At 42.7% G+C, this 910,000-nt stretch overlaps 3 protein-coding genes and 2 long non-coding RNA genes across 18 annotated transcripts in view; 2 read left to right on the forward strand and 3 right to left on the reverse strand.

Annotated features, from left to right (window-relative positions):
- DPF3 (double PHD fingers 3) overlaps positions 1-101,802 on the forward strand; it is a 278,067-nt gene extending 176,265 nt beyond the window's left edge. Inside the window, exons 6-11 of one of the 2 annotated variants that reach the window (XM_050798846.1) lie at positions 5,125-5,203; positions 26,332-26,469; positions 45,484-45,612; positions 90,111-90,223; positions 99,259-99,340; positions 99,874-101,802. In XM_050798846.1, the coding sequence (XP_050654803.1) occupies positions 5,125-5,203; positions 26,332-26,469; positions 45,484-45,612; positions 90,111-90,223; positions 99,259-99,340; positions 99,874-99,944 (612 nt within the window). In that variant the 3' untranslated portion in view covers positions 99,945-101,802. Of the gene's footprint in view, positions 1-5,124; positions 5,204-26,331; positions 26,470-45,483; positions 45,613-48,503; positions 49,880-56,989; positions 58,790-90,110; positions 90,224-99,258; positions 99,341-99,873 lie in introns of those variants that run through there. The other variant, XR_007727553.1, reaches the window with a different exon arrangement.
- Positions 101,803-152,125: 50,323 nt separating this feature from the next.
- RGS6 (regulator of G protein signaling 6) lies at positions 152,126-778,660 on the reverse strand. 13 transcript variants are annotated; one of them, XM_050798810.1, is made up of 19 exons: positions 777,414-777,734; positions 745,144-745,247; positions 361,866-361,965; positions 264,814-264,864; positions 260,987-261,093; positions 259,695-259,746; positions 253,182-253,246; positions 248,945-249,021; positions 246,071-246,152; positions 244,595-244,669; positions 242,415-242,513; positions 240,924-240,985; positions 224,075-224,185; positions 209,178-209,303; positions 200,683-200,869; positions 183,011-183,100; positions 179,185-179,238; positions 165,498-165,564; positions 156,005-156,177 (listed from the first exon to the last, which is right to left on the reverse strand). In XM_050798810.1, the coding sequence occupies exons 2-19, from the start codon at positions 745,225-745,227 to the stop codon at positions 156,005-156,007; spliced, it is 1,662 nt and encodes a 553-aa protein (XP_050654767.1). In that variant the 5' UTR covers positions 745,228-745,247; positions 777,414-777,734. The 13 variants fall into 13 exon arrangements, with proteins under 13 accessions (XP_050654762.1, XP_050654760.1, XP_050654761.1 ...); XM_050798805.1 differs by lacking the exons at positions 165,498-165,564; positions 777,414-777,734 and adding an exon at positions 777,774-778,286 and having other exon boundaries at positions 152,126-156,177; XM_050798803.1 differs by lacking the exon at positions 165,498-165,564 and having other exon boundaries at positions 152,126-156,177; positions 777,414-777,731.
- On the forward strand, positions 503,274-504,021 carry LOC126959574 (peptidyl-prolyl cis-trans isomerase A-like). Its single transcript, XM_050798905.1, has one exon. It carries the CDS (start codon positions 503,318-503,320, stop codon positions 503,813-503,815), a length of 498 nt encoding a protein of 165 aa, XP_050654862.1. The 5' UTR covers positions 503,274-503,317; the 3' UTR covers positions 503,816-504,021.
- LOC126959597 (uncharacterized) lies at positions 646,179-663,457 on the reverse strand. The gene is made up of 2 exons (XR_007727575.1): positions 660,006-663,457; positions 646,179-659,969 (listed from the first exon to the last, which is right to left on the reverse strand). It is a non-coding gene; the product is annotated as an uncharacterized LOC126959597 (long non-coding RNA).
- Positions 778,661-852,377: 73,717 nt separating the features above from the next.
- LOC126958678 (uncharacterized) overlaps positions 852,378-910,000 on the reverse strand; it is a 78,821-nt gene continuing 21,198 nt past the window's right edge. Inside the window, exons 2-3 of the long non-coding RNA XR_007727267.1 lie at positions 869,161-869,270; positions 852,378-854,195 (exon numbers count right to left, since the gene is read on the reverse strand). This is a non-coding gene — a long non-coding RNA (uncharacterized LOC126958678). The remainder of the gene's footprint in view (positions 854,196-869,160; positions 869,271-910,000) is intronic.

Here is a 910,000-nt window from a genome sequence, read left to right on the forward strand (position 1 = left end):
TAGGTAACCTCTGTGATGGCGGCCAAATTATATAAGTACCCGGGGCCTCAGTTTCTTCATCAGTAAGTTTTGAGTGCTTCATACTGCCTAGATATTATCAGGAGGATGCAAGCAAAGGGCATAACTCTCGAAACTTTGATAATGGGTATTCTCTGAGCGGTGAGGGAAGCCCAACAATTAATGATTGTGTCTATGGTAACTTCAGCCCGAGAAGTCAAAGCTCTTTAAAATTCATGAGATTCTTGTGAGTCATCCATGTGAGTATTAGCAATAAATCAATTATCAGTCAATCATGAAGTATTTATGTACTATGGTGTTCAGGTGCCTCTCAAACTTTATGTGCCTATGGAGCACCTGAGGATCTTGTTAAAATACAAATTCTGATGCAGTATGTCCATAGGGTGGGGGCTAAACTCCTGCCTTGTTAATAAGCTCCCAAGTAATGCTGGAGCTGCTGGTGTCAGGACCACACTTTATATAGCACGGGTGCAGGCCGGGCGCGGTGGCTCACACCTGTAATCCCAGCACTTTGGGAGACCAAGGCGGGTGAATCACGAGGTCAGGAGATTGAGACCATCCTGGCTAACACGGTAAAACCCCGTCCCTACTAAAAATACAAAAAATTAGCCAGGTGAGCTGGCACGCACCTGTAATCCCAGCCACTTAAGAGGCTGAGGTAGGAGAATCGCTTGAACCCAGGAGACAGAGGTTGCAGTGACCCGAGATTGAGCCACTGCACTCCAGCCTGCATGACAGAGCAAGACTCTGTCTCAAAAAAAAAAAAAAAAAAAAAAAAAAGAAAGCAAGGGCGTAGAGCAGTGGTTCTCAATTTTTTTGATCTCAGGAATTCCTTATACTGAGAGCCCCCAAAGGCTGTTATTCAGGTTATAACCAGTAATATTCATATCACGAATGATATTTGCCATTTTAGAAATTAAAAAGGGAGTCTCTCTACACCTATTGTGATTTAAAAGGTGGCCCAATAAAAAAGATTGAAAAGAAAAACAAAACAAATTTTAAACTAGAGAATACACACATAGTGACAGCATCATCACATGTCACGTCGCCTCTGGAAGACTCCATTGGACGCCTATGACAGCGTGAGAGTGAAAAAGGCAAATCATCTTTTAGGACTCTTATGAAAATAGTCCAGACACTGCAGAGTCCCTGAAAGGACAGTCAGGGATCCCCCAGGATTCCTGGGCCACACTGTTTGAGAACAACTGGTATAGAAGATCTAGCTCTCTGCTTAGGACCAAGTCTGTCCTAGTCAAGGGTCTTTCAGCTTTAATAAAAATGGGAAGCATTTGAAAAGCTGCCAGGGCACTGCCCCAAATTTGAGCAACCTTTGAAGATCCAAACCACAGGAAGAGCAGGAACGTGGCAGGGACTTAGCGTTGGGAAACAGTAAGGAACCCAGGTAGTTTCTGGCCTCTACTTCTCCCTCCTTCATTCTTCCTGCTTTCATGTGTACATGGCCCCATAAGGCTCCTGAATGTATGGGCCCTCAGTTCAAGTGGCCTACACTAACTAGGGTCACTGTTTTCTAATTCCAAACTCCTTGGAGGTAGAATCTGATTGGCCCAGCTTGGATCAGATGACTACTCTTGAGCCAGCCAATCAACTGTGGCCAGTGGGACAGGGCCATGTGGCACACTCATGGCTGCCATGGCCCAGCAGTGTGGGGATAAGGGTAGGGAGGAGGGGAGTAGGGTGGGCAGTTCTGGGGGAAGGAGGATTGGCTTCCTTTGGCTGGTCAGCTTCAAAGCTTTCTATAACAGAGCCTGGAGACCTAGGTCCTGCTCCTTCTGCTGGCCCTGGGATTGTGGACAGGTCAGAACCTGCTTCATCAAGGGCCAGATAGGAATCATAACACTACTTGGTCTAACTCATAGAGGTATTGTAGGAATTAACTGAGCTACTATATGCAAAAGAGCTTTGCATGCTATGTGCTAAGTGTTAGGGGGTCATAATAAAGTATAGCATGCCATTTTGCCCCCAAGGACCTTTGAAACAAACTAGGAAGAAGATGCTAATACCCATGATACCATTAGAAACAGCAGGTACATGACTGTGCACTAACCAAAGGCAACAGGAGTTCAGAGGAGAGAGATCAACCTAGGCAAGGAGGGGGGAAATAGTGTGTTGAGTGCTTCCTGTGGACTTAGTGCTGTCCCCTGTGGTTTCACACACTCTCAGCTCAAACTCTCTCAACAGCCCTGCTATATAGGTGTTGGTGTGCTCATTTTACAGTTGAGAAAACTAAAGCTTAGAGAAGTAACTTGCCCAAGACATGTAGCTGGTATTTCAACCTGTGTCTTATCTGACTTTAAGCGGATGCTCTTTTCACTCCTTACTGTGGCAGGAGGAAGATTCTTGGAGGAGTGGAGGTTAGCAAGGGCAAAGCCTGGATCAGGTGTGCATGGGCAGAGGAGAGCATGATCATGGATCAGGTGTGCATGGGCAGAGGAGAGCGTGATCATGGGCTGAACCCGAGGGGATCAGCACTAGGTTGCCACTGGCTGTGTAAGTGGATTGTAGATGGCAATGATTGAATGAACGTGTGAATGCATGAACCTATAACCATGGGCTCCTGTCTTTCATCCTTTTGTCTAATGGTCTGAAAGTCCTGTGGGATGGACTGGGGGGCAGTGTGGAGGTAGATCCCCTGTTAGGGTGGACTAGGGGGCAATGTGGAGGTAGATCCCCTTGAGTGGGTTCTTTGAACCCACTCAGGGGTCAGTTGATGAGCTCCTGGATTAGGGTGTGCAATGGAAAGGAAATGCAAAGCCTAGATGGCCTTTGAAGGAAGAAACAATAGCATTTGGATACAGAAAATGAAGAAGAACCAGAAGTGACTGACTCGCTGCCTGCCTGATTGACTCATTTATTTGGCAAATGTTTATTGAGTGCTTCTTATGTGGCTGGCCCTGTGCCAGGTTCTGAGAATAGTGGTGGCCCCAATAAACATGGTCTTCACCATGTTTGTCTCTCCATGTAGGGGAGACAAAATCAACTTGTAAACCAACACAGGTATAATCTAATGTCAGTGCTCAGTGCCATGATGAAACGGGAGGGGAAAGAAAATGATAGAGAGGGTGTGAGTGGATGTAAGTTGGTCAGGGAGGGCTTCTCTGAGGAGGTGACATTTGAGCAGGACAAGTGGGATTCTGAGTTTCCAAACCTGAGATCTTCTGAGAGACCCTACTGCTTCAGAAAGAGTCCCTTGCATGTTCCCTGAAGTGCCCTATAGACACGATCCCCATTTTGCCATCGAGGAAACTGAGGCAAAGGGAGTGTGGCACACAGAGTCACTCTGCTGGTCAGCCCTGCTGCAGGAGATGAAAACCTGGCTCCCACAGCACCCTCCCTTTCCTGCTGGCAGCTCCCCCAGAAGCCCTCATGCTTCCAGTTCTGCTCGACTCCTCCCCTTCCCCCGGAGGTATTTTTAGTCTACCAGAGCCCCTTCCCCAGTCTGCTGTTGCCTCGTCATTCTGCTTGACTTGCTTTCACCTGCTCAGAGGCGGCTGTGACAGGGCTGCGGGCTGCATGTCAAGCTGTCCCTGGCTTCCCAGAGGGGTGTGGAGGGGGAGGGCAGCTGAGGGTGACCACCCTCGGCAGTGCGGGCAGGCAGGAGGCCTGTCAGTGCCCGGGGTGACTGCCAGCGCCTACAGATCCCTCTTGGGGTCAACTCTGAGTAATGAGGGCGAGGGGAGGAGGGCTGCTGGCTGTCAGCGCTGCAGGGGTGGGGTGGGGAGGGAAACCAGTGGGAGGGAGGGAGGAAGTGGAATTTGTTTTGGAGAGAGACAAGCTGAGGAGGTGACAGAGGTGGTAGCTTGGCAGGTGGTGTTGATTGGGAAGTGGGTGTGTTTTCTGAGTGTGTGTTGCAGGCCTAGGGTACAGGCCTTTCCACTGTGAAGTCCCCAGTGAGTGTGTGCATGGAGTGTGTGTGCACAGAGTGTGAGCGTGTGTGTGAGAGTCTCCCAGGCCTTTCAACCACCAAGTCCGCATGGCCACTTTTCCAAGCCAGGCCCCAGGGGCTGCCCCATTTCCCCTGGACCCCAGGCTGCTGCCAGGTCTCATTCCTCACCTGCTGCCCCTTCCTCTCTGTCCCCAAAGACCCCCACAGGCCCTTTCCTTGGTTGGGAGTTGACTGCTACTCATTACCAAAGAATGACACACGCGACCAGTGTGGGACTTACAAACGTTTAAAAATAAACCTCGCCGTGTTCTTGTCACCACCGCCCTGGTGCTGCAGAGCTGCCAGCAACCTCTCTGACTGGGCTCTTTGATTCCTGAAGGTAGAGCTCATTCCACCGCCACCCCGGGTCATGCCGACCCTGTCTGGGAGATTCACACAGGATGGTGGTATCAGAAGTCCAGCCCAGGAGACCGTGAGGGTCAAGGTCTTCATCACTGGCTGGAGGCCCAAGGCAGACCACACAGGGAGGCCAAAGCCCATCCCTACTGAGTAGGCCAAGCCTGGGGTGGTGGCAGGAGCTCCCCTGTATCTACACTAGTGCATTGGGCCTCCCCTGCATCTACACTAGTGCATCAGGACTGTCTGGCTCTTGAGACACAGGGGGGATGGACACAGGAACCTAGGGAGACAACTACAATTATGCCTCCTTGCCCCCGTCAGGCCTTGCTCCTGATACACGCAGCAGCTGGTCAGCCGAGGGGCCTGAGGTTGTCATCCTCAGTGGTGTCAGTGAGGCTAGGAGGCTAAGGAGCTGGAGGAAGCGGCCTCAGTGGCACTGTAGTGTGTGGGAATTTGGTAGAGGAGGGCTTTTCAGTACGGCTGCCCTGAGTAGCCGAATGACCTTGGGCAAGCTACTTAACCTCCCTATCACTTCAGTCCTTTGATCTGTAAAATGGCCACCCTAGTAGAAACCACCTCTTGGAGTTGTGAAGATTTAATGAGATGATACAGGTGAGCAACTGAGTGATTTCGGGCACGCGTCACCTGACCTCTCTGGGCCTCAGTTTCCTCCCCTGTAAGATGGGACTGGTGTTGGCACAAAAGTTGGGATGAAGATGGTGTAAGGAGCTTGCAGAGCGCATGCTCCAGAGCCGTAGTGATGACCGTGGTAACGAGCATCCCATACCCCGATGTCTCCCCAGGCTCGTGGCTCTGCGGGGGGCAGGAGGAGGCACGACGCCGCCTCTCAGGAAGACCACGACAAACCTTACGTCTGTGACAGTAAGTATGGGCCGGTCCCACCTTCCTTCTTCTGCCCCTGACCCCAGGGCCCCCCTTCCCTGTGCTTCCTTGGCCGTCCGCCTGCCAGCCTCAGCGTGTGCTCGCCTCTTCCTCTCTGTCCGCACCCCAGCTTACCCGCCTGTCACCTCCGCCGCAGTCACCACTTCCTTGGGCTGCTGCTGCCCCGGGAGGGGGTTTCTGCAGAGGGGAAGCCAGCCGGGGTGGCCCCCACCCTCAGTTCTGTGCCCCCACCTCCTGCCATGCCTCCTGCGTGGCTCTCCTCTGGCTCTCTCTCTCACGCTCTCTGTCTCCTTTAAGATTCATCCTCTATTTCTTTCTGTATTTCAGAGAGTTACAAACAAAAGCATAACTCAAAACCCTCCGACAAAGGTACTTGGCTCGTCGTGGCTTTTCATTTGTTTCCCTTTAATTTCCTTTCCCTCTTTCTCTCCTGTCCTAGGTAGGGCAAGTTATGAATCTTTCTATGACGATGACTTACTTTAATAAATGGCCCTCGATCCATCTCTAGTCTTTCCTGCTTGCTTCAGAAACATCTTTTGGACAAGCGACTCCCTGGCTGACTCCTGAGTTTAGGGTCTGCAGACAGAGCTAGGGAGCCCACGGGAGGCGAGTTGCAGGGAGCCAGGGCAGTGGGTGGACCTCTGGAAACCTGCAGCTTGAGAAGGGATGTGGTCAGCTCCAGACAGCAGAGCACTGAGTGGCGGATTGAAAACCTGTGCCCTAGTCATCTTCTCATGGTACTGGGTACCATTTGCTCATTCCATGGGAGGGCAGCCCTCACCACCACACTCCTAATGGTCTTCCCTTGCCATCTTCTCCTCTCTGAGGATGCAGAGCTTCACCATAGGAGGGAAGGGGCTGCAGTGAGGATGGCAGTGAAACAGTCGAGGCTGGACCCTGGCATGGGGCTCCCTCTGGGTGTCCCACCCATCTCGCCAGGGTCTGCAGTCTCCCTGAAGGCAGGGAGAGAGCCAGGCGGGGGGGCGTCCAGGGAGCGGGCTGGGGGTGGTGTCTTTTGTCTCCCCCTTCAGTGGCCTCTTTTGATTTCAAAAAGTTGTTCTGTGTCCGATGGGGTGACAGCTGATTGGAGAACATTTTGCTAGAAGAACTCAAACTCCATGACCCCCATTTGGCTGCTTAATACTCCGTGCAGATGCCATTCTCGAGACAACTCCTGCAGGTAACGTCTCCACCCCAAAGCAATTCCAATCCAGGATGAGGAGGGAGCAGTGCACGGGGTCTGGTGCCTTTTGGCAGCACCAGGAAGTGCCTACCTTGGCCTGGGTCTTGCTTCCTACATGGCGTTCAGTTTCGCTCTGATACGTAGAAGCCCAAGCCTGCTGACCCTTGAGAGACTGGCTCTAGGCCATGGGCTGGGAAGGGCCCTCAGACCCCCTTGGGCTTTCCAGCTGTGTTTGGCTTGACCAGTACATCTATCAAGAATGCGGTGGCTATGGCCGGGCGTGCGGTGGCTATGGCCGGGCGTGGTGGCTCACGCCTGTAATCCCAGCACTTTGGGAGGCCGAGACGGGCGGATCACGAGGTCAGGAGATCGAGACCATCCTGGCTAACATGGTGAAACCCCGTCTCTACTAAAAAATACAAAAAACTAGCCGGGCGAGGTGGCGGGCGCCTGTAGTCCCAGATACTTGGGAGGCTGAGGCAGGAGAATGGCGTGAACCCAGGAGGTGGAGCTTGCAGTGAGCTGAGATCCGGCCACTGCACTCCAGCCTGAGCGACAGAGCGAGACTCCATCTCAAAAAAAAAAAAAAAAAAAAAAAAAGAAATTGACTTCTATACCTCCACTACCCATGCCTAAGTTGAAGAATTGAATGCTTACCTCTTCTGTGACTCCCTGACCCCAATAGAGAAAGCCCTTCAAGACACAAAATTAGACAAGCGACAGAGCAAGACTCCGTCTCCAAAAAAAAAACAAAAAACAAAAAACAAAGAATGCCAACAACTGCTTTGGAACTGGGGCATTGCTACTGTATTCTTCTTTTATTTATTTGTTTTAGAGAGGCTCTCGCTTTGTCACCCAGGCTGGAGTATAGGGGTGCAGTCATAGGATTATAGCTCACTACAGCCTTGACCTCCTGGACTCAAGCCATCCTTCTGCCTCAGCATACCCAGCAGCTAGGACTACAGGCCAGTGCCGCTATGCTTGGTTAAGTTTTAAAAATTTTCTGTAGAGACGGGGTCTTGCCTAGGCTGGTCTTGAACTCCTGGTTTCAAGTGATCCCCCTGCCTCGGCCTCCCAAAGTGCTGGGATTACAGGTGTGAGCCACTACGCCCAGCCCTTTGTTCCTCTTTTAAAATGCTTTATCTTCATATGTGATTGTCTGCTACCATAGACAGTGGGATCCCTTTTTGCTCTATCTCTACAGCTTTCACTGGATTCCCAGCCAATCATAATCCCGTGGACTCCCAGACACACACACCTGTGTGCTGTTTTCTCCGACTTCACCCCCTCCCAGTTCCTCTCCTCCCACCTTTGCCTCTGACTTCTGCCTCCTTGTGGATCATCTCCATGAAGTGCCCTTTGGGGGCGTCCCTCTCTTACCGGGCACCCCTCTTCTGCAAATTGCTTGCATCACGCGCTCTCTCTTGAGCCCCCGTGGCTTCGTTTCGGGGCTCTCAGTGCCCTTGGCTTCTCCCGATGCCCTCCCCGCGGGCTCTCTCCCGCCTTCTGTGTGCCCTGTAGTGCCTGGGAGGCCTGATGGCAGGCTTTCTGGAAGTCTCAGTGGCTGCTTTCTTGGCTCTGTCCGCATGCGTGCTGCCTCCTCTCCCTCTCTCGGTGGAGCAGGGGCCACTGTCGATTACCCTTCTCTGTTCTGGCTCTCTTAGGAAATTGTGTGGCAGCTCGGTGATTAATAGACTTTATTTTTATCTGGTGCCCTTCAGACATGTGATCCTTTGGGATAGAAATGACCTTTGGAGAGGTCACGAGGCCCACCCCCCCACCCCCAAACTGGGCAAGGAGTGCTTTTAATAATCTCTAATGCATCCTAAGTAGAGAGGTGTCTGGCCGCCTCCTCGAGGGGTCCCCAGGGATGGTGTTACCATAAGCTGCCCTTTCTTCCAAGATGCCAGCTGTGCTTCGAATGAGTGTTTTTCCTTAATAGGAGCTGAAAATTTTCTCTCCTACAGGTCCCCTTGTCGTTTGCGCATCTTTCCCTAACGAATAGGCACATTAGGGCTTTGTCCATTTGGGAGACCTTCTGAACATCCCGTACGTTCTTGGTTGACTTAGGACCCCAACCCATAGTCTCTGTGGCACCCTGCTCGGAATTCCCTTCCAGGTCTACACTTAAGCATGACACTCCTAGGAAGCAGCGTCAAGTCCAGGTGGCTCAAAGAGCAACAGACGTATTTCCTTATTTATGCCCTGTCCACCCTCTCATCAACTTACCAGTCGGAGCCTGTCCCAGCCCTGGTGTCGATACCTCTCCAGGTGCATGCTCTTTTCTACTTATGCATTTGATTATTCCTTCTTCCATAAATCACCTGCATTTGGTCCCATTGAGTCTCAATAAACAGATCCAATAATATGTGACTTCAATATACAAGATTCAATAAAGGCAAATTTAAAGACATTGCCCAGTAGTTAAATTTCATTCTCCACAGATTTGCCATCCCTGCCATTTTTGTATCATCTATGGTGTGATTTGCATAATTCCCACTCCATCTTTCGAGTTATTTATGAAAATATTAGATCACCTTGGACCCCAACTCCTTTCTGGGTTTATGTGGAGTGGTAATAAGCTATATTCTGATGTGATTTATTTAACCCTTCCTGGAATGCATTCCTGAAGATAGTGGTCCTATGTGTGCTTCCTCCAAGCTTCCTTTTCAAAATGGGTGGCTGGAATATTATTGTAGCTGCTAACGCCAGGTGATAGAGAGTTTGCCTGATGCCTTTCACTCAGTCATTGAATTTCTTCCATCTCAGAGAAATATTAAATCACCTGAACGTGATTGATGTTTTACCCAATCCATGGTGTATGGAGGTATGAATACTTTGTTTTCCAGCAAGTAACCAGTCTCTTTTAATTACCTTGAAAGTTTACCAAGCTTAAGGATTAAAGTTCTGTTTCTTCCCTTTTAATCTCTTGCCTAAGGAGAAGTGTTCTTATGCACAAAGACAGCAACTGATAGGACATTGTGGAAAAGGCTGTTGGTGTTTGTGAAAGTGTAGACCTGGACCAGCTGCACAGCAATGCCTAGATGCTTCTTAGAATTCAGACTCCTGGGCCCCACATCAGGCCTCCTGTATCGGAATCACTGAAGGGAAGGCCAAGGGGCCTGCATTTTCTGAGAGCTCTTCAGGGGATTCTTGTGTATACTGGCTTTTGACAGTGATAAGTCTACTTCATTTAAACATGAAGGCTTCTGGCTCCTGACTGCTCAGCTCTTGTTATTCCCTGCTTTTTGCATCTGGACATTCTGGAGTCTCCAGGAATTCTCCAGGCAGGTTGCCACTGGCTTGCACCAGTGTTTTAGTTGGTCTCCTTAGAATCTATTCTTTCCATTTATTTCGCATTGATATACAACTCAGCAATCCAGTGCTTGATTTTTCATTCACTTAGTCGCTTTAAATCCTAGCAGTATCCTTAGCCCCGTTTTATAGGCGGGATGGTAATTGGGGACAGGTGTGTGGAAGGAATCCTTGGATTTGGGCTACTAGAAAGTTTTAAAAGTCATTTCAAGAGTTTGCCTCTTCTCTTCCTAATTGCTCCCAAGCCTGAATTTTTCTGTTAGCGTCATTGGAGCCAACTCCTGATGAGAGACCCACTTTTCCATTTTCTTTGTTCAAGAAACATCATAGAAAAGAAGTTGGTGATGACGATGTGTTGTTCAGGGAGAACATTTTGTCTCTAAGCATTAGCCATGCGGGGAGGAGCAAAGCAGGCATATGCCCTTTTGCTAGACACAAGGGAAGCAGTGTGGGAAGTTTTCTTTTCTCCTCAAAGTGTTTTCTGAATCATGGTCTTAATGCCTGTGAGTGGGTGCTTAGGGTGTGTAGAGCACTAGGCTAAGTATTTCACATGGATTATCTCTGTAAACCCCCCACCAACCCGGAGAGGCAGGGATGGTTGACCTCACTTTACTCTGAAGAAACTGAGGCTCAGAGAGGTGTAGGGCCTTGTCCATGGTCACACAACTGGGATCTAGGATGCGAACACTGGGATATGATCCCAGCGTCCTCAACTCTAGAACCGCCATACCCTAGGACATCTTCCACACTAACTGCCCCTTAAGTATGCTCTCCTACCCTGGAGTTTGGTTCTCTTGAGGCTGCAGAAGAAACGTTTTCAAAGTTAATTAATGAGCACGCACACCTTACTTATGAGGTGAAGCCCTGGCCGCTGTCGACGGGCAGTTTCTAGGCATCGGGCTGGCAGGCTGGAGTCAGGTAGTAATTACAGTTGAGTGGAATGGAATGAATTATATGATTTCCAGCCTTTTAAATTTAAATCTATTAAAATCACTGCCCCCCAACTAGGGCATTAGGCTAGATTAGTGACAAAAGGCAAATAGACGTGGCTAAAGCCCTCCTAGAAGCATGACTCACCCCTGAGTCCCGTCCGGTGTCACACACCAGGAGTGGGTCCTCTCAAGGCAGCCTCTGTCTCGGCAAAGTCTTTGTTCTCTACCACCTCCACCCCACAGATGTGCATCTTCAGTTGTGTGGCCACTTCACGCTGTTGCCTCCCTTCTAGAAACCTAGTCGGGGAGTGTGTTGCCAAACCAGTGAGGGTAGTATCAGAATAGGGTCTAGGGTCTCTTCCGGTTCTAAAGTCTCTTGTTCCTTGGCGGTGGTAGACTTCAGAGAGAAGGGTATCAGGCTGATGGGAGGAACAGGCTGGATGTCTAGTCCTGGTTCTACACCTCAATCGCTATGGCACTGGTTTCCTCCTTTGTCCATGAGGGGATGGCTCCTCCCTTGGGCCTCTGGACTGCCCTCATCAGCACTCCTTCCCCGCACAGTGGCGCCTTTCTTCCCAGGCAGCAGCTTAACAATGATGCTCTTTACTAGGGAGGCAAGATGTCTGCAGGACATGAAGGGAGCAGCGGATTGGGGAATGCCACGGGAAACTGTACCACAGGCCAAGAGGTGCGATGGGATGGGTGGATCTGCGGATTGGACAGACAAAAGCTTGAACCCAAGGCAGTCCCAGAAAATCTGCTTGACATCAACCTCTTTCAAACTACCCTGGTTTTACCCCTAACCAAGTGCAGCAGGGGGAGTTAGATGACTCTTGCAGTTTTGCCAAAAACAATTTTTTTTTGAGGGCATTAAGGCCCATATTCTTTAAGGCTCACGTGCTTTTCGCTTCAAGCTGCAGTGGAAAAGCCAATAACGCGGCCTTCAGGCTCACTGCCTTTGCCGCTGAAGGGAAACCGGGCTCATCACTCAGTTGTCTTGCAGGTCCTTGGATGGGGGTGCGATGGGGGAGGGTAGGAAAGGCTCGGTGCCCCCAGAAACTTGATTTGTGGAGCGAGGCTTGTGGCCTGGGATTGATCCCTGGAGACTGAGTGCATTGTTCCAGCAAAGCTGGGTCTGTTTAAATATTTAAATGCCATTGTGTCATGGACACAGGTTGCAGGTGTTCCGGCAGGACTGGCCAGAGGCAGGGCTGGGGAGAAGGAGGAGTTTCTCTTTGCTTTCCCTAGACCCTTCTATCTCCGCCTCCTCTCCTCCAGGGCTCTCATCTTGGCATTTGACCTTCTAACCTACACCTGTCTTCTCTGGGCTGTGACCCACACCCTCTGGAGTTATTTTCTATTTGGTCACAACCTTGTTCTCCACTGTTTCTTGATGCAAACCTCGTGACAATTCCTATTTCTGTGAAGATGGCCCATAACAGGGTAGATATTAACAATTGTAGAGGTGCTTTTTATTATTTTTAAAATAACGTTTTCTATGGAAATAGTATTTGTTCATTGCAGAATAATCAGGAATTACAGATATGCAAAGCAGAGGTTGCAGTGAGCCGAGATAACGCCATTGCTCTCCAGCCCGGGTGACAGAGCAAAACTCCATCTCAAAAAAAAAAAAAAAGTGGAAAAAATAAAAGTCACCCATAATCTCACTCCTCAGAGATAACTTACATTTTGTTTTGCTGTATTCCATTCTAGGATTAATTCTATCTCTGTCTATACACACACACACACACACACACACACACACACACGACGACGAATAAATGATACGTACCATTTTAATGCCCCCTGCCCCACTCAGTGATACATCAGGATCATCTTTCTGTGTCAATAAACAGATTTTATGACATAGTTTTTGGGACTGTATAGTATTCTATTATACAGATGTGCCACAGCTTACGGACATGTCTCATAATTTGCTTAATGTTCTACTGTTAGATGTTTAGACAGTCTAATATCCATTTACTATTAAAAGCATTGTTCCAGCTATACGTTTGCATAATGCTTTATCGTTTCCTAGAAGTACAACTGTGAGGCTGCAGGGCCTGGTGCATGGCCTTTGATCTCTCTTATTTTGAGTCATGGTGGGGAGTATAGGAAAGCAAGGAGCCTGATGGGTCTGCCAGGTTGCAGAGAGCTGGGTGAAGCAGGATGTGCCCTGACTTTGGAGTGGCTCTGCTGCTTGTTATCTGTGACATCGAGAAAGTCATTTGCTGCTGGGAGTCTCCATGTCCTCCGGTGTGCGTGGGGATGGGGCACGGTGGGAAAGCTGACTGTGATGATGTATATAAAAAGCTTTGCACGTGGCATGTGTTTGACAAAGGTTTCCCCCACCTTGGCCTTCTTATTTTCTTTCTCCCATATACCTGGAAGGAGAAAGGCTGATATTGCACAGGAGAGAGCACCCTGCTGGACGGTATTTAAGTGAGGGGACAGTGAGCACTGAAGGAACAGGGCAGGGAATGGTCACACGATGAGGGGTTGCTATGTCACAGGGTGCAGCCCCAGGATGCCAAGAAGGCCCTTAGGGCACATGGATGGAATTGATGTTGGCCCCCAGGGGTGGATGGGTGTGCCCAGGGGTAGGGGGAAGAGATAATAATGATAATGCTGAAGTTTGTTGACTTATATTATAGACCTGGAATATTCTGTTGGCTTCATCTATATTAACTCTTTAACCCCCACAAAAGTGCTGTGAGATGGATGCTTTGGTCATCTCTATCCTACAGATAAGGAAACTGGGGAGAGGAAGGGTTAATTAACTTTCCTGAGGTCATACAGTGAATAAATGGCAGAGCCAGGATTTGATCCCAGTCATTCATCTCTCTCTCTTTCTTTTCCTCGCTCTCATTCTCCTTCTCTCCCCCACCACATGTACTATCACTTCCCCTTTCTGGAAGCTGCTGGTACCTTGTGCATACCTCCTGGTAGGCTGTCTCCCACATTATGTGATGACAATTTGTTTCTCTGCTCCCTCAGGCTGGACTTTGAGCCTTCTGAGGGCAGGGTCCAGGCCAGAATCAACTTGCAGCCCAGCCGCAGCAGTGGTGCTTCCAAACTGTTGATGAATATCTGGAGAAGGGAATGTGGGATGTGCATACCAGGAAAGAAGAAGGATCAGCTCGACTAACCCAGAGCATGTGGGTAGGGAGATTGGGGGCACAGAGTTAGACCAGGGCTGCTGAGAACATCAGGCTGAGGTGCTTAGAGCCACAGTACCCAAGCTTTTTGGCACCAGGGACTGGTTTCATGGAAGAAAATTTTTCACGGACCAGGGGTGGGGGGCAGGTTTTGGGATGATTTGAGCACATTACACTTATTGTGCACTTTATTTGTATGATTATTACATTGTAATATATAATGAAATAATTATACAGCTCACCATAATGTAGAATCAGTGGGAGCCCTGAGCTTGTTTTCCCTCAACAAGATGGTCCCATCTGGGGGTGATGAGAGACAGTGACAGATCGTCAGGCATTAGATTCTCATAAGGAGCACACAACCTAGATCCCTTGCATGTGCAGTTCACAGTAGGGTTCGTGCTTCTGTGAGAATCTAATGTGAGATCTAATCTGATCAGACAGAAGGTGGAGCTCAGGCGGTAATGTGAGTGATGGAGAGCGGCTGTAAATACAGATGAAGTTTCGCTTGCCTGCCCGCCACTCACCTCCTGCTATGCAGCCCAGGTGTCAGTCTGTAGCCCAGGGGGTTGGGGACCCCTGGCTTACAGGTTGGCCTGCATGGTCAGTGGTAATTCATGACAATCCTGGGGACATCTTTAGGAAGGTTGATCTGTAGGATTCGGTGTTCAGGGAGGAAAGTCTGAAGCCTGATGACTGAGAAGAGTCTTTTCTAGTCAGCTAGGAGAAGACGTGAAATCTGGATGGTGGTGATAGCAGGAGTTAAATGGACGGGGCAGACAAGGAAGACTTAATGAAAGAGAAATTCACAGAACCCGGCAGATGATGGACAGGGTGTGGAGAGCAGGAGAGAGGAGAGAGGGAGGTGGCAATGATGACTCTTGACATCTTGCACTTGGGTCGTTGAGACACAAGGGGAGGCTTAACTGGAATATCCTAAAGGGGGGAAGTAATTTTGGGAGCGTGATGAAGCTGACATATGAGTTGGTAGAAATGGCAGGAATCCAGGCAGAAACGTCTAACAGATGCTAATGGACATTTGTTGTTTCCTCAAAGGAACTGAGGAGCTTACACTGACATTGTAGGTGGAAGAAGGCCTACCTCAGGCAGGGGGCAGGGAATCACACTGGATAGCCTGGAACTCACAAATAAAGCCTGCTCAGCATTTGAAGCTGCACTGATGTCCTGGCATGGGAGGTGTACAGAGATCTTCAGAGAGAGGATGCTAGCAGGATTCCCAGATGCCTGGGGGCTGCCTCAGCTTAGTGTAATCAGGTCTGATTTTTGACCTTTCTCTTTTTACCTTCCCCAGAAATGTTGACAATGACATTTATTATTTAAATTATTTTTATTGTAAAATTGAAAAGAGAATTCGGTTTCACTCTTAATTTAAGCTAATTAAGGACATGCTAATGCAGGACTCTCTAGAATCAGGAATCAAAGACACTGCCCTGCAAGAGATGCCAGTTGGAAGGAGGTGGCTCCGGAGTCAGAAAGCCAGGATTTGAATCTTTACCAGGTCACTTCCTAGCCGTGACCTCAGGCAAATCACAAAACCTCTTTGAGCCTTGGTTTTTTGGTCTGTTAGGTGAGGACAATAATATTAACCTTAGTGGGTTTCCAAGAGGGTTCAATGAGACAATGTGTAAAAACAATTAGCTCACTGCTTGGTTCATAGATATTCTCAATAAATATTTATTTTCTTTATACCGAATCGAGAAACTAACCTAAGCCGGGGCCCCAGTTGTGTTCTGTGCCCTAGCTGCTGGAGTTGTCAGGATCTAGGGAAGTCATCTGATCAAGTTAAATGAATGATCAAAAATAGCTGATGTTTGTTGAACATGTGCTGTGTGCCAGGCACTGGGCTGAGCATTGTAAGATGAACTCCTGCAGTTCTCACACGCCTCCGCGAGCTACAAACTGTATTGCCCTCATTTTACAGACGAGGAAACTGAGGCTGAGAGAGATTAAGTCACTTGCCCAAGGTCACATTGCGAATTAGCTGACCCAAGAAGGCAGACTCCCGACTTCACCAGCCTTCTGTTACTCGGCTTCTCAGCAGGGCAGGAAGCGTTCCCATAACACATGGAGTGCTTTGGTTTTAGGGGTTTCTGCATTTCCCTGCTGAGGATCCAGAAATCAGGTGATAGAATATTTTGAAATGAGAGTCTGGTTGCTTCTCTCTGTTCTTCCTCACATCTAGTAAATTCCTAAAATCAGCAGGACACTGCCCCTTGATGAAGACACAGGACTTTTGGGTCACTGGAGTTTGGTAGATCCTGGGTCCCCGCCAGGCCCCAAGGAATATGGCTGTGAAAAATCAGGGTGTTTTACTCCACCCCTACCCCCAGTCCCCTGTGTCTCCATCCAAAGGAATTCAGCTTAAAATAAGCATCAAGGGTAGCCTGAAAGAAGGTATGAAGCCACAGGAGGGCAGGGTGGGGTGGGGGGAGGTGGGTGTAGCCAGCCCCTGGGAACCTCATCATTTTCCTATCACAGTTGAGGAGATAATAGCTTCAGGACCTACAGAGAGTTGTGAAGTGCTAGAATGCAAAGGACTTAGAGATCATCTGATCCAACCCCCATATTCTGCAGATAAGAAAATCAAGACCCAGAAAGGTATGAATTTGTCCAAGGGTGCATAGCGGGTTAGTATCAGACCCAGGACCAGACCCCCAGTCTCTAGAAGGCCACCGAGTTTGCTGGCCTCTGAGCTTCAAGGGCAGGGGAGGGAGGAGAAGCCCAGCTGGGGGCTGAGTCCACCACTGGCTTTTGAGAAAATCTTGGCCAGTTGCAGTGACTGTGGGATGAACAACTGTACCCTGGGTAGCCAGTCTGAGCAGGCGGCTTTTGGAAGTATCTCCTGGGCTTTATCCCGATCTGAGCTTGTATCTGGGAGTCACACAGGACTTTTCTCAGCTGGGGCTTCTCCCTGCTCGGGGGAATTGGTTGTGGGAATTCCTGCATTCCCCAGATGGTTCTGCAGAGAGAAGACGGAGGGCTGTTGGGAGGAGTTGGTGGCCCCAAACTTCCATGGACCAGTCTGGTAGGGTGTGAATATGTGCCAAAATGGTATCTGGCAGGACGTGAGATTCCACTCAGAAGGGCTGGATGGAAGGGAATTGGAAGCCAGAGTGATTATGAAGGTGTGGGCAAGATAAAGGTGCTGACAGGGAGAGCGGGAGGCCCTCCCTATCCCCAGCTCCAAGGAGCAGGGGAGACACGGGGTTCCCAGAGCCAGGCAGGACTGTCGTCTTGGAGGTGGGCCCCTGTACAGCACAGTGCCCAAGCAGGGCAGGGCCCAGGTCCCCACGTGTTTTTCTTCCCACCCTCTGTTCTCCTGCTGCTGCCTCCTTCTTGCCGAGAGCAAGGGAGCATGGGTGAAGCAGGCCATGCCAGTCAGCCCCAGGCTGTTGGGGTGGGTGGGGAGGGAGGCAGTGCCAGAGACTCACCAGCGTACCTTTTAGTCACATGCTTCAAGGGCAGAGAGACCAGGGCTCAGACTCTGGCTGTGCCATCCAGAGAATTGCTTAAACTCCCCCAGACTCATTTTTGTCATCTGTGGAATGGGAATCCTTGCCTCCTGAGCTGTGAGATTCTGCATGGGAATGGGTGCTGCCTGATGGTAGGTCTGATGCCTTGGAGGCATCGGCAGATGACAGGCACAGTGGGGTCTGGGTGACAGATGAGGAAGTCCAGCTGCAGAGAGAAGGCAGCGGTGTCCTCAGGGTTGTATGTCAGTGCCACGGGGCAGAGCTGGGAATGAGATGCGGCTGGTGACTGGCTGGTGACTCCCAGGGCCCAGGCTTTGTCTCTGGGACGCTCATCCTGTAATTGCCTTCAGTCACTGCTTTCAGTCTCTCGGAAACCACTGGCTCAGATACCCACTGTGTGCTCCAAGTTGGGCTGATGAAAATGTGCCAGAGTCATTAAGTTATCAGTGGGGAAGGCGGCCGCTTCTCCCCGGCAGGAAGGATTCTGCTGTCTGCTGCAGTGGCTTTGTTCACACAAGCTGCCCCGATTCCTCCTCCTCCCGACTCCCCCCGACCCCCGCCCAGACTAGGAGCGAGTGGGGTAGGATTGAAGGGGGCAGGGGTGTGCAATAAATATTTGGGAGCAGCACTGAAGGCATCCGTAACTCCAGACAGGAGGTCCTGCATGCAGAATCCAGTTCTGGATTGGGAAGTGGGCAAACACTCCTTCTGCAGCTTGACAGATGGATCTGCCCCAGGGGGAAGGAGAGAGAGAAGGCAAGCTGGACCTCCCTTATTGTCACAGCCACTGCTCTCCATGTGCACCGTGCCAGGAACACAAACTCCAGGTGCACGCTTGCCAAGGTGAAAAGAAGGACCTTAGGTCGTACACAGGCAGGGCCGACTGGTCCCAGGGGTGGTGGCTTCAGAGGTGCATGATGCAAAAGCGCTTGCCTCCGGGGAAGGAGACTGGAGTGGGAAGACGGGGCATAGCCCTCTCTGCTGCTTCAGCGCCCCTGGGAGCTCAGGCTGATTCTGCACGACAGATATTTCCAGAGTGAGAATGCCAACATGATAAAAGGAGAGCAGATGGTTCCAGTACTTTATTTTCAAAATGTTTCTTTTCCCACCCTCTTTTCCTTGCTATTCCACTCCAGACTTCAGAGGAGAAATAACTCCCCACTTTGGGGTTTATCCTCTTTGTTGGGCCACTTTGACAGCAGTGGTGATGAGGGCAGCTGAGAACAGCCGCGACTCCCTATGAGCTGGGCTTTGTTTTAAATGCCTTCTCTCATATGGGTCTCACTGCGGGGAGCAGGTGTGCTGTCATGATCCACCTTGTTTTACGGAGAGGATGCTGAGGCACAGAGAGGATTAGTAACTTGCCCAAGATCACACAGTCAACAGCAGACCTGGGACTTGAACCCAGGCAGTTCAGATCCAGCCTGCCCACTTACCTGCTGCAGATTCTGCCTCTCTGAGGGCAGAGCCTGAAGCCAGGCCTGGGTGGTTGATGGCACTGAGATGATGACTACTGAGTGGCTAACCACTCTGGCCAGACTTTCAAGGTTATCTCAGAAGGGAATTTTATGCCTGACTCAGTGCTGGTTGGGACCCAGATTCACCTTGGCAGCTCTCAGACTATCAGGTCAGCTATTTGGAGTAACTTAGTCCCAGATCTCCACTCTGAACCCAACAGGCTTCTAGAACCGGCTACGTGATTTGTAGGGTCAGCTGCTAAATGAAAATGTGGGGGCCCCTTTTCAACAAATATTAAGAATTTCAAGATGGCAACAGCAGGGCATTAAACCAAGTGTGGGGCCTTTCCAAACTTGGGCCCTGTCTGGACACACAGGTCACAGGCTCACGAAGCTGGCCCATGGTGCTTGCAGTGACAGGAAGACATGATTAAACACAGAAGGAGAGACAGTGCTGGCTTTTCTAAGCCAGTCAAAGCAGGATTTCAAGACGTTTCTTTCCATTGTAATGAAGCAGTTTGATCCTGATGCAATCCAACCAAAACAAATCTTGGAAGTCTTCACTCTTCCTCTTGCCCCTACGATGAAATCATTCCAAGGACTAAGACTTGGGAGTCAGAATAGCCTAGTAAAACACAGGCTCCACCCCAGTCTCCCCTGATCCTAAGCTCCCCTCCACCCACCAACCTCCGTCTTTCCTCCTCCCACAGCTGGCCCCATCAGCACTTCCTCATTTCTCGGAGCACCCTGCAGTTGTGCTCCTCGACTTTGCGGATTCTCTTCTTGTTAAGGCAACTTCCCAATTTCCAAATCCAGTGGTCTCTTCTTAGTCTCCAACCTTCTTGACCCTTCTCAGGCATCTAATTTATGACTGTGGCTCTGCCTCGGTGCAGAATCTCCTCATCCTTCTTTAAAATGGGGATGGAGGTTGCTGTGAGTCAATTTACTTGAAGCACTTGGAGTGGGCCTGGTCCATGGTAAACACTCAGCAGCTGCTGGCAGGAGCTGTGACGGGTGGTGTCATTGTTACTGTCGTCTTGAAACCCTCCTATTCCTTTGGCTTATGTTTCTTAACAATTATTAAATTTTTTTAATTTTTTTATTTTTATTTTTGAGACAGAATCTCTGTCACCCAGGCTGGAGTGCAGTGGCACAATCATGGCTCACTGCAGCCTCAACCTCCTGGGCTCAAGTGATCCTCCCACCTCAGCCTCCTAAGTAGCTGGGACTACAGGAGCATGCCACCATACCTGGCTAATTTTGAATTATTTTTTGCAAAGATGGGGCCTTTCTATGTTGCCCAGGTGGGTGTTGAACTTCTGTCCTCAAGTGATCCTCCTGCCTCAGCCTCCCAAAGTGCTGGGATTATAAGAGTGAGTCACCACACTCAATCCTTTCTAAACAAATAATAATAATAAAAAAAAATCAGTTTCTCTTTCTTCACCAGTCTCTTACAATCCTGGTGTTTTCTGAGTTCTATCCTGTGTAGGTGCCTCTCTTTTCTCTCTCCACAATCTCTTCTTGACACTTTTTCCCATACTTATAACATCCATTGCCACCCTACCAGCTCCAAAATCTACATCTCTTTCCCAAGCTTCAGGTAAATTCAACTCATTCTCTTCCTTCTTTAAATCTGTTTTCCTCCTTCATCCTTCTACCCAGTTGCCCACGTCAGAAACATGGGCATCTTCTTTGCTTTCCGTAGCTGACATTGGTCACCTGCCTCAAGTGAGGCCCTGTGCTGGTTATCAGGACACAGCGCCTGTGGACACACAGGACCTGCCATGCTTGCTGCCAGTGAGAGAGACGCCTACAGGTGCTCGTCCACTTACAGTGGGGCTATGTCCTGGCAAACCTATCATGAGTTGAAAATATTCTAAGTCGAAAATGCATGTCATACACCTAATCTACCAAACCTACTAAACCATAGCGTAGCCTAGCCTACATCTTTATTTTATTTTTTTGAGACAGGGTCTTGCTCTGTCACCCAGGCTAGAGTGCTGTGGTGTGATCTCAGCTCGCTGCAACCTCTGCTTCCTGGGCTCAAGTGATCTTCCCACCACAGCCTCCTGAGTAGCTGGGACTACAGGTGTGCACCACCAAACGTGGCTAATTTTTGTATTTTTTGTAGAGACGGGGTTTCACCATGTTGGCTAGGCTGGTCTTCAACTCCTGGGCTCAAGGGATCCTCCCACCTTGGCCCCCACAAAGTGCTGGTATTACAGGTGTGAGCCACTGCCCCCAGCCCTAGCCTACTTTGAACATGTACATTATCCTACAGTTGGCCAACATCATCTAACACAAAGCCTATTTTATAATAAAGCATTGAATATCTCATGTAATTTATTGAATACTGTACTGAAAAACAGAACAGTTGTATAGATCCTTAAGGTATGGTTTCTACTGAATGTGTATTGCTTTCACACCATTATAAAGCTGAAAAATCAAAAGTCAAACCATTGTAAATTGTGGATTGTCTGTACTGACACGTGATTAGTCCTAGGAAGGCAAAAAACTAAGGTTGTAATTTTGATTGGAAAGACTTCCCTGGGGGAGGACTTTTGAGCTGAGATCAGAGGGATGATTAGACCTTAATCAGGCAAATTGGGGATGGGGACAGTCTAGGCAGAGGAAAGAGCTTGTGTGAAGACTCTGTGGTGGGAAGAGAAATCTATAATAAGTGAAAAGGCCAACAAGCAGGAGGGCCGCACAGGAGGCAGAATATGGTGTCAGAAGAGGCTGGAGAGGTGGATGGGGCTGGGTGGGGCATGGCCAGGAAGGCCATGTTAGTCTTTCTGGGTTCCTCTTTGCTTTCTTACTCACTCCCTCTTCCACCAGGTTCTCTTGTTAAGCCTTCTCCCACCCCATTTTGCCTCTCCATGCACAAGTCCTCATTGTTTCACAGATAAACAATCGAAATAGCCCCTCGCCACCTTCAAATCCGTATTCTGCCCTACAATCTTAAGCAGTATTTCTTTTTTTTTTTTTTTTTTTTTTTTTTTTTGAGACGGAGTGTCACGCTGTTGCCCAGGCTGGAGTGCAGTGGCGCGATCTCGGCTCACTGCAAGCTCCGCCTCCTGGGTTCACGCCATTCTCCTGCCTCAGCCTCGGTCCTCAGGATAGAATCCTCCCCTGGCTGCCCCATCGTCGGGATAAAGCCCTGCTCAGCTTCCTCTCCTGTTAGTCTTCCTCACATCCACCCCCACCGCTCCACCTCTTCAACTTGGTTAGACTTCTCGCAGCTTGCAGAGGTGATGACTGCATGTGCTTTGGGCCCCCTTTGTCTGCTGAAGTCCTGCTCATGTCAGGGGCTCCTACTCTGGGAAGCCGTACCCCACTCGCTCAAGCCAGTTTCCTGGCCCCTCTTTGATGTCCCTCTTTGCCTGGCACGGACTCACTGTATTCAACCCACCTCCCTCTGGCTTGTTTATATGCAGATCGCTGCTAGACTGCGACCTCCTCCATGGAGGGGTCTGGGGCTTGTTCATTTTTGTCCTTCTTGTGGCAGAGGGTGGGGCACATATTAGGTGACTAATAAATATTTCTTGAATTGAAGACCTGGTGATGGAAGAATGACATGGTACAAATACCTGGTTAAAAATGGAGCTCCAACCAGAGGGTTCTTCGTGAAGAAGTCTGGCTTCTGGGACCTCCATGTACTGTTGGGTCCTGATTCTGTTAATAACTGAACGAAGGTCTCAAGGCTGCCTGTCCTGCCCCTGCCTGCCATGGTCATCCATCAAGAAGGGCATGGGGACGTAGGGTGGGTGGAGTCAAGCCTAAATAGACCCAGCCTTCTAGCCCAGTGTTCTCAAACTTTAGTGTGCATCAGAATCACCTAGAGGGCTTTTAAAAATCTAGATCACTGGGCCCCACCCCCAGAGTTTCTGATTCAGTCGGTCTGGGGTGGAGCCCAAGAGTTTGCATCTCTAACAGGTTGCCAGGAGGTGTAGATGGTGCTGGTCTGGGGACCACTGTCTGAGAATCTCTGTTCTAGCAAAAGGATTTGCTCTAAACATTATTACTTTCTACCATGTTGGGGAAGGATATTTTTGCTTAGGTTTGGTTTTGTAGATTTTTAAGAACAATTAGTCTGAGCTTAATGTGGGTAGAAGTATTAGATTCTACAAGCTTGCCTCTTCCCCCATCTCCTGGCCTTCCCACAAAGTGGTTCTGTATTCATTCATGAGCCACTCAACAAATATGTTTTAATGTGTAGTATGTATATGTCAACATATGAGGTGGAGTTGTTGATATCAAGATGAAATTGATATGAAATTGTCCTTAAGAGAGGTCCTGCAGTGCAGACATAGCTGTAATTCAGGGAGTCTAAAGGAGAAACGCCTGCTCTGAATGGTAGTGAGTTCCCTATCAATGGAGTTGTCCAGAACAGGCCTTCTAGAGTTGGTGGGAATAAAACACTTCTCTAGATAGATCGAATGACCATTAAGATCCTGAAATTGTGTAATTAAGCAACAGTGATGATTGACATAACAAAATGGCACAAGTGAAATGCTGTGAGTTTATATTGGGGATCTGCAGAGGCGGCTGAGGCCTCTTTGTGTAAATACTGATATCATTATCATTACTTTTAGTAAACATTTATTCCTTACTAACAGTATGCTTGGCGACTAAATGGATTTATATGCAATGACCCCATAATTTGCTGTGTATTAACTTCAGATTATCCAAAAAGCGAAATAGAAAAAGCCACGAGCAGATCCACAGTGCACCTCAGGGGCCTCTTTGGGTCCGGCTTCCTGAGTCACATGGAATTGAGATGCATAGTACTCTTTTATTTTATTTTAATTTTGTTTTTTTACAATATTTATGAGAGAGTGGAAGAGAGAATATATGAATGTAAGTAGCCAATGATAGGCCTATTTATTTTAATTTTTTTTTTTTTAGATTCAGGTTTGTTACATGCATATATTACATAATGCTAAGGTTTGGGCTTCTATTAAACCTGTCACCCAAATTCTGAACATAGTACCCAGCCGGTAGTTTTTCCAGCCTTGTCCCCTTCCTTCCCTTCCCTTCCCTCTTTTGGAGCCCCCAGTGTCTGTCATTTCCATCTTCATGTCTGTGTGTACCCAGTGTTTAGTATATTCCATGGAATATTACACAGCCATAAAAAAGAACAAAATCATGTCCTTTGCAATATGGATGCAGCTGGAGACCATTATCCTAAGTGAATTAATGCAGAAATAGAAAATCAAATACCGTATGTTCTCACTTATAAGTGGGAGCTAAACATTGGGCCTTGAATTTATAGTCACTAGGTCACCAACTTGAATTTCAGACTCTCCTCTTGTCTTATCAAGGAAGTCCAACCAATTGCCAGACTTTATAATATGAGGCAAGGGTCAAAGTCCCTCTTTTCAGGAAGGTCCAGTACTTAAGATGCAGCAAAAAATGCTGACAGCCCTTGCCCCTCATTTACCATTTACTGAGCATCTATTATGCTGGGTATTGAGAGAACTGCTTTACAAATGCTATTTATAATCCCTTTACCCATCCTTCAAGGTAAGTACTGTTATCCTCATTTTCAGATAAAAGAAAAGGCACAGAGCTACAGCTTGTCCAAATCATGCAGCAAAACTCAATTCATTTTTAGAAATCAACATGACCATAAAATTGAAACCTAATAAAAGATAGTCCCAAAATTATAGATCGAGCTCAAGTCTTAGCACAGATTCAAGATGCAATATTAGAAAACAGAATGCAGCAGTATATCAAATAAACAATATACTCTGACCAAATGGAGTGCATTCTAGGAATTCAAGAATGGTTCAATAATAAGAAATATTAGGAAATCAACGTAATTTACCTTATCAACAAACTAAAGGAGAGTCATATTATAGTAGATGCTGAAAGGGTAGTTGCTAGAATTCTCCTATAATAAAACTCTATAACAGGAATAAGAGGAACTACTTAAATGTGGTAAAGACTAAAAATTAGCCAGATACATCATTCTAAACAGTGAAACACTAGATCTGCCTTCGTTAACATTGGAAATGCTTGCTTTTGCCATTTAAAAATATTGTTTTGGTGGTTCTTACAAATGATCTAAGCTATGATCAAACAGTTTCTGTAAATATGGGGAAGAAGAGATGACATTATCTTGGCCAATGTTTGTCTACTGAAAAACTCCAAGAGAATCTGGTAGGAAGAGAAACTCTATCAGAAGTAATAAGTAATATCGGAAGTAACTCTATCAGAAGTAATAATTATCAGAATAATATCATTGGAGAAGATGACTGGATAACAGCATTTCTCTATACTCTCAGGACCACACAGCCAGTGAACCTCAGCAGCTGGAACTGGGATTTGAACCCAGGCCTGCTGCTGAAGTTGTGCTCTTCCCACCTTGTGAAGCATTTATGCTTCCTTGTATGACTCGGTCATGTCAGCCCAAGGGAGAAGTCTTTTAGAATTTGTAACTTTCAAGCACTCCAGCAGAGCAGTTTGGTTGGCTGTGATGGGGACCCAGGCTGGGGGGCAAGCATAGAAGGTTGGCATGGACGTTTCACTGGGAAGACTCTTCGAGGTTTCTGCTACCAGCAATGCCGTCCCCCTGGGGGCTGAGATAATCAACTGTACGTGGGGAGGCTGAGGGTGGTAGTGTGACCTTGAGCCATTTAGCCAGATTTCTGCTTCCCAGGAACTGAGCATCTAACCAACAGAACTGCTGCCCTTTCTTCTTGGCTCCAAGAAGGCACATTTTGATTGCTCGCTGCCCTTGGCTCAAATTGCCCCATTTGAGAGGTAGTACTTGTGAGAGCACCTTTTACAGATTTGGCTGCCCTAGGGCATCAGGAGCACCAGCTCTTGGTGACTGCACTCACTAAGGATGCTTTAACTCCATGGCGTTCATGGTGGAAGTGGAGCATGTGTTTCTGGCACAAAATCACTGGGTGAGACATCAGAAGTATTATCCAGATAAAACTTTTCTATTTCTTGCAGAGGCCAACCATGGGGTGGTGGAAGGGACAGTGCACAGGAACCCAGGAGACATGGATTCTGGTGGCTCTGCCACACTAGCTGTGTGTTCCTGGGCAAGTCACTTGGCGTTGCTGGGTCTCACTTGCCTCATCTGTGTCATGGGATGTTGGATTGGGTAGATTCCCAGTGTCCTTTGAATTCAACATTATAACAATTACCCTTACAACATGCCTGACACTGTTTTAAGTACTTTGCATAGAGATAAACTTATCACAATAATCCTGTGAGGTAAGTACTGTTAGTATTCCCATTTTATCTCTGAAGAAACTGAGGCACAGGGAGGTCAAGTGACTTGCCCTGGGTCTCACAGCTAGAAACAGTGGAGTGCTCACGCAGCTCTTAACCTCGTTTTACTTTTACAGTTTTTCTTTCCATGAGCTGAGTTGTTATAAGGGTGTTGGTTCTGTTGGGTGGGGGAAAGGGGTGTTAGGATGGGAGACAGTTTTAAGGGAAGCCTGGCTCTGGGGTGGATGGATGGGGTCACTGTCTGGGAGAATGATAGCGGTGGCTGCACAGGTTGCTAATATTTGCCTTTCTCCCTTTTTTCCTCTTTTCCTCTCTAGTCTGTGGCAAGCGCTACAAGAACCGACCGGGGCTCAGCTACCACTATGCTCACACTCACCTGGCCAGCGAGGAGGGGGATGAAGCTCAAGACCAGGAGACTCGGTCCCCACCCAACCACAGAAATGAGAATCACAGGCGTGAGTGCCTACTTGTTAGGTTGGGGCAGTGAAGAAGTGGGTTAGGCAGGCTGGGGAGCGTTCCTTGTTCCTTTTTCTCACTGCTGCGCTGGCATCTTCTGGTAGCAAACTTTGAGTGGTCTCAATGTGCTGTAGTGCATTGGCCCTTTCAGCCAGCCAGTCAGCTGCCCCTGCAGCTCAGCCCAACAATAGCAGGGCTGGGCTCACACACCCTGCTCTGCTCCCAGAGGAAGGAAGGTGTTAAGCAGAAGAGAAAGTCCTTACCTGGCCACTGTCAGATGCCAGACCTACAACTCTTTTCCCTCAGCTCCTCAAGAGCCACTCAGACTGGGTTGGGCATAGGTCATGGGTGTATCAGTTCAGACAGACATTCGAAATGCCTGCTTGGCCACTAAGAGCCTTAGAGTATTCTTATCTATTGGTGTGGTTTTGTTGTAGAGGGGAGGGGATCACATTTTGGTACAGGGCTCTCCTACCTTAGAAACGCTGCCTGGAGACCCCATGTTCTTTGCTTCAGCATTCAAATGGCAAATGTGATCTGGGTGGATTTGTTGTTTGGGATGTTGGGCTCTCCAGACCCAAAGTGATCCTGAAGATTTGTGTTTCCATTTCTGTGCTTTCCTACCTCAACTTCCAATTATGAATTAGGGAATCCAAAAGGGCTTAGCATTTTCCACTTGACTTTCCTCTACAATATCCCATGTGGTCTCTGGGCCTGCAGAAATCTCAACATAGAAATGGGATAATGGAATCTTTAGAGCCTGCTCGAAGATGCGGGCCACACTGAGCTCTCTCAGTGAAGAATATTCATGGACAGGCCATGTGTATTTAATTTTGTTCAGAAGATTTGGTGGTAGGGATTCTGAAAGTGAACAACTCAATGCAAGGAAAGGGATCAGACCTTTAAAAGTACTCAGAATCTAAGATTAGAGGATGCGTGTTAGCCATCGACTTAGTCAACTGACGTCCACTGGCCACTTCCACCAAACATTTGAAATAATGAACACACCTGTGGCCAAGGTCATTCTTCGGATTAGTGTGGGGTCTCCCTTAACCTCCACCCCACTTTCCCCTTGTAACATTGCCTTCTTTATGGATTTGCTAGGGTTCTTATAAGAAAACCCCAGAGACGGAGTGACTTAAACCACAGAAATTAATTTTCTCACGGTTCTGGAGGCTGGAGGTCTAAGGTCACGGTGCTGGCAGGGTTGTTTTCCTCTCCTTGGCTTGCAGATGCTGCCTTCTCCTGTCCCCTCACACAGTTGTCCCTCTGTGCATGTGTGCTCTGGCGTCTGCTTTTATGTCCACGTTTCCTCATCTTTTTTTTTTTTTTTTTTTTTTTGAGATGGAGTCTTTCTCTGTTACCAGGCTGGAGTGCAGTGGTGTGATCTTGGCCCACTGCAACCTCTGCCAGGTTCAAGCAATTCTCCTGCCTCAGCCTCTCGAGTAGTTGGGACGATAGGCACGCACCATTACCCCTAGCTAATTTTTGTATTTTTAATACAGACAGGGTTTCACCATGTTGGCCAGGATGGTCTCAATCTCTTGACCTCGTGATCCACCCGCCTCAGCCTCCCAAAGGGTTGGGATTATAGGCGTGAGCCGCCGTGCCCGACCCACGTCAGATTGGATATTAGGGTCTATCCTAACAAGCCCATTTTAACTTTATCTCTTTAAATGCCTCTTTAAGGACCCTATCTCCAAACCAAGTCACAGTCTGAGGTACCATGGGTTACGCTTTCAACATAGGAATTTGGGAGTGGGGAGGGGATGCAATTCAGCCTTCAGCACCTTCTTGAATTTTTGCTCACTTCCAAACCTTTAGTGCGACAGACCCTTGCTTTCTCACCTGCTGTGGTCACCTGGACAGAACCTGAACAGCAGAGCAGGAGGCGCCCCCCCGAGCCTTGCCCGCCTCTCCTTGCCAGGGACTGAGGAGCTCCAACACTAAGACCTTCTCTCTGGGAAGAGTTTTCCTTGGTCCAGTCACCCTTGTCTTTCAAAAAGGAAAAGATACTGACCTGTACTGAGGCAGCCGATACTTGCATTTCCCTGTCTCTCCTCTTTTCCCTGGTCCAAGTGACCAAGAGGTCACACGGAACTGTTGTCTCCTACCACGAGGAGGCTGAGAAGAATCTTCTTTGATTTTGGTTGCTCCCTGAAAAGCGTTTCTTTGACATTGTTGCGCTCTCTCAAGTGTTTATTTGCTTGGTGGCCTTATTTCTCACTCTCCTATGCTAGCTTATCTCCTTATATCTCTTCTCAAATGTCAGGCCATTTTGTTCCTTTATTCATGCCCTGGGGTTTGGAATGCTTCTTGTCTGTGTCTCATTTTCCTTGGTTCTCCTGTAGCCTCATTATGAGTGCGGTGTGTGTGTGTCTATGCATGTGTGTGCGTGTGTGTGGGTGTGTACGTGTGTGCGCATGTGTGCGCGTGTTACGTGTGTGCGTGCTGTTTGCTTGTGTGTGTGCATGTGTGTGCACGTGTTGTTTGTGCACATGTGTGCTTGTGTGTGTGCACATTTGTGTGTACGTGTGCACGTGTGGGCATGTGTGCGTGTGTACGTGTGTGCGCGCGTGCGTGTGCATGTGTGTTGTGTGTGCGTGCATGTGTGCGTATATGTGCATGTGTGTCCATGTTGTGTGTGTGTGTGCTTACGTGTGCGTGTGTGTTGTGTGCGTGTGTGCGTGCCGTTTGCTTGTGTGTGTGCGTGTGTGTGCACGTGTTGTTTGTGCACGTGTGTGCTTGTGGATGTGCGCGTTTGTGCATATGTGTGCGTGCATTTGTGCGTGTTGCGTGTGTGCATGTGTGTGTGTGCGTGTGCATGTGTGTGTGTGCGTGTGCATATGTGTGTGTGTGTGTGCATGTGTCCACGTGCCTGGTGTTTGTGGCTGCACGGGGAGGTGTGCTGCAGACTCTAAGTAGAAGGATTCAGTCTCCCCAGCGATCCCTGTGATCCCCTCAGAGTTGGCTGACTTCTGAGACCAGCACTCGGCTGTGGATCTCCTCACGCTCCTTCGTGGGCGGGGGTGTTTGGCCTTCTTGTGTCCTCCCCTTGAGGCCACACAGCCTTGCTTGGGAAGGAAGCTGTGCGTGTCTCCCTCGCCCTATGTGGAGATGTCTGCCTGCGAAATCTCATGGTGGCTTGTTCTCACCTCTGTGGGCTTGTCAGTGCGCGGCACGCACTCCAACTCCCCCTCACCCTTTTCTCTTTCTCACCCTGCTTATGAGAAAGTGGGTTCTTCAAAAAGGATCATTTGGCTGGCCAAGGGTTTAAAATCTCCTAGAAAATAATAGGTGTTCCCAGGCGGATCCGGGGCCTCCCCACATGAAGAGGTTTCCAGAACCCTCACAAATACCTTTTTAATGACATCTCACAGCGCCCTCCTCGAAAACTCAGTGATTAACCCAGTTTTGCTAGTGGGGAGGGTACAGCAGAAAGGCCTTTAGTGCCTGCAGAAACCGTCCTTTCCCCCGTCCCTAATTTCTCTGGACAAACCGATGAGGCAGCTGCTCATCCCAGGTTCTCTGCACCACACAGGCCGCCGACTTGCTTGCCGCCCCGAATGTATGCTCTGCTCCCTCCCACATTCCCCTGGTGAGCAGCCCCCGACTATTTTCTTGTGAGCACTAATTGCCGGCATCATTAATACCCAGTCATTAGCTGCTGCCACTGTTTGGGGGTAGAGGGTGGCTTCCATCCATCCTGCCCCTAAATGCCACTGGGGCTGTGTGCTGAATTGGATGTGACAGCTCGGCAGCATCCTAAGGTCTCAGCTTCGTGATCCTCCCTTGGTGAGGCTTTTGGAGGGGAGGGGCAGGTAGGAGAGCTTAATCCAAGAGGCTAATCTGTGGCTCCCCCAGGAGAAGGTCTGGACACCAGTGAAGTGAAATGCTGACTTTTTCCCCCTTTAGCAGAGCTGCAGGGTGACCCAAGCTGCATGTGAGCAGAGGCGTAATGGAAAAACAGCCTTACAGACACAGGGGTTTGCAGGGCCAAGGGCAGCTGGGCTCGCACCACCTGCAGCAGTAGCGACCTTTTGACTTTGGTCCTCCTGCTGTCGCTTGCTCTATCGCCCCCCAACTGTGTCTTCAGCAGAGCCCATGGCTCATCCCGCGCCTGCTGCTGCTGCTGAAAGAGCAGAGTGGCCTGCTGGAGCTGGCCCTGACCTTCCCTGCCCCAGCCCTTGCTGCCAGGGCTGCAAGCTCAGCAATCCACTGCCGCTCCTGATCGCCTGGCCCCCAAGCTGATGCTCTCGCGCCTTTGTTTCTCCCTTAGTCTCTCATTTTCTCCTGAGTATACATTTCTTGTGTTTCCTGTACATTCGTCCCCTTTCCTGTGTGCCCTTGCCTCTCTGCCTCAACTACAGGAAGCCAGGGTGGCTTGGAGCTCAAGCACTCCCCTTTGGGAAATAGTGCTTTTCTGATGGTGTTCTCTGCATGTGGGCTGCATCCCACCCTCTCCCTCCATGCGGCTGGATGCCTCTTCTCCCTCCATTTGTTTTACCAACTTCATCTACTTTTGCAAATGAAATAAATGACTGTGTGTGTGCACATGCGTATGTACACACACACACACACACACACACCCCTACACACAGATGTACACATACATGAATAAAAGGAGCGCAGCCGGGGAGGATAGGACTCTGAAAGATGCACTCAGAAGCATACCATTGTGACTCCTTCAATGCAGCCTTGGTAGGGACCCCCAGCGGGGTAGAGTAGCAGAAAGAACTCTGGACTAGAATTCAAAACCCCCTTAACATAGGCTCGTGATGTTAACTTCTGAACTTTTTGCCTTCTCTGCACAGTGGGAAATGATTATCGATGATGTTTTCAAGTTAATTTTTGGAATGAGGATAGACATTTATGAAGTCCTGGGCCTGGATGAAAAGCTGTATAAATAAATTCAGTCTAATCCATCCATGCATCCATCCATCCGTGCATACGTCATCCATCCATCCACCCATCCATCCACCCATCCATCCCATCCGTCCATCCATCCATCCATCCACCCATCCATGTAATAACCACGTATTGAATATTGTCTATATGCTGGGACTAGGGAGGACAGGCATAAAGAGGACTCAGCCCTGTCTTTGAGCTCACAGTCTTTTTTTTTTTTTTTTTGAGACGGAGTCTCACTCTGTCACCCAGGCTGGAGTGCAGTGGCGCAATCTCAGCTCACTGCAAGCTCTGCCTCCCGGGTTCACGCCATTCTCCTGCCTCAGCCTCCCGAGTACCTGGGACTACAGGCCCGCCACCTCGCCCGGCTAGTTTTTTGTATTTTTTAGTAGAGACAGGGTTTCACCGTGTTAGCCAGGATGGTCTCGATCTTCTGACCTCGTGATCCACCCGTCTCGGCCTCCCAAAGTGCTGGGATTACAGGCTTGAGCCACCGCGCCCGGCCGAGCTCACAGTCTTGAGTGGGAGTGTGCAATGGGGTGTGTACAGAACTGTGACGGAGTTCAGGACTCAAGGGCACAGGGTACTTTCTATGCCTTAGGGCAGTGGTGTTCCAAGTGTGGCATTAGCATCACTTGGGACCCGGTTGAAAATGTAGATTCTCAGGTTCTACTGGATGTCCTGAAACAGACTCCAAGGATGGAGGCCAGCAGTCTGGGTTTTACAAAGCTCTCCAGGGCATTCTGGTGCACACTAAAGCTTTAGGACCACTGCACTGGGGGTTTGCAAAGGCTTCACTGAAGAGGTGACGTTCAAGTTAGCTCTTGGAGAGTGAGAAAGAATTTCTTAGGAGGGAGAGGGCTTCCCAGGTAGAGAGAACTGTACATGAAGGCAGGCAGGTATGAAATAGCATGGCACGTTCGGACAATTGGAAGTCATTGGGTCTGATAGTAATGTTGGATTGAGGGGATGCGGAGGAAAGAGGGAAATGTAGTCAGGGGCCACGATGGGAAGCGTCTTCTATGCCCCTCTGTGTAGTCTTTATCCTATAGACAGTGGGAAGCCAGTGTAGCAATTACTAGAAGGCAAGGACAAATAACTTGTAAAAACATCTGTTTGGAGTCTTATTGTTATATGTTGTGTCTCTTTTATTTAAAAGCATAAGTAAATATAACATACTCTCTATAGCATACTCAGAGCTCCTAAGAGGGAAATTAAAAAAAAAAAGAGTCCATAAAATTTATTTCAAGCTTATTTTTCAAGTCTGTGGAATTGAAGTTGGGTTGTCCTAGGTTCCTGGAGATCTCAGCCTTTTGAGCAAGGATGGTGTGCCTGGTGCAAAGTTAGGCTTTTCATCTCTGTTGAGAGAAAAAAAAGCCCCAGCTCTAGCATGCCTTTGGAGGGCATATTGTACTCTGCAGAGCCGAAAGGGGAGAACCATGTTGATTAAGGGTAATGTCTGCTGATTAGATAATCTGAAAATTAGTCTGATAATGTGCAAATTATCTAAAAGAAGCATATGATGTCATTGCCACACTGTTGGGAAAGATCTAACAGATGTTAGTCTTCTGACATCTCTTGTCCTCTAACATATGGCCTGGGGGCAGCCAAAAGCTTTAAGAGGCAGAATGAAAATTACTTTTGAAACAAGCTTAGAAATTTTAGATTACTCTGAAAGGTGACTGAAAAGCCATAAAGCCCACACAGCCAACTACGTACCTCAACTTGACACTGGAAATCCAGCCTTTGTTGTTAGGGGAGGCAGGAAAGTTTAGATCCAGAGCTCTTTCTGGGAAATTGGGCTGCTTCTTCCTTCTCAGAGAGCAAACTGGGAAACTAGCAACAGGTGTTCTTTAGAGAAATTATTATTTAACTAGACAGTTTTTAGATTATATAGCAAAGAATCCATTGAGTTGCTCTGGTCGTTGCAGGGATACTTGGGGCTCATTTTCTAGCCTCAAAGTTCATCTACATCCTTCACCCTATGGCTAAGGGAATGGCTGTGGAGTTGGTCAGTCCAGGGTGTGAATGGTGACCCTGGCACTCTGCCATCTTCCAGTGGTGCAAATGTGGGTCACTTACCTACACTTCTGCTTCTTAGTTGCCTCATCTATAAAACGGGGGTAATAATCCTCCTGACTTCATGGGGTTGCTGTGAGTCTTAAATGAGATAATGTGAGTGTTTGGCACCATGCCTGTGAGCACTAATGTCCCGTCTCTGTCCCATTTGGGCCCACAGGCATATCTGTGACCACAGATGGTTCATCTGAGTCATGGCTCTGTCTGAGTCCATGTGATGGGACTTTGCCACCACTGTGAAGCTAACTGCCTGTGGGGTGTCATTGGCATCAGCAGTAACTATCAGAGCCTGACCTGGCCCTGGCATATCCTTGGCTAAATCTTAGATATGAGACACAGATCCTTCTAAACAGGCTCAATACAAATATTTATTAAGCACTTACTGTACATGCACCCAGTTGTTGGGAGAAGTGGAACTGGGCCTCCAGAAAGGGATAATGTGGTCTCAGCCCTGGGAGAACTTCTAGTGCAATTGTGGAGATGAGACAGAGGCATAAAACCTGGCCAGAGAAAGCTGTGGAGGGCAATCTAGACAAGTGTGGCACCCTTTTATTTGCCATGCCATTGCCCTAGGATTGGGCCTCCACGTGTCTCCTGGCTGTCTCTGAACCTCTTTTATTTCTCTTGCATTTTGGGCCTAATTACCTAGAAATGTGCAGGATTGAAGAGACCCACATACTGAACAGCAACAGTGGCAATGGTACTTGCTTGCATTCCCTGAGTGTGTCAGACATGGTGCTAAGCATGCCACATGTATCTCATTCATGCCTCACAATAACCCTACAAGGCAGGTGCTATATTCTCCAGAGGACAGCAAGGCACACAAAGTCCAAGTCATGTATCCATGGTCAGAGACGATGAATGTGAATTCACGAGTCATGTACCACTTACTGGGAGAGTTCACTTATTTAAGTCTTTGATTTTTTCCTGCCTTGTTAGAAATAAAATTATCTTGCATGTAGAAGAGGAAAGAGGGAAAGAGATGATGGAACAACTGCTAGGTGTCAGGCATTTTACAAACATCACCTCATGTTATGATCACAAGTCCATTAGGGACATGTTACTATTCTCATTTTACAGACAAGGAAACTGAGGCTCAGAGAGGTTGAGTAACAGGCAGCAAGGTGGGAAGCTGAGATGTGAATGGGCTTGAGTTGGATACCATTCACTTATGTCAAGACTTTGGAACCCTGAGGGATGGGCCCCAGTCCCAAGGCTTGGATCTTTGTCATGGTCCTACCGATGCCCCTTAATTTTTGCCTCAAGACCAGTTGTCTAATGCATCATGTTGCATGGTGGCTTTTCAAAAGAGATGAACATGTTAACAGGCACTGTCATAACAAAATTCCATCGACTGGGTGACTTAAACAACAGGAATGTATTTCTCACAGTTCTGGAGACTGGAAGTCCAAGATCAAGGTTCTGGTACGGTCAGAGTATGGTGAGGGCTCTCTCCTTGGATTGCAGATAGCTGCCTTCTCATTGTGTCCTCACATGGCCTTTCTTTGGTGTATACAGGTGGAGACAGAGAGAGAGACAAGCTCTTTGGTGTCTAATAAGGGCACTAATCTCATTACAAGGACCCCACCCTCATGACCCCACTAAACCTAATTACCTCCCAAAGACCCTTTTCCAAATATCATCCCTTTGGGGGTTAGGGCTCTGACATATGAATTTTGGGGATGAGGGACACACCTCAGTCCATAGCAGGCACATTTACTCTTCAAAACTCTTTACTAACTTTGGCTGTTTGGGAAGTTTTATAGACCCTACCCCTGCATTACAAATCCTAGGTCATACTTTAATTGGTAAATGAGTTTTTTTTCTACAGAAAAAAAAAAAATCACAGATCATCCTATTCAATAATTTTCCTGAGTCTTTCTCTCTTGTTCTATGTCTCACTGTCTTTCCTGGCTCTCATTTGTTTTCCTCTAAACTTGCTCTTTAAAAAAAACTTGAGCCTGAAGTGAAATATTAGGATTCATCCTTGCCTCTTGGTTTTCCTTCAGTCTTCCAAAATAGACCCTACATTGTCTCCCACTCTCTATCTTCTGGCCACCCGTGGCTTCTGCCTGGGTCGTTACAACTTTTTTTTTTATCGGTCTCTCAGCCTCTAAAGCAGGCTGTGGCTCATACCTATAATCCCAGCAGTTTGGGATGCTGAGGTGAGCAGATCACTTGAGGTCAGGAGTTCGAGACCAGCCTGGCCAACATGGTGAAACCCCATCTCTACTAAAAATACAAAACTTAGCCAGGTGTGGTGGTACATGCCTGTAATCCCGGCTGCTCAGGAGGCTGAGGTGAGAGGGTTGCTTGAAGCCAGGAGGTTGAGGCTGCAGTGAGCCGTGATTGTGCCACTGCACTCCAGCCTGGGAGACAGAGTGAAATCTTGTTTCTAAAAAAAAATATGTGTGTGTGTGTGTGTGTGTATATATATATATATATATATATATATATATTAAAAACAGCACTGAAAGCCCCATGCCCTATAACCCTCTGTCTCAGTCAAACCTGAATGCGTGGCCACCCTACCGGGGGGGGCTTTTAAGACATGTAGAATCTCAGGCCGTACCCTGGATCTATGAATTCCAACCTGAATGTTAATGACATCCCCAAATGATTTGCACAGCAAAATCTGGGAAGCCCTAGCCTGTGAGGCCCTGCGTGCCTACCTCTCCAACTCACCTCCCCTCAGGTGTGTGGTTGCTTGGGTTCAGAGCCACGTGAGCCACTGACTAACATGTGACCTTAGCTGAGCTGCATAGCCTCCATATGCCTCATGGATCACTATGTAAAATCAGATCATTAATGGCATCTATCTCGTAGGTTATGATGAAGATTAAGTAAATGACTTCCAGGTGACATGACTGTCACGCCGCATTAGAGCCATGTTTCTCAAGCTTGAGGCTGCATCAGAATCACCTGGAGCATTTGTTAAAACACAGCCCACTGCATCCTACCCCCAGAGTTTCTGATTCAGCAATTCAGGCCCTAGAATTGGCTTTTTTTTTTTTTTTTTTTTTTTTTTTGAGATGGAGTCTTGCTTTGTCACCCAGGCTGGAGTGCAGTGGTATGACCTCAGCTCACTGCAACCTCCACCTCCTGGGTTCAAGTGATTCTCTTGCCTCAGCCTCCCAAGTAGCTGGGATTACAGGTGTTCACCACCATGCCTGGCTAATTTTTGTATTTTTAGTAGAGGCGGGGTTTTGCCATGTTAGCCAGGCTGGTCTCGAACTCCTGACCTCAAGTGATCCACCTGCCTTGGCCTCCCAAAATTCTAGGATTACAGACATGAGCCACCGTGCCTGACCAGGAATTTGCATTTTTGACAAGTTCCCAGGTAAACCATTACCTTACAGAAATCTAACTTTCCAAGACTGATGTTCAGTCAGTCAACTTCCTTTTAATTCCTTTTTTCTTTTGGATGCACTGAGCCAGGTAACCGGCCAGGAGTCAGGCTGTACTGTCACATTGAAGGGGTAGCCTTGGTTTTGGCTCTTTTCCTAATGCTCCATCTCATGTAGGGCAGGCGTCTCTGACTCTCAGCACCGACTTCCCGGCCTGCCTTTGGGGTGTGCCCCTGTCTGTGCCTCCATCCTCAGGCTGTGCTGCCCCAAGGCTCTGTGGTCTCTTGATTCCTTCCAAATCCTCAGGTCTAAAGCAGAAGGCTCATGCTTTTCCTTTTCTTAAATATGGCTTTCGGTCTGAAGAACAAAGAAAATGCTGGTCCACTTGCAGACGGAGTTCAGTGGTGCTAGTGAAGAGGTTGAGAGGGCAGGGCTGGGCAAAGCAAAACAAGGGGCTTGTTGGATCCTAATTATGTCAATAATAATATCCTGACAACTTAAACAGACAAAACTCATCCAGCTCTAACACACCAAGATGTCCTGGAATTCATTAAGGGGAGTGACATCACTTTGTTCAGAGTCTGATTGATATAGATGCTCTCAAGTTAATGTTTTCTCCTTCAGTAAACTCATTTGGTAGCAATCACAAGTTGCCACACCAGGCCATGAACTGACCCATATCACCAAACACTGGAAAACTGAAATATCTCATTATGTGTCATGTAATAAGATATTCATCTCAGTGTCATCAACATCAACACTAACATTCCTAAGCTTTTTCTTTTTTTTGAGACAGAGTCTTGCTCTTGTCGCCCAGGCTGGAGTGCAATGGCACAATCTCGGCTCACTGCAACCTCCATCTCCTGGGTTCAAGCAATTCTCCTGCCTCACCCTCCCGAGTAGCTGGGATTACAGGCGCCCGCCACCACACCTGGCTGATTTTTGTATTTTTAGTAGAGATGAGGTTGCGCCATGTTGGCCAGGCTGGTCTCGAACTCCTGACCTCATGATCCACCTGCCTCGGCCTCCCAAAGTGCTGGGATTACAGGTGTGAGCCACCGTACCCGACCCATTCTGAAGCTTTACTTGTTTTCTTACTATTCTGAAGCATTAATGGCAGACCCAGGGTTGTCCACCTAAAACTGGAGCACAAAGGACATTCCTCGGGGGCCGTGTGACCATCTAGACCCAGAGCTGGTGACATGGTGCACACACTCCTGGCAAATTGTTGCAGCCTTTTGGCAAACCGCAAATTACAACTCTCACCAAATACATCCATCAAGATGGAGACATCAGTGTGAGTGGGTGTGTGTTCTGCTTCTATGGCACAGTTTTTAGGAGTAAATATTCACCAGGTTTGTATCTAAAGGTGTAAGCGTTGGATAAAGATGGAGAAAAAGAGGCAGGCATAGGAAGGGTGGAGGGTTGACTCCACATTTTGAAATATTTATACTATTTCTACAGTCACCAAAACAGACAGCAAGACGGGGCCTCTGTTCTCACTGGCTGCTGCTGAGTCCCTGGTGAGAGACAGAATGAGACTCAAGACTCTGGGGCCAGCTGAGCCTGGGGATTCTTCATGCCTTCCATTCTGGTTGACTAAGAAATGCCTAAGAAAGAGGATTCCTGGGGGAGGCACATGCAATGGCTCTCCACACCACAGCTTTCTTCTCTCCAGGGCCTCCAATATTTCTCCTTCCCACTTCTTCTGTGCCCCGATGTGAGAGGGACTTATGATGGTCACTCTGTGCTCAGGGGACTCTCCGTCCACTCAATTCCTAATCATTAACTTCCCTTTGCCTGACAGATTTTCTTTTTCTCAAAAAGTCTCTGTGATGATTTGTCCATCCTTTCACTCAACATTGATTGTCGGCTTTGTGTCACTCACTGCGGGCCAGGGATACAGAGGGGAAGGACACGGCTCCTGCCCTCAGGTAGCATATGGCTAATAGGAAAAGAGGCATTTACATGAGTACAAAGCAGCGATGAAAGGCTGGGTTCCTCTGGGTGTGGAAAACTTGGCTTTTCTGTCTCTTCTTTCATCTGATTATAATGCTCGAATAATAGGCCTGAAAGGGACCTCAGGACATCACCTAGCGTGTTCTCTTGCTTCTAGATCAGCAATGCAGTCAAAGGGCCTAGGGGCCCTTCCCTGTGCGCAGAGGCCTCTCCAGAGAAGCCCGCCCTCTGGCCATGGCTTTAGTTGTTAGCCACCTGCTTTCCCAGCTCTTCTGTGGCACGTGCTGCCATTCCAGCTCATCTTGTCTCACCTTGTCCTTCACGGTGCAAAGTGTGACAGTTTATCAGCCCCGTCCATAAATGTGAGTACTTATGACAGCGGCCCGGGGCCTCAGCGCCTTCTGCATCCACTCCCACTCCTGCACGGCCCCCTTTACTTTCCCAGATATTCACGGTGTCCTCAGGGCTGCTGGCAAGATGGCCTTTGGGGAGAGCGAGTTCTCTGTCGTCAAGGGCTCTGACGGTTGGGAGGGTCCTGTGGGGAGTGGGCCCTGCTGTCTGCTTTCCCGCCAGGCTTCCAGGCCCCCTGCTCTCCACATTTGGGAGGAAGGCTTCCTTTGTCTTCCTCCTGGAGCCCTGGGACAGGGCCTGAGTTGCTATTAGCTGGCCAAGGAGAACCAGCCTGAATGAAAGCCCCACACTTTTTATTCCTGGGATCTGTGGGATTTATTTTTTCATCAGTTCTAGGGAAGCAATGAAAAAAGGTGTCAGGCCTGGGGGATAATTTATATGAGTAAACACGACCAGCGAGCGGGAGCATGAGAATTAAGGCCATTTATCCCGGCTTTGATGCTCCCTTTGCCCTCTGGTCCAGCCTTCCTCACAGTCTCTATCACGCCACTTTTAACCCTCTCCTGACTCTGCTCCACGCTGGGCCTGCCGGAGCTCCTTGCAGCCGCCTTCTCTCCCCAACCCACCTCCCCCTCCTCCCGCAGCCCTCATTAAAGGCTGGGCAGAGGTAGCAGGCTGTGGCAGTGGCCTCCAGCTGAGGCCTGCTCCTGATTCTGCAAGGAAGGCATGTCGGGGTCCACCCTTGCTCCCCACCCTCCCGTTTCTGGCCCCCAAGCTTCCTCCTCTGGACTGGCCTGGCCAGCGCGTCCTGCCTGGCCAGCCTGGGCTGCTTCTCTGCTTTCCTCCTTTCCTCTCCCCTTTCCTTCCCTCCGTCGTCCTCTGAAGATGCGCTCTGCACAGCCAAGTGGCACGGGGCTAGCATGCTTTACACTTGAGAGATGAAGTCATAACAGGTGGCAAGAGCGGAGGCTGCCGGAGCCCAGGATTCCAGTTGCCATGGAAACATGTCAGACCTGTAGAGGGACACGGGAACTGTCAGCCTGTGGAGGGTGGCGGGGGGAACAGATGAGAGGGGCTAGAAGAGGCGCCTCTCTTCCCAGAGGGCTCTGCTCACTGCCCCCGAATTCCCCAAGGGCTGTGCACCCCAACCTTCCAGGCTAGCAGGCTCCAGAAATAGAGCTGCTCAGCTAGGGCTGGGGCTGGGGCTGGGGCTGGGGCTGGGTGGTGGGTGGTACGCACTGAGCGTGGCCACGCGTTTGTGCACACCAGGCCCTGGCAGGCGGTCAGAGCGTCTGCTCAGGATGTGAGGCCATGCTTTTGTGCACGTGCCAAGGAGGAGCCTGAACTTCTGGCCTGCTTCCTATTCCCTAGGATGCTTGGGACGCAGCTCTGGTCTCAGCAGAACCCAGACGAGTGGCTGTTGCCGATGGCCGGTTTGTCCCCGCCACTCATTCTTTCTGTGAGTGGCAGGCACATCACAGCGGAGATCCGACTGGGAGGGGGAGAGCCGGCGCTGCCTGGGTGGTAGTTTTATGGAAGATCTGGGGCCTTGTTTGCCATAGACGTAAAACCTGATTTAACTCAAAAATCCTGTAGCGTGCACTAATACCTTTCCAGAATGCCTGCTCACCCTTCCCTGAGTGTGGTGGTGGGACTGTGTGAAGCTTTGCTTTTCCTTTTACTTGCTTTGATTTATCTGAATGCTCTTCCCTGCCTTCTGTTATTTTTTTTTTCTACTTTCTTCATGAACTTTGTTCCTGATTTCCATTTTTTTTTCCTTTGAGCTTTTTAGAGTTATCTCCCTCAGGTAGATTTCTAAACTCTCAAGGCTCACTTTATTTTCTCAGCAACTTACTTGTATCTCTGATATGATCTCAGTCCGTGAACATTAATCAACAGAAAACCACATCCATCATCGCAGACACTGCCATAGAGATACCACTCAGGTCTTTGCCCTGCCCGTCATCTTATTTTGCAAAGCGGGACTCAATTTCCCATAAGCAGAAGCAAAATCTCTATTTAAATCCCACTTGCAAGGTCTGGGCGAGCTTCCTATTTATAGTAAAATCCTTTTTATAATGATCTCATATACGGTACCAGGAAATTGCTCATGGCTGGGTCAGGCCATAGGCCAACCTAGCCATGATGTGAGATTTACTTAAAAAAATTCCTTCATGAGCCTCTGGAATTCTCCAGAGAAGTGTTTTCATAGAGTAGATGACAATAAACAGGATCACCCAGGATGGATTACTGTGGTAGGGACATTAAATTTAAGTTCAAAGGGAATTTCCACTTTTATCAGGCCAGTCTCAATAATTTTTATCGCTTTGGGCTTCGTAAATATCATATTGGGTGAATCAGGTTGACTCTAAAGAGATTTATGAAATATTTTATATGCAAGGTGTGGCTGGAAAATATTTACCTCTGGACTTCCCAGGAGGCAGAGAAGTGTGATTAGAGGCACAATCTCTGGGGACACAGACAAACTGGGGGTGAATCCTGCCTTTGAAGAGCCCAACCGAGGCTTGGAGCCAGTGCTTTAATCTCTTTGGATTTCAGTTACTGTATCTGTCAAAAAAAATCCCTATTGCACAAAGTTTTTGCAAGAATCAATGAAATAACATATATAAAGCATCCAGCAAAAGATTTGCCACAGTTTTGTGGTGTGATAAATGTCTGCTTCCTTTTCTTCTCGATATGCAGTTGAACAAAAGGGAGGCTGAGTGGATAGGCATGACCTGGTGTCCTCTTCTCAAGAGACAATGAATCATTGTCTTCTATGTTCTTGTGTATTTGGTGCAGAATGATGTCTCACCTCCCACAGGATGGGTACAGTGTTATTCTTCCAGTGATGCAGGGCCATTGGCTACCGACTTCTGTGTACTCTGGGAGCCATGAGACCAGGTGACAGACCATTTCATGCACACAGGGACCAGGTCTCCTCTGGCGGGGAAATAAACCAGGGGCAGTGAATGATATCCGGTGGTCCCAGGGCATCACTGTGCCACCCACTAACATCCCTGCCATCCCTCTCTAAGTCACTCATCCTACAGATTGTAGGGGTTCCAACAACGAGTTAGACCTGGTCTCCAACCTGAAGGAGTAGATCTATTTAATATAGAGAGATGACAATGTAAAACAGGGAGAGGAGGCACACAGACATGTGTATAAACAAGGGTCATAATGGTGATATCAACAGTGCCCTCCCTAGGGCATGACCGATATGTTTTAGCTGAAGTTTGGGAGAGCTCCATGGGAGAACGCTTGCTTTGAAACTAATCTCAAGTACCAAAAAGTAGAAGAAAATCAGGTGCATAAGCAATTAGTCCATTCCACACCATCTGACCACAATGGAAGGACGCTTTGAGCTCACTGTTGTAAGAAGAGAGTAGAAACTGAAGTGAAAATGATTTCTCTGAAAATAAAACAGAGCTGTGCATGATCACCTTATATACTGGTCCATTGCCAGACTAAAAATGTACTTCTGCACCCCAGCTGGCCTGGCATGTCACTCCTGCACACACCAGGGCCTATACATGGGATTTTAGAACCTCCCTCACCCCTTGGACAGGAACTCTGTATGGCCAACAGGATGCTGCTCTGACTCCCATATCCTCAGAAGCTTCCCTTCTTCAGATGAATTCAATTCTTTTCCTTTGGTCTTTTTACAAAGGCTCAATTCCTCCATCACTGCCTGCTTAGCTCTACTAGATCGTTTCTGAATTTTTTATTTCTTGTAGTATTAGAGTTCCTGATTCAATAGGGTGTTCTACCAATGGTCTGTTGGTAGTGAATGCTGTGTAGAATTGTATTAGTCCATTTTCATACTGCTAGGAAGAAACACCCGAGATTGGGTAATTTATAAAGAGAAAGAGGTTTAGTGGACTCACAGTTCCACCATTTTCATACTGCTAGAAAGAAACACCCAAGATTGGGTAATTTATAAAGAGAAAGAGGTTCAATGGACTCACAGTTCCACCTGGCTGGGGAGGCCTCACAATCATGGCAGAAGGCAGAGGAAGAGCAAAGGCACGACTTACATGGTGGCAGGCAAGAAAGCGTGTGTAGGGGAACTGCCCTTTTTAAAACTATCAGATCTCAGGAGACTTATTCACTATCACAAGAGAAGCTAGGGAAAAACCTGGCCCCATGATTCAATTATATCCCACTGGGTCTCTCCTATAACATGTGGGGATTATGGGAGCTGCAATTCAAGATGAGATTTGGGTGGGGACACAGCCAAACCATATCAAGAATTAATCTGAAAGCTTTTATACTCCATATTTTACTTCCTCATCCCTCATACAAGGGATACAGTGTGTTGGAGAAAATCAGATTCTTTAGTTGGTTAAAGATCTTGTGAATGGGGAGGAAATTGAAAATTATAGGAAGTCCCTAAGAGTATAGGAGAGAGATAGCTGAGGAGACTAGGACCCCTGCAAGTTTTTATGGAATGATATATGTGGGATTCTCGGATTGCCTTCCATGCAGGAAGCTACCTAAGTAACGACTGGCATCTCCACATATTATATCTAGCTCATATCAATCATGACACTTAACTTTGGTTTACCCTTAGCCCCTAAATTTAGTATACCCTATCTCTTCTTTCTGTTCATCATTTGATAGTTTTCCATCCATCTCTTGTTGAGGAAACCCTGAGTTTATTTGCTTCATAGAGATGCTTGGATTTTCTTAGGAGAGTTCTAAAAATGACGAAGATGGCAATTGAGGGAGAAGGGAGAAAGGGACTCTGGTACTTCTGGATTTGTGCAATGAAAATTTTATAGGCAGAGTAAAATTTTTGTGGATGTACTACTTTTTGGAGATTATTCGCAAAACCATTCTGTATGCCATGCAGATGTGTTTGAGATCCAGGGACTGATGAAGAAAAGCCCACACTCAACAGATCCCAGAATGTGACCAGCTCCTCTGTCTCCTGCAAACAGCTAACACTTCTTGCAGAGAATTGTCTGCCTCCCTGAAGATGGAAATCAATGACTTAGAAACCAATTAAACAATTCAAATAGCAACTGATAAATGGATTAACCCTCTATAATGAAATTCCTCTAGCTTTTGTCTTCTGCCTTCCCCAGGTAAGTTTTCTATTCCTGGAGGCAAAGCAGAGGCATGGAGGAAGTGGAGGCCAGAGGGAATCACATTAAAGTGGGTGAATCCGTTTATCACTTACTGTCTGGATGGTATTTCTGCTCACATCTCTGCTTCCTTTTTCAGATTTGTACACTGTGGGACCCTGATTAATGTTAGCCAGTGAATAATGAAAGGCAGCAGCAGACACTGGGTCTGGTGAGGAGGAAGACACTCAGATGATTAAGGCTGATCCCATAAACAGAAAGACTTTTCTTCTTAGTTGCAAACAGGGAGTATGAATATGACAAAGAAATGCCCACAATAGGAAGGGAGAAACAGAGAGAAAGGGAGGCATTTCTCTCCATGCAAATAACCTGTTCAAGGCTTCTCAAGCAGCCCCTGGAAATGGAATGATTTTGGTGCTTGAGGACAGGTGCTATTCTCCTCATAGGCTTTGTTTTCAAGGTCATGTCCCAAGATTTCTCTTTGCCTTTGTTTAAGGACCTCTATCAGGAGTGGGTTTTGAAGTTAGTGTGTTCAGTTTCTTGTGACGGTCTTAAGGCTAAAGACATGCTCAGTAACTCACCATTTAATCCATCTCTAGCATGTGGCTGAACCAAGTGCCTAGAAACCTGGGTCTAGAAACTTTAAGGCACTTGGGGTCTTGGGTACTTTCCATGATCAATGGGTCTGGAATTCAGGGAGATGAGACTCCCCTTCAGGGAGACTGATACCCTACCAGGATGTTTGTCCAAGTCCCCAAGAGCATCTTTGGTGTTCTTCCTGGAAATGACCACCCATCAGCGCTTCTTTGTTTTCCATTTCAGGGACAGGAAGAATATCTCCTAAACAAAAGCACCCCTCCCAATGGCACGGTCCAGGCACTGGCTCTTTCTTCTCCCTCTCCTCACACTACAATGTGTGGTTTCCATCTGATGCCTGGGGCCTGGGCCCACAGGGCTGATTGTTTAGGGCTGAGAGTAGTTCACTTGACCAGTACCCCTTCTGGATGGTTTGATCATCTAAGGATGCAATCAGAGGAGCAGGGGGATTTCCACAACAACACAGAGCTGGGAAATACTCTAAAAATTAATCTCTGGGTGACTTGCGAGACATTATTAGTACCATTAAGCCAGAAAGGATCCAAAAGAAAGCCTACCCCAATTTGCCAACTTGGTTATAATAAATCCTTCTGGAGCAGATTCTACCACACTGTAGGAGGAGAAGGGGCAGTTGAAACTCATATAAGCCTGAAATCGAATGTTTTAAATGTTCCCACAGCCCAGAAAGGACCGGATGGAACAGTCATTCCCAATAACTACTGTGACTTCTGTTTGGGGGGCTCCAACATGAACAAGAAGAGCGGGCGGCCTGAAGAGCTGGTGTCCTGCGCAGATTGTGGACGCTCTGGTGAGTGCGGCCCCTTCCCACACCGGGTGCCCGTAGACCAGGAATGCTCCTCTTGCATTCCTCGTCCATCCTGTTGGTGGTGGAGACTGGAGAGGGAAGCGATGGTGGCGATGCTTTCGAGTGGAGAGGGGTTTTCAGCTCATTCCGTATTTTTCTTCTTTGGGTCTCAAGAACCAAAAGTTATGCCCTAGGATCCAGGGGAAAGGGCAAAGAGAAGTTTTGGATTTGTGTCTGGCCTTTCTATGAGGTGCATATTTCTTTGTGCATGTTTTTATGGACCACAGCAAGGTAGGGTGGAAAAACCTGGAGAGAAGGCAACGTGCTTTCTCGTAGTGGACGATGCACATGTAACAGAAAGATGTGTTTGTTCTGTGGAAGTGCCTAGGGCAAACCCAAAGAGTGTGGTGTGGAAACATGAGTATGGGGAAAGCAACCACATCTTGAATTGTGGGAGTCAGAGATTCCCGGGCTCCTGGCTAGCTGCATAAACACCACCTCATTGGCCACTCATCTCATTTTCTAAAACGGAACAGAAGATACCCTGGTAGGTCAATGAGGCAAAAGGACAGGCATTCCTAGGGCTAATCTGTAGTTGATTTGGTGTATATGTTTATATTTTAACCTGTTCAAAGGCTAAAATAACAGAAAGACACTTTTGGTCTTGTTCCTTCATGCTTAAAATGAATTCAGGTCTTCAGGTTATGTTCAAGAGGTTGTTTTGTTTTTTAGTTCTGACCAAACCATTATTTTCGGCTGGCCATGGTTGGTTGGTACTACCTACTTTTCATATTGTATTATGTCATCACTAGACCACAGTGCGAGGCCGGGAGGAGGGAATTTCAACCCCAGTTTTAGTCTCATCAGCCCCTGATATGAGTAGGTGAAACAGTTTGGTTGGATGCTTGGTTCCAGCAGTGAGGAGTCATTTTTCCTTTCTACCTTTCTATCCAGTGTCTTTTTCACTCCCAGTCCCCAGAGAAGAACTGAGATGACCCCATCATGGTTGACTGTAGCGACTCAGCTCTTTCCTTGCTCTGTCTGCAAAGCTTAGCTTTAACCCTTTTATATTTTGATGGGAGGGCTGTTTAGGGCTTAAGGCTGGCTTGAGTAGCAAATCAGTAATTTTAAAAGGACTGTGGTTTCTGCTGCACACAACCCTCAACTGTAACTCTCAAGGACCCTGATAGGGCGGTCCATTTGTGCAATTCTGTCAGTTCATTTACTGTCCAAACATGGTACCTAACATTGAATTTTTTGCTCTATGGATGCTAGCATAGAAGACAGGGCTCTTGTGATAGCAGAGTCTGTTTTTCTAAGTTACTTTAAAAAAAAAAAGATGAAATTCAATGCGGTGATTTTTAAAAGCAAGCAATCAGATGAAATCTCTACTTCCAGAAGCAAGGTCACTTGGAGTGATGTTCTAAGCAACACGTTATGGACTGCTATAGGTTTGGATGGGTTAGAGGGGGCAGCTTCAGAATTCTCATTGCAAACTGCTGTAATTTCTCCCCTTCGTTTCTTACAAAAGACAGGGTGCTAGAATCCAAGCCATGGAATGTCAGGAGTGGGAAGTTGTTTTTTCTATGCAAAGCCTCTTTCCACAACCTTCTCTCAGCTTTCCCACCAAGGTTCTGTCTGCTATGTGGCTCAGGGAGTCATTTTCTACCAACCTAGGTATTCTCATTGCATTTGCCAAGGATTGGTTTTGGTGGATCATTTAGTCAAGGTCTGCCTCTGATGTTCCTGAAATAGTTGATACCATGGGAAGAAACAGGTGTCATTGGCCCATGAGATGAGATGTGCTTGTTAAGGCAGGTGGGCGAATACTTCTCTGGAGCCTCCCTACGGTCCTTCCAGAGAAGAGTATGGAGCTTGGAAGAGCTTCCTTCCCCCTCCCATCTACCCTACCACTGCTGTTTCCTGGGAGGAAGTGAGAGTCCTGAAATTGGCACCATGAGGGATGTATCATTCACTTATACAAGAGCAGTCTTGGGGCTCATTTAGAATGCGAAAAAGTTTAAACCTGAGTTTTACAGATTTCAGGATGCTCTGATTTATTAGGACTTTTCGACTCCTGTTTCTCACCTTCGTAGTGCCCTGAGTGAGATTTGACAACTGAACTTTCTGGAGTAACCAATACCTGGGCATGGTTGGTGACTGGAGAGTGTGTATGTGTGTGTGTGTGTGTGTGTGTGTGTGGTACACTTGCATGCACATGTATGTGGATGCAGATCACAGAAATTTCCTCCGGTAGTTAAAGAAAATAAACTCTTTTATCACCTACCACTTATCAGACTTTCCAACTTCCTTTTGCTTTCAGTGCAAATGAACCACATGGCGTAGGGGGAGAATTGAAAGGGTTCTGAAAGAATGGGATTAGAAGCGAGTAAAAATAAAAATGAAATGGATGGAGGCTTAACCACCTTGAATGGGTTATCTGACAGTAATACCTTTGTAGAGCTGACTGTCAAAGTGAAGAACAAATATTGTTCAAAGAAACACCAACAGAAAACACCAAAGGAATCCCAACCAGGTTTAAAAACCACCAAGGAAAATCATTGTCTGGGGCAGGGTTGAGTGAGCGTGCAAGCGCCTGTGTGTATGCACAACAGAAGAAAGATCATGGTTGAAGCTTTTGCTGTCGGAAGCTGTGGACATATGTACTATGGTAGAGGTGATGCCTTTTCGGGGAGTGGGGGAAGCCTCTTCCCTGGAAATGTTTGCTTTGTCCCAAATCCCTGTCACCAGGTGATGCACCGGGTTAATCCCTTTGGTGTGCAAGCGGTTTAATATCTTGCTATTAAGAATAGCATTGTAATAATGTAATGAGAATATTAATAATGCTGTCTGTTGCTTAACCCATGTGCTGATATATTCATCATACATGTCAGCTCATTTGGGAGGAGAAGGCAGGAAGGAGAAGGAGGCAGCGGCCGCAGCACGTACCACGGAGGACTTATTCGGTTCCACGTCAGAAAGTGACACGTCAACTTTCCACGGCTTTGATGAGGACGATTTGGAAGAGCCTCGCTCCTGTCGAGGACGCCGCAGTGGCCGGGGTTCGCCCACAGCAGATAAAAAGGGCAGTTGCTAAACCCACGGAACAGACTCTCTGGGCAATTAGCCATCCCCCTCTGACTTTGGTCATTGTGCTGGTTCTGATATATTTTTTTTTTAATGAAAGACAACTTTAGATTTTCCCTCTATCCTTGCTTTTTTCCCCCTCACCTCCCATGTGTCCCTCCATCCCTCCCCCCACCCCTCTGTTTTGGGTGTGTGCAACAGAAGCACAAACTACTGAAACAAAACAAAAGAGCAGAATGAGCGTTCTTCTGAGAGATGGCATCGTGATGTGCTATTTATTTTCTATAGAAATAGGAAGTTAGGCGGATTGTCTCTTTTCTGAGGGGAGGGGGTCTTTTTGACAGGAGCAGAGTTGATGTCCTCAATTTTCATATTTATTGGCAAAAGGAAGAGAAGAGGAACTTTGGGTTTGGAAACAGAGAACCAATAACATTAAAACATTATTATTTATATATTCTAGCTATTATTAGAATCAGACTTTTTTTGAGAGAGGGAGAGAGAAGGGAAATCAAAGAAATCGAAGCAATATCCTGTTTAGAGGCAAGCCACTGGGGGGAGAATTTCCTCAATGGGAGACGGTGGCACTTTCTGTGCCCCATGGAGTTTGCCGCTCCCGGTGGCAGACCCCTCCCTCGTTCTCCTCCCTGACCTTTCCATCTTCCTCTCTGCTTGCGAGAAAATGTCAGTAGTTCCAGAGAAGTTGGGGTGCCTATGCCTGGCCTCCCTCCACACCTGGGCCCTGACCAGCCGCCTCCTGGGCTCCTCCTCCTCCGTCAGTAGAGCTGCTGTTTTGTTATTGCTGGTTTTTCCTCACTTTCCTCCTGGCAAAGAACGACTTCCAAATGCGGGGATGGAATATAAGCAGAATGTCACGGGCTCAGCAGTGACTCCACCACCGAGGCCGAGGCCGTGCTCCTGGAAGACAGAAGGAGACGCCACCATGTGTTTCCCCTCCCCTTGCCCCTGTTAAGAAACATATCAATACCCGTTGGATGATCAAGGCTACCGTATTTCTTCAATTTTTTTTTTTATAGCGCCCGCCAGGCGCTTTGTTTTATGTTTCCAATAGCACTTCCTGAAATAAACCAAAGCAACACTGCTCAAGGCCCCTGGGGCGATGGAGAAGGCCACCCACCTCACTGACAGTCCCAAGAACGACCAGCTGCGAGGTCCTAGTCAAAAGGTATGTCTTGGCTAACCTGTCTTACAATATGGGCAAAACCATCATATCTATTTTTTAGTTTTCTTTTTCTTTTTCCTTTTTCCCCCAGCTTGCTTTTTTGTTTTCCTGGGTTTGGACCCCCTTCTTAGTGTAAGAGTGGCTACTGGAGTATCTCCCCCTGGCCCTCTGTGGCCCGCGTGTGCGTGTGAACTCATGTGGGCCCCGGCAGAGGTGTGGGATCTGAGTCTTGCTTGGACTATGGGAGGGGCTCAGTGTGGAGAATGGCGGGCTCTGGCTTCAACTACAAGAGAAAATGGCTAGGGAAGTGCTTGGCTAACTCTGCCTCCCTTGGCTAAACCTGGAAGTGGAGTCCAGGGAACTGAGATTGAAGTTGGCTGCTGGATTTGGTTAGAAATAAGGAGGTGTGGCCACAGAACACTGCATGTCTAGGTAGTATTTCTTACTCACTCTGGGTACCAATTTCACAACCAAGGGGATGAGTCCAAATTAAAGAAGATCCCTGATTAGGCACAAAACTCAACTTGGCTGTTTGGAAGATTCCGCACTCCCTTTAAGGTTGGCCAGGGTCTCCGGCCTCCAGGAGTGCACGGTTCCAGAAACACAAGCAGAACCATTTGACATGGGTTGAGGGACCCAAGTAGCTGCCTGGTTAACAGACTGCTTATCAGTGTATCTGGGAAGATCTACTTTGACAGTCCAGCCCCTGCAGATCCTCGTGAATTAGACCACTCATTAAAATAACAAACCAACCTAAAACACAAGGACAAGCAAAGAAACCCAGAAATGAACCCTTTGTGTTTTCCTGGTAGCCTGAGACAGAAAGAGCTTCCACTTTTCTCATGCTTGAGATGTGTATGTGATCACTTGCGTGTTTATTCTCAGTTTTGAGGGCATGAAAGTAACAATCCCACCCACTTTTGGGATGTTCTGTCTAATCTATATGTGGCCTTTTCGTAGGAAATATGGCATAAACCTCCAACGTTGTCATATTCTGCAGGCTCACACGTGTCAATCAGACAATAGAGTTTGTTCCAGTAGCTTTCTGCTAAGGGGGTACAACCTACACTTGCTATCATTTTCCACCTCTTTACTCTGTACCTTTGACTCAGATATTGGATTCATGGGATTACAACTTGCTTTCATTGATAAAATGTGAGCTTCTATGTTAATAAATATATGTTCAACCAATATACACTCATTTGAATTCTGTCTAGTTGCTCATAGATCCAGAATTCTCAGTGACAATTTGCCTTTACACTTGAGGTGTTTTTTTTTTTTAAATCCATATATTTAAAGCAAATTATAAAAGGCTACCTAATTTCAGAGTCTAGCTTGGAGTTTAACAGAGAAACTAACTGTTTAGAACTAACAAGGCAAACCCCCAGGAGAATGTTTATTTGAGAATGGGTATTGCTTGTCTATTTTATATTTAATAGTATAGCTTGATCTTTGATCTTCAGTTTCTCTTCTTGGAGGTAGTAGATATCCTCACCTTTCTTACTTGCAGTGATAGAAGCATAGTAAGGTTTCTTAGCATTGCTGGAGCATCTTGTCTCACCTTGCTTATAGTGTCTTTGAACAGACTCAGGATTTCTACCCTTAAAAACTGGAAGGGACTTCTAAAATGATCAAGTTCAAATCTTTCACTTTTCAGTTGAGAAAAGTTGACCCAGAGAGGTTAAGTGAGTTAAGTTTGAGGGAGTGGAATGGGCATCGTGTTGGAGGGAAATGTTTTAAGGCAAAGGAAGGAAGCTCTGAGAGAGAAGGTGTTGGAGGAGGAAGCTGGCTGTCCTGGGCTTCCAACCACTTTAGTGGTGGATGTGATATCTTTATCTCCCTTTCTCTAGATAGCAGTCATCAACATTTATGTGTGAGGCATTGTTCTGGGTGCTTTCCTTGGAATATTTCACTTAATCCTCATGACTACTCCCATGAGATAGGTGTTTATATTAATCCCCAGTTTGCAGAAACTGAGGTTAGTAATAAGGTTAAGAAATGTACAGCTAGGAAGGAGCCAGGTTTTGATCCCTGGCAACCTGATTGTAGAGCCTATACTCTATCATTGCCTGCACTGCCCCTTGCATAGTCTATAATTAAGGAATATATATGCAGGCATATATACATACTTTGCTGTTTCTCAATTCCAGTGGAAGAAAAGGTTATTTGTAATGAATATAGCTTTTAAAAGGTAATGCCATTAAAAGAAATTTCAACAACTGAAGAGTAAGCAATTAGATCCTGTAAAAGAGAATTCTGATTCAGATTCTCTGTGGAATCTTGTAGATAACTTCTTAATCATTTCTAGACAATGTACAAAGAGATCACCTTTTTTTGTGATCTCAGGAACTGTAGGAGCTGTGTGAACAGTCAACACACCTTTCTGTTGTTGCTTTTGTTAAATAAGTATCACTACTCAAAATTTAAAATACACAAGAAATTAGAGTCTTCAAGATGAAAACGATCTGACCAGCTTCCTTAGCCCTCAGCTCAGTAAAGTACCACCCCGAGTTTTCTGAGTCCCAGGTCAAAGAGAGGGGAACCAAAGATAATAGAACTTTCTAAATTCGTTACAACATTTTAATCCCCTGGGGAGGGGGACTATTGATGTAAAGGTGACAATTGTTATGGTCTAGCTGATTTTTTTCCCTACCTAGAACAATCGAATCCTTTATTTCTGTTACCGAGAGGCTATGTAAAGATCAGACACTATAATCACTATAATCCTGGGAATTAGAAATATGCATTTAATTTTTTAAAGGTACTGTAAAGACAGTAATCCAATTTGCTACTGGTATTTTAGAGAGAAGAATTTATTTAAAAAATGTGATGTTCACATCAACAGCATCCCTTTAAGGGTTCCTGCTTACTCTGCATCTCTCTGTGCACCTGATGGGCTGCAGACTGATACTGCTTTCTACAGCACTGGAGGGAATGCAAGATCATTACTCAGGGGAAGAACTAAAGGGTGTTTGGGGGTTCTCACTTCATGGTGGAATAAAATTAATTAATTTTATCCCAATATGCTTCCTGTTACATCTGATGAATATGATCTTGAACATGTACTTAAAATGGGAACAGACTCATCTGTTAGGAATTTTTTCCTCAGGGGATTTTGCTCAGCCTTTGGAGGAGAAGTGACTTGTGTTGTGCATTTTCAGAGTGAGGTGTCTTTGATCTGGTGTGTGGAAGCCTAGAGTGGGGATGACAAGTTCTGGGCTCTGGGCTCAGCTCCCTGTGTGAATTTGTTGACAGGGATCTCTGCCTCAGTTTCTTAGAGAGGAAATGGACATTTCTTTCCCTATTAGAATATGTAGCTCATATTATTTCATGATGATGCTTAACTCTATGAGGTAGGGTAGATGTTATTTATTCCTCTTTTACTGATGAGGAAACTGAGTGTTGATCCTGTTTGATGACTTGTCTAAAGTTCCAGGCTCAGTCAATGATGTAGGGATCTTCTAATAATCTTTCCTCAGTCTATACTGACTTCCCCAAAGATCATCTTTGGAAGATTTCTTGAGTGAAATCAATAAAGTGCATATAGGTCTTTTATTCAAGAACTTATTGGATGATAAGGAGGTATTTGATGCTGTAAAAGAAAAAGACCGAAACAACACAGACCCCAAATGAAATGATGACACATTAGAATCTTTCTGAGAGGTAGCAATATCTAAGTCCTCATGAACTTTGCGAGAGAACCAAAGTTGAGCTTCCTAAATGGCCACTGTTTTTGTGATGCCAGCGGTAGCAGGGGTGATGGTGGCAGGGGGTGAACATTTTGGGCCCCGGTCACAAACCCAATTGCTTCTAACACAAAAACATTGAATTACATAATATCGTGGTGTTTAATAAAAGTGATTTCTGATCATCTATTCAAGATAACAATATAGGAAAAGCCATTCTGCATGATTGGTTTACAAAATAAATGAGAGTGATGTAAGATTCCTGTCAGAACTGAATTATTAGATAAAAAACATTGGCAATTAGGTTTTCAAAGTATCTAACTACTGGAACTCAACCTATAACTATGGCTTTTTAAAAAATTTACTTCTGAAATAATTTTACACTTACAAAAAACTTACAAAGATTATACCAAGAATTCCCATATGTCCTTCACCCAGATTCTTCTAATAACCACAGAACAATGACCACAATCAGGACATTAACATCGATGCAATACTGCAACCTACAGACTTTATTCAAATTCTGCCAGTTGTCTCACTTGTGTCCTTTTTCTGGTCCAGGATCCAGTCTGGGATCAAAGGTTGCCATGTCCTCTTACAAGTCCTTTAATCTGGAATAGTTAGTACCACAATCTTGTTTTTCACAACTTCGATACTGGCTAGTCATTTTGCAGAAAGCCATTCAGTTCAGGCTTGGATGCTGTTTTTCTAATGACTAAACTGAAGTTGTGCATTTTGGCTAGAATACTGTAGAAATGATGTTGTATCCTTCTCAGTGTGTTACATCAGGAGGTATGCGATTGATTTACCCCATTACTGGTGACTCAGACATTTGGCCTTTCAGCTGAGATTTCAGGCTAGTCTGTTTACAGACCTTGGATGATAACATTTTCATTCAGATATACCTTGGTTCATTTGGTAACTAGGGACTGAGTAATAGCAGTATGTATGTGACTGATCAGCACTGTGAAGGATAGGATACAATTAAACATGGGGCAATGAATTTATTGGCCATCGGATTTATTTTGTGACCTAGTGGATCAGACTAGAAATTCACAAATAGTTAAAATCCTGTAAGAGCTGTCATGGGGTAGTATGTGATTATTTTTGCCATGGATCTCAGTAGACAAGAAGATTTTCTTGGAGGAAGCCATCTAGATCAACAAAGAACGCCAGACTTACCATTGCTGTTGAATCTGTAGGCAAGAATGTCTATTGTGAGAAAATGGAGATAATATTCAAACAAAAAGCAAAGCTGGGAATCACAACCTAACCCATGTAAAATGGCAAAAATCACCATTTGAAAACCCGCCTAAGTACCATTCCGTAGTATTTTGTTCCTGCTGCTCCTGTGCTTATCACAACACATCATGTTTGCTTGCAGTCCTTCTCAAACAGATGGCGTGTTCCTTGAGGGTAAAGGTGATATCACTCATGTCCTCCAGACAGTGCCTGACACCAATGTGCCATAATTATTTGTTGAAATAAATTAAGAACTGAGCAGTTTCTGAGCTAATTAGTGGAAGTCTTACCAAATCTCACTCTATACCTAGTGGATGCTTAATAAGTATTGTTGACAGAAAGATTGGAGAAGTCTCTGGACACAGCATCCGGTGGTTAAGTCAGAGGGGGTAGGTGGGAGGTGGTGAGGTGGTGGTGATCATCTATTCAAGGGGGATGTCAGGATAGGGGTGGGGAGGGGTTGACCATGTGTGGAGGGATGGAAAACTATGCCTTCTTGCAGGGGATTGAGAGCAGGAGACTAACACAGCTGCACATTGTTCCATTTTTATGGCCTATGGTTGACCTAACCAGAGGAAACAAAAGAGAAAATGGAAGTTAGGAGTGCCAAGTTGGGAACTCACCCATGATTTTCTAGGTGGCTTAAGTGGGGCAAAGAAAAATACATGCATGTGTGTGTTGGGAGGTCAGGGGTAGAAACCTGAGGAAACTGAAAGGGCGTGGGGTAAGCTTATGAGATAGACTCACTACAGAGTGGCAGGTAACATCTGACCAGAGGGGTCAGGGCAATGGGAGAGGGACAGAAAGACTCCTGGCAGGGAGTGAAATGATGACAGATGCCCACAGAGAGAACAATCGGCAGGCGTTTTGTGGGAGGTCCCAGGGAAGGTCACCTGGCTTTGATCACTTAAGGGAAGGAGCTGGAGGCAGGTGGTAACAGCAAAGAGCATGAGGGAAATGGGGGTGGGGTGCACCAGCAAAGCAGATCAGAAAGGGAGACAGTGGGGTGGGATGCAGTAGATGCTGAGAACAGGAACAGGTGTGGAGGGAGGACTTGGTCAAGGAGGAAAGTTGGATGGAGGGAGTCTCAGCTTTGGAAGAGCATCTAATCCCGGCCTGTGCACCTGGCCATTGAGTGATACCTTGGGTACCAAGAGAGATGGGACAGGGGAGAGACCTTTCAACTTGGAAGAGGCTGAGCTGCTTATTTGCTTTTGAACTTTCTTCCCTGCTGGCTTGGGCATTTTCCATTTAGGCCCATTCTCCCTCTCCACCCTCCCTCATGGCTCAGCTTAATGTGATCTGGCCACTGTTGGGATACCCATCTCTGCCTTCAGAAACTGCTTCCGGGGTGAAATGTGATAGTACTTGGTTTTATTGCTCACTCCTTTGTGTCAACTACTCCGTTCCAAAGACCAAAATGACAGATTTCATTTCAGCTAGAAGCAAAAGCTACGCGTGGCTATGCAGGCAAAAGGGACCACCTTGTGTGAACCACCACCAGGTTCCAAGGCTGACAAAGAGATCACTGGGCTAGTGGAGGACTGGAACAGGTCTCTTGGTTGGGGTCTCTCTCCGAGTAATTCTGACACACTTGAATCACTTGGGGCAGGGTTGGAGCTGAGCGTGTGTGCTTGTGAAGGAAGGAGTGTCCTTTTGGGCTTAGGCCAAATGAGGCATCTGATGGGGTTTTCTGTGGCTGCATTGGTTCTATACCATAGAACTATTCATTTCTACTTGGATAACAGGGAGAGAGATGATATCATAAAGGTCCTTTCTGGGGTGTTTTAACTGTGAAAAGATTCAGTTTGTTTGGTTTCCAAGTGGAAGGGAATTTTTTTTTTTTCTAATACCCAGTTCTGCCTGCTACACCACCTGGGAATGGAAAATCCAGCTGTGTTCTCTCTGCCTCTTGCCCAGTAGCAACTGACCTGCCTCATTCCTGGCTGATCTTGTGCTGCTGAAGTTCAAGGCGCTGGACACACTACCCCGATTTTTGTTGCACCTGGCCTAGCCTCATTAACTTGGCAATTAGTTGGTGGTTTTCTTTCTTTCTTCTTCTGTTTTTTTTTTTTTTTTTTAATTCATTTCATTTCTGTCACCCCTTAATTTTAATCTTTCTGTTTTAGGTAGTTGTTCCATGCTGTTGTTTTTGTTTTATCTTTCATTGCCTTTCCCTCTGCAGTCAACACTATGACCTGGGGACTCCAACATCCTTCAAGCAAGCCATTTCCGAAGAAGGTGAAAAGAAGCCAGGATGATTGGCACCTCCTCCTCCTCCTCCTCTTCTTCCTCTTCCCTTACCCAGCCCCCTCCTGTGCGTGTGTTTCAGACAACACAGGAGCCAGCACAGGAGTGGAAAATCCTGCAGCGCAACTCAGCTCAGCCCACAGAAGCCTCGGGAATGGCCTCAGTTTGTGCAATAAGAAGATTTTTTTTTTCTTTTTAAAATTCTTCATTATATTTTCTTTGATTGTCTGTGAGAAAGTACCCAGGTCAGCCTGGAATTGCTCTACAGTAGAAATAACTGAACACAAACAAACTGATGGAAAAAAAGAGTTAACTATTTTATTTATTTCAATATTTAAAAGGAAAAAAGTGCTGACATTGCACAGTATTTTTGTTTAAAGTACCTCCTACTTCAAAAGTTAAACGCAATTTTGTGAAGACGTGAAATCATGAGTACTTAATGTAAAATAAAAGACTGCATATTAACTCTAAAGAAAAACACCCCACATTTTTAATAAGAAAATAAAGATCAACTCTGCTCTCTCAGGCTTTTAAAAAAGCCATTCATGTATGTGCTTTAGGTATTTTTATTTCTGCGAGTTGGATGTGGTAAGTGAGGAGTGATCAGTGTTTTTTTTTTTTTTTCCTCCTTCAAAAGTCTATTGAAAGTGTTGGTGATGTTACATGATTGTGTGTTAAGACTTGACTGAAATAACTTAGCCACAAATCAGCAGTTTTCCCTACCCTCACTGCCCCCTCACCCCAGGCAAGCCCCTTTTATCTGAATGTCAGAAGCAGCCTGCCTCCTGGTTATCATGTCTGATGAGGTCTAGCTCGGAAAGGAATTCCATCTAGTGATGGAATATATCCCCTCAAGTTCAAAAGATTCGAACACAGAGAGCTTTGTTTAAAATAATGCAGCAAAAAAAAAAAAAAAAAAAAAAAAAAAAAAAAGCAAAAATAAAAGCATCAGCTGAGATGATATTAGTTCAGTCACCTAACAACTCCTAGAAGAGATGAGCAAAGGGAACCATTTGCTGAGCTGGCTTCTGGGGCCTGAGCTTCCAGAGCTGTCCCTAAGGGCTAGGAAGGTCGACCTGAAGGATGAGAACCTCAATTCTGTTGCTGGTTGGGGCCAAGGAAGAAGGCGAGTGTTCTGACATGGCCCTTTCTGGCCGAGCTAGTGGAAGTGGGCATTTTGGCCGGTGGGATGTATCTCGGCGTTGTGTCTGGGGCCCAGCAAAGGTGCAGGGCTGACTGGCTGAACCACTGGGTTCTACCTGCAGGCTCCCCGCTGCACTGGGCTTTCACACAGCCATGCTCTTGGATCTCCCTCCCTTGTAAGTAGAGTCACAATAACACACGAACAGTCTAAGGCTGAGTATTCTGGTCAGCAGAGGTCCTTGAGTCACAGTGTTACTGAAATGGTTCTGAGCCTGAGAATCTCTTCGGCCTCTGAAAGGGCAGGGCAGGTGGGCACGGACTTCCTGCCAGTTCTTTCAGGTTTCCCGTTCAAAGCCAGTCCTGTTGGTGGAGGGGATCACCGAGAGTGTCTGTATCATTTTGTGGCCCTTTTCTGTGACGTTTTCTGGTAGAAAATGTCCCTTGTCAAAATGCTAATAATTATCATAATAATCTGCTTTCCAACCAACTCCCACAAGTGACAACTTGTGTAGAATTGTGATAAAGGTTTGCATAATGTAGGGTTTGTACCAAGTGTGTGTAAGTTTCTGTTAAATAAAATCTGTTTCCAATGCTTCTATAGCATCTCTGTAAAATTTGCTTGACCAACCAAGCTCATCCTGCGTGAGTTCACTTTCACACCGTCATGCGGCAGGGACTCCTGAGATAATTCTTCCTACTTGCATGCCAAGTTTTGTTGAACCTTGTTGTTTTATTTACACGCATGGTCTAGAACAGCAGTTGCCACTGGCTTGGCTGACAGATGGTGGCCTGGAAAGCGAACAATGCCCAGGGTTGGTGCCAGTGTTCGTTCTCTGAGCCCAGGGTTGCTGTCACCCACTCCCCCATCACCATCACCGTCACCGTCACCATCACCATCACCATCATCACCCTCTCCATAGCCAAAATGGATTGATTGAAAGCCTGATTATGTGAACCGACTTAGTATACCTATCTAAGGTTGCTGTCACACCTGTGCCAAGAATAGAAGTTTTGCACAAAAATGCAAGATTTAGTGTGTGCTTAGAATAGGTGGGAGGTTAAGGTTTTCATCGCCTGAAAGGTGCTGTTTGTGTAGCCTCCCAAGCTGCCGGTTGGTGCAGCTGTAAGCTGGAACCCCTGGGGTAGGCTTTCCTTGTGTGTGAAGATGGGCCCTCTTATCTGATGGGTCCTCTAAGTCAGACAGAACCAGGTGAGCACGTCAGGCCAGGTCTTGACCTTTGAGCATTGCTGGCCCCCAGTGGGGCCAAGTGGAGATGAACACGACACTGTAATGCTGCTGCTAGTGTACTCCATCTTTCTTTAGACTGAGTATCACGTTATGACTCGCATTATGGACTTTGTAAGCTTTCCTAGCAGTAAAAAGAAAGCCCCACATCAATATGGTGCCCTCCTTAGGGTTTTTTTTTCCTTTTTATTGTGATGAAATATGCATTACATAAAATTTGCCTTTCTAACCACTTTTAAGATACAGTTCTGTGGCATTAAGTACATTTACATTGTTGTGCAACCATCACCACCATCCATCTCTAGGATTTTTTCATCTTCTCTAACAGAAACTCTGTACCCTTTAAACACATACTCCCCATTCCCTCCTCTGCAGCTCCTGACACCCACCATTCTACTTTCTGTCCCTCTGAAGTTGACTCCTCTAAGTACCTCGTGTAAATGGAATCATACAGCATTTGTCCTTTTGTCACGGACTTATTTCATTTAGTGTAATATCTTCAAGGATCATTTACGTAGATGTGTCAAACGTTCCTTACTTTTGAAGGCTAAATAGTATTTCATTGTATGTATAAACCACATTTAGCTTATCCATGTATCTTTTGATGAACATGAAGTAAAAATGAAGTTTCACATATTTATTACACACCACCCACTTCCTATAAGTGACTCAAAATTTGAGACATTAGGTTCAATTCAGAAGTCACCTAAGGGATCAAATATCTTCTTCCATGGCAAGCGATTGCACCCTCTAATTTACTCCCTAGAAAAGAGGACCTTGATTGAGGGGCCAGTGCTTCCTACCTAGAGTGTGTCTTTCCTCATGACTCAGACTTTTTTGCAGATAATATCTTTGGGCTGCTTACAGGGATGAGAGGTCTGGCATGAAGTTGTACTCTCACTGTAAATAACTAAGGATAGAGGAGATCCAGGATGATCAAATGTCCATAATGGTGGGCCATGAGGACAGGGACTGACTTTTTCAAGTGTCTGATAATGGGTTGTTGGCCAAAAATGATGTGCTTTCTGTCTATAGATGGTCACTGACCAAGAGGGAGGGCAAAAGTACACACATGGACCAGAGAATGAAAAAGAGAGAAAGAAATCATGTTCCTCATCCACTTGGAAACATGTAGTTACCACAGATGGTTAGCTCTGGGGTTGAAAATCAGATGCCGACAGAGCAGGTATCTTTGGTGAGCGAAGCAGGATAGGTGTGACAAAAATGACAATGCCAGAGAGATGTGGAACAGCCCTTGAGGCTCAGTCTCAGGTCACAGGGAGACAACAGGAGTGGTAGGGAGTGTCTCGAGCCAGGAAACACCTGTGCTTCCAATGGGGCAGCTGCGACTCAACTCAGGGGATGCAGCCTGCAGAAGGTGGGCCCAGGGTTCCCAGCTCTTCTGGTTTTTCAAGGGAGGTCACAATTTAAACATTTTGAGGAGATCTCCCCATTTTTCAGTGTTGGTGATAAATGAAAACTGAAGATCAGCTTTGAGTGCCCTAACTGAACATGACCATGTGCCTACCAGGCACACTTAGATGGCTTTGGGGCAGCTTTTCCCAAGGGCTTCCAGTCTGGGTAAGGTGGAAGTTGAGGTTGGAATACCTTGTCCAGATTCTGATAACAGTGGATCTTTGTCTGAATCTATGGCTGCCTCTAGCAGTATCCTGACTTAGGATTGTTATGTGGTGGGAATGGGTCGGTCCCTGGATGGAGTTAGGTCATTATTCAGGTCCCTCGGTCGGTCTCTGGATGGAGTTAGGTCATTATTCAGCACATGTTAGGGGTGATTTAGGGTATGGTTCCACCAGAAAACATTCCCCCATCCGTTTCCTTTTCCTCTGCATGTCCATGGAAGACCTTCTCTTTAGAACTCTGGATAGAGTTGTACAGTTTAGAGATTTTTTAAAAATTCAGTTTATTCTTATTGATGACCATTTGTCTATTACATCACTTTCCTTTTACCCTTCTTTTCTAAGAAACTCAAATCACTCCAGGTAACTAGAACCATATTTGAGTTTTATTATATCCCTAAATCAGCAATTTCAGAACTTCCTTTCATTAAAAAAAATCCTTCCAGAATTTTAATTTAAATTAATTTTGAAGTATTTTATATATAGATTTTTTACAAATTTTTTAATTAAAATTTTTGTGGGTACATAGTTAATGTAGATATTTACGGGGTACATGAGATGTTTCAATACAGTCATGCGATGTGAACATAAGCACTCATGGAGGATGGGATATCCAGCCCCTCAAGCATTTATCCCTTAAGTTATGAACAATCTGATTACACTCTTTACGTTATTTTAAAATATACAATTAAGCTACCACTGACTACAGTCACCCTAGTGTGCCATCAAATAGTATTTTATGTTTTATATGCATCTTATTTCAGAGTATACTTTGTAAGAGAGTTAGGCTGGCTTTTCAGTATGCAAACACTACTCGCTGGGGTCACGGTTGTTTTCTGGTTTTGTTTTCTTTTGTTGGGTTGGAGAGGAGGTTATTGTGAATAAGCAGTTTATTTGCCTTGTCATTTATAATGGGGATCAGCAAATTTCTCCTGTAACACACCAGATAGTAAGTATTTAAGGCTTTGTAAGGCAGACATCTGTCACAACTACTCAGCTCTGGGTGGAGCATGAAAACAGCTGTAGAGGATACGTACAGGAATGGGTGTGGCTGCATTCCAATAAAACTTTATTTACAAAAATAAGCAGTTGGTCAGATTTGGCCCACGAGACATAGCTTGCTGATCCCTAATTTAGAAATAGAGAGTATTGCACTGCTCAGTTGGGGGTGGTGGGGGTAAGGGGGCATTTTCTAGGCTTCAGGACTAAGGAAAGAGAATTTCACGTTACCAGGTGAAAGGCTACGGATGCATTTCATGATCAGTACTGTAAACTGTTTCATGGCCAAATGCAAAAAATGTTTCATAGCCAGAAAAATCTCACCACAGATTTGGAAAGCTCTCTACTAGTTTTTCTAGTTTTGGTACAGAGTCCAAACTGTAGTAGTGCAATGTTTACCAGAAGTGTCTATGAATAATCCAGCCGTGCATAACAGTGACTCTCTGTTATGGACATCATGACTAAGATCATTCATCTCTAGCAACTTGGGTCTTATGAGTTAAGTGAACATAGACGACAGAGTTTCATCTGTAGGAGACAAATGATAGGGGACATTGAGTGGGGACCAAGTTGGGGGATGTGGAGTTGTTGCCGTTAGAGCAATGGTCTCTTTGTGGTGAGCACAGATTTTTTAATGGCTGTGGCTCCTTAAAGTGGTTAATTATGGGATGTTGAGGATGTCGCTGAGATATATTTCTTCCTAAGTACTCGGATTCTTCATATTCAGAATCACATTTTCCCAACTTCTTACTTCACCTTCCAAAACAGCCAATAAGATAACATGTTCTTCCTTGGATGGTGAAGATTACTGATATCAGACCTCCTACTGAATTGAAACCTTCTTACTAGTTGCACATGGAATGGTCCTTAAGGGTGGTCGATGAGCTAGTCACGATAGGTGGTAGTAGTCAAGCTAAGTTTATTGAAGAGATGCTCTTTAGCCATTCTTAGTGGATACTCCACTGTGCTGAGAGGGCCAGTGACTTTCAGACCTCAGGATAACTTTCAGTGGGGTTTATTGCTAAGTTCCGCCAGTTACCTCTAAGTTTCCTGAAAACGGGCAGTGTTTGGGATAAGCATGTTAAATATCTGCTTCATCTTCTCCAGGCTGTACTCTGTGATCACATATGAAGTCACCCAGAAGTTAGTTTTCAGGCGTAGACCAGGAGGAGAAAGAGTCTTCAGACTAAAAGTTAGAAAATGCTATGCTTGTATATTACTAAACATGGTGTGAACAACACACATCTTTTGGTTACCTGATCTTTCTTTGCACCAGACTAGGAACTACTGTTTTGAGAGGTGATAACAGTGGTCATGAATGGTTTAGCATTAAACTGCTTGACCGGATTATGTTGATTTTATTATTGGCCATCACCTGGCAAGGCACAATTATAGCTGAGATAGATCTAGAAGTCGTAGTGGAACACAAGCTGGAGGAGTATTGTGTTGTTTATTTTTAATAAAGCATGATAACCAGGCTGTGTTAAACTGGGGATGATGTGGAAGGTCTGGTAAGCAATGCTCCAGCTCTATTTAACATTTGACACCACTGTGTTTGAATTAGCTGAAAAAGACTGTGGAAAATCCAAAACGTGCAGAAAAGCGTATTAACAATATGAATTTAACAGGATGAATAATAAGCCCTTTAAGGAAAGGTTTGTGGATTTGGGGTTGTTTAACTTGGGGAAAAGAATTAGGGGTCACTTAATAGCTGTTATTATGTGTATCACTGAGATACAGGCACTGACCAGTTACATTTGGTCTCCAGGGGGCACAGGAGAAACGCCCTGGTGCCTAAAACAAATAGACAAGCAGTTCTTTTGACACGAAGCATTTTAGACTGTTGAGGCTGATAGGGAACTCACTGAGAGCCAAGCGTCTCTCTTGCATAGAGTTGGGGGCATGGGCTAGATGGCCTCTTGGGGTCCCCATCTAGCTCTGCAATGTTTTGCATTATAGCTGGATGACCTGGAAGAGTTGGTGCCTAACTCACCACCAGGGAGTGGGGAGACGTGGAGAAGCTTAGTTTCACAGATATGTGTTATGGTCACTAACTAAAATTACATTTCTAGGCTTGTTTCTATTCATACTGAAGCAATGTCTCAAGCCTTTTGTTGACTTCCATTGTTTTGGTGGCATGAGCCACCAGCTGAAAAGTGAATGCAGTGGCAAGAGACATTTTCCTGCGGAGAAATGCCAAGTATATGAAAAAGAAACAGCGAGAAGACACTGTAAGGACAGTAAGGCCAAAAGGCCACCAGGTGAAAATGGTTCTGCTGAAACTCCATTTGAATTCCACTCCAGTTTTCATCTCATTGGACACCACCACATCCAACATCATCCTTGGTGCATGGATTTCATAATTGCTCATAGGACTTGAATATTATTCTCAGCATGATTTTGGTTGAATGACCTCACTAATATTTATGGTTGTCTACTATGTTCTCTCCAATCTGGGCAGGAAAGGTCTTATTAGAAGATGAATTTACTTATATATACAATTATATTTATATACGTTACATATATAGATAAATGACAAAAATTCTGCTTGGGAAAAGAAGGGATCGGCATTCTTTCTAAATAATTTTGAAAAGAACTCCTTCAGAAAAATTTTGCTCTGTGTTTGATTTAAAGAAGTAGCAAGGATTGTACCACATTTAGCATGTGAAGTGAACTTTCTGTGGACCATAAATATAATGGAGTTTGGGGATGGACATAACTTATGTAAGAAAGAATGAAGTATGAATTGCCAGCATGAACATTTGTGCTGAAACTTCTGCTTGGCTGAGTGATGGGCACAGAGAGAATGGCGGTTTGTAATCCTGAAAACTTCTTTAGTTACAATAGATTGTTTTACTCTCCATAGATCTCAACTTTTTGTCCATAATTGAAAAATAGATCAATGTGTTTTGACCGCGTGCTGCTACTTTGTATAATGACCCTCCAGTTACTGGTTTGCTTTATACTACTGATAAATGAATCATTGACCAAATGTCTTATGTTGCAATAATGCACTAGGTTCTGCAAGACATAAAAGACAAGCAAAGGGGAACTAGAATAACCTTTTGGGGGATACTTTCTATGCATTAGTTACTGAGTCTAGGCTTTTTATAGATATTAACTTGTTAAAGCCATATAACAGCTCTTTATTAAGATTACAATTCCTATTTTACAGAGATGGAAACTGAGGCTCAGGGAGGTTGAGTTGACGAAGGCAGCAGTGATCGCTGGTGAAGTCTGATTTTTCTGGTCAAGGATTTTTCTGGCTCTAAAGCCTTCCCCACTGTGTAAGATACCTTTCCTGTTCTGGAGGAAGTGGAACAGGTGGTTAGCATGTTATTCAAGACAAGACCATTTATAATTAAGTGCCAACTTGGTACAAAATGAGAGTGCCAGGTAGGCTCAGGAAAGGGACCAGTGCAGGTTGGGGTAGTGGGGGAAGTATAGAAAGAGGCACAGAGTTGGGGTAGACAAAGAGAAGGCAGACCACTGACAGCAAGAGTGGGAAATACCTGAGCAAAAGCTTAGAGGTGTGAATGGGCCCAGGAGGCTTGGAGCCCGAGCAGAGATGAGCGTGAATGGAGTGGAAGAAGGATCCTGGCTTGTCGGGGGGAGTCAAAGGCATGTTACTAACATCCACACTGTGGTGGGGCTTGATTCACTAGGGCATTAGGGCACAGTAGGAAGGAGGAGGCCGGCCACGAGCTCTTGAGCAGGACGCATGTGATGTGTAGGATGACTACGTGAAGACAGCTGAAATGGGCATGCTAAGGAGTTTGGGTTTGTTGCCTTTCCCCACCAGTTACTTCTGACCCTGTCGTGGTTGTAGGATCCTAGACCTCGTGGGGGAAAAGAAGTGATCAGCACTCCTTCTAGATGTAGATGTAGATGTCGTAACAGAACCCCAGTTTCTCCCGTCTTCTGGGTGATACTTACCCAACTGTTAAAATCTTCAAAGCGCTGAGTGTCAATTCCATGGGCATTTCCCACCAGTGATCATTCTGAAACCAGAGAAACTGTGATGACACTACCTGCTGAGTGGTGATGCATTTGGGAGGAGTGTGGGATATCCTGAGAGGCTGACTGGCTCCAGAAAGCTTTGTGTCTGAGAGGCCAATTTAACTTTGGGATCAAAATCTATGATTGTTCTCCTAGACAAGTTGGAAAAGGGTTTATCTGAAAAAGCACTCTCTGTCTAGACTGATAGGTCACCGAATGTGATGCGAGGAAAAGACAGGAAACCAGGCTGAGATGCTGGCCATGAAGCTCCTTGGGGTCTAACCCTCGGCTGATTTACTTCTTGGAGGACCTGAGAAGAGCTGAGCTTGCAGCCCTGAGTGCTGGCTTCCATTTCCATCACCGATTCTCTTCGCTCTTCACCTCACCTTGTCGGTAGGCTCCTCGCTGGCCCCTGAGGCCGAAAGAGGTGCAGCCATGTGTGAGGAGTGTGCACTGTGAGTCAGGGAATCTGAGCCATCTACTTCATGAAGGCCCAGAGTGGCAGGCCCTCCCTGACATGCTGAATAATCACCAGGGCACTCTCAATGTAATCTTCCTAGCAGCCTTGTCAGAAGTTATTGTCCCACTTAGCAGATGAGTAGACCAACTCGGAAGGGTTAAGTGACTCGGGCCAAAGCTATGCAGAAGCGATAGAGCCAGACTAGACTCCGGGTGTTCCTTCTGATGTTCACATTAGTGCATGTGCCATTGCATGTTACTCCCAATAATGTTCAGTGACAATTGTCTTGCTTACGCCCGGCTGAAAGTGGCAGAGCACTGGACTAAAGAGGTAGTTTGACAGCATGGAATTGAAACCCACAACAGAAGAATATGCATCCTCCTCCCGAGGAAAGGAAAAACAACTGGACGTGAGCCTCCACATTGACCTCTCTTCCCACCCTACCCACCCCTGCATCATGTATACAGCACCTGGGCCTTGTACAGCGTGGTCTCACCCAACCCTTGCAAACTCCCTCTGTTCATCTGCCTTCAGATTGTAATGCTTATGTCGGTCTGGTGCAGCCTGCATTCTGGGGCTCACTGTGCATTCAGTGCAGTGGGGCAATGTTCTGTTTTATGCAGCCACCCATGTTACCTACATACTGGTTTGAAATTTCATGGTGTGCTCTGCAATAAATACCCCAGGCCTGCCTCTGAGGGCCATAGTAGGGCTATTTCAGGCAGTCCTCTGAGTTGATTTTGCCCAGCAGAGGTTGAGAAGTTGGGCTCTAAAGGAAGTCTCTGTCTGCTAAATGGCCCAGGGAGCGAGACCTTGCCTCCCTGCTTTGCCTGCCTTAATTTCAGGAAACTCTCTGCAGCTTCCGCCGCCTCCCCCCCTGCAACTCCCCTCTGCCGGCACCATCCTTCTGGTCTCTGCTGTGCTCATCACAGCTCATTCTGGCTGCAAGCCTCATTTGGGGAAAGAGTGCTCCAGGACTCCCAAAATGGGAGGAGGGAAATGAAGGACATTTGGCCAAATGAGTCAGCCCACCACCACCAGTGAGTCATGGGGACCACCCCCTCTCCAAGCCCGGGGAGCTTTGTGGGGAAGGGCCCTCTGTCTTGTTCAGGGCTCACTGTGAAAGACTTTCCCCGTGGGCTTTACCTTTGGAGCAGGTGGTGCTGGCTTTTATTCTGAGAGAAAGGGAACCAGGCTCACTGAGTGTCAATTCCAGGTTACCCCAGGTTCTCTAGCCTCATTGTCCCATAGGTGACAATCCTGTGCAGTAGGGGGTGTTCCCATTTTATAGCTGGAGAACTGAGGTTGAGAAAGTTTAAGTAACTTGCCCAGGATCAGGAAAATGCGCATGTGTGTAACAGAGTCGTGCCAGCCCCAGGGAGAACCCATCCTGGCTGTGAGTCCTGTTGCCGTTGGCTGGTCAGTGACGTGGGGTTATGCCAGTGTGCAAATGAGCCTGGGCTTCCCAGCAAGGGCAAGCTGGGTGGTTGCAAAGAGCCAGCTGCTCTGGCCGGCCTGCCTCACGCTGGGCAGCTGTGTGGGACCCTACCACGTGGCTGGCTGTGAGACTGTAAGGAGGGGAGGAAAAAACCCCTCAGCCCCAGGCAGGACGCTTTTCCTCTCCCCAGAGAGGACCTGAGAAGGTTCTTTGCCTCTTGTTACCCCATTTTAAGGCCACAGACATCGTTTGGTTGTACTGCTTCAAAGGAAATTCTGTCTCCATCTTTGTAAATAACGAATGCAACCTGGTGTTAGTCAGATGGTCTTGAAAGTTCCCAGATGCCATTTTGGTGAGAATGTGACATTTAAAAAATTACTTTCTTCTTCCATCCCCCCTGTCTTCCTGCCTTACCTTCATTGCCCAAACACAGGTGCACTTCTTAGAGAGGCTCCCTTTCTGTGAAAGCCTTTGGAGCTGTCCCTTTTGGAAACTTCTCCCTCCTAAGAGGCTGGGAAAAAGAGAGCTGGGTGCAGTGCTGACAGTGCCCAGGAATATTTTGGCCCTGGCTTCTGATGTGCATTCATCCTTCCGGAAGGCAGGGTCAGGGAGGGGTCAGTCGCTGGCTGAGGCCCCAGGGGCTCTTGTTTGCTGTGGTGGCTGAACAGGAAGAAGGAGCAGCCCCGGAGCACGACGCCAAGATTCCAGACCCCCTGCCCGCCCCCATCCTGGGCCACCTCCCTCAGGGGCCAGGGCCATGCTGCAGAAAGACTTAGGAGACCTGGTTACAGTTCCAGCTCTGCCGCCACGTCTTCCTGTACCCTGAACAAGTCACTTTAGCTCTTAGAGGCTTGGTTTCCTTCTGTGTCTAAAGAAGGGGTTGGCCTTGGTGGTCTCCAAGATTCACTCTGGTTCTGACAGTATCTGACTTGATCAAGTGAGGAACCTGCGATAGTGCTATCCTCTTTAAGAAAGTTGTTGGCATTTTAACTGGGGATTTTTGGAAGGGTGATTTTTAAGCCACTGGAGCAACATCAGTTGTGGAAGTTTCAGGCACTATTCCCGGGTGTCTGTGGAGGAGAGATGGCATTTTGTATACCTCCCACCCACACACGCTGATCCTGTCTTGGAGGGAGATGCCTCCTTTGTCCTCTTAGCTCACCCATACCTGTGATTCCCTCTGATCCCCTAGCTCCATCCACCTTTTACTTTGAAGAGGCAGATGGAGAGGCAGCATGGTTAGAATTAGAGCGGGCATCTGTGTGGACCCAGGGCACCTATGGGGTGTGCACCTACAGAGAGCCACTGATCATAGCATTAGCTGGACCCACTCCAGATGAGGCTGTGTTGGCCACAGGTGGTGCCCTATCCTCAGTTGTTGGGTGCAGAGAAGAGACCTTAGAGCTTGTCTGACAGAGGAGGAAACAGACAGCAGAGAGCCATCGCCAAGATCTCCTGGCCCCAGGGCTGTGCTGGCCCGAGTCTCTGGACTCCTAGCTGAGTGGCGTGTTCTCTCCCTAGCGGGGCTCCCTTCTTCAGCTGATCCCTTTATCCAGTCTCTGTTTCTCCCCTTTCATTTCAGGGAGCTGATTAACTTCTTTGTCTTTCCAGCCTTTCCAGATCCTTGCCTTTAACTCTGTTGGGGCGGGGTTTGGCAGTGGCCTTGACCTGGTTTTGCCCTGAGGTCATTCAGGGAGTGCCTTTAATCCCAGATCTTAGATTAGCTACCACAGCTGGGATGAGCAGTCCCCCCTCATCCCCAGGCCACGCTCTGGGTCCTCATGTTTCCATCAAGGGCAGCCTGGAGCATGGATGGGGCGGGAGAGTTGTGGAGAGGAAAGCAGGTGGGCAGGTGTCTATTGCCACAGCCCTCTGGCATGGGAGGCCACCAGATGGTCAGAGCCTAGTGCTCTCTGGAGTCTGCTCATCAGCCCCTCGGCCTCCCGTGTCTGGGGGAGGGTCTTTCCCAGTGTTTGTTTCCTGTGGCCGAGCGGTGTAGTGGTTACTTGCATGGATGTTGGTTGGAATAAGATACGGGTTTTCATCCCGTCTCTGCCAGCAGTTGGCTTGGTTGTCTTGTGTAAATTACTTAGCTGTTCTGAGCTTCAGCTTCTTTGTCTATAAAATGGAGACAATAATACCTGAGTTACAGATTGTTTTAAGAGGTAAATAAGAAAGTGTGTTCAAAGTGCCTAGCACACAGGAAGCGCCTCATTAAGTTGAAGCAATAGTAATAATAAATTAATAGCCCCCCAGGGATGAGTCAGACAATTGAGTTTCTGCATCTTTTAAACAATTTGGCCAGAATTCTGGTCGAACTCCTTAATGAGCAAGAACCAAAATCTCTTTTCTGAGTTCTTATTCTTTTACCCATTCCTTCCAGCTCCCTTCTTTGTCTCCTGTCTTCCTTGTCTCCTTCCTTCCTCTTCTCACTTTGTTGCTTCTCTCTGTCCTCACTTTTCTGGAACCTGTGATGACCTCTTTTCTTTACTTATTCATGATCCAAAGTGCATCCTGGCAGTTCCTAAAACTGGTGCCATGCAACTAATTTTCTGCTTGCTATGAGTTCCACCTCCTGCCTCCATGAAGACTCTACAGCCCCCCAGCTGAAGGCTCCCCTCCTGGCTGGCAGGGTACTCATCACCCCTTGGGATGAGGATTTTTCCACAAAATCCTTTCCCAACTTAGGTCTTTTTAACTTTCTATTCTTTGGGTTCCCAACCACCATGACAAGTAGATATATGAGTCTGGAGTTCAGAGAGAGGTTCCTGCTGGAGATATAAATTGGGAATAACAAGCATATAGAAGACATTGAGGGGAAGCGAGTCCACATAAAAGGAAGAACTGGGAGAAAGGGAGAAGAGGAGGATTCAGCAAAGACGACCAAGAAGGGGCAGCCAGTGAGATGGGAGGAGAGTCAAGCGAGTGTGTGGAGAGGGGAGAGTGTGGAAAGGAGGGGCATGGAGAGAATTGGTCCTTTCCAGTTGTGCTAAGAGAAGAAGGAGCAGAGAAACTGGACACTCAACAGAGCACCTGATCGGGAAGGATCTCTTTGGAAGACAGGAGCTTTTATGGCTTGTTTCTATGCTGGCTGAAGGGTCTGCTAGAGACAGAGAGACATTGACAATGCAAGAGGGAATAACAGCAGGAGCAAAATTCTCAGGGTGAGAGGTAGGGATCCTGGCACAAGTGGGAGACTGGCTTTGGGTTAGGAGCTGAGACCGTTCATTCCTGGTAATAGGAGGGAGACAAGCGCAGGGATACAGAGGCAGGGAGCTGGGTGGGTGTGGCATGGAGAAGATGCGATAGTTTTATTCTTTTTTTTATTCTTTTTTTTTTTTTGAGACAGAGTCTCTGTCACCCAGGCTGGAGTGTGCAGTGGCGTGATCTCGGCTCACTGCAACCTCTGCCTCCCGGGTTCAAGCAATCCTCTCACCTCAGCCTCCCGAGTAGCTGGGATTACAGGCATGCACAACCACACCTGGCGAATTTTGTATTTTTAGTGGAGACAGGGTTTCACCATGTTGGACAAGCTGGTCTTGAACTCCTGACCTCAAGTGATCTGCCTGCCTTGACCTCTCAAAATGCTGGGATTACAGGCATGAGCCTCCGCGCCCAGCACAATAGTTTTATTCTGATTGCTTATGTGTTTTTCAACTAAATAAGGAGAGTGTGAGGATGGGGTGTAAGATATGGGAGATTTGCCAGGATAGAGAGAGATGGGAGAATAATTTGACTAGGGAAATATGGGGACAATGCCAAGATCTGTGGTCACCATTAGAACCACGACTGCTCAGCACACTGGTGTGTTTTCCTGTGCTTGGTATAGGCCAAAAGTAGGTGAAGAGCTGGTCTTAACCGGAAGTTGAGTAAGTAGGAAAAAGGGGTAGAGGGGTAAGCAGACACGTGCAAGGCTGGATGTGGAGTCTAAGATGGGTGCATGAGCAGTGACGATGTGAGAGGAGATATGGTGAAAAGTGGTACTGTCCATGGACTGGAGCTCCTGGCGAGATTAAAGAATTGATAGTGTCTGCCTCACTGCCCTCAATAAGTTAAGACCAATCTTGCTACTGCTAGCCATCTCCTCGTGACTTTTGGCTCAGGTATATTCCTCTTAAAATAGTTGAGTAGACACTAAACTAGAAAATGGTCAAAAGTAATGCTTGTTCTAGGACTGTTGACTCCATTCATCATTTAACAAGTGCAATCTAATTAGGTGGCAAAGATACTCAAATCTTCATAGTGAAACAATGGAAACCGTGTCTTAAATCTATCCTAAATCTTTCCTACTACTCCAGTTGAATCAGTCCTACTGATTATACTGGAATGGGCATTTGTGTTTGTTTTTAACCCTACAAAGGAAATAGCCTAAATGCTTTGTCTTCTAAAAGGTCTTATCTTGGGGAGAGAGTGTTTGGTGCCTGTCTGAAGTTGCTGAGAGAAGCTAAGACCTCCTGTTTATGCAGGAGACCCACAGGTCTCTGGCAAGCAGAATTGCTATCGGGAAGACAGCTTGTGCCTGGATACTGGCCAGTATGGATTGATGTCCTTTGCATGCAACAATCACAGGCCTGTCTGAAACACTTATGGGTATGTTGACAGTGGGCTATGAGGGTGAAAGAAATACAGAATTTCTGGGAATGGGCATAGAGGTTTAGTGGTGCCAAAACAAAGCAGAAGAATGGTAAACCTTGGCCTTTTGTTCTTTTAAAGTTTTCCAGCCTAACAAAGCAGTACTACATAGCCCATGGTCTTGATCCTCATAATAGAAGAAGGATGAGGTGGGCAGGAAAGGCTTTCAAGCCCTCATTGAGCAAGGCTGACTCAGGATGAGAGTGGTGGGAAGACTTGGCCGTGGTTCCACACGCTGCATTATAGAGCAGCTTGTTGATGTGCAAGAGCTCCCAGGAGACGCTGGCAGCACAGGGTCTCCAAGTGTGTCCAGGGCCATCTGCATCTGAGCCCCCTCAGGGCACTAGCTAAACAGGCAGATTCCTGCCCACTCCAGGGCAGGGGAATTAGAGGCTTGGGGGCCTGAGAATGTGCATGTTTAAAACATCTTTCCTGGTAATTCTTCTGAACTCTGAAGTTTGAGAGCAGCTGGTTGACCAAAATGGCATTACTGTGGCTTGGAGAAATGAGAAGACCAGTGATGGACATTTTCACTCTGAGGTCCTTGTTCTCCAAAAGAAAAATTCCCATCGAGGCAAGGAGGACAAAAGAGATGGATGCCTGGGATATGTGTTTGAAGGAAGGGGGCGGAGAAAGGTCTTCAGGGAGATTGAGAGGCCTGGGTAAGCAGTAGGCATTAGGGGCTAAGAATTTAAACAAGGGAATCTGATTTATGAGCAGCCTCCATGGGGCCTCATCCACCAGCAAAATCAGACTTGTTTTACTGGTTCCAGCCTTGGAGTCCTGCCCCTGACAGTGGCCAAAGGGCTTCTACCTAAGGTTGTGGGCGTCCTTCCGGATGCACTTTGTAAAGGCAGTGCACTGGCGGTGCTGAGGGCACTCACTGGGCTTGGAGTAAGGTGGACTCCACTTAGTGGCTGCAGAGCTGTAAGCAGGTTCCCCATCCTCCCAGGACTTTGGTTTTCTTATCTGCCTTAGAGGGTAGAGAAGGCATCACAGAAATGAGGTCTTTTGGACAAGACTTGGAGGATGAATAGAAGTTCCTAGGACAGGTAAAAGGTGGAAGTAGTAGTTTATTATTCTTTTATTCATATCTGCATGGATACATTCACTCCTTTGATGAGAATTTTTTTGGTGGAAAGGAGGGGAGGGAAGTCAGTGTGGAGAGAGTGAAGATTGAGTTGGTGTCCCAGAAAGGGACTGAATTTAGAGAAGTGCATCTCAAAACACTCTGTGCATCCGAATCACCCGGGGATCTTGTTAAAACTGCAGTCCCTAGGTCAGATCTGGGGTGAGTATTTCTAACAAGCTCCCAGGGGATGCTCATGCAAGTGGTCCGTGGGCCCACTTTTGTGTAGCCAGAGTGTAGACAACCTGTTTGACAGGTTTGGTCATGAATGGGAGTTGAGAGATAGTGGGAGACCTTTGTGTACAAAAGTGCAAGTGCAAAAAGAACAGTGGTTTTTTTTTTGGCAGGGGTCGGGGGGGTGGGAGGCGGTGGGGGATGGGGGGTGAGTAGCCTGGGGGGTTGGGGGGGTGGGATGTGGCAAATACTTTTCTGTGGTGTGGTGGAGTTGGGGTCCATGGTGGGAAAAGAAGAGGAATCTAAAAGAGGCAGCTGTGGCCAGACAGCAAAGAGGCTTGCAATGATAAGAAGCTTACTTCATGCTGCAGGCAATGAAAGACAGAGGAATTACTTAAGGAGGAATAGGTTGACACTTTCTAGCTGGTGGAGTAGAAAAAATATTCACCATCATTAAAAAATCCCTTCTTACCGGCCTGGGCAGCATAGAGAGACCCCATCTTTATATAAAATTTAAAAATTAGCCAGGCAAGGTGGCATGTGCCTGTAGTCCCAGCTACTGGGGGAGGCAGATGGGGGGGCATGGATGCTGAGGAGGGAGGATTGCTTGAGCCAAGGAGGTGGCGGATGCAGTGAACCAAGATTGCACCACTGCACTCTAGTCTAGCCTGGGTGACAGAGTGAGACCCTATCTCTGAAAAAAAAAAAATCCCTTCTTAACATCTCTATTCTCTTTGAAGACAGAAGTATGTGACTGTAGCAATGCTGTGAGTCCAATCACAAAACATGGCCACCATTTGGTTTGGGTCAAGCAGGACCAGAAAAGATAGAGTTTCTACCTCATGGAAAGGAAAACAGAAGTTATATATTTGACCAGTGACCTGTTTAAGATGTGAGTCCTTAATTCTCACATGAAACTTTTAACCTATTCAGCTTAATAGCTCCTAACTCAGGGATAGCAAGTCGGTTTCTTCTTGTGTGCAAACTCTAGACTGGTGACAGCCACTTGGAGTGCTGTGCTGAAAGGATCATAAGGTCTTTTCCGTGCAGATTGGAAGACAATGTTGAATTGATTAGTAATGTCTGCCATGAGTATGGGATAGAATAGTGGTATATGTGTCACATATTTAGCTATCCCTGACAGGAGGTCAGATTTCTGGTGATGTATGCCTAATTCTCTCACATCCAATGCTCAGGTGAACCAGAGCCATTTTAGAGATGGTTGATGCTTTCATTTTTCTGATTATGGAATGGAGTTTGTCACTGCTTATCCAGAAGGGCCTCATGAATCTTTGAACACTTGTGAGGCTCTTGTCTACCCTTACAAAGTACCAGGAAAGGCCCTCCTGCTGCACTACTTTAATATTGATAGGTGTTTTTGTACTGAATAGACCAAATAGACTATATGTCTTAGGGCATCATTTCTATTAAACCTGAAGACAGATGCTGGTAACTGGAAATAGACATTGATTTGCTTTCTCTTGTACTATTCCAACTTTCTAATTTCTCCAGAGGAAAAAAAGAAAGCCCAATGTAAAAATTATCCCCTCTAGCTTTCTAAGTAAGCAGTGAGATCAATTCTCATTCAGGAATTTGTTGGATAAATATTTGTTTGATTGTCAGGAAAAGTGGATTAATCTTAGATGAAAATTTGGCTGATGGAAACGGATCTATCAGTTGGGTTTAGTGATCACAGATACAGGAGTGCAGACCTGGTGCTGCCTGGATGTTGGGGCTTGGAAGCAAATGCAGAGGTAATACGACGCCAGATGGTGCCGGGTTTTGATGTACTCCCATGGAGCTCCAAGGATGTTTCTCCCGTATGCAGTGTTGGCTCAGCGCGATTGCTGTTTCTTCTTTTTGAGAGTGTTGAAGGACATCAGGTGCCTCCAGGGCTCAAGAAACCTGGGTGAGAGACTTCAGGGAAAGCTGGTTGTCACCATCATCATCGTCATTTTGCATTCTCCTGCCACTGCAATTTGGAAAGTGAATTCATGACTTGGGGAAATCGGGAGGTGGAGAATGAAAGGGGGAAAAGGATTAAAAGGAGCCAGTGAGCCTTCGTTGGGGTCTCCAGTGGGGGTGGGGCTGTGGGTGTCTCGATTGTAGTACAGTCTGGTAATGGCAAAAAGGGGATCCTTCCTGTGTGCTCTTTTGTTCCTTTCCTAGACAAGGTGAGTGGGGAACACTCCTGTCCTTTCTTGACTGACAGTGTAATGGAGGTGTGGCGTGAAATTGGCTTTGGATGCCAGCTGTCTTTTGTACTCCTCTCAGAGGCTTCACGGGGAAAGCTGCTGACAGGCGGTCACTCGGGGGAGCCCTAGGGAGGACTTGGACATCCGGCTCCAAGTGGGAATAGCTGGCATGGCAAGTCTGAGTGGGACTGTGAGGTGGCGGGGGGCATGACCCCTCCTCACTCCAGCCACGGGCTGAGGAGCTATGACCAATGAAGTCGAGCACCTCTGTTGAGACTCTCAGGAGCTGAAGCCCAGTAATGCCACCATAGGCTGCTGACCTACTTCCTGCAGCCTCCAGGCCCTTTTGTGTGGGCTGGACTGGCTCACTCCTGAGCAATTCTTCCCCAGGGTTTTCCAGGATTAGTCACTGCCAGATGGTGAGGACTCAGTGCCCTGCCTCATATAAGCAACTCTGGCGTCTTGAGGGATTTCGCTAGAGGCATGGAGCGTTGAGGCCCAAAGGGGCCTGAGGGGACAGCTAGTTCACCCTTATGTGGTGCAAACTGAGGAAACTGAGGCATGGAGAGAGTCAGTGGCACATTTCATCATGCCTTGGCAAACTTCTTCTGCATGCAAGGAGAAAATGTTGCTATATTTCGCAGCTTAAACAATGAACTGAAATGCCATTGGGTTGCCACTTTTGGGTAGGCCATTCTAGGACGTGGTGTAGTGAGAGACCAAAGGATTAGAATGTGAAGACATGGATGTTCCACTTGCCCTGGCTCCACTACTTGCTGGCTGCCTGAGCCATTCTGAGCCTCAACTTCTTCATTTGTAAATCAGGAATGTTCCTATCTGTCCTGCCCACCATTGTAAATCAGGAATGTTCCTATCTGTCCTGCCCACCTCACAGGATCCCCGTGGGGAATCAAAACAAAATAAGTGAATAGAAAGGTGCTTCCTTGGAAATGTTGTAAGGATCATTAAAGTATCCAAACATAGCTTTCTTTAGGTCAAAATACTGGTTGCAGGTTCTTCCTCTGCTCATGTCAGTTTGGCCATATTTCTAGGAAGCCTCTGACTTTCTAACACTGGGGTTGTGTTCTGGGGAACCTAAAGGGGAGGCTTGCTGAAGGTGAGAGAGGCTCAGGCAGGTGGAAGGAAGGCAAAGCAGGGTGAGGGTGAGACGGGGGCATGGAGGGCAAGGCCTGAAGGGGAAGACGGCAGGCTCTTTGGTGCAGCGAGTCTCCTCGGGCCACGCCGTGGAAACAAGTTGGACCCAGGAAACCGAAGGCAGATGCACTCACCTTGCTGTAATTGCAGAGGGGCCACACCTGTTCACATTGCCACTGAAATTATCTTTGTTCCTACTATTAGCTCTTTTAAAGGAGACTCATTGAAAAAAAATAACAGCATGGAAGAGATAAATGATCTAAAATCCCAAACCTTGCTGCTCTCCTTCATTGTCCAGACCAGTGCTGGGCCTCACCGTGGCTGGGAGTACAACGCAGACACTGCCTAAGCGGGAGTTCTGTCAAATGTCTGGTGTTCAGCCAAACCCCTTACTGTTCCTCCTTTGCCATTGTATTAGTTAGCTATTGCTGTGTAACAAATTATCCCCCAACTTGGCAGCTTAAAACTGCAAACATTTGTTATCTCATAGCTTCTGAGGGTTGGGAACCTGGGAATGGCTTGGGTGGGTGGTGTGTCACAGGGTGTCCTGTGAGGCTGCAGTCCAGATGTTGGCCAAGGCTGCAGGCATCTCAAGGCTCCACCAGGGCTGAAAGAGTCACTTCCAAGCTCACTGTCATGTTGCCAGTAGGCCTCAGGTCCTCATGAGCTGCTGTGCTGACAGCCTCAGTTCTTTGCTGGCTGAACAGAGGCTTCCCTCAGCTCCTTGCCATGTGGGCCTTTCCATGAGGCAGCTCACAACACAATAGCTGGCTTCCTCCAGAGTGAGTGATCGGAGACAGACAGACAGACAGAGACATAGAGACAGAGCACACAATCAAAACAGAAATCACAGTGCCTTTTATAACTTAGTCTCCAAAACTGCATTTTGCATAACTGCCAAAACTCCAAAACCTCCTCTTTACTGTGTTTGTTAAAAGCAAGTCATTGAATCCAGTCTACATTCAAGAAGAGGGAAATAGCCTCCACCTCTTGAAAAGAGGAGGACCAAAGACTTTGTAGGCATTTTTACAAAGCACCACAACCACCATTGCTGCCTGCCACCATTTCTGTCCTCGCCTCACCATTCTGTCTGGCTCCCAGTGCTGCTCCTTCTACCTTTGGCCCCAACTTCCCTCCTGGAGAATTTTCATGACTGCCACTTGACCAGACTCCGGGGCTGTGGGAGAAGCCTCCATCAGGACCTGACCCAGCCTTGTGGGCAAAGCTCAGTCACCTAGGACTGAAGAGCTTCAATCCAAGGTCAGCAAGAAAGGCACGGCTTCCAGTGGGATTTGATTCATCTCCGGGGGAAGCACAGAAACTGAGGCTGGCAGGGCCTAGCTTTGGCCCCAGAATCTACATCAGAAAATGATTCCTGCTATGAATGAATGGAGTTAGATAAAGACAGCATTCCTGAGATCATTGCGCACGGTGCTTCCAAGCTTGAGAGTGCTGGACAAAGCCTGCGGCAGAAGAAGCATTTTGTGAGGTCATCTGTGTGTAAGTTCTTGCCTCTGCACTGTTGAAGCCATCAGTGATTTGGAGAGGCGTGAGGGACCACTACTACTAATGACTGTGTTAGTTCTCATCACCACTGGCTCACCCAGGGCAACACGTTCTCTTCGGTTCTTATCTTCATCTGTCGCTTGATGGTGGTACCACCCTTCCTCTTTCTTGGATGTCATGAAGTGCCTCTCTCTAGATCCTTCTCCCTTTCTGACCACATTGTCTCCAGCTTTCACAGGGAACTCTCTTCTTGGTGCTCTTTAATGCTTTCAATTCCAGTGGTTACTCTTCCCTCTACCCCTAACTAGGTCCTTTTTATGTTGTGCTCTGTGGTCTCTTCCTGAATGTCTCACCAATTTCCAAGGCTTCATCCACTACCCAAACCTGATGATTTCTAAATTTATATCTCTAGCCTGGTCCTGTCTCCTGAACATAGACACACATTTTCACACTGATTCCTGGGCATCTTCATCTGCACAATTAATGGAATGTGGCCAGTTTGAATCCATTGTTATATTCTGCAAGTCGCATCTCTGCTAACAGTTTTATCATCTACTCTGTGGCCCAACCTAGGGATCTTTGTGCCATTTTTTACTTCTCCCTCTTCCTCACACATATATTCCAGCAGGTATCATGTCCTGTTGACCAATTCTACCTCTCAAATGTTTCCTACTTTCATCCCCACAATTATTAGATCTGCCCTGGACTAATGCCCCTCATTACAGTGTAAGCTCGAGAAGGGTAGAATTTTGTCTGTTTTGCATTGGTCAGCACCTATCACAGCACCTGGCACATTGCAAGTACTCAATATGAACTCATTGAATAGATGGATTTAGCGACTGGTCCCCCTTCCCCAGGCATCTCCGACACATCTTACTTCTGCCCTATCACCAGACTCATCTCTCTAAAGTATAGGTACAAGCACATCAGATTTTTGCTTAAAAACCTCCGAGGAGTCCCCACTGTTTACAGAATTAAATTCTGATCCTTATGCCTACATGAGAGGCTCTTCATAATCTTTCCTCATACCTTTCTAGCATCATCTCCTGCAATTCCTCTTTTCCCTGCTCTCCTTGAGCTACTCTGCTTTGTCTGAGTGGACCACACACCTTACATTTTCTGCTGTTCCCTTTCCCTGTAATGCTGTTTCCTTTTTTTTTTTTTTTAACTTAGAAAACTCCTATTTATCCTTTAAGGCCCAGCTTGAAAGCTACCTCCTCTCAGTGGCTTTCCCCGAGCCTCTCCAGCATTATTTATTGCTTTCTTATCTCTAAGAACTTCATTCATTCTCCTATTATGGCTCTTATCACATTGTATTACAGTCATTTAAAAGAGTCTCTCTCTATATATATAATAGTTATCTACGTAACAAATTACTCCAAAACTCAGCAGGTTAAAACAACAAACACTTATTATCCCATGGTTTTTGTGGGTCAGGAATCTATGTGTGGTTTATCTGGGTGCCTCTAGCCCAAGGCCTCCCATGAGGTTGCAGTCAAGTTGTCAGCTGGGGCTGTGGTCTCATCTGAATGCTCACTTGGGAGAGAATTCAATTCCAAGCCCACACATGTGGGTTCTGGCAGGATTCAGTTCCTCTTGGGCTGCTGCACTGAGGTCTTCCTTCATATGTTGCCACATGGACCTGTCTGTAGTGCATCTCACAATATAGCAGCTGGCTTCCCTTAGACCAAGTGAGTGAGAAAGCATAAGAGAGGATGCAGAAGATGAAAGTTGCAGTCTTTTTATAACCTAATATTATAAGTTACATCCCATCACTTCTGCCATATTCTACTAGTTCGAGGCAAGTCATTTAGTGCAGCCCGCACTCAAGGGGGGAGAATGACACAAGGGTATGGTGTCTTTCATTGGTGGCCATGCCAGAGACTGCCTAGCACACCTACCAAACTGAGCTCCTCAAGGCAGGAGTTGTGTCTCATTCTTCTTTGAAACTTCAGCACCTTGTACAGTTCCTGGCAATGAACTGGTGCTCAGTGAATTTGGCCAAATTAAGTGGAATTATTTTTCTACAAGAATCTGATCACAATTGGGTAGATTGCAAAGTCCACGAGAACCCTCAAAATTAGACTAAAATGATTTAGAAACATAAAACAAAGTGTCTAAGTGTCATGAGTATGTCAGTCCTCTACTTCTAGGTACTTCTATGATTGCTTCCCAGGCTCACATAGAAAAGGATAGGAAAGCAGGAAAATATATTTTTTCCTTTTGATTTAACACAACTCTGTGGAATATTTTTAGGGAGAAAAAATGAGAATGCTGCTTCAAAGGTCCTCAGGCAATTAAAGAACTTAGACCACTCATTAATTCATCTTCTAATTCATGGATGATCAGCAGTTGGAGGATCATGGGGAATCAAGTGTTGACTAATCACTGCTGTTTTCCACCAGCTATCCATCAATTACAGACATAATGAAATTCTCCTGGATGTACTCAGGACAGTAGGAAGTACAGGGATTACAGGGTCTCCAATCTAAGCAATGGTTTCTTTTTCAGGCTCATTTTCCTAAAGAAAACACAGAGCCTTTAGCCAGGGCCCATGGTTGGATGCTCCTGAGGTCCAGAGAGGTCTGGAATGCACAGCCAACGTCAGGGCTTTGCATCTAAAATCGATGTCGGGCTCTGAACAATGATTCAGCCTGGCCTTCACACACTGTTATGGGGCAAGAATCACTTTGGGCAGCTGGTTGCCTGCAATCTACAATTCCAGAGAAGCATTTAAAAGGAAAGTCATCCTGAATTGCTCATACTGATGACCCTCTTCTCTTAGTCACTTCCTGCCTGGCAATATCTGCTGCTGTCACACAGCAGCTCAACCTAGCTCAACCCAGATCTCATATTCTTCATCAATGGAACCTTACCCAAGGCCTCTGTCTACCTTCCGTTTATGACAGCTCATCTGTATAGGCCCAATTTATTGCATGGGGGTGGGTGGTATGGTTGATGAAAAGTCCTTTAGATTTCTAGATTTCTTTTGCTTTCTGTCTTGGCCATCTTTTGTTGTGTTGACATTGGACTCGGACTGGGCTGGTCAATATGGGAAAGTTGACATGAATTCTAGAAGGACTTACCGGCTATTTTAATTTCTTTCTTAGTTTTTTTTTTCTTTTTTCTTTTTTAACTTCGAGTTTTAGCTGGCAAACTTTAGAAGGCTTGTTTATCCTACTAAGCAGATGGGCAATTGGGGATCAGTAGTATCTCTAAAAATACCATTTGTGGGTGGCATAGACAAAGCCACAGCTACATGGATAGCAGATTCTAATGCTTTAACTTAATATATTGAAAAACGAATGCCCAGAGAAGTCAAGTGACTTGTCCAAAGGACTCAGGTGCTGTAATATATCTCAAAGTGCAGCAGTTGTAACTTGAGGGCAGGGGTGAATTTTCTCACTGCTATATCCCCAGTACCTAGAAGAGTGCCTGCCATATTTATATATTCAACAAATACTGTCAAAGGAATGAATAAATGAATAAATTATTTTTTATCCTCAGCTGCAGTGACTAATTAGGGGCTTTGGGGTCATTACTATGACTCTCAACATATTCCTAGTGCTGTGCATTGGCCCCAAGTCGAGTCGAGTAAGTTGTATAAATCCAGGTCAAGGATTCCTTATCCCATTATTTCACTTTAAGAAGACCAACCATGATGCATGCCCTCAGGCTTATAGACAGGTGTAGATCTACTTCCTGGGGACTCTACCTTGGACCACACTTGACCACGAAAACTTGGGGAATTTCTGGGACCATTTGAGAATGGCACCATGAGCCCTTGGCTGTTTAGCCCATTAAAGTGCCCGTAATGCTCTTGCATGAATGTGCTTTGTATGGTTATTTATAAGAATGACTGGTGCAGTAGCCCCTGGGGCTTGCATCCCATGTGTTTCCTGGGTGCCACAGACCTTGGCAGCTGGAGGAGAGGATAAACAAACCTCTAAGAGGAGTGGAACTGGATGCACAGGAAGGTGTTTTGCCCAAGAAAGGGCAGCCACAGCTCACACTATCATTTATTTTTAATGCATTTTTGTTTGTTTGGTATTTGTCCTTTCCATTCTCTTTCTTTTCTTTGTCGTCTTTGAAGTGAAATAAAAATGGTGAGAGAAAAAGGGAGCCATTCACATGCCTCTGGAGTGCCATTGTGATCATTGATTTGCAGGTGTCTTCAGCGTTAGAAGTAACATCTGGGGGCAGATAGAGATGAACCTTCAGACCTTTGCAGAAGGTTTACAAAGCAGGGCTTGAGAAATAATTTTGTGAAGCAGCAGTGCCCAGTTATCCTACTTGCCATAGTATGTACATAAAGAAGTTGAACTCTTGATTGTTCAGAATTGGTCCATCCCTTTCCCCTTTACAGATTCAATAAATGACTGAGCCTCCTTCCCTCCACCTGCCAAGCTGAGTCTCAAAGTGGAGGAGCATGAAGAGAGGGGGAGGGAATGGGGCAGAGAGAGAGACAGAAGAGAGAAAGGAAAGAGAGAAGAGAGGAGAGAGAGAATGAAAATGAATGGATCTGATTGAATGAGATAGCTTCCCAAAGAGAACTAGTAATAATTTTTCTTCTCAAATTACCCTGTAGCATGATGATTCAGATATGACTATACTTTGCATGAATGCTTTAGCTAAACTTCACATATACATTTGCAATTTGTAAATACCAGGAATTTTATATGTGTTTGAGAATAAAGAGAAATATTCGAAATTTGAGCCAAATTATTTTCTAATGAATGCCCATGGAGACTTGTTTTTGGTGCTATTTTGGGTTGGAATTGATTCTATGTATTTTATATAATACAATTTCTATAAACCAAGCATCAGAACCAGAACAAGGAGCACAATTTGAGTTTTGCATTTACTTGCCTGAGAACCATGGATATTTAAGTTCTCTTTGCCTGAGAAATTAGCTTTTAAGAGATCAACATTGATAAATAAGGTAATAAAGTATAATTAGATGTTTATAATTTCACATTGAATAAATAATAGACCATGCTGATTTCAAAGTTATTTGTATTTATTTTATTTATGTTTTCAACGCATACCTAGGAAGATAATTTTTTTTCCTGGAGCTCTAATTCAATCAGCAATGTGGCTTAGCCTAGTCCAAATTAAATACCAGCGATAATACAATAAAAACTCTTTTAATAAGGATCATAATGTAAGAGACACATGTCATAGCAGTTTGTGTACTTCTTTTGCCCAGGGTTTGTTGAAAATGAACTGTGTTTCTCTCAATGTACTGAATATCTGTAGAGGAGGTTGACTAGTAGGTGACTCAGGTTAACTTTTAAGTTGCAATCATAATATGAGCTTAATCCACAAGGTATATTTAGATATTTTCTCCCCTAAAAGGCTGGAAATACCCTTGTGTTGGGGCAGTTGTGTATTAACATGCATAGAAATTGGCAGCTGTGAATATGAAACTAACACTGGTTTTGCCTGGATATTTATCTGTGTGCTTTCTCACTCAAATACCACAAAATCTCATTTGCTGTCCTTTGAACATTTTCAGCATCTGTGCCCATGTTTCTATAAAGACATGAGATGTGTCCTTCCAGTGCCAAGGCTGCTGTCACTGCTTTCAGATGCCTGCCTTTCCTTTTCTACTGAGCTCAATAGGCTGTAGTGTCAGAAACACCGGGTACTCCCAGCCTCATGGATTATCATCTGTCTGAGAAGTTTCCCATACCCCATTGGTTTCCCTTTGCCTCCATCTGCTGAAATAGCACCCTGAAGCCAAATGCTGATCTCCCAAAAGCCCACTCCAGCAGTTAGATCTCCCATACATAGTGGCCATGGGTGACTTACCCAGTGTCAACCTCTAGGGAGGATTGAGCTCAGTTCTGGAAGGGTTGGGGCTGAATCAGGAATGGCTCTTCACACCAAGTTCACCACTGACCCAGCTAAACAAGCTAGCAGGAGATTTACTGAATGCTCCTGATAGAATAAATTTAGAGGAACACCCGGGAAGGACTTGGTTTTTAATGATCCGGCTGGGCTGAATCATGCACACTGCACCATTTTCTAAATTCATTTTGGTAATTGGAATCTTAGAAATGCTCTGTTGAATCATGGCACCCAGGGCGGCCTAGGAAGGGTTGTCGTCCCTCCACTACACTGGGCTATTTAAACAGCAATATGGGTATTTCTTGCTTTAAAGAAAACTGGGGATATGAAAAATCTACATTTCCAAGCAAGTATTAAAAGTAATTGCTGTTGTTTCCATTAAAAACAACTGCAATTACTTTTGCACCAGCCTAATACCCTAGAGAATGAGGGTTAACTTCACATAAGAGATTAAGATAGGAATCCTCAAGTATCGAGTGACCGTAAGTATTATAAATTATAGTCATGTGCCTTATAGCCATGTGCCGCTTTTTTTCTTTCACCTTTGAATTGGAAAGACTGTATTTGTTATTCTTTTACTTTCAAGGTGTTTAGGAATTAGTTCTGGGCAAAAGTAAGGAGTTCTATCAGTGAACCTTAGAAACGAGCTGTTATTACTTTCCTTAGACACTTCCTTTTGTCTAACAGTGTGTATTGTTGAAGTAATTTTTGTAGCAGGTAAGAAGTCTCATTCTTGCAGTTTTATCTGGCAAATGATTTCTGCAGTTTTTGGAGAAAGGCCCGGGAGCAAATCTGTTATTGTGGTCCAGACAGGAGCATTTGGTTCTGGGCACAGTTTTTGCACCTGCTGATGACTAAACTTTTTGTGTCTCATCCTCTCTGGCTGAGAAATTACAATAGTATTTCCCTCCCCTACTTTCCTCTTGCGCTGGAGTGATGTCCTGAGTGTGGAGGGAAGGAGTTCTGCAGCCGCCGCTGAGGCCCGTCTTAGTCCTGGAGTTCTGCAGCCACCGCTGAGGCCCGTCTTAGTCCTGCATTTTATCGGGGGCTTGAGGCTGTGTGAGCTTAGCTCCCTTCCTTCGGGTTTGAAGATCTTCAGGAGGCTGATGACTTTCTCAAGATGGGAACACAGAGAACACCATGAGATTGTTTCAGAAACTTCCAACAGGCATTTCCCAAACCCACTTGCTACCATCCATTGTCCAAAGCTATCCCAGAAAATGTCTTCATAGCTCAGCACAGGAGTCTTAGAGAACTTAGACACAGAGCTGGCTCTCAGTAAATATTGGTGGAATGTCGCTAAATGCTTGCAGCACACACCGCCTCCGGCCCCTCCTCACAGAGACAGCTCAGATGCACAGTTGGCTGCTGAGTTCTGTCATGCTCTGGAATGTGCTGACTTTCCTTCCTCGGGGAGATGGCATGACTGAAGGGTGTTATTGTTAGTAGGGTAGCTTTTGCCCTGATCTGTCAACATTTCCTCACTCGGGCTCTTTATTGAGCAACGACAAACTAGAGAACCTGTGGCAGTAAACACAGCTGACCGCCTTCTCCTTCTTGAAACCTCTTCTTTTGGTTACTGTGACCCCATACTCACCCAATTTGCTTCTTACCTCTTGCCATGCTTCTCTCTTTCCTTTGCTGGTTCTTTCTTTTGATCTTGGAGGACTTGAGCTCCTCCAAGCTCAGTCGTAGACCCTTTTCTCTATTCTCCTTTCTTCTCTCCTCTTCGTTTCTTCCCCTAGATACTTGCTCATTCCCTTTTCCCTAGATAATTTCATTAATTCTCATGGTTTCACTTATCACCTATTTAGCAGAAACTTCTGAATTTCAACCTATACATTCAACTATCCACTCAACATTTCCACCAGAAGTCTCATAGTCTCAGTTTTAGCATGCTCAACACAGAAGCAATCCTCTTCTTCTATGTGGTCCCTGCAATCCTTCGACAGTCTTCCTCATCTAAGTTTCACTGTATTCTACAATCTACCTAGTTTCTTGGGTCAGAAACTTGGGAATATTTCTCATCACTTTCCCATATTCCCAACATTCAAACAATAGTCAAGTCCTGTCAAGTATTTCTTTAACATTTCTCAAATTTCCACCTTAGTTGAATCATTCTTGTATCTCTCCTGGTAGCTGCATTAGCCTCCTAACTAGTTTCCTGGCAACAATTCTTACATTCCTGTACCCTCCCACCCCTCAACAATTCTTTCCTTAGAGAGCAGCACCTTCATCCTTCCTTCCTCCCTTCCTCTCCCCTCCCCTTCCCCTCCCCTTCCCCCTTCCCTTTCCCATTCCTTCTCCCCTCCCCTTGCCCTCCCCTCCCCTTCCTCTCTCCTTCCCATCCCCTTCCCCTCTCCTCCCCTTCCCCTTCCTCCCTCCTTCCTGCCTTCCCTCCTTCCCTTCCTTCCCTTCTTTCCTTTCCTTCCCTTCTGTGCCTTCCGTCCCTTTCATCCCTTCCATCCATTCCCTTCCCCTTCCCTTCCTTTCCTTTCCCTTCCCTTCCCTTTCCTTCCTTCCCTCTTTCTTTCCTTCCTTCCTTCCTTCCTTCCTTCCTTCCTTCCTTCCTTCCTTCCTTCCTTCCTTCCTTCTTTCCTTTTCTTCCTTCCTTCCCTCCTTCCTCTCTCTCCTTTTTTCCCCTGTCTTCCACCTTCCTTTATTTTTGATAATTTAAATTTTTATTTGTTTTCCTTATTTTCAACTATTTATTTTAACATAATTATAGCTTCATAGGAAGTTACAAAATATATTACAGAATGGTCCTTGAGCTCTTCATTCAGTGTTCTCCAAGGGCAACATCTTACGTAATTATAGCACAATATCAAAACCAGGCAATTGACATTAATGTAATCATAGACTTTATTCAGATGTGATTGGTTTTACATGCACACATACATATGTGTATGTGTATGTATAGTTCTATGCAATCTTATCACATATGTAACCATCACTACAATCAAGATATAGAACCACTTCATCCCAATAGCCCTCACACTAAAGAATGCTCCTTTAAAAACAAAATGTGATCCACTCACGCCTTGCTTAACAGCCTTTAATGACTTAAAAGCCCCAGATTCTTAAATAAGGGCTGCAGATACCTGTAATCTGCCTCCAGCTACCTCTGCAGCCACCTCTTACCCCTTTCCTTTTGCTCACCAAGCCTCTGCTCACTGGCCTTTCTCTTCCTTGTAATTTGCTAAGCTGCTTCACTGCTCAAAGCCTCCACCCATGCTGTTCCCCTTACTGGGAATCATCCTCTTCCCACCTAGCTAACTTCTTATCCAACACATATCAGCTTAAAGATCTTTCTCAGGGAAGGTTTCCTTGACATCTCAGTCCAGGTTAGGTTTTTCTATTGTTTGTTTTTACGGCCAATTATGATTTTCCTTCATGGCATTAATTATACAATTGTAGTTGATAGTTACGTGTGTAGCTGATTCGTCTGAGGCCTCTTTGGCTAGGCTGGAAGGGCTCGAGATGTCTTGCTCATCCGCACTGTGTCTTTTCTGTCCAGTGCAATGGCTGGCCTTGTAGGTGCTCAATAAGTACTTGGTAAGTTAATGAATAGTTATCCTAAGCTGGCTGGGTGTGGCTGGGGTGTGGCACAGAACTGGGCAAAGTCAACTTGTCTATATGAGCATCAGCTCCATGACCTCATGTTCATGCTCTCAGTGGTGCCCTGTCAGAGAAACTGGGCATCTGTGGTCATACCACATGGAGTCCCAAACAGGTATTTCCTGCCCTGTACCCATCCCAGTGTTCTCTCTGAGAGATTGGAATAGGAAGTAACCCTGGCTAGTGTTCCTCTTAGACAAATCTTTGAGATGCTTTCAAGAATATCAGCTGGCTGTTCACCGAGGCTTTTAATGTAAGGCTTCTTTCTCTTTGGGGCCACTGTCATGGTGCCATCTTGATAGGGTTATTAGTTCAGAGCTGTGGGAGTCTCTAAGTTGAATGGTACCTGATAAGTCCTTGAAAAGCTTTTAGATCAGGCCTCTCCTTGCTGCTTCTGCCAGTATTCACTAAGTGTCCCCTCCCTACCACCAACAAGTCATGTCCACACCCCTTGCACTCTCCAAGATAACTCAGCGTGGTTTCTATTTGTGGAGCTCAAAATGTGAAGGATTCTTATGTTGGCCGAATAGATGGTATTTCATCCAAAGGGCCATGATATGAACAGTTCTCTGAAGATTTGAAAGGGAGGAATTGGGGGCTTCTGCTAAGATGTGGCTTTGCCAAGGGGCGGTGGTGCCATGAGGGATCCTGTCTGTGGAAGACACTAGGTTGGCAGCGCTAACCATGATTGGTGTCCCCTGTCTCTAGCATTCTTCTTTAAAGCATATAATCCTTCAAATGAAAGAGGCAACACAAGGCACTATATAATGGGTTTGGCGGAATTGGAAGCTCTGGAGAACAATGAATGCTTGGCAATGGGCAAAGCGTCAACTTTTTTTTTTTTTTTTTTTTTTTTGACAGAGTCAGTAGTGGGCTTTGCCCTGGGTGCTCTGGGCAGATTCTGATCTGGTTCACAGATCTGGGAGACCTGGGAATGTTATCCAAGTTTTCCTTCCATGCCAGATAGAAGGCCAAGGGTCTTTGCATTCTACAGTTCATGGCCATCCTCTCCCTGCAAGCATCTCTCTTTTAGGTGACCTAGGTCTGAGGACTGAGTCCAGTTCTGCAGGCCAAGTCTTGGACATGGCTCACTGGGGCTGTGCTCGAAGGTCACAGCTTATTGTCTCTCCTTTCGTCTTGTGATTGGGTTGGCTTCCATGAAACTTGGGATGGAGAAAAGAGTTAGAACCGGCGACCAGTCCTTTTAGGATAGACCTGGCCATTTGCTCTGATGCTACATTTCTTTGCCGTCCCTGCCAGGCCACTTCCTTCTGTAGTCCCTGGTACTGTTCAGGGTGCGGACTTTTGCTAGTCTCATGGGTGTGGGCATGGCATGGGTACTTTAGGTAACAGTGCAATGCCTCATCCTACTCCTGAGCACTGACCCTGGGAACCTCATACAATCCTTCTGATATCCTCCCTTGCACCCCAAGGCAGTGTAAATAACTGGTTGGATCAGAAGGCCCAGTTCCAAATAGTTCTTACCTGTTGTGCTGCCACAGCTGACGCTGGGGCTTGGAGGGTCCCGCAGGTGTCCCTCATAGTGCTACCCCAGGCTGTGTGCTCTGGAGTTTCTTCTCTCCTTCTCTCTGGTAACTGCTTTCTGTCCTCATCAACTGGTTACACCTACTGGGGAACATGATCTTAGTGCAAGCAGAATTGGATATGCTTATATCTCTGTTTTGCCCTTGATCTGAATAACGGGGTGGTGAAGAATGTGGGTAGGGCCCTGTCTGGGCCCCCATTTTTTTCCCTACGCCATGCTACCCTGCCCTGCTTGCACACTGGGCATCGATGTGTTTCCAGTTAGTGGTGTTGAGGGGTGGCAGTTCAGACTTTGGCCCTAACTCTGCTGTTTCTGGCTTCCTCCAGGTCACCCAACCTGCCTGCAGTTCACCCTGAACATGACTGAGGCTGTCAAGACCTACAAGTGGCAGTGCATAGAGTGCAAATCCTGTATCCTCTGTGGGACCTCAGAGAATGATGTGAGTTTGGGGCTTTCCCTGTGGGAGGGAGAAATCCACAGAGCTGGGGTCCTTTGAGGGGTGAAGAGGAAGGAAGGACTCTTGTCCTGGGGCCTGTTACCCTGGCACTTGGGAGCCACCTGGCCATTAGCAATTGAGGGCTCAGAGACTGGCAGTGGGGAACACTGCTTATGGCAGGGATGTATTTGACTGTTTCCACCACATTCCACAGTATATGATCTCATTTGGTCTAACTGTTAAACATAATAAGTGCAAAATTTTCAAGAACACTTATTATTATGGGCAATTTCAAACATATACAAAAGCAGAGAGATTAATGGAATTGATGTACGCCCATCACCAGCTTTGACAAAGATCAGTACACATCCAACCTTGTTTCATAAATACCATGACCTCCCTCTCCACAGTCTCGGTCATAATATCGTTTTACCTGTAACTATTTCATATGTATTTCAAAAGGGTAAGGACTTACTTTTATACCTAAACAACCAAAATATTAACATAGCTAAAAAATCAATAATTCCTCAGCATAATCAAACATCCAGTCAACAGTTCTATTTCCTCAATCGTCTCATAAATGTTTCTATTACAGCCTGTTGATTTGAATTGGGATTCAAATAAAGCCCATACATTGCAATTAGTTGATATGTCTCTGAAGTTTATTTAAATATTTGTAGGTGCATATAAACATATATATAACTTCTTTAAATAACACATAGACTTTTCCCTCCATCTTACTCTCTTTATTCCTCCCTTAAATTCTTTGTTGAAGAAATCAGATAATTTGTTCAAGTTCTCATGACTGTATTTGACTGAGTGTATCCCTGTGCTGTTTGACATTTTCCTCTGTCTCTTGAATTTCTTGTCAATTGTTAGTTAGGGTTAGAGGCTTGATTCAGGTTGCATTTCTGCCTCTCTTTCTGTGTCTGTCTTTATCTCTCTCTCTGTCCTCTCATCAACTGTGTCTCCATCTATCTGTCTCTCTCTCTCTTTTGGCAAGACTACTTCAGAGATGGTGGTGTATACTTTCATCAGGAGGTATCTAATGCCTGATGTTTCTCTTTTGTAAAGGTAGCATCTATTGATGACCTTTGACTAGATTAACTATTCTGTTAGGGGTTGCAAAATAGTGATATTCTTATTGGATAATTTCTTTTTTGGTTAATGGTTGGAGTAATTCCAGGAAGAGAAACTTGCCTAGTCTTTCATTTGGTTACCTTCAGGTGTAGATCATATAGAAATGGCAGGAAAAATGCTTGGTTCTTTCCTTTTGTCAGTTTTAAAAAAACAGTGTGGTTAAAATATCTATTTATGATTTAAAAAATTAAAAAATAGTAATTGTGGGATATCTTCTTAAGATGATAAAGTATTTGTACCTTAGAACTAAAGCCAGTATCTTATTGAATGAGGAAAACACTAGGCAAAATTCCACTAAGATTAGGAACCAGGGGAGGGTGCTCACTATCTCTATAACTAGGATTCGATACTATTCTGGAGACATTAGCTAATGCAATTGGACAGGAGAATTTAATTAGAGATGTAGGAATGGATAACAAAGTAATAAAACTCTATTTTTATATTACATGATAGTATATCTGGAAAACCTTAGAGAATCAATGATAAGCTAACTCAAACATAAAAGGTAACAGATTATAAAACTAACACACAATAATTCATAACCTTCTCACATACAAACAATAACCAGTTAGAGAACATATTTCCATTTCTAATGGCAGCAAAGAAGAAATATTAAGGGATATATTTAACAACAGATGTGCAAAACCTATATAAAGAAAACTTTTAAACACTTTTGAAAAGACACAAAGAACAAATGGAAGGGCATCTTATGATCTTGGGTAGAATGACTTGACATTATAAAGATGTCAGTTTTCCTGAGTTAATTTATAAATTTATTTGAAGTCCAATAAAAATATCAATGAACTTTTTTATAGAGTTAGACAAATCGATACTTAAGTTCATATGAAGAAACAAACATGCAAAAATAGCCAAGAAAATACTGATAAACAAACTATGATGGAAACTAGCCCTACCAGATATTAAAACATACTGTAAAGCCTCTATAGATAAAACAGTGTGGTACTGATGCATGAAGAGACAAATAGACCAGTTGGGATAGAATAGAAAGCCCATAAATAGATCCAACTACATATGGAAATACAGTATGGGGTAAAGGTCACATCTAAAATTACTGGGTCAGAGACAGACTTTTAAATGAATGGTGCTGGAACAACAGGGTAGCCATTTGAGAAAACACAAAATTAGATTTATATCTTATGCCATACATAAAAACAATCACCAGATACATTGGGGATCTAAATGTACAAAGTAAAACCACGCTAGTACTAGAAGAAAGCACAAATAAATTCCTCTTTAATCTAAATACAGGAAAAGGTTTTCAGACTGTGACTCAAAATCCAGAAGCAATTAAATAAAATGTTGGTACATTTGACTACATAAAAATTTTGCATAGTCAAAAACATGATAAAGTCAAAAGACAACTGACAAACTGGGAGGCAATTTTGGCAGCATGTACCACAGTTTAAGGGCTAATTCCCTATATAAAAAGAAGTGTTAAAAATTGAGGACAAAGGACCAGAAACCTGATAGGAAATGAGAAAAATGCATGAAAGACAATCCACAAAAGATATAAAAATGACCCTTAAAGATGCAAAAAAAAGTTCAAATGCACTCACAAAGAAACTCAAGGCTGAGATATCATTTCTTACCTATCAGATGGGCAAAAGTTGAAAAGTATGACAATATATTCTGTTGATGAAGCTATGGGAAAAATGGTGCCTTCATACATTGTTGGTGGGAATATGAATTAGTATAACCCTGTGGAAGGAAATTTGACAATACCTAACAGAGCTAACATGCACTTAACTTTTGACTAAGCATTCTCACCTATAGGAATCTACCTTGAAGATATACCCCCAACATGATGGAAATACATATGCATAAAGTTATTTGTGGTAGCATTGTTCATTATTACAGAATATTGGAAACAACCTAAATATCCATATATAGAAGAGTAGTTGTTGAATAAACAATGGCACAGCCATACAGTGGAGTACTATGTAGCTGTAAAATAGAATAAGGCAGATGTCTATGAATTGATTTGGAGTCATTTCCAGGATATATTGTTAAGTAATAAAGCAAAGTAAAATAGAATATCTATAGTATGCTGACCTTATTGTAAGAAAAAAGACACATAAGAAAACCTACATGCATTTGCTCACTTGTGTAAAACAAATATAGGAAGAATAAACAGGATGCTAATGAGATTGGTTATCTACACGGGTCTGGAAGAATGGGGTAGGGAAAAATGGGAATATGAAAATGGGGCAGTAGGGATAAGGGAGGAACAACACTTCTTAGAGAATACTTTCTTGTGTAGCTTTGACTCTTACAACCATCGTAAGGTTTCACATACCTCCCAAATAGATAAATACTTAAAATCAACCAAGATGTAGGGAAAAACTAAAATGGAATAAAAACCGTAACAAATAAACATAACTCTAACATAAATAGATAATGTAACCATAGAGTTATGAAGAGTGAGGAAGAAAAGAATAACCTAAGTAACTTTGGAAAACAGTATTTTGACTGTGTGTTGTAAAGCTAAGGGCAGAAATAACTGTACCACAAATACTGTACTCTAGTTAATTTATTTTCATAGGTATATGAATTAGTAATTCTGAAACTACATATGCTAGATTTGAACTAATAACTGTGTATTGTGACTAATGAGAGTCTAGTTTCTCAAAGTCAGAAAAAGAATAACTAAATAAAGGGGGGAAGGCTAGATTGAAGGCATTGGTTTGGAATAGTGAGTATCGCTATGAACTCATGATTTTATATACAATGTATTATATATAGTTTATACATATTATATCTATATCTAGCCATATGTGTACACACATATTAATAGACAGAAATAAGTAGAGATGTATGCATGTGTACCTACACATACATTTATTTCCTACCTGTGTTGGCGGGGAGGGCCTAGAAGCAATGACAACACAGAAGCAATGAAGACACATGGCATCAAGAAATTGGTTTCTAAACACCATTCTCTCATATAAAGAACCATGGATCCTTAGAGAAATGGCTGATTCCAGGGCTGGGATGTAAAATATGCCAGATGAGCCTGGAATATTATGTGGTGTCAGAAAATAAGGAAGTGTTTAAAAAATGAAAGGGTATTTTCATGTGTCTAGAGGACACAGGAAGCAACTTGAAGGAACCCTTAATGGCCAAATCTAGGAAAACTTTAGCTTAAAAAAATGATATTATTAGGTTATAACCTAAAGAAAAAAATAAATATCTATACTAATGTAAAAATTGAATAAATAAGTAAACAGAGGAGAAGGGAAGCTCTTCCTTAGAGCAGAATTCCAGTGAATAAATGTAGTGGGAAAGGGGAAATAATCGTTGGGAACACTTCACAGTTATGTGAGAACTGTCAATTGATGCTAAAATTAGTGGGCAAAAGTATGATGAGAAATAGGATATTTGCATAATCTCAAATATCCTATTTCTCTTGTTGAGGGGATAATCTCCAAGTATCTCTCCAACAAGATTACTTATTAGTATATTACAAAGGGAAAAACAGTAACTTTACAGTGGAAAATAAACAGCAGACACTACCTTAACTATATAATCACAGATAACATTACAAGTAATAAGACATACTGGCCTCAATTACCCCCGATACGATGCGCCGAGAAGGGTGCAACATTACTTTAGTGGTATTCTTGCTCAAAAATACCTGCGTATGTGGATCTTCTCATGAGAAAAGATCCAACTGAAATTGAGTGACATTTACAAAATCACTGGGTTGGACTTTTTGAAAGTGTCAAGCTCATGAAAGACAAAGAAACTGAGGAACTGTCACAGATTGAAGGATACTAAGAAAACACAACAATTAAATGCAATGAGGGATCTTGGATTGGATCCTGGGGAAAGAGACATAGGTGGGGGGCTGGGCATGGTGGCTCATGTCTGTAATCCCAGCACTTTGGGAGGCTGAGGTGGGTGGATTACCTGAGGTCAGGAGTTTGAGAACAGCCTGGCCAACATGGGGAAACCCTGTCTCTACTAAAAATACAAAAATTAGCCAGGCATGGTGGCACATGCCTGTAATCCCAGCTACTCGGGAGGCTGAGGCAGGAGAATTGCTTGAGCCTGGAAGACGGAGGCTGCAGTGAGCCGAGATCACGCTACTGTACTCCAGCTTGGGCAACAGAGTGAGACTGTCTCAAAACAAACAAACAAACAAAAAGAGACATAGGTGGGAAAACTGGAGAAATTCAAATAAAGTCTATAGATTAGTTAATAGTATTACACCAATGATAATTTTCTGATTTTCATAATTCTGCTATAGTAATATAAGATGCTAATATTAGGGTACACTGAGTACAATTCTCGGCACAATTTCTGTACTTTTGTCTAAGTTTAAAATTATTTCAAATAAATAAATAAAAATACAGTGTGATGTTTCTCTAGCATCTTCTGAAGGTGACTAAGGTTTAAAAAAATATGTTTATGAACTGAAGATTTTAAACATATTTTATTTGTTGTAATCCATTATAGGTAAAATTGTCCCATCTTTGACCAGTGGTAGCATATTCAGGTAGGATCCTGAGTCCTTTTGACATACTTCTAATAGTATTTGATAGCTTTCTTACTTTGTAATATCTAAATATATTTATACATTTTATGCTCCAGACCTGGAATCACCTATTTCTCCCGGGACTCCTAGTTCCTTTTAGTGGGCAATGGTCTTTGGAGAACATAATGTGGGTGCTAGAGGTGCTAATTTTGCTGTTAGTCATTGTTTTGGCGCACTTTCTGTGGACAGAGGTAGAAAATATTTTTTTGCTTGTTTTAAAGATAAACTACACCATGAATTTATACTGATGCATCCAGTTCATACTTAGAACCAACTATTGAGTTTTGACTTAACTTCATTGGCCTACATTTCTATTTTCTTTCAACCATGTTACAAAATCTTGCTTTTCAATGATACCAACATAATTACTCATTTGACGCACATAAAGCAGTCTCAGAATATTGATTCCGATATTTACACCAATAATATAATTGCTGAACATTACACACACACCCATATATATGCATATTTGCATTTATTTATGACCTTAAGTTATGTCCTACTAAGGATGTATTGTCAGATTAATTGTTTTATAGTCATTTGGAATAGTTTCTCTCTGTGTGGTTATGCCACCAGTTGGTTCCTGGATAGCTGGTAGTGAGAGGTACTAAAATTGTGTTTGTCATGAGAGTTAGCATGAACTGGGGGTTCTTGGTGGTGGAAGAGAAGAGAATATGGTGCTAGACAATGGTCAACCCATGCAAAATGCACTTAAACTCTCAGGTGCCCAGTTTTCCTTTGGGAAACTGTAATCCAGGATATTCTACCTATTTGTATTTCCTATGTAACTGCTATAGTAGGGGTTATTGCTGTTTTTAAGGCATTAATAACACTGTTTCTGACAAGTCCTGTCTGTTTTCTGTCCCCATCCTAACTTGTTTCTCCTTGTATTATCCTATTATCCCTAAATCAAATTGTCCTGTAGCTTATTCTGGTTCTACAATAATGATGTAACTTTTTTGGCGTAAACTACAGTGTGCTCGTCTTCATCCTACCTCTCTGACTGTTCCTTCTCAGTCTTTTTTTCTCTGCCTACCCTGTAAAGTTGGAGTACCCCAAGTGTCTATTCTTGACCTTCTTCTCAGTAAATTCTTTTGGGTCCTTGATCTTTCAGATAATTCAATGAAAGCTATGAATTTACTCTTTCCATAGAAACATGTACTTTCTACCTATGTACAAAATTCTATGTATCATTTCAAGGGGTTCATGGACACTCCTCCATGAAGACAAGTTCAAAGACATTTGCTTTCACACATTCCAGGCTTCCTCTCCTAGGACCTTCATTTGCCATCTAGTTACAATGACTCCCAAATCCATATCTCACACCCAGACTTCTCTCCTGCTCTCTTCAACAGCCTCCAGGTCATCCCTATCTGTAGAACATGTCTATAGCTGAGGTTGCCCTCTCCCCCCCATGAGTCTGCTCTTCCTCCCATGTCCCAATGGGTGACTGTATCATCAGGCTTGCTGACCAAGCCACAACCCAGAGGGCATCCTTGGCTTCTTCCCTATCACTCTCCCCATCTAATCAATGATGCTTAAATGGGAGCAAGACCCATTTCTTTCTCCATGCCACAGTCGTAATTCAGGCCACAATCATCACGCATCTGGATAGCTATAGCAGCTTCCTAACTGGTCCCCTGGCCTCTTGAATGAACCTCTCTCCCACTGGGTATCTACTCTTACATAGCAGCTAGTAAGATCTTTCTAAACTGCAATCTGATCATATCACTGCCCCGTTGATAACTCTTCAAAAGCTCTCCTGTTGCCCCACTGATGGAGTTTAGCATGACAAAAAAAGCCCTCCTTGCTGGCTCCCTGGGGATTCCGACTGCTATATCTAATTTTATCCAGGATTTCTGCACTGGTGGGAGCCAAGGTGAGATTTGATATAAAACTTTATGTTGAAAAAGTCTTATAAGCCATCCAAACAGTTTCAAAAATCACCAAATAGAACAGGGCTGAAACTAGGGGGTGGGGCCAGATCACAAACAGTTTCTGAGTAGCTCCTGTATGCAAGGAAGTCACTACAGTGGATGCAGTGATGAAGAAAACAAGATTTTCCCCCAAGGGCCTTATAGTCCATAAAGAGGATAAAGGGTGGAAAAAAGAGGCATGTTCCAAATTAATTAGTCAAGAAAACAAACATGTAGATGTCTTTTTTTTTTTTTTTTTTTTTTTGAGACAGAGTCTCACTCAGTTGCCTAGGCTGGAGTGCAGTGGTGCAGTCTTGGCTCACTGCAACTTCTACCTCCCGAGTTCAAGAGATTCTCCTGCCTCAGCCTCCTGAGTAGCTGGGATTACAGATGCACGCCACCATGCCCAGCTGATTTTTGTATTTTTAGTAGAGATGGGGTTTCACCATGTTGGCCAGGCTGGTCTTGAACTTCTGACCTCAAGTGAACCACTCACCTTGGCCTCCCTAAGTGCTGGGATTACAGGCATGAGCCACAGTGCCCGACCAAGAAAACAAGCATGATTAGATGTCTACCACATGCCAAGCATGTAACATAAAGGAAAATGCATTTAAATGTCACAGAAAGGGAAAGTACCATGGGGCTCTGCAGGAGGGAAGAGAGAACTTCCAGTTGAGGTAGATTAGCAAAGTCTTTGTGGAAAAGAAGTGCTTGAAGAAGATGTACTTGAAGGGCAGGCAGGGAATGGACATGCAGAGAAAGGGTCAGGGGTCTGGGAGAGCCTCTATGCAGAAGTAGCCATTGGTGCAAAGATATGGCCTGTGTCCTTTGAAGTTAACCACAATCCTGGGGGGACCTGTTCTCACCTGGGCTCCAGCCTCCAGACAGTGAGGAAGCTTCTGGAAGCCAAGGGATGGCGCTACTTGCATTTTTCTACATTCTAATGAAACCCTGAAGAGGTTCTGAGGTTCATCCCAGTACAGCTGTTGCCCATTTCACAGATGGAGGGAGTGGAATCCAGAAGAATTCAATTAAGATCTTCAAATATATAAAGTCATGGACAATAGAGACATTTTCTGCCCTTTGGAAGCAGAGCTATTGGCTCTGGAAGTTCAGAAGAATAAGGAATCCTTTTAAATTTGGATGTGAGGTGGTAGTCACAGAAGGCTTCTTGGAGGAGGTATGAGTTAAGCAGAACCCTAAAATAGGTGTAGGATTTATATAGGCTGGGAGGTAGAGGGGGAAACTCTAGGTGTGGGAAAAGCACAGGCATGTTCAGGGGACAGTGAGGACTCCATGTGGGACCTGGAAAGGGGATCCAGTGAGGCCGATGTGGAAATAAGGCTGATGGGTAAGTAGGGGCCAGACATTGGCCCCAAATAACGGAATCTCTCCTCCTCTGTGCTTGCTCTGTGTTCCATCAGGACCAGCTACTCTTCTGTGATGACTGTGACCGTGGCTATCACATGTACTGTTTAAATCCCCCGGTGGCTGAGCCCCCAGAAGGTAATGATGATGAGGTCAACAGTAACAACAGCAGCAGATACTACTACTACTAGCACTTACTGAGCTCTCACCATAGTACAGGCCTGTGCTAAGGGCTTTACATGTCCATGTCTTGTCTCATTTAATCGTCACAACCCCACAAGGTAGGTACGACGACTGCCATTTTACAGATGAGGAAACTGAGGCACAGTCCAAGCAGCTGAAATTTCAACTTGAGGGCCGAGGAGGTTTTTCCCAGACATGCAGTGGAGATGCTGGGGAGGTGTGAGCTTCCAGGGGAACTAGCGCAGGCCCGGCGACACTAGTTTGGAGGCATGACCAGGGAGTGAGGGTCTCGATAAGAGTTGAGCCCATCTCCTCTGAGCACCTGCTTTCTGCTGAGCCACAGACTCCGGCACGTTTTCAGGCCTGGGACTTGGTTTCTGCATTGCCGAAGTTCAAAGGAAACAGGGTTTACAAGAAGTTAGGAGCACTGGGGTGGGGCTCCAGAGTTAGCAGAGGGGCTGCTACTAAAGCCATCTCATTTCTTGCAGGAAGCTGGAGCTGCCACTTATGCTGGGAACTGCTCAAAGAGAAAGCCTCAGCCTTCGGCTGCCAGGCCTAGGGCCCTAGGTCACAGAATGTGACTTGCTGCTGGAGAGGCTAAAGCAGAGCCCAGCTCAAACCAGAACGCGCCCTCTTCCTACATATCCAGACAGACCAACTGTAAGGAAAAGAAATAGTCCCAGAGGGGCACGGACACATGGAACCAAGAGGGCGAGGCATCTCCTGACCGCCCCCGATATGTGCGGAACTTCAGCCAGCACCTCCTTGTTTCTACCGGAAGGAAGTTGCACTTCGGAAGAACACCGCCGGCCCTAGCCCTGTGGAACCCCTTTCACTTTTGCCCTAGCACCGAGGCCCTCTCATTGGTTCCCATTTTAAGGGAAGCCATTTCCTGACCACTCACCCATCATTGTGTGTAGTGTGGTGTTTTTTATCTATTGTGTTCCAAGAAATCTTCGCACAGCCCCCGCCCCCTCCAGCTTAGGCTCTTCATCCTGAAATTCTCACCTGAGGAATAAAGGGCTGTGGAGAAGTTGTTGTTTATGGCAAGCCTCACTGGAAACTTCTAGACTTGGGGTCTTGCAACCCCTTCTTGTTCCTTGGTGTCTGTGGTGACAAAGAGTTGCCTTCTAGAACCTCAGCAGTGGCATCCACAGCCAGCCTGGTCTTGATCCACTGCCTCAAGTTACTAGATGGGGGCGGGGAGGGAGGGAGAGGCGCTGAGCCATGGGAGGAAGCATTGCGGAAATGGTGCCAAGGCCCCGCCATAGCCAGTCAGTACTTGTTATCCATCGGGAGAGACTTTGCAAGGGGCCAGGCTGGTTCCTTGACCTTAGAGCTGGGACATCCTTTAGGTGAGACCAGCCACAGCCTATGGACAGAGGAAGACGGTCAAGCCTCTGCCTCTCAGCCCACCTGGGTCTGGAGAACTGGTTCAGCTTCCCCTGGTGGGACTCAAGAACCAGGAAGGGGAGTGAAGGCTGCTCAATCATGTGTCTGAATGCTGGATACAGGGGGCTGCAGCTTTGAGAAACCTTCAGTATTGATGCCACGCTCTGAATTCCTTTTCCTAAGTAATTTCTTCTTTCCACGTAGTGTATGTTCGCTATTGTCTACTGAGACCTGACTGGGAATTTTAAGATTCCCAGGGGAAGGAGAAGATTGTTATCTAAACAAATAATTAGGGTGAGGTGGTCATCATTCACGACCAGGGTGGCCACATTTTAGAACTCTTAGTGCGGGGGTTACTCTTGTCTCCTAAGCTCCCCAAACGTGCAGGACTCTTGTTTTAAAAAAAAATGTGTCTAGAAGAAAGAGGTGGGGAGGCTGAGCTTCCGAGAACTCTGTGTGTTGGAAGATAGCCCCGAGGGCTGGAGCGGATTGGGCTGACTTTGAATCACAGCAGCAGCACAATAACTGACATATTTCTGGAAAAATCATTTGCCCGAAGGGCAGGTCTCGGTGAGCGGAACCCTCGCGCATGCTTGGCTTCTCTGAAATCAGCTCCATCTCTGTGGTCCGGCTGCTCACAACAAAGGCCCAGGTTATTTTTAGTTCTTAAGCTCCTGAGGAAGCTCCCGGAGACTCGGGCTAGTTGGGCCACTTCTGCCCGGCTGCAGTATTTGTGCTGTCCCTCAGCAGGAGTGCTCCTCTCCAGGCTAATTGCTCTTGGCCAGTGGACCCAGGGCAGCTTGGCATGAAACCAAGCAGTGTGGGTCTCCCCCACGCTTCTGCAGAGTGACCTGTGGCAAGCGATGGGGGTCACTCTCCTGCAGGGGCCTGTGGCCTCAGAGTGAATCACACACATACATAATGGTTTCATTTAAAGGGCCCCTGTCCGGATGGAATTTTCGTCTTCCTCATAAGTAATTTCCTTCCGCCTGCTGGTCGGTGAGCTCGTCTGAATCCTGAAGGCCCAGGGAGGGATAGGGAGGGTGACATTCCATCAGAGGGGCACATTTTCTCTCCTGACTACTCTAGCTCTCTCTCTTCCCACAAAACTCAAAGCAGGCTGTCTCCAAAGGCTAATAATTGGTTTTGAGAGTCATTTTAATTTAAATTTAGAGAAAAAAATTCCCCAAATGTTCCCAAATGCCACAATAGCTTAAAAACTTAAAAAGCAAGTCTGAAACCCCAAATTGTGGCTCTACACGTCCTCTTCGGAGTATGTGTAAATTTGTTTTCCACAGAAGTGCAGGCGATAGGGCACCCCTGTTCTATCTCAGCCCCACGTCTGCTTTGCCCACACAAGCTGAGCCTGAGCTGGGTCTCCCAGGCCAAGGCAGGGCACTGGAACTTGCCTGCAGTGGTGAGGGTCAGGGCTCTGGAGTGACATTAGGATGGCCCTGGAATTCCCCTCTCTGCTTCATTACTCCCTGCAGAATGGGGCCAACCCATTCTTCATCTTTGGAGGCCTCAGTTTCCCCATCTGGAAAGCAGGGATAGCAAGCCAACTTGTGGGCTGGCACTGTCAGGGTACTGCAAGCAGACAAAAGTCTCTATGGTCACATTTATCACCTCTGTGTTGAAAAGAGGACAGGGTTGTTAAACGTTAAATTGGTTTCTTTTTTTTTCTTTTGAACCCCAGAGAATGAGCTAGAATCATTCTCTGAGCTAGAATCACAAGATGCCTGTGAAGGATCAGGGTTTCTGTGTTGCCTCTGCCATGGAGTAGCTGTGTGACACTGGGCAAGTCACCTAACCTCCCTGAACCTCAATTTGCCCACCTGGAAAATGGAGATAGTAACACTTGCCCTGACTATTCCAGAGCGAGATTGAGAGTTTTGCTACATAAGCAAGCACTGCAGAGCCATGCTTGTCTGGGAAGAACTCCAGGTATTTTCCATGTCCACCTTCTTGTGTGCATTAGCCAATGTTAGATGTCTTCTTCGTATCTCCCTTGTGACCAGAGGGAGTTTATATTGCCAGGGCCGGGCTGCCCATGGTCAGGGTCCTGGCAAAAGCTGTGACCAAGGAAATCATGACTTGCATGGGCTGTGGGGTGGAGGTGAGGGATATACATGGGGTTGGGGACTTTAAAATGAAGGTGCTCAGGATACTCCCTTCTATAAGATGAATGCAGTTGAGAATGGAAAGGTGACTTTTAGAGAGGGCTATGATTCGTTTCAGTTCATGGGTAACGCTCACTTTCTGACGAACACTGCCACTTTCTAGCTGACTGACCTTGAGCCAATGACTTCACCTCTCTGAGCCAAATTTCACACGTCTGTAAGGTGGGGAAACATGGCCTCTCCAGCATGGTCTTTGCAGTTATTCGAGGTGACGTTGGTAAAGATCCTGGCACGGGTCTGGCACGATGATGATCCCCACTCCATGGTAGCTATTGTCATTTTCTGCAGAGGTCACCAAATGGGGACAATGATGGGGTTGTCTCCCGGCTCAAATGCTGGGAACAGCCAGGAGACCTTTGCTGGGCTTCACCGGGAGACCTCTGTATTGTGGCTCCAGCAAACCAGAGAGGTGAGGCTGCCGGATTCAACCCGGAAGTGGAAATCCTGTTCCCTGCAGGCATTTTTGAAACCCTGCTTTTGGGACCTGTAGCAAATCCAGCGCAGGCAACATTATGTGGAAATAGAAACAGGGCTCCTGCTAGGAGATTGACATTCTGGCTTTCCTTTGGAACCCCTCACTGACTTATTGCCCCTGAAGCAGGAGCCAGCAGGTCCCAAAGCTCCCCTGCTCCTGTCCCTGCCCCAGGGCAAGGTAGGAAGCCCAGGCAGGCTGAGCCCAGCCAACTGGAACCAGGGAAGAGCTCGTGGGTGGGTGGAAGGGAGGGAAGGAGGCCAGATTCCTCCAGAGCTGGGGAAGATAACAGGTTTTGAAGTTGGGGGAGGGTTTGGGTTTCACAGTGATGGTTTCATGATACCCTGGAGGGTTACACACTCATGGTGCATTTTTGTCTTCGTGCTTTGAATACAGCCCGCTTCCTTTCAACACTCCGCTTAAAAGTTTTGGTGTTTTAAGGAAGAAAAATGAGATGATTGTTATTACTTTTCCTTTGGGAGCAAGTGGAGGAGACCTGCGCTCTTTTGTGCCGCTGAAGAAAGGTTGCTGGCAACCTCAGGCCTCAGGGCTCAAAAAGAGGGGCTTATAGTCTCCTCTTTGGGTCTGCGTGTGAGGAGGTGGGGGGCGTTGTGCTGCCCCATGGCCCAGGGTGGGCCCTGAGGACCACACCCCTGGCCCCCAGGCTGGTTTTTAGCCTGTCGTGGAAGTGCTGGGACAGGAGCAGCCCCTTCTTTTCTCACTCCCCGGCTGCACCTCCTGGCCCCTCTTCAGGGGGTCCCAATGGAGAAGTTGGCCCTGGCCAGAGCCACGCTCACACTCCCATGGAAGATGCCACAAGTCCCAGGCCTGGCTCCTTGTAGCAGTGGTGACTTGGTGTCCCTTTTAGCAGGCTCCCATTCCTGGGGAGGAAGAGAGACAGGGGTGCCTCGGGAAGGGAGGGTGGGAGGGCATTTGGGAGGGGCAAAGATCTCTGGCGGAACAAGGCAGAGAGCTGGATGTCCTCAGGCAGAAATCCTGGAGCTAAGGAGCTGGAGGGCAGCAGGTGGGAGTGAACAGTGATTGAAACTCTGTTTTTTTTCCTGAGTCTTGTGATCCTGGGCAGCAGATTACTATTATTATTATTTTTTAAAAAGGCCAAACCTCTGCCCAGTTCTGAACTCTAATTCAGCTCCCTCTTTCTTGAGGCCCCTTGTTGATTGTGTGGGGTTTCAGGGATGCTTCTGAGGGCAAAGCAGGCCCCATACCCAGCTGGAGAGAGAAGGCAGTGAGGGAGGGCTGGATCATGCCTGCAGCCTTGGGGAGTGAAGCATTTCCAGGCACTGCTACCAGACGGGTCAGGCCTCCAGGCCCCTGTCCCCCAAGCCCAGGACACCAGTAGCTGGGAAGGGAAGCGGGGGCCTGGCCAGTCCTGCTCCTCTGCCCCCTGCAAAGTGGACAGAGCTCCTCCTCTCCCCGCTGTGTGTTACCCTTTTTGCAATCTTACTCCCATCCCCAAAGCATGCTTTTTGATTCCAGGTGAAGGGGAAGGATAGTGGTGGTGGGGAACAGATGTTTTAATTTGCCTCAGGCCTACAAGTCTCCCTACCTGAGCCCCAGCTTGCTGTAGAGTCTAACTGGTCCGTGGCCAGAAGGTGGGCTCCATAGCTGTCTGGGGGTTGGGGCTCCCGCCCCCATTTCTGAGCATTCCTAGGGTTTGGGAGTCTGCTTATGATTCTCTGCCAGAGGCCACGGCCACCAGCCCTGAGTGTGGAACAAAGGGACACAGGGGTTAGTTCAGGGCCTTTGGGCAGCTGGTGGAAGGTCTTGGAGAGCTGGGAACCCCTTTCTAGGGAGGCTGGAGACCCTCTGGTCTGTGAGTGGACAGCTGAGAGGGGGGCAGGGGGAAGGAGGGGAGAGGAAGATGTGGGTGCTGCCTGCTGGGCACCCGGGATGTGGGAGGACAGACAGCCTCCCAGGCAGAGTGAGTGGGAGCTGCCTTGGAGCCTCTCAGCAGCTGTCCCCGGGGAGGCCTGGCTGTGCGGCGGGCGCCCCCTCTGTGTGAGCAGCCCAGGCAGCTTGAAGAGAGGCCCAAAGGAAGTGCTGTCAGGAAACTCTGAAGAGGAGGGGTCCGGGCTTACCAGTTCCCTACCAGGGGGTTTTCCAGAAGGAACAGGGAACTCCCTGCATGAGGGGAAAGATTTGGAAGTGAGTGGGTTCCTGGAACAGGCTCTCTGAGCTCTGAGTGAGCCCTGCCTGGAAGGGGGTCCTGAGGTGACTCCAGCTTCTGTCCCCACTCCTTCCCTTTCTCTGCTCCAGTGCCAGCTTCAGGTCGCAGGGCAGGTGGCCTTGAGAGAGGGACCTTTCACAGTTTCCCCCTCTTTGGCTCCACCAGGAGAAGGGAGTATTTTGCTGATGGCGACATTTCCCAGGGCAGGCCAGAGGAAGGCAGGAACCAGGACTGGCAGGCAGCCAGAACCCTCTTGGACAGAGATATAATTACTCATCATGACCTCTAGCCCAGGCAGCAAGCAAAATGGCCCTGTAGGCTGGCACCAACCCTGTCTAGCAAATAAACACGGCCGTGGTGGGGACGGGAGGGCAGGTAAGTGGGCCTTGTAGGAAATGGGAGAGGCCCGCGAGCCCCTGGGGCCTGTATATCCCCTCAGCAACACAACCCTACAGACCCCCAGGTTATATTTTCACTCACTGCATCCCATTTGCTCATTTGCTCGCCTCTCTGTATCTCTGTTATTAATTTCAATGTTATGAATATTGATGATGAGAACAGGAATGCCCATGCGTGCATGCGCGCGCACACGCACACACACACGCACACACACACACCCTGCTTAATGAACTAAAGGGAAACTTTGATGTTGCTCCAGGACAAGAGGGAGAGCCAGGGGCTGCTAGGCAAGGTGTGTCTTTCTGAAATCTTCTCCAGTCCCGCTCCTCTGGCTCTCAGCTCCTGCACAACCACAGGGGTTGCAAAGGGAGCCTTGTGCTTGGAAAGCCACTGGCTCCATGACCTCTTTCCTTCTCTTCTCTTCGTTCACCTGTGCTTCTTTTCAGGAGAGACATTTGGTAATAGTTGGGGACTTGAAAAGTCTCAATTCTGCTATCAAAGGGATGCAAAGCTTTTATGGCTAGAATGGGGGTTGTGGTTTTTGTGGACTTGGTTTGCCCTTCCATGTCTACTCCCCACTGAGACCTCGATTCTCATCCTGCCCTCTCCCTTCCCTACACTGTTTCCTCCCTTCCCTCTGCCATGCTAGATGCTAAGGAGTGGGGTGGAGGTGGGAAGTGGGAAGCAACAGTGGTGTAAAGGAAAAAGAAAATATACCCCGTGCACATTTTCAACATGTAGTTGAAGAGGCCTAAATTAGGTACTAGAAAAAAATAAAGGACAGAAACACTGCCTGATATGTGAGCGAGAGCATGAAAATATAGAACGATTATCTCAGAGCAGAGGAGGTGGGGAGCAGGTGGCTGGAGAGAGGCGGGGTAGGTAGGCAGGGCGTCCCTGGCTCACCAGTGCATCTGGTCCACATGGCGTTTGGGAAAGCAGATGGGTCCTGCTTTTGCGATGAATGGTCAGATGCTTAGGGGGCACTTGTGCTCCTCTGGCCGGGAAAGGGAACACAGTCCATCCGAGCTGCCCCCCACTCATCTGCCATGGTTGTCCACTCTGGGGGTTTTTCCTCTGAAGGAAAATGAACCCATCTTTTGCCTGCCATGAATCATTGCAAGGCAGGCTGTTACTGGCTAAATTAAAACCCTTGGCAGGGCATCGACTATGTGCAAGGCAATGCTCTAGGTCCTGTAGAGGCTGGAAAACAAACCACATCCTGGCCCAGCCTTCAAGTTGCTTTTCAGCTATAAAATTAAGCTCTGCCAAGGAATCGTGACTATAGGTCAAGCATCGCGCCACCACGGAAGGTAGATGTATATGTAGGTTTCTCTGCTGAGGATGCGTGTTCCTCAGTAGAAGACAAGCAGGTGGAGGCATCCAGTGATTTCCATCCTGTGGAGGTTGAGGGGTCGGGGGAAGAAAACAGATGACCTCAGCCTAGTCCCTTTAATCTGCTTTTCCAAGCACTAGATGCCCTTGGATGACAGCATCCTCAGCATTAAAACTGGTGAACTGATGAAGGCACCTGGGCTGGAGTGTGTTGGGCAGCCAGTGCCCCCAGTGCTGCTTGCAGGTTCTTGGGGTGGAAGACAGGGAGGTGCAATTGGTAGGGCCTGATCAGAGGCAGAAAATGACCCCCACAGTGGTCTTGTCCCTGTTAGAGAAAGCAGAGAGGGGGACTACTGGGGTGGAGGGGGCTTCATGCACAGATTGGGCACACTCCACCAGACCCCAGCAAGGTCAGCTGCCCCATGCCCGTGTCTGGCACTGCTGGTGTGTGCAGGGATGAAACCCGGCATCAGAGAGCTTTTCAGCAAACCTTCCATGCTCACCTTTGGCCAGGTGCTTGTCAGATCCTAGCTTCATGCTGGCTTAGACTGTCAGTTGTTTGTGTTGACAGCATTAGGAATAAACCATTTGTTTCATCTTTCCTTTTCTCCACACGTGTCACAGCCACATTTCAGCTTTGAGTTATTCCCTGAAGAAGCCACACCAAGCTCGCTTTCAAGCAAAATGCCTGGGCTTGGGGGAAGGCATGTATCTGTCCATGTGTGGATGTCGGCTCAGAGCTGTAGCTTCTCTGTGGGGCTGGCCCGAGGGAAGGCTCCTCTGGGGCCCTAGACGGCACATAGCTCCCAGCGAGGGGAATTCTGGTGATCTCTGTGGAGGTAGCCAGGGACACAAGGCTTGGCTGTGAGTCTGGTTTTAAAGTGCGTGAGAGCCTGAAAAGCATGAAGGGGTTTGGTCCACTCACCTACTTGAAAGCCTGTGGGCAAGGTTCTCTTGAGCCAAGGCTCCTCTGAATGGCCCTGCTGGTGGAAGGGGTGAGGCAAAAGCCTCTGACTTGGACCCTTTCCACACCAGACTGGCAGCACTGCCCCCAGGCAGCCAGTGGTGGACCCTGAGCCTTCAGGCCCCCAGCTCCTTGAGGGATGAGCCTGGGACCTCGAGAGCCAGTGGCTGAGCTCTGAGATTTCTCCATCTCCTGCCTGCCCTTGAGTGCGCTCTCAGTCTGAGAACACAGTCTGATCAGGCACCCTCCCGCCTTGATGCTGTGCTGTCTGTGTCACATGGTCGATTCACAAAAGCCAGAACTAGACCTCAACCAGGTCTGCTCCCCTTGCCAAGTGGGTTCAGGGTGAGGGCAATTTTTAAGCCCAGTTTCTCTCTTTGATAGCCAAGACATGGAACATCCCTGCTAAGAAGCCGAAAGAAATTGGTTTTCTTCTCATTGCTGAAATCCCTCTGTGTCTCTTCTCACGGACAGGCTGGTCCAGTGGCTTTGGTGAGGGCACCTCCATTTATGAACACTGGGATTCCTCCGGGTGGGCTTTGACAGGTGGCTTCTGCGGTAGGAAGGACGACGAGGTCCCTGGGAAGGAGCTGCCTACCCGCTGCTCCACGAGGAAGCTCAGGCCCGCACAGGTTCCACCAGGCCTTGGATGCCCTCTGGTTGAGTCAGAGAGCGTGTGGACTTGCAGAAGGGGTGCGTTTAGTCTTCATTGCCCTTTCTCAGCTGGTGAATAGAGACCCTGGGCATCTCACAGCCTTAGGAATGTACTGCCCCTCCATTGCTCTAGACTGCCTTGGGAAAGGGGACCCTGGAAATGCACTGAGATCTCCAATTACTGCCTCCATTGATGTCTCTAGACCTGCAGATATGACGCAAACCTGGGATCACTTCTTCCAGGTGTGGGCACCAGAGAGGGAAGCCACTGCAACATTTTATCCCCATCATTCCAACATGCTTGCTTGTCTCTTTTACCCCACACCCACAACTCCTTCTGAGACTCTTAGTCATAAAAGAATGACCAAGAGATTTGGGCTCCAGCGAGAGAAATGCCTATGAAAGAGGGTTTCCCTTTTTGCTCCTTTGAAGGCCCTCCCCACTGATCCTTGGAACCCAATACCGCATTGCCTCTTGTGGATGAGTTTTTGCCTTGGTCTGCTTGGGTACTTCAGACCAGGACTGAGTCTGACACAGCTTTCATGAGGTTACAGAAAAGGGCTACAGATTTGGGAAGTTGTGTGTAATGGTCTTGAGACAGTATCTCCATTTGGCTCACCCTGGTTTCTCTAAAAAGCAACGACAGCAACAGACAAACAAAAAGCTCCCGCCTCCCACCCCGTTAGCTGTCCTCCTCCTTACTGTGATGTGGTTGTGGTCTCTGTCTGTAGGTGTGTGTGCCGCCTTGGCCCTCTGTCCTCTGGGGATGTGCCCTTCCCACGTGTGTCAGGTTCCCACTCTTTCATGACTCCTAACGTGAAGTGCTGTGATGTTTCTGCCCTAAGGGACGTATCAAGCTCTCTGTGTTTCAGTGTTGGAGATTGAGGCTGTGCCACATCTCCTGCCATCCTAAGGGGACATGCCGGTTCTGTTGCTTCCCAGAGAGCTGCCAGATTGTGACAGTCTCCAGGAGAACCTACAGATTGGAAGCAGACCCGGGACTCGCTCTTCATTCAGAAGACTGGTGGCCCACGTGCCAGGACCGCCCCACCTCTCTTGCTGCCTTTTCTCCTGTCCTGACAGGGTTCTGGGAGGGAGACCTGTCGCTGATGGGATGAAGAATGACGTGGGGATCGAGCAGCCTTTGTCTTTGGGACCCCTCGATATCCCATGGAACCCTCGCACGTTCTCAAAGACTGAGTCATAAGCCCCTACCCCTTCCTTGCTGTGGTTAGTATCTTGTTCTGTGATTGGTTAGCAATGTTGACTACCCACGTAGTGAATCTTTTGTCTGCAATTTAGAGAATGTGTAAACAAATAAAAGCCTTTAAAACTCTTGGAAACTCTTATTTTCCCTACCAATAGTTAGGACCTCACTTGCAAATGTAGAGATCCTGTGGGGGTAGAGCCTTTCATGTTGGGGTGTGCAGTAGGACTGCATTGTGTGTGAGAGAGAGAAACACACATGCATGTGCATCAGGCTCCAGAGAAACACTAGTGCTTTCATGGTTGCAAGGAGACTCCTGGAGCAACAAATTCCAGGTCTCACTTGCTGCCTGATGATGGGCTTCCCGCCACGTCATACATGGCACCAGGGAAGCCACAGTCACAGTGACAGCTTTCATGGGCACAGCAGGCAGCATAGCTTCAGGCCTTAACTGAGAGCTTCAGCTGCAGGAGTAGAGGAGCTCATTTTCTGGAGACCCCTCAGAGAAGATCCTCGGGCATCCTGAAGGGAGCCCCCTAGATTTTCTGGGGGAAGGGAGGTTGATGACTCAGAGATGACTCACAGCAGAGGTGGGGGAATACGGTTGGGGGGAGAGAGAGACCTCTGGTGCAGGACCCGTCTAGAAGCCAGCTGAGTCATTGCTCCTTCCCTCTCAGCTGCCTTCCATAAAGGCAGTGAGTTGGCTGCCCTGGGCAAGGAGCAAGAGGCATCACAGAGGACGTATCTGCCCCTAGAGTCTCCAGAGTCTGCTTAGCAACAGCCTTCAAGGAACAGCTTCTGGGTATAGGACTCCTGGTCCATGCGGGAATTGGTTTCCTGAGGCTGCAAGTTAAGAGTCAGTCTTCCAAAAATAAATTTTAGATCGATAAATAAAGGCTTCTACTCTATGCTAGGTAGTGGGGCTACAGCAGAGAAGACAAAGCTCCACCTCTCATGAGGCTCACAGTCTTGCCAAGGAGGCAGGCACCAGACAGCTAATAATACAACATGTGATGAACGGTGTCAAGGGGGAAATCAATGGAACTAGAATACGAGCTCCCTGGTCTCAATCAGTCAACATAGTTTTAGTTGGAATCTACTGTGAATTTTGGTAAGACACAGGTGGGCATGGCAGGGGGAAGACACCATGTCACTTCTTATTCCTCCCCTAAGTGAGTGCTGCACTGTTCTTTAATGAGTCATCCGTGTGCCTTCAGCCTTTGTTTTTCCAAGCATAATGTGGGGCTGTTATTTCAGCAGAGGAGCCATTGATGGTTGCTGCAGGCATGGGCCATTGAGCAGGTTGTTGAGCGATCTCTGCAGTGGGAGAGATGTCTGCATTCAGGGACCAGAGGGGAAAGGCCAGGCCTTCACCCAAAGCAGTTTCAAGCGACAGCTGGACCTGCAGTGCTGAATTGCTAATTTCAGCAATCGGGGGGACTTAGGCTCATGTAACAAAGTCCAGGCAGCAGCAGATTACACAGACACCCACATCATTCAGGCCTTTCATCTGCATGGAGAGCTGTGCATGTTTCTGCTTTAACCCCAGGGAACCCGGCATTGCATCCTGGTCTGCTATGCTATGAATGTTATGTCCCCCAAAATCCATATGTTGAAATCTCCACCCTCAGGGTGACGGTATTAGAAGCAGGGACTTTGGGAGGTGATTATGTCATGGGGGGCAGAGTCACATGAATGGCATTAGTGCCCTTATAAAGGAAGCCCAGGACAGACCCCTTACCCCTTCACCATGTGAAGCTGGAGAAGGTGGTTGTCCATCAGGAGGCAGGCCCTTGCTGGACACCGAATCTGCTGGCACCTTGATCTTGGACTTTCCAGTCTCCAGAATTGTGAGAAATAAATTTGGCTGATTGTTGATAAGCCACCCAGTCTATGGCACTTTGCTACAGGAGCCCAAACAGACGAAAACAGTTTTATCTCACCAATTTCTGAGAAGGCTTTTGAGAAGGCAGTAAACGTGCCATGTTCTGGTGGGCCTGAGAAAGTTAACTATTATAACGCAGACCAGAAACTGACATTGCCGAGTCAGAGGGATGGAGGAGGGAAGGGGTATTAGTCCATTTTACGTTTACTAAAGGATATACCTGAGGCTGGGTAATTGGTAAAGAAAAGAGGTTTATTTGGCTCAAGGTTCTGCAGGCTATACAAGGAGCATGGCACCAACACCAGCTTCTTGTGAGGACCTCAGGAAGCTTTCAATTGAGGAGGAGCAGGTGTGCCACATGGCGAGGGAAGGAGTGAGACAGAGGGAGGTCCTAGGCTCTTTTTAACAATCAGTTCTAGTGTGAACCAACAGAACAAGAACTCAGTCATTACCTACCGCTGGGAGGGCACAAAGCTATTCATGAGGGATCCCCCCACTCCATGACCCAAACACCTCCCATTAGGCCTCACCTCCAACACTGGGGATCACATTTCAACACGGAATTTGGCGGGAACACACATCCAAACTATCAGCGGGGAAAACTGGAGGGATCCAAGTTACATTCAATCAAACACAGAGCAGAACGGCCTTCCTCTGCTTTTTCCCTGGGGGAGAGGCAAAGGCTTGGAATGGTGGCAGAGCGAGGTAGTGAGGCCTAGGAAGAAGGGACCGTGGGATAAGATGTTGATGAGTGGCTCAACACCCGGCAGTAGTGGGAGTCTGAGGGGTGGGGTTGCGATAGAGATATAATATGGTTTCCCCTCCCTGGCTTGGCAGAAAGGCTACTGAGAGAGGAATCAGAAGTTCTAGATCTTGTCTTATCTGACTAGGTGACATTTGACTTTACAGATACAGGCGTGAGTTTCTAGAGTTTCTATAAAATCAGCCCTAACTTGGCAGTTTTGGGGAAGGGGCCATGTAGATCGAGGTGTACACACACCAGATGCTCACGCCTGTCTTCCAGCCCCCAGAGTTGGCCTGAGTCAGGAGCCCTCTGGGGTGTCTGGTAAAGTGTGTTTCCATGCAGTGCCTTGGAATGGCATGGTTTAATCCCAGACACGATGAGGCCAGAGGTTTATGTTGTTCTAGAACAGTGGTTTTCCAAGCAGATTCTGCAGAGGCCTAGGATTCTGCGAGTGATTTGGGGATGCCCAGAGGTCTCGAGGGACAGGGGTGGAAGGAAGTCCTAGAGCCTTGAGCTCCAGCTTTCAACTGAAACCAGTGACCAGCACAGCTCCAATTTGATCTGCGTCTTCTATTGGTGATTCTGCTGCTTCAAAAAACATGCAACAGTTTGAAACCATCTTTGGGGCTAGATGGTGGGAAGGGCACAGGGGTGTCTTCTGAGGTTGTGCAGAGTGATGATGGGAGGTCACCTCAGTCCCGTGACCCTCTGCCATGCACAAATGGACGTAGCCCATTCCCGGCTTTTGCCAAGGGAGTCTGATCTCCACTTGGGGCTTCTCCCTTGGGTTACTCTTAAGAAGAGCAGAGGGACATTGGTATCATGACCAGGAGGTTACACTCTGTCCATTCCTGGGCATCCCTGAAGCCTGCAGCACACACTACCCTACCTGCCCCCACCCAGGCCTGCCTTGGTGTTCTGCTGTCACATCTGCGTCATAAGCCTCAGTCCATGTTTTGAACCATCAGCGCTTTTAGCAGGGCCAGAACAACAGTGTGTCCCCAAGGTGGGTGGGTTAGGAATGTTCGGGCTAAACTTCAGGTAATTAGCATTGTTAACGCTTGTTCTGTGATATTACAGCTGTGAGCCTCATTAAAGTGTTCTCCGGGGGAAGCAAGCTGAGATCCAGGTGTCAGTTCTGCTCTGCGCGCAAGCGCCCGCCTGCCATCTCCCAGCCTCTGTGCTGAAGCCTGGCTCATTCCCATCCCCTCCTCCTGCTCCTGCTCCCTCTCTGCTGGCATCTGGGCTGGGCCTGCTTCCCTTTGCTGGGATTTGCTCCTTCCCATCCCCTTCTCCAGCATGGAAAGCTCTGTCTCCCCTTTACCCAAAGAGAAACGTGCCCACAGCACAGAGTGGAATGGCTGCCGCTGGTCCTTGCTCACTCCAACTCAGCTTTGAAAGAAAGATTATTCTGCTCCAGGCAGGGAGCCCAAACCTGCCCTCTACAGTGCCACGGCATTTTATCCATGGCTGTACCCTCCCTTGCCTACCAGAAAACTCAAGACCTGGTGCCCCCCACCCCTTGGCTATTTCCTGGGTCCAACTGGCATCTGCTGCAGCGGCCTCGCCTCAGAAAGAAACCTGAGTCCCTCCGGCTTTAATTTCTGGGATTCCTGATTCCTGGGAGGGGAGGCAGGGGACTAACTATTTGCCAAACAGAGAAATATGAAACGCTGTCCAACCCCCTTGAAACCTTGAGGAAAATAATGCCATCCCCGCCAGGGACTAAACACAGACTCAACCCAAAACAGAGAGGGAAAACACAATTCCAGAGAGCCTCCCTCGGGGCTGGGAGGAGCTAAGGAGGGTCATACAGGGGCCCACACCCTCCGTTGTCTCCCCTTTCTGCTTTCCTCAAACCCTTGGCCCCTCTGTGTCCACCGAGGTGCATGTTCAGAGTGGTCATCCAAGCCATTTTGATGGACACAGCTCACTGTCTCATGTGGCTACAGACTTGGAGGATAAAACTTGACAGCAACTTTAGAACTTCCCAGTGGAAGCAACTGGCCAACTGAGGGGAATAGCATGTATACTGTTGCCTTTAACTCAGGATGGAACCACAGATAGGCGGTCCCATAGGCACACAGGAAGGGAGACCATCTGTAGAAGGGCTTCATGAGGAGGTGCATTGGAGCAGAACCTTGAAGGATGTATAAGACTTTGACAGCAGTGATTTGGGATTGGGGATGGGCTTTCCAAGTGGAGAGGGCAATTTGAGCAAACCCGCCTCCGTTTATTCTAGGGATGCTGGGCTGAGGTTGTCTGGGACCTGTGTCTTAGACACTGCGACCCAGGCTGCACCCCAGATCTAGGGCAAACTCTCCCATGGAGCCCTAGTTGCCACATGACACACAGAGGGCCATTTTCTGAAGCTAAGAGCCAATGTCAGGGGCTCGGAGTCTTTAACCTGTGAGAAAGAGCCTGAGATCTTCTAGCAACTAGTCTTGCACTTTGTTTGATGTGTAGGCTTGGATCCCGTTAAACTATACTCTCTTGGATCCTGTTAAACCATACTATTACGCTTCCATCTTCTATGCAGTCTCCAGAAAGATAACTCCTTAAACTTCTGTCTGATTCCTTTTTATGTGTTTTCTTACAATCCTCGTTTCCCACAAGGCACTCCCTCATTTCCCACAATGAACCACTTTAACCTTATCTTTTTACTTTTGTCAATGTGGTTGAATGGAGATCTCCTATCTGGAATCTCCAGAATGCCACCCCAACCACCCAAGCAGGAGCTGTCTTGCATATACACTCACTCTCCACCTACAAACATTTCTGAGTCTCCAACCTCCATGTTTTACCTATCCCTCTCATACAGCACCTGATGCCCCCTGCTCATTGTCAGCTTTCTTGACAGCCTCCCTGATCAGACTAGCTCTTTGAGGGCACGCACTGTGTCTTGTTCACTGTTGAATACCAACTGCCTGGATCATGTTCAGCAAGGGAATGGGTGGATGGATACAGGGATCCTTGAACGAATGATTGAGTGTGTGAATGGGTGAATGAGTGGATAAGAGAAAATCCAGTGGGGTGGGGAGTGGAGCACAGTTTGCCACATAGGCACAGATCTTTCTCCTTCTGGGGCATGGCGCCGGCAGCATCAGAAGCAGATCTCCTTCCCTGGTGCTCGTGGGAGGAAGGCAGTTCTGTTGGCTGGGAAGGGACTGGGCTGCTAGGCTTTTACCCATCTCTGTTGTCGGGTTACTACAGCTCACTTAAAACCCAAATCCTTCAAGTCTTGCTGCATTATTAATCATGATCTATTCTAGGTGGGCCACCCTGTGTTCCTCTTAAAGGAAATTCACTATGCACTTAAAGAAATCATAAATTATGAAAATGATCTCCACGTTTCTCTGGGGCAAAATGACAAACTTTCTTCTTAAAGAGCTCAAAAAGCACTCTGAAAAAAATACATTATTAGATTTAATCCCTAAACAGGCATTCACAGATTAAAACTATTTATAAACAACACCTAAAAGCCCAGGGCTTAAAACTGGTGGTTTATAACTATCCTTTGATTTTATTTAGTTTCTTTCTTGATTGTTTTTCTCTTTTTTCTTTATCTTCCTCAGTGATCCTTATTCTGATATCCTTTGATTTTAAGGGACCAGAATCGAGGACTGCCTTTCTCAACCTGGATCTAGCTTTGGAGGGGAATGGAACGCAGCTTCTGGGGGGATCTTTCAGTTGTGCCATAAAAAATCATTAGCTTTCCTCTAGTTATGCCATTTAAAAATATACATTGCACTCCTGTATGCTTTTAATTATGTCTTGAGGCCAAAATTATTGCCCTTGGGAATACATTTCCAATTACATAATGGAAGTCAGAAAGAAAATACTTTCAATTACAAAAATCACTGGGCTCTAACTTCGGTGATCCATTTGCCAACTGGAGAGAGGCCCCAGGCGAGCTCACCCCTGCCTTGGTGTGCACTGTGAGTCTGCCAACGGAGGGTGGCTTTGGGGCCCGAGAACCCTTGAGAGAAGGCTGGCAATGCCACTCACAGGCTGGATGACCAGTGGCAGGAATATTACATAACCTTCATGAGCCTTAGTTTCCTTGTCTGAGAAATGGGGAGAATGACACCTATTTTGTAGGGTTGCTGTGAGGATTAAACACAATCACATGTGTATAGTGCATGGCACATATGGTTCTTCCTCTCTCATCCTTCTACCATCCTCTCCTCAACCATGTAATCACCAATATGGCAATAAAAACTTGGTCCTAGAATAAAAGGTGAACATGTTCCTACCCTTAAGACGTAAGTTTCCTCAAGAAACTTAGGTGGCAGAACAGGGCATAGGAAAGTACCCTGGCTTGGGAGTCATAGAAATGTGGCTTGCCTGTTTTTCCTTTCCTCTCAATGGAGGGAATTATAGCCACCTTCTAGCTTGCATTTGTGGGAAGATTCAATGAGGCAACGCGGGTAAAGCCCTTGGCCCTGTATCTGGCACACAACAGGCTCCCAGTAATAGCAGTATCATCTCAGATTCTGAAGTTTACCTGTGGAAATTGAGGAGAATGTGGTAAAGGCCACAAGCACCCCCAGACACCGTGCTATGAGAGTTCAGAGGCGAGGGTGCTTCCAACCTGAGAGAAAGCTAGGAAGGTTTCAGAGAGGCGGTGGCATTTGAGCTAATTTAAACCTTAGGTGGTTTCGGTGGAGGAAGAAAGAGATTATGTCAGGCACCTATGTGGAGACAAGAAAATGTGGCTAGTAGTCCAGGCTGGTCAGTATGGAGGAGAGTTTTATTTTATTTTTAATTGGTACACAATAATTGCACACATTTACGGGATACAGTGTGATGTTTTGATACCTGTATGTGTTGTGTAATGACTGAATTAGGGTAATGAGCAAATGCATCACCTCAAACATTTATCATTTCTTTGTGTTAAGAACGTTCAAAATCTTCTCCTCTAGCTCTTTGGAAATACACAATACGTTATTGTTAACCATAGTCACCCTCCTGTGCAATAGAGCAGCAGAACTTATTTCCTCAGGAAAGTTTTAGAAGATGACGCAGGAGTGCCTGGGGCTGAGGTCCAGCCTGGAGCACCTTGAATGGGGGAAGCAGCAGCTTCTGCTGGAAGTGACAGGGGCACCACGAAGGGTCCTGAGCAGGGGAGGGTTGGGAGCTGTTCTGAGTGGGTTAGATTCGGGAGTGGGGGTGGTGAAGGAGGTCCCTGGCTCTCAGAGCAGGCTCTGTCGCTTAGAGCCTGCTGCTGGCTATGACGGTGGGAGGCTGGCCAGGTTGGGCCAAGGTTGATGCTAAGGGTGTGTGAGTGGGTGCTCTGTAGACCACACCTCCTAGGACAGGCTGAGCCCCCTTTCGGGTTAGGACGAAGGGCTAGAGGCTACAGCTCCTTTGGTCTGTACCTTGCCTACTGAGGGACCTATTCCCTTTCCTCCCCTCTTCTTCCTCCTCCTCCTCTCCCTCTTCCCTCTCCTCCCCCTCCTCCTCCTCCTCCTCCTTTCCTTCCCCCACTTCATCTTTGCCTCTTTCTTGCAGCTGCAGCAGTCAGGGGAGGGCTACAGTCAAGTCGGAGGTTGGGGGAGCTGTGCAGGGAGCAGGGCCCCTCTGCTGGTGGTGGGGAGGCAGCAGGGGAGAGGCTGGGAAGCTGGGATGGCCAGTGAGGGTGGCTGCTTGGCCTGGCTGGTCCTCCTGTGACTCCTTTGGTGACTCCGGCCCAGGGAATGAGGAGGTGCAGCTGGTATGGTGTGGAGGAGCCCGGCCAGGGGCCAGACTCAGAACATGAACATGGACAAGATCCCTGGGTAGCCTTTCTCTAGACCAAGGCTGGGCTTCAGGGCTCCTTGAATTTGTCTATAAAATTGTGCATGTGTGTGTGTCTGCCTGGCTTCCATCAGATTTTCAAAGGGATCTGTGACACCCCCAAAGCTTAAACACCCCTTGTCAGTGCAACCCTTCATTTTCCAGAAGAGAGGAAACTGAGGCCTAGAGGGGGGTGAGACTTCCTGTGTCTGAGGCTAGTTCGCTGCCATCCTGGGCAAATGGAAGGAGAAGGATGTTCGTCAGGGAAGTAGGGGTGCTGGGAGCTGGCCTAGGGCTGGGGACAGAGAGGAGAGGGAGGGAGGGAGGAGGGCAAGAAAGGAAAGCCCAGAATAGCCTGGGGAGCAGCCATCTGTGTGTTTTGTAGAGGCCAGTGCCCTGCCCGGATACCTGATCCCCTTCCTCAGGTATTGTTCGTGTACTTTCCCAGGGTCCATGGGACTGGGCTGGGCACAGGGGGAGAGAGTGAAGGCAGTAACAAGTTGACTCTGTGTGTGTGTGTGTGTGTGTGTGTGTGTGTGTGTGTGTGTGGCAGGGAGAGAAAGGAGAAGAAGGAGGGAGAAGGGGAAGGAGAGGAAAGGAGAAGCACACAATGACACAATGATAATGACAGGCAGAGAGGGAGGCCCAGGGCCCACTGGAGGGGCAGGCCCTCCCTCCCTGCCCTCAGAGGGGAGGTTTCCTGGCTCTAGAAGTCCCCCTGAGGCCTTGGGGCCAGGACAGGTGTGGATGGAAGCTGAGGCTTCTGCCAGAATTTTCCTGAGAGCAGTTCCAGGAACATGAACCCGAGGGCTGTGTTAGCCCACAGGACTCGGGGGCTGGTCTCAGGGCTTGCCACTAAAATCTTATCAGTCCCTCCTCAGGCCCACTGTTTTCCCGCTCCCCGCTCTCATCAGGGACTGTGACTGGTTTCGAAATTGCAGACTCTGGCCGGGCACGGTGGCTCATGCCTGTAATCCCAGCACTTTGGGAGGCCGAGGCGGGCAGACCACGAGGTCAGGAGATCGAGACCATCCTGGCTAACATGGTAAAACCCCTTCTCTACTAAAAAAATACAAAAATTAGCCGGGCTTGGTGGTGGGCGCCTGTAGTCCCAGCTACTCAGGAGGCTAAGGCAGGAGAATGGTGTGAACCCGGGAGGCGGAGCTTGCATAGAGCTGAGATTGCACCACTGCACTCCAGCCTGGGCGACAGAGGGAGACTCCGTCTCAAAAAAAAAAAAAAAAAAAAAAAAAGAAGAAATTGCAGACTCTGGCAGCAGGAAGGAATCTTAGGAGTCAGTAAACTCAGTGGTTTTCAAAATGTGCTCTGACGAGCCTCGGGGCACCATGGGATGAACGGGATGGGGCAAGGGGCTGATGACACCCACCCAGTGCTGTTCCCACCAGAGCAGCATCACTTTTACTGAGTAGTGTTCCATCTAAAATTTTGTTGGGGAAAGAGTTTCTTGGCTAAAAGTATGAATTCTAGCCCTCCTGCCCCCTCCCCTGAATTTTATGGGAGAGGACAACTGAGGTGGAGGCTTGCTTAGGGTAATAGAGAATCCCGTGGCTGCGCTGGGTCTCCCAGAGCCCAGACCAATTGCCTGGTCTCTTCCGTCTCCCCAGAATGGGCTCAGTCTGAGGGAAGAGGAGACCAAAGTCCTAGCAGGGGAGAAGGAATGGCCCAGGGACAGGAAGATATAGAAAGCCCCCTAGAAGGGTGGTGGCTCTCCTGCTGGCATAGCACAGAGAAGTCCTCCCAAAGAGAACCCTGGACCACGGGTCTGGCTGCCTGCTCCTGCCAGGGCTTTGGGGAGGTGTAAGCTCTTTGCTCCTCCAGCCCTTGGGTGTCAGGATGACTCTTGTGCCCTTGTCAGCTTGGTGGGAAGCTGTGGCAAGCCTGTCTCTCTGTCTTCCGAGGCTGAGCAGACAGATGAAAGAAGTCCCCAGCCGCCGAGTGGGGCGCTTTGAGCAGAGGTGGCTTCTGGACAGCTGTGGAAGGCCTTGTTTGCATATATGCAAATAGATGCCTGTCTTCTCTCTCCCTGCATCATTCAGGCAGATCCAGGTGCTGCTGGAAGAGCTCCAGATCTTGCATCAAAATTAGCCTCTTGAATGGGCTTTTTGGTCTCTCAATGAGAAAATTCCTTTGAAATCTTTCCAAGACCCTGGGACCCTTCCTAGTCCCCAATTCCACTCCCCCTTTCAGTCATGTCAACCTCTCAAACTCTTAGAAATAGAGCTGAAGAAACAGATTTAGAGACAGCCAGGGGTGGAGGGCAGAGCTCAACTCCAGCAGCCAGGAGGTTCTAGGTGCTGGCCCTGGCCCTGTCATGGTTCAGTGTTACCTGGAAGAGCTCCCTAACTTCTCCCCACAATGCCTCTGAGGGGCAAAAGAAGAGAGGGGTTGCAGGTTTCCTTCCAGCTCCCTTGGTCTGCAAATGTTTGTGAACACCTGTGCACTGGGGCTCTTTTGTTGTAAATAACAGACACCCACTCAAGGCCACGAAATTGAAAGAGGGCCATTTTAGGAGGCCACAGATGTCTCAACACCCTTGAGTAGGAATGGGGTGGGTTCAGGAGGGGAGGAAAGGAGGTTGTGGAGAGCTGCTGGCTCCCTCCGTCTCTCTTCTCAGCTCCTTTCTGGGCAACCGCCTCCATCCTCTCTCTCTGGGGGCTGATTTTTCTCTGCTTCTCAGTGCACATAGTGAAAAATGAATGTCCCACAGCACCCAAGTCCAGGAAAAATAACACACAAACCCTGAGTCCAATGTCCGGCGGGGCCCAGCACAAAGAAATGATAAATGTTTGAGATGATGGATGACCCTGATCTAATCACTGTGCATCGTACATATCAAAGCTTCACTATGTACCCCCAAAATATGGACAATTATGTGTCAATTTGAAAATGTCTGTCAGGAGCCTGATTCCAAATTACATGGACAAAACAGCTCTTAATTCAGCTTGAATGAAAAGATTCACTTCTGGTCCAACCAGTCATGGCTGAGAGGTCAGAGACACATAGGAGAAACGTGGCTGTCTGAGGCCCACAGCCCTGGCTCCTGGGGGTTTCCAGGTGCTGGGCAAATGCCCAAGGAGTTCATTACACCCTACTAGGCTGAATTACAGTGAGAGCTACTGAGCCTTTACAATGAGCCAGATGCCATGCTAAACATATTTCATATAATATTCAATAAACAAATGCATTCTATGCTATTATTATCACATTTAATTCTCACAATTATCTCTCTCTCTCTCTCTTTTTTGAGATGGAGTCTCACTCTGTCACTCAGGCTGAAGTGCAGTGGCATGATCTTGGCTCACTGCAACCTCCACCTCCTGGGTTCAAGTGCTTCTCTTGACTCAGCTACCTGAGTACCTGGGATTACATGTGTACGCCACCACATCCAGCTAATTTTTGTATTTTTAGTAGAGACGGGGTTTCACCATGTTGGTCAGGCTGGTCTCAAACTCCTGACCTCCAGTGATCCACCTACTTCGGCATTCCAAAGTGTTGGGATTACAGGCGTGAGCCACTGCACCCGGCCTCTATCTCTCTTTTTTTTTTGAGACGGAGTCTTGCTCTGTCGCCCAGGCTGAGTGCAGTGGCGCAATCTCAGCTCACTACAAGCTATGCCTCCCGGGTTCACGCCATTCTCCTGCCTCAGCCTCCTGAGTAGCTGGGACTACAGGCACCCGCCACCTCGCCCGGCTAATTTTTTGTATTTTTAGTAGAGATGGGGCCTTTGTCTCTTGAGATGGGTTTCATTATTCTACCCATTTTACAGATAAGGAACCTGAGGACTGGTGAGGTTAAGTAACTTGTCTAAGTTTACACAGTGAATACCAGGCAGAGCTGGGCAGCTCACCTGAGCCTCTCTGAGCACCATGTTTATCCTGTCTAAAATAATAACTGCTGTTTAACAGGACTCTCATGAAGCTGGAGATGTAAGATAGGATGAGTGCTTATCAGAGTGTTTGGCATGTAGTAACCACTTAGTTATGATGAAGTGGCTCTTTTCCTGAAACCCTCTAAGAATTAGGGATTGGGTATCTTCAAAGGCAGTCAATTCTTCCTCTGGGCAGCTCCATTAACAAGTTCTTCATTTCCTGAACTTTTTTTGCTGGACTGAAATTGGACTTTCAGTAACTCCTGTCTACTGGCCCTAACTCTACTAGTTAGGGGCTGCAGTCATGGCCCTGCAAAACTGTTCATGTTCTAATCCTCAGAACATGTAATGTTTCATGATGAGGGGAAATTAAGGTTGCAGGTGGAACTAAGGTTGCTAAATCAGCTGACCTTAAGGTAGGAAGAGTAGCCTGGATTATACAGGTGGGTCCAACATAATCACAAGGGCTCCTAAATGATGGAAGAAGGAGGCAGAAGAGTCAGTATCAGGGTAATGGGATGTGAGAAAGACCTGACTTTGGAGATGGAAGGGAGTGAGAAGCCAAGAAATGTGGGGAGCCTCTAGAAAATGCAAAAGGCAAGAAAGTGGCTTTTCCCTAGAGCCCGAAAGGAATGCAGCCCTCCCGACGCCTTGACTTTAGGGGCTTTGGAGCCTCAGAACTGAAAGATAATAAATTTGTGTTGTTTTAAGCCACTACATTTGTTACAGCAGCAATAGAAAAATGACTACAGGGTCATTCTAAGCAAATCAGAACACTGGTATTCTGTTCCCCTGAGTGTCTTCTTAGGCTGTACAACACTGGTTCCTTCAAGTGCTCCTCACATGAATGTTTTAAAGAGCTCAAGCCCTATCAGAATCAAGATGAGATCATTAAGTTTGGCGATGAGTGGGGGTCACCTGTGGCTTTCCGTAGAGGTAAGTGATTTAAGCAGCACAAATGGGCGGAGTCTAGACTGTAGGGGTTTGCAACCGTATGATGGTGGTGGTGTGGAAAAGGGTAAATGTAAGTATAATTTATCACTTCTCAGGCTCTCTCAACACCATGCTAAATACCAGAGTAACCTTTAAAGAAGGCAGAGGCCATCAATTAAATAAACAGATCCTTGGTGGAGAGTATAAGTGTAAACACAGGCACCATCTCATGATTTACTGATGGTAAATCAGCCTTATTCACTTGGTGGGCTGTTCTCTGTTCATCCTAAAGTAAAAGGAGGAAATCCATCACAACAGCATGAGGACCTTTATAAAACCTGCTAAGCACCGACATAGATTACAGAAAAAGGTTTGGCATTGTATTCCTGGAGTTAAGGTGTTTCTTTCTTTCTTTTTTTTTTTTTTAACCAAGAGGTTGCAGGAATTTGCTGGAAATGATTTAGTCAGTGCCTTTGGAGAGGCAGGGTGTGGATTAGATGATCTTTGGACAGTTCATCTTATGTTTGAGTTCCAGGATACAAAGGTTCATGCTCATGATTAAACTATACATACAGGTTGCTTAATATAGATAGAAAAATACACTGAATCAGTGTGTTTAGTTCCAGTGACCTGAGGATGCGTATGACACATTCAGCAAAATCGGGCCAGGGATTAATATTGCTAAGGTCAGGGTGGTCATTTTGGGCACACAGCGGGTAATCTTTCATAAGAGTTTACCACTCGTCCGTATCTTAGTTCATCTATAATGAACTGGCAGACAGAGATGGTTATTAGAAAATAGAATGCACTTAGAGTCCCCCGTGAATCATTTTTGGGAGACACCATGCTTAGCAAAGACTATGAAAATATGGCTGTTAAGGGCAACTCAGGCACTCTTTCTGGATGACTTTCAAGCATGACCACTAGCTACAGGACTGGGCCTGGACACATTAGAATAATTTAGGCCTTCAGGATGAAAAGGAAAATGTGTGGGCAGAGACTGAGTCCAGGGGAGTGGCCTTCAGAAGTCACCCTGTGGTGGTGTCCGTACTGCGAGGCGTCCTCACCCGAGACGGCAGCTTTTTCTGCACAGGATGACTCTGGTTACATTTGCTTGTTCCCGCCATGAATGAGAGGAAGAGAGGTCAGCTGAAGAGGCAATTAATTCAACACAACTGAGGTTTGGCAACTAACTTTTAAATATGCAAGCCGTTGAGGAGAGCGAGGAAGTGGTTTTCTCTTTGCACAGCCAGTGAAAGATGGTGTAATGGTATCAAGGCTTTTGGGTAACCAGCAAAAAGTTTAAAAATTCTCACTCTGCCCACAGTGAGAATATGATGGTGATAGTCTAATGATAGAGGTGCTGGAGCCCAAAGAAGGAGAGAATTGGCGCTCTCTGAGTCAACTATAAATATAATTTGTTAAGATCTTTCTAGAAGGCTGGGGAAGCAATCAGCTAGCTAAAGATTTGTGCAGGAGTTTGCCCCAGGGAACACTTTAACCTAGACTTTTTATTTCTTTTGCAGTCTATAACTAAAGGAAAGTGGACGAGCTTCCCCACAGGTGAGTTTGAGTTCCATGAGGCCGCCTGCTGGGAACTGGGAGAGGTCCTGTGGTGGAGGAGGCAGTGGATGCGGAGTGTGGGGCAGGAGGGCTCTGCTTTGAATCTTAGCTCCACTATGTTTGAGTTGTTGGACCCTGGAGAAGCCGTTTTACCTGCTCTGGGCTCCTCTGTAAAGTAAGGGTCAAAATACTTACCTCATAGAAGACTTGCCTTTTATGAAGATTAAAGGATGTTTCATAAGCCCACACTACCTTTTGGGGCTTGTGGGGAGATAGAAATGACTGTCCTGGGAGTTAAGAGATCTTGGTTCTTGTCCCGCTCCCACCACCAACCCATTGTGAGGCTTTAGGAAAATCACCCACCCCCCTACCCCTCTGGTGAACCCTCAGTTTCCTCTCACAGGATGAGGGGATGCACAAAATGAACTACACTTTGCTGTTGAAAAGTATCACATGGGGAGTTCAACTTCCTGAACATGTCAGCTTCTGGACATTCTAAGAAGAGGTGGGGTGGCCCCCAATTTTTTTTTTTTTAAAGAAATCACTGGAGATGTTTGGGAAACACTAGATTGGATTCTTGTCTTCTAGGTACAGCAGATCATAAGGGTTATACAGTGGATATAAAAACACAGACTTTTGTCGGGCGTGGTGGCTCATGCCTATAATCCCAGCATTTTGGGAGGCTGAGGCGGACAGATCACTTGAGGTCAGGAGTTTAAGACCAGCCTGGCCAATATGGTGAAACCCCATCTCTACCAAAAATACAAAAAAATTAGCTGGGCATGGTGGCATGTGCCTGTAATCTCAGCTACTCAGGAGGCTGAGGCAGGAGAATCGCTTGAACCTGGGAGGCAGAGGTTGCAGTGAGCCGAGAGCGCACCACTGTACTCCAGCCTGGGCAACAGAGCAAGACTCCATCTCAAAACACAGAACAAAAAACAAAAAAACATAGACTTCCAGGATCTTTAGCAAGGAGACATAGAAAGCTGCATTTCTTGCAACTCGTATGATCAGTTTTGTTTGGCAAACATGAGTCTCATTAATCTTAGAGTCAAAGTTTATGAATAGTTCTGCTCAGAGCGGATGTTCAGCTAAGATGCACAGATCTGAAGCCTTACTTGACTGGCAGCATGGAAAGATGGCCTCTGGGCAACTGATGTTCTTTCTTAGGTATGACTGTGGGTCCTTAGGAGTCCTTCCTTCTGCCCTCTACTGCAGCTTCCTTACCCAGGGTAGCCACCCCTCCAGCATGCCCACAACTCATAGGTATTGGAAATCATCTCAGCTTTTCTTTGCTGAGGATTGCTCACCCCTTGAAGTGGCCCCTCTTGGACAGGGCCCATTGTGACCACATCTGCCCTCCCTTGTACCATTGGCTTACAACTGGTCCAAGGGACACTCTCAGGTATCCCTGCCCAGCCACATTCTGAGAGTTTGTAGGTCAGTCCTAAGGCTGCAGAAACATCTCCTTTCTTCCACAGTGGGAGAAGCCAGGCAACTTATCTCTCCCTGACAGTCTACTGTGTCCACCCATCACAGCAGACATGTACCAAGCTTTCTGAGTGGTCTCCCTGAAGCCCCTTTCACAAGATTTGAGAAGAGTGACAGGTACCTCTCACTCTCCTTGGAAAGGGTGAGGCCCACAGCACATCAATAATTTTTTTCCAGATGAATTTTCTTCACAAATCTTCTCCCTTAATCTTGAAAAGCCAGACCACTTTATACCCTCAATGTAGGTGTGGGTGATAAGCTTGAGTTCTGTAATAAGTTTTTAGCTCTTTCCTTGAAAATGTGCATCATCTGGCACATTGGAATGTCATGTCTATTGTATCATGGTTTCTCAGGCAAACCTTCAGCTTAACACCTTGTTACACTTCCTTTGGTCTTAATGGAATTGCAGGTGGAGATAGGAACAGCCATGGAATGTTCTAACGCTTGAAATACGGATCATACTATGCACCCATGTGCATTCCATGTATTTCTTGTTGAGAGTTTCTTGGTAACTGGTGAATTTGGCTGGACCATCAGAAAATTTTGTGACTTCTCCCTCTGCCTGTTGTCCAATGGTGGAGAGATGGACCCTTGTGGCCAGAGAACACACTGGTGATTTCTCAGAGTTCCCGTAGAGAGCATTTCCAGAGAGATCTCAGGATGCTCTTTCCCTTTCTCCTCCTTATTGGCTTCTTTGTTCCCATGGAATGACTGATGAAGCCCAGCCCTCCTGGAGTTGAGTGTGGTCAAATGGTAAAGAATCCCAGGTGTTTGTTGCTATTCATCTTTGTCTTGGACATTTTGGAGGACTCTCCCCTCCTGGGACTGGAGAGGAACTGAACTGACTTTCCAGGGCCTCTGTTGGTTTTAGCGTCACAGAAGGGGTAGTGGCTACTGAGATGGGAGAAGAGGGAGTAGAGAGAAGAGGCTGCCGTCTTGGTTCCACCAAGGATGTCCACGGTGGGGCTGGCCGGGACAGGATACCCAACCCTTCAGGCTAGATGTATCCATTTGTTGTCTCTGGGCATGTTTTCCAACTGTTTTTATGTGTGGTTGTTTATTCTCTTCTGCGAACTGGTCTGCCACACAACAAGGTCAGAGTACCTGCAGCCTCTGCTTCCAACACCCACACAGTCTCTTGTGCAGGTCACTGGACACAGTAGGCACCAAGCAAATGCTGTGATTGAGTGACTGAAGCTGAACGGGCTCAATTAGAAGCAGTCACCAGTAAACCTCATTTACAGTCAGTTCCCTTAATGCCACAAGTGTTCGTGGAGGGCTTTCTAGGTGCCTGGTACCACGCGAAGACATTACATTATTATTTTGGTCTGAAGCCAATAGAGAGATCAAATTTAGTTCTCCAGCCAATCCTGATTTAATAATAGTTATTATGGAAAAAAAATTAGAAAAAAGGAAAGATAAGATGAAAAAAATCAGCCATAATTCCACCTCCAAGATAATTATTGTTAATATTTTCTTAAATGTCTCTAGTTTCATGTATGTTGTTTTACATAATTGAATTTACTTTTATGTTCAATTTTGTTTCCTTCACTTCATTTCCAATATCATTTAAAATGTATTTCTTAACATAATTTTGCTTCTTTATATAATGGTTTTTCCTGTTTATAAAAATAATGCGTGCCCATTGCAGGAAATTTGGAAAAAAGGATGAGTATAAAGAAGGGGCAAAATAGCATCATAAAACTTTCACCCAGACAATGACTGTATTTCCTTCAAGTATTTTTTTGTATGAATTTATTTGTATATGTTTTACAGTATTGGTACCCATACACCATGCACAGTTGTTTTAAATGTATTTTTTAATGTTTGGTAAAATAATAAGTGCACATAGTAAATGAAAATGGTATAGTTAATAAAAATGACAGGGGGGTTAGGATGAAAAGCAATCCTGTTGCCTCCTGTCTCCCTTCCCCAGTCCTGATCCTCAGAGACAGCTGGTCTTCTAGCCCTTCTGGTCTTTTCTTCTGGTGGTTATGTCTTTCTGTATTTTCCACCTGACATGGGTTTACCACCATTTCCTGCTTATCAGTGTTGGACCTTATCCGCTAGACTTCCTGCTCTCATTATAGGCTCCTCTATCCCCACCTCCCAAATGGTTATAATTCCTTTATTGGTTACTTTTTGCTGCAAGCAACAAACGTTTATCTTTTTAATCTTGTTCTATCAACTCTACAGTTATTTTGACCCTTGCCTCTCCTTCTTCACCTACCCCCAGGTGACTACTATTTTTGTCTGTTCCAGAATTTTATATAAAGGGAACATATGATGGGTACGTCTTTATGGCTTTTTTTTCCCTCAGTGTAATGTTTTTGAGATTCTTCTAGGTTGTTGTATTGTTCCTGTTATTGCTGAGTAACATCCCATTGTATGAATGAGCCACAATTTGTTTATTCATTCACCTGTTGGTGAACATTTGGGTTGTTGCAAGTTTGAGGCTATTATGAATAAAGCTGTGATGCCTATTCATATTCAAGCATTTTTTGTGAACATATATTTTTATTTTTTGGTTGAATACCTAGGACAGGATTGCTGGGTTACGTGGTAAGAGGTTGTTTCACTTTATGAGAACTTACCAAACTCTTCTCCAAAGTCATTGGATTACTTTAACCTCCCACCAGCAATTAATGGGAGTTCTAGTTGCTCCACATCTTTCAATGCTTGGTATTGTTGGCCTTTTTAATTTTAGACATTCTAGTGGATGTGCAGTGGGATCTCATCAGTTTAATTTACATTTCTCTGATGACTACTAATGTTGAGCCTCTTTTCATGTGCTTACTGGCCATTTGCATATCTTCTTTTGCGAGGTGCCTGTTCAAATCTTTTGCCACTTTTTAATTAGGTTATCCTCTTATTTACTCGTGAGATTGTTTTATATTTTGGAGTTGAGTCTTTAGTCAGATAGTCCCTTTGTGTGTTTTTGAACCCTGTGTTTCCCCCATTTAATACTGTATGGTAAGCAATTCGTTGTATAGTGACTTGGTTTGGAAATGTGATATTTAGAGTTTGTTAACATTATAGCGTATAGATGTATTATTATTTTAATAGTTTCATCTTTTTTGGACATTAATGTTTCCATTTTTGTGACTGCTCTAATAATGCATCTCCTCTCACAGAAATCTGGTTTGTTCCTTAGCATAGAATAACAGAGAAGCAGAATAACAAGGTCAAAGGGCAGAACATTTTAAGGGCTTTTGATATATATATAGTGACATATTGCTTCCCAAGAAGTTTACATCAATTTTTTTTTCTTTTGAGGCAGTGTCTCATTCCGTCATCCAGGTTGGAGTGCAGTGGTGCTATCTCAGCTCACTACAACCTCCGCCTCCTGGGTTCAAGTGATTCTCCTGCCTCAGCCTCCTGAGTAGCTGGGATTATAGGTGTGTGCCACCATGCCCAGCTAATATTTGTATTTTTTGTAGAGACGAGGTTTCACCTGTTGCCCAGGCTGTACTCGAACTCCTGGGCTCAAGTGATATACCTTCCTCGGGCTCCCAAAGTGTTGGGATTACAGGCATGAGCCATGGTGCCCAGCTGAAGTTTGCAGCAATTTTAAGTGCCCCCAGCAGCAGGTGAGAACCTCACTTTCCACTCCAACTGCTAGCTCTGGATATCTTTATTTTATTTTTTTAAATACTGATTTAATGGATGGAAATGGCAGTTGGTTTTAAACTGTATTTCTTAAATTATTAGTGTAGTTGGACATCCTTCCAAGTGTTCAGCATTTATTTTCCCTCTTCTATGAATGGTTTATTCATGTCTTTTGTTCTCAAATGGATTTCTGAGGCACGCTTCCCAACTCTTCGAAGGAGCTGCAGCAGGTAGAAGTGTTTGGTGTTGGAACAGAGGTAGGGGGGTGCTGGCAGCTGATCAGAGAAAGGGGGTTCTGGCTTGACGGGGCACCTGGGACACCCAGGGGCCCTGCACATGACCATCCATCTCCCCTGCACACTCCTTTCTTCACCCAAGCCAACCAGTTTGTGGAAGTTCTCATTTCTTTCTGTAAATAACAAGGGGACAACAAAGAGGGGGTGCCCCAAAGAAAGAACAGAAACTTGCCTTCTGAGAGTTCAACTGTAACTTTGTTACCTAATGGAGCATAACAGTGACATGCGAGGTCACCAGACAGGGTCAAAATGGCTCCAGGCCAGCAAGTTTTGATAGCAACCTCAACAAAAGAATTGCCAGACCTAAATAATACTCATAACTCAGAAGGGGGAAGGGGTGAGGCTCTCAGTCATTAAGACAAGTGTATAAATGCCCCAGGCCCATGGGCAAAAGAAGGTCACAAGAATTATAATCCTCAAATTTCACTAGAATTTGCCTCAAATTGATCATGCAGAACATCTAATTCCTGCAAAGGCCCCCCCACCCCAGTATTTTAAGCTCATACTCTCACACCGAGTCCTTGCATACGGAGGTGGGAGTCCTCAGAGGCGTCTCTCATGAGCTCAGGAGTGACAGTTTCTCCCAAGTCTTTCTGGGAATCTCTAGGGCATGTCTCAGATATGCTCACAAATGAAAGACCCTTTTACAATATTTATGATAGTCCCCAAGGAGTCCCACAGGTGAGCTCACAAACAAGTCTTCTCAAGTATTTCTGGGAACCCTCGGGGGCTATCTCACAAAGGCTTCCAGATAAGAGCTCATCCCAATATTATAGGGGTCCCTAGGTAATGTCTTATATCTGTACCCTAACATGTTTCTGTGCCCATGTGTTCCTGGGAGTCCCCAGGGAGAGTTGTACCCAAGTTCCCTGGAAGGGCCGCCTCTTTCTGCTGCAGCCGCTGCTCTAGCTAGAGGCTCCCCAGGTTCTGGAGCCTCCCCCAGACATCTGGTCAAGCACTGCCATCTCTTACTGGCTGATGATGTCTCCCTCTTGTTGGAAGCTTTCGGGATGTCAAAGCTGCAGGATTTGTGAGGCAAAGTGGAGTAGAATCCATCTTTCTCTGTGGCCAAGCAGGGTCTCAGGGTGGCCAAGCAGGGCTGGTTGTGCCCCAAGGTTTTACGAAGTGTTAATAGACAGTTCTTTGTACTTTACTGACAGTTCTCCTGTTCTGAATGAGATTTGGATAGGACTCACATGGGCTGGGTCAGGGGTTGAATCTGAGGGGCAGAATTTTCCTGCTGATCATGGAGGCTTTGCTGCTGGCTTAAGTTGATCACATCTGACTCCTACTACCCCTGAGGTTGGACCTTTTCCAAGGAGACTCTTCAGGCCTCCTTGTAAGTGGGTATATTAATTATTTGCTAGTTTAAGGATAAAGGAATTTATTATAAGTTATCGGGTGGATTTTACCTGCATCAGGAAATGGGACAGGAGAAATGCCCAATGACTATTGGAGCAGAAACCCACTGCTGTGACCCCCTGGACCCACCTCATTGTCTCTGAGATGAGGGGTGAGGTGATAGAACCATCACAGCTTCCCCCAATAACTAAACACCTCAGTTACCAGTTCTGTTCTCCCCTTATATGGCTGCCATCTCACACTACTCAGTCCCGTTTTCCAATTCTCCCATGGATGTGGAGAGTAGTCATGTAGGGGCTGGAAATGGATGTGGTTTTCAGTTCTCAGTCTCTAAGTCCAGGAAGGCATGCTAGAGGGGCTTGGCACAAGTTAGATAAGCCATCATGGGGCATTCATGAACATGTCCCATGAGCTACCAGAAGCACACATACATGGCTGACCCTCAGCATAGGTGAAAACCATGCTTGGAGACAAAAGGCTATTACGGCTGGGCACAGTCCTACACTCTCCGGGGGCTGTTACCCTGGTATGATGATTCAGTCTGTCCATTCTTTGTGGGGATTATATTCCTATTCAGTAGATGAGTTCATGCGAGTATCTTGTTTTAGTATTAAATATTCAGATAATATTACTAATGCCTCTTATTCTCATTGGTTGACTGATTGATTTATTCATCAAATATTTACTGAGCAGCTATTATGCACCAGGCACTGCAAAGTAGTAGTTGGGAATATTAAAAAGAATAAGATACTGTCTCTCTTCTCAAAAATCTTACTGTGTCATGGGTAAGGTAGACAAAGCATCGGGCCATTTGAGATGCTGGAGACCAAGATGTTTCGGGATGGAGTAGGGATGGGTTGTGTTGTGTATATTGTTTCAGGATAGAATAAGCTCTGCACGAAAGGTCAGAAAGGGTGGAGATTAAAGAGGCCTTTCTGACCAAAGTGCCCTGTGTCGAAAGGATCAGTATCTTAGTCCATTCGTGTTGCTATAAAGAAATCCCTGAAACTGGATAATTTATAAAGAAAAGAGGTTTATTTGGCCCACGGTTCTGTGGGCTGTACAAGAAGCATGACACCAGCATCTGCTTCTGGCAAGAACTTGAGGCTGCCTCCACTCACGGTGGAAGGGGAAGGAGAGGAAGCAAGAGAGGAGGAGGTGCCAGGCATTTTTCAGTAACCAGTTTTCTCAGGAACTAAGAGTGAGGGCTCACTCAAACCTGTGGGAATGGTAACAAGCCATTGCTGAGGTCTTCCCTCCTACAACCCAAATGCCTGCCACCATGCTGCACCTCCACCAACACTGGGGATCAAATTTCAACATGAGACTTGGTGAGGCCAAACAGACCATATCCAAGTCATAGCAATCAGGGAACACAAAGCTGTGCAAAAAGGCTGAGTGCAGAGATAGGAGTGGGGATAGATCAGGACAGAGGAATTAGCGGGGGCCAGGCCATGAAGGATCTGTAATTCTGTGATCTGAAATTCAGATTTTATCTAGAGGGGAATTCAGATTTTATTCTGAAGACAGCCAAGGAAGAGTTTTAAACAGTAGAATACTGTGTTCAGATTGTGTCTTTGAAAGATAATTCCGACAGTCACATGGAGTATAGACTGGAGAGGACTAGAGAGAGCAGATTGAAGACTCTGTCCAGGTGAGAAGTTTTGAGACCTGAACCAGTGGCAATTTTGGAAGGAGAGAACAGGATGGATAGAAGAAGTATATAGAAGGTAGCCCCTCAGGACTCATACCTCATGGGATAATGAGGATGAGACAACGGGAAAAGAAGTTAAGGTTGATTGAGTGGAGGCTTTGATGTGCTATTCAGAACTCCTCAAGATCAAAGGACTTATTCCTCTAGCTCCTGGGAGAACTGCCCTTGGCTGAAGACAGCATCTTGTCCAAGATCACACTGCCCTCCTGGATAGCCCACATCCAAGGTCTGGTTAACATTTGGGTGTAAAATCTATATTCCAGACTCCTCAACCCAACTCAAGACAACTTTGAAGAGCCATCCCTGCTTCAGAGCTCCCAGAGGGGTTGGATGAGGCCTTGGTTGAGACTTTGTTGCAGCTCAACTTCCTCTTCTTTCCAACCTACTTTTTTCCCTTCCCTTCTACAGGTGGGATCTGAAGAGCTCTTTCTAATACACCTCATTATGCTCACATCCATCTTGGAGTCTGCTTCTCAGGAAACTCATGCCTGCAATGTCTATCCTCCTTGCTTGAGAAGAGTGTAGATGGTGGTGTCATTCACTGATTTGCAGAACAGAGAAAGAGGAGGTAATTTGGAGTGAATGGGAGGGAGATTGTGAGTTCAACTTTAGAAAAGTTGAGTTTGAACTTCCTGAGACTTTCAGAGAGTTGAGACTAAAGTTCAAGAGAAATGTGTAGACTGAAAGTATAGATTTGGGAGTCATTAGTGTTCTGGGGTTCGTTGTCTTAAATTGGCCCTTATTCCAATCAGAAGCATGTATCAAATTTTTTGGAAATGAAGACAACATAATGCTTGGGTCTCTTGGTCTTTGTCTGTGCATCTGGCTCCTGACTGCATCTTGGGTTCCTGGTCCATTGGGTTATTATGGCCACTAGCCCTGCTCACCCTGGGCTTGGTTCAATGCAATCCTCCAGACATAGCTCAGCTCCAGCCTCTCTTATATTTGCCTACTTCATTTTTAACCTTGACTCAACCTCCCAACTTCCAAAAACCTGGCTTTCCTATCTGACTCCATGATGCAATATTAAGCACAGTCTTGGTGTGAATCCCTCTGATAATTCTAAGTATCCTGATGGTAAATATTGTTGAGCTAGTCACTGTCGATCCCTGCTTTCCCCAGTCTCTCTCAGCTGCACGTGGTGATGACTTCATCCCATGGCAGAGGCTGGCGCTTTACTCTCTGTAGGATCACCCACTGTCAGGTTGCTGCTATCCCCAACTGCCTTTGAGCAGCAACCTGACTCGCCTTGGGCCTTTTCACTGGCTCTTCTCCCAACCCCTGCATGGTTAGCTGGTCCCTCCTTGTCATTCAGATTGTCATTAGCTTCAAATGTCAGCTTTGTAGAGAGGACTTCCTTGACCATCCAATCTAAAGTAGCCATCCAGTCCCTATTGCATCACCCATTTTTACTTTTCTGCATAGTACTTATTACTACCTGACATTTTTGTATGTGTTTATCTCTCTGTCTTCCCCTGTCTGAAATATAAATCTGTAAAAAGGGAGATCTTGTGAAAATTGTTCACCATTCTATCTGTCCCCAGCTCCCAGAGTGATGCCTGGGACATGGGTGTTCAATATACATTGAATGACTGGCTAAGTGAATCTGTTATTTGGCTATTGTGGGTCTTTATTAGATTAAATTTATTAGATTGAACACCCCAGACAGTGTACCCACTGGAATGAAATCTGAAGCCCACATTTCCTGTCTCCAAGTTTCTGGCTTGCTCTAAAGCAAAACCTGTCTGAAATATGACCATTTATGTTATGGAAATCCAGATGCACCCCCTGCTTCCTTGGCCACCAGTTCATTTCACCTCTTGGATGATGAATCTTTCTCATTTTGTTTTCTCCTGCACCACTGGCTTGATTGGTGGTGATTAGCAGAGGGTGGTTCATTTATGTGAAACACCTGCTTCCCACCTGTGTCCCCATGAGCAGACAGCTCTGGACCCAGTGCAGGAAGTCGGCGGGTGTCCTTCATGACTGAGTGGGCTTCCAGAATATTTTCCAGGAGTCAGATCCAAACTGGCACCATATGGGTGGCCACCTGTATGACATTTTGCCAGCATTGCATTGAACACATCTGCCAGCTTATAAAAGAGACCTGGTGAGGCCTGGGGCATCAAGAAGGATTGGCAGAAAAGCTGACCCAAGAAGAAGGCTGAGCCAGAGGGAAGCAGTTTCCACTTTGTGACTTGGTTGTGATTTAATCGGCCTTCCTTCACTTTTTCATGGAACCAGCAAACACCAGCTCAGAAGACTGTGTTCTTGCATCACTCCCATTGATCCACTCTGAGATCAACACTCTGGGAGAGTGGAAAAATGTGTCAAAGATTATTTTACTCTAGCCCAAAGCACATCTTGACACAGCAATGTTCCTATGTGTGCTAGTCAAGATTCTCCAGAGAAACAGAACCAATAGGATCTGTTATCCATCTATCATCTATCTATCTATCTATCTATCTAGCCAGCCAACTATCATTGATCTAGATCGAGATATAGATATATGAGAGAGGATTTATTAGGGGAATTGGCTCATACCATTATGGAGGCCAAGGAGTTCCCATGACAGGTTTCTGAGAGCGGGAGAACCAGGGAACCTAGTAGCATGGCTGTATTCAAGTCCAAAGGTCTGAGGAGCAGGAGAGCTGGTGGTGTCACTCTCAGTTTGAGGCTGAAGGCCTGAGACCCCAGTGGACTGCTGGTGCAAGTCTCAGAGTCTGAATGCTGGAGATCCTGGAGTTCTAATGTCCAAAAGAGGAGAAGAGTGTCCCAGTTCCAGAAGGGAATGAATTTGCCCTTCCTCTGCCCCTTTTTTGTACCTGGGCCCTCAGCTGATTAGACAGTATCTTCCCACAAAAAGTAAGGGCTATTTTTTTTTTTTTACTCAGTCCACTGATTCAAATGCCAATCTCTTTAGAAACCACCCCCACAGACATACTCAGAAATAATGCTTTACCAGCTCTCTGGGTTTCCCTTAATCCAGTCAAGTTGACACCTAAAATCACCACACCATGATGAACCAGACAGGGTGGAGGGTGTGATTATTCCCCTAGTCATTGCATCATAGCCATGTCATTCATCCAATACCTAGTCAGGCTACACTACATGCTAATGAACAGATGTTGTTCTTTGGGTCGGTGATAAGACTCACAGAACCAAGAGTCAACACATTTGATTGTATGGGTCTGGGTGGAACACACCAGCCAAAACTGTAAGGGAAACCCTGAGCTACAGGTACTCCATTTGAAAACATATCTCAGTTTTGCATATTTGGTTTTCATATGTGATTTTGCCATCTATTTTGCATGTGTGATTCTGCCATCCTAACCTTCAGTTATGCTCACCTCAAGCTATTGCCCCATTGGGCAATTTACAGCCTTTTCCATTTTTTTCCATGAATTTAATCATATAATACCTTTGAAATGGTTATTGCTACATGCTGTAATAGATACAGGGGATATAAAGTTGAGTACAACAGCATTCTTGCCCTGTAAGAGCCCACGGGCAGGCGGGGGAGATAAGTATTACAGATTAATACACTGTAATAGCTCATGGAGGGGACCCTGCTGTGCTTTGCTATGGTTTGTTTCCACCAAAACTCATGTTGAAATTTGATCCCCAATATGGTGGCATTGGGAGGTAGGGCCTATGGTAGGTGTTTAGGTCTTGGGGGCAGATCCTTCATGAATGGCTCGGCACTTTCTCCTGGTAGTGAGTTCTCCCTCTGGCAAGACTGGATTGCTTTCCCTGGGAAACAAATTAGTTCCCATGAAAGTAGGTCGATATAAAGCCAGGATACCTCTGGGTTTTGTGTCTTCGCATGTGTCCATTTCCCTTTGATCTGCCATGTTGTGATCAGCAGGAAAGCTCTCACCAGAAACCAGGGCTATGCCCTTGAACTTCCCAGCCTGCAGAACCATGAGCTAAATAAAACTCTTATTGGTTAATTATGCAGCCCCACATATTCTGTTCTAGCAACACAAAACAGACTAAGACAGACCCTTATTCCAAGTTTGGAGGGAAGAGGAATCAGAGAAGGTTTCTAGAGAGAGAAGGCTCTTGGGGTCAAGTTCTGGAGGAAGAATGGGATTTGGTTTTGTAGGGGGAGAAGGGAAAGTGTGCCAGGCAAAGGTGGCAGCATGTGCATAGGCTGCTAGTGAGAGTAGAAGAACCCCTGGGACACCACAGGTAGTTTCAGTGTGGCAGCAGCTAGGTTCAAGCATGTGCAAGGGATCAGAGAGGCATTTGGACACACATCCTAAGGGCAACAAGAGCTACTGAAGGATTGATCAGAGGCATTACAGGATCAGACCTGAAATTTCTGATGATTCTGGCTGCAGTGTGGAAAATGGATTGAAAAGGGCTGGATTGCATGCAGAAGGCCCTGCTGAGCTGTCGTGATGGGAGCTGGAAACAACCTGAGTGGCAGTCAGGAAGGAGGAATGTAGTCGGTCTGAAAGATATAAAAATAGAATTTGCAACTGATTGGATATGGAGGCAGATGAGGGAAAAGATAAGAGCCAAACCTTAGCCCTGGAGGTATGGATAGATGGGGTGCCATGAACTAAGACAAGGAACCCCAAGCAGCAGCAGGTACAAACATACTTTCCTCTTCCTGTAGCCTCTGAAGAAGAAGGCCTGGATCCACTAAGTGGCCCAGAAGGAGCTGGGCAGGGGGCTTCATCTACTGGGAACTCTGAGGATCCCTCTCTCCTCAAGAGGCTGCCCCTAGACATGAGACTGCTACTGATTCCCCTTTAACAGCCTGAAGGGGATGGGATGGTCATGCATGGCATTGGGCACTGGACACTGCCAACCCTGGAGTGCAGAATGAGGCTACTTACCTGTGAACTAAAGAGAAGTGTTCCCGAGCCAACCACCCTTGCAGGGACTCTGGACCCTGACTGAATATGAGAAGGTGGCTCGTGGCTTGCACTTGTTCCCATAAGGCAGGCAGACCACGTTGAAGGCAGGGCTTTTCCTGGCAGATCCTGCTCACTCCTGAGGCCCAGGGAAGTGAATACCTCTGACTGTGGTTAGCTGGAGACCTGAGTCCTATCTTGGCCATGTAGGAAGCTGAAGAGCTGCTTGAAAGAGATCATGTGCATAGTACACCAACACAGACTCTGCTTTCTCTGAAAAGCAATTTCAAAGCCACTTCATTCTCCATCTGCATTTGGCTAATAGCCTGATTACAACCACACTAATAACCTTCAAACATTCTTGGGAGTAGCCTTGGCTCTGAAAGGTGTCGCCTCCCTTTCTCCTTGCCCGATCTCATGCTTCTCTGTGACTGCAATGAAAACAGCTGTGCATTCCTCCCAGGGCCTGAGTTGCTTGGAGGAAAGGCAGATGGCTGTGAGCTAATTCCTAAAGTGCACTTCTGGGGACCATCAGCCTCAGTTCCCAATCAGGGCTACAGGTCAGAGCAAGAACAATTCTCCATGAATATGGATGCCAAGGATGGGAACTGATTGCTTCTCTCCTGCAGGGCAAAGCTGTCGCCCTGGGTGGGGAGTACATTTTTGCTGAGATACAGGGTCTAGGGAAGTGTTGTCCTCTGAGTCACAAGGCAGGACATTTTAAGATTTAGGATGCTGGTCACTGGGAGAAAGGTGTCACTACCAGGAGAGGCAGCACAGAGAGGAATTTGCGTCTGTCATACAGTCCCTCCATTAATTATTGCCTCTTACTCTTACAGCACTGAATTAAGAAGTTGGATGGTCAAGGTGCTGAGAAGGATTTTTGCAGTAGCTAAGAATTTGGATGGATGAACATCAAGGTGTCTCCCAATTTAAGAGGCTAGGTGTCCTCATTTGTGCCTTAGCTGATATTATTCCCCTTGGGTTGCACTTTGTCCCTCTTTCCTATTGTCCAAATCTCACCCAATCTCTATGGTTCAATTCATGCCCCATCCACTTATTCTTTGAATCCATCCCTGATGGCCCCAGTCCACACTAACATGACTTTTACTGTCTGAAGATCTTAGTTACTGCAATGGCCTCCAGATGGGCACCTTATTATATGCTGCCATGTTTACTTGTTGCTATTCCTGGGCCTTATCTACCCGGCGAGATTATGAATTACCTTGTGATCAGGGCCGACACCCTTTGCTGTCCATTCCTAGTTTCCTATGCCAAATTAGTGAGTGTTGAGCAGCCAGCGTTCTAAGGGATAAGTCTCCAGGATGCTCAGAGAGCCTGGGCATTGTCACTAGATGTCATCCCTGGGCTGTGGAATGCCTCACCCCAAGAGAGATGCCCCTGATTTCAGGTCCACAGGCTTCCCTTTAGTGTCTCAGGAAAACAGGACTGGACATTTCTTCCCCTTTCTGCTCTTCCATAGCCCCTTGATAGAGCCATGGAAGAGGGATGCATTCTGATCGGCTTTATTATTTGGCTGACTATTTTTTTGTCTGGTGCAGCAGCCAAGACAGAGTGCTGTGCTCTGGCCTGATTTAGATGGCCTTTTACTAAAGATGCTGCATGTGGCACATGACAGTGATGGCCAGGGACAATTATTACCTATTTAGAGACCCTGAACCATTCAGGGGCTTCCAGATGGTGATCATGGAGGACCTGCGCTTGTTCCCTCTGAGTTCTTGTGGGGGTCACACTGGGGTCATCCCTTCTCCTTAGGGTAGGCCATTGATCAAGTACCCAGTCAGTTAGATCTGAGGCATGGGGAAGAGAGAGAGAGAGAGAGAGAGAGAGAGAGAGAGAGAGAGAGAGAGAGAGACAAACGGACAGAGACAGACTGACTGACTTTGGGACTGCAGTAGAGTGGAAGGAGTAGCTAGAGGTGAGACAAGAACATAGGCTGATACAGGTGGTTGATACACAGGCTGGTGCTTTTTCCTAAGGATTGCAGACTTGATCTCATCTTGGGTCCCATTCTCTAGGCTCTCACACCACCCCACTTGCTTATTCCCCAAATGCCGTAGATGACCATAATTCTACAGCTTCGCCCAAGCCATTTCCTTTCCCTGAAAGACCCCTCAGCATCCCTTTCATCAGTGTCCATTTGACAAATGCCTACTCACCCATTAAGCCTTCGCTCAACTATCTCCCGTATTCTGTAGTATTCTTGGCCCCCAGAATTCCAAAATGTTTTTACAGTTCTCTTTTACTTGGGCACTTTTCCTAGGAAGCCATACCCCGCTGTGTGCCTGTCTCACTGTGAACTCTTGAAGGACTCAGACTATGCCTCATTCGCCTTTGCATCCCAACACTACCCCAGTGCCTGACGCATCATCGGTGCTCAATTCATGTTAGTGAAATTGCACTGAGTGAATTTCAATGGGAATAGGGAGCCGTTTAGATGTTTTTAAGCAGGAAACAGATATATTTTTCTAGTGCTGGAGATTTTGACTGGGGACGGGGATGTTATTGCAAATAGTGAAGGTCAAGCTCTGGACCTCAGCTAAGAGGATGTAGGAAGGGATGGAGTAAACACAGATTTCACAGGATTTGATGGCAGGTGGGGCGGAGAGGCTGAAGGAGAAGGAGGGTTAGCGGTTGCCTCCTAGGCTATTACGTGAGGAGGTGGGACCCAGGGGGTGCCATTAAGGGAGGCATGTCCTATGGGAGGAGGAGGATGGGAACATGTCCCAGAAAATAATGAAGTTTCTCCAAAGCCAAAGAAAAAGTTTAAGAGCATTCCTTTCCTAAAACTAGTAAAAGAAGTATCTTTCACATGAGGAAATCTAAGATCTAATGGTCAGAGCAGGTAGATTGGGCTGTTTGCATTCTTGGTTAAAGAGAGGGAATCCAGGCATAAGGGAAGGTCAGTGCATTTCAGCCACTTACTCTAAGGGCTGGAGCCTTTAGAGGTCAAGGAGGGAGAGGAAAAGCTTTTTATCCTGTACCAATTCCCCAGCCACTCATGCAGCCTCTGCACTCTGCCTCAAGGTAGCTCATGCTGGGAGTCTTACCTCTGACTTCTTTTTGTGTTTAAAGAGAGATGTATTCTGGGTTTTGAAAGCAACAAGCCCATCTGTTACTGGGGCCAACGGCTCAGGTTAGATCACCACTAATCTTGCTCTTCCTGTGTCCCTCAGATGTGGAAATAGCAGCTCAGTGGCATAAAGAAGTGGCTTTCTCCTGTGAGGGCTGTGCTGGACTCCTTCCAAGGACATATGACACTGAAGTCACCATGCAGTCTTGAGTTGCCCGATAGGTAGGCAGTGCTTCCAGCATCATGTGTACCTGGAGCACTACGGGCATTTTCATTATGTGCATGGACAAAACTTAACCCAGCTTTCTTTAAATTATATGTGTCTTGATGTTTCCCTGGTGACATTTGAGCTATTCCCCGGGCAGGATGGTAAGAACTGGAACTGGACTCAGGATGGGTGTTTTTCAGAGGGGGGGTAAAAAGGACCCAATACAGAGGTAGAAAAGGCAGGAGAGAAAGAGTAAATGGTCAGCACTAAGCTGGTGAATGCTGCAGGAATGTGGAACCCTGGCCATGTTTAAATGAGAGAATGCCCTGTTTCTTCTTTGATGTCCAGAATTCAGCCATAGTGGACCACCCTTAGTAGATGACATTTCAAACTTTCAACTTAGTTTCTCAGAAAATTTTCATATAGATATGAATTACACATGGCTATGAATAGAGAATTCTGGGCAAAGAGAAATGATTGGTAACATTGTATCACTCAGGAGTTACTGATTATAATGAAGGCAGTTCAGGCATCATTGTTATTGTCAAATAATATACCTGCCTGTTACAGCCCCCTGTTGGGAACTTCAGTGTAGATATGCATGAAGATGACTTTAGCAGATAAAATGGGGTGCAGCCTCAGGTGCCTGGGGCCCTCTTCCTGCAGCCTCACCATACAGATTGCACTGATGTTCCAGAAATAAAAGGAAGTAGTTCTCTGAACAGAGGCAAATGCTTCCACAAAGCCCATGTGTTTACTTCACCTGAAAGGCACAGGACGTCTCAGAGCATTAGACTCTCAAACTGGAGCCCAGATTCAGAATTTGTTGTAAATTAATATTACTAATATTTTGGATCTTCTCTGAAAATCATCAGTTCTTGCCAAGGTATAGTGGGCAGCAAGTTAGAAGCACTGAGGGACTGGAAAGGGGCAGTTGGATCCATCATGCTGAGAAGCCCTGATTGACAGTGAGGAAGCAGAGAGTCAGATTTTAGCTCCCCAAATCTGTCTGCATCGTGGGACCACAGCATGGCTCAAAGAACAAGTATCACATGTCTGTTATCACAAAACGATATTGTAACGGATACTCATTTTGATGATGTTTTTGCAAATAATTCTGTTCCACACAGCTAAAATGAACAGAGAAAAGGGTTTATGTTTCAAGGTGTTGAAAGTATTCTGTGAGATTACAGATGTGTTGCAATCTGTCTGCTGCCAACAGTATATGAAAGGAATGACATCATTGTGTTGGAAACCTGGATCCCTTTGCTACATATTATCACCATTTATTTTATTTCTACTACAGATAGGATAATGTTATTCAATGAAGACTCTGTATGTACTTTTTGGGAGGAGAAAAATACAATCTTGTTTTGTTGTTGGGAACTCCATATGTGTGTGTAATATACGCCCCCTTACGTGGCCAAACAGAGACATGTCTAAACTGGTTTTATAGGAACTGGAGAAAATATCCTATATAGAAAAACTGGGAGAATAAAATTTGTACTTTCAAGGAAAGGAAAGTAAAATGTCACAAGAGAGCTTTCCTCAATTGTATTCAAGGAGACTTGAATTTGGTGTGAGGCAGTTCACCTAGAATCTATGGAAGGTCGAATGACTGAAAAACCAAAGTGCTGTCGGCCTCAGACTGCCTTGCTTGTGAGGCAGTTCTACAAGATGGCCCGTGAAGACAGGAACGGGAGCCTCTGGCTCTGGCCGTCTGAGGAGACATTCCCAGAGCAGTTCAGGAAGGACGGGTGGGATGCCTGGCCAGAACGAGGGCAGGGAGACCAAAGCAAGCCAATCTGGGGCTCAGATAGGCTGGCTTGAAAATGGAACTGCTTTTAAATATATTTATTTTATTTTAAATTGACACATAATAATTGCACATATTTATGGTGTACATTATGGATATTTTGACACCTGTGTACATTGTGTAATGATCAAATCAGAGTAATCTGAACATTCATCACCTCAAACATTTATCATTTCTTTGTGGTAGGAGTATTCGAAACCTTCTCTTTTAGCTATTTTGAAATATATAATACGTTATTTGCAGAACTGATGGAGGTGGTGGAGAAAGGTTTGTTCCAGATGTCCTTCTGCAGGCAATCTGGCTGGAGCTGGAAGCATGCCCATCCCTTTCCTGTCCTTGCTGCCTTCAGGCCACCAACCTATGAAGTCTGTCCAAGAGCCCATCTCCTTCTGAAGGAACACGGGTTGTTTATTCTATCCTCTCCTCACCCTCAATGCCCTCACCTATGAACCTCCAGGTCACATTTCCATATTCCCCCAGGACAAGGGCACCAGTCCCCGGCTTCCAGGCTCTTCCTCCATTTCACCTCCTGCTGTCATTCTGAGTAACTCCAGTGTCCCCTGATGACCTACACAATCCTCATCTTCTCCATCATGACCCTTGTATGCCTCTCCAGTCCAGCTACCCCATGGCACACCGTGGTTACTTCACAATTGCTCTACCTCTGAAACAATAAACTCTGAATGCTACCTCCTACCATTTACCTACCTTACAGCCTATATTTCCAGATAACTCACTCCTAGGCTGCCAGCTCTATCCTCACCCACTTTGGAACCAGCTCTGGTATCTACTGGCTCCATACAGTTTCTCCACCCTGATTTGAATCCTCTGAAATCCTCAACGCCCACCTCTCCCTTTCTAACCCCATATTCAATGAGTCACCAGAGGCTTTACATCCTACTGCAGCATCTTATGAATCTTTCCCTCTCTGCACCCTTACTGCTAGGCCCTAACCTGTTGGAGCCATCATGACCTGTCATTGGTATCTAGGTCTGACCTTTTTCAGCCTTTGTGCCCACTCCAGTGGCCCACACTGCACACTCTGCTCATGGAGTCCACCCACTGCACCCTCAACAGGTGGGGGCTTTTCACGCTACCTCCTTCTCCACTTCCTCCTAGGGCAAATGAGTTGCCCCTGGCCATGTGCATTCTATTTGTACCTATGCCCCTCTTACTCACATCACAGTAGGTTGGTTACATATCTGTAACTTCTACCAGAAGATGTGGTCTTTGAGGACAAGAACCACTTTCTCTCAACTCTCTGAGCTTAGTAGGTGGTATAACACCTGCCACATGGCCACTCTCAATAAGCACTCCTCGACTTAAATGTCCTCAGATATACCTTCCATCAGATCTTCCCCCTGGGTCATTATCAGGGCAGCCACCAAGCCCGGCCTCACTCCTATATTTTTTCTGGGAGGAGACACACTCCTGCCTTCCTCTTTGCAATGCCAGTTGCTGGGGTGGTCACTCCTGTTCTGCCATAACATGAGGCTGGGCCGTGGAGGGGGTGGGAGGAGGCAGCAGGGACTGGGGAAAGTCACAGAACACTGTGTGAGTGAACTGGCAGAACTTCTGTGGGCTCACCAGCTGGCACCCTGGGAGACAGCCAAAGAGAAAGTTCGTTTTTTCCTGCCCAAAGCTCAGAATCCTGAGAGCAGCCATGAGTCTGAGTGCTAAAGGCTTAGGAGTGAGAAGTGTCAAGGTCACCTCTGCTTTGTGCCTGACCAGGGAGGGGCATTGTGGATGTTGTATGTGTGTGTGGGTGTTGCAAACCACTGGGCATGTCTGGATAGCTAATAGCATGCTTCCGTGGCCGACAGAGAGGAAGATCCACTAATCCAATTTGTAATTTATCTTTTGGTTTGCTCCCAATGTTTTCCCTTTGTTTCTGGCTTGATGCATTTATCTGAGGGCTCAGTGAATTCACCTTGGCAAAGTCTTGCATGAATAGGAGCATTTAACTCAATAGATCAGCTCACAGTCGTGTGTGTGTGTGTGTGTGTGTGTGTGTGTGTGTGTGTGTGCAGCTTCCTTAACCCCTAAGTGAGGGCCTCCCTCCCAGGAAGGGAACCCGGGATTGGTTGCTGCAGAACAGCTTTGTAAGGGTGGCAAGCAGAGAGCCAGCAGAAGAGGATGGAGCTGGCTTAGAGAAATTCTGAGCGCAGCCAGGCCACAACTCACAGACTAGGGTAGATAGAGGTGGGCATCTTTGGTTGGAGAAGAGGTGAATAGGAGCTATTTATGTATTCTGGACTTCTCTCTCCTTCCCTCCCGCTCTTTTTCTTTCTCTCCTCCCTCTCTCCTTTCCTGTTTCCCTCCCTCTCTCCCTCCTTCTTACCTTCTCTTTCTTTGTTTGTTGTTTTTTTTTTTTTAACAGCTTTACTGAAATGTAATTCACATACCATACAATTTATTTGTTTAAAGTATATAAGTCAATGCTTTTAATTATATCCACAGAATTTTGCACAATCTGTGCACATCACTACAATAAATTTTAGAACATTTTCATCACTCCTCAAAGAAACTCTATACCTATCAGTAGTGATTTTTCATTTCCATCCTGCCAATTTCCTAGAGAGTTGTTGTCTCTAGACAACAACTAGTCTACTTTCTGTCTCTATCAATTTGCCTATTGGACATTCTTTGTAAATGGAATCATACAATCTATAGTCTTTTGTGACTGGCTTCTTTCACTTAGCATAATGTTTTCAGGTTTCATCCATGTTGTGATGTGTATCCATACTTCATTCCTTTTTTTTGCCAAATAATATTCCATAGTATGAATATGTCACATTTTGTTTAACCTATTTACCGGTTGACAGACATTTGAGTTGTTTCCATTTTTTGGTTATTATGAATAATGCTGCTAAGGACATTTGTGTTCAAATTTTTGTATGGCTGTATGTTTTTATTTCTCCTGGGTGTATACCTATGAATGGAATTGCTGCATCATAGAGTAACTCTATTTTTATGATTTTGAGGAAATTTCAGACTGTTTTCCAAAGTGGCTGCAGCATTTTACATTACCACCATTTTATATTCCAGAACTCTTTACATTCTCACTGACACTTGTTAAAATCTGCCTTTTTTATTATAGCCATCCCAGTGGTTGTGAAGTGGTATCTCATCATGGAATTTATTTACATTTCTCTAGTGGCTAATGATGTTCAGCATCCTTTCCTGTGCTTGTTGGCTATTTGTGTATCTTCTTTAGAGAAATATCTGTACAGATCCTTCACCCATCAATTAATTGCATTATTTATTCATCTTATTACTGAATTTTAAAAGTTCTGTGTATATTCTAAATATAAATACCTTGATAGCCAGATATTTTCTCCTAATCTGGGATATCTTTTCACTTTATTGAAGGTGTTCTTTGAGCCACAACAGTTTAAAATTTTGTTAAAGTTCAATTTATCTATTTTTTATTTTGTTGTTTTTATTTTTAGTGTTTTATCTAAGAAACCATTGCCCAATCCAAGATCAGGAAGATTTACTTCTATGTTTTCTTCTAACAGTGTGATAGTATTAGCTCTTCTATCCATTTTCAGTTAACTTTTGTATATGGTGTGAGGTAGGGAATCAAATTTCATTTTTCTACTTCTGTTTCATTTAGTTATCCCAGCACCATTTGTTGAAAAGATGATTCTTTCCCCTAATGAATTGTTTTGGCACTCTTGTTAAAAATCAGTTGGCTATAAATGCATGGGTTTATTTCTAGACTCTCAATTCGATTCCATGTATCTATATGTCTCTCCTCTTACCAGTATTACACTGTCCTGTCTTGATTACTGTAGCCTTGTCATGAGTTTTGAAATCAGGATATTTCTACTTTTTGTGTCCACCTTTCAGCACACAGAGCAAGGCTGGGTGTAGGTTCAGTGGAAGATCTGACTTGATGGGCTGAGGACATATAAGGAGAGGAAAGGCCATGGTAAGCATGAGACCGGGAGTCAGGGACCCTAGTCTTTAATCCTTGCCCTGCCATAAGCCTGTATAACCTTATGTAAGTCACTTGATGTTTCTGGGCCTCTGTTTCCTGTTATGTAGAATGAAGGCTCTGAGTTGGTTGACTGTTAAAGGAATTTTCAATTCTAATAATCTGGAGGCGTGGGGGATTCAGTTTACATAAGAAAAGTCCATCACAGGACCCTCTAATTTTATAGCTAAGCATTCATAGACTTTCACTTACTTGAAACTTAGGTATGGGAGAGGAACTGTACAAGACAGATCTGGATTATGCTCTCATACCAGATAGCAATGAAATTCCCAAACATTATCAAGGTCATATCTAAAGACTCAGGTTCTCACTGGCCAAAGATGGGACACTTTGGATATCAAAAAACACAATAAATGCAATGGATCAAAATATATTAAATATATTTAAATTCATGAGTTCATAATGTTGCTTAGCAAAACTCCAATTATTTGGAATTTGTGAATTTTTAGATCTCTCACTGAGGGGACCCCTGGGTCATCTCCTCCAGTTGACCTGGTTTTCATGGCTGTCTCACTCTACCCTGGATCCCCATGTCCCTGGGTTCTGTTCCAGCACTGTGTTTACAGTTAGCTTTTATCACTTTGCTAAATCTGTGTTAATCTATTTGGAGAAGGCATGGGAGAACTCCAGAGTTATTGGTAGGAGCCGGTCAAGCACTGCCTGCTAACTTAATAGATAATGCTTCACTCTGATATTCACTATTGCTTATACTATGCTGTAACCACCACCAAAAATCAAGATGGAGAATAATTCCATTACCCCTTTGTGCCCCTTTATAATTCCATTTCACACTCTGATAAGTACCATTACTTCCCTTTGTTTCCAGGTATAGTTGTCCCTCAATATTCATTGGGGGGTTAGTTCCAGGACTGCCCCCTCTTCCCATGGATACCAAAATCCAAGGAGGCTCAAGTCCCTTTTATACAATGGTGTAGTATTTGTCTGTAACCAAAGCACATCCTCCTATATACTTTACATTCTCTCTAGATTACTTATAATACTTAATATAATGTAAATGCTGTGTAAATCATTTTAATGCTATATTGTTTTTTAATTTGTATTTTTACTGTTGTATTGTTATTTTTTAATTTTTAAAAATATTTTTCATCCATGGTTGTTGAATCTATGGAAACTGGATACAGAGGACTGACTTTAAGTAGCTTCTGTTAGAAGAAAGCGTGCGTTCTCTTCAATGTGTAGGTTATGTGATCATATGCTTTCTCAAACAGGGGCTCACATATTTTGAGGGGTTAAAAAGGTGACTTTTTAGTGAAGAAGTATGGCCCACCAACCTGAGGGGCTGGGTGGTAGTCATGACCTAGACGCTAAGCCCTGCTCCTCCAACTCTCTCTGCTCTTCCCACTGAGGGCCTCAGTTTCTTTATGGATAAAACAAAAGGCTGAGGAACGTGCTACCTAGATGTGCAACAGTGTGCACTGAGCTAAGTGAGGGAAGACAAGCTAAGGTCACATAGTGTATAACTCCTTGTTCATTCATTCCCTCCCTCCCTCCCTCCCTTCCTTCCTTCCTTTTTGACAGTCTCACTCTGTTGCCTGCCAGCAATTGTGTGATCTCGGCTCACTGCAACCTCCACCTCCTGGGTTCAAGTGATTCTTGTGCCTCAGCCTCCCGGGTAGCTGGGATTACAGGTGCTTGCCATCATGCCCAGCTAATTTTTGTATTTTTAGTAGAGATGGGGTTTCACCATGTTGGCCAGGCTGGTCTCAAACTCCTGGCCTCAGGTGACCCAGCCACCTCAGCCTCTCAAAATGCGGCGATTACAGGTGTCAGCCTGGCCTGTATGTGGCTTTCTAAGAAAGGCAGAACTACAGGGTGAGAAAACAAACCAGCAGCTTCCGGGAACAGAGGGGTAGGTGGATGGAATTAACTATAAAGGGGCACGGGAACATTTTGGGGTATGAAATTATTCCCTATTTTGATTTTCAGTGGTGGTTATATCATTGTATATGTTTGTCAAAACTGATAACAGTGTTGTAATATAAAACAGTGAATTTTAATGTAGGTAAATTATAGCTTAATAAACTAAAAGACAGACAGACAGACACACACACACACACACACACACACACACACACACACACACCCACCCCAGAGAACCAGAGAATCTCACAGGTTCCTCCCTGTGTTAATATTCACTGTTCTCTACTGGGGGTGCGATCACAGGCAAGGCCACAGGAAGAGATATCCAGGGACTTGTCTCATGTTTTAAATGTCCCCTCCCTGATCCCTCCTGCCCCTTCCCAACCCAAAGCCATCCTGTGATGTAATGGGAGAAAGAGAAGAACCAGGCTTTATTTTCTTGGTTGGAAACTGTAGGGACGAGGCTGCCCCTCCCGTGGAGGTCCATGTGTTCCCTTGGACGCCAGGTGTTCTCAGAGAATGGAGGCAGGTCCTTGTCCTAGGTCAGAAGGCAGAGTCACTGGCCTGTAATGGAGTATTTTGGAACAAGAGCTCAGAGTCCAAATCTCATGGAAGTAGCCATGAGGCCCATCGGACAAACGGGAATCTAGATGGGCAGTGGGAATCTGTACTGTTTCCATTTTCCATGCGGGGTCTGGGGAGGAGGCCCCTGGCCTGCCACTCGGCTGTTTCTCAGGCATAATGCAGGGCTATTGATTGAGGCCACCCAAGTGACACACAGGGAACCAGGCCCTCGCTGGGAAGAAGGGAGTCAGGGGCTTGTGAGAGGCAGAGAGAGGCCGCTGCCTACACAGGCAAACAAAGCCCACAGCCTCGAGGCTGGCGGGAAGGGCGGCTCTCAGGGGCTAGGCTGCTGGGGAGGTTATCTATCTGGCAGGGATTTGCAGACATACCCGGCCTTCACTGCCTTTCAATGCCTGTCTCAGACATGGCTCCAGCTAACACCAGCACCCATTCTGTGAACATTTACCATGTGACAGGCCCCGGCTAAGCCCTCTGGATTAATTCACAGCCACCCAAAGATTTTGAAACTCTCATTCTTGTTTCACAAATGAGGACACGAAGGCTCAGAATGAGGGTGGCTCTGGGGCTCTGCACTCACAGGCTGTTTCTTTATTTTGTCTGCTGAGATAAGCCAGACCTGGCCAGGACACCTCCGGGCTCTGAGGAGAACTGAGCCCACACTGTAAGTGAGCAAGAGCGTACCAGAGAGCTCTGTGACAGATGGAGCTCACGTGGCTACACCCCACAACCCAGGCCCCTTTAAAATTAGCCAGATCCCGCAGCCTCTTTTTGGACAGGGGGCCATACCCCTCTGTGTACGGGGTCTGGTGCAGATCCAGTAACCCCCACTGTGGGTGCTGAAGGACTGGGTACAGGGAAAGGGGCCCAGCTACTGGTATCAGAAGTCCCACAGGGGGGGCCAGGGGTTCCTATGGGTGTTTCTGCAAAGGAAGGGTGGCGGAGGGAGAGCCTGCTGGGCACAGCTCTGTGGGCCCAGGAGGGGATACGCGTCTCAGAGAACTACTTGGCTTTGGAGGCTGCCACATCTCAGGAAAGGTTTTAGGACCAGAGACACTCATCAGAGGCCCCGGTGGTTCCTCGGAGGCTGGGATCAATGGACAATTGGAGGCTAGCAGCAAAGGAAATGACAGCTTCATGCCTGCTATGCCACAAGTCCCCAGAAGGGTATAGGGAGAGAGGCAGCTGTCAGGATGGATCTCATTCTTGGGTGGGCACAGCTTTTTGTGTTATAGGTGGTAGCCCCAAATCTCCACCTTGATTCTGGACCTGAAAGCAGAGCTCTGCTCTTGGCGGTCAGTAAGGTAGTGTACATGCACAGCAACAGCCTGATAAGCAAAGATTCTGGAACTAAGCCAGATGGTCCAGCTGAGAAGGCAGGCGCAGCTCTGGGTTCCCTGGAGGTGGTGGCCATGGTCAAAGAGGACAGGAAAGCATGGCTCTTTTGGGGGTGGACCAGGACGTGAGGTGGGACATGTTATGGACCTGAGGCAGATGTGACCTTGATCTTGATTCTGTGGGGCAGAAAATCCTACACAAGCAGGTGGCCCAGGGGTTGAGAGACGAGTTGGTTCCCTTGTAGCTGTGACTGGGATCCCATTCTCATGCCTCTGAACTCATTTCTACCTTTAGGAGCAAAATTTCTGCCACTGAAGTATGCAGCTAGGTGTTGGCCTTGTCATTCATAGAGGGATTGCAGGACACTAGCACCGCCTTTTTACCTTGCGCTCGTCCTCCTCTTGTCAGCCTGATGCTCTGGCTCTCAGAGTCCGGCTGCTTTGGTGTTAGTGGGAAATGCAACTGTCTGTCACTCAGGAAACAGACTCCGTGTAAGAAGCACCGTCTGTATACAGCAGACTTCGACCCTGGGATCTTATTCAAGAGGGTGTCAGAGCAGCCATAGGGTTTTATTACCTGAGTACAGACAGTGGGGCCTGGAGAACCCCCCAGTCAAGGAGACCCTGGCAGAGTCAGGGACTTTGGCCTTCTGGTGACACCACTGTCCCTACCTAACAGAATGAGTCCAATGCCCCAGAGCTCTGGCTTTTCTGTGCTGCTTGGCAGCCTGGTTGGGAGTGAGAAGGAAACAGACGTGTGTGTGTGTGTGTGTGTGTGTGTGTGTGTATGTGTGAGATAATGGGGAAGGATGGGGTGTGCGGAGGGGTGTTCGATTTTTCTAGAGGCACATTCTGCCCAACAAACCCCCAAACCAAGGAGCCACACAGAGTTAGCTGGATTGAAGTGGGTTCAAGTCATTTATTTTTAGACCGTACCAGCATGTTTGGTTCTGGGGTCCAATCCCCAAATTCCAGAAAAATAAACTAATGAGAACCACATGCACTAAGAGGAGGCCATTCCGACGTGTCCGTGATCATGCGGTGAGTGGGCTTAGAGTATAGAACAGGGGTCCCCGGTGTGGAGCAGGGCCTTCCCTCCCCAGACAGCTGACAGCAGCTGGCTCTGAGCCCTCATCGGGGCTGGGGAGAGGGCCGAGCCCTGGTCATTTGGACCCTGTCGCCACATAGACCCGGGCCCCTTATTGCTACATTTGCTACTTTGCTACTTTATGGCCCCTGGGTCTAGCCCAGGGGATGCCTTATCACTGGGTGGTACTAATGAGTAGGTTGCTGGCATCTGCTGTTGCTATGGTTACACGAGCACAGGCCTCTCTTCAGAGGGTCCCATGGTGAGTTATTAGTGATTCATTTGGCCACTATTCAACTTATCCCATGGTCTTTGCTACATATTCAACTTGGGCAGCTCCTTTTCGAGGCTGGTGGTGCATTATCTCCCCCCGAGCCCAGAGCTTCCCAGCTCCTGGACCTTGCAGCAACACCTCCCTCCAATACATTTTGCAGAGCCCAAAGGAAGAGAGCCCTCAATCCTTTCCCTCTTCTGGGAAGGCTTTCCTGGTGGCGGTTTTTGAAGCTCATGTATTTGGAGCAGAACAGGAGGGATGCATTTTAGGAAAAACATCACCTTCCGTAATCACCAAGGGAGCCAGTAGGGTGGCAGGCTCCCGGCTCAGCGTCCTGTTGGTGAGGTAGTTAGAACATCCCAGGAATCCTGCCAGGGAAGAAGCCCCTGGAGCATGTCCCCATGTGTTCAGCTAGTCCAAGCTGCAACTCAGAGTCGCAAGAGGTCCCTCCCAGGGTGCTGGCCGGGGCCCCCTCACGGCCACTCAGCGGCAGTGAGCCTGGAGCGCAGGTCCGGCTGACTGCACTGGCAGTTGGGCCTTGCTTTGTTCCTGGGGTATAGCAACACCTTCCCAGGAGAACAAAGCTGACACATCACTTTCTGGAAGGGCAGGAGGCTCCTCCCAAGAGAGTTCCTGCTGCTTAGGTCAGGCCATCTGGTTGTGGCTGGACATTTATATGTGCCAACCTACAAGCTTTCTTCTTCCCATGTAGGGAAAGGTTATTTTAGTCAGATGCCAGTGCCTGGTGCCTTGTGTATCTAACCCGATGGGTGGCTGGTCACTTGCTGCAGCTGCCCTGATGCTGTGGCTGTGGGGCTGCTAAGATGTGGCTGGAGAGCGCTTTTCCTCTTAGGGAGGAGTCCTAGGCCCAGAGACCACACCCATTCAGGGAGGCTAAGGCAGCTTCTAGCGGGCAGGACAGGGTAGGGGAACCTGCTTTGCTACAGAATTGCCTGCAAACATCTAATCTAGTCTGAATTTTTGGCTGTGTAGACCAGGCCAATCGGAAACGGGCCAAGAACAGATCTTCCAAATGTACTTACATGACCAAGGTCTGTGTGGTAGATGGACTTTGGATAGGCAGCCTCATTCCACTCCCTTCTTGCAAGCCTCTGGCTTGATCTACTGGGGAACATGGGTGCCTTAGCTGCGGGGTGGTGTGAGAGGGTTATTGCTCTGGGTTTGAGTCCATCTGAAGTCTCCTTAGCTCCGTTGTGCTTACTGCCCCTCCCCTCTGGATGTCCCCAGAAGTGCTTGTAAGCCTGCAGCCAGCTCTATCTCAGGGCCAGAGACCACCCGGCTCTGGGCAGATCCTCTGGGGATCTCCAGGGAGACACCAGTCAGAAGGGGGCACAGAAGGAATGGCCAAGAAGCCAACCCTGCCCTGTCTGCAGCCTAGCTTAGAATGCCCCTGCACCACGGGGAGAAGCAGGGGGCAGCCAAGCCCCTTGCCCAGGATAACTGAGGGCACTGAGGTGCCTGCTGTTTGGGAACACCCTTTGCCCTATTCCTGGGGGTCAGCACAGCCTGGGGATCCTTGGGCAAGGCTGCAAATGAACTTAGACTACAATTTTGTTCTGAAACAGGAGGTTTATACAAAGAGAAAGGGGATGAAAGGGGCCTGTCAAAAGACCCCCATAATGGGGCTTCATGTCATTCATGCACTCATCAAGTGGTTACTGCCTCCAAAGTACCAGCCTCTGTGCTGAGCAAGAATTGCCACGTCTGGAGACACTGAGGACTCCACATCTGTCATCTCTCCAGTTTCCACTGTGCCTCTGAGAGAGGGAAACTGGGGCATGGCCATCAAGAACTCACAAGGATACAACATAAGGAAGACTCCTAATGCCTGTGGCGGCACTGCTGTGAGGGACAGAAGGCTGGTGCCCTGGGGACAGGGCTGTGTGGAAGCAGACATAGCCAGGACTCGGAGGTGGTGGGGTGGAAGGATGGGTCATCGGGGAGCACCCAGGAGGCCGGGTCTGCAAATAAGCAAGCATCTGAGCCTTCGGTCACCGGCTGGTGAATTTGGCTACATGAGAAAAGAAATACCAGCGATCGCTTTATTGCTTCTATGTTTTTTGTTTATATGCTCCCACGAGAGATTTTTTTACCTATGGCCAAAAATAGATCAAAGGAATGGATAGTCATAGCAAGTGGGGGAGTGAATGTCTGGATTCAAAAACAGGTTACTTAGTACAGCTCTGTCTGTGGGCTCATGGGTGTCACAATAATAATGACAATGATGATAGTATTAGTTTGCTAAGCACCTACTACGTATCAGGCACCTGACTCGGTGCTTTACATACATTACCTCACAGCCAGGTTGGCAGACGGTCATTTTGACACACACACAGAGGGAATACAGGTGGATCTTTTGCAGATTTTTGCATTTCCCCTAGGCGACCGGTTTAGAGGGGTGCTTTGGCTGGCCCTTCAGATAAAGACTGGGAGGAGAACCCTGCGGCCTGGCCTGGTCCCTTCGCAGCATACTCTGCTCCAGCTTCACACACACAGGAGACTTGACCCAGCAAAGGTCTCACCATGCCTGTCAGGACACTACCACGTGGGGGCTGCCAGCCCTGTAGTCCAGCCACCTCCTGGGCTGGGGACCCTCCCAGCTCCCACCTGGGGCTGCCAGAGGGGAGAATCCCAATGGCCCCTGAGTTCATGGCCATGTTTTATTTTGAGTAAAACATGAGGGAATAAATCAAGGAGCAAGGGGGCAAACCAGAATAAATTATGAAATAATTTTCTAAAAGATGGTCAGCCGAATTCCCGCAGCTGTGAAACAAGCTCTGTCATCTACACCAGTGCTTCCGTGAACGCTGGACCCTTGAGACATGTGATGGGACCTGAGGGCAGCCACCAGGCTGGCGGGGACCTCTCCGAACGCTGATCTCAAAGAGGGTGGAAAGAACTTGAGGTGGGGCAATCCATGAGGTTGCTTTCTCGCTGAAGACGTGATTTGGACATTTTACGTGAAAGCGGTGCCTGGTGCTGGCGGTGACACTCGGGTGGCCACAGAGATGTGAGGGATGACAGGCGGCGATGGGGATGTAGTGGCTGTAACTATGGGAGGTGCCAGGGAGGTGATGAAAATACTGGATGTGCTCTTGGTCCACTCATTCCTCTTGAATTTGCCGGAAGGTGTGACCCCACAGATAGCAGGGGAGCGAGGATAATAATAGAATCTTAAGTGGTAGTCGTGACAGGAACCCCACGACGTGTTCTCCCCTGAATGAGCTGGGATCAGGGCCTCTTAGCGAGTGGAGTGTTGGAATACAACTGTACAGAGAACAGAGGGCTGTGAACAGGAGCCTCCGCTGGGCCCAGCCCAGGCTCTGTGGACTCTTTCTTTCTGGTCTCCCCGTTCACCCACCGAGTCTCCCCACCATCGCCCTTCATTGCCCTCACTCTTTCTCCTTCACAGTGACCAAGTCTCCCCGTAAGGAAACTCTGTCTGCAGATGTGGAGCGCCGCCGCCTGCCCGTGGGGTCCGCGGGCCCGGGCCCTGGACCTGCGGTGGGAACGGTCAGGAGGACTGCATCAGGCCCGTGAGGCGCTTGCCCGCCAGCGACTTTCCCTGCAGAGAGACAGCCACAGAGAGGCACGCACAGGCGCGCGCACGCACACACACAGGGACAGAGACACAGAGCCAGACAGGTGAATTAATTGTTGCATGAGCCATGGAGGCCAAACGACCAACCAACCCGACTGACTACCTTGATATTTGATCTCTAGGTATACGGGAGCCTTAACTTGGGACAGCTGGAGAAACCAGGGCTCCAGGGAAGGTTCAGGGAGTCCTGGAGGGTCCCCTTATGAGGGTGTGTTGCTGGGACTCTTTTTGGGGTGTGGGAAGTTTACTTACCAAACACCAGGTATTTAAACCTTCAGGTAGAGCAATTTTTAATGCTGGTGGGCTGCCCTGAAATTGATTTTGTTCACGTGGGGAGGAAAAGGTGGACTGGGGCATACTGAGGTCAGGGACGGGGGCTTGATTCAAATAGAGGGTGGCTAACGATCTGGCTGACTAGAAGCTAATGAATTAACTAGTCTTAAGAAGGCACAGTCCTGTTTGGAATGCAGGGTAGACACAAAGACCTTGAGTCCTCTTGATGACCAGTTCTGGGACTGTGAAAGTGGGGGGCATTTGCTGGGGCTCAGAGCCACTGTAGGTCCCAGGGCAGTGCACTCCTGCTGTCTCCTATGTTCTTGGCTTCCCGTCTGTGGCACCTAGGGGCAGAGTTTGATGACCCCATACCAGGAAAGCCTACAAGCCCTCCAACTATATCCATGTGGCAGTTCTTCTCAAAAACTAAAATAATGAACTGGATCATGAGGCCTGGTGCATCAGCCATAGACGTGCCAGGAGAGTCCCATTGTCCATGTGCCCTGAGAGGTGGCGGAGAAGCCCCTGATCTAGGAGGGGAGTTGTGACTGGGCACCAGGAGGAAGGTGAGGGGGATGAGTGAGGGTCCGTCGCTTTGCTTATTGCCCTTACATAGTGTGTGCCCGTTCTTCAGCTCACCCTCTTTAGAAATCCATGTCATTGCACAGGGTTTTAGAGGAGAGTGTGGCTGGACCTAGGCAGATTGATCACTGTGTCTGGGAAAGCACTCCAAACCCATCCTATTATTGACAGCGGGTCAGCGACACCACTGCCATCTGTGAAGGGCAGCACGTGAGAGCTCGTCAGCATGGGCTGCAGTGTTTGGCCGTGAGATTGCAGGGGCCAGCAATTCCTCATGTTCATTTCCAAGTGGGGTGTGAGGGCTCATCTTGTTTACTGGGCTTGGCTGCGTATAAGCTAGATGTAATTAAAAAAATTGATCAGGTTTGTGAACCCTGGTAGGGTCCTCAATAAACCTGCTGATTGATGAATTGATGGATAACGGGTTTATCTAATAAACGAACACCACGGGCTGTGGATTTGCTGGATACAGGACAATGTGGCATCTGGCTTAGATCTCCATGAAGGGGCATGGCCAGCCTGACTTTGAGAATTCTGGTGCTATAGATGGGAGTTTGTCCAGAAATGAAATTGCCCTCAGGAGCTGTCAGAAAGTCTGCCTTTCCCTACCTTTCCTTGACCTTTTTTCTCCCCATTTCTTTCACTCCCCATTTTCACTAGTGAGACAAAACTTTTCATTTTTTTCTCCCCATCTTAAAACACCCATACACACACACACACACACACACACACACACCCCTACAAAAATTTCCCCATCAGCAACCTTATCTGAATCTTCAAATACACTCAACTTAGCCTGCAGCAGGATACATTTATACTCGGCTAAGGAGTTTTTAATCAGATTTCGTAAAAATCCGAGAGCGTTATGGTGTCAGACTTTGAAAAATCACTAAGACAGAATGGCTACTCCTTTGTCTAGACCAGGTTAGGTATAACAATAGCTCTTAGAAGGCAGAGGGTGACCTTCAAGGGCTCCCCCAGCCCCGGGTTCTGTGGCACACACCCAGCTGTGACTCTCGAGTGCCCTTTCTTACATAGAGTGTGAGGCATTTGTCACTTGGGAATGTGTCTTCCCAGTGCAGGCCCGAAGGCAGGAAGGATGGGGGCATGGGGCATCCTCTCTGGGGAAACATGGGGCTGCTGAGTCTAGGGGACTCCTTGTGTGAGCTCTTACAAGCCTCCCCTACCCCCTGTTACCCATGTCCATCCCTACCCTATGAAAGGCACAAAGGAAGTTTGTTTTCCTCTTAGGTGCTGCTTATTGCTGTGATAACGACCACACACCAGTATCGGTTCCTCCTCCTCCTCCCATCCCTCCTCCACCAGGGCCACAAATCACACAATGTGTACCCAAAAATATATGTTCTGAGTTTGCTATCCACAGCGTTTGGGGCTCTCATTTAGCTGGTGAATGGGGGAAAAAAATCACTCAAGCTTCTGAATAAGAGTCTGTGGCCAATGTGTACATTCAAAGCCCAGAGACAAAGGAGGTGAGGTTTACCAGTTGCCCAAACCTACACTGCAGCTTCATTCTTATTAGCAAGGTTATTTTGGCTGGAGAGGGGACTGTGGGTTGAGGGAGGTTGGAGATTCTATTTCTGGAGGATTATGTGTCTATTTGTTTTAGGTGAATTTGGCCCTGAGGCTTCCTCACCCTCAACCCTTCCCCGTTCTACAGAATGGGCTGGGCTGGGCTTGAAGGCACTAATTAATCTTTTCCTGCCTAAATCCTGGAGCGCAGCCTCACAGCTCTGACTCCAAGGACCTGTGGCCAGTCTGTCACTGCCCACTCCTTCGCTTCCCCCAACTGCTTTTATTTCCCAGGATTTCAGGGTAGGATGGTGCAGCTGACCAGCTTAGGGGCCACCCTTGGGATTGTTCCCAACCTCTCAGCAACCCAGGCGGTGCTGCTTGGCATTTTTGTCTCCCTCTCCCCACTCCTGCTTTCGTGCATTTACCAAATGCCAGCTCTGCTGCTAAAGATGGAGGTCATGAGGGTTCAGGTCGGCTGGAGAAGCAGCTCAGCCCAGCTGCAATCTACCCGCTGCCCAGCGCCCTCCCGGGTGAGTGAGGGCAGGCTCAGGCTGGAAGGCGGTTAATCATGCAGGATGCAGGCATGGCTAGATGCCTGGCCCTGGGCTTTGGGGAAGAAATACTGCAATCACACTTGCTCTGCAGCTGCTTCCCTTCTGAAGAGCTGAGGCTCCTGTAGTTTTCAGTGATCAAAGTAAAATCTGATAGTAGAGGCTACCTGTGTTCAGAGATGAGCTGCCCCAAAGTGCATGCCCCTCTAGGCTTGCAGGACGCTCCTGAGGAGCCCGCTCTGCCCAGAGAGAGGGGAGCTCCTGCCTGTGCCCTCCAGGGCACTACGCCCCTCTCTTTACGCTCATCCCTGCCTCCAGTTTGGATGATCCTGAAGGAACCACTTCGGAAGGGGAATGGTAATTCTGCCTGCCCGTGTCTGGCATTTGCATAGTTACAGAGGAAGCAATTTTTTTTCAGGGTGTGAATGTGTAATGTTCCTCAGTGCTGGTCAGTTGGGAATGGATCATGGTGCCAGGAAACTGCAGCCAGCTCAGCCCGAGGCCTTGGCGTAGCTGAGCGAAGCAGCTGAGGATGGTTGAAAATGCTATTAGCAGGCAGCCTTTGTCCAAGTGAAAAAATATACAGTGATTAAGAACTGAGCTGCAGAAGGTACATTCCAGAGACATCAAAGCTTTGCATACCGACAAAGTGCTTTTCACCTTTGAGACATTTGGCAAAGTGTAATCCAATAGATTTTGGGATCCTTCAATTTCATGGACCATGGGCTCAGTGCTGGGTTCACTAACACCCACGCATTCAATTCCCACCCTCCACTCTGATTAATCATTTCAGCTCTGTGGCCATCCTGGTGGCTAGGAGCCTGGAAGAAGGTGGTCATGAAATCCTTTGTTTCTGAAAGGAAACACACAAAAGGAATGGCCCCCTTTTGTGCAGTGAGAAAAATCAACATGCTGCTTGACATGCTGTGGCTCTGTGCATTGCACTTCCACATATTAATCAACAAAGCATGCACTATCTGGGTTACCAAGAGCTTTTGCCACTTACTTACCTGGGAGACTGATGCTAAACTCTTTCTTTGGCTGGGAGGAGGGCTGTGGCTCAGAGAGTAGCCCTGGGGGTCAGATTGGAGCATACTGGGGGACAGCAGAGCCAAGCACTAGCGGCTCAGGGAGGACCTTTTTCAATGCTAAGAGAGTAAAGACATCTGAGCTTCTGATGAGATTTTTTTGCTCATCTGCTCAGATGAACTAAGACCAAAGTTACAGATCTCAAGTCTGCCAAATCAAAATCCAGGCTATTATGGGGGAAAGAAATCAACCACAGTTGCCCGTGGGGGAGAAGGATGAAATTGATTGGAAAGGGACATGCAGGAGCCTTCTAGGGTGAGGGGGTATGCGTTACACGGGTGCATACACTTGTCAAATTCATTGAGCCATATACTTCAGATCTGTTCATTTTACCATATATAATTATATCTCAAAAGAAAAAAAATTAGGAAAAAAAAAAGTCCCAGCTATGACGTCTACTCCTTACTCTTCTTCAGTTGCTGGGCCCATCCCTGGGTTTGGAGAAATTCAATGCTTCCCCTCTCCAGTATGGGAGGAACCTGGATTCCTCTGTTAGGGGAATTCGAACTTCCAACAGAACTAAAGTGGAGCACTATTTCTTTTTTTTTTTTTTTTTTTTTTTTTTTTTTTTTTTTTTTTTTTTTTTTTTTTTGAGACGGAGTCTCGCTCTGTCGCCCAGGCTGGAGTGCAGTGGCGCGATCTCGGCTCACTGCAAGCTCCGCCTCCCGGGTTCACGCCATTCTCCTGCCTCAGCCTCCCGAGTAGCTGGGACTACAGGCGCCCACAACCGCGCCCGGCTAATTTTTTGTATTTTTAGTAGAGACGAGGTTTCACCGTGGTCTCGATCTCCTGACCTTGTGATCCGCCCGCCTCGGCCTCCCAAAGTGCTGAGATTACAGGCGTGAGCCACCGCGCCCGGCCTGGAGCACTATTTCTAGCCTCCATTGATGCAAACGGATCCCTTTGGTGTGACATACAGGCATTTTTCATCCCTACTCATGAAAAATGGTGTTTTGTTGAATACAGCTCACCAAGCAACCTTAGCAGGCAAGAAGTGGAGGCCCCAGGGATGAGTCATGCTCTCAAGGAGCCTGAAGGTCACCTTTGAATAGACGGTGCTCAAGTTCATAAAGGATGTATATGTGTGGAATTAGAGGCCTGGGGTGGGGTTGGGGGAGACTTGCTGAGGACAAGGGTCAGGAACCCAAGACACAGGTGGAAAGGTAAGGGATCCTGGCTTGGGTTCAGCAGGATGGGAGAAACCAAAGGCCTGCCTGACTTCATCGGGTGACTCCTGGAAGGTTGTTGCCCTGGTGCTCCTTCTCCACTGAGCAAAGCAAAAGAAATGATTTTAAAAGGGAATGCAAAGAATTCTGTGGCATCTTCTTCCTCAATGATGTCTAAAACTGGGGAGAGAGAGTGCAAGCAGTCTGGGATGTCTGAGAAACGCTTACAGGGAATGGTGGGAAAATCCACACTTAACATAGAATAACTTCAAAACACTTTTAAAATTCTCTGTTTCTTATCACCCTCTATTCAACTCTGTGGAACAAGGTGGGGCAGATGAAATGGAAAAACCAGGCTATGGAACCCGTAATGATTCCTCCACAACAGAGGTAGGTCAGAGCAGCATGGGAAGGAAGAGGCCATTCCTCTCTTTCTCACCCTTCTGCAGTGAGGAGGGGCAGGAGCCTGTGGCTGACCCATTCCTGGGGTCTGTGTTACTTGTAGGGCCTTGGTAAGCTTCCTGATCTCTCTCAGGGGCTGAAGGGCATTTTATATGGTTTTAAAATATTCTTTTTATTTGACCCTTTTAAAATAGGAAGCTATATCACAAACATAAAACAATACCCCAATTTTTTAAAAAAGTCAAGGGATAGATGAAAAGTGAATTAATCAAAAAAGAGAGGTTCACTGGTTGAAGAATTAATAAATGGTACATTCATGAATACTTAAAACTGAACCTGTTTAAAAAATAAGAAAATTTGATCGAAATAAACATAACAGATTTTTTTCTTGCAACAGCCCCCTATCTTATGTACAGTGGTATAAACACTCAGGCTCTGCCTGGTAAACAGTGGGGATAGGGGATGTACCCAGCAGTCATGTCACCTGAAATAAATTCCCACAGAATGTCACCAGAACCACTAGTAGGCTCAGACACCTTACTCTATCTATTGGTGATATGGTTTGGCTCTGGGTCTGCACCCAAATCTCACCTTGAATTGTAATCCCTATAATCCCCATATGTTAAGGGCAGAAACCCGTGGGAGGTGATTGGATCCTGTGGGTGGTTTTCCCCATGCTGTTCTTGTGATAGGGAGTGAGTTTTCATGAGATCCGATGGCTTTGTAAGTGTTCATACACACTCGCTCTCTCTTGTCTGCTGCCATGTAAGACTTGTCTGCTTCCCTTTCCACCGTGATTGTAAGTTTCCTGAGGCTTCCCCAGCCATGTGGAACTGTGAGTCAATTGAACTTCTTTTCATTAGAAATTACCCAGTCTCAGGTGTTTCTTTACAGTAATGTGAAAATAGACTAATATAATTGGCAACTACCAGTGCTTTAGAAAAATTTTAAAGTTTTTAAATTTACAAAAGAAGAGTTGCCAGTTCTCCTATCTGGATTAAATGTAAAAGGACCCACCTATCCCCTGCTCTCCCATGGGCCTGTCTGATGGAATGGCATGGGTAGCTCATGTACCCTCCCTCCTCAAGTGCCTTGCTCTTCAAATCACCCAGGCCTTGACAGTGGCATGGTGGGAATGGTCCCCCACTAGAAACACAGGTAGCTGTGAGGACAGTTACTAACAGTCACCTACTGGTGGACCATTGAGCAACTATTGTGTGTCAAGCATGCGAGGCATTTTACAAATACCCGCACGTATGTCCACAACATGCTTGCAAGTTAGGCATTCCTATAAACTCCACTAAATGAATGAGGAAACGGACTCAAACAGAGCTTGAGTAACTTGCCTGGGAGTGCACGGCTAGTCAGTGGCAGAGCTGAGTTGGTGGGCCTTCACGACCCATGCCCCTCTTACTTTGCACGTGACTGTCACTCTCAAGGAAGGAGGCAGATGGAAATACTCAGGGATGAAGGAGTCCCCTGTGCCCATCCGCACTGGGCAACCTCTCTGGGCAATGCAGGGTGATTTTCTTAACTTCCCTGAGAAAAGAACTTAAGCTCTTGAGCATGCTTGAACCCATCTCAGGCAGGTTCTACCCTGCGAAGGGGCTTCCCCTCATTCCATTTGGGAATCCTGAGAAAGGAGGTGCCATCTGCTGGCGGACAAGCCTGGCAAAAGGGGCTTTTGGTTACTGCAGAGCCAGGGCGCAGGTCACCATGGCTTGGTGCATGTAGATTTCAGGCGGTGGCTGCTGGACAGGCCAGGTGAAGCCACCATTCTGTGTGTGGCCCTGTGTTACTGATGCTGATGCCTCTAGGAACACACATGGCAAATGCCCCAGGGAGGACAGAAGCAGGTGTGATGTTTCCCTTTCTAAGGTGGGACAGGCAGGGTGGCCTTACTCTAATGAGAACCAACCCCACTTCAAATCATTCTAGGCCATTCTAATTCGGGGTGCCCAGCCAGGTGGGGGAAGCCCTCTCTGCTGGTGGTCCTGGCACCTCTGACCCTGGCCCCACCATGCTCATCACTTACTTCTGCCTGTCAGTTTTGCTGAGTGATGGGGGACCTTTCTCCATGGTCCCCCAGCTGTGCAGAGACAAATCCGGAGCTGGGCAGGGACGGTGGGAGAGAAAAGGACTCAGCAGCTGAGCCCTACATGAGTGGCAGAATGCCAGGCCCGGACTCCCCGGTCTTGCGTCCAAGTTGTGCATTTCCATTTTTCCTGCTTGTCTGCATCCCTGTGTGGTGGAAATGCCCCCTTTTCATACTAGCTCTCTCTTCTCTCCCTCCTCTCCCTCCTCTCATCTGACTGAGCAACCTGCTGCTCTTTCTACTCTCAGCTTGCAGGAAATTCTTAGTGGCTTCAGGAGTGGAATAGGGGGCCATTCTGCCTATAAGGCCTCTCGGTGGCATGCCTTCCTGTGACCCACTTAATGCCCGCCTGTTCCTCTTCTCCTCCTCCTTCCCAAATGGACTCTGGCATCTAAGCTCTGCTTCACTCCAAATTAGGCAAAGACCAAAAGGCTCTAGGAAACAGGGACATGGCTGTGTTGCTATTGGCAACAAGTTGATGCTACTTTTTTCCAACTAGGAAATTCAAATAACTCTTGACTATGACTGTGGGAGACAGTGAAGCTGGAGCTTAGTTACTTGATATTGTGGACAAAGCGGCAAGAGAAAGTTATTTGCTTGGCAGTATGTGATTCTCCTGAGGATCTATGAAGACTCTGACTCTATCTTCCTAAGGACACTTATCATCTCTTGCAAATGTGTTCACCCAAAACATGTACTTGTGTTGGGGTCCTTGGTTTAGCCAGCTGAAAAGGCAGAGCCTAGAATTGCTGACCTCTTATCCCCCCACAAAAGCAAAACACTTCGTTGAATGTCCATGTCCATTTGGATGCATATGCAAAGAGGGCCGACTCATTTCTCTTTCTTCTCCACTATCAGGAATGCAGTTCAGCAGGCACTTATCAGACATGCATTCCTAACCCGAAAAAGTACAGCAGGGAACAGACTAAGCAGCGTTTCCAGGAGATACCTGGACAGAAACTTAGGTCATTGGAATTCTTAGCTACAGAGAACCTTATTTCCCCACAGGCTCTTTTCATGTATTGCTGAGATGCTTTTGGTCCCCATGGGACAGGGGATGGGCGGTTTCCCAGCTTTCTTCTCCCCTGATGGTGTAGTGTGTAGAAATGTGAGATTGCTATATTTCCTGCAGGCTTTGGCCCCGGGCCCATAGAGGAAGAGTTATGGAAGCTTTCACCAGGAAATGAAACCTAAGGATGCTGCTATTTGATTTAGAAGCATCTTCAAAGGTAGTGGGTATTCCCTGTTCTGCTAGGGAACGGGACCAGGAGAAGAGAGTTACTGGGTCAGTACCTAAGGATGTTATCTGCACATGGCCTCTGGGACAAGGGACTCATCTCATCATCATTTCTGGACCCCTCAGCTCCTTGTTTCTTAGGAGAGAAAAACTATGGGTACAAAAAATGGGCAGAAAAAACAGAGACACCAAGAAATGGGTGCTGCCAACTGTCCCTGGAACTGGGGCATGAGAACAGGAGTGGCGGGCAGAGACGAGGTCATGGACAAACAGATCATCTCTTTTGGATTTTGGACCACCTTCTGTGCAGAAGGATCCCACAGGTTAGAGAGCGTGCGAACGCCGGGATCACTCACCCACTGCTGGAAGGAAGCCACCTCGGGGGTGAAACGCAGCGGCCATTCTGACTCTGCGCCAGCAGCACTAGGCAATTGTGTTTTTAGGAAGGGAAGTGAAGAATAACTTATCCAGCTGAAACTGTGAAGACCTGTGGCTTTAGAGGAGCCCCTGCCCAGACACACACACAGCTGCAGAGGGCATGCAATCCATGCGGCAGACACACCTGCAGGTTTGCAGCTTATGGTTATATGCATACCATACACTGAACACGGAGGCGAACATCAGGCAGGCAGCACATGCACCTGTGTCTACACCTGTGCACATGTGCATACACCTGTGCATGCATTCATGTGCATGTTTAGACCACAGGCACTTACAGAAGCATCTCATGCAAGGTGCAGAGGCAATCGCTTGTTTGGCTGTGGAGTTTTATATCAGCTCCTAAGATGCCACTCTGACAAATACTGCAAACTTAAAGCATTCACCTTAAAATACATGTATAGAAACGGAGTTCTCCCCCATGAAAAAACCATTTATTGACCTCAGTGGAAATAACTTCTCCACTTCTGTTTCTGTTGGTACTATAGGCAGTAGGAGTGCCCACCCCAGGGGTCCGGTTTATCAAGGAATTTCAAAGCATCCCCTGCCACGTGCTTCTGACTCCTCCACTACCTAGCTTTGGAATAAGTGATTAAAAATAAAAACTGTTTCTTGGACTGATGGAGCAACTGGACTTGTTGAGGTTGCATTGCTCAGGGTGGCTCCAGGCAAGCAGACAGCTGAGAGGTGAGTGTTTCTGTCACGTGGAGGGCTACATTTGGAGGAGTGGATTTCATCTTCTTATCATGGGTAGACCCATTCCTCATCCTGTCTGGTAGCGGGAGGCATCTTTGGGTCCTGCACCTCAGCAGGGGGCCAAATGCCAGATCCCCACAACACGTGCACCATTTGCCTGGTGGCCCTCCCCACTTCCCAGCACCTCACAGGCTGACAAGCCCCCCAGCTCCCACAGCTTCCTGGGAAGTGCTTAGGGGCCCCAGGAAATCAACCACAGAACAGAAGCTGGCCTTCTGGGCACCACAGTCCCTTCATTTCCAGGAAATGCAGAAAAACTAACTCTCTGAGTTGACTTTAAAAATAAGCCAACAATAATAGCTGCCATTTATTGAGTGGTTACCATGAGCTGATCTCTGTAATAAATGCACTTTGTACAGACTGTCATATAGGAGATACCCATGTACCCACCCTCAACCACGAAATACATATAATGATGTCTATCTTGCAGAATATTGTTGGAAATTAAATAGGTGCAGAGCTAAATATGAACTGCAAATAATATCATAATGATGAAACTAATTCTAAGAACTATACCTGTTAAGCACACGCACTGCACACAATGTGCTAAGGACGTTATGCATTTTACTCTTAATTATTTACTCTTATCTCCGTTTTATGGATGAGGAAACTGAGGCTTAGAGAAGCTGTGCAATTCAAACAGCTAAGTGATGGAGCTGAAGTAGAACCAAAGTCCACCCCAGGCAAAGCCAGCATGACACAGTACAACACTGTGAGTGTGAGCTCCTAATAAATGGCAGCTCTTGCTATCACATCCTCACTGAATGCCAACATCTACCCTGTGCAGTGGGCTTTGTTGTACCCATCGGACACGCAAGTGACTTGCGTTGTATAATGTCGTATAATGTATAATGACAGGGTCGTATAAAGTCAGGTGGAGAAAAAGGGATTCAGCTGGAGTTGCCTGTCTCGAACTTAGCTTGCTTCTCTGCATTTTGGTGGGTACTAAAGGGACATTGTTCTCAAGGGGTCACACAAGCAGGTCACCTTCAGTAGTGGATGGGAATGCAGTTGGGGGAAATGTCCCTGCCAGGTTTTTGACATGTAACTCCAGGTGGCTGGTGCTGCTCAGTCACAGTCCAGCTCCTTGCTCTTTTGAGACACAGGTAGTGAGGTAACTGGCTACCTGCGGGGTAAAAGGCAGTCTGGCTGGTGCGGGCCTGTCAGCCACGAGCAGCCAATCGGGGGCCTCTCAGAAACACAGTCCTGCTGGAGCAAGATGCACTTCACTATGTGGTCATCTGTGCAGTCCCCAGGGAATATAGAAATGAGGGGAACCTGGATGAATCTGCTGAAGGGTGGGTCACGGGGCTCACACACACAACCCACACTCCTTGATAGTCCTTCTCATGAAGTCCTACAGCTCTGATAACTATTCAAGAAAGCTACAAGCTGGGCACGGCGGCTCACACCTGTAACTCCACACTTTGGAAGGCCGAGGTGGGCAGATCACTTGAGGCCAGGAGTTCGAGACTAGCCTGGCCAACATGGTGAAACTCCGTCTCTACTAGGAGTACAAAAATTAGCTGAATGTGATGGTGCAGGCCTGTAATTCCAGCTACTCAGGAGGCTGAGGCAGGAGAATCGCTTAAACCTGGGAGGTGGAGGTTGCAGTGAGCTGAGATCGCGCCACTGCACTCAGCCTGGGCAACAAAGTGAGGCTCTGTCTCAAAAACAAACAAACAAACAAAAAAACCCCACCAAAAACCAAACCAAATCAAAACAACAACAAAAAGAAAGCAAGCAAGCCATGATTAAAGGCTAGCCAAGAATGAGATGTGAAGCTGAATCATTACCAAGGAAACCTCCACCAGGTGTAAGATCACCGGATCGTGATGACTCACGAAGGCTAGTGATTGTCTCCGTTAATTATTTAGCATTATGGATGCCTCAGAACCTTCCAGTATTAACCAGGACAGAGCATGTATCAGAATTCCCCCACTACTTTTGCTGCAGATTACAAGGTTGGGTTGAGTGTTGTCTTGGATGCTCCATCTCCATTTCCCAGTGTAATGTGCTATGATGTTAAGGCCAGGCTTTCGGTCCTTGCTTGACAGTCTGCCTTTTCCTATTAGGCATGGGGGCTCAGATGCACTTGGTGCTTGGTGCAAACGAAAAAGGCCAGGGGCATGGTGTGGAATGGTTCTCCAGCCCTGTCACTAAGTACAGGTCCGCTCTGCCTCCCTGCCCTCCTTCTCCCCCACCTCTTATACCCAGGCACCAACTGCGCCTGATAGAGTTTTAATGGAGTATCTGAGAGAACATAGTAGCAATCAACCCTGACTGGGCTTTCTTTAGCTGTAAAAAGTGTCTTATTAAAACTTTGCTGACTTTACCAGGATCGCCATGTTTAATGAGAGGCCTCAAAGAATTTGAAAGCAAAAGATGAACAGAGGAAAAAAGTCACAAGCTGTAATCACCATAATTACACAATCCCACGATGAGTTGAAAGCAGCCCTGGTGAAGCCCAAGAGAGGAGGGAGAGTCCTTGGCAATCGGGGTGGTTCTTAGGACAGCTGGAAAGAATGTGACATGGGAACCCTTCCCTTTCCCTGAGCTAGGCTGAGGACAAGTCCCCTCGGCAGCGCCCCAGAGGAGGGAAGCCAGGGTGGGGGCACAGTTTCTCCTCAGTCTGAGACCTCTGGGGATATGCCCTGCTCTTGGCCAGGCTGAGGTGGATTTTTGTTTGTTTTTTTGCGGGGGGGATGGAGTTTTGCTCTGTTGCCCAGGCTGGAGTGAGGTGGTACAAGCTTGACTTACTGCAACCTCCACCTCCCTGGTTCTAGTGATTCTCCTGCCTCAGCCTCCTGAGTAGCTGGGACTACAGGCATGCACCACCATACCCGGCTCGTTTTTGTAGTTTTAGTAGACACAGGGTTTCACCATGCTGGCCAGGCTGGTCTTGAACTCTTGACCTCAGGTGATCTGCCTGTCTCAGCCTCCCAAAGTGCTGGGATTACAGATGTGAGCCACCATGCCCGGCCAGCTGAGGTGTTTTTGATGTCAGCTCATTTTCCTGGAATCTGGAACTGGCATTGGGTAAAAGGCAAGTGACTTTATGATCCTTTTTGCTTTCAACACAACACCCTTTCCGGATGGGAACTATGACAGGACGAGCTTTCTTCAACCTCAGGCCAGGACATCCCATGCACATGGCCACCCTGGCTGTGCTGGGGCTCACTGCACGATGGCCGCCAGTGCCCTGTGCCAGCGAGTGCCTATGTCCTCCACTTGCTGACCTCCTTTCAGACATTCAGGGGAAGAGAGCCCTGTTGCCCAGAGCCCAGCTGCTGTGGCAGCAAATGACAAAAAAAAAAAAAGGCAAGGATGACATGTGAAGGGCAGTAATTCACCTTCCTGACAGTTTCTCTTGCTTTGAGTGTGTCATCCTGTGGCTTTTTCTCCCTCAAGGTAGAATCTAGTCTGAGTCTTTTGGATCCCTCTCCTCCGAGCTCAGCAAACTCCCTCCCTATAATTCATTCTCCTTTTCCACGACTTATTTATAAACCACAGAATGAAATGCAGTCAGGTCCATTTAACAAGTATTTGGGGTAGCATAGAATTCCGGTTGCAAAAGATCATGGGATCCGCTGTAGAAACCTACTCTGCACTGTCCTTGGCCATTCAGCTTCTAAACGCCTAGGCAGGGAGCTCGTTGCCCTTGGAGGGGACATAGTCTATTGTTGGAATATTTTGTTATTGTTAGAATGTTTTTAATATCTTCTTTCTATCTTCTAGCCATTTGTTCTAGCCTTGCTCTCTGGAGCAATCCAGAAATGTCCACTCTTGAAGACAAATGCAAAGAGAGCTCAGGTGGCCGTCAAGTGTGCTGGAAGGCTAGACATTTTTACTCCAGCCTCTTCCGACATGGCTTCCAGGGTCACCTTCTCTCTCTAGGTTCTTCTCTCTGAATTGTCTCTAGATGTTAAAGTTGCAGATAATGTGGGGGCTTAGAACCAAGACTTCATATTGCTTAGAGTAACAAAAAGCAATGGAACACTTTTCCTTTCTCTGACCATCCCACTTTTGTTACAGAGCCTAAAGCTGCCTTTGGAAAGCAGCTGCCTTCTGCACTTGCTTACACGAGGCTTGGAGTCAATTACAACCCAAGAACTTTTTTTTTTTTTTTCCCACTTGATTTTTAGGAAAGGCTACAAATGCCATCCTGTAGTTGGGAAACCGAATTAAAAAAAAAACACACACACACACAAATATGATCTGGTAAAATGCTATCTGTTTTTGACCCATCATCCTGCAGGAAATGCTTTCCAAATATAATTCCGTTATCTACCAGATGAGCCACACTTTGCAGGTCTGGATCTTTGAGTGTGGTTGGAATGTTTGTCTCTTCATCCAAGTCATCAAAAAGGATATTGGATGGGCCATGGCTGAACCCTTGTGGCCCCCTCAAAGACTGCCTTTCCAGAGGACGTAGACGGATTAATACACCCTCTCACCTGCCATGAAGGTGCTGAATATACTCACTTCACCTACCTAGGGGCAAACAGGGAAGTGGAGGTGAGCAGGGGGAGGGAGGAAGGAATGGACTTTGCTTTCAACCTTATTGTGCTGCTAACAGGCCACATATGAGTATTTTCTGAGTGGGGAATGTATTTTTTAAGGTTACCCTTCTACGGTAAGCCAGACTGCCATGGGGGGGGTGTGTGTGGAGAGAATCTGCCAAATATTACACCAACGAAGCCCATTCCCATTTGTGGCCATGGTGCTGTTGCTCAGGCTGAGAGGATGTGGCCATGATTGGGGGCATGGAAGAACCGCTGGTGGCTCCATGCTTCCAACCCCGTCTCACCTTCCCACGCATTGGGAAGCCACTAAGCAAACACCCAAGGGTCTTTCTCTCATCCACCTTTGAGCAAACATGACAAAACTAAACGTCCCACTGCTCTCAGTCCTTCTAAGCACCCCTCCCCGCCCGCTACAGTGTCCCATTTAGCCACACTGCAGGAGGACATTTTGTTTTTGTTTTTTTTTTGAGACAGAGTCTTGCTCTGTCGCCCAGGCTGGAGTGCAGTGGCGCGATCTCGGCTCACTGCAAGCTCTGCCTCTGGGGTTCACACCAATCTCCTGCCTTAGCCTCCTGAGTAGCTGGGACTACAGGCACCTGCCACCACGCCAGGTTAATTTTTCGTACTTTTAGTAGAGATGGGGTTTCACTGTATTAGCCAGGATGGTCTTGATCTCCTGACCTCGTGATCTGCCCACCTCAGCCTCCCAAAGTGCTGGGAATACAGGCGTGAGCCACCGCACCTGGCCGGGAGGGCAACATCTTACAGGTTATTCCTACCTATGGACAGGTATCCTGGCCTCCTTCCAAAATGCCACGCTTTCCTAATAACTCAAACCAGGGACACTCATTCACTATTTTATAAAGGCGAAGCATCCCCAGTTGCTTCCACCAGGAGCTCGTTTTGGGGGGACTTCCATGGTGGCGGGTTGTGGGGGGTTCTTACTTCTTAGCCTGTGAGGTTCTCAGATTTGAAGCTCTCTGACTTCTCTTTGAACTTTCCAGTCTGGACCACAGGCAGAGTTGGGTCTCCTCTCCTTGACCTTGACATTGGCAGTGCTGTCCCCTTGTCAGACACCTGCCATTGGATGCTCTCTCTCTGGGCCCTTCTGCTGCAGTGCCGCTGCTCCCTGGACAGGACTGAGGCAGACTCTGTCCTAGGCAGAGGCAGGCATCCTGTCTTCTAAGTGGTCGGCCTTCCCGCTGTTTATCCTGTGGGGGGCCCTGCACTCCACTCTCTGCCTTCTCACCAGGCAGGTGGGAGCCCACACAGTTCCCATGTGGCTGCGCGAGGATGGCACTGGGGTCTGACTGCACAAGTGACAAGCAGCATGCCAAAACCCCACAACCCCATCAGCCGCTCGTAAAGCGAGAACGCCTTTCCTGAGAGGGGGTGGGAGGAAGGCACCGCCATGGAGAACGCCTGCAGGTCACCTCCCAAAATAGATCCCTGCTTGGCATCCACACACTTTGCCCCCAGCCTGCCTTGCTAGAGACTGGCAGGGTACGCGATTTGGATCTGAATCAGTGGCTGTAAACACACAGCTGTGTCTTTCTGCCTCAGAGGATTTGATTTTCACTTGACTGCTTGGCACATTGGGGTCTGGGGAAGGCAGGAGAGGGCCTGGGCGGGGGGCGAGGGAGGGCCGGCCAGGGAGAGCCAGGAGCAGCTGCCCCCACCGGGCCCTGATTGCCCCACATGTCCATAAGGTGAGTCACCAGTGGGGTTTTTCTCCAAGCGGGCACTCCGTGGGGAGGGCATTTTGGCTGCTTTTGGCGGACAGGTTGGACCATCAGCGGGAACAGCTGGGGGTTCCTCCTTCCAAGGGAAATGTCGGGGTCTAGCGCCCAGTGTCTCAAAACTGACAACCAACTTGTGGCCCTTTTTGATAAAAGTCTCAAGACTCCTTCCTGTCAACCCCATGAGGAGCCACTTTGTCACTGTCTTCTCTGCACCCACCAGCCATGCTGAGCCTGTTGTTTTACATTTTATAGTTTATAAAAAATACTTTTATATTTTCATTTTCCAGCTACAAAACTATAACAGTAAATACGCTTTTCCTAATTTCACACAGAGCCAAGATAAAAAGCGAAGCAAAGAGGAGTTGTAACCTGGTCTTAACCACAGACTTCACCACTGATTGTAAACAGGGTAACACTGTCTCTCATACTCTTATTTCCCATCTCTAAAAGAGGACAGTGACAAGCTGACCCGGGGTTCCCCAGGGAACCAGAAAGCCTGGTAGCAGGTGAGCAGCAGAGTGTGCTGAGATTCCCAAGTGCTCACATTTCATCCCTTTCTATACCCATCGGGCCCCTGAGACCCCACAGTGCATGCAGTGATGTGGCAACACCGACCCTGGTATCCACCTTTCTGTCCAGCTGACCCCACCTGACACACACACAGCTGGGCATCCAGACCAGAAGGGCGGGGACTGCAGAACTAGCAAGCCTGAAGGGTGTAGGGCACTCACCCTGTTCTCTGTGAGTCCTCCCTGACCCTCCAGCGACTCACCATGGATGAGTGAACCCTGAATAACTGAGCAGGGCCTATGGTGTAGGTGTGGGGAGCTCAGGGCACTCAGTTCTCCTGCCAGTGCATGTCCAGGCTTTGTAAATACACCCAACTCAACGCTATCCACGGTTTATTTCCCAGCTTCACAGGCTGGCAGGCACTTCTGAATCAGGTAACTAACTGGGCAGGAAGGCAGCTCCTCTCCCATTCTAAGGAATGAGTCTCATAACTCAGAAATCTCAGGACAGAGGGAAGCACAGACCTGGAGAACACCCCTAGCTGGAAGGGACCATTGAGATGACCTAGTCCAGGTCACTTCAGAGGAGAAAACCAGGGCTCAGAGAGGGCTAGTGATTTGCTTGAGGTCACATAGCTAGCAAGCTGAGGCTGGAAGCAGGAGCCAGTCTGCAGGGGGGCTGCTGAGGTGTCTCAGAGTCCCAGGACATGCACTTGCTGCTCGAGAGAGGCAGGTTTCCGTGCTTTCCTTCCCAAACACTTCGATGGAAGTCTCCCTCCAGCTCTAGCCGGGGCCAGGGTTTCACTGCAGCTGGATCTCAGCGCTCTGAGATGGGAGAGGCTGGCACTAACGTTTGTGACCCAGTGGTCCCAAAGGAGTCCAAGGACTGTTTGCAATAAAAACTAACCCTTTGGAAAGATTTTTAGCCAACTGGCCTTTGCCAGAGGCATGGAAAGATTTCAACTGAGGTCAAAGCCCTCTGGGGACTCTGCTGAGTCTAGGTATTTGGGAACTCATTCCACCAGGGTGCAAGGCTGTTCCCCATGAAACCTGGAGGAGGAGGGGGAAACAGCATTGTCCTCCCGGGAGCAGGAGCTGCTCCTGCTGCTTGGCTGACTGCCCTGGTTGTCTGCCTTCTCCCTCCCCTGCCAAGAGCCTCAGCCCTCCACTTCCGGTCAGCACCTGGGCCTGGAGCTGGGGGTTTCTCTCTGCAGAGCTGCCTGGAGCGGGGTGGTTGAGTTGTTGACTTCTTGGCTCTCATTAGTTCTCCTTGGCTTTTGGCAGGGGAAGGAAGAGGGGGAGGGAAGGAGGGGGCGAGGGAGGCTGAGTGGCAGCTGGCTCCCAGAGCTTCCCGCTCCCCATCTGACTTGCCTGCTGCATTCCTTGGCAGGCAGGACAGGAAAGCCTGTCGCAGAGATGCCACCCATCACGTGCCAAGCCTTCTGCAGCTTCCGGCCCTTCCTGCTGCAATTCCAAGGAGCACCTTGGCAAAGCTAAACTTCGATGCTCTCTTAGGAGGTGGATGAACGCCTGGTCCTCCTCTCCCCTCTCCTCCGTAGCCTCCAGTGCTTGCTCTGGCACCAGCAACCCCATTTTCTATCTTTGGAGCCCAAGGCTGGAGCTGATGAAGCTCTTAAGAGGGCAGGTGAGGTTTCAACTGAGTGCCCAAAGGTACCCAGGGCGGCTGACACCAGCCTCACTTGGGGTTGCCATTTTCTCCTAACTTCAGTGCTATCACCCTCTGTGGCTTTTTCTGTGGAACTAGACATGAGGAGCAAAGGACTTTCTCCAGCTTCTCCTCTCCAGGTTGGAGTTCTCACCAGATGGCTTCAGCCAGTATCTCAAAAAAGGAGCTGCTCCTGTGGCTTAGCTAAGTGCCCCATTTCCTCTCTCCCCCTCTCCCTGCCACGCATGCTCCTGGTCCTCTGTGTCAGAGCCAGGCCCTCTGTGGTGAGGCCCCCACCCCACTGTGGTAGACTCTGTGGAAGCTGAAGGAACAAGCACACTTAAGAGAGAGCAGGGGGTCGGGCGTGGTGGTTCACGCCTGTAATCCTAGCACTTTGGGAGGCCGAGGCAGGTGGATCACTTGAGGTCAGGAGTTTGAGACCAGCCTGACCAATATGGTGAAATCCCGTCTCTACTAAAAGTACAAAAATTCGCTGGGCGTGGTGGCGCGTGCCTGTAATCCCAGCTACTCAGGAGGCTGAGGCAGGAGAATTGCTTTAACCCAGGAGGCGGAGGTTGCAGTGAGCCGACATTGCGCCACTGCACTCCAACCTGGGAGAGTGAGACTCTGTCTCAAGAAGCAGTGGGAGGGTGAACGTTTTAGCTCTGGCCACCTTCATGCTCCCGTTGTCCTCTGTCAACTGCAAAACCAGGAAGACAGCAGAGAGTGGCAGGCTGGTCATCACCAAGCAACAGGAAAGAGCCTTCAGTGAGAGAAGGCACCTCCTCTCCTTGGTCAGTAACGATTGTGACTTCCCATCAAAGAATCTGAAGAAGAGCTGGAAGGTGAAGCAAAGGCAACCCACAGTGACTAGCCAGAGTTCTCCTACTGTGGTTTTCATATGTGACAGCCACTGTGAGAGGAAGCTTCCCTGTGAGCAGGATTAGGCAGAGACAGGCTCCAAATCATATGACCTGAGGCCATGTATGGGGTGCCCTGGAGAAGCTGCTATGCTAAGCTCTTTCTGAAACTGAGGCTCCTTGGACAAGGGCGGTCATGTACAGTGGTGTGGGTTATTCACTGCACAAGGGCAGGTGAGGATCAACAGGGGCTGAAACCCAGCCTGTGTTTTGCCCGGCCAGCTGGGCATCTGTGGGGCTGGGCCTACCAGAGGGAGTCTTGTTTTCCATTTTGGATGAACGTGCGTTGTAGGCTAGTTGCATCCTGCTGTGGACTTTAGTCATGTTTAGTTCAGAACCTGGGCCTACCTTATCAAATAAGCAGGGTTTGTGGTCTCAGTCTGCAAAATGACAGAATGCTTAGTACAGCATCCCCAGACATTTGCTTTGTATATCCAAGTCCTGAGTGACCTGGAATGAAGCTTGCATTGGAAACAGAAGCTCACACAGCACTTTCTCTATTGACTGGGGAGTGCCAGGCCCCTTCGGCACCCAGACTAACATGGCCCTAAAAGCTTCCATGAACCATATTAAATGTCTCCTTAGGATCTCATGGAAAAGGGGGCATGTGTGGTCCTAACAGATAATCCCTCTATGTCATGGCATGACATAAGACTTGGAAAGAACAATTTGTTTTTTCCAAGTGCTTCTCTTCTACCAAGAAAAGAAAGGACATTGGCATGTTCTGGGGAGAAATTCTGAATTCAGATTCAGTCTTGACAAGCCTCCAGCTGAATGAGCTATCCAATCACCGGGATCAACTTTTTTTTTTTTTTTTTTTTTTTTTTTTTTTTTGCCATCAATTAATCCTAAATGGCAATTGGCCTCATGTCTTTGGTCCTTGGTCCGTGAGCTGCCCCGCTTCACTCCCCAATTTCCATTATTAGCCCCATGACGTGGGTCATGTTCCACACGTCTTTTCCAGCAACACGGGAATGCTATTGAACTAGCCCTCCATTTAGTTTTATAGTTTGCAGTATACAGCAGATAAAACATTCACGTAGATCTTCTCTTAGAGAAATCAAGTACTTAATGCATATGGTATTCAGAGAATGGCTATCAAATTGCAAGGCATAGTGGTTGGTCAGTTAGTTCTGTTTGATGAGACCACTGGGCTGTTGAGACCAGATTCCTGGGTTCCAGCCTTAAGTAATCTGAGAGCCAACACATGGGTCATATCCCCAAACTTCTACAGCCATGGGCCATATCCCCAAACTTAGCCACATCTTGTGGGGGTATAGTGTCACCCCAAGAGCACGAGGAACATGGATGGATGGCAATACATCTCCACCACTGGAACCCCAAATTCTGAATGCATCACCTATTACAGTCTCTTATTCATAACAGAACAGCAAAGAATTTAGGAACTCAGGTTTTTTTTTTTTTTTTTTTCCAGTTTGGGCCTTTTATCCATACCCTCAGGAGCTTCGGATACTTTTCTCCTTCAGCTCGCCCTGAAACTCTCTCTGGAAGCTCTCCCATGTGTGCACTTCAGACACTTAGGGGTGTCATGGTGGTTTCTTGTTCCAAATGCTTTGCTGACAGACCTTGGAGAACCCCCAAGCCAACACCACTTCTGGGATGAAGGGAAATCAATAAACGCTCCTCACAGAGCTTCGGCGAGACCATTCTTGCCTTTCCTGATACTCACTTCTCTGGAAAAACAGCCTGCAGATGTCTGGACGTTTTGTCCAAGTACCAGGCTTCCTCTCTTGCACCCGCGGCCTGCACGGTCACCCTGAAGAGCTTCCAGGGGGCTGTCAAGGCTCTGCATACAGTTTGTACCTGAGAGCCACAAGCACTCTTGGCTTGTCAGCAAAATCCCTAAATATCCTCTACCCGCATAGTAACCAGGCCTCAAAAGAGACAGAGAGAGATGGGATCCCACTACCTTCTCTCAGGCCCTCGTGGAGCAAAGGAAGTCCCAGAGGCCTTGCCTCTGACAGCCCTTGACAGCTTCTTGGTGTGCGGAGCCACATGGCCATGGCAAACCAGCCATGAAGACAGACGAGGCACCCACGGGCCTTGTGTTCTGCACGTTCTGATTTCTCATGAGGAAAGGCCACAGAGAGGGAAGACTGAGGAACGGAAGGGGCGAATACCGATGTTTAATTGCCACCTACTAGAGTTATTTGATGTTTACATGTAGCAAATTCAAGATAATGTTTAAATGCACTTAAAATGCATCTAGCTATGACAGGTAAATGACTAGGTTGCTTTCAACCCAGGATCCTTAGACTTTTCCTTGAAAGGATGACATATGTATACCAGTCACACAGTAGTCAGGTTTTACAAGGATTTTCCTCTTCAATAGAGGTGGAACAAAGGCAAGTCAGTATCAATGGGCTGCCACCCTTTGGGAAGGGAATGTGGCCTGTTTCCTGCGTGGGACCCCTGCTCTCTGGTTGCTATCTTGGTTCCCTCTGGTTTGATGTTCATGTGATAGGACGGCCCCACGATTCAGTGGGATTGAGTATTTCCTGTGCACTGAGCTCGACATTCAAATCTTGGGGCGACCAGCATCGAAAGAGGGGATTGGCCTGTGTTGTTCTACAAACCATGGTCGAGAGTCTCAGCCATGCACCCCAGGGAAGAGCCACGGACTCCCCACTCCCGCCTGTTGCCACGGCTGTCTTTATGTGCCACTGTGGGGAGCTCTACCACTCTCTAACATGGGGCATACCATGAACCTGTAGGAATCTGAAGCCCATCTTTACCCAGCCTGTCAGAATCAAGGGCTGAGGAGGCCGGTAGGACCTTGCCCCCCTCCCCACCCCGCCCAGGGGAGTACCCAGGACGCCGCAGGGATTCAGCTACTCCCCTCCTCTCCCTGTCACACTGTGCACATGAGGCTGATGGGGGCTGGAAGGGATTCATGCAGAGGCAACTAACACACACGCCAGCTAGGCCACATCACCAGGACCCATGCAGCACGGCCGCTTTCTGCACACAGCAAAAGCCACCTACACAGCAACATTAGCTCACGACCTACACCGGCGTGACTGCCAGGGTTCACAGAGGGAAATTTGGCTTTTTTTTTTTTTTCGATGAGCTACGGTTCTGAGCCAATTTATTTCACGGTATAGTTCGATGGCTTCTCCCTGGGCTGCTGCAGAAGATGCACAAACCGCACAGCCCCGAGGGCAGCAGAGTCCCTCCTCCTCAAAGCCCTAAACAGAAGATCAAATGCCCAGGCCTGAGGCTGGGCAATCAAGTGTGCACCTTCTGCAGAGGGAGCCGCTTGCTCTTTTTGCATTTTCATCCCTAGAAGAGAAGCTGCAGACACTCGCAAAAGAAAAGAAAAGGGCTGAGTCAAGGGAGAAAGCACTGGACTCCCTCCCACCCCAAAGGAAACAACAACCAAAGGGGGAAAAAAAGAAAGAAGAAAGAAAAAACCAAAACCAAAATCAAAAGAAAAGTTGAGGGAAGAAAACCGACTGAACTTACCACACTGCGAGTGAACTTTTCTAGGGAAGTTCTACGACCTTGCTCACTTTCTGGCTTTAGGAAAAACAAAAACAAAAACAAAAAAAAAAGGTAGGGAGAAAAATACAGAAAAAAAAAATCTTCAGCTTACACGTGGTTTCCAAACAGCAGCAGCCGCAGCTAAAGAATAACAAAAACCAAAGCAAAATGGGGTGAAAAGTGGGAAAAGAGAAGCAGCCAGAGCTGTTGGAAGAGTCAGTGGGAGACACAGAAGACAGAAGCCCACGGGAAATGGTGCCACCTCCTTGGAGCAGCGAGCAGAGACGGGGCTTTGCTTCTCCAGGGGCCGTGAATTGTGCTTGCGGGGCTTGGATCAGAACCATCACGACTTTGCACAGGACCACAGTCGGTGGGTTTGAGCAGCTTGCTTGCTGCTTTCAACCTGCTGTGCCCACAGGCAGGAGTCCTGGGGGTGGGGGCCCCAAGTCCTGACACAGAACAGACTAGCTCCGAGGGCCAGCGGGGTGTGGGAGGGACGTCAGGAAGTGGCTGCTGGGGAAGTGAAGTCATCTACTCATCCATGAATCTGCCTTAGGACTGTTTTCTCTCTCGAGATTCCCCGCCCAGAGGCGGCCAGAAAGATTGCTAACTTCAGTGGCTTCCTAGTGACCGTCGTTCTGTGTCCTTAGAGCAAGGAGGGTCTACTCATAGCCTTTGCCATGGACTAGGGTCTCAGAAGACAATAACATGGGGATTGTTCTGAGAAACAGAAAATGTTTTCTCAGTATCCAAAAGGTGACCTAACACCTGCCAAGATGTACATACAACAGGCTAGAGGAAGCTCAGAAACCATCGTGGGGAACTCTTAGCTGGGGTGCCCAGAACAGGGGTGAGGAGAGGCAAAGCCCTCGAATGTCCTTCCAGGCCTAGCCTCCTTCTACTACAGGAGGAAGAGAGGTATGGGGTGCTCCTGACCTTCCCTTCACCCCACATTTCCTACCTGCAGGGGTTCCGGGAGAGTAGAATGACCACCTAAATACCTGCTAGTATATCCTGGAGCCCATTCCAGGGTCCTGAGCCCGAGGCTGAGAAGTTCAGAGAGTGCACACACTCACATAGACACACACATACACCCAGCAAATACTGAAATGAGGGAGCTGAAGAGGCAGCCTGGTGTCTGTGGGTGTGCGGACTGTGCTGAAAGCAGAGGGGACAGACCAAAGGCAGCCGCCTGTGTGGATGAAGTCAGGGGGCTTCCTTGGCAGCTGGGCCCCTTGTCAGCTCAGCTGGCTGCCGGAAGACAGACAGGAGGTTGCAGAAGGAAAATAAACACAAATGACACGCCACCACAGAGTTGGGCTGGGCTTTCTTCTTGCACTAGGAATGGAAGGACTCATGCTTGGCCCCGGGTACCAAGTCTATTCTGGGGATGGCAGGACTCAGCTTGAACCCTGTGGCCAGCCTGGGTGGCATACACTCGGCTCAAGTCAGGCCAGTCCTGGGCCCTGCAGCTGTCATTCTCGGCCTATCATTCTTGTCCTCTGGCTCACAGAGGGTGGCCACTGGTCTGGCTCACTTGGGCTCCTCTGCCTTGCACTGGCCATTGAGCTGCCTGGAAAACCATCATCATTGGTACTGAAGTTTCCTAGAGTAGCCCTCAGGACTCAGCTCACCTACGCCCTGAGAACCTGGTTCTTCAGTGTGACTACCATTTATTTTGAAAATATTAGAAAAGAGGCGGAATTAGGGATAAAGGATCAGAAGGCTGTGCCTCAAGACTCCGTCCAGGTCAGTTCTCAGCAGAAAAGTGAGGCCGATTCATATTCCCTCTCTCCACTGGAGGCTGTGAATCTCACATACCTTTTACGACCTGGATACGGTGAACCCGTCCCTGAAATTGGAAGAATACTCTAGGCCTACCTGAAAGTGCCGAGTTACAAATCAGATCCACACGTGGAAACTCTCAGGAAGAAATAGAAGGAGGAAGCACATTTTGTCACTGTTTTGGGAAACAACTCGGTGTTGAGATGTTGTTGGTATCTGCAAGGGCTTTCTGTCTCAAGAACATCCCTTACTCCGGGAGCTGGGAGGATAATTCTAAGGAACTTTTCCCAGACAGGTTGCCAGTTCCTTCCTCACTCGAATGACCTCCTCTGAGAGGCTTTCTTCTTGGAAGGGAGGATCTGCAACCACAGGGTCTGCACACAGATCTGCAGGGTTTGGGGTGCATTTTTCCTTTGTGTTCAAACCCACAAGGAGAATGAATGGCCTCTAGCTTCTCTTCTTCAAGCTGTGTAGACAGGCCCAGATTGGTCAAACTGACAGAGCCTTAGAAAGTCACCAAATTGTGATCAGGTCAGGTGTCTTGAGCCACAGAAAATAAGAAAAACTTACTTTGACCTTCACCCATGAGATCTGGGCTGGAGTTATCAAAAGTTCCTGTAACTTTTCTTTCCTCTAGTTCTTAGAAAAAATGGGCATTAGAGCCATGTGTGAGGGCGTCAGCCTCCTCCAAAGGAGCCCCTCCACTGACATCCTCCATCAGGGGAGTCGACAGGAGGCCAGGCTCCACACTGCCCATCACAGTAGCCACGCCTGAGGGGAGGGATGCAGGAAACCCAGAGAGCTGGGCTGCTGACAATCGGGATGCCCCAGAAGTCCTCTTCCCTTTCTCAGACTCTGTGGCCTCTTCCCAGGGCTACACAAGGGCAGGAGAGCAGGGTATAAACGCTCTCCAGGACTCTGGAGTTGTGTGGTCCCAACCAGATACGCAGACAGGATCCTGGCACATGAGGGTGACAGCACACAGAGAGAAGGCTTGCGTGGCTGAGAGGCAGCCCAACGGAGAGCGTGTGATGGGCAACCACGTGCTTAGGACCTGGGGCCGGGAGGCCAGGAGGGAGAAGAAAGGGTTGCATGTGCTCCTAAGTGCCATGGCACAGAAGTCATGGGGTGTGGTGCAAGTTGAGCCACACTTAACCACACATGGGCCTCAGATCAGAACTGAAAAGCACAAAGGGTGGGCAGGTGTACTGAAACCAGGAGCCCTCTCTCTTGCCCTCCATTCCCTTCCTGGACCCTATTCTCCTGCCTGCTCTTCCTCCACTCTTCCCAGGACTCTAGCTGAGTTCATCCCTGCTTCTGTCACCCCTCACCTGCATGCTGAGGGCCCCTGCGCCCCAAATCCGTGACTCTATGGGCTGCAAGGAACCATGGCCGAGTTCTAAGGAGAAGGAGGAAGGAGCTGGGTGCAGTTACTTCTTGGTTAAGAGAGAAAGGCAACACCGTGGGGCAGGTGAGGGAGAGGAAAGGGGTGTCAAGGAGGGAGAAACCCCAGGATGACTTCAGGTACTTGATCGTGCTCTTGAAACCAACAAGGCTTTCTGTCCAGTGAGGGAACTGCCCCAACCCTGGCCTCATACTCCTCTCTGGGCTGGTCAGGGAGAGAAGTCTGAGGTGAGGGGGCTGGACTTTGCAGTGAGGGGCTCTCTCCGGTGTCCTAAGGGTTTTACACGTGTTACTGCCAGCCCTGCCCTCCTATGCTGAGCCACTGTGGCCTTGCCGTTTTGTCACCCTATGTACCCACCCCCTACCCCACCATGGGCAGGACATGCAGCGAGAGGCAATAGGGATGAGGCAGGATGCCCCATCCTGGACCTTGCAGTGGGGCTGGGGTGGTGACAATTCTAACTGTTTTCCATTAGAATGGGAGCAGATAGAGAAGGGAAAGAAGAAAAAAGGAAATAAATAAAACCCAAGGGATGATATTCTCATTTCAAACCAGCAGCAAGCAGCAGGCAAGAGTCAACAGTGCTAAGAAGAGCAAGCTTGCCCTTCCCAAAGATACCTTCTTCTTGGCCAGCAGCAAGTCCTGATAAGCATTTGACCGGAGGAAGCGGGCATAGCTGTCACTCTTCATCAGCTTGTAGATGTGCTCCTGGGGAGAAAGGTGACAAGGAGACACAAGGAAGGGCTGTCAACCAGTGCTAAAGAATATTACAATCCAATTGATCACTGTTTTGGGGAAAGAGACGAAGGAACCTAGGTATGTTTGCGTGTACCTGGAAGAACTTGCAACATGTCCCACCCCCTCCCCCACCAAACTCAGAAGCACCAAACAAAACATATGGGCTCTATTAGAATAAAAGATCCCTGAGGATCATGTCCCAAAGGATTTGTAACTGGGCTTGAGTGCCATGTTGGTGTGCTTAATGATTAAAACCAGACACGGCAATGAGGAGGAACAAACTGTTCTTCCACCTAACAACTTGGATGAATCTCAGGGGAATTAGGATGAGTGAAAAAGCCAAGCTCCAGATTATAAACCATATTATTTCATTTATGTAACAGTCTTGAAATGACAAATTATAGAGACAAAGAACAGATTAGTAGTTGCTGGGCTTAAAGATGGAGGAGAGGGAACGAGGGAGGTGTGGTAATAAAAGGCAACAGGAAGGATCTTCATGGTGACAGAATGGTTCCGTATTTTGACACATCTTAACACATGTGATAAAGTTGTATAGAACTAAATGCACACATACATACATGGGGCACAAGTAAAATTGGGAAATATGAATAAAATCAGGGGATTGTAGCCATGTCAATATCACAGCTGTGATATTGCACTATAGTTTTGCAAGATGTTCCCTTTGGGGCAAACTGGGTAAACAGCACATTATTTCCTACAACTGCATCAGAATTGATGCGTATCTCAAAATAAAAAGTTTAATTTAAAAAAACAGGCAATAATGCAATTGGGTCAGTTTGTGCATTTCAGGGCCACAACCTCGTCCTGGAAGGAGTTCTTGGCAACCACATCACAGGATATGTAACTAACACCCAGGAGGCGTAGGTACTGCAGCAAGGTGCCACCTCTTCTCCTCGGCTCCCAGGGGCATCTGTTACACATTCTGGCCTTGGCCAATAATTTCACCCCTGATTTCCAGCTAATTCCCAGAAACTTGCGGTCCCTTCCAAACAGATCTGTCCCCATCAAGGGTAGGAAAATCCTGGTCCATTAGAAAAGAGGACTTGTCAGTGGACAAAATATTATTTATCCATTGAAGTGGAATTCAGCTCAGCTGCATAGGAAAGCTTGGCTGTTCCAAGACAGAATGTGTTAGGAGGGAGGTTGGCCTTCACTGGGGATGGTGGGCTCGTTAGTTAGTGGCTGTCCTGATGGAAGAAGCACCTTCTCCCATGTATGCTCATTGTTCTTCCCACGAAGCCAGACAAAGGCCCTAGTGGTGAGGGGAATGGAGAGCTGGTCAGGGAGGAGGAGAGTGCTCAGCTGAGAGGCAGGACTGGTCATTAAGGACCTCTTCCTTGGTGCTCTTTCCAGGGAAGGGACGGAAGGAGGAGGCAGAGACCTCCCATCAGCTGGGGGACACATTTTAGAGATGTCTGGCCAGAAAAACCCAGAGCAATGACAAGGATTCACCAAGACTCACTCCTTACCCAGCACAAAAGAAAGGGAGAGCACAGTAGCCAAGATATGGAGTCAACCTATGCGTCCATCAATGAATAGATAAATGGGTAAAGGAAATGCAGTATATGGGCATAATGGAATACTATTCGGCATTAGCAAAGAAGGAAATCCTATCATTTGTGACAACATGAACAAACCTGGAGAACATTATGTTAAGTGAAATAAGCCAGGTACAGAAAGACAAAATACCACGTGTCTTCACTTAAGTAGGGAGAACTTGGAGATATTGTGGGTTTGGTTCTAGACCACCACAATAAAGCAAGTCATAAGAAATATTTGGTTTCCCAGTACACATAAAAATTATGTTTACACTATATGGAGTCAATGATGTGTGCAATAACATTATGTCTAAAAAAACAAGGTACATACCTTAATTAAAAATTACTTTATTGTTAAAATACTAAGGATCATCTGAGCCTTCAGTGAGTCCTAATCTTTTTGCTGGAGGAGGGTCTTCTCTTGATATTGTTGGATGCTGACTGGTTAGGGTGGTGATTGTTGAAGACTGGGGTGACTATGGCAATTTCTTAAAAATAAGACAATGAAGTTTGTTACATCCATTGACTCTTCCTTTCGCAAAGGATTTCTCTGTAGGGTGTGATGCTGTTTGATGGCATTTTACCCACAGTTGAACTTCTTTCAAAATTACAGTCAATCCTGTCAAATTCTGCTGCTGCTTTATCAACTATGTTGATGTAATATTCTAAATTCTTTGCTGTCATCTCGACAGTGTTCACAGCATCTTCATTAGGAGTAGATTCCATTCTCAAGAAACCACTTTCTTTACTCTTCCATAGGAAGCAACTCCTCATTCACTAAAGTTTTATCATAAGGTTGTAGCAATTCAGTCACATGTTCAGGCTCTATTTCTAAATCTAGTTCTCTTGCTATTTCCACCACATCTGCAGTTACTTTCTACACTGGGATCTTGAACTTCTCAAAGTCATCCATGAGGGCTGGAATCAACTTCTTCCAAACTCCCATTAATGTTGATATGTTTACTTCTTTCCATGAAACACGAATGTTCTTAATGGCAACCAGAAGGGTGAATCCTTTCTAGAAGGGTTTTGATTTACTTTGCCCAAATCCATCAGAGGAATCACTCTCTGTGACAGGTATAGCTTTAGGAAATGTATTTCTTAAATGATAAGACCTGAAAAGTTGAAATTACTTCTTGATCCATAGGCTACAGCATGGATGTTGTGTTAGCAGTCATGAAAACAACATTAATCTCCTTGTACATCTCCATCAGAGCTCTTGGATGGCTTGGTGCATTGTCAATGAACAGTAACATTTGGAAAGAAATATTTTTTTTTTTTCCTCAGCAGTAGGTCTCAACAGTGGCCTTAAAGTATTCAGTAGATCATGCTGCAAACAGATGTGCTGCCATCCAGACTTTGTTGTTCCATTTATAGAACACAGGCAGAATAGATTTAGCATCATTCTTAAAGGCCTTAGGATTTTCAGAATAGTAAATGAGCATTGGTGTCAACTTATAGTCACCAGCTGCATTACCCCTAGCAAGAGAGTCAGCCTGTCCTTTGAAGCTTTGAAGCCAGGCATTGACTTCTCTTCTCTAGCTATGAAAACCCTAGATTTATCTTCTTCCAATATAAGGGTGTTTACACTGAAAATCTGTTGTTTAGTGCAGCTGCCTTCATCAATGATCTTAGCTAGATCTTCTGGATAACGTGCTGCAGCTTCTATATCAGTACTTGCTATTTCCCTTTGCACTTCTATGTTATGGACTTGAACCAACCTCTGCTAGCTTCAAACTTTTCTACTGCAGCTTCCTCACCTCTTTCAGCCTTCACAGACTTGAAGCAAGGTAGGTCCTTGCTCTGGATTAGGCTTTGGCTTAAGGGAATGTTGTGTCTGATTGGATCTTCTATTCAGACCACCGAAATTGTCTCCACATCAGCAATAAGGTTGTTTTGCTTTCTTATCATTTGTGTGTTCTCTGGAGTAGCATGTTTAATCTTCAATAACCTTTACTTTGTATTCACACCTTGGCTGTTTGGCACAAGCGGCCTAGCTTTCAGTGTACCTTGGCTTTCAACATGCCTTCCTCACTAAGCTTAATCATTTCTAGTTTTTGATTTAAAGTTAGAGACATGTGACTGTTACTTTTGCTTGAACACTTAGAGACCACTGCAGAGTTATTAACTAGCCCAATTTCAATATAGCTGTCATTTCAGGGAATAGAGAGGCCCAAGGAGAGGGAAAGAGATAGGGGGAATGGCTGGTTGGTAAAGCAGTCAGAAAACAAACACACACAACATGTATTGATTAAGTTCATTGTCTCATACGGGTGCAGTTGGGCACCCCCAGAGCAATTACAACAGTAACATTGAAGATCACCAACCACAGAACACCATGAAAATATAATCATAATAAAAAAGCTTAATGTTGCAAGAATTACCAAATTGTGACACAGACACAAAGTGAGCACACGTTATTGGAAAAATGGTGCTGATAGACTCACTTGATGCGAGGTTGCCGTGAACCTTCAATTTGTAAAAAACACAGTATCTATAAGGCATAGTAAAGGGAAGTGCAATAAAACGAGGTGTGCCTGTATATGGAATGGAAGACAATCACACTCACAGAAGCAGAGAGCAGAATGGCAGTTCTACCAGGGGCTGGTGGGGAGTGGGAAGGACTGGGGAGACATTGGTCAAAGGACACCACATTTTAATTAGAGAGAGAGAATAAGTTCAAGAGTTCCCTTAAACATCATGGTGACTAGAGAATGAAGTTAGAATCAATATATTACATACTTGAAAATTGCTAAGAGAGTAGATTTTAAGTGTTCTCACTATAAACAATAAGTGTGTGAGGCCATGCATATGTTAAATGGCTTGATTTAAACATTCCACAATGTATACATATATCAAAATTTCCTGCTGTATACCATAACTACATACAACTTTTACATCTCAATTTAAAAAATAAACAAAAAGAAAGTGAAAGTAGAAAGCAGAAAATGTCTTGGTCACATGTGAGGACCTCTTGGTTTCATCTTTGGTTGGAACCCAAGGAATCTTGTTTTGGGACTTATTCTTCCTGAGATACCCTCATATTTACAAAAGCAGGGGAGTTACCCAACTAATGGGAATAAACCCACTGGAAGGACTCAAATGAAATTAAACAGTGGCTTGGTTCTTTTTTTTTTTTTTTTTGAGACAAAGTCTCGCTCTGTCACTCAGGCAGTGGTGCGATCTCAGTTCACTGCAACTTCTGCCTCCCAGGTTCAAGTGATTCTCGTGCCTCAGCCTCCTGAATAGCTGGGACTACAGTTGCATACCACCACACCCAGCTAATTTTTGTATTTTTAGTACAGATGAGGTTTCACCATGTTGGCCAGGCTGGTCTCAAACTCCTGGCCTTAAGTGATCTGCCCATCTGAGCCTCCCAAAGTGCTGGGATTACAGGCGTGAGCCACTACGCCCGGCCTCAAATAGTGGCCTGGTTCTGATACTACTTGGATAGTTCAGACGTATTCTGATTTAACAAACTTAGTGTGAACATACTTCACTCAGTGTTTTTCTGAAAATTTTAGTCAAAAATCCAGCTCACTCTTAAGTGCCTTGAGGAACAGTATGTGTTTATCTTTTACAGATGCATAGTGTCTAGCACAGGGTCAGATGTTAGTCGAATATACATGTTCACTGAAATGTCTGTTGGAATTTAATGTTCAGCGAGTTTACTGGCTCCATACTTGTTTGGGTTTATGACTGCATCAAATTCCTGCTCTCTGCACAGAAGGAGAATGAGGATTACACTCAGCTCAGAGGAGCATGAGTATCTTGGCTCAGCCATCCCTAATGGTCTCGGAGCCCAGGCTGAGGGGTATCATTGGTCTTTGCTTTCATTTATCATCTCTTCAAATTGTTCTGTTTTTTTTTTTTTTTTTTTTTTTTTTTGAGATGGAGTCTTTGCTCTGTTGCCCAGGCTGGAGTGCAGTGGTGTGATCTTGACTCATGGCAACCTTCACCTCACGGGTTCAAGCAATTCTCCTGCCTAAGCCTCCCAAGTAGCTGGGATTACAAGCATGAACCACCATGCCTGGCTAATTTTAATATATTTTTTAGTAGAGACAGTGTTTCACCACGTTGGCCAGGCTGGTCTCAAGCCTCTGGCCTCAAGTGATTCACCTGCCTCGGCCCCCCAAAGTGCTAGGATTACAGCCATGAGCCACCACACCCGGCCAAATTATTCTAACATTTAAAGCTTAGGTACAAATGTTAGTCCAGAGTAAAAATGACACATTGCCTCCTTGTATCAGGCATCGCTTCTTTCTGGCTGACAGAGCCAGGTGGCTCCTGAGTCATCTGGAAAAGCCTATCATAGTGCCTGGACCCTCTCCAGACCCTTCTCCAAAACAACAATTCCCTGCTTCTTGTTCTGACTTCTCAAAGGAATTGAAATCCCCAATCAATATCTCACAATACCCCTCTGCTGCCCCATGAGCAGTGAGGAAGCCTCTCCTAGCCAGCTTTTCTGGCTCAGCAACAAATTTCCCCTCTGATCCAGCTAATTCCTATAGACTCACTGTAGGAAGGAAAAGCCTGGTTCATGAAGAGAAAGAACTTGCCAATCAAAATAGAGCAGGATAAAGCAGATGCCTAAACATTGAATCAAAATAATATTCAGCAAATAGTTATTGAGCATTTACTAGGTGCCAGGACACTGTGTCAGACACTGAGATAACAGCCTGAATAAGACAAATAGGTCCCCAATGTCATAAAGCATAGATCCAACTAGGCAAGATAGACTTTGCACAGAGATGCATTTAGCCAATTCTGCTAAGGGCTGCAGAGATGAAGTACAGGCACAGGGTATGAATGGGTGTACCCGGGGATGACATATCCTGCTACAAGTGGGGAATGGTGGTCTACCAACCAGAAAGATTCTCATCAAAGTGGAAAGATCTGAGTAGACAGACAGAATTATGTCTCCTAATTCTGTGGGAATTGCCGGGAGGGAGGGTCTGGTCTTGCAGCTTCACAGTCTGATCTATCAGAGGAGAAAGACAATCAAGGGGCAAGGAGGAAAGGGCAGCAGAGAGAGGTGGTCCATTCTCAGGAGGCCCATGTGGTCAGAGGAGCAGTTTAGGCACCACTCCCATCTTCTCCATGGCATATGGCCAACTCCAAAGCCAGATACCAAGGTGAGGATGTGGGGGGAAACATGAGAGGATAAGAACACAACCTATTGGAGGATGAATCCTGTGAGGTGGTCTTACCGTGCCAAACCCATTGCTAGCCCTTGCCCACCATTATAACAGCCTCAACCACCCTTCAAGGGAGCAACCAACCACAGCAATAATAGCAGCTCCAAGGTGCCGGTCTGAGAAAAACAGAATCTGAGAACCTCTGCGGATCTCTCACACCCTGTACAGACCTCATAGCTTCAGCCTCCCTCTGGCCTGGGCCTCTCTTTTCCACAGCCTAGGGATCTGTGACTCTTTCCTGCCCTGCAACTCCTCCCCCAAGCAACAAAATGCAGCCTTTGATGATCCAGTTATGGAACTGTGTTCTTTCCTCCTTGCCAGCTTTGTCTAGGAAACACAAAGACAGTAAACAGGGAGTGGGTGAACAGAGAACTGAGATTTTTCTGGGAATGAGAATTAAGATTGGACTCAGGGTCTTTGGCCATTTCCCAAATGCAATGAGTTTATCTCTGCCAGGGACAGCAAGTGTACAAAGCTCTTGGCAGTGACCTCTGCTGATTTATGGGGGTGCTGATTTGTTTCCCCTATTCTGCAGACAACCAGTCTTAAGGGAAATGTATATTCAGAATCTGCAAAGTGCAAGGGAGTCACTGGCAAAACCAGCCAAGCCAAGCCCCTGCTGAGAGTAAATTCCTAAGGGGATGGAGAAAAAGCGCGCTCACTTGCTCGCGTGCTCTCTCTCTTTCTTGCTTTGTCTTGTCTTGTTTTATTTTGTCTTGCCTTATCTTCTTCCTTCCCTTCCCACTTCCTTCATCTCTCCCTCCCTCTTAGTCTCTTTCTTGCCCTCTCTCTCTCTCTCTTTATGCAACAGAGATGACCGAGTTGACTATGAATAAGCAGAACTACCAGAGGTCACTCCCATCTTGGGATGCAGTGGAGAGGCACCTCCTCCAAAGAGGATGAGGGTGGTTCTCTATATGATGATAAACCAATGCTTCAGGGCTCTAAATCACACTGGTGTCTTAGCTAGAGTCCTCAGCAGTGGGAGGCATCATATCCCTGGAGTGGTTGACGGCTGTAGTGCAGGGATGTTACCCCGATGAGCCACTCCACCTTCATTTTCTCTTCTTGGGCCAGGGGACCTCTGCTTGCCTGGGATGCTAAAGCAGGATCAAAACCAACTAGAATCAATAGAGTCCGAGGCACAGTGAGAGCTGGAGAGAGCATGCAGTACAAACTGTCTCAAAACCACACCTGCTGAAAATCAATATTTTGCTATGAGAGTCCTCATTTGGAAATCTCCTTTCTTTTTGACAAAACACAGTGACTCTCTCAAGAGGTGGGGAAGGTAATCAGACAAATGACTGGGGCCCTGGGCTGCAAGCACGCAGCTGAACTCCTCAAGAAGACCCTTATGTCCTCTCCTTTGCTGTGGGCTCCTAAGACAGCACAGATCTCACTTCCCAGCTTCAGAACGTCCTCCTGGAGTGGAGAACCACTCGGCTGGAGCATTGCACAGCGGCCAAGAGCTCTTCTTGTGATTTTCAAGTATCCTATTTTTCTTTTCACAGGTGTGTGTGCCTCATTTCTGCCCTCCATACCTAAGCTGCCTAGAATCACATCCAGACTTTGGGAGCTTTTGGGTCCCATGTAGTCTCTTGAAGGAAAATGAGGCTGTGTGGACAGAATGTGGTGTTGCTGTGTGGGGTGATGGAGAAGGAACTGGACTGGTAGCCAAAGGCTCACCTTTCTAGTCCTGTCAATCACACAATTAAATGTGGAAGTAGAAGTGGAAGCACTACAAAAATGATTATACATGTCAAGTGGCAATAATAATTTCATGCTGTGACTGTCCTTGCAAGGGATGATTTGTGGGATGAGAGAGATTCTGGAGAAAGAAGCAAAGAGGATTTGGGAGCAGAGTCTAGCTGTACTATTTTAGTTGTTGGTGATGTTTGCTCTGAAGCAGTGTTTAGGTTTAAACACCCCCATTTTACAAATGAAGATACTGAAACTCTAACAGGTCAGGTGGCTTACCCAAGGTAAGTATGGAGCCAGAATTTGAACCCAGAGCTGTGTGACCCCCAAGCTCATGCTCTTCTCACATTGATGTGCTGCTTTTCATTGTCCTTCACTTGGATCCAAAGGGGAGTCAGTACTGGTTGGCTGAGACAAAGTCCCTCCATGTGTGGGTGCAGGAAAGTTAGGAGCCTCCTCTTGAGTCCTAAATCTGAGTCATCCTAGTAGGTATGACCACTGCTTACGATTCCCTTTCGGGTACCATTCACTATCACTGCTGTGAGCAATGGTAATGGCCAAGACACAAGGGATGGCCCAGGCTCTGGTTTCTCACTTAACAGGCAGTCCATGCACAACTTGCCATCTATACTTGAAGGGAGCTGTGAACATCTTTGGAAGCAAGGTGCCAACCTGGTAAAGTGTTGAGGGCTGATGGGCCCTTTGGAAGTCATAAGTCTGTATCCTCGAGCCTCACCTTTCAAGATATTTGAATATGTTTGACCAAATGTCCTCAGACCTTAGGCATGGTTAGCTGAAGCCTAGGGAAAATGAGCTTTTCTTCAGCATGGTTCTTGCAGGACAGCATGGCGGTGAGGACTTGAAGTGGATCACAAATCCGTATCTGCTTAACAAACATAGAAGAGGCAACAGAAAAGATACTGCAATACGGACATCCACATAAGTGAAAGATAGGAAGCTGTTGCTCCTTCTGGATGCATCTTTGGATGAACAACCTGGGACCATGTGGATCTAAAATGAGAAGCACCCCCTTTGGATTTCCTTAGCCTCCTAAGTAGGACATGGGAGCCCCTTGTTTCCACATAAGGCATCATTCCAGGTCATAAGAGGATGTGAGAGTAAATGATCATTTGCTTTTACTCTGCAAAGCATCTATAAAAAGAGATTTAATTTAACTAGCCAAAGGGCACAGTATTTTCATGCTGTTCAATCCCTATTCTTAGATAAGGGTAGCTTCAAAGACAGCTTTGCATATTGTCTTTCACCTACCCAAATGCCAGGGATATTAACTTAGAAAACTGTTTTCCTTTTCCTCCTCAAGGAGGTCATGGGGTTTGGTGTAAGGAACCTAGGCTCAGAAGTAGCAACCAAGAAATTTTGGAATTGAACTCTTTGATGTCTTCTCTCAGTAGCTGTCAGGAACTACTAGTCTGTGTGGTAATAAACAGAACTGATCACAAACGACTGATTTATTCTTTGCAAAATGCATCCCTCCCTCTGCTGTTCATCTCCCAAAAATAAAACCACCCACAGGATAAAATGAGCAACTCTTGGAGCAAGCAGTGTCACAGAATTCCTTATTAAAATATGTCTGGCATGAGAGTCTAACAGGAAATGGCCTCCAATAGAGGATTAATACCAGGAAACTTGGTGTGGTCTTGTGATACTGGCACGCAATGCCACCACCTCCACCACTGGAGCAAAGATGAACAGCTGGGAAGACTTCTCCTTCTGAGTAATCTGGGCAAACCTGAAATCATACTCCACTGGGCTTTGGCTTTTAAATAAAGCAAATGGTAGAAACCTTGCATTCCTTAATCAAGTTGCATTTAAACGTCTACACTTAGGTAATAATATAAACTCTTTGCTAGAGACTTCTTGTCTGCTCATGGTGGGTGTGGACTTGACGGTATCTTTCTCAGGTCTTTTATCACCCAGACCTCATTCTGGCCTTGAGCATGCTCTTTGGTCCTTTTGTGAGTTCATCATGGCCAAGTAGAGCTGTGGTAAGTCAGACCAATGGCCACTTAAGGAAAGGAACCCACCTATGCATTTGTATATTCACAGCGCCTAGAACATCTGACACTTAGTGGGTTTTCTAAGTTTTGCTGAATTGGCACATTGTAGGAATTTAATTTAACCTGCCTTTCTTGACTACCTACTAGGTGTACTCCCCAAGGTTGCCTCTCCAAAGTTGAAAGCTAAGAGACAAATTGTCCCCCGCTTCATTGATGATAGGCACAGCTGAAAATGTTGTAATTCTGGAATGAATTGTCAGCATTTAGCTGACATTCAGCATTCAGCATTACCTTTGTGATGTAGGAACTTATAAAAGGTAAAGAAGATCGAATTTCTGCTCCCATGAAAGAACTTTCAAATCCAGAGGTCTGGAAGACCCAGACACTCCAGGTACAGGGCAGGGTGGGGTATCTCAGCAGGTACCACAGGTCAGAAAAGCAGTGGGGTTGGGACAAATAGGAAGGTGAGGTGGGGAACTGCAAGGACCAAAGCCAATGGGGCTGGGCTGGCTCATCCTACTCCACTATCAGTCCACTTAAAGGACAGATTTCCAATCCAATCCTATCTCAGTGAAGTGCTTTCTTAGGTCTGGTTGGTTTTGTTTGTAATGAATGATGTGCTTTTAGAATGATGTGCTGCCTGATGGTGAAAAAAGCCATCTGGGCCTCCTATTTCCCACGTTATTTCCCTCTGCACAGAACATCAGGCCGCACAGGTCAGGGTCTCCCAACTTGAATGGGAGAATGGATGTTCACGACATGGGTGGATGGGCAGATGGATACATGATTGAATGGATCCAGGGACATCGTCCTTGGAACATCCTTGGTACTCTGAGACTTGTTAAAGGGAAACCAAGCAGCCACTGTGCTGGCAGCTGATTCCTACCTCTTCTAGAGCCTGTGAAGGCTTTGGAAAGAGGCAAATGCCCTACAAGGCAGCTGAAGGTTCTCAATACTTCCTGTGGTTTAATTCTCTCCACCAACAACTGCCAGCAGAGCTTTAAATGACATGCCCCAGGATTCGGATCTCTCTCCTGGCTCCAGCCTACACTGCCCATCACCATGGGATTCACCCTCTTCCAGGTAAGAGCCTTCAATGCCTTGCTACTGTCTTCAGGATGAGAAGCTCAGATTCCTTAGGATGCACTCCAGGACCTGAAAATTCCGTTTTTATATCCTTTTCTGGCGTTTTTTCCCATCTAAGGGCAGATATTTTGAGAGAATTTCTTTTGGATCCATCTTGGAATTATGAGACCCAGACAGTACTAAAGTCATTAATTTTTGTGAGTTCACACTTACAAATATACAGCACTTTTTACTTTTTCAAAGATTTTTCAGGGCTATTACCTCATCTGATTTCTCTAAAATCCTTAGCGGGCTGTAGAGAAGACATCACCCCCATCACCCAGATGAGGAAACTAAGGCACAAAAGGTCAAGGCCCTTGCCTCAGACCACATAGCAAGTAGGTGACAATGTAAGTCCTTTGAGGCCCCATGGTTGGGAACAGATAATTCAATCCATAGCATAAAGAACCGAGTCCTTTAAAAAAAATAATCATGGTCCATATTTTTTTCTCCTCTCACAAGGCTAAATCTATGAAATTGGAACAACACAGCAAACAGCTGAGGGCTATGGTCACAGCCCACAGACCTTTATGAAAGATTTGGTCTTGGCCCAAATTTTCAGAAAAGCTAAATGGATCAGCAAAACACAAGTGCAAATGCTGGGCCCAGGCTGACAGGGTGTCTTGTGAAATATTTCCACAGGAAGCAAATACAGGCAATTAACTTGGCTCTAACAATGCGTGTGGTCAAATAAGAAACAAAACCCTTGGCGAGAGGCTGCACCCCACTCCCTGCTTCGGGTGCATCCATAAATCTGGCTGTACTTTCACTCAGGCTACTGAGCGCTAACGTTAAAGCATATGACCACCGCAGGGGGTTTATGAGAACCATCATGACCAGCTGAGGAAGCTGCCCAGAGACCCTGAGCCCCATGGGTTGAGGTGTTAACATCCCCATTTAACAGAGGGGCAAACTGAGAAGAGAAAGTTTTAATAATTTAAATGTATAATTCTAGAAGGAACTGCTAGACTCTTGGCCTTTCTCTAGGGACTAGAACTTCTCCAGGTCTCAGTGCAACCACCAAGCCCTCAGCACTAACAATCCAGAGACAGTGTGGTCTGAGCAGAACCTTGGCCAGCAAGTGAGGACATCTATCTGAGTGCAAGTCCTGGCTGGTCATGGGCTGCTAAGGATTTTAACCTCCTTTTTATACCTGGGAACTTCTCAACTGCAGCTACTTTGCTGGGGCAGGCAGCCTGCACTGGCCAGGAAGGTAAGGCAGTGTTGAGTGATGTCTAGGGACAAACCATGGGATTAGACAACAGAAGACGGTGGGGACAGATGCCTAAATGACTTGATTTTCCAGAAAGTTAAATGAGAGAAATTTGAAATTTCTCTCTGGTATTCTCTTTAGTCAGATTTTTGAAAAGTAGATTAATTATAAAAAAGTCACATGGTGACTCACGCCTGTAATCCCAATAGTTTAGGAGGCACCTGCTGACCTTTGCGCCACAACACTCAATCCTGATATAGAAACATTCACAATTCAGATTGCTGTGTTGCCATGGCTGCACCAAAACAAAGTCTCCTCTAACTTACTCTCTCCCCGAAACTGAAGATCCATCATGCCCAATCCTCTATCCTGTAGCTTTCTGGATTTCTTGAAGCATTTCAATAATTTTCATTACAGGTGCTAAATTATTTTGTTTAGCACAGGGTCAGAAACTACAGCCTGGGATTCCAATCTGCAGATACAGACCTGTGATCTAGATCTTTACATCCCATGAGTGAAGAACAGTATTTATGTTTTTGAGTGGCTGAAAAAAAACTAAAAGAAGAATTGTATTTTGTGAAAAATTATATGAAATTGGATTTCACGGTTCATAAATAAACACGGCCATAGGTCCTCGTGTCGTTTACATTGCTATGGTGTTGCACTGTAGCTGCTTCTGTATGGCAGAATCGAATAGTTGTGACATAGACCACATGACTCACACAGCCTGCAATGTCTACTATCTGGCTCTGTTTAGGAAAAATTTAGTTTTTTAACTGACCCCTGTTTTAGGTAAAGGGCAGGTTACAGGATCACATTATTTGCAAAATCACCCTGTTGTGGAATGAATGTTGTGTCTTCCTAAATTTCATATTGTTGAAGCCCTGATCCCAGTGTGGTGGTACTTGGAGGTGGGTCTTTTGGGAGGTAATTAGGTTTAGATAAGGTCATGAGAGAGGCCCTTATGATGGGATTAGTGTTCTTGTAAGAAGAGGAAGAGAGACTAGAGTGCACATCCTGCTGCAAGGACACAGCAAGAAGGGGCCACCTGCAAGCCAGGAAGAGAGCCCTCACCAGCAGCCAAATCTGCTGACACCTTAATTTTGGATTTCTCAGTCTTGAGAACTGTGATAAACACATTTCTGTAGTTTAAGCCACCCAGTCTGTGCTACTTTGTTGTAGCAGCCTGAGCAGAACTTACACATAGCTACACACACAAATCAAGGAAGAAAATACACCAAAATAGGGGTTATTTCTGGGCATTAAGGTTACACAAAATTATTTTAAAATTTTCACCAAATACATTAAACATAAAAGCTTAAAAAGAGAATATTAGTGACATTAGAAAAATAAGATGGTAGTATTTACTCTGTCTTACTGTAGGCCAGACACTGTTAGTGGTTGACATGCTTCCTTTCACCTGGTCCCCATTCCACCCCTATGCACAGGCTCCACTGCAACCCTGTTCTACAGATGAAGAAAGGAAGACTCAGGGAATTTAAGTAACCTGTCCAGGTCACTCTGCTAGAAAGGAACACTTTGTATATTTATGGTGGAAATACACTTCAGAAGTGATAGGAAATTGGGCTAAAAATAGGGATTGGCTTTGGAAGAGTTTTATTTGAATTCATGGGAGACTAATCCTAGCAGATAATGAAGATGATGGGATGCTTAAGATATCCTCATGTCTAATCTACCTCACCAGATTGCTGTGGAAATGAGATAGAATGCATTTAGAAGTACCTGGAAAATGGTAGAGCACTGTACTAATGGAGGTTGGATGTTGAGAAACTTGTCAATATCTCACCTTCATTAGGCTGACTTCCCCACTTCTTCCATCAAACCTTTCTTGAAGTAGAAACAACATAAATGTCCAAGAAGAGAGGACTGGTTGACTAAACTATGGTGCCTCCACACAACGGAATAGTATGCAACAATTAAAGAACCAGGCGATAATCACCCTGTTGCTGTATTTTTAGCGTTGTGGTTTAGAGGCTGTTCTGTGTAGTATAAAGCAAATGAGTAATTATGCTATCATCCACAGTGCCCTTGAAAGTCAGGATTCTCAGGGTAGAGAAAAGAGGCACAGATGTAAGAAACGAGTGGTTAAATAAAATCCCCTGTAGGTCAGAATTTGAATTAAAAGTATCAGTATGAACTCATGATGTATTTTTATTATAAACAAAAACACATTTCCTAGCTCTGTCAACTGAAAAGGGCTAGACATGATAAACTATCTAGGAACAATGAAACACTCTTAAGTGCCTAGATTTTAGTCTCTAAATACCATTTGCCACTAAGAGGAATCAGGGGTCCTTGGAGAAATGGCTTATTCTGGGTAAGGGCAAAGACTGGAATATCTTAGCTTCCTTGCTATTTGGATGACATCAAAGATCACTAGGGCTGTGCCAGAAAGAGCCAACTGGCCAGAGATGGCAAAATCCAAGCATCAATAAAAATAATAAGCAAACAGATTAAAACCGAGCACATATGTTGAAACCCATGAGTTCACAAAGATAGTAAAATCAAAACAGTAGACCCTAATGTTTACCATAGGAAGATAACAGTAAACCACTCATTTTGAAAACTGGAAAACGAAGGGAGAGAATCAAACATTTATCCTGCTTTTCTTATGTGAATTGTACTGCTAGTTAATCCCATAGTGGTGGAGGGAAGTTTCTCTTTATGAAAGTATTCCAGCTAATAAGTGAAGAAAGAATAAAATTAGTATGTCATCATTTTGTAACCTCTAATTAACTAATGGATATAAGTGATGGACATCAATATCTGCAAAAAGGGCAAAAAGAGAGGTGGCTAGACATGTGCCTTCTGATAGGAGAGCACCACACAATCTATGAAGTAGTTTTGTCCATAAAAATCAAGACTAAATCTGATTAAATATCTAAAAAAACTAATTTATAGGAAAGAGAGATGATAGAAGAACATTCTAAATAGTACCACAGAGCTGCAATCAGAAAAATCCAGAGCTTGGAACTCTTTATAGGACAAAGGATCTAATTCCTTCATCAAATACATTGCAAGGGGATGTGAGAAGGGGAGGGAGATAAAGGATATTGTGGCAATGTTAAAACAAAAGGATCCTTTTTGTAAAAGATACATATCTAAGTTTACAGATGAAATGCTGCAATATCTTGGATTTGTTTTAAAGTAACTTGGTAGCAGGTGAAAAAGTAGGTGGGGTTAGAGATAAAGCAAGATCAGACGTGTACTGATGATTTTTACGGCTGGATGAGGGTCTATAAAGGTTTGCTGTTTTGCTGTTTCCACTTTTCCAAGTGTTTAAAAGTTTTCATAATAGAAAATTAAAATAAATCCCTCCTATGTCATGCTTGGAGTGGTAACACTGTGCTAGATGCATCAAGGTTCTCACCAGTATCACTCCTCTTGTGTTTCATAAATATTGGAGCTTTGAGCTTCAGCTCGTTCATGCAGGAAACCCCCATGGAACTTCCCTGTCACTCTCCTCTCTGACCATGTCAATATGGTGCTTCAAAGTATACGTACATACACATAAGCAAAAATATCTCAGCAAAGAGCTCTCATGACTCAAACATTCTGCTTTCAAGCTGCAAGGGGTATATGAAGGAGTCATGATTTCATGATTGGCACAGGCATTCGATGGAGCTCGTGACCAGGGGAGAGAAGAAGATAGTTATGGTGTTGAGGCTGGTAGGTGTTTTCATCTTGAAGTTCTGAGCAAATGACAAGGCAAATCCGGATGATAAGCGACACTGTGTTCTCACCCCATTATTTGCATTGGTGCAGCTACACTGAGTTTCCTAAATCAGACAATAATGTCTGCAAGAGAGCAAACTACCCAAATTCTTTACCGGGGGCCCTAGACGTGAGAGACGTAAGTGGGGTCAAGGAGATAAGCAAAATCTTAAGCCCTGTCACTGGGTGTGGGATGGTGACAGGAAATAGAAATTAGGGGCCAGGAAGTAAGAAACCAACCCAATGCTTATTTTTAGAAATGGCACCTCCCAGCCATCAAAATTTAGTCTGCTGGTTAGGGTGGTTCCTGTTTCTTTAGCCAGCATCATCAGCATCTGTGAGCATCCTAATTGTGTCCTACAGGGTTGGGAGTCCCTCCTGCAGGCTTGCTTTAACCCAGGGTTCACCCATTCGGGGCACTTTTCGCACTGTTGAAGTTGCCCATTTACTTGTCTGTCTCCCACACTTGCTGGTAACCTTGCTGAGAACGGGCTTTTGCCTGTTCTTTGTGGTGTCTTATCACATAGTGCAGAGCCTGGAATATAGATGTGCGTAAAAACTATTCACTGCAGAGCTGGAGATCACTGTGGAAGCAGTGTAGAGAGGTGGTTATCAGTGTGGGCTTCAGAGGTAGACAGATGTGGGTTTGACTCATGGCCCTGCCAACTCACTACACCCACTTCCCCAATGCTGTGTTCTGGTTTCCAGATTCTACCACTGACTTATTACAAGGCTTCAGATTTTGTAAAACACTTTGAGGCTTTCCTGGAACAAATAAAGCATATAACTGCACATTTTGGTTTCTAGGTAATATCGTAACTCCTCTGGGAAAATGATCCTGGGATTTTGCTGTGCACCTAAGTGAAATGATTTCCACTGATGAACTTAAAAATAACCAAATTTGAAATTTTAACTACCCACAATGCCTTGAACTTATGTTAATAGGTCAGGCAACGAAGTGGACGAATGAACACCTTATGACAACCACTTGAGTAGATAAGCAAACCTGGGCGTCTTCAAATGTATATCTCCCTCCATCTTTGACATTTTGACTGGTAATCTCATAGCTGTGAGAATCCAGGTTGATTGCACTTGGAGCCCCTGGAGCCAGAAACTCTTGCCAGATTTCTTCTACCCTCTTGGCCACATCCTGTAGGGGTTGTTTCTTAAGATCTTGGACAGCCAGCCAGAACCTGAAGTGGGAGCAGAAACACAGTCAGTTCCAGAGGGCTCAGCATCGGGATGTTGCTGGAGATGGCCCCAGAGCTGATGTCCCATGAAATCCATTCTGCTGCATCTCTCAGCCTCCCCTGATGCCACTGTGTGGGGCTGCAAAGACCATGGAGATTGCTGAAAATATCAAAGGTGTTCCTATTGTGCAGAACAGAAAAGAATTGCATATTAAAAGATCAATGTGCTTCTCGTTATCAAAACGAGATTTCTCTCCCTCTACGTGAAGATTTCTCAACCTCAGCACTATTGCCACTTCAGGCTGGATAATTCTTTGTTGTTGAGGCTATTCTGTGTAATGTACGATGTTTAGCGGCAACCTTGGCCTCTACCCACTAGATGCCAATAGCAACCCCCCTTCCCAAGTTTTGACAACTAAAAATGTTTCAAAACATTGCCCCATGTCCCCTGGGAGATGAACTCACTCCTGGTTGAGAATACCTGTGCTACATACATGCCACCATGCAGACAGTGTGAGTCCCTTTGTCAAATCTAGTTGGGATCAACTGATGGCATCCACATGGAGGAAAGATCACAGAAGAGGCAGGATCCTGGAATCATAAAGACTATCTGTGTAAGAATAAACCAGCCATTCCTATTATAGATGGAGAAACTGAGCCAGTGCACATCAGTGCTCAGCATGGTGCTTGGCAAATAGTAGGCGCTCAATACGTGGGTTTCAGAGTGAAGATGGGCGCATCTGGAACAATGCTGAAGAGGCATACCATGAAAATTTCTCTGCAGAATGGTTCTCCTTCTGCAGAGGGAAAGAGAGAAAAATCTGCTCACTTCCATATTTGCCTCTGTTTAATCCCTCAGCATCCACATGGGAGCAGGGAGTGCTTTTCTGCTGAGAGCAGCAGCAGCCAGAGCCAAAGCTTGGACAACAGCTACTGGGTCTTGAGGATGGTTCCCAAGGCAGCCTTGCAGCAGGATCCAGGTCTGGTTGTCATATCCTTTGCCCTGTGAACGGACAGGCCAGCTCCCCGATCAGTGAGTAAGAGAGTAGGTCCTGTGCTGGTTCCTACAGCAGTGGGAATCACAGGTAGTCTAGTCAACAGAAAGGGAGGGACAAGCAAAGTTGAACCATGACATGGTGGAAAGTGCGGACAGTGCATTCAATCTGTCATCAAATTTCATCCAAAGTAAGATGTACTTGGGTTTTGTGTGTGTGTGTGTATGTGTGTGTGTGTGTGTGCGCGCGCGCGAGGGGGGCGGGCGGGGGCGGTGGTTAAACATGTTTTTCAGTTGCTGTTCAGAGAAATGTCTTTGGAGCCAAGTGCATGGCCCAAAGGTGCCACTCAGTGGCAGACTGGAGTAATGCAACCCCATTTCTGCAAGGCCAGCAGACTGTGTGTGTGTGTATGTGTGTGTGAGTGTATGTGTGTCTGTGTGTGTGTCCCCAAATGCTGGGCTCCAACTCTTCACCTGATTTGCCATTTTTTGCCATTTAGGATTCTGATGATATCCTTACAGCGACCCCTCAGTGACCCTGTAGAGCCAAGCGTAAGGCAGAGAAGGCTTCACGGCTTCCATCAGATCGGGAAGCAGGCTCTGCCCTCGTCCTGTCTATGCCGTATTTTGCCTTGGTGTGCCTTTCCGGGTGCCTCTCACTTCATCTCTGAAATGGGCACCGAGTGGATGGAGGGATATGTGGCACGGCTCTGGAAAACCTGCTACCCAGACTTAACTCAGAAATGCTTTCAGGTCCTGTGAGGGGGAGCTGAGGAAGGGTCAGTGTGGCGGCCACAGGCTCAGTGCTGGCCCAACGTGATCCCTCGGATTCCAGCCCTCTCTCTGCAGGTGGCCTGGGCAGATACTACTGCCCAGCTCTTGCTGCTGCCATCTGGCATCCCCTGCCCTTCTGCAGCTCTCTGACAGCCGCAAGTCCTGGGTGCTCAGGTCCTTCTGGCTTCCGGGTGAGAGGAAAGTAGTCATGTTCCTTTATCCCGAGTCCAGAGATGGTGGGGAAGGAAGGGCTTGAAAGGAGCTGTTCCCCTGCCTCATTGTTCAGGTGGGCCCTTGACTCTCGAGCTGGGGCACTGGTCTCCTCCATCTCCCTTGCCTCCATCTCCCTTGCCTGCCCTAGGTTCCGTAGGGCCCTCTGTCCACTCTCTCAGGCCTGCCGTGAAAAGAAGGAAGTGGCTGGGAGGCTTGCAGGTGAAAACGGCCATCTGCTGACAAGAGCACCTACAAGGCTTTCTCTGCCTGGAAGGCCACGTCTGACCAGTAGGTGAACGATGCGGGAACCTGGCTCTAAAGGAAGAAGCCAGTGCTGGTTTTTCCAAGGACCAGAAGGGGTCAAGTGTCCAGAGACGAAGTCAGTGAGTGCTCCTCAGCCGCATGCTGGGCAGACAGGGGAACCAGGTTCACACAGGGAGGCCGCCTGGGCTGAATCCCCGGCTGGAAGTAACCTTCTGGGTCAGCGTCTTTCCATGCCCCCGGCCCCTGCAACTCCTCACACAAATGGATGACACCTGGGTGATTTCCTGCCCCCTCAATCAATGCCACATGGGAGGTCACCTTCTGTCATCTCTGTCAGCACTGAGGAGGAGCTGTGAGCCCCTCTGGGAAGGCCCTGAGGACCCCGGGAGCTCTGCACACTCTCTGCGGTTCCTGAGGACTCAGGGTCCTTTTTGCAGGATGGTTTGGGGGCCACATGAAAATGCACATCACTCAGCTGGATACAGAGAGGTCCCGGAGCTGATGGAAATGCAAATTTCAGCATCATTTTTTTTGGTGGGGAGACAGGATCTTACTTTGCCGCCCAAACTGGAGTGCAGTGGCTCCATCTTGGCTCACTGCAACCTCCGCCTCTCAGGTTCAAGCAATTCTCCTGTCTCAGCCTCCTGAGTAGCTGGGATTACAGGGGCATGTCACCATGCTCAGCTAATTTTTGCATTTTTAACGGAGACGGGGTTTCACCATGTTGGCTGGTCTGGTCTTGAACTCCCGGCCTCAAGTAATCTGCCTGCCTCAGCCTCCCAAAATGCTGGGATGATAGGCGTGAGCCATTGCACCAGGTCCCAGAATCAAATTTAATAACCTTTTATGTAAAAATAAAACGGTTTTCTTTGTCACATAAAACCAAGAATTTTTTTAAGTACAAGTGAAAACAACAGGCATGCTGGAGGAAGACGAAGGGGGAGGGTATGGGGTAACATTTCTTAGACAGCAGTTTTCTCCCCTGCACACACTGTGGACTCTCCCCTGCCTTCTGTCTGCTTTGGAGTTGACCTGCCTTGTGTCTCTCAGGCAACAGCAAAACTGCTGTCACAACAGCATGCTGACGTCCCGTATGTGTTTACCATCGCTGGTTTCAAGGAACCTTTGTGTCAATTTGAAATTCAGAACAGGCTTTGGTTAGTGTTGGCCATCTTCGAGCCCCACAGGCCTGAGCCGGGAAATCGGAACCCAGGCTGCCCAGGCCACACTTCCCCCTGCAGAGAGCCATAGCAGCTCCTCTCTGCACATCTGCTGTCCATGGGAGGCCCACTGAGGCTTTGGAAGCTTCTGCTCTTATCAAAAACCTGCAGGTACCGCTCCTCCTCGAGGGCAGTGGCAGGGAGTGAAATGCCAGTAGCCGCATGAAATCCACCCATCCTGTACTAAGCCTCCACGGCTTGCAGCAGAAGGGCCGTTGTGACTGGCAGGACACAAGGACTGGTATCTGGGAGACCACCTGTCCTGCCTCGTCCCTGGTCCCTGCCAATTGTCATAGCAGCAGTGGGGAGGCAGCCCCTGTGCAGGCATTTGATCTGTGTTCATGACTTAGAAATGCTGGCGGGGAAACTAGCTTTTGGAGTGAGACAGCCTGGGCTCAGATACCACTGGGGCGAAGCCGTGGAGAACAGGACTGGAGGACCATCTAGGGGCTGCCCCAGTGAGAGCCTCCTTTCTCCTTAGAGGCTTTCAAAGAAGAGGATTTTCTCAAGGCTGGCTGGGTAAGACAAACCATTTGGCCCTTGATCATTCTCCATCCTACCAGGAGGTCTGGGCAGTCCCTTAGTCACCAGTTAACTTTTCATAAACTAGAATTTTCATGGGTTAGAAAATACAGCTTTTGGTTCGTTCCCAGAGAAAAAGCAAACTCCAGGAGAGAAGAAAGTGTTTCTGTGCCCTCTGCTGGTCAACTGGAGATGTAGGAAGCAGGGCTTAAACTTGGTTTAGTTCCTGGCAGGGCTGAAATTCCCGGGTGCCTACATAAGTAAGTAACCACCCCCAGCACCACTGAAGCTGAGTTCTGTTCACTGGGCAGTGGCTGAAACACTGCAGATGGTTGTGGTGTCGTGGAAGTCACCTCTGTTCCTATTAATCATGGGTTTGGTAAGTGGTGGATCCTGCTGGGCCTAGTGAACCTTCTGAGGTCTTCCTAGGACTCAGGGCAACTGCCAGAGACGAGAGCTCTCTAGACGAACCTGGCACCCCACTGTGTTCTCTTTTAATTGCTTCTCCCTTCAGCCGACACTGTGTGGAACTCGGATCATCAATCTGCAGGTTAGAAGAACAACTACCTTCTCTCAGGAGATGTTACAGCTCATAAAAAATGTACGGGGGACACTCTTTGCTGTGGGTTTTGATTTTTAACTCATTCTGTGCCATGCAGCAGAGGGTGTCAAGCCAGGGAGGACAAAGATTTGTGTAGGAGAGATGTGAGAGAGGGTGAAAAGATGGCAAGGAGAGACTGTCATTATTCTGGGAAAATGCACAAAGCAGGCAGAAGGATGAGGCCAAGAAACGGAGTGGAGCTCCCTGCATCAGAGCTGTGAGGCCCCTGCCTTGTGGACAGAAGCCATGTGCATTCCCAAGGCGCTCAGCAAACAGCTGTCTGTGGGTCCAAAGGGAGCCTGCACCTAGCTCAGGGTGGGTCAGAAAAGGAGGAAAAGAGGTAGACCCTGCCACAGAGAGCTCACAGCTTCAGCAAAATGCACTGCTGGTCATACCCCACCCAGTCCACGGAGATGACGCCCCCATCCTCATCTCACAGACCCAACCAGAAGAAATTGATCAAAGGGGACGCCAACTTCTATTACATCATCATAGAAATCATTCCTTAAAGGATCCAGGGTGACACTTCGGGGCTCCTCCATTCCACATTCTGAAGCTCTGATACCAATTCAGCTGCTTGGCTACTTAACTGGCACCCCATGGGTTGTGCAAAAATGTTATGATCTAAGCAGCCCTTTCACTGGAGAGATGAGAGGGAGCACAGGAGGACAGAGGAAGTGGAGAAGCACTTTGTAATCTACCCAGGTGAGTTCTGGTCAGGCTTTTTCCTGCCATGCTCCAATGCCAGTGGCCTGGGCCCCTCACCAATCTTGCAGAGAAGGAACGACTCCAGCACGGCCAACATGGCAGGTTGGCAGGATCCTCAAGTTGTGCCATATTGCACAACTCCCAGGGGCCTCCATGGCATGGGCCACAGTGGAGGTGCATCTGTACGGCCGTGCCTGGCTGCCCTGATATTTATTCAGTCAGCTCTGAATCCGCAGGCCCTGTGCCACGGTTGGTGCCAAGCTGATATCTGCAGCTGAAGGAATGAACACAAAGGAAAAGGGAAGAGGCTGCCCCATGACGGGTGACAGAAGAGTCCTACAGTTATGTGATTTACAGCTGAGCTTCTCTCCCACCCATCATGTATCCAGTTATGCTGAATATCATAAAAATGGAATTTGGGCATCCAGAGAGGATTTTAGAGGCTCTTGGCTATCCTCTTCCTCCCTGCTATTCTATTTTTCTTACTCCCTTTCCTGTCATGGAGCAGGGGTGACCCTCTGAAGTCTGGATTTCTGCATGCTGGGGGTGTGGCTTAGGCTCTGGTACATGAACACATGCTCACACGCATGCTTTCACCCAAGATTAAATGTAGCCCTCCTGGCACGGGGAAAGGAGCTGGCAGAGGCGCAGGAGGTGATGGCAGGAAGAAGCACTGAACACCTGCCAGGGACACACTCCTTGGTGCACTCTGGGTTTTAAGTGTGATGCATAATTTGTGAAACGAGTCTGAACTGATATGTGGTTCTGGCTACATGCAGGGCTTTCCGGAATGAATGCTCTGACCAGGCAAGGTGGCAGCTAAGCCAGTGGATGCTCCTGGGACCCTCACAATGACCAAACTCTGGTTCATTCTTCAAGCTCTCTGCAATAGTGCATGCAGCAGAGGGTGCTGAGGCTACTTGTGGGCTTAGAGGTAGTTAGGTAAAGGGAGCCTCTATACCACTCCATCTTGCAGACCCAAGGGGAACAGGTAAGAAAGGGAGATGAGAAGGACTCCCAGGGGTGGCTCATAGGGATCATGGAGGGGGTGGAAACTGGGACTGAGCTGGCTACACAGAGGCCACCTGGGTCCATCAAGCTGGCCACAGAGAGCTTTCCTTCCTATACCCGGGAGGCTAGTCTGAGCACCACCCTAGTGAAGAGTATTGGAAATCAAACCTTATGTTACAAATACTTCATTAGGCATTGAAGTGAAGCTCTGAGATGTGTTTGGAATCATGCCTCAGCATAAGGAAAGGCTCTTGTATAATAACCCAAAATAAGATACTTAGCCTTATCTGGTTTATAACAGACACGTGGATGCCTAGAACAGCACGCTCTGTACAGCTAGTCGGCATCTACCTGTCCTCCCAGGACCTTATGGAGTGGGAGAGGCCCATCGGCCACCCCTTTCCTCATTTGGTCCTCCAGCTTGGAATATTATCTCTCCTTCTTCTTTGTCTACTATTATCCTGTGCATTCTTCAAAGTCCAGCTTATGATTTAACCACTTCAGCTTTGATTCTTCTCCTTTAAATGCTTTCAAAATGGTTCTTAGAGTTTACACTCATTTATAGACATTCAATGATTCAATAATTTCTTGTGTTTTTTCCTCAAGGACCTACAAGGTCGTTGCAGGCAAAGATCACACATCTTGACTTGTGTCTCTCAGCAGACTCTCACAGGGCTTGATACAGCACAGGTGTAGCATAAATATCACTTGATTGACATATGGGACCGAGATGGTCTCACTTGAAATAAGTGCATGGATATTGCACATTAACTTTGGAGGGGTAGTCCTTTGCCCGCAGTACATGCTTTGAGTTTTTTTTTGGTTTTTTTTTTTTAGATGGAGTCTTGCTCTATTGCCCAGGCTGTAGTGCAGTGGCTGGATCTTGGCTCACTGCAAGCTCCGCCTCCCGGGTTTACGCCATTCTCCTGCCTCAGCCTCCCGAGTAGCTGGGACTACAGGCGCATACCACTTCACCCAGCTAGGTTTTTGTATTTTTTAGTAGAGACGGTGAGTTTTTAAAGTAATACAATATTTAAACATTATTAAGACATCGTTAAAGAAAACAGCACTGGAAGACGGGTGTTGCCCTGCTCTATAAACCAGAACCTGGTACAAAGAATAAAGAAAGAGAGAGATTCCATCTTACCCATTAAGAAGTCACCAGTTTGCTAAGATCACTAGGTAAGTCTCAGATAAGTCACATTTTCTGCAGATTTCTGATTCTTCATCTAATACCATAAAAGTCTAAATAAACAAGTTCCCAAATTTTTCATGATCAAGGAGACTTTTCCTTTTAATTTACCCCCTTTTCTTCCTCTCATATAGGACCTGAGGTTCTGAATATCTTATTTTTTTCTCCTATTAAACAGTAATTATTAATACATTTCCCTCATCAGGTATTATAGACCAATAGGAACAATCAGGTGTTCTCACTGGCATCAGATGATCAGAGTAACCACTATTTGGAGTTGACAGAAGTCATTCTCAAAGAAAAAAACATGTTTTTATTAGCTGCTACAGTTACATCTCCAGTTATCGAGTGATATTTACTTTGCTCTTTGAAATTCTGAAATGAGCCCACTGACTCCTCCCTCTGCTGTTTAGCTTCTCAGATATTCAGGACCCCAACACTGGGGAGTTTTGAGGAGAGAGCCTCTGAGGTGCCTCTGTACTCTGAAGCTCCCTGGTTCTATGGCTGTACTTAACGAATGATGTTGTCAAATCCGTTCAACTATTTAATTATTATTGAAGACTTATTTCCAATTAGTTGAACAAAGGTCACATAGACTTGAACTGAAGTATGCTGGTGTTAGTAGGTGCTATTATGGTGGTGACAGAGTTGCATATTTTAATTTGTTCTTCTCTATTTCAACCTCAGCCAGATTAGCTGGCATTTGAATTTGAACCCTGATAATGTTTCATTGAGAAAGAGAGATGGAGAGACGGATTATGCAAATTTCTTCACACACGTTCCGCACACAGTTCAAACTTAGAGAGATTTACCTGAGGTTTTCTGAACTGAATTCGGACTCCAGGAATCGTAGAAACTGGTCCCGCCCCACCTGGTCCTTCAATATCTCATCGAAAGAGAAGCCCCATCTTTTTACTCGCTGTTGGCTGGGCTCTTTGCTTTGGGTGAAGGAAGAAGGTTTAAAAAAGATCAATACCAGAGAAAAGCTTGTGTCATATTCTCTTCAGTGACTCAAATCTGTTTTGCAGTCACTCACCAAAAGGAAACATCTCATATTTAAGGGGCATTCTACAAAAGCTGCACAAATTTCAAATGCAGACTTTGGTACACCAACAGTAACCAATGGTGAACAGTTTCTTTAAGGAGGCATGTTAAGTGATGATCACCGGCATTACCTTCAAACGGCTGCTGTCTACCATGCCATTGATTAAGCTCCCTGGACTGTTCCTAGCAATTATGGACCCACCTTTTGACTCTGTAATTTTTTCACTAGTACTATAACCAGGATGCTTCATGGACCCAATCTTTCATCAGAACACATTATCCTCCACCTCCCATCCCTTCCTCAATCCTCAGGGGAGAAATTAGGGTCCTGTTTTGAGCCAAGTGATGTACAACTGGTCAGAAATGTATTGACACATCCAGAATAAAGCATATTCTCTTGTCAGAAGCAGAATGTTACATGCATTTATTACCAACCATGTACGGTGCTTACTGTGTGCTAGACACTGTCTCAAGCATTTGAAATCTGTTAACTCACTGAGTCCTCACAACTACTCTGTGAAAAATGTACTAGTATTATTCCCATTTTCCAGATAGGGAAAGTAAGGCCTCACGATAGTCTGCCTAAGGACACACAGCCAGGAAGTCATGAAGTCCAGAATCAAATCTAGACAGCAAGGCTCCAGAGGGCATCCAGTTTTGTTTTGTTTTTTTTTCTTTTTCTTTTTTGAGATGGAGTCTCACTCTGTCGCCCAGGCTGGAGTGCAGTGGCGTAATCGCGGCTCGCTGCAACCTCCATCCCCTGGGTTCGAGCAGTTCTCCTGCCTCAGCCTCCCGAGTGGCTGGGACTACAGGCGCATACCACCACGTCTGGCTAATTTTTTTGTATTTTTAGTAGAGACAGGGTTTCACTGTGTTAGCCAGGATGGTCTTGATCTCCTGACCTCGTGACCACCCGTCTCAGCCTCCCAAAGTGCTGGTATTACAGGTGTGAGCCACTGCACCCAGCCCCAGTTCTTAATTCTGCTATGCTGCATAGCTCATCTTTGCTATGCTGTCTCACATTCAGACTAAAGTATGGGCATTGGTCTAATTCTTCTGGTGTTGGGCAATAAGAATATTTCCTTCAGCTTCTGTCTTTCCATTTAAAGCCCACTTGCTGTATTTATTTTGTTGGCCCTTGAAACAGCAGTAAGGTCCTAACTCACAAGTCACACGCTGCAACTCTTCCCTATTCAAGCTGTGGTCTGTGAACCAGAAGAAGAACCATAGGCCCCACCTGCACCTGCTAAATCATAACCTACAGTTCAACAAGAGCCCAGGTGATTTACATCCACATTACAACTTGGGAAACATTGGTCTGGCAATACTCATTTTTCCTCTTTTAAAAAATAGACGCATATATTTTATTATTTCTAACAGACAGTAAGAGATTAAATCATGTTTCCTCCTATTATGGAGCTGACATATTCTCAATACTTAGAAAACTGCACTTAGTAAAAAAAAGAGAGAGAGCTGTGTGTGGGAAAGCTTGGAAAAGCAAATAACTGTAGACTGGCACTGTCCAGTATAATTTCCTGTGATGATGAAAATATTTCATAATTGTGTTCTCCAGTATGGCAGCCACTAGCCCCATGTGGCTTTTGGGCAGTTGAAAAGTGGCTAGTGTGACTGATGAACTGAATTTCAAATTGCATTTAATTTTAAATAATTCAAATTTAAATTTAAATAGCTACATGTGGCTACTGGCTACTATATTGGTATGCAGCTCTAGATATACCCCATCCAAACCCAACTACTTCTGCACCAACACACATAATCAGCAACAGCAGTATCTTCTAATTACAACGATGACGACCAATAGATCATGAGCTTGGGGGTCAGGGAGCCTCTGGCTTGCAACTCTGCATTTCCAGACATAGTCCAATAGGGTCATGGTGGTAGACTAACCCTATCAGGTCAAACAATGGGAGATTCCATGCAAGATCTCTTCCAAAGCACCAGGCTAGGCATGAAGACATATCCTGGATTCTCTCAAACGCAAGTCACAGACCTAATCAAACTCAATAACTTTCAAGGGAACCAAAAATACTGTTTATGGAAGAATTCCCCTGGGGTTGAGGCTAGCAGCAAATTTAAGCAAATGTCCAGAGATTGCAGGACATTGTCTCTTTCTGCCAAGGTCATGCTGTAAAGGATGGACCTAACCATTTACTCTTTACCAGTCTTCTCCAGGGTTGGTACTAGTGGCAGCTGTACCTGGACTGAGGGCTGTGCCCATAGTAGCAGCTGTAGAAATTTACTCAGACTTTGTAGTGACTGCCTCATGGATGCACACTCACCACCAGTGTCACCCCTTTCTGGTACCCAGGTGGTGAGTCCACATTCATTCCACTAGATTCCTTGGTGGTGGCAAGAGTGGGAGAAAGGCAATTTTTGGAGTGGGCCAGAAATCTTGGGGTGTCACTGTAGATGTAGAATCAGAGGGAGGCTTAGGACAGAAGTTGGGGGTATCTGGAAAATTGCAAGGTCACAATTCAGCAGAAATAAGTGGGTCTAGAGAGCCAGGGTACCCTGATGTATTAGTTTCTTAGGATTGCCATAACAAAGGACTAACAAACTGGGTGGCTTAAAAGAGCAGAAATTCATTCTCTCACAGTTCTGGAGGCCAGACGTCCAAAATCAAGGTGTTGACAGGGCCATGCTCTCTTGGAAGGCTTTAGGGGAGAACCAGCTTCATGACTTTTCCTTAGCCTCTGATGTCGGCATTCTTCAGCTTGCAGATGCATCACTGCACTCTCTCCTCCTGTGTTTCTGTGTCTCCACATGGTGTTTGCTCTGTATGTGTCTGTGTCTCTGCTTTCTCTTCTTACAAAGTCATAAGTCATATTGGATTAGAGGCCCACCCTATTCAAGTATGACCTCATCTTAACTACCTGCATCTGCAACAACTCAATTTCCAAATAAGTCAGATTCTGAGGTTCTGGGAAAGACATGAATTTTTAGATGATACAATGTAACCACGTATCCTTGGCTTCCCTCAACTATCCATTATTCACAATCGTATTTCTACAACGGATGATCCACATTTCTTCCTTGTTTTCCTAGTACGATTTCACTATTGGGAGTCTGTTCTATTAAAAGCTTCCTGGATACAACTTCCCTATACATATCTCTTCTGTATCACTTGAGCATTCCCAGTATCATCCACTTTAAGGTTTAAGAAAAGACTTGAACTTGTTGCTACCACTGAATGGTCTCTTGTGGTTATAACATAATTCTGCAAATTAAAATATCTTTCAACATCCAACTCCAGGTGAGTGGTACAATACTGTCTCTTAGCCAAATTCAAGCCAACAATCCACAGAAGCACAGCCTCTTTACAACCATTATGCAGAGATATGTCCTTGGGACAAATTCTCTAGTAGAGTTTTGTGTCAGCATTTGGGTTTTCAAGAGTTTGCCCTGTCTTTCCAGCTATCTTCTTAGCTCTTTGAGGTCAGGGACCATATCTCATGTGTCTTTGTACTGAGCATAGGACTTTTCACATGGCAAGTGTTCAGCCCTAAAATGAAATCAATTTAGAAAGGTGTATAGTGATGTGGGTGAAGTGTCCTTATCCTGACAGTGTTTTCTAATCGCTAGCTGGATGCCTTTTTCTAACTCTTACTTGTCCTCTGTGTCTCGTCATTCTCACCAAGTTCCTGCCTCCCACTGGACAACCCAAACCAACACATAGCAAAGACAGGTGGCTCTCCAAGAGTATCTGTCTTTCATTCCTGCCGATCCGCCAGCTAGAGATGGAGGAAAGCTGCCAAACTGAGGACAAGAAAGCCAGATTCAAAGGAAGCAACAGTCTATATCAATGCTCATTTCTGCAGGAGCTTCATAGTGCTAGGCATGGTGTAAGGAGCTTTCCTTACAGTGCCCCATTTAAATCTTAATATAAGGCAGGGAGACTGACAATGATATTTAAACATCCAGAGTTCAAAAGAGGTCAGATTGTCCAAGGCTACACAGCTGGTAGGTGGCAGTCTGGAAGTGGATCCCAGGACTGCCTGTCTCCAAAGCCTATTCTTTGTTTCTACTCTGTTACCTTGCCTTCTACTGCATTTGCCTCATTCAACATCTAAACAAAGACTTGGGGAAGATATGAGCTATCTTCAAAACAGTTGAGAATTATGTTAAGGACTAAATGTTTGTGTCCCTCTCCAAATTAATATGTTGAAATCTTGATCCACAATGCAATGGTATTAGGAGGCAGGATATTTGGGAGGCAATCTGGTCATGACTGGGATTAGTACTCTATAAGAGAACCAGAGAGAGCTCTCTTTCCCTTCTGTCATGTGAAGACACAGCAGGAAGACAGCCATCTATGAACTAGAAAGCAGATCCTTACCAGATATTGAATTTGCCAGCACCCTGATCTTGGATTTTCTAGCTCCAGAACTGTGAGAAATAAATTTATGTTGTTTATAAGCCACACAGTCTGTAGTATTTTTGTAATAGCAGCCCTAACAGACTAAGACAGAAATTCGTACTGCGAGTGGGATGCTGCTGTAATGAACAACCAAAAATGTGAACGTGGCTTACAGGGTAATGAATAGAAGCTGGAAGGTTTTGAGATATATGTTAGAAAAAGCCTAAATTGGCTGGGTGTGGTGGCTCACATCTGTAATCCCAGCACTTTGTGAGGCCGGGGCACTTTGTGAGGATCACAAGCTCAGGAGTTTACGACCAGCCTGGCCAACATGGCAAAACACCATCTTTACTAAAAATACAAATATATATATATATATATATATATTTATATATTAGCTGGGCGTGGTGGCGGGCACCTATAATCCCAGCTACTCGGGAGGCTAAGGCAGGATAATTACTTGAACCTGGGAGGCGGAGGTTGCAGTGAGCCGAGATCATGCCACTGCACTCCAGCTTGGATGACAGAGTGAGACTCCATCTTGAAAGGAAAGGAAGGAAAAGAAAGGAAAGGAGAGGGGAGGGGAGGGAAGGGGAGCCTAAACTGCTGTAACCAGGCCTTTAAAGGATATTCTGGTGAGGGCTTAGAAAGAAAAGAGGAGAGCTGTAAAGAAAGCCTCAATCTTCCTAGATAATACCTAAATAATCCTGAACAGAATATTGGTAGAAATATAGATGGTAAAGGCCATTCTGATGAGTTTTAGACATAAATGAGACATATATCACTGGAAACTGGAGAAAAGTTGATCCTTGTTATAAAGTGGCAAAGAATTTGGCTGAGTTTTGTTTGGTTCTAGTATTTTGTGAAAGGTAAAAATTGCAAGCAATGAAATTAAATATTTAGCTGAGGAAATTTCTGAGCAATGTGTTGAAGGTGCAGGTTGGCCCTTCCTGACTACTTATAGTAAAACGTGACTTAAAGACAGAATTGTTAAGCACACAAAGAAACCAGAACCTGAAGATTTAGAAAATTCTTTGTCTATCCATATTGCAAAAAGTGAGACCACTAATAGTGTGGCCAAGTGACTGTTTGATAAGGATATTAGTATGGATGAGTCATCTCAACAGAATCTAGGAACTATATTCTTCAAGACAATGGAAGAATTACTCAAAAGCAATTCAGAGTTCATCAGGGCTGCCACTTGCACCATAGGCCCAGAGTGCAAGGGACATGTGGTGGGAGAGCAGAACAGTTTTAAAGGATCAATTCATCTCTTCAATTTAGGTAGGCCAGGATGCTCCTGCCCAGTGCCTTGGGATGGGGTCCCCACAGACAGCAATATGGGCTGCACCCAGCAGAGCCATGGTGGACTGGGCTGCCCAGAAGAGCTGCACGCAAGGAACCCCAGCCTGGAAAAGCCACAGGGACCCCAGGAGAAAGCTTCTGTGGGACCATCCCACCAAGCTGTGGGGATGATGCTGCCACCCAAATGGGCCTGGAAGACAGAGCATCAGTCCAGGAAAGCCATGGGTGTATGACTCCAGCCCAGGAGAGCTATGGAGGTAGGGTTGCTGCCCCAGTGGGTCTAAAAAACAGAGCATCGAGCCAAAGAGGATTATTCTAGAGCCTTAAGGTTTAATGTTTTTTGCCCTGTTATATTTTGGACTTACTTGGAACCCATTACCCCTTTCTTCTTTCCTATTTCTCTCTTTTTTTTTTTTTTTATTTGAACGAAAATGTCTATCCTATACCTGTCCCACCATTGCAGTTTGGAAGCACATAACTTGTTTGGCTTCACAGGTTCACAGCTGGAGAGGAATTTGCTCAGGATGAATGATATCTTTAATCCCATTCATATCTGATTTAGATGATATGTAGATAAGACTTTGGACTTTAGAATTGATGCTAGAACAAGTTAAGACTTTGAGGACTATTGAGATGGAATGAAAGTATTTTGCACGCAAGAGGACAAAAATTCTGGGGATCTTGAGGTAGAATGTTGTGGACTGAATGTCTGTGTTCCCCTTCAAATTTACATGTTGAAATCCTGACCCCCAATGTGATGGTTTTGGGAGGTGAAGCCTTTGGGAGATAATTAGGTCATGTGGAATGGAATTAGTGTCCCTATAAAAGGATACCCCAGAGCTCTCTTGCCTTTCTGCCATGTGAGGACCCAGCCATGTATGAACCAGGAAGGAGGCCCTCACCAGACACCCAACCTGTGGCATCTCGACCTTGAACTTCCCAGCCTCCAGTACTGCGGAAAAAAAAATTCTATTGCTTTTAAGCCACATAGTATATGGCATTTTTGCTTTAGCAGCCTGAACAGAGTAAGACAAGTTATTAGAAAAATTATGAAATAATAAGGCAGTTCCTTAAAAAGAAAATAATTCAATGTCCCCATCTCAGAGCCAAGGTTACTAAAGAAACAACCATAATTTTATTTAATACCTCAAGAACAACCTGAGGGTCCTGAATACTCCAGTGAAGAGTGGTCCAGTTATTTCTTTTTCTTTTCTGTTTTCTTTTTTTGAGATGGAGTCACACCCTGTCGCCCAGGCTAGAGTGCAATGGCACGATCTCAGCTCACTGCAACTTCTGCCTCCCAGGTTCAAACTATTCTCCTGCCTCAGCCTCCCGAGTAGCTGGGATTACAGCTGCCCACCACCATGCCCAGCTAATTTTTGTATTTTTAGTAGAGACAGGGTTTGACCATGTTTGCCAGGCTGGTCTCAAACTCCTGACCTTGTGATCCACTCTCCTCAGCCTCCCAAAGTGCTGGGATTACAGGTGTAAGCCACTGCGCCTGGCCCAGTTATTTACGCTGTATAACAAACCATCCTAAAATCCAGGTGCTTAAAAAAGCAATTTATTAGTCTCTCTCACTCTCCTGTGGGTTGACTAGGCTCCACTGGGTGGTTCTCACTTGGGGCTCACATGGTTATAGCTGGAGGTGGGGTCATTTGGAGGTTTGACTGGGCTGTGCATCCAAGAGGGCTCATCACCTAACAGCTGATGCTAGTTGCTGACCAGGAGCTCAGCTGAGGCTGTTGACCAGACTGTCTGCAAACGGCCTCTCCAATGGCTTGGGCTTCTCCAAGCATCGCAGATGGATTCCAAGAAGGAATGTCTCAAGAGCAAATATTTCAAAATACCAAGGTGGAAGCCACCACAGTGGTTCTGGATTACTGGTACTCAAACAGTTCCAGAGAGGGAAAACGGTGTTCCCTCTCTTTTCATCTGGCCTTGGTCTTGGTGTCCTACTTGATGTAAAGAGGGAAGGCACCAATGGGGCCATATTTGGAGATCCACCACCATAGGAAAGGAACTTGACTAATATCCTGGATTAATAGTTCTGTCAAACTCACTGTGCCTGGGCAGCTCAGGGATGATCTCTGCCTCTCAGCAGGTCGGGTTGGCTGGGAGTGAATGCCTACGGCCAAGCTGGACAAGCCAGGTTCCTTGTAGCTCTTTGCTCACGTGCCTGATAGCCAGCAGAGAGGGAGAGCTAAACCAAAGTCATGTGGAGAGAGCAAATCACAAACCACATTCTGCTGACAACACCAGGTTTCATTAGACCCCAGCATCTGGTTAGTGGCACCACCAGAAATACTTTCCATATGCATCCCTGGGACACTCTCCTGGTGGTTTTCAGATGACATAAAGAACTATGTCATCTGGTAACCTTTGGCTGACTTCTCCTCAATGAGAGGCCCTGGCAATCACTATTTTCTTTAATTAAACTTTACTTCTCAGAATTTACTCTTTTTCTTTAGGGATCTTGTTCTGTCACCCAGGCGGGAGTGGAGTGGTGCAATTACAGCTCACTATGTTGCATAAACTTGAGGTGTAGTTTGACCATCCTTTAAAACAGTTGCCTTTTTTTCCCCTCTGAATATAACTTTCTTATCCTTGGACTTGCAGATCGAATAGCTTGTCTGAGAAGGAGAAAGAATTAAAGCACAGTTTTCTGCTATTTATGGTATATCTTATGTCATTTTGTCCATGATTCTGTTCAACTGCTATGGCCATCCTCCATTTGGCTGTCTGTAACCTTCCCACGGCAGACACAGTATATTCTCCACCTTGCAGAATTTAGACAGTGTCTGTGACATCCTGGGCCCTGGAAATCATAATGAGCCCGCCTGGACCCCTTCACCGAGCCCAGTAAAGTCCAAAGTCCACCTGAGATTGACATGAATTCCTAAGGGAGCCCTTCATTCTCACTGTCTCTCCTTTCCCACAAACCTTCACCCACACGCAGCAAACCCCTCCTCTCATGAAGTGTTCGGGAGGGTGGGGGCCTTACTGGAATTTGAGGGTCTTGAAAAGGGGGTACATATTGCACCTCCTGGCAGTCTACTATTTAAAAAATCACACACTAGGCATTCCTGCTTTTGAAAAGTCCCTGGTCACCTCAATGCTAGGCATTTCCTTGGCCTTGCACAGAGACCTAGTTTTTGTTGGCCTCTGGCTTCTCTCCCTCCCCTGGCTTTCCCCTCCCCTTAGCTCTCCCCTCTCAGGAACAGAGAATACATTTGTCTCATTTTCTCAGCAGGACAGCACAACCCTCTCCCTTTGTTGTTTGAGTCTCTGCCAACCCCTCTGCCCTTAGGGCCTTACTTTCTGCCCCAAGTGGCTTAATGTCCTTTGCCAAGCAAGGAGGAGTTCTGGTGCCAGATGGTAAGATAGCATGTTTTATTTACCTTGCTACATTTGTATCTTGAGAGCCCTTCTTGTTCAGAACACAGCACATAGTCGGCTTCTATACATATATATTGAATTAAACTGAAACTGAGAGAAAGTGACTCAATTATTTTATTGGTCATCTTCAGCCTTCGTTTTGTGGACAGAAACCATCCCTTGGCTGAAGTGTGATGTTGGCACTGATTCCACACTCTGTTTTTTCCTAACATCACTGCCAGCAACTAAGTGGGTAGGAGTAGTCTGTCGGGAGAAGAAACAGGGTTTCGTTTTCACTTGTATCTGAACACTTAATTCTGCCTGTAAGTGGACAGAACACTGTAGCTGTCTTAGGTTAGGCATGAAGTTTGGAGTCGAAGCTAGAACAATAGGAGTAGAACCAGGGCATGAGTAGTAGGGGGCAGGTAGCACTTCCTTGGGGAAAAAGTGCTGAATAGGTTGGAATAAACCAATAGGCCAGGCGACCCCGTTTTCCTAAATGATTACATACTTCTTTGCTGACTTTCAAGAACAAAAGAGGAAGTTCATTTTATCTTTGTGAATTCAGTTCACACACTTGCCTCTCCTCCTTTCCCAAATACCAATGAAACAATCAAATAAAGAATGACTTATTCCTCCATCCTCCCTCCAGCCCACACGGTACCCACTGTGCGCCAGATAGGCCTAGGCGCTGAAATCATTCTAAGTTCTATTTGAAAAGGGAACCAGGAGGAGGATGTGACATAGAACAGCTGGAGGGATGAGGTGGCCACTCTAGATTGGTGGTCACAGAAAGCCTTTCTGAGGAAGGGACACCAATGCTGAGTGAGACTTGAATGAGAAGTGAAGCCAGCCATGTGAGGATATGGGGGACAAGTGACCGAGGAGGAGGGAACAGGCAAGAGCCCAGTGCTCAGTTAAGTAAATAAAAAAACCCAAAACAAAAAAACTAAACATAGTATATAGAGGCAAAGAAATTTCCTATCAGCAGATGAGAGCTTTGAGAAATTTCAGAAAGGCACGAAGCAGATAGACTGAACTTGTGGCATAACGGATTGACAGCAGCCTACGATTCCACTGGAGGCATCAGAGAAGAAATAGCTGAGTGTCCCCAACAGAATCCTTGGAAAACACCAAGCTCTGAGCAGCAGGATTGGAAGTGGAGGCAGGGGGTGGGCATCAGACAATGGAGGCAACTCAGGAGCACGGAATAGGCTCCACATGGCAGAAAGCGTTTACTAAGTTAAGGGAGATGTTTCCCGGCCAGCTTCTCATACGGACAGTAAGGTCAGAGGATTGTGCTCCTGTCAGCAAAGCACACACACAGAGAAAAAACATCCTGGGAACCAGGGAGACTTTAAAGACACGCTAACTTTCTTCCCACCTCTCACTGGCTTTCGCGGCTCCAAGTGGATTCCCCTAAGGCCCAGCAGAGGAGGGAGAAGAGTAGACTTGTTGGGGAGTACCGTGGCGAGGAAACAGAAAGACATCAGAAACTCCATCAGGGCTTGACCCACAGAGCAGAACACTTGGCTGCAGGGATGTCACACTAGGGAGGATGGGGGTCTACCTCCCCAAGATTCCCATTGCTGCCCGTCTCACTGGAAGAGAGGGTTTTTAATCTTTCAATCTGTTCTTGGGCCACATACCCAGGACCCAGAGGGGAACCTTGGCGATTGACCTATGCCCATCCATTCACATGTTCAGCTGCAGCCCTGCTCCTGTGTGAACTGCTCAGGGGAAAGCCTGCCAGGGCAACTCCAGGAACCAAACCAGGACTTCTTAAACTCTGGTGTGCCTCAGAATGCCTTGGGTGCTTGCTCAAGATGCAGACGCCCAGAGCCACCCCAGTATGTGCGTAGTTTTCAAGAGGAGCCCAGGTGATTCCGATGCACAGCATGGCTTAGAACTGTTGGCCCACACCATCACTGAGGGCACCCTCACCAGCTACTGATGGAGTCCTAGGCCACGGCCACACATTCCACTTTTTAAATCTCCCTGAGTGTGGGGAGATTAAAAAAAAAAGCCCAATTACCAGAAATTCTGAATTAATTGGCCGTGTGTGAGGACCAGGCATTCGTATTTTTTAGAAACTTCCATGTGGTTCTAATGTATGGCAGGATTGAAAGTTAATACCTTCATTTATAAAAATGAGCAGTCTTCCAAATAGCTGGGCATACGAAAAGAATGATCTGCTCTGAGCAGTGACCAGAGGAATGAAACAATGACCAGAAATGATGATTCTCTAATAAACAACCCAGAATAAAACTAAGTGGCAGAAATAGAGAGGAGATATGAAAATGTGGAAAAAATATAAACTATGAAAAAAATCTATATCACATCTCCAGGGGGATTAAGATGATAAACACCAATAGAACAGAGCAGGCTACTAGGAAAACAACAGTCCAGGAAGTATTAAGAAGTCTTAGAAATGAAAAGCGTGATTATCAACTACCCTCCCAACACTCAGTGGGAAAAGAAAAAATCATTAAAATATAAAACCACAGAATGGACACCACTGAAAAATCAAAGCAGTGATTCTGAAGAGCAATTCAGGAAATTGCATCCTTTGAATACAGAATAAAAAGACTAAAGATGGAAATTATAACAGAGAAAATATAAGAGATGTAGCAACTCCATCCCAGAGGCCCAGAATTCTTAAAAAAGGATTTCCTGAAAAGTGAGGATAGAATGGAAAAAAAAGCAGCAATGATTTTTTAAAAAGAGAAAAAAAATCCTGAGTGAAAGAAAGAGTTAAGTTCTTGACTTAGAACAGAAGGAACTACCTAGGGCTCATCAGAAATATTAGAAAGAAGATACATACTATATACTAGTTGTTTTTTAAATGTTCATAGAAATACAAGTTCAAAAATGTTGGTTTAAAATATATCAAGTTAACATACCTCTGGGAAGAATGGGATTTAAAGGAGGCAAAGGCAACTTCATTATTTTATATGCTTCACTCTTGTTTGTTTAAATCGATGTTTTTAATTAAAACATTTAAAAGTAAATACAACTAGAATAGAAACTAGGGTTTTTACAAAGTTAATTTAAAATTTGATTAATAAAGTAAAAGTCAGGGAAGAGAAAAAGAAGAACATAGAACGAGATTCAGAAATATATCAGGAAAAAGACAAAATATATGATTCAAGTAAATGTGACTGTTTTATATCCCAATATCCAAAGCAAAACATATTGCTAGAATCTGTCTAATAACCATGTGAAAAGATTCTCAAGTATATTAACAAAGAAACAAAAGAGTAAAACGAGAATTATTTTAACCTTTTGGACTTGCAAAGATAAAAAGATTGATGATGCTTGGGATGGTAAGAATGTGGGAAAATGAGCACTTTTAGCTAAGGGAATGACAAAGATGTGTTACAGTTTTGTTCAAGAGGAATCTGGACATATGAACTAAAATTAAAATATGAATACCATTTCTAGGAATTCTATGCCTAGAAAATTTATACTAAGGAAATAATTGAACTTGTGTAGAAAGATGTTCCTGGAATCATTGTTTATGGTGGCAAAAAAGGAGGACATAAACTAAATATTTATGATCCAGGGATTGGTAAAATAAATTTTACTTCACCCATGCCAGGGGATACCATGTAGCTATTAAAAAGAGTAAGGTGGGCCGGGCACAGTGGCTTACGCCTGTAATCCCAGCACTTTGGGAGGTCGAGGCTGGTGGGTCACGAGGTCAGGAGATCGAGACCATCCTGGCTAACACGGTGAAACCCCATCTCTACTAAAAATACAAAAAATTAGCTGGGTGTGGTGGCGGGCATCTGTAGTCCCAGCTACTCAGCAGGCTGAGGCAGGAGAATGGCGAGAACCTGGGAGGCGGAGCTTGCAGTGAGCCCAGATTGCTCCACTGCACTCCAGTCTGGGCGACAGAGAGAGACTCTGTCTCAAAAAAAAAAAAGAGTAAGATGGATCTATATGTGTTTACATGGAAACACTGCCACAACATATTGTTAATTTAAAAATTATTGGACTATATACATATATGTATATATTTGGGTATATATATTGAACTCAATTATGCAAAAGGATAGAATGTTATATATGCATACAAATCCAAAGTAATAGACGCTAAATCAGATGTTGCCAAACTTGCTGAGCTCATGGTACCCTTAGTGTCTCAGTAAGTTTTTCACAGTGCCCCTGGGCCAAAAGAAATACTTAACAGTGTCATTTATTATGGCTAGGACCAATCAACTTAATATGTATTTGTATCCTAACACTTAGTAGCTGTTTGAAAGATACATAAATTGAAAAATTTTTTTTCATTCTTAAATAACTACAATATGCACCTATTGGGCACTACACATTTTCTTAAATTTTGAAATTAGATTGAACCTTACCATCCCTATTTCCTATTCCATGATAATTTTTGCACAGTTCTTGCTTTTTATCACAGTGACTGCTCCGAAAAACCAGATTTGCAAAGATGCGTATCCTCATAAGAGATGTAATGTGCTCTAATGTTGAAACTGAACCATCTTAAGCTAGTAGTTAGTGCAGTATCTGGCATGTGTCAACTATCACTGTTTCCCTAAAAAAATTTGGACTATCCTGTGGTAACTCTGTGAGTTCCCCACAGTGCCCAGGGTGCTCTGATCCACTCTGGGAACCACAGCATTAGACTATAAACAAAGGTTCTTTTTGGAAGGTGAAATCAGGTTGAAGGAAGAGAGTATTTTCTTCTTTATGCACATCTGGATAATTGGAACGTTTTAGAATGAGCATCTGTGACTTATATTACTTTTCATAAGATTTTTCCCATTTCAAGAAAAGAAGCCAGAAAAGGAGCAAAAGTGAAAGACAATGGAGAGTGATAGAGACGTGAAAACGGAAATAAAAATTCATCCAGCCGTGGTACGGGGGTGCGAAAGCACACCACACTAGCTTTGTCTGTGTGTTTCCTTCTGTAATTCTGAAAGTGGTCCAAGTCCCTCTGGGCTTTGGTTCCTCCCCTCTTAAGTAAACACACTGGCTTCCCTCATAGGGAAGGAGAAACTGGCTGGAATCGCTGCTGGCAGTTACTCCAGAAGAAAAGAGTGATGAAATCATGGTTCTGGAGCCCTCTGCCTGAGTTCTAGTTCTAACCCTGCCCTACTAGCACTATGACCTTGGGCAAGTTCATTAACTCCTCTGTGCCTCAGTTTCCATACCTGCTTAATGGTGAGAACAGTAATGTGTACCCGTTGAGGGGATTCAGTGAGAGACATTTACTGCAGGATGTGGCCAGTGCAGAATACATGCCAGCTATTATCATTGTGGTCACTATCTAACAGGAAAAAACTTTGGAGCAACAGATTCTTTTCTTCCAGCTATCAGAATTAGGGAATGGTGGGGGACTGTCCCAGTTATCATGATATCCAAAGAGTCAGAGGGAAGCCACAAGGGATCCATGCACAAATCAAAGTTGTAGGGAGGTAGAAACTGTAAGTAGAACTCAGCTGGGAGGCTAATTGAGGGGTTTCTGTTCTAGCGAAAAAAAAAACGTCAAATTAAGATAGAATATAAGGTAATCTCATGATCTCATGGATTTTTGTCTACATTCATCCCACTCCCAAACCTTAAAACATTTTTTACCTCATCTCTATGTCCCACAAAGCGACGTCGTCGCTGATCCAAGGGTTGGATGGCTCAGCTGGTGTTATCAAAGGGTCATATTCCATATATTGTTCCGTGTAGGCAATTAAGCTGCAGGAGGGAGGCAGAGCAAAGAATGTCACTGATTTCCTTAAAAAAAAAAAATCTTTATTCTATTTTATGCAAACATTATAGCAGTCTACACATAATTCTAAATTAAAGGAAAAAATGTATTTCCGCTCCCACTTCTGACACATCAAACTGTTTCCATTTGTCCTTATTTCCTTCTCATTATGAACACACCATTTTTATGTTGTTGCAGTCATGATATACACATGCATTTTATATATCTTTCCCCTGCTTGACTCTTTACCTGAACCTTGGTGCATCTCTCCCTGGTTATGCTAGCCTTACTGATATTAACGCACTGGTCAAACATGTTTGTGTTCCACTCTCCCACAAAGACTGATTCTCAAGGCATCTGGAACACACAAAAGACACTACAGCTCCCCAGACTGCCAGCTCAGCATTCCCAGTGGAAGGTAAAGACTTTTAAATACCAGCAGACCACAAGGAGTTAACATAAGCATTTTTTCCAAAAAAAGCAACTTAGTTTTTCTAGTTATAATTACGATCTAATAGATATGTTGATCTTATAGATGGACATATTTTAGACTTTTATTTTTATCAAAATGTATGTGAACAGTTAGAATAAAAAATAGTACCAAATTATTATATATATAAAAAAGCAAAAGCAATTATTTTTTCCTCCCATCCCTTCTCAGAGAGGCATCTACTTTCCACCTTCTGTTTTTTCTAAAAGTTACCTATATATTTCTAAATTATATGCTTTTATATCTATTCCTGTTTTTATTTTAGACAAGAATTTGTCTTTCTATTCACCAGTCCTCAACTCCCACTCCCATCTTTTCTTACGTGATCCTCCAAATAGACTTGTATAACAATTTTTGTTAAATCAATGGTCAGTGTAACATTATTAAACTAGATAAAAATTATTTGCTATTCAGCTAAATATCATACTACTTTTTCTGAGCAAGTGTTTTAACAAATCTGTAAAATATCTAGCAATCCTTTTTTTACATCTTAAACACATCAAATAATTGAGCAGTTCTGTCCTCTTGTTTCCCAGAGATCCTCTCTCCTGAAGTCTTTAGTCTTCTTGCTCGAAACCGGATCATTTGCTCTATAGACTTGATGGAAAATGATCATTTTAGGACTTCCTTTGCTTCTGTGTTGAAAATCCCATGTTTCCTGGATTCCATGTCTATCTCTTGTTTTTACTCCCTGATTGTGTTGAAGCATATCCTTTAGTAGTTTCTTAATAAAGGATGTATGAAAATCCTTGCAAGTATAAAAATGCTCTTATCTCCATCCTTGACTGATAGTGCTAGACATAGAACACTAGGTGAAAAATCTCTTTCCTTCAGAATTTTGAAGGCATCACTCCATGTTTTTTTTTTTTTTTTCCTGGCATGCAGTGTTACTATTGAGAAGCCTGAATCCATTTTGATTCTCATTATTTGGTTCTGTTTCTCTTCTCTCTGTCAACTTAGAATCATCTCTTTATTGCTAGAGTGTTCTGAAATTTCATAACGGCCCTTGCTGGTTGTTGTTATTTACTATGCGGGGCACAGTGTGCAATAGATGAGAAAATATTTATCAGGAATTTTATAGTATTCATCACTAATTTTATACCCTTTGTTTCCTTTGTTTGCTTGTCCTATATTTTTTTCCGGTTCAATATTGGACATCCTGAATTGTTAATCTATCTTCCCTCCCATTTTTCATTTCCTTGTCTTTTTGTTAAACTCTCTTTCAACTTCCTATTGATTTTTAAAAAAAATTTGAACCATTACTTTCTTAAATTTCCAGAGTTCACTTTTGGTTATCACAGTGTCTAGTTCTTGTTTTATGGATGAAATATCTTCTCATTTCTCCGATAATATGAACTCCATACTTTCATTTTAAGTTTCTTCTACTTGTTGAATTATTTTGGTTCTTCCAAGTTCCTTTTTTCTGTCTGTTTATTTTGATTATACTCTTTCACGCTGAGGCTTGAGTGTCTGGAAAATCTTTGCACATCCATTTGCGCTTAAGAGTGAGGTACTGAAGCCTGCTTGGCAGCTCGGTGGGCGTGTGGATGGGGCTTGTCACTGATGGGCTTTATTGTCATAGGGAAGGTTACCAGTATTTTCATGGGAGCTCCAAATGAGGGATCTGGAGTCTTTCCTCTGGGACATCTATTTTTCTCTAGAGCGGGCATTGGCAAGTTTTTTCTGTGCGGCCTAGATAGTAAATATTTTAGGCTTTGTGGGCCAGATGGTGTCTGTTGCCACTACTTAGCTCTACTGCTGTGGCATAAAAGCAGCCATAGGCAACTTACAAATGAATGCGTGTGATTGTGTTCTAATAAAACTTTATTTGCAAAAACAGAATGACATGGAGTATGGTTTGGAGTATGGGTTGTAGTTTGTCAGTCTCTTGCCTATGGGTATATATGTCTGGCTCCTGGAGGCCTGAGAGCAGGGTCGGGATGGGGCTGAGTGTCTGTTGGGGCTCAGAACATGATACTCCAAAGTATAGCATGTTGGCATGCTGAGTACTTTGAACTAAAGGAGATTGGAAGGGCCTCAGAAGCCAAGGCTTTCACCTTCTCTCCTGCCCCTGCCTTCCATCCCTTTTTCTCTCCTGACGTAAGTCACAGAAACAAGAATTCTTTTTCCCCAGGGTGGGTCATAGAAACTAGAATGTCTCTCCCTTAAAGCAAGCCACAAAACCTAGAAAGGTCACTCCCTTCTCCCTTGAAAACCCTCATTCCAGAGAGGTCCTACCCGGGAGGTAGGAATGCTACTCAGAGAGACTAAAAAGAATCTAAACAGACAGGCCTTGCTGGGTTTCCTCCCCTCAGTCTGTTACCAGTAGATCACACCCTTTTGTCCAATCACATTTCTATAAGGCTGCCCATTCTTCATGGAACCTAAGTACAAATACAGACAGTTTTCCCTGTGTCTTTGAGTCTTCATTTCTGAAGGCTTCGGTGTCACATAAAACTGATGAAATAAATGCACTTATGCTTTTCTCTTGTTAACCTCTTTTGTTATAGCAGTTTTGGCCATAATCCTTATTATAGATGAGGAAAGGTATCACAATTTCCATCCCTACAGGCCCCACAGTTCAGTGTGTAGAGTTTCCATTAATTCTCGTTTTTTCAGTTGGCCTCTTCTGATATCTGATGTGTCTGAGTTCTGAGTGTATGTGGCTCAATTTCTCTCAAGAAAAAACTGCCCATATCCTTCAGTCGTGGTAGTTGGGAAGGATTGTTTCCTAGTGGGGCAGGAGATCTAGGGGTACAAGGTCTCCTGGGACAGACTTGACCATTCCGCTGCTGTTAGCCCCATGCCTCATTCTTGCCTTCCGTGGTCCCTGGTGCCTTCAAGAGCCAAGGCCAGGCTTTGTTGCAAAAACTGGCTCACTTTGTCACATTACTTCTGTCCCCAACATGTAATTTAGAATGTTCTTCACTCTATCCCTGTGCACTTTCTTTTTTATTGAATTTTGAAATATTTCAGGCATGCAGAAAGGTATAAAAATTGTAAGAAATCACCCTTGTACTCACTGACCAATCAAAAAAATAAAACATTACAAATAGAGACATGGGGGCCTGTGGTTATGTTCCCCAATTACAAAGACTTTGTATCTTGGACAAATGTGTTGAAATTATTAATAGTTTGTTAATCTTGTGAATTCATGCCATTTTTGTTCCTTCAGTGACATGTTATATTTGAGGAAAGGGAGAAGATGAACATATGTCTACAATATTGTCTTGGTTGCATTGAGTTACTTTATTACAATTTACTTAATCATTTCCTTTATATTAGACACAGACTTTAAATATTTCTTTTTAAATATATGTAGTGCTGTGGTAGAACACCATTGTTCACACAGATTTTTTTTTTCATCTTCTGGGTTATTTCTTTAGAATTCACATCCATAAGCAGAATTATTTAACCAAAAGGTTTGAATATTTTTGTGGTTATTGATCCACAATAAAACGTTTCCTTAAGCATTGCCAGCTTGTGTGTCAGCAACTTCTCCCACAACAGCAAAGTCAGAGCCACACAATTCCTACTACTGAATTGCAAAGGGCAATAATGGCCAATTAGCTTAATGCTGACCACGCAGAGAAATTAGTCAGAGGCTCCATCTCATGCTACTGGAAGTGTGATCCATGAACCAGCAGCAGCACTGGCATCACCTGGGAGCCTGTTAGCAATGCAGGATCTCATATCCCAGCCCAGGCCTCCTGATTCAGCATCTGCATTTTAATAGGCTCCCCCAGGTGATTCATATGCACATTCAAGTTTGAGAAGAACCACATCTCATTCCTCAATTTTCCAAAGGGTTCAGGACACAAGATGTTTTATTCATCAAATCAAAATGAAGGAGTCCCTGGTAATTTTGGTTTTGAAGACGGATGTAAATTTTCTGAAACCTCAGAGCCTCCTCGCTGTCCCAGGTGTTTACCATGACCCAGTGGGGTAGAAGAAGCAGTGGTCCCAGTTGAAAAGCCTTGGTCTGAGTTCTTGGTTGAGTCATTTAACTGATCTTGTCAAGTTCATCATGTTATGTAACAGCCTTGTTGAGCACTCAGGACCATTGTGATAGAAAATGGGAAAGCATCTCTAAAGAATCTTGACAATCTTCCACAAATATAAAATAGACAAGCAAAACCATGTGGCAGACTAGAGGCACATCCTCTGTCCTATAAATCTCCTGCAAGGTATGCATCTTCCCCGGGGCCAGCCTTCACCAATAAGAGCTGTATTAGTTTGTTTTCATGCTGGTGATAAAGACATACCTGAGACTGGGCAATTTACAAGAGAAAGATGTTTAATGGACATACAGTTCCATGTGGCTGGGGAGGCCTCACAATCATGCTGGGAGGCAAGGAGGAGCAAGTCATGTCTTACATGGATGGCGGCAGGCAAAGGAAGAGAGCTTGTGCAGGGAAACTCCCATTTTTAAAGTCATCAGATCTCATGAGACTTATTCACTATCATAGGAACAGCACAGGAAATCCCACCCCCATGATTCAATTACCTCTCACTTGGTCCCTCCCACAACACATGGGAATTCAAGATGAGATCTGGGTGGGAACACAAACAAACCATATCAAGAGCTTTATGACATCTCAGGCAGAATGAACGTGGGCAAGGGAGCTCTAAGAAAGCACTGTGGCAGGAAGGATCAGGCTACAAGTTGGTTCTGCACTTGGGAGCCACTCGTTAGCTACTTGGGCTGACTGAATTCTTTATAAAAGAAATGACATTGCATGTTGAGGAATATGTTAGTTTTCTAGGACTGCTATAACAAATGACCACAAATGGTTAAAACAACAGAAGTTTATACTCAGTTTTGGAGGCCAGAAGTCTGAAATCAAGGTGTTGGCAGGGCCGTGCTCCCTCCGAAGGCTCTAGGGGAGAATCTCACCTTGCCCTGCCTCACCTCTCCTTTCTTTTCCTTCCAGTTTCTGGTGGCTTCAGGCACACCTTGGCTTGTGGCTGCATCACTTTCATCTCTGTCTTTGTCTTCACATGGCCTTCTTCTGTGCCTGTGTCCTCTGCTCTCTTTTTTAGCTTATAAGGGCACTTGTTATTGGATTTGGAGTCTTTCTGGATAATCCATGATGATTTATCTAGATATCCTTAACTGAGTTACATCTGCAAAGACTCTTTTCCCAAAGGAGGTCACATTCACAGGTTTCATGGGTAAGGCCTAGGACCTATCTTTTGGGGCTCCACTATTCAACCCACTACAGGGATTGTGAGACAGCAAGCTGGATGTGGGGAGATAGAGAGGACACTGGGTCACCTGTCTCCTTTGCTCAGATCAGCACAAAGACAAGCCAGCAGCAGGAAACGGAAATCCTGTTCAGGGGGTGATGAGTTGTGCTGAGGTTCCCCAGAGGATGAGTCATGATGACATATTGGGGGGTTCTCCCGATTATGAGGCGTTTGAGCATCCATGGCATTCTCAAAATCTGAGATGAGCACACAGCCCGGGGGCCCCCCTTTGTCCTCTCAGGACATCTACCCTGGCCATTCCAATAATCTCCGCCTTAGTTAGCTTTGAATCTCAAATAAAAGACATCCACTTGGCAGCCCAAGGCAAAAGGTATGGCCTCTTTTAATTAGTTAATTATGTTATTGGGGAATTTTTTTTAAAAATGGAAGTAGATTTCCCTGAAGTAGAACATAGGGATTGAAAAATGAAATTTCCTCCCCTCCTCCCTCTCGCTTCCTTAGATTTCAATGAGACAGGCTGGGGTTTTTATCAGACCCCTCCCGAATGTGTTGTAGTAGATCCTCGATGTGGTCACATCTCCAACCTGGGAAGGAGGGGTCCAACCAGCCAGGTCAGGTTCTGTGGACAAGTCCCCACATGGAGCCCTGAGTGAGTGCTGGAGTGAGGGGACAACAGGGAAGGCTCAGGAGGGGCCGCGGTGAGAATTCAGCCAGCACCTGGTCCCTAGAGGAGCCTGCAGGCTCCGGCTGCCTATTACTGTATGCATGGCAATGAAGGCAGCTGTCCGCTGACCAGCCTAAGGCAGTAGAATCTTAAAAGTCCAGAGAGCAACTAAGAAAATGGGAAATAATATGATTATTTAAGTTGTAATAAAATACAGACTCATAGCCAGATCTCTTTAAGAAAAATCCTGGAATATCATTAGAGAAGTGGGTGGATGAGAGGTGGTGAGAGCTAATGGTGATGTTGGTTTAGGAGAATGTGGTTGAGAGTCCCGGGTGAAATTTTTGTGATCACCCAACATAAGAGCACAAGATACGACTTTGTAACAGGCATTAAGCATGAACGAAATTGTTTCTGTGAGCTTGTGCCATGTCGCGCCTTCTCCAAAAAAGGTCTAGGCAAGCGGCATCAGGACATGCCGTAGAGGAACACGTGGAGAAGGAACACAAAAAGTCCTGACGATCTGAACCAGGCAACAAAGCCAGTCATTATGAACAACTCATCTGTTGGCCAGTGTCAGTGATGAGTGGTATTGGTCGGAAGGGAAATGTATTAGAAGAGGGAAATCTAGGCTGGGCGTGGTGGCTCATGCCCCTAATCCCAGCACTTTGGGAGGCCAAGGTGGGTGGATCATGAGGTCAGGAGATCGAGACCATTCTAGCTAACACGGTGAAACCCTGTCTCTAATGAAAATATAAAAAATTAGCCACGCATGGTGGCGGGTGTCTGTAGTCCCAGATGCTTGGGAGGCTGAGGCAGGGGAATGGCGTGAACCCGGGAGGCGGAGCTTGCAGTGAGCCGAGATCGTGTCACTGCACTCCAGCCTGGGCAGCCAAGCGAGACATTGTCTCAAAAAAAAAGAAGAAGAGGGAAATCTAGTTTGTTAAGTTACATAAATAAAGTCAGAGGCTTTGTAAAGGAAACAGTAAAATTATATGGGCATATGTATTTTGAGTGTTGTATTTTATTGATAGAAAAAGGAAGTATTGAATAATCAGAATTAGATATACACGTATTGGGGCTATAAGAGGACCCTAGTCAGCAGGGTGCTTGGAGATGCTGGTATATTAAAGACAAAGAGGATGAACAATTTGGTCTTCAGATTCTAAGAGAAGGGGAGAGATTGGGGTTTTATATTTGTTTCTAAGGGCTGCTGGAACAGATCATCTCATATTTAGTAGCTGAAAACAATACAAATGGATTGTCTTATAATTCTAAGAGTCAGAAATCTGAAATGGGTCTCACTGAGCTAAAATCAAGGTGTCAGCAGGGTGATGTTCCTTCTGGAGGCTCTAGGGAAGAATTCATTTGCTTGCCTTTTTCCAGCTTCTAGAGGCTCTCCTCATTCCTTGGCTCATGGCCCCCTCTTCCATCTGCAAAGCCAGCTATGGTTTTCTCATGCTGCATCACTCTGACACCGACTCTTCTGCCTCTCTCTGCCACATTTCAGGGCACCTGTGATTATGCTGGGCCCATCTGGGCAATCCAGGATAATCTCTGTATTTTAAGGTCAACTGATTAGCAACTTTAAGTCCACCTGCAACCTGAATTCTCCTTGTCATGTAACATAACCTATTCACAGGTTCTGGGGATTAGAACATGGACATCTTTGAGAGATCATTATTCTGCCTACCACAGTTGTAGTTTGAGAGCGATTTATGTGAAAAAAATGTATTATTTCTTTCTACATTTACTTATGTAGAAAATAAAGTCACCTGGAGGAGTGTGGCAGTAGATAAAAGGTGCATAATGGCACTACCATGTTTTATTTCACTGCCACTATCACAATCCTTGCAAATAAACCCAGTATTCATGAATCTATGCACCCTCATTTGTCCTATTTGCCATCATCATTGCATGGAAAATACAGGAGACAGCAAAGTGCATTTTGCAGGTTCCCACGGTTGACTTGGACATTTAGCAGTCTGCTGCCTCAACCGCTCTCCTAGCTTCTTGTGGGCAGGGGAGGGTGATCCTTTCCAGAGAGAGTTGCAGAGAGGGTTAACACAGTTGGGGTAGCCAAAGACTGAGAGGAGGTGAAAGAACACCCCAAGCTGGGCAGAGAGGGAAGGTGGTCTCCTCTTCCCTTATGTTTCTCAACATCATCGGACTGTGCAGAAACAGTACAAGAAATGAAAGCAAGGACTCCTTGCCTTTTCCTTGTTCTCCTGTCTCTTTAATCTAGGCTGGAGATGCTTTATGCCTGGTAGCTAGAGCTTCTAAGGTGGGACACAGGAAAGAAATGAAGGTTGGCCCCATAGGATAACATCTAAGCTTAATGCAGAGAGTTAAAAGGCTTTTAGGTTTGTGCCTAGGCTGTCCAGTGCCATTTCTTAGGCATGAAAGGAGATCCAAATGGAGAGAGAAGGGCTGCCTAGGAATACAGTGAGTGTACTTGGTTGTGTTAACCCTTATGCTGGGTCTCTTGGGAATCTGAGTGAAGCAGATAGGGATTCTGCATGGTGAGTCCTCCAAAATGGGTGAGCAGGCATAGAGGGCCTCTCTGGGTTTCTGCTCAGTTCTGCTTGTCTCCTGAGAATTGTACTCTGACACGTACACAAGGCTACTTCAGAAGCTGCCATGTATTTATTTATAAACCCTGCTCCTGGCCATGGCTGATTTGTCCAGGAACAGATACCTGACGCAAGTGAGGTTCATATCTTCTTTCCCCAGCTTCAGCAGTAGAAGCTTGTATTAGTCCATTCTCCCGCTGCTATGAAGAAATACCCAAGACTGGGTAATTTATAAAGGAAAGAGGTTTAATTGACTCATGGTTCAGCATGGCTGGGGAGGCCTAGGAAACTTACAGTCATGGGGGAAGGGGAAGCAAACATGTCCTTCTTCACATGGTGACAGGAAGGAGAATGAGAACTGAATGAAGGGGGAAGCCCCTTATAAAGCCATCAGGTCTCATGAGAACTTACTATCACGAGCATAGCATGGGGGAAAACACCCCCATGATTCAATTACCTCCCACTGGGTCCCTCCCACCACATGTGGGGATTATGGGAACTACAATTCAAGATGAGATCTGAGTGGGGACACAGCCAAACCATATCAAAGTTGTATAGTCACAAAGTTCAAGGGCTGGTGGTGTCATGTTTCCTAACACATGTCTGTCATGAAAGAGAATAAGGCCAGTGTGGAAAGTGGGCAGGACCAGAGAGGAAAAACGGGTCTCGGAGGCACTGATGGCCCTGGCTCCAGCTCTTCCTGAGCTTGGTGGCATTGCTGCCTTTCCCAGGGTTCAATTCCACAACCCCTCCTTGTATTCTGGGAGCCAACGTATGCTCCTATTTTGCAGAACCAGGTTCAAGCTGGGGTTTTATTGCTTGGAATCAAACCAATACAGTTGAAAAGGGAATGAAGGTGATGGGAGTGTGAAGGCAAGTTCATCAAGGCAGCCCTTTGTAGAATGAGCCAGAGAGGTTGTCTCTTTCAGAACATATGCTTCCTGGTAGTGTACAGATGACAAGATGAACAGAGTCTGCTTGGGACACACAAGACAACGAGAAGGCCAGGCAAGCAATGAAGGAGGCAGCAATGGCCAACACACAGTACCATTTCTGTCCAAAGTCAATACCAATGGCCACAGAAAGGCTAGAGGGAGGACAGGAAAAGCAAAAAGAGAGAAGAAAATAGAGGTATGTAAAGAGCTTTGTACCATGTCCAGCATATAACAGTACACAGCAGCAATGGTCTCCCAACTGCTGGGTGTGAGTGGCAGAAAAGCAGAATTGGGATGAGATGGAAGAAAGAAAATAAATATAGGAAATTCAGAAATCCATTAGGAATAATATTTCTCATTGAGCAATTTTAGCATTCTTGTCCCTTTGTCACCGACTCCTGATTATGTTTTTGTTATTTTCAAATGACACATTCTCACATCACTAGAAGATGCTGATCTGTCAACCTTTAGCAAATGTGCTACCCACCATCGTCGTGGGCTTTGAACTGGGTCTTGGGTGGAAATGTGGAACTGGCTGATTTGTTCACATACTCCTGCCCCATGACCCTTTAGTAAGTGGCAAAAATCTACCAGATGGCTACCAGAGGTACACTCTGTGGTCAGTCATTTAGTAGACATTATTCAGTGCCTACTATGCCATTAAATAGCAAACAGCTCTCTGGATCTCAGAGAGCTGTTAGAGCTGAGCTAACAGCAAAGTCACAGCTTCTAATAATAGTAACCAATCCTGGTAGAAGGACAGTTATTAATGCAGAACCTTCCCAATTTAGATTGCTAATTAGGGTCTACCTTTGATAAACTTGGAGGGGAAGGAAATAATGAAAGAGAATTTAGTAAGCATACAGTCAGTCTAACCACTTGAGAAAATATGAAAAAAATAAAAGTTTTAGATTTTATCCTTTCCCTCTTAACAAAAAAAGACTTACAATTTTGCTACAAACTGTATAGATGTGACCAAAAAAAAAAAAAAAAAAAAAAAACAAACAAACAAACCATAAAACTATGACGAGTTGGAGGAAGAAGAAATGCTGTCCATCCTGAGTTAAGCAATGCCTAGGAGGAATCCCTAGAGCTAAGGACACATATATGGAGCAGGTGGGAGAAGATGAAGAGATATTGAAATGGCTAGGCTCCAGGAAAAAGGGACAGTGAAGTATGGCATGCAGCCATGGGAAACTATTATTCAGGAAAACAAACAAACAAAAAACAAAAACGAGGTCTGGAATCTAAAGCATTATGGGATATGACCATTAGTCCTACTTTAGAAATATAATACAAACGTACTAAAGCATTCATTATGAAATCAGAGCCTCCACATGAGAAGACCTGAAAACGGAATGTGAAAGGGGGTGAAGAGGAGTGCATGCTGGCATGCCTCGCTTTGCTACATGCAGTTTCTGAACTGTGATGCACAACAGGGAACCAGGACAGGAAGGATCTGATTAGAAAGGAAAATGAGAAGCAGAGCAGCACTGTGGAGAGGAAAGAAGTAAGTTGATTCCTAGCAATTAATTAATTAATCTAGCTTTTTTTTCACTTGGAGAAGGTGGGAAGTAGAGAGAATATTAAAAAAGAAATCCTTAATTGCAGGTGACCCAGAGAAAACACATTCAATAGAGAAACTTCAGATGAGTGAAGGAGCAGGAAGGCGAATTTAGCCCTGCAGCAAGAAGAGCTTACACCAGGCCAGGTATGGAGGCCCCTTCTTTCCTACATGCTACAGATTCCAGATCTTGGTCTGGATATGGTCACCCTGGCTATAATGATACCTCTGGTCTTTTTTTCCTGTCACCTAGAACAGGCTAGGAGAAAGAAGGAGCAAAGACCTCATGGTTTCTGGAATCCCATAAAAGCAAAGTTGTAATGACTTCTGTGACCCTCGTTTTTCCTCCCCTGAAACTATCATTAGACATTAAGTTGACAAACCTCTATCACCCTAGCAGGTTTTAAACAGACCCTTATGGTATCCGGTCCCTTGCTGTCTTATCTCATTTCATTAATTACATTTCATGATTACTGAGGGTCAGGAGGTGGAGGAAGAACCAGCATCCAATTTCAGGGAGCAGCGGCAATCTCAGATACGGGCAAGCAAGATGATGCTAAAAAAAATCAATTCAGCAGTCAGCTGTGACACACAAATGGCTCCCAGTAATAGGGTGAGGATGAGCCAAATACAGATGCAGGTACGGAATGAAACATTTTGATCCCTCCATGTGCAGCAGTGCATTGGGATAGCTGCAGTGATTGCGGTGTAGCTTGCTATGGGTGGGGAGAAGTCTCTGGGGAATCGCAGCCAAACATGGAGACTCTAGATAGTTTGGGACTAAAATGCATGGACTGTTGCTTCTCAAAGTTGGTTTGTCAAGTGCTATAAGGCTTAGGTGAAGTAAAAAAAGGGACTCCCTTGGGGATGCTTGCGAAGAAGAGTAAGACCTCATTTATCTGGCAGCTTCAATTGTCCAGAGAACACAAATGAGAAAAGTGAGCATAAGAGCCTCTGAACATGATGAAATAAACACCATGCCTCAAGGTTCATTGTTATTGGGAACAACATACCTCACAAAAAAGACTTTTCACACTTGCTTTAGGATCAAAGCTAATCAATTTTGTTATTTGATTTCCTGGTGTGGTAGTTCAGTTTCAAAAAAGGAGTCTATTTCGTCAACCCTTGAATCTAGTCCAGCTTAGTGACTTGTTTTAGCCAATAAAAGGCAACAGAAGTGACAGAATGCCAGTTCTAATCTGCAAGAGTTTTGCATGCTTCTGTTCTCTCTCTTGGAATCCCACTATCCCCATGTGGAAAAGGTCAAACTAGCCTGCTGGAGGGTGAGAGACCATGTTAAGGAGCGCTCAACTGTCCCAGCTGAGGCCATCCTAAACCAGCAGAAGCCAAACATGTGAGAGAGCCCAGCCAAGAGCAGCAGAGCTGCCTAGCCAACCCATAGCCACATAGAGAAACATGGCTGAGACCAGTGGAGCCAGGTGGCACATAGACATGTGAGCAATAGTGAAAGCCTATTTTTTAAGCCACTGAGTTTTGGGGTGTTTTGTTACTCAGCAACAGCTAACTGATACACATGGTCTGCTGCAGATTGGAAAGCAGGGGTTCGGTAGAGAGGGGGAAGGGCCAGTAGAGACAAGCAGACAAACAGAAAACTAAAAGGCAGAAACAGGAATTCAAAGAATATTATCATCTGGGGCCATTTAGGGATGGAGAAGCAGTTTGTGGCACCTTAGAAGATCCTGACCACCGACAGTTTTAAAGCATAATAGAAGACTACTGACTCTGAGTCATCTAGAAAAATTAACTGAAATGTAGTGTCCTTTTGTTAGGAAGGCAGGTGGATGAACCATATTTAAGAAAGACTGTCATTAAAAAATAGTTAAAATAAAAAGCTCAGGGTGTTAAGTGTCATTTATCTGAGACACTCATGTGTGTGTGCAGGGACAATACATTCTGCAACAAAAATTGGGTAACAGCTCAGAAAGCCTTTGTGTTGCTTCCAGGTGCAAAAGGCAGCCTAGGAAATGTAGTTTGGTTGCCATGATGCTGGCATTTTGGGGACACTTAAGCACCCAGGAAGATAATGGACAGAATATTTGGAATTGGGACGATCTGAGAAATTCTGTGCAGAAGAGCACGTCTTTTCTCCTCCAAAGCCCCAGATTAGTGACGGCGTGTGAGGCAGTGGAAGGAGACATGCAACGTAAGGTCAGCCTTAGGCAGACTGCAGAGATCTCTGTGTGGGAGACTGAGGGGAGACAGAGGGTGCAGAAAAGAATTGCATTAGCAGCCTCCCTCCTTGGCCTGCCCTTTTTTGCTCCTTTAAGTACCATATATCCAGTTCATTCCGTCTCACACACTTGAATTCTGCTCTCTTCCAAAGCACAGTTAAGTGTCATGCTGGAAAATAATAATTATTCACATTCCTAGTACAGACTGAGTCCCAAGGACTGGACCCTGCTTTTGCCATGCATGAACTCATTAACCCTATAATTTAAATACAACTACTATCTCCCCTCTAAAGAGGTGAAAACAGGCACTGAGAGAAGAAGCCACTGGTTTCATCAGTTAGAAAATAGGAAATGGCAGGGGCAGGATTCAAACCTCGATGGTGGGTTCCAGACCCATCCCCTAAACTATCTGTTCTGCCCCTTTAGTTTGCAAAGTTCCCTTTTTCCCTCCCTGATGGTCTGGATGCACCCTTTAGTCCAACCCTGACTGTAGACATCCCAGAGCCCAGACTCGCTGACCCCAACCCTCCTGCCTCTCCCCACTATTAGTTCTCACAGAACTGAGTGAAAAACAATGAAGTCCTTTCCTGGGGGATGTGGTTCTGATGAATTGCCACTTCACCTGGAGCAGGCCCAGGGAAGCCAGATCGGGATGGGGATGTATGTGTCCACCTGAGAGAGCTCAGCCTGATCTCTGGCAGCTTCTCACTAGCTGCCAGCACCTCCTCCCTGGCCCCATCCTCACAGAGCCACTGACAGGCCCGGCTCCCAGCTGCTTTATCTCCAGCTAACATGCATCTCCTTTCCCTCCTCCTCCTTATCTGGGGGTTTCCTTGCGGCTCTAATGAAAAACCCTCGTGTCACATTGAAAAGTTGCCAGTTATTGCTGCTGGGAATAAAATCCAGCCTCTGCCGGGCAGAGACTCATGAAAGCTTCTAGCTGGGCACCGAGGAGTAGCCAGTTGGAATAATCCTTCAATATGAGCAGCCTCTCAAGCGTAATTAGGTGGTACCAGGTGGGGCCCCTCCCTGACAGCAAGGAAACAAACAAACAATAGGATGGGCCAGGTTCCCTGCCGCCACCTTGGTTTCCTCCATTCCTTGGTCTCCCGGCACACCTGCCCTGGAGTCTGCCTACCTCATGCTGATGGGTTCAGGCTCTTTCTCTGCATCCCAAAGATACAACAAATTGTATGTGAGCTCTCAGGTCAGCCTGAGTAGCAGGCAATGGCTTCACTGGATCCTGAAAGACCAGATCAGTCCACTTAATGATTATCCAAAATGTGAATTTCTTGGCTCTACCCTGGAACCACTGAATCTGAATCCCTAGGGCTGAGGCTTGAGAATTTCCATTTTTTAACCCCCTCCCTCACCTGGATTATGGTACTTAGAACCACTGGACCTGAGCAAATAGATCCAAAGAAAGATGCTCCCATATATATGCTCTTCTAAACTGCAAACCCTAAAGAGCCCTTCCACCTTTCAAAGCCAGATATGAGCATTGCTAGCACACCGACCCTCAAAGTATACTAGGACAGCCATTTCTGTCCCTAGTTCACAGAGAAAAAAGCTCGTGGTTCCTCACAGGCCATGGATGACACCAAGAGAGTTGAGACCATGCTGCTGTTTCACTCACAGCCACCTTTCTGGGGCAAAGGAACCACAGTGAGACCTAAAAAGCATTTTCAAAGCCTGGTACTCTGGCCAGAAGCCACACATGATGAGAGAGGAGGTATGAGGTGATTCTGCAGCATACACAGCTAGCTGAAACGGCAACTCCAGAGTGATCACTACCTGACTGTAAGCTGAGCTCCAGCCACGGCAACTTTCCAGAACATTTGCATAGAAAAAGCAGGAATATCAGTGATTCTCAATGGGAGTGACTTTCACCCCACCGGGGGACATTTGGCAATGTCTGGAGACATTTTTGATTCTCACAATTGTGGTAGGGGGACTACTGGCCTCTAATGGGGAGAGGTCAGGAATGCTGCTAAATATCCTATAATTCATAGGACATTAAGAACACAACAAAGAATTATCTGGCTCAGAATGTCACTAGCACCATGATTGAGAAACCCTGGAATAAAGATGTGAGCCCAAGTCCAGGGGTGTCCTTAGCCCCTGAAGGTAGGGTATTCAATCAGACTCTTTGTTTGGGGTTGGAGTTTTTATACCTTCCATTTGTTGTAATTTATCTAGAAAAAAAGATGTGAATCAACCCAGGGGCCAGCAGAGAAAGGCTTATAGGCTTACAGGGAGCTCACACTGCCAGCCCCCTGTAGGAGCTGGGCTTAAAAGACTCAGTTTATCTGACATCCCATAAATACCAAGACCCAACTTAAGCTCTTGATTCCTTCAGCAATTGGTCATTGCTTTAATGGCAGCATATGGACGAATAAATGTTCACTACTGAGCTGCCTGGTTAGATTTATTCCATATAGATTCCCCATGTGGTCTCCCGTCTTCACGGAAGAGTTAAAAAAACAGACCATTTAGTTGATAAAATTGAGTCTATTGAGTCTCCCACGAGTTAACAGAGTGGAACCAGCTACTGGTGCAGACTGAAGCACACACATCGCTGTGGAAGCCAGGCTGGAGGGGCCAAATATTTTCTTTACAGTTGATTCGATGCAGTTCAGTGGTTGATAGCGTGTGGAGGCGGAACTCTTCCCGATGATGCAGTCCCCTCCTGTCTATGTGGCCAGCGCCTCAAAGGACACGCATAATTTCTTTTCCCCTATAAAGTGAATCTGGGCATTTTATAGCTGAAAAGGGAGCAATTTCCATTTGAATTAATCAAGAGGCTGAAGGCAAAGGTGCATTATGTAGCTTTAAAGGACATTCTTCCTTGATTGACAAGGTCCCGTGGCCACCCCCTGTAAAGCCTTAGCAATGGAACATTTCTTGACATCACTCAAGGGAGGTCTGTTATCTTAGTTATACTCACATGGAGCCTGTGGGTTTTTTTGCACCCCAGTCTAAGGAATAACTGCAGTCTCACCCTTGGCGTTGAACACATTTGTTAACCATAACCCTGTAACATTTCTTCCCTGTTAAATTAGAAGAAAGCAGTAATATTATTGAAGGAAAACATACCTTTCAGCCACTTTGGACATTTTCAAACAATGTCTGTCGATCTGTGTGTTCAAAAATGTTATCTGGGAAAATAGAGAACACGGACATTAAGACCAAACTACAATTATTTTTTCCCCTTGCTCCACAAACCCAAATCCTGCATTTCCACCAAGATCCAAATAGCTCCTCTGGCCAGACATCTCCAACTCCCTCAGCTCTGCCCTCCAGCAACTTACTTGTGCCTCTGGACATCCCTATCATACAAGATTCACATTCTACAATTTAGCCTGTGTCTCCTCTCCTCCTCTACTGTGGTGTGATTTAAGTCTTGCTTTCCAAAACTTAAAGGCAATATATATTCTACAAAACTTAACAATGGCACGGACAGGTGAAATGTGCACCATAAATACCTGTTTTGAATAATCCCCAGTGACCCCTCCTCTGCCCACCTTTCATATGCACGTCACGCCCGTGTCCTTGGCATGCTTGACTGGAATCATCAAAGAGCTTTTTTTCTGTTTTTTTTGTTTTTGTCTTTGTTTGTTTGTTTTTTTTTTTTGAGATAGTCTCATTCTGTTGCCCAGGCCGGAGTGCAGTGGCATGATCTCGGCTCACTGCAACCTCTGCCTCCCAGGTTCAAGCGATTCTCCTGTCTTGGCCTCCTGAGTAGCTGGGACTACAGTCACAAGCCACCACGCCTGGCTAACTTTTTTGTATTTTTAGTAGAGATGGGGTTTCATCATATTGGTCAGCCTGGTCTCAAACTCCTTACCTCAGATGATCCACCTGCCTCGGCCTCACAAAGTGCTGGGATTACAGGCATGAGCCACTGAGCCTGGCCAAATAGCTTTTTTTCATAAATCCATTACCTCTTATCCTCAGATAATACATTTGTCAAGGGCAAGCACCTAAAAGTTTTCTCCTTTGGGTTTTGCCCTCTAGAAACCAGCAAAACATAATACAAACAGTAGGTTGCTTTGTTACCAGTAAATATCAGAAGGAAGTAATATAATTAGCCATTGTCTGTTGACCTGGGCTCCTCAGCATGAAAGAAAATAACATTCAACCAAGTAATGCTGAAAAGGCATTGGGAGTAGGGCTTTATTTATTCTTAAGCTTTCCTTTCAAATCACAGCAATAAAGTACATCATCCTGAGCTGGTTTAGTCTGGAAGTGCATTCCAATTATAAGGACTGTGTGACATGAGCCCCCTCCTTCCTCCAGCTCCCACAGCGGACTGTGGGAAACCCCACTACAGCAGTTACCCCAAGGCACGGGATGACTCATTTATACCCTTTTCTAATAACTGCTGGAGGAACTGGGTAGACAATTCTCTCTCAAGCTTCCGTGGCTCATTCACACACAGCACTTAAAGGTTCAATCACCCACAGCTGGGTTCCACTGTGGTTTCCAGGAACTCAAAGCTTGCTCAATCTTCAGAGGTGAACATTTGGAAGGGTTTTTAAACTGGCCCCGTCTCCTCCTGGGAATGCGAGCCGTCAATTCATTCACCTGTTTCCGGATGTCCTCTTTTGTTGTTTTCCTGATTGGTTGGCTGAGTACATGCACTGGGCTCTGTGCCTGGGACTCTTCAGTCACGCCATACACAGACTAGGAGAAGAAGCAAGCACAGAGTGTCATCCACCTGCAGAGTCGGAGGGTGGCTTAGGGGTCAGCTAGTTCAATGACTCATCCAATTTCCTGAATCCCCTCATGACAATACGAGATTGGTCTCTGCTTTTATTTCTTCAATGATGAGAATGCTGCCTCTTAAGGCATGCCATCTCATCTTTGGGGTACCACTATGACCCAAATCCTGCCTTTTACTGGGCTGAAAATAGCCTCCTTGTATCTCAGTGTTTCTCCAGATATGATTAATAGACCATCTACAAAGAATCACCTGGGTGTGCTTGGAAAAGACATGTTGCTGAGTATCCCCTCACCCCCTGGACTTACTGCATCAGAATCTTTCTGGGTGGGTTTGGAAATCTGCATTTTTATCAAATGCCCCAAAAGATTCTGAATAAAGAAAGTTCAAGAACCACTGCCGAAGAGTATGCACAAAAGATCCCCTCTACATTTCTGTTGGTCAGCAGATGCCCATCTGGTACAAAACTGGGATGGCAGCCTTTCAGGGTTTCCCGTTCAAGTTAAACACTTTTCTGGCCTCTGTTTCTCCACATGTCTGTAGCTATAGCTACGTTTAAAGCTGTTCCTGGTATTATGGACAGACTAAACACAATCTTCACAATGGGAAAGAAACGAAACCCTGAAGGGCAAGCAATGTGTAGTCAACATCATCAAAATGAAAAAGGGCTCAGATAAGGTGGATGAGACTCCATGAACTTCTGTAATGTTAGAATTATGGGGCTCTTGAAGATGAAATGAGGACATTTTAGGAATAACATTTTAAAATATAATACAGTGGGTATTATTATCTCAGTGAAGAACAAAATATGTAAGTAGATTAAAGAAGTTTATATACATATGCCATGTCTAGTGTGTGTGTGTGTGTGTGTGTGTGTGTGTGTTTTGATACATACATGAAAGAGAGCTAATTGATCATCACAAGAAATATAAATGCTTGGGGATGCATCTCCATTCTTTGGATATTTTTTTTGTTTTTTGAGACGGAGTCTCGCTCTTGTCGCCCAGGCTGGAGTGCAATGGCACGACCTTGGCTCACCGCAACCTCTGCCTCCCGGGTTCAAGTGATTCTTCTGCCTCAGCCTCCCAAGAAGCTGGAATTACAGGTATGCACCACTGTGCCCAGCTAATTTTGTATTTTTAGTAGAGACGGGGTTTCTCTACTCTTTCTTGGTCAAGCTGGTCTTGAACTCCCAACCTCAGGTGATCCACCCGCCTCAGCCTCCCAAAGTGTTGAGATAACAGGTGTGAGCCAATGCACCCGGCCCACTCTTTGGAAATTAATATTATGGAGTCTGGTCATGCTCTCCTGCAATATTGTCCCTGGTGCTGTAGAGAGGGTGGCATGTACAAATTGTGGAGGAGTCTGACCATGGTACCCTCAGATATGCTGTGGCCACTACTCCTTTCAGTAAAGTGAAACACAAGAGACCACTGGGTCATTCACTGTTGGGCAAGATGGTGGTTTGAGTTTGGGTGATCCAGCTCTATCAAAAAATAAAATAAAATAAAATAAAATAAAATAAAATAAAATAAAATAAAACATAAAAGAGACTTTCATTTGCTTCTAAGTACAAAGCTTGCTTTCACCTGTGAGCTTTGCCACTTCTTGTTCCTTTTGTTTCCTGCCTTCCCTGCCACCTCCCCAGAGACAACTAGAACTTAACCCTTTAGAACAGCTGACCCTCTTTCAGGAAGTCCTTGGGAAGCCCCTTACCCCCGTCCCCTCCAGGTCTGGCTTAGCTGCCCCTCCTGGGCTCCTCAACTGTCTCGTACATCTCCTAACACAGCATTCATGGCCCTGTTGCCTGTTGGCTTGTTTTACTCCCTGCCATGCTTTGGGCTCCGTGAGGACCTGCCACTGTATCCTAGCACCAGCACAGTGCCAAGCATGCATCAGCTGCTCAATCAATATTTGTGAAATGGTTACAGTTTCAAAAGACAAAAGGTGGCGGAATTACAAGTAGCAAATTACTATTTGAATAGTACTAGAACTGGAAGGGCTATTTACATCAGGAATTTTTAACTCAGCTAAACTAGCGAACCTTTTTAACCTTTTGTGGATTCTTCAAACGTCGACATTTTCGGATGTCCATTTCTGTTGTGTTCACACAGCCTGGCTGAGAAAAAAAAACACACACACATCACATAAATTACTATGTGAAAATTACACTTCCAATTTAGCCCATGTCACACCAACAGGATCAATCTTTATCTTTTTCCATTACAGACAATGCATGATTTTTTTCCATTTTGCCATAATATGTGTTCCTCTGTGGAGTTCTCATATGATCTAGAAAAGCTTACCTCATAATCTAAGGATGATATGTAGAGGGTATAGTGCACAGTTTTTAAGAGCAAATTAGCTATTCAAGTGGCAAGACTGCATCAGGTACAGCCCTTTAAAATTTTTTTTTTTAACATACTTAACCATTTGAAAAAGACTCCATGATATCAGGATGAGTAGCTATTTATTTATTTTTGCTTTTAATTAAATTTTAAGAAGACCAACAGTTTATTCTTTTTAGTTCCATTTCCATAAGGAAAATGCAAGATTTGTTTTAATAACATGAAATCAGAAATACAGTCAAATCTCATTATTTACACATTTTTGCATTTGTGAATTTGCCTACTTCCTCAATTTCTTTTATAACCACCTCATCAGTAGTTGCACCTTGAGTAGACTGATGTGCGTGTTTCCCACTGAAATTGAACAAGGTGATGTCCCGCCTTTTTGTTTCAGGCCCGTCTATTTAGGGCTAATTTAGTGGCAACTTTTCTGCATTTTTGTGCTTTTTGTTGGTGATTTTGCTGTTTAAGATGGCCCCAAGGACAGTGCTGAAGTGCTGTCCACCGTTCCCAAGCAAGAGTCTAATGTGCCTTAGGAGGAAATAAACGTGTTAGCGAAGCTTTGTGCAGGCATGAACAATAGTGCTGTTGTCCATGAGTTTAATGTTAATGCATCAATGATATATATTACGTAAGGTGTCTTTACACAGAAACACATTTAAAAGGTTATGTATTGATCAGCCGATAAAAATGTTGTGGCCACAGGCTCACAGGGACCTAGCTTGGTAGTTCCCATGGGAGTGATGCTTCAATGTGCGCTAGTTCAGTGTTTGCAAAGACTTTATAGAACATAGCTGCCATGGATAACAAGAATTAACTGTATTCGACAGAGAATAGTTTAAGATTTAGAGTTGAATAGCAGTGGAAATGGAAATTGTTAATTTGGGGAATGTAAACCTTTGGGACCCAAAGGTCTTTTGGTGGAATTCCCATAGCTTCTCTTTTTGCAATTCCATATTTTCATGAATGAATAATTTTTTAAAAGGTGGAACTTACATATATTCCAGGAAATTTACTGAGATTATATAAATGAATGGCAAAACCAGTTCCACAAAGCTCGGCGATTTTCTTAAGAATGAGACACCTGGTGGCTAAAGAGGGTCTTTTCCCTATAGAGATAAAAATGAAAAATTCAGAAAAAAGATCTAGAGAACTGAGTAGAGCTTTCTCACCACAGGCCTGTGGACATCCCAAAAGGCTCGTTCTTGACTATCCAAAATTTTCCTTTCTGTCTTGTCCTTTTTCCGGTCAATCCTGAAAGAGTAAAGAGAGGAAGGAAATAAGAGGCTCTGTATTCTGTTTTCCCTGCTGACACTTGCTCCAGCATTTGCTCCTGTTTCTAGGAGCTAAGTGAACACAAGACCATTGGTACCCGCATGGTGCCTGCTCTCTGCAGAGCTGTGAAATAGGGGTGTATAATTCCCCTCCCTGAAAACCCCTGAAATTCCACACATGGTAAGACAACTTGTTTTAGGCTAGATTACAGATTGCCATATATGTGTAATGAACATGGTGGCCTAAGGGAAGAATAAGAATGCAGCTGTTCATCTGAAGTATTAAGATTTGGATTATTAAAAACTGAATTATCCATTGATATGCCCCCTCATCAAAAAGAATACTGCATATACAAATTATAAGATGGAATATAACCACTGTCTCACCAGTGTTCCATGTTCAAATTTGAAAGTTTGCTTTAGATTTAGAATCAGTAGAAAGAAATGTCTTTAAAATGCTGCAATTAAGTGTTTTATAAGTCACTTACACCATCTGGCTTTCTAAAGGCAGAATAATGGCCCTCGCATGAGACAAGATCCAGGAGGCAAATATCCCTGCCTCAGCTGGGGGAGGCACAAATTGCAAGAGGGAAATTGCAGGTGACAAAGACTTATTGTTCTGATCTGCAGCATAGATAAGAGGTTTTTTCTTTTTCTTTCTTCTTCTTTTTTTTTTTTTTAAAAGCATGTATTACTTCATTTTATTTCTTCAAGTAAAAAGCAACTCAGATTAATTGCCGTGTAACTCCTGGTTCTCGGTTCTCTTGGGAACCCTTTAGTTTACCGGACTGAAATAAACCCATAATCACCCTGTGATTTTTGTGATAATTACTGTGTACTTAGGTGGCCCACAATTATAATGTAATCACAGAGTTAATCAAAAAAGTTAATCGAGAAATAGCATATATTTATGAAGTAACAATTTCCCCTCTGTTTATAACTTGTGATGCTGTTTGATTCTGGAAGAATTAGCATTCCTCTTTGCTTTCCAGTGGCTTCTGAGTACACAGGCGCAATTCCGCCTTAGCCCAGTTGAATCTCAGCCTCCATCTCACCTACTCTCCCACCTTCACCTCTTCGGGGGCACCCAATGCCTGGTACCCACCTACCCCGGGGGCTGCTGGGTGGTCAGGAGGTGGCTGGCATCATGGACAGGAGAAAGGCAGAGACTGTCGGGGTAGGGTCACAACAATGGCAGTGTACAGGCCACTACACCAGATGGCCTCAGGTCACTTCCAACTGTGACCATAGCTGTGATGAGTCTACACCCACACAGCCTGAGACCCGGCTCCAGGCCATGGGCTGCAACACCACTCAGGAATGTGAGAGGGTTGCTCTGAAGACTCAGCGGCTGCTCACATACAAGTGGTACCCAGAGGAAACATAGTCCTAGTCTCCCAGCTCAGCATCCCTTTCCTGCTCCTGTCCTACTTCTCCTGTTAACCATCCTGGCTAACCTAGACATCACCCCTGGGAAGGACAGGGGAGATCCAGATCCAATCATTCTGTTTCCCAGCATTAAATGGATCTGGTTGACAACCATGTTTGTGGGGTAGGGAACGCAGAGTACCCATTTCTCATGTTTCCTTAGAGAGGAAGAAATGTCCACTATGTATCCAGGAGAAAAAATTCTGGGAAAAACCCTTCCAACTATTTTCTTCCTTTCATCTCTTGTCCTTTGGGGAGGAAAAATGACTTAACTAATTGGTAGACTTGAAAGAAGAAATTGAGAAAGTTCAGACTCTCCCTCTCTCGGCCCCCATCTGGGTCAGCCTGTGCTCAGAATAGCTGCTCTCTGCGTGCAGAAAACTTACAGGGGTCACCTCTGCCCTGGTGGGGTGGGGTGGAGACGCTGGGGAGAGGAGGCCTATAGATACACACCTTTATCCAGGAAGGGCAGGTTTAATTTGCACTTGTGGCCACATATCCAATGTCATGCCTTATAATCTTGTTTTTTTGTTTTTGTTTTGTTTTGTTTTGAGATGGAGTTTTGCTTTTATTGCCCAGGCTGGAATGCAATGGCATAATCTCAACTCACTGTAACCTCCACCTCCCTGGTTCAAGCAATTCTCCTGTCTCAGCCTCCTGAGTAGCTGGGATTACAGGGATGTATCACCATGCCTAGCTAATTCTGTATTTTTAGTAGAGACGGGGTTTCACCATGTTGGTCAGGCTGGTCTCCATCTCCTGACCTCAGGTGATTCGCCTGCCTCAGCTTCCCAAAGTGCTGGGATTGCAGGCATTAGCCACTGTGCCCAGCCTTACTCTTGCTTTTAATTAATGTAATAATCTGATATTTTGGACTCCAACTGTCTGACTTCTGTGCCTTATTTTTCTATTGGTTCTAACTCCTCTCCTGTCAGGGAGAAGAAGACACGGGCTACTTCTTGTTCTTCCTGAAACTCCAACTTGTTTTCCTATGAAGACAAAATCTCCAGTCCAACAGGTAAAACGGGCTTTCAGCCTTTGAGCACAGAAAATAACTGGAAATCTCTCGGGGAAACAGATACACCTTCTTATAACCAGAGTTCTACCTTTGGGAGGATCTCCCTTGTCGGCGGAAACACACATTTCTGAAATTGTTTTACAGTAATGTTGGTTATGAAAGTGAAACTTATCCATCCTGACCTTAATTTCTACTCAGTTGCCCTCATGCCAGATTAGAAATACTAACGCCATCTGGAAACTTCACTTTGACAATCCCACCTTCACACCATTTCCAAATTCCAGAGTCTGTTCCTCTCTGAAATGGTCTCTATTAAGTTCACCTACTTTACTTGTGCTTCTGCTTGCATAAAGATGAATTCCCACTTCCTTGCAAAGGCCCTCTGGAGTCTTGCTAAGTTTTCCTAATGAGAAATGAAAATCAACAAGAAGGCATTAATCATCGTAAATTAGCACATCGACACCTATGCTTATTATAAGGCAGCCATCCATTCTGGTCACTTCCAACAGAATAGCAAGACCTGCTTTAAATCCCCTGGACATGTATCCAATTTGATTTTGCACCAGACCCTGATGTACAGAGCTGAACTATTAATATTCATTTACACACCCATTAAGTCTGAAGTCTCTGTGGTTCACCTGATTCCTCTCTTCTTATGTGTTTTACAAGAATGCAACTCACACAGCACTTGTTTCAAAGGTTGCTGAAAATAGGGAAAATTGTCTGTGGCTATTGGGGAATTAACAACGAGTCTTTGCCACCTGTTGGTATCTCTAGGCACAAAACCAAGGCTGGATTTCTCAGGACTCGTCTTCCAGTGGGGAGCTGGGAAGGTCATAGGAAAGGAGAACCAAGGGGACCCGACTTTCATGCTTTTTCTAATGTCAGGATTCAAAAGTGGCTGAGGCTGGGTGCGGTGGCTCACACCTGTAATCCCAGCACTTTGGAAGGCCGAAGCAGGTGGATCACCTGAGGTCAGGAGTTCGAGACCAGCCTGGTCAACATTGAAGGTGAAACCCCGTCTCTACTAAAATTACAAAAATTAGTTCAGCGTAGTGGCAGGTGCCTGTAATCCCAGCTACCTGGGAGACTGAGAGAGGAGAATCATTTGAACCCGGGAGGCGGGGAGGTTGCAGTGAGCCGAGATCCGGCCACTGCACTGCAGCCTGGGCAACAAGAGTGAAACTCCGTCTAAAAAAAAAAAAGTGGCGCAAAGAGAGTGTCTATGTTTGTGATGTTCATGAAAGAAAAAGCCAAAAACAGAAAGAAAAGTCATTGAGGGTTGGCATTAGAGAAAAATAAAAGTATTTTCTCTAAGTCTGTAGAGTTACCTAATAGAACAAGAGGATGGGCGGTGAGGAGGGGAGTTTGACAGGCACCCTAATGATCCTCCTAATTCTGATGAATGCAAGGCTGGAGCCCATATTATGCTATGTATTTTCATAGAGCTCATGCCAACACTAATTGATTACCCTCATTAATGGATTATTAATATAAAAGGAGCTTCAGTTGGAGAGTACCACACATGAGCTCACAGTTATTACCTAGGCTTGGTGCACAAGTAGTTCTAAAAAACTGTCTTTTTGACTCTTCCACTGCTCACAGGAAGCAAAATTGGTAGTGCCTCAATGTCAATCAACTGTGACACAGTCGTAGTATAGAATTCTAGGCAGCCATTAAACACAGTAATGTAGATTATAGTTACTGACATGGTAAGGACCCTGAGATACCTACAGTATAATGACTGGGGAAAGAGAAGCAGCTGCCACAGTAATGTTTATGGTATGATTCTAATATAGTTTTGTAAAGAAAAAAATGTATGCATAGAAAAAACTTAGGTGGGGGGAAGTCACGGGTTATATTCTCTCCTTTCTTTGCTGTTTGAATTTTTGTTTTTATAAAAAGAATATGTAATCAGAAAATTTATAAAAAATTATTGCATTCTGGGAGCAAAATGTTTTGGTTTTGAATCATTTTTGTGCAGAACTTCAACCTGAGAGCACATCTCAATGCCATATTCCTTGTTTGTTTTTTTTTTTTTTGAGACGGAGTCTTGCTCTGTTGCCCAGGCTGCAGTGCAGTGGCGTGATCTTGGCTCACAACCTCCGCCTCCCAGGTTCAAGGGATTCTCCTGCCTCAGCCTCCTGAGTAGCTGGGACTACAGGCGTGTGCCGCCACACCTGGCTAATTTTTTGTATTTTTAGTAGAGACGGGTTTCAGCATGTTAGCCAGGATGGTCTCGATCTCCTGACCTCGTGATCTGCCCACGTTGGGGATTATAGGCATGAGCCACCACACCTGGCCTCAATGCCATATTCTTTACAAATACCACAGCAGAACATTAAGGGACAAGATAAGAGAAATTGAATCAAATACAGCAGGAGTTGATGCTGTCTGATTTCTGTATGGGACCTGTCTCTAAAACATTGAAAATATGGGGAAGAGACACATGGGAGGGAGGGGCCCCAGGCTTCTACAGTCTGGGCCTTTCCTCGAGGTTGTGTTAAGGAAGTAACGTCATCATGTCAAAGCTACTTGCACTGGGTGCACAAAGAGTACAACAGCAGTCTTTTGAAGGAGGGTGATGTGACTGCTGGACATTGGGGCAGACAGGGGCACAACCAGGCTCCCAGCATGTCCAGAGCCACAGAACAAACAGGCCAAGGTTTATCTGGGGAGATTATAATGTTCCAGCATATGATCATCTGATAATGCAAACTCTATCCAGGTCCTGAGGCTCTGGACAAACTGCTGCACTGCTTCTTCCTCTTCTGCCCCCTGCACCCCATTCACAGGTCCACAATGCCAGTGGGATCAAAGAGGTGAAGGGCCACGCACAGGTCCTGCTCCCCAATGGCATGTACATTCACACTTGGGCTGCAGAGAGGGGAGCGATGGCCCAGCTGGCTTGGTAGGCTTGGGAACATGAACCAAGGAGAGGTAAGGCCTGGCAGAGTGGGGCCTCACACTCATTTTGAAAGACTGAGGCAGTGAAAGCAGGAGGGGTTTTGGAGGTGGGTGGGTCTGAAGATGCTGTTAATGCTAGACTATGCAGGGAAGGATTCTCTGCTGCCCTTAATGTTGCCCCTCCTCCCACAGCTGCTGGCCCTTCAGTCATTCACGGCTCAGCAGCACATCCTTCGGAAGACGTACAGGGAGAGGGAAGTAGAAGGTACAAGAAAGTTCAGGCAATTTCTCCCATTCTCTGTGACCTACATAAAGTTCAGTTTTGGGGGAAAATTTTGCAACCAAAAGTTTAAAAAAAATGTAAATGATCTATGAGTTTTCAAGTGCTTTGGTTTCTGGGCTCTGTCAAATGGGAATGGACCCAAGTTTGATGGTGGGGCCTCTAATTTTTGCAAGAAGTCCCATCTTATGAAGGACGATAGAGGGGGAAGGTAAGAAAGCTGGGAAGTAGATACCTCATGTGACATACATCTTGTCTTACTTTCTCAATTGAATTTTACCCTTAGATTCTGCCTCTGTTACTAAGGAGAGGGGAGTGGGTATAAAGATGCAATTTAAAATTTTGATTTAAAATATTATTATGTAGTAAATTTGACTTTTTTCCTTCTGTACAATTATCTAAATTTTAACACATGTATAGATTCATACAACCACCACCACAATCAGGATACAGAACAGTTCCATCACCTTCCAAAAATCCCCTACCCCATCCATAAGCCCTAGCAATCGTTGATCTGCTTTTCATCATGATAGTTTTATCTTTTCAAGAATGTCCAACAAATGGAATGGCTGGCTTGAGATTGGTTTCTTTCACCCAACATAATGTTCTTGGTACTCATTCAACTGGTTGTGTGTATCAATAGTTCATTCTTTTTTACTGCAGAGTAGTATTCTATTGTATGGATGTACCACAGTTAGCTTAACCATTCAACTGTTAAAGTGCATTTGGGTTGTTTTCAGTTTTTGGTTATCACAGATTAAGCTTGTGTGAACATTAGTTTATAGGTGTTTGTGTGAACATGAGTTCTGATTTCTCTAGGGTATGTATATAGAAGTGGGATTACTTGGTTATATGGTAAGTGTTGTTCAACTTTATAAGAAGCTGCCAAACAATTTTCTAGAGTGGTTGTACCATTGCTATCTCCTTAGCAATGCAGGAGAGTTACAGTTGTTCAACATCCTCACCATCACTTGGTATCATCAGTATTTTTTATTTTGGCCATTCTAATAGGTATATAATGGTATCTCACCATGGATTTAATCTGCATTTCCTAAATGGCTAATAATATTGAACATCTTTTAATGGGCTTATTTATCATCCTTGTGTCCTCTTCGGTAAAATATCTGTTAAGTCATTTGCCTATTTTTAAGTTGAGCTGCTTATTTTTTTATTGTTGAATTTTAAGAGTTATTTATGTAAAAATACAATCTTATTGTGATGGTCAGAGGAGGTGAGAACAAAGGAGGAGAAATAGATCCTTCCTTTCCACTGTCTGAAAGGGATGAAAGCGGGACAGAAGAAAAAAAATAAGCTTAGATGGAGCTACAGATATGATTTTACTCTCTTCTCATATCCTGGAAAATAATCATACTTACTGCTTCGTAATCTGCCAGTTCCAGCCTCGCTTTATTCTGCATTGTCCTCTTACAGAGATAGATGGCTAAGGGAAGAAAAGAAATGACAACATGTACAAAACCAGCAGCACAATGGAATTATAAGCACATCCATCCATCTGTCCATCCATTCACCCATTCATCCATCCATCCAGCCAGCCATCCCGCCCGCCCACCCTTGCTGTGTGCCCAGCACTGTCCTGGGAAAAATATGTTTTCTAAGTGGACATCATGACCCCTGACCTCTAGAAATCTTTTTGTAGTCATGATCAGATGAAGACTCCTCCATATTCCAATCCTGACAACTCCCCTTCTTCCTCCTTACTCTGCTTCACCCTGAACATCCTTCACTTGGAGTGATATTTCACAAACATGACCACATTACTCCTGTGCCTATAAGCTTTGCCTTGAATCCTCAATGGCCTCAGAAATAAGGCTGGGTTCATTAGGGTGGCAAATATGGTTCTTTATGATCCGCTCACTGCTTATCTCGTCAACTTCTTCTCCCTCATGCAGGCACTGGGAGGCCACCAAACTCTTTTAGATTCATTCCTTTGTATATGCGTCCTTTTTGTGGAAGGTCTTTCTCTCTTCTCTCCTTCCCTCTGTCTATCTGGCAACCTCCTACTAATCTTTGAAGACCCAGGTTGGTGTTTCAGATAGCATCTACACATCCTCGACCATGGAACTAAATTCCATTGCACTGAAATCCTGTATTTACTAGACTGTCCCCTGCTCTAGGCTGAAGTCTCTTTAAAGGCAGAGGCTATGTCCTGCTCAGCTTTCATCCCTGTCCCTAGCACCAGAGCCTGTCTTGCCAGGTACAGTAAAAAGGCTATGGAAAGGGAAGACAATTTAGGTCTCTCAACCCAGGCTAAGGAAAGGTTTTTGGCCCGTGGTTTCCCTGTTTCGTCCTCAAACGTGGCCTTCATCATCACTTCTCCCTACCTTTCCTTCTTCAATGTCTTCCTCCTTCTCCAGAGCCAAGTGGAACAATCCAGGGAAACCAGTAGATGAATGGCATAAATAAATGAACAACAGAATGATCAAGAGGGAGTGCCAGAGAGAACCTGTGATCATTTTGTTGTTGGACAACAAGATCTCTTTACTAAGAGATCTCTAGTCAACTCTTTGCTGGATCAATCTACTTCTTTCATTTGTTCTGAAAAATTTACTGATACCTATGACATTTTGGAGCCTGGAAGCCGGCAGCCTACCCTCTGGCATGCCCACACTTCTGGCAAATTGTATGCTCATAAGAGTCAGTTGTGGTTGTTCCCAAATCTGCTTATGTCAGGCACATCTGTTATTTTAATCACACAAGTTCACTAAATATTACATGTGTCAATGAAACTAATGTGCAAAGAGAGAGAGTGTTGCTTCTATGAAAACTCAGTTGAATGATCTGGAACAATTTAATGAAGGAGAGTCAGCTAAGACAGTCGCTGGCGAATTTGATACAGGTGAGATAACTGGAAAAAGGAAGAAAAATAATAAAAATCTAGGAGGGGCCAATGTACAAAAGACTACAAAAATGTCTTTACATTCTTGATGCACTTTAAAGACACCAAAACAGTGTAGTTTATTTTGAGTGTGGTTGATTTAAGAAACTAAAATCATTCAGCTCATAATCAAAGAGGACACTGTGGTCCTACCTCACAAGGCTGTCAGATGAGTGTTCCTTTGTATATCTTACCCTTCCATGAGGTGCTTTAAGGTGTACATATGTCATTTTAAAAATTATTTTCTACTTACCAACTTTTCCAATGAACGAAGCAGCTATAGTGCTTCACTGGGTCTGATAAAGGGGTGTCTGATCTATCACAAAGTACCTCCTTCAGTCTCTTGGAGTCCTGGCAGAATTAGGGACAACCTCAGGCAGGAAGCTTGACATGTCACCAGCCCCACTGGGCCAGGTCTTGATTACCTTTGAGCAGTGCAGGTCACTGGAGGTGGCAGCTGCTTTGACAATGCTGCCCTGGACAGTATTTTGCATTTGCCGAATGTAAAACTCAGAAAAGGCTAACCCGGATTTGACTATGGGTTTTATGCAGGCAGAGTCATCCCAAGAAATGTCCAAAGGGGACAGCTGGGTCAAAATGGGGCAGGGGGGTTGTGAAGTGAGGTATTATACATGGAATGCAGAGCTGGGGTCACTCCTGATGGCCATGAGTCACAGGGTCACACGCTACTAGCTAATGTCCCTGTGCCTAAAGTCACACAAGAAATCTTTTCACCACAACAAGGAAGGTGGGATGTGGCTGTTCTTGGCACAGAACTCCCTGGGGCTTGTCTGCATCCCAGAGTGCCTTCACCAGGGCTTGCTCTAACTTCCAACCAACTCTAGTGACTACTGGTGACAACAGTCAGCCCTACAAGAGGGCATCTGGAGGAACTGTCTTAAGCTCAGATACTGGTTTCTCTTGGATATTTAATTTCTTACCAAAAAATTTATATTTCCTTGTCCTTACATCTGGCATTGCACCCTTACCTATATCTCATATCTCACTTAGACAAACCCACTGCCATCTCAAGTTCACCATGTGTCACCAAACAAAAGTGGAACATATTTAAAAATTGTATAAAGGGAACAGATTCATGCATTATATGTGCTATTGAATTTCTTTAAAAAAATTGAGCTTATCGAATTTCAATGTACTGAAGAAACTGACCCCTTTCTGTACTTTCTGCCTTTACTAGCAACATCATTATGTACCTCAATCTCCTAAACTAGGGAACCTATAACTCACTTATTTCTCTATTTTCTTCATACTCTCTGATGACTTTTTAGAATTACAGCATTTTAGCACTGGAGGTAACCTTGGCAACCATGAAGCACAGGCCCCTCATTTACAGATGGGGAAACTAGAGGCCCAGAGAAGTGAAGTGATGGACTCAAGGGCTAGTTAGTGATGGAGATGGAATTAGAATTGAGGCCCAGTGCAGAGTTTTCTCTATGATATTCACCAATCCATTTACTCAGTCACTCATTCAAAAATGTACTGAGTGTCTCCTATGGGCCAAGTATTGTTTTAGGTGCTGGAAAAATCACCATTGTAGCAGCTACTGCTTCCATTGAGCCCATTGAATATCAGGGACTATTTGACTAAGTCACAGCCCTTACTTCATCCTCCACAGTCTACTCGCTTGATCCCCCACAGTCCCCTTGCTTGATCCCCCACAGTACAATGGTGATTTTTCAATCTCCCACATAGAATTTGACAAGAGTGGGGACCAGTAAATGGTTGTCGATTGAATGAAAGTGTCCGGTACTTCATCAGTCTAAATCATACTATATTGAATTCTTAGCTTCAGTTTCACATGCTTCCTGGTGAGAGGGTCACCATTGTAGCAGCTTGATCCCCCACAGTCCCCTTGCTTGATCCCCCATACTCCACTCACTTGATCCCCCACAGTCCACTCGCTTGATCCCCCACAGTCCACTCGCTTGATCCCCCACAGTCCACTCGCTTGATCCCCCACAGTCCCCTTGCTTGATCCCCCACAGTCCACTCGCTTGATCCCCACAGTCCACTCGCTTGATCCCCCACAGTCCGCTTGCTTGATCCCCCACAGTCCGCTTGCTTGATCCCCCACAGTCCGCTTGCTTGATCCCCCACAGTCCGCTTGCTTGATCCCCCACAGTCCACTTGCTTGATCCCCCACAGTCCGCTTACTTAATCCTCATAACAAATCTACGAGGTGGGTTCTGTTATTACCCCCATCTTATAGATGAACCAATTTCTTCCCAAGTTGGGAAAAAACTTGGGAAAGTGTGTTCATTGTTGGGGACCCACAATAGCTTCCCCAAACTGCTGACTCCATTCTAAACGTCTCTCCTTGACGGCCAGGGCCTTTTTATAAGCCCACCCCTCCCAAGCTATTCAGCCTTCTCAATCATTCATCACATAAAACATCTGAATACTCAAGCCAGATCCTCACCATGCCTTTCTTCCCTGCATCATGCTGCCTCTCCCAGCCTGGGATGCTTGCAGGGAAAGGCTGTGACTTATTCAAATCTCCGACATAGAATTTGACAGAGTGGGGACCAGTAAATATTTGTCGATTGAATGAAAGTGTCCGGTACTTCATCAGTCTAAATCATACTATATTGAATTCTTAGCTTCAGTTTCACATGCTTCCTGGTGAGAGGTTCACCTCAGTCATAATAACATCAACCAGCATCCCAGTGGCAATAATACTAACCTCACCCCAGTAGTGATATCAACCACCACCCCGTATTAACTCAGAGAACCTTACATGTGTTTCATTTAATCCTAACAAAACAACACTAGGAGACAAGTGCTGTTACTACTTTAATCTTAACATGAGGTCTCTGAGGCACAGAGAGGTTAAGTCATTTGCCAAGATCACCCAGCTAGTGGAACTGGTTGATCCTGGGGGCTCACTGTGCTGGATTCTCTCTTGGTAAATACATCCTGATTTTGTAACTAAACTGCTTTGGAAACCCTGGGGAGTACTTGTTTTTCTTTGTTTTGGAGACAGGGTCTTCCTCTGTCACCCAGGCTGGAGTGCAGTGGCACAATCATGGCTCACTGCAGCCTTGAACTCCTGGGTTCAAGTGATCCTCCCATCTCAGCCTCCCGAGTCCCTGGGATTACAGGTATGTACCACCATGCCTGGCCCCTGGTGAACACTTCTGCATCCTGAACCTTGATTTCTCCCTCTGATTTGCCATAATTGAGGCACAGGAATTTAAAATAATTTTTCTTTAGTGAGAGCCTGAAACAAACTGTCATTTCTCTCCCTGTTCATGATGCACAATTAAAATTATGAAATGAAGAACACCTGTAGGCACAGGGCGCTGATGCCCTTTAGTACTCAGCATAAGATGGCCTAAGCTTTGTGGAAGAAAATATTTTAATCTTACTTGGGCCCAGGTATCTGGTCTGACCATCCTCCCACCCTCTCCACTGCCTGGAAAAATAGTGGTTTTCACATTTACAAGGGCACACGTTGCTGCATGGAACTGAGCTATAATTACTCAAATTCCAAGTTGGGCTTTCATGAGCAGTCTTTTCAGCCTCAGAAGCACTAGTTTCATGAGCAGTCAAATGCAGCTCTCGCTTGCAGCCGGAAGCCTTCCTGGATCCACTTATCACATTGGTCAGGGTGCAGCACAGTGTCAGAGGGCCCATGGTGGCCTGTGGATAGCCAAGCAGACAGCCCCAGGGCCTGCCCTTCTGCATGACTGATGTCCTCCACACTTGGCCATGGAACAACTCCAGCCTTAGTAGGTAACAGCTCACTGGTATTTCATCCTCAGGTTGGCTCCCTGTTGTCAGTTTCCTCTTGCTTGAACATGTGACTCCAAGGTTGTATCTTATCCCAGTGGTCTCCCAGACAGGCTCCCCTGATCACCACCTAGCTGCACATCTCCCTCCCGCTCATCACAGCTGCATCTGCCTTCCTGTCTTAAACAATTCTGCAAAGAAGCTGCAGGACTCATTGAGTGTCCCAGTCCCCAGGAGAGCCACAGACCAGACTGCCACAGCAGCTGAGTCAGCAGCAATGATGCATGCAAAGGGGCAGTGCTGCTGCTACAACCTTCAGGCATGTCACGTACAGGACCGTGAAAGAAGCATGGGTTTTGGAGCCACTCAGATCTGAGTTTGAGTTCTGCTCCCTCTAGTGAGTGTCTGTTGATCACCTTCAATAAAGAACCAGAACTGTCAGTGGATATTTACTGAGCACTAACTCTGCCTCAGACATGGGCTATGCACTGGAGATATGAGAATGCACAAGCTGGACCAGCCTCTGCCCTTGAGGCTTACAATCAAGGGAGCATTCAGACAATGTGGTAGTGTGAGGGTGTGGCCTCTCTGGGCCTCAGGTTCTTTCTCTTAAGCATAGTGATAATATAACTTCTGCAGAGAACTGGCATATAGGAATATTAAATAATCTCCATTGAGAGTATGTGGCAGAAGAAGTCTTGTAGGTCCCCGTCTGGAGAGAGAGAACTCCCAGCTTCACTCACTCTTTATTTTCCTAGTCCAGGATGACTTCTGTATACCTGTCTCTGGTCTCTCTCCTTTTTCTACATTGCAACTATCAAGAACACCAAAAGGTTCTTAGTAAGTTTTGACAAGTCTGTGAGAACAGAAAGGGCCAGGAAGAGGTAGCCCCTTGATCCAGCCCTCCCTGAAGCCCTATCCCTGGAAAGAACAATTAAAAGTCACCATCCCATAGTGTTGCTGTGGATCCTGGTTCTCCATGGCCCCAAGATGAACATACTGACCACCCTTGATAAGATTTTTCTTCCCTCTCCTGCTTCCCCTCCAAGGACTACACCTTTCAGTGAGCTGGGCCTTCCTCTGTTATGTGGAATAGAAAATTTGTTATAAAGCAACAATATGAGAAAGCACTAAGCAGAAAGGACCCTCCTGCCCATGTACCACAGTTGCCCACACCAAGCATTTGTCTTCTGCACACCCAGAAGTGACACACAGTGTGGGCTGTGGCTTCAGTTCTCACCATAGTCAGTGTTTTCAGGTTCCCAGCAGTTCGAAGGCCAGAAGTATGGAGCCTGCAAAGGAGCATGGGTGTCAGGGCTCATAGGTGTGCCATGCCTGCACTTCCCTCCCACATCCAGGGAGGAGCCTCCCTGATGGCAGGCTCTCCCCCAACTCCTTCTTGCTGATGCTTCCCCACAATGCTCTCCTCTTCTCTAATGCAGCTGAAGTGAGTCAACATTTTAATCTAGGCATTGACAAATAAAATGTAAGGTAAGCAAAACAAATGCAAAAATGAGAAGTTTTGTTTACAGGGAAATATATTCTTATCCTGAGACAATAGAGGTCTAAGTACAAAAGTCAGGCTGGCACTACTTACTGGGCACCTAAGCCCATGTTCCTTTTCTCCCTTTAACCTAGTCTGAAGAACTCTTCTCCCAAACCCTTTGGTTAGACCTTCACTCAACCCCGTATCCTCTGCCCTCATTACCTCTAGGGAAGAATCTGGGAGAAGGAATGTAAAATGGGTGGGGAGGGTGATTAGGTAGCAAATAGAAACTTCACTCCGGAGAAGGCAGCATGAGACAGTAGAAAGATCAAGGTCTGTGCTATCAGGCTCACTTAGGTTCAAATTAAGGGTGCTCCTGGATTTACTAAATGACACTTTAATTCTGTGAGCACTTCAGTTTTCTTATCTGTAAAATGGGTGATATTTACCCCCTAAAGTGTGCTTTTCAGAATAAATGAGGAAATCTGTACAAAGTGTCTACGATGGTCTGAATGTCTGCGTCCCCCTCAAATTCACATGTCGAAATCCTAATCCCCAAGGTGATGGTACTGGGAAGTGGGGCCTTTGAAGCCCTCACAGATGAGATTAGTGCCCTTATAAAAGAGGCCTGATATAAGCTCTAGGTCCTGTCTGCCCTGTGGGGATGCAGCTAGAAGGTACCTTCTATGAGCCAGACAGCAGGCCCTCACCAGACACCAAATCTGCCGGCACCTTGGTCTTGGACTTGCCAACCTCCAGAACCATGAGTAGTAAAATATTTTTGTTTATAAGATACCCAGTTTATGGTATTTTGTTGTAGCAGCCCAACTGGGCCCAGGGCATGGTAGGCTCTCAATGACAGCCTTTTACTATTCTCTAAGTGGGTCACCCAATGGTCCAGATGAAAGTTCTCTTGGCTTTCCCAGTGCTGATGAGGAGTGAGGGTTACTCCCTCAAATATCTCTAGGTTTCTTTGTAGTTCTAAGTTGAGATCAGATGATGTTGAGAAGAAAAGGTTCTTCAGGAGGAGGAGCTAGCAGGCTTACCTGGAAACGATAAAAGGTACCATCATCCTTCATGGTGAGAACATGGTCCGAGATTGGAAAGATGTAGCCCTGGGCAGCGATAAGGCTTCCCAAGTGTATTGCTTCAACTGTAAGAACAGTGCATATAGAGAGAAGGAATTAGGAAGCAGGTTATTTGGCTGAAAATTAAGCTGGGAGATCAGAAGTCAACTGTCATCACCCCCAGATGACTGTGTTGATGACATGATTACCCTTGCTCAGTGTGGGGGTGAGGAGGGGAGATGCCAATGGCTGGAAAGGGCCACTGTGTGTCTGGGACTTGTGTGAATCCCACCTCCGAGAGTCTGACATTGCTTCACCTCTCTCCACCCTGACCTTCAGAAGAAAGTCTGGCTTCAGGGTCAAGGGCATAAATTCTGGCATAGATGAGCCTGTATTTAACCAAGTGAGATATTTCACTTGAAGTTATTAGCAGTGTCTGGTACAGGTCAAATACTCCATAAGTGCTGGCAGCTCTGATTCATATCAGTTTCATCATCCCCAGCAGTAAGAATGCAGCCTCACTACCCATAGAGACATAGGACTCCCACTGCGTTCCCCAGTATGACAGTCCCATCAGGGATGAGAGGGGTGTTACCCTTCTCTTATGGACAGAGAGGAAAACCTCACTTCCTTTGAAAATTAGAGGAGGGACACTGTGTGGGCAGTGACAGAGAGAGGCCAACCTGATAGAAATACTTATATTTTTGCCACAATCAATCTGTTCCTTTGTTCCTTTAGCACCAGCCATAGATAGATGCACATAGAAAGTTGAGAATATAGGTTGGGCATGGTAGCTCAGGCCTGTAATCCCAGCACTCTGGGAAGCCGAGGTAGGCGGATTGCTTGAGCTCAGGAGTTTGAGAACAGCCTGAGCAACATAGCAAGACCCTGTCTCAATTAAGACATTTTTTAAAAAAAGGTTAAGAATTTAGATTTATCCTGAGCAGAGCTAAGAAAAAATAACAAACCTCAATGCTTCTACCACAAAAAGTAATCTTTCACAAATCCAAAAGTAGTGTTACAGGTTAAGACTAATTTTTGGACATGGAAATTGTTAATGTGCTCAGGGAGTCTCTAGCAATTATTAATTTCATGAGCTCTGACTTTTTAAAGTAGTTTGTTTTGGCTTTACTTGCAAATTTTTCAAGAAGTTGAATACAATGCAATGTTTTGCTTATTAAGAACCACCTATTCTCCTTTGAAAGAAACATACATGTAACTGGTGGAATTAGAATGAATGGAGTTTTATTTTACTTACTTAGTGATGACAAATTTGCTATTATTATTATTTTTTTTTTCAGAGACAGGTCTCACTCTGTCACCAAGGCTGGAGTGCAGTGGCACGATCACAGCTCATCGCAGCCTTGAACTCCTGGGTTCAAGTGATACTTCTGCCCCAGCCTCCCAGGTAGCTGGAACCACAGGCACATGCCACCACATCTGTCTAATGTCTTTTATTTTTACATTTTTTTGTAGAGGTAGGGTCTTGCCATCTTTCTCAGGCTGGTCTTGAACTCCTGGGCTCAAGGAATCCTCCCAGCTCAGCCTCCCAAAGAGCTGGGATTACAGGCATGAGCTACCATGTCTGGCCAGTTTGCTTTTTAAAGTCTATAAGCTTCAAGAACCATGAGTCCAGCTAGAACAGAAGTTTCATCATTAGCAGCTGCTCCTTCCCCATAGGAGAAAGAACAAAATCCTGTAGGAAGGTGACTTTCATGCCACCAGTCTTGGAGCTAAGACTCTACCTTCATTCTCTGAGCAAAAATGTTTTTGCTTAGACATTGGCAATGGGGCCAGGTGCGGTGTCTCACACCTGTAATCCAAGCACTTTGGGAGGCCAAAGCAGAAGAATTGTTTGAGGTCAGGAGTTCAAGACCAGCCTGGATAACACAGTGAGATCCCCATCTCTACAAAAAATAAAACAAAAAATTAGCTGGGTGTGATGGTACGAGCCTGTAGTCCCAGCTACTCGGGAGACTGAGCTGGAAGATAGCCAGGGAGGTCAAGGCTGCAGTGAGCTATGCTCATGCCACTGCACTCTAGCCTGGGTGACAGAGTGAGACCCTGCTTCAAAAAACAAAAAATAACCACAGGAAACTGGCTGATGGGAAGAAGAAACGAGAGAGGGGCAGACGCTGGATCTGGCTGTTTCCCAAGGCCTTGGTTTGCCTCATCTCCCCGCTTCTATTCCCAGTTGACAAATTGTTCTTAGCTCCGCTCCTCCTCAGCCACTTCTCAGAAGCCCAAACAGGCCCCAATACCATAGTGTCTTCCCAAGGGCATCAGAGTATAACAGATTTTCATAGAAATAACTCTCATCATTCAGGATCCTTCACAGAAGCTTCTCACGCCAGGGCTGGAGGATTCCTGAAGCTCATTCTCACATACTGCTAGCCAATTTAGGATTCTCATTATAGTAATAATAAAATATATGTCAGGAACACAATGATTATTTTAGGAGGCAAAGAAGCCAGTGCTCTTGGAAGAGAAAAGGCGGCCATGAGGAAATACATTCCTTAGTTTAGCATTATAATCACAGGAAATACTGACTTTAAATACATGTAACTAAACAGGAAGATGCTGATCCAGTCCAGGCTTTCCAGAGGACTCAGAGGTCCAGGCTGCATCAGGGACAACATATAGGGAGTTGCTTTGGGTTCTATCCCTTACATAGGGTTAGCATTTATAGTTTTTCCCCTGTGAATCAAGAACTTGACTACAGTTAAGAATTTTCGCTAGTTGTGAGCGTAGCCACTAATGAAGCGGGTGAAAAGACTCAGGTCACTTCTATGAATGATCTGCTTTTCTGGCACTTAGAGTTCTAACAACTGTATATAATTAAACTGCATAGAAACTGTATTGTTTTGCAGTCAACAGTAGATTAGACATGTTGGGTTAAAACACAGGAGTGCCAAGCTGACACACTGATTCCCGCAGGAAATCACAGCTGAAGGTCACAGATCCAGAATGGGTACTTGAAAAAAATCTTCAAAAAGCATTGTGGTTCGGGGCCATTTAATTTGGGGCAGATAAGTTTAATCACGCCAATGTCCATTAAGAACATCAGAGTGTATTAGTGGATCTTTATAAATGTGACCTTCAGGCATCAAGAATACTCACTTAATCAAGGCGAAGGAGTATGTAATAAATTCAGAAAAGTATTAACTAATAGCACAGGGGAATAAGCTTTACTTATCTTGAATTTTTATTTTTCTGGAACACCCCCCCCCCATTTCCTAATTACACTGTGAAAATAAATTTTACTGCCTATTTTCTGGTGGGAGGACAGATTTGGAAATTGTTTTATTGGCCAGGGTTTTGTTGTCGTTTTCCTGGTAAGGACTTCCTAATTGAAATGCACAATTAAAGTTGAAAAAAACATCATTCCTTCACTTCTTGCAGAAGCAGAAAACAGAGGGAGTCTTAGCAAATAATTAAACATCTTAATTGTGGATCAGGCAATCTAATTTTAAGAGCTGGCTCTAGAAGGCTGTTCAGTGACAGTGCTACAACTTATCTTTAATTGCTGCAGCTAACGAGAATTCAACTCATTTCACACACATTATTGTACTGGGCTCTTTGGCATTCTAAATAGTTGCTCATTTCCTCAAGGTGTGATTTCAATTTACAGACAAATATTCAGGAGAAAATAAATTAATTTTGTTTGTAAATAGAGTGATTCCACATCTTGGGACTCACATTTACAAGACCGGCTCTCAGGAGGGTAGGAAGATCTAGTCTGGAACTTGGTTATGGGATGTTTACTGATACCAGGGGAGAGAAGGGCAGGGTCAAAGGTCAAGTACCTGGGTCCTCAATGGAAAGGTTCTTCATGAGCCACTGCACAACGTCAGTACCTGCAACGACAAAGCAGTTTCAGCTGAAGACCTCCTGGGTGTTTAACACGGTGGCAGAAGAAACATGTTTACCTAAGAGAATCCTAATTCCAATCAGTCCACACTGTAGAGCAGGATAACATGGACACTTTTTTTTGTCCTAACCAACCCTTTCCATTCTTCAGTACACTTCCATAGTTACAATTCCATTCTCGTCCAAAAAACACTCACTTCTGATGATGCAGGATGAGCTTATATTCACATTTCTAGGCAGTGTCTATAGAGGACTTCCCGAGACATGCTAGGTGAAGCTTTATCATGCCCGGCCCCCAGACCATTTCTGGAAGAAGGAGGCCTCTTCAGCTCCCTGCCGTCAATTACAAGGGCTGACCGACACAGGTGACCTCATAGGTTCTTGCAAAACTCTCATCTCTTTTGGCACAGGCCTATCCTGAATGAATGTGCCCCTGCATTTGTGGCAGAAACGTCTATGTATTCACCAAGACCTCTTTCCTCTCCTCACTGTGCCATAGCTAGATTACATTTCCAGACTTCCCCGCACTTAGATATGGACTGAGTTCTAGCCATAGAATGTGGGTAGAAACGGCATATGCCACTTCCAGACCTGGACCATAAAAACTCCTACGTGGCTCTCCATAAGCTCTGGCCCTTTCAATCCCATCTGCTGGCTGGATGTGAAGACCTGGGGGAATGCAGAGCCACAGTAGGGAGGGAGCAATGGTTCCAGCCATGGACATTATGCCCATGTGGGGCTCTGACTTGATGAGGAATAAACTTTGTTGTGTTCAGCCCCTGAAATGTGGGACTTAGCTATTTTGGTAACTAGTATTACCTTAATGAATATAAATCTTAACAGTCTGAAGTAACTTTTAAAGCTTGTCTACTCCAACCCTAGCCAATACACAAGTCCCATTCACAACACCCTGGACAAGAGATGCTGTAACCTGTGTTTAGAATGCCTAGTACCTGGGAACTCACAAACTTCCCCCTACCCAGCCTGACCCAGTTAAATCAGCCTTGATTTATCTGAAAAGAAACTTGCCCCTCTCTGACTTCCTCCCTTTGGCCTCAGTTTTGCCCTTTGATGATAGAAACACAAACCCCAACCTAACCACTCTGTGCGACAGCCCTTCAGCTATTCGGACAGTCCTGCAGCATACCAGCGACGTCCTCCCTCCAAGTGCAACAGGCCCGGTCCCTCAGCTGCTTCCTTGCATGGCCTGGACTGGAGTTCCTCACCATATGTTCCCAATCCTCTGAATATGTTCTCTTCTGTCTGCCTCTCTTTGAAAATATGACCCACAAACGATGTTCTGAGAGCAGCACTGCATACATGGGAGTAGAGGAGTCCAGTTTTCTGGAAGGTTCTGAATTTCTGGTCAACCTACCTTTGCCACCCAAAGATCTCATTTTAAACCAGTGCAGACCATTGAAGGTGTGACGTTGTCACCTCTGAATTGTTTGATGGAACACAGCCTGCAAGGGAAGACATTTCTAGACATCAGAGTCCTACCGTGGGTCCGAGGCTTTGGTGCGAGGGAGGGGATGTGCCAAGGACTCTCCTGGGCTGGATTCCTGGCTGAAGGCCTGGGGATCCAGCCGAGGGGCTTCATGAGGATTGCCCTCTTCCCAGAAAGCAGATTTCTTAGATGTGTGACTGGTGGCCAGAAGTGGGACTGGAACGGGACAGGGAGCCTAGACATTTTGTTTCTCTCTGGGTCCATGGCAGGTGAAGTAACCCTGCACAGTGGGACCCCCAGGGCCATCCTGGTCCTCCTGTGTGCCCCAGTTCCACCGACACAGCCTTGCAATTTTGCAGTTTCCCTGCATCAACCTCAAAGGCAGCACTTCTAGGCTTCTCCTCACTCTTACTGCTCCTGGACGGCATCTGTGAGTTAAACTTTAGATCAAAAACATTCCTATTCATTTGTATTTAGAGAGAATGAATAGGCGTGTGTACATGTGCCTGTGTGTCCCTTTCCTCCAAATTCTACAAGTTCAACATTTGTCCCAGGAAATGAAGAACAAAGCAGAAATCAAATAAGAACTGTAGCCCCAAGCTGGGGGTGGGAGAGAGATTCTAACCTGTTTTTTCCTCAAAAGAAAAATAGTTCTGGCTGGGTGCAGTGGCTCATGCCTGTAATCCCAGCACTTTGGGAGACCGAGGCAGGCAGATCACAGGGTCAGGAGTTCGAGACGATCCTGGCCAATATGGTGAAACCCCGTCTCTACTAAAATACAGAAAATTAGCCAGGCGTAGTGCCATGTGCCTGTAGTCCCAGCTTCTTGGGAGGCTCAGGCAGGGGAATTGCTTGTACAGGGGAGGAGGAGGTTGCAGTGAGACGAGATCATGCCTCTGCACTCCAGCCTGGCCACAGAGTGAGACTCCGTCTCAAAAAAGAAAAAAAAAAAGTTCTTTTTAGTGGGTTGCCTAGAAACTGCGAGGTTTCCTGCATTAGCCGAGCTCTCCCCCAGGCCTGCGGATTATCTTTCTGCTGAGCTTGCCGAACCATTATTTATCACCTGCCAAGATTGATTACTCACCCTGGGACAATGACAGCCCTTCCTTTCCCCTGTTAATTACTGTCATCATTAATATCCATGTCACTAATTAGTATTCATTCACATTGAAACTCCTTCCTTGCTATCATATCCGCTCCCCCCACCACCCCAATCCCCGGCTCAGCACCATTGTCTGGGTTTCTACCCCCTTTTGGCTTCCTGTGCTCAGTCTTTGGCCTAATTGTTCTCCCCGGTCCACCAGGCCCTGGTTTGCATTGACAGAGCTAAAGGATCACATTTAAGCACTTTTGTTTCTAAAGAAGGGAAAATCACAAAAACCCATTTCCTTTTTCCCTAGCTCCGTGGAGACCACCGAGTGGAGTTTCTTTTCCCTGGTTCAGCCACCAGGACAGCTGCTAGCTCATCTGGGGGCCGATGCAACAGTCCTCAGGCCCAGGCAAGGGCTGAGAGGCTGTCCCGGCTGCCTGGGACACTGCACTCCATCTGCAGTGGCATCCACTCTGCCACATGGCAGTGCTTGCTAGGCTTCATCTCAGCACAAGTGGCAACACCTAGAGACAGGGGACACGCTCACTCTCAAGGGCGTTGGATATTTCAGGCTTCCTTGGACCAACCCAGGAGCGGCCAAGCCTCCAGCCTGTGGCAGGGAGTAAACCATTGTGTGTTCACCCCCAGGAACAAGTGAGAAAGGGAAATCTGTCATAATGTTGCATCCTTTAAAACATTTAGTGATTACGCTGTAGCATCTGACAAGAGTAGTCCAAACATCCAAATCCCCAGCACGAGAAAGCATTTCCATTCTTCGTTTTTCACTTTCCTTTCTTGCCTCTTTCCTTCCTTCCCACTAACCCACAATCACCCTTTCCTTCCTGTTCTAAAGAGAATCTGAAGCAGATTCCTTTTCTGTTCTGTCTAAAATTAATTGTTGCCTTGTTACCATGATCGGTTTCTGGATCTTATCTTAGTCAAGCCGCTTTGCCAAGGACGTAAAGTCAATAAAACAACATAACAAATGCTATGTTGAAACGACATAACAAATGCAGGACGGCCACCCTTTATTCCTACAGATCCTAAAACACGGTCTGGAAGCTTTCTTTCTGAGGCTGATTTATCAATATATATTCCAGGGATATCCACGAAATACACCAGAGGGCACCCAAAACACCTCTCCATTGCATGCATATTTTATTAGTATATTTAAGGATGTATTTATGATATGCAGTTATGGGTTATGTTTCTATATGTGTTATATGTATTTCAATTATGTCTTCTATATTTAAAATCATGTTTATTAGATGACTGGGACCAAACCAAAAGGCCTCTAATAGGCGATTGAATAAATACATTATGGCTCATTCATGCAATAAATATTTATTAAACAACTACAGTGGAAAAGCATCTTGAGAACAGGGTGTACTATAAAATATTTATGTTGTATTAATTATATATGTGTAGATATCTATAAATAGGGAGAAGAAAAATTCTGGATATAGATTTAAATTGTTAACTTTAGGTTACTTTGGGGAGGGGGAGGCATCAAATAATGGGAAATTTCTATTCTTTACATGTCTGTATTATCTGTAGTTCATAGAACATTCATATAATACTTTTACACTAGAAAAATAATTTTATTTTAAAGAGCATAGAGAGAAGAAAGAGGTGGCCTCTGAGGCCAAAGTGGAGATGCTGTGGGTAACTCTGGACGGCCTCTGGCTATCCTCAAGCCCTGGTCATTTCCTGCTCTCTGGGGAAAGGGTCAGGAGACTCAAAGCTGTCTTTTTCCTGAGGGGTTAACAGTGGCTCAATCCTGAGGCTCAATAGTGTGCCTCCAATTGGCCACTCTCTGGCCATCTGCCACTCCTGGAGCCTCAGAGTGACCTTTATAGACTCTGACAGGGCTGTCCACCCAGAGTCTTGGCCTAAGGGTGACAACCTGCACCTCTCCTCTGTGTTTGTTAGCTTATTTACTCGGGGGACAGTAAGACATAGTGATCTTTTCCTGGTGCCTTTCCATGCTGAATTAACTCTATTGAGTAAGCTGGTAAGGGGTTTCTGTTTCTGGTTTCAGGCAGACACTCGTAAAATTCAAGGCTTTGTCTTCAGGTGTTTTAAGCTCCTCAAAAACTGTAGCATTTGACAGAGATACTTTCCTCCCATTAATGCATCAGAACCCCGGGAGATCCTAGTATGAAACACTCCTCCAATTCTTCCCAAAGCATTCTATCAATCCGAACCCAGATCAGATTATGCAAAGTTGATAAAAAGACTGGTTCCCATCACCTGCAAATTTCCAGTAACTTGAAACCTGGTGGATTATACAGTACATCATAGTACTGATAAATGAAGCAATTCATAAACTAATTATCAATCTTGACTGTTTGGGAAAGACACTTTCTTTTGAGTAAAACATTTCTGGAGCCATATGAATGATCAGATGGTTCCTGCCATGAGTGAACTAGCCATACTCCTCAGTCAAGGTTATGACTCGGTCCATTGGATTTTCACATTCTTGCCAGGCCTCTGCTGGGCCTCTGGGTGGGGAGGGCAGCTTCAGGCCACCTTATCACACAGATGTCACACGCAGGCCAATGCTTATGAAGGGGGAGTGACATTTCCCGAGTGCCCATGGTGTACCAGGCCAGAACTGGGCACTTGACCCTGTTACCACATGCCATCTTGACAATAATTGTGTCCGATACAATAATTATTATATCCATTTTAAAGATTAGGCCCAGAGAGGCTCAAGACCACAGGCTACTATAGATTTAGAGCCAAGGTTGGAATCCAGGCAATTTCATGCCAAGTATTATTTCCACTATACCATTCTGTGTCTCTTAACTCTGAATAACTTTCCAAGTATTGTAAAGAAAAAACAATTAGAAAACTGATAATCTCTATGCATTCAGTTTTTTCCTGAAACAGAGGCATTTAGTGATAATAATAATTGGTATTATTAGCTATTGAACTAATAATTTATTGAGCACTTTCTATATTCCAGGCTTTGGAATAATCCTACTATACTAATCCTATGTTGTAAATAGCTTATTATTATCTCCATTTTGCAAATGAATGGAAGGATATTCTAAGTAGGGCAATCCTTACAGTCTTAGATCTTCTTTTTTTTCTTTTATGCCTTAGTTGAAAAAAAAAATGCAACAATCAACTGGCAGAGAAAGCTTAACTAAGAGGAAAGGTTACATTGGGTTTGGAAGGTGAGCACAATGAGTAGCTGGCAGTAAGACAGAAGGGAACACAGGCGGGAGAAACACAGTCATGAAAAGTTCAGTGTCATTTTCAAGTAGTATTATTTGGTCAATGGGCTTGAGTTTTTCCAAGGAAAAGTGTGGCAAATTTCACACTCACTTGCTTACCAAGCATAGGAAACAATAAGGTGTGGCATTCATAAAGTCAGACACACTTGAGAACAAATCATGGGGTATCACTTACAAACTGTGGGAACCTGGGCAGGTCCCTTACCCACCACCTGCCCTGATCTCCATTTCTTCATATGTCAGCTAGGGAGAAGTGCTGTCTAGTTAAGAATAAGACCAGGTGGCCAGGTGCAGTGGCTCACGCCTGTAATCCCAGCACTTTGGGAGGCTGAGGCGGGCGGATCATGAGGTCAGGAGATCGAGACCATCCTGGCTAACATGGTGAAACCCCGTCTCTACTAAAAATACAAAAAATTAGCCAGGCGTGGTGGCGGGCGCCTGTAGTCCCAGCTACTCGGGAGGCTGAGACAGGAGAATGGCATGAATCTGGGAGGCGGAGTTTGCAGTGAGCTGAGATCACGCCACTGCACTCCAGACCGGGCGGGCAACAGAGCGAGACTCCGCCTCAAAAAAAAAAAAAAAAAAAAAAAAAAGAATAAGGCCAGGTATACGAAACTCTCTTTACAATGCCTGTTTCATGGTTTTGCTGAAACAAGCTGGTTGTTAGCAAGTCATCTGCTGGCCCTGTGTGTTTATTCCCTCATGTGAAAAGAAGACAGTACGCTTTGGGAGGCCGAGGTGGGTGGATCACCTGAGGTCATGATTTTGAGACCAGCCTGGCTAACATGGTGAAACCCTAAATCTACTAAAAATACAAAAATTAGCTTGGTGTGGTGGCGGGCACGTGTAATCCCAGCTACTTGGGAGGCTGAGACAGGGAGAATTGCTTCAACCCGGGAGGTGGAGGTTGCAGTGAGCCGAGATTGCGCTCCAGCCTGGGAAACAAGAGCGAAACTCCGTCTCAAAAATAAAGAAAAGAGGACAGTAATAATGGGACCCATCACCTTGACTGTGAGGGATAATGAACCCGTGCAGAGTGCCTGGCATGTCATAAGCATTAATATTAATACACATTGACTACTCATAGAGTCCATGTTAAGGGACCTCATACCAGCCAAGTGTCTAACCCAGTCATCTGCATGGTTGGGAGAGACAGCAGTAACTTGGAATCCTTGTGTTACTTACCAGCTTTTAAATTTTAGGCCTTAGAGAATCTCAAAATGTCTTCTGGTGCTTTTAGGCTGGGATCTTCCGATAGACAGCTAGCTGGACAGAAGGGGAAACGAGGAGGGCATTGTGGCTGGACAACTCTACTAGCCTGGTGAGGCCTCACTGAGAGACTGGGACCCCCGCCTGGCCGCTTTTCTGACCCTGATCCAGGATGCACATTTCCTGGAAGTGAGGGCAGAAAGCAAAACAGGTGCCCTCACCACACTATAATTCAGTTGAAGGTAACGGAGTCAACATCTTTCTGGTTTCGGGCGCTCTGGTTGCATCCATCCCAACACCCTCTTCTTCTTCCCCCACCTCTCCTGCCTTGGGACCACCTTTCCCTTCCCAGAATGCAACAGTCTCCATCGCACCACAGGGCCTTTGCATCTGCTACTCCCTGGGCCTGTCATGCCTTCCCTTTCTCCTCCTATCTCTTCCTCTAGCTCAGGGGTCCTCAGCCTCCCAAAAGGCAATGGTCCCTGGCCTGTTAGGAACCAGGCCTCACAGCAGGAGGTGATGGCGGGTGAGCAAGTGAAGCTTCATCTGTATTTACAGCCCCTCCCCGTCACTCGCATTACTGCCCGAGCTCCACCTCCTGTCAGATCAGCAGTGACATTAGATTCTCACAGGAGCGTGCACCCTATTGTGAACTGTGCATGCAAGGTAGGTTGTGTGCTTCTTATGAGAATCTAATGCCTGATGATCCATTCCTGTCTCCTGTCACCCCCACATGGGACCGTCTAGTTACAGGAAAACAAGCTCAGGTCTTCCACTAATTCTGCATTGTGGCGAGTTGTATAATTATTTCCTTATATGTTATAATGCAATAATAATAGAAATAAAGTGCACAATAAACGTTATGCACTTGAATTATCCCAAAACCATTCCCCCCGACCCTAGTCCATGGAAAAATTGTCTTCCGTGAAACTGGTCCCTGGTGCCAAAAAGGCTGGGGAACACAGCTTTAGCTGCTTCTGACATATCCTTCAGCCCTAACTCCCTCGGGAAGGCCTTCATTGCCCTCCAGACTGGCTCAAGGTCCTTTGGCTCTCAACCTCAAGAGGACAAGGTTCTTTCTCTTTGGGGCATTTGTCTCAGTTTGGAATTAGCCACAGTGTAATTATGTGATCAATGTCTATTTCTTCTTCTATGTTAGTATGCTATGACTTCCACGACAAGGTATCACAAACTGGGTGGCTTAGACAACAGAAATTTATTGTCTATGGTTCTGGAGGCCAGACAGCTAAGATCCAGGTGTCGAACGGGTTGGTTCTTTCTGAGGGCCGTGAGGGAGAATCTGTCCCAGGCCTCTCCTGATCCTCCCACTTCAGCCTCCCAAGTGGCTGGGACCACAGGCATGTACCACCATGCTGGCTAATTTTTTAATTTTTTGTAGAGACAGGGTCTCCTTATGTTACTCAAGCCAGTCTCTAACTTCTGGACTGAAGCGATCCTCCTGCCTCGGCTTCCCAAAGTGCTGCTATTACAGACGTGAACCATGATGCCTGGACCAAATTTCCCCTCCCCATCCCCCTTTTTTTTTTTTTTTTTGAGACGGAGTCTTGCTCTGCTGCCCAGGCTGGAGTGCAGTGGCGCGATCTTGGCTCACTGCAAGCTCTGCCTCCCGGGTTCACGCCATTCTCCTGCCTCAGCCTCCCGAGTAGCTGGGACTACAGGCGCCTGCTACCACGCCCGGCTACTTTTTTGTATTTTTAGTCGAGACGGGGTTTCACCATGTTAGCCAGGCTGGTCTCGATCTCCTGACCTCGTGATCGGCCCGTCTCGGCCTCCCAAAGTGCTGGGATTACAGGTGTGAGCCACCGTGCCTGGCCCCCAAATTTCCCCTTTTAATAAGACTACCAGCCATGCTGGATTAGGGCCCACCCTGATTACCTCACCTTAACTCATTACAACTGCAATGACTCTGTTTCCAAATAAGGTCACATTTTGGAGTTTTAGTGTTTAGAACTTCAATATATGAATTTTTGAGAGGACATAATTAAACCCATAATGCCCACTAAAGTATAGCTCCAAGGGATTGGGGACCCTGTTAGTTCTATCCTTGGCATGGAGTAAACATCTGGTACGGAGTTGGGGTCTGATGAATGCTTATTCATTGATAGTTGTATTCAAATATACATCATAATACATAAACACCCACAAATGTATATTCAATACGTTTTAAATTTTTCCTCAATTTTTTTGTGGCCCTTGAAAACACCATACAATCTAGTACCAGACATCATAGAGGCAGTTTGCAAACACTGCTTTAGAGGAAAGGTTCAGGGCCTTTGATTCATTGATACTATTTTAAAAAAGAAATCATATCTTTTTGCCTATAATCCCAGCACTTTGGGAGGCCAAGGCGGGTGGATCCCCTGCGGTCAGGAGTTCCAGACTAGCCTGACCAGCATGGTGAAACCCCGTCTCTACTAAAAATACAAAAATTAGCTGGGCGTGGTGGCGGGTGCCTGTGGTCCCAGCTACTTGGGTGACTAAGGCAGGAGAATTACTTGAACCTGGGAGGCGGAGGTTGTAGTAAGCCGATCGTGCCACTACACTCCAGCCTGGGCGACAGAGCGAGACTCTGTCTCAAAACAACAACAACAACAACAAAAAACTCAACAAATTACTACTTAAACAATTACTACTTAGGTAGCAATTCAAAGCCTCCTCCTTTTCCTTATTAACACTGGCTGTCACTGGGAAGAGGACAGCAGCCAGAAGGAAAGGTAAAGTCTTGAGCTCTTTACCTCTGGATAAAGAGACACTTGCTGCTCCCCTCCCACCTCTTTGGCCTGTCCTCGCTGCTCAGCTGGCTTCCAGACTGCAGGGTGAGCCCACTTTTTGACTGGCTTTTGTCCAGTGGGTGATTTTCCCTTCTTAACAGGCAGGCCTCTGAGTCATTCTGACATGGTCTTGAACAGGTGGGAGGCATTACATCCAGACACAGCAAATACGATTTTGGGCCCAGTGATCCCTCAAGCATCCTGCCATATGCAGTCCTAAACCAGGGGTCACCAGGGCCACCTCCCTGGGGTCTTCTCCTAGGTTGGCCAAATCAGCTTGCTGGCCTCCATGGGTATATGACAACGGCACCCCGTGGTGACCCACAGAAGGAAAGCGAGGGGCTTAGCTGTAGCTGGGATGGAGGAGGAGGAATCTCAGGCTTCTCCTGATATTTTGCCTCAAGAACTGGAAACTGACCTGGGAGTAGATCCCACGCTGAGGGAGAAGCCCCTAGACTAAGAAAGGATGGGCTCATCTATTTGAATGAAACAGAGAAGCTTGAAAGAGCCAAGGCAGAGCAATTCCTGAGCTGTCCAGGACTAGAAAACCTGCAGCGAAGGCCTGGGGAGATGGGGCAGGAGAGACAATCAGCTGCATGGAAGCCCTTGGCCACTGTTCTCCCCCAAGCCCCATCCCCTGCCCACCTCCCTCCCACTCAGACTGTGCACTTCCCCATTCTCTGATATTTAAAGCTTCCCTGTGCATTATGAAAAATAATAGGGGCCAGGAGACCCAGCGAGGTTATTACCAACTCATAAATCAACCAGGAGGCTCTGAGGGCTGTGGCGAGGTATCTGAGATGGGTTCCCCTGGTTTGTTATCTCACCTGAGCCCCCACGATTGATTCACAACCTCATAACCCTCCCGCATCCGAATCCCAAGCCTTGTATCTAATTGTCAGCAGCCGAGTACATGATTCGCAAGAGGATGCGGGCAGCAGCAGACGTGGGGGTGGAGGAGAGATTAGTTTTGTCAATCAAAAGCGTCTGGGGCAAGGGGAGAGCGTGCGGGATTTAGCTCAACAATCAGCTTATTAAACGGAGGCTGGGTATGGGCAACATTGATTAGGCCTCAGTGCAGGAAGACGGAGGATCATTGCCACTGTGGACCTCATTTCTGTTCCCCGAGGGTGGCTGTCACTGATGACTGCCTTTCACTCAATCCAAAGGCAGAAATGAAAATCAAATAAGCAGAGCTGCAGCTTTGGGAGAGAAGTGATCTAATGTCAGGTGCCCAGTAGCACCCACCAGAGAGCATGACGGATGTTTCGAGGGCAGCTGAGCATATTTCTGGGAGGGCTGGCAGGCTTGGGGGCTTTATTACCTTCCAGTGGTGTCTAACGGTCGCTTCATTTGTGCAAATTTGAATCTGAAAAGTAGTTTATGAACATTTTATATTGAAAATAATCTAGGGGGCTAAGATTTTCTTGAGGAGAGGAGAGGCAAGGGGTCATCTTTCAGATGCCAGGGCTGCAGGCCATAGTTACTCACCAGGAATGTGATCAGCCTAACCACAGGGTTAGTGCAGTAACACTGCTAGCACTTCCACAGCATGCGCTGAGATTGAAAGTTTGCAAAGCGCACTGAAGTCTGCCACCACCTTGGAACAGAAGAGGTCTGCACAGCAGGGTGTGTGAGTAAACCAGGTTTCAAGTGTGGTCTGGGACACACAAGTTATTGAGCAAAGATCTTATGGGTATAGTGCTCTGAACCTCAGTTTACCCATCTGCAAAATGGGGCCAGCCCTAGAATCTACCTCAGACTTTGTTATATGAGGGTTTGAAATGAGGACATGCAGGCAAAGACATTTAGCACAGTCTCTGGCACTTACCCTCCCTCCTTTTCCATCAAGTATCCCTTCCATCTGCCGAAACCGGAAGCTGTCTGGGAGCTGATCTCCTAGTGGAGATTCCTAATTTACAATCTAGCCTTTCTGCCCCTGCTCCCCAGGCCTTCGCTGCAGGTTTTCTAGTCCTGGACAGCTCAGGAATTGCTCTGCCCTGGCTCTTTCAAGCTTCTCTGTTTCATTCAAATGGATGAGCCCATCCTTTCTCGGTCTAGGGGCTTCTCCCTCAGTGTGGGATCTACTCCCAGGTCAGTTTCCAGTTCTTGAGGCAAAATCTTGAGGCAAAATATCAGAAGAAGCCTGAGATTCCTCCATCTCCATCCCAGCTACAGCTAAGCCCTTTGCTTTCCTTCTCCCATAGGAGTGGCCAGGAGGCACATGGCTTGGGTATGAGTCCAGGCTTCCCTCCCACCAGCTCTGTCACCTTCTATCCTTCAGTTTCTGTAGAATATGATAGACGTGCAGTCTGAGAGAGTGGACATGAGGATAACACCTGTAAGATGTTCAGTCCTATGTCCTGTGGCACATAGCCAATGGTAAGTGTTGAGTTTATTGTTGTTATTGCCATTATTACGACTTGAACATTTTTATTCATTTACCTGCAATGATGAATAAGACAGGGCTCTGTCCTTAAACAAACTGGTGTACCAGAATGTTACAAGGGCTATGACTGAAGTATTTGTGGGGTGCGATGGGGACGCAGACAGGGGAGTCATTCTGGCTGACCCAGTGTCAGGAAAAAGGTCATGGAGGACACACTTGGGATCAACGGGAAACAGTGAAAAGAGATTGATTGAGCAGTGGGTATTGGATGTAGGCTCAAGGAGGACTCACGCAGAACAGCCTGCAGCTCACCATGCTAACGGGACTCTGTGACATCTAACATTTATATCCAGGTCAAATGGGGTTTCACAGCAAGTCCCTATGAAATGGAAAAGAGTCCTAGAAAGGTGAAGTCACCAGCATGCTCGGGCATGACCTGTAGGCAAAGCACTTTGCCAGACATCAGACTCTGCCAGACACCAGAGAGTCAAACATCAAGCAGAAAGAGAACCAAGCTTAAGAACTAGAGGGAAATCATCTCAGTGTTGGTGAGGACTGATTTCCTGTTTCCCAGCATCAGGATGCAAACATTTCCCTCCATTCCAGTTCTCAACCTCATGGCTGGGCCTCATGGCATTCCAGCATTGCTATGAGTAAACCTTTCCCGCAGGCTGCCTCGGGTAGCCGGTGCACTGCTAGGCTAGTCTATGTGACCAGGAGCTGGGCCTCTGGGCCATGCCAGTTGGGCAGCCCCCATCCCTCCACTGCCGGGGGCCTCTCATCCAGAAGGGCTTGGTATGCAGAACGATGGTGCACCATCGTTAGTCCCCACTCGCCATCTTTCAGGGGAGAGCTAGCTGCTTTGGGTGCTGCAAAAGACCCCCAACTCACTCCTCTCCGGGGCCCTCTGCTCTGATGTCTTCACAGGACATCCTCGAGTGCTGGGCGGTCTGAGGACACGGAAGGAGTGATGACCACAACACAGGAATGGCAGCAGCAGTGACAGGAGGAGGTCAAAGGCTTGTGTGTCCTGGCCCTGCTGAGGGCTGGCAAGGGCCCTGGGATGGTGCTCAGTGCCTGGTCAGTTGCAAGAGGCCAGCCCTCTGCCCATGAGGGGAGCTGGCAGTGACCAAGTTGCACTGCCCTGGAGTGCATTTCCTGCCCCACTCTTTCCTTCTAAAATCCCTAATTCCAGTTTGTTCTTTGGACACTTAGATAAGGCCTGGCTTTGGAGGACTGGTGAGATAACTGAAGCCAGCTATGTGACACTGAGGGGAGATTTCAGAGACTGCAATTCAGACCTCCACACCTGCCTTTTCTGGTTCCTGCAGGGAGAGGAAGCGGCACTGAGGGGAGGAAGACTAGGTCCCCGAGGCCTACGGGGGCCTGTCTTCCTCTTCTGTACTCCTTCAGCCTCTCATTCCAGCCCTCCTTCACCTCCAAAATAGACAAGGTGCCCTCTAATCCCTACCCCTCAATATCAGTGTGCAGTGATTGCCTGTCTCTTATTAACACAGATGCTGTACCTGCACACACTCACATAGTCATACATACCTGGACGCATGCACAGATGCAACGCATGCCCAACTCACATGCAGGCAACACTCACACTAACTCATACCCACCTGCACACATGCACAGATGCAACACACATACAACTCATGCATGCATGCAATGCTCACACACATTCACACTCACTCATACACACCTGCGCACGTGCATGGCTCAAGACACACAGCACTCATGTATGCCCGCAACTTATACTCATACACCTAATAGCTTCTGTAATATGTTCCCACCCCCTAAAACCCTGAAAAGTGACAAAAACAGCTCAGGTGAAGAACAAAGTTTTAGGAAATAACTATATGTTATCTGCTAGAAATCTAAGTAATAAGCATAGCTCGCCAGGCACGGTGGTGGTTCACACTTATAATCCCAGCACTTTGGGAGGCTGAGGCAGGCAGATCACCTGAAGTCAGGAGTTTGAGACCAGCCTGGCCAACATGGTGAAATCCTGTCTGCACCAAAAATACAAAAATTAGCCGGGCGTGGTGGCATGTGCCTGTAATCCCAGCTACGTGGGAGGCTGAGGCAGGAGAATCGTTTGAACCTGGGAGGTGGAGGTTGCAGTGAGCCGAGATCATGCCACTGTACTCCAACCTGGGTGAAAGAGTGACTCTATCTCAAAAAAAAAAAAAAAAAAAAAAAAAAAAAAAAAAAAAAGGAAAGAAAAGAAAAGAAAAGAAAGAAGTGTAGGTTAAATTTCAACATCACTCACAAGCTCAGCTTCTCTGAGTCCATTTGCTAGAAATAATCTTAACTGCCTGCCTGCAGTAGTTGGAGAGAAGCAAAGAGGGTCTGAGTGCAGAGCCCAGGGGAGGGAGATACAAATCCCCTGAGCACACGGCATTATTTTCAAGATGTCAAATACATTTTCTCCCTCAAGCTCCTAGGTGATTTTGGTCCTCTATAGTTATGGAGTGATCTTCCCATAGCTGAGGGGCAGAAGGCTGGGATATCAGGTAGGAAAAGAAAGAGAAGAAAGTAAAGCACAAGTGCTGTCATCACAAACAGACACACCGGTAGAAAGCAGCATCGCATGGATGCTAGCAGGGCCCCGAGATGCCACAGCTGGGGAGGGTGTAATGAAGGTGCTTTAGACAAAGGTTTGGGTGGGTTAGGGATCGTGGAGCAGCCTGCAGCTAGAGCAACAACTAGAGGAAGTTTCCAACCTTAGGTTGAATGGGGTAGCAAGAAGGAACAGTTACAGGAACCTACTGGATGTGGTCTTTCTAGAAGGTGGACAGACAGGAGCCACAGCCTTCAGCAGAACACAGCTACTCTCTGATGAAGGTCTGCCAGGGAGTAAGTCACGTGGTCTCCCTCTCCTGCCCTCTGATTTCCTGTTAGTGTCACCCATCAGTTGAAGCCATTGTACCCAGAGGGCAAGGGAGCTTACTGAGGCAGCTCTAGTGACAGCCCGTGAGGCACAGAGGCAGGTAAGAAGGGCAGAGAGTGGCTCTGGAGGGACAAGTGGACAATTTCCAGCTCAGACGTGGAGGAGAGAAAGTATTTATTGTACAGTCTTAGCGATAGCGTTGTAGAGGCGAGCTTTGTTATGTGGCACACTTTGCTTCCGCAGAGCAGGGTTTTGCTCTGATGTCCTGGTTACTGCAATCTACACTGATAAGGAGATCTAGAGCTCACAAAGGTCTCACGTGCATCGACTCTCACTTCACCCTCACAATACACCTGAGCCTTTGCACCCATGTGCCCATTTTACAGTTGAAGAAACTGAGGCTTGGGTCACCTCCTGGTTTCTTACTTTGTTTATGCATTTACTAAAGCATTTATCAAGTTCCTACTGTGCCCCATATCGTTCTCTGTGCTGAAGCGGGGAATGAGACAGAAACGGATGTGGTCCCTGTGCTCTCTAAGCTTACTCTGTAAAGCAGAAGTCAATGAACAAGGAAACTGCATGAAACCAAGGAAAAACAGCTCAATAATGAAGCTAGAATAGGAGTTGGGAGAGAGGGTCACTGGGGACTACTGAGATTGGGGAGGGGGGTGTAATAAACTTCATTCATTGAGAATAAAGAGCTCAGGGACAAGAAGGAGATGGTCGCGTGACTCTTTGGAGGAAGAGCCTCCCCATCAGAGGAACAGCCAAGGCCAAACCTCCAAGACAGGATGCAAGCTTGATCCATCCAGAGGCCAAGAGGCAGGCTCGTATGCCTGGAGGTTGGCCACCCAGAACACAGCGGAGAGGAGACCAGGAAGGCAGGGGCTGTGTTGGGTTTTAAAAGAAACAGGAAGTCCTGGAAGGCTTCAAGTGGGAAGGGGTCCAGTTTATGTTTTTAAAAGATGTTGGCTGCTGAGTGCAGAATGGATTGTCAAGGGACAGGAGTAGAAGCAAGGAGATCAGTTTGGAGCTGTGTCCACTGGGTTAGAGAAATGGAAGGCTGGTTGGGCACAGGTGATATGGTGAAATCAAGGGAAGCAAATGGATTTGGAGGCAGGTCTCCTGGTCCTCTCTGATGGATGGGGCTTGCCCATGAGAAAAAGATGAGTCTCGAGTGACCCCAGGTTTCTAGCTTAACTAGTTGGGTGCACGGTGGCGCTTACATCAACTGAGATGAGAAAACAGGGTGGGGAGGATACCTGGGCTTGCGTGCTAGCCTTGTTTTGCCTGAGGTCTGTAGGATCCATCTGGGTAGGGATGTCGAGTGGCCGTTGGACCTATGAATCTGGATTTGTGGGGAGAGGGCTGGCTGGAGATAGTATTTGAGAGTCATTGGTGTGTAGGAATGCACTTCAGGCAGCAAGGCTGGATGAGGTCACCCAAGGAGAAAACACAGAGAGAAAAGAGGGTCTTGGAGCCAAGGCCTCGGCTTGTGAGCAGATGGCAACAGGGACCCCTGGCCTGTCTGTTCTCAATTTGGAATGCCTCCTGTCACTCTTCTGTGACTTAACCTGTGACCGTGGCAGTCCATTCCCCTCTCGAGAGAGAAAGCAAGAAAAATGAGCTCTAACAGCTGAACCCTCCACCAGGCCCTCCCGGCACATGTCTGTTATTTCCATCCCCCTTTTTCCTGCTCTTGTCTTGATTCACAAAAAAATCTACATTGAACACCACTGATGGCATCTGATGGCTCTGCCCTATGACCAAGTCAGACAGACAGCTAAAAATGTCTGTGTTCTCTTCTGATTAATAACAAGTTTGAACTTGTTTTCTGACTTGTCTATCACTAAATCACAGCAGACTCCCTGAAGTATCTTGTGCAACTTAGGAGCTGTGGATGCTGCTTGCAAGTGGACACAGTCACACAGCCAGACAAGTGACTTCAAGCCCCAGATTCCAGTGTGCTGGAAGACTGTGGGGTGGAATGTCACCAGAGCCAGGCGTCTTTCTAATGTGCCATCTTCCTCTCACATTGATCAACTCCAGACCAAGAGAGACGGTCTTCTGTTCAGAGAACACACTAAGAATGTTCTCAAATGGGAAAACCCTGTAAATGGGAAAAGGATGGTGTAAATATAAAACTCATCATGAATTTATTCCTTTTAGTCCTGTTTTCTCATCAGTACCCGTGCCCCCAGGTGCTGGTTACTTGCAAAATGGATTAGATTTGAAGCAGCAAATGAATATGAAAAGCAGCACATGAATACACTAAGGAGTGTTGCTAAATCAATGACTTGCATCTCGGTGTCAGTAATGACGCTGCTTTTCCTTACAGACATTGGTTTTGATGTGTTTGGTTACTTTTTAGGTCCACCTCTGACTCTCGATATTAATAGTAAGACAGGTCAGTGGAAAGTTACCTTGCTATTTGCTATTTCAGGTTGTTAAATACATTTATGTTAAAGAAGAGGAAATGACCACATTTTGAGCTAATCAGGAATATAAATTGACAGGTCAGTAGCCTATTCCTGCCCACCGGATTCTCTGGGGAGTGTGATGTAGACCACGATCAAAGCTCTGAAAGAATGTTAACAGCCCAGATTAATACTGAAGTTGTATGGCTCAGTGCATAGGCAGAGCTAGAGGCTGAACTGATCAATAAATGATAAACACAGTGTCTGTTTTTGGAACACATTTTCTGAGCAATGGTCATATCCATGCTGACTACCTGTCTATTCCTCAGGCAGGGTAGCAGGCGGAGAGAACCAGCCTTGCACTTTATTAAGAAGAGAGTCATGTATAGTTTTAAGGGATTGAGATTAGGTCCAGCTGTATGCTCCAGAAAAACAAAACACAAATAAGATAACAGTAGCTTAAACAAGATAGAAATGTATTTGGTAAAAGGTGGCTCCATGGCGTCATCAGGAATTCATGTCTTAATGTTTTTTTTCCACCATCCTAGTGCTTGACTTCCATCCCCAAGGCCACCTCATGGTTCACAATGGCTGCTAAAGCATCAGCCATCACATCCCAGCTTTAGAAAGGAAAGGAGGAAAGGCAGAAGGGTCTAAGAGGGTCCTTCCCAGTTGAGACACCTCCCTTTCGGCACATTTCTGAAAATCCCATACTCTACTTACTTACTCTACTTGCACATGATGATAGAATAATGCCCCCTGGCCGATGTCCACATCCTCATCCCCAGAACTGTGAATATGATACCTTACATGGCAAAAGGGACTTTGAAGATGTGATTAAGGACCTCAAGATAGAGAGATTATCCATGTGAGTTCTATCTAATCACAAGGGTCCTTATGAAAGAGAAGTAGAAGGATCAGAGAGAGGAGACATGATAACAGTGATAACACAGCAGAGGAGGGGGAGAGAGAGAATGACAATGAGAGCACGAACATGCCAGAGAGCTGCTGACTTTGAAGACAGAGGAAAGGGTCATGAGACAAGAAATTCAGGTGACCTCGAGAAGCTAGAGAAAGCAATAACTTCCAGGAGGAATACAGCTCTGTTGCCAATACCTGGATTTTAGCCTCTAAGATCCATTTCAGACTTCTGGCCTCCAGAACTATAAGATAAATATGTGTTAAATCACTAAGTTTGTAGTAATTTGCAGCAGCATAGAAAACTCATACACACATCTTTGGTCAGATCTTAGTAACCTGACCACACCTGTCAGGAAAGCTGGTAAAACCGTGTTTAATTCTGGGCAACAAGGTGCTCAGCCAAAAACGGGGCTTTATGACTAAGGAGGGAAGGAGAAATGGATGCTGGGGCTGGTAATAGCAGATTGCTTTGCATGGTTATTACATGAACTGGAGGGTCTCTACACTTAGGACAACAGAAATGTATTCTTCTCAAAAGAGAACTGGCCACATCTTGAATCCATCTTGGGGAAATATAACTAAGAAGTTAGCCTAAAAAACTTTACAAGTACTGTGGCAACTGATTCAAAAAGGATTCCAACTGTGTTTAGGGCAGAACATTTTCTGGAATGCCTATGTTAGCTGAAAGTTACTGATCACAAATGCGGTGGCCTGGAGGATTTGCGAGCGCAGCTGTGAAGTTTAGAGGCCCAAACAGGACTTTGAGTTTGAAAGAAAGAACTCACTCAGCTATCAGTCAGAGTTTTGGTCTCTAAAATTTTTCTTGTTAAAGTCAGGCCATGAGCAAAGTTACCCAGAATCTACGTTCTCTTTGTCCTAGTTAAATGTGAGGACTGACACAGAGATTACAGATAGATCATCAGAGAGAAGCTGCTGGTAAAATAGCACTTGGTTTACATCACAGAGGCTCAACAGATGTTTTTTGAACAAAGGAAGAGAATGAGTGAGTAAATAATCATACGAATTTAATGGATTTCAGTAGGGTTTCTCTATTCATTCAACATGAGGGCCTTCTATATTCTAGGACTATGTTGACTGCTAGATACAACACCAAGTGAGATGTGGTCCCTACACTGTAGGGGCTTGAAACCAGGGAGAAGACAGACGAGTAAACCGATGACTGCACCTCAGTGCACTGAGTGCTACAGAAGATACATTTTCAGGAAGCACGGACAAGGTCCTACATTGGACCTGGGTGCCCAGAACACTTTGCTGCAGGAGGTACGGCTTAAGATACATTAAAACGTTTTTAAATTAAAAATTTAAAATTTTTAGAGACAGGAACTCGCTGTGTCACCCAGGCTGGAGTGCAGAGGTGAGAGCAGAGCTCACCGTAGCCTCAAATTCCTGGGGTCAAGTGATCCTCCTGCCTCAGCCTTTGGAGTAGCTGAGACTATAGGTGCATGCCACCACCATCTCTGGCTAATTTTTAAATTTTTTTTTGTGGAGATGAGAGCTTTCTATCTTGCCCATGCTGATCTCAAACTCCTGGGCTCAAGAGATCCTCCTGCCTCAGGTTCCCAAAGTTTGGGGATGATAGATGTCAGTCACTGTGTCCAACCTTGAGCTGAATCTTAATGGACATGTTGGAATTTGCTAGGTAAGGTAGGGTGGCATTGCAGGATGAGAGAGTAGCATCTTCAAAGCCACAGAATCATGGAACACAACACCAGCAAACATTTACATAGGGCTTACTATTAGCTAGGCACTATTCTCAGCAGTTTACACATATTCGCCCATTTGTATGCACAGCAACCTGATGAAATGGGTGGTCATCCCCCCTCTTTTCAGATCAAGAAAGTGAGGCAGAGAGAGGTTAGGTGACTTGCCCAAGGTCACGTGGTCTGTAGTAAGTGGCAAAGGGCTGGGATGCAAACCCAGAGTTTGGCTCTGGACTCAGTACTTAGGGTGAGTCATCTTGTACACTCCGGAGGAGGGTTGGGGAGTTGAGTCATGGAGGCAAGAGAAGGTAGAACTTGAAAGCTACAGAAGACCATTAACAGGTTTTAAGCAGGGGAGCTTCCTCTAGATCCTACTTACGATGCCCTCTTGCCTAAAAATACTTTTTTAGGTAGGCTCTTCTTGACTTTCTAGACTATTCTTTCTTCTTTCTTTTTAATTTTTATTTTCATTTTAAGTTCTGGGGTATGCGTGCAGGATGTGCAGGTTTGTTACATAGGGAAATGTGTGCCATGGTGGTTTGCTGCACCTATCAACCCATCACCTAGGGATTAAGCCCAGCATGCATTAGCTATTTTTCCTAATGCTTTTCTTCCCCATACCCCATCCCCCGACAGGCCCCAGTGTGTGTTGCTCCCCTCCCTGTGTCTGGACCATTCTTACTAAACTAAGAAAGAGGGTGGCCAGTCTCCAAGCTGCCTAGGAGAGGGAAGTTGTTTCTAGCTCAACCTATGATTTGTTTTCAGGCAATTTCTGGGGACAGGTGATCCAGAAAACAGGCGGAGTATGGGAAATTCTTTGCATCATAGGAAACCACCAATCACATCTGACCATGTCTCAACCTTCTAAACACCTCTTGCCAGTCAAGTCGTGTGTGGTCATTTGGACGGTTCAGAGCTAAGGAAATGAATAAGAAATAATCACTTATACCCGTAAGTTCCACTCCCTAGATGGTGCTACAACAGGGACCTATAAATGATTCTTCATCATCCTTAATCCCTGCATTGGAATGGTGCGTGACACTCCCTTTCCGCAGTGTCTGCTGGCTGCCGTTAGACTGTGTTTGATTGTGATTGCAGAATTTGGCTAAATATTTCCTTCTGCTTCAAGTGGCTCCTCTTAGAAGCGTGGTCTGGGGTCATAGAGTTTTGTTAAAATAAACAACAACCAAAAGGGTAGCATGTGGCTTATTTCCCAGGTTTATGGCTCCCACTCGTCCACGCTTTCTGGGAACAAAGATGCTTTAGCTGGGGTGAGACGAAGACCCTTCTTCTGTTCTACTGCCTGAAGGAGGTGGGGTGGACAGGGGCGAGGACTGACTGGGCTCCTCAGGAATGCATTATGAAGTTACCGTGCTAAGAAAGATACAGTGCTTTCAGATTAAGGACTAAAACTTATAAATAGATCTGGTTAAGCAAATATTCTGGGTCTGTCTTCCATGATCCTTCCTCTTGCGTGTCTTATCTTCCCCACTGTCTCTTCTCTTGTGCGTGGAGCCACCCATTACTTGGGACATGTCTTTACTCCTGGAAGGTGAGACGTCAAGGTAGAGGCTGTCTCCTTCTCTCTTTAAATGACATCCCTCACTTTCTTGGATGATGTACAATTGTTAGCTGCCAGAACAAAGCCTGCCATTGATGAGAACTAGAAAACTGACTTGGTACAAGGCAACTGGGCCACGCCCACCAACATGGCCCAGGACTGGTTCTGAGGAGGAAATTACTCTTGCCAGAGGACAAAGGATTCCTATCCCTTACATTCCTGCTCCTGAGTCAATGTCTAACAGGGACACATCTGATCAGCAGAGCCTGAATCACGTTCAATGTCCTGGCTGCACCCAGAGATGGGCAAGGTAGTATCTAATATTTCTAGCTTCTATCATTGGGAGTGGTCTTTGCCCCTAACAACATTCATTAGTTGGGGGTTTCCTAATCCAAAGCAAGACATTCACATTTGGACTCAGAAGACAAGTGACCAATATCCCCTAAATTCCCCTCCTCACCCGCAGATTCAAAATGAGAAAATCCTAAATGCCAAGACCAGGAAAGTCTTAAGGGAAAAAAGGCAAAAAGATATCCTGGATTATCACTGGAATAAGAGGAGAAAAGGCAATCCAAGCTGAATGGCCACTGGGAGATCCAGCAAGCATTTGGCCAGAAGGCTCTCCCTGTACATATCCCTTGGGGACCTGGTGATGGCTGCAGGGACCTTGGAAAGCAGGAGGATGAGATTCTAAGAGCTAACATCTGGTTAGGAGAAAGATAAGTACAAAGCACTCTACAGTACCATACAGTATCTGTCCCTGAGGTGGGTACTTCACTTGAGGCCAAGAGATGAGACCCCAGGAAACATGGTGAAACCCTGTGTCTACCAAAAAACAAAAAAAGAAATCAGCTAAGTGTGGTGGTACATGCCTGCAATCCCAGCTACTTGGGAGGCTGACCAGCCTGGACAACAGAATGAGACTCTGTCTCAAAAATAAAAAAAAGAGCAAAAACAACTGGGTGCTTGTTAAAATAGCAGATTTCAGGGTCCTATCCCATCAAGTATAGGAAGAGCCTTGAAGTCTGCATTTTTTTCCATAATTCCCCAGGGCGATTTTGGAGCAGGTGGTCTACGGTCCATATTGAAGACTTCTGCTGCTACACAGAGCAGGCATCTGGTCCACCTAAAGAATCCTCACACCCAGATTCCTTGTTGTTTCCAACTGGACTGTCAGATCCTAGTATATATGAACTTTTGTAGCCCTGTATAGTGTGCATACTTAATAAATGTTTGCTGCATGCATGATGTAACACTTGCATACCCATTATTCAGGCTGTCTCCGGGGCTTCTGAACTTCACCCCTTCAGCTGGATGGAAATGGATAGCCAGCAGGGGAAGGAAAAGACCCAGGAGAGGTCTGAATGAAGCAGAGCAGAACAAAGGAATGTTTTCTGGATTAAATAATATTGTCTGGGCCCTGCAGACCACAGACAGCAGCTGTTGTGGGTTTTAAAGCCATGGCTGCAGCCCTCAAGAAGCATGCCCATGGGTGATCAGCATTTGGGAGGCAAGATAAAACAGATGATGCCAAAGATCACAAAGAAAGTGCCTGCATAGGATCTGCCTACTCACATCCTGGTGAGGAAACACAACAACAACAACAACAACAAGAAGACACACAAAAAATTCCAAAACCAAAACCCAAAAGCCTGCAGGTGCCAGACACACACTGGGGCTCTAGGAGAGAAGGGTTTCATAACTCAGAAAAGGTGGCAATTTTGCTGAGTACAACTGAGGGCATCTCAGCTGGAGACCTTGGGGTGGGTGCACATCCAAACAAAGGTGAACGTGTACATGCTTATTTCCTGTCTTTCCCCCTCCTCCGTCTGCAGAAGAGAATTCTGGCCTGACCCCTGCAGTTTCTTCCCACCCTCAAAGGAGAGTCCTTGATCAGCCATAACATTCTTGGGCTTTTGTGAATGCGAATTGGGGAGAAACTGGAAGCGGGGTGAAGAAAGAGGCAAGTTTAAATAATGACTGGAGGGTTTTGTTTAGTTTTGGGTGGAGACGTTAGAGATGAGATATACAGACTAGCTATCATGTGTGAGTGAAGTGGATGGGAGAATGGAAAGGTTATTTTAAAGAATGGCTGTCTACATATATAGATCCCCTTCCTGAAGTTTGAGCGCTATATGTACTTGGCATTTTCTCCAGGTTGCATGGAGGGTGTTGTATTAGTCTCCATACTACTGTAAAGAACTTCCAGAGACTGGGTAATTTAAAAAATTTATAAAGGAAAGAGGTTTAATTGACTCACACTTCAGCATGACTTCAGAGGCCTCAGGAAACTTACAATCATGGCAGAAGGTGAAAGAGAAGCAAGGTACTTTCTTCACAAGGCGGCAGGAAGGAGAAGTGCTGAGCAAAGTGGGGGAAGAGCCCTTTGTAAAACTATCAGATCTCATGAGAACTCACTTTCATGAGAACAGCATGGAGGAAACCGCTCCCATGATTCAGTTACCTCCTGGTCTCTCCCTTGTCACAATGGGATTACAGGGATTATAAGTCAAGATGAGATTTGGGTGGGGACAAAAAGCCCAACCATATCAGTGGTCTTTTAACACTGCTGCAAGCCTTCCTATTTATGGAGCCCATCTATGACAGGGCTCACCTGGGCTACTTCTATCCTATGGCACCTGCGCACATCTGGAGGCCACGTGAGTACATTATAATATCTTCTCTAAAAATGTAGATTTAAGTTCTGATGAATGATATAAGATGTTTTTCCTCAAATTCCCCTTCCCTCATGCTCAGTCTCTTTTTCAGGCTGGCTTCATTTTGTTGTCCTCAACCTCTCCTGTACTCTCCTTCACAGACTTCTCCAAATGCCTCAGGTGGCAAAAATCCTGGCCTTCATAAGCCAGACAACAGCCTCAGCAGGAGACTAGAATGGATTAACTGATCACTGACTTCCTTTTGTTTTTCAAGAATATACCTGGGGCCCTCAACATCCACTCACCCTGCCACATATGAAGTTAAGAATGCCTAATTTAAACCTAACCCTGCAGGAGGGAAGTGATTCCCAAAGTGTGGTCCTAGAGCAGGAGCAGTATCAGTATACCTGGGAATTTATTAGAAATGTATTTTCCTTTCTTTTTTTTTTTGAGACAGAGTCTTGCTCTGCCACCCAGGCTAGAGTGCAGTGGCATGATCTTGGCTCACTACAACCTCTGCCTCCTGGGTTCAAGCAATTCTTGTGCCTCAGCCTCCCGAGTAGCTGGGACTATAGATGTGTGCCACTACACCTGGATAATTTTTTGTATTTTAGTAGAGACAGGGTTTCACCATGTTGCCCAGGCTGGTCTTGAACTCCTGAGCTCAGGCAATCCACCTACCTTGGCCTCCCAAAGTGCTAGGATTACAGGTGAGAAATGCACATTCTCAAGCTTCCTCAGTCCTGCAGAATCACACCTTCTAGAGGAGGGGTCCAGCTACTTGTGCTTGAACAAGACCTCATCCTGTTGACAACAACTGACTTAGGAAAAAGTTTGGAAAGGGTGGGTTCCTTTTTACCAACAGCATCACTATCTATATTTCTACAGGACTTAAAGTGCTACAGGTTGTGTCTACTGGGCTTTCTATTCTTAAGTTAGACTTCAGAGGCCTCAGGAAGTCTATCTGTTGCAGCAAGGCTGCTCTTCAGTTGTTACATGGAGTTGAACCAGTGGCTACGGGAGCCATCACAAGCAGGTAACAGAAGTTATTTGACCATTGATGAAGAGAACTCTGCACTGAATGCCTGTACACCCCAGTAACAGATCAATCCAGAGAGGGCTGAGCCTCCTCTGTGCCACCCACTGCTTTGAACATTCAGAGAGAACCTAGGAGATAACAAATGCTGCTCGGGCTCTCTCAGAAACACCATCACTCCTGAGCGAGCTGAATCTCCCACAGAGACATCCTCACATCTATCCATTCACTTATCCATCTGTTCATCGGCCGCCATCTACCGTCCACCCACCCACTCACCCATCCATCCATCCACACACACATATGTATTAGGTTACCTGTAACTTTGCCGTTAGAAATGTTGAGACCAACTAATTTCCCCTCATCCTTGGTGAATAAAATCCAAGTGCCTCTGGAACCCTGTTATTTCTCTGTCTCATCTCTATATTGCTTTGAGCTTCCTCTTTCCTTAATCAGTCCCCTTCCCACTTTCCACACACACATCTGGAACATCTGTTCTCTGGCTCCACTGGTGAGATAAGTCCCCATCTAGCCTTCACCTAAGCACAGAAGGATCCCTGTACTGCTTGGTCTTCGCTGACTTCCATGCAGTCTTTTCCAATGCCCTTTGTTCTTTTCACCTTCTCCCACCTCTGCCACCTAAATTGGGGTTGGAAGGGAAAATGAGCATGTTTCTTGCTTTTTGATGCCCTTCACGACATTCCTCCTTTCTCTCATGTAAAAATTCCTGATTGTGTGGGCTTGTATATTCCACTAGGTTCCTCTCTACTCCTCCAAGCAATTTTCAAACAGAAAGAGTAAGATAGTTTGAATTTGAAGGACATTGGGGTAGAGGACAGGGAACTGAGAAGCTAACATATCAAATGGGTCCCCTTCATGGATAATGGTGTCACCAAGGATAACGGCAGGTTTGGGGTGGAGAATAAGGTTGTGATCCAGGTGCCAAAGTCTGCCCTAAATGAGGAGGAGTTAACAAAAATAGAGAGATTCAGGCAAGACTCCCCCATCCCTGCCACCTAATTTGGGGTTAGGAGGGAAAATGAGTATAACAAACTACCCCCAACAGAATAATCACTTATCTTACACAGAAATCTGTAATTTGGGCAGAGGTTGGTGGGCTCACCTCACTTTGCTCAATGCAACATCAGTTAGGGTAGGCTAATTAGGAATAGGAGGATCTACAGTAGTCCCCGTTTATCCACAAGAGATATGTTCCAAGACCCCCAGTGGATACCTGCAATAGCAGATAGTACTGAATCCTACATATACTATGTTTTTTTTCTATATATACATACCTATGATAAAGTTTTATTTATAAATTAGTCATAAGAGATTAACAACTAATAATAGAACAATCACAGCAATATACTATAATAAAAGTTATGTAAATATAGTCTCTCTCTCAAAATATCTTATTGTGCTATATTCACCTATTTTTGAGCCACAGTTGACCATGGGTAACTAAAACCTTAGAAAGTGAAACCTTGAACCTACAGTACTTTCAAGATGACTCACGTGGCCGGCAAATTAGGCAGACGGCCAGGAGCTCAACCAGGGATGTGAGCTGGGCGCTTCTGTTCCTTTCCATGTGGTCCTTTCCACAGAGTTGCTAGGGCTTCCTCACAGCATGGCAGCTGGATTCTAAGCACACACATCCCAAGAGAGCAAGGCAGAAGTGCATGGAATGTTTACAATTTAGCTTTGGCAGTTTCATAGTGTTGCTTCTGTTCTACCTTTTGGGACGGAGAGGTGATAGTTCTACAACAGTATGTGGGACACACGATATTATTTGAGACATCTTTGGAAATACAATCTGTCACACAAGATCAGCCCTCAAAGTCTTGTTAACCCATGCCACCCATGTGGAAAAGGAGCTTAAGAGAGATTTCACCAAATCACAAACCTTTAGGAATATAATGAGACAAACTGTTAATGAAGTTAAGAATTTATTATGCCAAACTGAAGTAGACAGAACAAGGGATTCAGACTAAAAGTGTTTAAATCCTAACTTTACCACTTACTGTGTAAAACCTTGGCCATGTCACTTAACCTCTCTTAGCCTCAGCTTCTCCATCTATGAAATGGGAATAACAAATGTATCTTTCCTACTTGACACAACCAATCAGATGGAGTAATGCCAAGGTAAGTGCTCTCAATACCATAAAATAGTTTGCTCTACACCTTTGCAGGCCAACAACCGTCTAATGGTCATTCAGATTTTGTTTTGAAGCAAGAGATGACAGAGGAAGAAGCATTCAGCTGTGGGTGTGGTACCCTGGACTTTATGGCCAGTCTTACTCTTTATTAACAATGTGATATTGAATAAGTCATTTAACTTTTCTGAGTCTCAGTGTGGTCATGGAAGAACAACGTCATTTGCTCTGCTTAACTCTGAGAATTATGGTAAGGGCTTAATATACATTAACTCAGAGGCTTATGAAAAGAACTTAGTAATACAGGTTAGATCACTTGGTAAGTCCAACATAAACATACGTTCGCAACAAAAATTAACATAAATATTAGAATTATATTATCATCTAAGCAGCTATGACTTTGTAGAATTTTTTTGTTAAAAGTAAGAGTTTATTTTAACAAAAGCTTTAGAAAATATAGCTAAGCAAAAAGAAGAAAATAAAGGTCAATTTTCCTCCTTCGATTCTCTTTCTCTTCTCCCCACCCTCTTTATTTTTAATATTCTAGTACTATAGCGTATCACTGCCTTTAGCTGAAGAAGTAGTTTGCCATTTTCTTTTTGCAATGGTAAGCCACACAGTAACAAGTAGGTGCAAATTTTTATGCCTCCTATGATTTCCTTAAGATAGATCTCTAGAAGGGAAATTTCTGGGTCATTTTCAAGGTTTCGAAACATACTGTACAACCAGCCTTCAAAACATGTTGAACCAAATTATCCTCCCTTTGAAAGTACATATATGTGCTAGGCTGGATTTGTATTCTTTATTTTTGCCAATCTGATTGGGAAAAAATGGTACCCATTTAGGAAAATCACTATGTTTTTATAAGTGAGATTCAGATGTTTCAAATACACTTATCGGCCATTTGTATTTCTTCTATTTGGGTACTCATATTTGTATACTGAGTAATAGGAATTCGCTAAGTATTAAGGATATAATGGTTTATCTGAAATTCATGTTACAAGATTTTCCCCTTCTGGCCAGGTGCGGTGGCTCACGCCTGTAATCCCAGCACTTTGGGAGGCTGAGGCGGACAGATCACTTGAGGTCAGGAGTTTGAGACCAGCCTGGGCAACATGGTGAAACCCTGCCTCTACTAAAATTACAAAAATTAGCTGGGTGTGGCAATGTGTACCTGTAGTCCCAGCTACTTGGGAGGCTGAGGCATGAGAATTGCCTGAACTCAGGAGGTGGAGGTTGCAGTGAGCCAAGATTGTACCACTGCACTCTAGCCTGGGTGACAGAGTGAGACTCTGTCTCAAAAAAAAAAAAAAAAAAAAAAAAAAGATTTTCCCCTTCCAATCCATCAATTCTTTCTTTTATGGTTTCTGCCTTTGCTCGCAATACTGTCGAGACTTTCTAAGGGATGTGCTTTCATTAATTGTTGTTGAATTCATTTATTCATTCATTAAGCAAACACTTACTGAATGTCTCCTGCATGCCAGGTCCCGCTCTCAGCACTGTTGCATCTTCTGAAGCATGGAGCCGAACTCAGGATGAAAACAACCATCACTGCAGGGTTTGTAAACCGAAACACGCAGGAACCCTACGCAGGAACCCCACACACATTCCACTCTATTGAAACACCATCTGCACAGGGAAAGTTTTGGTTCTGGGCAGGGATTATAGCATTGCCACCCCCCAGAACTCAGATTTCTAGATCTGATGGCATTTTACAATGAATAAAATCCATATAAACAAGACGATGTCCAGAAAATACTAATGCAAATATCCATGAATGCAAAGGATTAAAATCACACTAAAAAGTATTAATAGCATTTTTTCCCCCATATCAGCCAAGGAGGAGTAATCAGCAATGATATAATTTTTCATTTCATTAGGAAGTTAACACAGATATGATTTATCCTCTGGGAATCTTTTTTACAATCTCTCTGAAGCAAAGACTCCAAGCAAGGGAAGAATTATACCTCCTTTAAGAGTTTTCACCAAGAAAGGCCTGAAAGCAACAGAATGGCATCTCAGAATTACTGACCCTTGCCTGGACGCACATCAGTTCCAGCAGAGCTGCAACGCCCTCAGTTTGCTGAGCCCTGAACTGAACGAGCCTCTATTTATTTGTTACACTTTACTTCTTTGAATCCAGCATTTTTCTTTTTAAGTGAAACATTTCAAGTTTCCAGAAAACTTACCCCCAAACTAAGTGCCATGCAAAAATTGCCAAGGACTCAAGCCCACAGCACTTGACACATTCCAGCAAAGACTGGAATAGGACAGAATACTTGGCCTCCCCTTGCGACTCCAGGAGAGGGGATGTGGGCTTCTCTAGGCAGAGCTCCAGGCCCTACCAGGAATAGCCCCAAGCAGGTTGGCAACCTAAGGAGACTGTCCCACCTCCATTTACTGGAACCACCTCACGCCTGCTACGCTAGCCGGATGGCTTCATCCTCTGAGGAAATGCCGCCACGCGACTGGAAGCTACATGTGGAGAGGGATGGGCTTGCTTTTGCTTATCACAACCCCAGCCAGGCACTGAATGAATGACTGGATGAGAATGAAGCTTTCAACATGTCTATAATCCCTAGTGTCAGAGCAGGGATCCTGACTTACAATTTGTATGTAGTAAATGATTTTGGAATGAATATATTTTTTTCAACTTTTATTTTAGGCTCAGGGGGTACATGTGCAGGTTTGTTTTATGTGTAAATTGTGTGTTGCTGAGGTTTGATAGACATACGATCCCGTCACTCAAGTAGTGAGCAAAGGACCGGCTATGTAGTTTTTCACCCCTCGTCCCCCTCCCACTCTACCCCCTCTAATAGTCTTCAGTGTCAGTTACTATCATCTTTGTGTCCCTGAGGACCCAATGTTTAGCTCCCACTTATAAGGGAGAACATATAGCATTGAGTTTTCTGCCCCTGCTTTAATTTGCCTAGGATAATGGCCTCCAGCTCCACTCATGTTGCTGCAAAGAACATGATTTTATCCTTTTCATGGCTGTGTAGTATTCCGTGGTGTATGTGTACCATGTTTTTTTCCCCAATCCATTGTTGAATGAATACATTGTTAACAATTACTTCCATCTCATCTTGTATCTTATAATTAGAGACCAGACATCAGCTTTTGAGAGGAAAAAAGCAGCCCAGGGCCATCAGCGTGAGCCTGAGGGCCAGGTAAACATGACATGGGGTGGGGGGACATATGAGTGGAAAACCACAATCTCCATAAATGGGACAAATTTCTGTCTATTTCACAACTTTGTCTGTGGCTATGTCTGGCACCCATGCTCTCTAAGGATTCTTTTCCATCTCATATTCCTCACTATATTCAACACACTGCTAGGGGATGGCCCTCTTCACAAATCCTTTTCTAAACTAACTCCCACGTGACTTAACTCTCTGACTCGCCTGCCATGTGGCCACCTGTCAGGCCCTTCTACTCTTCATAGTCTTTTTCTTCCTTTGTGGGTTAAAACAATGGAAATTTATTCTCTCCCAGTTCTGAAGGCCAGAAGTTCAAAATCAAAGTGTCAGCAGAGTTGGTTCTTTCTAGAGGCTCTGCGGGCAGGTCCGCTCCATGCCCTCTCCTGGTTCTGCTGCTGAGCATCCTCGGTGCTCCTTGGCTTGCAGATGGGCCCCAGGTCTCTGCCTCCATCCTCATTTGGCCTTCCTCTCCCAGTCCTCTTCCTGGGATTATTAAGCGAGTCCACTTGTGTTTGACTTCCTCTGCCCTCAGAATGGCAAATCCCCCCACATCTGTCACCAGTGTGCTTGGCCCTTTGATGCTCCTCATGACACCACCCACTCTCATGGGGACACACACACAAGCTGTGGGCACCCACTCCCCAATCTCAGACAAGGACGAAGGGTGAGGCTGCTCTCCTGAGCACACAGGGCTCTCCCAGTCTCCTGGGCTGGCCTGCTGAACTGGACCTGAGCTTTCCTGGAAAACAAAAAAGCGAGACTTCTTTCTCTCACCCACTTGACTCTGCAGCTCCGGTTTGGACTACTTATTTCTCTAGATTTGTTTTCCCCAAGACTGTAGACACTAACAAGAAATTACTTGTTATATATAACTCTGTTATTATAACTTACAATAAATATACTAGATACTTTATATTATTATACATGTTGATTGATATTATAGCATAACTCAGATGTAAAGCTCATATTGCAGTTCTAAGGATATAGGAATTTTATGTTTACATCCCATCTGTATTAGTCCATTTTCATGCTGCTGATAAAGATATACCTAAGACTGGGTAATTTACAAAAGAAAGAGGTTTAATGGACCTACAGTTCCACATGACTGGGGAGGCCTCACAATCACAGCAGAAGGCAAGGAGGTGCAAGTGATGTCTTACATGGATGGCAGCAGGCAAAGAGAGAGTTGTGCAGGGGAACTCCTCCTTATAACATCGCCAGATCTCAGGAGGCTTGGTTGGTATCATGAGAACAGCATGGGAAAGACCTGCCCCCATGATTCAATTACCACCCACCAGGTCCCTCCCACAACCTGTGGATTTGAGTGGGAACACAGACAAGCCATATCGCCATTTAATCCATGGAATGATTCTGTGAGGTCAGCAGGGAGCATGATCCCTGCTTTTCAGAAGAGGAAACGGGAGCCAAGTCTTTCTTGCAGCCCACAGCAAGTTACATAGTACAGTGGCCTCCAAGGGAGGAGGCATGGGGAGCTGCACACAGGGTGCAGGCAATAAGGGGTGTAACTGCCCAGAAACAATGTAAGTATCACAAAATACATCAGTGACGAATACTTTCCCTGCTTGGTGCTCCACTGATGCTGGGACTAGAGCCCAGCCATGGGGTTTCTAAGCTGGTGTTGTCTCCCCTCTACCATGGCCCCTCAAGGTCAAGGCAGAGGTGATTTTAGAGGCTCCTGGAGGGGCACAACCCACATATTCAATTCACAGGAGAAACTAAGTCCTCTTTTCTCAAAGGGGTGTGTTAGGCCAGCCTGGGGTGGGGAGGCAGTCCCCAAAGGCATCACGTTAGAGCTGGGAATTCTGAGCTTTGGTGATAGTACTTCTCTGTTCTGGGTGTAAGACATTTCAATACAGTCTTTGGTTTCGTTTAAAATATAAATAATCAAATTTCTCGTAGTTTTGATGACCAGGAAAATCCTACCCCACCCTCACTCTACTCTCTGCCTCTCAGCCCGTGGCGCCGCACCTCATCTCCATATGGCTCATCACCCCATCCCGCCACTTCTTTGGCTCCAGTCCCATCCCCTCCTCTCACCCCATATTTCTGATGAAAATTATTCCAACCAATCCATGCTGCTTGCTGTCATTTTCCTGACTTCACAGGGGAAAAAGAGATTCTCTACAAGTTTTAAGACAGATCACAGGTACCAAAAAAAAAAAAAATCTAACTGCGTCCATCTTTTGGCAGAAACAGTCTGCTGGCTGAAAGCAGAAGTGATCTGGGCACGAACAGGTGTCCTTGCTTGAGGCCAGCATTCCTTTCTGCCCTATTTTCAATCACGCCTGGGGTGCAGTTCACACTATCACCACGCAGGGGCGCTGTTGCTCTGGAAAGTCACGGCTTCTGCAGGCAGCTGCCTTCAGTTAAGAAAAACTGCCAGGTTCCAGGGGGGTGATATTGATTTTTTATTTCTTTTAAATTAATAATCATTGGCGTTCTGCATACTGCTTAATTTCTTAGTTGTAGAGGTACAGAGTTGAAGCCTGTTAGATGTCGTTTATGGCATTTTCCAGAGGCAAATAATGAGGGCTCAGGGATACCTTGGTCGCAGCTAAATTACTGGTGAAGGTTTTTCACGAGTTTAAAAGTGTTCCTGGACCTTCAGGTAATACGAGTTAAATAATTACCATGTTAATTGCAGAGGTCCAAAGGATAAAAGGGAAGAAAATGAATTCACAGGAAAGAAAACTTTTAGGTTTATTAAAGGATAGAGGTGGGGGCAGGGTTAGCTGAACTATACCAGACCTCACAAATGATGCAGCAATGATGACTGGTTATTAAAAAGTGTAATGAAGCCAGCAGTTCCAGAATTTATGAGATTGTGGATTAGAGGCCTAGATTCCTCAAAGTGTCTGCAGCAAATCCTGATTCCCAAATCTCTAGCTTCTCCCAATGTAAAGTGCGTGCTTATTCTTGTCTGCAGACAGTTAGCATTTGGCTAACATTAACTTCAAATATGTAATTTTGGAGACCCTCAAATAGAACAGGTTATAAAAAAACAATACCCTCCTGACATTGTGAGACCTTGTTACCCACACATTTGTGCCAGGAGAGCAACGCGAAGAAAATTGGGGGCAAGCCTGGGGTCTGAGACTGACTTCTGCCACGAACTTGGTACACTGAGTGAGTCACATATCCAAATTCTTCCTTCTTTCATCTGTAGATTGAAGCTTTTAATTGAGCTTCCCTCTGAGTCCATTCTGGTTCTGACAAACACCTCCCCTCCCCGTGTTCGGCCCGCATGGTGACAGCCTTCCTGGCCTTCCAGTCCATTTCTCTCACGCCCTTAGGGGGGCAGATTGGACCACTTTGCTCTACTTCTCTCCACCTAGAATGTCCTTCTTCCCATTTCACTGCATTTCTATGTTTTTAAATTCCTACTTCAGGTCTCAGGGCAAAAGTCACCTCCTCTGAGAAGCATTCGCTGATGCCACAGAGGCAGAGAGTCTCCCCTCCTTTATGATTTTGCTGCTCTTTACCTATACTTCTCTTTAGCACCTACCCTTTTCTCTTTTGGGTTATGATGATTTCAGGAGCCTCTTTGCAACAGCCAGGTCTCCAGGGGCATGACTGACGTTGATTTATCCATCCCACAGGGTCCGGCTCAGTGGCCAGCACACAGCAGGAACCAAGGAAATGGCTGATTGAGTTAACAGTCACATGCTCACAGACACATTGTATTTTGTGCAGAGCATCTGGGCTCAACTTAAACACTTGATGTTCAGCTGACAGGATTTTGTCCCTGGTATACCCGCACTGTCTCTCTCCTACAATTCAGGCAGGCTTCCCCAGTGGTTAGCATTCTTGGACTCTGAATCAGACTGCCTGAGTTCAAAGCCTGGCTCTGCCACTTCCCAGCTATGAGCGCTTGGACAAGCTGCTGAACTTCTCTGTGCTCCATTGCTCACCTATGCAGTGAAGTTAATGACAGTATTCTCTTTATACAGCTGCCGTGCAGATAAAATGAGCTAATACTTGTAATACACTTGAAAAAGCACCCAATGCAAAGCAAGCTCTCAGTAAATGCTGCTAGCTTTAAATAGTATTTTCACTACTACTAATCAAAAGATAACCACCTTGGGACTTCTTGCCAGTTAGCAGTATCTTTCTCTCATGGTAAGAACAAAATGTCCCCTTGCGTTTATCCCGGTGCCTATTCATGTCTCTAGTGAGTTTTACTGGCATCCACTGTAGAAGGCTGAGAAATGCATCCAAGTCAGCCCGCTCCCTGGGTGGGCTTCAGTTCTGGGTCTTCACAGTGAATCTTAGTTTGGCAAAAGCCTTGAGTGCATGGAAAACAGATTAACTCGCTATCATTTCAGCCTGCCACCAGCCATTTGCTAAATTGCACAATTTGATATGATGTGTGTCCTCCTGGCCCCTCTCAGACCTGCCCAGGCGCCAGCCTTGCCTCTTATCTATATGGTGCTATGGCTGTAATTCATCTGACCACTTGTGCCATGCATCCTCTCAGCAGATTTGTCCTTTTATTTGCTGCGATTCAAGGACAGAAGAAAGAAAAAGGAATGAAGAGAGGTGAGAATAAACAACAGGAGAAAAAATACGTTTCAAGGCACCTTCCATGCAAGGAGTTTCGAGACATTCTCTCTCCAGGTTGGAGCTCAGCAGTGGATGCGCCTCTCTATCCATCACTGGGCCTGCTCAGCCTGTATCTGGCTGCAGTATTACTTCAGAGAAAACTCCTTTTTCTATCTTTCTGATCCTACTCCAATTTCCTTCTGCCTCCTCTTAATCCTATTTCCTGGTAAAGAAGTTTATTTTGAAGTAGGCTGGGCACGGTGGCTCATGCCTGTAATCCCAGCACTTTGGGAGGCCAAGGTGGGTGGATTGCCTGAGGTCGGGAGTTCGAGACCAGCCTGGCTAGCATGGTGAAACCCCATCTCTACTAAAAATACAAAAATTAGCCAGCTGTAGAGGCAGGTGCCTGTAATCCCAGCTACTTGGGAAGCTGAGGCAGGAGAATTGCTTGAACCCGGGAGGTGGAGGTTGCAGTGTGCTGAGATTGCACCATTGTATTCCAGCCTGGGCAACAGAGCGAGACTCAGTCTCAAAAAAAAAAAAAAAAAAAAAAAAAAAAAAGAAGTTTATTTTGAAGTGAGACACTGGCAGTACAGATGCTGTCTGTCTGCCTCATGGTCTTTTCCCATAGTACCTAGATCTAGAAAAATGGGCCGTGGCTTTTCGCATGTATATCCAGGTAGGGACAGGCAGATGGAGGAAAGGTGGGAGAATGATGGAAACAGGAATAGCCTAACTTGTTTTTCTCCCTCCAAGTGTTCAGATCGCCCCCAAGCTATGCTATAAATCACAGCCACATTAAGCTTAAAGTACAGCCTGAGCTCTGTTGATCAAAAACTTGGGTGTAAAAGGATGTGAAATTATGTGGTCCAGTTGCTTCTTGTTACAATTTGTCATTTGACAAATTGTATTGTTACATTGTCATTTGACAATGACCTCACCAACATTTCAATCAACCTTTCTCATTCTTTCAGAGCCTAGTGCTTCTCACACAGCTCAGTTGGCAGGGAGCACTGCGGAAACCAGAATGCCGGCTGCACAATTTCATGTCTGCCCTTCATGCAGGTGGCACGCTCAGGGAGTGACGCTGATAAATGCCTGAAGGATGAAGTTCCACTGCCCTGCTGTGGTGGCAGCAGCAACAGTGGCAGGGGCAGTAGTCACAGTGGCAGTCGTGATGCAGTGCTAACATCTACTAAGGCGTACCCTGTGCCAGGCCCTGTTCCACGTGTTTTATACACACCAATCAACCTGTCTAATCCTCATGCCGTGGTTATAGGGGTATATACGCTATTATTAGACTCATGTTATTGAGACATTGAGAGATTAATAAACTGGCCCAAAGTCACATAACTGACATCAGAGGTGGTATCTGAACACAGGCTGTCTGCTGTCAATGCTCACAATCTTAACCACACTCTTCAGAGAGCTCAAAGAGAGAGGTTCTTGTTCCTTCCTGAGTTTGACTTCAGGTGATCATTTCCTTGTTTGCAATGGGCAGCTACTGACACAGATTATATTAGCACTACAGCCTAAGGTCAGGTGTTGACTGCTACTTCCTGAGAAGAGTTGTGGACTTTAACCCAAAGGCCTGAAGCTCTAAACAGAGGACTTCAGCTGAATGTTTTTTTTTTTTTTTTTTTTTTTTTTTGGTAGGGGAGGAGTCACTTTACAGTTTTAGTTTCAGGTTAATGTAATTAACTGAGAACACTTTGAGAAATTCAGGTTAAGACAGTCAACTTACAAATCTGATACTTTATAAGTTTTAGGCTTAATATAAAATATTGGCATATTTGCAAAACTTTTCTCATTCAGAGCTGAGAACAGGGGACAAGGATCTGACAGGAATATTCAGATCAATGTTTCTCGAAATTGTGTAATGCATATAGAGCTCTGTTAAAGAACAAATTCTTACAGTGCTCTGGTATTCATTCACATTCTTTTAATTTCAATGCTACAAATGTAAAACTAGGAATAAACTTTTTTTTTTTTTTTTTTTTGGAGACAGAGTCTTACTCTGTCACCCAGGCTGGAGTGCAATGGCCCGATCTCAGCTCACTCTGCCTCCTGTGTTCAAGCGTTTCTCCTGTCTTAGCCTCCTGAGTAGTTGGGATTACAGGCACGTGCCACCACACCAGGCTAATTTTTGTACTTTTAGTAGATCCAGGGTTTCACCATGCTGGTCAGGCTGGTCTCGAACTCCTGACCTCGTGATCCACTCGCCTTAGCCTCCCAAAGTGCTGGGATTACAGGCATGAGTCACTGCACCCGGCATAGGAATAAACTTTTTAGGCTTTTAATTCTTATACAAGTGTACAACCAAATGAATGCACGTAAACACAGAGACACAGATGAGTAAAATTCAAATCAAGAAGCATTAATTCTTGTGATGGATGTTGCTTTGGTAACACTAATCGCCAGTGTTGTGCCTATCAGGTCAAACCGTAGGCAGTTGCCACTTTTGTAGATCATAAATAAAAGAGATGTTAAAACAATTTTAATTGGGAGGTCATTAAGCTGAAGTAATTCTAGCATTTTAAGTTCCTATGCAAGCAAACCAAAGCCCAATGTGAACAGTAAAATGAAACTAGAGAAGTTACCAATCAGAAACCCCCAACTAACCTCTAACTAGGGACTTTCTACTCTAACAAATCAAATATGTTTACTTTGTCTTACTTCCATGTTCAGCCTATTAAAGGCACTACCCACACTGCTGGGTAGAGCTCTCTGAACCTCTTCTGGTTCTAAGTGCTGCCCGATTCATGAATCCTTTAATGCTCACATAAACTCTGTTACATGTATTGTATCCACAGTTTTTCTTTTAACAGTGGCAAAAAGACTAACTTACATGTTCCATTTTTGTTGACTTGAATCTTTTGACTCTGAACAACAGGGACCCCTTACTGGAGTCTCTGTTTTTGTTATGATTTTAAAATAATGTGCTAGTTTTTACAGAAGTAATCCAAGTGTACTCCAACATACATGACTTAAAAACTTTGACTCATCAAAATAAGAGTCATTTTGCATTTTACACTCTACTTTCTGCTACAGAATTATTCCAAGCTGTTATGTACTAAGATGAAACCCAGAGAAGACACTGTCCAGTAAGGTGTCCCAGGGGTCCATGCTACAGGGCAGGCACTCTATGATGACTCAACCCTCCCATCATTTTTATCCTTCCAAATAGCTATAAAACTGGTTCATTAAGCTTGCTGTGACTTTAACAGAAATGCACCAATTATCTAATATGCTCTATTCTGTTCTTTATTAGATTGTGACACTTATCATAGTATGTACCTCTAATGTACTATGCCATTTCCATGATGCCAAACTGATTCAATATCTACTCTAAGAAACTAAACTCATGGTCTATAAAAATGTCATTCAACTGTGAACTATCACAGCAAAGGAGTTTTGCTTTTGTACCTGATGATAAAGCCCCACACAGTACAAAATGAGGACAAGACAGATTTTATCAACCCAATGACAGCCAGATATGCCTTGCAAACATTTAAAGTCAAGTGATGTGATTTTAGATGATGTCTTGGTTACCTACAGGACTGGGAACAAAGGCACTGAAATCTCATGACAGCGCTGAGTTATAAGGTGGTCATCTAGGGTATATCTACACATTATTATACTAAACATTGAAAAGATTAGCATAAATTTTTTTAAGTTATCATCAAAAAACACACAATTTGAAAAACTGGTAGAATTTGCAAGTCATCTGAGAACCACCGGGGTCTGTGGATCTTAGTATAAATAGACTCGAGTCGATCTAAAACTGCTGAGTGCAAGTCAGTCTTCAGAAGATATGGCTTTGCCAACTACCCTGTCAACAACAGAAAAGGACTCTTTATCATTTCCTTTAAATAGTAAGTGTTCTAAGTGGGTTAACAAGCATGAGTCAGTTTGTTAAAACTTGATTTAAATACAACTTTTTGGGGAGCATATCCCTCACATAAAGCGAGAGCTAATGACTCTAGCTCTCTCCAGTGGAGCACAGGGGAAGGCTGCCTGTAATGAGAAAGCAAAGTAAGCCTGGAGGTTTCATAGTTGGCTATACAGTTTCCAATATAGGGCTCCTTCTCATAGTTGGGGCTACCTCCCTATTTAACACAGACTGCAACAAATGGTACAATAAGAGTAAAGCACAAGTTAAGAAAGCAGCAGTAGTAACGGTGCTCTTGATCTGTTGAGAGCCCATGAGAAGATCCAGCCATAATAGCAATGAGCTATTTCCCTTACACTTCAACTACTGGCGAAGGCTTTTAATGTCATTGCACTAGCATCTGTGTTTCACACAAGGTCAGATTCTAAAGAAAAGTAACATTTCCTGACAAAGGGGGCTTGAGAAGCTCTCCCAGCTTTCTGTCTAGAATAACACAGACCTTGAGGGGATTACATGGCAGTTAAAAAATACAGCGCTCACAATAATGTTGGATCAAATATCTGAGTACCTAATGGCAAATGCAGATCTTGGGGCTTCTCAGCCTCCATAATCACATGAGCTAATTCTTTACATAAATCTCTTTATACGCACATACAGACATGCAGCACTCATTAGAAAGACAGTAGGAACAGCAATACCACAGGACATCCAGAGGGAAGCAGAGCTTTCCATTGACATCAACCAATAAAGACTGCATACTACAAGGCGGTTCGCCAAACAACAAGCATATAAGCAAAGACTAAGACGTAGCTACAAATGTCATGTAGTAAAATAAAGTGAGCAGCTCAGCATAGGCAGTGTGGGGCAATGCTGCATGGACACACAGAGAGAACACAGATCCTCCCAGAACTATCATTCTTTTACCACAGGAGTTAAAGGTGGTCACCAGCTTTTAAGAGAGGAACACCTAGGGTCTTGGTATTAGAACCTACAATACAATAGGACATGATACATTACAAACCAATATCATTAATTATGAACAGTATGTAACAACATCAATGTAACTAAAGAAAGTTGTACATACAGTTTTCATTACCCCATGTGGCTTTGGTGATTCTCACTGGTTATTTTCATAAAGTCTTAATGTTACTTGGAGATATCTGGACAATGTGGACCAACCTGACTATTGAGATCTTGGCTGGATATTCACACAGTGGCACAACCAAAGCTGCAGCCATGCCTACCCTTCATTCTCCTTACTGAATACGGCTTTAAGGAGGCCGACATCCGTCTGAGTCCAAAGGTGTCTATTGGTACCTGTAACCACCTTTGTGTGGTGGCTGGTTTGGGAGTTTTGTCCCCAAAATACTCAGATGAACATACCCATATTGTTGCATATCTATTGCAAGGCAATAACAGACATTGCCAACACAAAGAAAACACAAAATTGCACTCTGTCTCTATAAAGGGAGTTTTCCCATCTTTAGGAGAAATCTGGTAGCTAGTGGCAGAAATTAACACCCACCCCCTGACCTCCAGCCTCTACTCCCTTCATAAACAATCGACGAGCTTTGGGAGCCTCTACAACTCTGTGCAGCTCCAGTTCCTGGTCACTAGAACCTACACTGTGAACTTTTGCCTCAGTTTTCACAGTAGTGCTCAGACATAAGCAGCAAACTGCTTATTTGATGTTTTGCTAAATAGCAGTTTATTATTTCCTCTTTCTCTCTCTTTTTTTTTTTTTTTTTTTTTTTTTTGAGATGGAGTCTTGCTCTGTCACCAGGCTGGAGTGCGGTGGTGTGATCTCGTCTCACTGCAACCTCCTCCTCCTGGGTTCAAGCAATTCTCCTGCCTCAGCCTTCCAAGTAGCTGGGACTACAGGTGTGCGCCACTGCGCCCGGCTGATTGTTGTATTTTTAGTAGAGATGGGTTTCACCATGTTGGCCAGGATGGTCTTGATCTCCTGACCTCGTGGTCTGCCCGCCTCAGCCTCCCAAAGTGCTGGGATTACAGGCATGATGAGCCACCGCTCCTGGCCCTTATTTCCTTGTTTGTAGTAAAGAGCTTTTCCTCCAGGTGACTGGATAATTTTCTCTAAACATCCTCCTTCCCCCACCCTCTCCCATTTATTGTCTACAGTAACATTAACATTTGGACGCAAACAGCCCCAGCAATCCCTGACCATAGCAGCCCTGAGAAACCATAGCAGCCCTGAGACCATAGCAGCCCCGAGACCACAGCAGCCCTGAGAAACCAACATAGCATTCCAATCTTTAAAAGAAGGTACAAGGGGGTGACCACCATTGATACTGAAAGCTTATTACATTTCAGGAAATAGAAAATTCAATACCATCACCAAAGCAGGCCCCTGCCAGGGATTCTTCCAGCAGAGGGGCGGGCAAGGAGACCTAGTGCTAATGTGGAGGTTTGTACTTCCCCAAAAGTCTGGTTGTTGGGAGCTGCAGTGAATTTATGTGTGATGACACAAGGCCACATGGGTTAGAGGCAGCCATCATTTATCCATAAACATATACTTGTATATATACATATATAAAGATTGTATATGTCATCATGTCTAAGCTCTCAACAATCCACCTGGGTAGATGGAAGTGCTTTACAAAGAAGGATGTTAAGGCATATGTGACTGCCCAAGGTGATGCTGTTATTGGTGGGGTTACACTTTGAACCCCCCACTTTCGAAAGCAAGTCATTTACTCTTTACTTTGCTGTGTTGATGTCCTTTCAGAAGTTTAAATGATTAAGAAAATGTAGGGGATAATTATTATAACTTAGTGGCTAGTTTGCTTCCCTGCTGAGAGTAGACCGCCTAGTCAATTGTTAGGGGAAAAGAAGGAAATACTGCTGTGAGATCCTCTCCTCTCTCTTTTCCATGCTACCCTCCAGGCTCACTCACAAGTTACGGGATCACAAAGGAGTGGATTTGGAAGGCAGCGAAGACTCTGCGGGGATACATTCCTGCTGCTTTGCCTGTGCCACCCAGCTCTCCCCTTTACATTCTTACTACAGCCACCCAATCTCAAGAAGCTGCTGATTCTGTTTTGAAACATCACTGATTGTCAAGGATGTTTTTCCCTTACACTGATCTTAAAAAGTCTGTTTCCCTGCAACCTGGTCTCATTCAGCTCTAACCCTCCTCAACTTCTTGTGAATCCCTTTAAGTTCTTCTCTTCTCCAGGGTCCCCCCCTTCCTCTCACTACTCTTCATCCTGACAGATCTTCCTGGCTTATCACCCTGCTGGACACTCTCCCAGGGAGAAACTGAGATTTGTTATCGTTCTCTTACAGTGGGTGCCTCCATGTAAGCCAGCACTTCCGAGGTGCCCTAGATCTGTAGGGATGCAGGAGGACCCCCACTTCCCTCAATTCAGGCATTCGAATTCCACCCGTGGCAGTAACCACGGTGGCAGCTCTGCCACTCTTTCAGCCTTCATTCTGGCCAATGCTTAGACGAACTAGCTCTGCAAACCGGAAAATTCCAATACCTAACATGTCCTTCAATTTGGTTCATCAGTTGAAATCTTTTGAAATTCTGTCATTTGACTTCTTTGTTGTGCTTGCCCTATGGGGCCACACAGAGAGTCTTGAAGCATGCAGGGCTGCTGGCAGGGACTTGCATCCTGCGGACAGCTCACATTGCATCATGGTTGGCAGCAGAGGAGCTGGCATCAAGGGTTTCCCTGGGGGAAAGGGTGGCTCTCAGGATCTGGAATCAGAAGCAGTGCTGGAACAAGGCAGACGGGACGTCGGGTTCTGGTTTCATACAGAGCACATCAGATAAACTTCAGCAAACCACTTCCCTCAAGCTTCAGGAAATATTCTCCCATCCACCCAGAATTTCCAGCTTTCCCACAGCTTCATAGCCTGAGGCATCTTAAGGGAGCTTCTCAGATCCACAGAACGGACTTCCCTTTCTAACTCAGAATCAGTCATAACCATGACTTTGACCTACACCTCCTGTCTTCATTCAAGATCTTCATAGAAACTTGAATAGGAGTGGGTCAAAAAGAAGGGTCCTGTGCCCTTTCTTCCTCACACCATGCGAGCATCACTAATAAACACTTGTGCATGACTGTCCATCCCAGGTCAGTGCAATCTTCTTGTACAGCCAATGTTTCTCCAGCATATTCATTACCAACCAAATTTTGACAGGTTCCATCACATAGCTTCCTGAAATCAAGAAACCTGAGATCTTTAACATTCCTTTTAATTTCAGTAACTTTATTATAGGTTCAATATCGTACTATTTTGGCCCTTTCTGGAAATTAAACATAATTTTCTTTCAGCACTCTCCGGTAAGATTTATTTAGGTCTGCAGACGGGCTTAAAGGAGTTAAGTATTGGCTTATCGTTTTGACCATTTTGGGCTTTTTTCTTTTTCTTTCCATATTGTTTATTCCTTATGTTATTTTTATTTGAATATAATAATTGTACATCTTTATAGGGTACAGAGTGGTATTTCGATAGATACAATGTGTAACGATAAATCATGGTAATTAACATATCCATCACCTCAAAGAGTTTTCATTTCTCTATGTTGGGAACATTCAAAATCTTCTATTCTAGCTATTTGAAAATATACAAAAATTATTGTTAACTGTAGTCACCCGACAGTGCTATAGAACACTAGAACATATTCCTCTGATTTGGCTATAATTTTGTATCCTTGAACCAACCTCTCCATCTCCTCCCCTCCTACCCTTTTCAGTTTCCAATAACTACAATTGTACTCTCTACTTCTATGAGATCACTGTTTTTCAGACTCTGTATGTGAACGAGATCATATGGTATTTGTCTTTCTGTGCCTGGGTTATTTCACTTAACATAATGTCCTCCAGGCTCATCTATGTGGCTGAATAGTATTCCACTGTGTAAATATACCACACTTTATTTATCCATTCATCTGTTGATGGACACTTAGGTTGACTCCATATTAGTGATTGTGAATAGTGCTGTGATAAACATGGGGTGCAGGTATCCCTCTGATATACAGGTTTCCTTTGGATAAATGCCTAGTAATGGGGGCTGGGCCTGGTAGCTCACGCCTGTAATCCCAGCACTTTGGGTGGCCAAGGTGGGCAGATGACTTGAGATCAGGAGTTCAAGGCCAGCCTGGCTAACATGGAGAAACCCTGTTTCAACTAAAAATACAAAGGTTAGCTGGGCATGGTGGCACGTACCTGTAATCCCAGCTACTGGGGAGGCTGAGGCAGGAGAATCACTTGAACCCATGAGGTGGAGGTTGCAGTGAGCCAAGATCATGCCAGTGCACTCTAGTCTGGGCAACAGAGCAAGACTCCATCTCAAAAAACAAAACAAAACAAAAAAACCCAAAAACAAAAAACATAAAACAAAACAGAAACCTAGTAGTGGGATTGCTGGGTTTTATGGTAGTTCTATTTTTAGTTTTTTTGGAGGAACCTCCATACTATTCTCCATAGTGGCTGTACTAATTTACATTCCTACCAACACTGTATAAGTGTTTTTTGCATCCTTGTTAGCATTTGTTATTTTTTGTCTTTTTGATCATAGCCATTCTAACTGGGGTGAGATAATATCTCACTGTGGTTTTTATTTGCATTTCCCTGATGATGGTGATGTTGAACTTTTTTTTTCATATACGTGTTGGCCATTTGTATGTCTTCTTTTGAGAAATGTCTGTTCAGCTGATTTGCCCAGTTTTCAATCGCAACCCTGTTTATTGTTTTCTTTCCAGTTAGACCATTGTCTTTGATAGGAAAGATAAATGTGAAGTTGCTTTTACTTCATCTGCCTTCTCAACATCAACTACCATAGCCACTCAACCCCTTGAAGCAGGAAGTACTTCTGTGCCTCCTTGACCTTACTGCTGGATATCTTCTATTTGTTCCTCCAGAAACACTACCTTTCTGTATGCTGCTCTGAGCCCTGAGAGGGATCTTGGATGAACTGGATCAATGGATCTCTCTTTGCCTTCTGGCTGGGTTCAGCCAAGGGGAGGCAGCACCGGGAGGTGGTGGAGCAGACAGTGGGTCAGTTCCCTTCCCGCCCAGTCCCACGGGTTGGCTGGCTCCACCACTGAGAGCCACTGCTTCTGCTATGGGTCCCTTCCCTCCAGACTACTTCCATCAGCTTCCAGCTTGCCCCATCTCTTGTCACTTTCCCTGTATCCTACCCACACCTTTTAAAATCTTCTTTTTATTAAAATATCCTCAAATATCTTCAGTGAGCCATCTGCTTCCTCTGAGATCACATCATCTTTCTTGTCACTCCAAATCAAATGGTCTTTTTGCTGTGGTGGCGGCTGACCTCAGGATGTTTTGCAAGAGTCCAATCTTTTCTGAGTGTTATTCTTTCAGTTTTGGATACTTTATGTTTCTTTCTCCTTATCTTTCTTGCTTCATTTTGTGCATCTTTTTAAAATTTCAGCTCTTCAGAAAGAGCTATGTAGCTTTCTAATTTAATTGCACATGTTTCCGTTTTTTGTTTTTTTCCTCAGTAGAAACATTTGGAAATCCCAAACTTGCTAGAGAAACTCAAGTTTGAAAGGGACCTGGGGTCACATAAGAGTTACCCAGTCCAGCTCTTCTCATTCTATGCCCTTTCCCTCGGGCAACATCTCACATATATAAAATCATGTTTGGCTTTTGTCTCTGTATTTCTAGTAACAAAGTGGTTGTGATGCCCTCACAAATGATGGAGTATGTCACAACAGTGAGGCTTGTGAACCACTCACCCAGCTAATTGACAAAGATTCTCCTCTCTGCTTTGAAGCTTTTCAGGAAAGCAAGCCAGGCCTGGAAGAGCTTAAAAGAGGCTCAGTCAAAATTATTCCTTAAGAATTGATCCAACATGAAGCATGCAAAAAAAAATTTTAGTTAACATATTTGTCCGCCCCTACTCCAGGAAACACATTATGGCTTGATTTCACATCAGGGATTAGTGCTCATAAAAGTATTTTAAGGAGTTAGACTTGAGGTAAAGATAAGATAGAAAAGACTGATCATAAGATTTACCTAACTTAGCAATGCCTAAAAAAAATGAAGAATTATAGCATCAAAATAGTGAAACCAGCCAAAATTTTTATCAGCAGCCACCAACCAAGGAAAGGGGCATAACCTAATGTCACACATTTCCAAAACCGGCAGCTAAGGAAATTCTGCAGAGAAGCAGGGGAGAGAGGCTTGGCCTGGCCTGGCCTGGCCCTACCACCTGGCCTCTCCTCACTCCTCATGCTTGCTAACCTTTCCCTGTGAATCTGGAAAAGACGGAGATTCTCCTTCTAACGAGGGAAACATGGAGAGGGCTGCTGGAGAGGATAGGAGATAAGAAGGTAGGTGGAGGATGGGCTGTCAGTGACGGAAGTGAATTTATAGTATCATCCCATTTTTATAAAAGTGAGTCTGGCTATCTCTCTAGTCTGCCAGACTTCTACTTATGTATATGCATAGAAAGAATTCAAATATAGAAACAATACTGAACAATTATGAGGCTTACGGTTAGTGAACAGAATCAGTGCAATGTCAAAATAGTGATTTATTTTTTCTTTCTATTAAAATGCAAGTCCCATTTTGCGTGAGAATCTTGTCTGTTCCATTGATAGCTTATAGCTCTAGACCCAGCACCTTGAAGGTGCCTTGCACAAAGTATTCTCTAAATAAACACTGGTTGAATGAACGAATGAGAATGAACTATAAAAATCAGGAGGTGGATGACAGAAAAATGAAGAAGCATTAAAATCATCTTCTTTCATTGCTGGAAGTTGACTGATACTATATAAAAGTGAACCATGAATTAATAAAAGTATTACAACTCCAATAGCTTTTATAATTTTTTTGATAAAGCATCTGTAAAAAATCAGTATGTTGGATAGTAAAAAAAATTTATATGAGGGTCAGAATTCCTCCCATGTTACTTTAGTTTCATTTACTTCTGTATATAAGTACAGCGGATCTGAATATGTATTTTTTAAATTAAAAATGGCATTAGAGTATGATTCCATTTTTATAGTGTGTCTCTCTAGCCAGCCAGCTTCTCTAAGGATGTATATATGTATATACACACACATATATATGCCTACATAATCTTTGAAAGAGTATGAAATGATGTCCACTTAATGCTCAACATCGTTATTTTTGGAAAGTGAGATTTAGAAAATTATTTTACTTTTTTCTTTTTTTCTGCAACTCTTGAGTTCTTTAAAATGAGCACTCGTGGTCTTCACAGAAACATGCTGCCATTTTTCTTTAAATTTATTTTAATAAAGGTGATAATGAAAGTAGATGCTGGTGTATCATGTTACTGCCACAGATTGAAATGTCTAATAATTTGATTTTCTTTTAAAATAAATGATTAATGATAGCTCTGAGGACAGACCATAGGTTGAATAAGACTTTGCTTATTTACAAAGCTTTTCTTAGCTCACACATGCTCCCTCTCTCACTCTTTCTAAAGCATACTGTCACAGAGATTCCTGGCTCAAGTCTATCTTGGACTGATAATGTCAGCATATACTAGAAGGCAACTCCATTTTTAAGACACCTAATTATTGGTGATTAAAGCTTCCCTGTAATTTATAGGATCATTCCAAAATGCGTTCCACTGAACGGTGCATTCCGAGACTCTTCTGTTTTCCTTCTCTGTCTCACACTACGGACAAGGTAAACTGAAAGAATCAGACTTCCAGGAAGTGTTAAGGCTGTAGGTGAATGACCAGGCATCTGTCTCACTACCTATATTCTACAAATAGCGTGCATTTCAAAGTCATCCTATTCTCGGGACACAGTAGAGAATGCAGTCTTAATGTGTGTTTCTCACTCTTCTCAACAGCAGATATGGCAGGGCATATAGCGGAAGGTGATAAGTTTAAGAGTTGGGAGACTTGGGTTCTATTCTTTGCATTTACTACTGGCCGACACACCTAACTTCTCTATGACTTAGCTTCATTATCTGAAAAAGGATTAGACTAGATTCCTGGTTCTAGACTCTGGTTGTACCTTGGAATCACCTGGGATGCTTTACTAACTGGTGATGCCTTAAAATCTCTGGGGAGCTTGGACATCAGAAAGGCTGTAAAGCTTTGCGTGTGATTCCCATGTAACAGTCAAGGTTAAGGACCATTGAGCTTCTTGATCACCAAAATACCTTTATTCTAAATTCCACCTTACATCACAGAATATTTCACTGCTGGCCCAGTCCTGGTTCCCCAACACTCTGAGAAAAGTGGGGACAAAAATGTCAGATCTTCATGTGTAGGGGTGGCTTGGAAATCCTTAGGTAGGACTAGGCAGAAAAACATCCCCTCTATCTAAGCAGATAAGCCACAGATAAAATGACATCAGGCCCTTTGTTTCATTAATATGGCATGTAGGGTTCAGCATTATCTTCAGAAGCCTGTCACTTTTTATTTGATTTGGCCATTAAAAGAGTCTCTTTTACCTCCACTTGCTCTAATTGTAATGGTGAAGGTTTGCACTGCTGCCAAATGGCCTTGTAATGTTATTAGCTGTTGCTTCTCAATCTCTGCCTGCTGGAAATTCCAGTTATTCCCGGTACAACTGGTGTGTGGGGTGGAGAGGCTGCATCCCCAGAAAGTGCACACTTGACCCTGGAGACCAGGGTGAGGATTGGCAGGAAGGAATGTGGAAGGCTTTGCAACCATTCTCCACATTGCAGCCTGTGTGGCTTGTAAAGTGTCAGCTTGGAGAGGCTCCCCCTCACCCAGATCTTCTTTCCCGAATGTTTCTGGTTAGAGTGGGCCACAACAGATGCTTACATGTGAGATTCAGAGGAGGAAGGGAAGCGGCAGCCATTCTGTAGCTCACACCTGTTTTATCTGTGGCTCATGTTGCTGGGTGGAGCAGCAGCCAAGTCATAACTGCTCTACCTTCCCTGAATTTTCCTTCAGCTTCTGTGACTCTTGGGCCAGGTGCATGTGTAACTCTGTGATGATGGGAGCCAGCATATCCTGCAGGACAACTACAGGATCCAGGGAGGCAGTGATAACTGACCTGAGTTCCAGTGGGTCTTCATGGGTTCTGTGTGTGTGCCTGGGGGTCCCAGCCCACCCCTGCTCTCCTGACTTCATATCCATCTTCCTCTGCTGACTGCCTGCCTCTTGGACTTCAAGCTCCAACATCTCATGGTCGGATGTAAAGACAACAGCCTTACAGAAGCTGCTTAATCAGCAAACATAATTGTACAAGTTCAAATCCTTGTGATGAATATACACACACACACACACACACACGTATATTGTATATATACACACACATGCACACACACTTATAATGGCATTCACATATATGAATATATGCACACATACACATAATGCTATATCCTAGTGGTTCTGCTTTTCTGATTGAGCCCTGAGTGTTAGTGGCCTTTTCAAAATTCATATCTGACATGTCATCCCCATTTAAAACCTTCAGTGGTTTCCCATGGTTCCCCAAACCAAAGTCCTCTCCACCCCTCCAGCCTCACACCACACCATGTTACTCTGCCTTCTTTCTTGCCTCAGTCACCACGATCATCTTTTAATCCCTGCTCTTGCCATCATCTCTTCCACACTAGGGTTTTGCAGATGCTGTTCCCTCTGCCTGGATCTTTCTTTCCAGCCACCTTCAGCTGCTTAACACCAATTCAGCCTTCCTATCTCAGCTCCTAGGTCAGCTGAGTCAAAGTCTCCTCTGGTGATCTCTTCTGTCACTGCGTGCCTCTCCTCTGAATCCAAGCACAGGCTTGACTGCAAACTTCCTTGTGTGATTTCTTGCCTAATGTTTCTTTCTTCTACTGGACTGTAAGCTCCAGGAGGGCAGGGAGGGCTGGCTATTCTTATTCTTCATTGTGTTTTTTCTACCTCTAGGACCTTCCTTGGTAGGCAATTAACTTTCTTCTTGGCATAAGAAATGTGAGTTGAGTGAGTGAATAAATAAAATATGTAGCCTGGCCAACATGGTAAAACCCCATCTCTACAAAAAATATAAAAATCAGCCTGGACATGGTGGCACATGCATGCAACCCCAGCCACTGGAGAGGCTGAGGCACGAGAATCACTGGAACCTGGGAGACAAAGGCTAGAGTGAGCCAAGATCGCACCACTGCACTCCAGTCTGGATGACAGAGACCCTGTCTCAAAAAGTAAAAGATAAAAATAAATAAAAGATGTTAAATGTCAATAATAGACCGGATAAAGAAAATGTGGCACATATACACCATGGAATACTATGCAGCCATAAAAAAGGATGAGTTCATGTCCTTTGCAGGGACATGGATGAAGCTGGAAACCATCATTCTCAGCAAACTATCTCAAGGACTGAAAACCAAACACTGCATGTTCTCACTCATAAGTGGGAGTTGAACAATGAGAACACATGGACACAGGGAGGGGAACATCACACACCAGGGCCTGTTGGGGGGGTGGGGACCTGGGGGAGGGATAGCATTAAGAGAAATAACTAATGTAAATGACGAGTTGACGGGTGCAACAAACCAACATGGCACATGTAAACCTATGTAACAAACCTGCATGTTGTGCACATGTGCCCTAGAACTTAAAGTATATATATAAAAGATGTTAAATGGATGAAGGAGATGGAGGAAGAGTGACAGAAATGGCCCGGGGGTGAGATGTAAAGGAATTTAAGGCTGGGAGCCCAGCCAGGCCTGGTGATCTATCCGGATCTGCCACTGTGGGGAAAGCCCATCCCAACGGCGCACAGCTGCCTTGAGAGGTGAGACATTACTAACTCACATATGATGATGGATGCTTGTCGTGAACTAGACAGACTTTCCTTTTCCATGGCCAGTTTTTGCTAATGATTTTTTTCAGTCGTGACAGCCGAAATTCTTAACTACTGAAGCAATCACAAGATGGTGTTTAATTTTTTTTCTTGAAGTTAAAATTTCTTTAAAGTAGAAGTAGAATTTGGAAATGAAGCATTCCCTTCAGAATAAATTAGTGAGTGTCTGTAGAAGAGAAAAACAATTAACACATTCATGCATTATGGCTTAGTTTTCACCTTTCTTTCCAAGGGCAATTTATCTAAGAAGAGCTGTTTGTCCTGATTTTGGTTGATTTATTCATGTGCTTGCATTTGCCTGAGTATATTTGAATTTCACAGTCTCTGCTTCCAGCCCAGGACAACACCCTCGTAAGCTCTGGACACAACCCTGGCGCATAAAGTCTGAGTGAAAAGTTCTAGACTGGTGCTTATCTGTGCCTCCAAAAGGAAGAAGCCAGCAACCTGTGAAAGTCAGGTCACTACATCTCAGCCCTGGAATAAAAGCCAGGAAACTTGGCATTAGCTTCTGATTTCACCATTATTTAGCCATGAGTCCTTGCAGGGCTCACCTAACTAATCTCTCTGAGCCTCCATTTCTTTGCTTGTAAAATGAGTGTTGAACCAGAAGCTCACAAAGGATCATTAAACTCTGCAATATTATGATTCTAAGGTTTATCCTTTCTGGCAGCAATCATGGTAAGTAGTTTTTCCCCCTCTAAACATTTTACCTCTGAACATTTCCCATATAAATATTTTAATCTGAAGATAACATTTGTGTGTGTATGTGTCTGTGTGTGTGAAAGTATAACTTTCATTTCACATGAGAATTAAAATTTACACTTAAAACTTCTCATAACTGTCTCAATGTTCTCTTTCTTCTTCCCACTAAATCTTTTTGTCCCATCTATAATGAGGACTTTTCCAGACACTGCACTAGCTGATGCGAAAAGCTTTGCTTTCCACTAAGAACTATGGCTCCTGGCTGGGTGCAGTGGCTCATACCTGTAATCCCAGCACTTTGGGAGGCCAAGGTGGGCAGATCTGAGGTCAGGAGTTCGAGTCCAGCCTGGCCAGCATGGTGAAACCCCGTCTCTACTGAAAATACAAAAATTAGCTGGGCATGGTGGTGTGCAACCGTAATCCCAGCTACTCAGGAGGCTGAGGCAGGAGAATCGCTTGAACCCGGGAAGCAGAGGTTGCACTCCATCCTGGGTGACAACATGAGACTCTGTCTCAGAAAAAAAAAAAACAAACAAACTATGGCTCTTTATACTTTTCTGTTTTATTTGGTATTCATTTATTTTACAGACCCATTTTTTTTTAAGGATTTTTCCCACTTTCCTACACTTTACTGTTCCCACCATCTGTTTTGAGTCTTTAATGATGCAAGTTGGACTTTTGTTGTTAATTTAAGAATATGCAATTGAATCAGAAGAATTTATGAAAACTAATTCAATAGACTCATTAATTAACATAACTCTAAGATTTTTTATACACATGGGATATACTTCAACTTTATTAATTTACACAATGCATTCAAACTCGAAAATAAGCTAGCCACAGTTTTTTATTGTGGAGTCCCCTCCTCATTCTTGTAAAACAGTTTTTTGTGGGTGTCTAAATGACTAGAAAACAAATAGCCAACCACAATTATTGGGGGATCTTAGGAGGTAAACAATGGTACCACTTAGGATGCTACCACTCATGACGATTAGTTTCCAAATACTCCCTGGACCATGTGTCAGGCCTGGGGGATCGGGTAATGGAACATGGGAAACAGAACCTCGCTCTCTGATGCTGGCAGGGCCTTTGTAAGGTTTCCCTAGTGTCACTGGGGAATAATGTATTTTGATAAATTAACTCAGATAATTTTCCTCCATCACACTGCTCATCCAGTGCGTGTCCTGGCCTTCCCCCAGGGAGCAGCCAAGTGAGGAGTGACCCAGCAGAACCAACAGACCAAGAGTCAGTCCTGGCATTTGACTCTCAGAAGGTCATTTATTATCCTAGGGCATCCTGGGCAAAGCAGTCTCCTGAGGAGTAGCTGCTAAGTAAAGAAGGAAAGAAAGCTGGGGTGGGGGTTGGGCAGACACCCCTGAGGGGTTGGTATGGGACCACACAGTTGATAGAACATCCAGGACAGAGACAATTAGCACCGCTCAACTTCGCAAGGGAAATACAAGAAGCCAGCAAAGTCATACACCTCCCTGCTTCCCAGCCCTACAATCTGTATTCCCAGCATGATGCAGGAGCAGAAATATGGGTCTAGCACATGGGCCTGAGAAGACCCAGGAGAATTTCTCTCTCACAGCTAAGAGAGGCAAATGGAGTACCTTATGTGCTCCCCAAAATAAAACACCAATGAGGCAAGTGACATCACAGTAACAATACTACTACTAATACTAATAATGGGAATCACTCACAGTATACAGCTTTTACTATGGCGCAGACACGATTTTAAATGTTTTTACATACTAACTCATTTAATCCTCCCAAGAGCCACATGAAGTAGATACTGTTATGAATAGCTCTAATTTATAGATGAGGTAATCAAAGCACAAAGAAGTGAAGTGAAGTGGCCAAGGTACAGAGCCCGTAATGAGCAGAGCTGGGATTCAAACCCAGAGAGTGCGGCGCCAGAGTCAAACTTAAGAGGCCTGGGGGTCAGGACAGAGGGTGCAGCAATGACACATGTGAGTGGCCAGGTAGGAATGAGGCTGTCTAAGGGAGACCATTCTGGAGAAATGACCACGTACTCTGGCCAGGTCCAGAAGAGCTACCTGCCTTCCCGGGCTGAGATCACAGACACCCCCAGCCCCACGAACGGAGATGCGACTCTGAGAAAAGGGGGACTCGAAACAGAAGTTCAGTCATGGAAGAATACAATAACTCTCGCACAGCTGTGTATGATGACTGTATTAGTTATTGCACCGATGCGGAAGGTCATAGATACAAGTTGCAAGGGATATGTTATGGGACCAGTAAGTAGCACAGTCCATCGATCTCATCAGCACATATTTGGGTCACAGATGATCTCTGCCTTGCTTGAAATATACACACACATATGTGTGTATATACATGTATGCATATGTGTATATATATGTGTGTGTGTGTTTTCCCATATGTATTATTTAAATTATAAAATACCTGCTCCTGGTACAAAACCTCAAACAGAACCAAGGTGAGGAAATTAGTAAAAACCTCAAATGCTATTTTCCATCTTTTATGGGAGGAATTGTGTTCCCTCCAAAAATTCATATATGGAGTCCTAATCCCACCTACCTCAGAATGTGACTGGATTTAGAGACAGGGTCCTCAAAGAGGAAACTAAGTTAAAATGAGGTCGGCTGGGCGCGGTGGCTCACGCCCATAATCCCAGCACTTTGGGAGGCCAAGGCGGGCGGATCACCAGGTCAGGAGATGGAGACCAACCGCCTGGCTAACACAGCGAAACCCCGTCTCTTCTAAAAATACAAAAAATTAGCCCGGGCGAGGTGGCAGGCGCCTGCAGTCCCAGCTACTCGGGAGGCTGAGGCAGGAGAATGGCGTGAACCCGGGAGGCGGAGCTTGCAGTGAGCTGAGATCCGGCCACTGCACTCCAGCCCGGGTGACAGAGCGAGACTCCGTCTCATAAAAAAAAAAAAAAAAAAAAAAAAAAAAATTAGGCCATCAGGGTATGCCTGAATGCAGCAGGACTGGTGTCCCCACAAGAAGAGGAAGTTTGGATGCAGACACACACAGAAGGAAGGGGATGTGCAGACTCAGTGAGAAGGCGGCCATCTACAAGCCAAGGAGAGCAGTCTCAGAAGAAACCAACCTTGCTCCCACCGTGATCTCGGATTCTGAGCCTCCAGAACTGTGAAATAATAAATTCCCTTTGTTTAAACCATCCGGTCTGTGGGACTTTGTTACGGCAGTGTTGGCAAACTAATACACCGCCTCTGACCATTCCTACTCCCAAGCTTTCAATTGTGCAGACTTTCCTCATACTCACATTTGTGAAAGACAGAATAGAAAGGGATGTCATACATATATATGTACACATATATATGTGTTTTTTTTTCTTTGCAAAATGTATAATATATACCTCTGTGTCTGTGCATCTCAAATATCCCTCTCCTTTTTTTTTTTTTTTTTGAGACGGAGTCTCGTTCTGTCACCCAGGCTGGAGTGCAGTGGCGCGATCTCAGCTCACTGCAAGCTCCACCTCCTGGGTTCACGCCATTCTCCTGCCTAAGCCTCCCAAGTAGCTGGGTCTACAGTAGCCTGCCACCACACCCAGGCTAATTTTTTGTATTTTTAGAAGAGACGGGGTTTCGCTGTGTTAGCCAGGCGGTTGGTCTCCATCTCCTGACCTGGTGATCCGCCCGCCTTGGCCTCCCAAAGTGCTGGGATTACGGGCGTGAGCCCCCGTGCTCGGCCCCCTCTCCCTGTTTTATAAGGAAACTAGCCACTGGATTTAGGGTGGGCCTAATTATATACATCTGCAAAAACCCTATTTCCAAATAAGGTATTATTTATTAATATAATATATATCTTATGTATATTAATATGTATATTACAAAATACATATTTTTTCTTTTTCTCCCTATTTTCTTTAAATTATAAAAAGATAATATGCATAAAGGTATTGCATAGTGTTTTAAGCGCACAGTTTGATGAGCGTTGGTAACTGTGTATAGCTGTGTAACCACCCTCACCATCAGGATACGGCAGTTCTCTCACCCAAAAACGTTTCCAAGTGCCCGTTCACAGCTAATTCTCTTCCTACCCAACACTACCCCCAGAATCCCAGGAAACCATTGATCTGTTTTCTGTCAACACAGTTTTGCCCTTTTTGAGAATTTCAAGTGAATGGAATGTTTGCTGTATTTCTGAGATTACTTTTAGGCACAAAAGCAATACTGCACTTCAAGTTATTCAATTGCACTTTTTATTTATAGGAATGTAAAAATAAAACGCAAAATAGGATAATAGGATGGTGCAGTGGAGAGCGCATGGGATAGGGATCATGGGGCTCTGGATCTGAGCCCTATCAACACAGCCTGCATCTGAGCTCCTGCCCCTTGCCTTGGCCCTTTGCTCACAGACTCATTTGTGTACAAATGCTTCCCAAATGCTCTGGGAAAATCCCCCAAATATTATTATTATTATTTTGAGATGGAGTCTCGCTCTGTCACCCAGGCTGGAGTGCAGTCGCATAATCTCGGCTCACTGCAACCTCCACCTTCAGGGTTCAAGTGATTCTCCTGCCTCAGCCTCCTGAGTAGCTGGGACTACAAGCATGCACCACCATGTCTGGCTAATTTTTTGTATTTTAGTAGAAAGGGGGTTTCACTGTGTTGCCCAGGCTGGTCTCGAACTCCTGAGCTCTGGCAGTCTGTCCGCCTCAGCCTCCCAAAGTGCTAGGATTACAGATGTGAGCCACCATGCCCGGCCCCCCAAATAGTATTTACTATTTTGACATCAGACATGATTTTGTAAATATTTTCAGATGGGAGAAAGTAAGATAAAATGATGAGGAATGGGCTCCAAGTGAGTGTTAGGACTGGACACAGAAGACAGGCAACCCTTGCTGCCCACGACATTGGGTTTCTTCCTTCAATCCACATCCTGCCCATGCCTAAGAAAGCCCCAGGGACAAGTCTGTGATGAGGGGAAAAGCTCATCAGGAGCATGACATTTTTAAGGTTTATCCAGCCCCCAGCAAGAACGTGTTCTCCTTCAGAACATTCAAGGAGAGCTTCTTGGTGGCAAAATGAAAGGTCAACATGTGACATTAGCTTTCTCCCACCCTCGTTCATGACTAAAAGTGTACCAGATTGAAACTAGATTTGGGCTCTATTTACAAATTAAAGAGCAGTTCAGGTAAAGTTTTGCCTTTCCAACTTGTCCCATAGCAACTCTTTGTCTGGCATGACATTGAAGGTGAAAGCCAGGGCTAACCACAGGAGAAAAGAGATGGGAGACAGTGTCCCCCATGGGGGCTTCAGAGCCAGACACACTAACTAATGTCCTGGCTCTGTTGCTAGCCAGCCTTGTGTCCCTGGGCAGGGCAGGTCAGCTTCCTTAGTCTCACCCTCACCGTCATCAAAAGGCCCCCACATACCTGGGCTTCACATCATTGTCTGGAGTTTTAAAGAAGAAAACAGGCATTCAGAAGTGATTCACCAGCCCCATTCCCTACTATATGTTTTAGGAATATACCCCAATTGCCTGACATTTCTTTCTCAAGAATTCTTTCACAACACCAAGGAGACTTGGCTACCAACAATCCCTCCAAGTGTGCACACTGTCTGATGACATTATTTTACAGCAGCAGTCTTGAAAAACTTTTCTTCCTTGTGTGATCCCTGAGAGAAATTGAAAAAATGACACCCACTCTTAACATATTTTTAGCATAACGTCTAAACATTTTAAAGTACGTTGAGATAACCGCAAAGGATGTAATTTCAGGTGTAATGTCTATTACACCCAAGCTCTGAATATATTTTTTGACAAAATCTTTGAGATTCAAATAATTCCATTCGTGGAAAATTATCCTATAAACTACATGGTAAGCAAGGTGTGTTCTCAAGCAGACTAAGTTTAGGAAAGATGATGTGCAGAAGCTAAAGACACCGTTACAAATGTGCAAACCGGCCGGGTGTGGTGGCTCATGCCTGTAATCCCAGCACTTTGGGAGGCCGAGATGGGTGGATCATGAGGTCAGGAGTTCGAGACCAGCCTGGCCAAGATAGTGAAACCCAGTCTCTACTAAAAAATACAAAAATGAGCTGGGCGCGGTGGCGGGGGCCTGTTATCCCAGCTACTCGGGAGGCTGAGGCAGGAGAATCGCTTGAACCTAGGAGGCGGAGGCTGCAGTGAGTTGAGATTGCACCATTGCACTCCAGCCTGGGTGACAGAGTGAGACTCCATCTCAAAAAAAAAAAAAAAAAGCAAACCATGTCCCCTCAGTTAAAAGTCCATTAGTTATATCTCCTCCTGTGCTTGGTCCTTAGCTGTTTAGATTTCCTACTGACACCCGGGGAGCTGATCGGAAAAGAGGATCACAGAGTACACCTATGGATTTGACACTCAGAACACATCATTTTTAACATCCCCTCTTTACTGACAACAGCCAATAAGTGATCTTTAATACAACTGAAATGTCTGCAAACAGTACAGTTTAGGCAACCACTAAATTATACTAGTAAGTAACATTAGGTATCATTTTCTGAAATTTCTTTTTTTTTCACTTTTAAAACCAAAAGATAGGAAAAAGTATACATTTCATTTTAAAAGATACTTCTAACATTCAATAACTGTTCTCATGTGTGGACTGAAATGTATAATTATCAAACAAAAAGAGTGTGTCTTGCACTTGTCACTTTCACTTTAACAATTTTCAAATGAAATAGTAAAATGCAAATATAAACTCCAAGTGGCCACACAGAGTGACAACATTGAAACAACTTACATTCTGTTTTTTCATCTTTTTCATCACCATGCCCCAGTGTTTAACTTATTTTTTTAAAAGTACCATACAGGTCTGAGACATGCCCTGTGCCCAGTTCCACCCCGTTAGGCACTTATTATATGATCAAAATGTACGTGTGTCACTGAGTGTGCTGGCAGTCTCTGTGCAACTCTTGGTTCTCTGAGTTAACGTCCATGTAGAATATAATTAAAATATGCTAATTTGAAGCTTACATATATATTATTATAACGCAAAAGTAACCATAGCAATTCAGAACTCTTAGATCAACAAAATAATTTCTAGGGGAGGAATATTTTCATGCTAACATTGTTTAGAATTGCATAGTGATAACATATAGCAGATCGAATTTTGTTCAGTTTTATTATTATGTTTAAATTCTCTATTGCCCCCTCCCCCCCGCCCTTTGAAAGCCTGCATTTGCCGTAGGTGGGTCCTACAACTCTGCCTTCTCTCCACCAGTAGAGCATAAATACCCATTCTTGGGAAATAGTAAAACAGAAGGAATTAAGTGAGAGAAATTAGTACTGAAGATGAAGTTCTCTGCTTTTTTCCCTCACAATCCTACTTCAGAATTGGACCGGTGACCCATAAGGGAGGGTATCAGCTCCATGCAGAAATACTGTCTGTTTATGGCTGTTAATAGGCAGAATGGATATTAATTGGATAATAACTAGAGCGCAGCCAGATGGATCATGTTGCAGGTTTACAGAATCTTGACAGTGTGGGTGGGATACCCAACACCCAAAATAATACAGTCTGTTTGAAAATACCTAAGATGGAATAGTGTTCAATTGTCTCCTGTCTACTAAAAGCCCAGTTAGATTTATGAGTCGGCACAGTCCAAAAAAGCACAGTACAGTCAAATACGTCTTCTACAAGTAAATGTGTTCATTTAGTCCCACCTCATGATACACCTTTATTTTATATTCCTTTACAATCAATCTTTCTTTCTGCCTCACCCATCCACACACATACTAGTGTATATATACATACAATTTTTTCATGGCTGTAAATAGAGTATATATATTTATATAACTGTAACCTCTTGAAAACATTTTCATTGTGAAATGCATCATAAGCATACATGTAAAAGTATAAAGATGTATTCTAAAATGATAATAAAAGTACCCACCACCCAGTAAAAAGAAGAAAACATCGTGAGTATCCTTTGAGATTGATACCGAGTACCTCCACGCCTAAACATCTCTTGTTCTCTACTATCCCCACAAAAGTTAGTCCTTCTCTTCAAGGTTATATTTTTATCATTTAACCAAATATGCGTGAATCACCGAATAATACAATGCTTACTTTTGCCTGATTTTAAACTTTATATAATTGGGATCATGAGATATCCTGTGCTTATTTTCATGAATATTGTTTTTGAATTGTATCCTCGTTAAAGCCTTTTACTGATGCATTTGTATAATTCTACCATATGACTATAACGTGCTTTCTCTTTCCATTCTAGAGTCAAATGCCATGCCTGGATTATTCCAGAATTTTGCTAATATGAACAATGCTGCTAAGATGAGTGTCCTTGATCACTTGCACAGTTGCTTCTCTGGTCTATAATATATTCGCTGGAGTAGAGATGCCAAGTCATAAATATGTAAGAGTTCAACTTCAATAGACATCACCACAACGTTTTCCAATGTGGTTTGTGAATGCACACTTCCACCAGCGTTAGATTAGCATTCCCTGTGTTCCACACACTTGTGCATACTTGGCATGGTCAGAGTCTTTGATTTTTTTCCAGTTTGGTTAATTAAAATGATATCTCACTGTAGTTCTAATTAATTTGCATTTTCATGATTATTAATGACATCGAGGAACTGTTATATGCTTATTGGTCATGTATATTTTCTCTTCTATGAAATGTTTGTTCATGGTTTTGCTCATTTTTCTTTTTTTTTTATTAATTTATTTATTATTATTATACTTTAAGTTGTAGGGTACATGTGCATAACATGCAGGTTTGTTACATATGTATACTTGTGCCATGTTGCTGTGCTGCACCCATCAACTTGTCATTTACATCAGGTATAACTCCCAATGCAATCCCTCCCCCCTCCCCCCTCCCCATGATAGGCCCCGGTGTGTGATGTTCCCCTTCCTGAGTCCGAGTGATCTCATTGTTCAGTTCCCACCTATGAGTGAGAACATGCGGTGTTTGGTTTTCTGTTCTTGTGATAGTTTGCTAAGAATGATGGATTCCAGCTGCATCCAAGTCCCTACAAAGGACTCAAACTCATCCTTTTTTATGGCTGCATAGTATTCCATGGTATATATGTGCCACATTTTCTTAATCCAATCTGTCACTGATGGACATTTGGGTTGATTCCAAGTCTTTGCTATTGTGAATAGTGCTGCAATAAACATACGTGTGCATGTGTCTTTATAGCAGCATAATTTATAATCCTTTGGGTATATACCCAGTAATGGGATGGCTGGGTCATATGGTACATCTAGTTCTAGATCCTTGAGGAATCGCCATACTGTTTTCCATAATGGTTGAACTAGTTTACAATCCCACCAACAGTGTAAAAGTGTTCCTATTTCTCCACATCCTCTCCAGCACCTGTTGTTTCCTGACTTTTTAATGATTGCCATTCTAACTGGTGTGAGATGGTATCTCATTGTGGTTTTGATTTGCATTTCTCTGATGGCCAGTGATGAGGTTTTGCTCATTTTTCTATGGCATTGTTTGTTTTCTTAATTTTTAGAAGTCTTTTATATATTCATGATTCTAATGCTTTGTTGGTGGGTGCTGCAAATATCTTCTTCCAGTTGGTGGCTACTTTTTACTTTAATAGTATCTTTTGATGAGCAGAAGTTTTAAATTTTATTAATGCAGGTGATCTAAATTTTAATATTTTACATGACTTTAATTAATTTCAACTTAAAAAGCCATGCAGAAGAATGGTTGCTTAATGGCTTTTTAAGAAGCCATTCTTCTGCATATGGATATCCAGTTTTCCCAGCAGCATTTATTTTAAGACACTGTTTTTTGGCCCCAATGAGTGTTCTTATCAGTCTAAAACCTACTAAGTAACTTTACCATTTTTTCAAATAATAGAGGACCTTTATGCCCTTTCTCAATTTGCATGCTCTTATTTTCCAGTAGTTAAAAGTCATTTGGGTTTTTATTAACTCCTCATAGTGGACATTATTGCTTTTGCTTTATATAGTCCATGATTGTTTAGATTAAGCCACACTTACCACATTCATTATTTATCAATCCTTTTGATATCTCAAACTTTCATCCTGAGATAATTTTTCTTCTTCCTAAAATATATTTTGTAGACATTTCTTTGGTAAAGATAGGGTAGTGATACATTCCTTTCACTTTTTTGCATGATAATTTTGCTCTTGTTGAAAGATAGTTTCATTACATGTAGAATTCTAATTGTTATTTTATCAGAGCACATGAAACATTGTCTTCTACAGCCTTGTAGCTTCCATTTTTACATAGAAGTTATCTGTCAGTCATTTTTTGATAGGCAATCTGTCTTTTATTTCTAGTTATTGTATTCAAAAAATTGACATATAAAAATTGTACATATTTATGGGGTACGTAGTGATGTTTTGATACATACAATGTATAGTGATCAGAACAGAGTAATTAGCATAGTCTATCATCTCAAACATTTATCTTTTTTTGTGTTGAAAACATTCAATATTCTTCTAGCTATTTGAAACTATATATTATTGTTAATTAGAGTTATTCTACAGTGCTATAGAACACTAGAACTTACTCCTATCTGTAATTTTGTATCCTTTAACAACTCTCTCCCCACTCTGCCCTTCTCAATCTTTAGTGTCCACTGCTCTACTTTCTACTTCTATGAGATCAATATTTTTTAGCTTTCACATATAAGTGACAACATGTGGTATCTGCCTTATTTCACTTAGCATAATATTCTCCAGTTCCATCCATGTTGCCACAAATGACAGGATTTTATTCTTTTCCTTAGCCTAATAGTATTCCATCACATATATCTACATATTAATATCACATTTTCTTTGTTCATTCATCTATTGTTGGACACCTAGGTTGATTCCATATCTTGGCTATATAAATAGTGCTGCAATAAGCATGGGGGGTGCAGATGTCTCTTTGAAATATTGATTTCCTGCCCTTTGCATAAATGCCCAGTAGTGGGATTGCTGGATGCTATTAGTAGTTCTATTTTTAGTTTTTTGAGGAACTTCCATACTGTTCTCCACAGCAGCTGTACTAGTTTACATCCTCATCAACAGTGCGTAAGTTCCCTTTTCTCTGCATTCCTGCCAGCATTTGTTATTTTTGTCTTTATGATAATAGCCATCCTGACTGGGGTGAAATGATACCTCACTGTGGTTTTGATTGGCATTTCCCTGATGATTCATGATGCTGAACACTTGTTTAATGTATTTTTTGGTCATTTGTATGTCTTCTTTTGAGAAATGTCTGTTTAGATCATTTGTCCATTTAATTTTCTTTTCTTTTTTTTTTTTTTTTGCTATTGAGATATTTGAGTTCCTTGTACATTCTGGATATTAATCTCCTGTCAGATGAAAAGTTTGAATATATTTTCTTCCATTCTGTAAGTTGTCTTCCCACTCTTGATTGTTTCCTTTACTGTACAGAAGCTTTTTAGTTTGATATAATCCCCTTTGTTTATTTTTGCTTTTGTAGTCTGTGCCGTTGGGGTCTTATTCACAAAATCTTTTCCCAGACCAATGTCCTGCAGCATTTCTCCTATGTTTTCTTGTACTAGTTTTATGTTTTCAGATTTTACATTTAGGTCTTTGATCCATTTTGAGTTGGCTTTTGTATAGGATGAGAGATGAGAGTCTAGTTTCATTCTTCTGTATGCGGATATCCGATTTTTTCAGGACCATTTATTTAAGACACTGTTTTGTTTTGCCCCAGTGAGTGTTCTTCACACCTCTGTCAAAAATCAGTTGGCTATAGATATGTGGATTAATTTCTGGGTTCTCTCTTCTGCTCTATTGGTCTCTGTATCTGTTCTTATAACAGTACCATGCTGTTTTGGTTACTACAGCTTTGTAGCATATTTTGAAGTCTAGTAGTGTGATACCTCTAGCTATGTTCTTTTTGCTGAGGATTGCGTTGGCTATTCTTGGTCTTTTGTGGTTCCATATACATTTTTATGATTCTTTCTATTTCTGTGAAGAATGTCATTATTATTTTGATAGAGATTGCATTGAATCCATAGTTTGCTTTGGGTAGTATGGTCATTTTAACAATGTTAGTTCTTCTTATCCATGAGCATGAGATGTGTTTCCATTTGTATCCTCTTCAACTTCTTTCATCAGTGTTTTGTAGTTTTCCTTACAAAGGTCTTTCATCTCTGTGGTTAAGTTTATTCCTAGGTTTTTTAAAATGTAGCTATTGTAAGTAGGATTGCCTTTTTTATTTCTTTTTCATTAGTTTATTGTTCAGGTACAGAAACACTACTGATTTTTGCATGTTGATTTTGTAACCTGCAACTTTACTGAATTCACTTATCAGTTCTAAGAGTTTTTTGATATAGCCTTTAGGTTTTTATATATATAAGTTAATGTGTCTGCAAACTGGGACAATTTGATTTCCTCCTTTCCAATTTGGATGTCCTTTATTTGCCAATTGCTCTGGCTAGGGCTTCCATTACTATGTTGAATACGAATGGTGAGAGTGGACATCCTTGTCTTTTTCCAGTTTTTAGTGAAAAAGCTTTCAAGATTTCCCCATTCAGTATGATGTTAGCTGTGGGTTTATCATATGTGGCCTTTATTATGCTGAGGTACTTTCCTTCTGTAACATCTTAATTGAGAGTTTTTATCGTGATGGGATATTGAATTGTAAAAAATGCTTTTTCTACATCTTTGGAGACAATCATACAATTTTTTTGTTTCATTCTATTGATGTGATGTATTATATTTATTGATTTGCATATGTTGAATCATCCTTGCATTCATGAGATAAATCATACTTGATCATGGTGTATTATCTTTTTGATGTGTTGTTGGATTTGGTTAGTATTTCATTGAGGATTTTTGTGTCTATGTTCATTAAGGATATTAGACTGTATAGCCTTTCTCATTTTTTGATTGTGTCCTTATCTAGTTAGTTACACTGGCCTCACAGAATGAGTTAGGAAAAATTTCTTCTACTTCAATATTTTGGAATAGTTTAAGAAGAATTAGCATAATTATCTTCAAGGGTTTGGTAGATTTCAGCAGTGAAACCATCCAATCCTGGGCTTTTCTTTTTTGGGAAACTTTTTATTACTGATTTAATCTTATTAATTGTTATTGATCTATTTGGGTTTTCTATTTCTTTTTGGTTCAATCTTGAGAGGTTGTATGTGTTCAGGAATTTATCTACTTCCTCTAGGTTTTTAAATTTACTGGCATATAGATGTTCATTATAGTCTCTAATGATCCTTTGTATTTCTGTGGTATTCGTTGTGATGTTTCCTTTTTCATTTCTGATTTATTTGGGTCTTCTCTCTTTTTTTCATGGTGTAGCTAAACGTTTTTAAAATTTTGTTTATCTTTTCAAAAATTGACTTTTTATTTCATTAATCTTTTGTATTTTTTTCTTTAGTCTCAATATTATTCATTTCTGCTCTGATCTTTATCATTTCTTTCCTACTAACTTTGGATGTGGTTTGTTCTCACTTTTCAAGTTTCTGGAGATGCATCTCAAGTTGATGATTTGAAATCTTTCTAGTTTTTCAACCTAGGAATTTATTGCTATAAACTTGCCTCTAATATAGCTTTCGCTGTGTCTCATATGTTTTGGTATGTTGTGTTTCTGTTTACATTTGTTTCAAGGAATTTTTAAATTTCACTTTAAATTTTTTCCTTCACTCATTGGTCACTCAGGAGCAGGTTAATTTTTGTGTATTTGTATAGTTTCAAATATTCCTCTTGTTATTGATATCCAGCTTTATTCCATTGTGGTCAGATTAAATACTTGATATAATTTCATTTTTTTAAATTTTTTTATTTTGAAACAGAGTCTCACTCTATTGCCCAGGCTGGAGTACAGAGGCATGACCATGGCTCACTGCAACCTTACTACAATCCTCTTGGGCTCAAGAGATCCTCCCACCTCAGTCTCCTGAGTAGCTGGGACCACAGGTGTATAGCACCACAGGTGGCTAATTTTTTAATTTTTTGTAGAGACAAAGGCTCTCTCTGTTGTCCAGGCTGGGCTCAAACAATCCTCCTGCATTGTCCTCCCAAAGTGCTGGGATTACACCATGCCTGGCCATAATTTTGATTTTGAAAAGCTTTTTGAGATTTGTTTTGTGTCCTAATATATGGTCAAGCCTGGAGAATGTTCCATGTGCTGATGAAAAAAATGCATATTCTGCAGCTATTGGGTGAAATATTCTGTAAATGTCATTAGGTTTGTTTCATTTGGTCTATAGTGCAGTTTAAATCTGATGTTTCTTTTTTGACTTTCTGTGTAGATGATCTGTCCAAGGCTGAGAGTGGGGTGTTAAAGTCTCAACTATTATTGTATTGTAATCTATCTCTCCCTTTAGATTTAATAATATTTGTTTTATATATCTAGGTGTCCTAATGTTAGGTGCATACATTTACAATTGTTATATTATCTTGCTGAATTAATCTCTTCGTCATCATATAATGCCATTGTCTCTTTTTGTAGCTTTTGTCTTGAAGTCTGTTTTGTCTGATATAAGTACAGCTACTTTGCTTGCTTTTGGTTTCTGTTTGCATGGAGTATCTTTTTCCATGACTTCACTTTCAGTCTATGTGTGTCTTTATAGGTGAGGTGAGTTTCTTGTGGGCTGTATGTTGTATCTTGTATTTTTAATCCATTCAGTCAGTCTGTATCTAAATGGAGATTTTAATCCACTTACATTCAAGGTTATTATTGATAGGTGAGGACTTTTATCATCCTATTGATTGTTTTTTTTACTTGTTTTGTATATCCTTTGTTCCTTACTTCCTCTCTCATTTTTGCAGTTGGGTGTTTTTCTGTAGTGATTCCTTTTTCTTTCTCCTTTGTGTATTAGCTCCACCAATAAGTTTTATAGTTCTGCATGTTTTCATGACAGTGGTTATTGTCTTTTCACTTCTAGATGTAAGACTCTCTTGAGTGATTCTTGTAAGGTTGGTCTAATGGTGATGAACTTTCTTAATTTTTGCTTGTCTGTGAAAAATTTTATTTCTCCTTCATTTCTAAAGAATAGCTTTGCTGGGTATAATATTGAATGGCAGGTTTTATTTTTTTTCTTTCACTACTTTGACTTTATCATTCTATTCTTTCCTGGCCTACATGGTTTCTGATGAGAAATCTGCTGTTAATCTGACGGAGATTACCTTTTATGTGACTTGAAGCTTTTCTTTTGCTGTTTGTCTTTAACTTTTGACAATTTGACTAAAATGTGCCTCAGAGAGGACCTGTGGGGGTTATATCTATTTGGGGTTCTTTGAGCTTCCTGGATCTTTCTCCCAAGACTTGGAAAATTTTCACATTAAATATGTTTTCTGCACCTTTTCCCTTCTCTTCTTCCAGAATGTCCACAATGCAAATATTTGTTCACTTATTGATATCCCATAAATTCTTTAATTCCTTTTTATTATTTATTTAATTTCATCTGTTTTTTTTGCCTGCATTATTTCAAAATACAGAAGAAAGAAATTCTTTCTTCTGCTTGGTCTGTTCTGGTGTTGAAGTTCTCAATTGTATTTTTTATTTCATTCATTGGGTTCTTCAGCTGTAGAATTTGGTTCATTTTAATTTTAAATGATATCTATCTCTGTTGAATTTCTCAAATAATGAATTATTGTTTTCATGATTTCATTGAATTGAATATATTTTCTTATATTTCACTGAATTTCTTTAGAATTATTATTTTGAATTCTTTTTCTGTCATTTCATGATTGGGGTTTATTACTAGAGAATTATTGTGTTCCTTTAGAGGTCTGTTTCCTTGCTTTTTCATGTTTATTGTGTCTCATTGATTTCTATACATCTGATGAAACAGTCACCTCTTCCAATTTTATGGAGTAGGTTTAATAGGAAAAGACTTACTCATTTATGTGGGTCTTGGGGTATGGGTTCAATGCAGTGCATTGGTTTTGGTTCTGGGTAGTCACTGTAGTATAGTCTCCAGTAGTTTCTTAAGCTGTAATCCATACTAGCGACATTTATGAATGTCTCAGTGGCCTAGGCTTAGACAGTTTGTGGTGGTAGCGGTGCAGCTTTCCCAGAGGTGGGCTTGCTGAGCTGTTCCTCAGATTGGTGGCATATGCCTGCACACAGTGGGTCAGCCTACTTGGAGTCTGGCTCACTGGGGTTGGGACCACAGGGCTGTTTCTCTGTCTAGGGGCAAATGGTTTCTCAGCTGGCCTGGGGGCATACCTGCCAGGGGCAGTCTGTGTGGCTATTTCTCAGGCCCAGGACATGGGTTCACAGCTGCTCAGCCAGCCTAGGGATGTGTCTGCCAGGGGTGGCCCATGGTGCTGTTTCTTAGGCCGCTGACCCTCTCTAGTCATTTTGAAGATTCTTTTTGTGTTTAGTGTTCTGAAATTTGACATCAGTGTAGCTAGATATAGATTTGTTTTCATTTTATCCTGCTGGGAATTTTGTTTGGCTTTTGGAACCTGATACTTTTAATCAACTCTGAAAAACTGTCAACTATTAGATCTTTAAATTTGGAAGGAAATAATAAAGACAACGGGGAAGAATTACTCTTCCCATTTTCTCTGTTACTTACTTCTCAAAATTTGATTAGATGTTAGAATTTATCACTCTTTTCTTCAAGTCTTTTAACCTTTCTTTTATATTATTTATGTTTCTGCCTTTCCATGATACATTCTGCGTACTTTTATGTGCTTTATCTTCTAGTTTATCAACTGTTTGTTTAACTGTGTCAAATCTGCTGTTTAATATTTCTATTAAGTCTCTAATTTCAATTATATTTTTCATTTGCAGAGATTCCATTTGGCTACTTATCAAAGCTTCTAGTCCTTTTTGAGAATCCTTCATCCTCTTTTCTTCAACATACTTGCAGTACTCTCTTATTTCTTAAAAAACATTATGTTAAGCATATGAAACTGCAGATCGTTACCAGATTTGACCTATAAAAATGGCAATTTCATATGATCTAATAATTATTCTATAATCTGAATATAATCACAATGTCTGCAATCTTTATGTGTTGGATTCTGCCATTTGTGCTCTTTGCTGATTTATCCTCATGTTGTTTTGTTTTCTTATGTTTCCAGTGACTTTTGTTTGTATCTGGAAATGTTTGTAGTCTGTATTTAATGTGTGTTTCTCCAGAGAGGAGATGTGTTTGCTTCTTCCTGGTAGCTGGGGGCAGTACTGAAATAGAGAAAGTTTAAATTGTTTGCTTGGATTTTTCGGCCACATGGGGTTTAGTGAGACACACCAGCAAGAGTAGACTTAGAATTTGGAATTAGGAATTTTCTAGGGAGACTTTTTCTCCTTTCTTTCACTCTCTTAATAGCCAAAGACAAAATGATTATTTCCATCATCTCCTTCTCCAACGCCTTTTCCCCCTACTCATCTAATAATGGAATTGCTCTTTAGGAGTCTCTGAACTGACTGCCACGCTACTCAATTTTTTACTTGATACTCATATACATAGGCTTTTAAAATTCATGCCCGAGGCTACCCAAGATGGACAGATGTCCTCTGAGAAAAGACTAATCTAAAACTAGTCTACTTTCTTGAATTCTTATTTCCTATTTTAAGGGCTCTAAAAATTTCCCTTACTTTCTTACCAGTTTAGTGTTCTGCCCCAAAGGGTATTGTTCTGGTTGTACGACCAGAGCAATATTTGGCTATATGACAAGAACAAAACAGAAGTCCTAGTCTCTTTGTCACTAGGTATTATATCCAGTTTCTTGAACAATATGAACTCAATGAGGTACTAATGAGAAATAATTTTACTTTTCCCTTATGACATCTTGGGCAAACCCTTTAGCTTTCTGGTCACTTGCAATTCAGTCCAGTTTAAAATTTAAATCCCATTTATCTTTTTTTCCCCTTCTACCAGCTTTGTCTAGAGGACCTAGACAGGAACAGGGTGGGCTCGGCTCCCTCCTTTCCTCTCTTCTTCTTCAGTCTCCACAATGATGCTCCCTTTACCCTCCAAGGGTCACAGGGATCCTGGGGGTGGTGAGGTCACTGCTCCATGTATTTCTCCTTAAGCATCACACTATAATATGGGCCCTATTTGCCTTTTGGTGTGGGCTGCCCTATGCAGCCTCTTAGCCTCAAGAAGCAGACACCAGTCTCAGTTCATATACATCCACGAACTCTAAGAGGGACCTGCAAATGGCCCATGAACTTTTCCATATTTTCCTCTCTGGCAGCAGAAGCAAGGATGAGCTATGGGTTCAACAGCTCAGCAAGAATCCAGTCAGGGAGAAGGTTAACACCCTGCTTCTTGTGGGACCCCCATTCATCACCAGTGATTCCCCTGGAGCCCTCCTCATTTGGCTTAGTGGGAGGAAAAAGTTAGATTTAGAAAGTGTTCTTTAGGAATACCTGTAAACTGTGACTCTATAGAGTGTCCTCTTTAGACTCCCAACCCACCCTCCACCCAACCTAGAAGTTTACTTTTATACCTGGATAAACGTGGAGGTTTTAGACAATTTTGATAGTCAACAAATGTCATCAATGATCAGCTCAACCAATGTTTCTGTTATTATTAATTCTCACAAAAAATAATATTCTAGGGGCATATTATCTGAGAAATATATAGGATAGATTGCTGTAGAAAATCCTGAGCCAATGATATTGTTCTTGGATCTAGAAAAATGATGTCGTAGAACTTGAATTAAGTGTTGGAATTCAAATTTTATATAAAAATGACTTCAAATTTCCTGTGGCCGCAACCGATGGTAGAATTAGAATTTATTTGTAAAAAACATGCCTTATTAAAGTCAATGTGTTTAAGGAGAACAAAGCCTATATAAATGACACAACAATAACTTCTAAATTTAGCTTTTAAATTTGTGTATATATAATATGTGGCATAATTATTTTAACATGCCAGTAACAACAATGTTTTGTGTTTAAAGCTTTTATCTGGCACCACTGTCTTCAGTAGAACAGAGTAACAAAATCAACTGCACAAGGAGCTAAGCTGAAAACTAATGTTCTCCATCCTCACAATGTGTACAGACTTTCTGTCAGAAATATGATTTTGTTAGGCTCTTCCCACCAGCACTTCTTCCAGCCATTTTAGTGTATAGAATTCAGTGCTGCAACCGATGATGCAGTGAAATCCATAGTCATTGTTGCTCCAGAGCGTGATGTCCACTGCAGTTTCCCAATTCTTTCTCCAAAAAAGAGTCAATGATCCCGGGTGAGCTACACTAAATCTGGATTTCATTCTCTTCTCAAATTTTATCTTACCAGAAACATGACTTTTTATTTAATTAATTTTTTTTGAGATGGAGTTTTGCTCCTGTTGCCCAGGCTGGAGTGCAATGGCGTGATCTCGGCTCACCGCAACCTCCGCCTCTGGGGTTCAAGCAATTCACCTGCCTCAGCATCCTGAGAAGCTGGGATTACAGACATGCGCCACCATGCCTGGCTAATTTTGTATCTTTAGTAGAGACGGGGTTTCTCCATGTCAGTCAGGCTGGTCTCCAATTCCCAACCTCAGGTGATCCACCCGCCTTGGCCTCCCAAAGTGCTGGGATTACAGGTGTGAGCCACCGTGCCTGGCCCAGGTTTTTTTTTTTTTAATAGAAACATTTAAAAAGAAATTTTAGAGTACAATGAGGGGTTTGTATGGTGTATTTTGACTTTTAATAACTGCCTGTCTTTTCCTTCCTTCATTCCACTTAGCATTTCTTCTTCCAGGAGAAAAAAATCAAACAAGGAAAAATATTGAAAAGATGAACTGGCCGGGCGCGGTGGCTCAAGCCTGTAATCCCAGCACTTTGGGAGGCCGAGACGGGCGGATCACGAGGTCAGAAGATCGAGACCATCCTGGCTAACACGGTGAAACCCCGTCTCTACTAAAAAATACAAAAAACTAGCCGGGCGAGGTGGCGGGCGCCTGGAGTCCCAGCTACTCGGGAGGCTGAGGCAGGAGAATGGCGTAAACCCGGGAGGCGGAGCTTGCAGTGAGCTGAGATCCGGCCACTGCCCTCCAGCCTGGGCGACAGAGCGAGACTCCGTCTCAAAAAAAAGAAAAAAAAAAAAAAAAAAAAAAAAAAAAGAAAAGATGAATTAATGTGACATTTAGAGTAAGATTTTAATGACACAAAGGCCAGGAACATCAGAGATATGCCTTTGCTTTCACAGTTATAAGTTGACAGGATTTCAAGAGGTTGTTACTAAGATGATTCTTGTAAGGAGAAAAATTCATATATTTAAATAAAACATGCTACAGTGAAGTTATATTTAAGGCAACCACAGCATAATCAATATTTAATTAAGCATTGTCATTTTCAGAGTTGGCCCTACAAAAGCCACACCCTTCTTTCCATCAGTATTGGCTGTGCTACAAACGTTTTTGGAAATCCTCTTTGGAAATAAACTTATGAAACAGCTTTTAAGGACAACAAGAAAACTGACTTCATTTACCCAGAGTCACACCTTATTTAAACCACAATTGGCATTTCCCTGTTTCATTGCAGACTTTATTCACCAAACTGACTTCCAATTACTTTTTATAAAACAAAAGGAAAAAGGAAAAGGAAAGCTATTTTTATTGTGAAATATTATACAAACAGAAAAGTGCTAAGAAGAAATACTGTGGGAACAGTTTACATTATTTTTTTAAAAATCATGCTACCATGACTGATGTTAAACAAATTTTTTTTCAGCACTCTGGTAGTCTCTTGCAGGTACTGTCCCAATTACAACATACTCCCTGCCCCTTAGAGGTAAACAGTAGCCACTGCCCATCACAAATTTGTTTAATATAGTTGTTACATTGGCATCCATTTTTAGGCCTAGCACAAGTTAACCCAGGTGTACCTCATCACCTTTGACCTGTTTAAAACTTCCCCTCCCCATGCGGTTGAGATGTAGCCTCCTTGTTCCTCATCTCCCTGACACAAACCTGACACAGTCCACAGCGGCTGACCATGGTAGAACCTAATGGTCAACACGAAAGTCAGGTAAATAAGCTCTCATCTTTGCATGTGTTTTATTTAAACTAGCAAATCCATAACCCCCATGGCATAGGGGATAACGTCCATGGGCCTTAATAAAGGCATCGTCTGACAGGTGCTCTCTTGGATTGCCAAATGTCCCCAGGGCAAAAACAAGCACCCAAAGCCACCATCATATCTATGGATGTTTATGTTAGCATGAATCTTGGCCCAGTAACTCTTTAGTCTCTTGTTAACTCTCCAGTGACATCAAGTGAATTTTTTTTTTTACCAGATTTTATAATTGCTCTCATTCAGACAATTGGTCTGAGTAGGCTAGTCTACTATTCTCCAAAGCAGAATCTCCAAATCAATTTTGATTATATAAATGTATATACAGTTATGAATTCATGGCTTTGCTTTTGTTGAGGATATTTAAACAAGTTCTAAAAGCTCTTACTGGAGAAAAAAATCTGAAAAATCAAAGCAATGGAAGCATTATTGAAATAAATATACCACTTCTCAAAGTGAATATTTGAAGAGATTATTTTATATAGGTATAAATTCTGGCATGTTAATTAAGAATACATTTTATTTTATAACTAATTGATTTAATTCCATCACAAATGTGGAAATAATATGATTAGTTATGATATCCGAAATATATTTTAAACTAAATTAGACCTGGACAAATACAATTTATAACTTTATTAAGCAATTTAAGCTGAATGCTTATTAAATAATTCTACTACATAAGTTCATGTTAGTTTAATTTGCTTTCAAAATTAATATTATTTATATTTTTTCCAATAAAACTTCAGAAGAAAACTAAACTTTTGTTTCTTTTTTCAGTTAATAAATCTCAATGTTTCTTAAAAAAAAAAAACACTGTGTCATTTACTTTAAACTATACTGCGTTTAGTGTAATTTTGGCACTGTATTAGTTTTCTATGGCTGCTGCAACAAATCACCACAAACTTTGTGGCTTAAAACAAGAGAAATTTATTATCTCACAGTTCTGGAGGCCAGAAGTCCACAATTGGTTTCACTGGGCCACAATCAATGTGTTGGCAGGGCCATACTTTCTCTGGAGGCGCTAAGGAAGCTTCTGGTGGCTGCCAGCATCCTTGGCTTCTGGCCACATCACTCTAATCTCTGCCTCTGAGGCCATACAGCCTTCTCCTCTTCTATACTAAATTTTCCTCAGACTCTCATTTACAAGGATACATGTCATTGCATTTAGGGCACACCCAGATAATCTAGGACAAGCTTGTCCAACCCATGGCCCATGGGTCACATGTGGCTCAGGATGGCTTTGAATATAGCCTAACACAAATTCGTAAATTTTCTCAAAACATTATGAGATTTGTGTGTGTGTCTGTGTGATTTTTTTTTCTAGCTCATCAGCTATCATTAGTGTCAGTGCATTTTATGTGTGGCCCAAGACAATTCTTCTTCCAGTGTGGCCCAGGGAAGTCAAAAGATTAGACACCCCGATCTAGAATAACCTACCCATATCAAGATACTTAATGTAACCACACCTGCAAAGACCCTTTATCAACAAATGTTTACATACATAAAGAACTGGAAGCTGATATTTTGGGGGGCCATTACTTCGCCCACTACATGCATGCAACAAATTATCTCTATTTTGAGGCATTTTAAAAGTTTTTCCTTCCAATGATACAGAAGCAGAAGAAGAGTAACAAAGACTAAGAATGCTGATTAACTTTGGGCAATTATCAGGGAATTACTAATTTGGGCAATCTATTTCTCTGTTTGTGAGAAAGAGATAGAATTGGGACGAACGAACTGAAGCAAGAGGGAGACAGGGAAGTTTCTTATAATAAAATAAGTTTCTAAAAGTCAAAGTTGCCCAAAGATGGAATGAGTGACGATGCCATCCATCATTGCAAGTTACTAAAACAGGCTATTTCTTGTTCTTTGGTTTTCTAATCTGGAAGTACCACACTGCAATGGTTTGGATGTCCCCTCCAAAACTCATCCTGAAATTTAATTACCACAGTAACAACATTAACAGATGGGATCATTAATGAGTGACTAGATCATGAGAGTTCCATGAGGTAGATTCAGTTAGAACATCTTGAGAAAAAGTGAAAAGCATTAACTTCAGAATGAATTAATGCAACTATCCTAGGAGTGGGTTAGCTATCCAAGGAGTGGGTTCCTGATAAAAAGGCTGAGTTCACGCCCCCCATCCCCAGTTCACACACATGCTTCCACCTTCCACTTTCCGCCTTCCGCCATGGGATATCCCTCATTAGATGCTGGCACTATGCTCTTGGACTTCCCAGACCCTAGAACTGTGAGAAATACATGTCTATTCTTTTCCCAATCTGTGGCATTCTGTTATAGCAGCAGAAAACAGACTGAGACACACATCTTAAAACAAAACCGGTGGCCTGGATTAACTCAGAGGTAGATTTGGTAAGAACATCTTGAGAAAAAGTGGAAAGCATTAACTTCAGACAGGCCTTTATACATATCCTGTGAAGAATCACAGATCAGAGCCAGAATGGACTACAAATATCATTTAATCCAAACCTATCAATTAACAGATGAGAAAACTGAGGCCCAAAGAGGTTGGCGACTAGCTCAAGGTCACACAGTGACCAACTGAGGTCACATAGGCTGTTTGGAGCCCTAGATTCAAAAATGTATTGCCAAAAAACGGTAAGAAAAATACTTTTAAATGTTTAGGTCAACATAAAGCTATTAAAAGTAAATTTGGGGATAATGAAAAGACAGAAACGTATTCATGAAAAAATGTGTTAAGTAAAGTAAAAATGCATATATATACCTCGGATATTTTCTGAAAATTATTTGTGCAAGAAAATTTCATAAGGAAGAGCTAGGTGGGCATAATTTTAATCAAATCCATTCCTCCATTCTTTTTGAGACAGAGGTAGAATTGGGACTAATGCAGTGAAGCAAGAGGTAGGCTGGTAGGTTCATTACAAAAAAAAAAAAAAAAAAAAAGTTTCTCAAAGTCAAAGTGGTCCGAAGATGGAATGAGAGATGACATCCATCATTGCAGATTGTTAAAACAGAGGCTAGAGAGCACTCTGTAGGGGTCTTACACATCCCCAAATTCATACAGGTTGTAGGAGATAAACATGAGAAGCTGCTGAAAATAGAGGATCCTGAGTCCAGACCCATGGGGATGTCCTGGGAATCTATTTTTAACAAGTTATGCAAGTGACTCTCATGTTCAGGGAGAATGCATCAAACACCTTTAAGAAACTGTTGCAATCCAAGAGTCTATAATTTTGTGCATGAGGTCATGGAAACAGTTTGCAATGGTAATGAGAAATCCAGATTCCAGTCTTGGTTCTGTCCCTAACAAGCTGTGTGATTTTGAGCACATTACATCATGTCTCTGGGACTCAATTTTCCTGACTGCAAGAATAAGTGAGACTAGATGTGTCTTATGGCTCTTACATGCTAGGAATTTGTGTTTCTGAGGGTGGTCTGGAAGAAATAAATCTCCAAAGTCCCTGTAAAATTCTTCATGACATTCAGGTGATGGAGAATTATCCTGGAACGACTGTCTATGACAGCTGGGCAAAGCTGCACAATCTGGCTGCTTTCCTGGGCCTGGCAGGCATTCTGCCCAGGATATGTCTATCACCTGCAGGGCAGGTGGGGCACGGATAGAGCTGGCATGCTGAAGTTGGAAACTCCGAAGCCTCACCATCTTGGCTCCGGTGATCATCTTTGTTACCTACTTACTATTCAAAGAGAGTCTGAGGAGGTTGGTCTGTGATCCTGAAAAGGGATTGGCAGGGTGGCTCTGAAGTACCCTTTCTATGGACACCTTGCTCAGAAATCTTAAGCTTCTGGAAGATAAGATAGTTTGTATGTGACTTCACCTGCAAAACCCAATGAGCCTTGGACTTTGATCTAATGTTGGGTTCTTCTTTCTTCCGTATTTCCTTCTCTCTCCAATTCTCTATTTTTGCTCAGGGAATATTTATTTGCTAAACCTCACCCCTTATAGCTCTTAATTTTTCACTTTCCAAGAGAGGGATTGTATTCTAATGGCTATCTCTTGTGTTTGGCCTTGTCCCAAACATATCCATACCCTATCTCAGGGCATTTACTCTCTGGGCCAGCCTTCCCAATCCCAACATTTCTAACCCACAGGTGAACCAATGGGCATTCCTTCTCCCTCTTCATCCCAGCAATACCTGTGAATTCACCTATGAGTCTGTCCTGATCTGAGCAGGGAAGATAATTTCCCTTACATATTGGCGGGGAAATTTCAAATTCAAAATCATAGAAGATGTGGGGTGGGTAAGCATGTTATCTCAAGGCTTGGTAGTAGATAGACTGATACATGGCTTATAGAAGAAGATGTGAAAATTGTAGTTCCCAGTCATGGCCCTAGAGTCCCCTGTCACTCAGGCTCTAATGACTCCCAAATCCATACATATCTCTTACATAAAATGTTCTCCAGGACTTTGACTCCTCACTTCCAAGCTTCTCCTAAACAGTGCTATCCGAATTCCCCCTCAAAACCTCAAGCTTAGCATAATCAAGACTGATCTTGTGTCTTCTCTCCCAAACCCATAACTTCCTCAAGTCCTTATATTGGGTACAGGAACCTCCTTTACCCAAAACAGGTTAGATCAATATAGGCTATTTTTAATTCAATGTATTTATTTAAATTTATTAACATTTTTATTAGATATTTATTATTAATAAAGATGTAACCAATGAAGTTATATCAGACATATGAAAGCCAGAAAGACAAAGAAGAGAAACGTTTGATGAGAAAAGGTTTTACTTTCAGCACAGATGATCCAAACAGGTGCTTTCAGTCCAGGCTCTGTATGGGTCCTGCAGGAATTCACCAGACAAATTTAATTTGTGAGATGGAAGGTCAAGAAATGCCTACCACCTCTTGTGTCACTGTTCCAACTGGTAGACATCAACACGTTAGGAAGGTTGTAAACAAACACACCACAAAGCCTGCTTTCAAGGGACTCATGTGGACGAAATCACATCCCTTCAACTCTGATCTTTTTTGTGTCACTTGGTACAATGGTTCCCTTCTTTTTTTTTTTTTTTTTTGAGACGGAGTCTCGCTCTGTCGCCCAGGCTGGAGTGCAGTGGCCGGATCTCAGCTCACTGCAAGCTCCGCCTCCCGGGTTTATGCCATTCTCCTGCCTCAGCCTCCCGAGTAGCTGGGACCACAGGCGCCGCCACCTCGCCCGGCTAATTTTTTGTGTTTTTAGTAGAGACGGGGTTTCGCCGTATTAGCCAGGATGGTCTCGATCTCCTGACCTTGTGATCCGCCCGTCTCGGCCTCCCAAAGTGCTGGGATTACAGGCTTGAGCCACCGCGTCCGGCGGTGACCTGTGACCTGTGAATTCTGGAAAACTGTATATCAATTTTCTGCTCTGCTTATAACTATACCTCTCTCCTTATCTCTATCCTCATTACCCATAAATTCTTTTTCCAAATTCATATTCCCCAGGTCTACATTTTTTCCTTTATTTCAGTTTTGACCTTTTTGGCAAGTACATTCTTTTTCTAGAATGTTCTCTTTATGCTCTAAAACTTTCCATTTAGAGTTTCTTGTCCAGGCTCATTTGATCCACCATAAAGGTACACATCTGCATATTTCTATGTGTTTGTTGATTTATTGGTGTAGGATATTAACCGTTGCTTCTCTTTTTGCCTTTGGGATGATCTGGATACGTTGGTGAAGTTTTTTTTTTTCTTTTATTTTTTTAAATTTTTTTTCTTTTTTCCTTTTTTTTTTTTTGATTATTATACTTTAAGTTCTAGGGTACATGTGCATAACATGCAGGTTTGTTACATATGTATACTTGTGCCATGTTGGTGTGCTGCACCCATCAACTCGTCAGCACCCATCAACTCGTCATTTACATCAGGTATAACTCCCAGTGCAATCCCTCTCCCCTCCCCCCTCCCCATAATAGGCCCCAGTGTGTGATGTTCCCCTTCCCGAGTCCAAGTGATCTCATTGTTCAGTTCCCACCCATGAGTGAGAACATGCGGTGTTTGGTTTTCTGTTCTTGCAATAGTTTGCTGAGAATGATGGTTTCCAGCTGCATCCATGTCCCTACAAAGGATACAAACTCATACCTTTTTATGGCTGCATAGTATTCCATAGTGTATATGTGCCACATTTTCTTAATCCAGTCTGTCACTGATGGACATTTGGGTTGATTCCAAGTCTTTGCTATTGTGAATAATGCCACAATGAACATACGTGTGCATGTGTCTTTATAGCAGCATGATTTATAATCCTTTGGGTATATACCCAGTAATGGGATGGCTGGGTCATATGGTACTTCTAGTTCTAGATCCTTGAGGAATCGCCATACTGTTTTCCATAATGGTTGAACTAGTTTACAATCCCACTAACAGTGTAAAAGTGTTCCTATTTCTCCACATCCTCTCCAGCACCTGTTGTTTCCTGACTTTTTAATGATTGCCATTCTAACTGGTGTGAGATGGTATCTCCTTGTGGTTTTGATTTGCATTTCTCTGATGGCCAGTGATGACGAGCATTTTTTCATGTGTCTGTTGGCTGTATGCATGTCTTCTTTTGAGAAATGTCTGTTCATATCCTTTGCCCACTTTTTGATGGGGTTGTTTGTTTTTTTCTTGTAAATTTGTTTGAGTTCTTTGTAGGTTCTGGATATTAGCCCTTTGTCAGATGAGTAGATTGCAAAATTTTTCTCCCATTCTGTAGGTTGTCTGCTCACTCTGATGGTAGTTTCTTTTGCTGTGCAGAACCTCTTTAATTTGATTAGATCCCATTTGTCAATTTTGGCTTTTGTTGCCGTTGCTTTTGGTGTTTTAGACATGAAGTCCCTGCCCATGCCTATGTCCTGAATAGTATTACCTAGGTTTTCTTCTAGGGTTTTTATGGTATTAGGTCTAACATTTAAGTCTCTAATCCATCTTGAATTAATTTTCATACAAGGAGTAAGGAAAGGATCCAGTTTCAGCTTTCTACTTATGGCTAGCCAATTTTCCCAGCACCATTTATTAAACAGGGAATGCTTTCCCCATTTCTTGTTTTTCTCAGGTTTGTCAAAGATCAGATGACTGTAGATGTGTGGTATTATTTCTGAGGACTCTGTTCTGTTCCATTGGTCTATATCTCTGTTTTGGTACCAGTACCATGCTGTTTTGGTTACTGTAGCCTTGTAGTATAGTTTGAAGTCAGGTAGCATGATGCCTCCAGCTTTGTTCTTTTGACTTAAGATTGTCTTGGCAATGTAGGCTCTTTTTTGGTTCCATATGAACTTTAAAGCAGTTTTTTCCAATTCTGTGAAGAAATTCATTGGTAGCTTGATGGGGATGGCATTGAATCTATAAATTACCTTGGGCAGTGTGACCATTTTCATGATATTGATTCTTCCTATCCATGAGCATGGAATGTTCTTCCATTTGTTTGTGTCCTCTTTTATTTCACTGAGCAGTGGTTTGTAGTTCTCCTTGAAAAGGTCCTTTACATCCCTTGTAAGTTGGATTCCTAGGTATTTTATTCTCTTTGAAGCAATTGTGAATGGGAGTTCATTCATGATTTGGCTCTCTGTTTGTCTGTTACTGGTGTATAAGAATGCTTTGATTTTTGCACAGTAATTTTGTATCCTGAGACTGTGCTGAAGTTGCTTATCAGCTTAAGGAGATTTTGGGCTGAGATGATGGGGTTTTCTAAATATGCAATCATGTCATCTGCAAACAGGGACAATTTGACTTCTTCTTTTCCTAACTGAATACCCTTTATTTCGTTCTCTTGCCTGATTGCCCTAGCCAGAACTTCCAACACTATGTTGAATAGGAGTGGTGAGAGAGGGCATTCCTGTCTTGTGCCAGTTTTCAAAGGGAATGCTTCCAGTTTTTGCCCATTCAGTATGATATTGGCTGTGGGTTTGTCATAAATAGCTCTTATTATTTTGAGATACGTTCCATTAGTACCGAATTTATTGAGAGTTTTTAGCATGAAGGGCTGTTGAATTTTGTCAAAGGCCTTTTCTGCATCTATTGAGATAATCATGTGGTTTTTGTCTTTGGTTCTGTTTATATGCTGGATTATGTTTATTGATTTGCGTATGTTGAACCAGTCTTGCATCCCAGGGATGAAGCCCACTTGATCATGGTGGATAAGCTTTTTGATGTGCTGCTGGATTCGGTTTGCCAGTATTTTATTGAGGATTTCTGCATCAATGTTCATCAGGGATATTGGTCTAAAATTCTCTTTTTTTGTTGTGTCTCTGCCAGGCTTTGGTATCAGGATGATGTTGGCCTCACAAAATGAGTTAGGGAGGATTCCCTCTTTTTCTATTGATTGGAATAGTTTCAGAAGGAATGGTACCAGCTCCTTCTTGTACCTCTGGCAGAATTCAGCTGTGAATCCATCTGGTCCTGGAATTTTTTTGGTTGGTAGGCTATTAATTATTGCCTCAATTTCAGAGCCTGTTAGTGGTCTATTCAGGGATTCAACTTCTTCCTGGTTTAGTCTTGGGAGAGTGTGAGTGTCCAGGAAATTATCCATTTCTTCTAGATTTTCTAGTTTATTTGTGTAGAGGTGTTTATAGTATTCTCTGATGGTAGTTTGTATTTCTATGGGGTCGGTGGTGATATCCCCTTTATCATTTTTTATTGCGTCTATTTGATTCTTCTCTCCCTTGTTTATGAGTCTTGCTAGTGGTCTATCAATTTTGTTGATCTTTTCAAAAAACCAACTCCTGGATTCATTGATTTTTTGGAAGGTTTTCTGTGTCTCTATCTCCTTCAGTTCTGCTCTGATCTTAGTTATTTCTTGCCTTCTGCTAGCTTTTGAATGTGTTTGCTCTTGCTTCTCTCGTTCTTTTAATTGTGATGTTAGCGTGTCAATTTTAGATCTTTCCAGCTTTCTCTTGTGGGCATTTAATGCTATAAATTTCCCTCTACACACTGCTTTAAATGTCTCCCAGAGATTCTGGTATGTTGTATCTTTGTTCTCATTGGTTTCAAAGAACATGTTTATTTCTGCCTTCATTTCGTTATGTACCCAGTAGTCATTCAGGAGCAGGTTGTTCAGTTTCCATATAGTTGAGCAGTTTTGATTGAGTTTCTTAGTCCTGAGTTCTAGTTTGATTGCACTGTGGTCTGAGAGACAGTTTGTTATAATTTCTGTTCTTGTACATTTGCTGAGGAGTGCTTTACTTCCAATTATGTGGTCAATTTTGGAATAAGTGTGATGTGGCGCTGAGAAGAATGTATATTCTGTTGATTTGGGGTAGAGAGTTCTGTAGATGTCTATTAGGTCCACTTGGTGCAGAGATGAGTTCAATTCCTGGATATCCTTGTTAACTTTCTGTCTCATTGATCTGTCTAATGTTGACAGTGGGGTGTTGAAGTCTCCCATTATTATTGTATGGGAGTCTAAGTCTCTTTGTAAATCTCTAAGGACTTGATTTATGAATCTGGGTGCTCCTGTATTGGGTGCATATATATTTAGGATAGTTAGCTCTTCCTGTCGAATTGATCCCTTTACCATTATGTAATGGCCTTGTCTCTTTTGATCTTTGATGGTTTAAAGTCTGTTTTATTGGAGACTAGGATTGCAACCCCTGCTTTTTTGGTTCTTCATTTGCTTGGTAGATCTTCCTCCATCCCTTTATTTTGAGCCTATGTGTGTCTCTGCATGTGAGATGGGTCTCCTGAATACAGCAAACTGATGGGTCTTGACTCTTTATCCAGTTTGCCAGTCTGTGTCTTTTAATTGGAGCATTTAGTCCATTTACATTTAAAGTTAATATTGTTATGTATGAACTTGATCCTGTCATTATGATATTAACCGGTTATTTTGCTTGTTAGTTGATGCAGTTTCTTCCTAGCATCAATGGTCTTTACATTTTGGCATGTTTTTGCAATGGCTAGTACCAGTTGTTCCTTTCCATGTTTAGTGCTTCCTTCAGGATCTCTTGTAAGGCAGGCCTGGTGGTGACAAAATCTCTAAGCATTTGCTTATCTGTAAAGGATTTTATTTCTCCTTCACTTATGAAACTTAGTTTGGCTGAATATGAAATTCTGGGTTGAAAATTATTTTCTTTAAGAATGTTGAATATTGGCCCCCACTCTCTTCTGGCTTGTAGAGTTTCTGCTGAGAGAGCTGTTGTTAGTCTGATGGGCTTCCCTTTGTGGGTAACCTGACCTTTCTCTCTGGCTGCCCGTAACAGTTTTTCCTTCATTTCAACTTTGGTGAATCTGACAATTATGTGTCTTGGAGTTGCTCTTCTCGAGGAATATCTTTGTGGTGTTCTCTGTATTTCCTGAATTTGATTGTTGGCCTGCCTTACTAGGTTGGGGAAGTTCTCCTGGATGATATCCTGAAGAGTGTTTTCCAACTTGGTTCCATTTTCCCCCTCACTTTTAGGCACCCTAATCAGACGTAGATTTGGTCTTTTCACATAATCCCATACTTCTTGAAGGCTTTGTTCATTTCTTTTTCCTCTTTTTTCTTTAGACTTCTCTTCTCGCTTCATTTCATTCATTTGATCCTCAATCGCTGATACTCTTTCTTCCAGTTGATCGAGTTGGTTACTGAAGCTTGTGCATTTGTCACGTATTTCTTGTGTCATGGTTTTTATCTCTGTCAGTTCGTTTATGGCCTTCTCTGCATTGATTATTCTAGTTATCCATTCTTCCATTCTTTTTTCAAGATTTTTAGTTTCTTTGCGCTGGGTACATAATTCCTCCTTTAGCTTTGAGAACTTTGATGGACTGAAGCCTTCTTCTCTCAACTCGTCAAAGTCATTCTCCGTCCAGCTTTGATCCATTGCTGGCAATGAGTTGCGTTCCTTTGGAGGGGGAGATGTGCTCTTATTTTTTGAATTTCCAGCTTTTCTGCCCTGCTTTTTCCCCATCTTTGTGGTTTTATCTGCCTTTGGTCTTTGATGATGATGACGTACTGATGGGGTTTTGGTGTGGGTGTCCTTCCTGTTTGTTATTTTTCCTTCTAACAGTCAGGACCCTCAGCTGTAGGTCTGTTGGAGATTGCTTGAGGTCCACTCCAGACACCGTTTGCCTGGGTATCAGCAGTAGAGGCTGCAGAAGATAGAATATTGCTGAACAGTGAGTGTACCTATCTGATTCTTGCTTTGGAAGCTTTGTCTCTGGGGTGTACCCCGCTGTGTGAGGTGTGGGGTGTCGGTCTGCCCCTAGTGGGGGATGTCTCCCAGTTAGGCTACTCAGGGGTCAGGGACCCACTTGAGCAGGCAGTCTGTCCATTCTCAGATCTCAACCTCTGTGTTGGGAGATCCACTGCTCTCTTCAAAGCTGTCAGACAGGGTCGTTTGCATCTGCAGAGGTTTCTGCTGCTTTTTTTTTTTTGTTTAGCTGAGCCCTGTCCCCAGAGGTGGAGTCTACAGAGACAGGCAGGCCTCCTTGAGCTGCTGTGGGCTCTACCCAGTTCGAGCTTCCCAGAGGCTTTACCTACTTAAGCCTCAGCAATGGTGGGCGCCCCTCCCCCAGCCTCGCTGCTGCCTTGCTGTTAGATCGCAGACTGCTGTGCTAGCAATGAGGGAGGCTCCGCGGGTGTGGAACCCTCCCAGCCAGGAGTGGGATATAATCTCCTGGTGTGCTGTTTGCTAAGACCCTTGGTAAAGCACAGTATTTGGGTGGGAGTTACCCGATTTTCCAGGTGTTGTGTGTCTCAGTTCCCCTGGCTGGGAAAAGGGATTCCCTTCCCCCTTGTGCTTCCCAGGTGAGGCAATGCCTCACCCTGCTTCAGCTCTCGCTGGTCGGGCTGCAGCAGCTGACCAGCACCGATTGTCCAGCACTCCCTAGTGAGATGAACCTGGTACCTCAGTTGAAAATGCAGAAATCACCTGTCTTCTGTGTCGCTCGTGCTGGGAGCTGGAGACTGGAGCTGTTCCTATTCGGCCATCTTCGAAATTTTCAACTCAGTGTAGGAACTTGACAGCATAGAGATGGGCCTTCCAGCAAGATACTACTTTTTATCAACATTATTCTTTGACTTTCACCATGTTGCTGAGAAAGTGGTGACAAGCAGCTTCCCAGAGCTTCTGAGAGTAACAGAGTCTTGGATGCAGTGGGACATCCTCATCATCTTTGGAAAGAAGCTTTCACCAGCAGACTGTCATCATCATGCCATTGGTCTCCATCTTCTTGCCTTCTTCCATTGAAATTACTTGCTGTTTATTCAGCAAAGTCACATGTAGGTATGGACAGTGTGTTATGTAGCAGTGCAAGAAATAAAGACACTGCTGATTAACCAGCCTTATAATGTCCATTATTCTTTCACCTTTACTTTCAATTTTTATTAAAGAACTGGGGTCTAATACAGAAGAGAAAAAGTTATTCCCCCAGCAGTTGCTCTTGAAATGGAAGCTCTGGTGTTGGAGTATCTGCTGGTATCTGCTGGTTTGTGATGGGAAGCTGGCTATTTCTCAAATGGCTAGAAAGTCTGATGGAGGTTGCTGAGCTGGTGGAAAGGCTGAAGTGTGGGCTGATTACTGTCCCATGTAGATACAGCCTCTCTTGCCACAGTAACAGGGTGGCCATATATTAATGTGTTTCCACTTTAGGTTTGGTACCCATGGGTCTCGGTGACCTGGATTTTTTCTCTATGTAGTTCTCTACTCCAGGGCCAGCAACTAGAGATAAGCATGAGATTTGTCTTCTGTCCTGGGGCTTGACTGGTCTTAGGAACCACCTCAACACCAGTCTGAGCTGTGCTGGCCAATTGCAGGACCTGATATTGCTAAACAATAGACACTGAGCTAGTGATTGGTCTGCACAGTAGTTAAGTAGGTGAGAGTGTTGGCAAAACACATTCTAACTAGATAGAAAAGTCTGCTGATGCTACCAGTTTCTGAGCCCATTGAGAACTCCATCATATAAATAGAGGGTTTTGTTGTTGTTGTTGTTGTTTTAGCTTTGTCCACTGACAAGTGATGGTTAGGTTATTTCAGGGCTATTGTCAGTTACCACTCATCCATTTGTATTTAAGATTCTTGAGTTTTGTTGCTATTGTCTCCTGTGTTGGGAGACTGTTCTCCATGAGTCTTTCACACATCTGCTTATCTTGAGAGTGAGGCACTAACTGCCATTTGTACTGGACTCATCTTTTCAAGATTTTTAAGGATGTTTATTTCCTATGGTAGATCACTGTAATAGAGGCCTCCAACTTTTAGATTATGCTTTTAAAATAAAAGTCTTTTACTATAATTTTTGTGGAGTTTCAGAAGAGAAAAAGTTAAATGAATGTATTCAATCCATGGTATTAAGGTGTATCCATTTTGGATGAGTTACCTTGTGCTCTATTTCGAGTCAGCAGGTTATGCCAATCATACCTTCTACTTTTTCCTCTGATGTCTTGAACCCTACTGCTACCGTCCTTACACAGGTGGCCCAGAGAAACAGATCCTGCTATTTACTAGCTGTGTGGCCTTGGAAAAGTTACTCTTGAATTAGCAGTTTCCTCCATTACATAGTAGAGATAATAACAGTTTCTATCACATGGGGTTTTTATAAGGATTTAATGATGCGTGGCTGTATAGCCATGGTTTCAGTTGATACTGTGGTTGTTGTTAATATGGCCTTCCTTATTTCGCACATACATTCCCTTATCTAGACTCCATAACTAGTCTCCATACTCCTCATTTCTTCCTGCTTAAACTTCCATCCACTTCATGGATGTGATTTCTCTCATATTTAAAACTGCTGATGGCAGTCCATCTGAACAGGGTAGATGGGTTACCTTTGAGATAAAAGTAGCCCCACCTTTGAGACAAAGTCTACAAGTCAGCGTTCCTTTATAATCTGTTATTAGGTGTAATTCTTGTATCTTTTTCACTCCTGTGGCTGTTCTGGCAACATGCTCCTCTTCTCAAACACATACACACATAAATATGTTTTAAACTCCAACCACCCAAGCAAGCTTATGTTTACTGAAACCTGGCATATTTTTCATGTATTCGGGCCTATGAAAATTCTATTTTCTCTACATGGAATGACTTCCCATGGGTTTATACTTATGTTTAAAGCCCAGTTCTAAATTACTGTCTATGGTGGATCGTTATGGTAATGCCCTCCAATGAATCATGTCTCCCAATGTCAACATGATGTTGCCACTCCTACACCAGGAGGTGGACTTGGTTTCTCCATCCTCTTCAATCCAGACTTTGCCTTGTGATTTGCCTTGAAGAACAAGACATGGTGGACTTGACATTGTATGAGTTCTGGAGCCTAGGCCCTATGAGGTCTAGAAGTTGTTATCTTCTCCTGCTTGGAACCCTAACACCAAGAGGCTGTGAAGAAGCCCAATCTAACCTATTGGCAGATATAAGGTGACATGGAGAAGAACTGAGACCCCAGTTAAGGTTAGCACCAAAGCCAAACAAATGAGTGAGGCCACTGTAGACCCTCCAGCCTCAATTAAGCCATCAGATGACTATGGCCTCATGGCTGAGACCAGCAGAACTGCCCAGATTGCCAGTTCATGGAATCATAATCATAAGAAACCAAAAATCACTGTAGTTGTAAGCAATTATAGTTTGTGGTGGTTATGCAGCAATAGATAACTGATATACCTTCTCAGAGAAATATTCTAGACATATCCAATAAAAATTCATGATTCTCTCTCCTGGACTCAAACGGCAGTTTGTCCATTCTTCTATTATGGCACACAGCTCACATAATCATTGGTCTGCCTGCGTCTATTTCTCTGACTAGATTAATAGCTTTTTAAGAGCAGGGTTCAAGTCTTTGTTCATCTTTATATCGTCTTTGACTACTCTAGAGCCTGGCACACAGAAACAGCAGGTATTCATTACTCAAGTCATAAACTCACCATCTCCTCCTGCAACCCTTTCACTTGCCCTCTTGGACTCATGATGAATCATAAGTAAAATCAGTTAACATTCCTTTCATCTTCTATTTCTTCCCCAATGGCCCTGCTTCCTTGCAGCCCTCTTAGGTGGTGGCTATTTTCCCTCCCACACTTTATATACCATGGGGTTTACAGGTAGAGAAGTGACTGTCATGCTTCTAATGGCTACTTTCAGACTACCTTCATCCCCTCCCTCTTCCCTAAAACACACTCAGCTTTCACTTCCATACCATCTGATTAAACCACCTGTACCTCTTATTGTGAAAGTCATCTACTGATCCCTGGTCCTTTGCTTCTCATTCTATAAAGATTTTAACTCATAACCACCTTCTCTAACACTCCCCCAGTAGTGATTTCAATATTCACACAGTTCAGTCTTCCAGTATCATGGCCTCTCAGTTTCTTAACCTCCTCTCCTCCAATAATCTTACCCTCTATCTCATTTTAATCCCTTGTTCCTATGGTTATACTTTACATTTTTGTCCCTGCCAATAATCACAATCTTTCCAGAATCTCAATTTCAAACATGCCACTATCCATCACCACCCCCAAATTTTCAACTCTCTTACTCTTGCCTCTAAAAACTCCAAAATTTCTTTGCCACTTGACTTACAATTTATTGCAATAACTACTCTTCATGGTTCCTCATCCATCTCATGTTGTTTTCATCCTTATTCAATTAAATGTAATGGCCAATCATTTTAGTCACTCTTCCTCTATCTTTATCTATTATACCCTCAAACTTGCTATAACATCAACTAAGTCCACTTTCTACCTGAGGCATGCCCAAATCCACAGAGCTAAATGTGGATGGGGAAATAATTGTCTGTCTTTAAATTAAAAAATATTAATCATCCTAAGAAGGTCACTGTATTAGTACATTCTCACACTGCTATAAAGAACTGCCCAAGACTGGGTAATTTATTTAAAAAAAGAGATTTGATTGACTCACAGTTCCACATGGCTGGGGAGACCTCAGGAAACTTACAATCGTGGCGAAAAGGGAAGCAGGTATGTCTTACATGGCAGCAGGCAAAGAGAATGTGTGAAGAAGGAACTGTCAAACACTTACAAAAACCACCAGATCTCGTGAGAGCTTGCACACTATCATGAGAGCAGCATGGAGGAAACAACCACCATGATCCAATCACCTCTCACCAAGTGTCTCCCTCAACATATGGGGATTATGGGGATTACAATCTGAGATGAGATCTGAGTGAGGCGACAGAGCTGAACCATATCAATCACTATCAAAGTTCTATTTCCCTAGTCCAGTCAATCTCTACTCTCCTAGTTGACTAATTTATAATTTATGATCTCTCCTCAAACTTTCAAAGTCTCTGCCACTTCTGCTTTCCAGATTACTAGGAACATAGAGACAATGAGAAGTTCTATAAGCTTCCACCACCTCCCATCACATCTGCCCTCTTATTTATACCTCTGTGCATCTATTGTGCCTTTCTTCTTTCTGTGAATAAATTGCATGCGTTTCTAGCTGCAACTACTCACCTATATGCATGTTAGATTCAATCCTCTCTTATCTATTCATTGATATCACTCCTTTAAGTTTTTCCATTCTCCTGCATCATTTCCCCCTCTCTACTAAGTCATTTCTATAATACAAACATATTACCTTTTTATTAAATTAAAAATCTATCTGTTCTGACCTAATGTACCCCTCTAGATATGACTGCATTTCTTCATTTTACAAGGGAAACTCCTTCCAAGATTAACTGTCTTAGCATCTTGAATCACTCTCCTCATACTCAGATTGGAACACACTCCCATAAGGATTTTTGCTCCCAATGTTTCACAGAATGTGCACTTACCGAGGTCAGCAATGAATTCAGTGTTGCTAAATGTAATGATAAACTCTCAGCCCTTAGCTTATCAGCATAGATATAGTAGGTCACTCCATTCTTCCTTAAAACACTTTCTAGAAGAGTTGGTGTCTAAGAAATTATATCGTCTTGATTTTTCCCCCTTGTCTCCAGCCACTTGTTCTCAATTTTTTTGCTGTTTTCTTCTCTCCCTCACATCTATATATTGGAGTACCCCATGTTTTAGGAATTGGACTGTGTGTTCTATCTACACTCACTCCCTTGATGACCTCATTATTCCCATGACTCTAAATACTGTCTACATGCTGATGGCTTATGAACCCAGCTCAGACACTCCCTTAAAATGCAAATCCACATACTCAAATACCTACTTGTCATCTCCAACTGAATGTCTAATAGGTCGCTATAACTTGACCTGTCTAAAATTTATCTTTTGATTTCTTACCCTTCAGCTAACAACTCCCCCCACCCTGACCCCTGGTACCCCTATCATAGTATTCCCAATTGAAATTAATAGCAACTCCTTTTTTCCAGTTGCTGAAGCCAAAAAGTGTGGATTATGGCTAATTCCTATTTTTCCTCTCACATTCTGTATCTGATCTATCCCTTAATACTGTCTATTCTACTGTATTAGTCTGTTCTCACACTGCTAATAAAGACATACTCGAGACTGGTAAATAAATAAAAGAGGTTTAATTGACTGACATTTCAGCGTGGCTAGGAAGGCCTCAGGAAACTTCATGGCAGAAAGGAAAGCAAACACGTCCTTCTTCACATGGCAGTAGCAAGAAGATGTGAGGAGTAAGGTGGGGGGGAAAAACCCCTTATAAAGCTATCAGATCTCATGAGAACTCACTCTCTATCATGAGAACAGCATGGAGGTAACCAACCCATGATTCAATTACCTCCCACTGGGTTCCTCTCAAGACACATGGGGACTATGGGAATCACAATTCAAGACGAGATTTGGGTGGGGACATGTCCAAACCATATCATTCCATCTCTGGCCCCTCCCAAATCTCAGGTCCTCACATTTCAAAACACAATCATGCCTTCCCAACAGTCCCCCAAAGTCTTAACTCATTCCAACATTAACCCAAAAGTCCAAGTCCAAAATCTCATCTGAGACAAAGCAAGTCCATTCCACCTATGAGCCTGTAAAATCAAAAGCAAACTAGTTACTTCCTACATGCAATGTGAGTACAGGCATTGGGTAAATATACCTGTTCCAGATGGGAGAAATTGGCCAAAACAAAGGGGCTACAGGCCCCCATGAAAGTCTGAAATCCAATAGGTCACTAATTAAATCTTAAAGTTACGAAATAATCTCCTTTTACTTCATGTCTCACATCCATGTTATGCTGATGCAAGACGTGGGATCCCACTACCTTAGGCAGCTCTGCCCCCGTAGTTTTGCAGGGTACAGCCCCATTCCTGGCTGCTTTCACAGCTGGTGCTGAGTGTCTGCAGTTTTTCCTGTTGCACAGTGCAAGCTGTGGGTGGACCTACCATTCTGGGATCTGGAAGACAGTGACCCTCTTCTTATAGCTCCTCTAGGCAGTTCCCCAATAGGGACTCTGTGTGGGAGCTCCAACCCCACATTTCCCTTCTGCACTGCCTTAGCAGAGGTTCTCCATGAGGGCTCCACCCCTGCAGCACACCTCTGTCTGGACACCCAGGTGTTTCTATACATCCTCTAAAATCTAGGTAGAGGTTCCCAAACCTCAGTTCTTGTCTTCTGCACACCCACAAGACAAACACCATATGGAAGCTGCCAAGGCTGGAGGCTTGCACCCTCTGAAGCCATGGCCTGAGCTGTACCTTGGCCCCTTTTAACTACAGCTGGAGCAGCTGGGACACAGAGCACTAAGTCCCTAGGCTGCACACAGAGTGGGGCCCTGGACCTAAGAGGAAAAAAATCATTTTTTCCTCTTAAGCCTCTGGGTCTGTGATGGGAGGGGCTGCCTTGAAGGTCTGGGACATGCCCTGTAGACATTTTCCCCACTGTCTTGGCATTTAACATTTGGTTCCTCCTTACTTATGCAAATTTCTGCAGCCAGCTTGAATTTCTCCCCAGAAAATGGGTTTTTCTTTTCTACTGGTTCGTCAGGCTGCAAATTTTCCAAACTTTTACGCTCTCTTGTGTTCAGAGGTGTCAAATGTCACCTCTTGAACACTTTGCACTTAGAAATTTTTTTCTGCCAGATACTCTAAATCATCTCTCTCAAGTTCAAAGTTTCACAAATCTCTAGGGCCGGACCAAAATGCCACCAGACTCTTTGCTACAGCATAACGAGAATTACCTTTGCTCCAGTTCCTAACAAGTTTCTCATCTCCATCTGAGACTACCTCAGCCTGGAGTTTATTGTCCATATCACTATCAGTATTTTGATCAAAGCCATTCAACAAGTCTCTAGAAAGTTCTAAACTTTCCCACATCTTCCTGTCTTCTGGGCCCTACAAGTCTCTAGGAAGTTCCAAACTTTCCCACATTTTCTTCACTTCTTCTGAGCCCTTCAAACTGTTCCTACCTCTGCCTGTCACCCAGTGCCAAAGTCGCTTTCACAGTTTCTTTCTTTTCTTTTTTTTCTGAGACAGGGTCTCACAGACTAGAACGCAGTGGTGCAATCTCAGCTCACCACAACCTCTGCTGCCTGGGCTCAAGTGATTCTCCTGCCTCAGCCTCTCAAGTAGCTGGGATTACAGGTGTGTGCCACTACCACCCAGCTAATTTTTGCATTTTTAGTAGAGATGGGGTTTCACCATGTTGACCAGACTGGTCTTGAACTCCTGACCTCAAATGATCCACCTGCCATGGCCTCCCAAAGTGCTGAGATTACAGACATGAGCCACTGCACCTGGCCACTTCCACATTTTCAAGTATCTTAACAGCAGTGCCCCACTACCTGGTACCAACGTACTGTATGAGTCCATTCTCATGCTGCTAATAAAGACATACACAAGACTGGGTAATTTATAAAGGACAGATGTTTAATTGACTCACTGTTCAGCATGGCTAGGGAGGCCTCAGGAAACTTACAATCACGGCGGAAAGTAAAGCAAATACATCTTCTTCGCATGGAAGCAGCAAGGAGAAGTGCAGAGCAAAGACAGGGGAAAGCCCCTTATGATATCACCAGATCTCATTAGAACTCACTCACTATCATGAGAACAGCATAGAGGTAATTGCCCCCATGATTCAATTACCTCCCACCAGGTCCCTTCCAGGATATGTGGGGATTCTAGGAACTGTTATACAATTCAAGAAGAGATTTAGGTGGGGACTCAGCCAAACCATATCATCTACCTTCAGACTTGAATCCGAATCTGACTACTTCACACATCTACAGTGCCGATAGCTTAGTGTATTAGGCCATTTTCACACTGTCATAAAGAACTTTCTGAGACTGGGTAATTTATAAAGGAAAGAAACTTAATTGACTCACAGTCAATTACATGGCTGGCGAGGCCTCAGGAAACTTACAATCCTGGCAGAAGGTAAAGGGGAAACAAAGCATGTCTTACATGGTGGCAGGACAGAAAGAGAGCAAGGAGAAGTGCCACACTTTTAAATCATCAGATCTTGTGAGAACTCATTCACTATCATGAGAACAGCCGGCGGCGGGGGGGAACCTCCTCCATGATCTAATCACCTACCACCAGGTCCCTCCCTTGCCATGTGGGGATTATAATTTGAGATGTGATTTGGGTAGGGACCCAGAGCGAAACTATATCATCTAGTCCGAGTCACCATTTTAATAATAGCCTCCTATCTGGCACCTAAATCGTCAATCCCCCAGGGGTTTCTGAACATAATAGAGTGATCTCATTGAAAGGTAAGTCAGAGCAGGTCAGGCCATGTGCAAAATCCTGCAGTGGTAAGAGGCTAAGTGATCTAGCTCACCATTCTCATGTGGCTTCATCCCCACTCTCCTTATTTTTTTGACTCTACTTTAGCTGCCCTGGCTCCTCCTCACAGATCCTCAATGCTCCATGAACCTGCCTTGGGCACTGAGCTCTGGCTGTTTGGAATGCTCATTCCCTCAATATACATATGATTCAATCCCTCATCTCCTTTCCATATTTACTCAAATGTCATCTTCTCAAAGAGCTCTTTCTTGAGCACCTATTCCAAAATTGCAACACTCTAACACTTCCCATCCTTTTGTGTATTTTATTTTTCTTCTTGGCCTTTATCACTACCTAAAATTCTGTAAGTTTTCCTTACTTATTTCTTCCTCTACTAGAATATAAATTCCATGAGGGTAGAACTTTTTATCTGTTTAATTTACTTCTGAATCTCAAGTCCTTAACAATGCTTAGAAAACAGTGTACACTCAATAAATATCTAAATGAATAAATAAAAAAATGAAAGACCAAGCATATTGTAAAAAGAACTAGAGCACTTTGGGAGGCCGAGGCAAGCAGATCACCTGAGGTCAGGAGTTCAAGACCAGCCTGGGCAACATGGTGAAACCCCATCTCTACTAAAAATACAAAAAATTAGCCGGGTGTCGTGGCAGGCACTCATAATCCCAGCTGCTCAGGAGACTGAGGCAGGAGAATCACTTGAACCAAGGAGGTGGAGGTTGCAGTGAGATCACGCCATTGCACTCCAGCCTGGGTGACAAGAGTGAGATTCTGTCTAAAAAGAAAAAAGAAAAAAAAAAGAACCAGAGGAAATTTTAGAAATAAAAAATAATTGAAATTACGTACTTAAAAACCTGGATTAAAGGGACAATTATTTTTCAAAGAAAAGCAGAATATCAATAAAAAAGAGATACTTCAAGGCTCATTTATGAGGCTAGCATAAACTTGATACCCAAACCAGCAACAATGGTAAGAAAAACAACAGATCAATGTGGCCCGTGAAATAGATAGAAAAGTCTTAAACAACATTATTGAACAAAATCCAGGGATGTGAAAAATCATATAGTAAAATCACCTGTAGTCTATATTATACTATATATTATACATGAATAATATATATAGTGAAATTCTATTTATATAATTTTTAAAATTAGAAAACACTAACAATACAAGTATCCTTCATTACCCAAATCTATTTGAGCTCTATTTTGGACTGAATGTGTATCCTCCAAATTCATACGTTGAAATCTAATCCCCAAAGTGATGGCATTAGGGGGTCTTTGGGGAGTTTATGAAGGAGGGCCTCTCACGAATGGAATTATTACCCTTTACAGAGAGGCCAGAGAGCTATTTAGCTTACTTTTTTTTTGAGACGGAGTCTCACTCTGTCACTCATGCTGGAGTGCAGTGGCGTGACCTCTGCTCACTGCAACCTCCACAGTTCAAGTGATTCTCCTGCTTCAGCCTCCCGAGTAGCTGGGACTACAGGCACATGCCACCACACCCAGCTACTTTCTTTTTGTATTTTTAGTAGACATGGGGTTTCGCCATGTGGGCCAGGCTGCTCTCAAATGCCTGACCTCAGGTGATCCACCCGCCTCAGCCCCCCAAAGTGCTGGGATTACATGTGTGAGTCATAGTGCCCGGCCCCCTATCTAGCTTTCTCTCCACCAAATGAGGATACAACAAGAAGTCAGCAGTCTACAACCTGGAATGGGCTCTTACCAGAACCCATGATGGTATCCGATCTCACACTTCCAGACTCCAGAACTGTGAGACACAAATTTCTGTTCTTTATAAGCCACCCAATGTAGGGTGCTTTGTTCTAGCAGCCTGAGCTGAGTAAGACAGTGCCTGAGTTCAAACAGTAACAATCTCGATAATGAGTTGGGATACTTACTTCAACTGGGTCTATTTATTTTTTAAGCTAATATTCAGTAATATTGACTTTGTGTGTGTGTGTGTGTGTGTGTGTGTGTACGTGCTGTTCCATGAATTTTGTTGTTGTCGTTGTTGAGACAGAGTCTTGCTCTTGTTGCCCAGGCTGGAGTGCAGTGGCGTGATCTCGGCTCACTGTAACCTCTACCTCCCAGGTTCAAGTGATTCTCCTGCCTCAGCCTCCCAAGTAGCTGGGACTACAGGTGCGCACCACTACGCCTGGCTAATTTTTGTATTTTTTAGTAAAGATGGGGTTTTGCCACGTTGGTCAAGGTGGTCTCAATCTCCTGACCTCAGGTGATCTCCCTGCCTCAGCCTCCTAAAGTGCTGGGATTACAGGCATGAGCCATCATACCGGGCCTGTTCCATGAATTTTGGCCTACATATAGAGTCGTGTTACCATCACGACAATCAGTATACAGAACTGTTCATCTGTTCATCATCATCATCTCATAAAACTCTCTCCTGCTGTCCTTTGTAGTCACACTCGCCCTGCAACTGCCAGTTGCTGGAAATCACTGATTTAATCTCTATCACTATGGTTTTGTGATGTACAGAATGTTGTATACATGAAACCACAAAGCATGTAACCTTTGAGACTGGCTTCTTTCACCCAGAAAAATGACCTAGAGATTAAAACAAGTTGCTGCCAGTATCAATAGTTCCCTGGTTTTTGTTGCTCAGTATGGAGAGACTACAGTTTGTTTATCCATTTACCCATTCATTGAAGGACATTTGGGTTGCTTCCAGTCTTTGGAGATTATGAATAAAGTTGCTATATTCTTCAGTATACTTCAAAAAAAGTTGCTATAAACACTTACATACAAGTTTTTGTACAAACACAAGTTTTCATTTTCTTGGGTGAATACCCAGGAGTGGGATTGCTGGCTCATATGGTAAGCATTGTTTAACTGTGTAAGAAACTGCCGAACTAGTTCCCAAAGTAGCCGCACAAGTTTCCATTCCTATCACCAATACGTGAGAGTTCCAGTTGCTTTACATCCTCACCACCACTTGGTACTGTCAATATTTTTATTTTTAGCCATTCTAAAAGGTATATAGTGAAAATTAAGTCCTTTGGTTCCTGAATTTTGAAAAGCATATAGGCAGATTAAGAGAATCATCTAAAATGTTATCTTAATTTATTTGGTTACTTGTTTGGATAGCAAAAAATACATACCTAGGTAGTGAAACTACAAAGAAAAACAATGAATTGATTAGTATATGAGCAGATAGTGTTGAAGGAAGTGGATGCAATACAGTAGGTACCCAAGGGGGCTCTAAGATTTGATAATATGTTCTTTATAAGGCAGGATGGTAGGTAAATGTAATGTGTTTTATTATTTTTGAACTACCCATGTGTTTTAATATATTTCATAATAAAGCATTGCAAAAGAAAGATGAGCACACAAAACACAATACTAGGAATGAAGAAAAATATTTTAAAACCTCTCTTTCAGGAGTTCAAGTACAGTGAGTTAAAAAACACAAGCATTTTGTAGAATTTGAATATAACACTGTCTTAAAAACCTGTTTAAACTTAATTTCTTTAATATTCCTGTGCTTGTGTATATCCCACAGGCAAAGTTGCTGATGGGCCACTTTATTAATGGGTTTATTTATTCCCAGAGGCCTCAATCTACATGCACTTGAACGGCTGGTCATGGTAAGGTCATTCTTAATGATAGGCAACAAGTAGCTTCTTCCTAGAAACTCAGACTAGGATGGGACCCGAGTCAAGAAACACACTGAATGTTTCATTTTTACTATTCACAGATTTTCAGACACCCCTCAGGCCACCATCTAGACTTATGACTCTTTGGTAGTTCTGATTGTTACCAACACCTTGCAAGGAGGGTGTTACCTGTGACGACACTGGGGATTTTGGAGAGAAAGCTCTTGACTGTTCTGATGGGCACGCCCCCTGTCTTGTCATCTTGCATCTTTGTAATGATGTCTTCAATCTGAAAGAGTTTAAAGAAGTGTTATTTTCTCCCATAATGTAGTCATAAATGGTACCTTTTTAAACAGCCCAAATGTGTAAACATGGGTGTCAACAATAGATATCAGAAAAAGTTCCCATCTAGTCGGTCAATAAATCCAGCATCTGTATCTGCTGTCTACCAACTGCTGGGCAGAGGGAGGTCCAAAGGTTATACATAGAGCATAAGTCATATTCTGGAACAAGCTCCCAGTTCAACAAGGTATGGAAGAAGAAATACATTAGGATTCTTGATGGGATCCAACATGTAATTTAATAGGTATGTGATCACAATCTCCTTCTTTTCCAAATTTGGTTTACATATAGATTGAAACATATGAAATTTCTATATTCAACCCCCACCCCTTCCACAAAGGCAATTTCTTATGGTTCAATCTAATATGTTAACATAGATTAACATGCTGCTATTGGGAATTGCAGGGAGGGCTACCTTTGGGACTAGAGAAGGATACATCTAAAGTCACATGAGAGAAAAATAAGACATGGAAAGCTCTGGTCTGAAGAAGCTGGAAAACAGGTCTCAGTGGTCACGAGTGGTGGTGTGTGGATAGCTATTTGAACCTGGACTAAGGTGGTCAAGGACAGGATCTTCTTCTTTTGGTAAGACCATGCTATCAGGAGAAAAGATCATAGTGGGCTGTGACATCTTACTGGTGAAAACCGAACAGAGAATGGGGATGGATTGATGAGGGTATAGGTGCCTAAATTGGGAAACCAATTTGTAGCTAATAATTTATGAGCCGGAATAATTTCCCGAGCAGAAATCTTAAGAATAGGATACAGAAAAAATTCTGTAATAAGGATACATCTTTTTGTTTGGAGAAGGGAGAGCAACTGAAGGATAGAAAATAATGTTTAGTATTATCATGTTTTATTTTCCTAACCAATAGAAATATCTTTGAAACACCAGGATGGAGTCTCTGAGTGAGTTCTTAATAGAGGCTCATATCATAAGGCTAGAAGTCTTACAGCTCATTTATTCTAACATACTACTATTGCAACTTGATTATAAGTGATTTTCTTGAAGACACATGACTAATAACTTGCTTGATAGATAACTTGTTAGAGGCAAAGTTAGGGCATGGCATAACAACATCATCATCATCATAAACAGCCACAATATATTAAAATTTATTATGTGCTAGGTAGTATTCTAAGTATTATACACACATTATCCTGTTTAGTTCTCATAATTACTTGATGAAATAGATTCTACTATTATCATCATTTTTTGACATAAAGAAACAAAGATTTAGTGAGGTGCATCAATCAGGGTAGGGTAGATTAACTTATGGCAGCAAATAACCCCCCAAATGTCAGTGGCATAGCACAAAGGTTATTTCTTTCTCATGCTACATGTCTAGTGCAGGTCAACAGGGGAACTCTGCTCACTGGAGTTACGTCACCTTGCCTGTTGCTGGTCAATGTGCCAGGCGGACAAAAGAGAATTCTGGAGAGTCTCTCACTGAGTATTAAATAGTATAATCCAGAAGTTAAATAGAACATGTTTGCTCAAAATCCTTGGCCAGAACTGGTCACGTAGCACCACCCAGTCACAAAGGAGCCAGGGACTCAATCCTCTGGATGCCAGGAGGATAGGGGAACTGAAGATCTATGGTCAACATCAGTGAAAACTGCAGAAGTTAAGCAACCTTTGCAAACTTCGCAGGGTCACACAGCTACCCAGGTGTGCAGCCAAGTTTGAATCCAGCCATAGATCCCAGAATGGTATCTAACCCCTGAGCCATTCTGCCTCCCAATAAGATTCCCAGAAAATCAGTCAAACAAGGAAACCATTCTCACTGGATTCTTCTGGGTTTCTCTAAGAAGTACTGAGAGTGAGAAAGAATCCTAAGCTCCCAGCCCTTCAGGAGGTAGATGAGTGTTAACCTAGAAAAGAGAGTCATTCTCTGAAGACCTGCATTCTGTTAGATGAAAACTGAAGAGGGAGTTTTATTCTAATTCATGTTAATAATCTCACTTACTGCTGGCCTTTGTCTCCTAAACTCAACCCAACAATTTAGAGCAATTTGAGTATTACTTATTGATAGCCAAGGAGAGCTAGATAAATGGTCACATTTTCAAGGTAATTTATGCTTTTGATCTAGCATATTATTTGAAACCAGAAGTATCAGTTACATTGATGGTTTCTATGAAAATGGCCAGAAAATCATTGAGAATTGGAAGGAAACCAACAACTCAATTCGGGTAGACCCCTGAGTGGACATTAGATAGTAATGACTTATGCCTCTGCTGCTGCGGGCTGCATTTGAAGGACTGGCTCTGTGACTTCTTTTTCCTCCATTCAGTTTAGTTATTTCACCACAGGACTGAATCTTAGAAGGCTCATTTACTAAGGAGGTCCTATCTCCTTATGTTGGCCCACAATGTACTAAGAGGTATATCACTCATCAGGGGTTACAGCTAGATCAAAAAAAACAGTCCCCTCAACTAACAGAAAGGAGACTACACTCCAGCAATAGTCTGCAACATCACAGGTGTGGAAGAAGGAATTATTGCCCCCCAATTCCTGGCTCCCCCGTGGTATTAATATACACCTGAATCCTTGCCTTGGCCTCATGGTGAGCAGCGTCTACCTTTTCCCTTTCGGGTTTGGCCACATGATTTGCCTGGCTACTGGGGTGTTATTCAGTGTGATATGAACAGGGACTTGCCGTGTACCTGCATGGCTGCGGTTACTTTCTTCTCTTGCCCTCTTACCACGAGAAGAACACACCTCAGATAGTTGTTATTCCAAGGAAGATGAGAGACATCTGGAGCAAATGGTACTGAACTCATTGCTAGATCAGCCAAACCTCAGCTGGCCCTTAGACTCATGAGCAAGAAATAAATGTTTATTTTTATATATCACTAAGTTTGAAGTGGTTTGCCTTACAGAAAAATTATGATACAACAAGGCTCTGAAAAAATGCATTTAGTAGAAATTTCTGAAGCCACAAAAAATACCTGACAATCAGAGTTAGTGAATCTTAGAATTGGGTTATCTCTGAATCACCCTAAGAACGCAGACATTCAATTTATCTATTGATTTATCTATCTACCATCTATTTAAAAACTCCTAGAGACTATATAGACTATTTCTGGTAGTCCGTTCCTTTGTTGTGTCAGACAAATTTTTGACATTGTTGTATTTGATTCTTGTGCACAGTCCACTACAATATCAGATAATACTCTCTGAAATTCCTTGTCATGGTTTCTGGAGAATTCCCAAGAGTACAGACCCAGTGAAAATTACAAGTGGGCTCTCAGGAACTGATAAAAATAATTACAAGTATTTTTGGAACATCTATTTTATGATCAATACTGCCCTAAGTATTTTAAATAAATTATTTAATTGATTCCCCAGTCATAAAAGTTATTTAATAAAGACACTGAAATTGAGGCTCAGAAAGGTTAAGCAATTTATCCAAGGTCAAACAGCTAGTAAGTGGCAAGGCCAGGATTCCTACTCACCTCTTCCTGACTCCAATGTACAGCCATTTATCAAATCTAAAATTCATCTTCTATTTCTCAGACATTTAGAAAAACTTGGTTACAACCCTTCTCTGAGTAGAGTGAGTATTAGGTTCAGCAATGGGACAGCTCCTGGAAGGTAATGTTCAGAGGCACGAACCCAGTGAGTGGCCCAGAGCCTGGCTGATCCTAGGAAACTTACTTCTGGCAGTGCCATATGCCAAAGTTAGTGCTTTGTTTGCTGTGGATCCCAGGGTGAGTTCCAGTGGAGCCTGGAGTTGGTCCCTTACACTATATAACCCATTAAATCTTGAGCTAAACATGGCAAAGAAAGTTTTTAGTCTCAGTGCCACCTGGTAGACTCCAAACTCTTAACTTTTCTGCCTCTAGTATTTTCAGTTCATTACTTCCTTGCTCAACAATGAGTGTAATTTATTTTACCTAACAAAAGGGGCCACTCTTTGTTCTCTATGGCCTCAGTAGTTGATTAAAAATACAGAACAGAGGCATATATACACAGCCTCTCATCTCCCTTAGATTCAAAACGTTTTGCAGGCAGAGACTACTCCTAGGTTTTCATTTTCATTTTCTTAGTTAACATGAGTTGAGTATTCACTTTGGGTCACTCACTGCTCTAAGAGCTTTATCTTATAAACTCATTGAATTCTCACAGGAGGTAGATTATTATATCCCCATTTTATAGACAAGGGAACGAAGATTCATCTTTGTGTTCTCAACCAAAGCCTGCCAACAACCTTTTCAGACACAAGGCACTTAATACCATTTGCATCGAAGGAAAAGTTTAGCGCAGGCCTAAAAGGGCAGAGGAGGATGCAGAGAAATTGATCCAGATAATCAGATTCTCAACCATCTCATGATTTATTTCTGCCCAATGACTGCTGCTGTCTTGCTGTGCAGGGCTCTCTCCCTTTGTCCCACGGGATTGGTTAGATTTATCTTCCACTGGCAGATCATGGCTTCTGGGTCAGGGATGGGGTGAGGGGAAGGTATCGAGACTTATGTTTTCCTGAATGTTTAGTTCCTTCTAACTTCTGACACCTTTTGTTCTTAAAGAAGAGCAAAATCAATTCCCTGACATCCTTTAATATGAAGTTCTGTGTCATTAGGGAGGATGTTTGGACTTAAGCATCACTGTGCAAATCAATAAGCAGGTGGCCCTTATCTGACAGCCAAACGATGCAGAGAAACCACTTGGCCAGCTAGGCTGGTTCTGCCTGGATGGGCTACAGCCACGGGAATGTCCTTCTCCAAGGAGCTCAAAGCTCAGCACTGACAGGCAGGTAAAACATTCTTCCAAACAGCAGGACACTGGAAACCATTATGCCATGGAGTGGGTTTTCTTTTAAGTGAGAAATATTAAAAGGCAGACACAATTCACTGAAATAGCCCCAAGAGTGTGCAAGAGGAGTGAGAGAAGCAATCCTCTCCTTACAAACTGAAGCCGCAGAGGGGCAGTAGGAAAAACGTGGAGGAGAACCCAGGAGATTGGCTGGCCTCAGCTTCTATGATGTGCTTTGTTGACCTGGGACAAGTTGATTCGCCTATCTGGACTTCACTTTTCTCATCCCTACAGAGACAGGCCTGGTTGCTAAACTGAGGTTTCTCATTCAGAAACTGGAGACTTGACAATGTAAAACTCTGTCTGAGAGGGAAGGGCAGGACAGGAAGCCAGGTCTCTGAGCTCTTCTCTCCATGTTGCCTGTTTTACCAGGTGGATTCACACAGAATATGTCCCTGCACTAAGAGGTACAAGTTGGGGGAAGCATGTTGGGCAGAACTTGGGAGTTTCTGATGTTTTCAGAAACTGTGTTGAGCAGATAGCATCAGAAGCCAGACAGAGATATGACCCGGAGAGGCCCTCACACTGCTCCTTCTCCATCAGCCCATGCCTCTTGTCTCTGCTTTGACCCGTGACACTCCTAACAGAAACGACAAAGGGCAATATTAGTTTTGTTTCTATAAATTCATGATGCAATGAGCTAATTTACTTAGCTCCTTCAATTTTTCCCCAGTGGGGATTTTAAAAACTTAAAGTATAGCAAACTGTATTATTAAAGTTAAACTTAAAGTATAGCAAACTGTATTATTATTAAAAAAAAAATCCATCACAACTTCGACAAAGAAGCAAAGAGCATGCCTCAAGCATGAAGGTTCTTTTTACTGAAGCATTTCATCTTGACTTTGCAATCAGTTGTCTGTTTCTAGCTACTAATGACTGTCATGTCAGAGTCTACGTTTTAGCAAAGACCCCTTCTGTTTGGGTATCTGTGAAGGAGTGAAAATGACTCCTCAGACACCATCTTATCAACCCAGAGGCAGAAATGAGAGCTGACAAATGATAATCATATTTCTTAATCCAAAATGTGCATGCTTCATTGAGTAGGCTCTGCCCCATATGTGTTCCAAAAGATCAGGCCATTTCTCTTTTTTATTTTTAAAGACACAATGCGTTGCTATTCTCAACTTCTGCATGTATTCATGTGTATGTACTGGCTTAGCGGACATGCACTGAACACCTACCAAGTGCCACACACTGTGTTCATTTCTACAGTTATGAAAACAGATAGAAGACAGAATTCGTTCTCCTTACTCATGGATTAATACATTTCAGAGTGACTCAGGGATCTAGGCTTACAGTGACTGTGTTGGAGGCTGAAGAGCTAAGCATGGGTTCCAAGGAGGCTGGAAGTGAAACACTGAGGAATGCCACCATAGGCCCATGGAAGAAAATCATCACGGCTCCCTTCTTCTTTCCCTCCCTCTTTTATCATCCCATTCAAAGGCTGCAATTTCAATGGCACATGGGGAATTTGGGGATTCCACCTGCTAACGATGACAATGATCAAAATGCCTACTAATTTGTTTTCAGCTAAGCCTATGTTTGAATCACTGTATGTGTTTAGAACGCTTTTCGTGGAAAGTAACAATGGCAAAAAATCCAACCTCCAAAGATGGGGGCTGATATTTTCCACATAATAAGCAGTCCATATGTGGGTGGTACTGACATTGCTGCAAAGGCTCTCTTCTATGAACGCCACCATCTTGGTCTTTCCCTTGTGGTTGCCTGATGGCTGCCCAGCTCTAGCCATCCCTTCTCTGTGAAAGGTGGGAAGGAGGGGGTGGGGGAACAGCTGCACTCATTCCTTTTATCAGGAAAAGCATACTCCTTCCCAGAAGACCTCAACAGATCGTTGCTCAAGTCTCAGGCCAGAGCAGGGTCACATGACTACATTGAGCTGCACAGGAGGTGGGGAAGAAGGTATTTAACTTTTCTAGCCTCTATACCACATGGAAGCAGGGCAAGAGGAGAATGGAAATGGGGTTAACCATGTAACACTGTCTGCCACGAGACCTTGTGTTAAAGAACACTTGTAAAGGATGGTTGGGCAGGCCCTGAAGCATCTCTGATCTCTTTCCCACATCGTAGCCTATACGATACTCTTAAAAGGGAACATTTGATCATTTAACTCCCCTACCAAAAATCTGTCCATGGTGTCCCAGTGCTTATCCTGTTATAAGCTCTTATTAAACCCTCTATCTTTTCTCCATATCAACAATCGCTCTAATTTGCATTTGTATCACCCGTTAGAGTGGTTTGCTCACCACTGAATCCTAATAATAGGTACTCAGTAAATATTTCTTGAATGACTATATCAATGAATGAATGAATAAATGAATGACATGAGCGCTATATTCTTAAAGAACTTTATCTTGGATTCCAGCATTCAGTGGGACTCAATATATTAAAAGAGTCTTAGGGATAGTGATGTCTATAATTTACAGTAAATTTAATATTTACACTTAAGATCATTTTGCTTTGGGAATGGGTTCCATAAACAAAAATCTCAAGATTTCATGAACCTTAGCAACAACATTCAAGGAAAAGCTCCAAAGGCATCCAAGTAGCAGTTGAGTGGCGAGCCAGTTCCCCAACGTACTGTGCCTGACATTATCCAGGGGCAGTACCAGGGCAGAAGGATGATACAGCATTATTTGTTTTGTCCCCTGGAGGCTTACTTTTACAGTTTTAATATTGCCATATGGAGTGATTCATAAATTACTTTTATGGAAAACATTTCATTTTCTTTCATTTAATTGCAGAGAAAAGCAGACAAGAATGACCTTCTAAGTCTGAGATCAAGTGGCTTGTTGATACTTTAGGGAAAATGTCTTTCCCCTGAGCGTGGCTGGAATAGCCAAACCTTAGAAGGCATCATCTTTCTTAAGAATCTGTTGTTTGCTTTGCAAAGTAAGTGGAGCAAGTCCGTTTGGTCAGGCCCCCGACTGAGGAATCTCTGACTGCAGACGGCCAGCAACAATGCAGATGAGGACAATAGATACTGGCCAATGAAATATTCTAGCAACTGCAGAAGACCTAAAATCCTTTTATTCTAGTCTCCTCAAATTACATGAATTCGAGTGTGTCAACCTCTTCTTGTTGGGAACCATCCCTCCTTTACAGAAAAACATGCTGATATTTGGGAAGAGTAAATTGTTCAAGGCCAAGTGAGACTGTTGGATAAATGAGATTATTGGCATGAACCAGAGCTGGCTCTCTGGATCACTGCACCAGCTGGCCAGGGCAGCTGCCAGGGAGGCCTCGGCTCACCTAAGGCTTTAGCTGAGTAGAAAAAGATGCAGAAAACAGGGCCATGCCATAAGCATCAAAGTTTAATACACACTATAGAAGGCAGAAAAATGTTCCCCCAAAAGAGATCCATGTCCTAATACCTGGAATCTGTGAATATGTGACCTCATATGGCAAAAGGGACTTTGTAGATGTGATTAAGGCTAAGGATCTTAAGATGGGAGATGACCCTGGTTATCTAGCTATGCTCAGTGAGTCACATGAGTTCTTGAAAGCAGAAGACCTTTCCCAGCTATAGTCAGTTAGAGACAGATGTGATGATGGAAAAGGGTCAGACAGATGGGACTTCACTGATTTTGAAGATAGAGGAAGGGGCCACAAGCCAAGGAATGCAGGCAGCTCCTGGAAGCTGGAAAAGGCAAGAAAACAGATTCTCTCTTAGAGCCTCCAGAAAGAAACGCAGTCCTGCTAGCACCTTGATTTTAGCCCAGTGAGATCTTTTCAGATTCCTGACCTTCAGAACTGTAAGATAATGGATTCATGTTGTTCTAAACCATTAAGCATATGGTAATTTGTTATAGTAGCAACAGAAAACGAATACACACAGTGATCCCCACCCACCAGCAAATCTTTGACTAATCAGTGTTCTGCATTGTTTCCAAAACAGATTAGTATGCATCTTCTCCTTCTGGGCAGATAGGAGGTGGATTTCCCCAAACTCTGCAGCTCTCTGTCCCTCTGAACAGCTTCATGGCCAAACCAATCATCACCCAGGACCTGTGGCAGCACACTTGGGGAAGATGTCAGGGATGACGACAGGGAAGATGCTTGTCTATAGACCCTAAGTCATTGCCTGGATGCCATTTTCAATGCTGCATTTGTTTGGTCTATCTGGGACCAATTAGATGGTGGCTTAGAGGTTATTTCCGGGAACTTTTTTTTTTTTTTTTTTTTGACAGAGTCTCTGTTGCCCAGGCTAGAGTGCAGTGGCGTGACCTTGGCTCACTGCAACTTTCACCTTCCAAGTACAAGCGATTCTCCCACCTCAGCACCCCAAGTAGCTGGGATTACAGGCATCCACCACCATGCCTGGATAATTTGTTTTTTTTTTAGGACAGAGTCTCAGTCTCACTTTGTCACCCAGGCTGGAGTGCAATGGCCTGATCTTGGCTCACTGCAACCTCCCGGGTTCAAGCGATTCTCCTGCCTCAGCTTTCCAAGTAGCTGGGGTTACAGGTGTGTGTCACCATGCCCGACTAAGTTTTGTATTTTGGGGAGATACGGAGTTTCTCCATGTTGGCCAGGCTGGTCTCGAACTCCTGACCTCAAGTGATCTGCCTGCCTCGGCCTCCCAAAGTGCTGGGATTACACGCACAAGCCACCATAACTGGTCTCTGGGAGCTTCTTAATTGGGTCACAGTAGCCTATTTAAGCATCATAAGCATGAAAAAACAAAGATCCTTTTTTATTTCTCATCTCACATTTTACCTAGCCACATTTTTAAACCCAACCCACCAAGGAGAATTGTACATGGAATACCATGTGGCAACCTAGCCCAAATAATTCAACCAGCACTGTGAAATGCTGCACATTTGAACATAAGGCCTTTAATATTAAGTTTCTACAAAAATATTCAAGTTCTAACATATATATCATTTTTCCCTCACTGCTGCAGAGAGGTCAATAACCTTGTTTCCAAAGAAAAACAGGTCCATCCAGTGTCCTGGAATATTACTACAATCTCTTCCTCCTGGAAAAGAGCAAGGGATGCAAGGCCTTGTCCTCCCTCTGATCCCAAGGACACCCTGGACTCTAGGATCACTCATCCTTTCTGGTTCACTTCCTTTCCGACCCTTCTTCGAACCAAGCAACTGAACTAGCAACTGGAGCGAATCTGAGCGCTTGGAATAATTGATGTAAATTATCTGTTCAGTGAAAAACTGCTATGGCTTCCTACAGCTACAAAATAAATGCCAAGTTCCCTGCTATGGAATTCAAGGTCCTCCATCATTTGGCATCCACCACCTTTCCAGCACCACCACTCCTCCCAGCCCATTTTGCTTCTGGACACACTTATCTGCAAAACCCTCCTGCATCTGCCCTTGCTGGTCATGAACTTCATTCACCCACAACACACACATCCAAATCCTTGTCATGCTTCTAGGCCCTGCTCAAAACCTACTTCCTCCAGGAAACTCCCCCTTGACATTCCAGTACCTGCATCCGTATGTATTATACATGTTATTATGGTTTGGCCCTGTGTCCCCACCCAAATCTCATGTTGAATTGTAATCCCCAGTGTTGGAGGAGGGGCTTGGTGGGAGGTAAGTGAATCATGAAGGCAGACCTCCCCTTTTCTGTTCTCATGAAAGCGAGTGAGTTCCCATGAAATCTGGTTGTATAAAAGTGTGTAGCACTTCCGTCTTTGTGCTCTTTTCCTCCTTCTGAAGACATATAATACATGACTTCATCCTCTTTGCCTTCCACTGTGAGTGTAAGTTTCCTGAGGCCTCCCCAGCCATGCTTCCTATACAGCCTGTGGAACTGCAAGTCAGTTAAACCTCTTTTCTTTATAAATTACCCATTCTCAGGTATGTGTTTATAGTAGTGCAATAACAAACTAATACTCATGTCTATATTTTGTATTACCTTTTCCCATTCCTAAGCTGCGAGGCAAGAACCTGAATCAAGTGTTTCTCCCTCTGCTCCAATCACAAGGGCCACATACCCCTACTTAGGACCAATTTCATTTTCTCTGTTACTGAAGTTCTGCTTCTTTCCCTCTGGAACATAACTTTCTGCAGGAAAGAGACAGTTCTCATCTCTGAAGTGCCCCTAGTCCTCTACATCTGGTCTGCATGAAATAGAAGTAGAGAATAGAAAAGATCATACTCATTCCTTAAAAAAAATATTTCAAGGCAATGAGAGAGCCGTTCAGTCTCCCTGAGCTCTGGAGAGAAGTGCATTTCCAGATGGAACAAGAAGGGTGAGAACGAAGTTTCCTCAGCAGCTGCAAAAACTGGAAAGCCTTGAGAAGGCTTAAAGAGTCCGCATCTGAGGCTGTCATCACCAGCCCCTCCCCTCTCCCTTCACGTTGTCTACAGGTCAAAGTGGTGCCCCCAGATGGCCCACCTCATTCTCTGGAGATCTTCCCAGCCTGCCTGCACCCTAGGGCCCTTGCCTGCCTTGCACGATGACCACTACCCTTCCTCCTGAGGGCTGCTTCTGCTGCCCGTCCTGAGCACCCGGCTGTGATTCTATGCATTTGGGGCTTCCTCTGGTCCCTTGGAACTTACCCTAAGAAGCCTCCTTCTTTTTACCATTTCCTTAGATGGTAGCCTCCCTGCTCCAGATAGTGCCATTCTCTTCCCTGGGCATTTGCTTCCTTCACTATGTCATTCTTCATGTTTGATGTCCCAAGCTGCTCCAGTGAGCACATGAGAGCCACCCCTTGGGGAGGGATACTGAGATAAATTATGGTGTAGAGAACCCTCCCTGCAATTGATAAGCAAAATCAGGTAGAAATGAGCATGAAGGTCAGTCCTGAAGGGGAAGCAGAGGAGAATCATCACTTATTCCAAATATAAATGTGAGCGCTATTTGAGCATTCACTGCATGCTAGGTGCTGGGAAACTAGACAGGTAGGGCCCTTCCCTTGGTGCTTACTTATAGCAGAGGGGCCCCTTGAGGATTTTAAATGAGTCTAAAAAAGAAGTAGAACAGTCCCAAAAAGGGCCACATAGAAGGAGGTGCAACCACAAGGCTGACTTCGGAAATTCCTGCCTTATCCCAACAGTACCTGAGGTCCTAGAATCTCACAGGGGGTCCCAGGACAACCCCCTTCCTTGTGCTGCCTGAGACCCAGCAGCAAAAATCCCCTTTTTGGTTTCATGTTTCATGCCTTTCCTGTTGATTTTTAATGGTGCCTCCGAACACACCAGCTCAGGCTCTGCTGCTTTCAGGAGTGCCTTTCCAAGTGACACCAGAGGGCTCTTCCTGCTCTGTAACTGACTGCCCAGAGACCATCATCTCATCTGAAGACTTGGGGTCCTTCCCCTCCTGGTGTTCCTGCACCATAAAATGTCCTCTGCATTGCCCCACTTCCCACTCTCTTACGTAGAAGGAAGCATGACCAGGTACCCCCTTGTCTTTCTAAATTGGCTGGTCTCTCCACTGCCCAGTTCCTCAATCCAGTCACCAAAGGATTCAATGGAGTGGGCTAAGGTACAATGGCATTTTAGTTCTTTAGTTCTTTTGGACTACTACAGCAAAATATCTTTGCCTGGGTAACCTATGAACAATAGAAATTTATTACTCACAGCTCTGGAGGCTGGGAAGTCCAAGATCAAGTCACCAACAGATTTGGTGTCTGGTGAGGGCTTGTTCTGCTTTCACAAATGGCACTTTCCATGTGTCCTGATGTGCCGAAGAGCCAAACAAACTGCCTCAAACCTAATCTCATTCACGGAGATAGAACACTAATGACCTAATCACCTCCAAGGGCCCCATCCCTTAATATTATCACCTTGGGGGCTGGGTTTCAACATATGAATTTTGGTGGGACACAACAGTCTGATCATAGCAAATGGGTACTTTTTATTCTCTTCTTTATGCTTTACAGTGATATTTACCAAAATATCTCTAATATACATGAACTACTTTTTATCAATTCTAAAGGATAATAGTTTATTTCTCAAATTTATTTTTTATTTTTTTAAAGCTAGTCCTATTTCTAAAACTTAAGTGAGCATGTAGGCAAAATCTCTCAGGGCAGTGCCTGCCACACAGTTAGTCCTCAATAATGTTCATTTCCGTTTTCTTCACAATTGATTTTAATTTCTTCTTGTATCTGTAGCAAATGAATAACCACAGAAGCTTCTATGGCTCCCTTCAGAAGCATGTGATTGGACCTTCTTTTGTGCAGCTCCCTGACAAAGCCCCAGAGGACAGCAGCTGGGATTGGAGACCCATGCTTTCCAAGCAGGTATCACCAAAGTCACTTCTCACATAACAAGCCCCAGTTTGGATAGGTTTCCAACTATGTAGAAAATGATTATTCCTTTAACCAACTCCGTACTAACTCTGTGCTTCTGGTATGGTTTGGCTGTATCCGCACCCAAATCTCATCTTGAATTATATCTCCCTCATTTCCCACATGTTATGGGAGGACCCAGTGGAGAGAGAATTGAATCATGGGGACAGTTTCCCCCATACTGTTTTCGTGGTAGTGAATAAGTCTCACGAGATCTGATAATTTTAAAGGAGTTTCCCTTTTGCTTGGCTCTCACTTTCCTGGCTCTCATTCTCTCTTGCTTGCCACCATGTAAGATGTGCCTTTCACCTTCTGCCATGATTGTGAGGCCTCCCCAGCCACGTGGAACTGTGAGTCCATTAAACCTCTTTTTCTTTATAAATTAGCTAGTCTTGGGTATGTCTTTATCAGCATTGTGAAAACTGATCAATACAGCTTCTCAGAGGAGCCTTATCTTTATCCACCTTATGTCCCAAGTTCCATTACCTGGCAGGACAAGCAGCAGGACTTTCCTGCCTACAGGTAGCACCTTGTCAAGGGGAGGCCCACATCTGCCTGGATAAAAAATATGCTATGCAGGCTAAGGTGTTTTCAAACTTCCAAATTCTTTGCTTCCTGTTCCTGAAATCACAGACTGAAAGAGAAACTTATTTTTCATCCCCAGGAAAATGAGATTTGATAAAGCATGTATCTATCTGATTTAATTCTGATTTTAATCTAAGAAGGAACCCCGGGTGACTCTGGGAAGCATTTGATGGACTGTAGGCTGCACATTGAAATTCAGTGGGATAAATACCAGCATCTGAAAAGAAACCCCTCATTCCCCTTGGGAGAGCAGCAGGGTCATTTGCCAATTACTTCTGTTAATCATACAGACTAAAAGGTTTTTTGTAGCTTGTCTCCCTGTAGCTCTTCTACAACAGGAGGGTGAGCAAGTGTGAGGCGGAGCCTGCAGCATAGTCAGGCAGGCCCTAGGAAAACCCCTGGGCCCAGCCCCATTTAGGAGGGAGATGGCCTGAGGCTATGCTGCCTACTACTCATCGAGCTGGTCAGGTCACCTCACCGCTCGTGTTTGGATGGGGATGTTGCTGTCTGCCCTACCCGGTCATCAGGAGAAATGAGAGAGGGCCAGGTTGTAAGCAGAGAGAGCACCCAGCACCTCTGCTCTAAACAATAGGGTCCTTCTCTTCTCCTTTCTCTACTTGTGGGTGAAGGAGTTGCAGGGAACCAGGAGGTGAAGAGAAGGGATGCAGATCTGAGAAACCTCTGCATTGGAAACATGGACCATAATAATGTGGAAAGTTTATCCCTGACCTAAGAAGAAAGGCTTTTGCAGGGAAGGGGGTGTTGGTTAGGCGGTGGGGGTTAAAGAGGTTGAAATGGGTGACGGGGGTGCGAGTCAGTTCCAGAGCTGAGCCATATCAGAAGCACCACGGTCTCATGGGCAACTTTCCTAATGGTGGCTCTGCCTGCTTCCAGGAGCTTTGCCTGATGAGCGATATTCCTATGACAACTCTTTGGGAATCCCCTTGTTATGGAGTGAATTGTGCCCCACTCCAAATCTAGACACTGAAGTCCTAACTTCCAGCACCTCAGAACGTGATCTCATTTGGAAATAGGGCCTTTACAGAGGTAATCGAATTAAAATGAGGTTGTTAGTGTGGACCCTAATCCAGAATGACTGATGTCCTTATAAAAAGGGGAAATTTAGACACAGACAGGCACACACAGAGGGAAGATACTGTGAAGAAACACAGGGGACAAAGTCATCTACAAGCCGGGGAGACAGGCCGGGAGCAGATCCTTTCCTCGCAGCCCTGGGAAGGAACCAACCCTGTCTTGATCTTAGACTTCTGGTCTCCTGAACTGTAGTTAATAAGTGTCATTTAGCCCACCTGCTTTGTGATACTTAATTATGGCAGCACCAGCAAGCTAATATACTCCTGAAATGACTGTGCAGATCATAGAAATTATTTTCTTCCAACTTTCTGCCTAACATGTAATGAAAACTATTTCCTCTCATCCTCCCTTTCTGTCCTCTCTCTCTTCCCCTTCCCCACTGCCTCTCCCTACACACACACATACACACACACACACACACTCTCTCTCTCAGGAGATGCTACCTAATTATTTCCTAATTAGACAGCTTTCTGTGAGCCAAACTGACTAATTTGACTTCTTGCATATTGTCTGATCCCCAGTAAGCCACACAGCATATAGTACTTCAAAGCTTGGATTTCTGAAAGCCAATACTCTCTCTAATGTTAGGGGATAGGAATGAATGCCAGATTCATAGACCAGATTTAAGACTAGGATGGTCAAGAAAGACAGTGTTTTCTAGAATCAGGATTGAGAAGTGTCACGATTAGAGTGGTCTTTCATTTGTTTTAAGATGATATAAAGTAAGGAATAAATGTAAACCCTTACACTTATGGCATAGATATATAGTTAGAACAACACACAATTTGAGAGATAAGTGATTTAGTAGTCCAAATAGAAGATACTTTGCAATCGAGTCAACTGAAACATTAGAATATAATATGGGAGCAAAAGAAAAAGGTGAATTTGATCTCAGGATGCATTAACAAAAACACAGTGACTTGAGTGAGAAGTAGAGTTCCTTCATCTGCTTTGAGTTCACACTGAGGAATACCGAGTTCCCTTCTGGCACTAGACTTAGGAGGACATCCACAAGCTGTGATGATTATCAAAGCCAGTGACCTAGATCCTGTGAAAGCATTTTAGCAGCAGGGTAGAGGTTGGCAGGACAGTGATTAGATCTTCTTCCCGAATATCTTATCAATTTAAACCGAGCTTGTCTAGCCAGTGGCCCACAGGCCACATGTAACCCAATACAAATCTGTAAACATTCTTAAAACATTAAGCTCATCAGCTGTCGTTAGTGTTAGTGTATTTTATGTGTGGCCCGAGACAATTCTTCTTCTTCCAGTGTGGCCCAGGGAATACAAAAGATTTGACACTCCTGATTTAAACAAAACCGTAAACCATGTTAAAAACAGTGTGCTTGTTCTACAAACACAGCTCCAAGCAAAGGCTACAGCCCTTGGCCCTGTCTATGCAGAGACAGGTTCTGTCACGGCCAAACTGTAGAAGCACCAGTTGAGCCAATGCCCTGGTCCCTGGGAGTCACTTTTCCATCTTAAAATGCAAGTCAGTTTGGAAGGGGGACTTGGTGGCCTATTAATCTAGTCCTCCCTAGGATGAATTAGTCCCTCAGAGGAGCTAACTCTCATCAGGGAACCCAGAAAACAGGAGCACCCTGAACAAACCGGGATGGGGGCAGTCAGTAGCGGAGGAGGAAGGAAGGGTGCTCTGCAACATGAACTTTAAGGAGGGAAAGCCTAGGTGAGGGGCTGTATTAGTCTGTTCTCACGCTGCTAAGAAAGATATACCTGAGACTGGATAATTTACAAAAGAAAGAGGTTTAATTGACTCATAGTTCCGCATGGCTGGGGAGGCCTCACAACTATGGCGGAAGGCGAATGAGGAGCAAAGTCACATGGCGGCAGGTAAGAGAGAGCTTGTGTAGAAGAACTCCCCTTTATAAAACCATCAGACCTCCTAAGACTTATTCACTATCACAAGAACAGTACAGGAAAAACCCACCCTCCGTGATTCACTTATCTCCTGCCAGGTCCCTCTCATGACACAAGGGAATTATGGGAGCTACAATTCAAGATGAGATTTGGGTGTGGACACAGCCAAACCATATCAGAGGCTGTAGGTAGAAAGGGTGTGGGGAGCAGGTAGAAGCATGTGGGCAGCAGTTGGGTGGAAGGGCATCTTTTAGAGCCAAGGGAAGCCTGAGGCAGCCAGACCCTGTGGGGAGATGCTGGGAGGAGGGGAGTCCCTCCAGTGTTAGTGGGAGTAGCAGGAGAGTCTCATCCAGAAAGCCTTCCTAGTGACTTCTCTGCAAGTGGTTCTGATCCTTGCTAGGTTCAAGGACATCACTTTGCCCTGAGGTCTCAGTCCTCTCATGAATGAATTAGATGAGTTCCGTCATGGAACACATTACTGCAAAAAAAGTGTTTCAGATGGACATCCTGCATCTCCCTGAATTCTGAGTGCCTCTGTGGGTACAATTTGGGTTTCTCAGTGTTTTCAAGTCAATTCAGCCAAGCACCCCTTCCTCCTGCCATCAAGGTGATTGATGGTTTCGTGGGGGAGGGGTGAAGAAGTGAGGGGGAAGGAGGGAGCAGAGCCCTGTGGCTTGTCCACCCTGTGGACTTAACCTCCCCACTGCCTGCCCTGCCAGCTTCCCCAGGTTTTTGTAGGCATCAAACAAGACATATAGGAAGGCTCTTTCAGGAGCTGGGAGGGGCTGTGCTTGGCCCAGCTCCCAGGGCCACTTGCCCTCCAAAGAAGTGGGGTTTGGCATGAGCCTTGGGGGTGGGGTCCTGGCTTTGCAGCATTGGCCTTATAGGGAAGGATGGCCCCATTAAACCCCATTAAAGGGGTGAGCACACACAAAATCCTTTCCATCCCCACTGGTCCTCTTTCTGGACAGCAATTACATGCTGGCTTCAGACATTCTCCTGGGGCATTGAAGACTCAGGGGTGTTGGAGGTGGAGGTTTAAGGGGAGGTTGTGGATGAGATGGAGAAAGGCCTGCACAACCTGCATTTGTGGTAACACACGTGCAGCGAAGAGAGAGAGACAACTTCCATTTGATAACTTCTGACAGATAAAAAGCCTTTGCCAACAGGTAGGTCATTTGGGGATACAGAGATTTAATGGGAATGGGAATCTGGTGTGTGTATGTACCTGTTACCTTGCAGTGCTGGAAATAAACCTCAGCTGGTGGGCATCTAGATTGTGCTAGCTCCTCTGCCAGGGAGGGGATGGGGGGTTTTGGGAAGTATGACAACAAAGGTGCTGGCCTCCACAAGGTCATGGGCATGATGGCGAGGGCCCTTCCCTGCTTTCTCTAGCACACAATATGGGTGCCGTAGTGGGGCCCAGACCAAAGCATGTCAGGGCTCGAGCCCCAAACACCAGCTGAAGAAAAGACAGTGCACAGATTCTGCGACACAGTGAGTGGCTGGGCGAAATGTGATTCCGACAGTGGAAAGTGCCATCTGAGTAAATACAGCAGTGGGAGCTGCGTGGAGAGGACAGGAAGAAGAGGCCAGAGGGCTGCCTGGAGTTCTGAGCATTTGCAGAAGCAGGCCTGACAAGGATCTCCATCGAATGGGGAGGCCACAGCATCCTCCCAGTGACGTGCCAATGCAGGTCTCCCACTGCCCTCGTCTCTCTCTGGCTGGCTGTCCTGCCCAATGACTCAGGCAGGAGCTGACTGCCTTCCCAACTGTCTCTCAGAGTCTAAAAAGCTCAAGAAGAAAGCCTCAACAAAACAGCTTTATTTGACTTAATTTCATATTTACATTTTCCCCCGGAAATAATCATTGGCCATGAATAGCTGTTCGATTACTGCTCATCCTCTAAGCATCTCACATTCCCAAGGAGGGATAGATGAGGTAGGAGTGGGAACCTGCCCTGAGGCCCACAGTGGGGTGGAGTCCCGTAGACCAAGAGTCAGCCTGGCGCCCCGTGGTGAGATTATGCGTGTGAAATGCCCACTGCTGTGTTCATACCATGAGAGGCAGGCTTTACCCTGCAAAGTGCCACACAAATTCAGCCTTGTCCCTGACTAGCTGTACAACCATGAGGGCATCCCTCCACCCCTGTGCCTCTGTTTCCTTCTGTAAAATGAGAGGATTCCAATGATTTCTAAAATCCTTTCCAGCTCTTGCAATCGCTATGACTTCTTCCTCCAAATATATGCAGGTCCCATCTCCCTGGGAGATATATGGAATGCTGTTTTCCCCAAGGAGGGCTTTTCCCCAGATGCCTCCATCTCTTGCCACAGCCTCCACCCTCTCCTTGGTAGGAGAGAAAAGAAAGCTCACCTGAAAAGTGAGATGAGACAAGGAGAGGCGGAGGAATTGGCCCTGGCTTCTTCCTGTGAGGAGCTGGGTGCTTGCAGGTGTGGCTCCTTTCCGTTCCCTGCCCCAGGGTACAGGGACCCAGGATCCTGCCTCCTGGGATGAGGCAGATGGGTTTCCAGCACTGGGTGTGGAAGTGTGTCTCTACTCTGGGGTTCCTAATTGGGACATCCAGTGTCACTGTCCCCCTGTTCTCTGAGAGGTCAGTCGGTAACAAAGGTGATGTTTTGATCTCCATCTACCTCACTGCTTTCCCTTTTTCTCTCATTGGTTCCAAATTCAGATGGGAACTGGGGGTGTTATTAAATGGACTCTCTAAAACCCCAACAGTAATCCTGGCATTCACAGCATGCAGGCAAACCTATCGCCTGGACTGGAAGATTGCCAACTCTCTTTTTCGGCAAAGTGTTCAGGACTCTGCAAAACTCCTCTCTAGTTTGTGAGCCATCTGGAGCCAGGAGGAGCTTAGTTCAAGTTGTTCTCAAGGAGACCTGGTTCTGGCAGCAGCCCACCGTGTCTGTTAGACGGTTTCCCCAGCCAAGAGGAAGCTCTGGGGCCACAGGCTGCACCTCCAAAGGAACTCGGGCTCAACAGTGTCTAGCCAGACACCGAGCCAAGAGTCCCTTTGGTTAAATAATTCACAGGCCACCTCTGGGTGTGTAAATACAGCCCTGTCTAATGCGGGCTGACAGGTGATTTTACGCATCATTTAACTCTTTGCAGGGCTGAGGAATGCAACAGAGATGAGATAATTGGAATAATTTCACATTTGTAAACAGCTTTTTTCTCTAAGGGACAAAGTATCACAAACATGAACTGTAAAAGAAGCATGCATCTGCGTATCCCATGGAGAAAAACAAAATTGGGTGTTGGTTACGATAATGAATTGGCCACTCTTTCCCGTCCTCTCCTCCGTGCAGGGTGAGTGGCCTCGAAGAAGGGTGCCCAAGGCCAGTGGGAGGCACCACCCAAGCCCTGTGCTGAAGAAAGTGCCTGGAGGCAGTCAGAGAAAAAGAGGGGGGGAAAGTGAATGAGTGGAATGGAGAGAGAGAGAGGGAGAGAGAATGATGACGACACAAGGACAGTACCCACAGGCTGTGGAACTGAGGTCTCAAAGGGACCCTGGAGCCCCAGGTGAGGCAGCTCCTGACCGACACCAAGTGGAGATACAGCTGTAGCTTTCTGGGCTGCACTCCCAGGGCAATTGTCACCACTAAATACTGCACCATATTCAACCCTCTATAATAAAAATGTCGTCGGGCATTCCCATACTGTAAAGCAGGGGACACTAACCCTGCAAGAATACAGTCTGTTGGCTTATGTTTATTCCAAGATTATAAACGAAATCCTAATGCCTGCTTACCTCTCTAACAAACTGCTATGCTCTGTAAGGAAAGTGTTCAAACACCAAATAGCTCTCTTTTTTTTCTGAACGACAAGGTGGTTTTAAGCTCGGTGATGATGATATACGACAGCAGGCCAGGGCAGGTGCTATGGGAAAGCGAAACAGGTAGACCCAGAATCTTGAGTCTTCCTGACTTCCACTTTTGGCCAGGTGACCTTGTGTCCTCTGTGTCTAACAGAATCCTGGGGGAATCTGCTGCCTTAATCACATCCCTCTACAGACTGACCCTCCAGAGGGACTTGGCCGAAAGCCCTCTCTGGCCTGGGCCAGATGCCCTGTCTATGTTGTCAATGATTAACTGATTAACTGGATCAGAGGAGGCCTCTCAAAGGTACCCTGCAAACCACTGGGCTTTGGAAAGAGCACAGAGTGACAGAAACTTGCAGCTTGTCTGGGAAGATGGGGCACACCAAAAACTTAAAATGTCATCTCAGAAAAAAAAAAAAAAATCTGCAGGTGTCAGTTGGAAGCTGGGACAGAACCCTAGTCACCCCCCTCTGGCCAGGAGTCTCTAGATCCCATACAGGGCCTGCTGTGAGAGGGTTTGGAATTCATTCTGACAAGCATGCAATATTAACTTTAGATGTGGGCCCTGTGGATCTGAAATGAAATACCCTGTCACTAACACAGATTTTAAATCCCGCTCTGCAGAGGTAATATGAGAAGTTAATGCCCTTTTGGAGGAATCAAACTCAGACACATGGCAAAACCCTGATTTTTCAACCTCCCTATGACCTCCCTGGCACAAGGAAGGTGGGTATACAGTAAGAGGGTATTGGGCCTCCTTGGTACCCCGATTTTTCCTGTTAATGAGTGTTCAGGGTGCTGACGGTTCTTGAGAACTTCCTTTCCATTTATAGTCACTGCTAACAGCTGAAGGGTGCAGCAAGGTCCACCCAAATGACAAATGCTCAGGAAAGATGAGAAGGGCTTGGAATACCTGCTCCTTTGCAGAAGTGTTGCTCCCTGTCTGGTGCCACTCTGACATCACCGGCTTGTGTGTTACACACACTCAGGGGGCATTTAATACACGCATTTACAGCGTTAATTGTCAAGGACAAAGATGGACAAGTGGGGCAGAACTGGACTGGAAGGGTTCAAACTGTCGTCCTGGGTTGGGATTCCAGTGGTAGATCCTAGTAAGGCAAGGTCCCCGATGCTGAGAGATATTTGCATCTACGATCTCAGTCCCTCACTAACGTTGACTGTGAACCTGCTGCCTGGTGTCGTGGAGAACACAAAAAGTGGACATGATGCCATCCAAGTGTATAGTTCACCACGGAGGAGGTTTCACTCCACTTGAAAGTGTGGCACAGTGGCCTTTGACCTCAGAATTCACTGTGTACAGAAGGGCAGTAGGTTGTGAAGCCAGAGGTGGGGAGAAGGGTTGCCCTGTGATGTCTCCCAGCAGTTCTCAGGACCACATCTAGGGGACAGTTCCACATGCCCTTTCCTCCTCAGGTGGGCAGCCCCTCCCTCTTTGTTCTCCAGGTGCTCATTGCCCTTAGGCTGCCTCCAGGATCTGCCACATAGCTGCTCCGCCTGGCCCACCCTCTGCAAAGAGTGCTTCCACACTATGGGTTTCGCCAACTTCATCTTGACACTTAAATGAACATTTACCAGGCCCCATAATTCCAGGGTTCTTCTCTTTTCCTAAAATGAAAACACTTGCATGTTGCTCATTAGATGACACTTGCCTTCCTTAGAAAAGAAAGGACTTACTGGACAGACAATGCCAGTTTAAGCCTACTCAGGACAGTGCCCACCTGGGAGGATGTGATGTGGACCTTGGCCACCAGGCCGCCTGCCTCTGTGTTTTCCACAACCACTCCCTCTGAGTAGGTGATACTGTGTCCGCTGGCATGCTGCCTTGCCCACCTGAGTGTGAGGGGCTCAAGAGACTTGGCACCAGGGAGGGGTTGGAGATTTTATCTGGTTTATTGCTCCTCAATAAGATTTTACCCAATAAGGATTATATGATAAGAAGTGCCATGAAGCATGTGTGTGTTCATGCATATGCATATGCATGTGTGTGTGTGTGCATGTAAATGAGAGTGGACAAGAGAATTTTCATGAAAACTTCCCAACATCTAAAATAACAAATAGTGTTGCTCAGGCGCAGTGGCTCACACCTGTAATCCCAGCACTTTGGGAGGCTGAGGTTGGTGGATCACCTGAGGTAAAGAGTTTGAGACCAGCCTGGTGAAACCCCATCTCTACTAAAAATACAAAAAAATTAGCCAGGTGTGGTGGCGGGTGCCTGTAATCCCAGCAACTCGGGAAGCTGAGGCAGGAAAATCGCTTGAACCGGGGTGGCGGAGATTGCAGTGAGCCGAGATCGTGCCATTGCACTACAGCCTGGGCAACAACAGTGAAACTCTGTCTCAAGAAAACAAATAAGTAAGAAATAGTATATGCATGTGAGTATTGTATATATTTCACATTTTTCTCAGTGAGATTTTTAATGTGTATCGGGAGAAGAGCTTAAAATGTCTACCTTTTGTGACTTCTTGAATCTCACACCCATTTCATCTTGTTCCTAACAGCTCTCAGGCCTTCCTGAGGACTCTGTTGGTTTGGGATGTATAGGATTGGCCTCACAACGATGTTTGTTCTCCTTGGTATCCTGTCTCCAGTTAGTCAGCGTGACCACCGGTTCACTGGTGGGGCCTTAGAGAGGGAAAGGAAATTACTCTATGAGTCATGCCTGCCCCCTTCACTTCAGTTTCTCCCCTAAATGGCTTGGTGCTCTAGTGATTTGGGCCATTGCTTCATCTCCCTGTTAATTTGTGTAGACCGTGAAGGTAGGAACTATGTCTTGCTCCTTGCACAGAGTGATACTTTTCCAAAAATATTTGCTGAGTGCTTATTATGTACTGGGTGCTTTTCCAGACAGACTTTATGCATTCTAGACAGCATCTGTGATGGTTAATTTTATGTGTCAACTTGACTGGGTTATGGGGTGCCCAGATAGTTGGTAAAACATTATTTCTGGGTATGACTGTGAGTGTGTTTCTGAAAGAGAATAGTGTTTGAATCAGCAGACTGAGTAAAGATGACCCTCACTGGTGTGGGCAAGCATCATGCAATCCATTGAGGATTCAGATGGAGGAGGGGTAAATTCCCTCCTCCCCTTGACCTGGGACATCCAGCTTCTCCTGCCTTGGGACATCAGAGCTGCTGGTTCTTGGGCCTGTGGACTCATACTGAATTTTACCACTGGCTTTCCTGCTTCTCCAGCTTGGAGACGGCATATGTGGCACTTCTAAGCCTCTACAATCACATGAACAAATTCCCACAATAAATCCATATATCTATATATCTATATCTATATAGGCTATATCCTATTGTTATCTATAATGTAAATCCTATTCTGTTCCTCTGGAGAAGCTAATATAGCACTTCTCTGAGGTATTAAATAGTTATTCCCATTTCACAAGTGATGCTATGGAAGTCTGCAGAAGTTATCAAACATCTCCAGTGACAAACAGCTGCTAAGTTACAGTCAGGAGGGACAGAACCCAGGCATCTCAAGTCCACAGCCAACACACAACTGTGCTCTAGCAGCTTTGGTCCGTTAAATCTTCTTCTAGTCATGCCAGGGACTGGTGAATATCTAGACTTGGCTCTGAATAAAAAGTATCATTTTTACCACAGCAAAAGAAGTACGCCTGACTGGTGATGTACGCTGCTCTGTCTTTTACTTAATTATGCCAACGGAAGCCAGATGTTTAAACCATCCAGGTATGACAAGAAAATTAAAAACACAGCAAAGCACAATCATGCACCTTATTAAGTTGTAATAGTTAAATGCAGCTTACTTTAATCCTGGGGGGAAAGAAGCGGAGGGCATTTACTAAGCAATTACGTGTAATTGCCAGGTACTTTTCCATGATTATCTCATGTAGCTCTGATCACACCCTGGGATGGGAGATTCTGACAGTCCCTGCTCCACAGAGAAGGCAGCTGGCCTGCAGTTTGCTCTAGGTCACAAAGCTGGAGGTAGCAGATGTGGAGTTTGAATTGGGATCTAAGTTAATTGAAAATTAACTTTTTGAATAGGTAGTATATATGCACATACAAAAACTGACAGATAAAAAAGGGGATACATTAAAAAATACTTTTTATCATCAACCCTGGCCACTGAAGTCCCCTCCCAAGAAACATCTATTGTAATCAGGTTCTAATGTATATGTTAGGTCATTCTTTTGTTGCTATAAGGAAATACCTGGCTAGGCACGGTGGCTCACGCCTGTAATCCTAGCACTTTGGGAGTCCGAGGTGGGCGGATCATGAGGTCAGGAGATCGAGACCATCCTGGCTAATACAGTGAAACCCTGTTTCTACTAAAAATACAGAAAAACTAGCCAGGCGTGGTGGCGGGCACCTGTAGTCCCAGCTACTGGGGAGGCTGAGGCAGGAGAATGGTGTGAACCCGGGAGGCGGAGCTTGTAGTGAGCTGAGCTGAGATCGCTTCACTGCACTCTAGCCTGGGTGACAGAGCGAGACTCCGTTTCAAAAAACAAACAAACAAAAAAACCTGAGACTGGGTGATTTATAAGAAAAGAGGTTTAACTGGCTCATGGTTCTCCAGGCTGTATAGGAAGCACAGTGCTGGCATCTGCTTCTGGGGAGGCCTCAGGAAGCTTACAATCATGGCAGAAGGCAAAGGGGTAGCAGGCATGTCATGTGGTAGGAGCAGAAGCAGGGAGGGGTACCACACACTTAACAACCAGACCTTGTGAGTACTCACTCACCATTGCAAGGACAGCACCAAGATATAAGAGGTCTGCCCCCATGACCCAAATACCTCCCAGCAGATCCCACCTCCAACACTGGGGATTACATTTCAACATGTGATTTGGGGAGGGACAAATGTCCAAACTCTATCAGTATGCTTTTAGGGCATTTTATTCATACACAAGCATACATTTATATAATAATTATTACTATTGCCATTTTACAATAATGGTAACATACCCTATGATGCTGTCAGCAGTTTGTTTTCTTAGAGATTATATCCTTTGTGAACATAGGATTTCTTTCTCTAAATTGACCAGACCTTTGTGGTAATGAGTGTATATTGGCCAGCATTTGGTGGTTTGTAATCTTTGGTTCTCACAAACAATATGACAAAGCATATTCATGTACCTCCATCATTCACACAAGTTCAAGTACACACAATTGCACAAGTGTAATGTAGGATGAATTCCTAGAAGTGAAATTTCTGAATTACAAGATACATGCAAGTTGCATGATAAATACTGGCAATTTGTTCCTAATCAACATTGTACCAATTCATGGTTCCACCAAAGATGTATGAGGGTACCTTATTTCCCTGCAGTGTTGCCAACAATGTGTAATTAAACTTTTACACTTTTTGATCCTTGTCAATGTGAAATCTGGCAGGCTTTTTTTTTTTTTTTTTTAATCAGCATCTCTCAGTAGTCTTAATATACATTTTTTGTGAGTGAGAATGGGCATTTTTTCAATGGTTTGCACCATGTTTATTTCTTTTTGGGAAGTAACTATGTATATTATTTGCCCTTTTTATTCCATTGGGCTGTTTTTAAATTTTATTCAAGAGATTTTTCTAACATGCTAAGAAGAATAGTCCTTTGTAAATGATTTTTCTCAGTATATCATTTTCTGATTTTGTTTATGGTGTTTCTGCTTGTTAATTTTTTTTCAAAGAGGTATTCAGTTCTTTCAATAGCATTTTGGAACAGACTGATATTTTTCACTGATATATAAATAATAAATTTGTCATATGTAGTTTGGTCTATTTCTAGACACTTACATAGAGCTTCCTGGTTGTTAGGATATAGAGATACAAATGAATAAGATCTAGTATTTGACAGCACAACAGGGTGACTACAGTCAGCAATAATTTGTAATACATTTTAGAATAATGAGCATACAGTTGGAATGTTTGTAATACGAAGAGGTAATGAGTGCTTGAAGTGATGGATACCCTATTTACCCTAATGTGATGATTACACATTGTATGTCTGTATCAAAATATCTCAAGTACCCCACAAATATATACACCTACTATGTGGCCATAAAAATTAAAAATAAAGATATGGAGACATATATATATTTTAAAGAGGTTCTGTAGTTTTTTTTTTTTTCCTTTTGAGACGGAGTCTCACTCTGTCATGCAGGCTGGAGTGCGATGGCGTCAACTTGGCTCACTGCAACCTCCGCCTCCCAGGTTCAAGCAATTCTCCTGCCTCAGCCTCCCAAGTAGCTGGGATTACAGGTGCCCACCACCACGCCCAGCTAATTTTTGTATTTTTAGTACAGATAGGGTTTCACCATATTGGCCAGGCAGGTCTTGAACTCCTGACCTCAGGTACCTGGACTATAATACATTTTAATGTTTGATAGGGCTAATCCCCCTTTCTTAATTTTGCCTGAAACTTTTGGGTTGGGCTTACTTGTTCTTGAACTTTAGAATCTACCCCTGTACTTCTAAGAAGACCTATTTTTTTTTTATTGCGCTGCATTACATGTATAACTTGATTTAGATAAGACATCTTTATGTTAAATGGAGTAGGCCTTTCCATTTGTTTAAATCATTTTTCATGTTTCTCAGTAGCATTTAAAAATTTTATTTGTGTAATTCAGGCACATTTCTTGTTAAATTTATTCTTATTGTAAATAGGATCTCTTCAGTTATATTTTCTAACCAGTTGCTGTTTGTGGAAAGGTTACCAGGAGTAGTATTTTTGTACTCAATCACCTACGTGTATTTCCTTATTGTTTATACTATTTTTTCCATGTGATTCTTTGTGTTTTACAGTATATAATTATACATCTGCATATATGATAATTTTAACTCCTGGTTAAAATTACTCTGCTTATTTTTTTCTTTTGTTTACTTACGCTAGCTAGACTCTCTGGAGCCATAATGTTAATTAATGCTATTGATTAAGGTATCTTTTCTTGCAGCAAACATTAATGACACTTCCTTCAGCAGTTATACCAGTAGCTTTGGGGACATGTTACTAAGTATGTGTTGGTATGTGTATTTGTGGATGTCTCTGTCTGTATAATAAAATAATATTTTGAGTTTTTCATCAAGATTAGAGAATTTTATCAAATGCCTGTTCAATTATTTATGGAGATGATAAAATGATTCTTAATTTTGACAATATTTCATGAATTAAATTAATACAGTTGTGAATTTTGAAATAGTCTTACATTTTTTGAGACTAAATCCCATTTGATGATAGTAAATTCTTGTCTTTGTGAGCGCTTAGATTTGTTTTCTAATATTTTAATTAGGGTTTTTTACATTAATATTCATAAGCAATATTGATCCTTAGTTTGCTTTTTTGTGTGCTCTATTTATCAGAACATGCATGATGCACGTTAGCTTCAGAAAAATAACCTGAAGCTTTCACTTGGTTTAAATAATATTGGGCCTATCTTTTCCTTATAGGTTTGGTAGAAGTAATCTGTGAAACATTCTGGGACTGGTGTTTTCTTTCAAGAGGTTTGCTCTGTCTCCACATTCTGTATTTCTTCTATACTAATTCATTTCCTTAGATTGTTGTTTTCTCTCCATCTGGGGTCATGCCTGGTAATTTTATATTTTCCTGGAATATAGTTTATTGGCATCCATTTTGGTTTGTTTACTAATGATTTATTGATTTTTCATAAAGAGCTAACTTAAAGATTATTTATTCTTTTTTCCTGTTTTCTGCTTTTATTATCATGACTATCTTACATTTTCCCGAGGTTAACTTTATTTTTCTTATATTTAATTTCATGAGCAGAAGACATATGCACTGATTTCCCTTATTTTTTGTTCATTAATTTAAGTACTTATATATACAAATTTTCTTTTGAGCAAATGCTTTAGTTGAGCCCATAGGATATGTAATGTGGTTAGAGTCATTATCATTAATTTTAAATATTCCATGTATTCACATGGATTCACTTTTGACTCAGAGTGATTAGAGGACAATATCTGTGTGATTTCTGATTGGGGGAGTTTATTTAGGTTTTCTGTGTGGTCTAAAGGATAGTCAGTTCTTGAAAATGTTTTATGGACATCTAAAAGGATGACATATTTTTAGTTTTCAGGGATAGAGTTTGATATATGTAACTTTGCTACTTATATTATTTAGGCCACCTACGTCATCTTTTGGGTCTATTTTATCTGTTAAGCCTCCTATAATTAAAGTCTTTCTATTTTTCCTTATCTGTTTGGTAGTTTTTGCTTAACTTTTCGGGCTACATTGATACAGAAACACTGATAACTGTTTGATCTTCCTTGTGAATGATACACCTTATCACACAATTGTCTTTATTTTTCTTGTTTAATGCTTTTTTTCTAAATTCAGCCTTGTTTTATTCTAAGATAACTGGCCTCTACTTTCCTTTTTGTTGGCATTTGACAATATTCCTTTGCTCATCCTTCTATTTTCAAGTTTCTGAGACACTTTGCTTTAGGTATATATGGGGTACAGCATATGGTTAAGTTTTACTTTATTACTCGATTTGAGAATCTTTTACTTTTAATATGTGAGTTTAGCTCACTTTTATTTGTTGATATGAGAAACAGGTTTGGTCTTACTTTATAGTATTTTGATCACTATAGTGATATAGTGGCTAGAATCATTAGGTAAAGTTGTGAAGGCCTTTGACAATGGAAATAGAGAGTCGAGGCAAACATGCACATTTTCACCGTTCACAAGCCCCTAAGGAAGCTTCTCTAGGCAGCAAAATCATTGACCTTTTAATTCTGGAAGGACACTGGTGTGAGATTAAAAAGGGACTATGAAAGATGAATCTAGACAGAGAAAATTAGAACACTTTAACCTCAGTTGTTATATATTTCATCAAATTCCCTCAATCTGTAAGTCTTAAATAATTCTATTATTATTATTATTATTGGCAACAATATCACTGAGTGCTTACTTTGTGCCTGATCCTGTGCCAAATGCCCCTCAAATCTCTATGAGATAAAACTACTCTTATCCTCAATCAAACATGAGGAAATATATGCAAGGCTAACTAACGAGCTGAAGGTCACATAACCAACCAGTGCTATGGTCAGCATTAGAATCCAGTTCTGCCTGACTTTTGTATCTTTTGCTCTAATTGCTGTAAATGATCAGTTACCACATTGACACTATTATCTTAATAGAATTGCATTCTCCATTTTCAAAGGAACGTTGACCTGAGTGATATGTGAAATACACACACACATGCACTTCACCTGCTTTCAATTCTTTATACCTACAGAACAGTTTATAAGTTTGTAGCTAGCAGATGGCCACTTTGAGAAGTTCAGGTTTACTGATTTGGCCATGTATTTGGCTATGCAGCAAAAAAAGAAATGCCCATCAATGATTGGAATACAATAAAAGATTAATTATTCTTGTGTAATAAGGAATGTAATGGCAGGCAGCCTAGGGCTAGGGCATCTATTTGAGAATATCATCACGCTTGTGGAACTAACCCAAATGTCCATCAATGATAGACTGGATTAAGAAAATGTGGCACGTATACACCATGGAATACTATGCAGCCATAAAAAAGGATGAGTTCATGTCCTTTGTAGGGACATGGATGAAGCTGGAAACCATCATTCTGAGCAAACTATTGCAAGGACAGAAAACTAAACACTGCATGTTCTCACTCATAGGTGGGAACTGAACAATGAGAACACTTGGACACAGGGTGGGGAATATCACACACTGGGGCCTGTCGTGGGGTGGGGGTGGGGGGAGGGATAGCATTAGGAGATATACCTAATGTAAATGACGAGTTAATGGGTGCAGCACACCAACATGGCATATGTATACATATGTACCAAACCTGCACGTTGTGCACATGTACCCTAGAACTTAAAGTATAATTTAAAAAATAAAAAAAAAAAGACAAAAGAGAATATCATCGAGCAACTAGACTTCTTTTACTTCTTGTTTCAACAGCCTTAACCATGTATTTCCTTCTGATTGTTAGAAGTGGCTGCTGCATGTCTCAAAAGTGAATCTTCTTCTCATGAAGGAAGAGGAGGAACAACAAAGGTTAAAGGGCAAAGAAGCTTTACCTATTTGGGGAGAGAGAAATGTTCCCCAGGGAATTCTGCCTATGTATGGTTGGGCAGAACTGTGCCTTTGGACTACCCTAAGCCAAGCCACAGGAGGCTGGGGATTTGTCGTTTCTGGTCTCTGTGGTAGAAGTAGACAAGGCAGAGGGGGGGTGGAACAAGAGTTAAGTGGGCCAGTCTGTTGACTCTGCCACACTGCCCGGGAAGAACTTACTTCTGTGAATAAGTGGTGGAAGGTCTTCCTTTCCTCCTCGCCCATGTGGTTCTGGACTAGTTACAGCCTCTCAGGGTCTTGGCTATTCATCTGGAAAAGCAGAGCTAGGAATCCAACAGGGCTGGGCGAGAATGTAATGATCTATGCTTATAAAATTACCTAACCTGGCGCCTGGCACATAAACATTAGCTCTTAAACAACACTGGTAGGTTCAATAACATTCCACTCTGTTAAAACTATTAATTAACTTAGGAGTATCAAAACACTCTTGCTAAAAATAAAAGATTCCCCAGAAAAATGCAGGGGGATTTATTTTGTCAACACTGAATTACAGTTCTCTCCAGGGCAGCTATTATTCAGTTCACCTACAGATTTCATGATTTATTCAATGTTTCGACTACTGACTAAACATTTAGCAGGTGCTATATACTTCCAACGTACTGCCCGGAGCATTTAAAGAAAACACAACAAAAAAGTCTTGCGCAATATCCCATAGCTAAAAAGGAAGAAGACAGTGTAAACGTTATTTCAAGTATCTCTAACAGAAACATATTTACATTTCCAGACTCTGTTATTTCTCTACCTTGGACTGAATTATCCAGCACAGCTTCCCTGCTGTGGTAACTGCATGTGGTAATTGCGGTGGAGAAATTCCTTCCTGGCTTTTGTTTCTAATCTCTCAGGCTGGTATTTACTTAAGTTTTAAACTCTGGTCTTGCTTCAGGAAAGTGAGTTTAATAAATTACCAAAGGCATCTAAATATGATCTTCATATGTAAATAGTTTCTACCAAAAAATACACTGGCTATAGTTTGAACAGCAGCAGTGGGGGGAAGGATAGCTTAAGGCCAGACGGGCACCATCCATCCCAAAGCAATGTTTCACACAATTTCTGGTCGTGTGTTTCTAAATGCGCTACAATGAGTTCTATGAAACTACACATGCACAGAATTTATCAGGTGAGGAATAAATTTTCTATAAGCCACCTTATCTCTGTTTTACATAACTTGGAGAAAGTTCTCTCTCAGGAAGCTTCAGGGAAGGCATAGTAAATATATTTCCTGTTTTCAATTTCCATAATGTGGAGTGATACCTGCTGGCTTGTCTCAGCAGGAAGTGGACAAGCTGGATGCTGCTGAATGTATTTTTAAAAGAAGAGCAATATGGCAGAAGGGCAAAATCTCTAAACTCAAGATTAGAGGACCTGGATTCAGGCTCTGTCTTTGCCCCTTGCTACCTCTGTCACTATAAAGTATACACTGTTGTGTGCTTCATCCTAGAGCTGCCTCCCCCCACCAGTAAAAAGGTGGGAAAAGCTAAACACTCACCTTCTCAGCCATGCCTATAGCTAGAAACTCCCACCGTTCTGGCCAATGAGACATAAGTAGAAGTCTGTAAGCCAGTGGACACCTGAGAAAGTGTAACTTTCCCAAGAAAAGAAAACAATATGGCGGATACGGTTTCTTCCCACATTTCTTCTTCTCTTGACCATGTTGTGATGCCTGGACCCACAGCAGCCATCTTGTGATTATGAGGGAAAAGCCAAGACAGCAGCAGACAGGAGCCATGATGTCAGTGGGCTGTCTAACCCCTAAGGCGGTGGTCTGCCTCCAAGCATCTCGTTAGGAGGAACCTCTCCCCAGCTTCCAACCCCCAACACAGACACTGTAAGCTGGGCCTTCTGATACTTGGAGACAAAACATTTCCAACTAACACAGTAACTATTTATGTTACTCTATCATCTTCTCCTCTACAAAATGAAGAAAGAAGTAGCATACCCAAACCCACAGATACTGTGAATCCTGAATAAAATAATGCATAACAAATATTTTGTTGATGAAGTTCAGAGACAAGGGACGTAAGTGCACAGAAAAGGTTTGTTTGTTTTACATAGTGAAAGTGGCTGAAAAAAGCTGGGAAAAGTACATGAGGTGATGTTACAACTAATCTGCCTCAATTGTGCTCAGATACATGGCAGCAAAATAATATCCTCTGTGAAGTGCAAGCTTTTATCTTCTAATACCTTTGTTTTCCTTTGTTCTTTCTTCTTTGCCTCAAATACCTTCTCTATCCTTACTCCCCAGCCTGCCACACATATACCATAGTCCCTTTGTATGCATCATGATGCTGTTAGTTATTTTATTGGGTTATCTTTTAAAGAACTTGGGAAGTACAGACATAGAGATGGGAGGGTTGTGTAGATAAGTTATCTTCTCTTAATCACTTGGCTCCCTGATTTCAGGGGCAAAAGAGAAGTGGCAATTTAACCAGCAGAAGGAACCATCATAAGGGGAGAAACTGTGGCAGGAAGTTTAAGAGTAAATGCAAGTCCCCCCAGGGATTTAAGGCTATCAAGGGAAGAAAGAGGAAGAAAAGCAAGCGGTCTTTACTGAGTACCCACTAGGTGGCAGGCTGCCACTATGGGAACTGAGGCCAGGGCGGGCTTCAAGGGCATGTGACCTATGCAGTTACACAAGACCCTGAGCTCAGAAGGCCTAGGGCTTGGTTTCATGCTCTGCTGTTGCCATCTTGAAGTGCTTCATATGCTTGAACAAAGGGCCCTGAATTTTCATTTTGCACTGGACCCAGAAAATTAGGTAGCATCTCCTGACTGTAGCATCAGTGTCATTTCAACTCGTTAACTCCTCTATGAGGGAGATGATATGACGATACCCCCAACTGAAAATGTTGAGACACAAGGTATTGACAGTTGCCTGGAATCAACCGCACCCAGCTAGTAAGGGGCAGAGCTAGAATTTAAACTCAAGTTGCTACAGCTCCAAGGTCATTCCCACTGCAAGGTCATTCTGAGTTAATGCCAGAGAAATCCTTAGAAAACACAGCTGAATTCTGCAAATGTCCGGAAAGTAGGAATGAGGGGCTCCAAAAAAGCAAAGTCTCCAAAGCCAAATAATATGAGTAGCATTGAAGTGAGCACTGGGGCTATTTAGACTCTTTTGTTTTATATGGGAGAGGGGTTATGGAAAGGATTTGGTGGTAACACCCTTGTTGCTTGGTCTTCCAGCTACCATCCCCTGAATGCTACTTATGTGTCACACTCTCTCCTAAGCCCTTTGACATTGGATCTTCACAGTCACCTTTTGCAGTAGGTGTATAATTCATTACTCCTGTCGACACATGAGGAAATGCTACCTAAGGATCTTAGAATTTTGCAAACTTCACATCTGTGATTTTACTCCTATGCATAACTATGTTACAGGTTGGCTGGGCCAGGTATTATTAACTCTTTTTGACAAATAAAGAAATTAATTCCCAAAAAGATCTGGACACTTGCATAAACACATGAAATTAGTGGCACAGCTAAAACCAGAGCCTGGCCTTTTCATCTTGGATTCTTCTCCTACTAAAACATAAAACGATGAAAAGGAAAAACAAACACACAAACAAAAAACACAACTTATTTAGCCACTTTATAGCTCTCTTTACTAACGTTCCTTGGCAAAATGATGAGCAGTAATAGAACTGCATGAGAATTTATTCCGGAGTTTTTGATGGGTACATTCATCTCAAAGTTACAGAACAATATTTTCCAGGGAAAATTAGGGTTGAGTACCAAAAAAAAAAAAAAAAAATTTCTCAGTCAATGTAAGCAACTCTATAAATTCATGTGGAGGCTTTAATACTGAACTCTGTGTGCAGAGTACATATTCCCCTGCAGAAACTCTGAGGGGAGCAATCCTTGTGCAGAATGAGCAAAGGTGAACTTGGTAACCTCAGGCTGTCCCCAAGAGCTGATGCCCTTTTATGGGCACCACATGTTACCCAAGAACACTTGCTTCTTTTTTCGATTACTAGAAATCCTGGGGCTGGAGTTTTCTGCTGGGGCCTCTTCAGATTGCTGCCTAAAGAAAATGAAGAAATCAATCTTGACCCTTGCAATCTTTTGATTTAGCAAGAGAACTGGGAGCAGAACTCTTTGCAATTGCCTATTGCGTCACTGAAGGCCATTCTTCCTTTGCCCATCAGAAGTGATACTCCGGGTGCCATGGCTCCAAAACCAAACCACAATTTTGTATGTAAATTATCCATGTATATCAATGATGGCAATAAAACCCAACAGTGGTCTTTTCTAGTGACAATGAATGGAGCACTTTGAGAATGTGGCCTACTGCAGAGATGCTGTTCATCATTATCATTAGAAACAAAGAGGAAGAGGAAAGAGACAAACCACAGGAACAATACAAGGGAAATTGCCAGATCGCCAGGAAATGTCTAGCCTGGACTTGGCTATAACAAGTTTATGCTGAATTCATTTGACTGAGTAAAATGGAAAAGCTACAATAATGTTTTCTTCCCTATTTATTTATTTTTTTAGAAAAGGCTCACTTGACCTTCAGCAGTAGGATTATCCCACTTTGATGAGAGTGCATTAAACATTAACAATCTTACTATGCTACTCTCCCAGGCCAAATCTTATTAGCATTTAGTTCTGACACTGGTTCTTGCTGGTGAATTATTTTAAAAGTGTAAGAATCTGAGATTGTGTGATAAAAATCACATAGTCACATAATGGAGGTTATTAAAGGCCTTTGAAGATTTGAAACAGGCAGAACCAGCAGTACGTGAGGCTCTTAGTCACTGTTTTGCTTTCATTAAAATATTTTGTGAAGCAAAGGGCCTTTCCTTTTGTGAGATGATTCCGAGCAAGGCTTGAAAACCTTAGGTGCATTGTCCCTTGTAGGAAATCAGGACTAAAAAAAGGTCTTCGCTTCTCTCTTCATTTCTTTAGCTAGAGTGATCACACACATTGCTTCCCTCCCTTTCTGTATTCTAAGAACAAGGTTGCCAGGTGGCTGGAACATAGCAGGACCCGCTTTCTTATTCTGACAAGATGAATACCTGTTTTAATTTCAGGGAACTGGGAAGTAGGGGCCTGATTATCTTTCTCCAATATTATCCTTGTACTTGTGAATTCTGAACTCTCAATTATGATTTCTGACTATTGTGGGAGAAGCTGGAGTCACATGGGTCCCTGGAGGGGTCTGGATTGTTAACGTTCCTTAAAGCAACAGCCTGTGTCTTATGAAGGCTCAGGGGAGGCTGGTGGGAGAAGGAGCTCCACATGTGTAAGTGATGTATGCAAATGTGAAAGTGGACAGTCATTTCCAAGGTGTGACTCCAGCCTTCACTGCAGAATCCACAAGCAGAGCCTCTGCCTTCAGAAAGGGCACTCCATGCAAATTAGCCACCAAATTGTATCTTGCCAAGACTTGGTTAAGTAACAATAAGATAAATGGAGAGAATCAGTTTCTTCTCTTCCATTGCTTTTCCCCAATAATTAAGCTAACGGCACACACTAGCCTCATTCCTTCTGACTCAATAGAAAGCAAAGAAAACCACTCTAGGGGATGGGCAGCGGATGTGTTGGAGTAAAGGTCAAGGGGCCTAGGAATCAGCTCACTCCAGAAAGACAAAGCTCAGTATTTTATACCCAGCGGGGGCTCTTAAAATGAACAGTTTAACCTTTTGCTTCCTAGAAGACAGAGGAGAGAAACAAACCCTCCTCAAGAACAGCTGCTGACATCGCTGCTGCTGTATCTCTAGTCCCAGGCATCCTCTCTGACAGCCAGGAAGGGAAAGAGTCCTGGTGGCTTTGGAGCAGCAGTCCTGGACCCCGACTAGATCCTGTACCTGGCTCTGCTCAGCGGTGCACAGGGCTGTGGGAACACCACGGTGGAGAAGGTGCTGGAGGGTCATCAATAATGAATGACCAACCTGCCGAGAAGAGCTGGCAGAGAGGAAAGGATTGGGAGGCAGAAGGAGGAGAGAGGCTGCTCTCTGAAAGAGCTGACACGGGCAGCTGGCACCTTGAAAACTCAGTTGATATCAATGTCAGGGCAAAGAAAAAGAGAAAGAGATGAGGATAGTGCCTTAAAATAAAGATTGGGACAAACTAACAGCCACACTACCCAGAATACGTCTCTAGTTACAAAGACATTCTTCGAGTTTAATACTGATCACAGAAGGCAATCCCTATGGCCTGCGATTGTGGGTTCTCTCCTCCTTGGGCTATGGCCAGAGATTTGAGGGACCAGTCTGTCGCCATCATCTCCACTGATTTTTTTCCTGAGCATGACAGAAAGACCCTCTTTAAAAGAACATATAGTTTAAAAGGATTTGCTGCTGCTTTCAATGCATGTGTTCGTTCACATGCATGAATTAATAATAAAACTCTATTTATCAAGTAAGCAGCCCAAAGTTCACAGTATTGCCTGAGAATTAGGTTAAGGAAAGTTTTCCAAACCAAGTGCAAATATACAAACTACCAACATCGATCCCACTGAAAAACTTAGAAAAGCCCATAGTGAATGTCAGTTCATGGGCCGCCTCCCAATAAGACACATGTATATCCACTCATGCACTTATCCACTTAGTCATTCATGCACTGAATGGACATGTAAGAGCCAAGCATGTGCCAAATGGTGTGCAAGGCTTTGTCTCCATCTCCATCTCCGTCTCCGTCTCTCCACCTCCCGCTCACCAAGGCTGCTCCCCTCACCAACTCCCCTACCTCCTGGCTTCTCCCTATCTCTGACTCAACAGGGACTGAGTGCCGCAGAGGCCCTTGGGGAGGTCTGGGCTTTCTACTGCCTTCTGGTTACAGCCTCTCCTTCCCTGTATCTGTCCTTCATCCTGGCCTAATGAGTCCACATTTTATTTAGGGAGAGGGCAGAGTGACAACCCTAGGTTGAGGGGGGGGGGACAATCTGCAGTGCCCTGCATGACTGAGTGTATCTGGTTGTCTGTAGACCAGGTTTAGAATCCCCATACAAAGTTAGGATTAGTAGGAGTAACTAGGGGAATTAGAGTGAACCATAATAATGATGACAAAGAGATACAGACAGAGACAGAGAGAGGCAGAGACGGACAGAGACAGAGATGAAGAGATAGAGATGGAGAAAGACAGAGATGGGGAGAGACAGAGATGGAGAGAGACAGAGAGAGAGACAGAGGTGGAGAGAGACAAAGACAGAGATGGGGAGAGACAGAGATGGAGAGAGACAGAGAGACAGAGATGAAGAGAGACAGAGATAGAGACAGAGATGAGGAGAGACAGAGATGAAGAGAGACAGAGAGAGATAGATGAACAGATACAGAGATGAACAGAGACAGAGATGAAGAGAGACAGAGTGAGACAGAGATTCCTTTTTGCTACTCTACGCCAAACTCTTCATGGTGTAATTGCACATAAGCTCCCAGCAGGACCCAGACGGCCCCTGTTGGAGGCTACCTTTGGTGTAACCAAACTCTATCTAAAACTCTTAACCATACCTCCATCACCCCAGTCCCTTTGCATTCTGGTATCTTCAGTGCCTAGCTTAACCCTATATAGCGAAGGAGAATTGTCTGAACTAGCTTCCCAGCTCAGCTCCAGCAATAACATCCAAAAGTGGTCTGTTTTTCTTCCCTTAATTATCGGGGTTTCCCTAGCTTCAACAATTTAACGCCCCCTTAACCCCCGGACCACCGGTATGGCTACTGCCTGTAGTACAGCAGATGCTTCCATTCCTAATTCCCATACTAATCCTCTGCCTTATGTTATGTCTTGCTCCCATTCTAATAAAATTTCTCCGAGCCAAGGTCCAAGAGATCACCCGAGTCACCTTCAACCAAATGCTCCTGCATCCCTACACCCAACTGCCAACCTCAGACCCTAACTACGCCCCTTAACAGCAGGAAGCAGCCAGACAGACCACGGCGCCCTAAATTCTTATAATCAATAAGAGGTTGGACTGTTTGGGTGAAGGAAAAGGGACAAGATGGAGGAAGGTGAACAAGATGGAGCAGTCCCTGTTGTTTCCGGGTTCATCACAGAGTTTCCCGCGCCGGGGAAAAGAACCAAATCAACTGAGCATGCGCAGAATGACGTCAAGCCGGGGACACCGAAATTCGAGAAGCCACTCCTACACACACGCCCCAAACTCCTCCCCTTCCAGCTCCCAGGCATAAAAGTCCGCTGCCGGCAGGAGCCGGGGTGACTTCTTCGGCCCCCCACATTCGTGGACCAGAGAACATCACCCGAGAGCGCCGGCGCGACTTCCCTGGCCCCCCACACCTGAGGACCATAGAACCTCGTGCGAGAGTGTGTGCATATTTGCAATAAAAGACTGCCACTTTCTTACGTACTTTGGCCTCATGTTTAATTACTTAGCTCTCCTAGATTAAGTTACATTAAATTAAATTAAAACAAAATCATCATATTTAAAGATGATAACACTGTACACCTGGGCAACTAGTATAAATAATAAAACATTTAATTAGATGGTTGGGGAAGCTCATATCTAGAAATCAACAGCCTTAATATTTGTAAGTTACCACCAGTTAGAAAGTCTCAAAGGAAGAAAAGACTACTATTTAAATACCTAGGAATAAATGTAATGAGACATGTGGAAGAGCTGTATAAACTAAACTCTAAAACACTATCAGGGCATGAAGACCGTTAAAGAAATAACATGCACATCACAGTCTTTGAATGGAAAATTTGGCATCTTAAAGATTCAATTCTTCTTACTTTAGTATATGAATTTTCAATAATCCAAAAACAGCAATAGAATTTTTTCAGAGAGTCATAGGCAAGATGATTTTAAAGTTCATTTGGAAAACAAAATAAACAAGAATAAGGAAAAGATATATACATAATAATGAATATTAAAATATTTTAAATATATAATAATTAAAACATTCTTGGTTTTATGAATGAAGGCAGAGATCCAGAAACAGTCTCTCAATATTTGATAAATATGACACTGTATGTTAATGGAAAAAAGAATTATTGTCAAATAATCGACTGTAAAAACAAAGTTATAGATCTTTATCTCATACCTTATATCAGCATAGATTCCAGATGAATCAAATATTTTAATGTAAAAGTGAAGCCATTAAAATCTTGACAATAACATCAGGAGAATTTTTTTAATGTAACTATAGGCATACCTCAGAAATATTGTGCATTCAGTTTCAGACTGCCAAAATAAAGCAAGTCACATGAATTTTTTGGTTTCCCAGTGCATATAAAAGTTATGTTTATATTGTAGTTGATTGAGTGTGCAATGGCATTATGTCTAAAAAACAATGTATGTACCTTAATTTTAAAATACTTTATGGCTAAAAAATGCTAAGGATCATCGGAGCCTTCAGCAAGTTGTAATCTTTTTGCTGGTGGGAGGTTTTGCCTTGATGTTGATGGCTGCTGACTGATGAGGATAATGGTTGCTGAAGGTTGGGGTGGCTGTGACAATTTCTTAAAATAAGACCACAATGACATTTGCTACATCAATTGATTCTTCCTTTCATGAAATAAGCCTCTGTAGCATGCAATGCTGTTTGATAGCATTTTACGCCCCCCCAACACATAAAAATTCTTTCAAAATTGGAGTCAATCTCTCAAACCCTGCTGCTACTTTATCAACTAACTTTATGTAATATTCTAAATACTTTGTTGTCATTTCAACAACATTCACAGCATTTTCACCAGGAGCAGATTCCATCTCAAGAAACCACTTTCTTTACTCATCCATGAGAAACAACTTTTCATTTGTTTAAGGTTTATCATGAGATTGCTGCAGTTCAGTCACATCTTCAGGCTCCACTTCTAATTCTAGTTATCTTGCTATTTCCACCACATTTGCAGTGACTTCTTCCACTGAAGTTTTGAACCCCTCAAAGTCATCCATGAAGGTTGGAATCAACTGCTTCTAAACTACAGTTAATGTTGAAATTTTAGCCTCCTCCCAGAAATCAAAACTGTTCTTAATGGCATCTAGAATTGTGAATCCTTTCCAGGAGTGTTGCAATTTACTTTGCTCAGATCCAAGAGGAATCCCTATCTATGGGAGCTATAGCCTCACAAAGTATATTTCTTAAATAATAAGACTTGGAAATCAAAGTTACTCTTTGTTCCAGGGCTATAGAATGGATGTTGTGTTCGCAGGCATGAAAACAACATGCCTTGTATATTACACATTCTTGTACATCTTCATAAGGCTCTTGTGTGACGAGGAGCATTGTCAATGAGCATCAATATTTTGAGAGCAATCTTTGTTTTTGAGCAGTAGGTCTCAACAGTGGTCTTAAAATATTCAATAAATCCTGCCGTAAACAGATCTGGGCTTCGTTGTTCCATTTTTAGGGCACAGGCAGAGTAGATTTAGCATCATTCTTAGATGCTCTATGATTTCTGGAATGGTAAATGAGTATTGGCTTCACCAGCTGCACTATCCCCTAACAAGAGAGTCAGCCTGTCTTTTGAAGCCAGGCATTGACTTTATAAAATGTTCTCCATATCAGCAATAAGGCTGTTTTGCTTTCTTATCATACCTGTTTTCACTGGAGTAGCACTTTTAATTTTCTTCAATAACTTTTCCTTTTCATTCACAACTTGTCTAATTATTTTGCCCAAGACATCTAGCTTTTGGCCTATCTTGGCTTTTGACATGCTTTCCTCACCAAGCTTAGTCATTTCTAGTTTTGCTTTTTTTTGTTGTTGTTGTTGTTTTTGTTTTTGTTTGAGATGGAGTCTCGTTCTATCACCCAGGCTGGAGTACAGTGGCGCAATCTTGGCTCACTGCAAGCTCCACCTCCCAGGTTCACACCATTCTCCTGCCTCAGCCTCCCTCCCGAGTAGCTGGGACTACAGGCGCCCGCCACCACCCCTGGCTAATTTTTTGTATTTTTAGTAGAGATGGCATTTCACCGTGTTAGCCAGGATGGTCTCGATCCCCTGACCTCGTGATCCGCCCAAAGTGCTGGGATTACAGGCGTGAGCCACCGCGCACGGCCTCAAGCTTTAAATTTAAAGTGAGAGATGTATGACTCTTCCTCTCACTTGAACACTTAGAAGCCATTGTAGGGTTATGAATTGGTCCAATTTCAATATTGTTGTGTCTCAGAGAATAAAGAAGCCTGAAGAGAGGGAGAGAGATGTGGAACGGCCAGTTGGTGGAGCACTCAGCACACACACAGCATTTATTAAGTTTTCCATCCTTTATAGGTGTGGTTCGTGGTGACCCAAAGCAATTATAATAGCAACATAAACAACACTGATCACAGATCACCATAAAAGAAAAAATGATAATGAAAAAGTTTGAAATATTTTGAGAATTACCAAAATGTGACACAAAGACGTGGAGTAAGGGCACGCTTTTGGGAAAATGGCGCTGATAGACTTGCTTAATGGAGAGCTGCCATAAACCTTCAATTTGTAAAAAAGTAATATCTGTGAATCACAACAAAGCAATGACAATAAAATGAGGTTCTCCTATACAGAGTGGAGAAGATGCGTCTGTATGTAACCCAAACACCAGAATCCACAAAATAAGGTAAATTTGACAACATAAAATACAAATCTAGGCAGCAAAACCTACTATAAACAAAGACAAACGATAAACGACATTTCAACTTCATATCGCAGAAAAAGGGGTAATTTATTCAATAAAGAAAAGGCTTCCTCGAGTCAATAAGAAAAAGGCCAGAAACACAAATGACTCGTAACCATATGAAAAGACAGTTGCCCTCACTTCTCATAAAAATGTAAACTAAAACCACAATGACTTGACATTTTTCACCTCTCTTCTTGGCCAAGATCAGAAAGTTTGGTAATGTCCTGGGTTGACGAGGATGTGGGGAATAGACTATTGAGCTGCCTGTGGGGGTCTAAATTGGTACACATTCTATGAACAGCAATTGGCAATGTTTATTAATTTTTTTTTTTTTTTGAGACAGAGTCTCGCTCTGTTGCCCAGCCTGGAGTGCAATGGCACGTTCTCAGCTCACTGCAACCTCTACCTCCTGGGTTCAAGCAATTCTCTTGTCTCAACCTCCGGAGTAGCTGGGACTACAGGCACATGCCACCAGGCCCAACTAACTTTTGTATTTTCAGTAGAGATGGGGTTTTACCATATTGGTCAGGCTGGTCTCGAACTCCTGACCCTCAGGTGATCCACCCCTGCCTCAGCCTCCCGAAGTGCTGGAATTACAGGTGTGAGCCAATGCGCCTGACCAATGTTTATTAAAATGTAATGTGCATAGCCTTTGACGCATACTTTAATTGTAAGAATTTACTCCTTCAGATGCAAGATGACTTCAGATGCAAAATGTGGAACAGAAAATTCACTACAGCATTGCTGTGGAACCAAAGAGTAAAAACCCAGTGTCTACCAACAGGGAACAAGATAAGTAAATTGGTTCGTATTCATACTATAGAGTTCTGTGCAGCTACAAGGAAGAGCAAGGGATTGCTGTATGCAGTAATGTGGACTGGCTCTAATCACCTCCTATTCACCCACTTGGTAAAGGTGGATCCTCTGCTCTAAATAATATGAGACGGTCAGACACACAACACCCCACACCAGACAAGAGACAGATGGTAGTTTATTAGTCACATACACTTGCAGCCTGGGGGAGGAGGACACTGTTCACCATGTAGGGCCACACAGGGGCTACAGTCCAGATCCAGAGCAGAGCAAACTACAGGGGCTGTGGGAGGCCGGCTATGTAGTAACAAGGAGGAGAGGTGACTTCAGGTTCCTACAGGAGGATGTGACCAATGTCATGGGCTGGCTGGGAGGTGAAACCTGTTAGGTTGAAAAATGGGTAGGGCCCAGCAGGCCTACATGATAGAGGAACCGTGTAGGTAGGGAGCCTCTCTCTTTGGGAAGGTTGGGGGGAATATCTGGTAGAAGTAGGGAAACTCAGGACTTTTGGGATCAAAGGCAGCACATTAAATTTTAAGTCTTACAATACAGAAATGATATCTTAATAGGTGAAGGAAGAGGTTTACAATGCTGTGGAGAGTATGCTACTTTTTAGATGAAAGTAGCATATGGATGCTAATATGCTTGCGTCACGCATAGAGTATCTCTGGCTGAAACACGCAACACAAAACAAATAATAATAGATTTTTATAGGGAAGGAAATTAGTTGATTGAGGATGGGGTGAGAAGGAGTCCATTTTTGCTGCAAAATGTTTTGTATCATGTGCATATACCCATGAATAAATATGATTTCTTAAAAATGCCTTTATTGAATTAGCTAGTGGAGTCAGAAACTCATGGGGGAATATAAGGGAAGCCGGTTTTTTGTTTGTTTGTTTTTTGTTTTGCTTTGAGACAGAGTCTCACTGTATCTCCCAGGCTGGAGTGCAATAGCACAATCTTGGCTTACTGCAACCTCCACCTCCTGGGTTCAAGCAATTCTCCTGTCTCAGCCTCCTGAGTAGCTGGGATTATAGGCACATGCCACCATGCCTGGCTAATTTCTGCATTTTTAGTAGAGGTGAGATTTCACCATGTTGGCCAGGCTGGTCTTGAACTCCTGACCTCAGGTGATCCACCCACATCCACCTCCCAAAGTGCTGGGATTACAGGTGTGAGCCACCACACCCGGTCTGGAAGTTGGTATTTTTAGTTACATCAATGATGTGGTGCATGACAAAAAGCAAGGGTAAATAACGAAAAAAGAATGTAGGTAAAGGAAAGGTATCTTGGGCTTTAATGGCTTGTATTAGTCTGTTCTCATGCTGCCAATAAAGATATAAAAAGAGATTTAATGGACTCACCGTTCCACATAGCTGGGGAGGCCTCACAATCATGGCAGAAGGCCAAGGAGGAGCAAGGGCATGTCTTACATGGAGGCAGAGAAGAGAGCATGTACAGGGGAACAGCCCTTTATAAAACTATCAGATCTTGTGAGACTTATTCACTATCACAAGAACAGCATGGGAAAAATCTGTCCCCATGATTCAGTTACCTCCCACTGGGTCCCTCCCACCACATGTGGGAATTATGGGAGCTATAATTCAAGATGAGATCTGGGTGGGGATAGCCAAGCCATATCATGGCTGTACCATAGAAACTGAGGGCAGGAAGGACTGAGTAAACACAGTGTGTGTGTATGTGTGCATGTGTCTGTGTGTGTATGTGTTGGGGGCCTCCGAGGCCGTTTGGAAAGGTAGATTTTAAAATTATGATTGCTTGGATTTACTTCAGTAATGATGCAGGTTCTGAAATTTCAAAAACATTAGAGGAGATATGGGTTTTGTATGGGTTTCCAATAAGTATTCTAAAAGGGAGGAAAGTTTGATAAACATTGGGGTAGAGAAAAAAGAATTCGAAGTGGGAAGGACAAGACTTTGCCCTGAGTTCTTTTAGTGACAACGAACTTTTGCATTGTGTCTTGCACTTTACACAGAATTTATATAGTGATGCTCTCCCGGTTCCCTGGTTGAAAGAGGTGGCACTGTAGCCATTCTTCTTGGGTTTGAATTTTGGCTCTGCCACTTTATTGGCTATGGGCAAATTATTTCACTTCTCTGTGCCACTGTTTCCTACCCTGTAAAATGTGTCTACTCTTGTTATAGTACCTACTGTTATTACCACTCAATAAATGGCAGCAGCTATTGTTATAATTGACTATGACTCTATAACATAGGAGAGCAAGTATCACCTCTTCCACTTTGCAGATGAAGAAGCTGAGGTTGGGATAATGAAGTAATTTATTCCAGGTCACACAGATGCTTAGAACCAACTGAAGTTAAACTAGACTTCCAAATCTGTTCCTCTTAGAGGTTCCTTATTAATAAATATATATAATTTATTTTCCACCTATAAGCAGTATTATAAGTTTTATCATGTCCCCCAAAATTCATATGTTGAAGTCCCCATCCGCAGTGCTTCAGAATGTGACCTTATTTGAAGTAGGGCTTCTGCAAATGTAATTAATTAAGGTTGTCTTGGGGTAGGATGGGTCCCTAATCCACTGTGAGTGGTGCCCTTATATAAAGGGAAATCCTGGAGACATACAGGGAGAACATCATGTGAAGATGAGGGCAGAAGTGGGAGAGATGCTTCTACAAGCCAAGGAACACCAAAGCTTCTCAGCCAACAACATAAACTAAGGAAGAGGTGTGGCACAGATTCTTCTTGGCAGCACTCGGTAGGAGCCAACACTGCCAACATCCCAATATTGGACTTCTGGCCTCCAGAACTGAGACCACAAATTTCTGTTTAAGTCACTCAGTTTGTGATACTTCGTTGTGACAGCCCTAGCAAACTGATATAACCAGGGAGTAGCTTCTGACCGGCATAGTTTCCTATGCGGTAAGAGAGAAAATGAGAAACAGGATCACAGTTTTAGCTTCTCCACACTGAGAAACTAAGACATGACTCTATGAATTAAAAAAAAAAAAAATCCTTCAAGGGCTAATGATAAATACTTCACTGATGATACGTTGATTTGAAATGTCAGTCTGGAGTAGTCTAGAATGATACACAAAACACTCTCTCCTGAATCAGGGATGCACACACATTTACTTCACTATGAAACCCATCAATCTGAGTACGTGACAAATAAATCAAAAGTTCCCATTTATTTACATTGGTCAAGGATGGCATCTTTTATTTCTTTTATATCTTCTCCAAATTGTTTCCCCTGCTCGGTACATGTTGACACTGTTCTTTCTGTATCTGAAAACTTGGAGAATATTGGATGGTATCACAAATCCTACCTTCATTTTACACAAGCTGAGCTATCGCTGCTGCTTTGAATATAATGCTGTGTTCCACCAGTATATCAAATCAGGAGATTCCACAAGTAATACATAAATCATATTTTCCCCCTCTAAAGTTCTGTGAACTATAACATTTATTTTATTCTTGCATATTTCTGTCATGGCCACACTGCCTCATTTAACACCCATTTAGTAATGATCAAGATCTCTTTCAGTGTACAGGACACATCGCAGTCTCATCTGTGTTGCATTTTTTCACTCAGATGAACCTGATGCTTGACTCACAGAAAAGGTCAAAGAAACGGTATACACATCAACTCCATTTGACAAACATTTACTGACCACTGCCAAGATGCCAGGCACATGGACATTCCGCATGCCTGCCTTCAAGGAGACGCCAGACTCAGATGAGTGGATATGAAGGAATCGTCTGTCTATGCCACTCCCTTCACTGACAATTGAAATGTCATTTCGAGACGTCTCACAACTCAGTCATATTAGTCAACAAATACTTTGCTTAGTCAACAACTAAAGTTAGACCATAAAAATCCAGGTGTTTAACAAATAAACCAAAAACTCATGATATTCCCCCAAATATATCTTATCAAAGTGTGACAAGCTGAGATGGAATGCTTTTGTTATACTGGAATAATCAGGTCTGCAGGTACATTGTACTGTCACCTTCCCATTGGTTTCCTGTCTGCATATTCTTCCAACTCAAGCAATGGAGTCTACCTAACTTTCATTTCTAGGTGAGTTTCAGACCAGCAATCTATTTCACCTTCTGAGCCTCACGTTTCATTTTTTAATTTATAAATTGGGTGTAGTATAACCTATTCAAGTTTTATGGGTATAGAATACGGAAATCTACGTTAAAGTAGTTTTTCTAAACAATTGATAGTATCAGAAAGAAAAATAAAGATAGAGAAAATGTGAAAGCCACTATCAATACTTTGATCTCTTCAAGTTCACATGGTATGTTGACTAGGATAGATCATACGCTAGAAAAAGCTAGTTTCTTAAGGCGGAAATTTAGATCATTGATTTAAATAATCTGAGGAGCAAATTAAACTCAGGGTAAGTAAAAGAACGAAGTAGTAAAGAGGAGAAATGAAATAGAAAATTTATAAACAATAGAGAAAAATGACTAAAACCAAAAGTTGGCACTTTAAAAAACCAACGAAATTTATAAACTCTTGTTTAGACTCATTAAGAAAAAAATGAGAGAAATGAAGATTACTGATATCAGGAAAGTGAGAAGGGACTCACTACAGATTCTACAATCATTAAAGGATAACAAGGCTGAATGGATATTTCCCCAAGGAAGATACATACACATGGCCATCAAGCACATGGGAAGATGCTCAACATCATTAGCCATTAGGGAAATGCAAATCCAAAGCACAATGAGTTTCTACTTTACACCCACTAGGATGGCTGTAATAAAAAAGACAGATAATAACAAGTGTTAGCAAGGATGTAGAGAAACTGAAATCCTCCTGAACTGCCGGTGAAAGTCTAAAATGGTGCAGCCATTTTGGAAAACAGTCCATCAGTTCCTCAGAAGTTTAAATATAGAGTTACCTTATGATCCAGAAATTCTTCCCCTAGGTGTATTCCCAAGAGAAATAAAAATGTATGTTCACACAAACATTTGTACATGAATGTTCATAGCAGCATAAACCTTAAAAACATTATTCTAAGTGAAGAAGCCAGTCGCAAAAGACCACATATTACATTATCTCATTTATATAAAAAGTCTAGAATAGGCAAATCTACAGAGACAGAAAAGAGAGGAGTGGTAGCCTAAGGCTGGGTAAATAGGCTGGGGAGGACTGGTATGGGAACACAGTTTCTTGCTAGGGTGATAAACAATGTTCCAAAATTAGCTGTATAGCTAAATGTCTCTAAAAACATTGAATTGTATACATTAAATGGTAAAATGTGTTATATGTGAGTTTTACCTCTATAAAGATGCTACCATAAAAACCTACAAAAACATAATAAAAGGTAATATGGAAATTGTATGAACAAATTTATGCCAATAAATTTAACAACTTACAGGAAATGAACAAATTCCTTCAAAGGCTGAAATGAACAAAATTACCCAAGAAGAAAGAGAAAAATTGAATAGCCCTGTGTCAATTAAAGAAACTTCACTCATAAATACAAGCTTCCCACAAAGAACCCTCCCAGCCTGGATAGGTTTCCTGGCAAATTCTACTAAATGTTTGAGGAAGAAAATAATAAAATCCTCCACAAATTCTTTGAGAAGCAGAGGAGAGAACATTTCGAATTATTTAAAAGGCCAGTGTTGCCCAGACACTAAAACAAGTTATAAGAACATTAGGACTGGGCGCGGTGGCTCACACCTGTAATCCCAGCACTTTGGGAGGCCAAGGCGGGCACATCACAAGGTCAGGAGCTCGAGACTATCCTGGCTAACATGGTGAAACCCAGTGTCTACTAAAAATAAAAAAAATTAGTCAGGCGTGGTGGTGGGCACCTGTAGTCCCAGCTACTTGGGAGGCTGAGGCAGGAGAATGGTGTGAACCTGGGAGGCGGAGCTTGCAGTGAACTGAGATTGTGCCACTGCACTCCAGACTGGGTGACAGAGCGAGACTCTGTCTCAGAAAAAAAAAAAAAAGAACATTAATGACAATATCTCTCATAAACACAAACACAAAAATCATTAGCGAAACATTAAAAACTTAAATGTATCAATACATAAACAATAATAATAATATATCATGGCCAAGTGAAGTTTAACCCTGGAATGAAAGTCTGGTTAACATCCTAAAATTAGTCAATATAATTCAACACATTAATAGATTAAAAGGAGAAAAATCAAATGGCCATCTAAATAGATGCAGAAAAAGCATTTTAAAAAGCATTCATAATAAAAACTCTCTATAAGAAAGAAAAAACTTCTCTCACTATAATACTCTAGTAAATTAAAATTTTATCCCACCATAATGTAATTCTTGACGATGTCAGCTATAAATCGTCTGCAAGACAGAGCAGGAAATGATCAGTATATAATACTAAGTAATATTTTACAAGGCTATAATTAATCAAAGATATAAACAAACCAAAACAAATTAGCAAACATGGTAGATAAATAAAATTCTATAATCTTCAAAAAAAACCTTCTACATAAAGAATTAATCAATGTAATATGTTAAAATACTATTTATAATAGCATCCCCAACCAGAAAGTAATTAGGAATAACTTTAATGAAAGGTATGTGACACATATATGGAAAACATCAAAATACTGTTGAGGGAAGTTAAAGAAGATCTAAATAAGTAAGATATACCATGTTTAAGGATTAGAAAACTCAATATTCTTAAGATGTTGGTTCTTTTCAAATTTATCTAATGACTTAATAGATCTCAATTAAAATTTCTGAAGATGTTTTGTAGAAATCGATAAACTGATTCTAAAATTTATACAGAAATGCAAAGGACCTAGAATATCCCAAACATTCTTGAAATAGAAGAACAAAGTTGAAGGCCTTACTCTATCTAATTTCATGATTAACTATAAACATACAAATCAAGAGTGTGGTTTTGGTGAAAGGAAATAGAAAAAGAACAATGAAATAAAATTGAAAGCCCAAAAGTAGCCCCACATATATATGGCCAAATCCATTTCAACAAAGATACCAAAGCAATTCAATTGAAAAAGAAACATATTTTCAAGAAATTGAGCTGGAATGACTAGATAGCCATGTGGAAAAAGAAAAGAACTTTGAATCTTACCTCATATCATATGTAAAAATTAACTCAAGATGAATCACAGACATAAATGTATAACTTAAAAGTATAAATATTCTAGAAGAAAATATAAGAGAAATCTTTATGACTTTGAGGAAGGCAAGATTTCTTCAAACACAGAAAGCAATAACCATAAGAGAAAAATATCCCTAAATTTAACTTCAAAATTTAAAACTGATTATCAAAAGACAATCTCAAGAAAATAAGCAAACTACAGATTGGGAGAAAATATTTCCCAGACCTATATCTTACAAAGAACTCCTACAATTTAACAATAAAAAGACAACACAATTTTTTAAAGGGCAAACATCTGAATAGATGTTTGACAAAAGATAGGTGAATAGCCAGTAAGTACTAGAAAAGGCAATCAACATTATTACAGAGAAATGCAAATTAAAACTACATGAGAAACACACCCAATAGAATAGCTAAAATTTTAAAGGCTGATAATATTAAGTGTTGGCAAGGATGTGGAACAACCAGAAAGCTCATACATTGCATGGATATGTAAAACGGAAAATTGTTGTGAAAACTCTGATAGTTGTTTTCTTAAAAGATATACATCACTCTTATCACTCAGCAATTCTACTCCTAGGCATTTATCCTAGAGAAATGAAAATATATGTCCACAAAAAACCTTGAACAAGGCTTTTCATGGCAGCTTTTAGACATTCCAAGTGTCCATCAACAGGAGAATGGATAAACTGGCATATTCATTCACACAATGGAACACTACTCAGGCATAAAAAGGAACAAGTTATGGCCATATGCTGCAACATGGATAAATCTAAAAAATATTATGCTAAGTCAGAGAAAGTAGACACAAAAGAGTACATATGGTATGATGCCATTTATACAAAGTTCTAGAATAGAACCAAGTGTGGTGATAGACATCACATCTGTGATTGCTTCTGGATGGGAAAGATTTATTGGGAAGGGGAATAAGAGAACTTTCCGGCATGATGGAAATGTTGTAGATTTTGGTAGAGCTGTGGGTTACATAAGTATAGTCAATACAGATCAAACTGTGCACTTAAAAGCTATGTATTTTACTGTATGTAAATATACCTCCATACAAACAAATAACTGAAACAAACTTCTATCGAGATCTTTAAATGCACAGCTGATGTGCTATTTCATTCACATGGTAACAAATGCTAATAGCAGTTTCCTTTTTGTATTTATTTTTATTTACTCTCTTCCCACTGGCTGCTTAAATCCAATAGAATGTCAAATACTAATATTATATTAAGCCATACAATTCTATATTACCCTACATAAAAACATCCTAAATATATATAAGCAACCAAAGACTTTAAAGTAGGGGAATTGAAAAGGAAAGGGTGTTTTATACCAACAAAACCTGGTAAAAAATGTTGTCACCTAAAATTATTTTATTTCTTTGTGCCTCCGTTGTTTCACTTTCAGTGATGAAATCAGTGACTCTCCAAACTGGGTCCTGGGGGAGTCTCAGCAGCTCTCTCTGGGCCAGCTGGATCTGGGGAGGCATTAGTGGGACACTCCTTGTTTTTCCTCTCCAGCTGCGCCAGAGCACTCTCCCTTTTTCACAGTTGCGTATACTGGAGTTCTAGATAAGATTTTATTTGAACAAAGGGTTCTGATGTTAAAATGTATGTAAAAGTATGCCAAGTTTCCTCCTAATTTTATTATCCTACCATTCTAAGATGGAGATTGGTGGCCGATATGGTTTGGATCAGTGTCCCCACCCAAATCTCATGTTCAGTTATAATCCCCCATGTTGGAGGTAGGACCTGGTGAGAGGTGACTGGATCGTAGGGGTGGATCCTTCATGAATGGTTTAGCACCACCCCTTTGGTGCTGTTGTCGTGACAGAGTTCTCATGAGATCTGGTTCTTTAACAGTGTGTGATATCTCCCCCCCACCTCCTGCCCTGGCCATGTGAAGTGCTGCTCCCCCTTTCACCTTCAGCCACAATTCTAAGTTTTTCTGAGGCCTCCTCAGAAGCCAAGAAGATGCCACCATGCTTGCTGCACAGCCTCCAGCAACATGAGCCAATAAAACCTTGTTTCTTTATAAATTATCCAATGTGAGAATGGACTCTTTACAGCAATGTGAGAATGGACTCATCACAATTTTGGACAGAACAAACTTCGTAAATGGACTATGGCTTTGGTAATAATACCCAACAAGCCCCCTGACCAATAAACTCACCTTTTCTGGGGTTCCTCTTACCTGGGGCACTTTCCCAGTCTACATCTCTGTTGGAATTGCTCCCACCACCCACCCCCAGTCTGTAGATGTGGGCTAAGGCAGCTATGTTTGAACCATGTGGCTCTACTCATTTCAATAACATCCAATTGGATCAAAGGTTAACCCTTATCCTAATACAGGAAAATCAGGTCCCTCTTCCTCCCACTTACCTAGACCATGTTAAGTACCCTAATCCATTAGGAAAGGTGCTTATTCTGGTTGGAGACAGCCTGTGAACAAATGGTACCTCTGTCTGAATTACAAAAAGGACCTCTTGTGGCGGAAGGCAGGAGAAGCAGAGCATGGGCTGTATTTCAGGTCCCACTTGCCCCCTTGGCTAGGCACTGTCACACAGGACACAGCCTGCGTATTCATCAGCAGTACCTCTGCAATAGCTTAGCCCAGGGACTGGCAAACGAGGGTCTGTGGGCCAAATCCAGCCTGTCCCGTTTCCACACATAAGTTTACTGGAACAGAGCCATGCCCATTTGTTTACTATTATTTGTGGCTACTTTAGTGCTATAAGAGCAGAGCTGAGTAGTTGCTACAGAGACTATATGGTTTGCAAAATCTAAAATATTTATTATCTGGCCTTGGCTTAGCCCATGTCTGATATTCATTTTCTTCAGGTCCATACTCCAAAATAATGAAATGAGTCTACTGCTGAGTACCGAATATACCACCAACTATTGGAGCTGAAAGGGTGCTACTAACTACTTGGTCGGCATTTGCTTTTAAATAAAATGCAATGCTGGATCCTATGGATTCTAAGAATATATGGATCCTATGGATTCTAAGAATATATAGAATTTTGTTTCTATTTAAGGGAAATGGATGGGGAAGAAGGAAGGAGGAGAGAGGAAGTGGGAAAGAGGGAAAGGGAGGGGGGAAAAGAGGGAGAGGGAGAGAGAAAACAAACACTAGCCCTTCGGAAGAAATTTTCAAAACCTCACTCCAATCACAATTTGAAGAACATCGTGCACCTCAAATTGTTCTACGTTTTTTGCAAACAGACCTCATCTGTTGCTTTACTATTTTTCTGTGCTGTCTCAGCGATCTTCAACATGCAGAGAGACTACGAATTATTATTGGAGATGAAACACAATTATCTTGAACTTGTTACATGATAATGGCAAAGAATGAACCAAAATAGATGGATGGGAGGTTCTGATGGGAATACCCAGTAGGACACCCCCTTGGATATAACTGGAAGCAGATTTGTGTTTAGAGTTTCTCTAAGAGGGGTCAAAGAAACTAACTAGCACAGAGTGATGTTTTGGCTTTTTTTGGTTTCTGTTTTGGCAGAGGAGCAGTTAGAAAGGGATGAAATTCTTAGATATGCAGAATAATCACAATACAAATATATCCAGGGAAAAGTCAGTAGCTTTCAGGGATGAGAAAGAGCCTCGCATGTGAGACCAAGGGTTGCTGGAAGAGTGATGCATTCAGAAAATGCAACATTGTTCTTAATCCATCAGCCCATGTCAAGGTCCCTGTGTCATCTATGCCAGGACAGCTCTGGGCCAGTTCAGGAGGTGGTAAGATTTCAACTCCTCATGTACCTTTATAAAGAAATCTCTCAAGAGGGCAGAGTCCCTCCTTCCAGTGGATGGACTGGTCCACTTTTTATGCTCTTAAGAAACTAAGAAAACTTTGGGTTCAGTTCATCTTGCAGAAAGAATTGCTGAAGGAGAACAAGAGCAGGTCAGGCCTGCAGAACCCTGTAGTTTTGAAAATACCCAGTAGAGGGCACTGTTAAAACAGTCTGATGGGAAAATAGAAGTTAACTGAACAGACAAGAGAAAAGAAAGGGTTGTTTTATCATCAGGACCAACTCATTTCCCCCTAGTCTGCAGCTATGAGTAATTCTAAGTCTATGGGATTTCTCAGCTGTTTTTAATTCCATCGTTCACTTGCCTTGGCTCCACCTGAATTTCTCCTGTCCAGCCAGTCTCCTCTGTTCTTGGCAGTGGGAGAAGCGACTGTCACTTCTGGCTGTGTGTGATCAGGGAAATGGAGTGTTGTGGTACACTAGATACAGGTTCCAGCCACTGTGCTGGAAGAGAGAGGAGGAGAATAAACGACAGCTGGAGTTGACCATACAGGGGTGTCAGGTCTACGCTTGTGACTCGAACATGCAGCTTACTAAATAAAATGTTTGATGTCCTGGGAAAACCAGTATACTGGGGAAGGCAGGCTCTGCAGCTGTCAGTGTGAGAATTCTCCACCCTGGGTCTCTTCTCCTTAGGGCAGTCTGGATCACACGGCTCCCTACCAGTGAGTTACTGTGTTCATGTCTCGTAGACTTGGCTTCCACTGGAGTGTGCTACGTGACGCCAGATTTTTCAACACACTGGCATGCATGTATCTGTCTGGACGTTTATGTCTCACTATTTCAAGGTTAATCATGGGATGCACTTTGAGGCCTTAATCGTGAAAAGGGATCAGCTCTAAAGTAGAAAAAGCACCTGTTCTTTGCTTTAGTAACTTTCTATTACGCTCAGTACTTTGCCCAGTACACAAGAATACTCAGTAACTATACTGACGTGCTCAGCCCTCACTTACTTTAAAAAAATATATTATGTTTATATAATATTCATATGATAAATATTTTATAATATAAAATATTTAATATATTTATATAAACAACATTTTTAATAATATAAAATATTTAATATATAAATTTATATATAAACATATATTTACATATAAATAAGATACATAAATATATATAAATAAGATACATAAATATATATATAAATAAAATATATAAATATAATATAAAATATATAAATTATATAAAATATATTATATATAAATATATATTTATATATAAATAAAATATTATATAAATATAATATAAAATAAATATAATTTTTATAATATAAAATATTTAATATATAAATTATATATTATAATATATAATTATTAATAATATAAATAATATATATTATTAAATATATAAATATATAAATATATAATAAATATTTAAGCTTTGCAAACCATATAGTCTCTGTAGATTTAAAATAGATTAAAACAAATCTGCTCTTGTGATGTGATGAGGACCCTAAAAGAAAACCTTTCTTTGAGCATGATTTTAGCCAGCCTTGTCCTTTCCATCTTTAGAAATGCTACTCTGCTCTGTCTTTCTAGGTATATCTTTCTAGCCCATCAGAAAGGCTGGCTTGCTGTTCTCAATTCAACAAACACTTTTCAACACTGGCTTTGTACAAAGAACTTGATTAGGTATTGTGAGGTTACAGAGATGAATAAGACACAGACCAAGCCCTTGAAGAGTTTAAATTCAGCAGGGAGTAAAGCCATATGGACTACTGTAATAAAGAGCAGAACAAAATATGTGCAGCAGTGCTGTAGAGGACAAGCACTTCAGGAGCGTTAGGAAAAGAATAACGTAGTCTTCCCGGAGACTGAAGGAGGCAGATTTGAACCCAGCCATGAAGAACTAATAGAATTTCCTTAGACGGGAAGAAAAGAAGCGCAGTCTGGTTGAAATGATGGCATGGGGATGCAGGGTGTTTGAGGGACAAAGAACTATGAAGAGTGGCTTCCCTATGAAGCTCACGGAAGCAGATGGGGATGGAGATGGACACAGAGAAGTAACCGAGGAGCTCAAATGCCATCTAAGGGCTTGAAGTTAATAGTCTAGGGAATGATGAGTTGACAAATTGGAGCCTGGGAGATCAAGAAGAAGGATCTAGGTATAGCCTGGCCCCGGGGATGCGGAGAGTGTGAGCTGGAGCACAGGCAGGGAAAAGAGTGTGGAGTTGAGAGGTATGGTGATCATCTGGTGGGAGCAGAAGCCAGAGGGATACTCACTCTACATGCTCTTCCAGAGCCTTGCCCCTTGAGAGTCGGGCTCCCTAGATTCTGCACAGTGAGGGAAAGAACCTTCTGCATTTCAAAGAGCTGAGATTCAAACCTTGCTCCCCTTGGCACATAGTTGACAGTTGCAAACAATTCAACCCAGCCATGAAAGGTGTCGCTGGTGAGAGTAGCAGCTTTGAATTAATCTGTGTGAGGCTCTGCTAACATCGGTGCAAATTGAGCACTTCCTTTAAGAATCCCTAATGAGGACCAATTTCTAATTAAGCGCATTTTCTTCCACTATATGCCCAGTTTCTTCCTTGCTTCTGCAGCACCAGAAGCCACACTGATTTATCAGCAACAGATGATTCTTCAAATCAATCCCCAAAGGTGTCAACTAGAAGAGGGGGGTCCCAGGAAGCCAAGAACTTCTTAAAGTCTGAGACTCAATAAAGGGGTTTACTCACCAAGGACCCATTTCAAGGGACTTCCAGAATACCTTAAATGGAAGCTGAGGAGAGGAAGGAAGCTGAGGAAGGAAGAGGGCTGGCAGAAGGTCAGAAGGAAAACAGCCACCTGCTAGGTGTGAAGCTATCGAGAGCATGCCAGGAAGTCTTTTGAGAGTAGGGAGAGCAGAACACGCATTGCCTGAAAAGCTTGGGACCTGGCAAAAGGTGGACCAGGGAGGGGATATGAAAATGGGAAGGATGTCAATCTCTTGAGAATGAGCCTAAACACTGAATAGGGTTTATGCAGCATAGCAGGTGTCATGCTTGAACTCGGAGATCAGTCCAGTCCTAAGGGCCTTTGTGTGCTGCAGAATTCTTTGCAATAAAATCTCTATTTCTTCGTTTTATGAGAGATTGATCTTCCTAGGATTTCTCTATTCCATTTTTCTTATTTATGATTCACCATGCCAAAATGAACTTTTCATTCTCTTTTGAATGGAAAGTTCTATCTGTCTTGACAGTGAAGAATAAACACATTTTAAATGCCAATTTTCTTCATGCTTAATTTTTTCTAATCCAATCTGAGGAGTGACAGGGAAAACAACAGTTCTGACAAGCAGCGACCAAGAACTTTCAGCAAATCCATTAATTAGGGTCATGTTTACACTTCTTGTCATTGACTAAACATCTGCCTAAATAGTTTTCTTAGTTTATAAAGTCATAACCACGTGTCCACATACGATAATGTACTCTATTTAAGTTTTATAAGTATGTGAGAACTGTGGGCTTCTGTCTCCTGTGGGAAGAGAGATTTAGCTGTATAAAGAATGCTGGATGTAGAGTCAGAAGACCTGGGCTGAATGTCACCTTTGACATTTGATAGCAAAGAGGTATTGGGCAGGTAACCTGTGTTTCAGCATTTGAAAAAGGTAGTAATAATTACCTCCCAGCGTGAACATGAGGTTCTGTAATAGGCATTGAGAATTCAACAATAACGTCCTGAGGAACTTTTGCTAAGAGTAGAGGTGGGGAATGCCACTGAGCTGTGTTGCTCAGGAAGCAGTGTGGCATTCATGATTCTGTGAAATGGGTAATTCATTGACATAGATTGGGTTCCAAGCAATAAAGGTCTCATCCTGACAACAAGCTTTCAATTCCACAGGAAAAGCGGGGAGAGAGAGAGGGAGGGAGGCGGGGGGCGGGGAGAGAGAGAGAGAGAGGGAGAGCATGCAGGTTAAGAGATATGGCCTCAGCTACCACTTTTCAGAAACTAACCAGACAGTAAAGGAAATACAAAGATGAGGATCTACCCTGGACTATTCCCTGAGCTGCTGATTAAGGTTTAATACCAAGTCTTAGGTAGGGAAAGTTTAAAGACTGTTATCAGAAACTATATAATCCTTTCTAGTTGATTGTAGACATATTGTATATACACTGTTTGTAATTCTCATTTCTAAATTTGGGTTTCTTGGCTCTGCAGAGCCCTTTACCATCTTCCATGCCATTTCAAGGACTCCCCTTGGTACTGGCATTTACAAACATCCAGGTCAAGTGAACCTTATCTAAGTCTTAGAATCAAGGTTCAGGTACTGAGGGTGAGCAGGAAAACGGTTGCCCTTTAAAAATTCTACATAAGATGTTTCTGACAGGGTGAGAAATTCATGACAAGATCATGCCAATGCACCCTCTTCAAGGGGACAGCTCTCTGGGGGACCATCTTCCTCATGTTTCTTAGACCTCTGAGCCTTCTAATGTGCCCGGCCTTCTTTCCCCTAAGCCTCACTCCTCACTTCATTCTCTAAATCTCATTGGCCTGCAACGTTCACTGTCACCCACCATTTCATACTAGGCTTGCCCCTACTGGTCAACATACATCTAGTTTCCCCAGACTGTGACTTTGACCTCCCTCCAGCCTGTGCTGTCATCTTTCCTCTTTAACCTGGCGAACTCTGACAGACTACTTAGCTTATTCTTCTTCCATCCCAATCAAACCAATGCAGCCTTCTTCCCTGCTACCTGTGGGGGCAGCCCCCTAGCCAAACTGTCCTAGTATCAAGGGCTGCAGCTGGTCAAATGTAAAGTTTCCAGCAGTGGATCCCTTCCATTCAATAGTACTATGGAGTAAATTTCAGTATTATGGTGATACTCCAGAAACCATTCCACCAGGATTATTAGAAGAGTCTTAAAAGTAAGAACTGAGTTTTCTATTACCTTTTGAGGGACAATTCTTGACTTACTACATTACATATATATAATATTTCCATTACGGCTTCACTGGCAAATTCTACCAAATATTTTTTTAAAACGCCAATTCTTCCCAAAGTCTTAAAAAAAAAACTGAAGAAGAGAAAGCACTTCCAAACTCATTTTACTAGACCGTATTACCCTGATACCAAAGCCAAACAAGAAAAGAAAACTATAGGCCAATATCCCTGATGAACATAGATGTAAAAATTCTCAGCTATCTAGAAAACAGAATTCTACAGCACATTAAAAGAACCATACACCATGACCAAGTGGGATTTATTTCTGGGATGTGATGATAGTCTGACATACGCAAATCAATTGATGTAATACACCACATTAACAGAACGAAGGACAAAAATCACACAATCATCTCAATAGATGCAGAGAAAGCATTTGACCTTTCATGATAAAACTCTCAACAAACTAGGTATAGAAGGAATTTACCTCAATATAAAAAAGTTGGCTGGGTGAGGTGGCTCATGCCTGTAATCCCAACACTTTGGGAGGCCGAGGTGGGCAGATCGCCTAAGGTCAGGAGTTCAAAACCAGCCTGGCCAACATGGTGAAACCCTGTCTCTACTAAAAATACAAAAAATTAGCCAGGCGTAGGTGGCACATGCCTGTAGTCCCAGCTACTCGGGAGGCTGAGGCAGGGGAATCACTTGAACTGGGGAGGCGGAGGCTGCAGTGAGTCTAGATCATGCCACTGCACTCCAGCCTGGGTGACAGAGTGAGACTCTGTCTCAAAAAAATAAATAAAAATAAAAAAGGTCACATATGACAATCTTGCAGTTAACATCATACTAATGAAAAATAGAAGCTTTTCTTCTAAGATCAAGAATAAGATAAGGATGCCCACTGTCACCACTTCTTTTCAACATACTATTGAAAGTCCTAACCAGAGCAATTAAGAAAGAAAAAGAAATCCAAACAGGAAAGAAGTAAAAATATCTCTGTTTGCAGATGACATGATATTATATGCAGTAAACCCTAAAGACTCAACACAAAAACTGTCAGAACTAATAAATTCAGTGAAGTATCAGGAAACAAAATCAACATACAAAAATTAGTTGCATTTCCCTGTACTAAGAATGAACTATCTGAAAAAGAAATTAAGAAAACAATCCTGGCCAGGTGCGGTGGCTCGCATCTATAATCTCGGCAGTTTGGGAGGCCAAGGTGGGTCACCTGAGGTCAGGAGTTTGAGACCAGCCTGGTCAACATGGTGAAACCTCATCTCTACTAAAAACACAAAAATTAGGCGGGTGTGGTGGCGCATGCCTATAATCCCAGCTACATGGGAGGCTGAGGCAGGATAGTCACTTGGACCCAGAAGGTGGAGGTTGCAGTGAGCCAAGATCATGTCACTGCACTCCAGCCTGGGCAACAGAAGGGAAGGGAAGGGAAGGGGAAGGGGGAAGGGAAGGGAAGGGGGAAGGGGGAAAGGGGGAAGGGGAAGGGGGAAGGGAAGGGGAAGGGGGAAGGGGGAAGGGGAAGGGGAAGGGGGAAGGGAAGGGGAAGGGAAGGGGAAGGGGGGGAAAGGGAAGGGGAAGGGGGAAGGGAAGGGGAAGGGGGAAAGGAAGGGGAAGGGGGAAGGAAAGGGGAGGGGAAGGGGAAGGGGAAGGGGAGGGGAAGGGGAAGGGGAAGGGGAGGGGGAAGGGGAAGGGGGGGAAGGGAGGGGAGGGGAGGAAAATAATTCTATTTCCAATAGCAGCAGAAAGAATAAAATACCTAGGATAAACTTAACCAAGAAGGCTTAAGATTATTCACTGAAACTGAGGAAATATCAATGAAATAAAGAAAACACAAAAAATGGAAAGATATCCTGTGTTTGTGGACTAGAAGACAATATTGCTAAAATGTCTATACTACCCAAAGTCATCTACAGGCTCAATGCTTTCCCCATCAAAATCCCAAGGGGATTTTTTACAGAAATAGAAAAAAAATCTTAAAATTCACATGGAACCACAAAAGACCCCAAAAAAGCCAAAGCAATCTTGAGAAAGAACAAAAGCAGAAGCATCACACTTCCTGATTTCAAAATATATAACGAACCTAGAGTAATCAAAATAGTATGTTACTGGCATAAAGACAGACATATAGATCAATGGAACAGAAGAGACAGTGGATAAATAAATTCATGCATATCCAGTCAACTGATCTTCAACAAGGGTGCCAAGAATATACAATGGAGAAAGGTTAGCCCCTTGATAAATTATGCTGGGAAAAATGAATACTTATATGCAAAAGAATGAAATTGAATGCTTACTTTATACCATATAAAAATCAACTCAAAGTAACTTAAAGACTTAAATGTAAGACCTGAAACTATAAAATTTCTAGAATAAAACATGGGGCAAAGCTTTATGATATTGGTCTCAGCAATGATTTCATGGATGTGACACCAAAAACATAGGCAACAAAAGCAAAAATAGGCAACTGGGACTACATCAAATTAAAGAGCTCTGTACAGCAAAGGAAACAATCAGCAGAGTGAAAAGACAGCCTATGAAATGGGATAAAATATTCACAAACCACATATCTGACAAGGGTTTAATATCTAAGAGATATAAGGAACTCCTGCAACTCAATGGCAAGAAAATAAACAAATTTAAAAATGGGCAAATGACTTGAATAGACATTTCTCAAAAAAGGACATAAAAATGACCAATAGGTATATGAAAAGTTGGTCAACATTGCCAATCATGACAGAAATGCACATCGAAACCACAATGAGATATCACCTCACACCTGTTAGGATGGCTATTATCAAAAAGAGAAGTGCTGGCAAGGATGTGAAGAAATTGGAATCCTCGTACACTGTTAGTGGAAATGTAAAATGTAAAATGTGGTAGCTGCTATGGAAAGTAGTATGGAGATTAGATTAGTCCGTTTTCATGCTGCTGATAAAGACATACCCAAGACTGGGTAATTTATAAGGAAAAAGAGGTTTAATGGATTCACAGTTCCATGTGATAATGGTGGAAGGCAAAAAGCACATCTTACATGGTGGCAGACAAAAATGAGAGCCAAGTGAAAGAGAAAACCTTGTATAAAACCGTCAGATCTCATGAGACTTATTCACTACTATGAGAACAGTATGGGGGAACTACCCAAATGATTCAATTATCTCCCACCGGGTCCTTCCCACAACGTGTGGGAACTATGGGAGCTACAATTCAAGATGAGATTTGGGTGGGGACACAGCCAAACTGTATCATTCTGCCCTGACCCCTCCCAAATCTCATGTCCTTACATTTCAAAGCCAATCATGCCTTTGCAATAGTCTCCCAAAGTCTTAACTCATTTCAGGATTAACTCAAAAGTCCACAGTACAAAGTCTCATCTGAGACAAGGCAAGTCCCTTCTGCCTATGAGCCTGTAAAATCAAAAGCAAGTTAGTTACTTCCTAGATACAATGGGGATACAGGCATTGGATAAATACACCCATCCCAAATGGGAGAAATTGGCCAAAACAAGGGGGCAAAAGGCCCCATGCAAGTCCAAAATCCAGCAGGGAAGTGAAATCTTAAAGCTTGAAAATGATCTCCTTTGACTCTGTGTCTCACATTTAGGTCATGCTGATGCAAGAGGTGAGTTCCTATGGGCAGCCCCACCCTTGTGGCTTTGGAGGGTACAGCCTCCTTCCCAGTTCCTTTCAGGGCTGGCTTTGAGTGTTTGTGGCTTTTCCAGGCACACAGTAAAAACTGTTAGTGGATCTACCATTCTGGGGCCTGGAAGACGTTGGCCCTCTTCTCACAACTTCCCTAGGCAGTGCCACAGTGGAGACTCTGTGTGGGGGCTTCAATCCCACATTTTCCTTCTGCACTGCCCTAACAGAGGGTTCTCCATGAGGGCCCCACCCCTACAGAAAGCTTCTGCCTGGACATCCAGGAGTTTCCATATATCCTCTGAAATGTAGGCAGAGGTTCCCAAAACTCAATTCTTGACTTCTGTGTGCCCTGTGGAAGCTGCCAAGGCTTGGGGTTACACCCTCTGAAGCCACGGTCCCAGCTATACCTTGGCCCCTTTTAGCCATGGCTAAATTGGCTAGGATGCAGGGCACCAATTCCCTAAGCTGCACATAGCACGGGGCCCTAGGCCATTTTTTCCTTCTAGGCCTCTGGGTCTGTAATGGGAGGGGCTACAGCAAAGTTCTCTGACATGCCCTGGAGACATTTTCCCCATAGTCTTGATGATTAACAATTGGCTCCTTGTTACTTTTGCAAATTTCTGTAGCCGGCTTGAATTTCTCCTCAGAAAATGGGTTTTTCTACTGTGTTATCAGGTTGCAAATTTTTCTAACTTTTATGCTCTGTTTCCCTTTCAAAACTGAATGCTTTTAACAGCACCAAACTCACATCTTGAATGGTTTGCTGCTTAGCAATTTCTTCTGCCAGTTACCCTAAATCATCTCCCTCAAGTTCAAAATTCCACAAATCTCTAGGGCAGGGACAAAATGCCACCAGTTTCTTTGCTAAAACATAGCAAGAGTCACCTTTACTCCAGTTCCAAACAAGTACCTCATCTCCATCTGAGAACACCTAAATCTGGGCTTCATTGTTCATATCACTATCAGCATTTTGGCCAAAGCCATTCAGCAAGACTCTAGGAAGTTCCAAACTCTCCCACATTTTCCTGTCTTCTTCTGAGCCCTCCAAACTCTTCCAAACTCTCCCTGTTACTCGGTTCCAAAATTGCTTTTACATTTTCAGGTATCTTTACAATAGCTCCCTACCCTAGTAGTGCCAGTTTACTGTATTAGTCCATTCTCATCCTGCTGATAAAGACATATCTGAGACTGGGTAATTTATAAAGAAAAAGAGGTTTAATGGACTCACAGTTCCACATGGCTTGTAGGGGCCTCACAATCATGGTGAAAGGCAAAAGGCATGTCTTACATGGTGGCAGACAAGGGAGAATGAGAGCCAAAGGAAAGGGAAAACCTCTTATAAAACCATCAGATCTTATGAAATTTATTCACTACCATGAGAACAGTATGGGGAAACCACCCTCGTGATTCAATTATCTCCCACTGGTTCCCTCCCACAATTTGTAGGAATTGTGGGAGCTACAATTCAAGATGAGGTTTGGGTGGGGACACAGTCAAACCATATCAGAGATTCTTAAAAACATATCTATCAAGTTATCATATGATCCAGTGATCCCACTTCTGGGTACATAGCCAAAAGAACTGAAACCAAGATCTTGAAGAGATATTTGCACTCCCAAGTTCATTGCCGCATTCTTCACAATAGTCAAGATATAGAAACAACCCAAGTGTCCATCGATGGATGAAAGAATAAAGAAAACGTAGTCTATACACACAGTGGAATATTATTCAGCCTTAAAACAGGGAAATTCTGAAATATGTGACAATATAGATAAGCCTGGAGGACACTATGCTAAGTGAAATAAGCCAGTCACAGATGGACAAATACTACATGGTCACACTTATACGAGGATTCTAAAACAGTCAAAATCATAGGAGCAGAGAGTAGAATGGTGGTTGCCAGGGGCCGGGGGGAGGGAGAGATAGGGAGTTATTACTGAACAGGTAGAAAGTTTCAGTTATGAAAGGTGAATGAGTTCTACAGATCTGTTGTACAACAGTCCCTATAATTAACAATACTGTATTGTGCCCTTAAAAAATGTGTTAAGAAGGTGGATATCATGTTAAGTGCTCTACCACACAAACAAACAAAAACCACAAAGGGGCACAAGGAAACTTTTGGAGGTGACAGGCATGTGTATTCCCTGGACTGTGATGATAGTTTCACAGGTATTTGCATATGCCCAAACTCATCAAAATGTACACATGAAATACGTGTCCTTTTTTATATCAATGATGCCTCAAAAAGCTATTAAAACTTTTTCTGTTACCCTACCAGCTAAAGAGAAATTGGGCTCATGTCTTAAACCAGGAGTAGCACAGGCATGGGTGAACAGGTGGCCACTGCTACCTTTGTGGCTCTATCTTGTCTTCCAGCCCGTCTGTTAGTGGGATGCTACAGACTTGGAAACTGCATCTCTGTTACAGTCAGATACTAAGGGATTTCTTATAATTTGGGCATTTCAAATGGTTCAAGGAAATCTGTTACCTGAAAAGGGTAGCACACTGATGATCTGTCACAGTGACCCAAAAATTAATTAATGCTTATCACTTGGTACTTGGTCACAAAGAGGTGGAAAGGGTCACATGAAGGTCAAGTGTATTTGCTAGACAGAAGTGGCTAACAAGATCACACAGCCATCATGTCCATCTCTCGTGGCTGCCATAGCTCAAGGGTCTACACTGTAGCCAGGATCCTAGCAGCTTCTTTATTTTTACTGATGTTCAGAAGTTCTCCATTATTCCCCATCTTGTTCATTTCAAGTCTGGAATCCATGAATGATCCAATGCGCAATAATCTTTAAAAAGAGCAAAAAGCCTACAGTTGCTCCATAAGTGATGGTTTTATAGGAGTCACAGTGATTTTTAAAAAAAAATACCAATGGCCTGCCACTCTTGCTTAAAATCTTCCAACGACTTTGTGTCTTCCAATAACTCGTGCCTTATTTATTAACAAAATTCAGATTCCTTACTGTGGGTTACAAGGACCTGCAGGATCTAGCTCCTTTCTATTTTTCCGGATGCATGAATTAATCATGTCCCATTTGCTCAGCAATCTCCAGCCACTCTGGTCTTCATTTTGTTCCCCAAGGACACCAAGCTCATTCTTGCCTTAGGGCCTTTGCACGTGTGTTCCTTCTAGAAAGGGCTTCTTCCAGGTTTTCAGAGATCTGCCTCCTTCCCATTCCTCAGGCGTATCTCAATAGTCTCCTTACAGAGGCCTTCCCTCACCAACCAGTCTAAAGAGATCGCCTCCCCCATCACCACCTTTTATTTCCTCTATTGCATGTATCGCTCTAGTAGTAGAAACTTGGTATCATTTGAAGTCATGAAATACAGGTGGCTAGTTCCCAGTGGTTTCTCTTGCCTTAAGAAACTTGTTTCAGGCCAGGTGCGGTCCTCACGCCTGTAATCCCAGCACTGTGGGAGGCTGAGGTGGGCGGATCACCTGAGGTCAGGAGTTCAACACCAGCCTGGCCAACATGGAGAAACCCCAGCTCTACTAAAAATACAAAAATTAGCTGGGCATGGTGGTGGGTGCCTGTAATCCCAGCTACTCAGGAGGCTGAGGCAGGAGAATCACTTGAACCTGGGAGGTGGAGGCTACAGCCAGCTGAGATCGCAACATTGCACTCCAGCCTGGGCGACAGAGTGAGACTCTGTCTCAAAAAAAAAAAAAAAAAAAAGAATCTTGTTTCACTTCTCACTTTTTAGCTTGCTACATATGCCTTATTTGTCCGTAAACACAGCATAACTACCTCTGTATTAATAGCAACCAATAACTTGCAGAACACGCATTCATTAGGGTCATGTTTATGCTTCTTTTCATCAACTAAACATCTGCCTACATAGGATTTCCTAGTTTGTAAAGTCATAACCATCTGTCCACATGAGATAATGTATTCTATTTAAGTTTTATAGTATATGAGGACTATGGGCTTCTATTTTCTGTGGGACGAGGCATTTGGCTGTTTGAAGAGTGCTGGGCATATGGAGTCAGAAGACCTGGACTCAGTCTCACCTTTGACACTTGATAGCAAGAGGTCTCAGACAAGTAACCTCTGTTTCAGCATTTGAAAAAGGTAATAATAACTACTTCTCTGGATGAATGTAAAAGTATGATTTCTATGATATTAGAGAGTCAGAGATTAAATAATAAATGATTTCCTCATTTGCTTTTGTATGTCTCTTCTCACTACATTGCAAGTTCCATGAGAACGAGGACATTGTTTCTCTCTTCATTTCTGGGTCCCCAGTGCTGGGAATAGTGCCTGGCATAAGGTTAGTGCACACTACATTTGTTGAGTAACTACATTAGCAGTTGTTTTTCACAATTGTTTTGTGATGTAAATATGTCATCACCACATGTGACAAGACTGAGGCTAGACCAGATTGACCAGTATGGCACAGCTGAGACATACATTTTCTGTACAATGACTTGGAGGGAATCAGGTGCTATAAATTATACATGTGATTTCAAGGGTCATTCAGGCTACATCTTTTACTTTGTAGAGTTTTAATTCTAAAATGAGCCTTGTTGATTGCTTTCTATCTCTATTCCCTATTATTTAAGAAACCCATTCATTTTTTCTGATGCTTATTGTAATACTTCAACTGTCTGGTTCCAAATTTATCCACTGCCCTCAGCTCCCATAAAAAAATAAGACCTGTTCCTTTTTCAAAAGAAAACCCAGGTAAATACCTTTAGAGTTTGTCTTGGGATGGGGGCATGGCGGTGGGGACCACATTGACTTCACAACCCCTGCCTCCAATAATGTTGGGCAGGAATCACATGTTAATAATTTTTATGGGCATCAAACACAGTACCTTGTAGTAGTAGAAACTCAGTATCATTGAGTCCATGAAATAAATGTGGCTATTGCTCTAAGAATCTTTTCTGACCTCTCACTTTTTAGCTGGCTCCACATGCCTGATGCTCTGCATTAATACATTCTAGCTATTCAGTTCTTTTGCTTTTCTTTGCCTTCTCTATTCTACACTTCTCTACCCTATACTTAATAAAGGCATCTCAGTTGCCTCCCTCACCCTTTCTTTGTCATTCTCATGTTTTTAATTCTGAACCAACACCCTATCACCAAACCACTCTTCCCTTATTTATACCACTGTCTTTTTTCATTAACGGAGATCCCTTTCTAGATCAGTTTCTGGGCCATTAACTGTTCATCCAAGTACAGCTAATGGCTCCCATCTCCCCCAACCCTGGACATAATTTCTCCTTAGAGACTGTGGTGGCTTTGTAGCATGTCAACGTGGCTGGACTCAGCTAGATTTCCCAGAATCTCCTGCCTTGTATGTTTCTGAGCAGAGCAGGCCAAAGAGACCTTCATATGGAGGATCTGGAGGGCAGAAGTGCCACAGTGGACCGGGTGCGTGAGCTCACATACCTCGTCACTTATCTGCTGCTCACCTCTTTGGCGGGCAACAGCAGCTGGGCCCACACTGCCCCACCTTCCTGTAGACTCTCTTCCAGCTTCTTCCACTTCTGGGCCTGTCCTGCAATTAGCTCCATGATGAGAGATGCCAGCATCTCCTCCAGAACACACACATCAAGGTCAGAGGCAGCAAGAACTGATCTGGGTTTCAGTCCAACCTCACAGGTTCCCAATTCTGCTTGTAGGTTCCAGCTTTTTCCTGTTTCTCAAGTTTACATCTATCATGGACTGCAATTCATGTCCCTGCAAAATTCATATGTTAAAGCCCTAACCCCAATATAACTGTCCTTGGAGATAGCACTCTTTACAGAAGTAATTAAGGTTAAGCGAGGATAAGGTAGGGTTTCAATCAGATAGGATGAGTGTCCTTTATAAGAGAAGACACCAGAGGTCCTATTCTCTCCACATGTGCACAAAGAAGAGGTCATGTGAGCACACAACAAGAGGCATTGCCCACAGCCACCAGAAACCGAACCCTGCGAGACACTGATTTTGGACTTCCAGTCTCTAGAAGTGTGAGAGAATAAACGTGTGTTGTTTAAGCCACTCAGTCTATAGTACTGTGTGGGTGCCAACTGAGACAATATCTGATTTCCTGTTCTACAGGCTTCAAACTCCAGCATCTGTCCCAGACAACGGCTTCATGGAGATGGTGGGACCAACTCCCACAATTGTGTAAGGCCACGTTCCTGTAACAAATTCTGTATTTATTTGTAAGTATATAGAACATATATAAATGCATATGTATGTATGTGGCTATATAAACCCACACACACACTTCCTAGTGAAGTTCCTTGAAAACAGGCATCAAATCATGCAATATATTGTTGGCATGTGCCGTGTGCCTTAACTGCCATGTGTCTTCTAAGCAATACATATTCCCAGTGTGGTGGGCAAAAACAACTCTGTAAACATCTGTAGGAAAGCAAGCCCAAGGCAAAGTGAAGCCAGCTAAGTCTGCTCTTGACATCCTTTCTAGGTTCTCTTCTCATCTGCCTCCCCAAACCCCTTACCACGAGCCTGTAAATCAGTATTTTTATTTTGCTTCTTTTTCTATTAAAACCAAATTGTTTCTGGACAAGGTGTTTCATTTGGACACAACTGTTTTGAAAATTTAGGAATTGTTAAAGGATGCTCAGAGATTCCTAATACATGTTTGTATGTTAAAGGTAACACCAACTGACTTTCAAACACCCAAATAATCTGTAAAGCCCCTCCCTCTGTAATCTGTAAAGCCCCTCCCTCTGGCCGCCACTTGCACCTCCAGACACTACTGTTTTCTTTTCCCATTCTTCCCCACCCTCCTATCAAAGGACACTGTCCACTGTCCCTTACTTTCATGAACTGGGCTAAAGAAATACTTGGGCCACATAGTTAGGATATCAGGGGTGGGGGAAGTAGACAGTAGAGGATTTTATTTTATTTAATTATCTTGAGACAGAGTCTTGTTGTCATGCAGGTTGGAGTGTAGTGGCACGATCTCGACTCACTGTAACTTCTACTTTCTGGGTTCAAGAGATTCTCCTGCCTCAGCCTCCCAAATAGCCAGGAGTACAGGCGCACACCACCAAGCCCGGCTAATTTTTAAATTTTTGGTACAGACAGGGTTTCACCATGTCAACCAGGCTGGTCTCAAACTCCTGAACTCAAGCAATCTGCCTGCCTCGGCCTCCCAAAGTGCTAGGATTATAGGCATGAACCACTGCACCTTCCCTGGACAGTAGAGATTTTTAAATTTTTAAATTTTTAAATTTTATTTTTTAGATGGAGTCTCTGTCACCATGCTGGAATGCAATGGTGCTATCTCAGCTCACTGCAACTTCCAGTGCCTTGGTTCAAGCAATTCTCCTGCCTCAGCCTCCTGAGTAGCTGGCATTACAGGCACGTGCCACCACTCCCAGCTAATTTTTGTATTTTTAGTAGAGACAAGTTTTCACCATGTTGGCCAGGATGGTCTCGATCTCGTGACCTTGTGATCTGCCCATCTCGGCCTCCCAAAGTGCTGGGATTACAGGTGTGAGCCACCGCACCTGGCCAGTAGAGATATTTAAAAGGCAAACAATGGATGCTTGAGTCTGCAAGGGGCTCATAGTCAAGATCAAAGTGCACAGTACCAGGAATAAAGAGGCCTCCTCTGATGCACCTGCTATCTTAAACTACTGTGCATGCACCTGGAAGAGCCCAGCTCCAGCACTGCTCACAAACCTTCCAATTTGCCAGCTGCGGTGTTGAGAGAAAGTGGACTCTGGGACACTGAGGGAAATTGTTCATTCATGCATTCGATTCAATGTGTATGGATTGAATACCTCCTACATCCCAGGCATCATTCTGGGCACTTAGGAGAAATCAGTGAACAAAACAGACAAATATCCCTACCTTCATGGAACTTTCATTCTACTAGGAATGGACAGTCAAAAAAATAGTAGATGTTGGATATTGAAATTTTACTATAGATCAGTGTTTCTCAACTTTTTTTTTTCAATATAGTATTAGTTTCTTCTCTTGTTGCTAATAAAGACATACCTGAGACTGGGTAATTTATTAAAGAAAAAAGAGTTTTAATTGACTTGCAGTTCCACATGGCTGGAGAGGCCTCAAAATCATGGTGGAAGGGCAAGGAATGTCTTACATGGCAATAGGCAAGAAGGAAAATGAGAAGTGAAAGCAGAAATCCCTTATAAAACCATCAGATCTCATGAGACTTATTCACTATCACGAGAACAGTATGGGGGAAACCACCCCCGTGATTCAATTATCTCCCACCAGGTCCTTCCCACAACACATGGGAATTATGGAAACTACAGTTTGAGATGGGATTTGGGTGGGGACACAGCCAAACCATATCAAATATCACCCTAAGGAGGCTTTTTAGACATTTTTTCCCAACTGCCTCCATATGAAATTTTAATATCACAGATATATATCAATCTATGTGTTGTATGTATATTCTGCGATTTATTTTTCTTAAAGACTTTTTTTTTTACCACTCCCAACCCAGAACCAATTTTGGCTCCCTTGGGGGGCTACATTGCCCCCATTGAGAATGCATGCTATAGACCCTCTCCTTCCATTAATTTTTAAAAGTTGGCTGCTTGGATAGTTTCAGATGAGGAAAGATATGTTCAATGTACAGGAGTAAGATACAAGTTTTTAAAAAAAATATTCATAATGTCTCAACTTTTGTGCAAAAAGTGATAAGGTAGCATGAGCTTTTCTATATAAAAATGCAAGTGTCAACCAACAGTCCATGTTTATTTATGGGCAGACATGTACCCAGCAGCACACCATCACTAATGGTTAGAATATTGAAATAAAATCTATATATTAGATAGCAGCTGCCCAAAGCTCTTAAGTGCCTCCTTCCCCCAATTCTGCCCTACTACCCGGTCCCAGTCCCTGAAGTCTCATGGGACAGAGAGGTCTAGACCTTGGAGACAGGGTTTCCCCTTGTGCTGATGCTGGCTTCCTAATGGAAAGATGCCCATTACCCATCTGTCCACCTACTGCCAGTTAACCCTCTCCTGTGAGGTGCCCTCCATAGCTGCTCATGGGAAGTAGAGACTCTGTAATATATACTACACTTTAGTTATAATTTTCTAATATGTTCCTTACATATACACAAGGAATTAACTCAGAAGCTCAAATAACCCACACATGAACATTAGAGTGAGGGAGAAATAAGCGAGAGACACTGGTAGTGTGTGGAAGGACAGAAAGAGAAATGGGATGCTTGTACCCAGTATGGCCACTAAGAATGTTTTATGCCAATAGATGCTATAGATTATGTAGGAATCCCGCCTACAGAAATAGAATAATTGAGGCTTTAGCCTCTATGTAATTGACACTATAGACATTGATTCCCTATGCTACATAAATTGCCAGGTTGTAAGCTTTTGAATCCGTAGCCTGGATTTCAGTTCCCCGACTGTGAAACCAATGGCCCATGAAGCTTTGTTGTAGAGTTGTCTTTTGATCCCCGTACCCAATCTTCCAGTGTATACTTAGTCCCTTCAGCTGTCTAAAATGCCTCATGAACCAGCCTCACTTGGCTTTGGGGACTATCCACTGAGATAGCATGTGGCCTGAATTTGTTAGTGTTATGGTTATTAAGTGACTAAAACTGCCATCTCCTTTTAAAATTTCTAATTATTGTGTCATTTAATCACAAAATTAATATGTGTTCATTAAAGATTATTTTTAGAAAATCAGAAAAGTGAAATAGTAATGCTACCTTCCATATATAACTATCATATAAGACAAACGAGCACTTTGTAAATTGCAATATAAAAGAAAAATACCATAGCAGACACTGACCTACCCAAAGATGATCATACAGTGGTTTGTGGCATTTGTTGGAACCAGGGTGACAAACTTCCACTCTGGTGGGTGAAGGTAAGTGTTTCGTTTAAGGAAGTGGATGTACTATTGTTCATTAACCCCAAAGTAGTTAATCATGAGTAAAGGAATAAGATAAACTGTATTAGTTTCCATCTGCTGTTGTAACAAATTATCACAAACTCGGTGACTTAAAGCAGCACAGATGTATTATTTTATACTTTTGGAGGTCAGAAGTCCGGGAATGAGTTGGCAGGGGTGAGGTCCTTCTGAAGTCTCTGGGAGAGAATACGCTTCCTTGCTTGTTCCCGTCTCTAGAGGCTGTCCACACTGTTTGGTTCATGGCTTCCTGATCATTACAACTTCTCTGACTCTGACCCTCCTGTCACCCTCTTATTGATTACATTGAGTCCACCTAGATAACCCAGGCCAATCTCCGTATCATAATTCACTCCAATTTTCAAAGTCTCTTTTGCCACATAAGGTAACATATGCACAGGTTCTGGGCATGTGAACGTGGGCATCTTTGGGAGGCCATTATTTGAAGGCCCAGCCTTGGGCCTAAAGGTGAGAACTGGCCCTGTGGTCTTTGGGTTCATGGTAGGAGCCCATGGGAGGAAGGGAGTGATGCCAGAGGTGCGGGTTGAACTGCCCTAGTCATGTCACTGATGACCTGATGGCACAAAGCAGAACCCCAAGCTCTGGATGCAGCACCAGTGGTTGGAGAGCCCAGGGGTGTGCACCTGAGTTCCAATCCCACTGGACTAATAGACTAATGGACTAATAGCAGAGGATGAGCCTACCTTTGAGCTCAGAGGGGAAAGCCATTTCTGGAGCCAATGATGAATAGTGCTAGAACTTCTAGTACATGGTCCTGGTCACTGCAGGTTTGCCAGAGGAAAAGACTATCTAGTGTACCCCTTACTGGCTGTGGCATGGGAAGAAATGACTCCCTCAGATTTCCAGGAACGATCTGGGCATAGCCACCAACTCCGTGGACTGTCCTAGCCTGGAATTAGTACTGTTTCCTGGTGAGGAAATACTGCTGTTGAGTAGAAACAAATGGCTCTAAATCAGTCTACACACCTGAGCAGGGAATGCCTCTTCTTTTGCAGCTAGGCACATTCACATGCACATTCCAGAGGAAATCCTATTTCTATCTGCACATACCGGGGTCAAGGGCATCCTTTCTATACCTTTCTTTATTGATAGCTTTGCAAATGGATGCAGCTCCAGGTACCTGCCATACCTAATACGTTCAGATCTGCTCGCAGCCACCCAAAGATCTTTTTTGAGGAACTACAAAGATGACAATTCCTAGGTGTTCTTTAGGTCTGCTCTGGGGGAAAAAGGTTACCACAAGAGCTTATACTCCAGGCACTAGAAGCCCTTAAGTGAAAGTAATGCCTTCATAAGGCAAGAATGTTTATCAGCTGCTGGCAACCATATTTCCTCCCATCTTTTATTACTTTAAATCTTAATAGGGCCCTTGCACTATTCAACAGCTTATCAATGCCAGCGGCACAGTGTCATTTATTTCCCGTGTATCTACCACCGATTGCCCCTGCTGTCCACACTTATGCTGTGTTAGCTGTTGACCCAATTTAATGCCTAGCTGGAAACTTTCTTCACAGCTGTGATTAAAGAGGGAAAAAAATGAAAGAAGATGGTGATTCAGTTACTTGCATATGTATAATTCTTTGATTAAAGAAAAAAAAGGTGGTGAAGGAGGAGATTGTCTAATGACCCACATACATATGAGTTCTTTTTAGGCTCAAGTTTCTTACCCATAACGCAAGCTTTGAAAGCCGGAATCAACTTTCTCAAGTCACTGTGGAATGCGCACTTTCAATTATATGTGACCCCATACATCTCAAAGTCGCTTTTCTTTTCTTTTTTTTTTTTTTTGAGATGGAGTTTTGCCTTTGTTGCCCAGGCTGGATTGCAATGGTGTGATCTTGGCTCACTGCAACCTCCACTCACTGCAACCTCTGCCTCCCAGGTCCAAGAGATTCTCCTGCCTCAGCCTCCTGAGTAGCTGGGATTACAGGCACCCGCCACCATGCCCGGGTAATTTTTTGTATTTTTAGTAGAGATGGGGTTTTGCCATGTTGGCCAGGCTGGTCTCAAACTCCTGACCTCAGGTGATCCACCCGCCTTGGCCTCCCTAAGTGCTGGGATTACAGGAGTGAGCCGTTGCACCCAGTCTCCAAGTCAATTCTCTTAAAGCTGATATTTCAACTGTAGAGCCGTAATTTTATCTCTAATTCACCTGATTCATTTACCTAATTCATGCATTACTCTTTTGGCATAATTTCCAATGTAGGGGGAAAGAAGACTGGTAGTGAATACTGCATTACAATGATCAAGGACAGGATGATGGGGCTGGGCCCAAGAGAGAAATAAAAGGGCACAGACACTGAGTTGTATATTATGCAACATTCTGTATATTATTCCAGGATTTTGATGCTGAAATAATGGCACTGCATTTCCACAGGCCAGCCTTTCTCCATTTCCCGAACATTTCCTGTAGAAATTGAGAGCGAAAGAGGATTTGAGAACATCTAACCACAACCTTGATTTTTTACAGAGGCCCAGAGCAGTTCAACAACTTGCCTACTGACACTCAATAGTCTGTTTGAAAGAGAGAAGCTAAAATCGAAGTCTCCTGATTACCAGGCAAGTGCTATTTCCATATAACATGCTGTCTATGTTTTCCCCTTGACTGAGTCACCTCAATTGCATTGAGTATGGTGATATGAAGTCACTCTTGGCAAAGGCCAGGTAACTCTCCTCATTCCTGAGCCCAGAGTACATATCCCCAGTACTTATCTGATTTATCAAAAACTCAGTGGCTTTAGAGATGGATAAGAGTTGGTGGTAGGAGGAATAATTCTCCCCCCGCAATACATCCACATCCTAATCCCCAGAACCTGGATATGTTCAGCTACATGGCAAAAGGGAATTAAGATTGCTTAGAATTAAGGTTGCCAATCAGCTGTTCTCAAAATAGGAAGATTATCCTCGATTATCCCGGGGCCCCATTGCCATCACAGAGTCCTTAAAAGTGGAAGAAGAAGGCAAAAAAAAAAAAAAAAAAAAAAAAAAAAAAAAAAAAAAAAAAAAAGGTGATGCTGTGTAAGGAGGACTCAACTATTGCTTCTGGCTTTGAAGAGGGGAAGGGGCAAAGAGCCAAGGAATGCCAGCAGCCTCTAGAAGCTGGAAAAGGCAAGGAAAGGCAAAGAAACAGATTCTCCCCTAGAGCCTCCGGAAAGGAATGCAGCCTGTCACCCCTTGCTTTTAGTCTATCTATTTCAGATTTCTGACTTCAGAACTGTGGGATAATATATTTACATGGTTTTAAGCCATTAAGCTTGTGGTAATTTGTTACAGCAACTGTAGAAAACTAATACAGAGTTGAAATGACTGCTCACACATCCATCACAGGTTAAAATGCTGTGCTGTTACAGGGAAGATGTGGCACCATTCTCTCACAGGCTCATCTGACTACTGACCAGGTCTGAACCTGGTCTTGTCTACAGTGGTTGACATGGTTTGGCTGCGTGCCCACCAAATCTCATCTTGAATGGTAGCTCCCATAATTCCCATGCGTCATGGAGGGACTCAGTGGGAGGTAAGTTAATCATGGGGATGGTTTTCCCCATACTGTTCTCATGGTAGTAAATAAGTCTCACAAGATCTGATGGTTTTATAAATGGGAGTTTCCCTGCACAAGGTCTCTTGCCTGCTGCCATGTAAGACAGCCCTTTGCTTTTCCCTCAACTTCTGCCATGATTGTGAGGCCTCCTTAGCCATGTGGAACTGTGAGTCCATTAAGCCTCTTTCCTTTTAAATTACCCAATCTTGGGTATGTCTTTATTAGCAGCATGAGGACAGATTAATATAGTAGTGAAATGAGAGGAACAATATTAACGAGGTACACTATTTCCTCTCTCTCTCCTTACTCTGGCCTCCCAAACACATGGCTGATGCTGCTTCTCTTGTACTGTAATAATCTGAACAAAAGGCACGGGTTTTAAGACCACAATTTGTGCATCTTTTTAACCCCATAGACTAACATAATGCTTGGCATACAGTAGGTGGTCAGTAAATCTTTATGGAGCTGAAATGCATGACAAAAGGGAATGGCCTGTGCCTTCTGCACTTCCCCTAGAGATATGTGCACAGAACAGAAATTTTTAAAAGGACTTCTACCTAACTTTTGGTGCATTCAAAAGTTTTTTGTGGCAGAATGAGGACTTGGGAAAAGGTGTAACTGCATGAAAGGTAGAAAATCATGGCCTTTGATGTATTATAAAATTCTTTAATGACTCATCTTCCCAGCTGCCCAACAACAAATGAAGATGTATTTTCAGTCCTGGTTGACAGGCAGCGTTGGAAGTCCAAACTATTGTTGCCACAGTGGAACAGCTTGTCACAGCAGCATAATTTATTCTCTTTCTCTGAAAGCCTGGCACAAGATTTGCAACTGAAACTGCTTTTGTTTAAGACTCAACTAATGCCGCCAACCAAGCCAAAATGTGTAGTCACTGTGTGTGTCTGGCTGCATGTTAAATGTAGCAATGTCCTCAGGTGACACCTGAAAGGCTGGACACCACGTCAGAGTCTTTGCCAGTTGTCCTTTCTCCCATCCTTTCCTACTGGCAGTTTCTGGGATTATGCTGTTTCATTTCTTCTTTCTTTCTCTTCTCCCTACCCTAGAGGATTCCATTTGTTCTGATTGCCATCCAGTCTCTTGCTTTTCTGCAGACCAATACTGTGGGCATGAACCTCGTTTTAGTTCATGGCTGAGTGCCAGAAGAGTTGTAAATGGCTGAAATCTTGCAAACAAGAGCATTTTGAATGCAAAAAGGAGCACGTGGCATAGGGGAATTTGGTCTAGATCCGTCCCCATTTGTCAAGGTCTCCTCTACTAGCATCTCCTCCCGGAAGCCTCTCTAGAATTTCTGCCAAATGGTTCTCTGTGCACAGGGCTTGAGTTGCAAGTTTTATTGGCATGTGTTGTATGCTGCTACAAATTATAGCTTTCTGTTGTATCCCCCTTCAAAATGTAAACTTCCTGAGGGCAGGACATATATGCTATTTTATCTTTTTATCCTCTAATTTCCCGGGAGAATAGTTTGCATGAGGAACTAAGCCCATGTTTGATGCATTAAAGCTATACAAAGGCTGGGTGCAGTGGCGCACACCTGTAATCCCAGCACTTTGGGAGGCCAAGGTGGTCAGATCACTGGAGGTCAGGGGTTCAAGACCAGCCTGGCCAGCATGGTAAAACCCTGTGTCTACTAAAAATACAAAAATTAGCCAGGCATGGTGGTGGGTGCCTGTAGTCCCAACTATTTGGGAGGCTGAGGCAAGAGAATCCCTTAAACCCCGGAGGCAGAGGTTGCATTGAGCTGAGATTGTGCCACTGTGCTCCAGAGAGAGACTCTGTCTCAAAACGAAAACAAAAACAAAAACAAAAAAACAAACAAACTGTGAGGTAGGTTTCACTGCAAAAAACATTTCAGTAAAGACATGAAGGAGGTAAGGGTGTCAATCATGCAGTCTCCTGGGATAAGAGTGTTTCAAGCAGAGTGAGTAGCAAGGGCAAAGGCCCTGACTATTCAAGAGACAGCAGGGAAGCCAATGTGACCGGAGTGGAGGGAGAAAGTGAGAGGGGAAGGCCAGAGATAACGTGGGCTAGGAGGAAACTGCAGTACTGTAAGGACTTCCGCTTTGATTTGGAATGCAATGGGATTGCCCAAAGCATGGGAAAACAGTCACAAGTCTGATCTGGTTTATCTGCCTGTGTGTTGGGCATCAGCTTTAGGGAAGTCAGGGCAGGGGCAGGATGACCAAGAAGAAGGGTATCACAGTGCTCCAGGAGACAGATGATGGAGGCTTGGGGCAAGGGGGGGAGGGTGGCGGAGGTGATAGATTCTGGGTATACCTTATAAGTAAAGCCAGCAGGGATTTATTGCTGGATTCAAAGTAGGACACGAGAGAAATAGAAAAGAAATCAAATCACACCAACACATTTGACAGGAGCAGGTGGAAAGATGGCACTGCCACTGACTGAAATGGAAAAGGTGGAAGAAGGGCAGGGAGGTCAGGTCGAATTACCAGCGGTGTGTTACCCGGGCAAGTCACTTAACCTCTCTGAACCTGAAATTCCCCCTCTGTATTTGGTAATGTCTATTTACAGATTTGTCATAACATTCAACCAGGATAATGCGTCAGGTGGAATATTTCTTGGCATAAAGTGATTAACACTGAATATTATTATTGTCTTATAGGGCAGGATGGTGCCACAGCTGTTCTGCCTACCTGTCTCCCCTCTCCCAACCATTCTTTCTCACTTAAAGTCTCTTTCTCTCTCCCAGCACAGGGTGGATGAATCACTGCTGCAAAGTCCATTAGAAGGCACGAGTAGCTTACAGTAACTGGTGAATGAAATCCTATTTCGGGTGAAAATGACTGAAAAGTCACATGCTGCAGAGATGGTGCTAACCACATCCATGCAGGCTCTTTAACATTGATTTGTAAAGGAGAGAGGGAGGAAGTGAGGAAAATCCTCTGTGGGGTGCTGTTCCATTTCCCTCAGGCTGAGACACCTCCCAAGGGAGGAAGTTTCATTGCATGTCAAACCCTGTGGGGAGGTTTTCATTCAAAAGTTGCTATGAAATTAAAGAAAGAAAGAAAAAAAAAAAAAGTACAAAACAGGAAAACAGGAGACAGAAAACTCCCAATACTATACCTTTAACGACTCACATTCAGACTGCAGCTTGTTCTTCGGTTACGAAAGAGGGCCTCATGAGGGACCCGCCATGCTTCAGAAAGATGAGCTCCCCCGGAAGCACAGTGGGGTATTTCAAATGAATGTTTCCTACAAGGTGCTGGATGCCAGAATAATTGTCTAGACAAGTCAAAATGTCAGGAAAATTTCAACAAATACAATAGAAATATCTTAAAAGCCACTTGTAGAATAATTGGGAGGACATGATGGCACCTGAAAGTGAAGTCAGATCCTTCCAGTACATCTTCTAGGGAACTGCATGCACCCACACGAGTGTGTGAGTGAGTGTGCGAGTGTGTTAATAGGTACGTGTCATTCCCTGTATCATCAATGACTCTGGAAACTAAAATAATGACAGAAATAATCATATTCTATGCTTCGGGGCAGAAATTAATTGGCTGTGAGGCCAAAAATACATTTTTTTTCCTTTTATTAGGAATCACTAAAATACAGTAGACTGAAAGAAAGAATTCAGCTGTGAGGAATATTCTAACAATGAGTCTTTCATTCTTCTCCCGGTTTAGGTAATTAGTTTCTCTGCTGGTTTTTAGGAAGTCATTTGTTCCATGGAGGAATGGCAAAAAATATATTTGTTGCTAACGCTCTTAATGGTTTTCATCTCTCCCCCTTGTCCCGTCAGCACCCAATCATGAGCTATACTTTCTATTCTCCTTGCTGTAACTCTGAGCCTGGAATCCAGCTTTGAAAAATGTGTTTGGTCTTAGGCAAGAACAGCAAAAAAGTTACTTGTCTGTAAAGAGAAAGATAGCAAATAGTTTTGGCTTTGCAGGTCATCTAATAATTGCTGTCACAACTACCAGACCCAGCTCTCACAGTGTGAAAGCAGCCACAGCTACCACGTACGTGAATGAGCACGACTGTGTTCCAAAGAAACTTTATTTGTGGACACTGAAATTTGAATGTCATTATAATTTTTATGTATCATGAAATATTATTCTTTTTAAAATCTATTTCTCAATCATCTAAACATATAAAAATCGGCTGGGGCCGGGCGCAGTGGCTCACGCCTGTAATCCCAGCACTTTGGGAGGCCGAGGCGGGCAGATTATGAGGTCAGGAGATCGAGACCATCCTGGCTAACACGGTGAAACTCTGTCTCTACTAAAAGTACAAAAAATTAGCCGGGTGTGGTGGCAGGCACCTGTAGTCCTAGCTACTCAGGAGGCTGAGGCAGGAGAATGGCGTGAACCTAAGAGGCAGAGCTTGCAGTGAGCCAAGATCGCACCACTGCACTCCAGCCTGGGTGACAGAGTGAGACTCCATCTCAAAAAAAAAAAAAAAAAAAAAAATCAGCTGGGTGTAGTCGCTCAGGCCTATACTCCTAGCACTTTGGGAGACCGAGATGGGTGGATCACTTGAGGTCAGGAGTTCGAGACCAACCTGGCTAACATAGTGAAACCCCATCTCTACTAAAATTACAAAAAATTACCCAGAAATCATTTGAACTAGTGAGGTGGAGGTTGCAGTGAGCCGAGATCGTGCCACTGCGTTCCAGCCTGTGCAACAGTGCGAGACTCTGTCTCACAAACAAACAATATAGCAATCGTGCTTAGCTCATAGGTGGCATAAACACAGGTGGTGGCGGCTGCTCACAGGTGGTGGACTGGGGTCAGCCTGCAGGCCGCCAGTGGCTAGACCCTGGTCTGAGGTGCTGCACAGCAGGATAAACTCGCCCTCACCCGGCCTGGCTGTGGGAACCACTCCTGGGCTTAGCTTTGACACAGCTGAGCCCTGGGGAGAAAGGGCAGTCCCTCAGTGCTTTCAACCCGACACCCCTAGGAAGAAATCTAGAAAAGGCCATGAGTTTAGTTCAGAGCCCTAAGCTATGAGATCAGAAGAGGTATCCCCAAATTGCTGCAAAAACCCTGATGCCCTTCTGAGAAAGTGGTTAGAGATGGAAACTTTCTTTCCTCCAATACTTTTCATTTCAATTTACATTTCTTGAAACTTGTCTTAAGCACCCAAAACTTATGAGACAGTTTAGGTTTGGAGAAAGCAATACAATCTTCAAGAACATTCGAGAACAAAGGAGGCACGTGTGGAAGATTAACAGTGGCAGCAGACTTTGTTATAACACACAGAGAGAGGTGGGGTCTAGGTGAAAACTAGGAGGACTGCATAACTGTGCAACCACAGAATACAGCAGAGAGGATCTTGGGCCCAGGCTTAGGAGGCTTGGCCACTTACACTTCCTTTCTCTTGAAATGCTCACTCTTGTGGAAGCTAGCTACCTGAGAGAGGTCTGACTACTTTGAGACCACCATGTGTGGGAGCCCCAGTGGACATAGCCAGCTGAACATGCCTTCCAGTCATCCCACCAAGGCACCAGGCATGCGAAGCCATCTTAATCACCTCCAGTGTCACCCATCTGCCAAGTGAAAGTATCCAGCAATCCCCTTCAATACGGCAAGGAGCAAAAGAATTTCCCAGCTGAGCCCAGCCAGAATTCCCGATCCACAAAAACATGAGCGATGATAGGGAAACGCTTTACTGCGTTAAGCCATTAAATTTGGGGATGGTTTACTATAGACCATAGATAAACAGAACAGCAAGTATGAGGAGCTATACACCTCCCACCTGCCTCCTCCATCCCCCCAAAAAAGTGGTAGGACTGATATTTAGAGAAGGAAAAGGTTAATAACGGCTGAAGTTGTTGGTGAAAGGTATGGAAAAAGGAAGATACTGGAGGCTGAGGGAGCAGAAAAAGGATGCTTTGTACAGGCAGCTTGGGGACGGCCAGGAGAGTAGACGGGAGCAGGGCTCTAGCTCAGGTACGGGTGTACATGTATGTGTGAAGAGTGGGGTGTGGGAAGGAGGGAAATAGTTAAGAGACTCTTAACAAGGAGAGCTACTATAATGATGCAGGCAAGCCACTTTGGCTCTCAGTGAATATCATGTGCCTTGTGGCCACTCGGTAGCCTTCAGTAGTTAGTGGCAGGTGATGATGGTAGAGTTAACGGGAAGGGGGTGGCTGCAAGCTCTACCTCTGGCAACATCACTACTAATGGGATGAGATCAAGTAGCCTGTCACTTAAAAACAGACAAACACGACAACCCTAGAGCCTGTTGGTGATTCCCAAGAGATCTTCTCCACCCTTGAAGGCATTGACCAGTAGCTGGCAGCACATGCTCCACTTAACCCCCAGACCTGTATCTGAGCCAGGTGGCAGGATTTCCCATGAAGCAAGGAGAGAGACACAGGGTCAAGGGGCTTGGACCCAAAATGCTGCATTGGCCACACAGTTGCCTGGATTGCCAGTTTTCTGATCCCTCATACATGCGAGGATGCCCAGTCCCATGTCACCATGCCCACCACGCCCCACTAATTGAACACCACTAATTCAATCAATTCCAAAGTGTTTTTCAAATTAGTACATTTCACATGCACTTAGCCAACCTGAAAATCTTCATACTGAGTATTTCCACCATTCTGAATTTTCACAATTCTAATGAGATGACTCTCCCCTAATTCCGTTCTCCCACATTGATAGCAGCTTATATATGATCGTTTGGATTTACCAGAAAATGCTTTAAGCCCCTCCTCCAACTGCCTCCTGGCAGGCGTCAGGGAGAGGTGCATCCAATTCATCCTCGACAGTTGCCAAGCATCAGAACATAGTACTGAGAAGTTCCTGAAAGCATGGTATGTTGAAATACATCAAAGACTCTTAGAGCTGACAGATGCGATAACTGAGATATCGTGATGGTAAATGGTGACACAAGTTAGCAGGCCTATTTGCAAAACTGGAATTGATTCTGCCCTCTCAGTCTCTCTGGGAGAGACCCAGGATTGCAAACTTGAAAATTCTCTTGAACTCCATGATTCTAAGGGGTAAAAACTTATTTTTGGGTACTTGCACTGCACATACTCCTGGTAAGAGTGTTCTCCAATTTACATTCTTGAAGACAAAAGACATGGAAAATCCTTTTCTGAAAACCCCACAAAGGTTGTTACAAATAGAGGGTTGCCAACAAGTTTCATGTTGACCTAATTTCTCTCTGTAAAAATCTTCTTTGGTGAGAGTACTTTCCTCTCCCCTGGATAGTAAGTTGTACTTTAAAGAAATGAACAAACAATAATGTTTAATTTTATATATAGTGGCTTTCTAATTCATTGCCCCCCAGTAACCACTCGAAGTGAAGATATTGGCTAAAAGTTTGTTCTGTATAGTTATCTATTCACATAGATTTAGTTACATACTTTAAACATTGGAAAGTGCTGCTTCAAGTACTTTAAGTTAAAATGTTTCTTAAGTTTTAAATTTTTTGGATACCAGTCCCAGCTGCTGAGAGTCCAACAAAGGTAGTCATGAGCACTTAATACATAACAAGAAAATGTAAATTCAGGATTCCTTGTTTATAATTCTGAAACTATGAAAAGCCCTGAAAACAAATCTTTCTCCTAATGTGTTTGGTGAAAAAACCTGACCTGAACTGATATAAGGCTACTATTGATTTTCTTTATCCTACGTAGTGTAAATGTTCATATGTTTCTCTGCAGAAATGTTAATGAGATGGATTTCTGGGTGCAGTCCCAGACTCTGCTAAGGGTGTCAGTAAACAGTGTGTACATAATGTGCCCTTTCTGAAATTAGAAACTAAGTTCCAGAACACACTTGACCCCAAGAATTTCAGGCAAGAGATTGAGCACCTACATTCACAGGAGATGGGTGACATTAGCTGTATTAGTCCATTTGGGCTGCTATAACAAAATACCACCAACTGGGTGGCTGATAAACAACAGACATGCGTTTCTCACAGTTTTGGAGACTGGAAAGTCCAAGATCAAGATGCTGGCAGATTCAGGGTCTGGTGAGGGCTCACTTCTTGGTTCACAGATGGATGGTGTCTTCTGTGTCCCTCACATGGGAAAAGGGGTGAGAGGTCTCTCTCAAGCCTCTTCGATAAGGGCACTAATCCCAGTCATGAGGGCTCTGCCTCTATGACCTAATCAGCTCCCAAAAGACCCACTTTCTAATACTATCACCTTGGGGGTTAGGACTTCAACATATGAACTTGGGGGGACACAAACATTTAGACCACAACAATAGGTACGCATAAGAGGATAGAGAAGGGGGAGGTTGGAAGAGGTGTGCAGAGACCACAGCCATCATTTCAACAGCCTGTGGTTAGCCAGGTTGGAGTCAGATCTCCAGGTGGTGACAAGGCTGGGTCGTCTGGAGAGTCTGCAGAGCAACAACTGCAAAGGCCAATATGACATCAGTTGACTTTCAAAAAGATTCTAATGACCTTCAGATAGAATCTCTTACACATATAAAGATGAACTAATTTATACCTTCTCTGGACTATCAATTTTACAATTATACAAGTCACAAAGTACAAATAAGTTGTTTTAGCTCAGAAACCTAGAAGGAGAAGACTGTGGACATGCCTTACAATTTGATCTGCCTGGAGTCTTTCATTTGGTCCTCTCCCAGCTGTTGGGACTGCCAGCCCATAACCACCCAGGTAGGCCCTGGGTCCAGGCTGCTAACACATATCCCTAACCCAGGCAGGGGCAGTCAGAGTTGACTCTTGGGAGGCAGTTTCTCTCCATTTAAAGCTGCAAATTCTAAGGGCCAGGTCAGTGTGGAGCTGCCCCAGGTCATCAATGCCACCACGGGAAGAGGACCCTCCTGAGGAGGAGCCAACATTGGGGGGGACACAGAGCTCAAGGGGAGGACAGAGACCTGATGACACGGACCCTGGATCCAGCTGTGGCTGACATATCTGACCCTTGGTCATCTGCTATGTGAGCTAAAAAATATCCACTTTTGCTTCAGCTAGTTTGAGTTGAGTTTTGGTCATTTGGGAAAGAAAATTTCACAGGCAAGTGGTTCTAAATGTCTCTTAAATTTGGAGAATAAACATATTTTTCAGAAATGTCAACTTGCAGAAGAGAACACTTTTTAAGAATCTCTTTCTTCCTCTCTGTTATGGACTGAACTGTGTTCTCCCCATGCCCCCAAATTTATATGTTGAAACCTTAATCCCCAATGTGACTATACGTAGAGATAGGCCCTTTAGGGAGGTTAAATGTGGTCATAAGAGATGGGTCCTAATAGGTAGCACTGGTGTCTTTAGAAGAAGAGGAAGAGATGCCAGACAGCTGTCTCTCTCCCTCCCTTAAGTGCACAGAACAGAGGCCACGTGAGGACACAGTGAAAAGGTGGGATTCTACAAGTCAGGAAGAGAGGCCTTCACCTTGATCTTGGACTTTCCAGCCTCCAGAACTGTGAGAAAATAAACTTCTGCTGTTTAAGCCACCCAGTCTGTGGTATTTGTTTATGACAGCCAAAGCTGACTAATACATTCCCCATAAGGTTTCTGAGGGAGCCAGCTTGACAATTTGTCATGCCGTGAGGGTCACCTTCAATCCTGTATTCTCCACCACTCTCCAAAAGGAACAGCTATGATGAGGCTGAATAGGAAACTAGAGGCTGCCTTCCAAAAACTGGAACTGCTAGAAGATACTAGTGACTAATACAATTAAAAAAAAAAAGCAATCCAAGATGCTGCAGGTTAATGTCTTCATATTTTATATAAATCATGAGTTACAGTGATTTAATAACCTCATTTGAAATCACCATGACTAAAGATAAAAATCAAAATATAATTTTTAAGTATTAAGTATCATGACTCAGAAATTATCTCTATAACAGAGTCACCTTTGACATTAATTAACCAAGTAATTTGCTTTAATTCAACTGTAAAAGGAAATATTTTTCAAGTAAATTTTAGGAGAATATGATTTTGACTTTTGGCTACAAGACTTCAATTTTGAACAAGAAGCACCAAACCCTCCAAAAAATGGTTATAATATACAGAAGACGGCAAGAGAAGGTGCCTCCTTCTGTGGAAAGATTCATATTAGAATCTCAATGTCTCTGTATTGTATGGGTTTGGTAACTGGTTCATTGAATGGTGGGAATTTAAGAAGCAATTTTTTTTTCTTATTATTATCTTTGACATGTTCCGGTGGATCTCCATTCCCTGCAGCTGGACATCTCAGGAAGACCCCGTCATTTTCCATCACTTTCACTTATTTATGGAAACTAAGACTCACTCATTTACTAAAAGTCTAGTGATTTCATATCAAAACTTCAATCTCATATCCAAATCAAAGTTTTCCCTCCTCCTTTTGTATGACCTGTAGTGGGGAGGGGACTGTAGCCTTTCCTTTTACCCTCCTCTTCCTCTTTCCTTCTCTGCTCCATCACTCTGCTGCTGTAGCTCTTCTCAGGTCAACACAGGGAAGTGACATCAGTGGTGAGGAAGCTGAACACCTTTTACATCAGGTCCTGCTGTTTTCAATTCTCTTGGCTACCAAAGTCATCTGTGCAAGGCAGGCAGTCACATCCTGGGATCTTCACAGGGTGCATTTGTATTCTTCAGAGGCCCACGTGGATCCTCCATACCAAGTTCCCTAGCATGGTTGGAGAACCATTTGACCAGCCTTTTGTGAGCCCCTCCCCCAAAACACACATCTTCTATCTCAACATACATGTCAGGGTTCTCACAGTCTGGGTTGCCTCAACCCAAAGGCCACCTCTGGACAAGGAACCAGCAACAACTGCTCAAACTCTTCCTTTCCTGATGTTGCTTGGCCCCCCAAAAATGTACACATCTTTCTCTGCCAAATGGTGAAAGTTGAGCTTGCCAACCACTGAACATCTTTTTCTTTGCCTCACTTTCACAGGCTGCTCTAGCAGCTTTGCATCTACCAAATACTGTATGTTGGAAGCATCCGTATATATGCGTGCAGATCCCTAAAATCATGTCTGTGCTCCATTCTGATGAGCCTACAGGGAGCTCCGCAGGCATCCAACTGGGAAGTGAGATGTCAATTTCCCACAGTTGCCATAATGCCAATCTCCCATGGTTGCTATAACCCCAATCTCTAGATCAGAGCCCTTCTCTCTTGGCTTGGGGTAAGGGTAAGACCTCTCTTCTCTTCTCCATGGCAGTGGGAGGCAAAACACCCCAATACTCTTTATGAGGCTCTTCACTGAGCTAACCCTCCACAATCTCCTCCTAAATCACCAGGCATCTCTAATATTGGCTAGAGCTGTGATGGGGCTGGTGGTCACAAGCCAACTTTGACATCTTTCATTAAACATTCTATATCCATGTCTAGCAGCATGTTTTAGAATATTAGATAATTATCACTCATTTTCAACTTTGGAGAATTCCTCTGATAATTGGGAAAGACCCATCCAACATCTTCATTGCAAATTACATTTCTGGAAAATTAGCAACTCAGTGCTCAAAACATCTTACCAAACTCAACAAGTCTAGAAGCCAAAGTGGACCTTGACAAAAATATCAGTTTTACAAGGATTCACCTCTAACAGTAATGACTCTTGTCACCAAATCATACAGTCTAACCATCACACTTTATACATTTAAAAGCATACTTAAAACATGTCTTTCCTGTGATACTGTTTTCTGATGAAAATATATAGCTATGTAAATATTTAAATAAAATATTCTGAAATTTTTGTTTGATTAAAGAGCAATTGGAATGGATACTCTGGTAAACTACTTGCTAGGAGATTAGTTTGGAAGATTCACTACTTTTCTGAGGTTGTTTTAATTAGCTATTTGAGACTCTTGTTCATTAAGCATTTTTTAACCCTCAGTCATGATTTCAAAGTTCTAACAGTAACTTCAATATTCTAATTCTACACTTTCATTGTAGAACAATGTTGTACACAGTACCAGCATTTTCCAATATCAATCAATCCTCTCAGGGATTCTCAGCCTTATGAAAGGTATTGCTGAGCCTACTACAAGGATGTTGTAGAATAGGAGTCACTAAATCAGATGCCTAAATGCCAAGTAGGAAATAAAATGTAGTAAGTAAGGCAGTAGGGAATGGTGGAGACTGTGGCAAACCTGAAATCATTGCTACATTAAAAAAAAGCTGCTATGCAGTGTCAATTAATTTTGATATATAGTTATAATATTAACTGATCATCTGATTTTAAAAGAAAACTTAAAGATATAACTTTTGCAAAATCTGATTCTTTTAAATGTTGTATCAAACTTTTTAGACATCAAGCCAAAACAAAACAAAAATCCCAACAAATGGTAACATTGGTGGACTGCCAGTTTGCACCCTCTCTGTGTAGCAGACACTATAAGCTGTACCATGCAATGTCCTCTTTTGCAGACCCCTGAGGGCAGTCTCTCTCTGTTAAGCTACTAGGAAAAGGAATATTTTTCCTGACTTCCTACTGTGTTCCTGATCTCGTAGACACCATGATTAAAGAAAATAAGGTTTCCATTTTCTCCTTGGCTGCTAGAGGGCACAGAAGCAAATTTGTGGCTCATTCCTAGCAAGCATATAGATCGCACAGTGCACAAAAGGTACAACTTACTGACCCCATTTTAGACCCTTTACCCCCTTTTATCCCTCATCTACTTTTAATTTATGTTATCTTGCTGTATTTCATACAAACCCATAGGTCCACTTTAAACCTCTATAACAAAGCAGAGTATAAATAATCTTCACAACAAGCCCTGTGAAATAGACATTATTTGTCCCATTTGACGAATGCATTAACTGGTTTGATAATTAATCAAGAAGTGTGAAGACCCAAGCTTTCTCTTCTGGCTCCAAGTCAAGTGCTCCATTGACTTTAAAAACAAACAATACAGTCTCATAGTAGAGATTTCAAATTCAGATGCAATCCAGACTTGGGTACTATAGAAGCGAGAGAGTGTCACCCAAAGTCATGGCATTATAAAGGGGCACAATTCCCTAAAACACAGTGTGATCACAATAGGAATGAGGCCCCTCGCAGTTGTGCAGTACAGCATGCTCCTTCTGAAGGCATTAAAGTCTACTGTATTCATAATGGCAACAAATTAATGGGCTAGATGTGGAACTGACACCCCAGTTGGAGTATCAGGCTACAGAATCTGGCCAAATCTAACATGTGGACACACTACATAAAGAATGTGACTCAAATGAGCCTTCTAAAGATTAAGTGGTGTATAGTGGTGTATACCATTGCATGTCCTGGAGGGGCCCTCACTGTAATGTCATCTCCAAAATCTAGGCCATTGTGCAGTTTTATGGGTAAGACAGCCCAGATAAATCCTCTGGATTTTTCTGTAACCAAATCCCCAGAGAGTGCTCCAAACTGAATCTGCTATATACAAAACTCTGCTCTTGACCTAGAATTCAATTATGGTGTGGTTCCAATGTATGTGGATTAAATTATAACTGTGTAAGAACACAGAATGTTCCCAGGTCTTAAGGAATTAGCTGTTTGAATTCAGTATTGTCCTTATTCTTAGTTTCTTTTCTTATAAACAATCCTAGAGCAGTGGTTTGGAACTTGTTTAAGCAGTAGAACTCTTCTTTTCCACTGACTTCATGGCAGTCCAGTGCTCTGTGGCCTGGTGATACAGAGAGGAAGGTTTGTGGACTTGCCCTGGACAGGTCGCCCTTCTTTGATCAGGATTGTTGTAAATCAGCTTGGCTCTTCCTCTCTCTCCTAGAAGGTGACCAATCCTCGGGGCTCCTCAGCTATTGTCTTACTAATGAGCCTATTTTTTGCTATGTTTTTGTTATTTTATATTAGATTCAGGAGGTATGTGTGCAGGTTGGTTACATGGGTATATTGCATAATGGTAAAGTTTGGGCTTCTAGTGAACACATCACATAAACAGTGAACACTGTATCCAATAGGGAATTTTTTAACCCTCACTTCTCTCCTACCTTCCTCACTTTTGGGGTCCCCAGTGACATGATCTTATACTTAGAAAACCCAAAAGCTTCCTCCAAAGTCTCCTAGACCTGATGAACCACTTCAGGGAAGCTTCAGGATACAAAATTAACATAAAAAATCAAGTGCATTTCTATATACTAACAACACTAAAGCTGAGAACCAAGTGAAGAACTCAACCTCATTTACATGGACATGAAAATGGAAATAATGAGCCTGCTTTAATGTGACCCAAATGTTCACGGGAACCTCTAAAGCAATTTTGAAGAATCTTAGTGATCCAAAGAACATGGCTCAAAAGCTACTCTTCTTCGGGACATATTGCCAACCAGTAATTGCCTGAGTGATTAACTATGAGGGATGTTACACCCCTAGACAAATTGAAAACATAGTGGCCCCTTATCCTGGTTTTCACAGCAACTTCTAACACCATGGCAAAAGTCTCATTGAAGTAGAAAGCATCTTCATGTAAAAATGTTTTAAAAGCACCCCTCTTGCAGGTGCCTACCCATGTCAATGACATGTTTTTGGGGTGCACATATATATTTCAGAGGATTACCGCATGCCTCGCCCCAATCTCAACATCACTAAGTTGACAGCTGTCTGTAGTTATTTGTTAAATTCAAATGAAATTATAAAACTGAATAAAGCATAGCATATTATTCTTTACTAAGAGTGAGACTACCTTTCCAAAAATTATGACAGTGAGAGAAAGCTAGTCAGCAAAAGTAGCTCACTCCATTCTGCTTCTAACCTCCCAAGCTAACTCTTCTGGGTATAGGCCAACCTAACTATGGGAGGAATTTAGTTTATAGTTTAATATTAAACAAGGATGATAATGGCCCTTTCCCAAAACTAACCCCCTCCTTGTTTAGGGACTGAAAACCACCCTTGTAAAACTAATGAAAAGCTATAAGGTTAGAATTATGGGAGGGGCCTGAATTGTGCTAAAAGGTAGGAGTAACTAAATGATAACCAGCCATTGTCCCCTGGCTTGCCTTTCTATAATTTCTTACTGCTCAGGAGTCATGTAGCCAGAGGTCACATGATTGGTAACACCCCCATATTGTTCCTATAGATAACATCACTATTGTAAAACCTAAGATTGGTCTTTGAGATATTTTTCAGACTTTTGCATTCTGACCACTGCTGACTGACTCTACCTGGACCCATGACTCACACCAAGGAACTGACTCAACTGGTCCTGTGCCCCCTACCCAGAAACTGACTCAGTGCATGAAGACCTCCATGATTTCATCTTTAACCAATCAGCAGCACCTATTCCCTAGCCCCCTGCATGCCATATTATCCTTAAAAACCCTAGCCTCTGAGCTCTTGGGGCAGTGGATTTGAGAAACGTCTCCCATTCTGTCACTTGACTGCCTAGCAATAATTACATCTTTTCTGCTGCAACACTACTGTCACAGTGCATTGGCTTTGTCTGTGCAGCAGGCAAGAAGAACCACTGGGCTGTAACAAAAGCAAGTGGTTCATTTCATTCTTTAAATTTAAAAACATTTAATATGTGTTCAAAGAAGTTGCACGTTCCCAAAATCACAAAAGAAATCATAAAGAAAAGCTAGAAAAAGGGGAAACACTTTACTAACCTAAAAAGCAAAAAACGAGTATTTGAACAATACTTTCTTTGTAAGTTATCACTTAGTTCAATCCCTAGAGAATGTGAGAAACTTCTTCTATTTAGTAAGAAGTGATAAAAAATGTGAAATGCATATAAAAGTTTTCCAAATTAGCAAATGCTCTTTCATATATAAAGTAAATGGTATTTTCTATGAACATAGAGAGGTATGCAATTTTTAGCAATAGAAAATCAGCCTCTTTGAAGCCCTCATGAAAAAGTATCAACTGAATAAAGAGAATTTGTGCCACATTTTAAGCCTGCCTGAGGTATCCACAGGTCTCAGTCCATCTCTGGGAACCAATGAGAAAACAAATTCAGAGTCTGCCTAAACAGAGACTTCAGTCTAGAACTCCATTCATTTCACTCTTACTAGACAAAATGAAACATCAGTGTAAGGAATAATTGTGGTAGGTACAAACCCCCAGTATGTTGGCATCTGTCCCAGTTGTAATGCATCTTTTATTCTACGCTGTCTTCACCCTGTTTTGAGGCCCTAGCTAGAGGCCAGTCAGTCCCCCTTCCTGAGCAGTCAATCAAGTTTAAACTCCCACCACTTCCCTTAAGTGGCTCTTGCACCCTGGGCCACTGTGCACCTACCCTCATTGCCCTGGGGCCAGGTACAAGACACCCAGGGACAGCCTTTATGCCCCAGAGCCCTAAGAACATTTTCAGATTAGCCAATCCTAAACCTGCATACCCTGCCTTTCCCTTTCCTTTCCCTGGAAACCACAATAAATCTGCTTCCCTACCATCCCCCATCTCCCTCTGCCTCATGCCTCACTCTGTGCTTCCACTGAGTGGCCCGGCACAGGCTGCTGTGTCTCCCCAGGGAACTGTGAGCCTCAAAACTATAAAATCCATCCCTGTTTCTCTCTCTTGATCTGCATCTGGCCTCACCATACCTCAGTCAAGGTAATATGATTAAAACACTGGTCTGTAATCTTTCATGATAAAGGAAAACTTCGGGACTAGGTGTTGGTAGAGAAAAATGTATGGAAAGTATGAACCACTCTTTTGGTGCTAATGAGCCTGGGCCCCTGAGACGCAGACTTGTACAGGGACTGGATGTTCTCTGGCAACAAAGGGATCCTGCCTTTTGTTTTGTAGCTCCACCTAGGATTGATAGTTTGACACATGGAGGGATTGCTGCTTCTGTGATTTATTCTCCCTTGAGCATAAAGAAGGGAGAAAAGAGTCCCCTGTGGATAGGAACTTTATAGAAATATCAGTGAAAATCAGAGTAGCTGCAGAGGGGTTCCTGGTAGACTAAAATTGGACAATAATTTAAGGCTGCTGTTCAACATGTTACACAGAGAAGCAATTAACCAGACCTAGGAGAACAGGGACTGTGGAAAGGCAACTCTCAGGCATGCACTGTCAAGCAGCAGATGAGGCTTCACACGTGAAAGGGGATAAGGCAAAGGAAGCTGCGGGTCTGAGCCAACCATTGCGTGGCCCCAACCGTGCTGCAGACAGGCTGGTGATATAAAGTGATGACTTCAATGAACTTGCACTGTCACCATCAAGCAAGAGTCCAATAACTAACCCTTACACACCAGGGAGAACATGGCTCGTGCAGCATTAGGCAATTTTTACTTTTTCAAAGGCCAGGCTTGTGAATCAAACTATTAACAGATTTTAGCCACTAAAAAAATAAACTAAAAAATTATTTCAGGTGATTTCATACCTTTGAAAATATTCAAGAGCTCACGAAGTTCATTGATCTATTTGTAAAATATTTGCAGTCACGCTGTTTCACTAGAACAATCCTCCCCCACACTTATATGATAATCAAAACACCATCTTTAAGTAAATTCTGTTATCGTGGTCTACAATGCAAACATTATAAAGAAGTCAATAACACAGAATACCATGAGGTGCCCTGGGATGGCAGTGAGCAGAGGTGGTGCCCTAAAACGTAATGCCAGATAGACCTGTATCAGTAGAGGTAGGCTCAGTTATATATGCTGCGATAACAAACACCCCATACATCTTAGTGGTTTTAAACAATAAGGTTTATTTCTTAGTTACGTTGCATGTCCAGCATAGGTTGGCCGATGCTCAGCTTTCTAATGGTATCTCTCAAGACTCAGACTAACAGAGTAGCCACTACTTACACCAGTTCTTTAAATGGCTTGCATTCCACTAGGCAAAGCAAGTGCCACACCCAACTTCACTGGCCACATCCAAATTCAAGGAGGTGAGGAAGCAAAATCCTATGTCAGGGGTGGGCAAACAGCCCACAAGCCAAAGACCTGTGTTTGTAAATAAAGTTTTATTGGCACATAGCCATACCTATTTGTTTATATATCGTCTATAGCTGCTTTTGCCATAGGATTGAGTAGTTATGACACAGACTGTATATGGCCCACAAGCCTATAATATTTACCATCTGGTCTTTAAGAAAAAGTTGGCAGGTCTCTCTGGCCTACTGTCTAAGTTGTCTTTCACTAAGTTATGCAGCAATAACAAATAACCTTCCAATCACAGAGGTGTACACAATAAAGAAAGGTTTATTTCCTATTCACATTACATGCCAGTGGCAGGTGGGCCATGGCTCTGCTTTGGTCTATCTCCACAGGCTGAAGGACTATTTCCTATGGTAATATGCCATTCTCATGGCAGAGAGAAGAGCATGGCTGAGTCACATGATGGCTCTTATAGCCTAAGCATGGATGTGGATAGTCATATCACATCTGCTCACATTTTATTGACCAAAGAAAGTCACATGGCCAAGCCTGGCACCATTTGATAGAGAAGAGAACTCCTCCACAAGGAAGCACTGTAAGTCACTGACTTTGTGCAAATGGTGACACAATTGACCATGCTTATCACAATTCCTGAGCAGTTTGGGTGGACAACACTAATGGCTGCCACAAGACCTTGAGAAGTAACCCTCCTGGGCAGGTGTGCGGGAGCAGAGGGAGTCCCTAGTATATTTGAGTCAGTTCAGTCCTTTGAGAAACCTAGGATCAAGAGTTAATAGACCATGAATCTAGAACATGTCATTGTATCTCTCTCAAAATTTTATAGAGTCCTCCTCTATAAAGAGGTAACTGGACTGCATCATTGTTTTCAACCTTTTCATGTTAATGCATTTTCACTATCATCCCTCCCCCCATCATGACTATTGCCCTACTTTGAGTAGACATAGAGTGAGAATACGTTTTGGCTAAAACCATCATATCCATCAGTTGCAAGCCATTGTTTACTATTTGTAGAGGTAATTTTGAGAAAATTGTGAATGACAGCACTTCTCTCCTGGGATTACTAATTAACACTTGAGCAGATTTGTACAGGCTAACAGGGAGATGGGAGCAGACATGCTGGCTTTAAAGCAGTATTTCTAGAATTACAGACACCTAAATTTATACTGCAGATAGATATAATGGGATCAGTACTAAATTCACTAGGTGGTAATCATCTGTTAATCTGTATGATTCTCTGATTTGGGGCTGTCAGATTCACTATTGTATCCCAGGGTACATGTAATTGATACATAGTCGATGGTCATTAATAATTTCTAAACTAACTAATAAAAGGAATCATTGTTCAGTGGTGCTTCTAAATGATTTTTAAAAATCTTTTCTGTCAATCAAGCCCACACATACATTTGACAAAGAATGGTGGGCATATGCGTGAATCATATTACATGTTTGGCTTACAGATAATGCAGATTTGCATTCCTTAACCTTCCAGGGATCTTCTATAGGTCTGAATTCCTGTACCTAAAAAGCACAAGTACATCCATCTTATCTATGGTACAAAAACTAGTCTAACACATTCTTTTTAATTCAGTTCAGAGTCTTCACTCCAATGGCATTGCTCATCTAGGGAATAAATGAGGAATTGAACTTAGTTCTCTACACTTTCAAGTTTCCCACTGGGCTAATAGTCATTAGAAAATGTATAAGGCCATAAGATTCCTGTGTTAAACAGGATTTATTTTTCTTTTCAATTTTTATCTTAGGTTCAAGGGGTTCATGTGCAGATTTGTTACATGGGTATATTGTGTGATGCTAAGGTTTGGGGTAATAAATAATCCCATTGCCCAGGTAGTGAGCATAGCAACCAATAGGTAGTGTTTCAACCCTTGCTCCCCCTTCCATGCTCCCTCTAGTAGTCCCTGGTGTCAGTTGTTCCCATATTTATGTCCACATATTCTCAATATTTAGCTCTCACTCATAAGAAGATGTGGCATTTGTTGTTCTATTCCTGTGTTAATTTGCTTAATTCAAACCTCTGGACAGGCCTGTTGTGGCTCAGAAAAATGATACTCCAAAGTACAGTGCTTTGGCATACTGACCACTTTTGAATTAAAAGAAATTGGAATACCTTAGAAGTTGCTTCAGAACCAAGGACTTTCTAACCTTCTGTTTTCCTTGCTTTGAAGTGCAGGGAGGACCTCTCTCTGGAATTTCCCTATCTGATTAAGAAAACTTTTTCTAAAAGAAATGCAATAGTCTTAAACCCCCTCCCTAGGAATTTCATTAAATTAACAAGAAAGATTAACCACTAGAGAAGAAAAGCAAGTAAAATTCTGACCATATCCAGACAAACTTTTCATCTACCCCTCTGAGGACCCCTTCAGGAAATTGCCTAAGAAACTTTATCTGCATAAAAAGACAACCTTTGTTTGCTTTGTAGTTCTGCCCCTTACCCTCCCATAAATTCAGCTTCCAAAAAGAATAATTTACAAACTATTGTTTGCTCTTTGGGTCCATTAAGCTCTCTTAAAAATCATTTACAAACCCTCAATTTCAGGCATCCACCATCTCTGGCTCCTCTACAAAGACAGTGCTTTTTAAGCTTCAGCTATCTGGCCTTTCTGTGAGCCTCCTTTATTGTATGGCTTCCTTGCTTATGCACATTAATAAATGTGTATGCCTTTGCCCTGTTAATTTCTCTCATCAGTTCATTTCAGCAGACTTGAACCTTCAGAGGGGGAAGGGAAAATTCTCTTTGCCCCTACAGGATCTAACCCTGGATAAAGAAAAATGAATAAATGATTGAATCCACACACTTAAAGACTATGGTCTTTGTGTCCCATCTGCTCATGTATTTGACTGTGCCATATGTTCTTAATTCTCATTGTGTTTCACAATTGCCTTGTCAAAATTTTAAAGGTAAGTACCTATCAAATTCTGAGTCAATCTCTCAGACAAGGGTTTTTTCTTTTCTCTTTTTCTTTTTCTTTTTTTTTTTTGATTTTATAGGTGATCCTCTGTTTATTCAAGATTGAAACCCACTGGTCTATATCAGTGACTATTATTTTCCAAGGCTAAATAAATGAGACAGTTTAATTTTGACAACTGAATATTTTCCCCTTCTTTCTCAGATCCTATGATTTCTTTTACCTCATAGTTATACCAGACTAAATGAACTTCTTTTTTTTTTCTTTCTTTTTTTGAGAAACTTCTCAATGTTTTTACATCTCTTGGGATTTTTTTTTCCCAGTGGTTTTACATGTAAAAGCCAAGAGGTCAACCCACTGAAAGGTCACTTTCTTACAAATTCAAGGTAGAAGGCTTCTAGGAAAATTTCCTTAAAGAGAATTTGTAGGAGAGTGCAACAATCATCAAACAGAAGGAAACACAGGTACTTTTTTTTTTTTCCACAGTTTCTCACCCCTCTTACTCCTCACTTGAATCAACGTATCAGCTTCACCCCTTCTCTACGGCACAAATTCAAAAGGCCATAAAAAATACAATTGTAAATTGATTCTTCACTGCATTCACATTGTAGGATGAATATAAATGTCAGACAAGTCAGTCCTTTATCAGATTTAATTAGGAAGTGACGGCGTTCAGGACATGTCACCCCAACATACAACTGTAGGAAACCAGAATATGCCCATCCAAATAGGCCTCTTTGGCATGGGATTATTTTGAACAGGTTATTTTGAGAAACTGCACATACAGAAGAAGCATTGAAAAGTTACCCTTCTGTAACATAAATTTACATCTATACAGGACATCTCCATTAGTAACAATGTCTCCTTCTCTGCACCAGGAAGAGGAAAATGTCTAACTCAGTACAGACTCTTATCAATGCAGAAGACATTACTTAAATCTGCATAACAAACCTTGGTTTTGTTTATGATGCTTTTCCTGGCCACCTCTTCTTAACCAGGCCTTTCCTTATAACTTTCTTCTGTTTCAGCAAAGGATGGTATTTAAGCCTGAAGACTAAGACAACTTTTTTAGATCTACTCTAGAGGTTTACTCATTTCTCTGCATTATCTCCCATGTGTACAGGAAGTATACATGTTATTGAGCTTCTGTTTCCTTTCTCTTGTTAATCCATCTTTTGTTACAGGGAGTCCCAGCTAAAAATTCATGAAGAGTGAAGGAGAAAATTATTTTTTTTGCCCTACAGAAATAAGTTTTATCAGGATAAACTGCAGTTATAGCTTCAAGCCTTATTAGGAGAGAATCAAAGGAAGAGGGAGTTAATTAACATGGTCAGTAAAGTTGGAAAAAGATCCCAGCCAGATTCAGAAAGGCAAAGTTGAGCAGTGCTCATTAACTCTCAACCTGTAGGTTAAAATTACCCAGTGATCTTATTAAAATGCAGAATCTGATTCAGTAGGTCTGGGTCAGGGTCCAAGAGTTTAAATTTCTAACAGATGTCAATGGCCCAAAGATCAGGATTTTCATAGCAAGCCCAAATAATTAACATAGAGCTAATTAATTTTTCCACTGGATTCAGTTGCAGCACATTGATTTGATTTGGAGGTAAGTAATCAAAGAAAGAATTGTAAGAATATGTTTCTAAAAATCTCTGCCTTGGCCTAAGATAGACGTTCTCAAACGTTTTTGGTCTTTATACTCTTATTGAGGGCCTCAAGGACCTTTTGTTTATGTGGGTTACATAGAGTGTATTTGCTGTATACAAAATCAAAACTGAAAAATTTAAAAATATGTGTTTATGAATTTATTTAAAATTGGCAATAAACTCATATGTTAACATAAATAGGAAATTTTTATGAATTATTACTCTATTTTCCCAAACAAAAAACTCTGTGAGAAGACATTCTTTTTACATTCTTTGCAAATCTCTTTACTCTCTGGCTTAATGGACCACAGCTGGCTTCTCATATCTGCTTCCACACTCAATCTATAACGATATTACATGCCACATAGTATCTGGAAAATGCCTTGATACACTTAGGAGAGAGAAAAAGGCGAATAATGTCTGGGTCATGTTACAAAAATAATTTGACCTTACAGATGCCCTGGAAAGGTCTCTAGGACTCCTGGGAGTCTCTGGATAATATTTTGAGAACTGTTGGCCTAAGATAGGGAACACAATAGAGATGGCTTTCATTGACACAACTGAGAGAATGCTTAATAGCTCTTCAGTGAGTACCTCTTTAGGGTTGTAGAGTCACTGTTTTAGTCTGTTTTGTGTTGCCATAACAGAATACCACAGACTGGATAATTAATTAAGAACAGAGATTTATTTCTCACAGTTCTGGAGACTGGGAAGTCCAAGGTTGAGGGGCTGGCATCTGGTGAGGGCCTTTGTGTTGTGTTATCCCACAACGAAAGGCAGAAGAGTAAAACAGTGCACAAGAGAGTGAGAGGAAATGGACCAAACTCATCCTTTTCATTAGCAACCCACTCTCTGGATAACTAACCCACTCCCAAGATAATGGCATTAACCCATTTATAAGGACAGATCCCTCTTGACTGAATTACTCTTTAAAGACCCCACCTCCCAACACTGTTGCACTGATATTACATTTTCAACACATCAACTTCGAGGGACACATTCAAACCACAGAAATCAGTATTTTATGGTGAAACCAGAAATTAACTGCTCGTGTTGATTTCACCTATCTCTCCTTGTGTGCCTTTGGAGTGAATGCCTAGAGCAAACACTATTTCCTTGAAGAAAAGCAATTGCATTTGGTCACTCAGACCAAAGTTCTAGAAAAACCTGATTTCAAATGAGCACATAAAGTTATGAAAGGATAATGAAGTCTGTAGGAGTAGAGGAGATGTTTTTGAAGGATTTGAGCTGGTTACTACAGAGTATACATTTTAATGGGATACTTCCATTAGTTGTGTTTGGGAAGACACAAAAGAAGAAATATAAGGCATAACCCCAACTTTCAGGGAGCTTACATTCTATCTTGGGGAAAACAAATATTAGAAAAAGTCTAAGCTGGCATACCATCATGTGCTACATTGTATGGAAAACTATAATGTGTTAGAAGAATTCAGAGAAGAAAGAAAGGAGCTGGAATTATCATAGCAAGTCTTCACAGAAGTTATTTTAGGCTTTTAGAATAACTTTTGAAAACATTCTAGGTGCAGGAATGAGGGAGGAAGGAGAGGAAAGAGCCTGGGCAGGTGTGCAGGAACAGAGGGAGTCCCCAGTATATCTGTCAGCCAGAGAGGATCATTTAAGCTCTGCACAACAAAATTGTCTTCAATAATTTTTTTTTTTTTTTTTTGAGATGGAGTCATGCTTTGTCGCCTAGGCTAGAGTGCAGTGGCATGATCTTGGCTCGCTGCAATTTCTGCCTCTCAGGTTCAAGCGATTCTCTTTTCTCAGCCTTCCAAGTAGCTGGGACTACAGGTGCCAGCATGCTCAGCTAAGTTTTGTATTTTTAGTAGAGATGGGGTTTTGCCAGGTTGGCCAGGCTGGTCTCGAACTCCTGACCTCAGGTGATGTGCCTGCCTTGGCCTCCCAAAGTGTTGGGATTACAGGCGTGAGCCACTGCACCCAGCCTTCAACAATATTCTTAAAATAATAGTAATAAAAGCCAAAAAATAATGGCAAACATAAAACATAGTCTTTTATTAAATTTTGTATATACATTCAAGTCAGTTAGAAAATTATTACAGTACAAAAAAGGTAACAAAGTAATGGATTAATAATTTTTAATTACATTAAAGTATTTCTCTTAAGGGAGAAGAAGAACATAAAAAAAACACTTCCAAAGGATTAAATGCCACAAGGTTAGAGAAAGATCTGCACACAAAACTGCAATAAGGCAAGCTCTGCCACTTTATCCTCAGAATTGTTGTATTACCATTGTTTATTTTGAACCCACTCTTTAAACATAGGACTAGGTAGTATCACAGGGCTTAGAGACACAAACTGTGCTGGCAGCAAACTCAAATGATTCCAACCCTTATGAACTGACACTCAGCTGAGTATAGCTGAGTTGCCTGTAGGAAGCCAATGGGTCAACAATCATTATAGCGATTGTTTATAACTTACCACCAAAAGGATTTTCTGGGGAGGAATATTGTATCACTGATGATAACGTAGCAGGACGAGCCGCAGACAAAACTCCTCAGACACCGAGTTAAAGAAGGAAGGGGTTTATTCGACCAGGGGCATCGGCAAGACTCCTGTCTCAAGAGCCGAGCCCCCTGAGTGAGCAATTCCTGTCCCTTTTAAGGGCTCACAACTCTAAGGGGGTGCGTGTGAGAGGGTCATGATTGATTGAGCAAGCAGTGGGTACGTGACTGGGGGCTGCATGCACTGGTAATTAGATCGGAACAAAACAGGATAGGGATTTTCACAGTGCATTTCTATACAATGTCTGTAATCTATAGATAACATAACTGATTAGGTCAGGGGTCGATCTTTAACTACCAGGCCCAGGGTGTGGCGCCGGGCTGTCTGCCTGTGGATTTCATGTCTGCCTTTTACTTTTTATTTCTTTCTTTGGAGGCAGAAATTGGGCATAAGACGATATGAGGGGTGGTCTCCTCCCTTAATAAGGTTCAAGACATACTACCTCAAAATATGGTGACTTGGAATATTGAATATTTTAAGTTGAAGGCATTTGGAAAACAGCATGTATAGCAAAGATTGTCTGATCTTTCCCTGAAGCAGATCGCGTGAAAGGTGCCCTCGCTATGCCTGGAGGAAAACAACATCTTTCTCTCCAAACACAAAGGGATGGCAAGAGGAATGCGAACATGCAGACCTTGTTGTTTCTCCCAGTTGACGATCTTCGGCTCATACTTTTTCTGTCCCAATGCATTTCTCCATGACTCTCCACTCTTCACCAAAGCTAGCATAAAAACTCCCAGTTTACCTGCTTCTTCAGGTCTTCATTTCCCTGTGAAGATTCCCATGCCACATAAAACTGGCATTCAACAAACATCTGTGATTTTCTCTTGTTAATCTGTCTTTTGTTACAGGGGCCCCAGCCAATGAACTTAAGATGGGTAGAAAGAGGAGATGTTTTTCCTCCCCAGCGCTGACATCATTTAGAATTGTTGGAACACGGTGATAATAAAAACAAGACTAGCCTGGCCAACATGGTGAAACCCCGTCTCTACTAAAAATACAAAAATTAGTGGGCAGTGGTGGTGGGTGCCTGTAATCCCAGCTACTCAGGAGGCTGAGGCAGGAGAATCACTTGAACCCGGGAGGTGCATACTGCAGTGAGCTGAGATCATGCCACTGCACTTCAGCTTAGGCAATAGAGTGAGACTCTGTCTCAAAAAAAAAAAAAAAAAAAAGACCAATTTTTAGTTGATTTTAATATTGTTTTAAGACTTTTGCAGACAATGCACCTCTTATTGCCTGTATCGGGGGCCAATGGCATACATGGTCTTAGCTTGGTCCCCACCAAAGACTTGGGAATGGAAGAGAAGGCAAGCTTTTGTTATAAATGTCGGGTGCAGGGATAGGGGAGCTTGCTCTAGGCTCAGCAATAGGTCTCTCTCTTTTTTCTCTTCATTTACCCTGTGAATAAGTGGCTCCTGGCATGAGGGAAGGAGCTAGCAGCTATGGTAGGGGGAACAACTGTCCTTGGAATAACTTCACAGTCTCCACTGGGAGGCAGAAAGGATGACACTAAGATCAGGTGCAGCCACATCCATTCTCCCTGGGAGACAGGGAAATGTTGGAAGCCCAGGCTAAGGTATAGATAGCATCATAAAGTAGTGGGCTATGATATCATCCCCGTGGTAGCCATTTTTTTGGTGAAGTAGAAAGTATGGGCTGTTTGTTCAGAGAGAGGTAGACGGGGTTGACATTTGAGAAAAGCAACAAAAGTCTGAAATGGAAAATCTCCACACACAAAAAAAGTTAGACAAATAAAAAACAAAAGCATGGGGCAGGGGCTGGGACTTCTCCCAGAGGCCTGACTGATAACTTTCCTTGCCTCCCACTCTAGCTTTACTCTGTTCCCTGCGTTATCACTCTTTGGTCATCATTCTCTCTCAGGGAGTAAACAGAGCCTTCGGGATCTCAGGTTAACTCTGTATGTCTAGCTGTTCTGAGGGTAGACTGCAGGGACTTTTCCAGCTTGCTAAATATAACTGCTGTTTCTATCTTCTGTATATAATTAGAGTCACTGATCCCAGCCAACAAAAATATTGAGGAATAAAATTCAAAGTAAAGCTCTAGCAAACCTTTGGAGAGTAACATTTCTGGTCCCTGATTTCCCAGGCTGTTATTTCTCTAACAGAGTGAACTGTATTCCCTTTATAGCTTCCTTATAGCTCTAGAACTTAAAAGTCGCTTTGTCCCAGACCAAATAGCTGAATCAGTGACAAGAGATACAGGGTTATGAAGGCAGAGAGAAAAAAAAAGGATGCTTTTCCTAGAGAACGTAGGAAATGTTTCAGTGCCCCCATCCCCATTAAATAAAAGGAAACAAGGCTGTTCACTGAGAGCAGTGCATTTCACCTTCATATTAAATCTAAATAAAAAGGAAAGAGTTTATCTGGTTGAAATAGAAATATTCTTTTACCAAATGATTTATGCCTTTAAGACTAGCAAAAGACTGTGGGAAGAGTTGGAAGGCAATAAATATCTGTAGCAAATATGCAATGGAGAGACCCAAATGAATTGCTTTGTTATGTATAATGAGCCTTTGTTTTGAGGTATGTAACCCATTTTCTCACTTGTCATGCTTTTCAATTATGTCTCTCACACTGTATTATCCACAAAGCTGCCAAGGGATGTTTAAATCAAGGGTGGCTACAAAAGTAAAGATTCAAGGAACTGAGATTCAAGGAACTGAAATTTGTCTGAATAATATCTGCAGAAAACTATTTCCAAGGTGAATATCAAAATATGGAGGAATTAATCTAATTTTCCATTCCTGATATTTATGACTATTTATCCCAAATAGTGTAACTCAGAAGTTTTAAACATGTTCCATGACTGTGGCTTGAAAGAAGTGAAGTTGGAAGGCCGGGTGCAGTGGCTCACGCCTGTAATCCCAGCACTTTGGGAGGCCGAGATGGGTGGATCATCAAGTCAGGAGTTCAAGACCAGCCTGACCCACATGGTGAAACCCTGTCTCTATTAAAAATACACAGAAAAATAGCCAGGTATGGAGGCGCACGCCTGTAATCCCAGCTACTCAGGAGGCTGAGGCAGGAGAATTGCTTGGACCCGGGAGGCAGAGGTTACAGTGAGTTGAGATTGCACCACTGTACTCCAGCCTGGATGACAGAGCGAGACCCCGTCTCAAAAAAAAAAAAAAAAAAAAAAAAAAAAAAGAAAAGAAAAAAAAAAGAAATGAAGCTGGAAAAATACTGTATCAAGAGATATGTTTAAATAATTTTTGAAAACCACTACTATTCACCCTTGCCCATACAGTAGTGACCACTTCTGCCTAATTTGTCTTCTAAAAATAGTTGTCAGTTCCAAACAAATATATTCATATCTGTAATGAAAATTATCCTTGTGACAGTTCTTTATCTTCTCCTTTTCTCCTCCTGTATCATCCCTTACTGGTAATTTATCTGTCAAAAATGGCAGAAAACACCATTATTACTAATATTCAATACATTTCATGATGAAAAATGTATCTATTATTGAGCACATTTATTTGTGACGTTAAGATAAATAGAAAGTATGGGGATGCACTTGGACCCTCAGAGTCTTTAGAAAGGTTATTTTAAAGTGAAAACATTTGAGCTGCAGAAGACGCAGAAAGAAATCTTATCTGAACTTCCCTTATCTGACTATAGCAGAGCCTCCCAAAAATACAGCTGCCATTAACTCCCCTCAAAGGCAGTTTCCTCCTAATTTAGCCGCCATGAAGACATATTTCCTATTCCCATTATCACTGAAAAGCCCAAGAGCATCTTCATGCCTTCCCCCTGAATCCCTAATTGCCCCCTTCACCTTTGTTAAGTTGGTATATAAACCCTAATCTCTGGCTAGTTGGTGGGTTACTCATTACTGAGCAGCTCTCCCATGCATGGGTAAATAAATGTTGTCTTTTCTCTTGGTAATATGGCTACTGTCAGTCAATGTGTAGCCCCTCAACTACTGAATCCAAGTTGAAAAAGAACTCTTTCAGCTCCAAAGAGCAAAATGAAGTGCTGAGATAAAATAAGTCACTATTTGATGTTCCAGCATTATCTCATTCAAGTTTCCAAATTCAAAAACTATAAAGTTAGCAAGTTAATATTATTATAATCGTATTAGATATAGTAAATGGCATGGCTGCAGTAAGAGAGACACTCTGGAATGTTTCTAGTGGACTGGAAATTGGCATCATTTCCTGGAAAGCAATTTTTCAGTATATATCAATAATTTGAACAATGTTCATGCCTTTAGGCATAAAATTTACATTGCTAGGCATTAAATAGGTAATTAGAGATGCTCTCAAATATTTATTGAAAGAGCTATCTAGCATACCAATATCTATTATTTGCAAGGACAAAAATTATAAATAACTTAAATGTCCAATAATAATCATTTTATAAAATGTTAAGGGGCAAAATCAAACTATAAAACTGTGTGATCTAAACTATGTTTGATATATGCTTGGAAAGGCATCTGAAAGGAACTACATCAAAATGCCAATAGATGTTTTCTATAACCTGGAGAATTATGGGCAATTTTTGTTCCATCTCAGAATAAGAGAAAAAAAAAAGGAATTAAAAAAAGAGTGAGAAAGAAAGACCAAACTGTAGGTAAAAGAACCAAAATGCACCATAATTACCTATGAAACCATTTAGCAACTATTGTCTGGAGAGTTGGATCAGAAGACAGAAAAGGATTTAAAGTATTTTCAGAAATAAAACACATGGTGGAAGGGGTTGTTAATATGCACATGGACTTGTTTACACCTATATTTGACCAAAATTATTTGAGTTTCCATTTTTTATACACAAAATGCCAGGTTTTTTCTTTTCCTTCTCTGTCTGCTTGCTCTCATAAAAGGCATAAGTTTTTTTTTTTTTTTTTTTTTTTTGAGAGAGTCTCACTCTGTCACCCAGGCTGGAATGCAGTGGTATGATCTCAGCTCACTGCAGCCTCCGACTCCCTGGTTCAAGCAATTCTCCTGCCTCAGTCTCCCGAGTATTGGGATTACAGGTGCATGCCACCATGCTCAGCTAATTTTTGTATCTTTAGTAGAGACGGGGTTTCACCATGTTGGCCAGGATGGTCTCGATCTCCTGACCTCATGATCTGCCTGCCTCGGCGCCTGGCCAAAGGCATAAGTTTAATTGTAGGAATTAGTCACAAGTTATCAGTGAATGGGTTAAATGTTTAAATACTAAACCACATTGTTAAATATGTTATAGAAATTTCTGCTGCAAACCACGTAGAAAATGTCTCAGTAAGGAGAGAAAATAACCATCAGATACTTTTCAAATGTACCTAGTACTGGAAATAAAAACCCCAAACTCTTCGTATATTGCGAAGGAAGCTTAAATGTTTATTTATCTCTAATTTTAATATACAATTTGAAAAATTCCCTGAGGTACTGCCTACTCCTATAAATTTATAGAAGCATAATTACTAACAATAGTAGAGCCAAGAATTAATAATGAGGCTATAAACTTAATTAACAGCAACAGTTACCAAATGAGTGGCACTTTAATAGCTCCAAGAGTCACTTGAAAGCTTTACACTGCGGCTCAGCTTCTGTGCTGTGTGCCCTGAGTAACATGACTCTCCATCCAAATGAAAGTCACTGCTGATAGCCAAGAGGCATAATCAGAGCTGCATTTAAACATCAGACTTGCATTTAAAAATCCCCCCACCCGATTAACTCACAGTTGACTTGCCTACTCACTGGTTTACTATCAATGAGGATGAGAGATCAGGGAGATTAGGATCAAGGCTGGAGCTCTAACCACATAAGTGTGGAGGCAGCAAATCATATTTATTCAAAGGATTCCCTCAAACTGAAAACTCAAGAGTCCGGTGGAAATGCCATCGTTACAGGGTGGGGGTTAGGGGAAGGACACATGGACTCTTGTACCTCTCTAATGTGATCTGGGTTTTATGTTGAAACCTTCACCATCCATAGTGAGCTTTATGTGTGTGTGTGTAGATTCATGTTAGGACACCCTCAACAGTTACTAGTTAATATATGAAGCACCCTAAGCAGGAAGTACCAACACGGTGGTGTTAGTGAGCATTTGAAAGATCCCAAATGGTATTTATATTCCCAGAGGTGGCCTTACAAAAGCTTCTAACTCTCCTACCTGAATCTGCAACAGAGTTCATTAATTAGTGTAAAGGGATATTAGAAATTATTTTCAATGGTCAAATGAAAGCTATGAGAGATGTGTGGGTTGGCTAGAAACCTCAAAGTTTCCATGAAAAGGGTGCTGGGCTTAGCCAGCCTAACAAACACTTTCAGAGAAGGGTGGAGGCCCAGAACTTCATTTACACCATTGTCCCACCGCTTCCGAAAAGACTCTGTCCTCAAGAAGCAGCTTCCTGATCCTGCTGTCAGATCACTGTGTCAGGAGAGGTGCTCATTATGTTACAGGTACTTAGGCATGAGCAGGGCAGGAGAGGGCTCTTCTCCCCCACCCACTAGGAATGTCAGGTGATGGTCTGACAATTATTACACTGCCTCTCTAAAAATGATAATTCAGCAGCCAGTGCAAGGGTGCCAGGGAGAGACAAGCTCCTGATGATGCACATCTGTTAACATTAAAGTGTTAATTGAATGCAGGTGCCAGGGAGAAGCAACTTCCTGGGCAGGTGCATTGAGAGACAAAATGGCAAAGTATGACCTCCAGGGGCACACCATCAGAAAAGGGAAGAAAGCCGCAGATGGGCACGCATACAACTTCCTAAACACACTGTGTGTGCACAATTCCCAAAGGTAAGGAGGGCACTGTGCATGCAGGCAGCTCACCCTGCGGGAGGAATCACGGGAATCCTAGAAAGTCCTAGCATCACCGTTAATCGGGGCTCTTGACCTTCAGATGCTCACTTGGGTCTCTTCCAAGTGAATTTTCCTTTCTTGACTGTTCTAAAGCCTTTTAAAATACACTTCCACTCCTGCTCTGAAACTTACTTCAGTCTCTTTTTCTTGTTATGCCCCTCCATTGAATTCTTTCTTCTGAGGAGGCAAGAACTGAAGTTGCTGCAGATCCACATGGATTTGCTGCCAGTAACTCGGACACCTTCCACTGGTAACAATTGGACTGCCTAAACCACGGATGCCAACAACCGGACGGCCTAAACCACGGATGCCAACAACCGGACTGCCTAAACCACGGATGCCAACAACCGGACTGCCTAAACCACGGATGCCAACAACCGGACTGTCTAAACCACGGATGCCAACAACCGGACTGCCTAAACCACGGATGCCAACAACCGGACTGCCTAAACCACGGATGCCAACAACCGGACTGCCTAAACCACGGATGCCAACAACTGAACTGCCTAAACCACGGATGCGGGACTACTTGAGTTTACAGAACAGGTTGTATGAGTGTTTGGGGCATGGTGTATGAATCTCCTTGTTAATAAAAGTTTCTATGTGTTGCAGAATCAGGCTGGAGGTTGGTTTTCATGATCCCAGAGCAGTTTGGAGTGACAGTAGAGAAAGAGAGACTCAGGAACCTCATGGCTGACTTCTCTGATTGGAAGTAACTGAGAGCCACCAATCAAAACTATGAGATTGGCTTAGGTCACTTTTCAATAACTCCCTCTACAAGCCCTCCCTGGTGCCACTCCCCTCACCCCAATATATACACACTGAGGAAACAAGATATAAAAGGGGAAAATATACATAAATTCTGGTGATCAGGAGCTTAAATAGAGCTAAAGTACAAACCCAAGACTCTCAAAGACTGTAACTGTGGCACAGAGCAATGCTTGAGGGGAGGGGAGGATGTACAGTACACATACCTTCAGTTTGGCCCTGAGATAGTGATACAGACAGGAGACAGGGAAATACTGGGTAGAAGAGGGCAGTTTCCTGGCAAAGGCCCCACCCTCAAGCCTGGAAACCACGGCCCTAAATTAGAACAGTTACCCCTGTTTTCCCACCCAAATGTTACTTTTTTGGTCCACCCGGCTCCCCCTCTCCTGTGCCCATATAAACCTCAGACCTTAGCTGGCAGAGAGACAAGCAGCTGAACATCAAAATGAGAAGAAGCAACTGAGTGTCAGAAACTACAAACAAATGTGGCTTAACTTCAGACAAAACAACTTTGGAGAACGCCAAGCTTCAGACAGATCACCTTCTTTCTGCACCATTCCCTTTCCAGCTCCCTTTCCAAGGACAGCCACTTCCACTGCTTAATAAAATCTCCATATTCACCATCCTTCAAGTCTATGTGACCTGATTCTTCCTGGATACCAGACAGAAACCCAGGTACCCAGAGGGCAAGGTGTAAAGGCCTGTCACCCTGACTCTCCACTGAGCTGGTTAACACTTAGCTATCTGCAGACAGTAACTGCTAAGAGCATTGTTTGTAACACATGCCCTTGACGGCTCCAGAGGTCGCAGACAACCCTGGATGCTGCCGTTGACCGGTATGGGGTTCATTCCAGCCACACTCGCCCCAGCTCCTGTACCTGCTCACCTGCATGCTCCCCCTCAGGCAGGGGGTTTGAGCATGGTGGCCATCAATAAGTGAGCCACGCCCCTTTTGTGAGTCCTGCAAAGGGGTCAAGGGAACTCTCCCGTCTCAATAGCAAGCAGTCAGACAGCACAGGACTAGGAGTTAGGAAATCTGGGTTCTAGTTTAGCTCCAACAATTAACAAGTACCTAACGTCTCAGCTTCCATTGTGTGGATTGCCTCTGCCTCTTCATCAGGTCGTTACAAAGCTCATCTGAGAACAGATGAGGAAGAAAACGTCAGGTGTACTGTAAAACCCAATATGTCATGTGGGTTTTGTGCCAGGGCAATATATATATTCATTGAGTACCTACTATATGTAGACTCTATGCTAAGGCTACATATTCCAGGAGTTTCAAAAGTAAGCAGAAAGCTTATGCCTACAAAAAGACTTGCATAAGAACGTACACAGCAATTTTCTTCATAATAGCTGCAAACAGCCCAGGTAACCATCAATAAGTAGATTAAAAAATTGTGGGATATTCACACAATGAAATATGACTCAGCACTAAAATGGGTACAGATTACTGACATATGCAAACAAAAATAGATGAACTTCAAAAATACGCTGCGTGAAAGAAGGCTCATGCAAAGCAGTATGTATTGTATGCACTTATCCCAAATAGTACATACTATATGATTCTAGAACTGGATGCAGTTTTAGGGAAGACTAAAGTAATCCACGCTGAGAAAAAAACGAGAACATGGGTTCCCTCTGTGTGCAGGTAGGGTGGAAACTGACTGGAAAGAGGCACTAGCATCATCATACTGGGTGATCTGGGTGGTAAGAATGCCGCCGCCCCGTCTGGGAAGCGAGGAGGGCCTCTGCCGGCCGCTGCCAGTCTGGGATGTGAGGAGCACCTCTGTGCAGCTGCCGCCCCGTCTGGGAAGTTAGGAGCACCTCTGCCTGGGATGTGAGGAGCACCTCTGCGAAGCTGCCACCCCATCTGGGATGTGAGGAGCGCCTCTGTCCGGCCCTGCCATCTTGTGGGAAGTGATGAGGGCCTCTGCTGGGCCCCTCCACCATCTGGGAAGTGAGGAGCGCCTCTGCCTGGCCGCTGTGCAACCTTCCAAGTGTGAAGTGACAGCCTTGTGTGTGATCTTTCTGCCTTCCCCAAGTTTTCATTTTCGACATTAAAGTTTACTTTTTAATTAAAAGTTTTAAATAGGAGGAAAAAAAAGAATGCCTGTACCTTAGCTTGGGATTGGCATTACACCAGTGTATACATTTGTCAAAACTCATTGAATGGAAAGTTTAAAATGTGTTTATGTTGCTGTGTGTAAATTTTACCTGAAATATATATAAACATTGAACTCAATAATACGCATGCTGAACTGTTCAGTGGTGAAGTGTACTGATTTCTGCAATTTAATTTAAAATACACCAAAAATAAGATGAAGAGAGGGATGAATATATGGATAGCCAGTGATGAAGCAAACAAAGCAAAACATTAATTGTGAAAAGTAGGTGATGGGTGCAGAGGACCCACTGAACAATTACTTCAGATTTTCTGTTTGTGTGAAAATGATCCTAAGAGAAAGTTGGGAATATCCCTGACCACCCTCTTCCCTTTCATTTTGCCAAGCAATTTTAAGATATCAAGAAAATGAAAGTGTGTGATGAACACAGCTACTGTAAGAACACATTTTTCAACGCATCATGAAAATTGCATTGTCTACAAATCTTGCTTGCTTTCTTTAATTATTGAAGAAGGTACAAAAGTCTTTAGTAGTAAGTAGCTCCATTTGATTTGGAACAAGATATGTTAATGGCCCTTAAAAAGATGTAAAGAAAGCAATTTCACTTTCTAATACAATAAGTGCAAGATAATTTCTAGAATTTATGTATTTCTATGTCAAAGCCTTATTTGATAAGCAATACTGGACACTTGAGTTAGAATGTTGTGGGTTATTCACCAAACAAAATATGCAGAATACATATATGTCCATATACAAGCTGTTAACAACTAGCACGTTGTTGGACTCTATCAGAACCATATAGTCAAGGCCTAGGTTTGGTGTTACAAAAAAGCAACCATTGAGCCACTTATTTTCTCTTAGATATCAATGCCTAAAATTCAGGTGACTGCTACCAAGTAAATGGTGTTCCCTTTGGCTGAGATATTACAGATGGATATAATTGAAACAAAAATGATAAAGGAAGTAGATTATTCACGATTCGTCCAGCTCCAGATATTATTTATAAAGATATTTAAAACAGGACAAATTGTTCATCAAAGTTTATTTCAATTATGCCAGAGAAAGGCCTTCCATATCCTTGTGTCCCTGTGTGTCACCAGCTCCAGTCCCCACTGTCCCAGGCTGGTTCTTTAAGACAACGTAGGGACACAAGGACCCCCAGAACATGCCCTGAGTTTTCACCTGATTTTCATTTTGGCTGAGATCTTCTCATATTTTTCTCCCTTCCATCACCTCGCCAAACTGAAGGTGGGGTGTGGGAGAGACTGGGATTGAGGGCCTGCCTCATCCTTCTTCCATCCACGCATACTCCTACCTGCCCATACCTACCTCGGGTCACTTATGTTCCAGGTGCAGGGAATACAGCAAAGAACTGCTCTTCTCAAGTTTACATTCTAACAGGAGAAATAGACCATAAACAAACAACTAAATGCCACGTCAGATGGCAATGGGAGCTAGGAAAAAAAGCCATGCCACCTAATTGACTCAACTGTAAAATGAGGACAATAATACCTTCTCTGAGGTGGGAAATCAGGCTGACAATACAGTGCCTCTCCTCTTTTCTTCCCCTTTCCCACAAATTTGGAAATGGAACAATACAACTTCTCTGTAGAGCGTATAGCCACACAACAAAAATAACAAACTGAAGTGATGAGATGCAAAGATACCACAACGAGAAAACTTGCTCTCAAAGGAAGACGACAACTTACTGAGGGTCCAATAGGAAAATGTCTAAAGAAAGGATGAATCAGCCCAGTGGGCTGATGATCGGTGTTAGAGGCACTGCAAGTAGAGACTGAGTGGCCGGGACTGGCGGTGGCGTCCCTGTTACTGTGAGGCGACCTTACCATCCAGCTCTGCAGTGGACAGGGCGGCACTGGAGCCGAGATGATCACAGCTCTGTAGCCCTGTCAGTAAGATGCCCTATCCTCACTCAGCCTATGCTGTTTCATGCTGATAAGCAACCTTCCGGTCTTAATTTATGTTCTCATATAAATTTGCCTTCATATTGAATGCACTGATGAGAGAACATATGTATCTGGTTCACAGGATTTTTTTTTTTTTTTTCTTCTCACAAAATAAGCAGCGGGCATCATTTCTGTTTTTATACATTAGTCTCTTATAAGTCAAGATAGTATGTGTCAGTTTCCTAGGTCTCCATTCACCTCTGGTTAAGCAAATCAGAATTTTGACCCTAACACAGTTGAGACCCAGCTCTCAGAAAATGGTTACCCCTCTGAGGTACAGTCACTATGTGGGGTCATGTCGAGGGATGAGCCTGTCTTACCTGCTTGCCTTCCTCAACGAGCAAAATGGAATGATTGGAAAAATCAAAGGCAGTGTATGCAAAGTGCTTATCAGACATAGAACACAGATGCTTAATAAAAGATATAAGCCACACAACACTATAAGAATTTGACTCTCCCCACCTCCAGGAAGTGAGCATACTCACAAGCATACTCATAGCACAACTATGCCTGTTCATTCCCTTAACCATCCCTAAGCACAGCCGCCACCTGTAAATGATGTGACTGGAATCTCCCTGCAACACAGACACTCAGAAAGAACTCCAAGTATTCGGTCCTTCATCCCATCACCACAAACAGCCAGGGTCCTAAAACCATGGCTTGCTCTCCAAAGAGTCCATCTGCCATGATGTCCACATCATGGGCAGAGAGGTTCATGCGACTGCCCCACCTGCTGAATACAGCCTCTAGTGTCTGGTCCGGCCCAGTGAGCCTGCAACCCTCTCTCTTCCAGCTAATTGTGAAACCATGGCAGGAGACATCATGCTGCTCCTCTGCTCACTGTGAACGTTTATATAGAACCAGCCCTGCCTGCCAAACACACACTAAAAAACAGCTACCTGAAAATGGTGTCCTAAGCATTGCACTTCTAGCAAGTATACAAAGAATCAAACCAGAACCTTTGATGTGGGTTTAAATTTAAGTGACATTTCATATGCAGAGGCTGTGGAAGGTGCTGATCTCAACTTATTTTTAATACGGTTTCCACATTGATAAGCCATTTATAAGTCCCACAAGGTTTGCATTCCATGAACAATTTACCCACCCATGCCATGCCTGCACTCTGTCCCAACGGAGGTAAGTACCAGGCAGTATTTGACAAGGACTCACAGATGCTCCAGGCCAAGTGGAAAATAAAGGTCGTCGAGTCCAGCCCCCAAGAAATACCCAAGCCTCCATCCTGCACACTCCTTCTAAGTGGCTGTCCACTTCATTGCTTAGACACCTCCAACGATAGGGAACTCACTTCTCTACAAATAAAAGGCCAAGGAGGCTGGCATTGGAATCAGAGCACTTTGGGCCCTGAAGTGGGACAGGATGAAGGACCTGACGAGGATGAACAAGGACCTTATGGGGCCTGCTCCCTCTCCGCCAGTCACACCTGGTTTGCATTCAGGTCTACAAGCCATTCCAGGCTACAGCTCATTCAGGAGTTAAGCATCCTGAGAGCTCTGTAGGTGGGTAGCGCCTGGTCATTCCTCACCTCCCCTCAGACAATGCTCCCTTACGTCTCCTGTGGCCACCCATGCTCTGCTTGGTGCCCCAGGAAGTGTACAGGCTGCACACACGCCAGCCTCAGGCTTGCCAGGTCCTCCCAAGGCAGTCGATCCCACCTTCTGGCATCCTTAGCTCCCATCCCAGCACCTCTTCCCTCTGGTCCTCTCATTACTTCATCCCCATTGATTCTACCCTCCTTTCCTGACTTCCCTTCAGACACTCCCCACAGTGCCTGTTGAAAACCCTAGCCCACGGTCAATAAGGTCCCCAGCATTCTTACCCCTTTCACAGGAGAGTCCCGTCACCTCCCAGCCTCAAGCCAGACCCGCCTCTCGCTTGAGGACACCACTTCCATGTAGAACTTCCAGGCAGTGGCTGCTCATGCCACCCCATGCCAGGTGACATAAGGATGGAGGCAAGAGAATGTTCTCTTCATTCTTACATGAACTATTTCCTGACGGCAGTCTTCCTATCTATTTAAATAAAGACCTGGGGTGGGAAGGAAGAGACTGACTCACATGGATATTAGGAAGAGAACATTCCAGTAAAGAAAGCACTGCATGCAAAGACCCTGAGGCAGGAGCCTCAAGCATCTGCCTGCATGCAGCTAATGCTCCTCTTTCTACCCCTTTGCTGCTTTCCTCCACCATCCTCTCTCTCCTGGAGGACTTTAGAATCTGGGTCAGAGTTCTTCTCCCCACCCCTACCCATCCTGTCTCCATCTTGAAGAAGTTCCATGTCAACACAGCAGAACCCCCCATACATGCCGCTCTAGGGTCCTGGGCCATCTTGGTCTTTGCTGGCAGATTGCTTCAGTAATGCATCCCCATGGCCATGTCCCGGCCATGCTAATATCTAGCATGACTTTCAGACCACAAATTCTTCTTGCCTGGATTACTGTAACAGTTTCCTACTGGTCTCCTTCTTCTGCCCTTGTCCTCCCAGTATCCCGTCCTCACACAGCCTCCAAAGTGGCCCTTAGAGAAGAATCTTGTCACTTCTGTGTTCAAAACTCTCCATTGTCTTGACACCTCACTCAGCACCAACTCCAGAGAACTTATAATGACCCAGCACACCCAACATGGCCCCTTGCCACCTATTCCGGTTCATCCCCCACCCCTCTCCTCCTCACTTACAGGGAGAAGCAGGCTCCAGCCTCTCAGCACCTTTGCACACACCGTGTTCTTTCCCTCGAACACGCTCTTCCCCATATATTCATAGCCCACGCTCTCCCTTCATGCCTTCAGGGTCCTGTTTCAATGTCACTTTATCAGAAAGGGTTTCTCTTATAAGTCTAGCATCCTACCCCAACCCTGTCTGGCCCCATCACTCTCTATTGCCTAACTTGGCTTTACTATTCTTCATAACACGCTTACCACTGGACCTGTGGCTAGTTTTGCCTGCTGAAGTTGTCTGCTTATTAGCAGATACCTCCTCCCACCAACAGAATGTAAGCCCCACGAGGGCAGAGACTTTGTCTGTTCTGTTTACCACTGTATCTCTAGCACCTAAAACAGTTCCTGGCTCATAACCAATGCTTATTAAATAACTGGTGGTTGAGTAAATAAATAAACTCCAATATACCACACTGAGCTCATCCTCTTACTCCCACTAAATCTACTCTTTGACTTTATGTAAAGTGTCAGTTCCTTGACAGTTACATGAAATCATAACGACGATAATAATTTAATGTGGTACTTAGTTCAGTGCCCAACGTAAGTATTTTTCATGCATTACTCATTTTAACTGGTGGGGTTGGTACTCTTGTCACCACTTTACACTTGGGGAACTAACTTCTCAGTCCAGCCACAACCCCGAGGGACTTCGTCCACCATTCTCTCAATAGCAACATCAAGATCTCCCCTTGAGACTCCAGTGTCCCCATCCTGAAGATTCCAACAATCATCAATCAGTTTAACAATTCATTCTCTTGGCTTCTATTTGCTAGGGATTTCTCTCTGTGGAACTGAAGAGGAAAAATAGGTCATCCAATGTTATGCAGACTGGCTCTTAGAGTTTAGAACTCTGTGACACTCCGTTGTATGTGTTAACTTGGCAAGGCTATGGTACCCAGTTATCCCATCAAACACTAATTTAGGTATTGATGCAGAAATATTTGGTTGATGTAGTTAGCAGCTACAATCAGCTGACTGACAGTAAGGAGAGAACCCCTGATCATGCAGGTGAGCCTCATCTCTTCAGCTGGAAGGCCTTTAAAGCAAAACTGAGGTTTCCCTGAGGAAGAAGAAATCCTGCCTTGAGACTGCAGCATCAGCTCCTGCCTGAAAGTTTCCAGCCTGCAGTCCTGTCCTGGAGATTTCAGACGTGCAACCCCCACAGTTGCATAAGCCAATTCCTTGAAATAAATTCCTGTGTGTGTGTACATATGCATATATCCATCCTACTGGGTCTCTGGAGAATCCTGAGTGCTACAGTTTCCCATCTTAGTTGGATCCTCAATATCTCTTAGCAGTCCTCTACATTGTCTTTGGGATCTCTCATTCTTCAAACCCTCAACTAGCTTTTTAAGCTCCCCTACCCTGCCCTCCTGTCTTTTCGCAAGTGCCTTTGTTTTCAATTTCACAAAGACAATTAAGGCTATTAGTTCTGAACACCTTTAAATTCCAACTTCACACATATGAACATCTTGGTGCTTACAGCCATCCTTGCCTTCTTCTGTCAACACTGACCATAACTCCCAAGGGACAACCATAGATGCCATGTGACATTCCTCCTCTCTCCTCACCACAGAAGTTGTCAGATCCAAGCAGAACTAAAATGGACATTAGTTGTTCTGCCTAGCCCAGCCTGTCAATATCTCTTCCTTTGAAAAACTCTTTCTTCCCTTTCCATCTGGTTCTACTAAGCCAGACAACTTGATACCCCAATTCCAAGTCTATCAGATGATAAGGAGCTCAGACTGAGTCATTGGTTGATTCATCCAAAATATACTACAACCCCCCACACAAGTGATTGGCCTATGGGATTGGCACAGGATATAAATGAGGCCAAACAGAGCCCTTTTCCAGTAGGGTTTTGCACTGATGGTGGAGAAGCGAGTCTTATTCCTCATGTGCCACTCTGAGCTATAAGGATGTATCTCCAGACCTGCCAATGGCCATATAAACCACACCAGGAAGAGCATGAGGTCAACAAATCAGCAAAAGTGCAAGGGAGAGAGAATCTTGATCATACCGTTTGAGTCCCAGAATCTCTGAAGGGAGCTTTATCCCTGGACTTCCCAGCTCAGTAAGCCAGTATATTTATGTTTCTTAAGTTAATTTGATCTGTGCATCTGTCACTAGCATACCAACGTCCTAACTATTATAGAAACAAATTTCCCAGAAATGTGGGACAAAGGCCCTAAATGACTCTCTCAGTTATCTGGGGAGAGCTGTGGCCAGAATCAACCCCCAACCTGCCATATATTTAACAATATGGTAAAGAGCACTACTGAAGCTGGGGTCCCTACAAGTGAACATGGAGGGTACATGTAGGGGTTACCAGCCCACAATGGGACATCCTAGCTTTAGAGGGTCAGGATGGACACCAGGCCTCCAATGACCACCAGAGACGTGATTTTCCCCACAAGGGTCAAGATTTGCTTAATCAGGGGAGCATGGGCACAGGGCCTGGTAATGGTGAGCCATTAGGTATGTGTGTGGGAGGGTGGTAGGGGCCACGGGGTGAGGGGAAGGGCAGGAGGTCAGAGAAATGACTAGTTAGAAATCAGCATGAAAGTATACTGATATTTTAACTTAAAATTGCTCATAAATCACACAATTTTTAGAAGGGTTTATTTTATTATAGATTTGCAAGACGTTGCCATTGGGGGACAGTGGAATCTCTTTGTGTTATTTTCCACAAATGAATCTACAATGATTTCACAAGGAAGGGAAGACAGAAACAAGGAGTTTCACTCTTGTTGCCCAGGCTAGAGTACAGTGGCACGATCTCGGCTCACTGCAACCTCCGCTTCCCAGGTTCAAGCGATTCTCCTACCTCAGCCTCCTGAGTAGCTGGGATTACAGGTGCCCACCGCCACGCCTGGCTAATTTTTTATATTTTTAGTAGAGATGGAGTTTTACCATCTTGGCCGGCTGGCCAGGCTGGTCTTGAACTCCTGACCTCAGGTGATCTGCCCGCCTCGGCCTCCCAAAGTGCAGGGATTATAGGCATGAGCCACCGTGCCCACCTCCTAACTAGAATCTTCAAAGTGTTTCTTGTCTTTCTACTCTCCCCACACTACCTCTTTGCTTAGTCCCTAACCAGGCTGCTCAGTCCCACACTACTATTGCTACATTCAATGTTCGATTCAAGTTCTTCTATCACTCAGATGGTTGCAGCGGCTTCCTAGTTGATCTCCCTGCCTCTGACCTCACCTTGCTCTATTTCTACTGAACCACCAGAATTATATTTCTCAAATACAAATCTAATGGCATTCCTTGATTAAAACCCTCCAGTGGGTCCCTACCTCCAGTGGGTCCCTACTAACAAGATGATGAACGTATTTGTTAACATGGTAACCTACTTCTGCATTTTTATATATATATTTTTATTATTATTTTTTGAGACAGTCTCACTGTGTTGCCCAGGCTGGAGGGCAGTGGTGCAATCTCGGCTCACTGCAATCTCCACCTCGTGGGTTTGAGCAATTCTCCTGCCTCGGCCTCCCAAGTAGCTGGGACTACAGGCGCCTGCCACCGTGCATGGCTAATTTTTTTGTATTTTTAGTGGATATGGGGTTTCGCCATGTTGGCTAGGCTGAGCTCGAACTCCTGGCCTCAAGTGATCTACCCATCTCGGCCTCCCAAAGTGCTGGGATTACAGGTGTGAGACACCGTGCCTGGCCCATTTTTGTATTTTTGTATTCATTCTTCTAGTTACCTGAGGTGCTGGTTCCTCCTGGTTCCCCTTAGGGAATCCTACTTATTCATCAAGATTCAGTTTAAATGTTCTTCCACTGTTAAGATCTCCTGGTACCCTCATACTGAACAGGCTCTCTAATCCCAGGACACTCATGTGTTTGTAATTATAATTACTGACACATAAATTGCTCTTCCCCTCTCCCCAGTCAAGTGGCTGGCTTGCTCTGGAACCCCCAAACATAACCAAGCCACAGCTAACAGAAGTTTCTCTTTTCTCCCAGAGGTCCCTCTGTACAGACACATCCAGTTAGATGCCACAGTTTAGCTAAACAGAAGAAATCACATTCTTTATCTCATATACTTTAATATGACACCTAGATTCTAAAACTTTAACATCTGATAAAATATGCTAAACAAGGACATACCAATTAAAACGCTCCCTTCTTTAAAAATACTGTATTTGAAGGCCAAATTACAACTTATGATTTTGCTTGTGCTTATGAACAATTTGTAGAATGACTGGCATTGGGAAGGGGCTTCAAAGCCTTAAAATCATTATTGCCCAAAACACTAGGGGTTTGGTGAACACCTTTATTCAATTTTTTCATCATTTTAATATTGCAGTCTTTTTTTTTTTTTTTTTTTGAGATGGAGTCTCGCTCTGTCGCCCAGGCTGGAGTGCAGTGGCCAGATCTCAGCTCACTGCAAGCTCTGCCTCCCGGGTTTACGTCATTCTCCTGCCTCAGCCTCCAGAGTAGCTGGGACTACAGGCGCCCGCCACCTTGCCCGGCTAGTTTTTTGTATTTTTAGTAGAGACGGGGTTTCATCATGTTAGCCAGGATGGTCTCGATCTCCTGACCTTGTGATCCGCCCATCTCGGCCTCCCAAAGTGCTGGGATTACAGGCTTGAGCCACCGCGCCCGGCCTGCAGTCTTAATTTAGATATCTCCAGATTAAGAAAATGTTCCAAGCCCAGAGAAGTGGTGCTTGCCTGTAGTCCCAGCTACTCAGGAGGTTGAGGGGAAAGGATTGCTGGAGCCCAGTAGTTCAAGTCCAGCCTGGGCAACACAGTGAGATCTTGTGTCTAAAACAAATTTTTAAAAACTGCACAATATGCAATATTAAAATGAAAAGAAGGAATGAAGGTCCTCACCAAACTTCCTATTATCAAAATAAAGTGAAAAGTTTCACTATATGTAACTCTTTATGTCAAATTGATTGAACACAGGCATTCCTATATTAAGACACATACAACATCTTCATATTTTATTTAAATCACTTTACATACACCTGCAAGAATCAGGTTCTTTGAAAGAAATGTTGCATATCTAGTGGGGAGAAGTACATGGATGTTGTGTATATATCTGGTTGGTCTGATTTGTTTGGTGTCCTTAACAGCATGCATGGGCGCAGTGGCTCACGCCTGTAATCCCTGCACTTTGGGAGGTCAAGGTGGGCAGATTACTTGAAGCCAGGAGCTCAAGACCAGCCTGGCCAACATGGCAAAACACCATCTCTACTAAAAATACAAAAAAAAATTAGCCAGGCATGGTGGAACGCACCTGGAGTCTGAGGCAGGAGAATCGCTTGAACCCAGGAGGTGGAGGTTGCAGTGAGCCAAGATTGCGCCACTGCACTCAAGCCTGGGTGACAGAGTATGATTCTGTCTCAATCAATCAATCAAATCAATCAATAATAAAGTGTATAAGAATCACCTGGGGATCTTGTTAAAATGAAGATTCTGATCCAGGATGTGTGGGCTGGGATTCATGGTTCTAATTATCTGACAAATTCCCGGTTGATATTGATGCCACCGGTCCGTGGACCACACTTTGAGTAGTAGATGCTACACAGTGTATGCATGATATAAAATTGGCAGCTCTGGGCCCCCCAAAACATATCAAGCCATAGCTAATAGAAAAGATTTTCTTTTCTCCCAGAGATCCATCCATAGAGACACATCCAGTTATGTGCCACAGTTTAGCTAGACAGAAGAAATCATATTCTTCATCTCATATACTTTGATATGACATCTAGATTTTAAAATTTTAATGTCTGAGAAAATATGCTAAGCAAGAACATACCAATTAAAATGCTCCCTCTTTAAAAATACTGCTTTTGAAGGCCAAATTATAACTTGCTTTAGGAACTGCTAAATGTCTAATTAAAAATGATTTCAGTGGTATTTTCAGTTTTTGCCTTTGAAATTTCAGAGACTGAGGTTGATTACTTTAAAAGGAGGGGGTGGACATGAGCTATAGATTTGGATTTTTATTTATTCTTAGTTTTTCAGAACAAAGTGAAAAGTGAAAATTACATCTAAACACCCTTAAACTCTGAGGAATTTCCTTTTAAGCAAGAAAACTGGATACTACAAAGCACCTGTTTCTTCAGACTCCAAAATTAACCATAACAGCAGCAAAAATCCCAAATGTTAATGGCGATAAGCATAGAAAGATGTTAGAAAAATCTCATTTATGGAATGAGCCTAAGCATCCATTAATTGACACTTAAATAAAGTATACATAAATAATACAGAATATTAGCAGCCAGTGAACATGATAAATGGAACTTATTGAAATATATATTAAAATATAAGTGAAGGAGTCAGATTTCATTACACTTAGTATGATCCTATTTTTGCAAAAAGCATAGAATTTTTGCTAGAGGAACACATGCTATATTATTAACATTAGGTGTCTTTGGTGGTAGCATTATAGGAAGTTTGATTTTTCTTTTTTCCAAAGCGAATGGTTTTTGGCTGGGCGTGGTGGCTCATGCCTGTAATCCTAACAATTTGGGAGTTCGAGGCAGGCAGATTACTTGAGCCCAGGAGCTCAAGACCAGCCTGGGCAACATGATGAAAACCCATTTCTACAAAAATAATACCAAAAAAATTAGCCAGGCATGGTGACGTATGCCTGCAGCCCCAGCTACCCAGGAGGCTGAGGTGGGAGGATCACCTGAGCCCAGGGAGGTTGAGTCTGCAGAGAGCTGTGAGCACATCACTGCACTCACCTGGGCGTCAGCATGAGGCCCCTTCTCAAAAAATAAAATAAAATAAAATAAAAATAAACACAGGCAATGTTTTTTAAAAAATCTAATTTATAATGGGCCCAAACCAAGCCAAGGGCCACTTCACATATCGCAAGACTAACTCTGAGGTTGCAAAACCCGTATGCCCGAGAATATCATCTTCATTTGCAGTGATAAAACATAAAGGCTAAGCCTGACCCAGGAGCCTAATGTTATTAGTAAGACATAATCCTATTAAATTCATCAAACGCATCTTCAGTTACGGCTCTTTTGCTAAATATGGCACCAGGCCTTGATGAGTGAACGGGGGCATCTAGGACGGGTAAACCTCTAATATTCTTGTAGGAAAACAAATATTTTTGTGGCATTTCTGACAGATTTAAAGGTGTGAATCAAGGCTTTAAGGACTGCTGAATTCCTCAGTTTTGCTTTCATCCATTTTTCCCACTCATACCATGCCCTTTCCCTTCCTTCTATGGCTGAGTCATAGGTGGAGCCACTTGACTTTGTGAAGCAGCAGACCGTGTGGTTTAGGCTCAGGTCAGAGGCTCTTGATGTAGTCCAGAGAGAGCACAGATCTATAAATCCCCAGAGATTAAATGTAATGCTTCATATACTGATGCACATGCATTTGTGGGAATCAAGTTCCACGCCTTTCATCAGATTCACAAAGTGTACACTGTCCTAAAAAAATTACAAGTTATTGGCACACAACTTTTCAGGCATAGGAGACATAAATTTGAGCATATCCGTGATTCTTGTATATATAAGCACTAAAATTATTTTATGCACCAAACTCAAATATAAATAACTAAATAAGACCACGCAGAGCAAGAAAAAAACCTGGAAGCCTCTGAAGTACAACCCCCCACCCCCACCTCACACACACACCTAAAACATTTCTTTTTCTTATTTTTTTTGAGATAGGGTCTGGCTGTGTCACCCAGGCTGGAGTACAGTGGCACAATCTTGGCCCACTAGAACCTTTCTCTCCAGGGCTCAAGCCATCCTCCCACCTCAACCTCTTGAGTAGCTGAGACTAGGTGCATGCCACCACACCTGGCTAATTTTTGCACTTTTTTGTAGAGATGGGGTTTCACCATGTTGCCCAGGCTGGTTTTGAACTCCTGAGCTCAAGCGATCTGCCCACCTTGGCCTCCCAACGTGCTGGGATTACAGGAGCGAGCCACTTTGCCAAGCCCCATTTCTTATTGCATGTTGCAAATTTGAAATTTTCTTCCTCTTAAATATTGTATTTCAGCTGTTGACGGCAAAAATCCCAATAATAAATACAAGTTGAATGTTTTCTCAATACTTTACTACAAAATGTTTTGATGTCTTTGCTATACCTAATTTGTTTCTGTGTCTCTTCTCTCAGGTGTCTCCTGCGGTGGTTCTCAATTTTAGCAAGCCTAGGTGTAATTTGGGGTACTCACTAACCACACAGATTCCTGGGCCCTAGCCCCAGAGGTCTGGAGTGTAGCCCAAGAGCTTACCTTTTTAATAACCTTCTCAGATGATTCTGATTCAGGTGCTTTTCTCCCCATTTGTAGAGTAACACTGACCTAATGGAACCTTTCTTTCCATGCAAAACCCCCCTTCTGGATCATTTGAAGCAATCCCACTGCATCTCTGGGTAAACCACTTCTCTTCCTGACTATGGAATAAGACTCATCTGACCTTCTAAGTGGCCCTTGTCTATTACTAGACTAGGTGGCATCACCTTGCTTTAACCATTCCAGGCAAACTTTCCAGATTTATCTACATGAATAGTTTCTAAATGGGTCACACCCTTTCCATCCACAACCAATAAGTGTTCTAAGCATAAACACAAATTATCACACAAATTAGAAGTTGAACACCAACAGATATCTTCACAACTTCATCACTGGCAGGGACTAATGACTATAATGAATGGAAATTTTAATACACCCTATTAGAGGTGACAATCAGAGGTGTGATCAAGACCCAACTAAGGAATCTGCTGATTGAACCTCAATCATACATTGCCATTTGGTTTTAAATCACTACAAGAATATCTTTAAGACAGTGAGTTAACCTGCAAGATAACCTTAAGGCCAGGTTTGTGAGGCTATTCCATTGCTGCCTTTCATAATAAAAACTGGGAAGAAAATCTTAGAGTTTTTCTTTTTTTAGGGCTGATAGACTGATCATTTGTTTTCCACACTCATTGTGAAGTCTAACGAGAAAATTTCATCAACAAATTTGAACTCTTGAAAGTCTTTACAGAATTCTAAGGAGTTTTAATTAGCATGCAGTTAAAACTCATTAATTTGGCTTCCACAAACACAAAATTTGTTATTATTTGCTCAGAAACCACAATCAAGTTGGAGTTTGTGATATGAAGAAAGGCCTTTTAAAGTAAATTAATGAGATAAACAAAACTGCCCAGGAAATATTTAACTGTTGTGAGAAGAATACTCAGTTTTGGAGGTGAAAAACTTGAAGGCCATTCAATTGAAGTGATTTGCTCATGGATGCATCCATAGTAAAGAAAATTAGCACTTAGCACTGTAGTTTCTGTCTTCCCATCCAGAACTCTCTTTATCCTATTGATTATTACTGATAACATCTCCATTAGTCAGATGTATAACTTATTGTACTCAATAAATATTGTCAAGTTAACTACCCCAGATGTTTTGCATGACACTTGGTAGCCTATGGGTTACAGAATCAACGACTTTTTGTTTTGCAAGCTCACCCTACATTTCTGCAATTGGTATCATTCTAGTTACATCTGTCACAGCACCCTTAAATGGAATCAAAGTGATAACTATCTATAGTGGTGAAGGCTCTGGGATCATGTTGACTCCAGGAAGATGGGAACTGGCTCTGTCCCACCCTGCACGGCATCTTTGGTACACTTAGAGACAGGGCACATGTTACTGCTGAAATCTTACACAAAGAAAAATAACACTCATGACATCTACAACGGTTTCAAGGGTTCAAGGAGATGCTAAAAGGTACAGCAAAGGGAGTTTCCCAGGTGGTGAGTGGGCAGGATGCCCTTACTTGGAGAATTCCCTGCTCTGGGATTTGGCCCTGAGCATCCTTACAGACTCAAGACATGGCTTGTCATCACAGGCACGGCACATCTCTTGGAGGTGGGAGTGTACTTATGTTAACTAAACTGAGACAGAGATGCTGATTCATGAAATCTTCTATGTAAGTGTATTAACTAAACTGGCAATCAGATCACAATGCTAATATTAGTGGATTAGTTCCTATCCCTATTATAAATTACACGAGAAGTCAAATCCAACAAGCAGACTGTTCAGTGACCATGAAAGTGGAATAAGAGTAATAAATTTTAATGACATATTCACAGTAGGGATGAAGTGGACATGTTACTCACCTATTTCACATCCAATCGTCTCCTTTTTCCTTCTTAGCACTTCTCCCCAGGGAGTTGCAAACAAGTGCGTTTAATGGGATTGACCCCAGTTCCCAGGGAGGGCCCTATTGGCCTAAGCCAACTAGCAAACAGTGACTCTCCAGCCAAACTAATTGAATCAAGTGTCGGTATGGGATCTAAATTAGTAAAATCAGTGAAGCTCAAGAATTTTCACTTTTTTTTTTTTTTTTTTTTTTGAGACGGAGTCTCACGCTGTTGCCCAGGCTGGAGTGCAGTGGCGACTGCAAGCTCCGCCTCCCGGGTTCCCGCCATTCTCCTGCCTCAGCCTCCTGAGTAGCTGGGACTACAGGCGCCCGCCACCGCGCCCGGCTAATTTTTTGTATTTTTAGTAGAGACGGGATTTCACTGTGGTCTCGATCTCCTGACCTTGTGATCCGCCCGCCTCGGCCTCCCAAGAATTTTCACTTTTTCAAGGGGAAAATAGATGCTTTCTATGTCTTTGCTACATTTTTGCATCATCACTGCTGATGATTGTGTTTGACTGAATGTATCAATTACGTTTGTTTCCCCTCCATTAATTACAAAAACAAAACAAAAAAAGAGTAAAAGTGATTGTCGTCACTTGTTCAGGAGCTTACAAATGTCAGATTGGAAGTTCTAGCAATTCTCCTGGCCTTTCCCTCATGAGTGCAAGATGACCTCTGTAGTTCCAGAGATTATGACCAAGCCCATGCAGTAAGGAGGAACATACAAGAAGGAAGAGCAGTTATTAGAATGCCAAAACTTTTTTAGGAATAATCAGTACAATTAAACTTATGTCTCATTGACTAGGTCCTATGGCCACCCCTAGATATTAGGAAGTTTGGGAAATGTAGTATTCTAGTACAGTCATTGCAAAAACAGATGTTCTTTTTAGTTAGGAAGAAAATTAGGATGGGTAATGGATAACTTTATGCAAATTTTGTAGACATAAATTGCAAAATCTTGTGATTTTTTGGTATGTAAAAAATTGTAACAGCAGTGGCAGTAGTAGGGGAAATATATTTCTCCCAAGGTATGACTTTATGATTAAATCTCTGAGACACACTGGGATCTGACTTCAAATAGATAAGTAAAGGTAGTAAGATAGGAGTAAGTGATGAGGAACTGGAATCTTCTTAGAAGCTAGGCAAGGTCTTTGTGAGGTCCTCAGACAGGTTTGTGTCCTTCAGAGGATAAGGGTTGCTCCTGCTGATAAGGAGGATTTAGCGAGGTTGGGAGTGTGAGTCATCTGAATCCTCTCAAATGTCTCCACTCCAATTCTCAGGGTCCCATTCTTTTCTTCCCAATGTCCTAAATTTCACTTAAGAAACACAGCCAGTCTTTAAATTTAGCCTATAATTCAATAAGTCACAGAATCAGAGCATATGTTTGATGTTCAACTTCATCAACCCTGTTGCTATAAGAGACTATTTTAGGCCAGTCAAAAATTTTCTTGTTTTCTGAGACTACATTGAGGCAATAATTTAAAACCTTGAGTCTGTTTTATTTTTCTTTAAGATTTTTAGCACAATTCCATGTAGCCAGTACAGCCACATTTCTTAAAATATTATAGGGAAGCAGCCACTTGAGTTTCCAAAATTCTGCCTTCAGTAGGCACTTCACTCCCATTAACCATAGCCAATATTTAAGGAAATGTTTCACTCTACATGCCTTCAAACTCAACTATGTTAAATAGCTAATCCCAGATTCCCATTTACTTGACAGTCCATTAGGTACAAATATTTCCAGCACCAGTTACTACTCTTAGTTGCAAAATCATAATCTACTTTATCTGGGCTAAGTAGAAAAGGATCAATAAAGGATATAAGTAGTTCACAGAATCTCTGGGAGGCCCTGGAAACCAGGCATGGATAATGTAGATCGGAACAACTCAGATGGGAAAAAAAAAATTCATGTGGAATGTTTTTCAGTTTGTTTTTGTCATCTCTGACTTCTTTTAGCAGTGTTTTATAATTCTCATTGCAAAGGTCTTTCACCTCCTTGGTTAGCTGTATTCTTATTTTATTCTTTTGTAGTGATTATGAATGGGATTGCATTCTTGATTTTGCTCTTAGCTTGAATGTTATCGTTATATAGGAATGTTACTGATTTTTGTTCACTAATTTTGTGTCCTGAAACTTTGCTGAAGTTGTGTATCAGATAAGGGAGCTTTTGGGCAGAGACAATGGGATTTTCTAGGTAGAGGATCATACTGTCTGCAAACAGGGAGAGTTTGATTTCCTCTCTTCCTATTTGGAACAACTGAGGAATGTTCGTCTGGAAGAAAAAAACGAACATAGACCCCTGCCTAACACCAGATACAAAAACATTCTGGATAGAGTCAAGATTTAAATGTAAAATATGTAACAATAAAAATATTGGGATAAAAATTTAAAACTTGATGTAGTCTTGGAGATACAATAAGACAGGAGACCTTAAATCACAAAAGGAAGGCAGATATATTTGAGTATTAAAACATATAGCAAAGATACCCAAAACAAAAATAAGACAAGCAATAGAATAAAAAAGTATTTACATAACATATAACAAAGGATTGATATCCCTAATATACAGTTTCTAAGAACTGATGAGAAAAAAAATTAAGTCACTTGGTTGCAAAAAGGGCAAAGTATATGAACAGGTAAGTGATCAATAATAGAATTTAAATGTGCAATAAATTAAGAAAATAGGCTTAACCTCACCAGTTAGTTGGCAACAAGGAAACAGTTTTCCCCTAAAATTTCACAAATATTAAAAAAAGAGAAACAGTGAAGATGAAGAATAATGAACGTGACAAACACATTGCTGGTGGGAATATACAGTCAATCCTTATTATTTGTGGATTCTGTATTCGCAAATTTGCCTACACTCTCAAATGTATTTGTAACCCCAAAGCCAGTACTTGTGGCACTCTGGAGATCATTTGTGGTCATTCATGGTCACGTGCAGTGTGGTCACCCAGCATACACGTTCCCAGTCCAGGTAGAACAAAGTGACATTCTCCTTCCTTGTTTCACCCTCATAATGTAAACTAGTATCCTTTTGGTGGTGAATTTAATGCCACATTTTCTGCACAGGGCTGAATGTTTATCTAACACACGGACTTTCCCCATAATGCACTTTACAGACTTTAGTAAAGGCACTTTAGTCTGTAAAGTGCCTTGTAGAGAAAGTCCATGTGTTAGATAAGCATTGTTCAGGCATGAGACATATTGCTGGCCATGAGTTCAATGCTAGGTTATCGATAATAGATAATAAATAAGCTGGCCGGGCGCAGTGGCTCATGCCTGTAATCCCAGCACTTTGGGAGGCTGAGGTGGGTGGATCGTGAGGTCAAGAGATCAAGGTTATCCTGAACAACATAGTGAAACACCATCTCTACTAAAAATACAAAGATGAGCTGGGCATGGTGGTGGGCACCTGTAGTCCCAGCTACTTGGGAGGCTGACACAGAAGAATCACTTGAATCTGGGAGGTGGAGGCTGCAGTGAGCTGAGATTGTGCCACTGCACTACAGCCTGGTGACAGAGAGAGACTCCATCTCAAAATAATAAATAAATAAATAAATAAATAAGCTGTATTTAAACAGAAACACATGTAAAACAAGGTTATGTATTGATGGGTTGACAAAAGCGTGACCAGGAGCTTGCAGAAACCTAACTCTGTATTTCCTCTAGAGTTAATCATTAATATTAATATATTGATACAACATATTAATACATTAATACAGTGAGTCAGTGTCTGCTATTTCAGTGCTCAAGGTGATTTTAGAGGATATAACTAAGTGGAATCATGATCATCGACTGTAATTTACCTCAAGCTTTGAGAAAGTCATTATAATACTAATAGAATTTAAAATGAACATAGCCTTTGACTAAGAAATCCCATTTCTGTTCACCTATCATCCCCAAAATAAAGGCATTTGTAATGGCAATGAAGTAAAACACATGCAGCAACAATAGAAAACAACCTGAATGTTCATCTATGGGACATGCTTGAATATCTTAATAATCCATACCATAGAAAACTATAGAACTTAAAAGAATGTCATTCTTCAAAGTTGTTTTCAACTTTTCCTTATTATACTGGACTATTGTGCCAGTATTTAGCCCTAAATGGAATTTAGCATCCATTTTAAGCTGCATTTTCAAGCAACCCGACACACATATGTATGTGTTTGTATGTATATGTGTAAATGTGTGTGAATGCGTATATAGATGTACATACTTTTTAAAAAAAACCTAGAGTGTTTGGCATTATGACTTGAGAAAAGTAAATCTCAAAATATTATTTACAATATGACCTAATTTATAAAAACAAACAAGAGAAGCAAAAAATAAAACCTCTTAAAAATGTATATATGTTTGTAAGTGCGAAAAATGGGATGGAAGGATGCTCATGCTCACCAGTATTGTTACTAGTAACAATTGCTACTAGGATTGTTACCACAGGGTAAGAGAGAAAGAGGGATCAACTGAGATTTACTTTTCCTTTCCTCATATTTGCATTCGTGGTTACAATGAGCCCATATTGTGTTAATTTTTTTTATAAATTAGAGAAAAACTTTAAAAAAGAAAATTCAGTTGAATGTAAACAAAATGCAGATTCTTTGAGCCCACTCCAAATATTTTTGGTCTCTGTGCAGTAAAGCCCTAGGATGTGCATTTTCACAGGGACCTCAGGAGATGCTTAGGCTAGAGGTCTTCTTACCACACTGTGAGAATCCCAGCTCTGTGATGACATCGTCTCAATATCCAGGCAGTCTTCCTGTGGGAATGCAACTGATGAGGTTGTAACAGCTAAATGCAACCATCCTCCCATTCTACCTTCATGAGATTGCTCCCATGTGACCCTGATTAAGGTTTCGGGTGTTCTCAAACTCTTTAACCACGCATCGATTGACAATCTGTTCCTTTCCCACCACAGATGGCTAATGCCATCCACTGCATGTGGGTTTTCCCTCATTTAACTCTTGGGGGACACTTTGATTTACCTTATCTTTGAGCTGTTAGGGGAAGGGGTCTACTGCTAGCCCCCTGAACCAACAACTTTGTCCTTTTCCTTACAAAGGTTTTTATTAGAAGGAGCTATCACTATAAAAGGAAACTCACACCCACGAATGTGCCTGTTTTCCTTTTTCTTTTTTTTTTTTTTTTGAGACGGAGTCTCGCTCTGTCGCCCAGGCTGGAGTGCAGTGGCCGGATCTCAGCTCACTGCAAGCTCCGCCTCCCAGGTTTATGCCATTCTCCTGCCTCAGCCTCCTGAGTAGCTGGGACTACAGGCGCCCGCCACCTCGCCCGGCTAGTTTTTTGTATTTTTTAGTAGAGACGGGGTTTCACCGTGCTAGCCAGGATGGTCTCGATCTCCTGACCTCGTGATCCGCCCGTCTCGGCCTCCCAAAGTGCTGGGATTACAGGCTTGAGCCACTGCGCCCGGCCGTGCCTATTTTTCTGTTGCTGAGGAAGTACTTGGTTATCTTTACCAGAAGGTCAAAGTTATTTCTTTATATACATTTGTAAAGTAAATGTTTTTTTCCTCCAAAACCAAACATATTCTCATCTATGTAATTATCAAAGAGAACCGGGACCTTATCGCCCCACATAAAAATCATGTGTCTCATCAAAGACGTAGAGGAAAGCAAAGAGACAAGCATGAGATGAACAGCAACCAGAGAGAGAGAAACACCTCAGCACCGTTCAAGGCTGATTAGCTCTTCAATTTTATTTCTACAGGTTCATTATTTCACTAGAACTGTTCCCAGACAGCAAGTGTCATTTTGAGCTTATGTTAATTATTGTTTCCTTAGAACCAAAATTGTAAGACCTGCAATTTGATGTGCACATGTTTGTATTTTCCTTTACATGTTAGTGAAACGATCTTTAAATTACCTTATTACATTTCACATTTAAAGGACCTAAAAAGAAATTTACCCTATTTGGTAGGGATTCCTCTGTCCTCTTAGTAACAAGATTGATAATTCCTTGTGTTGATGTGATGCCTTACATTTGTTTTGCTGTCCCTGTGGTAACTAATTGGAGTTAGGATAAATGGCAAAGCCTGCATGAATACACCTGAGGTCCCATGACATCTTTACATTTATAGAAAGCATAATCCAACAGCTAAAATACTTTATAACATCCAGCAAGGTTGGCTAGACCAAAGGCTATACCCTGCTCTGGGCGAGGCCTGAGCCTTACCAAGTGAGGCATGGAGCATGTCAACGAAACAAATTACCTCTGAAGTCCACATAATTCTCAACAGAGAATTTGGACCTACAGAATAAGGTAAAACATATACTTCCATATACTGTGTGTCATGAGATCTTTAGATGATAGAGTGGACAATTAATTGGTAGCATATAATACTATATAAGTATTTAGGATACTTTCTGTTTTCCAGAAACTCAGGAAGACCTTCAGATGATGTAGCAAGGTGAGGGAGCATAGAATATAAAGTAGAGGTTCCTCTTCAAAGACTTCCCTCCCCATCTAATTAGGAATAAATAGTAACTTCTCTTAGAAGCAAAATTTATTCAAACATTATTCAATGTGCCAATATTCTTAAATATCTGCTAGCTGTAATAAAGAGATCAATGTACTTTATGTTCTTAGCTCCCACAATTTAGCCTAAATATTTGCCCTGGCAAGCTTATACTGGTGCAAGCAAGCATGAGGTCTTAACCTGTTCCTCTTCCTTATTTGAAGGCATTTTTACCTTTCTCAGCATTCCACAAGTTACTTCCTCTTTCCTTTGTTCTCCTCTGCCTTTGCCTCTTTTAAAAAGTTCTAAGTTGCTAGCCAATCAGGACAGATACAGAATGTGATGTCCCGTTCCAGCCAATGGAAACCGGACACAGCAGTAGGGTGGATGCATCAGGTTATAAATGACTCTGTCTCCTTTGTTGGGTGTACTCTCATGGCAAAACTGCTGACATGTGTACCCTTTCTGCAGAAAGTAAAAAAATGGCCTTGCTGAGGAAATTAAATTTATGTTCCAGTGCTATTTCTTTATGGCACCGGGGAACAAGCATTTCTAACAGTGCGAAACAGAGAAACAGTTCTTTTCTTTCTATCTCTATCCCTATCAGCAAAGCAGCAGCCCCCAAGTACTCAGAAATAGACACAGCCTCAAAAAGATGATGGTCTGCATGAAGGTCATGTCTCTGGCTGATTGGCTGGAAGTCAAGAATGAGTTGTTACACATTTGAATAGTAAGGCTTCCTAGAAAAGGAGGGAGAGAGGAGCGGACAGCAGTCCCTGGTGTTGAAATCAGTAATGGAAGCAACAAGTTGTAGAGTCTGACAGTGACATGAACAACAAGGAATACAGTTAGAACTGTTTTCTGGTCTGTATTACCTGAAACTCACTAAAGGAAAGGCTTCACAGTGTCCTGATGACAGTCATAGACCAGAAAATAGAATAATGGAGTTCTAACCCTGGTTCTGGCACTTACAAGTCAGGTAAATTTATGCGAATCACAAATTTTCAAATCTAATTGTTCTCACTTGTATTAATAAATGAGAATAATTTCTATATCATATTGCTCTGTAAGGCCTCATGGCTGGATGCTTTTTTTCTATCCTTACCTGGTTCTTTCCTTATCCTACTCCCCCTGTCTTTTTAAGAGACAGGCCGAGGCGGGCAGATCACGAGGTCAGGAGATCGAGACCATCCTGGCTAACATGGTGAAACCTCGTCTCTACAAAAAATACAAAAAATTAGATGGGTGTGGTGGTGGGTACCTGTAGTCCCAACTACTTGGGAGGCTGAGGCAGGAGAATGGCATGAACCTGGGAGGTGGAGCTTGCAGTGAGCCGAGATTGTGCCACTGCACTCCAGCCTGGGTGACAGAGCGAGACTTCGTCTCAAAAACAAAACAAACAAAAACAAAAACAAAAACAAAACAAAAGACAGTATCTCACTATGTTGCTCAGGCTGGACTCAAACTCCTGGGCTCAAGCAATTCTCCTACCTCAGCCTCCCAAGTAGCTGAGACCACAAGTGTGTGACGCTGCATCCAACTTTCCTGACCTCTTTTTTGATAAAGGGCTGTATATACATATTCTTCCACATATTAGACATACAGTTAAGCAACTTTACTATCAATTGCAATTTTAAAGATTCTTTTTCTTCTAACATTTGCATGTCTTGGGGGCTACAAATAAGATAGTCAGATGCCTGCATTGTAGCTCAATCACTTTTTGGAAAATTAGCTTACATTATTTGATTCTTGTTAATTTCTAAACATAAGAGATTGTAATTTATACATACACATGCTAGATAGAAAGTTGTGAATTCTAGAATTATTTTTAAAACAGTGTCAGTATGGTGAAACCCCATCTCCATCAAAAATACAAAAAATCAGCTGGGCATGGTGGCACATGCCTGTGGTCCCAGCTACTCAAGGGGCTGAGGTGGGAGGATCACTTGAGCCCAGGAGGTGGAGGCTGCAGTGAGCTGAGATTGCACACACTGCACTCCAGCCTGGGTGACAGAGTGAGACCCCGTCTCAATAAAAAAAAAAAATCAAAAAATAAGAAAATAAACAATGTAGTTTTTTTTTTCTAGTGAAAGATCACCATTATACTCTATCCAAATGAGTTTAATGTAACTCAGAAATGCATAAAACAAAAGTAGCTGCTCTATCCCAGAAATAAGTTGGCTCCAGCATTAGTGCCAGGTCAGCCAATATCCCACCCAGAACTGGCCTCACTGACAACTACCTCTTCAGCACAATGTGATAACAGTCTTAAAGATGAAGGTAGGTCATCAAGAAAAGATCATGTTCAGCGTACACAGTATTAAATACCAAAATATAGAGAGTAGTGTCAAATAAAAACAAACCCAGACTAAATTAAGAAGAGACTTTACTTTTAAAGAATATGCCAAAAGGGGAGGATGATTCTTGCAATAGGGAAAAGGCTCTGACCATAAGGTCTATAAACATCCAGATGATCAGGCTGAAAGGGCTTCTTTTTTAATGAATAGGAGTAAACAAGGCTAGAAGGAACCAGGCCTGGGGGATGCACACATGGGATGATGTGACAGCTGAACAGGAAAGATTTGTCTGCAGCTGATGGAGGATCTCAGGAAGGGCCATTGAGGAGGGGTTGTTCCCAGTTCCAACACTTGCTTAGTCTCAGGAATAAGTCAAAGTTTATAGGCGGTGGGGGGATGAGAGAAGCTTCATTAAAGTGGTCAAATCAAATTAGTAAGTATTTTGTCCAGACTGATCACAGGGGGCAAACGTTCAGCTAATCATTTATGAGACACAGATAGGGAGTTTGGAGGGCCTGTGACTGGCCTCGTCATAGGTAAACAAGAGGATCCTCTGTGAATCTTACATACGTCGTCATGTGGGGATGGTGATTCTTTGCAGTGAGCTGTTTCCCAGAACAAAAGTACGGACGTATTTCTTAATTGTTGCTGTTTTCCAGGAGCATAGAGCTCAGCTGAGGTTCAACACTGTCTGTAGTTAAGAAAGATTCCCACCAAAACCAAAAACTGCTGATCTTTAGGAATAAACCTGCATCTACCTGGAATGGTTTGCTATCTAACTTTAGACAACTGTAGCCGCCAATCTGTCATGGCCTTGATGATAATCTAAATGTCTGCCCCTCACACACTGTCTCTCAAGATGTTGTTCATGAGAATGTGATGATGAGGTAAATGTCTTTGGGAAGAGGGACGTCTCTCCCCGTCAAATAGTGCTGTTACCTGGGTGCTCCATAGGACCTTCTGCTTGAGTGGATGGCATTGGGTAGACTGCAATTTGACACGGGAAAGAAAAGGGTGTGTGACATAGCCTAGTATATAGTGTGGCCTTGAGGCCTCTTTCCTGGCCTTTCAGAAGCTCCCAGGAGTAACATCAAAAAAGCTTTCATAGAAAGTCTTGAGAGGCAAACCTGTCTACGTCATAGCTCCCAGTGGGGAATATATAGGAGTAGTGTTAATAATTAGGAAAACAGCCCGAAGATGCTGGTAAGATTCTCTTTCCCCAAGGAGAAAACTCCTTAACACAAGCCTCATAGCCATGCTTCTAGGATTAATAAGAGAAACTATAAAATAACCCAGGGGAATGCTGGTCTCACTAGCTTGGGACTACCCTCCACCCCTTCCCACTAGACTCCTTTACCCAGGTAATGCAATACAACTGGTGTGGAGACATGACAGGTGGGACTTTCAAAAGGGATAGGTGGTCAGGTATCTGTGCATGGTCCTGCTTTGAAACATTCCCTTTCCTTTCAGAAAGTGATGTAAAAGAGTCAGGAGGTTGCCCTGTTCCTCTCTGGATGCACAGGATACCCAGTGACATCCTTGGAACTGGGCCTACTCCACCACTAAGGAAGCTGAATTCCTTTCCTCTTGCATGAGCCTACAAAGGGGGTTATGTTGTGGGTTTCTGTCCAACTACAAGACTAGAGAATCACTCCTAGAGGGCATTTACTGATTTGGGGATTTCCTTGTATCTCCCAAAATTAATAATAGTGACAAACACATACTGGGAAACAAACAATGATTAAGCACAAAGGGGAGAGATGTCACAGAAAGCAAGAATACAAAACTGTAATAATTTATTAAATCTCTGATGTGTCACTGGAGAACCTCCAAAGTAACATGCCTGCCAATTTTTGAAAAATCTCAACCATATTCAGCTACCCATAGCATCTATTCACAGCTCCCATGGACAAAAACACTGCCTTCATGGCCCCACATAAATCATAACACTATCTGCCTCCACTTTGACCATTACTCTCCTCTCTGTTGACACTGTTGGCGGCTAACACAGGCAATTCAGCAATTGCTTAGCTTAAGCTAAGCAAGGTCAGCTTAGCTCAAGTGAATCTTTGATTAGGTTATCAATATCAATATAAGACTAGACAACATGAGTATTTAGCATAATTGCATTGTCGCAACCCCAAAGCATTGCCCAGTGCTTCATGCCTTAGAAGTCTTGGTGCTGAGTCCTCAAAATGGACACAAAGGGAGCTGTGTGCAATTGAGGAGTCTGGAGGGTACAGCTGGTCACAGCTATTCTAATTTTATTTTTAAAATTCTGACCTTTCTCAGGCACACCAACATCTATGGCTCCAGGTACTCTCCCCCAGGTAATGTACTGGTTCCACGTTAGCTTCTTTGGTGATGGCTTTCAATATTTAGAAATCCGACCTGAGATAAAACCTAACTACCTGACTACATCACCTCTCTCAGGTGATGGCAAAGCCAGATTAACTGGTAATCAATTTACTGGCTATGTGTAGTTTCTAATTTTAATTGCACATATCTTCATGGCCTGCCCCTTCCCTTATTTTCCAAGGCTTGATGTAATATCCAACATAACACTACGTTCCTTAGAATCAAACATGGAGAAAATAGTAACTCAGTCCTCTTCTTTTTTCCTCCAGGCTGGACATTGTTTCTTAAATTCAGAGGCTGTCTAAAAATAGGGTCTTCTGCAGTTGAACTTTGTATCCCAAGTCTATTCTAAGATGATTCTTGGGTTTGACGGTCATTGTGGATCTTGGGAACTTAACATCATCTATTCTGTTTTCTCTCTTGTTACTGGACCTCTGTCTTCAGCTGAATCCTTCCCATAAGCTTTGAACCTATTCAAATGTCTCCCATTTAAAATAAATTATTTCCTAGTCCTCAGTCCCCACTCCTACAGCCACTGTTCTATTACTCTCTCTACAGCTAATTTGAAGGAAGCGTCCATACCCACAGCTCAACTGCCTTAGTTAGCCTCCACTCATTCCTCAACCTACCAGTTTCACTTCTAGCTCCATAACTCCCCAAAAACAATGCTTGTTAAGGTCACTAATAACCCTCAAGTCTCTAAACTCAAGATATATTTTTCAGTCCTCCTTATACGAAATATTTTAGCTGCACCTGACACTGTTGGCCTCTTCTTCCTTTTTAAAACACTTTCCTGAGCTTCTGAGATACCTCTGTATCCAGGTTTTCCTCTTATTTTTCTAATTCTTCAAAACCTCCAATATTTGTCTCTGGACATCTTTTCTGAATAACTCTAGGTTTTGGCCAAGATTAGTGTCAGTGAACTGTTCTGTTCACATATATTTGTCTGAACTTCTTTGATATGCTTAGTATTTTCTTAGGAATTTATGTACCCCAGATTTAAAAGTAAATGGTAAAATAGAGGGTTCTGATTTTGACAGAAGATGAAAAATGTGACACTGGCCATTTTTTATTGATATTTTGTTGTTAAGTATTTTGATTGGTAGTATGGATACATACAGACAAAAGTTTGTTGTTTATTGCTCAATTATAGAGCACTATTTGGAAGCTGTCTCTTTATATGATGGTTAAAAAAAGAAACTGGTAGGGAAAAAAGAGGGGAAAGAGTAGTTAGCAGTTTTGAAAGAGTTTTAAGATGGCATTTCTGGGAATTCAAGACAAAGCAGAGTGGAGAAAGGAAAAAGCAGAAGACCAGGCAGATCAGTTCTAAAAGGATTTGCACCGTTAAGGTGTAGTCTCTCGTTTTCTAGATGATTAGATGCAATGGGAACTGCTATCTCCCATCCCCGCAAACATTCTCACTGAGACAAGTTTAAACAAGAGTTTAACAAAGGTCAGGACAAAGACCTGAAGTGACTCAAAAATAAAACACTCTTCTTTCTTTCAAATGACAAAATTTAGTTTCCTCAAAGACTTCCCACCTAAATATACTCATATGTGATAACATGTCCTTCCTTGATTGGACACACACAGGTGTTAAACTTTGGACAAATCTGAAGATGAAAGGAAGGCTTGTGGAGACCAAATATAAGTGAAAAAAATATAAGCAAGTTGAACTAGGAGCCCCTGGAAGCTCACCTCTCTAGCAGCAAAAAGGCACTAGGGGGAGTTTGCCATCTCTCATCCTTCTCTGAATAACTTGCTTCTACTGAGCTAAGAATAGTGTGCTCAATCTGCCTGTGGCTCTCACTAACGAATTAATCCTCAACCCACACATGGGCCAACCAAGTTTTTGAACACCTTATTAGATGATTTTCTCCATCTGTCAAAATTCCAACTCTAAAGGAAAAAAGTGATTCCAGGATAACGCAACTCAATTTTCAGCTCCTTCAAGACAAGAGATCCACTTCCTGGGTATCTTTGTATTCTGCAAAGAGTTTGGTCCATAAAAGGGTGCTCTCTAAATATTTACTGAATATAGCAATAATTAGTCTTGATAAGACCATTATACAGATAAAACTAAATGACTAATAACCACATTTAACTGGTCAGTCTACTTATGTAGATTGTTTTATCAAGAGTGCTTTCATAAGAAAGAGCCGGGCCATACTACAGTCTTCATTCTTATGCTCTGAGAAACTAACCTACAACAATACCAATTGTTTATAGACGGAGGACAAGGATCACGATTTAGGTGTTCTCACTACTGCATGCTCCCTGAACAAAAGGAGAAGTCAGGGAGTCAAGCACAAAAAATCCTTCTGGAGTGCAGGCTGCTTAGTGCTTTTCTCCTGGCCATCTAGTCCTAAATCTGAATGTTACCATTCAGCATGGGACAATAAGTTGGCACCATGGGGAGGTGAGAGGGCTTCCAGTGACCTCGAAATTGTCCTGCATATACACAACTGTGTCACTTCCCCCAGCTAATTAAGTGGCTGGGTACAAGCACATCACTCACTTAAGGTGACTTTGAATTTAAATGTTTTACTACCAAAATGGCATATTTTAATAAAATCACTCACTTGAATGCTAAGAAGAAATAGAAGAAAAATTTATAAAATATAGCATTTTGAACTCAAAAGATTCAAATGATTATTGCCTTTTAAAGAATAGAATATGTATACTTTTTATCTGCCTTTCATTTTTCTCGTAAGATACTAAAGGTATACATATTTTCATATATATATATATATATATTTTTTTTTTTTTGAGATAGGGTCTCACTCTGTCACCCAGGCTGGAGTGCAGTGGCACAATCACAGCTCACTGCAGCCTCGACCTTTTAGGCTCAAGTAATCCTCCCACCTCGGCCTCTCAAGTATCTGGGACCACAGTTGTGTGCCACCATAGCCCGCTAATTTTTGCAGAAATAGGGTTTCACCTTTGTCCAGGCTGGTCTTAAACTCCTGAGCTCAAGCAATCCACCTGCCTTAGCCTCCCAAAGTTCTGGGATTACAGGTGTGTGCCACCACAGCTGACCTTTGTTCTTATTTCACTGATATTTTTATTTCATTGTTCTTATTTTACTGACTTGGAAGTACAGTAATAGACCTATCATGAGAGAGCAGGAAGGGAGAAAGAGCAATTATGCTTTCTGATTGAATGACATAATGTAAAGTATCATATACATTACCTAGTTACTGACAGGCATTCAGTAATATTAATTCTTTTTCCATCCTATTATGCCTTGCTGATAGGATTAGCAGAATTTTAGGCCTGGATAAACCAGCAGCATTGAACAAGTTATGCTGAAATAGTCAAGGTAGTCTCTGAGACATTTTTTCATTCAACAAATACTTAGCATCTAATATAGTCAAGCACTATGTTGGAAGCTGGAGATACAAAGGGAAATAGGACCCAGACCTGTCCTCACAGACCTTAAGGTCTCATGCAGCAGAGAGACCAATAGAAAGACCATTATAACAAGGTATAATGTTGGCAAGACATGGTATATATTTCTGGAAACTCTGGGTTGTAAGTGACAGAAAACCTAAACCTTAGTGGTTTAAGCAACAATTTGGCTCAAATGACTGAGGAGTTGGAGGAAGAGCTTGGTCAGGCATCACTTCACAAAAGGCTCGACCCAGTATCACCAGGACAGGACTTCTCTCTCTTTGCTAAGCCTTTTTGCCTCTGTGTTGTTTCCACAGGTTCCATGCTCTGACGGGCTCCCATCTGCAATCTCTCAGCTGCAACAGCAGTAAGCCTAGCATGCATTATGCACATGCCTAGAGATAAAGAGTTTCTCTCCCTCAGAAAGTAAAGTCTTCATAGTGACTCTCGTTGGCTCAAATCGGGTTTTGTGTTCTCTTCTGAACCCATCACAGGATCTAGAAGGATTAGATTTACTGATTACCTCAGCAACCCCTAGAGCAGAGGGTAGAACCAATTTCAACCAAACTAGGTGGACTGAGTAAAAGAGAGATGATCCCAATTACAGCAACTGCAGCCTCAAACACATAGAGCCTGTATCATGTCACAGGCACTTCTAATCCACTGAGAGATATTCATTCACTTCCTCCAAGTAACAATCTCAGGAGGTCGGTACTATTATTATCCCATTAATAGATGATAAACCATGATAAGCCTGAAGCGTGGAGAGCTTAATAACCTTGCCTGAAGTCTCTCACACACAATGAACTATTTTGTCACGAAAAGGGAGAATACCTATTGGGTGGCAAAAACAAGAGATGGACGAAGAGGAAGATGCTCTGAGAAAGACAGAAGTAACTGAATCAGAAATGGAGTCACTGGAGCTGAAATCTGAAGGTGGAGTAAGAATAAGCCTGGGTGAGGTGAGCCATTGATGGGAGTTGAAGATAAAGGTGTTAGCCAAAGATGTGCCAGAGGAAACGTGAGCTGGAAAGTGAGGGGCCTTGCAATCCATCTAAGGAAACTAGAAATTTATCTTGAGGGCAATGGGCAGCCATGGAAAACTTTATTCAAGACACTGACAGAGATTAGGCATAAAGGGTGGACCATCTAGATATACGGATGAACAAGATGAAAGCAAGAAGCCAGGTAATAGGATATCGCACTAGGAATTTACCTCCCCCATTTCAAATGCCTAGTTTCCAGTAATCTCATGTACCTAAAAACCATAACATTGAAATCATCAGAAATATAATTGAATATCTACTGGCACATAAATGTGTTTATTATCCAACTCTTCAGGGAATAATCACATTTATCCCATATTGTGAAATAAAAGCAGCAGCTTACAAAATGGTCTAAATGGAATAATTACATTTGTAAAAACAAACAATACATCTATAGAAAAAGGTATGGCCCCGCTTTGCAGACGCTGCCGCCGAGGAAAGTCCTGTACTACTAGCCATGGTCAACCCTACCGTGTTCTTTGACATTGCCATCGACGGCGAGCCCTTGGGCCGCGTCTCCTTCGAGCTGTTTGCAGACAAGGTTCCAAAGACAGCAGAAAATTTTCATGCTCTGAGCACTGGAGAGAAAGGATTTGGTTATAAGGGTTCCTGCTTTCACAGAATTATTCCAGGGTTTATGTGTCAGGGTGGTGACTTCACACGCCATAATGGCACTGGTGGCAAGTCCATCTATGGGGAGAAATTTGAAGATGAGAACTTCATCCTAAAGCATACAGGTCCTGGCATCTTGTCCATGGCAAATGCTGGACCCAACACAAATGGTTCCCAGTTTTTCATCTGCACTGCCAAGACTGAGTGGTTGGATGGCAAGCATGTGGTCTTTGGCAAAGTGAAAGAAGGCATGAATATTGTGGAGGCCATGGAGCGCTTTGGGTCCAGGAATGGCAAGACCAGCAAGAAGATCACCATTGCTGATTGTGGACAACTCGAATAAGTTTGACTTGTGTTTTATCTTAACTACCAGACCATTCCTTCTGTAGCTCAGGAGAGCACCCCTCCACCCCATTTGCTAGCAGTATCCTAGAATCTTTGTGCTCTCGCTGCAGTTCCCTTTGGGTTCCATGTTTTCCTTGTTCTCTCCCATGTTTAGCTGGATTGCAGAGTTAAGTTTATGATTATGAAATAAAAACTAAGTAACAATTGTCAAAAAAAAAGAAAAAGGTATGGAAGATTAATAGTAATTATATTTGGGCAGAGAGATTATAGGGTTTTTTTCTTAATTTGCTTAAAAATAAATAGGTTATTTCTAGGGCCGGGCGCGGTGGCTCAAGCCTGTAATCCCAGCACTTTGGGAGGCCGAGGCGGGCGGATCACAAGGTCAGGAGATTGAGACCACAGTGAAACCCCGTCTCTACTAAAAATACAAAAAATTAGCCGGGCGCGGTGGCGGGCGCCTGTAGTCCCAGCTACTCAGGAGGCTGAGGCAGGAGAATGGCGGGAACCCGGGAGGTGGAGCTTTCAGTGAGCCGAGATCGCGCCACTGCACTCCAGCCTGGGCAACAGTGTGAGACTCCGTCTCAAAAAAAAAAAAATAAAAAAAAAAAATAAATAAATAGGTTATTTCTATAAGTTTAAGAGGTAATGTTTAAGTTGCTTCAATTTAATAATTTAATAATAAATTACAGAGGCAATGTATACTAATTATAAAAAATTCAAACAATATGCAAGTATACACAGTAAAGCAGGAAGCAACCCTCCTACCCTCTAGCAAATTCGATTTCTTTCTCAAGAGAAAGAATAACCACTATTAACAGTTTGGTGTGTATCCTTCCAAACAAATCTATGTGACTGTACATGTATTACATACACACATACATGATATGGTTTGGCTGTGCCCCCACTCAAATCTCATCTTGAATTGTAACTCCCACAATTCCCACGTGTCATGGGAGGAACCCAGACCTGGTGGGAGGTGATTGAATTATGGGATGGGTCTTTCCTGCACTGTTCTCATGATAGTGAATGAGTCTCATGAGATCTGATGGTTTTAAAAATGGGCATTTCCCCTGAACAACCTGCTCCTGAATGACTACTGGGTACATAATGAAATGAAGGCAGAAATAAAGATGTTCTCTGAAACCAGTGAGAACAAAGATACAACATACCAGAATCGCTGGGACACATTTAAAGCAGTCTGTAGAGGGAAATTTATAGCACTAAATGCCCACAAGAGAAAGCAGGAAAGATCTAAAATTGACACCCTAACATCACAATTAAAAGAACTAGAGAAGCAAGAGCAAATACATTCAAAAGCTAGCAGAAGGCAAGAAATAACTAAGGTCAGAGCAGAACTGAAGGAGACAGAGACACAAAAAACCCCTCAAAAAATCAATGAATCCAGGAGCTGGTTTTTTGAAAAGATCAACAAAATTGATAGACCGCTAGCAAGACTAATAAAGAAGAAAAGAGAGAAGAATTAAATAGATACAATAAAAAATGATAAAGGGGATATCACCACCGATCCCACAGATATACAAACTGCCATCAGAGAATACTATAAACACCTCTACATAAATAAACTAGAAAATCTAGAAGAAATGGATAAATTCCTGGACACATACACCCTCCCAAGACTAACCCAGGAAGAAGCTGAATTCCTGAAGCCACCAATAACAGGCTCTGAAATTGAGGCAATAATTAATAGCCTAACAAGCAAAAAAGGTCCAGGACCAGATGGATTCACAGCCGAATTCTACCCGAGGTACAAACAGGAGCTAGTACCATTCCTTCCGAAACTATTCCAATCAATAGAAAAAGAGGGAATCCTCCCTAACTCATTTTATGAGGCCAGCATCATCCTGATACCAAAGTCTGGCAGAGATACAACAAAAAAAGAGCATTTTAGACCAATATCCCTGATGAACATCGATGCAAAAATCCTCAATAAAAAACTGGCAAACCAAATCCAGCAGCACATCACAAAGCTTATCCACCATGATCAAGTGGGCTTCATCCCTGGGATGCAAGGCTGGTTCAACATACACAAATCAATAAACATAATCCATCATATAAACAGAACCAAAGACAAAAACCACATGATTATCTCAATAGATGCAGAAAAGGCCTTTGACAAAATTCAACAGCCCCTCATGTTACAAACTCTCAATAAATTAGGTATTGATGGGATGTATCTCAAAATAATCAGAGCTATTTATGACACACCCACAGCCAATATCATACTGAATGGGCAAAAACTGGAAGCATTCCCTTTGAAAACTGGCATAAGACAGGGATACCCTCTCTCACCACTCCTATTCAACACAGTGTTGGAAGTTCTGGCCAGGGCAATCAGGCAGGAGAAAGAAATAAAGGGTATTCAATTAGGAAAAGAGGAAGTCAAATTGTCCCTGTTTGCAGACGACATGATTGTATATTTAGAAAACCCCATCATCTCAGCCCAAAACCTCCTTAAGCTGATAAGCAACTTCAGCAAAGTCTCAGGACACAAAATCAATGTGCAAAAATCACAAGCATTCCTATACACCAATAACAAACAAACAGAGAGCCAAATCATGAGTGAACTCCCATTCACAACTGCCTCAAAGAGAATAAAATACCTTGGAATCCAACTTACAAGGGATGTGAATGACCTCTTCAAGGAGAACTACAAACCACTGCTCAATGAAATAAAAGAAGACACAAACAAATGGAAGAACATTCCATGCCCATGGTTAGGAAGAATCAATATTGTGAAAATGGCCATACTGCCCAAGGTAATTTATAGATTCAATGCCATCCCCATCAAGTTACCAACGACTTTCTTCACAGAATTGGAAAAAACTACTTTAAAGTTCATATGGAACCAAAAAAGAGCCTGCATTGCCAAGACAATCCTAAGACAGAAGAACAAAGCTGGAGGCATCACAGTACCTGACTTCAAACTATACTACGAGGCTACAGTAACCACAACAGCATGGTACTGGTACCAAAACAGAGATATAGACCAATGGAACAGAACAGAGGCCTCAGAAATAATACCACACATCTACAACCATCTGATCTTTGAAAAACCTGACAGAAACAAGAAATGGGGAAAGGATTCCCTATTTAATAAATGGTGCTGGGAAAACTGGCTAGCCATAAGTAGAAAGCTGAAACTGGATCCCTTCCTTACACCTTATACGAAAATTAATTCGAGATGGATTAAAGACTTAAATGTCAGACCTAAAACCATAAAAACCCTAGAAGAAAACCTAGGCAATACCATTCAGGACATAGACATGGCCAAGGACTTCATGTCTAAAACACCAAAAGCAATGGCAACAAAAGCCAAAATTGAGAAATGGGATCTAATTAAACTAAAGAGCTTCTGCACAGCAAAAGAAACTACCATCAGAGTGAACAGGCAACCTACAGAATGGGAGAAAATTTTTGCAATCTACCCATCTGACAAAGGGCTAATATACAGAATCTACAAAGAACTTAAACAAATTTACAAGAAAAAATCAAACAACCCCATCAAAAAGTGGGTGAAGGATATGAACAGACACTTCTCTAAAGAAGACATTTATGCAGCTAACAGACACATGAAAAAAATGTTCGTCATCACTGGTCATCAGAGAAATGCAAATCAAAACCACAATGAGATACCATCTCATACCAGGTAGAATGGCGATCATTAAAAAGTCAGGAAACAACAGGTGCTGGAGGGGATATGGAGAAATAGGAACACTTTTACACTGTTTGTGGGACTGTAAACTAGTTCAACCATTGTGGAAGACAGTGTGGCGATTCCTCAAGGATCTAGAACTAGAAATACCATTTGACCCAGCCATCCCATCACTGGGTATATACCCAAAGGATTATAAATCATGCTGCTATAAAGACACATACACACGTATGTTTATTACGGCACTGTTCACAATAGCAAAGACTTGGAACCAACCCAAATGTCCATCAATGATAGACTGGATTAAGAAAATGTGGGACACGGGCGTGGTGGTGGGCGTCTGTAGTCCCAGCTACTTGGGAGGCTGAGGCGGGAGAATGGCGTGAACCGGAGAGGCGGAGCTTGCAGTCAGCCGAGATTGCGCCACTGCACTCCAGCCTGGGAGACACAGCAAGACTCTGTCTCAAAAAAAAAAAAAAAAAAAAAAAAAAGAAAGAAAAAAAGAAAATGTGGGACATATACACCATGGAATACTATGCAGCCATAAAAAAGATGAGTTCATGTCCTTTGTAAGGACATGGATGAAGCTGGAAACCACCATTCTGAGCAAACCGTTGAAGGACAGAAAACCAAACGCCGCACGTTCTCACTCATAGGTGGGAACTGAACAATGAGAACACTTGGACAAAGGGTGGGGAACATCACACAGTGGAGCCTGTTGTCGGGTGTGGGGAGGAGGGAGGGATAGCATTAGGAGATATACCTAATGTAAATGATGAGTTAATGGGTGCAGCACACCAACATGACACATGTATACACATGTAACAAACCTGCACATTGTGCACATGCACCCTAGAACTTAAAGTATAATTAAAAAAAATAAATAAATAGAAAAAAATATGGGCGTTCCCCTGCACAAACTCTCTTTTTTTGCCTGCTGCCATCCATGTAAGATGTGACTTGCTCCTCCTTTCCTTCCGCCATGATTGTGAGGCCTCCCCAGCAATGTGGAACTGTGAGTTCAATTAAACCTCTTTCTTTTGTAAATTGCCCAGTCTCAGGTATGTCTTTATCAGCAGCATGAAAACAAACTAATACACACACACACACATGCAATATTGTGCATATACATAGAAATTATATATATAATACCATATATATACATGTTTTCCTACAGAAGTAATTATACTAAAATATTGCTCTAGGACTTGCTTCTTCCAGGTAATGAAATACTATGTCCATCTTTCCATGTGAATACATACAGGTCGGCTGTTTATTTTTTTTAGAGATGGGTGTCTCACTATATTGACCAGGTTGGTCTTGAACTCCTGGCCTCAAAAGATCCTCCTATCTTGGCCTCCCAAAGTTCTGGGATGACAGGCATAAGCCACTGTACCAAGCCTGCTCATTATTTTAACTGTTGTACAATATTCAAGAGTAGAGGCACATTGTAATTGATTTACCTGGTCTATTATAGACATACATTTAAGTTGTTTCCAACGTTTTCTTACTATAAACAGTACTGCAATAAAGCCCCTTGGATATATGTGCAAGAATGATGTAAGATTAACTTCTAGAAGTAGAATTGCTAGTCAGAGGGCATATACATTTTAAATTCTGATAAATACTACAAAATTGGTTGCCTAGAGGCATGTCCAATTTATACTCCCAGCAGAAAACAGTCCATGACTGTTTTACCACATTCTTATCAACCCTGGAGATTATCAATGTAATTTTGGTCAGTGGGCAAACAGCATTTCAGTCTGCAAAACACACTTTAGAAAACACTGATCAGTAATTATTTTTGTTTTTTTCTGAGCATTAGCCAGGAAACTATTTTTATTTCAAATGTTTTTAATAGTCTTTCCAAAATACTCATCACCAGAAACCTTTGTACACAATATGAATTTATTTCTTTGGCTTAAATGTGCAATCATCTGAATTAATTTTCAGCTAATTAAGGATCTGGATTGCTACTATTCCACAGGACCACAGAAGTATAAAGATATGGCTGGAATATATGATGGCTCAGAACACATCCGTGAGCTGGTGTTTGGAATGAGACCCTGACTTGTTTAGGGCTGACCTGTGAGAGGGGACAAGGATGGAAAGCGATATTACCATTTTGAAAATTTTTAAATACCAGTTTTAAAAGCAGCCTGCTTGCACATTGCATAATCATATGCAAGCCCTCCAGAGGAAGTAACTGTTTCTTATTCACTGCACAGGACAGCTCACCAGGAAAGACGGAGGACACATTAAAGTGATACTGGGAATGTGCATGGAAGAAAGAGAATAAACCATGATGGGTGCAAGGATAGTATCTTAGTGGTGAATGTGAGCAACTGAGGGAGGGATGGATCCATTCCCAGAGGAGGTACGATGAGGACATGGGAGCTCAACACTGTCCAGGGCAGGCTTCTCCTTCCTTACAGGAAGCTCTGCTCCCCATAAAGATTGTACTGGGAAGAAGATGTAGGAATCATATTCTGTATTGCCGCAGTTCTGCCTCTGCTCTGCTCTCTATCTGCTCATGCTGTCAGAGATCTAAAGACGTGATCTCTGCTGAAGCACCACAGAGATCTGAGAAGCCGTGCAGGAAAACACTGCCTGGAGTCCAAGGTGGCCAAACATCATGGTTCAGCACCATCCATTTCATCTCATACTGAAGAGTAGACACTTGGGAGTGCTCCCCCTGGATATAGGTACAGCACTATGAGGTCGGCAAAATCATCTGCTAAGTCTGAATGTTTGTGTCCCTCCAAAATTCATATGTTGAAATCCTAACCCCAAGGTGATGGTATGAGGAGGTGGGGCTTTTGGGAGGTGATGAGATCACGGGAACAGAGCCCTCATGAATGAAATAAGTGCCCTTAAAAAGATGCCTGAGAGAGACCCCTTGCCCCTTTCATCATGTGAAGACACAGCAAGAAGGTGCCACCTGTGAGGAAGCAGGCCCTCACCAGACAGACTCTGCCTTGCGTTTGGCCTTTCACCCTCTAGAACTGTGAGAAATAAAAATCCTGTTGTCTATAAGCCACCCAGTTTATGGTATTTTGTTATAGCGGCCTGAACAGACCAAGATATCATCCTTGTTTTACAGAGGCTGAAACTGAGGCTTTGCGAGGTGAAGTAACCTGCCTAAGGTCACATAGCTTGTATGGTAGGCAGCTTCTAGGATTGCCTTCTAGGATGTCTTCCTCCTGGGTCTTCTTGCCCTTCAGGATCCCCTCCCCGTGGAAGTGTGAGTTATACTTGGTGACTTGATTCCAAGAAACAGAATATCACAGAATGGTGGTATGTTGCTTCTGAGATGAAGTTACAAAAACACTGTAGCTTCAAGTTTCTGTTTGGAGTGATGAAAAGTTTTAGAAAGAGTGGTGATGGTTGTAAAACATAGTGAATATACTTAATGCCACTGAATTGCACACCTAAAAATGGTTACAACAGGCCAGGTGTGGTGGCTGACACCTGTAACCCCAGCACTTTGGGAGGCCAAGGTGGGCAGATCACTGGAGGTCAGGACTTTGAGACCAGCCTGGCCAACATGGCAAAACTCCATCTACTAAAAATACAAAAAATTAGCCAGGCGTGGTGGCACACACTTATAGTCCCAGCTACTTGGGAGGCTGAGGCAGGAGAATCTCTTGAAATCGAGAGACGGAGGTTGCAGTGAGCCAAGATTCTACCACTGCACTCCAGCCTGGGTGACACAGCAAGACTCTGTCTCAAAAAAAAAAAAAAAGAAAGGTTACAATAACAAATAATGTTGTATATATTTTATCACTCATACAAAAATCATTTTCAATGCCTCCCCCACATTCCCAGGGAAAACAAAAACACTGTAGCTTCCATCTTGGATCTTTCTCTCAGATTCCCCTCTCTGGGGGAAGCAGCCGCCAAGTTGTGAGCAGCCCTTTGACGAGGTGGCAAGGAACTGATGTCTCTAGCCAACAACCATGACGGATTTGAGGCCGGCCAACCACCACATGCGTTTGAAAGCAGGTCCTTCCCCACCTGGCCAAGCTATGAGATGACTGCAGCCTTGGTACCCAGCAAAGCCAAACCCAGATCCTTTACCCACAGTGCTGTGAGATAATAACTTAAGCCACTAAATTTGGGATAATTTGTTATACAGCGATAGATAACTAACAGCTATTAACTAGCAAAGATGGAATTTAAACTCAATTTTGCTTGTCGCCAGAGTCTGAGGTCTTAATTCATCTATTAATTCATGAATTCACTCCAGTATGCATTTGTGCCTACATGCATGATAGATGCTATCTTAGAGATAACACATAAAGTGATGGATTAACAATGTACTTTCTCTAAAAAACAGGATCCATCCTACAGAATCCCTGACTGTCATAGCATGGGACAGACTTGCTGTTCAAGCAGAAGTGGACAATTGCAGCCATATTTGCTTTCATCCACTGCCCTTTTTAACACGTGCCTGCCCTCCCCAGACCCCTCCCCTCCAAGGGTTTGCATCTCCAGTCCTTGTAGAGAAACAGCCTTTCCAGCCTGCAGCCAAGTTGAAAGCAAAGACACTTTGTGGGACATCTGGGCAATAAGTTTGCTTACTCTCCTGGGAGAGGAAGCGGCCCTGATGATTCTGAGTTTGGCTACGGAATCAGGAGAGCCAGATATTTTGAAATGTTATATTAAACTGAGGGCATCGATTGGTTGTGCAAGTTCTTCCTGAAGCCCCCTATACACAGGGATGGGTAATGGGTAAGAACGGGAGCTGCTCAAATGCAGAAATGCCCCTTTACAGAATGGACTCAGAGTAGGTCCACAGGGAAATCTGGAGGGCAGGAGAAACGTCCCTGAAATGCACTATATATGCTCTTGTTCTCTGTGGCCACTCCTCTTCCTAAGAGATTTTGTATCCTCGGGTAATTAGTGTGGCCCTTCTTCTAACTGTGCAGTGGGGTTGATGCATGGTCTCAGCAATTTGGGGAATATTTCTATCCATTAGTGAAGATGACTTACTTCATAAATGTATTTTGTATTCCCTCATTTGTGTACACAAACACCAAAACACATATTTTAAGTATGTGAGAGTCAAATGTTTCTTAGCTAGCTAATCACATTAATACTTCATCATGAAGAAGAGGATATTGGATTTCAATTTAAATCCAAATGTGTCTAGATTTTTAACCACTATTAAAATGTAGCAGTGTGCTGGTTCTTAAGTCATTTTGCCAGTCAGAGGTGGTGAATAAAGTTGATTTTACTTTTTATGGGTGTTCAGTTTACTCTAGACCAAGGGTTGGCAATTTTTTTTTTCCTGTGATACAAGAAATAAATATTTCAGGCTTTGCTGGCCGCACACTGTCTCTGTCCCAGCTGCTCACCTCTGCCTTGTAGCTTGAAAGCAGCCACAGACAATAGACATTATGTAAATGAGCGGGCATTTCTGTGTTTCAGCAGAACTATTTATAGAAACAGGTGGCAGGTGGAATTTGACCTTGGGGCTGCTGTTTGCCATCCTCTAGTCTGGGCCCTTTTATCCTACCTCAGTCAGTTTATTTGGGAAGTGGGATTAGTGAGGGGGATGCATAGTAGAGAAACTGCTTTTCAGCTGAGTTATAATTTGAACATATCCAAATTCACTTCTTTAATTAAGATTCTTGTAGATTAACTTAGAGTACTCTTATTTAACAATCTGAACAGCTCAGGCTTTAGATAATCACTGTTGAATTTAAAAAGTCAAATTTAGACCAGGCACAGTGGCTCACACCCATAATCCCAGCACTTTGGGAGGCCGAGATGGGCGGATCACGAGGTCAGGAGATGGAGAGCATCCTGGCTAACAGGGTGAAACCCCATCTCTACTAAAAATACAAAAAAATTAGCTGTGCATGGTGGCAGGCACCTGTAGTCCCAGCTACTCGGGAGGCTGAGGCAGAACGGCGTGAACCCGGAATGCGGAGCTTGCAGTGAGCTGAGATCGCGCCACTGCCCTCCAGCCTGGGCGACAGAGCGAGACTCCGTCTCAAAAAAAAAAAAAAGTCAAATTTCGTGTGGAGTGAATGAGGGGGATACAATTCTAAGGGAGAATTTCCCAGTTTTTCCAGCCTAGACTGCAATTATTCATGAGTTGTCATTCTTATCAGATTTGAACTCTTTAAAGACAGGGAAAACTTTACCTGCCATTGTGCAGATTCTATTGACACACAGCAGGTGTCCAATAAATGTTCGCTGACAGAACACATAAGAAACAGGAGGCGAATCATTAGTTGCCATAATAAGCAATTAACATATAATGATCCTGATATATGTGAACATAAAGAGAGTGCTGGACTTTTTTCTCCACATATTAAAAAAGCAGGACCATATAAGTCCCACGGCGGCCATCTGCTACTGCTTTCCAATGTGGGCTCCCCAAGGCACCACTTCCTTGAGTAAGCTCACTGTGGCTGACCTAATCCTCAGAGGGTGAGCAATGCCAACTCAGGCTGGCTAAGAAGGCTCAGTATTGTGGTTACTTCTTTTCTTTTCTCTTCTCTTCTCCTTCTCCTTTCCTCTTCTTCTTCTTCTTGTTCTTCTTCTTCTTCGTCTTTCTTCCTCTTCCTCTTCTTCTTCTCCTCCTCCTCTTCCTCCTCCTCCTCCTCCTCCTCCTCCTCCTCCTCTTCTTCTTCTTCTTCTTCTTCTTCTTCTTCTTCTTCTTCTTCTTCTTCTTCTTCTTCTTCTTCTTCTTCTTCTCTTCCTCTTCCTCTTCCTCTTCCTCTTCCTCTTCTTCTTCTTCTTCTTCTTCTTCCTTATTCTTCCTTCTTCCTTCTTCTTCTTTTTTAAGCAGAGGACATTCAGGAGTAAGTATCTCCTTCTAGGAACTGTCCCTACATCCTACAACTCCTCCCCTCCGACCCTTTGACGATTTTCCTAGGCAAGTCTATGTAGAAAGCCCTCTCCAGCCAAGTGCCCCAAAGAGCATTTGACTCCTGTGCTTCTTGCGTTAGTCTTTTTGTGTTTGTTCCCTAAATAAGTCAACCACATTGAGAGATTATTTGTTAAGTGCCTGGAATCCCCCAGACATTTAACAAACACCGTGGGGCTTTTGAGGTGAGGTAGACTCTGATCTGTATAGCAACTCAGGAATGAGGTGCAATGAGCCGTGCACTGAGGAGGACTGTGTGTTTCCAGGGACAGCCCTGTCCCTACCACCTCCTTCCTTGTGCTGCCCCCTCATCCCTTCTCCCTCCACTCCTCTGAGTTGGTCAAACCTTTCAGGGAAGGCAACGCTTCCTATACATAGAGGGGGCAAAAAACCTCAAGTGCAAACACCCTTGGAAGGAGCAAGAAGTGGACAAATGAAGTGAATTTAAATGGAGGTAAAAGTGAGATATCAGAGCCTTCACTGACGTGACTGAGAGGCAGGACAGAGTGAAAAGGCAGTGACACAAAGGCATGATGAAGGACGGGGGTTCCGAAAAGCAGGGCGGATGGGTGGAAACACAAGCGGCTCATTCACAGTGCGGCCTGAGGCCAGCTCCGGCAGGTGGGGCTCCTGAATCAAACAGCATCTTGCTGGCCTCCAGCATCCTGTTTTAAGAAAGTAGGAATCCATGTTGCGAATAGACTAGATTCCCTCATTAGAGAAATCTAGGAATCTTCCACAAAGCAACAACCATCTAGAATTCCCTAATTATCCCAACAGGACAGATTAATTAGGTCACTTTAGAGAATCAAACAAATAAAATATACAGAAGCTGAAAGCGCAGCACAGAAATGGTTATATTTAGGCCATGGGTCCTAGGGCACTGCCAGATAATAAAGATTTTGGACTCTGCGAGCCATAGGGTCTCTATCGCAATGATCGGATAGGGCATTATAGTATGAAAGCAGCCACAGACAGTCTATATATAAATGAGTGTGCCTAAATTCCAATACAATTTTATTGACAAAAAGACTGTGGGCTGTGTTTGGTCCATAGGCCATAGTTTGCTGAACTCTGGCTTACATCACATTAAAGGGAAGACACATCCTTCCACCACTTAGACCCTGTACCTCATAACATCTTACAAAGGATCTGGTTCTAAAGTCAACAAAACAATAGTCAGAATTATCTTAGAATCTAGAATTGCCTGTGGGAACAGCCACCTACTGAGGGGAGAGTATATCACATCTCCCACACCAAGTTCCTCCCAAGTAATTCATGCAGTGACAGCAGATGAGCTCATGCCACTTAAATTATCTCTCATGCCAATAACTTCTCATAACTTAAATGCAAGTGCTATAGGAAGTCAGCGTTCACAACAAGTTTGAATAACACATACACTCTTTCTAGAAGAAAGATAAAATCTCTTGGACTGTTGGCATTGTTTTAGATTACTTTCATTGCAATGTTGCTTCAATGTATACAAAACTAACACAACTAGATGCAAAGTGCTTTTGCTTACAACTCTTCTATAATTCTGACACTAGCATAAGTGTAAAAGCTAAATATGAAGCCAGTAACAATTGACTGCATTAAAATGACACAGTGGACAATGGCATTTCACTCCAATTACATCATTGTTTATAATGTAAAAACAAAATGTCACTAATTACCACAGCCCCAAACTACTGCAAAACATCACCATTGCATCACTGGGCCTTCACTTAGTGTACACACATCATTTACAAATCAATTCCCTTCTCCCCTTCAGTGACCAGGAAAGTGTCATACTCACTCACAGAAATGATGAAAAACCCTGAAATTGTACATTTGCTGTTTTGAAAGGGAACTCAAAGTCCCCTGAGAATGCATTTGGGCACCCCAGTCGGAGAACCATTACTGATAAACACTGGATTGCTTAAACCTTGTTACGTTTCTGAAGTAATTTCTGTCCTATAAACCTCTACATTATTTACTGTTTTTGCCACTAAGGTGACATCTGTCAGCTAGTACCACTTTCCACTCTCTGCCTCTCTCTTTTCTTTTATAGGCTTTGAATATACTTTGTTCTTATCTACCACACTTCAGACTAGAGACCAAAGCAGGTGGACTCTGCCCTGGAGGCAAATGTTCTAACTTGGGTTACAACTATATGACTCGAAGGATCCACTTATCTTCTCTGAGCCTGTTTTTCCACCTGCAAATTAGGAAGCTGAACTTTAAGGTCTTTTCCATCTCTTCTCTTCTCTAGTTCTGTGAACCAAAAAAGAGGGAGCTACCCCAAAGCGTTCTTACTCAGGTATGTGCAGAGACAAATACAGTGTCTTGCTCTAATAGAAACCCCATGAATCTGATGAATCTGTTTCTTTAAAAACAAACATCAAAGCAACAGAATAGTACAACTAAAATCGACCCCAGGTATTATTTAGTCTATTGTCCTTATTTAGTAAATTAATTTATTTCAATGTCTGCTTATGGCCTGGGCCTTAAGCAAGATGTTGGAGATTTGTTAATTTTTTATATTTAGACAAGGTTTTGCTTTGTCGCCCAGGCTGGAGTGCAGTGGCGTAATTTTGGCTCACTGCAGCTTCCACTTCCAAGGCTCAAGTGAGCCTCCCACCTCAGCCTCCTGAGTAGCTGGGAGTACAGGTACATAGCATCACACTCAGCTAATTTTCTGTGGAGATGAGGTTTCGCCATGTTGCCCAGGCTGGTCTCAAACTCCTGAGCTCAAGGGATCCACCCACCTCAGCCTCTCAAAATCCTGGGATTACAGGTGTGAGCCACTGAGCCCAGCCAAGATGTTGGAGATTAATAACAAACACAACAAGTACTTATTCTTTTGGAGACTAAATTACACTGAAGAGGATTGAGATAAGTCAGGAAGTGATTAAAATATAATAACAAAAAGTATATAATAACGAAAAATATAAAATATTATATATATTAGCAAAAGTTGCTATAGCTACTTTAAGAGCATTGGTTAGCATCTAACCTGGACCTGGAGGATCAAGAAAGTCTTCTAGGAGAACATCATTCCCCAGTGATTCCCTGAAGGGCCTCAGAGCTATCAAGACAGCAGAGGATTCTTGTGGGTGTGACCCACAGGGGACCACATGCCTTGAGTTTAGGGAGACACCAGCTGACCTCCAGCTGAAAACTGCCAAATAGAAATTTGGGCCCCAAGATGCCATGTCTTCTGATTTTTCAAGAGAAGCAGAATATTTGGATTTTTAAATAATTACTGATTCCTAAATTTTGTCACAATTTTAATTTTTAAAAATACTATTAAATAAAGTCCTCATTCAACCCATACATTGTCCCCTGGGTCTCTGGTACTCCCTACCCACTGTAGCCCTAGACCTTCCCTTCTTCGTTTGCCAAGTGTTCTTGTGTGTCCCTTGCAGGACGGTGGAAACATGGACCCAGGACTTCTGTTCGAGGCAGACATTTATAATTAAGTGTGAGCTAGGCACTCTGGCATGGGTATTTGATCTTAACTAGAAAACATATGGCCAGGTGTGGTGGCTCATGCCTGTAATTCCAGCACTTTGAGAGGCTGAGGCAGGCAGATCACTTTATGTCAGGAATTTGAGGCCAGCCTGGCCAACATAGTAAAACCCCGTCTCTACTAAAAATACAAAAAGCAGCCAGGCATGGTGGCGGGCACCTGTAATGGCGGCTACTCAGGAGACTGAGGCAGGAGAATGGCTTGAACCCAGGAGGCAGAGGTAGAAGTGAGCCAAGATTGCGCCACTGCACTCCAGCCTGGGCAACAGAGCAAGACTCCGTCTCAAAAGAAACAAAAAGAAAAAGAAAAGAAAATATTTGGATTTTGGGGGCTAAGGGGCATTCTGAACATTTCTTCTACTTAAACAATCTTTTCTTTCATTCTCATTGGTCCAACAAGAGGTCAGAATGTCCCTTAAGAATTAAAGTTCTCTGGGGAACTTACAGATCTCAAAAATATTTGCCCAACTCAGCTTTGGGTTTCCCATCAACACTTAGCAAGAAGCGGCTACATCAGCCTTGGGAAATGCTCATTTCATAGTAGAACAGGCAGTTTTCAGGAGAACAGAAGCCCAGATGGGAGAAGCAGAATACAAATCGTAATTCCAAAGTGGAAAATTCAACTTTGATGTGCACTTGACAGATGCAAGAGAAACGAATCCCAAGTATTTGAAGAGGAAAGTTGCCATGGCATTTTTGCAAAACACCACTAGAGAGAAGGAAAATTCTGTGGTACACATACTTTCCCTTTTCTCTGCTTTTTCTTCATTAGGCAAGAACTTCAGAAGAGCTCTGGCAGAGAAAATCAGATGTTAAAGAGACCCCTTCAGAGTCGGGTTCCCAGCAGCCACAGGGGGCGTGTCACGTGATGGCCGTGATTCTAGGTCCCCGCTCTATGCACCACAGCAACTGTGGGGAGGCTCAGCTCCGCTCCTCCCACCCGATGGGGGACAGGCAGTAGCGTTCTCAGCCTCTGCCTAATTACCAGCTAAGTAATTAGTGAGAAGGGGTGCTCCCAGGTTCCTGCTGTTTCTTAATAATTAATCCATAAACTGGTTAATCTGACAGCCTCTCCTCTCCATCTCCCAGCACTAACCCACAGTGGGCTCTATCCCCCAGTCACACAAGATAGAACCCACAAAAGCGGTCTTCAATCTTCCTCTCAACCTACCTTCCCACAATCACGTACCAGAGGCTGGCTGTCCACCTTCTCCGTGTCTCTCGCATCTCTCCTTTCGAATTCTTGCTGCTTCTCCTTTGGTTCAGTCCCCACCTCCCCCATTTCATGGCTCAACTACTAAAATGGCCTCCCTATCACCTCTCTTTCCTCCAACTCATCTTCCCTTCTGTTCTCCAAACTATTTACATGGAACAGGTTACATATGTCACTCTCCTGCTGAAAAACTTTACCTAAATCCCCATTGCCTATAAATTTAAGTTCAAAATCTTGTGCATGGTACTGACTCTTCTGCGATCTGTACCCACTGCCCGGCCTTGGAGAATAATATTAATTTTTTTTTTTTTTTTTTTGAGACGGAGTCTCTCTTTGTCACCCAGGCTGGAGTGCAGTGGCGCGACCTCAGTTCACTGCAAGCTCCGCCTCCCAGGTTTACGCCATTCTCCTGCCTCAGCCTCCCGAGTAGCTGGGACTACAGGCGCCCACCACCTCGCCCGGCTAGTTTTTTGTATTTTTTTTTAGTAGAGACGGGGTTTCACCGTGTTAGCCAGGATGGTCTCGATCTCCTGACCTCGTGATCCGCCCGTCTCGGCCTCCCAAAGTGCTGGGATTACAGGCTTGAGCCACCGCGCCCAGCCTAATATTAATTCTTAAGCAAACACATGAACACTGGCAAACACAAAGGGCTCAGCCCTGGTGTTTCCGTGGGCACACAGGGAGAGGCCACCTTTCTGGAACTCTACACAGCACTGTCAAATAGCTAACAACAGGGTAACCTGATCGCTTACTGCTCAGCAAGTCGCTTATAAAAAGTTCTCCTAGTGACTTCCCCAACCCACTCACCATCTCACCTGCTGCTTTGAGCGCTGTGACTTGCTTTCTACCTCTTCAACTCTTCATTCAAACGACTTATTTTTCTCCCACTTTCCTGGCTATTCCTTCCACATCTCCTCTGCTAATTCCTCTTTTCTTCTCTCCACTCTGAGGACCCAGCAGCCTCTGGCCCTGGGCCCTCTTTTTTCTCTCTCCACTCTCATCCTTGGAGACCTCATCTGGTCTTATGGCTTTAAAGACCTTCTAGACTCTGATACTTTGAAATGTATATAAACAGCCCTGGCCTCTGCCTAAGCCCCGGATTTGAATATCCAACTATTTACTTGGTATTATCACTAAGAGGCAGCTCAAACTCAATACTCAAGGACTCAAGTATGACAACAGCTTGTTTACCCCACCCTAACCTCCAGCCAGCTCCTCTTCCCACTTGGATTTATTTATTCTTTTTTTGAGAAGGAGTTTCACTCTGTCGCCCAGGTTGGAGTGCAGTGGTGCGATCTCGGCTCACTGCAACTTCTGCCTTCTGGGCTCAAGTGATTCTCCTGCCTCAGCCTCCTGAGTAACTGTGATTACAGTGTGTGCCACCACACCTAGCTAATTTTTGTATTTTTAGCAGAGACAGGGTTTTACTATGTTGGCCAGGCTGGTCTTGAACTCCTGACCTCAAGCGATCCACCCGCCTCAGCCTCCCAAAGTGCTGAGATTTACAGGTGTGAGCCACTGTACCCAGCCTATTTATGTATTCTTTATAGACCTCTCATTAAATAGTAGTATGAGCATCCATCTAACTACTAAGGGCCCAAAACCTGGTGACCTTTTAAGGAGACCCACCTTGATTGCCCTAGTTAAAATTTCAGCTGCTCCCCCGCCCCACGGTCCCTCTTCTGCTCTATTTTTTTTCTTTTTACCATAACAAATATCCTCTTATGAACATGTACAATAATTCACTTACTGTTTTTTTACCTTTATTTTCTTTTTCTAAAATGTAAACTAGGCAGGGCACAGTAGCTCACACCTGTAATACCACACTTTGGGAGGCCAAGGTGGGAGGATCACTTGAGGCCAGGAGATCAAGATCAGCCTGGGCAACACAGTGAGATCCTGTCTCTACAAAAACTAGCCAGGTGTGGTGGCGTCACCTGTAGTTCCAGCTACTTGGGAGGCTGGAACCAGAGGATCACTTGAGCCCAGGAGTTTGAGACTGCAGTGAGGTACTATTGCACTACCGCACTCCAGCCTGGGCAACAGAGCAAGGCCTCCTTTCAACAACATAAATAAAAATAAAATAATAAAATAAAGTATAAGTTCCACAAGGGCAGGAAGCTTTGACTATTCTGTTTACGTGTATAGCCATCACCCAGAACAAGAGCAGGTTCATAATAGGTATTCAACAAGTATTTATAATGAATGAGTGATGCTTGACCCACATTGCTTTCTTTCCTAGCCCACAACTGGTACAGCAACAACGGTGAATGAGCTCTGCCTTCAAAACATATGAGGATCTGACTGCTCCTCAAAACCTCCACTGCCAACACCCCAATCCGGTCACCTCCATCTTTTACTTGGATTATTCCAGGAGCATCTCTCCTTATCTCTCTGCCCCACTCCTGACTAGCCCCACTTATCTCCATTCATTGCACATGATGGTCAGAATGTTCTATTTAAAGCGTAAGTCAGTTCATGTTCCTCTTCCCACACATTTCTCCAGTGTCTTTCCACAACAGATATGAGCAGCAGGAACTCCCTCCTGTTTCAGCCCTTGCGTGCATCCCTGGTCCCACTTCCTGCCATGCTTCCCAGCCATGGTGACCTCTGGCTGATTGTGGACAGTCACTTTTGCCTTGGACCCAGAGCTTTCTGCCAGCCATATACCTTGCCTGGTAAACTTTTCTCCCAGAGCTTCATGTCATGTCTCTGTTCAAATGTCACCTCGTTTGCAAAGCTTTCCTTGGCTACCCTGTCTGCCACCTTCCACCATCACCAAACATTATCTGTGTTCTCCTTCATTTATTTTTCTCCATACCACATATTACTGGAAGTAAAACTTGTTTGACTACTCATTCACTGACCGTTTCTCTCATGAGAATGTAAACTCCAGGACAGGGATCTGTGAGCTGTTCATCTCATACCCCAAGGGTCCAGAAGTACCTGGCACATACTGGGGCTCGGTAAATATGGGTTGAATGAATGAATGGAAGCCCATTCCTGAGGTAGTGCTAAAGCTTCTGTGATGCCCGCACTGAATATGGGGAAGGGATGTGCCCTCCCCTTAGAAGGAGCAGTTGCTACTAATGGGACATTTCCAAGGCCTGTCCTTTTACCCCAGTGGGTTTCAGGCAGAAGTAAAAACGGCAGGGCCAGGCATGGTGGCTCATGCCTGAAATCCCAGAACTTTGGGAGGCCAACGCAGGTGGAACTCCTGAGGTCATGGCGAATTCCCATCTCTACTAAAAATACAAAAATTAGCCAGGTGTGGTGGCGTGTGTCTGCAGTCCCAGCTACTTGGGAGGCTGAGGCAGGAGAATCACTTGAACCCAGGAGGTGGAGGTTGTAATGAGCTGAGATTGTGCCACTGCACTCCAGCCTGGGTGAAGAGTGAGACTCCGTCTCAAAACAAACAAACAAAAAACCAACCCAGCAGCTAAGGGCATCTGCCATGGCTGGGTGAAGCCATTTAGATGGTGTTTTGGGTCCTTAGACTGATGAAACTTCTGTGAAGGTCTGTCAAGTGACCAGGTCTACCAGGAGACAATGCCTCCATGGAAGCCTGTTGAACCCGAAGGCTAATAAGAGAGCCAGTTCCAATTGAGTCCCTCACGGTGAAAAGATAAAATAACTCTGAGACAGTGAACAAAAGAAAGAAAATTATATCCTACTAGGAGATATCTTTTATTGCCTTTATTTATTTTATTGCCTTTTATTTATTGTGGTGCTTAAACCCAATAGCCTCTAATAGCAGAGACGTGCAAATAGGATGTCTTAAGGGAGGAGCAGGAGAGGAGGTCTAGAAATTGGCAAAGTGTTAATGTTAAGAAAAGATTCCTAATTCCCTTTGTCCTTTTTCTGGAAAGTGAGAGGGGAATCTCCTCCAGGACCTTCTCCTGAGAGAGTGAGGCTGGGGCCTAGGACTGGATGAGTTTCAGAGTTGTAAAACCCACGTCTGAGTTCTTGCTGTGTGACAGCCTTCCTGGGCAAGTCATTAGCTTCCTTGAGATTCACTTTCCTCCTCTGGCTTCATTTTTCTTTGGACCATCTTACTCCCTCTTCTAAAGGATTTGTTTGAGACAGCTATAAACGGAGATAATGATACAACCGAATCTACCTGCCAGAAGACAGGAAGGAACTCTGCAAACGGTGAACAAGGTGGTGGTGTCACGCTCCCCACCAGGAAAACAATGACTTCATGTCTCCAGATCCGATATCACGAAATTATACCAGAAGCATATCAGATCAAATGTCCATTAACTGTTCAGTGATGACTGACATGTGAGCCCCACCGTGCGATAAGAATGATAAATTCAGCCCTGCCCTTGTGGAGCTTATAATCAACTGGAGGAGTTTGGTATTAATAAACAAAATGACCCACGTGCATGTCTGCTTGCCAAGTGTTCTAAGGACAAACACTCACTGCCCCCATCCACTGCTCCAAGGACGCTTAGCAGAGGAGCCTGATCCCACCTCAGGGCTCAGGGCAGCCAACAAGAGGGAAGGGGCACTTGATGGAGTTCTGAAGGATGAGCAAGGGTCAGCTCAGCAGAGGTGTGAAGAAAGGGGACAACCCATATAAAGGCCTGGGATGGACATGACCACCAAAGTCAGCATGGATGGAGGTTAACATGTTTGGTTACATGACATGGTTTGACTTGTGTCCCCACCCAAATCTCATTTTGAATTGTAGTTCCCATAATTCCCATGTGCTGTGGGAGGCACCCAGTGGGAAGTAATTTATTCATGGAGGCAGGTCTTGCCCATGCTGTTCTCATGATAGTGACTAAGTCTCATGAGATCTGATGGTTTCATAAAGAGCAGTTCCCCCGCACATGCCTGCTGCCATGTAAATGTCCCTTTGCTCTTCCTTCATCTTCCACCATGATTGTGAGGCCTCCCCAGCCATGTGGAACTGTGAGTCCACTAAACGCTTTTCCTTTATAAATTACCCAGTCTGGGGTATGTCTTTATTAGCAGCATGAGAACGGACTAATACAACATGGAAGGTCAAGGGAGTTGCGTTAAGGCCAGAGAGTGTGCTGAGGTCTGGCTGTGCTGCAGTGGCCTCTCAGTCATATGCATGGTGTGAGCTGAAACCTCATTTACAAATGCAGATATGGGCCACAGTTTGCCAAGAAAAATTTTTAAATGGTGCATTAAATATTATTTATCGTGCCTACTGACTTTTTTGACATTCCCTTAAATTTTGCATGCTAGTACCAGCCCCATTAATTCTAACACTCTTGGGAAGCTGTAAAGGGTTTTAAGCAAGAGGATCACGTTATTAGTTTTCCCTTTTAAAATATACTGAGAAATTCACTTGGAATAGTACTGACGAGATAGTTTTTAAAATACAGGAGGGATGAAGACCTTCCATGGAAAATGAGCAAAGGAGAGCAAACCATTGAGAAAAGAAACATATTGCTAGTAATAAGAGGGAAATCTATTTCTACCTGATACCCAGTAGTGGTTTGACAAATTTACTAGATGGGACAGCCAACATCTCCAATCACAAGAATTTACAGGGGTTTTAAAAGGACTCCTGTAGGATTGAACAGCTGGAAAAGAGGTACAATCAGGAATTTCTGCAGATTAACACTGTAATCCATGCTTTGGTGGGCTGCACAACTTGTTGCAAGGCTAGGACCACACCAACAGTAATAAGTGTATATCCCAAATTCTCAGCCCTTGCACTGCATCTCCTAGATTCTCCTCAATTTACTTGTAGAAGTCTCTGTGCTTCTCCCTTATTTGTTCATGAACACATCTCATCCCTGAAAGCCCCATAAGGGTGCCCTGTCCCTGTCCAGGTGTAGCCTGTGGAGGGTGAGGGTCTGGGAGCATTACCCCAGTGACTTTCCACTGCCCATGACGGGCTTGGTGTTGCTGAGTAGCCACCAATGCGCCTCTTCCTGTCCCACAGTCACTTCAGAAAATCCTGGAGTAGACAGATACCAGCCCAAGCAAAAGCTGTCTCCAAAAACACACACACACATTCCACAATGTTGTCTCTTTCCTTAATCCCCAGTGGAGTCATAGACCCAAATGATGGAAAAATAGTCCTTTTCCTTCAAGAAATAAGCATGACTAGATGCTGAAATTGTCTGCAGAGTGTAATGAGGCAAAGCATTTTATTTAGGGTGTGAACAGAACTGCCCACTCCAGTGAGTTCCTTGTGCTTCCCTCCCTAGGGAGAGAGGCTCAGGGAGGAACCATGAGGCTGCAAGACCCGGGTAGCCCAGATAGGCCCAGGGTGATGATCAGGCAGGAGGGGAAAGTCCTCAGTGCACCTCCAGAAGAAAAGAGGTACACAGGTTGGCTGGGAAAGGGGGATAAAGAAAGTCCTTGGGGATAGGTTGTCTGGGAAAGTTTGGTGAAGAAGTTGAGGGTTTGAAGAGGAAGAATATTTGCAGGGGATGAGAGAACTAAAGAGGAACAGGCAAGGGCATATTAAGAAGTGCAGGTATGCATTTTTATGAATGAGACCCTATATCCCATGTAGCCTTTAGATATGTGGATCCTGGCTTATGTTTAAGTTACCAGAAAGATGCTCAAGACTAAGGATGGACCTGAATCTCATGCCTGTCTCAACCATATGATATTCATTTCTCCCAAAAAGACCAATAAGACCACAAAAAAAAAAATACAAAGGGAGTGATGACACTCATAAATCCAGCCCCAAGTTAGCAAATGTGGGGATTCTCTCTTGCTCCTGGTTGAATGCCAAACTGACCACTGAAAACCTATTCTTCAGAGCTGTCATCTATTTACAGCTAAGTATGTAAAGACTAAGTTCTTGTTAATAAAAATCACTTGCTGCACAATGATCAAGGCCCTCTTATTTCAATGAGTGTCTGGCGGCCACCCCAAAGTGCAGCCCCTTCCCTAAACTTCGTGCCTGAATCTCTGACACGGTCCTATTTCTGACTGTTCTCTTCCTTTGCAGTATTTTTCAACATGTGCAATTATATATTCATTTATACAATTATTTTATTAAGATCCCCCTCTCCCCCTTCAGACTATAAACTTCATGAGGCATAGAAAAATGTTTTGCTACTCTTGCTGATGTTTCTGCCAACCAGGACAAGGCCGAACATACTAGAAGTTTTGTGCAAGAATAAAGTAACAAACCGCCCACTTTGGTGTTCGGATATATTCTGTTTGGAATTCTGCCTTATTTGTAAATAAGGTTTTATAGGAACACAGCCACACTCAATTGTTTAGTAATATCCATAGTTTTGGCTATAATGGCAGAGTTGAGTGGCTGCAACGGAGATCATACGGCCCACAAGGTCTAACACATTTACTATCTGAGCCTGTACAGAAGATGTTTGCTAACACCTGTATTAGACCATCACTCTCACAAAGATTAGAGTTACTCTTCTTTTGTAATCCCTCGAGCACCTTGTTCTATTGAATGGTGACCCAAACCCTCTGACTTAAAACACACCATTTTCCTCTGGAGAGAAGGAGATCACATAATAAATTTCTCTGCTCTGTAAGAGTTTTCTCTCTACTGTTCAGAGAAAGTTCTTTTTTTTTACAATTAATCACAGAATTTTAAGGCACATTGGTGTCATGAGCAATGAAGTCATCCTTATGCTTGAAGAGAGCTGCTCTTAACCTCAGCCCAGGAAGTTTTTACCGCTTTCTGTCAAGAAGACCACAGAGATGGAGGCTGTGTTGCAACACAGGATGATGCACGTGACAGAATGGTAGCGAAGAAATATTCAAAATTTTATATATTTTAATGCAGTTATTTAAAAATGTGAATGCAATGAAACAATGACTGAAGGGAATATCCAAAATGAAGAGAGTTGTTGAGATACAATAGTGGGAATATGGGTAATTTTTTCTTCTCCCATATTTTAATTGATGATGATGATGATGATGATGATGACAGCTGCTACAGTTAGCACCTACGGGGCACACTGTAAGACACCATGCATTTTATGGGCATTAGCTCATGAGATCCTCAGTCAACTCCAAGGGGTACGTATAGCCTGTTCTCGTTACTTGTGGTGGTTCTGTGGTGGTTCTTAGCAAATACTGAAACATTGCTCCAGGGAGAGATACAGGGCTAGGTGTCTGTGAGCCTCTGGCCACATTTTCATCAACTGATAAATGCGTAACTTTGTTTAACATGTGTTTCTGCTTAAAGACAGCTTATTTAGTATATATTGTTGATTCACTAACATTAGACTCACAGCAACAGCACTACAACTCAGGCCTGGATGAAGCTTATCTAACACTCACATTTCCTCCCAAGGCACATCACAGCCTTCTTGCACTTAGGAACACTGGACAGGAGGCTGGCACTATCCTTGGACCATTGCAAATAGTAAAATCACCAAAAACAAAAACAACAAAAAAAACCAAAACAACAACGACAACAAAAACAAAAAAGCAGAAAAATGTTTTAAAATGTGGCACCAAGCTGACCACAAAAAAGACATCTGTTTACAGTATGAGGGCTGAAATAAAAAGGGCTGTCACCTGGTTTAACTTCAACTAGAAACATGCATGGGGAACAACTCCAATTTTTCACTGACCTGCACATGTCTGCAAATAAACGCAAAAGCATAGTGAGCATAGATTTTGCCGTTATGAATACATTTCAGCAAGTAGTGAATTCACAAATACGGAATCTGTGAATAATGAAGATTGACTGTTTTATTATTTCCCCCATTTCACATATTCCGAAGAAAGGAAAAGAAAAGAATTGGGGGCTGAGGGAAGGGAGGGGAGGGGAAGAGGGAAGAGCTGGAGCCAGAGATTTGTTAGGCTTTTTTTTTTTCCAAGGAAATATTAGTGGGTGTTTAAAATCAGGGTGTCCTCCTCCATGCTGGATTGATATTTGACTGAAATTTCAAGCCTGTCCCCTCCTTCTCTGCCTACTGTCAAAATGGAAATAAAAGACTGAAAATCTCTGCATCTATGTAGACACTCAAGTCCACTGCCAACTCTGAAGGCATCTAACCTAAGGAACCATGCCATCTTCTTATGGCAGAGCTAACAACCAACTACTACTAATAGACCACCTGTGACCCCTGAGCTTTGTAGGGGAATAGAGTCAGCACAATCTACTTGTAGCCACATGATAGAGACATTTTTGAAAAACCAGTCATCTTTGTGCCAATAGTCTTTTACATGAGTGGTTATACACAGCCGAGTGCTTTCTCAACTTATTCACAACATATGCAGCAATATTCCATAAGGCAGTGCTCATTTACTGAGGCTCAAGTTTCTTGATGTCAACCGTAGATTTAAAAAAAAAAAAAAATCAATGCGTCTATTTGAATCAGCAAGATATTTGAATAACCAACAATAATGGCTTTACATTTTCTAAGCCCTTCCAAGCTTTTGAGGGTTTTCCTGTTCATTCTCTCTTTCTTGAGGCGTTTGCTCTAGTTACAAAGCAGAAAGTCTAAATGGCCATTTTCTGACACTTCCCATTCAGGGAGAAACTGACCCTTTCAGGTGAAGGTGTGTGATCATTACATCAACCTTTCTGCAACTGAACATGGTCCTCTCAAGGGCTCAAAAGAAGTTATGTTGCCCCAGAGACAGACATTATTCCCATGCGTTTATGCAATCAGATCCCACAACTGCTTCCACTGACTCATTTAAGCTGGGACACATGTATTCGGCATCTATTTAAATAGCACTTATTGCCATAGTAGCTAGGCACTTGGACAAGCCTGCTATTTTTGCAAGAAAATGAAGAAACAATGTAGATGAAGTAAAAAGAGGTCGGTATTAAGGCCTGTAGTAATCATCTTCCTTGGCAGGCGGAGCAGGAGGGTTAGAATCAGGTCAAATTGTCCCCAGTAAAAGGCTTCAGTCATCCGGGATGTTTTCATTACCCCAGACAGAAATAGGTCACCTTGGCACTTGGCCAATTAGACGGAAGTTCTTGTGCAGTAAGAAATAAAGGAAGTAGATGCTTAGCAGAAGACCTCTCCCCTCCCAAAGGAGGCAAAACAAAATTCCTGGAGAAGATAAACACATCAAAGCCTCGGATGCTAAAAGTTACCTCCTTCAAGGGCAATTTGCAGGCGTTAAGGTGCTTGGTGATGTACTATACAGAACTTACACAAACTCGGCTGTATTCCATCTGCATTAATGCCCAGCAAAACACACTTAGAAATAACACAGGTCAGGATAGCAGATAGATTTTGTCTACACTGAGAAGGATTCGTGGACTCTATCTGGTTTAGTGAGAGAGAAACGGGATCAATTGATAAAATTTTCTTTGGTAAGGGCAGTTTTCCCTTGGCAGGCATCTCCAGCCATAGGCTTTGGGGTCAAAGGCACTGGCCTCAAATCTTCAACACCCTCCACTCTAGCTGCCTAAATGTGGGAACACCAATCACCCATTAGATACTCAGTTCCTCCCTTTACATAGAAGAGAATAATATTCACAGGATTATTTTGAGGATCAATGACTTGTTAGGAAAGTGGTTGATGTATGAAAAAACTATGTACGAATTATAATTCTTTTTTTGAGACAGGGTCTTTATCACCCAGGCTGAAGTACAGTGGCCTGAGCTCACCACAGCCTTGACCTCCTTGGGCTCAAGCAATCCTCCAACTCAACCTGCTGAGCAGCTGGGACTACATACAAAGTGCATGCTGCCACATCTGGCTTTTAAAATTTTTTGTAGAGATGGGGTCTCCCCATGTTGCCCAGGCTGGTTTTGAACTCCTGGGCTCAGTAATCCACTCACCTCAGCCTCCTAAAATGTTGGGATTACAGGTGTAAGCCACAGCACTTGGCTGGTAATTTTTTATTATCTACAATTACTGCAAATTCATCCCTGGGTATCAGTTACATCTACTTCACAATCCAGTCCAAATAATTCATACTCTACGCTAGTTAACCACATTCTATCCTTCATTTGTCATACTGTTATTTTGTGATATTAAATATTGATTGAAATAAATTTGTTATTGAGAGGACTTGGATATAATCATTACTCTCATCAAGAGTTTTCTATGAGGGCATTTTGGTAGGATTTGACTTGTCAAAAACTAAAGCATGTCATTTACAGAAACATTCAGAAATATACATGTGATGGTTAATACTGAGTGTCACCTTGATTAGATTGAAGAATGCAAAGTATTGTTACTGGGTGTGTCTGTGAGGCTGTTGCCAAAGGAGATTAACATTTGAGACAGTGGACTGGGAGAGGCAGACCCACCCTCAGTCTGGGTAGGCACCATCTAATCAGCTGCCAGAGCAGCTAGAATAAAGCAGGCAGAAGAACGTGGAAGGACTAGACTTGCCGAGTCTTCTAGTCTTCATTTTTCTCCCATGCTGGATGCTTCCTGCCCTTGAACATTGGACTCTAAGTTCTTCGCTTTTGGACTCTTGGACTTACACCAGTGGTTTGCCAGGGACTCTCAGGCCTTTGGCCACAGACTGAAGGCTGCACTGTTGGCTTCCCTACTTTTGAGGTTTGGGGACTTGGACTGGCTTCCTTGCTCCTCAGCTTGCAGATGGCCTATTGTGGGACTTCACCTTGTGATCATGTGAGTCAACACTCCTTAATAAACTCCCTTTCATATGTACATCTATCCTATTAGTCCTGTCCCTCTAGAGAACCCTAAGACAATACATATAAATACATTTAACTGAATTTTACATTTGTGCAAACAATACTTTTTGCCAGTAGGATAAAAACATTTATCTTCTTGTGCTTAAGCAAATAATAAACTTTGCCAAGTAACAGAAAGGCAAATTAGACTTCTCTGCATCTATTCCATAAGAGACACAAGAATAACTATACAGGAATATGCTCAAGTCCCCCCTGCTGCCTTTCGTTTCAAACAGAGCATTTTAAGATCTGGAATATCTGTGATAGGTGTAAAAACAGTCATAGTTTACTTGTACATAATGAGTATAATATGTATTCCAGGGAAAGCATAAATTAACTATAAATTCAGCAACTTTCAACAAAGATACCATTTTCATGGTTTCCCTTAAGTGGTTTGTTGGGTTGGGCTTCTCTCTTTCTCTCCCTCTGTGTGTGTGTGTGTGTGTGTGTGTGTGTGTGTGTGTGTGTGCGCGCGCGCGTGTGTGTGTGTGTGTGAAAGTAAAATACTTCTGTTCTATGAACAAGAAATCACTGTGTGCCAGTACTTTTACTGTTTTACTAACAGCTTAAAGTAGGTATTTGTAAGTCTCACAGACTGTATAAGTTATGTCATTTATTTATTCAATAAATATTTGTGAGAGCACTGTAAAAGATAAAAAGATGTTTGAGGTCATTTCTGCCTGTAAGAAGCTTCATGAAGGAGAAATAACATCTAGGAAAAAGCCTCACAGGGTGTGTGAGATTGGGCTGAGTAGAGGCAAGGTGTAGGGACAATAAATTTGCTTTCAATTAGGAAAGTCCAATCAAAAGCAAAACTTTGAATTCAATATTACAGAAACTACAGAAAGTTCAAACCCACGAGAAAAACTTTGAACATGGAGACTACTGGTAAACAATCTCCTACATGGCATACTATTAGGATTTCATACATCAATCATCTAGAATATTTACCCTGAGTTGAGCCAAAACAAGCAACCACATCCTGCAAGATGAAGAATCGTCATTCCCAAAGCTTACTATACTCCTTCCCTCTCAAGGCACACATGGCCACACAGAGGCAGCTCTGAGGCACAGAAGGAAAAAGAATTCCTTGCACCTAATTTAAGATGTCAGCATGCTTGCTTTGGTATTTATTTTATTTTCTTCTTCTCTGTTTTTAAAATTTCTGCAATATCTCTCTTCCCACTTACTGTATGTCCCCTTCCTAGCTTCCAGGTTTAACATATTATTCATGTTCTTTCAATGACAATGTCCCCCTGCCGTATTGTAAATGTATGTACTATTTATGTACCAATTGGAACTGTGTGTCCTGCCTTGGAGTCGAAGATTAATAATTGTTCTCTGTGAGTGGATGATCAAACCACTGCAGAACCAGACAGATATAAAACTCTACCTGCAATTATACCTATGTTGTTATGATAATACATAGACCTACAATATAAGTACTAGGCTGGACCCAGAGTCTATTAATCCTACAAATTATACAAGAGGCTACACTGGGTCTTGGATCTACATGCAGGAGAGATATAAGACTGTGAATGTAAAAGACAGAAGAGACGTTTGCAGGGACAGAAGCAATTCAGCCAGGTTTGAGTATTACAATGCAATTACCTAAACCAGATGGTCTTTTTCCCAGCAGAAATGGAGAGCAGCCACTGAATGCTTTATATCTTGCAGTGCTTGGCTTGACCTCATTTTAAGGTGACATAAAGTAAGCCTACCTTGTCAGATCAAACAAAAAGGGGCCTTTAAACCTCTAATTAATAGCACATCTGAAAGCCAGGAAGAATATATTTCAAAAATCACATCTGCATAAGCATCTACTTTCGTGTGGTCTCTATCAAATGTTTCTGGGACCTTACCATGTGGCTGAAGGAGGTGCTAGCCCAGGGTGGGTCATGGAAGTAACTGAAACGATATCATCCTTTCTTTCAATCACATAAAACCTGAACAACAGACAGTATGAAAAAAAAATCATCAATGACAACAACACTAAATGTTTTTCCAAAGTGCTTCAAGACACAGTTTGTAAAGTTCTGCTAAATCGTGACCATTCAAACCTTTAACCAAAAACAGTCATTGGCACATTTCCCCACAATGAATTTTTCCCTCTTATGTACTAGAAACTTGCTGCTGAGCTCACCTAAAATAGTGTGAGCACTTTCTGACTTTTTCCCAGCTTCTTTAAAGACATCATATTTTCATTTGCTCTCATGTGAACCAAGTTTTCACTTGACTTTTGGTATGGACAGATATTACTGTCAGCAGTTTCCCGGAACACCCTGTCCACCATCTCTTGCTTCTCAGGGAATTAAAAAGCCATGGTGCCACTGGGTTGCACTAAGGAATGTAAGGAGTGCAACCGAGCATTTTAAAATTTGTTTGGTTGGAGTTCATAGAAAATATAAGCTATACCTCCTTTTTTTTTTTTTTTTTTTTTTGAGAGGGAGTCTTGCTCTGTTGCCCAGGTTGGAGTGCAGTGGCACGATCTCGACTCACAGCAACCTCCGCCTCCCGGGTTCAAGCAATTCTCCTGCCTCAGCCTCCTGAGTAGCTGGGACTACAGGCATGTACCACCAAGTAGCTGGGACTTTAGGCATGTGCCACCAGTCCCAGCTAATGTTGTATTTTTAGCAGAGACGGGGTTTCACCGTGTTAGCCACGATGGTCTCGATCTCCTGACCTCGTGATTCGCTGCCTTGGCCTCCCAAAGTGCTGGGATTACAGGCTTGAGCCACCATGCCTGGCCTAAGCTATACATTTTCTAAAGAAAAGAATGAGAAAAAAATCTCACACCTGATTTCATTATGGAAAGAACAGTTTTCATGTCTGAATTGTGGTGAAAATCCAAACTGAACCATAATGCAAAACAATGAGCAGACAGCAACAAATCTAGGTAATGTTCCTTTCCTTTTCTGTGGTAAATCAGTCTCTTAGTAATCTGCAAGTACATATGCATTTATTACTGATAATCATTCTGTTGTCATTGCATATTTGTATAAGAATGACAAATTTTTGGTAACTCTAGTTAATTTTAATGTGAGTTACTCTGACTCTATTAGGCACATAGAAGGTACTCAAATGCTGGTTAAAAAAAAACAAAAACAAAAAACCCTCATGTTATTAGGAAGGCAAAGAACCAGCTTACTAGTATTCAAGACTGTAGAGAACCTGATTATTTTACCATATCATCAAGGTATAGGCATTTTAAAGAAAATATCAATCTTTCAAATATGGTTGAAGAGGTTTTACTCCATGCAATGTAAATCAGTATAAAGCACATTATGCAGAAGGAATGAGTTTAGTCCTGTTAAGTCATATTCCATGGTAAACATAGGTTCTCCAAGTCCCTACATGTGGAGGTTCAAATACCAGCAGTGTCAATTCAGATTTTTATTCTTCAAAGGTAACACATTTAAGTAACAAGCAATTTGCTCTCTTGCAGAGCTCTGAATGATGGCAAAAAATGAAAGTCCTCTCCGCACCTTACAGTCAGGAAGACTATGGCTTTGAACACTGTCTGCACAGCAATTATGAGAGCTTGAATCAAACTATCAGGTCTTAAATATTACTTGTCCCTGAGGCATAATAATCACCCAGCAAAGAAAATTATTTTATCTTCTCCTTACTGAGTCATGAAGGTCAAGGGATGGAAAATCCCATTTCCCACACTGAACTAACCAAAAAATTTTAACAATAGCTTTCTCTGATGTGAAGTATAATTAAATGGGGACAAATAAAGCAAAGTACTTTAATTAAAGCAATTCTGTAGAGACACTGAAGGGATGTCTTATAATAAATTCCCATTCCCAGCCGCTGCCCAAACTTTCCAGAATTAAGAGAAAACTTGAATACAAATAGGAGAGTTATAATAGAGGAGCTTTCTTACACTGTCTTAGTTTGTGCTGCTATAATAGAATGCTTAGTAATTTATACAGAAAAGATATTTATTTCTCACACTTCTGGAGGCTGGGAAGTCCAAGAGCATGGCATGGGCATCTGGAGAGGACTGTCCCATGGTGGAAGGGGGAAGGTGGAGGCAAGTACATGAAACAAGAGAACATGGCAGCCAAATGTATCCTTTTATCAGGACCCCACTCCCAAGACAGCAAACCCATTCCCATGATAACAGCATCAACTCAATCACCTCCCAAGGGCCCCACCTCTCAACATTACTGCAATGGCAACCAAGCTCCCAACACAAGAACTCTTGGGGACACATTCAAACCACAACATACACTCTGGCTACCTTGGTTATTAAAATACGTGAGGTGACTTTTCCATTTTTGAAATTGATAATGAACCAAAATAAACCTCAATTAAATAGATGTGGAGCATCACTGAGACAGAATTTCCTATGATAGCCAATTGAGTCTATGATTACCTGAGACCAAGATTTTCTCAAGGAAAGTACAAAAAGCTATGTATCATAAAGGTTAAGATCGAAGTTGCCTTCATCTATCTTGTATAAAGTTTGGAGTGAGCCATTCATTTCCCATTCTATTCAATTACACAAACATTGATTGAGCATCTCTTATATTCAATTTCAACAACAGCTGCTATCTGGAGAGGTGCCTTTGTTTAGTCCAACTCAAGATTTCTGGTGGCTGAGATTTCATTTTCTTGGGGATACATCTGTTACTGAAGCACTACACCCAAAATGCCAGCTCAGATATAAGTAGAGATGTGATACACTGATGTTTCAATGGATCACAGTAGTTCTTGGCAGTTTTAGCCACCATACAAATAATGGAAGAGAAATAAACTTGGCTTGTGATTCTCCCAGCAGTAAAGGCTCAGACTTCCTTCTTAAACCCCGTTAGTTTTGCACCTCTAATCCTGAAAATGCAACTATCACTAGAGATGCTCTGCAGGAGAGCCAACACAGAAAGCACCTGACCCATCAGAATAAAGAGTTGTTCTTCTGACAGTGCTGTTGGATTTGTTGTGATCCTTAAACAACGGTGGTTTTCAAACTTCAATGTGCATTAGAATCATCTGGTAGGCTCATTATAACACTGATCACTGGACACACTTCCAGGATTTTTGATTCAGTAGGTCTGGGGTGGGACCCAATAATCTGCATTTCTAAAAAGTTCCCAGGTGATGCCCGTCGCACTGGTTTGGGGACTACATTTTGAGAATCACTGTTCCATGAGCTGACTCGATTCACAAATAACCTAAAAGTATAACCCCCTTCAAATATGAAGTTAACAGTGCAGGCGGTGGGGGGTGGGGAAGGGAACATACAAGTCACAAAATATTGGTGTTGGCAGGAATCAGTGCAAATATTTGGCTGAGTATTCTCTGCTTCTTTTGGGATTGGAGTCATACTTTGCACATAGTAGGGACTCACAAAAGGCTCCCCTTTCCTGTCCCTGCCGTGGGGCTATGTTACTGCTAATTAGTAGCACTGCTGCCCACACCTGTTGGGAATATCTATTAGTTTAATAAACACTGGACCTACCATGTGCCAGGCACTATTATAAACTGAGCAGTGCTTGCCAGCTCAGGGTGACTGGCTAGAAATTGTTGAGACATGAAATCTAGACTGATAGCCCTCTTCAAGCAAGCCAGCTGAATTTTAGGAATCCCAGCATGCTCTGTCACACCTGGGGCTGGCACTCATATGCAGATTAGGCATGCATTTCAGCCACAAAAAGGGGCAAAGGTGATTAACTTGCATAATAGAGAAAAAGACCTTTGCTCACAATTTTCGGAATAATCTGTTCCAATGCTGGGGCTCATTTGTTCTATTTTCACTTTTCAAAGCAGCTTCTTACTTTTCCAGAGAAAGTCTTGGGCCAGATTTCTGTTTTATGATTTTCTGGTTACTTTTATAATTGAGATATTCTTAGTTTTTGCCAGGTCAGAAGTATGTTCTGGATCCCACATGACAAAACGTGGTGCATAAATGTCTAGAAACCGTCAGTACAGATATTAACAAACCCAAGGTGGGGACTTTCCCAAAGATCAGATAACATCATTTCTTTCTGGATCTATGAGGGCATTGCCACAAGTGCAGGACTATTCTAAGTCTGAAAGTTTGAACTATTTATCAAAATTAGGAAGATCTTTCCCCTTTAAAAAGTTCTGTGGTATTACCTGAGATGTTCATTACTAACACTCTGTTTTGTTACAGTCCGTGACCCTGCAATTTAGGTAGCCTATCCCTAGGTGGCAGTAATGTATCAGCACCTCCCAGCCTTGAGTAGTGCTTTTGGCAAAACCTTTCTCTCTCTTCAATACGAAGAATTTTCATGAAACATTTTGTATATACCAGATAACAAGCTAAGAACCAAGAATAGAAAGACAAACCGACCTGGCCCTGACTTCGTCACAAGTATAATTCTTTATCAAAATAGTTACACTTCAGCATATAATAAACACAAGTTGTAAAGATGTTTTGGTGCAGCTCTTGAATGAGCTAACTGGAACTCAAGGAGGCCTAGAACGTCTCAGGATAGAAGGAGGTCAGGAAAGACTGGCCTCTGGTAATATGTCAGGACCAGGACTGTCTGAGGGGGAAAGGGATGTCCCTCCTGCAGGAGGCTGGGTTCTTTGGTTGGAGGAAGCACTCTGAGATACCACAAGTGTGGGCTCCACCTAGTAGGGCAGGGGCTGGGTGGCCACAGCTTTAGGCAATGTCAGGAAGAGTATCAGAGATAGCTTAGTGTATGTGATGCTGGCTAGTGACTGCAACTGGAGTTAATCTGTAAGTGAGTGAGTGAGTGAATGAATGAATGAAAATGGTCCACCAACCTATGTCCATCCTGAGATCTGGTTCTCAGTAAGTGAGAAAGAACAGCCAGCAGACCAGCAGGTGCTTTGGCTGCAGGAGTGTGAGTCAGGGAGGAAACAGACTAGCACCTATGGGAAAAGGTTGTCTGGTAGGCAGCAAAAAGTGGGGGAGGAAGAAAACAGGCTCAGCCACTGCCCTTGAAGAACCAGTGGCACATGGCTAGGCTGGTCGGATAATGAAAAGCCTAAGAACACATTTTCATATTCTCTCAACATGTAGTTGTGGATGTTAAGATAACAGCATGAAGTAAACTGGGCATTTCTTAGTAATTTCCATGTGATTTTCTCCTATTACTAGAATTGGTCATTCACAACTAAGCCATTATTGATGCAATTATGAGATGATGAAATCTCAAAGGCCATTTAGGAATTACCCTGTACAAGCCCTTATATTTTATAAATGAGACAATAAGATCTAAGGGATCCTGTAATATACCCACAGCTAATTATTTTGTATTGTGCTAGAGGACAAAACTAGAAAGCAGACCAAAAACCTTTCCGTTACTTAAATCTACCTCCGTGCCCCTTTACTTGAGTCCTTTTGATCATTATTCCCATGTCAGCTGTCCCTGGACCTATATGTAGTAAAAAGTTATTCTTAATGAGTCTTCCCTAGTCTCTAATTGGAATGGCACAATGCTTCCCCTGGGATTTCTCCAGCATCCTTCCTTTCTGCCCCAGCACAAGCCATCTACTTACCCTGCTCACAAGAGAGCATTTTCAGCCTCCCTGCTGTCAGACACCCTGTTTACTACCTTTGTCATGGGCAGAAGAATAGAACAAATCAAGTAAAAAGATACAAATAGGCCTACCTATATGTGGCCTCTGGAACCTGTAATTCGAATCTTATCCATCTGAGACACATGGGTGCCTATGTCCACCAAAAGACATGCACAAGATGTTCACAGCGGTTTCATTTAAAAAAAAAAATTAGAAATAACTCAAATTTCCATCAACAGGTGAATGGATAAACAAATTGTGGTTTATTCATGCTGTGGAATTATACACAGCATTAAAAAATAACTGATACATGCAAAATCTTAGATAAATTTCATAAATGTTACATTGAGGAGAAGAAAGTCAGACACAAAAAGGTACATATATCATTTCATTTATGTGAAGTTAAAGAATAGGCAAAATTGATTGATGGTGATGGAAGCCAGAATAATGGTTATCTTGGGGAGAAACTGGAAAAGGGCACAAGAGATCCTTCTGGGGTGGTGGGTTGGTCTGTATCTTGACCTAAGTGAACGTTACATGGGCGAGTGTGTGTGTGCACATGTGCGTATGTGTAAAAGTTCATGGAGACAGATAAGAGCAGTGGACTTTATATTTTCAGCCTCTTCCAGTTTAAAATAAATCTTTCCTGGTTTAAAATAATCTTTCTATTCAGGCAGATTCAAATATTTTCATGAACTCATCACTGTTCACAGACCTAAGTTCACTCTTTCCCAGCTTCCTCCCTCACTTCCAAGCAGCCTGGACTCCCAGAAGGCTTCAGGCTTGCTCTTGGCTCTTTGAAAGGGGAGTGTCTCTATCATATGTGGGCAAAGGGATGTCAGGAGGAAACGGCACAGCACAGCGGTGCATGGCCATACCCTCAGCCGGCTCTGTATGCCATCTGAAATCCTCATACCTTTTGGTGGTATCTATTTCTGTGGTCTTTCCCCCTTGCTCCCAAGGCACCAGAACAGGTCTGCAGGTCCCACCCTTAGCAAACTCAAGGAGCAAAATCCCATTCTCCCCTTCCTGTAGAGACTCCCTAAAGCACACGGGGAAGTGTGCCCCATGTCATCTCTCCCTATAAGGGGTGGGAGGAGGGACGATGTATCACTTCCTTGGGTTCCATAAATGTAGTTCTCCAAAACTCACGCTTTCCCCCCTCCCTCAAAAACTGCTTCCAAGCAATGGACTTATCTCACTGTTATGAGACCCCAAAACAAATTTTGCCTTCCTCCAACTAAGGCGTGGACTGGAAGGATCTCCACAGGGACTCAGGGCCACCTATGAGATTTGCCACTTGGAATGTATTGTCTTTGTTTTCAATGGAGAACTTCTTCCAGAGGATTCCATGTCCTTCCAATAAGCTCTGAGATGGAGAGGAGCCTGGTGGTGAACTGGGGGAGCAAGGAAGGGTATCTCTTGGTGATAGTTCATAGCATCAAGAGACAGGCTCATTCTCCCAAGCCACACGGGCCGAGAGTAGGGGGTGAGCACTGCCCATATTCTGGGTCAGTTTCCTCAATCCCTTCCCCTCTCTCCCTCCCTTCCCCGCTCCCTCCCCAGTCGGTAGTGCTGCCCTAGCATTTCAGCTGATACTTAGAAAGCACATACAAGCCGCTGGGCGCTGTGCTGACCCTAGGAGTCTCGTGACACTCAACACAGCCCCCACCCTTGAGGAATCTCTAATGGAGTCTCACTAACTAGAGTGCTCATTTGTGCACTTCTTTGTTTCATCCTAAACCACTGTGTTCCAGGATAGTTTACTTTCTCCTAAGCCAATGAATGGTCTTCTCCATTCCACACAAACTTACTTGAGAGGAGGAATGCATCTCATTTCATCTTGGAATTTCCCAGAGGGTCAGCCCAGCCCCACGCCTAGAACATAACATGCACTCAACTAAGGTTTATTGAATGCATGCATGAAGGAAGTGAGTCAGTATAGATAGGTCACAACCATGCTACTTTGTCTTCAGTGGAAAGAAAAGTTGATTATTGGCACAGGCTATGAAACATTAGTATCACTAACTGAAAATTCTAAAAATCACCGTGTGCTGAGGCGCATCCTCTGTTGCTTTATTTTGCTTCCTCTCTCCTACGCTAGAATACTTAACCAGAACATAAGAGTTCCAGGTACATGGTATGCAAATGGCAAACAAAAGGAGAGAATTATTCAGGGTTCTGTGAGGATGGAGAGAATGATTTTTGGAGGAAAGACTCTAGGTCAAAACAGAAAAATTGCCAGGAAAACTTTTAATAATTGCAGAAACAAAGAAGTTCTGCAAGATGACTGGCCATTGCATGACATTCGGCACCATCCCTCTACCGCAATGTGGAGCAGCTCCAAGACAGGTAAATCGATCCCTTAATGTATGCCATGGAGAACAGAGCTGTCTGGGACCTGGAGGCTCAGGCAACCACCCTGACTGCTTTCCTTCCTGTGCAGCAATTGAATGTTTGCATCCCTTTCCATTTCATAGTCAGTAGGGAAAACGCTTGATAGGTTCATTCTGCATAAGGGCATCTGTGAGGGCTGCCAGCTGCCAAAACTGCCACCTCCTGACATCACTGAGACCTCAGACTGACAGCCATGCTGTTCAATGGTTGACTAGCTCTGATAGGTGGGTGGGTCACCAGAAGCCATATCCTGGCACCAAATCCCTTCCAATCTGTGGGTAGTTGGGAGGCTCCTGGCTTGCAGGAGGTGAAAAAAACCAAGACATAAGCCTTGTATCACAGTTCATGCACTCTGACTGGGTCCACTTCAGGACTGGCTAGATACTGGGATGGCAAGTGGTCTTTCTAAGACCACTTAAGAGGTGAATTACATGATATATTCTGGGGAGATTGAAAGAAAAACAATCTTTTCTGATACCCTCTTGTCAAGCTTACTCCTAAAACATCCTTGAGCTCCCCTCCCTTGTGGCTGGGGGGCTCAGAGCCACCTCCCAAGAACTGCATTTGGTTCAGCATCAGATGTCTTAAAATCCCATGTGGTCACCGGGCGTGGTGGCTCATGACTGTAATCCCAGCACTTTGGGAGGCCGAGGCAGGTGGATCACCTGAGGTTGGGAGTTCAAGACCAGCCTGACCAACATGGAGAAATGCTGTCTCTACTAAAAATACAAAATTAGCCAGGCGTGGTGGCATATACCTGTAATCCCACCTACTCAGGAGGCTGAGGCAGGAGAATTGCTTGAACCCAGGAGGCAGAGGCTGCGGTGAGCTGAGATCATGCCATTGCACTCGAGCCTGGGCAACAAAAGCGAAACTCCATCTCAAAAAAAAAAAAAAAAAAAAATCCCATGTGTTCTCACCCCATAAAGCACAGGAGTGCAGGAACATAAGGGGCTGAAGCTGCTTCTGCAGGGAGAAGCCACCATGCTGCTCCTTGCCCCCTCACCCCATACTCAGAGCAGAAACGGGGTCTGCCAGTGTGCTCCAGGCACAGCATAAGAGGCTGTGGCCCTACAAATCTAAGAGGGTATTCTCCTCTTTACAGGTGGCCTGGGCATCCTCTCGAATCACTCTGAATGGGAAATCCTGGCAAGCTGAGGATCAATTATCAAGAGGATACAAAATAAAGAAATATAAAATACTTTTGAAAAAGAAATAAAGCTTTCATCTTCTGTTGGCACCATAGCCCTAAGGAGAGGAGAGGACAGGAAGGTTCCGGTACGTTATTTTGATCCAAAGATCTCAGGGACATTGAGTGTTTTTAAATAAAATTCACGAGACAGTCCCAAAGCCCAGATAGACAGCTCTTGTGGAAATGTCCCTCACCCATTCAAGAGACGAAGTTATAGGAGAGGGATGGAAGAAATGTGTGTCATGGGAAAAACGTGTCGTGTCATGACAGCTGTCTCCCTGAATGCGCATTTTATTGGTGAATGTTCTTGGCAAGTCAAAGCATGAAGATGGCATCTGATCCTGCCGTGATCATGGATGTCCTGCAGAAAACCATTCTGTCACCACGACTGGCCACAGCACAGGCTCTCCTGGTTTAGAAAAAGGGGCCATGCAGAAAGGGAGTTGAGTTTACTTTTCTACGCTCACCCAGGGGAATGTGGTTCTAGAGGTTTCTCCACTTTGGCACTACTGACATTCTGAGCCAGATCATTCTGTTGTGGGCAGCTGCCCTGTATATTGTAGGATGTTAGCAGCACTCCCAGTCTTACACACGAGATGCTAGCAGCACCCTTCCCCGAAGCATGAGCACCAAAAATGTCCCCAGATTTTGCAAAATCCCCAGCAGGAAACATGTCTGCCAGTATGTTCCAGGCACAGCATAAGAGGCTGTGGTCCCACAAATCTAAGACAGTATTTTCCTCTTTACAGGTAGCCTGAGCATCCTCTCAAATCACTCTGAATGGGAAATCCTGGCAGCAGCCCTGTCCCAGGTAGGGCAGAAAAAATATCTCCAGTTACTGCAAACTCACCCCTGGTTCAGAACTACTGCTTTAGAGCCAGAAAAGCCTGGGAGAGCTCATGCAGTTCTCTGCTGAAATGTCACCATAGCTCAGCCGACATTATTTGTCATCAGAAGCGCTTACCTCCACCTGACAGAGGATATATTTGTTTTCTCTCTGGCTCCTTGACTAGACATTCAGGTCCTCAAATGGAGTGACTTTGTTTCAGTCACTGTTGTAATGCCAGTGCCTGGCACACAGTTGGCACTCAATAAAAATCCACTAAGCACGTGAAAGGGACTTGAGGACACAGTGCTAGATCTAATGCCAAATTGCTCACTTCTCACATATTCTAAAAGTTTAACATTTTAAAGTGCAATAACCATCACAATTAGTGGTAATTGCAAAATATTAGGAGGGAGTCAACAAAATACCACCTGAATTACACCCATCAATGCTGGGGGGAGGATGTCTATGTGTATACAATAATATACATAACACATGTTTACAAATATGCATATAAGTATATGTGTGTGTGTACCACTTCTCATTGCTATAAAAATAAACATTAAAAAACACAACTTAATTTTTGTAATCTCCCAAACAGTAACTCATACCACTTACTAAGCCTCAAGGGTGTTGTGAGGATAACATTTGTAAAATACACTGGCTTCCTCCTCTAAAAGGCATTACTAGATTACACAAAAGAAATATGACATCATCTCAAAAGGACTGCTGAGTGAGGTTGTATGGAAATCTAAAAGAGTTCAGATGCATCTTAAATCATCACAGTTCTTGATTTTTGCAAACTAGCGCAGCCCATTAGGAAGGGAATGAAATTGATTTCCTTGGAAGCCCCACCCTGCCAATGAGCCATTTTTGTATCCCTGAGCAGCCTGAATCTTTGTGAAACTTCCATATTTAAATGAGTTAGCCAGATCCCGAATCACAAAATGCCACACCTTAGGGAATGACCATGAGGCACGGCAAGCTCATCGACCCTGCAGGAGAGCAGTGTGGTTAAGAGTTTAGCTTCTGGAGCCAGATGGCCTAGGTGAGAATCCCCAGAAATGCCAGGCAAGTTACTTAATTTCTGTGTCTCGGTTATCTCCTCAGCAAAGCGGTATAATCTCACTACCTATCTCATGGGTTGTTGTAAGGGTTGAATGATAAAATGCATATAAAACACTTACTAATAATTCAGATTTCAATATGAAAGGTCAGGCTAATTGAACTCACACTTTGCAGATTACTGTTTCCTCTCCTCTACCACTAAAGATAACAAAGCTGAAGTCAAGATGTGCTCTTGGGCTATGAAGTTTCATGATAGAAGTCAGAGAGGACAAATTGTTCCTTCTCCTTTTACTTCAGAAGGTGAATATTCCCCCCACCCTTAAAACAAATCTGAGCACAGATCACCCTCAAGATATTTTAGGTGAGAAGTGAAGGAAAGTTAACATTTGGTAAAACCTCTATCACAGTGGTACTTCATCTTTTCAGTGCCTTGAGGGCACCCTCAAGTTGGGAAACACTGGACTGTTGCTAGTATAGACTGACTAAAAAGAGCTTCAAAGAATCCTCTTTTCTCTACCACTAGGCTGGCAGTTCTCGTACAGGACATTCTTCCACTTGAATTTTTGCAGCAAGTGAAAGTTGTCACTCCTCTCTACAATGACTGGCTGAAAAAAAGAAGTTGATGGGATCTGTGTGTTCATGCACAGGTCCACACATATGTATATGTGCATCGTGTGTGTGTGTGTGCATATGTACACATGCATGCACAGACAAAATCCCTTCAGCTTTTCTTTTTTCCTCTTCAGCATGTGGGCATGTATGTGTGAGAATGCATGGATATGTGTGTAATTAAAGAAAAGGGTGAGGCTTAGACATACTGGTTATTTAATAATTTAGTTCTATGCACAATTTAAACCAATAAGCAAAAATTACCTAGATTTCTTAACTTTAAATGTCTCAATATAGGACATTCTGGTGAAGCTTTTAAGATACTGGATCTGCCCAATCCAACACAGACAGCAATTATTGGAGACGGCATGTACCCTGAGACATACAAATGCACACCCAATAACCCGTCCATCTTATTAGTACCCTATATCTCCAGATCCATAGGGAAAAACATAAATCAGTAAATCTCTCCTGTTAACACCTTAGAGGCTGATCTTTAAGGGCTTTTCTGTACCTATCACAGGTACTACAGATTGTTCCTGATTGGACTGTTCTGTATACTACGAATGAATGGATGAATAGGTAAATATGTAAATCATTGTACTCCTTGTGATAACAAAAAGACATTTTTATCATTCTAGCTATCTAAATAAGCCATAGAAATCAATGTTGACCTAAATAAATCATAGCCAAATGACAATAAGATAATGGAGTTAAGAGAGATGAAACTTACATGCTTATCTCTGTATCTTCTTTTAATTGGGCTCTCATAGGGATTGTGCAAATCAGTCACCTCACCTATTCACTGGAGCAATGGCAGTTTTCACCTCTTAATCTTGCTGCTACTGAAAAGTGAAGGAGGCCATTGAAGAAGGAAAAGATAAAAAAGTGAGGGAGCTAGACCAGGAAGGGACACCAACTCAGGGTCTGTCACCTGCCCCACTAGCTCAAAGCAGAATGCCAGGACTGGGAACTCAGGGAGAGGAGCAGTCAGGGCCATTACTATCTTTTCCTTTAGACCACTAGACCTAATAACTAAATAAGCATTCCCCCTTAAAGAAAAAATACCTGGTATTTAAAAAATGACTTATTTGAAATTTACAACTGGGCTAATAAGGGATTGAAATAGGTTCAATTACTGAACCTAAAACAGTGCCCAATATTTAAAACAGCGCCTGGCAAAAACACACACGAAATGATTCGGTGAACAAGTGAGAGAATGAGAATTAAATTAGTCCAGCTACCAGTCCTCGAAAATTGCCATGAAAAATTAGGTAGTGAAAACATTCACAATATATGAGTACATTTGACAAAGAAGAAAATAGAATGGTGGTAGTCTAGAGATTGATCATTACCCTCCACCAGCTATGTTATATCTTCTGCGATCAATAGGTCTATAAAAAAGTACATTTTGTTCCTTAGAGCATTTTCAAATTGTGAGATGGAACCACTCCTTCCAATTATTCTTTGACCTCAAACAAGAAGGTCTGCTATGCTTCCTTAGATTTCTCAAACCTGCCTCCATTCTTCGTCTATTTCTAAAGTCTAACACAGACAGACCTCAGCAGTACACTTGGCTAGCTAGTGTCACCATATAATGAGATCTTCCCCATCTAGAAAACTCCTGAATTTGGAAGCTCCTGAGTATGTGAAACAACATAATTCCCTATTTTCTTTGCCATATAAATGTTCTAGTCTGTATTCAGCATTCATTTTGCTTTGTCATAGAAATTTTCTTTGTCATATAAATTTACTAGTCTGTATTCAGGATTAATTTTGGAAAAATAATTACATAAAGGAATTCACAAATATAACAAAAAATGATAGCTCTTCAATTTCTATTTACCTATATATTTTTAAAAATAAGAAATATAGTAAAACAAAACTGCAACTAAAGTGGAGATTTTGAAGGCAGGAAGATAATGGAAGTAGCAGAGACGAAGGAATTCTATGACCATCAGTAAAAACCAGTAAGGAATAACAAAGTCAGTCTGCGTGTGTGTGTGTGTGTCTCCAAAATGGGACTAGAAGGGAGGGTTTGAAGGGATGTGCATAGGAAAGATAATATCTATCTGGATCTTCTAAAATTTATCAATTAACTCTAAGATATCTTAGAATCTGTTACCTATGCTGTTTTGGTAAATTCAGTAATATGAGTACTTTATAAAAAGGTATTTTCTAGAAAGTGTGACAGAATTTTATCAGTGCATTATCACATTCAACATAGCAGGAATTGCCTGAAAGGGTTTTAACTTGCAAGATAAACACATGTCAACAGAGAACAGAATCATTTCGGATTACAGAGTTCTGGAGAAACAGGCACAATAAAGAATGATTCTGAGCAAAAACATTGACAGGAAGAGGCAATCTTAGTGTTTGGTTGCCTGGTCTCTTCAAACACATGGCACATCACAACACATTTGTTCTTTTCAGCAATATTTTCAGAAAACGATGTGCTGGCATTTGTAAACATGTTGCTTGGGTGGAAAGATGTCCAAGCACAAAGCAAACTGTAAAAATCCATGCAGCGTATTTTGCCAGAACAAACCACTAGACCACAACGAATAAACGCAAAGCCCCCAAGGAATCCCAGCAATGCACTTTTGAATTGTGAGCTAGGAGAAAGATATTGGCTGTACAGTATAACTACTCGCAGCTAAGGTGGTAGGAGAACACACTGCTCATTACAGGTGACGTCACTTAGGAAACTCACACTGCACATCATCCTTCCTCATAATGATGCAACTACTGCACTGCTTTGTTTCTCCTTTACAGACTCTGTTCCCCACAAGCAAATCCACCTGTTGGGTAGATGTTCTCCAGAGATTCTTCCTTGCATCCCTGGCTGGTATAAAGACGCTGCATGGGCATCTCATAATCACTGCACATACACATTATGCTGACTTTTCTGTGTCTGTGCCTGACTCATGTTCTAGACATGGTGAGCAATTCAAAGTCAGAGCCCTGGATTCTTTGCTTCTCTATTCCTAGCAGGGTTCCTGGCTCCTTGTTGGAATTCCCAAAGTATCAGCTGAGCTACCACTGAAGTAAGTGCCCCTTAGACAGAAGAGGAGGGCCTTCAAGAGCTCCAACCTTCCTGGTCTCACCTCCATCCTGACTGGTTGCTGAAGCCATGTCTGCTTTAGAAGTTTGCAAATTTACCCTGATTTTATAAATAGAAAAAAAAAAAATGACGGCAGGCACAGTCAGGCATCACCTTTGTCAAGTCTGCTGAAAAATAACTCTAAATGTTTTACCATTTGTTAAAACTCTAGAATAAAATTATGATTATAAATTTAAGTCAGTTGCTGTTTATTCAAAATGTACCTCCACTAGTTAAGCATTATCACCATTCAACTCAAGATAGCCAACAAAAAGGAAGAGAGGGAAGGGAAGGGGAGGGGAGGGGAGGGCAAAGTCATGACATTTTCCACTTCTGAAAATAACACTGGTTTTGAGTCACTTAACTGCACCCTGACACTTCATAGTTGTGAGCTTCTTGCTCTGTTATTCTAAGGTTTCAGTTCCTCATTATAAAATGGAAAATAATTCCCGTATCAACGGGTTGTGCTGAAGATCCAATGAGGTGATTTCCTTAAGATGTTTGACACAGAGATCTCCCACAACAAACTCCAGGTCCCTTTCTCTCCCTCCTCACTTGTCCTTGCTTCCTTTCTCCGCCCGACCTCATGGCTGGTCAGGCAGGGCTGCCGTGAACATCTGAAGAGTGGCCGGATGAAATATTCCATCTGAGCTCCACTTGATAGGGTGAATGAAACAAACAACCTGCAGATCAAAGACTTTGTTGTCGTTTTACCACTGTAGAGCAGTACAGTTCTGAAACTTTGTGCCTGGAAAGCAGAGATTCCTTCCCTCTGCTGGGCTCTCCTTGACTCTCATAAGAAAATCTCTTTGCATAAAAGAAAACAAAATACTACAACTAATAGGACAGCTGTAGACAAGGGAGTGAGGCACAGCAGACTGGTAGAGGGCAGGTTAAACAATCCCCTTGCTGGCTAAAACACATCATTTCCCCCACAAAACCTTCTTAGGTGACTAACCAGCAAAAAGTTGAACCTTTTCATTTTATTCACCATTACCTTTGCATGCCTTCCTCTTGCCACCTCACGCAACAAAGATTCATACTCGAACAGAAACGTTCTCTTTCCATAACCTCACAGCAGGGATTTCAAAGCTTCCACAACTGCTTTTTTTTTTTTTTTTTTTGAGATGGAGTCTTGCTCTGTTGCCCAGGTTGGAGTGCAGTTGCACAATCTTGGCTCACTGCAACCACCACCTCCCAGATTCAAGGGATTCTCCTACCTCAGCCTCCTGAGTAGCTGGGATTACAGGTGAGTGCCACCACACCTGGCTAATTTTTGTATTTTTAGTAGAGATGGGGTTTCACCATGTTGGCCAGGCTGGTCTCAAACACCTCACCTCGTGATCCACCCACCTAGGCCTCCCAAAGTGCTGGGATTACAGACATGAGCCACCACACCCGGCCTCATAACTGCATATTTTACTGACAAATCCCGAGTGTCTCTTGTCTGGGTTTTCCCCCATGTTTTCCGGCCTGCTAAGTGTTGCTATTTATGCATTTATTTTCAGGGGCTCAAGCCAAAGCCTTACCAATCTCACATACTCTTGAGAGTCCAGTACCTGCCTCAAAATTTCTGTGAATTCCTAATAGGTTTACATTCTCCAACATTGGTTGACTGTGACTTGGTGAACCCACTGAATTATCAAACTCACTGGCATTTCATCTCCTGTAGTAATTCTCTTTTACCAACCACCTCATAAGCTAATGTGGAAACAATTAGATTTTTAATTTCCCAAAAAGAAGGCTCTAATAGGTGCAGTAGCCTTATAAAGATTTTATTTTATTTTCATTATTTTTTAATTTTTTATTTCCATAGGTTTTTGGGAAACAGGTGGTATTTGGTTACATGAGTAAGTATTTTAGTGGTGATCTGTGAGATCGTGGTGCACCCATCCCCCGAGCAGTATACACCGAACCCAGTTTGTGGTCTTTTATTCCTCACCCTCCTCCCATTCTTTCTCCCAAGTCCCTGAAGTCCATTGTATTATTCTTACACTTTGGATCCTCATAGCTTAGCTCCCATATATGATGTTTGGGTTTCCATTCCTGAGTTACTTCACTTAGAATAATGGTCTCCAGTTCCATCCAGGTTACTGCAAATGCCATTATTCATTCCTTTTTATGGCTATATAGTGTTCCATCATATATACATATACATGTGTATATGTGTATATGTGTGTGTGTGTGTATGTGTGTGTGTGTGTATCACAGTGTCTTTATCCACTCATTGATTAATGGGCATTTGGACTGGTTCCATATTTTTGCATTTGCGAACTGTGCTGCCATAAATATGCACATGCAAGTATCTTTTTCGTATAAAGACTTCTTTTCCTCTGGGTAGATATCCAGTAGTTATGTGAAGGTTTTAGAAAGTGTGGCAGACAGAGGTTATGAAATAGCAAAGCTCAATAACAGGAGACATCACTGTCTTACAGTTGCCTGGCCCCACTCCTGTCCTACCTCAGGGACCATCTCCTGGGCTGGCCTCCTTAGCCCCTACTCCAGACATCACATGCCCAAGCCCATCATCCTTGTCAGAGCTTACCCTACCTTTTTCTACTCCCCAGAACTCATGAAATTCCTCTGGTTTCATTTTGCAGATGGTTTAGCCTTATCTTTGCTGTAAAACATCCTTCCAGATAGCCCAGCAGGGAATAAAGGTGGGTCAGGGTCCACACTTTTCACACTCCAAGAAGCCCAGCAAAGGTATTTTTCTAAACTAAGGGTAGAAATAAATCCAACCTTTCCCTCCAGTGAGTAAAAGAGCAATCATTTCTTTTTTTCCTCATATAGTTTTTTTTCCCTGCTGTACTAATTAGGTATTTTATGCTAGTTAGGTGAACAATGTCAAATACATACAAGTGCAAATTATTGGCTACGTCATAGTCTAGGTTTTCATTCTTAGAATTTTGAGAAAGAATTCACATCACTCCAATTTCGTAGAATTCTGCTCTGCTATTAATCTTGCCCTTGAGTATATTACAAAAACACAGAGGACTAGATGAGAGGAAGAACAGAAGAGATGAAATGATTTGAAGTCAAATACCCTGGATAGACTCCCTCTTCCCGTGGGTTTCCCACAGAACTTAAGAACAAGAAGGAAACAAAGAAAATAGAATACACATTACACAATACAAAAAACAACTCAAACTTAGTTTTTTCTCATCTGTTATCCGGCACTGTAGTTGATGGATGTGTTCAGTTTAATGCAAGCAAGTCTGGCTGTAAACAGAATTGACATGAAAGGCACTGTTACTCAGCACTCCTGTAGTTCAGCAACTTGCTAAGGTTGTAGAAAGAGGGCCCAGAAATACATTCAGAAACTTCAGAATATTTCAGTAATAACCTCGCCACAGTGTCTGTTTTGAGCCCCCTAGCTCATGGCACCTGTGTGGAAAATTCCACCCCGCCTCATCCAAGACTGGCTCTGGGGTCATCCTTGAGGAATGAGGAACTGGTACCACGAGAGGTCAGAAGGAGATTCACACAGATTCTTTCATACCCCGTTGTGAAACTTAGAATACTTCCTCAATGCAAGCAAAAGTCTGTACTTATTGCCATTGCCTCCCCTTTATTACCTTTCTTTATTATTATACTTTAAAGTTCTGGGATACATGTGCAGAACATGCAGGTTTGTTACATAGGTATACACATGCCATGGTGGTTTGGTGCACCCATCAACCCGTCATCTACGTTAGGTATTTCTTCTAATGCTATCCCTCCACTAGACCCCCAGTCCCCGACAGGCCCCGGTGTGTGATGGTCCCCTCCCTGTGTCCATGTGTTCTCATTGTTCCACTCCAACTTATGAGTGAGAACATGCGGTGTTTGGTTTTCTGTTCTTGTGTTAGTTTACTGAGAATGATGATTTACCAGCTTCATCCAAGTCCCTGCAAAAGACATGAACTCATCCTTTTTTATGGCCCCACAGTATTCCATGGTGTATATGTGCCACATTTTCTTTATCCAGTCTGTCATTGATGGGGATTTGGTTTGGTTCCAAGTCTCTACTATTGTGAATAGTGCCACAATAAACATGTCTTTTTATAATCTTACGTGCTTGGATTCTACAAATTCTAAAAAGTAGGTGGTTGTATTAGTTTGGTAGGGCTATCATAATAAAATACCACAGACAGTGTGACTTAACCAACAGAAATTTATTTTCTCACAGTCCTGGAGGGCTGGAAGTTCAAAGTCAAGGTGTCAGCACGCTTTGTCTCTGAAAGGGCTCTTTTTACGGCTTGTAAGTGTCCTCACAAGTTCCTTCCTCCATGCATGTGTTTCCTTTGTGTCTCTCCGTATGGCCAAATTTTTTCTTCTTGTAAGGACAACAGCCATATGCGATTAGGACCCATCCCAAGGGCCTCATTTTCACTTTAACTTAATCATCCTTTAAAAGACTGTATCTCCAAATACAGTCACATTCTGAGACACTGAAGGTTAGGACTTCAACACAGGACTTTTAGGGGAACACAGTTCAGCCCATCACAGTGGTCAAGGTAAATAACTCACCAATGGGACTGAATTTCTCTCCACCTAATACTACTTCATTCATTCTTGCCACATGCAATTAAACGACAAGGATCATGTGTGAATCAAAACAGTAGCCCTCTCCTATGGTATTCGATGACTCTTTTACATATTTATTGGCTTCCAATTTCACAGGTTGATTTGACTATGAGGGGAAAAAATAGTTATAGTTCTGCCTTCAAAAAGCACACTGGATTTGTTAAAATCATTTTTATTCTCCTACCTGAATTCAATGCATTTTAAGACATAACATGGGCATTTCCAGTTGCCCAGGGAAGAGGTTTAGATTATATCTACGTTTATGATTTGATTGAACAACAGTTACTATTTATTGGGCACCTACTAGTTTCCAGGCAATATTGAGCCGTTTAGTACAAAGTTAAGTAAATACTGGTGCTCACCCATAAAGTGGCTCTCGGCCTCATTGGTAAAAGACACATGCATAAAGAACTGTAATTCAATATGATAAAAATAATTTTGTAAAGCATCTTAAGTTGAAATTAAAATCTTGAAATTATCAAGACCGGTCAACCTTACAGAAATTTGCAAAGTTTCAAGTTGGCAAGACCTAGTCACGTTAATAATATCTTCCTCCAAGAGCGCCTCATCACTGAGAGAATAGAGATTTCTCCCCATTTGTTTTTGGTCTCCATGCTTGAGGATACAATAAGGATCCCCACTTTGGAGAATAGGGAGAACTTGTATTCAGTACAGTGTTCTCAGTGTTTCATTAGGAGCCCTATGGGGGAAAAAAAAATCACAGGCCGTATGTGGAGCACTGGAAACACATCACAAAACCCACACACGGAGATCACTTGGCAGAGCTGGCACATGACTGGGAAATCTGAGGCAACTAAATTCCACCAGTCCGATCTAGGAAACCATCACATTCAAAGATTGCCTTTAGCATCAAATAGCCAAGGAGGGTTCAAAGTTCAGCCACCTGAATAAGATCACAACCTGGATGCACTGACTGAGAGACAGAGAGGCAGAGGTCTGCTTTGAGGTCCTTCTCATCCAGAGTTTGCCTCCTTCATTGCTTCTCTTCTCCGGATGCCTTACTCTTTGGAGCGCCTACCCTCGCTCTGTGCTGAGGCCATCCCACGGTAGCCCACACTCTGGCCCTCCTTCCTGGGAAAAATCCTATATATTTTTGGAGTTCTTGTTCTTTACCGATAGATGTTCTGAATAACACTGCCATATGCCCTGAGATGGTTCACATAATGTCTTAGAGCCTCCGTCTCTTCTTCTGTAAAATGTAACTAACTCCTTCTACTCCATAGGGCTGTTATAAGGGCAGAGAAGAAAGCAGATAGGAATGTGCTTTGTAGTTTGTTAAAGTTTAACAACAACAATAGCAATTAACGTTTATAGAAAGCCAACCACAGGGAAGACACTATTCTAAGCACTATATTAGGTATTAGCTCATTCACCTTCTAAAGAACCATAAGGTAAATGCTATTGTTATGCTGCTTGTTCAGATGAAGGAAGAATCACAGGTGGGTTAAGTAACTTGCCAAAGGCTACGCAGAAAGAAAGGGGTGGAGCTGAGATTTGAACCCAGGCCGAAAACTCTAGAGCCCTTGCTATTCTCCCTCAATGTTAGACCGAATATTCTAAATAGGCTGCTCCGTGTCCCAAATCTTAGGTTCCCTAAGTAGCTGTCATATATTAGTACTTTTATGTAGTTTGGTAAATTAATTCATCTAGTAGTTCACTGGCTCTATTATTACCCCTCTTACATAAAAAGAGTGCATGTTTACGGAAATTATCTTAAAACATTACTTGATTCAACCAGGTGATTCTAGTGATGATATAACAGGTACCAGGAGATGACGAACATAATTTGGGGCAGATGGTGGGTAGAGGAGGGGGTTGCTGGGTCTTGAAATACCCCTTAAAATATCCTGTAATTACCTAAGTGTAAAGCCCCCAAAAGAGAAAGTCTTCAAAAAGACTGGCTGTTATGGACAGAATTGCATTCCCTCAAAAAATTACATGTGGAAGTCCCAACCCCAGTATCTCATATATGACCATCTTTGGAGACAGGATCTTTTCAGAGGTAATTAAGTTAAAATGCAGTCATTAGGGTGGGCCCTAATCCAATATGACTGGTGTCCTCACGAGAAGAAGAAATTTGGACACAAAGAGAGAAGATGACATGAAGAGACAGGGAAGAGGGTGACCATCTACAAGCCAAGGAGGAAGGCCTGGAACAGACCCCTGCCCTCACAGCCCTGAGGAGGAACCAGCACCCCAATGCCTTTCATTCTAAGGCTTCCCGCCTACAGAACTATGAGAAAATCTATTTCTGTTGTTGAAGCCACTCAGTCTGTGCTATCTTGTTATGGCAACTCTCATAAACTGATACACTGGTCAGGAGAAGATGGTATCCTTGGGGCACCAGGTCTCAGAGAAACTAAAAGAATGGACAAAGTGGGGGGCTAGCGGAGGGATAGCATTAGGAGAAATACCTAATTTAGATAGAGGGTTGATGGGTGCAGCAAACCAAATGGCATGTGTATACCTATGTAACAAACCTGCACGTTCTGCACATATATCCCAGAACGTAAAGTATAAAAAAAGAAAAAACAAAGAATGAACAAAGGAATGGTGGTCCCGCATCTTTACATTCACTTCCATCATTCCCCTTACTCTTCCCAACAAGCCAGTGGCTAAGTATTAATATTATTAACCTCACCCACACATGACTGCCAAGTGCATTTTCCAAATACCTCTTTCAGCATGTGGCCTGCCTGTCCAAAAACCTCCAGCAGCTCCCCCACTGCCTCCACGAAAATGTTCCAATTTCTCCCAAGTGGTCCTGAAAATATCTTGTAATTTATAAGCCAGAGAACAAACATCTTATCACAGCAGTACACACCCACAGAATTGTGGACAAAGAAACCTGGGAAATCATCTCACAAGGAGGAAAATTCTACAGCGACACATAGCACCTCTGCTGCTATTGGTAGTCGAGGGACATGCAGCAGGTTTTCTACCCAAGAGACTTTCCCTAGTTTCAAGTGAGTAACAGACATGTCCACTGAGGAACTCAAAGGTTCTGAACTTCTGGGGCTAGAAAACCTGAACTACATCCTCATTTCCATTGGCCAGACATGTAACCCTCTCCATGGAATCATTTGCTTCTTGTTCCTAGGAGTCCACATTGAGGTGAGCCCTGAATGCCTCGGTGCAGGACTTAAATTGCATTTTCTTTCCTGCTGATGCACAATGTTTAAATGGTATTCTTCTCTAAGGAACCCAGAGAGTTCTTTAGAGACATTACCTAATTCAACACTTCCTATATTAGACCTGAAGGGTACGATCAACCTGGGTTTGGGAGACTGAATCACTTTCACAAGAAGAGAAGGTGAAGAACAGTTTCAATTTTCCAGGTGGTCCTAATGACTCACCTGATAATGACAACAGATTCAGAACCAGTCTCCCCATCCAGACCTCCTGGTTCCAAACCTGCCAGTCTCTGATTGTCTCAGGCTTGGTCGGCATGAAAATTCCAGTTGGTTTTCCTGCAGAGTCAGACTTAAGCCAGGAGAAGCCAACCAGAAGGCAGTCAGCCTGGCGGTCCCTGACAGTGGTCAGCCCAGTGTGGGCACACTAATCAGGCTGCAGCCTTTGCCTTTAACTGCAGCTTGCGGATGTGGCCCATACCACCGTTTTTTTGTTCAACTTCCTTACTTGACTGTTTCCTGCTGAAATAGCAGATCTCATCTTATTTGCTACAGAACTATCAATCTGCCCAATCTTTGCCATCAATCTAACCCTTAGCAGCCACATCTTGTCCCTGGATACTCATCAACCTGATCAGTAAACATTCCCCCGAAACTCCTGCTACCACCAACTCAGACCTCAAAGGTGAATGTATGAACATGTACCACATCCCTGTTTTATTTATTTATTTATTTATTTATTTATTTATTTATTTATTTATTTTTTTGAGACGGAGTCTTGCTCTGTCGCCCAGGCTGGAGTGCAGTGGCGCGATCTCGGCTCACTGCAAGCTCCGCCTCCCGGGTTCACGCCATTCTCCTGCCTCAGCCTCCCGAGTAGCTGGGACTACAGGCGCCCACAACCGCGCCCGGCTAATTTTTTTGTATTTTTAGTAGAGACGGGGTTTCACCGTGGTCTCGATCTCCTGACCTTGTGATCCGCCCACCTCGGCCTCCCAAAGTGCTGGGATTACAGGCGTGAGCCACCGCGCCCGGCACATCCCTGTTTTATAAACACCCCTAGGCCACCACTATTTTTTTTTTTTTTTTTGAGACGGAGTCTTACCCTATCACCCAGGCTGGAGTGCAGTGGTAGCCAAGTGAGATTCTGGCTCACTGCAACCTCTGCCTCCTGGGCTCAAGTGATTCTCCTGCCTCAGCCTCCCGAGTAGCTGGGATTACAGGCATGTGCCACCACGCCTGGCTAATTTTTTGTATCTTTAGTAGAGACGAGGTTTCACCATGTTGACCAGGCTGGTCTTGAACTCCTGACCTCATGATCCTCCCGCCTCAGCCTCCCAAAGTGCTGGGATTACAGGCATGAGCCACTGCACCTGGCCGGACACCACTATTTTGCCCATCCTCCTTGTTGACCAGCCCCTTCAGACACCAGTATGCAAGGCCACCCACCTGCTCATTGGAATTACTCAGGGAGACTGTAAAATTCCAGATACCCAGGCTGCATCCCAGATCAATTAGAATTTCCAAGAGTAGAACCCAAGTGCCAGTATATTTTAAAGGTCTGCAGGTGATTTTAATATGCAGACAAGCCTGAGAACAACTGCTCCAGGCCCTTTTCCCAGTTCAACCACATTTTCTCACTGGCATAGAGCCGAGGTCCCAGCCTAGTACAGGTATGCACCTAGGTCAGTAATGACAATACCAGAAAAGAATACTGAAGCCAGAGAACGAAGATAAAGTGGTCCCCAGCCACCACAGTAGATGTGATTATTCAAACGGCTGATATTAGAAGGGGAAATTGCCAATTGTTGGGCATTTGCCACTGTGTTGTTAAAAGTGGGTCAGAGCTTCATGTGATATTTTTAAAAACTACAGAATCATAATTGGTAATCAGAAAATCCATCATAAATGTAAGGAATCCAAACCACTAATAATTAAGGTCAGAAATCCAAGTAAACCTCCATCACAGCCCAGCTCATTAACGTGGGTTTCATGACACCGTGGGAATAGGTCATTTCTCCTGAAATGACACAATTGCATTGAGTAACCACGTATGATATTACCAATCTGCAATGTGAGTGGTTAGTTCTGGAAGTCATATCCCAGGTGGGAGGTTGAATAAGCTGGCCTTTAAGGTCATCTTTAGTTCTGACAAGTCTTTGATTCCAGGTAACAAGCCCTCAGGGTTCTCAAGAATGGTGGAGGAAATCATCTGATGTTAGCCTCGGCCACTGTTCCACTGTTCTGCTCCGCAGAGCTCAGCCAAACCAGGGAACAGGATGCCCTGCTGTTCAGACAATGTCACAGTTTGAATTTGGCATGGCTGTGAGACCTGAGCTAACTAGAGACAAGAATCCCGGTTCCAGAAAGCCCAGCTGTGACTCAAAGTGACAGGCAGTAGTCCTGTGTGGGTGACAGGGGCCCCTGCACTCTGGAGGGAATGATACATTTTTCTGCCTTGTTTACTGACTTTCCAGAAAGCCAGCAATGAGGCCTGTAGGGTGAACCACCTAATGGTGAAATTGTTTACCTCACTCTGGATCACCTTCATACAGAGGACCAAATTCTCTCAGGGATTCATTACCGCCCACTCCTAAATGGTGCCTGCAGGGCCCCACCGGGGATTGTTTTTCTTAGCATGCTGCTTGGGAACATGCTCATGCTGTTGTAACTCATCAAGGTCCCCTTGAGGGAACCACCCTCATTAGGGAATACTGATGGGGAAAAGATGTGGGGTTTTCCCACTGACTGGGGAAAACAGCAGCCACAGCAAACAACAGAACCATTGGGGACAGCTATTTACAAAAAAAATAAGGAAGGCTAAAGGAACACTGAGTATCATTTATCTATTTAGAAAGAGACGATTTGGAAACTTGCTTTCATGTCAGTTGGCTGGAGCCTGGAGCCTGATACTGTGGCCAAAGTCAGACGTCAGATCCCCATGCAGCCTGGTTAGCACCATGCAGGGAGATCAAACTATGAACACAAACTACTGCCCTTACCCTGATTAAGTGGTCCCCAGCTGTTGTGGGAAGTCAGGGACCCCGAACAGAGGGACAGGCTGGAGCTGCAACAGTGGAACACAAATTGTGAAGATTTCATTTTAATATAGACATTTATCAGTTCCCAAATTAATGCTTTTATAATTTCTTATACCTGTCTTTACTTTCATCTCTTAATCCTGTTATCTTTGTAAGCTGAGGAGGTACATCACCTCAGGACCACTGTAATAATTGTGTTAACTGCACAAATTGATTGCAAAACGTGTGTTTGAACAATATGCAATCAGTGTACCTTGAAAAAGAGCAGAATAACAGCGACTTTTAGGGAACAAGGGAAGACAATCATAAGGTCTGACTGCCTGTGGAGTCAGCCAAAAGGAGTCGTATTTTTCTTCTTGCAGAGAGCCTATAAACAGATGTGCAAGTAAGAGAGATATCACTAAATTCTTTTCTTAGCAAGGAATATTAATATTAATACTCTGAGAAAGAATGCATTCTTGGGGTGAGGTCTACAAGTGGCCTCTCTGGGAATATCTGTCCTAGTGCAGTTGAGATAAGGACTGAGATACGCCCTGGTCTCCTGCAGTACCCTCAGGCTTACTAGGATTGGGAAACTCCACCCTGGGAAATTTGTGGTCAGAGCGGTTCTCTGCTCTCGAACCCTGTTTTCTGTTGTTTAAGATGTTTATCAAGACAATACGTGTACCACTGCACACAGACGTTTATCAGGAGTTCTGCCTTTTGCCCTTTGTCCTGTTTCCTCAGAAGCATGTGATCTTTGTTCTACCTTTTGCCCTTTGAAGCATGTGATCCTTGTATCTACTCCCTGTTCATAGACCCCCTCCCCTTTTTGAAATCCTTAATAAAAACTTGCTGGTTTCAAGGCTCAAGCAGGCATCACAGTCCTACTGATATGTGATGTCACCCCTGGCGGCCCAGCTGTAAAATTCCTCTCTTTGTACTGTCTCTCTTTATTTCTCAGCCAGCCAACACTTATGGAAAATAGAAACAACCTATGTTGAAATATTGGGGGTGGGTTCCCCCAATACCCAGCTATCTCATTGATAAGAAGAATGAGGGATCTTGATAAGTTAACTGTGTCACTCATACTGGACCAGCATCCATCCAAATATGGTCCGCAGTGAAAAGGAGGCAAAGAGCCTTCATCTCCCACCACTCTTCACACTCTGCTTTGTGCAACCGGCCCAGTCTACCTTCTTCCCATATGTTCTGCTTTAAACTCTGTGGTCACCAGATAATGCGAGGCTGTCAGGCTGAGCAGCCCTGTAACCCAACCCATCCAATACCAGGTTTCCAAAGGGCTCTAAAAAGGACCCTCAAAGGCTGGTTCAGGGAGACCATCTGGGCTTCAGTGAAGTACAGGGATTCCCAACAGAGAGCAACTGACATTTGAAGTGGGATAATTTCCCACTCCTGTCCCATTCATAATGAGACAGCCAAATATAAAGGGGTCACCAGAGAACCTCCAAGTGGCCTGCACACTGGGGGAGGGGTTTTGGGAAGTTCATGCCATTTGCAGTGGGGAGGAGCCTGGCCTTTCCTCTTCCTGGGTGGTACCTGGGATTCAGTCCGTGAGGCAGGAAGCACACTAGCAGGAATCTGGCTTTGCAGGGCATCCCTGTTTCCCTTTTTGCCTTTTTACCCAATAAATTCCATTATTCTCACCCTTCAAAGTGTCTGTGAGCCAAATATTTCATGGCCATGTGACAAGGACCCAGATGTTAGCTAAACTAAGGAAAAAGCCCTAGAACAATCACAGGACATTTTATAGCTCTAGTCCCCTCCCCTGAAGTGCCAGAGGAACTTCTCAGTCATTAATAACTTCTAAATACACCCATCCCTTTTCTGAAAGGCCTGGGATGAAGATCACACTAATGTCCCCGGTAAAGAACACCTGAAACAGCGTACCTGACCTGACATGTCTTACTTGTAAATGCTTTCTGCTAAAACCTTCTTCAAATAAGTGTTGTCAGTTTACAAAACAACTGTATGTCAGCCACTGCCCCACAGGAAGCCAGGAACCCTATACAGAGCTGAACCAAGTGGTTTCATTCAGTTGCTGCCCCAGAGCCCTGTACATCTTCAAAATATGGCAGCTGCTTTAATTGCTCCAGTGATTTGGAACGTACTACCCTCTGGAGCAAGCTGATGACATCCCTGGACCATTCACCAGACAGTTTCACTTTCTGATGCATTGAAATTTATCTCCCTATAACTTCTACCTGCTGGACTTGAGTCTGACCTCTAGAGGCTGCACACACACTCTCTCTCTCTCTCTCTCTCTCTCTCTCTCTCTCTTTTTCCATGCAGCTGCCCTTGAAATATCTGAAGAATACTACCTTATCCCTCCCCAATTTAGCAAGCAGCCTGATCCAACTCTTCTTCTACAGTTTTATCATTTTTAGACCACTTAACTGTATGTGTCAGTCACTTTATCTGTGTTATCTTTCATTTTCACAAAACCCCATCAAATAAGCAGATTATTCCCATTTGATGGAGGAAACTAAGCAGTCAACCCAAATCTCCTTGGGAAGTAAAGGATGTAGCCCATATTTACTCATTTTCAAGTTCATGTTTCTTCCATTAAAAACCTGTAGTTCCCACACCTGACTCCCAGAATGAGTAGGACAGGTTTATTTTTAAAATAGAAATACTGTGCACAGGTCCTAAAACAGATTAAATGAATCAGAACCAGATGGTTCTGATAGAACTTATCCAGAAATTGGCATTTTAAAAGTGCTGCCTCATGGGATATGTAATCTCCTTAATCTCTTTTTTCCCTTTTTAGGAGAATAAAAATCAAGACGCTTCCTACAATGTGTATGCCAAGTGTGGCCTGACAGGCACACTCCAGAACAGATCCACTCTCCTCCCCTACACGTGGAACCTGAGATGCCATCCCGCCACCTGTGAGAGTGGGGAAAACAGCACCCAAGCACATGGCTAGGGATTCAGTGTGGCCATTCCCCTCAGACTTTGTGTCTCTATCTTCTTCCCCCCATACTCGTCTTCACATGAAGTGCATCTCTCGAAGGCAATTAAAATTACACAGTGCCCTGATTTCAATCCTCCTGTAACCATGCTGAATATTTTCCACTTAAAAAAATTAAGTTTTAATTAAGTTTTTTCATCAAAACACAAGTCCTGCTGATAATGTCAGGAAGGTCTGAGAAAGTAATTACATGCGCAATCTGTTTTTGACATACTTCATTCTCCTTTGGGACATTTCTTCTGTCTCCTTTACTTCATTAAAAATCCCCTATTGCCATAGGAAGGCTTGATTTCTTCTCTATTTACCACAACAGACACTGAGACCCAGGTTTCCTTCTTCAGTACACAGCAGCAACACCTCGTACACTGAATGGACTTTGTTAGGCATTTGGGTTACATATGTGGGTCTTCGTTCTAAGTGTCCCTTTGTTCTGATCACTTACCAGTGTAGTTATATGAAGGCACTTTGGTGGAGTGCCTTCGTTAGTCACTCTCCTTAGCTCCTGTCTCAGGCTAATATGTGTCTCACCATTCCATGAAGAAAATATGCTCTACTCTCTGATTTCCTTAAGGTAGACCTGATAAAGATGATACACAATTATCAACAGATCAAATGTTGTTTCTGTTTGGCATCTGGCAAACCAACACCCATATTTTCCACGTGATATGGTTTGGATTTGCGTCCCTACCCAAATCTCATGTCAAATTGTAATCCCCAAGGTTGTAAGAGGGGCCTGGTAGGAGGTGATTGGATCAATGCAGAGGAGGGCCCTGGTGGGAGGTGACTGGGTGGTAGGGGTGGATTTCCCCCTTGCTGTTCTCGTAATAGTGAGTGAGTTCTCATGAGATCTGGTTGTTTAAAAGTGTGTAGCACCTCGCAACTGTTTCTCTTCCTTCTGCTTGGGCCATGTAAGACGTGCCTGCTTCCCCTTCACCTTCTGCCATGATTGTAAGTTTCCTGAGGTCTCCCCAGGCATGCTTTCTATAGAGCCTGAGGAACCTCTTTTCTTTACAAATTACCCAGTCTCAGGTAGTTTCTTATAGCAGTGTGAGAATGGACTCATACATCATGCCTGGCTCTAACTTCGTGTATAATTTCCTAGGACTGCCATAAGAAGTTGCCACAAACTAGGTGGCTTAAAACAACAGAAATTTATTCTCTCAGAGTTTTAGAGGCCAGAAGTATGGAATCAAGGCATTGACAGGGTCACGCTCCCTCTGAAGGCTCTAGGGAAGAATCCTTTCTTGCCTCTTCCAGCTTCCGGTGGCTCCTGGCATTCCTTGGTTTTAGACGTATAACTCCAAGGTCAGCATCTGCATCTCCCCATAGGCTTCTTTGCTTTGTCTCTGTGCCTTCTCATTTTCTTAATGACAACAATAATTGGATTCAGGGCCCACCCTAAATCCAGAATGATTTCATCTCAAGAACCTTAACTAATTACATCTACAAAGTTCCTATTTCCATATAAAGTAACATTCTGAGGTTCCAGGTAGACATGAATTTGGGAGGAACACTATTCAACTCACCAGTCTCCTCTGATGCAGTCCTTTTGGGGTAGCCCATAGTAAGATGGGAAAAATTTGAAGCCACAGCCAGGATCAGAAAGACCAAAATTCTTATCTTAATCTACTAAGGGATAAAGGAGAGATACCTCCGAAGGGAACCATCCAGGCATGATTTTTTTTGACTCACGTTTTTGACTGGCATAAGGTGCAAAGCCCAACTAAAGACATTTGAACATGTCTACGGTTTAAGTTTGGAGATATATGACCCCAAATCTGTAGACTAGACCCCCCAAAATTGGCATGAATTATTTTATCAGCAAGTAGAATTATTCCTATCCCATGCCAGTCACTGTTTGCTTCTACTTTTTATCTTTATTTAATAAATCTGATTTGTATTCCTCTCTGACAATTTGTTTCCAGATTAAAAATAATGGATTTCAGGAAATTTGGGCTCTGCCATAATTTGGTCCCAAACATTCCTTTAATCTATATTTCCCACTGTTCATAATCCTTCATACATCTTCCAGGCCAGCCAACAGCAACCACTCCACTTCTATTGAGTTTAATTTCTACCTTCCTGTTTCAACCTGTTCCTTCCAACTGGAATGATAATTGATTTCTTCTCTCCCCGGCCATGTGGTGGTTTTAAAACATGTTCTCAAATTCTTCAACACTCCTCCCATTGAAGGGTGAACTCTAATTCCTCTTCCCCTGAATATGACTGGGCCTAATGACTCATGTCTAATGAACAAAATGCCATGGAAGTAATGCTGGATGACTTCTGAGGTTAGGTCATGAAAGGTGATAGAGTCTCTGTCTGGTTCTCACTTTATTCTTGTGACACTCACCTTGAAACCCAGCAGACCAAGCTCTGAAGAAGCTAAGCAGCCACATGTAAAGGATACGAGTAGGTGCTCCAGCCACAACCCCTGTTCAAGTTCGGCCAACAGCCAGCATCAACTGCCACATATTTGAGTGAGCAAGCTGTCTCATGATTCCAACCCCAGCCTCGGGCTCCCCCAGCTGACACCAAGTGGTGCAGAAATAAGCTATCCACCAAGCCTTGCCAAAATTCAGATTAATGAGCACAGTAAATGTTGTTTTAAGTCATAACTGTTGGGAGTTTATTATGCAATGTTAGATAACTGGAATGCTCACAGAGACTTCTGCCCATCTTGACCTTTTAAAAACCCGCTCATTTTTAGGCTATGTAACAGCAGTCTACTTTATGACACCATACTATACTTTGAATTCAGCCTGTCCAAAGTAAAGTCAACTTTCCTCCTAAACTTTGTTTTATCTCAGCTTTCTATCTCAGTGAATGGTGAGACCATTCATCTACTCAGCAAGCTAGAAATCTAGGGGCCATGCTAATAACCCTGCCCCAACACCATATTCAATCAATACCAAGTTCTATTGATTCTGCCTCTTCCATATCTCTAGAACTCATCCATGTCTCTCTTTCTTCATGAGGTCCACCTGAATTACTGCATCTTTCACTTGGGAGCAATAGCACCCTGGATGATCTTACTACCACTCCTCTCCAATGGCACTAGAGCAATCTTTGCAAACCACAAATGTGTTCCCTTCATGTTTACTGCCTAAAACCCATCAATGATTTTCCACTGTTCTTTGAATAAAACCCTCATTTTTTAAAAGACAGGGTCTCGCTCTGTTGCCCAGGCTGGAGTGCAGTGGCACAATACTAGCTTACTGCAGCCTCGAACTCATGGACACAAGTGATTCTCCCACCCTTAGCCTCCTGAGTAGCTGAGACTACAGGTGTGCATCACATCACCATATCCAAATATTATTTTTTCTATTTTTTTGTAGAGATGGATTATTGCTATGTTACCCAGGCTGGTCTTGAACTCCTGGCCCTCAAGTGATCCTCCCATCTCTCAATTTTTTTTTTTTTTAGATGGAGTCTTGCTCTGTCGCCCAGGCTGGAGTGCAGTGGTCCGATCTCAGCTCACTGCAAGCTCTGCCTCCCAGATTCATGCCATTGTCCTGCCTCTCAGCCTCCTGAATAGCTGGGACTACAGGCACCTGCCACCATGCCCAGCTAATTTTTTGTATTTTTAGTAGAGATGGGGTTTCACCATGTTAGCCAGGATGGTCTCGGTCTCCTGACTTCGTGATCTGCCCACCTCGGCCTCCCAAAGTGCTGGGATTTCAGGTGTGAGCCACCTCAGCTCACGCCTGTAACATTAAAACATGTTCTCAAACTCTTCAACACTCCTCCTATTGAAGGATGAACTCTAATTCTTCTTCCCCTGAATATGGCTGAGCCAACGCACCTGGCCCTCTCAAATTTTTAAAGTGGTTATAAGGTCCTGCATAGCCTGGTGGTGGTCTCCACCTCCCACTTTGGATTCATCTCACCTGTGCTCTTCCTTGCTCTCTGGGTGCCAGTGCCCTTACCTTTGTTCATTCCTTCAATTGCCCTGTGCTCTCTCTCACCACACAGCATTGGCATGAGCTGCTGCCTCTATCTGCAATACAATTCTGTACTTCATGTGCTATTATTTGAATGTGTTCTCCAAAGTTTATGTGCTGGAAACCTAAACCCCATGCAACAGTGTTGGGAAGTGGGACCTTTAACAGGTAATTGGGTCATGAGGGCTCATGAATAGATTAATGTCGTTATTGCAAGAGTGGTTATAAAAGTGAGTTCGGCCCTCTTTTGTTCTCTCTTATGCACGTGTTCTCTTGCCCTTTTGCCTTCTGCCACAGGATCATGCAGCAAGAAGGTTCTTGCCAGATGCTAACCCCTAGATCTTGGACTTTACAGCCTCCATAACTGTAAGAAATAAATTTCTTTTCTTTATAAATTACCCAGTCTCTGGTATTCTGTTATAAACAGCACAAAATAAATGAAGACAGAAAATTGGTATCAAGAAGAGGGCTTATTACTATAACAAATACCTGAAAACATGGGAGAAACTTTGGAATTTAGTAATAGGTAGAGGCTGGAAGAATTTGGAGGAGCAGGATTTTAAGAAGCATAGATTGTCATGAATGGGGCATTAAGGATGATTCTGGTGAGAACCAGAAGAAGAAAAGAACTGCAGGGAAACTGGGATCTCCTAGAGGTTACTTAAGAGGTCATGATCAGTATGTTGGTAGAAACATGGACAGTAATGGCCATCCTGATGAAGTCTCAGATGAATCTGAGGAACAATGTAGTGGAAACTACAGTAAAGGCCATCCTTGTGATACAGTTACAAACTTGGTGGAATTGTGTCTATGTCCTAGGACTTTATGGAAGACAGAACTTAAGAGTGATGAACTAGGCTAAGTAGCAAATGCCTAAGTAGCAAAGTGTTGAAGGTGCTGCATGGCTTCTTTTAGCCACTTACAGTAAAATATGAGAAGAAGGAAATGATTTAAAGACAAATTTGTAATTAAAAGGGAAGAAGAAAGTAAAAGTTTTGAAAACTTTTAGCCAGGCCATGTAAAGAATGAAAACAGCATGTTTGGGAGACAATATTAAGGGTGTGGAGATCATTCTCCAGATTTATGACTTTATGTTATTTTTCCTATTGGGTTTTGAACTTACTTGGGACTAGTTACTCTTTTCTTCTTGCCTATTTCTCCATTTTGGAATAAGAATGGCTATCCTACGCCTGTCTCACCATTGTATCGAAAATAGATAAATTGTTTAATTTCACAGGCTCACAGCTGGAGGAGAATTTGCCTCAGGGTGAATCATGCCTTGAGCCTCACACATATCTGATTTAGATGAGACTATGGACTTTGGACTTTTGAGCTGATGTTGGAATGAGTTAAGATTTTCAGAGCAATTGGTATGAAATAAATATATTTCACATGTGAGAAGAATGTGAATTTTGAATACCAGAGGCAGAATGCTATGACTTGAATGTGTCCTCTGAAGTTCATGAGTTGGAAACTTAATCCCCAATGCAAGAGTGTTGAGAGGTAGAACTTAGAAGTGGTTAGGTCATGAGGGCTCTGCCCTCATGAATGGATTGATGTCATTATTGTGAGAATAGGTTTGTTATCACAAGACTGGGCTTGTTATAAAAGTGAGTTTGGCCCTCTGTTGCTCACTCTCTGTGGCACATTGCTCTCTGGCTTTTCTGCCTTCCACCATGAGACGATAGAGCAAGAAGGTTCTTGCCAAATGACAGCCCCTTAACTTTGGACTTTCTAGCCTCTGGAACTGTAAAAAATAAATTTCTGAGCTTTTAAAATAAATTACCTAGTCTCGAGTAACAGAAAACAGACTAAGACACCATCCCTCCCCAAATTAGTTGCTCTTAATCCTTTATTCTTCCCTTAAATATCACTTCTACTGGGGAGCCCTTTATCCCTAGACAGATGAGATTCTTCTATTATACATCTCATGTCATTCACTACACTTATAATTTTACATTTACTTGAGTAATCAAAAGATTCATGGCTGAGCGTGGTGGCTCACACCTGTAATCCCAGCATTTTGGGAGGCCAAGGCAGGTGGATCACTTGAGGTCAGAAGTTTGAGATCAGCCTGGCCAACATGGTGAAACCCCATCTCTACTAAAAATCCACAAAAAATTAGCCCAGTGTGGTGGCAGATGCCTGTAATCCTACCTACTTGGGAGGCTGAGACACAAGAATCACTTGAACCCAGGAGGTGGAGGTTGCAGTAAGCTGAGATGGAACCATTACGCTCCAACCTGGGCAACAGAGTAAGGCTCCATTGAAACCACCTTTACAAAATTTTAACTGAGGAAATTATGATGGTGAAAGAAATCAGACCTAACCCACTCCATCTTATTTCTATCCTTTAAGCTGTCCTTGTTCATTCCTGGGCATAGGCTGAACTAACTTTGGGAAGGAATTCTGTTCATGGTTTGACTCTGAAGCAAAATTGGTAACAGCCCTTTCCCAAGTAGACCCCCTCTTGCCTGGGAACCAGTCTGCCTTTGCAGGACTAATTAGCTCCAAGATTAAAAATTACAGTTTAGGGGTCATGCAGCCTCTGGCTCCAAGAGTCTGAACCTCCCCAAATTGCTCCTGGGGATAACATCACTATTGTAAAAACCTAACAACAGTTCTTGAGATACTTTGCAGACTCTGCACTCCATGGATCAGCTGATACCACCCAGACCAGTAATCTGGCTCAACCAGTTCTGCCATCCCACCCAGGAACAGAGACAGCAAGAAAACCTCACTTTAAACCCCCTATGATTCCATCTCCAACCTGACCAATCATCACTCCTCGCTTCCTGAGCCCCTACCTGCCAAATTATCTTTAAAAACTCTGATCCCCAAACGCTTGGGGAGACTAATTTCAGTAATAATAAAACTCTCATCTCCTGCACAGCTGGCTCTGTGTGAATTACTCTTTCTCCATTGCAATTCCCCTCTCTCGATAAATTGGCTCTGTGAAGGCAGTGGGCAATGTGAACCCATTGGGTGGTTACACTGCTTAAAAAAAAAAAACAAATCATGAATGTCTCCTCTACCAGACTCAACTGTAGAAGGGCAGGAATGGTGTCTTCTTTTGCTCTCCACTCTGTTCCCAGCTTGTAGCTACATAGTGTGTGCACAATAAATATTAGCTGAGTGGATGAACCATTTCTTCTCCGTCTTTAAATGTAACACCTTGCTCCAAATAGATTTTCAATACATACGAATAAATGGAGAATGCCATTTTAAATCACTCAAAAGGGCTCTTGCAGAATAAAAGACTTAGAAGAGAAAAAGTTGAACCTCAAGGCTCAAAAATACAATCATCTTTCCACTGTTGATCTATGAACTCATGAAAGAGAAGGTTCTCTTAGAGACATGGTAATGTTCATCGGGGGCAAGGGATGTCAAAACATTAAATACAAGTTTGCAAACTTTTCCTTTAGGGCCTAAGAATTTTAGCTTCTTGCCAGTTATGATTCCCAAACTTTGTTAAGTGGTCACTATGTGAAAACAACATTAAATAGGAAGAAATGGAAAGAGAGTGGTCTTACAAATCCATGCAATTCAGGCCAATTTATTACGGTTGTCATTTCCTTTAATTTTTGAGAGTCAGGGTTTTCCAGTGTAAATATACCAGGAAGCATGATGGCTCTCCAGACACATAATGGTCAAATGATCTGCTCTTAGGGCATCATTCTTTCAAGATTCAGAAATAATTTTCCCAGTCTTGCCAATGTCTCAATGACGAGTTTGAAATTCTTCAAAGATGATTCCAGTTGTTTCTTCAATTTCTCTGGTGGTCTTTACTTACCTCACATCCCTAAAAGTCCTGTGACTGAGATATCTCTTACTAATTTGATGTTAACTTGGTTCTAATCTGACGGTAATAAATGTTATTAACATTAAACAAAGATTTTATTAAATGCTATCTTCCCTGCATTGTGTTTTATTATAGACATTGCTGAGAGAAAATTTCTCTAATCAGACCATCAATTATACCCTAAAGGTAGAAATTTAGACTAAAATGTTGAAAAATATTAGACATTGAACCTTAATGACATGTTCTGACAGAAGAAAGGTCTAGGAATGGCTAAGTGAATATCCCCTTAGCTCAGAACCATATTCCAGTTTGCTGAAGTGTCCATTAATTTTGCCTTGACATAAACTGCTCCCCAAAAGCCATTAATCGCGTTTGGCAAAATGAGCCATTTTAGAACAATGGCCCACAATCCCTACAACTTTAAATTTCCAGCTCAAACAGCAAAAGGCCAGGCCAGTAGTCTCTCATGTACAATCCTACAACAAAAGTTAATGTTATTTAATCAACAACAAATAAAAGGCAAATGGAGGGTAGTGTGAAAGAAATAGGGCTAGAAAAAGTTTGTTTTTGTTGTTGTTGTTTTTCTTTGAGATGGAGTCTCTGTCACCCAGGCTGGAGTGCAGTGGCACAATCTTGGCTCACCGCAACCTCTGCCTCCGGGTTCAAGCAATTCTCCTATGTCAGCCTCCCGAGTAGCTGGGATTACAGGCGCCCACAGCCATGCCTGACTAATTTTCATATTTTTAGTAGAGATGGGGTTTCACCATGTTGGCCAGGCTGGTCTCAAACGCCTGACATCAAGTGATCCACCTGCCTCAGCCTCCCAAAGTGCTGGGATTACAGATGTGAGCCATGGAGCCCAGCCAGTTGTCTTCTTTATCCAGGATTCTCCATCTTTTTCCTCATGTACTTCCATTTGATCTTTGAGAGTGATTTCCCTGCTACGCTTCTTGCACAATGGCCACTGATATCAGTAAGAGCTCTGCTATACGTCCGAGAAATGGGAAGGAAGGATTCCTAACAATAATACCAATTTATATCCATCTGAGATGATGTTTGCCTCTTATTTAGAATGGATTTTCTTGGATTCTTCAGTTTATGGACCTCTCTTGCAGCATTAAGAACTCCTTAAACCATCTGCCCTTCATTTGCTACTACTAAATAAAGCCTCACCTGTGTAAACAAAGAAAGGAATGGAACCATTCTTGAACATTACATGTTGCAAATTGGTTCTTGAGGGAACAAAACATGGACTAGGTTATATTATAAGGCCATTACTATAAAGGCTAGTTGTTCCAAGGAGCCCTAACTGACCATCAGCTGATGGCTCCTCTGGATAAAAGCCCCCTTCCCAAACCAGCTGGGAGGCCACTGCCCTTGATGTACTCTGATTTACATCAGAGAAACACATGGAACAGATGCAAATGATCTCAGGGCTCCGTGGGATTTCCTCTGAGTGATTTTCATGCAGGCCTGGTGAAGCAATGACGCAGGGAAGGGGACTGCGTTGGTATATTTATTTTAATCACTGAAAAGTTTTCATTTATAATTCATAGGTACTTAGACTGCTTGGGATGCCTTATTAAAAAGGATGTCATCTCTCTCCCTCTCTTTTTTTAAATCATTTTATGACCACAGGAAAGAGAAACCTCTTAAATGCAATATAAGAATAAATTGTTACCAAAATAGAAGCTGGTGACCATTACAGTGCTATCCAACCACTATTTATAAAACCATCATCATCACTCTATGAAGAGAGGAACATATACTCTTTCAAGCTAGTACAATTAAAAGGTTTTTTAAAACTCAGCACCATTAACAGTAACTATCTGGTGACTACTAAATATACCACTTTTCTCTCTCAGAAGATCCTGGCTGGGTAGCTCCCCAAAGTCAGGACATGAACAGTAAGTATCAAGAGAGGGGTCACCGGAGTAGAATAAGTTACTTCAATATGTATTTAATGGATGCAAGCATTTATCAAGAATCCAGCACGGTTCTAGGTACTTTGGGTTTTGTTTTGTTTTTTAATGTAAAATGTGTAATCTATGAATGTAATCTAAGGGACCATAAGGAACATGGCTACCCGAGTTTATCTCTGGCACTAAATTTAACATGAATCTGATGGTCCTAAGAGGGAATATACAGAGATGTGTTCAGAGTTGATGCCATATCCTGGAGGAACTCTACTGGGGACACAGCCAGTAAGAAGTGATGGGCTATTAAAGAGTGCACCCGGGAAAGGCATCTTTGGAGAGGACAAGAAATCACTGTGAGTCCAGGAGTCTGGATGGCCTTGTGTCTGCCTGAGAAATCTGAAGGACTCTCACTATCAATGTTAAAGATTTAAGTGTTCCGGGTTCTAATACTTTATTCAACATTTTCATCTTCTTTGATGCTTTATTTTCTCCTTGCCATGGATTTCCCTAGTTCCTAGGCAGAACTAGGCAGAAAATATAAATGGCAAAATATATAAATAAACCTTTGGTGCTTAGTTGAAACTCTATCTATAAACAACTATACTTCCTTATATTTTAATGCTCAGTGCAACAGTATTTTTTTTTCTTCTTTGCTTTCTGCTTATTAAACTCAGAAACCAAAATAATTATGCTTTCCCACATGGAGCAAGTTTTTACTATGAAAGTTAAATAACAGTGATTCATATGGCCCTTGGCTGTCTCCAAGCCACCTGAGCAGAAGGTGAGTTGTCCCCAGTAACTGAACAAAGCTACAAAACATTAAGTGACTGAATTAGACAGTCACTGATTACAAGCAACAGTTCTGTCTGGCTACCTAAAGCAGAAAAGGCCTATACTGGAGAACTATTCAAGAATGGAGAATTGACAGAAGTGTTAGAAAAACAGGCAGAAACCAAGGGTGGCTAGGGCAGCAGGTCTTACCACAGGAACTATCTGCTCAAGACATGGCAGCCAGCACCAGCACACTAAACTCAAGCTAGCTTTCAAAGCTTTCTCAAGTGTTGCTTGGTCTCTGCAAGACTTCTCCCACATCCAAAATCCAGAATGAAAGCATTCGATTGGTCAAGCCTAAGTGAAGTACCCTTGCTCTACCTGCTAGGGCAAGAGTCCCCAACTTTTTGGCACCAGGGACTGGTTTCATGGAAGACAATTTTTCCATGGACTGGGTCGGTTGGTGGGGGTGACTTTGGGATGATTCAAGTACATGACATTTACTGTACACTTTATTATTATTACATACTCACCATAGTTTAGAATCAGCGGCAGCCCTGAGCTTGTTTTTCTGCAACTAGACAGTCCCTTCTGGGGGTGATGGGAGACAGTGACAGATCTTTAGGCATTAGATGCTCATAAGGAGCACACAACCTAGATTCCTCACATATGCAGTTCACAATACGGCTTGTGCTCCAATGAGAATCTAATGCTGCTGCTGATCTGATAGGAGGCGGAACTCAGGTGGAAATATGAGTGATGGGGAGTCGCTGTAAATACAGATGAGGCTTTGCTTACTCGCCCACTGCTCACCTCCTGCTGTGTGGTCCGGTTCCTAAAAGGCCACAGACCAGTTGGAGACCCCTGGTCTCCCGTGCTAGGGCACAGGAATAGAGAGTCTCCAGCTATTTCTTCTATCTTCTGAGATAGAATAACTCTCCCTCCAAGAAAGTAAAAAAAAAAAAAAACCAAATTAAAAAAAAACAGGTAAAGGTGCAGTGAAGTATCAAGTTTCCACCAGGAAGGATGCAAATATAATTCTACCAGAGGAAGAGTGATGAAGACATTAACCCTTCCCCTCCGTGTGCTCTCTGCAGGTTCCCTGATCAAGTTTACACTTGCATTCTGGTTTTCAATAACAGATGAGGTAGCTTATATTGTCATTCACAGTATCCAGCAGGCCCTTGGCATTTGAAGATTCCATATTTGTACCTTTTATTCTTGGAGTGTAAACTTTATATGTAGTGCTTTATAATAGGTGTGATATTGTGATTTATAATAAGATATATTTGGTCTTCATTCCTGGCACACAACTCCTAAAACCCTTGGAATCTCCAAAATGGTAAGTGTCCTTTTGTATAGTATTAGGGTAACTGGTGGCTGGGGGCTCCTGGATAGCCTCAGGATGGGGGCTGGTTTCCAGGGGAACCAACCATATGATTAGAGGGCTGGGACTTTCAGTCCCACCCTTAACATCTGAGAGGGGAGAGTTGATCAATCATATCTATGTAAATGATTTAAACAATGGTGCCTACGTGATGAAGCCTCCATAAGAACCCAAAAGGACTGGGTTCAGAGAGCTTTCCAGTTGGTGAACAAAAACACATGCATGTCATCCATGTGCCCAGAGGGTACTGTTCCCTGGGGAACAGAAGCTCCCATGGGGAGCTTCCCATGGGGACAAAAGCTCCTGCACTCAGGATGCTTCCAAACCACGTTCTATGCATCTATCTCTTCTTCTAGCTGTTCATTTGTATCTTTAAAAAATCCTTTGTAATAAATGGGCAGTAGCAAGTAAAGCATTTCCTTGACTTCTGTGAGCCAGTCTAGCAAATTAATCAAACCCGATAAAGAGCCTGTGGGAACCCCCAATTTATGGCCAGTTGCTCAGAAGTACAGGCCGCAATCTGGGACTTGCGATTGTCATTTTAAGTCAAGGGCAGTCTTGCGGGACTAAGCCCTTTACCTGTGAGATCTGAGGCTATCTCCAGGTAGACAGTGTTAGAACCAGACCAAACTATAGGACATCCAGTGGGATTTCACTGGATAACTGTGTAGAATGGCGGGTGAGAATAGAAAAAGCAGTTTGGTTTCTCCTATCTCTTAAATATTCTGCTATCTACCATGAAGGGCCTATCTACAGAAAGGGTTTTTACAAAATAATATATGTAAGGCTCACAGCACAAATGTGAATGTGGAAAACTGGAGTCATTAAACCAGTGAGGAAACCTTGCTTGACACCCAGTGGCTGCATCTCAGTTTATGTTTGAGAATTTGGGGATCCTCTACGTTTCCTCACGTTTCTCACCAATGTCCAAGAGCTACTGTGATCTGAGTGGCTTTCCTTTGTTTAAAAATGTATGGGATTGGGATTATAGAGAGGGGCACTGAGGAAGATTAGAATGAAAAACATGAGAAGTAACAGTCTAAGGCATCCTCTCTCCATTTCTCTTGGTAATTACATGGGATAATATATCTCTAGGGAGTAGGTTCTCAAGTTAGCATACAAGAAAATAGTCATATTAATGTAACTGAGTGTTTGCACCATGATTCATTGAACTAACAATTTGATGGATAGGATCCTCCAGTGGGCACAGCAAAACAGGTTCAAATACTGCTTCCCTAAAAAAGCTCAATAAGTTTTTCTATTTCCCGATATTTCAATTATTTTAGATTAAGTTTTGATATGGTTTGGCTGTGTCCCTACCCAAATCTCATCTTGAATTGTAGCTCTCATAATTCCCATATCTTGTGGGAGGGACCTGGTGGGAGGTAACTGAGTCAGGGGGAGTGATTTCCCCAATACTGTTCTCATGGAAATGAATAAGTCTCATGAAATCTTATGGTTTTATAGGAGTTTCCCCTTTTGCTTGGCTCTCATTCTCTCTTGCCTGCCACCATATAAGATGTGACTTTTGCCTTCTGCCGTGATTGTGAGGCCTCCCCTGCCATGTAGAACTGTGAGTACATTAAACTTCTTTCCTTTATAAATTACCCAGTCTTGGATATGTCTTTTATTAGCAGCATGAGAACAGACTAATGTAAGTTTTTTTTAAAGTTTGTTGAACACCTACCATAAACCACATATTCACTCTATGCTGAAGATAAGACATGCTTGGACCACAGTCTCAGTTCCTTCTTTCTAGTTATCGATACAGAGAGTGTCTCTTCTTTGGGTGATAGTGGGAGTGTCAATTAGACCTACCCAGAGAACAGTGTAATTCCTTAAGAGAAAGGCGGTGTCAGTCCACTGCATTGATAACTTAAGCAAGTGAGGTTATTCATGCAAGGGAAGAGGTAACTCCAGCAAAGCAAGATTCAGAAAAACTTTTTGTCAAGGAAAATGATAACTGTCAGGCAAATGGTGCAACAAATTTCCTTGCATTCAATCTGAAGTACAAACCACTGTCCAAATTAAAAACCTTGGAACAAGAAGAAAATTGAGATCATGCAAAAATGTTCTAAGTGTTTCCTTGACTTTTCTTCCCCTTCCTCCTCCTTCCCCTCCTCCTCTCCTCCTCCTCTTCCTCCTCTTTCTTTTTCTATTTCAACAGTAGATTTAAGCCTAAACACTTAAGACATCCTACTATTCAGGAAAATAGATTTGTTCTTTTAATAACACTCCTAAAATGGCACCATATAACCATCTGTTGTTAACCTTGCAATTCTGCATTTTTCACTCCTCTCTGAATATCAATATCACTACAACCACCCACCAGTCAACCCACCCCCACAAAAATGTTGGGAGAAGGTGAGGAAAAAGAAGTTTGGCAGGAAAAAAAATAATATTAGGCTACTCAGAATACAATTTTGTTAACTATTCCTCACCTCCCTCTCATGCTATAACTTAAACATTGAGACACATTTATAATATTAAATATTTTAAAAATGCCAGAAAGTGGAGGATACAGAGCAGCAAAAAACAAGACTGAGAGAAGTTTAGAGCTGGGAGGGAACACGGTGATGAATTCCATCCTCACACTTCACAGATGAGGAAACTGAGTTCCTTTGTCTTAAGGAGAGCCCCACAATGGCAGCCAGTTAGATCCAGCACAAGGACTACAGCCGAGTGAATCCGTATCTCACAGTCCAGGGAGTTCTTCAAGACACCAAAATACCTTGAACTTTATCATTATAAAGTTCTTAAGGCCAAGGTTTTTGTGACCATGTGTAAATGTCATTCAGAGAACCCCAAGACACTGCCCCTACCCAAGTGGTTGGCAAACTCAAGTGATAAGATATTAAGTCAACCACTACCCATGTACAAGAATTACAGACAAAAAATTAAGCTATTTTAAAAACATATGTAAAGCATATTGTGATAGTTAATTTTATGTGTCAGTTGGACTGGGTTAAGGGATACCCAAACATCTATTAAAACTTTATTTCTGGATGAGTCTGTCAGGGTGTATTCAGAAGAGACTGACACTTGAATCGGTAGACTGAGTCAAGTACATCTGCCCTCACCAATGTGGATGGGCACCACCCAATCTGTTAAGGGCCTGCCTGAATACAATGAAAAGGTGAATACAACAAAAAGATGGGGAAAGGAGGAATTCACTCTCTCTCTTCTTCAGTAAGGACATCCACCTCATCCTCCCTGGGATATCGGAGCTCCTGGTTCTTGGGAGTTAGTTACACCGTCAACTCCCCTGGTTCTCAGGCCTTCAGACTGAGTTACACCATGAGCTATTCTGGTTCTCCAGCTTGCAGACTGCAGATTATGGAGTTTCTCAGCCTTCATCATCACATGAGCCAATTCCCATAACAAGTCTCCTCTTACCTATCTATCTCTTTCTCTCTCCTACTAGCTCTGTTTCTCTGGAGAACCCTAACACACATGTTAAATGGCACATTCCTGCCTCCATTTTTGTGCCCAAGGACCTAATTAATAACTATATTTCTGTACATAAAACAAAGGAAAATGGAAATGTTTCTGTAGAATTTACCAGGAGCCTCAACATTGTTGAAGTGTGACACTATCATGACAGACAACTCCAGGAAGACTATGTGCAGACTTTAGAAGAAAGAATGGTCATCATCATTTCTAATGAATGGAGCATTGGCTACCACATATGAAAGAGAGTTACGGACTAGCTACAGAGAAACCCTCAGTGAATGTGGGGTGTGTATATAGGAATACCTCTTCTTCAAGAGATGGGCAACACATTCAGAGGTAATTGGGTGCAGCAGAAAAATCACCAGAGATGTTCAATCAATAAGTTTTCCAATCAAAACTGACAATGGTTAAACTCGAGGGGGTTGATGCAAGTGATTAGAAATAAATGAAGAGGAATGATCTAGGCAAGGGAAAACTGGCTGCTAGGGATGCCAAGTAGGCTTCATTTTGAATGACAACTCCAATCAACGAAAGCAGTTGCCTAGAGTTCTGTGTTGAGAGAGATGCGACATCTGTGTTGGGAAACAGCATTATGATCTTCCATGGAAGAACCATGTCAATGAAGTCTAGACCATAACCTTATGGGTAAGGGTGAAAGACTGGATATGAAAGATGCCTTCTAGAAGGCAGAAATTTGATTTGGCCACCCATCACGTAGATGTGTGTCCCTTGCTTGAAGAGACGAGTGGATTGCTTACGGTGACAGAAAAGCTTGGCTCATGGCAGAAGGCAGTCGGAAAAAGCAGAGGAGCCAGGCACATTCAGAGACTTACCTGACAGTGGAGAAAGAGGCAGTCTCAATTACATCCATCCAATCAGATCCTGGGATTCTCTGACATAGTATCTTCCCATCCTCCAAAAATGGCAGGAGTACTTGGAAAAGGCATACGTATAAAGCATAGAGTTTTGAGGAGCCAGGGGTTATTGCAAGCCAGGGGACAGTAGCCAAGTCTGGGGAAAGGGAAGCCTGGCTTATGCTCTGAAGGAGAAAACCAGTAAGTAACAGTAGACTTAATTGTTCAGCATGGTCCACATTGACTGATTTTCCTGCATAAACTCTCAGTGTGCTCCTCTTAATGTCCCCTTTCCCGTGTATAGCAAAGGGAACTTAGGGGGAAACTCTGAAGTCTCAATTCTAAGGTAAAAGCTGAGTAACTAGAGTATATCTTGACAAACATAAAACAGCAGATTAGAGAGGACAAAAAAATTGAAGGAATTGGGAATGTGGAGGAGCAAGGCAAGGTAGGTAAAGGGTATGGAAAATAAATACCACCAGAGATCTTGAAACTTGGGGATGAGAGAAAGACAGCCATGTATGCGTTGAAAAGGAATCTGCAAAATGATACAGGAACAAATAAATGAATGATGTCTCTACCGCATGAGAGATGGACATGTTTCTGCTTTTGCCACACCTTCTCGGCCCCCAAGGTTCCTTCTTCTTAGAGGAAGTCATCCCAGTGCATTTAAAGTCAATCACGTACTAAAGAAACACCACAAAACTATGGCTTTGAAAATAAACCGCCGCAATTGAAAAGTCAAATGGAGCACATTTCCTTTAGTCTGATGCCAAACATCCTTTTACTGAATCTTCCCTATGAGCAAAACATTGCCAAAGATACTAAGATCGATGAAGCCAAGTCTCTGGCCTCAAAGAGTTTTTCAGAAGCTTATGATGCGAGCCATGTCAGACAGAGAAAAAACAACAAATGAAACATGTCTGGCTTCCAAACTTTTGACCAGGTGTGTTCACAGAGCTTACAGAACACTTAACCATAATCAGAGTCAAGTAACTTCAAAATGGCCGAATTTCCTAATTATCCATTTTAAAAAAAGAGAGTGTGAAGTGGAAATGCAACTTCAAAATGATTGACACATGCAACAAACATACAGAATGTATACAAAATGGGGTCAGGCGCAGTGGCTCATGTCTGTAATCCCAGCACTTTGGGAGGCCAAGGCGGGTGGATCACTTGAGGTCAGGAGTTTGAAACCAGCCTGGCCAACATGGCGAAACCCTGTCTCCACTAAAAATACAAAAACTAGCCGGGCATGGTGGCGCATGCCTGTAGTCCCAGCTACATGGGAGGCTGAGTTCAAGGAGAATTGCTTGAACCCGGGAGGTGGAGGTTGCAGTGAGCTGAGATCACATCACTGCACTCCAGCCTGGGCAACAGAGTGAGACTCTATCTTAAAAAAAAAAAAAAAAAGAATACATACAAAATGAGGATTGTCTTCTTCCTTTGGAACACTAGAACCAAATACAATGCCTGGTACTTGTCAGATACTTAATTTAAATGACTGGATAAGGAAATGAAGCCAACAGCCTCCCACCTCTAAATTGATCAGGTCCAATAGGTAAGACAAGTTGAGAAACAAATAATTATAAGACAATATCTGAAGCATTGTAATGTAGCTATGTAAAAAGCTCTGTGGTATTTGGATAAGAAAATGACTAATCTTAAAGGAGAACTGAGTTTAGATTTCTAGGATGGTGGTCTCTGGAGTGGTTCATGAAGATTGCCTAGGATTTTGCTGTACATTTTTTAAAAACAACTTACTGTATAACCACAATTCAAACTTCATGGAGCCTAGCCCCATGGTGGGCTTCTAGTAAGCACTCTAAATTAATAGATGATCTCAAATCTATTGAACAGGTTTGCTTTTCTTTAACGTATATTGAGAAAGTAGAAGAAAGAACTGAAATAATAGGGAGGGAATGCTTCAACCTTTAACACTCAAAAATCTCTTCCCAATTTAATTCACCAAAACTGCCCCTTAAATTATTCATTCTATCCTAATTAACTCCCCAGAGAGTCATCTTCAAGGCACAGTTAGTTGGTTGTTGCCTAAGGCCAAACTCCAAGCTAGCTCTGGATGTGGGAAGGATACAAAAGTTTCTTTGCACTTGAGAATTTCAGTTACATGGTAACCTTGGGTGAGACAGGGAGACCAAACTAGCTCATAAAGGTTACTGTTGAACCCAAAGGGACATATAGAATTTCATATCATACATTGTCATTGGCAGCTTATCAGAAAATGTCCCTTACAAAATAAAACTCCAGATAAGGGAGCATTGCCATTTCAAATATTTGATTTGAGATAATAAGATTCTTTCTAAGACAAGGTGATAATTTTCCTTATGTTTCCGACGTAGACTGGGAAATCCTAAAAAGAAGACTCCAGCAGGAAATCCCAGAGGAACCTCCAAGCTAGGCCTGTTGAGATAACGATGCCAAAAATCCACAGTCAGGCACTAAAATAGCTTTTTAGCAAGACTGGGTTGAAAGAACATTGGAGAAGCCAGAATAAGATGATTGAGTTAGGGGACTAGGAATCTGGCACAAGAGAATAGTCTGTGAGCAAAAGATGAAAACTAGCAGATCTGAGTCAGGTTTGGGTGAACAGAACACAAGGTGGGCAAGGCAATGATGGAGACAGTCGGTCAAGTGTAGGGAAACAGAAGAGTTGAGCTCTCCCCAAGGCAGAGCCTAGCAGGCACAAGAGGGGATCAAGGCAGTAGCTGCAAAAGGAGTCACAATGGGAAACAGCGTCCAACTCTAAGGCTATTCCAGGAGGCTCTCCCATCACCCTCCTGTCCCCCCAACACACATACCAACGCACCAAACTTTTTCTTATTCATCCATTTACGTATACATAAGACACAGCATTAGCTTTCCAGAGACCTGCTCTAGGGGAAAGTGGGATAAACATGTAGGGTCATCTTCTAAGCAAATGATAGGAAAACAGTCCTTTGTAAAATTTCGTCTATTTTGCTTGAGTCTGCAGAGGACCAGTGTCGTAGATTAAAGATGGCCACACATTCTTTGTCATCAACCCTGTGATACAATAGCAAAATCTATTTTGTCTTTGTCCCTAGTTCCCCAGGCACAGAGCTTCAAAAACCACTGGAAATACCTGAGCGACAGTAACATCGTTTGTTGTTCATAATGAACCCCTTTGAGCTATATCTTCATGTTATCAAGGTGACTCAAGGTGTACCCCTAGATAGTTTCCAGGAAAGTGCCAGCCACGTGGGTACATAATTAGAGGAACTTTCAACCTTGTCCCTGACCTCTGGGGAAATGGCAGGGACTAGAGATTGAGTTAACCACCAATGGCCAATGATTTTCTCAATCATGCCTATGCAATGAAGCCTGCATTGTTCACTCTTGAACAGTGGGGTTCAGGAACTTTCTGGTTGGTGAATATATGATGTACCAGAACAGTGATATGTCCCATTCATGGGGACAGATGTTCCTGCACTCAAGACCCTTCTGGCCCTCACCCTACATACATTCTCAGCTGGTTGTTCATGTATATCATTTATAATAAACTGTAAGTATAGCACTTTCCTTAGTTCTGTGAGTCGCTCTAGTGAATTGCCAAACCTGGGGGTTCTCCCAACCCCTAAATTTTTAGTCAGCCAGGAAGAAGTGTGGGTAACTTGGGCATATTCCACTTTCAGCTGGCATCTGAAGTGGGAGCAGTCTAAGGGGATTGAGCCCTTAACCTGTAGGGTCTGTACTATCTCTGGATGGTGAGTGCCAGAATTAAATTGAGCTGTAGGATGCTGGGTTGATAAAAGTAATTGCTGGGAAAACAGTGGCGCCTCATCATGAGGTGGGGTTTCTTTTCCTTCCCTTTGAATCTGGTCTGGCCCCCATGTCTGCTTAAATAAAAGAGGGAGCAACACAGTGACAGTTCCAGGCCTCAGCCTTTGGGAGGCCTGGAAGCTTCTCCCTTTGTGCTTTTTTGGAAGCCCTGAGCCACAGTACGTTAGAAGTTCAACCGCTGTGCTGGAAAAGCCACACAAAGAGCAGAGGCCCTGAGGAGGAGACAGCCCAACATCCCCGTAGTCAAGCGGAGCCTCCGGAAACCTCAGTCCCGGCTGCCTTCTGACTGTAGAACGAACGTCGAGGAGAACCAGGAGAATTGTCCAGTGGAAGCCAGTGAACCTCCATTTGCTGTTATAAGCCACTAAGTGTTGGAGTAGTTTGTTGTGCAGCCATATAAACTTGGCACCAACAGCACAGCCAGTCTGAGGTGTGTGGAACAGTCTGAGAAAGGCATATTTCATAACAAATATCAACACTCATTTCAGTTTGTTCATCCATTTGTTTATGCATTAAACAAATATTTATTGAACCTTACTTTGGGCTGTGCTCCAACTAGGGACTGAGGGCACAGATGAAAAAGAATTCTTGCTTTCTGGGAGCTCCCAGTCACATTATCTCATTCACTTGTTTCCTTCTTTCATAAAGCTGTCAACTTTTATCTTCCAGCAGCATTTCCTTCTTTTGTGTCCCTACTGTCTGGGGTAGGCAAGATTTAACCCAAGTTCCCCTTCTCCATGCAGTTTTCTCAGCCCAGCCTGGTCTCTAAATTTCAATTTCTCCAACCCTAAAATAAAGCCCAAAGCAAGCTAATAAGATTTCTAAAAGATCGATAAGAGGTTAAAGCAGAAATTGTTAAGAGGCTTTATACCTTTAAAAAAAAAAAAAAAAACTGCTGAAGAGGTGACATTTTACTGTCAGTTCTAAAATGTGACTGACTACAGAAATTCTGTGAATCATATTAAAAGCATTCACAAATGACCAGTACTGAGAACATCTGCCAGGCAACAAACAGGCTGGTCATTGTGTGTCTCTATGCGTACCAGGGCTAATATGGAGCCTGAGAAGATGCACGCACATACGTTGTGGGATCCGAGGGACTCCAGAGAGGCTTTTTCTACTTCCTACCAATATGACCACATGTTTCCGGGCATCCTTCAACTGATTTCCTACCATCCATCAATAACCTATAAACTTCACCCACTATGCCTGTGCTGGCTCTGCTGTTGATAAGCGAGTGTTTATTTAATGAATTTGCTTCATCAGAGATACCATGGGCATAAGGGTATGTAATGTTTTAAAAACATCTAACAATTGGGCTTGGCAGCTAAAAAAAAAAATCAACACAATCAAATGCTATCACATTGCGAGGTTCAACAAACACAGTGAGATGTGAGAGCAGTGCTTAATAAAAGTGAATATAGTGTAGTATATTGAGCAGTCATTCAGGTTAAGAGCAGAAATGAAAACATGAACACAATGTAACTATTTACAAATTCTATTGTGGACATTGGCCAATAATTTACTTAGGTTTGATTATTTAATCAAAAGAGAATACATTTATGAAATCAAGCTACTTTGATTTATAGCATTTATGAAATACCATAAAGAGAATATATTTATGAAATCAAGCTACTTTGAGCTAGATTGTCATAGTTTATAACATTTGTTTTAATCCCAAGTGACTTTAAGTCTTTAATCTTATTCTCCTCATAAATATTCTGTAATAAGACACAGCCATAAGCATTTCTGTAAGTGTGCTTTTTAAAGTCCTGCTTGCTTTTTTATAATAAGCAAAAATTTGGAAACAGCACAGATGTCATTCAAATGTTTAACTGTGGTCCATCCATATGACAGAACATGCTACTCAGTAATAAAAAGAAACAAGCTCTTGATACATGCAACAACTTGGATGAATCTTGGGCAATTATGCTGAGGGAAAAAAATCTCGAAGGTTACATACTATATGATCCCATTTATGTGGCATTCTTGAAGTGATAAGTTATAGAAACAGAGAACAAATTAGTAGTTACCAGGGGTCTGGGATGGGAATGAGGGGGTGTAGTTATAAAGGGGTAACAGAGGATCTTTGTGTTAATGGAACTGTCCTGTATCTTGACTATAAAATGTCAATATTCTGGTTGGGATATTGTACTATAGCTTTACAAGATGGTACCATTGGGGGAACGGGGTAAATGGTAACACTAGAACTCTGTGATATTTCTTGCAACTGCATGTGAATCTACAATTGCCTCAAAATCAAATGGTACTTTTTTAAGCCCTGGTTAATTGTGTTCTGTGCTAAAACTCTGCTGAAACTTTATGTGAATACTATTTTTTATTACTTTACATTTTAAAATCAGTAATGTTTTCTCCTAGAAAACACAGTTTTCAAAGCAGTGAAACCCAGCTTAAGAATTATCTTGTTTTCAAACCATAGTTTGAGAAAAAAACAATTAAATATTAAAATGTATTCAGGCTATACTTAGGCAATATAAACCTTATATTTAAAAATTGGAGACAAAGATTTAGTGCAGCAAACAAACTGCTCCTTTACATACTAATTTCAGAGTAAACGTAACAATTCATACTTTTTCAGTAATATTACTTCTTTTGCCTACCATGTGCAAGGTGGTTTCACACAGGTCAGTGACTTTATATCTAAATATTTTTTCCTATTTTTATAACTTTCCCTAACACTTTGATGGTTAATCGTAATCTCATCTCCTCACTTGGGAAGCCCCTAGAGTTTATGTCAGTCTCTTTAAATGGGAAAATGCAATGGTACCAGACATTTTGATAAGACAATTTTAACACTGCTCTTTTAACTTGGGTGCTTTGTAACAAAACCTAAAAACAATTTTTTTTCTCCCAAGTAATATATGATACACACGCAAACCTCCAACCTCATGCCTCCCCAGTTCCCCTCCATGGGATCGGCTAAAGCTGAGAGATGAGATGAGAGATAATAGGATGTGGAGTCGGGGATGGGGTTTAAAGGAAGTAATGGTGGTGAGGGATCCATTTTGTGCATTACTTACCCATTTAAAAGGTAAGCAAGCTAACATAAGCTGTGTTTTCCTTATTGACTCAGCTATATAAGCCCAGCCAGGTAACAATGTCCTCCTGGTTAAAACAGCCTCATGAAATTGGCTACATCCAGTTGGCCACTTCCAAGGCCTTGATGTAAAGATAGCCACTTGTAAAACAGAGAGCTCGAGTATTTTCTATTTTCTTAGTAAGAATTGCTTAAATATTTAGCACCCTTCCAAAAGGGCTTAAGGAATTCAGTGGTACTGGAGACAAAAATGCTCACAATGTCCAAGGACTAGCCAGCAGGGCATGGAAAATGAGCACCACCACTTAACCAAAGGCTGTATGTGAGCAGAGGGAACCATCTAGAAAGTGTAAGACATCTATGCTGGAAACAGCCAATCTAAGTCTACAATTTACTGTACTCTGGAGGTGGTGGCTAGAGATGTAGGAGAGGTTCCTGCAGAGCTGCAGTCTACACAGCCACATGGCTTTCTCATTCACCTAACAGAGCTGCCCAGACAGCATGGGCCACTCACAGCAGAGGTCCCTGCCAGCTGGTTGGCCAATCCCCAAAGACAACCTATCTCTGGCAAACTTCCCACAGATCTCTACTAATGGCAAACAAGTTAGCAAGTGAAGTGAATGAGGACTTTCCTCTATGAAGGGGAAAGCTAAGAAGAAGAAAGAGCCCAACCCCAAACTTCTAAAAGTATCTAAGTAGTAGCTGGATCTATCTGTTTACCGTACTTGGGCAGATGACTCTGAAAGTGAGGGCTAATCTGATTAGGCCTGCCAAACTTAACCTGCCTCGTTTGCTTTTAGTTGCTTACTTCTAGTTAATCTAAAACCTATATACCTAAAAGTATCTAAACTCTCACTAGCTTCCTCATAGGTAACATCTCTAATATATAGGTCATCATGGTAACAGTTGCTTACATTGTTTTACAGGAATTTGAGGTCAGTTCTTATCCAGTTCAAACTGGCTGAGACCACCAACTCATCAACTAGGCCTGTATGAATGTCCAATGGGTGACTTCTGACATCAGAGGACCAAAAACTCCACCCTCAGATCATGCTAACAATGCCATTTCATGAACATACATCCTATGAAGAGCTATGAATTTTGACTATGTCTGTGCAGATCACCAATTACCTCCCTTTTCCTTACCTCCAATCACCTTTCCCCTACCTCCAATCACCTTTCCCCCCACATTAGACCATGCTGCTTCTTTATTCCATAAATATTCCTAAACCCCATCTTTGAGGAGGCAGATTTGAGATCTATTCTCCTGTCTCCTTGCTTGGCTGCCTGGTGAATAAAATCTTTTCTCTACAGCAAAGCTTGTTGTCTCAGTGATTAGCATGCTATGTGATGGGCATAAGGGGCCTGGTTGGGTTATTGCTTCCCTATTCTACTTGAAAGGGGGTATGAAGAAGGAGGCATGGGGGTGCTGAGCAAGGCAGGGAGCCAACCCACCAGTACACACACAGCACAGCAGTCTTGCAGTCCTGAAAACTCAAACCTGATACCTCAAACTGGCAGTGCAGCATTCTTACAGCATTACCGAGGAAGCACAGTTTTCACCCAGCCAGGGCACCATGATAGGTGGTAAAATCTCCTAGGATGCCCATCCTTGAAGCCACACAACACATGCTTTCCTGAGGTGCTTGGAGTGAATCAGGCTTGGGGTGCCAACAAAGAGTTCCCCCTCAGGACACCTGGAAAGAAAGGTTGGAGGGCCATCTAATTCTATTACAAGCATCTATAGTCTGATGGAAGTTGGCATCCTTTATATTTGTTAACTAGTAAAAGAGAACCTTTGCAAAAGATTATAATTGAAAATCTTTGGAAAATGTCAACTGGTGTCCTTCTATTATATGAAACAGCCTCATCCTCATCTCTCGTGCTGCCACCATCTCTTATGTTTATCTGACTTTTGGCCTTTATACTGCTTAGTATTGGAGAAGGGCATGGGAGTTACAGAGGGAGCTTCAGTCTCAAGTCAGTCCTTAATTTCAACACTGTTGTCACTGAACTGTTCCAGATACTTTTATGTAAATCGAGCAAGAAAGAGAGCTCTTTCTATAGTGAAAGTTATTAAGGAGAGATAAACAATATATAATTCAAAATGTATACAAAAAATGCCTTTTATTTCTATGCTATAATAATGGCCAGTTACTGCAAATGCTTTTCTATTTTTATTTTAAAGAATCCAGATTTTGTTCGCCAGCAATGAATGGCTTAAAACCTAGGGTAAACTGTTAATAGATTAAATTATATTTCAAATGCCTAAGACACACTTGCTGTCTAAAGACATCCTGCGGCGATTTGTCTTGTGCAGTTAAGAATCCTAGCAAAAAGCCCCTAATTTAAATATAGATTTTCATGTAATAAGTCTTTACCTGGAATCAAAGGCTCATTCGTTGCCCTGCTTTCCTGTGTATTGTGTTCATTATTAAGAAAAAACCTTGATTAAGCCTATCTTTGCCTGTAATGGTTTCCTGTGAACCGTGCAAGGCAGATTAAATTGATGAGATCTCTGGGAGTTTATGAAATGAAAAATGCAGCTGCAGACACAGTGACATTTTTATAACTAATATCTAAAGCTCACACAAAATAAACAACATAATAAAGCCAAGGAGACTGTATCAGCAAACAGATTAAATGGCTGTTATTATTATTATTAAACAGTAAGTGAAAGAACTGCATTCCGTGCCTCTGCTGCAGGACACAAAGCATCTGTCACCTACCTTCCATTTCAGATCTTAATTAGTGCTTCAGCCAGCAGCTTAAGGGGAAATTCTAAGCGAATGCTATAGACTGCGACTTTGAATACTCTGTCACCTACTGAAATTTTAAGGTCATTTAGGTCATTACTGAAAGTCATCATGCTCTGACCAGTCTGGGGTGTACTCAGTCCTTGAGCAAATGAGGGACAGAGAACAGCTGTGATACAGTCAAGCGGAGGGTATTTCCATTTACATATTTTTAATCTGAAGCTTCAGAATGTGTCTCAAAGTTTGGAGAAATCCTTATTTCTTTGTAAAGATATTCCACTCTTGCTTTCCATAATGTGCTTATACAAGGTTTTGGGCAGGTCAGACTTTGGAAAATAATATCACCTAAACTTCAAAATTCAGTCTCTTATTTTAAGGAACTCTCTTATTAATTTTTCAGCATTACACATAATTTTCAACAGAAAAACTCAGGTGACTCCTAATTGACCTGATTCTAAGTTTGATTTCTGCCACACCAGGTTTCCAATGTGCTAGTCACACTTTCATTACGGTCACAAGTCATGACCATACTCTATGTTTGGTCCCCGCATTAAAATTTGGGGAAACTGAGACAGAGATTGTCTGAGAAGCTAAACACTCTTGGAGAAATAAGAAACAGCTTCCCAATCCACACCCGAGCAAAGTTTATAAAACTGTGCTTCTTGATTTCTACCAACTTCATCAAACTTTGCCTTTCCTGCTTTAGGACGATTCTTTCTTAATTCCTGCCTTCTAAGTTGTTGGATACTGGAGGTATAAACCAAGAAAAAATGGACATGTTAAAATAAAAAGGAACTATCCTGGCTGGACGCTATGACTCACACCTGTAATCCCAGCACTTTGGGAGGGAGATGCAGGAGGAATTCGAGACCAGCCTGGCTAACATGGCAAAACCCCATCTCTACTAAAAAATACAAAATTAGCCAGGTGTGGTGGCGCATACATATAATTCCAGCTACCTGGGAGGCTGAGGCATGAGAATCGCTCAAACCCGGGAGGCAGAGGTTGAAGTGAGCTGAGATTGTGACACTGCACTCCAGCCTGGGTGGCAGAGTGAGACTCGGTCTCAAACAAAACCAAACAAAATAAAACAACAAAAAACTTATCCCTATGATTGTAAATTTTAAGATCTAGAAGGTAATCTTACCTTAATGATGACAGATTTATAAGCAGCTTATCACTAGTAACACAGTTAATTAGTGATATAACTAGGAAATGTCTGGCTTTTCATTTCAATCTAGTTTACCCCCCAACCCCCACATTTAAACTTGTACCTTGAGCATAGGAAAGATTCTTAGGGAGTATATAGAGTGAAAAATAAAAAGAGAGATAAATTAGAACCCGGAGTGCTGGCCTCATTCTGATTCAGAACAGAGGAGGTGAAATGAAGTGTATAACAAACATGGTGATGTCCTTGCACTTATTTAAGAATCTAAGCCCTGGACCAAAATTCCTAGAGAACCTCCTGATAAGGGAAATCAGTTTTACTGGGGAGAGATGGGAACATTAAAGGAAATGCAAGAAAGCTAAGAGGAAAATATATAGTGATAAATGATGACTTTTGGAGCCTTCAGACAACCTGGGTTTGAATCTGGCTCCAAAACATACTGGCTGTGTGACTTTGCACAAGTAAAGCTAATATAACCTCATTTTCTACCCCACAAACCCCTCCTAAGCAGTCGTCAGTGGTTCGTGCTAAGGGCTATTACTATGGCTACTGATGATCAGACGAGGTATCTGAGCTTGAGTCAAGGCAACACTGACTTGGGTTCAAACTCTGCAGAAAGGCTTATTCCAGTTTGCTCAGTGGTAACCTGACTAAGTCAGATACACCTCATGTCAGAGTTTGAATATGATGCTTAGAGAATCAAGAGTGGAAATAACAGAAACTGAGACACCCATCCTAACACAAAGCATGGGTCCTAGCCTTGAGGATGTGGTTGATCTATCATCGTCCATACGACAAAGTATAATCTAGAGAAGGGCTTTTCAACCTTGGCACTACTGACATTTGGGGCGGCGTAATTTTTTGTTATGGGGAACTGTCTTCTACACTGTAGGAAGATAAGATATCCCTGGCCTCTATCCACCAGATGTCAGTAGCACCCTGTCCCCGGTTTTGACAATCCAAAACATCTCCAGACATTTTTGATGATGGTCCTGGCAAAACAGTTCCCAGTTAAGATGCACTTTTCTAGACTAAGGCACCGTTGCAGACATCGGGAACACAAAGGTGGTGAAGATGCAGTTCCAGTCCTTGAAACGTCCTCAGGAGGCTGCAAGAGTCTGACATGAATACATGGGATACTGGGGATGGGGAGTATAACCCAGGACTCTCCAGTCAGGAGACCTAGTACGGAAGAGGTTAAAGGAACAAGATATTCTACGGAGCAGTCAGCAATTCACTAGGGTTGCTCTGCTATCCAATGCTTCCATGAGAAAGAAGGCAGCAATAAACTCTCACCACCTCCCCCATTCTCTTAGAGCGACGCTTTTAATATATATGTCAAAGAGCACAGCACAGTATGTGGTACTCTGTGATCCCGAATGGAGTTAAACTGCGCATCTGTGCAGGTGAGCCTCCAGGCCATCTAACAAGTGTGCCTAGGCAGTTGGCATTCCTTCAGTGTAGACAGGCCTAAATGGCAGCCACTGGTGTCTTCTCCCCTGTCCCATTCCCATGGAGCTATAAATGGTTAAGCTATTAAGATCCTCAAGGCTATGGGATAGAGCCATTTATCAGCAGGTTGACAATACAGGTAAAGCATGGTACAGGAAAAATGTGGTTGTGTTTGCCAGTTCTGGTTTCACTGGAGGAAAGTTTAAAAACTGAGTCTGAAACAGCACAGTGCCATCAAGTTAATGCTTCACAGCCACTTTGGGGTTTCAGCAGGGAAGGGGATGTCCAGGGAGGGAGGAGCCAGCCTTGATGCTGTGTTGGTGAAGAGGAAAATGATTCTGAGGGAGAGGGATGTGGTAAAAACAGCTGGACCAGGAATCCTGGAAACCTATGCTCTACCCGCTGGTCATTCTCACAACTGTCTATGGGAACTGAGCAAATCCCCCTCTAAGAATCTTCAAACTCAATCTTTATTAATTAAGATATAATTAACATACAATAAAATACACACCTTAGGTGTTCCATATGATGAGTTTTGACAATGGAATACACAAATGTAACCATCCTGCAAAATAAGATAGAGAAGATTTCCAACGCCCCAGAAAGTTCTCTTTTGCTCCCTTTGAATCAGTTCTCCTCCCTGTCACCCAGGCCATCACTTCCTAATTTCTTTCCCCCTAGATTCGTTTTACATATTCCTGTGTACCATACAAACCAAATCCAAGGGTCATGCTTCTTTTACCTAATGTTTCTGAGATTCATGTACACTGTTGCATGAATCTGTAAGTTGTTCTTTGCACGTCTGAGAACTATTCCCTTGCATGAACACAAGGCAGTTTATCTGTTCTCCTGTTGATGAACATTTGGGTGGCATCCTGCTTTTCAGTTATTATGAATAAGCCTGCTGGTGATGTTATGGTAGGTGTGGTTTCACAAGCATATGTTTTCTTTTTTTTTTTTTTTTTTAGTTACTTCGTCTTTAAAATGGCAGGTTGTTCCATGATTTTGTGCTTTCTACAGAGGTACCTCGGGGATTGCTATAGGAATGAAGAAACAGAAAGCAGCAAATGCAAGACTCTTTCCATCATGCTTCCACCAGAACTGCTCTTCTGTTTTATAGCTGAGGCATTTGTGTAAGATGTCATTTGAAAGAAGGTTTCCACTGTGTTAAAACAATATTTGGAAACCACCTCAATAGATAATCTCTAGTGTTCCTTTTAGCTCAAAGAATCTATGATTCCTTAATAGTGTCAAGGAAAATATTCCATGGTTTAAATCTGAATTATATCCTCTAAATATTCCATGACAATCTCCTACTCAAATCCCTCTAGTGAATCTTGCATTGCATGGAAAAATACAGTACAAATCTATCAGCAAAACCTTCACAATTGCTCTCTGAGTCAGTCTGGATACTTTCAAGGACAATCTCCAATACATCTACTTCCTCCGCAGTTCCAGTTATAGGAATCTATTGTCCTCACAAAACAAAATTGGCAACACCCCACTCCTCACCTTTGTCCAGGTTCATTCTGCTACCAGAGTGTCCTTGCTGACTTCATCTGCCAAAGTTTCAGGCTTTTCTTTTAAACCAGATTGGAATCCATATCCTTCTAGAAACCTTCCTAAGCCCATTAGGATATTTGTGCATTTCCATTAGGACATACGTGATATCCATGTTTCACATCAGAGCTCCTTCTGCATGTACCTATAGTCTCACTTCTAAATTACAAGAACCAAGGCAGTCCATCACATCTTCCTTCTCTCTCTCTCTCGTTTGTTTCATGTCTAACACCAAGAATAGCCTTTGCTCATAGATGGCTAAAATCAGTACTTGAATTTGATCTGTGAGTATATGTGACTGTTATTTTCCTAATTCTCAAACCAAATGAAAATCCAAGCTGTTCACAGAAACAATAAAACTTGTAGGACATCCATGGAAAATTCATCCTCAAACTTACCTTCAGCATTGACCTTTCAAACACATGGTCATTTTTGTAAATCCTGCCCCCAACAAAACTACCACTAGAACAAAAGGCCCATGGAAAACTATTGGTGACTGTCTCTTATGACCACTGGGGTATGGTTTCCTATGGAACCCAACAGTAGCTTAAAAACATGCTTCCTAAATCCTTGCATTACCAGTTTTGCCCATGATCTAAGTCAACAGCTATCTTCAAATGGGTTAAAAAGCTCTATCCGACTCCTATCTCGTCATGCTCCAGCCCAAACATTTCCTTCCTTAGCTTCAGATGCTATTCCTTCCCTTTCTTTCTACATCTATTTAGGTAAACTGAATTTGTATTCCTTAAACCACCTCCTCCAAATCAATCTCATTACTCTACAGAATTACTTTACTCCAACCATATATCCTCCAACTTTTGCGTATCCTGGAAACCTTACAACATTACGCAAAAATAGATAATATCTATCCAAAAAAACATGCACTGAAGCAAAAGAATGGACTAATGTCTTCTGGAAGATTCCACTGAAATTATGCCAAATAATAAAATTTTGGGAAAAAGGAAACTTTAGAAAGCATTCTAGATAATTCATAGTTCTCTCAGATAAATAACTCTTTCAATACCAAAATCACCTTTTTTTAAGCATTTTATAATTAAGTATAACTAAAAAGTGTAACATTGTCCTGCATTATCAAATAGACTCTTCTAGGAAGAAATTAGCTTTTTATCTCAATGTTTCATTATTTTCATTAGGAAATGCATTGCCACGGCATGCTGGCCTGTCACACAAAGAATGCCACAGGATGACTTAGGGATGGTGCTGTCCAGGGCTATGACCCTGTAATGACCTCAGAAGGACATTTTGGAATCCTGGGTCTATTGTTCTGCTCCCAGGCTGTAGCAGGATTCTTCTTTCCATCTACTTCTCTGCTTCTACTCAGACAACCAGGTATATTCAAATGGTATCCAATATGAAAATAAACCATTTTTCCAGAAAGGACAGGGTGCCCTTCTATGAGTAAAGAGCATGAATGATCATGTTTGTATAATTCAAATATAAATGGGCATAATGCCAGTAAAGAGTAAAACCTTATGAAGGCATGAGGTAGAGGTGTGGGGTACAGATGGAAGGAAATAACCCACAGAGGAAAGGCTTTCTGACCAAAGGGAAAGGAATATTATAGGTAGTAACTGGACAGGAAGGTATTTTAGCCAAACTCAAAATCCATGAAGGTGCCTCCCACTGTAGCCTTATGGAGAAGCTGATGTTCACCAGAGGCTGTGGACACCTGTTTTCTTAAAAATGGCAGTGAGGGTGGGGCCCAGCACTCATAGCAAGGATGTTCGTATACACACATGAGGACCAGAAACAAGTGACCAGTGCTCAAGAAATGCTGATGAAAATGGTGCCATACTTTCAAGCCCAAATGTAATCATTTGTAGGCACAGAGACTACTATGGGTTGACAACTTTGGATAGATGGAAAGAGCCAGCTGCAGGTGGGTGTCATGGGTACCTGTGGGTCACAAGGCAAAGGAGGTAGAAGGGGAAGAGCTGTTTGTGCATCCACCACACAGTAGCCAGCGTGGTCCTTCTAAGGCATAAATCAGATGGCATCACTCCCCGACCACATCTCTCCCATGACTGCCCTGAGTAACCACAGTTAAATGTAGATCCTACACCATGACCCATGCACAAGGTCCCCCATGTTGTGGCTGTCCTTCCTCCTTCCCTGCACCATGCCGTCCTCTCTTCCCTTCCTCACCTGCTGTGTTAGTCCTTTTGCAGTGCTAATAAAGGAATTCCTGAGACTGGGTCGTTTATAAAGAAAAGAGGCTTATTTGGATCACAGTTCTGCAGGCTGTACATGAAGCATGGTGCCAATATCTGCTTCTGGTGAGGCCTCAGGAAGCTATAATCACAGTGAAAGGTGAAGGGGGGCCAAAATATCACATGGGGAGAGCAGAGACAAGAAAGATAATGGGAGGTCCCAGCCCTTTTAGACAACCAGATCCTGTGTGAACTCATGACCTCAGGGAGGGCACCAAGAAACATTCATGAGGGATCTCCCCTCATGATCCAAACACCTCCCACCCACCTCCAATGTTGGGAATCACATTTCAACATGAGATTTGGAGGGGACAAATATCCAAACCATATCATCCATGGTCCAAGTCTCCCAGCACTTTTGCTATTTCAACATGCCACATTTGTTCCCCCTCTAGGACCTGGGCACTGGCTCTTCATTTTGCTGGATGCATTTTGTCCCCAGATCTCTGACGGGTTGCCTGCATGTCAAATCAAAGGCCCTTCTTTGGCAAGAGCTTCCTCAACCACCTTGGTAGTCATGTAACCATATCATCCTACTTTACACTCTTTTTTTTTTTTTTTTTTTGAGATGGAATCTCGCTCTGTCACACAGGCTAGAGTGTAGTGGCATGATTTCGGCTCACTGCAACCTCCACCTCCCAGGTTCAAGTGATTCTCTAGCCTCAGCCTCCCGAGTAGCTGGGATGACAGGTGCCCATCATGACACCTGGCTAATTTTTGTATTTTTAGTAGAGACGGGGTTTCACCATGATGGCCAGGCTGGTTTCGAACTCCTGACCTCAAGTGATCTCAGCCTCCCAAAGTGCTAGGATTACAGGTGTGAGCCACTGCACCCAGCCTACTTTACATTCTTTAGAGCACCTATTAGCACCTGAAAGTATCTCCGTGGTATTTTTCTGCCTCTTCTGAAACACTGGTTCTCAACTGAGGATGATTTTGTCCCCATGTGACACTTGGCAATGATTAATGACATTTTTTATTATCTGAACTGCAGTGGGGATGGGGATGAAGAGAGGGAGGAATACCGGCATCTAGTAGGCAAAGGCCAGCAACACTGTTAAACATCCTAAAATGCCCAGGACAGATCCGTACAACAGAGAATTACCCAAGTGAAAATGCCAATGATGCCACGGTTGGGAAAACCTGGAAAACAATGTAAGATCCTCAGGGCCGACACTGTACCATTAACTGCCATATCCCCTGCACCTCTAGAAGCTACCTGCCACATAGCAGATGCTCATTAACATGTGTTAACTGGCGGGCTAAGCCTCTCTTCTTCTAGGGTTTCTCCAATGCACTGATGAGGACTGTCTGGTATCAACACTAGATCATCCTACATCAATATTTGTATATTATTTTCATCACATATGTATGTACAATATCCATATCCATTCATTGTTTAGGTATCTCTACATCATACAGGACTATAAGTCCAGCTTGCCACACACTATTACTGGTTAGTCTCAAATAATGCTTTTGAATGTGTCATTAGAAATTCAGGAGTTTAAAGATTCCTATTAAGGAAGCAGATCCTTAACAGGGAACACAGAACTGATGTCTGTATCAGTGCTCTAGGTGGACAAACAGGTAAAGGTTGGCCCTTATAAAACAGCGAAGCAACAAAGATTATTCCAGACTGAGTGGGCCACACATGACAAATGGGCTTAGTGAGACCAGGTGTGGTTGATTTAGAGCAAGTCAACCTCGCTAAGCTGGAACTGTGTTTCCCAGATTTCTCTCTCCTGCACAGTCCTGGGTTAGCATAGACCCCCAAGAGGCAGTTCATGTGACATCTGGAAGAAGGAACTGAAGCAGTAGCTGTAGTCTTTTGCACTGGTGTCTTTGAAAGTTGATGTGCGGCCAGGGGCTGTTGCGGCTTCTGTGGGTTATCTGCTGGCTCACCAGCAGATTGAGGGGGCAGGAAGCAGATGGGCCTGTCCAGCCCTTTCCAGATCTCCTTCCTCACCTCCTCTGACTCCTGGGCAGATGCAGGCTGAGTTCCATGGTGAAGGGCAGTCGGCTTCTCCTGGAAGTCGCCTCCATCATGGAAGTTCCTTGAAAGGCAGCAAGAGACCAATGTGGGTTTCAGTCCATCTTGATGGATTCCAGCTTATCCCCACGGGTTCTAATTTGTCTTTGCTTCCCCAGCGTCACGTCCATTTTCCCTTCCGAACTGCCTACCCTGCTGGCCTCAGGTCCCAGAATCAGAGAGAGACACAGCAACTTCCCACTGTCTGCTTAATGAGAGCCCACAACTGCATAAGTCAAATCCAGAGAAGAAATCCTGTAAAATAATCCTGTGATTCTGTTTCTCTAATCGAACCCTGAGTTGAAGGGTTGAAGGGTTTGGTGCCTTCTCATGCCCTTCCATATTCTGAGACATGTTCCATGTCAAGATTGCCACATAACTGAGATCCAAGTGGATGAAATCTTATTAGAAGGAAATAGATTTCAGCATGTAAATAAACTTGACTTTGACTCCAGATAGTTAGTAAATGATCTGTTAGATAAAGTGGCCATACTTATATAGTGCCTCTGACTGTGATTCTTCCCACAAAACAGGCTGGATGTGCCATTTTCCTTGTTTTTCTTTATCATAATTACTTGTTTGATTGTTTCCCTTTATCATACTTGCTTGTTCTATAAGATAATCACTTTCTCAGACATTTGGTGAAAAGCCCTTCGATCACTTGGGATACGTGACTTGCAATGTTTAATGATTGTCATCCAAGTAATTAAGCTTACTGGAAAAAAACAGCCTTAAGTCAGTTCTGTCTCCTTAATTCTCTAGAATTAAATCTTATTTTGCAACTCTGATTCTGTGCATTAAATATTTTGCATTTGTATTTATGAACTCCGCATAGAGTACACCTCACTAAATATTCTACTGGGTAACTCCTGCACCATTTTTTAATTGTTGAGATAGAGCAATGCTGGCATACTGTGTTCTAGGGAGAATTCTCCTTGTTTGGTCTCTTATCCATTTTGCTTGAACCACACTACAAAGATGACAGCATTCAATGACCTTAGCAGAATCTGACAGTTTATAAAGGCAAATTAGCCAGCCCAGGGTCAGAAATTATAAACTACCATAGATTTTAATGATTGTCCTAGGAATGGCTTTTAGAAGGTAAAGACTTAGAGCTCAGAGGTGCAGTGACACCAGGGCAACAAACAAGAAGAGAGTGGCAGGGGAGAGACTGGATCTATAGACCAGCCTGCAGTAAATGCTGGGGGACAGCACTGACAGAGAGAGAAAATAAAGCACAGACTAAACAATGATGGAAGTTGACAAGGCTGATAGAGGCGTGCTTCTATTTTGCACCTCTCTCTGTGTCTGACACACACACTTATACACCCACCCTACCTGAGTAAAGCTGATGAAAAGATGAGAACACTGACCACAACCCAAACTGGCAGCCATTCAGAAGCAACAGTCCTCAGGCCTGATTATCTCTGGGTAGAAGTCCTTTGTCTTTTACAATACAACAGCCACTTCCTCTTGATTTTATGGATACATAAGGCTTGAAGGACTTTAATAGCCTAACTTAAACAGAGCAGCGATAATACAATTTGTTCATGGACTTGTAGATTGCATTATTGTCCCCAATTCTTCACCGCTCTCTGCGTCCATTCCCTTGCCATAGCCTCATTATGAGCAACGTACTTCCCTACCCCTTGACTTTGGGCATGGCCATGCGACTTGCTTTAGAAGCAACAGTACACCAGTTCCAAGACAGCCTGAAAGATGTGCAGAGCATGCCCCATCTATCCCCCTGTCCAAGGAGAGTGACCCCGAGGAACAGAGCCATCCCAGCTGCGTCCCAGCCAGCACCTGCAGTAGAGCAGTCTGACAGAGCCCCTCCAAACCACACAGGCATGGGCAATAATAATTAACTAACTTTTGGTAGTGGTTTGTTACATAGCAATAGCAAACTGTTAAAACATCAGACCCGTCTACAAAATAAAACCACATGCAGAACCCTCTATACCAGTCAGATAAAAACAGAGCTGGTCCAGCTGAAGCAGGATTTAGGTCTTTAAGTCCCCTGGTCCTCGCTCATTATGATGGCTTCTGGGGCACCTCAACCCACCAGTTTGAAAGCTATTACTCTAGCAGAAAGTGCACTCCATCAGGAAACAGGAGTCCTGAGTCTGAATCTGCTCCATCTCAATTACTCTGACACTCAGTTTCTTCCTACATGAGGAAAAAGGGACTGATAGTACTCGGTCACCTACCTTGAGGTGATCAAATAAATACGTGTAAACATATAAGGTACACTAATATAAGGCACTGTTCCCACCATCACCACCACCATGGTCATCCACATGTTGGGGGGCTTGCCCCAGCTACTCCCTTTATCACTGTCTAAGCATGAAGTGGGGTGTGTGTGTGTGTGTGTGTGTGTGTGTGTGTGTGCATGTGTGTGTAAGTGTAGGAAGCCTGGCAGGGGAAAGAGCTGGTCATTTTCAACAGCCCCTCCCGTGGTCCCCACTAAGTTCAAATGAAAAGTGGGACAACCCATAAGAGAATTGTTTTCTGCATTTGATTCAGGGGAATGAACTTTATATTTCCAGAGTCTGTTTGTCCCCCTGTGTGTTTCTTATGTTCAAGGTAACAACAAATGACCTCCAGGGTCTGAGCCTAGATAAAGCAAGGCACCCATAGATGGGGGGCGGGTCTCAGTCAGATGACAAGACCAGGATTTTGGAATCACACCAATCTGGGTTAGACTTGGAGTTACTTACTAGCTAGGTGACCTGGTTGGCAAGTCATTTAGCGTCTATGACACTCAATTTTCTCATCTGAAAACGGTGATGACATTCCTCATGCATAGGACTATTAGAAGGACTAATTGAAATGATGCCTGTAAAATGATTAGTTCAGTTTCTAGGAAACCAATAAATGATTCTTACTGTAATTATCATTGGACAATCCACGATTTCACACCCATTATTTCACCCTAAGAGGACCATTGTGATTTCTACGATACAACAGGCCTTCTAATTAAAAGCCTGAACTCTGAAGACTGATGAATGAGGCTTAGAATCCTACTCTGCTGCCACTCAGCACCTTTGTGACCTTGAGCATAGTGTTGTATCTCTTAATTCCCGGAGAAGCCAGGTCCCTGCCCCTAAAACTCTGGCAGCCTGGTAAGGGGAGCACACATCAAAACAGATTCCTATAACCACCACCAATGAACTGCATGAAAGAAATGCAAACGTAAGTGGTATAGGAACAAAGAGAGAGAAGAACTAACTACATGGTTTGTGTTGGAGAGGGTGAGGTGCTGCTGCTGGGACAGCCTCCCAGGCCATCTGCGGCTGAAAGCACAAGGACTCCTCTCCTATCAACATGGTAAATGCCACCATCTGCTAATGTGACAGGGACCATCAGCATAAACCTCGTATATTTTAGAGCCATATTGCTCTAAGACCAAGAGCTCTGCATGCCAGTGGATTCTGGCTTCTCAAGGGGATTAAACCAAAGAGCCAAATAGCTCTGTAGCCAAGGAGGAAAGTTAAACTGATAAATTGGCAGTAGAGAGCAACCTATCTGGCTCCTTTAACATGTTTAGTTAAGAAACATCCTGGACCCAGATTAACTACCAGATCTCTAGTTGAGGCTGCAGATCTGCCCCTCTTAATGAGCATACAATGATTTAAGCAAATGGTCTGAATGCTCCTCTGAGGATCCCTTTTGAGTGCACACTGAAGGGCCATTTGAAGTGTCCTTGAAGTACGTACCCTGGTGAATGCTGCTGGCCACATATATAGAAATGTGGTCTTCTTGTGGAAGTGGTAACCTCTGCTGGGAAAATGCATTTTGTCAAAACCCTGTTTGGAGTGGAGTGACTAACAGATCCTGGCAATCAGGATTGTCAAGTGTTCTAGAAGTTTCCTAGGCCTTTTAATATGTATATGTGGCTTTGTTGTTCAAAGTGTATTTTGAAGACATAAATGTGGATTGGGCATGTGACTCATCCTTGTCTTCTAAGATTCTATTAGATGTGTAATGTGTAAGTGGAAATTATATAGACATACCCTGAATCCTACTGAGAGGTGCACGAGGTTGATCTAGCGCACTAGGCTACCACTTCCCTTCCATGTGGAATGGCCATTCACCAGTTAAATTTGTTTCTGATTGTCCTGGAAGGAAAACAGCAAGAATATCCATCCATTCCTGAGATGGTATCTGTCAGCACTTTAGTGCCTTTTTTCCATGTAAGGAGAGTTGGATTTCATTTACTTTAGCTAAAAAGAATCGATTTCTTTTTACAGTAACTGTGGAAAAGAAAATGTTACTCCACGAACTGGCAGAGCCAGGAAAGGTGGAAGGAAAGGATCACAGATTATTATCAATCTAAGCCCTCTTCTCAAAGAGCTGTCAGCCAAGGTGATCAGGAAAAAAAGAGCAGAAGGAGAGTCTTGCAGGCAGACGTGTTCAGATTTGATTTGGGGAACAAAGAGAAAAAGCCAACAGGTTTAAGACTGGAAAGTAACCTCACAAAAGAAGAGTTTCAGGGCCTGAGTTGGTTGGTGTGTGCAATGGATTCTAGAGGGATCAGAGTGAGGCAAGGAGCAAGGTCAGAGGCTGCTGGGTGTGACTAGACAAAAGATGTAGGCCTGGTTCAGTTTCTTCATCAGCAGAGCGTGGGCAATGTCCCAGGCTCCCCAGTCTCACATGGTCCTTGTGACACTTGTCTGGGTCAATGAATATAAAAGATCAGACAAAAAGTTCTTTTCCCCCCAAACATTTCTGGTTTTCATTATTGCTCACTCTACGGCCTTATATACCAAAGAAACAGGTTATAGACTTCATGTAGAAATTTTACACACAAAGTGGCATATGAATGTCCATGTTGGCACAAGAAAGAGAAACTGCATTTACACTCTGATGCTCAGTGAACTAATTTAGTAGCGAGGGGAATGGAAAGAAAGAAGGCAGGGAGACAGATGTCGCTGCCTCCCTCTTACAAGACCATTAGACATGGTAGACTTTCTGCCAGGAGAGTCAATCATTGACTCTTCTCTCTTCTCCTCTTCTTCTCTCTTCTCTTCTCTTTCGTGTATATGTGTTGGGAGGGGCTAAAGAGGCCAATGAGGCACCCAGACCATGGTGCCCATAGTGATGAGAAGAGTCTATTACTTGCTGCCCAGAACGCTTTACATATAAAAGAAGAAAGTGTCTGTTTCCATAGAACCACCAGTCTATTAGCAGGGTAATTTTGGACAACATACTCTGAGTTAAAATAAGTCTCTTCATGTGTAAACCAGAGATGAGGACAATGCTTTGCCAGGTGGTGAGGGTTAAATAAGAATATGTATACAAAGCAGCCAAGGATGTCTGGAATACAGCAAGTCACCTGGTAAACAGTGATAGCTGTGTAAGCCTGAACAAAAGAACTCTACAGTGAAAGCTGCACTACTGACTTTTTAAGAACAGATAATTCACAACATTCTTCAAAAAATAGCACACACTCAATGTCAGAATGTTTTCTTTTGAGGTGGTAACAAATCTTGATACTTAGCAATGAGACTGAATATTGGGATGGAAGGAATCTTGGATTGGGAGTTACAGATATCCAGGCTTGTGGTGTAATTCTCAAAGTACTGTGTGGTATTGGGAAAGTCACTTCCCTCTCACTTTACTTTGCCATATCTCAGGTCTTCTGTGTGTAATTTTGTTACACACAGCATTGCGAGGTAGGCCAGACAGGCAAGGGTCAACATATTTTTTAAGCACTTAATATGGTATCTGTCCATTGTAAGGCACAATATAAATTTCTTCACTTAATGAAGAAATAAAGTGTATATACTGTCTAATAAGTCTAAAGCATGCAGATTAACCTACTTCTACTCCAGACCATGTTTATTTCTGTATTGTCATCTATTTTGCTCTGTAATTGGGCAAGAATACATTTACGCATCTCTGCATTGCATTTTAGAAGCCAATTCTTTTCATTACTTCCCATAATTAAATTAAAAACTTTTTTGTCCCAGCTCCAAAAATGCTCTCTCTCTCAAATTATAGAGCTTAAAATCTCAAAAATCATCATTTTAAAAACTGAGGAATTCCTGAGGAGATGGCAGTGGTAGCAGTGACACAGTTTTGGATCTCCCAGAACCCCTACATGTAAAGAGACAGAGCAATGAAATCGAAAAACCAAAAATTAATGGACATTTACAACAAAACTAAGAGACAAGGTATCCTCACAAACATCAAGGTACAAAAATAAGTAAGGATAAATCACAAATAGCTACACAACTAGCCAGCACCTGCTCTCAGAACAAGGTCCCACACTGGAGAGAAACTGCTGGGGAAAAAAAATTAAAGTTGAGCAAAACAGAAAGAAAGAAAAAGAGAGAAGATTCAGGTAACAATGGAAAAGGAAAAAAACACCAAAAAAATTTACAAAGCAAGTTTTTTTTAAACACTACATAAAAAAACAATAGAAGACAGAGCTCTGTGAAGTTAGAAAAATCTACCTGAACAAAGTCTCTTTCTAAAACGTGAGGAAATGAGCAAGAGAAAGGCACGGAGACAAAATTCCACACAATATTGCTATAAGGATAAAAGAGAAAAAAGAATAAAACAACATCCCCACAGGTATTGAAAGCACACCAAGAAAGCTGGCTCCAAAATCAGATCACAATTCTAAAATACAATTTCCAAATTTGCCAAAAGACACTAAGAAAACATGCTAGACATGAAGGAGCGATATAAATTGGAACTAGAAAAAGTTCAGAAATAAGGTGACAGAGCTTAGAAAAGAATTAGACATTTTCTTAAGAAGGTTTAACTAGAAGAAACTTAAGAGGGAATAATAAAATCAAATAACTTCAGAAGTTGAAGGGGGAAATGAATTTTTTTAAAAAAGTCAAAAGAACTGAAGAAAGGTAAGAAGGCTTCAAGAATGTGATAAATTTTGAAGACAGACAAGTAAGATGCAACAGAAGGACAATGGGAGTCTCTAAAGAAGGCAGAAACAGTAAAACAAGAAAACGTAACAAATTTTAAAACTATAATTCAAGAAAAACTTTCCTAAGATACAAAAAAAGAAACTACTTATGTGAGAATAACAACCCATAACTATCAACATCAAGACATATGCTAGTAAAATGACAAGACTTTAAAGAAAAAAAAAAATCTCTATGGGCTTCTTGGCAAAAAGAGAATGTGACTTGTAAGAAAAAATGAAAACTGGATTATCACTAGAATTTGACAGTGTTTTATGCCAGGATATGATCTAATGCATTTAGGGCACTCAATGAAATAAAATATAAGCCAAGGATTTTATATCCAAGCAAAAATGAACATTAAGTAGAGAAAACATTCTTTTCAACATGCAAGAACTCAAGGTATACTGTTCCCATAACTTCTTCTTAAGGCAACTACTACAGAATGAGCTTTGGACAACCAAATGTCATATCATTGACGTGAAGATGGTGATGATCATCAAATATATGAAACTAAGAACTAACATTAAATGGGGGTTAAATGGAAGAGAGTATAGTATTAATAACTATTATCTGATAAAATAGATTAGGTATAACTATAAAATAATAGAGGAAAATGAGAATAGCATATGCACAAAAATGTTTTAACTCTTTTTAGTAATCATAATTGGTGCTGGTAGTATTAATATTGTGTGTGTAATGTGGAAGCATGCAAATGAGTAATTACGAGATATTCTAATCTAGCATACTCTATGTCCTTGAGAACCAAGATTGTTTGGGCAGGAAAAAGAAGATAAAAACCCTGTAGTCCTGAATTGGAAATATCAGTATAAACTCATGAGGTATTTTACCTTTAAATATATTTAAATACATATAACATCTATGTATAGGTATAGAAAAAGCTATATAGATATAGATGTGGATATTTCCCAGCTTTGTCCATTGAAAAGACTCAGTAAAACAGAATCAAGTCAGTAGTCATGAGTATCTGGTTTGTGGTTTTGACATTTTTTTCCTATCAAAAAGAACTAGGGGAGCAGGGTGCATTCTCAGAGAAATGGCTGACTCTTGGTCTGGGGCAGGAAATACACAAGGTGAGCCTGTAATAAAAAAGGAAGGAAGCAAATAGTGCTAGAGCTGTATCAAAAGGAATCCAGAGCCAAGTTGAAGAGGCTTCCACTGGCCAAAAATGGGACAATTTGAGCTTCAATAGGGATAAGATTTGCTACAGTTTGATACTCTTCCAGGACGTTTAAACCTAGTAGTTCATGTTGTTGTTGTTTTCTTTAATTGGTCACCTTCTGAACATGACAGGGAAGCAATTCTGTATCTTGAAAACTAGGTAAATAAAAGGAAAAATGAGCATTCAACTGGCTTTTCATACGTGAAATCTATCACAAGGTAGCCACACAGTAATTTAAATTTATTCCATCTAAGATTTTCCAGCTAATAAGTGAAAATGAAATGACAGAATATCACCATTATGCTTCTCTCAATCGATCTAAGTATTGAGTACCTATGGCCTGTTCACATCAAAATACAGTGAGAACTAGATGTCCTGTGCCTCCTGATGGAAAAAAAAAACTCATTCCCATCTATAGTCTCAGCAAAAGGATAGGACTTGCGCTTGACGAAACCCCTGTATCCATCTGCTGATATTCAGGAAGTTCAGAGGAACATGTTACACCGCACCATGAGTACACAACCAGCAAAGTCCACCCTGGGAACCCCCAACAGGTCTAACAGTCCAAGTTCTTCATCAGACACATTGTATGGAAAAGGAGGGGACAATGGGGGAATGTATAGACTGAAAGATAAGTTAATATCCATGGAAAAGACTAAATGATTGTGGCTAGGGATATGCAATTCAGTGACAAAACTATAAACAGGCAAGGGAATAATTACTGGAAAACTCAAGAGAGTGGGTAATTTGGAAGGAGAAAGGAACTGTGGCTGGGAAGGGACACATGGAGGGGCTTCTGAAGAGACTGGTCGATCTATTTCTTTAGCTAGGTGGTGGGTTCGAAGTGTCCACCTCATACTAGTTCATGCTAAGTCATTGATTCTCAAACTCAAGCATGCATGGTAAGCTTCAGAAGGGCCTGTTAAAATAAACACCCCACCTCCATAGTTTCTGATTTAGTAAATCTCCACTGGAGTGCAAACATTTGCTTCTTTCACAACTTCTAAGGCAATGCTGATCTGGAGATCATATTTTGGGAATCTTTGCGTTAAACTATACTTATTTTGTGTAGTTTGAGTCTGCTTTTTTCAATAAAATGTTAAATGAAAGATTGAATGGGTGGAAAGATAGATCACTAGAACTTGGAAAAAATTCTTATCAGTATCATGAGAATATTGCCTTACTATGCATATATATCTGGTCTCTGTTCTCTGATGTGCTATACAGCTGATTCACATGTTTGTTAAATATCTCATTGTGACCTCTGGATCTTTTTCTCCCAACCACTATCTGAGAGTTTCTCAGTCCAAGAGAAGAGTTGGAATGTCCTAGGGACCTACACTGAAGATACCTTATAATGGTTTATTGATAAGGTCAGGCACTGTTTTCCTTTTTCTCATAAGAAAAATATTTTATGCATAAAACCCACACCTGGGTATCTCTCTACAAACTTGCATTTCTTTTTTAAAGAACAACTCACTCTACTGCTTCTTCTACCAGAACTTCTCTCTAGAAGATTGCTACGGAACTATTTAGAAAAGATAAATTCTGGTCACACAGATTATCAACTAAATAAGTGTTTCTAATCTTCTCAACATTTATTCTCAGATGAAAATTAAAAGCAAAGCGCACCTGAGAGCCAAGAGCAATAAAAATGTGGTGTATGTTCAAATATCAGAGACTAAGCTAGTCATTTAAATCTTAGGAATCTTTCCTAGAAGGAAAAAAAAGCACTAGTAGTAAATAAAAAAACGAGTCTGAAATATAACAGAAAGAGCAAAATTCCTGGAATTTTCAGAAAACTTTGGTTATGCAAATAGCAGAGGGCACTCTCAAGATTTATCTAGCTAATACATTCAATTCCACAAATGTTTGTATGCCTGCTGTATGAAAAGTACAAAAATGAATAGAACATGATCCTTGCCCTCAGAATATTAACATCGGAAAAGAAAGCTGTACCACATTTTAAACTGTAAGACCAGGCAAAATGTGAGTGGTGATATAAGGAAAGTACAAATAATATGTTACTTGGGTAAAAATGGAGAGATTTGATTTATTAGAGGCAAAACCACATTAGGCCTGCCCCACTGCTCGAGGAGTCATCATCTGTGAGTTGCATCTGGAGTGTCCAGGGAGGTCTTCATATAATCGTCATTCCCTCCCTATATTACTGGCTGATGCCTGATACTCAATACATGCAACTTCACACTTGGTGTCTGGATCTGATTCCCATAGGGCCAGTATAATGCTCTAATAGCCTAACTGCTTGTATGTTTTAGTGCAGTGAATCTTACACTAGAGACCAAGGACCTAACCATAAACATGTTAATTTTCTACTGATTCTTAAATATTTGTGTGTTTAAGTAACAATCTAAACAAATGATAGAACCATAGTCAGATCCTTGTACTCAAAGTGTCATTCCCAGATCAACCAACAGGCATAACCTGAGAGCTTATTTAAAACACAGAATTCTGTACCCTACCCCTGCCCCTCTGTACCAAAGTGAGCAATTTAACAAGACCCCTGGTGAGTTATCTGCACATTAAAATTTGAGAGGCATTAAGCTAAACAGCCATCTTACAACAAAGCACTGTCGGGTAACTTCAGTTCTCATATTCGTGTTCATAATCAACTCGATAATAATTCCACAGTGCACTGTATTCAAAGAGCTTGCAGGAGTCCAAACAGAGAAGGTATGGGGGAACTGAGGCATCAAAGGCCACGGTGGCTTTGTGTCTGGATGTAGTTTTAGTAAAAATATCATCTGTCATGTTAGGTTAATGCTGCTATTTTGAAATTCTAAAGTTTTAATTTTTAAATCTGTTCTGTTCAAGTTTCATTTCTTTTATTTTATAAATGCATAAAAGCTATGAGCAAGCATAATTAGTTTATACATAGCTTTATGTTTGTACATATTTAAGTAACATAATAAAAATATAAATCAACAACTAAATTCACAAGACTGCTTTTCTTTAAGAGGGAAATATATCACTCAAAGTTGGTAAACACTGCAGTGGTAAGAATCAAGAGTGAGAATTCGTTTTGACAGAGAGGGAAGGAAAAGCACGACAACATGGGACAGCTGGGGATCCCTGACGGCGCCACCTAGATGGGGAGAGAGCAAAAGCGGGAGCACCCATGGGAGCCAAAGAAACATCTCTAAGATACCAGCCCATATGTAGCATTTCCAGGGCCTGAACAGTCACCGTTGTTCCTCCTGCATCATTTTAAAAAACAAAACAAAAGATTAAAGAACGTTCAATAAGCTCCTGGGGCAAAAGCCTAGAGAGAATAATGCAATAATAATAATAAATAGCAAAACAACAATTGTCATGCACTTAGGCATTCTGAGAACTTTACCTACATTAACTCCTTTAAATTAATTAATATCCTGGACCAAGTCACTCCTTTGGTAAATTGTAAAAATGGTCAAAATCCTTCTGTCATAGGCAACCTCTGTTTCCTCCACCCTTTGAATCTGGGCTGGCCTGAATGGCTTTCTTTGACCAATGGAACATGGCGGAAGTGATGATGTGTCATTTCTGAGTCTAGGCTGCAAGTGGCCTTGCATGCTTCCAGCATACTTCCAGGGGCCCTATCTCCACCATGGGACCAAGCCCAGGCCTATTTATTTCAATCTGGGTAAGAAACCTTTCGCAATTTGATTTTCATTCCTTAATTAGCACATTAATGATTTTCTGTAATTTTTCTTACTTAGGGGAAAAGTGTTTTTTTTTTCTCTCCTTATGTTTTCCCCTAAATTGTTACATATACAAAAATACATTAAGTTCAAGAGAACAAGAAGGTGGTGAATGTTGGTTTGATGATTGGTGCTATTCAGAGCAAAAGAGATAATGAAAGTTGTTGTATTCCTCCTGTGTTTTCAAGAAGTTGGCTAAAATTGCACAAAGGGTATTAAGTTGCACAGATAAAATGGGACTTTTCCACCAAAACATTACTTTAAAAACCATTTCAAGGGGCTGAGGGTTTTGCTTTTCTTCCTAAGTGATACTTAAATACAGTGCATACCACATTTGACACTCAGATGTCCACATGTTGACTCTCGAAGACATTTTAAAAGGTAGTGCAAGCTTAGATTCCTAATGGGAAAGGAAGGCACCAGAATTGCTGTAATGCAAAGTGAAGGGGCTCCACAGGCCAGCTATGATCACTGCAAGGAAGGCCTAGCTTCCTGAGAGACAGTACCGTTATATGAGAGATAAGAAAGGGCTATTTCCTAAGTCTGAAGTAATGGAGCTCTCAAATTCCTCCTAAGGTATTTTGTACACAGTGTTTAACTCTGAGCAGCAAGCCAAATCTTTGTTTCTTCTTTGGGGCCTTAAGACAGTCTCGTAAATCTGGCTTTTCTGGAACATTCCAAACTTTAAATATTCTGTTCTGTTCCACTGTTAAATCACGGACCCTGAGTCTGAACTTGTGATTTCATGAACGAGTAGGCTTTTAAGAAAATATATATATATATATATATATATATATATATATATATTTATATATATTAAATATATATTTTTATATATATAATATTTTATATATATATAAAAAAATGATTAGGGGACTGACGTTAGATTGTCAACCTTTAGCCAATATAGGTATTTTAAAATAATGAACAAGTTTCTTAAAGTTAATTGTATTTTGCTTTATCAAAAATCTTCTACACTGTCTTCATTTTCTTGCTTCATTGTGTACGTGTGAAAACTTTCATTAGAAACTGTCGCTGGCCTTTAGACCAAGGAAAGGTGCTTTACAGTCAGGCACGCTAAATTAAAATCTTGACTCTACCATGTAGCAGCTACATGCCCTTGAGTTTCAGAGCCTAAATGATCTAATCTATAAAATGGAGACAATACTTATCTTGTAAAGTTCTGTGATTAAAAGAAAGTATCCAAAACCTGGCACACGGTAGAACTACAATAAATATGTACAAAAACACCCTCCAGCTTGGTCAACCTTGAGGTTTTGGAATTCTTTTCCAATTCTTAAGTTTTTATTTTCATTTCTTCTAAGGTTTTAAATATGTATTTCTTTATTCATATTTTCTGTACACAGACTAATATTGTTTATGTAAATGTATTTTGGTAAAGCAGAAGATAAACAAAAGTGAGGAAAAAACATACATAGGAAAATAGCAGAAGCTACTGTGTTAGGAATTAGAATCTTTTTCAGCTTCCAAAGGGAACCTTCTAGAGAAGCAGTACGTCACTGGTGAGTACGTATGGAATACAGTCAGAGAGATGTCTTGAATATACCCAGAGATTAACAGACAGACTTGCTGTTCCTTGGCCGGAACCATTTTCTATGCGGGACTACCTTTTCAAAACCCCGATGGAAGGAAATACTAAAGCACCAGACACTGACAACCACTCCCTACAAAAGCCCCTTGTCGGCTGCTCTTGTCTTCAACCTGAGTATTGTAAGGTTTGTCAACACCAAGAAGCCAACTCCAGCAATGCAGGTAGAAGGCAGGTAATAAAGAAGAGGATGGAAAGGTTATACATTTCCAAGGGATCAGAGAATGTACTAGTCTTTTAAAAGCAGTAATTCCTCCATGAGGACCTTACCCTTGTGGTCCCATCTAAGCCTGATTATCTTCCAAAAGCCCCATTTCCAAATAACATCACACTGGGGGTAGAGATTCAACATGCAAGTTTTGGAGATATACAATTCAGTCCATAGCAGAGAATGTACTTGTGAACAGAGATGCACGACACATCCAAGTGTTCACTTAGCAAAGTCCGACTTCACGCTCCAAAGCGTACACCTTTCCCAGACAGCAACCCCTCTGCCTTGAAGAAACGAGAGGATATTAGCACAACAGTCCAGACACAGAGGCCTCAGAAGCCTCCTGCTGCAGCTACAGACACTCAGAAGCCTCCTGCTGCAGCTACAGACACTGATGGTGGTACGTTACCAGAGCACAGTGTTCTCTAAGTGCTCGGAATCATAAAACATTCATTTATTCTACAACTATTTACTGAGCAACTATTCTGTGCCAGGCACTGTTCTGACACTAGGAACACAGAGGTGAACACATCAATATTTACTTTTAAGTTTCATGGAGCTCAAAACAGTGGCAGACACTCAAAAACGAAATTGATGGATGAGTAAAAGAACATCTCCATAGACCTGTTTCATCTGTTGTTTCATTAAAACTGAAGCAGTGGCTGTCAGATCTGGCCACAAATTAGAATATCTGTGGACACAAAGGTTTTTGTATGTTTTTGAGACAGGGTCTCACTCTGTTGCCCAGGTTAGAGTGCAGTAGCGCAATCATGGCTCACTGTAGCCTCAACCTCCTGGGCTCAGATTATCCTCTGGGGCTCAGGTGATCCTCCCACCTCAGCCTCCCAGGTAGCTGGGATTACAGATGCACACAACTAAGCCCAGCTAATGTTTGTATTTTTGCTAGAGACAGGGTTTTGTCATGTTGCCCAGGCTGGTCTCGAACTCCCGGACTCAAACAATCCACCTGCCTTGGCCTCCCAAAGTATTGGAATTACAGGCATGAGTTACTGTGCCTGGCTGAACATACATTTTTAAATGTCAATGCCTAGCTCCCATCTCCCAGAGACTTTGATTTAAGTGGTTGGAGATGAAATTCAAACACTAAGATAAATGGTAGGAGAGGATATTGCTTGAGTTGCTTACAGATAGATTCATTTAGAAAACAAATATTTACTGAGTAACTATGGAAATCATGAATTCATTTAGGGAACAAATATTTACTGAGTAAGCTGGGAAAACTACGTGAAGACACTGGGAGCTCCTTGTAGTAATCTTGTGACATCTCCAACTGAAAGTCACACAGTACATCAAACTGACATTCAAAACTGAATTTGTGACTCTTCACTCCCTTGTCCCCACGATGCCTTCTTAGCCTTCTTATATTCTTTCTTTCTACTTTTTTTGGTTCTGTTTTTGAGAGTCTCGCTCTATTGCCCAGACTGGAGTACAGTCATGCGATCTCGGCTCACTGTAACCTCCACCTCCCGGGTTCAAGTGATTCTCCTGCCTCAGCCTCCCAAGCAGCTGGGATTACAGGTGTGCGCCACCACACCTGGCTAATTTAGTAAAGATGAGGTTTTGCCATGTTGGCCAGGCTGGTCTCAAACTCCTAACCTCAAGTGATCCGGCCACCCAAGCCTCCCAGTGTGCTGGGATTACAGATCTGAGCCACCGCACCCAGCCCCTTATATTCTTTCTTATCCATGCTGCTGTCCAAACTAAAACTGGAAATCATTCCCGTCTTTTACCAGGCCTTGCCATTACTACCTTCTAAGTCTCTCTCAAACCTACCCCTCTCTTCACCATCCCTTTAGTTCAAGCCCCAAGCAACTCTCCCCTGTACACAACAGTGTCAACCAATTTTCCTGACTCTTACCACTGTGCTGGTGACCCACTCTCTGCTTGGCTTTCGGAACCAAATCCATGAAACTCCAACCTGATTACCACATTCCCATGTTTAGGTTCCTTCAAGAAGTCCCCATCACTCACAGGGTAATACTCAGTTTCCCAAGTGGAAATAGGGAGAGTAATATAGTTTGAAAGGGCTTACTACATTTGGCACTGTAAGTGCTCAACAAAAGTAACCATGACTACTAACTACTATGACTATCACTACTGTCACTTTCACAAAAACGAGCAAGTCTAAAGACAAATAATCCCCGCCAAAGCGACGAGGAAGAGTGGCGGAGAGCTCCTCACATGGTCAATGGCAGAGCTGTCTGAATGCAACTGCCCCAAGCTTTCTCTGGGGCAAGGGAGCTCCCTGGAAATGCATGTTTCTATCTGAGAGCTCATTTAAGTGCCCCCAAAACAGGCATTTAAAGAAAATGATATTGTCCTGGGAATAAATCTTAAAGATGTGTGACTCCCTCCACCTGTGCCTGAGTTCAAACATTAGCTAGTCTACTTCCTGTGTGACCTGCTATTAAAGCTGCTTCTCGGCCGGGCGCGGCGGCTCACGCCTGTAATCCCAGCACTTTGGGAGGCCGAGACGGGCGGATCACAAGGTCAGGAGATCGAGACCATCCTGGCGAACACGGTGAAACCCCGTCTCTACTAAAAATACAAAAAACTAGCCGGGCGAGGTGGCGGGCGCCTGTAGTCCCAGCTACTCGGGAGGCTGAGGCAGGAGAATGGCGTGAACCCGGGAGGCGGAGCTTGCAGTGAGCTGAGATCCGGCCACTGCACTCCAGCCTGGGCGACAGAGCGAGACTCCGTCTCAAAAAAAAAAAAAAAAAAAAAAAAAAAAGCTGGTAATATATAGTAAATATTCAATAAAAACAGACTATTTGATCCTTTTTGAATAAATCAAATCACGAAAAAGCCGGCCGGGTGCAGTGGCTCATGCCTGTAATCCCAGCACTTTGGGAGTCCGTGGCGGGCGGATCACGAGGTCAGGAGATCAAGACCATCCTGGCTAACATGGTGAAATCCCGTCTCTACTAAAAAAAAATACAAAAAATTAGCCAGGCACAGTGGCGGGGCGCCTGTAGTCCAGCTACTTGGAGGGCTGAAGCAGGAGAATGACGTGAACCCAGGAGGCGGAGCTTGTAGTGAGCCGAGCGGAGATCACGCCACTGCACTCCGGCCTGGGCAACAGAGCGAGACTCCATCTAAAAAAAAAAAAAAAAAAAAAAAAAAAAAGCCATACAATTCTAAGGATGCATGGAGACTGATGCCTCTTAAAATGTGCACAATAAGAAAGAAATCCGCACATAAGTTCTTTTTATCCCAGGTTTGTTTCTGTGTGCCCTGTGGGTACTAGGGCTCTACACACTTAGCAGTACAGCAGCACACGTGATAGACATTTCCTACAACAATTTATCCACAAATGAGGCAGGTAACACAAATGAAAGAGGAGAACATGCAGTACAATTTTACAGGGAATGAGGGAAAGGAGGCTCATTCTGTGTGAAGGGAATAGTTACTGCTTGGTTAGAAGCAATTTTTGGTAATTGGGGCCCAATTTTGCCAAAACTTCCAAATATTTGAGAGAAACTGGAACTCTGTATTTTTACATACAGTCTCCTGATAAATGTTGGCAACTCTTTCAATTATCTCCAAAAATCCTGTGCATGTCAATCAAAATATATCTGCAAGAAAAATTTGATACAAACTCTGACAGTTTGTGCTCATTAAGCTAAAGAAGAACAATGCCACTAAACTCTGCCCCTGTCCACACCGTCAAAAGAACAAATGCCCCTGCCTGATGGCGTGAAGGCATGGGGAGTGCTAGTGTTCAGCAGATAACCAATAGTGGCGCCTGCCACGTGTCCACATGACTTCACCCCTGTCAGGGATAGAGAAAAAGCAAGGACAGGAGTTTATTTATCTTAGCCAAGAGGCCAGGCAAATGAAATGACAGCAAATGCTGTGACATCGAAGTACCAGAGGCTTCCGGGGGAAGGGTCCAGAGAGTTCAAAGAGGACCTCCAGGAGGACAGGGGTCCCAGACCAGACCCCGAGGATGGAGGAGGTTTTGGAAACCATGGAGGGGGTTGCTCTAGGTGACAGAGGTGAAATAAACAACAGCACAGCTATATCAGGATATTATAACATCTCCCCCACCCCGGGCTTTTGGAAAAGTTTGTATGGTCCAGTTTGTTATTTTTAGAATTTGCTTTGTGTGGGTCCAGGAGAGGTATAAGCCACCTAACACAGTTGCTACCAGACATCAGAAAAATGACCCAGACATCAATGTAGTTGACTATATATTCCCGCTTTCAAAGTTTTGCCAAACCTCTGCATGCTACACGTTGCTTGGCTGATGGTATCAGGCTAAGAGCTGGTCCCTGCCCCTAAGGAGCTATAATCTGAGGAAGAAATACAGAGACAAACTGATAGGCAAAGGAATTGTGGGTGTGGGGGACAAGAAGGCACCCTGTCCGGAGAGAAGAGGTGGGCTGCATGCAGAAGCCTGCAGCTGGGCTGCATCTGGGGTAAGCGGCAGTCTTCCAGGCAGAGGAGGGGGAGGAAGGGTGTTCCAGGTAGCAGCAGCAACACAGACGAAGGCGCAGAATGGTGAAAACTAGTAGTTTACAGCAACAGAGACACCCACCCTCTTTTCCACCTCTTCATTCTTGGTCTCTGCTAATTGCGGCCTTCGTATTTCTTAGCAAGACAGGAATCTCTGGAGATCTCTACATATTTTTAAAACTTGTTCTATTGCCATTCATTCAGATTAAAAGCAACAAATATAAAAACCCACCAAAGACCAAAGTAAAGAGAATGATTTAACCTGCCGATGGTACATTCAGATGTGCTTACCATATCCCTGTGTTCTTGGCACAAAGAAAGATGCTGTTAATAAAATAAATTCTGATTCTATTTGTTTTGGAGCGGAGCATTCTCTGCTCAGCCACTAACATAAGAGGAGATAGCCACACATAGAGAATAGAAATTGTACCTCAAAGCTCAGTATTGGTTTTGATTTGAGCTTGGAATTGTTGCATGTTTTTTCATTTGTAACTATTAATATCAAAAGCATTTTTTAAGTTAATCTTTACTTCTTTTTGCTCTGAAAAGGGCAATACAAATGTAGAAAGCTGAAGATTTCAACTCACTCCCAATTACTACTGTCGAGTTTCCAATGGCATGAAAAGGACACTCAAGGGGTACTAGGATGGCAACTCTTCACATTCTGGGTTTATTCCCTATTACATACGTGCTGCAGCAGCAGTATCCTCACCCTTTGCTTCTCTTTCTGACCAGCTTTTGATAACCCTTTCAATCCCCAAGGGAAGAGAAGGAAGGAGACTAGACTGTGGTTGTTTGTCTCCAAAGATGGTCCCTAATGAACCATGCCTCTAGGCATCCATGCCCTTGGGAACTTGCCCCTTCATCTGGGCTGTCCAGCATAACCAACAGAAGGTGGATGCTTCATGACTTGCAAGTTCAGGTTAAAAGCTTTGCAGCATCCCCCCTGGTCTCTCGGAAACTTCAGCCTCCGAACCCAGCCACCAGACTGTGACAAGCCTAAGGCATATGGAGATGCCATGTGTAGGAGCCCCAGCTGCCATTTGAGAGCCAGGGCATAAGAGACCCTAGTGAGACTCACCCAGCTGAGCTCAGTCAACCCACAGAACCTACATCTTGAGTACACAGCAAGACACAATCAGAAGAGGGATGCCAAGGAAATAAAAGGAAAACCTGAAATCAAAGAAGAGTCTTTTCTACCTGTGTACATGATATTGAAATTTGTAGCCCAATTGAGGTTTTTTCAGGACAGTTGCTAATTATCTTTGAGCTCCTGTTCCTCGTGATCACCTAAAGATAATCAAGGCATAAAAGTATGCATTTTCTGTGAATATATATAGAATTAATAAGCTCTATTTCATATGTCTTTTTCCTTTTTTCTTTTTCTTTTCTTTTTTTTTTTTTTTTTTTTTTTTGAGATCGAGTCTTACTCTGTCACCCAGACTGGAGTGCAGAGTGCAGTGGTGCCATCTCAGCTCACTGCAGCCTCCACCTCCCAGGTTCAAGCAATTCTTCCTCCCTCAGCCTCCCAAGTAGCTAGGATTACCGGTGCGTGCCACCGCATCTGGCTAATTTTTTTGTATTTTTTAGTAGAGATGGGGTTTCACCATATTGGCCAGGCTGGTCTTGAATTCCTAATCTCAAGTGATCCACCTGCCTCGGCCTCCCAAAGTGCTGGGATTACAGGTGTGAGCCACTGCACCCAGCCCTCCTCATTATTTTTCAGCTTCCCTTTTTAGCTGGGAAAAACAAAAGCAAAATCTTCTGAAACAAAACAAAACTATCTCGTCCCCACTGATACCTTTTATGCAATAAAATCAACAACCGAATACATTGATGTAGACAACGCACCAGCATTTCCTATCTTTTCATTTCAATTATGGCATTTGCATGACACTGAAATATGGTTTTCCACTTTCACAGTGATGACATTCATTTTTATATTTGCTGCTGCACAGCAAAACTCTATGTATGTGTACAGTACATAATAGGCTGATGACTGGCAGTTACTCGCCCCATCCACACACATTCTCTCTGTTCCTTGTGAATGCCCTCGCCTTTGTTTGAAATCTTAATGTGTCTGTGAAACATCCAACTTTCCGAACTTTCTTTGAAAGAGGTGCAGCCAACATGACACTGTTACAGCCATTTCGAATTAAGAGAGCAAGTCCACTGGGGAGTTCTGATGAAACTTTTGCTGTCCTGACAAAGAAGGAAAGCTGTGGCCAGCACCACCACTTTGCACCTCCCACCTAGAAAATCTGCAGTAAGACTAGTCATTTTGTAACCCTGAGACAATAAGCCCAAGAATAAAGGCTGAAAGACTCCAAAAAGCAGAGCAGAAAACACAAAAGAAACTGGGTTTCTGACAGTATTGCCAATCTGTGTCACGTGAGAAAAAGAAAACCTACTTGTTAAAACCACCAATGATTGAGTTTTCTATTACCTGCAGCCAAATGCACTTCTGCTTGATAGGGCTAAATTATTTGTTAAAACTCAATAAGCTTTTGCAAGATTGAGCTCAATCATAGCTGCTCAAACATAATTTTCTTCAGACCATACCGTGGTCCACATGGCTGATGCACAGGTACATTTTCAACCACTCATTTAGATAGCTGACACATTCACACTGAGAAAGGACCTGTCATTTAAATAGCATTGTACCAAGGAAGAGCCAACTACTCAGGCTGACAGTCAAAAAAACATCAGAAGAAAGAGCATTAGGCTTTCAAAAGCACAGTGGTTAAGAAAAATATCAGAGTGATTTGTGGGAGGTGTTTCTCCCCCCTTGCTTGTTGTGTAATTGCAACAATATTCTTGCCTTTGGAGTATACTGGCAGAAACAACTGTTGTGCTTATCAAAGATCTCAGCTTTGCTTTAGCAATTAATCACCCACAAAACCCCATTTATTGTTTCTCCTACTCCTCCATGGTTATCAGAATCCCATAATTAAGGTATAATGAAAGTAAACAATGTCACAGAAAACTAAATGTCTGTAAAAAAAGAGAGGAGTTAAAGCAAGATAAATGTTCCTAAAGATAGCAGTACAGCCAAATGGAATTGCCAAGGAGTTCTGTTTGTGTATGTGTTGGTGGTGATTAAAAAAAATAATAATCATCTAAGTGGAATATTTAGAGAACAGATTGACTCTTGATGGATAATAAATTTCATAAATTTATATTGAAATTAAGCAAGCATGCAAATACAGTAAGATCCCTACATAAACACATCAAAACCAAGTAAAAGCAAGGTCATTTGTCTCTGAAAAGAAAAGTGGGGGTCACCAACCACTTATCAACAATATCTTGTCCTCTCTCCGAGATCTATACCTCATTACATTCAAAATGATTCAGCATGCAAAACAAGACACAGAACAATGTGAAAACCATTTATTTAAAAAGCCAAAAGATAAACATACTACATGTAGCTGGGGTGTTCCAGGAACTGCAGCTGGGCACAGCATTTACATGAGACACTCCCAGTAGCTAAGGCAAAAAAAGAAACACTTTGCTTTACATTGCTTCCATTGTTAGATAAAGAAAGCACATAAATTCAGTAGGAGAGTAGTATTTTCCTGTCCGGAAATTCTTTAGGTAATTTATGATACAAGAAACATTAAGAAACATCCTTTAATAAGCCTTATCTTTTTCTCACAGCACACAATATATTGTTCTTTATTTTTATGATACAGCTGTATAGTACATACATATCTTTAATTACTTCTTTAATGTTCATTTTCCCAATTAGATTGTAAACTCATGATGAGTGAAGGATTATTTCTATTCTGTTTACCTCTAGAACCTGGCTCAGTTTTTACATGGTCAATCAATATTTATTGAATGAATGAATACACTGCTTTCTTACGGATAAAATTTGAAACCCCAAAATCCCTCTCCCCAAGCCCCAAGGTAGAAATGCTTGCTCACGTGCATAAGGTGACTTGTAAAGGGTGTCTGTTCAGCACTCTTTGCAATGGCCATGACAGTAATAGAAAGGAAAACAGCTAGATAACCATCAACAAGAGAGGGGATTCACACAATAGAGTCTGACTTAGAAACTAGATACATGACAGTAATGCAGATTAAAACACGTTATGTGGAGGAAACAAAAAGCAAACTGTAGAGCAATGCTTATGATACTTATATTGCTTTAATAGATGCAAAGCAGGCTGAGGGCAGTGGCTCACTGCTATAGTCCCAGCCCTTCAGGAGGCCAAGGAGGGAGGATCGCTTGAACCCAAGAGTTCAAGACCACCCTGGTCAACATGTGAAACCTCATATCTATAAAATTTTTTTCCAAAATTAGGTGGGCGTGGTGGCACGCACCTTTAGTCCCAGCTACTCAAGAGGCTGAGGTTGAAGGATCTCCTGAGCCCAGGGAGGTAGAGGCTACAGTGAGCCACGATCACACCACTGCATTCCAGCCTGGGTGACAGTGAGATCCTGTCTCGATAAAATAAAATATGCAAAGCAACACTACGTATAGTTGTTTCAAAACACGCCTGGGACAAAAGCACCAAATTTAAGATATTGGTTGTCCTTGAAGAGAGGAGAAAGAGATCAAGAGGGATATACATGAGGCTTCAATCATGTTGGTCATGTTCTGCTTCCAGGGCTGAATCCTGGTTATACTGGTATTCTTTATACACATACACACTTTTGGTATGTCTAAAGTGTTTCATAATGGAAACAAGGAAAGTCTGAGAAATTGCTGTGGAGGATCCAGAGACCCAACAACTATAAGTAATATGGTATGAGATCTTGGAATAGGAAAAGGACACTAGGTAAAAACTAAGGAAAAATGAAAAACATATGGACTTTAGTTGATACACTTTATCAACATCGATTTGTTCATTGTAACAAAGTACTATTCTATTTTAAGGTGCCAATAATAGGGGAAACTGGATGCGGAGAATACGGGAACTCCTTGAACTATCTTTGCGACTGCTCTATAAATCAAACTGTTATAAGATAGGAAGTCTATCTTTAAAAAGTAAAGGGAGCTAAGGCCCGGCGCAATGGCTCACGCCTGTAATCCCAGCACTTTGGGAGGCTGAGGCAGGTGAATTACCTGAGGTCAGGAGTTTGATACCAGCCTGGCCAACCTGGTGAAACCCCATTTCTACTAAAAAATACAAAAATTAGCTGGGCATGGTGGCAGGCACAGGTAATTCCAGCTACTTGGGAGGCTGAGGCATAAGAATCGCTTGAACCCAGGAGGCGGAGGTTGCAGTGAGCTGAGATTGCACCACTGCACTCCAGCCTGGGCGACAGAGCGAGAGACCAGCCTAGGCAATATAGCAAGACCTCCCCATCTTAATTAATCAGTAAGTTAATAAATGACACAAAAACATCCTTCAAGTGTACCTTTCCCATAGCCATCCTTCAAAAAGACATAAGCTCACTTTGGGAGGCCGAAGTGGGTGGATCACTTGAGGTGAGGAGTTTGAGACCAGCCTTGCCAACATGGTGAAACCCCGTATCTACTAAAAATACAAAAATTAGCTGGGTGTGGTGGCATGCACCTGTAATGCCAGCTACTTGGGAGGCTGAGGCAGGAGAATTGACTGAATTCAGGAGGCGGAGGTTGCAGTGAGCCAAGATTGCACCTTCGCACTCCAGCCTGGGCAACAGAGAAAGACTCTTGGCTCAAAAAACAAAAAAAAGAAAGAAAGAAAGAAAGAAAAAGAAAAAAGAAAAAAAAGGCTGAAGCTATAGCCAATTACTAAACCTAGTGAAAGTCTTTCTGTAGGAAGCTAATACAGTCCAAGTATGTCATTTGTCAATGATCTGACTTATTCTAGAAAATTAGAGAATAGAGTATTAATACATCTTCTGGGTTGCTGTATTCCTCTGGAGTATCAGATGGCTCAAGTTATCCTGTTTTAAGAGCTGAAGAGCAGTCAAATGTAATTTGGTTCCCATGAAGTGAGTATATCTGCAGACAGGAGCCTGCAGCAAATGACTTAGAACCGGCTTGGCCCCTTCCACTCTCCACCTCTGCTCTCCTGGCAGCTTCTCCGTCCTGCTTACTTAGGCCATTTTAATAGTGATGTGCAGCCAAACCATTTACATTCTCTTTAAAGTAAAATGGAGTAAGATTCCACGGTAGATAGGGTCATACTACATGGATTCCAACATATTTAAAAGGGATTGCCTTCTCAAAGTCAACCTCAGATGAGTCAAAAGTCACAGGAACATGGAGCCAGAGAGAAGTGGAGCTCAGCTCATCCGGCCTCTTTACTGAAAGATGAGTTCAGCAGACTCTAGGGAAGTTGGGCAATCTGGTCCTGGTCCCCTGTCTCCAGGCTCCAAAGCTCCACTCCCTCCAAAGCTAAGGGCACCTAACGCCCTCCTCATGTGAGGAAAGGAAAATGCATCCTCAGTGGTGTCCGGGACTCCTCTTAGGGAAGTCTAAGCCTAGCTGCTTACAGTAGACAGCAGAAGCAAAGGCTGGGGCCAATACCACACAGAGAATGGCCCAAGGGCTCTATGTGCCAGCAGGCAGCAGGGAGGGGGAGAAGGCCAGGAGCTGGAGCTATGGCAAGGGTGCTGTAGATCCGCGGAGAGACGGCTAGTGTGAAGTCCCCTCCCTGGAGGAAGGCAGCTGGAGGGCACGATGAAACTGGTACTGATTTTCTCACCCCAGTGCACAGTAAACATTCATGCCACTCCCTTTACCCCTAAATGCTTAAAAGAGGGGTTTATTTAGTAGAAATCACTGAAGGTCATAGGGCAACAGAGATAGCCCACCAGGAGAAGGACTTCAGTGCCCAGATGGCCACAGAAAATAAGGGCCTTGGAAATGAGAGCTACTGGGGAGGAGGGAGGACCTTCACTGAGTGCTGCAACAGGAGCCTGCACCAATCCCATGTTGACTTCAAGGATGCCACTGAAGACATCAGCAAGGCCAGGGTCGGCCCTGGTAACACTCCCTGGCTGGGCACTCTCCAAAAAGGGAGTTTGTGGCAACTGTCCTACTTTCCCTTTAACCTTCTCTAGGAAGACCTACCTTTTCACTGTCCATATGTGAACATGATCATTAAAAGCAGCAGCCCCCAGCCTTTTTGGCACCAGGGACCGGATTTATGGAATACAATTTGTCCATGGATAATGGGGAGTGGGGGGAGATCATTTTGGGATGAATAATTCAAGTGTGTTACATTTATTGCAATCATAGAAACTTTATTTCTATGATTATTATATTGTAATATATAATTAAATAATTCTACAACTCACCATAATGTAGAATGAGTGGGAGCCCTGAGCTTGTTTTCCTGCAACTAGACAGTCCCAACTGGGGGTGATGGGAGACAGGGATAGACCATCAGGCATTGGATTCTCATAAGGAGCGGGCAACCTAGATCCCTCTCATGTGCAGTTCACAGTAGGGTTCGTGCTCCTGTGAGAATCCAGTGCTGCTGCTGGTCTGACAGGAGGCGGATGGAGCTCAGGCAGTAATGCTCGCTCAACTGCTGCTCACCTGCTGCTGTGCCACTCGGTTCCTCACAGGCCAGGAACCAGTACTGGTCCATGGCCTGGGGGTTAGGAACCCCTAATGTAAAGGGTATAAAAAACAAATAATGAACTTTGTCCAACAAGGACCCATATTACAAAAGAACTACAAAGGCACTTTAAGAAATCTAAAGGGATTCTGGTTTTGTGTTTAGCCACTGTTGAAGGCTTTTTTTTTTTGAGATGGAGTCGCACTCTGTTGCCAGGCTGGAGTGTAGGGGCATGATCTCGGCTCTGTTGAAGGCTTTTAAAGAATTTTTATAATTAATAAAATCTGATGTGCTATATTTACCTGATGTCTTACAATGTGTCTTATAACAGTATCAATCTACTATAAAGCTGTTTCCAATCTCACTTCCTGTCAGCCTACTTGGGAGTTGGCACCCCGGTGTGGGGATGGCAACTGGGGGAGGGAGAAGGAAGGACTGTCCTTTGGAAACCTGAGGAGCTCCCAGCCAAGCTAAGCTGTGAGGTGGTGGTATATAGGAAGTGCTAAATCTGGCCGGGGAGGAGGCTGGGAGAAGAAATTTGAATCATCCTTTCCATTCTGCTTTATGCCATGCGGCTCTCCCTCAAAGGAACTCAAACGTATTAGCATATGCAAAATACATAAAATGTTCTAATTATCTGACTCTAGTAAATATTTTTTTTTCCATAAACCATTTCCATCAAAAGACCAGGAAAGGAGGCCCGGGCAAGCCGCTTTTAAAATTCAACAGTGATTTCTCAGCTAAGAAAACACAAATTGGATAGAGCAGATAATCTTCATGTCCAACAGGAAAGATACATTGTAGACTAATCCAGTTTTGATCATCAGGAAACTAATACACAATGTACAGGAAAGTTAACTCAGATCACCTGATTTGGCCTACTTCCTTTGGCAATATTCATTGAAATGTACACTACTGGGTCACAGTGTTTATTAAATGCCATCCAGGCAATGTGCACTTATTTTCCATCCTTTGTAATATTATTCCAGAAAAATGGGAAGATTTTCCCCATGTGTATTGGCAGTAATTTAATTTGGTTCTATATGTGGCAGGCATGCAGTGAGTGTGTTTTAATTTTCCATTGTACTTTTATTTCCTGAATGCTTTCCATGTGCCAGTCACTGTTGTGGGCATAAGGAATTGAAGGATAAACCAGTCAAGATTATTGTTCTCTTTATGAAAATTAATTCTAATCAGGACAGCCATAAACACACAAGTGAACAGAATAATTTCAGAGAGAGGTAAATGCACTGAAGATAATAAAAGGTGCCATGAGACAGTGTCCTTTGAAGTGGGGCTGGACTACTTTACATTGGGTGGCCAGGGAAGACCGTTCGGTGAACAATGAGAACACGTAAGTTTTGCGAAGACCTAGAGCAGGAACGTTCTTGGCAGGGGAAATGGCATATGCCAAGGTCTTACAGAGGGAATGAGCTTGGAGTGACTGAGGAGCAGAAAGAAGGCCAGGGTGACTAGAATCTAGTGAACAAGGGGCAAAAGGGCAAGATGAGAAGGAGGGGAAAACAGGCAGGGGCTACAGCATGGAGAGCTCCCTACTGCGGGATTAAAAAGTGTGGATGTTGTTCTGAGAGCAATGGGAAATGACTGGGGGATTTTTAAGCAGGAGAATGATCTGGTCTGATTTAAGCCTTCACAAGATCACTCTGGCAGAGGACAGAAAGGGGCTGGGAAGGGGTGGGGCAGGGGCATAAAGGGAGCAGAAAAATCTCAGTTGTCTGGACAAGATATGATGGTAGCTTGATGTCAATAACCATGAGTGAGATGGTTCCCTTCCCCTCTCCCCAGCCCATCTTCCGTTTTGCCAAGAAGAGCAGAAGTCTTAATAGAAATATAGTCATACACGGTGACTATATTTCAAATGAAATGAAATTTCAAATGAAACCCCACTTCCGTTTTGCCAAGAAGAGCAGAAGTCTTAATAGAAATATAGTCATACACGGTGAATGCTGAGCTGAGACCTCTCAGCCAGCAATCGGCGCAGGCAAGAGAGCCTGCGAAATCCAGGAGCCAGTCACACAGAAACACATTTGTGTAATAATGGGAAGGAGGAGTACCTCACAGATGGCACTTGCAGCTCTGATTCAAATGAGTGATACATTTATTTCTTATGAACAAAACGTGCCCTGAAGGTTACTCACAAGCAAAGCGTGCCATTTAATCAAAACCCTACCGCCAAAGGTAGCTCAGGTGACTGGCAACACAGGAGACTGTGGCTGTTCGTATTTTAAAAGACTAAGTTTCTTCTCAAATGCAGAAGGAGATCGTGCCAAAAGATTCTGGTCTCTTTGCTCAGCCCAAAGCACAAACTCCTCCTCACTGGTCTCCCATTCTCATCTGACCTTTATTTCTGTCATGAGGAGGGAGAGACCTGTTGCCCTCTAAGGATCATAGCTATGAATCCAAAGAACTGGGAAGAGCAGAAACTTTAAAGACCCCAGATTTGGAATGAATGAGCTCATCCATGCAATTTATTTCCAAGGATCCTGGATGATCAGAATTGATGGCTATCAATTCTGGAGATACTATCATCACTGGCCCATTTGTGGGTCTTTTAAAACTTAGTTTTAATAATATAATGAAGAATTGTGAACCCATGACTTAGTCCAAAAATTACAACATTACCAGTATTTACTTATGTGCTGTGCTCACCTCACCCCAACCATAACCACTATTCTGAATTTTGTCTGTTTTCTTCCTTAAAAAAAAAAAAAAGTATATTGTTGAAGTTTGCATGTTTCCAAATTTTATAAACAGGCTATCATACGTGTATTTCTCTGGAACTTCCTTTTTCACTCACAGTCATTAGTAAGATTCACTCACATTGTATGTATCTATAGTTTACTCATGTTTTACTACTTCATAATATTCCATTAAAAAAATAATATATATTATATGCATTTCAGCCAGGTGCAGTGACTCATACCTGTAATTCCAGCACTTTGGGAGGCCAAGGCAAGGCAGATCACTTGAGGTTAGGAGTTCAAGACCAGCGTGGCCAACAGGGCAAAACCCTGTCTCTACTAAAAATACAAAAATTAGCCGGGCATGACAGCATGTGCCTGTAGTCCTAGCTACTTGGGAGGCTGAGGCAAGAGAATCGCTTGAACCCAGGAGGCAGAGGTTGCATTGAGCCAAGATCACGGCACTGCACTCCAGCCTGGGCAACAGAACAAGACTCTGTCTCAAAATAATAATCATAATAATGTAAAAATAAAATAAATATACACTTCGTCTTATCTGATAACAGAGGCAACAATACTCAGAGAAAAACATTCTGTGTCTTCCTAACTCAACATTTTATAATTATGGTCCTAAGAACACATAGTAATAAACACTTCAGTGAAAATATATGGATTTAAGTATTTAGTAGTCAGGACAATTAACTCTTTGAGAGATGTTGCTCATTAGCTACAACTATTCAGAGACCATTTAGCTGACTGATTAGAAACTAATCAAGAGGAAAACTTGTTTTTAACCTCCAGTTTGAAATCTTACATTTATTATCCCATGCTTCTAGAATCCAGTTCACACGACCTTTAGGTTTCCAGCCACTTACTTGCAAAGGAACTAGTTGACTTCGGATAGTTCAGGGCATATCTTCAAACAAATACCATAAATCTCCTGCTCAGCATTTTGGATATAGATTATTGGAGGGGGGGTGGTTCACAGTGGCAACCAGGAGACGGGAAGGTCCAGAGAGCAGATACTCCATCAAAAACATGGCTCAAATCAGTTACAAAATTCCTCTGCAGAGGGCTCCGGGAAGACTGAAATATGTTGATATAGTGTCATAAGAGGGAAAGAGAGATGCAAGAGCAAAGAAGAACAATAGAAGGCCTTATAAAAAAGCAAAATGTCACTGCGATTATTTTCAAGGTTGCATAGTATTATAGAAATGCCCAGCTTAAAGTAAAATGTATGTACCAGTTCTTTTGGAGGTCAAGAGTCAGGTATGAATGCAGAGAAAAACACCAACAACCAGGGTGTCATAAATTCAAAATCACAAAGCCAAATATTGTGGGAGAAAAACTCTAATGCCTTTAGACCAATGGAGGGCACAGGTGTCGAGCAAATGTCTCTGGACCCAGAACACTTTTGAAAAACAGCTTCATCTCCCATCATGTTATCAGTAGGGCAAGGGAGGCAGGAACGGGTCAGCACAGTTGCATTTCTGGATGCACACAGCTTAAGTGGAGTCTTTTCTAAGACAGTCATCATTTAGTGTATTTTATTCCTGACGTTTTTTTAAATGACTTTAGCATGTCTATAAGGGAAGAGAGCAGAAATAAATATCACAGCCTTGGCATCCTAAGCAAGAAGAGGAGAGGAAAATAAGATGAATAGGAGGAAGTCCAGGGAAGGCAACTTTTTCTCATTTATGATAATGAGGAAACAAAGGTAACCTGTTATGAGTCAGAAAATGTCTCCCTCATCAGCATCACTGTGGCTCCTCTGATGCTTCTTTTTTTTTTTTTTTTTGAAATAGGGTCTCACTGTGTCTCCTAGGCTGGAGTACAGTGGGGCAATCTGAGCTCACTACAACCTCCGCCTCCCAGCTTCAAGCAATTCTCCTGCCTCAGCCTTCCAAGTAGCTGGAATTACAGGTGTGCACCACCACTCCCGGCTAATTTTTGTATTTTCAGTAGAGACAAGGGTTCACCGTGTTGGCCAGGCTGGTCTTTGAACTCCTGACCTCAAGTGATCTGATCACCTTGGCCTCCCAACGTGCTGGGATTACAGGCGTGAGCCACCACACCTGGCCCTTCTGATGCTTATTATCTTGCTATTAAGCACAACCCCAATTTCTACACTCTTGGAAGTAAGCTGTGTTTGCTGAAGGAATGATAGACCAAAAAGCCTCTGGGCTGGAACTCTGTCTCATACCTGGGCCCAGGTACTCGGTGCTTTCAGACTGAAACCAAACCTCATAGAGTGTCCTAGGTTGATACCTCTGCTTTATCACTTAATACTGAGGGACACTGAGCAAGTGACTTAACCTCACTGGACCACAATTTCCTCACACATAAGTTAAGGTAACACTGCAATAATCACCTAATATAATAAAATATGTCATTTATTGACCGCCTTCTGCTGTGACACAAAAAGTGGTCGATAAGTGTTAACATCTTTCCCTTCTGCTTTATTGATTTCTTACCCTCCTGCCTTACTGTTGCAAAGATAATTACTCTCAGTAATTCTACACATATGGAGTACCCACCACTCTGTGAGGAAGAAAGTTATTCCAAGTCAGGCTCATAACAGGTCATTACCACATGTGCATGCTGATGATGAAGATAATGTTGCCCAAAGTGGTTGGCTTCTTACGTAGCAGATTTCCCCTGCAAATACATCCAAGGTGTGGCCAGGCGATTGAAGCTTAAGCACCAAATGCACAAATATATTGTCCTCCCAGAAAGGCTTCCCACCTGGTCAAATATTTTAAAGATTATACAGCTTAGTTTATTATTTGAGAACAACTCAGCCTGCAGGAACATGAGCAGCCACAATACTATACCCTGAGCTGGTGAAAATTAAATTTGGTTTCTTCGTTTTTTATATATGTGCAAGTTTCAGCAGGAAAAAAAAAATCAATGAATGAGCTTTGGCCAGATAGATGCAGGCCTGAGAGATTTCACCTGATGCACTTCCCATTGATTGCTAAAAACAATAAAAGCATGAGCAAATGCTAACTAGAGCTGCCACCAAAATCATGAGTTCTCCTGAAACGAAAAAGGGATCTATTGTTTTATCTGAGGTAAGGGGAATTGCAGGACCTGTAAGTGCCTGTAATTCAATTTCTTTATTTTACAGATAAGATACCCAAAGCTGAAAACAGTCCAACAACTTTCCAAAGTTGAGCAATTGAGCTAGGATTTGCAGAGATCCTTAACTGCTTAATCTAAGGGGTCCCGAACCTCCAGGTCATGTACTGCTACCAGTCTGTGGCCTGTTAGGAACTGGGCTGCATAGCAAGAGGTGAGCGGTGGGTGAGCGAGCATTACCACTTGCGTCTCACCTCCCGTCAGATCAGCGGGGGCACTGGATTCTCATAGAAACGCAAACCGTATTGTGAACTGCACATGCAAGGGATCTAGGTTGCACGTTCCTTATGAGACTCTAATGCCTGATGATCTGAGGGGAACAGTTTCATCCTGAAACCATCTTCCCCTCCCCTCAAGGTCCATGGAAAAAAATGCCTTCCACAAAACTGGTCCCTAGTGCCAAAAAAGCTGAGGACCACTGTTCTAGGATATTATTAATTCCAAAACCACTGTGTTTTTAGGAGGAAAGAAATGCAAACACGTATACAACATGGAATTTCATTACATGACTATTTCTGGCAATTCTCAACTCCCAGTGCTTGAAGTTATAAGTACTAGTGAACCTCTCTGTGAAGCTTGAATGACCTCCCTACCTGTATTCTAGACTACCCCGGACCCCAAGTACAAGACTGATGGGCAATCATGTTTAATTCTTGCCATTTTCCCCATGCAACACCTCTGTTGGCTGCCAGTCAAGCAACACACAGGCTCACAGATATTCTTTCTTAAATACCTTCTCTAATTCATTAGAATTATCTTTAGCAGAAAGCTTAACAAGCAAGAAGACTAGGAATGAATTAGAAAAACATGAAATTCAATGTGGTTGGTTAATTTTTAGTAGCCTAAAACCCATAAATTTGAGCTTCTCTTTCTGAGCAGCTCAGAAGACCAGCTCCATCCAAGGGACGTCATGGCAGTGGGCACTCCCAGTGGGCTACACAGCATCCACATAGCCCCTCCTTAGCCCTGTGCTTCAGTGAAAAACAGCCCTTTCCATGGCCCTGAAGGGTGAGATCCTAACTGGTCTATGTTAAGGTTTCTCAGCCTTGACACTATTCACATCTGAATCAGATCATTCTTTATTGTGGGGAGCATCCCAAGCACTGTGTAAGGCTTAGCAGTGTCTGTGGCCTCTACCCACTAGATACCAGTAGTAGGGGTCCCCAGCAAGCACAAAGATGTTTCTAGACTTGGCAAAATGTCCTCTAGAGGTAAAACTCCACCTGGTGGGGAACCATTGATCTATGTCAGATTAATCTATGTCAGATTCATTAGAATTCCTATGAATTCTATTCTTTCTTTCCACCAATTGGTACAAGAATGAGCATATATGAGTGAACTGTGACTACTGAGACCCTATAGGGAAGTTTTCTAGGGAGATCCTGGAAAAGATTTTCTCATTTCTAAATAAGAAACACAAAAGGCAAATGGCATTTCTCATTCTTGAGGACACTGATACATCTAGAGGTGCGTACACAGGTGTAAGTACACCTCGAATTTCTGTATCCACCATATGACTACATGATGGCTTGGACTGAGGCAAAGCTGAGTAGCCTTTTGTGTGAGATGAGGAAATGCCTTCACTCTTTAAGCCAATGTGAGTTGGGGTTTTTTGTAACTTGCAGCCAAAAGCATCCTGATACAGTATCCCTATTGCATTGTACATTACAAATATTTATGAAACAATATTGACATTCAGGATTCAATTTCCATAATACTGTGAAATACGCTTATTTCCCCCAAGAACTTCTGGGTTTTTTTCCATCATTTGTGAATTTCAATTATTACTTTAATTTTGAAAAGCAATGTAGTATATAATTTTTTATCTATAATTGACACATAATAACTATATATATGTATGGGGTACAATATGATGATTCAATACTTATATAAATTGTGTAATTATCAAATCAGGGTAATTAGTATTATCTGCCACCTTAAATATTTATCATTAAATTATTACCTAATAGTGTAATAAACAAATTCAGTAAAGTCGCAGGAGACAAAATCAACATACAAAACTCAGAGGTGTTTCTATACACCAGTAGCAAATTACCTGAAAAAGAAATCAAGAAAGTAATCTTTTTTCAATAGCTACAAATAAAAAAATACCTAAGAATAAATTTAACCAAAGAGGTGAAAGAACTCTACAATGAAAACTGTAAAACATGGATGAAATAAATTGAAGAAGATACAGGAAATGAAAAGATATCCCATATTCACAAATTAGAAAAATATTGTCAAAATGTCCATACTACCCAAAGTGATCTAAATTAATCTCTATCACAATACCAATGACATGCTTCACAGAAATTTTTTTTAAAATCCTAAAATTCATATGGAAACACAAAAGACCCCAAATAGCCCCTAGAACTTCGTTCTGCTGCTCTGGCATATCTCATATTTCATTATCCTCCAATTCACGAACAACTCTCTAAGTACTACTAAGAAACAACTGAATGACTTTAACTCCAGTCTTCTAGATACTTCAAAATATAACCATACTGTTAAAAAAAGATCTAAAACAAATATGACAAAAGATTATCTTTTAAACTCTCTGCTTGGGCTAAATGAGAACTTTCTGCATTATTTTCTGTACTTCCTGTATTTTTTAGAAAAAAAAGTAAAAAATTACAAGAAGAAAAAGCAGGTGTGGTAATAACATTTAAAAGCAGAAGAAAGCTTCACTGGTTTTAAAACTTCAGTTTTCAATTTGAAGTTTATGCTAAGTTGAAGATAGACTTTCATTTTTAGCATAAAAAGGCTCAGACATTCCAGTCAGGCTAAATAAAAAAGACATCTGGACATATTCTAGAGAAATTTCTTCAAGAACAAAGAGAAAAATTCTACAGCCTTCCATCCAGACAAGAGAAGTAAGTTAAAAAGGAAAAATAATTAGTCTACCATCAGACTTCTCGTCTGCAATGATAACAATAGAACAGTGACCAATTGAACAATAGAACAGTCAACAATTGACCACAGATAACAACAGTGTTCACACACATCTGAATAAAGAGACTGCAATCCAAGACCGCACAACAGAAATACATAGTTAAAGAGGAAAAGATAATTTAGAAACAAACTCAAGAAAGTATACCAATACTGGTATCTAAGAAAGCATCTCACTCAAATAAATAAAAATTGAACAGAAAAGATCTCAAGGGGAAGGTAAAACATGTAAGAATTAGTGCTGGTGCAGCATTTCCATCACAAGGAACTATCTGAAAAAGAAATTAATAAAACAATCCCATTCAAAATAGCAAAAAAATAAATAAATAAAGTACTTAGGGGTAAATTTAACCAGGAGTTGAAAGATCCGTACACTGAAAACTATATGACATTGATGAATGAAATTGAAGACACACATGTATGGAAAGATATCCTGTACTCATGGATTAGAATGATTAACATTGGTAAAATGTCCATACTACCTAAAGCAATCTATAGATTCAAAGTAACCCCTATCAAAATTCCAATGACATTTTCACAGAAATAGAAAAAGCAATCCTAAAGTTCATATGGAACCACAAAAGACCCCAAAGAGCCAAAGCAATCTTGAGCAAAAAAAACAAAGGTGGAGGCATCACACTACCTGATTTCAAAATCTACTACAAAGCTACAGTAATCAAAGTGCATGGTACTGCCATAAAAACAGACACATAGGCCAACGGAACAAGGTAGAAAGCCCAGAAATAAATCCACATGGTCTATGGTCAATAGATTTTTTTTTACAAAGGTGCCAAGAACACACATGGGGAAAAGACTGTCTCTTAAATAAATGGTGTTGGGAAAACTGGATATCCACATACAGAAAAATGAATTGGACCCTCATCTCATACCATATACAAGAACCAACTCAAAGTGTATTAAAGACTTAAATCTAAGATTCGAAACTGTAAAATTACTAGAAGAAAACAGGAGAAAAGCTCCAAGACACTGGTCTGGGCAATAATTTTTTTGATCAGATTCTAAAAGCACAGGCAACAAAAGCAAAATATAGATAAGTGGGATTACATCAAACTAAAAAGCTTCTGCCCAGCAAAAGAAATAACAAAGTAGACAATCTACAGAATGGGAGAATGTATTTGCAAATCATAATCTGATGGGGATTAATACCCAAAATATATAAGGAATGCAAACGACTTAATAGCCAGAAAATAAATAACAATTGTTTAAATAGGCAAAGGACCTCAATAGACATTTCTCAAAAGAAGATATATGAATGGCCAACAAGTATATGGAAAAAAAATAACAACACTAACCAGGAAAATGCAAATTAAGACCACGATGAGATATCACCTCACACCTGTTCGAATGGCTGTTATCGAAAAGACGAAAGATCATGTGTGGCTAGGATGTAGAGAAAAGGGAATCTTTGTACATTGCTGGTGTAAATGCACATTAGTACAGCTATTATGGAAATGGTCTGAAGGTCCTTCAAAAAATGAGAAACAGAATCACCCTATGATCCAGCAATCCAATCCCTGAGTATATCCAAAGGAATTGAAATCAGTGTGCTGAAGAGTTATCTGCACTCCCGTGTTCATTGTAGCATTAGTCACAGTAATCAAAGTATAGAACCCACCTAAGTCTTCAAAAGCAAACCAATGGATAAAGGAAATGTGGTATGTGTATACAACAGAATACTACTCAGCCTTAAAAAAGAAGGATATCTGTCATTTATGACAACATGGTCAACCTGGAGGACATTAATGTTAAGTGAAAAACGAACCAGGCACAGAAAGATAAATATCACATGATTTCACTCATGTAGAATCAAAAAAGTTGAACTCACAGAAACAGAGTTCAAAGAGTGGTTGCCAGAGTCTACAGGAGGTAAGGGGATTGAAGAGATGTTGTTGAGCAAAGGACAAAAAATGTCAGTAAGGTAGGAAGAATGAGTTAAGAGATCTGTTATACACCATGGTGACTACAGTTAATAACAACGTACTTGAAAGTTGCTGGGTGGGTGAATTCTAGGTGTTCTCACTAGGTGTTCTCACAAAAAAATGATAATCCTGTGAGGTAATGCATATGTTAATTAGCTTGACTTAGCCATTGCACAATGCCTACATATATCAAAGCATCATGTGGTATACACAAATATGTACAATTTTTATTTGTCAGTTAAGATAAATAAAACTGTAAAAGAAGAGCTAGTGCTGAACAATATTTTTATAAAAATAAATATATGATAATATAGCTAAGTCTACATATATATGTGACTAGTGATACATTTAAAAAGCTTTGATTCTTTAAACAGAGGCATGCTGTAAAAAAAATTTAATAATATCTTAAAAGTAAAATTCTAAATTATTTCAAAAAGCTCCAGAATTTTCAAGGAAGAAATAGGGGGAAAAAACAAAGGCACAAAAGCCTTCTAAATATCCTGCCTCAATTAGGGAGAATTCATGGGTTTGGACACAGTAGTATATGCTTTAGTTGGGGGAGGGCATCTAGGTGTCCTTTAATTTTGGTACATCAGTTGAGAAATACAGTTTTATATATGATTGTTAAAAAACAGGAAGATGAGCATTGGAAAAATAGACATATTTAATTGAATTAACAAATTACTAGGGTTAAAGGAGATTTACAAATTCTGATAAATCTAGTACAAGTACAGAAGGAGAAAACAGAAACAAAATATTAAAATAATAAATGTGAGGGAAGATAGAAGAAATAAAATCAAAATATAGGAGAAAAGCATGATGGATAAAGTTGGAGACTTGGATTCAGAAGAATAATGAAGAGGATCCTAAGTGTAACATCAGGTAGGTGTATTAGGCCATTCTCACACTGCTATAAAGAAATACCTGGCCGGGCGTGGTAGCTCACACCTGTAATCCCAGCACTTGCGGAGGCGGAGGCAGGTGGATCACGTGAGGTCAGGAATTCAAGACCAGCCTGGCTAACATCTAGTGAAACCCTGTCTCTACTGAAAAAATACAAAAATTAGCTGGGTGTGGTGAGGGGCACCTGTAATCCCAGCTACTTGGGAAGCAGAGGCAGGAGAATCACTTGAACCTGGGAGGCGGAGGTTGCAGTGAGCTGAGATGCCACTGCACTCTAGCCTGGACTACAGAGCAAGACTCCATTTCTAAAAAAAAAAAAAAAGAGAGAGAGAAAAGAAAAGAAATACCTGAGACTGGGTAATTCACAAAGAAAGACTTAATTGACTAATGGTTCTGCAGGCTGTATAGGAAGGATGGTGGCTTCTGCTTCTGGGGAGGCCTCGGGAAACTTAGAATTATGGCAGAAGACAAAGGGGAAGCATCCCCATCTCACATGTCCGGTGCAAGAGCAAGAGGTTTAGGGAGGTGCCTCAGACTGTTTAACAACCAGATCCCATGAGAACTCGCTATCATGAGAACAGCACAAAGCGGGTGGTGCTAAGCCATTCATAAGAAAATGCCCTATGATCTAATCACCTCCCACCAGTCCCTACCACCAACAGTGGGGACCACAACCGAACATGAGATTTGGTGGGGACACAGATCCAAACTATGCCACTAAGATATTTTGGGTTGGAGAGCCATCAGTGGGAGAGAAATACTGGTAAAGGGAATTTGAGAATTTTGGTACTATTCTTGAGAATTTGAATGTACTTAGAGGGATAAAGATAGACAATTTCTGTACTCTAACTTAAATTGGAAGATATAATACCTCAAATTCTCCCATGAATTAGCTAAAAATTTAATGCACTCTAAATACGAATACCCCTAGGGGTTTTCTTGAAACTTTACATGATGTTTAACATTGATTTGAAAAAATAATCATTGAAAAAGAGGCTGAAAATTTGTTTAGCAAAAGGGCAGAACAGGTGTGCTTATTCTTTAGATGTAAGTATATAGCCTGCAGTAGTCAAGACAGTAAGGAACAGGCACAAGAAAAGACAAGCAGATTAAAGGAACAGAATTAAAGGACTTCAAAATAGAACAAATTATGCAAGAGTGTTTAGTAAATATTAAAAGTGACATTTCAACATCGTTTTCCAATGAGTTGATAACTCTGGGGTGGAAAAGGGCTTTCAATGCATGCCATCAAAGCCAGAAATAATACAGAAAAAGACTGAAAGATACGATGACATAAAATTTAGCATTTATGAAGGAAGGAAAAAAAACCCAAAGGTTAAAAGACTAATGGAAAACATGAGAAAATATCTGTACTATTACTGTAAAAATATGCAAAAATTAACATCCTTTCTACATATAGAGCCATTACAAATCAGTAGGAAACCCCTCAATGGAAAAGTCAGCAAAACTATTAAGACGGAATTCATATCAATAAAGATATGGAAAGACGTTCAATTATGCCAATAAACAATTACAAATCAATGTAAGTTTTCATATACCTTACAATACACACAACTTTCATACAAAGTTTGAAAGGATTATAAATAACCAGTGTTAGCAAGGCTCTGGGAAAACGGAATTCTAATACCCTGTTATAAGAATGTAAATTGGTACATTTACATTATTTCCTGTAGGATAATGTGACTATATATACAGCTTTATATAATTTGGCTATATATATATAACCTTTTTATATATATATATATAAAAAAAATTTGGCTGTATATGTATAATTTGGCTATCGATAGTCAAATTTACAGGTATATTTGTATATATGTATATAAAATAATTTGACTATAGATAGCCAAATTTTATAGACAGTATAGCCAAATTATGCATACATAGGCCAGGCCCAGTGGTTCACACCTATAATCCCAATACTTTGGGAGGCTGAGGTGGGAGCATTACTTGAGCCCAAGGAGTTTGAAACTAGCCTGGGCAACATAGTAAGACCATGTCTCTACAAAACAAAATTTTAAACTCAGCTGGCATGATAGCACATGTCTATAGTCGCAGCTAGTAGGGAGGTTTAGGTGGGAGGATTGCTTGAGCCCAGGAGGTAGAGGCTGCAGTGAACAATGATCATGCCACTGCATTTCAGTCTGGGTGACAGAGTGAGACCTTGTCTCAAAAAAACAAAGTGTGTATAGATATGTATATAAATGTTAAATGTTCATATATTTTTAGCCAGCGACCTTCCTTCTGGAAATAAATCCCAAACAAAAGAATATTCACTTGAGTGTTCATTAGATTTTGAAAAACAGAAAATAAATACCAAACAGTTATTAAATAAGTGAAGGGACATCCATATAATGCAATGTTATCTATTAAAAACTATACTGAACAGGAGAAATGAAAATAACTGAGATTCAGAAATGGTAAAATAAAACTTGTAAGGTCAGTAAGAGTGAAAAAGCCATGAACAGAAAAGGAACAGCTACAGAATATTTTCTCCTTTTTCAATCATGGTAGAGTGAAGAACAAGCTAAGGTGCCTGTGGAGGGCGCATGCTGCTCTGGATGGCCCATCATCCCTCTAGTAATGGCATGACAAAAAAGAGCAAAATGTAAATGCTGTAAAGATAGTTAGAAGTCAAGTCACATGTGGTCTCCCAGGACTGCTTAGAGAGAAGGTCTAGGCAGGGGTTTGGGAGGGTTTCATTGTCTGGAAAACAAAAGGTTTCAGAATTGGAAGGAAGAATTTGAGGAATGCATCAGGGCTAGCCAGAGCCTTGTGTCAGAAGAGCTCCAGGATATCACCAGCATCTTGCTCTTCCCATGGACTTTGGTCAGACGAATAGAGACAACTGATCAGGTTTTAGCATATTCCCAGCAGCCTGCCATTTCCAACACTGACACTGCCGTCTGGAGGTCAACTAAGGTACCAGGACAGAAAGAGGGAGGCATTCATCCTGGACCGCCAGAGGCTGGGGTGGGACTTGAACAACTGCAGCTTTGTATGAGTATATAGAGAGAACATCTGCAAGGAAAAATGTCAGCCTATGCCCACAGAAATACAAACTACCATCAGAGAATTCTCTAAACACCTCTATGCAAATAAACTAGAAAATCTAGAAGAAATGGATAAATTCCTGGACACATACACCCTCCCAAGACTAAACCAGGAAGAAGTTGAATCCCTGAAGAGACCAATAACAGGCTCTGAAATTGAGGCAATAATTAGTAGCCTAACAACCAAAAAAAGTCCAGGATCAAATGGATTCACAGCTGAATTCTATCAGAGGTACAAGGAGGAGCTAGTACCATTTCTTCCTAAACTATTCCAATCAATAGAAAAAGAGGGAATCCTCCCTAACTCATTTTATGAGGCCAGCATCATCCTGATACCAAAGTCTGGCAGAGACACAACAAAAAAAGAGCATTTTAGACCAATATCCCTGATGAACATCAATGCAAAAATCCTCAATAAAATACTGGCAAACTGAATCCAGCAGCACATCAAAAATTTATCCACCATGATCAAGTGGGCTTCATCCCTGCGATGCAAGGCTGGTTCAACACACACAAATCAATAAATGTAATCCAGCATATAAACATAATCAAAGACAAAAACCACATGATTATCTCAATAGATGCAGAAAAGTCCTTCAACAAAATTCAACAGCCCTTCATGCTAAAAACTCTCAATAAATTAGGTATTGATGGGACATATCTCAAAATAATCAGAGCTATTTATGACAAACCCACAGCGAATATCATACTGAATGGGCAAAAACTGGAAGCATTCCCTTCGAAAACTGGCACAAGACAGGGATGTCCTCTCTCTCCACTCCTATGCAACATAGTGTTGGAAGTTCTGGCAGGGCAATCAGGCAGGAGAAAGAAATAGAGGGTATTTAAATATGAAGAGAGGAAGTCAAATTGTCCCTGTTTGCAGATGACATGATTGTATATTTAGAAAACCCCATCGTCTCAGCCCAAAATCTCCTTAAGCAGATAAGCAACTTAAGCAAAGTCTCAGAATACAAAATCAATGTGCAAAAATCACAAGCATTCCTATACACCAGTTACAGACAAACAGAGAGCCAAATCATAAGTGAACTCCCATTCACAATTGCTTCAAAGAAAATAAAATACCTAGGAATCCAACTTACAAGGGATGTGAAGGACCTCTTCAAAGAGAACTACAAACCACTGCTCAACGAAATAAAAGAGGACACAAACAAATGGAAGAACATTCCATGCTCATGGATAGCAAGAATCAATATCATGAAAATGTCCATACTGCCCAAGGTATTTTATAGATTCAACGCCATCCTCATCAAGCTACCAATGACTTTCTTCACAGAATTGGAAAAAACTACTTTAAAGTTCATATGGAACCAAAAAAGAGCACGCATTGCCAAGACAATACTAAGACAAAAGAACAAAGCTGGAGGCATCACAGTACCTGACTTCAAACTATACCACAAGGCTACAGTAACCAAAACAGCATGGTACTGGTACCAAAGCAGAGATGTAGACCAATGGAACAGAACAGAGGCCTCAGAAATAACACCACACAACTACAAACATCTGATCTTTGACAAACCTGACAGAAACAAGACATGGGGAAAGGCTTCCCTATTTAATAAATGGTGCTGGGAAAACTGGCTAGCCATATGTAGAAAGCTAAAACTGGATCCCTTCCTTACACATTATGCAAAAATTATTCAAATGGATTAAATGGACTTAATGTTAGAGCTAAAACCATAAAAACCCTGAACAAAACCTAGGCAATACCATTCAGGACATAGGCATGGGCAAGAACTTCATGTCTAAAACACCAAAAACAATGGCAACAAAAGTCAAAATTGACAAATGGGATCTAATTAAACTAAAGAGTTTCTGCACAGCAAAAGAAACTACCATCAGAGTGAACAGGCAACCTACAGAATGGGAGAAAATTTTTGCAATCTACTCATCTGACAAAGGGCTAACACCCAAAATCTACAAAGAACTCAAATTTACAAGAAAAAAGACAAACAACCCCATCAAAAAGTGGGCAAAGGATATGAATAGACACTTCCCAAAAGAAGACATTTATGCAGCCAACAGACACATGAAAAAATGCTCATCATCACTGACCATCAGAGAAATGCAAATCAAAATCACAATGAGATACCATCTCACACCACTTAGAATGGCGATCATTAAAAAGTCAGGAAACAACAGGTGCTGGAGAGGATGTGGAGAAACAGGAACACTTTTACACTGTTGGTGGGACTGTAAACTAGTTCAACCATTGTGGAAGACAGTGTGGCGATTCCTCAAGGATCTAGAACTAGAAATACCATTTGACCCAGCCATCCCATCACTGAGTATATACCCAAAGGATTATAAATCATGCTGCTATAAAGACACATGCACATGTATGTTTACTGTGGCACTGTTCACGGTAGCAAAGACTTGGAACCAACCCAGATGCCCATCAATGATAGACTGGATTAAGAAAATGTGGGACATATACACCATGGAATACTATGCAGCCATAAAAAAGCATGAGTTCATGTCCTTTGTAGGGACATGGATGAAGCTGAAAACCATCATTCTCAGCAAACTGTCACAAGGACAAAAAACCAAACACCGCATGTTCTCACTCATAGGTGGGAATTGAACAATGAGAACACTTGGACACAGGAAGGGGAACATCACACACTGGGGCCTGTCGTGGGGTGGGGGTATGGAGAAGGGATAGCATTAGGAGATATACCTAATGTAAATGACAAGTTAATGGGTGTAGCACACCAACATGGCACACGTATACATATGTAACAAACCTGCACGTTGTGCACATGTACCCTAGAACTTAAAGTATAAAAAAAAAAAAGTAAATAACAAAATGTTAACAATAGTGACTGCTTCTAGGTGGTGGGATCACAGGTCATTTTCTCTGTTCCTTTATTGCCTCTCTTTTATAGTGAATATGTCATACATTGATAATAAAAAGTATCCCATTCTATTTTGTGGGAAAGAAAAGACAGACTAGATTATGGGAAAGACAAAATGTATAAGAGCTTGATTTAGATCCCATCTTCATCTGAAGTCTAGTCATAGTTCAGACATGATAAATACATACACACCATAAAATTGTCAAATGCAAGGCTGTATCATATTTACTTATCTTGTTGAGTATACCAATAATGAATAAATAAATGAATACAGGAACAATGAAACTGAGTCTTTACAATGGAAACAAAGTAATCAAATTATATTTCATAAATGCTGAGTAGCATGGTGCCACAAGTCCTGGTTTACTTTTAAACATCATGGGAAAATTGGCGAGTTTTCTAATGATAATATGTCTAATTGAAGAAACCAGACTCCAAAAAATAATCAGAAACTATATTTGCACATGCCTTTCAACACAATAAAAAAGGCAAAGCCACATGCAGTATGGAGGCAAAGGCTTAGAAGAACATGCCAGATTTCTCAAGAAAATCCTGAACAAAACATTATTTGCATTACAAAAAGATCCTTCACTTTACTAAAATATTTCTTTTAAAAGGCAGTTCATTTAAAAGTATGTTTCCACATCAGTAGGAATGGAAGCTAAATAAAGGACCTGGAGTCAGGGATATTGACAGCTGAAGACAAATCACAACTGAGAACAAAGTTTCTCTGAAATGATCAAATAGTTTAAAGAAAAAACAAAATATGATCTCCAAATGCAACCTCTGTTGATGACTGTCTTACTTGCTCACTTGAGAGAGAAATAAAAATGTAAAAGCAAGGCACAGAAACATTTACACCCTCTTGCATATGAGATAGGATAGAAACAAGTGAGGGGATGCTGGAAAACTGAAAAAATAGCATTGAGCATGTAGATGCTGGGAAAAACAGGCTCTATACTGGTACAAACTCAAAAGGTTATACAACTTAGGTTAATAGAGATTTCCTCTGAAAATCTATTTTCAACAATAATGGTATGTGTGAAATTATTATAAAGGTGCTATTCCAGTTTAAAGAAATGCTCAGCTGACCAGGCATGTTGACTCATGCCTGTAATCCCAATATTTTGGGAGGTCAAGGCAAGAGAATTGGTTGAGGCCAGGAGTTCAAGACCAGCCTGAGCAACAGAGCAAGACCCTGTGTCTACCCACCCCTATCGAGAGAACCTGCTCCCAGTGGTTAACGTGAGTGCTTTTCTATTTCTTATGCATCTTGGCTGGTTTGAGAAATAAAGGGAAAGAGTACAAGAGAGAGAAACTTAAAGCTGGGTGTCCGGGGAAGACATCACATGTTGGCAGGATCCGTGATGTTCCCTGAGCCGTAAAACCAGCAAGTTTTTATTAGCAATTTTCAAAAGGGGAGGGAGTGCACGAATAGGGTGTGGGTCACAGAGATCACATACTTCACAAGGTAATGAAAGATTACAAAGCAAATGGAGGCAGGGCGAGATCACACGACCACCAGATGAGGCGAAATTAAAATTACTAATGAAGTTTTGGGCACATATTGTCATTGATAACATCTTATCAGGAAACAGGGTTTGAGAATAGACAACCTGTCTGACCAAAATGTATTAGGCGGGAATTTCCTCGTCCTAATAAGCCTGGGAGTGCTACGGGAGACGGGGCTTATTTCATGTCTTCGGCTTCGACCATAAAAGACGGCACACCATAAGGGGGCCGTCTATAAACCTACCCTCAGGGCACATTCTCTTTCTCAGGGATGTTCCTCGCTGAGAAAAAGAATTCAGTGATATTTCTCCTATTTGCTTTTGAAAGAGGAGAAATATGGCTCTGTTCCATCTGGCTTACCAGCGGCTAGTGCAAGGTTACCTCCCTTGTTGCCTGAACATCGTTGTTATCCTGTTCTTTTTTTTAAGATGCCCAGATTTCATATTGCTCAAACACACACGCTCTACAAACAATTTGTGCAGTTAACGCAGTCATCACAGGGTCCTGAGGCAATGTATATCCTCCTCAGTTTACGAAGAAGATGATGGGATTAAGAGATTAACGTAAAGACAGGCATAGGAAATCCCAAGGGTATTGACTGGGGAAGTGATAAGTGTCCATGAAATCTTCACAATTTATGTTCAGAGATTGCAGTAAAGACAAGTGTAAGAAATTATAAAAGTATTAATTTGGGAAACTATAAAAGTCCATGAAATCTTCACAATTTATGTTCTTTTGCCATGGCTTCAGCTGGTCCCTCTGTTTGGGGTCCCTCACTTCCCGCAACACACCCCCACAAAAAATCAGCTAGGTATGGTGGCAAGCACCTATAGTCCCAGTTACTCAGGAAGCTGAGGCAGGAGATCCCTTGAGTCTAGAAGTTTGAGGCTGTAGTGCGCTATGATCACACCACTGCATTCCAGTCTGAGCGGCAGAGTGAGACCCTGCTTCTTAAAAAAGTAAATAAGAAATGCTGACTTTTGTACTACCATTTTTTTCTGTCTGTTATGGTAGGAAGCGCTTTCTCCAGTCTACCTGCAAGCTGTCAGTCATTCGTCTGCAAATATCTTGATTTAATTTCTGCAGTCTCTTGGAAACAAACATCTTAAATGATTCCAATAGATATCTGCTAAGTTGACAGGGTGATTAGAAATAACTTTCAAATAAAACCATGGGGAAGAAAATTGAACAAAGCCAAGAAAACACCAAAGTGGGGTTAGTACTATGCAAAATTTGATTTAAAATCTTAGCTGCCATGATGCTTTTGAGAGAATATCTAATAATAGTAATATTTTTTTCTTAATATACTTAAAATAGCTCAGAGTAAAGGATTATTTTGTGTCAGTCACTATTCAAAGCATTTTATTAATATGTACATATTATACAGCAGGTCCTACAGTAACATTGCTTCATTATAAAATTGGTGAGAAAAAAAAAATTATTCCAGCCAAGGCCATTGTCTGTGTGGAGGCTGCATGTTCTCACCACATCTGCATGAATTTTCTCCACATCCTCCACTTCCCAAAGCTGTGCCCATTAGGTGAATCAGCATGCCTACAAGGTCTCAGTGTAAGTGTGGATGAGCGTGAGTATGCGCTGTGATGGGATGGTGTCCTGTCCTTGGCTGGTCCCATCTTGCACCTTGAGCTGCCAGGACAGGCTTGGACCACCCACTATTCTGGAGTCAAATAATTTGGTAAATGATTGAATTGATCTTTCTTAAATGTATGTATAACTTACATTTCTCTCAATGTTTAATATTAGAAACGTTTTGGTCTTTTTGTAGAAGTTTGATGATACTTGTAGGACCAAAAATATGCTGTAGGCACTTAACTCTCATTTATATCAGTTAACCTATGGTAATACTGGTTTCGTTATACATTGTTTCACTTAAAGTTTCAGTTTCCAATAACCTATAGATGACGTTAAATAAGGATTTACTGTACCCCTTTAATCCTCATAACAATGCTCTGAGATGTAGACACTATTTTTATCATTCATCCCCATTTTACAGATGAAGACATAAAGAAACATTAACAAAACTTGCCTAAGGCCACACATCTAGTGAGTGACAGAAGCAGGATTTGAACCCCACCAGTCTGAATGTGGCATCCATATTCAGTCACATAATGAGTAGCGAGTAATCTTCAAGCTTGGCTACACACTAGATCTCCTGGAGAGATTTTAAAACTCCTGGTGCCCCAGACCAGATAAATGAGAACTTATGGGAGTGATACCCAGGCAGCAGTATTTTTTAAAGCTCCTCAGGTTGTCCAATGTGCAGCCAAATTGGAGAACGACAGCACGACACCATATTGCTCTCATAATCACAAGACTATCTTTGACTTTAATGTGATGCTGCTTAATATATTTTGACATAAAAATTAATATTGATTTAAAATTAACTTAATCTGTAAGACATACATTAAGTTGCCAATTAAGTAGAGGACTGGTGATTACCTAAAAGGCCTGTGAACTAATAAGCAAACCACTGCCTCCTCTGACCAGAGCTTCTGCTTCCCCTAAGTGCTCTCTGCCTCCTAATATAAAACACAAACGGCCGGGCGTGGTGGCTCACACCTGTAATCCCAGCACTTTGGGAGGCCAAGGCGGGGATCACCTGAGGTCAGGAGATCGAGATCATCCTGACTAACATGGCGATATCCCAACTCTACTAAAAACAGAAAAAATTAGCCAGGTGTGGTGGCGGGCGCCTGTAGTCCCAGCTACTCGGGAGGCTGAGGCAGGAGAATGGTGTGAACCCGGGAGGCGGAGCTTGCAGTGAGCCGAGATCACGCCACTGCACTTCTGCCTGGCGACAGAGCGAGATTCCCTCTCAAACACACACACACACACACACACAAGCTTCCCAGACCGACATCCACTTCTCAAAATAAAATGGGGGTTTTAGATTAGAGAAGGAGAAGGTCCATTGAGAATAAGATTGTGGGACCTTGATCAAGACCCTTAACCTCTCCACATTTTAATTCACTCCTCCATGAAAGGGGGTTAACAAAGGCACCTGCCTCAAGGATGGTGGAGAGAATTAAATGAGACAATGCTTGCCATGTGCTTAGCACTGGGCCTGAAACACAGGAAGCTGCAAAATAAATTTCTGCTTTTTAAATTTGTATTACTAAGGTTAAAAAAAATTTACAACAAGTATTACATCTGATTGTTACAGAGAAGGAACTTAAATATGGCACTCAGAACAATAAATCTGCAATTCCTGTAAGTCAGAACAATGCACAAGCAGTTGATGTGGCCCATAACACAGAGATTTCTATGAAACATGAAGGATAATACAAGACATCGTGAAAACATTTAATTCTATCTATTCTGTTCATATTTATCCAAATAAAATAATTATGATTTTTTTCAAATGTAGCCATACAAAGACTGTAATATATATGCTGCCATGGCTAATTTCTATTCTGAGTCTACCAGAGTACTGCATAAGTACCTAAATGACAAGACAAACATGTATGACTATATGTATATAGATATGTTAATTTTAAGAAACAAGTTATAACAACTAAACTAAGAAGTATTAAGTCCACCCACCTAATAGGCAAGAATTAAGAAACCTGACAATACTAAGAACTGGTAGGGACATGGAGCCACAGGAACTCTTGTGTGCCGCTAATGGAAGCATACTTTGGTACAACCACTTTGGAAAGCCGTTTGTAATTACCTGGTAAGGTAGAACACATGCTTACCCAATGAATCATCAACGCTACCCCCAGGAATATATTCTAGAGAAAAATCCTGGACAATGCGCCAGAAGACATTACGAGAGTATTCTTAGCAGCAAAACTGGAAAAATCCAATAGCAAAAATTGGAAATAATCCAAAAGTCCATCAACAGTGGAATCTGAATAATCAAATTGTGTTGAATAGCTAAAGAAATTCATATGTTGGTATAAAGTAAATATGAATGAACCATATTCCATAAAGAAATGTTGAGGGAAACCAAATTGCAAAAGATTACATAAAGTTATTAAATTCACATATTTAAAAATAAGTAAGCACTAAATAATACAGTTTATTGATACATACATAGATGGTAAAACTAAAAAAAGCAAAGGAGACCACATCCAGCTGGTCCAATATATCTGGTAATTTACCCTGACCTACATTTCTGCTGAAAACCACGAGATGAATAAAATATTTTAAATATTTTATTTAAATGCATCAATGAGTTGTAACAAGGGAGTAATTAACACTCAATGGTGAAATACATACACACAAAACATACATATGTAAACATATATACATACACATGCATACTTACATACAATCCCTGTGAGGTAAATTAAGAACTGAAGCTGGCTTTTGCCTTGGGCCACTTGTTTAACTCCAGAGTACTTGAGCCTAGGTTTAAGGCCTACCAGGCAGAACCATAACAAACAGGAAGCTTGCTGAAATCCAGCTTGAGCTCCCTTTAGCAAGCTGAGTGCCTGCACCCATTTAGAGTGGAGCCACGTGCGCTAGCAGAAGTGCTGCCCACAGGGTTCAGGGTTCAGGGTTCAGAGTTCAGGATGAAACAAAGCCCAGGGCCTGACAAAGATAGGATGGCTAAGAGGATCTCCTCTCCAGCAGCAGCAGCACCACCACCAGGAACAGTAAGTCAAGCTACATTCCTTGAGTGCAAGGAAACTTGCCTGTCTCAAATCTTGGCCATGGATGGAAGAGGAAGAAAAAAATCAAACCTGAGAATTTACCATAATAAGTCAAAACTCATATTAGTTTGCAGTGCAAGTTCATACAACTCTTAGAGTCCCAAACCCCTGAAGCAAAAAATTTAATGTGAAGAGTTGTAGTTGGTAATAACCCAGGCACATAGCAGAAGCAACCTTAAATACTTTCTAGGAGAATTCTTCTGTAACTCAGACCTGGAAGAATCCTCATAACAAAGTTATAAGAAAAATGAGCAGCTCACAGTGGAAAATTAATCAACTAAGTAGCAAATTGTCTCTCTCCCTTACACACACACACACACACACACACACACAGAGAGAGAGAGAAATAAAGCACAATAGAGATAGCCAGCAAATCGGACACACAGATATCTTAGATACTGGCAATACTTCAGATACTAGAAGTAAAAAATACTGCAATATAAACAAAAAACAAAATGTATAGTTTAATAACAGACTAGAATAAGGGCAAAATGAAGACATTTTTAGACAAAATCCAAGACAGTTTGCCATGAAGAGACTCTCAGTTAAGGGAGGTCTAAAGAATCCAAGTTGAAGAAGGTGATTCCAAGTAGAAGGTCTAAAATTCAAAAATGAGTAGTAAGCAACGAATGTGGCAAACATGTGAATAAATGTAGGCAAACATCCACTATTAAACAACAAAATCGTATGTGATTGGCTGCGTGCAATGCCTGACCCCTGTAATCCCAGCACTTTGGGAGGCCAAGGCAGGCAGATTGCTAGAGCCCAGGAGTTCAAGACCAGCCTGGCCAACATGGTGCAATCCCATCTCTACTAAAAATACAAAAATTAGCTGGGCATGGTGGTGCATGCCTGTAGTTCCAGTTACTCTGGAGGCTGAGGTAGGAGGATCATCTGAGCCCAGGGAGGTCGAAGCTGCAATCATTTTGACTGCACTACTGTACTCCAGCCTGGGTTATAGAATGTGACCCTGTCTTGAAAAAAATAAATTTTAAAAAAATCATCTATGATTAATAATTTTTAAAAATAGACTAAACACACAATAAGAATAGTATACAGCACAAGAGAGGAAAATGGGAGTTAAAACATTCCGAGCTATTGTTTAGGAGGAAGAAAAGATATTGACTGAATTTAGACTTTTATAAATAAAGTATGCATGCAAAAATTTCTAGGATTACTGCTAAAATAGAGATATAGAATATATAAAAAACTAGCAGACGAAGGAATAGGATGAGAAAAGAATATTAACCTAAAAGAAGAGTCAGGTACAGTGGCTCACGCCTGTAATCCTAGCACTTTGGGAGGCCAAGGCAGGTGGATCATTTGAGGTCAGGAGTTCAAGACCAGCATGGCCAACATGGTGAAACTCCATCTCTACTAACAATACAAAAAATTAGCCAGATGTGGTGGTGTGCACCTGTAATCCCAGCTACTCGGGAGGCTGAGGTGGGAAATCACTTGAAGCCAGGAGGCCAGAGGTTGCAGTGAGCCAAGATCGCACCACTGCACTCCAGCCTGAGCGACAGAGCGAGACTCCATCTCAAAAAAATAAATAAAATAAAAGAGAAAGAAACAAAATCAGAACAGAAAGTACAAAAGAGAAAAATCCAAATATATCAATATAATAAATGTAAATAAATGGACTAAATGATCCATTTAAAATCAAGTATTATGAGACTTATTTTTAAAAAGAAAGAAAAAGAAAAGGAAGGAGGAGGGAAAGGAAGAGAGGGCCAGGCGCGGTGGCTCACACCTTAATCTTAGCACTTTGGGAGGCCAAGGCAGTTGTATCACCAGGTTGAGAGTTCAAGACCAGCCTAGCCAAGATGGTGAAATCCCGTCTCTACTAAAAATACAAAAATTAGCCAGGCATAGTGGTGGGCGCCTGTAATCCCAGCTACTCAGGAGGCTGAGGCAGAGAATTGCTTGAACCTGGGAGGCAGAGGTTACAGTGAGCCAAGATTGTGCCACTGCACTCCAGCCAGACTCCTCTCAAAAAAAAAAAAAAAAAAAAAAAAAAAAAAAGGAAGAGTGGAAGGGAGAGAGGGAGGAAATATTGAATAAAAAAATTAAAAAGAACTGATATTAGGCCAGATGCAGTGGCTCACGCCTGTAATCTCAGCACTTTGGGAGGCTGAGGCGGGAGGTTGGCTTGAGCTCATGAGTTCAAGACCAGCCTGGCCAACATGGCAAAACCCCATCTCTGCAAAAAATATAAAAATTAGCTAGGTGTGGTGGTGCACGCCTATAGTCCCAGCTACTCTGGAGGCTGAGGTGGGAGGATGGCTTGAGCCCGCAAGGCAGGGGTTGCAGTGAGCCGAGACTGTGCCACTGCACTCCAGCCTGGATGATACAGACAGACCTTGTCTCAAAAAACAAACAAAAAAATTAAACATTAAAAATAAATACATACATAATTAAATAAATGAAATTAGTGTAATCTGGGCTCACTTTCCCAGGATTTAAACAACTAAAGTATCCCCCCATTAGCCTTTCCCTCTAAGACTTGGAATCTAAATTAAAGCCAATATAATACTACAGCAGTGCTTCTTGATCTTTAATGCACGCATGAATCACCTGGGGATTCTATCAAAATGCAGACTGTGATTCAGCAGCTCTGTGGCAGCACCTGTGATTCTGCATTTCTAGCCAGCTCCCAAGGGATGCTGATGGTGCTGGCCTCTAGACCATCCCCACGGTGGCAAAATACTACGGCGCTGGTAAACATGGATTTAATTTGTTTAAAAGACTAATAAGGGAAATGTAATCTAAAGAAAAGCAAGGCCAGACCTATAATCTAGCTGTAAGCCCAAACTTCAAAAGTTTTGAAAATAAACTTTTTTTTAATTTTGTTTTTTTAAAGTTTGTTATCAAGACTTAATAGGAGGCAAAACTTTACCTGAACTGATGTGAAGTTATTCATGGTCTTTATCTCAGTGTGAATACTCAGTTTCACTACAGAAATATTAGTGTGCATGATTAAAAAGTGCTGCACTAAACCCTGCTAAATCCAAATGTATTATTTTTCTAAACTCTAAAAAATATATTTTTTAAATTTTACTTTAAGTTCTGGGATATACGTGCAGAATGTGCAGGTTTGTTACATAGGTATACATGTGCCATGGTGATTTGCTGCACCTATCAACCCATTATCTAGGTTTTAAGCCCCGCATGCATCAGGTATTTTTCCTAATGCTCTCCCTCCCCTTGCCCTCCACCCCTTGACAGGCCTTGGTGTATGATGTTCCCCTCCCTGTATCCATGTGTTCTCATTGTTCAACTCCCACTTATGAGTGAGAACATGCGGTGTTTGGCTTTCTGTTCCTGTGTTACTTTGCTGGGAATGATGCATTACTGGCTATATACCCAAAGGATTATAAATCACACTGCTATAAAGACACATGCACACATATGTTTATTGCAGCACTATTTACAATAGCAAAGTCATGGAACCAACCCAAATGTCCATCAATGATAGACTGGATAAAGAAAATGTGGCACATATACACCATGGAATACTATGTAGTCATAAAAAAGAATGAGTTCATGTTCTTTGCAGGGACATGGATAAAGCTGGAAACCATCATTCTCAGCAAAAAAAAAATCTTAAATTCCAAAACACCTCTGTCCCAGAGGTTTTGGATAAGGGACTTTGGAGCCACAGTGCATTTCTTTCATTCTTTGACTAATCAGACCTTTTGTGATCTTTAAAAAAAAAAAATTGCCTCTAAAGTATAAGAACACTGGGAGAAGAAAAAATATATAATTATTCAGTAGTGTAATAATCATTCAGTATCAAAAACTGGTTTTTTTTTTTCCTGTAAATTAAGTACTTAAATGAAATCCCAAGTCATTACTCCTTGGGGTCTTATTTTTGTTATCTTAAGACAAAATAACACTGACCTAATTTCAGCTTTTAAGTGGACAGCCACAAGCACCTTCCAGGCAGAGCTATTCCTTGGAGATGCCACTCTTTGAAAAGAGAAAGATGCCACATTAGCTTAAAAGCACCAGAAAGAAAACAAAAACAAAAACAAAAAAAACCTTCTGACAAGATTAAATAAAATATATCTTTATATACAACATGTAAATTCCAGTTACAGTTCTATTATCTTGTGTATTTAAAGAAAACACAACTTCAGTGAAACTAAAATTGCTAGTTGCTGGGCTTGAAGCAGTAACATACAGAACTATATATAGACGTAAAAACCTTTAGAAATAGCTTTAGCCCCTACAGAGTTTTTCCAAACTATTACCTACCTTTGATTCCCAAAGAATGAAACCTGGAGAGACAGCAAAATCTCCAGTGACTCGTTCCCTCCCCACAGTCAAACCACAAAAGTACTTCTAAGGCAGTAATATAGTGGTCACTTCAGGCATTGCTACAAATGGTACTTCTGAAATCGAGGCATATTTTATAGAAGATATTTAAGCTTCACCTCCACAGAAAGATGATATCTTCCCAAACGTTTGCAGTAGACACTGATCTCAGACCATAAGCAGATAGTTAACATCAATCAACAGGCAGAGACATGGTTTAATAACGAGGGCCACTTTCAAAAGCCAACTCATGTACAAATGACTTCCACTCTTTACTCCTCTGAAAACCCTCTGGGTTAAGGAGAAGCTTTGTTAAAGATTTGAAAATAAAGAAACATCTTTTATTAACCCCAATGACTTTTGAGGATCTGTTATCATTGTTTTAAGGACAAGAAGAATATGGCAATAGAAAAAGTTCATTGTAAAGGGAAGACATTTTATTGGGTAGTCAAGCATGGCTAATTATAATAAACAATGAGTGAAACTGATTCTAACTCTGCCATATTAAACCAACAGTCATATTAAGACTTAAAGGATTGTGCATCACATACCCCAAAACATAAATTAATGAAGAAATCTATCTAAAATTATTTCAAGAAATAGCTGCTGCCTATAGTTTTGAGATAAAGCCTCTGGCAGATCCACAAACTTTGACCTGTAAACCACTTGACAAAAACCAATAATGCAGGAAAAAACACAATTTGTAACCCTGTTCCCCACTGTTAAATTGAACAAAATAAAATAGGAAAATGAGAAACCAAAATGAAGCCAATACTAGATGCTGAGATAACATTTTCAAAGTGTGCCAGTTGTATATTTAATAAAAGTGGCACTTATATTTGAGTTTCAATTCAGATGGCTCTGCTTCTAGACAATATATGTTCATCATCAGTAAAATTCCCTCTAAAACACAATGTGTGTGAAAACACAGTGCATTTTAAATAAATATGAAATGAATGTGACTATTATAATAGTTCTGGCCAGTAACCTCCAAGATACTACAAAATACAATGACAAGATTCATTTGTGACATCATATTTACATAGGTAAACACATTTTACCATTGCCATATGATACCATTGCCACACTTCACCATTTTTATGTTTTCAAAGCAGGTTTTTTTTTTTTATCACTAATGCTTCAAGATAAATACACGTGATAAACAGTAGAGAGATTTGTTTGTGTGTTAATAATTTAGCAACCAAATAGATGACATCTATCCAATGATCTCTCAAAAGCTTCTTTTGTTGTACCTATTAAGACTTTATCTTCCAGTTTTATCTCCTTATTCAAGGCTTGGTGGCCCAACTAAAATGACAGCGCTGCAATCCTAGCCTGCTCGTTAAACTGCAACAAAGCAGTGAAATTCAGTGGAATCTAACAATCACTAAGTATTCAGTTCTGCTTTCTCACATGTCTCCTTTTATGGGTGAAGACACAGAAATAGTTGACTAATTTTAATGACTTACCCGAGAATATCAGTGTGAATACCCTGGTACAAAATGAGTTGAAGTCATGCTTGAAAAATATATTTTTCCCCAACCATGCAGCAAAAGTAAGTAATTTTTAAATGTCTCTTTTGAGATTAATTTCAAACGTCTCTTTTGAGGAAAGCTGCCAACTTTTTATTTCAAAGGAATTTCCAGCTCATTCCCTCTCATGCCTCTCAACAATTTGGCATCAGTGTCCTCTGGATCCATTGACTTGACCACCTCTCCATGGTCCATTCCCCGCTTAATGTCTTTACCCTCCTCCTTCACCCCCTTCAGCCTGGTCTATGGCACCATCCAAAAATCATTCCCTCCTCCTTCACCTCTTCCAGCCTGGCCTTTGGCACCCCCAAAAATTGTTCCCTTGCATGTGCCCCAGTCCACGCCTGCCCATCTCCACTTCCATGTTACTCAGATGGCAAAACTATGACCATGATTACCTACAAGAGAACCCTTAGACTCTCTCCCTACACCACAGCAAATGACACAATCTAGAGAAAAATAAAGAACTATGCTGACTGATTTTGCTTTAAAGATATGATAGTAATCTCAATGTGCTTTCAGTTCTGCTCAGCAATCTTATTACACTGTCTTGGTCAACTTATACTCCTCCTCCTAGAAATGACCCCTTCCTCACACCCATCTGATCTTGATTCTTATTTTTCTTAGAAAACAAAGGCAAGCAGAAGATAATCACAGCATCTTCCCATAACCATGTGCATTCGCCTATATGTCTCTGTACAAATCTAGAATATGCAATGCCTTAACTCCAGCTAATGCAGCCAACCCACCACTTACACTAGGTCCCATCCCCTCTTGCCTACTTAAGGAGATCCTTCTGTCAATTTCTTTATCTCTACTAAATAATGATCAGCTTTCAAGTGTAATATAACTCCCATCTTTAAAAAGTAAATTTTTCTGACTTCACATCCTACATAGCTATTCTCCCTTACCTCTCACCCCATAGCAAAAGTCTCTCAGAAATGTATATTCTATCTTTATTTCCTCATCTCTTATTCTCACCTGAACCAGCTTCAGTCAAGCTTATGCCACCACCCAATGATATGATATTGTCAATGTCACCATGATCTCCATGCTGCTATATCCTATGTTCCAGTCTCAGCCCAGGTCCTCAACCTCTCAGTAGTATTTTCATGGTTCTCATTTCTCCTTCCTCCTTGGCACTGTCTTCATGTAGCTGTGGATCACTTCACTTGTCCGACTGTCCTCTCTCCTCAATGGCTGCTCCTTTTCGGTCCTCTTCACTGGTTCCTCTTCAGCTCTTCAACCTCTAACTGTTGGGAGCACCCCAGATTTAGTTCTTCAACATCTCTTCTCCTCTCAGTACACTCCTTTCCTTAAGAATTTCATCCAGGCCAGGAGTGGTGGCTCATGTTTGTAATCTCGGCACTTTGGAGGCCGAGGCAGGCAGATCACTCGAGGCCAGGAGTTCGAGACCAGCCTGGCAAACATGGTGAAACCCTGTATCTGCTAAAAGTACAGAAATTATCTGGGCGTGGTGGTGCACATCTGTAAATCCCAGCTACTCGGAGGCTGAGGCACGAGAATTGCTTGAACCTGGGTGGCAGATGTTGCAGAGAGTTGAGATGGTGCCACTGCACTCCAGCCTAGGTGACAGAGCACCCCCCCCACCCCAAAAACAAAGCATCTCATCCAATCTCATGGATTCAAATCCACCTATCCATTGAATGACCAACCTCATATCTCCAGTCCTAACATTACCCTTGAAGTCCAGGCTCACATATGCAATATGCAATGGCCACCTTCTCTTGAATAGGCAAACAGCATCTTGAACATTCTCCTCATCTGAGAAAATAGTGTCATCAGTCAATCAGATGCTCAGGCCAAAGTCCACATCAAATCGCAAAGTCCTAATAGCAATATTTTCAAAAGATATCCTGAACCCAACACATCTCACAACCACCACACTTGCCAACTGTGTTCAAACCCCATCATCTCCCATTTGGACTCATGCACAAGTCTCCTTGCTAGTCTGTTTGTTCTCTTGCCCTCAACAGACTACATCAGTTTCCAACATAAAGCAGGTCATGGTTCTCCCACATTCAAAATCTCAATGGCTTCTCATCAGATGTAGGGCAGGCCCTGGTTCTGTGGCTCCTGACCACGTCTCTGGCTTCATCTCCTACCCATCTCTCCTCACTTGCTCACTCTTCTTCCAGCCGCACTGGTCTCTTTGCTGTACTTCAAACATCCGACTACATCCCTGCCTCAGGGTCTCTGAAATGGCTATTTATGCCACTTGAAGGATTCTTCCCTGGGGTAGTCACATGGCTTTTCTCCCTGCTTTCTTCAATTTCTTGTTCAAATGTCACCTTCTCAAAGCAGCCTTTCCTAACCACTGTAGGTGAAATCAGGCACCTTGCACTGTCTGTCTCATTTCTCTGCTTTGTCTTTATAACTCTTATCACTGATGCTACACTGTACCTTTATTTGTTTGCTTATTACCCAATTCTCTCACTAAAATGTAAGACACAAAGTCAGAGACTCTGTCTTGTTTCTTGCTGTACCAGCAGCATTGAGAGCTATGCCTGGTTTATACCAGATAAATATGTTTGTGGAATGAATTACCAAATAAAGAATGAATGAATTAGCAATTTCACCAATATTAGCCATGAGTATGTGTCATCCCCACATACTAAAAAATAAAGAACAATTTTGATTAATAGACACCATCAAAGCAAATCTGTACTGTTATCAATATTCTCATCTCATTTCCTATGCAGATTTTTAATATAAAAAGAACAATAAGAGATAACTCAAAATTGGTCTTTTTTTAAAGGTATCATGCATGTAGTGGCTAATTTGTAGCAGGTTTAATTCCTTGCATAGGTGTTTTGATCAATTGTGATCTGAAAGTCTCAAGCAAAAAAAAAGTTACTTTTCCCAGTTGAAACCAGGGTCTCAGGAATACACTCAAAATCTCAATATTATGCTATAATCAGTCTGTCTCTTGTTCAGTAATGTGGCTAAATAAAGAGTACAGTTAAGCAGCTGGTTCCTTCTTCATTATGCAAACACATCTTCTCTGCTATATTAAATCACAAGCTCCCTGAGTGTAAGGACACTTCTCTGATTCCCTATAACAATCAGAATAGGTTAGGTTACACTGAGTATGCCAAATCATGGACCCTCATCCCAACAAAATCCCAACTAAAGCATTCTGCTAAAGATATATGTCTAGTACAGATTGGCAATAATCTGTCTTATCGCAGTCAATTAAGGACCCAGAAAACAGAGGGTCCATCTCAACACTCGTTTTCACAATCACTGTGGCAGTGGGATGGAAACATGATGAATCATGCACCGGCTCTTAAAGCTTCCAACACTTTGCTCACATTTCATTAGCCACAGCAAGACACATGGCTCCCATCTACCTTCAGAGGAGGAGAGAAAGTGCAATCCTACAATGCTGCCAGAATATTTGCAGCCTTTAGGACTGCCGCATTCCCCTTACAGAGTCTTGAATAATAACTTTTCCATGATGACAGGTGAATATACTCCTGTTTACCTCTCTTCTACCTAGTCACATATTTGAACACATAGATGGCAACCAATGGATAGACCCAAAATCTCTGGAAAGAAGAAATGATGGAGAAAGTTCATGCTAAAAAAATTAAAAGCAAAATTAAACTACATTACATTTTTTAGGAGTTCTACCAATAACAACCAAAAGATCCCATCACCAGGGCCTAAAATTTATTTCAGAATAAGACTTCAGTAAGCAAAACACTCCCCTGATGCGTCCCTGGCAATGCTTCTAATTTTGTAGGCACTTGGTGTAAGATCTTTCTTGGCTATAATTCAGGTTTAGCTGCACTCAATCTATTTAAATAAAAACTGGCTCTGACCTCAGATTATTTCAACTTCAGCAAAGTGATTCAGAAGCCAAAGAAACAAGATAAGATTAATAAATAGCTAAAAAGACATTGGTAACTATACAGAGATTTGTATATGATAGACTAAGTACCTGTCACAAGAAAATGACAGATATGGCAGATAGAATATCTGCAGTATTCTAGTCTTTTATAGTTCAGGTTACATAAAAGCATATGAACCACGGCAAAAAAAAAAAAAAAAAAAAAAAGGTGGGAGGGGTGGCGCAGGGGACAGGAATATATAAAAAAAAGATTATAAGCAATTATGTAAATGAAGAGTAAATGAATAAATACTTGCAGGGAAATTATTTATATAACATACAAAATAACTGTATTACAGAGCTTTTATGTTCTATAAAAACCTGTGAACATTAGCACTCTACCAGCTCTTGATTCATATGAGATTTTTAATCACCAAAGACCTAATAGAAAGGGGTTAGATGACTGCTCCTGTTTGAGTCCCTGGCCCAACATTCCCTCATGGCACTGGACCTTGGTAGGTAGAGAAGAACCTCGATGCATCTGAACAGTCATGCCTCTTTCATCGTGGAGACATGGTAAAGTGTATAATGCAGGCAAACAAGGAAGTAAATCATTGAACAACACACACTCCTCCAGAGGTCTCTTGGTCTGTTCCAGTCCAGCTACCATAACAAAATATCATAGACTGAGTGGCTTAAACAACAGAACATAGTTCTCAAGCCTGGGAAGTCCAAGATCAAGATCAGGCAGTGTTTGGCTTCTAGGGAGGCCTCTCTTCTGGGCTTGCAGATGGCCACATTTCTGCCAAGTCCTTACATGGCCTTTCCTCTGTGTTCACATGGAGAGGGAGTGCGCACTCTTCCTTATTATAAGGCCGTGAATCCCATCATGAAGGCCCCACCATCATGTTCTAACCTAACCCTACCCACCTCCCAAAGGCCTCATCTCCAAATACCACCACACTGGGGGTTAGGGCTTCAACATAGGAACCTAGGGCTCACAGGCATTCCATCCACAACAAGAAGTAACACATGCCTTAACTGGGTGGCAGCGAAACACAGACCACTCTCTGAAGCATGTGTTCTAAACAGTACCAGGTTTAAAACACAAAACAGGTACTATATGGTACCTGTTTGAAGTGCCAGGATACCTCACAGTTAAATGAGGGTGCACCAGTAAGGTAAAAACCACCTATTTGGCTTCTAAAACAACATGTGACAAGTTATCATTGGACTCCCTCCCAAAGTCCCTGCTCTTCTTCCATATTAAACCCTTCCAAATTGCATTAGGAGAACTTTTAAATGATGGAGCAGATTTACATATACAAGACTTCTAAACAAAGGCATTGTAAAAGCTGAAAAACTGCCGTTCTGCTCTGGTTACTAAGATCCCTGAGATAAGAGGATTGAAAATAAGCACAGCGGCAGGGTGCGGTGGCTCACGCCTGTAATCCCAGTACTGTCGGAGGCTAAGGCAGGCGGATCACTTGAGATCAGGAGTTCAAGACCAACCTGGCCAACATGACAAAACCCCATCTCTACTAAAAATACAAAAATTAGCCGGGCATGGTGGCATCTGTAGTCCTGGTTACTTGGGAGGCTGAGGCACAAGAATCCATTGAGCCCAGGAGGTAGAAGTTGCAGTGAGCCAAGATCACGCCACTGCACTCCAGCCTGGGCAACAGAGTGAGACTTTGTCTCAAAAAAAAAAAAAAAAAAAAGATAAAAATAAGTGCAGCTGTGAACTGGCTAACATAAATTAACTACTTATTTGATAGTAGGCACTGGGTTAATAGCATTGCTGGATGTAGTCAAATATAATATTCACAATAATCCATAATACAAGTAAAGAAACTGAGGTCCAGAAGTGTTAGATAATTGGCACAACATCATATAGTCCAAAGTACCAGTCAGGTCTCCGACAAAGTTGTTCCTCTAACCATGACTGGGAAACAATTTCAGGGCCATTCACTAGCTATAGGTCCATAAGTGAGTGACTTAATCTCTCTGAACCTCAATTTCTTTATCTGTCAAACGAGAGAATTAGACTAGATGACCACTAATTAAGTTTTTCTTTCTCAGGTTTTATGATACTCTTAAATAACAGTAGACAGAAACCAAACAAACAAAAAAACCCTTTATATACCTATTCCACAGGATATAAAAGGATGTTTTTAATGCCGATAAATAATCATGTGATTTTAGAGTTCTGTCATCATTTTATAACCAAAAAAAGGCACCCTCAACTCTAACCAGCTGTCTTAAAATATTTAACACTGGAAAGAGTGTGGATGAGCATATACTCCCATTAAAGAAAACTACCTCAAAATGTATGCTCAGTTGGCAGCTATTATATTGCATCAACTTAAAAAATTTTCTGAAGATGAGTATTCTAGCACAAGTTTTAAAAACCCTTGTTGAAGCCTCAGCACATCTGGGGAAGCTGGACTGATTGCAGACACACCTTCTGCAAGCCAATGCCTCTGCTTTGGAAATACTTACATGGAAGAAAAGCAAAAGAAAAAAAAAAAAAAACCTCATAAACTGGCGATAAGATAGCCAGCATCACATAGCAGGATAAGCAAACACTTCCACCATGTGGGTTTAATGGCAGTCACTCAGATATGTCATTCTTGCACGCAGACATGGTGTGATCCCGAAGTAGAACTCAATACAGAGGCTAGCACATCCTTCAAGAGACTTGGAAAGAGTATTTGGAGCTAATCCGGCATTGATTGCCAAGCCAGATGGAAATCTGATAGAGTGAAATTTTAACTTTCTGAACATCCTGAGAACTTGGAGGAGAGATCATGGGTGGCAGGTCTGTCTCTTGAGCTGCTAACTTTGTACCACCTCCAAGCAGTAAGTAGGAGCACAAAATGACCTGCGAAAGGCCCTGCAATTAAGTTATTTAAGAAAAATTCACTGCAACGAAGTCTGCTAGTTTAATAATGAGTTACAATGAGAACACTCAAAGGAAAGCACTTAAGGGAGGTGACAGGAAAGCAAAACTTCCCAGGAAGTATCTCAGCAGCGAGTATCTTCAAGGGAAACAGCATTAACAGACAGACAGATACACTTTGCATGTAGCCAACAGAACCAGTGGCTCTCTTGGAGCAAACACACTCAGAAATACCCAGATGGGAAAAGTAAGAGAGTAACCACAGATCCCATGACACCCTTCTTGTAGCAGCTACAGATACAAACTGGAATACCCCCTTGACATCACACTAGGTAGACATAAATGTGCCTTCAGAAGCAAACATTCTTTTTTTTTTTTTTTTTTTTTTTTTTAGATACAGTCTCACTCTGTCACCCAGGCTGGAGTGCAATGGTGAGATCTTAGCTCACTGCAACCTCTGCCTCAAGCAATTCACCTCTCTCAGCCTCCCGAGAAGGTGGAATTATAGGCGCCTGCCACCACGCCCAGCTAATTTTTGTATTTTTAGTAGAGACGGGATTTCACCATGTGGCCCAGGCTGGTCTTGAACTCCTGACCTCAAGTAATCCATCTGCCTCAGCCTCCCAAAGTGCTGGGATTACAAGTATGAGCCACTGCTCCAGGCCACAAACATTCTTAAGAGGACTGTCTTTACATACAAAAATACATATCACAAGGCCAACACATATGATACCTTTGCATTTATTACAGGTAACATGAAAAGGATATGTAATTAAAGAGAGTAATTATGAGGTTTTTGTGGCCAAATACAGACATAAACATGATCAAATGTTTCCTTGACAAGCTATCATCTGCTCACAAATGGAATTAAACTTAAAAGTATATTGTGTTTCATGTAAACATATACAGCTGTATTACAGATGGTTGCAGATATAGTACAATATGAATGTCATTAAAAATATACAGGCCAAAGGCCCAGATTTCATGGTAAAGCCCTCACTCAGTGGGGTGGCAGGGGACGGAAACATGCAATGAATATAAGTTTTATAATGTGCACAGAAATAGTTCCATCCACTTGTACATGAGTTTAGAAACAAGTATTAAGGCTGCATAAAAGTCACTGTCAACTAAAGTCATTGTTTTAGGGTGAAATAAGAACAATAGTACAACACATTTGATTTTTTGCAAGCCCAATTTTTAATAAGAAATTCTCTATGTACAATTTTCTCAGAAAAAAATTAATCCACCTCAAAATCAAAATTAAAGTATTGAGCCAGTGGCAGGCAAGTAGGCATTTTTAGCTTGCCTTTGGTTATCTATGGGGATGGGCACACCATAGAAAGTGACTTATGTTGGCCAGGCGTGGTAGCTCACGCCTGTAATCCCAGCACTTTGGGAGGCCGAGGTGGGCAGATCACCTGAGGTTGGGAGTTCAAGACCAGCCTGACCAACATGGAGAAACCCTATCTCTACTAAAAATACAAAATTAGCTGGGTGTGATGGCGCATGCCTGTAATCCCAGCTACTCGGGAAGCTGAGGCAGGAGAATCACTTGAACCCGGGAGGTGGAGGTTGTGGTGAGCCGAGATCGTGCCATTGCACTCCAGCCTGGGCAACAAGAACGAAACTATGTCTCAAAAAGAAAAAAAAGAAAGTGACTTATGTTATACATAAGTTCAACCCTTTAACTATACAGAAAGCCAAATACACGAAGTCGCTATGCTCCACCCAAATTAAGAAGACACACTAAATAAACCATCTATTGCTCTGTCCAGCAGTCCCTTAACCCTGTATCTAGGACACACTCCCCCATTTTACAGGAAAACTACTCTTTTCTCCACTCCCACCATGAGGCTGGCAAGCACAGTGCCCCACCTTCTGTCCACAGTTAACTGATCCTGGGTTAGGCATGTAACCAAAACCAAGCCAGAACCTTCTACCTTGGAGCTGGGATGGGCAACACACTCACTTTCCAATAGTGAATCTGTAAAGGACAGGGCAGTCATCCTGCCAAAAGCCACATCTGCTACTAAGCAGAGGGCAGAAGAGGACACCGCAGTGCAGAGATGGACAGAGGCATGAGATCTTGAATGGAGGGAGGTCCTTGCATATCAGCTGTATCCTTCCCTGTTCTGTGTGACATAAACCAGTAAGTTCCCCTTTGCTTGCTTGGATTGGTGTTCTCCCAAAGTGTCCCAAATAATCAAACCCCATAGGTAAATGGAACTCATGCATGTGTGTCTAAAAGAAAACAGTGGCTTTTGATTATAAATCTGTGGAATGAAGGATACTGTACAAAATACTAGGCAGCCTCGGACCATGTTCAGAGTGCAACCCACCAGAAAGCTCATGAGACAATGTTCAGAGTGCAACCCACCTGAAAGCTCACGAGACCATGTTCAGAGTGTAACCCACCTGAAAGCTCATGAGACCATGTTCAGAGTGCAACCGCCTGAAAGCTCACGGGACCATGTTCAGAGTGCAACCTACCTGAAAGCTCATGAGACCATGTTCAGAGTGTAACCCACCTGAAAGCTCACAGGACCATGTCAGAGTGCAACCCACCTGAAAGCTCACGAGACCGTGTTCAGAGTGCAACCCACCTGAAAGCTCACGGGACCATGTCAGAGTGCAACCACCTGAAAGCTCACGGGACCATGTCAGAGTGCAACCACCTGAAAGCTCACGGGAATGAGGCGGATTTGGGTAGAAGATTAAAGGTGGTTTTTTGATGGGGAGAGAGAAAGTCATGTCAGATTAAGAAAGAATGTAAGAATAGAGAAGATAACACATGTTCCAAATCCTGGCAGACGTTCCTAAATTCTGGGAGCCTTGTTGGAGGCACACCATAAGCAGGGCTGAGAGCTTACAGAGCAAAGGCTAGTCCCCTAGGGAGCTGTGTGACCTGGTGCCGGTTTTTTATCTGGGCTTCATATCCCCCCATCTGTAAATGAGAATACTGCTTACACTGTAGGATTATTATGAGGCAGTTTTTATCAAAAGACGACTCTAGAACCACCTACATCATAATCACTTTGTTGGAACACAGATTCCTGGGCTCACGCTGAGATTTATTGAATCAAAGTAATCAAAGTCCGCTTTGTAAAACAAAACAAAATGCTTCCCAGGTGTTTCTTATGCACACTAAAGTTTGAGATCCACAGTTAGAAGAATAAAATAAATGTCGAGCACATTTCTAGCCCATACTTTTATTGAATTTCTACTACTTACTTCTACCAACAACAAACACCAAAACAAAAACCAAAAAACTCTCAAAGGCTGCTCAGCTTGAAATTACAGGCAAGTGGATTCTCCAAAATTATGCCAATTTTGTACTTTACAAATGAGAAAAAGATTAATTAACAATATCAGGCTACCCTGAGCTTACGCTTATCAAGATTTCTATATTTTAGAGCAGTAATTCTCAACTTAGACTGCACATTAGAATCACCTGCAAAGCTTTTATTTAAAAAAAAAAAAAATCCCTATATTCAAGGCTGGGCTCCAGACAAAGAAATCAGTCTCTGGAGGTGGGGTCCAGACATGAGCATTTTTTAAATGTTCCAAGGGATTCCACTGTGCAGAGGCAAGGTTTTCATGTTTCTAGCGAGGGTAAGAAAAGAGTGTCAACTACTATGCAGTGAGATCACTGGGCGGAAAATGTGACTGCCATCAAACTCAGCAGGCATGCAACTTTGTTTTCCAGCCTCTGTATGTGAAGGCAACCACATCCTATTTCCTACCTTTTTTTCTAAGTGATAGATAAAATACTTAAGAAGTATATCAGATTTATAAACACAAAATTGGCAAAAAAAAAATTGATGTCTGAAAATATAAAGAGTTGGCAAAGATGTGAACTGACAAGATCTTTTCTGCACGTCTAGTGGGAGTGGAAATGGATACAGCGACCCTGGAAGCCCTTTCACATTCTTTTGTAAAGTTGAATGATTTCATACACCACAACACAGCAGTGGTTGCCGTTCTTCCTTTAAGTATATACACAACGGAAACCTCGGCACATGCAAGCCAGGAGACGCAAATGCTTACAAACAGCTCTGCTCATAGATACAAAAACAGGAAACACCCTGAATGCCCAATGACACAAGTATTGATAAATCATAGTATAAGCTATACTAATATTTATAGAAAACTGCAGTATAAGCACAAATAAAAATACTACATAGCAATGACAGCATGGATGAATCTTAGTAACATAAGGCTGAGTGAAAAAGCAAGTCTCAAGAGACCATATAAGCCAGGGATGATACCTCTTCATAAAGTTCAAAGCCAGGCAAAATGAAACAATGTATTGCTTAAGCATACATGTAGATACCTAGGGGTGAAGCAAGAGAATGATAAACAATGTTCAGAATGCTGGTTACCTCTGGTGGCAGAGGGATAGGGAGGCGAAGGAGTAAGATAAAGGAGAATTACAGAGATAGAGGTATAAGAGAATAATGTTCTGATTCTTAGATTAGGCATTGCGCCCACAGGTTTTCATTTCAAATACAATTAAAATGAAAGAAGACCATGCGTGGACAGTTGGCGGTTTGGTTTGTCCAACCACCAACTGTGACCACCAACTGTGGTTCATTCTTTGAACCAAGAATGGAAGGAAAATAAATTTCTATAAGTAAAGACAACAGAATCCAATACCAATGAGAAAAAAAATTCAAGGGACGTTCAATTATTCCAATCAAAGTCAAATACTTAGTATGCCAGAATCATCCCATCTTTCAGGTTCCATCTTATTTTAGAAGCAAGAATCTCAAAATGGTCAGGCCAAGGTGTAGAACCCTCATCTTCAAGTACAGTGACTCCTCCACCTTTCCAGCCAAAGATGTCCCTGGTACAGCTAATCGAGTGAACTGTTATGAAAGAAGGAAAAACAAAACAAACCCTCCCAAACAATAGCCCCCCAAATCCAATGTCTAATTTAACAATTCCCAGTTTTTTTAAGGTTATACTCTTTATATTTCTATAAGGAATTAATATAATGTAATCTCTGACACAGTAGGAATCCTTCAGTAGGATGGGTGTATCAGTCATCTTCATGTTGGTTGGGAAGGGAAGGATTATTTCATCCTCAACCTAAAAGATAAATGATAGAAGTTATGGAAATTGCTATTCTCTTCTCACCTCTATTCTTTTGATGTGAAATTAATCTCAACCATTCTGTCTTATCTCAATTTCCACCTTTTAAAACCAAGCGACAGGCTTAGTTCTTTTCCACTAGAAACTTTTGAAAATATGTTTTGACTTCCAGGAAGCATTTGAATATATAAGCGTAAGGTCAGCAATTTTGACAGGTGGCAGCCAGGTACAGGACAGATCTGTTTAGCATTTGACTCGGCCAGTCTTTTTGAGATCAATTTCGTGGAGGGATTTTGAAGAGAATATTTCTCCTACACAACAAGGCTCTTATTAATTTGAAGACAGTGTTCTAGTTTCACCAAAAATAAATTCTTAAGCTCCTACTTTGAATGACATAAAACAAAAGCAGAAAAATAGGTTTGCCTGTAGAAACACAATAGCCCTTAGCGGTGGTTCTCAAACTTTGGGGAGCCCCCAAGCCCCCAGGAGATAATGCTAAATAAAATGCAGATTTCCAAGGCTCACTCCAGACTAACTGAATCAGAATCTGGAGGGCAGGATCAGGACACTGCATTCCTAACAAGCAGTTCAGGACATTCTGATGCAAGAGACCCCTGAACAACACTCCAAAGAAAACATGGTGCCGGCCGGGCGCGGTGGCTCACGCCTGTAATCCAGCACTTCGGGAGGCTGAGGCAGGTGGATCACAAGCCAAGAGATCGAGACCAGCCTGGCCAACATGGTGAAACCCCATCTCTACTACAAATACAAAAATTAGCCAGGCGTGGTGGTGGGCACCTGCAGTCCCAGCCACTCGGGAGGCTGAGGCAGGGGAATTACTTGAACCCAGGAGGCAGAGGTTGCAGTGAGCTGAGATCATGCCACTGCACTCCAGCCTGGGTGACAGAGTGAGACTCCATCTAAGAGAGAAAGAGAGAGAGAGAGAAGGGGAGAGAGAAGGAAGGAAGGAAGGAAGGAAGGAAGGAAGGAAGGAAGGAAGGAAGGAAGGAAGGAAGGAAGGAAGGAGGGAGGGAGGGAGGGAGGGAGGGGAGGGAGGGAGGGAGGGAGGGAGGGAGGGAAAAAGAAAGAAAGAAAGAGAGAGAGAGGAAGGAAGGAAGGAAGGAAGGAAGGAAGAGAGGAGAGAGAAAGAAAAAAAAGAAAGAAAGAAAAAGAAAGAAAGAAAGAAAGAAAGAAAGAAAGAAAGAAAGAAAGAAAGAAAGAAAGAAAGAAAGAAAGAAAGAGAAAGAAAGGAAGGAAGGAAGGAAAGAAAGGGAAAGGAAGGAAGGAAGGAAGGAAGGAAGGAAGGAAGGAAGGAAAAATACAATGAAACTCTGAACATGTGCACTGTCCTGGACATTAGACACATTGGAAGAACCTCTGTGGGTCTGAAATCGTATCCACACAACTTGAGCCATAAGTTTAAAAACATACTTTTGTGGGCTTTGAGAGTTAATGCACTTACAAAAATGCCTCCACTTCCTTACTTACAAAACCTGATAGCAATTTTAAAGGAAAAGTATAGTGTTGGACCAGATTTAATCACTTGAACTTGCTATTTAATCACTGCCGAATAGTGGCATTTAAAAAATCCAGGAAGAAAAATTCCTCATGCTAGGGAATCTAATTCTTTGAGATCTTACACTAAGCAGGGAAGATTCCGACTGCTGGTCTGCCTTGTTTTCAGTCCATGGGTTAGAATAAGCCTTGTCTACCATCTGGGAACAAGTAGATCCAGAATGAGGCTTCTCATCACTGCAGCAAGAGATTGGGGAGAAGCTGCTCACTGAGTTAATTTGCCTGTATTGATTTCACGAACATTTCAAATCAGTACATTATGAATAGTGGGAGGGGGGATGACAGTAAGGACCTGATACCACTTACGTTCATTCTAGTTATCCATTATTAAACTCCTTTACAGGTTTTTGCTAAAACAGCACATTAACATGTTCTACGTTAAGTATCAAATGAACTGAAAATATCTGTTGTCCATATATTGTGACAAGATCACAATGCTATTTGATTAAAAGATATACACCAGGAGGTTTTTTGGGGGGATAAACAAAATGTACTCTTCTGACTTAGATGTAACTCCAAAGACTTTTACCAAGTCTCTAGAGCTGGAAAAGCGGTTTGTGATGCCCAAAGCATCTTTCTCGGTCCCCTGCACGCCTCCTTTCTATCACTGTCCCACCCGACGTTTGCACAGGTACCTAGCGGATCTCCTTTTGCCCTCAATCTTAGCTTCCCTCAGAGAAAGTAAATCATCCGTCTAGAATTTCTTAGATAGACTAGAAAGTATAGAGGCAGGAAGGACATTAGGGTTGCACAAAGGAGAATGAAAGTCCATAAAAATGTTTTTCATTTTTTGGTCAGGTCGCTCTGTTTTACTAAGCTGGGAAAATCAGCAGCCTTAGTTCTCAGTGACTTAGTGGTAAGAACAGATTTATAGCTCACATACTGAAAGTCATGGCAGTAACTCCTGATAATACTTTTATCTCAAAGTTTTCAATTTGACAGGATTTTACAATGAGATGGTGTCACAGAAAGAAAACTTTTCCTTCCTTCTATAAGAAAGTGATTAAAACCTACAATTAGGATAAACCATCTGTACCCCTTTCACCTCCACACACACCCCATCCTCAAGAGCCCTGCCTTTCAAGTTTCCTTTGCAGGTGCAGACTTTTGTTTAAATATGTTTTATTTTTATAACTTAAATTATACCATTGGCTATTCTAATTTTCTAAGTACTAATATTTTTTGCTTTATTCTTTAATTCTTTTATCTCCTAACAGTTGTTGCTTTACCAATTTCGATGCTAATTTTCCATATCTAAAGAACCATGGCTGTATAAATTTTTGGTGGAGTCTAACCCTTACCATTACAAAATATCACCTTTTGTCCACTTAATACTTTTTGCCTTGAAATTGCCCTCATGCGAATAGTGCCAGTCCTGTTTTCTTTTTGCTTGTGCTTGTCTACAATCGGTGCCCATCTATTTATTGTCCAAATGGTACCATTTTGTTCAGGCACTCTCCTTGAAAACAACGTGGAAGCAGGCAGATTTTGCTTCTTGCTTTTTCCACTGCATTTGAGACTGTGTCTTCTCCTAGGGAAATTTAACAAAGTTTTGCTAGTATAATAATTGTTAAATCAAAGTTGACCACTTTTTTTTTTCTTGTAAATGTACATTGACCACTTTTTTTTTTTTTTCCCTGTAATCCCAGCACTTTCAAAATCATGGACATGGATTAAAAAAAAAAAAAAAAAAAAACTAGAAAGCTTCAAGGCTGAGGCAATAACATAGTATGAAAGTACAAGCCTGCCTAACTCCCATATACCTCTACAAACTTTAAACAATCCACAGTAGCCCCTCAGTATACTTACTTGGGGGATTGGTTCCAGGACCTCTTGCATATACCAAAATCCAGGCATACTCAAGTCCCGCAGTCCACCTGCAGAACCTGCATATGTGCAAAGTCAGCCCTCCCTACACACAGGCTTTGCATCCTGGGAATACTGTATTTTCAATTCATGTTTGGTTTAAAAAAGACTGGGATATAAGTGGACTCCTGAATTCAAACCCATATTGTTCAAGGGTCAACTGTATATTGATTCCCTGCTAGAGGAGAAAACAATTTTGAGACACAGCATCTCCTTTCCCCTTTGTCCTCTTCAGATATATAATCTTTGTCACCTTAATCATGTAATCATATTCCTAAATCTCTACTTCTCTATGTATCAAGACTAAAGAGTACCATTTCAACTATCCACTATGAAACAGAAGAAAACACATGCTCTTCCAGCCCATTCCACCTCCAGCCCCCTCCAGCCCCATCTCTCATATTTTATCACCTATTATAAGCATTATTTTACAACATCAAGTTTTAGAATATTTCCATTTTTTTCAGTAAATATAATTTATCTTCCATGCTTTGCATACAGGTTAATTATGAAAAATGAAAACTAATAAAATATTTTCAGTATTACAATGAGGTAAATATTTTATTCAGTGCAATTCCAGATAGTGAAACTAAATCAGTTAAAGGAGATATAGTCTGTAATCACCATACTAGCTGTAAGCGTCAAGTTCCAATGTATTCTTTTTTCTTATATGCCATCAATTATGCAGAATTCTGTCACATTTCAGTTTACCTCATATTAAATTGGGACTTCATTTGCAAATTTCTGTTTTTCCAAGAATTTCTAATTGCCTTTTTTCTTGTTGACATAAAGACAAGTTTACCATCTTGTTGACAGTAAAGACAAGTTTTCTTAACTTGTCTTTACTGAATCAAGATCATCTAGCTGGTCAATCTAGGATAAGTCTAGTGTACAGCTATATATGTATATATTTAGTGTCACTGTTTGGTTTTGGTTGTTATATTTCCTACTTTCCTACTTTCTTAAATTGCTTTTGATACAGCATAGCGTCAAAATAAATTTTTAGAGACTATACATGGTAGATAAAATTACAAGTGCTTTCAGTCTGAAAAGCAGGGATGAGTCAACAGAAGGCTTCCTGTTCAGAGTTTCAAGAACAGAAATCAATCGGCAAATAAGGCAGATGACTGCAAGACGACGCCAGAGACAAAGCTCCAACTACTGTTAACTGTGTTCATTAGGAGATCCTAAGGGTGAACGCTGTAGCCAGCCACTCTGTGTGGGTTGTTGGTGGTGACATATCCACACCCATTTGTGTGCTTCTGGCTGATGGCTTCTGACTCACCCGTTCTTTCTCTGTCTACTGATGGGATCTCAGTGCATCAGCAAAAGATGAGAGATGTTTGCCAATAGAAAGCAGTAAGCATAAAGGTAGCTATCACAAGAGACTTACACCATGTTGCCGAGCTTTCCCAAGACATTGACTTGTGGCTCCAAGACCTCGCTTTGTTTTCCCCTTATCAATGCCCCTGTTGAGGACAAGCAAAGCCTGGGGCCAATCCCATGACCAGCTCTTCTGTGTTCCAAAGGGTGGCAGTTTCCAAATTAAAATCCTTCAACTTTCCATTTCCTACTCCCATATTCCTCCTGCTATTACTAGAAAGTTTTCCAAGGTTTTCTTGGGAAAACAATTCTATTTATTTCCAAGAAAGCACCATGAAAGCGGGAGTTCAAGACTTCCTCTGTTTTGAAATTAGAACAATGCAACACAAATACACATCTAAGAAAAATTTTTTCACTGTTATACCTTTCTCTTCTCTCTACTTTCCAACTGAGAAGATAAAATTCTGACTTCCAATTATGGCCAAAATTGTAAAATGTCTGGGAATTAACTCAGGGAAATTGTTTATAAATCATCATCATAATAAAAGTAATGCTATTCTCTTAATATGAATAGGCAACGTGAAATGCAATAGTGGCACAGAACTTGTGAGATGAATGGGGCTAGAACTCATCTCTGGGTGATGGGATTACAGAGGTTTTTGTTATTTGTAACCTCTTCTCTATTTTTTAAAAAATTACTGCAATTGCTATGCATTGTCAGTGAAATTTAGAAGTTTAAAATATAGAATAGAAATAATTATGGTTTGGTTTATTATTGTAGAGATTAAGGAAATAATTTCATATCTCTATTTTCTCTGTTTAAGAAAAAAAAAAAATCTGCAAAAAGAAAATGTCCCTGTAACAAAGGGCAGTCTATATTGTAAGAGAGCTAACCTAGTATTTCCCAAAGCCTTTAAGAACCCCTGATAAGAGCGATGATTGACTGGAAACTTCTAAATACCTCATGGAAAGCACTATGACCATAAATTTCCATTCTGATTCAAAAGGAAAATCAGCCCAGAAAAGTCCTTCATTTCATACTGCCTCATGATTTCTCTTTCTGTTGAATTGCAAAGGGAGACAGAAAACAGTAGGGTGCATGGGAAAATGGAAAGGAGAATCAGCACTAGAAGGCGATAGCATAGCCTCTCACCTTTGGCAGAAAAAGACTTAAAAGAGTTTTGATACCGGGAGAAGTGAGTTAAAGGACTCACTGATTCAGATAATCTTGGAAAAATTCTAAGAAAACATTTGTGGTTCTGAAGCTTGATAGAAATTCAAGTTTAAAGCACGATTTGGTAACCCTGTTAAAGTGAAAACATTTAAAGACGGTTGATAATTTAGCTATCATTTGCCCTTGAACACACTGTGACTACCCGTTCAGAAGTATGACTACATAGGAAACGTCTGAATCCACAGTCTCTCTGGTTCCATTCACTTTGCCTGGGAAATTTCTGGTTTGGTGAAATATCAGATCCTCATCCAGGTACCATGTGGTAGTTTACCTCAATAGTGGGCATCATACGCTTCAGGCAATGCCCCCATCTGAAGTTTGTCAGGAGTTCAAGACCTTCCCGGTCAACATGGTGAAACTCTGTCTCTACTAAAAAAAGAAATACAAAAATAAGCCGGGCGTGGTGGCACGTGCCTGTAATCCCAGCTACTTGGGAGGCTGAGGCATGAGAATCACTTGAACTCGGGAGGCAGAGGTTGCAGTGAACTGAGATCATGCCACTGCACTCCAGTCTGGGTGACAAAAGCGAGACTCCATCTCAAAAAAAAAAGAAAAAGAAATGAAGTTTGTAAATTCAAACCATGATATAAAGGCAAAAGCAAAATATCACGTTTGGGTAAGGCTACCAATCACTGTTAGTGCCATATCTGTTAGGTGTTATTTCAAGAACTGCAGACTCATATAAGAAAGTGATCTTTGTCCAGCCTGTGTTCTCAGTCACTACTTACTTCCCCTGTGCACCATTCTCTCAGTGGTCACTTGCCTGGCTACCCAATCTGATAAAGTGTGTCTGTATTATGGAGCTGATAGATATTAGTAGCTACAACAGGACATATCACCAGCTTCACTTATTAGCTGTTGGACCTTCAGTGTCTTCATGGGAAAAGGAGGATAATACCCTTTAGATATGCTGCGGCGATTAAACAAAAATAACACACAAAAAGCCCTTAGTGCAGGGCCTGGCAGACAGTAAGTACTCACTAAATAATAACAATTTCTGTTATTCTTTCCAGAAACAACATTGTTTAATCATGGGCCTCTATAGCTTAACCACTCAGCTTAGGAGACAATTCCAGATGAGAGTATCCAGTAGATTATCAGTCCACTTGGAAACTCCTGAGTAGACTATCGTCTGGAGCTGTCACTGTGCTTAGTGTGCGTTACGCTGTGTCACGTGAACAGCTGCCTGCTCAAGTTACTGCCCAAACTGGAGTTTTATGTAGAAGCATCTACTATAAAGAAAACGGAGATTTACTATTTGTCCAAGCATTAGTCCTGGTGCATTCTTCAGCCATAGGATCATCTAACAAAATGAGAGGGCCACAAGGCTAGGTAAATAAAAGTGTTATTATGTGAAGTCAATTTTTGCTATTTATCAATACTGGAAGACTGTGAGTTTTTCAGTACAGCTGAAAATCAACATGTCTTCAATAGAGGAAATACATTTCTTGCCATGTTGGTACTCAAAGAGCCATATCCTATATGACATTTGCCCTAGAATCCTGTTATCAGCTAGAAAATTCTGAAGTTATAATATCTGAAAAGTATAGCCATTAAGGAATACTTCCAATGCTAGTATAACTCTTTTTAGTGAGGGATGAGATAAGATGAAGGAGTAAGCAGAGGAGGAAGAGTAGAAGGAAGAAGGGTTGGGGGAGGAGGAAGAGGAAAGGAGGGGGAGGAAGAAGAGGAGAGGAGTGGGAGGAAGAGGAGGAGATGGGGAGAAGGAGCAACCATTCACTTTCACACACCCTGGTACCTTTCAATCTCCTCTTACTACATTGATTAAAATAAGTTACTTACTCTTAAAAAACAAAACGAAAACCTTGAGTTGGATTCTAGATTCTGCTCTACTGATGTCATTACAAGCCATGTAGATGTTGTATAATTAGAGAATCAATTTTAGAAATAAAATGTTTCAGGCTGCCAAACATAAGATTAAAATAGACATTGGACATGGGAGTTTAAAAAGCAATGAAAATAAAATAAAATGGGAGGTGTGTGTATGTGTCATGCTAAAAAGTCCAAAACAGAAATTTCAACATTAAAGTCATAATAAGGTTTAAAAAAAAAAAAAAAAAAAAAAACCACAACAATGAAATTCTGGGAGCACATTTCTCTCTAATACTAGCCTGGCAATTTAGCAATGGGGGAGACACTCCTAGGGAGAAAAATGACTTTAATGCTTTGACCTCCATTAGGAGGATGGATGACGTCATTGAGCCTTCGGTGAAGAAAAGGAGAGACTCAAGAAGACCTCTGAGGACTTCACTAAGACCAAACTTTTGGGAACCTGAATTTTCCAATACCTCTGCACACATCCTACCATACACACTCATACTGGGTATTGGGGCTTCTACATATAAATTTGGTGGGGTGTGGGGGGAGGACACAAATATTTCATCCCTAATGGTAACTATTATGAAATATGCCCAGAGGAGTTTCAAAAATAAAGGCCTACTCTCCAGGGTGGAATCCAAAAACACTTTACCAGAGCCTTATCCACCTGAGGGAAGGACATTTCTCCTACTCTAGCCCCTCTAGCCTTCCTATCTCATTTATGGGAGTTTTTTTTTTTTTTTTTTTTTTTTTTTTTTGGTGTTTTTGTTTGTTTGTTTTTTTGGTTTTTTTTTTTTTTTAAGAAAATAAAAGCTAACAAAAACTTGTGAAGATCATAGGCCATGAATGCAAGCCCACTAAGAAACTGGTATTTACTCATAAGATTATAGAATGCTTCCCCTTCCCTACACCTTAGCACCATATCTCACCAGTAAAATAACAGATTACATTAGATTATATCTAACAGAGCTACAAGATGCAAACTCTATCTGAGGAGGTCTCAGATAGAGAACAGGGGAGACTAAAACAATGACGCCAGAGGAATTTGAAGCCTCTGGCACCTACAGCTACAGCAAACACTAAACACAGGCCAACTGTAGTCTGTGATTAATCAAGTCTAGATTAACATAAAACCTTACACTAAAGGTCTATTACCCAAACCATTATTTTCAGCTTTCAATGAAAATTACAAGGCATGCTAAAAGGCAAGAGAAAACCGTTTGAAGAGGCAAAGTAATAATAGAACCAGATAAATATTGGACTTATCAGATAGGAAATTTAAAATAACTATGATTAATATGTATATTAGGGTTCTCCTGAGAAACAGAACCAATAGGATAAATAGATGGACAAGAGGGGATTCATCAAGGGAATTAAATCGGATTATGGAGACTGGGAAGTCCCAGTCTGCAAGCTGGAGAACCAGGGAAGCTAGTAGCATGGCTCAGTCCAAGTTCAAAAGCCTGAGAATCAGAAGAGCCAAAAATGTAACTCTCAGTCCAAGGCCAAAGGCCTAAGAAACTGGGGGACTGCAGGTACAAGACCCAGAATTTCTAGGATGGAGAACCTGGAGTTTTTTGTTTTTTGGGTTTTTTTTTTTTTTTTAGATGGAGTCTTACTGTGTTGCCCAGGCTGGAGTGCAGTGGTGTGATCTCAGCTCACTGCAACCTCTACCTCCCGGGTTCAAGCGATTCTCCTGTCTCAGCCTCCCAAGTAGCTGGGATTACAAGTAGCTGGGATTACAGGCGCCCACCACCACACCTGGCTTAATTTTTTGTATTTTTAGTAGAGACGGAGTTTTACCATGTTGGTCAGGCTGGTTTCAAACTCCTGACCTAAAGTGATCTGCGTGCCTCGGCCTCCCAAAGTGCTGGGATTACAGGCATGAGCCACCACACCCAGCCAAGAACCTGGAGTTTTGATGTTCAAGATTAGAAGCAGATGAATGTCTCAGCTCTAGAAGAGAGGGAGAGAGGGAAAAAGAGAGGGAGAGGGAGGAAAGAAGAGAGAGAAGGGGAGAGAAAGAAAGAATATGAATTCGTCTTTCCTCTCTAATTTGGTTGTATCTGGGACCTCAGCTGATTGAATGGTGCCTGTCAATATTGGGGCAGGGCAGATTTTTCTTACTCAGTCTGCTGATTCAAATGCCAGTCTCTTCCAGGAACACCCTCATAGACATTTTGGAACACCAAAAATAATGCTTTTCTAGCTATCTGGGTATCCCTTCTCCAGTCAAGTTGACACCTGAAATTAAGCATCACAATATGTTAAGAACACTGATGGGCAAAGTAGACAATATGCAAGAACAGATAGGTAACATCAACAGGGAAATGGAAACTGTAAGAGAGGATCTAAAGGAATTGCTAGAAATCAAAAAGACAAATGGAAATGAAGAATGTTTTTGATGGACTCATAAGGAGACTACTCATGGCTGAAGAAAGAATCTGAGAACTTGAAGATAGCTCAATAGACACTTTCCAAATAAAAATGCAAAGAGTGAGAAGAAAAGAGTGGGAGGTGGGCAAAGAAGGATGAGGAGAAGAAAAGGAGAGGAGGAGGAGGAGGAGAACAAGGAAGAGGAGGAATAGGAAGGAGCGGCAGCAGTGACCTTCCAAGAACTGTGGAATCATTGCAAAGGTGCAACATGTATGTAACTGAATACCAGAAGGGGAAGAAAGAATGAAGCAAAAGAAATGTTGAAGTAATAATGACCAAGAATTTTCCAAAATAAATGACAGACACCAAAATACCAATCTAGGAAGCTTAGAGACCACCACTAAGCAGAATAAATGTCAAAAATACCTACACCTAGGCCATCATATTTATACTGCTGAAAACCAAAGTCAAATAAGAAATTTTGAAAGAAGCCAAAAGGAAGGAAACATCTTACCTACAGGATGAAAGTTGCAGCAGACATTTTGTTAGAAACCATGCAAGAAGAGAATGGAGAAAAATATTTAATGTGTTAAATGGGGGGAACCCACCAACTTAGATTTCTACATTCAGCAAAGTTATCCTTCAAAAGTGAAGAAAAAATAAAGACTTTTTCATGCAAACAAAAACTGAGGGAATTCATTGCCAGTAAATTTGCCCTTCAAAAAAATGTTAAAAGAGGTTATTCACAGAGAAGGAAAACAATATAGTCAGAAACTTGTACATATATAGAAAATTTAAAATCTAGGTGATTTATCTAATATCTGGATGGTGTGTGACTGCAGGCACAACAGCAAAGGGAAAAAGTTACTAAAGAAAGTTGTACAAATTTGACTAAATACAAGTTTCAACCCACAAGAACATAAGACAATTAAAAGCTATACAGACTACGAATCAGGGGAAAATATTTACCACAAATCTAAAAAAGTATTAACACTCTTAATAAATAAAGAGTAAAAACTAATTGAAAGGAACATTTCCAATATCACAATAACGAAAAGGGCAAAGGGGATAAGAATAAACAAGCCACAGAAGCAGAATTAATGTTCAAAGAAATACAAATAAAATTTTACCTATCAAGTTAGCTAAAATTTTTAAAAGATAGCATTCATGAGAAACAAAAGCAATGTAACTCTCACACTTTTTCAAAAGTAACTGGCAAAGGCAGAAAAAGTTCTAAAATCATTTATGTCCATACTCTTCTTTGACCTAGAAATTCCATCTCCAGCAATCTATTTGAAGAAAACAGGATATTTTAAAAGCATATAGAATATTTCTACAAACATTTTCATGGCCCCATATTTATAATAACCTCCCAAAACAGAAATATGAGATATGGTTACATCGTCAAATGTGGCACGTTACAGCAATATATTAGGAAAATATGTAGATATTGAAAAACCAGTGAATGCTTAACATGAAAAAAGGTTTATTATATAAAGCCTGGTAATCAGACAGAAAACAGATCTGTGTATAGGGAACATTTAAACATACATAATTTTGAATACATTATACAGATACATACAAAATGTAAAGAAAATACTCTAAAATGTTAACAGTAATTACTCATGCTGAATGAATTACAGATGATTTACATATATATTGTACTAAGCATTCATCAGGTTCATAATCAGAAAAGTATTAGAGGCTGGGTGCAGTGGCTCATGCCCATAATCCCAGCACTTTGGGAGGCCAAGGCAGGAGGATCATCTGGGGTCAGGAGTTTGAGACCGGCCTGGCCAACATGGTGAAACCCCATCTCCACTAAAAATACAAAAAATTAACCAGGCATGGTGGCATGCACCTGTAATCCCAACTACTCAGGAGGCTGAGACAGGAGGATTGCTTGAACCTGGGAGGCAGAGGTTGTGGTAAGCTGAGACTGCATCACTGCCCTCTGCCCTCTATTCTGGGCGAAGAATAAGACTCCATCTCAAAAAAAAAAAAAAAAAAAAAAAGTAAAAGGAAAGTATTAGAGGAAATTTCTCTAGTATTAATACCCTGAAAGTAGGCAGAAGCTAAGCAATAAATTCCTACAGATTTTAAAGTTTCAAAAATATGCTACTACAATCTCTATTCTAGCACCACTTTACGTTTTTATAATTTAGCAGTTATATCATTAGTGATAGAAACAGATATGGCACCTTGTCTACTGAACCCCCCCAATACAATGACATTTCTAGACATTTCTACTGTCATACACTGATAAGTATAAAATTTGATCTTCCTGGGAGGTGATATAAGTAAGATTACAAAATAGGAAGCCCCAGACCTCATTCCCTGCCCACCCCCCACAGACTTACCAACAATATATGGTGCAAAAAGCCTTTATGAGACCTCCAGAAACCAGTTAAAAAACCACAGTATCCCTAGGCAAATGCAAAGTGAAGAACAGCAGAATTAAAACAGGTAAGAAAAGTCATTTTATTTTGCTGTTCTTAGCCTTTCCCCAGGCTGGCACAGCTCAATGAATTGGGAGAAAACGACCTACTCAGAGCTTCTCCTTTGGGAGGGAAAGAGAAGAGTGAATGCATATCCAGTGTTCCAGTTTTTCAGAGGGCTGCCTGAGAGACTAGTTTCTGTTTTGCTTAACACAGGCTCTAATGGGAAACTGGCATACTTTCGACAACTGGGGTTACAGAGAACAAAAGAATTTGATGTTTTCTTGCTGTACCGGAGAACCTATAGTACTGTAGAGTGTCACCAGAAAGAGCAGTAATCACAAACTCTTGAAAAAGAAATTAGCAAACTTCTCTAATTGGGAAATTACACACAAACCCAGACAAGACACATCTCCAGAGAAGGTTGCAGAGACCCTCAGAATCTCTAGCCAGGCTGACTGGTAAAGGTCTTCCCCTATACAAAGCCAGTCCATTAAGACTGGAAGAGCTGGTTGTTGTTGGTAGTGGTGTTTTTCAAATGCCCAAATCCCAGCAAAAATCAATGGATATGAAGAATCAGGGGAACATGGCCAATCAAAGGAATAAAATAAATCTCCAAAAGTGGACCAGAAAAACAGACATCTATAAATTACCTGACAAAGGCTTCAAAGTAACCATCTTAAAAAAGTTTAAAGATCTAAATGGGTGTACAGGCAACCAACAATAAAAAATAAACCCCCCCAAAAATGAAGAATGAATAAAATGAGAATATAAATAGATAGAAACTATTTTTAAAAAGAACTTAACTGAAATTCTTGAGCTGAAGAATACAATAATTGAAATGGAAAATTTACCAGAGAAGTTTAACAGCATGCTTGATCAAGAGCAAGAAAGAATCTTGAATTTGAAGACAGGTCATTTAAAATTTTCTAGTCAAAGTCAAAAAAGAAACAAAGAAAGAAACACCATTGAGCAGATCAATATACACATTATGAGAGTCCCTGAAAGAGAACAGTGAGAGAAAGGAGAAAATAATGATTGAAAACTTCCCAAATCTAGGGGGGAAAAATGAACATCTCAATTCAAGAAAGTCAATAGACTCCAACTAGGATGAACCTAAAAAGCCTAAACTGAGGCACATTATAATCAAACTGTCAAAATCAAAAACAAAAAGAGAATCTTGAAAACAGCAAGAGAAAAGTGAGTCATCATGTACATGAAATCTTCCATAAGATCATTAGCAGATTTCTCAGCAGAAATTTTATAGGCCAGAAGGAAGTGAGATAATATATTCAACATGCTAAAAGAAAAAAAAAAGCCAACACAAAATACCATGGCCAAAAAAGCTGTCGCTCAAAAATGAAGGAGAAATAAACAAAGGCTGGGAGAGTTCATCCCCACTAGATCTGCCTTACAGGAAATGCTAATGGGAGTCCTTCAAATGAAAGGATCCTATATATCAATATGAAAGCATATGAAAATGTAAGCTCCCTGGTAAAAGTAAATATATAGACTAATATAGAATCCTGTAATACTATACTGGTAGGTTGTATGTCATTTTAAATTCTGGTCTAGAATTTAAATGCAGTATAAAAAGATAGTTTGAAAGATTGATTGGATATGCAATATAAAAAGATATAGTTTGAAAGACTGATAACAAAATAGGAGGGGGGATGTAAAGGGATTTTACATGTGATCAAAGTTAGCTAGTTAACAGTTTAAAATAGATTGTTATAACTATAAGATGTTTTTTGTAATCTCCACGGCAACCGCAAAGAAAATACCTATAGAAGACATACAAAAGAAAATGAGAAAGGAATTAAAGCATGTCACCACAAAAAAAAAAAAAAAAAAAAAAAAAACAATGAAACACAAATGAAGGCAGCAAATAAAAAGGAAAAGAGGAATAGATAGGTACAACACATACAGAATACAGTTAACAAAATGACAACAGTAAGTCCTTGCCAATCAGTAATTACTTCAGTGTAAATGGATTAAACTCCTCAATCAAAAAACAGAATGGCTGAAGGAATTAAAAAACAAGACCTCACTATCTGCTGTATAGAAGAGATTCCCTTTAGATGTAATGGCACACATAAGCTGAAACGAAAGAAAGGAAAAAGATATTCCATGCACATAGTAACCAAAAGAGAACAAAGGTAGTTATACCAATATCAGACAAAATGGATTTTAAGTCAGAATTGTCAGAAGAAACAAAAAAGGACATTATACAATGATAAAAGGGCCAATTCATAGGGAAGATGCAGTAAGTATAAACATAAGCCCCTAAGCCTTTCAGGATATATATCCCTCCTATAAACTAGACCTGCGACTGAGTTCTGTTGACTCTCACCCTCACAATCTCAACTACCAGCTTATCTTTGAGGGTACAGGACAAGGACAAGACCAGAAATTATCTCTTCACCTACCCTGAGACTAATCCATAATTGACTTTTCCTCTACTTCCTCTTTTTATGTTTACTTCAACTTATTTAGTAAAATGTAGATTCACTGAGTATGAGATGAATACATAATTTACTTTTTTCTTCTACTCCCTTTTTTCACATGTAAAATGTAGATTTGCTACAAAAAGAGACTTTTGTCAACGTAATAAAGGGCATATCATTGGAAAACCAACAAGGATCACACCCAATGATGAAAGATTGAATGATTTTCTCCTGTGAATGAAAACAAGGCAAACTTCTGTCTCCATTCCTATTTCACACCATACTGGAACTCCGAGCCAGAGCAATCAGGCAAGGAAAAGAAATAAAGATATCCTGATTGGAAAAGAAGAAATAAAACTGTCCCTGTTCACAAATTATTGTTTACATGAAAAATCCCAAGAAATACACACACACACACACACACACACACACACACACCTCCTAGAACTAATTAATTTAGCAAAGTGGCAGAGTACATGTAAAAAAATGGATCATATTTTTATATATTAGCAATAAGGAGTTGGAAACCAATTTTTTTAAATGCTGTTTAAAATAACCCCCAAAATATTTAAAACAATTCTAAAAAAATTGAAATACTTACATATAAATCTAATAAATATTTATGTAAACGATTGGAGGGTATGCTGAAAACTATAAAATGCTAATGAAATAAAGAGGACCTAAATAAATGAAAAAAAGTACTGTGTTCCAAATTGGAAGATAATATTGTGAAGATGTGAATCTTCCCCTAATTCATCTACGGATTTAGCACAAACCCAATCAAAATCCCAACAAGATTTTTGTAGGCAGAAATAAGGTGATTCTAAATGTATATGGAAAGGCAAAGAACAAGAATAGCCAAAACAATTTTGAAAAAGAATAGAGTTGGAGGAAGCATACTTTTCCATTTAATCAAGGCCTCTATAAAGCTATAGTAATTGAGATCAAGATAATATGGTTGGCTGGCAGTGGCTCATGCTTGTAATCCCAGCACTTCGGAAGGCTGAGGCAGGCGGATCACTTGAGGCCAGGAGTTCAAGACCAGACTGGCCAATATGGTGAAACCTCATCTATATTAAAAATACAAAAATTAGCCAGGTATGGTGGCACGCACCTGTAGTCCCAGCTACTTGGGAGACCGAGGCAGGAGAATCGCTTGAACCTGGGAGGCAGAGGTTGCAGTGAGTGAGACTGCACCATTGCACTCCAGCCTGGGCAAAAGGGAGACTCCATCTCAAAAATAAAATAAAATAGTAAAACATAAAGATAGCATGGTATTGGCAAAAAGATAAACATGTAGATTAACAGCACAGAATAGACTTCCAGAAACAGACCTACACAAATATGGCCAACTGATATTTTAATAGAAGTATAACTCACATACAGTAACATTCACTGACTTAAAGTGTGTCAATTAATGTGTTTTGATAAATGCATATGCCCATGTAACACACCCTGTAATGTGTATTCCCATTTCCATTACTTCAGAAAGTTCTGCCTACACCCATGGGCAACTACAGTTTTACCAACTGAGTTTTGATAAATGTGCAGATGCAATTCATCAGAGAAAGGACAGTCTTCTGAATAAACAGTGTTTGAAGCATTTGAACATCCAAATGCAAGAAAATGAACCTTGACCTAAATATCATACCTTATACCAAAATTAACTCAAACTAAGTTATACATTTAAATGTAAAAGAAAAAATTATAAAATTTTATAATTAAAGGGGAAAATCACGATCTATAACAGAAAAAATAAATAAGTCACACTTCATCATAATTAAAAACTTGTTTTTATAGAGACACTATTGAAGAATAAAAATGCAAACTATAGACTGAGAGAAAATATTTACAGATCACATATCCAGCACAATACTTGTATTCGGAATATATTAAGGACTCTCAAAACTCAACATTGAGAGAACAAGCGGTCCAATTTTTTTTTTTTTTTTTTTTTTGAAACGGAGTCTCGCTGTCTCCCAGGCTGGAGTGCCGTGGCCGGATCTCGGCTCACTGCAAGCTCCGCCTCCCGGGTTTACGCCTTTCTCCTGCCTCAGCCTCCCGAGTAGCTGGGACTACAGGCGCCCGCTACCGCAACCGGCTAATTTTTAGTAGAGACGGGGTTTCACCATGTTAGCCAGAATGGTCTCGATCTCCTGACCTCGTGATCCGCCCGTCTCGGCCTCCCGAAGTTCTGGAATTACAGGCATGAGCCACCGCGCCCGGCCAAGCAGTCCAATTTTTAAAATGAGCAAAAGACCTGAACAGACACTTCACCAAAGAAGACGCAGGATCGGCAAATAAGCACATGAAAAGATGTTCAGCATCACTGGCCATTTGAAAAATGCAAATTAAAATCATGCTGAGATACCCTATATACATATTAGAATGGCTGAAATTTGAAAATTCTCTGGCAAACAGTGTAGCAGTTTCTCCTAAAGTTACAGGCACATCTACCAGTTGACTCAGCAGCCTTACTTCTAGGAATTACCTAAGTATTACAATATGAAAATTTATCTGTTCCCCAAAACCTGTATAAGAATGATTACAGAAGCTCACTTCATAATTATCAAAAAGTGGAAATAGCCAAATGCTCTACAATGGGTGAAAAACAAAACAAAACGGGTTATGTTCACCCAGTGGAATTCTGCTCAGGCATAATAATAATAATAATAAGACTATGTTTACATGCAACAACTTGGATAAGTCTTCAAGGCATCATGTGGAGTGAAAGATGCCAGTCTCAAAAGATTACATAAGGTATGATTTCATTTATGTGACCTTGTGGAAAAGACAAACCTTTGGTGATGGGGAACAGGGTAGTGCTCGCTAAGGGTTAGTGTTGTGGGTGGGGCTGGGGGTATTGACTACAAAAGGATGACATGAGGGAGTTCTCTGGGGTGATGGAACTATTTTGTATGCTGATTATGGCAGTGGTTACATAAATGTATACATGTGTTAAAATTCATAGAACTGTACCCACATATGATGTCAATTTTACTGTATGTTTATTTAAAAAGTAAAATTTTAAGAAGTTAAAACAAATAAATAAAATGTAGATGTGCTGAGCACTAATCAGACCCTCATTTTTGCTTATTTCCCCTTTAAATACTGAAGTTCCCAAAACACTCTTTGGAAAAGCACAGGGCACAATGCTACTGTGACCCGTGTTTTTCTTGGGCATGTCCTCAAACTTTGGCTAAATAAACATCTATCAATTGAGATCCCTGTCACATTGCAAAACATACAGGATGCAGCAAAAGCAATACTAGGAAGGAATTTTATAGCAGTAAATACCTACATCAACAAGGAAGAAAGAAATTAACAACCTAACTTTACACCTCAAGGAACTAGAAAAACTAAACCCAAAGTTGCAAGAAAGAGGGAAATAATAAAGATTAGAGTAAAAATAAACAAATTAGAGATTAGAAAAATAATAGGAAAAAAACAACAAAAATTGAGTTTTTTTTAAGATCAAAAGAATTGAGAAATCCTTATCTAGACTAAAAATAGAGAGGATTCACATAACAAAAATCAAAATGAAGGAGGAGATATTATACCTGATATCCAAATAAAAAGAATTATAATATATTGCTATGAATAAGTATATGCCAATAAATTGGATAATCTAAAAGGAATAAATTCCTACAAACATACCATCTACCAAGACTGAATCATAAAGTAATAAACAATCTGAACATAACCCCCCCTTATACATGGGGAATACATTCCAAGGTCCCCAGTGAATGCCTGAAACCCTGAATAGTACTGAGCCCTCTATATACCATGTATTTTCCTATACAGTAATGGGGGAATAGTGTATACAGTGTAGATACGCTGGACAAAGGGATGATTTAAGTTCTAGGTAGGATGAAACAAAACAGTGGGAGATTTTATCATGTTACTCAGAATGACATGCAATTTTAAACATACTGTTTATTTCTGGAATTTTCCACTTAATATTTTCAGATTGCAGTTGACTGCCGGTACCTCAAACTACAGAAAGTGAACTCTCAGATAATAGGGGAATATGTTAACTAGTAAGGAAACTAAGTAAGTAATCAAAAACCACCCAATATAGAAAAGCCCGGGACCAGATGGTTTCACTGGAGAATTATATCAAACATTTAAAGAAGAATTGGCACCACTTCTTCTCAAACTCATCCAAAAAAATTGAAAAAGATGGAAATTTTTCAAACTCATTTTTTTGAGGCCAGCATTACTCTGATACCAAAAGCAAAGATACCACAAGAAAACCACAAATATCCCTGATAAATACTGATGCAAACATTCTTAACAAAATACTAGCAAACCAAATTCAATAGCACATTAAAATAATTATACATCATGACCAAGTGGGATATATTTCTGAAATGATAGGATGACTCAACATACAAAAATCAATCAATGTGATATACCACATTAACAAGGGCTAAAAACCACATGATTGAATTGATGCCCAAAAAAAGAAGCATTGAAAAGAATTCAGCACTCTTTCATGACAAAAACAACACACAAAAAAATTCATTAATAGAAAGAAATTACCTCAAGATAACAGAGACCATATATGAAAATCCCACAGCTAACACCAAACTTAATGGTGAAAAACTGAAAGCTTTTCCTCTAAGTTCAGGAACAAGACAAAGAGGCCCACTCCTGCCACTTCTTGTCAACATAGTACTAGAAGTCCTAGCCCAAGCAATTAGGCAATAAATAAATGGCATCCAAATTGAAGTAGAATTACCTCTCTTCTCACAACAAAACAAATAAACCAATCTTAAAATTGGGCAAAGGACTTGAAGAATAGAGACATTTATGTAAAGAAGATATACTATAAATAGTTAACAAGCGTTATGAAAATATATCCAACATGACTAATCATCAAGAAAATGCTAATCAAAAACCATAATCAATTCACACCTGTTAGGACGGCCACTATCAAAAACAAACAAACAAACAAACAAAACAAAACAAAACAAAAAAACCAAGTATTGGTGAAGATGTGAAGAAATTGGAACCCTTGTACACTGCTGTTGAGAATATAAAATCATGCCACTGCTGTGGAAAACAGTACAGCGGTTCTGAAAAAAAGTAAAAGTAGAATTGCCATATTATTCAGCAATCCTACCCTTAGATATACAGACAGTCCTCAACTTACAACAGTTTGACTTACTATTTTCAACTTTACAATGGTGTGAATGTGATATGTATTCAGTAGAAACCATACTTTAAATTTTGATCTTTTCCCAGGCTAGCAATATGCAGTGACATACTCACTTAAGATTCGGGGCAGTGGCAGAGAGCCACAGTTCCCAGTCAGCCACACGATCATGAGGGCAAATAACCAATGCATCAGCTGGAATTGACTCATGCCTGTAATCCCAGCACTTTGAGAGGCTAAGGGAGGAGGATCACTTGAGCCCAGGAGTTCCAGACCAGCCGGGGCAACATAGTGAGACCCCATCTCTATAAATGATAATAAAAAAATTAGCCAGATGTGGTAGCTCATGCCTGTAGTCCCAGCTACTCGGGAGGTTGAGGTAGGAGGATTACCTAAGCCCAGGCGGGTGAGGATGCAGCAAGCTGTGATCGCACCACTGCATTCCAGCCTGGGTGGCAGAGACCTTGTCACGATAAACAACAACATCAAAAACCCACCAATGCAGCCATTTTGTTTTTTACTATTGGTACAGTATTTAATAAATTACATGACAATTTTAACACTTTGCTACAAAATTGACTTTGTATTGGAAGATTTTGCCCAACCGTAGACTAATGTAAGTGTTCTTAGCATGTTTAAGGTAGGCTAGGCTCAGCTATTGTGTTTAATTGGTTAGTTGTATTGAATGCATTTTCACTTTATGATAGTTTCAACTGATGATGAGTTTATCAGGACATAACTTCACTGTAAGTCAAGCATCTGTATATTCAAAAGAATCAAAAATAGAATCATGAAGAGGTATGTGCACACCACGTACATTACAGCATTATTCACAATAGCCAAGTCGTAGAAGAAACCTAAATGTCAACGGATTAACAGATTTTAAATTTGAGAGATATATATATACACACACATACACACACACACACACACACACAATAAAATATTATTCAGTCTTAAAAAGAAGGAAATCTGGCAATATGCTACAAAATAGATGAACCTTGAGAACATTATGCTAAGTAAAATTAGCCAGTCACAAAAAGACAAATACTGCATAACTCTCGTTATATAAGGTATACTTAAGTAGTTGAAATTTTAGAAATAAAAAGTAGAATGGTGGGTGCCAAGTGTTGGAGGAGGGTGGAAGACAAGTTACTGTTCAATGGTTACAGAGTTTCAGGTTTGCAAAATGAAGTTTCCAGAGATCTGTGGCATAACAATGTACATATAGCTATATTTTACTGTACACTTAAAAAATGGTTACTCTGGTAAATTTTGTTACATTTTTATCACAATAACAAAAACCAAATGTATGAAAAATACCCAGTCTTATAATCAAAGATATGTCAGTTACAATGCTAAAAATATTGAAATATTATTTATTTTGACTTTCCATTTAGCAAAGGAAAATAACCAGTGGTGGCGATGGGTGGTAAACTGATAAACCTTTGCTGACTCACATGTACATTTGCTATAATTCTTTTGGAAAGCAATTTGGAAACATATAGAAAAAGGCTTAATAATACTTTTACTAATTTACCACTCCCACTTTCCCAATTAATTAATTCCTTCATTAATGTTTATTTAATATCTATGATGTAACGGTTAGCAGACAGCGCTGAAAAAAAGGTATGGTCTCTATTTGAAACTTATAGCGTGTTGGCAGAAAATAATTGCTACAAAGTAGACATACAGCAGGCCATTAAACTATACAACAGGGGACTTAATCTAGGATTAGTTTAAGTACCCCAAAAAAGGAGCAGTGTGGAGGAATGGTGACTATACCAAAATGTCCATTTCAACATTATTAATAAAGTATGAGCACTGCAAACATTAAAATGGGCTAACTCTGTAGACTATGGCATAGGCATTTATTGGAGTATTATCCCAATCATTTTAAAAAGTGTTTCTAGTGGCAATCTGGGGTAGTCAATTAGGCTGTTCCTAAATAGTCCAGTCCTGGACATACAGGACTGTGCTTGCCCACCTTCTTTGAAGTTAGCATGGCCACATTACTTGCTTTGGTCAATGACATATAAGCAAATGTTATTTCTCTTCCAGAAAGGCTTTAAGAGCCAGTGCAAGGATTACCGTATTTTCCTATGCTGCTTTGGTGACTGTGAGTGCCTGTGCATGGATGGAGCCTCCCATCAGTGTTAGCATGGAGTCTTCAATTCCAATGAGCAGTTTTCCTGTTGATCTACGTTAGCCATGTAATAAACCTTTGTTGTCTTAAGTCACTAAGATTTGAGGAGTTATGTTACCACAAGCATCTAAATAGTGTTTTTACTAAATGGGAAATACGTCAGTTATATTAAATAGTCCATTTAAAAGAATACAATAAAAATCATATACTCTATAAGTCCACCTCTACATTATAAACATCTTATTCATAGAAAAAAGCCTAACAATCCATACACTCAAATATTAAAAATAATTATCTTTCCATGGACATGCAGGAAATGTTTCCTAAGTATCCATTCATAGCATGCCTTCATGAATTATCACTAATGGGTAAAATACCACTCTTTAAACAGCACAATAAAAAATTTCAGGGTGAGTTCTATTATTTAATATTTTCAAAATAGAAGTTTTTCAGAAAGAAGAGATTATCCCTTTGCATGAACATGATCTCCTGAAAAAAAAACGGAGTCTACTTGGCCAATGTCTGAATCTATTCAGTATATATTTATGCTTACCCACAATTACAACCTAAGTATCTTGCATCCTGTGTTATTAATAACTAATCTCAAATCCTAAAAATAAATTGTTGCTGAAGTTCTTATTTCTAGATTTCCAGTTTAATATGTAAGTGCTATCAAGCCCCACAATCCATATCAGCTGCAAATGAATCCAATTAAATTTTGCTTTATTTAAAGAATATCATTGACCTGTTTTAAGCTAAGTCACTGGTCAGGAAAAAATGACTTTACTTTTGGCTATAAAGCCTATTCCCCAGGGAACTTGATTTCTACCGCATTCTTCCCACCCCTTTCACCATTAAGATAATGATATTGTTAACATAAGAGGTTTCCAATTAAATTACAATTGTTTGAACAAAGTATTTACACTCCGTTTATCTTACATAAAGGTACATAATTCACATCAAGGCTGAAAGGCCTCTTCAGGTGCAGTAAAAAACCTACACCTTTACCTAACAGAAAAAGAAATCAGCAACAATTATGAAATCTTTCTAGTAATTATACAATTTGATCATCTAATTTTTTCTAACTATAAGAAACTCTGATTGTGAAAACTTACAATATAAGGCACAAACTCATACGATAATCAACCATGTCCATGATATGGTCAACACTGATACCAGCCAACCTACAGCTGCTTTCCTTCAGTATTTGCATAATATTTTTCTATTCTTTTATTTTTTCAAACTTTTATTTCCTTATCTTTTAAATATATCTCCTGAAGAGTTTTTTCATCATCTGTCTTTATCTTTTAATTGCATCATTTAGTCCATTTACATGTAATGTAATTGCTGAAATATTTGTGTTTACATCTACCACTGTGTACAGTGCTTTTATCCCAATGTTCAAATTTTCCTCTTCCTTTGTTGCTATTGTTTGGCACACCTTTAACCATTAATATGGAAGTTATATGCTCTTTACTATCCTTTTAGGAGTTATCCTAACAATTACAACACGTATCATTAACTTATTAAAGACTAATATTAACATTTCCACTTCTTCCCAGACAATGCGAAGATCTTAGAACTCTTTACCTTTTAGCCCTCTGTAGAATGATGAGATAATTGACAGGATAAGAATCAAAGAAAGAGAAAAGATTGCATATTTTGCTCAGAATTCAAACTCCAGTTCTATCTATGAAAGCAGACTACTGACCTCAAGTAAGACATGCAAATTCCATCACTACTTATTAAATACGACACTCAGCATTCACCTTCAGTTCTCAAATGAGCTGGTTCTCATCACAGAAAAAATAAAGCACTTGACCTTCCTCTCTCCAGCTTAAGGTCCAAGGTCATCTTTATTTTTTTTTCCTTATCCAAAACCCTTCCTCTATCCAAAGAGAAGGGAGGAAAATGCTTTTTGTCACGTGCAGGTAGAGGAACACTTCTACCAGGCATTGCTTTGGAACCTATTTAATCACATCCTACCGCTAATTAGCAGGAATCAGAGCACACATTCTCACCCCATCCACAGTTGGGTTCAGTTCCTGCTCCTGCAGCAAAGGAAAGTACTTATGGGTGCTGGATGCCGACTGTGTAAGAGGCAAGGCCTCTCTGTGAAGATATAACTTAAGAAATCCAGCAGAATACACGGAGGGAACTTTCATAGCAGTTCACATCACTGAACATCCAGTACTGTAGATACCTTCATAACCAAGAAATCCAACAGCTGAATCACCCTCAGAGGACACAGAGTCTAAGTATCAAAATACAGCGATGGCTGCAGTTTTCTTATATGGCCAAATGACAAAAGAAATGTACATCACTACTCAGCAAGGCCACTGTTGTACAAGTTCTGTCAAGATCTGCAGTCTTTGGGTGACAAGGATTATGCAGTGGCTATTGCATTTGAAACTATACTACAGGACTCCAACATAGAACCCCGGTAGCTGTCACAGAAAGAGGGATAAAGAAAAACTGGTTCCTGCTATAGGTGACACTCAATAGTGTTTACAAGTGTCCTGCAACTTACAAGCAATGTCCACGTTCAAAATATGTTATCCATCCTCTGTTGACTCTTCCTGATGTAAGAAAATTCTTAACAAAATATAGCCCTGCCTAACTCATCAACGCAACCCAAGCAATAAAAGTGAGCATTACTCCAGAAACTGCCTAATGTGGTACGGAGATTCTGCTTTTATAACTCCAAATATTTATGTCATATTTCAATTATGACTTGACCTATAGATGAGAAACCGTCAGGACATCAGAAGACATCATTTTTTACTTTGCAGTCCCTAGACAACCAAAAGCAACAAACAGAGGGCCAATCTGTGTTGGTTTTTCAACTATAGCTTCTAAAAATTTCACCAAAGCCAAACAAGCAGCAAGTCTTCTCTAGTTACTTCAACTTCCCACAATGAGTCACCTAAGACTTCCACACTCACTAGTGGAGCACAGATGCAGCCTTAGAATAAGGTCTCCATGTGCTGACATTTAAAACAAAAACCTAAGATAACAATATGTTCCAGAAGGATGCCTGTCCTTTGAAACCATATTATGAGGATATTTCTCTACAGGGCTTATTCACTGCACTTTGAAGTATAGCATTAGCCTGCTATTACCACAAAAGATATAAGAGTCACTATGCACAGTGTTTAGTATGTTTAAATAAATTCTCCTTCCAGAGCTCACTATAAGACGTATTAGCTAAGAAGGAGGAAGGATGAAGGAATACCCTTTGAGCTCTACTAGTTCCTTGTTTGTCTTTTATTTCCTACTACTGGATGTAACTGGTACTCAGGAATTCGGCAAACAGCTGCCAATCTAAGGAGAGGGTGTCTGCAAACTCAGCTGCAGTTCAAATGTGAACACGCAAAACATATCCTCGAAATATCCAAGGCAGTCTGGAGGTGTGCCTGAAGAAACGGGTTCAGTAGTTGAGACTGATGAAAAAGAAAATGACTTCCAACCAGATAGAAGTTCATGCTTTGGAAGGGCAAAGCAACCACAAATTAAAGGTAGCCTACCTGCCCACACAAAACTGCAAGGTTGGCTTTGTAAATCCAATGTCAGCGTCAGCAAGGGCCAGCAGCACAAACATGCAGTCACCCAGCACAGCAGCAGTCCCCAAACTAAAACAATGAGCATGTACAGCATTCATATCCTAAACTAACTGAGATCATGCTTCAAAAAGTAACAAAAACACTCCCGACATCAGAGAGTCAAGTCATCTCACCGAAGACACAACTGTGCAAGAGAGAGAAAAGGAAGCATATTCCAATCTTCTGATTGGCATCTACCCCTTTTGGTAAGAAAGGTGATCTGGATAAATCATAACTGACAAATGCAGATGTGAAGCTTTACATGTAATGACTAAGGGAAAAAAATGGTTAATATATTTAGGAGTAGACCAACTCCACTCTGTCTTAGGCAGGCATGCACAATGGCTTAAGACTCTACTCTCACCCTAGACTATGTACCTCCCAGACTATGTACCTGAAATGACACAGCAGCTTTGCAACAAAGTGACCAACCTCTCCAGAATCATGCTTTTGACATCACTGGTCATCTGTCACTGCGCTACAACAGGGGTAGTAAAATCACTTCATTTATGGGACTCCCAGTGGAAGAGGGTGGCAGGTTTGGTAGCACACAGTGGAGGGGGTGTACTGACTCACATTTTCAATGTCATCAACATTTTTCTAGATCTACAGGATCTTTGAACCTAACTGCAAAACGTGTGTGCATATATGTATATATGTGCATTTATATATATACAGTAAGGTATAAAGTAAGAGACTCTAAGAGGCACTGCTGACCCTAAGCCCCCATCCCCTTTCTTTCAATATGCACATATGTGCAAGTGTATATTATACACTCTCTCTCTCTCTCTCTCTCTCTCTCTCTCTCTCCCCCCCCTCAAAGCAGAGGACATGGTCCTTCCCTGGGTGGTTTCCTGCCTCCCCATTGGACTTGAAGCGAAATCCCAAATCCTGACCATGCCGTGGCCCACAAGGCCCTGAAGCCTCCACCCATTTCCTCTCTAGCCTCATCTTCTACTCCTTCCCCAGACACGCAGGCATCCTCTCCTACCTTAAGACCTTTCCTTCTCTTTGGAAGCCCCAGGTCTAGATCTGTGAATGTCTGGATTCTTCTCAAATCATATGGGTCTCTCTATAAACCTTCCACCTACAAAGAGGCTCTCCTGAGTTTCCCATTCAAAGTAGCCCCCCACCACCTGCTCTACCCAACCTCTTACCTGTGCTATTTTCTCTGTAGCCATACACTACCTCGTGTGTGCTTGTTTTTTTCAAATAACAATGAGATCACCACTTAGTATCTGACACAGAACTCCAAGGCTGAATACATTGCTCATCATAGAAGAGAGCTATGCTGGCCAAACAGTGTCTGTGAGCAGGACAGATGGCTGATGGCATAGAGGGTTTTGAAAAGCATGGAGCTCTGTGGCTTGTGAGATGTTCAGAGGCACATGTGGGTTGACAGCACGTGGGTGCTCAGCTGAAGCTGTAATTGATTCGTTGATTGGCTGGTACTCAGAGAGATGTTTACTGGAAAGTGTCCATCTCTGATGGGCTGAAGTAAGGATTTGACACTGGTCAGTTCTGTCAGTTTTAAAACCAACATTCACTAAGACAAGTTGTTGTTGACCAAATGAACAGATTTTAAATGGGTTCTGATGGGGTTTTTCTCTTTCTTTTTGAGACAGAGTCTCGCTCTGTCACCCAGGCTGGAGTGCAGTGGCACCATCTCAGCTCACTGCAACCTCTGCCTCCTGGGTTCAAGCGATTCTTCTGCCTCAGCCTCCTCAGTAGCTAGGATTACACACATGTGCCACGAAACCCAGCTAATTTTTGTATTTTTAGTAGAGACGGGGTTTCTCCATGTTAGCCAGGCTGGTCTCGAACTCCTGACCTCAGGTGATCCACCTGCCTTGGCCTCCCAAAGTGCTGGGATTACAGATATGAGCCACCGCGCCCAGCCCCGATGGCTACTTATTACCAAGGCTATGAAACAATCAGGTTTCTCCTAAGTTTGAGGGAACTTTTTATTCGACTGTTCTCTGAAGTTCAACTTCATGTGATGAGGTTTGTCTGTTTCATTCATCCTACTCATTATTGAATGAATAATTGTTTGTTGCTGTGTTACTGATAATGAGAGCTTTTATTTTGAGGTTTGCCACTTTATTCTTACAGCATAATATAGTGGTAAAAGCATGGCTTTATAACCACACATGGGCTTTGGACCTTGGCTCTGCCATCAACTAGCTTTGGGCCTTCCTAAGCCTCCATTTCATTATTTAAAAGAAAGGGGGAAGAAAGAATAGCAGCATCTACCTCTCAAGGCCCCTCTGAGGATTACTGAAATAATGTCTAGTTCCTAACATGTAAGTGTCCACAAATATTAATCATGTATATTACTACTTTGAAAATTTCTGAAGGGCTCAAAGATATTTCAGACCATAAAAACAGGATGATCAGACTTGGCTCTATGGAAAGGCACAGAGTAAGGTCTGAAATAAAAGACTCTAACAGGCACTCCCCACCCAAAATCCCCTATCTCCTTTCCTCCTATCCTTCCTATCCAATTTTGCTTCCCTTCAACCTCTCTCAGAGGTTAATCACTCCTGATAATTCCAACATTAATATCTTTTATGACTGGAAATATTTTAGGTGAGTTAAGTCATTTTCTCCCAAAGAAACACTATTCGGCAAGTACATTATGTTAATCTATTTTTGTTAACCCTGTATAATTAGTTGTGACCTACTAAATAACAGAAACCAGAAACACCAAGACACGAGACAGATACAACTTGAAGGGAAGTATCAGATGCTGATTTGGCCCTGTTGGAGCAGAGGGCTCTATAGGCCTGAGGTTCGAGGCAAAATTCTGGCTTAACTCTGAACTTTGCTCTGCTGTTTTGCTTAAGTCCAGTCCTGGCAAAATGATAATTTTCCAGGTCTACTTAGGATTTAACTCACTCGCTCTCTCAAACTCCCTCTTTCTGTCTCTCTTTATATCCAGAAACATAGGGACACACATAGTCTCACTCAGCCTCTCCATCCCTAGCTCTTGCGAATTAGAATGTCTAGTACCCTTAATTAGGTTTATGGGCACAAAGAAGCCTCAGGCTAAGTATGTCTTTGCAACTGTCTGAAAACTGCCAAGAGCTGAATGTGTTGGCTCACACTGATAGTGAACTGTCCTCCTTCTATAGGACATTGCTTCACATTCCTTGAATTTTGTTATATTTTTGTCCCTGGATCTTGTTAATGCAGATACATTAAACTCACTCCACATAAAACAGAATAGAGATCACAGCACAACCTAAGGGCAGACGGTCTGGTCTGGAATCCTCTCTGCCAACTCATTTATCTGTGTTACTTTGGGAAAGCCACCTAAGCCTGCTGAGCTGGTTTCTTCATTTATGCCCATCTTGGGGGACTTTTCTGAGAATTTCGACCACAGAAACCTATTTCAACAAAGGTACTCATCAGGTAGCTGCTTAAAATACACAGGGGTACCCAGTTCATCAACCCATGAGTGCAAGAGCTGGGTATGAATCCGTTAGTGATGCTGGGGACGAATTTCTGAGAAAATATGGAAGCAAGGGCAGCATGTGTTCTCCCAGAGGGCAGGGGATAAGCAGGAACAGAAATCCACTTGGCCTGGGATATAACTGGTTTTAAATCCCAGAGCTCAGTCAACGGTGAAAACCTTACTTGACCTTGACTCAAGTAAAGAAAGTCAGTGCCAGCCACATATCTGAATCCTGTGTGCACATTCAACATTAGGAACAAGAAACTGTGATGTACTGTTAGACGGTGTGCACAAGGGCAAGGGTTCTGAGTCAACCCCGAGGCTTCTGTGTTTACCGGAGTGATTTCATTTCCTCCTGGTCTTAAGAAGGCACCACCTGGTGGTCACTACCAGAAATGACAGTGCAGAATTACAAAGTCTCTCAACTTCTCCCAGCCAGCAATAATTTTTCATTCATTCAACAAATATTTACTGGGTCCTTGTTATGTGCTAGACACAGTGCTAAGTGCTGTATGTAAAAAGTAGAATCCAACTGAGTAGCAAATCTCAATGAGCTCACTGTCGAGAGCACTTCTGAGTGCTGGAGGTGTACATGGCTTTCTCCCCAGAAACGAGAGCAAGGAGCAAGTTCATGCTCTAACTTGGACCAAGCCCTCTGCGGTTCCACCTCCCTCTCTCTGTGAAATCCCCTCCCTTACCTGAGGAGAAGCATTTGTAAATAAATGGCATTCCCTCCCACTGTATTCCTCCGGCCTCTGTCATTCATCTTTCCAAATACGCCAGGACAAGGTCTCATTCCATTTTTCAAGTGAAATGTTCTGTTCCATTTTCCCCTGAGAAAGGCTTGAATTAGGAAGAGGATGTCATTCAGCTTCTACTTTGAAAGTTTTAGCCGTTTCCTCATGACTCAAGCTGCCTCGGAACGTTTCTCTTTTTATTCTAATGTTTTCCTTCCCTCCCCTTCTTTCTGCTAAGAAGCAGGTAAGTGAGGGACAGCAGGTCAAGAGAAATGTTCCAGTTGCCTTCTCTCAGTTTCACCCCTTGACATTTTGAGCAAACATTTTCAGAGCTCTTATTTCTAAATTTTCCTGTGGAATGTTCTAGTGAATAGCTAGTTTTAATCCCTTGAGAATTGATTCAATTTAGGGAAAGAGTCAAATTTTAAATGGAGTCCCTACTGATGACTCAGATAGGTGACTAAACTGGAATCGTGCCATCCATCAGTCCAAAAAGGAGTCACAGCTATTAAGGAAGGAAATTGACTTTCTTGGGTAGCCAGAAGGCAATTTAGAAAAAGGAGCTCCACCAAATATATTTCGAGTCCCAGGAAGCCCTAGTGAAATATGTACATCTTCCAAGACCATTGCTTAGAAAAGTTAGAATCATTTTGGATATCTAAACTTTCTCAATAGTTTAGGATCAAGGGCTAAGGAAATTCATGGGAACGGCAAGTTGGTAATAAGAACTATAGGAGCTATGTCCTCTGATGTTAGGACTGGCATGAAACAGGAGGACATGCCTTCTAACTGAGAGAGGAGGCTGGAAGTAAAGATGAACACAGACGAAGGTAAGAGAGGAGGTGGAGTCTGAGATGGGGCATGAAGAAAGAGTGAGTTTAGGTAAAGGGAATGAAAAAGCGCTCATGGTATAAACATAGGCATCGCTGTGTTTACCTCCATGACACATTTGAGTGTGTTCAGCAAAGGTTGTTACAGGAGGGAGCTCAGATACAAAACCAGAAGACAGGTGAAGTATGGTCCAGGCATGAAAGACCTCAAATATTATTCCAGAACATTTGGACTTTTCTCCCACAGATAATAGGAAGCATGAAAGAATCCTGAGCTGAAGAGTAAAAGAGCAAAGCAGGGTCTCCATGGTGCTACACAGCAGGGTATGTGCAGCTTGGGCTGTTGGCTAGAAGGAGCCTGTGGATTCCATTGGACCTGAGTTCAAATCCTGGCTTAGCCACCTCCTGGATTAGCAAGTGACCATAGGAAAGTCTGTTTCCTTCTCTGCAAAATAGGAATAATAATTGTAATAGCAACTGGTCCAAAGGTAAGAGTTAGCTCCATTGATTATTCAGTCAGTTACAGATTAAACTCCTTGTTCTACTTTTTTCTCCCTTCTTACTACTGTACTTGACTAGTCTTGAAAAAAACTTTGTAAAAGAAAAACAAATTAGTTCAACCATTGTGGAAAGCAGTATGGCAATTCCTCAAATTGCTAAAAGCAGAACTACCATTTGACCCAGCAATCCCACTGCTGGGTATATACCCAGAGGAATGTAAATCATTCTGCCATAAAGACACATGCACATGAATGTTCTCTGCAGCACTATTCACAATAGCAAAGACATGGAGTCAACCTAAATGCCCATTAATGACAGACTGGATAAGGAAAATGTGGTACGTATACATCATGAAATACTATGCAGTTATAAAAAATAACAAGATCGTGTCTTTCATGGGAACATGTATGGAGCTGGAGGCTATTTTCCTTAGCAAACTAACACAGGAACAGAAAACCAAATACCGCATGTTCTCTCTTATAAGCTAAATGATAAGAACTTATGAACACAAAGAAACAACAGACACTGGGGTCTACTTGAGGGTGGGGAGTGGCAGCAGGAAAGGAGCAGAAAAAATAATTATTGGGTACTAGGCTTAATACCTGGCTGATGAAATAATCTGTACAACAAACCCCTGTGTCATGAGTTTACCTACATAACAAACCTTCACATGCGCCCCTGAACCTAAATAAAACTTTAAAGAAAGGCCGGGTGTGGTGGCTCACGCCTGTAATCCTAGCACTTTGGGAGGCTGAGGAGGGTGAATCATTTGAGGTCAGGAGTTCGAGACCAGCCTGGCCAACATGGTGAAACCCTGTCTCTATAAAAATACAAAAAAATAAGCTGGGTATAGTGGCAGGTGCCTGTGATTCCAGCTACTCAGGAGGCTGAGGCAGGAGAATTGCTTGAACCCGGGAGGCAGAGGTTGCAGTGAGCTGACATCGTGCCACTGCACTCCAGCCCAGGTGACAAGAGTGAAACTCCATCTCAAAAAAAAAAAGTTAGAAAAAGGAAAAAAGAAAAAACATATATTGTAACAGCATCATCAAGTTCTTGTGAGGATCCGGTGTGTGGTATGGAGTAAGCACTCACACGGTAGTTTACGTGTTCTAGTGCTTTGGTGGTCACAGATGCGTGAGAAGAGCAAGACTAGCAGCCAAGATCATTGAGGAGGCTGGCACAGGAATTCAGACATAAAATGGCAAAGTGCTCAGCCAGGCAGAGGTTCCTATCCACGATGGCTGTGGAAAAGAAGATTTTGCCGTCACTTCTATTTCAAAGGAAGGACGAAGACAAGACATCTGGCCATTAGAAAAGAAAAGTAAAGAGAAGGATCAGGGTTCAGACCTGCAGCCTGGGTTCCGGGAGAAAGTGGCTCCCTCAGCAGAGAACAGGAAGAGTTCATTCCATGCCAGGCATGCTTGGTCCCAGTTGGCAAGACACGAGGAGGAGGAAATTGGAAGCAAACTGGGCTTGCTCCTTCACTTCCTTGGAGAAGTGCCCTTCTCAAATATCCCCTTATCAGACAGACTTTCCCTGACCAGCTCATCATGCATAGTCACTCTCTACTCCAACTCCATTTCTCCTTCAGAGCACATGTCACCACCTGCTGAAGTCTATGTTTGTTCCCTGATGTGTTCTATCATCTGGCTGGATCCCAGTAAAACATAGGTTCCAAGAGGGATGGTCTTCGTGTGGTTTATTTCACATCTTCTGTACCAAAAGCAGTGCCTGGCACGCAGTAGATGCTTAATAAACATTGGTTATTATTATTAAAGTGCTTTAAAAAGTGCCTGGCACACAAAACATATTCAGTAAGTATTCGTGCTTAATGGTGAATATCTCAGAAAACTTGCAAAAAGATAAAGACCTTGGAGAATAGTCACACTTAGTCATCAGGAAGAAGAAGAAGAATTCACAGAGCAGTTGCAGAGATTAGAAAACTGTGGCCTCCTTTCGGGCAGAGAAGAGAGGCAAGGCATGCCCACCATGAAGGTCACACCTCAGACCATGGAGCCACAGGCTTTTCCAAGTACTAATGCAGAAAGCAGCAAAAGGAGGCAGAATCAGTTCATCCTAGGACAGGTTAACAGCTGTGAGAAACAAAGAATGGGTACTTTCTGACAGCAGAAAATAAAGGCACTTGGTCTGAGTAAATTTTTGACTTATAAGAAACTGACTTGCAATGGCCACTTTGGCCCAATCCTTTCCTTTCCTCCTGTCAGATCATTTGGAAATCCAGATTCTGGCAGAGTTCACAAGAGCTCACTGAGCTGGGAGACCAAACATCAAGCTAATTAGAAAATTCATAATTGACTGCTCCAGATATACTGGGATTGCAAGATCAGCTCGTTCAGCAAATATGCCTACTGTGCACTGAGAAAATTCTTGTCAAAGTCATTAATATAACTTCACGGTGACATCGGTCTTTGCAGCTGGTAGAATCAAAGTTTTGCCACTTCTCAACCTCTCCCCCATAGGTCAGAGCTCAGACAGGCCGTAACTGCCCAAGCACCTACATCTCAGGTAGTATCAGGCAACATGCAGCATTCCAGAATGCTCTCACAAGGGCCAAGCTAACATTCCCAGGGCTGTCTTTCGATTCAAATCAAGATGCTGCTAAATTAGATCACAAACAAGGGTGAGCTGTGGTGAAGCACCCTGGAGTCCATCCTCAGTCATTAACTGAGATTAAAATGTCAGTTAAACCCCTAATCAAAAAAACAGAATGACCACTGACTCCATCTTTACCATCTGCCTTGATTTCAGAGTATGGGCAAATAAGTCTAGAGAGAATATAAAAAATCCACGTCCCTACAGCTTTCCACAAGTCACATGCATGACAATATATCTTTAAAACATGTCTTAGTAAACCCGAGAGTAAGACATATTTCTCTAATATCTTGCCAACATGGAAAACAACGGGTTCCTACCCTATCTGCCTTTTTACAAATGTTGAAAACTCCTGAGCTGCTACTTTCTGATTTTTCTTGAATTTAAATCCATGAAAATATTGCTAATTCTCACAGACAAGCATGATCATTATTCTATCTTAGAATTACCAGGTGAGACTAATGTATAAAAATATATTAGGAATGTTAGATGGAAAATAGTGTTGACCTTTGTAGTAGTTCCTTTAGGAAGGGTACACTTAACACCCACTGTTATTACTGTTCAGACACGTAAAATGAGGTAATAGCCAATAAAATAGAGGGGTTTTTGGCCTGGCTCTGCCCTGACGTGGGATTGGGCCAGTTTCTTAACTTCTCTACTTCAAAAGAGTTACAGAGTTTCTATAAGAATGGCATGAGCTAATCCCAAAGGACTTCACGTGCTGCCTGGCTCATGGTTAGGGAGCTGATTTAGGGGGCTTTTTGTTTTATTGGGGTTTTGTTTATCTTTTCAATATTGAAATTTCATTTAGAGGGCAGCCTCTCATTTCAGCAAGAGGGTAAGAAGACACACATTCACACTCACCTCCTACAAGCACCTGGAAATACTGTATATAATATATTTTTAAATTCATAGCTGAACCTGCAATAAGAAAGAAGAAATTACCAGGTGCCAGAAACAAAGCAACAACTAAAACCAGAAGCAAGCATAAATTCACTCCCTTAGCGAGTGACAGGATCATGGTGAGGGAGAAGGAGAGAAACAAGTATTGGTCCAGGGGGAGCAGGCATTTAGATTTCTACCAGCACAGAGGAGAAACAGGCCAAGTCTGTGGGGTCTGCCCAAGGTAGAAAGCTGCTGCCCTGCGTGAGGCCCCTCAAAGAGCTGTAATCACAAAGAGACTCGTATGTTTCCACCTGTCTCCAGGGGAGGAGAATAAAAGCCTTCCCTTGCAAAGTTTCAACTCCAGACCACCGCCTCTGGAACATTTTGGTGGTACAAATTTAGGCTTCCTATATGGTCCGGAAATGCCCAATCTGAGAAATTCACACAAAAATTCATCCCGGACTAATGAATGGGCAGGGGAAAAGCTAGAGCAAAATCCCCACAATCCGTGCTGCAAACAATTCCTACAGAAAAATGAGACCCACTGAGCTCACAAGTTACAAAAGCACATCAAAGGGGAGGATTCTAGCCCCAAGGACTAGAAATAATAGAAAAATTCAAAAGAATAAAATTGCGTATGTTTAAAATGAGAGAAAAACTAATCAGATGCCAAAACTACATTTGATAAAATTCAACATTCAATCATGATTTTTTTTTTAATAACAAAACAGAACAAACAAGAAAAGACTTCTTATAAATCTAAGAAAGACATTTTCTTATGTGGTACATATACACCATGGAATACTATGCAGCCATAAAAAGGAATGAGATCATGTCCTCTGCAGGGACATGGGTGGAGCTGGAAGCCATCATCCTCAGTAAACTAACACAGGAACAGAAAACCAAACACCGGATGTTCTCACTCCTAAGTGGGAGCTGAACAATGAGAACACATGGACACATGGGAGGAAGCAACACATACTGGGGCCTGTGAGGTGTGGAGGAGCATCAGGAAGAACAGCTAATGGATGCCGGGCATAACACCGAGGCGATAGGATGATCTGTGCAGCAAACCACCATGGCACACGTTTACCTATATAACAAACCTGCACATCCTGCACACGTACCCTGGAACTTAAAATAAAAGTTGAAGAAAAAAAAAGAAGACATTTTCATAACCCAATAAAAGGCACATATCCACCAACCCAGAAGCAGCATTATTCTGGGTGGCACAAGCTCTCCTTTTAAAGCCAGGGATGAGACAGGAAAGGTTACTATCACTGCCTCTGTTCAACACTGTTTCGTGAAGGTCGGCAAACTTTCTGTAAAGAGCCTGAAGGCAGATATTTAGGCTTTGCAAACTAGGTAGTCTCTGTTGCAACTATTCAACTCTGATGTTATAATGCAATGGTACCACAGACAACATGGATGTGGCTGTGTTTCAATAAAACTTTATTAACAAAAACAGGTGCTATCATGAAAGTTCAAGTCAGTCCATCGAGACAAGAAAAATAAGTGAACATCACATAACATGAAAAAGAAAAGACTTGTCATTATTATTAAAAGATTTTATCTGTCTGCATAATGCAGGAGTATCTAAACCATGAAAATTAATGAGTTCAGCAAGATATAAAAAATAACATTCCTATACACCAGCAACAATAGGAAAAGATATAACAAAAAGATGCCACAAAACAAAAAATGTGGGATAAAAAAATCTAAATTTTTAAAAATTTAACGTGGTAGTGAGCACCAATAGTCATAGCTACTCAGAAAGAAGCTGTGGCACGAGGGTCACTTGAGCCCAGGAGGGTTGAGGCTGCAGTGAGCTATGGTTGCACCACTGCACTCCAGCCTCGGAGATCTCATCTCAAAAAAAGGAACAAACGAAAGAAAGAAATATGAGGTACTTACGAAGACATTTAACAAAGACATGTAAGAAAAGTATGGCAAAAATCACAAAATTCTATTGAAAGACCTAAAAAAAGAACTAAATAAACATAGCTATACCATTGTTGTAGATGAGAAGACCCAGGATAAGAGAGCAAATTCTTACGATTTATCTGTAAATCATCTGAGTAATTCTAACAAAAGCCCAATAGGGCTTCCACATTCCTAAAATACATTTGAAAGTACAATGAGCTTAGAATAGCCAAAACAATTCCAAAGAAGAAAACTGAAGTAAAACTTAAACTACCCCAACCTATAAGGCCAAGGTAATTAAAATAGGGTAGAGCCAGAGTAAGCAAACACACCATTAACAAAGAACAGAAGCCACACACAGCCACACGTGTTTGGGAATGTGGTGTATGACAGTGGGAAAAGATTCGATACATGCAACTGAGACAAATGGACATCCATATGGAAAAAGATAAAAGTGGATTCCAATGACATACAAAAATCAATTCTCAGTGTCTGTGAAACACTACATTTGAAAACTTTAAAATAATGTATAGGAAATTATGACATTGGGATAGAGAAGTATTTCTTTAAAAAAACACATAAAAAAGTACAAACCACAAAGGAGAAATGGATAAATATGACTACATTAAAATTTAGCACTGCTGTTTAATTAGAGACATCACAAAAAGTGAAAACATAAGCCACAGACTAGTAAAGATATTTGGGGCCCATTAAACTGACAAAGAATTGATACTAGACTATAAATGATTCTTATAAATCATTAAGAAAAAGGCCAACGGCAATAGAAGGACTAGCAAGGAATATAAATGGGCAATTCACAAAAGACGAAACTCAGATGGCCACTGAGTACAGAAGAGACACTCAATCACACCAGAATGCAGAGAAATGCAATTTAAAACAATGAGATACAATTCTGTGCCAATCAGATTAGCAAAAATTAAAAATCTGATAACTAAGAGGATATGGGGAAACTACCAATGGAAGCATAATTACAACTGCTTTGGAGAGCAATTTGGTAATGTCCACTAAGTTAAAAATGTGCACGTTCTAGAACCTAGCCATTTTTCCTGAGTACTGGCTCTAGAAAACCTCTAGTACATATTTCTAAATAGATATGCACACAGTTACTACTGTATCACTATTTGTAATAACAAAAAAGGTGAAAGCATCTAAACTTTCTCTCAGGTGAACAGATGAAGACTCTGATTTATTCATACATACTGGAATCCTATGGAGCAGTTGCTATAGTTTGGTTTGCTTGTCCTCTCCAAAGCTCACGTTGAAATATGATCCCCAATGTTGGAGGCTGGAACTGATGGGAGGTGTTTGGGCCATAATGGTGGATTCCTCATGAATGGCTTGGTGCTGCCCTTGCAATAATGAGCAAATTCACTTCATTAGTTCCCTCAAGAGCTGGTTGTTGAAAGCAGCCTGACACCTCCCTTTCTCTCTCTCTCTCTCTCTCTCTCTCTCTCTCTCCCCTCCCCTCCTGAAATGTGATCTGCACACACTGGTTTCCCCTCACCTTCCCCCATGAGTGGAAGCAGCTGGGAGCCCTCAGCAGCAGCAGATGCTGGCACCATGCTTCCTGTACAGCCTGAAGAACCAGAAACCAAATGAACTTCTTTTCTTTATTAATTACCCAGCCTCGGGTATTCCTTTATAGCAACATAAATGGACTAAGACAGCAGTTAAAACAAATCAACATGGATAAACCTCAAAGACAATGTCAGAAAGAAACATACAAGATAATTCCTATAAATTTCTAAACATTTCCTCAAAAGGCACAAACACATCTGGGAATGAAACATGGCAATGTTGGCAGAAGTATGAATATTGATGGAGAAAGGGGAGAGGGGGAGAAGGGAGAAGGGTATGGAGGGAAGCAAGGGGTGTTTAGGAATATCTGAAACATTTTCTTTCAAAGAAAAAACAGGGAAGGAGAGCAAGATGGAAGAACACATGCAAACAAACACAGTACCTTAGCATCTGTTTAACATCCATGTTGGGAACGTGCCTGTCTGTCATTTAATGTAGTATTCTGTAGGCTTGGACTATTTCATCATTTCAAACATTATTTTAAAAGGAAATCATGTTTGGAACAAATGTACAAGTTTCATCACATTATTAAAAGGCCTCTAAAACCATATGTTGCCCTAAACAAAACCAGCACTCTCTGCCCTCATCAGCCACCTCAGTTGCTGTACTTGATGCCAGTGACTGTTCATTCTTTCCAAAAATCAAAGCCTCATACAAAGAAAGAGTATTTGTTAGACTCAAAAATATTCACAAGAATGCGCCACATGCTTTAAAGGTAATTTTTAAAGGATTCCGGAAATGTTTGGGGCAATAGCAACATCAATGGAAGCATCAAAGAGTTATATCTATCCCAAGGTCACTACTTTGAAGAGAGCAAAATCCATTTACACTGTAAGTCTGATTTTTTTTTTTAAATTCAGCAGCAGCAACTAAAGTCATTCCTCTCTGAACTGTCAACGTTATCCAGTATCAGAGTCAAGGCACCGCACTGAGAACGCCCTAGGAGTGGACGTTGGGGCCAGCATTATAAATTACACCACATCCTTACAAAGAGCATGTCATTCAACACAAGGCTCACGCGGTGGTTGTAAATTACTGCAGATCCTTGCGTCGTCCAAGGGGGATTTACCTAGGTATTTTTCTCAGAAAATGGGAAACTTGTTAATCAAACACTGAGCCCTATGGGTCGGCAGAAAGGAAACACGATTTTCACAGTGAGCTCAGAGCCAGCAGCTGCAATAAGGACTGAGCACACACAAGGGAACAGCAGACGAATTAAAGAACACGACCAGCACGGAGTAAGGGATTCACTTTGAGCAACAGCCTCTTGCATTATTTCTGAATCTATAATCAGGAGAAAAGCCTGAAAGGCCCCAGCCTACCTTGCAGACAATAATTTCATTGTCAATTGTCAGTTCATCACACAAAGCCTTCATTATGTTTACAACATACATTGCAATACATTCAACAAAGCATAGATATATTTGCTCATGAATATTTACGTATTTCACAAATATTCACTGAGTGCCTACCGTGGCCCAAGAGCTGGATCTGTACGCAAATAGTAAAGTGAAATAGCTCCATCCTTGCCCTCACTGAGCTTGTGATAAATTAACTACATTGTTCACAAACTAAATGGCAAGTTTCTTCTAACAAGACTAATTCTTCCTTCATTTGTTAATATATGAATCTGCCTACCGAAGGACTCCTATTTACCTTTTAAATTTGCAAGATTACAGACTATCCCTGTAAACTACCATATGTTGAGATAGCTGTGTTCATGGTTCCCGGATGTAAGAACTGGTCAAATGGAGTCATTAATGTGTCATTCACCTTACTGAATACTGTAACTATGCTTTATTTTTATTTTATGGGTTTTTGGTTTTTTTGGGTTTTTTTTTGAGATGGAGTCTTGTTCTATCACCCAGGCTGGAGTGCAATGGCGTGATCTTGGCTCACTGCAACCACTACCTCCTGGGTTCAGGAGATTCTCCTGCCTCAGCCTCCCGAGTAGTTGGCATTACAGGCACGTACCACCACGCCCAGCTAATTTTTGTATTTTTAGTAGAAATGGGGTTTCACCATGTTGGTCAGGCTGGTCTCAAACTCCTGACTTCAGGTGATCTGCCCACCTCAGCCCCGCAAAGTGCTGGGATTACAAGCATGAGCCACTGCACCTGGCCCTATGCTTTATTTTATAGGAGCCATTGGATGATTAACTGTGCTTACTTGACAAGAGAAATACCTTATAAGCAATTGCTAACATTTATTGCTTGCTTACACTATTTATTATTTGTTTATTGTTTGTTCGCAACCAGCCAGCAATGTTGGTATTAGTGTTTCCCCCAGTTTACAGATGAGGGAAAATGAGGAAGAGAGAGGTTCACAACTAGCCCAGAGTCACACAGTAGTAACTGGTTGAACCACAATTCAAATTCTGTCCTGAGCTCTTCACCATTATACAAAATTGCCTCAGAGACAGACAACAAAGGTAGAGGTAAAACCTCACCTATGAAAGGAAGGTGCTACGTTTAGGAGTCTTGTCAGGAAACATCACAGATGTGTAAGGCATGGCTAACAGCATCTGTTTTTCAGAACTGTTTATAATAGCAAGAAGAGAAGCGGGGGAAATGCTGCAAGAGCCTACAAATCCAACAGCACATGAATTAAGGTATTGAAATAAATTATTTGTATATATTCATATAATAAGGCCATTAAAATATATGGGGAAAGAGTTTAGTATCTAAGGAAATGTTCATGACATTCTTTAAAGTTCAAAGAGCAAGGGACAAAAGTTTTACAAATTATAAACACATCTTGATCCTTCCTTTTTTAAAGAAAATCATGTCTTGTGTATAGAAAACTAGTTGCAAAGAAGATACAATAAAACGTTCATTATACTTACCTCTGAGTGGTAATATCACAAGTGATTTCATTAACTGTTGCTTGTCTAAATTTTTTTAAAATGTTCTCTACAAAGCAGAAACCCATCTAATAAGCAATTAAATGAGAAGTGTCAATCAAATCACTTATATCCAAAATAATATCAAAGACTTTATAAAATGCCTACTGATATATAATTGTTATTGGTTTTCATATCTTTTTGGTTGTGTTCCCAGCCACCCAAAAATTTGAACATGGATTTCCAAACATGAATATTTCATTATTTCAAAATTACATATATTCCCTAATTTCATATACACTTAAAATTTCATAAAAACAAAAAAAATAGAAATTTGAATATCTTATTTTCAGATCCTAATAGACTGTCATCCACAAACCCTGAGAAACAACAGACCATAAATACACTATTACCAAAGTACTGAAAATAAATTACAGTCATCCCTCGGTATCCCAGGAGGACTGCCTCCAGTACCCAACCAGAGGATACCAAAATCTGTAGATGCTCAAGTCTCTTATATTAATATCAAGTGATGTAGTATTTTCATATAACCTATGCCACCCTCCTCTATACTTTAAATCATCTCTAGATCAGTTATAATACCTAATACACTGTAAATGCTATGTAAATAGTTGTTATACTGTATTGGGTTTTATTTGCATTATTCTTTTTTTTTTATGTTTTCGAGCTACATGTTTTTTGACAAATATGAATTCCTTCCAATCTCCTGGGTTTTTGTTGGATCTCTGGAATTGCCTTCAAAGCTGTATTCCACTCATAGAACCTAATTCAAGGGAATGCCATGAGCAAAATGGAGGCAGGAAAGCAACAGCAGGTAAGGAGAGAAAGTTCACCCTCTTCAGGAAACAGTCATCAGAGGCTTTCAAATGATGCCATCATGGGGCCAGAATTTCACTTTCGAAAGATCCATCAGGCCCAAGTATATGGGATTGAAAGCAGGACTAGAACCCTTTGAAACAAAGATAGATGGTTCTCTGACACAAGAAAAACAATAAAAATTGTTAAAAAAAAAAATTAGATGGAAAGAAGATAAACGAGAGAGCTTCCATTAGATCACCCTGGGATTTTCAGGAAACTCATAATCAAGGTCATCTGCTGAACTAGAAGGAGACTCAAAGAGGAGGAAAAGGATCTGTCAAAGGACAAAATTACAACAAATTTAGTTTAAAAAGCTCAAGTAGCTTTATTTGCAATTTTAGAATAGAACAACATTTCATTCCATTAAGTATTTTGGTGCAAAAGTAATTGCGGTTTTGCCATTAATAAGTGCTGCAATTAGTGGGCAGAGATGGTTGGCTTTGTAAGCAGAAAAGGGCTAGAGAAAGCAGAAACACAGAACAAAAGCAACTGGTCATTGCATAGTTACTTTCTTTGTAAGCCAGGAACAGGGAAACAGAACAATAGGGGGAAAAAAATCTAGTTAACATCACGTTCCTTCAGGTTATTTTTTGTTGTAAGGATTAAAGCAGAGAGAACTTCATCAGGCTGATTGAAGACTGAAACTCTCCTGTTTGGAAAATTAAATTGTTATCTCCTTCCCCTGATTTATTGGAAGGTGACATGCAACTTTAGCATGAGCGACTTCATTTTGATTTTCAATCTGGTTTGTTGGGGCCAAGTGCAGAAGCTTAGTCCAAAATGATGGCCTCCTGTAATTTTTATTTAACAGTTCCAGCAACTACCAAGAAGTGTGCCACAGGAATGAGTATGGGGTGGGGGGCGGTGTATGTGTATACCTGTGCACACACTCAAATACACCTTTGGATTAAAATAATTTTTAACTGTAAATGACTCAAAGAAGTCTACTTTCAGTGTATACTTCGAGTTTTTTCCGTACATTAAAGTCATTTTAGTGGAAATCGTTCTTATCTTTCTATATAAGTCTATTTCAAGACAGTTTGCAGAAGCTGGGAAAGTGGGGTGCAATGTAAAATGGAAAGCTAATTTGTCTGAACCTTTCTCAAGGCAATCATATGATAGAGTAAGAGGCAAGACTCGATATGGAAATATTAATATCTTATAAGGCCCTGAAACATTTGGTAATTAATTTTTCAGCAGAAAGAAGTTTTTATTTCAATGGTAAGAATAGCTACCACTGCCATGACATAGGAGAGAGAGAAAATAAAAATCAAAGGGCCTAAGAAGAAGGCAGTAAAAGAGAAGAGGCATGGTCATACGCTAATTCTTATACCCATGGATCTCATTCAACAGGGAAGATGGCAGAACCTGACAATGTTAAGGCAGGCTGCTGCCACTGCAATTGATTCTTCTAGGCCAAAGTGAAAAGAGAGTAAGCCTGCTTCATAATGCCAAGCCAGGATTTAGATTTCTCCAGCAAAGGAACCAAATGGACTATGAAATTCTTCAAAGGCAGAAATAGTGTCAAGTCACTCAACAAATATTTCTTTAACACCTATGTTCCAAGACACTAAACTAAATGCTGGGGAGAGAGAAAAGACTGGCTTCCAGAATTAGTTACCTATTGCTGTGAAGCAAACTACTCCAAAACTCAGTGGCTCAAAATAATAAATATTTAGTATCCTACGGTTTCTGAGGATCTGGGAAGATCTAGGTGCTCCTAGCCCAGGAGCTCTGGGTTGGAGGACCTCAAGACCACCCCCAGTTTCAGTGATGGCTAAGAGGATTCACAGGACTCACATAAAATTATTCATACTAGGATTTATTATAGCAAAAGAATATAAAGCAAAATCAGCACCTTTTCCCTTTGCCAGACAGGGAACCAGATGCAAGCTTCCAAGAGTTCTCTCACTGTGGAATCACACAGAATGGGCTTAATTCCTCCAGCATCATATTGTGACAAGTGGAAAATGCTGTCTACCAGGGAAGCTTATCACAGACTTAGTGCTCAATGTTTTTGTCTGTCTGTTTTTTTAGAGTTTGGAGGGCAGGGGGGTCTCACTCTGTCACCCAGGCGGGAGTTCAGTGGCACAGTTAATGGCTCACTGCAGCCTTGACTTCCTGGGTTCAAGCAATCTTCCCACTTCAGCTTCCCAAGTATCTAGGACTACAGGTGCACACTACCATGCCTGGCTAATTTTCTAACTGTTTTCAGAGACGGCATCTTGCTCTGTTGCCCAGGTTGGTCTTGAACTCCTGGCCTCAAGCTATCCTCCTGCCTCAGCCTCCTGAGTCACTGGGATTACAGGCATAAGCCAGCACTCCTGGCCCAAGGTTTTTACTGGGGGTTGCTCATTACACACCCTCTGCCTAGCACATATAAAAATCTCAGACTCCCAGCCGGGCGTGGTGGCTCACGCCTGTAATCCCAGCACTTTGGGAGGCTGAGGTGGGCAGATCATGAGGTCAGGAGATCGAGACCATCCTGGCTAACGCGGTGAAACCCCGTCTCTACAAAAATACAAAAAAATTAGCCGGGCGTGGTGGCAGGCGCCTCTAGTCCCAGCTACTCGGGAGGTTGAGGCAGGAGAATGGCGTGAACCTGGGAGGCAGAGCTTGCTGTGAGCGCAGATTGTGCCACTGCACTCCAGCCTGGGCGACAGAGCGAGACTTGGTCTCCAAAAAAAAAAAAAAAAAAAAACACACAAAACAAAACAAAACAAACCCCAGACTCCCATATGGAAAACAGGTGCTCAGCATAAATAATATCGTTTACAGTTTAGGCACAGTGAACCAACCTTATCCATTAGGGAATCATGTCAGGCCTTCCCTAAATCCAAATTCCTGGATGCCAGCCAAGTCGATTTTGCAAGAAGCCTTTGTAAGTACAGCAGTCTGAGGCCTCCTACAGCAGTTTTTTTCTACACAGTATCTCATGAGATTACTGTCAATCTGGTCTGCATCATCTGAAGCCTTGACTGGAACTAGAGGGTCCACTTACAAGAAAGCTCACTCGCATGGTTATTGGCTGGAAGTTCTTCACCACGTGGGCCTCCACCAGACTGCCTGAATGTCCTCAACTTATGGCAGCTGGCTTTCCCCGCCGTGAGGGATCCAGGAGAGCACAGGATTAGAGCATGCCCAAAATGGAAGCCGCAGTCTTTAATAAACTAATATTGAGAGTGACATACCATCACTTATGCCATTTGCAATTAGTCACACAGGCCAACCCTAGTACAATATGGGAAGGGGAGGGGATTAACAACTCTGTAAGTCCAGGAGTCAGATCAAAGGGAGCTGTCTTGGAGGACACCCTTTGGCTCCCAAGGACTCCCATCTCTCCTACACACAATATACACCACCCCTCCTACTGTCCCCAAAAGTCTCATCTCAACAGAGTATCAGTTCCAAGTCCAGACCCTGATTATCTAAATCAGCCTTCTTGGGTATAGTCTCTGACATACAGCTCCTGAATGTGGTTCTTCGTGATATAGAGGCATGTGCAAATAAAGAAACAAGTTATCTGGCCCCATGCACCCTACATCCAGGGGCAGGATAAGGAGAGGATAACTGCTACAGACCTTCCAACTCACAAAGGGGAAAATGAGAAGTATGCAAAGATAGCAGTTCTGAAATCCAGGCAAGCGAATGATGGAAGTTCCTTGATCTGGTCTCTAATTAAGGCCTAGGAATAGTTCTCTATGGCTTTAGTCTCACCTCTGGACTCTTGAGTCTGCCCTCTCAGGCATCCTTTCATTTTCATGAAAGGTAACATGTACTTGTGGAGTTAGTTTCCTCAGTCTGCTTTTTATTTGCTGATACTTGGTGGTCCAAAGGCCTCTTTGCATTTTGTACTCTTTATGTCTCTTTTCTTTCCAGCTGATGGTGTTTCTTCAGGCATAACTCCCTTTCAACTCCATGGGTCTTCTGGGAATCCCTTTAGATTTAATTCCACTACACAAAAGCCACACCCACAAGTCTCTTTGAAACAGGTCCTTCTTGAGCTTGGACTGAGGCACAATGTCTGTGAGCTTCCAGGGAACCCTACTGGTTGATAGAGAGAATCTGTAAGGGAAGCCCTTAGTCCAGGGGTGTCTAATCTTTTGGCTTCCCTGAGACACATAGGAAGAAGAATAGTCTTGGTCCGCACATAAAATACACTCACAATAGCTGATGAGCTAAAAAATAAAAATTAAAAAATAAAAGTAAAGGTACATGCATAACGTTTTGAGAAAGTTTACAAATTTGTGTTGGGCCACATTCAAAGCCATCCTGGGTTGAATGCAGCTGGCAGTCCAAGGGCTGGACAAGCTTGGTTTAGTCATCTTTCGGTTTGTCTGACTAAACAGTATTATGAGACACCATCTTTGTTTACTGGGATGTTAAGAAAAGATTTTACAGTCACATCCTCGGCTTAATGTTTGGACCTTGTTTTCCTAAAAGTGCCCTGGATTTGGTCTTTGCTCAGATGTCATTTCTTAATGTTAGCATCATGTGCCATGTGGGGAGGCTGGGAATGTTTAAAACCAGCAAGTCCTGGCTCTTTTTTATTTAATAGTTTTGCCTTCAGTTTCTCCCTCTCTCTTTTTTTCAGTTTTACTCTAGGTAACAGAAAAAAAATATCAGAAAGCACTTTCAGCACTCTGGTTAGAAATCTCCTTAACTATATTGCCAGTTTATCAGGTACATTTTCTACTTTCTACATTACTACAGGTGACAGTGTTGTTATTTTTTTTTCTTTTTTGCCACCATAACAAGGATTCTCTGTTTTCCAGTTTCCAATAGGACTTTTCCCATTTTCCTTGAAGCCTTCACTGGCAGCCTCCTCAAAGTCCAAAATTCTGTGAAGAGCATGTTCAAGGCATTTCACACTGTTACTAACATGGTCCTTAATCCTCCCAGCTTTTCCACAGCCCACTGCCTAGTTCAAAGCCCTATCACATTTTAGTTTCGTGTTACATCAGCACTGCACTTCTAGTACCAACGTGGATTAGTTATCTACTGATGCATAATAAACTATCCCAAAACTCAAAACTGAAAACAACAAGAATTTATTGTCTCACGTATTTTCTGAAGGTCAGGAATTGGGAGCCATTTAGACAGATGGTTTTGACTCAGAGTTGCTTATGAGTTTGCCATCAAGCTGATGGCACGGCCTGTAATACCTGAAGGTTTGACAAGGGGGAGGATCTGCTTCAAAGCTCACTCACATGTCTGTGGCCAGCTTCCATTTTTTATTAGCTGTTGCCACATGAGCCTCTCTGTGTACACTGCCATTTGTCACAATAGCTAGCTTTCCATATGTCAGTGGGCCAAGAGAAACAGCCCAACACAGAAACCTCAGTCTTTCATAACCTAATCTTGGAAGTGACATATGATCTTGTCTGTCATCATCTATTTGTCAGGGGCTTGAATATGAGGAGGTAGGGATTGTTGGAAGAGTGTTGGTGGATGGAAACCATATTTCGTATCTGGAGGTCTAACACACTGGTAGACATCAACAACTACTTAAAATAAGATTTAATAAGAGGCATAACAGACATAAGGAGAAGTCAGCACCAGCTTACCCTGGGAAAGTCAAGGTGGGCATCACAGAGAAGTGATGTTTAATTTAGGACCTAAAAGATAAATGAGATTTGTCAGACACATTGAAGAGCTCCTGCCTTTAGGAAGCATTTGCATGCATTTCTGTTTTTGCATGTCCTACCTGCTTGGTAAATTTTGTAGCCTCAAAGCTTTTTCCAAGGACAAATATAGAGTGATTTAATTTAACATCAATATTTTTGGAGAACCTATTACTATTTGATAGATGAGTCAAAAGCATAATGGTAGATGATGGATGCTAGGCTTGGAATGCATCATCTAAAGGTCAAACGTTGCTTAAGAAAAAAAAAACAATAATGAATAAAGTAAAAATTTACATCTTGATAACAAATGCAAGAGTCAGAATAACTGTCCTAATTAGGTAAAGCTTGCAAAAATTTCAACACAGAATTGTGATTATTTAAATAGGACAGCAGGAAGAAAGACACGGAGAAAGAAATGCTATCCAAAGGACCCTTCCAATGAAACAAACGCAAGAATGGATAGAAAATAGGTCAGGCAAGTGCACTGAGATATTAAAAGCTTTTTAAAAACATTTCTCATTATAAGAGTGATACGACCTCATTATAAAAATCTGTAAAGTGTAAATAAGCACAAGAAAGAAAATAAAAATCACCCATGACCTCAAATTCCAGGGATAACTACTAATTGGATTATAGGCTGTTCCATTTTAGGCTACTGAATGAATAGGTAGGGAAATATGTATATATGTATATGTATATGTATATATATATAAAGAGAGAGAGGGAGCTATGCAGGTATGTAATTTTGGAAATATGTAATTTTTGGAAATAGCTCTATGTTCTTTATGAATATAAAATTAACACATAATTAAATAACATGTAATACTTTCTAAGTATAAATATTATAAGGAGATATGAGTTAGACAATAAAATTCACCCATAATTCTTATACTCAGGGGAAAAACACTGTTTACTGTTAGTATCTGATATTTTTCTCAAAGTCATTTTCCAATGCAAATGTTTTAATGCAAAAATAGGCTCACACTATTTTATTAATGGCTTCTCTCATTAGAAGTACATAGGTATGTACCAGAACTTATTTAACAAACATTTTATTAATGAGCATTTGTGCTTCTCCTAATTGCCAGCAAGACCCAGGCAATTACAACTTATACACACATTTTTACATACTCATCTGTCATACTTTTTGCATACATTCACATTTTACATACTCAGGATAAACTTCTAGAATTCGATTTGTTATGTCAAAAGACATTTGCTTTTTATGAATTTTTATGTACATTGCATTGGTAGACACATGAATGGCGGCCACATGATCCGCCATTCATGTTACACCAATGGACATACCAAGAGGATCAGAATGCCTTCTTTTATGTTTTATTTATTTATTTATTTATTTATTTATTTATTTTTGAGACAGGGTTTTACTCTGTCACCCAGGCTGGAATGCAGTGGCATGATCTCAGCTCACTGCAAGCTCTACCTCCTGGGGATCAAGTGATTCTCCCACCTCAGCCACCTGAGTAGCTGGGACCAGAGGTGTATGCAACCACACCTGGCTAATTTTTGTAGAGATGGGGTTTTACCATGTTGCCCAGGCTGGTCTTGAACTTCTGAGCTCAAGCAATCCACCCACCTTGGCCTCCCAAAATGTTGGGATTACAGGAGTGAACCACTGTGCCCAGCTCAAGAATGCCTTCTGCCACTACCTTCACCATTACTGAGCAATAGCAATTCTTTTTCATCTTTGCTCATAAGCAAAATACAGTTTTAACTTTCATTCTTTCAGTTGCTATTAAGACTATATTTTCACATGTTAAAAAGCATTTGAATTTCTTCTTTGTGAATTAAGCGTTCTCAAGTTCTATCAAATTCTGGAGGTGTTCACTGTTTTTGTATTAATTTGTGAGTGTACTCCCAGTCACCCAGGTGCACCATCCATTCATATTTTTTAAAGCCTAGTAACGAAATCTTAACAGAACATGCATAAGAACTACAAAGTTAGTAAATGGTTGAGCTAAGTTCAACTGTTTTTGAATCCAAAGTCCAAGCATTTCCCATGATGGTGTATACTATGCTGATGCCCCTTCAAGGCTGAAAGCAGCCATTCCCTGTCTATGTTTCACATTCAGACCTCCTGGGGAGCTTTGGAAGCATTTCACTTGTCTCTTACCTCGTACCAATTAAATCGGGCATAGTATTTTTGAGGATGCAAAGGTGATTCCAATGGAGAGTAAAGTTTGGTGAGGTATGAACTGAGCATTTCACCCCCCAGCTACTGGCTCTTAGCTCTCAGCTGTCAACCTTCTCTGACCCTTGGTTGGAGAGAATTTGCCCAAGCTCATGCGCCTTCCTGGGGGCTGAACCCTATGACTGAATGATATGGTATAAAGATCCATCTCTGTTGCCCCAACTCAGGAAATGCCAGTTCTAGAGTTCCACTGGGTAGGGTGAGGCCTTCCAATGACAACACAGTACATCTGCTCCTTTTACCCAGTCCTGCCTCCTTCCCTTCCCCCATCCCCTAGAAGTGCTGCTCCTGAGACAGACTCTGGCAATGCCCCTCATGCTACTCTCAGAGGCTGCTTTCTGGAGGAACCTAATCTGTGTCACCTCCTATATGGAACTGCCCCTTAAAAAATAAACTTTCCCTGAAAAAAAAACCAGACCAAACAAAATCTTCCTCAAAAGGTTTACATACATCCAAAGCTAATAATCAAGGTATGTTTAAAAATTCTTTCACAAGGAGGTGTTGTTTAATGAGTACAGAGTTTCTGTTTGGGATGATGAAAAAGTTTCAGAAATAGGTAGCAGTGATGGTTGCACAAAACTGTGAGCATAATTAATGCCACTGAACTGTACTTTAAGAATGATTAAAGTGGCAAGTTGTATGTTATACATAGGGCCACGATTTTTACAAAGTAATAATATACCAAAAAAATAGTAAACTTTGCATGGGTAGATTGTATAGTACATGAATTATATCTCAATAAAGATGTTTTTAGAAATCCTTTCACTGCAGTGTGAGTACATGGTGGCCAGTGGATAAGTAAAATAGTAGCCGCAGCTCTATGAAACCATAGAACAATGGCAATATTTTCAAGCCCTCATTGAGGGGTTCTCTTTCACTCATTGTCTCATCCCCCAAAATAGAGAAACAAAATACTTATTGATTTGTACTTTATGTATCTTCGGTCAGCAGTAATTCAGGATTTATATATTGAGCAATGCAGGGAAAAGAATAAGCAGTTTCTTGGGCCAGCTCCCAGGGCTAAGAATATTTAAAAACTACTGAGGGTGAAGATATTGGCAATGTCACTGAATTCGATTTTGCAGTAGTACGGGTGCTTGCTGTAAATGAAGCACAAGCTCACACGTACAGAAAACCACCATGACTCTAGATGACAGGCTCATTTCTACAGGAGGAACAACACAAGCTTGTTTATAAAAACAAGCATGCACCAAAGGCAGCAGTGTCCAGAGGATAATGTATGCAAAAATCTGTCTCCCCAGAAATACACGGTCTACTGCCACACCTCCAGGATTTATAAAGTACTTCACATTTGCAACCTCCTCCATAACCATTGTCATTAGCCATCCCCAAGGAGCCCAGGGGTTCCCACTTTTTTGAAAGGTTGGCAAGCCTCTTGTCTCAACGCATACCCTTCTTTAACAAGAGACTTCCATTCAATAAAGGCCAAACCTCAGATAACAGTAACTGTCATTTAAAGACCGTGGTTGCTGCTTCTGGGCCCTCCACAATCAATGTACTACCAGAAATCAACCTGATGTTATACAAACCTTAGACACTGAAACGTGTAAGGATTAAAGAAAACACCAATATCAAAAATGCCACTCAAAGTCGAACAAATCTGCAGCTGGAAAATCTGACCTTTAGCCCTGAATCTGCCTCTAATAAGCTGTGTGATCTGGGGCTAGTTAATAAGTCACTCTGAATTGCAGTTTCTTTATCAGCATTTGCACTTCATACTTGGGGTGCCTAGCTCTCAGATAGGCAGAAAGTGAGGTAGAATGAGATTAAGGATGCCGGGCACAGTGGCTCACACCTGTAATCTCAGCACTTTGGGAGGCAAGGGTGGGTAGGTAGATTGAGTCTAGGAGTTTGAAACCAGCCTGTGTGGCATGGCAAAACCCTGTCTCTACAAAAAATACAAAAATGAACCAGTTGTGGTGGTGCAGGCCTGCACTACTAGCTACTTGGGAGGCTGAGGAGGGAGGATCACTTGAACCCAGGACATAAAGGTTGCAGTGAGCTGAGACTGAACTACTGAATTCCAGTCTGGGCAGCAGAGTGAGACCCTGTCTCAAAAAACAACAACAACAACAACAAACAAACAAAAAAACACTTCAAAGACTACAGTTCTGTACAAATGTGAAAGAGTACTTACAACACTTCTTATCTCTAAATATCACCAGAGAAACATAGCTTAGGGCCCTTTGGATGCAAAATAACTGTTTAAATATGAGTGAGGAAGAGAATTCCACCAGGGGAAAAGTATTCACTCAAGTTATCTCTTATAGCATCCATTTCACAAACCATTTGAGACTCAGATCATTGTGTTGTGGAAGCCACAAACCAAGGTGTGAAAGAAAGTAAGAGAATACGTCTTTAATTTGGACTGATAAAATCATTTCTATCTGAAACTCTAGAGTTAGTTTGGTGTGCTGTTTTGCTGACTTTTGCTGTTGTTGCTGTGTTTTGTGTGTGTGTGTGTGTGTGTGTGTGTGTGTGTGTGTGTGTTCTGTTTTTATTTATCTTAGAAAGCACTGACATAAAATGGTCAGTTCCTTTTGGGATTTGGGCATAACGTTTTTTCTAGAAAAGGCCCTAGAGAGAACTAAATTTTCACAGAATTGCGTAGCAATGGATTCTGTAATGTATTTTTAACAAATTCTATGAGGTAGGAAAAGTCATCAACACACTGATTTCATATTCCACAAATGTGTAACCTCTGAGATTTCAAAGTCAGGGACTCATTGTTTCCCACTGAATGAAGACTCAGACAGGGACAAATACATGTTCCCAATTTAGCAGGGCCACAGCGACTGCGAGCAGTTGCTTAACAACTGCACAAACTTGTGCGTGACCTCCCGGGTTGCCAGGGGAGGTCCCCCGGCAGGGCCAAAAGCAGAGTCAGACACAAACAACTGACCAAAAAATAAATCCTGAAATCGAGAGAGAACAAAACTAAAGTGTGTTCCTCTTTCAACTTCTTTTTCTTAAGAAAAGTCTTGGGGAGAAATCAGGATATATTCTGAGACCGAGTTCTTTGTGGTCTTCTGGCACTGAAGAATGAATCAACTTTAAAACAAGCACAACTTTCAATCTCCGATTTCCTCTCCTCTTTTCTTTCAATATGAAACTCCTCAAGAGAAGAACACACACTAAATAGCTCTCTCAGGGTCATCCATGACCTTGAGATGTGCTCGCCAAATCCAGTGGTTCTCCGAGTATTTCTTGACCTTTCTGTAGCATGCAACACTCCTGGCTGTTTCTTTTTCTGGAAACAGCTCCCCAACTTGACTCCTCTGGTACAATGTCCATCCTGCCACTCTGACTACCCTGCCTACTGCATTTTCCTCTCTCTTGTGCCTCTCCCAGTTCTGGAACACCTTTGTCTCCTGGGTTCTCCTTCTGGCATCCTCCACTGTAAACACTCCCTCAGAGAGCTGAGCTCTTACATGGCTCTCTATCCACCTGTATGGGATGACTCCCAACCAATCCCATCTTGAAGATGAAGACAACATTTCCAATCACCTACTCCATATTTCCATTTCTGCCCCTCAGCACCTCATACCCAAGATGGACCCCATTACTCTACCCACAAAACAAGCTCCTATTCCTCATTTCCCAAGTATTGTTATTAATTTCATCATCTCTTCCCATCAAAGCCATCCTTCTATTCCACCTACATTTACAAGTTACCCTGTCCCATGAATGGCCCAAGACTCATGTCCACTTCTTCCTTTGCATCCTCATGCAAAGATATTACAATCACCTCTTGAGCAAATTCTTGCACGCCGTATCTTCTGACTCACGTAAAATTCTGCAGAACAAAACCAGATGATTCTTCTGGAAGTAATGTGTGTATCACAGACCTGCTCAAAGACTATCAGTGCTTCCCCTTTTTCAAGTTCAGATTCCTAATCCTACTATCTAAGGTTCTCCCTGATCCAGTCTTATCGCCATTAGCATCCTAGAAGGTCACAATGTTCAGATGAGTTTCCATTTCTAGCTGTTTTCCTAAACTTCCCTTGCAGTTTTTGACTCCATCAAAAATTCTCTATTACTCAGTTTTCACACTGCTATAAAGAAATACTTGATACTGGGTAATTTATAAAGAAAAGAGGTTTTCATTCGCTCAGGTACTGCAGGCTGTACAGGAAGCATGATGCTAGTATCTGCTCAGCTTCTGGGGAGGCCTCAGGAAGCTTACAATTATGGCGGAAGGCAAAGGGGGAGCCAGGCAATTCACATGTCCAGAGCATGAGAAAGAAAGAGGGGAAGTGCTACACACTTTTAAACAACCAGATCTCATGAGAACTCTACTGTGGGGATGGCACCAAGGGGATGGTGCTAAATGGTTCATAAAGGATCCACCCCCACACTCTGATCACCTCCCACCAGGCCCCACCTCCAACACTGGGGTTACAATTTGACATGAGATTTGAGTGAGGACACAGAGCCAAACCCTATCAGCTCTTTGGACTCCTCCCCGCCCCATCTCCACCTGTTAGAATTGTACCTTTCTTCAACATCTAGCTCAAACTACTTTCACCATGACACTTCTGATTTCTCCTGTCAAAAATGCCTTGTATGCAAAAGCATTCTGTGCCATTTTTGGAGCATTTACCATAGTCTGCACCAACAAAGCACATATTTTATCTCCTCTTTAGATCACAAGCCTTGTAAGAAGAGAGGCTGAGCATCATGATTTCCTGAAGAACATGAACTTTGAAACCTAAATAACCATGTTTTCACTTTGACTGGCTATATGACTGACTCTCTCTGGTTTTAATTCCCTCATCTGTAAAAAAGAACCTACGGTAATTATTGTGAATTTATTTGCTTACCTCAGAGGTCAATAAACTATGGCTTGCAGGTCCCATCATTCATTTTAATTGAATTAATTAACTTTATTATTATTTAGAGATAGGGTCTCACACTCTGTTGCTCAGGCTGGAGCACTGTGGCACAATCAAGCTCACTCCTGCCTCAGCCTCCCAAAGTGCTGGGATTATAGATGTGAAACACTGTGCCAGGCCTGATTTTACAAATAAAGTTTTATTGGAACACAATATGCTCACTCACTTCTATATGGTCTCTGGCTGCTTCCACACTTCAATGGCAAAGCTGCAGAGACCACATGACTCACTAAGACTGAAATAGTTCTTAACTTGACCCTTACAAAAGAAGACCCCCTCTCTAGCTCCATTTCATGCTCTTTTTAGGAGGAGAGGTGGTATAGTTAAGGATACCTTCCAGACTTCTCTGCATCTAGAGATTCAGGACTGAACTGGATTCCACTAAATGTACTCAGGCAAGGAGTTCTAGAAGGTGGAAGTGAGATGAGGGCCATGCTTTGGCTTCTACTTGACTGTTCACTGCTGTCAAGGCAGGTCACGGAAACAGATTTCTTAATACGGTAGTGTCCAGCATCCTTTCTTCAGCTCCATGAAGGCTGAGACAGAGCTGCAGCCATGGTGGCTTTCCAATCCCACCTTTTCAATGCCAGGGTGGCAGCTACAGGGATGTACTCTGACCTTGGTTCTATATTGTTCTGGGAATCTTTCCCTGGGACTGCCCTTCCAGGGATTTTGTAATGTGAAAGGAAAATATCTTTTGGGCCCCCAAAGTCACTAAGGGAAAGGGAAAAGTCAAGCTGGGAACTGCTTAGGGCAAGCCTGCCTCCCATTCTAGTCAAAGTCATCGCTGGGCTCACTGAAATAGATGCATATCTGATTGCCTCTTTTGGAAAGGCTAATCAGAAACTCAAAAGAATGCAACTGTTTGTCTCTCACCTATCTGTGACCTGAAAGCCCCCACCCGGCTCTGAGTCTTCTTGCCTTTGCTTCCAGTTGTCCCAACTTTCCACACTGAACCAATGTACTTCTTACATACATTGATTGATGTCTCATGTCTCCCTAAACTGTGTGAAACCAAGCTGCGTTCCAACCAGCTTGAGCATGTCATCAGGCCTTCCTGAGGCTGTGTCATGGGTGCACATCCTCAACCCTGGCAAAACAGATTTTGTAAATTAACTGAGACCTGTCTCAGACTTTCTGGGTCCACCGTAAGCACCTAATTACCTCTAGGAAATCCCTTCTTCAAAATTTATAGCCAAGTTTTCATGTCTTATACTGAACCCTAACTGATACAGAGTCAAATTATAAATATCTAGTTGAGTTCCTAAGATAAAATGGCATCGTATGTAAAAGTGCTTTATGAACAGTAAAACTATTGCTATCTGTAAGTCTTTATCTCATTCCTGGTACTCTGACCCCCACCCCCCCAACTCCGGGCCTCTGACTCAGCACAGTGCCTCCCACCCCTGAAATGTTGATGTTTTCCACAGCACAAACCCTGGCTCTCTCCCCTTCTCGCTGCCTGAAAAATCTCATCTCTCCTTCTGGCTTCATTAACCATATGCACCAAGGGTTAACCTATTTGAGGACACAGGCATTTTGAAAAGTTGATACAAAGCTGGCTCTTCAGAACAATGCATATGCATTATGATTTTAATATAATTTCTGAAGTTCATAGGTCTTCTTAATTTTATCTATGTCCTTCTAGGCTATGAAGTCCTGACCCTCTATGCCAATGAGTGTTCAAACCTGTATCTCAAACCTGATCACTCTCCAGAGGTGAAGCCTGCTGCACATAACTGCCCTCTGGACTTTCCACAGGTATCTCAAACTCACCGTGTCCAAGTGTGAATTTAACCTTCCCACAGCTCCTCTTCTCATCTGATTTATCATAAGTAACTGGTGCCCACATCCCCTGGAGGCCTGGGCATCATTCAGACATCTCTCCTTCCTTCCCCACAGACACTTAATTGCCAGGTTCTGACGACTCTACATCCCTAGTCGCTTCTGAATCTAGTCACTCTCCATCTCAGGTGTCAGTAATTTGTCCTGCCACCACCATCTCTCATGAAGATTGCTGCAGTAGCCATCGAGTGGCCTCTTCTCTTCCACCCTGCCCTCTCCAATCCGTTTCCTGCAACATGGACCATGCATATCAAACCTCATCATGTAAAAACTAAGAACTCTATGTTATTCTCACCATTCAGCTCTGCCTAGGTCCCCACCTTGAAATGGCTCCATGCCACCCACCATACAAGCTAACAGTTCCCAGAACTGCAGTCCTTGTCACCCTCAAGGAGTACATGCTCCTCCCTCCTATACCATCCTTCATCATCATTTTACTTCCTCCTGCCACCCCCTTCCTCCCCTACCTCCCACACTTTCCTCCTGGCAGACTCCTCATCCTTCAGTTCTCAGCTTGGATGTCACTTAATTCCTTTACTCATCAAATGTTTACTGACCCTCTTGTATGTCAACCACTGGGCTAGGACCGGACATAGAGCAATAAAAAAAGACAGTCACAGTCCCTGTCCTTAAAATGCCCAATTTTACTGGGACATTAGATCAATAATGACAAGTCTGATGATCCCCCAGTAGCTCCCAGTCCCAACCTCTGGCTGAGTCAGGATTCTTCCTCTCTGGGATCCCATAAACAATAACTGTAATCCCCCAGCTCCACCCACTGTTGGCCATAGGTCTCTCCCAATGACTAGACTGCACATGTCTTACAGGCAGGACTGTGTCTTACCTACCAATTTATCACTGACGTCTAGTAATGGATCTGATGCCATCATGTCTGAATGATGCTCCATTTACTTAATAAATCTCTATTGATTAATAAAAATTCAGTCAACAAATATTAGCTAAATAAGTCATCAGCACTGCTTAGGAGTGGCCCAATAAGGGGAATACAGCTGGGGGAAACAATTGGTGTGGGGAGGTTTGTCTGGGCTTTGTCAGCGTCCCAAATCACACACAGAAAACACACTTCTAAAGAACACCTGACTTGCTGCCTAGATTTCATGCTAAGCAACTATTCCAGCAGCCCTTCTTGCCTGCAGGATATATACCTGCATGCCCAACAGTGTATCTAATTAGAAGGATCCCCCGGCGACTCGGAAGGCCTCGGGAGGCCAGTCCCCAAGCTGTGCCCTTGGTCACTGGAACCAAAACAACACAGAAGGCAGAAAGCACAGCGGACTCGGCAGCCAGGAGGGGCCCAGGAGCTCCACCAAGTGAGATCCCGGGAGCTTTATCCAAACTCCCTGCTAGGCCAGCCCTGAATCTTTGTGTATAAACTACGGCCACATTTTCTTAATGTGTGTGAAGCTGGTGGGGGATGGAGAGCAGCAAAGTAAAACCAAGAAGTAAATATGCCCTGCTTTGTGAAAAATAATAGAGCAGTTTAGATAAAGGGTGACAAGATTTTCTTGACTGCATAAGAATACAAGTGAACATTTCTGGTGCACCTGCTATGTGTCAGGTTCCAATCTCTTGATGTGCACTGAATCATTTAATTCTCTCAATACCCCCATGAGGCAAGCGCCATTATTATCTCCATTTACAGACTGGGAAGCGGAAGCACAGGGAGATTAAGGAAACTCCCCGTGGCTGCCCCAGCCAGTAAGCGACACAGCAGGACATAAACCAGGCAGCTTGACTCAGAGAATGATCTGAAGCTTTCCACTTATGTCCCTGTGAGGGAGAGGCAATCACTTCCACCCTGCCAGGGGCCAGGCTCCAATGCCCACAGGGCCTGGCATGTGATGTCAAACAGGACCCAGGACACATTCTCTATGTTCAGGGGTAGCCCATCCGTCTGGCCAATTATGGCCATGCAGTAACAAAGGCCTGGTGTTGCCAGATCTTCCTTATTTTCCAGAAGAAGGTAGAATTCCAGATTTTTTTAAAACTTGGGGATGAGAAAAGGGAAGAATTCCAGAGGGACTGAGAGGAACACGGTAACCATAATTTAGATGGGCTTATGAGGGAGAAGGCGTTTGGAGAGGAAGGATGTTCAGTTTTGACATGCTGAGTTGCTGGTGCTGAGGACGCCCAGAGGCTGTGAGAACTCAGGAGTACAGATAAGAGAGGTGGCTCTTTGGTGACTCTGTGATCAGGCCAGCCCACCTCAGCCCCAATTCCACATAGGACAGGGTCGTCTAAAACATCACGTCTTGCTAGTTGTAAGGATGGTGAAAACCTCAGGCTTGTGGTACTTTCCTGGGGCCACAGCAACAAAGTACCACCAACTGAGTGGCTTCAACAAAAGAAATGTATTGTCCCACAGTTCTGGAGGCTGGAAGTCTGGGACCTAGGTGTTGGCAGGGCCATGCTCCCTCTGAAGGCTCTGGGGAAGGGTGTGTTCAGGCCTCTCTTCTAGCTTCTGGTAGTTCCTTGGCTTCTGACAGCATCACTCCAATCTTTACACAATGTTCTCCGTGTGTGCACACCCATAGTTCCGTGTGATGGTCAAACTGGATTAGGAGTCCACCCTACTTCTGTACGACCTCATCTTCACTAATTACATCTGCAACAATCATATTTCAAAATAAGGTCACATTCTGAGACACAGGGGGATAGGATGTCAACATATGGACTGGGTGGAGGGGGACACAATTCAATCCACAACAAGACTCTAAACAGTGGTTTCATGTCTCTCAGAGTCAGAATCCCTAAGAACAAGATTAAGGCATGTCATCGTTTAGCTTTGGAAAAGTACTGTATTCGAGGAATCAGGCAAGTCCTACAGGGAGAAACTATCCCACAAATAAAAAGGTTATGATCGACTTGAGAGTAACGTAAATAACCATAAGAATCAAATAGGAGGAGAGAAATTGCTTTTGTCTGTAAAAATAAAAAATTCTTCGTTAGGTAGTACTTAACTCTGGTATTGAGGGAGGCCCTGAATTCTAACAGCAGGAGACTGGGGTTGGAGAAATCAAAGACACCCCAAGTAGACGGAACAGGCTAAACAAAGAAAAGGAAAGTACAAACTGTGTTTGGATCAGGTCTGTTTGCCCAGATAATCAGGTATGTATAATGTAGTCATGTGATAGAAGACTAAACTACAGTTTGGCGTCAGTTTGTAGAACCCTGAATTGGCAGGATAAGGAGTTCAGATATAAATTTGTAGGCAACTAGGGGTAACTTTTGTGGCCAATAAAAATGGCTCTTCTGTCCTAGAGGCTAAGATGCCTTCTGACTCTTCCTTTTCCCCATCAGAGACGCTCTGCCAATTTGGTGGTCCTCAAGAGAAATTAGAATATATTGGGGCATCTACCCCCTCGTGCTCTTCTAATCCAATAAGCTTCAGAACTCTGATTTCATAATAATATGAGTTATGAAATTCTGGGTCAGACTCACTGTGGCCCATGGATGCTAGCACCATCTTAGACTCTAGATGGCATCAAGATTTGCCATTCATGCTACCGCTGTTGAATTCAGTATATACCCTAAAGGCTATAATAAACCTGTAAGACTCAGGCAGTAGAAAATCAAGGTTAAGGTCAAGGTCAAACTCCACTACTCGCCAGCTGTATAAGCCAGAGCAAGCCACTGAACTTTTCTGTTAATTTCTTTATGTGTAAAGTAGGAATAACAACAATATCTACGACATAAGATTATCATGAAGATCAAATGAAATAATATAAAACACAGCATTGTGGCTGGAATACAGTAAGGGATCAATAGATAGTAACTATTCATTTCATTATTATTACTGTCATTATTATAAAAATATGGGTCTACCATCCATTAATTCATCTAGACTCCATGAATACTTTGGATAATGAATTCCATCTAAAAGCTACTCTCTAAAAAAATATTTTGTCAAAGTGTGTGCTGTTCATGGCAGCTAAGACATGTTGCCATGGCCACAGCAAAGCAATAGTTCCAATGAAAGAACACAAATTCCAGTACTTAAGAGATAGAAACTAAAGGGACAAGTTCCCCAACAGGAATAAGTTCTCTCTTACCTTACAGTTTCTGGGAATTTTTTCAATTCCAGGAGTCTAACTGATGCTGTGTTAAAACTAAATACTTTTCCATTTAATTCTCTTCAATTGTAAAGACAACATCTCCTTAAAGTAAAAGGTCATGTTCATAACACATCATGTAGCATCAACTTAAAAACCACAGAAGTCCCTTACATAAAAGGCTCCAACAAATTAATAGAGAAGACAAATGCTCTTATTGAACAATGGGGAAAGAATATGCACGAGACACTCACCTTAGAAGAAATATAGAGGACAATATGCCTAAGATAAAAAAAAGATGAAGCTTGTTTTACCTATTAAAGCAGCAAAGAGTCAAAAGAGTCCTTGTTATAGATAAGGGTGTAGAAACACAGCCCTGCTATATACTACTCGAGAAATATGACTTGGCCATATATATCAACCTGACAACCAATATCAAAACCTTAAAATGCATGTGTTATTCTAAAGCTAGGAATTTATCCAAGCAAATAATTACTAATGTGTATAAAAACATAATGAGTAGTTAAGAGCATGGCCTCTAAAAATCAAACAAATTTAAATTTTGAGTTTTCTATTTACTAACCATCTAACCTTAGGCAAATTACCTACTTGTTCTTTATCCAAGTTCCCTCATCTGTTAAATAGAAAGAATAATACCTACACTGCACAGCGCTGTGGGCAGGTATAAGTGAGAATGCAAATAGAACAAACGCAGCAATGTTGCAAGCACACAGTAAGGCCTCAAACAATGTTAGCTATTACTCTGACTGGTTAAGTAAATAATGATATATCAATAAAATAGAACACTATTTAGGCATTAAAAATGACATTCTAGTGGAGTGTGATGGCTCACGCCTGTAATCCCAACACTTTGGGAGGCCAAGGTGGTAGGATCATTTGAGGTCAGGAGTTTGAGACCAGTCTGGCCGACATGGCGAAACTCTGTCTATACTAAAAATACAAAAAAATTAGCCAAGCATGGCGGTGCAGTCCTATAGTCCCAGCTATTCAGGAGGCTAAGGCAGGAGAATCCCTTGAACCCAGGAGGTAGAGGTTGCAGTAAGCCTAGATCACGCCACTGCACTCCAGCCTGGGTGACAGAGCGAGAAAACATATTCTAGACAAGCACAGAGCATAGACAAACTACAGCCCAGCCCATGGGCCAAATCTAGCTCATTGCCTGTTTTCATAAAGTTTTATTAGAACACAGCCATGTCCATTCATTTACACACTTTCTGTGAATGCTTCTGCACTTATAACAGCAGAGTTGATTAGTTGAAAGAGATAGTAAGTCCCACAAAGCCTAAAACAGTTACTATGTGGCCCTTTAAACAAAGTGATCCAATTGCTGGTCTAGAGGAATACTGACTGTCACAAGAAAATATTCTTAATCTATTAAATGACAAGAAGTTTCCCAACAGCAAGTAAGTCTCTATTTCTGTTAAAATATGTACATTTTTAAAAAGTATGGAAGTAGGTACTTCAAAAGTTAACCACAACTCTCTGAGCAGAGGGTTGTTACATATTTTATTTATTTCTTTGGGCTTATCTATAATTTCTGAATTTTTCTTTTACAATTAACTTGAACCGTTTCTGAAACAAGAAAAAATATATAAAAGGAATGAACTAAGAAGGAAATAACCTGTTTTAATTGAGACACAGAGGGCAAATACCACATTTAATGCTAAAAACAGAATGGAAAGGTATTTTTCATTGGTGAGAGAAATATGGATTTGTCTTCTTGTCTGTTTTTCTCATCCTCTCTCACAGATAGGAATGCGGAAGATGAGGAGAGAGGGAAGGAAGAAAACAAGCAAGGGAATGTAATAGCAGAATTGTTACATGATGGGGACAGCCACCAAACTCAATAGTTCCGAGATAAATAACTGTGCAAGGTTTAGAGGCAATAACCAATGTTTGAACCTCAGAGTTACACAATCCACCTAATATAAGGATAAGCTATGTGGCAGAGAATCTCATCTGAGACAGATAAAGGGTATGTCTCAGAAATGCTTAATCAACAGGTCTGTCCTTCACATTTATTTATCACCTACTTGGTGCCAAGCATTTATAATACCCTAGGGAGACAAACAGAAAATGTTATCTTTTTTTACATGGCATTGGATTTACATGGCATTGGATTCACATGGCCTGTCATTTTCATAGGGCATAGAGTGGTGAGTGATAATGCCTGTCAAGGAGAATCAGGTTCAGGTTTTGCCTCAGATGCTAACTGTGTGGAGGATGCTACACCAAGCACTGAAGCTCAGAGGGAAAACAGTTTTGGGAGGGCAAGAAATAAGCTATGTTCTATCTGTTATGTTTGTGGTAAGTGAGGCAGATTCAAATGAGATGCCTTTTTGGCCGCTGGATATAGGCATTTGGAGTTTGGAGAGAGGATAGCAATTTGGGGATCCTCAACTCGGCATGCAGAGAGGAGAACATGGCCCTTGAACAGCATACAGAAGAGAAGGAGCCAAAGTTTCATGAGGTGGGCAGAGGAAGCTGCCCCAGGAATGAAGACTAAGAAGGAACATGCAGAGATTGGGGTAAAACCAAGACAGAATGCTTGTGAAATTGTGTCCAGGAATGATCCTCTCCATTACTTAAAATTTGCCTTAAACGAGCTGTTTTAATACATCCCTGTGCAGCTGTGAGCAGCTGTCCTGGTTAATAACATATTCCCATGTCCCAAAGGAGACAAACACTTGAAGATGTGTTTCCCAATAACTTCTCAGCCTTTTTCTGAGCAGAACACATGACTTCAGCCCTTTCTCATTCGGTACCATGTGGGAAGGGGAACCATGAATGGGGATCTGCTTTTGGTTTGGTTTGGGGCTTGCTATGGTTTGGATATGGGGTTTTTCGGTCCCCACCAAATCTCATGTTGAAATTTGCTCCCCACTGTGGTGGTGTCAGAAGGTGGGGCCTAGGTGGAAACGTTTGAGTTATGGGCGTAGATCCCTCATGAATGACTTAGTGCTGTGCTGCTGTTCTCACTCAGGCGAGATGGGATGAGGTTGGTTTATTACTATATAAAGCCAGGATGCCCTTTGGGTATGGTGTCTCTTCACACGTACTTACTTCCCCTTTGACCTTCTCTGACATGTTGATGCTGGTGCCATGCTTCTTATACACCTGCAGAACTGTGAGCTAAATAATCTCTTTTCTTTATACCCAGTGTCTGGTACTCCTTTATAGCAACACAAAATGGACTAAGATGGGACTGAAACTCAAGCAATGGATGTGGTAACAGGGAAGAGAAAGGTACACTGCATTCAGCAGAGTCACGACTGTAAACTGTGAAACAATTTACAGAGACTACAATGTGAAATTGGTCTCTGGAGGTCAGCTGATGACCTGAGGTTCACTGATAAACTTACTAACCATACGGCTTACAGTCTATCACAGCCTCTGCTAAGGTAAATGTGAGTGATGCAGCTCTATTCCTGTAGGCCTGGCCCATGGGAAGTAGTGTACAGGCACCAGACCCCAGGTCAGGAGGTCTGGCTCTACCACTAAAAGCTGGTTGAGCCTAGACAGGCCTCCTTACCTCTGAGCTTCAGTTTCCTCATTTACAAAGCAGAGATAGATATGTCTGCCTTATGTTTTTCAGAGGCCTTTGACAAATATAACATGCAGGATGCAGAGTGCTAGAAGAAATTATAAAAATGGAAGTCGATATTATCACTGAACACCATAACTCAGTGATTAGAGCATCTTGCCTATGAGGTTGTGATAGCCCTGGCATCCCAGAGGAAAGATCAGAAGTAAGCAGCTCCCCAGGTGGTTGTCTTGTTCCTTCCAGGTCTTGTGAAGAGAGCATGCTCTGTGAAGAAGAGATAGACTGACCTGCAACTCGGGATTCCCACTTACGGGGGAGCCCCAGGCATGGGTTTACCCAGTGTAAGCTCCTTTCTTCACATGCAGCATGGGAATCACAATGACTTTACAGCAGTGCTGTAAGTGTGAGCAATTCACGTGCCCAAAGCACTGGCCCAATGCCTGGCACAAAGTGGGTCCTGCAGAAATGACAGCCATTTGGACATTGCATCTGAGATGGAGGTAGCCAGCCATAAGTGGAATATCCTAGTGGGATATTTCAGAACACCCAACTCAACACTTCCAGCAGCTCAATATGCCCGTTTTTTATTTAGAAAACAAACAAAAATCTCATCAATTATGTACTGGCATAAATTATGTGACCCCTCAGTAAAGAAATCATATTATTTGAGGGGTGAATGGCAGATCTCGTATGTTTTTTGTAGTACAGGAATGTGCACTGGTTTCTAACTTATCTTGTATACCCCCTCCCCAGTTAGACCCTCCATGGGTTCCTGGAAATAAATCAGCACCACATGGAATCACTGGGTCTTGGTTCCTATGGAAATATTGTCCCAACAAGGACATTTGCGGATGCTTTTTCAGTCTCTTTCAAATCTCCTAAAACAGAAGCTGCAAACTTCTCTGTAAAAAGCTAGTTAGTAAATATTTTAGGCTTCACCGGTCATACGGACAGTCTCTGTCACAACCACTCAACTCCTCCGTGGTAGCTCAAAAAAAAGCCATAGATAATTCATAAACAAATGATGTGGCTGTGTTTCAATAAAACTTGATATACAGACACTGAAATTTGAATTTCACATAACGTTCACATATCACAAAATATGGCTTCTCTTTTAAAGTTTTTCAACCATTGCAAAATGTAGAAACCATCCTGAGGGTCAAGGGATCAAAGGCTGGGGACAGATCAGGCCCAAGGGCAAGCTGTTTGCTGACAACGATCCTAAAGTTGTAACATGTCATCAGCCACGGGAGGCTTTTGTTTCAACTGCTGACCCCTCCTTCCCAGCAACGCAATGAAGTAATAACTCCCTTCAGAAAGAAAATGCTCACTCCGTGCTCACTCACTAACAGTTACACTTTATCATCTGTTTCCTTGACTAGCTCCTCCAAGGGGCCCATCTACCTTGAATCACATTACTACCCAGGGTCAGACTCTTCCCTGGCAGACTGGCCACCAACTATCACTTGTGCACCTTTTGTCAGCCACTATATATCACAACTCCTGACCAGAACATGGAAAATGATGGAAAGAGAGGCCTTGGCAGAGTCAACAAGCAGATTGGCACATGTCTCTCAAGCTCAGGGAAGTGCGCTTTGCCAGCACTTTCATCGTTTGAAAAAAACACATAAAGTCTTCTACTGTGCCAGCTGGACAGCCATGAGAAGGTTATTTATTCACTGTATTATTTAGTATCATAATTAATATTTTTAAAAATATAGACAAACGTGGTGGCTCACACCTGTAATCTCAGCATGTTGGGATGCTGAGGTGGGCGGATATACTTGAGCCCAGGAGTTCAAGCCCAGCCAGGGCAGCACAGTGAGACCCTGTCTCTACAAAAAAAGTTTAAAAATTAGCCAGGTATGGTGGTGCATGCCTGTAGTCCCAGCTATGGGGAGGCTGAGATGGGAGGATCAAGCCCCAGTGGTCAAGGCTGAGTGAGCCGAGATCACACCACTATACTCCAGCCTGGGGAACAGAGTGAGATTCTGTCTCAAAAAATAAAAAAATATATTAAGTGATCGGAGACAAATAGTCCTATAAGGAATTCACACTGGATGGGACTACAGTGAATGAGATATTCCTTTATTCATTTTGAATGTATCTGCTCAGTCACTTCTCGATGGCACGGGCTTGTTTGTGCCCCGAGTGGGGTCTAACGGGAGCACCCAGTGAGCAAGGCGTGAAGGTCTTTAACTAAGCCACCCTCCCATCTTCACTGCCAGTCTCTGAAACTCTCCTCTTTTCTGCCCTCCAATGAACTTCGGCCAATACAAACAGACATCTCAGACTTAGTGTAGATTGCCACATATCAACCATCACGAATACAGAAAGGAAAAACAAAACTTCAGCATACCCCCTCCCTAGCTATGAAAAAGACAAAAATTCCAAAATTGTTTTCCTTTCCTTTTCTAAGACAGTGTGATAAGTAGAATAACAGCCCTCCAAAGATGTCCACACCCTAATCCCACAAACCTGTTACTTGACTTGGCAAAAGAGACTCTGCAGGTGGGACTAAGTTAAGGACTCTGAGATTGGGAGGTACCCCTGGATTATGTGTGTGGGCTCTACGTAATCACAGGGGGTCCTATAAGAGAGAGAAAAGAGGGTCAGAGTCGGAGAAGGAAATATGATGCCAAGAGCAGAAGTGGGAGTGATGTGGGGCTATGACTTAGGGAATGTAGGTAGCCTCTAAAAGCTGGAAAAGGGGAGGAAATGAATTCTCCTACAGCCCCCTGAGGGCATGCAGCTCTGCCAGATCATTTTACACTCCTGATCTCCAGAACTATAAGAAAATGCATCTGTGGGGTTTCTGGGTTTTTTGTTTTTTGAGACAGGGTCTCACTCTGTCACCCAGGCTGGAGTGCAGTGGCATGATCATGGTTCACTGCAGCCTTGACCTCCCCAGGCTCAGGTGATCCTCCCACCTCAGCCTCCTGAGTAGTTGAGATTACAGGTGCGTGCCACCACACCCAGAAAATTTTTGTATTTTTTTTTTAATAGAGATGGGGTCTCGCCATGTTGGCCAGGCAGTCTTGAACTCCTGAGCTTAAGCAATCTGCCCATCTCAGCCTCCCAAAGTGCTAGAATTACAGGCATGCACCACTATGCCTGGCCCTGTTTTAAGCCATTACATTTGTGGCAATTTGTTATGGCAGCAACAGGAAACTAATCCAGGCAGCTGCTGAAAATGTTACAGACAAAGAGAAAGTGCAGTTTCTAATAAGTTAGCCACTGAACCTCATTACATCTAAGCCTGAAGAATGAAAGGAAAGGTCTACTCCTCTTTCATGCAGGGCCCCTAAACTCCAAAACTACTGAACATTTAAATAAAGTGAGGCATAAAATGGAAGGTTGAAAGGGGTGAGTGGGCAGTTCGAGAACACTGTAGTCATATACAAAAAGCATTACCCAAGAGGACTGCAAAGGATGAGATAGAAATGGAATGTGACTTATTTATAGCAAAGCCTGCCTCCCCTCTCAAGTGTGTGACAGAAGAGCTGTTTTAAAGTTTTATTCTTCAAACTTGGCTGCAGAACTTGGCTGCTTCTCAGAACTGTGCTTTTGTATTTAGCTTTAAACTATAAGAAGCACCCCCATGGTTAAACTGTAGGCAGAGGTGGTACAGGCAGGAAAAAATGCTGGGGGGAGTGGAAAGAGGTTGAAATGTTATTCTTATTTAGTCAGTTGCTTAAGAAAAACAAATAGAGAATAAAATAGCAAATGTCTTGGAAGGGTTCCAAGTTGAAAATTTCTAAATATCCCCCGGCGTCAATGAAGCTCTCAGGATAAGGGTGGTGTTGCAAAGCCAGGCGGACACTAGGATGGGGGTGTGGTTTAGAGGTGAAGAAAACACTGGCTCTAATTGTTAGAAATCCCCTCACCCTCTTTCTGTAGTTCAATGACATAGACCTTTTACAACCACCCAGAGAAACCCAGTCTATATATAATGCTGAAATCAATATTGACCTTCCAGAAAATCATATATATAATAGGAGTTGTAACACAGGTCACACATTTTGACCTAGGAATTTTTAAATTTGCTATTAATAACAAACTCTAAATAAGTAAATTATTGTACATTATCTACTTAGAATATTATTCAACCTTTAAAACTATGATAGCCAGGTACGGTGGCTCACGTCTGTAATCCCCGCACTTTGGGAGGCCAAGGTGGGCGGATCACGAGGTCAAGAGATCAAGACCATTCTGGCCAACATGCTGAAACCCCGTCTCTACTAAAAATACAAAAATTAGCTGGGCATGGTGGTGCATGCCTGTAGTCCTAGGTACTCGGGAAGCTGAGGCAGGAGAATCACTTGAACCCAGGAGGCGGTGGTTGCAGTGAGCCAAGATTGCACCACTGTACTCCAGCCTGGTGACAGAGCAAGACTCCATCTCAAAAATATATAAATAAATAAATATATAAATATATAAATAAATAAATAAAACTATGATAATGATGACATGTTACGGCACAGATTAGTGCTTAGGCTATGGTAGAGAAGCATAAAATAGCACATACACTATGATTACCCTCTAGGTTAATGTGTTATGTATACTACTGATACAAATTCAGAGACTGGGAGGAACAGACCAAAATGTTAACTTTAGTCATATTTGCATGATAGGAATATGTGAGTTTTTTTCTCTACTTTATGCTTTGATTCTTTCGAAATTGAATTATTACTTTTTAAATGGAAAATGATTATTTCTGAAGAGGAATGGAAAAAAATTAATTGGCAGAAGGTTCAGCTTTGCCAATACCTTACCATGTGAGCTACAGAGCTAAAAATGTTTGTTTTCTTGCTTCAAGGTCTCCATATGAAGAATGAGGCTATAATTACATAAAGCACATATCTTATATGTAGTATTATAAAATATGTTTTCTCCTAAATACATCTGATATTTTCTATCACCTTGCCTTGGTTCACGTAGCTCCCATTACCTGGAATCAGTTTTTGGCTCTTTTCCACCGGCCAACTCCCACCCTGTCTTACAAATACAGTTCAGATTATTTCTCTTCAAATTTCTTCTTCCTCAATAAGCCTTCCTTGTCCACACCCACTTTTTCGTTTGTTTGCTTGTTTGTTTGTTTGTTTTGAGACAGGATCTCACTGTATTGCACGGGCTGGTCTCAAACTCCTGGGCTTAAGGAGTCCTCCCATCTCAGCCTCCTCAGTAGCTGGGACTACAGATGCATGCCACCATACCCAGCTCTCACAATAACTCTCTTATGGTTAATTTCAAACAGCTTTAAGTCTTTTTTAAAAAAAAACATAATTCAGTTTCTTCCCCCAAACCACAGACTTCAGAATACAGCAAATCTAGATTCAAATCCTGATAGCACCACTTAATACTAGTTATTTACTCCTTCTGACACTCAGTTCCCTTATCTGTAATATAGGGTGAACACCACTTACCCAGTAAGCTATTCTGATGATTAAATGGCTCAATATATGTACAGCACCCACTGCAGTATCTGGTACATAGTAGGTGGCCAACCAAAGCTTATTTTCCTCCTGAGTTCTGCATCACTCTTGGTCTCCCCAGTTGGATGGTAAAGTTGTCTAGGACAGAGACTGTGTGCTATGCTACTTTTTATTCCCCACACAGTGCTTTGTCAGAAGCAACAACTCAGTAAGTACACTACTTGTTCATTTGATCTTTGCAAAGAGTCCTAAGCTTCACGCAATGATAAACTAGAAATTGTTGTGGACTGAGTTGTGTCTGTCAAAAAGATATTTTGTAGTCCTAAACCCTGGGACTTGTGTATGTAAGTTCATTTGGAAATTAGGGTCTTTCGGATGTAATTCATTAAGATGAGGTCACAATCAATTGGGTGTAGGGGGATGTAGGCCTAAATCCCACAACTAGTGTCCTTATAAAGCCATGTGAAACACAGAGGTAGGCACATGAGGAAGGTGAGGTAGGACAAAGGCGAAGACCAAGGTGATGCCGCTGCAAGCCAAGGAACACCAAGGATCTCCAGCAGCCACAGAAAGCCAGGAAGAGGCAAGAAAGGGGACCTCCCTTAAGCCTTCAAATGGAGCATAGCCCTGCCCATGCCTTAATTTCAGAGTTCCATCCTCCTGAACTGTGACAGAATAGATTCCTGTTGTCTTAAGCCACACAGTTTGTGGGGCTTTGTTACAGCACCTTAGGAAACTAATACAGAAATGTTCAAAAGTGTCATACTGACAGATACAAGCTGCTTCCTGTTTTCTAAACCAAAAAGGTTTCTGGAGTCAGGTAAGGTTTCCTCCAGGTAAAGCTTCTTTTTGGGTTCACTTCATATTTAGCGGTATTTGCCTGCATTTATTCCCTCTGTCTAGGGTTTTACATAACTAGGTTGTGGTGAATGTCATTCTGCTACTGTGATGACTTTAGGCTCCAGTGTCCCTCCCCCAACCACTGATCCTAGTGACTGAACATCCAGATGCCCAGGCCAGATCCTGACCATTAGCCTTCAATCCTCCTCTCTCATCTCCATCGAAAACTAATCACAGGTTAATTCTACTTTTTAAATATACTGGAAGTTTCACTTTTCTTCACCTCTACCACCATCACCCTAGCCCACTAAGACACTCAGGATATGTCTTTTCTAAAACATTTTAAGAGCAAACCAAGACTATAAAAGATGGATCCGTCTTCTCTCAGGGCTAATGTTATGGGGTTCTACTTCTGGCAATGGCTAACTAGATATTTCAGGATCACCCTCCTGCTGACAGCAACTAGAAATGCTGAAAAACATTCTGTCAAACATGTTTGAAGGCATTAGAAAGCAATCAAGACAGTAAGAATTTGTGAGGCCATGACCTGAAAGAAGAAAACTAAGAAGATGAGCCCAGCAATTGGAGCTGCCTGTTTCTCTCAAGGGCATTGTCAATTCCTTAAACAAAAGGCATGATCAAGAAGCTGAACAGAGCTTTTAGCAGTGTCACAGAGTTTAAGGGACAAAAATTAGAGGTCAGAGTCCTCCAAGGAGGAGGGCACCCAGGGTTTTGGTTGGAACCAGAAGGGCTCCCTACAGAGAGTAAAGGTGATCTAGAAATATATCTAGCCCTAACAAGAACTGAAGTCCAGCTACAAGTAATCTTTGTGTCTGACTTGATTAAGGTAATCCATTCCTATTTTGACTGACATAAAAGAAAAAAATAGTTCAGTTCTCTCAGAAGTAACATAACATTGTCCTAGAGCCATAAATGACTTCTATATTATTTGTATAATGCCCAGAACTTAATAAAAAATAAACAGAAAAAAAAAAGAAATAAATAAAAGGTTAGCAGAAACAGTTCAGCAAGTGATAAAGACTTTAAAGTATCGGATATGGACTTTGAAACAATTATGATTAATATGTTTAGGAATTAAATGACAAAATAGAGAAGTTTATCAGAAAACTAGAAACTATAAAAAGAAATTAAATGAAAATTTCAGAACTTAAAAATCAATAACTAAGGTTACAAATTCAATGGATTGGCTTTAACCACAGATTACTAATATAGTGAAGAGAGAATTAGTGAACTGGAGGATAAGTCAGTAGAAAATATCCATGTTGAAGCACAAAATGGCAAAGGAATAAAAAATACAGAAAAGAGCATAAGAAATATATGAAGAAATATATTTCTATATATAGAGGAAAAAAAATGTCATAACATATGAACACAATCCCAAGAAGAGAGAAAAGAGAAAACTAGGCGTAAACAATATTTGAAAAGTTAATGGTTAAAAACTCCCAAGCACAGCTGGGCGTGGTGGCTCACACCTGTAATCCCAGCACTTTGGGAGGCCGAGGCAGGTGGATCACAAGTTCAAGAGATCAAGACCATCCTGGCCAACATGGTGAAACCTCGACTGTACTAAAAATACAAAAATTAGCTGGCCGTGGTGGTGCACACCTGTAGTCCCAGCTACCGGGAGGCTGAAGCAGAAGAATCACCTGAACCCAGGAGGCAGAGGTTGCAGTGAGCCGAGATCATGCCACTGTACTCCAGCCTGGGTGACAGAGCAAGACTCCATCAAAAAAAGAAAAAAAAACAGAATCCCCAAGCACCAATCAAATAAAAAAGAAGTCTTATAAGCTCTAACAAGAATAAATTAAAAAGAAAATCACACCTCATAATAAAACTGCTAAAACCAAAGTGAAATAAATCTTAAAAGCAGCCAAAGGAAAAAACAGATTACATTTGAAGGAGGAATAATAAAACTTACAGCTAACTGCCCAAGAGAAACAATGAAAGCCAAGAGACAATGACAGTTATGATAAATAAAATAACTGACAATCTAGAATTCTAAATCTAGAAAAAACACCCTTCACAAAATGAAGATGAAACAAAGACTTTCTTTTTTTCTTTGAAACCATGCCTCACTCTGTTGCCCAGGCTAGAGTGAGGTGGCACAATCATGGCTCACTGCAGCCTTGACCTCCCAGGCTCAAGTGATTCTCCCACCTCCACCTCCTGAGTAGCTGGGACTACAGGCATGCACTAACATGCATAGCTAATTTTTTTTCTTTCTTTCTTTTTGTAGAGACGTTGTCTCCCTATGTTGCACAGACTGGCCTCAAACTCTTGGGCCAAGTGATCTTCCTGCCTTGGCCTCCCAAGTGCTGGGATTACAGGCATAAGCCAAAGTGCCTGACCCAAAAATATTTTAGACAAACAAAAACTGAGAGAATTTATCTTCAGCAGACCTGCACTAAAGAAAATACTAAAAATTATTTCAGATGTAAGCACAGAGATGCAGAAAACAATAAAGAACAATGAAAAAAATCACTTTTGAGTAAACCTACATAACCATCATATTTAACAAACAAGACAAAACATTTTATTTTTAAAAAATCAAAAAATCTTGTAGGGTTTTAAAAATAAAGAACATTCTCCCTAACCATATCCCAGAATGTCAGTAGCCATCTCCCTTTCAAGACAATTATTAGGTTGACCAGAACAGAAATCCAGTTAACTAACTCTGAGATCATTCCAAATGTGAATCCTATCCCCCTAAAATTAGTTTCCTTTCAATGGATATTTGATTTCTTTCCAAACTTTGGATATTATTTACCAGAAAGATATCACTATTCTTTTGGAGTGGGTGTATGTCTATATCTATATATATATATATATCTTTGCATAGTCTTTACTTTATTGAAATAAGTTTTTAGAAAAGAGAATGCTAATCAAAAAAAGTGTCCATTTTCTGTTTTGATCTGAATTGGCAAACTAACAGAATTTTTAAAAGTAATCCTTCTATCCTCCAATAATTTTAAAATGTATATATTTTTCTTTCACAGATATCTATTTGCTTTTATTTTTTCTTGTTCAAAATCCTGCCAATAGGGAATTTACAGCCATTCAGGTTCTCCATAGTGTAAGAATACTGAAAAGGAGTATCAATAACAAGAGTGATCAACTGCCTGCCAAAATGAAAAATCTTAGACTCCTTGAAAAGAAATGAGGGGGAAAAATTGGAAAGATGAAACGAAGACTTAAACACACCAAAGGCTTTTCAAATTAGAAAGTTATACTCATCGAAATGCATCATACTAAACCACACTGAGCTATTCCTCACACTAAAAATATCATCCCTTTCATCTGTGGACACTGATACCACTGGTCTGGGACTTGCCTGCACGCCTGTCTCCTGCCAACCAAGAAAATGTGATGGGGGAGCTTTTCTTCCAGCAAGTCTAATCCTGGGGAAAAGGAAAACAGAACAGTTTTTTCCTAAGGCAATAAAAAAAGTTTCAAAAAATTTAATGAAAGGAATCTTAAAATGCAGACTGAACAATTAAATTAGTTACCCTGAACACTTTCTTAAGTTAGTCCTTGAGAATTTATTTTACTGTATCATATTTTATTGTATTTTATTGTATTTTGAGACAGAGTCTTACTCTGTCACCCAGGCTGGAGTGCAGTGGTGCCATCTCTGCTCACTGTAGCTTCCGCCTCCCAGGCTCAAGTGATTCTCCTGCCTCAGCCACCCAAGTAGCTGGGATTACAGGCATGCGCCACCACGCCTGGCTAATTTTTGTATTTTTAGTAGAGACAGGGTTTCACCATGTTGACTAACCTGATCTTGAACTCCTGACCTCAGGTGATCAGCCTGCCTTGGCCTTCCAAAGTGTTGGGATTACAGGCATGAGCCCCTGCACCTGGCCAGGAATTTTATTTAATGTTAAAAAAAAAAAAAGAGTGAAGAAAAAAAAACAACAAAAAACAAGCCCTAAGTGCTGAAGACCAAAAACCATTTGTTTTAAACATTCTGACTTACCTGTTTTTAAAATTTTGGCTGGGTTCACTTTTTAAAGAAAATTAAAAATAAAGTGAAGGAGGCTATGAAATAATACAAATAATAAAATGTGGGTTTCTCTATTTTAGATTACGAAAGACCTAGAATGTTAGAACTAAAAAATGCTTTAGAGATCACCTAGCATAGCTAACCCCTCACTTCACAAATTAAAGAGCTAGACTTAACAAAAAGTAGAAACAACTTATGCATGGCCAGACGTGAGCTAGTGGGGCAACCAGAACAAATACCCAAATATCCTCGTCCATTTATAGACTCTTTCCTGGGCTCTCTCAATTTATCTACATATGGGGAAGAGAGGGGAAGGCAATCCAGTTCTACAGGTATTTGCTTCAAAACTTTATCCCGGGAGACTTTCTGAGAGCTCACAGATAGAGCCTAGGGAAAAGACTCCTTCTCATTCCTCCTCATTGTTCTCAAATTCTCCCTACGTCTTCTCAGTCACCAAATCCTGTTGCTTGAACCACCTAAACACCTCTCAGACACATCTTCCCATCTGTATTACCACTGCCACTGATTTGGACATTATTTTTCCTCACCTGGATTCCTGTATAATCTCTAAAGTGTCCTCCTACCTCCAATCCTACCACTTCTCCAACACTCTCCCTCCACACCGAACCCCTCCACATCGATCACCCATCGATCTCCACACTGAATCTTCTCCACATTGACTTCCCCATTTCAAATCCCATTCTCCACTTTGAACAAATGACTCCCCTGCTTCAAATCATTTCATGAAGAATTCCCTTAACAAGAAACGCAGAGTCTCAATGGCTTCCCTTTGCTTGTGCAATAATACCTGCATTCGTTAGGATCTTACTGGTAAATGGAAGATATACATAGGACAATTGAAGAAAAATGTATTTCCAAAAGGACCGAGTTTAAAGGAGTTCCAGGGTACAGGGAAATTATTTAAAAAACAAACAAAAAAAAAACACAAAACAAATAAAAACACAAAAAAACAAACAAAAAAAAACACTTAGAAACCCCTGGCTAGCAGAAGTAGAGCTGTGTGGTAGATGGTTTCCAAAATAGCCCACAAAGATTTTCTGAATTCTGGATCTTGGTATTCACATCCTTGTGTAAATCCCTCACCTTGGGTTAGGGGTGGACCTAGTGACTTCTTACTCTCAAAAGGGATGGGATAATATGTCCAAAATTGGGCTGGGGGAGGGACAGCACTAGGAGAAATACCTAATGTAAATCACGAGTTGATGGGTGTAGCAAAGCAACATGGCACATGTATACCTATGTAACAAACCTGCACATTGTGCACATGTACCCTAGAACTTAAAATATAATTTAAAAAGAAGAAAAAAGTGTCCAAAATTAGGTTATAAAACACTAAGACTCCTACCACTCACCTTCCCTCTCTGCCTGTTGTCACTCTGATGAAAAAAATAATAATAATGCCATGTTATGAGCTGCACTATGGAGAGACACATGTAATAAATAACTAAGACTGGCCTCTGGCAAACAGCCAACGAAGAACTGAGTCCACCATTCCAACAGCCCTTAAGGAACTGAATCCAGCCAACAGTCACACAAGTAAGTTTGGGAGTAGGCTTTTCCCCAGCTGAGACTTCAGATGAAACCACAATCCCAGTCAACATCTTGATTACAGTCTTTTAAAAGACACTGTGCTGGAGAACTCACAAAATCTGCAATTGGATTACTAACCCACAGAAACTGTGACATAATAAATGTTTTTAAGCCATTGAGTTTTGAGATAATCCGTTACACAGCAACAGATAACAAATACAAACTGGAACCACCCCAAGACCCAAAAGGATGAGTAGACAAAAAGGATTCGGACCCAGAAGAGGAGAGTAGTCTGCCTTGCGAAAATCAACAAACTTCAGCAGAGGGATATGGCAGTGCAAGGTTCTGCAGAGTGAGACCCAGGAGAAGAAATTCTCTGACATTGCTCTTCTCCTTTCCTTCCATCTCTTTCCAGACTTTTACTAACCAAACCCAACTGAAACCCAAAGGTCACAGGAGCCCTGTAAATGTAGTCCTCACAGCTCAGCCTCTGGGGCAGAGAGCAGCATGCAAAGGAGTTGAACATGGGTATGGAGGTGCAAAGGGAAGATATTTTTACAATGTCTAAACTCCTTGGCATGGATACATAAGGTCTTTTGTGATCTGGCCCTAATCTACCTATCTAGCCTTATTCCTCAAACTTTCATCACAGAAACCTGGCTTCATAACAACCACTTAAAGTCTCCTGAATGACATCACAAATCTGCTCTTTTACAGGCACTAGTCCTGCCTCCTACACCTTCTCTCTCCTTTTCCATCTGGTTAATTCCTAGTCATCTTTCAAGAATCGAAGAAGGTGCCAAATCCTCTGGATGTCTTCTACATCATCATCCCCTCTCCTGGGATGGACTACATGACCCCTCTACCTCCTCCCACACCCTCAGTTGCTTCTACCAACACTGTAATTGTCTAGTTCCCCACCTCTCCCCAGCTGCCCTGTGGGCTCCTTCAGGGCTCAGTCCTCATCTTGCATTCCTAGCATCTAATAGTGTATGGCACACAAATGACACTCAATATGTATTTCCTGATTCGACAGTTTCTAATCCTCATCATGCCTTAGTCACCAGGACCTGCAGGTCCCCAGACTCTCAACTGTGCTGGCTTCTACCACTGCCTCCTATGAATTCCAAACCACACCCTGTCCCTAGCTTCCTCCATAGCACTGGATTCCTCCAGGCTAGATCTTTCCCTTCTTGCTGCATACCACAGCCAATGTAACTAAAATAGTGTAACATTTACTTTCTGGATGTATACATAAACCAACTACTGCCAGGACTTCAAGGGCCCTAAATCATTAGGCAGAGTGACCTTGGGGTATCAGAGCAACATAAAGGCTAGACTCAAATTCCAGCAGAAAAGGAGTCGATAACTAGAAATGAATGGGTGAAGGAAGCCATCAATGAGGAGGCTATGTAACTAACCCTTTGATATACAAGAACATTGGCTTTTTTTGTCTTCCTCTAAAACTCCTATTTCATCTATGACACTATATGCTACTGGCAATGTACAGTGTTGCTACTTAAACACCACTTCTGTTACGTATATAACATGTAATTAGTACTACAAAATAATTTTATTAATGTCTTAAATGTTATTAGCAAGACAAAGAAACAGGTTGCCACCAAGAAGATGTCATCTAACTTTCACTGTTGAATATTAAATCATTACAATTAAAACTTTTTCTTCTAATGCCTGACTTAATTGGGCTTTATCTCAATCCAATTTAGATTATCTAGAACTATCTAAAATATTTCTTTAAAAGCTCAAAAGACCTTTAAAAGTGCATATAGTCTCACAACATTGTTTTGATATCAGGGAAGTGTACTGACTTATGAACGATCAAAAAGTTATAGAATGGAACTTTGAAATCATTGCAGAAAGGTATTTGGCACATTTTTAGACCAATTTCCTCCCTTTACAGAAGAGGAAATGAGGCCAAAGTATTATATTTTATTTACTAAGCTAACGGTAAGTGCATATAATTCATTTTTTAATTCTTCTTTCTACCTTACATGGACACTGAATATATTCTTTTTGTGTTAGAAGTATCTCATAATTGAGAAGGAAGGAGGAAAAGAATGAAGAAGGTAGAAAACAAAACAAGAAGTAGAATCGGGAAAATAAAGTTCTCCACACAGAGCTGGGACCAGACAGGCAGAGCCTCCAGCTCTCTGTGTGACATCTTCCATGCCTCCTGACCCAAACAAATCAAATTACCAGTCTAGTTAGAAGAACTTTGTCAAGAGGCATTGTTAACACCAAAGATCCAAACAAGATCAGAAAGCAACTTGCTCTTACTCAAAAGCCATCTTACCTATAAAAGAGGGTAAACATTTTAGAAAATCTTTACCCGAGAAGCAAAAGCACCAGAGTAGAATGAAACTTCAGCATTAAAAATATGAGACATTAATCCAAGTCAACTCTCCCAGAATAAGCATGAAAGCCAAAGACCTGTCACATATTATTTTCATTAATTTAACGTGCCCCATTGCTACTCAGCTCCAACAATGTGGTAATAGTAGTCTGTCATTGAAAACATGGTAGTCGCATAGGGTGCTAGAAAGGCAACTGACTGGAGGGGCCAGGCTCCCTGGACACCATCATGGCTTCCATGGGAAAGTGCTGAGGAACCTTAAGTTACTCACCCTCTCTATACTTTTAGTTCTTTCATCTATAAAATAAGACTAGAAAATCTCTAAGGAAAAGCTACTAAAATCCCTATGACAAGAGCTTGGTTCTTCCATGTCTTGAGAGATCTACAAATAATTATGAAATCAAAAATCTAATTCAAAACACCAACTCTCTCATCACTTTGCAACACATACTATGCCTGGATATTGTGAAAGACTAAGTCAGTGCTTTTCAAACTTTGTTGGGCATCAGATTCTCCTGAGAACATCTTGAAACTCAGATTCCTAGGACCCAGCTCAGACCGATTAAATAGAAATACCTTGTAGAGGGGGTCCTTTGAGGATTAACATTTTTATAAAGCATCCTAAATGATGTGATGCATAGCTAGGTTCAAATATCATCATTACACTGGGCAATTCAATAACTCAGGATCCTAAGGATACAGGAATATAAAAAAGGTTAACAGGTCTGGGTGTCTTCATGAATAATTAAGGTTTTCTTTTAAATAGATTTTTAATGTGACCAATACATTTTTCATACACACCTCCAATCCAAACTGTGAATATGAAGGATGAAAAACTAAATTAGAAAGTCTGTTCAAGTCAATAAATAAGTCATGCCTTGGGAAAGTACAACTTGTCACAGTTAATGACATGAAAACATGAAAAGGAAATGAAGAGTGTTCTGAAAAGCATGGGCTTTAAAAACCCACCCATGATTACTCATATATCAAGAGGTTACCATCCTAAATGTCATTTAAAAGTCACAACAATATTATAGACATAATCATCCACTTATTACTCGAAAGTTTACCCAAAAGCTTCATTTCTCTAGATTTGGCTTTTTAAATGTCAGCATCTGAATCAACACAATGCAGTCCAAGCAAAAATTTCACACTGAAAGTGTCTGACAACAAGAGAAAAAAACAAACAAACAAGAGAAAGAAAACAAAAATGAAAGCACAATTTTTTAAATGTAAATTTTAGTCGTGGGTATCTAAGGAAAGGTTTGGGTTTATGGCTACGACTTTGAATAAATGATTACACTACAGGACTTCCAAAGAAAATGCTTTGAATTGCCACTGGCTTCAAAATCCAACCTTTACCGATGATACCTTGAGGACAACGTCCTACAGCAGGTAAATTCTTGGTTGTAGCCAAAGGGCAGCCTACAGCATCAGGAGAAGAAAACTATATGAAAATCCCATAGTTCAAGTACAAGCATGGTTTAAGTCAGTCAGGTTAACTAGGTTTAAAATGGTGTCAGGGTCTGAGCTCACACTGTGCAATAAGTGTGTCTTTCTTTCTAACAGACTGAACCAATTCAATGTCCCTTTTATGGTAATTAATATAGCAAATACACATGAACATATATATACTCTCTATACAAGTTTGTCACATGAAAGATATATTTTCATTACTAGTTGTCATTTCTCTAAAGAACTACAGCAGTTGACGTGTTTGTTACTAAATTAAACCAGAAAAGAGCCCCTTACTACCACCCAAAAAGTAAAAACCAAGTTCTCATAAACCTGCAGGAAGTTTTTTTTTTTCCTGTAAACATAATACAAACATTCTAGTAGAAAGGTGGTTGGGTTACATGACCTTTGCATTTCTTATTCTTTAATAATCCATGAATTTGTAATCCTCTGAAGAATATAAAAATATTTTTGTTGTTTTCCTGTGTCTTAAAAAAACTCACTGTATAAATTTGCTCTAGACAACTTATTAACAGCACCAACATTTAGAGATTTTATCATTTATTTTCTAAGTGTCACTATCTCTACAAGACCTAAACATGAAAAGAAAAAGAGATATTCATTATGGACCACACTGTGGTCTAAATAGGATATAAGATGCCTCATTCAATTTATATAAAGTGATCTTCATAATTACCTTCCTCCTACTTTTTTTTTTTTTCTTTTTACAGATGAAAACACTATGACTCATGGAAGTTAAAGAACTAACTTACAGTCACATTGCTAAAGAGTGGTAAAGTTGGAATTTTAACCTAAGTCTCACTCCAAAGCCCATGTTCCTACCAGCCTGGCACGGGGTCTCCCAGTATGGGGGTGGGTTAAGAAAGTAACAATGACTCAATGTCTATTATTCTGTATGTTTCACTAATTGCTCAGCCCCATTAATCTATTTTTTTCTTTACTGCAATTTAATAAGCATCATTCTTATAGATGGGTTATCTAGACATTCTCTTGCAAAGCAAAGAATTACAGAATTTTACACTCAAAGCAAGAATAATTTGAGAACTCTATTTTTACAAGGAAAAGAGAAAAATTCACCATATTGATCATCCAGGAATATCTAGTTCCACATTGCCCATACAAGTAATACACAGAGCCTCTCAGAATGCACAGAACTGAGCAGAAATTCAAGTAGTTAGTGAAATGAACATTAACTTATTTCCTTATTAACATACAAGATAGTTAGGTTAAATTTTCACAAACGTGCAAACATTAAAAAGGTGTACAATAAGAAGCAATTGTGTCAAATTCAGCAGGTACTAAAATAAACTTAAGTGCCATTTTCTTCCTTTAAAATGTATTCTTTTTCCAAATATCTCAATTTGAATTAATAGCACTAATGATTTTCATTCACCCAAGGTCAAAAACCTAGTCATCTTTGACTCCCTACTTGCCGCCTATATTCCTTCAGTTTCCAAGTCATTTTTAATCCGGACTTTAATTCCTCTTATCAGTTTCTCTCAATTCTGAAGGTGATTTCACAAGTTGAATTAGTCTCTCCTTTCCCTCCTTACCTTTCACACAGACACAGAAATCTCTCTCTCCTAGAGCCTCCGCTCTATCTTGATAACCATCCATTCAGCACACTGGGGCAAGAGTCGTCATCCCAAAGAGATCCCAATCTTGCAACTCTTGGCACAAAAGTTTTTCACAATTAAATTGCCTAATTCAACACTAACATCTGGCTCCAGCCAGCCTCTCTTCCCAAAATTCTATCTTCGTTTACTCCTTGTAATGCATCCTATGCCCAAGCTAACCAGTTCTGGTTGCTGTTACTTTCCTCAGTTCTGTGCCCTTGCTGAAACATCTTATCACCTGGTACATTCTTCCTCTCTGCTTTCCACATAAAGCAATCGTGCACATATTTTAAAACTGAGTTCAAAGACCATTCTTCCACAAGCCCATTCTCACCTCTGAGGCTGGGAGAACTGGCCTCCTGCTCTGAAATTATATAACACACTACTTGCACGTCTATTTTGGAAATTAACATTTAGACTCTACAACAGTTATTTGTGTGCATCTTATGTCTCCTACCAACTGTAATCATCTCATACAAATATACCTCTGTATCTCCTACAGCATTCAGCCCAGATTTTGTACATACTATGAGTTTGAAGAACTTTCAGTTCATACATCTTACACTAAGGCCTTTCCACTGAAGGAGAATGTGTCTTCCCCATCTGCATTGCTTAGGCAACCTTTGGGTTTAAAGAAAACTAAATGGCATAATATTTTTCAAGTGTTAAATGCCAAGCGCTCAAGTATGAACTTCCTTGAATTTTAGAACTAGAGAACCAGAGGATGTGAGAAGAAAATATGCATCTATCAGTAAGGCAGTTTAGGCAGAAAAAAACATTTGTCTTTTTGTCAACCCTACACAGAACACAACAGTCCACAGGGGCAGCATGCACGGCACTTGACCAGATGCCTTACTTTGCAGTAGACGATCATGTTTGGAGAACTCTCCTCTGGGTCAGCAATCCCCACTGCTCTTTGATCCCCGGGTCCCTGAGCCATCCTGAGTCTCTTCACTCACACTGCAAAAATAAATGAATAGACCATTAAGTCATGAAGGAATTATATAAAGAGGGCTTTGAAATGCAAAGAATTAAGAAACTTTTGGCAGATGCCATGAACACAAAACATATTACGTGATTTTTTTTTTTAAGTTAGGGAATGATTGTAGTCTTACTATCCACAAATATTCTTCTAATCCCCAAACAACATGTTGTTGATTTTCAGCTCAGAATCACACACCTCAGGAGTGAATATACGGCAGTCTTTGTTGTTGTTGTTGTTTTTTTTGAGACAGAGTTTTGCTCTTGTTGCCAGGGCTGGAGTGCAGTGGTGCGATCCCGGCTCTCTGAAACCTCCGCCTCCTGGGTTCAAGAGATTCTCCTGCCTCAGGCTCCCGAGTAGCTGGGATTACAGGCATGTGCCACCACGCCCAGCTATTTTTGTATTTTTAGTAGAGACGGGGTTTCTCCATGTTGGTCAGGCTGGTCACAAACTCCTGACCTCAGGTGATGCACCAGCCTCAGCCTCCCAAACTGCTGGGATTACAGGCATGAGCCACTGCACCCAGCTGCGGCAGTCTTAAATAACCTCCTGAGGACAAATGAAGCCAATCATTTTGCTGTTGAGCTCACCTTGCCAAAGCTCATTTTCTGATTAATTCTATGCATTAAAATATGAATATTTTATTAGGGAAATCAAAATCCAGACCACAAGGAGATACCACTTCATACCCATTAAGATTATTATAATTAAAAAAAAAAAAAAAAACCCTCAAGTAAGTCTTGGCAAGGATATAGGGAAATCAGAATCCTCAAACATTGCTGGTAGGAATGTAAAATGATACAGTCACTGTTGAAAACAGCTTAGTGGGGCCGGGCGCTGTGGCTGAAGCCTGTAATCCCAGCACTTTGGGAGGCCGAGACGGGCTGATTACGAGGTCAGGAGATCGAGACCATCCTGGCTAACACGGTGAAACCCCGTCTCTACTAAAAAATACAAAAAAAAACTTGCGGGGCGCGGTGGCGGGCGCCTGTAGTCCCAGCTACTCCAGCTACTTGGGAGGCTGAGGCAGGAGAATGGCATAAACCCGGGAGGCGAAGCTTGCAGTGAGCTGAGATCCGGCCACTGCACTCCAGCCCGGGCGACAGAGCGAGACTCCGTCTCAAAAAAAAAAAAAAGAAAAAGAAAACAGCTTAGTGGTTCCTCAAAAACAGTTGAACACAGAATTACCACATGATCTAGCAGTTCCACTTCTAAGTGCATACACAAAATAACTGAAAACGAATACCAAATACTTGTACACAAATGTTCATAGCAGCGCTATTCACAATAGCTAAAAGGTAGAAGCAACCCAAATGTCCCTTAGTGGATGAATGGATAAATAAAATGTGCGTATCCATACAATGGGATATCATTGAGCAATAAAAAGGAATAAAGTACTACAATGTGCTATATGCTGCAACGTGGATGAACCTTGAAAACATGCTAAGTGAAAACACGCTAAGTGAAAAAAGCCAGACACAAAACGTCACATATTGTTTGAGTCTATTTTTATGAAATATCCAGAATAGGTAAATCCGCAGAGACAAGAAACAGATTGGTAGTTGCCAGTAGCTGCAGGAAGGATGGAATGGATGACTGCTTAATGGATACGGGGTCTCCTTCAGGGGCCTTGATAGAGGTGATGGCTGTAGAACACTGTGAAAGCAAGAAATGCCACTGAATTATACACTTTAACATGGCTAATTTTATGTTAAGTGAATTTCACCTCAATTCAGAAAAATAAATACATTGAATTTGGCCTTTTTGAAAAGCCTGTAAAGGTAACAGTGAAATAAGAACAAGTATATGGAATTTTTGAGTGAAGAAGGAAGTTCAATCCTTGGTGTGACATTATATTTATTGTGTGACCTTGAGCAAGTGCAAGAATCTGTTGGGTTTCTTTTATTAATTTCCCTTTAAAACAAATATATTGAACACCTGCTATATGCTCCAAGTCGTGCTAAGGCACCTTCCTCTACACTGCCCTCAGCAGTAAAATGTGAATTCTACCAAGTTCCTGCAGGTAAGGGTCAAATAAGCTGAGTGTGAGAGCAGAGTATAAAGCCATAAAAGTTCTATACAAATGTTATCCCTAATCTAAGAGGCTGCCTGGGTTACTTGCACAAAATTCATAGGCTTTTCATCAAAGAAACTCTTATAAATAACCATACGTGACAGAAAAGGCTATTTCAATTTAAAATAAAAACTTGGGAAACATTTTATTATAAAACAAGTTGCTACCAAAGGTCATTCCATAAAAACAAATTTGGATGGAAAATGGGAGAGAGAGAGGAATTTGTAATTTATGCTAAGAATTTAATTGCCCAAAATATCCCATTCGAATAACACTATCTGCTTTCTTCACTATTTATAAATTACAATGGTTTTTAAAATTAGATTACATAAAGAGGTAAAGAGCATCATTCTATAATATTATCAATATACATTGTAATATCAGGATTTCTTTTTTTTTTTTTTTTTTTTTTTTTGGTCTCACTCTGTCACCCAGGCTGGAGTGCAGTGGTGCTTTCTCGGCTCACTGCAAGCTCTGCCCCCCCGGGTTCACGCCATTCTCCTGCCTCAGCCTCCCGAGTAGCTAGGACTACAGGCACCCGCCACCACACCGGGCTAATTTTTTTGTATTTTCAGTAGAGATGGGGTTTCACTGTGTTAGCCAGAATGGTCTCGATCTCCTGACCTTGTGATCTGCCTGCCTCAGCCTCCCAAAGTGTTGGGATTACAGGCCTGAGCCACCATGCCTGGCCCAATGTCAGGATTTCTATGAATATAGTACTACATGGAAACACTGATTATCCTCATGAATGGCTTTTAAAATTAAATGAACACAGTTTTATTTTTAAACGACTACTTAGTTGCCTACTCCTTTGCCTTAATACAGAATATGACAGAGCATGAAAACAAAAATTGAGTTCATTTATATATACTCATGTATCTATGTAATAGAGACGTTTTAGGTTTCTGTTGCTTTATTTTAAAATGAACACTTTCACTTTAATGAGCATATTCTCTTCTACCTAGAAAACTGTATTATAATAGCAAGGTTAGAAATGACCTAGAAACAAACGTGTCAGGCCTCCCTCTCCCCTCCCACCAACAGAACCATTTCTGTGTGTTAAAACAGGCTGATGTTCCAGAGTCTAGACTTGAAACTACTAAGTGAATGCAGATAGTCTCTGTGTTAAGAATTTTAGTAAGCCTCGTATTCAGTACAAATGCTTCTATTTTTGGTTCCTCTATTAACTCGTTTTGAAACTCAGACAAGCTATTTAGCTTTCCTGTATCTAGAAAGAATCATTTCTAAAATAATAATATACTTTCTAGTCCACATGTCAACAGATGTTAGAGAGAACTGGATGTGAAACCTACATAGGTAAAGATTTTCTAATTAAATTCATTGACTATTAAAGTTGAGGCTTGTGAAATTAAAGGACTAGGTTTTCATTCATTATAGTATGATGTAAAATACTTCTTTTAAATGGAGTACAATAGAAATGGAGTGTTTAAATTTAGTGGTAGAGAAAAACAGAGTGTTCTTCATTGTACTTACATATACATATACATACACACAGCAAACAACCCAGGGGCTTCTATATTAACATTTGAAGAATGTGAACATTTTTGTGAAAACATATAACTGCATATCAAAAGAAAGCATGTTAATATTATTTTCCTATATGGACTCACAGCTAACCCAAGAGGAAAATTGAAAATGGGCTAGGACCTTACATTTCAAAATCTCCAAGAAGAGACAATACAGCTTGGTGGTTACAAGCTGCCTCTCATCAGACAGATCCATGTCTGAATCTAGGCTCCACCACTTCCTAGCTGTGTGATCTTAGGCAAGTTCCTTCTCTTCTCTGTGCTTTTAATCCCTTACCTGTCACACACCACAGCCCCAGCATAATGAAAAGCCCTCTGAACTAGGAGTCCTGGTATCGCCCCACCCCTCGCTCCTTTGCAACTAACCAGCTATCAGAACGAGGACACACAGCTTCCCTGGACCTCAGTTGGGCATTGGCTATAAAATCCAGCATCCTTAGAGTTCCTTCCAGCTCTGAGCTAGGCCCTCAGAACCTCACATTTCTAACTTTCCTTCAAAGACTCTCACCAGAATGTTCCATGCCACCTGTCTCTGTCATTACTGCGTATATCCCAGCCCATTTCCTCTATTCATGACAGCGCTCAATGTCTCAAAGAATAAATCACAAAACCACTGCAGTGGAGCATCCTCTGTCTGACTCAGCATCCCTCCCCATGACAGAATTCCTATACCACACCACCCACCCTGAGGTTCTTTGGGACTCAACATTTATTCTTTGAGCAAATATACTGAGCATCTACTTTTGTAAGGTTCCATGCTAGGCCCTGGGGATATACGGATAAGTCAGACACAGATCCTCTCCTTAAAATGTTCAGAGACTGGTAGGAATAACAGATGTGTTCACAGAAAGGACACTGTTATATGTGGTTGCTCAATTATGATGGCACAGAGTAGGAGGAGGTGACAGATGAGCAGAAGCCTGGGAGAGGCAAAGTTTGCCATTCCAGCCAAGGCTATGCACACACACAGGCATAGAAATCTGAAGCCCCAGAAGTGGCTCAGCTCTGTGCTAGACAGTCAAGAGAAAAAAGCCACAAAGATAATCTGATCCCAGAAAGATTAAGTGGGAGACAGCCAAGTGTGGAGAGTGAGATAACAGGGATTTACATCTATCTGAATTTGTGGGACTTTGTTTACTTGTCTATCAGGGACTTCCTCTGCTAGAAAGCCAGTTCTTCATAGGCAAGGACTTTATTGTTGGGGTTCACCCCTCTCTCCCTGGCACTTAGAGCAGAACCTGGCACACAGAAGGTACTTAAATGTTTGAATGAATGATGGGACTGAGAAAATTCTACCAGGATGCAGTGTCCTCCTTCCAGAAGATTCATCTGGATAACAAGCCATTAAAAGTGGCCAATAAAGAAGGCTCTTGATCAACAAAGACCCATGTATAGCATCATACATAAAGATTTTCCCCAAGGTTTATTGATATGAACCAGCCTGGACTCAGCAATCCACTTCTGGAATTCACAAGCAATTTAGGTAAGAAGGAATATGTGGGGAGGGTAGAAAACATAGTGAGGGGGATGCTCTAGGCATAACAGGACAATTGAGCACCTGTGACACAAACAGATTCATGAATCCTTGAAAGTCAGGATTGTGCCTGCAGTCTACTCCAGACTTACATTGCATCTGTAACTTGCAGTTACAATAAATTCCTGCTGTTTACTTTATAATGCCAGCCCCTCTGGAATAAGCAAAGCCTAGCAGCTAACAATGTTGAGCAGAGCAGGAAGGAAGGGCCTCGACGGTATAGGAAAAGAAAGGGCTTTGAAGTCAGACTGGGAATCACATCTCAGCTCTAGCCTCACTAAGGCTACTATGTGGCCTTTGACAATGGACTCTCCCACCCTAAATTTCCAGCTCCTTGCCTGGAAGATGAGACTCCTCCATCATACAGAGTTGCTTTTGAAGAGGGAAGAGAATAAGCCATGGAAATGCCCCAGCACAGAATGAATGTAGAAACTGACCAGTGACCTTGTTCTAAGTTTGGCCAAGTGAAATTCCCAGGCCACTGGCATCAGATTCAATGGAGAATCCCACCCCAACCCCCACCCTCAGATGTTCTGACTCATGCATCAGAGATGAAGCCTTCAGCGGTCCAATGACCTCCTCAGGTGATCCTGATACAGAGCTAAGAGGAGAACCGACTACAATTACCCTACAATGTCACTGAAATTACCATGGCTTGCAGCTAAAAGCTTTAAACATCATGCCTGCCACTCTTAGTGCCCAGACCTCAAAACCCTATTCAGCGAAATGTCATGTAGGAGAAGTAATCAAACCCTGACTGTAATATAGTTTGAATATTTATGCTGCCAAATAAGAATTTCTGTTGATGTTATTTCCTCTCCTCCATATTATATCAAATTCTCATTGTTTGCCTCAGCCCATTAAAACCCAAAGGATTTTTTTTCTGACATCAGCACTGTTAAGCACTTCAGGAAAAAAAAATTACAATATGTGTGCTAGCTCAGTAGTACGAGCTTGTTTATATAGCTCTAATCTGACTGAGTGGGCAGGAATCCCAAGGGGAAAGGAGGAAGAACAACAGCTCTAAATAACAAATCACTCTTTCTGTTATAGCAGAGTCTGCCAACTTGACATTTCCTATATATTCAAAGTTCAAAGGCTCAATGACAGACAGAGTGTCCGTTTCAGGTAATGCACCAAGATCTTAAAGTACGGCAATAGCACTCAACCCCTAAAGGCCAATTTTGGTGGCACTGGAAGGCACCCAGTATTTTACTAGGATATAATCACTTGATCATTTTAGGACATCGATTCGAATTCAGTGGTTCCCAAAAACTTGCCCAAGGACCAGAACTAGGCTAGCAGTCTCAGAATCACCTGGAAGATATTCTAAATATACATACTCCTGGTTCCCATGCTCCAGAAGTTCTGACCCAGTAGGCCTAGGGTGGTCCCTGGAGATTTACAGATTAATCATTTTCCAAATGATTTGTAAGTATAGCCAGGTTTGGAAACCACTGACCTAGATTCCATAGGGCCCGCCTTCCCTTCACTTGATCCCTTCCTCCCATCCCATGCTGCCTGACGTTTGGGCAGACATGCTGATGGGGGGCTCCTTTAGCTTCCCATGTATTAAGGCAAAAACTCAATGAAATGGATGCAACAAGGTTCTGGGGTCCAAAAAACTGGCTTTCAATCCTGGCTATGTCACTTAAGTTTTGTGTGGCCATAAGCAACATATTTAGCCCCCCTGGGCCTTAGTTTCCTCGCCTATAAAATGGAACAAATGCTAATCACTCTGCAGCAGTGGTTCTCAGCCTGGCCTGCTCATTAGAATTTCTTGGACAGCTCGTCACAGCAACCTCAACAGGTGGATGTTATTATTCCCACTCTATGAATGAGAAAAGTAAGACTGAAGAACATAGGTGACCTGCCCAAAGTGACACAGTTTGTCAGCCAAGCAACTAAAATTCAAACCCAGGACTGACTCCAATGCCCACGGTTTTTCCAACATGTCCATCTTGTGAAATCACCTACATAAAGTAGATGTTTAGCACAAAGCCTGAAACATAGTAGGTCCTCAACTAATCTGTGTTTCCTTCATTCTACTTGCTAGTTTTCAATGAAGTTGACTTCTCCACTCCAATCCTACCTTAAGACTTACAAATAAATACAATGGTCTCTAAGCTACCACAGCTGCCCTGACAGGCTAAACTAATTAAACTACCAAAGCTGTATGTGTATGTCTATGTGTGTGTGTATGTATATATATATATATACACACACATACACACACACACACACACACATATACACATATGCAGGAGGATTACTTAAACCTGGGAGTTCAAGACCAGCCTGGGCAACACAGCAAGACCCAATCTCTTCAAAAAATACAAAAATTAGCCAGGCATGGTGGTGCATGCCTGTAGTCTCAGCTACTTGGGAGGCTGATGTGGGAGGATCACTTGAGCTCAGGAGTTGGAGGCTACAGTGAGTTATGATCATACCACTGCACTCCAGCCAGGGCGACAGGGTGAGGACTGATCTCTGAAGTAAAAATAAAAAAAATTTTGCATTCCATCTGTTAAAGTTTCTAAAAATTAAGCTAGGAGGGAGAAGTGGAAAGATCGCCACGTAACAGGGCATGCTGGCCCTGGGAGTCCTGTTACTGCAATCTCTGCTGGAAAACCAGGTCTACCCAGGCATCCTCTCTCACCAAGGCTCTGAACTCCACACTGCTCTGGAAACCCCAACCCCTCCAGCTCCCCACAGACTCATCCCACCCTTTGAACACTTCTGTAAATAGTATGCCCACTATGTCCTTCCATCTTCTCTCTGAACTTTAAACTTGTGACCTTAATAGAAACTTGCCTTCTCCTCTCCTGCAGCCCTCTGTCCTCACGCCATATATCTCAAGACCAGAGAGTGGAGCAGGCAGCCTCCTGGCTCTCCACTGCTGCTTCAAATGATTTCTCTCCCTCCCTCCAACACAAATCCCTGCTCTGTGGCACTCAGGCCATCTGGCTCTGCCACTTTCTGCTCATCCTCACTGCTGTCTTCCACCTCCCTCCTGCTTATGCCTTCTCATTCCCTGAAGACTCCAGCTTCCGCCTCTCAGAGGGTTGCTTCTGCTTCCCTAACACCTTCACCACTTTCAGTCACTTTAACATCAGACTCAAAGACCTACCAGAAATGCCAGATTCTCAGTTCCTTATTTCCTCACCTGACGCTTTTTCCTTCTGAGTCACTATCTCACATGGCCACATCCTAAACTTTGTCATCACCCCAAATCCCACTACAAGCATCCTCCACTCTGTCCACCCTTCCTCTTTTCAGCTCACTTACTCTGCATTCACTCCAAACAATCTTCAAACTTGTTTAGACATTTAATCCATTGAACACGCAGCATTTTTACTATCCATTACTACCCTTCACTTCCCCTTCACCATCCACACTGGCTCCATCATTATACTCACTCATAATCACTCCCTTGCACATACCCTCTACTCCTGCATCTCCCCTTGTGATGGTTAATACAGAGTGTCAACTTGATTGGATTGAAGGATGCAAAGTATCGATCCTGGGTGTGTCTGTGAGGGTGTTGCCAAAGGAGATTATCATTTGAGTCAGTGAGCTGGGGAAGACAGACCCACCCTTAATGTGGTGGGCACAATCTAATCAGCTGACAGCAAATATAAAGCAGTCAGAGAAACATGAAAAGGCAACACTGGCCTAGCCTCCCAGCCTACATCTTTCTCCCGTGCTGGATGCTTCCTGCCCTTGAACATCGGACTCCAAGTTCTTCAGTTTTGAGACTCGGACTGGCTCTCCTTGCTCCTCAAACTTGCAGACAGCCTATTGTGGGACCCTGTGATCATGTAAGTTAATACTTAATAAACTCCTATATATACACACACACTATTATATATTCTATTATATATAATTCTATTGTATATATTCATATAATATATGAAGAATAGACATATTCTATTTTATATATATACTATATATATAGTATTAGTTCTATCCCTCTAGGGAACCCTAATACACCCCCTTTCTGTGTCATACTATCCTTGCAAAACTCCAGCACTGATGGAACCCAACTATCCATCAACCCCAAGCTCCCATCCAAACCGACAAACACTTTGGGGTGGAGAGGAAGTCACACAATCAGGCTGACTAGCTGCATTAAATTCATGACCACAAACATTAAATGAAGAGTCAACACTGCCTGCCAAACCCAAAATGTTTTCCTACCAAGCTTGTTTCTCCCTTTCTGAAACGGCTGTCATATCTTTTCCCAGTTCATATTTAACACATAGTCTTAGCTGATGAGCTCATTTCAAAATTCATGGAAGAAATGAAAGCTAGCAGAAGGCAAGTCCCTCATCTTTAGACGCCCTCATTGAAGCCACCATGTTCTCCATCTTCCTTTCTCTTCTGGGGAAAAGTTTTGCTGTCAGAGGAATTTGAACCAGAGCAACTCCATCTTGAATAGGGGCTGGGTAAAATGAGGCTGAGACCTACTGGGCTGCATCCCCAGACAGTTAAGCACTCTACGTCACAGGATGAGATAGGAGGTCAGCACAAGATACAGGTCATAAAGACATTGCTAATAAAACAGGCTGTAGTAGAGAAGCTGGCTGAAACCCACCAAAACCAAGATGGTGACGAGAGTGACCTCTGGTTGTCCTCACTGCTACACTCCCACCAGCGCCATGACAGTTTATAAATGCCATGGCAATGTCGGGAAGTTACCCTATATGGCCTAAAAAGGGGAGTCAAGAATAATCCAACCTTGTTTAGCATATGATCAAGAAACAGTCATAAAAACGGGCAACCAGAAGCCCTCAGTGCTGCTCTATCTATGGAGTAGCCATTCTTTCATTCCTCTACTTTCTTAATAAACTTGCTTTCAGTTTACTCTGTGGACTTGCCCTGAATTCTTTCTTGTGTGAGATCCAAGAACCCTCTCTTGGGGTCTGGATTGGGACCCCTTTCCTGTAATATTACCCTGTACCAAAGGGAAGTTCTTCCATCTTTGCTCTTAATTAGATGGTTAATAGAACATTACTGCTCACGTACACCCTACCACCACACCAACCGGGCTCAGGTATAACAGTGGATTACAAATAAAAGACTTCCAAGACACAGTGTCCCTGAGGAACAGTAGTTGGGGAAACCTAAAGTCAAGAGAGGAGACAAAAACAAGGACCCTTGCGGGGGATTTGAAGCCTCTAGTACCTACAGCTCAGCAAACACTAAACACAGCCCAACACCTAGCCAGATTAAGTAAAACCTCACACTAAGTGCCTACCTACCTCAGTTCCTATGACCCAATACATCATGTCTGGCTTTCAACAAAAAATTACGAGACATGATGAAAGGCAAGAAAAACACATTCTGAAGAGACAAGCAATCATCAGAATCAGACTCAGATATGTCACGGATGTTGGAATTATCTGTGTCATTAACAGACAGGAAATTTAAAATAACTACGATGAAAAATGTTAAGGATTCTAATGGAGAAAGTAAATGGTAATGAAATCAGAGAGACAGAAACACTGTTTAAAAACTCCTTTGAAAAGGAAATGCTAAAAATCAAAAACACTGTAACAATTGAAGAAGGTTTTCCATGGGCTCATCAGCTGACTCAAATGGCCAAAAAGAGTAAGAACTACCATTTGATAGGACAAGAGGGGAACTAATGTCAATAACAACTTAATTGTACATTTTAAAATAACTAAAAGAGTGTAACTGGATTGTAACACAAAGGATAAATGCTTGAGGGGATGGATACCCCATTCTCCATGATGTGATTACTATGCATTGCATACCTGTATCAAAACATCTCATGTACCCCATAAGTATACACGCCTACTATGTACCCACAAAAATTAAAAAATTAAAAAGTTTTGTAAAAGAATCCATGAGCTTGAAGGTCAATCATGAATTTCCAAACTAAAAAGAGAAAGAATTAAGGGAGAAAAAAAAACAGAGGAAAATATTCAGGAACTCTAGAACAATATCAAAAGCTGTAACATAAATGTAATCAGAATCCCAAGAAGAGAAAAAAGAAAGGAGAATAAATATTAGAAGGAATAATGACAGAGAACTTTCCAAAATTAATGACATACAATAAACCACAGATCCAGAAAAGTCAGAACACACCAATCAGGACAAACACCCAAAAAAACAAAAACTATGCCTAGGAATATCATATTCAAACTGCAGAAAACCAAAGACAAAGAGGAAATCTTAAAAGAAGCCAGATCCTTACCTATAGAAGAACAAGGATAAGAATTACAGAATCCATGCAAGCAAGAACGTGGAGTGAAATTCTTAAAATGTTGAAGAGAAGGAAAAAAAAAAAAAAACGCCCACTTAGAATTCTACATCTAGTGCAATTATCCTTCAAAAGTGGAGAAAAAATAAAGACTTTCACAGACAAGCAAAAACTGAGGAAATTTATCACCAGCAAACCTGCTATGCAAGAAATGCAAAAAGAAGTTCTTCAGGCAGAGGAAAATTATACAGGTCAGAAACGTGGCTCTATAAAAAGAAAGAACAAGCATTGATGAAGGAATAAAGGTAAAAACAACATACCGTATTTTTCTTATTCATAATTGGTCTAAAAGAAAGAAATAGACCCTTTTGAATTATGTTCATAGGACAAAAAACATCTTTTTTAAAAGGCTAGCATATCAAAGGCTAACACAGAGCTCTGGAATAGCCCTTGACAATTAACCGGCTCAAAGGCTGGTAAACCTGGGCCCATGGGACAAATCTAAGCCTGTTGCCTGTTTTTATATGATCTGTTTGCTAAGAATGGTTTTTACATTTTTAGATGCTTGAAAAAAAGTGGAAAGAACAATATTTTATGACACATGAAAACTGTATGACATTTGAGTGTTTCCATAAATACACTTTTATAAATAAACGCCCATTTGTTTACTGTCTATGATCACTTTTACGCCACAACAGCAGAGTTGAGTTGTTGCAACAGGGACTGTATGGCCCCCAGAATTCAAAATATTTACTATTTAGCCTTTTACATCATAATTTTTCCTATCCCTTGAACAAGCCCAAGCCTTTGGTTTTCAGAGGACGGCACTAAGGCCTGGGAACGTCAAGTTGCATTCTAATGTCACCCCGCTGGTTAGCAATAAGAGTCAGCATTTAGAGCTTGGGTCTTCCCTCTCTTCTCACATGAGAGGACTTATATTTTGTAAGTATGGGTTCCAAGATTATAGTTTCTAATACTACTGACTATTGGGACTGCAGAAATAACATTTTATTATTCTCTTATTTCGCATGAAAGATTGTATCACTGCTAGAGAAGAAGTGGGAGTGACAGAGAAGCTTTGCCAATTTTTATACACAAGAAGTGGATGACTAAGAGATGAAGAGGATGACATGTTCCCAGGGGACCTAAGAAGAAAAGCACTCCTATTGGCTTTTTCTTTTTTAAAGAATGTCAGTTTTATTCCTTAGGATTTCATTGTTTTCTTTTTCAAAAAAGAACATGTAAAATCAGTATGTTTATATGTAAAACGAGGCATTTAAATGTAATATAAGGTGCACCTCTTCAATGACTCCGTAATGCCTCCATTGGCAGCAGCAATGGTAGCCTTTTCCACTTCTTAAGATAGCAAAATTTAACAAAAGAAAATCTTTTCATAAAGTTCACCAAGCAAAAGCAATATAGATCAAAGAAATAACAATTGAATAGGTTCTTGGGGGTTTTACAGTTTTACTCATACCATGTAGATGGCAGACAAAAATAGTACAATTTGAATTTACAGTACCAATTCCTCCAATGATGATCTAACTTGTAACAGTCCAGCCCTCAAGAACAACGAGAAAGGCAGATAAGGTATAAAGAGAAGAACTCCCAAGGCAATGAGGACACATGGGATCATGATCCAAGAGAAAAAGGAAGTATAGAGGTGAGCCCGCTATTCTGTGTAATTATGGCTTTAAGGCATTTAATCAAATTCAACACCTCTTCATGAAAATACTCTTAGCCAATTTTAAATGCAAGGGGACTCGCTTGATCTGATAAATGGTATTTGCAAAACACTTACAGAAATATTTAATAATATTTAATAGTAAAACTTTCCCACTGAGATTGGAAATTAGACAAGAATGCTCACTATCACCATCTTCTCGCCATTATATTTGAGGTCTTAGCCAATACAACCGGCAAGAAAAACACATACAAGTCGCAATAATTAGAAAGGAAAAAGTAAAAACTCTTTTACAGGTAATTTAACTGTGTACATGGAAATTCATAATAATTTATGAATGCAATTACTTTTGCACCAACCTAATACACAGAACTATTAGGATTAATCAGTGACTTTAGCAAAGTCAATGAATACAGGTCAATATATAAAACTCAATTGTATTTTTTGTATATCAGCAACAATCAGGAAATGATATATTTTTAAAGGTATCATTTATAATAGCGTCAAATACTAGGAATATATATTTAAAAGATGTGCAATAATTTTACAATATAGAGGGATAGAAAATTGCTGACAGAAGTGAGAGACAGATCTAAATAAATGGAGGGATATTCCACATTAATGGATTAAAATAGTCAACACTGTAAAAACATTAATTTATTCCCAATTTAGGCTAGAGATTTAATGCAATCCCAATCAAAATTTCATCAAAAGATGATTTTAAAATTTATACAGTAATGCAAATGGTTAGAAATAATGAAGCTATTCTTTTTAATTATATTTTATGTTAAGTTCTGGGGTACATGTGCAGGATGTGCAGGTTTGTTAAACAGGTAAACGTGTGCCATGCTGGTTTGCTGCACCTACCAACCCATTGCCTAAGTATTAAGCCCAGCATGCATTAGCTATTTTTTCTGATGCTCTCCCTCTCCCCATCGCCCCCATCCCCAACAGTCCTCAGGTGTCGTTCCCCTCCCCCTCCCTGTGTCCACAGGTTCTCAATGTTCAGTTCCCACTTATGAGTGAGAACATGCAGTGTTTGGTTTTCTGCTCCTGCATTAGTTTGCTGGGGATAATGGATTTCAGTTCCATCCATGTCCCTGCAAAGGACATGATCTCATTCCTTTTTATGGCCGCATAGTATTCTATGGTGTATATTACCATATTTTCTTTATCCAGTCTATTATCGATGAGTATTTGGGTTGATTCCATGTATTTGCTATCATGAAAAGTGCTGCAGTGAACATATACATGCATGTATCTTTATCATAGAATGATTTATATTCCTTTAGGTTGATACCCTGTAATAGGATTGCTGGATCGAATGATATTCGCCTCTAGGTCTTAAGGAATCACCACACTGTCTTCCACAATGGTTGACCCAATTTATACTCCCACCAACAATGTAAAAGCATTTCTATCTCTCCGCAGCCTCACCAGCATGTTGTTTCTTGAATTTTTAATAATCACCATTCTGACTGGTGTGAGATGGTATCTAACTGTGGTTTTGATTTGCATTTCTCTAATGATCAGTGATGTTAAGCTTTTTTTCATGGTTTTTGGCCACATAAATGTCTTCTTTTGAGAAGTGTCTGTTCTTGTCTTTTGCCCACTCTTTTTATTGGGTTGTTTTTTGCTCGTAAATTTGTTTAAGATCCTTGTAGACTCTGGATATTAGACCTTTGTCAGATGGATAGGTTGCAAAAATTATCTCCCATTCTGTAGGCTGCCTGTTCGCTCTGATGATAGTTTGTTTTGCTGTGCAGAAGCTCTTTGTTTTAATTAGATCCCATCTGTAAATTTTTGCTTTTGTTGCAATTGCTTTTGATGTTTTCATCATGAAATCTTTGCCTATGCCTATGTCCTGAATGGTATTGCATAGATTTTCTTCTAGGGTTTTTATAGTTTTTGGTTTCACTTTATGTCTTTAATCCATCTTGAGTTAATCTTTGGATAAGGTGTAAGGAAGAGGTCCAGTTTCAATTTGCTGCATATAGCTAGCCATTTCTCCCAGCACTATTTATTAAAACTGGAATCCTTTCCCCATTGCTTATTTTTGTCATGTTTGTAGAAGATCAGATGGTTGTAGATGTGCAGTCTTATTTCTGAGATCTCTATTCTGTTCCATTGGTCTATGTGTCTGTTTTTGTACCAATACCATGCTGTTTTGGTGATGCTCGCTTTGTAGTATAGTTTGAAGTTGGGTAGTGTGATGCCTCCAGCTTTGTTCTTTAGAAGTCATTCTTAAATAAGAACAAACTAGAGGGTGCACACTACTGAATATCAAGACCTCTTATAAAGCTCATGTAATTAAGACAGTGTGTTATCAGTATTATATTAGAAAAATAGAAAAATGGAATGGACTAGAAAACACAGACAGACCACAAATGTGACTGATAACAAAGGTGACATTTCAGAGCAGTAGAAATGAAGAGATTTTTCAATAAGTGGTGCTGGGTTTATTGGATGTCCGTAAGTAAAACAAAATAAATATGGATGCCTTTCTCACACCATAAACAACAATCAGCCACAGGTAGACTTTTACAACCTAAAGATAAAGGCTAAAGTGCAAAAAAAAAAAAAAAAAAAAAAAAAAAAAAAATAGAGCTTCTATAAACTAAAATAGAGTAGCTTCATAACCTTAGGGTAAGCAACAATTTATTAAGTAGGCACAGGAAACAATAACCATAAAGGAAGAGACTGATAAATTGGATTATATTCAAAGTAAGATCTCCAATTCATCAAAAGAGAGTAAAAGGCAAACCACTAGAGCTGGGAAAAGATAGTTTAAATACATATGACAGGTAAAAGTATTTGTATTAAAAATTTGTTTTTAAAAGAAGACTTCTATAACTCAATAAGAAAAAGATTAAAAATCTAATTTAAAAATAGGCAATAAGCTTGAACAGGCACTGCAAAAGACAAACAAAAGTGGCAAAAAAATTAAAAAGGCACATCATCAGTCACCAGAAAAATGCAAACTGAAGCCATAAGACACCACTACGCACCCACCAGAATGGCTAAAATTCAAACATTTAACAATCTCAAGTCTTGCCAATGATATAAAGAAACTGAAACACTCATGAAGTGATGATAGGAATATAAGTTGGTAAAGCCACTTAAGAAAACCCTTTGTAGGGATCGAATAAAGCTGAACATATGCACACCCCATTACCCAGCAATCCAGGCTCAGGTGTGTATACCAAACAGAAATACATTCATATGTGTGCCACAAAACACATACAAAAATATTCATAGCAGCGCTATTCATAATATGTCTAACCTAGAAATATCCCAAATGTCCCTCAACAGAAGATGAATAGTTTGTGGAATATCACAAAGTAGAATACTACACAGCAATAAAAATAGTTTACTGCTACACACTGCAACATAGATGAATTTCACAAACAATGTTGTGCATAAGGATCTAAAAAGAAAGAGTACAGGCATATATGTATGATTACATACTTATTTCTTTTGTTTCAAAAAAGAGAAAGCTACAGTGTTAGAAATCAGGTTAGTGGTAGCTACTTGGGAGGCTGAAGTGGGAGGATTGTTTAAGCCTAGGAGTTCGTGGCCATCCTGGGCAACATAGCGAGACCTCATCTCTTTAAAAAAGAGAAGGAGAGAGAGAGAAAGGAAATCAGCTGGTTACCAATGGGAAAAAAAGAAATATGTACTTACTGGGAGGACCCATGAGGTAGTTTCTGGAAGAATGGTAATATTCTCCTTCTCGATCTCAGAGAGATAACACAGATGTGTTTACTGTTTGAAAATTTATTGAACAATGATTTGAATACTTTACATATAACATAAATACTTTTCATATAACATAAATATGTTATACTTCAGTAGAATTTTATGTTTGAAAAAGAATAGTGCAAATAAATGCAGATCTGGAGGAAGGATGCAGCATAGTGGGTTCTCAAGGTGGCACTGCAGCCCTCTCACGTACAGCGATGCAAAAAGTGACATCATGGCAGGGTTATAACTGCAGGGATGATGAAGGAGCCAGAGGTTGTGTCTGTTACCACTGTGGACTGTCCTGGCCAGAATATGCCTCACTATCGGACACACAGATCCAACCAACGGAGACATGTGACTAATCAGGACCGAAGTCCCTCCCTGAGACTGAGATAAGGACGCTGGAAGAAAGAAGATTCCTCCCCTGTGAGGTGACTGTTGAAAAGATGTGAGGATAGAAATATTAGTGACCGTCTTCTTTTTCTCTTGTGTCATAGAAGGAGGAAGTCAAGAAGACAAGGTAAGAGTGCTGACAATGTCATTTAAGTCCCTGGATCCAGCTAGGCCTGAATTCTCTGATTATGCAGCCAGATACATTTATTTTTGCTTGAGATACTTGGATTTTGCTTCAGTTCAGTTGGCGTATTTGTATTTTTTTGTTTAGTCTGCATCAGAGAGAAGACTGACTCCCCATCACTATCATCACTATTATATGGCATTCAAGTTCCTTCTCACACTGGCCCCAACTTGTACTTCTAGTTTTATCCGTCGCTGTTCATCTTCATATACCCAATAACATGGTAATCTTAACTACAGAAAACTCCTCCAACCAAGAATTTCTAACAAGCAAAGTTCAACTTATACCTATTTCCAAATACATTTTTGATAATCAATTGGTCATCTTGTTAAGAATAATTAGAAAATATAAGAATCTCGCGCCAGTCTAGGCAACGTGACGAAACCCTGCCTCTACAATAAATACAAAATTAGCTCAGAGTGGTGGCACACGCCTGTAGTCCCAGCTACTCGGGAGGCTGAGGTGGGAGGATCACTTGAGCCTGGGAGGTCAAGGCTGCAGCGAGCCAAGACTGCACACTGCAATCCAGCCTGGGCAACAGAGTGAGACCCTGTCTCGAAAACAACAAAAAAAGACTTCTGGGATTAGAAACAGATATTTTTTAAGTGGGGGAGGGGGTCTTAAGGCAGATGGCAGGCAGGGGAAGTGGTTTTTGCAGAGAAGTTTTGAAAGCTAAAGGAAGCCAAAAAATGAAAACCTGGAATTGGCAGCATATGCTTTGGCATGACACTAAATACCCTGTGCACGGGGGTGAGGTATCTGAGGACTTCCTAGTCAGTCATGTCAACTAAGTTAAATAAAGTTTATCCCAACCTTTAGCCACAGGGAGACCCAGGAGTCAGCAGTCAGCCTCTCTGACTGAAAGGCACTAAACGCTTGTATACAGAGCCTGGCATGGAGGAGTGCCCTTGTGCATGAGAATTGTGCACTGACTGTAATAAAGCAAAACCACCTGTAAGCAATTTCACTGTAAGCGGGGGTGACAGCCGGCAAAACAGCAAGAAGTAACTGGAAATTCACTGTGACACACTGCTCTTACCAACATAAGGTGAGTAAAATGTCACTCATAATCTACTTTTGTTTTCTCATTTTACTTTCAGTAAACATGACAAATACTTACTGAACAGTTTTGCTTAAACCTAGATTTCCCCTATCCTTGTTTTCATTAAAGTTTTAAGTTCATCAACATGGACTCCTCCTGACAGACAGGTTTTTAAGGACCTCACTCTCTGTATGGGGAGTATTAAGTATTCTTTGCACATTCTTTGCATTTGATCACCTGAATACTTTTGTTTACATTGAAATGCCCAAGCACATTCTTGCCATCTCTGTCCCCTGGCCCCATTTCTGCAGGCCCCAGACCCCTCATTCCCCCAAGGTTCAATTCATCTACTTAGCCTCTTCAGTGAAATCTCTCAGTGGGAAGTCATCTCTCCCTAACTTTCCATATATAGGCCTTGCTTACCACATTCCATCTCTCCATTTGTTTTCTTTCTTCAGAATTTTAAGTTTCTTGAACACAGGAGCCATATCCGATTAATCATTATCTGGAAACGGGTCCTTGGTAGGAAGACAGATGCACTGTCTGACACGGACCAGCAGGACAAGGAGCGGGGAGGAGCAGCAGAGACCCCACACCAGCTGTGACCTGAGGTATGGAACATCACGCCCCCGCGACCCCATTAATAGTAGACTAAACCAGAGATTGTTTCCAGGTACACACTCTCTTTCAGTAACCATCTCAAAGCAATCACAATTTCTCAGCCCTATTCTGCAAATGGGAAGAATGCAGATCAGAAGAGTTCTACTACTTTGCCTCCTGTCACATACCCCTGGCTATCGGCAGAAACCAACAGCCAAGCCCTAAACCACCTGCTGTCCTGAAAATGAAAGTGCCTTCCCTTAAAAAAAAAAAAAAAAAAAAAAAAAAAAAAAGTCTACAATGTAATCAATAAATTTATTCTTCGTGAATGCGTCCTTTCTATTTTGACCAGCTGCTGAATCAGTCTTTGTATTAAGATGTATGGTCAGCAAAATAATATGATGGCATCTTCCTGCTTGGTTTGGAATCTAAACACTGTAGTACTTCCACAGAAGTTTATGGAGAAAATATATGGGACATGTTATTTAGAGTTATCTTTTTTTCTAGAGAGGTCACACCACAAAATGCAGCCAGCTCAAAAGGTGTTTCTCTTGGATTGGGCAGTGTAGATATACATAATATTTTTCTAACTGAAATTAGTTAATAATTTTTAAATGAATTAAAACTTGGCGACAACAGGGCTTTCTGAGCAGCACATACTTCTCACTTAAACACAGTCTCCACTGTCCCTAATGCAACCCCAACCCTGAGGCCCCCAGGGTCAGGTGCCATTCACCATCACACATGGATGGCTGTTTTGCTTTTAGAGAAAAGGAAATGTTATTTGGCATCCGGGTCTCTCTTGACAACGAGTCAGAGGACCCCATATTTCAAGAAAAATAGATATAAATGTATTTCTTTCTGGGAGTAAAAACTTTCTATTTGTGTAATGTACAAACAAAACATGCTTTTGATTTCCAAAGATTACAACTTGTTACTATTGCGGAAGAAACCTCACTTGTTTCCCTCATTTTCTTTACCTAACTGGTCTTTTGAGTGTTTGAGTTTGCAACTCATTTTCAAAATGCATTTTCTTCCTTCCTTCATTTCACAAATAGTTCTTAAACAATTAGTATGAATCAGAATCTGTGATAGATGCTGAATCTACAACAGGAAATAAGAGAGTCCCTGCTTGTATGGAATGTATAGTCTAGCAGAGGGAGATAGAATATATAAATACATATAATGCAATGTCATGCTGATAAAGCTGTGATCAAAAATAGGGCAACTAAGACAATGAAGAGCAATGAGAAGGGGCAGGGTTTATTATTTTAGCTAGGGTGGTCTGAGATGTCTTTAACTATGAAGAGTTCATATTAGCCCTTACTCTGAAATCAAACAATTGTTTTAATAGCCAGTTACAGTCATGCACCACGAGTCAGTGATGGACCACATATATGAAGGGGGTCCCATGAGATTATAACACCATATTGTTGTATCTTTCCCATGTTTAGATATAATTAAGTACAAAATACCACTGTGCTACAATTGCCTACAGTATTCAGTACAGTAACATGCTGCACAGGTTTTAGCCTAGGAGCACTACAACATACGGCCTAGGTGTATAGTAGGCTATGCCATCCAGGTTGTGTAAGTACATTCTAGGGTGTTCACACAACAACAAAATCACCTAATGATACATCTCTCCGAATGTATCCTGGTCATTAAGTGAAACATGACTGTATTATCAAGACCTTTCATCTGAAAACTTTGCCATTATCCCTTTTTGCACCTATAAAATTTATTTGTTTCCCAAAGCCTGTCTCTTCTAGATCTGATAAAATGCTGTCTCTGAACTAAACTATAATGTACTTACTGTCTTCATCATCTGTTTGCTACCAAATCTGACTTACAAAATCCCCTGCATTTTTTCCTAAACTATCTTTTAACATCTGTTATTGCCAATTTTCTATTTATTCCTATCATCTCCCCAATACAAGTGAAATGATCTCAAGGTAAGGGTCTGTGTTTATTCCCCAGCTTGTGCTATATAAAAGAGCACAAGGACTATGGGGTCAGAAAAGATCTGAGTTTAAATCTTGGTTCCTCAATGACTTAGGGCAAGTAACTGAACCTCGTTTCCACTCGGTTCCCCATCTATAAAACAAGCATAATACCACCTAACACCTCTTAAAGGACTTTGATTTGCAAAAAGCTTAACAATGCTGATGGTTATTTTGTAAGATCAGCCCACAACCATACGACAGACCCATAATTTTGTAGGCTGAGCAAGTTTTCGTTTAGGCAACCATTTTTTATCAAGCATTTACTATGTGTATTGGTCTTGTGCTGGAGGTGGAGATAAAATTATAAACATAAATTATAAAACCAAAAAAAAGCCAAACAGACCAAAGCCCCATGGAATGGACAAACATTAATGTAGAACTAGAAACTAGGATGACAGTCTCACTATATCATGAATATGAAGTAGATCTTGCCAGGTAAAATCAAGCAAGCAATAAGAATGAGGGCTATAACCATGTGTAGCTTGCATCCACACTCATACCAATCCATATACCCACATTAGTCCATGAATTCCTACCAATACTAGCCCATCCTTCCTCCCCTACCCACAGCTGTCACTCTGCAACTCAATAACTCAGCAAACATTTACCAAACTCCTACTATGTGCCAAGCACTGTGAGAAACCCCAAGGATGCAGAGAAAAAAATAAAACATGGGCTTGCTCTATGTATCTGTCATAAGCCCTATCAATGCAGCAGCAGTCTCCTTTTTCACTTCTCTTCCTGCTGGTGATTAATGGCCTTTCCCCTCCAGGAAACAGAGGCATCTTTGGCTACCACAGATATCTTGCCCATGCTGCCTTCTCCCACTCAGATGTCTGGGCCACTTGCTTTCTACAAGCCTCCTCAAATCTCAATGTGAGAACTCTGGAGCAGAATTCTCAGAGACTTGGGAGCCCCTCAAATGCTGGACTAACACAGCAAGTCCTCAGGAACAGAAAATAAAAAGGAACCATTATCCTGAAATACTGATTTCTCAACAGACTCACTCTAAAAATTATTAGAAAACAGGAACTGTGTTGTGACAGTCCCATCTTCTTAAGTGTCTGTGCTTTCTATGCCCCGTACTTCATACAGGGTCCTGCATTCTCCTCGTGGTCACACATACTCAAAGGGTATTTTTTAAATTATTCTTTCACAGATGAGAAAACTAACGTTCAGAAACACAATTAACAGGATTTTTAAATGCCTGTTGTGCTCCTTTAAGAGCAAATAATAGCAGTTCTCTGTCCGGGCTCCAGGCTAGCCAGGTCTTCATGAGAGCAACACAGGTGCCTGGGGTATTTCCAAGAGAGTGCCACAACCAGTTCCCATCCATGCAGGGGACCTCACCTCAGCTGGCTTTGTAGAATGCATGCTTCCATGTGTGCAAGAAAATAGGCTCTTGGGTCAAGCAGATACTAGTGAATGAGTGAACTCTACCATGGACAGATCTAAAGGTGGCTTTCTCTTTGATAATCTAATCAAATTACTGTCAAATGCCAAGACAGCTAGCCTTTAAGACAATTCATTTGCATAGCCTGAGCTATTAATGAACAAGGATCTATTTTGTTCATATCCAAATATTTATACTTTTTTTGAAGTTACCACACATAAAAACGGTGGTTCTTTGTACCACCCTATGTTACTAACACCTAAGTAGAAGGAAAAGACAAATTTTCTATAAAAAAAGGTAACCACATAAGGATAATCAAAAGTTCTAACTGGGGTATTTCAGCCAGTTAGAATCTCCTAGCTATCAAATATACACATTCAATGTCACCAGAGGGAAGTGGTGAAGAACACCGCCCTTTGGAATCAGGAGGCCTGCATCTTACTTCTGATGCTACTTCACTTTGTGGATTTATGCAGGTTAATTTATTTCTCTAAAGTTTTAAATTTCTTCATTCATGAAATTGAGCCCTATCTTACAGAGTGGTGGTAGGGCTCTAATGGGCATTGCTCTGCCTTTTTTCTTAGTGGGAGGGATGGGGGATGAGGAGAGGAGTGGGGAGATTGCTTGCTTTATCTGTTGCCTTGGTAATTGGGGTAATTAACAGTGAACCTCCCATTTTTTGAAATATGTGTATGTGGTAGAAAGTAAATGGCCTCTTCCAGGCCTCAGAGAGGCAACGGTGAAGTATTTGGTAGGCTTTGTGGTTTGGAACATCTCAAGCAGGTATTCCCAGTTGTTATTTAATGTAACTCATTAGGTTTAATGTTCATTTTAACTGCCTACTTATAAGCATTTTTGCATTTTTTGCAGTTTGAAGTAGTGTGGTCCATGAATGATTATAACTCTTATTACAGGCTTAATGTTTCCAAATTCTGGACGATTATTCTTTTGTCTTGACTACTCCAGAAACATACTCCCCCATAAGAGAAAAGTAATATTGATTCAGCCAATGCTTACTGAACACCTATTGGCAGGTATATTTTGGGGCACTGGATGGATGGATGCAAAGAAAAGTCAAACAGTCTTTTTGGCCTGTAAGGAGCTTACTGTGATGTGTGACTGAGTGTTAACTTGATTGCATTGAGGGATACAGAGTATTGATCCTGGGTGTGTCTGTGTGGGTGTTGCCCAAAAGAGATTAAATATGTGAGTCAGTGGGCTGGGGAAGGCAGATCCACCCTCAATCTGGTGGGCACAATCTAATTAGCTTCCGGCAAATATAAAGCAGGCAGATAAACATGAAAAGGAGAGAGGAGACAAGCCTCCCAGCCTACATCTTTCTCCCATGCTGGATCCTTCTTGCCCTCAAACATCTGACTCCAAGTTCTGCAGTTTTGGGACCTGGACTGGCTCTCCTTGCTCCTCAGCTTACAGACAGCCTATTGTGGGACCTTGTGATTGTGTAAGTTAATACTTAATAAACTCCCTAAGATATATATGTCTTATTAGTTATATCCCTCTAAGAGAACCCTAATACAGATTTTGGTACCAGGAGTGGTTCTAGAGGAACAGAATATTAAGAATGGAGTTCTTTCGTTGGTTTTGGGGTTTCTGGAGTTGGCTGCTTAATATGATTAGACCCAAAAATGCTAAGGACTCTACTTCTAATGATATAGAAAATACTGATAGTCCTTGGCAGAAATTGTTTAGAGAGTTATGCAAAATAAATGCATTTGACACTCCTGACTCACTGCTCGTGAGAGGCAAGGAGTTTAGTGACTCTGTACATAGTACATTTGACCATATGTGGAGAACCAAGGAACACAATGAAGCTGGTTGGTTGCTCCTAAGTTCAATGGACAAAGTGATTAAAGAAAATGATTAACTCATGGTTTCTGTCTTCCGGCTTCAGAAGCAGATACTGAGCTTCAAATCTGCTAAGATTACCCTAAGTGAGAGTCTTATCTCCTGTAGAGAATGAGCCAAAATTTTGGAAAAACAGACACAAGCTCTTAAAGGCAGCCCACTGTGAGTGAGCTGGAAATGCCTGATCTCCCTTGGCTTAATGTAGAGGAAGAAATCCAAAGGCTTAGGGAGATTGGGGTGGTGGAGTGGATTAGTCCCTTTAGACCTACTCATCCCAGCTGGGAGGGTCCAGAAGACATACTCTTGACTGCCTTGCAAAATAGACTTGGGAGGGCAGCATCTGCATCTTTGAAGAGCCCTGTAATTGTTCTTCTCTGTATGTCAGATCTAATGGTGGGAACCACAGTCACTCAACTACAAAATTTAAATATAATTGGAATAATTGGATCCAGAGGTGGCAGGGGCCAGGTGGCAGGGGCCAAGTGGCAGCACTCAACCATCAAAGGCAAGGTGAGCATAGCTACCATAATGGACAGCAGAGGCAAAGTGCCAATCAGAATAGTCTGACTCATGTAGAGCTCTGGCATTGGCTAATCGTGGTGTTCCTAGAAGTGAAATTGATAGGAAGCCTACTGCATCCCTACTTCAATTATACAAACAGAAAACTTCTAGGTTGAGTGGGCAAAAGACTAATTTGAATTATAAAAACAGAGAATCATGGCTCCTCAATCAATTTCCAGACTTGAGCCAGTTTATAGACCCAGAACCCTTTGGATAAAGGGATGGCTGGGTCCCCTTGAGGAAGGACCCCACTACATTACCGAAAATTTATGAAGTGGATCTTTGTCTCATCCTTCCCCAAGGAGACCTCTGGCCTTTTACCAGGGTAACTGTGCACTGGGGAAAGGAAAATGATCAGACATTTCAGGGACTACTGGACACTGGCTCTGAGCTTACATTGATTCCAGGAAACCCAAAACATCATTGTGGTCCTCCAGTTAAGCTAGGGGGTTATGGAGGTCAGATAATTAATGGAGTTTTAGCTCAGGTCCAACTTATAGTAGGTCCCTGGACTTAACCTGTGGTCATTGACCCAGTGCCAGAAAGCATAATTGGCATAGGCACACTTAGCAGCTGGCAGAACCCCCACATTGGCTCTCTGACTAGTAGGGTGAGGACTATTATGGAGGAAAAGCCCAAATAGAAGCCATTAGAGATGCCTCTACCTAGAAAAACAGTAAATCAAAAACAATATCACATGCCTAGAGGGACTGCAGAGATTAGTGCCACCATCAAGGACTTGAAAGACGCAGGGATGGTGATTCCCACCACGTTCCCATTTAACTCTCCCATTTGGCCTGTGCAGAGACAGATGGATCTTGGAGAATGGCAGTGGATTATCGTAAGCTTAACCAAGTGGTGACTCCAATTGCAGCTACTGTACCAGATGTGGTTTCATTGCTTGAGCAAATTAACACATCTCCTGGTACTTGGTATATAGCCATGGACTTGGCAAATGCCTTTTTCTCCATTCCTGTCCATAAGGCCCACTGGAAGCAATTTGCCTTCAGCTGGCAAGGCCAGCAATATACCTTTACTGTCCTATCTCAGGGGTATATCAACTCTCTGGCTTTGTGTCATAATCTTATTCAGAGAGATCTTGATCGCTTTTCACTTCTGCAAGATATCACTCTGGTCCATTACACTGATGTAATGCTGATTGGATTCAGAGAACAAGAAGTAGCAAACACACTAGACTTATTGGTGGGACATGTGCAAGCCAGAGGTTAAGAAATAAATCCAACTAAAATTCAGGGACCTCTTACCCCAGTAAAATTTCTAGGGGTCCAGTGGTGTGGGCCCTGTTGAGATATTCCTTCTGAGGTGAAGGATAAGTTGCTGCATTTGGCCCCTCCTACAACCAAGAAAGAGGCACAATGCTTAGTGGGCCTATTTGGATTTTGGAGGCACCACATTCCTTATTTGGGTGTGTTACTCTGGTCCATTTATTGAGTGACTCAAAAAGCTGCCAGTTTTGAGTGGGGTCCAGAACAGGAGAAGGCTCTGCAACAGGTCCAGGCTGCCGTGCAAGCTGCTCTCCCACTTGGGCTATATGACCCAGCAGATCCAGTGGTGGTTGAGATGTCAGTGGCAGATAGGGATGCTGTCTGGAGCCTTTGGCAGGCCCCCATAGGTGAATCACAGTGGAGCCCTCTAGGACTTTGTAGCAAGACCCTGCCATCTTCTGCAGATAACTACTCTCCTTTTGAGATACAGCTCTTGGTCTGTTACTGGGCTTTGGTGGAAAAGGAACGTTTAACTGTGGGTCATCAAGTCACCACGCAACCTGAACTTCCTATTATGAACTGGGTGCTTTCTGACCAATCTAGCCATTGGTGGGTTGTGCACAGCAGCATTCCATCATGAAACAGAAGTGGTATATACTTGATCTGGCTCAAGCAGGTACTGAAGGCACAAGTAAGTTACACAAGGAAGTGGCTCAAATGCCCATGGTCTCCACTCCTGCCACCCTGCCTTCTCTCCCCCAGCCTGCACCCATGGCCTAATGGGGAGTTCCCTATGATCAGTTGACAGAGGAGGAGAAGACTAGGGCCTATTCACAGATGGTTCCGCATGGTATGCAGGCACCACCAGAAAGTGGACAGCTGTAGCACTACAGCCCCTTTCTAGGACATCCCTGAAGGACAGAGGTGAAGGGAAATCTTCCCAGTGGGCAGAACTTCGAGCAGTGCAGCTGGTTGTGCACTTTGCATGGAAGGAGAAATGGCCCAATATGTGATTATATACCAATTCATGGGCTGTAGTCAATGGCTTGGCTAGATGGTCAGGGACTTGGAAGAAGCATGATTGGAAAATTGCTGACAAAGAAATTTCGGAAAGAGGTATGTGGATGGACTTTTCTGAGTGGTCAAAAACGGTGAAGCTATTTGTATCCCATGTATGTGCTCACCAACGGGTGACCTCAGCGGAGGAGGAGTTTAATAATCAGATGAATAGGATGATCTGTTCTGTGGACTCACTCAGCGTCTTTCCCCAGCCACCCCTGTCATCACCCAATAGTCCCATGAACAAAGTGGCCATGGTGGCAGGGATGGAGGTTACGCACGGGCTCAGCAACATGGACTTCCACTCACCAAGGCTGACCTGGCTATCACTGCTGAGGGCCCAAACTGCCAGCAGCAGAGACCAGCACTGAGCCCCCAATATGGCACTATTCCTCAGGGTGATCAGCCAGCTACCTGGTGGCAGGTTGATTATATTGGACCTCTTCCATCATGGAAAGGGCAGAGGTTTGTCCTCACTGGAACAGACATTTACTCCAGATATGGGTTTGCCTATCCTGCATGCAATGCTTCTGCCAAGACAACCATCTGTGGACTCATGGAATGCCTTATCCACCATCATGGTATTCCATGCAGCATTGCCTCTGACCAAGGCACTCACTTCATGGCTAAAGAAGTGAGGCAGTGGGCTCATGCTCACGGAATTTACTGGTCTTACCATGTTTCCCATCTTCCTGAAGCAGTTGGATTGACAGAATGGTGGAATGGCCTTTTGAAGTCACAATTACAATGCCAGCTAGGTGACAATACTTTGCAGGACTGGGGCAAATTTCTCCAGAGGGCCATGTATGCTCTGAATCAGCATCCAATATATGGTACTGTTTCTTCTATAGCCAGGATTCACAGGTCCAAGAATGAAGGGGCGGAAGTGGAAGAGGCACCACTCACCATCACCCCTACTGAATTAGCAAAATTTTTGCTTCCTGTTCCCTCGACATTACATTCTGCTGGCCTAGAGGTCTTAGTTCCAGAGGGAGGAATGCTGTCACCAGGAAACACAACAATGATTTCATTAAACTGGAAGTTAAGATTGCCACCTGGACAGTTTGGGATCCTCTTACCTTTAAGTCAACAGGCTAAGAAGGGAGTTACAGTGTTGGCTAGGGTGATTGACCCAGACTATCAAGATGAAATCAGTCTACTACTCCACAGCAGAGGTAAGGAAGACTACATATGGAACACAGGAGACCCATTACGGCATCTCTCAGCATTACCATGCCCTGTGATTAAGGTCAACGGGAAACTACAACAGCCCAATCCAGGCAGGACTACAAATGGTCCAGACCCTTCAGGAATGAAGGTTTGGGTCACTCCACTAGGGAAAAAAATCACGATCTGCTGAGGTGCTTGCTGTAGGCAAAAGGAATACTGAATGGGTAGAAGGTAGTCATCAATACCAGCTACGACCATGTGACCAGTTGCAGAAACAGAGACTGTAATTGTCATGAGTATTTCCTCCTTCTTTTGTTAAAAACATGTTTGTGTACGTATACACTTGTGCTAAGAAAATATCTTCATTTTATTTCCTTTTCCTTTATCATGTGACATAAGATTTATTGACTTCATATCAGCCTTAAGTATTGTTAACTTTATGCAATAGTATTTGTGTTGGGGATTGGTGCATTTCTGGTTGTACGAAGGATAGTTGTATTTTGTTATGCACAATTATGACCTCACTATTGTCTTTATTTGAAGATTATGTATGATCTCAGGAGATGTATATGGGTTCAAGTTGACAAGGGGTAGGCTTTTTGATGGTTAATACTGAGTGTTATCTTGATTGCATTGAGGGATACAGAGTATTGATCCTGGGTGTGTCTGTGTGAGCATTGCCCAAAAGAGATTAAACATTTGAGTCAGTGGGCTGCGGAAGGCAGATCCACCCTTAATCTGGTGGGCGTAATCTAATCAGCTTCTGGCGAATATAAAGCAGGCAGAAAAACACAAAAAGGAGGGCCGAGCCTAGCCTCCCAGCCTACATCTTTCTCCCATGCTGAATGCTTCCTGCCCTCAAACATCCGACTCCAATTTCTTCAGTTTTGGGACTTGGACTGGCTCTCCTTGCTCCTCAGTTTACAGACAGCCTATTGTGGGACCTTGTGACCATGTAAGTTAATACTTAATAAACTCCCCTTTATAGATATATATGAGATATATACATATATATGCCATATATCTCATATATATCTCATATATAGCATATATATGAGCTATATCTCATATATAGCATATATGTATATATATGTATATATGTCATACATATGTACATATATATACACACACTATTAGTTCTGTCCCTCTAAGACAGCCCTAATACATTACCCTCTAGTTTTCACTGTCACCAACCAACAGAGTCAGCATCATCCAGGGACTTGTCAGATATGTACATTCTCGGGCCCCACTCCAGACAGAAAGAATCAGAGACTCTGGGGATGACCCCCAGGTGTTTCTGTGTTTGAACAAGCCCTCTTCAAGTATCATTCTCATGTCAAAGCAACAAATACGTCATTAGCTTATTGAGTTAAATCTAAAAGTACCTTTTGCCCTTCAGGGAAACAGAGGCCCAGAGGTCACAGGAGAAGTTGGTGGAGTAACTGCAACCAGAACTCAGGTCTCCCGTCCACAATGGCCAATGACCTTTCTACTTCTTTTCTGATGCTTTAATCCCTAAATCTGATAGGAAGTCCCAAGCATTACCAGCCCAAAGTGCAAACACCGGTTTTCGAAGAGCAGAAAAAGAAAGAACCTACTCTCTTTGAAAATAAGGACCACCAGGAAAAACTAACATCTGATCAAAATCATTCTGTAAACAAGCAGTCCCAAGCCTTTAATACATTTCCAAGTTATATTTACAAGTTACATTTTATAAAAATTTGTGGGGGAGGGGTGCTGGGTAGAAATAAATGACTAGAATAATATTTGGAAGAATATACAGTTAAAGATATGTTAATAGTGGCTCCCCCTTCATAGCAGATTATGGATAACCTTTATTTTTTTCTTTGTATTTTCCTGAATTGTTTTCAATAGCTAAATATTACTTTTGGAATCAGGGGAAAAGTTAAAATTGTTTTTTGAAATATTATATCCATATCACTCAACACGAAAGTTTATTTTGTAATTCTAGTTCTTTCCATACAGCAGGATAGTGTGTGTATAGTAATTATTTATATCATGCCATATGTTACAATGAAGATGAAATTTGGTAAATATATTCCTTCCAGCTGGTACTGAAAATGAAGAGGTTAAATGCATTCCTAGGTTCAGAACACTATGAATTAAGCTAACTGCGAAGCTAAAGGAAAAATTAATCCCAGTATTGAGATCTCTGAGAGCATCCTTTTGAAAAACGTTTATGTGACACACAGCTCCTTATTCCCGTCCCCCTGATATTTAACCCCTGGCACAAAACAGAATGTTCAGCAATTCCTGGCAAAGTCTTAGGAGTTGGGGATAAAATGCATGGGAGAAGATGAAAGACATAAGAAATGGAATGATCCTACTTTCACATAAAATGATGTCCCTGTAGACAATGAGACATCCAAAATTACTGGCAAATTTCATTGTCCACAATAACCTTAAATTTATTTTTCTTTCTCAAGAAAGGTCTATTCACTTCAAAAACATCTATGTTGGAGATCTTATTCTGCAAATCCAAAATAAATAAATAATTAAAATGGACTCATTTAAATAAACATTTCTGCCACAAAAGCATTGTCGTAATGTTTCACTTGATAAGATGAATTTATTGCTTCAAAGAAAATCTAGTCTTGTTTTACTGAAACTCTCAGCAATATAAATTCACTGAATGTGAACTGAAATTCCTTAAAGAAAATCATAAGTAAAGATCTGCCAGAATAAATATATAAAAGGAAACACCGGTGACTTCTCTCCTTCATCACAATACCTCCCAACAGTTGACTTTTCTAGAACTCACAGACTCTTTCAGAAAAGGCCGAGTTATTGGGAATAGATTCTCTCTACATATACATAGTTTATGGTGCCTGAGATCATATTTACAGGACAATTTAGCTTAACAATGGTACAGGATCAAAAAACTCAGAATCTATCATCTTGGCTTTCTCTAATTTAGCATGCAAGATTTGGCTTACAAAGATTTCTCTCTCAAGAGTCTCACCAAATGTCCCTCAGCCCTCTACTTTCCTTCACAGAGTAGTCCCACCCATTGAAAAAGTAATAAATTAATAAAGAATATTCATCTTACAGAAAGTTTCCCACCAACGTCCCAGTTCCCACTCCATGTAATTACCTATTTGCCTATGAAAATTGATCTATAAGAGCCGTGTTGTCAACACATTAAACCTAACAGTTCCCTTTCAGTCTTACACTTTTTGACAGACCATACACACACAAACTTGTAGCTCATTCTCTAACTCCATTTTGATACTTACAAGCCCAGTTCTTCCATCTCTCACTTTCTCTGGAGAGAAAAGGGTCCAGTGGTAGGTTTTACCTAATCTCGATTATTTTTGCAGTTTTTCTTTGGTTAAAGGTATTGATCAGAACTCACCTCCCAAGCATTGATAATTCCGAGCCGACGAGACCCCAAATATCTTCAGTTTGTAACATAGAAATGCCACTGGTCTCAACGACAGAGAAGGAAAATACTACTCCGTCAAATTAAGAAGAAAAAAAAAATAAATACAGCAGCTTTCATTCTGAACAAAATTAAATTTTCTGGGTCACTTTCCCTGTCTCACTGGGCCACTTTTTTACGCAGCCTGCCGGTGACTGTAAACACAGTCTCTTCACTCCTCACGCAACCAGTTCAGTTGTCATCCTCTCCAAGCAAATAGCCACGGCGTCCTTTGCTAGCGCAGTTCCCAAACAACAAACCTCCCCACCCGCCCCTGCCCTCCACACCTCACCGCAGAGACTCGCTTTCTTTTCTTCCAAACCACAAATGGGCGAGCTTGCTCAGAGAAAAAGTTAATGAATGCCTGATTTAGAGGCAAAGCTGCCCTACCTGCGATCACAACATCGGAAGACTGGAAGTATCTAAAAGCGCCATCCTCTGCGCTCTCGTCCCCGTCGGTGTGCGCTTCACACGCAGAAACCCAGGAACATGATTTATATGCAGACCTGCACCCATCCCACACAAGTCCACACGCCAGCTTGCCTAACCACTTATGTAAGCTCGTGCTTCCACAGTCCCAAACTGCAGACACACACACACGGGCACCTGTCACGCATCTGAAATGGACAAGCACCCACACCCAGGAAATGAAATCAACACATATTAATGGGGTGGGGAGGGAGGATACTGTTTTAAACCATGTTTTCCCCCATTTGTTTCTTGCCCATTTTTTGTCACAACTACAATTACCTTAGCAACCAAAGAATTGCCTTGACTCTCCCTCCGGCTCCTGAATTTCTCCTAAAGCCAACCTTGCGCCAGGTTCATGATAAAGCTGGAGAAGCCCAGGAAACCGGGGACCGGCAGCCTCTTGGGGGCGGAGGGGAAGTCTAGTCCGTCTCCGCGCCGCTCCCCACAGCCTCGCCTCCTCTTTCCGAGTTTCCGTGGTGGCGAGCGCAGGGGCTCAGCGAGAGGAAAGCGAAGCCCCGGGCCCGCGAGGACGCACGGCGCGTCTCATGGTGCCAGGACGCGGGGCGCACAGGGTGTCTCCGGCGCGCACCGGGCTGGCCTGGCTCTCCGCGCTCCCGGGCGTTCGCCGCTCGCCCGCCTCTGCCCGCCCGGGCCGGCAAGGGTGTGCGGAGGTCGGTCCGTCCCCTCGGCGCCCGGCGGCTCCGGCGGCTGTAGGAACGCGGCGCCCGGGCGGAGCTCTCGCCGCCGAGCAGGGCCGAGCGCTAGGAGCTGCCCCAACTCGCGAAGCCGTTCAGCTCCGCGGCCCGCGAGCTGCTGCAGCGGCGCCCGCTGTCGGATGCCGAGCGGAGCTGCAGCCCAGTGCCCCGCGCACCTGGGCGCCGGCACCTGGACCCGGACCGCGTGCTGCAGGGAGGGGCCGGCGGGCGGGGACCGGCACCTGAGCGCGTCCCGAGGGCGCCGCCGCCCGGCTCACCTGTTCCCAGAGCCGCGGAAGGCGCAGACCGTGATTTGCCGGAGGAGGAGAAAACCTAGAAATTCCTCATCCTCGAGAAGCCGTGGAGAAAACCGAGAGACTGGCTCGACCGGGCGGAGACTCCTTTAGTCAATTCCAAACTGGCCCCGTCCGGAAACTTCAGCGGCGTCAAGATTCTCTTAGGGATTCCCGGTCCGGGGTGAGGCAGCTTCTGAATCTCCGTCACTGACGTGTTGCTGGCGCCCTCTAAATTAAAACGGGACACCGCGATCGTCAGCGATATTGTTCCTAATCTCGTCATTTTTATTTATTCAACATGCACACCACACGCTGCATTTGGAGTATTATAGGATGATTCCTATCTGGAACACTACGAAGAACTTTCGAGAAAATTAACTCTCAAATATTCTTGGGGGAAGAAGAAAAAAGTTGAAGACAGAAAATGAGAAAATAACTTGAACTGCTGCCTTTTTTAACGTGGGAGTTTTGAAATGCGATGTGTAGTTAGGTTCAGGAAGCTGCAGGTGGAAATAGGACACGACCATTAGTGCTGGACGGTAACCATGGGATTTGTGTGCAATATCAATGCTATCAATATCAAGAATAAATTTGAGATTTAGTCCTGAATTGTAGTGTGTCACCAGAAAAGGGGGAAAATACTTGAAATAAAATACCTAAATGCCTTTAAGGACAGATGACCTGGACTCCTCATTCACATGGGTCCAGAAGTTAAAGAGTAAAGTCTCTTTCCCAAATTGTATCTTTTCCCACCATTCTACATTGATTAATGGATGTATTCATTCTTTCCTTCAATAGACAAATAGCACCTGCTCTGTATTAGACCCTCTTCTAACATTAGAAATGGATAATAAAGGAAACAGCCTGTGCCCTGAAGCCTTAGTGTCGAATGGGATAATACACAAGCAGACATGTGTGTTATGGTAGGCTTAGTCCACGAGAAGAGCCACAGAAACTGTGTGGGGGAAACCTACAACCAAGAGATGCCATACCCAGCCTAGTGAGGAAAATAGAATTGTAACAGATGTCCCAGTTAGTTATTAAAGCTGAAATATAAAGCATTTCCTTCCTCAGGCTCAATACTTGGCTCAAGCCGGTTGTGGACCTGGCTGTGGCAGTTTGCCACAGTTAAAGAATAGGCCGTGCATGGAGCGAAAGGTAGTGACTAGGGAAACTTCCGCTTTGAAGAATTCTGCCTTTTTTTTTTTTTTTTTTTTTTGAGACATAGTTTTGCTCTTGTTGCCCAGGCTGGAGTGTGGTGGTGCAATCTTGGCAACCTCCGCCTCCCAGATTGAAGCGATTCTCCTGCCTCAGCCTCCCAAGTAGCTGGGATTACAGGTGCCTGCCAGCTAATTTTTTGTGTGTTTTTAATAGAGATGGGGTTTCATCATGTTGGCCAAGCTGGTCTCGACTTCCTGACCTCAGGTGATCCACCTGCCTTGGCCACCCAAAGTGCTGGAATTACAGACTTGAGCCACCACACCCAGCCGGAGCTCTGCATTTCTGAGGCTAGCAGCTCCTTGAGGGCTGAGTAGAGCATAAAGGAATAATTCTGTGGAAGTATGAACAGCAGGCTCCACGCTCATCAGAAGAAAGTCTTACTGTGTACTTCTCTTTAAAAAAAAATATGTGAAATCAGATATTTATAGGAGTTAAATATGTATTTTCATATTGATACATTTTGTGTATTATATGGGATTCCTGATATATCTATGTAGTGTGGTTTCTTATACATAAAATATCCCATTTCATATATATGTGTATATATGTGGGGGTATTTTATATATGTGTATGTAATAGAGACAGGACACACTTTTTTGCTGACATGGCCAAGAGATTGGTTTACATGCTAGGGAATTGAGCCAACAAGTAGATACATTAAGAAAATTGGAGCTGGTCATCTCACTGCTGGAGAAGGGAATTACCAGTATAGAAAGGCAAGAGATCTAGTTATGTGGCTTGAAATTGGAGATGATTTTGAATCCAAAAAGATTATAGACAGAAAAATATAAGTGTATATGTGTCTGTATATGGTGATATATTTCCTAGGTTTGTCGCCTTAGAAGGCCTAAAAGTAACGGCACCCCAGTAGCAATGAACACACCTAACACTCAGACATTGGTTTCTTAATACCATCCTCCACTAAAAGGAACCATGGTTCCTTGGTATAGTAGATGAAACTAGAATAATTTGTTGTGCAAGGAAATGAAAAAGTACTTAAAGAATTATGGAGACAGGTCAAAAGAATACCGAAGTCAGCTTGAAGGGATTCCTGTTGGCCAAATCTTGGATAATTTAAGGAGTAAAATAGTTAATGACAAATTTAACCCTTTGAGTAAAATAAGAGTCCATGAGTCCATGCTGATAGAAACACTGAAGGGAACTCTATAGTAGAATGCAACTAATAAAAGAAGAAAAGATAGAATCAGAAAACCACCATTTGGCAACCACCATCTTAATAATTGATTCAGGCCAGAATCATCAATAGATGCTAAAATTGGTGGGTAAATTTTGATGGGGAACAGGATATTTACATAGTCTCAAAGTATATCTCTAAAAACGTTCATTAATACATCATTAATTATTAATAAGTACAGCATACTTATTACTTAACATGCAGCTGTAATACTTGGGAGATATCATCTTAATCAGCTGGTAAATTTTTACATAAATGAAAACCAATGATGGGACAAATCAGCCTTGTGCTGCATCCTGATATGATATGCTGAGAATGTAGTGTCACTTCTTATGCGTAAATAAGGATAAAACATCAGACAAATGCAAATTGAAAGAAAAATCAAGTAACTGGCCTGTATTCTTTAAAAATGTCAAGACTATGATAGTAAAGATTGTTCCAGATTGAAGGATGCTAAAGAGATGAGACAACTAAATGCAGCACGTGATCTTGAATGGGATCCAAAACCTATAAATGACTTTTGTGGCACAATCAGTGGATTCTGTGGATTCGATGGATTAAATTGGATCATTGTTATTTTCCTGATGTTGTACTCAAGGTATGTAGTAGAGTGTTCTTGTTTTTAGGAAGGACAAACTGAAATATGAAGTGGTAAAGGGGTATCACATCTGCAACTTACCCTCAGAAGATGGTAAGGAAGCTCTTTGAATCATTTTTGTAGCTTTTATAATTTATTATAACATTATTTCAAAATGAAAGGTTAAAAATATACATTAAAGTATAATTATTTTTACCAAATTGAAAAAATTGTCTTCCCTTTTCTAAAATGATCACCATGGGTTTATTTTAAGAATCAACTCATGACTGGCTGTACTAAAAATATGAATTGATCTATTACTTTGTGAATATATACAATAATGTGATTCGGCCCAAAATTTTGTTCATCCATTCAGCAATTACTTATTAAGGACACACTGCATGCAAGGATCCTGAAATTCATCTAAAGTATCAAGTGAAATAATATTTATAGGTAAAACCCTGATTATTTTGATTACTTCATTATCAAGTGAGGAGTTGCAGGAAAGTGTGTAATAGAATTGATTGTGGTATAGCTCTCAAAACAGGTGATAAGTTGAACAGAAGAATGGAAATGAGTTGGCAATTTAGTTTCAATAACTTCATTGACAGGCCAAGGTAGAAAACTATTGTGTTGATGCATTTGGTGCATATATTGATAGTGGTGGCTTTGCGGAGGATAATGAGTTTTGGGTCATATGGCCCATTGACCAAGACTGCACATTCATGACATTTGACAGCTGATGATACTTTTCCTCAAACTCCCACATTTTCTTATTTTCACTCTTAAGTGTAGTCTTCTTCTGAGAGCTAAGGACTCTTTTCTTTGCGTTTTGGCAATAAAGGGAGAAAAGATTCCAGGTCACTTTTGCTTCATGTTAAATCCTGAAAGAAAATAAATGCCTGATTAGACATGTTAGAAATTGGTTCTTTCAGAGCAAGGCTCAAAGGGCACAGAATTAGTAACACCTGGGCTACTTATTAAAACTTAGCAATAAAGATTATTGAACAACCAGGTGCAGTGGCACACACCTACAATCCCAGCTAACTCAGAAAGCTGAGGCGGGAGGATCACTTGAGTCCAGGAGTTTGAATCCAGCCTAGGAAACACAGTGATACCCTGTCTCTAAAAAATTAAAAATAAACAAATTGGATCTGTTTCTTAAATAGATGGTAATTATTTCTGAGGTTAAAAACAAAAAGATTCTTGAACTTCATCTCAGACCTGATAAGTCACAATTTCTAGTGATGGAACTGGGGCATCTACTTTTGAAGAATTTGTGAATCACAGCCTGTGGTGTCCTTCCTTCATAGAATGCCCAGCATTTCTGTTACCACTAATTGCATAATCCCCATCTCAAGAAGAGTGGATGGCAAGCAAATTGATTACAGTGTGAAGTAGATTTTTTTTCTCTTTGCAATGTGAAGTGGATTTTTTCTCTTTCCAGTATTAGCACTTGATCTACAGTTTTGAAAACCATGTGTCTGAGAATGAATGTGTTTATATCACAGTGCTAGAATAGTTATGTTTTCAGACTTGGAAATAATGTTATGTCAGAGTGCAATGCATATTTTCAGAGTCCCATGCTTAATAATCAGAGTGCAGGGATGTGTATATGTACAGCCAATACACACGGGATAAAATCTACATCAACAATAACAAGTTTTTAAAAACCTACACCAGGCCCAAAATAACCATGGGCTGCTGTTCACGCCAATTGTTTGGACTGAGCTTCTTTACCTAGGCATCTCCTAGACACTCTCATGCACTGCCTTCCCGAAGCTTGTAGTCAGAATTATCACAGAATAGGCAGGTACACATGTAATATGACTTGAAAAGTGGACAGGTCTCCTTAACCAAAAATATCCGACTTCTGTCCCCTTCCTGCTAGATGCTGGGATTTCTACAGTTGATTAGAATCAGTGACAGGCGTATTTGGTTAGGACCATGGTAAATAGGCAGGGGATATACTTCAATAAGAAGGATCCCTTATAGAGTCAATATGTGTCCATTGAAACCCTATAAAAAGTCCTAGTCATATATGACCACAGGTAACCCAAAAAGCTAAGGACACTAAAATTAAATGCATAATACCCTGGAAAACAAGAGAAAGCCTGTTTCTTAAGGAGAACTATATTCTAATTAATTGAAGTCCTTTTGCTGGTATTTAAGAACCAGAGTTCAACTCACATGGTATTGTCAGCCCTCTTACAAGTCCTATATTTTCCAGCTCTTCATTGATATTCTTTTTCATTTTTCTTCTTTTTCATTTTTGAGACAGAGTCTCACTCTGTCACTCAGCCTGGAGTGCAATGGCGCGATCTCAGCTCACTGCGACCTCTGCCTCCTGGGTTCAAGCGATTCTCCTGCCTCAGCCTCCCAAGTAGCTGAGACTACAGGCACGCACCACCACGTCTGGGTAGTTTTTGTATTTTTAGTAGAGACAGGGTTTCGCCATGTTGGCCAGACTGGTCTCGAACCCCTGACCTCAGGTGATCCACCCACCTCAGCCTCCCAAAGTGCTAGGATTACAGGCAGGGGCCACAGCGCCTAGCCTCTTCACTGATATTCTAAAGAACATAGAAATGAAATTTGTAAGATAATTTGAAATCAGTATGCCTCCAACTTTGCTTTTTTCCCTCAAGATTGCTTTGACTATTTAGAATCTTTGTGCTTCCGTATGAGTTTTTAAGTTGTGCTTTTCTATTTCTGTGAAAAATACCATTGGAATTTTGATAGTGATCGTGCTGAATCTGTATATCACTTTGGGTAGCATATACATTTTGACAATATTAATGTTTCTAGTTCATGAACACGAGATATCTTTCCATTTATTTGTGTCTTCTTTAATTTATTTTTATCAATGCTTTATAGTTTTCTATGTACAGATCTTTTACTTCCTTGGTTAAATTTATTTGTAAGCATTTTATTCTTTTTGATGCTATCATAAGTGGGATTGTTTCATTAATTTATTTTTTGATAGATCATCATTAGTATATTGAAATGCAATTGATTTTTATGTGATTTTTGTAAGCTATAGTAATCAAGACAGTATGATACTGTCATAAAAACAGACACAAAGACCAATGGAATGAAAAGGAAGCCCAGAAATAAACCTAATAATATAATATAATATAAAGTCATCTAATTTTTGACGAAGGCCCCAAGAAAATGCACTGGGAAAAAGGAGAACCTCTTAAATAAATGGTACTGGGAAAACTGGATATCCACATGGAAAAGAATGAAATTCTTACCTTACACCATAGACGAAAGTCAACTCAAAATGGATTAAAGACATAAACATAGACCAGAAACTGTAAAACTCATAGAAGAAAGCATAGGGGAAAGCTCCTTGACATTGGCCTAAGCAATAAGCTTGTTGGATATTATACCAAAGGCTCAGGCAATAAAGGCAAAAATAAACAAGTGGGACTACATCAAACTAAAAGGCTTCTGTAAAGCAAAGGAAACAATCAGCAGGGTGAACAGGCAACCTATGGAATGGGAAGAAATATCTGCAAACCTTATGTCTAATAAGGGGTTAATATTCAAAATGTATTAGGAACTCAAACAATTCAATAGCAAGAAAACAATCTGATTAGAAAATGAGCAAAGAACTTGAATAGACATTTTTTTAAAAAGACATAAAAATGGCCAACCAGTATATGAAAAGAATATTCAACATCATTAAATCATCAGAGAAATGCAAACCAAAACCACAATGAGTATCACTCCCTGCCTATTAGAATGGCTATCATAAAAAACAACATAACAAGTGTTGGCAAGGATGTGGAAAAAAGGGTACACTGTTGGTAGGAATGTAAACTAGTAGAACCATTATGGAAAACATGTGAAGGTTCCCTTAAAAATTAAAAATAGGACTGCCATACGACCCAGCAGTCCCACTACTTGGTATCTACTGAAAACAAATAAAATCCATGATGCTGAAGAGGTATCTGCAGTGCCATGTTTATTGAAGCATTGTTAACAATATTCTGGTTATGGAAATGTTTAAGTGTCCATCAGTGGATGAATGGATAAAGAAACTGTTATTATATAGATTTAGATATACAGACATATACATTCCATATACATGGAATATTTTTCAGCCTTAAAAAAGGAGATTCTGTCATTTGCTACTATATGAATGAAACTGAAAGACTTTATTCTAAGTAAAATAAGCTAGACTCTAAGAAAGGAAAATATTGCATGATCTCACTTGTATGTGGAATCTTTAAAAAGTCAAATACATAGAAACAGAGAGCATAACAGTGGTTACCAAGGGCAGGTGGGGGGCATTGAAATGGGAGGATGTAGGTCAAAAGGGACAAAATAGCAGTTATGTAGGATGAGTACGTCTAGGAATCTAATGTACAGCATGAGGGCTATTATTGTCTTGTGCACTGGAAATTTGCTAAGAGAGCAGATTTTAGGTGCTTTAACCAAGCACACCAAAAAGGTAACTAGGTAAGTGATGGAAATGTTAATTTGCTTGACTGTAGTAATGATACTTTATGTATGCATATTACAACATCATGTTGTACACCTTAAACCTAGAAAAAAAATTTAATTACAAAACTACCAGCCTGGGCAACATGGCAAGACCCCATCTCTACAAAAATTTTAAAAATTAGCTGGGCATAGTGGCACAAGCCTGTTGTCCCAGCTACTGGGGAGGCTGAAGTGGGAGAATCACTTGAGCCCAGGAGGCCGAGGCTGCAGTAAGCCATGATTGCACCACTGCACTCCAGCCTGGGCAACATAGCAAGGCACTGTCTCAAAAAATAAATGAATGGATGAATGAATAATAAATAAATAATAGGAAGAAATTTCTGCCATTTCCCCAAACAAAAGCCTGGGCAGGTTACCCTGTCTCTCAAGACAACAGAACTATTCCCTGTGTAGATCATGAAGGTTTCCTGCAATGTCCTTTGTCCCTTCTTCCACCATCTCCCAAGACCCAGAGGTAGTTTTCTCTTTAATCTGTAGAACATTTTAATGCTCCCCCCAAAAGTTCCCTCATTCCCCTTTGGATCCAGTCACCTCCCTCCTCCCTGGCCCCTGGTGACTACTGATCTGTTTTCTGTCGCTATGGTTTTGCTTTTTCTAGACTGTCATGGAAATTGAATCCTACAGTATGCAGTATTTTGTGTCAGGCTTCTTTTACTTGACATGATGTCTTTTTAAATTCACTCATGATGTCACACGTATCAGCAGTTCATACATTTTTATTGCTGAGTAGTGCTCCCTGTACAGATATATCACAACTTAAAAAAAAAAAATAGATGTGGGGTCTTGCTATGTTTCCCAGGCTGGACTCAAACTCCTGGGCTCAATCAATCCTCTCACCTCAGCCTCCCAAGTAGCTGGGATTACAGGTGTACAGCACCATGCCAGCTCTATCACAATTTTTTTTAATCCTGCCTGGCTTCTTTTGATAACTGTCATACCTCTGATTTGTGCTACGCCTAGGAGGCCATGCTCCATTTATACTTTGCCTATACACAAAATATATAGACTCTGTAGTAGCCACTGTTTGTTGTCTACCACACCCATTCCCTTTCCCATCCCCATCCCGGACAATTCTCTACTCACTCCTTTGCTGGTTTATCCTCCTTCTAGAAGCCATGACTCAGAGAACACCTAATCCCACCTCCACTAGAGTGGATCTTCATTAGGCTAAGCTAATCATGGCCGTTCCATTTCTGTGGCCATGATACAGAATTATGACCCATAAAAATTGATAGAAAAATATGCTGGGGGCTTTTGGAAAAAGGCTTCTGAGTTTTAGTCCTTGCTCTCCTGTTCTCTTTAGTCCTGCCATCTCCTGATTCCGGGATCAGGAACTTATTCACATAGGAATCCCAAAAAGCTAAACTCTAGCAAGATTTTCAATGGGTTTTCTGAAATGGAATTTTGAGAACTATAACATCTAGGTTCCTTTTTTGTTTGTTTGTTTTTGTTTTTGTTTTTTGTCTTCCCATCACATTTGCTTCTGTGGCAAACAAACAAAAAGAGCATGGTACAGTCTACAAAATACCTGGCCAGTACTGTTCAAAACTGTCAAGAACATAGTAATTTTTTTAAAAGACTAAGAAATTAACACAGACTGAAGGAGACTAAGGAGATGTGATAACTAAATGCAATGTACTATCCTGGATTGAATCTGGAACAGAAAAATGGCCTTATAGAAAAACTAGTAATATCTAAATGAAATCTGTAGTTTAGTTAACTATATTGTACCTGTATCAATTTCTTAGATTTTGGCTAATGTACTATGGTTATGTAAGATGTTAACACAGGCCATGATGAAGACTTTGGATGTTCTTTTAGGTGTAAGGGAAAGCTGTTGGGGGTTTTAAGCAAGAGACTAACACAACCATATGTATTATTCCCATTCTAGCTGCTGTGTTTAGAGTATACCATAGGGGAGAGGAGAGTAAGGATTGTGGCTGTTGTGGTAATCCAGCATGGTAAGGGATGATGGTGTTTGGTCTTGGGTTGCAGTGATAGAGGAGAAAGTAATGAGAAACTGTCAAGTTCAGAATAACATTTCGCTGATAAAACTTGTTGATAAATTAAATGAGGATTGTGAGAGGAAGAGAGGAGTCAAAGATGATTCCAACCTGATAACTTGGGAAAATGATACTGCCGTTGAGCAAGCTCAAGAACAACGAGGTGGAGCAGGTTTGCTGGAGAACAGCACTTGGTCTGGAACCCTGTCAGGTCTGACATATCTGTTGGGAGGTGGCATATTCATTTCAGTGCTTTGGGAAAGATGAGGACTAGGAATATAAATTAGGTGGGATTTAAAGCCACAGAACTAAGAAAAATTCCTGTGGCAGTGACAGTGTCTACAGAGAGCAAAACAAGGTGAAAAAACTTGGGAGAATCCGCCAAGCATATACTGTGTGTTAAATTACACACACGGACACAGACACAGATATCCTGATACAAGCCCATGGGCCCTTCCATCCTATCAAAAATCGCTTTTGTAGTCCCCCTTATGAGACATTCAGCTGGGGCATCAGGAACTGATGCTGTAAACAATCCTTTATATCTGCATAACTGAAACTTTGTATCCTTTAACCAATGTCTTCCAATTTCTCCCATCTCCCCACCCTCTGGCAACCACCGTTCTTCTCTCTGCTTCTCTGAGTTTGACTTTTTTAGATCCCACATATACATGAGATCATGCAGTATTTTTCTGTGTCTGCCTTATTTCATTTAGTATAATGTCTGCCAGGGTCATCCACATTGTCCACATTGTGTTACAAATGACAGGATCTCCTTTGTTAGGGCTGGATAATATTCCATTGCATATTTCTTTTTTTATATACACCTTAGGTTGTATATGAAACACTTATGTTTAATATATATATTAAGTATATTGAGTATATATATAAAACACTTAGACACTTAAGTTGATTCCATATCTTGGGTATTGTGTATGATGTTGCAATAAACATGGGAGCATAGCTATCTCTTCAAAATACAAATTCCATTTCCTTTGGTTATATATCCAGTAGTGGGAATGCTGGGTGATAAGGTAGTTCTATTATTAATCTTTGGCGGAACCCCCATACTTTTTTCATAATGGCTTTACTAATTTACATTACTACCAACAGTGTGCAAGAATTCCCTTTCTTCACATCCTTGCTAACACTTATTTTTGGTCTTTTCAATGATAGCCATTCTAATAGGCATGAGATGATATCTCATTGTGGTTTTGATTTGCATTTCTCTGATGATTAGTGATGTTGAGCATTTTTTCATATACCAGTTGGCTATTTTTATGTCTTATTTTGAGAAATGTCTACTCAGGTCATTTGCCCTTTTTTAATCAGGTTATTTTCTTGCTATTGAGTTTCTCATATATTGTGGACATTATCCCCTTAACAGATAATTTGCAAAGTATTGTAAATATTTTCTCCCATTCCATAGGTTGTCTCTTTACTCTGTTGACTGTTTCCTTTGCTGTGCAGAAGCTTTTTACTTTGATGCAATCTCATTTGTCTATTTTTGCTTTCGTTGCCTGTGCTTTTGGGGTCATAATTAAAAAATCATTGCCCAGAAACTGATGTATTTTAACCTACATTCTAGTAAGATGAAAGTATTTCCATTAGATTTAATATACACATGAGCAGGCAGTTAGTATTTAAAATACCCCACGCACGCAAGAAGTAATTAAAGGTTTTAAGTTCTTTTCAATTAACTCTAAATTTTTTTATTTCTATTTCTCCACATTTTGACCTCTTTTTTCAGAAAGTCTTTATTTCCTACCTCTTTCTCTTCAGTAGACCTCGACTCCATCATATACACTCAACCATCAGCCCTCCTCACCAGCTCCATCGCTGACTTGTTCAGTGGGGTTTTCCTTCCATCTTTACTCTCCCCTCAATGGGGACAACACAACTCTCCTCCTTTATATGTGATGTCATTATTCTATAGCAAATTGTGAACACAAAGACGACCAAAAGTAGAGCCTTTAGTAGACTCTTTGGTCTGGATGATAAAGCTGCTGAGCTGCCTTGGGTGTGTTAACCACTAGCACAGATTAATCAGTACCCCAGCCTCACCTTTTCCTCAGTCCTGTGGGTAATTCATCTCAAAGACCTGCATCTGCATTCACAGGTGTTAGGATTTGCCTAAACCTAGGTAGGATGATTAGTTTACCCTGTTCATGCAAGGGTGAGCTGCCTGTGTAATATTTCTAACCTACCTACATATCTTGAACACCACTCATATCAACAATAAAAAATTCTTTCTTTCTTTTTTTTTTTTTTTTTTTTTTATTGAGACAGAGTCTTGCTCTGTTGCCCAGGCTGGAGTGCAGTGGCATGATCTCTGCTCACTGCAACCTCCACCTCCTGGGTTCAAGCTATTCTCCTGCCTCAGACTCCCAAGTAGCTGGGATTACAGGCATGTGCGACTATACCTGGCTAATTTTTATATGTTTAGTAGAGATGGAGTTTCGCCATGTTGGCCAGGCTGGTCTCAAACTCCTGACCTCAAGTGATCCACCCACCTCAGCCTCCCAAAGTGCTGGGCTTACAGGCTTGAGCCACCGTGCCCAGCTTAAAAAATTCTTTCTAATATTCATTATGCTAACTAACAAATCCTCTGGTGTTGATTGGAGATATAGTTGCAGCTGCATATATTAACCTTCTCCCACCCCCAACACACACATGTGTAGGCTTCAGAGAGGAGTTTCTGTGGACTTTCAGACTACTCCTGGAATAGGCATTCCTGGCTAGGAAATTTCAAATATTAGCTTCCTATTTATCTGTCCATTAGACTTAACACACACATCACGCACACACACACACCCTATATCTTGTTGACATACAGGTTAAAATACAGCTTTCTCATCCCCAGAGGAGATCTGCTAAGTCAGAAATGCTGTCACTGGGAGCTTAATATCAGTGCTATAACTAGCTTTATGGATAACTAAGGTCATCCTGAGACACCCTAGAGTTAGAGGAAGGTTGTTGTAAAGAATAAGAGTAGGGGGACCTGCCCTCGCCCCCACGGGCACTTACTGTGGAAAACTATGCACAAGCCAAAGGCAGAACCAGCCTCTGCTCTTCTCCCCTTCTGAGGCTGAGTCCCTACCAGAAGCCGTGGGGAAGTTGGGAGCTGTGGATGACAAAATTGACTCCTTATTTGGAGTTTCCGGAGCCCCTGTGGGCACATGACCACAAAGGAAGTAAGCTCTTATCTCTTTTCTCTTTACCCAGCACTGGGGTAGATAGTATATGGTTTTGTTGAGAGCATCACTTTCTTGGAAAAAAAGGAAAAATTTTCTCTAACCAGAAAGAAGAGAAGAGTTTGTACTATCAGGTGTGTTTCACACAAAACTTTATCATTGTAACTCAACACCCTGCTTACCATATATATTTGCTTTTCTTTTTAGAAGGCAGTAAAATAATATTACCCATAAAAAATAGAACACTTGACTAAAATGAAGATTGAAAACTAATCCCAAAGGAAATTGTTAGGGGGTTAAACTTGAGGACTTCAGATTGTTTAACAGACTTGCATACCAGGGATGAAAACTATTTCACGTAATGGAAAAAGATCAAGATTTAAGAAAATATACACATATAAATATTTATGCTGAGAAAGTAGGAGAGCTTCGTTAAACTACTGTATCAACTCAAATGGAAACACACAGTTATTTTGCTGTAAACTACATCTCTGTTTGCATCTCTTTCCTCTCAATTAATGAAGTAAACCATTTCAGCGGTCAAGTTCCAATCCCAATAAACTATGCATTTTCATTGTCTTTGAGAGGTCTCTAAAACTAGACAAAATTAAGAGAAGGAATCCATTAGCTAATCCTTTCACAGAATCAGGCTTTAGCAACTGATTTAATGTAGCAAGTGAAACCAAGCCTGTAAATGGTGAATGCAGCCTTTAATTTCACTATGACGGTTAACTATGAGAAGTGTTTTTTAAATGAGATAAACTCAAGCTGAAAAATCTAAGAACCACCAGTTTAAAAACATACAGTTCAAGAGTTTCTCCAAGTTGACCTTATACTTGAGAAGCTTAAATTAACAGGAAAAGCCCACCGCTAAGAAGTCCTAGCTGGTAACATTTGCAGTTAGTCTCTGCTACTTATTTTACAGATAAGAAAATAGGCCCAAGGAGAATCATTAAATGATCAGGGACAGGCCGGGCGCGGTGGCTCAAGCCTGTAATCCCAGCACTTTGGGAGGCCGAGGTGGGCGGATCACAAGGTCAGGAGATTGAGACCATCGTGGCTAACACCGTGAAACCCCGTCTCTACTAAAAGATACAAAAAAAAAACTAGCCGGGCGTGGTGGCGGGCGCCTGTAGTCAGCTACTCAGGAGACTGAGGCAGGAGAATGGCGTGAACCCGGGAGGCGGAGCTTGCAGTGAGCCGATCAGGCCACTGCACTCCAGCCTGGGGCACAAAGCAAGACTCCGTCTCAAAAAAAAAAAAAAAAGATCAGGGACACAGGGACACACTACAGAAAGATGACCCCTGGAACAGAACTCACATCTCCCAGTTCCAGCCCTGCGTTCTTCCTAATGACACTTTCCAAAGTTTTTGCTGTTGTTTGACTTGTGTTTTGTTTGTTTGTTTGTTTGTTTTTCAGCTAAAAAGCAGTCAAGACTGACATGATGACAGGAGAAGGAGCAGGTGGGCCACACGCAGGGCTGCAGCCTAAGCTGTGACTTCTACCAACCCAGAGAGCTCCCAAGGTCACAGCTAGACAAACCAGATACTTCCCATCTCCCCAAACCTCCTGTTGCTTGACATTGGAGAAGTCTGATTACTTTGTGCTCTGATTACTTAGGCTTTATTTGTAAATAGTTACAGTAAAAATCTTTTCCCTACCCAACTGCTTTATGTATACTTTTAACAGCAGCAGCAGCAAAGGGAGTGTGACCTCCACCAAGCAGCCTCTGTGATGAGGTCTGTCATGTGTACCATGCAATCCCAACATAGGTCTGGGGATCTCTGATACGGGGACCCATATACCGTCACCCCACATCTCCATACCATCACAGCTGGCAGGACAGTCCGGTGAGTTAAAAGAAGTATCTAAGATCATTGCCAATACTAAATGTGGTCCTAATACCAGAAGCATGTGGTAATGAATTCTATAGACTATTTTAAGATCCGTGACCCAGGATCTTAAAGCAGCCTGACCCATGAGTGCAGTCCCAGAGTGATGAACTGTGGCATCCTGTTTCTGAATCTGATGGAGCACTGACCCTGGCTTGCTTACCGCCTATTTTCAGCCATTCTCTTTCCTGGCTAGGGAATTCTATTTCCATAATTTAACCCTCTGTACACTCTAAGGTTGTCATAGGGTCCTCACCTAAGAATCAGCTGGGCAGCTTCTTGAAATGCATATCCCAGGCCATGCATCCAGGGATCCTGATGCAGTGACTTTGGCATGTGTCCTGGGAATCTGCATTTTAACAAACCCCACTGGTCCTTTACCCTTTGCCCTACAATGCTGACCCAGACACGGACCAGCTCCTCACTAAGCCAGCAGGTACCTTCATGGGCCACCTTGCCAAGTTTATCCCAGGCGTGGTTGCCCTAGTTGCCTGATCCTCTCAGAGACCTCATGCCTCAGTGGTGCCATCTCTGAATGGGGTCGGCTCAGCGTCTGAAGAATTCCTAAAGCATTATAGTCTCCCAGGCCTGCAGATCCACACTGCAAATTCATGCTTGAAATCAGGCTACTTTTCTTATCAATCCTCAAAGCACAGAGGATTCATTTCCCTCCCTTTCTTGGGAAAAAAAAAAAAAAAAAAAAAACATATTTCCATTGAAGAATCTGGATTTATAAAGCACAGAGACCTATTTACTAAAATTTCTTGGGGGCAGCTTCTTCCTCAGCCTGTAAACACAAAGCATAAGCCATTCCATCAGTGGGGGCCTTTAGATTGCTGCTCATGGAAACTTAATCAACAGTAAAGAGATTCTTGGCCCAAGTAGCTGGAAGGTCCAGCCAGGTCCAGGTCCAGTTTGATTCAGCTCCTTTCCATCTACTTTTTTGTTTTGTTTTCAATCTATTTTGCCTTCCATGGCATAAGCAGCACCCAGCTCCACATCTACAAACCACAAAAACAGAGGGGACCTGTCTGCTACAGCAGCTAAAAGAATCCTGATTAGACCATTTTAGTCACATGCTGGGCTAGTCTGTTAGGGCTGCCATGAGAAAATACAACAGACTGTGTGGCTTAAATAACATTTATTTCTTACAGTTCTGGAGTGTGGAAGTCCAAGATCAAGGGCAGGTTGGTTTCTCCTGACGCCTCTCTCCTTGGCTTGCAGATGGCCACCTTCTTGCTGTGCCCTCCCGTGGTCTGTCCTCTGCGTGTGAGCATCCCTGGTGTTTCTCTGTGTCCACATTTCCTCTGCTTATAAGGACACCAGTCAAAGTGGATTAAGGCCCATCCTAACAACCTCATTCTATCTTAATTCCCTCTTTAAAGGCCCTCTCTCCAAACACAGTCACATTCTGAGGTACTAGGGGTTGAGGCTTCAATATATGAATTTGCAGGGAGAATGGGGGACACAAAATTCAGCCCGTAACACAAACCTACGCTGAACCAATCACTTCAGCACAAATGAACATGCTGATTGACTTCCACAATCCCACCCTGAAGCTAGGGGTGGGAGGAGAGTCTCCCATAACTAACATACGCTGTATGAGGCGAAGTGGACACTGGGTCCTACTGCGTGCGTCCTGCTGGGATGGAGGGAGGGAGGAATGGGATGTTGGGTAGTCATACAACAATGGCCAGAATCGCTATTGCAGCCTCGAAATCCACCCAGGGAACTCACAGGCATCTCTCTGACTACAAGCACCAGAAACAAGGCACAAAATTTGTCTGCTACACATGAAGACAGGTGAAGGAGCTGTGGGGGATAATGGAAAGGGTGGGACTCCCATCAAATGGGGAAAGGTTTACCTGACAGACAACTTTCTGTCCTCTACTTACTCTCTTCCAAGTTGAATTTTTTTTTTTTTGACAGGGAATCTCACTCTGTCACCCAGGTTGGAGTGCAGTGGCACGATCTCGCCTCACTGCAACCTCCGCCTCCAGGTTCAAGCAATTCTCCAGCCTCAGCCTCCTGAGTAGCCGGGACTGTAGGCACACACCACCACGCCCGGCTTTTTTTTTTTTTTTTTTTTTTTTTTTTTGTATGTTTACTAGACACAGGGTTTCACCATATTGGCCAGGCTTGTCTCAAACTCCTGACCTCAAGTGATCTGTCTGCCCCGGCCTCCCAAAGTGCTGGGGTTACAAGTGTGAGCCACCACCCCAAGTTGAATCCTGAAGTCTTCCCTAGATGAACATCACATCCGTTCATTGCATTCATTTCTTATGTCACTCTGTAACAATTTAAAAATCTACAGATATCTTCTCTTAAGGAAGTGGTGCCTGTTTTCTTCATGAGCATAAAAATAAGCTCAAGCAGAAGAACAAATAGAAGTAAAGCATTTTTAGGTACAAAAACAATAGTGTGCATGTCTATCGTTTTGTCCCAAAAGAAGTTGGTACCACAGTCTTTTTTTAAAAAACACTAGTTGTACATTGGGGGTCAGGGGAGGACTGAGTAAGTACCCAAAACAAAAGGGGCCTGATCCTTTTACAGGAAACCAACTGGTAAATCATGATTTACTGGTAAATGAAATACTCATCAGCAAGGAGGGACCCGAATGAGTTAAGACTTAAAGCCAAGCTGGAGAGGAGAAAAAATTAAGATCCGTTAGTTCATAAAGAGATTCTGGGTAGAAAACAAGCTCACCAGGGTCTATGAAAAATCTCCAGGAAAAGGAAAGATGAGAAGAGTGAAACTTGGAGTTGGTCACTGGTGTAGGTTCCCCAAATGTATTCTACTCCAAATGTAGCCAAGGACAACCAATGCAACCTCATTTCCACTGCCAGAGATTGATTTTTCAGGAGCGAACAAGAAATGAACCATGGTCCAAAAAGGAGTTGTCCTCACTTCTCTAAAGAAACACAGGAATAGACAAGGCCTCTTCTTCCACTGGACATGGTCTTGTTAGGGTGTGATGCCTAGAACTTAGCAGTCAGCTGGCCCAAGGACAAAACCCACCTCCAGGGAGACAGGACCAGGAGAGTCTCAGAGAAGCAAAGCCAGGGTGTATGGCACATGTAATGCCCAAAGCCTGCCCGAACACTGTGTGTCTGGTGATCAGGCAATAAACTTCCCTATACTGAGCCAGCTGGAGTCAGGATCTTGAATTCCTTGCAGCAGAAAGCTTCCTAAGAGTTACACTGGATTTTGATGACCATGAGTTCTAACAGTTAAGTTCTAGCAGGTAAATTAGATAATCCACTTTAATTACCAGTTAGGAAGCTTTTGGTTGCAAATTGCAGAATACATGACTAAAAGCCTTTTAAGCAATAAGGATATTTATTTGTCTTGCTTAACAAGAAGCAGAGAGGAAAGTACTTCTAGGCTCTGTATCCCATTAGACTCCAAATCTGTGATCCTCAGATGACCAAAGAGCAGGAAGAGAGGTGTGGAGTTTCTTCTTGCATGTCTCTCCTTCTTTCAGCAATAAAAAATTTTTCCAAGTTCCTCAGCTCACTTCCTTCGTAAGTCTCATTGGCCAGAACAAAGTAAGTTACATGGCCATCCTCTCTTCAAGCAAGTACATGGCCTTTCCAGCCTCTCTCATGGAGCTGGCTCTGCCAGGCAGGAGGATGTGGGAGGGAATGACTACTGGACATGAGAGCCAGTTCCCTTAGCCAAATCCCCAGCCCACTTTCCTCTGTTAAGCTAAGACCATGAGAGCCATGGAGGAAGGAAAGGAGAAAACTTTATTTTCAGAGGGAGAAACAATCCGCAGACTGGGGAGTGCAGCTTCCAGGGAAGATGGAAAGTACAGCCTCCGCAGAAGGGAGGGAGAAGCTGGTATGTATGCCTTGCAGGGCCAGCCTTACACATATTGAGCAAGTTTGGGGGATATCTATGGATGTTCATGAGGGAAGTCAGGTGCATATGTAGTGGGTAAACATGTATGCAACATACCTTCAATGTTCACTTCAGGGTGGGGTTTTAGCATTAAAATGAAGTGAAATCTGGCTCTTCATATAAAAAAGTGAACTGTAGGCTGGGCGCAGTGGCTCACACCTGTAATCCCAGCACTTTGGGAGGCCGAGACGGGCGGATCACGATGTCAGGAGATTGAGACCATCCTGGCTAACATGGTGAAACCCCGTCTCTACTAAAAACACACAAAAAATGAGCCAGGTGTGGTGGTGGGTGCCTGTAGTCCCAGCTACTTGGGAGACAGAGGCAGGAGAATGGCATGAACCCTGGAGGTGGAGGTTGCAGTGAGCCGAGATCACATCACTGCACGCCAGCCTGGGCGACAGAGTGAGACTCCATCTCAAACAACAACAACAACAAGTGAACTGTAGGACCAAAGACAGTTTGTGTGCAGTCTCTATAAGCTCACCCAAGGGGCTTGGGATCTGCAGCTATTTATCAGGAAAGAATGTTTAGAAGACCAGTCCTCTGTCCAATTGGAGTGGTGAGACCACAAGGCTGAGAAAGGGGTGGGAGTGTTGGTGGACTGGTACCACGTGGTCTATCTGGGTCATTTGGGAAATTTCCCAGTTGTAGTTGTTTCAGCAATACTTTTCAGTAGACCTGAGCTCCATCATATATACTCAGCCATCAGCCATCCTCCCCAGCTCCCTCCCTCCTTCAGTTTTGGGGTTTTCCTTCTGTCTTGACTCTCCCCACACTGGTGACACTGTAACACTCTTCACTTGTAAGTAATAAGATTCTACAGCAAATTGTGAACACAATGGCCACCAAAAATAGATCCTTTAGTGTGAGAAATAAAAATAAAATCCTAAGCCCAACCAATTGAACAGGCCTTCTCTTGGTCAAGGGGACTCCTAAGAAACCTTAAAAATTGAGTTCCCTGCCAGGACAGGACAGGACATCGGATATGCCTCATTATATACTTCGCCCTTGCTAATCACGATTAGACGCTTTCCTCAGAGTTCCACAAAAACCAGCCCTTTTGAAAGTCTTATCAGACTTCTTCTCTCTTTGCCACTTTGACATAACACCTACCAACATTTCTTTCTAATAAGAGACTAACATAAGAGACCACCGCCATGGACTGGTTCTGGCAGGTTTATAGAGGCTGCTTATGGGATGCTCTGTGTCTTCCATTTCATCTTTTGATGGATAGAACCTAGTTTTAATGCATTTAGATGTTAAGTCTCCACCCCAAAGTGAATATGGGACGTAAGCAACATGCATGGTTGCCTTCTACACATGCATGCCCCCTTCATGAATATTCATAGCTCCTCCTATAATCTGTTGAATATATTTGCTTAGCCAACCTGTTCAGCATTAATTCCTGTCTCACCCTTCTCTCCCTCAAGTGCCTGCTTTCGGTTTCCACCAGAGGCTATGCTTCCCAGCCTGTGGGATGGCCAGCCTGCAGGCTACAATCCTTTATAAGAAATAAAGCTCTTCACTCCAAATTTATGAACCTCATGATTCTTCAGCTGACAAGTAGAGTCTTTGATCTGGATGGTAATGCTGCTGAGTGGATGTTAACCACTAGCACAGATTAATCAGTACCCCAGGCTCACCTTTCCCTCAGTTCTATAGGCAATTAATCTGAATCGCCTGCATCTGTATTCACTGGTGTTCGGATTTGTCTAAGCCTAGGATAGGATGATTAGTCTACCTTGTTCATGCAAGGGTGAGGTGACTGTGTAATATTTCTAACATATTTCTCCATATTTCAAACCCCGCTCATTTCCCCTATGAAAAACAGAATACTTGTGTGACCCAGTGGGAATCCCAATTTTGACTAAAAATGGATGTCTTGCCCATCCCGGCAAATGGGAATGAAGAAGTAATTTAATACGGTTTAGAAAAAATAAAGAAGTATAATGGTTCTTGAATTGAGGTGTTGAGTAGCAAACTGTTACCCTTTAGACCCATAGGAATTAAGCCATTGTGGTCAGAAGACAGGGTGCGATACTGGCCATTTTGCAGTGAGATCTCCACCTGATGCTCTGTCACCATGCAAATAAAGCACATACTCTGCCTATTAATAAGTTAAATGTACTGTTGACTCTGCTTTTTACACCTTCACTTCCCTGAAAACATAAATATTTACATTTGTGAGGACATTTACAAAGCACTTTCACAGATCTCTTCTCTATGAAATCGGAAATCAAGCCAAGAAAGGCAATAATATATCTTATGGAAAAAAAGACAAGACTCAGAGAGGGAAGTCAAATAAAGTCATACCAGCAGAGCTGGGAAAAAAATTCAGGTGTCACTGATCCATACCCTGTCACTGTCCACGCAGACCTCAAGGAATGTAGTTCCAAAAGGATCTCAAGTTTTCAAATTGCATCCTTCCTCTTGAGTTTCCACTCTGAGAATAGCACCATTACCCCATCACCCAAGCTGGAAATTTGGGCATCTTCTGAAACATCCCACACTCTCTCATTTCTCACCTCCCTCAACATCACCTCCTTCTTGATACCTCTCAAATCTGCCCCTCTCTCTTTACCCAATGCTGCTGTCCTCACCATTTCTCATTTGAACACTTGCTAGGGGAAAAACATAATTTATCCTCAACCCTCATAAGTTCGTAGTAGGGGCAGACCCCTGTAACAAAAAACAGATTAGCAAGGGAAAAAAATAAGCAAGTTTATTAATGTGTGTAACGCACAGCATGCCAGAGAAACTTCAATGAAAGGTGACTCAGCGCAGTGACTTGGAACACTGGCTTATGTAGCACCTGAAACAAAAAACAATAAATCTGTAGAGAAATGACAGGACAAAGCGAAGCAGTCTTAGGCTTTCAAAGGTAGGAAACTATGGGAAGGTAAACAGATGAAAATTAACTAACAGAGCAAGGCTTTTTTTGCAGATTTCTTTCCTGGAGTTGTCTCCAGTAAAGAAGATTTTATATTCTGTCTTTGGGCAGCAAAGGGGAAGCACAGAGAGAGCTCTTCTCTACTTGCTGGTTTTTTGGGTTTTTTTTAGTTGTTTTTGAGACAGAGTCTCGCTCTGTAACTCAGGCTGGAGTGCAGCGGCGCAATCTCAGCTCACTGCAAACTCCGCCTCCTGGGTTCAAGCAATTCTCCTGCCTCAGCCTCCCAAGTAGCTGGGATTACAGGCACATGCCACCATGCCTGGCTAATTATTTTTGTATTTTAGTAGAGGCAGTGTTTCATTATGTTGCCCAGGCTGGTCTCAAACTCCTGAGCTCAGGCAATCCGCCCACCTTGGCCTCCCAAAGTGGTAGCATTACAGGCGTGATCCACCACGCCTGGCCTGCTTCCTGTTTCTTAATTGCCTTTAGCTCAAAAATACTTATGTCAAAGAGGCACATTTTGGGGTGACATATTCTGGTTTTCTTCACCCTTATGAAAGTGTTTTAACTGGTCTCCTTGCCTGTAGTTTGGGATCCCCTCCCAACCCAATTATCCTCTAGCCGGTGCTTGACTGAGCTTTCAGAATGCAGCTCTGAACACAGCACTCCTTTGCTTACAAGTCTTCAATAACTCCTTCTTAAATAGAGACTGGAGTCCAATCTCAATCTCTCTCTTTCCCCCGCCCGCCTCTCCTTTCTCTCCTCTCTCTCTTCCCCCCCTCCTTTCTCTCCTCTCTCTCTCTCTCTTTCCCTCTCTCTCTCTGTTCTTATTTCTCTCTCTCTCTCTCCCTCTTTTTCTCTCCCTATACCCTCTGTCCTTATTTCTCTGTCTCTCTGTCTCTCTGTGCAGGTGTATGTGTTTCTGTCTGTCTCTCACACATACACACATAGAGCAAACTGTATTTAAACCTCTACTAAATTGCATCTAGTTTTCTGAACATAGCAGATACTTTCATAACTCTGTTGCCCGAAGAAACGGTCCCAATACAGATCCCAAGATCAGGTTCTTGGATCTCATGCAGAAAAGAATTCAAGGCAAGTCACAGAGCACAGTAAAAGAATTGTGTTTATTGGAAACTACTCTATTACAGAGTAGGGCATCTTCAGGAAACAGGAGGAGGAGCACGCCATCCTTTGTTAGTGACTCTACTTACTAGAAACTACAAGAGGCTAGATTTAAACTTGGAACATGCAGATGTGCTCTTTAAAGGTAGAGGCTATTGGTGTCATAGATGACTACTAATCCTTCAACCTAAGTCCACCCATTAACAGTAATTAACTCAGCAACACTCATTAACACTTTACTTAAGTAAAGTGAGCTGTATTCTTAGGACATTCTGCAGACTTGGTGGGAGATGTTCTGTATGACCATAAATATTCTGTAATTATAATTGATGGTCAGCTTAGAATGTGGCTATTTTCAGACCATAAGTATTCACCTTGTGAGTGTCTCGCTACTCACTTCAAGATGGAATCATTCAGGTTATGTTGTATTAAGCCAGAGGCCTGGTAGGCAGGGGTTCCTCTAACATGTTAATTCTCCCTAGAAGGGCATTCCCTCCTATGCTGCCCATTTATCCAACTAATCCTTGTGTATAAGTCAAGACTCAGCTCAAAGGTTACATCACCTAGGAAGCTTTGCCTGATTCTCCTGTAGAATTGGCGCTACCTCTCCTGTGGCCACAGTGTGCCCTGAACATCAGTAATAGTAATAAATCAGACATCGATTGTTCTATACAATTTCAACTTACTGAATATAAAAAAGTTTTGTTGGTAATAAATGAAAGTATTACAAAATAATTTTATCTTCAAGGAACCACTTGAGAGCAGAAAGGACAGGTAGAAAAGAAAGAAGAGGAAACCCTACCGACATCACCACAGCATGTTTCTTCCAAAGCAGCCAGTCCCTATTTCTCCTGCTTCAAAAACAATGGAAAACTCCCACATTGGAAACTCTCGCTAGCCGACATTCGGAAATGATCAGTCATTCCGTGCTGTCCTTGCTGTTCCACTTCATCACACTTGGAGCTTTGCCGGCTGGGATTTTTGCTGCCTTGTGAAACATGATGATGGTGTCAAACCTAATGTTTCCTAAATATTTGCAGAAATGCAGAGAAGACTTCCATGGGAGCCTATTGTCAATTATCTGGAAAAAGAGAAGTTTGCAGACATTAGAAGCAAGAACTGTGTGAGGATCGGCTCTGGGTTTTAATGAGGATTCAAATTAGAATGTTGGCTATTTCCTATAGTTTGCTAAAAATAACCCGGGTGCCTGCTTCCTTCCCTTGTGCTTCATTTTCAGTGCCTGCTCATCCTGAAGATTCAGAAGAGATGGAAATGTTCCTTGGTGCTGTTTGTTCAGATAAATGTAAGTTAGCTTTGATCTGCTCTCTTGTGCACCAATGGGCATGCTACCTTTAGGCTCCTGTCAGATTTACACTTGAGGAAGCTTCCAGGTGATAAGGCGAACATAAACATCAAGCCCTGTTGATTTCACCTCTTAAATCTCTTCCCATCACTGCCACCAACTTGTCCCAAGCTGCCATCATTTCTTGCGTGGTCCACTGCAAAACCCTCCTGCCTGCTCTTCCCACCTTGAATCTGCCTTTCCCACCCTAGCCCTCATACTGTAGCTAAAAACAACCTCCCCACACAAATCTGAACATATCCCCCACCACCACTGATCAATGGCTCCCCATTTCTTGTATGATAAAGACTAAAATCCTTGACATGGTCTACAAGCAAGGACCTCCCTGACCCGTGCCCTAGACCCTCTCCAGCCCTGCCTCTCCCCTTTCTACAGCCTTGCCCCTCTCCCCTTGGCTCTTCCTACTCCAAGCCATGGTCCTTATACCAGTGCCTTCTTCCCTCTATGCCCCAGTCCCATAGGGCCTCAGCTCATGTTCTGTCTTCCCCTCTTTTATCTACCTAATTCTCACTCATCATTCAGATCTCAATCCAGTAATCACTTTTTCAGGAAAGCAATCCTAACCCTGTAGACAAAGTCAAATTCTCTCCCATATTGGCTCTCATAGCCCAGAAGCCTCTCCTTTGCAGCACTTACCTCTGCTGCAATTGCAGATTTATTTAATTAATTGATTAACAGAATTACCCCTCTGGACCGTAGCCTCATGAGGGCAGGAATCACATCTGCTTCATCGCCATCATATCCTCCACATCCAATACTATGTCTGGCACATATGGGATGTTCAATATTTGTTGAAGAAAATGGAATTAATCTCCTGGTTTGGTGGGAACCCAAGCCTCCCTTTTCTTACAGAGGTCCTTCCCAACAGAAAGGAAAATATTTCCACATCTAAGTACAGCATTTTCTCTACCTCAGTTTGGCCCCAAGAATGTCCTTGTTTCCCATCCCTTACTGTTCTTGCCTTAGCCATTTTGGTGGGAAATGCCTGTATATAATAAATGGGGAGAGTTTTTCCCTGAATCTCCCTGAAATGTGGGGAATACATTAGTATTATGCTTTTTGGCATAAACTGATCTGACCTCTGCCTGACCTTTGGAGACACGAGTGCCTAAATCAACTCCATATTGCTTCTAATTTCTTGACTCAAATGGAACACCTCGTATATACCCTTCCTCATTAAGTTAAATGACATATATTTTAACATTTCAGTCCAGATGAAGTCTTGGGCACTCTCTTGTATCATGGAGGAGATTTAGGAAAGGCAAGGCAAGGGGAGAATGAATGGTGTCAAGGGAAGAGACTCAAAGGTTTCTATGTGAAGCTTTAAGAATCTGTCTGAGGAAGAGGAAGGGCAGAGTGAGACCAGTAATGGGCCCTCCTAGGCAAAGGAAGGTTGGTTAAGGAAAGCTAACAGAGAGGGTGAGCTGTGACACTTCCTTATCCAGTCTGCCCCCGTTCCCCTGACCTAAAGTAGGTCAGACCAGTGCTTTGGTTTGGGGTAAGGTGGATCTGCAGCCAGGAGGTGAACAGAGCCCCCAACTGTGCAGACAGCATCCTGCCCACCTTTTCTACAGGGACAGCATTCAGCAGCTGGTGCTTTGGAAATTCAGCCCAGCCTGTGTTGAGAGAGTTATTATTGGCACATTCTTGAATTTTATCGGGTGTTTTAAAACAGTAATTACTGCAAGGATACGCAGAGATCTATAAACACTGGGAAACGTATTTATCTCCTTGTTCTGTGACACAGCTGGGCCAGCTTCCACATATGCCAAATGTTTTGGGGCAGGGTCAGATCGTGATTTCAGATGGTCACCAGCAGGGAGCTACTATTTTGGGGGCACAGGTCATGGGAAAGTCTTATAGCTCAAAGTTGGCTTCTGTGCCCATCCCATAACTTTTCCTTCGGTCTCATGTACCACAGTTATCAACAAGCCTATCAAATTTGAGGAAATCCTTTGATATCTTTGTTTAAAGACGCAGATGTGGTACTGCCATACAAGCCTACAAGGTAAATGGGCTCACCCTACAGAAGGGGGCAGGCAGCTTCAGGCCTCTCCTGCCTTTCATAGAAGCAGAGGCCGCCTACAGTAGCTCATGCCTGTGTCCTAGCACTTTGGCAGGCAGACTCCCTGAGCTCAGGAGTTTGAGACCAGCCTGGGCAACGTGGTGAAACCCTGTCTCTAATAAAAACACAAAACTTATCCAGTCAGCGTGGCATGTGCCTGTAATCCCAGCTACTCAGGAGGCTGAGGCACAGGATTGCTTGAACCCAGGAGGTGGAGCTTGCAGCGAGCCCAGATTGCATGATTGCACTCCAGCCTAGGTGACAGAGTAAGACACTGTCTCAAAAAAAAATAAATAAAAAATAAAAATAAATATGAAAAAAAAAGAAAGAAAGAAAGAAAGAAAAAGAAAAGAAACAGAGAGAAAAAGGGAAATGTTTAAATATCTTGCAATGTTCTATTTAAGCATACATTTTCAGTTTCTGATTTGGGCTTTTAGTAATCCTATGTCCCTTTCAAAAACTACAGTTGCATAAAATACAGAAAGCTACATGTCAATGCACTGACTTGAAAAATTTAAGTTCAGATTTTCAAAGGGCAAAAAGCTGAGGTTTAAGGTCGTTCATCTGGGAAATTTTTTCCAGCTAAGTGAATGAATAGGAAAGTTTAGGGTCACGTGGCCAATGAGAAGTCCATGTAGCTCTATTTATTGTTTCTCATTCATCTTCTATCCACAGATGGAAAAAGAAACTGATCAAGGGCAGACAGGGACTTCAGGTCTCTTGAGGAACAGCAGAAAGCAATCCCAGATGAGGGTCTAGTGCTAGGACTCTGGTTTTCAAACTTTAGAGCATAACAGAACCACCTAAGAGTGTTATTAAAATGCAGACCGTCAGACCCTTGTGGTATGTGGCCCAGGAATCAGCACTTCCGATGAGCATTTCATGTGATTTCAAAGTTGCTTGAGGAAAAACTACTCTAGGAAAGTTAAATCATAGTAGAAAAAAAAAGAGATAATGGAGTCCAGAATGCACTATCGTTGTTAAAAGCCCAGGGGTAAAAGCCAAATATCAGGAAAAGTATAAATTCAAGAAATATTCGGGTTATCAGAACATTGAGTTCCATGCAAACATTAGACAAGACCAAGGTAAGCTTAGCAGTTATCGAAAATAACTACAAAGTAATAAATGAGGCACCAAATTTTGGTTGCAAAGTAAGAGAAAACCCAACTTTGACTTACGCAAAAATTATCAAGAATCTCTTGGCCCATGGAAATGGAAAGTGTAGCAGTAGAGCTTGTCTCCATGGAACTCAGAGACCCAAACAACATAATTTAAACTCAATCTGTCTTTGCTTCTTAAGTGTTATATTTCCTCTGCATTAGTTCTTTTTCCACAGGCTCTCCCCTTGTGGGGAAGGTATCTTTCTGAAGTTCCACTTTTTCCTATTTGATTCCAAGTCTGTAGAAAAGAGAACTCCTCCTTCCTGATTATTCTAGGGGGAAGAAAAGAAGAAAAAATCCAGGGCTACCTCTAATTGGACTAATTTGGGTCTCAGGACCACTTCTGTAACAATTCCTGTGTCAGGGATGAAAATACACTTTTGCTAAGATCTGTATCTTCTTCCCACTCTTAGATCTTGGGGGAGGGACGAGGCAAAGGGAAAATCAAACTCCATTTATTCAAAGCACAGTGGGGAAAGGGAGATGTTATCCTGAGAAAAAAATTAGGATGCCCTTCCCAGAAAAAGAGGAAACAGATGCTCGATAGCAGAAGTCACAATTGTCTGCTACGATGACTGAGAATTATTCTTCTTGTGTATTTAATTATATAAAAATGTTTCTATCAGTTAGTTTTCACTTGTTTTAATAAGCATGGAGTTCTATATTTACATATAGATATGATATGATTGAAATGTCCTGTTTTGTTGTTCATATTCCCCAGTGGATTATAACCCCCAAGAGGGCAGAGACTGTGTTTATCTTGCTTATCCATGTGTAGACAGGTAGTCTCCAAAGTGGGATGTCCAAAAGAAGGTACATGGAGACAACAGTAGAATTTATATTTATTTCTCTTACCTATTTTTTCCAAGGACAAATGGAAGCTTTATTTTAAGATTTAGTATATTATATATGCACTGGCAATGACAGTTTCACTATATTTAGAAGTCATATCATCATGATAATGGTAATAAGGCTCCCAAGAGAAGCATGCGTGTGAACTCTATTCCTCCTTGAATTTATTCCTCCTCGAATTTGTTCCTCCAGCTCCAGGCCTCCCACCCTCTACTCCATCTCTTCGTCCCACTCAGTCCCATCCAGGCTCGTTACCTCACAGTACGACTGTCTGACTAACTCCAGGACCTCTCAAGAACCACCCTCATTCAAGTGGGAGATCCACCTTCTTTCTGAACCCAGCAAACTGGATATGAGACACTAGCAGTACAATCTGTTAATTCTCATGACCTTTATCCAGAGCCTCACTAATAAGGAACCCACCCTTTCAAAATGTGGATTGAAGAACAGGCTGACCTCAATAGTTAACCAAGTAGGATTTATCAAACACTTACCATGTGCAGAGTACTGTGCCAGGAAGAGGGAGAAGAGATTCATAAGGGAAGAGCCTTGTTCTCAAGGACCTCAACCAGTTAGGAAAAAAACTCATATAACTAGACAGATGGCTGCCACACAGAGAGGAGGATAAGAATTACACATGCTTCCTTCAAAAGGCATTCTCCTCTGCAGTTTTAAAGGGAGCACTGCTGTTGCTCCCCACAGACAGGACCAACTCTTCCTGAATCCCAGGTTCCTGCAGTACTTTTCAACACTGTGTTGGGCTTAACCCTGCCATACCTAAGCCAATGTCATTATTTCTTCTGTAGATAGAAACAAAGACAATTGGATACGCACCTGGTTTATCCAGTAAGTCAGGAAACCACCCAACAAAAACTAAAGAGTAAAGATTTGATTCCAGGTTTAGAAACCGGATGCATCACCTGCCCAGTGCTCATTCCAGTAATGTAAACAGACTGGCTCCATTATTTGTTCATCTACAATGGTTGCAGGCAATATTGCCAATGCCCAATTTTATGTTTCATTAAGATTTCAATTCATCTCTTCCTCATTTAGTCTGGGTGAAGGATTGATATGCCTTTAAATAAATACCACACAATCTTTTACTTTCAAAAGGCAAATAAGTTTACGTATTTATTTTTTATAACATGGCCCAGAAGCAACTTCTATTCTTCTTTCTATTTCTCTAACTATATCAATTTTGCCAAAAGTTGTAGTTCTCGGAGTTTTCCTCTTGACTGTCCCTAAGAAAGGAAATTTTTTCTCTATGAATCTTACGTTTCCAAACGGACGTCTCCCTGAGAAACAGACTTTACAAGAAAACTATTATATGTGAGCATTCAGACTTTTTAAACCTGTACCAATGAAATAAAATGTCCCAAGAGACACTCGAAGGCCTCTTTGAGGTACCCAAGGCTCTACAAGGCTTGCCACCCATGGTACCGAAGCCTCAAAAAAAGGTTTTGCTTTTTCTTTAAGCCTAATAAGATTTAACATCATTCAAGTGACTATAAAAATAGTGAGTTACCAAAATAATCTTTGTTAATTTTTTTGTGTACAAAATGAGTGGAGCAACTCATGTTTTTCCAGATTATCATGTCCCATAGCTGAATCACTTTTTTTTTAATGCAAGTAACAGAAAACTCAACTCTAAATAACTTAAACAAAAAAGGGATTTAATCTACCATAGAGTAAGAGTTCTGAAGCAGGTTGGTTTTCAGTTGATCAACAATGTCATCAAAACCAGGTTATCTCACACCTGTAATCCCAGCACTTTGGGAGGCCGAGGCGGGCGGATCATGAGGTCAGGAGATCGAGACCATCCTGGCTAACACGGTGAAACCCTGTCTCTACTAAAAATACACTCAAAAAAAATGAGCCGGGCGTGGTGGTGGACGCCTGTAGTCCCAGCTACTTGGGAAGCTGAGGCAGGAGAATGGCGTGAACCCTGGAGGTGGAGCTTGCAGTGAGCTGAGATCGCGCCACTGCACTCCAGCCTGGGTGACACAGTGAAACTCCATCTCAAAAACAAAACAAAACAAAACAAAACAAAACAAAAAACCAGGTTCTTTCTCCAGGCTTTTTCTCCTCAGAATGTTGACTCTTAATCTCAGGCTTGGCACATTATGGTAGAAAGATGACTGCAACCTCAAGCATCACATCTTTACATATCAACACTCGAAGGCTAGAAGACAGAATATTCCATCTTTATTTGCCTGATAAAAGAAGTTTTATTTTCCAGAAGTCCTGCAAATGGTTTTCCCCACATTTCACTGGCCAGAATTGTATCACACAACTGTTTCTAAACCAATCATTGGCATGGAAATTGAAATTAATCAAGATTCAATCCTCTAAAGCTCCCACATGACCAACAAGTATACAAAATTACATTTCTATTAGCAAGGAGACATGGTTATCATGTTAGGAATAAACAGCCTCTGTGGCCAAGACCAACCCAAGAACAGGGAGATGGGAGTGGGAATGGGTATGGACCAAAGGAAACAGTTTTGAAGGAGTTATATAACTCTCACCTTATGACTGGCCTGGGATGTCAATGGGGAACCATTCGTTTGGCATCTGAACTGAGTATATTGTCTCTAAAAGGGCTTAGTTAAGGCCGGGCGTGGTGGCTCACACCTGTAATTCCAGCACTTTGGGAGGCCAAGGCGGGTCGATCACGAGGTCAGGAGATCAAGACCATCCTGGCTAATATGGTGAAACCTTGTCTCTACTAAAAAATGCAAAAAATTAGCCGGGAGTCATGACAGGCGCCTGTAGTCTCAGCTACTCAGGAGGCTGAGGCAGGAGAATGGCATCAACCTGGGAAGTGGAGCTTGCAGTGAGCCAAGATCGTGCCACTGCACTCCAGCCTGGGTGACAGAGCGAGACTCTGTCTCAAAAAAAAAAAAAAAAAAAAAAAAAAAAAAGGCTTAATTAGTTAGTCAATATATTAATTGGAAGGAAGAAAGACCAATAGGTAACCATGTCCATTGACATGTGGGCAAGGAGTTATTGATCAAATTAACTATAAGCCACTTTGGAAAATAACAACATGAATAATTGTGTTAAATATTTATTATATACCTGCCACGTACCAGCATTGTAGAAAATGCTTATGTTACAAGAATGAAAACTGAAGCTAAGAGAAACTAAGTAATTGTCAATATTCATACAACTGGTTTGTGGCAGAGCCAAGACTTGAATTTAAGAAAGTCTGACTCTGAAGTTCATATTCTTGATATAGATAGTTAATCCCTGAATTTATGTTGGAAACAGACCCCCAAATCTGGCCATAAACAGGCCCCAAATCTGGCCATAAACAAAATATCCGCAGCACTGTGACATGCTCATGATGGCTATAATGCCTGCGCTGAAGGTTGTTGGTTTACCAGAAATAGGGCAAGGAACACCTGGCCCACCCAGGGTGGAAAACCGCTTAAGGCGTTCCTGAACCACAAACAATATCATGAGCGATCTGTGTCTTAAGGATAAGTTCCTGCTGCAGATAACTAGCCAGAGCCCATCCCTTTGTTTCCCATTTTAGTTAATCTATAATCTATAGAAACAATACTTATTGCTGGCTTGCTGTCAATAAATATGTGGGTAAAACTCTGTTCGTGGCTCTCAGCAATGAAGGCTGTCAGCCCCCTGATTCCCACTCTGCACTCTGTATTTCTGTGTGTGTGTCTTTAATTCCTCTAGCGCCACTGGGTTAGGGTCTCCACGACTGAGCTGTTCTCAGCAAATTTATTTGGGAAAGTCGTGAGTTTAGAAACCTATGGACCATAGAACCAGTTCAAATAAGTTTCTTCAGTTTTACTCACTTTGAGAAAGATACATTATGCCTTTGATATGGTTTGGATGTTTATCCTTTCCAAGTCTCATGTTGAAATGTGATTCCCAGTGTTGGAGGTGGAGCCTGGTGGGAGGTGATTGGATCATGGGGGCAAATCTCTCATGAATAGCTTAGCACCATCCCCTTGGTGATAAGTGAGTTCTCATTCAGTTAGTTCATACATGATCTGGTTGTTAAGAGTCTAGGGTCTCTCCTTTCCTCTCTTGCTTGCTCCTGCTCATGCCACATGACAGGTCTGCTCCCCCTTTGCCTTCTGCCATGACTGTAAGCTTCCTGAGGCCCTCATCAGAAGCAGATGCCAGCACCATGCTTCCTGTATAGCCTGCAGAACCATGAACCAACTAAACCTCTTTTCTCTTTAAATTACCCAGTCTCAGGTATTCCTTTATAGCAACACAAAACAGCCTAACACAGCATCTAATAAGGCACAGTTCTGTGTGCTCTCAATGTTATGGAGGAAGTGAAGAAACCAAATATTAGTAAGATATAGTCCTTGCCCAAATTAAACTTTCAGTTTTCTAACATAGACAAATATACCAAGAATAGTCATAGTTTTAGTTTCAAGATAGCAGAATAAGTACACAGGGAATGCTAGTCATTCCCTGCTCTGAAATAGTAAAATTACAGAAGAATGTTTTTAAATCAATATGTGGCCACATACAAAAACAAGATGAATTGATTTCATGGACCTGAAAATGTGAGGAATCTGGGAGACCAAAAGTCAGTAGGTCAGATAGAACAGGGAAATGGCATCTCAAGACATGTACAAGTAGCTCATGGCCAAATATGATTAATAAAAAAGCAGAAATGATACAAAGTGTGCTCCACATTCAGAAGTGGTCACAGCCAGGAGCCTGAGGTAGCCAGAAAACTAGAAAACACTGAAGCCTAGAAGAGCAGCCAGTGAGGTACCCTACTGAACTGCACATTCTGCCCATACCTCACTCTCTCTTAAAGCAGAGTATGGAAAAGCTTCAAAGATTCTTCTCTCCTTTTCCCAAATGGAATGTGTAAACAAAGGCAGTAAGCAATCTAGCAAGGAATATCAACTGTTAAGATGTACTTAAAGAGTCACCAACATTTGGAGAATGCCAACACCTCAAAAGAAAGGTCATAAACTCTGCTACAGAGGAGTCATATGCCTGCAGAAGTAGTTAATAGAACAACCAGAAAAGTAATTTGAGTTAATGTCCTCTGAGATATAAGAGAGGAGACTGCATCCTTAAAACAAGAACAGATGGTTGTAAAACAAGAACAGGAAAAGAATCGGTCACAGATTTTTGGACATAAATACAACTGTTAAATTTAAAATACCTCTAGATAGGCTAATTAGCAGAATGGGCAAAACTGTAAGGTGACCAATGAGAGTTAAAGACTGGATTTTGGTATGAGGACACTAAATAACTATACAAGTTCCAGATTCTACAGTCTACATCCAGAAGAGAAAATCTTGTATTCCAGAATTCTTAGTATGTCTCAAGTTACCAGCTGATTAGATCATCTATGTATCAATTCCTGTGGCTAAAGGAATAGCACATATTGATTGGTTTAGGCCTGGGTTATTTGAACCAATCACTTCAGCAAGGCAAAATGAAATTACCTGGATTTGTTTATGCCACACAGGACCTATCCCTAAAACTGAGGGGTTGAGGGTACTGTACCTAAACAACATAGTTGTTACTCATTGTGGTAGAGGTAAAGTCAATACTGGGGAGATAACCACATGTCCTCAACAATGTTTTCTTTTCTTAAAGTAGGAAAGTGGGGGAAATTTGCAAAAGGAATTCAGTTTACAAAAATATTTGCTGAAATTGGTGGAACCCTGCTGATACTCCAGGGAAGAGAAAGTTGCTCTAATGAAGAATTTTCGTGGCAAAGGCTACACAGGAAGAGGCAAATACAAGCTAGTTCTTGAACAGTGGAATTATGGGTGGATTTTATATTTTGGTGTTGATTTTGCTTACCTGTATTTCTTATTTTTTCTATAGTCAACCTGTGTGGTTTTAAAATATCTTTAAACATCACTTTAAAAAATCAGGGGAAGGGGAAGATGCACATTATTGATTACTACTTGGAAAGCCAGCACAGAGGACATCACCAACCTATTGGTTTTTCCATAACAGCATCACTTAAAAAACAAACAAACAAACAAACAAAAAAAAACTGGAGTTAAAAAACAATATTGGAGTTATTCTTAGCTTTAGAAGAGAGTTCACCACAGGATTAATGCCTTGAATGCATTTTAAATATATTCTAACTTATAAAATTATACCTACAATAAAGAAAATGTGGCACGTATACACTATGGAATACTATGCAGACATAAAAAAGAATGAGTTCATGTCCTTTGCAGGGACATGGATGAAGCTGGAAACCATCATCCTCAGCAAACCAACACAGGAACAGAAAAGCAAACACCACATGCTCTCACTCATAAGTGAGAGTTGAACAATGAGAACACATGGACACAAGGAGGGGAACATCACACACCAGGGCCTGTCAGGGGGTGGGAGGAAACAGGAAGGAGAGCATTAGGCCAAACACCTAATGCATGCAGGGCTTAAAACCTAGATGATGGGTTGATGGGTGCAGCAAACCACTATGGCACATGTATACCTATGTAAGAAACCTGTGCATTCTGCATATGTATCCCAGAACTTAAAGTAAAATTTTTAAAAAGTATACCCACATATTTTAGGAACATCTCTATTGCATATAGCCACATGACAATTCCATTGGACATCCTGTCCTACAGATGCTAAAGGCTTCAACTAGGCTGAAAATATTTCTACCAGATTTCACTAAGCACCAGGACCAACAAACAATTTAAAGAGTAATTCAGTAAACCCTCAAAAAGAGTAAGATAGTGGTTGGGGTAGGGGGAGGGTTGGAGGAGAAGTCAGGGATAAGGAGAGGTTAGTCAAAGGGTATTAAATTTCAGTTAGACAGAGTGAGTAAGTTCTGGAGATTTACTGTACAGCATGGTGACAGTAGTTAATAACAATATATTGTATGCTTGAAAATTGCTGAGAGTAGATCTAAAATGTTCTCACCACAAAAAAAGGTATGTGAGGTGATCGACATGTTAATTAGTTTGATTTAATCATTTTCACATATACATATAGCAAAAATCACTTTGTACCAAAAACAAAAAAAAAAGGAAATAAAAAAGAAAAACAGGTTTGTTCAATGAAAATTTAAAAATAAACCCTCAAAGAATAAAGCCTTTATATTGTATTCTAAGCCCCAGGTGTTCCTTCAAGAAAAAAAAAAATATGCATGTTTAAGTGAGCATTGAACATTTGAAAGGAGTCCTCCCTTGCTGTAAACATTCTTTTACAAAATCTATGGGCCCGGGCGCGGTGGTTCACGCCCGTAATCCCAGCACTTTGGGAAGCCTAGGGGGGTGGATCACAAGGTCAAGAGATCGAGACCATCTTGGCCATGATGGTGAAACCCCATCTCTACTAAAAATATAAAAATTAGTTGGGTGTGGTGGTGGGCGCCTGTAATCCCAGCTACTCAGGAGGCTAAGGCAGGAGAATCGCTGGAACCCAGGAAGTGGAGGTTGTGGTGAACGGAGGTCGTGTCACTGCACTCCAGCCTGGGTGACAGAGCAAGACTCCATTTCAAAAAAAAAAAAAAATCTAACAATGGGTGATGAGACCATGAGACCAGCAGCAGGTGTCACTCTACCTCCCAACTGTCTTCATGTTCCTAGCCCTGCATAGCACTTGACAGCATATCTGATTTAAACTTCAATAAGTATGGAAGTAAGTATAATCCCCATACTACAGAGCAGGAAATCAAAGCTTTGAGAGATTAAGCAATTTGCTAAGGCCACATGTCTTTGCTAGAGCCAAGATTTAAATCTAATCTTTCCTTATTCTGGAACCCATACTCTCTCCACTTCACTAATGCTGCCTTGCTGGCAGGTAGCCAGAGTATTTATTCATTGATTCAATAAATAATTATCCACCACCTACTATGTGCCTAGCACTATACTAGGCAGTGTAGACAGACATATCTCTTGGACTTCATGGATTATACTCACTAGGTAGAGTGACAGGGAGACAATAAGCCAACCTACAAACTAATAAATATGCAATTATGAATGACAGTAAGTGCAACAAGGGAGAAGAACAGGTGCTGAGTAGAAAGATGGTAGCAAGCTTACCTAAGTCAATCTAACCCTACACGGGTATGAGGAATCAAGAAGATAATATTTCTGAGAGCTGCCACTACTTACAGGTAGATGAAGTAATAAGCCTCCTACCCAATGGTAACTCATAATAATAGCAAGGTCAGACCAATTTCTGTTATACATACTGAGAAAGAAAATTATCCCTTATCAGTGGAATTTTGTGGTCTGATTTGATTAGCTGCTCCTTTGGAGAGTAACCTCTCAGTATTAGCATTCCTGATGAATTGCATATGCTGCTTTCTGATAGACTTCAATGAGTTCAAGAATCCTTTTGTCAGAGGCATTTGTCAGAGCAACTCCATCTTGAATAGGGGCTGGGTAAAATGAGGCTGAGACGTACTGGACTGCATTCCCAGACAGCAAAGGCATTCTAAGACACGGGATGAGATAAGAGGTTGGCACAAGATACGAGTCATAAAGACCTTGCTGATAAAACAGCCTGTGGTAAAGAAGCTGGCCAAAACCCACCAAAACCAAGATGGTGACAAGAGTGACCTCAGGTCATCCTCACTGCTACACTCCCACCAGCACCATGACAGATTATAAATGCCCGGGAAACGTCAAGAAGTTACCCTTTATGGTCTAAAAAGGGGGAGGCATAAATCATCCACCCCTTATTTAGCATATAATCAAGAAATAACCATAAAAATGGCCAACCAGCAGCCCTCAGGGCTGCTCTGTCTATGGAGTAACCATTCTTTCATTCCTTTACTTTCCTGATAAACTTGCTTTCACTTTACTCTGTGGACTCGACCTGAATTATTTCTTGCATGAGGTCCAAGAACCCTTTCTTGGGGTCTGGATCTGGACCCCTTTCCTGTAACACTTTCTAGAAAATTTTACTGTGCTGGATCTTCTATTTGCCCCTCCAGCTCCACTCCCCACCCTTCTCCACCCCACTAGGAGCTGGAAGCTGGCCTGCATGCACTGCGCCCGTGGACTCCCTGGCCTTCCAGCTTATGTTGGGTTTGGCCAGATGAGAAGCACCAGCAGGAGCCTGGAAATCAAAGAGTAGGAGGAGAGTGAGGTTGGGTATGCATCTCCTGGCTCTCTCTGAGCAGAAATGCCATGGGTTGGTAACAGCCCTCTACTGCAAGACTCAGTTCCTGGCAGAGAGTGCCTGCCATGGAGCCCTGTTCTTTGGGTTCTAGCACCAGCTCCCTTCTCTTGCCCTTCAGGCCAAGGAATACTAATGGCTCTCACTGTTGCTAGCCCTAAGGACTGCACTACCCCTTGTTAGTATCCCCATACTCTATACACAGCATAACAAGCAGTCCCTTTATTCAACTGTCTTCTCATTGTCCACTAAGAGTGAGCCATTTGCTCCCTACCAGGATCCTGATTAACACATCAAGCAGCTGATCATCAACACTGGGAGTTGCTTAACAACCTTTGACCAGTCTCCCAGGATGTCTAATGATTTTTACCTAAACATTCTCTTAAAAAATATACAGTCTAGGCTGGGTGTGGTGGCTCATGCCTGTAATCCCAGCACTTTGGGAGGCTGAGGCAGGCAGATCACTTGAGGTCAGGAATTCGAGACCAGCCTGGCCAACATGGTGAAACCCCATCTCTACTAAAAATTAAAAAATTAGCTGAGTGTGGTGGTGGGCACCTGTAATCCCAGCTACTCAGGAGTCTGAGGCAGGAGAATCGCTTGAACCCAGGGATCAGAGGTTGTAGTGAACTGAGATCATGCCACTGCGCTCCAGCTTGCGCAACAGAGTGAGACTCCATCTCAAAACAAACAAACAAAAAACAGTCTAATAGTGATTATCTAACTACCTCTTTTTCCCCTAAAAAATCTGTATTAAGTAAGAAATATCTAAGTTAGTTTGCCCATAAGCCTCCTCCCTGGCAGCAAATTTGAAAAATACCTTTGGGCTGGGTGCGGTGGCTCACACTTGTAATCCTAGCACTTTGGAAGGCCTAGGCAGACAGATCACCTGAGGTCGGGAGTTCAAGACCAGCCTGACCAACATAGAGAAACCCTGTCTCTACTTAAAATACAAAATTAGCCAGGCGTGGTGGCTCATGCCTGTAATGCCAGCCAAGATCGCACCATTACACTCCAGCCTGGGCAACAAGAGTGAAACTCCATCTCAAAAAAAAAAGGAAAACACCTTTGATATATGCTTGCAATTAATCTGCCTGAGAAGTTACTTTAACAATACAGACACAAAAAGAGTCATATATTCTATTCTGTAAACTCAATGAAGTCCCAGTTTCCTGTCCTTTTAGGTACTGGGATAGTATCTTTCCCGAAAAGTTCACTCGAAACTGTGATCTTGTCACAGGAAAGGGGTCCCAATGCAGATCCCAAGAGAGGGTTCTTGGATCTCATGCAAGAAAGAATTCAGGGTGGGTCCTTAGTGCAAAGCAAAAGCAAGTTTATTAAGAAAGTAAAGTGGTGAAAGGTTAGTTACTCCATAGACAGAGTAGGATGTTCCCGAAAGTAAGAAGAGGCACGCATCCACCCTAGGTGCAATCCTTGTATATATGCGGAGATGTGCTCTGCTACAAGGGTTTGTGATAAAGAATTTTCTTAATTACTATATTTTGCAAGAATCGATATTATTATCTTTAAAGCTAAATTAGGAATGTCTTTGTTCTCCAGATATTGGGATATCTGGACGCTCCCAAGTCTGGGTCTGTTTAGTAACCATTATTAATTTGTTCCCTTATTCATAAACATCAACAGGTGAGGAAGCCTGACTTTCTGAGAATACAGTCCAGCAAGTCTCAGCCTCATTTTCCTAGCCCTCACTCAAAATGGAGTCACTCTGGTTTGAACGCCTCTGACAATCTGAGAGACAAAACAGATGCCTCTATGTCAACTAAGATGAACCCAAAAATTAAAGAAACAAAATTACCGATGGGTCAAAGTGTTACCAGAGGGTCCTTGCTCCCAGAGCTCCCAAGATGGTGGTGGGCCACTTCCAAAATGGCGGCAAGCTGCTTCCAAGATGGTGGCAAGCCTCGTGTCCTCTGACCTGGGGTTCTTGGCCTCACAGATGCCAAGGAATGGAATCTTGGTCTATGCGGTGAGTGTTAATAGCTCTATTAGAAGCTATGGGTCATGGAAGAGAACCGTGGAACCCAATGACTAGTGTTCAGCTCAATTAGGATGAACCCGGGCACTTAGCCTTGCAGGAACAATGGCAAGCCTTTAGTCCGATCAGGAGCAGCAATGGGCGCCTCACTGGATCAGAAGCACAGCAGACACCCTGCTGGATCCAGAGGGATGGAAGTCAGCAGCGGGAGTGCAGTTGCAAGATTAATAGAGTGAAAACAGAGCTCCCATACAAAGGGAGGGGACCCAAAGGGGGCAGCCATTGATGGCTCGAATGCCTGGGTTTATATCCCGATCATTGTCCCTCCTGCTGTGCTCTCAGGCAATGCCTAATTAGCATTTTAGTGAGCTCTCTTTCCTACTTGATTGGTAGGGTGTGAGCTAAGTTGCAAGCCCCGTGTTTAAAGGTGGATGCGGTCACCTTCCCAGCTAGGCTTAGGGATTCTTAGCCTAGGAAATCCAGTTAGTCTTGTCTCTCAAAAGGTCCAGGAGCTGGCTGGCATGAAAAATTTCTAAATTCCTATGGCAGTAAGAAAAAACATATTGTTATTAAACTTCCTAGCAAAAGGAGCTTTCAGAGCCCCCACCCTACCCCGCCTCCTAAATGGATTTACTACTCAGACCACAACTCTGACTGGACAGAGAACCAGCCTTACAAACATTCTTTTCTGATAAACTACTGTATGCCTTAAGCCAATCTCAGTCAACTGTGCGCAAATTGTCTTTGTGTCCTATAGTTCACTTTTCGACTTAAAGGGCCAAATCCCCCTCATTTTAACGCTAAAACCCCACCCCAAAATGAACATGTGATGTATGGTACATATGTATTTAACCAATGCACATGTGCTTGTCTCCCCTTATAAACATGTATAGCTTTTCCCCAAAATCCTACTGTGTAATACAAACTCTGTGAGGCATGAAACCCAAACTGTCCCTTCCCTCCTTGAAAAGAGGGTACCTTCAGCCCATGCCAGATAATATCTCCTCCCAGTTTGCAAACTGGTATCACCAATAAAACTCTCCTTTCTACTATTTAGCCTGGTGGTCTTTTGATGACAAAGCAAATGTGGTAGTATTCTGGAGTTAGGATTCAGCTACCAAGCCAAAGCAAGGTCACAAAAATCCTCCAATCAGCATGCGAGCACAGGGTAAGTTTGGGATCAAAATCCTAGAGAAGCTAATGGCCCTGCAGAATCCTTATATCCCATTTATGTAAAGGTGAGAATACTCAAACAATATTTTAAGCAAATCCACATACATTTAAAGACCCTCATTTCATCAGTGACAAAATTCTTGATCAAATCCTCTAATGTAAGTCAGAGATGAGGAATCCTGAAGTCCCTCTAGTCGTACCTGCCTCTAGAGTACAGACCTTGTTTAGAACTTTCAAATGCTACCTAGCCATCCCTTTAGTGTATAATTCCTGATTAGAGTGAGAGGTGACAATGGCTAGCAACCCTCACTCTGGGCACCTCCTCGGCCTCTGCGTCCACTCTGGCGGCACTTGAGGAGCCCTTCAGCCTGCCACTGCACTGTGGGAGCCCCTCTCTGGGACGGCCGAGGCCGGAGCCGGCTCACTCCACTTGCGGGGAGGTGTGGAGGGAGAGGCGCGGGCAGGAACCAGGGCTGCGCCAGGCGTTCACAGTCCAGTGTGAGTTCTGGCGGGTGCAGGCCGGCATGCCGGCCCAGGGAGTGAGGAGCTTAGCACCCGGGCCAGCACCTGCAGTTGGTGCGCAGGGTCCCCCAGCAGTGCAGTCCCGCCAGGGCTGTACTTGAGTTCTCACCGGCCTCAGCTGCCTCCCTGCGGGGCAGGGCTCGGGACCTGCAGCCCGCCTTGCCCAAACCCTCTCCCCGACGGTGGGGTCCCACGTGACCCGAGCTTTCCTGACAAGCGCTGCCCCCTGCTCCATGGTCCCATCAACTGCCCAGGGGCTGAGGAGTGCAGGCGCCACTCGGGACTGGCAGGCAGCTCTGCCTGCGGCCCCGCTGCAGTATCCACTAGGTAAAGCCAACTGGGCTTCTGAGTCTAGTGGGGACTTGGAGAATCTTTATGTCTAGCTAAAGGATTGTAAATGCACCAATCAGCATTCTGTGTCTAGCTCAAGGTTTGTAAATACACCAACTGCTACTCCCTATCTAGCTAGCCTAGTGGGGACTTGGAGAACTGTAGCACTGTGTGTCTAGCTAAGGGATTATAAACGCACCAATCAGCACCCTGTCAAAACGGTCTAATCAGCTCACTGTAAAATGGACCAATCAGCAGGATGTGGGTGGGGCCAGATAAGGGAATAAAAGCAGGCTGGAGCCAGCCAGTGGCAACCCTCTCAAGTCCATTTTCACAGTGTGGTAGCTTTGTTCTTTTGCTCTTTGCACTAAATCTTGCTGCTGCTCACTCTTTGGGTCCACGCTGCCTTTATGAGCTGTAACACTCATGGTGAAGATCTGCAGCTTCACTCCTGTCAGCAAGACCACGAACCCACCAGAAGGAAGAAGCTCCAGACACATCTGAACATCTGAAAGAACAAACTCCGGACACACCATCTTTAAGAACTGTAACACTCACTGCGACGGTCTGCAGCTTCATTCTTGAAGTCAGTGAGACCAAGAACCCACCAATTCTGGACACAAGAGTACACAAATATTAACTAACTGCCTCTAAAGTACAGATAAAAACCAACTAATAAAGATTTTACGATGTCTATATTGTAAAGTTGAACGTTTTAAAAGTAAATTACAGAGACTATAACAGCTAAATGCCCTTAGGCAGATCACTGCTGTCCCATGAGGCTGGCTTGGGTCATCTCTTCATTTACATATAGAGCACGTGATTATCTTGTTATACTATTCCTGTAAGGCAAAACTACATATAAAACATTAATATAAAGTCACCATGAAAAACCATAAAATGCCATTGTACTTATAGAAAACACATTACATTTGTAATTACCTAATAATCCATTATACTATATAAACTATTTAATTTTAAGAAACGATTCATCATTTATTAAATAACCCCATTGTAGTCTCAGTGGCATGCTATTCCTTCTACATTTACCATTTCCTTTTGCTCAGGATAACAGTTTAAGTAGTTTGCAAATCAAAGCCCACACCCTTGGAAGAGCTTGGTGTGAAATGCTCACCAAGGTTATACTGTGACCTGTGCTCTTGATCTGCACAACTGCCTCATAGGAGACAAAACAACTCTTGCATCCTTACTCAAGTACAAGGAGGTGGTGGCATCCATTCTGCCAGTCTCAGTTCATTCATTATTAAGCAGCTTATATGAGCATCCAGTTGAGGCTGACCTGTGAAGCCTGGAAAGGAAAACCTAAGATGTCTGTAGGAAGGTTGTATCCATCTTGCTGAAGATTATTGGCAATTATCCAATTTTTAAAACAAGCAAGGATCTGTTTTTAGGAGGCCTACCTACTGGTGGCTAATTGCTTGAAAATGTTAGACAAAAATACAATTTCTCAGGCAGTGAACCACCTCCCAGTAGATTTCCTCTTCTAAGGTGGACCCAACCCATGACAGTTGCTTCCAAAAAACTGCCTGTACTGTTTTGTTGTGAAGGAATTTCATTGTATTGTTAGAAAGAGAAGGGCAATTAGGTGCCATGAAGGTGAAAAACACAGACTCTTCACTGAAATGATATGTATTATAATGAGATTCAGGTGTAATGAAGTCATGTGAAAGCTATTTCAGAGAATGAGGTATTATATTAAAATCTCTACTTTGTAAGAAATATAAAAATAACATTTCATGACAGACATTCTACATGCACATTAGGAATCTATTAACTGATTAGAGCTAAATCTGCTACGAAGTGCTTAAAAATGTGGAAAAGATACCTAACGTGATTTGTCCAAGCAGATAGAAAGAAAAGGGGGGAAAATACAAAGAGGCACTGGGAAGAAGCTGGAGAAGAGTCTGCTAAGTGGATATCCAGGTACTAACAGAGTTAAACATGCACTTTGTAAGAATCCCTAGAGAGTGCTCAGAGAGATCTTAAGGCTGACTATATAGGACTGTAGCGGTTTGGGTTTTGTTTTTTTAATAGCTGCAAATCATCTGATGCTTCCCCCCCATCTCCCTCCTCCCCTTGAGGGTGGGTGGGCCTGTGATTGCTTCAACCAACACCATCCATGTGACTTCTGAAGCTATTCACTTCCATCTAGTTTTGTTGGGATGTTTGTTCTCAGAGAAGCCAGTTGCCATGTAAAAAATCAGGATACCACCTGCTGGACCACCGTGGCTAAGACCACCCTGCTGGAGAGGCCAAGTGTAGGTGCTCTTGTCAATAGTCCCAGCTGAGCTCCTCACCAACAGCCAGTATCAACTGCCAGCTATGGGATGAGCCACCTTGTTTTGCAGTCCAGGGGGACCTTCAGATGACCTAGCTCCCGCAGACATCTGACAGCAACTACAGGAGAGGCACCCAGTGAGAACGACCCAGTCAAGCCCTTCCCCAATTCCTGGCCCTTGGGTAATTGTGTTATATCAATGCTAACCAGAACAAGGACCAACTCATTGATCTACAGGAGATCTGGGTGAGAATTTTACAAATTACAATATTTTATGAACTGCATTAAGCAAGCTTTAAAAAAATAAGACTGGGAAACTGTTGGCAGGTTCTGGCAAATGGTCTTAACAACTGTGGAGCCTTTTCTTTACAGATCTAGAGAAATACCCCTGTCCCGCAGACATCAAATAGAACTGAACTAAATTACCCCTTAACTCTGGAATCTGTTTTCTCACATTTCATTTTACCAGAAGTCCCACTGAGTACTAAAATGCTTTCTCAAAAAGTGTCAATTTGAGATGTAAAAAGAAAATGTTTATTTAAAAAGTACTGCATTTTGCTGTTTTTAATCCCAAGCTGAATGGAGTCCTTCTTAGTTGCTCCTGAGCTAAATCTTTTTCACTAATAATAGTTTTATTCTTAAAGGTTTCACTAGCTCTGAATCAAATTCTGTTGTGACTCATGCGATGTGTGGGTAGCAACTAAAGACTTTCAAGAAGGGTAAGTTACTACAGGGGAAACATCCCAAATCATTTTGAAAAATAAGTTGTAACAGTTATAAAACATCCATGGCAGAATCTGCAGGCAGCCCTAGAATTAACTGTGCTGAGGATTAGCAGCAGGTGCATGGTTAGAAATGGAACAAACTGGAAAATAACCTTTGGAAGAGTGGGTTGGAACAAAAGTCTACGCTCATCAAAAGCATCTGACAATTGGCCTAACAGGAAGACAGGTGCCGTAGAATGAGGGGTCAGGAGAGCCGAAGTACAAGCAGATGCTAGCTCAGCCTCTAGACAAGATTTCTCTGTGTGTGTGTGTGTGTCTCTCTGTCTGTCTCTCTGTCTGTCTCTGTCTGTCTCATGCACATGCACGCACGCACACAGCGAATTATCTGAGAGCTATAAAATAAGACTCATCCTACCGGCTGTCATTCTTCAGGGTGGACCTCTCCTGTACTGATTTTACCTTCCATGTAGCATTAAAATGACACAAAATGAGTCAGGCTGACCAAATCTTTGGTCTACTCAGGGCAGAAACTTGGTGCATTAGTCTGTTCGCACATCACTGTAAAGAAATACTGGAGACTGAGTAATTTGTAAAAAAAAGAGTTTTAACTGGCTCACGGTTCTGCAGGCTGTACAGGAAGAATGGTGGCGTCTGCTTCTGGGGAGGTCTCAGCGAGCTTCCAATCATGGCAGAAGGCAAAGTAGGAGCAGGCCATCTTAGGTTAGTGTACAAGTAATCACAGTTTTCGCCATTACTTTTAATGGCATCCAAGTGATACATGGCGGGAGAAGGAGCAAGAAAGAGAGAGAGAGGAGGTGCTACACACTTTTAAACAACTAGATCTTGTGAGAACTCACTGACCATTATTAGAACAGCACCAAGGGGATGGTGCTAAACCATTCATGAGAAACCTGCCCCCAAGATCCAATCACCTCCCACCAGGCCCCACCTCCAACCCTGGGGATTATAATACGACCTGAGATTTTGTGGGGACACCGATCCAAACCATATCACTTGGCAAAACAACAACATAGAAAAGTTATCACCCGCCTCTTGCTTTTCCTTTCTGTACCCTATGCCCCGCCAAGTGCAGTGCCCCAAGCTCTCGCCCAACTCGGTTATCCCCTCTGACCAAGTGGTGTGACCCACTCAGTTAAGTGTCCTTATTAAGGGAGAGTTTCCATAACAGGACTTTTTCCAACTCCCCTTCTCCACCCTCCAGTTTCCCATTCTGTGAGTCCTAAAATCCCCCTTCACTGACTCTCCATTGCCTTTACGGAAAAAAATCCAGACTCCATTTCTTAATATTTAAGAATATTCACAATTTAAGATCCTTATAGCTACATTTCTCACTATTTTCTTCTCCAGACAAAGGCAGATATTCACCGTTTCTTCCTCGGTTGCTGTTGGTCACCATGTACTTCCCCGCAATCACATCTCTTGTCTGTGCCTTGTCCCCAACCCAGAACCCCCCTTCCTCCTACTTCAAACACACCAAAGTCCACCTTTCTTTCAAGGCCCAGATCAAATCTGCCCACCTCCATGGCATGTTCTCCTCTCCCCACAGAGATTCTGCCCACCTCTGAATTCTCCATCAATCATTTGGCCCTTACTCACACTGTGTTGTTATTCATTTGTTTAGATTTTTCTTTCTCAATGGAGGGCCTTGACAATATCCTACATCTTTGATATCTCCAGTGAGCCATGCCTAACCCTCAGCTTGTGTTAGATGACAATATTGCTACAGTCAAGAGACACCCTACATCAAAAACTCCTGACTTCACGCTCTTTTCAGGGATCCAATACATTTCAGTGTTTCATTGCAGTTGTCAACAATGTGATAATGCTTAAGAATAACACTAAGGATATATTTTTTAGCTCCTCAGCAACCCAAATGGAGAAGACATTTTGAGCCAGCTCAGCTGACTCTTTAGACCAACATAGGTCCTCTTGAACCTACCTGCTCCCATCATAGTCTATATGTGCCTGTAATGAGGACAGAAGCCTGCGTACTTTCTCAAATTCCCTTGACCACCTATTTTTTTTCTCTCTTGAATGAAATCCTACCTATGCCAAGTCACCCCTCCACTGATGGACTTAGATAAAACACCCAACCTCAGAGCATGGGATATGACCAACCCGAGCAGGCCAGCTGACACAACCTGAAAGGGGAAAGAGGTTTGCTTCCTGTTGGATGAGCCTCAATCAACAGGAAGCGGGAGGGAGCAAGGCAGATAAAGTCCCCCTTCTCTTTTGCTGCTGTGGCTTTTTTTTTTTTTTTTTTTTTTTTTTTTTTTTTTTTTGACAGCGTTTTTGCTCTGTTGCCCAGGCTGGATGCGATGATGTGATCTCGGCTCCTGCAACCTCTACCTCCTGGGTTCAAGCAATTCTCCTGCCTCAGCCTCCTGAGTAGCTGGCATTACAGGTGCCCACCACCACGCCTGGCTAATTTTTGTATTTTGTTTGTTTTATTTTTGAGATGGAGTTTTGCTCTTTTGCCCAGGCTGGAGTGCAGTGGTGCAATCTCAGCTCACTGCAACCTTCACCTTCCGGTTTCAAGTGATTCTCCTGCCTCAGCCTCCCAAGTAGCTGGGATTACAGGCACCAACCACCATGCCTGACTAATTTTTGTATTTTTAGTAGAGATGGGGTTTCACCATGTTGGCCAGGCTGGTCTCGAACTCCTGACCTCGTGATCCACCCGCCTCAGCCACCCAAAGTGCTGGGATTACAGGCATGAGCCACTGTGCCTGGCCCTAATTTTTGTATTTTTAGTAGAGGCAAGGTTTCTCCATGTTGGCCAGGCTGGCCTCAAACTCTTGACCTCAGGTGATCTACCTGCCTCAGCCTCCCAAAATGCTGGGATTACAGGTGTGAGCCACCGTGCCCAGCTCCCTTCTCTTTTTCACCTCTTAGCTCTTCCAGGGTATGGTGTCTCCTTGTGTCCCTGCTGGGAGAAGTCCTGCATGCTGAACGAACACACCTACTGAAGAGCCTGCTGTTCCCTTGTCTCTGCAGCTTGCTGTGAAGCGATGACTAGGGTGGTGTACATGACGTTACCTCGCTTCCCATCCTCCTTGCTTCACTTCCCTTTTTCTATTCCCGTCCCTGCTTTGAGTTTGTGCCTCCCCCAAAAAAGTGGTGAGTACCTCAATCCTTGCCTCAGGCTCTATTTAAAATATTCTCCTTTATTAATCACCACATTTTATTATTGAGACTCAGAGTTCCACTTCACAGAACAGAGTACAAAGAACAGCCTTCCAGTAGTATCTTTAAGTTCAATGTTTGACCTCTTATCTGCCCCTTTTATAGCAAACCTGCCTTTCTTTCTGGGATCTTCTTCCTCTTTTAGACTCCAAATCCTAAGGGACAGAGAGCCAGACCTGGACACTCTTGCATCACTGCTGGAATCAGGACAACCCCTTGACCCTGGCAGACTTCACGTCAAGTTTGAGAGATTGTTGTTGTCTGCCAGGATCCATTCCCCCTTCTTACACAGTCATATAGTTTTAGTGGGGCACGTGGCTGCCTAGTTAAAGACGGCAGTTCTCAGCATCTCTTGTACTGAGGTGTCCCCGGAACTACATTCTGGTAAATAGGGTATGAGCAGAAGCGATATGTGAGCCACTTCCAGCTCTTGCTGTCAAAAGCATTGGTACAGCTCTGGTCCTTTTCTCTTTCCCTTAGGGTGAGAGAAAGAGAGAGAATGGGAGCAGCTTCCTTGCCCTGAGATGGACATCGCAAGTTGAGAGCTGCTCACGCAGCCCTGGACAGCTCACCTCTGAAATGTTACATATGAAGGAAATAAATTTCCATCTTGTTCAAGCCACTGCATTTTGATGTCTTTTTTATTACATCAGCATAATCTGTTGCCTGTTTAAAATAATGCATACCTAATCCTGGTTCCTTTGGAACCTTGCTGTCACCAAAGTGACAGAGTCCTCTGTGGGGCCATGTTGTGGCAGGCCAGGTCTCACAAAAGCTGAACAGGCAGGCCTCCATGACAACCATTTCAGCACTGACTGAGTGGTTAGGTTAAATAATAAAGGCTGAAAGAGCCAGTGCCCTTAGACAAAGGCTGGGAGGTAACAAAAGCCCACCAAGAGTCTTGCCTAGGCCTTTCCTGGGCCTTGAAACTTGACAAGATAATGAAGGAATTCTTAATGGGACCCATTTACAAGCTTTATTGGGGGTCTGAAGAAACTCCCCAGACCTCCACAAACAACTTTTATTGAGGGTCTAAAGAAACTTCCCCAAACCTCCATAATTTAGCAGGGGACAAGATAAGGGTAATCATCCCTGCACCTGGAGCCATCTAGGTGAAGTAAATTTACTGAGGCTCCAGAGAAAGGTCTTCAGGACTCAGACCTTACTTACAGACTAGAAGTTAATCACTTATGTCTTTAAATGAATGCACACTTACACGCAGACTTATAGCTTAGAAGCTATATAAGTACTGGAAAACTTTGTAATTTTGAGTTGATCTGGTGATATTTTCCCAGCCTTCTTCCTGTACCCTGTTATAGAAATCAACTGTCTTCTTTCCCAGTTTGCCTGCATCTCCTTACTGGGCCATGAGAATAAATAAGCAGCCTGAACCTCAGTTTGGTCCAGGAACAATGTCACTGCTTTGGCTGCTGATGCTAGAGTCTTCTGTCACTGCCTGTAGAAAACCCAGCATTTTGAAGGTGTGTTCTCCCGTGTAACTCATGAAGTTCTTGTTTCCAGTCACCAACCACAGTCAGGCGAGCTCAGGCTATCTGAACAAGTTGGGGAGGAAATAAGCCCCCAGTGGAAGTCTCCGCAAGTGACTAGATGTTTACCCAATATTTATTCTCTTCTTTATCCTTGCTAATGGAAACCTGATTTTGTAATGGTGTAGCATTTGCTATTGATCCCACCCCCACAGTGTATCTACTGCCCAGGGCAAAAATACTATATTCCCAGCCTCCCTTCATTTGAGGGTGACCATGCAACACAGTTTGGAAGAAGTCTCACAGTGAGTTCAAGAAAGATTTGGAGACTGGGACAGAAGGATCATTTGAGGTCAAGAGTTTGAAACAAGCCTGGGCAACATAGCAATACCTAGCCTCTACAAAAAATAAAATAAATTAGCTGAGTGTGGTGGAGCACACCTGCAATGCCAGCTACTCGGGAGGCTAAGATGAGAGGATCATCTGAGCCCAAGAGTTCAAAGCTGCAGTGAGTTATGATCGTACCATTGCACTCCAGCCTAGGTGACAGAGTGAGACCCTATCTCAAAAAAATTTTAAAGAAAGACTTTGATTTTTTACTATAGGCACCTCCCCTTTGACCTTGTCACTTCCTTCTTCTTGAATGGAAAGTGAATGTGGATAGCCAGGTATGGTGGGGGACGCCTGTAATCCCAGCTACTTGGGAGGCTGAGGCAGGAGAATTGCTTGAACCCAGAAGGCAGAGGTTGCAGTGAGCCAAGATCGCGCCACTGCACTCCAGCCTGGGTGACAGAGCAAGACTCCATCTCAAAAAAAAAAAAAGAAAAAGAAAAAGTGAATATGGAGGCCTGAAGTGGAACAGATACATATATTTTCTTTTCTTCTTTTTTTTTTTTTTTTTTTCTTTTTTTGAGACGGTGTTTCACTCTTGTTGCCCAGGCTGGCGTGCAATGGCGCGATCTCAGCTCACCACAATCTCCGCCTCTCAAGTTCAAGCAATTCTCCTGCCTCAGCCTCCCTAGTAGCTGGGATTATAGGCATGTGCCACCACACCCAGCTAATGGGGTTTCTCCATGTTGCTCAGGCTGGTCTCGAACTCCTGACCTCAGGTGATCCGCCCACCTCAGCCTCCCAAAGAGCTGGGATTACAGGCGCGAGCCACTGGGCCCAGCGTGAACAGATATTTTATAAGGTCTGATGCCTGGGATGGCAGAGCAGGAGGATAGAAAGATCCTAGAATATTGACAACACCATGGAACCACTGCACCATCCTGAGTCCCTCACCAGCCTGCCTATTACAGGAGGAAAAATAAATCCAATGTGGTTAAGCTTCTATAGTCAGGATTCTAATATATGCAGGAAAAGCAGTCTCTAACTGATATGCCCTTCCATAAGCCCTGGATTTCTTTCAAAACTTTGCAAGATATACCTAGGAGCCTTCAAGTTATACCTATACCTTCATGTTATTTTCCTCTAAAACAAACCAACCAAATTAAAGATATACCTTGCAAACATGCAGTTCACCAAAATTACATGTTGATTGCTTTCATTTTCTACTAGGCTCTAACCTCTACAAAGGTGGGAGCTATGTTGGTCTTGTCCACTGCCTTAATCTCAGTGCCTAACACACTGCCTGGCCTATGTATCCAAATACACCTTAGACAGAAGACTACTAAACGAAAAAACTCAAATACTTTATTACTGCTTACTTGGATTATTCATGATTAGAACACAACTCACTCATATATTCATTCATTCAGTCAGTCATATTAATTGATTGCCTACTGTACAATGTGCACAGTGACATTAATTGAAGATCCTGCCAGGAATAAAACAAAGATGTTCCTCTCAGTGAGCTTACCTTTTAATGGGAGAGACAGCCAATCAACTTTTAAACAGGAGGAGTTTCAGACAGTGATAAGTGTGATAAGGATGAAGCTACTTTACCTGGAGTGTTCCAAAAAGGCAATATTTAGGCATAATTCACTGTAATCCTATCAACATGGCTTCAACCTTAATCACTTCAGTCCAAAAAGCTAAGTTCTGAGAACTAATTGTTTTCTAATGATAAGCAAGGGATGATATGATCAATTTCCCTTCTTCGGATTTGGGATTACATGCATTTCTGAAGAAAATAAAAGGAAGGGAAACAAGGGACAGAAGGAAAGAGAAGGGAATGGAGGGGAAGGGAAGGAGAGAGAAGGAAGGGAGAAAAAGAAAGAGAAAAAAGAGAGAGAGAAGGAGAGTGGGAGGGAGGGAAAGAAGAAAGAAGGAAAGAAGGAAGGAAGGAAGGAAGGAAGGAAGGAAGGAAGGAAGGAAGGAAGGAAGGAAGGAAGGAAGGAAGGAAAGCATTTTATCCCACTAGAATTAAACAGCTTTCCACTAGTATTAAAGAGAGAGAGACACTATATGGGTGAAAGAGAAGGCCAAAGGGCCACATCTTCTCTAAAAGTGGACAGCATTGGAAAGAATTGCTAATATCCACAAGAATAGCCTTCCAACTTTCCTGTGTTCCAAAGAATGCACTGAACGCTGTATTATTAATTTTGCAGCCCTTGTTTATGTTTTAGACTCTCCAACAGCCTCAATCATTATTCCTCAGATCCTCTTGGGGCTCTCTGATGTGATTCCTGAGCTCCCAAGTGAACCCTCATCACATCCTAGGAGACCCATGGAGACATTCCCTTCATGCTCTGACCTCTCTCCACCAGTTGAGCTCCACAAACAAAGCAAGCTGCCCTTTGAGAATTGGCTCTCCTAAGAGTTGAAGTGAAGAATACTTTTAATTTTTCAAATCCAGAGAGGGCTGTAATGCTGCCCAGCTCAGGCATGCTAGAAATTAATGTCACATGTCTTCATACCCTGAGTTAGCTTGGCAACTTTAGGAAGGACATTTTTAGGAAGGAAAAAATGTTTTTAACTTGGCTATGTCGATGGAGTAGAAATGTTTGGGTTTTGTTTGTTTTCTTCAGTATTGTTTGCTTTCTTTAGTGTCGATGGAGTAGAAATGTTTGGGTTTTGTCTGTTTTCTTCAGTGCTGATTAAATGAAAATTTGTTTATAATTTAAATACCCTTGTATCTTTCTGTAGGTGGGTTGGAAGAATGGACAGGGTTCACAAGGGTAAAGGAAGTGCGGGTGAAGGTCTTCTGAACCAAGCTGAAGGATGTACTGAGGGAGGGTGATAGTATTGGACAGAAAGCTGCTACATGTGCGGTGCTGTCAGTTTCCACAAAATGGGGATGGTGGGGGCCAGGACTAGCATGAGGCAAGGGAGGCATTCTGGGCACAAAATTTCAGGAGGCACAAAATTTAAGGAGGTGCTCAGGTGCCTGTCCTTATACCACAGGGAGAGAAAGGGCCTCCTTAAATTTTATGCCCCAGGGCCCTCTCTCACTGCATCCTAGTGCCTAGCTCTGGCCCCAGGGAAATGAGTTCTATTAGGATTTCAAGAAAGTCTGCGGATCCAGACATCAATTCCCTTAGTCATGACAAATGGGCATGCAAAGGTGGAAAACAGGACTGGTGAAGAGTTGACAGATTTACCACTAAAAAGGAATAGACCTCATTTTCCTGGCTAAGAAGAACAAAGTGTGTCTTGGCTTCGAAGAGACAGGATCACTTTCCCTGGGCAAAAAGAGTTGCAAGTTATAAAAATCCACCCTTGACTCTTCTCTCTCTTACTCATGCTATTCTCCCTTTTCCACACCCAGCCCACCACCAAATTAAAATAATAAACAAGTTCTAAAATGAACTGAAGTAGGGAAAATAGGTCTGAACTTTTAAAGAGAGAGAAGTATTCTTCATAAGAAATGAAGATTCCAATCAAGGAATCAAGGTTGTTAACCAAAAAGCTTTGTTGGGAGCTAGAAAAACCTCCACATCCACCAACTCCAGATAACCTCACTTCCTCCTCAGCACTCCACCGACAAGCTCTTGAGGCTTAAGACACTTTGTGCTTTTTTCTTTACCTCTTCGTGTAAGGATTTGTATTTCTCTGGCTGGACTGTCAGCGCCTCAAGGGCAGAGACCATCTCTCCTTTGCCCACATTCTATCATGACACCGTGGAGTCCCTGGCTCATAGGAGGTGTTGTTGTACAAGATCTCAAGCTCTTCAGACAGGGAAACACAACACAATGACACCAGGAGAGATGAAAGGCAGAACTCCTGGTAAAGCTGTTACTAGAAAGGGGTCCCAATCCAGACTCTAAGACAGGGTTCTTGGATCTCGCACAAGAAAGAATTTGAGGCAAATCCACAGACTAAAGTGAAAGCAAATTTATTAAGAAAGAAAAGGAATAAAGAATGGCTACTCCATAGGCAGAGCAGCAGCTTGGGCTGCTGGACTAACGATACTTATAGTTATTTCTTGATGATATGCTAAACAGGGAGTGGATTATTCATGGGTTTTCCAGGAAAGCGGGGGGGCAATTCCCAAAACCGAGGGTTCCTCCTCATTTTAGACCACATAGGGTAACTTCCTGACATTGCCAAGGCATCTATAAACTGTCATGGCACTGGTGGGAGTGTCTTTTAGCATGCTAATGCATTATAATTAGCATGTAATGAGCAGTGAGGATGACTAGAGGTCACTTTTGTTGCCATCTTTGTTTCAGTGGGTTTTGGCCAGCTTCTTTACTTCAACATGTTTTATCAGTAAGGTCTTTGTGACCTGTATGTTGTGCCAACCTCCTATCTCACCCTGTGACTTAGAATGCCTAACCTCCTGGGAATGCAGACCAGTAGGTCTCAGCCTTATACTACACAGCCCCTACTCAAGATGGAGTCGCTCTGGTTCAGACGCCTCTGACAAAGGCAGGGCCATACTGAGGGTTGTCGAAGGACAGGTAATTTGGAACTGGGGCTGTAGTGGCAGCTTAGTATAACAATCAGGGTGGGGTTAGCTAGCTTTCATGGACTTTCTGTGGTTTGGCTAATCTGAATAATTTTGTGGACTCCAGGACATAGAGGCTGTCCCTAACTGTCCCGTACCTGGCTCTAGGGCAATTACAGTGGGTGCACAGAGGTCCAGAGTCTGAGAGATGCTGGCAGTATGAACTGAATCAACTGCTCAAAAAGGGGAACTGGTCGACTTCTAGCCAGGCCCCAAAACTAGATGAAGACAGCATTTAGAAAAACCAAAAACTACATTACAGGTGCTTAATAAATATTTTCTGAGTTATCACATTGATTTAAAAAACCTGAAATTCCTTTATCAGAGTTTACTTAGGTCACAGTTAAGAGGCTTAAAATGGAAATGCCCCTGAAAAAGGAAACACTGACTCGAACTCAGCCTCTCTAGGAAGTCAAGGCTCAGGTAAAAGCCTGGCACAGGAGGAAGTTTTGGGATATGTCATTAGTACCCAAACAAAGCTTTCTTGGCTGTTTGGCCCAGAACCAGCTCTGGCCTAAGGAAAGGCAATTTAGGGGAAATATCTGGTAGATGAAGGGATAAGCATGTCCACATGTTGCAGTTTTTTGGAAAGCAGAGCAAGATATAAGCCAAGATGTAAAATCATCCTAATTAACATTAAACAGATATTTTTCTTTCACTCTTTTAAATCTATTAAATATCCTGAAAGGAATTAACTGTAACCTTGGATTAGCTTTCTTTTCTCCCGGGCAGAAGCCATTTGCATTGCTATTGGGCAAGATTTATTGTAATGCTATCAGTCATGAATGCAACTGAGACAAAGGTAAGCATCCCTAGAAAATCAGATCATTCCCATGCAGGGTAGACGTGTTCCATTCAATAGCACCTAGCACTTCATTGTAAGGTCATCCAGTAATGCCTTTTGCCTAGTTCCAAGTTCTGCATAATTTTTCTTAATGAACCACATATTTTAAAAGTGCTTTGCAGAAAGCAGGGCCTCGAACAGGTATGCGTATACCAGCGTTCATAGCAGCATTAGTCACGATTGCCAAAAGGTGGAAGCAACCTAAATGCCCGCATCAACACATGAATGGATAAACCAAATGTGATATATACATATACACATACAATGGAATATTAGTCAGCCATAAAAAGAAATGAAATTCTGACACACAATACAGCATGGATAAAACTTTAGGACATTGTGCTAAGTGAAATAAGCCAGACACAAAAGGACAGATATTACATGATTCCACACATATGAGTTAGCTAGAATAGGTGGATTCATAGAGACAGAAAGTAGAAGAGTGGTTACCAGAAGCTGAGAGGAGAAATTACTGGAGAGTTAAGGAGTACAGAATTTCGGTCTGGGATGGTGTAAAAGTTCTGGGAATATATGGTAGAGATGGTTGTGGAACAATGTAAATGTACTTAATGCTACTGAATTGCACACTTAAATGGTTAAAATGGTAAGCTTTATGTTATGCATATTTTACATACACATAACAGAAAACTTTCAGAGCATAGACTTCCAATAAAAATAAAGGAAGGGAGGGGGGAGGAAGAGAAGAAAGACAAACAGACAAGGAGAAAGAAAGATGTACTGTCCAATTGTCAGATACATCTTTAGTTTGGGGAATTTGTGATTTTTGTCTGCTACTGTGTGTCAGGCTCCACACTAAGCACCTGTATTAGTCCATTCTCATGCTGCTGATAAAGACATACCTGAGACTGGTAATTTATAAAGAAAAAGAGTTTTAACGGACTCACAGTTCCAAATGGCTAGGAAGGCCTCACAATCATGGTGGAAGGTGTAAGGCATATCTCACGTGGTGGCAGATAAGACAGAATGAGAACTGAGGGAATGGGGTTTCCCCTTATAAAACCATCAGACCTCATGAGACTTATTCACTGCCATGAGAACAGTATGGGGGAAACTGCCCCCATGATTCAATTATCTCCCACCAGGTCCCTCCCACAACATATGGTAATTATGGGAGCTACAATTCAAGATGAGATTTGGGTGAGGACACAGACAAACCATATCATTTCACCCTGGTCCCTCCCAAATCTCATGTTCTCACATTTCAAAACCAAACATGCCTTTTCAACAGTCCCCCAAAGTCTTAATTCATTTCAGCATTAACTCAAAAGTCCACAGTCCAAAGTCTTATCTGAGGCAAGGCAAGTTCCTTCTGCCTATGAGCCTATTAAATCAAAAGCAAGTTAGTTACTTCCTAGATACAATGGGGGTACAGGCATTGGGTAAATACACCCATTCCAAATGGAAGAAATCGGCCAAAATGAAGGGGCCAAAGGTCCCATGCAAGTCTGAAATCCAGCAGGGCAGTCAAATCTTAAAGCTCCAGAATGATCTCGTTTGACTCCATGTCTCACATAAAGGTCACACTGATGCAAGAGGTGGGCTCCCATGGTCTTGGGCCGCTTCACCCCTGTGGTTTTGCAGGGTACACCCTCCCTCCTGGCTGCTGTTACAGGCTGGCATTGAGTGTCTATGGCTTTTCCAGGTGCATGGTGCAAACTGTTGGTGGATCTACCATTCTGGGGTCTGGAGGACAGTAGACCTTTTCTCACAGCTCCACAAGGCAATACCCCAGTGGGGATTCTGTATGGGGGCTCCAACCCCACATTTCCCTTCCACACAGCCCTAGCAGATGATCTCCATGAGGGCCCCGCCCCTGCAGCAAACTTGTTCCTGGACATCCAGGCATTTCCATACATCCTCTGAAATCAAGGCAGAGGTTCCCAAACCTCAATTCTTGACTTCTGTGTATTCACAGGCTCAACACCACATGGAAGCAGCCAAGGCTTGGGGCTTACATCCTCTGAAGTCACAGCCTGAGCCCTTTTAGCTACAGCTGGAGTGGTTGAGGCAAGGGACACCAAGTTCCTAGACTTGCACAGCAGCAGAGGGATCCTAGGCCTGGCTCACAAAACCACTTTGTCCTCCTAGGTCTCTGAGCCTGTGATAGGAGGGGCTACAGTGAAGACTTCTGACATTCCTGGAGACATTTTCCCCATTGTCTTGGGGATTAATCTTCAGCTCCTCATTACTAATGCAAATTTCTGCAGCTGGTTTGAATTTCTCCTCAGAAATGGGATTTTCTTTTCTACAGCATTGTCAGGCTGCAAATTCTCCAAACTTTTATGCTCTTCTTCCCTTATAAAACAGAATGCCTTTAACAGCTCCCCAGTCACCTCTTGAATGCTTTGCTGCTTAGAAATTTCTTCTGCCAGATACCCTAAATCATCTCTCTCAAGTTCAAAGTTCCACAGATCTCTAGGGGAGGGGCAAAATGCCACCAGTCTCTTTGCTAGAACATAACAAGAGTCACTTTTGCTCCAATTCCCAGTAAGTTCCTCATCTCCATCTGAGACCACCTCAGCCTGGACTTTATTGTCCATATCACTATCAGCATTTTGGTCAAAGCCATTTAATAAGTCTCTAGGAAGTTCCAAACTTTCTGCCATTTTCCTGTCTTCTTCTGAGTCCTCCAAACTGTTCCTATCTCTGCCTGTTACCTAGTTCCAAAGATGCTTCCACATTTTCGGGTATCTTTACAGCAGCACCCCACTCTACCAGTACCAATTGACTGTATTAGTTGGGTCTCAAACTGCTGATAAAGACATACCCAAGACTGGGTAATTTATAAAGAAAAAGAAGTTTAATATACTCACAGTTCCACATGGCTGGGGAGACCTCACAATCATAGTGGAAGGCAAAAGGCACATTTTACATGGCGGTAGACAAGAGAGAATGAGAGCCAAGTGAAAGGGGTTTCCCCTTATAAAACCGTCAGATCTTGTGAGACTTATTCACTACCACGAGAAAAGCATGGGAAAGGCCTGCCCACATGAGTCACTTACCGCCCACCAGGTCCCTCCCACAACACACAGGAATTATGGGAGCTACAATTCAAGATGAGATTTGGGTGGGGACACAACCAAACCATATCAGCACCTGTCATTTAATATTCACAACACTATGAGTAGTCATCTTGCTTATATTATAGTTGTTCAGAGAGGTTAAGTCAACTCTCTTAAGCCACACAGTACAGCCAGTTCTGTCTTTAAAGGCTATGCTCTTAACCATTCCTCTATACTGCTACTCTTATGTCTAGCCAAATCTTCTTTCATTTCTAAATACGGCAAATTTCAGAATTAACTGTTACACCTTCAAGCACTTTCATTTTGTGCTTTCAAAGAGGGCAAATGAAAATCATTTTTTCCTATAAATCGTATTGAGTTTTTTCCTGGTGAGGTCCTACAGCTTAGAATTTCTAATCTTGGAGAGTTTTTCCTCCCTTTTTGTAAACATCGGGCTCAGCATATTGCATGGTTGAGAACCGAGTTAAGGGTTCTCTGTGGGGGGAAGAAAAAAAAATACACTGTGAAATGAACGATATCAATATCCAGAAACATGAACATATCTGCCCAGTGTGTCTGACTCAATGACATAAAACCACATACACAAGCAAAAGCTTGGTGGGACTCTAATTTTACATCAGCACCCCTAAAGAAAGGGAGCGATGGCGAGGATGAAACAAACTGCTGGATTTTTATAAAAACTTACGGATATTTGGTTTTGGAATATACTGTCTTTATTTACACATACCCCTTCTTCCATTTTTAGAGTTCTATGCAATTGGAGTATTAGGTTTAACACTCTCTTTAAGGAGTTTCTACATGAAAGGGATGACAAGAGACCCCAAGTATCCATAGCAGCTTGGGAGCACCTCTCAAGCCGGGTTAAGTTTCAAGGGCAGAAAAGACAGCATTGTGTTAAGCTGAGAAGAAAATGAATCACTCCCCTCTCTGTCCTGATCAGAGAGTCCAGCCGTGCCACACATATCAGACAAACCTAGTCCTGGAAACTGTGTACCATGGGCAAGAGGGTAGGATTGTCAACAGGAGAAGGAAGCCCTGAGTCACTGAATCAATTCTTTTATCTGATGCTGTGGATGGAAGTGTAGAAAACTGCTAATTTTTCAGCTTCGCTTAGTGAGACCAACATGAGTTAGTGGCTAAGGAGTTGGGGTGGTATTGTGTTCACTTGTAGTTAGAATTGAATCAACCTCTGTCTAAACCAGGGCCAGAGTCCTGCTGGGTGGCTGCCCATAGCATGCTCCCTGAAAAGTTGTCAAGGAGCAGGGAAGCCCACCTGGCTCCTTCCTCACCTTCCCTCTCATCTCCACCACCCCTCCACCCCCATACACATTGAGCTCAAATTCAGTGCTCCCGGAAATTGATATTGGAGGTTTAGATGTAAGTGGATGAGAGGACACAGTACAGATGCCCAAGGAAAATTCACTTGACAGTAGGGGATATAGAATGAGCTGGAGAGGAAAAGAATGCTGTTGGTTAGATTTCTTGACACAATAACTCAGGTATGAGATGACAAAGCTTGGATAGGGTGATAGACATGGGAACGGCAAAAAAAGGGAAAGGAAGGAGGAGTAGTCTGAACTCGATGGTCATGCCAATGTGGTGGGTGGAGACAAAGGGGTCAGGGAGGACCTCAAGGCACTGGGCTTGCAGGTAACACCTAGGTAACATGAGCATCCATATGGAAAAAATCTACAGGCAGGAGTGGAGGCTGGTTTAGGGGAATCCACAAGGTAATATTTAGGGAGTGGGCTTTTTGGGAATTAGCTTTCAAAAGAGGGGGAAAAATCAGATCAAAGAGCTAAAGACCAAAACTTGGGAATACACAGTGCATGTCCTGAGGAGGGAAGGGTCCTCAGAGATGAGAGGAAAGAACATGGAAGTCATTTGGGGAATAACGATAAGGAAATTTGTGTAACCTTGGGAGGCAGTTTGGCTTCTATCAAGCACATGTCTATAGTCTCTGTTGGCCTCTATTTTTTGTGAGTGGAAGATTCTGGGGAAAGTGCCCTGGTTTGGGATTTTCCCTCTATTCCCTTTCCTTAGTCATTGTTTTGACTGTTTTGATTGCTTTGTTCAACCATTTGAACTACCCTGAACTCACCAAATAGTCCTCACCCCGCAAATAGCAGGTAGAGCCTAGAGCAGACCCAAAGAAGCTCTGTCTATGAGAACAGGATCTCAGTGCCAGAAGCTCTACCTGTGCTGTTGCATTCTGTGCCACAAGTCAGCTGGAACCCCTGGGCTGGGGAAAGCTTTGGCTGAACTGTCAGAGGATTTCATTTCTTCCATGTTCCCACCTCACTAATGTAATTTTCTCCTCCTCCCAGGAGAACTTGTACACAATCTCTGCCAGCCCCAGAAAGGTCCAAGCCTCTGTATGCCTTTCAGAATGACTGGGATGGGAGACCCAAGGCCTCCTAATCAGGCTCACTTTTCAAGTGAGTCCTCAGCTGGGTGATCACAGTGGACAGTTCTGGAATCCTAGGCCCACACTGGCAGGGAAAAGACCCTGGCAGCTGCCCCTAGGCACCAGGTTGTCATCCCTGGCACAAATGGCCTCCCTCCAGATGTTCTAAGCCGGGGCCTCCAGGGTGACCACCAGAACCAAACAGTGACAGTAGTTGAGCACCACAGACCTCAGGAAAATCATTTCCCCAGGAACGTTTCCCAGCCTTGGTGTGCTTCCCGTGATACCAAGCCAGTATCACTGTGGAAATGCCTCATTCCTCACTCACAGAGGCAGGCACAAGCCCACTAAAACTCTCCTAGCTCTGGATGAATTCTCAGACTCCCCAGACTTCCTTAGCAACAACTCCTTAAATAGCATCCAGGGGCCATATGCAAAATCACCCCCCGCCCACCCCAAAACACACGCACCTCTTCACCTTCCCACCTTCAACAGCACTGGGTATCTCATAAGGAGGCAATAATGTAAATTAGCCTAACTAAGGCTGAAGACTCTTCTTTCTATTTTCCTCCTGCTTTCTAGGTGAATCAGACTCATGTAATTGTTATTCTGGCTATTCTCAGTTTTCTTTAGCCAAATTGCAAAGGAGCTAATCATTAAATGAAAAAAAAAAAGAAAAGAAAAAAGAAAGCAAAAGCTCAGTAGAGATGGTTTTGATTTCTGGTCATACAGGATTGACCACTGTGTGATTACAAAAGAAATTGATTGGGTGATGCCCAAAATACCTTGGCCTGGAGTTACGCAGTTTAGTGCTTTGGCAAACTACTGTCTTAGTCCATCTTGTGCTGCTATAACAGAATATCCGTGACTGGGTAATTTATAATGAATAGAAGTTTATTGGCCAACAGTTCTGGAGGCTGAGAAGTCCAATATCAAGGTGTTGGCATCCAGCAAGCGACTTCTTGCTATGTCATCACAGGGCAGAACGAGAGAGGGCAAGAGAGTAAAAGGGGGTCAAACTCACCCTTTTAAAACAGCACCAATCCCACTCATGAGGGTGGGTCCTCATGGCCTAATTGCATCTTGAAGGTCATGCCTCTCAATAATGTCACAACGGCAATTCAATTTCAACACAAGCTTTGAGGGGACAAATATTCAAACCATAGCAACTATATTGTGTCAAGTTTTGATATGCCATCAAGTTTTAGAGTTCAGCAAAAAAAGGTTGTCTAATTTAGTTGGCAGGAATTCTATAGCTATAATGGGTTTTCTGTCTTTCAAAATGGATATTTTACTTTCAATTTAGCCCAATGAAGGATAAGTCATTCTCCTTTGTTGGGGAAGCTTGTTAAGTTCAGTTTGAGTCTCAGCAGTGACTATAGCAACAGTGTCTAGAGAGTAATTTTGTTTCCCCAGTTACTGTCATTTCAACTTAATTCCATTTGCAAGGCAAAAGATGGTCTCCCTCCACCTGGGAAAGGTCCCCTGGAATCACAGTCCTGGTAGTCACATTGGAGTTGGGGGCTGAGAGCCTTTCTAATTTCACTTTCTTCCGGCAGACAAGTGATCACTGGTTGGTATAATGCAGATAATAAATCTACTTGCTCATCTCTAGCTGCTAGCATCTTCAGTGCTAACACTCACAAGGTTAAGCCAATTTTAAAGGCAAATCTGGCACAGAACCTAAAATGCAATACTTTGAAAATGCAAGGCAGGTTTTTACACCTGTCTCAGCCCAGCCTGACTTCCTCAGAAGCACAGCTTGAGGCAAAGGCTTAGGTGTTACTCCTTATTAAGGAATACAATCCCAGGGAAATAAGAGTGAGCAAAGAGAGGGGTGAAGCAGGAAAGTGGGGATGCTTGGTGTCAAGCACAGCCGAGTGCTTAATCTCAAAGGTTCAACTTCAGAGGGGTGCTGTATATGGCATCCCAAGGCAGTCTGTCCCTGGAAGAAAGGGGGTATCTCTCATTAGTCAAAGATTCACTCATGGGGCGTGAACACCCACACTTTGAGGCCATGCTGGGCATCCTAGAATACCTCACAGTAGAGTTGTAGTTTCCTATCATTAGGAATGCCCAAGGGCAGGGGGTGGAAGAAGTGCAGTAGGACAAGAGGCCAAGGGGTTATGGAATTTTGCTCTTCTGAATTTGACTGGAGTCCTTGAGAAAATGTCCACTGGAGCAGCCCAAGTGGTCGTAGGTCCCAAGGACAGGTGAGATTGAGAGAAACCGAGTGGTTCATTCATTTAACACAAAAATGTACCACAAACTGGCTTTCTAGAACTTTCTTCCATATCTGTACTATGTGACCACCTCATTACAGGTCCTGTCAAGCCTTCATGAAGAACATACTATTAATGTAAAACAGTATGGTTAACTGGACAATTTTTTGAAAAGAAATATAATTGGTTTAATAAGAGGAATCCCATATAGGTATGTAAATATGATATGGTTCTGCTTTTCCAGTCCCTGCTTTATGCTGGGCTCTGTCTAATACTTTTTCTCACTGGAAGAGTGAAATTCCTTAAAGACATGTCAGTTTAAGCCCATAGCTCTTCAATCACTTTCAGTTCTCAAAATAATCTCATTTTAGGCCATAAAGTTCAGTTCCTGTTTATAGGAACCTCTCAATTTCAAATTCAATGCACAGCTCCCCATCCTGCCCACCCTTACCAAGCCCAGACTAGACTGGAGCATTATGGGACAGAGTCACCTCTCCCTAACACACCTGTCCTTACTTGCTATGCTCTTCCTGCTGATGTTGGGGCGGGAGGAGAGAGCAGGAAGATAGCTCTGGCTCCATACAAGCTGGTAGACATTTGACCCTTTCCTTGGTTGGTTGTAACTACTTTCCTGTTTTCTCTCATCTGGATATGGATGGATGATGGTCTCAACAGGCCTCATGGATATAAGACTCACTTTCAAACTGGTTCTGAGGTATGTGGAGTCCCTTAAGAGGAGCGATCACATCTTCAGGATGGCCCCACTACGGGTAGTCTAAGCTGCTCTCCCTGGGAGGCCTTGGCTCCTTGTTCCTTGGTGATGGTCCCCAGTGAGCCCACATCTCCTACCTCATCAACCCAAAAAGGCCCATAATCCTGGAATTTGCCAGCATACATGAAATCTATTCTCTGTACTTCTAGGAATTAGATGTATGAAGGGATGGTTTTTGCCTCCTCCTTATCTGGTCATGTCTCTTCATCATCTCTCCAAGAGTTCTTTCTCTAGCCCCAATCAGCAGTTGAGATACCAGCCTACCCATCTCGAAGACATTCCCACGTTGTACACATTATTCTCTCCAGGCCCAGCTCCTTCCACTTGTCTTGGAGTTACTCTCCATCTCCATGAGGAGAGAAAGGTGAGACACAGCTGCTTTTCATACTGTTCTCCTACTTAAAAAACCATTTCACTCCCTCACAGTCCTCATATGAATGTAAGATGGGATGGGAGACTAGGAGGGGATGCAAGGGGTACTGGGATTTGGTGTTGGTGCTAGTGTGGGACCTGCTGAAAGTGTTGCCTCTCAGCAAGTGAGCTTGGAATGTTGCTATCCCAACAGCTGGCCATTCTCTTTATTTATGATGTAGAGAAACTAATGGTTTTGTTTTCAGCAGTAAAGTTAATTATCAGTTCCAACCAATGTTGAAACAACTCCTACTTGGCACCTATCTTCATCTTGTTGCATAAATATCTCCACATTTTTTTTTAAGAGACAGAGTCTTGCTCTGTCACCCAGGCTGGAGTGCAGTGGCATGATCACAGTTCACCGCAACCTCGAACTCCTGGTCTCAAATAATCCTCTTACCTCAGCCGCTCAAGTAGCAAAGACTACATGTGAACACCACCACACCCAGATAACTGTTTAAATGTTTTTATAAGACATGGTCTTGCTATATTGCCGAGGCTGACCTCAAACTTCTGGCCTCAAGTGATCCTCCCACCTCTGGCCCCCAAAGTGCTAGGATTACAGGTGTGAACCACTGTAGCTGGCCACTAACTTTTTAAAAGTATTATCAACTCTGGTGCCTTCTGGGGTGATTTTGCAGCCTCTATGAACTTTTGTCTGTTTTTCTTAACGTTTTCATGTCTGGGTGAGGAAGGTTTGCTGCTTGTTCCTTTACTGTTTAGTTCATTTCCAGCCAATGATCCCTGACCTATTCTGTGGAAGTGCTAGTCATCATATCCAAGCTGCAGGCACCAGGACTTGAAGCTGGGAAAAGCCCACTCCACCCCTTTTAAGGAGATGTTCTGGAAGGACCACATAACCCCTCTGTTAAGGTCAGAACCCGGTCCCAAAGCCCATCCAGCTACCGGGAAGGCTGGGAAAGGCAGCCCTCTGGCTGAGCGCATTGCTGCCTCAAATAACGTGATAGTAACATAGGCAAATGTGAGTCTCTACCGCATCCACTGAGCACGAAAATCCCAGATCATTCTCTTTTATGGTTTATTTAATTAAGGAAGTTTCCTAAATTATTATTCCTATTAAAAAAGCAATCAATATTTGTTAAAAGGAAAAAAAAATAAGCAAATGTAACTATAGGTTCATACAAAAGTAATTGTGGTTTTTGCCATTACTTAATTTTATTTTATTTTATTTTATTTTATTTTATTTCATTTTATTTTGAGATGGAGTCTCACTCTGTTGCCCAGGCTGGGGTGCAATGGCACCATCTTGGCTCACTGCATCCTCTGCCTCCCAGGTCCAAGTGATTCTCCTGCCTCAGCCTCCCGAATACCTGGGACTATCGGCACATGCCACCATGCCTGGCTAATTTTTGTATTTTTAGGAGACAGGAGGTTTCATCATATTGGCCAGGCTGATCTCGAACTCCTGACCTCAGGTAATCTGGCTGCCTCAGCCACCCAAAGTGCTGGGATTACAGGTGTGAGCCACCATGCTTTGCTGTTTTTGCCATTACTTTTGCACAGCCTAATATAAAGTACCCCTATAGACCTACCCATCAGAAATAATCATCAAGATATGTATCTTCCAGATTTTTCTATCTGTGCATATATGTCTTTTCTATAAGAATGGCTGGGCGTGGGTGGCTCATGCCTACAATCCCAGCACTTTGGGAGGCTAATGTGGGTGGATCACTTGAGGTCAGGCGTTTGAGAATAGCCTGGCCAATACAATGAAACCCCATCTCCATTAAAAGCACAAAAATTAGCCGGGCATGGTGGTGGGGACCTGTAGTTCCAGCTATTCAGGAGGCTGAGACAGGAAGATCACTTGAACCCAGGAGGCAGAGGTTGCAGTGAGACGAGATCGCACTACTGCACTCCAGCTTGGGAGACAAAGCAAGGCTCCAACTCAAAAAAAAAAAAAAAAAAAAAAAAAAAAAAAAAGGATTACACATCTGTAACCTTTAGGTCTAGGTGTTGATAAATAGCTAATTTGAGGGGATAACTGAGGATTTCCTTTGAAATATACTGTAATTTATTTCAGCAATCCACCAAGTGTTGGACATGGGGTAATTTCAGCTATTTCTCTTTTGCCAAACATTTAGGGTGTTTCCAGTTTTTCATTACTATACACAGTGTAGAGCCGGAATAATTGTTTGAAATGTAATTCCAAATTTAAAATATCAAAACAATAAGAGAAAATACTTACTGCATTGAAAAAGGTAGAGAGGGGAGACAAAAAGTGCCAAACTCACGCATTAATGATTGCAAAACCTCCCTTGTGATCAGCCAAAATGATTAACAAATGAAAAATCCATGACTGAAAGACATTCATTTTTGACCAAAATTAACTCATTGGCCAACTTATGTTTGACCGAGTTGCTTTTGCTCAAATTGCTTTCAGTCACATCACCTGAAGCTGAATTAAATGATCAAACTCTCTTGGAAGGTATTTAGGGCACCCAATTTGAACCTGCATCTTTTTCTTTAGAGAAGTGTTAGGGTAAATTTGTAAGATGTGCTCCTACCCTTTCAATCAGAAAGGAGAAGGTATACACTGAAGACCCATCTTTTCATTTTCTCAGACCTCAAGTTTTGCTCAAATAGGATTCCGAAAAGTTTGGAGCATCTCTTCAGAATATACAATCAGATTTTCTGACGTACCTCAGATATAAAGAGAGGATGCCCAGAAGGCCTACCCAGCCTTGAGTTCTTAGAAACAAGGAGGCTTTTATTCCGTTTGATTCCCATCCCAGAAACAGAGAATGAACTGTTCCTTTCCCTTGGCTTTTCTCAGGATTTCTCTGACGCTAAATTAATCACCATACTCATGGCTGCAGATTCATTTCTCCAAGAGTCGCTTTCCTTGTGAGGCACTGAAATAATGTCTTAGGGAAATTGCCTGGCTCTTTTGTTTTTTTCTGCCTTTATCTCATTAACTCCAGCAACCAGGCCCTCTGCAAAGGTAATGAGGGAATCCTACTTTTTGTGGGGATAAGAAGACCAACCTGAGTGTTATCCATCAAGTAGGTGCAGCTGAGCTCAGGGGAAACACGTGGGCAATTCTAAGCCAAGCCAGCCTATCTATCCAGATTCCCTTAGGGACTAGGTTCTGCAGGAAAGCTGTGGAGATCTGAGAAGGCACCTTTTAAGCATCAATATTTTTATTTTATTTTACTCATATAAGATGGCAATCTTTTCTCTGTTTTTAATTTTTTTATTATACTTTAAGTTTTAGGGTACATGTACACAACGTGCAGGTTTGTAACATATGTATACATGTGCCATGTTGGTGTGCCACACCCATTAACTCGTCATTTACATTAGGTATATCTCCTAATGCTATCCCTCCCTGCTCCCCCCACCCCACGACAGGCCCTGGTGTGTGGTGTTCCCCTTCCTGTGTCCAAGTGTTCTCATTGTTTAATTCCCACCTATGAGTGAGAACATGCAGTGTTTGGTTTCCTGTCCTTGCGATAGTTTGCTCAGAATGTTGGTTTCCAGCTTCATCCATGTCCCTACAAAGGACATGAACTCATCCTTTTTTATGACTGCATAGTATTCCATGGTGTGTATGTGCTACATTTTCTTTATCCAGTCTATCATTGATGGACATCTGGGTTGGTTCCAAGTCTTTGCTATTGTGAATAGTGCTGCAATAAACATATGTGTGCATGTGTCTTTATAGCAGCATGATTTATAATCCTTTGGGTATATACCCAGTAATGGGATGGCTGGATCAAAAGGTATTTCTAGTTCTAGATCCTTGAGGAATCAGCACACTGTCTTCCACAATGGTTGTACTAGTTTACAGTCTCACCAACAGTGTAAAAGTGTTCCTATTTCTCCACATCCTCTTCAGCACCTGTTGTTTCCTGACTTTTTAATGATCATAAGATGGCAATCTTTTCAAAATCCGTTTCATACTTTCTTGCTTTTCAACGGAATATATTGAATGCAATTAAGCCTTTTGTTGATGGAGATCACCTTATGGAACATCATTTTAAACACTTATTGGGATAAAAGTTTTGTTTCAGGCGCTATGCTAAAGGAATCAAATATGAATAAGTCACAGACCCCATGACAGAGAATTTGCAATCTAGCAGGAGAGACAGAGAATGAGTCAACTAGTTACAAAACTTTCTGATAATTAAATGAATTGTGAAAAGAATGGTTTGGGAACACAGAAAGTAACATCTAACTCTCCCTGACTTTCAGAAAGGGAGATCCTTAGAGAGAAATTGATGTCAAGAGTTAAAGAAGAAACGCTTCAGTTCAAAAATAGTGAAGATGATGGAAGAACATTCCAGGCAGAAAGAAACATATGCAAAAACCCAGACTTGTGAAGGACATGCTTAGAGGAACTTCCAATAGTTTGGGCTAGCCAGATGGTAGTGTGCACTGGTGAATGGAAAGAATTTGGACTAAGTCTCAGAGAGGCTGGTATGTCATACTGAAAGGTCTAAATATGACTCTTGAACTCCTTTTACAGAGAGGGAATACATAAGCTCATGACACTCTTTGGGGATGTAAAAGAATCAAATGTCATTTATATGTGGTACATGATAAAGAAATAGTTTTGCATTAAAAATATTTTTAGATTAGTATTATTTCAGACTACATTACATTTCACTTTTTAATGCCATATTTAATAATTATATTAAAATATAAATATTTTGTTCCACTTAATAAGCAACACATGCTCCTTAATTTAACTTAATTAATTATGTAAGGAAAGGCATTATTTCTTGACCAATCCATTTAACATTAACATCTTGTGTTGTGGGTGTTTTGAGATTGGACACACTTAATATAGAATACTTTTGACTGCATTTTACAGTAGCAAAAATAGATTAAAATTGCTTTCATGACCTAACGTTGGAATGCTTGCCTTTGCCATTAAGAAAAAAAACTGAGTGGTTTATTTTTGAAATGTTCATGTTTGTTTCTAAATGATGAAATTAGAAAAGGGTTTCAGGCTGCTCTCTCCCAGTTCTCTCCAGTAAAGAACACACTACAGGTATTAATGGTCTTTATACCAAATAAACTAGAGACACAATTACATACAACAGCCACTAGCTTCTTGAAGTATCAGAGATATTTTTGTTGTTGTTGACATAGAAATATTTTGAAGTGCTATACAAGAAGTTTTATTATGTAACTGCAACTTCTAGATCTCGTGAAGTCATCCTGAAGAGAATTTAGAGAATGTTCTTTCTGATGTTTTTCATAGCTTGTTGTATTTCAACGTGGGAATCTTCATGTGTCCCATCTTTTGCCATGAATCCAGTCCGGGTATAAATTTTAAGATATATGGCCAAAAATAAAAACAACTTAAAATAGTATAACAGCTAGTACCCCTACAGTGCCTATTAGTAGTCCCCTGATACCCCAGCTGAATAAGAGCTTTAAGATAGTATTCCTGGCGAGGCACAGTGGCTTGTGCCTGTAATTCCAGCACTTTGGGAGGCTGAGGTGGGAGGATGGCTGGAGCCTGGAAAGTTCAATCTCAACCTGACCAAGGCCAGCCACATCTCTGCAGTGGACAGGCAATGTAAGAGGAGCTCCAGGCTCACAGAAGTGGGTCAGGGAAAAGAGTGTTGGAATCCTATACTAACTCCAGTCTCTGCAAACCCATAGTAACCTAGCCTTTAGCCCCAACCATTGGATAGTCCCATCTCATCTGCTAGGCTGAAGGCTCCCACATTTGTCCTCAACTCAGGTAAGACCTAGTCAATACAGAGCCATGACCTGTAGTTCTTCCTGAAAGTTTCCAGGAAGAGAAGACACTTGAAAACAAAAGACAGTTTTGTTTAGAGTAGTTAAGTTCATAGGAAGATTGAGAGGAAGGTACAGAGATTTTTCATATATCCCCTGCCCCTACACATGCATAGGCTCCCCCATTATCAACATTTTTCACTGGAGTGGTACATTTGTTACAACTGATGAACCTACACTGGCACATCATTATCACCCAGAGTCCACAGTGTTTACATGAGGGTTCACTCTTGGTGTCATACATTCTATGGATTTGGACAAATGTATGAGATGTATCTACCATTATAGTATCATACAGAGTATTTCCACTGCCCTAAAAATCTCTCTGAGCACAGAAGACACTTTTTATTCTAGAATCTTGGCATGTTGGAGAGGGTCTTCCGGTCAGACTGACAATCTTCCTGATAAGGAATTTTTTTAATTTTTTAATTTTTCCATAGGTTATTGGGTTATAGATGGTATTTGATTACACAAGTAAGTTCTTTAGTGGTGATTTGTGAGATTTTGGTGCACTCATCACCCAAGCAGTATACACTGCACCCAATTTGTAGTCTTTTATCCCTTCCCCCTTCCACACTTTCCCCCAAGTTCCCAAAGTTCATTGTATCATTCTTATGCCTTTGTGTCCTCATAGCTTAGCTTCCGCATATCAGTGAGAACATACGATGTTTGGTTTTCCGTTCCTGAGTTACTTCACTTAGAATAATAGTCTCCAATCTCATCCAGGTCACTGCAAATGCCATTAATTCATTCTTTTTTATGGCTGAGTAGTATTCCATCATATCTATATACCACAGTTTCTTTATCTACTCATTGAGTGATGGGCATTTCAGTTGGTTCCACAATTTTGCAGTTGTGAATTGTGTTGCTATAAACATGTGTGTGCAAGTATCTTTTTCATATAATAACTTATTTTCCTCTGGGTAGATACCCAGTAGTGGGATTGCTGGATAAAATGGTAGTTTTACTTTTAGTTCTTTAAGGAATCTTCACACTGTTTTCTATAGGCTGTACTAGTTTACATTGCCACCAACAGTGTAAAAGTGTTCCCTGATCACTGCATCCATGCCAACATCTAATATTTTTTATTTTTTGATTATAGCCAATCTTGCAGAAGTAAGGTGGTATCACATTGTGGTTTGGATTTGCATTTCCCTGATCATTAGTGATGTTGAGCATTTTTTCATATGTTTGTTGGCCATTTGTATATCTTCTTTTGAGAACTGTCTATTCATGTCCTTAGCCCACTTTTTGATGGGATTGTTTGTTTTTTTCTTACTGATTTGTTTGAGTTTGTTATAGATTCTGGATATTAGTCCTTTGTCAGATGTATAGATTGTGAAGATTTTCTCCCACTATGTGGGTTGTCTGTTTGATGACTGTTCCTTTTGCTGTGCAAAAGCTGTTTAGTTTAATTAAGTCCCAACTATTTATCTTTGTTTTTATTGCATTTGCTTTTGGGTTCTTGATCATAAAATCCTTGCCTAAGCCATGTCTAGAAGGTTCCTTCCAATGTTATCTTCTAGCATTTTTATAGCTTCAGGTCTTATATTTAAGTGCTTAGTCCATCTTGAGTTGATTTTTGTATAAGGTGAGAGATGAAGATCCAGTTTCATTCTCCCACACGTGGCTAGCCAATTATCCTAGCACCATTTGTTGAAAAAGGTGTCCTTTCCCGACTTTTATGTTTTTGTTTGCTTTGTCAAAGATCAGTTGGCTGTAAGTGTTTGGGTTTATTTCTAGGTTCCCAATTCTGTTCCATTGTTCTATGTGCCTATTTTTATACCAGTACCATGCTGTTTTGGTGACTATGACCTTATAGTACAGTTTGAAATCAGGTAGCGTGATGCCTCCAGATTTGTTCCTTTTGCTTAGTCTTTCTTTGGCTATGCGGGCTCTTTTTAAGTTCCATATGAAATTTAGGATTATTTTTTCTACTTCTGAGATGAATGATGGTGGTATTTTGATGGGGATTGCATTTAATATGTAGATTGCTTTTTGGCAGTATAGTCATTTTCACAATATTGATTCTACCCATCCATGAGCATGGAATGGGTCATCTGTGATTTCTTTCAGCAGTGTTTTGTAGTTTTCCTTGTAGAGGACTTTCGTCTCCTTTGTTAGGTATATTCCTAAGTATTATCTGTTTATTTATTTATTTATTTATTTTGCAGCTATTGTAAAAGGAGTTGAGTTCTTGATTTGAGTCTCTGCTTGGTCGCTCTTAATGTATAGAAGAGCTACTAATTTGTGCACATTAATCTTATATCCCTAAAGCTTGCTGAATCTTTCATCAGTTCTAGGAGCTTTCTGGAGGAATCTTTAGGATTTTCGAGGTAAAGTATCTTATCATCAGCAAACAGTGACAGTTTGACTTCCTCTTTGTTGATTTTGATGCTCTTTATTTCTTTCTCTTGTCTGATTGCTCTGGCTAGGACTTCCAGTACTATGCTGAAAAGGAGTGGTGAGAGTGGGCATCTTTGTCTTGTTCCAGTTCTCAGAGGGAATGCTTTCAACTTTTCCCCATTCGGTATGATGTTGGCTGTGGGTTTGTCATAGATGGCTTTTATTACATTGAGGTATGTCCCTTGTATGTTGATTTTGCTGAAAGTTTTAATCATAAAAGGATGCTGGATTTGGTTGAATGCTTTTTCTGCATGTATTTAGATGATCATGTAATTCTGGTTTTTAATTCTGTTTATGTGGTCTATCACATTTACTGACTTGTGTATGTTCAACCATCCCTGCATCCCTGGTATGAAACCCACTTGATCATGGTGGATTGTCTTTTTGATATGCTGTTGGATTTGGTTAGCTAGTATTTTGTTAAGAATTTTAGCATCTCTATCCATCAAGGATATCGGTCCATAGTTTTCCTTTTTGGTTATGTCTTTTCCTGGTTTTGGTATTAGGGTGATGCTGGCTTCATAGAATGAATTAGAAAGGGTTCCCTCTTTCTCTATCTTGTAGAATAGTGTCAAAAGAATTGGTACCAATTCTTCTTGGAATGTCTGGTAGAATTCTGCTCTGAATCCATCTGGTCCTGGACATTTTTTGTTGTTGGTAATTTTTTAATTACCATTTCAATCTTGCTGCTTGTTATCAGTCTGTTCAGGGTATCTAATTCTTCCTGATTTAAGCTAGGAGGGTTGTATTTTTCCAGGAATTTATCTATCTCTTCTAGGTTTTCTAGTTTATCTGCATAAAGGTGTTCATAGTAGCCTTGAATTATCTTTTGTATTTCACTGGTGTCAGTTGTAATATCTCCTGTTTTGTTTCTTAATGAGGTTATTTGGATTTTCTCTCTTATTTTCTTGGTTAATCTTGCTAATGGTCTATCAATTTTATTAAACTTTTCGAAGAACTTGCTGTTTGTTGTATCTTTTGTATTTTTTTGTTTCAATTTGATTTAGTTCTGCTCTGCTCTTGGTTATTTCCTTTCTTCTGCTGAGTTTGGATTTGGTTTGTTCTTGTTTCTCTAGTTCCTTTAGGTGTGACCTTAGAATATCAGTTTGTGCTCTTTCAATCTTTTTGATGTAGGCATTTAGGGCTATGAACTTTTCCTCTTAGCACCACCTTTGCTGTACCCTGGAGCTTTTGATAGGTTGTGTCATTATTGTCATTCAGTTTGAATAATTTTTTAATTTCCATCTGGATTTTGGTTTTGACCTAATGCTCATTCAGGAACAGATTATTTAATTTCCATGTATTTGCATGGTTTTGAAGGTTCCTTTTGGAGTTGGTTTCCAGTTTTATTCCACTGTGGTCTGAGAGAGTGCTTGATATAATTTCAACTTTCTTAAATCTATTGAGACTTATTTTATGGCCTATCATATGGTCTATGCTGGAAAAATTTCCAGGCACTGTTGAATAGAATGTGTATTCTGCAGTTGTTGGATGAAATGTTCTGTTTATATCTGTTAAGTCGATTTGTTCCAATGTACAGTTTAAATCCATTGTTTCTTTGTTGACTTTCTGTCTCAATAAGCTGTCTAGTGCTGTCAGTGGAGTACTGAAGTCCCCCAGTATTATTGTGTTACTGTCTATCTCATTTCTTAGGTCTATTAGTAATTGTTTTATAAATTTGGGAGCTCCAATGTTAGGTGTACCTACGTTGAGGATTATGATATTTTCCTGCTGGACAAGGCCATTTACCATTATATAATGTCCCTCTTTGTCTCCTTTAACTGCTGTTGCTTTAGAGTTTGTTTTGTCTGATACAAGAATAGCTTCCCCTGCTCACTTTTGGTGTCCATTTGCATGAAATACCTTTTTCCACCCCTTTAAGTTTATGTGAGTCTGTATGTGTTAGGTGAGTCTCCTGTAGGCAGCAGATAGTTGGTGAGTTCTTATCCATTCTGCAGTTCTGTATCTTTTAAGGGGAACATTTAGGCCATTTATATTCAATGTTAGTATTGAGATGTGAGGTACCTTTGAATTCATTGTGCTAGTTGTTGCTTGTGCACCTTGTTTTTTTGTTTGTTTGGTTTTTTATTTTTGCTTTTTAACTTGCATTTTTGTTTTATAGGTCCTGTGTGATTCATGCTTTAAAGAGTTTCTGTTTTTATGTGTTTCTAGGATTTGTTTGAATATTTAGAGCTCCTTTTAGCAGTTCTTATAGTAGTGGCTTGGTAGTGGCGAATTCTCTCAGCATTTGTTTGTCTGAAAAAGACTGTATCTTTCCTTCACATATGATGCTTAGTTTTGCTGGATACAAAATTCTTGGCTGATAATTGTTTTGTTTGAGGAGGCTAAAGATAGGGCCCCAATCCCTTCTAGCTTTGTAGGGTTTCTGCTGAGAAATCTACTGTTAATCTGATAGGTTTCCTTTATAGGTTACCTGAGTGCTTTTGTCTCACAGCTCTTAAAATTATTTCCTTTGTCTTAACTTTAGATAACCTGATGACAACGTGCCTAGATGATGATCTTTTTGTGACGAATTTCACAGGTGTTCTTTGTGCTTCTTGTATTTGCATGTCTAGGTCTCTAGCAAGGCCAGAGAAGTTTTCCTTGATTATTCCTCCAAATATGTTTTCAAAACTTTTAGATTTCTCTTCTTCCTCTGGAACACTGATTATTCTTAGGTTTGTTCCCTTAACATAATCCCAGACTTCTTGAAGGCTTTGTTCATATTTTCTTATTGTTTTTCTTTGTCTTTGTCGGATGGGTTAATTCGAAGACCTTTTCTTCGAGCTCTGAATTTCTTCTTCTACTTAATCAATTCTACTGCTGAGACTTTCCAGAGCATTTTGCATTTCTATAGGTGTGTCCGATGTTTCCTGAAGTTTTCATTGTTTTTCTTTATGCTATCTATTTCCTTGAATATTTCTCCCTTCAATTCTTGCATCGTTTTTTTTGTATTTCCTTGCATTGGGCTTTGCATTTCTCTGGTGTGTCCCTGATTAGCTTGATAACTAACCTCTTGAATTCTTTTTCAGGTAGATCAGGGATTTCTTCTCGGTTTGGGTCCACCGCTGGTGAGCAAGAGTGATTTTTAGGGGGTGTTAAAGAGCCTTGTTTTGTCATATTACCAGAGTTGGTTTTCTGGTTCCTTCTCATTTGTGTAGGCTCTGTAAGAGGGAAAGTTTAGGGCTGAGGGCTGTTGTTCAGATTCTTTTGTCCCATGGGGTGTTCCCTTGATGTAGTACTCTTCCTCTTTTCCTATGGATGTGGCTTCCTGTGAGCCAAGCTGCAGTGATTGTTTTCTCTCTTCTGGGTCTAGCCACCTAGCAAGTCTACCCGGCTCCAGGCTGGTACTGGCGATTGTCTGCACATAGTCCTGTGATGTGAACCATCTATGGGTCTCTCAGTGTGGATACAAGTACCTGTTCCCATGGAGGTGGCAGGGTGTTGAAATGGACTCTATGAGGGTTTTTAGCTTTGGTGGCTTAATGTTCTATGTTTGTGCTGGTTGACCTACAGCCAGAAGGTGGCTCTTTCCAGAGAACATCAGCTGTGGTAGTACTGAGAGAAAATGGCAGTGGGTGGGGCCCTAGAACTCCTAAGAGTATATGCCCTTTGTCTTCAGCTACCAGGGTGGATAGGAAAGGCCCATCAGGTCGGGGCAAGGCTAAGCATGTCTGAGCTCAGACTCTCCTTGAGCAGGTCTTGCTGTGGCTGCTCTGGGGGATGCGGGTGATGTTGCAAGGTCAATGGAGTTGTGTACCTAGCAGGATTATGGCTGCCTCTGCTGAGTCATGCAGGTTGTCAGGGAAGCAGGGGAAAGCCAGCAGTCACAGGCTTCACCCAGGTCCCATGCAAACTGAAGGGCCAGTCTCACTCCCACCATGCCCCTTCTAACAGCATTGTTTCTCTGCTCAGTTACACTACTATTGGCTGTTCTGGAAATCAGCAAACCAGTCAAATATATTGTGTCCAATAGTTCCCTGGGGTTAGCAGACGTGGGCATACCTTAAAAAACACAGTCAAGGTTGTCTTCAGCAACCTGCAACAGTCCTTTCTCTCTTCTGGTCCATCTGAAGTAGTTATTTTGTTTACAAATACTTCACCAGCACCACGCTCAGGAAATCTAAGATTAAATAAAAACAAAAAAGATAGTATTTCTGAAACATATTTCCCATAACATGTCCATCAAACAGAGAATGAAGAAATTAGAAGGATGAAAATGGAAGGAGGGATGGGGCATCAGTTGAGACAGAATGAGGGGTGGTACATTTTATGAATTCTCATTCCTACAAAATGAACCACAAAGGCAGAGGCTTCTGTGTCTCTTGTATCTCCCCACATGCCCATCATGCTTTTTAAAAATCAGGCATTAAGAATTTGAGAATAGAAGGGGCATTAATTTATTAAACATCATCTAAAATCAAGAGTCTAGTCTAAAAACCTTCTGGCCGGGCGCGGTGGCTCACGCCTGTAATCCCTGCACTTTGGGAGGCAGAGGCGGGCGGATCACGAGGTCAGGAGATCGAGACCATCCTGGCTAACACGGTGAAACCCCGTCTCTACTAAAATACAAAAAATTAGCCGGGCGCGGTGGCGGGCGCCTGTAGTCCCAGCTACTCGGGAGGCTGAGGCAGGAGAATGGCGCGAACCTGGGAGGCGGAGCTTGCAGTGAGCCGAGATGGTGCCACTGCACTGCAGCCTGGGCGACAGAGTGAAGACTCCGCCTCAAAAAAAAAAAAAAAAAAAAAAAAAAAAAAAAAAAAAAAAACCTTCTTCAGTGGAGGGAACTCACAGCCCTCTGACATGGTGGGAAGCTTATCCTTAGGCACACAAAATGGCAGGGGCCAGCAGGGGGCAGCAGCGCAGCAGGAATATTGAGGCAAGCATGGGGTATTGGGATGCAGCCAAAGAAAAGTTGACCAACAGGAAATCATTGTCCTCTGCCCTTCGAAGAGCTTGATTAGAACCTGGAGCTTCACATAATAATCAAGATAAGAAATTTGGTGAAGGTCAATTTGCTTTCAAATTTTTGTCATGAAAATTTTCAAACACACACACACACACAGAATTAAAGAGAAAACTATAGTGAACCAATATGTCCATTCCCCAGATTCATCATTTATCAACATTCTGCCATACTTCCTCACCTGAACCTATTTTCTTTCTTTCTTATTTTAGAGACAATTGGAGTTTTAAATTTTAAAGTGTGTGTTCTTTAAATGTGAGATTTGGTGAGTAGTCAAGCTCTAGTATAGTCCCACACTGCCATCAAGGACAGAGGCTCCTTTTATCCTTCTGCTCTGACACCCTTAGGTTACCTCATGGTGGCAAGATGGCAGCTGCACTTCTGGGAATCACATCCACATCTCAGGCAGAAAGCTGGGTGTAGTGGCTCACGCCTATAATCTCAGCACTTTGGGAGAGCAAGGTAGGCAGATCACTTGAGATCAGGAGTTCCAGATCAGCCTGGCCAACATGGTAAAATCCTATCTCTACCACAAATTCAAAAATTAGCTGGGCCTGGTGGTGGGCGCCTATAATCCCAGCTACTTGGGAGTCTGAGGAGGGAAAATCACTTGAACCCAGGAGGCAGAGGTTGCAGTGGGACTCCATCTCAAAAACAAACAAACAAAAAAAACAACCATTCCAGGCAAAAAGAAGGAAGATCCAGGTTAAAAGGCAATGTTAAAAGGCCACTTTCAGCATGAGAGACAAAGACAGGGTGCTGGGGGAGCAGTAAAATTCAGGGACAACCACATGGAAATTCTAATTCAGCACCAAACTAATGTCTAGCTCAGAGGAAAGATAAGCTTAAAAAGCCACCTATGAAATAGGAGAGAATACTAAGAAGTTCAGCTCAGAAAAATGCAACTGACATTTATGTATCACTTCTTACAGCTTGTGATGAGATCAAGACTATACATGCTATCTCATTAAATGGTCACAGCAACCCAATCGAGTAGGTTAAATAATTTTACAGATGATGAAATGAGACCTCAAGAGACCTCGTAACTTTCTCAAGGCTACAGAACTAGTAAATAGTGGGTCCAGAATGACCTGCTCTTCATTGTCCTAATTTCCTTATTACTGATTCTTTCAGAGATGCAATATGTGTTCCTCAAGAAAAGGCTCTGTAATCCTCACCATCAAAGGCCACTACTGAATATACTTGATTCCAACCCAGGAGCACAAACATGCGCGCTCCTCTTATGTCCATTGCAGTACATTGTTCAGCAAGCTGCAGACATAGCTGCACCTTTACCACGGTGGAAGCGGGTGCCCTGGGTGAGGCCCTCATCCCCCAGCTCAGACACATCTGCTTTAAGAAATGGCTCACGCCTGTAATCCCAGCACTTCGGGAGGCTGAGGCTGGCGGATCATGAGGTCAAGAGATCGAGACCATCCTGGCCTACATGGTGATACCCTGTCTCTACTAAAAATACAAAAAAAAAAAATTAACTGGGCATGGTGGCGCATGCCTGTAGCCCCAGCTACTCGGAAGGCTAAGGCAGGAGAATTGGTTGAACCCGGGAGGCAGAGGTTGCAGTGAGCCGAGATCGCGCCACTGCACTCCAGCCTGGCAACAGAGCAAGACTCGGTCTCAAAACAAAAAAAAAAAAAAAAAGAAAGAAAAAAAAAAGAAATGGAGTAAAACCTCCATGATGCCACTGCTTTTCTGCTCATTCCAATAAAAGGAAATGTACGTAGATCCACTGGGCTCACAGTGACCTCCTGTCAAGGACTTCTAAATTGTCTTCAAAGATGGAAAATACTGCTTTGTACACAGCTCTTGGGATGGATTAATCATGAGCTGAATTTCACATAAAAGCAGAGATAAGAGACTTGACGCAGTCCAACATTCTTCTATAACTTTTTTATTAAGAAAGTTTTCAGAAGTACACAAAAGAAGAGAGGATAGTATAAAGAACTCAATACACCCATCCTTGGATTCAACGATTATTCACTTTTTGCTCCTGTTGCTTCATGTCTTCCTTTTTGTCAGCCTTCTTTTTTGGGGGATATTTCTTCAAGCAGGTCCCTGTCATCAGGCCATTTCACCTCAAAGTCCTTCCATATATCTCTGATAGACTTTTTATGTATAAACACAAAACCTTTATCACAATCAGTGGTATTAACACTCTCTCTATATTGAAATTTTTGGCTGGGCATGGTGGCTCATGCCTGTTATCCCAGCACTTTGGGAGGCCGAGGCGGGTGGATCACTTGAGGTCAGGAGTTCGAGAACAGCCTGGCTAACACGGTGAAACTCTGTCTCTACTAAAAATACAAAAATTAGCCGGGCATGGTGGCGGAAGCTAGTAGTCCCAGCTACTTGGGAGGCTACAGCAGGAAAATCACTTGAACCTGGGAGCCAGAGTTTGCAGTGAGCCAAGATCATGCCATTGCACTCCAGCCTGGATGACAGAGTAAGACTCTGTCTAAAAAAATTAAAAAAAAAAAAAAATTCAATTGTTTCAAAAATGTCTTTTTATAATTGGTTTCTTCAAAACAGGATCTAAACAAAATCAGGTCACTGCATTTGACTGTTATGTTGCTTAAATTTCTTCTAACCTAGAGTAGTGTTGCCATCTTACTGCCAGCGAGGTTCCCCAGTTTCGTGAGTTCTTCAACTGCATTCTTTCTCACCTCCACATCTCTGTGCTTGCTGTGCTTTCTGCCTAAAAGACGTCCCCTGGCCCATACATTACCCCAAAATCTTCTGCTTGTTCTTCAGCTTTCAAATGGGATATTCTTCCTTGTATAACATAGCCCTCTATCAGAGCTTCTTTTGTTAAGCCCTTTGATTGTGATCCTAGTTTGCATATTGATTACTATATTTGTCAAGAATTTTTGCATCATATGGAAAACGGCTACCAATGGGACTGGGCAAAAAAATTCAGAGTCTGCTCAATGCAGACTGTGATTCCACAGTTCTGGGATGAGGTGTGAGGATCTGCATTCCTCACAGGCTCCCTGGTGATGCCAGTGCAGCTTCTCTAAAGACTGCACATTGGGTGGTGACAGATCATTCCCCACTTCCTCTATCGTAACACTTACCACACTGTATTGCAATGATTTCTTTGAATATCTGTCTTCCCTCTAGAACAGGGGTTTGTAAACTACTGGAACAAAGCCATTCCCATTTGTTAATGTCTTGTATGTGACTGCTTTTGAGCTATAACATCAGAGTTGAGCAGTTGCAAGAGAGACCATATGGCCCATGAAGTCTGAAATATTTACCATCTGGCTCTTAATGGAAAAAGTTTGCCAACCCTTCCTTTAGACTGTAATGCAGGGAGACAGTTTTTTCTTTTTCTTTTTTTTTTTTTTTTTTTTTTTTTTTGAGACAGCGTCTTGCTCTGTGGCCCAGGATGGAGTGCAGTGGTGCAATCCTGGCTCGCCGCAACCTCCGTCTCCTGGGTTCAGGTGATTTTTTCCTGCCTTAGTCTCCTGAATAGCTGGGATTATAGGTGCCTTCCATCCCACTCAGCTAATTTTTGTGTTTTTAGTAGAGATGGGGTTTCACCATGTTGGCCAGGATGCTCTTGAACTCCTGACCTCTGGTAATCCGCCCCGGCCTCCCAAAGCGCTGGGATTACAGGTGTGAGCCACTGTGCTCGGCTGGGAGACAGTTTTTTCATTCGAATATCTCAGACCCAAGTCAAAGACCCTGCACATAGTAGGGACTGAATAAGTAAGTTACTGAGTGATAAATAATGAGAATAACTGACAATAAGTGAGCCCTTACTACATGCCAGGAATTATGCTAAATGCTTTATATGCAGCATCTCATTTAATTTCCTTGCTAACTCTATGCAGGGGAAGATGTTTCTCATGTTTCATATAAAGAAACAGAGGCTTAGAGGTTCCTTTCCCACTCGTGTTGAAAGGACTCACAAGCCCATGTAATCTGACTCTAGCATACTTTAACAGTTGAAAAGTTGCCCATGGAAAGGTAAGCAAAACCTGTTTATCCTGGGCCCATTTGAGGCAGACTGAGTCACTGTCTCTGTGAAAATTACTACCAATGGAACTAGGCAAAAAAATTAAAACATTCTTACAGTTTAAATCAAAAGATGCCAGGTTAATCGAACATACACACACATCAAAGCACCTTCTCTGTAGTAAATACTATCCAATTGCAGTGGACCCAGCCATTCTTTGAAGAGTCCAAAGCATGACCTATACTTAAGAGAATTATAAGATTATAAACTACCTAGGGACTTCTTTCCCTTGGAAGCTCTTTCTTCACCCTGCATACTCCGAAAACTGTCTCCCAGTATAGCACCTTGCTCAGCCTTAAGCCACTGTAGGCACTTGATAAGAGACAGCCTATGTGGAAGAACGAAGCAGGTGAAACCTGTTAAACTTGAGAAAACTTCTCGTATATGCTACTTCATTTTCTAGTACCACAGTTCCCAGAAGATAGGGAGAAGGATGGCAACTAGTTTAACCCTTTATTATTAGTAGTACTATTATTATCATCGTTATTTTGAGACACATCTCATTCTGTTGAGCAGTGGTGTGATCTCAGCTCACAGCAGCCTCAACCTCCTGGGTTCAATCAATCCTCTAGCATCAGGCTCCCAAGTAGCTGGGACTACAGGTGTGACCCACCACACCTAGCTAATTTTTTTATTTTTTATAGAGATGGGTTTTAGCCATGTTACCCAGGCTGGTCTTGAATTCCTGGGCTTCAGCAATCCTCCTGCCTCAGCCTCCCAAAGTGCTGGGATTATAGGTATGAGCCACTGTGCCCAGTCTTACTATTATTTTATTGAAAGTCAAAGGCTAAAGTGACTCAGCCAGTGTTTCATGGAATAGTTATAATTCTAGGAGTGAAATGCACATGTCTTATGTTCCAATATAGTGAGAAAGAGAAGTTCAAAGAGAGATAGAAATAATGAAAGAGAAAGAGAAACACAGGGAATGGTGAAAAAGAGAAAAACACATACAAGGCAGATACTAACCTGCCAGAGCAACTGAGCAAGCCCAGAAGCAGTGGTGAGAAATTAGTCTGGAACACAAAACTCTTTGATTATGATCCTAATCTGCATATTGATTACTTTATTTGTTAAGAGCTTTGGGATCTTATGGAAAAAAGAAACTGGGATATACATTTCAGAAACTCTCATAGTGATTATCATCATTGAAGGGGCTTCCATGGGGAAAAAAGAGTTACCCCTCTTCTTAATCTGGAGAATAACACTGACATCTAGTGTCAAAAATCCCCTTTGAACAGACCATTTCCCTGCCCTTGTGGAGAATTCTGTTTGTGGCTCTAAATGTTCATCTCATTCGGAAATTCAAGGTTTGATAATAAAGGAGTTGAAGTCTTGAGGAGCCTCCTTTTGATCAAACTTGACTGCAACCAGTCTGTTCTCTAGAAATTCAGAGAGAATGTAAGCATGATTACCTAACTTTACGGTTTAAAAAAGAACTCCGTAGACTCCGCTTTCATACAAGACTAAGTAACAGGGACTGGCTTAACTCTCTGGCTTAAATCAATCAAAAAAGTAGACATTATATGAAATCATCATATTCAAGTCACTGTGTATCAGAAAATGAAGCATAGTAATCCCAAAGAGACTGTGAGCCCACAGCTGCCCTCAGCTTATTGTTCTGAAAGAGCTTCCAAGGCATGATGCAGGAAGCAGGGACCTAAGCAGAGCTCAGCAGACTCCTGATTTAAAGAGACTGACCTGAGAGTCTGAGGGAGACCAAGGCAGTTAGAACTGTTAAGACATAGGACCAGAAAGTAAAAAACTGCACGAGAGAACATGGAAGTCAGCAGAGGGTCTGCCTTGAGAATTGGGGAATGTACTGATCATCACATTTACGTAAGGAAACTCCCCAAGGCCAGGGAAGGAACCAAATGAAAGAATTCTTGGCAAAGTGGAAACCTCAGAATTGACAGGGCACTGGATAGATGACTCAGAATGGTCTTGGGACAAGGTCCTACCTAAAGAATCTCAAAAGAGTTTGAACGGATCAAACTGCTTCAAGTCACCTAGTTGTATCCCAAAACTAAGCTCAATAATATTGTTAAGAAGACATAAATGTCCTATACCTAAAGAACAATGTAAAATTCACAATGTCTGGCATTCATTCAAAAATTACCAGGCATCCAAAGAAGTAGGAAAATATGACCCATAATGAGAAGAATAATCAATCAATCAAAACCAACCAAGAAAAGATTCATATTATAATTAGCCAACAAGGGCATTAAAAATAGTGATTATAACTATATTTCTTACGTTCAAAAGCTTAGGTAGACAGACGAAAGAAATAAGAATGACCCACGTTAAACTTGGATATATAAAAACTGCAGTGTCTGAGGTGAATAAAAATTGGATGGAATTAATGGCAGGTTAGATATTTCAGAAGAAAAGATTAGGGAACTTTAAAGACATAATAGTAGAAACTACCAAATGAAACAGAAAAAATAATACATTTTTAAAAGCTGTAAAACAACTTTAAGCATCCTAATAAACATGTAATTTGGAGTCAAAGGCAGAGATTGTCAGATTAATGCAAAAAGTGAGATATGGCTATATGCTATCTATAAGAAATACATACTCATTTTAAAGACATAAGTAGGTTAAAAGAATGGGAAAAGATATATCATGCTATACTAATCAAAAGAAAGCTGGAGGCTGGGAGCAGTGGCTCGTGCCTATAATCTCTGCACTTTGGGAGGCCAAGGCAGGTGGATCACCTGAGGTCAGTAATTCGCGACCAGCCTGGCCAACACAGCAAAACTCCGTCTCTACTAATAATACAAAAATTAGTTGGGTGTGGTGGTGCACGCCCCTAATCCCAGCTACCCGAGAGGCTAAGGCAAGAGAATCACTTGAGCCCAGGAGGTAGAGGTTGCAGTGAGCTGAGATTACGCCATTGCACTCCAGCCTGGGCGACAAGAGAAAACTCCACCCTCAAAAAAAAAAGAGAAAGAAACTGGAGTGACTAGATTAGTATCAATAATATTCACAGCAAAGTATATTACCAGTGGTAAAGGAAGTCATTTCATAATGATGAAGGGATCAATTCATCAAGAGGACATAACAATAATAAAGGTTTATGCATCTAATAACAGAGCTTTAAAATACATGCAATAAAAGCTGATAGACTGGGCAAATGGTTCACATCTGTAATCCCAACAATTTGGAAGGCTGAGGCAGGAGGATCACTTGAGCCCAGGAGTTTGAGGCCAGCATGGGCAACATAGTAAGATCCTGTCTCTACAAAAAATCTTTAAAAATTATTTTTAAATACTTTGGGTGTGGTGGCAAATGCCTGTAGTACCAGCTACTTGAGAGGCTGAGGTGAAAGGATAACTTGAACCCAAATAGAGGCAGCAGTGAGCCATGATCATGTCACTGCACTCCAGCCTAAGCAAAAGAGTGAGACCTTGTCTCAAAACAAAATAAAACCAAAAAAAAAAACTGATAGAACTGCAAGGATAGGCAAATCCATAACTATAATCGGAGATTTTAATAGCCTCTCTCAGTAACTAATAGAACAAACGGAGATAAAATCAGTAAAATTAGAAAAGACTTGAACACCACAAATAACCACCTTGACCTAATTGACACTCCATCCCACAACAGCAGAATTTACCTTTTTTTTCAAGTGCACAGGAAAAGTTACCATGATAGACCATGTTCTAGGCCATAAAATAAAAGGATTCAAATCATGTAAAGTATACGATCTCTGACCACAGTAGAATTCAATTAGCAAGATCTATGGAAAATTTCTCATTATCTGAAAATTAAGTAACACACTTCCAAATAATCCATGAGTCAGAGAAGAAATCAAGTGGAAAATTAGAAAGTATTTTAAACTGAACAAAAATTAAAAGACAACATATCAAAATTTGGGGGATGCTACAAAAGCATTATGTAGGGGGAAATTTATAGCTTTAAATGCTTACATTAGAAAATGAAAAAAGTATTATAACAATGAACTCAATTTTTACCTTAAGAAGCTAGAAAAAGAGGAGCATATTAACCCAAAATAAACAGAAGAAATGAAATAATAACAAAGAAAAATCAGTGAAGAGATAGAAAAACAACAGAGAAAATCAGTAAAACTAAAAGCTAGTTTTATGCAAAGATCAATAAAATTTATAGACATCTAGCCAGACTGATCAGGAAAAAAAAAAAAAAAGTAAAAATTGCCAATATCAGGAATGAGAAGAGGAGGTGGGGCAACATGGCCAAACAGAAGCCTCCAACAATCATCCCTGAAATAGGAACACCCAACTGAACCACTATCCACACAAAAAACACCTTCATAAAATTAGGTGAGTAGTCACGGTACCTGGTTTTATATGTCAAAGAAAGAGGCACTGAAGTAGGTAGGAAAGACGGTCTTGATTCACCTGACTCCCCACTCCAGCTGGTGAGACACCAGCTGGGGAAGTCAAGGGCGTGTTTGTGCCACTCCTTTCCCCACCCCCAGGCAACTCAGCTCGCAGCACTGGGAGAAACTCCTTCCTCAAGCTTGGGGAGAAGGGGATAGAGAAAGGACTTTGTCTTGCAACTTGGATAACAGCTCAGCCGCAGTAGAATAGGGCACCAAGTAGAGTCGTAGGGCCCGCATTTCAGACCGTATCTCCCAGGAAACATTTTTAGACATACCCTGGGCCAGAAGAGAACCCACTGCCGTGAAGGAAAGGGCCCAGTCCTAGCAGGATTCGTAACCTGCTGGCTAAAGAGCACTTGGGCCCTGAATAACCAGCAGTGGTAGCCAGGCAGTACTCACCACAGGTCACGGGTGACACTCAGAGCCATGCTGAAGTCTCAGGTGTGATGCAGCCCATCCTTCTGCTCGAGGAAAAGAGAGGAAAGAATAAAGGGGACTTTGTTCTACAGCTTGGGTACCAGGTCAGTCACAGTGGGGTAGAATACCAGGTAGGCTTCTAGAGTCCTCAGTTCCAGGCCTTGGTTCCTGGATAGTGTTTCTAGACCCACCCTGGGCCACAGGGGAGCCCACTGCCCTGAAGGGAGAGACTCAAGGCTGGCAGCATTCCCCACAAACTGACTAAAGAGCCCTTGGGCCTTGAGGCAGCCAGGCAGTAGTTACTGGGGAGCTTGGGAGAAACCCAGGGCTATGATGGCCTTGTGTCTGACCCAGCACAGTCCTAGCAGTGGTGACCACAGGGGTGCTTGTGTCCTTCGTTCCCCCAGCTCCAGGCAGCTCAGTACAAAGAGAGAGAGAGGCTCTTTTTGTTTGGGGGAAGTAAGGGAAGAGAACAGGAGTTTCTGCCTGGTAATTCAGCTAATTCTCCCAGGTCTCACCCGAGACCATCAAGGTAGTACTTCTGCAAGTCTGCAAGAGCCACAGCATTACTGGGCTTCGAGTGGCCCCTAAGGCAGCTATGACTGCAGTGACCAAAGTCTTAAATCACAACACCCAAGTCCCTTTGAATACTGGAAAGCCTTCCCAAGAAGGATCAGAACAAATAAATTCATACTGGAAATACTACAATAAATATCTAACTCTTCAATGCCCATTTACCGAAAAACATTCACAAGCATCAAGACCATGCAGTAAAACATGACTTCACCAAATGAGCTAAATAAGGTACCAGTGACCAATCCTGGAGAGACAGAAGTATGTGACCTCTCAGACAGAGAATTTAAAATAGCCGTTTGGAGGAAACTCAGTGAAATTCAAGGCAATACAGAGAAGGAATTCAAAATCCTATCAGACAAATTTGACAAAGATATTGAAATAATTCAAAAGAAGTAAGCAGAAATTCTGGAGCTAAAAAATGTGCAATCAACATACTGAAGAATGCATCACAGTCCTTTAATAGCAGAATTGATCAAGCAGAAGAAAGAAGCTTAAAGACAGGCTACTTGAAAAGACTAGTCAGAGGAGACAAAAGAAAAAATAATAAAAAGCAGGATCTAGAAAATAGCCTCAAAAGGCCAAATCTGGCTGGGCACAGTGGCTCATGCCTGTAATCCCAACATTTTGGGAGTCCGAGGTGGTTGAATCAGTTGAGGTCAGGAGTTCAAGACCAGACTGGCCAACATGATGAAACCCCGTCTCTACTAAAAATACAAAAATTAGCTGGGTGCGGTGGCAGACGCCTGTAATCCCAGCTGCTTGGGAGGCTGAGGCAGGAGAATCACTTGAGCGCGGAAGGCAGAGGTTGCAGTGAGCTGAGATCGCACCACTGTACTCCAGCCTAGGCGACAAGAGCAAGACTCTGCCTCAAAAAAAAAAAAAAAACAAAAAAGAAAAAACGGGGAAAATCTAAGAGTCACTGGCCTTAAAGAAGAGGTAGAGAAAGAGATAGAGGTAGACAGTTTATCCAAAGGGATAATAACAGAACTTCCCAAACCTAGAGAAAAATATCAGTATCCAAGTAGGAGAAGGTTATAGAACACTAAGTAGATTTAACCCAAAGGAGACATTTAATAATCAAACTCCCAAAGGTTAAGGATAAAGAAAGGATCCTAAAAGCAGCAAGAGAAAAAAAAAACAAGTAAAATACAATGGAACTCCAATACATCTGGCAGCGAACTTTTCAGTGGACACCTTACAGGCCAAGAGAGAGTGGCATGGTACATCTAAAGTCATAAAATGACTTTAAGAAAGTCATTTCTGACTGAAACAACTGAAGGAAAAAAATTTGAAGGGAAAAAAAAAAGGTTATTCTAGAATAGTATATCCAGCAAAAATACCCTTCAAACACGAAGGAGAAATACTTTCCTAAACAAACAAAAACTGAGCAATTTCATCAGCACCAGACCTGTCTTACAAGAAATGCTAAAGGAAGTTCTTCAGTCTGAAAGAAAAGGATGTTAATTAGCAATAAGAATGAGAGTGGCTAGTTCCTTATACAATCTACAGATGTTAAAAAAATAATAAGGAAATATTATGAACAACTTTATGACAATAAATGTGATAATTTAGATTGAATGGACTAATACTAAACCTCACTTAGGAAGAAGTAGGTTAACTAAATAGATCAGAGACTTTGATTTTGTAGTTAAAAACCTTCCCACAAAGAAACTTCAGCCCCAAATAGATACACTGATGAGTTCTACTAAATATTTAAGGAAAAAATAATACCCATTGTACACAAAGTCTTTCAGAAAAGTGAAGAAATACGTTTCAACTCATTATATGAGGTCATCATTACCCTGATACTAAAACCAGACATATTATAAAGAAAGAAAAATTCAGACCAATCTACCTAATGAACATAAATGCAAACATTCTAAACAAAATTTTAACAAAATGAATCCAACAATATATGAAAAGTATACTACATCATGACCAAATAGGATTTATCCTAGGAATGAAAGTTTGATTAAACAGTGAAAAATCAACCAATGTAATTCCCCTATTAGCAAACATTTTTAAAAGTTTGCTAAAAAGTAAAAACCATGTGATCATTTTCATAGCTGCAGAAAATACACTGACAAAATCTAACATCCATTTCTAATAAAAACCCTCAACAAACTGGGAAAGGAAGGGAACTTTCTCAGCTAGATAAAAAGGTCACCTAGAAAAACCTACAGCTTACATCATACTTAATGGTGAAAGACTGAATGTCTTTCCCTAAGATCTGGAATAAGACAAGGATGTCTGCTTTCATCACTTCTATTAATTTTGTATTTGAAGGTCTAGTCAGTGCAAAAAGGGAAGAATAAGAAATAAAAGAATCCAGATTGGAAAGAAATAAACTTGTCTTTATTTATAAACAACACTCGGTATGATTGTCAATGTAGGCAATCTGCTGGAATCTATTAAAAAGCTGCTAATATTAGTAAATACATTTAGCAAGATTTCAGTCTATAAGATCAATATTTAAACATATTATCAGGCCAGGTGCAGTGGCTGAAGCCTATAGTCCCAGCACTTTGGGAGACTGAGGTGGGCAGATTGCTTGAGCCCAGCCTGGGCAACATGGTGAAACCCGTTCTCTACCAAAAGTACAAAAATTAGCCAGGCATGGTGGCAGATGCCTGTGGTCCCAACTACTTGGGAGATTGAGGTGGGAGGATCAGTGAAGCGCCTCTACACTCCAGCCATGATTGCACCTTTGCACTCCAGCCTGGGTGACCCAGTGAGACTGTCTCAAAAAATAAAAATAAAATTATTTCTACTTACTAGCAATAAACCAAAAATTTCACATTTTAAAAAAAAGATTATTTATAATAATGCCAAACATATGGAATATCTAGGAATACATCTGAAAAACTTGTTTATGAGTTGAAAGACTAAAAATGTTTAAGATGTCAGGTCTCACCAAATTTTTCTATAGATTCAATGCAATTCCTATCTAAATTCCTACAGGGTTTTGGTTTTTTTTCCCCTTGTAGAAATTCACAAGCTGATTTTAAACTTCATATGGAAATGCAAAGGACCTAGAATAGTCAAAACAACTTGAAAAAGACACAGTTGAAAGGCTTACACTATCTAATTCCAAGACTTATCATAAAGCTACAGTAATCAAGACAATATGGTATTGGCATAAAGATAAACCAACAGACTAATGGCACAGAATAGAGGGTCCAGATATAGGCCAACACATATGTGGACAACTATGTTTGGATAGTTGCAAAGACAATTCAGTGGAAAAAACACAGTCTTTTCAGAAAATGGTGCTGGAACAATTTGATCTCCATAAGCCAAAATAATAAACTTAGATCCAATCCTCACACCATATGCAAAAATTAACTCAAAATGGATCAGACACCTGCACACAAAACTTAAAACTATAAAATTTTTAGAGGTAAACACAGCAGAGTATCTTCATAAATTTGAGTTAGACAAAGATTTCTTAACCGTTATATCAAAATCATAGTCAATAAAAGAAAACATCGATAAATTGCACTTCATCAAAGTTTAAAACTTCTGCTTTTTGAAAGACATTGTGAAGAGAACAAAAAGCCTACTGAAACACTGAGGAAAAATGTTAGCAAAGCATATATTTGATAAAGGATATATCAAGAAAAAAATTAAGAACTCTCACAAGTCAAAAATAAGAAAACAATCCAATTATCCAATTTTTTTAAATGGGCAAAGTATTTGAATAGGCACTTTACCAAAGAAGGTATACAAAGGCAAACAAGCACATGAAAAAAAGTGCTCAACATCATCAGTAATTAGAGAAATGCAAGTTAAAACAACAAGGAGATACCACTATATACTTATTAGAATGGCTAAAGTTTAAAAGTGTGGCCTTACTAAGCATTGGCAAAGATGTAGAGAAACTGGAACTCTCATACACTCCTGGGAATGTAAAATGGTACAATCACTTCTAAAAATGATTTCTCAGGAAGTTAAAATACACCTACCATATGACCCAACCATTCTAGTTGTTGGTTTTTACCCAAAAGAACTAAAAACATAGTCCACACAGAACTAAAAACATATGTCCATACATGAATGTGCATAGCAGCTTTATTTGTAATAGCCAAAAACTGGAAACAATCCAAATGTCCATTAACAGATGAATGACTAAACAAATGATGGCATATTCACACCGTGGAATACTACTCAACAATGAAAAAGTAATGAACTGTAAATACATGTTAATATAATAATACAAAACAATATTGCCAAGTGAAAAAAATATATATCTAAATATATGATTTTATTCATATAAATGTTTAGAAAATACAAATTAACCTATAGTGACAGCAACCAAATTAGTAGTTGCCGAGGGGGAGAGGATGGGAAGGGGCAGAAGAAAGGATTGACACAAAGGCCAAAGGAACTTTTGCAGGTGACAGATATGTTCGTTATCTTGATGGTGGTGATCATCTCACAGGTATCTAACTTATTTACTTGTATACTTTAAACATCTGCAGTTTGCTATATGCACATTCTATTTCAACAAAGCTGTCTTTTCAAAAAAATCTCTTATTTCAAATCAATAGGATAGGTTAAGGTAGGACAGAGGTGCGGGTCATCAAACATAGCTACGTGGAAAGAAAAGGCAAACCTGTCCCTGGAAGTATTGTAAACAAGATGCAATTTCTTTATGAAGCTTTCCTTCCTGCCTACAGGAGACCCCCTTCCTCCCTCCCTGGCATTCCATGCTGTTTCCTGCTTACCTGGTAGTCAGGGTTTGGCCTCTTATTCCCAACGTGAATCATCCTGGCAGTGACTTCTTCTCTTCTCTTTTTCTCTCTTTTCTTCTTCATGGAATCCATTCTTAACTGATCTGTCAGTTTGAAAAAGATATGATTTATGAATTCACAGAAATTTTTAAACCATGCACACACACAAATGACCACTGAAAGCAGCTCATCATGTTATCTCTTTTAGCACTGTCCCCTTCAACTCTGGTGAGTTGCATTTTGAAAGACACAACTGCTTTTATCCAAAATAAATGTTATAGGTGGAATTTTAGGCAGCACCAAGGAAGTACTTTGGGGCGTAGGGAATTTGCTGGCATCTCCTTCATACTTTAAATCAATCTTTGTTTAAATAATAGTCCGTGTGTCCTCTTCCCATTGGTTAGAATAAATTTATTCAGCATCTGAAAAAGGAGAATTTAACAGCTTTGGCTACTTTTTTTTCCTCATAAATATACATGACTTTGCATTTTTAGTTTCCAGATGGGACTGGAATCCACAAGGTCAAAATACCAGAAGAAATGCCTCTCTAGCTTTTACAAAGCAAAAAGTTCTGAAAATCTCATCTCCTGCGGGTTGGTCCCAGGAGAATGCTAACCTAATTTTCAGACAGTGAATTAAGTCCTGGATATGAGTTCTATAAAGTATCTGAAGTGTTTCTAAGACACCCCAAATTCTCAGAGGCCATGGGCCCAGAGAGAGGGATATCGTTCAAAGATGCCAATTTTACTTCTAGGACTTAAGCAACCAGTTTAAGGTTTTTTTTGTTTTGTTTTTGGTTTCTTGTTTTTGGTTTTTGTTTTTTGTTCATTTTTTGGTTTAGTTTTTTGTTTTTGTTTTTTGTTTTTGTTTTTGTTTTTGTTTTTTTGAGACAGGGTCTCTCTCTGATGCCCAGACTGGAATGCAGTGGTGTGAACATAGCTTACTGCAGCCTCAACCTCCCAGGCTCAAGTGATCCTCCTACCTTAGCCTCCTGAGTAGCTGGGACCACAGGTGTATGCCACCCTTCCTGGCTAATTATTGTTATTATTATTGTTGTTATTATTTTGTAGGGACAGGGCCTCGCTGTGTTGCCCAGGCTAGAGTGCAATAGCACTATCATAGCTCACTGCAGCCTCAACCTTCTTAGGCTCAAGCAATCCTCCCACCTCAGCCTCCCGAGTAGCTGGGACTACAGGTACACACCACCAAGCCCAGCTAAGTTGTGGGGGTTTTCTTAGAGATGGGTTCTCTCCCTGTTGCCCAAGCTGGTCTCAAACTCCTAGGTTCAAGCTATCCTCTCGCCTTGACCTTCCAAAGTGTTGGAATTACAGACATGAGCCATGGCACCTGGCCAACAAACAGTTTAAATATATTTATCATAGGGCTGTTATGTGCCAAGCCCTTTGTTAGGCGATGGGAACACAGCCGTGAATGACTGTCACCCTCCCTGGCCTTAGTAAGTTTAGAGTTGGACGAGAAGACACACCTACAACAGCAGTCCCAAGTTGTGTTAGAGATTGTCATGACCATCTAGGTGTGGGTACCTAACCCAGGCGGGAGCATCAGAGAAGGCTTCCTGGAGGAGATAATATTTGAGACTTAAAAGATGACCAAGCAAAGAGAAAGCAGAAGAGGGTTTCAAGCTTAGGGAGAAGGAGAACCCATGTTATATTTGAAAATCTTAGAGATGAACAGTACAAATGAGATAGACCAAGAAGAGAGAAACTAATTCAACATGAGGCTGAGGAGGTGAGCAGGAGCTAAATTTTGCAGGGTTTTATAAAACTGGTAAATAATTTTGGCTTTTAACCTAGGAACCATGACAAGATTGCAAAGATTTGAGTAACAAAGCATGGTGATCAGATGTGCATTTCAGATTCAGAATCCAGCAGTTTACTTGAAGTCACTGCGTCATCATTTCGCTGTGGTGTTTCAGAGTGGGGATCCTGAGCTATGTCGCCTCGGCTCACACTCTGCCTCTCTTCTCTATTAGCTCTGCAAGTAAGCGAACCTCTCTGAGCCTCAGTTTCTCATCTATAACAGACAGCAATGATGGTACCCTCCTCACAGGGCTGTTACAAGCATTAAGTCTGTTAGCAATTTGCAATTGTAAAGTATTTGCAATTGTCCTTGTCATATAGAAAAGGCTCAAAAATTTATCTCCATTCGTACTTAGGTAGCTCTTAAAAATCTCAAACATAGCATGTCTATGACTGAGTTATTTTTTAGCTGACTCCATGTCACCTAATATTTATGGGAGCCAGAATCCCAAATAATCACATTATTGAAATAATTTCAAAGGCAATAGTACAAAGAAAATAAAGATAAACCAGAAACTGATGAAATTGTGTATAGAATTAAAACCAGAAGCTGATTTCTTAATGGCTCATAAAATTGAAAAATCTCTAGAAAGATTCCTAGGAAAAGAAAATGCAAAATAAACAATATTAGGAATAAAAAGGGAAATATTAATCTAGATGATGCAATCATTTAAAAGATAAAGAGAATATTATGAACGACTTTGTACCAATACACTTGAAAATTTAGATGAGATGAGTAAATACTTAGAAAAATATAACACCAAAACTGACTCAGGAAGAAATAAAAAATATGAATATCCTAAAACAATTAAGGAAATTTAATCCATCTTTTAAATCCCACAAAGAAAACTTGAGCTCCATATGGCTTCCTAGCTTTTAATATTTATTTATTCTACCAAATAAATTTAAATACAAATTGAAAAACTGGCTAGGCACATTGACTCACATCTGTAATCCCAGCACTTTGGGAGGCTGAGGCAGGCAGATGATTTTAGGTCAGGAGTTCGAGACCAGCCCAGCCAACATGGTAAAACCCCATCTCTACTAAAAATACAAAAATTAGTCAGGCATGGTGGTGCACACCTATAATCCCAACTTCTAGGGAGGCTGAGGCAGGAGAATTGCTTGAACCCAGGAAGCAGTGGTTGCAGTGAGCCAAGATCGTGCCACTGCATTCCAGCCTGGGTGACAGAGCGAGACTCCATCTCAAAAAGAAAAAAAGAAAAAAGGAAAACAATCTTATGCAAGCTATAGCCAAATGTAGAAAAAACAGAACACTACCCTATGTGTAATATAAGGCTAATGTAATCTTAATATCAATACCAGACAGGGAAAATACAAGAAAATAAAATTATAAGGGAATCTCTCTCATGAACAAAGATTTAAAAAATAAATAAACAAAATATTAGAAAAATCAAATCCAGAAAAGTAGAAAAATAAGGCTACCACATAAACAAGTTTGGTTTTATCCCAAAAATGCAATTCTGGGTTGACAATTGTTTTCTTTCAGCACGTTAACAATGTTGTGCCACTTCTTCCTTGCGCCTATGCTCTCTAATGAAAAATCCATAGCCATCTGAGTTATTTCCCACTATAAGTAATATGCTGTTTTTCTTGACGCTTTTAAGATTTTTATCCCTTGTCTTCAGTTCTCAGCAGTTTGACTATGACGTATTCAGACATAGGTTTCTTTGGTTAATTTTGTTTGAGGTTAACTGAGCTTTTTGAATCTGAAGTTTATGTCTTTGGACAAATTTAAGAAGTTTTCAGACATTATTTTTTCAAATTTTTTTTCTGCATTCTTATATTCTAGAACTCTGACACCACAAATGTTAGACTTTTTGGTGTTGTCCCACAGGACTATGACGCTCTGTCAATTTTTTTCTCTATATAGTTTATATTAGATAACGTCTATTTCTCTATCTGCAAGTTCACTGATTCTTTCTTTTGTCATCTTGAGTCTACTGTTAAATCTACCCAGTGAAGTTTTCATTTTACTTATAATATTTTTTAGTTCTAAAACATCAATTTTAAAAAATATATTTTTTATTTATTTGTGGAGACATTCTATCTTTCCATTTATTAAAAAAATGTTTTCCTTGAGTTCTTGGAGCATATAATATGATCCAATAAGTAATAGCTACTTTAAAGTTCTTGTCAGATAATTTCAACATCTGTGTCATTTTTGAATTAGTGTCTGTTGATTCTTTTGCGATAGAAATTGAGATTTGTCTGATTGGTTTTGTTTGTTTGTTTTGAAACAGTCTCTTGCTCTGTCCCCCAGGCTGAGTGAAGTGGCACCATCACAGTTCATTGCAGCCTCGACCTCCTGGGCTCCAGTGATCCTCCCACCTCAGCCTCCCGAGTAGCTGGGACCACAGGCATGAGCCAACATGCCTAGCTAATTTTTATATATTGCCTGATGGTTAGTATGCCAAATGATTTTTATTGTATTCTGGACATTTTGCTTATTATGTTATCAGTCTCCAAGTCTTGTTTAAATCCCATGGAAAAAAATTTATATTTTTGTTTTGCCAGTCAATAGACCTCATTGCCTTTAGGCCTCAAGTTCTGACTATCTTTCTGTGGGATGTAATTCCAGTGTCAGTTCTATTTTCAAATCCTTTCCTGCACTGTTCATATCTGTCTGACATGTGTGCCAGTGACCAGTCTGAGACTTGGGTAGTGGCCTATCCACTGGTTCACTTCTCAAGTCTGTGGTATGCTGTTTAGGGTCAGGTCCACGTACGTACAACTTGAGGGTGAACCCAGGGGCTTTAGGCAGTTTCTTTCCCAAGCAGGAGTTCTCATGGTATCTCTGATATTTTTGGTTCCCTGGAGTTCCCCTTTATGGTCTTCTGGCCAGAAAACTGGGGCTTTTTATTCCACTCTGCTGAATATTTCCCACAACTAATCCTATGACAGAGATCAAGTTGTGGAAAGATGGAGAGAAAAAGCAAAATAGAGGTTTACCTTACACTTTTGGGACCACACCCCCCCTCAGTCTGAAGGGAAAGTTCTCCTCCCTCAGAGTTTTAGGTGTTTGCATGTCTCTGCTACCCTATTGCTGCTGTTACCATTGCAGGATTGTCTTGGGGTCAAGGTGCAACAAAATGGAGAAAACAAAGAGAAATAGGGGGTGAGTTTCAATACTTTAGGAATCCCCATTCTTACTCTTCAAGCCAATACTAGAATGCTTCTCCTAAAGCTTGTTTTCACATATGGCTGCCCACTTATAGTTTGGGCTGCCTTGAGTAGTCTAGGCTGGGGGATAAGAGAGGTAAAAGAGGGGTGTAAAGTCATCAGTGATTATGTGATGCTTTGAATGTCTTGTCTTTTTCCCTAATCTGCCTGCTATCACTCACTTTTCAGAGTCCTCATATCAGTTTCAACTATTCTGTGAAAGTCTTCAAGTAGCATTCAGTGGGAGAGACAAAGTACAATGTGTCTACTCCATCTTACCTAGAACTGGAACTCTGGCTGCTTTCACTTGCTCTTCACCATTCTCAGTGGTCCAAAATCATTTTCAACATTCTAGTTAGGTCTGTATTTCAGCCAACAAGGAGGAGGAAGGGATAAAGAAAGCATCCTTTCCATTTAAAAACACTTCCTAGAACTCTCACATAATGTTCCCACTTATTTCTTATCAGTCAGAATTTCATCAAAAGCTCTCAACAAACTGCAGAGCAAGCTTTATTCCAGCTAATGATTTGCCCAGTTAAGAAATGCTGGCTGCATTCACAATTGCTTCAAAGAGAATAAAATACCTAGGAATCCAACTTACAAGGGATGTGAAGAACTACAAACCACTGCTCAGTGAAATAAAAGAGGACACAAACAAATGGAAGAACATACCATGCTCATGGATAGGAAGAATCAATATCGTGAAAATGGCCATACTGCCCAAGGTAATTTATAGATTCAATGCCATCCCCATCAAGCTACCAAAGACTTTCTTCACGGAATTGGAAAAAACTACCTTAAAGTTCATATGGAACCAAAAAAGAGCCCGCATTGCCAAGACAATCCTAAGTCAAAAAGAACAAAGCTGGAGGCATCATGCTACCTGACTTCAAACTATACTACAAGGCTACAGTAACCAAAACAGCATGGTACTGGTACCAAAACAGAGATATAGACCAATGGAATAGAACAGAGTCCTCAGAAATAATACCACACATCTACAGCCATCTGATCTTTGACAAACCTGACAAAAACAAGAAATGGGGAAAGGATTCCCTATTTAATAAATAGTGCTGGAAAATTGGCTAGCCATAAGTAGAAAGCTGAAACTGGATCCTTTCCCTACTCCTTGTACGAAAATTAATTCAAGATGGATTAGAGACTTAAATGTTAGACCTAATACCATAAAACCCTAGAAGAAAACCTAGGTAATACCATTCAGGACATAGGCATGGGCAAGGACTTCATGTCTAAAACACCAAAAGCAACGGCAACAAAAGCCAAAATTGACAAATGGGATCTAATTAAACTAAAGAGCTTCTGCACAGCAAAAGAAACTACCATCAGAGTGAACAGGCAACCTACAGAATGGGAGAAAATTTTTGCAATCTACTCAACTGACAAACGGCTAATATCCAGAATCTACAAAGAACTCAAACAAATTTACAAGAAAAAAACAAACAACCCCATCAAAAAGTGGGCAAGGGATATGAACAGACATTTCTCAAAAGAAGACATGCATACAGCCAACAGACACGAAAAAATGCTCGTCATCACTGGTCATCAGAGAAATGCAAATCAAAACCACAATGAGATACCATCTCACACCAGTTAGAATGGCAATCATTAAAAAGTCAGAAAACAACAGGTGCTAGAGAGGATGTGGAGAAATAGGAACACTTTTACACTGTTGGTGGGATTGTAAACTAGTTCAACCATTATGGAAAACAGTATGGCGATTCCTCAAGGATCTAGAACTAGAAGTACCATATGACCCAGCCATCCCATTACTGGGTATATACCCAAAGGATTATAAATCATGCTGCTATAAAGACACATGCACAGGTATGTTCACTGCAGCACTATTTACAATAGTAAAGACTTGGAATCAACCCAAATGTCCATCAGTGACAGACTGGAATAAGAAAATGTGGCACATATATACCATGGAATACTATGCAGCCATAAAAATGGATGAGTTTGTGTCCTTTGTAGGGACCTGGATGCAGCTGGAAACCATCATTCTCAGCAAACTATCACAAGAACAGAAAACCAAACACCGCATGTTCTCACTCATAGGTGGGAACTGAACAATGAGATCACTTGGACTCGGGAAGGGGAACATCACACACCGGGGCCTATTATGGGGGGGGGGGGGGGAGGGATTGCATTGGGAGTTATACCTGATGTAAAGGATGAGTTGATGGGTGCTGATGAGTTGATGGGTACAGCACACCAACATGGCACAAGTATGTAACAAACCTGCATGTTATGCACATGTACCCTAGAACTTAAAGTATAATAATAATAAAAAAAGCAAACAAACAAACAAAAAAAGAAATGTTGGCTGCATTAAGGAAGAAGAGGATTAATAAATAGGGGAATAAGTAGTAGCCTCTGTCACAGGTTTCTGGGGGCTTTTTGTTTATTTAATTTTGAGACAGTCTCATTCTGTTGCCCAGGCTGGAGTGCAGTGGTACGATCTCGGCTTTTTTTCTCCCCGGCTCAAGCGATTGTCCTGCCTCAGCCGCCTGAGCAGCTTGGACTACAGGTGTGTGACACCACACCCGGCAATTTTTGTATTTTTAGTAGAGATGAGGTTTCACCATGTTGGCCAGGCTGGTCTCGATCTCCTGACCTCAGGTGATCCACCCGCCTCAGCCTCACGAAGTGCTGGGATTACAGGGTTTGTGGTTTTAGATCTTTCCAATTTCTTGCTCTAACCCTCACCCCTTAAAATGCCCAAAGTTTATCTAGAACTGAAATCAACCTAAATATATTATAGAAGATAGAGAATGATTATAGAACAATCCAGGCTGCTTTGCATTTTCCACTGATCTCCCTGCAGTATCCTGTGATGGACTTCAAGGCAGATGAGATTTGTGAAGCAGAGAATAGGAAAATTTTTACCACCCTCTCAACTATCCCTCATAGGCTTTAATCTATGGTAGATATCTTTCAATTATATCCGAGTTTGATTAGAAGAGCATGGCATATACTGACTCTTTAACAACTCTCTTTCCTTTATATCTCCTTGCAGCCTCTCTCTCTGGTTTTCTACCTTTCTGAGACCCTCAATCTGGGATAATTGGCCAGATTTTTGGCATTCAGCTGGCTCTGAGGAGACTTGCGAAGAAATAGCCGTTACTCTTTTTTCAATGAGTAAGAGGCCATTAAGATCAGAGAAAGGAATTGATAGGAAGAAATACAGTGTACAAGAAGAATAATTGAAAAACACAGGAGAAAAAAATAAGAGACTGTTTATAAGAGAGATTAAACTACCTATTTAGGCAGAGAGTCCCTCTAAAAGATCGATACTTCTGCCTCTAGGATCCATGAATGGGGTTATATGTGTGTGTGTGTAATTTTTAAAGGAAAATAAAAAATGACTCAGTATGTAGGTAGTGCAATGTGTGTTATTAATTGTTAGAAGTACAACCATGTTAAGTTTGGCACTGGTCTAGTTCTGGCCTCCTTCAATGAGATCTTTGATGGTCTACTATTGCCAACCTGTACTTAACTTGGTGCCTGTGACAAACCTATCCTCACGCTTTCCACCTTTTCCTGTAATCTGGACCTGAGTTTTGTTAAGTTCTACGTTATTCGTCACATTTCACTTATGTCCATCTCTCCTTGCCTCAGAAAGCTGGAAACTTTTTGAAGGCAGGGTGTATGCATGTCCCTATTCAAAACTGGGCTGGCTGCACGTCAGAGGATAAAGCTTCCACATAGCCACCTGTGCCTGGGAAGGAGATGAGTATCTCCTGTGAAGCCAGTCTTAGTCCAATTATTTAACCTAGAATTTCTAGACTTCAGTTTTGAAAAATCCCTGGAGCACTAGTTCTCAGCCTTGGCTGCACATTAAAATCACTGAGGCTGATGTAATTGTTACATCAGGAACTTTGGGGGTTGGATCCAGATATGAATGATTTGTAAAGTTCCTAGGTAGTAGTGGTGCAGTGATAATGTTTAATAGCTAGCTCTCCAAAAGAAAAAAATCTGTATGCTCATACATATATAAGTTTATTATAAATTTTTGTGATATAAAAGATGTGTTGCACACAATTTGCCTATAAAAGTAAAATAGGCCGGGCGCGTTGGCTCACATCTGTAATCCCAGCATTTCGGGAGGCCAAGGCAGGCGGATCATGAGGTCAAGAGATCAAGACCATCCTGGCCAACATGGTGAAACCCTGTCTCTACTAAAAATACAAAAAAAAAAAAATTAGCCAGGCATGGTGGCGCACACCTGTAGTCCCAGCTACTTGGGAGGCTGAGGAAGGAGAATCACCTGAACCCAGAGGCGAAGGTTGCAGTGAGCTGAAATTGTACCACTGCACCCCAGCTTGTGTGACAGAGCGAGACTCCATCTCAAAAAAAAAAGTAAAATATATAATACTCTTTATTATAGATGCCATTTAGCCAAAAGATTCTCACAGAATGCCATCACTGATTTTTACTAAACTCTTACACCCATAAAGCACGTCTGCAAATAAGTGAGTGTAGTTCAGACATAACTGTTGGCTGATATTTTCATTTGCGTTAATGAGGAAAATGAAAGTGAAACATGTAAAACTATGTTAGAATTTTTTATCATTAATAACAGGAGTAACTCTTTGCTGAAGCAAATAATGATTTTGAATACTAGAGGACTATTTTCTCAACTTTTTGTGCTTTTCACAAGGTAATGGTTACAGGCAAGGCATACTTTTAGTTTAATCTGCATTATTTATATTTTTTCATAACTTTCTTAAGCCCAGACAATCAACAAGATGATAAATCTGGCCTTAGTTGTAGTATTTGCCCATTTCCATGGTGTAAATACTCCCACCATGGTCAATTTTAAGTTAATGATGTGACATCACTGAGCACAGGAATTGGGAAGAGATGAGCAGTTGCATACCATTAGATAGTGTTTCTACCACACACATACAGTAGATATAAGTACATAATCTCAAGAGCATAGATAAGCCTAAAATAATCAGGAAGTAATGAGTTTTGAGTATTTATTACTTGTTTTTAAAATAATTTAATCATACATGTATATACTTTTTAATAATGGTGAGTTCAACCATTGGTTCACAAAATTTCTGAAAATTTCAGAATGGTTTTCATGAGCTAATATGAACCAGCTCTAAAATATCACTTCTTCCAGATGAGTCCAGTGGGCCACTAGGACTTGAAACCCTACCACAGAAGAAAACAGGATGAGATTCTGTCGCTTTGAGGCCTGAAACCACAGGACGATATCCGTGACTTCCTCACTTCAGGGCTGGTTCAGTTTTACTCCCCTGCTCTCTTTCTATTTGGTCTTAAGATAGAAAAGTCAAGTTTGAGCCTCTGTGAGTATCCAAAGGGACAAGTACCACAATGGGGGTATCTGCTATAAGAATTACCTTTATTTTGGTCATCCAGGAACAGTGGTGAGAGTGTTCAGTGTCTTTTGCCCAGAGCTGTCTGCTCCCCACGGTGGGAGGAAAGGGGAGGCTCACCAGGAGCTACAGAAACTATTCTGCTAGCTGAGCAAGCCACTCTATCCCAAGGGGCCCTCTCCCTATCAACTTAAACAATGATTCCTTGAGCTTGTCCCTTCTCCAGAGGAAGGTGACACTCCCTCCACAGATGCCTATTTTCCCAGTACTGGTGTTGTGAAGAGCACTGGGCAGAGTCCCCAAAGCTGCATTCTAAGCCTCTGTCATTTCTCACCATTATAGTGGACAACTCCTTGTCTATGTACAGGATGGAATAATACCCGCTCTGCCTGCTTCTCAGAGTTGCTGAAAGGCTCCAAATCAATAGTATATTTGCAAATGATCAAGAAATACAAAGTTTTACATCTCTTTATAAGGTGCCATGACTATCACTGGCTCTCCTCCTCATTTTTGAGAGGGAGGCTCATCCAGTAATTAAATGTGGGCTTTGTAATATTTTTTTTCATTTTATGTTTTACCATGACTTATTTAAAAGAAGTCCCCAATTGAAGATCATTTGGGTTGCTTCTAGTCCTTTGCTCTTAACAAACAACACTAAAATGAGTGTCTTCAGAGATATACTTTTCCATATATGCATACACACACACACACACACATATATATATATGTGTATATATACACATAAGCATAAAATTTCTGGGCCAAATAGAATGGGCATTTAAAATTCTCATAGATATTGCCAAGATGAGTTTCAAAGAGGATACACTAGCTTACATATCCCTCAACAAATATGCCATTGCTTGTTTCTTGCATTCCTTTTACTGTGATGTCTTTAAAATTTTACACCCCATTCATCATATTAATTTTTTTGTGTGAACTCCCTATGCATGCCATTTGCCAATGTCTTTTGAATTACTGGAATTTTTCTTACAGGTTTGTAATGGCATATTAGTTCATATTAAAGTTAATCCTTTGTTTAAAAAAAGGGCATGCACTTTAGAGTTAGGTAAAGATTCAGATCTAAGCTCTTTCACCTGTTAGCCCCTAGGAAATACTCAATGAGCATTTATTAAGGGAATAACTATGTTTTGGGTGGCAAGTTATACAATCTCTCAGAGCCTCTGTTTCTTCAATAGACAATGGGGGATGATTAAATCCTTCTTTCAGGATTTTTATGAGAATTAAATAACATATAAGGGATTTAATAAATATTCAGAAACAATAATAATGATTACCCCTACCTTTCTGAACCCCCCTCAGGCCTGTCTAGAGCGAGTTTCTAGAATCAGCCTCCAATTCTATAGCAGCCTCCAATGAGATCCAGAAACAAATTAGACGATTTGCATCTGACTTGCCACCTGGAGGTCAGAAGCCGCCACAAGCTTCCCTCCGCCTTCAAAGCTGCTGGGGGAATTACTGACTACAGATGAATCTGCACTGGCCAGTTCATCTCCTGCAGCCCCGAGACCTCCGCTTCACAGTCCATTTCCTCATAATTTTTTACTTGCAAACGCAAGATGATTCTGCATGCTAATTGCTAAGGCCCTTGCGCTTTAAGTTAATCAAGTTAATAACAGAGACTGCAGTTCACTTCATCAATCTTGTTGTTTATCCCATGGTGTAAGTATATTAAAAATGTGATTTCCTCTGCTCTTCAAGACCTTCGAGGGTTTAATTTTTTTAACATGCTTCACAGTAAAGTATGAGGGTTTAATTACATCCACTATTTTGTTTCCCTTTTCCCCAGGGTTCCCCTATTTTTATGTGTGTGTGGTTTTTGTGTTTTGTTTACTTGTTGTTTGCTACCTTTTCCCACTCTCGCAATAACTGCTATCCCCAAGCATTTGAAAGACTTTGCACTTCCTTGAACCCAAGATTTCAGCCATTTAAGCATGAATCTCATTCACTTACTATAGGATTAGCTCCTGGAAAGTTGAAGGGCTCTCCTGGAATCCAGGCAGGAAGGCAGCCTCATCCACTTGGCGGCCCTTCTAGTTTGAAACAATTCTCCTGTTGAATCCAAGCCTGCCTCCCTATAATTTGAGCCCATGAGTCCTAGTTTTTCCCACAATGACAACACTGCCTCTTACAAAATAGCATTTCTCACCATTTTCTTAAAAAAGAACTACCTGGGTGCTTGTTTAAAAAACAGAACAAACAAAATATTCTCTAGTCCTACTTCATGCCCAACAAATCAAATACAGGGAAAGGCCTGGGATTCCTTTTCCTTCTTCTTCTTCTTTTCTTTTTTTTTTTTTTTTTTTTTTTTTTGAGATGGAGTCTCACTCTGTCACCCACGCTGGAGTGCAGTGGTGCGATCTCGGCTCACTGCAACCTCTGCCTCCAGGGTTCAAGTGATCCGCCTGCCTCAGCCTCCCAAGTAGCTGGGATTACAAGAGCCCACCACCATGCCTAATTTTTTTTTGTATTTTTAGTAGAGATAGGGTTTCACCATGTTGGCCAACCTGGTCTCAAACTCCCCACTTCAGGTGATCCACCCACCTTGGCCTCCCAAAGTGCTGCGATTACAGGCATGAGCCACGGCGCCTGGCCAGGATTCCCTATTTTAAACAAGCTCCTTAGATGATTCTTGTGGTGAAAATGCTTTTCCGCAAGATTAATCTTCCTACATTTGAAGGCTATTACTATTCATCCCCAAACTTTTCCTTTTTCAAAATAAAATATTTCTTGTTCCTATATCCAACCCTTCTAAGAAATGGTCTCCAGATTCTTTTCCAACCTATATTTGTTCTCCACTGTAAACAACAGACCCTATCAAGTTCCCTGTTAAAATATGACTCCCATGTGTGAAAACAATCTTCATTTATTCATTCAATAATATGCTCATTGTTTTAACACACATCTCTTAGTACCTATTATGAACAGGCATTGTGTTAGGTATTGAAGTTAAAGGAAGAACAACATAATCACTGTTCCTGCACTGTACTTCTAAAACATAAAAAGAAAGAAAGAAAAGAGAAGAAGGAGGGAGGAAGGAAGGAAGAAAGGAAGGAAGGAAGAAGGGAAGGAAGGAGGGAGGGAAGGAGGGAAGGAAAAAAGAAGGGAAGGAAGGAGGGAGGGAGGGAGTAACAAGGAAAGAAAAGAGGAAATATAGGAAAGGGGGAGAGAAGGAGGGAAGAAGAGAAAGAGAAAGATAAATAAATTTTAAGTGCTGTGAAAGAAGCAAGCAAGGGTTCAGGAGAGAGTAGGCAGGGAAGGCATCTCAGAAAATATGTTATTTACAGGTGCTGCAGAGGATGTGGAGAAATAGGAACACTTTTACACTGTTGGTGGGACTGTAAACTAGTTCAACCATTGTGGAGGACAGTGTGGCAATTCCTCAAGGATCTAGAACTAGAAATACCATTTGACTCAGCCATCCCATTACTGGGTATATACCCAAAGGATTATAAATCATGCTGCTATAAAGACACATGCACATATATGTTTATTGCAGCACTATTCACAATAGCAAAGACTTGGAACCAACCCAAATGTCCATCAGTGGCAGACTGGATAAAGAAAATGTGGCACATATACACCATGGAATACTATGCAGCCATAAAAAAGGATGAGTTAATGTCCTTTGTAGGGACATGGATGCAGCTAGAAATCATCATTCTCAGTAAACTATTGCAAGAACAGAAAACCAGACACCACATGTTCTCACTCAACGGTGGGAATTGAACAATGAGAACACTTGGACACAGGAAGGCGAACATGACACACCGGGGCCTGTTGTGGGGTTGGGGGTGGGGGAGGGATAGCATTAGGAGATATACCTAATGTAAATGATGAGTTAATAGGTGCAGCACACCAACATGGCACATGTATACATATGTAACAAACCTGCATGTTGTGCACATGTACCCTAGAACTTAAAGTATAATAACAAAAAAAAATGACCTCCAACTGAAAGTGAAAATAAATAAATAAAGTATCGCTTGTAAAAAAAAAAAAAAGAAAAGAAAATGTGTTATTTAAGCTCAGTACTATAGAATGAGACAGACCTAATAATGTAACGAATTCTGGGACCACAGCAGGCAGGACAAAAGTAATGTTTAATGGATAAAGACCCTAAAGTAGGCAGGACCCTGGAATATTCTAAAGGCCCCAAGAAAGCCAGTGTGGCTGGAGCATGTTGTACATGGGATAGATTTAAGGTGAGGTTGGAGAGATAAACAGAGACTATACCATCACATGAGACTTATTAGTATTGGGAAGAAATTTAGATTTTATTCTATATTAAGTATGAAGTCACCAAAGGATTTTAAGCTGGGAATGGCATGATCTGGTTTTTATTTTAAGAAGGTCATTCTTCAGAATGTCTGATATAAACACTGTTATGCAAATCAGCATCTTTTTCCTTCTCCTGAAAATTATACAGAAGCAATAAAAAGAATTTTTTAAAAAACCACAAACTCAAATTTCAGCTATACTAGGAGATAAATACAGTTCACAGGCTTCAAAATAAGCTAAAAGGGTCAGGTATAGTGGCTCACGCCTGTAATCCCAGCACTTTGGTAGGCTGAGGTGGGCAGATCACCTGAGGTCAGAAGTTTGAGACCAACCTGGCCAACATGGTGAAACCCCGTCTCTACTAAAAATACAAAAATTAGCCGGGTGTGGTGGTAAGTGCCTGTAATCCCAGTTACTTGGGAGGCTAAGGCAGGAGAATCACCTTAACCAGGGAGGCAGAGGTTGTAGTGAGCCAAGATCACATCACTGCACTCCAACCTGGGCAACAGAGTGAGACTCCATCTCAAAAAAAAAAAAAGCTAAAAAAGTGTGTATATATAATCTACACATATATATATAAATATACATATATGTATATATAAATATACATATATATGTGAATATATATACGTATATACATATGCTAAAAGGTGCCACAAAGCAGTTAACAACAGGCAGAAAGTAAAGACAAGAAATACAGAGATTTGCAAGAGAGTTCAATGGTGTCAGATCTAAGTGCCATAAAATGCTCTTCTTGCAAGGGAGGGGCTCACCCAAAGTGCAAAACTCTATCTCTTGTTTACAATAATGATTGTAATTTTACAACAATAATTGCTAATTTTTGTACAGAAACTGGGATAAGCAAGGCTAGAGATGACCTCCCAGGTCTGGTTTGGTCAGAGAAACAGTGGAAATGGATGACACAAAGAATCACCCAGATGAGCCATATTTGCAGATAGCAAAGCGCCTTTGGTTTATAAAGCCTGAAAGTTCCTGCTGTTCTGTCCCAGAGGAATCGCCTGCAAACAGCTTCCACAAAAATGCATATCATTCAAAGGTAAGTAATAATAAGGAAACTAGCCAGGTGCAGTGGCTCACACCTGTAATCCCAGCACTTTGGGAGACCAAGGTAGGGAGATCACCTGAAGTCAGGAGTTTGAGACCAGCAACATGGTGAAACCCCATCTCTACTAAAAAACACAAAAAATGAGCCAGCGTGGTGGCACACACCTGTAGTCCCAGCTACTTGAGAGGCTGAGGCAGGAGAATCACTTGAACCTGGGAGGCGGAGGTTGTAGTGAGCAGAGATTGCTCCATTGTCCTGCAGCTTGGGCGACACAGCCAGACTCTGTCTCAAAAAAAAGTAAAACAAAAATAAAGAAAGAAACTAACAGAATACTGATACAAAGATACCATAAGAAAAAAAAAAAAGATGAAAAAGAGCAGTAAAACTTGCCAACAGGTAAAATCACTATGGGAAAATGTTACAATGAAATAGATGGAAATCATGAGAAAATATTTTGTTAAGAATTAAAATAACTAATGAAGTAACTGCTTCCACAACGGAAAAGAACAGAAGGCTGATGTAGGAGGATCACTTGAGTCCAGAAGTTCAGTACCGGCCTCAGAAACATAGCAAAACCCCATCTCTACAAAAAATGAAAAATTAAAAATTAGCCGGGTGTGATGGTACACACCTGTAATCCCAGCCACTCAGGAGGCTGAGGTGGGAGAATTGCTTGAGCCCAGGATGGCGAGGCTGCAGTGAACCAAGATCACACCACTACACTCCAATCTGGGTGACAGAGTGAGACCCTGTGGGAAGGGAAGAGAAGGGGAGGGGAGGGGAGAGGAGGGGAGGGGAGGGGAGGGGGGGGAGGGGAGGGGAGGGGGGGGAGGGGAGGGGAGGGGAGGGGAGGGGAGGGGAGGGGAGGGGGGGGGGGGGGGAGGGGAGGGGGGGGGAGAAGAAAGGAAAGGAAAGAAAACGGAGGGAGGGAGGGAGGGAGGGAGGAAGGAAGGAAGGAAGGAAGAAAGGAAGGAAGGAAGAAAGAAAACAAATATAAGAAATAGAGATGAAGAGACTTCAGGGGCAGGTAAAATTTGAGCTAGTGAAACTTGGGAAAATATCAGCAGGGAAAAAAGCAAAATTTGAAAGGAGCACAGGGAACACAGGCATTTGAGAAAAACATAATAGGGGAAAGGACTCCCTGTTCAATAAATAGTGCTGAGATAACTGACCAGCCATATGCAGAAGATTAAAACTGGGCCCCTTCCTTATACCACATACAAAAATCAAGTCAAGATGGATTAAAGACTTAAATGTAAAGCCCCAAACTATGAAAACCCTAGAAGAAAATCTAGGCAATACCATTCTGGATATAGATATAGGCAAAGATTTCATGAGGAAGATGCCAAAAGCGTCTTCACGACAAAAGCAAAAATTGACACATGGCATCTAATTAAACTTCAGAGCTTCTGCACTGCAAAAGAAACTATCAACAGAGTAAACAGACAACCTACAGAATGGGAGAAAATATTTGCAAACTAAGCATCTCACAAAGGCCTAATATCCAGCATCTAAAAGAAACAAATTTACAAGGAAAAAAAAAACCCAATTAAAAAACAGGCAAAGAACATGAAGAGACACTTTTCAAAAGAAGGCATACATACAACCAACAAGTATATGAAAATCAAGCTCAAAATCACTGATCATTAGAGAAATGTAAACCCAAACCACAATGAGATACCATCTTAAACCAGTCAGAATGGCTGTTAGTGAAAAGCCAAAAAGTAGCAGATGCTGGCGAAGCTGCAGAGAAAAAGGAATGCTTATGCACTACTGGTAAGAGTGTAAATTAGTTCAACCATTGTGGAAAGCAGTGTGGTGATTCCTCAAAGAGTTAAAAACAGAACCACCATTTGACTCAGCAATCCTATCACTGGGTATATACCCAAAGGAATATAAATCGTTCTGCCATAAAGACACATGCAAGCAATGTTCACTGCAGCAGTATTCAGAATAGCAAAGACACGGAATCAACCTAAATGCCCATCAATGGTAGACTGGATAAAGAAAATGTGGTACATATATGCCATGGAATACTATGTAGCCATAAAAATAATGAGTTTATGTCCTTTGCAGGAACATGGATGGAGCTGGAGGCCATTATCCTTAGTAAACTAACGCAGGAGCAGAAAACCAAATACCACATGTTTTCATGTTTAAGTGGGAGCTAAATGATGAGAACATGTGGACACAGAAAGGGAAACGACAGACACTGGGGTAGAGGGTGAAAGGAGGGAGAGGACCAGAAAAAAAAACTCTTGGGTACTAGGCTTAGTACCTGCATGATAAAATAATCTGTACAACAAACCCCTGTGACACGAGTTTACCTACATAAGAAACCTGCACATGTACCCCTGAACCTAAATAAAAGTTTTAAAAAATCATAATAAGGACACTAAAGATAAAAATTGAAAGAGAATAAGATAAAATGGAAACAAAGGCATAACTAAAAAGGATTAGAGAAAACAATGATAGACATAGAGAACATATGGAAGAAATTCAAAATACTTTTAATTGAAAGAAGAAATGAGAGTTAGGATGAGATAAATAAAAATAAAAAACTAAGAAAAGAGAAAGAGGGTGGGCACGGTGGCTCATGCCTGTAATCCTAGCACTTTGGGAGGCTGAGGCGGGCAGATCACCTGAGGTCGGGAGTTCGAGACCAACATGGAGAAACCCTGTCTCTACTAAAAATACAAAATTAGCTGGGCGTGGTGGCACATGCCTGTAATCCCAGCTACTCAGGAGACTGAGGCAGGAGAATCACTTGAACCCGGGAGGCGGAGGTTGCAGTGAGCTGAGATCACACCATTGCACTCCAGTCTGGGCAATGAGAGCGAAAAAAACAAAAAATAAAAACTCCGTCTCAAAAAAAAAAAAAAAAAAAGGAAAGAAAGAAAACCAAGAGAATGAAATGGAAGAACATTTAAAGGTAAAATTCAGAAGATCACTTCTGAATCTTAAATTTGTGTATTGAAATGGCACACCTTATGTCAGAGACAATGCTACTGAATGGAATGTTAAATGTAATTATTCCTGACAATGTAAAAATTACACAATGGAGAATGAGAAAGAGGGAAAGCAGTTAAGGGGACAATTAGGTTTACAGATGGCTTCATCTGTAAAAAAGGGACTCAAAGATATTATTCAAAATTTAACAAGTAATAGACATATAAGCATATGTAACAGTTCAAAAGAAATGTTAAGAAAGAGAACCTCGACAAAAGTCAAGGGATAAAGAAGTGGTGGCTCATGCCTGTAATCCCAGCACTTTGGGATGCCAAAGCTTGGGTGACATAGCAAGACCCCAGCTCTACAAAAAAAAATTTAAAACTTAGCGGGCATGGTGGTGCATGCTTGTGGTTCTAGCTACTGCTACTTGGGATGCTGAGGTGGAAGGATCACTTGAGCTGGGAGGTAGAGGCTGCAGTGAGCCACAGTCATGCCACTATACTCCAGCCTGCGCAACAGAGAAAAAAAAAAGGAAAAGGAAGGGGAGGAGAAATAAAAGGAAGCATGGTAATGTTATCACTTCTCATGTTAAGGAATTAGTAGGTATTTTTGAAATAAATAAAGGACTAAGGGCATTACATAAAATTATAATTATGAATTATTTTTTATGAACAAAACAAAAATAGATACCTTTCTAAATGTCAGAAGTACTAGACAGAGAACTGATGTAAAGAAAAAAAAACATACAGCAAAAAGACTTTTCTAAATATAGAAAATATTACATAAATTAGAATGTCAGAACTAACCCAACATATCTGTCACATCAGTAATATAAATGGCTTAATTTATTTATTAAAATAAAAAGATGTTCAGATTGGATCACTAAACAAAATCTACCTCTATGCAACAATCAGAATACACACCTGAAAAAATATATGTAGCAAGGTTGGAAATGGAAGTTTGTGCTAAGATATACTAAGCAGACGCAAACAAACAAAAAAAAAGCAGAGGTCATCATCTTAAATACAAAGTAAGCTAGAATAAGAGCCAAAAAGCATTAAGTGGACCAAAGAATAAATAAGATATAGAATACCTAAATAATTGATAAGGTACATTTGAATTAATATACATGAAACTGTGTATCCTAAAAATTAAAAATATGCCTCTCCAAGCGCCTATGGTACTTTCACAAAAATTGATCATATATTAAGTCCACAAAGGAAACCTCAAAAATTACAAATACTAGTGTTAACCCAAAAAAGCCAAATTCTGTAAAATATTTGAAGCAGTTTATTCTTTTTTTTTTCTTTGAGACAGGGCCTCACTCTGTCACCCAGGCTGAAGTTCAGTGGCATGATCATGGCTCACTACAGCCTCAACCTCCCAGGCTCAAGTGGTCCTCCCACCTCAGTCTCCTGAGTAGCTGGGATTACAGGAGTGTGCCACCAAGCCCAGCTAATTTCTGTATTTTTTTGTAGAGATGGGGTTTTGCCATGTTAGCCAGGCTGGTCTTGAACTCCTGAGCTCAAGCGATCCACCTGCCTCTGCCTCCCAAAGTGCTGGGATTACAGGTGTGAGCCACCTCACCCAGCCTGAAGAGGTTAATTCTGAACCAAATATGAGTGATCATGGCCCAGGACACAGCCTCAAGAGGTTCTGAGACCATGTGCCCAAGGTGGTCAGGTTACAGCTTAGTTTTATAAATTTTAGGGAGACCGAAGTTACAGGAAAAGAAATAAATCAATAAAATCAATATATGTAAAGTATACATTCATTCAGCCAGGAAAGGTGGGACATCTTGAAGCACAGGGACGTACAGATCATAAGCAAGTGGAGTCAAAGATTTTTCTAACTGGCAATTAGTTGAAAGAGTTAAGATTTGCCTAAAGAGTTGAAGTCAGCAGAAGGAAATGCTTCAGTTGTGGCAGCCAAGGTTCTTTTTATGTAAATGAAGGCTCCACATAGCAAGCTTCAGAGAGAATAGATGGTAAATGTCTCTTTTCAGACTTTAAAAAGTGTCAGACTCTGGAAAAGATCTAGTAAGGGAAAGAGACACTCTACAGAATGCAAATTTCTCCCACAAGAGATGGCTTTTCAGGACCATTCTAAAATATGTCAAAGAAATATATTTTGGGGTAAATACTTTGATTTCCTTTAGGGCCTGTTATCTGCCATGTGATGCTGTACCAGAGTCAGCTTGGAGTTTGGTATCTCATTGCTACAAAGAGTCGGTTTTGTCAGTCTTACTATCTCTAATATCAATGCTAGTCAGTTGTGCTGAAACTCCAGAAGGGAGGAGGGTATAACAAGGCAGAGCCAACCTCTTTCCCATCATGGTCTGAACGAATTTGTGAAGTTTCTTTGGGATCCCCTTATCCAAGAGGGTGGGGTCCATTCAGTTGGTTGGGTGTTTGGATCTGTGCTCCCACCAGATCTCATGTTGGGATGTAATTCCCACCTCCTGGTGGAAGTGTTTGGATGATGGGAGCATATTCTTCATGAAGGGCTTAGCCCATCCCCTTGGCAATGAGTGAGGGGGTTCTCATGAGAGCTGGTTGTTTAAAAGCTTGTGGCACCTTCCCCTACCCCTTGCTCCTGCTTTTGCCATGTGAAGTGCCTGCTCCTGCTTCGCTTCCCACCATGAGCAAAAGCTCCCTGAGGCCTCGTCAGAAGCTGAGCAGATGCTGGTGCCATGCTTCCTGTAAAGCCTGCAGAACCATGAGCCAATTAATACTCTTTTCTTTGTAAATAACCCAGTCTCAGGTATTTATTTATAGCAATGCGAGAAGAGTCTAATATAGAAAATTGGTACCAACAGTAGGGTGACCCAAACCTTAATTCCTGAAGGATCTGGGCCATTTCTAGATTTGACTGGATTGGGTTATTGTAGAGTAGGGACACAGATCCAAACCCTATCAGGGGGCTTCGAATTTTATTTTTGGTTTACACTAGAAACAGTACATATAACATTTTCTAGTCAAAGGCAACAAAATTAGAAATTAATAACAATCGGAAAACAAAAAGTTCCTTTCATCTGCAAATTTTAAAAAACTCTTAAACAACTTAAGAGGTTTAAGGATTAAAAAAATACAAACAAAAACTGCAGACTTTCTAGGAAACAAATAACCAAGATGGGTCAGAACCTATGAAATACAGCTAAAGTCACATTCAGAGGAAAATAAATAACCTTAAAAATATTTATAAAAATAAACATGAAAGAAAAAGGAACATATGAATTAGGTATCTGACTCAAAAGAAAACAGAAGAAATAAATACAGATAAAAGCAATAAAATCAAACCTCTTTTCTCTATAAATACCTAGTCTCAGGTATTTCTTTATAGCAGTGCAAGATGGACTAATATGCTGCATAAGCTTCCCACTCCATCCTGTAGCTCAAGATATTGTCTAAGCTTCAATCACTTGACCCTTCTAGCCTCATATTTTATGGGACTCCCCAGCATGCGCACATAATTAAATACAATTTCCTCCTGTTGATCTGTTTTATGTTCATTTAATTCATAGCCCAGCCAAGGCACCAAGAAGGGTGGAGGGAAGCTGATTTTCGCTCCCCTACGCTGTGCTGCAGATAGCCCCTCACTCAAAGTTGCACCCCTTTCTGGAATGGTGTGTCTCCACTAGCTGTTCAAAGCAGGAACAGAAGCCTGGACATCCCAGCCTAATGGGAAACAACAGGGAAGGGCTATTCTAGTTCCAGAGCTGTCCAGGACATCACCAGAGTTTTATTGGAACTGCATCACAGCAAGACCTCCTGTTCTCTCCTGCTTCCTTCCCCTCCCTTTCACAGGTGTTTATTCCAGCAGCATTCCCTGATAAATATTTGTACACTCAGCTCCCCCTCGGAGTCCTTTCCCCTGGGGAACACAACATGCAACAAAGCACTAACTAGCCAGTGAGGAAAGAAAGGACAAAAGTAGGTATACACAGAATAACCAATTATAGGATAGTAGCCATGGATACAGAGGCAATTAAGAGAACTACGCTTATTAATATGAATGAAATGAACAATTTTCTAGGAAAATATAACAATAAAAGTAACTCAGAAGGAAGATAAAAATCGAGACAGGTCTATTCTGTAGGAAAAAGAGAAAATTGTGAGAATTGACCCTCCAAAAAGTAGCATCAGAAAGCAGAGGAATTCTATCAGACTCTCAAATAACAGAATTCTAACAATGCAAACTGTTTCAGAGCATGAAAAAATGAGGTAATTTTTCAAATTCTTTCTATAAAGCCAATATAATAATGAAAAACAAAATCTGTCTAAGTGTATACAAAACAAACCAACTATAAATCAGTCTCATATAAGGGCATTAGTTCTAAATTCAACAACTCATTTAAAACTAATACATGGCTGAACACAGCGGCTCACACCTGTAATCCCAGCACTTTGGGAGGCTGAGGCAGGTGGATCACTTGAGGTCAGGAGTTCGAGACGAGCCTGACCAACACGGTGAAACCCCGTCTCTACTAAAAATACCAAAATTAGCCAGGTGTGCACCTGTAGTCCTAGTTACTTGGGAGGCTGACGCAGGAGAATCACTTGAGCCCAGGAGGCAGAGGTTGCAGTGAGCCGAGAATGCGCCACTGCACTCCAGCCTGGGTGACAGAGAGAAACTCTGTCTCAAAAAATAAATAAAATTTAAAAATAAAAAATAAAACTAATACATCATGACCAAGTGGAGTTTATTCCTAGAATGATCAGACTATTCAATATTAGAAAAGCTATTAACATAATTTATCTTATAGCTGTAAAGAGAAAATCATATAATCATGTTCATAGATGCTGAAATAGCATTTGACAAAACCAATAAGCCAATCTTCATAAAAACACATAGTAAAGTAGGAGTATATGAATACTTCTCAATATGATAGATCTATTTCATCCCTGAAAATCCACTGTTTACAATAAAAGAGTTCAGTACCCTGCTTGGATGCAAAGTAAGTATACAAAACCTATGGTTTTCATATATATAAACAACCAACAGTCAGCAGGTACAGTAGAATTTTTTTATATTTAAGTGGCAACATAAAAGATAAAATACTAGCTAGGCACAGTAGCTCATGCCTATAATCCCAGCACTTTGGGAGGCTGAGGTGAGTGGATCACCTGAGGTCAGGAGTTCAAGACCAGCCTGGCCAACATGCAAAACCCTGTCTCTACTAAAAATACAAAAATTAGCCGGGCGTGGCAGCATGTGCCTATAGTCCCAGCTACTCAGGAGGTTGAGGCAAGAGATTCGCTTGAACCTCGGAGGTGGAGGTTGCAATGAGCTGAGATGGTGCCACTACACTCCAGCCTGGGTGACAGAGCGACACTCCATCTCAAAAAAATAAAAACCCCAAAGCAGAGAGTGAGGCTGGTGCTCCCTCAGCTCTGCAGGCGTCGGAGGAGAATAAGCAGGCCCTGAGGGCTAAGTAGAAACCCCATCACTGTGCCAGGCTTAGCCAGGAAGGGAAAGGGGCCTCAGAGGAGCAGCAGGAACAGGGATGAGGAAGGGAAGCCCATTGGCAGCAGCAGGTCAGAGGCCAGGCCAGCCTGGCGGCCACGTGTTCCATACTCAACTCTGCCTCAGTATCGAATGGGGATAGTAAGAGCGCATTCCATGGGGGAGGGACTGAAGATTAACAAGATAATACATTAAAGTGCTTAGAACAGTGCCTGGCTGTTCTAAGTAAAGTATTTACTTTTATTATCAACCACAGACGTAGGCAGTTGGGGTGGGGAAGTTAAGTAACCTAATAGGTTGTCTGATGATCAAAACCTCTTCTAGTTGGCCACTGGGGCTGCCTCTTGGAGCCCTAGGAGCCATGTCCTCTACCTGGAGGGTTTCCTCTGTGGGAGGGACACTAGGAGATTGGGTGCCTCTCAGAGCACGTGTGTCTCCTCCAGGTCCACGTGAGGTATAGTCAACCACTGCTGGCTGAAAGAGGCCAGAAACCTTAACTCTGGTCCCAGTTGATCTACCTGTGAGTGAGCTGGGGCAGGGTAGTCAATTGCACGGAGTGCCTGAACTTTTCTGAGCTCCAGACCCACCCAGCCTCCACACCTGGACCCGGCCGCAGGAATACGCCTGGTGGACATCTCAAACATAAAGCAACCAAAACACCGATCTGCATTCCTTCCCAAGCCTGTTGTTCCCACACGGCTCCCCGACATGGACAATGGTGTTTCCATTCATCCAGCTGCTTGGGCCGAAAAACTGGGAATGGTCTTCAGCTCTCTCTCACTGCCTACAACCTGTCTGTTGGCAAAAGCCAAATGGCTTTTCCTTCAAAATGTATCCTGAACCCAACCTCTTCATATCCCTTTCACCTCTCTCACCCTTGATGATCCAAGCTACCATCATTCCTTGCCTAGAATACAACAAAATGCTCCCCACTAGTCCACCTCCCTCCTCTCTTACCCCATTCTCCTTCTAGCAGCCAGAGTGATCTTTTAAAAACATACATGAGACCAGTTCACGAGCTGCTGCTTAAACCTCAGACTACAATCTGAGAAAACAGCAGCTTCATCTGTCTTTGTAGCCACATTACCTGCAATAGTAGCTGACACATTGTTGGAACTTAATAAATATAAAATGGATTGAACAAATGGGTTAATGAATGAGGGAATTAATTAATGAATTTAAGACTTCCACAAGTTCACACTTGTCTATTTAAAAAATGTGGGCAATTTGGCCCACAGGGAATGTTGTCAACAGGCTCAAACAGGGCTGATGATTCTTTTGCATCGAGTATGGAAATAACCTCTCAATATATTTAACATGTTGCAAGTTATACAAACTTCAATATACATTAGATCATTTGACTTTTTTAATACCCATTTTTGACTACAGTTGTTCAGCCACATCATGGCTTAAACATCTTTAGAGGGAATGTAGGGATATTACCTTTCCATTGTGGCCACTAGTCACAAGACTATTCAATTACACACCCTAGGGCTGAATGTAATAGCATATGATAATGAGGGAGGCAGAGGTGCTATAGTGGAAGAAGCCCGGACATCACAGCCAGGCCAATCTGATTGTGAACCCCGGTTATAACATGTTTTTGTTTTTTTTTTAGTTTTGTTTTGTTTTAAATTTGTTTTAAATTTTAAATTTAAAAAATAAATGTTTTAAATTTGCTTCTTTTTTTAAAAAAAATACTTTAAGTTTTAGGGTGCATGTGCACAACACGCAGGTTTGTTACTTATGTATACATATGCCATGTTGACGTGCTGCACCTATTAACTCGTCATTTACATTAGGTATTTCTCTTAATGCTATCCCTCCCCCATCCTCCCACCCCATGGCAAGCCCCAGTGTGCAATGTTCCTTGCCATGTGTCCAAGTGTTCTCATTGTTCAATTCCCACCTGTGAGTGAGAACATGCAGTGTTTTTCTGTCCTTGTGATAGTTTGCTCAGAATGATGGTTTCCAGCTTCATCCATGTCCCTACAATGGACATGAGCTCATCCCTTTTTTATGGCTGCATAGTATTCCATGGTGTACATGTGCCACATTTTCTTAATCCAGTCTATTGTTAATGGACATTTGGGTTGGTTCCAAGTCTTTGTTATTGTGAATGGTGCCGCAATAAACATACGTGTGCATGTGTCTTTATAGCAGCATGATTTATAATCCTTAGGGTATATACCCAGTAATGGGATGGCTGGATCAAATGGTATTTCTAGTTCTAGATCCTTGAGGAATCACCACACTGTTTTCTACAATGGTTGAACTATTTGCACTCTCACCAACAGTGTAAAAGGATTCCTATTTCTCCACATCCTCTCCAGCACCTGTGGTTTCCTGACTTTTTAATGATCACCATTCTAACTGGTGTGAGATGGTATCTCACTGTGGTTTTGGTTTGCATTTCTCTGATAAGCAGTGATGATGAGCATTTTTTCATGTGTCTGTTGGCAGCATAAATGTCTTATTTTGAGAAGTGTCTGTTCATATCCTTTGCCCACTTGTTGATGATGTTGTTTGATTTTTTCTTGTAAATTTACTTAAGCTCTTTGTGGATTCTGGATATTAGCCCTTTGTCAGATGGGTAGATTGCAAAAATTTTCTCCCATTCTGTAGGTTGCCTGTTCACTCTAATGGTAGTTTCTTTTCTGTGTAGAAGCTCTTTAGTTTAATTAGATCCCATTTGTCAATTTTGGCTTTTGTTGCCATTGCTTTTGGTGTTTTAGTCAAAAGTCCTTGCCCGTGCCTATGGCCTGAATGGTTTTGCCTAGGTTTTCTTCTAGGGTTTTTATGGTTTTAGGTCTAACATTTAAGTCTTTAATCCATCTTGAATTAATTTTTGTATAAGGTGTAAGGAAGGGATGCAATTTCAGCTTTCTACATATACCTAGCCAATTTTCCTTGCACCGTTTATTAAATAGGAAATCCTTTCACCGTTTCTTGTTTTTGTCAGGTTTGTCAAAGATCAGATGGTTGTAGATGTGTGGTGTTATTTCTGAGGCCTCTGTTCTGTTCCATTGGTCTATATGTCTGTTTTGGTACCAGTACCATGCTGTTTTGGTTACTGTAGCCTTGTAGTATAGTTTGAAGTCAGGTAGCATGATGCCTCCAGCTTTGTTCTTTTGGCTTAGGATTGTCCTGGCCATGTGGGCTCTTTTTTGGTTCCATATGAACTTTAAGGTAGTTTTTTCCAATTCTGTGAAGAAACTCATTGGTAGCTTGATGCGGATGGCATTGAATCTATAAATTACCTTGGGCAGTATGGCCATTTTCATGATACTGATTCTTCCTATCCGTGAGCACGGAATATTCTTCCATTTGTTTGTGTCCTCTTTTATTTCATTGAGCAGTGGTTTGTAGTTCTCTTTGAAGAGGTCCTTCACATCCCTTGTACTGGATTCCTAGGTATTTTATTCTCTTTGAAGCAATTGTGAATTGGAATTCATTCATGATTTGGCTCTCTGTTTGTCTGTTGTTGGTGTAAAGGAATACTTGTGATTTTTGCACATTGATTTTGTATCCTGAGACTTTGCTGAAGTTGCTTATCAGCTTAAGGAGATTTTGGGCTGAGATGATGGGGTTTTCTAAATATACAATCATGCCATCTGCCAACAGGGACAATTTGACTTCCCCATTTCCTAATTGCATACCCTTTGTTTCTTTCTCCTTCCTGATTGCCCTGGCCAGAACTTCCAACACTTATTGCCCTGGCCAGAACTTCCAACACTATGTGGAATAGGAGTGGTGAGAGAGAGCATCCCTGTCTTGTGCCAGTTTTCAAAGGGAATGCTTCCAGTTTTTGCCTAATCAGTTTGATATTGGTTGTGAGTTTATCATAAATAGCTCTTATTATTTAGAGGTACGTCCCATCAATATTTAATTTATTGAGAGTTTTTAGCATAAAGGGCTGTTGAATTTTGTCAAAGGCCTTTTCTGCACCTATTGAGATAATCATGTGGTTTTTGTCTTTGGTTCTGTTTATATGATGGATTACATTTACTGATTTGCATATGTTGAACCAGCCTTGCATCCCAGGGATGTAGCCAACTTGATCAAGGTGGATACACTTTTTGATGTGCTGCTGGATTTGGTATGCCAGTATTTTATTGAGGATTTTCGCATCAATGTTCATCAGGGATATTCATCTAAAATTCTCTTTTTTGTGTGTGCGTCTCTGCCAGGCTTTGGTGTCAGGATGATGCTGGCCTCATAAAATGAGTTAGGGAGGATTCCCTCTTTCCCTCTTTTTCTATTGATTGGAATAGTTTCAGAAGGTATGGTACCAGCTCCTCTTTGTACCTCTGGTAGAATTCAGCTGTGAATCCGTCTGGTCCTGGACTTTTTTTGGTTGGTAGACTATTAATTACTGCCTCAATTTCAGAGCCTTTTATTGGTCTATTCAAGGATTCAACTTCTTCCTGGGTTAGTCTTGGGAGCGTGTATGTGTCCAGGAATTTATCCATTTCTTCTAGATCATCTAGTTTAATTGCATAGAGGTGTTTATAGTATTCTCTGATGGTAGTTTGTATTTCTGTGGGATCAGTGGTAATATCCCCTTTATCATTTTTTGTGGTGTCTATTTGATTCTTCTCTCTTTTCTTCTTTATTAATCTTACTAGCAGTGTATCTATTTTGTTGATCTTTTCAAAAAAACAGCTCCTGGATTCACTGATTTTTTTGAAGGGTTTTTTGTGTCTCTATCTCCTTCAGTTCTGCTCTAATGTTAGTTATTTCTTGCCTTCTGCTAGCTTTTGAATATGTTTGCTCTTGCTTCTCTAGTTCTTTTAATTGTGATGTTAGGGTGTCAGTTTTAGATCTTTCCTGCTTTCTCTTGTGGGCATTTAATGCTATAAATTTCCCTCTACACACTGCTTTAAATCAGAGATTCTGATATGTTGTATCTTTGTTCTCATTGGTTTCAAAGAACATCTTTATTTCTGCCTTCTTTTCATTATTTACCCAGTAGTCATTCAGGAGCAGGTTGTTCAGTTTCCATGTAGTTGTGCAGTTTTGAGTGAGTTTCTTAATCCTGAGTTCTAATTTGATTGCACTGTGGTCTGAGAGACAGTTTGTTGTGATTTACGTTCTTTTACTTTTGCTGAGGAGTGCTTTCCTTCCAACTATGTGGTCAATTTTGGAATAAGTGAGATGTGGTGCTGAGAAGAATGTATATTCTGTTGATTTGGGATGTGGAGTTCTCTAGATGTGTGTTAGGTCTGCTTGGTGCAGAGCTGAGTTCAAGTCCTGGATATCCTTGTTAACCTTCTGTCTCGTTGATCTGTCTAATACTGACAGGGAGGTGTTAAAGTCTCCCATTATTATTGTGTAGGAGTCTAAGTCTCTTTGTAGGCCTCTAAGGACTTGCCTTATGAATCTGGGTGCTCCTGTTTTGGGTGCATATATATTTAGGATAGTTAGCGCTTCTTGTTGAATTGATCCCTTTACCATTATGTAATGGCCTTCTTTGTCTCTTTTGATCTTTGTTGGTTTAAAGTCTGTTTTATCAGAGAATAGGATTGCAACCCCTGCTTTTTGTTTGTTTGTTTGTTTGTTTGTTTGTTTTGCTCTCCATTTGCTTGGTAGATCTTCCTCCATTCATTTATTTTGAGCCGATGTGTGTCTCTGCACGTGAGATGGGGCTCCTGAATATAGCACACTGATAGGTCTTGACTCTTTATCCAATTTGCCAGTCTGTGTCTTTTAATTGGAGCATTTAGCCCATTTACATTTAAGGTTAATATTGTTATGTGTGAATTTGATCCATCATTATGATGTTAGCTGGTTATTTTGACTGTTAGTTGATGCAGTTTCTTCCTAGCATCGATGGTCTTTACAATTTGGCATGTTTTTGCAGTGACTGGTACTGGTTGTTCATTTCCCCATTTAGTGCTTCCTTCAGGAGCTCTTATAGTGCAGGCCTGCTGGTGACAAAATCTGTCAGCATTTGCTTGTCTGTAAAGGTTTTTTTTTTCTCCTTCACTTATGAAGTTTAGTTTGGCTGGATATGAAATTCTGGGTTGAAAATTCTTTTCTTTAAGAATGTTCAATATTGGCCCCCACTCTCTTCTGGCTTGTAGAGTTTCTGCCAAGAGGTGCGCTGTTAGTCTGATGGGCTTCCCTTTGTTGGTAACCCGACCTTTCCCTCTGGCTGCCCTTAACATTTTTTCCTTCATTTCAACCTTGGTGAATCTGACAATTATGTGTCTTGGAGTTGCCCTTCTCGAGGAGTATCTTTGTGGCGTTCTCTGTATTTCCTGAATTTGAATGTTGGCCTGCCTTGCTAGGTTGGGGAAGTTCTCCTGGATAACATCCTGAAGTGTTGTCCAGCTTGGTTCCATTCTCCCCATCACTTTCAGGTACATAGATTTGGTCTTTTCACATGATCCCATATTTGTTGGAGGTTTTGTTCGTTTCTCTTTACTTTTTTTTTCTCTAAACTTCTCTTCTCACTTCATTTCATTTATTTGATCTTCAATCACTGATACCCTTTCTTCCACTTGATTGAATCCACTACTGAAGCTTGTGCATGCATCACGTAGTTCTTGTGCCATGGTTTTCAGCTCCATCAGGTCATTTAAGGTTTTCTCTATGCTGTTTATTCTAGTTAGCCATTCGTCTAATCTTTTTTCAAGGTTTTTAGCTTCCTTGCAATGGGTTTCAACATCCTCCTTTAGCTCACAGAAGTTTGTTATTACCAACCTTCTAAAGCCTACTTCTGTCAACTTGTCAAAGTCATTCTTCGTCCAGCTTTGTTCCATTGCTGGCAAGGAGCTGTGATCGTTTGGAGGAGGTGTCGTTTTTTAGAATTTTCAGCTTTTCTTCTCTGGTTTCTCCCCATCTTTGTGGTTTTATCTACCTTTGGTCTTTGATGATGGTCACCGACAGATGGGGTTTTGGTGTGGATGTCCTTTTTGTTGATGCTGATGCTATTCCTTTCTGTTTGTTAGTTTTCCTTCTAACAGTCAGGACCCTCAGCTGCAGGTCTGTTGGAGTTTGCTGGAGGTTCATTCCAGACCCTGTTTTCCTGGGTATCACCAGTAGAGGCTACAGAACAGCAAATATTTCTGCCTGATCCTTCCTCTGGAAGCCTCATCTCAGAGGGGCACTCAGCTGTAGGAGGTGTCAGTCGGCCCCTACTGGCAGGTGTCTCCCAGTTAGGCTACACGGGAGTCAGAGACCCACTTGAGGAGGCAGTCTGTCTGTTCTCAGAGCTCAAACTCCATGCTGGGAGAACCACTGCTCTCTTCAGAGCTGTCAGGGACATTTAAGTCTGCAGAAGTTTCTGTTGCCTTTTGTTCAGCTATGCCCTGTCCCCAGAGGTGGAGTCTACAGAGGCAGGCAGGCCTCCTTGAGCTGCGGTGGGCTCCAGCCAGTTCGAGCTTCCTGGCCACTTTGTTTACCTACTCAAGCTTCAGCAATGGCAGACGCCCCTCCCTCAGCCCAGGCTGACACCTTGCAGTTGGATCATGGACTGCTGCACTAGAAGTGAGCAAGGCTCCATGGGTGTGGGACCCACCGAGCCAGGCGCAGGATGTAATCTCCTGGTGTGCCATTTGCTAAGACCATTGGAAAAGTGCAGTATTAGGGTGGGAGTGTCCCAATTTTCCAGGTATCATTTATCATGTCTTCCTTTGGCTAAGAAAGGGAAATCCCGCAACCCCTTGTGCTTCTCGGGTGAGGCGATGCCCTGCCCTGCTTTGGCTCACCCTCCGTGGGCTGCACCCACTGTCCAACCACTCCCAGTGAGATGAACCAGGTACCTCAGTTGGAAATGCAGCAATCACCCGTCTCTGCATCCATCACGCTGGGAACTGCAGACCGGAGCTGTTCCTATTTGGCCATCTTGGACATATAGGAATTTACTTCCTTTTTTAACTGATGCATAGTATCTGTACATATTGATAGGTACAGGTGATACTTGGTTACATGCATGGAATGTAGGGAATGTAACATTAATGTGTAATAATGTGTTACACATGTAACAATAATGTGTAATGATCAAGTCATGGTATTTAGGATACCCATCACCTGCAGCATTTATCATTTCTATGAGTTGGAAGCATTTCAAGTCTCTCTACTATTATGAAACACACAATACTTAGTTGTTAACTATAACCACCCTACTCTGCTATCAATTATTAGAACTTATTCCTTCTATCTAACTATATGTTTGTACCCATTAACCAACGTATCTTTATCCCCCCCTTTCATCCATACACTCTCCCTAGCCTCTGGTAACCATCATTCTACTCCCTACCTCCAGGAGATGAACTTTTTTAGCTCCCACATGTAAGTCAGAACATGCAATATTTGTCTGTGTCTGGCTTCTTCCACTCAACATAATGATCCCCAGTTTCATCTATGTTTCTGCAAATAAAGGACTTCATTCTTTTTATGGTTGAATAGTATTCCATAAAATACTATCTACAACTTTTCTTTATCCATTCATCCATTGATGGACACTTTTTAACAGTGTGATCACATGCATAGCTGCCAAAGCTTCCAACTGAGTGTGAAGCTCACTTCAGCTGCTTACCAGCTGTGCGACTTTGGCAAGTCACTTGGCCTGTCTGAACTTCAGCTTCCTTACATTTTAAATGGGGGAAATAATATAGTCCACCTACTATAATTGTCATAAGACTCAAATGAGATAGTGCATACAAGTCACTTAGCAAAAAACCTGATCGTTAGTTAGGTGGTAAATGCTTAATAAATGCTGACTATTACTATAATCTCAGGCATAAGCATTTGTGAGTCAAAATAAAATCACATATAAAGTCTATATTGTCTATATAATAAATGTTAGTTCTATTTGTCTTAATCCATTTTCTGTTGCTTATAACAGAATACCTAAAACTGGGTAATTTATAAAGAAATGGAATATATTTCTTACCATCATTAAGACTGAAAATTAGCCGGGCATGGTGGCGGGTGCCTATAATCCCAGCTACTTGGTAGGCTGAGGCAGGAGAATAGCTTGAACCCAGGATGCGGAGGTTGCAGTGAGCTGAGTTCACACTACTGCACTCCAGCTTTGGTGACAAGAGTGAGACTCCGTCGCAAAAAAAAAAAAACAGTCTGAAAAGTCTGGCCAGGCACAGTGGCTCATGCCTGTAATCCCAGCACTGTGGTAGGCTGAGGTGGGCAGATCACCTGAGGTCAGGAGTTCAAGACCAGCCTGGCCAACATAGCAAAACCCTGTCTCTACTAAAAATACAAAAAGTTGCTGGGTGTGGTGTGCATGCTAGTAATCTCAGCTGCTCGGGAGGCTGAGATAGGAGAATCACTTGAACCCAACCTAGGAGGCAGAGGCTGCAGTCAGCCGAGATCATGCCACTGCACTCTAGCCTGGGAGACAAAGCGAGAATCTGTCTCAAAAAAAAAAAAAAAAAAGGAGACTGAGAAGTCCAAGGCTGAGGGGCTGCATCTGGTGAGGGCCTTCTTGCTGGTGGGGACTCTCTGCAGAGTCCTGAGGCAGCACAGAGATCACACAGTGAGGGGGCTGAGTGTGCTAGCTCTGAACTCTCTTCTTTTAAAGTCACCTGTCCCACTCCCATGATAACCCATTAATCTATGAACCCATTAATCCATTCCATTCATAAGGGCAGAGTCCTCATGATTCAATCAGCTCTCAGTATTTAAATTGCCTTAAAGGCCCTGCCTTTCAATACTGCCACATTGAGGATTAAGTTTCAACATAAGCTGTGGAGGAGACAAACATACAAACCAAACCACAATTCAACCCCATCCCTACCCTGACTCCACTCTCCACAGGGAGAGGGAAAAACCAAGGATATCCACTGCCTAGGTATTCAATTTTAGAAAAGGAAAATTTGATACTAGTTCAAAAAACATGTAAAGGAAGAGTTACAAGATATTTTTAAAAAGAAAAAGAGGGGAGAACGAGGGGGAAAAGCACAGAAAGCCTAGAAATTATTTAAATGACCACCTACTGAAAACCCAGGAAAAAAAGTGTGCCACAGACCAAAAATACCAGACACCCAAAACCAGCAAAGGCAAAGACAGTGCCACAATGAAAGAAGACTTTTCAAAAACTGGATTGAGAGCCCAACTACCCAGAATGGAAAAGCCCATAAAACAAAGCAATGAAGAGCATTCAACAGGAACTTTTATCATGTACCTACCATATAACTTGGAATAGCGTCAAAGGGCCAAAAATGACTTTAAAGAGCACTTTGCAAAGAACTCCTGGGTCAAGAAGAGCTCTTTTCACTCTCCTGCAAGGAGGAGGCGATCACTGTGTGACGTGCTTATCCAAGTCTGAAAAACACATGAAAAGTGACAGAGAAAATGGAGCAGTGAAAAGTGTGGGCTGCGTCAGCAGGACAGAGAGCTGGGACTCCTGGGTTCAGAAGCCAGCTGGGGCATGAAGAGGACGTATTAGAAGACATTCACCACAGAGGCAATTTCTCTTCTGTCATAATATTTGTAAACATGGATTATACTAACATAATGGCTACAATTTCTTGTTTTGACAGCCTAACAAATACCACAATAACTACCCAGGGGAGATGCCAGAATTATATGTAAGAGGTAATGTAACACAATGTTTTCAGGCTACTGACATTCAGTCAATGCAAACTCAACGAATGTGTCTCTGAAGAGGTCAAGTTGCTCACATCACATGATGATTTGAAGGAGCCTCTTTGGGCTCTTTTACTATCTCAGAGAACACAGGTAAAGTGGCTTTTTCCATGATAAAAGATGACTAGCAAATTATTCCTTATTTTCCCAGCAATTATGTAATTTTGGATGTAGATAAAAAATTTTAAGTGACTCATGGTCTCCATAATCGACTGACTTTATCTGACTCTCAAACTTTTTTTTTTTTACTTGAGAAAAAAAAAATCAAATGCAATTTCAAAATATTTATTTTTACCTTTGTGTTGAGAGCATTCAGTCTTGAAAAGAATGCTGTTGTGAAAAGCAACTTAGTGAGTCACTCTTTATGATCAAGGTCAACAATGAAATCATTCCCCATTTATGCCTTTACTTTTGCCACAAGCTCTTAAGTTTTCTCCACAAAAACAAACAACCATTTGATCCTTTGCCTGAAAATTTTAATGAGCGCCTTCTCCTAGCTGAGATTACATATAGATATGGGCTCGCACAAGCTTTCAACTCTCTCTAAAAAGGCGAGTATTCAAACCACAGTTCTTTACACAGGTTAGATGCTATTTTTACCACTGACCAGCTGAGAACACTGATGCTTACTGAGAAAATCAAGACTCAGACCCTTTGAGGCAAAATGAGCTAAATAAATTGGGGTGTGACTAAGGTATATAGCCATGGCATGGCTTTGGCACCTGCTGCCTCTCCTGAGCTCTGTCTGCTAGTGTACATGAGCATCAGCTCATGCCAACTGAATGCATGCTCACTACCTCTTAGGTACATTCATATAAAGATAAGGTGAGTCAGCCGGGCACAGTGGCTCACGCCTGTAATCCCAGCACTTTGGGAGCCCAAGGTGGATGAATTACAAGGTCAGTAGTTCGAGACCAGCCTGGTCAATATGGTGAAATCTTGTCTCTACTAAAAATACAAAAATTAGCCAGGCACCTGTAATCCCAGCTACTCAGGAGGCTAAGGCAGGAGAATCACTTGAACCCAGGAGGCAGAGGTTGCAGTGAGCTGAAATCACGCCACTGCACTCCAGCCTGGGTAACAAAGCAAGACTCTGTCTCAAAATAAACAAACAAACAAACAAACAAATAAATAAATAAATAAATAAATAAGGTGAGTCTTCAAAACCATAACAGGTCAATCAGCGTAAAAATCTATGAACAATTTAAAAAGTATAGGATATACTTAGATGCTTATTTAAAACCTGGGCTTTACTGTTATGGAAGCACAAATGAGCCTAAACATTTATGTCTCTTGCATGGTAAAACTGATCATTGAACAATCATTATTGCAGTGACATTTAAAAATCAACTATACAAATTTTGAGAGTCTCAGAAAGTCTTATGGCTAACAAGAAAGTTGTATGGGCTAGAAATAATACAATGGAAAGCAAAAAAAAATTGCTTGAAACTTCTTTCAAACTTTAAGAAAGACTTAATAGGTGAAAACGTGGTTGACCCCTATGCTATGGATCTGACTGAATGTGTTTAGACTCTGGAAGAGACAGCCAAGCTCAAATGATGCATTTTTACAACTTCAAAAGACATGCCTTAACTCTGAGTGAGAGACTAAAGTCAACTGCGTCTTCATCTTCTGTTTGGACTAAAAGGCCATTAATGAATTTGACATTTGACTGTGCTTGGTTTGCTTTATTTTTAAATGATGTGTGAGTGAAAATGTGTTGATTTGACAACTCCTTTTGGTCAAGTTAAAGAAACATTCAGGCCGGGCGCGGTGGCTCAAGCCTGTAATCCCAGCACTTTGGGAGGCCGAGGCGGGCGGATCACGAGGTCAGGAGATCGAGACCATCCTGGCTAACACAATGAAACCCCGTCTCCACTAAAAAAATACAAAAAAATTAGCCGGGCGTGGTGGCAGCGCCTGTAGTCCCAGCTACCCGGGAGGCTGAGGCAGGAGAATGGCGGGAACCCGGGAGGCGGAGCTTGCAGTGAGCCGAGATCGCGCCACTGCACTCCAGCCTGGGCGACAGAGCGAGACTCTGCCTCAAAAAAAATAAAAATAAAAAATAAAAAATAAAATAAAAAAAAAATAAGAAACATTCAATCAGATATGTGATCCACTTGTTATAGATTTGATAGTGCTATCTTTGCTATTCATTATGGAAATTCACTATGGACCCTCAAGACCACACCCAGACAGCTGTAATTATTATGTACTTCAGTTTGTTCTGAATGTCCCTCATCATCACGTGGATATTATAGTTTACACTTCAAATGGCCTTCAACCATCTGTCTATGCTCTCAGTTGAAATTTTTTAAATTAGAATTTTTTTTTTTTTCCGGAGTCTCTCGCTATCGCCAGGCTGGAGTACAGTGGCACAATCTCGGCTCACTGCAACTGCAACCTCCACCTCTTGGGTTCAAGCCATTCTCCTGCCTCAGCCTCCCAAGTAGCTGGGACTACAGGTGTGCACCACCACACCCGGCTAATTTTCTATATTTTAGTAGAAACAGGGTTTCACCATGTTGGCCAGGATGGTGTCGATCTCCTGACCTCATGATCTACCCACCTCGGCCTCCCAAAGTGCTGGGATTACAGGTGTAAGCCATGGCGCCTGGCATTAAATTAGAATTTAAAATTATTCCACTTAAAAATAGAGTGGCATTAAGATCCCTTTTCCCATTCCTTTCCCTTCTGTTCTCTTTCTTCCTCCTTTTACTCCTTTTCCTCCTCTTCTCTTCCTCTTCTTTATCTGTCTCTACCCGCCCCCCCATACACACACAGAATTTTCCAGATGTCTGTTTTGCCCAGAGACACATAGGTATGTTTCCTTGTCGGTTAATTTAGGAGGAAACTCACCCCAATTTTGGCTGGTAGAGCACCTAACCTGAACTGAATCAGAAAACCACTTCACATGCCACATTTCCTTTTCCTTCCATAGCCAATTTACCCCTCTGCCACCCCCACCCACCACACACCACTTACAGTCAGCAAAGGAAACTGTCCATCACCATCCTATGGAAACCCAAGGAGCCAGAGTTTGCAACGTAACAGGAACATGAGGTTAAGATTTCTTTATTCCGTAAGAAGGAATGAAGATCTCTAGGAGGGGTGTAGGACTCCCAGGGAGGGAAGGCTGTGGAGTGGGGTGGGGGATGGAAAATTGAAGGAAGGGAGTAAAGCTGGGAGGAGTGAGGACTCTGGACGCCTAAAGAACAAGACCATGTTCACCCCCAGACAGTAGAAGGAAATTAGTTAACTAAAATAAGTGACTCCTAGACCTCCGAAATCTCACTCTGTAGTTCTTTAGGATGTTTATTTGAACTTTCAGAGAGGGAAGGGCTTAACCATCCATCTAAGATGAACACATGTTCTGGCTGGGAAGGAGGGATGATATGGTACTTGGAAGTAGGCTGTGGTCATTTTCTGAGCCCCAGTGGTATGTTAGCTCTTCCCTTGTGCATCACAAGGTCCTCAAATAACTCCCCAGTCTGGGTCCCCAAGGCTGGTTTCCACACCTGTGGCAATTCCCCTGGGGCAAATCCCCCTGTGGCAATTTCCCTGGGGCCTTGCCTCAGTGGTTACAAGCGTGTTGCTGCAGGAAGAGACACCTGTGGAAAGAAGGGGGAACAAATCACGGAAGCCCTCACCATCCCCAGATACAGCCTCCCTCACAACAATCCTGTTTGTTGGAAACGTATATCTGTTTCCAAGAAGCATGACCTCTTCATGACAGTAGACAAAATGAGTTACTGTTTTCAAAGCATGTTTACAATTATTTTTTGACATTCACAACAATCATATAAAGTAAGTCTCATTTGTAGTTCTGTTGTGGATCTGTAGTTGGAAGGGCTAAGGTTCTGAAGGTGGGATCACATTGAGACCTCTGGCCTTTGGCTCCAAATCCAGTACTCTTATCACTCTACACCACCCTTTTTGAGATGGAGTCTCACTCTTGTTGCCTAGGCTGGAGTGCAGCGGTATGATCTCGGCTCACTGCAACCTCCGCCTCCCGGGTTCAAGTGATTCTCCTGCATTAGCCTCCCAAGTAGCTGGGACTACAGGCATGCACAACCATGGCTAATTTTTTTGTATTTTCAGTAGAGATGCGGTTTCACCATGTTGGTCAGTCTGGTCTCAAACTCCCGACCTTGAATGATCTGCCCCCCTTGGCCTCCCAAAGTGGTGGGATTACAGGTGTGAGCCACTGCACCTGGCCTAGACTGCCATTCTTGAGACATGTCAGACACTAGGCCTCTGCCAAACCTATTAGGTAGGTTACTTTTGCACTAATTTACTATCTCTGACATTATTTCTCCTTTTTCCTCTCCCCCTGTTCAAAAAACGCCCCTAATGCATTTTCTGATATGAAGCGGGAAAGACATTGAAGCAGTTTTCAGGCGGGGCAGGTAGAACATCGATGAAAAATTCAGTGAGCTTTTGACAAACAAAACTCTTGCAATCTAACATTTGACCACTTCCCTAATCTTTTGCATATGTAATAGAATTGAAGTGTGATGTTTGCCAACTGAGTCACGACAGAATTCTTTGTTGTAATTTTTAGCATGGCTCCCAGAACTATTCATCACTCTATGAAGAGAATGCAAATGGGTACAAATAAATTTTCTTTGCTGCTCTTTCATTGAACTATGTTTTGTTCACTGAAAATGCCCTGGATGAAAACATAATTGAGGCATGCCCTCAGGAACTGTTTCTCATGCTGGTTTGCAGAGGTTTCCTTCACTAAGTAAAACAGTCATTCTACTTCATTAAAGTATTTATGGGAAGCCTTATGTCTTTTTCAATGTCATCCCAGTTTAAAGATTAAGGGAGGTTTTGGTCTCTGAAAAAATACAGGGAAGAATAGCATGGGCAAGGATAGGGAGAGAAGGAAAGGAAAGAAGAAAAATACCGAACCAAAAATAGTAAATGCATCTATTTACTCTGCTTAGCTTATATTGCAGTTATACAGAAACAGCACCCTAGGTTTCTCTTGGGGTCATTTTATAATGGAAAATGGGCTCAAACCAATGAAGAAATCTGACATAGGAGATTAGAGCTGGAAGAGACTCTAGAGATCATTTACTCAGTCCCATCCAGTCTCATTTTCCAGATAAGGAAGCTGAGGCTCAGACAGGTCAAGGAGCTTGCCCAAGGTCACACAGCAAGTTGGTAGAGCATCCATGGCTAGTATCACATCCCTGGGGAGGTTCAAAGGCACAGTGGATACCAGCTTCCCCTAGGAGTCAGTGCTGGCCAGTCAGTCCTCCAAGAGCCAAAGCCCCACTTTAGTTTACTTGAAAGCCAAGAAACAGGAAGTGGGCCAGGACACATCCTACTTCAAACCCCTACTTTTGTGGGGTTTGCAGCAAGAAGAATGTTCAAGCTGTCATACTCCTGACATCATGTGCCTTCCTGAGAGTTCTGCCCTTGGGCTGCTGTCTGGGCTCCTCTCTGGATCATGAGCCAGGCCCTCAGCTATTGCAAATATTTACAGTCTCCATCTCTCCACTTCCCATCCCCTCTCTCCACACTTCCTCACATATGGAACACGTGCTTGTCCAAGTTAACCAGATAATCTAGAAGGAATACACGTTTACTCTGCTTAATTTACATTGCGGCTATACAAGTGGCACAGGATATGCCTAAATTAAACTAAAAGTAACCATCACAAACATTAGAAATCTAACTTCTGGCTATGTCACAACCACTTGATACTTCTTGCCCTGAGACTTTGCTTAATATCATAGGAATGTCAAATAAACGGAGCATGGTGTCTCACGTCTGTAATCCCAGCACTGTGAGAGCTGAATGGGGGCGGATTGCTTCAGCCCAGGAGTTTGAGACTAGCCTGGGCAACATGGCAAAACCCCATCTCTACCAAAAAAAAAATACAAAAATTAGCCAGGCATAGTGATATGTGCCTGTAGTCCTAGCTACTCAGGAGGCTGAGGTGGGAGGATCACTTGACCCCAGGAGGTGGAGGTTGCGTTGAGCCAAGATCGTGTCACTGCACTCCAGCCTGGTTGACCCAGCGAGACTTGGTCTCAAAAAAAAAAAAA

Source organism: Macaca thibetana, chromosome 7 (genome assembly GCF_024542745.1).
Source record: "Macaca thibetana thibetana isolate TM-01 chromosome 7, ASM2454274v1, whole genome shotgun sequence".
NCBI classification, from domain to species: Eukaryota; Metazoa; Chordata; class Mammalia; order Primates; family Cercopithecidae; genus Macaca; species Macaca thibetana.

What these genes read in the sequence shown, in the direction of transcription:
- LOC126959574 (XM_050798905.1), top strand. Translation starts at nt 503,318, where the DNA reads ATGGTCAACCCTACCGTGTTCTTTGACATTGCCATCGACGGCGAGCCC.
- RGS6 (XM_050798810.1), bottom strand. Translation starts at nt 745,227, where the DNA reads ATGGCTCAGGGACCCGGGGATCAAAGAGCAGTGGGGATTGCTGACCCA. An exon ending in GTACCTTTTATCGTTTCCAG is followed by an intron (nt 259,747 to 260,986) that starts GTAAGCCTGCTA and finishes GCTCCTTTGCAG; the next exon opens with GCTCCATACTTCTGGCCTTC. An exon ending in TTGTGGGACATAGAGATGAG is followed by an intron (nt 209,304 to 224,074) that starts GTAAAAAATGTT and finishes CTTCACCCAAAG; the next exon opens with CAAAGAGCCCAGCCAACAGC.